Source organism: Acanthaster planci, linkage group LG10, assembly GCF_054643075.1.
Source record: "Acanthaster planci isolate LZ-2023a linkage group LG10, COTS_SCS, whole genome shotgun sequence".
In the NCBI taxonomy this organism is placed as follows: domain Eukaryota; kingdom Metazoa; phylum Echinodermata; class Asteroidea; order Valvatida; family Acanthasteridae; genus Acanthaster; species Acanthaster planci.
Window position 1 is genome coordinate 13,955,819 of NC_141786.1, and position 1,107,037 is coordinate 15,062,855.

At 40.7% G+C, this 1,107,037-nt stretch overlaps 35 protein-coding genes, 2 long non-coding RNA genes and 1 pseudogene across 92 annotated transcripts; 13 read left to right on the forward strand and 25 right to left on the reverse strand.

The window, feature by feature from the left end:
• Positions 1 to 45: 45 nt before the first annotated feature.
• LOC147797841 (uncharacterized) lies at positions 46 to 8,742 on the reverse strand. 3 transcript variants are annotated; one of them, XR_015426988.1, is made up of 3 exons: positions 8,417 to 8,742; positions 1,822 to 1,964; positions 46 to 760 (listed from the first exon to the last, which is right to left on the reverse strand). XR_015426988.1 is itself a non-coding variant. In XM_087142832.1 (3 exons), the coding sequence occupies exons 1-3, from the start codon at positions 2,784 to 2,786 to the stop codon at positions 587 to 589; spliced, it is 372 nt and encodes a 123-aa protein (XP_086998958.1). In that variant the 5' UTR covers positions 2,787 to 4,156; the 3' UTR covers positions 46 to 586. The 3 variants fall into 3 exon arrangements, 2 of the variants coding, with proteins under 2 accessions (XP_086998958.1, XP_086998959.1); XM_087142832.1 differs by lacking the exon at positions 8,417 to 8,742 and adding an exon at positions 2,732 to 4,156; XM_087142833.1 differs by having other exon boundaries at positions 47 to 760; positions 8,572 to 8,739.
• A 1,677-nt stretch (positions 8,743 to 10,419) lies between these two features.
• On the reverse strand, positions 10,420 to 25,331 carry LOC147797842 (uncharacterized). 2 transcript variants are annotated; one of them, XM_087142878.1, is made up of 5 exons: positions 22,408 to 25,331; positions 15,152 to 16,284; positions 14,259 to 14,332; positions 13,989 to 14,117; positions 10,420 to 10,841 (listed from the first exon to the last, which is right to left on the reverse strand). In XM_087142878.1, the coding sequence occupies exons 1-2, from the start codon at positions 22,555 to 22,557 to the stop codon at positions 16,264 to 16,266; spliced, it is 171 nt and encodes a 56-aa protein (XP_086999004.1). In that variant the 5' UTR covers positions 22,558 to 25,331; the 3' UTR covers positions 10,420 to 10,841; positions 13,989 to 14,117; positions 14,259 to 14,332; positions 15,152 to 16,263. The 2 variants fall into 2 exon arrangements, with proteins under 2 accessions (XP_086999004.1, XP_086999003.1); XM_087142877.1 differs by lacking the exon at positions 10,420 to 10,841 and having other exon boundaries at positions 13,541 to 14,117.
• A 4,170-nt stretch (positions 25,332 to 29,501) lies between these two features.
• LOC147797843 (uncharacterized) lies at positions 29,502 to 71,210 on the reverse strand. Its single transcript, XM_087142138.1, has 14 exons — positions 71,091 to 71,210; positions 63,293 to 63,383; positions 56,463 to 56,563; positions 54,720 to 54,952; positions 53,902 to 54,049; positions 49,672 to 49,827; positions 49,312 to 49,497; positions 42,792 to 42,877; positions 41,489 to 41,711; positions 35,393 to 35,453; positions 34,356 to 34,429; positions 33,755 to 33,978; positions 33,022 to 33,113; positions 29,502 to 32,865 (listed from the first exon to the last, which is right to left on the reverse strand). Exons 1-14 carry the CDS (start codon positions 71,169 to 71,171, stop codon positions 32,855 to 32,857), a joined length of 1,767 nt encoding a protein of 588 aa, XP_086998264.1. The 5' UTR covers positions 71,172 to 71,210; the 3' UTR covers positions 29,502 to 32,854.
• A 13,237-nt stretch (positions 71,211 to 84,447) lies between these two features.
• Positions 84,448 to 94,710, reverse strand: LOC147797844 (cyclin-dependent kinases regulatory subunit-like). Its single transcript, XM_087141954.1, has 5 exons — positions 94,664 to 94,710; positions 92,238 to 92,318; positions 89,241 to 89,368; positions 88,843 to 88,933; positions 84,448 to 86,610 (listed from the first exon to the last, which is right to left on the reverse strand). Exons 1-4 carry the CDS (start codon positions 94,693 to 94,695, stop codon positions 88,854 to 88,856), a joined length of 321 nt encoding a protein of 106 aa, XP_086998080.1. The 5' UTR covers positions 94,696 to 94,710; the 3' UTR covers positions 84,448 to 86,610; positions 88,843 to 88,853.
• A 1,265-nt stretch (positions 94,711 to 95,975) lies between these two features.
• On the forward strand, positions 95,976 to 113,814 carry LOC147797845 (succinate dehydrogenase cytochrome b560 subunit, mitochondrial-like). Its single transcript, XM_087141952.1, has 6 exons — positions 95,976 to 96,132; positions 101,997 to 102,053; positions 103,767 to 103,865; positions 109,068 to 109,129; positions 110,408 to 110,571; positions 111,905 to 113,814. Exons 1-6 carry the CDS (start codon positions 96,116 to 96,118, stop codon positions 112,007 to 112,009), a joined length of 504 nt encoding a protein of 167 aa, XP_086998078.1. The 5' UTR covers positions 95,976 to 96,115; the 3' UTR covers positions 112,010 to 113,814.
• Positions 113,815 to 113,904: 90 nt separating this feature from the next.
• Positions 113,905 to 152,495, reverse strand: LOC147797846 (uncharacterized). 3 transcript variants are annotated; one of them, XM_087141947.1, is made up of 20 exons: positions 152,361 to 152,495; positions 147,865 to 149,341; positions 146,286 to 147,416; positions 145,079 to 145,231; positions 142,438 to 142,534; positions 141,972 to 142,092; positions 139,670 to 139,855; positions 138,217 to 138,370; positions 137,432 to 137,550; positions 136,117 to 136,224; positions 135,438 to 135,609; positions 127,425 to 129,294; positions 126,924 to 127,024; positions 125,752 to 126,168; positions 123,561 to 124,423; positions 122,064 to 122,479; positions 121,569 to 121,714; positions 120,873 to 121,064; positions 120,126 to 120,251; positions 113,905 to 118,671 (listed from the first exon to the last, which is right to left on the reverse strand). In XM_087141947.1, the coding sequence occupies exons 2-20, from the start codon at positions 149,309 to 149,311 to the stop codon at positions 117,977 to 117,979; spliced, it is 8,514 nt and encodes a 2,837-aa protein (XP_086998073.1). In that variant the 5' UTR covers positions 149,312 to 149,341; positions 152,361 to 152,495; the 3' UTR covers positions 113,905 to 117,976. The 3 variants fall into 3 exon arrangements, with proteins under 3 accessions (XP_086998073.1, XP_086998074.1, XP_086998072.1); XM_087141948.1 differs by having other exon boundaries at positions 135,438 to 135,606; positions 145,079 to 145,234; XM_087141946.1 differs by having other exon boundaries at positions 145,079 to 145,234.
• A 2,321-nt stretch (positions 152,496 to 154,816) lies between these two features.
• On the reverse strand, positions 154,817 to 159,613 carry LOC147797847 (uncharacterized). Of its 2 annotated transcripts, XM_087141950.1 has the most exons (4): positions 159,416 to 159,612; positions 157,072 to 158,592; positions 156,157 to 156,240; positions 154,817 to 156,035 (listed from the first exon to the last, which is right to left on the reverse strand). In XM_087141950.1, coding segments are annotated over exons 2-4 (486 nt in total). In that variant the 5' UTR covers positions 157,472 to 158,592; positions 159,416 to 159,612; the 3' UTR covers positions 154,817 to 156,033. The 2 variants fall into 2 exon arrangements, with proteins under 2 accessions (XP_086998076.1, XP_086998075.1); XM_087141949.1 differs by lacking the exon at positions 156,157 to 156,240 and having other exon boundaries at positions 159,416 to 159,613.
• A 6,767-nt stretch (positions 159,614 to 166,380) lies between these two features.
• On the forward strand, positions 166,381 to 284,822 carry LOC110982036 (roundabout homolog 2-like). Of its 11 annotated transcripts, XM_087141859.1 has the most exons (30): positions 178,714 to 178,982; positions 186,341 to 186,398; positions 188,933 to 189,128; positions 232,073 to 232,212; positions 243,436 to 243,628; positions 248,904 to 249,094; positions 251,423 to 251,513; positions 254,362 to 254,500; positions 255,582 to 255,709; positions 257,417 to 257,541; positions 259,834 to 259,996; positions 261,258 to 261,417; positions 262,196 to 262,323; positions 263,592 to 263,792; positions 264,128 to 264,277; positions 264,498 to 264,619; positions 265,011 to 265,227; positions 265,662 to 265,783; positions 266,846 to 267,059; positions 267,671 to 267,964; positions 268,642 to 268,815; positions 269,566 to 269,605; positions 270,233 to 270,480; positions 272,544 to 272,640; positions 274,680 to 275,035; positions 276,417 to 277,010; positions 277,772 to 277,870; positions 279,148 to 279,330; positions 279,712 to 279,780; positions 280,058 to 284,822. In XM_087141859.1, exons 3-30 carry the CDS (start codon positions 189,059 to 189,061, stop codon positions 280,255 to 280,257), a joined length of 4,908 nt encoding a protein of 1,635 aa, XP_086997985.1. In that variant the 5' UTR covers positions 178,714 to 178,982; positions 186,341 to 186,398; positions 188,933 to 189,058; the 3' UTR covers positions 280,258 to 284,822. The 11 variants fall into 11 exon arrangements, with proteins under 11 accessions (XP_086997986.1, XP_086997984.1, XP_086997981.1 ...); XM_087141860.1 differs by lacking the exons at positions 178,714 to 178,982; positions 186,341 to 186,398 and adding an exon at positions 166,381 to 166,513; XM_087141858.1 differs by lacking the exons at positions 178,714 to 178,982; positions 186,341 to 186,398 and adding an exon at positions 167,185 to 167,306.
• On the reverse strand, positions 284,433 to 294,547 carry LOC110982038 (uncharacterized). Its single transcript, XM_022240171.2, has 7 exons — positions 294,171 to 294,547; positions 293,556 to 293,802; positions 292,460 to 292,688; positions 292,175 to 292,300; positions 291,820 to 292,045; positions 289,976 to 290,114; positions 284,433 to 288,452 (listed from the first exon to the last, which is right to left on the reverse strand). The coding sequence occupies exons 1-7, from the start codon at positions 294,281 to 294,283 to the stop codon at positions 288,006 to 288,008; spliced, it is 1,527 nt and encodes a 508-aa protein (XP_022095863.2). The 5' UTR covers positions 294,284 to 294,547; the 3' UTR covers positions 284,433 to 288,005.
• Positions 294,548 to 295,431: 884 nt separating this feature from the next.
• On the forward strand, positions 295,432 to 514,891 carry LOC110982055 (roundabout homolog 1-like). Of its 12 annotated transcripts, none has more exons than XM_087141844.1 (32): positions 295,432 to 295,465; positions 308,917 to 309,057; positions 340,287 to 340,576; positions 444,122 to 444,252; positions 453,980 to 454,157; positions 463,053 to 463,243; positions 464,225 to 464,315; positions 465,985 to 466,126; positions 471,372 to 471,499; positions 472,118 to 472,242; positions 474,400 to 474,565; positions 477,468 to 477,491; positions 480,118 to 480,274; positions 480,684 to 480,811; positions 481,680 to 481,871; positions 482,597 to 482,746; positions 483,071 to 483,171; positions 486,132 to 486,345; positions 487,340 to 487,452; positions 488,250 to 488,478; positions 489,278 to 489,571; positions 492,840 to 493,058; positions 493,785 to 493,821; positions 496,091 to 496,311; positions 500,001 to 500,160; positions 501,203 to 501,507; positions 502,037 to 502,102; positions 504,378 to 504,995; positions 506,641 to 506,748; positions 507,834 to 508,016; positions 510,235 to 510,357; positions 511,904 to 514,891. In XM_087141844.1, the coding sequence occupies exons 3-32, from the start codon at positions 340,450 to 340,452 to the stop codon at positions 512,116 to 512,118; spliced, it is 5,136 nt and encodes a 1,711-aa protein (XP_086997970.1). In that variant the 5' UTR covers positions 295,432 to 295,465; positions 308,917 to 309,057; positions 340,287 to 340,449; the 3' UTR covers positions 512,119 to 514,891. The 12 variants fall into 12 exon arrangements, with proteins under 12 accessions (XP_086997970.1, XP_086997975.1, XP_086997973.1 ...); XM_087141849.1 differs by having other exon boundaries at positions 295,452 to 295,767; positions 308,682 to 309,057; positions 501,206 to 501,507; XM_087141847.1 differs by having other exon boundaries at positions 295,452 to 295,767; positions 308,682 to 309,057; positions 474,403 to 474,565.
• A 23-nt stretch (positions 514,892 to 514,914) lies between these two features.
• On the reverse strand, positions 514,915 to 544,054 carry LOC110982037 (uncharacterized). Of its 2 annotated transcripts, XM_087141864.1 has the most exons (24): positions 543,678 to 544,054; positions 541,724 to 541,822; positions 539,652 to 539,753; positions 538,853 to 538,951; positions 538,213 to 538,311; positions 537,468 to 537,566; positions 536,215 to 536,313; positions 535,700 to 535,798; positions 534,040 to 534,138; positions 533,021 to 533,095; positions 532,279 to 532,395; positions 531,302 to 531,538; positions 530,740 to 530,851; positions 529,736 to 529,896; positions 520,965 to 521,144; positions 519,485 to 520,609; positions 519,221 to 519,251; positions 518,809 to 519,096; positions 518,145 to 518,248; positions 517,685 to 517,849; positions 517,049 to 517,268; positions 516,623 to 516,787; positions 516,249 to 516,358; positions 514,915 to 516,064 (listed from the first exon to the last, which is right to left on the reverse strand). In XM_087141864.1, exons 1-24 carry the CDS (start codon positions 543,792 to 543,794, stop codon positions 515,900 to 515,902), a joined length of 4,167 nt encoding a protein of 1,388 aa, XP_086997990.1. In that variant the 5' UTR covers positions 543,795 to 544,054; the 3' UTR covers positions 514,915 to 515,899. The 2 variants fall into 2 exon arrangements, with proteins under 2 accessions (XP_086997990.1, XP_022095862.2); XM_022240170.2 differs by lacking the exon at positions 531,302 to 531,538.
• Positions 544,055 to 544,631: 577 nt separating this feature from the next.
• LOC110982053 (steroid hormone receptor ERR2-like) lies at positions 544,632 to 557,531 on the forward strand. Of its 3 annotated transcripts, none has more exons than XM_022240192.2 (8): positions 544,632 to 544,791; positions 546,886 to 546,985; positions 548,551 to 548,928; positions 549,088 to 549,192; positions 549,582 to 549,743; positions 550,152 to 550,332; positions 552,948 to 553,141; positions 554,657 to 557,531. In XM_022240192.2, exons 3-8 carry the CDS (start codon positions 548,592 to 548,594, stop codon positions 554,908 to 554,910), a joined length of 1,233 nt encoding a protein of 410 aa, XP_022095884.1. In that variant the 5' UTR covers positions 544,632 to 544,791; positions 546,886 to 546,985; positions 548,551 to 548,591; the 3' UTR covers positions 554,911 to 557,531. The 3 variants fall into 3 exon arrangements, with proteins under 3 accessions (XP_022095884.1, XP_022095883.1, XP_022095882.1); XM_022240191.2 differs by lacking the exon at positions 546,886 to 546,985 and adding an exon at positions 547,097 to 547,220; XM_022240190.2 differs by lacking the exon at positions 546,886 to 546,985.
• An 870-nt stretch (positions 557,532 to 558,401) lies between these two features.
• LOC110982040 (uncharacterized) lies at positions 558,402 to 570,154 on the reverse strand. The gene is made up of 7 exons (XM_022240173.2): positions 569,862 to 570,154; positions 564,080 to 564,215; positions 563,252 to 563,413; positions 562,599 to 562,865; positions 561,533 to 561,702; positions 560,057 to 560,222; positions 558,402 to 559,463 (listed from the first exon to the last, which is right to left on the reverse strand). Exons 1-7 carry the CDS (start codon positions 570,093 to 570,095, stop codon positions 559,321 to 559,323), a joined length of 1,278 nt encoding a protein of 425 aa, XP_022095865.1. The 5' UTR covers positions 570,096 to 570,154; the 3' UTR covers positions 558,402 to 559,320.
• Positions 570,155 to 571,350: 1,196 nt separating this feature from the next.
• Positions 571,351 to 589,607, reverse strand: LOC110982057 (uncharacterized). 2 transcript variants are annotated; one of them, XM_087142616.1, is made up of 10 exons: positions 589,327 to 589,607; positions 586,738 to 586,959; positions 584,815 to 585,028; positions 583,505 to 583,647; positions 582,521 to 583,082; positions 581,072 to 581,270; positions 580,636 to 580,808; positions 576,997 to 577,116; positions 576,022 to 576,174; positions 571,351 to 575,615 (listed from the first exon to the last, which is right to left on the reverse strand). In XM_087142616.1, the coding sequence occupies exons 1-9, from the start codon at positions 589,348 to 589,350 to the stop codon at positions 576,023 to 576,025; spliced, it is 1,809 nt and encodes a 602-aa protein (XP_086998742.1). In that variant the 5' UTR covers positions 589,351 to 589,607; the 3' UTR covers positions 571,351 to 575,615; position 576,022. The 2 variants fall into 2 exon arrangements, with proteins under 2 accessions (XP_086998742.1, XP_022095890.2); XM_022240198.2 differs by having other exon boundaries at positions 576,022 to 576,217; positions 589,327 to 589,604.
• Positions 589,608 to 592,566: 2,959 nt separating this feature from the next.
• Positions 592,567 to 594,461, reverse strand: LOC147797848 (uncharacterized). Of its 2 annotated transcripts, XR_015426917.1 has the most exons (3): positions 594,270 to 594,461; positions 593,926 to 594,059; positions 592,567 to 592,991 (listed from the first exon to the last, which is right to left on the reverse strand). It is a non-coding gene; the product is annotated as an uncharacterized LOC147797848 (long non-coding RNA). The 2 variants fall into 2 exon arrangements; XR_015426916.1 differs by lacking the exon at positions 592,567 to 592,991 and having other exon boundaries at positions 593,600 to 594,059.
• A 245-nt stretch (positions 594,462 to 594,706) lies between these two features.
• LOC147797849 (uncharacterized) lies at positions 594,707 to 597,651 on the reverse strand (annotated as a pseudogene).
• A 3,025-nt stretch (positions 597,652 to 600,676) lies between these two features.
• LOC110982060 (uncharacterized) lies at positions 600,677 to 664,847 on the reverse strand. The gene is made up of 15 exons (XM_087142647.1): positions 664,731 to 664,847; positions 659,928 to 660,053; positions 651,048 to 651,159; positions 650,572 to 650,643; positions 649,639 to 649,710; positions 647,841 to 647,912; positions 639,360 to 639,431; positions 633,256 to 633,327; positions 627,242 to 627,313; positions 626,156 to 626,227; positions 617,572 to 617,643; positions 616,590 to 616,661; positions 615,976 to 616,047; positions 606,658 to 606,741; positions 600,677 to 605,944 (listed from the first exon to the last, which is right to left on the reverse strand). Exons 3-15 carry the CDS (start codon positions 651,128 to 651,130, stop codon positions 604,798 to 604,800), a joined length of 2,034 nt encoding a protein of 677 aa, XP_086998773.1. The 5' UTR covers positions 651,131 to 651,159; positions 659,928 to 660,053; positions 664,731 to 664,847; the 3' UTR covers positions 600,677 to 604,797.
• Positions 663,961 to 692,963, reverse strand: LOC110982033 (membrane frizzled-related protein-like). Its single transcript, XM_087142507.1, has 6 exons — positions 692,858 to 692,963; positions 692,094 to 692,450; positions 688,504 to 688,629; positions 668,368 to 668,724; positions 664,731 to 664,856; positions 663,961 to 663,965 (listed from the first exon to the last, which is right to left on the reverse strand). The coding sequence occupies exons 1-6, from the start codon at positions 692,940 to 692,942 to the stop codon at positions 663,961 to 663,963; spliced, it is 1,056 nt and encodes a 351-aa protein (XP_086998633.1). The 5' UTR covers positions 692,943 to 692,963.
• Positions 692,964 to 730,000: 37,037 nt separating this feature from the next.
• On the reverse strand, positions 730,001 to 773,799 carry LOC110983018 (uncharacterized). Of its 3 annotated transcripts, XM_087142448.1 has the most exons (20): positions 773,323 to 773,799; positions 770,583 to 770,703; positions 764,085 to 764,212; positions 763,177 to 763,530; positions 762,669 to 762,794; positions 761,329 to 761,443; positions 760,859 to 760,930; positions 759,578 to 759,649; positions 757,768 to 757,839; positions 757,432 to 757,503; positions 756,485 to 756,556; positions 755,001 to 755,072; positions 754,836 to 754,907; positions 753,003 to 753,074; positions 750,530 to 750,601; positions 749,091 to 749,162; positions 748,402 to 748,473; positions 747,182 to 747,253; positions 737,614 to 737,700; positions 730,001 to 736,930 (listed from the first exon to the last, which is right to left on the reverse strand). In XM_087142448.1, exons 3-20 carry the CDS (start codon positions 764,176 to 764,178, stop codon positions 735,694 to 735,696), a joined length of 2,877 nt encoding a protein of 958 aa, XP_086998574.1. In that variant the 5' UTR covers positions 764,179 to 764,212; positions 770,583 to 770,703; positions 773,323 to 773,799; the 3' UTR covers positions 730,001 to 735,693. The 3 variants fall into 3 exon arrangements, with proteins under 3 accessions (XP_086998574.1, XP_022097560.2, XP_022097562.2); XM_022241868.2 differs by lacking the exon at positions 773,323 to 773,799 and having other exon boundaries at positions 770,583 to 770,915; XM_022241870.2 differs by lacking the exons at positions 754,836 to 754,907; positions 773,323 to 773,799 and having other exon boundaries at positions 770,583 to 770,916.
• Positions 773,800 to 778,367: 4,568 nt separating this feature from the next.
• On the reverse strand, positions 778,368 to 790,245 carry LOC110983032 (uncharacterized). 2 transcript variants are annotated; one of them, XM_087142228.1, is made up of 8 exons: positions 789,791 to 790,243; positions 786,948 to 787,012; positions 786,364 to 786,618; positions 785,576 to 785,677; positions 785,132 to 785,335; positions 784,055 to 784,309; positions 783,315 to 783,430; positions 778,368 to 782,249 (listed from the first exon to the last, which is right to left on the reverse strand). In XM_087142228.1, the coding sequence occupies exons 2-8, from the start codon at positions 786,994 to 786,996 to the stop codon at positions 781,035 to 781,037; spliced, it is 2,196 nt and encodes a 731-aa protein (XP_086998354.1). In that variant the 5' UTR covers positions 786,997 to 787,012; positions 789,791 to 790,243; the 3' UTR covers positions 778,368 to 781,034. The 2 variants fall into 2 exon arrangements, with proteins under 2 accessions (XP_086998354.1, XP_022097585.1); XM_022241893.2 differs by having other exon boundaries at positions 778,368 to 783,430; positions 789,791 to 790,245.
• Positions 790,246 to 790,975: 730 nt separating this feature from the next.
• Positions 790,976 to 798,094, forward strand: LOC110983039 (uncharacterized). The gene is made up of 4 exons (XM_022241910.2): positions 790,976 to 792,264; positions 795,243 to 795,312; positions 795,762 to 796,016; positions 797,298 to 798,094. Exons 2-4 carry the CDS (start codon positions 795,288 to 795,290, stop codon positions 798,092 to 798,094), a joined length of 1,077 nt encoding a protein of 358 aa, XP_022097602.2. The 5' UTR covers positions 790,976 to 792,264; positions 795,243 to 795,287.
• A 2,306-nt stretch (positions 798,095 to 800,400) lies between these two features.
• On the reverse strand, positions 800,401 to 810,639 carry LOC110985381 (uncharacterized). 3 transcript variants are annotated; one of them, XR_015426701.1, is made up of 2 exons: positions 803,584 to 810,639; positions 800,401 to 803,221 (listed from the first exon to the last, which is right to left on the reverse strand). XR_015426701.1 is itself a non-coding variant. In XM_087142227.1 (2 exons), the coding sequence occupies exon 2, from the start codon at positions 809,566 to 809,568 to the stop codon at positions 804,001 to 804,003; it is 5,568 nt and encodes a 1,855-aa protein (XP_086998353.1). In that variant the 5' UTR covers positions 809,569 to 809,703; positions 810,068 to 810,639; the 3' UTR covers positions 800,401 to 804,000. The 3 variants fall into 3 exon arrangements, 1 of the variants encoding a protein (XP_086998353.1); XR_015426700.1 differs by having other exon boundaries at positions 800,401 to 800,727; positions 801,089 to 810,639; XM_087142227.1 differs by having other exon boundaries at positions 800,401 to 809,703; positions 810,068 to 810,639.
• A 9,073-nt stretch (positions 810,640 to 819,712) lies between these two features.
• Positions 819,713 to 821,089, reverse strand: LOC147797850 (uncharacterized). The gene is made up of 3 exons (XM_087142513.1): positions 821,068 to 821,089; positions 819,955 to 820,875; positions 819,713 to 819,717 (listed from the first exon to the last, which is right to left on the reverse strand). Exons 1-3 carry the CDS (start codon positions 821,087 to 821,089, stop codon positions 819,713 to 819,715), a joined length of 948 nt encoding a protein of 315 aa, XP_086998639.1.
• Positions 821,090 to 825,571: 4,482 nt separating this feature from the next.
• LOC147797851 (PIH1 domain-containing protein 2-like) lies at positions 825,572 to 856,305 on the reverse strand. 2 transcript variants are annotated; one of them, XM_087142441.1, is made up of 5 exons: positions 856,108 to 856,305; positions 830,299 to 830,488; positions 828,390 to 828,513; positions 827,052 to 827,593; positions 825,572 to 826,641 (listed from the first exon to the last, which is right to left on the reverse strand). In XM_087142441.1, exons 2-5 carry the CDS (start codon positions 830,395 to 830,397, stop codon positions 826,495 to 826,497), a joined length of 912 nt encoding a protein of 303 aa, XP_086998567.1. In that variant the 5' UTR covers positions 830,398 to 830,488; positions 856,108 to 856,305; the 3' UTR covers positions 825,572 to 826,494. The 2 variants fall into 2 exon arrangements, with proteins under 2 accessions (XP_086998567.1, XP_086998568.1); XM_087142442.1 differs by lacking the exon at positions 856,108 to 856,305 and having other exon boundaries at positions 830,303 to 830,479.
• A 3,446-nt stretch (positions 856,306 to 859,751) lies between these two features.
• On the forward strand, positions 859,752 to 861,134 carry LOC147797852 (uncharacterized). Its single transcript, XM_087142514.1, has one exon. It carries the CDS (start codon positions 859,752 to 859,754, stop codon positions 860,769 to 860,771), a length of 1,020 nt encoding a protein of 339 aa, XP_086998640.1. The 3' UTR covers positions 860,772 to 861,134.
• A 233-nt stretch (positions 861,135 to 861,367) lies between these two features.
• Positions 861,368 to 862,105, forward strand: LOC147797853 (uncharacterized). The gene has a single exon (XM_087142515.1). It carries the CDS (start codon positions 861,368 to 861,370, stop codon positions 862,103 to 862,105), a length of 738 nt encoding a protein of 245 aa, XP_086998641.1.
• An 11,748-nt stretch (positions 862,106 to 873,853) lies between these two features.
• LOC147797854 (uncharacterized) lies at positions 873,854 to 875,041 on the reverse strand. Its single transcript, XM_087142516.1, has one exon. It carries the CDS (start codon positions 875,039 to 875,041, stop codon positions 873,854 to 873,856), a length of 1,188 nt encoding a protein of 395 aa, XP_086998642.1.
• A 15,174-nt stretch (positions 875,042 to 890,215) lies between these two features.
• Positions 890,216 to 891,397, reverse strand: LOC110982970 (uncharacterized). The gene has a single exon (XM_022241801.2). The coding sequence runs from the start codon at positions 891,395 to 891,397 to the stop codon at positions 890,216 to 890,218; it is 1,182 nt and encodes a 393-aa protein (XP_022097493.2).
• A 1,316-nt stretch (positions 891,398 to 892,713) lies between these two features.
• pih1d2 (PIH1 domain containing 2) lies at positions 892,714 to 903,581 on the reverse strand. Its single transcript, XM_022241881.2, has 5 exons — positions 903,345 to 903,581; positions 901,751 to 901,936; positions 899,835 to 899,958; positions 898,428 to 898,969; positions 892,714 to 898,008 (listed from the first exon to the last, which is right to left on the reverse strand). Exons 2-5 carry the CDS (start codon positions 901,928 to 901,930, stop codon positions 897,862 to 897,864), a joined length of 993 nt encoding a protein of 330 aa, XP_022097573.2. The 5' UTR covers positions 901,931 to 901,936; positions 903,345 to 903,581; the 3' UTR covers positions 892,714 to 897,861.
• A 315-nt stretch (positions 903,582 to 903,896) lies between these two features.
• Positions 903,897 to 917,404, forward strand: LOC110983022 (uncharacterized). 3 transcript variants are annotated; one of them, XM_022241880.2, is made up of 5 exons: positions 903,897 to 904,182; positions 905,375 to 905,600; positions 909,211 to 909,324; positions 911,026 to 911,148; positions 913,192 to 917,404. In XM_022241880.2, the coding sequence occupies exons 2-5, from the start codon at positions 905,413 to 905,415 to the stop codon at positions 913,907 to 913,909; spliced, it is 1,143 nt and encodes a 380-aa protein (XP_022097572.2). In that variant the 5' UTR covers positions 903,897 to 904,182; positions 905,375 to 905,412; the 3' UTR covers positions 913,910 to 917,404. The 3 variants fall into 3 exon arrangements, with proteins under 3 accessions (XP_022097572.2, XP_022097571.2, XP_086997966.1); XM_022241879.2 differs by having other exon boundaries at positions 903,898 to 904,095; XM_087141840.1 differs by lacking the exon at positions 903,897 to 904,182 and adding an exon at positions 904,244 to 904,663.
• Positions 917,405 to 918,370: 966 nt separating this feature from the next.
• On the reverse strand, positions 918,371 to 932,672 carry lrrc58 (leucine rich repeat containing 58). The gene is made up of 3 exons (XM_022241876.2): positions 931,940 to 932,672; positions 926,456 to 926,862; positions 918,371 to 925,461 (listed from the first exon to the last, which is right to left on the reverse strand). Exons 1-3 carry the CDS (start codon positions 932,434 to 932,436, stop codon positions 925,244 to 925,246), a joined length of 1,122 nt encoding a protein of 373 aa, XP_022097568.1. The 5' UTR covers positions 932,437 to 932,672; the 3' UTR covers positions 918,371 to 925,243.
• Positions 932,673 to 952,076: 19,404 nt separating this feature from the next.
• On the forward strand, positions 952,077 to 967,502 carry LOC110983027 (peroxisomal biogenesis factor 19-like). 2 transcript variants are annotated; one of them, XM_022241885.2, is made up of 9 exons: positions 952,077 to 952,261; positions 955,141 to 955,256; positions 955,856 to 956,039; positions 956,396 to 956,517; positions 958,824 to 958,982; positions 960,207 to 960,383; positions 961,072 to 961,116; positions 963,065 to 963,188; positions 965,618 to 967,502. In XM_022241885.2, exons 1-8 carry the CDS (start codon positions 952,078 to 952,080, stop codon positions 963,149 to 963,151), a joined length of 1,074 nt encoding a protein of 357 aa, XP_022097577.2. In that variant the 5' UTR covers position 952,077; the 3' UTR covers positions 963,152 to 963,188; positions 965,618 to 967,502. The 2 variants fall into 2 exon arrangements, with proteins under 2 accessions (XP_022097577.2, XP_086998691.1); XM_087142565.1 differs by having other exon boundaries at positions 952,078 to 952,261; positions 963,065 to 967,502.
• An 854-nt stretch (positions 967,503 to 968,356) lies between these two features.
• bud13 (BUD13 homolog) lies at positions 968,357 to 978,718 on the forward strand. The gene is made up of 6 exons (XM_022241931.2): positions 968,357 to 968,479; positions 970,528 to 971,729; positions 973,256 to 973,372; positions 974,567 to 974,687; positions 975,418 to 975,608; positions 976,735 to 978,718. Exons 1-6 carry the CDS (start codon positions 968,364 to 968,366, stop codon positions 976,908 to 976,910), a joined length of 1,923 nt encoding a protein of 640 aa, XP_022097623.2. The 5' UTR covers positions 968,357 to 968,363; the 3' UTR covers positions 976,911 to 978,718.
• A 6,264-nt stretch (positions 978,719 to 984,982) lies between these two features.
• LOC110983014 (uncharacterized) lies at positions 984,983 to 1,057,628 on the forward strand. Of its 3 annotated transcripts, none has more exons than XR_015427032.1 (15): positions 984,983 to 985,406; positions 1,017,080 to 1,017,260; positions 1,021,544 to 1,021,705; positions 1,022,327 to 1,022,451; positions 1,023,517 to 1,023,640; positions 1,025,011 to 1,025,243; positions 1,026,136 to 1,026,426; positions 1,027,727 to 1,028,023; positions 1,030,209 to 1,030,379; positions 1,031,194 to 1,031,303; positions 1,031,847 to 1,032,453; positions 1,042,851 to 1,042,963; positions 1,043,107 to 1,044,263; positions 1,044,799 to 1,056,034; positions 1,057,529 to 1,057,628. XR_015427032.1 is itself a non-coding variant. In XM_087142924.1 (14 exons), exons 1-14 carry the CDS (start codon positions 985,155 to 985,157, stop codon positions 1,045,392 to 1,045,394), a joined length of 4,419 nt encoding a protein of 1,472 aa, XP_086999050.1. In that variant the 5' UTR covers positions 984,983 to 985,154; the 3' UTR covers positions 1,045,395 to 1,056,270. The 3 variants fall into 3 exon arrangements, 1 of the variants encoding a protein (XP_086999050.1); XR_015427033.1 differs by having other exon boundaries at positions 984,984 to 985,406; positions 1,031,847 to 1,032,309; XM_087142924.1 differs by lacking the exon at positions 1,057,529 to 1,057,628 and having other exon boundaries at positions 1,044,799 to 1,056,270.
• A 573-nt stretch (positions 1,057,629 to 1,058,201) lies between these two features.
• On the forward strand, positions 1,058,202 to 1,064,289 carry LOC110982958 (uncharacterized). Its single transcript, XM_087142925.1, has 3 exons — positions 1,058,202 to 1,058,818; positions 1,059,547 to 1,059,603; positions 1,061,730 to 1,064,289. The coding sequence occupies exons 1-3, from the start codon at positions 1,058,661 to 1,058,663 to the stop codon at positions 1,061,848 to 1,061,850; spliced, it is 336 nt and encodes a 111-aa protein (XP_086999051.1). The 5' UTR covers positions 1,058,202 to 1,058,660; the 3' UTR covers positions 1,061,851 to 1,064,289.
• A 151-nt stretch (positions 1,064,290 to 1,064,440) lies between these two features.
• On the reverse strand, positions 1,064,441 to 1,080,624 carry LOC110983054 (uncharacterized). 10 transcript variants are annotated; one of them, XR_015427034.1, is made up of 7 exons: positions 1,080,060 to 1,080,624; positions 1,076,867 to 1,076,945; positions 1,076,340 to 1,076,419; positions 1,071,091 to 1,071,187; positions 1,070,056 to 1,070,182; positions 1,069,491 to 1,069,634; positions 1,064,441 to 1,067,782 (listed from the first exon to the last, which is right to left on the reverse strand). It is a non-coding gene; the product is annotated as an uncharacterized LOC110983054 (long non-coding RNA). The 10 variants fall into 10 exon arrangements; XR_015427037.1 differs by having other exon boundaries at positions 1,070,056 to 1,070,187; XR_015427043.1 differs by lacking the exon at positions 1,070,056 to 1,070,182 and adding an exon at positions 1,071,734 to 1,075,863 and having other exon boundaries at positions 1,071,091 to 1,071,184; positions 1,080,060 to 1,080,616.
• Positions 1,080,625 to 1,081,428: 804 nt separating this feature from the next.
• LOC110983012 (uncharacterized) lies at positions 1,081,429 to 1,099,753 on the reverse strand. 4 transcript variants are annotated; one of them, XR_015426925.1, is made up of 7 exons: positions 1,099,591 to 1,099,753; positions 1,089,846 to 1,094,604; positions 1,089,512 to 1,089,681; positions 1,088,120 to 1,088,257; positions 1,086,984 to 1,087,076; positions 1,083,031 to 1,085,007; positions 1,081,429 to 1,082,992 (listed from the first exon to the last, which is right to left on the reverse strand). XR_015426925.1 is itself a non-coding variant. In XM_022241859.2 (6 exons), the coding sequence occupies exons 2-6, from the start codon at positions 1,094,539 to 1,094,541 to the stop codon at positions 1,084,786 to 1,084,788; spliced, it is 5,319 nt and encodes a 1,772-aa protein (XP_022097551.2). In that variant the 5' UTR covers positions 1,094,542 to 1,094,604; positions 1,099,591 to 1,099,753; the 3' UTR covers positions 1,081,429 to 1,084,785. The 4 variants fall into 4 exon arrangements, 3 of the variants coding, with proteins under 3 accessions (XP_022097551.2, XP_022097552.2, XP_022097554.2); XM_022241859.2 differs by having other exon boundaries at positions 1,081,429 to 1,085,007; XM_022241862.2 differs by lacking the exon at positions 1,081,429 to 1,082,992 and having other exon boundaries at positions 1,084,867 to 1,085,007; positions 1,086,984 to 1,087,080.
• Positions 1,099,754 to 1,099,853: 100 nt separating this feature from the next.
• Positions 1,099,854 to 1,106,807, forward strand: mrpl41 (mitochondrial ribosomal protein L41). The gene is made up of 4 exons (XM_022241959.2): positions 1,099,854 to 1,100,049; positions 1,100,625 to 1,100,660; positions 1,101,809 to 1,101,873; positions 1,102,823 to 1,106,807. The coding sequence occupies exons 1-4, from the start codon at positions 1,099,953 to 1,099,955 to the stop codon at positions 1,102,988 to 1,102,990; spliced, it is 366 nt and encodes a 121-aa protein (XP_022097651.1). The 5' UTR covers positions 1,099,854 to 1,099,952; the 3' UTR covers positions 1,102,991 to 1,106,807.
• The last annotated feature ends 230 nt before the right edge of the window (positions 1,106,808 to 1,107,037 follow it).

Below are 1,107,037 nucleotides of genomic sequence, written 5' to 3' on the forward strand. Positions count from 1 at the left end.
TGTACACGTAGCTCCATGTTCATGTACATGTACGTTTGTGCTGGAACCAGTTCTTCCACGCATACCAGTTTCAATGTTTTCTCCAGTATTTCATGTACCATACATCATACAAATTTCATTTCTAAACAGCACAGTCAGTGGTCAGATTGTGGAAAATTTTCATACAAGTCAAAGACACTGTTCAAAAGTTTCAGCAAAATTACAAAAAATATAGCCGCAATGGAGACATGATTTGGTAATGACTATATACATGTAACTTACCAGTATTAAACACTAAATACAATAATAGTTTATTTTCAAAACTTTTAAAACCATTGGAGTTGGTTCTCAAAATGTGTAAAATCTTGAAATGCTGACCAGCACAAAAGTTTGCCAAATATACAAAAACCTAAGTCTAAAAAAGGCTCCGGTTTCTGGTCACCACGCACGCTGCTACAGACCTGTGCGTCAGCAAAATAAAGAGTTTTTATTTTGCATAAAATGATTTCCAAAAGCCACCAAACTTACTTGATTGGCAGGAATTCTGCTACCGTGTAATGTGTTTTTGATGGGGGGGTTGAGTAATACGTATGGTGAAGGAATCCCCCTAGGCCTCCATACCTTTCAGTCGGACACTCTTATAAGATGCTGTCATTCGTGTCAAAATCAGTTGGCTGCGGCTTGATATCATGCATGATTCTACAAGAACTGGCCATAGATGCTGCCAAATACTTGGTGTAATTTCTGGCCGTAGCCAATTGATTCGGACCCAGGCCCATGTCTGTGAACCAGACAAACAAAGTGGTCTTACGTCCTGCTTAGGTATACAAATTAGAAACACTTTTAAGCAACAACCCATAAAAGGCCAGTCTAATTTCAGTGTCAGTGAGGTAGTGGTGGTACATACGCATGCAGTGCGTGTAGTGGCGATGGACATCACATTATGACAACCATACATGTACATGTACCGGTACATAATAACTCATGCATTGTCACTTGCTAAGAGCAGATTTGAGTGAGGAGATTTTATTTTCTGAGCCAAATTTCCCCCCAATATTTTATATGCAGCTTGTTTCTAAAACGGAAAACAATGTGCACAGTGTATCATTCACCTCATGAGAATTCTATTTTCATTTTCACTGAGGAGCTGAACTGTTTCCAATGATTTTTTTCATGGGCCATATTTGACCTGCAACTTGTTTCCTCTCAGCTAAAGCAGAAAATAATGTGCAAAGAAGGTCACATATGCAGCTTCTTCATAAGAATTTCATTGAAAACTGGAAACTGGAATTGAACATTTATTTTTAACATATGATTTTTCCATGGTTGTGAGTGCTGCTGTATTTTAACAAGCTCAATCTTTCCAAGAATAGAAGCCTCTTTTTTGAGTGAGATGACTGAAACCATTGCCTCTCGTCATATTTTATGGTCTTTTTATTAATTCAAAGTTGTTAATTCACACTCTTCTCGTAGTAACAAGGCCATGCGCTCTAAAGTATATGTGCATTCACATCACGTCTAAGAAAAAAAAAAGGAAAAAAACATGCATCACGGCACCACTTTTGGACCAAGCCCATGACCAGAAACAGAAGTCTTTTGGGGGGGGGGCCTAACAAAGTATTTTGTATCTAAAAGTTTGTTCAATTCCACAGTCAACATCTTGCATACACTGCACACATAGGTTTATAAATTATATATTATCCCCCAATGAATTGCTGTCCTTTGTTTACTTAACAACATAATCTTTCACAAATTCAATTTGGCTTTTAAAATGATCCTTCATTAGAACAGGTGAATCTGTCAAATTACTCCCTATTCCAAATGAAGCTCAGTAAATCTGACCTGGACTTCACCGGTGACAGCATGATACACTGCAATGCAAGAATAAGTTGTGCCAAGGTCTATCCCAACAATCCTTGGTTTCGGAGGAGGTAGATAATGCTGTCCAAGGTAGCCTGCTAGCAGTAGAGCCAGTATAGAAGCACCTATAAATACAAAAGTTACATGTAGCTATGGAACAAGTATCACAGCCTTATGACAAAGTTGAGATGTACACGTACAGCATATTGTACAGCTGTACTGTGTACATTAAAGTTTCACTCAAATAACATCCCTTCCAACAGATTGCTACACACATGTATCGGCAAACTGGACGTCAAACTTTCATGATGCATATTGACTGCACCATATTTTGCAGGTACATGTACATGTATATGTATCAACATGGGTGAGTGAACCGCTTCATTGAACATCTGCACTGTGCATAGCATGTATGCACACAGGCTGAAGAGGTGTTATTTGGCACAATCATCAGGAACATTACCATGTGCCACATCATAATCAGACACATCAATCTGTGCTGGAAATTAGGCATGGGGAAGGGTGGGGGGATGACTTGCCTGTCCATGAATACATGTATTTGAAAAGAAGAGTAGGGGGAGGCACCATATTGGGACAATGTTTGTGACAGAGAATCTTGTATACATGTATGCACATCTGTGAATGCGTATTAAATTGTGTATCAGATTGGCATATTTATAGCTTTTACAATTGTTATCCTTTTTAGTGATACTGCAACATTTTAGTTGTTGGAATGTCCAAAAATATCTTCACAATCTGCAGATATAACCCCCCCATTCTACACATTTAGAATAATAGCACGTTCCACTACTGACCCAACATACATGTATCTGCTTTGTTAGATGCCCCAATCTTAATTGGACTTTAATAACTCAACATGATAGCAGCTTACACGTTGTGCAATCCAAGTCCAGGGGCAATGGTGTGCATGTGGTGTAGGGGTCCATGGTGTTTTGTACATGTACACCACACCACAGGGGAAAATTGGCAACCTCAGCTTTGCCTTGAATGTCATTTGCCCCTTAGGGTTTACAAAACCCATGGACCCTGTCACAGTAGGAAAAAATTGTTTTGTTATACCATGGCCATAGACTAAAGTGGAACTATCTTATATGCATGTAATACATGTACAGTACATGCATATTTAAGATAAGTAGCAAGCAAAATTAGCCAGATAAATTAAAACATTTTGACAAATTTAAACACTTGAACAGCAAATTACAAGGAAAGCTACTGATTGTTGTGTCCTTTGTTGAGCTGTAATTTTGATTTTGTTGTGTTGTTTGTTTTTTGGGGGAGGAGGGAGTTTACAAGAGAAACCTGGGAATCATAAAGCACTGGGTTTTGTTGACTGGTTGAATTTTAAGACATTATTTACACCAAATTCTGCCAAAAAAAATGACAAGATTGAAGAGCAGACAAGAAGAGACAACGGCATAAGCGTTTTACATTTATAAACAATGGCAATCGGAGCACAAACAGTGATGAGAGTATATTGGTGTTCCATGAGCATTATAGCTGGGTGCAAGAACAGAGGGTCTAACTCGCGGGTTTCAGTCATGGTTAGAGTGAAGAAAGTAGTACAGTGGAACACTGTTATGACAAAGTCCTTGGGACTTCACAAATAACCTTGTTACAATCGTTATGTTGTATTATCAGTAATGGAAAACAAAGAAAAACAAAGACTTGGGACCTAAAACTATCCTTGTTATGAACATGACCTTGTAAACAGTGCTCTTCTTATGTGCGTTTGACTGCATATGCGAGCGGACACAGTGCTCCAATGTCTCCCACAAAGTGCATATCTCCTACTATCGATGGTGCGTAGTACCATCGCAGCTATCCACCCAAGATAACACAACTACAATGCAGTAGACACAATAAATCAACTGTGAGAAAGATCACCATTATTCATCATTTTTTGTAACTTGCAACATTGTTAATGTACATGACGCGGAAGTGATACATGAGCTTGTAGCATATCACATGATCAATTCACAACAACCAATAAAACTTCACCATCTATAGCCGTGGTAACGTTATACATGTACAAGTGTAGATGTATCTCCCCATTTTTAGACTTGGGGGATGGGCCATGTTATGATCCCTCCCCTCCCCAAAACTTTTGGGTGATGAGAAAACTGGGACGTTGGGAGAATTTGGGCTTATCTCCTGATGTCAGGAGATCATTGTAAGCTATCAATAGCCAAAACACAAACGTCATTGTAGCTTACACAGCCAAGACACAAACGTCATGGTAGCTTACATAGCCAAGACTCAAACGTCATTGTAGCTCACATAGCCAAGACACAAACGTCATTGTAGCTAACATAGCCAAGACACAAACGTCATTGTAGCTTACATAGCCAAGACACAAACGTCATTGTAGCTTACATAGCCAAGACACAAATGTCATTGTAGCTAACATAGCCAAGACACAAACGTCATTGTAGCTTACATAGCCAAGACACAAACGTCATTGTAGCTTACATAGTCAAGACACAAATGTCATTGTAGCTTACATAGCCAAGACACAAACGTCACTGTAGCTTACATAGCCAAGACACAAACGTCATTGTACATGTAGCTTACATAGCCAAGACACAAACGTCATTGTAGCTTACATAGCCAAGACACAAACGTCATTGTAGCTTACATAGCCAAGACACAAACGTCATTGTAGCTCACATAGCCAAGACACAAACGTCATTGTAGCTCACATAGCCAAGACACAAACGTCATTGTAGCTTACATAGCCAAGACACAAATGTCATTGTAGCTTACATAGCCAAGACACAAACGTCATTGTAGCTTACATAGCCAAGACACAAACGTCATTGTAGTTTACATAGCCAAGACACAAACGTCATTGTACATGTAGCTTACATAGCCAAGACACAAACGTCATTGTAGCTTACATAGCCAAGACACAAACGTCATTGTAGCTTACATAGCCAAGACACAAACGTCATTGTAGCTCACATAGCCAAGACACAAACGTCATTGTAGCTCACATAGCCAAGACACAAACGTCATTGTAGCTTACACAGCCAAGACACAAACGTCATTGTAGCTTACATAGCCAAGACACAAACGTCACTGTAGCATACACAGCCAAGACACAAACGTCATTGTAGCTCACATAGCCAAGACACAAACGTCATTGTAGCTTACATAGCCAAGACACAAACGTCACTGTAGCATACACAGCCAAGACACAAACGTCATTGTAGCTCACATAGCCAAGACAAAAACGTCATTGTAGCTTACATAGCCAAGACACAAACATCATTGTAGCTTACATAGCCAAGACACAAACGTCATTGTAGCTTACATAGCCAAGACACAAACGTCATTGTAGCTTACATTGCCAAGACACAATCGTCATTGTAGCTTACATAGCCAAGACACAAACGTCATTGTAGCTTACATAGCCAAGACACAAACGTCATTGTAGCTTACATAGCCAAGACACAAACGTCATTGTAGCTTACATAGCCAAGACACAAACGTCATTGTAGCTTACACAGCCAAGACACAAACGTCATTGGAGCTCACATAGCCAAGACACAAACGTCATTGTATCTCACATTCAGGTGATTCCATTTCTTACAATTTTTTGGTATAAAAAATTAAATGTGGTATACATGTACATGTAATCCCTGTCCCTACACATTCACATGTCCTCACCAATGGTCATCTCACTCTTTTTGATGTAAAAAAAAATTTTGTTACTGCAATGTTGTTCCAAATTAATCCAGTGTAAAGGTAATTCTGTCCAACCCACCTTGTGCATGCATTCCCACAACTCGGTCACAACCTGATACATGTGTTGGGGTGGCACAATACAATTGTTGCCTACTGTGTAAGGGCCCATGGTGTTTTGTATGTAACCCAAAGGGGAAAATAGCAACCAAGGCAAAGCAGATGCCATTTGGACCCGAGGGTGTACAAATCTACCGGTATAGACCCTGTCACAGCAGGCAACATTGTAATGTTATAACCTGGTAATAGATTTCACAAATGCAAGGGAGGAAGCGAAGTAAAATACCGTACATGTACATTCAAAATCCCAGCAAAAAACGTTTTGTGAGTTTATTTTTAACTGGCACCTGTACACGTTTGTAATTCACTGATTTACTTTCTGATTTATTCTTTTCAATGTCACCAAAAGGTACATGTACATTTGAGACCCCAAAATTATAGTCAGGCACCCTTTTGGTACATGTACATCTGGAATAAAAAGGAATATAGACACTGGACACGCACAATTTACAATGCATTTGCACAGTAGACCTCTAAAATTCCCCAAAACTAGACTGAATTTTCCAACCTTGACCCAAGACAAGCACTGACGCACAAGTGGCACACAATCATGACAATGATTTCTTCTAAAATGTACATCACATATATGGCCAGTTCAACAGTGTCTGGCGTACATTTTGGACACTTCAACAGTGTGTTATTATACTTATAATCCTGAAGCAAATTTTGATTTTGATAAAAGACATCAGCTAGTTGGTACATTAATTTAATAACAAAATTTATTATTTATTATTATAAGGGAACAAATTCTACTTTTTCAAAACAACTTATCTAAACAAGTTGTTGGTGATGTCCTCTTTCATATCAGAGAGAATAGAGAACAGTGCTTTTGGTTTGAAAGGGAAATTTTGGGTAAAAACGGCAGTGTACATGACCTCTCCAAAGACAGTTGTGATCGACAAATAAGCGAATTGTTCATGTAGTCTGGTTCCTTGACTTGGATGGAGATTTATTTTTATGAATCCCAAATGCCTGAGTCAGGTAACCAGATGAAAAACAAAATGGCGTGATTGGACTAAGTGGTTGTCTTTTGCCAAACTCGTGTTTGAAATTTGACGTTTTCTTGCTTAAATATTGTCAAAATTTACCTAAACTGGGCATATCAGAATTGAGTAATGGTTCCTTAAGGTCGAAATGTTAGTTAGTTTGAGAAAGTGGACTTTGTTTCCTTATTATAGGAACAGGGTGCTAATGGTAATGAACCCCTGAATTAGTGGACTGAAGGGTGCATTCCATCAAATGGTTTTGTTTCTGCGAGCGAGCTTATTAATATTTTGTGATCCGACAGGAATTTTACAATAACACAGTCCATAACCAGGAGGGATCTTAGAAATATTTCTATAAATCCTGAATTTGGGACTGATACATGTTATTTCCAAATTCCAGTTTGGGGTATAAATTCTTTCACAAAAAAACCCAAATTGTGGGCCTATTTTGGATAGATGTGGGTGGCTACATTTAAAAATGAGCGCTTAGTTTTACTGCTATTTTAGGGGTATCTTCCTTGAAAGGCAAATAAAAATTTTTTTAAGGCTAACCCCCGTGAAATTGAAATGAAAAGTGATCTTCTGGCCATAATTTTGAATTTCCAGTGAAAAAACCGAGGCTAACCTCTTCACGAGAGTCAACTGGTGGTGCTATTTCGGTCTGATTTTGCACTGTTTTCTATGGGCGCGTATTTGGTGCAGTGCAGCATGTAAAGACAAAAAAGCGGTGCCCATGGCAACAGACCAAAGGGGTGCGCCCTGTTCTTTCTTTTAGTGCTTTTTTACTTACGGGCGGAGAAATGAGCAGTTTTGTCTTTAGAAGTTGTCAAAACAGTAACGATTATACCCAAAGATAAGGGGAATGTGCGCCATGTCTCTCAGAGGGACTTATTGACTATTCTGTCTGATAATACATTGTAACTGGAAGAGGGCCTGAAATTCCACAATTTTTTTCTTCCAAAAAAAAACTGCCCCCAGACGCCTGGGAAACAGAAATTAGAAAGGTTCAATCAACTATTCCGTCTGCTCATCCTCTTTCTGGTAGGTTTTCTTTTCTGTGTCCTGCAGTTTTGCAGAAGATGTTTGATTTCTCCGTTTGTTTACATAATAAAATTGCCATCATTGTGCACAAAACAGTTCTGCATTCAGAGGCAACAGACAAACTGTATTATCCTTCTTCAGTAAAACAAGAAAGCGGATTCAATTTTTGGAATTGGTTTCTGTATTTCGTATAGATTTTCTTCGCTTTGATCCATTTTTACTGTGAAACCGGCCCCCGAGGTGGTATTAAAGGGTGCATTCCACCAAATCAAATGGTTGTATTTCTGCGAGCGAGCTCATTAATATTTTGTGATCCCACAGGATTTTTACAATAAGACATGCCATAGTCAGGAGGCATCACAGAAATATTTCTATAAATCCTGAATTTGGGAGTGACAGTTTTCAGTTCGGGTATTTCTTTCATAAAGATCCCCAAATTGTGGGCCTATTTTGGATAGAGGCAGGCACCTACATTCAAAAATGAGTTCTTAGTTTTAGTTCCTTCTGCTGCTTGGGACGGTATCTTTCTTGAAAGCCAAATAAAAAAAATTGTTTCGTAGCTAACCCCCGTGATATTGAAACGAAAAGTGATCTTCTGGCCTGTCTGGTCATAATCTTGAATTTCCAGTACAAAATGAAGGCCAACCTCTTCACGAAAGTCAACAGGCGGTGCTATTTCGGTCCGATTTTGCATTTGGAGCAGTGTAACCTTAAGAAGTTCTTACCATCTGTCTCTTATCTGTCGCCATCAAGAGACAGATTGCAAGAGAGCCACTACGTCCTAGCCCTACGTTCCCTGTCTCGACTACAATCCATCAGTTTCCGACACTTTCACCTGACTAACTTGAGAAAACAGTCATAATAACCAAAAAAAGGTTACCCAGTACTGTAACTGTTGCACTCATTCCGCCGTCTCTTCCGGGAAGTTTGACTTAACGATAAAACTAACCCACACCTGCGTAGACGGTATAATAGTTCACACTTCTTACATGTACAGTACATGTACGTTGAATTGCATGTGCACCACGCACGGGCCACGCGCGAGAAAGAAACCTCACCGAGCCCTTAGTCGTAGCCTATCCACTTGTAACGGAAGCGGCTATTCTGGGAACCCTCAGAGGAGTGTCATTATTTGAAGCCGTAGCCAAGGATAAATTCTACTTTGCCATATCCTACAACTCAGTAATTATAGTCTGGCTACCAAGCTTCCTGTATAACTCTAGGGTCCAGACCAGTAAATAAGTTGCTACAGACAAGAGTGATAAATTTCCCCACTTAAAAAATACAACTTTTACAGGTGTTCAAGACATATATATCAAATTAAAGCTCACTTCCTGGTCTTTCATTTTCCTTTCAATTTCAGTGGCTTAACCGATGACTTATGAAGATTTTCTCCCCTTTGGCTTCATACGTGTGATTGCATATATTGTACACGTAAGGGTGCAGACCACTAATTCAAGTGAGAATTTTTGACCAGCTCATTAGCATTAAAAGTGCCCCCCACAGTATCTTTTGAAAAAGGACATTGTTTGGGCCCAAAAATGGTGAGATTGTGTAAATCGTTACCAGGATCAACTTCCTGGGTCTTTGAGCTTTCATATGAGAGCAGAAGGGCTAAAAACTAAGGTAGAAAAATGGTCCTAAGTGCCCGAGAAAGTTGAGGGTTGCCACTTGAAAAATGGCTGCAATCAGACTTCGGAAAAAACACTTTTTGGGGGTTGATTTTGTTTTGTGGGAATAATTAAAAATGTAATTGGTTAACCCACAAAAAATTGAAAAGAAATTGAAAGATAAGTGACCAGACAAGAATTTCATTTGTATTTCAGGGATGTTGGCGTGCATGCTATTGGGCCCTGAACGGTGCTGATTTTACACTTTATTCAATGGGGCTTGAATTAGTGGACTGGACCCGTATAGCTCGAAAAAACGGCAGTCAGGAGGTCCATCGCCATTTTAGAAATTGATGCCTACACTCAAGGCCCCGTTTAGTCCGATACTTTCAGAAGTATATGAGCCGACAGTCCTGCCCCTGGATTTCATCCACCTTCTTAACCCACCGGCCAGTCCACGTGCTCCGAAGTGCTCTAATAGAAGAGAATTTGACAGCTCGTGATTCTGTCCGCGCAGGCAATTTTGGACCTATTTACTAGATCTCCTGAATATCCAACAATGATCTTCATTATCATGATTATAAAGATTGGATAGGTCATCGCGTATTGTTAGTGTGAACAATGGCAGCGCTCCAGGAAGGTGACGTAATGGTGTATGCTGTGCTTTTTCAAAACTGATTATGGACAACTTACCTTTTTCTTGGGGGACGGCGGCTAAGGCCCGGTCCCCTCCCGAGAACAAAAATAAACAGGAAATGCAAAAATATCTTTTCCAAAATAACTGACCTTTTTTTAAATTAGATAACCCACTCAATAGCGATAATATTATAACCTGTTTTTGTGTATGTGGGTGTTTGTTTTGTTTTTTACTCATTCGCACCTTGTCTACGCGGTCTTACTTTGGCAATATTTTCACTTTGGGGCGGTTTAATCATGATTTATTAAGTGTGTACAAATTTGAAAATTTCATTAAGACCCAAAATAGACTTGTCAATAAATACGATGTCTAAACTGTCCATGTGTTTTTTCCTCTAATTTCTAAAAAACTTCATTAAAATAAAATAAAATTTTAATTTAATTTTATACTTTCACATAAAAAATAGGCTGAAATTCATTCATATATTAACAATATTTATTGAAAACCGACATGTGGCATACAGATGTGTAACCTGGAGCACAAAATGATCGCAGCTTTATAATTGAACAGCCAAACTCTAAGTTACCACAGACACTGTAAGTCAGATTACTTGATTGAGTTCACAACTTGACCAAAGATCTACATTTAAAACCACTATCTGGAATGAAAATAGGCCGGGTCAGTCACATTTAACTGACAACAAATAATTTTACAATTTAGACAAAGTTTCTTTCATTACGTTGACTTTGAATTTCCTGCAAACTACAATGGCTGCATTCATTGTTTGGCATGCACAAGTGATTATCCTCTACAGACGAACACAGGGCGAGGGTTCCCATCGTTCCCCTCGTTTTCTCCGTTTTCTCCAAATGCGCAATCTACATTCAGAATTCACATCTTTGCCTGAACAGAAAAAATGAGCTTGTTACAGTTGAGCTCTGAAGACAAATGACATTGGTTCAATTCGGATGCTTCCATATTTATTTGAACAAATAAAATCAGAGAAAACATGTTTTCTGCAGAGGTGCTCTTTAAAGGACAAAGGTGATTTATGTAGGAGAAAAACTAATAAATACACATGTAAGACAAAACATATATAATTTATAAATGACGAAACTAATGTGTACAGAGCGAAACGGTGTACACATGTAGGTCAAAACCAACAATTACAGGCTTATATGGGACGTAACTAATACATGTATGTAGTACATGTAGACCAAAATGTAAAATAAACAGAACGAAAACGTAAAATATTACATAAAACGAAGCACCATCAACCGACCAGTCAGTATGTGTGTGGTTATGTTCACCCCTTCCACTTAGTTTGTGCGCATGCGCTACAATTCCGCAAAGAATGTCGCGGTCACTGTCTGTTGATTAAAGTAACGACGCCTGCCAGCAAACGACTTAACCAAAATACATCCGTGGAGATCTTCCGCACTGTGTAAAGGTTTGCTGACTTTATATTAGAGAAGTATAATCAGGCTTCAGATTTCAGTTTGTGATGTGTTTCTTGTCAATCTTCAGTTACATTTGGGAGGAAATGGGGTGAAAAATGTCCGTGTAAGCCTACGTTACATTTCCGAACGTAAAAAAGGGTATTTTTAACTCGAAAATGTGACCTGTTCTCTAATTTTTCCACTCATGCTGCATATCTTAATATATGAAAGAGTTCTGTAAAACGTTACCGTGTTGTGTTTAAGCTATGGGGAATTGTCTTTGTTAGTTTGATCAATTTTAATTGTGGCTCTTTGTCGACCGGTCAAACGGTAGCGGAAAAAAAAGACGAATAGTCTTGGGCGATATATGTCACTCACTGCGAATGATCCCAAAGCCTCTTTTTCACACTCAACAGTTATATAAACTCTTGCTTCTAATGTCTGTTTAATCAAAATTACTTTCAAAGTTGCGTTTTATTAAAACTGGCTGAAAACTGAGCGCAAATTGTTTCCTGGTTTTGGATCACGCATTAAGTGCATTCACACAATATACTTTGAGAACTCATCTCGCTATACGGTCGTTGCAGCAACTTACGGGACGTAATGGGTTCATCAGCTGTGCGGCATGAGGTAGTATTGTTGATGGCAGCTGAAAAAGTTGAGTCGAAATTTACACAAGATCCAATTGGAATTCTTATTTATGAGCCAAGTTCTCTAAATTGAGGAAATTTTCATTAGAATATATATATATAAGGTTTTTACAATTGTTGTGGCTGAAAGTAGATTTGCCGCTCGCGTGGTTACTTTCTGGAAACCGATCCAGAACGAAGAAAAATGTCACCATTTTCGTCGATCCTATACGTCCGAATTAAAAGTTTAAAATTTGAAACTGATTTGGTGGTAACAGTGGTATCTCTATCACATAAGGTGGAAGGTGACCACATTTCGTTGGAGTTTGAGGATTTTTTTGTAGAGCTACAATGTGACTGAATAATTTTGCTATCTTGAACTGGGAATGAGAAAAATTTCATTGGTCGAGTTGACTCTCTGTCAAAGCCAGGTAGCAAACGGTCGAGTTGTCCGAAGTCTGGTTGGCAAACGGTCGAGTTGTCTGACATCTGGCCATGATCTCCATCAACGCACGTAAACTTATACATGCACAACAGCGGACAAATAATTCTCGTGCAAAATATTCAATTCGCAATAACTTGAAAATACTACCGATGTTTTATCGGGTCTTAATACACACGGCCTTTCACTTTCTTTGTTTGAATAATCTAGAGAAATTTTTTAAAATGGAAAGACCGTGGACGCATTTTCTTTCAAATCTGATCTTTTTTTAATTTGTTTCAAATTCTGTGCAACTCATTATAATTAATACAGTGGTTTAATGTTTTCTGATCAATCTGGTTTTTACTATGAACTTCATCTGATTGTATTTTTTTAAAATAAATAATGGCCTCCATTCGCGGAAAAAAAGTGTCGGAACGATGTCCCAGGTCGCCTGCCCCGAAATCCACAGTGAAGTATCTAGTGCGCATGCACTCTCAATAAGTGGTGCACCGGGTATGCACGTACGTACATGTATGTTTCAGAGGCCGGAACGTAATGAGGGCAATGGGAATTCGTGCCAGGCAAACAGCTGCTTCATTTCATGAAATTTATGTCTTATTTTAATTTTTTGGAAATAAAAATTCCTGGCAAATGTATAGTCACGGTAAGATATGGCGTTTTCCGAACGTGTTTTGTGGAAAATAAAATTGAGAAATAGTACCAAAGAGGTAAAAATTAGTGATTTTTGTGAAAAGCTCTTTTCGTAAGCGATAGTTTGTTAACGTTTTGATGCGATTTTTGAAGGCTCGAAACAAGGAATTCGAAGTTTCCTGAAGTTTCAAAGTGGGCTGTGGTGGAGAAAGGTGTGAAAGTTTTAGATTTGCTGACGGTTTTGCGCAAAGATCTTTTAGCGCCGCTAAGCGGCGCAAGATGGCGAACTTCACCGTTAACATACGTAAAACGTTGTAATCGCATAGGCACCATTCGAGCAAGCGACACGCGTGCGCAAAGCACATTAATGCACAGGTGCAGGCACGCGGCAGGCACGTGCACCTGGTGAGCCTGCGCCTAAGCATTACCGTAAACTGCGCTGGCGTATGGCTCGCTCAAGTTGCGCCCACGGTAATTACATCTTTTGGGCAGAGTTATCCATCTTGCATCTTCGGCGCTATACGATTTTTGGTTTTGCGCTAGATTTTTTTTCTCTTACCGACCGGACGCGTTTGCATACCGACCTAACTCGGCACCGATGCCGTTCATCCTGCATAATCTTACGGCCTTGCGAGCGTATAAGAATTCAGTGACTCGGGAACGAAGACTAACACAAAAGTACAGTGAGTTAACATGAAGTTTATTATTGAAGCCAAGTTCTATCTGTCATCGTAAAATTGCCAAGTTAAGAAAATTTTGAAATTCACGGTGAAAAAAAAAACTGGCGAGGAAATATGGCACTTGGTTCTCAACTCCAACTGGAATGTTTATTAACTAGGGAACTGCAAGTTTCAGTTCACATAAAGGTCGTTTGGTGCAGTGGTGACCCAAGTGGGAATGTACTAACCGTGGAAACGAAGTGACCTGTGGTAACTATGGTAGGCCTAACTGCGCAGCCCATGTAAACTGGAAAAACTCTGGTAGACCGTGACCAGTGAAACTGTCACCCGTGTCCTGTGTCCCGTGTCCTGTGGTTCTACAAATATAAGAACATGAATAATTTCCGAAAGGCAATTGACACGGGCATGTGGCCTTAATAGTTATGTGTGAGCAGAAGTAACTGAGAGACCAAAGGGCCTCTAAAATCTTCCAATTATAAAGGAACGATCTCACTTACTTTTAAGATTCACGCACGGGGTTGGTCTGGGATAATTTGCAGTTAAGTAGGCTGGTTTGAGAGTCACAGTTAACCTTGGGATTTGGAGAAATTTAGGTGGGAAAATGAAGTGTGAAATTCGGCAAAATAATCACATTTGACAGAATTGACTGGCTGGTGATTAGATATACAAAATATTGAGGGCGCTATTGACTAAAACCGTTCAGCTGTTAACTTATAACTAGGTGAATCAACAGGGGGCACCGTTCAAGTCTCACTGTCTGTCGATCCTTATTAACGCACGGTACATATCCCCAGTTGTACATGTACTATACACGCATGAACCACATGAACATCTACACCGGTATGGCGCTCACAGCTGTCTCCCGGTTTCAGCAGCTCCCTCTGACGTAGCCGGACATGAAATGGATGACTTTCCCGTTGTTGTGCGCAGAGATGGCATGATGTATTTTTACCATATTTGGTAAGGGGACCGCTGAGACCGGGAGACAGCTGAGATCGCCACACCGGCCCCGTCGAAAATGTACATGTAAATGTGCACACATATGTACGCCGCATATACACATATGTAACGGGCCGCAGTAACCGTACATGGTAAGTGGCTGGATTGGTGTTGTGCATGTAAAACGCGTATAGAAGAATCAAAATGTAACTCACGAAAGTCGAACAAAAAAATCTAGCTACATAGTGTAACAGGGCCAGATCGCGGTCTAAAAGGCTTGACAGGCTCAGGATTTAGGGGGGGACGAGACGGGACTGACAACACTTCACGGACTTACGACTAGTACCAGGACTGACAAACACAGAAATAATAACACACCAAACACAGCTTTTAGATTCCTCTATTATTCTCAAACTGATTAGCTTTAATTTGTCTCCTTTCTCTCACTTACATTCTTCTTGATTTCTCCGATTTCTTCTTGCTCTAATGACCAGTTAATAACACAATATCGTGGGACGTCTTGCCTCTTTTCTGTTCTGCCAGCCACTGCCACACGCTGCCTGCGAGCGCGAAGCCTAGCGGTGCGCTGATTGGCCGGCATCCTCTCAGGCGGCGATCACGCACTGATCACGCGCCCTGCATGCGCTTCGCCTCGCTCGCTTCTCTACCCCCTCCTTTAAGGGGAGATGTGTCCCCACATCAGCAAGTTTCAAATACAATCCGTAAGAACAATAAGGGACTCGTGCTCAGCATAAACAGATATCACATTAGCTCAAGCAACATCATTTAACATCAATTATAATTATTCGTCAAAACACTTTTCAACATCTAACCATGTTTAACAACGGTTTAAGATTTCAAAACTCAAGAGTTCTCTTAAGAAAAACAAAAAACGAAACATCTCTGACAACTTTAACAGTTAAGGTAAACTTAACTAACTTCTCTTTGACTTTAATTAAAAAGTGAGCCAACAAAATGTTATGCGCAAATCTCGTAGTCTAGGCCCTACATTTATGGATCCATCAGGAAACGCTCCTGGATAAGCCGAAGTGAAATCTTCCCGTCGCTCTCCAGGACCTCTTTTATGGTGCTTTCCACCACACGGGAGCCCTTTATCGGGTCGCTCTGGGTGCCCACGTCCTTCGTTAGGCCTATGAGGGAGTGGAAGGGGCTATTGGAGGCATCACGGCTGCCTCGCTCTCTGTCGGGGGAGGAGAGTGTAAGTCTTTTACAAGACTCCGTTCCACACTCCCAGGCGTCAGACTCACCACGTCATCTTCATGGTTTCGTCCTGGGGTTCTGGGGACTTCAGGCTCTGTGTCTCTGGCATCTACTGACTGGCTTATCGAGCCCTGGTTTTCTTGGTGTGCAGACTGCCAGTGTCGGTCCAGGTCGCGCTGTCGGACAAAGGACTGGGGGCAGTAGGGACATTTGATTCTTTCACGGCGACGATGCTGTTCGTCAATGTGGCGTCTCAGATTGGTTTGGGTTGAGAATCCCCTCTTGCATTCAGCACACTGGTTGTGCCTGGTTGGGCTTCTTCGCTCCGTCGGTGAACAGCTTCTACTTTGGCGCATCCTTGGCCTGCAGAAAACAGAAATGAAACGCAACAGGGTTCTAGTCAGATCTACACACACCGATCGCCAAACCTATCAGGGGGTTTACGCTTGCGCCTAGTTCGTAAAGGTTCACTGTCAGTGTTGTTCTGGGATATAAAGGTGGCTTGTTCTGCTTCCTCTGGTTCTCGGATGTTGTACTCTGATCATCAGTAGTGTCCCATACTACTGGCTCGTCTCCCTCATCCGGATCGTCAATGGCTTCACCTATCTCTTCTTTGTCTGGAACCTTGCCTAGCTCACTGTCGTCAACCCTGTCGGACATTACTGGTGGATTATCGGGTACCTCTAATGCTGTTTCAGCAGATGATGACTCCGTTTCACGGCATAGCTACGACCGATCTACCTCACCATGGAATGGTTTCAACAACTTTGTGTGAACCACTTTCAGCTTATGTCTTGGGCTCTTCTGCACCCTGACCACTACATCACTGAGGGTCTCCATAATGAGGTAGGGACCATCAATTTTCGGCTGCAACTTCGGGCATACCCCCACCTTCCCGGTGTTGATTCTCATCATGACTGCTGCACCAACTTTGTAGCTGTCGTTGGTTGCTTTATGGTCATAGTGCCGGCGTTGATAGCAGGCAGATTTTTTAAGGGTTTTCTCACTTTTTCGTGAGCCAACTCTAATCTCTTCAGCAAGTCAGCCACGTAGTCAGGGGCATCCAGCGACTCGCCTGGCAGAGCAGAGTTGCAGATGACATCGATTGGAAGCTTCACTTTGCGACCAAACATCATTAAGTTTGGTGACATTCCTGTACTCTCGTGAGGTGACGCTCGATATGCCATCATGATGGCAGGTACATGTAGATCCCAACCTTTCTGGTCTTTAGATGCATATGACGACAACATCACTTTAAGGGTTCTGTTAAACCTTTCTACCTGCCCGTCGCTTTGCGGGTGGTATGGTGTCGTTCTAGTCTTGTCCTGGTCACTTGGCGTGCCGAAGCGGCTGATAAACTCGTTGACGAGGACATTAGCAACCACATCAGCAGTAATTGAAGCCACAGGGTACGCTTCAGTCCATTTCGTAAAGTAGTCTGTTATAACTACTATGTAGCGGTTCCCGGCAGCAGTCTCAGAAAATGGGCCTGTGATATCGATTGCTACCCTCTCTAGAGGGACTCCAAAAATCTGCTGTTGAAGTGGCGCTCGTTTGGTCTTGTTGGGCAATTTCTGCTTCGCACATTCGAGGCATTCATGAACCCAGTTTTAAACGGTATATCGCATCTTTGGCCAATAGAAACGGCACTTGGCTCTCTCGTACAGTTTTGTAGTTCCCAGGTGCCCTCCAGTTGGGGCATTGTGCAGTTGCCTGAGGACGTCTCCCTGCATTTCAGAAGGGACCACCAGCAGGTAGCAAACCTCACTTCCGGTGTCATTCTCCCATCTGCAATGTAGCACCCCCTCCTTGAGGCACAGCTGTTTCCATGCTCCCCACAGTGTCTTCAGAGTAACGACTTCGCTTGAGACCTCTTCCCAGGTTGGGCGGACAGTTAGGATTTCTAGCCACTGGATCACTTTACATAGGACAGGATCTCTTCTCTGTCGCTCGCGTAGTTCTGTGATGGTCACACCTTCCAACCAGTTTGCCGGCACGGCACTTGCTGCCCGACAGCTTAAGGCCTCGATTTCATGTAATCCTGTATGCCGTGCCTTGGTAGGACAAATCTTCCTAGCTGTCTCCGGTGGTTCCACACCTCCAACAGGCACGTCATAGTCCGAGGACGCACCTGATTCACTCTCAGTCTCCTGTGGACGTTGGCATTGGTTGCAGAGTATCCTTGACATTGCATCTGTATAAGCGTGCTTGTGCCTTGGCCTGTGCTCTACGGTGAAGTCATACTCTGCCAACTGTTGCAACCATCTGCCTACTTGTCCCACTGGCTCTTTGAATCCAAAACAATCACTTGAGGGCTCCATGATCTGTTCGCAGTCTAAATCTCTGGCCATAGACGTATGGGCGGAAATACCTCACAAAGTAAACAGTCCTTCACTCGTTGAATCTTAATTGGATCCGTCTTCACCCTGTCGGCAGAAACGATGTGTCCAAGGTAGGCCACTTCATCTTGAAACAGTTCGCATTTCTTGGGTTGGAGCTTAAGCCCGGTGGCCACTATTCTTCCCAAAATCAGCTCCAGGCGCTGCACATGCTCTTCGAACGAAGTGCTGTATTCAGTTATGTCATCCAGGTACACGAGACATATTTGCCACTGTAACCCTTGCAATACGCCGTACATGAGGCGTTCGAACATTCCAGGCGCATTGCAAAGTCCGAAGGGCATCACTTCGAACTGATATAATCCGCTAGGTGTGACAAAAGCCGTCTTCTCTTTATGCTGGTCATCCATAGGGACTTGCCAATATCCCCAAGCAAGATCGAAAGTTGAGAACAACTTTGACCCAGACAACGTCTCGATCGTCTCGTCAGTACGAGGAATGGGATAGGCATCCTTCCTCGTAATGGCCTTCAGCCGTCGGTAATCAACACAAAACCGTACCTTCCCATTCTTCTTCCTCACCAAGACGATTGGCGAGGCCCTGGGCCCTTTAACTGGCTTTATAATGCCTCTCTTTAGCATGGACTCCACCTCAGCTTCGGCGACATCTCTTTGATGAAGTGGGAGCCGTCTTGGTCTCTGTTTTATGGGGGCCGCGTCCCCGGTCTCTATTCGGTGTTTAACGAGTTCAGTCCGTCCTAGATCACCGTCATGTGTGGCAAATTGGTGCTCGTGCTTGATCAAGAGGTTTTTAAACTTGTGACGCTCCTCCGTGTCGGGCAGTCTTGAAGACCTTTGATACAGATCTTGCAGATGGATGGGCAAAGTCGGATTGTCTGACTCGTTAACAGAAGTCAATTCTTCGACAGCTGCTCTTACAAGCTCAGGAACCTCAGTAGGGTTGTCCTGCGTTGTGAGCTCGGGGCCTATTGCATCTCCTGCACTAAATGCTGCTTCTGTTGTTCCCTTGTGAAGGATGACCTGATCCTCCCCTTGGTTCAAGAAGCGTAGGGGTATCATGTCAGCACTAATGCTGAATACCGAGGGTGCAACCATGACATGGCTCCTTTTGTCTAATCCCAGTAGCAATTTATTTCCGATCGAAGCCACAGTAAATAGGTGCCGAACACTATTCCCTGCAAGCTGTAATTCAGCCTCCACTTCTCCTGCCACTGGTAACGCTTTGTTATCCGCCAGTAAGACTTTAATGTCATCAGTGTTCACCACAGTAGCCTGGTCCTGTTCTGACCACCGCTTGACAACCTTGGCTGAAAGCAGAGACACTGTTGCCCCAGTGTCCACCAATGTGTCCACATGTACCCCATTAATAATTGTATCTAAATGCATGCCTTCACCAACAGCAGCAACATTCTCAGTCTGTAAATCAATAATCATGGACCCCTCTTTTCCCGCTGTACCTTGGCCCTCAGGCACAGCTTCCACTGGTTTCCCTGGTTCTGATGAGGACTCGTTGTACCCGATGACTTCTGTTGCCCCTGTCCTATTTCTTTGGTCTCACCCTTCTCCACCTGAGGAAAGTTGGCCTTCACGTGCCCAAAATCTTGGCACTTGAAACACTTGATGCCTCTCTCGGAGGGCTGCTTTCGGTTGTTCCAAGTGGTCTTTCTCCCTGATGAACTAATCTCAACTACAGGTTTTTCAACCTGAACTGCCTCAACAGTTGCGCTTCTGAGTTTCTTCAGATCCGAGGACCGACGTTCTTTCTCGGCTTTGTATAGCGCCTCAAGTTCCACAGCAGCCGCCACTGCTTCATCCAATGTGCTCGCTCATATTTGGATGATTCTTGTCCGGATTTGTCCATCGTGGAGTGTGTCCAAGAAATGATCACGCCCCATTCTGTCGCGGCTATCTTCTGGCAGGTCAGCATACACCTTGTCCACAAGCTGCCCAATTTCCTCTGCCAATTCTACGAGGCTTTCCAAGGACTTCTGTCGGCGGTTTCTCAGCTGAGCTCTGTGCAGTTCCTTCCTCCCCAAAGGATCAAAGCGGGACTCCAAGGACTTAACAAGTTGCTTGTAGTCCTTAGCCTCGGCTTGAAGACTACCAAGGGTCTGTTGTGCCGATCCGGGAAGAAGTACAGCGAAGTACTGACATTTTTCTTTGTCGTCTGAACCATTGATGCCTGCACACATCTCAAAGGGTTTGCGATAGGACTTCCACGGCCCCTTTTCATCATAACGGTCAGGTTTTATGATCGGCCTCTCCTTGCCCTGGTGGGACTCTGTTAGCTTAGCCTCTGCAGCTCTGTCACCTTTGTTGACAGGCAGTACAGTTCACTTAAACTGGTCTTGCTTCCCTCCCGGCCGCGGTTGTGTCAATCTTGGGACTGCCGTGATGATAGGCGACAACCCTGGCATGGGGCTCCTAGACTCATCAGTGGCACTTCGCCTCTCTGGTAGGGTGGCCTCGGCTTGTCCTTGTAGTTTAGCGACCGATTGGCAGTTGCTCGTCATAAAAGGCAATACTTCGGTATTCCAACCTTCTTCAATTTTTCCAAACCAGTCATCGGTGGTTGTCTCTTTGGGTCAACAAATGGTGGATTCCGGACTGGCGGGGTTGACTGTTCCCCCCATATTTTGCAGAGCTGAACGGGTTCTAGAAGCGGCTCGACGTGTGAGACGGTTGCTGGTTGTCTGCTTGTACTCTGGTTTTCTCTTTTCGTACTGGGCAAGCATTCAGTCTGGTCAACATATCTTATCCCTCTCCAGTCCATCTTATCGTGGGGAGTTCGATGGTCATGACAATTGTCTCCCAGTGGAAGAGATACAGCTGTACCGATACTCTGTACTCCTCGCAGGTCATCGCCTGTTCTCTGAGCCGTCGGTTGGAAGCTTAAGCCCTTGCTCTCCCTCGTGGATGACGCAATTTTCGTATCACCACCTTAGCTTTGTTTTGGCCATACCATCTGTCGAATTTAGTAGGGGTCTCTTTGTTCCCTGGTTCGGAAAAGACTGCCAGAAATGTCCATCCCAGAGTCGTGCCACATGCTTGATTCATCCCTTAGTTGGACATTCGTGACGGGAGTCTTCACTTGTTTGTACCCTGTTAGTGGGACTTTACTGCCTACTACACTGATAGTGGCTCCGTACACGGGACATTCACTCTAGGATGTGGTTGAGGGTGCTCGCTAGAGATACCTGGGCTATATCCTTCTTTCCCAGTACATGTTTCTCCATGATTTCCATATGCGCTGGCTCCAGGGTCATGCTGCATTTGTCTGGCTTACGGGCTGACCAAAAACGAGCTTAAGCTTTGTGTTCGTACTTCAATTTCATGGGAAACCCTCTCATACTCCCTCTCAATTGCATTGTACAAGTCTAACCCCCTAGGGTAGAATAGCGTGAAGGGAGTCTCTGTATACCAGACCCATCCATTGTGCGCCAATCAGAAACTTTCAGCGTCTTTAATTTGATCTTTTATTTTAATTAAACTCGAACTGAGTGCTCCGAAACGGCAGTTTCTCCGGCCGGAATGGCGATCTGGGCGGAATCACTCCGGGCGGATGTAGAAGGCTCCGCGCAAATGGCTCGATCCGGGAATCGGGTGTTCCGGGCGGACGGTTCCAGCGGACTATTCCGGCGGATGGCCACTTGTGCTGACCCACGCACCGGCTCGGTATACACCACAACCAGACTGCGTAACGCAGAGTCCCCTAGTTTCTACACGCACGGCTCAGTATTCACCACTGCCGTAATTCGCTGCTAAGTCATCCGTTGTTCCTCGCACCGGCTCGGTATACACCACTGCCGTGCTTCGGCTTTCCGTCTATCCTAAGTCGACACTTTCCTCCTCGGTTGTTCTCCGTCTAGTTTCTCCCAGTAGAATCCAGGATTTCGGGGCTGAAATCCCACCGCTGCTGCCAGTGTAACACGGCCAGATCACAGTCTAAAAGGCTTGACAGACTCAGGATTTAGGGGGGACGAGACGGGACTGACAACACTTCACGGACTTACGACTAGTACAAGGACTGACAAACACAGAAATAATAACACACCAAACACAGCTTTTAGATTCCTCTATTATTCTCAAACTGATTAGCTTTAATTTGTCTCCTTTCTCTCACTTACATTCTTCTTGATTTCTCCGATTTCTTCTTGCTCTAATGACCAGTGAATAACACGATATCGTGGGACGTCTTGCCTCTTTTCTGTTCTGCTAGCCACTGCCACACGCTGCCTGCGAGCGCGAAGCCTAGCGTTGCGCTGATTGGCCGGCATCCTCTCAGGCGGCAATCACGCACTGATCACGCGCCCTGCATGCGCTTCGCCTCGCTGAAACATACATGTACATGTACGTGTGTTCCAAGTGCGCTCAGGCTGACTCGTTGAGTAATTTCAAAGGCCGCTTCATACGTGGTGTGAAAGCGAACACAAACGCTAACTTTTGAAGTCAGATAAAATCTTTGCGCTGCAAATTAGCACTCGTTGAACACATCTAAACTCTTTAGTGACGCATAAAGTTATCTTGACAAACCTACCTTTAATGCTGATACTGCAGGCAAATGTGCAAGAAAAGCGAAGTTGGTGTCATTACAAATTTGCATCGAAATTTCGCCCGAGGTATCAACCGGCCTTTAGTTATGATAAATTCATTGTTTGAATATTGTCAAATGTGTCTCATAAAATCAATATAAATTTCTAAAATTACGTATTGTGGTCGTTTCTCCTCCGTAGTCAGTGAATCTTTCGCTCGCTGGGCCACTCAGCCCGGTCGCGGCGCCGCTCACGCGTGATTTGGCCAAGGGAAGCTGAACGAAATGGCACGCCCGGCAAAGATATGTGTGATACCGTCTACTTCTAGCTGGTTTATTAACTTCCACTCAATTCCTCAACGCGTGAGGTACCCTAACAAATCAAGTAATGCTAAACATTTACAAACGGCAAGGAGGGGCATAAGGACCCATCGCGCACCCCCTCGCCCTGCCGAGATACACTGTCACAATATTAAATAATGGTACAGTCCTGGGTCATGTACTCACATGAATTAGTTACAAACGTCCCGTCAGTACCCAATCCTTATGCACAATCCAAGATGAACTAACGGTTTAGTCACAATCGTCTACACATTGGTTAAATCCCGGTACCAAAGTTGTGTCGGTCGATCCAACCTGAATTCCTCGGCAGCTCGGCTTAGACTGACTAATTTTCCCAATTCTAGCATTTACTCACTGAAAACACGTTGTCTAATCCCCTGGCAGTTATACCAATACCCCCTTTGTTCCATACCCCTGACTGGACATACTTGACGGCCCCCAGTTTCCAAACTCCCAGACCTAACCCGAAACCTAACTAAGTGCATCACCGGTCAACCCCACTTCCATTCCTCTGGAGTTTAAAAGGTCATCAGACATTTGCGTTACAATATCAACAAAATAAACTTCAAAGAAAATTTCGAAAAACAAAGTTGAAAAAACACTTCACTTTTTGAAAATATATACATTTACCTCATGGCACTGTTGGCCTTTTGTATGTTTGTGAGAAAAGCAGCTTTGTAAAATCCGACGATTGCTTATTGCAACAAATGCATTATTGTAAAATAGTTTGAAAACAACCGATTAGATTGTACACAATTGGTTGTTTTATATTCTTGTGCTGATTATAGATTCCATAGAGAAAGTACTTCTTAAGAAAGCGCAAATCACTTCCATAACGTGAGGAACTGTATGCACATGTATGCGTTTCCCGCCTAAATCACTAACACGCGACAGTTAAAATTTCTCCCAGACCACGAATTACCGTCAATCCGATGTCTTCAAATATGAAAGACGGGCATGATTATTCTTTTGTTCCGTGCAAGATTTGCCCCTTGAAACAACTAGGAACACGTCTAAAAGTGGAGAAATAAATGACTTGACTTGATCACATTTTGTCTATCTCCCGTTCACAAGCGGATTGAAAATGTCATAGATTGTTGCAACGCTCCAGCTAAATTGGTATGTTCTTCAAGCCTGTTCACCACACACTTTTCAAACAGTGTTCCAATCCAATAAGAGTTAACTCTTTCACGTGATGTAGCCATTCGGTCACTTTTCCAGACTATAGAGAAAAAAGTGCAAATATAACATTCTGCCATTTGTACGACCCCCTCTCCCTTCCACCACTTCTTGAAGCCCTCGTTCCACAGGAGAAAATTGTCTACGCGTGTTGAATGTATTGAGGTATGCATAAGTGATACTGAGAGTTTGAATGATTGTACTACAAAATGCTCAGGAACCCTCCACGACTGTTAAGGTGTTCAATAGCTTACGTATGTGTTTTAATAGTTTTGTTATACCACGGTCATAGATTTTTATTGGTTGCGAACGCAATATGTCACAAGCGCGCATGTATCATTCACGCGTCACGCGCACTGGCGATGTTGCCGGGCCGCAAAAAAATTATGGATGACGGTGATATTTCCCACAGTTGATGTGTCCTGCCTACTACGTTGTAATTAAGTAAGCTTGGGTACGAGGGTGGATAGCCGCGGTGGTACTTCACGTATGTTCGTGTCCCATTTCCTTAACGGAAATTAACTCAATTTAGAACTGTGTATGCTCAATCCTAAACAGCAGCTGCCCTTTTTGCGCTAACAGACGACGCTTTTCGTCGTTGTCGATAAACTGGAGTACTAGAGAATGGAGAGTTCGGGACCCATCTTAAAAACTCGAAAAAATCTTCCCAAACCCAAAACTCTCCAACCCAAAACTCAAAAAACGAGGGAGCAATTCTTTCGCTCTCACCGCAGCTCTTCTTTGAAAACAAAAAAAATCTTAAATTCCAAACATTGACGACAAACCATGGATCTCATTTTCGCGAGTTAATTCGAATACGCAAAGATGGTGGGCGCACACGCCGCTTGGTTTCTTGTCCCATCGACCGCTGTGCCGACACAGACGACAACGTGATGGCCCAAGCCAAAAAAGATATCCAACAACAGCAACATCGCATCTGCTTGGTGAGGGAGACGAAACCGAACGATCAATGCATCTAAATAAAATTAACCCCTTATAAAAAGGAGGAAAATTTTAAACATACACATTAAATACTTATAATAATAATAATATAAGGAATAATATGGAATAATAATTCCAAAATACAAGATGTCACCGAATCGTAACGTCAGATTAGAATACAGACATAATTCTTACGGCTATTATTCGTGGAAAAAATCATTTTTTTAATTATTGGAGTAGGCCTATATCGAACGACATATCGTTCCTTTACCTGCACCGCGGAGGCCTGGACGGCATATGCGCAAGGAACACATACCGGTACAGGCGATCAAAGAGTACCTAAAACAGTTTAAATACTTGGATCGCAAAACATATCAAGAATTACTCCAAGTAATGCAAAAAAACCAATTACATACAATCGCCACGGGTAGAAACGCTCACATGCTGCAAAGAGATCTAATTGCAGCGATCAAAGCTTACATCCAACCAGAATTGTTTGACGAAACACGAACAACGATCTAATTTTTTCGCTTTTTTGCTTCACACAAAAAGGATATCGAATCAAAAACGTTGTTTGAATTGCGAAAATTAGCAGCTTACAAGTTCCAAATAGCGATCAAAGTCCAATCTTCAAAAGATAAACCAGATCAAGGAGACATCGTTATAGAAACGTTTACATTTTTAAGCGAAAAAGTCACGGTGTTTCAGGAACAAACGTCAAGGACGTGTTGGAAGAACAGAAGGAACGATTCTTAGAGGGAATTATATCAATTTATCCACAACGGATCTGGATTTCAAATCGACGAAATCGTCATATCAACGTGGCGCTTTATGATCCGTTGGGTGGTACTTACATCAAGCTACCCAAATATATACCACTCAAAGAAGCGGTTATAAACGTCAAAAACAACGATTGCGAATGTATACGTTGGCCGATATATGCAGCTCTTTGGCTTTATACCGACAACGTCAATCGTCAAATCGAAACCAATCCAAGTTACAAAATACAAAAAGAGAGAATCACAACACCGCATCGATGCACTTCAGTATCGATTGATCGTTCCCCTTCATCGATCGATCGTTCTTCTACATCGATCGATCGTTCTTCTACATCAATTGATCGTTTCCCTACATCGATATACACATTGATCGATGAAAAAAGAGTGATGAAAAAAGAGTGATGTAAAAAAAAATGACAAAAGTGCGACGACGCAAGATCGATGAAGAAAGATCAATAGAGCTACATTGATACCAACGTTACGCAACCTCTTCCAGTACCAAACAACACGTTCCCTGTAACCATAGCCCACCAGTACTCAAGGCCACCCGTGTTCATTACCCGTCGGTCTGGTCTGAGGCAATAAATTGAGTTGTTAGGTGGGTGTTTATATCTAGTTTAAACCACAACAAGAATATAATTTCTATTTCCCCTAAATGGGATGCCAGTTGTTATGGGTAGATCCTAGCCACCGTGGGCACATTTTTTTCACATTCCCTGGGTATTGGATGCATTATATTAATCTGGGGATCCTAAACCAGTCTTGGTTAACCAAAATATAAAATTACATATGATTTTAAGCAAAAGAACTGTTGTCTGTTATTTAAATCTTATTAAAATGTAAAAAATTGCCTTCTGATATGAGAAATGTAGTTTTACAAGATCTCTCAAGTCCTGCAGAAATAACAGGATGATGTGTGCCTAGTGAAACCCTTGTAGCTCCAATGCTAATATCCTTGATCAAGATTCTATTCATTGCTCTCACATCCAGTATCAGAAGGTGGAAAGGGAACAGTCAGTATCAGCACAACTATACATTTGAACTTGTGGAAACAGTGATTGTAAAAACTCAAGCAATCCAGTCATATTTTATTAGGTAGTTGCAGGTAGTTCGCAGATAAGAAGTTCAGGGACTGGCTGCAGATGACCCATTACAACTCTACAGATCTATACAAAATGCATTCAGTAGATGGGAGACTTTGAGACACTTGATGGCAATACATGTACCGCTCTTGTGGCAGTGGTCCATGCACTAATGTTTATGTCACGTATCATTAGCAACAAATTTAGGCTCAAAATGACATTTACAAGAGCGGACTGGTTACGTTGGACTATATGTTTGCAGTCTCATGCCATGACAAGGCCGCATGTTATGTGGAACTGTATGATGGTGAACCAGGACAGGGTTATTGCCACAGTTGTATATGTCTCTTCTTGATGTCGAGTGAATTTATTCCCCCCTCCTCCACTTGGCTGTGAATCTTATTGAAAGATATTATACACTGAAAGTCAATGAAAAACACTTTATTTATGACTCCTAGAAAATCCCCATGTTATGTTACATGTCAAGTTGGAAAATTTGTTCACATAATTCATGCCTACATAATACATGTAGTTCCCTACTTACTTTCTAAGCAGCCATGTTGGCAAATCCAAGTCCCAGTTGCGGCAGACAATGACATGTCAACCTGTGGAAGCCACTCGCCTGAGGATGCTGTTATTTCTCATTCCCAAGTTGCTCTAAGCCACAGCCACTTACTACGGATTTGCACGGCCTAACATAAGTTCGATCAGCGATGAGGGAGTGTGCTCAGTTTTCTGACACCAATTTTTTGACCTCAAGAGCAATTTAAAATTACTTCAGATTTTCCAAAATGGTTTATGAGGCATTTCATGTGGAAACCTATTCAACTACTCAACTTTAAGGGTTTGGAGTTCATCAAAATAAAATCTGTGTGATATAGATGGTGAAGGAAATCAGAAACCATGAGGCAGTGCAGTGTGAAGTAAGCCACCACCCAGTAAGCCAGTACTAGCTTAATTCACAATTCTACAAAAATCTATCGAAGTCGCTGCCATGACATTTGAAAGGAAGCTAGATCAACATCTGGACTACATGTATATAGGTGTCCTTTTCCCAGAAAAAACTCAATATTGGGTGAAATAAAGTAAAAAAGAGGGGTGGTTTGGGGCCAGTTTGTTTATAGAAGGGAAAAAAGTTACGGTTTAAAATCATGATTTTAATAATTCCAAACAAATTTCAAATTTTCAAATAACAAGAATCCGCACATTAAAAGTCAAACTTTACTTTGAATTGAAGTGGTAAACTTTTATAGTCCAATCGCCTTACATCTTAGAAAAGTTTGTTTACTGTCATCACTCAAACTGCCCAAAAATAGCAAGATCGGGCATAGACATTTTCAATGTTCATGTGCACTAACTAAATTCTGTGGTGAACATATGTGACTTCACTCACAGAACACAAGAATATGCTCTGATCTCTGCTTCTGCTGCGATTGTCCTAGCTGTTGACCCCAATCTTTTAAGGATCACAAGTTTCTCTGTTAAACAAGTTTGTTATAAATCCTAGATTTTTCTCCCACGAAAACATAAAAGCATCAGTCAACAGAGGATATCACAATCAAAAATTTTCCTTGAAATTTATGTCTAAATACTGTTCATCTGTTTCAATTTGTCGAAGTGTTTTAATTTATCTTGCAATGAAATATGCATAGACATGTATTACGAATATAACAGCGTTCCGGTGAAATCTGTGACCAAGGTATAACAAAACAATTATCGCCTGCAGTGACAGGGTCCATGGGTTCTGTACACCCTCGGGGGAAAGTGGCACCCTCAGCTTTGCCACAAGTGCCAATTGACCCCTCGAGTGTACAAAACACAATGGACCCTTACACCGCAGGCAACAATTGTTAACTGAAAGCCAGGAGAATACATGTGGCAATATACAAAGCAATAGAACAGGATAAGGTGTTCAAACGGTTTCATTTCTTTCAGTGGAATATTACAGGAAAGGCTTATGGCCAGCAGCATAGACAAGCCTTCATGCCGTACACATTTTCTGTTTGTTTTGTTGAAGTGCAGCATCACGGAATTACTGGGGTTGGTTTTTGCCTGGCTGCCCAGACAGACTACAGAACCCCTTCCCGGCATGTGTACTTTATCTGTGAGCCTATACAAATATACATTTGTATATATGGCATGTATACAGGATACAGGGAAGAGTTCAACAATCATTCCGAAATCGTTCACACTAATCTTGTTAAAGGCCAGTAATTGGGACATGCAGTGGGGAGCTAGATGGATGATGGGTGACCCTTACGTGAACATAATTCTACGATGACAAAGGAAAGTAATGGTGTAATGGAAATGTCAAGGTTGTTTAAAAAACGTAATTTTCCAATTAGCTGAACTAAAACCAGTTGAAGTTAAATAAAGAGGTCATAAAAGAAACTCCAACGTTTATTTGGCTCATGTGATGTTTCTGGCATCCAAACCTACAGAATAGTAACTTTTCTCTTTGGTGCCATGTAAACACTTTAGGGCTGCTACTCAAACACAAAGCTTGAAAGGAACCAAATTTTGATTTAATTAGTTTCACACAATGTAACTGGGTAACATGTCAGCAGTGTCAATATTCTGGATGGGGCTGACTAGACTCTCAGCGACAAGCTACTTTAAGCAAGAACAAATGGTCAGGTAGCATTCACACATATTCACCTCTTGATTTCATTTAGGACTTGCAACAATATTCACAAATTCTTCATATGCAAATTAACTTCAAGCCTATAATAGTTGTGAAGATCACATACTGATCCAAATGTAAAAACTCCAATAATGTATATTAAACAGAAGAAATAATAATGTATTGAACACTGAGTACAAGTTAACAGTAATTCTAATTTACATTGTATTATGGTATGGAAAACAAACCAGATGTCATATGCAAGTACAATTTATGTAGGTGCTTAGGAGAGGCCTTTATTCTCAGAGTTTACATTCTATGTACATCACACCAAATACAACACGGAAAACCAACTTATTCATTCATCATTACCGTTATTCAATATTGAGACAATGCTTTGGACACTGATGTGAATGAGTGCTTGACACGAAGTTGTATGATTTTTGAGTAAAAAGGGAGCCTAGCAAAAACAGGAAAAGAATTCACTATAAACCGTCTTCCTGCGCCAATCTTTTGAAACTCTAAACTATCCCAACCAAATGACTCACTAAGGCAGTGTTGCCCCTTTTGGACTATGGTCTTAAGAAAACTACCCCTACCTACTTCTGGTTATTTACCTGAAGTTTGAACATGCAAGTAATCATACAAAGCAGAAATCTTTTAGCACCCCAAAAACTTTTCTGTGAGGGTACTGTTTTTTCTTCTACATGTATACCCGTTTCAAATTTAAGCTGCTTCAGAAACGCACTTTGAGAAAATTCATCCCATTTTAATTTTCTTTGGGGGAAATTTCCATCAACTCTTTTTTTTTTCATGATGCAACAGGAAACAGCTATTCTTGGGTTTCGGTTTGAATACTTAAAACCGATTCAATGAGAATTCCACACACTTCGGTACAGTTAATGCACTTTGACATTCCAGAGCAACTCAAGGAACACAATGACAAGCCTTTTCAATATCTACATCTTACACAGGCTCATTGCTTGTGTCTCACTGTATGTTGGTCTAGTCTAATCAGACACTGATTTTTCATGAGAACGCACAATACAAAATGATCACTCATTAAGAATTGAAATTAATCCACAAGTAAGAGGCTTGGTAGTGAATCCAAAATATATCAGTTTAAGACTAGCGTTCTGCAAATCATTTTCACACAATGCTAATAGGGGTTGTAGGACCAATTAAGATGGATGCTATATTGTAGTTTATGGAAAGCTTCCTTCACAGTGAAACAATGGTTCTGTCAGAGTGCTTATTAGTAAAAACTATTAACGTAAAAAAGCCAAAGTAAATCTGACAACTTGTTTGATTAAAACACTTTACCGTGCAGTTTCTGCCTAAGAAATAACTGTTTTAACACACAGTATTCTCACAAGAGCAATGCAATGGCTGAAGTAAAGAACAAAGCTGCATTTCCACCAAATCCATTTCTTGGCATTTGAGGAGGTAAATACCCCACTACATACATACGAAAACCACACAAGCGATCTTAGTGTAAATAACTCAGTTCCAAGAGTATGCATTATTCTTGAATTACTGTCTTTGGTTACATTGAATATGTAAAAGTTCACTGTTCAATGTAGTGTTTGTCAATCGTAAGATGGCACTGCCGATTAGTGTGTTGGGAGTAGATGAATTACGGTAATCAATGTTCAGATGGGTTGAACTATGACCAGATGGAATTCACCAAGCAAACAGACAACTTTATATGCTTCAAAGATAATCTACATTGCAGTTAATTCAGAATAAGTTACACGAACATGTGTATCACTTTTGCAGCCTTAACTTTCATTATAAAGCAACACTGATGGAAAATAATCTGTCAGTATAATAAGTTCACATATACTCTCCAAAGATTAAATAAAACAACCCAACAAATTACTACATATTTTTTGAGTGAATTTATGTTCAATAGACACTGTTAGGGGTGTAACGATGCACAAATGCTCCAAAAGTTGCATGACTGAAATGCCACAATAGGGTATCACAATACAAAATCATGAATCACATTATTAATAGCTGGGGTGAGTACAGTTGAATGTGAGAAAAACATTGGAAATGTTAAAGACAAAGAACAGCTGATTGTTTGGGCATAAGGCTTCAAAATGTGGTGCAACATAGCCTGTCTGCAGGTAAAATTGATTCTGAAGGGTAAACCACCACGCTTGAAGACCATGCAATGCATCTGACTACCAAGAAAACCATTAAAAATTACAATCAAGACGTCCAAGAAAAATTATTTTCACTGGCATAAAAACAAATTGTGTGTCTCACAATTTGCTTTATAAATCATCCATAATGTTCATGGGGCAAATGACAAAGTACTGCCAAGATGATTGACAAGTGCCCTTATATGAAACTCTTTGTCACAGTCCATTTTACAGCGAGTTCCTTTAAAAAAATCTTGAAAACTCTACAAATGGGCATTGCCAGGAATTGTTCTAGGGTAGAGATGGCCCTTTTTTCTTTGGGCAAAATGTCTGGGGGAAGTATAGTAGAAAGGGGTCAGGGTTTGATCCTTTGTTTTGGTTTTTTTTTTGGTTTGCTGTGTTTTTTCCCCCAGCAAATTAATGATTTTATCACCGTAAAGTTTTTATGATTTCTTTTGCAGCTTTTCTTTTCCTATCTTTTTACTTTTTAATTTTTGTCTAGGGGCAGCTTCTTATTCCCCTCCCTCTGACACTGTGGCTGCAACTGCACCTTAACATAACGGTAGTTCAGTACCATTAAAAAACCAAATGAATGGCTATTGAACAAGGCCAACGAAAATTGGCCCCCCCCTCCCAAAAAAATGCTGAAAGCTGAGGCCCCCCAAGATGCTGGTTCCCCCTTCATGCCCCCATAAGTGAAATCCTAGCTACGCCACTGTTAACAGGCAAAATCACAAAGTAAATGTCATCAGGTTGATTGCTCACAAATACATTCACTATATTAACACAGTCGATACCATGTACAGTACATATCATGTTTCAATAAGTTACCTGCAGGATTATCTTATCTGAGCTATAGCAAACAGCCATTGTGCAAATTGGGAGTCTTATCTCAACAGATCCAGCTAGTAGTAAGCACAAAAACTATCCACGGAAGCTGGCCGATTTAGGAGCAGGCTAAAAAGGAATAATCAAGACAATAATTACATTTGAAGTCCTTGCATGAAGCCTTGTGGACACATTGAGCACAAGTGACTTGACCAAAGCAGGAACATGGTAACAGGTAACGAACTGCTAACTAATGCTACTGTGGTTACTTTCAGCACTGCTTACCTGCAATTGCTTCCTGGGCAAAGAATTTGACATCCACATCAGAATCTCCGTTCAATTTATCCAATATGGGTTTTATCTGGCTCTGCACACAACTATAAAACAAAAATCATTGGAACGTGCAACACATTCATTTCAAGAAATTATACCCATTACATCGTTGGAAAAGGTGGGGGGGTACCCTGAATGTTGTATACAAAGTTCAGTGAAGTTACATTTCCAGCTGTAAGTCACAATTGTCACCAAATAACAAATGTTTACATCTGTGAATACATGTATAATCCTGAGCACAGGTGAGTGAAAAATGGATTCAGCACAGCAAAGTGGCAAGGAAAAAAGTATAAGCATTAAGCTAAACTTTGGGTATCGTAACAAATTTGCCAGCTGTGTTCACCTAATTTGATCAATGATGTGACAATGTGCACCATCATACATGACTGCATGAACTCCTGGGACCAAATAATGAGACAAGGACATCTGATTATATCTTATGTATTAGGTCCATTTGGTGCACACAATATACCAATATTGCATAGCTAATTGGCATCAGGGCTGTTTGCTGTTTGTCATCAGAGTATGCACAGGCACTTAAGGTGTTCCTGCAAGATATGGGTCAATCAGTACCTATTGCATTCAAGTGAGGAATTGCATCAGGTGACAACTGTGTCATAATATTCACATTTAACTAATAATAATCAGACAATGTTCCATTTACACAAATTAAAGGTGTACTCACCTACTTTCTAAGTTGGGGGCTAGTTTCTGTAATGTTTTAGCCACATTAAACCTGACATTAGCAACCTGGTCAGATGCCAAAGTAGCAACAACGGGCATCAGAACCTTGTTAGTAACCTCAGCGCCAACCACATCAGCCATCACATTGATACAGAACAGACAAGTCATTCTATGAAGGTAGTTCTGATCCCTAGACATGGCCAACACTTTCGGAAGAACGGTGTTCTGAGAAATTGGATAACATAAACACTCTGTATTAGAACCATGGTGGTTTTGGAGGGCAGGGAAAACACAAGTCTTGTTCACTCCAAAAAGGCACAAGCATTTTTGTCGACAGAAGGTACACAATTCATTAAACCTATGATGAAAAGTCTCCCTGCCTACTTTCAATCCAAAGCACTGATCTCAGAAGGTTTAACAACTAAAGAATTTAAGCTAATAGATCCAAACCTTTTCCCCAAATAAACAAAAAAAAAATATTCAGTAATTGATCATATCCTACATGTAGAGTAGATCGTTTTACTTCGACGACACGTACCTATGAGTGAAATTCAAGGTATGTGTACAGTGTATGTGTATCCATATTTTTGTTTGGCACATACCTGGGCCCAATCAATCCCAAATTTCTCCACAAGTTTCTTGAGATTGTTGGTGGCTGCTTCTCTGATGGCAAACACTGTAAAAATGAAGTGATTAAATTTTATTTTAATTGTTTTGACTAAGAAGTCTGCACAAAATCTAATACAAATACAGCATTTGAACCTTTTCTAAAAAAGAGTGTTCTTCTGGATAATGGTAAGTCAGGCAGGCAACATGGCATGCCCAAGAATAAACTTTCTTTTTATCTGAATTGTGCCATGAAATGCCTGTGGGAAACGAATCCGGTCAAGAGAAATAAAGTGTTTCAACCATTATGATTTTAATTTTCAAAATTATAAATGTGATGAATCAGGAGAGTTTATACATAAGAAAATACAACTCTGACAAAAGCATCAATACCAGTTAGCAGTCTTTCATTTTGAGTTTCAACATGTTTTACTTAAGGTTATAAAACATTAAGAGCAATTCATAACAGAACGCATCACCAAGATAAACTTATGAAGTTGGAAGTTTCATGTACATTAAATAACGAGTGTAAAAGGCCTAACATTAACAATAAGGGCACAATGACAACTGGTGTCTTATACATGCCAAATAAACATGTTGAAAAAAAGTCCTCAGAAGCCAAAAACACCATGATGAAATGTGCCAGGGTTTTCTCCTTTTGGCTAAAAATACACTTTTTTTCCGTTGAAGTGTTTGTAAGATCATTAAAATCAAATCTGACCTTGGGGAGCTCATAATGAAATTGACATTACCTTTTTGTAATGACACCTTACTGTTTTTAGAGAAAGGCACACAAGCCCTTGCAAGCCAGTGATTTTTTCATATCCTATTTCAATCTTTCTGCTTATGTCTAACCTTAAGGCCTTCTGGAGGTCAAAAGGGAAGGGATAATAAAATTATTAAAACACTTAAAACCTTGCATCTCACATGCTGCTGTAAAGAACTAAATGACGTTGCAGCAGAGAAAGCTTATCAAATGACCAGGCTTGTGGTGATCCAGGAGCTGCAACTGACTACCAACAGAAATACTTACCATGATCGACAAGCCATGTCATACAAAGACTGTTGAGTTTCTCATCAAAGAATTCCACCCCCTGTAATAGCATCAGCAGATATAGAAATTGCACAGATGAGGAGTCAGTCAGTGGATTCAATGGAACCAACAATTGAAAGAACGCAAACAGTTTTATATTACAAGGCACTAGCACATCATACCCATTGTTTACTCAAGTGTTAAAAGACAATGTTTTACCAATGCCCAATTTAACCCCTTCTCGACGGGAATTTCTTTCCGAAAGCCGACTCCAAGAATTCCAGCCTCACTTAGCCATGAAGGCTACCTGCCAAACTGCAAATTCTCGGTTTGTGGCCCAGCGTGCTCTGCACGCTTTGAATTACATGGTGAAAAGGCTGATTGTTCGGTGGCATGCGGTTCTACTCAAGCTTCCACATTCCCGTTGCCTCTTTTCAAAGTGAGGACTATTGGGAAGCTGGTGATTATGATGCAAATTCGGTCTGTTCATTTCTTGGCTACACACAAAGACCAATTACCATATACACAAGAGCCAGGGTCTGCCTTCTTTCACCATGTTCGCTCGAGCGTGGGCCGAGAATAACAGCTGAAAAGCGGGCTGAGGATCTCAGTTTTTAAGGCATGTTTTAATGCGTCCCAGCATAAGGGGTTAACAAGTCCAACTTTTACTTTCAAAGATCCGTAATTGTGGGGACAATTAAAAACTCCCAATCAAACAAGTAAATTATGAATTACAGGTATGGCTTGACAGCCGCTCATGTGGAGCACCATGAGGCACTCCACGTCAGAGCAAACAGTAAACACAAAGTCAGAATTACTCTCCAGAATTATGAGTTATGCATTTGATAAATGAAACTGAAAGAGGACAGAAACTTCCACTCAGACTGCCCTAAGCAGTGGCACTCTATCCAGAGACTCATCTCAACCATTATCTCATTCAATTTGCCTAGAAACCTTGAAACCAGACAGCTTTTTCACTCCTGAAGGTGATAATACTGACCAGAACAGTGGTGCTTTGCATGCACTTTCTGGTAAGCCAAGTCAGTTCACTGTGTGAATACTGACCAATATCCACTTTCACAAGATTTTATAAATCAAACTTTTCCACCTCCAGCATTATTGGGTCGGAATCTGTTACCCCTACACAGGTGGTTACTAATATTTCCCTGTGTCAGTCGCATCAACCCAAATAGTGACATTAACACATGTAGGGATAGTTGGGCTTACATTGGTGTGTCTATAAATGGATTCTTTTCATACTATTGGTCAATCTGACATGTAAGGTCCAACATCAACTGGCTTCTAAAGGACATCAACAAAAACCACATACCGACTTGGATATGCTATGCAAAGTCCTTGCATTATTGTGGGAATACTTGTTACTTCCATATTATACACACTCTCACCTGCATTTACATTACCTCATGTAAGCGTTTGTTTGTTTGGGGGCAGTCAAGAAAATTCAGTAAAAATACTAGAATTTCTTGCACCGTAAACACACTTTTGTTCCTTTGGCGACATTGAACCAAACTTGCCTCTAAAATTGTTTTCATGAAAGAGGGGTAACCTTATGTAGGATTTATAGTCCACAAAAAGTTCACACATGCTTTATGTGGACATCCCTTTGTTTACGAGTCCACACTAGGTACATTAAGGTGGCACACCCATGATTTACATGTACATACCTGATGTGGACATCCCTTTGTTCATGAGTCCACACTAGGTACATTAAGGTGGCACACCCATGATTTACATGTACATACCTGATGTGGACATCCCTTTGTTTACGAGTCCACACTAGGTACATTAAGGTGGCACACCCATGATTTACATGTACATACCTGATGTGGACATCCCTTTGTTCACGAGTCCACACTAGGTATATAAAGGTGGCACACCCATGATTTACATGTACATACCTGATGTGGACATCCCTTTGTTCATGAGTCCACACTAGGTACATTAAGGTGGCACACCCATGATTTACATGTACATACCTGATGTGAACATCCCTTTGTTTTTGTCTAAAGCACAACTCAAATCAAATATTCCTTTTTTTCCATTTCATTCCACAGTAAATTGAATGTCTAGCAATTTTTCTTCATATTAAACTGCTCAAACTGAATTTTAGTTTGGGGGAAGGTGGGGATGTGTGCAAGTCTACAAGTCTTGGAACCCTGCATTTTGGAGACTTTTTATTCTCAGTGTCCAAGTGAGGTATGCAAAACAAACTCACAAATTCACACACGAACATGTAACTATGGCAACTACATGTGAATGATGGTATGGTTCCTCACTGTGGGAACAATTTTTCTGACTGTACAACTGGTATCAAATTCCCTAACAAAACAAACTATCCCTTTAAACACTATGCAAGCCAAAGTACACACATATAGAAAGGATAAGGCAGAAACAGTATGACCATTCCGCTTTGCCAGCAAGCGTAATTCTGACCACAGGCAAGTTTGACAACAGAACAACGGCATGGTCATCAAACATATTCAGTGACAAGTTCTAGTTTCAAAAATTCTAAAATTCTGTCTCCCAGGCTATGGGGGATGCAATGAACGTTATTTCAAAACAAAGCATTCACAATGACAGAAGTGCAAAGTTTCAAGTTTGAATTAACTGTATCAATTCAAAGAAACCAGTCAAATGATGTATGCATAGGTTGCTGGAACAGAAATGACTGTGAATGAACAGTGTAGCAATCAGTCAGGTAATAACCTGTAAACCTGACTGAGAATTACACTGGCAGCATTTCAGCAGCAGCAATGTTGCACATACATCAAGTGACCTAGACACACAGAGCTGCCAACAGACAACAAAGTTAGCAAGGTGGTCAAGCTCCTGTTGTCAACTGAAGGCCCATGCTGGTGTAGTTACTTCATTATTCCATGCTGGCTGAACATTAACAACTTGTCAATACACTCTCTGTCTGTCAGTTTATTAATGCAAGCTCTGCACTTGGGATTATCTGATAAAAATCTCTGGATGCAACGGATGGGTTTGACTAACCTTTTTTGCATTTCTGCCTTAAAAAATGCAGCATACAAGACACATCTGAAACAACATGCGAGGTACTAAATGAAGTTGAAGCTTCCTTTCTCTGAACACTGGCCCTGTGCTTCAGCACTGTACCAGTATACATGTAATATCTTTAGTGCAAGTTTGTTTCTTGTTTCTTTTTTTCCTGGGGAATGCAGTCGACAAACATCTCTCATATCTGATTGCACAAACATAGAATGATGAGTCGAAATAGTCTTTAGGCAAAATGGGTTCAGTGAGAATGAAGGCTAGTGATCCCATAGAAAATGAACTTGTGACTAAATTCCTCATTGCAATGAAGCCATCTCAGGTATACTGACATGATTTGGATGGGTCTTTGTGCATGAAAAGACAGCTGGATACTCTCAACTGAAAACTACAAAGTGCATGTCTTTCGAGGGTGACTGCACATTTTTCAATGCACATTTCCAACAAACCATGACAATGAAACGTATTGAAATGAAAGGACCCATTCACCTATTTAAATAATGTTTAAATTCTGGAACACAATTAAAAGCATTGATATTTGAAATATTGATCTCACTAGTTTATGACTCTGGTGACAGCTGAATATGTACTGTTTTACAGGGAAAAGGGTAAGAATTGGGTCATTGATTTGTGTTTAAAATTTCAGCAAACATCCGTTCATTTTTGCTGACACACAATCACATTTCTACACCTGCTACGGTTTGATTTATGGTTTTCTGTTTCCCTATTCCAACATTCAGATTCGTTTAAGTGTAAAGAGTTTTTAAGCTTTGCCATTCAGTTTCATTTCTGTCATTCCATTTTATGTAAGGGCATTCAAGACCACACTGTCACCATTCTTCAGTGTAATCTCTGCTGCCTTTTCCCAACAGAAGCAGTCAAATTTGAACTCATTGACCTGTTTAGGATCTTTAACCTGTGCGTAACTTTCTTTTTTTGTAAATCTCTTTTGCATTCCGAGTGTCCAATTTAGGAGTAATGTAGAAGTTAATGCCATTGGTCTCTTATTATAAGTTACGGTGTATTTTATTCTATTCCTGTTCCATAATCAATGTTTTGAGGATTGTGAATGATTCCTTTGTATCCTTTATTTTTTGTTTGCATCTACGGCTAGTTCTTGATGCACTGATCCTGTTCATTTTGTGTTATGAAGTTGAGTCTATATTGGATTACATTTGGACTATGCCAAAATACACGTACTTGCAAAAGTCAACACACGTTCAAGGAAACAAAATTAGGGTTAACATGATAACATGAAAAGAAAAGAATAAATTGTTCACAGGTCTTTCTCTGCAATGTTGCCCCGCAAAGTGTTAATCAGCTTTTCCTAGCCTACAAAGCTCACTTTTCTGGAGGAACTTGACCACCACAATTTTTGTACACGATGTTGACAAAAAGCTGTCTCAAGATCCATTGTGAAACCTTTTCTCTTGGAAAATCAGATTTTATATAGGATTTGAATGAAATTGAATTCCTAAAAGTGAAATGAGATGTTGTATTGACTGAAAGAATGCTCAATAAGGAAACTGAATTAATAAAAATCATTATTTTTCAAATGAATTTCAATGGGACTTCTGTTAAACTAAACTACTGTTTGCTGAAATTGGCTGGGAAAACATATATTACACCTAACAAGTCCTAAATTCAGTTTACAATGTAATGAGTACAACATCGCAGAAAACCTTCAGATTTTGTAAGCTGTGCTTACGTGTAATGTGTGCAGTGAATTTGAAGCAGTAATCAACTGTGCAATAGAGACTGCCTTCACTGTGCCCTAAAAATTTCACACAGTGCACCAGTAGTGCAGCAGAACATGGTAGAGAGTCCTTCGACTGATGGACCACACAAAGATTATGAAGAGTTTGAAAGGTGAAGCAAGCCTTACAGTGGATTACTTGGAACAGTTTTGTGAGTGTTAACTTTATGAGCAACCATCTGGCAGCAAGACCATGCATGCAAACATTTGTATGTTAACATCATAGCAACGGTCTATGTATATGTGTATCATACAAACACATTTAAAACTCAAAGTCCATATAGTTCTCTTTTAGTTTTATGGAGGGCAAACTCTTGTCAGATGGTAATGCATTGTTTTTGATGGATTCTAAAATTTTCACAGATTAAGGGCTCTGCTCAATATCCACATCCAAATAATAAATGGATACATAGATGATAACAAAAAATTCCAAATTCAGACGTGTACAGAGCTTCACAAATGTAACATGTGTTGGTTTCATAAGGTCTTCAGTTAAAATTTTTAATTGTGAGCCACTGATTACTTTAAGAGCATGGCCCTCAGACATATCAACTCAGTGTGCACATTGACAAACAGTACACTTTATGGAGAAAAAAATTCTTGCATGAATTGGATCAGAATTGCCATAAATGGATAGCATGTGCAAAGTTTGAAATCATCACATGCCAATGTGCAATTACAATGCACACGGACAAATGAGGATGATGAAAAACTTGTTACGTATGCTGTTACTGAAAGTAATGTATGTGGGGCCCTTATGGGCACCACAATGGCAAGAGATATCTAAAGTTACAGTATGAAAATAAACACTGAATGAGTATTGGAATGCTCTACAGAGTCTCTTCAAATATCTCTCTGAACTCAACAAGTGTCACATGTGGGCATCAGCAAAGGTACATTTACGCCGAAGAAAACTGCTATTTTAGAGTCCAGCTTTCTGTGTTAGAAAAAGTTATCACCACAGATCACATCATTGCTAATGGGAAATGGTGAACCTAAACCAAGCACTTTACTCGTTATGACAAGTCACACACAGACAAACTGACTGCATAGCAGACAACAGACAGACTGCAAGGTAGCAGCTAGATTCCCGTCATTAAATAAACACCATACCTTCATACCCATCACACAAACTGTTACACAAACAACAGAAAAAGTAGCAAGAATATGTGATTTCACTCAATGAGCATAGAGATGTGCATGATCACTGAAGCAGCAAGCATGCATGAAGGCATGATGAGCTAGCAACTCCATGTGGCTTCATGACATGCACAACTCAGCACAATTGAGTCACGGCTACTAACCAATTGGCCGGCCAGTAGCGGCATGTACTCAATAATGGCCAGTCGTACACGCCATTTAGTATCTTCAGCAAGTTCCACAATGGCAGGTAGTAATGACTGTGATAACTGTTTGATACCAATGACATTATTGACACAGTCCAGGTTGCTGATGATGTTGAGACGGACCTCTGGACATTCATCTTTCAACTGAGCAAGGAATAGAGGGAGCAGGTGATCGATGGTTCTGCAACAACAAAATTCCCCCAAACATAATGTTAGACTAAAATAGCATTTGCACGTCATATCAACTTGACATTAAAAAGTTACACTTCCTATGACTGGACTTGTTGAACTATCAGCTGTACTTCTGTAAATGCATCACTGCGATCAAGTATCAATGTGAATCCCCACACTACATGTATATGTTACATCCATATTAGGGTACATGAATAAATATTTGTATTACGCACTGCCACTTGACACTGCTAGTATTGTGCATGCACTACTTAGTAAACCTGTCTCCATGAATAGCTTGTTATGCTGTGGTCCTACTGACAAATTCATTTTAAGCTCAGTTTAACACAGACTTCAGGGATGATTATAATTTGCTCTTAATTGGCTGGTCTCATGCCCAGGTCAGAGCTAATCCTTGCTGTCAAACAACAGTTGTTGTGCCAGTTGTTTGAGTTTATTTTTGTATCATTTTTAATGTCCTGGTAGTACAGAGAAAACATAATAGTGAACAGACCAATCTCATTTTGCTTACAACTTGTACACCATGCGTGCCAAGTCCATATAAGGAGATTCCTTTGAACAACTTGCACACGAAATAGACCATCAAATGGATGGTGGGAGAACTGAAAGTAAATTCCAGAACGAAACCATCAAGAAATCTATCATATATTGACTTCTTTTGACTCTCTGACTTGAAAAGGTATTTATGAATGTGAATAACTACATGTATGTGCTTGGCCTAATGCTTAAGACTGGCTCAGGAGAATGAATGCTGATACCGCCCTCGCCTGTGGCTCTGGCATTAGTTGGGTTCATTCTCCTAAGCCAGTCTTAAACACCAATTTAAGACTAGCAAAGCTCTTATTTATTCCCTTAGTGAATTATTCTTTACTTTTGTACCAATGGCCAACTATAGTTTTAGCAGCCACTTATAGGAAAAACAAGACTGTGACATCAAAAAAGCAGACCCTAGTAATCAGTTTAGAACTCCAGCTTGTATGCCTGATGTATAGTGTAGAAAAAAATATGGAAGACACGACACACTACTCACTACAAACAGGCTGATGGACGTTAAGATGTGGTAACTTACTTTTCTTTGCCTAGTATTGGAGACAGGCCCATGATAACAGATGCCAATGCACTCTTTACATGTTGGTTAGCATCAGACACCAATTCCTGCAGAATATGTGCAATTAGTGTTAATATCTCCCTTATGGCACAGGCTGTACATTTCAGCTCAAAACAGCTCAATATTTCAAGACAAAGGGTGTTTAGAAAGCATACACTAACAAAACCTCAGTTTCAGTTTGAACAATCTCTAAAGCTCATGCAGTCCTTACCAATCATCTGTGTACATCGACCCTCAAGGCAGCGTTGGAACAAGACAACCACTGCTTGAGTCTCAAGTCTAGTCAAACTGCTTCCATGTACATACATGTACTTTACATTTCCAAAGTCAAGTCATTTGATAACAAAATGAAGTCCAGACTGTTGTCATGTTTAGTCTACCATCATTAAATTGGGCCAATAATTGAAATGCAACATCAAGTCAATGCCCAAATTGGACATTATCATTTTAATCATATGACTGACAACATTAGTCTTTTCACTTGTGCTTACATTTTGTAGATATAACAACTGATAGCTAAATTTGGGGTCCAATCCTGCAGGCACTGAATGGCACAGGAATTGTTAACACATGAGCTGTAACTTGATTTTGGAATCAGCTTTATATCTCTCACAATAGAAAAACTTAACATACAGCTCCAATCCTGGTGAGCACAACATGACAACCCACAACATTCTCACATCATCCATGTTCAAGTCTGCTAACAGACCAACACCAGCTGTACTCAACACATATTTAGAAATACAATCCTAAGGAAAAAGAATCATTCTGCTTCGAAAAACAAGCCTTTGAAAATAGGGTCGGTAGGTCGGAAAATTGGGGGGGGTTCTCTTTTTTGTGCTGATGTACAGTACATTGCGATTGACAGTTACCACCAAAATGGAAAAATTTTTCCATAATTTTTCTCTTCCCAGGGAATTCCTTTTCATTTCACAAATTGTGAAAAAGTGTGCCAAAAGTGGGAAAATATTTTCACATCTTTTCACCAAGTGGGAAAATATTTTCACAGATTTTCCCCTGAAGTGGGATAAGATTTTCACGCTTTTTCCCAAAAATGGAAAACGATTTTCACAGATTTTCCCACAAGTGAGACAAGATTTTCACAGATTTTCTCTGGTAGTGGGGAAATAATTTTGCAAGCTTTCTTCATTTAGTAGTATTTGTGCATGTACATATAGACATCAGGAAGTTTTGTTCTCTGTGGTTTCAAACATGCACGTCTCTGAATATGGAAAGTGGAGGAAAATCAGTATGACAGGAATGTTCTTTAATTCTCAGGAATATTCAGATTACTTGAGGAAGACAGCATTAAAATTTCAACACAGTATGTTTCTCGGTTTTGAGCAAAATACAATGCGACAGGAGATATCTGGCTATGGTGGAGGTTGGAGACAAGCACTGAACACCGAACAGCTGAATTACAGTAAATTGCAGTTATAGCGCTCTCTAACATGTCTTATAAGTTATAAGCGTTTAAAAATTATATTAACCTACTTGGATGGATGCTCAACATGTGCACCCCATATGTGCACATGTACATGAACATGTATCCACATGTTGTCATGTATGTAAATTACTTTTACATGTTCGGAATAAATGCCTTGTATCCGGTTATCTCGACGTTTTCGTGATGCCGATCAAAAAAATTACCAAATCTCTTCAAAAACCGCCACGGGACCTCGTGCATGCTGCACCGCATCGCGAAGCACAAACTGCATCTACACCTACAGCGTAATCCTGACTGCTACTGAATGCCCATTCGTGGATAGTCCAATCATTGACAGAGAGTAACATGTCATCAGAAACCCAAGTGAAAACTGACCCAATATGTCACACCGAACACAATCGGCAAAAAGACGAGATTTGCTACATGAAGATACACGTACAATTTAAGCAGTTATTTTATTCGTTGATTGTAAGAAACCTTTCAGTAACAAATTACTGCATGTAGTATTTCATTGTTGATTTTTTTGTGTGCCAAACTACACAACGAAAATAAATAAAAAGTGGGCAAATAACCCATGTCGCCACAGCAAAGCAAGTTAAGTTTAATGTAATACACACATTTTATGTGCTTCGTGACTTCATAACTTGGGGACTCCCGTTTATAATAATCACTCAACCTCCAGACAACTTTTTAAACATTTATTCTCTGACACTGACGAGTGTTTATCTATGGTAATCCAAGAAAACAACTGCGCCACGCAAGCGTGGGTCGCCGTAGTAAGCACATCCCCGCGATCACGCTGCATGGAATGGACGGCTCAGCTGGGGAAATTGCTACTAGACTACAACAGCACACTCCATGTGGTGAATTGGCCCGACCGGCCGGCCCCAAGCGCAGCGCAGCCTGCGTAATGGACTCTTCACTGCATAATAGTCGTGCGCGTGTGGCAAGTGTTGAGCATTTTCGCTGCACAATGCTTCTCGTTTTTGCAAGTTTCCGCATGATTTTTGGAACCTTTCCCACAACTTTCGCAAAATTTTCACACTGTTTTCGCGCATTGTTTTTTTTCTCAATGTTTTCGCGAATGTTTCACGCCGTGGTCACAAAAGATTCCCACCGTTTTCGCACGATTTTTGCATTGTTTTCGCATGTCGTTCGACCCTTTCGCATCCGATTCACTGCAAATTCGCAGGGGGGAAAAGTAATGGTCAAAATGCTAAATGCAAATTCCTTTCACTTTTTTCCCCATTCCTTTTCGTATCGGTAACCTTAAAATACAACGTACAGTAATAGCATGAATAGGGATGAAAGCTTCCAAAAATTGTCTCAAACAGTGATAAAAACATGTCTTAATATATGTAAAAATTTCCACAGTCAACAATCCACAAGAATTCACACAATACTAGCCAGGTAATCACAACGGAAAACTGGCCAACAATATCAGTGTATCGCGTGGTAAGCGTGCATGATGCATCCAGGCGGGTAGACGATGAACCTCATGCCATGACAGGAAATTTCGCGGAAACACGCTTGCTTGAAGTACCAGCAAAACAAACTCAAATTAAACTCCTGAACACAGAAAATACATAGACAAGAGATCAAATTCTGTGAATTAACTTGCAGAAATCCTCTTGCAACATCAATGTTTTTTTGACCTGCAACAGTATGGTTGTGTGCATGTACAGCCAATGTCGTGTAATCATGGAGCTATTAAACACAAGGAGTTTGAATGAAGTGCCTATAGACCGTAATTCGATTAACCACTCCGGTCAGCTCTATAGACATAGAGCAGTTACCGGCCCCAGTGTTGAAGACCCTAGGCATTCCTTTACATGTGTCTTGCTGCTTTTGCATGTATATTCTGATGTCACTATTAATATTTTCATGATCACATGAAGCGCTTTTTCTGTCTGACAATCATTGGATTCATGTTCTGGCTGCCGGTCCACGTAGGCACCCATGAGCGATAATGTCACCAATCATGAATCTTTACTAAAACTTCCTGAAGGTTAACCCTAACAGTCCTGAATCATCCAATTGTAATATGATTTTGCACACATCCTAGGGAGTCAGGGTTAAAATTAACTAGTGATAGGTATAACAAAATTTTAACTTTTTCATTTCAAAGTCCCTTTTCCAACCTGATTGGACCATATTTTCAGAATTTCATTTCTTTGTTAAATGAATGTCCGGGCTTTTGGATCTTCTGGTTGCAGATTGTGTCACCTTTGCGTCTATGGTGTGTTCCATCCATGTCCATTTCTGTGGATTGTTTGAAAACGATGCACGTAGTGCATGTAAAAAACACGCTATAATGCAAGACACAAGAACTTTGCTCAGCACCAGTTGTCACCAAGCCCTCTATCAGTGAAAGCGAAAATTTACTAGCTTTATTCAAAGCAGTAAATTTACAGTGAAATGTGTGCTGCTGTGAGTTGTAGTGGAGATTATTAGTCAATGCTTCCGCTCAAGCAGGAATGGCTGTTACGAGTCCCACTGGCACATGTATGAATATTGATATTTCATTGGCAGCCAATCACAACACAATGACCGGATGGTCCCATGATGCAGTTTGCACATAGGGCCTGTGCCCTGAGATGCGCCAAAAAATGTCCAGACAGATTTGTATACATATGCATGTGCATATGTACATGTTGAGTAGATTCAATTGCATGCATTACTGTGTTTTTGAACACTTTTGGTTTTGGAAAGAGGACATGCAAAATTTGGCCTGGCTGTAGGGTCAGTAGAAGAAAAAAACAACCAGAAGAATCAGCACTTGTGCAAGCAAGAAAAAGGAGGAAAATTTAGCCTGTTCTTGGCCAAAAGTGGAAAATGAAATACTCAACGATAAACCAGAAATCAGCTAAAAAGTGGAGATTTCAAACCCCCAATGATAAATGTACCATGTACACACACACTTTTCTATTGACGAAATGCCAAAGAATCACTAGAAAGCCCTACATGATTCACTGCACTATGGCCAATTGACTGGATGCATGGAGCTGATCATTAACCAGGGAAATCAGAAACATTTCTCTGTGCGGATTAACAGCATGGATCAATTGCAGTTTTCAGTCGTTAGCATGATACTTAATGGGAGAGTTTACAATGGTCGGTAGGCATCATTAAAGTATCATGCATCATATACTTTGTTTCTGTGTATGAAACGGCACACCTATTTCCAAATGGCCAACTCAGTTTAAATAAAGCCACTTGAGAAAAACGACCCTAAAATTGTACATTCAAGAACAATAGCATCCAAGGAACTTTACGCAATGCCTAAATACATGTATATTCCCATCTAAGTTACCCATAGAGGAAGTCTTTTTTCAATACTAAAAAATACCAACTTGCAAATCAGTGTTTTCGCCACGGCATTTTAGTTTAGGGCTATTACACTAAAATCTGGCTGGGACACTAAAAATCTGGCCTGGAATATACTCTTTTTTGCAGCAAATTTCTCCAGAAACTTGAGCGTAACTAGAAATAAAAGCCCTCAGCCACACAAATGTACAAAGACACAAAAATATCGGCAAAGTGCACCAAAAGCCAGGAACAAAAGTCACACCCCCCAACAGTGCATGTACAGTTGAATACAGATAAGAGTAGCATTGTTAATACAGGGTCAGATTTGTAACAAGGACAATTTGAGGTCCTAAGTGTTTGTTTCCATTACTGATAATACAAGGTAAGTATTATAACAAGGTAATTTATGAAGTCCAAAGGACCTTGTAATAACAGTGTTCCCCTGTATTTCAGCACAGTGTCATAAATAGACGCCCGTATTGTGCAAAAGATGCGCAGTGGACGAACAGAAAAAGAAACCATGCACTGCGTGTGTGGCGTAACATGAAGGAGACCAGTTCCCCACCACTTTGCAGCAATGTGTTGACCCCACAATACACGGATATCATGAGCCAGACTACCACACAAGATCTCAGTCGGTCGCCAAAATATGATGATGTGTGATTCTCACTGTACATGTATTTTTTCATACAGATAACGATGTCAAACAGAAGCTGCTGGAATTCCAGATAAAGTGCACAGTATTTCGTTTCCTTCTTGCTGTATTCTCTTTCCTAATGCGTTAATTTGATGGTTTTCAGTGGTTTGCTATTGAAGGTGTTTTTTTGCTGATGCACGCATGGTAGATCACAAAGTTTTTCAACATAATAAGCACATGTATTTTAACCACCCAAAATGTACATGGCTTGAGTTCTTTGAAATGAGGAGTGATATGTTCTGTCGTATATTCATTAATAAACACACAAAAAATCATCTTTTTTTACAGCAAAAGAAAAATAAAAACCTAAAATGGAGCAAATGGTACTTAATTTCTTGTTGATAAATATGACTGCCAGGGGCTTATGAACACAATAACTTTAAACACCCCCCCACGCTAACATAAAAAGCTAGTGAGAACACTATAAATACTGAAATACTGGTAAATACTGTATAGACTTTGATAACCAGTGTTTTCTTGCCGATGTGATTTGAACATAACGGAAAACAACTGTTTTGTCTTATTTCACAGATGCAGATGTTATCTCAGGTTGCAATTTTTACTGGACAAAGTGGATGGCTGAATACAGCAGCGGTTATGACTATTCAGCAACACTTGTGGCACAAACCTGTGAAATGCAACAGGTGATTCATGATTCAAGTTTCTGTTAAAAGATATACTCAGAGTGGAAATAAAATATTTTGATTTTAGAAAAGTGGTATTACGTTATTTCATGCTGCGTGGACTGTCAACCATTGTACAGTCTGACATCAGTGTCAGTGTACGGTCTTTGTCAGGTAATTGCAAGTCAGATTTTCACTTACCATAACTTGGATAAAATTAGTCGGTTCCACTGGATTTGACTTCAAGGTTTACTGTACATCTTTGTACAAATGTGGAAGTCTTTGCTCATATTTCCTATCCACTTTGTTCTATTGTGATCCCGGCAGTCTACTCTCTTACCCAGGAAACAAGTGACTTAACTGGCAATGTCAATACATTATTTGTGACAATAAGCAGCTAAATACCTTAACACATGGAAGAATGTTGGTCATGATGATCTGCTCTCTGGAGTCTGGTGCCAAATTTTCACAAAACGCCTTCACTTTATGGGCACTAGCTGCACGAACCTCAGCCTCACAGTCTTTAAGCAAGCTCTGAAATGCACCCACTAAGTCCTGTTTGGTGATCTCTGGTCCAACAGCTTGTTGCAGCTGTAACAATGAAAATGAACAAAATTGGTTGAATTTGGCCCTTTTTCAACTCATTATTCTATGATAAAAATGTTTGAAAACCCAAATGACCTCCAAAAAGGAAATGCACCTGAACATGAATTGTCAACTTTGCTAAATTTTAGATGGATACATGGATAAGATAATGATTCTTACATCAGTGAATTTGTCTGCCACCATGTAACGCACCCTCCAGGACTTATCTTCGGCACATTGCCTGAGTGTTGGCATGATAAGTGTTTCTGTGTCATCATGTGACAATGATGAAGCAATATTCACACACGCCTCTACAGCCAACAGACGAACTGAATCCTGTAAAGTGAAAGAGATATTTGTCATTTCCTACATAAGAGACCAAGGGTGTGCTTTTGTTATTGTGTCTTTGAGCAACCCATTTTACCCTAAGTTGCCTCTCTTTGCCCCCAAAACATAAATGGGCACCTGCATTGGTAGCTTACAAATAGCTTGATGAGGAATGTTGATGAAATTTTGTGAGGGAGCTTTTGGGTTTTGCCTCTTCCAAGGTTGACATAACAAGTCAATACAATACCTAGTATCAAAGAGCTTGAGAAAGAAACAAACCTGTGTAACCCTAATGCTCCCCATCCCATCAATTTACAACAGCGGAGTTTGTTGAAATTTGATGGGTTGAGTTCTGTGAACATTCAAAACTTTCTTACACAAAGGGTTGGGGTACTGTATGGGATAAGTACTGTACAGATGCAGTGACAGTGTTGGGTTTTGATCGAGTGGGCATCATCGACATTACCCATTACTTGCTGCTGTGTGTTTGATGAATAATGCTGCTGGTATGTGTGTGCCTATAAACAATGGTTTATGACCTTGCTTTTTGAGGAGAGGTCACTCATCACAGAGATTTGAGGCCCCCCCACAAACAAAATTTCGCACTGCCCTGCAGTTATTGGATCTTGACGGGATGAGTACATACATGTATGACCACGTATCCCCACTCAGCCCAAACCCAACAGTTTACTACCTGTTGGACTTTGTTGGGCTGAGTACTGATAGAGCAAATGGACTGTTGGAATTTGGTGGGTTGAGTACATATACCACCACCCAGCAGTGAAAGGCTGTTACAATTTGATAGGTTGAGTCAGCCCACTAGAGAAAAATGCTGGGCGCTACGGTTAGTGGGACTCAAAATTTAGTAGTCATCGACTATGGTGATTATTGCTTAAACACTGCATTAAGAAACATCACAAAGAAAGTAAGTGAAACATGAAACAGAATTTGTCACCGTGATCAGAATATCGACAGGAATATAATATCAAATCGGTGCTCTAAAATATGTGATTGCCGAGCTTTCGGTAACCGAGTACCTTCTTCAGGGCAAACAGATTCAGTAAGAAAGATCAATTTAATTGAAACATAAACGTATCCCTAGTGACAAATGTGAAATATATTAAACAAGACTAAAAACCGGCATAAAGTTGCATGAGGATCACATTTTGGGGGAAAGCAAGCATGGATGTACATGTATGCATTTATCATTGAAAAAAATTAGAGAATCTTCTTTTCAGAAATGTGTTGGATCCAGCTCTTTCCTCGGACTCCACTATGTCCACTTTTTTGGGGCTTTAGAAAATTTAGTCATTGTTTTGAGGTGACCAGTGCAGATTAATGATCGCTCAGTCCCCTGCTATTTTGATAGACTGATTTCTGGTTGCACTTCTCCATGATTAATCAGCCTGTCAGTATAGACGCAGCAGACATATCACAGTGCATACTCAAAGTTGGCCTTCTCACGCTCACATCCATGACATCGAGTTGCGGTCGTCACATGCATACGTACTATAGAACTGGTTATGAATAGGCTCGTTCACAAATGGCAATATCTCCATTTTTCTTTTTCCATAATCATTGGACCATGCATAGAAAAACAAAATTTAGAAAAAAATTGTTTTAATTCATACTAAATGACAAAATGTAGAATGAGACAAAATGCTCACTTAAACTCATACTGGGCCTCTGATAATGATCATTATCAACATGCCTTAGACACCCTAGGCATACCCACTTTGAATGACAAGAGGAACTGAGTTGTGCCTTCAATCTGCTACAGATGTGAAAGTTAATTCTAAATTGAATGACATCATTCCCACTCGCTCTGCAAATGGCAGAGTGTTATCTCAGCATTCCATAGCTGAAGTGTAGAACAGATTTAAGAACAGTGATCTAATTAGATTAATTCCAACTAATTTAATGTTTTAATTACATGTATATCTATGCTCTCCATAGACTAGACTGTATTTTCAGTTTACCAATTTTTTTTTACCTTGCCATTCCTTTTTCTTTGTTAACCAATCTTGAACGTGGCTGACTTCTGACCCTATTTCAAATCAGTTCCTTTTGTTTTGGGTCCTGGATGTTTTTAGTCTTGTTTTTAATTAATTTACCTGGTAACAGTGTCATATGAAGCCATACTGTACACTGTCTAGTTGTGAGTACCGTCTTTGTCTCAGTGCTGGTGTTGTTTTTGTCATTGTCTTTGTCATTGGTATTGTCTTTGCTGTCGTCTTTGTCATTGTGGTGATGGTTGCTGGTATGGTCCCTACTATTGGTGCTGTTGTCCTTGTTCTTAATGATGATGGTTGCTGGTATGGTCCCTACTATTGGTGCTGTTGTCCTTGTTCTTAATGGTGATGGTTGCTGGTATGGTCCCTACTATTGGTGCTGTTGTCCTTGTTCTTAATGATGATGGTTGCTGGTATGGTCCCTACTATTGGTGCTGTTGTCCTTGTTCTTAATGGTGATGGTTGCTGGTATGGTCCCTACTATTGGTGCTGTTGTCCTTGTTCTTAATGATGATGGTTGCTGGTATGGTCCCTACTATTGGTGCTGTTGTCCTTGTTCTTAATGATGATGGTTGCTGGTATGGTCCCTACTATTGGTGCTGTTGTCCTTGTTCTTAATGGTGATGGTTGCTGGTATGGTCCCTACTATTGGTGCTGTTGTCCTTGTTCTTAATGGTGATGGTTGCTGGTATGGTCCCTACTATTGGTGCTGTTGTCCTTGTTCTTAATGGTGATGGTTGCTGGTATGGTCCCTACTATTGGTGCTGTTGTCCTTGTTCTTAATGGTGATGGTTGCTGGTATGGTCCCTACTATTGGTGCTGTTGTCCTTGTTCTTAATGATGATGGTTGCTGGTATGGTCCCTACTATTGGTGCTGTTGTCCTTGTTCTTAATGATGATGGTTGCTGGTATGGTCCCTACTATTGGTGCTGTTGTCCTTGTTCTTAATGATGATGGTTGCTGGTATGGTCCCTACTATTGGTGCTGTTGTCCTTGTTCTTAATGATCTATGTTCCTTTTAACTCAGTGCTAATATTTTTAGTCTTGCGTATACTCTCGCTTTTTAATGGGAATTTATCAAGTGAAAATTTGGGGGATTTGGGATTTGCATTGGAAGGACCGGCACCATTGCAGTTGAGATGAACTTTGGGGGATTATTTTCCTTTTTCTTTTGGTCATTGTATTTATGTTGATGTATTCTAAGAATATTCTTTGTATTTGAATTATCTTATTGACTGTATTTGATTTTTACCTTTGTTGGCTTGATGCAATTAAACCTTTGATTGCCACATCTTGCCTTAACAATAAACCATTTATCTATCTATCTGTGAGGGAGTTTTTTGGGAGGACACACAGAAGTACCGGTAAAAAGGGCCATCATTTCATTCATTTTTGTCCCTGACGCGCCAACCTTGTTCCCATTCATACAAGCTTGCCGCGCTATGAGGTTCAAAGGAATGTGCATGCAGCCCATGGAGTCAAGGTTGGCACCTGTATTGCTTGGCTGCAGCTTGAAATTACACATGAATCCAAAAGTACAGTTGTGGCTGCACCCACTTTCCATACACCCATGCATAAATTGAAGCTGCAGCTAAGCGATTTGAGCACAACCAGTGCGTATGTTGTATGCCGTATGATGAGGATGAGTTAACTTCTTAGACAATCTGCAGAAATTTGCAAGACTTTTTTCAGGATTCCCCCCCCCCCAAATCAGAACTTTCTGTTTATAGGCCTTTTAAAACTCGAAAATTGGAACAGTTCCAATTAAATCAGAATAGTTGGCAGGTCTGCTACAGAATGCAGGGCAAAAGCAGCCACTAGCCATGTGTTTTTTTGTGGTTCTTGTATTGAAAAACTTGAATTAGCTACATCAATATCACGACGCTGATTCACGCCACTTCTGATTTTACCGCAAAATCTGACATACACTTCTAGTGGGTGACCCTTGAGCGTAACAAAGCTCTGATCTATGGAGATGTGGATATACATCTCTTGAAGGGGAAGCATGGTTGAAAACTTTGTTCCTCTCTTTATGCCTGAATGATTTTGTTGGTTGTTACAATCTACATACTTGTTCATCAGCAGCAAGATTAACAAACATTGGGATGACATCCGACTTGAGATATTCTAGTTCCACTGCTTTCGAAAATTCTCCAAGTTTACTTGCTGCAGCCCGTCTGACCATTGGGGTTTCATCAGAGCACAAGTTCCTGAAATGGCTAAATCACAACAAAATATTAAACCAATGAGACTTTGATATAAACTAACTGCCTTTGGAAGCCAACATCTTAATCAAAAACATGAGGCAAGAAAGCCAAAGGACAAACAAGCAATACATAGTCCATTTGGCAGTGGCTAACAGTTATATCAGTTTATCCAACAGAGAATACTTGCATTGTTACTCCCACAGACTAAGTGTAAGTTGACAGTACCAATGGAGTAGTCATCTTTAATCAATAAGAAATGGGTGGCAAGACATTCGTTTTTAATGGGTTTAGGAAGTCAAAGTTTATGGGGAAAGTGTTTGGCTTGCAATAATGGTAGGGAAACCCAAGCAAGGTCAATCTTTTTGGCCTGGGAGGACAATCAATAGAAATGCAAATTTGATTTAATTTCTTTGCTATCCAAAAACTTAAAGAAATTGGGTGGATGTAAAAACAATATATTTTAGGTTTTGCTAGATGACTGACATGGTCTTACATGCGTTGGAGCAATTAAACTATTTTGAACAATTATGTGAAAAATGACAAGGTTGAGGTTAAATGGTCAATAACACAATTACAGACAGGAAATCTACTGCAACAGGATTGGACTGTCAACCTCAAAGTGTACAAGATATAATCCTTTAACACAAAGCCAAACTAGGTTTATAACCAGTTATTTTCTTACGTGCGAAGCTCTGCCCTGATGTTGTTAGAGCACTTGGCATAACACACACTGAACAAACCACAAGCTGATGTGCGAGATGTGAACCAATCCCCAGTAGACAGTCTTTTGACCAATGGGTAGAAGTATGCTTCCATATCAGCCGAGGAGTGTTCATCTGACAGCTTCCGTAAAGACTCAACAGCCTTGTCACGAACAACAGTCTCCTCAACAGTAGCTAAACTTTCCAAAGGTGGCTTCCCAGTAAACAGAGTAAAAAAACCAAATGAAGTTTTCAGTCAAGCACTCCCATAAATGTCACCAGAACCAATCATGCTGTTTCAGTACCCTCATTCTAATCAAGCTTTCCCTTGGTACTATGATACATGTATCACAATGGAACACTGTTGAAATAAGAAACGAATGCATTTAGCAGGGTTGTGTTGAAAGCAAGTACACCTGTACACTGTACATATACCAAGTAAGCCTGTTCGATATTCAGTTCTTTTCATATCGCAATATCATAAAAAAATATCGAGATATCAGATATTATCATGACGTCATTTTCCATTCATAAAATAAACACGACCGAAATCACCACATCTCGAGAGCCACGTTAAAAAAACAAAAAAAACAAAAAAAAACGATATACAGGCCTTTGTATCATCTCTACATTTAGAACTCTTATATGCTGGTGGAAAGCAAATTTCAACATGGAAATTGTGGACATTAAATTATCATATATCATATCATGGCAACGTACGGAAAAGGCCATTTCCCCGTACACATTAGCCGTAAAGTTCGCTCAATAAGGCAACCCCCAGAATGGACAGAGCACATGCGTGTGACTAGAGGGGCTACTGGTACAGTGGCACTGATGCCCTCACCTCATTTCTAAGTCGTCATTTATTTCTCACAAGTTGGCATGTTTCACTTCGTCCCTTTTCTACAAGACCACAAAAACTCCTTTGTGTAAGTCGGCAATAAAAATATCGTGCTTCGGTATTGGTTTCCTTTCCTTGGTTGCCTAAATGCGTCAAGCCACAATACCCACACTGTCTGACTGATGCATGCACGTGGTTGAGTACATCAATACGAGGGACCCCTCTTGGGCTACACGCATGCGCTCTGACCATTTTGGGGTTGCTTTATTGAACGAACTTAACATGTAGGCTGTTTTCCATTACTCAACTTCCTCTCCGTTCAGGCTTCAACTGATTAATTAGCAGCTGGAAGAAGCTTTCGAACAAAGTTGCCAAAATTTGTTTTGTACTTCATTGATCATGTGCTAAAATCAATGAAGTGAACAAGGCATCATCCATTTTTCATTATTTTGATGAGCACATGAAATATATAGTACTCTTAACCTTTGACCCCAATCCGCCATAAACAGTAGGCAAGAAAATGATGACCAACCATCATTTTCAGTTTATGACAAGCATGTTACACAGACTATTAACTCACCGCTCCCAAGTAACCATACATTTTGTGCACTTGTGAAGATGAAAGAAGTGGATGGCCCATAGAATGATTGAACTCAATCAATTTGTACAGAAATTCCCTTAATGATGAGTACCTTGAGGTATCACTATTTATCTCATTACCTGGCCTTGAGGTCTTACAAAATAGTACACATGCACACAGACACATACATGTACAAGACTAGTGATAAAACACTTCCATTTTTACCAGCTGCAAACTGTTATCAGTTTGAATCCCTATTTGGCTTGCATGTCTCCACTAATATTACTAAGGAGTTGTACTCACCAAAAGAGAGTGAACAAATTCTGGCCCACCAACCAATGCAGTAAAATTCCCGAGCTGTTCCGCCAATGCCAGCAACACTTCATCCTCATCATAAATAGTATCTTTAGAAGGAATAAGATACAACGTACAGTGTATGTAAAAAAGAGAGAGACTCAGGCAGGTACATGTACATGTACTACTGGTAGGTAAGGTTAATATTTAAGTACAGAACTCTCAGTTGACTGATACCGAAACTTTGTAATCCTAAATTTCATTTTGTCTTTTCTAATTATTTCCAAATGTAAAACCATCCTCTATTAAGTTGTAACTGCAGCCCCCACTTTTCCATTCACCGCACTTACATGTACATACAATGTACTGTCCATGTACATGTAAGAGGTCCCTACATATACAGTACATGTATGTGGTTCTTGTGATGTAACTTATTGCAAGTGGGTAGAAACATGTAAAACAATTGCTTGTTAGAAATACACTCAAAAATACAATTGAAATATTCATGACAAAAATAAAAACCATGACAGTAGAAATATAAAGAACAATGCACTGGGACAGCTATAGAACTATTAAAAGCGACAATATCATGTAACTTTTCCCTCATCCACAAGACGTGCCACACACAGACCTTTGCATGTTAGGGGTGGACAATAGATGGCTTATTGAGGGATTCATTTTTTATGCAATAAGCCTTCTGCGAGTTAACTTTAACCTAAACCTGGTATACTGAGTTCTTTAAATTCACGTGAACATAGAAACTTGAATTTTCCTTACTAAAACCACTGTTGCTATACCTCGCGATTCGGGGTAAGCTTTTGCTTAGTTACATGAGAGATGCCTTGCAACAAAACACTGTTCTCACTAGATAAGAAGGGCACAAAGGAACCAGTCCATTCCAGAGATGGTGGTCGCTATGCGAAAGCTTGCCCCGAATCACAAGGTAGAGCAACAGTGTCTTTAGTCTGGGGAATTCAAATCGTTATGTTTATGTGCAGTCAGATAACTCGGAGCACCAGATTTAAATTTAACTTGCAAATGGTTTATTGATGTTTCCGCTCACAGTGCAGAAATGGTGTTCTTTTCGTTGTGATTTTTCCTGTTTTCTGTTTCATCTTCTTCTTTAAAACACATTGAGTGTGTACACAGGTTTTTCAACGTGGGACTTTGGTCACTCTGCAAACTTCCATCCTTATCAAAGTTATACCAAGGAAAGACCTTGTTGCAAAGATAATCCTAGACCGTTCTTGTTGACATACACTAGTATCTCCAGAAGAAAACAAGGTATTTAGAAATTCTTTGTCACAAGACATTTGGTGATTGAAGCTGATCTGCATAGCATTTAGAAATGTTTGTGGCCCAGTCCACATGTGGGTTGGGTTTTCAATCCCTACCTGATTCCGTGGGTTTTACCCAGAATATTTGTCCCACCTCTAAAAACTGTACACATAACTACTTCTCATTGTCTCCTCTCTACAGGTTTCGTGAGCGCCAGTGCCAAGAGTGCTTTTGAGGAATCCTTGGTCTCAATAACTCAAACCTCAGGGGAATAATAAAATCTTTGTATTTCTGAATTTCAAACCAACAAAGGTTCTGAAGTCTCAGAGTCATAATACACATACACGCACTGGTAGGCCTGTGCCGGGTACCCAGGTACCCGCCTGTCACTATCGAAACCCATTTCCATTTTTTCGGGCCGGGTACCCGTACAAAAAAATTAATTAAATCAGCAACAAACATCCATGTATAAAATGTCTGTGAAATATCATACTGAGGGGCAGACTTCAAAAATCACCATGCTGCTGAAAACCCGGTCCCGTGGTCATACATGAAACTTCAGTTTGGAGATCAACAGCTACATGTACTGTTGTTATCTACATGTACATGTACACCGCCTTTGTACTGCAGTCGTTTTCCTAGTTCCTGATTTTCCTAGTTAACAAGAACGAAAAAAGGACTAAAATTCACGTAGCGATAGGTCATTCACTACGTGTGATTTCAAATACTTTTTATATTGAATAGTCATATACACTTTTGCATCTGATGTCTGCTTAATCAAAATGACTTTTCGAGTTTCCATTTTTTGTTAATAGTCATATACACTTTTGCATCTGATGTCTGCTTAATCAAAATGACTTTTAGAGTTTCCATTTTTTGTTAATTGACCGAAAAATGAAAGCTTTTTCCACTACTTTCGAATCGCGCAGCTTTGCCACTTAAACTCAACTACACAGGCACAGCAGAAATGTATGTGACGTAATGGGTTCGTCAACTGTGCGATGCGGGGGAGAGTACCGTTGATAGCTCGCTGTACAGTTGAAAACTCAAGTCAAACATTACGCAGTTTCTACTTTTTAATTCATTGGAATTCTTATTTTTGATTTGATTTTCTCAAAATTAAGAAATTCTTTATCAAAAAAAGCAACTTTTTACAATGGTTTTGGCTGAAAATGGATTTTTTGCATGGTTACATTTTATTCGTGAAGAAGTTTTTGTCTTGATCCGAAACTGATCCAGAACTAGGAAAGGTGTCGTCGTCACTTTTGTCGATCCTGTGATCCAAATATAAAAGGTTAGATTTTGAAAAAAGCTCTCATCTGTTCTGATGTTCCTTGTGAAAATTTGTTTTGTGTTTCATATACATGTACCAACAAAAGGACAATTTGCAAACTGACGGTAACAATTTCGTTTGATAAAAAGTCAAGAGAGATTAACCCTGACGTTTAAAACAATGTGCTGCTTGCTTCCTATGTACGAAAAAGAGCCGTGTTTCGGGCACATGGTCCACCGGGGTCGCATGCAATGCCATTTTTTTATTAAGTGATCTCTTTTCTGGGTACCCGATGTTGACAAAAAACGGGTACCCGGTTCCAAGAATACGCAGAAATGCACACCCCTGCGCACTGGGTATCTAATCAAAACTAACTCACTGCATAGCAGCGTTTTTGTGTGTTTTTTCTTTGTTTTATTAATTCTAATGGTACACAGTTTTGCTGAAAAGTCATCATTTTACCAAGATTTTGTTGTTCTTACATAAAAGATTCTTTTCTATCAATTAACAAATGAAATGGCAAACCTTTTGTATTTTTCATTCGATTGTATTTCAGCACTTGAGTTTCTTGTGTGTAGTCCAATGACCACTGTAGAGTCAGCAAAAGGATTGCATGGTACAATTGGGATTGCAGTAGCAATCAGACTAGCCTGCACAAAATCGGCCCCCAACCCCAAATGTGTGATGTATCCAAACTATTTTTCAGACGCACACTGTATACATGTACATGTACAGTCGACTCACGTTATTACGAAATTGGCTTCAACAAAATTCCAGTTATAACAAACACACTTCTGTGGGCAAAAATGTGCACATTTCTATGGGGAGAAAATCTGTTACAACGAAATCACATTGGAACAAATTCCTGTTACAACAAAAGGTTTTTGTGACTCCATTGCATGAAAACCATTGTTGACAACCCATTTTTAATGAGCATTTTTAACCTTAACTGCCCAAAAACCTGCCATACTCCAACTGCAGGTTTTGTGAGGTTTTGGCAGGTTTGGTACCGTACCTGCGGAACTTCTTGTTGAATTTTGTGAGACTTGGGATGAAAGGCCCAGGGAGATGGTGTTGGATTCTGTGTGAATTGGGACACACACAGGTCATTGTGTGCAGTGTCTGGCTTGCTGTACCCATTGTTGGACTATGCTTGATTTTGTCAGCTTTGGTACTGTTCAGTGCAAGTCATCCTATACTGCATAGACCCATCCATCATGTCCATACCATATTGTTCAAACTCCAACGGGCTCATTCTGTTGGCGTTTACCAGGTTTGGTACAGTAACCTGCATGTACAAGCACATAGACAAGTACATGAACCTGTTGGATTTTGTGAGGTTCAGTATGCTTTCTAGTGCAGGAGCCTAGGGGGTTAGGGTTAATGAACATTTATGAATTGTGGTGGTGAAAACAGTGGGTCGCAGTGGGTGAGTGAACTCAGTGGTCATGTAGCGAGTCGAAAATCAAGACAAATGGAAAGTTAAATAAAGTTAAATATATCTCTCCATGACACAATTTGTGTTGGAAAGACTACTTACATGTACATGGATGGGGGCTCCATTGGATGAGTCTTTACATTTTTGAAGGTACACACAGGCCTACATGTGCATGCCGTTTAATTACTATTAGTGTTAGCTTCATAGTCATCCATGGCAATTGAAAGTCTTTTCAAAATCCCTGGATCAATGCTTTCATGTATATTCAGCGTTCTCCCCATGTACAAACTTGCATATCGGGCCCCGATACGCAAAATTTTATTTCTGCCCGATGCGCGAAAGCCGGGCCGATACCCATTTTTTCATCCCCAATAAGCACGATATATTTATATATCTTACATAGTGCAGATTGCATGTCCGGAAAATTGGCGGCCATAATGCACACGGTACATGTACATTGGCCGGTGTCACATGAAATCTGAACTTCCATCATAGGCGTCGTACATGCACTAACGCGCGTATGTGTGTTTTCTCTGTGCCATGTGCTAAATATGCTAGTGGGGCTGCATTTACGAAGGTTAAAACTTTATACTACACCATTCGCAGAACTTACAACATCGACCCCACACACATTTTTTTCATGGCAGCAGCCGTAGCCCTGTGTAATCGTATTAATGGCATCTACAACGGGGACAATATTTCCACGCCATGACTTCACAAAATGTTGGTTAACCACAATGGAAATCCCCCATAGTTTTGAAAAATCCTGGGGAGAACCCTGATATTTGCTTTTTATCTCACATGCACATTAAACATGTCATATGACAGTCATGTTTATTATTCTAAACACATCGCAGCATATTTGATTAATCATAACCAAGAGATCTTTTTGATATCATTAACATCAGCCATGTTCACATGTATGCATACATACACAATTGGACCTATACACCGTACACGCATAGTACCGAAACCACTGCACTGTGTTCTACCTATATGTACAACAAATTTTGGATACAACAAACATTTCTAACTTCAGGGATCTGCCGCTGCCAGTCGGCGCCGGTCGGACCCGACCGGAGGGAAGAATTGCCGACCGCCACAATCTGCCAAATCAACTTTTCTGACCGGCACGTATTCCCGATAAGAACCCAAATAAAATAGCATCTTAGTCGAGGGATCAATCGTGAAGATATGAAGATCGTGAAGAAACTGTAAAATTTCTTCGTAAATTTCACTTTGCACTGCCATGCATATCGTCTGCGCACCCACGAGTGCATATGCAACATATCTGGACCAAATATTAACATAAACCAATAGGAGGCTTTGTTACGCGCAATGCACGTGTACATAGTGCGTAACGAATCTTTCCATTAGTTGGAAGGCCACACATAGGCTTGCATATGCAACGCTCTCAGTGTGCGAAGATCGGAAAACCCCCTCTCCATGATGTACAGCGTTGTTTGTCTAGTTCCGCATTTTACCCAGTTCCACAACTTGAAAAGAAAATTTAGCTTAACTTTCAGAAAGACAAAATTGCAAATGACCCCATTCACACTTCGTTTAAACACTTAAAAATCTGGCAGAAAAACAATTTTACATGTACTTGCAAAACTGACAATCGACCGTGACTGTTTTTCGCTGCGCCGACCACGGTTAGCAACATTCGGTGCATGTATTTTCTGCTCGATGTTGCATAAAACGATCATTGCGATCGTTTTTTAAACCAACGATTGCACCGCATTCGTTAATTGTTGTTTATCCCACGGTGAAAATAATAACTCCGCAATTTTTTTATTCAAAAGTAACAGCATGATTTTGCCTTTTCCGAAAACGAGTTCCATATGGCAAGATACACGCGCTCAGTATGCACATGACACATGGCCAGATGTGTCAGAAAAGCAAATGGCCAATCTACATTATGTTCATGTAGACTTTGAAATGACTGTTCAGAAAATCCCTGCACACATTTATGAATGTCGTTATCCCATATGCTACTGTACGAACTTTCGTACAATGAAAATAAGGAAAATATTCCGCCAAGATTTTGCATGTTTCGCCTTATTTTCAACACACAAAAAAAAATGAAAAATGATTTGAATAGCAATGAAAAATTATGGGCATCATAGAGATAGAAATTAATTCAATATCTAAGGGATTTACAAAATAAAATCAATATTTATTTCTACTCTTTTTTATCTAATTCAATTGCCCGTCTAAAATTATCACCTCATCCTAGTTGACCAAAATTACAAATTTTCAATTTTTTTGTTAAATTTCAGAAATTTCAGACATGAGATCCCTAATTCTAGGCTGTGTATACACAGTGCTGTTTCCGGCCATCTGGGGGCTTTTGGATTCCAAAAATTTTCGGGTACGCTCCGCACCAACCGATGGTGGCGCTCCACTTAGATAGTCCTGCCGGCACTAAAACCATCCTGGGCAGAACCCTGTAACTTGGACATGCGGATTTCGTAATAACACGAGTGGACTGTAATCAGAAACAGAACTTTTTTTGGGCCTGATTCATTGTTAGTCTTATCATGCAACACATTGACACACCTGTACAATAAACCTCCTCATAGGGTACATACTTATAATAACCTAACCATGCTGTATAACAGTATTACTATACAATGCAATAATTGGACACAATGAACGCTGGCATTGTGAACTTATGGACCATTCATCCTGGCCAATAAAGAAGGTTCTTATGGAGAAAGTGTTCCTCTCAAAAATGTTTTCCCTATAAGAACTGGCACTGTGCAGTTGGGGCTGCTGGTGTGTTTGTTGTGACAGACATTTTGTCTTCACCACTTCATAAGTTATACCATGACAGATTTTTCTAACCTGTTAGGAAAGGTATGAGTTCACTGCGAGTCCTCTCCACACCAAGAGCCAATGCTATGGTAGACAGCTTCTTGATGCTGTTGAGTCGTAACTGTAAGTAACAAGAAATTAAAACCTTGAGCATTTTGTGTGAGCTCCATAATCGTTCTCGATCTACATGTACATGACCACAGCAACATCATATTTATGGGCAGCTATTGGCATGACATAACAAAGTAAACAGAAAGAATGTCTTCAAACATTGTTTCCTGGAAGTTATCTTGTTAATTTTTAGGGGAAAAATAGAAATGGCAGTGGATTTTTGTTATCATGAATTTCTGTTGACATTGGAAGGGCTGATGTTGACACTGCCTCCAAACTTTTTTTCTAGATTTCGGAACATTCCTTTTTTATATTAAAATTTGTAGTACCTGTTAACATAGAAGAATAAGAAGTTAATGAAAGTTCATTCAGTCAAATATCAACCTTTCTATATTGACAAGTAAGAGTCATATTCTTTGCTAACCTAAAATTCTGGCACTTCAGAAAGCTGTCGTTTAGCAAACGCATCAGATGTTGCCTTCAGTACTTTCAATCTTTTCAATGCACATGAGCATGCTGATGCTGATGTCTCACAAGCTGACAAGCATTGTCTTGAGCAAGGGTGCAATACAGTGATTAGATAAGATACATGTACATAATTCCAGCTGAAATTGGCATAAAAGTCAGGCAGGGTTGTCCCTTTTGGGCAGTCAAAAGTCGCCAGTATTCAGCTTGGTGATCGTAATACATCCATGTACATGTACAACATGCCAATGATCGTGTAGCGCACCGTGTACATGTAAGCACAGCATCATTTTTCCATGCATACTTCTTGTCAGGCTACAGCAAAAGTGTCTTTTTCGCGCGCGTGTAATGCATGCTGATTGGATGAACAAAGCACTTGACACATATCCAAGTAAACAATGCTGACTCCGCCAAACATTTGAATAACAGGTGATCAATCAAACTGCTCAATTTTGCCTATGCAATTTTCATCATGTTTCGAAGTAAATGTAGTTGTGCAGAGATCCAATCATGTAGCTTCTTTGGCTTACGTAGGCAGAGCTCGTGAACGAGACACAGCTTCTCAACATAACAGAGGCTAGAGGTCATCCAGTCAATGATATCACCGCCATAAATAGGCTCTCTAGGGTAAGTCCTCTCCAACAGAACCAAACTTTACACAGACACAACGGTCGAACTGCTTGAAAATGCACTTGGAATATGGACAAAATTTTGTCATGTAAAAGGTAAACAACTCACTCCACAAATCCTCCTTTTTATCATCTTTGCTTGATTTTCTTGCGCAAATGGCATAGCTAGAGAAAATCTTTGACACCTAACCTGAATACTGAATACTAATACTGAAAATCAATTTTTCACACATATCCAACTTCAGGCGCCAATTACTAAAAACAAAGTTTTGGGGAACGTTCCTCATTATGACATGGGAGGTCACTGGATACCATTCGTGAAAGTCCAGAATTGTATGACAACAGTGACAAATGATTTATTACAGTGTCTACATAAAAAAGTCTAATAAGCCCATAAAATTTTGAAAATAAAAAAAGTTGGCTTTTATAAATAATCAGAGGGGAAAATAATGTGTGAAAGCCGAGGGGATTTTGAACACAGATTTTCCTCATGAGAGCTTTAACATGAGAGTCAATATGAAGGCAAAGGTGGCGAGTATGTTCCATTAACCCTAACTGCCCAAAACCTGCCATACTCCAACAGCAGGTTTTGTGAGGTTTTGGCAGGTTTGGTACTGTACCTGAGGAACTTGTTGTTGAATTTTGTGAGACTTGGGATGAAAGGCCCAGGGAGATGGTGTTGGATTCTGTGTGAGTTGGGACACACAGGGTTCATTGTGTGCAGTGTCTGGCTTGCTGTACCAATTGTTGGACTATGCTTGATTTTGTCAGGTTTGGTACTGTTCAGTGCAAGTCATCCTATACTGCATAGACCCATCCATACCATATCACTCAAACTCCAACGGGCTCATTCTGTTGGAGTTTATCAGGTTTGGTACACTACCCTGCATGTACAAGTACATAGACAAGTACATGAACCTGTTGGATTTTGTGAGGTTCAGTATGCTTTCTAGTGCAGGAGCCTAGGGGGTTAGGGTTAAAAAGGAGAGTTTTCCTTTGGTGGAAAAGCCCCCCAAAATTGCAATTTGAAAGAAATGGGTGCGCACTGGCTTCATTTAATCCTCTACCATGTGTTTTGTCCTTGAGGGGAAATACATTGATCGCAGATAAATTCACTGCTCCCATATTTCCATCAATCAGCTTGATATTGTGTGCACTTTTTTGCTATCAGTAGACTTGCTTTCTCTAATTTAGGTAATGTTTTGTCATAAAAACTGTGAGTTATAAAGTAGTTGCCTTGGTCTGAAAAATTATTTCACGCTTGAAGATTTTCTGTACCTGATTCAGATGTTTTTGGAGCAATTCAAAAGTGTTGCCTGCATGGCACATTCATCAATCCTGTATGGCCAACCAAATCGCTATATCTTTGAAAACGATTTTGTGATGCCTACGACATACAACAGAATGTGAAATTACGGTCAGACATCGGACATTTTCCGAGCACTTATTGTGTTTGTCCGAACAAAATCAAAGATGCTCAGACAAATTGTCCAACCAACACATCAACAACAGCTCTTAAAATATCAACACAATATATGGGATTACGGCGTCCAATCTATTATTAGATTTGTGTTAGAATTGCGTTAATTATGCGATCAGGGCTGATCGCTCATCACCGGCCAATGTCATTTATTTGCACAGACATGAAATCACCCCATAATACTTTGCACTGTCACAGTGGTGAAAACACATGCTCGAAACTGTATGCATTAAACGAATCTGCCGCCACGCCGCACCCATGCAAAAGAATGCGTGATGGATATTTAGCAACCAATACCAGTCTGTACTGTACATATACTGCATCTGCTGTATGTAAACACTCTTCATCGGCCTTACACACCTCTAATATAAAAGGCTGCAGGCCTGAAAGATATCCATGTTTAATGTTTTGTTGCAAGAGGTTTTCTGCAAGTTAATTCACAGAACTTGGTCTCTTATTTATGTCTGTATTTTCTGTGTTCATGAGTGTAATTTGAGGTTGTTCTGCTCATGGCACTAGGATTAACGCCCGCTGGTCTGGATGCATCACGCACACTTACCACACGAATGCGATACACGGACATTGTTGGCCAGTTTGCCATCGTGATTGCCATCATGATTGTGTGAACTGTTCATAATTTTCTTGTGAATTGCTGTTTGTAGAAATTTTTACATAGATTAGGACAGGTGTTCATCACTTTTTGAGATACTTTTGGAGGCTGTCGCCCAACAAATGCCATTTAATCAGCACAGAATTGCCCTCCAACAAAAAAAAAAGTACAGCACATTGCATCATGTATTTTTGACCTAACTAATAAAAGACTGTATGTATGCAGTAGGCCTTAGTTAAATAACAATAATTGTGGATTCTGAGTAATCTTTGGCAAGTGTTGATCCAATTTGAGCAAGCAAATTTATGACATAGCCTGCCCGATCACGCAAACTAAAAAAAAAACATCGTCGCAGCCTGCACCTGAACAAGGATTGCTCAATGCAGCTGCGTTGCGGTTCTGGTAGGACCAGGGGGTGGGGGGGGAAAAAGGTGAATTTCGACCCCTGGCACAGTGACACTGCACGTTACAACTCTACCTTTGATATAATATGGCAGATCAAAAGATGTTAATGGCAGAACAAAATTGATTCTGTTATGACATTTTATCTGAGCACTTTTTGGGTCTAATTTCGCACTCTGTAAAAGATGAACTACTGACCAGGTTTCCCAGGAATTTGAAGATAACTTGAGCTGCAGGAAAACTGAATATTTTTCATGTTGAAAACTAGGAAAATCACTGCTCTGGTCAACAAAGGCCCGGCTGTGTTTGTGTGTAGTGTATGCATGTTTATACTCAGCAGATCGAATTGTGGTGCTGGCGTTCTGTTATGCAGGGGTCAGCGTGTTTCGTGTTTGAGGTTAACTCCTTTTTGTGTCTGTTTGCAGGCATGTGAATGGGCACAAACAAAAACCCCTGATAATATTTTTTGATGAAATTAATCCTAGGGAGACTATTGCAAGTGCAGAGTGCAAAACCCTTACGGCGTGGGGTCTGGGGGCCCGCTTAAGGGCCCCAGAAAATTTTGGATTCTAGATGCGCTGTGGTGTAATCTGAGGCAATTGATGGCCCCTTTGCCTCTAATTTATTGAAGCAAAATCTTCTCAGTTATAAGGACATTTCTCATTTTTTTTAATTACTCTGATTTTGTTTTACTAATTAACTGGACTTGTAAAACCTGTGATGTAGTTCGTTCTCCTTTCACGAAAGTGTTTGTGGTTCTTCTCGTACTTAACTGCATCCTGTATCAATGCTTTCGCTCCGGAAGTACTGCACCTGATACAAACACAACACCACTCACACCATACTTCTCCAGGGTCGTGCAGCTTAAGAAAGCAGTCGCCCACCACATGCTCATCTTACGTTTCAGAAAGTAATAATTTGTCACACCTCGATCAGTTCCACTTGTTTTTTACTGATATATCAATCCCTTTCTGATCGGCAGCCCCCCCGCTCAATGAATTTCAAGTTCTTTCCTTTTGCCATGATTTTGATTTTGTTTCCTGACTGCATGTGTGTACGGTACCTACGTACAGTGTGGCACTTCGACCATACAGAGTACATGAACACGTACCAATTTCCAAAAGCCACTTCGCACATGGCCAGCCAGCCATGAGGCCTAAAGCCTCGCAGTGCTGCCAAGAATTTATGTCTCTATGAAATACAGACCCATTTGGAGTAATGCGCATGCGTATGTATAATAATTAGAAGAATGGCCAGTCATGTGAGAGGAATTAACCAATAACAGGTAAGAGTCTGATTTTTATGGGTCAGATTTTTGTGGACACCGGGCATTCACGCCAAGTGGTTGTGGCGAAGCCCGAGCTCGCGACAGCACTCTTCACGGGTTCCCTCCTTTGGTTACGCAAAGAGAATTCAGGTTTTGTGAAAATCTGCGAAATTAGATCCTCGTACATTTCGAAGGGTCCCGAAGCGTCGTGTAAATCAAATTGTTTCAAAATACAAATTTCAGTTTTAGGGAAATTTTGTGCACTGCGTGGTCAACTAACATTTACCCCCTACAACTTGCCCCCTTCCCCCAAATTTTATTCCATTTTTACACTGAACTTGAAGACCTCAAATTTAAAGGTGAAAAAAAAAATGGAATTCTAGTTAAACCAGAAAGATTCCCATGCCCGTGTTTGACTCAATACACGCTGACATGTAAAGCATGTTTGCGTGTTGGCTAAAATTCTGACCTATACCGTAAACTTGATGGATGGAACAATCAACACTGTGGACAAAAACTGTGGAAAAACGTTGCATTTTCAGCATGCCTCTACTACGAGACTTGTGTAAAAGATACACACTGTTTTCAGCCGTATCTCCAGTGACATTTTGGGGTTATATCATTAATACATAATGTTTCTAAAATTGGCGAAAAAGGGACTCACAGAAACCCATTTTTCAAGCCACATGCCTAAATGTGAAAAGTGTTCAATTTTTACAATGTTAATTTTGAAAAATTGTCTTTCCACCTCTTCTTCAAAGGTTAATTGGGGAGAGGTTTTCCTTTCCTTACCTCTTAAAAAAAGGCGATTTGCAACACATTAGAGTCCAAGTTACTTGGACCAACCTTAGCTGGTAAGGTAGCTTCTGAGTTCCAAAATTCATTTCTGTTTTGCAGAGATTTTGCATGGATATTGTGTCTTCTAGTTCTAGCAGTATCAGGCTACTGGCATTCTTTAGGTAAGGTACATGTAGGTGATCAAGGCATGACAACCTAAATACACGGTAAGAGGCCCAGCCCAGCATGCGTACCGTTAGGCCCTAATTCAGAACTTTGACAATCAACAAGACACTTTCAAGTCAGTTCATACCTTGGGTGACTTGTACCTTGGATGACTCGTACCTTAAAGGACTTGTACCTTGGACAACTCGTACTTCGAGTCAAGACCACTTGTACCTTCATGTTTGCAATTCGGTTGCAACTTTCTGCTCTTCCTTTTCAGCAGGTTTAAGATCAGATTTGCCAAACATATCAGGGTAAAATCTTCATAAATCTCCCGAGAGATCTAGAGTGCCAGCATGATTTTCTGTATAGTGCCTGCCGCGGATGTTTCTGCTGTTGGTTTTTCGTGATTGATATCGAACAACCTGACCATTTACCAACTTGACTTTCTTATGAACATTCTCTTGGGGGGGTCTTTACTAAACTTAAAATTCTTCTTGGGGGGACATTCATTCTTATGACTCTGAGAAAAGGTTATTGGACTTTTTCATTTTGTGGGGGAACGATGGCTTTGTTTAGTAATTTTTTTCGGGGGGTGTAATAAAACTTGCTAAGTCTTGATTTCTGTTGGAAATGTTTCTGGTCTTATTTTTTAGTTGGCCGGGTTGCCTTTCTTATTAATTTTTTTTTTTTTTACAAGTTACCACTGACATTACTTTATAAACTTTGAAGTAAATGAAAACATGACATTATTTCCTCATCAAGGTGGACTGCAAAGTGAAGGTTCCGAATCGCATGTTACGATGGCTGGCCATGTTGACCAGCATCAGTTGCCTGACCCTACATGCACTAAGTTGACCTACCCCCAGAACTGTGGGGTCCGACGTTCGCTCCTCTCCCACGGACGTCAGACCCCACAGTCCTGGGGGTACCTTGGCCCTTAGCCCAGGTTGGACGACATCTATATTACATTGTGACTAATGTAGACGTCGTCCAACCTGGGCTACTTGGCCCATAGGCCTCACATTAGGCTTAGGCTAGCCCCACTAGTGTGGCACGGACTCTCACTCCCGATCCATCCTTAGCCACACATCCGTATATGCAATTTCGTGTCGGAGTACTAAACATTTTCAGTGCACCCATTTATCACCGTGGGCACAATTTCTTTTGCACACGCACATGATCCTTGACCTTTCCGCTTTCTAAAAACCATTTATTGAATGATTTCACTCACGTTATCCAGGTATTTTCCAGTCTTTTTGCCTTTATCCATTTAATCTAAAGGGCTCGTTCTCAGTCGCCATCTTTAAAATAAGATTGTTGAACAATACGTCACTTGACCCCTCATTGTCTCGACGGCTGTTCCATGTCAAGACATATGTAATAAACGGACTGAGCGATAAGATACTACACGTACCAATGGGCTCTTCCAAAACTTTGGCAGCAGTTTAGATTGACATGGCAGAGCCGTCGAAACGATGAGGGGTCAAGTGACGTAATGGTCAACGACCTTATTTTAAAGATGGCGACTGTGAGAGCGAGCCCATTAGATTGAATGGATAAAGGCCAAAAAACTGGAAAATACCTCAATAACGTGAGTAAAATCATTCAATGAATGGTTTTTAGAAAGCAGAAAGGTCAAGAATCATGTTCGTGTGCAAAAGAAATTGCACCCACGAAGATAAGTGGGTGCGCCGAAATGTTCAATATGCCGACACGAAATTGCGTATACGGGATGTGTGGCTAAGGACGGATCGGGAGTGAGAGTCCGTGCCACATTAGTTGGGCTAGGCTTAGGCCTACTAACGCTCCACTCATGGCGAGATAAGCATGGTAAGACACGAAATGATACGACACGAAAAACTGCTGTCGTATTTCATGCTTGTTAGACCAGTTTCTTTAAACAGGATACCCTCATTTACCTGAACGTCTTCATTTCTCAATTCATCGATCAAAACGGCAATGGGATATAGGGAGTCGTCTCCAGATTCGCTGGACGCCATTTTGCTCAAACTGTTGTGCACGTTGTATGTTGTTACATGTAGACCGTACCCACAGCAGAGTGCCCGTGTTCGAACTAGACCACGCATTCATGTACAAACGCCGGGCCGTTCGCACACGTACACGGCAAACGAACGGTAGGCTGATTCCCGCCCGAAAAGAAACCGCATAGTAATGGAAAGGTCGAGAACCAGCCTATGCGTACGGGCGTACATGCACATGAGGGGAGTAAAAATTGGGTTCTTCCGCACGGAGTCGTACGGCTTACAGCATCACAACGAAATACAGAATATGTTATTCGAGATAGTATAATTTTCTCAAATAATATTTCGATCGAGGAGTTTCAAGGTCAATTTGGAAACAACTGTGCACACTGTGGGTACTGCTGCTGTGGAACATTTTGAGCTACATTACCCCCAAAAGAACTCATTTAATTTTTCTGACACGAAAAACTGCGTATTCTAAGAAGTAATGCTGGCTACTTTGCTTGCACCTTCCTACCAAAGGCTCTGTTTTAATTCTAACCGACCCGGCGCTGACACCCAGTCAAAAGACTGAAAGCGGTTGAGTGCAGTGGTACTGCATGTAATAATCAAGACTTTTGCACTGGTAACTAGTGGTGGGGGACTGATGAACCCCACTTGTCTTTTCCACAACCCTCCAATCATGCCAACCAACTCTAAGTAGCACGTGTATCCCGATTTCTATCTTTTTGAAGTTGTTCTTTTTCTAGTCGTCCGCTGTATGTTGAGGAGAGTGTTCGCGGTCGATTGGTTCAAGTGGGGGAAACTGGGGGGTAAGAACTCTACTTACTAACTTGCTATAGTCACTACAGAATCCTTAAATTATATTCTTTTTAATTTTTCTTGTTGGAAAATTCCAGACAGAGTTGGCGACGCCGTAAAGTTTTTTCTCTGTCAGAGTAAAGAAAAAAAAAAGATTGAACGAAGATGAGAAACTACGACTCCCTTGTTCTTAATTAGGCTAACCTGAATCTTTCTTAATTTTTGCATTTGCAAAAATGCATTTTTCACTGAATTATTTTTTCCGATCATTTTTGGCGATGTCCACTTTTGACGAATAGAGCCACACCTTACGAGAACAAAAGTAATAAAGAGAACATGACACAAAAATACTCACTTGAAGTGAGAAATGAAGATGCAAAAATGCGAGTAACTACAAATCGCCCCTTTTCAACATGTAAAACATGGTCACGTGTCCAACAGAGATTGATTTGTAGAGTCTTACTCGAAATAATGCTACCTGATGGCCAATAACTTACAAATTTAAAGTGTGATAGATGAGGTGGCGGTGAGCTCTTACTGTAATTCATGCGAAAACTTAGTTTCTTATTGAATGTGACCGCGACAACGTACGTAGGGTCGATGCGTGGCTGCATGGAAGTAATGGTGCGCACGACGATACGAGCTGGGTCGGCGCGTACGGCTAGATCGTATCCAGAGGAAGAATACTCTCCCGATTGGAGGGACAACACTGCAAGACGCCCCAAACAAAACGCCGGGTTTCAAACATTCGTTCCAGGGGTACCAGTCCTTTTAGACTGGCTCTAAGTCCTTTATAGAAGTATGAAGCAAGCACCGTGCTGCGCCGCTTGGCAGTGTTTTCGCATGCCATTACTGGGCATATTCATGTCAATAATTATTTGACAATTCCAGATCTCCCCGGGCTATTGTTTTTAACTGTACGATCCTTGTAAATGCTCCCGTTTCCAATTTACCCTTAGTTTCACTCTAGGTTTGCCATTTTGAGGGCATGCCATTTTCTGATGACGATGCAATTCCCATTTTACAAAGTATGTAGCCAACGGGGGTGGGGCAAAGGATAACTGCCCCTGGAACTACCCCCCCCAAGAGCCCGGGTGGGCCCGATCGCCCTCCCGAAACGTGCCTGTGTCGCGTTCGTCCATTGGCCGCCGGGTGGCCGTATCGAGCCGTCTTTGTATTAAACCATGGACGTGTGTGCCATGGTCCCGATACGGATCTTCCTGCACTCAAGCCGAGTACCGGCGGCGGCCCTTCCTGGTTGCAGTGGGCCGAACTCAAGGAAAAATCTCCGCCAGGACGAGGCGCATAAAAAGTACCCCCCCTGCAGATTCTTTCAAAAAGAGGGGTCTGTTTGGGCCAAGAAATTGTGGAATTGTGTCAGCATGGCCCAGGGTCATCTCTATAGATTCAGGAGCATCCATCTGGGGGCAAAGCAGACGAAAATGTGGCTAGAAATTTGTCTGATGAGCCACAAAGGTAAGGGATTTCATTTGAAAAATGGCCGCTGAGAAGAGTTTGTAACATTCACTTTTGGGGGTGAGTTTGTTTTGGGAGGATAATTAAAGAATTCATCAGTTAACCCACTAAAACTTGAAAATCAAATGAAATCTGAAGGACCAAGCAACACATTGTTTTTTTTGTTTGAGAGGCCTCAGGGACTTCAGTTGGCTGCCATGGGGCTCCAAACTTTGTTGATTTTACACTTTTTTCGATGGAGCTTGAATTGGTTCAGTGCACCCCTATTCCCCGACAGTTCCCTTATTGGTACAGTCCTCTAGTTCAAGCCCCATTGAAAACAGTGTAAAATCAGCACTGTTCAGCGCCCAATAACACGTATACCAACATCCGCGAGAGTTCTGAAACACAAATAAAATTATTTTCTGGTCCCTAATCTTTCAACTTCTTTTCAATTCTTTGTGGGTTTACCAACTACATTTTTAATTATTCCCACAAAAAAAAATCATCTCCCTCCCGAAACGTGATTTTTCCGAAGTCTGATTGCAACCATTTTTCTCAAGTGGCAATCCTCAACCTTCCGGGACACCTATGACCATTTTTCAGCCGTAGTTTTTACCCACTCTGCTCTCATATGAAAGCTCAAAGAACCAGGGAGTTGATCCTGGCAACGATTTACACAATCTCACCATTTGGGGGCCAAACAATCTCCTTTTTCAAAAGATACTGTGAGGGCACTTTTAATGCTCATGAACTGGCCAGAAATTCTCACTTGAATTAGTGGACTGCACCCTTATTTTCCATTTTGTGGTGACGTAGTACCCAGTGCATGCTGCATTCCGGTTAGTCCTGGGTCAAGACGGCAGAACACGATAACGGACTCAATCGAGAATAATAATATGCCGATTTCTATTGCGCCATCTCGTGGCTTTATTTCACCAATTGACGACTCGTTCTACCGTCTTGGGAATCTGTAAACTTGGGAATTCTGCCGTCTTGGCTCGAGACTACATTCCGGCCTGATCGGTCTCTGAGAATATGCTGAATATTCACGATTATGTCCACGCTGACCCCATTGTTCTTGCACACGTTGTAGCGTTTGTCCCCGGGCGACGTGGTACCATTTGCGACCTTCCTGTTTGATTGGTCAACAGGAAATATGAATATTCACGATCTATTCCCCGGGTCCCGCATGTGTTATCCGTGCTTTTTCGTACAAGCCCAAGACAACGCTGTACCAGCAGCAGTCCATGTCCATAGCCCAAGGTGCCGTCGCCGCAGACGATCTCAGCATGGAGGAAGGAGAGGATGATCGCAGGTTATCACTCAGCTGACGGCATGCCAGCAAATCCCATTGTCAACATATCACTGTCACAGTGCCTGCGTACGCATGCGGCCCTTGGTCAGTTCCTAGAAAATGATAACACAATGACAATCCCAAACATGCAAAATGATTTTAACCCGTCCTGGTTTTCACTGAGAGCTGGGGATTCTGAAGTAACATCTAATGAATAGGTAGACAAGACTTCGATGCAACAAAATAGAACGTCCTGAGGGCCCTGCTCTTCAGATTATAAGGCCTGGATAACTGCTATTCCCCAACACAAGTATCGGCCAAGCCACAATTTCACTTTCATCTCAACAACATGAGAATAATGAATATTATTACACCCCTGATGATGAAAGTTAATGCAAGCACTATTGTAACTTAACTTGTACATGTACATAGTCCCATTAATGCTATACAGTAAAAGTTCGAAACCGTGACTATTAGGACGAACTTGAAAGCCCGCAGTCGGAAACTTCTAACGTTCGTTGCCGACATCTGGTAAAATGACATCTCCTTTCACGTTTTATGCCTTGAAGATTCAATTCCTGAACGGTGCTTAGTTACTTAATCCTTTCTCACGTTAAACAGACTTGATTTCGGTTAATGTGTTCAGCCCCATTTGAATTATTGGCGTGTACTTTTAACCATGCCAATAGAAACAAAACATCTGTATTTTTATTATACGGACAATAAATCTCTGATCCAATTTTATTATGTTAGTGAGATAACTCTGGACACGACTTTTGTGCACGTCGTCCTGCTTTTACTGCTGAAAAGGGGGACTCGAGCGCCGGACGCAAATGTGTTGAAGTGTTGGGTTCTATTTATATTCAGCTCAATACATCGTTCCTGTCCTAAGTTAAACAGGGCACCCAAGCAGACTTTACTCCCATCAAACTTTAATAGCCTGAAATACTCCCCAAAGAAGTAATGTTTTGCTGTCATACTGCATTCTATTTCTTGCATGCTCTTTTTATCTATTTATTTGAGCATCATAAGGTCTGAAATTTGCCGAAATCCGGTGATTGTGTGTACTTGGAAAATATTACTTATTACATCTACTTAGGATGTTGCCACGCGATATTGACGTCTCAGATCAACCCTCTTCCATTATTTATTTGCTTGAAAATACTTACCATCACCGGTACGATCTTCATATCAAGTTATTTCCTTGCTAAAAGTACCTAAATCAATGACTAACAATTTTAAAAACTTGAAAGTCCACAGCGCTGACAAAGTAAATGTAACAATGTTAACGTTTGCTTCTTAGAAAAATTAAGACAATTAACTTTGACAATTCCAGGCATGATTAGGCTATCATCTACAAAGTCTGTTCCCCCGCACACTTTTCCAAAAATTCCTCACTTAAACACGGGATAACTTTTTTAATACCACAAAACGCTATGGGCCTTCCATATCCTGAGGCTAATGTCAGTACATCTAAAAAGTGCTCAGAGATGTGCCAGCTACAGCTTAACAACATCCCTATACACTAAGGACCTCTGTAACATTTGTTACAGTCTATACGTAATTTTAACTATCCGCGTACTTTTGTCTTTTTGTGTACGTTTTGGTGAATACAGTTTTGTTTTATCTATCATTTCCATATTCTTAATTGTGCCAATAGAAATAAAACTTCTGTATTTTTATGATGCAGTACCAAACTTCTAATCTTATGCCAATAAAATTACACTGGAATAGACGTCTGTGCACGGAGTGCTGATTTTACCAATCAAGTGGGGGACGTACGAAAATATGTCGTAACGTTGCGTTCTATTCATATTCAGTTCAATAAATCGTTCCTATCCTAATAATGCTAAATAGAACAGGGCACCCAGCAGACTTTACTCCTGTCAATCTTGAGTGGCTTGACACAGCTGAAATATTCTGCTTCCTATTTCTCGAATGCTCTTTTTGTCTAAACTTCACTGGTATGGAACGCCAAAAACGCAAATACTCGGAGGCAACACATCGAATGTTCTGTTAGATCGATCGATCGTTCTTCAACATCGATCGATTCACTACATCGATCGGTCCCCTGCTTCGATCGATCGTTCTTTACCATTTGGTAGATGTCAGTTTTAATACACTGGTGATAACAGTGCATGTGCATAGTTGAGCTCCTAGATAGTACATAATACGAGTCTCCTGCAAGACCACAATAATGGGTGGGCAACGCCTGTGTACACCCCGCTAAGAAAAATTAGTCTACAGCCTATTTTGCCAAACTCCTGCCAAACCACTGCAGACAACTTGATGTTCACTTTCAACGTTAGTTTCTATCATGGTTGAGCATTCGGGAGCAAGCTTTGTTGGACACAAATCTTAACGTACATCTGAACTTTTTTTCGTAGGCAGGTGTCCTGTGCTCTGACACAAACCAGTTCTTAATTTACTGGTTTAGTTTGAAAGTTGTTTAAGTTAATATTGCCGTGATTTGAATGTTCTTATTGTTTGTTTCTTGTTTGTGTGTCCTTAGTCCCCCAAGTACATGTACATGTTTGTTTACCCAGATGTTTGGGTGTCTGTTTATTTGTGTTGTACTTGATGTTTCTTTATATATTTGTCTGCGGTTTATTCTTTGTCTTTGTTTCAATAGTTATTTCAACTGTGCTCCCCTGGGTTGCGATTCCCCTCCCCTCATTCATCTTATTTCCTGGATTACCGTCATTCTCCTTTATAATTTTGTTTTGTTTTTCTTGTTAACTGATTTATCTATGTGTATTCTCTATTTATTTATACATGCACATACATATCCGTTATTTTTTATCTAGTGTGTTTGTTTAGCAATTATATATGTCACAATTTAAATTACAATGTTCTTTTTTTAATTTGGGTTTATCTATTTTCATTCCTGTAATTGGCGGTATTTCTGCTGTTGTATGTGGCTAATAATTAAAGAAATATATGTAATGGTGTACTCTCGGTAGCACTAGTCCTATATACAGATTTTTCTGTAGATGTAACCAGGTGTGCCCTTACAATGGTTGTCCAGACCTTACAGGAAGGACACAGAAGGAGTTGCAACTCTGGCACATCAAAGTGTTAAACGATCGTCGCCTCCAAGTCAAACGATTAACAGAAAACATTCCAAAAATGCCCGTTTACTGCCCGCCTCCTTGCTGGACAAGCGGGACCATTAATAAATATATCCGAGCAATGAAATACTAATTATTGCTGTGACCAGGAAATAGACAGAGAAAAATCCCTTATATTACACCTACTTTTGCCATCGCGAATAAGCTTTTTGAAGTTTGATACACTGTTCCATTATCCATGTAAAGTTTGTAATTTCATTCCCCTCCCTCCAATACATCAGTTTTCAAAGTATATGGACACATTTGGCTAAGACTGGCCAACAACATATTGACTAGTACTGGAAAGTTAAGTTGATAAGGAATAAAATGCACTATTTCATCAAAGTGAGTGCTCATGAAATCTCATAAAATACGCTTTTGTACAAATTTCATAATAAAAATTATTCAAACCAAACACAAACTCTTGTAAACAACGGGGCTATTTGTTCCCAAGACAACTCCAGAAGAGAGAGCGCATTCAGGGCAAGTACGGAAGCGTATAGGGGCCACTTGCAAAAGCTTTTTTCGAGATACTATCTCGCTGCGGCGAGTAAGGGTGCACCCTCGTAATTAGGCCAGAAATATGTTCGCCGAGCTCATTAATAAAAGTTATAGACTCAAAATATTCCATATTAGAGGGTCCTGAGAGCCATGGAACTGAGGAATTGAAGAAATATGAGACTGGACCTGTGGGCCTGACTCGGGGCTTCCAATTCTGAGCTATTTGGATGCAATCGGGTTTGAAAGTGGCACTATTTGAGCCATTTTGCCGAGGGGGGGGGTTCAAAATGGCTCCTTTTCTGGACAGGGACGTTTTCTGCATTTTAGGGGTCGTCTGCTTCTGGTGAAAATTTCTCAAAAATTCATTGGTCAACCCCCAAAAATTGAAAGGAAAATGAAAGAGGACTTGTGGAACATCATTTTTCTGTGCAGCCTGAACACCTGTGAGAGTTGTATTTTTAAAATATTTGTGAAGTATGGGGATTTATCACTGCTGTCTATGGGAATTTATTTGTAGTTGTGCACCCGCAAGCTAAAACTAGTTCAACTCGCTGTATATTAAAGACTCAGTCTAGATACCAGACCCAATGATTCCGACTACTCTTGTCAAGGGTCCTGTATCACCCAACGTCCACGTAACCAATACTCCCCCAGATTTCTGGGAATAGTCGAACCATTCCGAACTTATCCTGTCCATATTTAAGTCAGTTTAACGTCAACACATTTTCGTTAATGCTCTTCAAAACTGTAAAATTGTTACAAAGATTAAAATAGGTAGCAGAATGAAAGAGGGGGAGGAAAAGACCATTCGGATGGTATTCGGGCCGCGTCTGTATCAAGAATTCTGTGAACTGTCCGTGGTATACCGGTCGGAGAACGCCATCCTCTACAAAGTGGAATTAAAGTCAAAAGATTGGAACATGTTTTTATTAAATTGATTGCATTTTAGTTTTTAATTTAATGTGTTTTAAGCGAATGTTGTTTTTAAAAAGCTCGTATTTTAAAAGTTTAGTATATATTTTTCAAAACCGAACAAAATCTTTAGGGTCTCATTTCTTTTTTGAGATTCCGAATCGAGTGAATTTTTAAAGAGCGAATGAATGTTTATATATGCAACGTAATCTCTAGGATTGAATGAATTTTTAAAGTTCGATTTAAAAAAAAAATAGAACAAAAACTTTACAATGTAAATATGTTTGTCGAAATTAGATATTTTCTACAACGTAACAGGTTATGTATTTTAAGGATATCTCATTTTTTCCGAATGAGAACTCATCTGAATTAAGAACTCATCCGATCTGAGAAAGCATCCGAATTGAGAACGCATCCACAGCTGCGTATACAACGTATTCGATCTTTTAGACGGTATTCTGCGAAAGCCTCACAGTGCTTGACGTATATTTTTTTGAAAAAGTGAAGCACATTTTTTCTAAGATTGTTTCAACGAAGTTTTCACAGGTTGCTTTTAATTCGTTGTTGGATTTATGTTAATTTGGATGCTTTCTCATTAAGGGTGGCATGGGATTTTGTGTAAAATACGTACACAAAATAACTGCTTTACGCTGAAAAAGTGTTCCCATTTTTAAAATATGTTCAAGTTTATTCTGTATGTCACAGAGTGATATTAAACCGGAATTACTTTTAAATTAAAAATACCGTATAGTCTTGGCCCTAATTGTTGAAAAAATAAACGTGGTATTTAGTGGTGAAACAAGATTTTATTTTCCTGAGCCGCAACACCCAAACATTCCTGAAGTCAGTCAACCTTACCAAAAATGATGGGCTGAGTGCCAGTTGAGTTGTTATTGGTAGATGTAGCACTTACGCACGATTTGAATAATGAATATTTATGAAGGTAGTACCCAAAACATTCTGAGTTCTTTGAAACAAGGCGTGGCAGTGCTGGAATTTTTCCTTCGGGTTTAAAAAGAAAAGATATGGGTTGGCATGATCAGTTCATTGCTGGATTCCGAGGAGAGAGCAGTGGCCAGCCTCGATGACCTGTAGTCGTGAGCCGATGAGTTAGTCTTGAGGACTTCTAATTATGGAAGTAGAATAAACTACATGTACGTTCAGACTGTTCTGCGACACGGAAAGCCAGGAAACGCCCAGCTCCTGTAAGATAGGTATGTATAAATATGATATATTGGATATTCATTTTATACATTTGTTCCTTGCAAAACCAGATATTGAGCCAATGAAAATGAGATTTACCGAGATATTGCTTAAAATCCTAGTTGGTCTTAGTAATTTGAGTTGAGGATGTTGCAGCACTAAAAAAATTTATCATTATCTTGGAAGTTAACACACTTCATAACACTTCAAGCTTATTAATGAATATTTTGCGTTAGATATAACTTGGCAAGAAAAACCAGAAACATGGGAATATGGCTGTAATTTTCAGGGTTTTCAGTTAAGAGGAAGAGGGAGTCGGTTGACCGGTGGCGACAGAGGGGTTGGAACGCGGCGGCGGGACGTAGAAACTTACCGAGTCGGCCACGGGCCACAAAAGCCGACTACAACGCAAGAAACAGAAGCAACATGGTGGCAGGACATTGAGGCGCTCATCACCTCATTTATATTGTAATAAAAAATGTCAGTGTAAGAAATTATCCTTATTTTGTGTTCTTTTATAAATAAATGTAAATATTGTACAGGCAAAACAAATTTCCAGCAACAGGTGTGTATATATTTGTGTCTAAGCTACCAAAGGTCTGTCCCTAAGGGTAGGATAACTCTAGGGGTGTGACACTGTACAAAATATTTTATTTCAATCTGAATAAAGTTGGATTTTTAAAAATTCGCTCCAATCTTTAAAAATTTTAGCTTTGTGTAAATTTACGTTCTTTCAGTATTTCTTGGAATCTAGAAATACGCCGCGTCAATGAAAATTCATCCACTCTTTAAAACTTCTATCCTTAAAATTTCGTTCTGCTTTTAAATATCTATTCCAAATTTTCTAAGATACGAATTTTAAAAGACATTTTGCTTTAAAACACGTTCAATAAAAAGAAATGCTTTCCATTTACCAAAACATGTTCCAATCTTTTCCCTAGTTCTGCTTCGTAAATGGGGAGTACTTCGACCGATATAACCCGGACAATTCACGAAATTTTTTGTACAAACGCGGCCGGAAATTGCCGAATTACCGATACCATCTGAATGGTCTTTTGTATTCTCCCTTTACTCATTTGAATACCAATTTTATTCATTTTAATCTTTGTAGCACTTTTTACAATTTTGAAGAGAAAAAGTGTTACCGTTAAACTGAATTTAGTATGGACAGAATAAGTTCGGAATAGTTCGACTATTTCCGGATCCGGGGAAGAGTTCTGGTCAAGTGGGTGATACAGGACCCTTGATTAGAAGAGTAGTCAGAATTATTGGGTCTGGTATCCAGACAATCTTAACAGGCAACGAGTCGGAGCTACGTGTAGTCTAGTTTTAGGTAATTCACCGCGGCGAGATAGTAACTCGCCGAGGCGAGATAAGTAGCTCGCCTCGTATCTCGCCAGTAAGTCGCCTCGGCGAGGTGTCAGGTCAACTCGCCCCCTGACCGACTCACCCCTTACCAACTCGCTCCCTAGGAACGTCAAGCAAGTATGGCCGGCCCAATGTGTAAAACAAAACCGAATGGGTCTAACCAGCGAAGCCACAAGAACGACTATATTCGGACATCATCACAAATCACTTTTATTCAAACGTCTTGGCGCTTCCCAAGTCCACTGTCTGATTACAGATTAGGTTATTTGTACATCAAACATACCCTAAGTATCAACAACTTCGACCCCTCCGTCCCATTAATACTTGGATATGTGACTGATGTCCGCAGAAGGGACGCAGCTGGGCAGATGGCCCATACACACGATAATACTGAATTAGTTTTACCAATATTTTAAAAATATTTTTACTCCAAATTCCACAGAAAGTAAGCATCCACCAAGCTTTAAACAGTTTAACTTTCATAATTCTCAACTTTGAGAGAATCCCTAGAAAAACTAGAATCCCTTGCAAACCCTAGAACCTATTTTTACGGGCAGCAATCACCGATTCCATCTCTGACTGGTTATGTTTTTCTATTAAATGGTGAATGGGCCGACCATACGTGCTTGACAAACTTGGGGGGGGGGGCAAGTCAGCAAGGGGGCGAGATGACCTACAATCCGCAGCAAAATAAGTTGCTGCGGCGAGATAGTAAGTCGAAAAAACCTTTCTGCGAGTGGCCCTTATTCGCTTCCATGTAACATCCATCTGACTTCTTTCAATTGTGAGTGTAGCAATTATCAAAATAACCGTATTCTGTTGGTGTTCTATGCAGAAATATCAGTATTAGGTTTATATTTGAATTGTCTGTACGGCTGCCCTCATAACCAGTTCCTTGGCCAGTTTTCAAATCTGCGGAATCTTCTGATTGTACAGAAAATTTGTTTGGGTTAATTCTTTGAAATAGTCTCTAATGCTTTGCTCCTGCAACTTATTACATTTCCTCAATACAATTCATGTTTAATCAATGCAACACTGAATGTTTATAACATTTCAGAATACTGAAGTCAATCCTACTGCATACATGGATTATTTCCTACTTCTATTGTTAGCTGATACAAATTGCTGGGATGTTATACTTGCAATTATTTGGCCCTCCTTAGGCGTAAGATCAGTCTGTACATATTTCGTTCACATGAAGTTTGCATAACTTACTCGTTACTGATGCAAAATATTTCAATATAGTACTTGAGAATTTACATAGATTTTGGATTATTTAAGCTTAATGTTATTAGTGTTTGACCATTTCTTTTCTGAAATGAAAGCTCCAACTTGATTTACAAGCAGAAGGTTGAAGCACTCAGCCGCCTTGTGAGCCCCCCATGCTGTAAAATAAAACCTAGAATCATATCCTTGTTTTGTGGTGTTCCATTCTGAGGAAGTTGGAAAAAATCACCATCTTGCAAAGTCTTTGAATGGCAGATTTTGCAGTTAATACATTTTGCATGTAGAAGAAAATATGGACTTTGTTCAAATTGCTTTGATGTGCCATTTGTTCCTACTTGTATTATAAAGTAAGATTGATCTTTTGAGGAAAATCATCAAAGCTGTATCATTAACGGGCCAGATGTCTTGAAACTGTACACATATTTTCAATTCGACATGTGGAGTTATTTTGAGCGGTGTTAAACTGGTGACATGTTCTCTAAACTTCATTTGGCATCATGTACAAAATTGAATTCTTTATCCTTTTTTCACAGGCAAGTGTCTCAGTGAATGTCGATGCGATGCTTAAGTTTTGGCCGTTTGGTCAGTTTATTTGGATTGGAGCAGACTTTTGCATGGCTTTGAAAACCTTTGAAATGATATGATTGATGTCCTGCAAACTTATATGTACGTGCAAGGTGACAATTGGTTTTGCCCACACTGAGATACACTTTAACTGCCTGTTAGATTTAGCGATATTTTGTTTTGGGATGTATAGATGGCCGGTACGCGGCAAGAATTATCACCATGATTATTCTGTAGAAAATGTTTGTTAGCATGCATTGAACTATGTTTTAGGGCTCTCTTGAGAGAAATTTTAAGCCAGCTGCTGTTACCCTGAGCTGCCACCCAGGCCTACTAGTATCGGAGGACTTTGGTTCTATGTTAAGGGTTTGAGCACTCCCAGCCACGCACCAAGCCTTGGACCATCAAGGCAGACCAGGACTGACGAAGCTGGGACTCACACCAAAGCCTGGACCGACAGGGCTGGGACTAGCACAGAAGACTGTGAGGACATCAAGACTGGGGTTTCAGTGGAGGCTGCCACCTCTCCTGACTGGCCATAGACATTGGCAAAGACAGATGTGCCTTCTCTTCCAAAGATTGCCGCAAATACCCTGTGAACCCATTGACACTGACAACTTGGACTGATACATGTATTGATTGTTCCTGCAATCTTTTGAAATGGGCTCTTTCACAATTTTCTGTCTTTGGTGCTTTTGGAATAACGTTTTCTTTGATATTTTAAATATGCCGACATCGTAAAAATGGTCTGAGTACTTTGAAATTTATTGTTCTGCATCTGTGAATTTTATCCCTCTTGAATTTTGTTTTGGTTTTCAATCCTTGCAATAAAGCAGAGTGAAGGATGATGCACAGGAACTTTGACCACAGTTGTCATTTTTAATCTAAAAGTTGGTTCCTGTTACTTGGAAGCGAACCTTAGATTACATACATTCCAGCATCAATGAAAATGGGGCAGTGTTAAAAAACATAACTGAGAACTTGGAAAAGATGAGGAAATTCCTACCTGCACAGGATTGTGCAGCATTGTTCCATTCATAACAGCAAGTTGAGTCTTTAACAAGTCAATCACATATTATAAAGAAAATGATATCACGAGTGACAGTTCATAGATATTACTCACGAATTTACTTGAGACTAAATGACTTGTGAAGACTTGGCTACAAATACATGTATGTTGAAAGGTGCTTAATAAGAAAAAAATTGATCTCAAAGGGGCAAGTCCTATTTTTTCAATTTGAAAATGTTAGTGTGAAATTCTTTTCAGGCCTATTCTAATACATTTCAAACAATATAACGGATGTTTGCTATGAAACTGGAATAATTCTATCGCAAGAACAAAAATGCTCAGTGCATATACATGTATATGTGCTGGTAAGAGTGCAACATACCATTCTACACACAGACAGGTAAATAAAGGTCAATGCATGTGGAACTTACCACTGTCTCTTGGTTATTTAAAAAAAAATCATAAACTGATATCAATAAAATGGGAATGACGTTAAGGTAAAATCTTGACTTTTTCTTGCAATCTATTATTATTTTGTTAGTGTATGAAAAGTAAATGGTATCCTATTACAGTGCATAGAGTCTGTTGTTCATTTTGGAGTTAGAAAACAAGTGCACTGATGACCACCTCTCCTGACTGGCCATAGACATTGGCAAAGACAGATGTGCCTTCTCTACCAAAGATTGCCGCAAATACACTGTGAACCCATTGACACTGACAACTTGGACTGATACATGTATGTATATTCATGAATCTACCTGGACAACAGTTAAGCCAAGTCATATGTATAGGAACAGCTGTTTATACTGGTAGTTAATGCTATCCACAATGAACCATTAATGGCATCAACTGGGGTAGTAGCTACATAAACAATCAGGTTTAGATACAGTGGGGCTGTCCCTACAAGCCAATTTTTATAAGTCATTCACTCTTGGAGGCACGCCAGTCTCTTCTCAAATCAACTGTAGGACAAAAGCATTTCCACAACATTTTCCTCCTTCTACTGTACATGCACTTGTAATTGGACTTATGATTGGATTCATTAAAAGACTTTTTCATGGCTTGTGACAGACTCCACTGCAGCCCTGGTATCTTGACCTATTTGTTTCACATGGATAGATCTCAATCAGTGGTCCCAATACTGGTTTGCTCCATCCATGAGACAGGTTTTGGTGTTGGTGAACCAATAAGGCCACTAGTATCTATGGGAAATTACGTGACATACGGGTAATTCCAGAAATTAGGAGTCCAAAAGTGTGACATTTTTGTGTCCGTTAAATCTGACTTTTGTTATTTGACATGGAAATATCACCGTGTATTACTATTTGTTTGGCAGGTATTTTCATTAATTCTTCGCTCTTGGAAATTAGAGTACGTGTTCTGAACTTACAAAATCATACATCAAATGTGACAGGGACACACATAAAAATGGATCCTTAATTTCTGGAATTATCCTCATACATATATGAGTTTAAGATAACGGTGAAAGGGACAAGGACATAATGAAACAGGCTACATCACAGTTCATTGAACATTGAAATACATGTAACCGATGAGCAAGACTGGATGACACAACACTACAAGTACCGGTATGGTAACTTACACATAATTGGTTGTTCCTGATTTCAACTCATGGATTATATATTGACAAATACATGCATCAAGGCTCAGACCGTCACCGTATGTTCTGCTGTTTTCCTAAGCATATGTATCACATATTACAATGTTGGGAAAAAACAATCAAAGTTGCTACTTAGGCTACAAGTTGCCCAGGTACATATATTACATGTATATTACAAACATTTTCAACACTGAAAACCAAACTTGAATATCGTGAGATAAACTTCTACATGCATTTACATATGCCCCATTGCCAACTGTGACAAGAGTCTTTGGCACACTCAAAATTTACCAAGCTGCAATTCACAGTGTACAGAAATTGATGAAAGGACATTACTTAGTCTTGATATCCATCAGTTCTTGGTCTCTTGAACAGCAAAATATGAGGCTCTGAAAAATAATTTAAAAATCTGTGTATTACAAAATATGTTCATGAGAGTGTCTCAAAACAGCCATCAATGTACATGTAATTCAAGGATAAATTTAATTATTCAATATTGTAAGCAAGGTTGGCAAGGAACTTGACAAACTTATTTTATAAGTTTGGATGTTTACTAAGAACAACGTAAATCTATAAAACTGAACTTTTATAATAAGGCATATATTTTATCTAACTTTCGTTTCAGTAGACAAGAATTTCAAATATACATGTATTTTTCAACCTAGATTTAAACAGATGCAATTTCATGCTCATATTTACAATTACAACATACTCAAAAAGTACCTGTGCACCAATCTCTCTATTTCCGAGAGATTATCTGCCAAGTTCAAAACCTTTTGAACAGCAACGAAAATGACAAAGCAAGATGCACAAGCTTTATAGTACGACAATTAACTGACAACAATGCTTGCGAACATACATGTACATGTATACTGTACCTCCATACTGCAGTGTGTGATGCAGTAGTTTAATGTCAAATTAAGGTCCATTCCGGGCTAACTTTTTCCAGCATCAAAACAGGCAGTCCATTAATGAGCATTTTTGGCAGTTCCATTTGCACACGAAAAAGGACCTTGCGAGTACATGGGAGTTTGCAAGAGCGAGAATACAGTAGTGTCCCTTCAACCTGCCAGGAAATCCGTTGCTTCATTCGTGGGTCAAAATGACTTAGTGAGTAGATAGTTCACGTTTTTCACTATCAATAAAGTTGTGTTTCAGTGATGATCGACAATTTCCCAACGATTTATTTGGACGCAAACTTGCTTAGTGTTTTTCACGAAAATCGCGGGCCTCCTCTTTTTCAAGTGCACCTGACTGTTTTGCAATAACTGGATAAAATTGAGTCTTACAATTCTTCACGAAAGGGATTAAACATCCGATTAATACCAACATTTTTGCTGCCGGGCCAATCAAAATTTTAAAGTTTTATGCACTACTCACTCAGCGATCAGAAATGGGATGGGAATTTTTGTTTTGGCGTTTGTGTAATCAATGTAAAATATCATGGAATTTTTAATCGTGCACTATGCGTGTCATGACAACAGGAATCTGGCAAACGATGTCTGTATATCGTGTTGTAAGTGTGCGTGATGCATATGGAGGGGCAGGTGACAAGCTTGTGTTGCACGACTCGAAAATTTGTGGAAACACGCTCGCTTGGGTACAAGCAGTACAACCTCAAATTAAATTCATGAACACAGAAAACACAAACATGTGATCACTTTTTGTGAATGAACCTGCAGAAAAATTTGTGACGGCATTTTTTTTTTCAACTGGCAACTATAGAGCTGCATTCGATGTAGTGGAACGTACGACCCTTTTTTGGCAGAACCTGTACATTGACAGGTTGCCGCATTTCCATCATGCCTTCATTGGCAACGGTTCAGCCCGGCGGGAACCAGTGTGGTGCACCGCGCACATGTTTTCACTACTGCGATTCACAAACGCTTTATGAATGGGCCGTCAACAATGGTTTTTCAGGCAATGGCATCACGAAAACCTTTCATTGTACCAGGAATTTCGTGCAATGCTATTTCGCTGTAACATATTTTCTCTGTGCACCTTTTCACCGGGACCACAGCTTTGTGCTTGTTGTAATTGGAATTTCGTTACAACCGATTTCGTAATAAGAGTCGACTGCCGCATCGCAGAGTTTTCTGAGAGCCACCTTACCATTGCACACATGCAGTGTTAGGGCGCAGATAAGAGGAGCAGCCACTATTGACCTGCACATAATCATTCCTATAAGGCGAGTCTCAGCAAGTATCAACTTGACTGTAGTACATGTGCAGATTTTGACACCGTACAAGTGACCACACAGATATAGGAATCATGGGCAACAAATCGGGGTAACAACACTGTCCCTTTTTTAAAAAATTCTTTCACATAAATAATATTTATTTGACATCAAATGGACAAATAGATTATAATAGTTATTAAGTTTAGGGGGTTTTGTAACTTTAAAAACCCTTTATGCTGTCCCCTAGTGCTGTTAGTGGTTTGCCATTGAATGTCAGCATTGCCACTGCTTTTCGTTGGTATTCGTTGCCTTCTGCAACGAATACCGCGGTATTTTTTTCATGGATACCGCGGTATCGAAAAAGGCAATACTGCCCAAGCCTATTGCACACTACATGTTTTTGATGCCACACATACTCATGGCACTGGCCCAGGAAAGTTACCTTTCATTGGATCAGTGGGTCAATATTTCCGCGTGTAGGGAATGATGATAGCGAACCATCATGGAACAGTTGCGCATACACGTGCTGGGTGCTGAAATAAAGCACACCAACTGACAGCATTCAATTTTTTTGTAACTACCCCGCAAGCTAGGTACAGTGCTTATAATTTGGAATAAATAAATACTGATTAGTGACTGGACATTAGCCACACTCCTGGCTTGCCAGGTGCACTGGTCTTTTCAAGTTCATTTTGGCAGCTGAGCATCCATGGTGCACCAGTGCCACGCGCGCCTTAACTAAAGGATATATTAATTCTGGCATGGATTCACCCACCACTACCAGGGGAAGGGGGGAGGGTATACTTGTGCATAACAATATGGATATAAAGATGGAATTACCAGGTTTATGGATCATATAGTGTACCCAGCCAGGGCTCTGTTGAACACCTAGGTTCCTCCATTCTGTCTCTGTCATAAGATGGTTTCGTGGAAGTAGTTTGACTAGTGCCGATGGCAGGATCACATGTCTGTAAGGGGGGGAAAAATCATATGACCAATAAAACAAGTCAGCTTGGGTGTTTTAGACTCTGTGACAAACAATGAAAATGTTACTGAGCAGGGATCATGAATTACTTTTGGAATCATACTACTAAAGCCTAAAAATTACACTCTTATAATCATTTAAAATTCACCATACTTTTCCTGTACAATAAAATCCCTGTAGAGGTAGTGCATGGCAGACATCTTTCTGGTAACTGCTTTTGTTATGGAGGGATACCGGTAGCATAAAAGGTCTACTCATACGGTATGTATCCCAGTGGAACAAAAACTCTTAATGGAAGGATGGCTTAAGTGTACAACTTCTATTGTTGTGATGTTACAGGTACGCTGTAGTTTGGGGGGGATTCTTCATTTCAGATGTTCTCTGTTCATATGGCTATCTCTGAATTTGCACATTCCTCGGTATTCTAGACAAATCTATACTTACTAGCTATTATTCATGACACAATGAATCAGCAAAGCACAGGAAATCTAAAATGGCAAGTACCTATACAATTGAGGTTTCTTCTTTAAATCTCATCACACATTTGCCTATGCAAGCTCGTATGTGTATTTCAGTCAAGAGGAGTATCTTCCTCTGCTTGGTGAATGACTCTTAGACATGTACAGTCCTGAAGTAACAATGGACTTCATACAGAAGCATTTTGTGAGGGAAAACATCAAGCACTGGTTTGTGTAATGCAGCCAGAGTTTTAGCAAATATTTCACAACTTTGGTGCTCAAGTTCATAAGGTCTTGTGCTTCTGCATACATAAAGTTTGTGAGGAAAAAATGTCAGAAACAGCCTAAAAAGAACCATGCAGTCAACCCTCCATGTACAAATCCGCTAAAGCCTAGAGGGTTGAAAGTTTGGCATCTGACAGCATGCTACTTATCAATACAGAAAAAGTATTTGCGCACATGCAGCCAATGACAACGAACAACTTCATAAACATGCTGTCACAATCTGAACTAGTTCCTGCACACTGATCTTTTCAGCCTAGACTGCAATTGATTGACACTTAGGCTGCTGTTAATTCATGTACATCTAATATATTGTGCTCAATAATAATGCAGGGTACAACTACAAATACATGTACATACATATACAGGAATGTATGTGCACATGTACACAGTCACAATCATGGCTACACTTTGTATGACAATAATATGACTGTTAAAATCCTGTAAAACTAGGCAGTGGGTATTTAGCCATGGCATAAAAGAGAGCACTGTCTACTTCTAGCTGGCGACAGGTAAATATCAATGGTCTTAAAATACTCTGATTTTAGTATATTTTCAAGTAAATATGATGCATCAAACAGATGTACATGTATCAAAAACTAGAACTAGCAGAATTGGTACAAAATTTGCCTAACACTGGTATTAGGGGATCCTTTGGGGGCAACTGCAGTAAAAATCAGGATCTGAAATGAAATTAGATTTGAAATGACATGTACATGAATGCAATACTTATTTTGAATAGTCTGTTGAACTGTGAATAGAATTACTCAAAACCTACTGTTTTATTTTAAACCTTTCATGCTCTTACGTGTATCCTTTTAAGGAAAAGTTATCTGTACTGTACATATTGCATAGTGGAATTTTTTTATAATTTGTTCAATTTTTGTCTCTCGTACAGTAGTACCTAATCCATTAGGTCTAGATGCAAGTGATTTTTTTGGTGGTCATTTTTCTCTGAACTCCAGCACCAGTTTTCAAGATACCCTTCTTATAGTCCTCAAAAACATTTCCCAAACACACTAAAGTCCTAGCTCAATGTACTTAGAAACAATAAATGTAATAACATTAACATCTTGTCTGAAAGTTATGCCTCAGTTTCTTATAAACATTGCATTTGCCATTCAGTAGTGCCCTTGGGAGAGTCACGCCCCCACAATTTTGATGCATGGTGAGAGCCGTTGGTCATGGTAAGTGCTCTGAAGGGTTCACTAGGAAAGTGATGACCTCATCATCTTTTGTGTCAACACTCTCCAGATGACTTATGAATGACGGATATTATTCCATTAGCAGAGCTTTATAAGGTGTTAGAATTGAAATTCAGTTATCATTTTTGGAGTGAAAATAAGTTTGAAAATACTTACATCCACAAATCAGATACAGAAGAGGCTTATTTTTTAAAAAGTTATGAATGACTATTCATCAAAGCATTTTATCATCTTGTTGCCTATCTTTAAAAGCTGACACTCATTTAAGGAGTGGGGTTCAGTAGTATTTTTTATCAATAGAAATTTGTGATAAAACAAATTATTCTTTGTATAATTATTTTGTTCATAAAGAGACGATAATCAGACATGGTGGGTGAATTAAAACTCAGATGTATGTGTAACTAAATTGCAGTTACGTGTACGGTACATGTACAAGTGCCATAAAGTTGAAAGGTTTATGTGCCAAATTTCTGGCCTTTTCTTCAGCTACTTTTACTTGCACATGTAATCTTTAGGAAAAGCCTTCTTTCAGGTTTGCGCACATAATCTTCAGTAAACTTCTGTAGTTTTTTTCTGCATAGTTTGTAAGTTTATTAAATGAAGTTCAAATTTTGAGCTGTACACCTTAATCATGCTGAGGCATTCCAAGAAAAATGCCGCTTTTATTCAATCATAGGGTTGCTAAGAAGTATTTATTTCCACTGTGTAAAATACACAACATATGACAATTTTTAAAGAAAAACTGATGCGTGGAGAAATCATCTCTCAAGCCCAAAACCTATGCACAATGACTTTGGTGTCTATGCTCTGAACATGAAGTGTGTATGTCATCCAGCAAAATGAAAGTGCCTGACACCTGTTGAGTGTTCCATGTGCAATTCAAGCACCAAAATATCATGTACAGTACCTGTATTCCAAATGGTCGTCTACGTATTTCTCTGAGTATGTGATGAGTTGCTGCACATTTTCTGGCATTGCAAAGCACAGTCTGCAAGAAATCATGATTAGTTCTGGGTTACATAGTATACATGTATGTGTCATTGGGTCTACGATAGGCGTCAACAAACCACCAACATCCCAGATGGCAGCCACGTGATGGTGCGCACGTAACCTAAGTTGGATACAGCTGCCAACTTCAATGCGAAGCTGGCACCCGTGACGAGGCCCATTTGTAGTGATGAAACATCTGACCCCAGTGAGCCTAAAACTTGTGGATGTATCTATCCATCTAAAGAGCTTGTTGTCCATGTGGACCAAGTGAAACTTGCGTTGACCTCTAGTCCCTGGATTTCATGGACTGCAACCTACATGTATTATCACCTTGGACTGGAGCATTCAATTTTCGGTTCTTTGGTTTTTATGTTTTCATCTTCAGGCAAGATAACCAGAAAGTTTAATTTGGACAGCAAGAACATTTAAAGCCATTTGTTTAAATGTTACTGTTATAAACGGTCAGAGAAAGGAGTACATGTACATGTACTTCTCTGCATATTGAGTTTTAACTTTTTATTCTTTCTTACAAGCAGAGGCCTTGTTCAGTTAACAAGGGGAGGTTCAAACTTGTTACTTGTGTTTATTTTTATAGTAAACTGTGATTTAAGAACTGGGATGAAGTCATGATTAGCAAGCCAAAGTTAATCATGCCATCTTTCCTATTACAAATACAAATCTTTTCTTTTGTCACTAACTACCAGCATGTTTTTGCTCGAAGGAAATCGGCTGTCAAGATCCACATTTCTTTTACCCACAGCCCTTTTTTTTGGGGGGGGGGGGGTAATGGGATGACATTCTTAGATTTTGTACCACTGACATAATACTTTAATGTTGCATGCTGGGATAAAAGTCAAAATGGCTGATAAAGAATTGTCAACTTGTGTGATTCTGAGCCCACTAAATCAATAATCTGTTTCCTTCAGAATCCAAAGTTGCCTGAAATATCAATGATTGAACTTATCGATGATAAGTTGTAACTAGTTATAGGGAAACTTTCAATAGTCCCTACCCCCACAACTGTGGAGTCCGACGTCTGCCCTGCTCCCACGAACCCCACAGAAAATGAGCCGTACCAAAGACAAAGATCATTGCCTGTCTGCATCCCCGTATGGCCTCAACAGAAATTGTTCACAATGCGACAGCAAGCTTGCGTGCACTGGTACCCAACGGCTGTTTCCTGTCATTCCTGCAATTCGGGCATAAATAATGAGGAGCCCTGTGATTGGTCAGTGTGACTCCCAGCGAGCCGCAGCAAACTGCCCTTTCCACAGCACGGCTACGAATTACACATCCATGTATGGAAAGCAGCTGCAGCCAATTTCCACATCTTGTCTATCGATCACAGTCGTAGTCAACCATTTGGTCGCAGCTCAACTCTCGGACACTGATCAGGAAATATTAGCACTTTTTTTTTTTAAAAAGGGCATGGTTTTGGTCTGTTTTTTTTTTTGTGGTACTCAGTACGAAGGTATGTAAGCTATCGTATATAGAACTCTTGGGGGAAATGGAGCAGCATTTCCATGGGTACACAACTAGAATAAAATCCCTGTTTGTGCCCTGTTAAATGTCATGCAGAGCCTATGGCAATAAAGGCTCATATTATGTAGGGTTCATGGGAACGGGATGGACGTCAGACCCCACAGTTCTGGGGGAACAATAGGCCCTACATGTAGGCCTATATTTTAAATTTTTGTTTAAAATTGCTGCAGAAAATATCTAAAGTTTTGGAGGTATCAAACATGTTCAAGTACGCCCCAAATCTTCGTGGCCTACATACATATATTATGTACCTAGGTTGATTCCCTAGCCATGCTAGCCCAGGTGGACTCCCTGACTGTACTAGTACATTCTGGAGTCCAACCTGGGATACATTGATCCCTAACACATGTAACATCCATGACCGTTACTCCCAGAACTGTGAGGTCCGACGTCCGCCCCACTCCCACGTCGGATCCCAACAGTTCTGGGGGTACGTGACGGCATAGGCCCTAGTCACCAAGTCTCTTATTTCCTCACCCATTTGTCAAGTCTGATTGGTTTTCACCAGTGATGTAGTCGAGTACCTTTTGAGAACCAAATTCTCTATCAAATATTTAACTAGTTAGGAGGGAACAAAGCTGAAGTACATCGGCATTTGATGGTACATGAACATGAATAAAGGTATGATTACAAAGCAACATAATGACTTCAGACCATCCCTGTTTGATTAAAATTAACTTTTTAGGACAAAAGTACTCGAAAAGTACTCAGCTAAGTACTTTCCGAGTACTTTTCTCCTTAAAACTTAAATTTTACACAACTGGGAGTGTCTGAAGTCTAACGTTTATTTTGTAATCTTACCTTTGCACGTTTACCATCAAATGCCTGTGCATTCTGTCTTTATTCCCTCTTACCCAGTTCAGTATTTTGCGGAGAACGTTGGTACTCGGAAAGTACTCGACTACAACACTGGTTTTCACAGAAGACCTGGAACGTAGACGTTGTGAAAAAGAGACTTGGCGACTACAGGCCTGTTGTATATACGTGGTACAGGTACAAGACTTGAGAGTTGGGACAGAGTGCTACCAACCACTGTTTCCATGGTTTCCTGGTCAATACGTCATGTGCCCCGACTACATGATACGATATGGGCTGCTCCTGCGGTTTCATTAGAGGACCATGTTGGCCATAGAGTTATTTGAATGGGAGGCGGTGAAAAGTTTAGCATTGGCATAAGTGTCGTGCATGTGTCGAGCGAAAAGTTAACGGTCGGATGCAGACAGATTTTATAGTCGGAAATAGGCCTGTCACTAGTCTATTCAGCCCAAAAAGTTTTCCTTTAGCATTTAAGAAAGCAAGTAGGCCTAGTGTTGGTGGTGAAAAAGGTATTTTTGTTGAGTATTTGGAATTTTCGAGAACCGTTGTCACTATTATTACATGTATTAGGAATAGTAACCCTCCACTCAGTAGAGCTACAGCATAGGGCCTATCAAGTACATGTATCATGGACATCATCACGTCTCAACTTCCTCTCAACATGCTCAAGCATGTCTCAAGTCTCATAATAGACATAAACATTCATGAAACCCATGGTACTTGGTAGGCCTACTGTCGGTGACTGTCATGACTGTTATTAACCAACGTTGTAACATCTTCATCAACAGGCATATTTCTTCACCGAAACTGGGCATCTGTATTACCACGTTTACCCATGGTTTACCCATGGAGGAAGGAACACATGGTTTACCTGACATGCCAGACTCCTTGACAACAACTTTGTCTAACTAGCTCGCGCCGCCTAATTTCCCGCCAGTCTAGTCGTACCGCGTACCAAATCCCTTTAGTCGTGCAGTACAAAAATACTGCATGCCACTTCTTCTCTTCCACTTTTCCAAAGACCGTGTAGTTCTAGCGATGGGGAGTCGTCTTCAAGTATCACGAATGGACGCCAACCATTCACTTATACAAGGTGCATGTTATTCCCGCCTTCGCAGTCAAGCATTTCACGTTATAGTATTTGACAACATATACATGTACCTGTGCTGTGGTGCATTCGATTCACCGAAAGGAACAAACCTAACAGAAACGAGCTAGAACTGCGGCCGCCTAAGGAACCAATCCAGGTTTTGTAAATGGCACCCTATAGTCAGTGTACCATTCTACCCGACGATTTCCGTCAAGTGTTGTCATTCTGTGAACCAAAGTTACCGGACAACGTATGTATGAACGCGACGCACCTCGGCCAGCTTGCATAAAGTCATGAAAGTTGGAAGCCCAGCGACTGTGTAACGAAACACTGAACCTTTTTGAAGGATGGCATGGAGATTAAGGCGAGTAAACCTCTGATTTAGTTCGGTAGCTTATTTACAAGCACTAAACAATCTGAATCATATTAGTTGGCAAAGCCAGGCCCTCCATCAGGAAATACCACACCAACTTGAGGTTTAGTTAGGGGCGTGCTACTAATTTTTTATAGTTATTCAGAAATATGTATGTGTAAAAGTGTGTGCCTAGAAACACAAGGAAATAATAACGCTACAGTACTAAAAGTGTACCATAAGCCAAGCCCAACAAGTCTGGTAGGCTCCATGGTTGGAAAGAGCAGCTCCAGAGAGGTTCATACATGTCATAGAAAATAGAGGGATCCCAATAGTACAACATTTTTAGCATCGATCTGCGCACTTCCACATTTGAAAACTAGGCTGTATGTCTCAGCTTCAATTCTTAATATGATCAGACGATTGAGAGTAAGGAATCAAGACACAAAATACATAAGGTATGTTAAATTAAGACTTATCATGCTGCAAATTTTTGTGGAAGAATCTTTCATGATGAATCGACACGTACATGTAAAATCAAAAGAGAAAATAATGGCAATTTACCGCAAACTAACATACCTGCAATGGTCCTGTATCTTGTGCAGTGGGCGTGGTTTAAACTGGAGTGGCGTCACACAAACAGGATACTGTATGTACTGTGTGGACTCCGCAGGCATGCGCGACAAAGTTCAACACAGAGATCCTCGGTTTTGATGCGGATATGTGCAGATGGCGCTAATGTGAAATCCCTCTGTTGGTGTATCATGGGGGGCCCAGATTTCAAGGGGCCCTGTTTTTGCATCCTCACCTTCTGTGTTACGCTGCACAATGTAAACAACTTCGAGTGATGTAAAATACCTTTAGACTTGCTGAAGATCTTCTCTTCTCCCCGCTGAACGAGAAATTTGTATTAAAAGTTTAAGCTTTAGCGGTAAGTTGCACTCATAAATATCTATAGTTAATGCATTTAGGCCTAGTTTACAAGATACAAATTCTACATTGTGGGGTATTTAATATTCATAACAGTGTCTTTTGAAGTTTCAGATTACAGTGTTTCAAAGTTGCTGTTCGTGTATGACTGAAGTCACGTGAACCACTGACAACTGAGCATGCAGGGAGAAGTACAGACACTTAGAAAAAACATGTTCCTTATCATTTGCTCACTCCCTGGCAAATCGTTTTGCCTTCACATATGGAGGGATGAGTTGACATGTTGCAAAGCATATTAAACATATAAATTAATACTTATATGTTTCAAAGAACAGTAATTCAATGTAGGTTTTTTCTTTCATTTCATTCTTTCAACAAATATTAAAGTAAAGTGGCTGTGTGGGGCTTTTACAATTAGGCCAACAAAATAAAAAACTGGATTGACATTTTGAGAAAAAGAGATTATAATAAATATTCATAAGGCCCTTGATATTACAATCAACATGTGACATCCAACAGCAAAATACGGAAAGAATTCCATATACGAAGTTCACTTTTTAGGAGAAATTAATCCAAATTGTGTCGTAAAGGGGAATCAAACCTGCAATGAAGAGAACTGTTAGGTATAAAATACAGCAGTCTAACTGACCACGCCACACGAGCGCTTGTTGCCGGAGGAAGTCGATATGTTCCATATAAAGTTACGGTTGAATTAAGGAGAGGTCACGATGAGGTCAAGATTAATATTTAAAAAAATTAAATATTTATGGAACTGAATATGTAATTATTCACAAAATTTGTATAAATTAGAATATTTAAATATAAATAAATGTGGCTATCCGTTGTTAATATAAGTAGGTTGTGCCAAAGGAAATCAACTAGGTAAGGTACATGTCTGAGCACAATTGACTGTATGACGTGAGTTATCTCCGTCGTATTATGTAAACCAAGAGAGAAAGAACAAGTAGAAATGCAGTCGGCCGTACGAAAGAAGGAATTTCAGTCCAGTGCTGTATAAGAACTCAGGTGGAGTCTTGCTTCATCCATTAGCAATACATGCACTATGAGCGAGAATTGGAGTCTTACGCGCAATTGGTGAGAGAGGTGACTATCCACACCAGTGGAAGCGACCAGTACATGTGGCGCTGCCGACATGCAGGAGTAGACCACTTCAATCAAATCCTTAAGGATGTTATTCTCCTGTACAAGCCTCCCCTCACATTTTAGAGCGCAGATAGCCACACAATAATCTAAAGACAGGTTTCAGCTCCCTTTTCCCCTTCCCTCTGTATAAATATAGAAAAAAACTCCTCCAACTGACAAGCACTCTCTAAAACAAATTTGCCCCTTTTTTCCTTCTAAACAAATTGTCCAACTTACAAACTGTCTGTAAAAGAAATTGGGCCCATTTTTTCCTTCTAAACAAATTGTCCAACTTAAAAACTGTCTGTAAAAGAAATTGGGCCCATTTTTTCCTTCTAAACAAATTGTCCAACTTACAAACTGTCTGTAAAAGAAATTGGGCCCATTTTTTCCTTCTAACCAAATCCTCCAACTTAAAAATTGTCGCAAAACACGCACTATTTTCCCCCAAGTAAAAATTGTACATGTACAGTAGGGCACATTGCGCGGCGTTTCGTGAACTGTGTAGAGAGTCCATCCAGACAGATGACGGCCCTCTGCACTCCTCGTGTTGCGGATTCATGCATAAAATTACCTCAATGCTTGTGGCAGCCCAACCCCTGTTACACAATGGTTCTTTCCGGATATGATTCTGTTCATGTGCACACGTCGTGCGCATTCGCCATGTTCTTCAGAAGCAAAGATGGCCGCCTGTCGATGTAAACCTGGTCCATGTGTAGCTCCAAAAGTGTGCCCAAAACTCCACATTTCTGTCCTATGATGTTCAGCTCTTCAATGCCTATTGGAGTCGTCTTCATTCAGCGATCAAAGTAAGGATACTTTTGTAGTAATTACGCGATATTACAGTGAACTTCGTATATGGAATTCTTCCCCAAAATACTTGTTACTTTCTCATCTTGCTGAACATACATGTATGTACATGTACAAGCCTAGTGCTGCAGTCTGGAGCAAGTGTCTACAGGAACTACATTGTATTCACTATCAGTGCTTATGTAACCTGGAAAAATGGCACGCTTCAAATAAGGATAAAAATAAAAAAGAGACTCAAAGAAAATATAACACTTTGGAAACTCGCAAAAAAAATTACTTTCAAAAGGATAAAAGGGAGGAGTTACAAGAAATCTAAAAAAATTGGGATGCAGAAGCTGAAACTTGGTTTCAACAAAATCTTTTATTTCTTCTCAAAAAACTTTTTTTAAAGAGAGAAGTAATTACAGAACTAGAAAAAAGCAAAACGGGACCGTGTAGGACATGCAACCAAAAATCAGATTTAAAAATTTAGGCAAAGACTTGAAAATCAACCAAAACAATTCCGCAAGTACCGATAAAACTTAAAATGTAGAAGAAATATGAACAAAATTAATTTCAAATAAATTAGACCAGCCCTAGACCAAAGAAAACCACCACAAAATCAAGGTAAACCTTAACCAAACTAAAAACAAGACCAATCCAAAAAAACAAACAAACACAGCACTTAAGAAAAGTTACAGATCAATTCAACTCAAGTGTTAACTACCAAGTCCATTGCCAGGTCTGAGCTTTCAGGGCAGAACTTGTGTGGTAGTAAATAGGTGTGTTACTCCACCTGCTGCTGACCTGCTTACTGAGACATCATCAAGTAAACGATTTGGGAGGGGGGCCACAATGCAACTTTAGGATGGGTAGACTGGGGGGTGCTACTATTTTACAGTGCATGGACTTTTGCATCCAGTACAAAGAAAAATACTAAGTTAAATCCGCCCCTGCTACACTTACAAAAGCATTTTGGTGTGTTGTTGATGTAATGAACCAAAGAAACCTTGTGTGATTTCTCCACCTGAACTTAATCCAAGTCATGCTCCTGCACCAGAACACAACATCACTTCAGAGCACCACCACCTCCGATGATGACATCATGACTCAGAGATTGATGACAGTGACAAGTGCTGTGTTTTCCACTGATTTCGACTCATTGAACATGCAAACTCCATCAATTTAACATCATGGGCCAGTGTATGTTTGAAAACTACTGTGTTGATATAAGTGAGTGGAGTAGTGAGTTCAACTGAAAATGCATGTATTATGCGTGCAGGAATGCCGTCCAGCCCTCCAGAGGTCTTTTGTCAAATCTTGGCCATGACATTGTGAACTTCCCATGGGAAAACTTGGGCCCTACTAATCTTTCAGTGATTGGTTTAAAGATGGCCACGCTATTGAACAGCCAGCGGTCACTCATATCGTTTGTCCATGTTCAGAAGTGTTGTAAAAGACCCCAAAATGTTGGAAATTAATCCTGTACTCTTAATTTATGTGTCTTTGTGTAAAAGAAATAAATGACCTTTTTTTCTGCAAATTTTCCTAGAGACACAAATACTAGAGTTTGTGTCATGAGTCTCTCCCAAAAACTCAGAAGTTTTCGTGTCATCTAACAGTTTGCCATCTATCGTCTAACTCACCAGGTCACATCAGTTGAATGGTCTACATGTATGTTGTCAGCAGTATGGCAACCCCACCAATTACAATGTGGCTCCCATCTCTTTCTATTCAGTTTCCTTTCGCCCTCAAATGAAAGAAAAATTACTATTGGTTGTATGGTGTGTTGATGATGTTCACCAACTACAGCATGTCTCTTATTTCATACGTCATGTGGACAACATATTACATGCACTGGAAGCAGTTGTCGGGGTAGTAGAAATGTGTTTGTGAGGGAGGGAGTGCGGTGGCGTCAATGTGACCATAAAAATATTAATGTTTATCATGAAAAAAAATCATTTTAACCTCATTTGGGGGGGGACTTGTTAAAGTTGATTCCTTTTTTGGGGGGGGATATTCTTTCTGAAAAACAACTGACTAAAATGCATGTGCACGTCCGTCTTATTGCACTTGCTCTGATCAGCCTATTATAACTCCCAGTCCCCTGTACAGTGGCACAAGGGGGTGTAGCCTCGATCATCCAGAGCTATTTTAGGGTAAATTTCGGTCCTCTCCCCTGCAAAAATTCATAATGCTCCACTTGTTAAAGTCCCATCTTTGCCCTCAGTAAAATGATCCCCCCGCCCCGGTAAAATTTGGGCAAAGCTGAAGAAATACTGTTGAGAAATCAACCAGAGGGCCTGAGAAAGTGGAGGAATGTCATTTGAAAAATGGTTGTCGACAAACTTGAGAACATTCAGTTTTTAGGAATTGAGTTTGATTTTAGTGGATAATTAAAAATATAATTGTTTAATCTACTAAAATTTTAAAAAAATCAGTCAAAATCAGAAGGATCCGAAAACTCTTTTTTTTTTTTTTTTTTTAGGAGGCCTCAGGGACTTCGGTTGCCCACAGCTGGGTCTCTGAATTCGGTTGACTTTACACTGTTTTCAATGGGGCTGGAGTTAGTGCAGTGCAGCCCCAGCAGCTTGAACACCACTTTTTGTACAATTTCTTGCGAGAGCAAACATGAGGTACCTACATGTATAGCTCTTGAAAATGCTCATATAGGAATTTTAGACCATGAGACCAATTGCAGCTATTTCTTGAATAGTCTAACATTTTTACTCACCAATCTTTCATTTCCACCTGACGAAAATCGCACCGTTCATGCCATTTTCGTTTACTACATTGCACATGCATTGGGTGGGCCAATGGCAAAGCTTGCTCCACATTTCGGCTCAACCATTTTCAGAGGCAGGAGGATGGTACTGGTATATTGTTCTTATTCCGCGACCATCTTTACCATGTGACTTGTAAGCTGATACCACCAGGATGCGTGATATACGCTGTGCTTTGTTACTGTGACAGATTGCAAGATCTTAAAAGTCATTGTCACTTTGACATTTCAGGAATGTGTGCTGTAGCCAGCTATTGCTGAAGCGACTGACACCCTGTGTGACTAAGCAGTAAGTACATTGTACACACACACACGTTGCATTGTTGGAGTGTTCCTTTTGACAGTGTATGAGAATGCTTGTAAATGAGTTGAAACCAAGCATACTGGTTCACCAGACAGAATATTGTATTGGACAGTTAGAGAATCACTGGGACAGCTAGAAAGTAGTGAAATGTAAAAACATGAAATATAACTTTAACAATTGAGACCCCTCAAATGCAACCACAAAGTTTCAGAGGACTTTGCAGGGTTTAGGAAGGTATAGCCCCAGGCACTCGTATTTTATATGGGATGTTACGCACCTTGCCAGTTCAGTTACCAAGACTTAAATTCGCCATGGGAGCAGTGGAGGATTTGTTTGAGGTCTGTTTTTCACACAGATATGGATCGCAATCAGTGATCCAAAAGCTGGTTCACGCTATCCATTAGTGCTCTAGTGTCAGTGAACTTATTTAGGATCGCTTATCATGACAGAGATCCATGTGAAACAAATGCTGGATTTATGACACTTACAACCACAGATTCGTCAGGAGCTCATGCTGGTGTAATGTGCAGTATTTAAAATTAAGATCAGACTGTTGTAAGACTTGAATGTTTATACATGTATGCTTTTGTTCTGTTTCGCTTTCAACTGTACAATTTGTATAGTATCCAGTGTTCTTTGAAGTCAATAATGTTAGTATGAATTCTGAAAATACATGTACATGTACATGTGTACTAGTGCTACATGTACATTATGGTCTGTTGTACCTCTGTCTTGGAACTGTCCACTCATTGGCCCAGAATTATTACATGACAGGGCAATATATTTGCATATCACACTCACCATGAGACGTTTCATTCTGGCAATTGCACATGCATGTTCATGCGCAAGAGACAGAAGAGCTTCGAGAAGTTAGAGAGCGGCCGTTGTCACTCATTTAGTCAGTTTTGCATGGTACCAATGATATGTCATGTGCATAGTTACCAGAAATTCAATCAGTGGTCGCGCTGATATAACAGACTCATTCCTGTCCCTGGAGCATACTGGTATAAGGTACCACTAACCAGACTACATGAAGTGAACGTGTACTCACTGATGCCCACACTGCTTTCACATTAAGGTTTACGCAATTAAAGAAAGGGAGATGATATCATTTACATATACATCTATTATGTTAATTATACAGTTTGACAGTAGGGCTATCGTCTTTGCAACGTCTGAAATTCATAGCTCATTTCTTTGGATAAATCCCGCAGCCTCAACATAGTTAAGACACAGGTGTGACCAAAGAAAATTTTGACCACTGTGATGTACAGTAGGATATGAGCTTTTGAACACGCGAGGGATGCATAGTGCCCCGAGGCAAAGCCGAGGGTGCTATGTATGCTCAGGGGTGTTCAAAATGTCATCTCACATCACAGCAGTCAACACTATTACTGTATTTACTGGTAGAAAAGAACTTTCAAAAGTCATGCAGATACATGTATGTAATTGCATACATGTACTGTACATCCACATCCTCATTTCAGTGGATTCTTTCTAAATGTGATTTAGTCGATGGTAATTGTGAAAGGTTAGTCAAAAAGTGCCCTAAATACAAGACTAGCATTAGGAGATGCAGTCACATGTGCACATTTTTAATCAAAAATCGGTTTCTTTTGTCTGAGAATCTATGTTTGCAATGCTCTATCTTTCCCTTATACATGTAAGCATTTCATCTACCTGTTTTTTTTCTTCCAGTGTTTCTTCTGTGAGCACTTGGAAAGAAGAACAAAACAAATTCTTGAAGAAAAATGAGAAATTGAATCGTCCAGTGTCACCACACATCACCATTTACAGGTACATGTAACAATATTTTTTTCTTTTTTTTTTTGTTTTGAGAGAAATTGCCCACAAGTCATGCCCCATCCATAGTTTCGCCAATCAAATATTACAGCAACTACTGGGCTAATCATGATAGCCTCATTTAAACATTTTTTTTGCAATTAAGTGGAGTAATAATTATTGCAGGGAAAGATAATTACAGTTTGTAGCAGTCTGATGACTTTTTGGCTTTTACCCTTTATGCATTGATCAGCAAACCTTATCTCAAAACGGCATGCTGCTAAGAGATACCACTAAATGAGCGCAGAAGTAAATAAACTGTCCTGATAAGTGACAATAAGGAAGCCCAGGACATACATGTAGCTTTATTTGCAGGGGTCCTTCCCCCCCCCCTGGACCAACCGTAGTAGCTAAGTAACACACACTCACTGCCCTCCCCCAACCAACCATAGTAGCTAAGTAACACACACTCACTGCCCTCCCCAACCAACCATAGTAGCTAAGTAACACACACTCACTGCCCTCCCCCAACCAACCATAGTAGCTAAGTAACACACACTCACTGCCCTCCCCCCGGACCGACCATAGTAGCTAAGTAACACACACTCACTGCCCTCCTCCCGGACCAACCATAGTAGCTCAGTAACACACACTCACTGCCCTCCCCCCGGACCAACCATAGTAGCTAAGTAACACACACTCACTGCCCTCCCCCCGGACCAACCATAGTAGCTAAGTAACACACACTCACTGCCCTCCCCCCTGACCAACCATAGTAGCTGAGTAACACACACTCACTGCCCTCCCCCCGGACCAACCATAGTAGCTAAGTAACACACACTCACTGCCCTCCCCCCTGACCAACCATAGTAGCTAAGTAACACACACTCACCGCCCTCCCCCGGACCAACCATAGTAGCTAAGTAACACACACTCACTGCCCTCCCCCCGGACCGACCATAGTAGCTAAGTAACACACACTCACTGCCCTCCCCCTGGACCAACCATAGTAGCTAAGTAACACACACTCACTGCCCTCCCCCTGGACCAACCATAGTAGCTAAGTAACACACACTCACTGCCCTCCCCCAACCAACCATAGTAGCTAAGTAACACACACTCACTGCCCTCCCCCCGGACCAACCATAGTAGCTAAGTAACACACACTCACTGCCCTCCCCCAACCAACCATAGTAGCTCAGTAACACACACTCACTGCCCTCCCCCCGGACCGACCATAGTAGCTAAGTAACACACACTCACTGCCCTCCCCCCCGACCGACCATAGTAGCTAAGTAACACACACTCACTGTCCTCCCCCCGGACCCACCCGAGTACCTAAGTAACACACACCCACTGCCCTCCCCCCTGACCAACCATAGTAGCTGAGTAACACACACTCACTGCCCTCCCCCCTGACCAACCATAGTAGCTAAGTAACACACACTCACCACCCTCCCCCGGACCAACCATAGTAGCTAAGTAACACACACTCACTGCCCTCCCCCCGGACCACCCATAGTAGCTGAGTAACACACACTCACTGCCCTCCCCCCTGACCGACCATAGTAGCTAAGTAACACACACTCACTGCCCTCACCCCGGACCAACCATAGTAGCTAAGTAACACACACTCACTGCCCTCCCCCCGACCAACCATAGTAGCTGAGTAACACACACTCACTGCCCTCCCCCTGGACCAACCATAGTAGCTGAGTAACACACACTCACTGCCCTCCCCCGGACCGACCATAGTAGCTAAGTAACACACACTCACTGCCCTTCCCCAACCAACCATAGTAGCTGAGTAACACACACTCAATGCCCTCCCCCCCGACCGACCATAGTAGCTAAGTAACACACTCACTGCCCTCCCCCAACCAACCATAGTAGCTAAGTAACACACACTCACTGCCCTCCCCCAACCAACCATAGTAGCTAAGTAACACACACTCACTGCCCTCCCCCAACCAACCATAGTAGCTAAGTAACACACACTCACTGCCCTCCCCCCGGACCGACCATAGTAGCTAAGTAACACACACTCACTGCCCTCCCCCCGGACCAACCATAGTAGCTAAGTAACACACACTCACTGCCCTCCCCCCGGACCGACCATAGTAGCTAAGTAACACACACTCACCGCCCTCCCCCAACCAACCATAGTAGCTAAGTAACACACACTCACTGCCCTCCCCCCGACCCCACCATAGCAGCTAAGTAACACACCCCCACAGCCCTCCCCCCCTGACCAACCATAGTAGCTAAGTAACACACACTCACTGCCCTCCCCCAACCAACCATAGTAGCTAAGTAACACACACTCACCGCCCTCCCCCGACCAACCATAGTAGCTAAGTAACACACACTCACTGCCCTCCCCCCGGACCGACCATAGTAGCTGAGTAACACACACTCACTGCCCTCCCCCCGGATCGACCATAGTAGCTAAGTAACACACACTCTCTGCCCTCCCCCCGGACCAACCATAGTAGCTAAGTAACACACACTCACTGCCCTCCCCCTGACCCAACCATAGTAGCTAAGTAACACACACTCACTGCCCTCCCCCCGGACCGACCATAGTAGCTGAGTAACACACACTCACTGCCCTCCCCCAACCAACCATAGTAGCTAAGTAACACACACTCACTGCCCTCCCCCAACCAACCATAGTAGCTAAGTAACACACACTCACCGCCCTCCCCCCCGACCAACCATAGTAGCTAAGTAACACACACTCACTGCCCTCCCCCAACCAACCATAGTAGCTGAGTAACACACACTCACTGCCCTCCCCCCCGGACCGACCATAGTAGCTAAGTAACACACACTCACTGCCCTCCCCCAACCAACCATAGTAGCTAAGTAACACACACTCACTGCCCTCCCCCAACCAACCATAGTAGCTAAGTAACACACACTCACTGCCCTCCCCCCGGACCGACCATAGTAGCTAAGTAACACACACTCACTGCCCTCCCCCAACCAACCATAGTAGCTAAGTAACACACACTCACTGCCCTCCCCCGGACCGACCATAGTAGCTAAGTAACACACACTCACTGCCCTCCCCCCGGACCAACCATAGTAGTTAAGTAACACACACTCACTGCCCTCCCCCCGGACCGACCATAGTAGCTAAGTAACACACACTCACCGCCCTCCCCCAACCAACCATAGTAGCTAAGTAACACACACTCACTGCCCTCCCCCGGACCAACCATAGAAGCTAAGTAACACACACTCACCGCCCTCCCCCCCTGACCAACCATAGTAGCTAAGTAACACACACTCACTGCCCTCCCCCAACCAACCATAGTAGCTAAGTAACACACACTCACCGCCCTCCCCCGACCAACCATAGTAGCTAAGTAACACACACTCACTGCCCTCCCCCCGGACCGACCATAGTAGCTGAGTAACACACACTCACTGCCCTCCCGCCGGATCGACCATAGTAGCTAAGTAACACACACTCTCTGCCCTCCCCCCGGACCAACCATAGTAGCTAAGTAACACACACTCACCGCCCTCCCCCCCTGACCAACCATAGTAGCTAAGTAACACACACTCACTGCCCTCCCCCCGGGCCCACCATAGTAGCTGAGTAACACACACTCACTGCCCTCCCCCAACCAACCATAGTAGCTAAGTAACACACACTCACTGCCCTCCCCCAACCAACCATAGTAGCTAAGTAACACACACTCACCGCCCTCCCCCCCGACCAACCATAGTAGCTAAGTAACACACACTCACTGCCCTCCCCCAACCAACCATAGTAGCTAAGTAACACACACTCACCGCCCTCCCCCCCTGACCAACCATAGTAGCTAAGTAACACACACTCACTGCCCTCCCCCAACCAACCATAGTAGCTAAGTAACACACACTCACTGCCCTCCCCCAACCAACCATAGTAGCTAAGTAACACACACTCACTGCCCTCCCCCAACCAACCATAGTAGCTAAGTAACACACACTCACTGCCCTCCCCCAACCAACCATAGTAGCTAAGTAACACACACTCACTGCCCTCCCCCCGGACCGACCATAGTAGCTAAGTAACACACACTCACTGCCCTCCCCCAACCGACCATAGTAGCTGAGTAACACACACTCACTGCCCTCCCCCAACCAACCATAGTAGCTAAGTAACACACACTCACTGCCCTCCCCCAACCAACCATAGTAGCTAAGTAACACACACTCACTGCCCTTCCCCAACCAACCATAGTAGCTAAGTAACACACACTCACTGCCCTCCCCCAACCAACCATAGTAGCTAAGTAACACACACTCACTGCCCTCCCCCCGGACCAACCATAGTAGCTAAGTAACACACACTCACTGCCCTCCCCCTGACCCAACCATAGTAGCTAAGTAACACACACTCACTGCCCTCCCCCCTGACCAACCATAGTAGCTAAGTAACACACACTCACTGCCCTCCCCCCTGACCAACCATAGTAGCTAAGTAACACACACTCACTGCCCTCCCCCAACCAACCATAGTAGCTAAGTACCACACACTCACTGCCCTCCCCCAACCAACCATAGTAGCTCAGTAACACACACTCACTGCCCTCCCCCCGGACCAACCATAGTAGCTAAGTAACACACACTCACTGCCCTCCCCCAACCAACCATAGTAGCTCAGTAACACACACTCACTGCCCTCCCCCCGGACCAACCATAGTAGCTAAGTAACACACACTCACTGCCCTCCCCCAACCAACCATAGTAGCTAAGTAACACACACTCACTGCCCTCCCCCAACCAACCATAGTAGCTAAGTAACACACACTCACCGCCCTCCCCCAACCAACCACAGTAGCTGAGTAACACACACTCACTGCCCTCCCCCCGGACCAACCATAGTAGCTAAGTAACACACACTCACTGCCCTCCCCCAACCAACCATAGTAGCTAAGTAACACACACTCACCGCCCTCCCCCGACCAACCATAGTAGCTAAGTAACACACACTCACCATCGTAGATGCAACCACTCACTGAAGGTAGCAAGGGTCAAACAGGACACATACATGTAGGTTCCAATTGTATTAGTATTCAGTGGTTTATTACTCATTGTCTTGAGGGGAATGCCAAGAATCTATCCAGTGAGTCAAAATCCTAGGAGAGCTCTTCCTCGATTATACATGGATGTTCTGAAAAAAAAAAGAGAGTTTATATTACTTTTTTTCTCTGCCAGGTTTCCATTGCCTGCACTGCTGTCAGGTTCACATCGTTTCACAGGACTTGGAGTTTATGCTGGTAAGCATACACCACGCAGTATGCTCGTATGTGGTTTGTGAGCATGTTCACATGTGGGTATTTGCTTATCCCAACAGCTTTTACAGAGCACTAGGAAGGGCACATACCCCTTCAGTATTATGTGTAGGACACACGTGTGTTACGAAGCCTTGTGGGTAACTTGCAACAATTCTGGCTTTTTTCATTTGTGGGAAAACAAAATCAGGCTTTCTGTCTCTTTGAAGATCAGAAAAGTAAAGCATTTTCTTTCGTTTTCAGCAAATGGGAAAATTGTCACTTAAGAATCTCTGTTAAACATTGTACATGCATGTCCTCAGTGTGGAAGATGTGTTCAAGGGCACCCACCCAGTGAATTGGTTTCTGCATATGTATGCTTCGCATTCACACACAAAATTGATATTCAAGTGTAACTCATAAACTGAATGGTGAGAATATACAGTCCTTAAGTGTTGCTACCTGGTGTAGTATATGTGTGTTGTGTGCATGTACAGTGTATATTGCATGTACATATATACTGCCATGCAGAATTTATGGAACCACGTGACAAAATTCTGGGAGACTTTCATGTTGGAAATTGTAAATTTGTCATAAATGTGAGAAAATGAGAAGTTAAGAAGTTTGAAATGAGAAGTTTGAAAGCATTCAATTCAGATGTTAGAAATAAGTTCAGCTTGAGCAAACAGGGAGGGCTAGGAAATCTGAAATTTGTTGGCATGGTCACCGTGGTCGCAGAAATATCATGTCATCATTTTGTCAGCTGAACTATTGAAGCACTGGTGCCATATAAGCTGGCAGGTTTTACGATTTTGCACCAGTCGTACGATAACAGGTCACTGAGGTCAGGAAGTGAAACTGTCTGCCTATTTTGAGGAGAACTTTAATGGGTGAAACAACCTCGTTTCATTTGTAAGAGTTGATACTTTTATGTGAATAATACATTGTATTTGGTTTTCGTAAGGCCGTTATTTTTCTCAGTTTATATGTACACGCAGTACATGTACATGTATACCCTCAGTTGCACATTTAATTTTTGCAAGTATGGAAACCGTATTCAGACTCAGTTTACTTGATTTCACCAACATTCATAAGTTTATCTTGAATTCATAATATATAGCTGTATTTTGATGGAGAAATTTCATCATACTTTCTCAGGAAATTAGCCAATGTCAGTGCCATGTGACATCATGGGACAAATGAAATACAGGGCACGCATGCCATCAATTGAAACCTTGAATGTTCCAATAAAACTGTACTGATCACACCATCCTTTTGTTGCAGGACTTGCTGTCTTTGGGCTTAGTGCAAACTTTCTTCCTGGTGGTTTTGAATCCAGTCTTGCGATTGTCAAGTCATGGTCATATGGAGCAGCACTTTTGTTCCTGACTAAATTGTATGTTGTCTGGCCATTCTGTTATCACTACATGAATGGAATACGCCATATGGTGAGTTAACAAATATACATTGGCATCTATTACATTAAATGTACCTTTACATTGAAGAGTATTTTTTAGACATGATCAAGACCTAATGTTTAAAAGTAATCTTTTGGCCTTAACTGAACCCAAGCCGTTGCTGTAGTTTCCACTTGAAGGTTGTAGAGGATTTGAAGTGATGGTGGCATGTAGAGCCAGTCACTTTTTCTTTACATTGTGTGCATTGGGTTTGATGTTCCATGAAGATTGGTGTACAGAGAATATGCCGTTGGACTCACTTATAGTTGAAGATTTTTGAGGATTAATAACCCCTAACCCCCTTCCCCGTATTTCTAGCAAATAACCTGAATCCTGCAGAAGCCTCCAATACTGAATTGTTAAAAGGCCCATTAACTGAATCTTCCAAAATTCTCCAGTGTGGTTTTTAACCATTGTTATACCAAACCATGAAATGACAAGAATGTCTCAGTTTGACATTTAAAAAACAAAGATGTAGCTTCAGAAAATAACTGATATTTTGAAGTGTCTTTGCACATTATGCTAACACTTTAATAAACAAAACACATTGACCACACCACTGTGGAAAATTGCCCAATCCGCTGACGACTGTAATTCACCGGCTGTCTTTTGCCGAATGCAGTGGGGTCACTTTCAGGGTCTCACCCTGCTTGTGCAGTACAGAGCCAGTCATAAGTCACTGTCCTGGGCCACTGTGTAAATACTGGAATGTCTGATTTGCATTTCATGCATTTGGGGGTGTCTGATTTCCCGGTAATTGTAAGGGTGAATTTCTGAAGGTCAGTGTGCTAAAGCTCCGTGGAGAATTGTGCATACGTGTACATGTACATGTAGCCTGACAAGTGCAAAATTATGAGGTACATATACATGTGTATACAAATAACCTGAATCCTCCGAAACCATCTTTTAGCACAAGTCCCTAGTAACCTGAATCCTCCAAAATCATCTTTTAACACGTCTCCAGTAACCTGAATCCTCCCAAATTCTCATGTTTCCATTGAGCCTAGTAACCTTGATCCTCCATATTCCTGTTGGGGCAAAAAACCCTAGTAACCTCAATTCTGCAAAGTCCTCCAATGCTTCAACTTCCAAGTAACCTCAGTCCTCCAAATTTCTGCATTTTGCAAAGAGGAACTAGGAGAACTTGGGAAGGTTAGGGTTTAAAAGCAGTGGCTAGTTTTGACTATGCCTTCATGGTTTTCTTTCAGGACTGTTCTTGCAGTAAAAGAATTACAGAAAGTAAATTTCTTTTGATAAGTGGTTAACTCTCTATGAAATTTGAAATATGTCCTTGATTTTTTAATTTGAAAACATTTTTTTGTAGATCTGGGATACTGGCCGAGGTATGGACATGAAATCAATGTACACAACTGGCTATGCCGTGCTGTGCTCATCTATAGCTGTTGCCCTTGCACTTGCACTCTGGTAATTCTTTGATCAACACATGTAACATAGTAAGATGCAATGTAGAGGCTGCTATGTGTACATGTAGATTTCATAGTTATGCTTTCTCGTTGAATGTGTCAACAAAGATGGCTGTCCGTAAGTGCAGTATACTTTCATCATTTGTGTTTCAGTGTTTTCTTCAGTTAAAGCAGACAATTGCATGATTTTGAAAAAAATTATAAGGAAGTTTAATTGCTGTGGGTTTCTCAGAAATGTGCTCTTTTATTTTTTTATATGAGTCACTTTTCATGAAAGTAATAAACACCGCTTGAACATGTACACATTGCATGTGTCCCATGTTCAAGTGTATGAAAAGGAAACTGAAACATTTGATAAAGTGATATGGGTTGATTTAGGCCGTTGTGATATATGCCCAACTGTGTTCTCAACATCATCACATTTTTATCACTTTCCATAACAATTATTTCCTTTTTCATTTTGACATTTATTACTGAGGAATGGAGAGGAAATTAAACAAAAAGGATACTTTGAGAAAAGAATTTCAAAATATCAAAAAGTTAATGACAACACTTTGGCGTGTGTATTGTTTTTGTTGTATTAAAAAAAATGATTCTTTGGTTTTTTTATGGCTCTTTCCTCCATGATGGTGTTTTTGATGCATGTAAAATTTCATTTGCATTTGAATTAGATGGCATTGGTAATAGTGAGAAAAGAATCAGTAAAGGCCGATTCATATTTCAGGGAAATGTGAAAGCAAAGCGAATTTGCCATCACAAAAAATTTGCAGCAAAATTTTGCTTGAGTAGAAATATGTTCAACTTTGCTAATTTATAATATGCATTTTTGATCCGATGTCACAAATTCACATTGATTTTCGCTTTCAGGCATAGTATGAATCGGCCTTTAGAAAGGTCCTATCTGTAGGACACAGAAAATGATCGTACATGTAGGTTAGCCAGAAGATTTTAGTTTGATCTGTACAGGTGACATTGCACATTTTGTGAAATACCGTGAACTTGTATCAAGACGTTTGAAATGGTGATGCCTTTATGTAATGCTTAATGATTCAAAGATGCATATTCCTGGTATGTAACGGACTGGCCAAATGGTGAATCACATTGTACAGTATATAAGAGCACAGTAGTCCAAAGATAGACATGTATTAAACTCCCCCCAGAGTAGCCCACAGACAAAGGCAGATATCCAGCTTCATTGAAGTACAGGAATACTGTGGAGCACACAGATATGGGGAAAAGAAGTGCAGGGAGAAACTGGTATGAAAGTATCGAGTGTCAGGACAGTTCCAAATGAAGATTTTAGAGACACTTTTTGGGTTTGGTTTGTGTCTTTGCATGTTGTTTTTCATTGAAATGAAAAATGATGTGAAGTGTAGAAGACAGCTGTTAACTTTGATAGCAGCATAGAGGGACTAGGTCCTTTGCTGATGCTTTTACTGGACTTTAATATAAACTTACATGGATCCCGTGCGATCTATGCACATGTAAATAACTGCTGGAGTTTCTAGTTTGAGCAGATGACATACCGTATACTGTACATGTACATGGCCTACATGTGCGGTGATGTCAATAGTAGCCATGGGAATGTGCATACAAGAATCATTGTGATTCTTTTACAAACATGCTTGCATGTTTATGCATTTATACAATATGCTTAACCTTCAAAACTTTATTGACTGCCACATGATGACGTGTTCTCTGTAGCCATGGATGAGGTGTTTGTCTTGTTATGAAAACTTGTTTAGAACTGCATTTTATAAATGTAATGAATTAAAGACACATGTAATTGAATAAAATGTCAAAGATTGAATTGTTGAGTCACAACTCTTCCTTCCTTTGCCATTATTGTAAAATGAAAGCAATTCTTAATACAGGTATTAGACACACGTACATTCCTCAATCTGTTTCTACTTCTCATTTTTATTGAGCATACATGTACATTGTACATTTTGGCTGCATTGCTAAATATGTCAGTAAAACTATTTAAGAAATAAATTATGCACTGGTTTAGCTTGATCTCATACAAATTTGTAAGTTCGCAAGGTATCCTCACTAGGCATAATAGAGATTGGCTGGACAGTTTCCCACAGACAGTAATTACTCAAGATTCAGGTGGACTGTCCTAGTGATGACACAGGAAAAGTAATGGAGCTTAAAACCCCATGACATCAGAATGTGAAACCGACTTTCCATTTGGAAAGTACAAGGTGACCGACTACTAAAGGCATATACAATTTTTACCATGTATTTTTTGTGGATGTGGTGCAGCTCCCAATCCAGTTTGAGTGTACATAACATACTTGTCATTGAGCTTAAAAGTTTTCACTCATTAAAGTTTTCAACACAAAATTTGTGGTGAACAAGTGTGCGAACATGCAGCAAAGCCAAATGCTATACATATTTATACAAACTTGTGTGGGTAATTAGTGTTTGTGGATTTGGAGAAACTAAAAAAAAAATCAGATCGCATATTTCATCAAAAGTTTGACTTGCCATAAGATAGCGGGTATTTACAGATCTCATCACTTCAATCATACAGTCTGCCATATATCTATACATTTATGATACAGGGATGCATGTACATTAACCATATTTATGTTTGGAATTAAAGATTTTTATATTTACAAGCAGGCAAAAAATGAATGTATGGTTACAATTTGCAGTTTATGTCTTGCTCTTGTTTGAGCATAATGTGGCTTCAAACATAAGTTTACACAAATAATACAAAGGTTTGTAAACTAACATTCTTGGGCACAGACAAATTAGAAAAACTGTGGAGATTGTTGATTGTGATGTACTCATCAGGCACTGAGGTTATGACCCCTTCCCATCTACAAGTGCCAACTCTGGCAAGATGCTTGTGACCCTGCCCTCCATCTACAAGTGACCCCTCCCCATCTACAAGTGCCTACTCTGGCAAGATGCTCGAGATCTTATGAGAATTCAGTGGAAGGATCACTGATACATCAATGAAGATGTGTGATAAATCCACAATGGTTTAGTACATACATGTAATACCTCTGAACAGTTTGCCTGTGCTTAGAGTTTTAGTTTACATCAACATAACACAGCCAAATGTGGACATTTATGTTAACAATGTGATAGTTGTGGTTACTTTGGAGTGCAGCTACATGTAGCCATATAGGTGCTAGTAACTCTGCAGAACTGTGCAGTAAAATGCACTACTAAACATGTATACATGTATATGTTGCTTGGGACATTCTTCCATGTACCTTACCAGTGTGAAGATGCTGCTCATTTGAGGACATCCAAATGGCAATAAGTTGTGCACCTGAGTGTTTCAGCCATGCTGACATTGTGATTTTTCCTTGATTCTTGTAAGCCTTATATTGTCAGCTGCAGTTTTGCCAATGTCAGCAATACACTGAACGCTGGATAAAAACAATGCTGTATATAAAACATGACACTGTTTGGCACCAACCACCTTCAGAACCAAAAGGGGAACTACATTTGTTAAATCTGAATTTTACAGACAGAAACCTCATTAAGTTTCATGGATCCCAAACATCTTGTGTCTAATAACATTTATCAATGTGTGTCACAATGTGGCCTAGATGATCTGAACTCGCCGATTAAGCAATTGAAATCCCTTTAAAAGTACATGTATTATTCACTCTTGAGAAGGTGGGTCATGATGATATCTGTGGTAGGATCTGAACTACAACTAAAGGAAGTCATATTTGCACTTGGGCAAGCTAGGATATAAAGACTTTGAAGTAGCTAACCAAGTCAAGTGTAATCATTTCCAGTCCAGTTTTGTCTGCTATTTTAATCTTGTCCTGCTCAGTGGTTCTGTTTGTTTTGATTAAACTAATAACCCTCCCCCCATCCCACATCCACTTCAGTAAGGTGTTTCCATGCCTTAGTTATTTTGTTTTCATTTATTTAATGTTTTTTTTTTGGGGGGGGGGGTAAATGTTACCCTAAAGTCAGGTCAGACTTGATTTTCATATCATGCAACCAGGCCAAAAGGTTACATTTCAATACATGCACTTAGTATGTAAAATCCAATATCTGCTGAAATCTACATATTTGCTTTTTGGGCCAGCATACACAGTTAAAAATTCTACCCTCGTAAGTGCTTTGCATTCTGAAAAGGTGCACAAAAGTATGAAAGGCATTGGAAATAAAAACCAGAAAAAGGCATTTCCGGGTGTGCTTTCAATTTAACTGAGTGGTTTAACATATGGTTTTCAAAATGTATGCACAAAGATTGCATTTTTAAGCTAGGCCTCAAATCGGGCTCTACACGGCCTATAATGCTGACTGGGAACTGATGTAACATTTCACAGTAAAATCTGTCATATAGACTACAACAGCACAGGAACATTGCTCATTAATGTAAGATTGGCATTCACATGGAGAACCCAACTTTAACCAGAATACTTTGACCGTGGATACAAACAACTGTAAAACTGGTACTCCTGAATCAGTAATACTACATTCTTTTGTCTAAAAAATGACACTGCAGTCAATTTCCAAGATGATCTGTTAAAAGCTATTTCTTAGATTCTCTGTACATGTAACTTACAAAACTACTAATAAAACATACATGTATATGAGACGATAGAAAGTAATTATTTCACAAATTAGTTGGCTGTATAATTCTCATACAACATTCAGGGATCTAAAAGAGCATTTTGGACAGCAAACTTCTTCAGTCCTTTGCACAATCCTTTTTACTTCTCTAATGCACATCTTTAACAAATTAACAGTCCAAAGAACATTTATCATGCAACCATCAACGGTACAAATTCAAATAAAATTCTCCCACTGACAAATTAATGAGTCTGTTCCATCCAATTAGCAGATACAACCCACAGCTTCATGCATTTGTCTCAAAGAAAAAAAACGGAAAAAGAAATGCCAGAACTAGTGTCAAGGAATACTTTTTTCTATTAACGATGCATTCGTGCAAATTATGTAATTTATCTTAAGCTACATGTATATTAAATGTAACCTTACAATTTGAACAGATTTCGAATATTTTCACAATAAACTAACATTACTGTGGAGCTATGTACCTTATAAATAATCACTTTACTTTTGAAGGTTTTGGGTTTGGGTGAGGGCCACTTAAACATATCGCTGAAGTAGACTAAACCTATATACATGTACATGTATTTGTAAAATGTATATCTTTGGTAAAATAACAATTCCAAAAAGTTTGACTTCACGTGTTGAAAATATGCAAGGACACTTTGTTTTATAATGAGTTTCACTATGTTATGTTTTCTTTTGTTGCATTTCAAAACGAAGCTTTAGCCTTTCAATGATTTTTACACAGTAATGCTTTGAAAAATGGACTCACAGGAGGAGAATATGTTTGCTAATGGTAAAGACTAACCCTCTGAAGTTTATCTCTGAAACCCAAGTATTACTGCTTCAGCATCAGCAATTGGCTGTGCGCACTCATGATGCTGTTTCTTCACTATCTATGTATCCTTTTGGGTTTGCCTGTATCTTTCATCAAATCGGATAACTAAGGCCGTGAATGAAAAATATGTGGAACACCCTAACTATATCACCATAGTGGGTCAGCTTATCATTTCCAAATGGGCAGTATAGTTGGGCAAATTTCTTGCAAAAACAACCCGAATTTCAGTTTGCCATTAATCAGTTTTGCCCAAAAATTACCATGAATTAGGATTTACAATATGCTGAAGTTGCTGTATACACGTTTTCAATCAAAACTTTAGCATGATTAAGTTAAGTACACAAAGCAGCTCTTTTTGCATCTTGACAGGATTATTACATCATAAAACTTTGCTATACTACAAATCAAGCTATAAGCAATAAGCACATGTACATGCACCTCTTCAGCTACTTCATACGTTACATTGTCTTATATTGTGGACAAAACATCAACAATGTAACTCCACAACCCTACTCATTGTGCTGGGAAAAGTTAGCTTGATCACCTAATGGTAACGAACACAGGTCTGTATTGATCACAAATGTTGAAGACTACAGCTAGATACCGCAGCAGCACTTACTGCACTGCTTACAGTCCCATCAACACTGCTTACTACCTGACTAGTCTCCATATTACCCACCTGGCCCAATACATGACTACTGCAAAGGGCTCTGCTCCCAGTCATCATCTGTGCCCCAGACTGGGATAAAGGTGACACGGGAGTAGATGGATAGATGAAACAAGCCCGCTGTGGGCTGCCTGTATTTGGCAGACTGGACACTGTCTGGAGTCCTGGTGAGCTAGCACTGGGGATAGTCCGAGATAGAGGGGACTTGGCAGGTGGGGTGTAATGGAATTTTGTATATGTGCCTTTGGGTGAGTTTAACCATTGTGCTTTATCATGAGGGGAAGCTGGGGGTGGTGGGGTTAGGGTCAGTTTAGCTGTCATGCTTGTATCTGTACTGACCATAGATGTTAATGTTAGCTTGCTCTTAGCTGATGAGGCTATAGTCTTGCTGGTTGCTTTGTAGCTAGATTGCAGTCGGTTTGCACTAGTACCAGGTAACTTGGCTGACTGAGGACCTCCAGGTGACATGTTACCCTCTTCCATCTCATCCTCCCTGGAGTGCTGCATGATCTTTTGTCGAACCTCTCTGATTTTCAGCTGCAGGATGGATTTGGAAGGGAAAATGTCTTGATGCTGGGTCTGGAAAGCTGACGTTGCAGCAGCTGCAATGGAAATACCAACATAAATTAGTCCGTTTAGCGTGAAACAAGAGCACTACAAACACAAAAATTCAAACCCTGATTTCGTGTGACAGCTTTTATAGTAAAAGTCCACATTCTGGCCTGAATGTACAGTGGCATTTTCAAATGGAATATTTATGGTATATGCATTCTGTGAATGAGATAAGGCATTCTGTGTACAAAATGATGACATCCTGTGAGCTGACACACTTACGGTATGTGGATACACTAGTTAACCCCTTGACGACGGGAATTTCTTCCCGAAAGCGGACTCCAACAATTCCAGCCTCGCTTGGCCACGAAGGCCACCTGCCAAACTGCAAATTCTTGGTTTGTGGCCCTGCATGCTCTGCATGCTTTGAATTACACGGTGAAAAGGCCGATTGTTCGGTGGCATGGGGCTCTACTCACCCTTCCACATTCCCCTTGCCTTTTCTCAAAGTGAGGACTATTGTGAAGCTGGTGATTCTGATGCAAAGTCGGTCTTTTCATTTCTGAGTTATGCACATAGACCAATTACCATATATACAAGAGCCACGGTCTGCCTTCTTTCGCCGTGTTCGCTCGAGCGTGGGCCGAGAATAATAGCTGAAAAGCGGGCAGAGGATCTCAATTTTTACGGTGTGTTTAGCCGCCTCCCAGCGCAAAGGGGTAAATGAACAAACAGAGTCTACTGATCAACATCGGAAGATGTGCATAAAGATCATAAAGGTCTTCTGCCAGGTACCTGGTCAACTCAATGTTCTGCTGTTGATATCAATTTTCTTCCAAGTCAATTATTTCTCAGTGATATCACTGATGACAATAAGATCATCTGCAAATTGTGCATGCCAAATATGATTGATATTGCAGCCAAAGGAAGAATAATTATTATTTCAATAGGATGGGGGGGAATCCTCATGTGGTTGAAGTGACTACTCAAGTCATGAAGTGAGTGGGCTTAAAGAATTCACTACAGGTAAGGTAAGAAATTTATTAATGTATGCTATCAAAAACAAATGAAAGTCAATTTGTGTGCAAGTCACCGAGGCTGACCAATGCTCGTGCCATAAAAGGGAACAAGATTTGATTTAATGCAGTCGTGTTCAATTTCTAGGAGAAGTATCACAACGACATCCAGATGTCCAAGGCTTGGGGCAATTTGTGTCTTACCATTCCCACTAGTTTTTTAGACCAAGCATATACCTGTTAATGAGGTAACTTTTAATTACAAGAGGAAATACTTTGCATTGACCACAAACGAGGACCAAAAACAAGGAGGAAACAGCATAGTGACTGGGACTGAAAACTTGAGACACCCAAAGTCAGTGCAGTTGAAATTTGAGTTTGCCAATGTAAATGAAACATGGTGGCATAATTGATTCAAGATGAATGCTTTCCCAATGCATACATTCTATGGGTTGAATAGGCAATAACACAAAGTCTAAAGTAGTCACCAGAGGGGAAGTAGCCTTCTGATTTGAACAGCTGCATGACCAAGATGCGACGAGAGTCTAAGATCTTTCTCAAGGTGGAGGAGTTCTTCTCTGGTTCAAAGTCAAACTCTTCACATTCATCAGGACCTATCAAGAAGCAAACAGAGTCACATCATTATTTTCTTGAATGAATCATTTAATCAGCATATTTTAATGCATTATGATCAATGCACGTGCATATGCCACCAGCATGTCAAAAGATCATGTTATCACTGTCAGTGTTATAAACAGATAATGTTGAGGTTTTATCTCATCTCCCACTTCTACTCTCCTGTGACAGCATTTGCATTAGTTTTTGGCACATGACTTGCAGGGCTGACACCAAGCTTTATCAAATCACACATACCAGTTATGAAATGGTTTTTGCCCTGACTGTATCAACTGAAAATTGTTTGAATTGATGAATTGAAGGATGAATTATACCAACAAAACTCTTTGTCTGACTGGCTTTTAACATTGCCAATTTAACTTCATACTAATTTTTTAATATGAGAGAGTTTCAATCCTCTTTGTAATGAGATCACTGATTCTGGTGATTAAAGATTATACAAATTTCTTTTATTAACAGCTTTACAAATCCAATCAACAAGAACTTCCGTAGGCTTTACACTCATTAATACCAAATCACATCAACAAGCAGACTAGAAAGCATCCCCCATAACACGTAATAAAAAACTGAATGAAATAAATATTACAAATAAAGTTCACCTGGCGTCCGATTTGGAGTGGACTGCTCTTCTCCTAACACCACCATCTTGTCACCAAACTTGAAAACTGTGTCTTCTACCATTGCTCGTTTGCCAGGAGTGTTAGGCTCAGAGCCACTTGACGGTCGTCGTGTGGGGGACTTGAGTCTTGGTGAGATGGGATCATTATCAGTGCCTGAGTCATCACCCTTACCTATGGGTCAAATCAGATCAAAGTCAACTCATCCATGGTGAACTGTTAAGCCTCATGCCCCAAAGCATTCAAGTAAGGAACCTTTCTGAATCTACCCAAATCCTCTAGTTTGCAAGGATCCAATGACACATTCCTGATACTTTTCTCTTCAAAAAGAATCAAGTTCCATGCTATAAAAAAGTCCCTTCCCAAATCCTGAAAAATCTTCCAAACAACCTGGCAAATTTTGAAGGATTTGAAAAGGTTGGCAAGGAAAAGCAAATGGCCAATCTCAATCTCATCAATGGGAAATGTATAAGGGTCTCCTTGAGAGGGAATTGCAAAGAATACTGGTATAATGACGACAAGTTGGATTGCTTGTAAACGGTAACACACATGCAACTGAATCTGAAATTTGACAAGCCTTAGATCCTGACAGCTGATTCTGCTGCGTCCTGTGAGTGTGAAATGGTCATAAGCTGAGATTCCTCTCTAAACTGCAATGCATAAATTACAACTTCCTACCCTGGGAGTTATTTCTCTTCCTTCTGTAACTGCTAACAATGGCATGTGGAGTAAGAGGGATGGTGCTAATATCCTGGGCATGGTCTTCAGGATGGTACTCGGGTAACTCCTTAAACTGAGCCTCAAAATTCACTTCCTCTAGGACTCTGAACAAAAATGCATAATGATCACAGTAAGTTGAATATTCACTCCCATTTTAATAAATAGTGATGTAGACTCCACTTCAAGCATGTGTGAAGAACTGAAGAGGCTTTGATACTTAGCAACGATATCCTATAGGATCATCATGACTAGCCAGAAATGACCCTTTGCTGGTTATTTTGTTCCCCTTGGTTTAGCTGATGAACACATACCAGGACAGGGCTATTCCCTCCCTCGTTCTACAAAGTTTGTAAATCACCACTGCCTTTGGAAGGATCTTAGAAAATAAAAGTTAAAGGTTACTGAATTGCCCGAGTATAACTGATTTATGTCCGACATGGATATTACACATACCTCTCCATCCCATCATCAATATTCCTCTTCAGTATTGGCTTGGAATCTTTGGCCGGTGAAGTAGGTAGAGTAGATTCATTGCCCACTATGCCTAGCTGCTTGCCTGTTCCCTGATCTCTGGTGGTATCTGAAACAAGCCCCTGATTAGGTGTTCCTGGGACTGGTAATGCTGGCTTGATTGATAACACTGTTTTAGTTGTTGATGTGTCCACTGCATGATCTGTCTCTAAGTTAGTAGTTCGGTCAATGTGCATGTGTGTATCCTCATTCTGGATGCAATCACTGGTGTCTTTGTCCCTGTGTGGCTCATCACAGCTAACAGTTACCCCATCCTCCTCTGAAGTGTTCCTTGTGGACGTCAGTGTTTCATCATGATGCCTTGGTGAACAAGCCGATGTAGTACCAATCTTAGAGATCTGTCATTACCATCAGCAAAAGCATTCAACATAAATAAACTGTTTTAGAACACTGTATTTTACATGTACATCCATATGCCCATTTCCAAACAGCACATGCATGTGAACAATAGGCTCTGAAAATCATGTGACATATGAACATTTAATGTGACACACAAACATTTAATGGGTTACTAAGGTCAAGAATGGGGAAATAAAATTAGTGTTGGAACAGGATAGCATATTACATTACATTCTGCCCTCTATTTCCATGAAGTTTCTACAATATAGCGCAGAAAGTACAGTGATGTTTCCAAAGTTGAAATTCATCAATTAGAGTAAACCATTTTTGTTCTTGCATTAATTTTGTGAAACAATGAAACAAGCTCATTGTACCTCTCAGGATTTCATCTACTTTTTTTCCAAAACAGCCACTAGTATCTGTCCTTAGTTATCCATGACTACCCTACCGTGGCTGCATACGTGCAACATGATGGAAACACTAGTCTGGCTGTTTGACAGTAACTGTCAAACACACTGGTATCCGCATAGAAGTGCACAAACACGTAAGGCAATTACGGACACCAGGTAACTTAGACATCATGATTTAGCATGTACTGTGCATGCAAACTACTTGACATGGCATGGCTGGCCAGTCAGGCAGTTCATGAGGTATTTTAGAAATTATATTCTTAATGAAATACAATTTAGTCCCTTGAAGTATGTATAAGTTTTATATAAACCCACCTTTAATTTTTACTGTCCATTCTGCACAATTCTGTCGGTCATGTTTTACCATCCATTTCATCAAATCACACACTACCCATTAAACAAACGGGGGGCTGGGTCACTGGAGGAGACCCTGGTACCTCTACTTCAATTCAATACATTAAGATTTGAATGAAGTGAGGTCTTTGTTTCAATACCAACCGAAGTCAGCAAACTGTGACTTTGAAAGTATTACAAAGCATGCATCTAAGAAGGGAACATGTCTCATCATCAAACTGTGAAATTCTACTTGTTTGCAACAACCACTGCACTAGTTATATTGTAAATCCATAATTGCAAATAATTTTCAATACTGACTCTACAAATATCTGACCTTTTTTTTGTGTGCTTTGACTCCACACTCTTCAAGTATCTTTTTATACTTCTTTCCTTTGCAAGCTCTTTGTGGTTTGGTGTCTATATCCCCCGTAGACTGATCTATTACTTCTACTGAGATGTGCTCTTGAGCCATGCTTGGCAAGTCACTATCAGTTACTGATGGAGAACAAGCTTCATTTGTTGACATCTGCTCTTGGCTGGTAGAATCCACAGCTCCACAATCAGCTATAGACTGTGTCTTTGAAGCAACAGTACTTACAGTGTTGTTTTCACCAAGAGTTGTAGTGTTTGAGACATTGTTTAAGAACTGACTAGTAGCGGTGCTGGTGGTTGCTGGTGCTGGACTTTGCGCTCTTGAAACTGTTTTTTCTTGTCTATCTGTTAGGGCTTCATGACGCTGTGCAACTACTGTAGTAGATGGAAAGCCAATGGGTTCCTGTGCATGAGCCGGTATATGCACTGATTCATTTATGTTGGTGTGTTTTAGTCTTGATTTAGAGTCATCCATGCCTGTCTGAGTCTTGGGCAATGTGGAAGTGACTGTTGCAGTAGCTTGAGTTGTAGCACAGGACTGGATAGGAGCTAGCTTGGGCATCATAAGATAACTCTGAGATGTGGTGGTCAGGCCTCTAGTGTCCTTGCCATGTTTACCGATGGGTAACTTGGTACCCATCCTCACAGCAGTGGCAACAATGCTGGAAGTGGCAACTGGAATTGTGGCAATAGTGGCCTTGACACGTTTGGTAGAAGTGGCAGGTAGGGTAGACATTGGGCTGGGTGCCATTTGCGATACTTCCATCCTAGGTCTGGCTTGTGTTGGGCAAGTAACTGACACCATAGGCAAATTGGCTGCTGTACCTGGGAATAATAACAGACATATTGCAATCATGACTACACATATTACCTCGTGTACAATATACTACGGTACCGGTACCTTTGAGCCTCGGATTGCTTCTGAATGAGAAACAATGATACCAGGCATGAAATCTGGCAAAGATATACAGACATCACCTTATCTTGATGTAACTGATCTATCCTCAAAGTACATGCACATATTGATGATCCTTCAAGTCATGTCTTCAAACACCCCAAAACTACCAAATTTTCAAACCATTGATGTGAATGTCCTGACAACAGTTCAGGGGATTTGTGAAAGGGACTTTATAAAAAACTGAAAACATTTTTTTTGTGTGTGAAGTAGGAACTTGCTGCTTGCATGCGTAAGCTCACGTGCATTTGGTGTGGGATGTGCTGAGCTTATGGGCCAATTTCCATTGAAATGCACAATCTTTGTATGTGCATTTAACAAGTATTCAGGCCCAGTTGAAAAATTGCCAAACAGTCTGTCTCCTCTGGTAAGGGTATGCTTCTTGTCAGAACACACTCAACATACACGAACTGATTAAAAATAACCTGCTTGATTTTCAGTAGAAACAAATTATATCATCACTTCCAAGGTACTTTTGAGACAGCAAATTTCACATTCTAAATTTTAACCATATTTAATAATATTTAACCATATAGGTGGTACGCACGCGTTACATGCCTCTTCGACCAATAAGGTGTCCTGATTTGCCAAATGCACACTCGCATCAAGCTGAAGAATGTGCATGTGACTGCAGTGCCACCACAGTCATGGCGTCTTATCGGATAAGTCTATAGATGACTATTGGAAACCAGAGTCCAGGCATTGGCTTCATTGTTACTTTTCAAAAGTCTTCTTGTGCAGTGAACATAAACACTGGGGATACTGAAATGAATACACCTGTGTGAAGTAGCAGTGACTATGAGAGCAACAAACTAATATGAGGGTGATGGTTTGATTTCATCTATAAAATACACACATCAATTCAATTGAGTGCATTACTGCACGCCATCCAGTGCTGTTTTCGCAAGTGTTCATTAGGAGATTGTTCGCAAAAATTTCATTTCACACTCTACACTCACAGCCATTTTTTCGAGCATAATGTACACTCGCAACTGTTGAACTGCAATTTTTTTCAGGCATGTCAAAATGGCCCAAACCCGTATTTATGGGGGAAAAAATGTGCAGTCGTATTTTTAGTAAATTCCCATAAGAAATACAGCAGAATCATATTTGTCGGCAACTCTGTACGAGGTCTGAGATAAAGCAAAAGCTGGAGTCAAAGCTTAGTTTTGAGAAAAGCTCCAAGATTACTCCTTACCAGTTGAATATACAGTCCTTGTCTGAGCAACCTGAGACATGGTTCCATTGCCAACTGAAGGAACAGGTGTAAGACTGACAATAACACTGTTACCAGTTACTGGTGGCTGCATGGCCACACTGACCATAGCACCAACTGGCAAGGGAGCTACTGAACTTGGGTTAGCAACAGGTGATGACTGCATGACAGCTGGCTGCAATGGTGAACTAGCTGTAGCTGGCTGTGGTGGCATGACAGGTGTATAAGCAAGAGATATGGCTTGATTAACTGCAGGTACAGTCATCAATGGTAGATGGCCCGATGTCATATTAGTGACTGGTGACTGACTGCTAGCTTGGCAGTTAGAGTGAGTCAGGTTACTGGTAGTCACGTGTTGAGGTTGACCAATGACCTGTTGTGTGATGACTCTATTTGTACCTGGGGACCACACCAGAGAAAAATTTCATCTTCATTGGAATATTTTGTCTTTGTTTTCCTCACATATTATTTACTGTATAATATAAGGATTTTTTGCTGTACAGAAAAATTGGAATGTTGCTCAAAGAGCAATAAAATGTTTTTTGGGGGGGTGCATTTTTTTCAAACCAGTCTTCTGTAATTATACTTTAATTTAAAAAAAAATTAACACTTTACAACAGTATACACAACAGAGTCCAATGATATTCCAAGTGCAAACTTACATGTACATATATGTCTTGTCTTTACCGCTCAATGAGCTTAACTCTATGACATAGAATGATCATCTGGAATGTTAATCTTGGCCTGGTGTGCCAACAGTAACCATGTATCACTTCTTTTTCAGTGCACTCAAGAATTTATTCCAAGAACTAAACCCCTGCATAAAAAGGGCAGGCTGGTTGTTTTGAGGTGTGGTCAGTTTGGCTGTTTTGCAGTAACTACATTTTCTTAATGCCCCCATTTTGTTTGTTTGTTTTTTCCTTTTTTCTAAATTTCTTCCAGCTATGAATTCCATTTCATTAGTATTCCCTTGAACCATGCCCTTTACTTTGTAATTACTCCCTTCATTTTCTTTATATTAATTGCTATTTTCTGTAGGGCCTACTAATTTTTTGCCAATTTACAACAATTTGCACCTTATTACTTTTGTACTGTTGGACCATTCAGGTAGTGATGCACTATTTACAGACTTTGGTCCGTTTTATTACTGATACCTTTAAATGTTGCCAGTTGGTTGGTAGAGACTACAAATGGACCAGGGGATGCTGGTGTAACAGGAGAGGTGTTGTTAGAGGGCTGCTGAAGAATAGTCACTCTGAACAGGAACAACAAAATATTGAATGACGTCAAGGTTCTTTCTTAAACCTCAGCTTCATCTACAACATCAGGAGAAATGTATCAGTTCAGGTTCTGTTTCCAGCGCATCAAATCCTTAAATAGGAGGCCACCAATACTATTTGGATTTGGTTGAGACATTACAAGCTTCAACAAAAATTCTTCATGTCAATAATGAACCCAAGCCCTGGTTTTAGTCTGCCAAGGTCTTTCTCATTTCTACACATTTTATTGCACAATCACCTCCTTCATAACACAATTCAGTTAAATTTTAAATGAATGTACAGTTCATTGTTACTGAGTGAAACACCTAAGTGTGGAATGCTTAGGCCCAAAGGGCACTAAAATACACCTTTTTATTTGATGCATCCAACACATACCTTTGACTTGAAGGCAGCAAGAACTTGGTATGAGTCTGGCCTTTCTGTACCAATGTGGATTGGTTACCAGACACAGGAGCCACAGGGATGCCAGCAGCAACAGTTACCACTGGACTATATGGCTGAGTCATGATGGTTACTGGCTGAGAGACTACCGTAGATGGATTGATATTAAATGACCTCACTGATACGCACTGTGATTGGTTGACATGACTCGCTAGAGGTGAGTTGGGTAGGGCATTCACAGGTAATGACTGAAGCATCATATGTTGGGTCTGATTCAGTTGGCTGGATGAACTGGCTGAGGTTTGGGAAATAGCAACAAGTTGAGGTGTCAGGGGTGCCTGAGTTGCGACCAAAGGTATCATCTGAGCATTATTGGCTGTCAACATCTGTGCAGTCAAGACATTGCCAGCTCCTACCACTGGACTGGGTGACTGTGGGGCAGTGTTGGGCTTGGCACTTGCCACTACAGCTAAGTGATTGGTGGGTGTGGCTTTGATGGTCAACTGACTACTAATTGGAGGAGCCAGCTGTATAGGGCTTGTTAACTGGAACCCAGAAGGCACTGCTTTGGCAGTGCCACCAGGGACCTGTGTTGGGATAGAGGGGAGTATATACTGCAGATGAGCAACCCCTCCACTGGCTGTCAGTGTTGCAGGGGTAATGGAAACAGGAGTAGTGACTGCCTGATTGGTTGCCAATGGTTGAGAAGTGGGTAAAGACTGACATATGAGTGAGCTCAAGGGCTTCACATTCAAATTTGCTAATACCGCTGCAGTGCTCTGGGATTGAGGTTGACAGGCAGCCACTTGTACAGTGTTGCCTTTCTTGACTTGTGAGATTGTTTGCAGTAATTTAGTAGCATTCATCTGTCCCCCACCAGTAGACAATAAAGATATTGGTTTACAAACTGGCATATTCATGACACTGGGAGGTAATGTCTGAGCAAGTGCTGTGTCTTGTGGCTTTGCAGACTCTGATTTCAAATTGTCACTGCTTGACGCAGTACTTATTTCTTGGATGTACATGTACTGTGGACTGACAATGACAGAACCCTGGTTTGACTGGGTGGCACATTCTGAAGCAGGTCGGGCCTTGCCAACTATAGCTGAATGACTCTGAGGCAAGCTGACAATGACTGAGCTGGCTGGGCTTTGGTTGTCCACATAAACATCTGCAGCGTGTACTGAATTCCTTGATGTGCTTTCGGAAGAGTTTCTCGGATCTGGGTCTGTTGGATTTGCTGGAGTGATAGCAGAATGTTGTCCCTGTTGTGAGATTGCAGAGCCACTTCCCGACATTGACTTCAATGCCTCAGATGACTGAGGGCCTATAGCCCTCAGAGAACTCTGTTCATCACGGTGTGTAGGCCCTTGACTTGAATTGGTGGAACCTGATTTAAACTCAATTTTGGAGAAATGTCCACGTGTGTCTTGATTTTCTTTATTTGAGGGATGGTATTCATAAAAAGCTTTAGCTTTACAGTCTGACAGGGGATCTGTTCGACTTCGTGGTGAATGAGCCTTGAAGACGGCACCTGTTGGCTGGAAGCTGTTACCGCCAGATGCAGGCCGTGCAAGTGAATGAGAACCATCATGGGTAGGGCCAGCATCTGGTTGATCAACTCCCAGCTCAGTCCTGATTGGTGAATTAGAATCTGGTTTAGCTTTGATTGGCTTGGGTCTGTAGGTGATGTCTGATGCAGACAGGTGTTTCATGACTGGTGAGAAACGTTGTTGAGGGAAAGCTTTGTTTTCAATCATGGTCTCATCTTCTGACTCCGTTTCAGAGTCACTGTCTGCCACATGCTCCTTGCATTCTAGATCAATGTGCTTCACCTCTTGAACACTGCTTACTTCATCATCAGCTGTAGTCAAGACAAAATAAAACAAATCACTCCAATTTTGTAATCCATCAAATTCAAAGACCATCTTGTTACAACTGTCACTGACATGAAACAAAGGTTTAGCTTCTGTCGAGTGCGTACTTACTGCACTATCTGAAAGATTTTTTAAAAAACAAAACAAAATAAACGCAACAAAAAACCAAGAGCACACCATGTTTTTAGATAGGAGCACAGTGAATACCATAAACTCCTTTAACCCACACCTGTACAAATGGACTGAGTTAGCCCAGGTTGGATGACTTCTTCATTACATTACAATTAACGTCCAGGATATACATGTAAAGGCATCCTAAGATAGTCAAAGATTTTACAAATATTTTTTCACATTTTCACCTGATGGAGGTAGCTGAAATCTTGTTCACATGTTCCTCATGTCCAAAATATCCAATTGCTTGTCACACAACAAGCATGTCCTGCATACCTACAGCCCTACCACACATGCGCAGGAGAGTACCAGTTGCTATGCACACATGCGCAAGAGAGTACCAGTTGATTTACAGCTCAGTGAAGTCTTGGGCATGGCTCGGACAAGCACAGGTCAGCCTGACAACAGCAGTTATAAGTTACACTCTATGATTTCCTTACATTGGATTTACCTGGTTGAAATTATGTGGAACTTGATTATTTTTGCCAATGTTCCAAAATTGTGATTTTGGAAAACTATTTGTTTTCTGGTATGCACAAGCTTGATTATTTTCCATTATACCAGTAGATGGTCTTTGTATGTTGATGTACAGGGTGTTTTAAACAAAAGGAAACCAAGATTAAATTCTTCATTTCTTGGACATGACTTTTTTGGTGTCATAAGCAAGAGGACATAATTAGTCACTAAATGGTGGTTGCAAATTTCCAAAATATTTAGCTATGTTCAAGAAATGAAGAAATTAATCTTGGGTTTCTCTTTTTTTAACACACTGTATATGGTCTGCGGAGCACTGATGTCCTTGGGACCCTGTTTATTGTAGGCCCTGACAGTTGGATTTTGCAGTCACTATTCCACTTGCTGAGTGAAACCTGTTCCACACCCTGCAGGTGTCTTTGCAACAGCCTGATTGTTCTCTACAGTGTCATACCATCCCCTGACTGTCTTTGCCCTGTGACTTGGACGATGGGCGTTGGAGGAAACAGCTGTGACAAGTGCAATTAGAATCTCATATGAACCATTTAATTACCATATCAAATTCCTGATAATTTCTTGATAATTTCACAGAGTTTCTTTAACTTCTGGTAGGTTGTTCTGGGAAATTTGTAATACTTGATTCTTTGATATTTTTGCACCTGTTTGTATTGTTGCACGTCTTTGAATGTACACTTTGCTGATTGCTGTACAGGTTCCAATTGATAATTTACTAGTGATATGGGCAAGAATGCTGACTTGATACCAAAGTTCTTTGATTAATTTATTGAATGCTAAAGTTTGGTAAAGAGTCTGTTTCATGAAAAATAATGCAAACACAATTCGTTCGAAATCTAATTTATCTCGAAGCCTGTAAAGTATTGAACTCATTTTTTGAACATGCTGGTTTTTTTTTCATATTTCCTAGGACCATTAGAGAATAGATAGATTGAATCTAATTTTAGACAGATTTAAAATAAAGGAAAAGTGGAACATATTGCTGACAAACGAATATGATGTGAATTTATGGATTGGAATCGCACATATTGACTGAATTGAGTATTTTCCATTGATTGAAGGAATTGAACAGTATAAAACAGAAATTGGTCAGCTTTAAAATTTCAGATATTTGTAATTTAGCAGGATAACTTACTGACATTTAATTAGTCACAGGTCAGGTACTGTGCACTGAACCATTTGAGACAAATTTTTAAGTGACTTCGATAATTCCAAAAGTAGACATTTCCTTGCAATTTCAAACTGTACATAATTATTTAAATAAATTTAGGTGCATATGTTCTAAATATTGAAAATTTGTGAGTTACCATGTTGTTTTTACGAGAGTACCGGTAACTATGATGGTCATACATGCTTGCAATGCAACTTGTCTCATGCTTGGGCCGTGGGAAAGCAGAAATGATCAATTTTGACTACACATACTGTCATATTATGTACATGTATATTTTTCAGGAAAAATCCATACAATTTTACATGGCATGTACATGTGATTTTCTCAAAATGTACACGTGCTGGAGGAGCAAGGTCTGGGATTCATCCATGATAGCAGTGCACACAACGTTAGGGCTGGAAATTGGGCTAATCATCATGGGAGCAAGTACTTGCTACCCAGACAGCTGAATTTGTCACTTTATGGGAGCAAGTAGTTCCCATAAAATATTAAAGACATATATATAATTAACATCTCCCCAACGCAAAAATACATCTTGATAATAGTTCGCGGTACCCGCTGCTTCATTTGACTCGGACCGGCCAGCCGACCCCGGCAAGCTCGGTGGTCGAGTGGTTAAGACATCTGCACTAGTAAGCAGGAGGTCGTGGGTTCGAGTCCCACCCGAGTAAGCTTGTGAGGTTTTTTCGCAAGCTCTCGGACAAGCACTGAGCATACAGTGCTTATAAATATACGTTGGGTAAGGGCAAACCCGTTATATATAATTAACATCTCCCCAACGCAAAAATACATCTTGATAATAGTTCGCGGTACCCGCTGCTTCATTTGACTCGGACCGGCCAGCCGACCCCGGCAAGCTCGGTGGTCGAGTGGTTAAGACATCTGCACTAGTAAGCAGGAGGTCGTGGGTTCAAGTCCCACCCGAGTAAGCTTGTGAGGTTTTTTCGCAAGCTCTCGGACAAGCACTGAGCATACAGTGCTTATAAATATACGTTGGGTAAGGGCAAACCCGTTATATATAATTAACATCTCCCCAATGCAAAAATACATCTTGATAATAGTTCGCGGTACCCGCTGCTTCATTTGACTCGGACCGGCCAGCCGACCCCGGCAAGCTCGGTGGTCGAGTGGTTAAGACATCTGCACTAGTAAGCAGGAGGTCGTGGGTTCGAGTCCCACCCGAGTAAGCTTGTGAGGTTTTTTCGCAAGCTCTCAGACAAGCACTGAGCATACAGTGCTTATAAATATACGTTGGGTAAGGGCAAACCCGTTATATATAATTAACATCTCCCCAACGCAAAAATACATCTTGATAATAGTTCGCGGTACCCGCTGCTTCATTTGACCTAGACCGGCCAGCCGACCCCGGCAAGCTCGGTGGTCGAGTGGTTAAGACATCTGCACTAGTAAGCAGGAGGTCGTGGGTTCGAGTCCCACCCGAGTAAGCTTGTGAGGTTTTTTCGCAAGCTCTCGGACAAGCACTGAGCATACAGTGCTTATAAATATACGTTGGGTAAGGGCAAACCCGTTATATATAATTAAACACATATGTTCAAGAAAAAAAGCAAAGACCCTGGTCCTTGCTGTTGCTTTTGTTTAAACCAATGACACTGATAACTTACGGCTTAGACTTTGGCAGATATTAAAGCCTTGATCGAGTTGTTATTTTGGCAGGTTGCAAGAGACATGGAACTAGTAGTGGATATGCGACCTACCTGAACCACAAACATGTGCTTAGCGACGCTACGCAAAAAGTCGGGCACTGGGCCTTTATGAGGTGCATATGCACGCAGACGTAAAAGGGAACTAAGTGCAGTGATTGAGTGTTTTTGAAATGAGTGGATTAGGCTGAGACTTTGGCTTTGCTGGTTCCAGTTATTTTGGAGCATGGTTCAAAGCCACATGTTCAAGCTATGACTGGAACCAGCGAAACTGAAGTCTAAGCCGAATCCACACATTTGGCTTGGATTTACGCACAAGTGGCCAGTTTCCATACAGTCGTGACACTGGCCATGGCTATGGGTGTGTGTGTTCATGTGTGTGCATGCATCACATGCAAGACTGCGGCATGCGCTTGGTGGCGGCGTAAACAAAATTGTACCGTGTCATGGTTCCATGACAAGGCTAATCCAAAATGAAGTAAAAATCTTCAGGTGTTTTTCATGACAAAAGTAGAAACAAATGGTAAAAATGTTCGGGTACGTGGAATCAAACGGGTGTAAGTACTTGCACCCGTCATTATGATTTATGGAAGCATTTCTGGGACAAACGGATGCATTTTAGCTACCTCCGCCTGTAAATTTCGAGCCCTGAACACTATGCTGGGCGACTTACATAAACACCAATGCAGCATTCACTGACTGTACCAACAAACATAAACGGATGTCGCCGCGTGACTTTTCACTGACACCTCTTGCAAACCGCAGTGCAGAAGCCGAAGCCAATGCCAAGATTTTTTAAATACCGACTTACACAAACGATTTTGTTCTGCTGTTTGTAGAAATGGGACTGAGAGTCACACGCCCACTTAGGCAAAATAACAACTTATAAAAGCCAACTTAGAAATAAACATTATGATGGAAATGATTGGGACTTTCCTAAGACTGCCAACTTGAGCGATTTGCCAAGTTGTATGATGTCAGAGTTTACTCTGTACACATCAGTTTATAAGACAGCGTCACTGAATGAACTTCAGTCACAATTTTTCTTATCCTGTTCCATAGTTGTGGGGACAAAATTTTATGTACAGTCGACTCTCATTAATACGAGGGTCTTGGGACTTTCTCAATTAGCTCGTATTATCCAGACCTTGTCTTACGCGAAAGCTGCTGTCCCGCTTGTCGCACGTGTAACCGATCGACCTCATCGTTAAGCGTACATCATGTAAGCAAACATCTGTACATACATGTAGGCCTACATGTACTTTGTATGCACGTACGTGTGGTTTGGAATTTAATCTCAAAACAGTTTATGTTCATGAAAGTGAGAAGTATCTGTACTTTTTATGAATAAAGACTTGAAATAAAGAACAATTACATAATACAAGAACGGAGAAACCGCTCAAGTCGAGTTCCAGGATGCATGGTTGGAGCAATGCCGTAAGTACATCAACATTTTAGGTGGTAACCAACATCAGTGCTGCGCTTGTTGCACAAAAAGGGCGGGAACCAGTTATTGGTGGTGTGGATTGGTCAGTAGAGGGCTTCACTTGGTGAGTGAAAACCGCAGCGCTTTACTACTATACAAAATCAATGACGGAAGCGCCTTTCCGAATTCAAAGGATTGACTGAGTGACAAGCCTTTAAAAACGCTTGTGCTAATTAGACGGATAACAATGCATTTGCACGCAGCTGGGGCCCCCAAAATGCTCGTCTCAAACGCAATCTCGAAACATGCAAGTTCGTATTATGGATTTTTTCCTCATAGGAATGTGCATAACTCAGTCGGGACCGGAAAATATACTCGTCTTAACCGGAGTCTCGTCTTACCCAAGCTCGTATTACCGAGAGTCAAGTGTACAGTGCATTTATGGGAACTGGAAATGTTGTGGGCACCAGGAATGGCACAAAATACAAGTGTGACATCCACTGTTGTACATGGGTTTAAGCAGCAGCGTGATGCCATGGATCAACCAATCAGAACCAAGGATTTAAGCTTACTTGAAGACAATATCTTGTATACACTCCTTTTCAAGTGTAGGATGTTAAAAATACTGTTCATGCAATCAACTGTTTACTGCCACAGTATTCCTTGGTTTGTTTGCTTCTTACAGAACAAGCCAACATTTTGAATGTCCAACCTAACTGCACCAATTTCATAAAACAAAGCTTGTTGCTCTGTGCGACATGTGTGTATTTTACCTTTTGCAGTATGCATAGCACCCTGTGCCTGCCCTCCTGTTTTGAACGTACATGTGAAAACAAACTTCATGTTCAACAGCAAAGCATTCACCAATTAGAATGAATGTACCAACACAGTGACACCAGACACATACCAATGACAAAGCAATCACCAATTAGAATGAATGTACCAAAACAGTGACACCAGACACATACCAATGACAAAGCAATCACCAATTAGAATGAATGTACCAACACAGTCACACCAGACACATACCAATGACAAAGCAATCACCAATTAGAATGAATGTATCAACACAGTCACACCAGACACATACCAATGACAAAGCAATCACCAATTAGAATGAATGTACCAACACAGTCACACCAGACACATACCAATGACAAAGCAATCACCAATTAGAATGAATGTACCAACACAGTCACACCAGACACATACCAATGACATCGTCATCTCCCTCTTCATCAATCACCATCTGCTCTTCATCACTGAGTGTCTCCTCGGACTCCTGCCTGCGCCTTGTTGAGGATTGAGCAAGCAGGGTTAAGGATTTATCTGCCAGCAGGTGCTTTGAAGATGATGAATTGTTGTCAGGCAACTTGCTTCTCTGCTGTTGACACAAACCAATCACAAATGCTAAGCATTTCCAATGACTAAGTTCATTTTACTGTGATGTTGATTCAACCATTTTACATTCTATACTATGCAATATACTATTCAGAAACACAATGGCTAGTTTCACAAAATTGTCTCACATAAGAATTAACTTGAAGACAAACTTGCCTTCTTTGATCCATTCTTCTTAAGGCATGTCTGCTTTTAATAAACATATCTTCAACAATTTACATTAAAACAATTGGACATCAATATTTCTCATTTCACAGCTATGTCAAAGTTGTTTTAGTCAAAAGAAGGTTTTATTTCATCCTGCACAAACAAACACATACATGTAATAAAATCCTGCATTTTTATATTTATAGCCTTAGCATATGCCTGACAAAACCTTCTTTCATTTTTCCGTCAACTTTTATCATTCTAAAGCCATTTTTCAACCCACTATTTTGAATGACCTTTACACAAAACTGTCCGTATTGTGGAAAGCAAGGTGACATCTTACAGGTTGTTGACAAGTTGCAACATGTGCTTCCTTTTGATCATGGCTTATGGCGTGAACATTGGATGCACTCAATGATCTCTTCTTGGGAGGCATGCATAATACTGGAATCTACATCACAAAACAAATATGGTTTCAATTCCAGTGTACAGTTAACATTTCAAGACAGAATAAACTGGTGTTATATTTTTACTTAACCTTAAACTTGATCTCTTTCTCTGTGAACGTATCTGTTACTGTGGACTGTGCACAAACAGTAGTAGTGCTGGTAAATGTACTCATTAAAGCCAGCGTGTGTGGTACATCATGTGCATGTACTGGTCTTTGCATGTGCACTGTGTGGTGCACAGTTTCCTTGGGGACGCAAATGAAAATGGTTCACAAGTATCTGTAACTCTTTGCTGTTTTCACTCTGATAATTACAATTCTCCAGCAATGTCTTTGCCAGGAGGCCAAGTGCACAGTGCTAATAGATTTCAAGTGTCTACCGCATTCTTTTTGCCGATTTCATAAAACAGGTGTTTTAGAACAGTGCGCCTCCAAGAGTTTGCAACATGTTGGCCAATCATAATGCACGAAATCTGTTGACCCAATGCATGTTCAAAAGGGTTGACAGATTCGCACATTATAATTGGCCAACGCGTTGCAAACTCTTGGAGGCGCACTATTGTGAATAGCCCATATTAAATGAATGATTTGCTTGGTGGGAAATAACTAAGTGTATATAATACCACCTGGGCTCTGAGTGCAGATGACTGGCCTCTAACTAGTTATGATATCTATGGTATGTTTCCCCCCCCCAAAAACACAGTACAAAAATTGCCTCATGTGGAAAGTGATGTGTGAGTACTACACAATGTAGCATAGAACACAGCAATACCAATGTAGAATGAAAATGTATTAAGTAGGTGGTGGTGCTACATGTATGTGGTGTCAGGTGGGTGCAAATGCACCCACTGGAAAGCTGCTTGCAGCCACATTTCCACACACAAATATTTTGTCAAATATTACGATAGGACAATCAACCTTTTCATTTTACGACTCTGCATTATAACCCAGGAAAAATGAAGGATCATTTGCACCCACACAATTCTGCCTTGCCTCACACTTGCACCCACAGCCACTGAGGTCTGGCACCGCCACTGATCGACTATGCCTTTAGATTGTCAAGATTTCATATGAAACGAGGACAATATGTCCAAAACAAATGGAATTTCATATTAAAGGCATCAAAAAACCCAATATGATGGGCTCTTGACCAAATGGAATGGATAAACTGTCTGAGGTGTTTATAAATAGTAAGTACAAAGTTTTTCACCTGAGATGGTTTGGTTGGTTTGTGTCCATCTGACATTTTCTCAGTAGGTAGTCCTTGGTGCCCTTCCACACTGTGAGATGTAAACACTGGCATTCCTGTCACTGAGCTGCTTGCAAAATCTGTCATATTATTTTACACATCAACAAATGAGTTCAAATCAAAAAATCATACCTCTGCTCCTTTCATCTATATGTAGCTGATAACTGTAAACTCCAGTAGGAGCAAAGGTGGTTTAAAAGACACAATAAGATATTACTTTCAAGCAAGACACACATAGCCAACACAATTAAAACAATTAAAAATGCACCAAGTCTATGCACATTGTACAATTCTCTGTGCATCTATGGACAGAGAGTCACTTGTCATTTTGATTAAATTTAGGACACTTTGGATGAAGAAAAAATATTAGAAAGAATTAAAGACAGAGGTGTAACAAACAATTTATTACATTTTATTGTTTTAATACCCTCGGGGCATATGGCACCCTCATTTTCCCCATCATGCTATGAGTCCTTCAATATTTAACCATCATATCCCATATCTCAGGAGTCAGTAATTGTTTACTGTTATTGTACCTTGAATACCTTCGGGTCATTGTACTTTGTTCTATTAATGCATTCCTAGCAATCAGTGGATGTAGTTGCCTCACGCTGCCTGTGACTTGGCACTACTGGGTGACTGAGAATGAGCTACAGTATTGCAGGTAGCATATTTGTACCAGCTTCCCATGATATTGGTAGCCAGAACTTGCTCTGGGAGGTGACAGACACTCTACCCTGACTGACCTGTATCAGTGCAGCTAGTTTCTCCCTCTGATGCATGTCGTTGCCTGGCCTCTGCCTTGTCACACAGCTCTGGAGGCACAACACTAGCAGACTTCTTTCTCTCTTTGTTGCACCACTTCCAATCGGGATGGGCTTTGAAATGAGCTTCCTTTACCTAACACCACCAAACACAAGGACAAATCAATGTAATGGAGACAAAGCAATAATTTCAAGATCCTCTGCTCTTGGAATAGAATTTCTTGGAAGTCAGTAATCTAACCAACAGCCTCCACACAGAGTGCATTAGAGCATGCAATACCCAATCATTATTATTACTTATTATTAATCATAAATTCTCGTAACGACACCAAGGATTCCTCAAAAGTGCCCTAGGCATTGTAGCTCGTAAGCCTGAAGAAACCTATAGAGAGGAGACAATGAGAAGCAGTTACAGTTTTAGAGGTAGGAGGAAAACTCCATGCAGAGGAATATGCTGGGTAAATCCCGCGGAATCAGGTAGGGACTGAAAACCCAATCCACATGTGGACCGGGCCAGGATTCAAACCCAGACCGCAGAGGTGGAAGACGAGGAAAAAACCACTAGCCAACCTGACTCCCCCTATCAACAAATACTGTACATTTAGTCAGCTAGATTGTGGAATATCACAAGATATTAAAGTATCCCCGGAACAGTCCTTGAAACGTCTTATTGCTCAACAAGGAAGTAGAGTACATAAAGACAACGGCTGACACAAAAAAGTTCCTGTTTTGATGAGAGTCTTATCATTTGTGACCTGTCACCACAGAATGAGCTGAAAGTAAGCATTTTCAAAAAGTGAGATATTGATTTTTTGTATTAGGCAGAAAAAGCTTTTTGGTGGCATGTAACATTTACGGTAAAAGTCTTCCCCGAAATCAAAACAGCTTGGAGAAGTGAAAGCGTTCACACAAACATAGTACAAAAAATCAAGAGAAAACTGCATGTGAAGTTCTGCTGAGTAAACACAGTAACAAACAACAACAAAATTCAAAACATAACAAAATCTGGAAAAGAAAACTCTGTTGAAAGCTCTTTGAGTACATAATTGTCAGTGGCACTGAGGCCCAAAATACAAGAGTACGAGTAACACAACAATCAAACATACAATGGCAATACTACAGTATAGCAATAGCAATACTGAATTCTCACTTCAGATACAAGAGGAGTCAACTACAGATGGAAGAACAAAGTTTTCTGTCAAACAAGTTTACAATGAATTCAAATAAATAAATGCTAAATGCTGTACTACGCATTTGACTAAAGCTGGCATACAATACCTACACTTTTGCTCTAATGCTTTGAATCACTTTTATACATGAACTTTAGGTTCTACCTTAAAAAGATGGATTCCACTGCAGAATAATTCTGCTCATCCCTGTCCATTTTCTGCTGACGTAACAATTCACCGGCCCCAAATATAGACATGGTACAAACCTGAAAAGCTAGATCATGGTACTTCTGCTTCTCCTTAGGCCCCAGCGCATACCACCATTCTCCAAGGATTTTACTGACAGTACGATTGTCTTGATTGGGATGCCGTTGATGGACAAGAGCTCGATGGCGCTTACTGAATATCATGAAAGCATTCATGGGACGACGGACATGATCCTTATCTCGGATCTGTAAGACAAATCACTCATCATAAAAGACAAGCAAATAAAAGACAAGAAGTCTAAAGAGGTGAGTCACTATTTAAAGAGCCTGTGCTCATGTAAGACAATCAAATAAAAACCAAACATCAATCACAACAAAGTCGTCAAAACATCTTCAGTATAGTTTAGTGTTTTAGACTGAATTTAACTCTGAGGAGAGAGAGAACCCCCACATTAAAATTGCATGAGAGGATTTGGGATCAATAGGATTAAACATTATTTTAAAGAAAGAATTCAATTGCTAGATAAAGTACCAAGAAGACATTTTCACAGAGTTGTGTGTTCCTTTGAGGAAAACAAAGTACAAATATTTGCTGCTACATGTATAGACTGGTTCTGGTTGCTTCATTTCCATCACGCGTTCTTTTGCATGTGCGCGGTGCAGCGGGAACCAGAGCAGCTTTATGCAGTGAGCTTTGCACGCGTGTTTTCACCACTGCAACAGCGAACGTGAATGGGAACTGTTTGTGAAAATTGGAAATTAATAGTATTAATGTTATTAGCATTGTTTATACCAATATGACATTTCGGTGAACAAGTGGTAAGGTTTGTCTAAATTTGCAAAATACTAGCCAATTTTTCTCGCCAGGTCAATGGAATAATAGCCATAATTATAATTATTTGCCAATTGGCGAGAATGGCTAACGGCAGCTGGAACCCTGGATTAGGATTACTTTCTTGTACATTCGATTGGCATATTGACATATCATAATATTATCATTCTATTAAGTTTCTTAGGGTAGGAGTAACACTTTGAGTTGAGTTTTAGATTGCATGATTAGATTGCTGGATTAATGGCTCGATTCGATTTGAATATATAGAGAGCCTATTTGACTTTCCTAAATCAGTCAGTGGAACATAACTTACTTCAAATTAATTCATTCCAAATTAACATTGCTGACTGGGCTAATAATTGTAAATAATCTTGTAAATATTAACCAATATCTGTAAATATTCAAGAAGAAAGTGTAAGTATCAAATAACTTGTAAATACATGTAACTTCAGAAAGATTCAGGGCATTGAAAGTGACATCAAACAGGCACTTTCACCTTCAAAGTGAACCGAACCAAGCTGGTTGGTTTAGATGTTCAGCTTTAATATGGCATGGTATTGAAAGTGCACGGAATGCACGCAAGAAAGCTTGATGAAAAAGCAAACACCAAAAAAAAATGGATAATGAATTTTGTGCACTCACTGTGTTGTGAGTGCGCTTGGCACATGTGCATGTACAGTATATGTACAGGTACACGTACATGTACTGTACAGTACACGCATACATGTACATTACACCCAATACATGTTGTGAATGTATGGTGGCCATGCATCACGTGATGATTATAAAAAGCATGTTGTCAGATATATCAACTGAGAATATGCAAAGGAGGGCATTCCTGCTGCATGACACATCCAGTTTGTACTTATGTACACTGTATATCCAAATGACAATATGCATGCCAATCTCCAATAGCCATGCCCTTACGTTTCATATTGGGCCAATGATGTCATAAGTGGCAGTGCAGAATGCTGTTCATCATTGGATTTGTACTCGAAGGCAATGGCCGATCTTGCCAGGGTTGCATATTATGTAGTAATTTTGCCAGATCTCTTAGTTGTTTGCAAATCTCAAATAACACAATGGCGTTATCCACCGACTGAGAGAAAATTGCCCCTTTGGCCACTTGGGCACCTATTTTGCACGATAATTAATGGAGCTAATGCGTGCTGTCCTGGGAGAGAGTGCTGACTTGATACCCAGTTTCTTCTTCAAACATATCAAATGCTGTAGTTTGGTAATTGAAGCTGTTTTGTGAAAAATAACAAAAACACAATTCGTTCGAAATCTCTTTTGATCTGGTATCTTGTAAAGTAAGGAGCTCCCATTTCATCATGTTGTCTTTTTTCCCCACTTATCCTACAATCTTTTTGTCAAGTCAAGCATGGTCCAAATACAACCACTTCAGGTCTGCAAAACATGAACCAAAGTTTGGCGACAAATTCCACACTGTCTGAAGCAAAACCGATCAGAACTTTGGAACTTACTTGCAGCATTACCTATGATATATTATTTGATTTCTCAACAAACCTTTCTTGGGCTCCTGGGCTCCTTGTCATGAGCATCTTTTGGTAGAGAACTCAGTGACTGAGAGCGTCGCTTGTTGGAAGGAGGACTCATGGCTGATGGACTGAATGGTGGGCTTGAAACTCTACAATAGCAAACACACAATATACAATTAATATCATGCAAAATTCTAAGTTGAATATACTTGGTGCCAACTGTCGCATAATTTTTTCAAATGTAATACTTCCAAGCTGAATTTGAATGGCTCCTTTTAGGGTTAAACAAGCCAATCTTTTCCTTTGGCATCTATTCTTCCTTAGTCTTCACTCATCAGGACAACTTTGATCCCTGGGTGAGTAAGTTATGTGGCATCAACATTATGATCTCTGCAGACTTCATTTGACTGTCACTGACCTGGGCTAAATAAAAACACCTCACAATAATTCCAAACCTGAAACACAATAAGTTTGAATTCTAATACTGAACTTACATCTCTTTATTGAGCTGAATAGGTTGTGGCTTATTGTTGGTGGACTGCTGAGTATGAATACCACTGGGTCCTGGCTTGGCTGCTATCACAATAGAACCTGTAAGTACATGTACATGGATACTGGATCACATCATGCCAAACCCTACCAGATTCTTCCAATTTCACTGAGGGAATTAAAGAAATTTGCAGGATTGACAGTAGTCTTCATGTTAGTCATTGTTTATTGTTTCTCCCCATGTACATATGACACATGCAGCTAAACTCACGGCACCAAAAAAGTAAAATCCAGAACACTTGCTTTTGAGAATGCTAAATGTCAAGGGATGATAAGTAGCACAAGTATGCATACCACTACACAGGAGTATTGTGCAGAACAATGTTCATGCCAAACAATGGCTACATGTACATGCATTATTTGGCATGCACAGGGTTTATCCACAATGAACACAGGGCGAGGATCCCCCCTCGTTTTCTCTTTTTTCTCAGACTTCTTCAGACTTCGCTTTTTGGCATGAACAGAAATAAAACCCTTTTAACCACTACCAGCCGGGGACTCCGGGATCGGAGCCGTATGGTTTATATGTGTGGCCGGGGTCTCCGAACTCGGACAAAGGAAACAGGGCCCTGTAACAAAAGACCGTACTCCGAACAAAAGACCAGGCTGCTGGGCATGACCGGCATTTTTCACTCTCAAAAGTGGTGATAATCCAGCATTATTTTGAAACCGTATACCAGGGTTTGGGGTATTTAGAGCAAGCGGATTACCACCGGGGACAAAAGCTCTCCACCACCGCAGCGATGAGCCACACAACACCGCTGCATGCTAATCTGGCCCCTATTGAAAAGAGGTCAGCAGTGCACTGAGCCAGGTTCGTGAACAAAAGACAGCTGTATAACACCGCACAATCTGGGCTCTGTTTATAAGGCTGCAGGCCTGGCTGAAATATTCGGGTGTCAATGAAGGTCACCTGTCAACTTAGAGTAGTGCCTGAAGATTACTCTGTGCGGCTATAAACGACTGTTAAATGGAATGATGAATTGTTGAAGGATTTTGAAAATGGAAAAAATGATAGTCATGCCGGCCCAGCATCCTCAACGTTGAAAAATGCCCCGGTCCGAAGTGGTTAAGCTTGTTCTACATGCAGCTGAGCTCTGAAGACAAATGACACTGCATTCGATTTGGATGCTTCCATATTTATTTTAACAGATAAAATCAGAGCAAACATGTTTCCTTGAAGGTGCTCTTTAATGATCTCATTACTGTAAGAAAACATCACCATTTTTAGTCTCAGATAAGGAGTCTCAGGAGTTTTGTCAAATTGTCCAAAGACTAAAATGTTGTTGACTCAAGGAAATCGTACATTTCTCACTGCAGTATCATTTATGGTCTTATTGTACTTGTGTTTATTAAACAGCAACCCCGACGGTAGAAGAAACTACTGGTAAGAAATCTGGCCGTAGTATGTTTACTTGGATCCAGTTATAGACATCTATGCCACATGCAGCAATATTGCTGCTACTGTTTCTGCCGAGCACCATGACTAGCTTTCGTAAAAGGAGCGTGTCATCATTACTTCATTTACATCTCATGAATACGGCTTTTCCAGGCTTTTGTCCACATACATGAAGCACCGTGGAAATGGGTTTCTGGCTGGTGCATGTACATGTATGCACTGAACTGGCACTGTCACATCAATGCACATTATTACACATAGTATAGTAACGTATGTGTATTCTCCCAAGTCTAAGGCGCAAAGCATCACCGTTTCAAACCCATAATGCCACTGGAGTGCCAACGGGATCCCTATCAGACTGACAATGGGGCCATCGTTGGTGAACAACCCAGTGAAGGAGACCAAGATCATTTGATAAAAACAGCTTGGTGAGTTCAGAGTGAAGGACAGATGCTTTGAATGTTTTTATGTTTTTATTTTATTCAAAAAAAGTGTCAGGCTAGAACGTGCAGCTCAGGCGTGCATGCCTTTGTATGAAAACATACTCAAGAAACCAGGTCCTGTGAGGTCATGACATTTTTCATTTCTATGGTGGTGTGCAATTTAAAAAAGCATTTCTGCGCGGCACCACCAACAGTACAAACATGGACAGTTTTTAAAAACCCGCAGAACTGGTCCACATTTTTATCGCACTATTACTATTTATTCAGAAGTCACAGTGCCACTTTACATATATAACTTATTATTTTTTCAGCACCGCTGGGGTTGATCTTCAAGTGGATACAATGTATTTTCTGTTGTTTCTGAAAACATTTTACATATTCACCATGCTACATGTATTTCATATCTCTTAGATTTGCATAAGTATGTTTGTTTATGTTTTAACATTTAATGTGGGGTAGTGTAACTATTTTTTACGAGGATGTAATGTGCTCTCAAACGGGCAGGCCCTGAGGAGGACACAATACGAATTTCTAAAAGCAACTAAATTTCTGTTATTTACTTTCTTTCAAGTAAGATATTCAAGAATTAAGTGGTAAATCCCATTTTATGTGATTTTACTAATATTGTAACCTGCATTGTAATCAAGAGATCAGAGGAAAGTATACTTGCTCAGACTAACTTTTTGTGTGAATTCATTTCCTAGATCTTTAAAGGAGTAGACTAAAGTGACCATTATTCAGTACCTTGAGCCTGATCAGCAGGAGTGGGCTGGTTGGTAGGCAGTGCAGCAGTACTGTTGGGTACTGATGCAGGTGGCTGACTGATGTTGAAGATAGGAACTAATGAATGCCAGTAGAACACTGGTACATGGCCTGGTGGAACAATGCATGGCCACACTGCTGGTAAACAAGAACAACCTGTCAATGGACTGCTCAAACACTGTAGATAACAAAGCATTTGCTACATTATATTTGTTCTTCAAAAAGCACATTGGTTCTGTGTCTCTTGGAGCACAAAAGAAAGAGAGCATACACAACGTGAATATGATGAATTGATATTTGAATTATTTGCACTCTACTCACATAAGCCTTTTAATATGCATGCACAAGTGGGTGTAGGCACATGTTACCGGTACACTGTTATAAAAGAGTTCTTTTCTCAGAGTCCAAGTACACCGAAATGTTACATGTATGTGTACATATAACATCATGTGAAACTCAGGCTGAGAAACCAGACAGTGCAGTTGGGATCACATGTACACTGCACAGCTTTTGATACTTCAGCTTTTGATTTACAACTAGAAAGTTGAAGAATTTTGGACAAGACAATGTCAACTGGCAAACACTCGGGAAAGGACTCAAACTAAAGTCTCAATCTTTTTGGTAAATCACATGTGTGTAATCACACTTCTCTTCATTTAAATACTCCATCAACATTGCCTTGGTTTTACGCTCAACTCCCATTATAATGTACATGGATGTGGGTGATTCACATTAGTGCACCTCCACTAGTTTGCAGTGTATTGACCAAGAACAATGCATGAAATCTGTTGACCCTTTCCACATGCGCAATGGGTGGACAGATTTTGAGCACTGTGATCAGTCAACGCGTTGCAAACTCTTGAAGACGCACCACTGTGAAAAGCCTGCAATGTCTAATATAATCAAAGGTGGACTGTAGCCATTTAATTTTCTGTTGTACTGCACACATGCATAGTAGACCTGTGCAGTCGCTGGTCTTCACAAAAATACACTCAGTTTGGGATGATACTGATAAATTCAAAACATTAGCACCAATTTGTATGTCACTAAACGCAACTACAACACTCACATCTTATAAAAATCAAAAAATGTAAAAGAAACCCTCTTTGGTTATTTACATGTAATTTGTACAGTTTGAATATTTTTCAGACATGCTGTGTAACAAGTACAAAAAGTAGTAAAAATGTACCATTCTGTCCAGCATTGCCACCAGGATTGTTCCCTGCACCTCCCTCCTTCCCTGACCCATTTCCATCTTGATTTCCAGCAGGTCTCACTGCTAGAACAGAAGATGAAGCCTGGTGTGTTGCCTGTTGCTCAGATGGAGACTGGTTTTGAGGTCCATTGCTGCCTTGTCCAGCTGCTTGAATAACTACTTGCCTCTTCCCAGATGCCTCAAAGAGAGTTACTGGGATCATCACCTGCTGTGGCGGTGGCAACAATGGCTGATGTGTCTCTGACCTCTCCTGGGCCACGACTGGAACTTTGCTTTGAAGTCTCTCAAATTCCATGGTCAGGTTGGTTCTAGGAGAATGAGCTTTATCATGAGCCACTCTGGGTAGGGTTGCTGCTTTCACATCAGTGATAGGACTTGTTTGTGTTTCCTGGGCACTTTGCCAAGCTCCTTGACCCTTGGGTGCTAACAATGCAGCCCTCAGTTTATTCTCAGGAGGGGATGGGAACTCAAAATAGTTGGTGCTTGATTGGTGGTGATAGCCCTGTGCAGTCTGCTGTCTAGATGCTGGGGGTGACATGATGTTGGGCGGGGAGATGACATGGTGTGATGCAGTGTTGTGACTTGGGGAAGGAGTGACATTCATGCCATGGTGAGCTGGTGTGGGTGATCTGGTACTGTGCATGCATTCCACTCCAGAATCATTACTGTCACTTCTAGCTACACTTATTTCATGTGACTGGTTGCGTGCATGCTCCATGCGCATTTTTAACTTATTTGGGCTGACAGGGGTAGCAAAGCTGTGAGTGTTTTGGAAGGTAGGGGTAGCACTTGCACTGTATTTGGGCAGACCTGGTGAGGTAATGTCTATTGATGATCGTCCGGACAATGGCGTACTTGCACTCCAAGGGGTAGGTGTGCCTTGTAAAGACCCTGACAACTTAGATATTGGAATGAATGTTTGGGGTCTATGTGAATTGAAGTGGGCAGGTGAAGGTGTCTTAGACTGAGAGCGAGGAGAATGAGGCACTGATGACTGGCATGGTGTACAGGATCTGGAATTTCCTTGTGACAGGCCTAGAATGATGTTGGCTGCTTCCGCTTCATCCATGTCAAATTTGGAGGGATCTATCTGTGGCCTGGAATCTGAAATCCAAGTTGAATAAAAACAAACATTTGCTGGATTAATGTTGAAAAACCTGAAACTTGATACAGAAGTGAAGACCATAATTGTGATTTACATGTATAACTTACTACCATGTGATCTATGTGATCCATGTGATGTACTTGCAGTCACACTGCCAAACTTCTGCCATCCAAATTTTAACTTTGAAACTGTGAACTTTCTACCCATGAAAATATATTGGGCACATTTTTTCCTAAATGCAGATGTGCTACTTTAAAGCAGGTACAGGTACTGTGCATTATTATAAAGGGTTTCTGTGATGAACTTTTCTTGCATGCACTTTCTGAGATTGAAGTTAATTTCGTCCCCTGCATCAAAATGACCACAAAGATGTACGCGTAACCTAGTAAACTGCATTGTTGACTGGCAAAAACTATTTAGCACACATGCATGTACACCTACATGTACCTGTTCGAAGACTGGAGCTGCGAGAGTCACTATCCCAATCAATATCACTGGTTTGTCCATCACCTAACACCCCTTTGCTCTTCATGTATGAGGACAGATGTCTGGAACAATACCCACGGCGTTGGGACTCTTTATTGCAGCCTTCCTTTGAGCAAAGCCTTCGCCACTGTTTACCATTATATTTCTTGCGTACACCATTGGGATTACACACTACATCACCTTTCTTATATTTGGGTGATGGGCTGACAGGAGAAAGCGAATAGGTCCGACTTGAAGCTATGGATGCCATGGAAGCTGTGCTAGCACCACTAATGTGACGTTTACGATCAGCCAGATTGGATGCTTTTTGACAGTCAGATTCACTGGAGTAGAGGGAGGATGGGGTATTAGTTGCAGACACCGATGGCTGAGGTTTACTGTCAAAGTGAACAGATTCCTGCTGGAGGTCATCCTCGGAATCCATGGCATGCTTAGCAGTCTCCACTGGATTGTCATGGTGTTCAGTGTTAGAGACAGGTTGTTGAGATTGTGGATGAGGACTATAGGAGAGTTGACGGCTTGGAGGCATTGGACAGGGAGGATCTGGCCCCCAAGGCCAACAAAGCAGACGTAACTTCCATAATGGTGTCACGATCTTCTCCTCAGGTCCGGTGGCATTGATGGCATGTACTTCATACTGCTGCACTGCTACTTTGATGCCTTTGACAATGGCCTCTATGTAGGCTCCATGACCAGGCGTTCTCTGAACCAGAATCTTAGAGCCAACACCCACTTTGGTACACGAAGGCACCTTATCACCAACAATTTCAACATTCTCATTCGATTCTGAAATTGGGTAATATTTAACACTCTTTTCATTGTCAAACATGACCCCAATCTCTTTATTTTTGCGCTGTTGCTTGATGATACCAGGATAGAAACCATTTTCTCTCTTTGCAAGCACACGATGGCCTCTAAACTCTTTCAAATCAACAGCCACTTTTTTTGATGGAGTAGCAGTGTCAGGAAATGAGGCTTTTCTTTTCACTCCAGTGATATTTTCTGCAGTATTCCTGTGGGTGGCAACATCTGTACTTGGAGTTTCTATGTCTTCGGGTACTGACACATTACTCAGAGTACTTTCATCATCCGAACTCACATCACTTTTCCCCTCACCCTTGTTTTGCTGGTTTTTCTTCGCTCCTTTCTTTGGTGGGGGGGAACCACTGGTGCTTGGGGTAGATGGACCAGATTTATCTTGTAAGTTTCTCTTAGGAGATGATTTTCCATTGGTTCGACCTCTCCTGGACCCAATGGCAGAATCTTGATTGAAGTCTTCCGTTGGTTGAAGTCTGACCTCTGACAAGCCTCTGATTCTCTTGGCTCTTACGGGAGAGGATTCTAATTCAGGCTCTGGATCTACTGGTGGTTTCTTACCACGCTTTGGTCTGTCAGCTTTGCGATTCATTTCAGTTAGTTTATGTAGTATACACTGCACCTGAAAAAAGGGTAACTTCAAAATTAAAAAAGAGGTAAATTCAACTCAGATTCAGTGACTGATCATGTACATATACTCAGCCAATGCTTGTGTGTACTTAAAATAAGACTAATGACCTGTATCACCTGAAACATCTTGCAATTCAGAAGTACATGTACATACTAGTATGCATGTACCACATTTACTTACAAGGATTAATATTTGTAGACACACATTTCCTACAACTTTATACTCTTACTCAGTGTACATGCATAAAAACTACCACTATTTGATATTCCCATTGCGTCAAATGAATTGAAAAGTGCATTTCAAAATTCTCCATGCTTTCCAGAATTGAGGGTTTTTCCTGTTACTGTGATGTCAGTAACAGGTTAAGTGCAGGTTAATTTTTTTTTACTCAAACCCAAAAGTTACTCATGGAAAAAAAGCTTGACTGCTGTCTTACTGCTACAAGAACACTAACAGGTATGTTCTTGTGACCCACCAAAGTAAACCAAATTTAGACCAGCAAGAATAACATCCAATAGTTCTTGTCCACAAACTAACGTAAACATGAGGTTTTTGACAGGATGACATCACATTTTTGCTCATTAATATGGAAATATTAAAAAAAGCAACAAATCTGTTGAATTTAATCTCATGAAAAAACGTTTTTAAAATTTGCATTTAAAACAAATGCATGACCTTCACAAAATCCATTCATTCCTGAGGGAGGGTTAAATATACTGTGTGCATACATGTATGACTATTCATCACAAAAATATGATTTAAAAACTGCAGCATTACTAACTATAAGCTTCAGATTTCTCCAAAGGTGACACAGTGAGATTATTTATGGACAGTTTCAAGCTGCTTCACATAACCACACATGTACAGTACTTTTGGGAGTACGCTTTAGCAGTATGTTGATGACATCATTTGGGGGAAGAAGTGGAATTGTGAAGTCACCATGGCTTACTGCTTCATGGGAATTTTTATTTCAAAAATACACTGTAGCTCATACACTAGAGACATCCATGCTTATTACAAATAGCACTGCTACATGTAAATCAGCAAGCAAATCATATTGACCTAGTGTAAAAAGGTAATATACAATACAACTACATTATGGAATTAAATTCTATGGTACTACAGCCCTAACAGCCCCAAATCCTCCGATTTCAGTATGATTTACATACACCATAGGGGGTTAGAGTTAAAGGTTCCACCCCTACCCTATCACCCCATTCATGTCCTACTCTACCACATACATACATGACCATCAACCAATCCATCTCTTACTCCACCCTATACCATCAACCAAATTCATCTACAACTCCACCCCCATACCATCAATTAATCAATCTCCTACTCCACCCCCATACCATCAACCAATCCATTTACTACTCCACCTCCATACCATCAACCAATCCATCTACTACTCCACCCCCATGCCATCAACCAATCCATCTACTACTCCACCCCCATGCCATCAACCAATCCATTTACTACTCCACCTCCATACCATACCATGTACATTGTGCATGCAGTGCAGGAGGGTATACATGTACATTATGCAACAATAAATTTTTCAACATTTGGGAGTTCAGTTTTTGATATGTATTGCTCAGTAAAATGGGTGTGACTAATGCCCGAGCCACAGGCTGTACTGTTGGTAATCAGAATCTCTCTTGGAAATGGTGAGATGCAAATACTGAGATTGGACTAATCCAATAGGTCCTACTGAGTGCATGAGCTGTGCAACAATGGTAAAGGCAGTGTTTACAATAAAGGGAGACAGCCAACAGTTATGAAATGGGGAGGAGGTGCATTCAAAGTGGATGTGAAACCTGAACAAATTGGTGGCTTTATTGCTCAACAAACAAACACAAGTATAACCGACTGGTCTGATTGGGAATTATCTTGTATTACAACAAAGTGATACATGTACCGGTATATATAATTACAATGTGAGAAAAGAGCCGTAAATGTGCTGATGGCAGAGGAATAAATGCAACTCTCTTAAGGCTTTGCACACATTTTTCATCTAGTGCATCTGATACACATCTAAAGCTAGACAATGAAATGTGAATGTTCATTCTTAGTTACCAGAATCACAGATAGAAAGGAAAATTTTCAATAAAATCTTTTAAAGGTGAAATACATGTAGGTCTCATACTTCTGACATGTTGACAGCTTAAGTTGCCATGCAGGATACATACATAACGCTTACACTATTTGAACAAATTCTGTCAAGGCATGGAGGAAGGAACACATTCCTTCCTCCATGGTCAAGGTGACAGAATTGAGTGGACACTATTTCACATTGACAGTTTTCGATGCAACAGAAGAACTGGCACATTCACTATCATAGCTGTAGGCCTGTGTAGGCCTATGTAAAGTGACAAATTATGACAACATTTCAGACAACTTTGATGAAATAGTTTCACAACCTGATATTCAAAATTCAACCCTTGTGCTTTTCCTCAGTTTTGCTTTTTTGAAATTCCCCCAGTATGAGTGGAAGTCAACTTGCGTGTCTCAGAAATTGCGCAGGTGCTTTTTGAAGACCGCGCACATAGGTCTACGGCAAAATAGACAAAATTTCATGTCGGCCTCATTGCTTTGTCATTCCTAAAAAATATGGATTCTGGCATGTCTGGGGCATATTTGTTTGAAATACACAATGCAGAACAGCTCACGTTTCTCTTATTTTTTTCCCCATTTAATTTCTGGTCAGTAGAAATTAACTTTAGTTTGCTGTATGACTGACGACTAAACTGAATTTACAGCAGCCAAAAGACGTAGTACTACAACTTCGTATAACACGTTAACAGGTACATGAATGAATACGTGACGTGTGTCTGTGAATGACCCGAACCCTATTCATAGCCCGCTACTAACAGTGACGTACGTTGTGTGCAGAGCTTTTTCTCTCGAAAGCTTACTTCTTTCAGCTCATCACAAACATCCAAATATGAAAACATATGGACTATTTTAAGGTACGATGGTTAAAGATGAAACACTGAAAAATGCTTACTTTCAAGGTACAGAAACGATGCAGATAACGCTCACGTTTAGCTCTTCATGACCATAGTTACGACAGCGGCAGCACAGATACGTACATGTACATGTACGTACGGATGGCAACTAGCTAGCTACGTCCTGCGGATCGTGGATAGCTAGCTAGCAAGCTGGCTCCCCAGAAAAGTGAATGAGTGTAGCTGGCCATAATATGACATCCAATTGGTTAACTGATAATCACATGACTTCATTATGAAAAATTTCTTGCGTTTGATTGGAGAAAAGGGGGAAAAACAACGTGCGTAAACTGACGTAATCCAGCCTCCTGACCTTTTAACTGATTTGCATAAATACATTGTGTCAGACTTTCCCCTAAAAATCACACGAGAGAAAAACAAATATGGACATTTTGGAGTGCATATCATTTAATTACTTTTAGGTTTTGTATGATATGAAAATTTTGACAGACCGTTCCACAAAAAGGACATTTTTGGGCACCTCTTGCGTGTCATAATAACATGACTGGGCATGTTGATGTCGTTCACCGTGTAAATTAACATAATTCAGCTAACAACCAATCAGCTTGCGGCATTGATTGAACTAAAATAGCGCTTGTTACTTGGCGTGGCAATGTAAATGCTATGGGTGCTGCTCATCCGTGGCACGATGAACAAACGTCAGCGGGGATTTCCCACACCCAGACTGAACCTTCACGTTACACAGGAAAATCTTTTCCTTTGCTGTCTTGACTTCTCCACCATAGACATATGTTTATGTTCTCCACATTTTTATAAGATCTTAAACTGAACGCTTTTATGTGATGAATATGTGATTTTAAAAAAATGTTTGGAGAAGAAATAACATCTAAGTTTTCCATTCCTTTTTCAACCGTCCCGTAGTCTTCTCACTCTTCGAAACAGTGTTCTCTTTTCATAAACCCCAACCCCGTATTTGTTATATGTACATGTAAGGCTTATAACATGTAATTGAGCCTCCTTTGCCAATCATCAATTACATTTCATCTGATTTGTTATATATATTTATATACATCTCTTCTCTTATGCGTGTATTTTTTGTATTTATTGTGTCTTTATTGCTAACTCCTTTACTTAATTAAATCAATTTCTTACATCATTTTTATCCCTTTCCATTTTTATTTCTACTTTTATTCATTACCAGTGAGTCATCTCCTTTTATTTCTTATATATCGAAATATTAATATGTTCTAATGTATTATTTTATATATTCTTACTTATATTTATGTATTTACACTTACCTTGATGAGGAGCAGCAGGTCTTCTTCTCATTTTAAGTACTATTTCAGCCTCCTGTTTGTCAATTATGCTTTAGACTTTCTTTACATTTATTGTACACTTACCTAGTGTTTTCTTAAACATGTATTATTTTGTATTTAAACTATTTCTTGTGTCCTTATTTATTGTGTCATTATCATTAATTGCTTATTCATTTAACATAATTTCATCTTTAAATGCTTACATTATCTTTATTCATTTCTAGTACTTCCTTTTCTTTATATAATATTTTTAAGTTCTAACTTTTGGCTTCAAATACTTTTATACATGTATATTAGAATTTATATTTAAATTTATTTACTCTCAACACAACTTGATGAGAAGTGGCAGATCTTCGGCCACAGTGGTTGTCATTCCTTTTTCCTCTCCAATGCCCATCTTGTATGTGATGAAAAAGAATTGGCATGAGTAAATAATAAATATTATAACTGTTGGTCTTGTCAGTGTCGGTCGTTAACGCGATCAACCTACATTATTGCTGAAAATGTAACTGAGACCCGAGGGCACAAATTAGAAGTCCTTAAGCTTGAAATTAATTTCACTAAATTAGTTACACGTGTAAGTGATCATTTTAATTTTAAAAAATCCTCTTATTCGTTTACACTTTCTCTCATGTGAAGTAATTTTCGATGTCAATCACAGACAGATGCAGCATCAATATCTGGTTGTTTCCATATGAGAAAGTGTTCAACAGAAATCAATGTCATACCATATATGTCTTTTCTGTTATTTTGTTCCCTCTGCTTTCTTTTTTATTTTATTTTTTGGGGGGGCTCTGTTGTTTTGCTGACAGCTCATCATACAAAGGAGTTTTGAACTTTTGCACAGATCTCATTTGCTGTCCTGCTACTAACACCGATTTGAGGGTGAGTGGTCAGAATCGCACTGTTCCCCTCCTTCTGCCAAATATTAAAAATATTTGCAGAACTTTCATCCTATATATAATGCTTTGGTCATATACATTTGTTTGGTCTTATAAATAAATTGGTTTTGTCCTCTATCCGCTCCGAGCGAAACACCGCATAAGTGTGCCATGAGGCGTGCAAATATTTGCGTTTCACGCAAAGCACGCCAAGTACACTTAACTAATTTACAGCGGCACGTATGGTCTTTGCGTACACACAGAACACGTGCAAGAACCCGCCTGTAGCCACCTGTCTTCCTTTTGCTGATTGGGGGTGCACTTCAGCTCGGAGCAGCTCAGGAAAAGTTTATTGGATTAATACTGGTTTTGTTTCACTTTTACAGAAACATGTACATGTATATCAAGTATCAAACTATTTTACTGTAAATGGAAATAATTTATAACATATAGTTGAGAACTTCCAAAGGTGAAAAAAAATCATCCAATTACTACCTCAATGCTATTTGTATAGTACAGAAGCTCAAAGTGACCATCTGCATTTCTATGATGTATTTCTTGGAAAGATGGAATACTGAGATTAAAAAAAAGACTTTCTACGATCTCATTTGTGGAAAAACATTTTGTATCTTGGAAAGACGTCTTTCCCTGATATCATTATCTTGGAAAGACGTCTTTCCATTATTGTATTACGGAAAGAAGTCTTTCCACTACTTTGTATCTCATAAAAGACGTCTTTCTTTTATATTTATCTCGGAAAGACATCCGACAATCTTTATTGTGATATGATATCTTGAAAACACGTCTTTCCTAGACAAGATATTAGAGAAAGACGTCTTTCCAAGGTGGTATATTTATGGGGAACCCTTTATAACTTTATTAGAAAAAACATCAAATGACAATAATATATATATGTATATGATGAAACTAATATATACATATATCGAAACTGAATTAAATATTAAATGAAACAAATATATAAAGGACGAAACTTATATATATGTATATATACACACACATAGGCATATATACATATATGTATACAGTCATACATGTAACCATTGCAGATGGTGGGCATACTTCCCAAACTATTAGACAGAGGACAAGTCGTCCATGTAAGTGCAGCCTATAACACCGAGGACATCACACACAAGTTCTTGGTTGTTTAAGCCGCTAAAATTAGGTTGCGTTATTTGCATACTACTGTAGGGTTCATCATCAATATGGTAAAAAGTCTCAAGAGAATGGCTGGTGCAGCATATCATAGCTTTACTTGGCTACTGCTTCATTGTGTTAGGACAAAAGTCTTTGATGTTTCTCCAAGTACGGGTCTGCAGTGCCACAGTGCAAGCTGCTTCGATGTCCAGCTTGCCAGGAACTTTCCTCAACTGGAAGAATCTGCGCAGGTCTTCTTGAATGTCTGTCTTCTCAGCTGCAGTCCAGGGACGCCGCTTCACTCGTCTCGATGGCGGAGAGGGCTCCCTTCTGTGTGATGCAGCATCACCAGGAAGCTGTCCTATTAATGCAGAAGCAAGAAAAGGGCATTAGAAATGTAGGTGACAGCTCAGCAGACAGCCAGCCCGTGTGACAGACAGAGACAGACTGACAGACAGACAGAGAGAGTTGCCAAATCTTACAGTTTTCGACAGATTCATGGAAGGAGTCTTCACTGCTGTCACTGCTTTCCCCATTGTCACTGCTGTTCTCTTCACAGGTGAAGCCTTACGCAAATAAACCAAAAACATTGAAATCAGTTAACCACTTCCTGTCAGGGCTTTATGTGCGTGGCTGAGGTCTCTGAACTCGGACAAAGGGAACAGGGTCTTAAAAAAAGACCGTACTCGGAACAAAAGACCACGCTGCTGGGAATTACTGACATTTTTTCACTCTCAAAAGTGGAGCTAATCCAGCCTTGTTTTGAAACAGTATACCACCGTTTGGGGAATTTGGAGTGAGTGGATTTCCACAGGGAACAAAAGCGCTCCACCACCACAGCAATGAGCCACACAGCACCGCTACATGCTAATCTGCCCCTATTGAAAAGAGGTCAGCAGCACACTGAGCCAGGTTCGTTAACAAAAGAAAGTTATATAACACTGCCCAATCTGGGCTTTTTTTTACAAGGTTGCAAGCCTGGCTGAAATACCCCATTTTGTCTGTCAGGCTAGAGCGGACACCACACAGTCCTTCACATGTTTGTAAGTGTCCAGTAAATGAAGATGGGAATTTTTGAAGAATTTTGAAAAAAATGATACATATCCCGGCCCAGCATCATCAACATTGATAACTGCCCCGGCAGGAAGTGGTTAAAGTACACATACATTTTGGCCCTTTCTTTCTTTGTACTGGTCTGTTCTTCCTTTTTGGGGGGGGGGGTGGTTTGGAAGAAAGATAATGTTTCTGAGAGGGTATGATGCCCTACACAGTGTGAGTCTGGGTTTGGTTGACTTGGTTGGAAGTCACTTGACTTGGGTAAACGGAACATGGGAAACATGGTTTGAGTTGGGTAGTCGGAACATGGGAAACATGGTTTGAGTACAAGGTGCCCTTACCTCCAGTTACATGCAGATCGTCCAAGGATTTGCCCTGCTGGGAAGACAGGTTGCCCCTCTCCAAACTCAGGAAAAGTCTTGACAGTTTGGTGACCCACTGTACAGTATCTAGCAACTGGTAGTATTTATGATGTACCTGCAGATCATGGCCCAGGAAGTTGGCTAGAGTTTCAAGCTGATGTTCCTTTAATGCAAGAATTGGAGATGCAGTTGCTACATGTTTATGGAGTTTAGTGGACCGGATGCTGGATGCCTTGTCAAGGCCAGCCTTATCTGCATATGCCCTTAAACAGTCACTCCCTCGCTGGTCTGATTTGTCTGGCCCGAGCACCCTGAAGGAGTTAAAGTTCCCGGTTGCCAGCTTCATGAAGGAACAACGACATTTGGACTGCATCAGCATTACTCAAGAGAATGGTGGCTTGGTTGTGTTTTCCTTGGGACAGCGTTCTGTGTGCGTGTGTGGACACAAGGTCTCGCCAGTTGAATTCACACAACTGCAGAAACTCTTCCACACGTTCTGCTTTGTGTTTTTGGCTGGACTCTGGGGCACTTCCTTTCAAGACGAGTGCACACTTCTTGACGGAATAACCAGCCTTCAGCGCTTGTGACGGAACATCGTACAACTGTTTGTCTTCCCTGAAGCCACAATATCATGCATGGCCTTGACAATATCAGGAAGGTGGTGCGGATGGACAAATGATTCAAGTGATGCATTTAGTTGCTGGGTGTTCTTTCGGAGTTGTATGACGAGTGGACCCAATTTACGTACCCTGTTACGGATGTAGCCATGCTGATCTACATCGTGCCCTAGTTTATGTATTCACGCTTGGCTAATTCAAAAATCAACGTGTTATTCTTGACTACCAAAGCCACATCATCTCTCTTCATTGGACTAAGAACCTGGTGTAACTGGAACGACACGCCAACAGGAGGAGGTTTCAACAAATCACTCTTGTGAGCAACCCGTCCACCCACATGAGCCCTCTTTACCAGTGCTGTCAGTCTGTGGAGGGGGTACTCGCTTCAAAGGGCACGTGTCACAACAAATCGATACGCACGTAACAGCCGTAACAATATATGCATGGTCCATACGCATGGGGAGATACCTTGCAATTTGGCCTATACCCAACAACAAGCACACTACGACCTTCACACAGAACCTGGCAATTGTGCCCATGATTACCTATATTGCGAATTTTCAACAGAAGTTTCTTACGCACACTAACGTTGGGCTCACCGGCGATCTCGATGACTTCTCTTTCTTCCTTGTGACATGACTGGAGATGACGGGGGAGCTTGGCCTGGGATACCTCCAAGTAAAAGCAGAAGTGTTTCTTGTCCCATTTCCTGCAGCCAACCTCATTACTGGTCTGCATTACGATCACACTGCAGTTCTCACAGACGTCAGACGTGTCATCACTTGGAGCAACAGATGTAGTAGGCCTATTGCTGGAACCGGTGGACAGCTCAGCCATACTGTTCAAACTTCTCCGCTTATGGTCATGATGGTAGACGGGTCAGCTGGCAAGAAATCAAATCGAACATCAATTTCATTATACCACCCGTCTTCTTTTAATTTGGTGTGGACTGGTAGGGGGGACAGGTACCTGACTCCAAAGAGCTACATCCGCCCCCAAAAAATAAAACACAATTAGAACCCCAGATACTGACAAAAGAAAAGTCTTTACTTCAGGCTGGAAAAATGTGCTTTATAAATCTGTGGAACTGGATTATGTGACTGAGCTTTTCGGACTGCATACATGTACCTATTCCACAGGTACATTCACTGTAACTGCGGTATAAGATCTATGTTAGCCTATCAACAACATGGGGGGGCTAGTAGTATTAGGAAGCAACTTAATACTAGCCTGTGAAACCTGGTGTGCTACTTTTTTTTTTAGTAGCTGGGGTGACCAATGATTCATGAAGATGGGACAATGCAATACACCATTTAAGACATTTCAAAAAGGGGAATCCATTAGGTCGCTTCGATAGCTTAGTTGGTAGTGATTTGAACTACAAATCCATAGTCCCTGGTTCGAATCTGACCCATTTGTGCTATTCATTTTCCAATTTTATCATTGTGTTTGGGATTTCCTTTTTCAATTGATGCAGAAACAGAGTCCAAGCATGAACCCTCTAAGAGTCTTGAGAAAAATAGCAGACCAGGTTTCACGGGTTAGTATCTAGTCACTTCCCTAGTACTAGTAGTAGTACTAGTAGCCATACTTTAACCACGCTGGTAGTACTAGTAGGGCCATATAAGGTAATGATGTAGTAAACTGTACGGATAGGGTCTGGTCATGCTCAAAATTCTATTTCAAATGAAATTGTTTTCACAAACCATATTTTCCACTGGAAGAAAACTACATCTCAGAACGGCTGCAGAAGTCCAAAGGCGTGCCGGCAAGGTGACGCTATGATGCTTCTGGGCAGTTTTGGGGCTTTAAATATGCTGGGGTTATGCGTCCCGAAGGCTTTTTTGTGCTCAGCGATGCGGCCCGGAGGCGGACACGTACACCCGTACCCCGCTGATACAGATCAGTGGTACGCCTGGGCCAGCGCACGGACGTCACATGACGTCCGTGGGCCAGCGTAGGAAGAGAGCTAGAGAGGGCGCTATTCCATCCAGGGAGGCGCCGAAACTGTCCATTTAGAGCGGGTGCTTTTAAATACCTGGCGTGTTAAATGCGTACACCGAAGACGGCCTCCAAACGCCTTGAAATTTCGCTGACCATCATAACTGCTGACTGTGGCCTCAAATTTCACCTTATTGCGAGCTAAGGACGTCCTCTATTTACAATCCGACCTCGATTCGTGGCTGTGTTAATAAATAGAAGAGCTCCGTCTGCACCTTTCACAAGTACTGTGACACACATACACGCACACACCCACACACATAAAGGACGAAAGCACGTTTAAAGGACAAAGATGGTATATATAGGACAAAAACTAATAAATATACGACAAAACTGATATATAAATGACGAAAGTAATAAATTTAGAACGAAAATAATAGATAGGACAAAGCTAATATATACTGGATGAAACTAATATGTACAGGACCAAACTAGTATACATAGAACGAAAGTAATAAACATAAAAAGAAACTAACAAATATAGAATGAAACTAATTAATAGGACGAAGCACCTCCTACTCGACGCCAGGCCCGTGCCGGTGGTAATATAGAGTTAAATGTAAAATTTATAGAACGAAAACGTAAAAATACATGTACATTTGTATATAGAACGAAAACGTAAAACATATACGAAGCGCCATCTACCGACCGATCAATTTAGAAAGCCCTGCATCATGGTTAGGCCCACTGATCTCTTTACATTGTATCGGCAGCTCTGCTCCGCGTATTGAAGCGACTGCGCGGCCATGCATCTTAGGCTAGTAAATACAATGCGCTTTCCAAGTCACCAGCTTTAGCGCCGTGCATGAATGCACTTTCGTGAATGGACTGAAGTTCGAGGCCATTGTATTGAATATCCTTAATTGCGGTGCGGTCACTTCAATACTGGCGATTTACAATAGTGCGCCACCAAGAGTTTGCAACGCGTTGGCCAATCACAACACGCGAAATCTGTCGCCCCTTTCCAAACGTGCGTACGTTTGGTCGACAGATTTCGCGCACTGTGATTGGCAGACGCGTTGCAAATTCTTGGTTGCGCACTATTGTGAAACGGCCGTATTCACACAGGCAGTTACTGCTGAGCTGCCTATCCAGTGTATAGAGATCAGTGGGTTAGGCCCACGGACGTATATAAAAAAAAACTGGACTTGCAACGCATTTGTATGAAAAAGAAGCCAACCAGCGGCCATTTTACCGAGCCGAATACAAAGGCGTGGGTTGGCTGCCTACTATTGACGTCAGGAAGAACAAAGGCGGGCATTACCAGGAAAGCTTTGTATTCGGCTCCGTAAAATGGCTGCGAGTGGATTCAATGACTCTATAAGCTGATTAAGGGCATTGCGAGTCCAGATTTTATTATACACGTCCGTGGTTAGGCCACGCTGTAACGTTGCTTGTTGCAGCCATGCCGATTGTGACTCAGTGACTATATATCGTCAACAGTCGGCCTCTGGCGTCAGCCAGGGGCACTGCTTCAAGTGTCATTAGGAGAGTATCACTGGCACTAGTTCGCAGTACGCCTGGGTCCATTGCCAGTGCTACATTAGTAGCAACTAATTCACGAAAAGTAGGGTTTGAAGGAGTTGTCAAGTACATATACGTCCTGTACGAGAACGTTCACACTTTCAACCCTCGAGCCATGGTCCAGGACCACAGCTCTCCATGTTCCGACAAATCCTCTATTATGACAAGTAAAGTGTGTGTGGTATTGTGACGTCCACTGTCATCATCAAGAATGTCGGGGGACTGAGATACGGACAACACTAATTTTCCCTTAAAATGATACAAGTGCCGCAAGAAAGTGATTACGCGCCCCCAACAAGTAAAATTTAGCAAGGAAACATCCGAAGCATTTAATTAGAAACTTTTTTCCCCCAGACAAGTCTAACAGGTTTGTGCACGGCCATCAGGTGTTGTTCGCCCAATGGTCTAACTTTCCGTGTCGGGCACGGCGCGCACGCTGCACGATGTCCGCGATCGCGAACTGTACATGGTCGATGGTTGCACTTAACCAAATACGCGCATAGAAAACAGTGAAATATCAGGCCGAAATAGCGCCGCCTGTTGACTCGTTAAGAGGTTGGGCTCTGGTTTTTTGTTTGTTTTTTTCTCTCACTGGAAATTCAAGATTGTGACCAGAAGATCACTTATCGTTTCAATTTTATGGGGTTAGCCACGACAATTTTTTTTCATTTGCCTTTCCCCTAAGATAGCCCCAAATAGCTAGTTGTAAAACTATGCGCTCAGCTCTGAATGTAGCCGCGCGCTTCTATCCAAAAATAGGCCCGAAATTTGGGGCTTTTTTGAAAGAAATACCCCGAATCGGAAAATATCAGTCCCAAATTTGGGATTTGTAGAAATACTTCTTTGATTCCTCCTGAGTATGGCATGTCTTATTGTAAAAACCATGTGGGATCACAAAATATTCACGAGCTTGCGCGCAGAAATACAACCATTTGGTGGAATGCACCCTTCCATTTGCGCTATATCACAACCGGTCTGGCGTCGAGGCGGTGGCGCTTATTCATTAGTTTGTTTTATATTTATTGAGGGCTACTCAAAATTTTCAGTGTTTTTTTTATTTCGACTTTTTTTCGAAATAGCGGGTGGGTCATGGAAATAAACTGAAAATAGAAATTCACTTCTTACATTAAAATCCATGAAAAATGTTTTTCTGACTTGCCTGAAATACATGTAGCGTGCGCCGCGCAAGCATTCCAAAAACACAGAGAAATATGACGGCTGCAAAGCACCGTGATCAGAATATTGACAAAAAATATAATATATAATCTGTGTTCTGAAATATGTGATTGCTGAGCTTTAGTTTCGGTAAAGGTACCCAGTTACCGAAAGCTTGGCAATCACATATTTCAGAGCACTGATTATTTATCATCTTTTTGTCAATATTACCAAACGCAATGTTTTTCAACTTCATTTCCATACAGGTTGACCTTGCCTGTACATTATTATGCACGAGTGAAACATCGTGGAAGGAGGTGGTGGCCTGTTCTTGACGCTCGAACGGCGGGAAGACGACTGCAGAACACTGTTCTCGAAACATGATCACACACCACCGCCTGGTCGGGGTTTTACAGGAACACGCGGAAAAGATTTTGATTTTTGAACAGCTGCAAACATGGCAAAAAGTAGAGCGATGGCTTGCAAAGCCTGAGACAATAGGAAAAGTAGCAAGAGTAACATTAATCATTGTCCATAACACAACATTTGAATGTTTTTGTCATAACAGAAAAGAATTCAGCCTTAGTGATCCAAACAAAACTCTCAAAAAATTGAAAAAGTCGAAATTTACAAAACATTGAAAATTTTGAGTGGCCCCTCACAGTTTCGTTCTACATTTTTGTTTCGTTTTAGGTGTATTATTTTCATCCTATATATATTAGTTTCGTCATTTATATTTTCGTTTGATAAACTAATAAAGTCATAAAGGGCGAGGCGCCTCGTAGACTACAGAGTGAAAATCATGGAATGGAAACTAGTGACGAGAACTATACTCTTACAGGGAACAAACAAGTAATACATGATGTGAAAACTTCCAAGGCTTTTGTGATAACTTCAAACAAATCAGTTGGCAAGAGGAATTAAATAAAAATGATGTTTACCGTGCCCTGGGAACAAAAAGCTTTTCTGCTAGTCTAGTTTTCGCCTCCGGAAATCAAAGAGCTGATATGAACCGATCGCGTCATTTATAGGTGCAAGCACGTGGACTGACATGTAGGGAATTAATTGATTTGCAAATATGTAAACACTTTTGTACAAATCATGTCTGAAGAGGTAGGCAGCTTCTTTTTGTTAATTTTGCCGGGAAACAGCCCCCCGTCACTCACTTGTTTACGGGAAAATCGATGGCTCCTGTACATCGTAAGTTTTGTCTCCGCCTACAAAATGTAGACTGCAAACAGACAGAGGTCCACTTGGACTTCGCTTTAATGACCTTATTTCTCACAGAACTTATCCAAATCTGTTGCCTTTTGCGGACCCGTGGAAGTTAAAAAACGCAGCTCTGGCGTTCATTGAGTGCTTGATAAACACAATGGAACACAGCAGTTCACAATGACCATTTCGGACGATAAGAGGGATTTTTTCCTCTTTTTTCGTGTCAGGTTGATACACACGCCATATTGCATAGGCCTACGTTACACAAACGTGTCACGTACGTCGACGCGTTCCTGGGTGCAGACCAGTAATTCAAGTGAGAATTTTTGACCAGCTCATTAGCATTAAAAGTGTCTCCCACAGTATCTTTTGAAAAAGGAGATTGTTTTGCCCCCAAAATGGTGAGATTGTGTAAATCGTTGCCTGGATCAACTCCCTGGGTCTTTGAGCTTTCATATGAGAGCAGAAGGGCTAAAAACTACGGTTGAAAAATGGTCCTAAGTGCCCGATAAAGTTGAGGGTTGCCACTTGAAAAATGGCTGCAATCAGACTTCGGAAAAATCACTTTTGGGGGGTGATTTTGTTTTGTGGGAATAATTAAAAATGTAATTGGTCAACCCACAAAAGACTGAAAAGAAATTGAAAGATAAGTGACCAGACAAGAATTTCATTTGTGTTTCAGAAATCTCAGGGATGTTGGCGTGTATGCTATTGGGCCCTGAACGGTGCTGATTTTACACTGTTTTCAATGGGGCTTGAATAGTGGACTGGACCCTCCTGCAACATCCCCCCCTTTCACCCACAATGCACCGCGGTAAACACTGCATTACGTCATTATGTTGCAGGTTCATTAGGTCCGATTTGTAGACCAAGCTTTACCGTGTTGGGACAGGGCCAAATTTTTTTAGATAACGCTTGGTAAGAAGAAGTGCTAACCTCGCGGTCACAGGTCGTGCACAATGTAGCCAATTACAGTGCAAAGCCATTAGCCCTTCCCAGCGCCCCTGTTCGGGCGACAAGCGAAACGTATAGTGCAATATACATGGCATACTCGCGAAACTTCACGAGACAAGACAAAGAACTCAAATTCTGTCCAAGCTGAACGAGTCAGAACCACAGCGCCCTCTACTTTACTTTGTAAGGCTACAATTTTCTAAACGTCGGATGTGTTCAAGTTCAGTTCAGCTGATATTATGGAATTCCATATCTGCCGTCGCCCGTCGTCCATCGCATTTTGCTTTTTGTTGTGTCCCAATTCTGCCATTTACCAGTTCCAAACATGCCATTTTCCGTCGTGCGTCGCCCGTAGTGCGTCGCCCGTCGTCCGTCGTGCGTCGCACGTCGTGCGTCGTCCGTCGTGCGTCGCCCGTCGTGCGTCGCCCATCGTGCGTCGCCCGTCGTCCGTCGTGCGTCGCCCATCAAATGGGTTGCATAGGACATGCAAAAGCCGTTGTTTAACAAATGACAGTGTGATGATTCCATTCACTTCTAAAGATCTTTTCCCAATAAGGCAAGTATAAATCCCACCTGCAAAGCATATACTAGTCACATAATTAATTCCAATAATGCTAGACTACCCTTGCCCCTTGACAAGAAAATACTTCCTCTCTGAGAATTCAACCAAGTGTGTTTTGGGGAAAAACATTTTCAGCAAAAACTGTTCCGGCCAACTTATCCACAGTGTTATTCTAATTTACATACTGTAAAAATGTGCCGACTTGTTTTCATCAAATTCCAGGAAGAAATCTGCCAACCGATACAGATATTCTATCTTGTCCTCTCAATTTCACCTTGAAATCCAGAAATACTAGACGTGCTGTGGATAACAAACTGTTTATTAAATGTATTGTTTCGGTTTTTGTGGGTGTGTATGCCATGGTGGATAGAGCAATGAGAACAGGTTGTCCAGCACATCAGCATTATTTATGGGGCTAACAAGTAACGTTACTGTTTAAAAGACTTCTGTGAGCCAACCTGCAAATAAAGTCATGTCTAATTTGGAGTATACAGCAGATTTCATCATAGGTATACCCGCCCTCAAACAAATGTTGAATCAGTTCGTCTCTTATGAAAACTATTGGGAATCAAACATTGTAAATAATCTATTATTTACATTCCGTTCTGTGGGATATCGTGCAGGGACAGACAGAAATGTCACATAGGCTATAGACCTAAAGTCTGGCTGTTAACGAGTAAATTGAAGTTACGTCTAGAGTAACTAAGTTATCGAGAAAAACAATCTACAAAAGTCTATTTATTTATGTAACCAAAATGGTGTTATTTCATATACACGTTACTTAGCCGATGTCAGGACATTATTTCTTCTTTCAATTGGAGTTTGGCGCAACTGCAAAAACGAATCCATGTACATCTTCTAGTTCTATTGCTAGAATGAGAGTCAGGCATGGTGGATCGATCGAACAAGAGAATTTGTAACATTCTTTTTGTGCCGATTGATGGGAAAAGGAAATAGAAAATGTCTTCCGTGTTATAAATTATATAATCCCCTCTCTTTCAGATTTAACCTGGTAATGATACGTGTTCAGTGATACTTGGTGACGGATGGATTTATACAATAAAGTGAGCCTATTGATGGCTCTACGCTCCTCTAAAGAGGAGGTTTTGAAACACTCCTATGGCATTTTTTTCCCCGGCAATCTCAGCATCTTGCCGCCCTCTGCTGGACTGCTTCTACTGACTCTGTTTTTGTGATCTGGGAGGTACAGATCCCAGACACTAGCCCAATATTCCAGCTTCGGTCTGACTAGGGTTTTGTAGGCAATCTTCTTCACCCTTGGAGGGCAGCTGTAAAGGTTTTTACGGAGTAACCCGAGCATCTTGTTTGCCTTTGAAAAGAAACTGCTTATATGATCAGCCCAACTCAGTTGTTGATTTATTTCTACTCCCAGGTAAGTAGGCCTATGGCTATTTGTCTTCTCGAGTGGTTTTTCATTCATCATATAGGTAGACAACATCGTTTTTTCCTTGCTCTATTGTATAACATTTTGCAATGTTAAATTTCATCTGCCAACTTGATCCCCATTTGCTGAGCATTAATATTAACGGATTAGGCCTACAAGTGTGCGTGTTTTTTTCGTTCTCCAATTTGCTTGCGTTCTGCTCCAGATACGTTCATGTATCACGCAACAATTGCAAAGCTGAGAAGTTTCATTCGGTGTCTCATTACAGAGGAGGCAACATTATGTGTACGTGTACAATGTACATGATATGTACAGTAAGTGGGCCTATGTGTAAAACGGGAAGAAGTGAATAGCCAGTGAAGAAACCGAGGCCGTTTTCCAATACTCAATTCGGCTCCGTTCAGGGGTCACCTGTTTTTAACTAGCTGACTTTGAAGCTGTGAGCTGTAATTAGTCTAGTAGTGCCACAAAACATCAAATAAGATGCAAAAAGCCAGAAATTACAGTAATCCGATTTAATTTAAACGCTTCAGGCCCACAATTGGGCATTGCTTTTGGGAACGAAGCCTGGAATGGAGCCCTAGTCTAGTATTGAAAAAGGGCCTGGTACCAAGACTCGCATGGTTTTGGTTACTATGACCGTGGTGCAGGGTATACTTCCTGTGCATCAGCCAGTCTAATTTCATTAACGTGTATTTTGTTATCTTAGCATAGCAGAAACTTTAGCATGTAAAATGCTGGATCGATGGCTGTGATGAGTCTCTAGGCCAACAGTCTTCATGTAAGATTTTAAACAACAACATGCAATCTAGATTTAAGCCTGACATTCAATATCAGATAAGGTAGGCTGATTAAATCCATTTCTCATGTTTCTGTTGAAATGGCATGGTTGAACATGATGATGATTGACACTGACCATGCTGACAGTTGAATTGTTTCATGAAAAAGTGAAACCCCGGATATGCTGGATTGCATATAAGCCTTATCGCAAATACTGCATGGGTGATTTTGCACAATGGTTGAAAGGCATTGTTGGAAGGAAAAAGGTGCAATGTTTGCCTTTCTACCATTGGGTAATATCACCCATGCAAAAATGATGCAGTATTTGTGATAAGGTTTATCCGTATCGGCGTGACCAGACAATTAGCCAATGACATGAGTCTGGTCTAGGGCCTCCCTCCGTATCTGGGTCATACTTAGGCTTACCCCCAGAACAGTGGGGTTTGATGTCTGCTCCTCTCCCACGAACCCCACAAAAAAGAGCCTTTTTCACCATAGGCTATGCATGTCGTTTAACAGGGCACCAACAGCGATTCCATTCAAGTTGTGTACCCATAAAAAGTCCAACTTCATTTCCCCCAAGAGTTTCATGTAAGATAGCTTTCATACCTATATTTTGAGTACCAAGAAAGAAAAAGGGCCCAAACCATGCCATTTTCCAAAAAAGGTACGACTATTTCCTGATTAGTGTCTGAGAGTCATGTGGTTCACATGTGTACTTGCAAAAGCAAGCCGTGACCAAATGGTTGACTAAGGCTGCGATCGATGCACAAGACATGGAAATTGGCTTCAGCCACTTTCTGTACGTGTGTGTGCAATTCTTAGTTGTACTGGTTGAAATTGCAATTGCAGGCTGCGGCGTGCTGGGGGTCACACTGACCAATCACAGGGCCGCTCATGACCGGAATTTATGCCCAAATTGAAGGAAGACAAGCAACAGCTGTTGGGTGCACAAAACCGCTCAACAGGAAGTGTTCACTGTGCAACAGCGCGACCATGTCTTCCTTCAATGGCATGGGCCCTTGTCTTTCTTGGTACTCAAAACAAAGGTCTGTAAGCTATCTTTCGTAAACCTCTTGGGGGAAATGAAACAACATTTCTATGGTTACACATTTCAAATGGAATTGCTGTTCATGCCCCGTTAAACATCATACATAGCCTATGGCAAAAAAGGCTCTTTTTCTGTGGGGACTTTGGACCCCACAGTTCTGGGGTAGGTCATACTATTTACCGTCAACGAGCGACAACAAAGTGTTAACAGGTTATTAAAGCATATCTCTACTGAGTGGACGTTAGTGTTCCTGTTTTTTGAAGATCCCGTCCAAAATTCGAAAAATTGATGAAACCACTTTCAAATCTTTTAAAGTTATTTTCAAGTTGTTGATGAGTTGTTGACGTTACTTTTGCATGATAACCCTTATCATGCTTGTTGACACTAAATAGTACAACTGCTGTGTCTTGGCCCTACTTCCTAAACAGTAAAGCACTAAGGGGCCATCCATAAAGTGCATGTATGTACATTTATACACGAGGGGGGGGGGTTGGAGCCACTGTGTACGCCATGTGTACCACGGGGATGGAGGTCTGAAAAGTCAGTATTTGGTGCTACGTACTTTATGGATTGCCCCTCGTCCATAGGCATTGCTGATTCCTGATGTTTGATGGTTCCGTGCTACGTCATTTTGAAAGCAGCCCAGCAATAACAACAATAACCCTCAACTTACGGTCGAAACTGCACTTTCTTAATCAACTCTTCCCCTGAAAATCCAAAACAATTTTTTGCAGTTGGATATCCTGGAACTTCTCTACATTATTGAATAGCACGAAGGGTAAATTTGCCCCTTTGTTGCGTGTTAAATGTTGGTGTACTCCTGCTGATCGGGAGAACAGACTCTATATATTAAACTTCTCTGAACGATTGTTTTTGGAGCATGTTACCAGGACGGAGACAAACCACGATCTTGCAACGTCCCTCATTTCTGCTTATGTCGCTTGTTCAAGCAGCGGTGATGTCATTTTTGTCAGGTCACATGATAAGATGTCATTTTTCTGACGAAAATAATTGGGAAAATTTCTGGGAAAATAACGAGATTTGAGAGTTTAACTATACCAGCAGCCAACATGGCCGCCTTTGGAGTTGCCGTTTGAGTCTATGGCAATACTATTTCCCATTGTTATTTTGGAAAATTGCCACGATAATCATAAAATTTGCCACTGTGAATTGATGGAGATTTTTAATGGCAACATTTTCATACATAAAGTAATCTTCATTAATTTTTTTCATCGGCTGAACTCACATGGACAGCATAACCAGTCCAATACTTTTCGTATTGTGAATGCAGTGACCAACACTCCTGACATGGCCGTTGTGGCCATTACGGTTTGAGTCTATGGCATAGACTCAAACTCAATACATTACATGTATTACACAATCTGTTAAGTAATATACAGAGAGTTCTAATTTATCCTGCAGCTGATCATGATTTGCCAATCAACACGACAATGGCCGTACAAGTTAGTACCCCATAAAGCGTATGTAATGTACATGTATGAGAGTACTAGAGACTAAATTGGCAAATGATGCTTGCTCTAGGAGGCTCTGCAGCAGAGTGACTCAGTTTTGAATATCTCCAGTAATCACCCCATGCCCAACAAAGGAGGGTGGTGCAGTACCAAGCTGCACATTTTGGTTGAATGCAGGGCAGAGAAAAAAGTTGGCTGTTACATTTGCGCAATCTGTCACCACACATCACAAAAACAGGCACAGCCTAACGAATGTTTGGTATTAGTTTGGATACCAGACCCAGTGACTATTATTCTCGTCACTATTCTATTTTATTCACTGTGAAATTGTGAATTGGAAGGGTCAGTGGTGTAAATTTGTGCTAGGAATTTAAGTTACTGGTAATTGTGGATTGGGAAGTGGTGGAAAATCTCAAGGGGGGGCTGACACAAGATGTACCACACCCTTAACAGCTGACACACACTGTATGGGGGAAAGTTAAGTGAATTACCAAAGGTACCAATTTGTCCATGAAGCTGGATAATGTTTGGCATGTGGGAGGCACAGTGACATGTTAATTAAACCAAAGGGGTAATGTGCGGCTTACCAAATTGTTACTGGTATTCGTGTGTCAACCTTACTTGTCATGTGTAATTTTGGGAATATACCGGTATGCTGCACTGTGTATCAGCCGCACCAAGCAAAAATCTGCAAATTAAGCTTTAACGTTGCCTGGTGTATTAGCTGCACTGGCTGCAGTGCTGACAGTGTTATGTAAGTCAGTGTACATGCTGCACTGCAGAAGTGCTAGACTTCTAGAGTATTTCATGTATGTGGTGCTCTTTAATGTTCACTTGACTTTCTTCATATAGTGCTGGCAAACCTCTTTGTTGAACAACTTCAAATCCACTTGGTTTAATAGTGATACTGGTATCTTAATGATGCAGGTTTTTGAACCTTTGCGAACAATTTCAGTGTCATAGAATTTCACCCCAAATTCAAACACATAGGCATCTTGAAATTGGGCAGGAATTCAGCAAAGTGTTCCTGGCATCCTTAAAAAAATCTCAGAAAATCCCACAAAAATGTCAGAAGTTCTTTAGAATTGATAAATTCTAGTATATCATTATTACCTCCAATCACATACATGTACCTACATGTAACTGAAAAATTGTTAAAGAACGTATTTTAAAGTGCAGTTTTAAAAATGTTTATTTTGCACTAAAAATTTTATCAGAGCATTGTAGCAGGAATATGAAAACAACATTTATCAGAATATTTGGAGTTTGATTAAGTTTCAACTTTTGTAAAATTGGAAGTCAAATATTGCTCCAATAATACACAAAGTTTCAATTGCTCTAGGCTAAAATCTGAAGTGCCTAATGTTGAGGTGCAACTTGGGTTCATGTACATGTAAGTTGTACACAATCTTCAAGCACGTGAACAAGTGTTGCTATTAAATCTAAACCTTCCTAAGTCCTTGGAATTACCAATGCGGGTGGGCTGGATCATTTTCCTCGCTGGTTTGGCCATGCAGCAGTTTTTGATAACAGTTATCAAATGACCAGTGATATAATAAACAACATGGATTACACAACCTTAAAAGACAAAAACGAGCAGATGTACATGTACCACACAATTTGTGAGGAATTAACAAACCTATGGTACATTTACAAGTCTATTCAGACCCTCTGGACATGAGAGCGAATGTATGTAAATGGCAACCAACAAAAACATGTCTGCCTTGTTCCTGCATCTGGAGCACTGTGCCACTTGCACTTGTGGCTGGCTGGCCGGCCGGCCACGGTGGCGGCCCAGGTTAGGCTACACTGAGGCATGGCATGGCACAGCATTTTAGTGACTGATTTAATTCTTCAAATGTTGCCATAGAAACCGTGAGAATCAATGTATAAATCTGCGGCTTGTATTCCAAAAATAACAGAACCTGTGTTTTGAATACTGTTTTGTCATTGGCCAAGAACAATCTTGTGACAAGGCAACATTGCTGCATGTCACACTGTTAGACATGACATCAGCCAGAATTGTATGATATCAAGTACATGCACACACACAAATGTGTACAGGATCAATGCAGGGACTGCCTATTGCTAATGTTCAGAGATTCCTTTAGTGTCCTCAATTCTTCAGGAAAAAAGTGAAAAACATTATCAAGACACAGGTATGGCAAAAAATTTGGTGACAGCTATGAGGTGTGGTTGGACATGACATTTTGAAATCTGAGGGCCAGTGAGGGGTGCATGTGGATATGATGATTTGAAAACTTGAGCTACATGTACATTTGCATCCCTCAGGTTTTCAACCGTCATATCACACATCACAGCAGTTAACAAAAGGTCCTCTGATATAATGCAGGTTGTGGGTACCTTGTACATGTAAATACACCTTTGTGTTTTATTTAACCTTGTTTTAAAGCTATTTTGAGAGGTACATGTACATGTACATTGATTTTAGGGGCCGTGCAAAGTTGTAACATTTTCATGGTCATACAAAGCATACAAAGGGGATGGGGAGGGTGTAGGTCACATACAACTTTTCGGGTCCTGTGAAATGTAAACTTGTAGTAGTTTAGTTAGAACTTTTTTCTCACATTCACATGTACATGTAAAATGTGAAAAAATCAAGAAAAAGCAAGCATCACATGTAACCACCAGTTGCACTCTGTAAAAGCTGGCTCCGATGGACAGTAAATCTGCAAGGTTCACATGCATCGTGCATGTACATGTACCCGTATACTTTCCATTTACTGTAGGCCTACCCGCCGTGGCGCAGCCAGGTATACATGTATGTACATACATGTACCACGTTGAAATGATGCACTAAGGACGTGTGTACATGTATGCGTACAATATACGTATGTGAAGCCCAGCCTGTGAGCGCAAGCACACAGTGCGATACATCAGCAGTATAATACCTGTACTAAATAACCTTTGACATCGTGGCGCATCATACTCAATGCAGTATCCATTTTACCAACATTTTATCCTGGTACTGGGGACGTGCACAAGATCATCATTATGCTTGACAAATACATGTATTTGAAAACTTTTCATATTGAACCTTATTATTAAAACATAAAGGTTTCAACAATACATCTATGCTTAATAAATGGGCACTTTCTAACATATTAGTGCCCATTGGAGTTTGCCAATATTTCAGGCTACTGACAGAAAATGTTGATGAATACTAATTTGGGGGGGGCCTTGAAAAATAGTACTCTGCATACTGCTGTGAAAATTTTAAATGACCCCTTCCAAAAGTGCCATTTTGGTTTTATTCTTGCAAATGTCCATGTTCATGAGCAAAACTGTGATGTCATTCTCGGGAGAAAAATCTCAATGTTGCATCAGTGCACAAAAACTGCTGTAAAGTTCTGATATTTTGCTGCTCATCTTTCCTTTTGTTTGGTTGAAGTCATTCTACATGGCAATAAGCTATATACTCAAACTACAATGAATTAAATCATCTCTCAGAAATGTTTTCAGCTAGCAAATTTTGGGTTTGCAATTTTAACACAGGAGCCTTTGAACTGAGCAGTGTCTGTCATTGAAATCCCAGCAATAGCGCCCTCTGTTGTCTTCAAAAGCACAGAAAAATTAGTCTAAAGGCTTTCAAATTGTTTACACATGTGTGCACATTAAAGAACAGTACAGCTCAGTTGAAAAAATGTATCTGAGAAAATTTCATCACCTGTCCATTTAAAGTCTTGTGTTAGTACTCTTGCGTCAGCCTTAAGTAGAGGATGGAAATGATTCAAGCTGCATACCAGTATGTACTCTGCAGTTACAGGTTCATGTAATTGGCAGTTACTAGTATTATTTGAATCCTCCTCACACACTGAGCAAAAACTTAATTATCTTTGGCCCATAGCTTTCATTTTGTTCCAATGAATCAATCAAGGATTGGATCATGGGGCAGAGATATTTCATGGATAAACGTAATCTTACATCAATGAAATTGCTATAATTTGTATAATATACTGGTAATTCCGGTTGTTTCCTGTACAGGAGATTTATAGATGGAAAGGGAAATGATGTTTGGGCAAGCTGCTATTAGGGAGTGGTTTTCTGAGACTGTTCTAGACATGTAAACATGTACATCTAGGCAATAAAGGGGTGTCAAAGAAGATTGTAGCCCCCCCCCCAAAAAAGGCTTAAAAAATTTGCAACTTTGTTTTTGTTAAAAAACAAGATGGGATCGCCTGTGAGTTTGCATGATTGATGGCTTGTTGGAAAGTACATTGTACCACTAGTGCGATATATACATGTACTTGTACGTACATGTACCAGTACTGGCAGTTAAACATTGTACATGTTGCACATGGATCTTAAGATGTAATGTATTGTTCTTTTTTGGTTGAATGGTCAAGTTTGCTCCCAACACCTACATGTATCCTGTTAACTACGACCGTAACTTTTAGTTGATCTGTATGTACATGGTAGATCCCTGTTTTAACACAAAACCTTTAAATGCCATTATTTTATAATACATGTACATTTCACATGCAATTTGCTTGTTACAACAATGTTGTCCATTTTTGTTGGTATTAATTCACAGGTTGGAAATGAGCAGCAGTCAGAATCGTTGTTTTCAAATACATGTACATGTATCAATCTAGATGGAACAAAGCCTCTCTAATCCTTTAAAATCCATCTAAATTTTTTTTGAGAAAGTGCTAGTAGGGCCTTGTCAAGCACCTGGTTACCTGCATCTCGACCACTGATTAATCATGGGTACCTGGTTCCACTTTGTTGATTTTATTCCCAAAACTGTCCCTGTAAATGTCAACATAATATTTCAGAAATGCAAGAACCCTTTTCCTTTGCTAATGTGCCAGTAAATTGTTAGAAAAAATATGTTTTAAGTCCATTTAATTACATGTATATTTTGCAATAATAATTTATAATTTGATTAATAATTACAGGTACCTTGATACCCACCTGTTGCAGGATTTGGGTACCGGTTCTTGTACTACCCATACAAGTACATTTAAATGCACACCTGTACATGTACATGCAGATGTACATGTACATTGGCCGATTTGGGAGTTTGTGATTTACTTCCACAAACTTGTTTCAATTTTTGAGGTCATTACTTTGAGAAAAATCAAGAAAAATGCTGTTCAGATTTGGCAGCTTGTGTAATTTGGCTCACAAAAATCAGTGAGCCACGGGATGTTCCTGAGTGCTTGTACAATGCACAGACAAGATCAATCTGCTGAGTGATTTTGGCCTTCAAATATGCATTGTTGTATGACTTCATGTAGTACAGTACTAGTGGTTGGCAAATTTACCCTTAAGTTTGTGTTTTCTCTTCAACAATGCAATGCGGAGAATTTGTTTAATAAATAACATTTCATCGTGCAGTGAACTGACTGTCACCAGTGCGACATGCATGTGAATGTGCACATTCACATGCACGATCAACCTCACAGTGCACATACTTACGTCAATCAAAAACTGTCCACTCACTATCTGTGCCAATGCATATCCTTGCATTTTGGACATGAGAGTTACGTTTTTTGGAAAAACAGAAAGCTAATAGTCGCGAAATTTGAGATGTTGTTTGAGAAAAACAGGCTTTGGTATGGATCTCCGTGCTGAAGGAACGGCCATTGGATCATACCATTATCTTAAGGGGTGATACCAAGATGATATATTCATGTGAGGGAACCTTCCAAAGTTTCATTTATAAGGAAATTGCAATTTTAAACGGTCCAAATTCTTGTTTAGACTGTTAGTTAGGGTCATGTATCTACATGTATTTTGTCTGGTAATAATGAGTTTAGGCTTACCGAAGGTGTGTTGGCAGTTTGCACATTACCTGTTAATATAGGCTCTTCTATTAGCTCAATGTTCCACACACATTTTCGTTGCACCTGTTAACCATTGTGGTATTTGAACGAATTGCATTTGGAAAGCACAAAAAATTTCTCTTTTCTTTAACCCTAACAGTCCCGAATGCAAAGTACTACTTAGTAGTAAAATGTAGTACTCAGCCCTGTCGCTTGTAAGAGGACATGACATTATTATTCTCTGAAGCCATAAAACACAATAGAGAAGACAATGTACCATACAGTGGTGGCACTATGAATGCATCGTTTCATTGTTCTCTGTACGAGTAACAACGGAATAAACCTAGCCAGAAATAGTAATTTGTAGCGCTAGGTCCTTCAGGCGCAGAGTGTTATTTAGTATTTTGTAGTACTGAATACTCTAAGCCAAACAACGCCCGGTACTGTTAGGGTTAAAATGACAGCATTTCTGGTTGTAAGATTTCACAGATTGTCTGACACTATTATGTACAAGTTTATGTGTACTTTACAGTAAGATATTTAAAGATAATTTGACAATCCCATTTTTTAGATCATGCAAATCCTATACACTACCTTTAAAGTGCAAAGTTTCTGGGGTTGCATTTATATATTTTTTTCAAGAGAGAACCCAAAGCAAATTGTTTTTGGTGCCAGTACATACATACATTGTACATGTATACATACGTGTAGATTATGTTCTTTTCCAAATGTCAAATGGGACCTGGGGAAGAGAGAAGCAGACAAGCCAAAGACTGCCGCAAGAAACTACAGAAATACAGTGTTCACTATACATGTACTGTACATTTACATGTACATGTACATGTAGGTCTATGCAATGGCTTTGTGTCCAACACTATCGGTAGTCCCAGAAACCAGCAACACTAATTAATGTACATGTACTGTACATGTGTCAAATCTTGATGTCATTTTGGATTATTACGTGTATGTTTAAATGACAAACACGGGTGGAATGCTTGTGTGATCTAGTGGAAAGTGCTGCTGTTATTTTGGTCCCCTTCTCCAAAAATGTTAAATCCCCATCACACTCAAACACGATCTTACCGTGTCCAAAAAAAATCGGGAGAGCATGGCCAGTCATGGTGAGATCTAAGTACACGGAGAGCATGGCCAGTCATGGTGAGAACTAAGTCCATCGTAGTAAGAACTCAATGGGAACTGATACATGTAGCAACATAGTCGGGTCTTCATGGACGGGGAAGTCATACCAAAATTTGGAGCAATTTGGAAATTTACGTTGCTGGACTGTAATGGCATTAAATTGCAGTGACAGCATATTACAAACCCAGTAAAGGCGGCATATTATGTATATACCCGTACATGTATGTACAGTACATGTACACGTAGTCTTGGCATATGAGCATTGTAGTACCAGTAGAGGATCTTTATAGATGTGGTACATTTACATACAAGTGTAGCTTGATTGGGAAGAATTTTCAGTCATTGCCAACAGAGAAATGGTGGGGTGCATTGTTTCAGGGCTTACATGAATAAGTGTAGGAAATGTTTGGAAACGTGATAGCAACTTGCTACAAGCATATTTCACATGTTACACATGGAGAACAGCGTAAATACCATTGTATTGTCTCTCATGAGCTGTGAGCTGTAGGTTTGCAGGGACGCCATGAAATCAATCTCTTCCTAAGAGGTGTGGTTCTGAGAACTGGTATCAACTCGACATTTTGGCCAGGATGCTTGGGCCATCCTCAGGAGAATGAGAAATGTTGAGTTGATGCTCAGTGGTTCTTCTCAGAACAACACCTCTTCTGAAGAGATTGATTCCATGGTGTATTCACAAAACCTACAGCTCCTGTAACTTCCACCATGCAAAGCTTCATATGTAGTCTTTTAATCGTGGAATGATCTGATTGCATTTTAGCAGAGTGGGGACTCGCGCTCAGTTTAATTTTGCTGCGAATGTAACGCGAACTTCAAACATGTGGTACGATCTTGAAAGAACAATTTTTTAATGTAAGTTTCTTAGTTTCCTCCTGTCCTAGCCACTTTTTATTTACAATGTTGCAATGTAACAGGGTCTTCGTCTCACTTTTTTGACTATCCATGGGCTTGGCATTTTTTTTTTCAAGAAAAGAAAACTGTGAGAACCAGCTGTTGACAACTGATACAGGTACATGTGTATGTACCCTAGATATGTTATTGCTACTGGGTATGGTGGCTTTGGAATGTGGGGGCCTGACTGGATAAAGTGTCTGCCTTTATCATAATGAATTGCAGGTGTCAAATATCAAGTACTTGTACTGTATTCATTGGAAGTAAGATTCAGTGTTTTTCATTCATCATTGGATTGGTCAGATGGAATGCTGGGGTTGAATCCCTAAGATGCATTTCAAGAGTCAAGACATAACAAGTTCATCAGTACCTGATAGTATATTGTGCAATCAGTAATTACTGCCTAATGCTAGTACATCATAGAGTAGGGAACAAGTTTACAGGTACATGTACTTGAATACATGTACGGCAGCTCTACACCAGAGAGGACATGCACATGCACTTCCATTATTTTACCCTGGTATAATTGACTGTGATCTGCTTTATTTAATTTGAGTACACAAACATCGAACTTTAAAAAACTAGGGAGAGTAATTATTAGTTCTATGAAGTTTGTTATTTAAATGTTGGATGTTTAGGCTACTGTTGTTGAAATCCAGCCAGAGTATTGATGTTTTCCCTGTTTGTAAGAGTCATGCGTAAACTGTGGATGCGTTGTCAAAAGTGTTTAGCACTTTCCTAGCCCATAGAGAATGGCAAAACAAAAGAGAGCAGTGAGTAAGTCTATTTAGCTGTGTCCATGGCCCACCCCTATTGTAATTTAATCCATTTTTTGCAAGTCAAGGGTTAGTAATGTACAATGGTGGTGGTCTGGTGTGGGGTACCATACCATACCCACACCTTGCCCACACAATGCAGCAATCAATGACCACTGATCAGGGACTACCATTGTGCATTCACAGTGTGCAACTGTAAATTCACCCCTTGGAATTAATGGAATAACCATGCTTTGACTCATGGCAGAAGTATAATGAAATGCTGTATTGACTGCATAGCCTCCATCGGGAAGAATGTGGGCACAATGGAGGAATACGCTGTAATTATATAGATTGGCTACCCACACTCTCACCGCTAGCAGTAATCAGTACCTAAAGAAGCTAAGCTTGTCATAGCTGTCGTTGCTGGTGTTTGACCTTAATTTCTCAGTAAATTTGTTTGTGAGTGCTGGTGATGGTGTTCATTTGAAGCTGTTGGCAGATTCCACTGTAACTTACACACACCAAATCCAGCAGTGAGTGTGGATTGATCATGGAGTAAGTGCATCATTCAGTGTACTGTCGTAAATTTAAGTTACTGTCTTCATTTATCATTTTATGTTCTGTACCATTATACCAAAATCAGTGTGCAAGTAAGAGGCTGTGATACTTGTGTCATTTTGTGTATTGTGACATCTTAATAACTCTACTGACTAAATTTGTCTCATGAGGAAACTACTTTCAAACAGACAAATTGCATTTGCAGGTCATTATCAAATGACACTGTACCAAGCAGCTACATGTACAGTACATGTATGTATGTACCATTATCCGCAATAAGCATTTTGTAAGTTAAATTTGAATAAAATTTGGTACATCGAGTTCTATAAAATTCACATGAACATAACAATTTGAATTCTCCATTCTAAAGACCTGTTGCTATACCTCATAATTCGGGGCAAGCGTTTCCTTGGTTACATAAGAGACACCTTGCCTTGATACCGATTTTTCAATGGATAAGAAGGGCACAAAGGAACCAGTCCACTCCAGAGATTGACTGGTCAATCAATTATGTTACTACATGTCATGCAAAAGCTTGCCCTAAATCATTAGATATAACTTGAGTGTCTTTATTCTGGGGAATTCAAATTGTTACTGGTATGTTCATGTGCAATCAGATCACTCAGTGATCAATTTAACGCGCAAAAGGCTGACCCCAGCAGCACGAACTTCTCATTTCCTTGTGCATAAATTTTCTCAGTCTCTCTTACATAAAATGTTTTTGTCACACCATTGTAATTTGGTATTGACTACAACTTGTACAAGTTTATCACGTGGAAACATGTTGTCCTTTCTGAAGCGTTTGTGTGTACAGCAGTGACAAATGTGCAACTGGTACATGTACATGTATTATCTTACTGTAGGTACATGTACTTAACAATTTTGTATTCAGGGTAGGACAGTTACATGTACATGTATGTCTTTATGTTACTATTTATTATTGAATTGAAAATGTGATTGTGTTCCATTTGACTCCAAATCCTTGCTGAATGCTCTTATATTGTAATCACATTCAAGCTTACAGACTGTAGTGTCACTCGGAAAGTCATTTTCGTCATTTCCAGCTTTGATGTCTTTAGCCGTGTTTGCACTGGACTTTTTTTGGGTAAAACTTACAGAGACTGTCAACTGACAAAATGAAATCTAATGTAGACAGCCAGTAAACTGTCAAAATTGTCAAGTGTCAATCATCAGGAGTAAGATTTACATTGTACATGTACCTTCCGCAGAAGTTTTACTGACTGGGCCATCTGTACATGTGTTGCAGAAGAAGCATATTGTCAATTCCCGTGCGGATGGTCAATTGGCCATAGATGCAGAACTTTAGGTACATTGTAATCACATAAAATCCATTAGTACATGTACATGTAGGTCAGTGGGTTGTTTCTATGCATGCATCCATACAGTACCGTCATTACCGTATAGGACATCATCAATATCAGTCAGGAAGATGAAGAATATCAGGGAAATGAGTCCTTTTCTAATCAGTGGAGCAGGATGAACTGCTTGTATCTCACAGCTCTCAGACCAGTGATGGCAGGGATAAGAACCACTCGATTGAAAGATCGAGATGCTGAGTACAATTCCTTTGACATGTTCCGAGTTGGTTCTTAACTTCCATAATGGATAGGAGGAGATCAGTCTGTAAGTCACTTCTTAATTTTGGAGCATTTGAAACATGGGTAGTAAAAAGAATTGTGTGCTTTCCTGAGACCATATCCAATGTCAGATTATAAGGTCAACCGGACTGTACCCTCGTGAGATTCTAAAAGAACATGCCACTACAGATCATGGACTTTCTGCAGGTCCAAGTAATCTGTGTGCAAATGCTTGGAAGAATAACCATGATGGAATGTTAACAAGCAGTTGTAGTAACTTTCTACAGTTTTTATTCCAGTGCGATTGTGGCTTTTGGCATTTTCCCTAGCCACCTGTTCATTTCACATCTCATGTGATGTTGATATTGTAGGTTCCAATCAATAGTTTCAAATAACTTTCTAGAACATTTATCCTGCATTCATAAATTATACCTTGGACAGTTTCCCTATTCAACAACACACAAAGTGACCGTGTATTAACATTTGATAATGCCTGCTTTGATTTGATAATGCCTGCTGCGTGAAAACACGTTGGTACCTGGATACGAAACAGTTTAATCCATTCCTGTTTGTCAAAAGTCTGTGTGTGCTGCGGCATGCAGAACTCGTCATACAAGGAGATTCTTCTTGACTACTTTACTTACAGTTACACAAGGAATATACCAGTACCATAAAATGGATAGGGGTGTTCGGGAAAATGAAATTAAAATTCTAGAACAAAATTGTTGGAAGTCCCTTATATATTGACTTCTTTTGACTCTTTGACTAAAAAAGGTATTTATGGATGAGAATAACTATTTGCTTGGCCAGTCTTAGACTAATGTTTAAGACTGGCTGAGGAGACTGAACGCTGATAATGCCCTCGCCTGTGACTAGGGCATTATTGAGTTATGTCCATTCTCCTGAGCCAGTCTTTAACACATGTTTAAGGCTGGCCAAGGACATATTTGTTGCCTGAATAATTTCATCAAGTACCGTACCTGTGCACAGGCTCATAATTTTTTCATTTATTTAGCTTAAGTTTTTTAATGAGTTCTGTGCATGGAATTTTGTAGTGTCTTTGGCATGAGAATATGTTTGGTGCAAACTCTGCTTCTAGGAAAAGGAAAGTGTCCATCATAAACTGGTTTCCTTAAATTGAATTGAAAAATATAACCAAGTAACCCATGCACTGATAAATCATTTTCGGTAATGGAATGATTGATGTGTTCCTACTGTACCTGGTACATGCCTTTAGAATTGTAATAGGAATGGCTAGTTCATCACCCTAGACCTCCTGTGTTAATCTTTGTTGAACATACATGTACATGTATACAAGATCATTTGAACTGAAATGGTATTCATAGCCCGAGCCAAGGGTGCAGGCTCTTTCAATAGTCTCACAAGATACATTGTACAGTTAACATATTGGTACAGGGTACATGTTAGTTTCTGGTCTTCTGCATGGTACATGTACCGTGCATCGCACACACAGGGAAAAAAACACACACGGAAAAATTCTATACTGCTGCTCTGCAAATTGTTTATGGTGGGTTCTTCAAATATGGACCATTAGGTAATGTTCAACTCTGGGGGTTCAATTTTCCTGAAGTGAGCAGCTGTGAATTAATTCCAAATGTCTCATGAAATGAGGGAAGTCATTGCTATTATCTGGAACAGTGATGACCGTGCCCATCTTTCAACTTAATTGGAGTTGATGAATTAAAGTCTTGAATGTCAGCATTTTTGATGGACAAGAACAACCTGTTGAAATCCTAGCCAATAAAAGTTACCTGGGAGTGATAATCCCTGTGTTTTTTTTACACAGATTTATATGTGGTATAAGGTGATTATACTTACACTATTAAAACCATGATGGCGAAATTAAAAAATACCTCTCACAAATAATTGGGTCCCGAAGTCCACAGTCGCAAACGTCATTTGATTCTGTAAAAAAAAATTGACTGCAAAATCAAAATTGATGTACAACACAAGCTTTAAAAAAGTGCAAAAAAGCACCCCCAAAGCATCATCCTTTTACTACAGGACCGATCACATTTTCTTCAAGTACGTTCTGGAAAACTGCAGTCCAAAATACCGATCGTGGCAATTTTGTGGCTTCCGTCAGTATCTCATGGTGATAGTGATAGATAGTACGCCCTCGTTTTCATTCGATATTCATGAGCCCCTCACTGAATGGTGATGCTCTGGGATTTTTCTCTTCATACCAAGGTTTCTCAAATGACGTCCGAGACATAAAATATGATTCACAATGAAAATCTAATGCTCAGAGTTGTTAATTTAATTTTCAGCAGGGATATCTCCAAAATAAGCGGCAAAATGCCCATTGCGTATGGAATTTTCAAGCACTACTGTACATGTGACAGCGTTTTCCGCATTCTCAAACATCATGCATTTTCCGGTCAAAATTCTCGAATGTCGTAAAAATTCCGTCAGATATGATGTTTGCAACAAACATATTGTACTCATTATACATTTTTGATGCAACCAAACTTAAAGATTGTTTTCGGTAGTTGAAAGGTATAAGACCTGGCTGATATGCTGGTATAGTGAGAGTGATTATGAACAGTAAGAGAATGAAGAGAGCCAAACTTTCTTGTCATTTTCTGTCAATTTTGTGCATTTTTTTTCTTGTCTTATATTTTAAAAAAATTATTTCTTAGGTGCTTCAAAATACATCAGTTGAAAAATATACTGAATTCTCCTTTAAATGAGTTCAACTCCATTTGATTTGCACTGGTGGCCAACCAAATTTCCACCAAATGTAACACATTTTTGTATGTCTAATTATCCCCAAATAATCACTTTTATAAATCTGAAGGTGCTAATTTGTACTTTACATGATCAAAGTCACTCTTTTAGAAATTTTGAAAAATGACATACAGAGTTTGCATTTTGGTCCATTTTATGAAGAACTTGCCTTATGTAATCATTCATTTTTATTCTTTTCATTACAAATGTGGTACTGTGGTACCCATGTTCAGAATGTACCAGTACCCCTGTCCATTGCCACCAATACCTACATGTACATGTATGTCATCAGAAGCATAGGGTTTAATTTATCTGACCATACTCATAAAACACCAGACCAGACTGGGTAAGTTTGATTTCCTGCAACAGAATTTTAATGGAATTGATTCCAAACTTTGTGGGAGTCATAACTCCACTTTAGGTAATTGAATTACTGTTATTTCTGATTCTAGTTCTATCAGAGTCACTTCCACAGCCTGCTGATCTGATGGATTGACTCCAAAGTCTCTGAAGTTGAAAATTTGCACAGTCCAGGAAGAAATTCTATACAGCTAATATGTGTGAATTGCATGCATCGCAATACGTCACCGAGGAAGCTGACTTGTTACATTTTCATGTTTGTCTGCAATGCCAGAATGATTTTTAGGTGGTACCAAGTAAATTACCGGCATTTTTGTTAAATAGAGAATTAACCTTCTTACTTCAGTTCATTGCCTGGATTTTTTTTTAGTGATTTTTTTTCCTTGTTAGGGGAGTGAGGTGATTCAAATGCCTAGTCAGATCTTGAATCAAGAACTGAGACATGTTGGTTAAAACATGTTGGAGTCATCCAAGTCTTTTTTCTCTAAAAACAAGCAGGCATTAACAATGTGCATGTATATAATTAAATAATGAGTAACGTACAGGGGATGGGCCATGTAAGGTTAAGTTGACGTTATATGATAGTTTTCAGCTGTCTTATATACGATAAGTTGGATAAACCCCTCTTTTTTGTCATTAAATCAGCAAAACATGGCATTTTCTGTGTGCTTTTTTCAGTCTCCCCACCTGGGCTCTTTGCAAAAAAATTATCGAAATCAGTCAGTGAGGGCAGCAGACAAATCTTGGCAAAAATGTGACATCATAGGACGGACTCGACTTTCCAGGCCAGAATACATAGTTCCGGCAAGAAAGTTGATCGGTCCAAGCAAGCGACTCGCAGTAAACGGTGAAAAAAATTGTCAGCGTCGAACACCAACTTTGACAAAGTAGGGTAGCCTATAACCATGGACAAAAAAATACCCCCCCCCAAATCACTGAAACACACAACAAAACTACCAAACTGGCAAAACAGATAACAGACAAGGAAGGCAATCTAGCTTTCCCAGTAGGCAGTAGGCCCTATAGACAAATCCCAACCTAATGTCAACCCGTTTCGAGTCACCTGGTTTTGCCAGTTGTCGACAATAATACATGTACTTGTACGTGCATGTTTCACTTTAAAACAGGATTTATCAAACATCAGTGAATACAGTTATCGAATAGCCAATGGCAGAAAATTATGTCTTTTCAGAAAGACAAATTTTTATAATGGTGCAGAAAAAAAATCATTACCAGTCACTGTTTTTCCAAGGATGGATTTGCACCGGGGACCACCAAGCTTGCCATCCTTCCATCCTTTAAAACAGTTGTTCACGGTACCTGCTGCTACATCTAACTCGAACCAGCCAGCCGACACCGGCAAGCGCAGTGGTTGAGTGGTTAAACCGTCTGCACTAGAAGCAGGAGGTCGTGGGTTTGAGTCTCACCCGAGTATGCATGTGGGTTTTCTTACAAGCCCTTTGGGGCGAACTCTAAGTATACAGTGTTGTCGTCCGGCAGGGCAGAAATCCCAAAAAAGTCCAGTGTTTTGTTGTCGCCGCCATGCCTGTGGCCAACGGCCTTGAGTTGCAAAATCTCTTCCTGAGTGTATTCTGGTCCCAACTGATTAGGCAATATTTCTTGTCCCTCATCAGCTCCTTCAATGTCTCTTTCTTTGGCAAAGGAATAAGAGGAACATGACAACTGATCGCTTTCATGATTGGAAAAAGCATCAATGCTGGAATTATCATTGCTTGAGTCTAACATGGTGGCACACGCTAATGCTACTGCATTACATACATGTTGACATGTCGTTGTTTAACAGTAAACAGTCGCTGGATAAAGGACTCCGTCCTACGATGTCACGATTCTTGGGAATTTCTTCGGACAACTATCAGTACCCGACGGCTGTTGCTTAGCTATTGCTCTTAGAAGGGAGTGAAATAGGGTCTTGAAAACTGTAATTTTTAACATATTTCCACGCATTTTGAAATTATGCAGATGTGTTTTCTTGTTGTACATGTACATGTATGTACATGTACCGTATGTTTGTTTTATATGTTGATGCATGTTTTATAAGAAATCTTGCCAGCATGGCCCATCCCCTGTAATCTACTTTCAGATGCATATGTATCTCTTCCCTGAGTCCTTTAACATCAATGAGAACTTTCTTTAGGATTATTTTAGGAGCGAAGAATGTGGAATAACAGCTCAGCCAGCATTACATGTGTTTTACTGTACAGTATGATACATGAAATTTGCAGGATAGGCACTCTGGATTGAAGAGGGCACTGGAATTTTTTTCTTGAGATTTCCACAAACTTAAGACTTTTTGCATTTTGAAGGGCATCAAGGCAATCCTAAAAGTCCCGAGGGTGTCACAGCAATTTTTGAATTACATGTATTTGGATTCAAAGATCAGGGTATACATGACATGCACATAACAGTATTAACAGTAATTAAAGTCTGGGAGAAAGTCTTGAGAGGGATAGTGCAAAAATGAACTATATGGGTGTCATTAAACTGTTTGGGGAAAACTCAGTAACCATTACTTCCTCAAGTGTTGTGAATTGTATTTAGTTACAGCCTTCAACATTTGAAAGTAATAGCTGTAAGATAAATTGCTTAAAATTCAAAAGTTTTCTTATGTTTTGTTTCATGTCGTAGTAACTAACAAATCAAGGCAGCAAGCATTATGGCAGCATTGCAGACCCACTAAAGCAAGGTGAATCTCTCAACAGTCTGAAACACTTGAGTTTAAAGTTTGACAGTAATTCAACACGATGTGCCTGAATTACTCAACTATATGTGGTTTTGACTACCGATTAGACCCATTAGCATTCCATGCCTGTCATTTATTGCTATGTACATGTACCAGTGTTCTCCATGGGCTATTTTAGCAGGGCGGACCGCCCTGCCAAAATTTTGGGCTGCCCCGCTAAAATTTGTGCCGCCCTGCTATTTTTTTGAGTAGTGTATTTTTCCCTGAATGTCTACTTTCTCAAGATTTTTAATAAAAAAGAGGTTTACCACAGTTTGTGGATTGAGTTTGAGTTTACCGATGACGCTTATGATGTACTGACAATGGTGATCGTTGGCTGCCTACCGTTATCAACCTTGTGTCCCGAAAAACCATTGCGTATGTTTTGTACAAGTACTGTACACGTACATTGTATTGCGCAAGCGTGTACATGTACGCAGTGCATGTGACTGGTACCCGTGGTGCAACATTGTTTTGCAGAGTGTGCGCAAGCGCCAGTGGAAGGAACGTGCCATGCCTGAGCGGCCCCCACGCTTTGCTCCGATGGAGGGGTTGCTTCATTTTTTGACATGAGCTGGAAATTGTAAACTTATCTTTGCCTGAACATATTTCTTTTGTCCTTTTTTATTCAAGGGCGCATTTTGAGGCTTGTTTTTACTGTGCCTTTTCACAGTCAACTGATCATTGAGAAAATCGCATGCTCTGCTCATCTCAAGCATGTCTCGAGTCACTAACATGAGGTTCTGCAAAAAATGCTCCGGAAATGAAAATAGTTTCGTCATCAAATCTTTCGATAAAGAAATTCCTCCTGAAGAATATCCTACCCAATAGTTCACATTGTAATTGCAATCAGATTTGGGGCCAGACGAAAGTGGACTGGAAATTGCCCCAGAATGCACCACAGAGCATCGAGAATCCAAAATTTTTCCCACGCTGTAAGGGCTTTGCGCTTTGCAATCGCAATTTTGTCTACCACCCTGCCAAAATTTTCGGCCGTGGAAAACACTGATGTACATGTACTGTATACATGTACATGTAACATTCACCAGTATCCGGCAACAAAAATTTTGTCACGTGCATGAGGTTAAGTGAAAATAGGAGACAAAAACAGTGTTTACAGTTGGTAGTTCATAGAGATGAGAAACATCTATTGTTCATGCTTTGACCGGAAATCTACGTGTACCAAGTTGTAGCACTGAATATTTGTGAAAGGGTTGAGAATGGACATTTGTTGCCTGTGGTGTAGGGGTCCATGGTGTTTTGTACACCCGTGTCCAAAACGGGCCTTCGCAGCTACAGCTAGGTCTTTTTTCCCCTTAGTTTCAGATCGCATATGCATGCACCTAGCAGACTCAACTACACGTACGTAACTGATTATTACATGACGCATGGGTCAGCTTTATGGCGCTGGGGAGTTTGGTAAGCTTGCGCTGTGTAGTCGAAAAAGATGCATCAGACTAGAAACAAAATAGCGGTATGTTTTCTTTGTTTAATCTATGGTTTAATTCACTGGAATTCTTTTTTATGAATTATTTTTTTACAATTAAATCCTTTGTCAGAAAATGTGCCTGTTCTTTCATGATGCTTTGTCATGGGTTATAAAATATTTAAATACCGTAGGATAGCTCAAGTAAATAAAACACCATTTTTGTCCAGTTTCCTTACTAGTTTTGTGGAATATTTTACACCTTGGCCTCAATGCCCTCCTTTGTAGAAGTTTTGGCTTTGTTGCCCATTATTGGCCACGGTTCCCCTTAACATGGCCTATTTCTTGATGCCAAAATGGCAGTGCCCCCAGAAGTAGAAATTCGAGCCCTGGTCATCAGAATCCTTTTATAATGAATAAATATACAATATGGAATATGAGAAATGCGGTCTCTGGACTGACATGAGGTACAGTATGAGTGAATTTCCCAGATAATTAGAGGGCGTTCCATTACTGTCCCACTGTGATGTCTCCCAAAAGCCAGGAAGTGATCCATCTATGTTCATTCACATGTATGCACATCCACCATAGTATTGGTATGCATTTGTCACATGACCCTTTCTTCAACCAATGAAATTTCATGATCAGCCTGAGACAGAAAAGAAACCAGATCCATGCCTCAACATTTTAGCCCAATGCTTATTTTTGTTCATCATAATACATACATGTAAAGTGTATGAGGAATGTAAAGGCCATAGAATTGTAAGCTAAAACGAGTAGCTTAAAATTCCAAAATGAACTTAACTGTAGTACCCACTATGCCTACATTGCACATGTACATGTACTGTATAGTATTTCCTAAATTAGAAATGACCAGTTATGCATTACATACATTTTTTGTACATGTAAATGTATATTAGGAGTGCAATATACCCTGTGCCCTAATAGATGCATGTATGATGCATTTAACAGATGTTGGACAAGATTTCTGTCTAGCGTAGCCAGCCTCATGCCAATACTAGATATTGTGATGAATATTCTGTTCTGTGTCTTTCTTGTGTCTTATTTTCAGGTTCACGATTGAAGTACTAGTAGAGGTTGTTTGATTATCTGCAGAAGGATCTTGGCATTACATGTATTCTTGAGGGACATTCAAATTGGGGATATGCAGCTGACTGTCTGTTCAAACTTGTAAAGCATGGAGCTGTGGCCAGTGGTGTTGCTGCTGGCACTCTGGAGATTGTATTGTGGATTAGTAGTCGGGCAAGGTAAGTGCTGATTCATCCTTATGCATTATTGATAAGACCAAGTGCCTTTCATTGCGCTAGGGATGCTACACCTCCCCATGTAAAAGACCAGCGAAGAGTCTCGACTTCATTAAGATATCACTGGATCCCTTTGAATATCTGTGAAGATCCATTGAGCACAGTAGATGGAATAAATAAATTATGCACAGAACTACTTTATGACATGAAAAGGGACTATCTGTTGACAAATTACCTGCCCAAACTAGTACAGTTTGGCAGAGATTATCAAAACAGCCCCAACATTTGTTTGGGTTGAATTTGCTGATGTGGACATTTTCAGAAATCTGAAACCTGTGACTTGTCTACTAGAAGATATTTTGCATTTTGTGGGTAACCCTATAACCCCAGAGCGGAGAATCATTTGATGTATATGGATAATCTTGTTGCATTCAGCATGGGTTGAGTAAATTTAACATTAAGGTTTGAGACATTATTTTACAAAGATGATTCTTTGTTCAAGCTTATTCAATGTTTACGTTGACTGTTGTGCATGTACATTTTAGTTAATACATTTGCTTTTAAATATAAGACTTTTAAAATTAAAGACAATGTAGAAGTATGGTGAAGGACTGTCGTTGGAAAATGATCCGAACTTGCCTTTCCTTGAAAATGACAGTATTTACTGGGTGCAGATATTTCACAGCTTGACTGATGCACATGTTAATTTTTTAGTCAAAAATTACTTGATATTCTGTGTTTCAGAATGATGTACCAGTACACTACCTTTAAATGAATAAACAAAAAGAAAGTCTGCCATGTAAAACACTAGTTTAGTCTACAGAAGATAGCCTTAACATTTGTTATACATGTACTTGCCAATAAGGAAGCTTATGAGAAGATTAATAGCCAGAAAGGGTATAACAAAAGATATTCCTGACAACTCATTCAAATCCCATTACAGAAGAGCTGTTCAAACAGTGTGTTTGCCATGGGAAGCCAGTTGCAAATAATTGAATCCACAGTGTACACATACATGTACCAACAGTGTCTATCACAGTGTAGTTTCAGTGGTACCATAGAACTTGTTACTGTGTTCCCACAAATTTTTGAAGTAAGTCCGCCGTCCATAATAAACTAAGACATCTTTGTACATACATGTATTCTAGTACAGTGTTTATGTACTTTTAAAAAGCATTTCAGTTGAGTGTGCCTATTTGAATATGTTTTCCAACTTCCTGATGAAAAATGGAGGAGTAAAAGTGTCATTTTTGAACCGAGAAACAAATATTGCATTAAAATATCAAATTTTGAATGTTTCTTTTTATTTATCAACCGTAACAGTCCTCAATCCTCAAACAAGTGAAAGATTGGGGACTGTTAGGGTTAGTGTGAAAAAAATTGTGGCCAGTTTCCAGTAAGATATGTGAAGAACCAATTTCCAGCAGTACCGTTGTTTATTTTTATTAGAAGTAAGATGGCTCATGGAGGAATATGATCTCTTTCTATTAAATGGCATACATGTACACTTTGCGCGTTTACTTATGTCATCACAGCTGGGCCTGTTTTTATGTTGATAATTTTGAAAGGGAGTCACTTTCGGTTTGTTTTAGTTGTATGCAACTGCATGTGAATCATTTTTACCTGCCAATCAAATATATTCCAGGTTTTTGTTTTGATTAACATGGACACCAGGAAAGATTATCTGAATGCTTTTATTTAGTCTGCATATTTGAAATCCAAGGATGGGGTTAAGCCCAAATGAAATTAACCTGGAGAAACACAGGGTGTTGTGTTTCTGTAACTCACACCCAGTGCACCAACAAGCCTGAACAGGGTGAAGGTGTTCATTACAAAACAAATGTGCACAGTCTCCATGGGGTCAATATGAGAGGTACTGGTATTCTACACATGTGTACATGTATGTGTACTGCATAGAGACTTGCTGTCTTACTAAGCTGGGCTTAATAGTACAAGGTGATTAAATACACAGCACAGGATGTAAGTGAAAATACTGCTAATTGATGTTAGGACATCTGTAGTTAATGATATAGTTCTCATTGCTGTTTTACTCTTTTTTGGCTCTGAGAAGAAAAAAACTTTTGTAAGCTACCGACCCTGTCTAGAATGTCCATTTAACCCAGAAAAGAAAAAAATGAAAAAAAAAGATTATCTCAATATTCTCTAAGGACAGGCAAGTACATTTAATTAAAAACCCCTTTCCCTCCCCTGACTCACCTTCTCAGAGAGTAAACAACCAAATAAAAAGCATAGATGTACACATTGATGCTCCTTGGTTTGTGTCACTTGTACTGGTATAGGAATGCAGTCATAAAATATCCACATTGAAGTATTTTGAAAAAAATAGCACACTTGGGCAGGTTGACACTGCAGGCCTGTGTGTGTATTCCAGTATGTGTAGGATCCAGTAGTTATATCTACATGTACATGTAGAGTTACAAAGTACATACATGTACATTTACATCTAATTTTGTGAAGTGAATGTTTTTATGATGTACAGGTATTAGTAAGCTGTACATCATACATGTACATGTACCAGTATTTTTGTAGATCGATGGATTCCTCCCTTTAGGTTTGTCTGTATTATTATGTACATGTACATGTAGTCATGTACATTGTACACTGTACATACCAGTACGTGTACATGTATAACATGTACTATGGGTAAATGTTAGAGTGCTTTTTTAAACAATTCACTTGCTTTCATTTTCATTTCAAAAATGCCAAAGGAGCTTTATTCAGGTACCTGTACAGCTGGAGGTACATGTACCGTACCTGTACATACTTAAACACCACTGTCCATACACTGTACATGTACATACATGTACATGAACTGGGACATGTATACAAACATTGATAGATGTACCTGAGTTGAATGCTATGGTATAAAATGAAAGTTGTACATGATGTACCGAAGTGTGGTACATATGTGCTGGTGTACTCTATGGTCATGATGGTATCACTTCTTACATGTACTTTACTGGTAGCCCACATGTACAGTACATGTAAGATCACATCCTAAGGGGGACTGCATAACTTTGTCAAGGAAGTGGCAGTAAACTAGTGAGAATTCTGGCATAAATCACGTTTTAGTGGTCAGTGTATTGGCTGACTGGTGACAAACAGGTGTTGAGAGACATGCCTGCTGAGTGATGTCATGGTGTGTTCAGTCAATGGGAATGGGTCACTGCCCTCATGGTAAATCAGCCAAAAATAGGGCTATAATATAGGCCTATGTGTACATGTACGATATTTTTATAAATATATGTACACATACGTGTACGTTGTTAGAAATACTGATACAACCTGACTTGAGTAGAATCTCTATATGACAATACCAATACATACATGTACATGTACGTATTGACGGGACTAGGGAGATTGACAGTGAATGTACATGTATATCTTGAAGTTTAAGTTAATGCCAGCCTCCCAAAACCCAATATTATCTTTGGATATTTTAAGGCTGTTGTTGGTTTTCAGTAACCAATTTGTTTGTGTGGCTAACACCAAGCTTGTCTTATGGTTACATTTATCCCACACTCGGAAACAACCAAAGTACATGTACCGGTACACGTGTGTTATGCAGACCAACGTTTTGTTGAGCAAGACATTTCTTTTTGACACAAGCTTACTCAGTACATCATTACATGGTTACAACTTACAGAACTGTTTTCATGCACTATTTGGTTTTATACCTTGCATGTTATCACCATCTCCAGTTCTGAGAACTGAGAGCCCCACTTTTTGTGGCTCTCCAGAGACATCCCCGTACATGTATATACCCTACATGTATGTACATGTACATACATGTACTTATGTACATGTACATGTATGTACACGTATACGTGTACTGGTATGTACAGTAAGTATACATGTATGTACATGTGTATATGTACATGTGCTTGGGGAGGGGGAAAACACTGTAGTGGTAGGACATCACATTACCGTACATGTACCTATAGTCCCCATGCTTCAGGGCAGTTTGTTTCACGCTGATCCAGATCGCAATCAGTCATCTGTCCTTGGTTTACTGACACCAATATCTGCTTAATGGATGGAGCGAGCCAGCAATAGGATCACTGATCCAGATCCAGATCCATGTGAAACAAACTGGCCCTCAGTCCCAGCAGTGATGCAAAGACTGCTGACCAGACTATTGGTACACGTGTACATGTACCTCTGCTACTTTTACTGTACAGATGATAATGAATAGTAAACTTGAGTGGGAGTAGTGAATAGTAAACTTGAGTGGGAGTAGTGAATAGTAAACTTGAGTGGGAGTAGTGAATAGTAAACTTGAGTGGGAGTAGTGAATAGTAAACTTGAATGGGAGTATTGAATAGTAAACTTGAGTGGGAGTATTGAATAGTTAACTTGAGTGGGAGTATTGAATAGTAAACTTGAGTGGGAGTATTGAATAGTAAACTTGAGTGGGAGTAGTGAATAGTAAACTTGAATGGGAGTAGTGAATAGTAAACTTGAGTGGGAGTAGTGAATAGTAAACTTGAGTGGGAGTAGTGAAAGTAAACTTGAGTGGGAGTAGTGAATAGTAAACTTGAGTGGAAGTAGTGAATAGTAAACTCGAGTGGGAGTAGTGAATAGTAAACTCGAGTGGGAGTAGTGAATAGTAAACTCAAGTGGGAGTAGTGAATAGTAAACTCGAGTGGGAGTAGTGAATAGTAAACTTGAGTGGGAGTAGTGAACTTGAGTGGGAGTAGTGAACTGGCACTGTGATGAAATCACTGTCATTTCGTTGTCAATTTAAATTTGTTTGGAATTTGTTTCTTTGTATGAGTTACTTACCAAAAAAATTTTAAGACAAAGGTATCGCTTTTGAGCTAGACATTCATGTACACTGTACATGTACATGTATGTAGCCAACACAACAGATGCTAGTACATGTACATGTACATGTAGGTACATGCACATCAGTACACCAAGTCCATACATCCTAAAACTTTCTGTGCGGGAGATACTCATCAGTGTGATGACGTTGGAGACCTTCAGGTGAGGGAAATATTGCAAAGAATTTAAGACAGGTACATGTACTTGTATGTATTTATAACAGAATCATTGCTGTGATGTTGAATATGATGTTTCACCCCCCTGGGCCTCAGGGATGCACAGCACTCTCAGCTTTGCATGGGGTTAAATGATACTTCTGTGCTGTTGTTTGTAATATTATTTGATTTTAAGTTCCTCTCTCAGAAGGAGCCCAAGAGTTTGTTTGACAAAACAGGTGTAATGATATTTCCCATTCACAACTTGTTGAGTCCCAAGTGTTTGTGTTATAATGCCCGTTACCTGATTTAGAAAAAGAGTTCATAAATACTAGTGGTCTCTCAGTCAACATTGCAGAGTCAGGATACAAGCCATGAATCTGTACATTGTACTGGTACATGTACGTGTGCGTAATTCTGAAAAGGATTCTGGTGAAAAAAGTATGCTTTTGTCTGTTTCTGTAGGTGTACATGTATACCTGTAAAGTATACTTAACATAATGACACAACACAGTATGTAGAGGTTGAAATAATTGGATGTGAAGGTACCTGCTGGTGTCCTGGGACTATCATACCATATGATCCTGCTAAATGTCAACCACCCACTGGCCACTTTCATTCATGCATCATTTAACAAGAATTATGCGCTGTTTGCTAGTGGAATTTCCTAAGAGGTAGCTGTAACCACAGTTCACCCTGTTTTGCTGAACCATTGAAGAGTTAGTTTGTCTGTAGTTTGTTTGTACCACATGTACATGTATTTTGATCCTGGCACATCCAGTGAAATTGGTAATTGTATAAGTTTTCAGTTACAATCATTTTTGGTGAAACCACTTTTGAGCCCCTTCACAAAAACATGCACATACCGGTATGTTTCAGGTGCCCTGAATTGAAATGAAAATATTTGTCAAAGTGCAAATGCATTACCATATCTAGACAAACAAAACCAAAAAAAACCCCAAAAAACAAAAAAAACCCTATGCTCAAACTTGGTGTTGTTCTGTACCGTTTTCAACCTAGGGCAAGAATTTCAATGCAGGGCAAGATATTCAATCTGGGGCAAGAATTTCAACCCAGGGCAACATTGTCAACCCCAGTAGGTGTCAGATTCTTACCACTGGTTGAACATGGGTTAAGTCACTCTGGGAAGTGATTTGGGGTTGGCCCTGGGTTGTAGGTTGTTCAGTGTGAAACATGGCATGTTTTCACCTGGATGTCACTGCTTTGATGTTCCCAGTATAAAAAGCCCATGTACATGTAACTGTTATCAATGTGCACAATGTACCAGTATTTTTGTAATGTTGAAAATGTGCCATAACTTAAGATAATTCTTTGAGTTTGGTATTGGAACTGTGGTATACATGTAGGTTTATAACAGAGACCTCTGACAAAATAGCAAAGGAATACATTCGACAATGTGTAAATCATGCAGTTATTGATAATGTCCAAAGAAATTAGAATTTACATGTAAATGTACATGATAAATCCTTTGCATTCTATTAAATGAAGGCAGTTCAGACATCTATCTTGCTTAAATACCTAATCTGTTCAGTAAACCATTTTGCTACATGTACCAGCACTTGTTGTGCTGGATCAGGCATGTGGGAATCACATGTAGCGGTATGTTACATGTAGCTTGTCAGTCATCTGCTGCAGTTTAGAATTTACACGTAAATGTAGAAAATGATGCTCCCCCTTGGGGTACAATCAGCCTATGGAGAATTTTCAGTCACATGATTTTTGACTGTCAGTGTTCAATTTACACAGGTATGTTTGGAAACATGTGCACCCCGAAGTCTCTCAAAATTTTGCTTACTCTGTACATAAAATTGTCAATAGAAATAACCAGATTCGAAAATGCACAAGTCTCCACGGACATGGTACACTTCTTAAAGTGTGTTTGGCGGTCATGTCTAATACCGGTACGTCACGAGAAAAAGTTCTAAATTCACTTGTATTACACTAGGAATCAATGATGAAGCATGCAGCGTTGTTTTAAAACACCTTTTGTGGCATGCAAGACCTACATGTAACAGGAAATAGTACCATGTTCTTGGACCCACTTTTTATTTTAGGAGCCAGAGGTTACCCCATAAGTTTTTCTCACAATATTATATGTAAACATGCAAATAAATCTTGTATGTCAAAGGCTGTGCAGTACATGTACATGGGTGTTTCCAAATGCATACATTTGCACACAACCTAAATCGTCTCTCCCTTAAACACTGTTGAGAGTCAAGAAATGAACTGCAGAAATTTTACAGATAGTTGTATAATTGCAGAGATGTACCTGTTGTTTACACAGTCTAATAGGATTTGGTTGATACATGTAGTTGTTAAACTGATCAGGATTTTGATGAAATGTCCAGCTTGTTTTAGGGGTTCAGGTGGGACATGCACATAACTGTGTCAACTCATGTTTTTCAGGTTATCTAAAATACCACTATCATAGAGAAAAACAATTCATCTGTTAAAACATGGGTACTGTATTTAGCGTAAATTGAGAAATGTGTCGAGATCTGTGACTTTTTATTTGTTCAAGGTTACAATGTATATTAAAGAGGAATTTAAGGAGAGCTAATTAAGGAATAACGTACATCACAGTGTCTCTCCACCAAGTGACAAGGTGAAACTGGCTGATGTTGCCATTCCTTGAGTAGATAACTTCAACAAAAGTACCAGTATGTAAATCTTCCTGAGAAAAGTTTTGACATTAATACATGTACATGTACATGCACTGTACATCATATTTTTGTGTTTTTTTCTATCAGAAACAGAACTAAGATCTGATTTTAGGAATGGCAAATGTCTGTCTGCTGTTTTGTAATGTTTGTCATTAGTATTTTCCTGCTAAATGTTAAATTCTTAAAAGACCTGTTTTATGAGTACATATACATTTATTACAAATACAAATCAAATTAAATAAAATAATGAACAGTCCATCAGAAAAAGTCGGTTCGTTAAGTTGAAAAGAAAGTGGGAACACTGTCTGTCCCCAGGTTATGATATGTGACAAATGTCTTGTCTGTCCATGTAACAAACGTTACTCATTGAGAAAAACTTACATTGTGTTCATTTAAGCTGAAGGTTAATCTTTTTAACAAAAAAGGATTTCAAACTGAAAACAAACAAGTATAGCTTGTGACCAATTCTGTTTTCATTCTCTACTTCAAACACCAAAAATATGTCTGTCCACGTGGCATACGTTATATTGTCCATTTGACAAAGGTGATGTCTGTCCAGTGACAAATGTTACCTTGTATTTATGAAATAAATGTCAGTGTTATGTCACTGGAATTGTTTTTCTGAGATTATCAGTTTCTAAAAGTAAACTAAAAGGAGTACGTAATACATTGCAGGTAATTGTCAATCATATTTTGAATTAAATTTTCATGTTTTTCATAGAAACATTGTGTCTCTCCGTGTGACAAATGTTATATCCTCAAGACAAATGCTATATCTTCAGCTTCTGTAACATCTTAAATACTGCTCTATTTACATGTATCGTTACCTTTCTGTGGTAATAATCAGAAACAGTGAAGACATATAAGCAAAAAAAAAATAGCAAAAGTTTACAGAAACTTTGGAAATGTGGTGTATTGAGTGTCACCCAGATGTATCTATTAGTGTAGACAGACCCATGTGTGAATGCTACCTCTTTGCAGGATCAGTTGATTTGTTAATAATGCATTCATAAGCCAATCAACTTTTCTTTCTAATTCATGGTTGTGATTCTTGTGAAAAATTGTTGTAAAAAAGGGAAGTGAAGTTGAAGATTTCTTACAGGATCGACCAATCACGCACAGTGATATGGCAATCATGTAGATTGGCCGAACAAATATTCATGTTTCAGAAAGTGGTAAAACTGAACAGAATGCATTGCAACACCTGTACCGGTACATGAAGTTGCCATTAGACTTGAAACTACTGGTGTTTGTTAAACATTCACTAAAGTTACTTCAGGAGTTTGGAATTCAGATATCTAATGTTGTGTTCAGGCCTCTAGGTGGAAATATGTGAGGTGATGCCATGATAAAAATATTACGACTATATCTGTGCATCTTACGTATTATTCCATCTTGTGAAAACAGTTCCATTTTGGGTGTTGTAAATATGGAGAACAGAGGCTATTGTTTCAAAGATAAGGAAAATATTGAGATGGAATGGCATGTCTTGAAGTTGAAACCAGCCATGTCAGGGAACCAAGCAAATACATGTACATATAATTTACTGGTAGTGTACATGTACATCTACGGTACCAGTTTACTGTACGTGCGGTATTTGGATCATTAATTATTTCTAAAGTACTGTATGCTGTGTCAGTATACATGTACATGGTTACACATTTATGAAAATATAGATTTTGCAAAACTCTTAAAGTCGAAATAAAGTTTTATTCATGTACATCTACCGGTATGATTGAAGTCCATGTAAATTAACCCTAACACTCCTCAATCCTTCACTTGTTAGAGGACTGAGGAGTGTAAGGGTTAATTGCTGCTTTACTTCTCAATTTCAAAGTTACTTTTTCACACGTATTATAACGTTGTATGTGCAAACTTACATGTAAGACTGGAAATTTTACAATTTATTGTACATTAGTCCAAGAAGTCATGATCTATTTTAAGATGTTTGTGCTTTTGAAAGGGGGTCCATTTGTAGAATAAGTCAACATGTTGGTTTGGGTGTCCATCAAATTACAGACGGTGGGGGGTGGTATGCTTATCCCTTCCATCCCAGTCAGTATGAATCCAGATTGGGCCTGGTCACTGAAGCATGACACCCCCATGGAGGATGGTTTGAACAATAAGCAACATACTGGTAGAGTGAGGACTGGCTGCTGTTGAAGGATTATGCTGTTTATGTACACTGTACATGTATATCAGTAGACCTCTCCACTAATAAATTCATAATTATGCACACATGCATAAATGGCCTTGGTGGCAAAGGCCATTGAAAATGTACAGGGTGTGATTTTGATCATATTTCTCTGAGTTTTTCTTACTTCGTTTATTTATTTCTTTAGAAAATCCTATTAAGGAAGACCGAGCTTTTTTAGATGTTACTTACGATAGAATTAGATGGTTTTCTGAAAAATTTCCTAAAAAATGTCAAGACAAACGATGGTACTCCCAAACAATTATTCAGTTGGTTGGACCCCTGTGGTCCAAACTGGCAACAATTGTATGCTGGTACGTGTGCCTCTACAAAGTGAATGATTTGGAAAAAATGAATTACATGTAGATTTTATTTTAACAAAGGTAAAGCACTGGTATGTGAAAGTACACATGGACACCTCAGTCCATATGATGCAAGATATGGGGCGGAGAGAAACCTCCCGCCTTTGTGTTGGTCATTGGTTGATCAAAATCTCAGGAATTCTTGATTGACTTCTAGGGGGATGTGTTAGGTAACTAGTCTAGAGTCTGTATAGGGATTGGACATGTGGGAGGGTATCCATCGGCCCCATATCGTGCACGGTATCCCTCAGTGTTATGTATGCATAAAACATGTCCTTGCTTAAATGTTTTGCTGGCACTGGCTTCTAATACGGAAGAATAGCCCTTAATGGAACTGAATGCATGGCATAAATTGTCTATTTGCACAGATACTGTTGGTACTGTACATGTGCAGTATATACATGTACATGTATGAATGTGACTAGTTCTAGTTGTCAGACTAAGGGCAAGTGTCATCTGGGATTAAGGTCCTTCATTTGAATGAGTTCCATAAATATAAACAGCCTCAGGTTTGTGGAGGGGCTGTTTGAGGTGGATTGACCCTGTGCAAACGACCATTCAAAAGTCTGTTCTGGAGAAGACTGTTCTAAAGAGAATATCGTGAATGTTTTAGTAGATGTGTATGGTACAGTAGGTACATACACCCCACATGTAGGTAGTTAAATGAACATTACATGTACATGTAGGTGAATGACAAATTGAAGACAGAGATGCTACAAGTCATCTCTTTGTCATCACCTTGTCAGGAGATAATTGTAAATTTCATTTTTTATTTGAGGCAATTGGCAATGGGCCGACTGATGTTGGTGTTTGCATAATGATAAACAGGTACTTGTGGGTGCTGACCGCTTATTCAAGTGAGAGTTTCTGGCCAGTTCGTTAGCATTAAAAGTGGCTCCACAGTATCTTTTGAAAAAGGAGATTGTTTGGCCCCCAAGATGGTGAGATTGTGTAAATCCTTGCCTGGATCAACTCCCTGGGTATTTGAGCTTTCATATGAGAGCAGAATGGCTAAAACCTACTGTTGAAAAATGGTCCTGATTGCCTGAGAAAGTTGAGGGTTGCCACTTCAAAAATGGCTACAATCAGACTTCGGAAAAATCACTTTTTGGGGGTTGATTTTGTTTTGTGGGAATAATTAAAAATGTAATTGGTTAACCCACACAAAATTGAAAAGAAATTGAAAGATTAGTGACCAGACAAGAATTTCATTTGTGTTTCAGAAATCTCAGGGACGTTGGTGTGCATGCTATTGGGCCCTGAACGGTGCTGATTTTACACTGTTTGCAATGGGGCTTGAATTAGTGGACTGTATAGTGTGCATGGTATTGTGTTAATCCATATGCTATACCATACACTGCAGTGATGTCAGTGTGAAGTCTATCCATGCTTGTTGTATGGCGCCCTCATGTGGTTACATGTGGTCAATTATAGGGTTGTGAGACCCAATGACATTGAACACGAACAAAATACATTTTTGTAGTTGTTGCACATGCATACATACATGTGCATGTACTGGTTAAGGGTTGCCTCACATGGACAATGTACAGAAATGGCAAGCACATACCAGTAAATGATACAATTCTTGCTTTCTTTGTTAAGGTCCATGTGTTTTGTACACTTGAGGGGACCAATGGTTCCCGAGTCAACTCACTGAAATTGTCTTCACCAACAAAGTGGAACAAATTCAACTAAGTGATATAAATGATAGACAGTACCGGTACCATATTTTGTCAATTTTTCCAGGAAGCTTTCTAATTCTCTGGCAGGTAATTACAGTACATGTACATCTGCCTGTGGCAGTGTGGAATTCGGAATCACCTTATTTGCACACACACATGCAATTTTCTGGGTTTTTCTTTGTGCTAATACTTTCCTTTACAAAACTCAAATCTCTGTAATGTCATCTTTTAATGAAGGTAAACTCTCATCAGTGCACAACATACATGTAGAGGCCCTCAGATTTACACCATGAGTTGAAGGCATCCAAGGGTGTGCCTGAGGCAGCTGCCATATCGGTACAATAGCCATGTGGGTTTAAAACTATGTAATGTTGTAATGTCACGTCTGTTTCTTGTTATGCATACATGTATGTACTACACACATGGACAGGTATATGTACCGGTATGTAGTCCATGTTGTACTCGTACATGTACTTTGTTGAAGTGCCAAAGAAAATGTAGAAATGTTACAAAAATGATTAACGTGTAAACATGTAGTGATTTTAAGGCTTCATGGGCTTATGGCTGTTTTGATTTGAATGTCAGAAAAAGGAAATGTGCAGTGACTAATGTGTTCAATTCACCCTAAACAAAATAAACAAAAGTTCTGTTTTCCCCAAGGAATTTCACTGATGGCCAATGGCTTATAATAAATACTGCCCTCTAGTGACAGATGTAGTTGAGGATGGTGGACTCGGTGGATACCTACATGTACTGTTTGTGTGCCTGTTATATGGAGTGTACACAAATTTGTAGTGAAATAAAAAACACACTGCATTTTAAGAGAATCATGGAAAATACTAAGGTAATTTCATGTTATGGTAATTGTGCTTTTGGGGAAATGGAAGGTTTGAAAGAGTGATAGGAAGCAGAAAACAAAAGTCAGAAAGGGGACGCAGAAAGAGGAGAGGAATGGGCAAGTACCAGTTTACTACCAACTCACAGTACGAAAGCATACAGGCTTAATTGGAAATCAGGGTAATGCCGGTTATGCCCATGGTGTTCCAGCCAACAGCAGACAATGTACCGGTATGTATGGTACATGTGAACAATGTCGTGAATCCTTTATCTGGGGACTGTTAACTGTTTTGCAACGATGCGTCGACATGTAAGTAATGCAGTAGTGTTAACATGTGCAATCATGTCAGACTCAAGCGACGATAATTCCAGCATTTATACTATTTCGAACCAGAATACACTCAGGAAGAGATTTTGCAACTCAAGGCTGTTAGCCACAGGCATGGTGGTGACCCAGAGGATTGACAACAAAACACTGACTAATTTACAACTCTGTATACTTAGAGTTTGACCCAAGGGCTTGTGAGAAAACCCACAAGCGTACTCGGGTGAGACTTGAACCCACGACCTCCTGCTTCTAGTGAAGACGGCTTAACCACTCAACCACCGTGCTTGCCGGTGTCGGCTGGCTGGTTTGAGTCATATGTAGCAGTGGGTACTGCGAACAACTGTTTCCAAGGATGGAAGGATGGCAAGCTTGGTGGTCCCCGGTACAAATCCATCCTTGGAAAAACAGTGACTGGTAATGACTTTTTCCTGCATCATTACATCCGATAGTTGTATTCGCTGATGTTTGTTTGATAAATCCTGTTTTAAAGTGAAACATGCACGTATTATCGTCAACAACCGGCAAAAGCAGGTGACGCCAAACGGGTTGATGTTGGGTTGGGATTTGTCTTTAGGGCCTACTGCCTACTGGGAAAGCTAGATTGCCTTCCTTGTCTTTTATCTGTTTTGCCAGTTTGGTTGTTTTGTTGTGTGTTTCAGTGATTGGGGGGGGGGGTATTTTTTTGTCCATGGTTATAGGCTACCCTACTTCGTCAAAGTTGGTGTTCCATTCCGACAATTTTTTTCACCGTTTACTGCGAGTCGCTTGCTTGGACCGATCAACTTTCTTGCCGGAACTATGCATTCTGGCCTGGAAGGTCGAGTCCGTCCTATGATGTCACATTTTTGCCAAGAGTTGTCTGCTGCCCTCATTGACTGATTTCAATAATTTTTTTGCAAAGAGCCCAGGTCGGGAGACTGAAAAAAGCACACGGAAATTGCCAAGTTTTGCTGATTTAATGACATAAAAGAGGGGTTAATCCAACTTATTTTTTCTTAAACAGTTGAAAACTATCATATAACGTCAGTTTAAGCCTACATGGCCCATCCCCTTGGACATTTCCGCCAGACATTAGCAAAAAATCCTCAAGGCTATGCATGATTAACAAAGGGTTGTACTGATATTACATACATGTAAAGACAAGATGGGCTTCACATTTTTCTCTGTAACATTCACTTAATGCCAAATTCTGCACTAGTTGCTTGGCAGCAGTTTGAATTGAAAATGTAGAGGTACTGTACAAGTGTTATTTTGGGTTACATGTTGTACATTTACATGTACATGCCCATATCTATTGTACATGTACATTTAGTTCAGGAAGTGGAAAAGGGAAGTGGTTACTGTAATTGACTACTGTACAGTTTGCACAAATAGGAATCTTTGTTATTAATTGAAATTGGTCAGCATCACATACATGTTGTACACTGACCACTTTGCTGGTTAGGATGAGTCACTTTAACTGTCTACCATAGTTGATAGTTTCCTGCATCGATTATGATTTCATGATTCTGAATTTGGAGCTTGAAGGTAGGTGACCTCAAACATTCCATCGAGCCGAACCCTGACTCAGCTCCTCAGTGATTGGTCAGTCTCTAATAACCAAAAATAAGGCTGATTGTTTGGCCTGGGGCAGGCTCAGTTTTGGTTAAGCTTGCATTGCTGGATTTATGCGGTGTGGCAGGGCTGCATTGGAATCTAACCCCAGGGGCCAATCAAACCGTCAAAGGCCACATTGATCCACTTGCAGTGGCTTTAATAACTGCTTGCAGTGGTCATTCTCTTCTTTGATGTGGGGAGTACTCTGTATTTTGCTGAATTCTTTAGTGCATGCTCAGTTCACTCACAGTGTTTTGATTTGTTTGATATGAACATTTGATGGTTAAGTATGACACATCACCATGTTGAACATACCTGTACATGCTGTTTGCATTGATGTTCTTAGAGTGTTTGTTTTCTCCTGTTGTTAATGTTAGGCAAGGGTGTATGCTGAAGAGTACCCTCAAGAGCCAAGGTACATTGTATACTGATAGAGTAAAGGAAGCACCATTACTCCCGATAGTAAAATAAATATAAATATATACTGTACACAAACATACCCTACATATGTACATGTAGATAGAGCAACATACAGTACTTTAGTCATTGATTCATAAACATGTTTGGTACATACACATGAAGTTCATTTGACAAGAATCCATGCTTTTGCCAGTTTTACTGATGTAGACCTGTCAATTGTGTACTACAAACATGTATGTATTGACCTGGTAATGTATCTAGATGACAAAGAGAAACCAAGCCAATCGGTGCCCACCATGCATGCATGCAAGTACTGGTCTGTGTGCACATAATGAATGGATAATCTCCAGCAGAAACTCCAGCAGTGTTCTCAGGTGGGACTTAAACCCTTGATCCTCAGCTTACTACAGTAGTAAGCTGTAAAAGGGCAAAGTCATAAAAAAAGGTAATTGCCTGTTTCAAGGAAACAGGACTCAAAGAAAAGAGCCATGGTGCAATTGCTTTACATAATTACAGACATACATGTACGCATTGGTGAGCTATTGGCTCTCATGTACATGAAAATATTAATGCCATAACATTTTTTCATGCTGTCTACAGTGTGGTACATTTCTTCTGTATTATAAGTTTAATAAATTGAGATTCACAGTCTTCATACCACGGTATATGTACCGCTACCTTTTTTCTACATGTTCATGTAGTTATAGAAGAAAAATAATGAAAACAAAACAAGTACCGGTAGAACCGGTATGTATCTGATAAATTTTCAGTGCGATAGACATGCAATGTCTCATATACCAATTTGATAATGCATTTGGACCTGTACAGGATTCAAGCTGTCAGTTCCCATTGTTACCGAATGGTGATTATTTAAAACGTTGGCCTAGAAAAAGCTTTTGAAAAACCCTGTATTTGGCTGTGCATTTTCGAAGGAAGTGGCTGCAGGAATGTGTATTGACTGTACATGTACACTTTGTTTTCTGCTGTAATTTAAGGGCTGGAACCCTGTTAAAGTGTACCTTTTCAAGATCAGATTTTGTCAGATACATACATGAATACATAATGCTTCACATTTTAAGATCATTTATCAAGGCTGCTGGCTATGATGTGTACATGTATGTCATATACACATTGTAGGTGATAGTTATGCATGTAATGTACATGCACGATGTACATGTATGTTTTTGGTACCAAGGGTTAATGAAGGCCGGTTAACTTGCCCTGATTATGGTATTTGTTAACCACAATTCTTCATATTGCTCAAGGTGGTTGGAGCCTCAATAGGAATGCCATAAAAGACTTCTCTAGTGAGTCAGTGCAATGACATTTAGTCCCAATGATGCTAAATCCCCTCTGGTTCAAGTTCCCAGTATTTCTATTGATTGGTTATAATCCGCTTGGAACCTAATGCTTTTTTGATGAGTGATTTTCAGCCACAGTTGGCAGGTTTTCTGCCAGATCTAGCCTCTGTAGAGGTTAGAAAAACAGCGCAAACAGAGGCTTGCTTCTCAGTCTGAAAAATGCACTGTGCTACCCTTGGGCAAGCTAAATATCCACCAGACAGATCTACATTTTACACTTCCATGACATAGAAACTCAGCTAGTTCCTGAGGCTTTCTTGATAATTTACTGACCAGTTCTTCAACTTTCAACAATTTAATATGCAATAAATCTTAATTGTCTTTCTTAATGAATGAGAGATTCCTGTCAAAGATTTATGAGAAGCAAGGTTTGTACAAGTATCGTATACAGACGGGCTTTTGTTTTACTGATGCTAGTCAGGTTTTCTCTTAGGAACAGTTGCAAGAAAATTCAACTCAGCTGAACTGAAACCCTGCTGAATGCAGATTTTACAGAAAATGCAATTTCAGTGGTCTTTGCCATTTCACTACGATACATTGACATACTTCAAGCTACAAAAATACTACATGCACTTAATAGTAAACTGTATATATGGTGCTGTGGCTTGTATGAGGCATATTCTTCATAAAATGGACCAAAATGCAACTCTGCATGTCATTTTTCAAAACTTCTAAAAGAGCGACTTTGATCATGTAAAATACAAATTAGCTCTCTCAGATTTATAAAAATGATTATTTTGGGATAATTAGGCATACTGTGTACATTTGGTGGTCGTAAAAGGATGAATTTTTTTTAAAGCTTGTGTTGTACATCGATTTTGATTTTACTTGCTATTTTAATTTATTTTGAAGTTGATTTTTTGACAGAATTGAATGACGTTTGTGACTGTCGACTTTGGAACCCAATTAGTTGTGAGAGGTATTTTTTATTTTTGTGATTACGGTTTTAATATTTGTAAGTATTATCACCTCTCACCTCATATACATGTAAACCGGTGTTAAATAACCGCGGGGATTATCACTCCCTGGTAACTTTTATTGGCTAGAATTTCAACATCCCTCAAAAATGCTGACATTCGATACTTCAATTAATCAACACCGATTAGTTGAAAAATGGGCATGGTCAACAGTGTTCCAGATATCAGCCATGATTTCACTCATTTCATTGGCAATTAATTCACAGCTGTTCACTTCAGGAAACATGAACCCCTTAAAGTTGAACATTATTTAATGGTCCATCTTTTGAGGAACCTACCATGAGTAGTTGAGTACATGACGTGATTGTTCTCAGAAGCTATAAAAATACAATTATCAATATAGTGCAATGGTAGCATGAATACATTCCCTTATTCGCTACAATTATTAATGGAAGTGCCTCAGATCGGAAGTAGTATTTTATAGCACAGGGTTTTCTGCCTCATATTGCTGTGTAGGATGTTTTACCACTGAGCCCTGTTTTCTGTACCCCAGGTGATATGCTGAGGGGGGATAGGGTTAAACCTAAAGTCCAGCATGACCACTGTGATTGTTGCATTTTTTCCTTGGTTTTAAAAGTAATGGTAGTTGTTCCAGAAGTTTCTTCTAAACTACCATTTCTGTTGTTTCATTGTTCCTGTTCTGTGCATGAACTGGCACATGTGCCAATATTTTCTGCTTAAATGTCTGTGCTAAATTCTTAAACTCATCGTGTTTTGACAAGTATTTATTTTTGAAATTTTTGTCCCACTTGGGTCTTTATAATATGGTACATTGAGATATGCCTCCCTCCCAAAAATTAAAATAGATGTATTGTATGGTTTGCTTAATTTGAAAGAAGCTAATTGTAGTGTGCTGGTACTTGTAGTACATGTACATCCTTAGTGGGGAGAACATGAGTCAATGCCACTTCCACGTGATTCTCTCTCACATAGCCTTGTGAACTTGTGTACATTCAGTTGAAAATTTGTTTGAATATTGTGTATACATGTACGTTACCAATCGCAGTTTCACATGTACATGTACAATACTCAGCTTGTCCCTCCTGAGCTCTTGTGCCTTTACAATTCTAAACTGCATACCCACACCTCACCATCTGTGGTTCCTGCATACTGGCTGTACAGTGTACTTAAAATCTTAATCCATTTATCCCTGCTTGACCTGCACGTAAGTTCACTGATTGAGTTCAGTCAATGCTGGTTGAATGCTTGCAGGGAAATAGCCCTCATCATCATAATGAGTTTATGGGTTTGACAATAGTATTGGTAGAGTTAGTCCCTTATTCTGCTGTCACTACTTTGTGGCTGTATCAGCATGGTACATTGCCCAAGCATTGTGTTCAGTGAGCAAATTAGTTCCAGTGCTGAATCTAACGGAGCCACAAAGAATATCTGTATTCTTTGGAAATTTTCATGTTCAACTTGCTAATCCAGAATTTTTGGGGGGTTGATTTTGAGAAAGAGGTACATGTATACATTATATAAATGCATTGGGTACTCATCTCTACTCGGTGATACAGAGTAAACTGTATTTGTCAACTTGGAATAATGTACATGTATACCGGTAGTTAATCACAGAGGCAGATGTACCGGTACATGATGATAATAACAATAATAATAACAATAATGTTTACCGCTAATGGGTCATTAGGGAGACATTCCCATGAGAATGTGCACAAAATGTTTCCTACTTTACTGTCCCATAATTCAGTATTCCCTAATCTGATCTGAACCAAACTTTGTATGTTTTCATTTTAGGCCCATCTCTCAAAATATGGATGGTAAAATTCGGCCTCCTTTGAAAATAGGGAGACACTGAAATGTCTCCCTGAAAGTCAATATCTCCCTAATGCTGAAAAATTTACCACAAAATGTCTCCCAAATGACCTATTTGTAATATATTTATATTGCACAGTTACTATACACAACTGCACATCACAAACCCATTACTTGCTGAGACTCAGTGTAGAGTGTTAGGAAAAGCTTCCATAAAAAGATAAGTTTTAATGAAGTTTTAAATTCATCAACAGATGTTGCATTTCTTATGTGAAATAGTAAGTTATTCCAAAGCCTGTATAAGTACTGGTGCCAGTTTCCTCAGAAACAAATGCACACAGCACTCGGATAATCTCACAGGACATGGACTGTATAGTGGTAATAATATTTAATAATAAAAATAAAGCACTTATAAGGTGCACTTAATCTGTAAAACATTCAAAGGCATCTGTCCAAGTTGGAAAAGAAAACTCAATTTTTGTGTTCACAATAAAAAAGCTAGTGAGAAAAAGAATGCTTTGAGATGTAGCTAAAAGTGTTTGATGTTTGATGCTAAATAGCTCAGGTTCCCCCCCCTACATTGTAGTTTTTGCATATATCCATTTCTGATGTTAATTTGCATACCCCTTTTACAATGAATTTCATTTCATTACTCACAGTACATGTGAAATTAGAATTGTGGCAAATACACATCGGTCTATATGTGCAGTGAAAACATGTCTCTGGGCCAAGAGCCCTGGAGTAATTTAATGTTGTAGCTGTTGCATTGAATCTAACCAAATTTAAAAGGACTGTCAAGATGAAATGTTGTGATGCGTTCAACAAAAAATGTACATGTATTGTACCATAAAACATGCGTTTCAGTTTAAGGCAATGACAAAGCCAGCAACTAAATGGAAAAATCTGCTCCTTATGGAAACAGCAATCATAAAATAATCATCCCCAAATCATGGACTGTGATGCTAAGACCAGAGACCTGACAACAAATAAGTATGACAGTCCCAAAGTGATAAAATCTTGGACATGATGAAGCCAACTGTTGACATGATATGCCAGCTATGACCAGGTCAGATATCCGTAAACAAATGCCTCCTGCGCACTTTCATAATATTGACACTCCAACCTCAACTGTGTAAAGATAGTACTAGGATGTTCTTCTGCCTAGGCACTGTGTAAAGACAGTGTTCTCAGCCTCTTTATTTGTTGTCTAAAAGTTCTGTCTTTACACAGTGCCTAGGCAGAAGAACATCCTAGAACTGTCTTTGATAGTTATTCATAACAGTATAATTTATGTATTTGTTGTCATTTGATTGCAGTACATACACACCTCTATGTCTACATGTATGAATGATCATGATGTAGCTGTCCTTGATTAGACTGTCACTCACTGTCAAGTCTTTCAAAATGAAACAAGTACTCTACAGTATAAATTTTAAGTTTTGCCCAAAATGAGGAACTTTTGCATGTCATGGTGTACAACTGCAGTAATGCATCATGAAGAGGTAGCAGTACATACAAAAGTGCCAGGATACTTCATTCAAAACAACAACAAATCCAAACTTGTGTACATGTGCACAAAATCATCCCTATATCAGTTAAAGGAATACCACTACTGGGTATTTGATTTGGTGGAAAAAATTAATTAATAGCATTCCATTTTTTGTTGAGAATTATGTGTAATGCTGGGATGTACTACTGTAATACTTGTGCCATGTGGACTTCAATGTACCGTGTACATATACCCTGTACGTCAGTCCCCATACTGCTGGCGTGTTCTCCAATTGTACATATCTTTGAAAAGAAAAGTGACTGGAAATCTATCGGTTTCTCTCCTTCCTCTAATGACATGAATTGTATAACCCACTGCTAATAACATGCAAGCTTGCATCTTATAACAAGCAGCAATAAATAAAGTATGAAGCTTCAAAAATTATTCAAGATGTTGATTCAAGATATAAATCCTTAGTCTCCTGTGCCTTGTGGTTGACCTCTGCACGCTGGTGATGCATATTGCAGTGCAAGTAGATCCAAGGCATTATGTTTGAAATAATGGAGGTACAGTACTTGTAATGGCAGTGTGTATTGTTCAGTATATGATGGTGGTAGGGTGACATATGCCATGTAGGTGGCCTGGTCCATGACCCTTGCATTATGATTGTTCCCTTGAGTGGGCCCAGCTAGATGACAGTGATTGCTAACACAGGTGCTTCAGCTCAACACAATTTGAACAATTTGTTGTATGCTCCGTTAGCAATTTATGAGGAAGAACAGGGACTCTGACTTTTGAAATTGCAAGTGTGGCAATCATGTAAAGCAATTGAAGTAAAGACTTTATTAGTCGGGTGTGTTGGCTGAGAGCGTGTACTGGTACGAGTACTTTTACTTTACTTTTGTGTACTTTTGCATGCAAAAACTGGATGGCATTCAAAAGTGCTCTGTTTTTTATGAAAAGGGTTTCCAGGTTTTTTTTTTAGAGATGCTGGTGGTACCTACTGGTATCTAAAACTTTTTAGTACCAGTATACATTTTAGGAGCCCTTGACTGTTTATCACATGTATATGCAGCCATGCACATTCAGTTTCCATTTAAATGTGCACAAACCCATAGTGTCTTTAGCCATGTTTCCATAGCACTTTTTCTTTGGTGGTTATGCAAAAACTTCCTGCAACATTCCTTTGTGTCAGTCTCCCTTGCATTCCTGCTTGGACTTTTATGACTGCGGTGGAAAGTTTATTTGCCATGTGAGATTGGCAGAAATGTCACACATTACGGGTGCTTTGCAAGTGTCAGTATAGGTGTTTTTCACCTGACATAACGTGGTGGGAAACGGCATTTCAGGAAGTGTACCATGTCCGTGGAGGTGCACGCATTTTCGAATCCTGGTATTTCTGTTGGTAATTTCACGTACGTAAGAATATTGAGAGACTTGGAAGGTGCGTGCATTTCCCTACACTTCTACATGTATGGCCGCTGTCTGTCCAAAGTGACATGACTGAAAATCCCATATTTTTCGGCTGCTAACGCATAGCTACTGTGTTAAGGTACATGTGTATGTGTATGTAAGTCCATTGGGAAAGCAGCTTTGCCTTGTGACACTTTTATAGTAGTAATGATTTTCCATTGTCTGCCCATGAACATGATGAAACTACCTGTGTTGTGTTGAGGGAGTACTTATTGGATACATACTGGACACTCTGAACTGTACAAGAATCTATCATGTTTCATCATGTGGACAAGATCAATGCATCCACTTTTTCGTGAATTCTTTCCGCCTCAACATACAAGAATGTTGTGGAATAAACCATTCATCCCTGAAATCAGTTGCCGTACAAAACGTTATTTCACCAGCGCGGTTCCTACCTTAATCCGGTTGCATAACAAATATGGAAAGGAATGCCCCTCTAATAAGTTCTCTTGGTAGAAACATTTGGATTGTACTCCTCTTAAAAAATGCCCTCTATTACATTTTTTTAACATGGGAGTGAAATTTTAAAGGTTACATGTGACTGAAATTTTTAAGATCACAATAATGTCATCTTTGAAGAGTAAATTGCAACGGACGTGTTTTAGTAATGTTCTTATATGAGTGTTGGTCATCAGTCATGTTATGTGGTTTAATGTTAGTGAGTGTAAGCTGTAATGGTAAATGTTGAATATTTTTGTAAGTATTTAATTCTGATTTTTTTAATTCTTATTTTAATTGTTTAATCTTTTTTTATTTTGATTGTTAAATCCATTGTAATTCAGTTTTAACTGCGAAAATGGATTTTAATAACACAATATGAAATGAAATGAAATGAAAATAATATGAAATTTGGCATGAATGACAAGAACATAATACATTCCAGTACGTGTAAAATAAATACTATGAAAATGTGAATTATTTAAATTTAGGAAAGACAGGAAAACTCACGCACAGGTTGGGGCTGCTAAGGAGAATAAAACAAAATTGCAACAAAGCTCTGTCGCAAATGAGGTGTGTTTCTCCATTCCTACACAAGGATAAAACGTGTAATGAGAAACACAATGCACAGGGGGAAGGTAACACAGGAGAATTATGGGGTAAAGATAAGGTGGGGTAATAGGGGGAGGGGGTAAGGGAGAACCCGGAGTGGGGAAGGAAAGGGTAATGGGAACGAGGAGAATGAGAGAAAGACAGAGAAGAAAGATGATTAACCCTAACACTCCTCAGTCCTCCAACAGCTGAAGGATTGAGGAGGGTTAGGGTTAAGGAGAAAAGAGGAAAGAAACGGGAAGATATTATACAGATGGACAAAAAATCCAGGGGCAACTTAACCCAGGTTACAGAAACAAAAAGTAAATTGCCATCCATATAAACCAGGTAAAATGTCAAAATCCCGGGAAATGGTCCAATAACCAAAAGGGAGATAACAGATTACAGATAGAGATAATGTTTAGTTCACACATAAAAGTAAGATAAGGGGCACAGGCTAACATGTAATAAGATTTTCGGGAAAGATGCTCCATTTCCTAAAAAAACTGACTGGTAATAGAATAAAATACAGGTCAGAATGAGTATACAGGTGGTGAAAGGTCAATCGGGAATGTGCACATGGCTACCATTCACACTGACCTCACCTAAAAAGAATGGAAAGAGATTTCCCCAGTTACCAATTATCAGTTGTTAATAAACAAATTTCACAAATATAACTCTCACCTGGCACTAAGTGTACCTACATGTACACGAAGGAGATTTAACCTCTCAGGGTGAAGTTGCTTCAGACTGGGTTGATGTAAAATGAGCCGACTGGCATACCTTTAAACCTTTTCAAGTTGGTCTGACACACCAGACCAGACAGGAGAGCAATTATCAAGAATATGCCAAGTGATTGTTTTATCAAAGGCAAGTAAGGTTTTTGTGTTGCAGTCACCCAAACATGATAAACCCAGAGTCTGGAAGGCCTTAGTAGTGACATACATGCAGTGTACATAATCTTCCCGGCAACAATTATGTTGAATTTGAACTCCTAAATGATTTTAGGGTTTTCACTTCTTGAATAAGAGTATCGTCCGAGACATATTGAGGGGGATGCATTTGCTGGCTGGTTCTGCAAAGAGCCATAACTTGAAATTTCTTGATGTTGAGTGCAATAGGATTCTTTTTTGACCAATCATTGATGGTGTTGAGATCACTTCATTTCATGAACAGTGTCACTGTTTTAAACACAGAGGTCCTTGTACATGTCTCATCAGCGTAATAGTAATAAATAATAATAATGTCGATTCATATAGCACCTAATCCATTTAAAATCAATGCTCCCAGGCACTTTACGATCAACCAGCGTTGCAATTACAAAAAGAAAAACCAAGAACATGAAAATGTCAAATATAAGCTATGGGCATGTGTCACAGAACAGCAGAAAAAAACGTAAAAACCAATGGTGGTAAGTTATTGAAATTCAAATTATGGAGATCATTAATGGAGATGTTAAAATGTAAAGGCCCCAGAACTGAGCCTTGTGGCATGGGATCCCAGAGTTCATGTCAAACCAAGTGGAATGACACCCATAAAACACATCGCTTTGCTTACTTGATAGAGTCTGTTTGGGTTGTGTGCTCCTATCACATCATTTGGCATAGAGCATGGTTTTAGTAAAAATGTGCATGTACACAATGGTGGTTAAATGCTCAGTACCCATCACTGTAATCTCTCACTGTCATTGTTCACTACACTAGTGCAGCCTTTACCTTAGTGTCAGGAGTCCTTTATGTATGTTTACATGGATTTGTATATGATTTGGAGACTAACAAAAAGTAATGTGGCGCCACTATTGTGAAGTTCATGTACATGTAGGTGTTTGTATTTGGCACTCACTCATGCATACACTCACTGTAAATGGGATAAAATCAGAAAAGGTTTTGGATTTAGTATGGCCTTACAAGTATGTTGTATCAACAAAGATGAGTGTACATGTAAATAATATTTTACTTGTAGCCAATCTGAGAAATGTTTGTCTTGAATTTGTGGTTTTAAATTGACAGTTAATGCAGGACAAACTATCATTTTAAAGGGTTTTGATGAATGTACCCCAGTATGTCCAAGAGGATGGTTACTGCACACTCAGCATTTATGTGCAGTGACGATATTACAAGTAAGGAATGATTATAATAATATTTTACCATTATCATGTATGCTTTAAGTTGAAGATACCGGTAACTTTTCTCTTAAAGAAATTAAATGTACATGTATCATTTCAGTGCTGTGAAAATGACATTCAAGAAATAATTTTAGGGGGAAAGATGTTTATTAAATACTGTAGCCATGTGAATTATATCATAGGTAAGGCATCAGTGCATGTAAATATCTTGTAATATTGAGGGGGAAAATACTGTAGAAATACTGCAGAAGTCATTTAGCCTAGAACTACAGTCATTACCATCACTAGACTCTACGGATAACTGGCCACATTGCATGGAGAGTATGGGGATTTTGTCTTGAAAAATGTAATTGCATTAGTTATGGGTCCCCCCTGCAAAGAAATGAGTTGACCTTACAGCTTTGCCATTGCTTTGTGGAAAGTCCTGCTCTGCTCTACAGGGAGCCAGGCAGCCGGTTTCCACCACATCCAGCATGCTGCTGATAATGTGTAGGCATTTCATCTCGCTCAGTGTTACTGGCAACACACACTCTTGTGTCAAGGTTTGAAAGACTGGTGTGAGGGGTGCGTGGATGCGACAAGCCAGCAGCACAAAACAACAGCTAAACCATTGCCTCTGAATGCAGACTTGTGGTGGAAGCCAGATTTTCCTGGCCAGGATGTGCATTTTGTACACATTGTCTTGTGGAGAATCACAAATTGTAATGTTGTAGACTCAGCAGTGATCTGTGAGTTTAAACTAGCCAAACAGCTTCTGCCGGCTTTGTTACTACTTCACACATTCACAGTGAGACAACAGTCACTGAGAAAAGAAATCCGCTCATTTTAACAGTCAGCACTATGAAGGCTTGCTTGCAATCTGGATTGGATACAAATACTGCAAAGACCAACAGATTAAGTCTGTTTGGACTTGTCTTCTTGCTGTGGAATTGTTCAATGATTGCTTCTGGTAAGTACTGGTACTGTTTGTCTTGAAATAACATATCCGAGCACAATGTAAAACTAATTAATCTGAAGTGTTTGAACTGTTGGTATCTCACAGTAATCATAACATTGAGCTGAGTTATTGAGTTGTGAAACTGTTTAGAGGACAAATGAATTGCATCATTCATGGAGCAGGCCGTGCATGGTATCCTAAGTGTACATTGAATTAAAGCTGGTGAAAGTCAGACTGTGACTTACTGGTGATGAACTTAGAATTGGGAAAAATTCATATTTTTCTGTTTGATTTTTCACTTGTGAAGCAGCTCTGTTTAAAGTTGTTTCCAATTTGAATTTATGAAAATTGCTAGTATTAATGCTGGGATATCGCTGTGGTTTTCAGTTTACATGCGTACATATAAATGCATTTCATACCAAAAACATCCTGGCTGAATGTGGTAGAATTCGTTGTCTGATCTTTGAATTAAAACCTTAAAACATGGGTAATTTGTGTCAACATTTTTGTGAAGTATAACTATAAACCATCAATCAAAACACTGTTATATGATGGAAACATGTCTTTGGACAATTTATTTAGAGCATAACTTCCTGACTGGCAGTGACATGAATGTACAGTGTTAGTACCTCTCTTATCATATGGAAACATTATGGTACATGTTGGCATGCACTGTGCATATTTTTATCCTTCCTCAGCTCATGTGTACAGAAAGTGCACCAGTCTCTATTCCTACACCTGTAATAATTAAGCAGTTTCAAAGGTAGTAAAAATGAAAAGTCTGTGGTGGTCTTGCTGCTGAATGGTTGCACTTGGACGCTAGTCCACCATCAGAGAGTGAGAAAAGCTGGGAAAAAAGGAACACAGCATACTGTTCAACCTTGAGAATGCTGCACAAAGCACCCATTGATTCCCAGATAGCTGATGTCATCCAACAACCACACCATAAACTCTGACTGCCACTCAATTGTACTGAATACCCCTTGGTTCATGTACATGTAATTTGCATACATCTTCTTGCAGTCCCATTTTAGCTAATTACCCAAATTTTGCAGAGAATGTGAACATGCATGTATTTTTATGCGTGAAGGCTGATTAATTGAAAATAAGTACATTATTCAAATTATGATTTTCTATTTGATCAATATCTGAATTTTCACTTCCACATGGACAAGAATGGTACTGGTACATGTAAAAGGATTTTTGGTTACAGTGATACATGTACATGTATGTTATTGCTTTGATATGAAAGCAAAATACTGCGCACCGTTAGTAATTGTACAGTGTATGTGCAAGTAGTTCTGAATTTTTTTATCAATACTTATCTGAGATAAGTATTTATAAAAGAAATAAGAGATAAGTTATCTCTTATACTTTGACTTAGAAATGATGTCAAGTACTGTTAAGATTCGAGGAAGCTAAAGCTGAGAAAAATTGTTCAGTGTAAAAATTCTGTCTTTCTGGCTGAATGTTGTGTTGATTAGGCCTACATGTACACATTTGAGTATGGAACACAGCCTTGATCATGTTGTATGTCACAAGCACCTCGTATTTGCATATATGTACAGTTGTGTACAAGTGGAATTTTATTGTTCGGTAAATTTGCTCAAAGAAATTTTATTTTAACAAAAGTTGCATCTCATTCAGGGAAAATTTATTTGAATTGCAGAAATGCAGTACTTGTCCGTGCTGCATTGGATGAGTAATGCTCAAGAGACTTTCTCTTAGCAAAGCGTGTGCTCTGATTGCTAATCACATCTTGTTTTCTGTTGGCTACCTTTCTCAGCAGTCTAAACACCTGAAATCAATGTGCTGTGTGGCTGTTTTGCTTGGCTAGGCAGGATGAGACAGGTGGAGTGGATTTACCTGTGCCCATGAAGGGAGTGTCAGGGCCATAATTGATTGTAGTGGGCATCTGTAGCCTGGCAGGCTGGCCCTTAAACCCCCTGGTGCCACTGTGTCCAGGAACTCCACTGTCTTCTATCAGTCTAGTATCTGGTCAGATCACAAGATAACCCTGCTGCACTCAAAATGCATGCAATATGTGAAGCAAGCACTGTGCAGGTACTTGCATATTGAAAGCATCATTTGCCCCTTCCAGGGTATTGCATGAGATTTGGTGTTCAACATCGGATTTTTTTTTCTCAATCCAAGGTCTTGGCACTGGCAATGTTCAGATTAGAGCAGAAGGTCAAATTATGCCATTCTTGAGTTGATGTCACTGCCTGTTGTTAATGTAGTCCAGGAAAACCATGCATCTTGCAGAGATTCCTGAAGTTAAAAACAAGGATATGAAAGGGTTAAAGCAAAACAGGAACCTTTGGCCCACTCACACAGATGATCAATAACAAATATCAGATTTTATTAAAAGGCTGATAAATTACTGTACTTATAAACTTGAACACTTTAATACCACTCTGAACATCACCAACTGGCTTGAAAGACAGAGTAAGAGTTGGCAACTGGGCATGTTTGTTGTACCTTTGATTCCTTCAGATTGAATGCCAATGTTACTGTGGATAGCCAATGACAGTGATTTACATACCCATCGAGTTTCCATCTTGTGTATAAATGTACAATATCAGTTCCATGCTGCTTTTGTACGTTGTCCTCTTTTACATGTACATGTATCTGTCATCTGTGTAAATTGGCCTTCTCTACACAGCATGTCTAGTATATATACATGTACATACATATATAAAATTTGCATCAACTTGAAGCTTGTTGCCAAAGAAATGAAAAGTTGCTCTTTCATGCTATTGCTGTGAAACTTATCCAATGGGAGTTGCACAATATGCATGTACATGTACATCAAAGACATTTGTTAAAGAATTTGAAGAAATGAATAATTTAATGTGTAACAGCAGTGCACAGGAATATTGACTGCTGCTGGCAACATTTGGAAACCATACAGTATGTCAGGAGGCTAACAGGGTGTTGATTTGGCCATGTGCCTTTTCATGTACACCTATGCACATTGCACAGTATGGTGTATCACTTTGTCTTGGATGTGTCTGTCCTTGCCTGCACTCTTGAGTTGCAGAGAACCCGATGGCTTTCAGTCTGTGGTTTAATGTACAGTATGCTGGGATGAATGACTATGTCATCCAGGTTCAAGGTAAATCTTAATATTGCTTACATTTGCAAGGGCACGTACATGTAAAGGTACTGCTTTGCACATTTAGATAAATCAACATGATGTGCTTAGTCGCAAGAGAACAAGCATGAGAGGGGTGCAGATTGTATTATGAGACGCTTTAACGCTCTAGGAGCCATTTTATTTTTCCCTCTCAGACTGTTTTCAGATTTTGGAAGGGAAATGACAAATTTAGTTTAAACTTAGCATGACCCTGGAGACATTCATGCTTTGTACTGGTACAGTACATACGGGTATGTACATTGACACCTATCAGAGAAGCTTTACATTTTTTTTGGAACAAAGCATTTTTATTTACATGTACATGTATGGTCAGTGATATTTCATGCAGTCATCCATAAATTGCCTCTCCTCCTGACATGTTCAAGGCAGTGCACCGTTTATTCAATCTTCAGTAAATCCTTAACATAACCTTTGTATCTGTGCTACATGAGCAAGAGTTATTGGCTTGTGAAAGATTTGGGCTGCTATAAGTATTAATGGCAGACTCCGCTCCGAGCTGAAATGCACCCCCAATCAGCGAAAGAAAGACGGGTGGTTACAAGCGTGTTCTTGCATGCGTTCTGCGCGTACGCAAAGACCATGCAGTAAGTTAGTTACGCATACCGAACGTGTTCCATGTCAAACGCGTATGTGAGAAGCTATTATATCGATCATAATGTAAAATAGTGTGTTATTGCAACTGATTTTGTCGGTATAGCTGAATATTGGGATATTTGATCAAATTGAAGGTCAAATATTCGGATAGTGAATTATTTGAATTGACTCAGCCCAAAGATTTTTCAAGTGACTCCTGCGTGAACTGTAAGATAGTCTGACTTACTTGAAAAATCAAGATTTTTTCCAGTTGTAACATCTCACAGGCTATAAGTTGAATAAAATTTTCAGGAGGCTTATAACAAATCGTATACACATAAATACTAAACCGCAACACACGTGATGACATGTACAATGTAGCATGAAATTCCATCAATGATCACCAGTTAACTTAGTACAGTACATGTACATGTACCTGCATCAACAGTTTCAATACAATTGTTCCCAACTCTTTGATGTACATGTACTTTAAATTACATGCAATTTTTCAGTCACTGGTCGTGAGGGACCGCTGCTCCCTACACAGGCTGTGCTTTCATGTGATAGTGATATTGCAGTGGATATCACTATGAACATCTAACAAAAGAAGCATGGTGCAATAACAATAGATGTTCATTGTTGGTGTACTGTGTTTCTTTTGTTTGATGTTCATAGTGTATGCTTGACGGTGACCATACATGTAGGTTGGCATCAGTTACAGTTGTTTCATCTTACCGTAGTCCGCTCACTTGTACAGCCAAGAATAGAAGTCTAATTTATCAACTTAACTGTCAAGTTCAGTATTGTTGTCCATACTGAATACTGCTTTCTTGCTCTTGCTGAGATAAGGAGGTTAATAAATGAATGCCTCATAGGAATTCCAACTGTACATTGTAGAGATGGAAATGATCCTGTGTTACTCTTTGACAAGTCTGGTGTGGAAAATGTTGGGTCAAGGGTTCAAGTTCCACAGGTATGTACCTAAGCCAACTGAACAGCACTAAACATGTGCTTTGCTCATAATTTTTATGCAGGCAAAACTCAATATTGAAATGGTGATGAGTGCCAAGTGAATACATTAATTTTTTTGTATGTACATCAGGGTCCCCCATGGTCATTGAAAAATCCTAAAATTACTGGAAAACAAGTGTCCTGGAAAGTTTTGGAAAATTTGGAGAAAAATATATGGTGTCCTTGAATCTTGTGAGAGGGGAAACTATTGGAACAGTCAGGACCTCAAGATCACGCAAATGTTATTTTTGATACATGTCAGTTTACAAATAAAGGCTATATTCTTGTCACTTTATATTACCAGTAATGGCTATGGCAGTCTTCCAGTTCACGATACAAACAACTTTTATCTACAGAGTGGTGTTTAATGTCATGGAAATTGTCATATTTTTGTCTGGAAAGTTACGAGAAAAATACGAAATTTGCTGTTCAGATTCTGTGGGAACCCTGATACATGTGTATACAGTAGGCTGCATTAAAATAATGGAAGCTCCTCAAAATAGCTTATGTTTACTTCATATTTGTTCATTGCCCCATGTTGAAATATCACTTTAATACATAAACACCCATTAAAAGTCTATGATATAAATATGCATGAACATTCATGTGGTGTAGTTGTTACTACTAGCTGACATTTCATGGACTGTGCATACATTTGATAGCTCTTCTTCTTTGATAGCAAGGCAGTATAGGAGTGGTAATTGATAAGTAATTGAATTACACTAATGAGAGTGGGTTGAGGATTGGTTCAGTCATTGCCTCCTGTTTAGTCAGATGCTAGGCAGATGTTAGCCTTCCTGGCCACTGCAAAGAGTGTAGTAGGATTGACTTAGTGATGGACAATGTCAACACTAAGTGTGAATAAGTCTAATGGCTAAGTGATGTTTAATCTAGTGTGCACCAATGGTACAGTGTTTGTACTTGGTGATAAGGCAAGTGGTGTCCAAGTGTCTGGGTGTATTACTGGCAAGCATCTCCCCAGGAATTGTTGTGCATTTGCAAGTACATGTACATAATGAAATATCATCTTGCTTTTTATGGAGAATATATTATTTAACAAAACATCCCCCAAATGTATTCTTATATTTTTTATATTTCATGGCAGGGATACTCTGTGTATTCCCCATCATGTGTCGGTATATTCTCAACATGAAGGAATAAAACTTCATTGACAGTTTCATTGGTGTGAAAAGCAAATGTAGAGGTTGTAAAAATTGAATAATGCACTGTTTATCCATAAATATTGAACACTGCCATTTGTATCACTCAGATGCCACATAAATGTCACCTTTCACATGTAAAACATGTAAATTATAACACAAACACATTTTTAGAGTATTAACACTGAATGCGCACTCTTTTTGTAGCAGGAATATTTGCAGAATGTAGACTTGTTGGTTCTGTGGAAATCTCATCTTGCATTATTTAGGTAGAATTGGGTAAATAAGGAGTCTGCAAAAAGTAAATTTCCCAGAAACCAAAGTGAAACGTGAAGAAACAATCCCCATTAATTGGTCTTTAATACAATGTACATGTAAATTTGTACAGTACTGGATGAATGTTATACAGTGTAGCTGAATATTAAAGGGGTGTAGTACTTGAAAATGACTAAAAGAACTGTACATGTACAAATGTACATGACTGTAATTACAATTTACATGTTCTTGAACTTGCAGTTGTATGAGCTTTCATAACAGCCCTTCCATCCAATGCAGTGAAGGCTGTGAGAATTGATAGGCCAGTGACTTACCAGTTGTTTGCACAGTGGTTTTGTGTCATACACCCCTTGCCCTCCATCATGTCCTGTAATTTGTCTTCAGGAGAGAGTTCCTATCTTAACTCTATGCTCTTATCAGTCTCAGCATGGTTCAGGGGAGTCCAGAGACCACTGCTGTGCACACCCTGTGAAAGTGATTTCTTTGTCATTTGGAGGTGGCAGATGTCAATGCTAACCTGTCAGCTGCAACTTGACTGGGTAGTAGCCTGCTGAGTTTGATAATTCCTAACAGCAAAGGAACCCTTGTGCTAGCATTACTCAGATGTAATAATTATAATGAAGGTCTCTGTCCTAATACCTGCAGTACATGTACTAGGACCAGTATGTTGTTGAATCGTCGCGTTTAAAAACTTATAATTCATTTGAAAATGTACAACACTTTGAAAATGTGCACGGGCCATTAAATAAGTGTTAACTTTAGAAGAAAGCATGCATCGTATTTGGATGTCTGTTTTCTGAAGACAGAGCTTGTTGGGGGAGCCCTGAAAAAAATAATAATTGGGGGGGGGCATGTCCTCAGACCTGCTGCTCTGAAAAATCCTGGAAATGGATTTTTAAAAATGTGATTTTTTTCTGCCACTCCAATCTACATGTATGCTGACATTCTTTATGTTTAATCTGTCCTCTGCTGAAGTGTCAGTTGGGTTGTACATGTAGAAACCTAAATGCAGTGAATTGGACCATCGGCATTGACTGCTTTCATTTCCAGCAAAAAAGGACAATGTCAGGCTAAGCTGTAGGTACACGTTATGCATGTACATGTTGATCAGGCATGAATGTAAGCCGTATGGGTCCAAAGTATCTGCAGAATATTCCAGACATTACCGAGCATTTATCGTCTGACTTGTCATGCAATCATTAGTATTAACCTGAGACGCCAGTGACTGATAGATTTTCATGATTGTTGTAGAGTGCCCTCACACAACTATTTGGACTATTTCTTTAGTGTAAGCAGAAGAGTTTTCAAAGCAAAGCTACTGTAATACCACCTGGTGGTTAAAACTTAAAATACAGTGCACCTTCAGTCAAACCTTAGTTCAAAAAAGAAAAGGCACCAATTCTATTACAAGTTTTCAATTATTTGAATTAGATTTTAATTGTTTCCCCTCCTCTCTGAAATATGGAATTTTGAGAAACTAAAAAGAACTATTTATTTATTCTTTTTTTTGCCCCCTCTTCAAATGTTTCTGACAAAAGGATTGAGCATCATGGATAAAAAACTCTGGCCTGCTCTGTACAAACGTGGTTAGGCACCCTATATGTGGTTTGTTATTTTTTGAAAGTTCCCTTTTTCGTTTTCCCCCCAGCATTAAGGCTATTTTTTGACATCTGAGGAAAATGCTCTGAGTTTTGGCTCTTTAAATCTGAACTGAACATGTTTCTCACTGGAGCATTTCTTTTGATGTTCTGGAAATGATGGTTACATGCCTGTACACATGTACTTCATCAACAAATAAACAAACCAAACAAATGATTGTAGCAAAAAACTTGTGCAGTGTCCGAAACATAGAGCTATATATAAACTGGAGCACTAACTTTTCATTCTTCATGCGGAGGAAATGCGACGCCTTCCTGGGTGCGGATATTTTGAATCAGGTGTGCTTGTAGAACATTTGAAATCAGATAGAACGACTTTTGGATTATACACACTGTACATCTAAATGCAATGCACAAGTACAACATGTGCGAACGTCAGTACATCTTTTGAATAAGGTGGCCACGTCCAGAGCAATGGCACATGTTTATTTACATCCATAGCTTTCGATGAATAAGTTCAGCTAAATTAAAAGGGCATACCTTAATTCAGCCAGTGTTAAGTGAGTTGATGGCTCTTGAGCAGCAGCTGTCTTGCACATTGGTTACCAATAAAATCTGATTAAAAAACAATTCACGGCAAAATTCATGTGCAACGCATACGCACGCACACATTTGCTTTTTTTGCACAGAGCCGAATGAAACGCTCATTTACTGATTGTGCATTCAGATGGTTTGCACATGTACATCAGCTTTTTTGATGTGTCATTTTGGAATACAGACGTAGATACGCAAAATAGCCGTACAAAATTTTGAGTTTTCCATAGGTTTGGGCACAAACATGGATGTGCCCAGCAGGCATCACTTTATACATGAGTCAGTACTCTAGTGTTTATACACGTACATGTATATAGCTATATGGTCAGAAATAACAAGGTTTTGTCATAAATGACTGTTTTGCATGTGATTTTTGAAATTCACATTCAGCATAAACATTATAGTGGACTTAACACCACGATGCAACAATTGATAATGGCATTCAGTGGACCAACGGCCTTTAAACCCAACAAAAAGCCATATCATGTTATTAATCTGTTTAAACACAAACCTGTGGCAAGCAGCAACAGAACAATGGCAGTAGATAACATGCATTTGAAAGAATGCATCTTCATGAGTAAAAACTCAGTATTGATTGTGTCAGTAGTGAGCCAACCCAGACAGCAAAGACACCTTATAACAAAATGCGCATTCATAACCTGAATGCACTCAAGGAGCATTGCTCTTTGGCCAGCTGTTCCAGATGTTTAAAGATGCACGAGATGAGTTTATGCTAAATGCATTGCCAGGACAGTCCCTTGTCATATTATTCAAGATTCACCACATGGGGTTGATGCACAGTCAAGTAGCATTGTGTAACAGTCGCATGTATTCAGTGTAAAAGAAACTTGAAGATTTAAAAAACACGAAATAATGTACCATACATGTACAACACAAAGACTAGAATTTTATTAAACTAGTGCATGTTGTCACTAATTTTGTAAATTGCCATCTTTTGACCTTAAACCTCCCAGGTGTCTCAAAATGATGAAATTCTTGATTATAAAGTATGGCGGAGCCCTGCCCAGTTTTACTGTCCTTGTTGCCTCATGCTCCTTGAAATTCAAGAATGTGGAATGTGCTATGGTCTCTGCACACTATTGGAAGAAGAGAGAATGTACCTTGTAACCATTATGTTCCTACGCACGGCTTGACCTTGTAACCATTATGTTCCCACACACTGCTTGACCATGTAACTATAGGTTCCTACACACTGCTTGACCATATAGCCATAGGTTCCTCCACGTTGCTTGACCATGTAGCCCTAGGTTCCTACACACTGCTTGACCATGTAACCATAGGTTCCTACACACTGCTTGACCATGTAGCCATAGGTTCCTCCACAATGCTTGACCATGTAACCATAGGTTCTTACACGTTGCTTGACCATGTAGCCATAGGTTCCTACACACTGCTTGACCATGTAACCATAGGTTCCTACACAATGCTTGACCATGTAACCATAGGTTCCTACACACTGCTTGACCCTTAAACCATAGGTTCCTACACACTGCTTGACCCTTAAACCATAGGTTCCTACACACTGCTTTACCATGTAACCATAGGTTCCTACACACTGCTTGACCCTTAAACCATAGGTTCCTACACACTGCTTGACTTCGGAGGATTCTGGGATACTCAGTACCAACAAAATGTGCAGGAGTTGACCAGTTGATCTTGGCACGTACATGTGAGATGGTAACCCCTGACTTGTCAAATTGTACTTGTGCTGAATGGCATATCCAAAACCATTTTTTCAAAGCATGCAGGGCATAAAGTTTAAATGTAAGGACAAAGGAGAAGGAGAAATTGGGTCATGTTCTCCAATCTGAGGTACGTATGCGTGAGACTAAACTTCAGGGCATTTGACCATACATATCATGTATTTGGGGAGGAAAATCAATGAAATACAGTGGAATGCCGCTATAACGAACATGACGGGGTCCACGCTAAATGTTCGGTACAGCAGTCATTCGGTATAGCGAAATTTACTGCCGAACGTTTCGATGCCATGTTGAACAGTGCCTTCTCTTGTCAAACTGAAGTGCACCCTCTTGGGATACTATGGTTCGCTGTTTTTGTGATAGTTTACCATTGCATTCTCGTTTAAGGTTTCTAAAAATGTATCCGTTAATTATTTTTATTTTTTATTAAATCTGAAGTGGCAAAATTGATTTCAAGTTTATCCTAAAAATCGTGAAGCTACTGCACAGGATTGATCTCTGATGCATTCCGTGGCGAATCTCGGTGGCTTGTGTATCAGCGGCGCCCTCTTTAGACTAATGTTAGTGCAATACCGATCATGCGGAGTCCCAAAATCAGTGTCCATTCAATTCCGTTGGCAGATTAACCGTGCTTGCCCTTGCTGTTACTAGAGCATGACTTTGAACAAGTGCAGATCAATGTACATGTACAGTACATGTACCCAGTTTCTCAGCTAGTTTATTTACAATTAACTCTTCAACAACTAGTGGCTTTTCCTTCTAATCCTTGGGGAAATAGTGGCCATTTGTCACTTTCCAACTTAAAGAAACCTGACTGTTTTATCAAGTTGACGTTCGGAAATTACAAATGACAACTGCATAGTGTTCGGTAGGTTTTGTGCACAAAATATTGGGCGCCACGGACGATGTTCAGTATAGCCGAATGTTCAGTATAGTGGCATTCTACTGTACATGTATTGTAGCACCCAAATCGGCTCTGTCTTTGCATTCGATCTCCCATTGTTTGTTATGGGAGGGAGAGCAATTATGCCAGTGCAGAATGGATACTACCAGTATATTAAAATGATCAACTGACCAGTTGTCTGGTTCAGCATGTCCATGTAGATATTGGAAGCCCTGTCCATTGATTTTTCTAGCTGTGAATTTTTCATGACATGTAGCCCTTTAATTTGGATTGAAGACAAAGCCGTGTACATGTACTTCCCATAGTGCAGATGTACTTTCAAAATTGATCCTTGGTTTTTTGTTCTTGTTGGGCCATTTCCTTGCCCGCTGCCTTTTTGTATACATTGCAGTGATAACTCTGCCATTAATCATTTCTGTTCTCTGTAATTTGGTACTAATCAACAATACTGACCAAACAGATCATTGTTCACAGAAACAATGATCTTAACATCAACAAGTAAAAAGTCATCGTCCCGAAGTTGTGCACCACATGGCATAAAAAAAGAACCAAAAATCAGTTAGGCCTCCATGTACACATATCAACAATTACATGTACATGTATGTGTGTACTGTTCAAAAATAACCAAACATGTACACATACTATCAACGGTTTTCACATAGACACATATTTGAATTTTGAAGGAAAACAGCTTCTTATCTCAAGATAATCACCAGAGAAGTTTCTCCTATTGTAAAACTACAGAAAACACTCATCAGTTACAACTTCAGGCAGTAAGAGCCCTTAGATAATTCTTTGGGAGGTAAACTTTGGCATGAATCCAATAAGTAGAATGAATGATTAATTAGCCAAAGTCAATGAATGAAAATGCACGTCCATTGGGGAAAACGTCAAAATGAATGTATCCCTGTTTTCCTTCACTGACTCCTCCTGTTCAGTGCATTTTTTCCATAGGGGAATGTTCATGCAGGTTTACCGAGTGTTTGCATCTCTTGTGGCCTTTCAAGGCGATATGTTCTGTGTTTACAAGGGCCTGTCAGATTTGTGTCTCTTTGTGTAAATGCAGAAAAAGATTTCTGCACCTGGCAACATTAATGTAATTTGACATTAATAATGTTTTGCTTGTGGAAGCGTAGTCAAAATGGTCAAATACATGTAGGATGTTTTAAAGCAAAGAAGTGAAAAAAATCAAAATCGAAAAAGTAATCAGTTTGTACAGTGCTGCCTTTGTGAACAGTGCTGTTGTCTTGTCATACATGTACATGTATTTATCCATATTATGTCATTTTTGAATAATTTGTGCATATCTTTGGTCTCTATACAGGAATTATTTCATATGACATGTACATGCACATGTCAGTGAAATACATCTCACACAGGGCTTATAAACAATTAAATGTGTGTACATGTTAAGTGGCAAGTTCTACATGTATTTCTATCATAACTGCAAAATCTTGTCTTGGTTAAAACATCAGAAACTTGACACCAGCATTCATATGCTTTTCAATCTTAATGTGTCTACTTTGAGGCAGAGTGTCAGTTTAAGAGAGATGATTTATTGCCTTTGGCTTTCACTGGGATAGTCTCAATATTGGAGTACTTGGGGATAGGGTCTGTTCTAGGATTACCAAACTGCCTGTTCTGCCTTGACAAGGAAAATGATTGAAAAGCGCGGGTGAGGTGCCTTGTTTCAACTCTGATATGTGCTGGCTTTCAGCCAGGTATTGCAACTGACATTCAAAGTCACATGAAATTTAAGCCAAAAATCTGGCCATCATTTTGAAGTGTTTGTTTTTGTACAGTGCTTGTAAACCCCAAATCATACATTGCCCGTCATGAAGACACTGAGAAATACATGTAGGTTAAAACATCGTACGTTTACATCAATGGTGAACTGCTGCTTTTGAAGTTTATGACGTAGATGGTCTTTATTGGACCAACCACTTATCCCAATGCTCCTCTCACTAGTCTCTCATTGATTAACTATATGTACATGGCAAAACTATACATGTACATGATCCCTTGCTTTGCCACATCTTCAACTGTAAGTATATATGTATCATTTGCAGTTGATGGAATATACAGTGCAGGTGCATGTACATGTATGAAGGGTTACCTTTAATCAAGTGCCATCCAAAGTAATACAGTATATCATACATGCACCGCTAGGTGGCATGTACATGTATGTGAGTACTTGTATTGCAAAATCTCTCTTCCCAATGCCTCTGAGTAGATTTGGAAGCACACATTTTGGATAAAACGTTACCTTCATCTTTGAAAGTTTAACATCAACAATGAAAAACACCAATATACTGTAAAAATACAAAACATGTCCATGTATGTATTATGCACATCACAAAATCTACATTGCACATGTGCAGTGCAAATGGAAAATCAAATTAAAATCTTTTTTGTTCTGAGGCTTTAAAAGAATCCAATGATTGAAATCAAACAGAATGATTGAAATCAAGCAGAATGATTGAAATCAAACAGAATTCTTGACTGAAGCACTTCATACTTTCACCAAACTTGTACAAGCTGAAGGAGATGTTTTATTAATACAGGTAGTTTATCATGACACATCCTTGGTCATGCTGCTGTCGTCTTTGAGATGAGGCTTTACCCAGGCCCTCCGATTAGATATGATAGGATTGTCCTATTAGCCGACACAGCCATCTTGTGGTGTCCATTACCAGCACTGTCTCCACTCAGTCTCCTCTCAGTCTGCCTGGGAATTCCAACCCATCTCCTTTGCTCCATTCCCACACCTACACAAATCATTATTTGCTCAAGTATCAGGGGAACTCTGACCAAACAATTTGTACATGTACATGTAGATCTGTTTCTCACTACACTGGCCTGTTTTTTTTTTCAAGTTACTTTCAGTGCTCTGTCTTATGGGAACATGCTGAGTGACATTAATGTAAAACTTGAATTCTCATCTCACACATGCTACAAATGAAATTGTCTTTCTTTTTTTCCCCTCACAAATACACATGTACTAGTATGTACATGTACATTACCCTAAAGTAAACCTACGGTACATGTATTGCACACAAATGATCCTCCCATCTGCACGGATACTTGAGGACTGTAGACCTGTAATTCATGCATGTACATGTACATGTACAGTGTATGCTTATATGTTTACACAACTACATGTACATGTACACACACATAGTACATGTACATGTACGTGCATGTTGCACATATTCTGCTTGTCTTTTTTCCCAAGTAACTGCCTCTGAACTGTCTTTTGTATCAAAATAAGTGTTCCAGCTGGATGATACCAAAGTGAAATTTAGGTTAATACATGTACATTGAAGCTAGTCTTCATTGTTTGAGCTTTGAAGCCATATACTGTAAAAATCTTGTGAACATGAACACTGTGCAGTAAGTAAAATGAGAGTTTGATATTGACATGTTAGTTGACATACTGTACATGTACACATGAGTGCATCATTGGGTAGTATTTTTCAAACAGGGTTGTCATTCATCCAGTAGCCCAAACAGTCCCAAATTCTCCGATTTCAGTATGATTTTTACATATACCCTAGGGGGTTAGGGTTAAGACATGAAGTGTACTGATGCTAAATGCAGTAGTATAATGGAATGCAACATTGGTGACAGTTGTGTGTTTGCTTACATGTAGAACTCGCAACACTTCATGGTGCAAAGGTTGGTATTTACACCGCATGAACCATGCAACAAATTCTAGGGAAATTGCATTTTGGTGTGCTTGAGAGGTTTCCAATTTCAAGCTCAGCTTTTTAAAACTTTTATTTTGTTGCATTTGGCAATTTGTCATGCAGTGTGTTACAAGAAGAAAGTCCAATGTGGAAGATGCATTCAACTTTTCAGTTTTCATTCAAAGTCAACATTAAAAAATATTAAAAAGAAAATACAAAAAACCAAAACAGTCAATGCCACAACAGTGGCAAATTCCATCAGCTTTACTCTTTCCTCTCTGGCATTCATGTGTTGTAAAAAATTGGATATAAAAACCCTTCTTTCAAAGTGGAAGAGGTGAACAGTGTTTCACAGTTTGACAGAGTAAATACTTCACTGTTAAAGCATATGAGTATTTTTGATTGATTTGGAAAGTGATTTATCAATCACATTTTGATTTCTGTATTTTGGGGGTTAGTTCTGAAGGTACCAGTAACCAGTAACCTAAGACTGAGGTACCGGTACATGTAGGTCAGTCATCTGGTTTATTCTTCATGGGTATTGTGGTCTGTCTCAGGCTCTGTCAAATGTACGGAGTGTTTGGAATTTTACCAGTTTTAAGGAGTGAAATATTTTCAGAAATACCAACTCAGAATACCATCTGCATTTTCTTCCAACTACATGTAGTATTTCAGGCCAAGTGTCTCCCTGTAGGTGTGCTTGTGGGCTGGCTCAGATAAACTGGTGGGTAGACTAAAAGCATCTACATGTAATTAGGAATCAGAGCCAATAAAGGCTCTTGAGAATCAGTGGACAAACAGCAGGAGGCACTCTGTTACTTTGTAGCAACTTTCCATTGGACAGTCAAATCATAGAGCCCTATAGGTATTGTTTCTTTCTCATATATTTGGTGTGGAATGCAAATGATCAATGTGCAACTACTGGTACATGTGCATGTAGGCAGTTTGCCAGTCTCTTTGTCAGCATTGAATGAGGTACAGTACTCGTGCATGAAGCTTATGGGTTCATGAATGTGTACTGTAGCTGTCGTGCAACCAACCATTTGTACATGTAGGCCTAGTCCTCTCAAATTAAGTCTATTGAAAGACAAATAATACAATGTATTAAAACTTTCTTTTGCAAGAGTTTCTTACAATGTGTATTATTTGGTTTATGCACATTTTTTTTACTTGAGGTGTTAATTGTGCCTGCCAAGAATGCAGTATGAGCAAGAAGGATGCAGAGTGGTTGAATGTAATGGCTGGAAAATTTAAAAGTAATATCATGACTCTGACAAAAGTAAAATTGGGACAGAAAATAGATTGTTCGTATAAATGCAAAATTATGGCCCAGCCTTGCAAGTCTCCAGAGCCACTTTAAAGATGAAAACCTTAAAAGAATTTTGCACCATGCATACAAGTAGGATCCCTGAACTTTTTCACTGACATAATACCCTTTTTCATCAAGGATTCCAAAATTGTTACACATCTAGCGATTGTATGGAAAGCTTACTACATGTGGGATTTGGTCACAACTGAAAAAGAGAAAATACTGGGTAGATTGTAGACTTGAATGGTGAAACCAGATAATAAAAGTGTTGGACACTGTGTTACAAATAGACCCTACATGTATATTTCCAAATTACAGCATTCCTTAAATGTGCTGTAGAACAAAATCAGGATGCTGATAAAAGCCAAATTAGGATGGCAAATGGATTATGAAGGAAACTCGGGATTTTGTAAACAGGTGCAAACCCAAGATTGTGAAAATGAACGATAAAGGTATCAAATATTGCATTACAAAAGTACACGTATTTACTACTTAACTTTTATTCCAACAGTCTTCACGAACTAATTTTCTTTGACACTGTTTTCTTTGACAAGCAGTCTGTGCATTTCGAACATTAGTCTCAGTTTGAAGTGTTGTTGTCACCACATCACCTGTTCATGTGTTAATCATCTGATGTTAATAATGTAATGACTGTATTGTGTGATTTGATTGCCAGTGATTGGAGCACCTGGTGGTAATAGGAGAGAAGACTATCCTCCACGGATAACTGAACATCCTCAGAGTGTGATTGTCCCAAGGGGGGAGCCTACTACCCTGCGATGTAGGGCAGATGGAAGGCCAGACCCAACAATAACGGTAGGTTCATGTACATCTCTGCTGCTGATTTTTGTGTGATATTTTGATTGATTGCTTCAGTTGAAATGCCACTGTTATTAAGTACTGGTATTACTTGAAGAAGGCATGAAAATTGTTCCAGTAAACAGGCCAAATTTGTAAAAAAATTCAGATGGGTCAATACCTCACATTATAACAGGTAAACTTAAAGCTTTTGCCTTGCTGTTAGTTTTTGTACTTTTAATCTTTGGAATTTGAGACCAAATCTCATCTATTCTTAAACACTGCAGTTTATCACACATGTAAAATAAACCTATGAACATGAGTTATACATGACATGTAACTCAGTCATGCGGCAAATCCATTGTAAACTTTTCCTTACAGTGGCCATGAACCGTTGTGTTACATGTACATGTAAAGTTAAATCCCTTAGATTGCTGAAAAGTATTTTTGAAGTGCATTCCCCTGCATACTCCCACTTCTTTCAATGGCTTTGCTATTTCCTGGAACCAGAAGGCAGTGCTTTGCTGTAATGTTAGCAAATTACAGTTACCAGTATTCACAAAGAAGTTCATTGTAATAGTTTGTATGTATGCTCCCTGATTGGCTGTCACGTACCGGTACATGTACACATGTTCTGAATTGAGAACAACTTTATAAAATTGACATTTGAAGAAAAGAATTGTGGCAACATTGTATGCCCTGGTAAATTATACCGGCCCCCCATCACAAAGCACTGGATGAAATTTAGTTTCTTTCCGTTAGTCATCCATTTTTGCACTTCTTTGATGTATTGATGTACTTCATTCTTGCGGATGCATTTTATGGACCTCACTGACTACTCTAAGTTTTCCTGGAAAATTCAAATAAACTGCCCCATGCATTTTTGTTTAAACTTTAACACCTGTAGAGAGGTGCTAACCTTGACTTAAGGGTTGTCAAAAGAAATTTAACAATTAAGTTTTTGACACATTAAATGTTATAAGTGACTTAAGATTTTAAATATTAATTTGTTTATTTGCAAAGTTCTCTTGTTGTGATTTCTTTTCTCTGATGTACGCATTTGCATGCTCTTTAGCGATGGAAGGGAATAACTGGTGTCAGTGTTTGCTTTGAAAAAATGACTGATCTTACAGTATTCACAAGTCTTGAATCAGAAGTGGGATAAATCCAATACACTTTAAGACTTCTAGGATGAGCAGGAATGAAGATGACTTAAATGAGACAATTCATATAATCGCCTCAATATACATGTATATATACTCCGATGGAGGACCTAAATGATTTTAAATTACCGGTAGCTCATTTAAAGTAGCTCAGCTGATTTTAAATCAATTCAGTTCTGTTTCAAATACAAAAATGTGTTTTGAAAGGAAGATGAAGCCTTAAGTAAATAGAGTTGTGAACAAAATGAACATCTTTTGGATGAGACGTAAGCATGGCTACCTTTAACCGATTATTTCAAGAACATTTGGAGTAGCACGCTTTATGTACTGGTAGCCTGTCCCTAGTCATCCTATCACTGTCGTTGCTGTTCTGTCATTGGTTTGTACCAGTATGTGCTGGCTGTAATGTAAGTGACACCAAGTGTTCATCCTAATGATCTTGATGCTAGAATCTTCAATTATCAACCATCCTCTCCTGACAGGGCTTCAGCCAGCCTATGAATCAGCCACTTATCGGCTGTAAGGAGTGAACAAGATACCTTTTGTGGTGTCTTCCTGCACACTTCAGTTTGAAGAGGACTTTGTTCAGGTTGAGATTGCGCCAGTGGGGCCAAATGGCACGCACATGTACGTGCATGGGTAAAGCTTATGCACATCATTTTGGTGTTGGGTGCTGGGTCTGAACCAGACGTCATCAGAAACTACCTCTCAGTGCCATTATTAATCTGATCTCTACAAATCTTTTGTGTGCCATAAGTAAGAGATGAATAATGAGAGCTGTTTGATGCAATACACAACGGTTGAACTCTTTTAACGGGGAAAAAAGATTCCGAATCTTAAGGTTGCACCCAGATCAAGTACCGGTACCCAGAGTATGTCAGACCTACTGGTACATGTTTTACCACTGGCAAACTGTAAGCAGGGAGCACACCTGGATGGTCTTTGAAAGGACTGTTCAGCTGAGGTAAAATCATCCTGAAATCAATTTGTGGAAACCTTGCTGATCAAATGTGTCATCTCTGCATAAGTATAAAGATAAAGTACTACATTGCTTTAATGAACACTGCTATACCAAAAAATCTGATGCTGAACACCCTGCTTGACTCTTGAAGTTTCTTCCACTTTAATTGAACATTGAAAATTTGCTTTAAATGAAAGAAAAATATTTAGGACTGACAGAGCTTCAGCCAGGCTGTGACTCAGAATTTAAGGAAAATCACACTTGCAAAGGAATAACTGCCAACCTGCAACACAGTCTGTATCACTTGTGAACTCTAGTACATGTGTGTAGACAGGGTAGCCTACATGTATGTGACTGAACTCACAGAAATTTTGATTAAATACTTCTACTAGTATTGTGCTGGTTTTGATTGTTTTCAATAACAACATTTGCCTGACATTACTTACATTGCCAACTTGCTTCGTTGCCATTCTCAGTACATCTCTTATATGTATATTCAATTCAGCAGCAAGAATCAGTGTAACCATATTGCTTGTCACATGCGATTCTGAAGTGATGACTCAAGGAAAAACCTGTGAGAAACTTGATTTCGTTTTGTGATTCGACTTGCAGTGGAAACTTCCGTAACCCTAACCACCCAAGGACCTGGACCTAACCTTCCCCAATCACAAACTTCAGCACCTTGGAAAAACACTCTTACTTCACAGTACCCAATCACACAGACTCCAACAGGTCTTTACCTGTGTGATTTTGTTTGATTGGGTACAGCAAGCCCACTGCACAGTACAAAGAGTGTGGACAGGCAGTACCTAAGAAACAATGAAGATTGTCCTTCTTATGGTTATTATTACATAATATTACATACCGGTACTCCCGGTACATAATACCATTTTAATGGGAAGCTTTCTGTCATTACAAATACAGTACTCATTTGAAATTCTTGATGGTAAAAAGTGATGGTAAAAAGTGAGAGGGCCACAGTACCCATTCAATCCAAATTCAACAGGGTATGTGCAGGCCCACAATAACCATTCTGTCCAAATTCAACAGGGCATGTGCAGGCCCACAGTACCCATTCAATCCAAATTCAACAGGGTATGTGCAGGCCCACAATAACCATTCTGTCCAAATTCAACAGGGCATGTGCAGGCCCACAGTACCCATTCAATCCAAATTCAACAGGGTATGTGCAGGCCCACAGTACCCGTTCAGTCCAAATTCAACAGGGTATGTGTAGGCCCACAGTACCCATTCAGTCCAAATTCAACAGGGTATGTGTAGGCCCACAATAACCATTCAATCCCAATTCAACAGGGTATGTGTAGGCCCACAGTACCCATTCAATCCAAATTCAACAGGGTATGTGCAGGCCCACAGTACCCATTCAGTCCAAATTCAACAGGGTATATGCAGGCCCACAGTACCCATTCAGTCCAAATTCAAGAGGGTATGTGCAGGCCCACAGTACCCGTTCAGTCCAAATTCAACAGGGTGTGTGCAGGCCCACAGTACCCATTCAGTCCAAATTCAACAGGGTATGTGCAGGCCCACAGTACCCATTCAGTCCAAATTCAAGAGGGTATGTGCAGGCCCACAGTACCCGTTCAGTCCAAATTCAACAGGGTATGTGCAGGCCCACAGTACCCATTCAGTCCAAATTCAACAGGGTATGTGTAGGCCCACAATAACCATTCAATCCCAATTCAACAGGGTATATGTAGGCCCACAGTACCCATTCAATCCAAATTCAACAGGGTATGTGCAGGCCCACAGTACCCGTTCAGTCCAAATTCAACAGGGTGTGTGCAGGCCCACAGTACCCATTCAGTCCAAATTCAACAGGGTATGTGTAGGCCCACAATAACCATTCAGTCCAAATTCAACAGGGTATATGCAGGCCCACAGTACCCATTCAGTCCAAATTCAACAGGGTATGTGTAGGCCCACAGTACCCGTTCAGTCCAAATTCAACAGGGTGTGTGCAGGCCTACAGTACCCATTCACACAAAATTAAACACCAGATAGTAAGCTACCAGTACCCATTTTACTGGTGTTGAATTCTGTGTGGTTAAGGAAGGTTGGGATTTTAAAGGTGAAATATGAACGGAAATGAACATACTGGCACATTGAACAAAATGTACAAATTTCATTTTGAACTTAACTTTTGTGCTTGAGTTAGATCAAGTGTTGGACTGTTGGACCCAAATCCTCATGCAGAAATATTCTTGAGGCTGGCCACCACACATTTAAATGGCCTGGAGATTGGGAACAGGTGCACCAGTGACTGAGAATCACTATACCAGACAACTACTTTAATAAACATTTTGTAAGCATTGTGTTCATTAGAAGGCATTATCTTGTACTGGTATCTCACCAGAACTGTAGTAAACTAAAAAGTGTTGAAAATACACCTAAAAAGAGTAGGAAAAGGCTAAACTTTTGCTACTTTAGTCTAATGAATTCAAACTTTCTGTATATATATAGCTACAGAAAGACCAAAATGAACACAGATAGGCAATTGTACAGATCAGATGACCTAAATACATTTTACATGTGCAACAGTTTTCACCAGTTCTCAAACTTTCAGTTGTTGAAGGATTGAGGTTAATATTTTGAGAGTAGCGCAGTGATATTCTAATGTTATGCTTTGCCTGTTTAATTGTTGCACACCATCTTCCCCAGAAGCAAATTCACTCAACAGTTCACTTGTGCGTGTCCCATATCCCAATGAAGTCAACAGGTTCAATACTCTTCCCATTCCACAGGGGGTTTGCCTTTTGACCGCATGTGGCATTCTTGGGGCATAACATTTGTATTTGGACCCTGCTGCTGATTAGCTTCACAGCCAGAGAGGATAATCTCTGACCTTTTAAAGATATCAAAACATGGGCTCTTTCTCTAAACTCTGCTTCATTTCCAGCTGTGTTTTTTCCTTGGACAAGAATCATTTGGAGGCTTTGAACTGTGAAATTCCTCAAACCTCAAATTTCAGTATAATTTTTTCCCACTCATTCTGAGCAGTAGCCTTATAGTAAATATTATGAAAACTCCCATGTTTGGCTTCATATCACACAACTTGGTATCGTTGCACATGCAGCCATGAACCTAAAAATCTACATGTACACTACTTGTTGAAGTCACAGTTTTCAGTATGATGCCCATGCACATGTTGAGTCCTTTTGCAAGTTTGTCGGAGAACATTTCTGTATTTAACAAAGCGCTAAACGTGTGATCCAGCTACATGTATTATCCTCCTTTGGTTTTACAGCACAAATATGCACAAGTGCCCACAGTCACTCTCTTGCATGTGTTTTCTATATGGAACACCAACATGCACAGGTTCAGTGAGTACACAGTTAGTTGCCAGCACAAAATGACCCAGGGTCTTTTGTGCAGTCCTCTTCATTACATTTGGTTTACTGCACAATGATGCATATGAAACAGTGAAGCACAGTTATTGGGCAGTACATAAGTGCAATCTGATATTCCTGTGAGGGACAGTTGGTGCAGTGCACAACACGACACAGCTGTGCTTCTTGGAGGTGTTTACTGAGTGACCCAAAGAGTGACTTCAGCATAGGAGGGTTAACAAACTAAATAATAACTGGTAATACCCCTATTCATAAATACCTCAGACATTTTAGCTATTCCTATTGGTCGAGAGCCCGTCATGTGGCTGGTCTTAAACGGACGATAAAACACCAACGGCAACAAAGTGGCCCCTGAACAAGGACATTCACGTTACACTACACACGCACAGCAACCGTGCCCATGCCACACAGCACAGTCCATGGTCTGTATACAGATCTGCGTCGGCCTCGCATTGACAGCCGTAACAACATGGCTGTTAACTTGACGGCAATGTCTGCACAATCTGTCTTTGCTAACTGCACATTCATGGGCAAAATTGTGGTAAAAACAGCCTGCAACCATCATAATTGTCACCAGTATGCCATTTCAGATGACGCTAAGCAATAATTTGGCAGCATTTATAGATTATTTTCTCTAATAATGCTGAGAAGACACATTATCAGAGCTTCTTCTCTTTACGGTAATTTATATCGACATGTCGTGCAGAATTGATGTGCTGACAATGCTGAAAATATATTAAAGCAAATTTGATTTTAGTTGTTTCAAAAGTTTATAATTTGAATTCCCAGTTTTAGTCTCATCTATATTAAATTTTTCTTTTGTTAAGAAATACAATGATCTTGAGTTTTGCAAAGAGTTGTAGCTGTGTTTACATTTATTACCCATTCTCTTCTGGATTTTCAATGGCAGTGACAACTTTAGTCTGGTATCCGATCTAGTTCATACCATTTTAAATCAAGTCGAGGCAGACACAAGTCAGTTTGGAGTGGCCCGTGAACATTGAATGCGGAAAAATGCTCAAAAAAGTTGCAAAACGACAAATTTAATGTACAGAATTCCAGCAAAGTTTGCTGAATTCTACACAAGGTATTTATGAATGGGAATAAATACCAATATGTGCTGGGCTGGTCTTAAATGCTCAGGAGACCAGCTCAGGAGCATGAAGGCTGATTATTGCCTGAGCCCAAGATTGGTCCAACACATATTTATTCCCTCGTTTAACAGCAGTGGGGGAAATGTGAAGTTGAGGCATTAGCTCTTACTAACCAAGAATGAACTTTCTGCAGACTTAAGCGACCCATTCAAGTGTTGCTGATGGCAGTGTTTGGTTAAACATGACAGAAAATGTCTCTACTTCAATTTTCTCAACAAAGACAACTGCTAATAAGTCCCTTCTCACTGGTGACAAATAGAGAAGATGTGATGATAAGTAACACACTGGTTGTGGACATCTAGAGCACCTATTGCTATTTACATGCACATGTCTATGGATTTCCTGCAGTATCTGTAGATCATTGCATTTTGTCTCTCATTTGCTTTTCGCTACATGTAGCTTCCAAGATTTTTGTTCTGCTTGATATTTTCTGGACTGACTGACTTTTCTTGCCTGTTGAGACATACATGTTGAACCGGTTGGCATGCGCCAGTGTGTAATTTCTATTTTGCTGCTTGGTTTGCGGGTGGATGATAATTGCAACCTGGCTTAGGTGGGCCCATGAACTGACGACAGGCAAAGCTGACCTGAGACTAGAGCCTGTGTGTCGCCAGCTTCAAAAGCCCCTATGCTATCTTTCATCCACTGCTGATTTCACAGTTCACATATAATCTCTCTGGAAATTGCTTCTTCATGTGTGTTACTGGCACTGCTCTTGCACTCTGGATTAAGTCTGGATGTTCTTGTACATAGCTAGCAGACAAACTGTAGGTTCAGAAATGCCCATGCATGAGATTTGTGTGATTGCTGTCACTGAGGTGTGGCCTTTAAACTGATAGCTAGAAGATGCACATGCACATGTACAGTATGTGTAGCAGTTTGCACAAACAGAACATGCATGCATTTACAGATTTTACATGTACTTAATTTTTTCTCCAAAAACCTCTTGGTGGATTTTAAAAGTTCTCAGCTGTGGGTTTAGTAATCTGATGTGATTGTGTCTTGCCAAGATCATAATAAGAACTAAACTGACCAGTCCTCAAAAGTGGGGAATGATCAAAAGAATTGGTACATTTTTGGCTGTTGATTGGCCATTCATAATTACCTTAGACAGTTTCCGTATTCCACAATGAGCAACATAACCTTGTATTAACATTTCATAATGCCCGCTGGGATATTTTAATATTGTCCGCTGTGTAAAAATGCGCTGGCACCTGGATACAAAACAGTTTAATCCATTCCTATTGGTCGAGAGTCTGTGTGTGTCGTGGCATGCAGAACTCACCACACGTGCACTAAGTCCATATAAGGAGATTCTTTTAGACTACATGAGGGTGATTGGGAAAATGAAAGCAAAATTCTTGAACAAAATTCTTGGAAATTTAGCCTATGTTGACTTCATTTGGCTCTCTGACAAAAATGGTATCTATGAATGAGAATAAACATGTGCTTGGTCTGTCTTCAACTAATGTTTAAGACCAGCTCAGGAGAATGAACGCTGATAAAGCCTTCACCTGCAGCTCAGGCATTAGCTGCGTCCATTCTGCTGAGCCGGCCTTAAATGCACATTCAAGACTGGCCAAGACATTATTAATTCCATTATTAACCCTAACCACCTAGGCTTTTTTGGCTTGGATAAACCCTTAATTCTTCAAAATCTCCAACTACCCCCCTTGAAAAAAAACGGATACAGCCTCAGTCCCCCCAAATCCTCCAATAGTTCTTGAATATGTTCTGTGGAGGGGTGTCCACTGCCTCAATCCTTCAAAATCCTCCAGCAATTCCTCTCATTATGTTGAGGCGCAGTGCGAATGGTATCCTTAGGTAGCAATGCAAGTTTGCCATGTAGCCTCAATCCTAAACCACCCAGAGGATTTTGAAGGATTGAGGAGGGTAAGAAAATGTGTTTTGGGGGTAACTTTGATTTTTTATGCCACACTGATTATTTGTGATGAAATAAGTGCTACTCACATTCGGAGTGAAGTCAAGCTAATGAATGAAGTCAAGTTAAACTTCAAATGATGTATGAAGAAGCCATAGGATCTGTATGTAGAAACAATCAGATAAGATCCGTAGTTCTGGTGAATTTTTAAAACTATGATATAAGATTTACTATCTTATTTGATGGACGCTGAGTAAGTACATGTACATGTAGATGGACAGAGACAGTTCAATTATTCTTCAAATGTACAGGGATCTTTGTGCTTCTTTGTGAATAGTTGGCAGACGGTGACTCAACTTCTGATGGACTCAAACTGACAGCATTGCATTTAACCTGATTATACGCTGACTGCTGCTTTAAAGCCAGGGACAAATTAAGAAAAATGGGAGAAACGTTGCAATGTTTTATTTCCCAGAGATGTGTGGAATTAATTGAGCACATTAATCATGCTAGTAGGTGGCTTTTACTAATGGTAGTTTTACTCCAGTCTTGAAGAACTCTGTTATTTAAGCATAAATTCTTTGACCACAAGTTCTTTCGTATTTGTCACGCCTTAAGTTGGTCTTAATCCTTTGAGAGTTTTGGCTTGGTTGTTTTATGTGTATGTCTGGTTTCCCCTTGGGAGATTGGATTCTGGAGGTCCCTTTTTTAGTGAAATGACCTTTTTTGTGAGGACAAAGTGGTGTCCTTGTTATTCATATTGGGTAGAGGGTTCGCTCCCTTCTCTATGTATGGTAAATAAAAAAGTGTCTATTTTATATTAAAGTGATAAGACAAGACAAATTCAAAAAGTTTTAGCACCCACATGTGTCTGAGTGATATTCTTGGTCTAACTTGACCACAATGGTTGCTCCAGCACCTACATGTACAGAATTTCTTTTCAAAGTCCCCATTAAAAGGCTCATTATTTCCCAGATCTGCACTGGCAAGACAAGGAATGAAGATGTGGACTGTGGCTTGAGTCACTGAGTCATTCTAAGATGCTGCCATGTTCTGGTTAATTTATTGAATGTGTATGATAGTATACACCACTGAATGAATGATACACTTCATCTCCACCTTCCTTCACAGTTTTTTAAACATTCTGTGATTAAGTAGCATCAAGAACAAATGTTTTTTATTTACATGAACAATTACTGTATTGACAGTGTGCCCATTCACAGCAGTAGAAATGATAATGCATATACACCAGTCCTGATAATGCAGAGAATGCATGCATCCAGCAGTGTGGAGGTTTGGATATGATGGCATATTGTGTATAATGTGACCTTGTGAGAGTTACCAATAGCATATAAGCAGGTTGCCATTGGTTACAGGCTTTTTGGCTTCTCATCATTGTCAAAGCAAGATGCTTTCATTGCTCCCTTGGCAGCTCTTTTTGGACACTGCCATGGAGTAACAAAATTAAAACCATTCCTATAAGTTCCGTACCCGTAGCAGCGATGCCACCTCTTTTCATCACTAGATCATCATTTTGTACCATTTTCAGAGAACAACTCAAGACTTTTTATGGCAGAGTTTCAGCAAATGGCAATAATTTTCTTTAAAATCTGTGTACAATGTAAAAGATATCTCATGACCAAACTATTTTAGTGATATGCCTGCTTTCATAATGTTGACATTGTTTAAACATTGTTTTAAAAGCACTCTTAAACCATATTCAACATGTTTTGAGTCTGCTACTCTGCCTGACTTATTTAAAACAGGAATCGGACTTTTTGGTGGTCTTTAAAGGAAACATAGCATGTACCTTCATGAAAGCAGTGACTTGTACTGATATACATGTCATTTATTTTTCCGTGTACATTTATTACAAATTTATGTTGTAGAATTTTTTGTATGGTGTCATGGTAGTTGAATATATCCAGAAATTCTCACTTTATGTAAACATCAGAGATATTTTGAGAAAAGTAAATCTGCCACCAAGATCTGATAAAAAGGAATAATAAATGGAGGCTAAGAAGTGATTTATGGTGAGGTGAGCTTGGAAGCCGGCTTTACCTTGATATGGGTATGGGGATGTGTTTGTTGAGTATTGCTAGGCAGAATTAAAGAGTTCTTGTCTGAAGAAGGGCAGACATGTCTGTATGCCGTGAGACTTAAGGTGTGTGTACACTGCAACTCAAAACCCTGACATAGGAAATGGTATTGCTGAAACAAAACCCGGGCAGTAAACATATACATGTACATGTATTTGGTTATTTCCAGCCAGAAGAGATTGGAAGAGCATTTGTTTGTGAAATCTCAAAGAGAGTTTCCAAAGCCAATACATACATGTTATGGTTGGTTTGGAATGCATGGACATGTACATGTACACTTGTATGACATGTATTTTCATAATGCAGTCAGTCATGTCATAGTGGACAAGCTGACTGCCTTGTTTCTTAGAATGACCTTCAAATTTCAAAGAGATAAGGTCACACTGCACAGGGCAAACTTTTGTTCCATAGAATGACCACTCGGGTTATATTCTTCCAGCAGCGCTTACTTTGCACATAAAGGTGCAGACACTTGCATGTACCGCTATATTACTTATAAATGTCTGCATTATCTATATGTTCACATTTTCTCACAAAAGATTCCCAGGAAGTTATGAATAATGTGACTGTGCATATTGTTATGGAAGTTTTATTTAATTCTACCTGTACAGTGGCTGAAGGATGGAGAGAGATTAGACCTGTTATCGGGTGATGGGCATCGCTCCATGCTCAACCCCGGAGAACTCTTCTTCTTACGTGTCATTCACAGTAAAGGAAACAATGCTGACGTGGGCACCTATCAATGTGTTGCCACCAACTACCTTGGAGAAGCTGTCAGCAACAATGCTACGTTGGAAGTAACCTGTAAGTATAGCATCAGACTTACTTTGTCTTGTATTGTACAATTCATTTAAACATTCCAACTGTAAGTTAAATGTGTACCTTGTCTAGACATGTACATGTATCTGTGAGTCACTGCAAACAAAGGAAGTGTTTATAAATGCAAGAACCACTTTCCAGAGTTCTTGTTGCATCTTTTTGTTAGTCCACCAAGGAGAGTGACCGACAACGTTTACAAGATGATGGCTTGCATGGATGTATTTGAAACTAAGCTTGAAAAGTTGGACAGCAGGTACTGGTATATGTACATGTGCATGTTTATTAAAATGCTGAAAATACCGTATAAGAGAGACTGACTGAAACCCATTTCAAGTCAGTTCTTTTGCACTCGTGCATTTCTTGCAAACATGTACATATACAGACGTACTGTACATTAACCTATGTACATGTACAGACGTACTGTACATTAACCTATGTACATGTACAGACGTACTGTACATTAACACATGTACATGTACAGGTTTGTAACTTAAGCTTGATTTCTGAATATGTACTTTACATCCTTTCATTTGAGTGCACTCTGGAACTTGGAATGTACATGTAACTGTAAGTGTTGTATAACTCTGTCTGTTCTAATGTACATCTCTATCATACCATATTGAAATGCCTATTTTGGAATTTATTTTCTATAGTATTAGTACATGTAGTTAAAACCAAAGTAACTTCAAAACTGTTAATTCAAAGGGCCTGTAACATGGATTGCACTTTGGAACACACATTGTGAACACACATTGTGAACACACATTGTGAACACACATTGTGTTCAATCTACTACTACTGGTTCATGTACATGTATCTCTTTGGTTAATTTACAGAAAATTCAGAGTATCACGATTTCAAAGGTTCTTGAAATTTTGGTGCTGAAATAAACTATAACTCTTAAGGTTGCCTTATGGAATGACATATATGTACATGTAACACTTGCCTCATGAATATTGCATTGTCATAAAACCCGAAGGTCACCAAAATGCCCTTAAATTTTAAGTTAAATGAAAAGAATATAAATTGGGTTAAAATACATGCATGTACACGGATCGCATAATATGAATTTCATGGGCTCTTTGACAGGCATGGTGTACATGTACATTAGCTGTAATTACATGTACATCTAGTTTGGCCTGTTTCCTAGCATTTCAAAATACATGTACATGTACTGGTGGGTACTTAGTACAGTTGTAAAACATTTTTCCAGTCAACAAATGCATGGAGGTTTTACAGATATGGGCAGAACCCAAGTCAAATTGAAGTTTCTGTCCTGCAACAATTCCATCAACAGTCTGCAGATGTCTAAGTACAGTATCTCTCCTGATGGCAGACTGGTTTAGTCTCTCTGCTATGGCTAATCAATAGACTTCCTGCTGTGAAGTAATAGCTTGCCTTACTCCAAGCACTCTATCTGCCTCTGGAGGTGTACATGTAGTGCTGTAAATCAATTGGGCTTTTTGCCTTGAGACAACACTTATCATACTCCCCTGTGCCTTGTGTCTCTCCTCCACTGCAGTAAGGCAAATTAGTCGCAATCTGTGCAAATGGATGCCAGGGCTTTGTAAAGAGCATTATAAATTAAACTGTCCTGGGAATTCACACATATTCACCTTAGGAATATAAGAAACCATTTGTCAAGCTTGATTCACTCGATACATGTAGATGTTGAGATGTTCAGTGTGTCAATGCTCTACAATTTACAAATACTAAATGAGGAAGGGTGTTTCCTTTTGTCATACATCTTATATGAAGTAAAAGTCATTCATTATCTGCATATCTCTGAAGAGAATCAATTGCATAGAATATCATTGGGCTAAGAAGCTCTCTAAACAAGTTCTCCATCATAAAATTGGAGAGTAAACACAAAGGATAGGGTGCCATCATGTGATGAGTGTGTATAATGTTATCGATGAGGGATTGATGGATTGTAACTGGGTACCAACTTTTACATGTTATGGATACAGTATGTAAGCCAGTAGATCCCAGTTTGGGTTTGATTGTCCTATTTGACATTACACATTTGGATTAGATCAGCTGCAGTGTCAAAGATGTTTGACTGGGCTGTTATTTATTTAGTAGATGCTTTGTAATGAGAACAATATGAAATAGTATTTTAAAAAATCGGATTTTTGACAGTAAAGAAATTACAGAGTCAATAAGCAGAAGGAAAATGTGTCCATTTCAATACTCCAACCAGGTAGAGCAAGTTATGGAGAAACACTGTAGATGTAATGTGATGGATTTCATTAAAATATCTTCATAGCAGACGCTGCTAGGCGATATTTTGTTTGCATAGCAATTGCCTAATTTTGTGTTGCAGTTTTTTCACAATATAATTGCATAAAATCACTGAATATGGAACTCGCTTATGGAACTCGCTCAGTGATCATTGAAGACAAGAACATGACAACAAACATTTTCAGCAGCATCTCAAATCTCAAAACATTATTTTTCTTCGTGAACACAAAATTGAGTTTTTATTTTCCACTCTAGACCGGCGCCTTAGAATGTTTTACAGATTAAGTGCACTTTATAAATGCTTTTTTATTATTGTTATAAATAAAATACAATAAAACAATAAAGTCTTCAACAGTAGTCTTTCAAATCATTTTCAGAGCCAAAAAATTACATTCTTAAATAATCAGGGATGGCAGTGGGTTCTCAGTCTACGGCTGGAAAATTTTAAGTATTAAGTAGGTGTAAAGTACCTAAAAATAAAGGTAAAATGCCTGTGGGATCTGACTAAAAATAGCCGCACATGATGAACATCAACAGCTAAAAACACCTGAGTATCCTGCCCCTTTTGTAAATTGTACTGTGAAAAGAATCTAGCCTTTATTTTACATGTACTTGCAAAAGTGTGAACACTTGTGTTGGCTTTCTTGTTTGGCTGGCAATGGCTTACTAGCAAAGGGATATGTTGATGTACATGTACGGTACATGTACATGTAATGGTAGCCCAAAACAAAACATCCATCACTGTTTTTTAAATTCTATCCAGTGTAAGTTGAACTTGTTTTTCACTCTTCCATTAATTCATTTTATATTTGTACCACTTTCAACTTCCATGTGACATGTTCAGAAGTTAAAACTTAACCCAATGTCTGTGAGACATGAAACGATGACCGCGTGTTGTTAAGTCCGTTATGTACTTGTACACATTTCATGCACATTGTACCCGGAGCTGACCATGCAAGCCAACACCATTCATTTTGTGCAAGTGCATGTTACTGGTTCCCTATTTTGGCTATCCCGAGTGAACACCTGTTGTGTGGGAACCAATGAAGTCAGCTGCTTGTACACTTGATTTCTGCTTATTTGTATTTCAAAGGACACTGCCCTGCTGTATGTGTAAATCAAATCATTGTTTCAAGCATATTACAGCATGAAGGCATGTGCTTTTTACATCACACAATGTGTGATTTATGTTACAAAGTGCGCAGACATTTGGTTGATATTGCATCGCAATTCGTTACACAATTTAAAAGGAATAGAAGTTTTCAACAGGGCTATAAGTCTTGTTCATCTCTGAAATCTTGGCTGGAGATACTCCTAGATGTGAGAAGCTATTATATTGATCGCATGTACAAAAGTGTGTATCATTGCAACTGATTTTGTATATGGTTTGTTTATCAACAATCTGCCGGTTGGTACAGCTGAATATTTGGATAGCCAAATAACTTTATATTCGAATAGTGAATTATTTGAATGGATTCAGCCCTACATTCATTCCTTTGGTTCTCCACTAAGCAAATGCATTGACAACTGTACAAGTGACCTCTTCAGAGCACTAGTGCACCTTCATGAGAATGGGCTCAGATCAGTGGAAGCATCAACCCAATCTGATGTGCAACTTTACTGACAAGTAGAATGTAACACAACCTGAAAATGAAGAATGCCAGCTTATTGATTAGAAATACTCTCTAGTCAGTGTTGGGTCTGATGAAGAACATCAGGCTTGATTGAATCCAACAGTTTCCATCAGATCAGGCTTCATTTGTCAAGACACTGCAAATAAGATGGGTTTGCATGTATGTGTCCTACGTTTCTGTGAGTGGTTGGCCTGACAGCATGACAGATTGGTTTGTTGTTGTTATGACAGCTGTTTAATTTCTCCTGAAAGTCAATACACACCTGAAACTACCCCTACCTTTCAGCTTGGCTATCTTGAAATTAATAGCCAAGTAACCTGGTACACACAATGTGCTTGGCTTCTGGTTATGTGTTATTATTTTGGTTACTCTGCGCCACGTGTGAAAATCAGGGGCCAAGTTGAGAGGTTGTGAAGTGTGGAAAGTACATGTCCATACAGATGCTTAACAGCCATGTTGCCAGCTGAAATTGCATAAATGTGTAGCACTGATATGCACATCTCATTTTGCGTTTGGATCCACACCTCATTTCAGCTTGGCAGCTGACTTACATGTATCAATACATAGCGCTCTATGACATTTAGCAAATTAACATAGCTAAGATCATTGAAAATTCTTTCAAATTGTGGAATTACTAAATGGGCATTGAGGGAGAGGAGATACCTCTATCTGTTCAATGCATATTTTCATGTACATGTATAGAAACAACAGACCTTGGGTGGGAACTTACTGCACTCATGCATAGATTGAATCTACATACATGTACATGTATGCTTAGAATGGACACTTCAAGCATGTGTGACGAATTTTCGTTTAATAAAGTCTTCACAACTGTACTTGAGCCCAGTTGAAAATCTTCCCACCAGCGTATTTTTTCTTTACCATTGAGGTTGTAGTTGTGCTCGGGTGGATAGGCTTGTTGGTTCTGTAGTCCCAAGTACAGTGTACATGTACATGTGCTTAAATAATGTACCGGTATACATGTATGTACATGTAGTGTGGTGTACCTCCTCACTGATGACAAGTGAGAGATGGTTTCACTGGAATGCCATGCTGATGTGCATCCAGATTCCACAAAGACATTGCAGGTTCATTTTCATTCAGGGGCAGAAAAAAAATTCTGTATATACGTGTACAAGTATGTACCGGTACTCTGCATCATCTGCTCTCAAACCCAGTGTTGTTGTCTGACAATACCGGTGCATGTACGAGTGGTCACGTACATGTACAGTGTGGTATATGTACTGTTCAAACTGCGAGTCTTCATGTAAATTGCCTTGATGGGTTACATGTAAATGAGATTGACAGAATGTGCAAACAAGACATATTATACTTAAATTTGGTTATACTTGCATCTTGATAATGTAACAATACATTTGCAGATATCAAGGATGATTTTCGGCGGGAGCCAGTACCCACTGAGGTAGAAGGGGGTGAGCCTGTGGTGTTAGAATGTCAACCCCCCAGAGGTTACCCAGAGCCCACCGTCACCTGGAGCAAAGATGATGAAGATGTGATAGTAGATGGAGACAGAGTCAAGGTGCTACAAGATGGAAACCTCATGATATCACAGGTATGTATCCAGTCTGGATTCTGTAGGGTAGGGGTGGGTAGGGCTCATTGACAGTTGAAAGTGGAGACAGTCAAGGTGCTACAAGATGGAAACCTCATGATATCACAGGTATGTATCCAGTCTGGATTCTGTAGGGTAGGGGTGGGTGGGGCTCATTGACAGTTGAAAGTGGAGACAGTCAAGGTGCTACAAGATGGAAACCTCATGATATCACAGGTATGTATCCAGTCTGGATTCTGTAGGGTAGGGGTGGGTAGGGCTCATTGACAGTTGAAAGTGGAGACAGTCAAGGTGCTACAGGATGGAAACCTCATGATATCACAGGTACATATCCAGTCTGGATTCTGTAGGGTAGGGGTGGGTAGGGCTCATTGACAGTTGAAAGTGGAGACAGTCAAGGTGCTACAGGATGGAAACCTCATGATATCACAGGTATGTATCCAGTCTGGATTCTGTAGGGTAGGGTAGGGGTGGGGCTCATTGACAGTTGAAAGTGGAGACAGTCAAGGTGCTACAAGATGGAAACCTCATGATATCACAGGTACGTATCCAGTCTGGATTCTGTAGGGTAGGGGTGGGTAGGGCTCATTAACAGTTGAAAGTGGAGACAGTCAAGGTGCTACAGGATGGAAACCTCATGATATCACTATTTACAGTAGTTTCATATAAGGCACGAGCTAGTAGTTAATTTACACCACCAAGGTGGTACAATTCGGACTCACAGAAATTGGTACCGGTAGATAAGCATAAACACACGATGATGGTGATTGCTTCTTGCAACAATGAGCTGTGGAGTGACATTTGAATGCAAAGGTCTGATGGACCACATTTTAAGGTGGTTTGTTCACATTGACTCATTGCACTACAGGTCGTGTGTGCAAGGTGGCTAGTGATACCTAAACTTGCACAAAAGCTCCTTGCTACACTAAAAGTACAAAGTCTGCCATTTACACGTAAAAACAGGGCTTTTGAAAATATGAATCTAATTTATCTGTTTATAGAACCGGTAGCTTAAATTGGGATACTCGATGTCCATATACATATTTATTCCTTAAATCTCTTATTTCCAAAATATAGGATCCGAACTCACTGTTGTTTTGATAGAAAAAAAATGTTATTGTGTGTTTTTCTGCATATGCATGTACTTTTTGGGGTTGTAAAGCGATTTGTGTTGACAGGCATTTATAGTGGTAGAAACTTCTTCAGATTTCAATAGAGAATATGCAAAATTCAGGACACCTAGACTGCCTCCCTTAAGCTTTGCACTCAATGCTGTCGTTAATTATCTGACCATTATATCTACATGTAGTATGCTGGACATGGAGCTTGACTCTCCCAAACTATGATTTGGAAGCTGGGTTTACAAGCTGAAAAGCTTACTCCATGAAAAATATGTAACTTATTCTTTTTCACGAAAATGAATGACTTTGATGAACCTTCACTAATTAAGAACACTGTCCTGGTAACACTAGGAAATAAACCATTTCAGAGCTGCCTAATCTATTGGGATGGGATATACTGTACATCACAGAGTGCGCGTGAACTTTTCTGGTCTGAGAATTTGCATATTTTGGATTTAGAAGTTTGCATCTAAACTCATCCCAAGCACAATATCATTTGTATCAACGCGGGGTTTGTCTGAATGTATTCTTAGTCAGGATCATGCAACAGAGGGATGGTTTGGGCTTACTGACTTCATTGTGATTTGTACAGAAGTCAACATTCCACATGGTACTGGTAGAAAATCTCATGATATGCACAGGCACACTGTATGCATATCTTGGGTCCTTTCCGAAGCAACTATATAAAACCCTCATGGTACGCTAAAAAAAATACCCTCAGCTTCTGTAACTTGAGGTGGAAAAATAAGTTGATCCACACTTTCATGCATCAATTGGCATTTCAGGATTGATAATTAACGATATGAAAAGCCAAATGCAAGTCTAATATGGATAAACTAAACTTAAGTACAAGTTATTTACACACATTATGTGATAAGGATACCACGCACCACATCCTATGAAAGTAATTTTTTTTTTCCATCGAAGTGTAATGTCTTACCAAATGTCATTTTTATTTGCAGATAAAAAAACTGACTTAGTACTTGAGACTAGAGTATACTGTGTAAGAATGTGATTTCAAATATGATATAGACATTTTGGATTTGTGCTTTGCTGTTTTGCAAGCATACTTTCATGGCGTCAAGCAGCTTTGCGTATAATGATGAGGTAGGGAATGATTTATTGATCTGTAAACACAACAGTGGTCTTGACATTGACTTTACCCATTATATAAATGACTGTTAATTGCTGGCTTTATTTTGGTTAGTCTCGGGCGAGTGATGCAGGCAGCTACGTGTGTACAGCCAGCAACCAGATGGGTTCCCGTAGCACCGATCCTGTCTACCTCACTGTCAAAGGTAATTGCTTCCGTCACTAAGGAAGTTCTACTTGGCATTTTATGGCCTGTCTTTGTCACATGTAATTGGTTGATCTCAACCAAAATTGCAACATCAGTGTAGGTTTCACTGAATACAAAGTCAGAAATGCATTGAGTAATGTAGGTTTTCAAACCCAGTTGAAATGCATTGTACACTGAGATTTGGCCCGTTGAAAATTGGCTAACATTGGAAATAAAATTGGAAATTAAATACAAAGTTTTGCCCTTACCCCAGTGAGTGTGAAATGAACATCCCAGACGCAAAGTCAAATTGATATCAAAAATTTGGAAATTACATCATGTCAATAGATACAGACAGAAATGATAAAATTGATATTTAGGGATAATGTTATCACAGAAAAAAAAATTGTGTAAAATATGTTTTATATACCAGCATTCTAACTGTACATGCATATGCATCCACGAGTCAGAAGTTTTTTATATCTTAGAGGCTTTGAAATACCGCATCTGGCCTTCATTATGTTTATGACAGTAGCTGAAATTGTTGGAGTGACAAGTGAAGTTGTCTTTTTCCAAACTTGTTTGCTTTTAAAGTGTGCTTAGAATGCCATTTTAGTTCCCTGCATCATCATATGTGTTTGTTTGCCTGCACTTTGTCATAAATTGATTCAGTGTTCAATTGAATGAGTGGCAAATTTGATGGGTTGGTAAAATGTGAGACAGTGTGGCAAACACTTACTGTAAGTGTCCTACAGTCAGCTGTCATTGTTGACCCGGGTAACCCACTGCCTTATGCTATTCAGGAATAAGGAAGAAAACAAGTGTTATGAAGAATAATTATCATGTAAAACCTTGCATGCGCTGACAAGTAAGTGTGATTATTAAAAATAACTACTTCATGTAATGCGGTAAAAGTCTATGCCAACACAGCCAAACAGATACATGTAGGTCATGTAGATGTAGATGTGGGGAGCATTCAGTGTCTCCATGTTCTTAGGGTTATCTTAACATTTCAACTTGAACACACTACTGTGTCAGGGGTTTCAAAAGGTACATGTACCTTACCGTTATATTCATGAAAGAAACGAGATTCAGATCTGGTTACATGTATATCTTAAATCCAGGTATTAGTTGACCTGAATAAAACCTGTTTTGTTTTTCTGAGTGCAAATTCAAATGCTGTACCCGCAGCATGTGCTTTAGCAGCAGGTGTCTCACTTCTGTTGTTGCAGTGAGGAGGGATGGATGAGTGGGAGGTATGCAGAAAGGCACTGCACCTGCCTGTCCTTACTAGAGCATGTATGCCACAAGCCTGGGATATATCATGTCACAAAACAGTGAAGATGGGCAGCATTTAATGTCACCATCATATCAGCAGTGTTTCCCTAGTGTGGAATTACTTTTACCTTTCAGCACTCCAATGGCAGTTTCACAGTCTTAGGCTACTGGCGATGTGAATGTGGGTGGAAACCAAAATATAGTTCTTGTTTTTCTGTCAAAATCTTTCATTAGTTTCAGTCAAGAATAGGTGATGACTTTTTTTTTCTATTTTAGAGAGCATATGGGAATGAAAAGTGACTTTAGTATCAAAGTGTTACGCATGAAACTTTTCTTATCAACCGATTTGTTCTTTTCACTCCCTATGTTTACCATCTCAAACCAAAGACCCTTTAGAAACTCTTAGGATTTCCCAGTTTGTTTGTCACTTGTGAGTTGAATATTTGCCCTGATATGTGATTCAGTCCAGTATAGTCTTTATATTTGCTTGTCAAGCAGGTCTTAACTATAAAAAAAACACTGACAATGGCAAAAGGTGATAACCATCCTGGAAACATGCCCTTTAAGTTACTTGGGCCAAATGCATCATGTACATGCATATATATATTCAACACATATCATTCCAACACCTGAGACACAATATTTTTAATAACCTGTCTTGTGTTGCTTACATTTGGAACCTAAAACACTGAGAGGGTGTGGTCATCCATGCATGAGAGACAAATCATTCTGTGTTTCTCAGACAGTGTGGCTGTCAAGGAGAATGTCTTGTTCATAGCGAACCAGGGGACCTCTTCATAGGAAACTGGAACAAAGGATTTGTTGTTTAATTTAATTATTTTGTGTGGGTAGACTAAGTCTGCAATCCTGCAAGTTCCTAAAGAAATTTGTGTACTGGTACAAGGAAGAGTCAGTTCATTATGGAAGTGTGTACTTCAGTGCAGTTATATATTGAAGTCATTGTTCATAGTGCAGCTTAGCATCACTTCACAGTTGTCCCCAACAATTTGTATGAGATCGATTCATGATGCCCCTGACCCTGTAATTGGACACTTGGTGCACCAATCATAAGATGAAACCTCTGTATACGACTTGACTTTTACCTCTTATTGTATCGCCCATGTGACCCCAGGTCATGCCATTTGCTTGATCAGACATCTCAGCTGTTGGTCATGTCAGACATCAGCTGTCGTTAGTGTTCACTGATTGCTATTTCTAAACATAGTCAGCAGTATTCTCAGGAGGAGAGATGGAAAAAATCATTTGTGGTTGTTGGGACCTGATAGTGCATATTTATGGCATTTACCTCAGTCAACAAACATGTGCAGTAGCTGCCTTTACTGACCAAGGCAATAGCAGCCATCAGTTGAAAATCCATGTATAACTTAAACTCCTCAGGGCAGGAACATGAAATTACAAGCCAAGTGTAGGCAAAAGGAAATGTTTAAGACTTAACGTTGAAAAATAAACTATAAATATGATGTAGACGTACATACCCGTGGAATTGCCATCATGTTTCAGACAAATGAGAATGGCCATTTTAATATCCGTAAACCGAATGACTTTGTATTTTTGTTGTATGTATGCAGCCCCACCATTACTGGTACATCCTGTACAAGATATCATGGTAGGCCCTGGTACCACAGTCCTGATTGGCTGTGACGTGATTGGTGATCCTATCCCTGTAGTCACATGGTCCAAGCAAAGTGGGGAGCTCCCACCAGGAAGGTAAGTGTTACCCTGACCCTCCCACATCTTTCAAAATCCACTGGAAGGTTTTGTAGGACTTTGCAAGATTAAAGAATATAGACCCTTAGAAGTTGCCAGCAAGTGAGCCAATTGAGTTTCTGCACACTGGAACCTTTTGGGGGGATTGTGGAGGTTCCCACGATATGCTCAGGCATGAAAACATAGTTTCTGAACTCTACCAGGCTCAGCTAGTCAGTGGAAGTTAGACTGAGTGTTGAGTTCAAGTGAAGTGTTAAATGCAAAAGAAAACGCTCAGAATAATTGATAACTCCATGTCTACAGAACATTCAGCACTACTGTTTAGTAATACAAAACCTTGTGAGTTTTCAACTTTAATAGCTATCGTGTTGGTGTATTGATGTATAAATTTGAAACAAATGATCTTCTTAAAGCTACATATTCATTAAACTGATAATTGGATGTTCATTCTCATAATACAAAATCAGCCACTTCATCTCCATAAAGTCAGAGCATTCCTTGATTTATCCACTCTAAGAAATCAAGGACCTCTTCTGTGGAGCCACCTCAAACTATTGCCTACCTTTAGATCGATGAAACCTTTAAATAGGTACATGTACCTTAAAACATTGCTGTTGTGGCATTATCCATATAATTTAATATCTAATTTTCAATTTTATGTCATCCCACCAACTGTTGAAAATCTATCATCAGGAATAATTCTCTGGTCACGTCCCTTCTTCATATTTGTTCTTCTCATTTTCTGATTTGATTAGTTTATTTCCTTCTTGTAATTGTTTTATGCAAAACATGGATATTTATATGAATATGTATATAACAGTTTGTTGTAGATATTCTGTCCAATTGAATAGCCTACATCCTTCATTTAATGATAAAATTCAACTCGTAATGTATTCACATGAGCCCATTTATTTCACCAGCTTTCACATCTTTTACTATCATTTGCTTTTTATCTGGAAGCGTCATATCATCCCTCATTTTGATACATTTATGTGAGTCTCCTGAATGATATCAATATAGACTGATAGTGGACTTGAAAAGTGAGAATGTGTTGATAACCATCTTTGTGTTACTTCTTCAGATACAGTATACTGGAGGACAACTCATTACGCATTCGTCAGGTAACTCAAGAGGATGAAGGGGTCTATGTTTGTGAAGCAGTCAACTCTAATGGCCGAGTACAGGATGATATGATGTTGACCGTTAGTGGTAAGACAATTACATTGAACCCACCATCAATGAATTATGCGCCTGTTAGGATGCTGTATATTTGAAGCCTTTGTCTTCACTTTGTATTATTGTCTGAATCATTTTTCTGTTTGTATTTTTAGAAATCCTTGTAGGCACCTTTCAAGTAAATAAAATCTAAACTTGAAGCTTTTAATACCTGCTTAATGTGAAGAAATAACTTATCCAGGGTAGAGGTAGCATTGGCAACATTTGCCTCTATATTCCAACCAGTCTTGCTATAGCCTTGACATTTCATGAATTATTCTGAGCCAATCTGAAATGTTGTATTCTTGACTATTGCTGCAGTCATCTTCTGAGGCAGTCAGTTTGGTTTCACTGATCTTGAATATTGACATAACCATCAGTGAAATGATAGAATTTGCATGATGTGACATTGGTTGGAAGTGTGAATCAATCAAGTAGGCCGTCTGTAATTACACAGTGCTTGTGGCTGATATAACAGCTTCTGAATGTGGGCAGCACCGTTGTGTAGTTCTTTCTGAATCTTGCTGTTCATCAGACTGCTTGTACAAACAATCTTTCAACAGTCTGTGTGCACATACTCACACATTGTAAGCTACAATGTCCCAGCATCCCTGGAGTATGGGGTAAATATGTAAACAATCAGTCTCATTTATGGACTTCATTTGTTCCAGCACGAAGATGTTTGGGAAATTTCACTTTCATTGTGAATACCATGCTGGACTTCATTTGTTCCAGCACTAAGATGTTTGGGAAATTTCACTTTCATTGCGAATACCATGCTGGACTTCATTTGTTCCAGCACTAAGATGTTTGGGAAATTTCACTTTCATTGCGAATACCATGCTGGACTTCATTTGTTCCAGCACTAAGATGTTTGGGAAATTTCACTTTCATTGCGAATACCATGCTGGACTTCATTTGTTCCAGCACTAAGATGTTTGGGAAATTTCACTTTCATTGCGAATACCATGCTGGACTTCATTTGTTCCAGCACTAAGATGTTTGGGAAATTTCACTTTCATTGCGAATACCATGCTGGACTTCATTTGTTCCAGCACTAAGATGTTTGGGAAATTTCACTTTCATTGCGAATACCATGCTGGACTTCATTTGTTCCAGCACTAAGATGTTTGGGAAATTTCACTTTCATTGCGAATACCATGCTGTATGGTTTCAGAATAAAAAGTGTTTTTCCAGTGAGTGGAGTTTGTCAGTATCCTCCAACCTGAAGGGTCTTCTCTTTGAAACTCAGTTTTAGAATTCTAACTCTTGCTGATTAGAAGTGGACAGAGTGAACATTTTATCCAAGGTTGGATTATTTGCATTTCTTACATGGTGATTGTGTTATGCACTTTGCTTGAAGACAGAGAACTCTGAACTTTTTACTGCTTTTTTGCTTTGCTGCTTATGTAAATGTTAAGTCTGCTTGATATTGCAATGAAATACCATAGTAAGGTCTCTGATAGACCAAATGAAAATTCTTGTGCATCACTTTCATGTACAAGTTTCTTTCCAAAAGTCCATTTTGCCCCATTGTGGCTGAACATGTCTAAAATATGGCTTCTTGTCACTCCCTGGTTGTAAAAAATATGATGTGAACAATCCTTTATCTACCTTAATTTGAGGTATCTTTACCAAGATGGTTGATCCTCCCAAGTACTGGTATATGTGTATAATGAAACTATTTATTGGTTGTTACAGTGATCCCCACCTTTACCCAGGCACCAATGGACAGGACTGTAGAGATCCATCACACAGCATCATTCCAATGCCAAGCTACAGGCAGCCCAACACCGGCAATCGTCTGGAAGAAAGAAGGCAGTCAGGTAGGAGCTCTCTCTCTCTCTGCAATTTATACATACAGGACTTACCCATCAATCCAAGTTGGACAGCATGTGGGTTTTTACTATGGAAAGAGCCCAGACCTCTTAGCATATTGAACAGTAGCTCTGCACACAGTCCTTGCTGTGACCAGTACTCCAGAGATGCCACTTTTCTTATTTTAATTGGAAATCCGACTTTTGGGTATTTTTCTCCCCGAATCCAATTTTTTTACATTTTCCCCTTCAATGTTTTCAACAATGACAAAATTTAATAAAGAAGAAAAGACTGGAAGCAAATCTATGATGCGCACGTATCCTGCACCGCACGACTGGATATTTAATCTTGTGCGCAGTCGTCAGTAGAGTGCTTACGTCAGTCATATTGTGGTGCGAAATACGACGGACATTGTTGAGTGGTGTCATCAGTAACTGGAAATACGTTTAAATATTGACCTTAGACGCATGTAAATTGCTTGTCATGGACAGCTCAATGCATGCACATGTGACATGCGCGATGCATGAACGTACACAACGAATGTACATTGTACATTGGATGATCAACACGTGGATTGACTATATGTTAGAGGGCCAACAAAATGCAGCATCTAATTGTCAAAAAAAAACGAGGATTTTCATGATATTGAAAGAGATGTCAAGGACAAATTTCAGTTGAGATGGCCCAAAGAAAAGGATAACAGTGGTGATTTCTTTTCTACTTATGTTAGAAAGCTTCGTTTGCCAGGTAGGCCTAAGCCTACCAACTACCATCATGACCAAAGCGCTGCCCACTTCCGATCAGGTGGAAAGCTTTCTTCATGCTCGTATCTTTTTGAGTAAAAAACAGCAGGCAGGCCTACATGTAGGCTGCAACTCATGACTGTGATCAACCAGCGATGATCAAGAAAGAACTTTTTTGTTTTTATAGTCAACTAGACAATGAATATGCACGTTGTGTACATGCCTGCATACCCATGCATTAATACGTATAAAACCGACACCGTGCAATTTTTCGATTTTTTGGGCATAGGCTACTGGCATCTCTGGTACTCAGATGTCTCATTGCTGACTGAAAATAGGTGATGCCCAGTTTTATTTCATTTGTTATAAAACCATAACCTCCCGGGCAATGTACAAATTAGATTGTTTTAAAGGAACAGAAGCTTGTTCAAAAGAAAATTAGATTATTATTTTTCTCATACAAAATAACATCTCTGAAATAACATCTTGGTTTATTTTATTTCACATAGTGCAAGCATGGCATAGCACAAAGGAATTGCATAGGGGAATTGTGTTGTAGCATTATGCTTTAAATTCTAGTTTTGGTGTTTGAATAGTAGCGATGGTTTCCAGGGTACTTAACCAATGGGAATGGGTAATGGGTCCAAGAAAACCTAAATCCACTCATGATTTGGGAAAAATTGTAGCGATAGTAATGATGAACCTGAAATAGTCTAAAAGTGACTAAAACTTGAAGATTGTGACCCAAATAATAATTGAAACCTCCGTTTAGACTTAACACCTGCTTTCCAGAGAAATGGTTTCAGACTTGCTTGATCACCAATGATGATCTTTTGTGCTGGGGAGATGTAATATTTCCTCTCACTTTTATATTTAGGAGCACCATAATCTTACAGCTGTTCAATTTTTTGTGATTAAAATGTTTGAGGAGTTCACTTGTGGGATTCAACAAAATCAGGAACATCCCTAAGGTACTTGGAAATATAGTAACCATTACCGTATTACGTTGGATTATTGAATCGAGGAGTGGCAGTTACATGTACGTTGACATTTTTGTTCCTTTTTTTTTAGATTTCACCTCCTGAATATGTCAGCTATCTGACCTTATTTCCATTGCATCTGTATCACTCAAAAATGGCAGCAAAATTAAATCTTAATTTCTGTCAAAAAATGTCTACATGTATATGTCGAATTTTTATGTTGTGTGCTATAATTGCAGTGCTTTCAAATGGGTGGAAAATGTAAGATTACACTGTACAGTGTATATTGGCATTTTACCTTCTATGTGTGTCCAAATTTGCATAAAAAACCGCCTACTGAATTAGTTTGAGACAATAAAGATGCTGAATCCTTTGTATGACGAGGTTTACAAGTCATCGCTTCATTGAGGCTGGACATTTCTGGGGCAGAATTTCAGCTGCTACTTGGCCCTTAGGGATTGCTGGGTAGGACTTGGTGGCATTTGATTTACAATGTAAATGCAGGTTATGGCACAGTGGAGGCCAACAATGTGGACATGTGTGGTGATCAGGTACATGTATGCTTGATGGTTTACAGGAAGAGCTGCTTTTTGTGGATATGCAGAGTGGTCGTCTTCAAGTGACAAGCGATGGAGAGCTACATGTCACTGATGTGAGGGAGGAAGATGAAGGGTACTATGTATGCACGGCTCACAGTGGCTCCAGTGTGATAGAAGCCAGAGCATTCCTGCGAGTCATAGGTTAGATATTAAATATATCATACAGCATACAACATTGCTGGCACATCAGAGGGGAAGCCAGCATGATGTGACATAAACGTGGGCAAACATTACCACTGACCTTAATAGTTGAAATATTTTTGATGTCTGTTAACCCAAGTGAAAACTCTGTCGGTGCTCATGGCAGCTTGGTGTAAATATTGATTTCAGGTTTGTCAGTGATCCCTATTTTGTAATTTTTATTAAAGGAATGATAAAATGAATTTTACTTGAAGTAACTATTCCTCTTAACTCTTGAATGATAAGATGGTACTTGGTAATTGAATCTTTCAAGTGGACTTTTGAATGTGTCTGATGTCCCAGCTGTTTTCTGATAACAGCGGGGACAGTGTTTCTATGGTGTCACTTCAGGTACACTATACTTTATCAATACAAACATGTTCAGTACATGTACATGTGTGTCATTGAAAATAATTGAGTGACCATTTCCTGATGGAGAGAATTGATAGCAGCAGAAACCCAAATATTGTGGTAGCTCTTGATGCTAAAACACTGACAACACAAACCCCACTATCGGTGATATGACTTTGTGCTCATGAATATGGAGTTTCTGATAGCATAGAACAAGTGAAGCCTGAAAACACCTGTAACATGTGCAACACAAAGACCTTGATTTAAAGTGGATGCCAAGATTATTTCATCTCGTTTATGTTGACCTGCTATGACCAGGAGCTCTACATTAGGCCAGTAAGATGAATGTAGCCATTTTTGTGGTCAAATTGGCTCTGGGTTCACTGCAAAATCTATTGATGAAATCTGAGAAAATTATAATAAACTGGTGGCGTGGTAACAGTAATCTTAGGTGATTCCTAGTGCTGAGGATAAGCACACGCTTCAACATGTTTTGGTGAAATTTTCTTTTCTCAGCAGTCAATTATTTTGACATAAAATGTGGCAGTTACCGAAGTAAATGATTTTGGCAAGTGGCACCTTTTGCAAATGGCAGTCAAATCCAGTAACGATAGCCAGCTTCTGCTTTCCTTCGTCCTGTGAAATCTGTCCAAACCTCCTGTTTGATTTGATGGATCTGGGAATGTTTGGATTCAAGACTTATGCAGAAAATTGAACTAACTTGTGAGATGGTACTATGGCTGTCTTGTGTCCGAAACAGGCCTAAGTTATTGTAAGAGTCAACAGGTTGTTGGTAAGCTATATTGATCATGAGACATTGGGCTGAAGAACCAAGTTGTTTAACTGTATGACTATTTTTGCCTTGTTGCAGCCTCTGTCAGCCAGCCACCTCCGATTATCAACTACGGTCCCAGCAACCAAACTCTCATTGTTGGTACTGTAGCACTACTAACCTGTGAAACAGCAGGTAACCCCGCCCCAAGTGTGCGATGGACAAAGAATGGTGCTCCATTACATGCCAGTGATACCAGGTATTCCAACAATGATACTTACATGTACATTATCTTTAACTGTTGAAACCCTTAAAAAGCCCCATTTACTTGTTCATGGAGGTACAAAAATCACATTGATTATATATATTTTAAATTAATTCAACTACTTTTTTTCCTTTAATTTTTGGTGTGGTTTGTGTGAATATTTATTTTTCTGAAAAATTCCAGCAAGCTCTCTGGATTCCATACCTCTGACTTGCAGCAAGTACATACGTCATTGTTTGTCCTGCTTCCTTGTAAGACTTTTGCACATGGAATTTGAGGGTTTGGGCCCAAGATTTTGGCACTTTCCTTTGTGCATTCTGAAACAATGTAATTTTGCTTTCATAAAGTCAAGGTGAAAATCTAACTGAGTAAATGCCAAAACAGTAAATTAAAAGATCAGTATTTAATCATTGTGACTAAACTTGTGTGAGATGGTGAAATTTCACATCTAAAAGTGAAATAAAAATAATTTTGTGCTGTCAAATTGATGATCTGCATGTAAGAAACTGCAGACTTCCTGCATGAGTCCAAAGTACCAGTTGTAGAATTGCAGCAGTGTTACAACTTGTACTGACCATTGGTTTGAAACTGGCCATATGGCATGTATTGGTTTATGGCCTCTGCCTACAGCCAAGACATGAAAAACTGGAGAGACCATTAACAAGACTGGAGAGCTTATTTGGTAGTACCTTCACATGCTGAAGAAGTCGCAAGCTCAAATCCTTTTCCAGTCAGTTTTCTTCATTTAACCACTATACATTTTGTTATTCAGATTTACAGTGTTAGACACTGGCCGATTGCAAATATCTGGCTTGTTTTTGGAGGACTCTGGGATGTATAGTTGTATTGCTACCAATAGCAGTGGACAGACAAGCTGGAGGGCATATCTACGTGTTATTGGTAAGACCAGGCATGCAACTTTCCGCTGATCCACTGATTTCTGCATTGGGGGGGTGCTTATTTTAGTCTATGGCACCTGCGAAAAATGTGCTGATTGCCACTTTGGTGGCATGCCATAACAAACGAAGAATATTGTGTGGCTCCGTGTTTCATGTACATTTATAACAGGATAAAGTCATGCAGGATACAGGCTCTGTACTGTGTGCATTAAAACCATTATAAAGACTTAATCGTGGAGATCAATGATTAAAACTATAGTAGTGCCTAATCTATTGCCTACAAGTAAAAAGTCTGGTTTCACTTTTTTCTCTCACTTTATTGTGTTTGTCGGGATACAGATACTATTGTGCACTTCATCATGCGCATGATAAAGTGTTGCAAAAGCGTGGTTAGACGTTTTGGGCATATTCAAAACCCCATTCCCATGGGACTCACAGTGTTGTTGGGTTGTTGATTACGAACGCCGAAGTGCAAAAGGAGTGCAGCTGCGCTGAAGGTCCAAATAGCAGTAGCCATTTTGACACCAAATGAAAAGATTTACCATCTCACATTTTCCTTATTGTGAGTGTTTTCTATTTTGTGTAACAGAACCAACATTAAGTTACGGTATGTGCCTATATCTGCCATCTTTGTTCTCCATCCACTCCCCAGAAAGTAGGGAGTGAGAATCTTGTTCACTTGCCTGAATCAGTGTAGAAATTACTGGTATGTACAGTTCTGAAGAATTAGGGACATTTTACACAACTGTCACCAAGGCTGGAAATTTTGTGGAAACATGCTAGCTTCAAGTACGAGAATAAGATCAACAGAACCTCAAATTAAATTCTTGAACACAAAAAAAATGAATACTTAGGCAAGAGATCAAGTTTTGTGAATTGCCTCACAAAAATCTTTCTCCAACATCCTTTTTTTAACAAAGTGCAGCTGTAGCAGAGATGCACATGTGAAGTGTAACAATGCTGTGTTGGTTGGGATGCATCTAGTGGTTGCTGCATTTCCATCACACCTTCAGCAATGGCATGGCGTGGGGGGAACTAGTGCAATTCATAATAATAAACTGTGATTTACTCTTTACTCCGTATTGTAAGATAATGGTAATTTCCTAACACAAGGTTGTCAGTTTTGCGTGGTCAGAGGCCCAGAAGTAACCTCCAGGTCTATATATGTTAGTTAACTGTGTTCATCATTGGCCAATAAAAGACACGCTGTGTTGCATTAATTTGTGTGAAGTGTAATTTTACGTTTAATTTCTGTTAACATTTGTACAGAGCGAAGTGAAGCATCAGACATCCCTGTATTGCAAGCTCCCAACATTCATGAACTGCCTGCTTCTCCTGGACAGCCAACAGCTAGTAATATAACCAGGACATCATTGACTCTGAGTTGGTTACCGCCAAGTAGAACCAGCCCTCCTCTCTCACCTATCACTCATTACAGACTGGAATACTTCAGTCATGAAGTGGCCTCGGGTCAGTGAAGCTATATCACTTCAAATCAGTCTGTATTTGTATGTTTGATTTTCAGTCTATTCAATTAGTTTGTCACCAGTGGGATAGCTTGTGGTCAACAAAGCAGTAGCAACTGCTGTCAAAAACTTAACCTTTTTCAGACTTTGTTCTGGTAATGATCCATTGAGTGGTACATGCTGTGGATATCCAACATACACTATATTAAAGCTTATGTCTTGGGTTTTCCAACTAAATTCTAAACTTGTTTGGTGAATTTGAATTTCAGAATTAAAATCCTAGATGTGCATATCTGGAACTGTTTTCACTGAAGACCATGCATATTCACTTGATTACAGAGTGGCAGATTGTGCCCGCTCCCTGCATGGGACAGACGTGTCTGGTTCAACAATTACGACCAGGAACTACCTACCTGTTCCTAGTCAGAGCAGTGAATGATCGAGGTATTGGCCCACCTGGTCCCATATCTCAACCAATCACAACCAGAGGTAAAGAGGTTAATGTGCAAATATTATTCCTTGTTCATGTTTGTGGCATTCATCGTGGTTCTGTGTTGATGTCATTGTTCCGCATTTGGCCATTTCCAGTAGCACAGCCAGTCTTAAGAAAGTCACAATATCGCTCGTTCTGGACTTAATGGCCAAGTATAGATCTCCCTTAGAAAAGAAGTTTTGAAGAATTCGTCTGTATTTTGATGATTCTAAATAGATGTTCTGTCAGCAATTCCGTCAGAGCAGTCTACTTTGATTGAGGAGTGGTTACAGAAGGCAAGAGTGGATATCACTAATGCTATGGTGTTGAGCCCAACAGCTGTCAAGGTTCTATGGGAGGTAAGTGGACTCTTATTCATGTATTGATTCTGACTTTGTTTCAGCCTACTGGCCTGGGCTAACCTCATGGTCTCAATTGATGACTATTTGAGACATTGACATTTTTTAAGCAATCACTATTCTCGGAAAACACCATGCAGAACCAAAGTTTTTATAAGTCTTACAGTGAGTGCTTACCATGGATTGTTTAGACCTTAATATGGGCTCATGATTCTTTTATTAAACCTAACCTTTTCACATTTATCCATTTCTGCTGATATGTTTTGAAGCTTTTTGCAAGATTGTGGAAGGTACAGTCCATCAATATATACCCCTCAATTATTTGGGATAGCTTGGTGGGATTGATTTTTTTTATTGGACTGCATGTTTGTTGGTTATGATCCATTTCTAGGTGAGGCAGCATCATGAATTTATTGAAGGCTATCACCTGAAGTACTTTGCGGCATCTGACACTAATGGATTCACCATGCAGACAGTCCTTGGCTCAACCAATAAGATTATTACAGGATTGACTCCTAATACAGGCTATACCATCACTGTACAGCCATTCAACTCTGGACTGAATGGACCTGAGTCTGATCCTGTTGATGTTGACACTCATAGTCAAGGTAGGGCTGTATGAAGAGCTGTAATCTCTCTTGTCAACAAAGAAGTTAACTCAAGTTTGCTCTGTAGCAATTTCACAGAACCTTGCTCAAAGGTAACTTGCACAGTGGGGATTGCATAATTTATGTCATGGAACAGAATGGAATTGGAATAGTATTTGCCATTTAAGTGGCTGAAGTTTGCTAGTGTAGCTTCACTGTCAATCTAAACGTGCTTAGGGCCCATCACAACAAAAGCAGTTATTCTAATTGGTGATCGTTTTTTTGCATTAATTTTGAAGTATACGGTACTGATTGCCATTTCATCACAAGGAACTAAAATACTTGTCCGTGCACACTACACCTAAACTATGCGGTGTTCAAATAATTTTGCACTTAATTGTATAGCAGTTTGAAAAACCTATCTTTGACTTTGTGTTTTATTTACATATGTGTAGGTGATGAGCTGCCTGAGTCACTCATTGACAATCCTGTACTGCAAGGCAAACTCAACACATGTGGAACAACTATAGTTAGTATAGAGCCTATTGGCTCTACCTCACTCAAGATCACATGGAGGGTATGTTGCACTATAGATGACCTAATGCCGAACCTTTGTGCCTGGTGTGGGGTTGCATTTACGTATTACGTACATGTAGGTACAGGTGTTTTGCAGTTCATGCAGAAACTTGATCTTTCCTTCAATAGTGCTATCCACAACAGTTGCAGTGATAATAAAGGAAAAACTCATTCAATTAAGTATGGTGTACAAGTTTTGATAAGTATGAATTAGAAAATGTAATTAGAAATGCTACTGTTAGATTGGCAGGAGTCAAATGATTTGATTCACTTATGTTCAACCCTCCATCCCTGATATGGGGTGTCATCTAAGTTGTTGGCCACTGGTATGGCCATTCTCTGTGGTATGCCAATGGTTTGGCCACTCACTGTGGTATGCCAGTGGTATGGCCATTCACTGTGGTATGCCAATGGTATGGCCACTCACTGTGGTATGCCAGTGGTATGGCCATTCACTGTGGTATGCCAATGGTATGGCCACTCACTGTGGTATGCCAGTGGTATGGCCATTCACTGTGGTATGCCAATGATATGGCCGTTCACTGTGGTATGCCTATGGTACAGCCATTCACTGTGGTATGCCTTTGGTATGGCCACTCACTGTGGTATGCCTTTGGTATGGTCACTCACTGTGGTATGCCAATGATATGGCCATTCACTGTGGTATGCCTTTGGTATGGCCACTCACTGTGGTATGCCTTTGGTATGGTCACTCACTGTGGTATGCCAATGATATGGCCATTCTTCTGTGGTAGGCCAATGGCAAAACCACACTACTGTATTCAGACTCAGCCACAATATGGACAACGAAGGATTGCAGATGTCCAAAGCAAAGCATCCTTTAACCTAAGATTTTAACCGCTCTTGCATTGTAGCATTGTGTATTTTTAAGTTTATGAGTTTGAAATTTTTTTGCTCTTAAGTTGTACATTGACAGTATATTACCTTTTTGAGGATATGCTTAATGTTGGTTTTTTGTCTTTCATGCGAACACTCATTAGTTACTTCTTCCAAGCACACACTGGCCTCATTCTGCATTGGTGTTATTTGCATTGATTCCTAGGTCAGCAAGAATGAACCATACATTGACGGCTACCACATCAAGTATAGTGTGCAAGACAGCCATGATATGATCATTCAGACAGTGACTGGATCTAACATTAAGCTGTTGACAGGCCTGACTCCATGGACATGGTACAGAGTCACAATACAACCCTTCAATGGGCTCTACCTGGGACCTGAAAGTCCCCATCAAGATGCTAGGACACAGTCTGGTGGTCAGTCAACCCATTTCTGTCTGTTCTTGCACGTTACTGTGCCCCATGCATATTTATGAACTGAAGCTGAATTCATGTGCCTGCTGATCCTTTGCTGTGTATCAAGATGTTCATGGTCATATCAGATGGGAAAAAAGACATAAATGCGTTTTGCATTATGGACAATTCATGCAATAGTTATTTGTCCATGTGCTAATGAACAGGTGTAAGCTGCTGTTGAGCACTGTTCAAGCCAGTGTCTCCTTCAAGGCTCAGTTTGGTCTCTAGCAGTGGCGTAGTCATTGACTGAGGAAATATTTGTGGTACAATAATATCAGCACCAAAAGAAAAACTAAAACTCTAGTATTTTGTTTTCTGTATTCTGTGTGAAAAACTGTGACAAAGCAGTTGGCTTTATATTGAACCAGATTTGCTCCACAAGTGACCTCAAATCCAGGACTCTAGCACAGTACCTAAGCAGGAGATTAAGCCAGTTTTCAGAAGTGGCCTAGTAATTCTTCAACAGTTGTGTCTATCCAAAAAAAGAACTTGTAGAAAGTTGTCCAAATCACACATAATTCATCAGCAAATCACTTATATTCTTGTGTTTCAATTTTTGTCTTTGATACCAGTGCCCACTTCTGCTCCACGCAATGTCCAGGTGGTAAACAATGGAACAGCTGCCATTCTAGTTACCTGGAACCCTCCCCTTGCAAGCACAGTGCAAGGAGTCATTGCTGGCTATAATGTGTATTGCCTTGCATATACGGCAGCACTACACAAAAATGTGACCACTGAAGCTGGTCAATTGTCAGTGCGTGTGACTAGGCTGTTGGTAGGCGAGGTGTACAAGTTGAGTGTAGCTGCATTTACTACAGCAGGCGAAGGGCCTTCCAGTTCTGTAATACGTGTCCAAATCACCCAAGGTATGTTACCGTGTTAAGCCTTATCCTCTCACATCCTTCAAAATCTAACAGTAGGTTTGTAAGGCTTTTGCAGGATTGAGGAAGGTAGAGCCCAGCTACTATCATTTAATATTTATTTTAATGGCCAGTGAAAATGAATAGTAAAGATGTCATTTATTTCCTGTAACATGGTGTCTTTGTAGACTCTATTAGGGTTCTGTAGATAACTGCTTTGAAACTTTTCTTTCATCAACCATGTTGATTTTTTTATAAATGGAGGAATATAGTATGCTAATTTGCAATTCTCTTTTAAAAAACCACAAAGGTGAACTGGTTACATTCACTTTGAGTAAATTTCAAATGTTGCAAAGTAGCTGGGATTGGAATGTAATCTCCCTATTTATAATCAGTGTTCCCAGATGCTCCTGCAACAAGAGAGAGTATTGCCCAGAATAACCAGTGAAATGTGGATCAACCTTTACCAAGTCGTTGAAATTCATTAAACATTCAGCAGATTTATCACATTTTCATTTTTCATCCTTCTCATTGCAGCAGTCAGGCACTACACTGGAATTGGTTATCATGCAAAACGTTATACAGTCAGCTCCCTAACTGGTTGATGTGAGATGTGACAATTCTGTAGCCATTTTTTGTTGATTATTGTATTGTGATTTGTCATATTACTCCGGGCGGTTTAGGTGGAGGAGACGGACTTGATTGGGAGGATGACGGTGATGACTCTGGTAGTATTGTCACCCAGCCCTGGTTCATTGCTAGTTTAGCTGTCTTCTTCCTCTTGATTTTACTGTGTATCATTGTGTTTGTCTGGAGGAGACGTAAGCAATATAAACTAGCTGGTACCATCAGTAAAGGTAAGATTGTTATCTAATAAATGCAGCATTGATCAGTTCTCTTGTAGAATTATAATAAATGGATTCAATGTTTTAAGGCCTACTGTTGATATCCTTATGAAGTTGCTCATACTTATGGTAGATGCAGACCTTAGTTGTTTACCTTTGTTCAAATATTTCGCCTCTACTCCGAGGCTTCTTCGGTGGTTCTTAATCCTTTGATGACGCAGCTTTATGTTCCTCTACTGTGTGTGTGCATGTTGTCGTGTGCAATTAGTGTGTGCCCTGGCAATGGACACGTACAGGGTTTGGATGAGTCGCACGAGTTACACCATGCGTCTTTGCGGTTTAGTTCAGGTTTGAATTCTCTCATAAGGACAGCTTCGGTGACTTGTCTCTTCATGGGGTCCCCTGGGTAGTCTCTCATGGTTGTAGGAGTTACATGATGGAACAGGAGCATGTGGTATATTGAAATTTTGAAATGAAGTATGTCACTTACTGACAAAGTGTTCTGTCTGGGTAATGCTGTTGGTCCCAACAATAATGATTAAGCAATGTGTTTAGTCCCCACGACTTGGGAACAAGTACATGAATGCATGTGTGGTTGTGTGTTCTTATAAAGTGCTATTGGAAGACATCACAGGATACAGCAAACTTAACATAATTTGGCTATTAACAACATACAAACTGAAGAACCTCTAATGATAAATGTCCAATAATTTCATTCAATTAGAGCATACCTAACAGTAGTGTTGATTCATTTTCTGACAGGACCAATCAGCAGGGACAATGCAGCAGCAGCACATAATATGTAAGTACATGTATGACCTCTGGCCTGTGAAGTTTGAGATCATATAAGGGTCGTAATTACCTGGCAATGGCAGGGAATAACCATTTCATGCATGGAAATCACTGGCTAGCCACATTTTACGATGGATGGGGGGGGGATATACTGCCCCCCGGCTCTTTTAGGGTTAAACAGGCTAATTCTCCAGTTCCGGTTTCAATTCCTTCATGCACATTGTTCAACAATCAATAATACATTCGTCTTTAGTTTCAAACCACTCAGAAACATAAAAATATTAAAGCGCTCTTTTTTCCTGAGAAAAGTTCAATCTAATTCTTTGTTATACAAAGACTAAAATCTACACAAAACAGCCTCTGTATCTCAATGCTCTGAAGGTACCTACAAACAGACTCTCCCTACATGCACATTGCATCGTGTGTTGTGAATTGCTCGTATTATTGGATTTGAAAAGCCAATCGTCTACTTATTAGATAAGAGAAGCATTTCTCTCTAGTTTCTCGAATCTCACCAACAAACTTGAGGCATGGAACAATGATTTACATAGAAAGTAAATTGTAATCAAACCGTTTCATATTAAAAAGTGTACAACAATCTTGCACTATCCCAAGTTATTGATCATTTTTTCTTCAGGGGGATCGGCAGTTCTGGTCAGTTTGTATCTAGCAACCACAGCAGCGTACAAAGCAGTTTACAGAGAAGCCAAGGCTGGGTCAATCCATCACAGCGCCCTCTACCTTCAACTGTCGGTCTATTGTCAGATACATCTGATCACCATGGTAACAGGCCTTGTGTGCCTATTGGCTCAGCTTCATCCTCACTCAACAGAGCAGAATACTTGCAGCCTAACAATACTGCATACTGGCTACTGGAAGCTTATGGTGCGCTAACTTCATTTATCCTCATCTATAAAAACTCATTCATTCTCAAGAGTAACTTGACATTTGATTACCCATTTCCCATTTGCCTGTACTTACAGTTGTATTTTGACCTACTTCAAATTTTCAGCAACCCTGCATGGCAGTGACAATAACAGTGGTTCCTCAGAAGAATTTCTGTTGTTTCTGTTGATGCATTAGTTCTCTAGTTTGTACTTCCTTTCTTGCACATACCCAGGAACAATTGACTTTAATTTATGAACCCTTGCTACAGCTTAAAAGAGACATTGCTGAGCTTTTTAGGCTTTGCTTTTGTGTAAACTGAATTTCTGGACCATCAGATGTCTTCTGTTCTAAGCTGCAATGAGTTAAGTACAGTATCCTTTGTTTGTGGTTGGTATAATTTGGCAAGAACTAAGAATCATCAGTTGTTAACATTCACTATCCGGCCCCTCTCTTCATTCTAAGCAGTATTCCTCACAAGCTGTGTTGATTCATGACAAGCTTGCATTATTTATCTTCAAGCAAATTTGCATTCTCTGGCTAGTTAATCCATGGTAACAGGTCTGTAGTATTATACCCTACCGCATGGCCCTTATTACACTTAGCATCACACTGAATTCTGCGCATTGTGCTGTTCTAAACCCATGTAGAACTGCATCATATTCAAATTGTAAAAAAGTGTTACGTTTTGATCTAATGTTGATTAAACATGCATTTGCATATAGACGTTTCCTCAATTCACTCTTAGTTTTAATTGAATCCAAAAAGGTCTATCGATGCAGGTGTGTTGAGGTGGAGAATGTTTACTTGAATGCGACATGTTGAAAATTTCAATACTCGACAAACTGTCTTTTTAATAATGCCTGGTTTTGTGTGCTGCATGAATGTTCAATTTTTAATTTGCAATAAGTTGGCTTGATGGAGTGTAGAAAAAGCAGTACATCTAATGCAGACGCTACATTATTCTGTGTTTCACTTGCACAAGTGGGGTAATTATTGGTACTAGTATGTTGCATATTACATGGCAATGCACAGGAGTGTAAGATAGTACTGTATGCAATCGCATGTAAACTTAGGTATTCATACCGTATTCATTCATAATAAATTTAATTGTAAAACAGTGTAACGACTTTAATTTTTTTCCGAGACAAAGCTCAAGAGATTGAATTTTTGACCATTTTTAGACCTAACTACCACTAATCTTGCCCCATTAAGCACCAGGGCCATTTCCAAATCTGGGCTTTCTTACAGCTTCTATTTCATCGCAAGACCCACAAATAGGCTGAAGCATTTACTGTTGGAACCAAAAGAAAAAAAACAGACTTTGTTTTGCATTAGATCCTATGATCCTTCCCAACAAGAAAACACAAGAACGCTGAGCCAAATAATCTCAATTCAGAGCACTCAATTCATTAAACTGAAGCTTAAGCAGAACCCAATAAAAAAACTTTCCTATATGACTGAAGCTGAGTGTGCCAGTAGGTACCAGCAGTGTTGAAGTTTGCTAGCTCAGTGAGTTTCCTGGCAGTTACTGTGTGTTCTGATGCTTTCTGCATAATCACTAGCTCCAGTTGTTTTTTACATAACACAGAATGGAGCAGATTCAGAAAAGAAATAGTAAATTTGATGTTATCCCATGCTCAGCTGCACACTGCAATTGCACTTTGTCATTTCATTACCTGTTTTCGTTTACATATTGTAATTTTCTTAACTTTTTTGAAAACGAAGTTCAACATCGACATCCCAGTGGCAAATTTCACTCTATTTCATTTGAGCATTGTATGAATTGCGTTGGATTTTGCTATCAATTGTTTTTTATCATCTTGCACATGTAATCAGCTTGTTTGGGAGTTCGAGTTTGCCAATTTGCCTTGAGAAAGTATCTGCTAAGATCAAAGCATCAAACTGTTGGAATTGATTTTAGTAGCAACAGCATTTGTGTTAGCTGTGTTGTTGATGTTGTCTTATGATGCATACCATAGGTTGCATACCTTCGTGTTCCGATGAGTAATTTCTCATGAATTAATGCAGCGATGAATGGATGTATTGTGTGTTGGTTACAGATCCTGAGTCCGGTACCTTGAGGCAATATGATACACAACAACCTGGTTCTAATGGGAGACGATGTCACCAGTGTCCACCCAGTCACTCATGCTACGGGTGGGTAGTCTTGTCTTCATGTCACACGCTGCAACTTCATAATTACATCATGACTTGCATTTATTTGAAACACATTAACAACTTTGTAGTTGCATTTTTAATTTGGTTTGTAATTGTATCTTGTTGAATTATCATTTCAGTAACCAACAGCTGTCCAAAATAACCAGACCTACAATGGCCAAGCAGCCCATAGATAACACATAGATACAATGGACAGATGATCTTAAATCTCAACAAAATCTGATCATACTGTTTATTTGCACAACCTTCAAAAAAGAACCAGTTTGGAAATGAGAGTCATGTAATGGCATAGAAATTGTCTCATATGCAAACCCCCCCCGAATAAAATATTAAACAGTCACTGACGTATGGCCACAAAACTTCAAATAGAAATTGTTGTTAAGTGTTCATGTCAAACACTTCAGCACATTGATAATTCATAAGATAAATCATTCCGACCAAAATGAGAATAAAGGTAATCTGCAATGCAGTATCTGATGACACATCACCAGGAGTTCCCAAGAGTTTTCCCAGCCAGTAAAAGCAATTCATCATTCTCATTTTTCCCCCAGTTTATCCACATACATGACCTAAGCCATACCTGCACATTATTCAAATCATATGTCTCCTATCATATAAGTCTACCAAGTTATACAGAGTGTATAGATTCATTTTTTGCTGCATAATGCATTATCACTCTGTGAACATGATTGTGATGTGGCACTCAGACAGAATCACAGTCATGAATTAGTCAATGTCAAGCTGATATAATTTCTTCCCCGAAAACTTTAATAACTTGCTGGGGCAAGGCATTTGTCTTTATTATCTGATATTACCTGAAAACACCTGTTCATACATACTGTAGGCCTTGTGCATTTTGTTGCACATCACAGGTGCAAGGATTAATGGATTTGTGAAAATTTAATGCATGTATGTGGACAATAGAGTGAAAATACAGTCGTACGGAAAGAGGAAAGATTTCCCACAGTAGTTCAATGGTGCAACTACAGCCTTTGTACAATAATATACGATGACACTTTGTCATTTTCACAATGATCCACTTTGGTGTTCCAACTATGCATGGCTGAGTCGCGTCTTGAGGTCAAATGCAGAACAGCAATACATGTACATGCACATGAGGTACCCTATCAGTGCGCTTATGAACCAACTTGCCCACTTACTTTACCATGCATTTTTGAAATACTGAGCTGGCTCATTATTGAGCAAAGTACCTGCAACTCGCTTTAAACGTTTACAACAAAGTAGCAAATTTTCATTTGGGCAGCCATATTTGTAAAGTAATCAGAAGTGTTATGAAATCATTGTAATTTGTATCAAATGCCATTTTCAGTAAAAGTAGTTGTGACTAGATACGGTATCTACATGTATGCTGTGTGTATAGACAAGGCAGGGATCTGTTATACCTAGTAGTGGTTCCCTCAGGTGATACACTGTGTGTGCGCACATGTTTCCATGCGATTGGCATGAAGTCCACTCAGGAAAATTTGTAACTTTATACTGGCATGGGTACTGACTATATGATGCAGCCCCATCCTTTCTGCTTGTCAGCATTGAGAGGGAACTTGTGTTGGGCAGGGAGTGAATATACAGTGCTAGTAGATGCTGAAATATGTACATGGAAGGTGGTGCAGAAGTCAAGTCACAAGGTCAAGGTTGTCCTGACTTGGTACATAAAGATTGAAGAAGCATTTGAAGTGTTAAGACTTACATGAGTATGAATGGAATGTTGATATTCACAGAAAGTTTGGGAACTGTGTCTAAGCCCATTTTATACCTTTTTTGGGACAGTGGAACATTCAGGTGCCCTCATTATTGAAATATCCATTGCCTAAATATGCCATTACTTTGACCATATTGCCTCCCCGGCAGTGGGGAGGGGGAGTTATTCTTGGTATGCCACTTTTAATTTAGCTTTGTGAACTTAACTTGAACAGTGCTATATTGTTTGAGAATAAATGTAAGAAGTGAAGGATGTTTGTACTGACAAGCTTTGACTTTGTGTTGTTTATCTCATGTAGAAGTGGTGGACCAGTGTACGCTGTGGTTGATAATGCAGATGATGATGATGAAGATGATGTGTATGCAGGTGATGTGGTGCATGGTCCTCATTCAGCACTAACCTTGCCAATGCCTAGATGTCCAGAACACACCAAGGAAAAACTTACCGTCAGTAACTCCTTACCACCACATGTGACAGAGCCCTATGCATCCACTACATTGATCATGCCCACCAACGCGTCTGAGATGAGGCCTCCGTGCAGTCACAGCGGGTCATCTGAGCAGTCAGCTGGAAGCAGTCAAAGTGCTGCAAGAAAGGACCACAGAGGGCGCCATAATCCTGCCGACAGCAGTAGTGGAGGCTCAACACAACAAGGTAGAATTTAACCTCACTAATTACATATATAGGTAGGCTGAAGGTAATTTTAAAAAAAGTGATGGTTGCCTGGGAGTTATTTCACATACACTTGCCATGGCTACTGTTAAACCAGCTGCTCTTTACAGCAAAGTCTTACCAAATTGTCTTTTGCATACTGACAAATGCCTAGAATAATTGGAATGAAAGTACTGCAGAATGGAGAGTTTGAGGCTGTGTAACTTGGAAATGGTTTACAGAGTTGTCTATTTTCAAACTCTGAAAAGATACAGAAAAGCTGTAGTGAAAAACAGATGTTGTCTTGACAGTTCAACCAGTGTGGTCTGATTTATCCTTCTGGATAAAGGTTTGACCCTAGCCCCTAAAGAGTGCACAAAAAATTACAGAAAATGTTACCACTTCTGGTCTGCATCAGATCCACCTTCCCTTGCTCAGACCTGTAGATGTTCTGTAAATCTTAGTTAAGCTATTGATGTCATTAGCACTATTTAGACAAGTTTTGGTGCATTTGCATAGCAGCATGTTCCCTTTAATCTTATCCTTCCCCAATCACACAGAATTAAACATTAGTAAAGTGTTTAATTCTGTGGGGATAGGTCTGGTAGGCCCAGACAGCTGGCTTTTGCATTGGGTTTGGCATACCTCAGAAAAACAAAGTTCAGCAGCCTCTGTGCACAAAGTCTCATATGGGTGTTTAACTTTGTGTGAATGGGGAAGGTTAGGGCCAGCAACCCTTGGGCAGTTAGGGTTAAGGAAATTTGTGATCTAAATGCATTAAGAATGTTCAGAGTACAACTGACCCGCTATTGGCCAGAGTCTACCACAAGTCCCTTCACAAGGCCAGTCACAAGTCCTCTCACAAGTCCAGTCACAAGTCCCTTCACAAGGCCAGTCACAAGTCCCTTCACAAGGCCAGTCATAAGTAACAGGGTGAACAATGACAAAAGAATGCTTTTGTCACAACTCATTGTAATAACTTGTGATTTGGCTTAAGACTGGGTGACTTGTAATGGACTTACAGGGACTTGTGATGGATTTACGCGGACTTGTGATGGACGCAAATACAACACTGCTTTTGGCATTTTCGTCTGAGTTTGATTGTATAGTTGGTCCACTTTTTTGCGAAGTTATGACTTCTAAAATGAAAATATGGTGTTTTTATCAATTTTTCATTGCAAAAATACTGCATTAATGAGCTTCTGTGCCTACTAGCTACATAGTGTGCTCCTAGGTATTTCTCACTACTTGCCAAGCCTTTGAAAAAGTGTTTCTAACTCATTCTGACTGTCAGATGCATCCCCACAGCATGGCAAGCATTCTCTGAATTTGTGTTGTCACTGTGTCCTGAATTATGTATGATCTTTTTGCTCACATCTTGCAGGAGATCGTGTCAGCAGAAAGAAACGCCACAGAGGTGGTTCCAACCAACCAGCTCGCAACTGGACAGAGTTACTACCCCCTCCCCCAGAACAACCTCCTACAGACATCGATTCACCCACAGAAATAACCTGTCCTGCCCCAACTTGCTCTCATGCACCCACCAATCTACATATGGAGCAAGCAAAGTATTGTCAGGATATGGAACGAAGTAAAAAGAAAGCACCACCTCCACCACTGAGACAGTGTTGTTCCTCTCCCCCAGTCAGTGCTAGTGATAGGCAACAGACAGTGCCATCACATAGACAACCACCCACAAACTCATTACCTAAAACTTTAAACAGCAATAGGAGTAGTACCCCTGTAGACCGAAGGCAGCAGCCCCATAGTGAAGTGTCTGACAGGCCCTCAGATCCTGATCACTCACAACGGGGGGTGCCTTACCTAGCTTCCAAGCGGCTCTTTGAGGATCCTAGGCATGAGCAACTTGGCAAGGAGTTGTTGGAGTTTAATGATGATATGTCACAGAGTGAGATACTATCGGATAATGAGGACTTGACTGGTATGTTGCCCACATCAACCTCACATGTAGACCAAGGTATAGTCCCCAGTTCATTATATCGCTAATCACTTTCATCTCCCTATGTTTGTACAGTGGAGAACGTTTACATAAATGCATGCCGAGGGCATTATTTCAAAGACTTGTAGAATTTGAAGAATAATCTTTGAGAACCTTGTGGCCACACTTCGTTAGATGTACAGTGCTGTGTACTCAGAGCATTTCCTAAATGGAACAGAGTGAATCAATTTCTTCATGAAAGTACTTTGAAGAGATACATACTTACAATAAATTCATCAGAAGATTTTAACATTGGTTTCCTTCAGCCGACACTGTCCGTTGTGTTGATCAAAGGCTTAAGAACGAATTCACAAGTTTGCTTGCATGGGACTTGAACTCTGAACCTCCTGCTCACTGGCACACCCTTCTTACGACCTGACCACTCAGCTTGCCTGGGTATGCTTGCTGGTTAGGGTCAGATAAGTAGTGGGTGTTGCATGCAATTATTTTGGGATAAGAATGATACTTAACCATCATAAGTTATGTCATACTGACTTTATAGACTGAAAATTACCTTTCTAAACTGGTGAAATTAAATGTTTGTGTAATATCCAAGACCAAAACACTAGTCTTAGACAAATTAAGTGTAATTCCGTGAAATATGTATATTATTCACTCATCAAACTTTCTATGTTCGATTTTTCCCAGTGCCTCTTGGGTTTCAATTCATTACAGAAGCTGCACTTGCATTAGATGAGTATATGTCAAATTTCCCATTGATATGACGTGTGTTCCTGCAGGTCTGCACCATAATGCTGTTGGTTACATGCCCAGTGGTAGCCAGATACCACACCTGTCACAGACAGAAGATGACACAGATTGTGCTGGATCCTGTACAGGTAAGCTTGCATTCTTTGCTTGACAGGTTGTGCCACGCTATGTAGTTAAATAACAGTCTTGGAAAACATTATGCTTCAGAGTTACGCTATTCTCTCTTATTTGATAAGAACCCTGGAATATGAAATGATTACTTGCAAGGATAAGGCCCATGTACATGATTTTTGTTCTGCCATTAATCCCAATTCTCCAGTATTATGACATACATTTCCACTGTTTTCACTTTCTGGCATAATTACAAATCGACAAAAGTTGCCAAGTAACATCCATCTCAACAACAAGCAACAATTTTTGACTAGCTGCCAAGAAGAGATTGTAGTACAGAACATGTTACATAAATGATGGTTTCCTATCCTGGATACATTTTTGGATGGGTTAGATTTGTTTGTTAAAGTAAAATCTCGATAAGCTGAAGCTCAGGGGAATGGGCGAAAAGTTCGAGTTATCCGACGTTCGAGTTATCGAAAGTTACATGCTTCAGTGCACGTGCAACCCTACTGGCTTACGGCAATTGGCCTGCAAGCTGAGTCGAACACGAAGTGGATTTTAGGCTATCCCTACTGTGCAAGTTTTCCTCAAACATCGTCATTAAGCATGTTTTTATGTGGTACATTAATAAACAATAAACCAATGAAGTTATGTACCGGTACCTGTGTCTACGTCTTGAGAATTCATTCATTTGCTTTGTGTGATCGGGCTGTTACCTCATAGCTCAGTGCGCGGGCCAGTCTGTCAGGGTTTCCGTGCTGGGTCACGTGATACATGTACAAAGCACTTGAGGGCGCATCATTTGTACCTGATTTAGGCTGCATCCGAATCTCATGTCTAGAGCTAGGTCTTGGTATTCACTCCATTGGAAATGCATGGAGATGCGCAGACAATAGACCTAGCCATAGCTGAGGAAGCCTGTTTCGGACATGGCCTTTGTCACGGTTGCGGTTGATGCCCACCCAGTGCTTGTCGACATGACAATGGCAGCGCATGTGAACATGCTCGGCTCATCAAAGAAAAGCCATGCGCGTGACAGTAATGACTCATAATGAAGGCAAGCGTTCTTTCATCACATTTTATTCATCATTCTTCAGTGTTTTTTTTTAATTGGCCTACCAAAACTTCGAAATAAGCGGCTTTAGTGGTATTGACGTTTTGAGTTATGGATAGTTTATTGTACATAAAAGCCTATTCTTTTGTCGGGAATACAGAAAGACATCGAGGTAAATGGAATTTCGACTTAACAGGCTTTGACTTATCAAGATTTTACTGTATTTGTAATTCTCAGATGCAATGCTTGGTTCCTGGTCCTCCATGAATGGCAGCTCTAGTAGTGGTCGTCATAGCAGCGTCAGTGAGAGCTCAGAGGGCTCTTTTTTCACTGACGCTGATTTTGCTAGCGCAGTAGCAGCAGCCGCTCAGAATTCTGGGATGCAAGTCGTTGGCTCAACAGTCACTGATCCTAGAACAGGTAATGAGCTGAAAGAATGTTGAAAACTTAAGACTCATTTAGCTTTGTGTTTTTCTTTAACTGAGGATTTGTGTCTCTTGGAATGTATGATGTGGTTTTTAATTTTATTTCACCATTGACCCTTTTGACTTCAAAATAAATATATCTTTGGTGGTACCTTACTTGTGCGCATGCATTCCGTGAGATACCTATGGTTTATGGGATATCACTAGAGGGAGTCTTCACTTGTATATAAACTACTATATCAGTAATGGTTTATTATTGTCTGTGTAATGGTCTAGATGACTTGCAAGAATTGAACCAAAGCAAATAATTACTATGTCATTGACCTGCAACATTGGTCCCCAATCTTAATACATTTAGATGGTTTGTGATTTGTAGGTAAGAAGCATAGTCGACATGGAGGTCGCCATGGTCACACGGATCAAGCACGCCAAGCTGCCCATGCAGGTATGGATTCGCATTAGCCCTGTTTGGATTCTTTGGTTGAAATGACAAGTGTAATGTCCAGATTTAGAGGTGGGAGGAAAACTGTGATGATATTCTAGAGAAAACCCACAGAATCATGTAAGGACCTAACACCCAAAGCCACACACTGACCTGGGTGGGATTCATACCAGAGCCACTGTGATGGAAGGCATGGATGGTACTACACCATCAACTGGACCCCCCACCCAAGCTGAACACATTGCTGATTGTCATTGGTTTTACTCTGATTGTCTTGTAGGTAGCAAGCTGCCATCTCATATTAACTTGTCAACATTTAAACCTATGACAGCAGGTGGTATAGAGATGAACGGTACCTCGCAGTCTAGTCCTGCTAAGACAAGCCAGAGTCATCCTCTAGTGCTTCAAGATACCAACGGTGCAGGATTGACTGTCACAGCTAACCCTTTGGCATTTGCTATGGAGGATTCCCAAATGTGATTGAAATAGAATTGCAACACTTTTTTGTATTTCATATATCTTTTCTATGTTGTACTACTAATAATGTCAAAGACATGTTCTTGTATGTGATGAGAATGTGTGAAGCCAAGCAGTCCTTTCAACTACTTTTTCTTATTTATAAACAAATGTTTGAAATGTTTGCTCTGACGCATTTTGGCTTTGTGTTATTTAGAAATACTAAAGTGCTTTGTAGAAAACAGAGAGTGTCCTTCAGCAAGACTTGTTTGGAATGAAGATGATACTTTGGAAAGTACTGCATAATGTATATACTGGATTGATTGAATGTTTAAACACGGTGATGGACAGACAAGTATCAATGATTGATGTACATCTTGCTTGTTGGGGAACATACTGTAGCGGGAATGCAGACCAACATACTTAGAACTATGAGGCTGAATAGGGAAATGAAAAGTACAGGTTTATAAATGCTAAGCGTAAATTTACCTTCTTCTTGCTTAACTGTCACTTGCAGTTAGGTGGTGTAAATAAACTTAATTTTTTCTATTCATTTAAATGTCTGTATTCAAGATGTATTTATGTTAACCACAAAACTACTGATAAGAAACTGAAATTTCAATAAATGTCAATGGATTTACCACATCTCTAAAACAACATGTAGACACATGTATGTGTTGTGGTAGTGTGGGAGTGTATGACCACCGAGTTGGGTGATACAACAATAAGTGTGGTTCATTCTTAAAGCCAGAGATGGAAAGTGAATCAAAGTTGGAAAAATGCTCAAAGCTTCATCATGATAGTTGATGAGGCCTTATCCCTTCTTGGAATGTACTTCATTATCTGTTACTTTAAGGACAACTGTTATCTCATCAGGGACCACTTAGTTTCTCTACTCAGCGAATATTAATGCTACAGAATCTACTGAGGTAAAATTGGTCACCAGCCCAACTGTATTGAGGTATTGATATAACATGTACTTGTGACTGGTATTCAGTTGGGCATTATTAATTAGAGTTTCCTATTTAGCAGCCCCATGGGACTGGGTGCAGGATCAATCACTACCCCGTATGTAGTAGTGGACAGTGCTGCCAACGTTAATCCTCACGTCTGATTCTCACAGTACTGTCTGAGTCACTCGTTTAGTTTTAGGGTTTGATACGCGTTCAAACTCAAGGAGAAATCTTACAAAGTAATCCTGAAAGCTCTAAATATTTGAGCAAGAAACACTGAAATATCTCAAGCATGAATGCTTGATATATATCTGCATGAAACAAGGGCATTCTGTGTTTACCTAACCTTGTGCTCCTCCAATTTTTATAGGTTGTTCTCAGATGGTGAACAATCCAGTATTCATGGGAAACAAGTCAGTTCTTGTGTGTAGCAGGCCCAATGTGCAGCTGCTGTACAATTAAAATGTAGAAAGAGCTCAAGAGTATTCATGAGCAGTTTGGGAAAGTTTCAAACTAAGAGACAGTTATTCCAACAGAGATTGCTTTAGTAACATGTATGTGTATTCATTGCATTCTGTAAACCAGCTTTGCATTCATTCTAAAGTTAGATAGGGAGGGTTGCTCTTGGCTTGTGCACAGTGGATAAAGTAGAATTGCTTAGTCAAGCACACTTCCCACAGTCCTGTGGCCTTGTAAATAATAGTGTACATATCACTGATTATAGTTTGATATTGGAGACTGTGACCAACACACAACAAGCTTTGCTTTCCTCACAAATCATGGCATTTATAGCTGAGAGTATATATATTGTGCATTAAGGTAAACAGGGTATACTAATAACTGTTGGCATAGCAAGATGTACAGTAGATGCATATTCAGCTACAGCAAATGTTGGATTCGTTTAGTAAGATATTAGTATTTGGAAGCATGATGATCATGTTTTGAACACCGGGTTTAATTTGTATGATCAGTGTTAATTTCTTAGTTATTTCAGAGCAAAATTCTGACACTACACTGTTTAGTCAGTTCTAGGAAAGCTCCTGTATGTGTACTAAATCAGTGCCTTTTTAGTTAACTTCGATGATTAAGCTCCTTTTTTATGCACCACACATCTTGCAGAATTGTCGGTGAGGTAGGAGTGTTTGTCGAGACAGTTCCAATCACATTGGTCTAGCCTTCATTAAGGGCAGGTTGCCTAGTATAAGCTTTGCAGAAGTGAATCTTTTGAACATGTAAAAGTGCATATACCCCCGTTTAACAAGTGCTTCAAAAGTGGGTATATTGGTTGGTTTTCCATTTAGGGGTTTTCATGCCTTTTTTTCTTACTGTTTGGCACCTTTCCCGTACAAGTTTAAGAACAAGAAATGGTTTGTAAGTTTTAACAAGACAATGCGTCCGATTGCTGCCACCTTGTTTTATGCTCATTTGATTAACTTTATTTGACATTTAACCACATTTGTTGCATTTTTTCAACTACTTATGGAACCGTTCTGAAAGCTTGACTTCAACTTTGGATTTATGTGTGACCCCAGAGGGTTTATGTGGAGGAGTTATAATTGTTAGAGACCTGTATTGAGCTCGAATCCCCACAGTCAGGGGAGAGTGGGTCTGAAGATAGAGATGAAGTTTCAGAATTGGCCATGATGACTGCTGCATACATTGTGTCGCCCAGGTGAAGCCATTTTCTGCATATATTACTCAGCAGTTCCCTATAGTTGTTGGTTTCTTAGGAATTTGTAGGAATTCACTGAATGTCATCATGCTTATGCCTTGGAAATAATTATGCTGGTTACAATATTAATCTTAATTAAGCTAAGTTCAGTTTGCTATTTAAAACTTTTGTTAAAATTGAGAGCAAATTTGTTGATAGCATTGTTGGTCATAATGTGTCAGAGGTGCTATGTAGCAGAGCACGTTAGTGACAACCCCGTTCTTTCATGTGTGCCAGGCCATATCTAATCCACATTGTTTGACGTTTACTTCAGGAACCCACCAACTTTTAAGAATTTCACTTTTGATTTTAATTGAGTTCTGTCCATGTTATTGTATATATTGCAAGAATGTAAATATTACTTGTGAACCTTTTTGATAATCAATACAACCTCAAGTTTGTTATTTTTACTCGGTTTTAACCTGATTGGATATTATTTTTGTTTCAGAAATATTTAAATGTATGATTCCCTCCCTTGAATGAAGTGATTTTTTTACTATTGGGGATGATTTGGGTTTTGGACACTTAGTTATCTTGCCATTAGTTTATACTTTTTAAGATCAAATCTACCTTGAAGAAATCAGCCAATGATTGGTGACACAAAGCAGCATGTTGACTACAGACACTTGCTGTCCTGACAGCCAAAACTCCACAGTCCTCTTAGATTTCATTGTCACTACATTTTGTTCGCATTCTGTGTCCATTTGTCAGTTGCTAATTATCTTAGCCATTTGGGGGGTTTTCTGTGAATTGGATATGTACTGATGTTGTCTTCCACAAGATGTGACAGTATGCTAGTAAATAAGGCTCTGGAAAGCAAACTCAAATGTGCTGTATAGTGTTTAAATTACAAGCTCTTTTTGTGAGAAATGTAGTTACATTTTGCAACCACAATATATGTATATGTGCACGCTTTTTACATAAGTTAACAAAAGTTAAGCATATTTATTGCATCTTTCATGCAAGTTTTAGTTTCAGATGTAAATTGGTACTTATAAACAAGCTTTGACTGAGATAAACTCTTTGATAAATATTCTCAGTGGTTATAACACACAATACAATTCTCACCCTTTCCGTAGGCTGTATATATACAAGTACAAGTACTTGTTCATGGCATTGGCATTTTGAAGACTGTGCACATTGGTTAGTATGCTGGCTGTAACAAGGACTTGTGAGATTGGATTGAAAAGATCAACAATAATGGTCACAAATCCATCTGATTACCAGCTAATATCACAAATAAATAAACACAGGGGATTGCTCAGAACTAACTGTATTGGCTCAGCCAAGACAGGGTAGCAGCTAAAATGTGTGCTGTATATTGCTGCTGACTGGTTCTCCACTAATCTTGCAAAGCACACTTTTGCTGAGCATATACATATGTACATTTAAAGTGCTCAACAACTCTGTGTGATTGAATCCAGTTACGTTACTTAGAGCTTTGACAACCATTTGCTTTTAAAAACTTAGTTTTCCTTGAACCATCGATCCATTGCTTTTTGGAAATATATTAAACCAAGCAAATTGATACGATGTAAAAATGGTAAAAGAAACTCGTTACATGATCTTTATTTCATTGTACGTTAAAAAAAATGATGGTAGTCATTTTTTACAGTTTGCAGAAGAGATGTCGAGTTCTTAGACACTCCAGTGTCCTCATGCTCATGCTCTACATACACATCAAATAAGTTGAATCCAGTACTTTGTGAACTGGAGCTTGTGGCTGAATACTACTTTCTGTAATCTACATTGTTATTAACAATTTAATCTCAAAGATTACTGCCTGTTATTGCTGCACCAATTCCTACTGATGATGCTGTTCATGTATCTTGTATTCGTAATTAAATGTTAACATGTAGTTGCCTGCAGGCCAAATATAATAAGTTCAATGCTGGACAATAAAGCACTTCAAAAGCCTAAAATAACTTTTGTGTTTTGTCTAGTCTGTTTTGTGAATAGCTTCAGTTTTGAATGACGAATTGAGTATTTTAATGTCAGATTCACAGCCTACAAAGGCACACTCAAGGTGACACAGAAAGTCTATATGTGACCTTTAAGTAGGAATTTTCAAAAATTGAGATACTGATATTTTTTAATTCAGCAGGAAAAGAGCTTGCCAGTGGCATATACATGGAACACTTGCGGAAAAAGTATCAGGTGACAATTATTCTGGCAGCTTTGCGTCTTTGTTCTCGGCATGTTTTCACTATTTCAGACTTGGCATAAATAATGCTGTCGTCAAAATTGCTGAGAAAATGACATTTTTAAGTATATGATCCTGGGAAATATATGGAATTTAATAGGAGATGGGTTACTCTTTTCAAATATTACAAAACCTCAAAACTGACCTTCCCTTCAATATGACTTTAAACCGTCAAATAGGAAAGAGCGAGATGCAACTTGACTCTCATTTTGTCATAACAGGTCCCATATTGTCTGCCCTATTCATCATTATTTCTATACATGTACATGTGGCATCCTCCTATAACCAAGATGTTAGTTTTTCTCAGCATACAAGGCTATAAATCCATCACTACCTGTTGTGGGAGTCACATGTAGGTCTGCCATCTATCTGGCAATGCAGGGGGACTGCTGTGGGAGTCACATGTAAATGAAAAGATTCTATTTTCTATTGATTTTATATTCTTTTGGTGAAGTAGTAGAATGAGAGAGGTTCTTTAATACATGTGTGATGTAAACAGTTCTTCAATAAACTGGGTGAGTGACTTCTAAATTAATGTAATTACAATGTCCAAGACACACTGACAAGATGGTACATATTACAGTCAGTGTCTACTCTTTAAGCACTCAGATATACATAACATGTATACATAATTGTACAGTCGGACCTCATTGATAAGAGAACTGCTAATACATGATTCTGCTCATAACATGCATTTTGAGATCCCGATCCTTTGTTTTCATTGTTTTCATTCCTGATAATACAAGGTTCCTGTTAAAATAAGGCAATATGCCAAGTCTGAAGGACCTGTTATTAACAAGATTTGACTATTGGCAAATCACTACCCTGTTCTGAAGTAAATCATATTTATGTGAGTCATATTACCATTTCACAATGTGCTTTAATTGTGCCTGTGTGTGGTGTTGAGTTGCCTATTGACTTCTTGACTGAAACTGCTGCAGAGATGGTGACGCTGATTGGTGTTAGTGTAACAGCTTTCATGTGTCACCTGCATCTTGTCATGTCTCCTACCATATGCATTCACTTTGATGGGGTATCTGAAATTATTCACAGAGGATGGCTGAGGATTGCAAGCAGGCACATGCTCATCTACCTCTGGTCTCAAACACTGAATTTCACAAAACTGTAACTTCAGTACAGGTTTCGAGTTTTTGACTTACTGTAATTGTAATGAAAATAAGTTGAGGGGATTAAGAGTATGTGCAATCTACAGTTACCATGGTGATTTTGTTCCTCTCTCAACTAAGGAATATGAATGGGCCCTTGTTGGTCCCATGTCGAAGGGACATTTTCTTCTATACAGAACAGAGCTGTAGGGTCAAATAAATTTTCCCATGAGGAATTTCTCCCTATAAATATTTACTGCTCCAAATATGTGTCTAGCTCCCACAATTAGTGGTATACCGGTGAGGATTGAGAATTGGTCATGCTGATGTCAAGCTGCACTCGTGTCAATGAACTGGCATAACAACTTTGAAACACTTCACTTCTCAAAGTGTAAAACACTGTGCAAGCACCTCATAGTATCGTTATTAATAATCATCCTCCTAGTTGGTAGTAAGACCATGCTCGAGACCTACAATCCTGGACAAATCTCGTTGGGCCTCCAACCCCCCCAAACCCCGCCTTTCAATGTTGGGTCTAAGTCAAAGTCTGCGCTCTGGCTGGACATGACAACATTGACCGGGGGAGTGGGGACTGGAGAGCATATGTCCATTGCCAGGCATCCTAAACATTTTGTCCAGGATTGTCTGAGTTTACGCATGCCTGTTTGTGTGTGTGAGGGGAGGGTCTGGTGACTTTGAGAGTGTGCACAAAAATTCTGGCATTGGCTTATTCCAATTAACACTAACTTGAAATGAACATCAAATGTGCTGAATTCAACCTCAAAACATCACAAGCAATGTCATGATTGCATAACAATCTCCATCCTCACCCAACAGGGTGCATAGCACGCTCTAAAATAACAGGGCATGCACGTGTTATACTTACATGGCACACTGCCAACAGTGAGCCACAACACATCAATAAAGAACTTGAGTCTCTCCCCTCTTTTTTACAATTTTCATGGATTGTCGTCGCATTTCTCGACAAAATGATTGAAAAATTAAAAAACAGAAATCCCACATGATTCTATGGTGTGTCCAGTCCTAAATGGACACTTCATGTTTAAAAAAAGAAATGTATTTTACACAGATATTCCGTGAAATACTTTGGTGCACTGTATATGATGCACTTCTACATATACTCTACAGTGCACACATCATGCCTTGAAATCACACTTCTTAAAATGACTTGAGAGTCTTTTTCCCAAAGGACTTGCCTACCCCGATATTACACTTCGCTGTGGTTACATTGCAAAAAAATAAATAATGATATGCCCTTCTTTAATTGTATGATGCAGCCATCCTATATCTTCATATTTTAACCCATGTTTTCTCAAAATGACGCAACACAACACACCTCCTGAATGGCATGGTATGTACATACACAATTATAAACCAATTCAAGCAATCCTGGACAAATCTTGGTGGGCTCCCAGACCCCCTGTGTCTATTGGCACAGTCTGCGCTCCAGATGAACATGACAACATTGACCGGGGGAAGGGGCTGGGAGAGTGTTTGGCTATTGCCAAGTGTCCCAACAATTTTGTCCAGGATTGTAGCTTGACATCTCTCCACACATCTCAGCATTTAACTTTGTGAAATCTGTCGCTGGACTAATGTATACAGAGCAGTTGGTTGTGAATGGCTAATGCTATTAAAGTGCAGAGTAGGCACAAATATGTATTAAAAAGTTTGAAAGCCCACATCAATATACAAACAAAGTGTATAAAAGTACTATTTGTTTATTTACAAGATGTTGCAGAGGTTTTTACCTACAAGATGATGTCATTGTCTTGTGTTTAGTTCGCTGCTGTCACAGCTTGTTTAGGCTTACTTGTTGCTTTCTTCTTCAATAATTCTTGTTGCAGTAAGTAGGCTTGTGCCCTACACAGTGGGTTACGCTGTCCTTTGTAGGTTTCCTTGTGTACGGTACGGAAATCCTGTTTTCCTGCTTCTTCTACTTGCTTGTTAGCCGGAATAAAGGGGCGTGTGGGTTCAGTTAGCGCCTCTCCATGAAAACTTGCCATGGTTTCTGAATGTGAAGCCATTTGACCCATTGGGGGCACATAGATGTTGGCCTCATGTAAGTCACCGTAACGTATGCGTGGTTTCACACCCCAGTCTTTGTAGAATCGCTTGTTGATGGTTTGATCGTCAAACCTTGCTGGTTGTCGTTCTGTGTTGGTTGCAGGGCGGACTCGTGCTGCATTATAGGCCTCCTTAACATCAATCGGCTTATATGTCAACTGAAAGATAAAGCAAACAGAAGCATTACTGTGATAAATGCTTAACCATTTAACATAATGCCCCACCAAGCCCATGCCTACACCCACGATTGTAATTTGGATAAAAAGTAAGAGTGCAGGGTGTTTGATGAGGATCTTTTGTGCATTTCCTTGGCATCAAAGCTTCCGTCCCATTAATTTTGAGTCAGGTTCACCCGTTGTTCGTTTAAAATAAAAAACACTTCTTTTGGACCAGACCCGCTGTGATTGAAACTTCTTTGATGCTGCGACATTGCAACACCCGGAGTCGGAGAGACAGGCAGGGATCTAACCACTAGACTCAACAAACACTGAGCGTATGGACGACAGACTATGAGAAGTCATCCATTGTTAAAAACATTAACATGAAATAGACCTTGCTATCAAGTGGCATGAAGCACATCTCATCACCAGCATCAAGCAACGGCACCCCCAATGTATCTATGAGGCCATTGAAATCTTCAAGAACAAGACGGTCCCCCAAGACATCGGCTACAACATTAATGATATTTGGCACCCCCTTCCTGTCCAATGGGTCCCCCGTACCCACGGACTCCCAACCTTCAGTACCACATGGGCTTCCTATACTTGGCACTCTCTCCAGCACTCCAACACCAACTGACACATGCCAGTGAACAGCCACAGCAGCTCTCAACACAGTTCCCGCCTTCATACCCCATTTCGAAGATAGCTAGGATCCCAATTCCTATGCCTCAGTGATCACCCACAGCATATAAGCAGTTGCACACTTGCATTGCATCAGTCCTGAAGACGGACAGAGCACTCACTGCCCGAAACGTCGAGTAACCGGTTCTTTTCAGAACCACACATACTCAAAAGAGATATTTTCCACTTGGTATATCTGCAAACCCTCTACCTTTATTATTTTCATTTCCCTTCCTTAAAAAAATACTTGAAAATCCCCAAAATATAGCCCCACCCCTTAGTAAAGCTATAAAAGTTACATGAAAATATTTCCAAACCTCCCCCAATAAAAAACAAACCAATATTACCCTCCCCAAAATTTGATTAAGAATCCATCCTGGAATGTAGGTGCACCATGAAAGTTGTTTTATGATTCAAGGCGTGCATCAGCCATTTACCTTGATGCAGCCATGCATGTTCCAGCTGTCCAATATCTGCTGAAAATCATGTGACTGCATTTCCTCTGTGTGCTCAGCACAGCCCCCACAAACAAAGATGAAGGCTTCTTGTGAACAGGATTTCAACCACGTGCTTTGTGGTCAAGCAAAGACCCAATGAATTTGTGTTTGCGAAAATACATCTCCAAACACCATCTGTTGTCTCAGCATTTGTTGCCTTTAAGGAACAAAACACCTGCTTTCGTTCACATATGAAGTACAAAAGGGCTTTTTCTCTTCAACTTGTTAGGATTTTACAAGTCTGAGGCACTTTGGGTCTGATGAGGGCCAATCTTAGGCAGTGGGGGAAGGCTGAGGGATAAACCCCTTGCAGGTGTGTGGTGGCTGTAATATCCTATTTACCTTATTGGTTGTAGTTGTAGTGAACTTGGTAGTTGGTGCTGTGAAGTTTTTTGGATCTTTCATCATAAGTTCAGGCTTGGGGTGTTCTCTGATGTCATGGCCAGGGAACTGTGCTTTCTGCTCCGTGACAAAATCAATCCTGTTTCCAATAACAATTGAAAGCATTACAAGGGAAATCAATTGCAAATTGTATAGTTGTGGATTTCATTGATGAATGAAATACGGCAGTTGGGATGTATTAAACCACATAGAAGTATAGTTGAAATGGCATTTTTACCAAATTGGCAGATTAATCTAAGAAATAAGATAACTAAACATGAAAGTCAGATTCCAGAAATGGTACATGTAAGTCATAAAATATTTAATAATACTAATTATAATACAATAATAAGAAACATTTATATTGTGCAGATACTATGCAAATATACTCAACTGCTCATAACAATACCCATCACTAGCAGAGATGAAAATCAGGTGTTGGAAAAATTTCATGAAAGAGATGAGTTTTTAGAGCAATCTTGAATGTGTCGACAGATTTAGCATTTCTCACATGAAAGGGCAGGTTGTTCCAAAGCCTTGGAGCAGCACAAATACATGCGCAGACTCCAAGAGTTGCCTTAGTTCTATGATAGGGATGACTAAGGATCAACCTCTCCTGTGAGCTATGAAGACTGTACCTATGTGACTGGGATTAAGGTGTTAGTAATTCTGAGATATAACCTGGTGCAAAGCCTTCAATGTTATCAAAAGTATCTTAAAAGCAATTCTTTGTCGAACAGGCAACCAGTGTAATTTAACCAACAAAGAGGAAATGTATTTGGCAGAGTTGCACACAAGTCTGGTGCAAGCATTCTGCACTTTTTGTAGCTTTGATATCTGAGAATCGGGAAATCCATAAAATAAACCATTACAATAGTCAACCTTACACATAATGAATGCTCGAACCAAGGTTTCAGTACAAGTCTGGCTTAAGTATTTCCGAATGTGACGTAGGTTATACAGATGGTAAAATGCACCCCTACAGAAATTAGTTATGTTAATAATATTATATTAAGGTGGGAATCAAACTGCACTCCCAGGTTTTTCACAGCTGTGGATGGCTGAAATTCAGCAGTTCCAACTATTATGCTATCAATGTTTATCTTAGCAAACTGCTTGGGTGTTTTGACAAGCAAAAACAATTAAAATAAATCATTTAAAATTAAAAATAAATAAAATAACAGAGTCGGAATTTTTGTGACCTGAATGGACTGCTGACAGGTAAATGACTCGATTCAAGTCACTACAGATAAATGACCTGACTCAAGTCCCTCTTCAAAAGACCCGACTTGAACGAAAGGTGAAAGGACTCAAGTCTCAAGAATAAAAGTAAACTTTTTTGTAAAAAATATAAGTAATGACTTACAGTGGTGGTTTATTATGTTCATGTCATGTGATATTATCATCAAGAGTAAGATATGGTGTGACCACATCTTAAAAACATTCAAGTACTAAAAATGACTTGCACTCTTTTTTCTTTGTATTGTGTTCAATTATTTGTGACTCAACTCGAGCTTAAGATCTGATACAACTTGATGATTCAAGTCATTGTTACTATGACGACTCGAGCCACTAGTGACCGAACTCACAAAAGTTAGTGAATTGTTGCAACTCTGAAAAATTCAAATACGCTGATTTACATTTTTAAAATCAGACTTAAATGTTTGAAATTCTATTTCCAAAAATTAAAAAGAAATAAAAAGTTAAATTCCAACCTTGACAGAACATTCTAGTTAGTCCAGAGACCCCATGGTATCTTAATGGTTCTTGCACAAAACTCACAGTATTGCATTGCTTTTTCTTACCTTGAATCCATGCTGAGCCTGATGGTAGCCGGTGGTGGCGTGACTGTGCGTTGAGGCAATGGCTGGCTGCGGTAACCAGGGAAATCTCGCATGTTCTGTGTTTTACCGTCAAATTTTGCTCTCTTGTCACGATTAAGTTGAGAATCAAACTTGATTGTTTGAGTTTTTTCCTGTGGTCCCATGTCTTTGTAGGTGTGTCTGTTAGTTGTCACATGATCAAAGTAACCTACAAATTTGACAGTGTGTATGAAACGTGATTAGGGATGAAAAGAATCGGGAAAATTTTGGACCTCAAAACATAAGCTGGTGATCAAAGACAAGTTTTGTTGGGCTGGATCATTACTCTATGACATACCTTCAATGACAATGTTGTCAGGCAACTTCTTTGCAGCAACTATTTTTTCAGCACGGTTACCAGGAAAATCATTTCTCGTTACCGATTCAATTTCCCCTATTCTCTGTCCTGGGTACAGAATGGAGCCTGAAAAGACAACACAGAATGAGATTATGATAATTGTAGCTGTTCACTTCAACCTGTTTGACAACCTCTGTGGCAGGTTTCCAGATACATGTACTTAGTCATACTGTTTGTCATGTGCTCTGTTACCAAATTACCTGTAAAGTTACATCAATGACCCACCTGTAAATGAAGGCAGTTCACCAAAGGCAGCAGCTGGGCATGGCACCCAGTGTTTGTAGTGTTCCTTGTTGGACGTGCGACTATCAAACTTGGCTGACCGTAGGCCTTTTCTGTCCTGTGTAGCAGGTCTTGTCATCTTTATTGCTGGGAAAGATGTGTGTCCAGGGTAAGAAACTCGGTAGGAAGTCTTGTTCTCAAGTGGTTCATCACTTCGTTCCATTTTTTCCTCCTAATATGAGAAAAAATTACACATGCATTACCAGACAAAACAATTTGGATAGCAAAATAAGCTTTTTTAATTTAAATGAGAAAAACAGGAATAATAATTCAGATACCATGTCAGTAATGGCAAGTTTAGGTGTAATTTGCAGCTCTTAAAAAGTTGATTTGAACATTTATATATACATATAGTGTTTGAAAATTGAGATTGTATGTATGCAAAACTACGGAAATAAATGAACAACATTAGACATTAGATTTGGACATTACCAAATACAGAAAAGTAAATCTATCTGTGATAATACGCCTACACTGCCAGAACGTATTGCTGGAAATTGCTTACCAGCAGGAATTAATAACAAATGTATAAAAAAATATTCAATAGCAAGAAAAATAAAGAAAAACAAAAACATGTTTATGGTGTAAATGTTTTCCAAACTTGTGAATTACTTTTATTAGAATTGTTCCTGATGCCTTCTGTCTACCTCGATTCTTCCCATAATAACATGAAAACACAACTCTGAAGTTGGGGGCTAGTCATTCTTTGCAAAGATATGGCCACATAAGAACAAAATTTCAAATGAAGCCATGTACACATCATATTAGGGACTTTTTATATAGTTACTATGGAGATTTGCAAATCCTTTACTCAAGAATCCATTTATGCATCAAAGCTTGCAAGTGCAGTCTCTTTTAAACCACCCATGTGAATTATTAAATGCCTGAGATTGTGCTTTCCGATGTGCAGAAAAGGATTTGTTTCATAACATTTTTTTTATACTAAACTAGTCTTTTTAAAAGCAATGCACAACCAGTTGTATTTCTCAAGTTTTACAGTTTGTTTCAAATTTTTTTTTAATCATTGCACATGTATTACCAATTTAATTGGTTGTTGTTTCTTTGCTTGTATCCGTTGCTGATAGTCTGAACGCTGGATAGTGTTGAAATCCATGCGTGGGGGGTTGGGATCCCTGGGTGTAGGGGGAGGGATGATGGGTAACCTTCGTTGATATATTCCATCCGGTTGCTTGTAGGACTGCTGATAATGTGTTAGTGCACAATCTGCCCCACTACCTTTGGTTCCTCGATATTTACGTTTACAGTCCTTGTGATGTTTGTGTCGTCTAGCAAATAAAAACAACTTATTTTAGTCTTATATCAAAGTAAGTATTTCCTTTTTCTAATTGTTGCTCTTTTCTTTCAACGTTCTTTGCAATAACTTACATTGATTCTTGCCAGCACATCACCAGTGTGTATTCAAATTTAATCAAACCAGAAACTTCAGATGAATGATCTGCAGTGAAGGGTAACTATTCAAAGTGAAACCACTGGACCACTGTGGACCAGTCAAGAATAGAGTGAAACTTTAATTTCGCCTTACAGCTAATAATAATACCGCATGGGTTATTTTACACAATGTCAGAAAGGCAATGTTTGCTAATATCCAATTAACAATAGAAATGCAGACTACAAGAGTTTCCCTTTCACTTACCCACAATCGCAAATTTCGCAGATACAAGTAAACTTTGGGAATTCTTGTTGAATGATCTGCCGCACCTCGCTGCTCGCCGTGTCAAGGCGATCCACCGTGTAATCCAATGCCATGGTGCTTGATTACGTTGTCGTCTGCTTAACACCGTCCGTCTCTAGCTCCACCTTTCCTCAGAAGAAAAATTATGAATAAAATACCCTATGGATGATCCCTAAATGATTTTGGGACAGTCGACGGTTGTTGCTAAATATCTCTTCAGAACTGTCACAGTAAATTCCCGCATCCGCGAAATCCCGCAAAACAGCAGATTTTCTATGTGTCCACCTGTTGTGTACTGTGGGTACCCCTGCATGCACCCCATGTAGTCAACCTGCTGATGGGCCTTAGTTACCAATCAACAGAAAGTCATTGGCCTTTGTACCTGACTTAGCAACGGGATCCCCGTCCCTCACCGTCATGTAGGTGTAGATGTACAGGTGTACATGTACATTGTACATGTACTGTACATGTACACTGTACATGCACAGAACATATGCAGCAAGGTATGAGACAGAAAGAACCCCCGCTTTGTGTTGGTCATTGCCTCACAGGAATCTGGGGAATTCCTTTCAGACATCTTGGGGGATGTGTTAAGTAACAATTGTCTGGAATGTGTATCGGGATTGGACATGTTGGGGGGGGGTACCCCTCGGTCTCATTTCTTGCTGGGTATAGCACTGAACGTCGGAGACCGAAATGGTACGCGTACGGCCACGCATGGAGGAAGGAAAACAGATCGTGTGCAGCTCAGAAAAACCAGGTTCGCGTGGTCATTCCATAGGGGTCATACCGGAGGGGGGAGCTACAATTTGGGACCTTTAAGACGTTTTTTGAAGGAAGGGGGACGAAAAATCTCCCCCTCCGTTATTTTTCGAAATCTTTTTGGGCTGGGGGATACCAGTCTTATTACTCTGCAATAGATACGTTGTGGATCTGAGTGTCAATTAAAACAGCTGTAAGGGTCATATTGAGACAATTTTCATGTTCATATTACAAACGTGTGTAGAGTATGCGCTGTAGGTTGTGCGTCATTCTATAGTGTATGTCTCAAGTAACGTTTACGCATCCATACAGACAACAAGGAACTATCATTTTCATATAAAATAATTACGCCCTATGTCTAAAAGTATCTCGTTGCGCCCGTTTGTTAGTTACAATAGCCCTGCAATGCAATGGCACTACCCGCGTGCTGTATGGCGCCCTCATTTTCTGTGTAAGCGTCGCAAGAGCCTGAGCGCGGGGGAATTGATCGCTTTGTAAGTTGTAATGCGTGCCCTCTCTTTGGTAAAGATCAGATAAAGTTTTGTTACAGAATGGGGCTAGTCTTAGGATTATTGAGTCTGAGAGGATAAGTTTATGTTCCTATCTATAGCTTAACCTACAAGTACAACAAATAAGTGAAACAACACAGTGGGAAATCTGACATCAACAACTGCACAGACATGATAGTACATCATTTACTACATGTATATACGTTCGACATCCTGTGGTAGTACGCTGGTATTATGACATGATACCCTCTTGATGCAATTTGCAAATGTCGTCATTTCCAACGTTGGTAAGTTACATAATGTGTACGTCAGAGTCCCGCAATAACCCTCAAACAGTCCGCCCCACCCCTGTTCAGCCATGGACTAAATGAAACTACCAGTGAAATGACGGAGAATGAATAGGCCTATCGAAAAAACAAAAATCCTAGACGTTCCGGTAGGGCTGTGCCCAAACGTCCAGATATTCGATCGGGTTTAGAATATTAAAAAGGCCTATTGTTTTTCGAATTTGAATACTTGAAATCGAATGTAAAATTCGTGAAAAAAGAAAAGGAGAATTTTCGTTTGTTTTAAATAAGAAAAATTGCACGATGGAGGCTTGTTTCAATCAAATTCAAACGAAAAGCGACAGAAATCTTACAATGATTTTAAAGTAAATTATTAAAAATTTTTAAGGAATAGAAATTTTCAATGGGACAAGAAGTATTGTTCATCTCTGAATCTTGCTAAATTGTGACTGGAGATAATCCTTTCCTAGACGTGAGAAGCTGAGTTATTGCAACAGATTTTTTGTTTATGGTTCATTCATCAACAGTCTGATCGAATTGAAGGTCAAATATTCAAATAATGAATTATTTGAGTTGACTCAGCCCTATGTAAGTGGCAGTTTAGAAAATCCCTTTAAACACCACCCATATGTATACTGAAGGCCCAATCTACTCTGAATATTGCCCTCCCATAAATAAATTGGAGGCTAGAGGTCAGCTGGACAGTCCTCAAGGTGGTCTATGAATATATGTAGTAAAACTCCCCTGTGGTGGTGAAGTTCTTGGCCACGGTGGCACACTCTCAAAAATTTCCAGTAGGGGTAATACTACATATTACCTGCATGCCGAGCCCTCATCAAAGTTTCAAGATTTCCATGTAATATTTGACAGTACTTTTCCACGTGATGGTAAGAAAAAACTCCTTTCATTGTTTTATTATGTTTAATATAGATGTGTATTATATTAGTTGTTTATTTCTGGCAGAATTTGGTTCTTTAAGAAACCACATCTGAGTGAGTATTTGACCCAAACACTGAACTTAAGTAGTGCACTGTGTGTCATGTTGTAAGACTTTAGGTGGTTTATTTTCTATTTTGTTTAGATCTTACAATGCACATGGCGCTGCCATTTTGAGTATATGTGCGTTATAAGGCTGGACAATAGGTGTAAACGGTAGGATATTGATCTGTACTAATATTTACAATTGTGTTTTGTTGATGGTTTAATTAGTACTCTGCGTCATTAAGAAAGTTTCTGGCCTTCGTATGTTGAATAACGCTTTCTTCATTGGCTTTCCAAGTGTTGCATTTAAGATAATCTTTGTGAATGTCTACTTCATAGTTTCCGATCATCGCTGATTTCATTCCCCTTTTTGTCGACTTTAGTGTTTTATGAACTTTGAGCACCTGTCGATCTATAATGTTAACTTTGATTGTATTCATGGTCATGCTTTTTGTTTCATTGGATTCCTAGGGAGCTTTGGCTTTTAATTTCTCTAGATATTCCCATGCATGTGCTTTTAACTCACAATAAGCTGTCCTTAGATTTAAACAATTTTTGTGTATTTCATATCTTTTACATGTAGTTTTCAGGGTAATTTGGAGCCTGAATAACACCAATGCATCAAACATCAGTAGAAGCTTGCGTCCGAATTCCATAATTTATCAACCAGCCTCAATCCATGTGCTTCAGTGCCCTATAGTGGAAACATTGCCTCAGCGATGGATGCATGTTTCTACCCTGGCGCTCCCTGGAGATAAAGTTCCCTTATGCATCTGGGTTGCGGTCAGTCCCTGCCCTTCAGTGCCCTTCTCACAAGGTCTACACAGAGAGTTGGATAGTCACCCTGGGTCTGTCCCCTCATGGACTTTGGAAGGACAATTTTGGTGTTGTAAAACAAGCTTGAAATATGGTTGCGGAAATGTTCGTTTGACCCTTTCTGCTCTTGAGACATATGGAATAATATTGTTTGTACTGATAGAGTTAGGCTACACAGTTTATGTCTAAGTCAGTGGCCTCTTTGTTTATGGATGCCAGTATAAGACATAAGCTCACAGGTACATTGTAGAAATTGTTCCCTTTGTCAAAGTGTGTAGCTATTACATGTTCATTGATTAAGAAATAAGGAAAACGGGTATCTGACAAACCACCTTCTAACTTGTGTAATAATTGCCTTTCCCCTGTTGAATAAATTTCTTATAGTAAGTCAACCATAGAAACAGAGAAGCAGGAAACTGGTGCTGTTTTGGATCAAGGGCTGCGGCACAGCGGAAAAGAAAGGAAACCTACCGAGAAGGCTCAAACAAACCTGGAACAGGCCATGCAAGACAAGGAACTACGATTCAACAATGCCTATTCCAGCTGGAAGGCAGAAGCTAAGTCAGCCACAGAGCACCTTAAGTGTTTGTAGCTGAAAGAAGAACTCGAGCTTCAGCTGCATAAGATTCAGGATTGCCTCCAAGTCATCGTGCACAATTACAAAGACCTGTGAAAACTTCAAGCACCGAACCGAGATATTCTTTGTCAAGTTGACTGTGCTTCTCAGATTTCAGAAGACATAGAGGCGCTGGTGAGACAATGTCTTGAAGATGTCAAGGAATTCAATCCGGAGACCGCACTGTTCTACGTCCGCTCAGGACTGGACAAAGGGAAATATCCATCTGTCTTCGGAAGTGTCATGGAAGCGTCTGGTCAGGTAGTTCCAGCAAGACAGAGGCGGCGGCGGAATTAGCTGCAAGAAAGGCAGAACTTCAGTCCGTGCAGCGATTCCAAACAAAGCATCATAAGCTGAACCAGATCTAGGAAGAATTTGAAAGAAAAATAAAGGAAGAAGAAGATAGGCTTGAAAGAATGAAAGATGAGAAAGAAGTGAGGGTCGCTGCCGCTCGACTTAAGGTTTAGGAAGATGAAGAACTAGAACAGAGAGCCCATAGCGAGACAGAAAATGATGCATCTCACCTTTCCCTCGATACCTCTAGTTCAGATGTCGTGACTTCCAATGCATCAAAGGAATCTCGCAGTGACATGACCACTATGTTGAGGGTCTTTCAAAACAGTCGTTCCCTGGGGAGACTGCCAGTACCTGAGCCAAGTACCTTCAGTGGGGACCCAATGCAGTTTCCCAAGTAGAAAAATGCCTTTACCGCACTGATTGCACGGCGAAACATTGGAGCTGTGGATAAGTTATTCTATCTCCGGAAATACACTTCTGGAGCAGCAGCAAAAATGATTCAAGGTGCCTTTCTGCACTCAGATGAGGCCGCCTACCAGGATGCATGCTTAAAGTTAAACAAGAGATATGGTGATCCATTCATAATTCAGAAGGCCTTTAGAGAGAAAATAGCTCACTGGCCCAAGGTGGGAGGTCGAGATGCAAAGGCACTCTGTGACTTTTCAGATTTCCTTGGGGCTTGTGAGGATGCCATGCCCCACGTAAGGTTTTAAAAATCCTTCATGATTGTGAGGAGAATAATAAAATGGTCAATAAGCTTCCTGAATGAGCAATAAGGAGATGGAATCACCGAGTGACTACCTCATTGAAGAGGCAAGAATATCCCCTTTCAAGGAGTTTTGCGACTTTGTTGAGGAAGAAGCTGACGTTGCATGTAACCCCATCACGTATTGAAACCGTATTGTATTGAAACCGTTGGAAAGGCATGACAAGGAGACAACACGACCCAGGCTAGTCAAGGCTACACAAGCCTTGAGCCAACCAGCAGCATCCATCTCTGGTGCTCCACCTTCCCAGGCAGCCAACAATGCAACAAAGAGTACTTTGTCCTGCTTTTTTGTGACGTCCCTCACTCCTTTTATAAGTGCCTTAAGTTTGATAGCAAATCAATGGAGGAGAAGAAGCAGTTCATTCGGGAGAATCGACTCTGTTTTGGATGTTTGAGAAGGGGTCACCACTCCAAGGACTGTAAGAGGCGTGCCACATGTGCGAAGTGCAAATGATTGCCCCCAACTTCTCTCTGTAATGACAAACCGCCACAACAGAAGAACCCTGCCAAAGAAAAGAATAAAGAACAGACCTTGGCTGTGTCCCTCTGTGCCACCGAGAGAAGCAGTGTTCCCTGCACATCGATGGTGGTACCTGTGTGGGTCGCTACAGCTTTGGATCCGACTCGTGAAGTTCTCACTTATGCCCTACTGGACAAAGTGATTATGCCCTACTGGACAAAGTGACTCGTCTTTCATTCTGGGTACCACTGCCGAAAGTCTCGAGCTCAAGGGTCAACCAGTCCAGTTGAAGTTGGCAACAATGACGTCAAATTCTACACTCTCAGACTGTACTTAAGGATATTACAGTTAGAGGGATGCACTCTGAGAAGGTCATCACCATTCCCAAGTTGTACACCAGGGATCTTATCCCCGCAGTGAGGTCACTTATTCCCACCTCAGAGGCAGTCTCGAGATGGCTGCATCTCAAGACAATTGCCAGTAGACTCCCACCCATTCAAGATTGTGAGATTGGTATGTTGATAGGATTCAACTGCCCTGAAGCTCTTACTCCCAGGGAAACAGTAGCCGGTCAAGGCAATCAACCATATGCAGTTATGACCAATCCGGGATGGTCCATAGTTGGTGGCCAGTCTGGTGCTTCAGCTGCATGTCATAGAGTAATGACCAAGGAGAGCCCGGTTGCCTTTAGGAGGATATTGTTGGTACTCAAAAGGGACTCTTTGGATGGAAAGGGGGGCAAAGTTTCAAAGGAAGATCTCCAATTTCTTCACATTTTAGAGTCTTCCATCATGCAGCTTGAAGATGGACATCTGTAGATGCCCCTACCATTCCGCTCATGACCATGTCTTCCAAACAACAAATCTCAAGCATCCATCCACCTTGGTCATCTCAGACGCAAGTTAGTAAGAGATGACAAGTATTGTAATGACTACATAAAGTTTGTCCAGGATGTTATCGACCATGGGGATGCAGAGGAAGTTCCCCCTGATGCCAAGGAGGGTGAAGTGTGGTATATTCCCCACCATGGTGTGTACCACCCTAGTAAACCCAACAGGATACGAGTTGTGTTTGACTGTTCAAGCCAGTATCGTGGAACAGCACTGAATGACCATCTCGTAAGTGGTCCTGATCTGACAAATGCCTTGGTGGGAGTGTTGAGCCGCTTCCTTAGTCATCCGGTGGCCATTGCTTGTGATATTGAAAGAATGTTTCATCAGTTCAGGCTCAAGCCCGAGGACAGAAATTACCTACGTTTTCTATGGTGGAAAGGTGGAGACCTTACTCATGAACCAACAGAGTACAGGATGAAGGTTCACCTATTTGGAGCTTCTTCATCTCCAGGGTGTGCCAACTACGGCCTCAAGTACCTGTCCAGGAAATTCCAGGAAGAATTTCCCTCTGCAGACACCACTTCCATATGGATGATGGGCTGATCAGTACCGAGACTAATGATGGGGCGATTAGGCTCATCCAAGAGGCCTGAAAATTGTGTAGGAAGGAAGGTATACATCTACACAAGTTCATCTCCAACAGTTGAGACGTCCTTGAATCTATCCCTTCCCAAGAAAGAGCTGCAACTGTCAAGGAAGTTGACCTCGAACAAGGAGAATCTTCCCTCTTCTTCCACTCTTGGGATTCAATGGGACGTTCAGAAAGATGAATTCTTCTTCAAGATAGAGTCCAAGGAAGCCACCCTGACTCGTAAAGGAATTTGTCCATGGTTGCATCGGTCTTTGATCCCTTAGGGTTTCTGGCTCCATTTGTCCTCAAGGGTAAAGTGATGCTGCAGTACATGTGTCACAATGGGAGTGAATGGGATGACTCACAGGTAGTCTTGGGCTACATCAATAATGAAGCTCGCCACTTCCATACGTTCGTGACTAACCATGTGCAGGTCATCAGAGAAAACACAAATTCTGATCAGTGGTTTTATGTTGAGTCCAGCTTCAATCCTGCTGACCACGCTTCGAGATGGCTCATGGCATCTCTCCTTCAGGAGTCTACCTGGTACACGGGCCCAGAGTTTTTATGGAGACCTGATTTTGAGTGCTCTCCTGGAGATCGAGGCACCTGAGTTGTCCCTTGAAGACCCAGAAGTGAAGAAGTTGGTAGTCTTAAGCACTGGAGTAACCGAGTCAAGTGATACTAGCATTTTGTCTAGGCTATTAAGGTTCTCCAGCTGGTCTGTGCTTGTGCGAGCTGTTACAAGACTTAAGAGAAGAGTGAAGGGCATCGCTGATACTCATCTGACCAATGTTCAAGAGCGACTGGATGCAAGCCCCTTGGTTAAGTTAGTTCAGGAGAATGAGTTCAAGGAGAAACCCCCTCCAAGGGATTTAGACCCTATCACTGATGACCTGGGGATTCTGTGCATTGGAGGTCGCTTGAGAAACTCATCGCTCCCACTTTCGGCCAAACATCCAGTTACACTGCCCAAGGACAGCCCCCATCTCTGAAATCATTGTGGCTCACTGTCATGAGAAGGTTCACCATCAAGGTCAGGGCATCACTCTCAATGAAATAAGGGCAAATGGTTTCTGGATTATCAGTGGGGGTTGATTGGTGGCCAACCTCATAAAGAAATGCATAATTTGCCGAAGAAACCGGAGACCTGTGCAAGAGCAGAAGATGGCGGATCTACCAGAGGATCGTGTTGAATTGTCTCCACCATTCTCATACTGTGGTATGAATTGCTATGGTCCCCTCACCACTAAGCAAGGACGGAAGGAGTGCAAGAGATACAGGCTGTTATTTACATGTCTGTGTTCCCGGGCAGTTCACCTTGAGTTGATAGACGACCTCTGTACTGATGCCTTTATCAATGGGCTGAGGTGTTTCATTGCCATCAGAGAAAAGGTCCGTCAGATACGGTCTGACCGAGGCAGCAACTTCGTCAGAGCAAGGAATGAGCTGCATGCTGCCAAGAAGGAGCTCGAAACAGACAAGGTGACAGCCTACCTAGCAGATCAAGAGTGTGACTTCCTCATGAACACTCCTGGTTTCAGCCATGCTGGGATGTTTGGGAATGCCAAATTAGAACAATAAGAAGCATTCTTAGTGGAGTCGTGGTACTTTGCCCGGGGAGATTGATGATTCTTCCCTTTGCACATTGTTCTATGATGCAATGGCTATAGTTAACTGTTGCCCTCTATCAGTCAACACCATTTATGACCCCATGAGTTTAGAACCACTGAAACCCAATCATCTCCTTACTATGAAGTCTGGCATGCCCCTGCCACCACCAGGCAATTTTGTTTCTCAAGACATGTACCTTCAGAAAAGATGGAGAAGAGTCCAGTTCCTCACCGAGCAGTTTGGGAGCAGATGGCAGTAGGAGTATCTCCAAAACCTTGATAGGAGGCAATGCTGGATAAAAACAATTAGGAACATCCAAGTCGGGGACATTGTCCTATTGTTGGAACCAGAGGTGGCTCAGAATGAGTGGCCCATGGGCGTCGTAGAAGGAACTACTACTGATGGCCTCTTGAGAAAGGTCAATATTCAAGTTGGATCCAAGAAGTAGAATCGGATAGGTAAGCAGGAAGGCAAGCTAACCATCCTGGAAAGGCCAGCACAGAAGCTTGTGCTCCTCTTGGAGAGCTCCTTGCAAATCAAACGTCTTCAGCAACAGTTAATTCTGTTTGAAATGTTGTTACTCCAGTATGCTTCTAATTTTCTTTATTACGTTATTTGAGTTACGCTACCTTTGTAGTGCATAGATTTAGAGCATAATTTGTAGATCTATAGTAAAGATTGCGGTAACACCATGTATTTATCTCTTCTTTGAGTATGTGTGGTTCTGAGAAGAACCGGGGAATAACTCGACGTTTCGAACAGTGTACTCTGTCCGTCTTCAGGAGACTGCAGGATTCTAACTGGGAGTGGAGCTTATATGGTGTAGAGAGGGATCCAGATGTAGGGATTAGCTCGGTGAGGCGTTAAGGCGGGAACAGTGATGGCGGGAACAATGGATGCTGCACTAGATCCTGGGGCTGCATGCCCTGTGTGTGTGTTTACCGGAGCGTGTCAGTTGGAGTTGGCAGTGGGAGAGTGAATAGCTGGGTGCCAAGGGGTATAGAAGACCCATAGGCTGACTGAGGGGGAAACCTAACTAGGGAGTCCTAGGGTATAGGAGACCCATTGGACTGGGATGTGAGGATGGGGTGCCAGATATCGCTGATGTTGAAGCCGATGTCTTGGGGAACTGTGCTTGATGATTTCCATGGCTTCTCTAATGCGGCGGGGATACCATCGTTCGATGCAGGTGATAAGTTCAGCTTGGCTCCAGTTGATTTGATGGTCTTCAGTGTGGGAGTGCTTAATTATTGATGACTTTTCCAGCTCTCCCTTCCTACCATGGGCTTTGTGCTCGTTGATTCGGGTAGGGAGGTCCCTGCCCGTCTCGCCGATGTACACTTTGCCGCATTGGCAAGGAATTCTGTACACCCCCGGTCTGCGCTGGGGGTCCTGTCGGTCCTTGTGCGAAGTAAGCAGGTGATGCAACTGAAGTGGGGCTGTGTGAAAAACTTTAATACCGTGCTTGTGGAGAATCCGCTGGATGTGGTGGGAGGTGTTGCCTAAGTAGGGGAGGGTAATGGAACTAGGGGCCCTAACTAGTTGGCTTTGGGTATAGGAGACCCTTCGGCCGGGGGTGGATCTGGGATCTTGGGTCTTGACTTGGCTTGGCTTGTATCCGTTACGTTGCAGCGCTGCAGTGATGTGGTGGAGTTCTTGACCGAGGAATTCTTTGTCGCAGATGTTGTATGCCCTGCGGACCAGGGCCCGGTTGACGGATGACTTAATCTTGGGGTGGTGGAAGGAAGTATTGTGGAGATACCTGTCCGTGTGGGTGGGCATAATTTGTAGTTGCTTGATAAGAAATTATTTATTATTTATTTCACACCTTTGTCAAGTAAGAATTGTGGTTCATAAATTCTTTAGGTAATTGGTGGGAGTGTAAGTGGCAGTTTAGAAAATCCCTTTATGTAAACTGAAGGCCCAATCTACTCTGAATATTGCCCTCCCATAAATCAATTGGAGGCTAGAGGTCAGCTGGACAGTCCTCAAGGTGGTCTATGAATATATGTAGTAAAACTCCCCTGTGATGGTGAAGTTCTTGGCCACATTGGCTCACTCTAAAAAATTTCCAGTTGGGGTAATACTCCATATTACCTGCATGCCGAGCCCTCATCAACATTTCAAGATTTCCATGTAATATTTGACAGTACTTTTCCACTTGATGGTAAGAAAAAACTCCTTTCATTGTTTTATTATGTTTAATATAGATGTGTATTATATTAGTTGTTTATTTCTGGCAGAATTTGGTTCTTTAAGAAACCACATCTGAGTGAGTATTTGACCCAAACACTGAACTTAAGTAGTGCACTGTGTGTCATGTTGTAAGACTTTAGGTGGTTTATTTTCTATTTTGTTTAGATCTTACAATGCACATGGCGCTGCCATTTTGAGTATATGTGCGTTATAAGGCTGGACAATAGGTGTAAACGGTAGGATATTGATCTGTACTAATATTTACAATTGTGTTTTGTTGATGGTTTAATTAGTACTCTGCGTCATTCAGAAAGTTTCTGGCCTTCGTATGTTGAATAACGCTTTCTTCATTGGCTTTCCAAGTGTTGCATTTAAGATAATCTTTGTGAATGTCTACTTCATAGTTTCCGATCATCGCTGATTTCATTCCCCTTTTTGTCGACTTTAGTGTTTTATTAATTTTGAGCACCTATCGATCTATAATGTTAACTTTGATTGTATTCATGGTCATGCTTTTTGTTTCATTGGATTCCTAGGTAGCTTTGGCTTTTAATTTTTCTAGATATTCCCATGCATATGCTTTTAATTCACAACAAGCTGTGTTTTAGATTTAAACAATTTTTGTGTATTTTATATCTTTTACATGTAGTTTTCACGGTGATTTGGAGCCTAAATAACACCTATGCTTCAAACATCAGTAGAAGCTTGCGTCCGAATTCCATAATTTATCAACCAGCCTCAATCTGTGTGCCTCGGTGTGCTATACCCTAATTTCCGGTGGATCCCCTTAGCAGGGCTTCCCTTCAGTACACTCATCAACCCCCCTTTCCTGAAAGCTAGATCCATCCCTGCAAGTACCACACTGTTACAGAAATTGCACCTGTTGCTGGTCAGTTATTGCCAGGCACATGTACAGTAAATTTTGTTTACTTTAAATTCTTACAGTGACAGTGTGGGGGTTTGGGCCAAAACAAAATGTGTAGTCAGTGTGACATACCAGTAGTAAGGTGGGAATCAGACCATTTTACAATTCTGGACTTTTTTCCCTAAAAAAGTCCACTAGAGCCATGTATCAGAAAAAGAAAATGCAGTACTTTGTACTTAAATGTTGGAGTCAATTTACAATTAACAACTGAAGAATGCATGTTTTCTTAATTTTTAGGACGTAACTAAAAGGATGATGGCTGGGAATCAAGCCCCGGAGCTGGGAGCATGTCATATAATCTCAAGATGTGCATGCTGTCTACTAGAACACAGACCCTATGAAATTTAGTGGTAATTTGATAATAACCCTTATAGTCTCACTTATTTACATGTATACGCATCAAATAGGGCGCTGTCTGCTTTTAGTCAGCTTATACAATGCATGCCGGCAGCAGCTAAATGTATACCATGCCACTGTTTACAGGAGTTCCGAACATGGGTAGGTTTACGTTGCTTTGTATGAAAAGTGATCTGGAGCTGTTGCACTCACTGTAACAGTGTCACTAGAGAACCTGCCCGTCTACTGCAAAAACTATCTAGATTATTTCCCTATGCCCTCCTCAAAATCACATGGAAGAAACCAAGTCTCAGGCAGTAAAGGTTTTTGGAAGCGGTAAGACATTACAACTAAACAAGGTGTCCTAAAAAAGATAAAGGTTGGCAAGGGCATCATTTGCTTCTCAAAAGGGGGAGGGGATAACCTTGATGGGAACATCCATGTACAGTGTGTGAGTGTGAAAGCCCTAACAGTGTAGGGCTAAGGGAAGTTAAGGTTTGGGTTCTCTGTTGTACAGTGTAGTTAGACAATTTGTTCTCATTTTAACTAGTTTTAGCAAATGCTTTTGGAAGATTTGTCACTTTCAAAAATTTAAATCGAAGTTTGGAACTTATTGCATTCCATTGATAGGTACCTATTACCAATGACCAAACAATGCAAAGGGGATATTTAAAACATGGAGGCAGTGGAAGCCTTCGTGTAGTCAAGAAAAAACTGTTTTGTTCCTATTTACTGGTTTACATGTTAAATGCAAAAATGTGGATGTTTTAAACATTTGAAGCAGCTATTTGAGCTACAGAATCAAATGTACCATAGGCCTACAAATAAAAACTGGGGGAGGGACCAATTATATTTCACCCATTTAAAAAGTGGAGGGGGCATGTCACCCACATCTTGACGGTCATGAGGGTTGCCTCATTTTGGTATCCCACCACAAAAGGTCGGGACAGGAGCAAACTAATCTGGCAAATACAATTTTTCCCATTATTTGTTTGTGTGTAAACACGTGTATATTGGGAGCTTTGACAAGACTTTAGTCAGTGTAGTAAACATATATGTAAAGATCCTAGGTTTTTCCATTGTGCATGTGAACCTTACACTCCAGAGTGTATATTCAGCTTGTCTGCAATCGGGACCCATTTCCTTTAGTATTTATCATGTTGTACCTAACTTGTTTCCTGTGTACGTCCAAAACTCACCCTCTTTTGACATTAAATTAGACCTTCCAATATTTCAGCTGAATTAACGTGGTAACATATGCTAGGTTTTTTTGTCTGAGGGTCATTTTAGAACGTCATTTTTCAAGCTGTTTTGGTGAATTCAATTTGATGGGATATTTCGTCTCTTTATGGGTGAAACCCTGAAAGTAATGGACTGCCCTATGTCGTACACTTGGGTCAAATGCTATTGATTTCTTACATTTTCCAACTTTAACAATGCTCTCTGTGAATTTGATTTGGAGGCATATTTAGCGTTGATGCAAACTAAAGGGGGTCCTTCAGTTGTTTGTTGGTCTCCCTTACCGCCAACTGTTTATTAAAGTTGGTAATTGTGGTATACTGTATGGTAAATGCTGCAGTTTCATTGGTGGACAATAAACACATGCCAAGCCCATAAAACCAAGGTGTTGCCATTTTACTGTACCACCCTGCATGTACCGCGAAGCTATGTCACAAAGGTTTAGCGAAATGGTGCGTTGCGTTTGTTGAATGAGTAAGCACCCAACAGAGCATTTCTGCAACCCCTCAATCTGATGTGAACTGGTTGCTCCTCCCCCCAAAAATCTTGATCATAATCAAACATCATATACCAACAATGAAATCTAATTTCAATATTTTCCCTAATGATTTAGGTCTTACTTTGCTTATTTGCACTCTTTGACAAGAGATAGATGGAGTTACATTTTTACATTTTGAGAGATTGTGTGCGTATTCTTGTCCTCGAAGCATTAGGCCTAAGTTTCCTGACATTAGACCATTTATCATGGAAATATACATTAAAACAGGCCTTTAGGCATACCAATCATGCAATAAGAAACTTGCAATTCATATCGGAGCATACATAAGTAATTGAAGGTAGACATGTAAATGCTTCCTTCATATGCTGATGGTGGGGACTAGTATAAAGCAAGCAGGAAACAGATGTAATCTGACCAATCTCTGCTTGTCTCTGCTTTGTGATACTCGATGCCTGCAGCTACTCTGGCAAAGGTGCACCAAAACAAAGTTCAATCAGTCTCTGCTGAGTGCTTGTTAAACCTCCTTGCATCATATTCAGACCAGGCTACGTCTGGCCTGATAAAATGTGCACGCTCTTTTGTTTGGGATGAAACCCAACCCTGACCGTTGAGCCGGGCTAGAATCTTAATCCAAGCCCGAGGTGGTCTTAGCAATAATATCACCAATATTTTGATAAAACCATTTCCATATTTATCATCTAGAATTTCAGACAAATGGAGGTGTGCAGGTTGAGGATTGAACAGCAATGAGTGACAGGGAGATGTGCTGAGTGTACAGTGAAGCTGAAATTGTCCAATCAATCTGTCGGACACTCTACCATTGCTTCTCCAACAACTCAACCTGTGAAAATTGATGCCTGGTCCACATGGCCAGTTCTGTGAGTCATACTGTCTCCATTGTCTTGGGCCTTATGGGAAGTCTGTGCATTGTTAACAGGTCTTGGTGGCTGACTTGAGTGTAATTGTGGCTAGAAGATCTGCAGGACACTGTTAGATAGAGCTGATGAATCTACCCAGGAAGGACTAGCAAGCTGCTTATGAAACAGAATAGGTCTGCCAATTGCCACTAAAGATATCTGTAAGTATGGTCATAGTTTGAAAGAAAAAATTGACCAGTATTTGAAATAAATATGTATATGAGCAAGTCAATAATTTATCAGAGTTAAGAATGTAGTCTTTCATTAAAAGCACAACTGAGTCTGGTCAGATGCTGAGGAGTACACTATAAGTGGTTGCTATGGGCTGTATGTGCAGTCACAGCGTGTCTTTGTTACCAGCTTCTAGTATTCAGATGTATCATGATGATGCATGTGTAGGCACATTGCCTCAGGCCAAATCTGGCCAGGCGTATGTTGAATAGTATGTGTGCAACCATCACATAATAGAATCATGAATGGGGATTAAACTTGATGTATCTGCACTTCAGGAATTAATCCATGGATGGTTGGCGGTGGTAGCCGTTCAGCCATCCATTAACTAGACTGTCTGTCAGTTAAGGCCTGTCTGCATAATATGATATGGTAACAACACAAAATGAAAATTATGATGCTAAAGTGGACTGATGTGGATTGATGGATACTTTTACCAACTATTTTGATCTCCTTTCAAACATGGTCTTTCAATATTAAAGTTGAAAGCAGAAATCTTCATGTGGTATTCTTTTTGGACCATTTATTCCTGCTGATGTACATGTACTTCGAATAAAAGTGTTACTGGTAGCTTCTCATGTTACAATGTTATTCCAACAAAATAAAAACTACTCATTCGGTTTATAAAATGCTTGTGGTGCAGATAGGATTAAGACTGTATTTTCAGTATGAAGAGATTTCTCAGTATGTGTTGAGATTTATTGTGTCCTCAAAACTTTACTTCAACATGTACATCCGGTTGATTCTGATATTTCACGTGTGACTTGGAATGGTGCAAAAATCCATGCTGTCAAGAAAAATGAATATTATAGAAAGTTTGTCATTTCTTATTCTCAGCATTTTTCTCTTGCTTTGTCGTTTTTGAATGTAATACTAGACCTGCAGGAAACACATGACACTTATTGATTTGTCTGAGTACCCAGCTGTGGCTGATACTTAGGACGTGAAGATTGTATGCCTATACATGTATTAAGTCTCTTAGCTCTGCCTCCATGAATGTTGTGTTTGCAGTAACCTGGCTCACCTCTTGGATTTTCTGTCACAAAATTTCTGACATTAAACTTGAATCATTTGCCCATTACAATCAGGTATGTAATGCAAAACATAAAACTACTTTTATTGATATACAAAATAATTACCGGTAATTTAAATAAATATAATAACCCCAGTTAATTTGCTATGATTGAAAAGAATCAGTTAACAAGAACATTACATATTTGAAGTACATGTACCCTAAAGCAAACAGTCAGGCCTATAAGACCAATGCACCGGTAGACAAACATTAAACATAAGTTTGTTGGTTTTGCAGGGCATGACTGTGAACACAGTCATTGTTTCAAGTTCACTCTATCAATGTGTTTCACTTTCCCTAGCACCTTGTTCATTTCAAATAAAATACAACAGTGAAAGAAACTTATAAAACAATAATAACATCTACTACAATGCTTTTAGATTCAAAATGTTTGCCACTTATTTGATTGAATGTATTTTTTGTTCCCGGTGAAATTGCTGCTTGCACACTGCAGTGGTCACCTCCCCTGACCATTTCTGGATCCTTGGTATGATCTTTTCAGAATTAACTGTCCTTCTGGAGGCAGTTGAGCATATGGCTGACCATTCAGCCTGTCTTGCAGTGTTAACTCAACACCACTGTGTTCATTCAAGCAGTCAATGACTCATTGTTGCAGTTACCAGTTCCCCATGTGTATCATCTGGCTGGGCAATGGACAGTTCAGGCTGGCTTTGTTTCCAGGTACATATTGTCACCAGCTTCTGTGGATTGGTAAACTATTTGCTTTGTTGTCAGTTTCATCCTGGTTTGATTGAGTGTCTATGGGGGGTATGTGCAGCTTGAAGCCTGGACAGTGAGTAGTCTTTGTCATGATACTGTTTGTTGAGCTTGAGTGATTGTGTGATGGACGGGTGTCAGTTTCATTTGTGCCAGTGGAAGCACGTACACTGAGTTGAAGGAAGTGGAAGTTGTGAAGCCTACGTGTATATCAATTAATTGTGCATGGTGACTGTCCTGATGGGTACCAGAGTCATGCTGTTGCATCAGGATTCTTACAGTTGCATCCTGTGCTGTATCCTCAGCAGTGGAAAATCATAGTCCAGCCAGCAAATCACTCATCAGTCATCACAACAACAGATGATTACTATATTGATTGCCTTATGATCTAAGGTATGTACAATCAGGGCTGTCTTCCTTTGTTGCATCTGATTTGGCCCTGCTTGTTCTAAAATCTAATAAATTTAGTTAAAGATTCAGTCTTGTAGGTTTACATGCATATGCTCAGAATTTGCTGGTATTTTTTTATTTCTGGGAAAAGATTATTCAAATAAATATGTGTTTGCAAGGTGGAGGTCACAAAAAGAAACGTCTACTTAAATGCATTTCAACTCTGTTGGTATCTTCTCTACAATTTTTACAAGTCAATTCATTCCATTATTGGCAGTATGTCCTGAATCCTGGCTTGATACGTGTATTAGGATAAATGAAAGCCAGTTCATAGAGTGCTTGGTGTGAAAAAGAACACAAATGCAAATTTATTTGTGATGTCAAGATCAAATATTCGGACTGTGGGTTTGCAAAATCAAACACATTTCAACCTGAACGAAATTTTGCTGCAAATCTTTTGTGATGTCAATTTTCTTCGCTTTCTCATTCACCTGTAGTATGAACCAGCCTTTAACTTGCTAGGAATTAGGATATCATGTTACATGTTCATTATAAATTGATGCACAAGACCCTTGCATGATGTTCTTGTTAGGCCTATTGTTTTATGATTGAGAAATACTCTGTTGAATCTTACTAATTGACAGTCTTTTATCATGAACCGCAATACAACGTTGCCCTTATCTCAGCAAAATGAAGTTTTCCTTGCGATTATGCACATTTCGTGGTCATGATGAAAAAGGTACATGTACATGCATATAGTTTTTGGGCGAGTATGGTCAGTGATGGTCAGTTGTTTATATTTTAGTTCCATTTGTTGAAGGCTCTTTTCTGCATGATTAGTTTTATTTGGTCTTTTAAAATGTCCTCTTGGCTGCATTTCAACTTAAAACATTTACTTTCAACAGGTTTGTGATATTTTGTAATTTCATGCCTGGGTGTAATTGTGGTTGAGCCATAGGCTGTGGGTTAATGAAAATGGGTGTTGATAATGGCTGATGCCTGGGGCTGTGCTGGGCTTGGGCCTGCTCTGTGTTTGTATTGACACCGAATGATTCATGGTTTAGTGTGGGACAGCTGAGCTGGCTGTTCATTAATTCCTTCTATGCGGCTTCTTTTGAACCTTAATCCCCATTGTGGATACTGTGGAACCAGCCAAGTACTTATTAATTAGTTTTCTTTATACAAGGTGTACTTGTGTGGATTTACTGGTTTTTCCCTTGAGGACCAGCTTGAGTAAAAGTGGAATGATCACAGCATGTGGTTATAATATAGCATAAGATTGAGCTTGTCCTGAAAGGTAGGTATACTTTTTGATAATGGGCCTGAAGATAGTCACTGATTTGGAGGGGGAATGACGCGTGCAGTACCACAAGCCATTTGTGTTTTCATTGGTGGCAATGTTGCATAAAAGAGCACTTTTTGTGGTTGGAATGGAAAGCTGAAGGATGGACAGGCTTGGAAAAGGGAACATTTGAAACTTTTGTTTCACAGTTATTGTTGGCTGTGGCATATAATACTTGCACATGGTTTACACTTCAAATATAAAATTCAGACTGCATCAGTTTAAGTCAGGCCTCAGAAAAGTCATGTGACCTCTTAAGGATGTATCCTATTTCAAGCTACAGAGCTCTTTGGTCTCACGTGTGCCAGTGGAGGATACATTATGCCCATACATACATACATGGCCTGAATACTTTGTCCTTACCTTCGACGGAATATGCATAAAACTGCTGTGTCTGCACAAAAGAGAAATATACCACCTGTGTGCAGACATTCATTTAATTATAATTTATATGTTAGAGTATGCACTGCAGTTCTTTATCTTGTTCTGCTGAGGGCATACTTTCATATGCGTAGAATTTACACATTTACTTTTAAACCACACAAAACTGTGCTTGGTTTTTACAGGGCTATAAGTACTGCATTTTTTCTGTTACTTGATTCATAGATTAATTTTTTGTTGGATTAATTGCAAACCACATTGTGAAACTAAAGGCATTCTGCCACAGAGGTTGTAATCAGCCACTTCAGTATTACACACAAAAAAAGGCCACTAGGGAACAACGTACATGTGCACAAGTCCTCCTAGACCTCACACTAAGGTCTGAATGACCTTGGATGCACTTCATTTTGGGCATGCGCAGTTAAAATTCCAAACTTGCTCATTGAAAGAAATCCCCAAATGTCTTGAACCAACATTTTAAACATTGCACATAGAACTGATACAATGATAAACTAACACAGTGAAAAATTAAATGAAAACCTAAAGGTTATTTATGTGTTTTAAATACATCCGAACCTCATCAATAAGAGCACTTAACACAACATTCTGCTTATGACAAGGACATTTTTAGTCATTCCTGAAAATACAAGATACTTTTCTAAACTGCTGCTTTTTGTCAACCAGCATCCACCATCAAAATGTCAGTGATATGACAGGTTTGTTTTTAAATTCTTCATTGGTTATTATCAACCGACAAAAAGGTGGTGCTTTGTGATTTTTCAAATGTAAAACACCTAATGTTTGTAACCATGCACAATAAAAAATTGAAGAAAAAGAAAACTTCAGCTCTATTTACCCTGCAGTATTTGATAGGGATTATGTCATTGCAGTGATTTTCCAAAACAGCACATACATGTACATATATGTATGTGTATTTGCACCATGTTTGCATGAACTCCAGCTAAGTCATTACATACATACAGTGTATTTACATACACTGTATGTTGGGGCATGAAGTTTACATACACTTGGTAGAAAAACAGTTCTCAATTTTTAGCTGTTTGAAGTATTGTTGCCAACTTTTTCTTTATGAGGTCAGACAAATTGTATCTCAACTTTAATGTTCATAGCGTGTACCTCAATTGCAATACACATTTATTATGGTTCAGTATTAATATTTCTGAAAAGTCATTTTGTGAAAATTTACATGTACCCTCTTATTGTTCAAAAACACATGTTTTTTTCTCATTCTATGTTTTATTGATCATAAAAACGTAAAACCAATCATGAGGAATACAATTGAGCAAAGTGTTATACTTCCTTCTCTCTTTAAAGGAAATATACTCGATTATGAGCTCTTCAAATAAAAGATTAGGTTTAGGTTCATTTAAGAAGTCCTTGACACAAATTATACCTTTTTCGTACCACTCTGGAAAGTAAAGGCATGGTTTTGATTTAGAGGGAATATGTCTATTAAACCACAGAATTTCCGAAAAGGAGAAATCAGTTAACTCGAAGCCCATATCAATAATAGCCTTTTTCCTGAAGAAGGTCCGTGTCCTAGTAGAGTCTGCAACCTGAGTGTTTTTTATTTTACCCAAAAGATTCACAGGAGGATTAGATTTCCACAAAATGTCTATATTAGGGTGAAAGTTAAACAAAGAATCAGTTTCTGTAGTTTTCCATAAACTGTCACAGGAATCATTTAGTGTTTTCTTAACCCAGGCCATTTTTTGAGCTTGACAGAAAATAAAGGGTTTTTAATACGAAGAACCCCCAAAGAATAATCTGTGTACATAATTTTCCATTTAACTCTATCATTTCTGTTATTCCAGATAAATTTTAAAAAAATCTTTTTTCCAATTCTTTAAAGAATGAGGTAGATATTTTGATACAAAGAACAGAGAAGAGAAAAAGCAATTTTGGCAAAAGAGAGATTTTGTGACACAAATTTTCCCAATTAAGGACAAATGTCTAGATCTCCAACTGTTAAGAGTCTGCTTTTTAAACTTAATTTTATAGTTTAAATCAAACAACAATTCAAAGTCCAAAGAGAAATTAATACCCAGAGTTGTAAATTGGGTTGACTTCCACACCAAACCAATCTCTTGAAAGCGACAATTACTGCACCCCTTTTTAGAACCAATCCAGACCTTCAGATTTAGAAAAAATAATTTTCTAACCAGAGTAAGTGGCAAATTGATTGAGGGTATCAAAAAGATTATTAAAAGAAGCTGACAAGCCATCCGAAAAACAAGTGGTATCATCAGATAAATTAATAAAGAAACTTTTAGTTCATGGTTATCCACAGGAGTACCATGAATATTGCACCAGTGCGCCACTATGGTACAGACCTGTTAATAGCCATGCAGGGAATACATGTAAATGAATTGTTTGCGCTTTGAGGTGCCATTGCATACACAAAGAAGTCAGATGAAATCATGTGATAAGGTCATCTTGATGTCACACTTGTGTGCACACGATCAGGATCAGGACTGATGTTTCATGATGATACCACATTGACAAAATGCTGTGGAGATTTATTTTATAGAACAAAAGACTTAAGAAGGAGAAACCTTATACACAACCAACAGGCACTGTGAGCTGAGCCCAATCACCTAACAAGTGTGCCATGCCAGCTAGCTCCTTCGTTACCATTGTTCAACTCCAACATCAGTGAGTTTTGCCTTTATCGAAAACACATATACTGCCCTCTGTTGAACAAAGATAGTGCTACACGTGTTTAGTTGGAAGGGTTTCGAGGACTACAAAGTTTGGCAAACAACAGCGTTACAAGTACAAACCACAGATTATCACTAACATGAATTCTACATATAGGACTGAGCATTTGGATAGGGGTATTGCTTTGTCTAGCATATATGGTATGAGTAGAAGCACATGGTGCTACTTAACTTTTAAGCTTACTTATGAAATTTTTTTGATGAATGGCTTGATAACATCACAGGGATCATACTATTCACTGTTTCTGCTTCATTAGGAAATATGTTTTCATTAGTCCTCTACTAGTTTTGAGATTAAACCCACTTGCAACCCGCGAATGGATATATTTAATATTCACATGATCAAAGGGTTTTCTTCGAAGGGAAGGTCCCATGGAGATTCCGTGCCTTGTGCTTTTGTAGCTGTTACAAAGATGAAGGAATCTTCTTTCTTTGTTTTCAAAATCACTCCAGCAGCATTTCATGTATTTAGAAGTTTTTTGTGGGGATGATAAGCCAAGATTTGTAATTTAAATGATATTTATTATTTATCAATATAAACACTGATTTTACCCAAAATTCTTGTAACAAAACCTTGTGGGAAAAATCATCCTTTTTGTGCTATGTGGAACACCACAGAGTTAAATCTGAAAGAAAAATCTGTATGACCATGGAATGATTGACCAAGTGTAAAAAAAAAGAGAAAGAAACAGTTGTTCAATGTGTTCTCTGTGGCCATTCACTGTACACCGTGCACTTGAGGTAAGTTGTAAGCTGGTTTTGAACCGAATGTCAGCTTATGGTAACATACAAAACATTTTAAATAAGGATCATTTTGTAGCCAAGTTTTATGCAATTTTGTGATAAATCTTCAGAACAGTGTGCAGTAATTTTAAAGACCAAATTCAATGGAGTAAATGTGTCATGAAGGAGTCCCTGGCTAGTTTGCCAGTAACCTTCTTGGATTCTCCACTCTCTGCATGTACTCTACATCAAACTAATGGCTTATTATACTCAGACTCATATGAAAGGAAGATCACACACAAAGTCTTTTGTTTTATGGCTGTGCCACAGCCAGTAATTTATTCTCCGGACGCCGATTGGACTGGCAATCCGTTAAACATTCGTGAAATTTTGGAAGGCTGTGACAGAGTGACAAACAGATTGCACTTCCCGCCAATTAAGGCGTCCTCACGCGACAGTAACCTTGTTTTGTGACGTTGATTTTTCAAAGCTTGTAGGCTACTGTAAAACCTTTTTAAATATTTTTAAAAGTGCATAGAATGAAACACATAAGCCTACAGATACATAAATGTGCAGAGGTCCGTTCTTCAAGTGAACATTAATCCTTATACCCTTTACATTAATATAGTTTTCTCTCAGTAAACTTCAACAAAGCAGACGTATTTTTACTAAGCAAGTAATGAGTGACTTCAAATGCTTTCAGTTGGTTTTGTTTTGACATTGTGAAATCAAAACTGGTCAGTGGTAGTTGGAAAATAGATTATTAGGTTAAGTTCATTTGTAGGCATGCTGGATTTATAACCGTGGTAAAAACAGTCTAGGTTACACTCGATAAGCAATTTTATTATGTATATTATTGAGTACTATACCAGAAAAGTAACAAACAATACAGTACATTGAAGTGCTAAGAGACTGGAGCCTCATCAGTAATGAGACGACATTAAAATAGCCCCCTATTAAGGATGGAAATACTGTTAAATTGTCAGGACAGTACCAGACTGCATGTTTGCATAATAAAGGGCAGAAAGTGATCACACTGAGCTCTTGTAATCAGACATGCAACTTTTCCTTGGATCAGCTGATTTCCTTGTTTTTCACGTGGCACTCATACCACTGAAAATTGACAAATGCTGTACAAAGTCTTGTAAAAACTGGAATTTCCTCCTTTTTGTCAAAGTCCAAGTTGTATGCCTGTGTAATTGAAATACGACACTAATAGAGATTGAATATTTGGCTCAAGTGCATTAGCATTTTATTAAGATTTTATTAGATGTAATGTATCACTTGAGATAAATAACCAGCAAGTGGATGGATGAAATAAAGCTGGCTAAATGACAAGGGCGTCAGTTGGCTGTTGGGATTGTCACTACTCTGATCACATCCGCTAGCAGCACCCACTGCAGGGCCTCATGGGATGCATTGTAGTTTCCAGCTGTAGGCTTAGGTCAAGGCAAGCATGCTCAATCCAGGAGGCAACAGGCACGAGCCTGTGTTTGGGAACTTGCTAAAATAGATTCTGTGGCATCAATAACACATGTACATGTATGTATACGTACATGCATGTTTACATGTAGCTCTCTAACCTATCATAGCTTGAACTTGCCTGTGAAGCCTCTCCCCCAACCCAAATAAGCAAAAGAGTGTCTAAGGGCCCACACAAATCTGATATACATGTAAACTCAAAGCATTCATTCAAAGGATTGAAAGTGTTACCCATTCACTTTGATATTAATGTTTGCAATAAGAACGGTTTAACTTTTGCAGAACTTTTAACTCTAAACAGATCGTTTGGGTCTAGACTGATGAAATACATAGTGCGCTTTTCATTTGCAGGCAAGTTTTTATCGATTGATGTGTGTTACCCTTCAGCATTCAAGACTCGAGTTCCATCAAGGTTCAAGAAAACTGACTTTGGCTTTGAACAATTTGTTTCCAATAGGAAGAATTAGGAAAGGTTCTGATTTCAAGAAATACTGCAATTTCAAAGAAATGATAGTGGTAAGAGGATTATTTTGTACTGCAGTTTGAGGTGGCATTACATTGCTTTGTACAGTTTCATGTACATGTATATTAGTTGAGTGGTGTAAATTGTAAATACTGCACGAGGGAAGCACTCCACTGGAGAGAGAGGTCTGATTTCTACATGTAGGTGTAAAAGAGGAAGGGGAAGACATGGGGGACATAATCCTTGCATTGTATCCCAGCCATCAATGGAATTTGCTGTTTAAAGAGAGAAGATAAAATAGCTTGCATATTATTTGAAACTGTATGTATGAACCACCTCCCCCACCTGAGTGTTCCCTCCAGAGCTGTGGTCCCTCCCCCATAGCATCAGCCATGGTTCTGACACTACATACACATGTAGTGTGGAATAAATATGTAGGCATTGCATTGGGTTCTGCTGGCTTTTGACTGTGAATCCAAAGTTTGCAAAGGCCCAGTTTTTTGGCACTGTTTAATGGTATAGAAAACATTCATTAAATTGTATTGCAGAAAGACCTACAGTGTACTTTGCAGTCCAGCCCTGCAGATTCCAGAGCATGCCATTTTTAAAATGTAGCTGAGCATTTAGTTTCTGAAGTTACTTTGGTCCTTGTGCATTTTGCTTTTGGGCTTTGTGAAGTGGACAATCACTGGAAACAGCAAATCATCCTTTTAACCTATTTGTCTTTTAATGATTTTACATTTCTTAATGTAACATTTCCTAAAGATTTGTAATTCTTTCCATTGATTTTTTTTAATTGTCTATACTTAATTTTATTTTTTCCTAATGTCTTTTTACACCTTACAACTGGGACCTATGGAAGAACACTTTTTATAAACTGAATGGGTTCCCAGGTATAAATGATAAATAAGAAATCAATGAATCAAAGGTATAAATAATAAATCAATTGATAAAAATAAATCATGTGTCTTGTGCAGTGAGTGTTGGCCCAGCTGAATTTTTACTTGAATGCAGAATGGTACGAAATAATAGCATCTAACTTGCTCTAGCCTTCTCACCAAGAAGCACATGTAGCTGCACACACTCCTCATATTACCAGGCTTTATGCTTGATAAGAAGGTTTAGTCTTGCAAACAAGTGTGGCAGTTGGTATTTTAGAGGAGTTTCTGTAGATCTAGTGGTTTAATGTATAGGCTTTGAGCCTTTCAGAATACTGATTATCTTAGTGTGGGATGCATGCTCTTGAATCCAAAGAAATGTCTCGGTGGAGCTAAAACAGGCTGAAGAATGCAGAGTGATTTGAGGGCTACATGATAGTAAGCCCTAGGTGAGATGGATGTTTTGTACATGCATAGGACCTTCAAATTTTGTTTGAAGGAGCTTGGCTCTCAAAATAGTCTATGGGGGCTATTTTGTTGGCAGTTGACTTAGAGTAGATTTCCTGATACTACCTTTGGTCATCAGGAGAAAAATGAAAGTGACATAGAAGACCACGATATGTTCGAAATGTTTTAAACTGATTTTTTTCACATGTCCTGTTTGTAAGCATTCATCAGTGGCTTCAGTGGTCCCTTTGTGTTAGATTGAGCATGCTCGACCTCAGTGTGCATGTGTTTTGCCAGTGAGGAAATATTCCAGTGACCAGGCATCCACAAATTAATGCAAAATGAAATCAGTGTGGTGCAGAGGACAGAATATGGCTTAATATTCATCCAGTGTGGAGCAAGTCAGCTCGTCCATCATCTCACCCTGCTCAAAGATGTGTCAGTGATCCCGAGCTTGTCTCTGTTCTAGTTCTGGCCATGACTAAAGCTCCAACTTCAGCTTGCTGACATGGAATGATGACCCTTCTCCAAAGAGCTGTCTGCACTAAGTCTGTGCTGTCTACATGTACATGTACGAACTTGGAAACAGGAGAGGTAATTAATGGCCCAATGAGTACTTCTTGCTATGGGCAAAGAATCTTGCCAGCTGGTTCAGGAAATTGTTGAGCTAACAGTTTGCTCCTGAACTGTCCTGCTAACAGTTCATCCCTTCCCTTTTCATTCCATTCCATTTCCATTTTAATTGCATTTCATTTTTTTCTTTTCATTTCATTCATTTTTATTGCAAAATATAAGTACTAACAATGTATGAGATAATAGGCCACTAGAGGTGGCAAAACTTTGAAAGTTAAGAGTGTGTCAGGCATGCCATTACAATAAACATTCTAGACGATGTTACTCAGGATGTTTTTAAAATGCTATGGCAACAAATTGTATTCGAATGCAGAGACCTTAAGTGATTTGAATGCCCTAAAACATAAGCAATTAGGGTTACTGGCTGTCTCTATCCACAGAAAAATGCCAGAAAAACAACGTAAATGGGGTCTAGCAATTTACGATGAACCAGTACATGTACACACTCCCAAAGGAAAAAACACATGTACAGAGCCTCTTGACTCCTATAAGTATTACGCTGTATATTGCTAAACTTGAATTTAGTTGTGCGGACGGAGGTGAAAACTTGAGTGCACACCATTTGTGTCTGTGCACAATGGAGTGGCTGCATAACTACAGCCAGCTGCATGCCCATTGTCCAGCATCGAGATGCATCTCTGAGAATCTGATTGGTTTAAAGTTTTCTTGCACAATTTGTGTGTCCTTGACCTTTCACACTTTGCACAATTATCCCTCATAATACAAAGACTCAGCTTGGACCATACTATGCTGAGCATGCCACACATTGTACGTATAGCCAAGTTGGATGACGGAGATAAAACCTACTTGATGGCAAGCTGTGTGCAAGATACATGTACACTTTTATGGGCAACCTGTGAGCCAGGGCTAGGACAAAGAACGTTTGCTGATTATATGACCTTTAACCACTGGCCGCGGGGGTTGCCTGTACGGGACACATATTCTCTATACGCGTGGCTGGGGTCTCCGAAATCGTACAAAGGGAACTGGGCCTTGTATCAAAAGACTGTACTGGTAGTAAAAGACCAGACTGCTGGGAATTACCAACATTTTTTCACTTTCAATAGTGGAGATAATCCAGCGAGCAGATTACCAGCGGGGACAAAAGTGCTCCACCACCACCGCAGCGATGAGCCACACAGCACTGCTGCACGCTAATCTGGCCCCTATTAAAAAGAGGTCAGCAGCGCACTGTGCCAGGTTCGTGAACAAAAGAAAATTACATAACACTGCACAATCTGGGCTATTTTTACAAGGCTGCAGGCCAGGCTGAAATACTCAAGTGTCAATAGATTTGTCTGTCAGATTAGAGTAGCCACCAGACAGTCATTCGTGTGGGTGTAAACGTCCATTAATTGAAATGATAACTTTTAAAGAATTATGAAAACTGAAAATCATGAAAATGTGCCATATGTGTGCACTGCATTTTTCAAACCACCCAGCAGCAAGTGGTTGAGCCTACAAGGGTAAGAAGTAATTCCTGTTTGTATTGATCAGTAATTCATCCAGAATTTCACTTTATACAAGAATGTGATGCCCCCCAAGATATCAGACAGTAAGTTAAATGCAACAGTTGTATTTCTGGAAACTTAACTTCCTGAAACTGTTTTAGAAGAAAAATACAAATTTTGCCTTTTTTTCCAGGATGTTTAAGAGAAATGACTTGATTTATTTACCTAAATATTCTACATCAACTCTGTGCATTTGTTTTACAAAGAATGAAGCCATCAGTTCTGTCAAACAAGAACACACATGAAACTCAATGTAGGCTTGGCCAAATTGACTGACAACCTGTATTAATGCAACTGACCATAATGTGACTAACCACAGTTTTCCTGTACACTTTGATATTTCAACTTACCATTTATAAATACCTTGTTTGAGAGTTTGTATGGGAGTGATTTGTAACATGTATTAAAACTGCTTAGAGTGTTATGGTTTGAGGAAGCTTTTGAATTGTTATAAGTGTATCTTTTGCCATGTCCTGTGTAAATTGACTGACCATTCCAGTGCTAAGCCTATGTCATTTCAAATATTATTACTTCAAAGCCTTTGATGTCAGGTTTAAATTAGTGTAAAAACTTAACAGAAAGACTGACCTACATAAAACTAATAGCACCATGTTGAAGAAAGGACACAGAAATTGCTCTTAAGGGACTCTCCAAAGTGTTCACCATTTTTCATGGTTGTATAAAGTGTATGAAGGGGGAAGGGGGTCATAGGCTGTGTAGACTTTGGGTCCTGTAAAATGTTGATGGTTTAGTAATATTCTCATTCATATGTAAAACGTGAAGAAGCAAGAAAGAGCAAGCATTACATGTAACCACCGATTGCACGTTGTATATGGATCACGTGGAGAGCCAATCCGTAAGGTTCACATGCATTCTGTATACATGTACATGTACTTTCCGTGTAAAGTGTAGGCCTACCCGTCGTGGTGCAGCCCGGTACACACCACATTGATAAGATGCATTACGGGCTTGTGTACATACATACTAGTGCAATGTACATGTATGTGAAGCCCAGCCTATGAGCGCGAGCATACGCTGCAATATGTTAGCAGTACAGTACGTGTACTAAATAACCTTTGACATTGGGGTGCATCCTACCCAACAGGGTATCCAAATTAACAAATTTCATGACACAAAGAACTTAAACATAAATTTTTGATGAAGCTCATAAATTGAGATGTCTTTGGGTTTATATATTTTTTGTAATCTGAGAGTTTCTTGGATGGGCAAAAATATGTATGAAGTTTTAAAAAGCTTCACACTGTTTAACCTAACTCATAAAAATACGTCCAGGTAGTAACACTTGGCCAAATGTTGTCCCATAGCATTGTATATTCAAGATAAATTCATATACAACGGATCATATCAACCGGGGGGAAGGGTACATGGAAAATGTTGAACATGAGCTTATGACTGGTAAGTTAACAAATCACTAGAGATGACAGATAAGTTCATACATTTTAAACAAGACGAAAAACCAGAAAAGTCAGATTGTATATTGTATTTGGTCAGATCAAGGGTAACATGATCAATCTGGTCCAATATATTATAGTATCAATCTGGATTTGAGAATATTAGTCAGATTGGAAATAATCATCATGGCTTAACTGTAGGCCTATATGTATGCTGTGTGATACAAACATCCTGCTCATTTGGGTGATCCTTTAACAACAATTGACACTAGGCAACAAGAGTTGGTTCTGTCATTATATCATATACATACATCTGCATACACACACTTAACATACGTAACATATGTAAGAGATAGTATTTCCCAAGTACATGTATAGTAAAAGTGTGTATTCATTGTGCTGAGGTTTCAGTTGAACAGCACTAAGATGTAATTGATGATACTACTCCAGTTTGCTAAGGACTGCCTCTATGTATCAAGCCTTGATACTCGCATTGCATTGGTAGTAGTATTCTAGCGGATTATTAACTGTTAAGGATGTGTCCATGGAGTGTCCAGCTTGCGCCTTCAGTTTACTGAGGTACTTCAGTGCAGACATGTTGACTACATATAGGCATGCCTGTTTGCCTTCATACTTCATCCAGAATGAATCTAGGTTACATGGCCTAGCTTTAAGACTTCCTACCATTCTTCAGTTTATTCCCACAGGTAGTGTGTCCCCCATTTGTCTTGTTAGGTGGCTGAGGAATTTCTAAGGAGACATTGTAAGGTCAAAACAACAGGAAAAACAGAGGCAGTAATTTGAATTGTTAGTAGGGGATGAGAGGAAATTTGGATGCATAATCGTTAATCTTCATCTAGAAACATGTACTTCTGCAGGGTTATTTCCTCTTATAATGATTTTTTAGTTTCCCTGCTTTCAAATTTACTTCTGATTTCTGTACATTCACACTGATTGTTGTAGATGACCCTGACAGTCACAGTTTTTCAGAGTATTTTCCAAGGAGAGGTAGACTTAGGAAGCTGATGGGGTCCGAGAAAAGGATGATGGGGGAGGGGGGAACAGTGGCGTAGCTAGGATTTTACTAGTGGGGGCACAAAGGGGACACCAGCTTTCAGTGGTGTGGTTTTGGAGCAAGTTTTTGTCAGCCTTGATCAATATCCATTCTCATTTTTTGGGGGGGGGACACCAGAAATTTGTGGGGGATGTGTCACATATAATAGTGCAAGAAAATAAGTATTTTCATAGAGTTTTCTGAAACTTTGTTCAAGACAAATTTTTCAAGTGAAATTACACTCAAATTACTCTGGAATGGTTCTTTTCCAGAATATTGCAGTCAGATTTGGAGTGATTTTGACTCTAAATCATCTGGCTTGTTGTGCCATGCTTTGGAAATAAGAAATGTTACATACTTCACACTTCAGTAAGAAATGTAAATTTGGGAACATTGACAGTTGTGTCTTGTCATTACTGATGGCTGAACAAAGAGATGTTTCACAGTCTAAAATTGAAATATAAACTTGCCATGCCTTCCATTCATGTAGGTCAGTTGAATGTCTTTCCTGCTCTTCTTGTCGTATATTATCATTTTGCTGAACAGTCATCTATCAAACTGGACGAAATATTTTCATAACCTTGTTCATTCTGTAAAGCCATTTTAATGTTGAACTGAATAATGAGTAATACTGGATAGGAAGGGGGCGGAATGGCTGATTGCAGAGCACAGGATGGGGATAGAAGTTGATGAAAATCAGGATGGGGAAAATTGGTTAATGTGGCAACATTTTAGTTTGAAATGGACAAACAAAATTCTGGCTGTATGTCTCGCCAGAATGTGCCAGATTTACAAAAAAAGGTTAAAAAAAAGCTCTTTCGAAAACAATCCACAAAAGCCATGTGACCTAGTCACCCAAACTAGGTCAAATCTTTTACAATTTTGAATTCAATTGCTGAGAGCTAGAGATGAAGATGGTGCAAATTAGTCCAATTAGTAGTATTATTTTTGTTTTCTGAATATTGGTGGTGTAACACGTAGTGTTAGTTTACTGTGCAAACAAGTTTTGCTGAAGTGTTGAAAAGTTCAAATTGTTTATACTTTCTTGGTTTGTAGTGGTATATTATTTTGTGTGTGTTCTTTTCCTACAAGAGACTTATCTAACTTCTTGAGGGTTTGACACAAAATGTTCTCAAGTACCAGCCAAAAGAGATCTGTGATTCAAATCAAAACTTACAATAGATTTGAGTTTTTTTCCATCTACTACTTTCATATTTAGAGCATGTCACATGTAACAAGCGACACAAAAAGGATCATATTATATGTTGCATTAATTTAATCAGAATAAAAATCTATGGAGAGACAAATCCTACATGCACATGTACTTTCTTGAATGTAACTCACATTAAAATGACATACAAAGTCAATCTTGTGGTGTCGACAAGCGGCAGTTTTATCACTGGTTTTGCATGATGCACATGTGCCTTTAAGGGAAGATACGATTAGACCAATAATTGATTCATGAAATTCTTCCAGAACTGGCAGACATTGACTGAAATATAAACCGTGAGAAATTCCTGACATACATGGATGAGGTTAGTCTGATCATAGTCTGATTCACTGCAAATGAAATATGTTAATTCCCAAGTATCCTATCCGGTTACAGTACCGAGTGCAAGAAGTGACTGTTTTCTTGCATACGATATGCATCCTTGTCTCTTTAATGCATGCATGATTGGCTCCTAAAGAACTTATTCATTGGAAAGTGTCCATGAAGTCTGATATTCCTGCTCTCAGCTGACATCAAGAAACGTGAAGGACCTACTGGGTAAGGTTTATTTTTTGATATTTGAAATTCGCTAGGCCTATAGTTTGGCCACGAATGCAGTGGGCGTGCATGTATTTTAGTGGTAATGCAGTACATTGTAGAAGAAACACTATCAATTTGTGACCTTCATATTAAATTTGCTTCCCAAAGTCTTCCCCAAATGAAAATTCAAACGTGTAATTGCTAGCTCAGGATCACTAAAAGGCAGATGCTTTTTCGAATCATTTATAGTCAGCAATCTCAAAATTTGATTTGCTCTTACCACGACTTGACATAGGTTTTTGAGGGACAGGCAGGTTAAACCCATTAGGCAGTGGCCAGATATGCCTTGTCAAAAAAGAAATTGCTACTCAAGTTGCAGAATTGCACAGAAAGTAACTTCAGTGCATGTTGCAAGCACGTAATGTACATGTAATGTAGCTGCATAGATCCATACAAGACTGCATTGAGGAAGCAGTAACCATGGGAAATGAACAGGATTCTATTTGATTTTTGTAGTAATTCATTGTCAGATGTGCATAGCATGACACAGCATGAAAATCCCTTTTTTCTTTGCTGTTAGAGCCTACAATGAAATTTTAAGTGTAACTTGATTAATATGCTAAAACAGGGCTTCAGTAATTGTGGAAATTCTTAAAGTAATCCCTTTTTTGTGTATGGGTGTATATGTGTGTTTTCATTTGATTTATTGCTCACAAAATACTGGAACTTTTCTTTGTGGTGTACATGTAATTCCCCCAGCCTGTCAAGTAACTATCTGAGTGGCATCCTAGGAGTGTTTAGAGTACCTGGCTTTTCTTGAGAGCCATATTAATTTAATCACTGCCCTAGCAGCTGGATTCATAAGTTGGCTGCCTTCACTATTAAAGTGGCAAGTTCGTGTTGCTGGTTCAATATTGCACTTGGGCTGATTGTGTCAGTGACTGAGGTGAAATGACCGTCCGGCAAGGAGGGTAGTGTGTGGGTGTACACAAATGAAGCTTCCTGGAGCTCAGGGGGGTTATACATCCTCCTTACCCCCCTGGCTAAAATCTCATTTGTAGAAAGTCGTGCAAGATGAACTGATCCATTTCAGTATGGTACAGAATATACAGGGTATAGAGGTGTTGCCTGTTGGATTGTGGGGGGGGGGAACAGATAACAGATGCCAAAGCTTTGAAGTACAGGCAGACAGTCATTTTATGGGAGTGCACATGATGTCTGATCATAATTGGTAATTTATTCGCCAATTTTATTTTGTCTCAGTGAGATCACACAAAAAGTAAAAAAGAAGTGACCTTTTTGTTGGGTGAATATGCATCAGTTGTCTTGAAGTTCATTACGCCAGGAAATGTGTTTTCAAGATCAGTGTTCTTTGCGCCGGGGAGATGTTAATTTTAATTCCCTTTTTTCCCCCTTACACAGATGCACATGTGCATAAACACTACTCAGTGCTTGTCTGAGAGCTTATGAACAAATTCACAAGCTTAGTCAAATGTGGACTCGAACCCATGACCTCCTGCTTATTAGTGCAGACATCTTAACCACTTGATCACAGAGCTTGCTAGGGTCAGCTGGTCAGGAAATGGATGTTTAGAATTTGATTGACATGTTTCTTTAGTACATGTATTTCTTAGATTTTCCCCTCTGAATATTGCATTGTAAAAATGAACGTGCAACTATTTAATAATTGAATTTTTAAATATGCAGTACAGGGGGTCAATTAAAACTAGTGAAAACATTGATGTACATTGCCAACTTCATTCTAGTTGTCTTCAAATGACAGTACATGTACATGTGTGTAAAGTAGGACATGTATATAGCATTTAGCAGAGGAGGTTAAATTGATGAATTATGTTGGGAGTAACATTCATTCTGGAAAATGTATAGTCTGAAAATACATCATTTGATGTACATCTGGGCAACATAATAGGACCACATAATGTTCAATATCTGAGCTTGTAATGAGTGAAATAGATTTATAGCCAAAGTGCAGGCATGCCAACATTGCCTACTGCTTCCTGAGGTCAAGCATTACCACACAATAGATTTAAATGTTGAATGAACTGAAAGCTAATACCTTTTAATCTATTGTGTGCTAATGGCTGACCTTAGGAAGTAGTAGGCATGTTGGCAAGTCTGAAACTGAGACATGCTGTATGAGTTTGATATGGTACTAGGTACATGTACATGTATGCCAAAATTGAGTTTGGGGCTAATTACCAGTATGTATGTGAACAGAAAGGGCATGAGGATTAGCTTTCATTGGATACTGCTCTCAGATAGTGTGTTGCATGTATGTTCAATTTTGTCCAGATGTCTCAAAGCTAAAAAAGTGAGCACTGTAAGATGTGAAACACTATACTGCAACAATCTAAGGAAAGCATGATGAAGTAGGAAGTGGATCTTTCACTACGTCATATAAACTACTAAACCATCAAAATCAACAAATTGAAATTCAGAGTGTTTTTTCACCTTCCCCAGTTCCAAATGGAAGTTGCATAAACATGAAACGTATTCATTTTTGGAGAGTTAGTTTAGAAATAGACATTCAGAGTTGGGCTACTTCCCGGGTACAAAACACATGGTGAGTTTCATTGAAAATTGTCCCTTTGCATAAACATGAAACATAAAGAGGCCCCAAATGAAACCAATTTGATGCAGTTTGATGCAGTTTTATGTAACATCCAAAGACACGTATGATGTATGGCAGGACTTCTATGTTGCACTGGTATGCACATGCTTACATATGCGGGAGGCATAACATACCAAGTCCTTGTGATTTTATAACTATCCCTGCCCAACAACATAATAAATATGAATGCTTTCTTGTTCAAAAATGGATTTCTTTATGTCACTTGAATTACTTCCTTGCATCTGTCATGAACAGACTCAAGACTGCATTTACTGGGTACAATGTACATGTAGGTTATACTGTGAAATTGCTGTTATTGGAAAGGCATTCGCTTACTTGGTTGTGCATGTTACCCTGGCAACCTTTATTGTAAAGCCAGGGTCATCTCTACCATTGTAAATCGTGGTCTATACGTAAAGTCAGAATCAATGTGATGAAGGTTAATTTTTCTCTGTTTTCAAGGCTGTTTTTATTTGGCATGATATTATGAAATGTGGTCAAGCTTGTCATTGGTCAGGATGGTGTGTGTGCCTTGCCAATGGTTTTAAGTTGACCAATTTGAACCATTTGGATTCCTCTAATTCGACTTTCACATTCCTGTTATATCAATGGGAACTCATTTTTACCACAAGTCAATGAAATCTGTAACCTGCTTTCCACAAATAAATCTAACATGTCAAAATGTAACGGTATTTGATTTAATATATCAGACTGTTATTGAACTGAGGGTGTACTCTGCCAGTACAGTGCTCATCATCAATTATTTCTGATGTCTTGAGCAACTTGTGGCTCTGAGTATTTCTGTTCCTTAACAAGGTAAAATGCTTGTCCATTGCAGTCACGATCAGGCTAATGCTGGTACTTGTATGTACTTGTTGGTGGAGAGGGAGATAACATGGCTTGCCTGAGGACACAACTCATCACCACCAGCTGGATTGAACCCCCTCTAACCCCTCAGCATACACAAACCACATTCCCTAAGTTCCCAGCATTGTTTTATTTGAAAGAAAAATATTGTCAGAAATGTGATACAATTGAAGGAGTGTCAGGGTGGACTGTGCAATGTATTCAGTCATTTGTACTTCAATGTATGTATACGCACGTTTCTTCATCGGTTACTGTCGATTGTGCCTATTCCTGATTGCCTTGTATGAAGACTCCTGCCTCCCAATCCCTTAGCTCCATTCCATTCACTGTTTAAACAGTTGACTCCTTCGGAAATGTACAAAGTGTTAAATTTACCAGAAATAATCCAAAGTAACAGCGGCGTGTTTTGAGCTCCTTCCTGCTGGCTGAATGTTTAACCAGTGGAGATTAACATTATTTATTGCTGTCTATGTTGCACTTTTTGATAGGTTGCTGTGGTCCAAGTTAGCAGTCAAGTGTTCACCGAGACATCTAAATTGATCTCAGTCCATTACGAACCATTCTGCAATTTGAATCAAGGAAAAACAAGTTTTGTTATGACAGAATAGAGCAGGGGGACAGTGTTGTTTTAGAATTATTGGATTGAGATTGCTACCATAGATACCAGGCAGTCCTCTCTTGGATGTCCTGGTAACCAAGCCTTCTGTAGTGCCATACTTGCTTGAGGATTCAATCAAATGTGGCTGTTTAATGTCGACTTGTTATTGGCAAAACTGATTGGTTTTAGCACCAATATTTGCCAGAATCTTTTGGTTTTGTGTAGGCTGCATGTGTCCATCTTTTTTTTTTAAGATTAATTGCATTTCCACATTTGTTTTATCTGGATGTATTTTTACATCATTTACAATTGTTTAACAAAAAGTAAAGCATGGTAGTTGTAGTTCATTGAACCTATAATGTGTTTGAAGTTTTGCCCTTCAACCCGTTTATACAGGCGGCCTTCCAAATCTAGTTGACAATGAAATTTGACAGCAAACAGATAAATTACATTTTGGCTTTTGCTTTTGATTTTGTTTTGCCTTTTTGGTGTCTTGGTTTGTTTTCTCTGTTTGTTTGTTTGTTTATATGATTTTTGTGATAACAATTTTGCAATGTTTGAAATCCATTTGCAGCATGGTCAGGTTATCTGCTTTTTAGTCTCAATATTTCCAAAAGGCAATTGCCATGATTGGTGTGGAAAGGGGAAATAACCATTACAGTTGAGTGCTATGTGTATATGATTGTCTGCCATTCTACATTCTGATGAAAACTGCTCACCACTGAATGAATGTCCAATTTATTTGTCTTGAGACAATTTACAAAAATATATTCCTAAACTAGTGGTGGACAGTATGACAATTTTTAAGGGCTATTGTCTAAAATGATTGGAATCGCCTACTTTTGAAAAGTACCAAATATCCAGATATCGGTGATATTATTTTATATTGGCTTTTTTCTCTTAATTTTTTTTCTTAATTTTATTTCACCCAAGATATCATAAATTTCCATCAACTGAGCAAAACTAACCTCATTTTGCTGCAATATGTTCCTATTAGGTATCAATACTCAGGTGTGAATTTCAGTTATGGCTCATGGGTATTATTAAAGCATTAAATGCCAAACATTTAAACAAACCAGGTGTGAATGGACAGTGCATAAAACAAAGTAAAATGTTGGCGCCATTACGTCATGTCCATAACAAATGCTTGGAACCATCCATTTTTCAGACCAGTACACTCATGCCTAATCTGTAATGTGCACACACAAGCATTACTGCTACTCTTTTCATCTTGTTCAGAATGCTAAACGATGGATACTTATTTTACAATCGCTCAAATAAATTGCCAATTGCAAATTCAAGCTTTGCTTATGATATTTGTGTGTACCGGGTACCTTATGGTAGAGTACAGAATTTAGAACCTAGCCATTTAATGGGTGATCATACTTTTTCAATACCTGCTCAGTGTAAAGTTTGGAAAATAAAAAGTCCTGACATGTTTCCCTTGGTGGATGTGTCACTGTACCTTCTCCTTTTTAGCTGATGCATTACTCTGTTTACTGCTTTAATCTCAACCTTCAACTTTGTTACATGATGGAAATGGAGTGCATCCCTGAATCATAGGCTTGATAATGAATGAAGTTTGTCACAGAATAGTGATGTATTTGATCAAGAGGGACATGCATTGTGTAAACAATGGTGAGTTGTTGTGACCAGTGCTTGTAAAGTAGCTGTGACATCATTGATTGCTTGACCTCAAATTAACACATGGGGATTCTGGAAAGCAATATCTCAGCATTGCTTAGCTCTACTTCCACATTAAAAAATTCTGAAAAAAGATATCAAATTTGTGGCAAACTTTGTCAATGTATTCACTGTTTACTAACGTGCAGTGCCAATTACATAATTCAACTTCACAAATTTGCATGCAGTTGCTTGTGCACTTAGTATACAACAGACTTTGTTTCCAATTTTGCTTCAAGTGTTTACTTTTAAAACAGTGTTGTAAACAAGTGTCAATTGTGCTTTTGTTGTTTGTCGTTACATTTGATATTGTTATGATGTCAAATATTGATTATATTTGGGGGAAAAGAAAATAATTGCTGTTTGAGACCATCATTTAGCAAGGAGGAAATCAGGTTTTTTTTTCTCTTTTCTCCTAATTTGAACACTCCTCATAAAGACATTGAATATTGCTAAGACTTCATGGAAATGATTTATGATTTAAAAATCCCAGTTTTTTCCCAAGAGTGGAAGTTTTTCCTTCGAATCCATGGTCATAATCGGTTAAACAGAATGTTGCAGGGGGCACTGACAAACTGTTATCAAGTTTTTCTTTGTGGCTTTCTGTATGCTCACTGAACTTTTACCAACATGCAGGCAATAATTGAAAAGGGCCTTTTTATTGCAAATAGTAGGAGATAAAATATTGGAAGAAAATAACTTTATAAAAATGAATTCAAATGTTTGTTTGAGGCCTTCACAATTTATTGAAACCAAATTAAGTTGAATATAAAAAAGAAAAATGAATTCCAGATACACAGGCCTGAAAGTGTGAAAGAGTGAGGTTACTTGAGGAACAGTAGAAACATCTGGCAGCTGGCAACACACTCTTGCTAGAGTTGAGTGCTTCAAATTAGTTAATGATTGGCAGCAAATGGAGATATGAAATACTTGTCAAGCCATAGACATTGCATATTGAGTGAAGGATGAATGCTGGACAGTGTGCATGCATCCGAGGCTGTTGCTCTTTGCATTGATTTACATTGTATTTTGTATTCACGTTGAAGATATTCTGGGAGATTAGTTAACACAATGCACCATTCTCTTCAAATAGAGACAATTTGTTTTCTGTTTGGCAAAAAACGTAGGTGCACTTATTTAATGGTATGTAAAGACATTCATCAAAGTTTCACAGAATAAGTAATCTACTGTTTTTATGTCTAAAGACAGGGATGCACTTTATGCTTCTTTTTAATTGCCCAATTGGAATTTTTTTCTAAATTTAGATTTCCCTCGGGCATGTGTATAAACTTCCTGAATACCCAAAATTCAGTCGCCAATGTCTGAGTCCACTTGTGTTGACATCCCTATAGGGTACCATTTGAAGTAAACCAAAACTTTGAGTAATGTTTGACAGTTGACTTATATTTTATGTTCCAACTGTGCTACCTACCTGTGCTACCTAAAATGTCCAATGTCCAAATGTCCAATGAAGTGAAAAACGAGCTTGGTCTTGATGTACGCAAATTTCCATGCGCACACAGTACATTGTACTTTGCTGTTGCAAAGGAAAGAAAAGTTATGCACCAACCCATTTCATGGATATTTTCCTACTTAAAAATTGGGATGAAAACTTTTATTTGTAATTAAAACTGCATAAAACTTTGGAATTACAGTACCTTTTATGGACACTCTTTGTAATATCTAATTAAGTAAAAATTATGTTTCTATTTGTTCTGGAGGTCATTTTTGTGGATGACTTACAAATACAGGTACATGTATTTGAAAGCTAATAAGTTAACTAATATTGTTTTTTTGAAAGCCACAAAGCAAACAAGCAATAACATCAATGTTGTAACTTCAAGTGACTGCTGTAAAGGCAGTTCTGGATCAGAGATAAATCATTTCAGAGGCATTTGTCATGTCTGACATAAAAATGGGGAAAGCAAACTTTTCTATGTTTTTGATCAACTTAACAGGTTCACATGATTGATCAAACAATGCTAGATTTTCAGCAACATCAGTGAAGTACATAGTTGTTTAGTTCCGTAAGACAAGTGTAATGTGTTGCTTGGAGGGATAGATTGGTCAAGCAGTGTGATTTGAAAAGCCTTGTACCTTAGGTTAGCAGTTGTTTTAAACTATTGCCTTTATTGGGGACATGACATTTTTAATGCCCAAGAATGCATGTCACCAAGGCATTTTGCCAAATTATAAGGTGCTGTGCATCCTCAAGGCAGACTTACTCTGCAAAAAGTAATTTACAAGGTGTGGGATTTCTGATTTTTTTAAACTTGAAAAGAAGGATTTCTAGACTCATAATCATTCAAACTTTTTGCACTTAGTACAAAAAAGGTGCAAGATTATCATAGCCATTTGGAAAGAACTTGTGCCTCAGTGACCATATAAAAAACCCTGAAATTAAAGTTGTACTGTGTACTTTGCTGGATATTTTACCTCATCCTTAACTCTCTATCCTGAAACTCAATCTTCAAAAGTGTAACCTTGGATTACTAAGAGTTTCTTTCATTGGGTGCATGCACACTATGACATTCAGTTCTTCTTTATCATATTTAAAGTCAGCTTTTCTTTATACATGTACATCCAAGGCATATTACTCTGAACATGACTGGATTTACCTCGCCCTCTGTGATAACAGTGGCCAGCATGTATAATGCAAGTGATTGAATTCATTAGTGGGAACACATAGCAGTGACAGATTCAGTGCTTTGTTATGAGCAATGTGAATGAACCAGAACTCCTGAGAGCCACATTCAGCTATCTACAGCCCTGACCATTAAGGTGAATGTATCCAACTCACTTCACCCTGAGGCTCAGCACCACAGTCTTTCCACAATACTTGTGACCCCCTTGTTGAATATGGCAGGCTGCACTTATAGATCGGCTAGTTGTCTCAAAAGAGAACGAATATAGAGTACGGAAGATCCATAGGCGCCTGTAATCTTAAGAGTTGTGGTCGATGTTACCGTGTTGCCGTGGGCAAAGTGTTGCATAGCAGCAGTGATAGGGGAAGGTAGGTGTGGGATGGGTCGTTGCTATGACTCTGCACACACCCATTTCTTATTCAACAAGAAACTTGATACACTTTGAGAACTAAGTTTTATTCAGTAAACAGTCTGAGACAATTGTTGTTTCCTTATGGATATTCTATTTATCCACAAGTTACATGTATGATGTATCTGCAAGGAAACGTGCACTTGTGGCCAATTTTGTGAGTTGTGTCGTGCTAGCTAGGCGACACATTGACTGTGTGCTTGCCGTTGAAAGCAAGGTACTTAGACATTCAGGAATCGGACACTTCACGTATGGTGAGAATTTCCACACTGGGCAGGAAACGACATCCCAAAGTAACTTGGGCAGCCTACCCCTAAGGCCTCATCCCAGCAGCTTTTGAGGGCATCAATATGGATACATACTTTGTCCTCTCATTTTAAACCAATCACTCAACACTGTGACACAGATAGCATTGTTAAAGTGTCGCTGATTTAAAATACATACATGTATTCCTGTAAAGTGACAAATAAATTTTCATGTGTTGTAAATGTGTGATTGAACATGTATAATTACTTGTTGCTTATGTCATCTATTGTGTGTGGGGGGAGGTCTGAGATATAATTTGCCATGGAAATGATTTCATAAATGTTGCATACTGGTAGATATTTGAAGTTCTCCAAATTTTGAGTTTTGGTCACTAAAGTCTGAGAAAGTGTGCATCAGCTTTATGTACATGTGCTTTGTCTTCCTGTTATTTGCATTCAGCTTCTGTACTGCTTAAGTGACATTGAATTGAACATTTTTCAAGCTGCTTTCAGTAAGAGAAAAATATCAATCCCACTCAATGTCCTGGTTCAACATACAGATTGTTTGCCAGTATGTGTGTGAGTAAAACATCCACCAAACCTTATCTCAATGTCTGGTTGGAAACTTGAGAGTGCACGCCATTTCTTACTGTTTCAGCAAATTGTTCAGTCTCATTGAAGCACTGCTGCTGGGAGTTGGCTCCATCCAGCCAAGGTGGCAGCCTCTTGCTCTACCTCATATTTGTCGTGTGTGTGTGTGTGTGTGGGGGGTGCTGACATCATTTGAGACTAAGGGTTGATGTTTGTGATACAGATGCACATCTGTAGTAATATGTATTACGCTCCTCCAGAATCTTACATCAAAATGATATATTTATGGCTTAAAAAATGTCCTTTCTATTGAACACATTTTGGTTGTAGGAAAGTCTGAAAAATTCTTTACAATTCGCCTTAATTTTTTCTCACCATGAAAAAGTGGGGAGCTTGATTCAGTAGCCCACAAAAAGTGGGGAGGATATATACCCCCCCCATTTGCCATGGATTTGTTTCCAAAGGTTTCTTTCCCCTGAAAGTTATCCGAAAACTGTGAAAGGAATATCATCATGTTTACACACATACAGTTGAAACATCAAATTGTCCTTATAACAAAAATAACATCTTCAGTAGCAGCCCTTACTGTCATTATGGATACATCTATGTGTCACTGAACACAGTAAAAATAATACTGAAGAGTGATTCAGCCATTGCCAAGCTTAGACAGTAATTGTTTTGTGGCTTGATATGATTCCAATTAGTCACAGTTGACATGTAATGTTAACACACTGATTGGTTAATTGCACAGTTTGAAACCACAAGATGGAGCAGTATAGGTGCTCTCCTAAATTCCAGGCTCAGTCAGGCAGCAACTAGTCTCATTGGAAAGTGTCTTCAATACTGTAATTTCTTTGGTCTAAACAGTCATTTGTACATGATTCTCAAATAGGATCTTGCACACCCTTTGTGTCTCCAAGATGCAAGTACAGTATTTTGGTCCCGTCTGTTGGATGTAATTGTTAGTTTGCATCGTTTGGTTTCTGCAAAGAATTCCATTTGAATGCTTGCAATTTAAAGATGCCAGCAATTCTCACATTAGTAGTTGCTGTCAAAATGGGAAGTAAGAGATTTTGAAATAACAAATTTGTTTGCCTATAAAATATTAACTTGTGGCTAAATTGTTTGCAATTAATTTTACATCTAATTCTCCATTGTGTATAGCTACAATTAGTTATGATTAGTTACATTAATGGCAGAGGTTATTTGTTGGAACCCTTGCAAGAGATAACCTGTCATTTGTGGTATTTGCATAGACACTTTGTCACAGTTACCTATCTGAACTCAGCTAGGAGTCTTTGAATGGCTGCAAAGGGAACAGTGATAGATAGAAGAGTGCTTTGCCTAATGGGCAACAGCATTTTATTCTCATGCTACAAACTGGTCCCAGTTTGGATCTGGATCCTGACAGTATTTCTGCTGCTATGATTGCATGTCTCTGCCTTCAAATGCGAGCTTTCTTTTTTTGTAAAGTCTAAACTTGTATCTATCAAACATACATGTATTTACTTTCTTCAATCTTTATTCTTCATTTATCTTATTTATATGACCAGACTGGTTGCTAATGATGTGCCTTGATTTAATATTATCAAATAAAAGTGATTTTGATTTTGACCGTTTGAAGAGCAACACCCTTCATCATGTAGCACACTATCTGTCTGTGATAATTATCTCAAGTTTCACAGTGCTATGGGCCAATTGTTGCCTTGATGGCACTAATTGATGGTGGTTTGTTTGATGGGACCGACTGCTGAGTCAGTTGGCCAAGCAGTCCTGCAGGCATTATCAGAAGCACAACAATACACCATAGTGCTGACACAGTAACCTGCGATTATTGTACAAACGGTGGAGATGTTTGGGGCATAAAGCTGGGCCATATTGGCTGACCTACTTGGGGATGGTTGGCCCTAGGGTGTGACAGTAAGAGCTAGGAAACAAGACACCCCTCTGACACCACAAATTGCTATGAGAACTTGGCACATGAAATTGAAGACTGCATTACCAGTATGATGTTACTGCCTCTTAATTGAGGATTAGGCCAAGCAAATTCAATTCCATGTTTCAGCCCTGAGGAGTTGCATACAGGTATGTCTGTATTGAAAGGTTGTGAATGAATGGCAGGCATGATATTTGGGGATACTATGTATCCAGAGTTTTAGCTCACCAGTCACTGGTTTACCATTTGTAAGAAATTGTGAATTGAAAACTTAATTTTCATGTTACTGACATGAAATTGAGACTGAAAAGGGGGCCTTAAAGTTGAAATTTGATTGCCCTAGGAACAAGACTTACAGGGACTGGGCGAGCTGAGATGCTGTGATGGATGGACATCATTTGCTGACAACCAGTGAGGATGTAGCACAATAGAACCCTGGGCATGGCACAGTGTCCTGTTACTACTGTTGCTTTTGTCTGGTCTGGGATAGAATTCACTTGCAGTGTGCATGATAATCATAAGGGGTTCCGTTGCATACAGGTCTAGCGTCTTTGTCAGCAGACAGGCTAGGCAAGGTGCAGTGTGTGTTCAGCATAACAGATTGTCTAGTGTCACTGACATCAGCTGTGTCAGACTATGTAAGGAGGTTGTAGAGGAACTTTCATTGACAACAAGCTTTTGCAAACTAACACGTGTACATTCACTTTTGTCCCATTTGCTGTAATGAAGAGATGATGGATTGGAAGTGTTGCTGCCCTGAATTCCCTTTTGTGGAGTGTTTGGTGTTGTGGATGAATAGACATCAATGCAAGTTGATGTTTGGGTATTATGTGGGTAGTTTAATGGAGTTCACAGCTGTACATAGTGATCGTGCATAATCATTTATTCCTTTATTGTGGGTCATGCTCATATTGATACAAAGGTTTGTTCACATATTTGTTTCAAATTCAGTCACACTGATCTTATGAAGGAAATGGTTAGTCTAGGTCGTTCCAAGTGATCTTATCTTGCTCCTCAGGCTTGGTTTACATTGCTTTTCAAGAATACCATTAGTATCTTTTTTGAAAAGAAAGAATGAGCAATCACATCAAAAGTGGAGAGAAACAACACAATTTCTTTTCAGTTGTTCAGCTGCAAGCATGGTGAAATAGCACTCTTCAGTAAAATGCTATGTAACATATAAAACAGAGACATTGATCGTATGAGTAACAATGACAGTTATCAGAGTGAAACAATAAACAGAGTCAAGAATAATCAATCACACAGCAGTAGCCCACACACATTGTGAAAAACATATTTCCTGTCTGTTTTCATTTAGGCAAATTATGAAACATCAAAGTATGATATACTAAGTCACAAACAAGTGAAAAAAGGTCCTGTAAATGTTAGAGATAAAGACTAGCACAGGAAAAAACAGACTTCTTGCTGGAAACACTGAAATGTATGGTATAATTATGGAGTGAAGCGTGTACTATATGAAGGTGTTTATGAGTTGCTGACTATAGCCAGCAGGATGTTGATAAACATGTCTTCAAACCATTTGGATCTTTGACAACATCACCACTCACAGGGACTGGTTAGAACTCTACAACAACCTGGCATTTGTCACTCAACAAAATGATGATGAAGATCAGAAATGAAGCCAAACCCAAAGATTTAAAGGGACTGAATCAGCTGTAACATGGATGTACTTTAATTTTTTGAAAATTTGTTTTGCAAATATTTCTTGATGTACTGTTTCATTATATCTGTATAAGAAATACATGCTGTATAGGAGAAGAAATTTTAATTGATACACCAACATTGTGTGATGTTTCATCAACACGTTTTTGTGGATGTAGAATAACTTTAAAAGTTCTAGTTAACAGTATTAATGTCATTAGAAATGCATATTGTAAATGTATGAATAGATTTTACCCAGCACAAATTTATTCAATGAGGGAAAGAGATTTATAAATGTATGTCATATAGAAATTACAAATGATAAATTGCATGTACTTGTATGTGCTCTACATATGTCAAAAGGTTTGATTTACAATACATGTACACTTTTCGTTCACTGGGGGAACTCCCAAATGAACAGTTCTGTGTTATTTATACTAATTTATGGTCAGCTGTCAGCCTTAACTGAGGATGTTTGTTTATAGTTCATGTTTTGTTTGTAACAATTCAAGTCATCTACCTTACTCCTCCTGGCTGGAGTGATCAGTGACCTTCTGTACCACTGAGCCTTTGTTACCAATACCACCAACTGTGGTCCTAAGGAGATTACCACATCAATTCCATCAAAAGGCTTACCAATCTCAGTGTCTTCACTGAGCTGGCTAGTGGTAGTTAAAAAAGTCAATACCTTGAGTGTTCTTTTTGTCCTGCTGTCTTAAACTGATGATTAGTGCTAATTTGTATAGTACCAGTGCTGGAGGGAGAGAGGCAGAGTTCACCTGCTTGCTAGTCTGACCACCCCCATGAGAAGAATGGACATACCCGTTGTAATCTTGCCATTCATGCTCATTCATTAATTTCTCAGTGGGCTCACTTTGTGTTACACTCTGCACAGATCCTGCGGAACGCTCGCTTGCATGCAGTCTACCAACAAACTAGTGATAGAAAGCTAGAGAGACACACCATCGTGGGTTGAGCACAGCTGAACACACCAGCGAGAAAGAACACTCTCAAATGTTGGTGCTGAACTGGTTAGCTGTTTGTGGATCTAGCACTTGATGTTGCTGCTGTTGCTGCTGCAGCTAGACATCACTCAGCCAGCACCCAGGATGACATACGTATGCTGTGTGTGGTTGTTGCTCATGTCTGTCACAGCTCATCAGATTCAGTCAACTCAGGCACAAGGTAGGATGCTAGGCAAGGTTTATTCACTCTGATTCACTTATTCAGCCAAACCAAAGCAGCTCAAAAAGTTAGAGATGCGGTATATTTAGACAAGAATAATAGATGTGAAGAACCTAGTCAAGCACAGTCACTTTTTTTCATTATTTTGGAGCCTTTAGACGGGTTAACTGCTAATTCCTCCAATACTCTCAATGCATGAGAAGTTCTTCAATACTTTTGTTGGAGTATTAATGTTATGAGCCTGAACTCCTAGGCAGACAACAGATGCTTCAAGCAACTCCAGAAGTTAGGGTTTCAAGGGTAAAACGAGAGCAAGAACAAGAAGAGTGCAATCTAGTCTACATACAAATGAATTACAGGTGTATTTTTCACTAACGTTCTTGGAAAATTAAGAAACACATGTTTCATGTTTGTAGCAGTTTCTTTTCATTGGCTTTCAAAACTTGCTTTTTAACAATTGTACCTTACTCTCTAGAAAACAAAAAAAATACAACATTAAATAGCTTGTAATCTGAAGATCTTTCTTTTTCATTGTTTACCCTCCAATCTATGCCATCACAAATTGAAAAATACACTGCACAAATTCTTGAGCAGATTGGAATGTGCTTTTTTTTTCTCTTCATACTCTCTAGTTGCATGCCTGCTTGATGAGTCTCTCCCTGATTGCGCTTTTTTATTCTTTCCTGAGATCAATTGAAGCAGTGTGGCTCTGTAAAGTCTCTTATTGATTTCCATTTTATCAATAATCTCATTTTGATTGGAGGGTCCCTGAAATGATCAGTCCTCTTCAAGTTAATGAGAAGCGGAGGAGGTCTCCTTGATCAGAGACAGGCTGCATACTGGATCCTGGTGACTACCCTCAAATCATCTAGTATGATGTACATTGCAACATTGGTGTTCCTCTTATTGCAGTATTTTCCCCAGTATCATAGAAACTGAGTTCTTTTTATGTGGAATAGAGGTGTGTGTAGTTCGTGTTTATGATTCATGCATATGCGCATGTTTGGCAGTTAATTATTCATGACATCATTGCCTGTTGACCTCAAGACCGTGCCCAGTTGGTAAGCATTGCTATCTTTGCCTTGTAAAAAAAGGCATTACATTACTGGAACACCTCAAAACTGGTAACAAACACCTCTTAGAGCGAGAGGGAAGTTTGATGGAAGTTTTTCACTTGCTCTGTGCACCACTTAGTGAATTAAATTGGGAAAAGTGTTGGGGGATGCTAATTGCTGCCACAGCATTGACAAACTTGGCTACTACTCGGTGTCATGTGCCAAACATGCTTAAAAGCAAAAACAGTGGATAGAGGCCATTGCGATTGAGTTTAAATCTGTGAGTTTTCCTAAGTTTTTCTTCCCAGTTGTGTTATTTATCTTCCACCTGACATCTCCCATTGTGTGTAGGCCAAAGAAATAAAGATCCTTTGAACAAGCACACATTGCTTTTCAGGTTGGGATGTTGTCAGACGGGCAGGGTATACATGTACAGTATATTGATGGTACATGTGACATTTTGCCTTGCTATTTTTGGACATTTGAGGATACTAGAGAACTAGAAAGCACACAGCATACATAATTGATATTGAGGCTTATATATTAAAACATCAATGTTCCTGTTTATTTGAATCTTTAGCTGATGTTGGAATGCAGTTTTCACACTTCAGTGGAACTGAACAATGAAGCAAAAAAGTGACTGGAGAAAGTGAAGTCTTTATCTTCTGAAGTCATTTTCACACGATAGTCTTGAATACATGGCTACCTCATACGGAGCTTACACAGCATTATTCAAACTTTACTGCATTCATTTACCGATACATTTTTGCATTTGTAGTTTAAATCTGTCATATCAAAGGACAAAGGACTTTGTATTGCAAGAAATACAGATGCAAACTGCTTAATGACTGTGACTTTTCCATGAGAACATTGAGGAGACAATATCAGGAAAATAATGGGATTTTTAAAAAGTGGTGCATTATGCTTGTGACTTTAGGCAGACAGTGACAGAAAAATCTTGATATTGTCTGAATAATAAATGTAGAAAGGGAGAGTAGAGTATGTTATTCTATGCTTTTGTGTGTACATATACTTTGACACAAAATGGATTTGCATCTACTCTCCTGGTACATACATTGCATAGTTTGCATTATTACACTGAACATTCAATCAAATTTCAGGGGATCTCTACTTGGCACATGTGGTCAAATGGGACTGGATGACATTGTCAGCATTTTGTGTTTTAAAGTCTGACATGAGGAGCTGATTCTGTGGTGCCCCCTCCCCCAGGCAGGGGGTATACATATTCACACCCCTGAATAAACTTGTACGTCTCATGAATCATGCAGATTTGATTGCTCAGACTGGCATTGCATGCACAAAACAAATTTGTTTCAGATGTATATGTACCAATGTGCCTTTTCAGGAGTTTTTAAAATAAATGGAAGGCACATGTAATTGAAAACATTTATCAGCTTCATACATGTTTTTGGATTGGTACAGCGATGTTTCGGGTAACTGAGTATTCATTTCTGTGGGAATGCTACATGTGTGTGCATACATAGAACATACATGCATTCTATTTGCACATTGCAACAGACAAGTGTTTTGGTTAACACCCTGCACATTTTGTAATGCGTGCTTGTATGGAACTCATATCAGATATCAGAAATTAATCTCTTAAAGCCTTCGTACCCTTCACCAAATCAATCCACAGTATTTTTGCTGGTCTACATTTTAAAGCTTGAGGAGCCTAGTTTGAAAATGTAGTGAAAATGTTTTATTCAGAAAAGTTCAGTCCACTGCATACTCGATATCCAAAAGACATCTCCAAACTTTTCATGTTGGTTTTCATTCAACAGAGGAGTGTTTTGTTAAAGGAGAAAATGTAGCCCACAATACATGTACATAAATGGTAAATTGAGCTGGACAGGTCTATCTGATGTCTGGCCTGCGTGACTTGAAATTCAGAAAATACATTTTTGTCTGTAGTCTTAAATGAGAAGACTACATTTGACTGCAGTTGAACACTTTTGTAAAAAGTTACAGATATTGAATCATGATGCACAAAAATGCTTTAGTTAGTAACATTGAAATGCATTATTGAACTCAGTGCAATGAAGGGAAGAATTTGATTCCCGAGTAGCCCTTTCATAAGCAAAATAAGAAAAAAAGTGGAAAGGGAATTGATCAAAATTCAGCAGATATTGAAATTTGGTCTGTGTGGCAATTGTCTGTTGCATTTGGCCGTCTGCTTGTCTGCTGGAAATCATAAGACGCCTGTCTAATATTGGACTTGATCTCATGACCAATGACTCACAGACCATATAATGCTTCATTTCACATCTCGTATGAAAGCCATGCAGTTGATTTGGAGTCACACTTGTGTGCCTGCAAATATTTATCTTCAATTTGTAGTAATTTTAATCTGTGTGTCTTTGCAATGCCGATGAATACTGGTAGCCTACAAGCTTGTAGTTTGAATCATGATGAGGAACACACTCAGTGCATTTATTGGTATGTTTAAGCTATCAAATGCATGATTTCAAGGATACATAGCTTGAATATGGTTTACCAATAACACCATGGAATAAATATGCCAAATATCTGTTGCTAAGAAATGTTCCCTCCAAGAGGATTGGTGATGAGATTGTTTTCTTGATGTCTATGCACTGTGCCCTGCTTGTCCACATTCTACAGAGGATAGAGGAAACATCTTGCCTGAACATTTACTGAAAACATTCTCATCACAAGTTTTCAATTTGAAAGGATAATTCTTCAGAAGAGGTCTTCATGTTACATTCAAGTTCCTTTTGGTGTGGCTGGCAAACCTTATTCTTTTTATCTGATTCAAAAAACAAACTTCCTTGGATTTTATTAAAACATACTTGTTCTCCGGGAAGGGTATTTCATGATATTCATGATATTTATTCATTTTGTGTAAGTATAATTTGTCAGCACATAGTCCTAACTATGTAAAGTAAGAATGAAGACTTCTGATATTTGTGGTCATCATGGCTTGTAAATATACAATATTGGCATGGTGGTCTTTTAATGTGACCCAGTAGAGTTAGGGGGAATAGCAATGACCCATGGGTCTAAGCTGTGACAACAGTTGTTTTGTTGAGGAGCAAAGTGCTAGTTGCCTGAAGCTCTACTCAATCTCAGCACAGAATCTTGGCCCCAAGGGCAGATTGCCCCATGGTCAGATCCTCTCATTTACATGCTGCAAAGCACCAAGTTTCAATTAATAAAACATACACTGCCCAAGGAGACAGGCTGTTCTCACTATAGCATGTCGGAATGCATGATACAGTGATAGGCCAGCGGTTTTCCCCGGAATGTAACCTCTTTGTAGAAAACTTTTAATCTGAAAACCAATCTCTTTCCACCTCTACAGTTCTGGAGCTTTGTGACCTGCATGGTATGGATGTAAGGGTGTCATCTCCTCTGTGCATGAAACATGAAGCAAACATTTAGCTAAATTAGATGGAGTATTTTGTTACTATGATCTTTGGTATCACTGTCTTGGAATCGGCAATTCTAGTTTTACCAGGTACCTGTGTACGGTTTATGAAGATCTGGGGATTGATTTACATCACTCTGTCAAAAATATGACAACGTATGGGAATTGTGCATGGAAATTTATCAGTATCAGAACATGTGCAAGACATCCACGTTACCTTCAACACTTTCACAAAGGCTTGACACACACATAAAGCATAGTACATTGTCGTGGTATTGAATTCATTGACTGATTTGCCACCCCCCCCAAGAAGTTTAAAATGTGAACCAGTGACCTTGCATTTGGAGCCCTGAGTGATTTCTTTGTTTTTCAAACTCAGCCACATCATCGGGAGATTCGTCTCTCTTAAATATTTTGACATTCCCAGGAGTGGGTAGTGGGGATTCTAAGTCAACATCATGGGATATTGATGGCACATGACTTACTGAGTCTTGGGAAGGATACAGGGGGACCAGGGTGTCATGTGTGTGGTATCAGCTGTGTCAAGGCAGACAGGGTTGAAACCAGGTCAGTCCCTCCATGTCCCTTAGGTCAAAGACCAGTTCTCAAGGTTGGGTGGTTTGCAAATTGCCTGGTGTGCAAGCTAGCTGAAGCATGTAGGAGCTCAATTGATTGTAGCTTCTGAATCTGTTCCCTAGTGCTCACTTCTTCACCTGTAATACTGCACTTGGCATTTCAGATCATCGTTGCAATGCAATAAAGTGGGAATCGCTCTCCGACAGTACTGTTAGGCATGATGATATGTTTTTGCAGTTTTAAAATCGATATTTAGTTGTGCTGTGGGAAGTTGGGAGACCTGTCTCAAAAGCGACTTAAATAGACTTTTCCCAGCAGTAGCACTCATTTTTTATTATTCAGCATTGAACAGACAGCTATGCTATTGCTAATTCTTCCTTTCCCAATGAGGACCATTATTGTGTCACACTAATGCAGTAACGTTCAGCACATGATATTCCATCACTCATCACTGCATTGAGTAAATATATGTAACACCAAATGCATTGGTATTAGGTAACATCGTTTTTAGTTAAAATTAAGTAAAATATAGATCTTGCTTAAACCATCAAATCTTGCTTTGCCACACTATAAATGTACACCAGACACATGCATAACTCTTTCATGTACATGTACACCATACATGTACACATGCATAACTCTGTCATGTACACGCCATACACATGCATAACTCTGTCATGTACACGCCATACACATGCATAACTATGTTAAAAGATGTCATGTACATGTATCATTGTACTGTTGCAGATCTTATTATTTTATGTTCTGTTTTGATTGAATTGCTTTAATTAAAGGTAAAGCTTAGTTTATTCTGTATACTAGCCTGCTGCTCATTTGACTCAACCAAAGGTTATAATCACAGTGGTCAGTCTGTAGACGGCCAATTCATAGTTTGATCTGCAAGAGTTAAAAGCATAGAAATACTATTTGACAAAATGTGGAGAATTCCACGTAGGCAACTCGGTCATTACAGGCATTAGAGTAACATGCACTAACGATCTTGTGAAAGAACTGCTAGGTGCATCTTCCCACACAACTGGACACAGCTTAGTTTGACCCAGACTGTGCTAGGAAAGTTCTATCCTGGCTTGCTAGATGGAGTGTTGATGAAATGCTGAAGTTACTGTGATGAGTCTAACCACACATATTTGACAGCGTGGAGTGGATTCTGGCAAGAGATAGACTCGCAAAAGGAGCATATGAACAAGGCAGTTTACATGTATACTGTCATAATCTTCAGTTTAACTTTCAAGTAAAGTGTGAATAAAGCTCTAGCATAAACTCCACATCAATCAAAAAAGTTGGCATTTCATATTTGATTGATGAAGACAAAGCTCATAGTTTAGGAATTTGAGAGTTTTTCACTCGCTGCTCAGTTCCAAGTCATTCTTTATCATTCGCTGTTCATCATTAATATTATCAAAAATAATTTTGAATGATCTGCATGTATCTAAAAATGAAATGAATATTGGTACATGTTAACAAGAATTGTTAAAAACCACTGTCTCAAGAAATGGGCAATCACTCAAATTTATCAAATATACACGGACGTACATGTAACAAGCCAAGGGAGACCAAGGAATATAGAGAGGGAAAAGAATAAATAAACATGCCATACGAACAGTAATGTTAAATGGGATCTTGCATCTTCTGGGTTCCTTATGCAGTGGACAGATCATCTTATTGAACTTTATCATTTGACGTAATGTGATATTGAGGATTGTAAAGTGACAGCATTCATTATGGAGTTCAACCTTTATTGCCAGAGTTGTTGCCATTCTATTAATATGCTTTTGTATTGCAGCGCTCGTGATAAGCCACTGGCGGTAGGTTGTCATTTGAACACAAGTTATGCTTGGTTAAATTCCTCCTTTTCTTTTGAAAATAACAATGCAGAGGTTGTCCTCATTTGAAGAAGCCTACTTGAGAGGAGATTGAATTATTCAACTTATAGAAATCACTTTCCTTTGGAAATATCTGTGAAATTTTTCTTTCAATTGAATTGGTCAGAGGTGATTATGCTTCATAAAATCTTATCCAATAAGTTTATTTTGTAGTTGTTACATGCAGCTGTTTTTTCTTTTGAAGTAGAAGTCATGGTGGTGTTCCTCTTAGATGTCCTTTCTCTATGGTTGGACTCTAACAAAGATACAAGATATATTTGGGATTCTCTTATCTCACTTGGCATGGACAAGAATCTGACCATTATTCTTGGGTTGTATGTGCTGTAGCCTTTTGGTACAATTCATGTTGGATTTGCAAACAATCTAAGGCTGAGACAAGGGCAGTTTAAGTGTTTGCGTGTCTGTGCTCTCTCAGGTTGACTGTGTGCAGCTTGTCTGCTCTACTTGTTTGGTTTTGTGTTTTTAAAGGGAGGTGGAAGGGGTGGTTTGGGTGCCAAAATACTTACTTCTGACTGACTTTTGTTTGTAAATGTATGTACATCTATTATTAAAGGAAAATCCCCAATTTGTTATAATGTCATACCATGATAGTACAAAGCTGATCTCATTGGTTAAGCTGGTTAAGGCCTGTGGTCTTCGTAATTGTTTGTCTCAACACCTTGTTCACCCTTGCAAAAACTCCAGGATCTACAACTGTCTTTTTACTGGAGAGGATTCCTTACATTTTGGATCTGTTCATTTTCATGCTTTGATTAAGTTAATTACCAAATTTAAGATTCAAGATGCCTGTATGGATTTTTATTTGTTTTGGAGATAAATTTGAAATTCTTAATTGTTAAGAATTAGCAGAAGTTGCATACATGTACATATTCCAAATCCTGCTCCAACCAGTTCCTTTGTTCATGTACTGTAAGCACCTTGTAGCTTTTGTATGGTTGGTTTGTGATAATTTAGTATGGATTTTGCCAATTCTACTTTTGAAATGTATGATAAAAATTCTACTTGAGATAAAATATACCGAGTGTACCACACGGAGCAGTTACAGTTACAATCAATTATAGGATCTTTTCCCTTTCTTCGTTTTTCTTGGAACACATTGAGACAGGTTACTTGTCATTCCTGCCTTGAAGCCTTGGCATATGGTAGATTCTTATTGAGCATGTAGTGTATGTGTTAATAGTGGAACTCCATGGAGTGGTATGACAACAATGGCTTTCCGTTCTCAGTCTACAGGATAGGCGGGTGGTTTATTCAAATCCTTGATTAGAGAGTAACAAAGGAACATCAGTGGTTAGCTCTGCAGTATCCTGATGTAGTGATTATCAGGCAGACATACATACTTATGTTGTTTATTTTCCTGTTAAATAAAAGGAGGCATACACCCCTTACAAATTGGCTTGACTAACAACATTTAATTGTTGAGGGAAACAGCGGGGTTTGATGAGAAACTGAATCAGTGAGATCCAAGGAATAATGTCAGAGAGCATACAATGTACATGTTGCTGTATCTAAACACATACATGTATTTTTACAGTATCCATTGGCATATAAATTGTAAGGGACTTTTATTCAGATTTTTATATTGTTGATTCATTTGGTAATTTGTAAGTACTGTAAAATGTGTTATTAAGCGTGGAGTTCATGCTCCTGTGTGATGATTGCTGCATTTATTCACAGAGGTGCAGATCAACACGTAGCATTGGAATTGTTGACACAGATACCCAATGCCTTATATATTGGCAATTCAGATGCAGTTGCATACACCGTGAAATTGGAACACGATATTGAGAAACTGTGAGCTTAGCATTTGATGATGACAAAATCTGGTTCTTCCTGTGTTCTTCTTAGTAAGAGGGAAGAGTGTTTACTTAAGCGTAGCTCGTGTGATACTCAGCCTATCTTAGGCAAATGTACATCTTTTGCGACATCAGCATTTCAGCATGAAGTGGCTTATATAGACCATGGAAGAACAAGAGTGAAGACTGAGACAGGCTGAGGTGAGTGATGGCAGTCTGGATGTACATATAGCTACAGAAGATGAAAAAAGTCAGGCCTTATCCCTGTTTGCAGTCAAAACATCACCAAATCCACACAGTTTTCTTGTGTAAGTGTTTTTATTAGATGGAGTTGTGTGCCAGGAATAAGGAGGGAGGAAATTTGGGCGGATTCCAATAATTGAGTGAATCTGATTGGAAATTGGAAAGTAAATATTGGCCAGCCTTAGTGTAGTGGTGCCGGCTTCTATTGATTCAGAGGTGGTTGAGTACGTGCTATCACGGTGCCTGCGTGTTTATAGATGGCACGATGACAGCAACGTCCCATCATCTCAGTCTTGCAAAGCACTCCGTCTGAAACTCTCGATATGTGGTCAGCCCTCTTCACTATTTCAGTCTCCTATGTCTCCTTTGAAACACAAATGGAACATATTTGAACATTTCTGAAATATCAACAGATATATTAGAAAATATATATTGATTTAGCTATTGGAACTATTTGTGCAAGTTAAAATATTTAAAGGAAAGCTGCACTGAATTTATCAAGTGATAGCTAATTAAGTATACAGCCCAAGTCTATCTAGACTGTTTTGTTGAATACTGCCAGGAACAAGTGTGGTACTTTGAACAATTATTTGTTGTGGATGTTTGTATTTCTAAGTGCATTAATTTTGTTCAGCTATGAAGAAATAAAAATTATGATGTATTCCTTCATGATCCTGCTAAAGTTAAATTTACACATAGTTTTCATGTATTTCTTAATTAGAGTATCAATAGCTGAATTTCAGGATATGTAAATTTCAAGTGCAGTGGGAAGTGTGCTTATGATTGCAAGTGAGAAAACTTCCTGTTAATTCAGAACCTACATGCAATTTACACGTACTTGCATCCCCGCTTGATATGGCTCATTGCTTCTGTATTACAGCATTTGTAAGTGTGCTTGTCTAACTCCTCAGTAGTTTTTAATGCATTGTGTTTTCAATAAAATGGAATATTTGCCAATTGAATCATTTGTTTTCAAGGAGAAAACCACCACTCAGGAGGAGAACTAATACCAGTGTGCAACATACTTTTTGCGCTTCGATAAATGTATGGATGAAATGAAACGGAATAGAAAGGAAAAGACAGACAGGCTGGGCACCGGAATCCATTACTGGCATTGTCATGCTGTATTTAGTAAGACTGGTGGCTCCACGCTGTCTGGCTTGTATCTTGCCTTGAGTGAAGGCCATTACCAGACGGCCATAAGCTTTGACATGCTTTGTTGTGCCAGCTCTCTCTTTCTACCTTGTCAGTGGCTGGCACTCAGCCCTCAAGACGCTGTCTGACATCGCCCCGATTGGCTCCAAATCCATCAATTCCCACAAGATTCAATGAATATTCCAATTGAGTAGTGACTCAACCAGAGCAAGGTCTAGATCCCTGGAGTGGTAGCTACTAATCATTCTGCAATGAAATTAAGACCTTATTAGTTTACACACTTCCTTGCTTCAGTCTAGCAGGAGCAGCGTTGAACCGTAGCCGGAAATCTCAACCTACTTTTTACCCTATTTGTCTATCACTTGGATCACTTGTACATGTGACAAATGTCGTATAAAGTAATCTGCAAGGTTTATTTTGAAGAGCTAAAGAATACAAGTACACACATGCATGCTGCGCATGTACATGTACTTGTACATGTAAATATGGCCTTTGATACTGAACAGAGGAAGAGATTGTTACTCTACAGATGCATAAGATCTTGCTTTTAACAGGTACAGTGTAGTTTGACAAATTTTTCAGTTGCTAATGGAAATGCTGAAAGGAATCTAGACATTCCAACCTGCCTTGTTAGTGTGAGTGGATATTAAGATTCACAGATCTTTTTCTTACTGGATAACGAGAGGTAAATGTACACAGGCCTGTGGGGAAACGGTAACTGTTTGGACTTTTTAATGCGGTCAGAATAAAAGGGAATTTGGTAATGTTGTTTGCATGCAAGTCAGAGCATAAGTAAGTGCATGTACTAGAAAGCATAGTGGCTTTTTTTGGATATTGGTACTTGAACTTGTTGTCAGTGTTGCTGCTAGCTCTATCTGCTGCATTAGTGATATTGCAGAGAGCAATGTATTATTCTGATTGGGGGGATTGCGTACTTCAAGATTGAAGTTCTGGGTTGAAAAGAGAGCATTTGTGAACAACATATATGTAAGAATTGGATAATTTTAACCAGGCATGTTGATATACTTTGTGATGAATTCCTTATTGTAAACACTTGAGAAACCTATGGTTAGCAATTTGCTAACATTTGACAGTGTACACCATGTAAGTGGTCAGCCCCAGTCAGATTTGAATTAAACTTACTCTTACCTGGAACAAAGAGCAATGATATCCTAGGCTTCATTGTGTCAAGTATTGCAGTATGTTTCACTGTTGTGCCTATAGTATATTTCAAGAAAAGTGTAAGGGGAGATTTTGGGTTTGTAGTGAGACAGGACTATATCCTCAAGAGCCCAATGAGTGAAGGTAATCTCTACCTGCTGTGCATGCAAGGTGTCAAACTCCATAGTCATATTTAATGTGGCTTTGCCCCAGGCCCAGGGTTGGGGTGGTTGGCAGACCCATGGGGACTTGTTCGCTGACCTGCTTCACACATTGGGCGGTGCTTTTGATGAATCCATGCACATCAGCAACGAGTGGGCTGGAAAAATACTGTACTGCCCGGGAGTGGACTGGAAATCCTTGCCAATTCCAGACATCTGCATTCCCTGTTTCTTATTACATGTCCTTAATTGCAGATTTTTGATGAGAGAATGATTTTTTCCAACAGTGGAAATGGTATTGTTCCAGCTTTGCTCTTATTTCATCATCCATGTGCTCTCAAGTTTCAGTTTCTGTGCGTGCCTCTAAAAAGTCTGACAATCTGCAGCAAACACATGGATCTACATAGAAAGTAGAAGTAAATATAAGCAATATATAAATGATATCTGGATGGACTGCACTGTTTGACCATGTTAGCCTCAACTCAAGAAGGTGCATTTTGTCTGTTGCCTGGGATTGGCAAGCAGATACAATGTGAGTTGTGTGAACAAAAATGCCTGCTTTACATACTGCATGGTAATCAGAGGCTATTGGTTGGAATGCGAGTTGTATTGGAAATTTCATCAGTCACTTTTGGGCCACTTTTGGCATTTTGAAGGGGAAGATGACTTAACTGTTAATGGATGGTAACCGAATATGAAGTGGAGAGGCAATGATGTAAACACTCTTGGTTCCCGACATAATTGATTTTTTGCACAGCCCTTCCTCACATAGAAGTGCAGATTGTGCATCTGTTAAGAGTGCGGCGTGCCTTATTAACAAATATACCTGAAGAGCTTGCGGCTCAAGCACGAAATGTATCCATTGCCAGCTCCCTAATTTTGTTGATCGTGAAGTTGCCAGTGCAAGGGGACAAGATAATCCATACATTGCCGTGATTGCCATCGTCTTGAAAAGAAATAGCGACTCTTAAGTGATGGCACTTACTCCCTGCGGCTGCATTCCTCCACACTTCTTCTGATATTCAAATGTTTTCTTGGCTAAATGTCGTTGCGATCCAGCAAGGCAATATTGTTGTGCTAGATGAGAAAGTAGCTTTGAGATTTAATAAACATTAATTCCTTGCCTGCAGGCGTTGTTGGTTGAGAGAGAGATGGCAGGATTGATAGGGGTCAGGGAGACAGTTTCCCCTAGCAAACTAATCTCACTCAAATAATTGTCAATGACGGCCAGTTTGGAAATGCTTTCTGCAGTTCTCTGACTTTGCTAATGAAGGTCAAGGTTTTGTTGAGTTTAATGTACTAGATCAACAAAATGCTTCCCAGTGAAGTTATTAATGTAGTGCTAACAACGGAAAAGAAACCGAAACCAGCTCTTATTTGTTTTTCTTTTTTTAAATTTTAAAAAGAAAAGCAAAGAGAACTTGGTTAACATGCTTTGTGAGTGTGATTGACGTTGTTTTAACAGTGGGTTGGGTCTTTTTTTTCTTTTTTAATATTTTTATTTGCAATTCAGGGTGTCCTATTAATGAAAAGCACAATTTTGGTCTTAAGTTATTGCCATCGTGTATTTTTTATTTCAAACCCACTTCGTCCTCTTCCATTTGATACCAACAAGATGATGTTCTGGTTATGTATGACTGGTCATGGACAAACTTTATGCTGATGCTATAAAGGTTGCCTTTGTTCAGGAGATGCATCAGCATTGGTGCAAACTTTCAGTTAGCTGGTTTCCTGTCAGGTTTTGTAGTGTCAACTATTGTACCGTACATGTAGATGTATCATGCAACTCACAGAACTCAGTGATGTACATGTATGTTGTACATGTACAATGTAGCATACAAATGGAGTATACATGTAGTTTGTAGGGGAAGCCAAGTGAAATTGCTGGTTGTATGGTTTTGTACTGGTATTAACCTCTGACATGGCAATGACTGTCAAACTACATAATTGAAGTCACAAATCATTAGAAGCATCTTAATACTTAGTCAATCTCAAGGGAAATCAAATTTCAACATTTTTCTACAAGCAGCACTTATCTTTCCATATTGTTGTGTTCTTGTTTTTTTTGTGTTTAATGCTTTGGGTATTTTTTCTGGCAAGGATAGTTGCTCACTGTTCATGTACCATACGTGTACATGTATGTTGCATAGCAAGCAGTGTCTTGACTATTGTTTAAACATTGAAATAGTGTGCGAAAGTTTCACTAAATTTCATGTAGTTCCTCAACCTTCAAGCTGAGTAACTGATCTTGTGTCAAATGGAAGCACATGTACATGTATGACGCATGTCCAGCCTGTTATGTCAGTGCTTGCTCATTGATTATACACAGTATTAAGCCAAACTAGACATTTCATAGTTATGACTACCAGGTTATCTGTTTTGAGTTTTGTTAGCACAAGAACAGTTATTTTCTTGGTTAACGACTCCATTTATCATAATCTACCTATGCATATTAACATTTCAGCCATTTAAGTGGTCATTGAAAATTGTCTGATACCAAGCTATATCAGTTTTGACAAGTTTTGTGATAAATTAGTAGAGTGTTTTGCACTCTCTGTTTGCAAAAAAGTGCATTTTGGGGTGATGTTGACCTTTGGTCGGAGGTAGTTGGTGCTCTGGTATCTGTCATTAAGAGTAGAAGGGGGCAGTCATGGAGCATGGGTCAAGTGCAGAATGGATACTCAGGACTCTTACACCATGATAGCTCCCATCCTGGCTCTTCCTCAAAATTACCAGACTTAAGTGTCAATACAGGAGTGTGCATTTGAAGATTCCTCAGCCTGGGCCAAAGGTTGATAAACAAGATTGGAGTGCATACATGCAGCAGTAGCTTGAATTCGTGACAATCCATCCCCTAACAAAATGCTTACCATGTCAGCATGTGCATTATTTTATGGTATGTGGACATGTATGGGAAAATACCACACATGTTCTTGGAAGCCACAACACCTGTTCAACATCCATCATTTAATTCCAAAACAAAACATTTGAATACTGATTAAGAAAAAAATATTCAGTTGAGCTTTTTTGTAAAATGTTACAGAGTACATCACGGTGTATTGGGCCGAAAAATAAAAATGAAAAGTCTGATTTTTTCATTTTGTGTTAATATTTCTGACCAGTGTTACACACATAAAACTAGCATGAAAATCAATAATTAGAAATATTTGAAGAAGACGGTCATTGAGTTATTGTTTTCCTCAAGCAGTTTTACATTGCCTAGTCATTGCAATTCCAGCTAAAATTGAAGGAAAAAAGAAAATCAATTAAAAAAATAAGAAATTGAATGAATTTGTTTCACCCAGTTCATTTCATAATGGCAACAGCATCAGTTCATGTTGAGCAATGTGGAACAGATTTTTTTTTGGAGCAGGCCACATTTTCTTTGTTGATGGTTCAGCATTGAGTTGTTCTGAGATTGTGAGCAAGACATATTGATTGCTAAGCCAATTGTCCAAACCTAGCTCTTCAACCCATCTCCTGATGACTGTCAACCAGTCCTAGTCACACTAAGCTTCTCCCCTTGTCAGCAAATGCTCCAATATGGCATGTTAATTTTCAGGAGGATTTGAAGCTGATTGACACAGACTTTGTAGGTTGTGGTCTTGCTAATGGGCTATGACTCAATCTGGTTTGGTCAGTATGCTAAACAAGTACCAACTGTCATGTATTTGCTGGCTTGGACCAGCCTGTTCAGCATTAACACCTTCATTAGAGTCTTATTTCACACCTATAGGTGGACTGATAATGATCCATGTGCATCCAGGATGTCATACTGATTGTACTTGGTGTGAAGACAGACTTCTCATCAGGCCTTCAGCCTTTTTTTCTCAAAATGTCTGTAATCACTTTTGATAAACCTGCAGGAAGAATTAAATTATGTTGATGAATATGGTTTGGTACCTCAGGTGCGTTATGCATTGTAGACATGTTGAAAATAATGCACTTGTTTCTAAATTTTTTTTTTTAAAGATTACTTTTTATAAGGCACAGAATCCATTTGCAGTAGTTTGTGTTGAATAATTAAAGCACATTCCTGATGTTTAAAGGTCAAATTATTGTTGAAATTGAGCAGGTGTTATGGTTAACACTGACTTTCCAGGCTGCTAGGGTTTGGATGACACCTTGTGTAGTGTAGAGAGGTAATGTCAAGGGCATTGAGTCTGTTTAGTGTTCTACTGTGGTCCAAGGAGGCTGGTGCCTTGGGAGACTGATGCCCCGCGGGGCCCTGAGGCCTGTACTTGGCATGCTTACATGCATCAAGCTTTTATATGTGGACTGGATATGTGAGCGTGGCTTGCCAGGACTGGAGGGGCATGCGGTTTAAAGACAGAATCAGACCGAGGAAAAAAAGAGCAAACAGTCTCAAATGAATGCAGCAGGAGCTAGGATTGACCAGTAAAGTCTGAAGGATAGAAGTGTGATGGTGACACCATTGGGATTGGTGGGCGGGTAGTGACAAACAACAATTGGTGCATATCTGATGCCTTTGACTCTGCACACAGACCCATACAGTATGCCTGAAAAAGAAATGATCCTTTGTTACCTAGCAGTGGAGCACATACATTACATGCAAGAGTGTTTATTTGATGAGTGTGCAACACTGCTTTTCATTTGAATGTGCACAGACCTATATGCTGTTGGCAGAGCTGCCAGGTGTAATGGAAAGTGTCCTATTGTCAACCAAGCCCCTGATTGTCAAGTAGAGGGGTACTTACACTGTACCAGGTACCCCTTACACATGTATGTTCAGGGTCCATGAGCATATGGGTTTTACTAGCATCTTCTGAACTTCTTGTTACTGCATTGCCCTCACTATCAATTAACTGTCTGAGTCCCCATTGTATGGATGATGATGCTACCTTGGAAAATAAAAAGTAGTAAAAAAGAAACGATGTTTACAATTTGTGTAAGTCCTCTGTTTTGTGGAAGTCTCGTTTTACCTGTTGTATCAAATGAATTCTCCCAACAGTCCCATAGCCTACATGTATGTGCTTAGGGTGTACATCAAAGGTTGAACTGATCTTCACTCTCAGTGATATTAAAGACAGAGGGTTTGTTTGACTAAATGATCTTAATTGAGTTCAGTTGAGCACTGAAGCAACCGTGTACTGGTCCCCGGCAGTTCCTCACTGCAGTAACCTACATGTTATGGCGAAGGCATTTAACTGGTGCTCAAGTGCACACAGACAGGATATTGCTACCGGAGGTCGTAGTACTCTCGATGTTCCCACCTACGTCAAGACAACACAAATGCTATCAACAATCTATCACTTACCTCGCTCATTTCAATCCAATCAAATCGACAAGTTCACTCCTTGTCGTGTTATCATTTGGAGGAAATACCCTCAGGTTCTAATTTATTTAATAATGAGAGAGACTGAAGAGGGGTGGTTGCCAAGAGTAAAGGAATGCAATACACGATTGGAGTCTGCATTGAATAAAGTACATTTTATTGCACATTCATGATGGATAATTTGTGTTACTTGATATCTAATTATGTACCTAGTCTCACTGAGGAAAACAAGGAAAATTTATCAAAAATATGGGTTGCACACAGTGCACTGGAGTCAAGTGAATGTGAGATAGTTCAGAAGATGACGATGTGAATGATTGTACAGAAGTCTGACTACAGCAATGCATGGCCATTCAACATTTACTCTCCTTTATTTTGATGCTGTGTATAATGTGCATTAGTTTATGCCTTGTAATTGGTGGTTTTTCTGGTTAAGAGAATGAATAATATATTTTTCCACTTTGACTTTTAACAGTGACAGAAAGTTAATTTGCCATGCATTGTTGTAGAAATGTGGCACAGCACTGACGTCTGACGTGTTCGCACACTAACAATGACTTCTGTTCTGATTGAGTGGTTGCATAATACAATTGAAATATCCTTTATTTCTCCACAACTACCAAAACTGGTTTTCTGGCATGAACCTGGTCATGTTCCACACAATTTCTGTTAGATCTGCCATAATATCTGTGATGGCACATGATAAAAACTGCCGTGATGGAAAGGTTCGTTGTGCCATGTCATACCATATTGTGAAGTGTGCATTCACCTGTGCATATACATGTATATTAATATACTCAAAGGGGTCATAAGTCAATTGACAGTGTACTTCCAGAACTTTTGGCTGTTTGGTGATTTTTCTGGCCTTGCTCTGTTCAAATCTGCTGCAACCACTTTAGGCCTGTGAAGTTACTTTTGCATGTAATGCGAAATTGGACAGGGACGTCCATTTTTAGGTTGTTCCAATTGAACTTAATTTAGTACATGTAATTCTTCTGCATTAGATTTACCAAAAATGTCCAGTGGAAATGAGGCTTTTTGTCTCATGCACATGCTGTTCTGTGCCTACACAAAGCCTCACTGTGAGCAAAGAATAAAGCAATTTGTTCACAAGTGCTCATAGTCTAGGGATAGGGAAACAGATGAATGAAATCATTGTTGCTCAATCATTACAAAGGCTGAAAGCATATCTGTGAATGCTGATTGTAAATAGCATTTTTCTCCACATGCCAACAGGCTAAATAAGAACAGCATCACTCACTTTATATTTTCTTACTTCGGATTCTGTTTTCCTTTGAAAGTGACATTGCATGGTGTGTGGATGCAATTCCCTTCTTGAGATGAAACTGTGCAATTGTTATTGTAAATTGAAAATGTGTATCACAGGGTTATATATCTATATGAGCACTGTATGATGTTATGGTACATGTAGGCTACAATTCATACACCACCGTGAGATTAAAAGGTCTCTGCACACTATCAGCTTGCCTTTCTGCATTCAAATCATTGTTGGTTACAAGGAACTTCTTACAGGTACCAGTAAGATGCAGTGTTACCAGTTTGTACACATCTTTGCCACGATAAACCTTAACCCTTGGCCGACCAGGGTAGAGCAGTGGTGTTCATGTAGAAGTCATGTTGGAATTAATGTGCAACAGGTAGTAAAAATCTTGGGGTTTGATCTACATCCAGAATGGAAAATATGGACAATTTGAATTGAACATAGGCACTCTAAAGATTCAAATCTACCCATGTACATTCTACACTTCTAACATTATATGGTCTAAACAACTGCCAGATGTTTCTTTTAAATGGAGCTTTGTGTGTCTGCAATTATCTGAAAGGTTTGGAAAATGTAACTGAAAGAACATTGTAATTTTTGTGCTGATGGTTGAGTCTGACAATAACTGACTGAGGTGAATGATATTTTTGTTTTCCAACTCTGGCTGACGAACTCTTGTGTTATGCCCTCTTCATAATCCATGGAATCTGCCTCTGCCTCATCAAAGCAGTATTTAATAAAATCAGCCAGCTAATCTGATTTCGATGGGCTGAAGCATTGATTTGGTGACTACGTTATTCTTTGTCGTCTCCTCCCCCCATTCACATGTGGGATTGGCTGTGTGTACTGTGGATTGACACAGCCTCATGACCCATATGTAGCTTGTCTCTTGGGATGGTGGATTAGAGTTGAGCTGGTTCTGTCTCATCCTTCCATCATTTAATTATACTATTGATTACATGGTGTTGATGGGATTGTTGAGGACATCTGTGCAAATTATCACTCACATCGTATGCCTTGCATCACTGCGCTTCCATCAAGGCTTTCACTGAAGAATTTCCATGATGCAAGTATTCACAAGTTGTCTTGATGCTATAGAAACATTCATGAATAACATGCATTTTTACAAGATGGCTGAGCTGTCCAGGATGGCAGGGCTGTGATCTGTGGTGGGGCATGGGATGTCCTAAAAGGCCAGAACCTGACAACAGAGAATAGACTGACAATACCTGACATTTCCTAGATGTTTAAAAGAAAATTCACAGGGGATGGATAGATGTCATCCGACTCTCAGTGGTGTTTATGATAGAAACTTGTTTTGGATGTTGGCATTTTATGTGCTTGTCTATATTCCCTACTGAAGTATACTGCAAATTTGGATTCAGTTTTAAAGGAAAGATTGGCTTGAGTAGAAATTTCAAGAAACTATTTTAGAGACTTAGGCTATGGCATGATTGTTAACAAGCCTTGTGTTCAAATGCATAGAACAATGCCCACTTAAAGTTTTTTTTTCCTTCTGATTATCAAAGGAAATTAAACAAGCCTAGTCTTGAGGGAAAAAATAACTAAACAAAAATTGTACTTAATTTGCACTTTCCTATTAAATGCCAAAGAATTGTTCTCTGTATGTTAAACATAACGGGGTATACATGGATGTGTGCATTTTGACACACAATCATATTTTAGCTGTGCATATTGGACATTTGTAACTTATTATTTGAAGCTTAATCTACTTACTGTTGACTTTATTTTGGGGTGTGTGTGTCTATACTATGTCTTTGAGAATGCTACATGTAGGAAATGAGTAATTAAGTCTCAACATTAATTTTTCATAATGCATCGCTCGTCAGGCATGGGATTATAGTATATATATTCCATGAACTATTGCATGCACCTGGTGCATGCTCCTTACTGTCACCTACATGTACACATACTCTCCCCTCCTTCATAACTGTGACCCTACATGTACACGTACTCTCCCCCCTCATCATAACTGTGACCCTACATGTACACATACTCTCTCCCCCTTCAAAACTGTGACCCTACATGTACACATACTCTCCCCCCTCATAACTGTGACCCTACATGTACACGTACTCTCCCCCCTCTTCATAACTGTGACCCTACATGTACACATACTCTCCCCCCTCTTCATAACTGTGACCCTACATGTACACGTACTCTCCCCCCTCTTCATAACTGTGACCCTACATGTACACGTACTCTCCCCCCTCTTCATAACTGTGACCCTACATGTACACGTACTCTCCCCCCTCATCATAACTGTGACCCTACATGTACACGTACTCTCCCCCCTCATCATAACTGTGACCCTACATGTACACGTACTCTCCCCCCTCATCATAACTGTGACCCTACATGTACACATACTCTCCCCCCTCTTCATAACTGTGACCCTACATGAGCTCCCCCCCTTTCATAACTGTGACCCTGAAGACCTTACATTGTGCCACAGTTGTCGTTTATTCAGTTTGTCGCAAACCCCAGGAAATAAGGTCTTCCTGCTCTTACTTATCAACTTAGGACAGTGTCTCAGAATTTGTGAGAAGGCTTTCTTGCCGTTGAATGTGTAGTTACAGTATGGACTGTAGCCACAGTAATTAGCTAGTGAGATCCTCAAAACAGTTCTGTCATATTTCCCAAATGTGAAATTAGGGACCAGATGATTAAGAGTGAAAATATACTGAAATATTTTGAATCACCCCCACGGAAATTCAAGTGAAATCTCAACCTGTTTGATGGAATAAATTTTGCTTTAATTCATCTTTTCGTTGGTTTCAGTCAGAGGAAGTGAATTGTACTATTTTTGATGAGAGTAATAGATTTGCAGCTGCAGGATACAACTGCTTCTACAGGACGAGGAATCTCAGTGATACATGTTTTTGTTTTCAATGTTTTTCCTCCTTTTGGTGTTTAACATGTTTCCAGCAGTGACACAGCAGTTAATCTGTTGATGATTTACATGCACTTGTATACACTGGCCCACATTCAAGTACACGGACGCCATTGGAGTTTGAAATCATTTGTCCATAAATTGATTAATTGTGACCACTAATGCAACTCAAGTACCATAACATAAGTGTTGCGTGAGTAAGAAATATTTCACTTTTATCCGGACGTATTTATGCAGAGTTATAACAAATTCTTTTGGGGAGAACAGTTTTAAGTGTATTCTAGAGCAGGGTTAGATGAAGCAGTATAAAGAGGAAGTGTCAAGGAAACCAACAACAATCCAGCCTAAAAGAATATTTACAGTGCAAACAAACCGAGTATATTCAACAAATCTTCTTACCTACATGCACATGAAAATAAAGGAATGTCCACACTAGGTATGGTAGGTAATGTAAACATGATTGTGTGCATGGGAGGGGGCCAGTCTGTCAGCTCACACTTGTCGTACTAGTGTCTTAAACTCTTTATTTATGCATGGAGTAGGAGCATGGACTTGAAAAGATATGAATACTGTTTCATATTTGCTTTGTTCATTTAAAAGTACTTTTTTTTCTTGAGGCGGAAAACTAATCTTTAAAAAAATCTGCATCTGTGAAAGCAGTAGAACAATGACATTACATGTACTTGATCAAAAGAAAGAAATACATGTATATCAGTTTTTTAATTTGGGGCTTGTGTGCACATCTGTCCCATTTCTGGTCCTGCACATCTGATATACATGTAGTAACTTTGGCAGTTTCACTGTGAATATATTGGGAAAACTATCAGGACTTTTTTAATATGACATGAAGACAATATAGCTGTGTGTTGTGTGAACAGTGAGGGTACAGATATTGAGTTGGCTGACACCTTGTTTATAGGGCTGAGCATTAATTGAGTGGGATACTGCTCATAGCCCCAAACGTGATTGCATCTTAATATCTGCAGCATACAGGTAGTTGCAGCTGTCAACACATCATGGCAGGCGAGCAGAGGAAATTAATATGTCAAAGACAGGAAGAGACTATAATATTGCAATATCACCCTTTGCTTTATTATCATCACAGTGGATAGTCAATGCACTGGCCACTTGTTCACATCAGGGTATTAGGTGGACCCACCTTGGCCATCTGTAGATGCGGACTGAGAGTGATGAGCCACATATGTGAGTGTGATTGAGACGAGTAGTTTCTTATTACTTGAGGTTGTGAATTGTGGCTTAGAGATAGCTGCTTCGAGTTTGAGTTTGTAGAGAGAAAATGTTGACAATGAGGATCACAGTGGAACATTATTTCCTTAGTGTTGGTGAACATTGCCATAAATTGAGATTTCTTCTGCAGTAAAAACTGCAAGCCACTTGATACACGTACCAGAGAAAAGAAGTCAGGAAGTACAGATGGTGGCGATAAGCAGCTGTTATTGGGAATTCAGTAAATTTATGGAATCATCTGTAATTTCTCTTGTGATTTGTCTATTCTTGATTTGCTGGAGTGTCTTCGGAATTCAAGACTTATTACACTTAATCACCTAATCAGACAAAGGTTTACTATTTCACCCTGTGACAAACAGATGGTTCACAACATCCATGTTTGATATGAGATCACTGTGGAGATCAGGAATGTATCACAAGAGTGATACATTTAACAACACAATTATTTATACCCTTATAAATTTTAGGGTTTTGTTTTTTTCTGAAGAATGAAAGGTGGGCACATAATATTTGGGACATGGTTGATTTTGCTTAGCTGTCAGGTATAAATGACTAATGGCTTTGGTTTTACCTCATTTGCATAACAAACAGAATGCTACATTGTTTGAATTCTGACATGTTAAGAATTATTCCTACCCTTTACCTACAGCATCCGGACAGTCTGTGTAGCTGTTCACGAGAGTTTGGCACAGCTCTACGGAAATCTTGGCCCACTCCTCCTTGGCTCTTTCAGGTTGGAGGGCCTGCAGGCATGCACCTTAGACTTGAGGGGTTTCTACAGGTTTTCTGTGGGATTCAGGTCTGGGCTTTGGCATGGCCGTGGTATCACCTCCATGTTGTTAATCCTGGAACAATTTCTTGACTGTCTTTGCCGGATGTTTATGATCATTGTCCTGTTGGTACCAGTACATGCGTGTGCAGTTGGGGCCGAGATAAAGAATTTTCTGCAGATTGCTTGACATTGTCATACAGAATCTGGATGTACTACATAATTGTACTCCTACATAATTCCTTCTGCTTTGACAAGCTTGCCAGGCCCGCTTGCAGAGAAACAACCCCACAACATGATGTTCCCACCTCCAAACTTCATGGTCGGCACATTGTTCTTTGGGCTGAATGCTCCACCTTTCTTGCGCCAAACGAAGGAAACGTCCCTGTTGCCAAACAGCTCCATTTTTGTCTTGTCTGACCATAAAACTGATGACCAGAAACTTTGATCCTTGTCTTGGTGCCCTCTGGCGAATACGAATTGAGCTTTTCAATGCCTGTGAGTGAAGAGAGGGATCTTTCTTGAACAATGCCCATGTGGCCCTTCTTGTGCAATGTGTGGTGGATTGTCTGCGTTGAAACCTTGGTGCCCATCTCACCCAAGTTGTCCTGAAATGCCTTGATTATTGTTCTGGGGTTGGAAAGGGCCTCGCGGTACACTTTCCTAACCAGACGAGGAGCCACCTTCAGCTTCCGTCAACGCTTGCCAATGTTTTTCACAGTATTTATACCGAACTTCTTGTACTTCTTGTACTTCTTGACAGTGCACTGTACAGTGTAAATTGGTACTCTGAAGAGCTGGGAAATGGCTTTATAGCCTTTCCCATCATCTCTGTGGGCATTCACAATGCTCATGTGGAGATCCTTGCTGAGTTCCGCAGTTATCGCCATGTTTACAACAACTGAGGAAGACTCCATGATTGCACTTCAATTTTCCTAACAATGACATTCCACAAATTAAGTGCAAAAGATGACATATTAAAAAGATTCGTAGAGGATGTATGCATTGTTGCATATATTCAAAACAACAAGCAGAATGTTAGGAATGCATTTCAGAGGAATGTGGCCAAATATCATGACATGCAGAAGGGTAGGAATAATTCTGAGCATGTCAGAATTTAAACAATGTAGCATTCATTTTGTTATGCAAATGAGGTAAAACCAAAGCCATCAGACATTTATACTTCACAGCTAAAAGTATTCAATGATGGCCCAAATGTTATGTGCCCACCTTTCAATCTTTAGAAAAACACACCAAAAATAAAATTTAGAAGGGGTATAAATAATGCTGTTGTTAAGTGTATTTGTATACCATGATCACATGCCATAATCTCCACACATGTACACGGGATGTTGTACAATAAACCGTACATCCATTGGCGCCACATTTATCATGGATACCTTGAGAAATCTTTCGCTATGAGAAGATATTGTCATCCATGTAGCTCTAGACCACCTCCAAATTTCTCAAGAATTGAGGAAAAAATCAGTTGGAGTGTTGGTTACTGTCAAGTGCTGGTGCCCTTTCGCATGATGTGCACTGCATTTTTATAACCACCCGGCAGCAAGTGGTTAATTTCCAATAGCTTAAAGAAAGTAGGATTTATCCTGACATTACTCCCCAAGTATTTTTGTCTCATATATTATATTCTTTAAGGGAATCCATTGGCAGTTTTTGGTGATGAACCCCTTTGTACGGATTGGAATAGAAGGCCAGTTGGGGGATGCTATGAGACATGCATTTTTACTGTGCTATTTTGAGATGCCTTTAAATGATCAAATTCAACATGATGGCTGATCTGGGATTTTTTCTAGTGGGTGACTAAGCTGTTGAAGTCAACACAGAGCGATCAAAGTCCTTAAACATTAATTTGAGATTCCTGGAATGAAATTGAAGATTTTTCCCTCACTTTTTTCTTTATTAATAGTTAACATTGGTCATGGGGAAAGGTCGGTTAGCCACCCCTTATCTGCCCTTGCAGTCTGCTTGTACTCAAGAATTGACATGAAACTTTGCTGGACAATCTGCCTGTACTGATTGGTTTACTTGCTCCATCCTTAATGAAGGAGCTTTGAGGCAATAAAGAGTGTGTTTGTTTAACATTTAGTTGCTGGGCTGGTTAGAAGCAGTGGAACAATTGGATTAATAGTTTGTGGTTTATGGACATGAACCTTGTATGCCTCATGCGACAGTCTTCTTACTCAGACTTGAAAAACATTTTTTGCTGTGATACAGAACCTGCAAAAACAACTATCTGCAGAACAAAATTTGCAATGTAGTGATCGACAAGTGATTGGTTTTGCCAAGACTGTTTAGGAGTTGCCACTGTGCTCAGAATTACATAGGCCTACAGGTACATGCAGGTTCAAAATGAAGGGCAAATGGTGACAACTTTTTAATAAAAAACACCCGATTATAAAGTATTGAAGTGAGCCACTTTTGCAGGGTTGTTAAGAAGTAGGCCCTATGTGTAATTGCTGAATTTGGTATCTGAAACATGATTTACTGATCAATTAAAATTCACCCCAGCATTGTAGTGTTACTGACAATCATCAGTCTGCTTATTCTGTGATGCATTTTAAATTGTTAAATGTACAAAAACCATTTTTCTACATGCAGTTACCAGTACTTGATCTTTGAACTTGTGGCAGAGTTGGTTTAGAATTGTCAAGTGCTTCCTTGCATTGATTCTTGTTGCTTGAAAGTAAAATCATAGAAGTAACTTTGGAACTGATTCATTTTTTCCCCATTCTGGCCTAGGTTTGTCCAAGTCCAGTTCAGATTTTGACTGCATCATTATGAATCCGTAGGGCTTCAGGAGGTTATCGTGAGGGAAGTCTCTTACATCACGAAACTGGTACATGTACATGTAGGTCTTTAAATGTGCAAGCATTTCCCTAGGTCAAAGAGATACTGTACTTGAGTGTACATGTATAGCAGCCACTTGGATGTCATTGCTGCAGTTCACGTGACATTCATATGTGGGCATTGTGAACTTGTACTCATTCCAATGAAAATTATTAAAGGCTCTTTCACACAAGCACTGGAAATACTGGTCCTGTGAAATTAAATCACATTGATGTCTTAAATGCAGGGATATCATGTCTTATGAAAGTGCGTCCCTGTCACCAAATCGCATGGGTCCTGTGTATTTTTTGCACAAATCAAGACCTCCAGAATTTCACATAGAAGTGAAATCTCTGCGATCACTGAGATTGGTCATGTGGATGTAAATTTCATGATGTTTGTGAGGGTACTTTGCATGGTGAAGTGCATGTACACCTTTACTATTACCGTCATGCAAAATGGTGCAAAAAGTATGTTTGTTGCCTTGTCTGACACCCATCCTTTTGAGCAATTGAAAGTTGAAATGGGAATCCAATTTTACAAATTGCTACTATATGTACTTACGTTTCAGGTTATAAGAATGACATATCCTGTGCCAATCACAAGTAAAGACTATTTCTTTATTTTCCTTTTATTTTACCAGGGTAGCGACATCAGTTATCAATGAACTGTTCTTTATGGGGGCCCTTTCATAGAGAACTGTTTGTTATTGCATGTTCCTAGTTCTATTGTTATAGTGGGATGAATCCAGTAAATCCGTTGCATTGCAGCAAACAAATTAATACTTAACGATAGCTTTTTCTTGATTTAGATTTGTGTATATTTTAATCACTTCTTTGAAGTGATACCGGTATATTTCTTAAATGTGTAATGCATAGTAAAGATGTCCGTTGTTATTCTTTTACTTTTTTTTGCTGTTGAGTAAAATTTCTCCCTTTAGTTTGCTGACAAGTTATCACATCTTTACTTGACAGATTATTGTGTGATGATAGCCAGATGTACATGGAATTCTTGAGGGAATACTTCACTCAGTTTGGGTACCTACCACTTTCAGATGGATATACATATTACATTGACCAAAATATTGATGTAAAAATGCTGGATGTTGCCTGAGTAGTGCCTGACTGCCCCGGCATGCCAGGTTGTCACTAAGTTTACCTCAACTGATATCCAATCCAAATGTTAGTAGATTCTGGCTTGATAAACACTCCAGTTACTCAGATCTACAAGGGGGGAATTGCATGATGGGGGTTGTCAAGCGCTAAATGAAATCATTCCAATGGCTGCGTTTCACTGCCGTGCAAAGCCGTGCATGACAATCTCGGCTCTACAGCACCGCCAAGGCACAGCCAAGGTGCAAGCAAAGTAACAGTACGTGTGCGTGCAGGTACTTGCTGATGTCTGCTCTACAAAGCCATGGACGGGGGGGGGCATCAATGAAGTTTGGCATTTATGCATTCCAGTATTAAGGGGTGGGCTGCCAGCTAACATCCCTAGCAATTAAATTGCAGGTGATGGCTGTCTCTGTAATAGGATTACAGTACTGCTGCCCATCCCACCTATTGATGATTATACCACTCACCATGCAGACCTAAGCATCCTAGCTAGTGTATTAGCATCCTCTATGCTTCCTATTAAGCAGAAAGAAACCAAGAAACCACTCGCCTCAAGTGTCCATTGTCCAGGTTAATCATTTCTATGGACATGTAGTCATAAGTAGCCTCCACAGACGGGGTTGTAGGATTGACAATGAGCGAGCTCAGTGTACTTTTTTCTTGCATCCAGCCAGATTAGGTAGTCTGATCAAGGACAAAGTGTGGGGACTCACTTGAATCATCCTGAGCAAGTGAATGGACTTTTTGACAGAATTTGACAGTTGAAGAAGTAGAAGGGTTCACTGAGTTATTTCCTTGATTGTGCTTAGACACATTCTTTGGCAGTTCAAATACAAGTGTGTGTGTCATCATCATCTTTAACTGAGTGTTGGCATTGAACTCTTCAATTGGTGCATTCATGCAAGGTTGGGCAAAATGGCTGAAGTGTGAAAACCTGTTTCTTGTTTCTCCTTGTGCCCTGTAGTCGATATATACTGATAACATTGGATTGAACAAAGTTTCCACTCAATAACCTTGCGATTACAGAATCATGAAGCTTCAAGTCTGTACATGATGTTTGACAAAGACAAAATGTGAACTGAATATCATTTGTGTTAAATTTGTTTGTTACAGTGTAAGACTTTCTCTAAACTGCTAAACTAAGTGCAAGAAGTTTGTAAATTGTGTTCTATCCTCTGTTGACAAGATGGAAAATAATTGACCGTAAGTAGTGAGTGACTTGTCCCTTAAGGCCCGAAGAGAAAAAGTCAAAACTTGTAAATGTCTTTATTAGATTGACTGAACTGGAATAAATGTTCAATGTACGTGCACTTTTCTCAGGTTACAGATTACTTGATGACTCAGCTAATCCCAAGTTGAATGCAGCGACTGGTAACCAGAGTGCACTAGCAATAAAATATCCCAACCCCAAATCCTTTTAGTGACCAATATCGTAAATTACACATGCTTTCCCAGCCTCCATTCTTTTGAAAGACTACTGGATTATTTATATTAATGGAAAATGTGCAAGTGCAGAAGTTCGGAAACTTGCCCCTTTTGTTGCTACTTTGGATACAAATGATGCAGCTGCAAAGATTGAAAAAAGGGTGGTAGATTGAAGATGATAGTGAAGTCGTTTCTTGAGGTTGTTTTTCTTATTCTTTGGCTTTTGAATTTTATAAGTATTCCAGTAGTTCTCATTTGACAAATCAAGTCCAAGAATACTTTTTGTGCCAAGAGGAATGTTGTTTGACCATTTTTTACAAACAGAATTACCGTATTAATTTTTTTAAAAGTAAAAGACATGCAGTATTTTTCTTCATTTTGTGCTATGGTCAATATTGTTTCAGGAGATTGGTATGATGAATGATGAATGAATTTTCTGCAGGGGGAAATGGCCCATCTGGCTCAAAGCAGTGAAGGGTTTACACATGGAGGATGTGTCCTTATACCTCCCTGGTTTACTCAAGATTTCAGCCAGGAATGATCTGTGTGCACAGGGTGAATTAGACACATTCACACGGTGATTGTGGTGTGTACTTGCTGCAGTGTGCTAATAGATGAAGGGGCAGCTGAGTACAGTCAATGCTTGGATTGAACAAGTAGGATGTATGCATAGGGGTGGGACTCAGTCAAGTGCAAAGCCAACACACCTGATGAGATTGCCAACACTCTGTTTATCAAGAGCAAATTACACTTTAACTTGGAGTAAGTTTGTTCCCTCATCTCTTGTCCAATAGTTTGACAATCTTTTATTGGTACTTTGACAGGAAAAGAAGTTTTCCATGGTTGACAGGGAAAAAGAAGACTAAAGAGTAACAGTGCTTGTTTGCAATTTAATTGAATAATGTTTACATTGTTAAAAGTTAAATCCCATTAACAAAGCTGCAATCCTATGTCTAGTGGATTATGGTGTACATTACGATTCTATTAAGACTACAAACATGGATTCAGTGTCCAAGGAATCCCAGGAAATTCCTGGCTTTTCTGACTCTGTGAATAAAGATTGTTTACCCATAATTTACTGGTTTGTATGTTTTGTAATGTTGCTATCATCACTCATTTGATTTTCCTGTATTGGAAGCAAAGTCTCTTTCAAATGGGGCAAAAACTGACAATCATGTAGGTCAGATAGAGATATTGCTTTGTATGCAACAGGACCATGACAGTTGTAAAAACTTGTTTGGAATTTGTTGGGCTTAAATGTTTCATTTGAATGACCTCACACTGTGTGTGTTTCCTGCATTGTTTAGTAGAAGAACTGTACAGTACTAAGATCTGAACTATTATGCCCTTCCAATGTGTCCATAGTAGCAAGATGTGTAGTTTCTGATGAGAAGAATGGTTTGCACATGACTGGAGTCCATGCTTTATCTACATTCAAAGTGTTTGTTGAATAAACCTAGTTATCAGTGCCTGTGTGAGTAAACACTTGAGTGTTGGTTTACCACTTGACATTGTTGTCTCATAAGATTAGGCATCTACATTGTTTGCATTGTGTTGGATCATCCTGGATTTGGTATGGTAGGAGTTTAATGGTTGAACTGGTAGATAACCAGAGCGGCCAGACTTCCCATCCTTTTCCATTTACCTGAGCCCTCACCCATGTGTGTGTGCATGCTGGTTTATGTTGCTATCCTGGTGGAAATTTTATCTTGGCATATTTTGCAATACTTGTCCTACCAAGCAAGCCTGCCAATCGGTCACACTCTATGGGGCAATGGGTACATGTAGTAATGAACTGCATGATACAGAATATGTGTTCACACGTTCAAGATGAGCCTGGTTACTGAACTGACCAAGATCGTTTCAAATATGAATATTCATGGTGACCATTACTTCATTACTTGCCCTGTTGCTTGTATGTCATTTTGGCTGTCATTGACATGAACTCTTTTGTTTATGAAGGTGTATGGAAGCAGTGGGTAACATTAGTGGATGAAAAGATAAAAAAAATCTATGAAAGATTATAAGAAGCTATCTCATGAATAAACTTTGTCAGTAATCTGTTGATATCCTCTTAGGAAGTACTGATTGTTGATTGACATCTCATTGTTCATCCATATCTTGCATACCAGAAAATGAATGAAATATATATAAAATGCACAAGTATTTTACAAATTTTGACTGACCTTTCAACATAGTAGTGACCCCCCCCAGTTTGTGAGCCCGTACTGGTAGTGTACGTGTACACATATTTTCAATTTAAGAGATAAAAGTTAATATTCATGGCAGTTACATGTAATGCTAGCGTACTATGATCAATTATTCAAATGTAAAACTGAAGACATACCATAATTTCACTCTCTGCTGCAGAGATTTTTTCCACATGATATTTCCATGTTCAGCTAGTGCCTCATGTGGTTTGATTTTACCTTGCCTGTGTCCTTATTTTGTGACTACCCTTTCTTGAGCAAGGCACTGTGCTTCAACACACTGTCTTCCAACTCAACCTTTAGGTAATATTAAGGTACATGCAGTTCAGATTCCTATTGAGGGCATCTGAATGCACAGTATATGACCAATAAGAAGCAGGTGACCAACTAACAATGAACTTGAAATCTTTGTCCCAGGCCAAATGTTAAAATAATTTTAATCTTCTGTCTGAGATGTTGAGGGAGTTGACCTGTATTTGAAGGTGCAAAATATATACAAACAAGACAGTACAGGTATTTTAAGATAGACAAATTAATTTTAATAAAGATTGTGGCTGATCAAGCAAAAGAAGCTCCAGTTTTCAAATGTCTTTATGATCTTTCTGCTCGCACCATGACAAACCTATAAATACATGTTCATCATGCATACATGTGCATGCAGCTGTCTTTCTTCAGACGGTTCATTGGTAAGTGCAGTGCCTTGCACTTTTTCGGTGGTGTTTGTCTGTTTAGGGGCTGGTATAACGGTGACCGCTCAAGTGCTTCCTACTTCAGCAGCTTACGAGTGTCTGCTCACACGTCTCCAATACTCAGCTCAATACATCCTCTCATATTTTCTTCTCAGATTGGATCTCAATTGTGTATTTTTCCCCAGAATTCTTTGAATGATTAATATGGGAATTGTCGTGGAGAGTCTTGTTATAATTGGATTGTAGAATGATGGAGTGATGTGTGATGGATTAGGATTGCATTGTGTGGGGTGCTAGTAATGGCTGAAGGCTTATATAAACAAACTAGTCAGCTCTATTCAGCACATTTTCTTTTCTGGAATAATTTTACGATTTGTAAAGGAGCTAAATTGTTGTGTGTAATTTGGATGAACGCTAACAGGGAAATGCCATTGCAGGCTGGTGCATTCAGCACAGTCCATGTGGAACTAATTGTTGTCGATTTGCTGCTCAATACAGTCCTACCAATATCCTTAAAATAGCCCAGGGCTGGACGGGGCTGGCTAAGCTGCACAATGACCTGGTATACATGGCCAAGCCAGTCTAGGAAACCACTATTTTTGCAAGTTATTTATGAACATGCAGAGGTAGCGCCCAGGTACACTGTGTAGATATCCTGTGGGCATGAAGTTAGTGTGTGCTACAATGTGCATGCATGTAGAACACCCAAATGTTCTGCACCTTCTCCAGAAAACTGTCACAAAATTCCCCCCAGAGAGGCAGTACTTGCCACCAAGGTGGCTTGTCAGTTGTCTTTACACAGGTGACTGCCACACTTTCCTATCCAGTTTCAACATTTATTGCACCTTGGCTCTTATCATGAATTTGATATCACAGCACAAGCATAAAGTTCTGACAGATATTCATGGGCAGGTGTGGATTTGGGATGAACAGAGATATGTGCATCGGTAGCAAGAGCAACTGTTACTACTTGTCATAAACTGAATGAAAACACAGGTGTTCAAGAGCATAATTAACAAGGTGCATGCATGCACTCTAGGTTCATGTGTTGTGTTCATCATATACCCTGTCACACTTTTTCATTCCATGTCGTTTTATTGTCATAAAAACTTCAAGTTTTAACCTGCCTTCATGTACATGTATACTTTTGCTATTTTGGTATCATTAACACTTTATGTTGGAAATGTGGGAATTTAAGTTTTCAGGTTGCAACTAGCCATTATCTATGTAGTTAACATTTAGTTGAACATGTATGTCCTTTTTTGGTTCTTTTCCAATGGAGAGGAGGGGTTGTAGGTAGCATAAGGAATATTTAGATTTCCTGGCACTTTTTTCACAGAAGTTCATGTACCTGGGTTATTAGTACATGTACAGGCCTGTTCTGTTCATTTCCTCAGTTTCTTCTTTGGATAATATGAACTGTGATTCAAAAGCAAGGCTTTTGTGCAGTTTATTTTAACCCCCTGTTTGCAAATGTATAGGCTTCCAATCACAAGGTTTAATAGTGTACATAACAAGTCTTGAGTAAAAGTTGTAATAATTACTTTGGGATTTCTTTTCAAATGAAAATGGGATGAAGACAAGTAATCATATTGCTCATCTGCTGGAAATGTCCTAATGTTACTATTTGTGGCTGAGATTTGGTGAAAATTAATGTATTTACAGGAAAGACTTTAAGTGGATAGGTAACAATTTATGGACAATGTGTGCTTTAGTTTGTGGTAGGGGAGCAATGACATGTCTTTCAAAACTGTTCACAGCATTGATAGATGTAGATGAATAAAAGCCCTAGATGCATTACTTTATGATACTCATATTGATCCGAATCATCCAGTGTTGAAGCTTGACTCAATAGATATGACCTGCTGAAAAGATGGATATAAATGGATTGTAAACATCTTTCTGCTTTTCCCCCTTTTGTTCTTTCCTATTTCTTAAAAAATGAAATGAAGCAGTTCTGTTTCTGGAAAAATGGTCATTAAACACACACAGAATTCGGTTAGTTTATTTGTATAAAATTACTAATGGATTTTTTTCTTTAAAGCCTGGTTTCAATCTTGATGCAGAGAGCATCACGGCCAATCAGTTCCTGATGATATACAATAATGGGAACACTTTATCGTGACTAATGCAAGCATTGATGCAGATAGTCAGGAAAGTTGGATCAGGCTTAACTTTACTGACTGTCTGCAATGAGTTGCTAGAGAAGGCCTATCCAAACACGTGCGTTGGCATAATGGGTAATGCAATGATGATCCTCTCACTTAGTACCACTCATTTTGTCTATTTTCTCGTTACCTTGTTACACAGATAGACTGTGTAATACAGATCACAATTACGTTATGTTAGTGTTTACTTTAGCCAATGTAATATTGTGCATGATGTTAAATTTTGATTTATGTTGTATGAATGTAACAAAGCATATAGTGGTTGGAACTGTTTCTTTTTTATCAATTCTGTTTTTCATCAACACACATTTCTTTTGGAACAATTGTAGGTAACTTTAGTTGTTGTTGAGGATGTTTGAGCAAGAGGCAAGGTGTGAGAGCAGGTCAGGCAGGTGAATGTGGGCCAAGCAGGCAGTAGGGAGGACAGTAGAGTGGCATATTTATGAAGATGCTGCTCCTGGCATTGCGTTGATGTGTTGTTGAGTAGTTGCCAGTAGCTATCGGGTCACTGTGGCCGTGCTGACTACCTTACCTGAGTGGCAGGACACTGCCGACCCAACCTGTGTCCCCAATACCGACCAGCGAAATCCAGCACCTGTCAAGTACTTGTTTGGCTATATTTAGAAGTGCATTTGGTGCATCCTCGGAGAGACGATCTCCGCTAAAAAGTCAGGAAGTGCTTGTGTACAGGGAAGTTAGGGGTCAAATCAGCCAGCTAGCATGCGTACAGGCATGTAGGCTACAAGTACTTAGCCAGGGAACCCGTCTCATTTGCCAGAGCACGTGCTGCTCTGCACTTTAATGCAGCCACACTGTAGGGTAAATGTGAGATGGACAGAGAGGCAAGTGTGATAAAGTGGATGGTACATTGATTTGTAAGAGTGCTTTGCTTGTAACAGGTCAATAAATAGCTTTGCACTGACCCTACTTTGAATTTCGGTGCTGGCCGGTGCGTGTATACCACCTTGAATCTATCCTTACAAGGTGTTGATTAAGGAGGAGGCATACCGCCTTGCCGGAAGAGCAAGATGGATTTGCTCAAGTAGCTGGCTCTCTGGGATCGGACAAGCCTCATCATTTGTATTGTCGTTAATGCCTGCTTGCCATTCTTGTGCATGTACTCACAAAGTGACTGTTTGCTTGATTAGTCCTTAAAGATCTCTCCTTACTCACTTTTTGGCATGTTCTTGATGGCTGGCAGCTAGTACCTTAGATTTCAATTTTAGCCTTGAATTTGTGATGGAAAAATTTGAAAAAGGAATTGCCCAACCATTCAATGCCAGTGGCTTTTTCAGTGTCTCAGTTGACATTTATAAAAAATTATTTATATGTACATTAAATTGATATCAGTTGGATTCTTTGGTCTCAAACTTGTTTGATTTTTTAATTATTTTTTGAATCAACATATTTTGCTTCTAAATCAACATTTTTGCTGGTCATTAACCGTTTCTTTGTTGCTATAAGAAGCTGCTGTTGAGATGTCCCTTGTTCCTTTAAAAACGAAATTTGTTAATGCTTGTGGCCATCTTTTTCAAAACAGTTGTAGAAAATTAACTTCTTTATAGCTTTATAAGATTAATGCCCTTGTATCTTTTGGGGACACAAAATGGAGATACTGGTACAGATGACTGTAGAGCAGAATGATTGATATTGTATAGGGTGACAGGAAGCAAACACATGATATCTAATGACATGACACCTGTCTATGGAACCCAAGGAGGAAGTATCAGGACTGGAGTTGCCGTCAGACATTTATCCTTGGTAATGTGACAATCTCCCATCCAATCCACACCAAGACACTCCTTGTCTCAAGTCGCATCGAACTAGCCAATCACAGGCAGCCTTGCAGTCCAGATATTAACAATTTGGATTAATCTCATTGAAATAAAGGTCACCCTGGTATTCTGACATAGCTTGCCTTTTGCATGATGGTTTGTAATGATGATTTGTCATTTCAGTTTTAATGAAAGTTTGGTGAAGTGTTCCGGTGTTTGGTAAGAACCACAACCCATTTTCAAAATTGCTCTTTTGAATTTGGCTTTCAGTGGTGCCAGAATTTCTAATAAATTGGAGAGGGGGTGAAGGGAAAAGAAGGAAACATTTTTCCGGGGATCTATTCTTAACTAAGTCACATTCAATGCACAGAAACATATTTGAGTTGGAGTCTCATTTTTTCTTTGTGATAAAATGTTACCTTTTTCGTCCTCTCTTTATCAGTCACTTGATTTTCTGGGGGAGGGATCAGGGGTAGGGTTAGGGGGAGGGTGGGGGAAGGCACTGAAGGCAGTTGGTTGGAGTGCTTCCACTCTACACAATATTTCTCTCTTGCCTTCCTTCTGAATGATTCAAAAATGATTTGCAAAATGGCCTTTGGAATGTTATGTTGGTTGATCTTTGCTTCACCGGAAGCCCCAAAGCAGAATCTACACTTGCATATTGAAGCAAGGGAAATCTAAACAACTTTGAAGTAAACAGACACCTGATGCAAACATGATACCTGAGCCTGACATACATAGCTTAGAATGTAGAGGTCACTGGACATGGAAATCAACGTGCACAACTACATTTCTTTACAGTTCCTTGAATTATCAAGAAATATAAAAAATTGACTCTCTTACAAACACACAAGTGCAAGTGGAACACAGAATAATGTGGTGTGTCTGCAGAAGGCCTGATGGTATACTGGACACAGATGCACTACATTATTCTGTGTTCCATGAGCACGAGCGTGGTAACAAATTTATCTTCAAGCAAACTTGATGTGCAGTAAAAAATGTTATCAGGGCCTATGCACGCAAACTCACAACCTTTGAATTTAAAATAAATTTTCCAGTTGTTCGTTTTGCTTTCAGCATAATTCATCAAGTTAGAACAGCGTATTATGCGGGATTTGATATGAATTGTGCAATACGGTTATATATCACATTGCTTGTTACCATGGATTGACCAGTCAGAATTGAGAATTCAAGTTTGCCTGATGATAATACATGTACACCCATGTGCAAGTGTAAACATTTGGAGAATATTACGTACCCTGAATTAAAGTGAATGTACACTACAAATGCTTAACAAAAATTCATACAGATTGATTTAAAAACTGTAAAAGCTTTTGTGTCGCTCTTTGTCTGGGAATTTTCTGCCACCACAGCTGAGTGATAATCCAAGCAAATCAGAATGGCATTTGGGTACCTTGCACCCCTGAGGGAAGTGTGACTTTAATGGTGGACAAACTGTTTGCTTGTCTTTGTCATGTGATAGCTCAGTTCCTATGTCCAGCTCTGTTTTCACACTCTGCTCAACATTAAAACAAAAACTATGGGTTTGGGACTTGAGTTGAGTCCAGTCTGGCTAGTGGGTTTGCCTACATGCGTAACCTACACGAGTACTGCTGGAGACAGAGACTACTTGTGCATGCAGACACAGGATCTTGAGGCCTTGGTGAGTGTAATTGAGAAGCTACTGTGGACATCCTGTTGATGTCACATCTCCTCTTGAAGGGGCTATTTAGCCACAGATCAGTGCTAATTAATTCATCTTCAAGGAGCCTGTCAACAGTGTACCGAGTGTTTTCTTTCTTGTTGCCTTCAAAGTTCTTTGCACTTTATTCAGCAACACCTGTAGATATGGTTTTTCTGAAAGTAACAGTATTGTTTGATACAAACAGAACCTAATTCAGTTGTTTAAAACCATAGAACAAAAAATAATTTCTGATATTCTGAGTTTGGTTTTATTCATTGCCAAGTATGGTAATAAAGAACATTGCCCATTCAAATTCCCCAATAAATCCTGAAATTAAAATATCTACTAAAATGTTCTCTTCTTTTAAAATTTGTCCGTTCAATTCCATTGAAACTGGCTTCCAGTATGAACACATCAATGCATGATTCACCATCAGAGTTTTTAGTCCATTCAGAGACATGGGTTTTGGTTCATTTTGCTCATTCATTACATAGTGTTTGAATTTGCATGTTCTCACTTACGCTGTATAGTGTCAGTGAAAACGGGGACATTTCTCAAGAACTGCCAATTTGATTACATGTAATGTATGAGAGAATTTCTGCGGAACACTTTGAGACAACACAAGTTGGATGTGGGGTTGAACACAGTCTGAGGGCATTCCTGATGGCAGTAGGGAATGTGGAGTGTTTGTAGTCTAGCAAAGATTGGCCCTGACAGACAGTAATGAGGTGCTAAGTGTTGTAATGGATAGGCCATTGCCACCCTCCCCTATTGCCCATTACACCTGTCACTCACCTCCTTTCACAACTTGCTCAACCTTTGCCAAGTGCTGCCTTCAAGTTTATATAGCATTGATATATCAAGTAAACAAACCTACCTGCACTGATGGACAGAGTAAACAGTCAGTCACATTATATGCCCTGTGGCTTGGAGAAATATTCAATCTATTTGTTGTGAATTTATAAAAAATACTTTGTCTTTTTACTAGACAACTGTCATGTTTTGAAAATGAAAATGAATTTGTGTGTACTGCAGCCACAATTCATCTACACTTTCGTAGCTGTAATGCCCACTATTTTGAAGTTAATGAAGAGGAATGTTCTGTCTTAAAGCTGTTGGTTCTGTTGAAACCACAGATAGTGACAATGAATTGAACATTTGGCAGTTTTTAGTCATTTAAAGTCCTGTAACATATCCTCCCTCCATCATAATGTGATAGGGAACAAAACCTTACAAAAATGTCCCCTGCTTCAATAAGTTTAGATTCACTATCATGAAATAATGACTAAAATGATACATTTACAGCTGTACATGTACCTTCATCAATAAACCAAAGTCTTGAGATACCATTCCACATGCTATCAGTTGTTGACAGGCTCCATCACTTCTAACGGATGTGCCTTGAGATACAACTTACATGTATATTGACAGACCGAGATATCCAGAGTAGAGAGCATACCTGTCAACATATAACATAAAAGGTTTGTCTGGTTACTGGACTTAAAAAACAATCAAGTAATTCCTTTAAATATCCAGAGGGAAGTGGAATATATATCAACAAACACCCAGAGGCTTATGTTCCATTTGTGTAATATAAGAAGGAGATGGAGTGGCAAGTTCTATTGATTTCATGGGAGGTTGTTATGGTAGTGTGCATTAACACCCAACACCCTGGAGATATCAGGAATTATTGTGACAAGATAAACTAGGCTAAACATACACAGGCACTTGATAACCTCAATCAAGTGGATTGGCACTGTAGCTAATGGCTTGCTTGATTCTGGGGGTGGGAAAAACCAGCCTATATGAGTGTATGGATTGGTCGCTGCCCAACCCACACAATGTACCATGCTTAAGGCGGTATTATTCCATCTCCTTCCATCAGCTTTCCTTCACCTGTACTTTTGCTGTCGTGAGGGCCTCTAAGACGTTGGGTGATCTGTTTGGCCAGGTACCGGTGCTTCATAGAAATTATGATTCTCCAGTTCTACTGTAGCTTTCTTTGTTAGCTTCAATCCTATTCCTGCCTCCATTGCCACATACTACCCACATTCCTTGTGCCAATCTGTACCCTAGCCCATGCCCTGGCCTGGTCCCCAGCCCCTGATTTTATTTCTTTGGAATGAAATGGAAATGTGTACAAACGTTTTTGAAAATTGGAATTTTTGTTCTTTCGCTAGGATGACCATTTCTTGTCCAGAAATTTCAAATTTCACATGTGGTTTAAGAAAACACTGTTAACAATTTTCTTTGCAGTGCTGTATTGTGAATTCTGTCTGTAAGCATATGCCTGAATGTTTATCATCATTGTTGGACTGGCACAGACATTTGTGCTTGACAGGGCAAAATTTTTCCATGTAAAAAGTCTCTGGTTTTAAAGAAGCATATTTAGCTCTGTGCTGGCTTCATTTGTGCATTAATATGTATGATTCTTTGCAGTTGAGATGAAACCTTAAAGAGATTGGTACATGTACATGTATATGAACACTAGATGTCGTATTTCATGAATCAAATTTGATGTTACCATTAAGGGAGGGACAGCATCATGGGAGGCTGTGGGATGGAGGTGTGTGTGGGGGGGTCATTTAGAGTACAAACAAAAGAGGAACAATAGGGGGTCCCCAGTTGCTTGCAAATACACACTTGGGGTGTGTGCAGGGGTCATTTCATGTAGTAGAGGTTTGTGTGCAGGGGTCATTTCATGTAGTAGAGGTGTGTGTGCAGGGGTCATTTCATGTAGTAGAGGTGTGTGTGCAGGGGTCATTTCATGTAGTAGAGGTGCGTGTGCAGGGGTCATTTCATGTAGTAGAGGTGTGTGTGCAGGGGTCATTTCATGTAGTAGAGGTGTGTGTGCAGGGGTCATTTCATGAAGTAGAGGTGTGTGTGCAGGGGTCATTTCATGTAGTAGAGGTGTGTGTGTTTTTTAATTGGGTACCTGTTTCCCACACAGTTAAGTAGATACGTGTACATGTAGAGTGAACCTGTATAAAACTCTAGTGCCATTCAAAGTCTGAAGCAGATATGTAAAGCCTTGCATCATTGTGCAGTTCCAATGCAGTGTTCTTCATATGTTTATTGTGCTGCAGTGCCACTCTATGTGATATATGCCTAGGAGAAGGTATTTTGAAGGCATTCGTTGGATACAAGAAGGAGGCAATGTTTTGTTTAATTTTAATGGTAGCTGAATGGCTCAAAATTGAAGTTTGTTTCCAGAGAGTTTTTTATTTCAGTATATTTGCCAAAGTTTTGGGGTTATAAAATAAAAGGAAGGTAGAGGCACCAACCAGTTTTGGTCAGGTATCAGTGCTCTGGGTCTAGAGAGTGATGCTTCACTACCTTCACCATATTTGCTTAGACCATTCAGCCACTCACATTGGGTATCATTCCACAACAAACTTTTCCCACTCAGGCAAGGATTGGCTGATAATACCAACTTTTTACAATGACACTACCACAACCATAGTACTTTACAAATTGGGACTTTATGGTGACTACAAGGTCATATTTCCAAGATACAAAATTAGACATGCAACAGTTCTCACTGCATTACACATGTATTGCTCTTTTACACTCATGAGACAATGTCCGGGAGTGATATTTGCTACATTGCCCAGCTATGGCCCTGGCCACTTGATGGCTTGATCCACACATACTCAACCTCCAATATAGTTCAAGCCTGCGTATTTAACTGATTGATCCCAATTTCAGTAGGTGGGTAAGTGAGCAGAAAATCTGCAGTGAGAAGTTGTACTCATGTTGAACTGCTGTATACATGCACACTTCATAGAATGAAGGCAACTTTACTGAGTAAGAATGGAGCTGCCTTGGGACCAGTTCACCTTAGGGTTGAGTGCTTGAGTATGACACCATGTTTACACTTGATCCTGCAAAGGAGGATCTAATCCCGCAATAGCAACCAAGCGAGGGGGATCAGATCTGTGCTGCATTTACACTGGATCATGATCCTGCACAGCATCGATGAAGCGCTGCAACTTCAGGGTAAAGGTTAAATGAAAATGGCAGCCATTACGCGCGAAACTCGAACATGCATACTCCTGTACTTACGCACTGTAAATATGTTTCGTCATATCTCACGTAGTTTCAGATGCCATCTTTTTCTTCAAATCATCCGTGAATACTGAAAACTATTGCAGTTCGTAGTTGTATGAATAGTACTAGTCGTGATGGAAGATCTTGTCTGTCTGTTAGCAGTACTTGCGCCGTCATGGACAGTGGAGTGCAGCAATGATGTCGTCTCAAGACTCAATCGCAGTGTGAAGCCACTAGAAAGTGGTCGTTACAAACTTGGTATACACAGCTTTTTTTAAGATGAGGAAAGATTCTCAGAAACAAACAAGTTGACAAGCGAAATGCGCGACTTCTTACCTTGTTTTGCAGAGCGGGTCACATATGTACATGTACATGGCTGTGATTACCAAGTAGCTAAGGGCTGTCTTATTTAAGCTGAGAGTCTTAATTCATACTGTCTTTAGTTTCATACATGTTTAGGTCAAGACCCCAAAAGTCAAAGCTTTGGCTGCTGTGGGCTTACTCCAATTGAGTGTTAGACCCACTGAACATAATACACAGCTATTCCCACATGTCTGTATGTATTTGTTGGGATATAACATTCCTGGAGAAGGTTGACGGAGTGTTAAATTCAGGCTATTTGTGTATTTGATATATTCCACTAATGTATTTATGGACTGTGTGGCTCTGCAGGGCAGAAATCAATGCGTTTTAAGTATTGGTTTATTTCCCCTGTGCGAAGTGCAGCTAGGACACGAAGATATTCCTTTACTGATAAAGTTACAGTTGACATATTCTCCTATCTGCTGACTTAATATTAACTAATTTATAGTAACTGTATCCCTGTAACTGTCAGCATATTGCACTCAATAGACTGGCTGGCACCTTGTCTGCAAGTTGCTCACTTTAAAGCAGTTGACTTGCTATTGAGTGGACCAAATGCATCACTCTCATGCAGTAGATTACTGCAGCACGAGATTCCTTTAATTAGAAAGCCAGCAGATATTGTCACATTGTTACCTTATAGTTCAATGGTTTTTTCTTTGGGTACCTGCACTGTTGCCGACCTGTTTTCCAAGTGATTTGATGCAGTGATGTATAGGTAACAGGTTTTAAAGTAATAGATTTGTGCCTTTAGAAATGGGCATTGTTATGGATCTGTATGAACTTATCCGGTAACCACTATCAGGAGACATTACTAGGGTGGCAAGGGCAAATTCTGGTCATTGGCGTGGTGTGACTAACCCTCTTAAAAATCCCTAAGTTATGATCTAATATTACAAAACAAATTTCAAATACATGAAGAGCCACTTTTTCAAAGAATCTCTTACAATAGAAATCAGCAAGCACCCCCAACATTTCTCACCAACATTGTTTCCACATCCATCAGGATGCTAAACTGAATGATACATCCAAGCTTGTCTAAGCTCAGCTTACTCTTTCTAATGCAACTCAAGAAGAAAATGACATAGAAAATGGCCTCCAAGCTCATATTATGGAATTCAGTCAAACACTCTTAATTTTTTTAATAGCACCTTGCAGTTTAGTAAATATTGGTTCATTGCTTAACCTACCTGGGCAATTGATCTCCATGTTTGACCCACCCCCTTTGCAAAAGGTGATTACAGCATTAGTAACCTATTCTGAAGTTAGTGGTTCCAATACCTACTCTGAAGTTACATGTAGGGGTACCAGTGCCCACTCTGAGGTTAGGGGTATGAATGCCTACGCAGAAGTTAGGGGTACCAGTGCCCACTCTGAAGTTAGGAGTTCCAATGTCTACTTTGAAGTTACATGTAGGGGTACCAGTGCCCACTCTGAAGTTAGGGGTATGAATGCCTACGCAGAAGTTTAGGGGTACCAGTGCCCACTCTGAAGTTAGGGGTACTAATGCCTACTCTGAAGTTACATGTAGGGGTACTAGTGCCCACTCTGAAGTTAGGGGTTCCAATGCCTACTCTGAAGTTACATGTAGGGGTACTAGTGCCCACTCTGAAGTTAGGGGTTCCAATACCTACTCTAAAGTTACATGTAGGGGTACTAGTGCCCACTCCGAAGTTAGGGGTTCCAATGCCTACTCTGAAGTTACATGTAGGGGTACTAGTGCCCACTCTGAAGTTAGGGGTTCCAATGCCTACTCTGAAGTTACATGTAGGGGTACTAGTGCCCACTCCGAAGTTAGGGGTTCCAATGCCTACTCTGAAGTTACATGTAGGGGTACTAGTGCCCACTCTGAAGCTAGGGGTTCCAATGCCTACTCTGAAGTTACATGTAGGGATACTAGTGCCCACTCTGAAGCTAGGGGTATGAATGCCTATGCAGAAGTTAGGGGTATCAGTGCCCACTCTGAAGTTAGGGGTACCAATGCGTACTGTGAAGTTAGGTTTGTGTGTGCTTTTCAACAAATTGTGTGTATTGCTTGCACTCAAGCTTGGTATTACTTCGGGATGTGAGGTTACAGGCTTCAAGGTTTGAAGGTCGAATTTACGTGTACGTGTATGCATCTTTCAGTGAAAAGTATGCATTACTCACAGTTTCTAGTTTTCCTTGCATTTGGTTTTACTTTCTGCAGTTCCCCTTTATACAGGTAACTGAAGGTTGAGCTGAATGCTGAAATATAAAACGGTTGTGTAAGGTTTTTCAAAGCAAGTTGCAAGTTGACCCAATTAATCAAAGAATCCTTAGTATTGCTTCAATTATCTGTTTAATTTGCAATGAGCTGATGGGTCTATGGACCCTTTGCTCAAGTACCCCTTCAGTGGTGACAGCGAGGCTGGTCGAAACCATGAATGCCATCTAGCTGCAGCTGAACATCAAGCATCGATGTGAAGGCGCTATGGGCGCATGAATTCTCCAGTGAAAATTAAATTGTGCTATTCCTTGCCATAGGGTTTTCATTATTGGTGCATCCCAAACTTGTCTTGCTCATACTTGCAAAGCCCATACACATGCCACTGATCATGTACCAACTGATACTACATAATAATTCCGCGTGATTGGTTATATGTACTTTCTTTGCACGTGAAAACTCAAAAGCAGCCTTTGTAGCCAGTTGATGATCAATTTATTCTTTGTCATCACTTCAAATTCAATTTGATTCAATTGTAGTGCTCATTAACTGACCATTGACATTTTTGTCTCTGTCTTCATCCTGAATTTTTTGTCACCAAATATCATATCCTGGCAACTATGCCCAAATCAGTGTAAGAATGCTCTTCCAACATTATTTGAGATATGTTATTGTTAGGCTGCTCAAGAAAAAATTAAATTGATGGATTGTTGTTCCTGCTTTTGTTTTTTCCTTCTTCAGATAGTTAAAGAAAGTTTACTTACCATGAACTCAATCACTAAAGCAAGTTGTACAACTCTTGTTTAAGGTATTGCAGCTGGACACTCCTGAAATGTTCCTTGAGCAGAAAAAGACTTTCGCACTTATGCTAACATCAGTAATATTATTACTTTTAACTTCATCCCCTTAAGCAGGATGTTGTAAGAGGGGTGTTATTGAAAGAGGAAGTTAACTTTTAAAACGCTTCTGTTCCAAAACGAAGGTAGCCATTATCGTGTACAGGTTGATTTCCAGATATTTTTATTTGGACATTCATGCTGTGGTTTAAGTCCATACGCTGTGGATTGCGTGTTAGCACTGCCTGGTCTTGGGTGTTAAGCTGCAACCTCATTTGCTTGTCATATTTTTTTCCTTCCCTCTTTTATGACCATCTGTCTGCTGTTTGCAATGCATGAAACCATCTCATCGCCATGCTGACATCAATGCACCTGTGCGTTGCTATGACAACATTACTCTTCATTCTTTGGCTGTTGAAGGTAAGATACTTGAGGTTTCAAGTCTTGTACATGTCTGTCCTGCTCTGTTGATATCAGAACAGTGCAGTTTGGGAGAAATTCCTGGCTGAAATTGCTTTCAAGTTGGAAGGGTTCTGTAAAAGGCCCAAGGAGATCTGGTTTAGTTTTCAGTGAAATATGACTTCCGTGATTTTACTGAAAATGGGTCATTTTCAGTTTTGTTTTTTTCTCATTAATTGAATCCAAAGTCTCAAGCAAAGATTAGTGCCTGTCATATTTGTTGTCTCTAACTGGGAAAAAAAACAATTGCCTAAGCCCGCAGGCTGCTTGACCAATGAACGAGTTGCATGAGATGAAGATAGTTGGAGTTTTCATGTAGGCCCTAAGTGTGTTTTTCAGTTTTTGTATTTTTAAGTTTTCAATTTTTGTGTTCCCTGATCTAGAAACTTATACGAACTGTACAGTTTCTTCACTGTCAGGGAAACCCACAGAAAATGTATGAATTTATGTGCTGCACAAATGCCTCCCAGAAACGTGGACTTCTAAGTAAACAGTACAGATTGATGCAATGAAGGAATGAGCATCTAGCCACATACTTGGATGTTGGCATGATGGTGACAGCAGTAGTCAGGTCATGGACAGCTCGCCTAATTATAATAATATCTGTGCAAGATGCTCACAATTAGCAGTATACTTGAAGTGAAGCCTGATGGACCTCAGTAAGACTTCTTTCTATTTTAATCCATTTATCACATGGCCCAGGAATGAGCATATTTTAAAATCATCATTGCTTTAAAATTGATGAGGAGAAAGGGTTTTGCTGTCTCTCTTCATGGCAAAAGCGGTGCCAACTCAGCAGATATACATAGTATGTCAGATGCCCAGTTTATTCAGAAGCAACCAGTTTTTGAGTTTTTCATAGCCATGACAAAAAGTTCAGAGAGGTTGTTAAATTTATCACAAGCTGGCAAGCTGCAATTAATCTGACCAATCCCAGGAGAATGCAGCTTGGTTGTGGCCCAGGCCTCGCCTGATTGCTTCCCTGACATTAAGGCACAGGCCCTTTGAAAACTCAGGCCACTGAATCTAAATTTAATATCTGATGGAAATCTGTCAGACAGCCTGTGTTTTGATATCAGATGTGGGGAGGCTATCCAAAACACTGTACAGTGACTGTTTCTGCAAAAGAGGAATTCTATGAATAACACATGCCCTGCTGCTCTGAGTGTAAATGAAGCGATGGATAAAGGCAGAGTGACTATTGAGCTGCAAAAACAATCCACAGTAAAAAGAAAAAACAAAGAAAAAGGAAGAGAAAAGTTTCCACTACCCCATCTGTTACTCTCCCCAAACTGAACAGTAACTTAATAATGATACAGACACACATTGAGTGTACTTGACCATTTTTACTTGTATTCTAGCCTCTACTGCCTTGAACAGTAGATTCCTGACATAGCATGAGATGAAATTTTTTTTTCTATTGAATTAATCACAGCTGTTTGTACATGTGTGTAGTAACATTGAGAGTGGCTAATGCTCTGTGCGGTCTTGACACTTTTAGGCATTCAAAACTTTGGTTCAATGTGTAATATCTGTGACTGTCAGAATCAAAGAGATTCTGAAGCTGGAATTAGAAACGAGACTCAAATTTGTTTACATTAACTCCTGTCATTATTTACCTGTAGTCTGTTCTTGAGGGTCTTGAGGTACACCATTGCCAAATATAAAGTGCATTAATTTGAAGGTGTGACAACCAAACTTGTGAAAACTGTAACTGTTGATGTTGAAAATCATTATTGATTCCATAAGTTATTATAATTTGTGGAATTCAAAACTGAAAGCAGTTAAATTTGTTTACAACTTTCTTTGTGTGATTTGAAATCATTTTAAATTTACTTGAGAAAAAAAATCAAGTTGTAAGGATCTGTTTGTCAGTTATATTAAATAAAACAAAACAAATATTGAGTTGCTTTAAACTGTGAACTGGAAGAAATACTATCGTTTGGAAAAATCCTGATTTATCCTTTCATTCGGCTTTGCTTTGTAAAATGGAATAGTCCAGATTTGAGGTTGTGACAATTTTTCTCTCATTCCATGCTTAGCCATTCAATAATATTATCCGGAACAATGTGCACATACCCTGTTAGTACAGTAAGTATGAAAATCAGGACATTTCTGGAAAATGGTCAGCTTTTTCGAAGCGCTTTCTCAATCAATATAACACAGGAGAATGGTTTTTATTCAATCACATTAGCACTCGCAGCTATTTTAAATGTATTAGTGATGGTGATCTAAGAGAAGAAGTGATTTTTTTACAGATAAGTTGATTTGGTGTGAAGATTGCAAGACGCAAGTGTCAGGAAAGAACTTAACAAAGGCAGAGCTTTCATGCATTTTGTTTTTGAAAGAAGACAATTGAAAAGACAGCTTAAGATTGATGTTTTTTCATCTTGGTTATTTGGTTGAACTAACTACTTGTGTAACCTGCATCCATAAGGGAATATAGGGGGTTACATGTGGGACACATTGAAAACAATGGTACCTGAGCATTGGCCCACATGTTTGCTGCATTATTGAGAAAGTGCGGTTTAATATTGCAGGCTGGGTATGGAGGGCTGGTTATTGACAGCTTCCTGTTGACATGAAGGAAGAGGATAGCCAAGGAAGGCCTGCTCCTGTCTACCAGACACACTTCAACTCAGTCAAATTACCCAGCAGTCGTATAGTGCATAGGCCTGAACTACCTTAGGAAGCTTGAACCATGCGTGCCGTGCACATCAGATAAAATGACATTAACTTGTGAAAACTGTGCCGCGGGGGGCGCTCGGCAAAATGAGTTTATTCAACTGCTTTCTTTCCCCAGGTTGTTTGGCCAATAGGATCGGAGGACATCCTGTTTGCCTTGGCGTTTCTCATATAGGTTTCGAAGTTTCTTTCAGGATGAATTTAGGATTTTTTGTTTGGGTCCATAATGGTGTAATCCACGCCTGTGGTGTGTTTTAGGGGCTGACAATGGATTCTTAAGGGTTGGTGTTTGGTAACAGGGCAGGTGCCTGGGTACATGTACTCACACAGCTCCTCTAGGTCACCTCCCTTGCAGTGCCTTCTATTCACCCTGCAGATACAAGCAATTTTCATGCCCATTATGCTGTCCACTTCTATTTTTTCAGATTCTGCGTGATGTTATTGCCTGTGAAATTGATATAATTTGCTGCCAACTACAATATTTTTAGAGGGATCTCGGCCGTGTAGAGGTCTGGGCCGCTTCTAATAACATTGCTAGTATAGGTGCTCGATGTATGTGGTAATTGCTTGCAGCTATCTGGCTCTTCTGATTCTGCGTGGCAGAAAAAAAGAAGTTATTTCCATCTCAGGTTTCATTTGATGATGAATTTGTGCATATATGGCTATTTAATTATAACGACCAACAATGATTGGTTATGTGCTTTTGTTTTTTTAATTTACGGGTAAAGATTCATTCTGTTTCTTCTGTGGCAGTGATTTGTTAAAAAAAATTGCTGAATGGTTTCTTCCTACAAAAGTCCTAAAATGTTGATGAATGGAAGTGGAATCACTGACCTGTCCGTGTCAACACCTAGGGAGGCTGTGTCATTGTAATCATAGAGGAATCTTGAATGCATAGCTTAATTGAATGCATTCAACCATGACATGGAATACATGCTGATTAATTGCTCCACAGCTAGTAAACAGCTAGCCTCCACCTGACTTCAGCAAATATTAGATGCAATGAATTAGATATTTTAATGTATACTTATGGTTGTCATTTTTCTGTCTTGTTTTGGAATTTTTATAGCTTTGGAGAGAAAGATGTTGGTTGTCAGTTTCATGCATCTCTGTGTATATGAGAGCATTGGCTGTCAGTAAATCATGTCTCATGGACAGATCTGTGCTACTGGTTTCAAATATGAAATCCATTAAGCCAGTGTCATGTATTCAGATTGGATTGCAGTTGCAACTCTGACCTTGGATGCTCAGTCGTGTTTGGTTGAATAAGAATCTAACTTACATCTCACTGTGCTCTTTGTAGAAGTGCAAAGTTAGGTACATTAAGAAAGGTGTTATTTAATTTTTTGTCTGACATTTTTGCTGTCATGAAAAAGACTGATTAGTTGTACCATAGGGAAAGGAAATACATTATTATTATTGTTGTATTATTCTGTGTGTTGCCAAGAGAGGGCATTGTGGACCAAGCACTAGTGATGACGCCCCTTCAATGTGTAGTTGCCTGAAAGGTGCAGAGTAGGAACAAGTACTATCCCTTGGAAAGAAGCTTAAAGCCAGATATGGTAAAATATTTCATTCAAGGGTCAAAAACCCCTCTCCCTATGTCACCGTTGAGGGCGCACCCATACACAGAGTTCATAGAGGCTAAGGTTCAGTCACAATTCATGGCATGAGTAGTAAGTTGTCATTGTTTAATGTAGTGACTTTCTTCACGTCTTTCGTCAGAAAAGGACTCCACTTCAAATGCCAGTCACGAGTCACTGTCTACTTACGAAAAGCACAGGGCAATGCAAGGCAAGGCTGGTTGTAAACAAGCACTGTGTGAATTGTGTGATACCTTACCGCCCAGATCAAAAGGATAAAAAAAAATTGTTGTGGGGCAAGGAGTGATCAGGAGAGACTGGTTGGAGAATGAATATTGTATGAGCTGCCTGTGGCTAGCTGGGTATAGATGGACAGCTGGCCAGTAGGCCAGGCTGGATGAATTTCTGAGCCGCATTAGGATTAAGGGGATCCTTGCAGCCATGCTGGATACCAGCCAATGAGCTGTCATTACCACCACAATACTGTGTGGGCTTTTACCGATAAGGAAGGAGGGAAACTGTAGGGTTTGGGGTGGATTAACTCAACATGTTGTTGGGCCTACCACTGCATTCCCTGCTTGGTTAGTGTGCATCAAAAAGACTGTTTGGGCCTACCATTGCATTCCCTGCTTGGTTAGTGTGCATCAAAAAGACTATTTGTGACCCCACCAAACAAAATGAATCTGCAGCACAGCAACTGGCACCTTTGAGTCTGATGTCTTTGAACAAATCATGCTTAAAAGAATATAATAGGATGTTATTGTTATTGCACCTGCATAGTGTCGATAATTTTTAGGATGTCAAAATAAAGCAGGTATTGAAATTAAGAGCTTAATATATTTTTAATGCAAAGAATTCAAAAAATAAAAATAAATAGAAAAATAGAAATTTAAAAAAACAGAAACCTGTACCACGACTTCTTTTGTGAGAAAAGGTCACATTCAACAGTACACACACTCACAGCACCATTGCATGTAACTCAAAACACAGAGTAGAACCATTCTTCCCGTCACTTAAATGTAAATGCTCGCATGCAGTCATAGTGAAATGTATCTGATTCGGGGGGCTATTTACATAATCCCTGGTAAGTAATTAATTGCTGTTTGATACAACCATATTAAAGAATGTCCTGAAATGGACATGTCTCATAAATGCCATACACTGCACTGGGCTTGCATTGCATTCAACTGTTGCATTCTTGAAGACCATCCAGTTGACTTCAGTCTTTGAAGGGTTATTGATACAGGAGTAAAAAAAAGAGAAAATTCCAAGTGCAAGCAACAAAGTTGGTAAATACTTAGGCAATCAGATAATTATTTCTGTATGCATGAGTTCAAATAATTCATTTAAAAGATATTTCTACTGATATTCAGAATACCAGTTCATTATATGTATATATCAGTACATGACAAATGCAAGTTTCAAGTACATGTATTTGAGAAACTCTGAGTACATTTACTGAGAACCTTGATGGTTCCCTTGAAATAACGCATGTGGTTGAAATTTCATTCCAGCACTAGATTCTGTTATGTGCTGTTACCAACCCACTACTTGTCATTCTCTGGGTTGCCTAGGTAACTCATGATATTTAAATGCCAGGTGCTTGTATTTCAACAGCAACTTGTCTGTCAAGGGCTGACATCTAACATTCATTCACCACAAATGAAACATTGCTAGCATTGTTTTCCTAGTCCGTCTGACATGCTGCTCAACACTATAAATTGGTATTCAAAACATGCCATGCCCGAATTTACTCTGTTAAATGATGACGTCATGAAACGCATTTCCAGTGCCCACCTACATGTAGCTAGTGTGGGCAGGAGATGCAGCAATGTGAAATGGTTTGCAAGTGCAAAATAAGGATGCTTTCTCTACAATTAGTGAATTCCTCTTTCCAAAAGTGTTAGTATGCTCAATGAAGTTGGAAGCTTTCCCTGCACTTTGGCAATGAACAGTGTCCCCAACTTTCTTAATAATTGAAGTAACAATGCATTTACCAGATAAAACAGGGTCTAGAATAACTCCTAGATATTTAACAGATGAACATGATTTAACCATAATATATCCATTGCACTGTACTGCAAATGAATCTACTTTTTTTCAATTTGCCCATAGACCCAAACAGAATATAGACTCAGTTTTGCCCAAATGTAAAGATAATTTGTTGTCAATAAGCCATAGCATAACCATTCCAGTTTCTTGCTTAGGAGACATCCCTACATATATGTCATGAGGGTTTTGTCAGAAATCAAAGAGCACTATCATCAGCATAAATTAGTAACTTACCACACTGAACACTGATTAGCATGTCATTTACATAAAATAAGAATAGCAAGTAAGCTGCCTCGAGGTATGCCACAAGTTAATCCAAGAGGTTTAGACCTGGACTGGGCTTTGTTGACTGTAACTGTTTGAGTTCTATTACTCAAATATGACTGAAACCATTCCACAGATCTGATACCCATAGCCTGTAACTTTTTACATAGTATTACATGGCCCACTGTATCAAATACCTTTTGAAGATCAAGCGTAACCATTCCAGTGTAATTTCCAAGAGATTTTGGGATTAGACATGTATTGGTTGAAAATGAACTTCTGAACCCCGACTGGAAAAATAGAGGATTTTGTTTTCCCTGAGATACTCCTCCACTCTTTTAACAGCTCTTTTAAGCAATCTGTACTAACGTTGAGATTACTAGTTGGTCTATAGGACCTAATTACTGACATCGGATTTACTATTTTTCTTGAAGAAAGGCTGAACATGAGCGATTTTAAAATCATCTGGTACAGTATCAGTAGCTATGGAAAGATTGATAATGTGTGTCATTGGGTTTTGCAACAAGGGTGTACCATCCTTCAGGAACCTTGGAGAAATATTATCCAAGCCTGTACTCTTATTTGTATTAAGATTATTCAATTCATTAGCACAAAGTCATCTGCATTGGTTGATAGCTTAAAATGCATAGAATCAACTCCTTTGCCTTTGTAGAAGTCTTTAAAAGCCTTGGAATTGGAATCAAATTTACCCGTACCATTTGAAGTTTATCCACCAAATAATAGTTCTACTTTTCAGGCGAATTTCTTTAAGAGGGGCAATATAAATATATGCTGTTATTGACAAAAAGCAATCACTGATAATACATGTAGTTGGTGAGAAACCAACTTATCTGAGACTGCAGTGGCACCTCTCTCAGTTGAAGAGCAGTACCGGTATGCTTTCTTAATCCCACGCATGCATTTTGACAAGTTGCAATACTCTCCTGGCTGATGAGGCATTTAATGTGCATGGCCATATGGCATTACTTACCCACAAGTGTAGCCCCACCTCCGCTTTTGCTTGCTATTCTGGTCATTGGATTAGTCCTTAGACAGGAATATTCTCTTCTATCAGTAATCATGTGACTCGGCATTTATCATGTGATATTTTCACCCCACTCACATGCCAGGGCTGGAGGCCTGTTTGGTTACTTCACCCATTTGGTAATTGTGTTTTTAAATGCTTCCTCATGTACTGTCATCAGCCATTATTACCTGTCATATCTGATTTGAATATACCATCATGTTTTCACTATTTGTGACTGTAGGCTAGCCATTATGCTGATCAAAAGCTTAAGTGCACAACTTCCTCTATTTCCATTTTCAGCAGAAAGCTCTGATTAGTCTCAATATCAGAAGTCTAAGAGGTGAATTGTGTGGCCTTTAGATAACTCATGGTGTGCAGTAAAAAGAATGACATGGTTGTATCCAGTCCTGGAGGGAAACATCATGACAAATCAGATGTCATTTACCCTGCCATATCTGAAGAAAGCATCATCTAAAAGAAAACAGAATCAGTGTATGTCTGCTAAGTTGAGAGAAACCTGAGGTGCTTTACTCTGCATGGTTTTATATCATTTGTGAAAATATATTTGGTTAAATTTGAAGAGGCAGAGATATGTGGTCAGTTGTGTGGTTATAGTACAGTATGTTGTTGCGGTGCGCAGTCATCTGAGAGCCTGTAAAATACATCTGTTAATTCCAAGGGGGCAATGTTTAAATCAGCTTTGATGCTCCTGTGAAGCACATGTTTATTATCATTATATCAGAAAGCAACAACCTATTCTGGGATAGTGACAGCATGTACCAAGATAGGGGTATTAGATCATGTTGATGAGATTGCTTTGATTGAAGAAGCTGAGCATCTGAGCATAGTGTGTATGCATCTGACTCCAAACTGGTCAGGTGATTGATAATGAGAGCTGCTTTTAGGAGTCAAACACGGGAGAAATACACACACAAATCTTCCAGAACACTATACAATCTTTTAGGCTGTTGCAAAGGATTTTTTTAATCACAAAATTGATACTTCCATTATATACATGTGTAAAAACTATTCAAGAGTATCTTCATTATCATTCCAAAGTATATGATACTCTGTGAAAATGTGTATAAACCCATTCAAGCTCAAGATCATAGCATTTTTCTTTGTTCCTAAGGTTGTGTGCATATTGTGTACAAAGTACTGTGTACGTGTACATGTAAGCCAAATCTTAAGTCTGGTACACTTGCTCTACGTTCTGTAGATATGAATGTTGAATTCTACATATTGAAGGTTGTACAGTAAGAACAGACCAGATCACAGCTGAGGCAAACAGTGTAAAGCTTGCTGCACAATCATGTGTGGCTGTAATTTCAGTCTGGGGTTTTGAAGTGCATTTTGAGTCAAAACAACACAAGAAAAAGAAGTCTTTTTTTCACATATTCAAATCTTGTAAATGGCTTGTTCAATTACCTCCAGTAATATGTTCATAGGTTTACCCAGTTTGAACATTGTGACTTGAGGGATATGTGCGTGGGAATGGTCCAAGAGGTTGGAAAATGTCAGCAATGACGAAAGCAGCGTGTAGTATGATATATTTTAAGAATGTCATCTAGTAACTTGTACATATCTGGTGCCATTACCGGTAATTTGTCTCTTTTGAAAACTACTATTAAACTATAAAAGTTTCTCTTATTTTTATTGTATTTCCTTTAACCCTTGAAAATTACGACAAACAAGGCAAATAAGAATTGACAAGTCTTGATAGAAACCTTGAAGTTAGAGACTGGTCAAACTGATGAATGCCTTGATGCAGTGTGTCAGACAGTCGCCTGGCTGACAGGGCCAAAGCTGTTTGGAGTGCCCTGCATAGACTGATAATAGCTGGACTGTCAGAGTGTAGCTTACCCTTACTCCATTCTCATTACTAGCCACATGCCTCTACAGGAATGCCACTGCATCTTCATCAAACCCAACCTGCAAAGCTTTACACCCTGTAAGAAAAGGCTGGCAGTCTTCAGAAGCCTTACACATCTGTTACCGCACGCATCTGTGGCTTGAGAAGCCGCTTGCTTGAGAAGCCGCTTGCCGTAAGAGACCAATTGGAACCAATGGCCAAATATAAACTTCAAATTGAAACTGTTCTGCTCAATGCATTGTGGAATCCATAGTACTTTAAATTTTCACCCGATCACCATCAACATTTTTCAGAAGTTCTTCATACAGAATTATATTACCGTACCATGAGGGCCAAAGTACTTGTGCAGTGATATAGACAGCGAAAGTTAGCTTTAATAGATGTATACATCAGAATTGTTGCTCTTGTATTTTGCAGCGATAGGCCTCAAGGTCACAAAATCAACTTCTTAGAACACTGTGGTCCTACATGTACTATGGTAAGACACCTGACCCGCGTGTGACTTTTTGTGAATTTGAATCATGATCGATATCGCAATGATATGTCCTTGGGCAAGGCACTTTACTACCATGAGTTGTTTTTCTTCTCTCAATAGTGCAAAAGGACTCTTGAAATGGACTGCATTAATCTGGAATTGCTGCATAAATCTGATCTCATGAGGAGATGAAAGTGATATTTGTTGTGTCTGGAAAGCTTAAATGGTTTGAAGTGCCACATTCTTGCTATTTCTCCTGGAAATTAAATTTCTCTTCTTTTGTTGAATACTTGTCCTGTTTAAAGTTGTTGTTATATACTTGTAGGAATCCAAAAGCTTAGTTTGATGTGCCTTTGTATTGTAAGCATCGTTCTGCCATTTCTTGCAAGTATTCAGTTGCATAAAGAAGATATCTGATAAATAACATCTAAACTTTGTTTAGTAATGACATTTCTCACCGATTTAAGCATTTTTTGTTACACTCATGTACACACTAGGTTTTAAAAATATGATATTTAATAACATTGAATTTTTCTTCTGTTCCAGATGATAATATATTGCACTTTTGTCATAATGACTAAAGTGCAATATTTTATCATTTTTGATAACCAGAGTGTTAGCTGTACTAATAGATATTGACCACAGTGAGATTTAAACACCTGGGATTAGTCAGTAATTTCTTGATATTGCATTGTAAGTCCCTGTTCATCAGGTATGCCTAATAGGTGAGTGTATTTGGTTGGTTGGTACAGTCATACCTTACATTAATTCAGCTGAATGAGCACAGCAGGAGGTGTGACTCCCCCCTTCTACCAAGGAGACTTTCCTGCATGACTGGTAATTGGTGGTTTGCATTTGCATAAGAGCGTGTGGCCATTGTGGATAATCGCACACCTTGCTGATCAGCCAGACACTGTGGCTGGCAGCAGACAAGGTTTCATCTGAGATTGCTGCTGTTTGCTGACAGTCCAGAATCTAGTTATTTTTCTATCAAATTGGTGGTATCAGAGAGGGGGTATATAATGAGTCACACACATCAGCAACAGAAAGCATTCTAAGAATGAATCGCAATCCTTCAGTAAAGATGCCATTCTTATGGACTGATGATAAACACATACTGGGCAAGGTGTGAATCTTGAATTCAACCATTTTGGGTACCTGCCATTTTTTTTCGACAGCTGGTTTCAGAGTATATGTACCTGACATAGTCCTGAAAACTTAGTTTCCAAAAAAGTTTCTGCACTGTTGTGTTAAGTGAAGGAAATATTTACCCACTCAAGATGTTCATTCTTTCAGCATTTCTCGGTCAGCTCTCAAGACTTCCATTGGTCAAATCTTATTCTAGTTTAGACCTGGTAAGAGATGTCTATCCCTTTGTGAAAAACGTTGCCTCAGGCAAAACATTCATGCAAAATGAGTCGGGGTGAATGAAGGACAGAGTCCCACCCTCCAGTGGCACTCTGGATCTGCCTCAAGGGGTGAGCATTGGAATCCATTTGAAATAATTTACATGTACTTATGGTACAACTCAATCAAGGTATTTTACAGTAAGCAGTATCCATGTATGAGCCTATTTAAATGCTTTAATTCTTGAGCTTCTTATGGTACAGACACCAACAAAGACGACTATCTCACAGCCAGGTGGGGGCAAATTCTGCCTCTTCCCCCCAAAACGTGTCTGCGCCATGCTCAATTTTAAAAAATAACTTGGCTTACAATGTACATGTAGAGACACTCCCTATCATTTCAAAATAATGTGAAGTTTGAACTCAGTCAGACTTACGATTTTGCTGTTATGGTCATTTGAAAATCAAGGCTACAATGTACATGCATGCCAGCCCACATGACATGCATTGAACACTATGTGAAAAGAGTGTACATTTTTTGCTGACCTGTCTTGGAAAAATTGGATAATGCATAAGAATGGTAGATTCCTTTTTTACAAAATTTGTGTCCAAATGACTGCAAAGAGTTAGTCTGAAAACTCCAAAGGCTCAGCTCCTGAAAAATGAACCCTGGTGATATAAGAAAAATGTCAGCTCTTTTATGGTTAAGCTGTCATATTTTGTAACTTCTTACAACAAAGGACACTTTTGAAATTTCTTTCATTTGTGCAGATGTTTGTGGCCAGATTATTAACATTAGGGTCTATGCCATGATTCTTCAAACAAAGTATTGAGAATTGCGTAAATGACAGAATAGTCTTGTAAGGTTTTACATTCAAGTTCTCATTAGGCCCTTTTTGGATATGTGACATGTTTGTGCTCATTCTCCAAATTTCCAGCCAATTTGAAAGTCAAGTGTAAAAGTAGTGCTTCTTCATATAGCCTATGTGTACATCTATCACTTTTGCAGCCAGCTTGCTTTTGTAAAGCAAAAGTTACACGTTGGGTTTTATTTCAAAATGTGTATTTGCCCCGTCACAGTCAATATTTTTGTTAAGTATTTAATAGTATTCATTCTTGGGTGTTTTGCTAGCTACTTGACATTTGGTTTTTAACACTGTGGATTAATTTAAAGCTTTTTACTGACAGCCATCTATGTTTTGGAAGTCACCATTGGGCAAACGTACAACTGAAGAAGCAAGAGGACAGTCTATTGCAAAATAGAGAGTGTTTCTCTGAAAAGTGCACATGCATAATTATATAATCTAAGATTTAAGAAAAACCCTCATCATTTTATTTTAAACTTTTTTCTAATGGTACTTTGCTTTTTTCCCCTCAGACTAGGGCTTATCAAATTTACATGGCATTAATCAAATCTGATTTTTTAATATGCTATGGAATAATCCAGTAAACAGCAGTATGTTTCGGGACATCATTGAAGAGACTAGAATTCGTTGAATATTGCTAACATAATGATATTAATATGAATCTCACCACAGTACCATGAAAGCCTATGAATGGGCTTGCTATACTTCTTTGTGGTTATGTAGCTTGACGATGCACTGGAGAATGCATTTAGTCATTGATAGCATGAATAAAATTTGTCATTCACAAATTAATGACCATTATTGGAACATGGTTTGTTTGATCAAGCTAAAACTTAGCAGATATGCAGGCGAGTATAAACCATGGATGTCTTCAAATGTGTACCAAAATAAAATCCCATTTCATCATGAAGGGTGTGCATCCCTCCAAGGAAGGGTACTGCCCTTCCAAAAGAGGTATTTTGTTGTGTTAATAACCTGCAATGTTCATTTTCCCATCTGCATAATGTGACCAGTTTGTGATGTACAATGTTACCGTCTCTGTGTATTGTGTATGCAAGACACTGGGTCTTACAGTACACTTTTGACCATGCAGATATGACTTGCCAAGCAAACTATGGACCTGTCACTGACTGGCTGGTTGATGTTGGCCGTGAGGTCACCTGTGAAATAATTGATTTTCAGAATACTGAGTTCCATTCTTGACCGCAAAGTGGCAGAAACCCTCAAAGAAAGGCTCTTTCAACTGCTATCTTGTAATGCAGAGTCATTAATAATAATGACAGCAGTGTGTAAGTGCATGTATTCAGTAGTGTAGTACTGCTCAAGGCACAGCCATTGTTATTGGCCCCGCTCATTAGGCAGATAAATATTCTAAGCCATCTCAGTTCCTTGACTGTACAGTTGATACTGCCATTTTGGGCACAGTAGGAAACACAGTGACACTTTTCTCTTGGGTAGAGAGAAATAATTAGAAACAAAGTGTCCTTGTCCATGGACACACACACTGAAACATACAGTCTGTAGAATTCTCTACAGATCTTGAATTAATTTGATGCTGTGTATCAAAAAGCCACAGTGCAAGGCATTGTCATTCCCAGTTCCATAATTGTTTGACTGTTCTACTCTTAAACAGAAACTTCCAGTCAGTGTTGGGTCATGAATAATTTTGTTTGGAGGGTTCTGCATTGTCATTCTCAGATTTCTAACCCAGTTGAATATAACACTGTAGTGGTTCGTGGCATCACATGCATTGTTAGGAAATGGATGCCTTTTTGTCATTCCAGTACTTACACTTGTCAGGCATGCATATAAGGCAGAATTATGAATAATATTGCCCACATTTTGGACATATTTGGGTCTAAATATTATGAGTCATTTTTAAGTGAGTGAGACTGCATTTCCTTGTGGTATTGATCCAAGGGAGTTGTAGAATCCCTACAGTCAGCCTCTCCAATACTGCACCTGTCTCATTTTACAACTTGTGTCTTAGCCAGTAGGCTGGAGGCCAGTTATGAATTGTCAGGTGAAACCTTAGCTGCCTTCTGCTGCTGCTGGCAATGGTCATGCTTCCTGATTTTCACTGCTAAATGATTTTATAATAACTTCATTCAAACTGTAGCTTTAGCATTTATGATGTTGTTGGCCCTGTAAAAACAAAGGAGAGGAGAAAAAAGGTGTGAACCTTTTTGTTGATGTCAGTGTGGCTTCATTACAGAAAATTACCTCTTACTTCACTACTTCTTTCAACAGTTTCTGGGTCCTTGCCTGGAAAATTGTTTTACTTTAAAAATAGTAATTCTACACAGGTCTTTGATAGGTTAAGGTAACGAGTTGAATCTGCTTGAAATTTGGTAAGGGGGTGATGATACAACCGATGTCAGAGTTCATTTGCTTCTCTGATTTGCTGCCCCAGCCTTTTTTATTGTTTTGGAACTGTGTTTCCCACAAGTTAACCCCAAGTTTAACCAAACCCCAGTTTAGTTGGTATAGTCAATATGGTTGCTATATATGGTTGTCAGTTTACAATGTTGTACAAATACTTTTCATGGTTAACATCATTAGGGAATTCTTTTATCAGGACTTAAAGCATCTTTACCAAACACATGAGCCATGGCATCAAACACTATGCCCTGTAGGCTGTATCACAATGTTGAAACACTGACTACAAATACAAGTAAATTACTTGATTATGGTAAAAACAGTGACAACTCCTGTCAGGTTTTGAGAATGCTGCCTCAGAATTTGTTCTATGTAGGCACTTTATCTTTTGCATTGTGAATGAGACTTGCATTTAATGAGCTTCTGCTTTCAGTGAAGTAGGAAGTTTTGAACAATTGACCTTGCTGTTCAGCTTGATGATAACCATAGTGACATTTCTGCGATGAAGAAGATGATGGCCTGACACAAATGATGTGCAAGGTGGTCTTTGCAAAATGTTAATTAAAGGTGGAATACTGTGCCATAATGTTTAAATGAAACTTGAAATTTATTGGAAACCAGTCACAAATTGAGGAGCATGATTATGTTATGATTATTTATGATTGGTCATGATACAACATGCACCACCATGTATGTTCAGGTACATAAAAGCACTTCATGATAAACTTAAGATTTTCCAAAGTTTCAAAGAGATTGTTTTGAAAGTCCTGATGAAAATTACACAAATATGTCTTGAGAACGTACAAGTATTCATTCATTACATGGGTGAGATTTGTCAGAATTTCTTCATCAGGATATTCCTAAGTTCAGGATTTCCAAACAATCTCATTCAAAAATTGGAAAATTTTAAGCTTATCAATAAGGTGTTTTTATGTATAAAGATTGATATAAAAAACAAGAAATGGGTATTTTTTTAAGTTTAGCCGCAGGCAATCAGCAACCCTGACTATGGATTTGTAATTTTGTTCCATTAAAGAATGTGTTTCTTGTCTACTGACAGTAGACTTTTGCTGAAACATATCATTGTTGGAACATCTTGCTTATTGGTATTTAAAAAATGGTGTCAGTTATCTATCATTGTTACTTATTTCAGTTGAGGAAAGCATGAAGACCTGCTTTTGGTTTTAGAGGAGAGCCTCTTGGAAGTGATATCAATATAAACATCACCAGCGTCAATAGGTGGCGCTGTTCAGCTGGGCTGATATCTGAGTAGTCCCAGCTGTCTCTTGGATACATATAGTTCAGTATGCTGATTTAGACAATGGCCAGAGTTTCAATAATTGGATCACTGTAATTACCAAGTTGAACTGAAAACTCATTTAGTTTCTTATGACTTAGCCCATGACACACTTGTAGATAAAAATATTCTTGATTGTAGATGTAGATCCCATACTTGGGACAGAGGTTATTCATTAGCACATCCTCAGAGGGCAATGGCTTTGTATCACCAAGATAGGCTCAAGTAAATATTTTGTTGATCCATTGTTTGTCCAAGGCACCAGCAGTGCAGAAGCTCTGTTATGAATATCATTGGTTTGTGAGAATTGTGAGGCTGCAGATATGTGTACATTTTGGCTTTTTGTCATTGAGACTACATTTCATTTTAATACTGAATCTCACTTATTTAAAATTCGTCATTACAATTCAAGCAAAATCCCCTTAATAGGTTATTTCAATTGCAAGGGGCTATAAATTTAACACTTTATAAACGTGAGTCTCAGTGGCATGTACTAGCATTTGTTTACTAATTTGTGTCCATTCATTCATATATTTTCAAGCCCTGAAATGTTTTCTGTTTGGTCACTGGACATCACCAGGGAGGGCTTGTACCCGTCCCTTTAAAAAAATTGGGAAAAGTTAATTTTAAAAAGGGGGAAGGGGGAAAGAAAAATGACAAATGAAAGGAGGAAAAAAATAAAGGGGGTAGAATTAACATTTTTGCATGGAAATGCTTTGGAATTAGTCCCCGCCCCCCCAAAAAATGTGTTGATAGTTTTCCAGTTTGCTCATTGACAGTAGAAATGAAGGGGAAGGAATCAGTGCCCCTCCTCACTTTCTTAAACTGGGGGCATCCCCCCCCCCCATTGTAGGTCTTATAGTGGGGTTGGGGCTTAATGGATCGGCTTATCAGTGGCTGATGCCTGATGTTCTCTCAACTTCACCCCATTTTGTCAAACATTCTGCCACCATTGAGTCTGCTGTTATTGAGTGCTTTGCACCGCCATTCCCCAAAAAGCTCAAGTGTAACTCACTCAAACACCCTGTAAACTCACGGTGACATCCATACAATGGACATTCAAAATGTGATAGTACACATTAGCACCAACTGTGAGACATAGTTGAGGCAAATACTGAATATTAAACATTGCAGTGAAAACATTAATGCAGAATGAAATGTAACCTGATCTGCGAACAAAGACTTCATTGCTGCAAAATCAACTAAAAAGGTATAAACATAATGACTGCGAAGGGCGTGGATTAAACTTCTATCATGGACCTGTATGAAATAGTTTATTGCATTCAAAATACCTTTTTCATGTCACAGTTTGATTTGTTTGCTAGGCAATAAATACATTTTTGGAGAAAGCATACTTTAAAAAATAGTGAATACGCGTACACAGTTTCTAATCAAGAAGCACCGTTTGTCCAATTTTTCTGTCTAAATGCACCAACATCAAGTTTAGAGTTTGAAAAATGTTTTGCCCTTCCGTTTCTTAAAGGCAGGCTTTTCAGCTACATCACAATAATTCATTTTTGTAAAGCAGTTCACAAATGTGCAAAATATTTGACAAAGTAAGCAATATGATCCCACATTCTACCACATATTAGGTCACATTGTGCTGTAGCTTCAGGAACAATTATTGATTGATGTGGTGTAGCACGTAGTGTTTTTTACACCTAAAGGATGTTGGATAGGTGAGTGTTGCCACGGGTGCCATGTCTCTGTAAAAGGTTGAAAAATATGTAAATATCCCAGCAGTTACCATTTGATACATGAAGGGAAAAATTGAACTTGCCATGCAAGAAATTCCTGGTAAATATGAGATTGGGAGGTTGCAGAAATGTTCCACCACAATGTCATCTGATTTGACACATGTCTGTGATACATATAAAGTCAAAAGCAGCAGTTTATTGTCAAGTGGTATCATATTGCATTTTACAACCTGGGTACATGTTTGAGCCTTTTACCCAACTGCTACAAAATTGAGTGATTAAATGAAATACATTGGATTTGGATCAAAACATGAGACACAGCTGGGTCCTTCTTTTGTGATCTTCACTGTTCTGAGATGCATCCTCTCTCATGTAAAAAAAAAGAATATTTGGAACAAATTCCATGTTCAGAAGGAGCTGTGTACCTGGGTCTGGCATTTAGAATGCATTCCACTGAAATGGGAGAGCTGAACTCAAATCTGTTGACGTTTTGGAATTGATGAAGGATAAGGCTGCTGGAGGTGTTATCAGATAAACTCATGCAGGAACTCCTGGGATAACTTACTAAGTTACCTGAATTGACGTGTGTATCAGACCAGGATCAACAATTACCCAGAGACAGAATGAAAAGGGCAAAAGCTGCTGTCTAATGGTAGTAGTATGATTGCGCTCGGGTTGTTTACAGTGATTGATATAAGTGAAGCTTTGGAAGTTTGTCTTGAGTTATTCCGGGCAGGTTTTGTAGGGCAACGTGCCAGCCCTATCAACACCCTCTGTACGCTTCCTCCTCACGTTTTGCTGCAGGACAGCCTCTACGGATTGATTGGCTCGGCAACACACACTTACATTTATTGACAAATAGCGAGAAATTGGATGGAAGGAAAGAGGGAATAAACGACTGAGCTTTCTGGGATCTGTATTGGAACCGTTTCTCCCTATGTGCTGTCAATAATGGAGTGTTTCTGGGGGCAGAGCCTTTAATAGCTGTGGAAGTGTGCATGGTAAGGTTAATGAGCACACAGGTAGTGGGCCCAGTAATATGATGTGTTTCACCTGCTGATAGCCAGAGCTCAGATCACAGGCAGACTGATGCAGACTACCCCACGGCCATTCACATCAATGCAACACTCTCACGCAGTAACCCAATGCAAAGGAATCGGGACCGCTAAAAACCATCAAGGGACCTCCACTTTAACAGGAGCATTTGAGAACACTGCCCTCAAGCGCTTTGTATGATTTTTATTTTTATTTTCTCAGTCATAATCCCTTGTCACATGTAAGGACTCACTCCATTCAGGGCATCTAGAGGACTTTGAGCATTGGGATGATCATTGTGCCCTGTGTAGTTTGTTGTCTGGGTTTTGGTTTTACGTAAATTGGTAGCCAAAAGGTGCAGTGTTGACAATCCAGCAAGAATATGTAGCTTTTAGTAAGAGGCTGCAGTACATCCACCCCTTGAGCACTTGTTTTCTCGGACACACTGGATATTGCAGTCCATCGTTATTGACATTTAGAAAGGAGCATGCAGGTTCAACAGCAGAAGTCTAACATTTGCTGCCTGCCCTCAAGTTCATCGGCATTTTTCCACAGTTATGTCACGTATGCCATGCATGTGTGAGCACCTGAAAAACAATCCGTATTTCCTGTGATTCTGCACTGGCTTGTCCATTTTCCAGATAACTTTGGTGTGAACAAACCCCCCCCCATTCATCTGACATTTTGAGCCTGCTGTAAGAACATAAAGAAGCCTATACATATATGTGTGCAAAAGTAGCAGGGTATAAATCTTGGCAGTGTAGTGAGGAGTGATTAGTTGTCTCTTGGGACTGGAAGGTCACTCATGCCATGGCTGCGGACATCTCTCAAGGGCCTGTTGGCCTACCCTATGATCCCAACATAGCACTCTATCTTCTATCTATATTTCAATATGACATGTTGTCAAACTCTTCAACCATTTGAAAGTTTCAACCAACATTTATATTATGCAGCAAGTATGAGCCACAGGCTATCATTTGTGGTCATTTCTTAGTAGTACATACACTGGGTGGATCAAACCAAGAAGACTGACCACCACTCCCCCCAAGTAAAACTTTCTCACCTAATCTGGTCTAGTTGACAGATGGACAGTGGACCGGGGTTGTATTTATATACAACCTGGAGATCTGTGGCCTATTTCACAGAGCCATGTGATGTTTTACTCAAAAGCAAACAAGTTTTCAAACCATTGTTCTTTAAGATAGCCCTTGTACATATATTTAAAACTGGTGATTTATATAGGGGAAGCATATGAGGTTTTCCACCTTTGAAACCAGTAACAGTGAAAGTAAGAATTTTAAATGAAAATTTGATATCTCCTATTGCATTGAAGATAATGCTGCAGGTTTCTCTATTTCCATACAGACTTGAGTGCATTTTTATAACTTGTCAGGTCCTTCCCTCTGGCATATACACGGATGGCCATGGCTGATTTTCAATGTGGAAAAAATGTTGGTTTTGAGTTACCATTCCAAGTCTTCATATCGCATGCCAGAGAGATTAAATTTGGTAAATGCTATAAATTTAAATAACCTAATATTGAATGTGGGCCAGGGATTGAAATGACATGGGTTTTTAGAACTTTGCTTTTACAAACTTAAAATTCAATTTCCTAACAGCTGGATACTTACGAATTAGTTTATAAACCTAACAAAACTCAAAAGAATTTTTGTTCTGTTCACCATTTGTACAATTTGTCCACTGAACCTGCCATAAGAAAGATCTGTGTACATAAACTGGCACTGTCACTGTCAATCTATCAGTAACCAGTCTCAAATTACCGTAAACTTTGCAAAAGAAATGTTTTGTTGTTTAATTTCAATCTGCCTATTTTTAATAGCATTTTTAATGGTGTGAAAGATAAGCAACTATTAGAATGCATGGATTACAAACTTCTCCCCGGTGCCTTATTATATTAACTAGACTTAAAATAAAGCTATTTTATAGTGACATGACTTGGTTCATCCATTCCTATAACAACCAGCAGTGCACTGTGCTGTGTTTTTTGTCAACTGCTAGGAGTATTTTTTGGGGGCCATTTTAGTCCACTCTGCAAAGATTTGGTGTTGTAGTGAGACAAAGAGGATCTTGGTGCCATGATTTTGGTTGGCTATTGGCTATCCAGGGGTTTTCAAATCATGCAGGTAGGAATGGAGAGCCTTTTTCAGTTGATTTTCATTTGCCTGCATTTCCTCAAGGCGTCTTCATTAATATCTAGTACACATTCAATGGGTGTAGTCTACTTCAAATCACAAGTGTCCTTTCCTTGTTTTCTGGTAGGATCACTGGCATGACCTCAATCTACACTGCTATGATAATTGATATTGGAACATGAGTGTTTGAAGTACATGTACTTGCTATAATTATAGCAAGACCTTCAACACCTCATTGACAGGAGTCTGGGGAGGCAGAACGACTGGCCATTAAAGTTAAGCCATATGTAAATTGTAATTTTTGTGTGTGCATTTTACCAGTATATTTCAGTGGTTCTTTTTCATTGGCTGCAGAGATAAATATGGAGATAACGATGGAATGAACTACACACATTTATGGTACCCTAATTGTGAACAGCTCTAGAAAAATGGGTAATAATTCGCCAGATTCAGGTTATCAGTTTTTGATATGGTTGGATTCTGTACATCAAAAGCTAAAGTTTGATATATGACTGACCCATGTAGTGCACTGCGTCCCAGCAATACCATATAAAAAATAGACATTTGTATATGTATCCACATTTTGGATTCAATAAAAGCACTTTTCGAGAAAAAGCTCAAGTGTAGCGCTTTGAAACACAGTGATAAACGGGATTTCCTACTAAATGATCAATTTTTCATCTTTATTCATCATTATCCATGTTTGTAGTCACAAATTCTGAAAATGTAAATATTATAGAAGCCATTAAAGGAAAAAAACACAAAATCACATTTTGAAGAAATTTTTGCCCTCTCCAAATAGATCAGGCCATTATGTGTTTTGGCTTTGCACGACTTAACACCCTTTTTTCGAGAGCGGATCACAATTAATCTGGCATATCTTAGAGGGAAGTCGAGTGAGCATAAGTTATTCCATTAGAACATGTCTCTCATTCCAAATTTCAGATACTGCCTGTAATTTTGTCTAAAAGCAATCAAATGACTCAGTTGAAACCTTGAAGTTGATCAGTGCTGAAAGCATTCTACATGGCTTTTACTCCTAACCATGCAGTTCTGGGCCCAGTGTTCAGATATAGGTCAATTGCTTAGAGACTTTACCTGCAGGTAGGCATTCATGGCAGGTAGGTACGTGGAATGTACATTGTACATGTAGGTGAGCACTGTTTCCTAGTGGCAGAGTGTATTTGTTGGAATTTGGTAGTTGGGTCCCCGTCTGGCCATCAATACTTGCTTGTAGGTATTACAGTGTATCATCTCATTGTGAAGTTGCTGTGGGCAAGCTTCCACCGAACCACTCATCCAATGATTACAGTACTCATCAAGGCAGTAGACATCAATAGCATGTATGGAGACCTGTGTGCCTGTTAGGCAAGACCCTACTTAGGCCTTCTGTCTGGCAGAAGTGTGTAGATGTCGCTGCAAAGAAATAGGGGCCAATTCCTACATGGCACAAATTTGTTATAAGCTCAAGAAATAACTTGTTAGACAAAAGTTCCCAGCCAAAATGCTATTCAGTGATTTCACTTAACTTGCATACATTTGCTGATCAATATTTTCTGTTAAGCTGCTCCATGAAATTACATTTAGATATGTGGGTCGATTGTCTTGCCTCTGAATTTGTATAAAAGTGGAAGCAGGATCTATCTGCCAGTTGTAGCAGGAAAATAGTCTATTTCATTAGTTTGTAAGGAACATAGACTTCTTGTAATTCCTGCAGCTAATTGTTTTTGTTGCTTTTGAAGAAATTAGTACTCTGCTCTGGACAGATAACAAAGACATGGTACCTGGCCTTCTCATCAACGCAGGCCATCAGATGGAGCAGGCTTAATATTGGCCGTTTTCTCACATGTATTGGGATACCATATGGACATCACATAACCTGAATGTATACAAACCTAGGGCACATTTGTTTGTGAAAAAAATTAATTCTCTTGTGTCGAAGCAATGAACAGCACCAAAGGTCATAGTTAACTGATGATGATCGCTTGTGCTGAAACGATCACCCAGCGACCAAGCACTGGACAAGTTGTTGATTGTGACTGCTTAAATACATTCCTTTTGTATCTTTGTGTGGACGCTTGATGCATGGGGGTAGAGATGGGCAAGTGTCTTCACAATGTCTCTCTTCATCACCAGTGAGGGAGTACAGATGCACAGAGAGCAAGCCTCCTCCCACCTGCTATTCTTGTGAAGCCACATCTCTTGTGAAATAAAAGAAGCAAAATATTCAACAGAGGTTTTATTACAGCCAGAGCATTCTGCAGTTCTAGAAATATTGAAGGAGCCCAGCACATGGGATGTTGTCTTCCTTGGAGGGCAAAGAGTACCTCCAGACTTGTCCTGACTAGAGAGGACAAGTGTTGACAGGTGACACATTGTCTTCAGTGCTGCATTCTTTTCGGTTACCGCTATATAATATAGCCTCTGTTCCTAGATATGTACTCTGATGACCTCTAACCCCCAGCTGAGTGGTTTTTGTGCTACCTGGTAGTGTCTAGCACCCTAGGGGTGTGAAGCTCTCAGCTGCAGGCTATTAATATTGGTTAGTCACCTGCTCCACAGGCCTTTTTTATTTCTTTCTGGCATTGTTAGATTTTTTCAGAAGTTTGATTCAAGTCAGCTATCATGGTTTGATCAATCTAACATATCTGCTTTCAGTCACTGTGGAGCTAGTTGCTGACACAGTGACAGCGGATGCTTGGGTAGATGGACCTCCATTAATACTTCAAATGCTAGAAGCAAATCAATAGTTTTCGTCCACACTTTGGACATTTCAGTCCATAAACTTAAGTTGTCTGTCATTTCTTGGTAAGGGGGAATCTTTCTTCTGTAGATGTTTTGCATCACTGCCATACCTTTTGTGCTGAGCATTTATTCCTCACTTTGTGCTCGTTCTTTAAGTGCTTGTAGGGTGATGTGATGTGCATGATTTGTCCGAAAATTCATAAAATTATATTCTTATGAAATGTGACGCATAGAAAAAAGGAAAGTTGTGTATTGGTGTGAAAGATAAGCAACTATTAGAATGCATGGATTACAAACTTCTCCCTGGTGCCTTATTAAGTAGATTTGATATAAAGTCATTTTATAGTGACATGACTTGGTTCATCCATTCCTATAACAACCACCATTGTAATCACATTGCAAAGCGGTTTTGTCAACCGCTAGGACTCGTCAGACCACTCATATTGGGGCTAGGAAAAACATCCATTGCGCGAGTGAACCCAATACGCTGTGTGATATCTGTCCACCACAAGGTGGACCCAGTCAGTGCTATGCCAAACAAACAAAAACCTTAGTCAATTAATGACTTGAAATCAAGTCTGTACCTACAGACCCACATAACCTCCAAGAACTCAGTAGCACAGAGTGTGACCATGTGATGACAGAGTGTGGCTTTCATGGACATACTGAATGCCAGCTGCAAATACATGTATGGTGGCATTGAGGAAGTTATTATAGCAATCAGTGAACAACATCTGAAGAATGGACAGGTGCAAAATATGGGAAAGTACCCTTCTTTACTTGGGAGGCACGCACTTCATGTGAGAAGCTGTAGACAAAGACATTTGTGTCATAGGTATATGTATTTTTAAGGCAAGCACAGTTTGACACATTTCAGTACAGGATAGGGAAGTATTGAACACTTCAACTTCCAAATGACAGGAAGTTATGGAAATATTGGGGTATGGTATCACCTTTCTGTGGAGTAAAGCAAACTTCCACCTAACTGAGTCTAGATCACTGCAGTTCTGTTTGAACATAGCAAAGTTGCTCAAGCAATTTCCAAATAATTATGTACTTCAAGTGGGGATGTTTTAACAATGGGTTTTGCCCTTAGTCTAAACTGATGTGTATTCATTACACTGTGTACTTTGTGTTGTGTGAAAGCTTGTGGAAACATTCACATGGATATTATAAATGTGTATCTCTTTAAGTATCTTGCAAGTATTGATGAACTTCACACACTCACAAAAGTGTGTATTTGCCTGCAACTGGGGACCCCCTATTGTTCCTCTTTTGTTTTGTACATATGTTTTGTACACAGTTGTCAATCGGGGACCCTCTGTCAATCGGGGACCTTATTGTCCTCTATTGTTCAGGGTCCCCAATTGAATGCAGAAACAAACTCACACACACAAGTACACCCACGCACAAATTGCTTGAAACTTATTTTTAAAGCGTGCTTAGCTACAAGTAGGCCTATACAAGTGCTCACAGTGGGCCCATGTGAAACTGTTTAAGACTTACAAACAAATTAGTTTGACAATACTCATTCAAATTATATCAAATTTATTTGCATGAAGTTAACTGGAAGGTTTGGGGTCTCTGACACTTTTTCATGGAATTGCCCTGTAGCAGTGTGTACTGCAATCAAATACATGCAGTTTCCAAAGATGTTGTCCCACCTTGCGTCAGGGACATTGGTTTTTTAATTGCTCAATCAAGGCATTGGAAATACGTCTTCAAATAGAAATCTGATCTAATTTAATAACTTGTGGTACATGTAAATTAAAAGTAACAAAGTATTCCAGTTGTGTCTCACTTTATTTCAGTTTCTGAATGCATCTGTTTTTTCTTTTCTCATCATTACCATGTCATTGTTGTATTCCAACTTTTTTGGAAGGAAAGCTGTCATCTTATTTCATTCCAAATATTAATGCTGTGATTTGCAAAGATTTTAAGGGATTAAAAGCTTAGGCCTATTTTAAACTCTAGAAGAAATGATAGAACTGACAGAATTCTCAGAAAAACTGTTGATGCAGTGAACGTTGATGGTTATTAAAAAGAGAGAAAAAAGGAATAAAAAGCTTACATGCCTTAGTTATGCCTTTTAACATTTATTAGATGGTCTACATGTGACAGTGGTACTCCCTCTGTGTTCCCTTAACACACCACCAAAATGGCTGGCCAATCGGCTTAGACTCTTGAGATCCAAAATACAAATCAAATGGTGACCATTTCACTGGGCTGCTTAACAGTTGTCAAAAACGTCATGCTAACTTTAGCAGAAATATTTGCTTACCTTAAGCACTATTTCATGGTGGAGTTTGGCATGGTTGTGCAAACAGTTGAGTGCACATAGAGATTTCTATCGTTACGTTACTAAGTTTAAGCAATTTTCCCTCTGAGGTTAGCATGCTTTACTTACTGCTTACGGTCTCCATGAAATACGTGGAGTGTCTGTAAGCATAAAATCATGCACTAACCACTAAGCAGTGCCGAGAAATTGGGCCCAGGCTAAAGCAAGCTAGAGGTAGATGCAGGAGGTCTGAGGCTCCAACCTGATTATTAAGAATGATTTCAGTATTACTGTTCCTAGGATTGAATTATTGAATGATTTCACCAACCCACCATCTGCTTGGAAGCCAATAAAAAGAATAGGTTTCATTTCAAGGAGGATTTTGCAAGATTTAGAGGGATTGATGATGCATTCTAAGCAGTAAGGGCCTAGGTAGTATGGGTTAATAAATGGCGTCTGATTGGGTAAGATGTGACCTGCATGTCAGCTGAATGAATTCTGGGTGACAACAGATTTAACAATCCGTCCTCTTCCAGAATTAAGCCAGGCCCTTGCAATATGTAATAATATCCCCTAAAATAAATACATTTATCGAAATATTGATAGTATCTGGCATCTGGAAAGAAATTCCAGTGCCACGCAAGGTCACTGTTGTCAACAAAGGCATTTGAAATTAATCCTTCATTTTATTAGTGGGTAGGGTTGATCTGCTCTCGTAAATAAATGGTGTCATTACTCCATAAAAAGACAATTGAAAGGAATTGATCAATTCCTGGCAATGTCGTTGGAATTGAGCAATGGCGTAAGTTAACCTTTAAAGTTTTAACTGAATGGCATACCTGGGGTCTTAAGCGCACATTCCATAACTCAATTTGCCATTCTGGCAGGGTTTTAATTTCAGCCGGTCATCGCAAGAATCTCCCCAGCCCTTCCCCCTCAATTGTAATCACTTTAATTTGGGAAAGGTTATGAGTGGCGTTATCTGATATGCCTGAGCACTGGAGCCTACCATGGTATTAGGTGTGTTGCTTGTGGCATAGTTTAGTCTGTCATATTCCTTTGGAGTTGCCGCTTTGTATTAACAGTGAACCCGGCCAACGAGAGTGAAGGCATGGCTGTATATTACATTAGCTGTCAGCATGTTGAGAGCTATGCGTGTCTGTAGGCTTGAAGAGGCTGGATTTTTACAGCAATACTGGAACACGTTGTGAAACTAAACTCTCCAGTTATATCTAATTGGGGTATCTAGCTGTGTCCAAGGTGATAACATACAAGTGTTTGAGTTGACACTATACCCCTAAATATGTAATGCTGTTCCATTTCTTGCAATTTGATAAAATGCCTTGGCTTTCTTTGAAAGCTACGCATGCTATGTTTGTCCATGGTTTGTCCTTGGCAAAGTAAATCATATGCCTTTTTTCCCCTTCCAAATATTTCTTAAGAAGGGTGTTAGTTTCAGTAACCCAACTGGAGCTGTTAATTCTGTGGTTGTGGTGGTCCTGGTGATTTCTACCAATTCATTTATCCAGTTTGCTTAAATTTCCTTTCTTTTGTATCGTTTTTATTAGTAATGTTATTTTGAGGACATTCAAGCTATGGATTGTGTGTAGTGACACATTTGGGGGAACCAACATGCAGGTTACGACCAATTTAAATTCTGCTGCATTTGTTACTTGTGGAAAGGACCAGGGATAAACTACTGATGACGTCACATAATTGGCTTACGCCTCCCAGCAACAAGTTGACAAATTTGAAAAATGAATTTTGAATAGATGTCTGTAGCGAAATTTGTTGGAGTCATCTGAAAAATGATGTGGATGATTATCTTTACCCAGTTAATACATGTGTAAAGCTTTTCGGAAGTTATGATAAAAAGCCCTTTTATTCTTAAAAATTCGGTAAAAAATCAACCGCAAAAGATTGAAGAGTGAATTATCCATTAGATGATAGCTGAAACATTGAAGGTAACTGCATGAGGTGCATGACTGGTGTACTTCTTCACACAGATGAAGCGCCGACGACAAAATCCCCTCTTACAGTATTTACAAACTCAAAAATCCCATTTGCATACTGTGCGTTGGCTATTGTGTGCGTGGACGCATATCTGCCTGTACTATGTGCACTACATTGTGCAGAGCTAGCAAAAGGCCAAACACATGGCGGGGAAAGCGTGGGAGCATGTATTGTTATGCTCTACTGTAGCAAGGAGGGTATTGGTCCCGTAGAAATTTTGAATTGCGAACTCAACAACAGCTGTTCGATTCCTGCCCGTTCCAACCACCTTTTCATCAAACCAAAAGAGTTTTCCAAAACACTAGCTCAGTGTTTGTCAACCGACACACGCAACATTCGTCTCGTTGTTAATTGTACTGTTTCAATCCGTTTATTATTTATGACTAGTTTCTCAATACTTACCAATTATTGATAGCTTACATGTTCCTTTATTTTGTCAGGAGATGCAACAATACATGTAGACTGCAGAGTTACAATGACTCGAGTCAATGACTTGAGTCTGACTGGAGTCACAATTTTTGTCGACCCAACTCGACTCGATTTCCAATGGGTAAATGGCTTTACTCCATTTTCTGCGACCAAATGACTCAACTCGAATCTCTCTTGGAGACTTGACTCGAGTACAAGCTTATAAGACTCGAGTCTCAAAAAAATTTAAAGCAAAATTATAGTTGGCTTGATACCTGTCACCCTAATTTATTTTCAATATGTCCAAATGAAAATAAAAATACCCCAAAATGGCTTACATGTAATGGTGTTTTTATTGTATTTTGTTCAAAAATTTGTAACTCAAATTGACTCGAACTTGGTACTTGACTCGACTAAATAAAGTGACTCGACTTCTTGACCTAATCACTCGACTCGACAGGATTCAAAGTGTTAAAATGACTCGACTCGAGTCACCAAATTTAGTGACTCGTTACAACACTGGTTGATCTATATTTACTATCAGCAACTCCTACTAAGCTTATCTGGCAGTTCCACATTCCACCAAAGCCACAGTTAAACCTTAAAAGGGGGAAAAAATCTTCTAACCAAAGCTTTGTCCTCAGTGGGCATTGGAATCACCAGCCAAATCACTGCTAGCAAAGCAAGGAGTAATTCATTGAATTTCCTTCACCATTCGCTGAGATTTTGTCCACTGTGTCTGTGTTGTTTGCCATGCTGAATGTCTGACAACCTTCATCAGCAATTCCACAAAAGATACTTTGAGATCTTAATGAGATTCTCCAAAGGTCAGGAAGGAGCAATTACCTAAGGCAGGGCTGATGTGCTCACTCTGTCCATTCAAGGACTGTGGAAAGCTTAAGAATTGTACTCTTACTTTATTGGGGATGGCATGTCTCTGTTGCTCGGAATGCAGCTTGTTTGAAAGTGAAATGTCAGTGTTATTTAACTTTTAAAGACCTGTTTGTTCTCTCTGACTTTGCTGCAAGCACAGAAACTTTCCCGGTATGTTGTTTTTCGGACAGAGATTGGGCTACCTCATTGAGTACTCAGTGTACAAATGTTTTGTCATGATTTTTGGGGGCATGAGTGTGAATGTGCATGTGCATAGTCCAATACGATCATGGCATATGGAGGATGTACACATGTACATGTACGTGCAATCACCTCCCCATAAGTGGTGACATGGAGAAAGACGGGTAGCAGTTGGAAGCTGTTCCTGCCATTGACCCTGTGAAGACTGATGGACTTGTACACATTCTGATGAAAATTAGTTGTGTGTGCAACTAGTGTGTGGCAACATTGTTGGCTTTGTTGTTAAGTAACAGGGCTCCCTCTCTTGTTCATGCCAGACTTCATTATGGACTAATGGTTGGTGGTCATGAATCTTAGATATCCACAGAATTAGGCCTACCTTGCTGGCATCTTGCCTGGAACCAAGAGGACTTGTTCTTTGGGTTGATCAAAGCAGGGACTGTGAACCATAGAGCAAAAGCCTGTAAGGAAGGATTAAGCCTGGCTCTGTTCAGTCTCATAGCTTGTCAGTGCCTGTTACTTTAAGCTTTAGGGGAAAAGTGCACTGGGCTTGTGTACCTGTGTCCAGTCTCAGACTTAAACAAACAGCCCACTGGCTTCTTATCCAGCAGTGGGTTCAAGTGAATCACTGGGATGTTGACATACCACAGCTAGCTCTCTGCCTAACTGGATCACTGCCTTTCAGCCCTCACAGAGGCTGGCTTATTCTTATCTGGCCATAATACACAGGTTTGTCAACTTTCTCTGGGCTCAGTAGCCAAGGGTAGGCATGAATATAGGCCATGGGTTGCAGCAATGAATGGCTCATGTATGCACAACAGAGAAAGCAGGAATTTCTTTTTTGAGAAGTATCGACTCTTACCTGTTGGGTGTCGGATCAGATGACAATAGTAGGGGCGTTGGGGAGGGGACTTGAACAATTCAGCCTTCCCTTATGTTGGTATCTCGGCCACTATGGTCACAAGCTGTATAGTACATTTCAATAGAAGGATATTACAGTATTCAAAATGTTGTTCTTATCTTTGAAACATGATAGAGACCATTGAAAATAATCCATTTCCATGAAGGAAAAAGTCTCAATCTTAAGTTGCTCAATTAGACTAAGGGATTCATTCCCTATGTGTGACCTTGTGTGACAAATTGGACGTGCACAGCTCGTACATATATCTTGCTTTGCATAATATCCTCACAGTGAGTGTAGGCTTGATGTCACATGATTGCACCTGTTGTTGGCAATAATGAATGAAATTATTAAAACGAATGATTAAAGTTTGCAGTGTTCTCAAAGAATTACATTTTTTAATAGTTCAGTTAAGACTTGATTTTTGTGTTAACTGACACTTAGTTCATTTGTGAAGTGAGTGCCAAGGAACCACTTGACAAAATCTCTACTACTGGGTCATTAGAGGGATCAAATCATCAGAAGTATGCATTGAATTGTGGGAAGCAGTTGACACTGACTCTGTTATGTAACAATCAATCATGGCTCTAAATCTTCCCTCCATGTCTGCACTGTTACAACCAAATTTTGTTCCACCTTCACCCCCAGTAACATGGGATACTGCTAACATGCAAATGTTTCTGTTGATTGATTTGTTGACTACCATCAAGCCCATTTCCTGGTGTGTCTTTCAATCTCCAAGGCACCATTTCTAGTAAAGTGTTGTGTATAGGTGTTGTTTACAGTGCTTTAAGGCATGAAAAAGGTAGAACATTCCATAACATAAGAGGAAAAGTCCTCTGAGACTTGACTTGGACTCTCAGTAGGTGCATAGTTGCTTTCCAGAGTTTTAATCACTATGAAAAAGAGGATGTTGTATTAATTGCCCTGATCTTAAAAAATAAAATAACCTAATTGCTGAATTTTTTTGCTCTTAATTAGGTGTAAAATTGGCATTTGGTATAAATTTGGATGTCCAAATGGCGAATTTATCAGATATCCCTCTGGCTAAAGGTAAAACCTTTTTGCCATCTACCACCACTACCCGAAACTCTAATCCAGCGGGCAGACTCTTGGAAGATTTGGTGGCTGACACTTGCTCAGTGTTAAGAAATATTGCCAAAAGATTGAACTTGGCCGCAGCTACAGCAACACTCAATCTGTTTTTGCACAGTGTGGAAAATACCTGTGGCAGTGGGGTTGAGTTACAAGGGAGGAAAAGCTAGACGTTTCTGTCATTGCCTGGCAACATGTGTTGCATAGCAAAGGGGGGAAATATGCATCAATGCTTCAGGGTTTCCAAACCTTGAGAAATATATCAGCTTGGTGCAAGTGATTTAGTAGGTGCTCTGGTCTTGCTCTTGTCCTCCGGAATTCCTTTTGCCCCTGTTTCTCCTATACACAGAATCCCTGCACAGCTGATCAACATACGTGTATAGGGAATGAAGGCTGCACTGTCCAACAGCACACGAGGAATGGGGAAAGTGCATGTGGTCTATTTTGGTAGTGTGAGCCCCAGCAGCTGTTGGTAGGTGCTGTCATCATGTAGGCTGTGTCCCTCTCTAACCTCAATGTGTAAGGAATGGCAGTGTTGGCATAGCGCTGGCAATGCTTCATTTCAACTGTCATAACTGCATGAGAGATGTTACCATAACCAGCTAACACTCCATGCAGCCAGGCACTAATGCTCTTGGGAATAGGACCTACTTGAAGATTAAAGTGCAGAGCAAGCCTGACTAGATTTCGGGGTATTTGTCAAATCATTACCCTGGGTATATGTATATGTGCACTGGTAGCTTGGAAAATGATCTTGTCTCTGGATCAATGCTCTTGGAATTTGTGGTTTATTGATCATGAACAATTTTAGCATAGGGGTTTTATAAAGTGAATGAAGGTCAACAAAATAACCCAAGGTTGGAGGATGTGTATGCATGAATTCATCAGCCCCCAAGGATAACTTCACAGCTAAGTTATGATCATTGAATGGACTAGTTCCCTGCTGTCCACAAGAACTTCTTCATGGAGACAGGGGCCCAGCTGACATCTGAATGCCATTGTTTTGTACACATTTTCCCTACCTAGTTTGCATGGAGTCTGCACCATATTGCACATGCACTTTGCTTACTCACTCCTTGGGATGTATAGTGCCCTCTCTTGTCGCTACCTGGGATCTTTTCCGTATCCATTTACCCATACTATTGATAAATTTTTGAGACTTTTGAGTTAATAGCACATCATTATTAAAGGGCATTGCACTTTCAGCCATGGTACTGAAGGCCATGGGCAAATTTATGCATGACTAAAAAATGGAACTCATCAAGAAAGCTGTTGTAAAACTTTTATTGTGACAGTAGTTATTGTCACAGACACAACCCTCAAAATGGTCATTACTGAAGGCCTAATGTCTGATACAAGGATCCCCTCAACAAGTTGTGTAAATAAAGCAAATCCTGTTGTATTTAGCTGCACTATGTATGCATTTTGACTCGGTGCTTTGTTAGCATTTTTATTTCTTAGACCATGCTCTGATGATAGAGTATAGACCTTAGGGTCTGAGTCAGAAATTTAAGTCTGACTTTGTGATGTTTGTTTTTTATTTATTTATTTATTTGAACATTAAAGCTCCACAAACAGTTTGCCAATATTTACATGCATCAATTCCAACCAAAAACTATAAATAGGCCAATTTGGTGTGTCAAAAAAGGAAACGGTCAACTGAAAACAAAGCACCATCACTCCAGCCCCGTTTAGTGCATGTGAGTCCAGGGCCAACCCTGCATGCATGTATTAATATTTTTTGCCATACAGTCATTTTCACAAGTTTAGGACCACCCATACAATATGCATTAACCTGAAAAAAAGTATCTTGGTTAAACAGCTATTTAACTACATTTTCATGATTTGAAATGTTAATAGTCTAATATTTAGTGTACCCTCCTTTATTTCTGACTTAGACTAAATGTCATGCAAGACCTGTCTGTGCAAAAAATTTCATTTAAATGGGTATAGCACTACACTGATGTTATGCACCACTGTGAAATCATGTTAAGTAGTCATTCAGTGAGACAGTGTAATGCAGGCCCAGTGACAGAAATACCAATAAAATTCCAGGTGGTCTTAAACTTTTACAAGTGACTGTACATCAACTGCATGCACTGGAATGCCCAACTGGCATATGTAGGAACTCCAACAATGACATCATGATGATGTCATCAGTTGTCACTGTACAAACAGTGTGAGGCCAAAAATGGCTCATTTGAATGGAATAAAAATGTGAATAAATGATTTTTGTAAGTCTGGAATAGATTTCCTTTAAGATTCAGAATAGAAGTTCTGTTTTCTTTCTTAAGTTCAGTGTGGTTTTAGCATTGGTACAAAGTTGTCTTTGCCTAATCACAAGTGGGGCCATTGAGATTCATTCAGATATTGTATATCACCGGCCATATTTGTATATTATATCAACATGTATCTTGTCTGTTGTATAGGTTTGCAATTGTTCTTCATCACCCCCTCCCTTCGGATCATGCAGCTACAACTGACAGTGATACAGAATTTGGAATGGTATTAGGACTGGTGCATTTTATGAACTGTCTCTTTCCTGAAAGTTATGTCATTGCTAGTATTGTTTCAAAAACTGTACTTGTTCCAGCGAGCAAAAATCTGCTCTTTTTATTGTGAAAAAGCCTAAGATGCAGTTGTATTTGTGCCATTTGGCCATAGGGGTAAGTAGAGATGATGTGGGTTCAGCGACCGCTTGACTGGATCATTGATAGCACATCCATTGCTCAAGCAGAGGATTGCTGGCAGGGGGCAATATCCATACAGTGATACACACAGGCAGTGCTGGTTGAGTTGATACAGAGAGCCTTAGGTGAGAAGGGATGGATTTGAAGTGAAGATTGGGGAAGGGGAATTGGTCTGTGAATAGAGCTTAAGGGAACCATACCATCCATGCTAGCAATCCAGCCATACCCTCAACTTTAAATGGCCTTCAGTTTTTGTACAAGATCATAGTATCTATGATACGCTACATGGGATTGTTCACATCTTTAAATGCTGTGACATTAATAGAATTTACTGTGAATCTGAACCGTCCTAATGCCCGGATGAAGGTTTGAGGTCTGTTTGGGTTAATGTTGCTAGTTTGTTTTAATTGTATTAAATGCAAGGATGAAGCACATGCTGCATTTTGTGGTGAATAGAAGTGATTGATGTCTGTGATTATTCTGGGAAAACATTTGAACTACTACATGAAGAAATGGTGAGTTACAAAGCATTTCAACCATACCATTTCAGAAGCAGTGACGTGAGAAACGTATATGCTTTCCTCATGTACATGTATGAGGATAGGTCGCTAGTCTAACGTGGCTGCAGCTGAAGCCTGTAGCCACATCAGCATTGCCATTGCACATGAATATTCAATTAATTAGATTAACAGGTCAGTAACTTATTTATGGGAAATTTGGACTGTAATTACAATGTAGGAGTGCTTGGGGTGTGTTCCACATTGTGCTCGTCTTGAGGTGACCCATTAGAAATGCAGATTAGAAATGCACAGATGATAGAGGTAGTTTTCCTATTGATTGAGAGGGTTGAAACTTGGCAACCATGTTGTTAATGATGCTTGCGACAGTAATTTTATTGATAAAATATTGCTCTCTATTAAGTCAAGGATGAGAACAATTGCACTTGACTTGAAGTCGTGGATCTGCATTGATGTTTGTTCCCATTTGTCAACAACTCCTTTCAGATGTTCAGTCTGCAGTGGTGTGGGAATTAAAAGGCCACAAAAACTTTGAGTGTATATCTCAAATATAGAAAAATAAAATTTATTGTAAAGAGAAACTGAGGACTTTTGTGTTGTGTTGTTACAAGTGTTAATTTGTAATAGCGTATAAGGATTAACCTTATACGCTTGTATTTCAGTCAGAAGTGTTAGTCTCTTGGATATTTTTGTAAATATCTTTGTATGAGCTTTAAGGAAATACACAGGAAGTACATCTATCTTTGCAATTATTTTAAAAAATTGCTGTACACAAACGTACAGAAATTATTTGAACTATTCGTTTAATTATTTGAACAGGAAATCCCAAAATTATTCTTAAAAAGTTATTGTCAAATACAAGGAGACATACAAAGAAAGCTGTCCTTTGGCTGTGATGATGTTTTCTGATCCATTGTTGCACATATTTCAGACTGCACAGGGTAAGAATTGGATTGTATAAGAAGTAAACCATAAAGGCTTGAATCTAGTGACCTACAAATACATTAACCAAATCAGCTTCATATTTGCCAAGACCATGCATAGCAGTCTCTGCTTCTCTCTGAGGCGTCAGTCGTCTTTTTCTTCTAGGAGGAAAAGTACACCATGAGTGTTAAGAGAAATCAATATTGTCAGATTCATTGCCAATCAGTCAGACACCAGCTGTCAAGATGTTGTCCAGTATGGTTCTTTTTCCACTGTTCGAAACCATTGCCTGTCTCAGCACACATCTTGGGGTTTCCAAATCTCTGCTATATAGATTTTTATCCTTTGCAATTTGAAGGGTTCTGCGATAACCTTAACAACAGTAATGTTTTGGTTGAGGGATTTCAAACTGCATGCCATTAACCCCAAGATTTAACTGCATGTACTGCAGTCAAATAATTCAACATTACGAAGATCTGCAAGTTGTCTCAGGGTTACAGATGTAGCCTGAGACAAAGACAAGATTCAGAAAATCTCCCAAGTGTTGACACACTTGTGTGCAAATGGCAATTGAATTTTTACAGTGGATGGGAGTTGATGTTTTCTAGTATTGCATCACTGGAAAGCATCCACTTGTAGTGTTAAGCATTTATTCTACATACACAACCTGAGTTTCTTTTGTCCTCTGTGAATAAGATTGGTGGTGGAACAATTTTCAAATGGGGTGGGTGGCAGTTGTGAGACTGGGGTGGGGAGCAGTTGTGAGACTATCATGCATTAGGGATTCATAGGCTGGTCCGTTAAGCCCCACCCCAAAAAAGTGGGGGGGAATGTCCCCACTTGGAAACATGGGGGCCACTGCCCCCCTGCTTCCGTGCCAGTGGTGGAAAACAATGTGTTTTATTCACCTGGCTTCCAAATGCTCTGTCATTTGGCACTGCAGCAGAACATGATGAGGTAGAGAGGTGTTTGGCAGGAAGAGTATTGGAAAGATGGCAAATGGCTTGAAGGCAAGGATAAATCCAGAGCCATAACAGGGGGCCAAATTTGTATAAGGGCCAACAGGTTTTGAAACATTTTATTGCCTTTCTTAGGGTGGAGCTACACTTTTAGGACTTTTACATGTTTCAGGAAGAAAGAGAAATGCAATAGACCAAAAATTGCCTTTCTTTCATCATAAAAAAAAAGTTTTCTTTTTTTGGGGGGGGTATGGTCCCCGCACCTGCCCTCAGATTCTGGCCCTGGCTTCCCAGTACAGCATGCAAATTCCTTGTAGTGTATGCACCTGACACATACATGTACACATGCCAGTCCATACAATCTTTATGGTACCCGCGTTAGCATTTTATTGCTGTTCTCACTACAAGAAGGTGCTTTGATGGTCCCCCCCCTTTGCCCAACATCAGTCTTAGGCCACCCATCCACTGAAGTGCCCTGTAGTTTCCATAGGAAGGTTGATCGTAAAAAATATTTCCTGTCAAAGCACTCATATTGCTGACAATAACATTTGGAGGCTGTGTCTCTCACACTGTATGCGTGTAGGGAGTTGAAATATAAATGAATTCAAATGGAATCTGTCTTTGTTGGCCACAAATAGTCTCCCTCTAATCATGTGGACAACCATGGCTGTTCAGTGACTAAGTACATGTTGACAGACACATGCAGGCAGTAAAGAGCTCTCACTTTAATGCAGCTAGCCATTTGATCAGAAATTAGATTTTTTTTAATTGGTAGATTCACAAAGGTACAATGGGCTGCACTTTTCATTAGCTGAGGAGATGCATTGATAACATTTGAAAACCTGCTCTATGGAATGGACAAAAAACTGCCCCAAAACCCAACAACCAAACCAAATTTTAAAAAACATTACAATCCGACAAATAGAAATACCTGTATAAAATAATTTTTGGAAAAATTAGAAATAGAAATTCCTGTGTAAAATCTTGCAAAAATTAAGATTTTGTTCAAAATAATATTCCGGTGTGGGATTTTTATTTCCTTTTTTTTTCAAATTTCCTTCACAATTTTTTTCCACTTTTGCTATTAAAATATCCCTGATTATATCCACACATTGATATAAAAAGACACTGGTTCTCTTGCTTTTCAATTTGGGTTCTTGAGTGCAGGTTGTGATTGTGTTAGAAAAAATTCTTTTGTACTGGTTTTGGGTTGAGCAGTCCCGCTATTAGTTCATGGTGTGATTGGAGCCCAGTGAATGTTGCCGGTCATTTGAGAACTTTGTTGAAATGTTTTTCATGCAATTGCAGTCCCACACCTTGATCGTGTGGGTAAACTGTGTTTAACTTAAAAACAAACTATCAAAAAGGACTATGAGGGGTGCTTTTCATGAACAATTTCTGAAAGATTTGATCATCACTTAAAGCTGAACCAAAGCCAGTTTTTCAAATTCTTTCCTTTTGTGCTGTATTGAGGGACATGGATCTGTTTAATTGCCCCCTTTTAAACTCCATCCTCCAGAGGGGTCTCTGGATTATTTTGTTCTCAGAAATGTTTTGGTAAAACTTGGCTGGGGGTGGCCCTAAAGGTGGATAAACCTGTTGGTGCTGATTTTGGGACAAGAATGTCAAGGCCAATATAACTTCAGGGCCTAACAGCCTTCCCACAAGACAGCAATGACAGGGTCTGGGAGTTTACAACTCAAACACAGAGATCAAGTTACTCAAATCTACTGCTAATATATTAAAGAATGTAAAGTTTTGTAGAACCTCATGGTAGAACCCACTTCAATTCGTGTGGTGAGAAATTAAATGAAATTGTTACTGGGGGTGATGTTTATTCCTTGGTCTTTGCTTGATTTTTGTCTGAAGGATATGTGATATGGATATATCATGCATGACCAATCAGTAGATGTCTACTGCCAGTGTCTTCAGAGCTGACTTCTTCAGCCTGCCAACAGCCCGGGTGTTGTTCCTCACTAATATAGCTTCAATTGGCTGGCTTGCCTGGTCAGTCTGAAATTTCTGTGCAAATAGACAGTATCAGGTGACATTCATTCAGATATCAGCTTTGGCAAGCAAGCAGAGAATGAGGTGAATGGTTGCATGCTGGTTTGAAAAAAATTGAAAGAAAAAGTGCTTGTTTTTGGAGGTTTAAGTGGTGGGAGATAACCATCAACACTGTGAGAAATGAGACATAACAGACAGTGATGATTGTTCAAAGTGATATTTTGTCTTGAATCTTGTTTGACTGATTTCCCATAAGGAGAGTAGGGGTCAATATGGCATAGGCTGAGGAATTTCAACAATTGATGAACTGCTGTTGTCTTGCCATTTTACCTGTCAATCATGTGATTCTCAGACTTCCTGGGTACCGTTTTACAATATAAATGAAAGTCCAGCTTGGCAGCTGCCGGCATGATGGCATTGTGTTTGTATAGACATTGGATCATATGAACAACATGCACCAAGTAAACTAGTTATGTGTGTGGACTCATTCCTGTGCAGTTTAGGCATGAAATAAGTAGGGAAAATTTTAGACATTACAGTTGGTGGAAGGTGTAATATGTGCTGGATAGAAGCGTGATTTTTTTGGTATGTGGTATAATAAGCTTTTATTAGTAGTGGCATTATTATTTGTTGTTAGTGGTTTTTTCTTGGCAAATGAGTAATAAAATGTCAAGATGTTGTCAGAAAGGATTTTGCAGAATTTTCTGTGATTTTAGGGATTACCCTAGTCTGTGGGCTACTTGCCTGAATTGCATGTAATTATGTAAAGGACTTCTTTCTTTACCGCAAAATTTTGACCAATTCAAAGCTGTTTTGAGGGAACATTGTCGACAAACTGGATGATGTTCCAGTATTTAAGGAAAATATGGCACACCATCAATATTTGGTTATTGCCATCCCCTGCATATCATGTACCATGGGGTAGGAAAAGACTGTCAGGCCTAAGTAGTGTAGTCAAGGCAGGGATTGATTTGTACTCTGTCTTAGCCAATTTGTTCTCTGTATTGTAAACATTTGATGACAGACACGCTTTCCTGTCTGTTGAGCCTGTCATATTGATTCTATAAACATGGCCAGTTGATATGGTCTGTTGACAGTGTGATCAGCTGACACCTATCAACCAATCGAAAGCTTTGAGATCATGCTGCTCAAAATGACGTCACAGTTTCCAGGTCTGATTGGCTTTCAGTTGCACAGAATTTGCATGTTTCTGTCAGACATTCTTTATGAGCCTTTGCTGGTTATGCTGAACTAGATCATGCTCAGACCAAGAAATCCCCCCAAATGGACCTGGTTACCAACCATTTTGCACTTCATTTTGAGCTAGAACTTTGAAATTTGTTTACACGTTTCCTCAATGACATTAGCTTTAAGGTTGGTTACTTACCCGAACTTCAAACCATAATCTTAGGAAGTGTTTGCTCGTATTCTCTGCAGGAAGTGACCTGAGTCTGTGCCATAACAAGACAAATTCTTTGTTTTGAAACCGCAACTTTGCATTTGTTACACTGGAGTCATTCTGCTTAACTGATGACAATGAAGCTCGGTTTAATGACCCCTTTGTTGTGTCTTAACTGCACCCTCACATTGCCCCAGGGTTTTATGTGTGAAACATAAAAATTCTACATCACAACAGTCAATAATTGTTGAATGTTATCTTACACACTGGAGACATGCAGTCTGTTTGTTCCCACATTCACATGCTAGACACATTGTCTTTCAAGATAATGATTAAATGGATGGAAAGGTTTTAAAGGCAATAAATTGTTTAATTATGCATTGCCCTTGAGGGCTAAGAAAACATGGCTGATACAGATCATGGATACAATGTCTTGATGGTGGAGCCTGGAGGGGTGGTGTGCTGATCATACAGTCAACCAAGACAGATTGCTTGCACTGGAACTCCCATCTGCCTGGTGTTAATATCCCCCTAAAGGTGACAATGAAAATATTACCCACTGGTCCGTAATGCCTATTTCATCCCAAATCATCAGAATCTTCCAGTGAACATGAAATATTGAAGAGCAGGGATAATTGCATTGTGCATTGTTGCTGATATAAACTTGGTAGTGGATGGTATCAGATAACACAGCTTGGTTCCCTGGTGTACTGGGGGATGGCTATTGGAAGTCATGTGTGCTTGATTGGGTTTTTGCCTTATCTTGTATTTTGCTGGATATGGATACTTAGATAAAGAACCATTGGGCTGTGTAGAGATTGGCAATTTGGCTAGAGTGCGTTTTAGAGGTTTGGGCGTCTGATGAGGTTGTGTGAATCTCCAGGTTAATGCCATTATCGGGGATGATTATCACAGGAAATTCTGGCCTTGTATTCTGCAGGCACTGCATGCAGACAGCCTTAAGCTATAAATCATAGAGTATTTCACTGTGGATCTCCTCGATTTCATGAAATCTTTAGCACCTTTGCTTGAATATCATTCTGTTCATATCTTGCACAGCGTAGTTACGACCTGTGTTAGATGACTAACTGAAAAAAAAGAGTTTCATAACTTATAACTGACAGTTTTTTATGTGGCTTAAGTTGGGCCATTCAAGTACATGTAGATGTTTTAAACTGCGTATAAATGCAACCCTCATAAGAAAAGTTGTACTTCTGTCATTGCTGAGTTATGGAAAGAGTACAAGAGTTTCAGAGTTTGTTTTCAACAGTAATAATTAAAGCACTGGTTTATCTTTTGAGTCTGACCATCCTTTCCTGGATTCCTCAAAAATGTTTTCAAATAGTCAGCTAGAACTTATATTGAGACTGTTTCTTTTTGTTAAAGGGGTTAAAGGTTAAATGGCACTTCTTTCACTGTCATCAATAGCACAGATCACAGAGTCTTTGAATGAAGGATTATTTCACCAAAATATTTCATAGCAGAGACCAATAAAATGCCGTAAACTTTATTTTAGGGTCTGATAATCAATAAGGGGCTTGGGCGTTAGCTGACATGCATCTGGAAATTTTCCGAAGAATCATGGGTAATGCATAAAGGCATTTTGTATTTGGCTTTGTTAATCCCTTGGGCTCACTGGCATATGGATGCACCATAGAGTCATGAGAAAAGTGGGTATTTATCTAGGATGTTGCCATGGCAACTGAAAGGCAGTGATGGAGATTCTCTACCTTTGGGAGCAATATAACCTCTATGCTTAGAGGAAGGGTATATACAAACATGTTTAATCTTGTCTCCCCAAGGACTGTTTTTGGAATGATCTTTTCTGAAAAACAAGTCATTTATAAAGTTTAAAATGAGTAGAATAATGCATATACTGGGTTGATTTCTAACAAAGTAATGACAAGGGCTTTTTGATCATGATTGATTAGTTAGTCATGCTGCCCTTTTCTGTCCAAATAAAGTGGTCCCATGATGACCTAACTGATTGGAGCATGTGTCTACCAGGCAGGCCATGGCAAACGGAGGTAATGTTTAGCAGTTGAACCCCCCCAGCATGGCTTTATTGTCAACTTCAATATACATGTACATGTACAGGCATGTACATGCAAATTTCTGTGTTAAAGTTTGGGCCTATACTTAGCACATCACATCTGCAGATATAAGAAAGGGATTTGTAAATATTATCATTCATAAGTCACACTTTCGTCTGTGAAAGAGCATCATTTGTTATGCATGGGCAGTGCAAACGTAGTCATCATATACCACTCTGCGCACTGATATGTAATTTCGAAACTGGACCTAAAACTTGAGGACAGGTAATTAAAGTTCAGGCTAAAAGACGTGTGGCTGTAGACAGATTCTCCCCATGCCAACATGACACTTTCAGGGCTAATATTGTCACTGCATTTCAATAGACTTCTTTATACATTTACCTTGTCTGATTTGCAGGCTGTTAAGTATGGTCATGGTACCAGACTGCAGATTTTACTATTAATGCACATCTACCATCAGAGAAATACCACCAAATTTATTGAAGTCATTCCCCATCCAGGTGACAAAAACAGGGCATTGTTTGCTTCAAAAGGTGTAATCATGGGCAAGAAGCTAAACATCAGGGGTAAATAGTGCAGAGTTGGCGCCATTTAATGGTTGCGGTAAAAGACGATTGTTTTCTTTAGAGACGATTGACTCAGCCCGGTAGCTGTGTACCTTGCATTGTGTCAAACAACAAACTGTTTCCAACCAGACGTTCTGCCATCAAATGGAACTAATAAAGCGACCAGTAATTTGCTCATTGTAGGCCTCGGAATGCACTCTATTTATTTGCAATCACAAGTTGGACTGAAGAGAAGAAAAGGAGATGCACATCCTTTTCACCTCTGAATAAATGCCATGAAGTGTGGTGGCACACAAGGACTGTTAATACATTGCATAGATATATAAATAAGCTGGCTTTTGAACTACCACTGCTGTAGTCTTGCTGTTTGGGGCCTGCTCAAAATCTTTGGCTTATGTTTTGGACAAATTTAGACACTGCCTCTCTGAAATTCAGACATACCAAATTTGTGAAATGTAAAGTTTTTATACTAGTCAACTTGTCATAAAATGTGAACTTGCTGCTGGCACTGCTTGTGAACTAATGCGCTTGGGACATAGTGTGTCTATCACTGCTCAATGTCTGCTGTAAGTTTAATTAACACTTTGCATGTAATAAATATATCTATTTGTGCACACAAAATATAAAACATGCCATTAGATGGATGATATTGGGAGATCTTTCCCCTTTGACTCAGATGAGTTTAGTGATAGAAGTGAGGTTGTTTTAGGTTAGCATGAATTATCTGAAATTAGGAAAAAGTTCGGTGGCAAATGAACATGTTAGCAATAAACTCTGACCACTTGGGTACATGACATTTAATGTTGGATATGCTATAGACAAAGATTTATTGCAGGAATGCCTGACTTGTTGGCTAGAGATGAGATATGACAGGTGCAGTTTGTAATGATTGATACATGTACATGTATCTCCTAGGAGTGAGTCATAAAAAAGGTGTCAGGGATTATGTAACCTACTTCTGCTCTGATGTTTACTTTTTGTTTGTTAACTTTGATTTAAAGCAAGGTCCTTCTTGGGAAATTGCCTTACAGCCAGGCCCAGTCCAAGATCACCCAGTTCAGTATTCCAGTTGTTTGTGTGCTTTAGCATTTTACGTAACTTCTGAAAAGTTGAGACTTTATCGCTTCTCCATTTTATGCACACTGTCCATCCCAATGTCTCCTACAGCAAGAGCATTACTGGTTGTATTGCATTGCTGCTTGTGTCCATAGATCTATGCACATTTACAGTGTGGGGAGAGTCCATTGTGCTCTGGGCGTTAACTGATAATATAGTGATATCCCATTATGAGATTCTGAGCCAAGCTTCAGACAGGTTTGTTTTCTGATCTTGAGCAAGTTATACACAATTGACAGTAAAGGGATCACTAGTCATCCATTGTCTCCCATTATCTCGAGCCTCACTACTATGCAAACCAATATGGACACAATGTCTTGCCAGAAAGCAGCAGACATCGAACTGGTTGAAAATAAAATTTCGTATTAGCACACTGCTGCGCCATGGCCCTGGGAGAATGCTCTGCAAATTTCAAGACATAAACTTTCAGTGAGAAGTCTGTGGAGAAACTTTTTTATACAGATAAAGCCAATTGCACATATATACAGAGGCTTTTCAGAGAAACCTTTGATTATATCGAAAGTATATTTTCCAAGTCTTGGCTTTCTAGTAAAAGATTGATCTGTCATAATGGGGTCTTTCAAAAAATTCACTCAAATACAGTGGGTGGAGTAGAGTCATGTGATGAGACCAACTACCAACTAAAGTTTGTTCAAAGGACTCCTGGTAAATTGCTTCCAACTGAAAATACTGTTTAGTGTAATTACTTTGTAGGTTGGAAAGGGGTAATGAAAGAGTCAGTTTGAGTGGTCAAAACTTACCAGCCTAGCCTCCTTTTCAACCCCAACTGTTACAGGTATCTTAAAGTTGTCTTATATGTGGTTACACAAAAATAATGTGGGTTCTGAAGAAGCACACTGTGAAGGGAATTTTCCTTGTCCAACTTTTAAGATAACAGACTTTTGTATTACATTCAGATCTTTCTGATGGCTTGGTTAATATTGCACACAAGGAGTGTAGGCAGAGATTGTTGCTTTAATATTGCCATTGTGGGCGTATACCAAGCATAATGTAGTTTCACTTGGTTTGGCATGGAGCAATCAGTCCTGATTACTTCTGATTAACTGTGATATTTTGGTACACAGTAGGTGTCATGGCCTCACAGGGGAATTCAGCAGCGACCATCACAAACACAGCATGATTCGCACCCACTAACTGGACCCAGCCAACCTACCCTAGTAGGCCTAATAGTACCGCAGCATCCCACATGGCACACTGCTACATTCAAACTATCTTGGTTCCCAAGTAACCTGCTTTGTTTAACCTTCTGGGAAAAATACAGTGGACTGACTTGGGATACATAATGATTTTCATTTGTGGAGCTTGATACCACTTGTTGTGAGGTGTTTTTGTTTTGAATTGGTGGTGGTGAACTTCCTGCATTGTCTGCTTAGTGGAGGGTCTAGTAACCAGTCACAGCTGATAATGTGGAGGCAGGGGCAGTAACAAGGTGCAAATGATGTGGTAAATGATTACAATATGACCTGCAGTAACCCTGTGTTGTTTGTTAGTCTCAGTAGGTGGAGTTGGATTACTTGATGGGAGGGTGGGTTACAGGCTGGTAGAGGGCCCTCCACACCATATGACCCCCTCACCCTTATTTTTGTGTTTAGCAGTCAAGCCATGGAAAGAAGACCAGATTCAACATCTGATATAAAAAATTCCACCATCCTGTCCATGGACTTCATACTTGAATAATCAGTAGTTGTATCTTTTAAAGTTGGGCATTTTTAGCATGTTAGTTCTTATCTATCCCGGGGACAAGACTTTGGCTGAGTTCACATCTACATGTATGGGGCGGTGCGGCCACACCGCGGCCAATGAAAACAACTACAATGAGCGCACATGTACATATAGATCAAAGAAAAGATTGCATAACCCGATCCTCGGACTGGCTGGTGCGTGCATACGTCGCCAAGGTCACTGTTTACAGCGGTGCAGTACCTGTCATTTTGCCAGAATCACTGCTTGCTGAGAGAATCCCTTCCCCATATTAAGATTTCTTTCAAATTATTCTGTTCCTTCCATTTTTAAAGCTGAATTTTTGAGTTTGAGTATGTAACACCAAGAAGAGTATTTTGGGGGATATGGCAAAGATAATTTTCCTGCTAGCCCATTTTTCCTAGTACTGTATCATAGTTCAACCTCTACCTGCAGCCTTTTTGTAGTTTCTGCTTTTCCTTGGATTAGTTTATTTCTCATGTGGGTCATTAGGAAGTCTTGTGCATAATGCATTTTCCTTAAATTTTCCAACTTCTATGTTCATGTCTGCTACCGGTATCTGACTATCTCTGGTATCTTTCCTTCAGATAAATGATTGCACTGAATCCCTAATTTAACTGTCAACATTTTTTAAATCAGTAGTTGGCAATTGTCATGACATCTGTGATGAAGTACAATATTCAACTATTCACTATGCATCATGCTGCTAAAAGTGTATTGTGGAATCTGAATAATGTGAATAGGAGCCAAACTTGAGAAATACCATCCGGTAATTGTCAGTGCATCCTGGGGTGAGTTAGGATGGAAGATTTCTTTTTATGCCAAGATGCTAGCAGAAAGCAACGGCTCACTGGACATTTAATGGACTTGGTTCAGGCACGCTAGATGGCACTGTTTGATCTATCACTATTTTTTCAGAATGTAGAACGTGCTGTGTGCATACACTGAAGGGTGCATTTATGATGTGCCTCCCTATGGCACAGAGGATGCATAGACTAATGTACAGTTTTCCTCAGAATGTGCACAAACCACTGCCTTTATATGTGCAGTGAATATGCAGAAACACAGGCATTCAGTTGTCTGTCACATCCTCTTTCTTTGTTACCACTGAAGAATATCTTTTCCATGGGATTTAATGCACATGTGTATGTGACAGTGATTTGCCTATTAACCATTTGCTGCCGGGTGGATTTCTTGAGCAAGACAAGATGCCGGCTCATTTTCAAGATTTTCCATTTTCAAAATTCTTCAAAATTCATCATTTCATTTAATGGCCATTTATACCAAAATGAAGGACTCTTTGGGCACTTCTCTAAAGTTGACAGGTGAAATTCATTGACTCCTGAATATTTCAGCCAGGCCTGCAGCCTTGGAAAAAGAGCCCAGATTGTGCGTTGTTAAAGTAAGATTCTTTCGTTCCCGAAACCAGCTCTGTGCATTGCTGACCTCTTTTCAATAGGGGCCAGATTAGCATGCAGCGGTGCTGTGTGGCTCATCACTGCGATGGTGGAGAGCTTTTGTCCCTGGTGGTGGTAATTCGCTCCCTCAAAATGCCTCAAACCTTGGTGTACTGTTTCAAAACAAGGCTGGATTATCTCCACTATTGAGGGCGAAAAAATGTTGGTAATGCCCAGCAGCTCAGTCTTTTGTGCTGAGCACGGTCTTTTGTTATAAGACCCAACTCTTTTGTCCCAGTTCCAGGCTCCCCGGCTCTGCGTATAAAGCCTATGTACCCGAAAATGGGTCGCCCGGCATGAAGTGGGTAACTCTTTCTGATCATGGACGAGGGAATAGTCTACTTCATGCTCCGATTGGAAAAATATCTAGTAACAGGCAAGTACGTGTGGTTAGGAACATTGGTATCGTACATGTGGCTGTTTTTGTGAACTTTAATTTACTTTATTGTGAAAATACAATTGCAAGCTGATGTCTTTGTATGTTTATAGTGCATCTTTTGATTTTTATTTTTTTAAGTATTGAGTATTCCATAATATTATGCTGGAGGAAAATAGAATGCTATATTTGCTACAGTTTTGTATTAGTTGTCGAATAGTAAAGATATCACTTCTAGTATCTGACATTATAGTACACTGTACAGGCCTGTGGGGGAGGGGAGGGGGACTGGAAGGGTCAGGCTTCCCTGGCAATCAGCTTGCCTCCTCTTAGGTCAAACCATATGCATGAACATCTACCCCTCCCCTGGCTAGTTTTGTGGCCCCTCTCCCCCAATGCCGCAGCTGGGTGACAGGGCCAATGTGGCAGTAACTACTGATTCATGCTCAGCTGCAATGTTGCTAGAGTTCCATACATTGCATAGAAAGGCTGACATTTGCTGTCAGAGAAGTTGGATATTCTCCAATGTCAGACCATCCCTGGCATAGCAGATTGGATTTCCTGGCTGTCGCTAATTTCTTTTTTATTGACTATTTTAATGATGCATCATGTAGACCAGTAGTGACTGTGGGGTTGAATTTAGCCCAGTGGGAGCTCACTGTTGTGGATATATTGGCTATCTGTTTCCAAAACTAATTTCCTGCATAGATCTTACTTAAAATAACAGCAAGCTGGCCCTTGAGGAAGTCCAGCAATGGTAATATCCCATACACCATCCTGTGCCATATACTTTGGGCAGGAAAGGAAATCTACTGAAACAGTTTTGTTCTTGTTCAAATGCTTTTTTATTTCTGTCTTTATTTCTAGTTTTTCTTTCTGTCTAGTATAGTCTTTCAACAAGTTATTTCAAACCATGGTCACACCTAGTGCAGGACCACTGTGATTGATTGGGTGATCATTGAATAGATAATACATGGCCTGTTAAGTATGACTGCAGCAAGTGAAGTAAATTTCCTTCCATGATGCCTGAAATGATGAACTATGCTGATATTGCAAAGAAGTCAGTAATGGAGATACTCTACAAGAAGAATAATTAGCAGCTGACTGTAAGCAGCTGTAATGAAGTCATTATCGTTGATCATGTTGAATCGCCAAGTAACCTGATACAGATGGAAACCATCATTATTTTGTTGCTTTCATTTTGTTCTTTAATGATGTCAGTGCAGACATCTTAGCCAGGTATGTCTGCACATATGGGGACACCTGGACCCTGCATTCTTGGCGAGTGATAATTATGAACTTATTAGGGATTCCAAAGAGGGTTGGAAGTGGGGGAAGGCAACTCTGAAATTAGTTTGACACTGAAACATACATGTACTGTTGGCAAATGTCTGTGTATCTTAGCCGCATTAAAATATTAAAGCATTCTTTTCTGGTTTGAATGTTTTTTGGAAGTGCACTCTTTTACTGTTGAAATACTGTTTAGCAAACAGTTCACAATGTATGGATTTCCACTGTAAATGATGGATCCAAACTTTGGCTCACTGACATCATTTGTACATAAAGCTTTTAAATTGAGTGACTGATGAATACTGTACTTGCAACACTAATGGAGAAAGATGGTGACAATTTTTACTGTTGACACAGCTGAAGGCTAAACTTCTGCCTAACATTTCACAAATTTGCTCATTGAAATGAGACAGCGAGAACCCCCAAGGCGTTGAAATACTTTTTGGCTGAAAAAAGGGAACAGTAGAGCACAAAGGTGCATGCTGAGGATATTGTTAAAATGGTATTGCATGGTCCTCTTTAGAGCTGCTACAAGGTCAGTCAGATTGGTGGAAACATGCACAGCACGTTGTAAAAAGACTCCTTTTTATTTGAGGCTATAGAAGGTTCAATAATCCATGATTAAACCATGCTGCTTTGGTTTAAACAAAAAGGATAACCTTGAAGAGCAAAGAAAAAATTCAGAAGCTTGAAGAAGATTAAAAACTATATACATGTTGGAACATGAAAGTGTATTTGATATTTTCTCACTTATTGAATGTTTTGAGGTGAAAATATGTGCAGTGCCTGAAAGCAGATGAGAAAAAGTAAACTTATTCAGTGCTCAAATCATAACGGAAAGTTTTTCAGGAATCGAGAAACAAGCCAAAGTGTGACTGAAATGAGCAAAAATGTGCCTTTACTATTCAAAATCAAATTCAATGTTAAATGGTATGGGCATTAACCCCACAACACTTGCAAATAAAAGCAGTACATATTTGAAAAAGTGAGAACAGAATGAGTTGAAAATTGGAAAATTAGCTGGGAATGCCATGTATTGTCAACAAGGTGGTGTATACTCATTAGATACTTGGATAAGTGTCTCATTGAAAGGACTCATGCAGAAATGTGTACAAGTTGTTTGAGTTACAGGACATCCCCCTGTTTGAGTTATTTATAAAATGACCCTTAGCTGGAACAAAAATGAAAGCTGATTTGTTTACTGTTATAACTTCCACGGGGATGATGTGATTTGGAAATGTAGCCTCCATGACAAAGAAGTCCATGTAGATGTTATGTACCTAGCATGCAAATACACGTGGAAGTCTTATCTTAACCATGTATGGAAGTGAAAGCCCAGGAGAGAATAAGGGAATGGATACTTGTAAATAAAATGTTGAGAGAGGCTATGTTAACAATTGGAAGGAATTTGAAGAAACTTGCATTTGTCCTAGTGTGTGTCCTCTGTTGTCACAAAGTAGTAATGAAGCTTCCCACTGCGCTTGCATTCTTTCTTTATTTCTCAATCCTGAGCAACACTTCAGTTGGAAAGGTTTCATAAAATTTGGTCATTGCTCCCTTGAAAAGGGAGAAAAGAAAAGAAAACAATTTAAAAAGGGGGAAAAGTGGAAAGATAAAGAAATTAATACGTCAGCCTTCATTAGGTGCTTGCCGTCTGACAGACTTCATTTTGGTGAGGTCAGTAAAGTTTCTTTGTGCTTTGATTAACCTTTCCCAATACTGCCAGCAAGTTGACAAGGCTCTCAACAAAAGTGCAGTACTCCCCCACAATACAAAAATGACAAATGTCATTGGAGAGAGAGGAAATTGATTTTTGATGGGTTCATAACAATGCATTGTGTGTGATGTGTGGGAACATTCCATTTTTTCCAGCCTAGCATTGAAGCTAACAAATAAATCAGTGACCATGAAGCAATGTTGGATTGAAGGAGGTAGTTCAGCTGGCTGTGTTTGACAGCTTTACCAATAAAGCCAATAATATCCTGCACACTGTGGATAAACAATGTATTGAATGGGTGGACTTACCCAACTGTGCTAAATAGGATTGGAGTTTTTTTTTCTTTTCTGGGCGACATGGGGAATCAGGTGGGTTTCTCTATGGCCAGCTTAGTGAGCACATGTGCTGAGTGTGTGTTTTAATAATAAGATTTGATGAGTTGTGGTAATATGCCAGGAGCGATGTATTGAGTGCATAGGAGTAGCAGGTACTAACCCTACAGGCCATCTGCCTCCTCAATCCACACTCTGCTTTGACCAACCCGCCCTGTCCTCTCTACTAGGCACACTGGCCCACAGGTTGTTATATCAATGGCTTACTTCCTCCTATAAAATCTCAGAACCATCAAACCTAATATCTCTATTCCTCAAGGCCCAGTAGCTTTATACTTAATGCAAATATTTAGCAACACTTACAGTTTATTGTTTAAAATGATAACAAAGTGAATGGAAATTCTAACGGGCTCAAGAGTCTGATCCCCCCCCCAAATAATCCTGGACTATTAAATAGTTCAGGGGGAGGGAGAACACACCATGTTTTAAAAAAAGTCTCTCAGCTCTACGGGATATCTCCAATTGTTAAAATCAAGATGTGCATTGACAAGATTCTCTGCAGTGGAAATATTGCCTTCATGTCACCCTCCGTCACCTAATCACAACCCCATGAAACACGAATGGTAGAGTCCAGGCGCAATCTGTTCCAAGCCTTAAGACATTTACCAGGTGTGTGGCATGGAGCATGGGCCCTCTACTACTCATGGAGTGAGGATCTGTCCATATCACTGCACACTGGGTGAGACCACTGTGTGCACAGGCTTCATGCAGCAACTGGCTGCATTTGTAAATACTTCCACTTGATTACAAGTTGGTGTAGCTGGAGGTGGTGTGGCCTAACTAGAGCACGTTGGTGGAGGAGGACTCGTTATAGTCAGTGTGAACTTCACTGAGGGATTTATTTAGCTACTCTGGATCAGTATAAAAGGACATACATGTAGGTTTCTCAGGTGTGAGCACCTCACATTTTATCCCTGACTGAAGTGAACTTGAAGTGGAAAGATTATTGGCAGTGATTGCTCTCCATCAAATGATATTCAAATCAAAGTCCTATCTGTAATGAGATTGGCACCTAACTCCAAGCATGCCCACAGCTAGTCGGATATTTTTTAATTCTCTGCTGGTGAAGTAATCAAGGCCTACAAGTTGTGTGGGATACTGATCAGTACTGAAGGATCTGTTTGCTTTCTTTATGGTGCCTTAACCTGTGGATTATAAAGACTGTGTGGTAGCCACATGTGGAGATAGGATGAGGAATGAGCCATCTGTACTGATTGTCCTTCTGGCACTTTCAAATTGTGGTAAGTTTATGCTGACACTTGACAGTGGTAAAATACTGTTATTAATGAATGATAGCACATTGCAGCATTTCAGAAAACTTATTTTCACTACTTCAAAACCACTATGAAAGGAACATGTGTTCAGCAAATGAGTTACAGTTTACATGGTTTACTTGATGATGGGCCAACTGGGTTATTCACAACATGTATTTTTAGTTGTCGGTTTACAATGCCACTGAAATAGGATGTGCCTTTCTCAACAGTGAACATAATTTATTAATCGTTTTTACGTGTCTCATGTCAATAACATGAACAGAAGGTTTCTGTTCAAGTTTCAACCATATGGACATTGGTTTTGTAATGAAATAAATTTTTGATTTGCTTTTTGGTGGAGAGTAGAATTTAGTGAGGAATGTCATAATTTGAGAAAGGTTGGCTGTGGTTTTCATCAATCAGTTAATAACTTACAGAGAAAGAATATTTAATAATTCTGATTACTTTGCCCTGTATCATTCAGCAGTGCAGCTGAAAATGCTTTTTGAATTCTTTGAAAAATTGTCTGTGCTTGGTGGAGTGTGGGTCTTTTGTTTCCCGGAGTGTCCCAAGCCTTGGGCTGTGGGCTGGCAGTGTGCACTGATGAAATATGCTTGTTCTTGGCTGACTCAGATTAAACCAACCATTAAACTAAGTATTGGTAGAGCTTGGTGAGAGAGTCATCAAGGCCTGCCAAGCGTGAACCCAGGTTGATCATGTTGAAGCCTCAGAGAAAGTGACTCACAAAGAACTAACAGTATCAGCGAAGCCTCTGGATTAGTGTTCATTACACAAATGGTTGCGTGGAGATTACCTTTGTTTTCTCAGGCCCTTGTTCTTGACACACTCTTCCGTCTTTTTGTTAGCATCTTTATTTTACCTTATCAATTGGGGATCATATCTCTTACTGAGAGTAAGCCTTGTGAAAAGGGAAGAGAATATCTTATCAATATCATGCACTACATGAGGATAGAAGATCGGTTTGGTTTGGTGGGCCTTGGTTTAGTGGAAGCAGTATTGAGCATGTAAGTGCTTGGTAAATTTGGATTAGGGTAAAAACATACAACCAAACGCTGAAACGATAAACACCCGATAAACATTACTTGCAGCATCGGCATTATTTTGTGGTGTAGTATGTGAACAGTGTTGGAATATCATTCTCAAATTTTCAAAATAATGTCTTTTCTGGTTAGCTTTTGTCAAATCTTTGAAAACGAATGAGCAGTAAGAGAACTTTTACATTTGAACAATGCATCACTGCAGTTTTCATGCAACAGCTTTGTATTGAGATGTAATAGCATAGAGCTGTAGCTCTATGGTAATAGAGACCTGTGTGTAAGCAGTTGCTGATGTAGCCATTTCTGATTAGAATAAATTGAGATTCCTATTACTATAAGTTTGGCTGCTTGAACAGGAAAGTGGCTTTCCTTTCTTAAATTTGCCACACTTTTCTTGGCCATTTGGGTGCATTCTTCAATGCTGCCAATCAGTTGCCCATCATATTCTGTGTATTGTAACAAATTCAACAGCATCACTGCAAATAATGGGATGAGTATAGAAAAAGTTCTTGAGTACATTATAAAGGAAAAAGATGACACTTTCTACCCGAAAAATGCTGAAGAACAGAGGAGAGCCTGTGCCACAAACTTGTAGCTTTGTCTACGCTCATCCTGTGTGCTCACAATAAGCTACATTTCACTGAATGTGTGCTCATAGTAAGCTACATTTCACTGAATGCATGCGGTTGTGCACAGTCAGACATAACTGGCTATACACTCCTTACCCTGTTGTGATATTTTGTCTATTATTGGCTTGTGAGTTGGGTTCAGGATGCTTGTTACCATTTCTGTTCAAATTACACAATGTGTGATTGTTGAGATAAAATGTCTTGCTGAAGCTTCTCTGGACTTGGCTGTGATATTGTCCTTCATTTGCATCATTTTAAGTGTTTAAAAATTGAGGAATGTGGTTTTTGCTTAACTTCAATAGTGCCTCATTCTTATTTCAGAATATTATTGCACTTTTCTCAGTGTTGGTCAGTTATCATAGAGAAGACTGAGAGAGTGCTGGTATCCCACAGGGTTTTCAGTACAATTTGCTTTAGAAAGATTCTAAGCAATATACTGATGAAAGTCCTCCTTAATGTAGTTTTAGCAAGGTGGATCAAGAGATTGCAATCCATCCAACAGCAGTGTGATGAACTGGTCTGTGCAAACATTCCCTCCTGGATTATCCACTTGCTCAGAAAATCTTCCCATCTTTTTTAATAGATTTGTATAAGAGTTCTTGTAAACATTTTGCAATAGGATTAGAAGCTGTATTTGTGTGGGTTGTATATAACAGTAATGAGGGTGTGTTGGGCCTCTGCACACTAGATAAGCCCTTCTTAGCTTGAGCCACTGACACAATAAAGGAGTGAAGTGAGCTTCATCAAGATAAATAGGATTACAGAGTAACTAATCCAATCTCATTAAGAGCAGAGCATATTACATGCTTAATACCATTATGATTGTGTTTTTATGTAAGAGCACATTTTAGGGTGAATTTATGGGATTAAAAGGTGTAGTTGTTTCTAAGTATGCCAGCATTTCAGAAAGGTCAGACATATTTTGAGAGCCAGTCAATTCCAGAAATTAGTTAGTCTGAGAAAATACATGTAGCTTGTTGCGTACAGGAAGTGCACAGCTAACAACTTCATGCAGTCATGAACACGTGCATGGAAGCTGATTTCTCATGTATGGAAATACCAGTGTATCAGTGTTTGGGTTGGAGAACTCTAATAAATTATTTTTTCTTGTTGTATGTTGGATAATATGCTATGGCTAGTTATGTCTATCAAAATTTGTCCTCTTGGAAAAGTCAGATTTTAGTCACTGCAGAATCAGGTTAAATCCTCAAAAATCCAAATGATTTTGACTTCTATCTTATCAATGGAATATAAACTCTCTTCCGTGGAGTCCAGGATTAATATCTTTCTTCCTAGGGGAAGAAACAAAACTGCTGTTTTATTGTTTCAACAATTTCATATTTTATTGCCATGAGCAATGAAGGTGTACAGGTGTAGACATATGTTTTCAGTGGTCAGTACAAAAGATCAGGAAATCTGAGGATCCACTCCAACAGCCAGGGGCATTCCATAAATGTGTCCATGTATCAGGGCCTCCATTGCATGCTCAATTTGTCCAGTGTTGAAATAGATATTGCTTCTCTCTGAAGGCCAGTGCAGGTGTGGTCTAGCCTGGTCTTGCCCCAACCAGGGCCATACTGCCTGCTCCTTGCAAAACAGGAAGACATTAAAAGTTGAGACTGTTTATTAGCAAGTATTAGAGACAGCAAAATGCCCAGTGAAATGACCATTTGATTCCTCAGGGTCAGGTTTATGGATGTTGCAGTTGTGAAGTTATTTCAAAGGCCATTTCTTGTAATCTTGTCCGTCTGCCAACCATGCAAGGACTTCCTCTGCTGAATGAACAACAACTGGCATTATTCGTGTTTTTTAATATAGTGGTGTGAATTGCAAATAAGTTGGTGTTGTTTGGCTTTGTATTAGTTTACTTGCCAGTTCATGTTTCCATTTAATTGTAAGGAATGTGTTGAGGAGGCTCCACGTTGGTCTGCTAGCTAATCCCCACATTAATATATTCCAGACACCACTTTGAAGTCTGGTGGCTTGTTAATGCTCAGTAAATAAGGAAAGGCTGTATTCATTAAAAGTTGTTGGGTCACAGAGGAAGACAGGATAAAAGAATTTTGCCTGCAAAACTGTGTGGTGAATAAATGTTTCTCACATTTAATTGAAAATTTCTTGAATTACTTAAGTCATGTTGCATTTGTGCAAGTCTGTTTTGTTTTGTAACTATACGCTCATACATAAAGACTAGTTTGATGCTTTGTAACCTTCTGAAGAATGCATGCAGACTCACAGAAGATACCCAGGATGTTTAAGTAAAGGAAATAAAACTCTTGACTGCTTTGAATTGTATTAAGACCAAAACCATTCCCAGATCAAACTTGCAGGCTTGCACCCATAGAGGCAGAACTGTGGTTGCAGATCATCCGGCACTTTGGTTGCTATGTGTATTGTATACATTAATACATTGAATATTTACAGATATCCATCATGCACTTTCAGCCAAATGAGAGCATAATCAGGTGTTCTTCGCGCTCTAAAATTCAAATTTAAAGGGAACTAATGAAGGCAAGGCTTGGTGAAATGGGAAGGGGGTGTGAAGCCAAAGGGATTTGGGGCCTTATTAAAAAGTCTTTTTTAAACAATTTGAAGCAAGAAGGACTTTTTGTAGACAATGTTTTCATTGAGATAATGTTGCATATTAATGACATCTTCTAAGATGTAAATGGAGCATCGAGAATGTTAATCTGATGGCAAGATGTTTCTCTTTACATTTAAAGATTTTTATTCTTTACTTCGGTAAGAGACCATGGAGACAATAAGAACTTGGTGGGCTGCTAGACTGCCTCTGTTGGCTTAAGTAACCGGAAATACGTGGGCGAGGTGTTTGGTATTGTTGAGGCTCCACGAAGTCCTGTGAAAATAAAAACTATTATCCTGCCCACTCATTTAACTGCATGAAAAATTGCTGTGCATTTATTTGCTGGTGAAGACAATAGCAAACCATGCTAGAGGTGATTGATTGCTCAGGAAACATTAGCAGAATGAGTGATAAATGGATCGGTGTTAGCCTTGTCATTATGGGCACAACCGATTATCACCGAGTTATCACAAAGAGCAATGGTAAATAAACAGCCCTGACTCCATTGAAGGTGTGTACACATTCTTCCCTCCACTCAACAAGAAGTTCACATTCTTCAAAGCCAATTTTATGCTCAACAGCTGTTGAACAATAAACTAAATTCTGGCTAGGAATGGACTGTCATTTGAAAAAATGTGATTTGTTACTATCAACACTTGTGTTTTTCAGAACTGACAGTGATACACATAGTTCTACTCTGAAGAGTATCTTGTTGAGTGATTTTCTGGAATAGTTCCCATTTATAAGATTGATAGTGAAGGATGAAAACCTCATTTTCTACTATCATGTTACATGATATTTGTGGTGCAAATCTATCAGTGTTGATTTGTGGAGAGCACAGCTCCAGCAGATTTCAAATGATCCTAGTATTATCTGTGGGAGTACTTAAGTAAAATTCTTTGAAATCATTGTAACATCTGGAGTATAATATTGACTTTAAATCTGTTTTTGTTGGGGATTGGCCTTCAAGTTCAACTTACATTTAGAAGCACTGAGTTGAAACTGAGAAGAGGTCTACAAGCTTGCTCAGATGAGACCCAAAGTGAAGGCCCACTACTTAAAAGGTACTTTGGAAGATCAGTAACATTTCATTGTAATTACATCAGCGACATTTTAATGAATTTAAAAGTGGGCTTGTATAAATCTGTTTAATTTTGAAACTCAGTTGAAATGAAACTATTGATGTGTTTGTATGCAGCAGCTCTACAGGAAGGCAATGTAGACTCATGCATGGTCTGACTCTGTGGTGTGGTTTGTAGCAGCTGGCATTCTAGACATATTAGACAGGAATGCTTCAATTAAGATATGTGTGCTATGGATAATTTGAGGGAGGGGATGTCATATTAATTAGTGAGTGCAATTACTGGTATCTGCCTTGGCTTGTCTATGTACCCTGCACCTGTCAGGATGCATCTCTGATTATAAACAGTTTTAAAGTTAAAAGACTCTTTGTGCCTGTGAGTGTAACTGTTGTGCAGAAGTGCTTATTAGAGATCATTGATTCCAAATGTATAGGAAGTTAATTACAGTCTTGTTTATGCAAACTCAAGGTCCAGATTAAAGTGCTGTCATTTCATTTGTAGGGATAATGCCAATGGTGCCAGCCCAGCATGTTGGCAATAACCCGCTGATGCAGTTCTGGGGAGGATGCACTCATACAATGTATCAGATTCAGTCACCACGACTGAGACTGAAGTTGAAAATGAGAGCGACTTTGTGTTAGCTGTGTGCTTTGTGTAAGGAAAGTGAAAGTCCATGTGAATAAACAGACAGTACTGAGCAGCAGTGTCAAGAACATGAGCAATTCTAGCCAAATTTTTAATAAATGCAAAGCTTTGTCGACATCTCTCTGAGAGCAAATACCATGTGAATAGGCCTATTCCTTGAATCATGCTTGAATCATAATATGTGCTTGTGCATGTCTAAAAAGCATGACTCCAGTCATTTCCATTTTTATAACCAAACCACATTAAAGCAAGGTTTCCAATGTGGATAAATACTTCCATAATTGCCTATACTGTTTGGGTTTAATGCTTATTAAATGTCAGTTCACTTTGTAATGCCAGCTTAGGTAGTTGAGTCACCTGGGACTTATAGAGTAGTCCTATCTTTATCCTTCCATCTGGTAGTGCTAAATCATACCACCATGTAATATTATCCCTTTGGGTGTATTTACTTGGGCTTCACCTTTCTTGCATGGATGGTTTGGATTTCATTCAAATAAATATTGAAGCATGGTTTCCTGCTTGTGTTGGCCTGTATTTATAGAAAGAGTTGTACAACTGAATTACAAGTTGAGAAATCAAGAATATCAAATTGGCATCACAGAAGTGACCGAAAGAAATGTTTCCATTGGTCTGGTAAACTGTTTCAGACTTTCTTCACTGGGGTGCTTGACGTATAGGTGGACATGGAATTAACAAGAAGTTATGACTGCATTGTGAGAAGTGTGTCTTGAGGGCATTTTTAACTTCTACATTTGTGTGCACTTTTAAAATTTTAATACAGAAAGAGCACAATAAATCCTTCATGTTGGTACGTCATAAATTGGCCATCCCTGTGTATATGGGATGTCACCTGATTAACTTGAAACTGGCAGACTTCTGCAGTTTATTTCCACCTCTATTCCCAGCTTGGCAGTTCCTTGATATTTTGCCCTGCATGGCACTCTAAGTGTGTGGATTGAACCCCAGACTCTCTATGGTTTTTCTCTACAGGTTAATTCTGCTTGTACTGGTTTCATCTTAAATCCCTTCTGCAGACAAACCAACAATTTAAATTTGTAGTTAATGTGATTTTTATGTGCTTGATTGCAGTTGTAGCAGCAAGAAGGAGAGAAGATGTTCCACCGAGCATCACTGAACATCCGCAGAATGTGGTTGTGCCAAAGAATGAGCCTGCTAGGCTTGACTGCAGAGCTGAGGGCAGACCAGAACCGAGCATCTCGGTGAGTAGGCTGTTTAATCCCTTGAAAGAAATTGCAGTATCGGTGTTGATGGGACCCTGCTCTAGAGAGTGTTCATTGATGTGGTCTTCATTAGGAAGACTTTGAGGAAGTAATTAGTGCATGCTTTGGGCTATCAAGTTGGCTGTGTGCAAGAAAGTCACACCATTGCCACTGACCCATGTCACCATGTGAGAAGCCATGCATAGGGACTTGCACACACATTCAACTGAGTAACTAAGTTGTATGTGTTGCATGAAGTGAGGTCTGTCATCTTTGAGGCATGCAGTTGCTGGGCAACAAAGCACCCCTTTGTGTTGTGTTGTCACACCTGTGACAAAAGAGGACACAGTCTTTTAGTCACAGTTACTGCACTGAAATGATTCTAAACTCATTTTCTTGAATGCTTTCAACAGCAAACGTGATCTACTGACCAGTCATTACAATGTTGCCCTCTGAAGATTAAGAACTAATAAGTAAGAGTTGAAACTATTGATGTTTCTGGATGTGCAACTTTTTTCTGGACACAGAAAGTCAAGTGGTGAAATATTCACTGATCACAACCCTCTGACATCTTTCAAAGTACATTATAAGGCACAGGTAGATTATACATGATTGACACGATTTGGGAAAGATAGAGCCTTCTGTGGTACAAAAACTTTGAGGGTTAGGGTACTGGTACTTAACTGGGTTTAAAAACTTAAGTGCAAGTACAGCACACCAGCTCAATCGAGAAGTAAAGATTCAGATGAAAGCCCATTCATAAAAAGAATCAAATATAATAAAGACTGGTGGTTTCCTGATGCTTGAAGCTATAAAAATCCAAACAACTGTTGCATACATTTGTCCCCTAGTAGCAGTATTCAAGAAGTAGAAGTCAACTCTGAATTTCATGGGGTCAGTCGATCAGCGTGTCATGCAGGGCCCAGGTTGTATAGCATACAATCAGTTTCTACCCATTGGCGCCTGCCTGACTTTGGAGGAAAAAATTGCTTCTATTATGCACAAAAATAATGGGAGCACCTGCCAGCAATAATGGCAGTGTGACTCTGTCGGTATGCACATAGTCTGACATTGAGCATGGAGACACAGCTTATTATGAACAAGTCTTCCTGCAGAGCAGACGCCCTTTCTCACGTGACTAAGCTTCTATATCTGCCACTTGCCTCACACAGTGAGACCAGACCAGACTCTGAATTATTAAAACAGCATGAACTTTGGACTGGGACATTTTAGTTTGGGAGAAACATATGCCGAGGCTCAAAAGGCCCAGGCAAGGAAGTTTTCTGAGACGCACTTGTGCAGCTTATATTTTTCTTCAATAGGGCCTGCTCTTTTGACATCACAGTTATGTGTCTTCTACAAGTGGCTGCTAAAACTATAGTTGGCTGTCAGTGCAAGAGTAAAAGAATGATTTACAAAATGTTAAAACTCCCGTGCAACCATCAGAACTCCAGATAAAAATATGTACTACTAAATGCTAAATGGAAATACATCCCCCTTCGAAATTAATGGGACAAATGACCAATCGGAACAAATTTGAAGTAAAATAAAACCCTACCAAAACTCAGCTAAACAACATACCTCATGGAGGGCATACGCAGCCCCTCTGCTGGGGCTGTCAGCCTTCAAGGAAACCATTGCAGTCTCTGGTGGTGCATAATTGAAGTGCTAATTGTTGATGCTGCAAGTTTATTAGACAGGATTTCATTTTCAACTGTAGGTCATACATCCTGTGCATCCAATGACATGTTTGTCTGTTGGGACTGTATGATTAATGATATGTAATTCTGACAGCTATGTGGATACTCACATTAGAACAAAAACTACAAAGGCACTGAAATGCCTTTTAACAAGAGCGGAACAAATATTGAAAGTAGGTTAAAAGAAAAACATAAAAACTTAAATTGCATGGCGAATAAAAAGCATTGTGGCTATAGAAGCTACACGAATGGACTGGAACGCTGCGATGCCAGTCATACCATTGGTATGTATTACTCTTGGCTGCAAGTGCAACCAGTTAATTGAGACATGAATCTGAGTGGGAGATTCAAGTTTTGAGTCGCCCCTGCAATACAGGATTTCAGTAAAGAGGAACTAGATGGTGCCATGTGGTCTGTTCACAAGAACCACCTAAGTGTATATCATGTGTAATGGTCAGAATTTTTACCTTTGCTCTCTGTACTTATGCATAGGATCTCTTCCTTACCAAAAGATTGGGCTGCATTGCAGATCTGATTGTATGTGAAGCATAGATTGTCAGGTCGTTGATAGTAGTAGTGTGTGAAGGGTCTCATTACACAAGTAGTTTACCCAAGAGTGCAGTCAAAAACATCCAGAATTTGTCTTCAAGACCACCGATGCCAGGTCAACTTAATTTCATTGTTTTTATATAACACACAAATCATGCACTACATTGTGTGGTTGTGCATGTGTGTGAACTTGACAAAGTAATTACAAGGAAGATGAAATGATCACTGCATTCACAAAGCAGTTCATGTAGGCCTACATTTTTGTAATAGCTGTGAGGGCCTTGCCTGTTTTTGTGGTTTTTTTGACATGGATCAGGTGTTCAGTGAAAAGCATAGTACAGGATTAATGTAGAGGTTGTTGTCTAGCAGTTGACATAACCAAGGTCTAGTCTTGCTGTGCCTACATGCATGAGGTCAGACTAATACTGCCAGACAGGCTAGGTGTCCTGGGAAGTGTGAAGACCTGCTTGGTTTTCAGTTGGTGAGGTGTGGGCAACTACCAGCAAACATCTGGGATTTTCAGCAGGAGCTTTCTGACCAGGACAGCAGGTGTGGGTGTGTGGTATCTTACTTCCTGTACTCAGCTAAACAACATACCTCATGGAGGACATACGCAGCCCCTCTGCTGGGGCTGTCAGCCTTCAAGGAAACCATTGCAGTCTCTGGTGGTGCATAATTGAAGTGCTAATTGTTGATGCTGCAAGTTTGTTAGACAGGATTTCATTTTCAACTGTAGGTCAGACATCTTGTGCATCCAATGGCATGTTTGTCTGTGGGGACTGTATGATTAATGATATGTAATTCTGACAGCTATGTTTATTATAATGTGATGATGGATTCCCACTGTTTGCTTTTATTCAAGTTTTATCAAATGGCTGTTTATTTGATGTTCCCAGATGAACTGAGCAAAATATGCAGTCGAAAATTGTAATTTGATTTGACAAGAACCATTGTTGGAGCACTTGCCAGTTGTAAAAAATTTATAGTTCTTAGTTCCAAGGGGCTTACAAGTTACAGCCTGTGAAAAATATTTAAAAAAAAAGCCTTTTCTACCTTGTTTCCACGGTTGACCCATTTGAAAATGACGAAAATCAAAAGGCAAGGCAATCTTTGAAGGAAATTTGTTGGGGAGAGATTACTCTGCTAAGTGCAAACTTGTTTGATTGATGTTCTAACGTGTTCTTCCCTAAGTCCTTGCCTCCCTGTAAATTAAATGCATTGAGAGTTTTTTTGAGGTATTGCACAAAGATTAATGAGGTAATATATTTGAATAATGCACTCTGGCCAGGGAGGTTAGAATAAATGATTTAACCTTGATCACATGAGACCCTTACAAAGTAAGGAAGCCTCATAACCCATGGCAGGCATCTGCAGCTTGAGAAAATATTTATGAAGATAGATGTAAAGGGGAATATACAAAAATATACATGGGGAGGTTGTGGTGGGGTTAGAAAAACAGCTGGAGTGGAAGGTTAGGCCCGTCAAGTGGGGTGGACATTGGAAAAGGTATCTCTAAACACACTCAGTGTTCACCACACAGTCACAGCACTGTGATTTACATATAGGGCCTACGTGGAACTGTAACATGAACATTTCGTATGCATAGGTCCTTACCAGATCTTATTTTACAAAACTCAAAATGTTCACTAGATTAGAACTTGATACAGTTTCATTTGTAAAATTAAGCAGAAATACCTCCAAAGTATCTAATGATACATTATTTGTCAGAACTCCCATGAGCCCTCAAATTCAACAAAAAGTGTCTGGGCTGTACTGTCCTCAATCCCTGCCAAGCATGCTGGTGGAATTTTACCAATTTGGAAGTCTTTGCCAAAACGGGGTGGGGATAAATTCTTACAGACTGAACAGATCTGTGATTTCCCTACAGCTGCAAACACAACCATTCTTTCAGTCTGTGTAACCAAGTGGGATTAGATGGAGATAAGTTAGAAAACAGCGCTACAGAGAGGGAAGACCCAGTGAGCAACCAGAGTTACAGAATTATTTTATTGTAACAATGTAAAATAGATTCCAACAAATTATACAATTTGTGTCTGTACACTGTAGCAATTATGTGTAAGTTATGATACCGGTTCGCACAGATCAATATTGCGGTATGACAGTCAATTGTGGCTGTATCCTGCAAGCATAAAAAAAATGATGCAATAATTACCACTGTGGATTTACACCCATTCACGTAACTACAATTTCATATTAGACTGGTAACAGATTTTAATTGAGACCTCAATCATTACCACTAAATGCATAATGTAACATGAGTTTCCTCTTTATAAAGGCCACTTCCTCAGCCTCAGCCTATGTTCTCAATATCTTTATCAAAGAATACAGCGGAACACTGTTATAACAAGGTCTGTTGCGTTATACAAATTACCCGGTTCTAACAGTTACCTAATTTTATCAGTAAACAAAGAAAAACAAAGACTGGAGACATGTTCCAGTGGCACAAATGTCCCAGTTATAACTATGATCTTGTTTAGCATTGCTGTTCTTTTCTGTGTTCAACTACATGTATCCCAAAATAATGGACTATAGCTCCAAGCTCACATCTTGATTTTAAATCATTACATGTACATGTTGCGTGGTAACACATACCAGCACTGAGAGATTTTCAAGACTTAGTGGCAATCAAGACTCCAAAATAGAAAGATCAATCTACATATCTTCAACAGTTTCTATCATCATGCCGCAGAGGATTAACTGTGATTCTTACAAGAGAAAAAAATACTGTGCTTCAAATCTTTGGCCAAGATATTTTACTGTAATCTCTTGAATAAATTTTGACCACAGCTTAGTAGACAAGTATACAAGTCACTTGTGATAATTTCATTAATTATACTGTTGAGAGCAGGCAAATAAATCCACCAAGATATGCTCCTACTCAACTGTCATTCTGACAACTCTCTTGTCAGTGAAAATGCACTCGCATAATCAGAAACAACTCGAAACAAAGTATAGTTCCTTAATATGTACAACAAAATTATTAACAGGTGGTAAGAAACAAAACAGCAGCAATTGCCTTGTGTAAGATTACACTCAATACACTTAGTAAGAAAATATGCAAATAGTCCAAAGAAAATCTTCAAATGTGTGCCCGCTATAGAATGTACACATATACATGTATGTGTGATTGCACCCAACTCAAGCTACCACCATCATTTTTACATGGAAAAACTATACAAAACTGACATGATAAGAAAAAAACAACCAAACAAAATGCATACATACCACGCAGCCTTCCACAATCTGTGCCCCTCCTGATGCCAACAATCCAGCACCACAAGACCCATGATGACTGAAAATCAAAAATGTTTTACAACAGTATTCACGAGTGTGAATACGTGGCAATACCAATAGTGTCTAATGCAGGCAAAACAGGAAAAGTCAGAAGAGACATGTGTTCTCCTCAGAGTTTGGAGGTGTTCTCTCTGAAAAATGCGCATTCTTGAGCCAAGAAGACTACTGTCCAGCCAATGCATAATAGTGGATCAGCGTCACCAAGGTAAAAGCTAAACAATACACAAAATTTTGGTGACAAAATGCAGAAGGGCGTTGGCAAGACTCCCTATGAGTGCACATTTGGCCAATACATAATAGTGCGTCGGTGTTGCTAAAAACAAAACGCCGAACAACACACACAATTTATATGACAAGATGCGGAAGGGCATTCGCAAAGCTATCTACGAGTGCACATGTGGTTAAATTTGCATAGAGCCGCATTCAATGTATTTATGGAAAGCTGTCACTTGAGGGCGCACTTACAATGTTGGATGAGCTATATTACAAGAATCAAATTCGATCGAGACCGAAGTCTCATGGAAAAGTGTGTATATAAGAGAATATAAACATAAGTTGACCATAAGAGAAATAGGTCAACCGGTCACACTGGACACTGGTCATTTCATGTTAACCATGCACATATAGAAGACTTTAACTATAGTACTCACTGAAGTTGTGTTCGCATTGGACTTTTTTGGTAAAACCTTTTTGGAGACTGTTGTGAATTGACAAAATTAAATCCAATGTTGAGAGTAGGTAAACTGTCCAAATTGTCAAGTGTCGATCGTTGGTTGTAAGGTTTTACCTTTCTGTTGTGGAAGTTTTACAGGGCCACCGGAGTGGCAAAAAATTACATTGTCAATTTTACGTCACAGAAAAGTCCTGTGTGGATGGCCAGTGTGATGTAACATTTACTTTTTGATCACATTAAATCTGTTCACTGGTCAGTGGGTTGTGACCTCTGTTTTTCCCTGTGCACATGTCTGTACTGCGCCTGTACATGACCGTGCATAAACACAACATGGATGTCAGAAAGTGTGCTAAACGCTTAGCCTACTTTGGCCATTTATTGATTGTGGTATTTGTAATATTATTCAATTAAAATATAGAATATCTCAGAAAATGATTATGAGATCTTTTTCAGTGGAGGAGGATCAACCCCTCATGTCTCACAGCTCTTAGTCCAGTAATGGCACTGTAACGAGAACTGCTGGATTGAAAGATCGAGACACCAAGTGTACATGTAATTCATTGGATAGGTTTTGGTCAACAAATGTTCCAATTTAGTTATAACTTTGCCTAGATTGAAATATATGAAGTATAAAATGAATCGCCGCTTTGTTGAGACGACATTCGGTGTCACAATGTAAGCTCAATGGGAGGGTGCCCTTGTGAGATTCTGAAAGCCCATGCTGCTGCTTGGTCATGGACTTCCCACAGGTCTGAGTAATCCACGTGCATGGAAGAAAAATCCCGATAGAATATTAACAAGAGTCACAGTAACGTTTGACAATTTTTAGTCCAGTGTGAACACAGCTTTAGTCACTACATGTAGTTCAGATTGTATGATAGGACTTGATAGCAGGGATGTGTGGACCAAAAATAAAGCATGAAAGTGAGTAGTTTAAACTTGGGCACAGTGATTGATATGACATTTGATTTCAACAATTCCCATAATTGGTTAAAGAAAGAGGTTGGTTGAGTTCTTACATTACAACCAGCTGATATGCAAACATTACCATCTTCCTTAATAATTTCATTGTGATGTTCACCAAATGATGGCAATGTCTGTGCATCATGGTACATAGTAGCTCTATGGTTTGTGAGTGGTATGTATTGCTGGACATAGACAGAACAAGGAAATGCTGGAGCCTGGATGGAACAGCATGAATGCCACGCATGCAGGAGACATTGTCAGTAGTCAAAATAACTCAGTAGATAATGCAAGGCTGTTGGATGCCATCTTGTCCTGTGTTTGCCTCCATAAGCAGTTCCAATTGATGACTAGTATAGGTAACTGTACTTTGACCAATGTCACCAAAATGATAAGTTGTTTGACCATCTATGTCATCAACCATTTGTAATCAGGGCCTGGGTATGGTTTCACTGCTGGTAATGAGTAGCCGATTGAATTGATCCGTATGGAGATGCAAATGACAGAATTGTGTGAGATGTCATTGACCATAACTGCTGTGAAAGTGGAAGCCAGTTACAAAATCTGAGTGATATCAAGTTTACACAAATAGTTCCACAGTGTAACTTGAGTGCACCTGTGTTGTGCATGTGCACTGCTAAAAAGCAGTTGACCGCTTTAGTTGAACTACACATCCATGTATAGTTGCACCCGAATGTACCCCACAATGGAGACTATGCTTGAATCAGGGTCAGTGTTCAGTATCCTCTGTATTGCGTGGCAGGGTGCGACACAATATTGATCAAATGCTATGCACTGTCTAAAATATATCGCATTGTGCGATGCAAAATGCACAGGGCCAGAAAAGCATCTTAACAGTTGGCATAACAACAGTACAGTATCGTTGTCATCAGATTAAACAATGACATCTTTTGTTACGGTGCACAATCCATTACTTATCAAAGATAGTAAATTAACCAGGAAAAAAGTTTTCAGAGGGTAAATTATAGTTGTATATTTATTACTGTTGAAGTTGATGACATCAGAAACATATCATTATCAGTGACAAGGCAAACATAAGGGCAAAAAGATTCAGTGACTTAACAGTGTAGAATGACGGCGTCACCATGGCTAGCATGGTCACACCTTGAATGTTGCCACAGATGTGATTTGAACCCAAATGAATGAGTCAATCTGGATATGTTGTTATGTCAACTGCAGAGAGTGACTTGCCAATATTGGCAAATGACAATATCTGTATCGATCACACTGTGGCTACAATATGGTACATATCAAGCTATATGTGCCCATGGAACGTGCTCATCTAATTCTTGAAAGTGTGCATGACCTACCAGTGCAACAACCAACCCGTCATTTACTCTAGCATAAAATACATCTCCAATATATGATGTTGAAGTTACACAGGAGTCAGAGCAACGTTTGCAATTGTGGGAAATATAACAGACCAATGTGACTATTAAATTCTAACAAAACTCTTTTGATGATATTCCGTCTGGTATGCCATTATTTTTAAGAAAATTGAAACAGAAGGTCATTTCTAAAGATGTGTCAAGTGACACGTTTTCAAATTTCAATGACTCCATGGTGATACTTTCTGCTCTTGATCTCAATCTGAGGTACTTCTGCATTTTTGATGTTTTGGCAAATTGTAAATACCTTGTTTGCTGAAGAGGCATTTATTGCATATTTTCAACCAGCAATCTTATTTATAGTTGTTTGATTCAGGAAGTTTAGAAGCTTACTACAAGAACCTAAATCATACATATGCACAGATTGAGTTCTTTAACCAACAACAGTTGTTTTTCTGGGGAAGTTTTGACTTCCAGTTGTGAGATGAGCCTTGACCTGTTGGGAACAGTTTTACATTTGTTGATTGAGCAAATGTTTGTCATTTTCTAAATCAATGTAAGTTCAAAACCTTGTACTTAAATTTTTTTGTATTTTTTATCATAAAATTCCTAATCAAGTGGCTTTCTGGTCAGTCTGCAGATCACAAATGAAAGGTGTGTTGTGTGGGGCAGCCAAGCGGTGTATTTACTGCACCGCTTTTTGTATGATGTATCAGAACATTACCATTGGTGATTCCAGTATTTTGACTCTTGTCCAGAAGTAGTAGAACAAGGTGACAATTAATTTGTTTATTTTCTTCAAGAAATGGATCACTGTTTGGCTGAATGGTGATCCTATGGTTTTGATTATGTCAAGGGTTTGTTAGGTTTCATGTGTGCAACATGCAGAGTTTAAGTGCAAACTGTCATATTTCAAAATGGGATGCAGCCATCATTCAAACATTTCATTGTTTGAAACATTGTGTCTATGGATCTACACTGATATTGCTGGATGTTTGCTGTTCTCAAAGCTATCAATACTGTCGCAGAAATGGAAAATAGACCTTGTTGGTGATCAGTATTGCAGAGTGCTGTATTGTGAATTACTCCTATTGCATTCAGATAATGTGGGCCTACGATGCTTACTTGCTTACCCATCCTAATTGGCTGATTGTCATTGTTTGTTTTTTGTCTGACAGTGGCTCAAAGATGGCTATGCCATGGACATGTCAACAGGCAGCGGTCATATCACCTTGCTAGATACTGGGGCCATGCTGTTTCTTACTGTCAGCAGACTGGATGTGGGGACATATCAGTGTGTAGCAATCAACCGAGCTGGAACAGCTCGCAGCAATAATGCTACCCTGGAGGTTGCATGTGAGTAGTTTCTATGGTCATTTCTATTAACAAAACTTGTCCTGTTTATGGTAGATCTGCATTCATGTGTTAGACTAATGCTGTGATGCAGGAGTTGTCAGACCAAGTTGAACAGGGGCTGCTAGATCCTTTTCAACATTAGTACATTTCTTTTTTCAAAGGATCACCTGCTTCCAATCTGAAATTAAAAATGTTACAAGTGCTGTGAATTAATAAACAGTACTTTTTCCTTCAATCTTTTACAGACAATAAATTTAACAGTTGAAGAAAATAAGGGTAATCAGATTGATCTTGTAGCTTATTGCTAAACTTTTTAAGAACAGTTTAAATTCAAAAGAAACTAACCTGTGCAAATATGAATAACAGGTGAAGACATCCGAGAAATCTATCCTTTTCTGCCACTTTTGTGCCTTATGTTAAAAATATGCTTTTGAGGTTTATAAAATTAAAAAAGTTATTATATCGCTTGGCAAGAGACAAATTGCTTTTTCTGAAAAACTCTGTTTGGCATTGGAGTGATGAAACTGATATTTTTGACAAATGATAAAAATGGAACCTTGCAGCTTCACCTAAATTGATTTCACTGGATATAATTTGAGAAATTTTTAAAATAGCCGGAGAGAATAGGCTTGTGCCGGGTACCCTGTTGATGTACGCTTGCGTGACTGTATTTGTAAATTTCAAACCCTGTCAGCCTAAATGACTTTTGTGCAGTGCTTACCATGTGGTAGTGCTTACCATTTGAGTTAAGAGTATTTTGTCAAATAAAACAATATGAATGAAAATTACATTATGTTGGGATTGACGATGAAGCGAGAGCAGACTGTGTAATATACCAGCAGTACTGAGACTCCACACGTAGAGTAAGTAGTGATCACGCACAAATTGTGCAGTTGATCGGCCTCTTATAGCTGGTAACCAAAGCACTGAATGTGCTCCATAAACCCAGAGTCAGTGAACCAGTTTAGTTTTTTATACCAAGAAAATGTCGTAGTCATCATTCAAACTTACTTTTAAATTAAAGCATTATGAATTTCTTCAGTGATTCAGCGGAACTGTGGATGAGGAATTGAACAAAAAAGCAGGAAGGATGTTTTCTGTATGCACAAAAGCATTTCAAATCTAAGTGTGTCTTTCATTCAAAAAAGGGAAATGTTGGCAGGTCACAATACAGTCGATCAGGCAAATGTCACTTGTCGAAGTAGGCCTATACATTAAAATCTCGACAACTTGTACCTAGGGAAAGGAGTTATCCTAAAAATATATTTATTTAAATAAACCACTTTATCGTGGTACCATCGTGTGGCGAAGCTTTCATATATCGCTTAGTCTTGTTTACCACGTGAAGTGCTACATTTAGTCCTATTTTTTTCACTTGGGTTTCCCTATGTGTGGTCACATGACCATTCCTTTTTGGTCACATGTCCACTGCATTGTCAGTGATTGGACTGCCTGAAGAGGACTACAATTGGACCAGCGTTAACAATCAGCTTAACTGGTCCCAGAGAGAAAACAAATGCACTTCTGGATCACTTGGCAGTGATGACTCGTATCCTACATGTACTTCCGATACTTTCAACGCCCTTTGAAGCATTTTGGTGGGGTTTTTTAATCAGAAACTTCAAAATAATTGGATATAATGGTGTGAGTTACTGAGGTATTTTTGTACATAAAAGCCCTGTAACCTGTGACATATGCAGCACTGATCTGGTCCGCACGTGACACGACCAGCGTTCACTATATGTGCACGTGCATTCCGCGTGTATGCGGTCATGCAGTATCAGGGACATTTCCTGTGAGTGGTTGCTGGTGCATTGGTGGTTTGCAGCTCTTGTCTGTTCTGATGTTCCTCGTGAAAAATTTGTTTTGTGTTTCATATACCCACAAAAACATAATTTGCTAACTGAAGGGAAGAATTTTGTTTGATTAAAAGGTAGGAGAGATTAACCCCAACATTTAGAACAATGTGCTGCTTGCTTCCTATGTACGAAAAAGAGCCTTGTTTCAGACACATGGTCCACCAGGGTCGCACAAAGTGCCATTTGTCATAAAGTGATCTCTTTTTGGGTACCTGATGTTGACCAAAAAACAGGTACCTGGTTCCAAAAATTACTCGAAATGCACACCTCTAAGGAGAGAACTATGAGAACTGTGTTAATGCAAAGACACAATTTCCCTCTTGTAAAGGATTTTATTTATTTGTTGCATGCCCATTTCTGTCTGATCTTGTAAGAATTACATGTATCATATGCATGAATTAAAATGTCTTATTTCATAATGTACAGCCATATACCACTAGTTTCCTTATGATTAGCAGAATGTTCCTGTATCTAATTGGCATTACCAGCCTGACCTACAATGTAAAAGGTTACAACCAGTTGCAGGGCAAACTCTCCAATCTTTTTAAACACAAAAATCGTGCGGATTAACTAGCTTACCGGCTACAGCTCAGCTGTATAGACCTGTGTCTGAGATAGCAATTGAGTTGAGATCTGAAGGGCCCTGTTGCTGTCAATGTCAGCTCATTGATGACATTTCCACCTGGGAAATCGACATCCTATATCGAGTCCTGGCATCTGTTATATATGATTCATGCACTGGATGAAATTGTTAGCAGCAAATGTGGATGATAAGCATTACTGATGTCTTTCAGGGTCATCAAATTCAAAGGATGGGCAAACCCACGTGTTTCACATACATTTAAATGTGCACATTAACTGTGCACATTTTTCCTGAAAATCTGGAATAATTGTGTTCCTTCATAGTCATCAGCTACCAGGCATGAAATGAAAGGATGGAATTGAAGTCCCTTTTTTTGCCTGGTGTCATGAGATAACAGAGATTGTTGGCTGATTTTTGTGGCATTTGTATCGACAGATGGATCTGCTGCCTCTCAAATGTATCTGCATTCTCAGCACCCTGAAATAGAAAATTGTTGGTGTCTTGAACTTGGGGATTTTGGCAGGGTTATCTGGACCCATCTTTTCCAGTGAGGTCTTGAATAACCAATTAGATGGAGTCTGGGTGATAAAAGCTGGTTGGTATGTCTCCCCAGGGTCTTGCCTGCTGGCTAGGATGTCAATCATCAACTGGCTGCAATGGTTCCCTAGTGATTGGTATTGGGTCAACATTAGGATGGGTTCACTACAAAAAGGCAACTTGGTCCTGTCTGGTTATGATCCAGGGTAAATAGTGTGCATTGAGGGAGGGCAATAGCTGAGAGCAGTGGGGTAATAGTTTCTCAAGTTGTCAGATGTCCTGTTGCTTTAGGCTTTTGCATTAATGGCATGTTTACATCTATTTTCTTACCACAAATGTTATGCATAACTCTGGAAATGGTTGAAAAGGAATTTAAGGTTAAAGTAGGTATATTTTTGGCCAAGTTAACTGCTGGTGGTCGCATGGAGGAATTCCTCCATGATGGCACTAATTAGTATCAGTCATAACAACTTTTAAACTTTGTCTTATAATAATGCTGTAGGGTAGACTTTATTCATGTTCTTGTTAGAGAATGGGACCTAATGGCTTCAGTTTGTTTGGATTGACTACTGTCAATGCCAGACCATTTTGTTGCAAATTGCAGTAAGGATTGCCCTATTTTGCTTGGTATCTGTTTACTATTGGCCATGTCACAGTGTTCACAGCCAGTCAGCGTGTCTAGTAATCCTAGAGTGGGATTCTTTGCTAAGGAGCAAGCCCTGAGCTCCCACACTTCATTCTTCTCAAGTCCTGTTTGCTATCATAATTGTGTTTGTGACTTGGGCCAAACACTGTTGCAATTCAGGGACTTAGTTAAGGTTTCTGGGTTTGTGTTGGTTACATTGAGGTCCAAGGATCTGATTGCTTTGGGGTTATTGAGCTAAATAGGGCAGACCATTGGCAGACTCCCTGCAGGCAGATATTGTCTTGGTCTTCCAAGAAGGTTTTTTTATAAGTGTGGTTGTAGGGATTGTTAGCACTGCATAGACCCACCAGCCAACCCAATAAAGCCAGTCTGGCTCCAGACAAGATTGGCCTGCATTGTGTCATCCCTGCTCCTAGGTGTCTACTGTCCACTTTCAGCTGTGTTATTCAGTAAATTAGCACTGTGGAAATCCTGTGCATTGAGGATTGACAATGCTCAGCAGGGGTTCCATCTGCAGCATTGTGGTAAGTTTACTCACACATGCCTTCTCTGCTGTGCTAAATCAAATACATTACTCCCAATCAAATCAGTGTCATGTTGCTGACATGATGGGCAGTAACAAGGGAGGAAACAAGCTTGAATTGTTATCAATCAGATTGTTTGGGAAGGTCTCATCAGTGAAAGTGGCATTGTCCTAATGGAATGTTATCCTTGGAAAGAAAAGATAGGTTCCTTGTTCAGTTCCTCAGCTCTTGTTAGTATGTTCCCATTCTCCTTATGGTGGGACAGTTGGGAAATAGTTTCAGTGGATAGGCCTTTTCCACTTACACTGAATCATGTGCAAAGCTGCCTTCATTACTTGAGGCTGCTGTACATATTTTCTGCCTTGGCATGAATGAACGCAATAGATTCTTTTAAACCTACAGTTAACATTTGACCTTGGTAAGAATGTTTGTTATAATGGGTAAATTATCATCCTTCCAATAGAAAACCTAGAAACTTAGAAAACTCACCGAGAACATGAATCAATCTGTGACTGTTTTGATTTTCCTGACATAATTTACAAAGCTCTTTATCTTCAGTTCTTCCTGGGAGTATGTCAGGAAAAAAGTGCATCAATAAGATTTGTAGGCAGGCGGTAGATGGTGCGAACCCACCTGAATGTGGGATGTTCTTGTACATTCAGTGCTTGAATGAAACAATGTTGAAGGGAGAAGGAAACATTATTCAGAGATTTCATCTCCCCAACAGAAACTTTTGTCAAAAGTTATTTTCCTTCATTAGTGCTGAAGTCAATTTTGAAATAGTGAACCAGCAACTTGGATTGTAATATTTCAAAAGTTTTTGTAGGAAAAGAAAACCTAAACAAATTAACCTCCCTTGGATCCCACTTGAAAAAATCTTGCTCTGATACACTAGCAAACTAGTCTGTTTAGCAAAAATGAATTCAATGTTTGTGAAGCTTGGAATGTAACTTTATTCTTTTCTGCCATTTTAGGCAGTATAGTAAAAAAGGACCAGATTAATAGAGTTCAAGCAGTATGAACATGCAGAGTGTTTGCAAGTGACACAAACTGGAATGAGATGGGCTTCACATGGCAGCCTGGAAATTGCAGAAGACTTGCCTCACATCTGTAGGGAGCATTAGCAGGAGTAGGTTGAGCATCGGGTTGCAAAGCCTGTCAACTTACCTTCCCTCCTGGTAATCTCATGTCTTTATCAAAGCCCAGTGGCTTTCTCAGTTACCCTCATTGCAGAAATGTCAAAGTTGGGGTTGTTCTTTGTGGGTCACCGTGAGACATGCCAATGTGGAAAACACCAAAGTTGGACAATTCACCTTGCAAGGACATGCATACAAATGACACAATTCTGTGCAAGATTTCCTAAAATATTTGGGGACATGATTCATTTGAATTTTTATTCCAAACTGTTGAATTAGGTTCCAACATTTCGGATTCCAACCACAATGTTTGGAAAACTGAGTTTCAAATTTGGCTCCAAATTGGATGCTTACTGACAATGTATTTGAATAACATCTGTAAGTATTATTTACAGCCATTAGCAATATTCAACAACTGGATGTCTGTGGCCAGTGTTCGATTTCTTCAAAATTTTTGCGTAGGAATTACATAATTTTGTGTAGCTGTTTTTTCACAATATAACTGCATTGAATCCCTGAATATCCATATAAAAGAAAACAGTTAAACAAACAAAGTTTTTGAAAACGTTTTTTTCAAATCATTTTTAGATCAAGTGGGTACTCAATTTCTTACATTTTAAAAGTTGGTTAAGTAGGCATAAAATACCTAAAAGTAGGGGTAAAATACCTGCGAATGGGATCTTCCTACAAAAGCTGCACATGATGAACATCAACAGTTAAACACACCTGAGTATCCTTCCCTTTTTTCTGATGAACAAAATGGCACTGTTGAAAGAATCTGGCTTTTATTTTACTTGCAAAAGTGTGAACACTGGTGTTGGCTTTCTTGTGTGGCTGGTGATGGCTTACTAGCAAAGGGATACATGTATGTTGATGTACCTTAATGCTGTGCACTCTGATTTTTCGCCTGTTGTGCCTTGCCGGAGCAATATTTTTTACAACGAATTTCATTATAAGTGAAATCAGAAACTCCTAACATCCTGATTCAAAAATCTGTATTTTACACAAAATCTTGACCCACTCCAGAGTTCCAATGATTTTTTTTATTTTTGCTTGATTTGTCTATTTTTTTGGTAAAGTCTGACATGAACTCTTTACAGATGCACCCAAAATAGGAAAATAATCTAACAAAATTTTGTTTGGGTAAGTGGAGATATTAATTTAGCAGAATTTGTCAACTTTAAAGAATTTGTTAATGTTTGGGTTGTGGGAATTTTTTTAAAGTGCATCACATTGGTATTGTTGGGCAACACTCAGCTGAATTATTACCTAATTTCTGGACGCTGCTGTTTTTGAATTTTGGATGAAATTTCTTAACACTGAACAGGTTCAACAGGTCCAACAGCATTTATTTTGAAGGTTATAGTACAAGTATTTAACAAAATAAATTTTTTCAACAAGGGATTGGCAACAAGTCAAGTAAAGTTTAAAGTGCACAACATTTGGGGACTCTAAAAATGTATGTACAATCTGGTGGCACACGACGTGCTATCCTTTTCATTGATCTTCCCATAAGTAACGTTAGTCAAAAACGAAACATCCATCACTTTTTTATTCTATCCAGTGTAAGTTGAACTTGTTTTTCACTCTTCCATTAATTCATTTTACATTTCCTCCACGTTCAACTTACATTTGACATGTTCAGAAGATAAAACTGAATGCAATGTCAAACTGTGAGACATGAAACGATGACCCCGTGTTGTTAGTCCGTCATGTACGTACTGGATGCACACTCTGCCCGGAGCTGACCATGCATGCCACGCCGCGCATATTGCACGTGTTATTGGTTACTGACTGTATTTTGGCTATCTGAAGTGAACACGAGTTGTGTGGAAATTAATGAAGTCAGCTCCTCACCGATTTCTACATTTCAAAGGATTATGTGCCCCGCTGTATGCATGCTGTAAATCGAACTGTTGTTTCAAGCATATCACAGCATGAAGACCTGTGTATTTTTGCATCGCACAATGTGCGATTTATGTTTGAAAGTGCGTAGCATTTGGTTGATAGTGCTTTGCAAAATGCGATGTAATACAGGGGAAATCAAACATTGTCTTTGGCAACATACTGTTTGAAGTTAAACACATATTTCAGTGTGAAATTACAAAACAGGTCAGTGTTGGAGTGGGATCCATCGCAAGTCCTTGCACAGGTCCCTTCACAAGGCCAGTCATAAGTAACAGGGTGAACAATAACAAAAGCATGCTTTTGTCACAACTCATTTGAATAGCTTGTGAATTGGCTTAAGACATGATGACTCGTGATGTACTTACAGGGACTCACAGGGATTTGCAGGAACTTATGATGGACTCAAATACAGCACTGAAACAGGTTGATAGTTATGCTGCTAGAATCAAAATCTCAAACCTTATAATTTTGTTCAAGGGATGAAGTGGAATAAAAGGAAAGCACTTTCAGAAGCAAAGTAGAAAGTGATGAACGCCTCCAACTTGGATTTTTTTTTAACTTATACACTTACTGCATGAGCATGCTAACTGGTACCCACCATTTATATTATGCAGTGTCACCAGCTGTTCGCAGGACATCGGGATTATATGAAATCTGATCCCAAGCTGGTTCTCATGCTTCCCAGTCCCCCCTGGCATTGAGCAGTATTGGTGTGCATTTAGTTCCCCTGCTCTGTGCTACAAGTATTTATATATGACACTGTATCTAGGACTTCTTCTGCAGGTCACCCCATTTCAAATACTGATTCTCAAATGAAGCTTTTTGGGTGGAGAAGTTTGAATGGCATCAGCAATAGGATATAGACCTGAAAATTCAATCTGAGAACTGCCATGGAAGTACTAGTCTAACCAACAGGAAACATCTCTGTATTAACAGTACTGAATTTCAGTTGTTACTGAGAAAGAGCAAGTGCATTGAGAGATTGCCTTTGGACAGATAGAAGACTTGTCAAGATGAAAGCCCTTCCATGTCGTCTTGTTTTTACCCAATTGCTGAGCTCATAAGTGATTGATTTCATCGACGCGTCTGTCTGTCTTGACCGAGTTAACTCACTCTGAAATATGATGCAACCTTGATAAAAAGCAACATGTAAGTCACATGTGTAATACGGGCCATCCCTGTTCTTTGGACACATCAGTGCTTTCCCTGCTTCATGGGGTTTCTCACTAAAACCTTGAGAGAAGATGTTTGTTAAATCTTTCTTCTTAACTTCAAGTGAAGTTGACATACTGTTTATAATTTGCTGAGTTTATTGGGCAAGGAAGTGACAGTTTGCAAGTGCAAGGTCTCAGTAAGCACATTTGTACCGGTAAATGTGGTCTGTTTAAACATAGAACAAGGATCTATGGTTTAAAGAAAGCTTGTTTATGTGTAGTCCTGTGGAACTGCACCATTTCCACAGAAAAGTATTTCTATAGAGATAGTGTTGTTAACTTCATTAGATAAAGTTTTCAGTCTTCTTTGATCCCTAGGGAGATTCCTACTCCTGGTCAATGGTCAATGAGGGTGAATATGACCACCACTTGTAAGACCTGAATTCTGTTGCTGCATCAACCCCAAGTAGTCAGGGTTCATGAAGGAATGAATGAATGAATGATAATTTGTGATAAATTAGTGCAAGACCTAATTTGTATCATTACAGTTTTACGGGATGACTTCCGCACAGACCCATCTGACTCTGTGGGTCTGGCTGGTGAGCCTGTGGTGTTGGAATGTCAACCCCCCAGAGGTTACCCAGAACCCACCGTCACCTGGAGCAAAGATGATGAAGATGTGATAGTAGATGGAGACAGAGTCAAGGTGCTACAAGATGGAAACCTCATGATATCACAGGTACGTATCCAGTCTGGATTCTGTAGGGTAGGGGTGAGTGGGGCTAACCACATGACTGTGGACAGAGACAAGACCTGTCAAGATTCTCTATGTCACAGGAAATGTCAGGGTCATTATTAAGTTATCAGCTTTTGTATTTCTGGACCTCTTTTACTTGTTCCTGTTTTCAAAGCATTCTTTGTGTCTCACTTCTTGAAACAATGTATGGCTGCTAGTGTCTCTTGGATGTTGACATTTTTTGTGGCTTAACATATGCACTGATGAGTTATTTACAATGTCATAGTGCCACCAATTAGCCATTGAAAGTGTAATTACTCATGTAAAAACCCCCTTGCCTTTGTAGAGATGTCCAGTTCCTGTGCCATCCCTTTTATAAATCATTGCCATACTAGTGCACCTGATAAAACAAGCAGCCATGTTGCTCATGGTTCTGTCGCTCCTGTGTTATTGTTAAGGGGCAAAATCTGGAAAAAGGAAAACCTACAGCTGTAGCGCTGATTATTTACAGACAAGATGCCTTACATTCCGGCAGTCCTTGTGAATGTTGCTAAGTTTGTCATGCTTTTACAAAATGGATAGAGATTGTCTGTTGACACTGTGATGTCAGTTGCCCTCCCCAAAATAGCTGCTGACATGACTTAGTGTGCATTATACATGTATTTCAGTGCTTTCAGCCATTTTATTTGTCACCTAAGAAAGCTTCAGATGAAGAGCTTATGTCATGAATACTGACGTGATGATATGAAAGCAACTTTTCTGTATATGTGAAGGTGTTTAACAATAAGCTAAGCTTGCTTCTCCCCAAATTACACCAGAGTAGCATTGTCTCAATGTGTATTATAATTGTTTGCAGCAGGGAGGTCTGTTATCTGAGTTCTCATATTGTTGGAAATTCTTACTGGTATACCCTGAACAGAACTGTTAAAATTAAGAATTGGACAATGAATTGTTGAAATTATAATAATTGTTTGTTGTCACCAGGCTAGGCGCACAGACACAGGCAGCTATGTGTGTATTGCAACCAATTCGATTGGCACGAGAGAAAGCCCACCTGCCATACTCAATGTGCATGGTAAGTCACTCATTTTAGTATCTTGTACTTCCTTCAGGCTGTTGTTATCCAGATACTTAGTTGGTATTTTTTGTTTTGTGATGGCTAATCACCATTTCCTGTATTGAGATCAAAGATTATCATTGTTTTGTTGGGGGTTCGATCATATGGCAATACTAAAAGAGGGACAGGAGTTCTTTTTTGAGTAAAAATGGTGGAATTTCCAAACTTGGGTTGTGACATTTTGCTTTAGAGTGCTTTTGCTGTTAGACATGCAGGGCAATATTGATAGTACATAAACGATGTGAATTAAACAACAAATGTTCCAGTCCTTTGTTTTGTGTAAGATTTGAGTAGGGGAAAGTATTAAAACATGACTACTTTGCTTGATTAATAGGGCCTAAAGGTATTGAAGTCCAGCTAATAGCTTCCTACAGACTTATGAAACATCTGATTCTAAACATTCCAAGTTTTGATTTGTTGTGTCTACCATAGAACAAGGAAATTTCCAAAAATTATCCCCCTTGCAGGAGCACGGCAATTTTAAATTTATCCTTGAGGATCAATGTATGTATGAATTTAAGGACAGGTCAATGGGCGGAGCAAGACTGGTATTTCATTTTAATTCTTTGACAGCTGAGAAATACTACTCAGCCTTGACCATTCCACAGAAAGTTGAGACACTCCAATCACAAGTGCCTTTGTTGTAATGATTCTTTCAAGTGGCATTTCCCTCCAATCAACTCTGGTTCACTCCCAGATAACTTGACAATGTGTCACTGTTACTGCATGCACTGAGGTTGGAGATTGCAAGGTAGTTGAAGCAAGCCAGATGTGGTTGTCACTAGGTTTCTGGTCATTTTAGCGATTGCCTTGTGCATCTGTGAACAGTGAGGCTCCTGGAGTCCTACATGTAGTTGTTGGTGCATCCAACAGATGAAGGTTTTTGGCAAAGGTGGACTGCCCAAAATGAAAACAAAAGCTAAAAGAAAATAGTATTCTTGAGTTAGGGGTAGTTTTGCTGCAGTGAGAGGGTGTAATGGTGTTATGACTGCAAGGGGAGTACTGTGACCAACCCTACCCTTATTCTATTATCTTTGTGTCTCAAAGGTAGCTTGTGGTTTTCTGCCTACCCTTATTTAATAAAAAAGACTAATATAAACTTCAAGTGAAAATGTACCTTGTGTGGAGGAATAAGTTATTACTGTATTTTCAAGAAGTGTTCTTTTATGGGCAGTAGTGCCTACTAAAGTGTGTGTTTTGATTGAAGTTTTTGTGCTTTATTGAAGTCCAGGGCAAGGTCAGCATACACTGATGTAGCAATAATGAGCCCAACCACAGAATGTGCAAAATGAAAGAAAATTAAACTTATGGGGTACACTAAGATAAGTGAATATGTGGTCTTTATTTTAGAGGTGTCATTATACTTTCACTGGCCTGAGGTAAATCTTCAAACATGCCGTTGATTGTTTTTCAGTTGCTTTTAAAGTTATTAGGCATATTGTCTTTCACTGTAATTTTACTGAATTGATTTATTCTGGGAATTCTGATTTACTGATCCTATCCTTCTAACTTGCTTCATGTTTTAAGTACATTACTTCGATTAAGTTTGAAAAAACCAAGAAAAACACTGTTTGTTGTTCAACAGAGGTTACACTTCTCTTTAAAATTTGCTATGTCATGCCTGCAGCACGTCCATCCTTCACCAGACCCGTGCAAGATCGCATTATTGCTGCACCTGGTGATAATGTGAACCTACACTGTGTTGTTGAGGGTGACCCAATCCCTAGCGTTACGTGGAGAAGACGAGACGCAGACATGCCAAAAGGAAGGTGAGAACTGCTACTTGCTTGTCACAGATTTGTGTGCAGAAATTCAATTACTTGTGCCAGAATTGTTTAGAATGATGATCAGGATGATGGTAATTTGAACATTGCATTTTGCTCTTCGCTTTGAATGACTGATGTAATTTGTAAGCACTGTACTTGCATAGTCAGTGTTTACCTTGAGCTGTGCAGAATTAAATACAAACTTGTACAGGTGGGATTCCAACCCACAGGTTGGAGCTTCTACTATTCAGATGTTTTACCACTCGACCACTAAAAATATGTTCGACACAAATGAAGGACAAAGTACTCGTGTACGTAATGTAATTCCAGCATCTTAGACGAATTCATGGTTATAAAAAATATAAGTGGCTATACCAATCTCCATTTTTCAACTTTTAAAATCAGAAATAGCCAGCACGAAAAAATTTAAGGAGATTTGTAGACTCTTACAAGTAAACATAAAGGAGAAAAAATTATATTTTAAGTAGATTTCAGCTTAGTTAAGATTTGTTGACAGAGGGCGCTGTTGTTTATTTGTAGGGGGCCACCTCACATTTAATGCCAGAGTAAACTGTTTTCTGTATGGGTTGTTCATGGTTGTGTTATCTCATGTACCTAGTGAAGGTCCTAATACTTGAAGAAGGACCAACTCTTTACCACAGGTGAAGATATAGACAGTAGTTTTTAGACTTGACAGGGAGAACGGGCATCAACTGAGAGAAATGTAGGGGTTAGTTCAAGCATGACAGGAAGCAGACCGCTTGTGTCAACACCAAGGCTGTATGGGAGCATCCTCATCGTCACAAACTCATATCTACTGGCATTCGCCTCAGCCTGCTTCATTATTCACAAGAATTCATGAACAAAAAGCCAGGGGTCCACTGAGACAGATGAGTCAGTGTTGGGAGGCAATGAGGTGTTTGATGTCACTGATGACAGCCTCATCATAGGGTGGAGTATCTAGGACAACAGCATGGAAGCACATAGCTGTAGCATGTACAGCTGCAAACACACCATGTATACATGTACAATACTTACATAACCACCTAATGCAAACAGATCACAAGGAGTTGTCTAAACAAAACTGGTGACACATTACTTGAGTTCAAGAGGTGGTAATATATATATCTTCTTATTGGAGTATTAGTAGGTAAAGTAGCCTCTTGGAGATTGGTCCTGAATGCAGATGATTGGTTTTGTGCATTGGCAAGACTGCCTTCTGTCACGCATGGTAGGGAATGTTCCTCATGAGTAGACCTTCAAATACTAGTAGACCTAATCATTGCTGTCTTCCAGTATTTAAAATAAGCCACCCTTTGTAAAAGCTTGTTTTTTGTATTGAAAACATTATTCACTATTTCATGTAGAATCCTTTACAGTCAGTCCGTGGTTCTTTAGATGAAGTACATGTACGTGTAGGTCAGCCTGTTATAACCCATGTCAGCAGTTGCTTGCAGTCACTGTCAGTGAAGTTGTGTAAATTGATCAGGCCAAATCCTACTAGTGACTTACATGCACTTGTACAATTCGCTTGATATGAAACAAATGAAATAAGGGCAGTGTAGTTCTGCATGTTTGGATTCTTATTGTAACTGATATTCAACAAGGAGGAAGTTGTGTCTTCTAAAGTGAGCACTGTAGATACATACACTAACTTGCACATTATCACAATAAAGGTTTTTCCATTTCAATAACAAAATTTTTAAAGGACGGATTGAAATTAATTCCAAGTTTCACCGAGGGAAAAATAAGGGATATTTTTCATCTTTCACTTTTTATTTTACTGTGTTTTAGCTATGCAACCAAGGTCATCACTGGGAGCACTTTTGTTTCATTAATTTCAGTGATTAATCAAAATACAAAGCATCTAATGGAAAGCTTACAGGAAGGGAAATGAAACATTCATCCATGGATCCTTTCAATTCAAATACTGTCCTTTGCCAAACTTAAAAGAGCAATTTTTTCACACTTCACTTTCTTCATTTTTCTTATATAGTTTTTTGCAATGTATCCTTCAATTTTTAACTATCTACCATGTATTGCTTCGATATGTCTGCTCAGCTGTGTGGTACAGCACTTCCTGTTCTTGATAGAGGTTAATAGTCCATGATTACAATGCAAAAATGGCCATTCAAAATTACAATTTTTGTTCTAAAATGTTTGGAGCGAGTGTACAGGAAAATAAATAATGATTGAAATTTTCTTTCAGCTAAATACAAAAGAAAATTTCAACAGCTTAAATGTGGTGAGCAGACCAATTTCCCACTTGCATGGAGATGTTGAAAACTGGGGTTGGGTGGGTGTCTGGATGCGATAGGCTAAACAAAGTTGGAACTAAAATCTAAGTGGAAAAACTTTAATACTTTTGATTGACCCTTTGACCATACATGTAGCTGATAGTGGAATGGAAGATGCAGTTTGATGGAGGACAGGTGGTTTCACCTGGGATCCATAACTATGTCCAACAACACTTGCACATGAACATTATGAATAGACCAGAGTGAAGGAAATTACCTTGGTGAAACCTATCTATCGTTAGTTAACCTTTTGACCCTACCACTTATCCCCTAATGCTTGGCCTAGGGTCAATCCTTGCCTCTTGCTTATCACATGAATACTAAGGCTCTGTACAATGTGATGTTGGACATCTGGCACCCTACCAGCTTTATAAAATACAAATTTAACTTGATGTCATTATCAATGTCTTTACAAAAAGGTAAAAATTTCATAAAGGAATTTGAATTCATAAGCACTGATCTCCACAGTAGGTTTTTTGCATATGCCTTATAAGGAAACACCATAAGTATGGATGACATACATACGGAACACACCCAAGCATATCTATGACTTTGTAGTGTTCACCCCAAACAATTACATTCATATCCTTGCACTTAATATTGATTCCACTCTGTTGCTCATGCACTGAGTGGCAGTTAATCATCAAGGTTTTAATTGTACTTACGGATATCTAACGAGGTGTCCTTACAGCTGCGATCAATGTCTAAGAGGTATTAATTGGTGCATTAACAGGATTCATTCATTGCATATGTAATGGCATTTGACAGGTTAATGGCATATTAAAACCATTAATAGGTACAATTAGCATGATGGCCAGTGACTTTTAGGCATAATCTGTTGTTTCACTGTGGTTGCCCTTAGAATCTTATTTTTATACAGAACTTTTTTGATAATTTTCAGTGATTCTTCCCATCCGGAAGCTTTGTGTCACCTTTGGCATGCACTCCGGAGAGCTTATGGTTCATTTAGAATACATTGCATTGCACACTTTTCCAGATTAGCTCTGAGCTCAGTGGGTCACATGTTGCATCTACTTATGCTAATACTTTCTATAATTCTCTGTCAATTTTGTAGAAGGACAATCCAGCCATTTATTGGTTTCAAGATAAACTTTTATTCATTAGAGGTGTATGTACATGGACCAGTGTGATATTTATTTCCACATGTCAACTGTATATTGACTGCATGAATTTCAAATGGAATCTTTGAAGTCACTGATTTTCTGTACAGTTTGTTTAACATGTTGCAAATATCTAATTCTTCCCCAAGATGACTTCATTCAGTCTGTTGTAAGAGTCACTGAAAGCCACTAATGTAGCACAGCAATTATGTGTATTTGTATAGTATAGCCTTTGTAAGACAACTGTCGGCTGACCATGCAGAGTTAACAAACAAGTTGTTCCAATGCAAGAGAAATGTGTAGAATCGATGGATCACAATGGAGTGTGACTCAAGTGTCCCTAAGCTTGTATCCATGGGAATTGTACATGTACTCAACAAACCACCGTCAGCATGGTTGGAAACTGTTCTCAAAACAACCAACCAAACAAGCCGAGACTTCATTTAACCATAAACATGGAAATTGCTCAGATGCATACAGGATAGCAACTAGTTAGATATATCATTGAGGAAGGACCACATCATATGTAGCTTGGCCAATTTGTACTAGGAGCTTGATGACAGATACTTTGCATATGCACACCTATAAGTGAAGCTAGATTGATGCTGATATAGATCAGTTGTATTTTTTCCATTAGGGCTCAATCCCAATATTACTCAATCCCACCTGTCAAAAACATGTTAAAATAATGCGGTAGCAGATTTCCTACCAATCAAGTAAGTTTCGCAGCTTTTGGAAATCGTTTTATGCAAAATAAAAAATTCTTTATTTTGCTGAGGCGCAGGTCTACAGTGACGTGCGGGTTGACCAGAAAGGGGAAACCTTTTTTTTTGGCTTTAGGGAGGAATTGTGAGATAATCCTAAGAATGGAGACAGTTAAAGCAACAGCTAAGGCAGTATCTGGATTTCAACAGCAAGAAGAACTTTTCATTTTCAAGGAGGAAATACTAACAAAAAAATAGTGTCTGCAAATTGATGAACAGAACAAAAATCCACAAATTTATAATAAATATTGAACTACAGGCTGAAAAATAATTGAAAATTAAAACAACGGTAAGAATTACTGAAACTGCTGACCTTAAAAGATTGTGAGTAACCAGACCAAAACATAAGAAGTTGAAACATATTACTCACCAGTAGAGGAGACTATAATGTCCTGTTAACCAACAAATAAATAAGGACCACAAGAAAAAAAAGTGTTCAAGGAAAGTCATAAATCTATAACTCTCATGCTTGAATAACCAAGTCCACAGCAGACCAAGTACTTCAGCGGCAAAGATCAAAATTGAAAGGAGCCAAGTAAAATGAAAGTGGTGTGCTCAATCCACTGCTGGTCTGTAGACTGAGGACAACTTGGAAACCACATGGTCTTGAGGGAGGTCAAGTACCAGTAACTGGGCAAAATTTGCATTCAGTGTCAAGAGAATTACAAGGCCAAAATCAAGGGGGAATGGCCTAACACCAAGGAACAGGACAGTGTAATATTACAGTGGAGGAACTCCCATAAAAAATACCGACTGAATCTGACCTGGCTACATTTACATGAACAGATATGTTTTTAACAGGGTTATAAATTGATTTCACATTTCTTATGTGAAGTAGTAAATTATTCCAAAGCCTGAGAGCAGCACAAATAAATGAACAATTCCCAAGAGTTAAGCTTAGGTCTAACTATAAGGATGGTATCAACACCTATTTCTTCAATACAAAATTCAAACATTTGCTGTCAAAGTTTAAACTGATGCCCTCCTCACAAAATAACGCTAGATGTCTGCATGTAAGCAAAACGGAGGGCCGTACTTAAAATGATTTGTCTCGCAATACCTGCAGATTTCAAATTGATGAGGACAACACTCTCCACATCAGCCAAGTGGTTCAGGAGGATGAAGGAAGTTATATCTGTAGAGCTGAGAATAGCTGGGGGACAGAAGCCCTGACCATCACTCTAGAAGTCAATAGTAAGTCACCCTGACTCTGCTGTTACATGCACAGCACCAGGCCTATCTGCATGGATGGTAGAGGCAAACAGTGGTCATGAAAGAGGCCATCCCATGAAGTACATACGTAGGAAAGGGGGGTGACATTGCACACTCCTTCCCTCCTAAATCTGGGTTTATGTGGGATGCATATGGGTCTAAATCATCGGCATTTTGTGCAGATGTACATGTATTTCATGGTCGCCTCCAAACGCACACTGTTCGCACACTTTTTCAAATGAATTTAACATAATGAACAAACCTGTGTCCTTTTTAAGTGTGTGGTCCGCATGCAAGCAGCATGGGACAGGTGTTAATACTAAATATCTATTCAAAACTTACAGATTTACAGAAAAAAAGCCATCATCAACATCGTTATGTGCCACCTGAAATCCTCCTCTTTGGAACTGAAATTGGTTATGACAGAGACTTGATTCATTTCAAATTGTAGTAATGATTTCATTTGCAGCTTTGGAATGGATTCTTTTTTATTGTGGCAAGGTACTCAACAAGACCATGGTGCTGGTGTCAATATGCCCCTTTCTTTCATCCTGGAACCTGCTTTTTAATGGCACATGTATTTGTTCATTACTCCTGCAGCTGAGCCCACCTTCACCAGGGAACCAGTTGACCAGACAGTGTCTGCTGGTCACATGGTATCATTTGAATGCAAGGTGACAGGCAGTCCACCCCCTACTATCCTCTGGCAAAAGGATGGCCTTCAGGTAGTGTTTGTCCAAGCAGGCAGCCAATTCTGAAAGGGTTTCATTGTGGTGTTAAGTGGAGTTCCTAAAAGAGATGCCACCCTCCAACCCATCAGATCTTTGCTACTCAAGGACATAAGTTCATTGAAACTCAGTTTTTTGAGACATCTGTGCTGAGTACATCCTAAAAATTCAAGCCATGAAAAAAAAAGGCCTCACCAATAGTTGAACCTTAAAAGTTGCGAGTGTGTCTAATGCTAATTTTTTTAAAATTTGTTTTTACTGTACACTGCAAGTCAGTGCAGTAAACTCCCTCTAAGTCGACATCGTACAACTTGGCAAATCATGCAAGTCATCAGTCTTATGAAAGTCCCAATCATCTCTAATGCATTTCCATTAGAATTTTTTATTCTAAGTCGGCTTTTATAAGTCATCATTTTACCTAAGTCTTCATGTTACCCTCGGTCCCATTTCCCCAAAAAGCACAACAAAATCCTTTATGTACCTGTAAGTCAGCATATGAAAAATCCTGCACTAGCATTGAAATGGCAAGAAGCATCAGTTAAAAGTCACACGGCAACATCCGTTTGTAGACACGGTGTGTGATCGCTGCATCAGTGTTTATGTAGTGTTGCAGTTAGGACACATCCCAGCCCAGTATTGCATGCACTGCTCTGATAGATGGATCCCAGACCTTTCTCTGGCAGCACATGTACATTTTGAGGATATCACATGTACATGTACATGCCATGTGAATTGAATGGATTTTTCCTGCCCAAAAACATGTGTATATGAGGGTATGTGGAATCAAGTGCACAAGACTTGATGAAATATGGCACACAGGTCCTTACTGCCAAAAATAGCAAAAACAATATGGAATGGCCGGAAGCCAGTGACCCCCGCGACAACTTGAAGTACGTTCCAAACTTTGATCGACACTCCACAGACCTAAAGCGATCAAAAATACTGAAATGCTTCAGCGAATGAGTTAGTTCACAGAACTAGATTCCCCTTTATGCGTTTGTATTTTCCACTCTCGTGTACTTTAAAAGTTTTAGTGCACATATTTTCAGCTGTCCAGTGGAGTGTGATTTTTTTTGTTTGGCCATTGTCAGGCAATTTCAGTGTTTAGCAGTCCATGTACATGTATATGCAGGCACCCCATTCACACTGATAGACTGCTGCACTTCTCAAACTCCAATCCCCATGTCAAAACTTTGGAGCATTGCAAACCATGTGGTATGTTTCCATTGCGTCTATTCCTCCCTCCATGCTCGGACTAGATATTTTGCCACTGCAACCAAATCCCACTAGTACATTGACATAATTATGCATAGGTCATCAATTCATGCTAACTGGCAAAAGGAGGACTTACAGTAGAAGTCGGCTTTCACTTAAGTCTCACATTTTTTCGGGTCCTGAGGGTGCGGACTTAGCCAGAGTTTACTGTATTACACCAAGGTTTCTACCTCCCACATAGCAACCCAAGTACTTCACTATTAGCAACTTGAGTTTTGTGTGTAGATGCCTATTCTTACATTCTTGGTCTGTAGTCGTGGGGACAGTGCATGTGTTGAAAGATAGATGTGGGGATGAAATAGGTTATAAGAACAAGTTTTTGTCACCTCCCCAAACTCTGTCATGACTTTCCTAAGAGAAGGAATTGTTACCAGAAGGTGGTACAGATTTTACACAAGTGAATCTAAATGTGTAATTACATAGAGTAACATAAGATGACATACACATGTGCCTGTATTTCAATGAGAGACCCCAACGGTGGTAACAAAAATGCAGAACATAGTTTAATATACTCACGTGGTATCTAAGAAGTTATATATGTAAAGTGGCACTATGACTTCTGACTAAATAGTAATAGTGCGATCAAAATGTGGACCAATTCTGCAGGTTTTTAAAAACTGTCCATATTTTTACTGTCGATGGGGCCACGCAGAAATGCTTCTTTAATTGTCAGTGAGTCAGTTTTCTTCCACCGTTGGGGTTGCTCTTTAAGGAAAGTTTTAAAAACTTGTCTCTCTGTGTTTGCCTATTTTTGTAACTGGTTTTCAGAAGAAGTACAAATATTGTTTTGTAGACTTAACAACTTTTTAAAATGTATGACGCAGTGATATGCATATTTGATGAAAAATTCATGTTGTTCTATATTGTTGTTGATGGCAGAAGCTGTTGTACAGTGGGCAGAGTTATGACTCGGGTCGTTTGACAGTCAGTGAGGAAGGAGAGTTACGTATCTATGAAGTCACAACTGAAGATGAAGGTTTCTATGTCTGTTCAGCTGTCAGTATTTCTGGCACAGCAGAAGTCTCAGCTTATCTGACAGTACTAGGTTAGTCAACTCTACCATCTTGGTGGCATAGCACTTCCAAAGCCATGAACACCTCATGAACAATGATTCTCATCTTCCATGTAGAAACTTCTTTCTTGTTGGTGTGACTCTTAAGTTAAATTATCAATTTTGAAAAATGAAATTCCACCTTTCAAATTATAGAAAAATGGGCCAAACTTGAGAGATAACTTTGCAGTAGGTGTCTGTATTCTTGTATGAGTCATTACATGTATCCTGTGTTTGCTTAGTGTGTTTAGGGAAAGCATACTTACAAAATTTCAGTTTCTTTACAATGAGGCACCATTCTCAGTTGACTTTTGTGACAGAAAGCTTCAACCAATCACTTTGGCAATGTGCTTTGACATGTGTTGAAGTGAGAGCAACAAACAACCAGAAATGACATCAGTAACATTGCACCATTGTAAATAATCCCAAATCAGTGTATTAAATCAAGAAGAAACTATACCTTATGCATATGCTTTAAAACTGAATTTAAACTGGTCAATTCACCATCTCATGCCTCTTGACATTCTTGTAAGTGCACAGTGAGGTTGGGGAAAAAGTGCAATTGTAAATGCCTACTGCAAGTTTTGCAAAGGTAGTCCTTGTTACTTTCATGTTCAATGAACAACTGTGAAACCAACCTGTAGACAGTGTTTACACCAGAGAATCTTCAGGGCTATTGCAGCTGCCAACCTGTACGATTTAGGCGTAATTTTTACGATTTGTTTAGTCCGTTTACCACTGATGATCCAGACTAAGATTTTTTTACGATTTCCAACTCGAAGATACAAAACCATACAGTTGTGTATAAACTCTACATAAGCTAGCACGGAGGCGGCCTCGTAATGCGCGTGTCAGAAATGTGTCAATGGCATCCAGCAGTTTGTGCATACAAGTTGCGTGAGTAGTGCTAGAAACCAGCATGGTTGAATCATCCATTCACCCCGATTAACGCTATGATGAACAGGGGGCAAAGAGGCACGATTGCACTTCATATGCAATGTGATTGTGTATGTCCCTGCATTATATTGTACATGTACCGATATCGTACACATGTGTGTCGAACATCATGCGCTTATACATAGGGCCTTGTGGGATACCGGAACAATGCGAAGTACCCCACAAGGCCAGTTTTTACCTTGTGGGGTACCAAAATCCACAAGAATTTCACAAAACTGATATTTGGAAATAACTCAAAAAGGGGAAATTTTTGATGGGTAAATATCAGTAGCAAATTGAAGTGTTTTATATGAGGGACATACCCAGGAAAGTGAATTTGGTTTAAATTGGAGTGATTTGAAATTTTTGGCGTGTTGTGTGGGAGTTTTGTACACTAAAACAAAGGAAATACCCCACAAGTGTTGCTGTGTAAGGATGGGTGATCGTGCTAAAGTTGACCGGAGTGGAGGACTGTCATGGATTTGATTCTTGGATATTTTGTGAGCAACTAGACTCATTTTGCACAGTGGCAACAAGTCAGCAGAAGTTCAGGAACAAATACACAACAAATATGGGCCTTTATTGCAGAGTCTCGTCATGGGGAAGCCTACGTGTTTTGCAACACATGTAACTGTGACATGATAAACACTGCCCACACTGGATCTTACGACACATTAGTTAGACATATAAGCACATTAGTTTGGCCAAGAAAAAATAGCTCTCTTCCGGTTAAATAGGGGCGGTAGATAAGGACTTTTTGACATTTTTTGTTTTGATCGAATGGGACAAAAGTTGCAAAATATTGCCTCCAATGTGATTAATAAAAATAAAACTTACCAGAATTAATGTGGAAATATAATCAACAATTAGTTACAATTCATACTTGCATAGTGCTAGTCAGGTAAATACAAGTGTTTTGACGTGAAAAGAGATTGTTGACAGGTGCTTGTTTTGAAAGAAAAGACGAAAAAAGGATTTTTTGAAACTTTTTTTCTAATTTGCCGATCAAATTTTTTAGGGTTGCACCAAAAATTAGGAGAAGTCAGGAAACTGGAAGTGTGATAGGATTATACCTTTTCGTGTTGAAAAATTGGCATCTCTGCAGTCGTTAATTGGTATTTCTTTCTTTAGGCTCTTGAAAAATTTTACGAAGTACTTGTAGTTAATATGTTTGAGATACGTGTATAGTAAAACAAGTATAACATTATTTGTTTGTTTTTTTACAAGTTGACAAAGTTGTTCCCTTGCCTATGCTTTGCATTTAGTTTGTCAACTCTAATACCAAAGAGAGATTATATCAACTAATCACCCTTGAACCATATGCTGGTTTAACTTTCAATGTGTAATTTAACCTCTCGGCATAACATATCCCTGTTTGGCAAAAATAATTTTCCAATATTGTTTTTCTTTGTGACAGTTTACCTGTTGATGTGTTCAATTGATAGGCTTCTCTTTAACTGTTGAAAACTCTGTAAGCTGTTTCTTATACATATACATGTACTTAAAAGTTAGCTGACTAGCAACCCAACAAAATTAAGACACTTTTATGCCTGGTTACTAGTCACCCTTACTGCGAGTCAGTCTCAAGCCACCTACTTTTAAGTCAGGTCACAGGGTGTTTTTTGTTGTATGTCACCAGTTACTTGAGAAAAAGCACAGGATTTGACTCTAGATTGATACACGTAGATAAGGTGCTTAACTTGATTTTTCACATTGTGGCACACATGCAGTGGTACTTTTTAAGCATTTAGCTCATTGTTTTTCATGAAGTGTTTCCACTGTTGACATAGTCTAATCTGGTGTTACTCTCAGGACATACATGTATGTCTGTCATTGTCTCGAGCTACAGGTTTTTCTTTCCAATTTCTACTGACTTCCATGCTGTGCCTAATCATTTTCTTGTAATCACTACCTAATAATTTCCCCATTCTATGCTTTATTTTCCTTTGATACCTGCCAGTACCCAGCAGCACCCTAGCTCCAGGTAAGATAGCTATATAAACCTGCATGCTTTGTCTTTAACACTGTGTTCTGTGCAAACACTATTCTCAGTGTGATCACAATAAGTGCAGTAAGTTTTCACAAGTGTCTGTGACATCTCAGCTGTTGGGATAACAAGAGCTTGCAGGGTGTTTGCATGCATTCCGTTCAATATCAGATAAATTTAGCAATGTATTTAAGTGCATTGCTGGGGTTGTTTCCGGTTGTCACCTTGCACAACCTTACTATCCCGCATGGCACCATATCTTACATAGCATTGTAAGATTGAATCTGTGTTAGAGGCATGCATGTTTTCGTTCAAGCATATGTGGAAATTGCATGCAAACAGCTTAAGTGATTCAAATTATAGACAGGCTGTCAATGTCAAATTCTGAAACTGCATTGCATCATGGGCAGAAGCTTACCTTTTTGTGTGCTTTTGGCTTTATGTAATTTGAGATGGATACTCATTATATAAGGAGCCATCTTCAAACAAGGCATCCACATCTAGAAGCACTTGTGTTTGTGTTGCGTGGCCAGCTTTACATTGTGGGAACTAACTGCTTTTCAGGAGAATTTGAACAGAGCAAAGAGGGACTTTTTTTTGTACAAGGAACCAATGAAGTTCAATGTTTGTGCTTTCACCGTAATTCAGAACAAGTATGTAATTCTCAAAGATAATGAGGGAAAATGAATACATGTTGAAAAGTAGGCCTACAGGTGGTAGTTTTCTAAGAAATTGAAATATGGCCTCTTCCGGCAAAAGTTCGTGGCTCACTGTATTGTGAAAGTTTTCCAAATGCCAGTGTTGTATTTGAGTCCATCACAAGTCCTTGCAAGTCCATCACAAGTCATTCTGTCCTAAGCCAATTCACAAGCTATTCAAATGAGCTGTGACAGAAGCATTCTTTGTCATTATTCACCCTGTTACTTATGACTGGCCTTATTATGGACTCAGTACAACGCTAGTTATGGCCTTGTGACCTGTGAAGGTAGCTAGTTGTTCAGTGCATCAAAATTAGCTTACAGAAAAATCAAAACTTGCGTGTTTCTCATGTGAGATGTTGGCACAGTGAATGCCCCACAATTGTGCAAGACTTGTGTTGTGGTCATCACATTGCAATCAATTGGCTGTCATATGCCTAAGCAGTATTGTCAACTGGCAACTATTGACCAGTCAATTGCCTTTATATCCACTGTGACCGATGGCTGGGATTGGCTTGGTGTGTAGGATCACTTATAATTTGCATGCCCACCTATTTCAGTCATTTGTCCAGTGCATGGGGCTCCAGCTAGTGTAAAATACTCTAACCTAGACAGCAGTGTTTTTACAATTTGAAGATTGAAAAATTAGGCACTGATATTAAATGTAATTGGAAAATGATATTCCGGGTGCATTCTGCATGATGCAGTAAACCATTTGGTTTCACTGTGGTTTTTGTTGGATCTTGTGGCCATTGTGAGTTTTGTAGGATGAAGTCACGCTTTTATCATTGTGCAGGTCTGCATGCATCTTTCCATATCTACTTTGGTGTGTAGAAATGATTTATAATACTTTGAAACACTAAGTTTCTTTGAAGAGGTCACTTTTCACACCACATTGTAAAGAGAAAACACTTGTATGTCAGACTGTAATCCTTAATTTTGCCCAGGGTCTTGACTGGTTTAAAATTTGGCGGAATGCATACCATGGAGAGTTATATGAATAATTTATTCACTCACAGGGCTTCCATGTTGTGCCTGTTTTGTCCCAAGTAAATAGTCAAGAATGGTGGATTGTAATGAGCCATTTTGAAGTGTGACAGGCAGAGTGGGAATATGGTATGCAAAGCAGAGAAGTGTGGAGAAATTCATAGGTGTTTACCCAAACTCTTCTATTACCCTTTTATTTTGTTTGTTGTACTTGTGATACTGGTATAGTAGGCTAATAACAGCACTGCTTAATTTTGGAAGATGTTCAGTTTGAAGTGGAAAAGTGTCATTTTTGAGGCAGATGCTTGTCATACTTTATCGTAAATCACTTCATTCACCAATGCTTTTGAAGGCGTATTCAAAGCTTTAAGGCCTTGATGTCTGTAGGCAAAATCTCTTATTAGAGATGACCAGTATGCTAGAGTATTGCTGGTTATGTTGAAATCAGCCTGCACAGTCACAGTGCCTTGACCCATTGTGATCTTAGAAACTAACAGTGTGCCCTCATTCCTGGTCATAAAATGCTGTGTTATTAGTCGGAGGTCTGTGCATTGTAACTCCATAAGCATGTTATTGTGAATATGCGTTGTAAAGTCCTTAATATGATTTTTCAAAAAGCTCCACAAATCTTCCAAGATGACCCTTGTCCAGGAGCACTCTGGCACATTTTTGTAGTCAAACTTCTGTTGCATATTAGGATCAGCTCCCCATGTACATGTAGCTTCGGCTTGTTGGTAAGCAAAGTGAGCAGCTTCCAAGTATTCCACATGGAATCTTTACAGATAGGGTGTTGCCTCCTCCAAGACACTCCCTGTATAGAGGCTACTGGCATAATCAGCTGACTGGCAGAAATACACCAAAAGCAAGCAAGCAACATATACACTAGCAAGTCCACCTTAATACAGATTATGACACTGTATTGCCATCATTTCTGATAGCCACACTAGGTGAGCCACCCCCTGTCATCCGCTATGTACCCAGCAACCAGACGTACCTAGCAGGAGCCTTAGGCTTGATTCCATGTGAAGCAACAGGAAATCCACAACCCACTTTACAGTGGAGCAAAAACTCTGTGCCCATTCAGACCAGTTCAAGGTGAGTTTTGTGAAAGTTTGCAAATCAGTTTCACTGTGAGAGAGTTAAGTTCTAATAGTTCTTGTGTGGATCCTGTGGCACTGCACTCTACACTGGCAAAACAGTAATGGTGGTATTTTGTAGAGATTGTCCCTTGCCAATAACATTGACTAATAAGTCCAACAAACTGCAGCATCTGTTGACCGCTGTTGTGTTCTATTACAAAAAATCATCTTAAAATATGGATGGCCCGACATTTCGATCCCAGCAGAATCTTTCTCACAGATTAAGGCAGATCAAATTTTCTCTATATTTTGAATAGAATTTACTCATTGACTTCAGCAGTTCCAATTACCAGGATGAATCTTGGTGTTGGGATAGAATTCTTGCATTCAGAGAACAACATCTGGCATGGCATTTTTGATTGCAGAATATCTGTCAGAGACTCGGGCACTTTGGAATTTCGTACACTTCACCTGTCTGATTCTGGACTCTACACATGTACTGTTTCCAATGAATGGGGCCAGACTAGCTGGTCAGCATCTCTGCAAGTTATTGGTGAGTTGTTCAGATTTCAAACAAAAAGACCAAGTACACTCACTTCACATTTCTATGTCAAAATTAGTCTAGTATTTAATGTCTCATTTAATGCCTCATTGACATTAAAAAGAAAGCAATGAAGAGGCACATTTCTAAATACCATATGTAGAATATGTTTAATTTCTTGAATGTTAGGGTCAGTTCATGTTCAATGTGAAAGCAAATTTGAAAGTGACTGTGACATGGTGATAAAGTGACTGCGCTGTCAAATTGCAATCCATTGCAACCATGACCATTTCCAAAGCCATCATTTTATCACTTTTGTATCAAGTATGACCTGCTCTTAACCCTCAGCTTTTTATTTGGCCTAGTATGTAGACAATGATATGTGTTACAGTGTTTTAGCATTTGAAGAGGAGATGAGGAGGATGTAGATGTATAATAAAACAGGGACATTGAGGAGGCTACAAAGACATGAAAAAAGGGTGTGGAGAATTTGTTAAATTCATCGTAAATTAAGAGTATGTGGTTCTTACCCACTACTCTGAAAACCCTGTGTGTGTTCTTAATTGACAAAGGACTAGTGAGACTAAATGTTAATCTCCAGTGAGACAGGGAAAAACATGGATGGTATCATGTTCAGTGTTAACATTGGGTTGATTTTAAGGGATAACTCACGAATTTCCTTTGACCAAACAAGATCAGTGGTAGTAATAAGTCATTGTTCTTGTTGACACTGGCCTTATACCATGATGAATTGTTATCTTGAAGTTCATTTAACTTAATATTTGTCTCTGAAATTTGTGTCCTGCCTTTGTTTTAATGGGGAGATAGTTTTTGCCACATTTTGCTTGACTGTTGTCTCACTGGTGGGTCTGTCTTACAGAAGAGGTGGATCTTGGCTCTGGTGTGTCTCTTCAGACAGCACCAAGCCTATCGTACTTACCCTCACCACCAGGACCCCTGTTGCCCAGCAACATCACTAGGAGAACCCTGACTTTGTCATGGCAACCACCAACTTCAGTTGCCCCTGTCACTCACTACCGGCTGGAATATTTCAACCAACATGGTACATCGGGTAAGAAAAATAAGTTCAATCCATTTGAAAATGATTACAAAATATTGATGAGGCAATACTCGTCCACTTGCGCAGGTTGCTTCTCTCTAAATTGGAAAGAATGAAATTAGGGACAAGACGTTTTAGAGTGAAAATCTCTCTGAATTTAGACTGAAAAAAGCTGAAAATAGCCCCTTCCAGTGGAAGCTTGAGTGAAATTTCAATCTTTTGGAGTGAAGAAATTTCACTCCAATTCGTCTGGTCCTTAATTTCAATCGGAGGGATTGAATTTTCACTCAAATAGCGTGAATTTTCACTCTTTCGAATTTAGAGAGTTCATTGATCTGTAGAATTCACAGGCACCTGAAATAGGAATATTTGATATGGGGTGCAAGCCCAGTACCCCTCAATTCTCAAACTGCAGTCACTTGATTAAGTCTTTATCTTCACTTTTAAGGTATTTGTGCTGCAATCTTCCAATCTCTTCTAAAATCTAGTACTGTTAAAAATCATGACACTTTTTTCAAGGGTATCAAATCCCGTGTAAACTAATTGAGAGTAGGTTATATGTGTCTGACTCCTACAAAAACCTCCAAATCCTGGAGGGTTTTATGGGATGTGGGAGGGTTTGGTTTACAGCCTTTCAGCCCACCTTTTGAATTTTACTATTTTGTTTCACAGTTTGTACTAGCTCTTAAAACCAACCAAAGTTTCTTTCCTAATACGTTCTTTTCATTTCGTGATAGGCTGGCAACTTCTGGCAGATCAGATTACAGAGGAGTGGTTCCTAGTCCAGCAGCTAAGACCAGGAACCACATACAGGTTCCTAGTCAGAGCAGTGAATGATCGAGGTATTGGACCACCTAGTCCCATCTCTCAACCAATCACAACCAGAGGTAGGAATGTTTCCTTAGTAATATCATTATTACAGCATCTCCACATATTTCCTGTGTAAGTTTTTTTTTAATACTCTCCAAATGAAGTATGAGAACTCCTAGTTCTGTGTCTGTTACCTTTGAAACATGTTTACAGAAGCAGCATTGACTTTACACCTCCTTGTTTGGGTCTGTTGTATCAGTGATCCACCACTGTCATGAGTGGATACTCATGACAGTGGTGGATCCAATTGAACTCTTGTGGCGATCATTATGATGTATCCATTAATCATGCCATTACAATATTACTTCTAAAGACGGCCTTTTTCAAATGCATTATTACAGATTCTGGTAGGAATTCTGTATCACTTCAGTTGGCAGAGGCTGGGGTGTCTATCAGAAATACATTGGTGCTTAGCAACACTGAGGTCAAGGTCAGCTGGCAGGTAGGTCACTGCAGACTGGATGTTTGTCCTTATGGAGCATATATTAAAGCAAATGACCTCCCTTAAACTTATTTTGTTTTTATTGTTGCTTTGTCCCATGAAAATAAAAGGTGAACCACTAATAAGTTTCCATAAAGAACTTGACAAGTGCTTGAAAAGCAAAATTTGCAGCAGTTTTAAAAGTTTTTTTTACTGAATTTAAATGATGTTTTGTGAGAGATTGTCTGCAGTATGTTAGTTTCGTGTTTCTGCATGAAGACCTTCAAGATCATGATGAATTGGGAGTGTGCACCATAAATGTGAAATGTGGCCTCCTGGTGGTGCACTCTGTTATGAATAGCCACCATCCTTGTACATGGAGTCTGCTTTGTATGCTTCACAAGTGTACATATCTTATTGGAATAGAGGCCCAGTGAAACGTGTCATTGGATAAATGTTGCTGTCAAAGGAAAGTTTCAACTATCAGTGACTTCACAGTGTGGTCCATCTATCCAATCTCTGAAAACCACAGGACATGAAAAGCCTAATTTATTAACAGTGAAGGGGTATCATTCGAACCCCTAAACCCTAGCAGCTGAAACCCATGGGAATACTAGATATTTACATCAAGTATTCTTCAGACCTTTAAAGCCCTGACTTTAAACACTGGACTTTTTTGGGGCAAACTTAATGAGACAATGGGTACTTTGCCCATTTTAAGTCCAGTGCGGACCAGTGTTGGAGGTCTCAAGACTTGGTCTCGGTCTCGAGACCGTCTCGAGACCTTTTTTTTGAGGTCTCTGTCTTGGTCTCGGCCTACAAGAGTCTCGGTCTCGGGAGGGTTGGTCTCGGTCTTGGTCTCGGATGCCGAGGTCTCGGGTCTCCCACCCGAGACTTGCCGAGACCATGACAGAAATGCAGAAAATGTGCGACGACAATTCACGCTCAGCCGCGGCAAAATCACGTACGCGGATCGTATGGTACATACTGCACACATACTGTATGTATACAGCAGTGCTGCTTGCAGCGCAAATTTACCTCCGAATGAGTCTAGTTCCGAACTGCACGCAATTCCGCATGTATGCTTGGAACATGTACGACATGGTATTCACAATAAAGAATGAAATCAAAGCTGGAATGGAGACTAATGCATATTCTCAGCCCGGAGCACTGGTACCCTGCGTGCAGTACCTCTTTGATTTCACTGGTACACATACGTCAGTTGTGTGTATGCATACATGTACATGTACACACTGTGCTATGCACATGACACGCCAGGCTGCAAGCACGCCACATATAGCATATTACATGTGGCTGGCCGACAGAACTCGTTCTCATGCCAATTGTATAAATAGAGGAGAGTGCATTCATCTTAATGACCCTTTTACACAGTTGATGAGTCAGGTACCATCTGGATAGTACAATTCTTTGTTAGAAACTTAAATTGTGGTCGTCTTTTGTCTTTCTTCACTCTTGTTCCAAACAAAGTGTCAGGAAAGTATTCTTACGGTAGAATGTTTACACATCAGTGAGGAAACTTGGATTGGTAAAATCCTGATTTTTATATAGGCTACATGTACATGTACTTTTAATAGGGAACTGCCCATGATGTTGTGTGACCCTACGAACCTGTCCATTGATCATTACAGAGTATAACTCATAAACTGAACTCATGCACACCTTTTGGCATAGTCCGTGCAACTCAGACCCCACGTTTTGCCTTTTTAAACATTTGGACATGGACTGCCCACGTTAATTTTTCTATACATATGGAACACAAAAACTCTGTACATGTACATGGTTTAATATACAATTATGCCGTATACTCTATACAAAATTCTATATCATCGGCAGTCCATGCCTTCATGGTCAAAAATAACTGTGTGCTGTTTTTCCCCAGAGTTCAAATAAAACTCTTTCATGGAATATGGAATATGTTGTGTGCTTTACATGTAAAATCTGCACTTAATTTTGCTGTTTAATGCCAATTGTCCACCACATTTACCATTAATGAAGTACATGTAGGCCTATATATTGTATATGTTGTGCAAGGTCTCGGTCTCGGTCATCTTGGTCTCGGTCTCAAACTGCAAAAGTCTCGGTCTCGAAGGTCTGGTCTCGGTCTTGAAAGAGCTGGTCTCGGTCTTGGTCTCGGTCTCGAATGCCTTGGTCTCGGTCTCGGACATAAAGGTCTCGACTACAACACTGGTGCAGACGTCCCAGGAAGACTTCCTCTTGGTTACTTTTCCCGAGCCACACAGGAATTTTTACCAGTAATTTCTGGCCAGGAAGAATTCCCGAGACACTTTTCCGACAACAGAAAGTCCAGCGCGGACAGTGCGAGTCGGTAAAAGTGGCTCAGGAAAGAGTACATCCGGTTTACTGGCAAGGTCAGGCTCACACAAACCCCCGTGCATGTGCGTTACAAGTGTCCATGTGACGTACATACACGAACACACCGCAAAGCTTAATTCTGGTTGCTGTGCAGTGATTTCGTGTTCTTGAGTCTCTGGAATGAAGGCAGATATTTTTATTGAAACATTACAAAGTTTGTAAAAGGTGCACGCGTGCTTGGGTTAAAGGGTGAACACGAAAGGTCACGCAAAGCGCCCTCATGTGCCATTATAGTGACAGCTTGGGTACTTTTCCCACGCGTCTCGGTAAAAATACCCGCGTCGAAAGTCCAAGTGCAGACGGTGGTAAAATTTGCCCTTTTTCATTTTTCCATCGGCTCGGTAAAATCCTCAAAAAATAAAGTTCAGTGCGGACAGGGCTTAAGTTTACCCTTACAGTCTTAATCCTTCAACTGTAGGAGGATTGATATAATATACTTGAAGTGGTGAATCCAGTTTTTCTTACTGGAAGTGAGCAGTTCATGACCATAACACACAAACATCCAGGCAAAGGTTGCATACCATCTGGAATAACTTTCTGTACGCCTTAACTTACTCACATCATTTACCATGATGAATGTTTTACAGGTTGAGCAGTTTGCTGATCTGATTGAGGGTTATTATCTCAAGTATTGGCTGAGTGCTAATCCCACCGGTGAAGTAGAACAGGAAGTAGTCATTGGTGCTACCAGCAAGAAATTAGTGGGTCTAGAGCCAGACACACGCTACAGTGTATCTGTTCAGCCATTTGTTGGGAATATAAGGGGACCAGACTCCCCAACTGCTTCATTCACTACCACATGTAAGTCTAGCTTTCCCTGATATTAGTGGCTATAGCTACAGCTTTTGACATTGTTGCCATACAGTCCAGAACTATATGCACATATGTAGACAACAATTCTGTGTTCTGATTTAATTACTGAATAATCCAGCACTAGTAGTTGCATGACAGCTGCAAAACAACTGTTTTATTCAGATTTCTATTTCCTTTGTACCCTTTACACAGCTGGTAGCTTCAAAAGAGCTGAACTTGGTTAAACCGGCAGATGCTTTTTTCAAAATCCATTGAAATTCCAGAATGGGATGCACATTCCCGTCTTCTAGGAGATCTGTGGATTCGAATTCCTCTAATAATCTCAAAAATGAGAGAATATAAGGAGAAAATGTAGCAGAAGTTTGTTAAACTACTTTCCTGACAGGAAACTTCCCCTCTTTAGCCAGGTGTGGATCCATCCATGCTGTCATGGGGTGTATCTCATACAGTTGCAAATTGGTTGCACAAACTCTGCACCAATCACACACAGGACCAGTGCACTTGTCATGTGTCACTTCATGGCTCTTTTTAAGGAAGTGCATATTGCCACCTACGTGTACAATTCCTGCAGGAAATTAATAACATTGTAAAAAAGAAGTCAACGTAGAAGGCAGCAATATTCCATCAGTACATTGTTTTGAGGTGTTGGGCATAATTCTACTGTTGTTTTTTGTCTTTGGAGAAGATGAGTATACAGTGTCATGGTTGCTGAAGTATCGTTGTACATGTACATGGGAACTCATGTCAGAGTCAAAATTCTAAACTTACTTGCAGAGAAGTTGGACAGATATTATTTGGCTAATCTGAGGTGAAGTTAAAACATGAATGGCAGTATGGAAAAGTCTTCTTCGTATTTGGTGATAAAGTTGTAAACCATTTATATCCCTTGCTGTTGAGGCCTTTGACTTGAGTGCAAATATTGAAATGATTTTGGCTATTGCATAGCAATTGGTAAGTGATATATTTTCTTTTTCTGTGATAGATGTTACTGTCCGACCTGGTTATAATGTTCTGCAGAACAAGCTAGATTCATGTGGTATCAGCATACAGAATGTAGAGACTATTGACTCAACAACTCTCAAAGTCATATGGCAGGTATGTTTGAAATCGAATGCTTGTTTTTAATTTGATATGCGACAGATAGGCATTGATCCAAAGGTGCTGCTAAATGGTCATGCATCGCTGCCCAGGGCATTCTCATGTTGAGAGGACAGTTTCTTTCATTTGGACAGTTGAAATGGAGTTGTGGTCCTCGGACACATATGTTTCAGTGTGTAGTCCCCACAACTATGAAACAAGTATGTGCTAACCTCACATACACTAAGTGTGGACCTGTGAACAAAAGTGGTCCACATAAACGCAGGTTGTGTAGACCAAAGATCGTATAGTGCCACAAAGCTATCTTTGGTGTAAACCTTGTGTGGACGAAGCTAGGTCCACACAACGTTACCCCCTATACTGGAATACAGTTTTAGTTGCATGTTTTGGACATGGTAATCTGTTGCAAAAGAAAAAAGAATCGTCAAGAAACAAACAAAATTTCCGCTCTAAAAAGAGTTCTTAGTGCAAGAAAAATGGTATATTCACCAAATTTTCTGAACTACAGGGAAAGAAAGAAAGGAAAATTCACACTAGATATGTAACATAAAATTCAAGATGAAACATAGAGTTGAAATTTTAAAATCTATCGTAGATGCATTGTCTGGCATTTTAAAAACAAATTCAAGATCTTGTTACAGTATGTGACATTGCCAGTAGCTGACTGTCAAATTGCCAGTAGCTGACTGTCAAATTGCCAGTAGCTGACTTTCAAATTACCAGTAGCTGACTGTTAATACTTCTTCCCATTTTTTTGTATGCATTTTAACGATGGTTTGTACTTTGTCCAATAGGTCACCAGACACAGCGCTTACATTGAAAGCTTCTCCATCACAATCCGGTCTGTAGACAGAATTTGGTCACATACCTTCACTATAGAGAATGAAGATAATGGACGAGAACAAATGAAAACTCTGAAAAATCTGACACCATGGACAAAGTATGCCATCACTGTCACACCGGTCAATAGTCCATTTGTGGGAAGGGAGAGCCAAGAATTCATTGCCAAGACTGGCCCTGGTGGTAAGTTCAACTCAATCACATTTTTTGAGGGTAGTGGAAATTTACACAAGGTCCAAACCTATCAGATCCCCTGAAGGATATCAGAACTTTTAGGAGAAGTTTGCAGCACTGAGGGCATGGCCCAGCCATTGTGGATTTGCTTCGTGGTGGGAGAGAGAGAAATGACTGTTGGCTACTCACAAGGGATTGGATACTGAGCCATATGTGCATGATCCAGTGTGTGGACACACTGTATCCCAAACACGGGCTTTTGTTAGTAGTCACTGATACTATGAGCCTTTCTTGCACTAAGTCCGTTGTTATAAAACCTGATGCATTGCAGAGGTTTATATTCAAGATGTATGCCAGTGTGTCCTAGCCTCATGATATGGTTGCTTGTCAATAGTTTGCACTTTCAATCTGTTTCAGGACACGTGTCACTCAATCAAATTTCTAGCTTGAATTTTGGTAAAAGTCATCGTCATGTGACCACAAAGATGAAGGTTCAAAACAATGTTACATTGTTATTGTTTTAAAACAGTATGGGGTGCAGGTGACTGAGGGATTCGAATCCAGCTGCTAACCATATGTTGTAGCTTTGGACAAGCCCAGCAACCTGTGATGGACTGGCATACCATACAAGGAATAGACAAATTTTTAGTTGTTTCGTTCCATGGAAACCAAAGATAAAAATTGACTTGATGAGCCAAATGCATCATTGGGAACAAACATCCTTTTTTAACAGTAAAGAACCCTGTAGTTAATGCATTTGTTTTCCATCTTCTTTGAATGTGTTAATATATTTTTTGTACTCACACAGCTCCACGTGAAGCACCAAGAAATGTCAATGGCAGCAGCAATGGCTCCACAGCTATTCTCATTACTTGGCAACCTCCCCCAGCCTCTCAGATTCCTGGTATCCTGGCAGGTTACAGTGTGTATGTTCTCGGCAACCACTCTTCCCAACATAAGCAAGTGGTTGTCAGTAATGACACCTTGAGTGAGATGGTGACGGGACTGAATCCTGGCAAGGTGTACACTGTCTTTATTGTAGCCTTTACCAGCGAAGGCCCTGGACCCAATAGTACAGCTGTCAGTGTATACATTCCACCAGGTGAGGCACTTCAGGGAAAAACACGCAAAAGTAACATACAAATAGTCAATGTTTATAGGGGCAGTGGTAGTGTAGTGAACTGACTCAACAGAGTTTGGGTTCAGGGTACATAATTTTGTGAAAAGTTTATTCAATTACAGTCTTGACATGGTGGCCAACATTCCACAAGTCTGTACGATCCCCGCGAAAACCCTTGCACAAAGTAAACACTTGTTTATAATCTCTCCACCAACATTGTAACATTGTTCAACATTGTGGAAAATTCTATGCAAACCCCCTATACAATTACAAATTGGCTCCTTGACACCCTTACATTAAAAAAAAACTTCATTACCATGGTTAGTTCCCAAAAGAGACTCCAATAATAGTTAAGAATGGCCTATTTTCCATACGGATAACTCCCCAAATAAACTCGCATAAAAAAAAATGGTAAAAGTGAAACAGCGCCCTCTGCTGAAAGAAAAAATAGTGATATTAAATTATGGATACTTGTACCACCACAGTAGGAATAATTTCATGAGGTGACGGATGAAATGTTGATCATTTTGTTAGTCACTGAATGAAAGTACAGTAAAATCTCGATAAGTCGAAGCTCAGGGGAATGGACGAAAAGTTTGAGTTATCCGACGTTCGAGTTATCAAAAGTTACACGCTTCAGTGCACATGCAACCTTATTGGCTTACGGCAGTTGGCCTGCAAGCTGAGTCGCACACGAAGTGGATTTTAGGCTATCCCTACTGTGCAAGTTTTCCTCAATTATCATCATTAAGCATGTTTTTATGTGGTACATTAATAAACAATAAACCAATTAAGTTATGTACCGGTACCTGTGTCTACGTTTTGAGAATTCATTCATTTGCTTTGCGTGATCGGGCTGTTACTGCATAACGCAGTGCATGGGCCACTTGGTCAGGGTTTCTGTGCTGGGTCACGTGATACATGTACAAAGCGCTTGAGGGCGTATCATTCGTGCCTGATTTAGGCTGCATCTGAATCTCTTTTCTAGAGCTAGGTCTTGGTTTTCACTCCATTTGAAATGCATGGAGATGCGCAGACAAAAGACGTAGCCGTAGCTCTGGAAGCCTGTTTTGGACACGGCCTTTACGGTTGCGGTTGATGCCCACCCAGTGCTTGTCAACGTGACAATAGCAGCCTGTGTGAACATGCTCAGCTCATCAAAGAAAAGTTGTGCGTGTGACAGTAATGACTCATAAATGAAGGCAAACATTCTTTCATCACATTTTATTTATCATTCTTCAGTGTTTTTTTTTTAATTGGCCTGCCAAAACTTCGAGATAAGCGGCTTTAGTGGTATTGACGTTTCGAGTTACAGATAGTTTATTGTACATAAAGGCCTATTCTTTTGTCGGGAATACAGAAAGACGTCGAGGTAAACAGAGTTTCGACTTAACGAGCTTCGACTTATCGAGATTTTACTGTATTCTTACTGTTGCACAAATGTGAAACATTCATTTTGTACAACACCTCCATAAATCCTCTTCTGTTAGGAGAGCAGACAGTCCTTGCATATGAACACTGGTCGTTTTTCAAAACTGATTTGACAGAAGTGCCACTCACTGCTATAAAGTACCCAGCAGTGTTAAAGTCATTTCTATCTCTACACTATAATCCTCTTTTTTCTTGGCATGGAATTTATGAAAATGGAGCTGGAATCAGTCAAGTGAAATGAAGTTTTATTCAGTGGGTGCAGTGGTATAGAACAAATAATTCAATGACAATTGATTAATGATTAAAGGAGGTATTGTATAATACTGTTTGACTTGCACTGTGTAATTAAAGTGCAGGACTCATGACAGACATTATACATTGCAACCAAAGTTGTGTACCTCTTGCAACCAAAGTACCACTCTTCTGCAACTGAAATAATATACCCATACCCAATAATGTACTTTATGAACAAGAATCTATTACTACCTTGGCATCACGTTTGCCTGCGTATAACATTCTTCTTCAGCCCATAGGGTGTCATGACTTGATAAAGTGCATGTACATGTTTAACCACTTGCTGCCAGGGAACCCTGTTTCGAGCACCATGGGTGCCCGAAATGGGACAAAAGAACTGGTCCGTGTAACAAAAGACGATACTCAGAACAAAAGACCTGCTGCCAAAAATTCCCATTAGTTTTTGGTTTGCATTTTTCGAAGGTAATCCGTCACTGTTTTTACAAAGTATATCAATGTTTTGGGCATAGTGTGCCCGAGGGTTAGCACCTTGGACAAAGGTGCCAGGGGCCCCATTAATATGCGACACAGCACCGCTGCTCGCTAATCCAGCCATGTTTGAAAAGGTACCACTCACATTCACTGGGGACAAAGGAATTACACAACTCCTCAGAATTCTGGGCTCTCTGGGCGGCAGGCCTGGCTGAAATATTCAGGAGTCTCTGATGGGAACCTGTCAGCTTAGAGCAGCCACTAAACTGTCATTCGTGTGGGTCCATTAAATGAAATGATGAATTTTTGAAGAATTTTGAAAACTGAAAAATTTGCCTGTATGTTTGCACTGTATTTTTAAAAGCAGCCGGCAGCAAGTGGTTTAAGGATGCACATGGGAAGGCATTGCTACTTCAGTCATGATGTCTCTTTCCGCCAGTCTATACCCACTACAACCTTCGCATTTGTAGAAATACACATGAACATACCGTGCACATGTCAGTCATTTTTGAAAAAACAGTGACTCAACATAATAAAATAAGGCTTGTTAGTCGCCAGAACAACTTTTGAGGAAAGGCCTTCTAAAGGAATCTTGTACCATGAAAAGTAATGGGAACCTTCAGCACTTTTCTTTAATATATTGATCATTTTCATCTGGATGTCAGTGCCAAACTGAGAGGAGCTCAACTTGCTCTTCTTTGTGTGAACTTAAAGAAGATTACCATAAAGATGGCCTTGATGCCCATTATGTGGGGGGATGTGGCCACTTACTAAACATCCATTTCAGTGAACGTTTATCTTTGCTAATGATCCACTTTTAGTGACTCAGAGCCAGCTCCACATTCACAAATATTTTCAACGCTGGTAAACATTTGTGTCATTATGCACGAGTGAAATATTCCTCTCGGAGTTTCTCAAGCCTTCCATATTGCATAAATGTCTGAATTACACATCAAGAATGGGACTCTGTCCTGTGTGATTATACAGATGAATCAAATTTCAGCCATGTTTCCGGCTTCCATTGTGTGAACCATTGAGATGAGTTATTATGTGTTGACTTTCCTTACAATCTTACTGACGACTGGTTCTGGAGATGGCGATGATGTTTTGGGTGGTACCATCAGCATGGTCTTACTGACGACTGGTTCTGGAGATGGCGATGATGACTTGGGTGGAACCATCAGCATGGTGGTATCACAGCCATGGTTCATCAGCACCTTAGTTGGTATTATGCTGGTCACCATCTTTCTGATTCTTGTCTGGGTATGGAGACGACAACGCAAACAGAAGCAATCAGCAGCTATGACTAAAGGTGAGATTGTGATATCAGGGGCTTTTGAGCTGCATGTACAAGTTTCATGCTCATTAAGGTTTTGGATAGCACGTCCCCCAACATTTATGTGGCCAAACCGAAGCAAAACCCATTTGACCTATTTTTAAATTTTATTTTTAACTCTGAACTTGGAAAAGGTTGCAGTGGCAGTGTCAGAAGAAATAAAACAATGACATGAGGTGCCACATGGCCAGAAAACTAGCGCTGTCTCCAAAATGTTTTTCTGTGTTTAGTTTGGCCATTGCTAAATAAGTCATTGAGACAGAGCATTCACTGACTTAGATTTAGAAGTTGATTTTTGGTGTTTTCCCCTTCCTTTTGAAAAATCTGGCCTGAAATCTCAGTATACATGTACATGTAAAAAGGCAATGTAACTGCAGCAGTTTATATTCTTCTTGTACATTGATTGAAGAATGATGAAGAATGATGGATTAAAAGTGCTTCATGCACTTAACCTTTAACACTTGCGGAGTGTTAGAAGATAAAGTGCATGAGAACTCATCTATCTAGCTGTTGTGAGCAACCTTATCTACCTTAACTCATGCTAACCTGAAAACACCAGCTCAGAATGTTTTCTCTGGATAAAAACTAGGATGAGTCCTATTCCTCTGAGATACCTTGTTCCAGTTATTTAATATGAATTGATATTGTACATGCACATGGAACCTTACCAAATGACGTTCTTTCAATTTTTTTTCTACACAGCTGCTATTGGGAAAGACACAGGTGTCTTGCGGAATGTGTGAGTATCAATGTTAATATGTGGTGTGAGCATCAGAGGAGTTCGCATGTAATGCTCAGCATTCATTACAAACTGAAGCTGGGTGGAGAAATTTGTGGGTAGAGACTTACGTTTGACCACTCAACAGCTGACCAGTGAACACAACCGATGGTTCAACAGTTTTGTACAAATAAAAGTTTAACCACTTGCAGCTGAGGAACCCCGTTTCAAGCATCATGGGTTTATACGCAGAGCCAGGGTGCCCGAAATGGGACAAAAGAGCTGGTCTGTGTAACAAAAGACCGTACTCGGAACAAAAAACCTGCTGCTGGGAATTGCCATCATTTTTCGGCTTGCGTTATTTGAAGGTAATCTGTCACTCTTTTAAACAGTATACCACTGTTTTGGGCACAGCACGCCCGCGAATTAGCACCTTTGACAAAAGTGCTCCGGGGCAGTGCTGTGATGAGCAACACAGCACCGCTGCTAGGTAATCCAGCCATGTTTTAAAAGACGCCATTCGCATTCGCTGGGAACAAAGGAAATTATGCAACACCTCACAATTCACAGCTCTCTTTATAGAGTGGCAGGCCTGGCTGAAATATTCAGGAGTCAATGAAGACTACCTATCAGCTTACAGTATAAAGAGTCATTCGTGTGGGTGTAAACATCCGTTACGTGACATGATGAATTTTTGAAGAATTTTGAAAACTGAAAATTTTGAAAATCACCCGTATGTGTGCACTGCATTTTTAAAAGCACCCGGCAGCAGGCCTGTTGCCTAACCAGAGACTTGGGGGGCGGGTTCGTCAAACCCAAAAGTGAAACTGTGGGCACTGTGAACACATATTTTTATACAAAGGCCTATCTTAATGTGTTTTGGAACACAACATCAACAAGTTCCATGTTTGTCAGGAACTGAAGGATGCTTGTAAGACTTGTAAAGGCCCCCTATTTTAGTTTTTAAGTTCATAGCATATCGTAAATTGGCCTGGTATATGAATTTGCTCTTCACCCAGCAAGTTTATGATATGAATATTTATGATATGAATGATATAAACATTGTTATTTTAAACATCTCAGAAAATTCCACACAAAAATTAAGAAGTTCAAAAATATGATAAATTGTAGTACATCATCGTGACCTCCACTCACCTAACTAGAAATTGTAAAAAACAAATTGTTGGGCGCGTTTCATTTTGCACTTTGGGTAAAAATCGGAAAATAGGACCAAAATAAAATTTGTATCCAGCTTTATAGTCTTGGCTAATATTAGAGTGATGTCTTGTACATGTTTGGCACCAACTTTGTACAGGGGTCGAAATTAACGGTGGTCCGGTGGTCCGAGGCCAGTGAAAAATCATCAGGACCACCAGATCCACCAAACCCGATCGTCCGGCGGGTCAGTGCAAATGAATGGTATTAGTAAATAAATTCCCTGTCGCACTGTTTTTTAATTCTCTCGAAACTACGTGGCTTATAGTCACTATACTTGCCATTGCTGAAAATAGTTTCCCAGTTGGTAACAGTACACAGTGCACGTAATGTATACACGGAGATTTCTCTAACCACGAACGTACAGTTGCCCAATATGTACTGTACATGTACACCAAGCATGCAAAAGAAGGTGCATGTACTGTATCCGCACGCGGTCTATCGATCGATCACGCATACATCGTTCATGTTCGTATGGCTGTAGTGTAACCAGCCCGAACTGGTACCTCTGTGTCATTTCAAACGATAACAAGAAGGACCAATCCGTGGCCATACTGTGCCGCGCTAAATGGTTTCGCTTATTTTTTATGACACGTTGAAACCCCTTTTCTCAATTTTTTGATATAAATACATGAACTTCAATTCATCGTGTGAGGGAAGCAATAGAAACATGTCTTTCGACTGAAATTAGATGACTGTAGTTGGAAGGGTTGATCAGTTAATTGGTTTTGAGCAAGCAATACAAACAACCACAATTAAAAGGAAAATGTCAGGAAGAAATAGGTTGCAGTTTTACACCACCGTTTGATAGTACCAAGGACCACCAAATTTTCAGCAGGACCAGTAGGATTCTCTAAATGATGGTCCTGGTGACCAGCATGAAATTCAAGTTAATATCGACCCCTGTTGTAAAATCTGTACTTCCTGTTTTCATGGGAAAGTCCATTTTTAGCACAGCATCCTGAAAAATTCACATTGATTGACCATGGATAACATAGCATTAAGATTTTGAATTATCATCTTCATGAGTCTGCAAGGCAGTATTTTCAAATTGTGTACACTTCCTATTTTGCAGTGGCGGTGTGGGTGCCGGCAACACAGGGACCTATCCAAGTACCAACCAGGCTTGGGCTGAGACACAGTCATGGCTACATACAGCTTCTAGGGATGGACAGGGTAACCACGGCTGCATGACACCATGCTGTAATGCCAATAGCTCACTCAGCGATACACTGGAAAAAAGCAGCTACTTTTACCCTAACTGGGGCACTGGTGCAAGCTGGTTCCATGCTAACGGTGCGCTCACTTCATGTAATATTCACTAATCACTCCCCCACTTCACCCTCCCACCCTACTCTGCTTACTCATGGCTCGTCTGCTTCTCCTTTCAAACTTTCTCAAAGCAAATTTAAAAAGCCACAAATTGGTAGGTCTGTAATCTTCTTTTAAAAAACTTCATTTTTAACCTCACTCCATCATCAATCATCAAATTAAAAAGAATAATTGGAATATACACATGGCTGTATCGCTTTGTCCTAAACCAATTCCGCCAAGATTATTACTGACCCATCATTTGTGGCTACTTTTGAATTTGTTTCTTAGCAGTGTTATTGCTTACCAATACCATTGTCTCCTCTCATATGGCAGTAAATTCTTGTAAACTCAGTCAGATAACTCAAAACTCTGTTTATCTCAAAATTACACTTTCCGTCCAAAGAATGGGATATTGAGTATCTCAACATGAAATAGTTGCATGTGAGTTAAAACAGATTGCTAAACGTTAACAGATTGCGAAGCATTAACATAAGTCACCATCCCAAATGCACTTTCTCTTTTTATTGGAATATGTGTGTAAAGTATAAGTCCCAGTATCTAGCTCATAATGGCAATCCTTCTGGCCCTTGAGTGAGCCTGATCCCTACCACGCACCCAGTAGACTTTATTTGCAAGGAAGCCATAGTTGATAATGTTCCCTGAATCTATCTTATTCGATATAATCTGAAAAATAGAGTGGTTCCATGCCACACTTCCATTTTTGAAAGTGCTGTACAAACATTTAGATATAAAAACCATGTATTTTAAATTATTTGTCATCCTCAGTGAAATTATCTGTAATGCATTTTTGCAGGGTTTTCACTTTTACTCTTAGGTTTTCAAAATAAGAAAGTTAACCTTGCTTTCAATTCGATATGGCCGAATTGTGAATAAAGTCCGTTGTACACCTTGTATCTGCAGAGCAATCATTGGCTCTTGCTGTGGCCATGTGACCATCTTGAAACCCTTGCACATAGTTTCCCAGTCAGCCTAATAACTATTAGTGGCCCAGTGGCATATTGGGTGGTGATTAGACTATGTAATGGTGCAAAATGACAAGAAATTACAAGATTTCACTGCTTTATTGCACAGTTTGCAGTTGTGAGATACAATGAAATATCTAAGAATGATATTTTTATAATGAAACAATCTTTAATGTGTCTATTTGGATGGTCCAGCGAGGCAGTTCAAATTATGTTGGAATCACTGTTGATGATGTATACATCAGACTTGATCGTTGAAAAAAATCTGGAACTTTGCTCAACTGAAATGCCAGATATTACAATGTTTTATCCATTCATCCAAGATTTGACCTAAGAGTTTACTGTCAATCAAATACAACAACACACATGTAGCTTTTGATTGCATGGTGTCTATTATATTAAACTTGCTTAATTAATACTGCATGGCCTGGTTGTGCTTTAACGCTGTACCTGCTGTTGGGTAGTCCCTGTAACAAGCCCTAGACTGTTCAAATTCAAAAAGCTAGAGCTATCAACTAAATGTGATATTCTCTCATTGCTTAACTTTCTCAATGGAGAAAGGACAAACAGTTGGAGAAAGTGACGATGCTATCCTAATGGTCATGACACGTGAACTAAAATTTTAAAAAAGCACTTCTGGTTCTTATTAGAAATTTGTTCAAGAACGGAAGTCTTCATCAGACTTTTGAGGTAGCAGGGCGACATCTGCCATTACACAATCAGATGTCCTCCATATACTTGTCAGAGTCCATCTGCATTTTGTTTTTTATGTGGTTTGTTACATGGAGTATCTTAAAGCCTTCCACATTTGTGCACCACATTTGTACTGCTTGTAATGTGGCTTCCAAGTAGCAGTAGCATCGCTATAACACCTCACCCAATAATTCTTTCACCAATAACTGCATACTGTGAAAACTGCTTCACAGGGGGGTAGGAGGCCAAAAAGAATTGGTGCAGGCTTATATTTGCCAACTAAACACCATAAACACTGGCTGTTGGGAGTCCTACTGAACACCACAAACACTGGCTGTTGGGAGTCCAACTAAACACCATAAACACTGGCTATTGGGAGTGCAACTAAACACCACAAACACTGACTACTGGGAGTGCAACTAAACACCATGATCACTGGCTGTTGGGAGTGCAACTAAACACCATAAAATTGGCAGTTGGGAGTGCAACTAAACACCATAAAACTGGCTGTTGGGAGTCCAACTAAACACCATAAACACTGGCTATTGGGAGTGCAACTAAACACCACAAACACTGACTACTGGGAGTGCAACTAAACACCATGACCACTGGCTGTTGGGAGTGCAACTAAACACCATAAAACTGGCTGTTGGGAGTCCAACTAAACACCATAAACACTGGCTATTGGGAGTGCAACTAAACACCACAAACACTGACTACTGGGAGTGCAACTAAACACCATGAACACTGGCTGTTGGGAGTGCAACTAAACACCATAAAACTGGCTGTTGGGAGTCCAACTAAACACCATGAACACTGGTTGTTGGGAGTCCAACGAAACACCATGAACACTGGTTGTTAGGAGTCCAACTAAACACTGGCTGTTGAGAGTCCAACTAAACACCTTAAAACTGGTTGTTCGGAATGCAACTTAACACATAAACACTGGCTGTCGGGAGCCAATTCAACTTTTGTATGATATTTCCTATCATTACTTTTTATTTTGCTTCTCTGGGGCTCCACAGTGTAGTGATAATTGCTGTAGCAACTGGCTATACAGCCAGCCAGTCCTGTACTTACTTCTACACATGGTTAGACACTGAGTTTATACAGAAGCAATATGAACCATTGAAACACAAGTTTCATACAAAGTCATCTAAGCTTAAAGGTTTAACCCATCAGCTGCCCCTACAAATGTCCAATGCCAGAATGTATTGTCACCATACACTGTTAAATGGCCCCATTGACCTGAAATATGTACATCTTTAACTGACCTCTTTAATCTTGGCTCCTGCAATCTGGAACCACTACTAGTATGTACATGTAATTGTTGAGCACAGTTGTATACCTATGGATGGCATATTTCATGGTTAGGTAGTGCATGTTTAGATTTGTACCTTGCTTGTGTGTGCTTGACAATAATGACAGAACCAAAAGCAAAAGATGAATGCCTTTGGGTGAACAACTATGACTTTTGATTGTGCCTCATATTGACATGTAAAGCAAGTCACCATCAGTGGTCTAGCTCTACAATTAGTGAACTGATAATTATTATCAATAACTTTTTAATGTGAAGCCAGCAAACTAATATGAGATACCAGGCATGCATGTTAGTTACTCGTGTCTAGCTGTGGTAATGTGTCATAATGAGGTTTGAGTTGGAAGTAATTTCACAGGTTTGCTGTTGAACGATTGAACGTCTGGAAAAAAAAATCCTGCAGTTGACATCACACAAATGAAAATGCATTAGGAACCAACTAAATACATTCCTTCATTCTCAACATAGGCGCTCAATTTAAATCAGGCATGTCCTAAAATTGTCTAGACTATGGAGTTCTGACAAAAAAGAAATATTAAGTGTACATGTTAAGTTTCCTGCATTGTTGCTGCCTAGCCATATTGACCCCTTGATGTCATGCTGAATTTTTAACATTATCCCATTTACTTCACAGTACTCGTCAGCTAATATGAAGTTGATTTTTTCACCCTGAATAGATACTGAGGTTTGCAAGCAGGCTATGATGATTGGTGATTGTCAAGGGGAGAGTAAGGAAGGAACCATGCCACAGCATGTAGACAGCCAACGTAGCAGTAACTTTGATACTTCAACTCCTACTCTATCTACCTTCCAAGGCTCCATCCCTAAACAAGCAGGGTATGCCTAGTCATTGATATTCTGACTATAATTTGACGGTGCTGCTAAACAAAAAAATTTACTACTCATAAAATTTTCCCCTTAACTGTGACAGCTTGGCAACCAACAAGAGTCTCTCAATGTGTGTCATTCATGAGTAGTCTTTTGCTGATTCATGGTTAGGGTATCAATGCTGAGAATTAGAAGTAGCAGTGACTTGAAATTTGGCCTAAGACTGTGAATATTGTCAGATATTTGGCCTAAGACTGTGAATATTGTCAGATATTTGGCCTTAGACTGTGAATATTGTCAGTTGTTTGCCCTAAGACTGTGAATATTGTCAGATATTTAGCCTAAGACTGAATATTGTCACATATTTAGCCTTAGACTGTGAATATTGTCAGTTGTTTGGCCTTAGACTGTGAATATTGTCAGATATTTTGCCTTAGACTGTGAATATTGTCACATATTTGGTAACTGGCTGCTGGGAATGATTTCACTAAGTAAACAATGGATTTAACACATCACAACTTCGTGATAACATCTTTGTAGATTCTCAAAATACCAATAAGAGCATGCTTCCAAACTGTGATTGTGCTGTAGGTGGTTGATTGGTCCACATTGAACTAACAACAACAAATTAACTAACAAATTATGACTGACATAGTGTGGCACTTATATGAAATTGAGTGTGCCAAATTTAAAGAGCTAGACAGTCGCAAGCAGTGAAAATTTTTGAGCAAAATTTGCTGACCAGTCTCAATGTCTTGCATCATACAGAGTCTTATGACTGGTTTTAGTAGACTTCAACTGAGCACATAACCTGATTTAACAGTATTTTATGCTGTATTCACCTCGATAAAACTGGGCCCTGAGGCATTCTGCACCTTTCGATTCCCATGCAAAGGGCAATGTGCTGTTCTAAATAAAGTAAACCAGAAAGTATTCTGGAGTCACTTTCTAGATGCCAAAACTGTTTTTTTCTTTTTATCATCAACTGATCAGCGGATAGTTGTATGATGTATGCAGTTAGTATAACGTTCATAATTTGATTTTCTTTCAGAAGCCCTGAGTATGCAGTGGTCGAGAGTGAGTTACACACACCTTGTTGCCAGGGCAGCTATCCTAGGACTCCACACCTGTTATGCATCCATGACACAGAGCCTTACGCCTCGGCTACCTTGGTCCTACCTCCCAATGTCAGGGAGTATGCTGCTAGGAGGCAAAAGTGTAGTGACAGCAGCTCCAACTCCGGCTCAGGTTCCACCACACGGCCACCTGGTGTGCGCAAGACCAGCCGGTCTGGAGCTGACAATGCTGCCTATAGTAGCAGCGGGGGATCAGGACTGCCAGCCTTACCAATGAGAGGTCAATATATCCCTGACCAAATTTAGATGTTTGGAAGATGTAATGTAGTACCTCAGATAAGGGCATTCCACTTGTTTTGAAAGATGTAGCTAGAAATGTTCTCAGATAGTGTGGATTGGTGAGATAATGACAATCACAGGTTGCTCATACAATGTGAAGTCAGCACTGAAGTTGCATGAACGATGAATGATTTGGGATTGACTGTGTCCCCAAACAATAAGGATTGTAGTGTACTACTGACTGATTCACTGAACAGCTCACACATTTTACTCAGATGAGAATGCCATCTGTGCTGAAAGTTAGTGACTGCACTGAAGTTAGTCTGAAACATGCATATTAAATGGCCCACATTCCAGACATCTCAGAAAAAAGAAGGCATTTTTACTTCCGTGTGTGACTCCTCAAAATAGAGGTTTGAGCTCATGGTTTGTAAATGGCTAAGATCTGACCTATCTCACCCAGTGAACTCTTTGTAAAGAGACTGATTTAGTTCATCATCTCATAGGTAATTTGTGGTTCCTTTCTCTAGATGGCAGCTTGCCAAGTGCATCTGAGTGCCATAGTTTACCAAGTGATTCTGGAACAAGTTCAGTAGGTGAGTTACAGGTTTATTTTAGGTGAGTTACAGGTTTGTTTTAAATGAGTTACTGATTTGTTTTAGGTGAGTTGCTGGTTTGTTTTCTTGATTTACTGTTACAAATGTGTACAATTCTGCATACTCAGGTGCATTTAAATCCGTATCTACATGCGTTTGGTCTGGATGTGCTTCAGGATACTTATATTCACAATATTGTGTTATTATGGGGGCCTGTGACCCAGTGGATAGAGTTTGTAACTTCAGATCAAATCCAGCTGGTGGCAGCATGTTGTGATCTTGGGCAAGTCACTTTACCCCTATGTGCCTCTCTCCACCCAGGAGTAGGGTACCTGTGACCGAGGGCAGATACAGTTACTATGTTCCGCTTTTTACACCTGATATGGCAGCATGGGGCTAGTTTACTTCCCAAGGACCTGATGATCTCAGGAATGTACAGATGTTGTGAACCTAGTGTGCAGGGATAATGATCATATTGACCCGCTCTGCAAAAATGAGTTACAAGTCATTGATACCACTTTTGGGTCATTCCATAAATTTTGGGTCTGACGTGTCATTTATGTGTCCCTGTTAAACCCAATACGTATACTATGACACTGAAATTGATTTCATACTATTTTTATTTGTTTGGCAGGTAATTCGCAGTAATTATTCAATCTTTGAAATTAAAGAATGAGTTCTAGGAATTAAAAGATCATACTTCAGTAGGGCTGAGTCAATTCTAATAATTCACTATTTGAATATTCGATCTTCAATTTGATCAAATATCCGAATATTTGGTCATACCGACCGGCAGATTGTTGATGAAGAAACCATATACAAAATCAGTTGCAATAACACACACTTGTACATTGTGATCAATATAATAGCTTCTCACATCTAGGAGTATCTCCAGCCATGATTTATCAAGATTTAAGAGACGAACAACACTTATAGGCCTGTCGAAAATTTCTATTTCTTTTAAATTGTTTAATGAATAATTGACTTTTTAAATCGTTGTAAGATTTCTGAAGCTTTTCATTTGAATCTGCTTGAAATTAGCCTCCAAAGTGCAATTTTTCTCATTTAAAACAAAAGAACATTTTCCCTTATTTTTCATGAATTTTGCATTCGAATATTCAATTTCAAAAAATAATATTCGACAATTGATCGAATATTCGGATATTCGGCACAGCCCTATACTTAAGATAGAACAAGGACGGCAAAAAATTTGACCCAAATTTATAGAATGGCCCATATGAATTTAAATTTGTCTTAGATTGAGGAATTTGAGCTCTCTGTTTTGATGTGTTGCACAGCTTCGTATGATGAAAATGGACGTTGTGTAGATGTTGAAGATTCCTATTGCATAAGCACTGTGCAAGATACTTTCAAATGCTCAAAAGCAGCTGTGGCGACATGACTCATTTTTGCAGACCAATGCCTTTGAATTACAGACCCTCTGTGCATTCTTATTGCTTTGATGTCATAATTTTATTAGACCTTCTTAGTACTTTTGAAGCCAATAGTTAAGTCCCAGTCACAGGCTCATTACTGCTGTATTTGCATTCTCGATCAGCTTCTATGGTGGGCAAGAATTCCATTGTGTTTAATATCCAGAGCATTATGGGGGAAGTTGTGTAATAGATGTCAGAGCATGTGCACATCAAGATGCGTCAATTTCCCCTTGATTATGTACATAAATCTCTGGAAATCAATGCACATATCTGTGGGAACAACAGAAACCAAATCATCCAAATGTTACGTAGTCCAAAGTTTAGATTTATGTAGAGATGCACTCTCAAGAGAGAGGCAAATCCAACAGACCGTACCACTGTTGATCAATCAAGGAAAAGATAAGGCTATTTTCATCCTCATGGGATTTCAAAAGCAGCAGGATATTTCCACCTCACTAGCACTTGGGACTAATCAAAAAAAGTCAAACCAATAACATATAGCACCTTCAATGATAAACAAGAACTTTGCCATATACATGTATTTTATTTTCACCCTCTGAGAACTTGCACATGTAAGGTGTGATCCAAAGATAAAATTTAATAGATGCTCATGTCTCTGAATTTTTGGTTTGTTATTGCATCTGGGAAGAACTTATGCATATGCAAACTGAAACTTACTCAAAAGTGTCGAGACTCAAGACTGACATTCATGCTGAAAGTAACATTGGTTTTAAGTGTTGAGTTTGACATTTATTCAGGATTCCTTTTTACTATCTTGTGTACTATTTGTGCATATGAAGGAGAACTTTTGACTAATGTGTGTCTTTCCTTCCTTGCAGGAGATCGCGCTAGCAGAAAAAAGCACCACAGAAGTGGTTCCAACCAACCAGCTCGCAACTGGACAGAGTTACTACCCCCTCCCCCAGAACAACCTCCTACAGACATCGATTCACCCACAGAAATAACCTGTCCTGCCCCAACTTGCTCTCATGCACACCCCAATCTACATATGGATTCCCACTGCTGTCCCATGATGCATCAGTCCACAGACAAAGCACCCCTACCACCTGTAAGACAACACCATTCAATGACTCCAGCTTCGTATCAGCATGATGTGCACCACACCTACCCAGGAGGAGTACCATGTGAGAGTCACTCTTCACATAGGCCGCTGCCTACAAACTCTTTGCCTAACAAGTTAGGCAGCAATAGGAGTGGGACCCCCACATCTCGAATGCAGCAGCCCCATAGTGAAGTGTCTGACAGGCCCTCAGATCCTGATCACTCACAACGGGGGGTGCCTTACCTAGCTTCCAAGCGGCTCTTTGAGGATCCTAGGCATGAGCAACTTGGCAAGGAGTTGTTGGAGTTTAATGATGATATGTCACAGAGTGAGATACTATCGGATAATGATTATGCACCCATGTCCCCCGTGGGAACGCAGTCCAAGCAAATAGGTAGGCGTGACATTGGGACTTCCCTTTCTTTATGTTAATTTTGTAATGTTCTTTCATGACAGTAGTAACCGTACTCACATGGTCTTTATCAAATCACCTCATGCATGTCTAGTCATTCATAAGTGCAATACAAATCAGGTCTCAAACATTGAAACAGCAAGGACTGACAACCTTGTAGGTTTACCTTTGCCACAGTTGGACTCCATGTAGTCTGTTGCTTGAATTGACTCAGCATACATGTAGCTTATGACTGATATTGGATGACTTCATGACAAGGTGTAATACTGTGACATATGCAAAATGAACCTAAAGCACACTTGGAAAGGGACCTTTGTTTTTTCCCTCATTATGAGTGGACAATAGCTGTAACATTTTAAACATTCACATTTAAATATCTCATGCCTTTTTGGCCTACACTTGCAAAGAACTTTACAATGAAATGTGGACCAGTGACAAATTAAATAGCACTAGAAACAAGCTGGATGGGTTTTGTGTTTAGAATGGTCATGGTCATCAGAATGATGTGAATGTAAACAAAGGATGTTGAAAATCACATCCCAATTCCTTAAATTTACGTTTTTTTTTTCTTCAAAATTCAGATCCAGGATAATCTCTTCACTGTCTCCAAACCACATCCTAAGTTTTGTCTGCCCTAAACCCTCATTAATACTTATTTTCTCTCCAACTTCCCACCAATCAGACGATTAGACTTTTGTTAATTGGAAACAGCCTTGCAAGTTGAGGCATGCTCTGCCTGTTTTATTACAAACTGTAGGCCTAATTCCTTATTAAATGCAATAACAATACATTCTTGCAAAACTCACTTGTCTGGCTTCAAGAAGTCTTGCCCACACATTAAAAGTCTTGCATACCTTGTGATACTATTAATTTAAATTTAAGGAAGTCAAACTAACCCAGGGTAAAAAACTGTAGATAAAACTCTAAGAGGTAAAGACTCTGGAAAACCTTGTAGCACCTTGCAGTGCACTAGGTTGATGCCTGAAATCTCTTCTAAGGTTGAACCTGTGAGGCCTTTCTGTAACAGTACTTCTTTAAATCTATAAATCAATTTTTATAAAAATTCTTTGAAAGAAAGTGGACTTTTCAGTGTGCTGTCACAGGCTAGAATGACTACAGCCAGCTCTATCACTGCATGCACAAGGCCTTTTCCCTTTTCTTCAACTGCCTGTGTCTTCCCAGTTCTTGGCGTTCAACGCTTTTCAAACCCAGAGGCAAAACCAACTCTCTTTTGTGCATTGCACAGACATATATGTCCGGCTATATTCTGTAATGCCAGAAAATAAATATCTTGTGAGGTGATTTTAAGAAACATTCAATCGAAAGAGATGCTAATTTGGAGGGAATTGGGATGTGATTTGAACATCTAAGGCTGTAATTCACCTTCACATTTTGCCCATGTCTTTTCTTAATCCTAAATTACATCAAGTGCATTCCTAGTGCAATGAGTTAAAGGAAATTGCCATATTGCATATTTATCTTTTTAAAAGTTCACAGTTGTGAAAAGTGTTGGAAAGTGGGTCACTTCATTGAAATTTCATAACTGTGTATGCCAACTGCCACTAGGCCAGGTATTTGTCTCATACAATGAAATTTTCTAGTGCCACTCTGTGAATGTTTGATGTAGATATGGATGATCCCGTGTATCAGCCTCAGTCTCTCTGCCTATCAGAGATGGATCTGCCAATCAGAGATGAGCTGGAGACAGACTTGGAGACAGAGAGCAGCTGCACAGGTAAGTCAATTTTTTTTCCATGTTGCATTTGATTTCATCAAAACTTTTCATGAGCATAGACACACCATTAGCCTATTTAAGACATGGCAGACACCATGGGAGGGTGCTATTTGAAGTAGATCTTATTTCAAACAAACACTAAAGATTTTACCCAAACCAAATAGCGCCCTCCTATTTTGTCTGCGATACTTCAAATAGGCTTATGCTTTTCTTTTCTGTATTTTTAAATGAATTATTATGGTCATTAGTAGTTCACACCTTGATCGGTGAACCAGCACTTGTTGATGCATATAGTCTATTAACCACTTCGGACCGGGGCATTTTTCAACGTTGAGGATGCTGGGCCGGCATGACTATCATTTTTTCCGTTTTCAAAATCCTTCAACAATTCATCATTCCATTTAACAGTCGTTTATAGCTGCACGGAGTAATCTTCAGGCACTACTCTAAGTTGACATGTGACCTTCATTGATGCCCGAATATTTCAGCCAGGCCTGCAGCCTTGTAAACAGAGCCCAGATTGTGCGGTGTTATACAGCTGTCTTTTGTTCACGAACCTGGCTCAGTGCACTGCTGACCTCTTTTCAATAGGGGCCAGATTAGCATGCAGCGGTGCTCTGTGGCTCATCGCTGTGGTGGTGGAGAGCTTTTGTCCGCGGTGGTAATCCGCTTGCTCTAAATACCCCAAACCCTGGTATATGGTTTCAAAATAATGCTGGATTATCACCACTTTTGAGAGTGAAAAATGCTGGTCATGCCCAGCAGCCTGGTCTTTTGTTCGTGGAGTACGGTCTTTTGTTACAGGGCCCTGTTTCCTTTCTCCGAGTTCGGAGACCCCGGCCACACATATAAACCATACGGCTCCGATCCCGGAGTCCCCAGCTGGTAGTGGTTAAACACCTAGGGACATTTTTGGTATTCCACAGTAGAAATTGAGCATAATAAGCTCTAAGCAGGTTTTGGTATATTGCAATAGTAAAATATTCAAAAATTAGCAATTTAATAACTGTACATGGAGTAAAGCTAGCAAAGTGGTATAATTTTCTCAAGTTATAAAATGAACTGAATGTACCCATACTTTTCAGATGCAATGCTTGGTTCCTGGTCCTCCATGAATGGCAGCTCTAGTAGTGGTCGTCATAGCAGCGTCAGTGAGAGCTCAGAGGGCTCTTTTTTCACTGACGCTGATTTTGCTAGCGCAGTAGCAGCAGCCGCTCAGAATTCTGGGATGCAAGTCGTTGGCTCAACAGTCACTGATCCTAGAACAGGTAAGACGCCTTCAGAATTCTGGGATGCAAGTTGTTGGCTCAAGAGTCACTTATTTTAGAACATGTAAGACACCTTCAGACATCAAAACTTCAAAACAAAACAAAATTAACAAAAAAACCATTCCTTTTTCACCAACCTAGCTCGAGAACCTAACAAAGTGTGGATATTGGAATTTGATAAAAATTATCAACTGTCTTGGAGAATTGCTTATTAGGGTGTCAGAATTTATCGGTAAATTTTGCGCCATGGTATGAAATGATATTGGTAAATCATTATTGAACTTTGGTGAAACTACAGATCACATTACCTTTTGACATTGCTGATCATGTTTGTCTGACTGTGTTTGTCAATTTTACCACAAATTTAGCCTTAAGTTACCAGTGTCATTGAAATAGCTTGAGCCTACATGGACTGGGCTGCAACACTGCCATGTAGGCCTGTGATGTCATCATTACGTTTAACCATTTGTTGTAGTTTTCTAATAATGTTTATCACTTAACAGTACAATATACTAGGGCCATATTGAGTACCCAGTTACCCACAGCTTAACCACTGATTACGGTACCTTGTTTCAATTTGTCAATTTTATTACCCACAACATTTCTTACTTTCCGATAAATTGTTAGAAAAGTCTGAGAAAAATACGTTTTGAGTCACAGATGAATTTAGATCACAGATGAATTGACAAAAAGAACCAGTCACAATACACTGCGTATGCAATTCACTGTAAGCCAGCCGGCTTTGCCTTGCGCACTTTGATCTTCTCACGCCATGATTACTTATATGCACACTGCATAAATGAAACCAATCCTTAGCTGCAAGAAATCCTGGCTTTCAAGCTAGCCTGATTGCAACCAGGATCCCAATTGTAGCCCTCCAGCAGGCAGTTCAATCACTGACTCAGAGGCAGCCATATCATGTGACCACAGAAGGAAAGGTCATATGACTGCACATACTAGAGAAGCCCAAGTGAAAACATACCCCTACTATGCACTATGCATTGCACTGTTACAATAATAGATCAAACATGAAAGCTACGCCCCTCAAAGGTGCAGTGTTTATTGCTTGTTACCAAAAGAAAAGAAACTTTTAGGTAACAACATTAAATCTTAGAAAAACGATAATTCATGAGCAAAACTGTACACTTTATATAACAGGTTTTGCCCTTACCCAACGTATATATTAATAAACACTGTATGCTTAGTGCTTGTGACTTTTTTCGCAAGCTCTCGGACAAGCGCTGAGCATACAGTGTTTATTGATATATACGTTGGGTAAGGGCAAAAACCCATTATATAAATTAACATCTCCCCGATGCAAAAATACATCTTGAAAACTGTACACCATTAGAATTTACAAAGCAAAGGAAATAACTACAAAAATGCCTTCCTGTGAAGTGAGTTGCTTTTGCCTACGTATGCCATGCAAAGGCCTGGTATGACTACATGACCTGGTAAATTTTGTTAGCTTGAAATTCCGATAACTCGATTTTTAAGTTATTCCCTGAAGGTTCAAGCTGTCAAGATTATGTAGTATTTTATTTCCCATGCCCCTTAAGGGAATCGAGTATCTACCCATTAACTGCACACTGCTGCTCTATACCATAATCAATTCAGGTACGCATTGTTAGATATGTTTATTTTGCAACTGCTTTGTACAATGCCATTTTCTGCTATATGTACGCATGTACATTTAATCTTTGTTGATTCTCTGAATGGTCTTACGACAAATGAATATAAAATGAAAAGCTGTGCAGCATTCAAATATCAATGCTTAGATGGATTGCCCTTGAGCATAAAAAGCTGTGTTCAAGGTTGGGTTAACAAGCTGCATTCTGCTTGGATCATGTTCTGATTTCTTTGTAATTTTACTAAATGTTTTCCTTGTTTACTGGAGTCGTTGGTTAACTCTCTTTGCAGATTCAGAAGATGCATCATTACATTTTTGTTAACAAAACCCAAAGGAAAAGACTGGAAACAACTAGTTCTTGTCAGAACGACACAACTCAAGAATGAGATCAACTTCAATGTTATATGGCAAATCTTCCGTATTCTAAAGTCCAAAGGAGGAATTCCCAGTAAATCAAGACACATTGCAAAGAGAAATACACAGTGCTTAAACTTGTCCTCTGCAAACCCTAGAAATTGAAGGTAAAAATTGTAAAACTGTGGCTTTCTTGCCTATTCACTGAGAGCAATTATGTTTGATATCTTGCAGGGAAGAAGCACAATAGAAGGGGCATGGTTCCATCTAATGCCACTACTAATGGACATGGGCGGGACATCAGCAGTAGTGGACGTAGTGAGTCCCATGAACAGTCCCATAGACATGACAAACAAGGTAACATGCTGCCAAAGATATTCAATAAAAAGCCGCCAATGATGAATTGTAGGGCCTGCAACATTGGCTAGGAATGTAATTTCCCCGAAAGACTTTTTCCTACTCAAGATTTCTTTGCTTCTGATAACCTGCCACCATTTCCAGGGTGCTAGTTGTTTAGCTGATTTTTTTGATTTCTCATTGCAGTAATTTAGTTGAACTGGGGAACAGAGGTCAAACTCAACATTCATACAGTGTGGGGATAGTGGCTAGTGGTGACCCAGAATGCTTTGCATTTCCTTTCCTTGTAATGTGAAAATGAGATGAGCCTTCACCAGCGGTTGTGGAGAGGGGACTCGGACTGAATTTTAGGCATGTTTCAAAGGGCACTCTCTTGTTAAATCTGCAGAGCATGCTTTGTGAAGGGACAGCATATGAGTGAGTTATAGTGCATGACACCAACTGGAGTTACCTTTGAGAAGCAAAGTGTTCTGATGGCATTATGAACAAACTGAATTGATATTTACCTCACTAAGTGGTTTTTTTTATGTTTTGGACCTGTGCATTGTAACTTTTTCATAGAATCCTTGAACTATCTTTATGTGGGTTTTAACTTTTAATTAAGGCTGATGGACTCCTTTTGAAACTTTTTATATTGATGCAAATTTCTACCTTCAATAGCAGATGCTGCAGCTGCGTTACAGCTACTTAAGCTCAAACATGCCAAATTTTTATATTTGAAATTGGTAAATTTTTGTATCTTTTGTGATTCGCTGATGTGTGTATGGCAGTTAGCAGCCGAGAAACCCTTTCTTGCAGATTTTTACATGATAGAATTCCGGGTTCACATTTAAAACAGAAAACCCTTAAAATTGAACTGTGATTTACCGGAATAACATCACAGCATGCGATAAAGAAGTGCATTAAGAAATAAGAAAGTGGCAAAAAAATCTATGGACCCTGTAAGTGAATTTTTTTTGTAAATAACAAGCGCTCCTGTGATCTTTTATGGTAATACACAAGGTATTTATACCATAATTAGGATGAATACTGGGTAAAATATTCAATACACTGTTAATTTGAAGGTGGCTTATGTCAGTCAAGGTACATACTTGGTGGTACACTTCATTGTGAATTGCCAGAATGAGAATGGTTTCTTGCATAGACAGTTAATTCTGTGTACAAATGAGAAGGAAATTTGTCACATGACATTTATGGCAAAAGCCAGCCTTTGAATGTGATTGCATGTAGGGCCTATGCCTATGTGTATGTTCATTCATAGTTGGGCATGTATGTGAATCAGTCTTAAAATGTGGGGGGGGGGGTTCATCATAAATGGTTCGAAGCAGTACTTGTACGCTTTCCCTGCAAGATTTCAATAATGTTTCAGATTTTTTTAGCATTCTTGTTACTCTTGCAGAGTAAAAGTGGGTATGAACAGAGAGGACTCCTTGCACCCTACTAATGTGTCCAGAAAGATACATGTTCCTCCCAACCTCGTGATGGAGACTCTGCTTCAAGGGATGATTTATACATGCCAAGTTTCTTGTGCCTGCTTTGCTTTCAGGTGGAGTGAAGAGACTACCAGATAGTCAACGCAAACCACCCATAACATCTTACATGCATCCCACACTGCCCATCACAGCTAGACAACAGAGAGACAAAGGAAGCAAAGTCAATCCAGAGAAATTGGTCATTAAAGACACCAATGACTCTGGACTGACCGTCACAGCCAACCCAATGGCATTTGCCCACGAGAGAAAAGAAACTATGAAGGTATGAAATCATGGGTATCGAACCAAGTGCTCTGAACTCACCTGTGATTTTTCTATGAAATAATTACTTCGGGTTTGGTAATATACCAAATAAATATCTGCTGCTGTAATCAGTAAGTTCAGAGTACAGCAATCTGGAAGTCTATTAGTATGGACAAATCCATGTCAGCCCATGGCTGGAGCATAAAAAATTTAAAAGAAAAAAACGAAAAAAATTGTTTAAAGTTTGTCATGTGTTCTGATGAGTGTCACTGGGCATTCTTCAAAGGTTGTTGACTTAAAAGTATTCAGAGATTCTCAAAATCACAAGTGTAGAGCTATATTTTCTAAAAAGTGTAATTTGCGGAGAAGCCTTTGTATAATATGTAAGTTGTACGCCATACAGCAGGAAGCTAGCAGCGATGGGGGAGGGGCAGCCCATCAAGTGTGTGCAAAAAATCAAAGCATCACCAAAGATATTGCAAGAACTACATTGGTTGAAGGACTGGTGTAGAAGCCATGTTGCATGATAGCTGTGGATAATTGAAAAAAGCTTGGTTGGAAGCCAGTGAGATTTGTGGACATGTTCACAAAATGGATCAGATGTCTGCCGAGCTGTTTGTACATGTACATTGCAGACATCCCAGCATGCCTTTCATGACAACATTTGACAAGATTTGCCAAACATTTGCCCCATGAGTTTTTGTTTACCTGGACCCAAGGCTCAAATAACCGTTGAGTGCAGATATATGTACGTTGAGTGCAGATATATGTACGTTGAGTGCAGATATATGTACGTTGAGTGCAGATATATGTACGTTGAGTGCAGATATATGTACCCTTGGAACACAGCAAGAAATAAAAAAAAGAAATCAAGCATATAACTTGCTCACAGGGATCCCGCTACATGTATATATGAACAAATAGTCATGCAGTTCATTATATCTATTGGCAAAGTGACCATTCTCACTGCATCACACATGCTATGCAGTAGAGGAAGCATAGACAAACAGCAACTGGACTTGAAATGCTTCCAGACTAGAAATATTCAACTTTCAGACAAACAGCAACTGGACTTGAAATGCTTCCAGACTAGAAATATTCAACTCTCAGGCCAGAGTGTGCACAAAAGCATTTGTCAGTTGCGTGTGACTTGCTTGTGTTCCATTTTTGTAAGATGATGTGACCTCTAACCTCCAGCATGCAGCAATCACTGCATAACATGAAGACACATTAGTTGTGTATAATTCTGCTTTTTGCTTGGATTGTTAAGCTCCGTGCTGAAACCAATTCTAACCTTTTTAAAAATGAAACTGTGAATATGATAAATATCTGTTACTTGCCAATCAGTCTACCAATGTTGCAAATTAAATACTTCAGATTCTATTTTTGTGTTTTGAAGCAACTAGCACCCAGACAGAAAAAACAAACAGAAATTGTTCATGTATATCCTTGAAGCAGTTTGGTGATTGTGCACCTTCATTGTAGAATTAGATGTTTTAAACTTGAGGACCCAAGTGCTTGACAATAATTGGTCAATTTTTGGAGATAATAGGTGCCTCTGTCTCCATTTCATGACTGTCAACCATGCTAGATGCCCCTTACGAATGCTGCAGTTTCATGTCATTTATAACATCCAATAGAAAAGCATTATGAGCAGTTAGTGAAACCATTGAATTTTTGCACCACTGTTACCTGATGTCAGATCAGCATTCAGTGAACTTGAAAATTTGCACACAATTAATGTTTGTGTGGAGCAACTCATCTTCAACTTGCCAGTTAAGAGGCCAAGAACGCAAATGCCTTCAAACCAGTGAAATGAAAAAAAAAGCCATGATCAAGCTGTAATTATTGAAAGGCTGTAAATTCTGTACATGTTATGGTATGTAAGACAAAGCAATAACATGAATTGGATCAAGGAAACATGGTGTTGAAGTCATGTCAGTTCTTAAAGTTGTCTTTTCTCTCTATATGTTCTGTTTAGCACTCAGTAAATCAAAACAAAATCATGATAAGCATTAATTAGAACTGCTGACAAACACTTAATATCTAGAGAGCCAAATTCATCTGGACCAAACTACCAGGCTGTTTTACTGTAACAAGATAAGAAAACAAATTTACATCTCTATTAGAACATTAAACTACCAGGTACAAGTTAACAAAGCTTAAAGCATTTGACAGAGATTCACATGTTCATATAGTTAGAAAACATTGCTAAAATTGGAAAAAACTAGTTACAGACTCTAATCAAATCCGAGAGTCTATACATTTTAGGAAATAGAAATACATGGGCAAGTCAAAAGCCTTGACTAGTGTGTTTAATGGAACAGTTTAAGCATTGACATGAATGTAATAGAGCAAGGTCAGTGTTAAGTGGCATAGGGCAGTGCATGTCTAAATAACTGGAACAAGTGGGTGGATACGTACGGAGAATTTAGATGTGTAACTCATTTTGAACCGTTATGCAGTTTGTGTAACAACTTCCGCTTTGGCATAATTGGTATGTTTTTCCAAGTCAAATTTGTTGCACACTCGACACGCTGTTATGTTCGTGTAATGATTATTTGAAAATTATGTATCTGTTATATTGGTTTGAAAATGTACTTTTATTTTTACATGATATATACTGCTGTATTTTACCAATAGGCTTAATACTGTACAGTAGAAAAACCCAGTTTCAAAAATGCAGGCCACAAACAAGTACTTCATGTATAAGCTTTGTAAAAAGAATGTTTTGTAAACAATTTTTAACATGTAACTTGTAAGAAATAAAAGCATACTATGTACATGTGATTCCAAAATTGTTACCGTATTCTGTGTGTGAGTTTGAATGACCTGTAATTCCTGCACTTAACCAGGTGAAAGTGAGTGTGCTGAATGGACTGACAAACAGTCCGTGGCACCTTCAACCACCCTCCAGTTTTCTTCATGAGAACAATATTCAGGGCTATCTGCTTCAAGTAACAGATTTAGAGGTGGATAGTGCGTACACTTGTATCCCATTGCCTGTGTGGAATTGAATCATGATTATACATGCAGTGTGTAGCTTGAGCCATCCACTTATGAACTGGGCCCCTAATGGTACAGTACTGTATGGAAGATTTTTCTTTGAAAAAATTGACTGAATTGTGGAGACTTAACATGTAACAATCATTTCCATTTAATTATCCGTCTCATGATAAAGTTACAATTCCATTGCATTTCAACTTCTTTTAATCATGTCCATCGAGCCTTCATGTGAACCCCCATTTCAACTACAGTTTCACTATATCCAAACACAGTCACTTATTTTAACCCTTTGTCAAACAACATAGTAAGGCAAGTTGCCATATTGTTTGGGTCCTCGCAAAACTCATATGGTATCACAGATATCTCTTTCCAGGCAAAAGCCTGATTTCAGACTTTTCACTCTAAATGTTGGGCATATTTACAGGCCATAAAAAGGAATGTGTAGACAGGCCTCATACAAGAACCTAACTGGCATGCTTATAATGTGGGTGTGGTTCTTACAATTACAAAATGAAGGGTACAGTGCATGTACCTTGCCCTTCCCAGTTTGTTGTGAATGGGCCTCACAGCACCTGTGCAGACGCCCACTGAATAACATATCTCAATGAACAAAACTGTGTCTGATTTGGTTACATTTATTTTGATGCAATGCAACAAAGCACATACAAGTGCATGTACATATTTGATGACTGTAGTCTATTAAATTGATACTTTTGAATTCCATGTTAGTCTTGTCAAAAAACAAGAAGGTGTATTTGATGGACTGGGGAGATCATGTCTACAGAGACAATTTGACTTGGTTACATCCAGGTTGCACCTGCTTGGGAACTGTTGGGATACTTGGGCATGAAGTACATGTTTTTCCTCATACGTTTGATGCATTCTGGTGTTTGTGAAGCAGCTTTTAGTTTGTGGGTCAGAGGATCCCGAATCTCACCTCGTTGACATGCCACCCTGTTGGTAACCTGTTAACAAGCAAGCATGGTGGTCAAGACAGTTATGTGTTAACACATATCAGCAAAACTATCTGAATCTGACGGCTCATAACTCATGAGTGACAAGTTTTGGAGAATTCACTCTGAGAAAAATTACTCATTTATAATGGATTGGGCATTAATTAGTGGTACATGTCCCATGTTGACAGCCTACCTTATTCATGAGTACATCAAGGCTATCTTGTGCAGCCCACTTGATGAACACCTCACAAATTGCTTGAATAAACCAAGAACCAGCAACTTGACTACGAAGGGATATGTTACCTATGACGACAAGCATAGTTGCCAAATTCACTAAAAAGACACTTCATAAATCTTAAAAACAACTTAAGTATGGGTAAATGCAAGTTCTAGTCTGACACTAAATAAGACATTCAGAAGTTCCAGAAAGTAGGACTCCAAACAAGTGCTCAATATTTGATGTTCTGTTGATACTGTCATATGTTCACTGTTTTCTAACAGTCATTTCAGAGACTTGTTTCTGAATGCTATTCAACAAATTTTTCAATCAATTTATTTCTTGTATACCTTCTGTAGTTGCATAAGCAAAGAACATATCAGCATTGCCAGGCAGATCTTGAGCAAATGAATAGTCGGCTTGCAAGTTGGTTGTGATAATCTCTTCATCCGAATGATCTTCAGGCTCTAACTCGGTGACATCACTGTCAGCCTCAACAAGCTGTGTCCTGATATCTTGGGGGAAATTGAAATTGATCTATTAGCTGAAATACTGCTTAAATTAAAACTCTGCTAAGAACACAGCCTATGATCACAGGCTGTGTTTTTAACAGAGTTTCAGATTAAAAGAAGTAGAGATTTTTTCTGTTCTAGCTAATTTTATCCAAAGATAGAGCCAAACTTCTTGTCAAAATTGGTAGACATATTTGGTATCTCTATTTAGGAGCAGTGAAGTCTTTCTAGAAAAGGAAATCGGCACGTAGTCTTGGTTGTTACCTCCTCTGCAGGCTTGAATAAAAAACAGCTTTGGTTTGCCAAGTAGAACCGGGCAGCGATGACCCTCAAATAGAGAGTAAATGTCTCGCAGTTTAATGCAATTGTCATCCACTCCCGTGATGACACCAGTATTGCCGTGGCTCATAAGAACTACCAAAGCTGAGCAGAACTCAGTACCATCAAATCGACGGGCAAACCTAGCCAGGCTGTCCAGTGTATCCTGGTGAGAAAAAGGAACATTAATCATAATGCATCAACACCCTTCACTATGCATTACAGTGATCTTACTGGGTATAGTTCCAGTCCAAAGCATTGTTTATTGTGAATAAGGATGAAGGTTTTTCTCCATGCTCAAAACACTGGATACTGCCACTTAAGATCTGAATAGAAAGTCCAAATCTGAGGAATTCGGAGAGTTTTTACTCAATGGAAGTTTGTGCAGGGCTTCATCACATTTCACTATGCAATACACTGTACATTCAAAGTATATCAATGTGCTGAGACAAGGAATTTAATAAACAATTTTTCAACTTTTACATTTGTTAAACCTCTGAATATCTCTGTTTTTTACCTGAGATGGCCAGAGACAGAGTTGAAGCTAGTTGAAGTTGAAGCTAGCCATACTAATGTGCTTACCTTAGCTGTTAGATTAGTGTGCACTTGCAGCACATAGCCCAGTTCCTGTAGGACATGACATATGTTACCTAGGTCCACCCCTGAACCCTGCCTTCTCTTGCCATGGAAGTCACTGTTATTCAACACATAGGCCAATCCCTTGCTCTCTTTCCACATACAGTAGCTCTAAAAAGTGATAAGGGAAAAATTGTATTTTTAGACAGCAGTTGCTAGAACTCTTCTCTTCAAGCCCATAACCAATTATTCTTCACACCTTCACTTCTACAAGCAACCATTTTTGTAATGTATAGTCCATTTAATGGTTTATTTAACATATTTTATAGGCAATTCACAACTTAAAAGTTTTTGTTTTACAAGTTTTGGGGCCTTGGACAACATCCAGTTATGTTTTCTATTTACAAGTCTGGAAGTGATAGCGTCTTTGGTATGATTATTATACATCATGTAATTATATACTTACATTATTTGAGTCTAGTTGTGCTGCTGAAGGTTTAGCAGGGGGTATAATGTAGTCCTTGTAAGACCCCTCAGAATTGGGAATTACCTCAGTTAAAGCATCAACAACTTCAAAACAAATAGAGGAGAGCAAAGAACATTTGAACCAGAGCATATTAATAGATTCTGACAAAAGCGACCATGCTGTAAAACAATTTTTGTCATAGATTGTGACGTTGCTCCAGAAAATCTCCTTTTGTTCAGGCTGCACTTATCAAGAGGACCTCTCCACTTTACAGTTTTACTTTCTGGGTTTATCTTGGCAGTTAATTGTAATTATGTATCTGTACATATTCTCGATTGATAAATAATACAGAACTACTGTAATTCTATTTCAAATGTTAGCATTTATCCAGTCACTCATACCACTCTGCGTAATATTGTAAATAGCCTTGTGGAAGTAACTTACATTGGTCAACCATATCTAACACGATAGTTCACTGAGAACCAGTGAATACTTTTGTTTGAACAGAACCTTCCTTATTCATGATTTAATTAGTTTAGCATATGGGGTAATGATGTCTAACAGTAATAATTTATTGCAGTGGAGGTAGTTGATTTTGTCAATGTCAACATGTATCCTCCAAGTTAGTATACATGTATACATGTAATGTGATATAAGAGTTTACCTTTTCCCATGTTCTGCTGCATCTCTAGTGCTCCATAGAATTCATGGTACAGCTCCACTCGCTGCGACTTGATGACTTTATATAGCATTCTATCTACTGCCTTGGTCCTGCCCAGCATTTGCTGAGTTGCTTCAATCTCTTCCTGGTCACTGGCATCAAACAGATGGGCGCATCCTGCTAAGAGTGACGCTGGGTCTAATACCCCCCGCAAGTTGTTTGCTTGTTGTCTTAAGTCTTCCCGCCAAACCAGTATCTCAACACTGATACTGTTAGGTTTAAAACCATCCTCTACCAAGAAAAAAGGATAATCTTATTTCAGTAACTTTCTGGCCTAATTTGAAATTGTTCAGAATGTACCAACGTAAGGTGGAACTAAATTTGAAACAACTGACATAGAAATTTAAGGCCTTACCAGCTGTAATCTTGGATTCTTCGTCATTCACCTGGAGAGAAAATGATTTTCTGTCATGGTATGTGCATTGTATTCAGCCAACATTTTAGATGGACGTGAACACCAGAAATTATCCTTTATTAAATTTAAACCTCAACTTTAGTTTCTTTGAAGATGCCTTGAAAATCAAATCTTAGTTATTTCCTAGGTAAAAGGTCTGTGATAAAGTGACAGAACTGATAGTTTGTTTTGTTGTTTGTTCTGTCTTTTGATCCTCAAGCTTACCTTGTGCCCAAATCTTTCCAGCATTGCATCAATGACATCTGTTGCTTCTTTGTTGCCCACTAGACCAGGATGTCGACAAATAGCCCTGAGTTGTCCAACAGTCGGTTGACAACGGTCTAGTAATGCCCTTGTTGGTGAAGAGTCTCTTCGTAGACATATCTGATAGATGTAATCAAGCTCTGACTCAGACACCCCCAGTGCCTCAGCCAGTGCTCTGTAATCTTGCCCCAGTGGATGGATGACATCTAAGCGTCTGCACAGAGCTTGTAAGTCTTCCTCTAGAAGCCAAGAGCTGTTGCATTCTAACCCTTCACGCCGCAGGAACGTGCTGTCATACCCAGCACAGAATATATCAGCAATTAGCTCTGTATTTCTTGTTTGAGGGTGTACAACTACTCCTTGCTTAGCAAGTTCTACATCTGTCTCTGTGTAGAATAAGATATCTCCCAAGTCTTCATGTTGTAGCAGTGATCTTGGACTCAGGTAGCAGATGTTAATGGCCGTACCTGGTGATCTCTGTGCCAACTCACTCAGGACCATCCCCAACACATGCTCCAGTTGGAAGTAACATGCACTCCTATCTTCCTTGCCTGATCGTCCTCGTACACATATGTGAATTGCCTTTTGATTACCAGTAAGTTGAATCATACCTTCAATTTTTCCCGAAAACTTGAGTGACTGCCTTGAGATAGCTACCTTTCCATGTCCATCACAAAACCATCTCATAATTCGTACTTGTAGACAAGGAAAGACATCAGGAGAGAAGATGTCAGTAATATCCCTGCACTCAACTCTGCGCCCATAATACTCGGTGAAACGAGTATCTTTACTCCAAACCACCGGGTCCAAATTGGTAGGTAATCTGGCTGGTATGATATAATGGGTCTCATTATAGTGATAGATCAACTCTAAATGCTGCAGTAGATCCAACAAATTGTACACATTAGCAACATCCTTCAACAATTTTCTGATATCAGAAATTGAATATAGCTGCTTCTTGTCAAGACGATCACTGTGACCAGGGAAGTCTTCTCCTGCAAACATCCGGCCAATGATGACACAACTGAGCCACCTCGGCTCTAGAACTACCCAGTCCATATCCCCACATTGCTTCTTGAAGTATATCTGTAGTACACAAATATGATATGGCGATCATGAACAGTTTCTTTCGTTTGAAACGTAAAAAAAGTTTTACTATTCATGTACTACTGTTTGAGAAACATTAACAATTTATGTTAGAACCCTCATAGTGCAACCAACTCTGACATGGCAAAAGCTGTTGCAATGTTGCTTGGTTCACCCCCAGCAATGATTTAGGGTATGCTCTCTTGACAATGGAGGGCATTTTTCAAGAACAATGTCAAAATGTGATGGATTTCAGTAGAGGTGAAAAACCCACAGCTCAAATTTTCTGACTCTCTAGACCTTTTTTACTCTTTATTTTATCTTCCACGTAATAGTGGTTGACATCCATCCATACCTCACTCATATCTGTCAGAAAGACAGCTGCGGTCCTGATGAGATTATCATCAGCAAGTCTGTTCACGGCTTTGACTTTAGAACAGAATTTATTCCATGAGATGACCGGGTACTTTGCCTTGTACCATGTATGCTTCATTCTTCTAATCTCTTCACATAGATGAGGCATCCTTCTGCTACCCTACAGAAAAAAAAAAAAACTGGTTGATTCATGTGTCTGTATCGTTGATGTCACTACCAAACACAATTTAGTCTTGTAATGTTGTATATTCACAACAATTTATTGTTTAGACTCCCTTTGTCATTCCAAATTGACAGGAAATTCTGAGACCTTTGCACTGTAAAGTCTTAAAGGAATCTGTGGATACTGTTCTCAAGATAAGCGTAGTACCACTACAAAAAATGTCTTGTTCACGGCTGGCATGCATTTCAGTGAATGAGCAAATTCATATTCCTGAAGATGTCGATGACTGTGGATTTCATCCATCCCCACATAGCATTCACTGTATACATTTTTTCAGACGGTTTCTTCAACGATTGAATGTCGCTGAAGTAGAGAACGTGATGGTGAAGTTGTCTGCAACTCTCATTTGGCTGCCTTGTCTTACTGATTGTCCACCAGGACGGGAAGTGATACAGGCAAGTTCGAAAATCTCTGCTTGAAAGATTTTTCTTTTACTAATTAACTTCCTTATTAAATGAAATGACAATTGCATTTGACGGTCTCTTGTTATTTTTGTGGCCGATTCATTGATATTGTTACAATCAGGGATTTGAATTCCTCACTCCTGGCCAGGCTAGGACAGCCAGGGCCCAAATCTCTTAAACTATTCCTTTTGTATAAATCCAAGTTGAGTGGATAGTAGGTATGTACTGGTCCAGTATAAACTGGGTAGACCCTCCCTTACCAACCAAGTACCTACCAAGCTGTTAGCCATATCACCTTTGGCTGGCGGACCGCTGACATTTGCTGGAGACAAACTGTTGCAGTCAAGCTACATGGTCAGTCCACATGGGTGCGGCTAGTCATCTCTGCACCCTGGCCGTTTCACCCCCACAAGACACCATTACAGGTCACTTTAACCTACACCATGAACAGTTAGGCACGGAGCAACACCTTGTCTGTGCCCACAAGACCCTTCCTTGCTAGTCAAGACTGATATGAGCCCTGTCTGTCCTCTGCCAAGCCAATCGGCCACGCCCAATCAGTGGACCAGCACAAAAGAAGTGACGTCAGCAACCGGAGGCTGTACTATGCGTACATGTCACGCCGCGCCCAGGACCATCAGCTAACAGAGCGACATGGCATTCTGTCTTCTTCCTATGTTCTCCAGTCCTTCCATTGATAACGAATCGGCCGATTCATTAATTTATGATTGTATAAGTTGTATTATCTTCAATATATTTGGTTTTGTTCTGGCCCTCATTTCAAGATTTGGAATGTAATTAAATATGGCACAATTTACTTTCTCTGTATAACAATGCAACTATGGTTTCCCCTGTCTTGTTAATTGCTGGTTACTCTCTTTTTCTGTCCCACTTTTTTCACGTTCTGTGTTTTTTCATTGATTGATCTTCAGTGCTGCTGCATGTGATGCACCAGGCTTATAGTTTGCGGGTGTTTCCATACGTAACAACAGCAATTCCAGGATAGCAAGGTTCAGTTGTCTGCCAGTGGCGCCCTTCAGTAAACCACCGAGATAAAAAAGCGCATAACTGGTCATCGTATTTTTAAATGACCCTTTTTTTTGGGTTGAATTAAGCTGAATTTTTTTTGTAATCCTCGAGCTACTTATGTCCTTTAAGACTACCAAGTCCCTTTAACCTAGCTTTGACCGCTGCAGGGTACGGCCTGTTTAAAGACAAGTATTCCCTGGTTCCCCATATGACCTCTCACAGTAATCTCTCTCTGTGAACGGACATGTGCCGACAGGTTACGGCTATTTGGGTTGTGACTGGTATTACTGTACTTTCACAGCACCAATGAATAGTAGAAAGAAAGGGGACCCCATGGGTGTATTGCCAACCACAAAACAGTCTTACAGGGGTTTATTGGGACACTGAGCTACAGACATGACCGGGAAATGAACTCAAGGTGGCGCTCTGCAAGGGATTGGTTGCGGTTTTTCTCTTTTAGTTTTAGCCATCCTTACTCTTTTTAGCGTCGAATGTATTTTAATTAATTCAAGTACTTGTTGGATCGCGTATTCTGCTTTTTAACCCGTTTTTGATGAATTTGAAAAGGACTTTGTTTTTAACTTTGAGTGTGTACATCCTGCCATCTTGGATTTTTACTCAGTGGTCTACGTGTAAACTTCCAGTACTGCGTCATCGGTGTTCTATACGTTCGATAAGGACATATTGGACTATGCTACTTATGACTGTGATTTCTGTTCGCGTCAAAATGTCTACTTGGGACCCAGAAGTGTTACAACCTACCAATCCGTTCGTGAGAGTGCATTGGACAGCTCCACTGAACCACAATGCTGCCTCTGAGGTGAACCTGGTGAGCTCTTTCTATTGTTCTTCTCGCTACACCAGACCCAGTATATTAAACCCAGTTGTTGTTGACTGCAAGAACCTAATTCAGTTTTGTCTTATCGTTCTCCTGGCCGGAGATATTGAAATGAATCCAGGTCCCAAGCCACCGAAGTATCCTTCTCAGGTATGCCAGAAAGCTGCTATAAATGGGGTCAAAAAGCCATTGAATGTGACCAGTGTAATGACTGGTTTCATGTTAGTTGCGTTAAGATGAATGACCAGTTGTACAACATTTTAAGAGACCACCCATCATATTCCTGGACGTGCCTACAGTGTGGTTTGCCAAATTTTTCAACTTCACTTTTCGAAAGTCTACAGGGTTTTGACGTATCTAATGGTTACGGTGTTTTCGAACAGTTTGGAAGCAGGGAGTATTTTAACTGATATGTCTTTTGATAGCGTCCATTCTGGTTCATCTTTGGGTGAACCGATCTATTTCTCTAGTCCTAAAAGCCAAAGGAAACAACCACATAGGAAATTACCTGTGCACAAACAGCGTACTACCAGTTTGAAGATTATTTACAACTGCCGCAGTGTCAAAAATAAGGTTCCAAATTTTGAAGCTTTGCTTACATCTGAAGACCTCTTCGTAAAAGCCCGGTGGAGGTGGTGGAGTGTTTATTGCCGTCAGAAATAACCTCATTGCTTCTGTTGACAAAGGCTTACAGACTGATTGTGAACTTATCTGGATTACAATTAGTGTTACTGGTCTTTCCCCAATTTATATTGGGGCTTATTATAGACCACCTTCTGATATTGACTATGCCAAGGAGCTTGATAAGTCACTTGCCAAAATTCCATCAAATGCTAGTGTTTGGCTCCTGGGGGACTTCAACTTACCAGATGTTGACTGGGAGTCTGTTGCTTTTAACTTTAAGCCATGTGGTCAATATCCTGCTATCAGTAAACACATGATCGATACCTTTAATGACCACAACTTGCATCAATTGGTGAGAGAGCCCACCCAAGATCAGAACATCCTTGATCTGTGTCTTACTAACACACCTGCCGCAGCCGATTATGTTCGTGTATGCATGGGGTTAAGTGATCATGATATGGTCACTGCGGGTGCTATCCTTAAACCAAAGATCACCAGACCTCCGAGACGCAGAGTTTTCCACTACAACAGAGGGAATTTTACTGGGATAAATGCCGACATGACTAAGTTTAACTCTGACCTGATGGATGAGAATGTTGTTAGTACCAACTCAATTGATGACCTGTATATCTTATTCATAACAGCACTCTCAGCGTCTATTGAGAAAAACATCCCTGCCAGATTGACTTCCAGTCATATCTCACATCCATGGATAAATAGCTCCATCAAGAGAGAAGTGAACAGGAAGAAACGCCTCTATAACAAGGCCAAAAGAGTTGGTTCTGCCGACTACTGGTCTAAATTCAAGAAGCTTCGTCGAGACGTCGAGAGAAAGATTAGAAGAGCTTATAGGTCTTATATTAGAGATGTTATTTGTGCCAGCTTGAAAACAGATAATTCCAAACCTTTTGGGAAGTTTATTAAGTCTAGAAGGAAAGAAGTTTCTGGTGTGTCACCTTTACAAGTTGGCGGCAAGGTTCTTTCCAGTGCTAAGGAAAGAGGCTCTAAACCACCAATTTTGCTCCGTCTTTACCAAAGAGAGGCTGACAGACTTCCCTCACTTAGGACACAGCAGTACTCCTGACATCTCTGATTTATGTATCGCTACTGATGGCATAGAGAAACTTCTTGCTGAGCTCAATCCTAGCAAGGCTGCTGGCCCAGATGAAATCACAGCGCGTGTTTGAAGGCTTGCTCAACCAGTATTGCTCCCATACTACAGAAATTATTTCAGAAGTCTGTTTCAAGCAGTGCTCTTCCTAGAGATTCGCTGAAGGCCAATATCACACCTATCTACAAGAAAAGTGACCGTGCCAACCCTGCAAATTACCGTCCGGGTTCATTGACGTCAATCATCTGCAAGCTGCTTGAACACATCATTCATAGCCACATCATGAGTCATTTTGAGAAGTTTGGGATCTTAGCCGATCAACAGCATGGCTTCTGGAAAGGAAGATCCTGTGAAACCCAGCTCTCTGCCCTTGTAAATGATCTTCACAGTATTCTAGACAACCGTGGCCAAGCCGACCTCATTATAATGGATTTTAGCAAGGCGTTTGACACCGTTCCCCACCGTAGACTTCTTGCTAAGCTCCTTCACGTTGGCATTCGGAATAACATCCACTCCTGGATTGAATCCTTCCTCACCAGGCGTCATCAGAGGGTTTTTGTGGACGTCAGATGTTCTGCGACTCTTGGCGCTTTCAAGACCGAGATTGACAGAATTGATCTTGCTGTTCTGTCCAAGCAAGTCCATTTTACAAATTAATTCTTTTAGTTGCAAACAGATCCCTTGCGGCGTCATCTGTACGGGACAGCCAGAATTTTGGCGATTGTACAGTAGCCAGCAGAAGCAGGATTTTTTTTTATCCACGTCGCTACTCCGTGTAATTTTGAGCACGTGGCTGCTCCTAAATGGATACTGCGCTTATCTTGAGAATAGCATTCACAGTAAAATGTATCTTTTCAGAGGCCTACATTTAAAGGTTTTGATTTTTAAAAGATATTAAATGGATTCACTAACGGCGACAACTACATTAGAATTGTAGAAGCATGGCGGACACAATAGGAGGGCGCAATTTGATGTGGGTAAATGCGGAGCAAACACAAAAGATTTTACCCAAACCAAATAACGCCCTTTTACTGTGTCCACCATGCTTCTAAAAGGCTAATGTAGTTATCTCTCCAAGAACAAAACTTTCCAACCCCCCCCCGCAAAAATCTTTGATCCTCCGCTGAAACAAGACAGCCGACTAACTGCAAAGTCTAGCAATTTCCCGTAATTATCGATGAGAAGGCGGATCATCATCGGTAAAGGCAACGGCTGACCAGTATCCTTCCAACGTCCAGCCCTGCAGTGGTCAACTGTCAGTCTATTACACTGTTGAAACATTTGTTAGCCTCATTTTAAATTGCACAAGACGGTTCTTCACATTACTAGCAAGCCACGGTGTTTGATGTTTGGAACGGGGGCGCGGTTATTGTTCTCGTTGGCGATCTCCGATTCAACACCCTGAAAATATGTCAGTGCCATTAAATTCTTACTTAAAAACATCATAATCTCAAATTTCTCGTTTCTCTTATCTGGTGACCATACAGGGTGTTCAAATAGTATACGTTTAGAAAATGTTTACAATATTTCTATATTGTAGATATTAGTCTCCAGAAATCTTTCATTATGTATCGACAGACCTTGCTTTGTTTGCCATCACATACTTAGCCGTTCTGTGTGAGTGAGCACCGGCGATTTACTTTTTCCAAATTTAAATTCGCTTGTTTCGCACAGAGGTTAAAGGGTTAAAACAGAATTACAGACCGTGGTTGTAAATTTCGAGTGACCCTCATCATTATCCAGAAGGATGAAACCCTCTTAAGTAACATTTTTAATATGTAAAACTCACGGCAATGTGCAAGGTCAGATCATTGGAAATTCGTGTGTTCATTTCCATGGACCATTGACTTTTTTCGAGGACAAATTCAAGGTCCAAAGATAGTTGGTGTATGGAGGGCAAACAGTTAATTCAATTTGTTTGGCAATTTAGGAGAAACAAAGCACAGGCCCAAACTTTGCAACCACGGTCTATAATTCTGTTTTAACCCTTTCACCTCTGTGCGCAAGCCAATTTAAATTTGGAAAAAGTAAATCACCTGTGATCACTCATGCAGAACGGCTGGTGATTGATGTGATAGCAAACAAAGCAAAAAAACCAAAGGTCCGTGGATCCGTAATAAAAGATTTATGGAAACAAATCAAACTTTTATTTTGTAGACAACTGTCTAAATTTATACTTTTTTGAAACACCCTGTCTTAGTCGCAATAATGGTTGTTCGTGGAAAAGCATGTGGAATAATATTACATGTACATTTCTTCATCTCAAAAACTGTAAATAAGGACCTGTCCGTTGAAAAAATATTTTTTAAATTAAACTGTTTTTATACGAAAGCGTATGAGTGCCACTTGCAAAAAAAAATTTTTTGAGATACGATCTCGCCGCGGCGACTAATTGTCTCGCCGCGGCGAGATAATAACGGCGAATTAGCTAAAACTAGCTCAATTCGCTGCACAATAAAACTCAGGCTAGATACCAAACCCATTTATTCTGACTACTCTTCTAATCAAGGGTCCTGTATCACCCAATGTCCACGTGACCAACACTCCCCCAGATTTCTTGGAATAGAATTTCCGGAACTATTCCGATATTATCCTGTGCGTATTAAATTCAGTTTAACGTCAACACTTTTTTACTAATGCTCCAAAAATTGTAAAAACTGTTACAAAGATTAAAATGAATAAAATTGGTAGCCAAATGAGTAAAGGGAGACGAAAAGGACCATTCGGATTGTATCGGTAATATTCGGGTATCTCCAGCAGCGTCTGTACTAAGAATTTTGTGAACTGTCCGGGTTATATCGGTCGGAGTACTCCCCAATTACGAAGCAGAACTAGGGTTGAAAAGATTGGAGCATGCCTTGATAAATGGAAAGCATTTTTTTAATTGAACGTGTTTTAAAGCGAATGTCATTTTCAAAACTTCGTAATTTAAAAATTTGGAATATAGTTTTGAAAAGCAGAACGAAATTGTAAGGATTTAATACATGTTTTCTAGATTTGAATAAAGTTAGACAGAGTAGATGAATTTTCATTGACGCAGCGTATTTTCTAGATTCCAAGGAATTTTAAAAGAACGTAAATTTTTTCAAAGTCAAAAAAATAAAAAGACTGCAACGAAGTTTTAAAGTTCAAATTTTTTCAGATTGAAATAAAATATTTTGAACAGAATAGATTGAACATATTTTGGAAATGGGAACACTTTTTAAGCGTAAAGCAGCTATTCGGTGCACGTATCTTACACAATATCTCATGCCATCCTAAATGACAGAGCATCCAAATTAACATAAATCCAAATTAATAAGCAACGACGAATAAAAGCAACTTGTGGAAACTTCATTAGAACAATCTTGGAAAAATATGATTCACTTTTCAAAACAATATACTTCAAGCACTGTGAGGCTTTCGCAGAATACCGTCTAAAAGATCGAATACGTTGTATACGCGGCTGTGGATGCGTTCTCAATTCGGATGCTTTCTCAGATCGGATGAGTTCTTAATTCGGATAAAGTGAGATTCCCGTAAATAGATAAGCCGTTACTTTGTAAAAAATGTCTAAATTTCGATAAAATTTGTACATTGTAAAATTTTTGTTATTTTAAAAAGAATTTCGACGTTTAAAAATTCATTCAATCCTAGAGATTACGTTGCATATAAAAAATTCATTTGCGCTTTAAAAAAATCACCCGATTTGGATTCTAAAAAAAGATATGAGATCCTTAAGATTTTGTTCGGTTTTTGAAAAATACATACTAAACTTCTAAAATACGAGCTTTAAAAATGACATTTGCTTAAGACACATTAAATTTGCAACTAAAATGCATTCAGTTTAACAAATTTATGTTCCAATTTTTTGATCCTAATTTCTACGTTGCAGTGGATGGTGTATTCCGATTGGTATACCACAGACAGTTCACAAAATTCTTGGTACAGACGCGGCCAGAAATGCCCGAATATTAATGATACCATGCTAATGGTCTTTTTCCTCTCCCCTTCCATTTGGCTACCAATTTTAACCTTTGTAACGATTTTTACAGTTTTGAGGAGCATAGAAGAAAAGGTTTTGACGGTAAACTGAATTTAATATGGGCAGGATAAGTTCGGAATGGTTCGACTAATCCCGGAAATCTTGGGGAGTGTTGGTCACGTGGATTATGGGTGACACAGGATCCTATACCCAGCAAGAAATGAGACCGAGGGGTACCCCCCAACATGTCCAATCCCTATACATATTCCAGACTATTGTTACTTAGCACATCCCCCCAAGATGTCTGAAAGGAATTCCCCAGATTCCTGCGAGACAATGACCAACACAAAGCAGGGGGGGGGTTCTCTCCGTCTCATACCTTGCTGCATATGTAGGACCCTTGATAAGAAGAGTAGTCGGAATCATTGGGTCTGGTATCCAGACTGAGTATTAATATGCAGCGAGTTGAACTAGTTTTAGCTAACTCGCCGCGCTTTAGCTAACAAACTACACGCCACACTTGGTATAGTGGTTCTGCTTCTGCGAAAAATCCCCTACCTTTATCTTTGTCGCAAGACATTCTAACGTGTGACGTAGTCTAGCCATTGCCTTCGAGCCGAATTTGATACTGTTGATGACAAAGACTTCATTCAACACATTTAGGTGGTTGTCGAATTCAGACCTCACTTGCTGCAAAATGGAATCGGCAGCCGTCTTTCCTACATGGCAAAGAAGTTACTTCAAACCTTTAGAGAAGGGGTGATATTATAGTCTTTTAGTTTCTTATCCCTTATCCGTAGCGTTTATTTGCAGACACAAACTCAACCATACCCAAACTCACTTCAACCTTGAACCGACTACAGAGGTTTTTCACATGACGTAATATGACAGGCAAAGGCATTTTAGGAAGCGTACCAGGTCCCTGGAGACGCGTGCATGTGCGAATCTAGGTATTTCAACTGGCAATGTGATGTACGCAAGAATGTTGAGAGACTTCGAAGGCGCGGGTTTCCCTGCACATCTTTGTATATTGAACGCTGACCGTCAAATATCACTTGAATTGAAAATCCTCTATCCGGTTCGTGACTTCGCCATGCAAGCGGACGCGCCACTGATTGCAGACTTCCAGTGGACAGACACTAAAGTTGCGTGTTATCTTCCAGTTCCATGTTCCATATAGCTCTATGTGCAGCGGGCGTTGTTTAAACTGAAGTGACGTGACACTTATGAACCGGATAGCGAAACCTTCAAACAAACGCACCGGATCGCACTCTGATAGAAACCTCCTGGTTTGCTTTTAAGCATGAAATCATAACAAACTGCAAACTAGAATAAAACTGATACAACGTGCAAGAAGAAAAAAGAGACACTTTCTTGCTACCCCATAAATTAGAAAGGTGTTACATAATTCATTTCAGAAGACGCATCCTACCAGCGTAGCCCCTTTTCAACCCAATGAGCATAGAGCTCGTACATTAATTTAATGCACTAAATCCGTAAAAGGGAAGCGGCGACATAATATGATAAAGAGAAATACAATATTTTAGATTTGGATTAGTTACCGTCTGTTTCGCTGGTCATCTGGTCGAGATGGGTTGCCACAATGACTACGTCAGGCTTGGTTTGGTAGGCATAGTCATGCCCAGCCTTCACAAATGCCAACCACCTGCGTAACTGGTAAGTTCAGATGTATAACTGCTAACGTCAATGGGAAGTTATTATTTTTTTTACGAGACAGTAGAAAGTTTTAATATTGCACTCTACATAATCTACAAGCAAAAATAGTTTGCGGAGAGTCTGTTGGGGGTGTGAAAATATTGAGGGGTGATCTTGCTATCCTGAGGTGGATCTTAGCAACTCGCCTTCCCATCTCAGTAAATGTTACATACATTGTAAATTAGGGCAAGTGAAAGATCTAGGCCTACGTTTGAAATTCAGCAACAATTTTGGCATTTTGTATGTGTATTCTCTTTTTTTATACACCTCCAAAAGAAAAAAAACCCAGACACATTGTTGAATACATGTACAGTGTATATTGAATTATTCGATTTTTTAAACGTGTCGTGAGGCATGCAGATTGAACATTCACTTTTTTCAGGGTAGGCATTAATGACCAGAACGTACTTCACCGAGTTGGTTTGGTTTGGTGATGTCGTAAACTAACAGATATATACAGTTTTGGGCTCCCAGGAACATGGCGTGAGTCACATGGTACTCCAGCTGCCCAGCGCAATCCCAGAAAGCGAAGTTGCCTGCCCCTGGTATGTATACTTTGCACAGCTCAATGCCTGGAGTGGCATTGTAGACATGACAATCGCTCGCCAAACTCTGCCACTCTCCGGGCAACCACCGCTGCGGCCTCTACATATTAGCAATTTGAACAGAAGTAGTATACTGTCCTTAATGCTGAAAACCTGTGCAAAACATTTTAAGCAAATCAAAATTGTTGTTTTGTGTACCCGATCCCACACTCCACAGCTGTACATAACCGGGGTTTTATTAAGCAAAACGCGTTCGGAGCCTGCCAGTATGACCTTATGATAGGCACAAGAATTCATAACATCTTTAGAATACTACGAAAAGAATGGAAAAAGAGGTTCGAGCTGACATGAGTAGTTTCGTGGATAAGTATTGATGGGGTCTATGGTTGAATTCCAAGATGGTACTTTGTTAACTCTTTTTCCCCGTGTCTGTTTCCCGTTAGAAAAAGATCATTTAGAAAGGTTGTTTAACTCACTCTCCGAATTACGGGTCTTGAATTTTGCTTATTCAAGAGAATAAAAACTCTGCTCAATGCCTTACCGACTTTGAGCCCCCCTTATTAGCTTGACACGCAAAACAAATATCACACATTTCGTGGTAATATATTACCGGCAAGCTTCAAAGATGGCACTTAGCTTTGAAATCCTCGTTTATTAACATTGGTGGGTAATTGGATCGGGTGATTTGGTTTTCAGAAATGACATTTGTTAAATGAACTCGTGAATAAATCTGAGTCACTACTCCTTATCATAACACTAAAATAATTTGGTCATCGGTCTTGGGTAAGTCTAAACGTCACTGTACAAGAAAGAACTTTTCAAGAAAATTGAAGGTGCTACCTTGATCAAAGCTTTTCGCAGGGTTGTCTTGCCTGCCTTGGGATCGCCGACCAGAAACAGCTTCACAATGTTGACAGGCTCAGTCCCCATTTGAATTAACTTGTCGAATCTTTGCTTCTATTACCAAAAGTTAAACGTGGGCCTTGTTTAGAATTCTTAGAAATTCGAAAGCTGAGGCGATGCATCCATGATAGTTTTTAACGACCAAGTCTATCAGTCATTGGATTATTCAAATGTTCTAATGGATTTAGTAATTCACTGTACCATGTTATACCGTCTTCCCCTCACGCAAATAGTTAGCTGTATCTGATGCCTCCCTGAGACACTTTTAGAAGCGAGGAAGTTTCTGCACATTAATCCCCACCTTTAGTATGTGCCAGACGAACAGGATTTCACTGGATTTTTGTGTGTTAAAGCACGACAGAGCATTAATACTCATGTACAGATAATTCATTTTTGTTGACACAAAACTTGAGAAATATTTATGCAAAGAACAAATTCCCAAGATATTGACTAAAACAAAGTTGAAAAACAACAGCGGAAACTCTCTCGTCTGGAATCGAATGAGTGTGTAGAATGTTCTCTTCATTGATGAAGAGCTGAGACTATAGACGACTTTGAAGAAGGAACGCGTAATTGGTATCGTTTTAATTGTAAAAACACACACACATGATTTAATCGATTTTTCGAATTATGAGCTACCTGTTTCACATTTATCAAGGTTAATCTAGACCCGGTATACCTTTTCTGCCTGGGTAATAATCTTGCCAGCATTACCGGATGTACGTGGCAAGACACCTTTGGGCGTGTGTCCGTCCTGCAATGAACACAGCAATATCACTTTCACTCAAATGTGCCTATCCATGAATATTGTGAGATAATATGGGCCAGTTTGTGATGCACACTCGAATTAAACAAATACAAGTTTGCGTCGTTAGATTTAAATATGGGAAAATAAGCCAGAACACCTAATAAAAATATGCTTAACAATTATTACAAACCTTTGAAATTGATTCGTTTGAATGTCTTATTATTGTAAATGCAAATTGTAGACTTTGCAGTTTATAATACTGTAAACCTGACCTCCGTACTGACATTTACACTCCGTTTAAAGGATAGCCGCAATCATTTTTTTTAATACTAACCTCAAAAATGTACCTTATTTCCTACTTTTGTTTCATATTTTCGAAGGGTACTTTACCACTTTGGTTTTTATGCAAATGAGATTTCCATATTCATAAGCAAAACTGTTACGTCATCTCAGGAAGAAGCTTCAATGTTACATTGGTTTGCACACAAAAAAGGCCTGGATTTCTGCAGACTTTCCTGGACTCAGTTTTCTCTTCTTTGCTAATTCATTGTTAATGTGCATAGCAATAACAAAGCATCAGTCCTTCTCTCAGAGATGTTTTTAGTTAGTATATTCTGGGTTCACAATTTGAACACAAACACCTATGTACTTAACCGTGTCTTCCTTAGATGACTTCATGGCAACGGTGGCCTAAGATGTCTGGGAAAGTATGGGTAATTTAATTGTTTAAAGCATTCACTTTTCAATGCATGAAACGATAATAAGAAAGTAAAAGAGCTTTCATTCGTTAAAGAAGAATACAAAGATGAAGAAAAAGTGAGTGTACAAAATTAATTGCAGCTACACTTAAAATATGTATGTTTCTATGGAACCAATGGTCCACGGTCCACCAAGCACTACCAGAAAGCACACACGTAAAGTGTATTGGCAGTGGTGTGATCATGTCTTACATTATTCCTGAGAAGAACATCTGCATTCGCTGCAATGAACAATTCACAGATGCTTGCATGTGCAGTGCTTGCCGCTACATGTAACGGAGAGTTGCCAATCTGTAAACAGGCAAGGAGGAAAGCGGTGACAATCTCCTACTCGTTAACTGAACCATAAAACTATCACTATTGGTCATCTGTGTCAATGTTGTGATTGACAATGGCGTTCAGTCATGCATGACAGGAGGGATACCATCAAGGTATCATTAGAAAGAATACTGCTTCTACTTTTCGTAGATCCTTATACATTATAATCATATCTCATGGGTTGGGCATATTAACCCCTTTTCTCAGGGTTTTGTTTTTTCTGGGACACCCTGTATAGCTCTGTGGGTGGCCTCGTGTTCCGATAAGAAAAAGTTACGTGTAGGGTTCTATCCTGCGTCGCTTCCTAGAACACGAGAGGCGACGACACAGCTTCAAGTTGACTGCCCTTTGAAGACTTATAGAGAAGTTGCGGCATGCTGTAGCTTCCATGGCAGCACACATGAGGTGTCGTGTACTACCGTTGCGTCCCGCGATGCACTGGTCGTCCTAAAAGATATTTGTGCTATGTTTGTGCCTGGACATCTACCTCTCCTGTCGCCCGTCAAGTTCCACTGTTGCACTGAACTCTCACAGAGGCAGACCAGTGACTTAATTCTTGTGAGCTTTCTTTAACTTGTTTTTGTTCGTACCCCAGAAAACAGTGGTTTTATTTGTTGGGAAGTGTAAGGGATAGTTAAACACTACAGGCAAGAAAGGACTAAATTTAGACACGGAAATATGTACATGTATTATGGATGCATGCACGATGCATGAGAAAACTTGTCTGGCGTAAGCAATGGAGAAGCAGTGGTGGCATGATGTGACGACACGGCGTACAGAATCCGTCGTGCTACCACGTCACGTTTAGTTTAGGTGATAATCTTGTCGAAGACATAGTGCACACATCATGCAGGTGGTACATTTCTGGGAACGCCATATAATCACGGACCCACGGTTCTGCTGATCTGTTATATCTGTTAAAAGGTTTGATCAAACAGGCACAGATCCAGGGGCAAAAAAAAAGTCATGGAATATTTCATAGTTGTTTCCGCTTGTCCGCGAAAAAAACTGAGACATTAAAAACCTCCAGCCTTACCCTGCCCTGGAAAATTTCCTGGATCCGCCCCATAAAATGAACCAATATTTTTAATGTACGACTATTGTTCCCCAAAGGACAGTTGCAAACCACATCGACCTACATGGGATGCCATTTCCTCGATGAATGTTAGTTCAGTACACTACTATGGAAGCGAATTGCTGCCAATCTCCTTTAAACGACTTATTATCTCGTTTACACGACTTATTTTCTCGTTTAAACGACATTGTCATCTCGTATAAACGACATAGTTGTCTCGTTTAAATGACATGGTTATCTCGTTCAAATGACTTTGTATCTCGTTTAAACGACATACATGTAGCTATCTCGTTTAAACGAAATAACTAATTTATTTAAACAAGATAACTATGTAGTTTAAAAGAGATACAATATTTTATTCGCGTTGGCAGCAATACGCTTACATACACTACTGATGCAACGCAGCTTCAAAATCATTGTAAGAACCTTCTCAAGGGCTGATTTTTAGGCAGAATTTACCCGATTCCTGGCGCAAACGTCCCCACCATTCTGCAGTATGACTCGGCAGGCATCAAGTCTACAATGAGCAGCCGCTGTATGCAACACTGTGTCGCCATCCTGAAATCATATGTTTTCGCAATAATTCATAATGATACTGACTGAAATCGTTTATTTAATCCACACTCGATTTAATTTCGATTTGATTTGATTTCATCACAAACTACCTGGTAAAACAACTCATTAATGCCCAATGTTACTGCCCACTGCATCACCTTGCAATCCTATACAAACGGCCAAAATACTCCCAAAGTTATGCGGTTGGCGGACTTATCTTCAAAACAGTTTCTGAACAGGGATACTTCCGCCAAAAATATAGATTTAGCAATGTAAATAACAGTCGTTGTTATGTGATTATTAGAACCCTGCCTCCGTAATATTAGTAAGCATGACATATAAAATTTGCTAAACACTGAGTGAGGAGCAAAACAAATCTTTCCCAGGACATTTGCAAAGTGAAGTGCATTTGACATTACCTGATTTTTTGCCATTACATCTGCTCCGCCATCCAACAGCAGCTGGCAAAGATAGGCATGTCCCTTTATACAGGCTACGTGCAGGGGCGTATCACCGTTCTGTATATATGCGCACAAATGTTTCCAAGAATAAATGTAATTGCACAGGCTATTCAGTTAGACAGTGAAGTTGAAGACAGTTTTCGTAAGCAATACCGGTACAGCTGTCTGGCTGAAAATCGAATAATTGGAAGTGGCCCGACACAACAGTACTGGTATAGTACACAACACAACAGTACAGCTTTTATGCATTCCTTTCATTCAACGCTACTTGTAAAATTCCCACACCTTAACAATTAAAATAATCCCTTTTTCCCTACTTCTAGAGACTGATTCAATTATTGTTAAGGTAGGAACTCGACTCTGCAGGAGATATAAAACGCATCCTATCCGACTATCCCTACAGTAAATAAAAGGCCTTTACATCAAAATGCCAGGCAGGAAACAAAACCTGCCGAAAATATATTATAGCAGGTACCTATCTGAATTGCCCAACAGCTTTAATAGCATGAGGTACGGCCTTGGCCTCAAAAGAAGGGAGAAGAGGGTCGATTAAGCTGCTTTCCATGAAGTAACTGGTCAGATGAATGATGAATGTTCTTTGTCTTATTCTGGGTAGTACTTCGTTCTTTTTTTTTTGATTTGTTTGGTGGTTTTGGAGGAAATCTATTTGGAACAGTTAATTTTCCCGCCAGAATGTGTACCCTTGAAAATTTGTTTTATTCTTAGGAAACACGCTCACTTTAACATTTGATGTCCATAGGCCATGCTTATTAGCCAGGGTCCATTCGGGGGAGGGGGTGTGGGGGGGGGGACACGTCCCCTTTTCCACCAAAAAAAAAATTAAATACAAGAGGAAGTAGAAGAGGGACGGGGAAGAAAAAAGAGAGATCATACTGCCTGAAATTGCACGACAGAGCGCTTAGAATCAAAAATGCCCCGGACCATACGCCGTAAGGGTTTCGCACTACGCACTCGCATCTTTACCATCGTTGCTTTCGTTCACACCCCCCCCCCGGGAAAACTCGGGATCACGCCCCTGTTAGTTATGTCACATAATACGACTATATATTACTCCAAGTTTCGAAAGTTGGCATTTGCTATTTAAACCTTGTTGACTAACGGGCATGGATTAGTGGATCCGGTTGTCTTTCCTTCGTGCAGTACCTCTAACTGCTCATGTGGTTGTACAGGGCAACCTGATAAGAGCTTACCTTGTTTCTCGCTGACACGTCGGCACCTTTGTTTAGTAGAGTCGAACAGAGTTTGCCTTTACCACTGCTTGCGGCAAGATGCAGTGGGGTATTGCATTCCTGTATGAAATGGCGTAACGTGTAACCCACGCAAATAATAATCCGCCCCAGGCAAAATATTAGTTCCCCAGGCCGAATAGTAACTCGCCCAAGCAAACGTTTTTTTTCGTAATCTCCTGAATACGCTTCTGGAGAGAGTGTATTCGACACGGCAATCCTATTCATTTCTTTTGACACAGTGTGCATTTTAGAAGAAAATGTTGGCTGTTTAAAGAAGCTATTGTCTTAAAATGTTTCCTTTTATTTCACATTCAGGTTTTTTTAAGTTTTGGTAAATTAATACTTGAGGGTTTGTGCTAACGAAATTCTTCGTACATCTTTTTACTTTAACTTTCATTCGCTTTTAGTTTTTCTGAGTCACTGGGCTGAATAACTGCTTGATTAAAACAAACTACCCTTCATTGTGCTGAGATAATCTCATCAAGATAAAGGATTGCTCTTTTTTCTGTTCCGAATGTTTCTTACAGTAGAAAGTGCCTACTATAGTGAAAATGTAGTGGTTTAACCAGCTGGATACCTGTAGTTATTTTAACAGCATTTCAAATGTTTCAAAATCTATTTTTCCACTTTTTTATGTAACCTGTTTTATATGTTTAGATAGTGGAAGCGTTTAGAATAAATTTTTGAATGAAATTTCAACACACACCTTATCGATAGCGAAAGGGCTGGCGCCGGCCGCAATGAGTGCCCTGCATGTATCCATGTGACCTGCTTCGGATGCCTCGTGGAGTGCACTACGGCCAAGCTAAAATGAAACAAATGTGATGAAAATAGTTTCAAATTCGTAAAGTAATGCAAAAGGTCTACAGGTAACAGTAAAACTAAACTTATTCTTTAAATTGAAATCAAGTATTTTCGAAAAAATTACCGATAGAGGGTATATAACACACTGCACAGAGCTGAGTGAACAATCTTGGTGTCAGACTAACGTGCTATCCGATTGAAAAACGGTTAGGAGGTAAACCTGCCCTAAAATGATCCTTTATATGCCTATCATTGTACGGTATCCAACGAGGACATTTAGATGGTAAAGGTGAAAAATGTTATTCCTTCCGTCTCGATCCAAATGTGCTTTCTTATTTACAAGTGCCTGGTGGGAAGGAATATCATAATATCTCTTCTCAGCTAAAAAAAAAAAGTACTGGTGGAACAAGTCTCAACCCCGTTTTCAAATGTAGGCATCACCCTAAGATTTTTCCAGGCTTTCTTCGCAATTCAAACCACCTAGAATACCAGATACACATAAAGTGAAATCTACAAACGATTTCATATACTTGCTACCACACCTTGTTTTTCGATGTCACGCTTGCACCGACCCCTATGAGTGCATCGCAGATATGTTTGTTGCCCCATGCGGCAGCCGTCTGCAACGGCGTATCACCAAACTACTCATAAAAGACAGACAAATAAAAGAACAGAGAGCAGTGGTGTAACTACAGGAGGCACGAGGTCGGATGCGAGTGCCTCCCCCAGTTGCACTGCTCCCATTTGAAATCTGTGAATAATCTCCGTTGAGTTTATATAGCTATACAGCTTTAGCCTATTTTCTCGCGGTTTTCTTGAAAGAAAATAATGTGTGCATTCCGGGTACCCCGGACATTTAGCCCTAGTTACACCACTGAGAGAAAGATATGACGAATCTGAAATTAATATGCGAAATATTGCTGGTGTGACGGACAAAGTGATAACCTAACATGGTTATTACGAGATACCACACCCTTATAATTAAGGGTAATGTCCGTAAACATAAACTATGTTTAATAAACGAAAAACACCATGTGTCTTTATACTTGTAATTCAGATTTCTTTTTCAATGCACGCCTTGACTAATATTAGCCATTGAACCGCTTTAAGCAATACGCAATTCTCACCTTTAAATTTGCTTTTACGAGAAGAATATTAATTCAGTACAGAAAAATAAATTACTTTTATAGGGACAGAATTTTAACATTGCGTTTCCCAACGAGACCGAAGGACTAGAACAAACGTTGTTTGATATGCGTGTACTTTGCAAACAACGGTGCCACCCACAAAAAGCTACATTACAATCTTACCCACTGACGGATAAACATTGTATTCCTTTACCTGATCAGTTAGCTCCAGCAATGTACGTGGTGTACGGATCAGTGCTTTGCATATATTGATATGGCCGCTCTTAGCAGTGTAATGTAATGGACTTCTCCCGTTCTGTGGATAAAAATGATGACAAATTGCAGAATCCAAGTTCTACTTTTAATTTTGTTTCAAGAGAAAAAATCCTGCAAATTTTCTCTGAGGCCCTTGACTTGTTCTACATGTATAGACTTTTTTTCACGGACGTGACTAAATTTAAACAATACCACCACGTGTGGACTGCCTTGGCAACGGTGACCGTATATAGTATTCCTACGGGCAGCTTCAACAACGTGCAAGCGCACGTGCGAACGCTGCATGCTTGACTAGTTTATCTTGAATAAATGGATTTCCATCACAACACTATGCACTCATTACCATCACAACACACCAGAGTTCCAGCACGATGGTGACATCACTGGAAAAAGGTCTATAGACAACTGTGACTGCTTCTGGTTTAATATGTGATTATAATGACGTGTATCACCTTAATTTGGATTTTTTGGAGGGTTTACATTAACACAGGACCTACTCCCTCCGTCTTAATTCTTCTTTTACCTTGACATCTAACATTCATGATTATACGCCTTTCTTAATATATATGCTGACGTCACATTTTGTGAACCAAAAGTGAGGCTATAGGCGGCACCAGAAAGTACACACAACGCAAGATGGCGGTGAATTCGAGAGACCTCAGCGTTATCCCCGACACTTACATTTGGGTTTGTTGAACAGTATGTCAAAGGGGGATCAAAAGTACTGGTGGAAAGGAACCTCCTGGTTGCGTGCAATGTTAACGTTGTCGTTAGGTATTTGTGTGGGGCCATGCATTCAGGGGCAACCAGGAGCCTGCATCTACGGATATTTTTCTCCATATTAACATCTTTCATTTAGGCCCAGTTATTACGCCATATGGAAAGAGTCCCATAGTTATAAGAAGTTCACTTGACGCCCTATGTACAAACCCTATGACTCAGTATGAGACATAGGGTCATGAGACATGGTCTGAAAAATGCCAAGTCTTCATTGGAAATTGCTTGAAGGCCCCATCTCTCAGTGTCACTGCTAAAAACAGAGACCCCTCGTCCCGTCTGATATTCAGTATCCACAGTTTGTGGCGTTTAAGGTCTGTTGGAAATAAACGAAAGCTTCTTTCTGGCGGAGATTTCATTTTGTTTGAGGAGCACATCGGAACTGCGCAGTGCTTCGCGGCCATCTTGAAAGTGTACCGCCCCCAGCCTCGCTTTGGCTGACAAACGTGACGTCAGCATAAATATTAAGAAAGGCGTATGGTGCTTGAAGTAGTGCCAGAAAAGCGTGTCAGTCCAGTTAACCGAATGTCAAAATCTAAAATCAATATTGTTTATCGCAGGATACTGAACTGGAATGGCTTAGTCGATTCTCTTCAATCATTATTATTTTCACTTTTTGTTGTAAAAAGATGAAAGACTCGGGTTTTAGTGACATAATACGTGCTCTTTTAACGAGAAATTGTTTCACACTTGTCTTTTATTTATAAATGTGTATATTTATAAATTTTTATGCAATTTTTATACGTTAAAATTTGTGTCAGAATGACAGCACCGAGTAAATGTCTCTCGTATTCATCAACATGTTAGCGTGGCGCTCTTATGTCGCGTTCCGGATATTGGCATTGAACTGTAAAGGTCTCGTTGATAAAGAGCTGTGAGGGGTCGGATTGGGTGCACCAGCGGTTTTTGGGAGGGAATGCGTACGTAGTTTCGGAACACTGAGGTGAACCACGAGAAAGGTATGGCTGAATGTTGTAATCGGGCACCGGCGGCCCCCATAAAAAGAAGTTAGGCCTACATGATCATATTTGTAAAAAAATACTTCGCACCGTGCGCGCACACACCTGTGCCCAGAGTAAGCTTCTCGTGAGATTAATTGTTACCCTCATGATGCAAAACTCTCACATTGACCGAACCATAATTAACTGTGCCCGTTGTAACATGGACATGTTGTTGAAATGAGGTCAAATTTCTGGATACCAAAATAAGACAACTGACCCAATCTGTACCTACCTTATCGACGGCATTGACGTCTGCGCCGGCTTGTAAAAGTAAATCACATATGACGTCATACCCACTTCCAGCAGCATAGTGCAGTGGTGATCTGGCGAACTGGTAAAAACAAGATGCAACGGCAGTATAAGAATGATGAGCCTGCAGTGGCGTATTTACCTCTGGTGGAATTCTAGGCGGGCACCCGTGGATGCGTACATTTATAAAAGGGTGCACTAAAGCTGATGAAGTGCGGTTCGTACATCTAGCGGTATGGTGCCTTTCAAATTTTGAAAATGGGGTTGGGGAGTTGTTGTGGCACCGGGTTGGACCTCCACTGGGGGGGGGGACTTGTCCCCCATGCCAACTTTGTAGTTACGCCACCTGAAGGGACATTATATTTCTTTCGGTATGACCAAGGGTGGAGATTTCTTGTCACATATGTGGGGCATGATTTCTGAAAGGCCATCCTTGTGCAGCACGGCATGCAGGGTCCAAGGTACTACTTCAGGCTACGGGTGCGCATAACGTGGGTGACTTGAAAGGTGTGTGTGTGGGGGGTGATTATATTTTTAAATCTCCGTAGGTCAAAAAGTGATATATATTCTCCACCCCCGAGATCTCCGCCCATAATTAGGACATCCGTACACTCGTACATTCTTACGCGCCTTTCCACTCAAGGTAAGAACATGTGGGTAATGTGAGTTTGCTGGAAAACACCAGATGGTATTTGGAGATGATGATCAAACATCGCCTGAAAGCTGGACTAGGAGTTTCCTATTTCTTATAGCACATGACAGGCCCGTTCCCCAGTGGTTGTGAGAGACGGGGGGGGGGTTTCTCAAACCCCAAAGTGGAATTTTTGTCGCTGTAAAGACATATTTTATACAAAGGACTATCACAATGGGCTTTGGAACTCAACGTCGTATGATATGGGCATTATAAAACTGAAAAATGTATTTATTAAAAAATTAAAAAAACAAAACCCAAAAACAAACACGGAGCGAAACTCAGAAGCAAACGGGGGGGGTTCGTTTAAACTCCCAGTCTACAACGATTTGTTTCACGCGAATTTAATTAGACCGTCTCAGACGATGAAACACGTTCATGGGGCTTCCAGTGGCGTAACGAGGGCTTAATGTCGGGTGCGAGGGGTGCACATGTTTTCTCAATGAGGCACCAATAAGCTGCAGCTGCATAGCTTCGTAAACTCTACAGAGATTATCCACAGATTTCAAGCAAGGGGAGGGGGAATCCAATGGGGTTCCCCCCATAGTTACGCCACTGGGGGATGCGCTGAACTTACTAAGGCGAAAATAATCCAAGACTTGATAGCATGGTGCCACGGTAATTTTCGTCTCCAGCTGGCCTATTCTCGTGTGTATTACAGGCCCTACACCCAGTACCGAATGTAATGCGTTGGCTCCTTCACTCCGTCTAGTTCATTGTGTTCTAGCTTTCACTGAGTGAGGCAAAATAAATCAAACTTGCAAGCGTAGCTGATATATTATTATTATTATACAGACAGTTGCAGATAAAAACTGTATCTATAGGGTCATAGGTTCATTCTGAAACTTTATTGCATTACTTTAATGTATAGCCCTTGTGTTCACATGTAAATCACAACTTCACGATAGAGATTATCAGAGTTGGGGCATTTCCGCAAAGTGATGCCTATAACACAGCTAGAAACGGTTCGGACCCTTTAGGTCTCAAAGATCGGATGCCTGCTAAATTCGAATGAAATGCAATTTGGAATGAAATGCAAGTAGGGAAATTTCATTCGCATTTTAAAAACATGTTAGAGCTTTAAAAATGTGTTCGAATCTTGAAAATATAGGCCTGTAAGGTCTGTAGAATACCGTTTTAGTACATTATGAGATCTAAACACGGGTTCATTTTTTAAGGAAAGGCATTCTGTTTCTACAAAAACATGTTTTGGATATCCAACTTTTAACCAATTTGTTAAACTTACCAGCAATGCTATATCTCTGGCATTGATGTTTGCACCTTCGTTGATGCATTTTGTCACTGTTTGACTGTCCCCGCTCATAGCGGCAGAAAGTAATCGGTCAGTAGCAGTAGAACCCATGGTAAGTGCTGCGGTGCAGTGTTTCTCCCTGTAGTGATCCAAGGAAGGAACTACGTATTGCTCACAGACCCATGTCCTACAACTAGTCCGCCATGAATCGGAGAAGAACGCAATTTAAAATGCCAGACAATCCTACGCGTTTTCACTGAGGGTTCTGAATTTGATATGCCTACATCAACAGAAGAATGTCAATTGACTTCAGTACTTCGTGTGATCCTGAACGAATTTCGTTCGGGTCTTAAGGACCCTTGAAGCCCAGCATTACAACCATGGAAGTAAGGTTATGATCATTAGTCATCATTGTGTCTGTAGTTGTAGGCCTCAGACAGCGGAAACAGTGGATTACATTTATGCCAATGTCTAAAACTCACGTGGGGTCATCAGAAGGGCAACTCGATCTCGATAATTGCACCTCACCCAAAAGGCTTAGAGGACGAACGAATCAAATTGATATTGATGTGTATTCGATCAATAATAAGTTGTCTTTCCCTAATGGTCTTCTTTTCTAAACGAATGGATAAAATAAGCAAACTACTACAGCAAGTTGCATATGACATACTTCGATTTGTGAGAAAAAAATTATACTGCAAGTCTGTGTCTTTTGTGATTTCATGAGCATTAAATTTGTTTGAATTGGATTTATAAAATGAAGAAAGACGATCCAAAGCACTTTATCTAGCCGACTACCAAACGAAGTTACACGCAAATAACCCCAAAGTTGGACCGGGTGAAAAATGCTTTTTCTTAGGAGATATGCGGCGGATGGTAGCACTATGAACAAGTCTATCTAGGTGTAAATACGTAACTACAGGGGGCGCTGCGTGCAGTACCCGGCAAGTGGTTGAATAGAGTTCGAGTGAGCGACCGGTAGATCTGGGCCGTACATGTAGATAGCGACTGACTTCTCAATCAGGTTGATTCCGTAACCGGCGAAACCTTGGTCAGGAAATTTGGAGATCATAACTTATGTAAGCGTTAAAAAGAAACAAAGAAAGAGGTAAGTGGAAATTGCACGTCCAACCTACCGTTTAGCCTAATTGAGGGGCTTAGGACTAATGCCTCCGCACTGGGCCCAAGCTGATGTGATGGTGGTAATTGTGAGCTAACATGGTGAACACAGGCAAGCATTTACATGCAGGCCTACAAGGCTACATCAACTGGAAGTTGAAGATAGGCCTATGTGATTGCTTGACTGATCGCGTCTGAGTGGTTAAAGGGTGCTGCATCAGATGTAGCCCCACTAGTGTTGCACGGGGTGAGAGTCCGTGCCACACTAGTGGGGCTACATCAGGGGAAGAATTCCATATACGAAGTTCACTGTAATATCGCGTTATTACTACAAAAGTATCCTTACTTTGATCGCTGAATGAAGACGATTCCAATAGGCATTGAAGAGCTGAAAATCATAGGACAGAAATGTGGAGTTTTGGGCACACTTTTGGAGCTACACATGGACCAGGTTTACATCGACAGGCGGCCATCTTTGCTTCTGAAGAACATGGCGAATGCGCACGACGTGTGCGCATGAACCAAATCATATCCGGAAAGAACCGTTATGTAACAGGGGTTGGGCTGCCACAAGCATTGAGGTAATTTTATGCATGAATCCGCAACACGAGGAGTGCAGCCCTACTGTACATGTACATGTACAATTTTTACTTGGGGGAAAATAGTGCGTGTTTTGTGACAATTTTTAAGTTGGACAATTTGTTTAGAAGGAAAAAAGGGGCAAATTTCTTTTAGAGAGTGCTTGTCAGTTGGAGGAGTTTTTTTCTATATTTATACAGAGGGAAGGGGAAAAGGGAGCTGAAACCTGTCTTTAGATTATTGTGTGGCTATCTGCGCTCTAAAATGTGAGGGGAGGCTTGTACAGGAGAAGAACATCCTTAAGGATTTGATTGAAGTGGTCTACTCCTGCATGTCGGCAGCGCCACATGTATTCAGCCAGGTAGAACCCAAACTGGTCGCTTCCACTGGTGTGGATAGTCACCTCTCTCACCAATTGCGCATAAGACTCCAATTCTCGCTCATAGTGCATGTATTGCTAATGGATGAAGCAAGACTCCACCTAGCGTGAGTTCTTATACAGCATTGGACTGAAATTCCTTCTTTCGTACGGCCGACTGCATTTCTACTTGTTCTTTCTCTCTTGGTTTACATAATACGACGGAGATAACTCACGTCATACAGTCAATTGTGCTCAGACATGTACCTTACCTAGTTGATTTCCTTTGGCACAACCTACTTATATTAACAACGGATAGCCACATTTATTTATATTTAAATATTCTAATTTATACAAATATTCGTGAATAATTACATATTCAGTTTCATAAATATTTAATTTTTTTAAATATTCATCTTGACCTCATCGTGACCTCTCCTTAATTCAACCGTAACTTTATATGGAACATATCGACTTTCTCCGGCAACAAGCGCTCGTGTGGCGTGGTCAGTTAGACTGCTGTATTTCTATACCTAACAGTTCTCTTCATTGCAGGTTCGCTTCCCCTTTACGACACAATTTGGATTAAATGTATTAAATGTGTATACTAACTGTAATAATCCTTGTACTAATGACAGGAAAACTGTGGAGAAATAAAAGGACGGGATAGTGAAGGAAAAAGGAAACGGTAGAGGATATAGTAGGGGAAAAAAAGAACGGCAAAAGGACTCACTTTTTTGCCGTTTTATTGCGTGGGGCCCCTTCTTTTTAAACCTGTTCCCCTAAGTTACTGAACCCCCTTTCACATCTCTATCCCCCAAAAATAAATGTCGCCCCTTTTTAAATCTGTCCTGGAGCAAAAATTTCTCCTAAAAAGTGAACTTCGTATATGGAATTCTTTCCCATACATGTACCTCAGAAAAACTAAGTCCAACAGCCTCTGTGCACAAATTCCCATATGGGTGTTTAACTTTGTGTGAATGGGGAAGGTTAGGGCCAGCAACCCTTGGGGGGTTAGGGTTAACTTAAGCACCCAGTAGAGAAACATTAATTCCAGAATCCAAACAACTCTAGTTTGGGTAGATTTTAACAATATTTACATGTAAGTAAACATATTTTTTCTTTCCTGTGTTTGACGAACAAAAGCTCTGTCAGGTCATGTGACTTCACCCCTAGTCTGATGACCAGATCCAGCCATTTTGAGTGCACTAAGATTTGTCAAGATTCATCAAAAATCCTCATCCAGGCATGTGCTAAATAATTTTTCTTTATTCATACTTTTTTGTGGTGTTGCGGTATGTGTGTACAGTACATAAATATTGCTGTTTTATCTCATAATTTCCCTCAAAAATCACAGTCCTGCCCACTTTTCACAAGCAAAGTCTTTCTCATATGGAAGAGGACATCACTGCCAACATACATGTATTAAGTACATGTAGACTTTGTTTCCTTATCATACATGTAGGAACAGAATTCTAAAGGTAAGCAACTCACTAAAAATCAAGTTTACCAAAGAAAATATCAAAACATTTAAAATGTTTCTAACTAGTCCCATAGGTTTGTGCACAGGACATTGCGTGATCTCCGTCTAGGGAACTCTTTCCGTTTTAATTTGAATCCAGCTTATATTTCCTTAACGTATATAGCCCCTAAAACTGTGAGTTCCATTGCGCATACATGTACATGTATTTTGCCAACATCCAGTCACATATCAGTGATTGTTAATATTTGAACGTGACTAACCAATTGGCTGTGGCTTTGGGAGAAAATGTGACTTTGTTATCTTTGAGCAGTGATCTTGGAATCTATTTTTGTGTGACTTTAATCTTTAATACTAGCGCCCTAGCAAACAGCTCAGTTTTATGATGCTGTAACTAGTGTCAAAGACTTGATGTACATGCACAGATGATACTTGTAAAAACCCTACTGGCTTCCCTCAACGTCAAAGGTCAACTAACTATGACTTCAGTGGCACTCACGCTGCTGTCACATTATTTTGATAGTTGAATAACTTATTGGAAATCTTAAGTACTGTTAAAAATGTATCATGTATCCTCTCTGACCACTTCTTTCTTTTTATTGTCATTCTTTGTTTTCCCTTGCTTTTCTTTTTTCTTTTTGAATAGTTCACTTAATCCCTTGTTGTTAGTTATTATAATTATCAATTCAATTGATACCAACTATGGTTATTAATGTGAGCATGAATAGTACTGTATGTTGTGTTTCTGATTTTCTTGTAAACTTAAATACATGTACTGTAGCTTGTTTGCTTGAAAAATTGTAATATAACTCATTTAATTAGTGACAGGTTCCAGATCTTGTACTGGAGCATTTGCTTTTTATCTGGAATCCTCATATTATTTCTGCTATTTTGATATTACATGTATATTTTTGTGAAAATTGTATTTATGATGATAGAAATACACGAAACTAACTTCTGAAGGAGTAAATTGATGCTATTCAACCACGTCTGCTCACATGGCATGCTTTGAAATGGTAAATGTATTCAAATCAGCAAAATAACTGGCCAAGTTCAATCAAGGACCACTTTTGTTAACCATTTGATGATTTTTGCCTGGTACCTACTACATTAGTCTACATGTAAGTATGGGTTACCAGGCAAAATCTTCCAGTGCTTACCCATGTTTGACACTGGCAAATATGACACAAGACTTCCGCTACAGCAACAGATTCCATAGGGGCATACTATAATTGCAGGATTGGCCATCAATGTTTTTAAGATTTTCAGACGTGTGCAACAGAACAATAAATTTTGTTCATTTGTTGTTGCATGTATGTGTCTATTCACAGGTATTTTTATTGGAGCAGAAGTTTATTAAGGAACACTTGGCATGAGCACTGCAGGGATGGATGCAGAGGCTGACCATCTTCCATGTAACAGGACAGCAATACCTGCCCAATCAGGTCAAAGCTGTCTGAACGAAGATGTATCCAGCACAGTGAACAACGAGTGTATGGTGTGCTCGGACAAGGCTACAGGTTTGCACTACTCTGTCACCACCTGCGAGGGTTGCAAGGGATTTTTCAAGCGGACTGTGCAGAAGCAGTTGAAGTATGCCTGTCGGGGTGTGGGCCAACTGGGGGGTTGCACCATCACAAAAGAAAGCCGCAACAATTGTCAACACTGCAGATACAAAAAATGTCTTAGTGTTGGCATGAATGTGGCTGGTAAGTATGGTACATGTCCATGTAAGAAGGGCATGGACATGACCATTAACTGTGTAAAAGACTTTAGAAATGTGATTGACTTGGAGTGACTTGTGATTGACTTACAAAATCACCCAAATCATCTGATTAAACTCTGATTTATATGTATTGTACCGGTAGCTGTCAGGGAGGACAGGGCTCCTGGTGGAAGGCCTCATGCTAAGAAGCTTAGGTCAGATCAACAGCAGCTAGATCAAGATCCTCAGACGCACGGCCAGCCTACAGGTAATCATTGTAGATAACCATGACTCCTCTTACATCAAGTAATGGCTCAGTTTTAAACTAATGCATTTGAAACTGGGGAGGGGCCTGAGGACAATAATGGACCAAGCCAAAGGCGAGGTGTTGTGATGTACTAGTTTAAAATCAATCCACTGCACTTTTATGCCCATTCATAAACTCCTTGTCTGAAAAAAGAAAACACCAGTCAAAAATTTATGGAAACGGCTTGAATAATTAGTTAAATGTGTGGTTTGTGACACTCCTCTTGCCTCATCAGTGGTATGTGCCTTGAATGCACCGTACTTAAATCCCCCAACATGTACCATTAGATTATAAGCAGTAGCTGTTGTTATCCTAATAATAAAAGCTAAACAATTTGATTTCTATCACAGAGAGAGATCCTAGTGAGGAGCTGTTTGATGCTCCTGCAACCTCATCAGGGACAGATCAGGACATTGGACAAGATGACTCCTTCACTGAAGAGAAAGCCGGTGATATGATCCAGCTTCTGGAAGAACTGAAAGCCTCCAGACCAGACATAATACCAGTTAAAGGTACGATCACAGTCTATCTCAACGGCGTGAGATGTGTGGAACCTTGTCAAACTGTTGGTTGTATCTGTATTTGGTAAAAAGCGGAGCGCTGACTTTCCCCATTCACTGAGTATGCTTTTGTTTGTGTACTGTACAATTTAGCGCGTACGGTAACCGCAGAGGAGTAAAATACAGAACAAACATACATGTAGTTTGTTGGAAACAAAGGCTTGTTACAGTAATTAGCGTTGAAATATCTATGACAAAAATAAAAACCATGACTGTTGATATTTGAAGTAAAGGCATCAGAACACCAATGAAACTTGAAGTAGCAAATGTACAGTACATCTGAAGCAAAGCCTGCTGCATGCTTGACACAATGTCATCAGTTGCGGTCCAACCCAATTTTGTTGTTGTTTGGTGCATCAGGTAATGAAGTCAACCATGATAAGCCCATTAATACTATGATGCAGTGTGGCTACCAAGAACTCCAACTTATCATCAGATGGGCCAAGAAAGTACCCGGATTCACCAATCTCTGCATTGGGGATCAAATGTGCCTTTTGAAAAGCTCCTTCCTGGAACTTAACATTCTTCGACTTGCCTACAGGTAGGAGTTGGCAAGTCTTTTTGATTTTTATGCAAAGTTAATACAAATATTTTTACATCAGGGCACCCGTTTATTTCTGTGGTTCTCAATGGGAGCAGTAGGCGTTTGAAAAATGAAAATGTAAGATTTGCATTCTTACATGTAAAGCTGGTTAAGTGAAAAGACACCAAGTCAGTGTTTCCTCAATCGTTTATGCATTGAGCTCTTTAAGAATTTTACGTTAAATAAAAGTAAAGCCCTCCAGGGCTGGAAACTGGGCTAATCATCATGGGAGCAAGTACTTGCTCCCTAGACAGCTGAATTTGTCACTTTATGGGAGCAAGTAGTTCCCATAAAATATTAAAGACATATGTTCAAGAAAAAAAGCAAAGACCCTGGTCCTTGCTGTTGCTTAAATTAATGACACTGATAACTTACGGCTTAGACTTTGGCAGATATTAAAGCCTTTATGGAGTTGTTATTTTGGCAGGTTGCACGCGACGGACAACTACATGTAGTAGTGAGTACCTGACCTACCGGAACCTCAAACATGTGCTTAGCGATGCTATGCAAAAAGTCAGGCACTGGGCCTTTCTACCGTGCATACGCACACAGACGTAAAAGGGAACTAACTGCAGCAATCAAGCATTTTTGAAACAAGTGGATTAGGCTGAGACTTTGGTTTCGATGGTTCCAGTTATTTTGGAGCATGGTTCAAAGCCACATGTTCAAGCTATGACTGGAACCAGCGAAACTGAAGTCTAAGCCGAATCCACGCGTTTGGCTTGAATTTATGCATGAGGGGCCAGTTCCCATACAATCGTGACAATGGCCACGGGTATGCGTGTGTGTACGTTCATGTGTGTGCATGCATCGCATGCGAGACTGCGGTGTGCGCTCGGTGACATCGTTAACAAAATTGTACCTTGTTTTGTGACAAGGCTGATCCGAAGCGAAGTCAAAAAGTTCAGGTATTTTTCATGACAAAAATAGAAACAAAAGGTAAAAATGTTCAGGTACGTGGAATCAAACGGGTGTAAGTACTTGCACCCGTCATTATGATTTATGGGCGCATTTCTGGGACAAATGGGTGCATTTTAGCTACCCGTGCCCGTTAATTTCAAGCCCTGTCCTCTCTGGTAGACGAATTAATTCATATAGTATGCACCATCAAACTCATGAATGTTTGGGATGTTGAAGGCTCCCATGATGCAACAGTAAAGGTACAGTGTATGTTGACTGGAGACTTGACTTCTAATATGGGGACAGGTAGCTTATTGTTCATGTGGAGTCGGGTTGGCGAAGTAGTCCTTTCATCTTGGTGACCCTATTTGATTCCTGGCTTGGTCCACATGTGGATTGGGCTTTCAGTCCTTATCTGATTCAGTGGGTTTTATCTAGAGGTTTCTTCTCTGGGGTTTTCCTCCCACCTCTAAGACAATAATGTCTTCTTAATGTCTCCTCTCTGTAGATATAAGTTGATGTGGGTCATTTGTCAGCTGCCAGAGGCACCCTTGTATGTCATTGGCTCGACCAAGTTTAATGTCTTCATTGTACAGCGCATTTGAACATTTGATTTGTATAAAATTTGTGCTTTGTAAATGAATAAATTGTTAATTGTTGATACGTGTACCAGGTACATGTATGCTGCTTTGCTTGTACAGAAATCTTGTTATATAAGTATAGTATCCCTCGCAGGTAACAGAAAGGTTGGGTAAGACATGGACCTCATTGATACTGTGTGCCCTCTCCCAGCGCTTGGCCTGTGCCCAATGTGTAGATATTTTTTAATCAACGAATAAGTGAATCTGTATTTTTCGACTCAAATATTGCCAGGTGCAATCTGCACTGAGTTGAAATGCACCCTCATGGGCAAAGAAGGAACAGGCTGGTGGGAAGTTTATCAACCGAACTTGTGCACGTGCGCGGTGCACATGTGAAGACCATGCATTCCAACATCAGTTGGTTGCACGTACTCACTGCACCTCTCATCAAATACTCATAAACCTACGTGCTTAAGCATTGACTTCCCACCAAAAGGCTGTTGTTTCCAATTGGCCCTTGTGTTTTGAGCAGATACTATGAAACAAAAAGGAAAAAACCTCGGTTTCCTTGCAACCAAGTTGCTCTTTTTAAGCTTATTCAATAAAAGGAAATGGTAGCTCTCCTGGTTACTAGCTAATCCTAGTTATAATGATTAATGCATGTATTAATGCAACTTTTTTCTGGAGACTTGGCCGACCAAAAATTTGCTGCACAAGCGAATATTTAAATATCTGATAAACTTGTTAGCTCGTATCTTAGAATAATCAATTATTTGTTCTAACTCGGCCCTCCTGGCACCAGTGGAGATATACACAAGTACAGTATCTACTGCATATCTCCTCTGGTGCTGATGTATATTTCACGGCAAACTTGTCTGAACTATGAGTTCATAGCACTTTACATCTAGGCAGACGGTTGCTCAGTGAAAGAGTTGAATATTCCTGGAACTTGTACAGACAACAACATTCACAAGTACACAACTGTAACAGATCTGTACAGACATTGGGCAACTGAGCTTTTACTAAAAGATGTCTTATGCTCTTGACATTTGTGCATAGTATCTTCTCTACTGTCTCTGCACTACTTTGCAGGTCAATGGCAACTTATGCCGACAAGATCTTACACTTTGCTGAGGGTGTGGTACTAACTGAAGAGGAGACAGTCAAGTTGGGTTGGGATTCTGAGCTAGTCCAGTCCACCTGTACCTTTGCAAAGCGTCTGTCTGAGATAAAATTGGATTATTCTGACTTCTGCTTACTCAATGCATTAATACTGTCATTTCCTGGTAAGCACATACTTTTCCGTAATTTCTGCCTTTTCAAGGTATTTTTGGAAGCATGCTACTTTTATTCAGTTTTAATACTCTCTGCATTTCTTGGAAGGCACACGTACACGTACATACACACATTAATCTTATATCTGCTTTCTGCATAGTTGTTAATCTAGCTGCCCAGCTCTCAGAATCTCCGCCCGGCACGTGTGGTAATTTTGAGCCTTACCGCCCGGCACATATTTCATTCCCGAGAATTTCTTAAAAATCTAAATATTTGTCATGTATGTTCCTATCTTTAGCAATTATAAGATACTGTGCTTATTTGCTCGTTTTAATCCACAAATACTTCGAAGTAAGCTTAAAATTACGCACCGTTCCAGGCCTATAATTGAAAAGAACAACGGCAGCCATTATGACCACATATCCCAACATGTGAGGCCAGCTTCGTATGCAGTATTCCCTGTACTTGTACACATACACACGCACGATGCATACACTGCACATGTAGATGTACAGTACACGTACGATACAGACATGCACATACACTAAAGCTCCGCTCCTGAGTGTGCCGATACTTCAAGCAGTGCCACCCTCATTACACCAATAAATGTCTGTATTCCCAGAGTCGCATTCCAGCAGGAGTAGGTACGGCAGATTTTGTGCGTAGTATCAAGTGACATTCTCTTTCTCAGGACTTGTATGTGTGGTACAAAATTCACATTGAGGTCTGTGTGTATGAGGCAAATGATAATAGTCATGCGTGCTCATGTTTTCCTGCCGCTTGTCAAAAGTTTTTGATGAATGAATCCACCTTCGCCTGGTCAAAGGCCATTAAACACATTTTGTTTTTGACAGCAGAGTGTTTTGACTGCTAGCAGCATTCAGAGATAAATATATCTACATGTAGAATTATGGAACAAAATCGTTTGAATTTTTCTTCAGAAAACAACATTTTCAGATCTTTTGATTTTTTCTCAGTTCTGTTTTTTTTTACAGTAATGAACAGATAACCTTGTGTAAGATTATTTGTTCTGCCACTTACTTTATACCATTACAAAAATATATGACACAATTCTTTCATCCTGTGTTCATTTGTATTTATTAATAATTCAACACAAATTCCACTTTATAACATGCCTCAGAAACCTGATTTCCCCCCTGAAAGAAACAGAATCCTGGAGCTTTAGGGGGCAGAGCCCCCTTTACCCCACCAGGGCGACCACCAGGGGCCCTTGAATGGGCACTTGACCCCTGGCCATGACCCGTGAGAGCTCCTCTCGCTGTGCTTCGCCAAAATATTACCCAGCACTAAATTTTGGCTGGTGATAACCCTTGCATGTATGCCATTGGAAATGCATACCGAAGTTATAGCGTAATTTGTTGCTCCAGTTATTGAGTTTGTCATAGTTGTACATGGTGAAAGTGTTGTGAAGTGGGTCATACTTGTTCTTTGCAATTTCCTCAGTACACATGGAATGACACCAGTGGGTAATGTCTGTGAAGAAAAGTTTGTTTGTGTGGTTTCAGATGCAGCAGGGCTTACAGACAAAGAGTCAGTGACACGCCTCCAAGCTCGCTTTATGGACTGCTTCTACTTTTATTGTCAGACTAAACACCCCCAGGACACCAAACACTATGGCAAAATGTTACTTCGCCTGCAAGCCTTGCGGGCACTGAGTGCTAAGGCTGCCAGTTGTTTCTTTGATCTGATTGATAGTGGCTCACTGGCAAAAGATGATCTTGCTCAAGAGATGTTTGAAGATGGCTTCACATCACTGTAAGTGTAGCTTGTTGGTCCGTACTTTTCAGTGTTGGTCAAAATATTCAACAACATGTCCTACTGAAGTCGCATTGTACTAAATGTCCTGTTGAGGATTAACTTACTGCAGGATTATTGACATTGTACTAACAACTGTAGAAAAGAGTGTGCTTTTTTTCTTTGAAAGAATTTCAAGCCTACATGTACATTGTTGATATAACACTAAGGAAATGAAGTGTACCCTGTGACTTTGTTCCTCGTTGATATTGTCTTAAGTTCTGGATGTAGGCTCATTTGAAGTTAGTCTTCATAGTACTGCAAAATTTCATCGCAGCAAATATAGATGATCTTGTAACTTAGTTAACAAATAATGCAAGGTGATTATGGTGAAGCAAGTATTTTTTGAGTCTAAATATTTGTCTTGTAATTTATGTTATGACCTCAGGCATTCATATACTCGGTATGTAACTTAATTGACCATTGTTCTGTTGTACATAATACTGTCATAATAAAATAGAACAAAGCTGCTTGCCTAATATGTGCTACCTGCATATGTACAAATAATTGTTTTAATGTACTCAAAATCTCAAGAGAGGATACATGCACATGTGCGTATTAGAAGAAGTAAAAAGAGATTAATTTTATTGAACCTGAATTGAGCTAAAAAAAGGCTTAGTAATCAACAAATCATTAGTGTGAAAACATCAGCATGTACAGTCAGGGGCTAAATTGGTCAAGTACCATAGTTAACCATAGTTGGATTAACTCTGATTGAACGCACGCTAGTTGACAATGGTTGGATTATTCTAGTCCATTATTTGCGACCAGCCTTTCGAGGTAGGTCACATTGTTGGTTGCTGTAAACCATTTTTAATAGCACAGTATACAGAGGACCAGTTACAAGAAAAGTACCAGAAAAACAGTATGTCACCAGTAAACAACCATTTTCACTTCAATTTTTGCTATTTTACCCTCCCTGCGGGCACCTTTTTTCCCTGAAAACGCTTGACTAGGGTTGTTCGCACTTCGACTTTACTGCACACGAGCTTGGTATGTCATGAACCAGCCACTAGTGAACTAGTGGTCCTTTATGGAGCTTGCCCCAGTATTGAGTTGCTGACTGCTGTGATGTATGATGATGGCAGTGTTTAATTCTGTCAGAGGATATAGCATTTAAAAAGATGAGGCATGTACTTTTCGGGTGTTAAAAACAATGTTCAACTACACAGAAGTCAAGAGTTATTTCTCTTGGGAATTATTGTTAATTTCTACTTTCAAGCTCGATAAGCAGCTTCAAAAACAGAAGTCTGTATTAATGTCAACCTATTAGGGATATTGCATGTATCTGTTGCAGTGACTGTCTTGAAGCAGGAGCTCATTATCAATAGTCTTGGTACTAAGAGTTTGTTACTGTACATAAATGATGTCATGCAAGATGGTACAGAAATGACTGTATTGGTTTTATGCATATACGTGTTATGTCATAAATACACCAACATATATAAGTACATGTACGTACATGTATAGAGTATGTCTTTGTGCTATGACATCATATGAAGAAATTATCGTATGCAAGACAGAGGAACCATCGTACATTATACTTGGCACACAGAAGATATGATAAATTTTTTACACTGTAAATGTACATGTATTTCATTTCTTGGAAAGTTCTGGAATATGAGATGGATCGGTTTCTTATTACTTCCAGAGCCACCAAGAATTAAAAAAAAATTGTAATTTTATTAATACAATGTTACTCATTGTATTTGGACTTGAAAAATCTTTATGACCTTGTTTATTTTGGTTAAATGGATGTGCAAGAAAAATATCCCATTACAACTGGGGCATATATATGTATAGTGCATGGATACTGGTGCTATAGTTGACGTGTGGTTATATTTTCACAAGAGGATTGCAGTTTTTGCTGGTGTGCTGTATGTTTGCTTACTGTTGTGTATAATGTCAGAAAAGCTATTCAAATTTTAAATAATGTATTCAAATTCAAAAGTACTTATCTGATTTTATTTTGCACAGTGAAAATGCAACTCCAGAGGAAGTTTTGAAAATGACCATATGGCTCTGATATGACTTCTTACTCTTCGTGTTAGGAATTCCAAACAAGTTCCTTTATCTTCAATATATTTTTATCAGAGTCATTTAAGCAGTGTATTCTCTAAGACACTTAAGCCTGGTTACCATATGGTTGGTTGTAAAGCATACGGTGTGCAAGATGTGAAGACACGAACGGAAGAGACAGTGCTTTACATAAAGAGTGTAATATTTGAGCATTGAGGAGAAAATGAGCAAAATTTGTGGAACTAAGCGAGAGGGACATCGTTGCACGCCGGCCATGCCAGCGTGTGTGTTTGTATGGTGATGCCACAGCTACTTGATGCAGTCGGCAACGTTGAACCTGGCTCAACTTTGCCGATCGTTCGTGAGTTGGTTTGCGTTTGTCTGCGTTGTTGGCAACCCCTCTGTTTGGCATGTTTCCATAAGTCTGTGTTGCAGTTTAAGTCTTGATTGCATTGCTATCTGAGTTTCATATGTCGATGTGGAAACCAGGCTTTATATGTACACAGTCAGGAAATCTGTTGCAGGAATAAAGAGCAGATACTGTCTGCCCATGTAGCACTGCTGTAATCACATAAGACTCTAACAAGTTCTGTTACAGCAAATGCAGCATGTACTTTTATTCTGTAATGTACCAATCATTAAGCCCTGCTTACTGTGCACAATGCACATAAATACACCACTCAAGAGACACTTTGGAACTTTTGAGTCATGGGTAAATGCACACATGTAGAAGTTCAGTTGGCCAACTGATTTAGCAGTCATGGCAGTCTCACTCAAAACATGCTAAAGGGTGTAATTGATCCATCTTCAACAACAACAAGCAATTAACCGGGTTTAGGTACACTCTATGTCCCAAAATTGACTTGGACTTCCAACTGACACAGATTCAGTGGTCTTTATTGTAGTCAGTGTAAGCTTATTATATAAAAAGCAAGCTCCTACCTCACAGTTAGCCCGTGTATAAATTACTTGGCAGTGGCTGACAGAACACACATGCATCTTTAGGAAATAAAGCCACTAGTTGACGGCTTCCACTGGTGCATATGATACTGAGCTGACGGTAAGCTTCCACTGTGCTTGTGTTATCGAGCTGATGGCTTCCATAGGTGCATGTATACCAGGCAAGATATGGGACGGAGGGGTACCCCCCTTACATGTCAAATCCCTATACACACTCTAGACTATTGTTACCTAACAATAGAAGTCTGTAAAGAATTCCTGAGATTCCGATCAAACAATGGCCAAAACAAAGGCGGGGGGGGGGTGTTTCTCTCCGTCTCATATCTTGCTTCAAATGGGTGCATGTGTTATTTTCAGCTGCTGCGAAGTAATTTTGATGTGGCCTTATTAAAGTGCTACAAGTCTTACTTATATCTACTTCTCCATGAATGGTCCACCAGTACAGCGATTAGTGGGACAATGAGCATCCACCTCGAGCACATATTGGTTCATCAAAATGTAACACACAGTGGAATACAAAGATCGACCTATGGCCCCTTCTGTCCTTTAGTGAATCTAGATCTGCTACTGCCACCTGTTGCTAAGAATGGGGGTTCATTTAATCTAAAATTGGCTTACAATTTCACTGTTTCCACAGGTAGCTATAATCTAAAATGTAGCATTCACAATTCACTGTTTTATATGCACGATGACATTCTTTCTTGCCATTTGATCAATTTGCCCATATTTGAAAAACAAGCCGTTATATACATTGTGAACATGACACAATAGTTTTGTCTGATTTTGTTATGTACATTTACTTGGGCAGCTCTTAACAAAATATAAGTACACGTATTCAGAAGAAAATTTATAAAGAAAACAAAGAAAAAGTAACTTGTTTCCCAACAATCTAGTAATCACTTTAACTGTTTTGTACCTTCTGAAAACAGTGTGATAATGCCGAAGCAACAATAAAAGTGTGGTAGAATGTTTTTGAGCCAAACAAATCATCTTGAGTCAAAGTGGTTAAGGGAAACCACATAAAGTAGCTCATCAAAACATATGACCACTTGGAAGGGTTAACATTGGCCAAGTACATGTACATTAGTTACACTGAAAATATTTATCTTCTAGAAAAGTAATCTTTTACAGTGAACATGTTTTGTGTTTCAATGCATTTTTTATTTGATTCTTAAGAAGAATTAAGTAGTCTGAATAAAAGTGTCATTTATACTGCATCATGAAAACTTAAATTCTGTCCCTTTGCTTTGTAAAGAAGCAATTTGTGATTTGTGATAATGAACTGACCCATTTCACGGCACAAGTCTCATTGTACAAATGTAGTCAAGATACCCTTACTTATTTCCTCGGGAGTTTGAGCAATTAACATGTTTTCTCAGTGAAGGCATCTTGGTGTTTAGGCACTGAACGATGGCAGCTTGCTGTTGGCCATACACTGTGTGGTATGTTGCCTTCCTTGATGGGTCTTTGAGTGCGATTTCAGATTGCAGACCAAGGCAAATCGCTTCCCACATAAAACACAAACATGAGGCTTCTCCCCTGTGGAAGACATTGATTTAAATGAACATAGTATATTGATCGTCAACATTTTTCCTTTTACTAAAATGTATTTCCTTTCATTTTGAAAATATCTATAGGTCCTGAAGGCAGGAGATGTGGGGAGAGAGGGTTTGGGTCTGAGGAAGTCTTTTAAGAGCCAAAATGGCCTAACTGTGGATGTACAAAAACACAAAGGAAATTTAAGGAAGAAAAAACGAAGAGGACTTTATGAAAAGGGTTTTAAAATTTTGGGAACTTCAAATATTAATTTTTGTATAGACATTCAGCATCTTCCCAGTTAAAACACTGAAGAAGTGATAAATCATGGAATAGGACAAAATTAGCACAGATGATAAATTACAAAAGAAAAATTAGAACCGAATAGCACCCTACCACTGTAAAAGATAATTGACAAACAACACTTCCCAACATGATCAAGCTAATATCAGGCGACAGACATCTTTTAAACTGCTTGCCAATTAGTCCTTTTTAGGCCGGAATGTAATTGATTTTGTGAACACATGAAAATAGGCTTTGACCTATAGTGTATAGTGACCTATGCTCTAACAAAAATTACGTAAATTGAAACCGACCTGTATGAAGCATGATGTGGTTCTTCAGGTTAGTGTGCTTGCTGAATCCTCGATTGCAGAACTGGCATTTGAAGGGCCAAGAGCCATTGTGGACAAACATGTGGCTACGGAGGTCGCCAGGAGTTGGGAAAGACTTGCAGCACATGGTGCACTTATGCGGTTTGTCCTGCAGACCAAAAGAAGTAGATTTGTGCTTAAATGGAAACAGTTACGCGGCAAATAGAACAAGTATTAAAACACTCTTTCTTTGGCTTTTGGCGGTAAGTAAAATGGAAGAACTGTCAGCGAAGCGAATACAATTCTCATTTTTTTTAATTTCTGTGTATTTACAACCGGTCAAGCGATCCTTAATATGCTTGCACGGTTACTTTTTGAGGACGAGGCTGAGTCCACAAGCACACGAGTACTCGAGCTGGGGCCCTTGTAGCGCCCTCTGTTGTTTTTTAACGAACAGCCTACATCCAAATACACAAAAACATAGAGGCCTATTGACATTACAATTTGTCGGTTCAGACTTGGGGAAGAGTACGCATGAAGTTGAACAGATGACAGTTTATATAAAATCTGCATACAGCCTTTTTAAAAGATGAACCATTGAAGCAGTGGAAATACCATAGGCCTCAACATATGGCAGTAGATTCGGTGGTGTCCTTGATCTTTTTTTCTCAACCACTACATATCATTATATGTTATGATTTAATGATATTCCCAAGCTGAAACTGTCACATGTAAGGTGTCCTCGTATAGCTCGAACAGCAAACTGGCTTATAATGGCACACAATGACAAAATTACAGTTTTTTTTAAATAAAATCGAAAAAATAGAGCTCAGGTGTACACGGGTAAATAAGAGCATTGAGCACCAGTTGTACTATTGGGGGTGCAGGTTGGGGTCTTTTGAGGTCTTAGACTTCCCCATACTTTTTTGTCCACCATCAAAGCCGTGAAAGGTCTGCCAATTTTCCAATATTCTGTTATTATTGCTTGGTAAAATTTATGTCTTGTGCCACTTCCCATTTCTTTGTGCATCACTGGCAGGCGAAGGAGAGATCCCTATTGCACCTCATGACCCGAACCAAGTCTAGTTCCCTGGCCTTCAGATGCAATCATAGGGAACAAGAAGCTATCAACATTACTGTATCAATTTCTTCAGCACCCAGAAGTTACCATCAGCACCTGAGAGTTTCCGTTTGCGAAGTTGTTGCATTTGGCACTACATATAACTGAATATAAATTAGAATTTTAGATTGAAAGTAGTTCGCAAAGCTTTTACGCTTCTGCTAACAAGAGTTGGAATGAAAAAATTAAAACAATGTGATATTTCTAGTTTCTACAAAGATCGTTCACTTGGAATTTCTCTGAGCTGTCTCACAGGGGTCCTGGTCCATCCTTTTGAACTGAAATCTTTATGGAAGACATACTTGCCTAATGATACACTGCATTTAGCGTAAAATTGAGATTACTACGGTGAATTATACCTTTCTGTGTGTCATGCGGTGGTAGTACAGGTTGGAACTAGCAGTAAATCTTTTCCCGCAAACACCGCAGACGTGAGGTTTCTCTCCCGAGTGAATACGACAGTGTGTGTTCAGGGAACTAGATGTACTGAAGGCCTTGCCGCACACATTGCAACTATGTGGCTTCTCACCTGAAAACAATAATTACCAGGATATTAAACTATTTTGTTAAAGAACCATATATTTTTCTGTGGCGCAACCGGCACATCTGTACGATCGCCTGATTGCGCCGTTTCGATTGTTCGATCCTGAACCAAAATTTTAATTTTACCTGTCCTTTTCAAAACAGTATTGCACAAATTTAAATGAAAAAAGAAAAGACTCCCAATCGATATCGGCTGTTCACCTGGGTTATAGGCCTATTTCATTGAGACTTCAATGCAAGATCGCTGGGAACCATAACATCGGGCTTTGAGAATAAAAAGGCCTCGATTTTTTCGAGCAATAAAGTAGTTGTAGTGCTCGCCGAATCTAAATCCCTTTTCTTGGTGACTCTGGGTGAAAAATCGCAATATCATGTTTCGTGTTGTGGTGGTCCGCCACGTTAAATTAATTTAAGTTTGACTGGGCTTTTTGAACTAAAATCAACGTTTGAAACCACTGCCGTGCTTACGCCGTGCCAGCGTCGTGCTCTATTCAAATTTATTCGACACGGCATAAGCACGAAGATTGACATGGGCCTAAGCTGGACACTTTACGCGAAGATCAAACGATCCTGCAGATTGACTGATGGTGCTAGCATTTTAACAAGGTGGGGGGGGGCTGATATGATTTGGGGGCCAACTGAATGAGAAACAAGGTTTAAAATACGAACGTTACATTATGTATCTGCTACTTATGTTGTTACATGGGCATCTGGCACTTCTATGTTAATATGCATATCATGGAATCACCTGTTTAATACAGACCAAAATAATCCTGCCTGATCCTACCGACCTGTAACGTCGTTACTTAATGTCTGTAATTTTGTAATGAAACGCCAACTACTGTTTGTGCGACACCCCAATAAAAAGGGCTTAGTACGGACCCGTATGAGTCCTCATGTGTCTCCGCAGGAGCGACGGTCTGTCGAACGATTTGCCGCAAACTTCGCACGGCAGCGATGTTCTTTCTTTGCCGCGACGCGGTGATGTCCACAGCGGTACCTCCTTCCTGACGTCGGCAACTCGAGCACTGGTGGGGTAGCAGAGCGGGTTTGTCAGCCTAGAGCTGGGCAGAGATATGGTACTCCCAGAGTATCCCTCTGTACTTCGACTTGGTCGGTACGGTATCGCTGACCACAAGATATTGCGATCTGCTTGTTAAAGACGAACAAAAAATGCATGCATATTATTTGTGATGGAGAGAAGTTCTGGTCTATACATTGATCAGACTCGGTATATATTAATAGAACCTAAGCTCCCCAAGGAAACCAGGGTTTTTCTGAAGGGACAACTCCCCAAATTTAATAATCACATTTCGGAAATAAATAAGTTTGGACAAGTAAAAAGTGCCAGCCCTTAAAATGAAAATATGCAGTAATTAAGGCACATATATTCTGGCACACGGTGTAAAAAAGCAGTAAAGAGAAAGAACAGTATTCACGCGGATTGAAAAGACCCCTGCCTTTGTTCGTTTTTGTGAAGATGGTCGGGTCTCATGAGAAATGTGTTTAATGGAAGCACTACTGTGTTATTTCACCTTGCGGATGTGAAGATCGCGTAGACTGCACGATCGTTGTCTGGCAAGGTGGGTTGATGTCCGGACTGAGGATGCTACAGATGCTATGATCAGTGACTTGGAAGAACGCCATAAGCTGCCTGCATGCTGGCACGAACTCGATCACTTCAAAAACCGGCTTCCCTTTAAAAGGAACGATTAAAGTGTAAATCATGGGAAATCAACCGTTAATAAGGCCTAAACGTAACAGGAAGTTGCCGTGCGGCGCTCCGACAGGTTTAACTTTTTTGTCTGTTCACAGGTGCCATGCACCGTAGTTATAAACTGGGAGAGGCGTGGCTAAACCTCTCAGCGTAATTTCCAAGGCGCAGAGAATCGCGGAGGAGACATTGTGTGACGTCATCTGACAAAAGTGAAACAAAATGACATCTCTGAGTGCGAATGTTTTCGAATGACTTTTTTTTGCACTGTGCAAAGGTTTGCACTTTTTGAAGCCGAACTGTTCCTTCAGTTCGCAATACGTTCGCTCAGCCATTAATTTTTGTCGACGCCGGTCGTGCCGGTATGTGTTTTTTATGAGCTCCAATGATGACCTGACGCAGACAGTCGGTACCGTTAAGGTCCAACTTGCCTATTACCAGCGTCTTTGTTCTTTCCATATGTTTGAGTATCGTTGGGGTCTTCGGCGATGGGAGAAGTCTTAAAAATGACCTCTATTTGTGCGTGGAGAAGCCAGAGACTATTTTCCAAAGGAAAATCTGGTAAGTACAAAGTTAGCGAAAGCAATCAGTCTGAAAAAGACTTGAAATGTAAACTCCGTATTGGCTTGCAGGTTACTGATAGTCTCACCTTTGATCTTGTACACTACAACGTTAGCGTGGTCTCGGCTGTCTACTGATCGCAGGAAACAAACCCAGTTGCAATGGCGCTCATAGTACTTTGGGCCCTTCCGAATTTCTTCGTAGCATCCAAAATTGCTCCACACCTTAAAATAAACCAAACGGACAATTACATGTCTTTACAATTTTGGCTGCGTTGTATTGCTTTCCACCTGTCACTTCTTACTCTTTATTTACTTCAATTAACCAATCGAGCTTTCGTGCATGAAAAATTTATGCATTGTGAATTACTGAATGTCATATCTGTTTATGTGTTTTATTTCTCATGCCATCTTTGACAACCCTCCCTACTCCGTGTAGAAGTTGTAGATTAAATTTATCAAGAGACTCTGAAGCAAACCTTAGGAGCAGATAAAAGGTACATGTTGAAATTTGCCCTGTTAAAGCTCATGTTAACGTAGACGCAACGCATCTTAGTATTTGTCGATGAAAAGTTTAAGAAAATAAGCACATTTGTCTCAAAATAAGGATTAATTTCTTTGAGCAAAGAGCCAGCTAACAATCAAATTATTAACGTGACTGTGAAGTTCTCTGTGCACCAATGTAAACAATAAGCTGGGTTGGATGCCTTTGAAAATCGGAGTGAAGGTGGGTGGTGGTGCTGTCTGAATGACTAGTGGTTGCTTTTTCTGTCCTTGTACGTCGGACTCCCTACGAGAGAGGGCGCACCTAATCTGCTATCCCGGTTGCGTGGCGTTCTGATAGGCACAAAACTGTAGGGTCTACACAAGGGTATATTGGCACAGACGGGTCACTGTAACCTCTGGCACACTGCGAGGGAGCACTTGTGGATGGCTATCTCTACTGTGCCGCCAACACATTTCTCTCAGGCAGAATCAGAGCGCAGACGCTTATGCGAACTTGAAAGCTTCCAAGACCTACATGGTATCATAAGGCACAGAGTCGCAGCCAGCAGTGACATAATCATAAATCATAAGATTCAAGCACTGTGGTCTAATCTACTGGTGCCGGCGAAGGCGGCCAAGTGATTAATGACTGACACAAATCGGGAGTGTGTTTACATGTCCAAGGCTGTAATTTCTACCGGTTTGTGTCCACCTCTTGACCTGCAGTAACAAGATATACAATCGCTGTAATTCAGCTTGCACTTAAGCAACGGGTGAGAACCAGTAAAACAACTCAATGCCCGAAAAGCGACTTCAACGAATGGGGAGTTTATATGTCTGGATAACTTGTGCACTTGTTATCCAGCGTGTTACACAAGTTTATATTACTGTATCGCAAACAACCAAGGGCACCAAAATACACTGACATTGATAAACGTCGGAGGCAAACGTTTTTTTATGATAAAGGAAACGCTTGCTGGTTAAGAAACAAAGAAAAGTAACAAGGAGAGTAGAATATCGAAACGATAGTTTCCTATAAACCTGTAGGTCTACTTTTCACCCCATAAGATATGTTTTAAAATGACATCCAGTTATAATTGAAAGTGTTGACACTTTCTGTTCGATTTTCCCACCTTAATATCAAATCAAATGTTCCATTTGCGATATTTTGAGGAATTCTGATCGTAAGGGTAGTGCACAACGCTATGAAGGCAGATGCACTGCATTAAACTCCGGTACATACATGTATATCAAAAATCCGGAGATCACACGCACATTCGAGTGCAGACATCACTCATCGTGTAAGATATTAATTATCATTGCTTGAAATAACACTGTTACTGACTAACACGCTGATCATTAGATGTTTGTGTTGTACAAATTCGAAACAAACATGCTGTAATTGCCATGTTAGTGTCGTCACTCGGAATTCTGGATCGCTTCATAATTGGCCTTGTCACTCAGCGCTTATGTCTCGTCTGTCTGATTCCCGCCGCTTAAAACAACTTGTTTTTGCCTTCGTGCTCCCGTTGTCGTCAGCTTCAAAATAATATTTATTCCCGGCATGTTTTCGTACCTCTGACATCGACTTCATCTATATGTGTAACTAGAACAACTTCGATGTTGATCGTGTAAGTTCAGTTCCATAATTAATGTCAAGATAACAAATCAGTATTAATTAGTTTGGATGGCTACGTTGTTTAGTAGAAAATGGTTTTCATCAAAGGTGACACATTTTCCTCAGCTATTTTCCTCATCGCGGTGTCAAGAGTAGACTTTCGTTACTGAAAACCTTATCTAAACTCAATAATTACGCCGGCAATGCTACGCTTAATGCAGACTGTGCAAGCACAATATCTCACCAGTTTACCAAATAAATTTAATATGGAATATAAACCTGCGTGCCCGATATTTCTTGAGCAAGTTTGGATAGTCTGAACAATCCATATTGCAAGTAAAACAAACAGAGAGCTGTCAGCACATACGGGCCTGCAAGTTGCATGGTCGTGACAGCCACTAAAGCTATACACACAGTTCTACACAAACAAATGAACGCAGTCAACACTCCTTGTTTGAAGTTACAGGTTTTTATGTTAACTGTGCGTTGTATATTTTGTAAGTGCAACAGGTCAGGAAATTGCCGCAGATTGTTACACTTGATGAAAGGCAAAGGCTCAGTCAAGCCTTACGACAGTCTACATATTGAGCAAACAATTCTAACTGCGTAGGTATTAGTGAGACTGGTAATTACCAAAACTTTCCCTGCTCATCTCATAAACCTTTTGTTTAGAGCACCAACTAGTCAGAATACCCAGACATAATTCCTTAAAGAGCAGAAAGAGAATATATTTTTGTAACAGTTGTTCACTTATTTACAAAGGTGGATCCCAGAAGGGCAAACAGGGGCCATGCCCCAAAGAGCCTTTTTCGTTTCGAAAAATATTGGGAGAAAGGCCATTTTCTTGTTCTTTATTTCGCCTCCGCAAGTATGTAAACAATTTCCCGAATATGTCCTCATCCTTCAGAAAAAAAATTAAAAGGTTATATTAAAAATCTGAATTTTTGCTCCCTAAAAACAAGTCTCCCCAAAATTTAGTTCTGGATCTGTCCTTGTGTATTTATTAATTTGAATTAACTTGCTTCGTATTTCACAATGCCATCTTTAGTCATAAAGTGACGACAGGCACGTGTAAGGTGTCCTGAAAAAGGTTATTTATTACGTCATTCAAGCCAATAGGATAACTTTCCCCAAACAACAATTTGTCCCATAACCTCGAAAATTTCATCATGGATCCGCCATTGGCCATCGGTGGCATTTCGTGTACATTTTGGGAATAATTATGTAAATTTGTTGCTAACAGTATTTAGGAAAGAATTGTACTAATTCCTATATACACATAATAAAAACTACTTATCCCGCTGGAATCTTTTCATCATGTGTAAAGGCTCTTTGCGACAGTTCGTTCAAAGCGAGGAAAGCTGATCCGCAAACGGTACCTCAACAGACTTTCTGCGCAATAGCTTGGTTAGAGAGAACCCCGACTGTTATTCTACCGAATGGTTCAAGCTCTGCACGAAACTAGACTAACACCGATATCATTAAAATGCCTCTTCAGTTTTTAGAAAAATAAAATTCTTTCAAAATTTCTATCTGTTTTCACTACTTCGACAATGCGGAAAAGGGTGGGGGAAGCCGAATGTTTATCGTAAGGTTCATTCCCATTTGTTGGTATTACGTAAACACGCAATTGCTTAAGTAACAAGGTATGAACGTCGTTTACGAACAATATACTTTCAATTACAAGGGGGAGATTGTAATTGTCTATAGTCAACAGCAACGGATTGGGTGGGTGTACTAACGTGTCAGTATGGACCTTAAACAACCGATACCCTTGTGTGGTTGAGTGTGGTTACTTAGAGTTGCCTTCCCCAATCAGCCGCTGAGCAAGCAAAATGATGATGGAAATAACAGAAATTATAAAGTTCCTAACTTTTATTCTCGAATTGTTCAGAATGCAAGAAAAGTTAAAAATAACAGATTTAAGTTTCTTCCGGTGAATGCCCCAAACACGTTCAGCAGGGCATGCCTGGCGCCTACGCTTGAACACTCAACCCCCCCCCTTTTACGTCAGCCTCTGTTTTCTGTGTGCTAGATCTGTCATGAAAACAAAACAGAAATCGGAACACTGAAAAACAACTGGCTCATGAAAACGAAGAAAACGAAGTTCATAGAAAACAAACAAAGCAACCCATGCATTTTGGCCGTACTCCATGTGGGAGGGAGACGAACTACTTCCTGTTCTCATTTCAAATAAAAAGAAAACAGGGTAACTTATCACACTGTAAAATCTGCAGTGTTGAATGAACACCACATAGTTCTGAAGGAACACCATGCAGTGTTGAACGAACCGAATGCAGTTCATGGTTTATGATAATTGGTCGTCTGTGCATTGGCGGGATCTAGGGTCGCCAACGGGAGCCATCCTTCCAGACAAAATACAAACAAAAGCAATTTTTTGGACAAATATTTTGTTCTGTTTCATTTCCTTTTCTTGAATCCCAAAAGCGTGCAAGAAACCTCTAAATAATTGTGGTCACATGTCTTAGAAACAGTTCACATAAAAAGTTTCCAAATTTAGTTCCCCAAAACAATACTGGCTTCCCTAAAATTGATTCTGGATCCGCCCTTGCGTATGAAGTTGCACGGCATATCCAGGTTTGGATAAGGAGTACGTGCTACTAAAATCCTCCTTATTTTCTTATTTTTGATGGCCCAGTTTGGTGGGGATTTAGACCTCTTATTCTGATATTTTTAGAAGATTTTACCTCGCTAGCCCAGCAGAAGTAAATTTGAAACAATCTTTTCGAAGAAACGAGGATAAAATTTGTGTGTATTAATCTTTGTTTTAGTTAGCAACAGTGGACAGTGAAATACCTCATTTTCAAGAAATGAAATTTGAATGGCTGAAAAAAGTGACGATTTCCCAAGTGGTCTGAATCTGAAACGTTCTAAATTGTCTATTTTTCAATTATTTGAAAAATGCACGGATAATCCCTACAGTGTTCTAAGAGTCTTAGATTTGAACCTCACTTCATTCTTTGTTGAAAACAATTCTAACTGCTAGGTCTGTAAAGAGTGAAGATGCTCTCTGGGAAAATTGTAAATTTTGGCTTTCACAGCGAAATTACAATGTCTTTATTTGTGTATAGTAGGACCGAGTTGGATTAGTGGTCCTGTATATAAAGATACTAAGATTTTTTCATAAAACAGCGCAGTTTTTGCAGTGGATTCACATGCACTGCAAAATCTGTGCTGCACCAGTGTTGGGATTTTATTCGATGCGAACTCCACTTTGTACACAACGTTACGCCAAAGTTGCAAGTTACTTGAAACGTTGCGGTATGCGCAACGTGCAAAGTAAATCCTGTCCAACTTTTTCTTCCCACTGCATACCTACTACTGAAACGAAAGGGTGCCAAATATCGCCACCTTCGGGTATTTCCTGACCAATTTATAGTTAAGGGAATTAAATGTCTTTCGAAATGTATAAAATTCACACTTATCACGTAAAATCTGTTTGATAGCAGTACTGTTATTTTCTACAAGAATTAAGAAACACGGCTTTGCAGCGTCTTTTCATCGCACGTTTCATATTACGGTATTTCTGTTACAGAATCTAGTGTATATACCAAATTTGAAACGATTGCCAGCTGAGCCCACTAGAACAAATCCAAAACTGTACTTCAGAAAAATCGAAAATCAGAAATTTTATCTATCATGACCACTGCTAGGAAAGGGATCGATGGATTTTGCCTGTTTTAAGTCTGATTCTAAAGGAACTAAAACTTGTTGCTCATGGAATCTATCCTCTTGGTGCGACTTACCTGAGGGTATTGTCGATTTCCTACGGCGCATCCTAATCGGACACAGACCGTAATACCTTGGGTAGTAGTAAAGCGCGTGCCCGCATGAAGTGGTACCGCCGTCCATACGCTCAACCCCCACGGCCGCGATGGCTGCGGCTCGGTCGCATGACTACGGACCCCATCGCCGTCTTCAGGAGCGGACCGATCCACGCTTAGGAACAGCTCTTTGGGAAGAACCACGAAAGTGTCCATGGTCGAAGGACGGACAGCCAAATGTGACTGAAAGTTTGTTCAGACCTCGTGCACGCAAGGGCCCGATGGTTCAACGGGGTTTGTGGGGCAATGCACATGCGCTGGACCAACAAAAGAGAATGACGACTGATGAAAATGCAGATTCCACCAATCAAAATGGAAGATTCTGAGACTAAGAGTAGCTTGGCTGTGGAACCTCTAAATGCATCTTTCAACATTAGAAATGTATCAATCAGGAACAAGAGTAAGATTCGATTTACCACAGACTTGCAGACGCACCAGCAGTTAATCACATTAGTGGGCAGTTTATGTAAATAAATTTATGTAAATAATTTCATAAGAACGGAGTATCAAAACTATGCCAGATCCGTCAATGGCTAATTAATGAGGTTATGCTACTGGCATGTGCTTCAATCCTTCATATTCTAAGGGGGTGGAAACTTACACTTTCAGTGACTATTACAAAGATGCATATTTTCGATTTCTGCTTAAATGTAATTTGCAATTCAATAAAAACACCAGTTTTCTCAACTGGGTTCGTTGTCACGGTCTAGCTTCAGACTTTTCATTTACCCATTTGCTCAAATAGCGCAAAAAGAAATGATCAATGCTATAGAGGGTGTCCTAAAAAGGAAACCGAAATTAATTAATCTGTTTCTTGAAAGTGCCAAATTATTTTAGTAAATGGTGAATCTGATCTGTTTCAGGATCACGTCCTCTTTCTTATGACACCCAGAAATCCATATTTGCGTCACAGATGACTTAACGGACAAAGTCGGAAAGGGCTTTGCACCGAATAGCTGTCTGGATGTTGAATTCATACCGTCCACAGATGGCTTTTTGTCAGAATTACGCAGTGTTAGCTCATACCTCCAAAATGTGTAATACCATTTAAAAGGGCAGAAGTTGAATTGCATTGAAAGAAATGGGGGGGGTGGCATGTTGAAGGACACTGCGGTTAGGCTGCGGCAAGAATAACCCCCTATCTGTGTTTGTCTGTAGTGTATTTAATGCACTCCTTGCAAACGTAGTGGTGCATTTGGTGCAAAGCCATATCTGACAATGTCCATTAAATCACTTTGTGCTCAGTTATGTTTCATACGAAAGAAGACATCACATTGGAAGATTGTTCACCATTTACAAAATTAATTACTCAAATGCAAGAAACAGATTATTTAATCTTGGTTTCATTTTTAAAGACACCCTTTCAAAGAGACCAACAACAAAAAGAACAAAAAGAAACTTTCTGACCGTCTTTCAGAGGATCACAGATAAGCCTATACATTTTTTAATGAGAAAAAATACTAAGTTGCTTATTTGATAATACAAATTCATATACAATTGTACAACTAGAAAATATCTACTTAAGGTATCTACTGACCATTAAATGAAAAAGAATATCGAGTCAATTTCGGTAATTATTTCAGTAATGTCACCAAAGGAAACTCTGATACCAAACAGCTGTCCATCGTTTTCGAGTTGTACCATATATGGCTCTTCTTCTGGAGTGATTTTCATTCTTTGGAGAAGTTATCAACTCTTTACCGAGTGGTTTCAGTCTTTTCGAGTGGTTTTTATAAGGGTATAACTCTTGTCAGAAAGTGAGTTTTTCTCTCTGTTGTATTTAGAGGGTACATGGGTATAAGGGATGTGTATTTAAGGGAAGTACGGGAACTGGCTTCCCGGTAAAACATCGGTACTTGGAGAAATAGCAAAAGGAGCCCATCGAAAATCAAAACAAGACAAAAAAGCACAAAAAAGACAAAAGAACACCCCCTGTCAACCCTGGAGAGAGCCAAGCAAATACATGTATATCCAATCTCATCTTCGGAAATTAAAAACTTTTATAAAATTACTACTGTTAGCAAATCTCTGATGTCAGTGCTGAGAACACAACTGAAATGGATATATGTTTTTGAATTTAAAAGTTCTCAACAAAAACGTTCAAAACCTTTCTTTTTTACCGTCCGGGAGGCTACTGAGTAATTTGTAATGTGGGCTACCCAGTCCCAAAGTTGAAAACTAGTGACAACGGTCATACATTCCTCTTACAAAAATATCAATCTGACCAGTCTTAATTTTACAGAATCTGTCAATAAAAACAATTGAAGTTTAAAAGCGTAAGTGTATGACATACTGTTTTGATACTTCCGCTTGACAATCAAAGCAATGAAACAAAACGATACCCTGGTATTACAAATAGTTTTGGGATTGTCTATTACGCATGAGGATTGGTATACTTTCCTGCTAACGGGAACTTTTAAAATATACATGTACGCTCTAATTTCCTAACTACAAGTTTGGTGAATGCCAAATTGAAACTTCTGGTGTCATGCCTCAACAGCACAGGTTCACTTTAATGCTGTGTTGAGAGAACAAAAAATACATGAAAAATTTGGACATCGCGCAATAACAGACGTCAATACAAAACGACAACGAACGAAATGTTTCTATTCGTCAATGAAATGGAAAAACGAAAGAATGAAATGACTGGAATTTGAGGGAAAACCTCTGATCCTGTGCATACTCACATGCAGCTTTTCATAATAAAGACCATTACCATAACATATTATTAATCAAAGGAATAACATTTTCGGGAAGTACATTGTAATTCCAACATATATTTATGAAAAATTTACGTTTGAACACTAATGACCGTGAATTACAGTGCAATTTTGAATAAATGCATTCTGAATGCATACAGAAATTCACACTTACTCTCTCGTAATAGAACTCGATATAAAAGTCCACGCAGACTATCCTGCTTGTAGTAACAAATCATTCGGCCCAAAACTAGTTTCCTTTATAACGTACCAGTTCAACATAAGCGAGCTATATTTTTCATTCATTGGGTTTATAAGGAGACTAGAGTCCCCTTTGTGAAATGACAAAAGCCTGGGGAGGTCCATTGCGGGATCCTCTTTGGGGATTCCCCAGCCATTACATTTCAAATCCTCCTCTGATAACACGCCCTTGCATTCAGCTGCTAAACACACAAAACACGTTTAGCCAAGTCACACGAATACCAGATAGTTGCCAGCCATAAAAATGCTAACATTACAGTAGGCAAATTTGCTGAGGAAGTGCCTTCTGCACTTAGCACATTTTTGTACACAGCACATGCTAGAAATTAACTCCTAGGCCCAAGAACACTTAAATATAACCCTGGCTGCTGCACATAAAATTTAGTTGTCTTATTGAAAATAACAATGTAGTAACGTTCCACAGTTCTAAATGCAGTTCAAATAATGTAGTTTGTACCATGCATTCACTAACCTTACGTTTTTCCAGATGAAAAGTTTAATTCCTAATGAAAACCATTACATCCACACATAATCTTCTGATAAGCTGTATTTTCTCGTCCATTGTTTACGTGTAAACACATATCAATGTATGTCTTGACTGTGCCTACGAATGCACTTTGCCGGAACCTGACGAATGTGAACTTGAAGTTTTACATTTTGAACCAAACAGGGTCACAAAGCTAAAAGTGGCAATTCTACCGAGCATGTGTGCAACTACATAGATGTGCTTCATTGGAACGAATTCACACAATGGTCACAATGTGACCATCACAATGTGACCAGCATGTACATGTAATAAACGTGAAGGGCGTACAATCCCGCTCTCGATTGCAAGTGCAGAGCAATTGAGAAAAACTTTACGATGAAATATCAACAGGTTCAAACACTGAATGAAACAGACCCTGGCCAACAATAAAAATAGTAAAGACAAGTTCTCTCTTTGACCACATGCAGTGAAGAAGTGATTCAATTTTATGCACAAGTCACAAGACCAGACATGAGACAAAACATAAGACCGGTCACAAGACCAGTCACAAGACCAGACACAAGACCAGTCACAAGACCAGTCACAAGACCAGACAAAAGACCAGTCACAAGGCCAGTCACAAGACCACACATAAGACCAGTCACAAGACCAGACATAAGACCAGTCACAAGACCAGTCACAAGACCAGACACAAGACCAGTCGCAAGACCAGTCACAAGACCAGACATAAGACCAGTCACAAGACAAAACGTAAGACCAGACACAAGACCAGTCACAAGTTAAAGGGTAACAACCACAAAGCAATGTTTGTGTTGCAGTTCATTTGAATAACTCGTGCCTTAAATGAAGACTGAAGTGTGTTGATCTCATGATGGTTTTATAAAGGGGTCTTGTATGTGATGGTCTTCAAAGGTTTACTAGTTTGGCTCCTGGTAAAAATCCTGCTCATGAACATGTGCATGTTGGTTATCTGCATTCCACGTGTTCATCCAGTATGGCACAAGAATTTCAAATGCCCCGTATGCACTTCACAAGTGCCCTATACTGACAGCCACTGTTGCTATGCACCTGATTCCCCCGCAACATGAAGACACTCACTCTGCTCACTGCTGCCCTCACAGGGCCGATTAATTCAGTAACATTTTTCTTGAGCGGTCACTGGATAGAGTTTTGTTTGAACAGTAATGCAGGTCAACACTACCATGTGCACATGACATGTGCACCTAGAATGCAGATAGGAAATTCCTTTAGGCAATGTAGAATGCTTCGCCACATCTGTACTTCCTCCAACAAACTTGAGCCATCTGCAGAGAGGTTGTGGGTAATTTAACAACGGGACAAAAAGTAAAAAAGAACAGGTACTGAGTATCTCACACTCGCTACAACATTCTTACCCCACATCTCTAAAATAGATGTGTATAAATGTCATGGTTAATTATTCATCTGTACATGTGCTGTCTTACATTGTCATCTTTTACAGTTCATATGCAGATATACAGGCATCTCCTTTTAAATTAATTAAAATACCTGGCAAGCTTGAAGGGACACATGAAAAAAAGGAATAGACTTTGACTACATAAAAGCTATATACAGAATCTATAAACATAAGCCAAACGCTGGGGAGGGGGGGGGTCTGCTTTGCAGTGTCATCAATGAGAACCAGCGACATCGTACACTCCAAGATCAAGGTGCTTAAGACACATTTTGATGTGTCAGGCATTGAATGACATGGGAAAGGAATCAGGTAAAGCAAAGTTCAATGATTTCTTACAATGAGGATTTAGAATTCGGAATTCAGATCCAAATCCAGGATCTCAACAGCAAGGCCTTACACTTTTGGACAAAAGAGGGCGCTATAATGATGCAACTGGGAAAACAAACAGATGTACATGTAAATGTAAGGTTACAGAAGTAAGATGAGATGTTGACACTGAGCAACTAGTCTTTAATATTCTTTAAACCTACACCCTTACAACACCCTCACTTGACTCAAAAGCAAGACCTATTCTTACGTGACATGGCTCAAGCGCATTATTGCAGTAGGTATACATGTACATGAATACAACACATCATGCCTTTATGCAATCAATTCACCAGATGAGATCTGTGATTTAAGCACACAATGACTGTTACTAGGATACGGTGAGTACTGATCGATGCATTGAGGAAGCAGCTGTGATGACATGGCTGGTGGTTCTTGGCAGATGATGGGAATCTACTATCACTGGGCTGTGTGAGGAAAGAGCAAAGGTAACATTTAGAAACTCCGTCAAATCTGCCTCCTCAGTGGTCCACATGGCAAAGGAATTACAAGCCAAGTCCTATGTACTTGGCATTGCCCATCAGTAATGCGATTTCTATGGGCATGTGCTATGCCTTGCCAGACATGTAGTTAGCATAGTTGTGGCATTTGAATGCTTGAGGGCCCCACACACCCTAAACCTCCACGGACTAGTTGGAGCTGGTTTGTGTGTACAAAGACGATAGAAATTACTCAAGCACGGAACACGTTAAGACATCATTTGGTAGTGAATGGAGTATTTCTTGAGATGTAATAATTGTCTGTTATGCCAGGAAATCCCTAAAGTGTCTGTTAGCATGCCCTCCAGTGTGAAGTGGTTTAAATGGCATTCACCTTACATATGCTGAGGTTTCAATCCCTGATACACTGACACTTTCTCCACTGCTGGCCTTATTCCGAGTTGTCTGTATCTGTGATGGCTGCTTGCTGACATCTGACGAGGATTTGCATGATGAAACTCCCCTCTCTCTGATCTGCTGATGATTGCTGATGACAAATTGACCAAGATTGCTGCAGATACCTGCTGAGACTGAACAAGGTGGAACAGAAACACTGACTGCAAACGGATAGAAGTCATGAAACTTGGCTCAGACACTGCCCTCTTGCTGTGCTAGTGAGTGGCGCCTCTCAGGTGTGATTCACCCAGCAAGCACTATTTAAGCACTGCATGCAGTGCAGGTCTAACATGGTCTACTTCTAATACTTACAGGAGGTGGCAGAAATGCTGTGGTGTGTCTTAGGTATCCAACACTAACTTGTCTCACCCTCATATAAGGGACATGGCATCCATTTTTCAATATCAGCATCATGGAGTTTTTAACAAACATCATGTACATCTTTTGACACCAATTTTGTATTATTCTCTCATTTCTTGATTTGAAAGTGGCAGAAATAAAGACAAGTGACTGACTGTGCACAAAAAGTGGCCTTCACAAATGACAGATTAAAGTCATTGAGAATGATGAATTATCAAACGCTTTGCTTCTACGTTCTATCCTCAATCAGTTAAATAGCTCTCGTCAAGAAATTCAGGGTCATTGTTTTAGTGCTGAAGGACCTCGTTCCTTCAGAAAATCTTAGAAATCCTTCACGGTGTGGTTACTACAGAAAAGTCTACGTGGAGAGCATATCAAAAGAGGAGAGGGAGCTTGCCATGGATCAGTCAGTCTATCCAAAATACTGATAGGGGCAGGAATATGTCCCTACCCGGAATGTTAATGGTTTCATTAAGGGGTAGCAGAGAGCAACGAGATGACAAGGTTTGGGGCAAGTTGGATTGCTGAAGACAGAGGTAAATCCAAGTAGTACCTTGACATGAACGGTCCCTGTCTGACAAAGTCAGGTGTAGAATACTGGATTTGGGGGCCTTGCGCTTGCGGCTTCCAGCTAATTGATCCCGCCTTGAACTACAGAAGCCTGACGATTGCTCTGGTAAAAATGAAGTATACGGTAGTTTTAAACACAAGTAAATAGACTCACATAGTGCCTTGTCAATGTACTCCTTGAAATGCATACTTATAATATTTATGTCATATTAGAAAATCTGTGTAGTTACAGCTGTTTGAATATCAAAAAGTGCCCAAACAAATTTCAACATGTCATTGGTTAATGCAAGATTTGTTTTTCACTGCTGATTAAGATATTTTGAAAGTTCCCTTTTTAATTGAAATGCCCCATAGGGTGCCTGACAGCTGAGGGCGCTGTTGTAGTGGTGCCACATTTCAGCACACCATGTGTAGATTAACGGCTTTGTGCATAAATTACATGTATAAGTAAGCTAAACTAACATTTTTGAAACAGTTCAAGTGTACTGAAAGTTCACTCAGTGACTGATGCTCTTGTTCTCAACACAAAGGTTTCACATCCGAGTGTTAACCACGTAAGAATAAATATTAGCACTAAATGAGCTTTTGTATCAAATTAGTTTTAAGGCAGGGGAATTAGCCCATACAAATGCAACCAGTAAGTTGGAAATCTTAAGCAAGAGACCTGGGACACCTTGTCTGGTGTCTGACTGACGGTGGTTTAGGTGAAGTGGCATGTCCAGTTTTTTGTGCATGTTGCAAGCTTACATGTTGATTCAATATTTGTGTTAAAAGGATCCCAGTGATGAACTTTTCGTGCAAATTTATAACCTTAACCACTACCAGCCGGGGACTCCGAAATCGGAGCCGTATGGTTTATATGTGTGGCCGGGGTCTCCGAACTCGGACAAAGGAAACAGGGCCCTGTAACAAAAGACCGTACTCCGAACAAAAGACCAGGCTGCTGGGCATTACCGGCATTTTTCACTCTCAAAAGTGGTGATAATCCAGTGTTATTTTGAAACCGTATACCAGGGTTTGGGGTATTTAGAGCAAGCGGATTACCACCGGGGACAAAAGCTCTCCACCACCGCAGCGATGAGTCACACAGCACCGCTGCATGCTAATCTGGCCCCTATTGAAAAGAGGTCAGCAGTGCACTGAGCCAGGTTCGTGAACAAAAGACAGTTGTATAACACCGCACAGTCTGGGCTCTGTTTACAAGGCTGCAGGCCTGGCTGAAATATTCGGGCGTCAATGAAGGTCACCTGTCAACTTAGAGTAGTGCCTGAAGATTACTCCGTGTGGCTATAAACGACTGTTAAATGGAATGGTGAATTGTTGAAGGATTTTGAAAACGGAAAAAATGATAGTCATGCCGGCCCAGCATCCTCAACATTGAAAAATGCCCCAGCACGAAGTGGTTAACCACTTCCTGTTGGGGCAGTTATCAATGTTGATGACGCTGGGCAGGGATATTTATCATTTTTTTCTGTTTTTCAAATTCTTTAAAAAGTTCCTATCTTCATTTACTAGACACTTACAAACATATGAAGGTCTGTTTGGTGGCCCCTCTAGCCTGACAGACACAATCTATTGATGCCTGAGTATCTCAGCCAGGCCTGCAGCCTTGTAAAAAGAGCCCAGATTGTGCGGTGTTATATAACTTTCTTTTGTTCATGAACCTGGCTCAGTGTGCTGCTGACCTCTTTTCAATAGGGGCCAGATTAGCGTGCAGCAGTGCTGTGTGGCTCATTGCTGTGGTGGTGGTGGAGCGCTTTTGTTCCCTGTGGAAATCCGCTCGCTCTAAATGCCCCAAACTGTGGTATACTGTTTCAAAACAAGGCTGGATTATCTCCAATTTAAGAGTGAAAAAATGTTGGTAATTCCCAGCAGCCTGGTCTTTTGTTCCGAGTACGGTCTTTTGTTACAAGGCCCTGTTCCCTTTGTCCTAGTTCGGAGACCCCGGCCACGCATATAAAGCATACGTGTCCAGATCCGCATTTGCCAACCTGTTGAGTTTAAGAGTTATCTGTCTTGAGCAGAAATATCCTTTCAATGGTTGAAAAGAGCCATGTTGGTGGGCCATGTTCATTTTGTTAGTAGCCACATGACTGTCATGTGTATTTGATAGTACATGTATGTGTAGTTTGTGAACCAGCGACATGCAGTTCCCATCAAAGGAGCCTGCAATGCTATGAAAATTTATGCCCTCTCTTGGCCCAGCGAGGGGCTCATTGAACGGTGCAAAACATTTCAAAATTGTCACTGATATCAAAACACAAAACTACTTTTAAAAATAAAGAATATTTGAAGGATACACTCATTTGTTTACTTTTGAAAAAATCTCTGTCAAAGGTTTTGGAGGTACTGGGACCAGAAAAAACATGTACTTGTACATGTTGGTGGCCGCAATCTTCATTTCCGTGTGGGGAATATGAAACATTTTACATCTAAAACTACATGTAAGTACATTGGTCTATCGCATATGATTTAAAAATTTTGTATTCCTGCCTGTTCTTCCAACAGCGCATTTAGCGCCAATCACAGGATGAAGTGATAAATAAGAAGATGACGAAGAGATGTTCAGTTTTAGGGTGGGAGGAAATCCCCAAATGAATATTCCAGGGAAACCCATTGAGTCAGGAAGGGACTGAAATGCTGACCTAGGTGGGATTCAAACCCAGACCAGAGGTGGAAGATGAAAAAAGAACCACTACACCAACCTTGCTAGACAAGTTGTCCTCGGGACCAACAAGGCTCTTTGTGAAAAAGCCAATTTCCATATTGTAAAAGAGATAAATAGAGACCCCTACGGGGCTAACTGTATGGAAGCATATCCCGAGTGCATCAACAGTGACCATTAGAAATGGTGCGAATGTGGGCTACATATGCGGCTCAGGAAACCTGGGTGGTTATATCAACGATTCTGCAGTTATTCAAAAAAGCTATGTCTGTATCGCGAGCATCGCGAGTCTGTATCGGGATGAAATAATCATACGAAGTTGACTTGACTCAAGCCTGGATCTCTGTGATGTCTGCGTTTATGCTTTGGATGGGGGGCTGTGCAGCTACCTTTATTTCCTTGGCGCCCTCTTGTGTCCATTTATTACTATGAGTTGAGAAATCCTGACTTGACGAACCTGCCAACCGTTTGTACAGAGTGATTCACCTCATCTATCCAAACAGGTAGCAGCCAATCAAATTGCCGGACTTGTTATTACATCGTTCATACCTGCATTATACTGAACAAGTCTACAAGTCTTACTACTCTGATTGGTCAAAATTCTGTACACATTATGGAAGATTATGTCATTCATTTGCAATTATAAATAACTACATATGATTGATGGGGGTCTGATTGGCTTATCCGTCAAGTCAGACTCAATGACTGCAGCTGGTGACACACGTTGTACATGTACAAATGTTGGTGCTTTGACATTAACACTGAATATCACGGAAAGGCGAGCGGCTGAGCGTGATGACCTTGTACTGTGTACAGTGAAGGGATGGCTGGTTGGGAATAACAACACAAGTCTGACTTGAGTCAAGTCTACAACATGAAGCTGTGATTTAACCACCCAATTTATCTTGGCAGCATAAGTATCCCATCTGCATACTATTTCTAATGGTTCCTACCTACCTTTGGATGCACGTCTGGGGGAAGATTTGCCTTCTTTCTTGATGAATGTGGCATTCTTGTAGAGACAGGTGGATTTCTTGAGACGATGGCATTTTCCCTTAGGTTTGAACTGATCAGGTGAGTATTGGGGAAGGCAAGCAAGGCGAGCCTCCACATCAATCTCACCATAGTCACTGCAATTCAAAAAGACCACGGTTAGAAATATCTTTCTTTTCCTTTTTGGGGGAAGAAAGTGAAATTTAACAGAAACTCGACTTTTGAAATGCTTCAACACAAAATTTACAATGTAGACGGAATGAGAGGGCAATGTTAAGAAACCCATGTTCAGTATAAGAACTGCCTTTGTTTATATCTGGACCTCACTATGCTGCCATAATCACAATGGCTCTTTTTTGATGTATTACATACAAGGGTAGCACCAGAAAGAGACACTCACTAATCCAGTGAGTTGGGCAGTGAGCCACAGCCACTGACGGTTCTCTTGCGGATCTTTCTTCGGCTACCACGCCTCGGTTTGTCAGGGTTGGGCTCAAAGACGACATCATCGCCATCACTTAGGCTGCTTCCGTCTGGCTGCTTCCATGACTTCTTGCAGTTGAATGGCCGCTCCGGTCTCTGCAGGGACTCCAACATGCCTACATATGAAAAAAGATCTTTCACTTTGTGCATATGATACACATCACCATCCTAAGGCAGAGTTCAACATTCTTAGTTAAAAGATGTACTTTGTGTCGGGGAAATTTTAATTTGTAATAACAGGTTTTGCTCTTACATCGACGGATATTAATTGCACTGTACGCTTGGTGTTTGTTCAAAAGCTTGTGAAAAAAAGTGAAAACCCGTTATTAAAAACACAACATCTCCCTGACGGAATATACATCTTGTAATAATCTGACTTGGACTGGCCAGTTGACTGATGTCAACCCATGACATCCTGCTTACTTGTGTATCTGCACAGGTCATGGGCTTAAGTTCCACCCTAGTAAGCTAGTAAATTTTTTTGGCAAGCTCTCAGACAAACACCGAGTATACAGTGTAAGGGCAAAATGTTATTAAAAATATTCTAGATGTGGAAACTTTCAAGGTGTATCATCACACCCCATGCTCAACAAAATTGGCTAGGGTCTACCTTCCTCTATCCTATAGTATTCTGTAAACTTTTTGAAGGATCTGGGGAGAGGGAGGGTTGTAATTGACGGTGGCTGTGGTTTAAAACACATCCCACTTTTTTATTAACAAGTTTAAGAAAAATGCATTGTTTAAATGCTTGACAATTGCAGCAATATTCTCTAGAATCCCTCTTATGCTGATATGTTTGACACTTTGCTTTGATCGTCAAGGCCAAGGCCTGGGTTTTGGCCCTCTAGCCTCAAGACCAAGGCCTGGGCCCTTCAGCCTCAAGGCCAAGGCCTGGGCTTTGGCCCTCTAGCCTCAAGGCTAAGGCCAAGGCTTAATCCTAAAGACAAAAGCCCTCTGGTACAGCATTACAACTCGCATATAGCATGTCACATCATAACAAATTGCTCGTAGCAAAAGACACATGGTCCATCATGGTAACACAATGTCAAAGTGCACAAATGTAGGGTGTTTTCCCTCCCTCATGACAAAACACGAATCAGGTACTGAGACAGCTGAAAGCTGAACTTTAGTAGTATATCTGCAGACCAACAAACTTCCAAATTTACCTAGAAAATGTAAACAATGATGGGTCGTGAAAAGCAATGCCCTAAAAGAGCATGAAATTGAATGCTCAAGGTCAAGACACAAGCTTTTGCAAATAAAAAAAGGCTGAGGCCAAGGCTTTAACACCTAGTCTTAAGGCCAAGGCTGTGAATCAAGGCACTAAACATACATCACTAGTACTTGACCCAAGGCTTACATGTACCTTCCATGACAAATTCTCTGTAGAGGCGTCCCTTGCAGGATCTTGAAGAAGTCCTTCTTATGCCTTGTTCTTCCATCCAGTCCCCTCCATCACTGCTTGATGGCAAGTCTAATACATCATCACAATGATCTTCGTCAGTGCTACATGGCACTGTGGACCCAAGGGTACTGAACTTATCAGATTGCTGGCAAGAACTGTACCACGGTTCCACTTCCACATTCTTTGTTAATCTTGGTGGGTTTTTACTCCCATTAGTGACAGGTGTGTCCTTAGCAGGTGACTGTATCCAGTCATTATCTGTTGTTTCCCCTGTGCAAAATACATTCATTTTCTGCTCATGACTGATGGGATCTGTAGCACATGATGTAGCTCTGTTTGGTGGATGAACTGTCTGGTTCTCTCCACCAAATGTTTCCAGTTTGCCACCTGTTACTTTCTTGCAGCTTGTCTCATCAATCAATGTAAAGTTGGCATTGTAGTCATTCTTGTAGAGAGGTGGAGGTTCATCATGGGAGGTTGGTTGTGTGGGCTTGCACTCAAGGTCAAGTTGATCTGAGCACATCTGTAATTGGAAACAATACATAGGTCTGCACACTCTGGTACCAGCAATGGAATGTGTGCATTAATACCGAGCAACAACGCCCTGTTAAGGCTAATATACAACAGTCAACATCATAATCCTAACAAATTATCAATGGTTGAATTCAACAGGTTGGCTGATATGACGGACCTTGTTGAGAACTGCTGTAACTTTTAATCTCAATCCAAAAAATTGTAACTTAAGATCTTCCATTTAAATGTAGACATTTTAACAGTCAGTTGTTTGACTATGGCTGAAGGACAGATTAGTTCAACATATATGATGCTTCTTCAAGAGGGTTACAACTTTTATCATGCACATTCCGTGGAAACTTGGACCAAGTTTTAAGGACGGAGTGCAACAGTATTGCTTGGGCATTGGGAGGCACAATCTGTATGACTCACCTCGGCAAACTCAAAGAGCTTGGACTTGGGGGACTGAGGTGATGGAGATGTCTTGGCTTCTGGCTGACTCACAGGGGTTGATTTACTCATTGTCTGCTCACCAGCGAGTAGTAATAAACTCAATCCTCCCATATCACATGGATCTGCATGCATGTGGGAGGATAAACCAGTCACTGTCAACACTATGCATGATTATATTGGCCTACAAGTTATTCATTTATACCCTTCAAGCAAGTAGGCCCCTCATTGTGGACATCCCACTTTTAAAGAAACAGTTGGCCATGTTGAACGTTCGATAGTTTGGGTTGATGAAGTTTTGTTTGTTCTCTTGCTCCTTCATGAAGAAAGCCTTAATAATTTGCAGTAAGTTGGTAGTGATACCACTGAACACAAGAATATGCAACCGAATATTCAGGCAACTGATTGATCTATCAGTTATCGAATACAGGTACATGTAAGTACCATATAATAGCAGGCCTTGAGCATCTGGTGATCACACCATGAATTCTTATTCACCAGGATTCCCAGCATCTTTTATCAGCCAATGTAATTTCCCGACAGAGATTGCGTAACCATGAAAGTGCCAGAACCCCAGTGGCCAGAAATTACTTTTGCTTGACTGAACAGCAAGTGCGGCATGCTTATAAATTTCTAATCATATGTTGAGTTGCATAAAGTTCATAATCAAAGTGTATTAATTCTTTGAAGGCTATAAAACCATGTTTTCCAATATGCTCACTGGACATGTGATCTCTATTGCAGATTTTCCTGGTCACACCTTTGAACCACTGTTACATTTAATGCTAACTCCCTTGGGTGTATGTAAGATCACACTGAAATCGGAGGATTTGGAACTGTTGGGGATGTTATGTATACTTGTAGGTGGGTCATTCCATGACGTTAGGGCACAAATTGTGACAGTGTCAGTTGGTACAAGGGCAACTTGTACCACCTGTCATGACCTGTAGAGGGGGTCATTTACTCTGTAAAAAAATACACACCTCTGTATTCAGCCTTCTAAGATGTATAACAATGTCAATTTGGACTCCACCTGCAGGGAAATAGCTGTTCATTTTACGGAACCCACATAACAATGGACACTGTCACAAATTGTGCCCCAACCTCATGGAATGACCTAGGTTAACAATGGCCTAGGAATGGATGTATATGTTGTTTACATAACAGCCAGTGCACAGCATACTCCATAATGAGACACACAGCAAAGTTTTATTTGCAGTGAACTGTCGGTACACTTAGAGTTGATTGGTCAGTTGTCAAAACAAGTGTATAACTTTTGTCCAGTTTCCTACCAGCAAGTTTCCCGGCGGAAATCTGACTTGAAGATGACGGAGCTTTGTGCTGTGACCAGCTGTCTGGCGACCAGACTCCACTGCCTGGCTTGTGCACGTGCTTGCTTGGTGAGCGGTTCCGCGTTCGCATTGTAGGGCTGCTACCTTTGGCATTCTGCTTACTGGAGCCACACCATTTATAATTAGGATGTGCCTTCATGAATGCCAGCTTGCACTGTATTCAGTAAAAAGTGAAGGTACAGGGTGAAATACTAACTGAGAAACATTTGTGGCTTTCACAACCTCAGTCACCTAGATTAACTGAATTATTACACGTGTATAACATTGAGATGCTTCCTTAATTGCATGAAAATGTTTCATATGTACATGTACTATGTAAGTTAATCAGCAAACTATCTTCAAAAAATGTGCGTAGATAATTTAACATTATTATTGAAATTAAGTTTCGTCGCAAATGGTTTTGGTTTTATGTCACCAGTTCACTGCAGAATTAATTGCAGAATTAAATGCAACTCACTGTTCCTTAATACACATATACATGTATTTGAATAAAGACTTGGATCTTTCTCAAGAAATCTGTCAAGTGTCAGAAGTTTGTCATATAGAATATTTATAGGCGACTAAAACACTAGGATTTCATCCAAACTTGATAAAGTTTGTCTTTGTTGTTTACTTTTATGACAAGATGATACCTGTATTATTATTTTGAACAGTGTCGGATTGCTTTGATACATTCTAAAACAACTCAAAGAGTCTTTGTCGACTTCATCAGTAACCATTCGGTCGCTCTCATGAACCACTTACAAATGGCGTTACCTCATATACATGTACTATTGTGTTGAAATGTCAAAGGTGGTTCCCATTCAGGGAAACATCCTAAAATCAAAGTTAACATTACTTCAATGAGTACATCGGATCAATTTTCAAGCTATGATTTTCAAAGTGGAGGTGGGGGGGGAATGGGGAAGGTCAAATGTCAGACCATCATTTAGCATCGTCAGACCATCAGGCACCAGCCATTGTGGTACAGTCCATCATTTAGCATTGTCAGACCATCAGGCACCAGCCATTGTGGTACAGTCCATCATTTAGCATTGGTGCATTAGGTTAGTCTGAGGCCAAAATAACTCATAAAAAATAAATAAATAAAGGAGGGTGCCAAAGAATGAACCTCAAGTGTTAGCTCAGTGAATACTGTATACTCAAAGAAATATACACAATATTCAAGGATTTTGATTTCGGATCAAAAGTTCATGAGTTACACTTTGAGTTCCATCAGCATTCAGCATCAGGGACAAAATCTCAAGTTCAGTCAAATGAACCTTGTGATGTAACACTGAACCAATGAATTAATTGTCAAAGAGACAAGTTAGTTTGGCCCATCTCACATTGGCGGGGGGGGGATTCCACCCCCTCAAGAACTCTGCCGTGCCACACTCGATTTTTTTGCTTGAGAACAGTATGTTTGCTCTTCACAAATTTGGTGTCAAAATGACTACAAAGAGTTCCTCTAAAAAACCTCCTCTAAGGACCTGAAAAACATGCACTGTGGTGATATCGATCGGTAAAAGTTTGTGGGGGTGCATATTCTAACCCCTCCCACTTTAGGGTTAAACTAATAAGCTTATACTCCCTTGCGCACTCTTCTATTGGCAGTGATTTTCCACAACTGTACATGTATCTTTAGACAACTACTTGCCAGAAAAAAATAATTTCACAGGTAGTTTAGTCCTATAACCATCTTTGAAAAAAGTACTGTACATGCTCTTTTAAAACATACGGATGCTTCCTTTAATTAAAGATCTGGGGTGAATTTCAGGCTTGCTGACTCCTTGTTGATGCTGACTGTGACTGCTGATATTACACAGCACAACCACAGTATACAAGGTATCCCATTGGCATGGGATGACCAGTCGGACTTACTTCTCTAGCCAGCTGAAGGTATTTGGTTTTTTCATCCCAGTCCAAGACTGCCCACATGTCAGCCAACATCTTGGTGCAGGATCGGTTGTCAAGCCAGGGGTGGCCATTCTTCACAATGCTGCGATGGCGCTTACAGAATAGCAAGAAGGCATTCATTGGACGTCTTAATGTAGCGTCTGAATCGTCAGGCTTGGAGGCGGAGTCCATATTTAAGGTGGATCTCTTCAACAAAAGTCAGGAAATACAAACCAAATGTTTAGGCCAAGAAAGAGGAACATTTGACCAGTCACACTTTAGATCCAAGTTGTATTAAACAAAAAGGGCTGCCCTATCTTCAGCCTATACATGTAATATCGAAGCCTGCAAGACGAATTTCATTATTGTGAACTGTTGCCACGAGGTACATCATTCTGGCCAAACTTATCAACTTACAGTAACTAGGTGTGTACGTACAGCAATTGCATGGTGCCTAGAAACCAGAAATCAAACATCAGTTGGAACACTTTTCTACCAGAAAAGTGTACGAAAAGAGGTCAAAGTTTTCATTGGTGACGGTGAGCATGGTGGGACTGGCCCAAGTTGACAATGTGCTAATATGACCCTTCAATGTACATGTTCGTGCACGCTTGTGGTACAGTGTGCTAGTTACAGGGATGCATTCAAACACCCATCAAACCCTTAAAAAGGTCAAGGCCTCCAGAGACATGAGTTCTGCAAGTAGGCATGCAATTAATGTCTTGCAAGGTGCCTACATATCAAACTTCAAGTCCAACAGTGTTCTGGGTCAAACATTTCATGGAGGAACCAGCAAAACGGCCAACAAAGCGTTAAGCATCATGTGAGTGCATCTGTGTTCGACAAGGGTGAGTATGATAACTAATTTATGTTCATGCAAACTTGATGCGCGGTTAAGATGTTACAGGGCCTATAAAGCACCTGGTTTGAATTTATAGTAAACGTTGCAGTTGTGTTTTGCATTTGTGTATTAAAAAACAGAGTAATGCACAAAGTTAAAATAGCGCATCACTCTGGATTTGATGTGAACCATTCAAAACAGTTAAAGGTAAGAGTTGCAAATAAGGACGTCATTTATTTGTATGGTTTATAAGCAACAGTTTATAAGCCATCAAAACTTTCCCCCAAAAGTCAAATTTAGCAGTGAAAATATTGAATCATTTATTTAGAAAAACACTTGAAATTTTTCAGACTAGGCTCACAGGGTTTGTGCACAGGTTGTCAAGTAATGTACGTATTTATGGAACTCTTTCCCAGTATATGCCCCACTGTTTGTTTCCAAGGATTGAAAAATCTGAACTGAGACTTCCAGTTTGCATTCATGAAGGTACATGAAAGTAAATGTACAAGTACCCCCAGAAATGTGGGGTCTGATGTCCGCTCCTCTCCCACGAATGAGCAGACGTCGGACCCCACAGTTCTGGAGGTACATGCACATGTACACGTGCGTGGATGAAATATGTGTACAAGTGCCATAGGGTCATGAACTACAGCTAGGCCGAGCAGTAGTACTCTATTGTTTTAACCCTAACAGTCCCGAACACTACAAAGTACTACTTAGTAGTAAAATGTAGTACTCAGCCCTGTCGCTTGTAAGAGGACATGACATTATTATTCTCTGAAGCCATAAAATACAATAGAGAAGACAATGTACCATACAGTGCTGTGGCACTATGAATGCATGGTTTCATTGTTCTCTGTACGAGTAACAACGGAATAAACCTAGCCAGAAATAGTAATTTGTAGCGCGAGGGCCTTCACGCTCAGAGTGTTACATAGCACTTTGTAGTACTGAGTACTCTAAGCCAAACAACGCCCGGTACTGTTAGGGTTAATCTAGTCTCAGATGAGACTTTGCATGACCTTGGTCAGTGCCAAGTGACAACAAAGAATTTTACACTGCTTTGCATAGCAGAAATGCATTCACTTGGGGTTCTTTTCACCCACAGAGATTGTAAGTAGAACTAGAGGTGACATGGGGTGCCTAGAATTGTCCCATAATGTGTGACAAACTTCGAACCTTGTGGATGCCTAGGTTGGAAAAGCTAGGTGTTGCGTACAAGAATAGTCTGTCATCATAGGCCTATTTAATAGATCTCAGCGACACCTCTAGCTTTACTATGAACCACCGCACTGGCCATGTAGTCATGCACAAGTCGCATCCTCCTAGGCCTATTGTAGCCTATAACGTTTAGACCTGTTGTGCGTGACTGACAGTGTAGTCTCCAGGTCCTTATTTTGCCACTTACTGTGAGAACCAATGAGACTTGACAATAGGTCAAATTAGGACAAATTTGGGACCTGGCGACTACATGTTAGCTACACCGCAACACGTTGGTGGGGTAAGTACATAGGCCCTACAGACCTACATGTACATGTATGTATACCCATGGTACGCCGTCGCGTCCACATGCAAGGTAGGCCTGTATGTTGCCGGCTAGCTAGGCCTACACGACTGATAAATGACAACTGCAAGAAGCAAAAAGGCGTCGTGTGACAAGAAATTCTTTTCCAGACATAAATATATTTTCGAAATTCTGCATGGATTAACCCTTGAAAATTACGAATACCTACTTCTGGCTTATTCCCGGGATTCATGTTCGGATGATTGGCCGGCTGCTGCTGTGCATTGAAGCCTGACCCCTAGCAGGGTGACTCGTCCACATGTCCCTCTCATTCACGCGTGCGTACGAGCACGTAATACGGATCACATCCAGGACTAAAGCTCCTTTCTCAAGCGGAGTGTACTTTACGACATGTCCGGTTCGTCTGAAGCCAGGGAAGGACGAACTTTAAAAGTTATGACCCTTTGGCTGTCATTTATGGCCAAAATACCGTGTCTTCCTCCACTCTAAAGATCCATATTATGTATCAGCGACAAAGTATGATGCAATGGCCTGCTTGGAGCTTAGCCAATGTGGAACAGTGCCGTATTTTATAAAAATGCTCTATGAGAGCCTGAAAGTAAAAGGTCACGCAGAGAACTCCCGGAACACACGTGCGGTCCGCCAACGGGGATTTTACATAGGATCGTCCCATCACGTTCGATAAATTTGGGAAGAATGATTCCCTAATGCCTGAAGTTTACATTTTTGCTCCTCATGTAATTTTTTAAAAAGTCGCTTGGAAACGGGTAATAACAATAACAAAAAAAGAAAAAAAAGAAAAAAAAACTGTTTCGGGACTGTTTCACCAACAAAATAAGTATTGGCAATTGTGATGGAAAACCCTGGAATTAAGAAACTACGAGAGAGTAAAAATGAACAATTTAATACTCTGGACGTGACATATACCCTAAAATTTAATTTATAATCAATTCATAAACTTCACTTCAGAAGATAATCTAATATGACTTGTCACGTGATATTATTCTCACAGTTGAGAGTTTGCTTTGTAGTTTGTGGAGCTTCTCACAATAGCTCAAAAATTATAATACTTACTTAAAGATAACATATACGACTTCTTCGACTGTTAACGTCATCACGAGTGGATGTGATACCAATTACAAGAATTGTATTTCTTTAATATCACGTGACTTGTCACCAGATTAGGTCAGAATCAAATCAGAACAATTTTCCTTTCCAGCCACACACAGTTTCAACCGCATCGGACATGTACTTTTCGAGGTACAATGGTTTGAAGAGTTCCCCTTTAATGTCACGTGACTTGTCTTCTGATGACGTCATCATCACACGAGGTCAATATTCCTCTAAAGCACCCCTTTCTCAAGATATTTGCAAGATTTGAACCCGATTGGTCATGTACATCAGGAGATATAGGGCCTTCAAGAGTTCAACTTTAATGTCACGTGACTTGTCTCCTCATGACGTCACATCATCACATAAGGTCAATTTTCCTCTAAAGCACTCTATTCAAGGTATCTTCAAAATTTGAACCCACTAGATGGATTTCGCATTAGCGCCGTCTAGCGCCGTTTAAACCACGCCCACTGCACAAGATACACGGCCAACGCCGGTACGTTCGTTCGCGGTAAATTTCCATTGTTTTTTCTTTTGATTTCACGTGTCGAGTCATTCTGAAAGACTCTTCGACAAATATTTGCAGCTTGAAAAGTCTGAATTTAACATATCTGTATGTATTTTGTGTCTTAACTCCTTATTTTCAATCGTCTGATCGTATTAAGAATAGAGGGATCCCAATACGACGCTTTTAGCGTCGATCTGCGCACTTCCGCTTTTGAAAACGAGGCTGTATGTGTCAGCTTCAATTCTCAATACGATCAGACGATTGAAAGTAAGGAGTCAAGACACAAAATACATAAAGGTATGTTAAATTCAGACTTTCAGGATGATCCGACACGTAAAATCCAAAGAAAAATAACGACGATTGACCGCGAACTAACCGCACCTGCGATGGTCGTGTATCTTGTGCAGTGGTTGTGGTTCAAACTGAAGTGGCGTCACACTTACGAACCGGATACTCCATGTACTGTGTGGACTCCGCAGGCGCGCGCGACAAAGTTCAACACAGAGAGCCTCGGTTTCGATACAGATATGCGCAGACGGCGCTAATGTGGCCTCCATTGAAGGTGACACATACAGCCTCGTTTTCAAACGCGGAAGTGCGCAGATCGACGCTAAAAACGTCGTATTGGGATATCCCTCTATCGGACATGTACTCCAGAAGAAACAGGGCCTTAAAGAGTGTATTCTCCGTTCACATCGGTCTGCAAACCCCACCTTATTTGCATAAACATAAATATGCATTGCCACTCTATAGAGTGGCATAAGAGTAAATGATTGCACATTTCACATTTTCTGTGTACAAAATATAAGAAGAAAGGTTGCAGGACCACTGTAGATGACATCTGTTGCACTATCCTGAACATTTTGGTGCAAAAATGAATTTCACTTTTGATAACTGACTAAAAGTTGTACTGTATGATATACACTTCGAAACTACTCCAACATTATTGGCAAACGACGACGCCACGTGGGATTTGCAAGTTAAGGGTCTGGTGTTGTCATTGACTTCATCATCCGTCCTGTTTGGGGTTTAGGACTCAATGCGTCCCCTCGCAGATTATCAGGTGTCACGCCCCTTTTTTTAATCAACGGAAAGTAGAATCCGAGCAAAATTAATAACATTTGACATGTCGATAATGTCCGTTACGAAAAAGCAATTGATGATGACGTCATCACTAAATGAGCTCAATATTTACCTAAAGTACTTCCTCTCCAAGATCTAAGAAGGTTTTCAGCCCAGCGCTAACACCGCCACACTCATTCCGTTGAAAAAAAGTTAATGGCTTTTACCACTTTTAAACAATAAGCCTACTTCCGGTTTCAACCAGAAGGAAGGGTCATGTTATTTGACCTACACGAGACGAATTCAAGACCACATTTTATCCTGGCACTTGCTGCAAACAGATAGTTGCGGGAGGCCACGGTTGATTTTATATGGATTTTATATATTTAACGGAATATTTAAATATTAAAGATGTAATAATAAATCACGTGATATCGTCATCATGTCGTAAATATCTTAGAATTATCTTCGTTGTATAGTTAGTGCCTGACGATGATCAACCATTACTAAGGCCCGAAATTAGTGCCTCGAAAGCATGTACAAAGTCAATGGGCTGATCAACGGGAGTATCTTTGCATCAGGGTCTTTGTTGGCTGTAACATTGAAGTTGATCCAAGCTCTCATACTAACCCAAATGCTGGCTTAAAAACGTGTACAAAGTCAATGGATTGAAATAAATATTGAAAAATCAAGAGTAAATCACATGATGACGTCATCATGACGTCACTTACTTACAATAATTTTTGTATCAAGGTCTTTGTTGGCTGTCACTTTGATAACAATCAAACATCGGAAAGGTTTCAAAATTTTGCCTTGAAAATGTGTACAAAGTCAATGTGAAAAAACTTATTTGCAGAAACACTGCTCCTTTAAGTTCATGTCACGTGATTTTTGTCTAAACTAGGAAAAAATCATAAAATATTATTTAATATTTGGACTCTTGGGTATATTTGCAATCGAAGAGAAGGGAAAATTTAGTCTGTTTTCCATGCCCATGTATGTGATGGGGAGTGGGGGCTGTTGCCTGTGCGGTGAGGGCAGGGCGTGGCAGCAGATAGTTGAGAGAAAGCAGCAGTGCTCTGGCCAACGTCTCTTCGACCGAATTCCATGGGGCGCTGTCAGCCTTGCCCCATGGTGCTTTGCGAGGCTTCCTCGACTCCATGGGCTGCTTGCGCGTTTTTTCACCAGTCCTGGTCAGGTAGAATACGAAATTGACGCTGAATGGATATTTTTATGAACAAACCATTGATCTCCATCATACAGACTGGATAGGACATCGGGCACTGTTTGTGCACAAAATGCGCAGCCGATCAATAGCGGCGCTTCAGGAGGGTTATTGTGATGCTGTATGCTGTGCATTTCTGGTCGACATAACCTGTTTCTCACGGGATGATGGCTAAGCCCTCGGCCTCCCTCCCGGAAGAAACCCAAAATAAACAGAAAATGCAAGAATATAATTTCCGGAAATAACTGGCCATTCTCTTATTAACTAACCCACCGAAAGCGATAATTTTAACCTGTTTTTGTGTGTGTTTGTTTTTATTTCATTTTTACACGCATTGTCTACGGTCTCGCTTTAGCAATATTTTCACTTTTGGTCGGTTCAATTGTGATTTGTTCAGTGTGTAAAATTTTGTGAATTCCACCAGGACATGCAATAGGTTTTGTCAGTAAATATAAAGTCCAAACTGCGCAAGTGTTTTCCGTCCGGTGTCGATGAGCCAACACTGAAAAAATCATTAATAAAATGTTTTTAATTTTACACACTCGCAGGAAAAATTGTACTAAACAAAATTCATTCATATATTGAGTAAATTTTATTGAAAACTGACATACAGCATACGGAAGTGTGAGAAACTTTCTGTGAGCACAAAATGAGCGCAGCTATGAGCGACCAAAGTAACTTACTGCCGTTTTAAAACAGACACTTATTAATCAGCTTAAAAAGTTGAGTTCATAACCTGACTTAAAGAGTTACATTTAACAAATACATTCAGGCATAAAAAAGTCAGTTTCAACTGAGAAAGAATAATTTTGTTACGTAGACAAAGTTTCATTGCGTTGACTTTGAATTCCCTTGTTTGTAACTTCATTCAACAGAAACGTCAGCACTCTGCTTCTCACTTTGGTTTCATCTCTGCCCCGAAGAAGAATTCTGTCACTCACATCACATCGTCTGTCACATGATTTGGGTTCAGTGCGTCTTCAGATCCAACAAACATAAATCATGGCTGTCTTGGAGATTTTTCCGGTGAAATCTGAAAAACGACAAATAAGTCATTCAGTTTTTGAAACCACTTTTGCCAATAAGTAACATTTCAGACGGTCCCAACTTCGAGATAGTAAAGTTTCATATATAGGCTAGATAGACTGTCATACATTTTTACTAGGCCTATGACAGGCTTAAAGTAAAGCATTATAAAGTATCACTTGAGAAACTTTCTGAAACTAAAAAAATTGCGACTCACATTTCTTTCTGTTCCTTCTTACAAACGTGACGTTGATCTCCGGTAATTCACCGCTGCGTACACCTCAACCATTATTCTTTCCAAATTTATCTATTCCAAGTGCAGAATTCAGTTTTTTTCGAAATCTGACGATTGAAACACAAAAACTTCAACCGGTTTTTGAAAGTAGGCCTACACGCAACGAAATTTGCAACGCTCGTTATTTACCCTCCTCAAAACACGCATACGCGGGACGCGTTTTGGACGCGATGTCATATCTAGTCTATGGGGGGGGCGGAAGGGGTTTGCACGTGATGTGCGCACAATGGTCTGTAAGCCTATTCAAGTCATTAAAAGGGGGTGTTCATAAGGAAGTGTCTCATTTAAATTTACAATCTCCAGCGTTTCCATTATCTACAAGGATTATTGAAGAACTTGTTCTGTTTTCAATATGTATTTCATGGAGATTCTAGAAAAGGATTTATATGTTATAAACGAAAATTGACCTAATGTGATAATGACGTCATTAGATGACAATTTAGTCACATGACATTAAAGGTGCAGTCTTTAAAGCCCTATATCTCCTGAAGTACATCTCCGATCGAGTTCAAATCTTGCAGATATCTTGAAAAGGGAGTGCTTAGGAGGAATATTGACCTCATGTGATAAAAACGTCATCAGCAGACAAGTCACGCGACAATAATGGTGCAGTCTTGAAGGCCCTATATCTCCTGAAGTAGATGTCCAATCGGCTTAAAATCTTGCATATATCTTGAAAAGGGAATGTTCTAGAGGAATATTTACCTTATGTGGTGATGACATCATCAGGTGACCAGTCACGTGATACTAAATGTGCACTCTTTAAAGCCATGTATCCCCTGAAGTAGATCAAATCAAATCTTGCAGATATCTTATAAAGGGAGTGCTTTAGAGGAATATTGACCTTATCTGATGATGACGGCACCAGGAGACAAGTCACGTGACATTAAAGGTGCACTATTTAAAGCCCATTATCTCCTATAAGTGCATATTCTATCAGGTTGAAACTTTGCAGATAACTGTAAAACTGTAAAAAGAATGCGAAAAAGCCCTCTGTTCTGTTGGCAAACAGACAAATGAGCTCTAGTTTTTATTTCTTCTTCCACATCATATCCCACTCCATAACATGGGTTTTTGTTCTGAGCAGGACTTCTACCTTTTTGCAATTTTTGATTGACTTTAAAATTGGCAGGTCTTTGGACAATAATCCAAGGATGGTCCTAGAAGAAATTTGTGACGATGACGTCATCAGGCGATTTCTTTTTTAATTTTGAATATTTAATTTTTCCAATTGATTTCGTACACGTTTTCAAGCCACTATTTTCAAACCTTCGCAATATTTGATTGCTTTCAAAGTGATGGCCAACAAAGACCGTCATGCAAGAATTCTAAAGAAATGACGTCATCATGTGATTTAGTGATGAATTTTCAATATTTATTTTAGCTCATTGACTTTGTACACGTTTTCAAGGCACAATTTTGAAACCTTTGCGATGTTTGATCATTATCAAAGTGACAGCCAACAAAGACCCTGATACAAGAATTATTGTAAGTAAAGACATCATGATGATGTCATCATGTAATTTGGTATTGATTTTTCAATATTTAATTTAGCCCATTGACTTTGTACACGTTTTTAAGCCAGCATTTGGGTTAGTTTGAGAGGTTTGATCAATTTCAAAGTTACAGACAACAAAGACCCTGATGTAAGAATTTATTTATGACGTCGTCATCACCTATTTTTAAATTAATTTTTCGATATTTAATCTTCCCCCGTAGGTTTTGTATACGTTTTTCGTCAGCCTGTCCTCGGCACTTTGGTCAATCTGAATTATTTCCTTAAATGTACACTTAAAGTCCCTCACGAATAGAGGCTCCCAAAGAAAAATCGTCAAAATAACATCATCGGGGGTCATGTGACATGAGATTAAAGCTGCAGTTTTGTACACTTTTTTTTACTACGCAATATTATCGATCTTAATGAGAGTAGTCCTGAACTTCGGTTGAGAATTACTATGAGAACGAATAAAAATTGTATTTTTCCGTCTTCCCTTGATTACACGCATACCCAAGAGTCTGAATATCAAATATTATTTCAGAATTTTCTTTCAGTTTAAACGCAAATCACATGACATCGTAAAGGAGCAGCTTTTTTGCATAGGTGTTTTCAGTCCATTGACTTTGTATACATTTTCAAGCCATCATTTTGGGCAATTATCAGAGGTTTGACCAATATCAAAGTTACACACAACAAAGAACCTCGTGAAAGAAGTTTCCTAAAGTTATGACGTCATAATGACGTCATCACCAAACAGAAAGTTCCGAAACAGCTCAGTGGTTGTTCGCAAACACGTTCCTCTAGTTTATTCTTACTAGTGTTGGGAGGTGTGGTTGGACTGAGTGGTCCCCGTACCGAGCTAGGGCCGCCACGGCATGAGGCGGCTGAATGGCCGACGGACAAGCAGGTTGCGCATTTGTGGGCAAAACGACAGGGTCTGAAGCAGTGGCCGCGGTTAAAATCAAAACAGACTCCGGTATTTTGATTGCGCTGTGCGGTGCGGTTTGACCCGATGTTGGTGTGACCGATTGCCCGTTGTGGATGCCCTGGTTGGAAAAGGGACGAAAAGTGGGTTGTTGGACGGGCGCACCGACCAACGTTAGCCACAGTTCAGCGTAAATGCTGGCCCACGACCGAGACGGCATGCGTGTTTGGCGCAACCTGAATTGAATATCATAGTCACGCCACCTGTAACCTACTCACCGAAAAGAAGCCGAACGAACGATGTCTGCATATTTTAGCAGCTGTCTCGCCTGTGTAGGGTGTGGCATCAAATAGATCAATACAAAAATCAGAAAAGCCGAGGTCCACTTTTCAATTGAGGTGATCCGAGGGGGTTGATTGTGGGGACAAATTTGCCATGCTAGGGAATCGCGCGACCCAATAGTAAACACGCAGTCACTGGCATTATTGACACTGTTAGAGGGCTGCAAAAGGCGCAAAATCTACAACTTCCCAGTTCCAAATTTTGTCCCAAATATGTTGAGAAACCCCTGACTCAGGTCTATCGACACCCTCTATGCCCGACGAAGTGGTAACGGACATAACCGAATGAACAATCGGGGGAGACGCAGCCAAAATAGCAGGGCCATCAGGGACAGATGTGATACAAACTACAGGTCTAGGCGTCAGCTCTGACGGTATAGAAAGAGGCTCACCCCATGACACAGCAGTCGTCTTTGCGATGGGAGCCGAAGATTCACTCGGGAAAGCAGCCAGCGCGATGCGGTCCGAACGAGGCTTCCCCCTTGGTCTCGACCCCTCAGCGCCGGCAGGACACCGCTTTGTTTTTGCTGCCCGCGGCATTGTCTTTCCAAATAACTGGAATGGGCTGGACTGAATGCGGTATACTTTCCAAAGTTGCAAACGAAATGCAGAATATAGAAGACGACTAAACCTACGAAGGCTATTTTGCAAATTTGCAACTAAACACAGATTATTTATTCAATACTAAACCAAACGAACCAACCTGGCAAACTGGTCAGACAGAAGTGACCAGCACACACATTAATTTTGCCTATAAAGCTTTAGCGAAACAGCTAGGTCGTAATTCCAGCGCCCCTGTGGTCAGCGGAGGATAGGAATTTACTCTAGCAACCCAGTCTAGCGGCAATAAATTATTTGAAGCCCCAGTGGGCCTAAAATTAGTTATTTAAATTTTCATTATCATTCACTTTACCAACCCACAGTTCTTTGGCGAAGTTCTTCTGTCCAAATCGAACGAATGGGTAAATCTTCTGACCAACACCGTAAGGATTTTATGTTTTTTCTGTTTTTTTTTAAAGCAGCATCCAGATTCGACCAGGGTTCTAAATTAAAACAACACACACGTTGTCTTAAATAAACCAAACGCTAAAACTACCCAAGGCGATTACAAGGAGTAGTTTGCAGGGAAACAAATGTAGTGCTTGCTGAATGATCCCAGTAAGTCTCTAGTTTTGTCATTTCAACATTTATGAAAACGGGATAACTACAAACTCTACGCATTAGGAAAGACCATCGAACTCGGGGTGCCGCAGAACACGAATGAATATTTCGTCAGAGACAAAAATCACAAAGACTGCTGACCTCCTTTTATGAATAATGTTAAATGCATTAAGAAAAGAAAGAACATGGCAGGACAAAAAAAAAGAAAAAAGTTGAAAATCATGCAAAAATCTTCCTGCATTATAAACACTTGTGCCAAGCTTACAATCAACATATTTTCACAGCACTTAAATATAAATCAAAAGTCACCCACTCTCTGCTCAGAATTTAAGATTATATTTAAAGTAGCAAAAATTAATTCAATAATTCAATGTTCATATTATAACCGAATTTAAAACCAACAGGAAGAGGATGACAAATAAAAAAAACGGGAAAACAAGCAGCAACATTCTTGCAATAATTACGAAATACAATTTAAAACAACGGAATTAATTAGAAATCTAAACTGCTTCAGTCTGAGTAGCATGCAAATATGAAATTTAAAATAATAATGATTAATTTAATATTCAAGAAGCTGTACGCGAAACACTCAAATCAAACATCAACAAAACGTTTGTCTTAGACCGAAACTCCCAAGGATATAGTTCTACGATTTTGAATGCGTCAGCTAGACCTTCCAGTAAACTTCCTTTAGTACTTCAGTTATAGTTTCAAGCCATCAGAGGTAACTTGAACAGGGTTACACCACCAATGAACACATATAATATGCAAATATATATGGGATCAATGGGTACCCGAGCTTAACGTGATGGCATCACTCAAACACTAGAAATGCACCATACACTTGTTTTATTGACGTGTCGTGTGTTCAAAGTCTCTCTGATAGCAAAGTTTCCATAGGTGCATTAACTTTTACCAAGTCCACTGTAATTTTAACATATTCACATCAGAAAGATGCAGCTGGCTGGAAAGCCTTCTACTCACAATTCTCTCATTGGTAAGCCTTCTGAGGCTCACAGAAAAACAGTACCCTGGAGGCAATTTCCGACAAAAATGTGAAGAGGTCTTATATTAAATTAGTTATTTAAATTTTCATTATCATTCACTTTACCAACCCACAGTTCTTTGGCGAAGTTCTTCTGTCCAAATCGAACGAATGGGTAAATCTTCTGACCAACACCGTAAGGATTTTATGTTTTTTCTGTTTTTTTTTAAAGCAGCATCCAGATTCGACCAGGGTTCTAAATTAAAACAACACACACGTTGTCTTAAATAAACCAAACGCTAAAACTACCCAAGGCGATTACAAGGAGTAGTTTGCAGGGAAACAAATGTAGTGCTTGCTGAATGATCCCAGTAAGTCTCTAGTTTTGTCATTTCAACATTTATGAAAACGGGATAACTACAAACTCTACGCATTAGGAAAGACCATCGAACTCGGGGTGCCGCAGAACACGAATGAATATTTCGTCAGAGACAAAAATCACAAAGACTGCTGACCTCCTTTTATGAATAATGTTAAATGCATTAAGAAAAGAAAGAACATGGCAGGACAAAAAAAAAGAAAAAAGTTGAAAATCATGCAAAAATCTTCCTGCATTATAAACACTTGTGCCAAGCTTACAATCAACATATTTTCACAGCACTTAAATATAAATCAAAAGTCACCCACTCTCTGCTCAGAATTTAAGATTATATTTAAAGTAGCAAAAATTAATTCAATAATTCAATGTTCATATTATAACCGAATTTAAAACCAACAGGAAGAGGATGACAAATAAAAAAAACGGGAAAACAAGCAGCAACATTCTTGCAATAATTACGAAATACAATTTAAAACAACGGAATTAATTAGAAATCTAAACTGCTTCAGTCTGAGTAGCATGCAAATATGAAATTTAAAATAATAATGATTAATTTAATATTCAAGAAGCTGTACGCGAAACACTCAAATCAAACATCAACAAAACGTTTGTCTTAGACCGAAACTCCCAAGGATATAGTTCTACGATTTTGAATGCGTCAGCTAGACCTTCCAGTAAACTTCCTTTAGTACTTCAGTTATAGTTTCAAGCCATCAGAGGTAACTTGAACAGGGTTACACCACCAATGAACACATATAATATGCAAATATATATGGGATCAATGGGTACCCGAGCTTAACGTGATGGCATCACTCAAACACTAGAAATGCACCATACACTTGTTTTATTGACGTGTCGTGTGTTCAAAGTCTCTCTGATAGCAAAGTTTCCATAGGTGCATTAACTTTTACCAAGTCCACTGTAATTTTAACATATTCACATCAGAAAGATGCAGCTGGCTGGAAAGCCTTCTACTCACAATTCTCTCATTGGTAAGCTTTCTGAAGCTCACAGAAAAACAGTACCCTGGAGGCAATTTCCGACAAAAATGTGAAGAGGTCTTATATTAAATTAGTTATTTAAATTTTCATTATCATTCACTTTACCAACCCACAGTTCTTTGGCGAAGTTCTTCTGTCCAAATCGAACGAATGGGTAAATCTTCTGACCAACACCGTAAGGATTTTATGTTTTTTCTGTTTTTTTTTTAAAGCAGCATCCAGATTCGACCAGGGTTCTAAATTAAAACAACACACACGTTGTCTTAAATAAACCAAACGCTAAAACTACCCAAGGCGATTACAAGGAGTAGTTTGCAGGGAAACAAATGTAGTGCTTGCTGAATGATCCCAGTAAGTCTCTAGTTTTGTCATTTCAACATTTATGAAAACGGGATAACTACAAACTCTACGCATTAGGAAAGACCATCGAACTCGGGGTGCCGCAGAACACGAATGAATATTTCGTCAGAGACAAAAATCACAAAGACTGCTGACCTCCTTTTATGAATAATGTTAAATGCATTAAGAAAAGAAAGAACATGGCAGGACAAAAAAAAAAGAAAAAAGTTGAAAATCATGCAAAAATCTTCCTGCATTATAAACACTTGTGCCAAGCTTACAATCAACATGTTTTCACAGCACTTAAATATAAATCAAAAGTCACCCACTCTCTGCTCAGAATTTAAGATTATATTTAAAGTAGCAAAAATTAATTCAATAATTCAATGTTCATATTATAACCGAATTTAAAACCAACAGGAAGAGGATGACAAATAAAAAAAACGGGAAAACAAGCAGCAACATTCTTGCAATAATTACGAAATACAATTTAAAACAACGGAATTAATTAGAAATCTAAACTGCTTCAGTCTGAGTAGCATGCAAATATGAAATTTAAAATAATAATGATTAATTTAATATTCAAGAAGCTGTACGCGAAACACTCAAATCAAACATCAACAAAACGTTTGTCTTAGACCGAAACTCCCAAGGATATAGTTCTACGATTTTGAATGCGTCAGCTAGACCTTCCAGTAAACTTCCTTTAGTACTTCAGTTATAGTTTCAAGCCATCAGAGGTAACTTGAACAGGGTTACACCACCAATGAACACATATAATATGCAAATATATATGGGATCAATGGGTACCCGAGCTTAACGTGATGGCATCACTCAAACACTAGAAATGCACCATACACTTGTTTTATTGACGTGTCGTGTGTTCAAAGTCTCTCTGATAGCAAAGTTTCCATAGGTGCATTAACTTTTACCAAGTCCACTGTAATTTTAACATATTCACATCAGAAAGATGCAGCTGGCTGGAAAGCCTTCTACTCACAATTCTCTCATTGGTAAGCTTTCTGAGGCTCACAGAAAAACAGTACCCTGGAGGCAATTTCCGACAAAAATGTGAAGAGGTCTTATATTAAATTAGTTATTTAAATTTTCATTATCATTCACTTTACCAACCCACAGTTCTTTGGCGAAGTTCTTCTGTCCAAATCGAACGAATGGGTAAATCTTCTGACCAACACCGTAAGGATTTTATGTTTTTTCTGTTTTTTTTTAAAGCAGCATCCAGATTCGACCAGGGTTCTAAATTAAAACAACACACACGTTGTCTTAAATAAACCAAACGCTAAAACTACCCAAGGCGATTACAAGGAGTAGTTTGCAGGGAAACAAATGTAGTGCTTGCTGAATGATCCCAGTAAGTCTCTAGTTTTGTCATTTCAACATTTATGAAAACGGGATAACTACAAACTCTACGCATTAGGAAAGACCATCGAACTCGGGGTGCCGCAGAACACGAATGAATATTTCGTCAGAGACAAAAATCACAAAGACTGCTGACCTCCTTTTATGAATAATGTTAAATGCATTAAGAAAAGAAAGAACATGGCAGGACAAAAAAAAAAGAAAAAAGTTGAAAATCATGCAAAAATCTTCCTGCATTATAAACACTTGTGCCAAGCTTACAATCAACATGTTTTCACAGCACTTAAATATAAATCAAAAGTCACCCACTCTCTGCTCAGAATTTAAGATTATATTTAAAGTAGCAAAAATTAATTCAATAATTCAATGTTCATATTATAACCGAATTTAAAACCAACAGGAAGAGGATGACAAATAAAAAAACGGGAAAACAAGCAGCAACATTCTTGCAATAATTACGAAATACAATTTAAAACAACGGAATTAATTAGAAATCTAAACTGCTTCAGTCTGAGTAGCATGCAAATATGAAATTTAAAATAATAATGATTAATTTAATATTCAAGAAGCTGTACGCGAAACACTCAAATCAAACATCAACAAAACGTTTGTCTTAGACCAAAACTCCCAAGGATATAGTTCTACGATTTTGAATGCGTCAGCTAGACCTTCCAGTAAACTTCCTTTAGTACTTCAGTTATAGTTTCAAGCCATCAGAGGTAACTTGAACAGGGTTACACCACCAATGAACACATATAATATGCAAACATATATGGGATCAATGGGTACCAGAGCTTAACGTGATGGCATCACTCAAACACTAAAAATGCACCATACACATGTTTTATTGACGTGTCGTTTGTTCAAAGTCTCTCTGATAGCAAAGTTTCCATAGGTGCATTAACTTTTACCAAGTCCACTGTAATTTTAACATATTCACATCAGAAAGATGCAGCTGGCTGGAAAGCCTTCTACTCACAATGCTCTCATTGGTAAGCTTTCTGAGGCTCACAGAAAAACAGTACCCTGGAGGCAATTTTCGACAAAAATGTGAAGAGTGTATGAATGTACATTTTTGGTTAGGGAAGGATTCCAATGCAGCAACAGATCCGGACGTGGCACGTACCCGACGCCCCCTCCCCACTTTTTGATTAATTGGGTTATCAGGCATGAACTACTGTTACGCGGAATTTCATTAGTGACGCACATTTGTGTTTCCTTGACTGTCTATAAGAATAGAGGTTTGCATTTCTTTCATTTGTAAAGAATGAGATAGGCCGATCAGGTGGGACATTTTAGATCGTAGGCTTATGTTAACAGGATTGCGTTGTAAATTACACAAGTCTTACTAAAACACCCATTTAGATCTGCTTTTTCCAGTTTGATTAATATTTTTGATCTCATTATTCTCTTCCTCAAAAGTAATTCCTTTAACAATTATGCTAACATCTCCTGCTCACTTTTAACACATAAGAAACGTAAAAGAAATCTCTATTTTTAAGGAGGAAATGGTCACTTACAATATGTCCTTTTCTTATATCTGCCGCCTCCCTTTCGTTTACTGCTGCATCCTGAAATGAATATTATCGTTTCGTCTCTTCCTCATGAAAACTTCAAAGTGCACGCATGCCACTAAGACATATGCTCCGTGACCGCACTCAGCGCGTTCTCAACTGCAGCGTTTGTATCAAGCTGAATAGCATTGATATTCCTGCTGAGAATTCCTACCAAGTTCAAATAGTATCACTCTAAGACTCGTTGAAGAATACATGACCGAAAAATGTGGTCAAGGAAAGAACACCGAACACAGGAATCGACAGAACCATAACAAGTGTCTCAGATATATCTGGTTGCCATTACAACGTCCTTACCAGCAAACGCTAAGCATCCAAAACAGAAAATGAAAAAGGAATTAGGAAAAGAATGGAAGAAACAATGGAAACAGATATTTTGAACTAAAAGCGAAATACGAAGACAATAGAAGCTGTCAAATATTTTATTCTCCCTTAACTCACGAATGCAAGTCCTTTACTTCGTTCAAGTATTCATTATTACATGCATGTTTGCATGTACTTTTGGTGACGTGTGCCTCTTTTTGGTATGTTGTTAATAAGCTCTAATCCTTTTAAAGCTCTATTCCTTTGCTTACATGCAAGGTGAATAAAACAATATATGCAGGTATTTTGTACCAATGTCAACATTGTGTTCGAAACTGAAATGAAGCAAGTTTGACACATAGGTTCAAAATGGTTTTGTTACTTTTTCCTGTATTGAGTTTTCAGCGGATACAAAGAAACCAGATCAATACCCAAGGTCCTAACACCTATCAGCCTTTTGGTGAGGAAGAAAGCCACTTGAGCAACCTTTCCAGGTAACAATTAACCTCGCTTCCCAAACATGTTTGAGTCAAAGATTCATGTGCTTGTGCCTCGTGCACACGTTTACTTAGCTTTGTTTTTCCTGCTCTTTGCTTTGGATTGGATGGCTTTTCCTTTTGGCTTAGTCGCGCAACAGACAGTGAAAAACGTGTACAGATAGGGATTGAGGGAAGAGTTGATTGGTAGAATCAGAACCACTGTCCATGCGTACATGTTGCTAGAGAGCACGACTGCTCCTGACTGGGACAGAATACCCATTATGATTATTGGCATCCAACAACAGAAGTCGGTCGCCACAATCAGAAACATTTTGACCGCCATTTTTATTTCACGGTCTCTTTCTGCCTCCGTTCGGACAGTCCTGGCTGTCCGCTTGAAACTGATGAAAATGGCGACGTAGCAACACAGTACAAACAGATATGAAATCAGATTGACGCCAAGAAAGAGTACAATTGACAGGATCCAAGATGGCTTCCACGCTTTTGCTTTAAGAACCTTTTCTGGTATGTAAGATGTCAAGGACTCAGGATCACTGTCATTAAACGTCGGGGGTTCAGCTACCACCCTTGATGACTTGATGGACAGAGGAAGACCCATACAGACGTCCGAAAGTCCATATGCATCTGAGTCAGGACCAACAGACACTGTTGGGATGACACTCACACAGAGTGCCAGACACCATAAGACGAAAACAATGACTTTTGTTGACCTTTTCCCGAGACTGAAGGATCTGAACGGAAATACAATACCAAGGAAACAGTCAACACTGATTAGAGTTATGAAAAACACCGAAGCTTCACTGGACAGAACTGCCAGAACTCCAGCGACTTTGCACAGTGTGCTGGAACGCCATTCGGGGGCCTCCAGAAAGTAATTTTCGCCAAATCTCAGATCTGCAACTGCCACAATTAACATGTACACACCCATCAAAAAGTCTGCTGCGGCTAGATTGCCGACCATAAAAGATAACGTCGTTTTGCCTTCTCTGTCACCTTTCTGCACGAGCCTCCAAACAATAACACAGAGATTACCGATGAGAGCGCTTATTCCCTGTGCCCAAAGTGCTACGCGCAATGAGTTGTTTGGCATAAGGCTGTCGCACAGGTTTAAGTCTGGCTTAAGGTTTGTGGTCAGGCAGTCGTCCCTTACAGAGTAGTTTTGCAAATTGGAGAAAGTACAGCACAGACGGTGGTCATCGGTGACTATCCAGCTGCAATAGTAATTAGAAAATTGTTTGACTGTTGAAACAGCATCCAGATGGGATTAGACCTTAAATGCAATGAATATACAGGAAACAAAACACGGTAACAAGTATCATTTGATCTTTCTACCTTGGTAAAAACTGAACTGAATGTGCATTACATTAACAACTACATGTAAAGCACATTTGAATTCTCCAGAGGGGAAAGAAATGTTTCATGTTAAACCGACTTGGATTCGTTCAAGGATTCGCTTTATTGGTATTATTATGTGGTTACTCAAATTGTGAAATTACTCAGAGGCTGGGAATATAATCCAAGTGGATTATGGACAATGAAATGATGAAATATTCCGAAATGCACTTCCATCCTAAAGCAAAAGCATGGTTAAGATTGAAAGAGTATAAACAACCTAAAATATTAGACATAAATGAACAAATCGGCACATATTTTGCAAACAACGAGTAATCAAACTGCTTAAACGCAAATCTTTCTCGTTGTTGTCAGCTTTTGTTTTGTTTCTGAAAACGCAAACTATCCAAAAAGATAACTAAACACAAAGCTAAAAGCAGAACGTTGAGAACATTTAATGAAACTCTCTGGGAAATCTAGCAGTTATGTATATCAGAAATAGAAAAAACTACACAATATATTTCATAGATATGCACTAAAAAATAATTCCACGAGTTACGACTTGAAGGCCCCATATAGCTTGAAAACTCACTTCATTTTGGAGGTGATTAGACCTTCAAAGGCGCCCTTTTCGATGGTTGCCCACGACCTTGTCCCAGATATATTGAGCAGTAGACTGAAAAAAGATAATAATTATTTACCAAAAAAATCAATGGTATAGTGCACATTCACACAACTTTCCTTGCAGTTGCATGTATATTGTTTAGGGTACTGTCTTAATCAGACTGCTTTTTGCTTTGATTCTACACTATTTTGCACTATTTTGGGGGCAAACACTGGGTATACAGTGTAATTATACACGTCAGGCAGGGCAAAAATCTTAAATTAATTAACATCTCCCGGGCACAAACCATCCTTGAAAATAGAAACACATATCTTCCCCAACATACAGGGACACCCTCGTGAAGTTTCTTTATTCGCGTACCATCATGCGCGTGCTCCATTCAGCGGGGATCTAGGGGGAAATGACCTTAAAAACTTTTAGTCATCGATATAGATGACAAACAGCTGGCCATTTTCCTTGTCTATCATTCACTGATCTCTCGACTAAAATTTCGCCGGATTTTTAAATAGTCGTGTTGTTACACACGATTTGTATGTCTGTATTACAGCCCAAACAACACGCATGACTGAAGGGAACATCGGTAGAAATCATACACACTATATACAAATCTGTATTGATTACAGTACAGCACACTGTCCATTCCATCTATTATCTCCCTGTAACAATTTTGAGAACAGGTTTCCAGAAAAGTGTAGTGGTCAATGAGTCAAACACCAGATGTTCACCAAGGCCAGTTGACCTATTGATAAAACTTGGCTAGCTACTTGGAATGTGGGGGCGGAGGCCAGTGCACCCACAACTTTCCTTGTTTCATGGAATAGTATTTCTTCAAAATGAAAGGGTGGAACTTGATCAAGAAATTCATATAAGTCATAAGTTTAAATCATTTGATTTTATTCTGATTGGTCAATGGAAATAGTCATCAATTTAGAGCAGGGTGATGTAACCTTGCTGCATAATTTACTTGTGACTTATATTCAGTAACTATGTTGAAACCGTAGATTTGTAGAGTATAAAAACCCTGAAAGTGTGTTGAGAAATCGAGTTGGAACTTTGCGAGCAGAGAGCCAAAGTCTGATGAGACCAACCTCGATGCTTTGAGCCTGTGAAGTGTTTTCATATTAAGAAAATACTTGATTTGTGAATTTTGCTGCGGTGAAATACTCGTTAGCAAACAGGAGGATTTTCCTCACCAACTCCCTGTTTGACTGTGAGGAGCTTTGCATGAGGCGAGGTTTTGAGAATAAAAGAAACTCGTATTCTTAACCAAATTCTGTTTGTCAACAAAGACTTCTTTTAAGTCTGAATTGTCCGTATACTTAGGCTAGGACGATTGCTTCGAGTTCGGTTACTGAGACTCAAAATTCAGCGCTACTAAAAACATCTCGCCAAAAGTTAAGGAGTCGAGGTTGTTACACTTCATAATCATCGGAATTCAAGACTCTAAGGTGGTGCTCCGCGTACTGATTAGAGCAGTCATGGAGAAAGGACACAGAAGGAGTTTGAACTGCCCGGTCTATAACATCAAGCCGATTACCACTTTCTGGCATGCCCGGTAAGTCCATAGCCAGAGCACAGCGCACGCCTGCTACCCGTCATCTGTTTTGCTACCATAAGCTCCCTTTGTACCCCATGATCGTCGCCGCAATTTTTCGTTGGTAATCTGCATCCCTAAAACGTTGTTTACTGCAGTATAGGAAGTTGAATATTCATGCCATCGTTGGTGCTTGATATGATCCGACAACATCATCAAGTGTAGTGTTTGCGCAGTTGCTTTTATTAGGCTGTATACCCGAAGTGTTCATGTGCAGTTGTTGCCCTTCTCGAACGCTTTCTTCTGGACTTCTTTTAGGAATAAATAGCCAAGCTGTGATTTCGTGTTTTGTTTGAATCATTTTTATTATGGCATTTGTACAAAGGCATATTTTATGAGATTTCGCTATCACTCCTTGTGATGAAATAGCGCATTTTGTTGCTACTGAACTAAGCTTTCCAGTAGTAGTGAACATTTTGTTGGCCAGTCTTAGCCAAATTCGTTCCAAGTCTTTGACACTGATGTATATTGGACGGAGGAGACTAGAATTACAAACTTTGCATGAATAATGAAACAGTGAGTCAAAATTTTAAGCGTTTATTTACGATGGCAAAAGTAGTTCTAATAGGTTTTTGCTTGCAATTAAATACAAATATTTAATTGCAAGCAAAAACCTACAAGTATTGCTAGGATATTACTGGCCCCACTTGTCCAGCTAAGATGCAGGCAGCAATAAGGCATTTTTGGAATATTTTCTATTATTCGTCATCATTGGACGCTTTGAAGGTGCCTGAGTTACAACTGCTCCTGTGTCCTTCCTCCATGGAGCAGTGTAGCTCCCACTGAAATGACCGTAATGTGTGCCCAAGGATGAGCATATTGTAGCTTGTGTTCGCTATGGAAGGTTTGATGTTTGAATGGTCTGAACACTGGTTGAAGGGAGTTCTTTTCAATTTGACAACGAAATGATCCATTTAAGCTTTGAAATCGACACCTTTTTCTGAAAAAGACATGCCTGGAAACAATGACAGTAGTTACTTTTTTTCAGCCCAGAAAAAAACTTCTTCATATTTTACTGATGGTGTTCTTCATATTTGTTTCCTGCGTTTCGGATAATAGCGGGAAACTATTGTCTTACGAATTTGAGCAACGCATAGCTCGTTGCGTAATGGGGCGTTGGGTTCCGTATATTATAACAAATAGGTTGTAATGTAATTGTATTGGTGCATATATTACCTACGCTGGGTGAGGCCTCCGAAGTTCCTTCCACTCTTTAGGTACTGCTGTGTACTGGGGTAAGGTACATACCGCTTTTGTCAATACATTTGCATAGTTTCTCACATAGTTTCCATTGATAATCAGTCAGGCAGATCGCGTTGACTGTATAAAAGCCAGTAGCATTAGCTTGGGGTGTGGTCATTTTGCCAAAGCCAACTGGCCGCGTGGGTCGGAGGAACTCATAGGCTTGGGGATCTTTAGTTTTCTTCGTCGGTACAGATAAGTCTCTGTAAATTTATTTGCTTTCCTCCCCAAATTTCATTTGGCCTCGTTTCTTTTTTTTTGTTGTGTGCACATTTGTGCCTATTGCCTCCAGCCCCTAGAACCATTTCATCGGATTTGTGCCTACTTGTTTTTACGTTTAACTCTAACCCAGTGCACTTATATCGGGCCACGCCCTTAGGTTGTTTAAACACTACACAACCTTTTCCTACATACTTTTCTCCTTCTTTATAATAGATGAGTATTAGTTTAAAAAAATTACAACGTCTGGAGGGCCCTCCAGAAATTCTGTGTGCTTTTTTTGTGTGTTAAATGTGTCTTAATATTCGTTTACTGTTTTTTTTTTGTCAGTCGCAGCCCATTTAGGCGGCGCCCCACCGCTAAGTCAATTAGTTACCGCTCGGTCCATTACAAATCTTTGGTGGCAGCGGTGGGTTTTTCTTTTAACATGGCACACAGGAGAACATATGGTATTGTCCTTTCAGATGATGATATTTCCGACCTCCGGAGTAGTGTTGCTGAAAAGGCTAGTGAGGATATAGCAGGACCCGAGGCAGAAATTAGTTCTTTGTATAATGAAGCGGTGCTGGAATCAGCTGAAAAGCAGGTTCCACTGGCTATCGGATCTAAAACTGAACAAAATCCTCCGACCCCCGAACACCCGATAGCTAGTGGGCCTAATAACAGTCTTTTGAGGCCCTCTTATGATAACCTTACGGTTCGGGAAAAAAAAGCAGATCCAAAAGTAATTTTTGTAGAAGGATCACATCACCGCACTGCGGGGACCTATGATGGAACCACTGATTGTAAAGACTGGATTTTACATTTTGATTTGTGAAGCATTGTTAACAAATGGAAAACAGATGATAAGATTAATCATTAGCGTAAGGGGAGAGGCCCAGACACTTGTCTGATACGTGTAAGTTGAATTACGGTCAAATACTTGATGAGTTTCGTGCACATTTCAGCCCTAGTCATTCGGCAGATACCAACCGTTCACGCCTAAAACTCCGTGAGAGGCAAAGTGGCGAAAAACTGGCTGCGTTAGCTCAAGACAAACGGAGCCAAATGTCGAATGCGTACCCGTGCATAGACGTTGAAAACAGAGAGAACCTTGCTGTTTACCATTTTGTAGATGCTCTGCGTCCGAAAGCCATTCGTGCCGAAGTTCGTCGCGCAAATCCGGGCACTTTTCGAGCAGCGTTAAAAATTGCACAGCGAGAAGAAGATATTTTCTTGACTGAAGGCAATACCGGATCGGATAATCGGCCTCGCTTAGTTCCTTTGCAGGAAATGGCTACCAAGGACAAAAACCAATCAACTTTGGAACAAAGAGTAAGCAGCTTGGAAGGTAAGATATATGAACGAATCGAAATTCTTGAGGGGCTTGAAAAGCTTGACTGGTTGATATCGTCAAACTATCTGCATTTGAGAGCAAGCTTAACAGCAGTCAGCTTGTAAAAATACAGAACAGTATTTTGACCAATGACAATTACACTTTCAAACGCAAGAGTTGAGAACATGAATATAAGTTTAATGTTAAAGTTGCTTCTAAGCTGAGAGACACCGAGTTGAATCTGCAGGACGAAGCTCAAATACAGCAAGCATCGAAGTATATACCTGAGGGTATAGAGTTAATAAATCATAGACAAAAACTAATCAAAATGGCAGATGTTTCGGAGCTGGTGTGGAGCGTAGTAAAGAAATATGAAACCAACCCACTGGCGTCGGATTCAGAAGACAAGAAGAAGATGTATAGGGCTGAAGCCAGGGCCACTAAGAGGCTTAAGACTGAACGGGTCAAGAGAAGCAGAAAACCCACCAGATTTGCTTCCTGGCAGTACCCCGGCCGTCCACAGTCGGCAAGAGCGAGCAAGGGCTTTGTTCTGGTTGCGGACAAGCCGGTCACTGGAAGTATGAGAGTACTCAAAACATGGATGCAATCAAGGTGGATACGTTTTTTGGAAGTGTTTCAAGCAATAATGTAGATAACATGGATGGCAAAATTGCTCAAGAAGGCATGGAAAAATCTGACTCTAATTTGCAACTTGGCAGGCGTTACCGTGGTGAGAGTTTGGTTAAGATGTCACCATTGGGAGATTAGGCAAAGCGTTGCATCAGTGGGAAAAATTGGAGTTATTCCATTCATTAGAAGTTTTTTGCTGGAAGGATGTAAAATTCCTTTGCGAACGGCGCCTGATGTCATATTTTCTGATAATAAAAAGTCTGCTAAGGAAAATCCCACTTCGTTGTTGAAGGGGGATACAGAGACTACTTGCAAAAGGTTGCATCTCGGAGGTTGACTCACAACCTGTCATTGTTAATCCGTTAACGGTGGCGTATAACAAGACAGGAAAACCAAGAATGGTTCCCAATTGCAGAAATGTTAACCTTCATGGCTTAAGTATTAAAAGCCAAGAATCGAGTGCGATTAAAGTATTCAGTGATGCATCCGCCACAGGGTATGGCGGCTATGTCTCTCTCTTTGAGAGGGGGATGTCTCCCTTTGCGGGGGAGCTGTTACTGAAAGCATATATCCTAATTCCCTTTGTGCGGGAGCCTTGACTTCAGTGATGACTGATGTGCGTAAAAGAACGCTCTTTGTAAGAGCACCTCTACAAAGGCCAATGATTCGTCCACTGCGGAGGGTATTACTGTAGATGCTGCTTGTGTGGCAGCCTTTGCTGAAGGCAGTGATATTTTCACTTTAGGGTGTGGCAGTATGAACTCCCTTTGTGCGGGAGCCTCAATGGCAGGCCGTGATGACGTACAGGTATGCGTTAGAAGATCTGTTGGCCAAGAAAGGCTTGTGGAAAGTAGTGTAGGCCTAGTGGTAGGCTCATGGGGTAAAAACGAAGCTCAAAATAGTTCCACTTGGAGAGAATTGGAATCGGTATCCCGAGTACTCAAAAGTAACGAGAAGTTATTGAAAAAATTCAGTGCTTCACTGATAATAAAAAGATGACGTAAGTGTTAAATAATGGTAGCAAAAAGTCTAACTTGCAGGAAATATCTGTGGACGTTAACAACTTTTGTGAAATGAATTCGACAATTCTTGATCCAGAATGCACGGATACAAAGAAAAGCAATATGCAAGCAGACTTGCTGAGCAGAACTGTGGAGAGTGATGATTGGAGAATACAGCCATGGTTTTTCAGATCACTTGGTAGAGAATGGGGACCACATAGTGTGGATACATTTGCATCTAATTTGAACAAACAACATAAAAGGTTTACCTTGAGGTGGTGGTGTCAAGGAACGGAGGCAGTTGACGCTTTTAGCCAGATGTGGGCTAATGAGAATACCTGACTTGTAACTCCACCAAGATTAATTCTGAAAGTATTGTTGCCAGAGCTAATTAAGGGCACATTAATCATTCCAATGTGGGAATGGGCACCTTTTTGGCCGTTTTTACTTACTGAAAGCAAAGATTTTAAGTCGTTTACAGACAAGAGTATAGTACTTCCACAAGAGAAAGTCATCCTCAAAAGTCAACGATATGATGGTATTTTTCTCTGACGACCCCCTGAAATTCAAGTTGATAGCTTTGAAGCTAGTTATTTGAATTTGTAATTGCTGGGAGGGAACATTGATTGTGACTTCCATTTTCTCTGACAGAGATAGGATTGCAGCACAGTGTCTCGCAGCTTTGGAGGCAGGTGTGGCATCATCTTATGCTTTCCAAGAGTGGTGCAACGGTGTTCAAAAACGTACGTCGGGGATTGAAGAAATGGCAGAGATTTTGTACCGAAACTGGTTACACCCCATTACCAGCCCTGCCCATTACCATCGCCGTGTATCTGACGGAGCTCCTGGACTCGGGTGCATCCCACCATGTTATTTCTGCTGCACTAAAATACAGCATTAAATGGGTGCATGAAAGGAATGGTTTGTTGACCCAGCAAATAGTTCATTCGTCCTTAATTTTCAAGGAATCAGCTAAACGTATAACCGGGCACATGACGCGGAAAAACGATGCAGTATCATCTGAGATGTTGGTCAAGCTTTGTGAAAAGTGTGCCGAAGAAACAGATCTATTAGTTATTAGAGATCTAGTTGTGATAACTTTAGCATTTGCCGGATTTCTTCGGTTCAACGAACTACTAAAGTTCTCTGCGTTGTTCTGAAATTACTATTGCATCTGATTATTTCACTGTTATGATAAAAAGAACAAAACGTATCAGTACCGTTCTTAAAGAAGTAGTAATTTCTAAAGCTTCTACTTCGGGATGTCCATATTCTTTGCCAGCTACAGGTGTAGAAAGCTTTTAAACACACAGACAATGTAAAATGCAATCTTTATTCAATGACCGATGGTATGTTTTTGGTCTATGAGCGTTGGTTCTTAATATACATGTATCTTAAATTATCCTTTTTACATATCAGGTTTTGTACATTATAATTGTAAATATTTTTTGTACATTATAATTGTAAATATTTTTATATCCCTGCCATCAATGTTTATCCTATCCTTTTCGATACTTGTTTTTGGTGGCTGCTTGTTTGTTTTGGTCATGGTTATAAGTTTTTCTACGTCAGTTTATGAATATTTTAGTGATTTCACTTTTGGATGATTTTTAATTTTAAAAGGTGCCGTTTTTCTCAAGTCAAAGACTGGTGCACTCAAACTTCTGAGTGACTCTGTATTGGGAATATAGGTGGTCCATCAACCTGTGGAGCTGTCAAAATAAAATCGTCACGACAACGTCGTCAGTGGTCACGTGACATGAGATTGAAGTTGCAGTCACCCATAGGCTTTGTGCACGCTCTTCTACATCGCAACATTATCACTCATAATGAAAGTAGTCCTGCACTTCAGCTGAAGACTACTATGAGAACGACAGATAAATCGTATTTTTTCGGTGTTTGTTTGAGTAAATATATACCAAAGAGTTCAAATATCAAATAGTATTTCTTGACTTTTTCCATATAAATGCAAATCACGTGACATGACTTTAGAGTGCCGTTTTTCTCCAAAAGTTTTGTGCACGTTTTCTCAAGTCGAAGACTGTTGCGCTCATACATCTGAGTGACTTTTTATTGGGAACATAAGTAGTCCATCAACCGTGGGCCTGTCAAAATAAAATCGTCACGTTCACGTCATCGGGAGTCACATGACAAGAGATTAAAGATGCATTTTTCTCCGTAGGTTTTGTACATTTCTTTCACTTGGCACTTTTATCGATCTTACCAGTGGTTCGCCTGGGGATTACTGTGAGAATTTCAGACAAATCAGAGGAAAATTTTTCTTACAGATAGTTTCAACGAATGAATTTGATCTGTTTTTCCAAAATGATAAGGATGAAAAATGAAAATTCCGAAACAGCTCCGTGGTTGTTCACAACCATTCACTCTATTTGTTTTGTTTGTTTGCTGTTTGTTTTTGGCGTTTGCTATCTGTCTGTCAGGCTGGATGTCTGTTCGTAGGTCATTCTGTCGGTCTTTTTGTCAGTCAGTCGATCAGGTGTTTTTGAAAAGAAGCTCAAAAGGGTAGCCACGAGAGCTAGTTGTACAAGCGCTGCACAAAGTTTAGATCACAACCAGAGGCATCGGGAGTGAAAGTTTCAAGTTTGATCGTGACATTTTTCGCTTGGAGAATTTTTTATCCTGGGGTTATTTCCCTCCTGCCTTAGTGTATCCTACCCATATAGCGCCGAAATGTTTCCTCGGCTCATTCAGAATTTACAAATTGAACCGTATGAAAAGAAATCCAATGCATCCTACTGATTCTGATAATACGCCCTATACTGCGTCCCACTGGGTAGGTGTTTCAAAGTTGGTATATATTCATGTATTTGATAGGAATAAGCCCAGCAATTTTATATAATTAAGCATTGATTGCCTGTCCGATCCCGCGCTAGGTAGTTACAGGTTTGAAAGTATGAGTCAACCCATCCAATTCACTTGTTAGTCATAGTCTGAAAAGGCACAGCAACACCTACAGGCAGGGGATAAAACACTCAGCCAGTGGTGGGATATTACAGAGGTTTGGTTTTGGACTTGACTTTCTTCCTGTTTAATAAAGCTTTATTGCTTACGACGTTTCGACAAATAATTAGAAAGATATGCAGGAAAAGGGTCCACACACCGAAATCAATGCTTCTTTGATTGTCTCAATGGAAAATCAGAAGACGTCATGTGCTGTCTATATCTTCGCCACAGGGAATTGACTAACCGTTATAGCTACTGAATTTGTATCGCTCATGCATCTTTACTGAGATTAGTATTCATTGAAAGCAATATACACTTACAGCCCTTGGAGATTCCAGAGAGGAGAAAAGCTACCGGAAGGAATAAAATTTACCGTCACATTCTGCATCAAACTGTCAAGTCAAACAAAGAATAACAAATTCCCGATGTTTTCACGTAGCATGCTGAATTGAAACATTATCTTGTACGAACAAGTGAAAAACCAGAAAATGAATAGCTAAACAGACACACCGCAATGAAACATCTTAAATTGGGTTATATGGGTTTTACGGCAAATTCGAAAGCATTTTAAGACCAGTGCACTAAGACTCAAAGGAAAATCTTTAATTGAACTGTTCAATTTTTTCATCCATTTGAATACGCTTATTGTAATCATGATAATATTGCATCGCTTTATTTCGCTTTTGGGAGAGATGAAATGCTGCAAGTAAAATTAATCAGTTTTGTGGCAAATTATTGATTGAATAGAAATTAGCATTTGCATCTCCGTCTACTACGATTACTTCTGTTGATACACGATTTCTTGTTACAAGCTTGTTCAAATATTGATATTTTAATAGGACATACAAAAGAAAAAGTCTCCTGCAACTTATTCTAATAGACTTTATTGAAAGAAATCCCCAATACTCGTGAAAGGGACTAACAACAAACTTACAGGTATTTTAGACTGTAGAGCTCACTGAAGGCATTTGGCTTGATGGAATTTATGGTGACGTTTTCAATATGCCTGAAGAGGATGAAACAAACAACAATAAACACACCTACTAATATCAAGCAGTCCGAGCGAAAATTGGTCATTTGCAGTTTGGCCATGCCCGACCACAAGCAATCAAGAATACGATTCCTACAAAAAATGTCGTTTCTGCATCAAGGAAAACCGTAGACAAGAGTCAGTGGTGTTCATGATCGGAAAAGTTACCAAGGGATTAGAGGTTTGCGAACGACAGGAGTACGGTAATACTGATATTTACTCAGCCCACACAAAATGTTGAACACTTCTTGTTCCTGCGTTATAAAGCCATCATAGCTTCGATCGTATTAAAGGCACATTCGGCGCTATCGGGGGTGATTGTACGCCTAAAACAATCCATTCAGTTAGCTTCAGAATCGGAAAGACTAGTACAAGTTGGACGATTCAGGGCAAGGGTCAATTTTGTATTGTCTATATCTGCTTTACAAAATGTGGTATTGCTGATTCGATGGTGACAGCAGAATTATCAAGGTCACACCGAGCGAGAAACCCTTTATGGTACTGTTCAACTCCTAGAATGGAAGACCGCCTCCCCAAACCTTTTTTAAAAATCTGATTACACTCATCACCTTAGTGTTTGTATTGTATTGCAATATTTCATTTTGGGTGGAGGTGAGATGTTTCATGTAAAATTAAACAGTTTTATAGCAGATTATTGATTCAATGGAAATTAGTCGTTGCATCTCTGTCAACTCAATTCTATACAAGTTGTGGGTTTGTGCTACAAGTAGGGCCCGATAATGATATCTGAATATGTACTGCAAAGGAAAAAGCATTAAGGGTACTTTGTAGCATCGTACGATTCTATTAGACCTTATTGAAAACGAATTTTGCAGTGTTTTCTATGCTGCCCTGCAACAGCGAAAGGGAACCAAAACAAACTCACAGGAGCTTCATACTGGCGAAGTCACTGAAGGCATTAGACTCGATGGAATCAATTATAAGGTTTGTCATAGACCTGTAAAGAACGGAAAGAAAACATAGTTGAAAACCTGAATACTCACAGGGGCCTACACTGATTTCTACCAGTCCGAGCAAAAATTAATTGTGTTCACTTTCCTTCTTACTTGCATGGCTTTATACAGCTTCATGGACGACGGGCCTGTTTGCTGATGGATTGAAGTAGTTTTTATGGGTTTTTCGCGACCAGTATTGAGAAAAATACAGGCCATAGGTCGATGTTATTTTTACACTAGTGGTGGTACCTGCACATATGCATGAGATTCTTAAAAAGTAGGAGTGAAATTTTCTTAGATTTAAAAGTACTACACTTAACTAGGAAGTCAATACTGGTTTAATGCAAGGCCACCATTGTGGATGCGTAACACTTGTCAACACACACACGCCCGCCGGCCCATTAAATGTTCAAGTGTTTCCCAGAGAACAGGAGTTTTAAAACTCCGCATCTGGAGCTCGGTGGTGCAATTGCTTGTTTGTGTATATTGGTGGTTTTTGTTTCTAATTCACTTCATTATTTAATATAATGATTCCGGCTATTCTACTCTAATTGACCATTATGCTATTGTGGCTAGCAAGGTGTTATTTTCACCGCAAGGTGTGAGCATAGTAGTAGTCCCACGATAAAATCGGCCTTCTAGCACTACGAACATTTAACAAAAGAAGTGCGGTGAAATAACAATGGATGTTCATTGTTAGTGGACTGTGTTTCTTTTATTAGATGTTCGTAGTGTAGGTGCTACATGCATCGGGGGCGGACCGAGAAATTTTCCCGGGGTTGGGACTAGGCCCATCAGACTTTGTTTAATGTCAGTTAAAAACAGGTTACATCGTCATATGCTCGCAGGATGCCATCCTTGAAACCAAAATATTGTCCTGTTTTGTGTGTACGAGCGTGTAGACCAGAATTGATATCCATCCCCACCGGAACCAAGCCTGTGTGTTTGCTTTTGCCATGACACTTTCGCTTTTGCCGTGATAATTGTGGGCCAGCGTAGAGCAGTAACTTCACATACGGAAATGTTGCTTCTGAGGGTTTGGGGGCAGGGGTACAGTAATACTGATATGTGGTGATGTTAAGCTTCTATGAAAAATAGGCTTGCTCTCTGATACAATGAAACCCGGGAGCCACAACTAACCTGCAGGCTGGAGACTACAGAGCGAGCCGAAGGCACGAGGTTTAATTGAACCGATAAGGACAAATAACTCACTCCTGACTACACTGAAGCTTACTTTTGTTTCGTAAAAAGGCTCCCTTTCTGCTTAACAAGCTCCAGTATTGATACCAACTAACTTAAAGTTGGAGTTGAAACGTGCAAATAGATATAATAGCATTTACTACAGTATACACCATGTAGAACCACCCATTCCAGTTCCATCATTCGATGATGATGGCCAACAAAAATGGTGTATCCATTTTAGTTTAATCGGAAGATACAGCGCCCTCGAAACGAAAACAGATGCCCATTCAAACAACTTGCTATGCAAACAGAGTTAGGCATTTTCTCTCTGACAACAAAGTCGGAAACCACACCATACTGACAGCGACTGGAGATTAGTGAGTTTATTGAAGGCTCAACAGAATCGAGGCCAGCGCGTTTCATAAAAGAAGGAATGGCAAACTAAGGTATGCACTCGCATGAAGATAAATTTGCCCAGGGTCCTTGCAAACTTATCACTGACGGATCTAGGGTCCCAACACCCAGCAACTAAAAACAACCATCTACCGTCAGATAAACGTTGGAGCTCGTTCCTTGGTCACGGTGGCAGTGTAAAAAAGCATAATACATGTGATGATAGTCAACCAAACCAACTGACCTACCCACCGACCAATTACAACCACCCAACTACCTTCCACCCTAACACAAACCGATGTAGCCCTACCCATATCAAATCAATAACTAGGATGCCAGACCGACCTATTTAACCTCTTCAAAATCATAAAAATGTGTGATCGAGCCGGAAATTTACTAGAGAGTGCCCCATTAGAAGCAAATGTTATAACTGTGGCACTAATGACCATCATGCTTCATGGCATAACGAAGATCACAGCTACTAAAACACACAAAGAGAGACAATATAAGAACCAGTCCTCACTATACCTGCTTAACCGGATACCGAATACTCGACACACAAAGAAAGTGATGAGGCCAATCATGGAGACAACAGCGACACGAAGGTTTAACATAACCAGAAAACTAGGCAGGCAAAAAGGGAAAGGGCAAGGAAACAGATCAAAAGAAGCTCGAGAGCGATGAGACAAACCTAGGGAGAAAGGAAAAAACGAACTACCCATGGCAAACTTCACCAACAATGAGTAACCCGGGAAAAGGTGTCGAGGAAACAGCTCAGAATGAAGTATACAGCTAAATCACCAAGGATTCAAACCCACTCCTAACTCATTATCCGGAAGAACAAGGAATGGGTACAATGGAACCACACGAAGGGGCCCGAAAGAGAAGGAAATCGGGCAAAAGCGGAGACGGGGACCAAACTCAAAAAGAGGAATCTCCAATGAAGGCTAAAACACATCCAGCAGACGGAAAAATGAGGAATGAGGAAACTGCAATGGAGACTGAAACGCATGCAGGGGAAATGCCAAAGAGAACTAACGAACAGGCTGGGGGGGTACAACCGGAAAAAACTCTGACTCTTACAACACTATCGAATCATACACCATGGAAGATTTGTGCCATACATCAGGCGAGTTGCCAATCATAATCGCAAAAATGCACATCCTTGAAAGAAAGCCTGACCTCTTTTCTCACATATCCAGTAATCCAAGGCATTCAGGTTGGGGGAGAGGAAGGGCCAAATACCATCATCCATGCCACTGCCTATTCGGTTAACTCGATTGCCTCTCTTCCCTTGCTCACAAGTTTCTTAGGAGTTATTACAGGAGCCACTGTCAAAATCAGTGGTTGGAGCAACGTGTAACGTTTATTCGAATCGAACCAGCCTCGGTTTCGCCGGCCCAGGCAAACTACTTCCAACTGTCAAAGTCGTTGGTTTGTGGCGCAACCAATTATCCGCAATCCGCATCTCCTCCTTTAGGTGACTGCACCCGAGATCTATGCCAAAAAAAGGGTATCTGGTGGCGTCTGCTGACACACTGTTTGTTCATTCTTTTACCACCTTCCTGGATGGTGAGCTTTGGTCAGACCTCGGAAACTCTGCCCACAAGCCTAACCCACACAGTATTTTCCTACATAGGGTCCTTTCTGACTGATCCTTAGAATAGGACACTTTACCAATGAAAGTCATCTACTGTGGACTTAGGCTATAACTGGTTGCTTAGGTTGCTGAACCATTACCTGAATTTCCCGCGGTCTCGAATCTCACTGCGGTAGCGCACACAAAAGGGGAACGGAATGGCCCTGTCGGGAGCGGACACACACGGTTTTCTCTCCAGACCAGGCCTCGAAGATAGACTCCAGCGCGCGGTTTGACATATCGTGGACGTAGCATAAACTCGCACCAGTCCTGCGCTGCCTTAAACACGAACACTTGTAAGTGGGGAACTACGCAGCTAAATTTTAATGCTACACGGATATCAGTAAACTGGTCTTGCGCATGCTCTGCGCCCATACATAAATAAGAATGTCATCTTTTAACTGAAGTTGTATAAGCCATTTTGTTACAGATGTAAGCAAAGTGTCTACGAAATGTTGCTTTTAAGGGAATCTGATGTATTTTACTCAAAGAGACTGATACAGAGAAAAAGGGAAAGATTCATTTGGAGGAAACTGTGAAGGGAATATATTGTCTTTACCCATGGTAAACGACGTTTGGCTGGAATTGCCATGTTCTCCTAAATCCAGTCTCAAATTGAGCCATAGTCATTTTGAGAAAGATGCACGATGGGTCAAGGGAGACTTTTTTGGAATAACAAATCGGTCACTATTTTCCCTGCTTACGCTCCTAACTGCACTCGCCGGAACCAGAGTCAAATTTATTCAAAATACTGGATGACATCTTCACTCAATGAGTGAATGGATGGATTATAGGGCCTGAGAGTAAAAGGTTATCAGTGAGCTAACCCTATGGGGCCCGCCTATGGGGATTTTACATGGGGCTGTCCTATCACGTTCGATAATTTTTGGAAGAATTATTCCTAACTGAAATCACCCAAGAAACACTCATATCGAAATTCTCCCTTTGTCTTCGTCAAGTAATATTAAGAAAAAGTCACCTGGAGATAAATAACAAAAGAATTTCATTAACGACCTTTCGCTTCCGGCAGTTTCGTTCCTAGGTCTCCTTGTTCATGCACGTTTGTTTTCGCTCCCCCTGCTTACGTGGAAACGAGATTGTACAAGGTTGCAAAAATTTACCTAGCTGCAGGCGACGGACTCTAGTTTCAGTCGAGTTGACCTGATGCAGTTATTGTCAGCAAAGGTTAGATTATACATCAGAATGTTTCGCTAAGCAGGTTATTGCTTTAAGTTTATTTCCTCGTAAATTACAAAATACATATTTTTTTTTGTTTTTACCCAAAGACTACCAGAACGTATAATTCCGTAACTGCTCACCCGCGTACGAGACCACTCAATTGCTCTGTTCTTTGTGTATTTTATATTAGTGATTTCAATTTTGGCAGGATTTTTTTCTTAGGTCAGGTACTATTTCAGTTTCCATACATTGATATACTGGCAAATATTTTACAAAAGGCTTTTTTTTACAAGTAGAGTTTTTAAGAAGTAACTGAATGAAAACTTATTACACATTCAAAAATTCGTGTACGTTATTTTCCAAGGATTCCGGTTGCGCCACCTGGGGTCAACTTTCAGGCTCTATTGAAAGTGATTAGAACAGAAATACAGATAATGATATTTGTTACGAGTAAATTGACTTTGAATGATTTATAACACATAAAATATCTGTGTGGTATTCCGAAAGATGTTACCCCAATGACCTCAATTGTTTGAAGGTCCTACAAATTCTGTATCAGAACCGACTGACCGCTATACATTATTGGTGTCAATATCGTTGACGCACCAGAAAGACAATAATTCTGCACTGTAGAATGACGCAGTCAAGAGCAGAATCTGTTATGTTTTAAACCTCCGGAAAACGCAAAGGATACCTTACACTCTCTAGTTGGTGGGAGGTTGAGAAAAGCGGGTTTATGGACATTATCGGGGATTATGGTCGAGAATGAGTCTTTTGGGACCGAAAAAAGGAAAACTTTCATTCAGGAAAGATACAAATTCCTCATTGACTCATTGGCTTCGACATTGACTTCCTCATTGGAAAACTTTCATTCAGAAAAGATACAAATTCCTCATTGACCATGATGCAAATAATCCAGTTGAGCTGCATGACACTGAGGGAAAATTAAGAGTATGAGTGCAAAGAATATGAAAAGGTTCTTATAAGGGGTATAAGTGTAGAGAAGGATAGAGCAGTTTCAGGACCAGTTTTTCTGAATATGGTGATTTGGTAGAGGAGCCAAAGGATCAAGTGTGCTGATGAATTTGATACAAGTCTGCAGAATGAAATACTGGTGAGGAACGCAGAAATCATTCTTAATGCCATTGAAATAGCTGATTTCAATTAAGAAATTTAAATGAGCAGAATGAAGATATCACTGATTCCAAAATCAGCTTTGCATTGAGCCAGATGAACAGAAATTTACAAGTCTTCTGGGCTTGATGGGCTAACAATTGAGTTTTACCAAGGGTTTTCGCCCTTGCTCAAAAAATGGTTTCCTTTGAAGTTCTGACAGATTGTTTTAAGAAAGAGTATATTTAGAAATCCATGAATACAACGGTTTGTGTCTAAAAACAGTATTTTCGATAGATTGGAAAATATTCTATCAATTTTTTCTAAGGGTGTGGTTCCAAGGTTAATGTCAAAATAAAAGCTGGGCAAATGGAAAATTAGACATGACACTCATTGTGGCTTTGGTTGGACTAATGGTAGTTTGAAGATCATGGGTGTTTACATGGGAAGTAACGTTACGCTGGATGTCACTAAGACTCATAAAATGAACAAGATGGAGTGTATCTTGACTAAAGGGAAGGACCAAGATTTAGATCTTGTTGGAAAATTGGTGGTGTACACCGTTGGTTTTTTTTTGTCGTAACTTCACAAGATTGGCTGATTATACGGTGTATAATATTCACTGCAACTCACAGTCCACTCAATTGTTTCATGTTTGAGTCAACTGTTTTGTGGAAAATCGAGAAAAAGCATTGTCAACGCTTAAATCGAAGCGTAAAATCTACGGATTATAAGCCGCTCGTAGTACAAGCAAATATCGTCCGCGGGATCAGGCTGGGAAACAAGCATGACAGGTTCTCATTCAAAAAGAACAGTTTCAACGGCTAGGAGTAATCAATGAATTTACCTTGGAGTAATGCACCTCCTCGAGAATGTAGCATTGCGGATTCGTGGAAAATTTTAATCCAGGAACACACTAGCATTCGACTCGTGTCCGTGACATTGAAACGAATAAGCCTATATGATAATTCACGTGCGCGCTTTATCGTGCTGATAACGGCATTTTCATGTCAGTTCACACGTTGATGAAAGTATAAACTCCATTCACAGTTGATTCATTAATAAGTGTAAGTGAAAAAGAATTATGTCTTACAACAAGGAAGGATTAACGTGTGGAAATCGTACTTTTTATGGAAAAAAATCACCATGCTCAGAAACAGCCGCCCTATTGCATTATACCATTATTATCTAGGGGTGATTTTGAATTCGCAAAGTGTTCCTGTTAAAAAACCCTTCCTTAAACGAAATTGATCTTGACACTGATCGAATTTATTTTCTACTTTATGTCTAACTCTCAGGTTTATGTAACCTCAGTTCACAGTGCTTTTTGTGAAAGAATGTCGGTGAATTTTCAGCTGCTTTTATGTTTATCCGTTCATTAACCCTGCCTACAGCAATATCCGCTCCATTTTGGAGTGCCGTTTTGCTAATTACTTGATTAAAAGAAATACCGCCAACTATCAAAACCTTCCTTTATATTCTACCTCGGTTCATGCTGAAAAGCCTGCTTTAGTCGCTGTATACACAGGGGCTTCCCCTTAGCCATGAAAAAAAAAATAATCTGGCCGGTCCCCGAGAAAGGCCCGTTGAACTGTGTACAAACATCTTCCAGATGTGAGTCCCAAGTAATTTATCAATGGAAATGCCCTCCAAGGACCCTTTCAATGGGGTGGGGCCTCTTTGATGTTTGTGGCTTGGGCTGACTATAGAGACACATGTCTAGACATGAATTAACCAAATCAGCTCTGCTCATAGCCAGTCAGACCTCCGTTGCACTTAACTCCACCCACCCCCAGCACCTAAAAAAAATTCAATGCCATTTCTTTGTTTGGGAGTGTGGAGGACATCCATGTAGCAACTTTGAACCATGTACAACAGCTTTTGGGTCCAAACAAATACAATTCACACAGTTGTAATACCACTCTCCAAAATGGAGCGTCTAACTGGCACCAAGAAAATCAGAGGATGCAATGCCGTGTAGGGTTAAAGGTGACTCCCACAACGTCTGCAAACACTCCATTTGAGAAAATCGGCATATGTTAAAGGATGTGATGTGCGATGAGTGAAATTACTCTATCACGATAGTCGGTCGGCCATCGTAAAACAAGACAAATTTTTTTTTGTTTTCTCCAAAACTAAAGTATTCTGGGTGGAACTATTGTACAGACGGATTAAGACTGTTATGTACTTTCTTTCAAGTAAGATATTTCAGGAATATACGGTAGTCCGATTTTCGGGATTTTTTCAATGGTGTACACCACCTATTAAGGTACTTTCAGCTACTATGGCAGCGTCATACCATGTACCGATGCCTAAATTAATCGAATCAGTGATTTGCTGTACTCTACCTTTTCGTTTGATCTAGGAAACAGGATAAAATCAAGACGGCCCTAATTAAAAATTATCTTGTTAATTATTGGATTAGACAAGCAGATGGTACTGACCGTTCAAAATGGTTGGTCCTCGACAAGGCGGATACAAGTCCATTGCATATCACATACTTCTACTGTAACCTACGTAATGCCTTCAAAATGTCTAAGGTCAATATGAAACCCGACTTTCTCCTCTTTTGGAAGTAACTGATGGACCGCTGCGGAAAAAAACCTGTGAAGCCTGTACTGGCTGCCGTAATGAAAGTTAAGTCATGACCTCAGCTAGCTGGTTACTTAGAAGTAAAAGATGTGATTAGAGCTCAAGGCTTAATTACCTTTAAAAAATTATGAAGAGGTGTAAATTAAGCCCATCAATGCGGGTCAAATTGTTAAAATCGTTTAGGATAATTACCTTTCCCGTGTTAAGAAAAAATGCAAGAATTTACCGACGTTACGGTGGCAAGCCCTAAAATTCCGACGCCTGAGCATTTTCCACAATACCACTATCGCATGACCACCATGCCACAATCAGAATTTCCCACCCTTTAGATGGAATGGACTAACTAAGGCTATAAAGTGCAAACAGGTAATGCAGTGTTACTGTCTATGTCAAAATTGGGAATTACAGAAACTTACAGTAACGGGAGACTGTCAAATCCATTGAAGGCTTTAGATTCAATCGAGTGGAAGCGGGCCCTATTAATCAAGCTGCCAAATAAAAACGGAAGAAAGCAAAATATTTTTCAATAAGTATGTATCTGAGTTAAACGTAGGAAAACAATGTTATCACTTCAGATCCCCCAAACAGTCTGTGTCCCTTCAAAAGTACAAGCAAGGGCACCCATGGACTGCAGAACTGCCATTGGCTTCCAAGACCAGATACTGCAGGAGGCCCTTCGGTTACAGTTGTGTCATTAGACAACAAGAGAGGAGTTACACTTTAAGCTTGATTTTAATATTATCAAAATGCATGAAAGAACGTTAATGCTAAGTCCTGAAAGCCTCTTATTTCCCGCAGCTGGTATGCATGTAATGACGAGGTACAGTTTTGAATCTAGAAGTTGAAACATCGACAGGCCTGAAACAGACCGTGAAACATATTAAAGACATACTCTTCGGAATTCAGTCTTGGAAATGATCAGAAATGACATGTTTTAAAACTAAAACTGTGCATTTCCTAAGCAGAGGCATGGTGCCACGTATTGAAACTATCATTTTGAACAGTCCTTTCCTTGTAACCAAGCATCACCTCAGCAAGGACACGAAACAATACAGGATCCCAGTGTACAGTTCTACGTGTACGTGCATTGTTAAAATTTATTGCTCATTCTATGTTCAGGAAATTTGATACTATTAAGTGTTTGATCTGATTTAGCAGAAATTATTTGTTGTTCAGAAATAAGTGTTGAATTTAACTATTATTAAAACTATTAATAAATAAAAAGTGCAACTTTTGTAGAACTATGAGTTTTGTTGTGTTGGTTGAGTTTCCGTATGGCTTAGGCGACGTGAAATCAGTTTACCTTTAAACTTTTTGAGCATAAAGCCGCACAATATCAAGGGAACGCAGAAACTGCATCAAATGGTTGAAGAAATTTATACACTTGGCTTGTAAAAAACAATCCTCAACATGATTGTATTTTTAAAACGGGAATGATTCCACTGTAGTAGAATTTGTACGAACGAATCAACAAAATGTAATTAAAAAAATAGCAAACTTACAGATCTTCCAAATTGGTGAGTCCACTGAAAGCATTTGACGCAATAGAATGGAAGCTAACGTTCACAATCGTACTGTAAAATAGAGGAAGGGTTTACACAATGAGCTGCAGTATGTTTATGTACTTTAAAGTGAAACAGTAGAACCACTGCAAGAATACTGCTTAATGTCACTGATGGCTGGTGGTATCGCCTACTTAAACCATGGATAGCTCCGTGCTTAAACAAACGTCCTTAAGACACAAAAAGACCCTCAGTATGGGCTTAGAAGTTTTGTTGAAGTTGGAACTGGTACTTTAATGTGCTAAATACAATAACGTGTCGTGATTGAACTACGTATTACATTGGTACTCGATGTCAGGTACGTGTTGACATCGTTTTTCTCACCTAGAGCCAAATGATAGGGATTTTCCATTATCCGCGATGATACTATCTGTGGTATACCAACCTTGAATATGTTTCAAATTCAAAAGTTATCTATGATTCGATGGGCAAAATTGATTTTTCAAAACCTATTTAGAAATTTGACGGGCAAAGTTGATGTACGCATACATGTGCAGTCTTTAACATCATCTAAGGTGTTATTTCCTCTTCTGTTGATGTCTTAGAGAAGCACAATTTATTGGAAATAATCGATGTTGTTTGCAAGGATAGATTTGCGCCAGGAGATGATAATTGATTTTGGTTTTTTTGTTGTTTGGCTAAAGCCGAACAGTTCAACCACTGTTAATTCCAATTTAATTTTATGAGTATCTAAATTGTATGATAAAAACACCCCTCTTACTCCGACTAACCACTCCAATAGAAAGTCCCAAACTCGGGCTAAATGGATTACCCCTGCCTCATTGGAATCTATTGATTATAAGAATGGAAAATTATCACAAATTTCTTCGTTCTTCAAACCAGTTAAATAGTGAAAGTTACATCCTTTACACACCTTTACTTACAAATCATATTGAAATCTGCTAAACAAAAGTACTTTACTGATCAACTTCAAAAAGAAAAGGGCAACACCATAAATACCTTGAAATCATTAACCCTGTTTTGAAAGGAAAAACTACAGTTTTTCAAACCTTGAAACATAATGTTAACAACCAGTGTATAAAACATCAGGCTCTTATTGTAGAAGGTTTAATAATTACTTTGTCAGCATTAGGGATCCCTGTATCATAAATGATCACAGACCAATTTCGTTTTTAAGTTCATTTTCAAAAATCCTTGAACACAACTTTACCTCTAAATTTTTGCAAAAACAAGCAATTTGGTCCGATTCTGTACATCTCGTCCCGTTTCTTTTCTTTCTATTTCTTTTTTACCACTTTTCCTCCATAGACATAACATGGGGTCGTTCTACACACGACTTTTGCCTCTTCCTTGTTGCCGACGCCCTTCAAACCTGGCACGTAGTTGGACTACCATCTGAAGATGAATGCCACATAAAGTCAACCGCGACCTCCCGCAGCTTCCATTTTGCACCAAGTGATCGGGTAATCTTTGGTCTTAATCACTTCTCCTTTTATGTAAGTAAGATCGCTTGACCCTTACTTTCGGTCTAAACTGGCCCAAACCGGAAGTGTTTTATCATTTCAAATCGAAAATAGAATTGAGCCTACTATTAACGGTGTTAGAATGTGTCCTAATCACTTGGCTATGGCTGGAAGTTACGCACAAGTCTATGATAGCGGCCGCGGTCAGTTCTCATAGGGGTGTGTGAAATTTCGGCCGTAGACAAGTGATTCAAACGCAACCTTAGTCTCTGAAAAATGGTGTTCCTCAAAACATGTACCGTGACGTCTGCAACACTCAAACACCCTCTGGCAACAGGTTGAAAAAATTCAAAAATGTATTTTGAAAGGATGTCTGTGGAGAACTTTGCCGTATTCGCTTGAAAAGTAATAGATAGATGCGATGACCTTAATGGCTGCAACCGTTGTGCAAAAAATTATGAAAAGATCTTTGATTCATTAAAAGTCACTAAACAGAATCAGTCAAAACAGGTACGGTCTGAAGTTGCCCATGGAAAGCTAAAGTCTGCATCCATTGTCTAAAGTGTTTGGCTCGTTGCATTGTTAATACACGCTGCGCGCAGCTAATGAAAACAAAAAAAACAGGCCTTCAGCTTAAAATGCCTACAACTCAACCCGTAGGGGTAAGAGCCATAGGCATTGTACACATAAAGCTAATAATGGAGCCACACTGTTTCGGGGCCTGGCATCATTCCAACCGCGTGGCAGGGAAAGCCTGTGAGTGAGTGGAATCAGCGTACGGTCTAACTGCTGTAGCGCTATAGCAAGAAGGACAGCTTGTCTGCTATCAGAATAGTGGAAAAGCAGATTATATATTTTTGTAACATGCAATTTCTTCTACTTTTCTACCACCTAAAAAGCAGAACGAACATTGTTTGGTTCTCCCTTTTTTCTTTTTTTCTGCCTTTCTGCTTCGAGAAAGCAGATTTACTTTTTTAAACTTTTTTTTCGTTCGCTGGCGGCCGAAAAGTGGCCATCTGCTTTTCTCCTTTCGAATAGGCAGAAATGAGGATCGGATGTTTTGACAACAACTGTAAATTCAATTTTTCTGCCTGATACCGCATAAGCAGATTTTATGTAGGCAGCCGAAAAGTGGCCATCTGCTTTTCTGCCCTCAATGGGCCGTAAACAGGCTCGTGAACCTCAGGTTATGACCATTTCCTTTCTAGGGGATTGAACACGTATAAACTAATAATTACAGTCCAGCCCATCTTTTGCAATGAAGGATTTACATATTTTCCATGGCCCAAACAAGCTTGTGTGTCTATTGGATGATGGCAGTAAAACTGCTCTGGTATTTTCTTTGAGATGCTGTTTCCTAGGCCTGACAGGGACACTGATACTGCCATATGGGATTGGTCCCCTGAATGGAGACTAATTGGTGTCTACCGGTACGTCTTCACTCCCCCAGAACAAAAGTGGTCGTAACCTACAGGTTCATGACCCCATTCACGGCCCATTGAGGACTGAAAAGCAGATGGCCACTTTTCGGCCACCTATGTAAAATCTGCTTCTCCGGTATCACAAAAGCTGAAAAGTTGAATTCGCGGTTGTTGTCAAAACGTTCAATCCACTTTCCTGCTTGTTTGACAGGTAAAAAGCAAATGACCACTTTTCGTCCTCCATAGGCAGAGGTCCACAGACTGGAATTCGATTCGGGCCTGTTGCGTGCTGGTAAAAAACCGCATCCTCTGAAGCGCATATCCGATAGGGCTACGCATGTACTGTGTTTGTCTTAAATTTTGAACAGCGGACTTAACCACACCTGTTTATTCCCGCCCATTATAACTTCTGTTTTAAATCACAGGAAGACAAAAGAGCACTGTTTAATTGCAGACGTCAGGATAACGTCATTTTTGTTAAATTTTTGGTTAAATTTTGAATATTTCATTTTCTTTTATTGACTCTGTACACAGTTTTCAAGAGGCCCTGTGGTCAATTCGCCATCCCACACCAAAGAAGGACCCTAAGGAATATCTAGTCTACAAATGATGATGTCATAACGACGTCCTTAGGTATCACACTGCAATCAATTGAAGACGGTTGAATTTGAATTTTTAAAAATCCTTATAAAGTCAAGTGTGGCTTCCTGCAACTTGGTGTTTACGGTAAAGTGGTAGTAAAATTGAGTGTTTCATTTCATGTCGAGTCCGTAAGTCACTTGACCTTTACTTCTGGTCGAAACCGAAAGTGGCTTATAATTCACAGCTGAGAATTAAAGAGATATAAGAGGAAAGTTGTCGGATTACAAGTATGCCCAAGAGTCAAGATATCAAGAAATATTTGATAAAAATCTTTTCGTTCAAATGCAAATCACGTGACACGAATTTAAAGGTGCAGTTTTGTGCCTTTTTTTAGTAACAGAATCAAGTACTTATCCCTCTGAATCGCCTCATATCAGGTGCATATTTAATCCATACGTCCAACAGGGTGCAAGGAAACAATCGGCAATGAAACGTTATCGGGGTCACAACACATGAGATTTCTGTATTCCTTCTAACTCTTTGGTATATCTTTGAGCAAGGAGTATGAAATCGAAATGTTTTTTGTATATTAAAATGAACAAATTCTTTCTTTAAAAACAAGAAAATGCGTAAAAGCCAGTTTTTTTCTGTAAGTGAGAGAGACGAAACTTCCAGTTTTACTTTGTCTATCAAAAAGGATGTAAACTTTAAACACAGTTTTACTCCTGAGTATCTTAGGCAATAAAAAAGTCAAATGTAATTGAAAGAATAGCAAAGGTTTCTCATAAAACATGATGTAATGATGACGTCATCACCTGATTTATTATGGAATTTTAAATATTCAATCTCTCAATATATTTAATACACGTTTTCAACAGTAACACGTTAGGACTTTTATCGATCTGAATGAATATTAGGTCCACACTCTTGATCCACCAGCAAGATAGTGTCCAAGAACGGAATCGCCATCATTACATCACAGGTGTCACGTGACATGACATTTAAGGTTCAAAGTTCGAAGGCCTTTATCCCCTGAAGTACATGTCCAATTTGGCTGCAACTTTGCAGATACCTAGAGAGGAAAGTGTTGCAGACGAAAATGGACCTCATGTAGTGATACCCTCATCAGGTGACAAGTTACGTGACATTAAAGATCCATTCTACGGCATTCTTTCCTCGGAATCATTCAAATGCGGAAAAGCCTCATAAAGCCTCGAACAGACATAAGAGTTCTCGTTTCTTCTGCTTTTTCAAGTTTCTCTGACCGAGAGCCTATTCGCTTTGTACACCTTTTTTCTATGTAGCACTTTGGTTAATTTGCAATCTTGCATTTTCAACAAAGTGTAACCAATGAAAGACCCAAGTAAAGAATTTAGTTAAATTTATTTGAAAGAAATTAAAATTGTCACTTCGTTGTAAATATGTCAATAAATTTTCAAGGTGAAACTCAGAATACAGTGGCCATCATATAATATTTGATGGTTTTCATCACGCCACCATAATTCAATCAATTAAAATCAACGCACTCGTCCAAAGTTCAGAGGCAACACTCCGTGGCTGTTGTTTAACTAACTACCTAAATACGTCCGTAAGTCGTTAGAAAAGGTGAAGGAAAATCGTTCAATGAGCCAATGTGAAAAATTGTAATAATGGTAACGGGATTTGTTCCCCCCCCCCAACTAGATGCCACTCAAAGATAATACTCCTACTTAGTCATATATATACAGCCTCTTTAGACCACCGGGCATGTGGGCGCTATGGACCATAAATGTCTTCCTTTAAATCTGACACAGTTGCTGCACAAAGCAACCTGCCGTGGATAACATGGGGATTCCCACCTACCGAAATAGATTTTTTTTAATAATGAATAGGTTTCCTTATACTTTGAAAGTAAAGAGAAAGATAAAAATGGTTACGAAAAAAGTTCTAAATGTGTTTAGTTTTAGCTACAAGAGTGTAAACTAGTAAAATTGTGCAAGTTGTTCAGTGTCTTTCATCTACCTAAAAGCAGCGAACTCTAGTCTGGTAAAAATCAGCAAGGAGACTACTAGGATAGTACTGCAGTTCCATTTGTTAAAATCCTCTTTCACAATGCTTCGCCATCCGTAAATATTGATTGCGTTCCTCATTAAAAATTTTATTTATTTTTGTTCCTATTCACGGCAGGCTTGGAATCTCGGACGCACTACTAAAGGCCCTACCGGAATAGCCACTAGCAAGAGTCTTTGTTTCATAACGTGGGTTGCCGCTTGCGCTGGTCTTTCATGTTGCGAGTATACCCGATGCCATTGGCGTTGTGAGTCACGACTAGTTTATTTTGACTTATTCAGCAACTTATTTCACTTTTTTGTTGGGGAGTTTAGCAAGGCTGCATGGTTGAAGATGTAGCGTTGTGGTGCATGCCCGGTGAAACTAGCAGTTAGGTCGGCATTTTGTATACTTTGCGTAAATTAAATAGAGTTTGGAAATATATATAGAGCATGCAATGTTATCTATGACAACAAATCGCGCGTCACGGAAAACTTACAGCCATTGGAGACTGCTGAGTCCTTTGAAGGCTCTAGACTCTACGGAATAGATGCGGGAGTCACTGATGTTGCTGCCAAATAAAAAAGGCAAAATGCAAAGTACATTTTAAGAAGCATATACTTACAAGTGAGGACAAATTATTACTTCAGATCCCTACGAATATCCATGTCACTTCTCAACTTAGGATCAAGGGCGTCCCTGGATCACAAACTGCCCGAGTGTCAGAAAATTTCCCAAGCGTAAAAGATGACCAACAAAAATGATCAGGAACCAGATGAAGCGGGAAATTGGGAAAAGCTTCAAAAGGCAACAGGAACAAATTACACATTGTGGTTGATGTGAATAATTAGCAAACAACCACAGTACAATACAACCAAACATGCAGATTCGCCAACGGCAACCTGTGTACCTTTAACGTTTCAAAATGGAACACCTTCCCACGGTCATGAAAGCCGTTATTCCAGCAAAATTAGGTTATACTAGGACAACGCCCAATGCCACTTCACGTGAACATCTCAGAATGACACCTTACATCAGCTCTACGCCGACAGTTTCCAATCGGCAACAACGCGTCAGGACCCCATGGAACAAGTGGCTAGTGAACACGGGGGAGTGTACGGGTCTTCACTGTGTAATACAAACCCTAAACATTGAATTCCCCAAGGCTGTTTAACTAGCTAAGGGGAGTGTCAGTTTTCACAGTAATTTTTTAAAGTGAGACAATACTGTTCCTGTCCAGCTGGTGGCAGACATATTGTGATCTTGGGCAAGTCACTTTACTCATCTCCCCACCCAGGAGTAAATGGGTACCTGTGTTGGCAGATACGGTTATGCTTAGCCGTTGCAGCATTGGGCAAGTATACCCCTAAGGGAGCTGAGATGGTTTCAGGAATATTCTAATGATGCGAGTCCAATGTGCAGGTATAATGGTAATACCGCGCCTCAGAATAGCTTACTGGATAGATGGCGCTTTACAGAAACCCATGTCAGATACAACGCAAGACACAGAATAATATTGTTACAAACTGAATATTATTTAACACAGTGCCATACTCTGCCCAGACGACACTATGGGTACACAATCACAGGGGTTATAGACGGAGATACACCAACTTAGATAATGTGTGTACTTAAAAGAAAGGATTAAGGGCGCAGTTTATTGCGCCCTCTAGTGCGGAAGTGTTGTTGTCTATACAGTTTGCAAAAACCTACGTCAAATATAACACAAGACATTTTTTTATTGTTACAAACTGAATATTATTTAAAACAGTGCCACGTAATGAGATGTATTAGAATCCAACATGTGTACTATGCACTACTTCAGAATATCTGCAGAAAACTCTGTGGGATCTTACTGTGAACATAATGATCATAGACTGGGTTTTCCAACGACCCACTTTCAATACCGTATCAGGTCTATAAGCACGCATAGCACTGGTAGCACCTGTGGGACGGACGGACTTGGCAGAATAAACGCTTCGTGAGAGACCTGCCAAAACTATTGCCTCCTCTAGTATTTGAGCAACTGTGATGGCTGAAATGGCTTTGTAAGGTTTAAGTTGAGTGAGAAATACTGGGCTGCTCTGCATAGGACGAATAATTAAACCAGTTCTATCAACGAGAGCAGTCTTTCAAAGCCTGATCTGGTTGACTACAACATGTAAAGTTAAAGAAACCGAACCATCAACATTAAAATGAACATGTCATAGGCCTACATGAAAGTGAGTGCAGCCTGAGCAGTTTTTGATTGTGAACGAGCTTTGTCCGAGGAGTCCGCTATGAAGCACAAGAAGTCTGCAAGAACATTCTGTATACATTGGTGGAAATGCCATGTTTGTTGACAACAAAAGTTTGACAATTTAGACACTACCCTATTATAACTATATAAAGTTGATTGGAATTGGACCATAGCTCGCTTACTCTACTGTTCATCACTCAGTCTTATTCTTCAGATATCCTCCAAGCGTAAAGTTTCCACTTGCGATTGCGAAGCGGGTCTGTCTGTAGCATCCCTATTGCGATGCAAGTTCGTGGTTTTTGTGGGATACGGAATGGAGGTTGCACCGCCTTTTGTCTGAGACGCTGATGTCATGGCTGGGCCGGAAACCATGGGGCAATCACTGTGGCTTTGGCCTTTCGTTGGCTGATCACCCGGAGTACCAGTAGTAGAAGGCGGAATGGTGGATTCACAAAGTTGTATTTCCTCGTATCGAGTTGTGCAAGCGCGTCTATTCCTGATAACGTGGGGTCCTGAAAACGACTGTTGTACACGGGCATCTGAGTTGTCATTAGCGATGCAAACCTGTCGCATGTGTACATGTGGGACCCATATTCTGTCCAGTGCACCAAATAGGTTTGGGTGTGGGCGCCATTCGAAGTTGTCGGCCAGGCGGCTTAAAACGTCTGCCCGAGTATTGAGTTTTCCTGGTAAATGTCTTCAAAGTAGGACGACCTCGCTCTGCAGGCACTCCGCCCAAACTGCTTGGGCAATTCTGGTTAGTTTTACACTTGCACCACCCAAGTGATTTAGGTAACAGACCATGGTTATGCTATCCAACAACAATTGTATCGTCTTACCTATTAGGGCTTGCTTAAGTGACTGAACGGCCATTAATTAACACTGTCATCATTTCGCGGTAACTTAAGCTCTCGAATGCAGCCCGTTTTGTCCAGAGTCCGTGTACCTTGAAGTCTCCAAGATGAGTTCCGTAGCCAAATCGGCTGATGTCTCAGTTGTTTATTGACCCTCGATTTTGTTTGGCAAGATTGTGGAACCGTTCCATGATTCAAGTGCTGTTATCCACCACGTCGAGTCAGTAACTGCATCCAAAGACCACACTAAAATTTGATCCTCCCACGGTAAGCTGGATCGTAACAGTCTTTACACTGCCTTCAGCTTCATACACTGACCAGCCAAGCGTGCCTGAATACATGCCTTAGCAGTACCTTTCTGTATAGCTCTGGTGACATCTGTGATCACTTTTCTTATTTTACGTTGAGGAACCCTCAGTGTTGACATTCCATTAATGCCGGAACTGTCAATAACAAAACCCAAGTATTCTATTTCCTTTTCAGGTGTAAAAGACAATTTTTAAGAGTTGAAAGTTGAAAGGGTCAAAGTAACATCAGTCTCAAGTCTATCCTCTGAACTACATATGAGGATATCATCCATAAAGGCCATCAGTCGAATACCTTGTTATCTTATAGGTACTTAATAGTAGACCTCAACGTTTTACAGAAATAGTAGGACTAAGGTTTAAGTCATAGGCCTATGGTAATACATTCAAAGTGTAATATTTGCCACACCAACTAAAGACGAGATATTAACGGAAGTCATGATGAACAGAAATGTGTTGGAACCCTTCAGTAAGAAGGTAAAAGTATAACATCTTCATATCCAAACTTGGGTGGAATACAACATGTATCAACCCTGCAAAGATCCGTAATAAATCGAAGTTTTTCATTCTTCTTTGGAACCGTATCAATTGCATTTACACAATAAGGTACCTCAGATACTTACGAAATTGCATTGGTAACATCTAACCTTTCGAGTTCATTACTAAGAAATGCCCTCCTTTTGGGTGACAGGCAGTTGTACTTTTTCTCTATGCGTTTGGGCCTATAGCCCACTCGGGACTAGGAGCCGGTGCACTTCCATCTTGAGGGTGAACGTGTTGAATGTAAACATGGTTCTCGAGCGTCAACGTCCGGCATAGATCTCTCCTGAGATTCAGTTCGTCGCTCCAATGCGACAATTCTCCTATTCAAATCAGTGATGGAGTCTATTGTCCGGTCTTGACTCTGAATCAAGCGTTCGATAGAGTTTTGAAAATCCGAAAATTTGGCTGAAAACTCTTACTCCATTGCAAGGCAATCCGCTAGCGTCGTCGCAATGAACAGATGATTAATGGCGCAGTTTGCTGCGCCCTCTAATGTCAAAGTGTTGTTGTACAGTCTAACAAAATAATATTTGTTATTATTTTTTATTTTATCGTTGGTGTCAGCCAAATTTACTTGTCGGCTCAATGGAATTTCATGAGGAATTCAGATGTCCATGTACCTTTTTTACTAAGGCACTGATGAAGGGCAAGTACGAAAACATGGCCTGCCTGAATTATGCCTGAATCATGTCAATTACAAACACACTTCTCAAGCTCTTCCCAGAAAATGGAGCACTTCCTTCAACCACACAACAACCGAACAAATACAGATTCTATCCAGCAATGTCCAGCTGCTCTCCTGTGCGTATACAATTCATTTGTTTTGCCTCCTCACCGGATAATTTGTCCTTTGTACTACGAATAACGCATGACTGTGTTTATTGCCTTGCATTTTAAAGAGCAACTCTAAGGAAAACAAGTGATCATGATGGAGTGACCCAGAAGCCTCGGCAATATCAGGTTCAGCAAAACCCAGTCAGACACAGATTTATCCGGCCAATGCGTGAATCGGGTATCCAAAGCTTTGTGAACTGGATGACACATAACGATTGAGCAGCCGTTTACTCCCAGCCTGGGGTCGATGGTACGTGTGAACAGTTTTATTTGGAACCGAACTCTGCAATTGACTTACACTTCCCCTGAAATGTTTGAAGATACGTGCGACAAGGCTTGATAACGACTAGGGTGGAAACATAACACACCGTCGAAGGGCATTTAACAACTCCGTTAATTGGCTAGCACTGCCGAACAAGTGCAGAGATTGTGAGTTCTATCATAACAATATACTCATACGAGGGAGTTCTGAAGAAGAACGCACCAGAAGTCTCCAATTTACAGCAACAACCATTTAGTAGGCCTCTGTGGAATTCATTCTAAGCCACGAATAACGTGTTCTCGTTTCGTGTCAACTCCGAAACAATGCAATCTATGGTGGGCGGTTTTTGGTGGTGTGCATGCGCAATCATTCATGGTAACTAAGGCGCGTGAGGTATGCTCAAACTGGTTTTCTGGCAGTTCGTCTCCTGTGAACATAGCGCCCTCTACTGATTTTGCTATTCTGTTGTGCTCACCAGTGCACGTTGCCTGCACGACGCACTAGCCAAAACAGTAAAACAAGTCTTTGGGTGCCAATCCAGCGTTCGAGAACTTCGTTAAAAAGTGAAGTATTCGATTTTGTTCTTGAATACAATGGTCGAGTATCGAGTACCGATATTCGAGTTCAGGTCGAGTACTCGTGTACTCAAGACAACACTGGAATATAGTCCAGTCTTTGGTTTAGCTGTGAAATAAACATGATGAGTCTTCACGACGGTGAAATATAATTATGTAATTATGTAAAGGCCTTACGTGCTGAATTGATTATAAGGTCGAGAAGGAGAAATTCACCTCCTTCCCTCGATGCCTTAGTTTGCCTCTGTCAGTGGTTTCTGCGGGTTAAATCCTGCACGCTGGGTCTAATTTACATATCTTCGATTTCCTCAAAAGGTGATCCATACCGTATTACTGGGGACATTAGTGCAAATTGAGCCTCTCTTCCTCGGCCCCATATAATTCCAATCATATAGCAGGTATTGGAAATTTTATCCCCTTGTTATAAAGACCACATTCTAATGTCACCCTGGTTGGTCTCGGCTTCCTTCTCAACTTTTGTTTTGGAGAAATAAAATCATTTCTTTCCAAAATTAATACTCTGAAAGGAACAGTGCATGTTGGCTTGTACATATTCTAAATAAAATGACACCTGAAATAATCATAACAAGAACTAAACATAAATTGACTAAGAGCAAAATAAACACGCAAGGACTGCTCAAATTTGAAGAAAAATCATTAGAACTTCAGTCTAATATCCTAATAGTTGATTCACTTTTTCGAGGAGTTTGTTGTTTGAATTCAATTTTACCATACCTGTACTTGCCAGAATTATGATGCATTACAGGGGACTAAAAGTTCCCGTTTTTGTCTTCATAAGAACTGTTATCTGATATCGCACAAAGTGCTGTGTGAAATTATTTGTACAACTTTTTTTTCAAAGGAAAGTGCTGAAACCTAAGGAAAAAAGTTGGTCGTGGAGGCAGATCCGTCTCGTGCTTTGCATTTTCTCTAGTCCATGCATATTATTAAAATTAAAGAGCACTTCGTAGTTTACATCAAACAAACTTACATCAGTCTGAGACTGCTGAGCCCGTTGAAGGCGTCAGATCCAATAGAATGGATGTTGGAGTCACGGATGTTACTACAAGATAAAAAAATACAAAATACACTGTATGAAGCATGTACTGGTATTTATAAGTGAGAAAGGATACTAGTCACGTGCATGTTCACAAACCTCTCGGTATGTTCACATAATTTAGGCGCAAGGAAGGCACAGTTCTAGAGCCATCTTTTTTTGGGGGGGGGGGTGCTAAACCATTTCCATGTCATATTACCTTTTAACCATCGTTATTGCGAATCCAATAGTTACCAGCCTTTTCTATTTATTCTTTGTTTTTGCATTTTGGGGTGGGCCAGGAAATAAACTGCACCTGTCGCAAGGGACTACAAAACTGCATCTAGCGTCAGAAAAAAAATCCCAACTGTAAAATATGTCCGCCTAAGAATATTCAGAGATCAGAAAAGTCATCGCAGTTGTTTCAGAAGAAAGAAACCAAACTAGATTACTCACTGAGACTGATATAAATACGGGGAAAAATTTAAGTAGGTGATAATGTAATCCTTTAACTCTTGAGAATTTAAATCTTTTCTCAGGTACGAAACCCAACTAGCAGACACATTTTTGAAAGGGGAAAATTTGGCAAATAAACTGGGGACTAATTGGGCAGCTTTACTGGTACTCAAGTGCGCAATTTAGGCTTTGCACGGGGCCATATTTGCCCACCTGTTCCCCATGTGTTAAATGCACTATGGCATTTCATATAGGGGCCCAGGTGGGCAATAACAGCGCCATATGGGTAAAACTGGGATATACATGAGAATGAACATTGACTCAAAGTTAAATGTACATTTTCACCATCGGCTTCATTTTATTGTCAAAATCACACAATTTCAAACATGACGTCAAATTAGAGTGTAAATATGGCAAGAACCTGTCTACCTGTACCATTTCACATCTTACATATACACAAACAGCGATGATAATTCTGTGGCAGTGATAAAACAAAGTGTATCATGCAGGAAGCGCAAAGTAACTTATAAATGCTCTACCGTAGCTGACAGCCTGGGTGGCTACATACGGCATGTTTATTAGTAAGATATTTTTGAAAGCTCTCACCTAAGATTACAGGTACAATTGAAATGCCCAGATGACAAAAAGTATCGTTTAAACACAACTAAAATGGTTAAATGATGTTAAGAAATCTCCCTGTGAGATCATTCCCAGAAACAGACATAACGAAGGGATTCCTCCAAGAAAGTGTGCACTGCAATGACACGTCCAGATGCGCAAAACTCAGTTTTGGAACCCTGAATACGGCACATACGTTTTTGTTACACTATATGGGAATTATCCGCCAAAGTGCTATTAACGTTATGTTTGAGAGTGCTTTAATTTAAGACGGGCTATTATACAAGCAGGCAAGTTTAAATTCCCTGGACTCATTGACAATGATCAATTCACTGGATTAATCTAAAAACTGTTTTTCAGTTGAAACTCACCTTAGTTGGAATCATTTTCACTGTTCCACTGGGCTTATATATATTTTTTACTGTATGATTAATTTATTTAACAGTTTTTGGACAGTACCCATTCATCCGAGACCACTGCCAGAACTATTTAGATTGTCAAATAGCGAAGGTTTACTATCATTATCATCCAGCGCTACAGGAAATGTTTGGGATTTTGGCTTACGAATTTCTGGTTGCTCTGTCTGTTATGAAAGGAAGCCGTGAAGATGATCAAGATGTACCATGAGAAAGATGCTTTTGCCCAAACATGTAACTTATTTGATTTATTTGTCTGTTTCTATTTCTATGCATGCACATTCATTAATACGAACGTTAGTATACCTCTCCTTTCAATCAAGTTGTGAGAGTCACGAGAGAAAGCCGGTCTACTAAACAAAAAAAACTTTTTTATTTTGCTTGTAGACATGGACATCGGTTGGTATTATTTCGCCGAACAGAACAGAACAGAACAGGTCAAATATGACCCAGAAAGGGTAAAATATTACCCAGAAAGGGGACCATATTTTGATCCGGGAAAGGGTTACGCCGAATGGGACCCAATTCTGGGTCAATCTGACCCGGGAGTTTATAGAATGTACTGACCTAGGCCTATGATTGCTTTGTTTCTGAGTACTTCGGCAGAGTGGGTTGGCTTAACATCTGTTTTCGTCAAAATGTGACGGCAGTGTGAAGTTAATTTTGGCGTGGAAATTAAGCCTAAGAAGGTCAATGTCTGACATCAGCTTATGATCCATGTTCTGACATCGGTCTGAGTGTGACTCATGTAAACATAAAATGTGTGCAGTATTGCTTTATATTTCATCACAGTAATCTACTTTAAACAAATACCTTTAAACCAACATGTTTACTACGCGTACATGGTTTTACTTTTTGCTTTTGTGAAATGAAGTACAATACTGTACATTTCACAGTGATCTTTTACAATGTAAACTTTGACGTCAATACACAGATTGGGAATTAGTCCGTTGGTCAGGAGTTTTATTCTATTTCGTTTTTACCCAAGTGTTTGACGTTATTTTGAAAGCGCCATCCATTGCTTAAAGACATTACATTCACTTATTGATTGAATCAGAGAGGCCAACCAAGAAATTTACTGCATTAAACCATTGTCAACATTTTATCGTAAAAGATGTATAATGGTGCATGGATGTGGGTTGTAATCAAAGAAGACATGATGAGAAAAATGTTATAAGTCAGCAAACGGTTGGTAGCCGAAAAAACGTGATCATAAAAGTTTTTTTTTCTGTTTAAGGAATGTCGACATAAAGATAGCTATATGTACGTGTGAGAAAAAGGAAACATTGACATGAGATCGGATACACGTTTCGGGACAAATTTAACGTCGGCATGTAACTTCACGTCGGCATCAGAGACAGAAATGTCACGAAGACGTATGATATTGACTTTTCGACTTTTTCTTGGTCATCACCCAGCCCTTGTGCGGATGCATTACGTCAGGGGAAGTGTAGCAATGACACATCAAACGGACTGTGTGTTGGTTTGAGGGTCATTCCTACGCCCTGTATACGGAGAAATGCTTGTCGTGTTTAGTTTAGGCCTTGCACAACACCACGGTCTATTATGTAGGACTCTCTGTATACACCTGGTAACACACTTCAGTTATGCTAAGTTGCTAGGACTGACGTCTTTGGAATACTATACCAGTGCTGAAGCAGGACCGAAACAAGCACGTCTGACAGAACAGTCCTTCGTGGGTTATGAATGTTTTAATCATTTGACAGTTCTGCCCAATTCAGATAGTATTAAGCATAATTTAAATCAAGTTTACAGAAAACTATTGCAAAACATTGAACATTTCTTGTAGGCCAGGGTGGCAAACCGTTAATGACCCACAGCGCAACTGACTTGTCGAAGGCCCACCCAGAGAGACGCATGTCACTTTCCTGTCAGTGACGATGGTGTGTGAAAACCGGTCACAGATTCCAAATTTAGGAGCGGTTCCTGTTCTGTTTCTTACATGTAACTTTGGGAACTCGGCTCTAAAGAAATGCTCATAATCGTAATATCTATAGGTGAGGCAGGTGTAATTGAATTGGGGTTGCAAAGTGCTCTGGGATGGAGATGAACAAAACATTTTGGGGCTAGCTGAAGACATGATAATGACTCTCTAACCGCCTGGGTGAGTTGAAGCGACCAAATATGAGACAACCTAGAATTCAATCACCGTTGTCCACAACGTAGAAATCTAATTTCACCACGGCATCTAGCCTCATCGGGTATTCGGCTTATGCAAGTTATGGTATACCCTAGGGCAATTTTTGGCACATGCAGGTAAACCTGGCAAGATCAAAGTTGAAGAATCTGCATTAAAGTTGAATGAAAGATGTGTACTCTGGTCACTGGTATGATTAATGGGTTTCTGGAAGCTGATAGTGGAAGGGGGTTGTAATTCGTCCTCATGAATCACAGTTTAAATGTTCAACAACTAAACTTTAGCTGACGACTTGCACAGACGACCACATGTCCCTTATAATTTGAAGGGCCAAGAAGTTGCATGAATGGCTTGACATGACAGGGAGTTTGCTTTATGATCCGGAGAACCGCTTTAATAGCACTGGATTTTGCAAGATGCAGATTGAGAATGTCTGAGTTTGTGGGAGACTGTACTGACTGTGGCATGTGTGCACTGGTAATGGCAGTTGACTTAGATTCATGTGCAAATGGAGTGTTGACCGGCAAGTTTGGTTGTGTAAGCCTATTTCTTTGTGCAGTATTTTTGGACTCACGAAGTGTTGATTCCATGTGACTGCTAAGGGTTGAAGCAGAAGTAAGAGTAGGAGTCAGTTCAAAGACACGCCTCTCACAAATTCGGTAATGTGAAGTCTTGTGAAAAAGTTCATGTATCCTTTTATCGGTCAGTGGCCGAAGTTCCATGTGGCAGCAGTAAGCGGGGACATTACTGTCCACAGAATCTCCCTCTCACTACCATCTGTTTCTGAAACGCTCCATGACAATGTTCCCAGTAGTAACAAGTGCCTCCAACCTTGACAAAGTTTTGGATGGAAGCTCTGTTTCAGGCGGCTTTTTATCCGCGCCAACAAACCCTGCAACGTGAGCAATCGGCAATTTTGTGTATATGTATTGCCATTTCATCTCTAAGCATGTAGTTATATAGCACGACGACGCTTATCAGTGTACATTTCAGCTAGAAATGCAATGATAAAGGTCTCAAATTACGTTTCCACCTTTTGCAAAGAATATGAAGATTAACCAGAGCTCACGAGAAAGATAGAAGTGATGTCAGATTGTCTTTTAAAAAATTGTCACCACATAGGGTTGTTCTAAACACCCCTCGACCCCTTCAACTGACGATTTCACTTGTGGCCATGTAATACTTGCTGCTGATCATGAACGGGATCTTGTCCGAAAACGGGACTCTTCCCACAGGTATTCGCACATCGATTTCTGTGTGTGGAACATTACCTTACCTTGGTCAGGTAATGGGCCTGGTTAACTAACTACAAGCTCAATCAAACAGTATGCCTAAAGAAAAAAAATTCGAAGCTAATTGTCGGGCTTCACTTTCCTAAATAAACATCCTCCAACAAACTTTTCCTCCTCCAAAAATAATCAATGTTGCATTCACGTAGACTCGAGTCTGCGCCTTGCTGTCTAGCTCTCTTCTAACTGAGCTACCGTGCAATTCGGCCAAGAAAGCAACTTTGTTATATTTTATTCTTAAAAATTTCTCCACCCCATTTATGATAATTGCTCCAACCTTCCCATGACAAATACACCGGCGCAACGGTGCAAATACGCACATTTATAATAACGACCCCTAACCCGCATCTCGAACGCCACGCGACCAGCCAGATTCGTAATCAGCACATTCACTCGTGACGTGCGCTCGCGCATGCATCGCTTTTTAATAACGTTGATGTTTCTCAATCTAGGGGAACGATAAGTAACGCAATACCTAGAGCTGTGTTTGATAAAAACACAATTTCCATGAGTTCAGGCACCCGTTAATAATCTGTATTTTGAGGGATTTGAACGTAAGGTCGAGGGGGTCGTGGGGGTCAAGGCTGTTTTAGAACAACCCCACCGTATATTGTAAAAGTGTTGAGGGCGTTGCAGCCAGTAACAGGGGATACCCTGTGGGGCCTGCTAATGTCTTCAAGTTCAAGTAATTATGACGGGCAAAGTTAACATATGATCCGCGTACACAGATATCTCTATTATCAACAGAGTTATCTCTATTAAAAATAGAGATATCTCTATTCCTGGATTAAACTTTGCACGCCATATGTAATTGTTATACATTGCAAATTCTTCAGCCAGCTGTATTTTGTTTCAAAACTAGTATCGTTCATTTTCCCACCCGTCCTATTCATCTGTATTTCTGTTAATTAAATAGTTTAGTCTCTTTTTCGACTTAAATAGCCCTGTTAAGCCCATTGTTGGCCAACTACAACAATTCTCCTAACAGTGTGCGGTGTTCCAAACTTCCTGAGTCCCACTAGGAAGACGTTGCAATCTAGTGAACGCTGATAGACGTAAGAAGTTAAGAACAACTCTAACAATTCTTGCAATCCAACGTGGCGAAGGCTCTCCTTCTTGGTCCGCAGGAGTGCACTATTACGAAACAATTTCCGGATTAAAAATCATGGTGTTAAGCAAACGCTGTTGATGCTTTGTACTGATGCATGCTACATTACTACGCTTCTGTGCGTAAAATTCATTCAAAAAAAGTTGAACAAGGGTATGATAGAATCAAACAAACTCAGGCCAAATGATCTGTCCGTAAAAAGTCTACAATCTTACAACTGATCCTTTTCAGAAAATATCAATAAAATTGCACACAAACTGGATGGCAAATTTGGGATTACATGACGCTCAGTACCTGCCAGACTAGCACACATGGGGATCTTGTGTGACAGACAGCTACCAGAGTTCTCGCGTAAGACCGCCAGCGCTCCGGATAGGGCTGGCGATTGATTCACCGTTTCCAGAGAGCGCAAATCTAGTGGCGGTCATGATCAAGCCGTCGGTGTCGAGCAGTAAACAGTTTGTCCCAAGTCTTCGTATGCAGGATAGAGGGCACCAGACAAACGACTCGGGACAGCTCAGAAGCTATCGCAGAAAAGAGCTATGGCTTAGTGGCTAAATGCAAACCCATTTCATTAGCATTTCCTTGACTATAGGCAGCTCTTTTATTTGGGCGTTAGTCACTGAAACAAAGGGAAGTGGACGACGCCTTCGACTGACCCATCGGTCATAGCTAACTTGCGTAGCGCGAGTAAATTCGAGCCCAGCCTTTAACCTTGTCCAACCCTAAACCGATAATATATTCTCAGTAATCAAGGCGAAGGTGCTTGTATAGGCCTAAATTCAAAAGACGCTTTTGAGTGCAGCGTACGTAAGAATATCTCAACAATCGGCGAGATCTTTAAAGAGAATTATCCCACAAAGTAATGACCTCCCCCCCTTTCAAAAATAAAATACAAAATGACTGTGATGAAGCTTATACTTCGATAAACACGTAGGTTGGAATTTAGGAAATTATCTTCATGTATAAGCACCAAAAAGACAGAACATGAAAGCGAATCGGGAGACCAAAATCTATTCCTCAGCTATTGGTATATCTTTAAAGTATTATACATTTTCTTCCCACGTACTTATACATCATGTGAATTTAAATGTCCAAGAACAAGGAGACACGCAAACAATAATGCCGGGTGTTGAATATCATAAATGATTTGCCACTTTTGACCTTTCATTTATTATTATTGTTTAAAAGGGGAGGGTTCGAGTTAGAACCCCCCCCACAACTTAACAAGGAAACCAAGCGGAAAATTACCAGGTGGGGGAGCTCAAGGGTTCTGATACTCGCTGAGTGGCCTTTTACTTTCAGGCTCCTTCGTCTAATAGTTTAAATATTGTGTGCTTGCTTCTTGTAATGTATACATTTCCCGTAGGTAAGGTTGCAGAAGAGCTTGAAGCTCAGTCTGAAATTGTATTACGTAATCGTACTGAAAACCCGGAAGCGACGATCAACGATTCCATTGAGTTTCAATAGAGACGCATTGACGCAGTAGAATGCAAGACAAAGGAAATGACGTACTCCTTTCTACGATGGCTACGGAGGAAAAAATGCTGACCGACCACTCTGAGCGCATCAGTAAACTTGAATGATTCTCTCGGGATATCAACAGGCGTGTCATTGGTCTTCCGCAGCGGAAAAGCAAGGAATACCTGGTCCTTGTAAAGAAATTGCAAGGACGATTTCTCAATGGAAGATGTCAAGTTAGAACGCGCTCATCGTGAGGGGCCTAAACATGGCGGCAAGCCTCAGCAGCAGCTTATAAAGCTGAATTACTACTGTAGCGGAAGGGTTTAAGCAACAAATAAGTTTCAGTATTAAACACGTACACATTTGACTATTGAACTCGTTGGTAAATTGTATTTATATCACGAGAGGGTGCTCCGTTGTTCTAAATTGAGTACCTGGTATCTGTATGTATGTTCTAAAAATAGACCTTGTAGCTGGGAAGACGGTGTGTGACCTCGGGTCAGGGAGAACAATAGAATTGGGGTCTTCCGTTGGAACGTACGTAAAAAGTTGTCGTTTTGGGGAGTTGGGTTGTTGTTACGTGTTGCTAACACTCGAAACGACATGGCGCCCTGACTGTCACGAGGGGAGACTCACCACCATATGTTTGCCAGGGGATAATTCTTGAATCAGGGGGGACACTCATCACTTTCAGATCATTTATTTATCAGCAGTTGACTCAAACATGAAACAAGTGAGTGGAATGTAAGTTGCAGTGAATATTATACACTGTAATCAGCAATTTGTGAAATTGCGACAACAAATGGAATACACTATCTTTCAGTTGGCGGTTTGAATACTCTAAGTTAATGAAAGAGAACTTTGAAATACAAAGAAAGTATGTACTGCTTTTTATGACGACAACATCGGTAATCACGGAAAACTTACAGCTCCTGGAGCTTGACGAGTCCTTCAAAGGCTTCAGACATAATGGAATGGATGTAGGAGTGTCTGATGTGGCTGCCAAATAAAAAGAATGCAAAATATATTTCAGGAAACATAGGTGTGCATTAATTACGAAAAGAACAAGTCATCACCCGCACCCCCCATTTCAAACGAAGATTTACGGCCTCGGTTTGATTCTTTCACTTTCACATCATTTATTACCTGTACCTGCTGTGACTGACTGGAAGTCTACTCAAATTTTGGGAGAGCTGGAATAAATGCCAGAATCATCAAAATCAGACAGCCGTGTCTCAGGGCATCTGTTCGTCTGTCAAGAGACAATTGATACCCCGGCTCTACGCGGAGCCCCCTCAACATACTACACTACCAAGATAAAATAAAGGTCTTTCAGCAACAACGCAGTCCCCCGACTAAGAATCCCCACTATCGTTTGGAGACTCTTACCAAGATTGATCTTCAAGCGAAGAGGAAGTAGTCCTTCCAAGAGTTGGCAGCCTAAAAGCAGGGTAAGAAATACCGCTTCGTGGCTGGTAATTGGAGGGGCACCGGTGGATATCCGGCTCACTTCCACTACTAAATTTGCGAGGTCACTGACACCCCTTCAATCTGCGTGATTTAATGCTTCATCTACTTGCAAGGTAATTATCATATTGATTTTTCTTCGCAGAAACTTACTTCGTGGAAGTTCGTTGTCAATCTTTAGTGTTTGTTCTAAGTTAGGTTTTTTGGGGTCTTTTTGAATACTGATATACCAGTAATGTTATCTTATTCATTCATTAGTCCCGTTTTAACAGACTTTTTTCACATTTCCATATTATGACTACATTACTACGATATTATTTACTTGTTGGGGGGAATCCTAAAATATCTTACTTAGTCTGTAAAAATATTTCCGCCCTAAATGCTGTTGTTTTCGAAAGAACAAATATTTTGTTCTTTTTTCACGATGGTCCGCCGACCGTAGTATAAGAGTTCATTTCACTTCGTCTATACATTTCGTTAACAGCCGCTGATTTCTTGTGTGTAGTGTTTGCAAAGGTTGTGTTGTGGGAGTCTCCATTAATGAACGGTTAAACCTTAAAAAAATGTACAGAACAAAAATTCACCAAACGCATTGTAAGATGTAAAGTAGTAAATAATTGAAAGATGTAGAGTAGTAAATAATTCGATCAGTGAGAAGTTAAATTTTATTTAAACAATTTCTTAAAGCGAAAACATTGCGAATTCGAAATCGAACCCAGAGCATAATGGTATGGTCCAAATATGGTGGCTGTTTCCAAGCCACCTGGTGAAAGGATAATCGTCAACAAAGAGTACGATTCCCACACGTTAAACCTCCCTTTTTCATGAATCCGCAACACCACATTGTCTAGGAGCATTACTCCAATGCAAATTCACTGATCACTCCTGGCAGTTGAAAACTGTCGCGCCTGTTTCCCACCCTCACCCCGCGGATGTTGTTTGCATACTACAAACGCCCTGTAGTTCATATTACGGAAGATAAATTACAAGATCATCGATTTAATCTTGGAAAATACCACGCTGTTTTTTTTATCACGAAGCAGTTGACTCAAACATGAAACAGGTGAGTGGAATGTAAGTTGCAGTGAATATTATACACTGTAATCAGCCAATTTGTGAAATTGCGACAACAAATGGAATACACTATCTTTCAGTTGGCGGTTTGAATACTCTAAGTTAATGAAAGAGAACTTTGAAATACAAAGAAAGTATGTACTGCTTTTTATGACGACAACATCGGTAATCACGGAAAACTTACAGCTTCTGGAGCTTGACGAGTCCTTCGAAGGCTGCAGACATAATGGAATGGATGTAGGAGTTTCTGATGTGGCTGCCAAATAAAAAGAATGCAAAATATATTTCAGGAAACATAGGTGTGCATTAATTACGAAAAGAACAAGTCATCACCCGCACCCCCCCATTTCAAACGAAGATTTACGCCCTTGGTTTGATTCTTATGGAAATCATGGCAAATGACTGCAAAGAGTTATTCTAAAAGATTCCAAAGGCTCATCCCCTGAAAAACTGGACTGCAGCGATATCGGAGAAACTGTCTGGAGGGAGCAGATTCCGCCCCTTGCTCTAATAGGTGAAGGTTGATATGAACAATATGTTGGGCATGCGGATCACCGCAGCAACAACGAAACTGTAACGCTGAAAAATTGAATACTCTTTGAAGCCATGAAAAGCTCGTTTTGTATCCTACAACAATACACACAATAATCAGGTCAATTACAATCGCTCGCATACTGGGGTGTGAGGTTGCACTGATCGTTCCTCATGGGTTACTAAACTGCACACCAAGCTGCACCACGTACGCATGACGAAGAATGTGGACTACACCCGGCCGATTAGCAACTTGATTTCAAATCTAGGTGAAAATATTGTGCAAAATTTGTCTGTTGGAAGTTTTCAAGGTTACGGGCCAGAATGGTTGTTCCAAACGGTAACCAAGAAGCTTGTATTGAGTCATAAGGGTCATGATACTGTGTAACAAGTGCTCTCGTGAAAGGAAGCACAAGGGGTGAAAAGGCTCGTGTTAGAAAATATTTGAGGGATACCCCCCGTACTTTCAGACACATCATGAGGTTCGAAATGTGTTTTGGTACCCTGAATGGAATGTTATCTCTTCCTAGTTGCATGGGGGGGGGGTATAGAACACATGCACTTCAGAAACAGTTTGCAAACTTACAGATAACGCAGCAGGAAAAAGCCCCTGAAAGTGCCGGAATGCAGAGTAGATAAATTGCCTTTCGCTAATGTCCTGCAAACAATATGAAAGCAAAGGTTTAGAAACTTTCCCCTTCAAAAAGATATGTATTCCCTTGAGGTTTTGTTAATGAATAATAATTCAAATATATTACCACTCTCATGAAAACCTTCAGAAAGAGGTCAAGGTCAAACTGCTTTTAAATAAAAATTGCATTTTTGACTTTGCTGTTCCTCTTAGATGCTTACAGTGAACTGGATGTCAGTCTCCCAGCCCATTCGAAAGTGTATAAAATAATGTCTATCGTATTGCTCAAAGTTCCACTTTTGGGTAGGAATTAAAAAAATAAATGCAGATCCGCCATAATTTGTCGACTAAACAGAGAAAGCTCAATTTCTCAATCGAATTTGTGCATAACTTCCCCAATAAAATGTGTTTCAAACAGGAGCATGCCTTACATCTTCACCGTTAGCTTGGGAAGTCTGCGGATGGTGTGAGTATTCCAGCCTAGCCAACAGGAAGTTTGATGCAAGTTCTGCATGCACCGATACAAGAAGATCTGCCTTGATCCTACGCAGTTAAAAAAAAGTCGAATAGATCAAGTCAAATCAATAAAGTCCGGACAGATCCAGCCATGTCCAGAGTGCCGGATATAGAACATCTCGTGTTTCCTCTCCCTTTTTCCCAAGGTATTATCACTTAGGTCTGCAGTTTTTTAGGAGTCGTTTTGGTCACTTTTATGAATGCACCAATGAAGAACCCTTATGCGTATATGATCCTGGAACTATGACGTACTTGTAACATCATGCTTCCAGGACCGTGCGATTTATAATTGTAATTTTGAAAACTTATAAATTAGGATCACATTACAGAATTAGAAAAAAGGTCCAGTTTTAGAGGCAGGAGGAAACCGGAGTATACCCAGAGAAAAACCTGCGAGGAAACCAAATGCACTTAAAAGCCTGGGCTAAGTTTTTGAAAATTTATTTTAGCCCATTCAATTTAGTAGAGGATTTTCTAGGTGCCATTTTGATCAATTTGCAAATCTCCATCTTTATTAAAATTATACCAAACAAAGACACACCGACAGCAGACCGATATTGGATTACTGTTGTAGTAACGTCGGGCGATCACCAAGCAAACGTTGAAAAAGTCAATACCTGACGTCCTTCTGAGGGCATTTTTGCACCCAATGCCGACGGGAATATAATGTGTAACTCAAAACTCAGGAAAACGTTAGAATAGACATTAAAACTCCAACGAAAATATTTAGCTGACGTTAAGGCCACGCTCAGTATCATTTACCAAACTTCGAGCCGGCGTTAACCCGACAATTTCTTATTCTACCTTCCAGTCTAGCTGACGTTACATCGACGTTCCATCAAGTAAGGTATAACCTGCATGTTACTTTCGCGGGCTTACCCAGGGGCTGGGGCTTCCTATCATTACATGCCAGATATTTCTTTTTTCAACTTCTTTATGCACCCAGTGACTAAATTTCTTACATCTTGCAATACATTCCAGGATCGAATTTTAAATGGTGTTGTTTTATTTTTGCTGTGTTTTTATTAGCTTCAAAAACAAACTAAGGATTTTCATTCTCAGTAAACTATTATCTTTTCTGGCAATGGATGGCATTTATATGCAAAATTGCATTCACAAAGCAGAAACAATAATTGAATATCAAAGCCTTGCGAAACTCATGATAAATGGGAAAAATCGTTTGAGAAATGTACAAATAGCCTATTCCTGTCGACATGCTAATTAAGGTCAAAGTTCACACTTTAAAACTTTACTGAGTGATTGCAGTGAATGTTACAAAAGCGCAGTAAATACATGAAGCAACACATTAGTTAAATGTAAAGGTCGTTCATAGTAGGTTTACGTCTCAAATGCAAAAAAATTGCAATTTTTGCAGTAACAGTTTACGGTGCGGAGGTACGTCACACAGAGACTACACAATGACGTCCTTACGATGCCAAAGCATGGACCATCAACTGACGTCAAATGTTGAACATGTTCAGACAAGTGTTCAACGTCAAAAGGCTGACTTCAGGCTGACTTCATATTTTGATCCCAAACAGCACACAAGACGCACACAAAACTAAAGCACTTACACGGTAGTGAGCAGATCTTAAACTTACACACCAGATCTTAAACAATTTCGCCAAGATGACCTCATTTTTGATTCATCTTGACACTTTGAACCTTAAAGTTTTCTATTGCCTTTGTTCACAGTGTTCAAGAGGCCTGTTAGGTCACCTAGCAATTTCAGATCTTCAAAATGGCACCGAAGAGAGACTGCACAAAGTAGACGGTCTTGAAAATGACGTAATGATGACACTTTACTTGATTTGTGATGAAAGTTTAAGATATCTTTTTAAAATTGACTTTGTACATATTTTCGAAGAGGCAGTTTGGTCATTAAGCAAGCAAATCCCTACCCAAAAAAAAGGACATAGATGGTAAGGGACAATCACATGGTGATGACATCACCTCTTTATCATTTATTATAAAAAGTGGATGGTTTATTATCCCTGTTGACGTTCATTATCCACAGTTTTTCAAAAGGCCCCTTAGGTCCAAATAAATAAATTACAAATAAATTGTTACTTTTAAAACCTTCAAAATTGTATAAAAATCACGCGATTTCTGTTATTGGCCTTAGATTAAAGCGATTTACAAATTTCGCTGACAAGTCATGCTAAGTAGATATTTTAATATCAGATATTACTTGAAGCTTGTACCCTTCTACATAGAGGTGCTGAAAAGCCCTCTGGTGTGTTGCAATCAGACGAAGAACTCTAAATGTCCTTCTATGATTCTACATTTCTTAGGTACTACCTTTCTCTCTTTCTGGTGTCTAGTGAAGTGCAACGTGAGATTTAATATTTTGTTTTCCTATATTCATGTACGTTCAAAGAAAAAGGACACAATAATTTATCAAAAAACAAAAACAAACAAAGCCCCCGTCAGAGTTTTCACGAAGTGAAAATTTTGGTCACCGGCCGGTAAGGATTAGTTTCGAGAATCGATCTTCGATCGTTGAGTGAAGGCTTGATTACTCTTTTAAAGGCGGCCACTTTGCGCTTCGAGAAAATATATAAGCTTATAAACAGTTAATTTCAACCCCTTCGGGCATTGTACAGTCAAGAAGATTTTGTAAACAAAATCATAGCCAAGGTATATCGTACGCTATGCTCATTTACCTGAATTTAACGATGCGGGACAACGTTGTTGGTAGTGCGTTATCCGTCCCGAGCTGAAGTGCACCCCCACTCGGCAACAGAAAGACAGGTAGTTACAAGCAGGTTCTTGCACGTGTTCTGCATGTACGCGAAGACCCTACAAGCCGGAATAAATTAGTTACGCGTACTAAGCTCCCTGCGTCAAACGTGCATATACTTGCGCGCTTCATGGTGCGCCTATGCGGTGAGTACCCAAAAAGACTTTTGTTCCGCTCGGAGCAGATTGGGAACGACAGCGTGTCATGCATTATACGCTATAATAAGGTTTGTATACAGATGATTTTGGTTTTCTTTTAGAGATTTAGCTTTTGCGTGTAAAACTTCACTGCCGAGGGCGCCCCTTTCTGTTGAACTGAACACAAAGGTCGCATTCGAGCAGTATGTTCTTGACACGGGTTTCCTGTTCTCGCCCTCGAACGGCGGGAACATGACTCAAGAACACTGTTCTCGGAACAGGATCGCACACCACCTCCTTGTCAGGGTTTTACACGAACACACGGAAAAACTCGTGAGATTTGATTTTTGAAAAGCTGCAAAACTATCGAGAAGGCTTAATACAAAACTGGAGACAATGGAAAGTTTTGCACAATAAACATCAATAATTTTCAATGACAGATATGATTTTTTCATGGAACAGAAGTTAGCTTAAACATTAACTCTCGAAGAATGTCCAAGGACACCGCCATGTTGCATGCCAGTAACTAGTAGCGATAACCGGTTGTACGTTCCCAGCGTTCGAGCGGCCGACCCACAAACATCAAATCGAGCTGTTCCTGAACATTTGAGAACAAGCCGCCCGAACTCAGCCATAATCTCCGAATGACAAAATACACGCTGTAACATTATCATGATATATATATTTTCTAGCATAAGTGTATCTTTTTTATTTCAATTGGCTTGTGCACACATGACCAAGGAGTTAAAAACGTCAACTTTGTTTCTAACACTTATTCCCTATTAACGGATTGCAAATGTTTCATTATTCACTTATGGTGATATCTGTATCCTTGTTATTTATCCATATTTATAATACAGCATAATAATTGTCATATTTCTGTTCCCATGTTTTCAGGATCTTTATATAATGGGATTCGTTTACGACGTCACAACTTTTCATCACCATTCAGTGATCACCAATGAAAACATCAAACTGACATAAGTGTTTCATTTCATTTTCAGTATCAATTGTGTAAGCACGGGAAAGGAACTTTTGGCTTCAATGTTGATTTAGAAGAAACTACCCCCTTCCAGCTTAAGTCATCACATCTTGCTGCCCGTCCATCATTTATTCTTCCATGTAGTTTTGCTGAAATTGATGTGTGAAACAGTATTAAAATAAAGAAATGTTTAGAATCAATGCCAAATGTTTTTATGGTCAAATAAGAAGCTTCCAAGTTTCCTGAGTGAGCTAGTGTGGTCTCACCCCAGAAAATCACTGAATTTAAAAATAGAATGGTTGATTTGTTCAGGAACCAACCTCTAGTTTGTTATGCGTTTAACGTAAATGTGTTGCTTATTATTGTGATACGGCTACAATGTTGAAATGGAAGGAGACAAAAGGACCAAACTCCGAAAAAGTTTAATTTTGATACACAAATTTTTCACGCAAAAAGAACCTTCTACAAGAGAAGGAAATATCTTCTAATCATGAGCGTAACGTATGTTTTGCACTTGATACAACACTCAGCAATGCCTTAGAACTATAAGTATCCAATAAAACTGTTTGCACCCACCTGCATTAGTTGGTAAAATCCTTGCCTGGGGAATGTCATCATCTGACTCCGACAACGAGTCATCTCCATGGACTGCTATGACCTTCCCCGTCTACTTCCGCTCACCCAGGGCGTGGAGACAGACAAGCCCTTGTGTAGTTTTCCCTCATACTTCAGGCAAGATGCAGCTACAATATTTGTGAGCCATCATTATCCCAAAGGACAAAGACATCCTTCTCCCGGTTGAAACTTAAGCAAAAATTGTTACAAAATGTGACTGCAGTATTTTTGTCCTGCACTGTACAGTGGAATAGATTTCTTGGTAAAGCATAAACTGTTGTTTTAAAATTAACTGCCAATTACCAGGTTAGCAGACTTGGAATTATAAATTAATTTGTCATTAGTTCTGCCTTGTGGATTGTCATTACTCTAATGTCTTTACTCTAATGTTAAACTGCCAAAAATTGCCTGGATTAGGTTGTCTTGCTTTTACTCTAAATAAAACTATACCTCTCAGCACTTTTAGCAAATTTTCTAGTTTCTTTCTTGCAGTGACCGATTTTATATTTGCATAAATGCATACTTTGTAGGTGTGCGCGTACATTATATGAAGTCTGTTCAGTGGCAATCCATAGTAGTAGCCACACATCGAACACAAAACGTACCATCATCATTTTATTTATTTTTGTTCTCATCTTATGGTTCTTTTGATTCTCAGTCACGGTAGCCTTCCTCCGGAATCAGAAGTTTCCTCATTTGAATAAGAAGACAGAAATTTAAATGAGAAATCCCTTTTAAGGTGAATGCATTTGAAATTCAGGATTCGTGGTATAAGTTCAATTTTAAGATGCAGTGAAACCCACAACCAGTCTACTACGTGTACAGCCTACAGCTATTATTCTACTGCTCTTTATATGTAAAATTAATAAGAACAGTTTGTTTTTTCCTCAACAACATTGGTGGTATTATAGGTCTAGCTGTCGCTAAGTCCCATAGTATGAAATGCGGAAAATATCCATTTCAATCATTTAGACTCCAATAAGCTAATACATGTACAAAACCATTTCAATTAACGAGACTTAGGCCTATAAAGCTTTCCCGATTTAATTTAAAAGACCACAAACGTTGGGAACAGAAAACAGACCCACCTTATGAGCAACAAAGGGTGAAAGAAGAAGTTATAATTTCTTGAATATAAATTGAATGCCATCATTCGATTTCTTAATTTTTGTTAAAAGTGAGCTATCCTATCTGGGGAACCCTATACTTTATGAAAGAGAGTGTAGGCTTACAGTCTTCACTGTTTTGCAAGTAGGCCTATAGGCTAAACAACTATGTTTAAGGTTGGGGAGGCCATGGGGGAGACTGCATGTGATCTAGGCTTTTGTGTACAAAAGGTAGCTATTTTTACAATTTCCCGGAAGCGTATTTTTTTTATTTACACCGTAGCCTTGGATTTTTCGCTTTGTTAGTGCTAATTCGTGCTTGAAAAAAGACTAAAGCTGACTGAACCGGTCAGAGAGAGCGCGCGAAAACACGAAACGATGGTGCCTGTACTACAACAAATAAATATCTGTATTTAATTCCGACAATTGATACTTCAGAGGTGATGGACCGATGGATTGTGACAGTGATTCCTCTTCCTCTGATGGTCAACTTATTTCTTTTCTTTGTGTGAAAAAAGCAGAATTTTAATCACCACCGTGATCGCTGGCTTGATGAGCTAGGTTAGCCAAACTCACGCAATGTTTTTAGCATTATTACTTTTTGGGCGAGGGGGATAAAATACAGGCTACGGTGTAAATAAAAAATACGCTTCCCGGAAATCGTTGAACTATACTCGCCTTATGGGTGTATGAAGAATGTACAGAAAATATGAAGCTGCGTAATTCACGATGACACATCCCGAAAAGGTCTTTTGAACTTGCATTTCGGTCAGCAAAATAACAGAAAAATGTAATTGTAAAGAAAAAAGGGAAGTCCTGATTGTGAGAAAATATTGAGAGGTTTGGGTAACAGAAGCAATGATTTCCATGTAATTGTTGTTTGACATTTCTTACACATATATTCCCGTATGTGTGGGTCCTCGCACAGTGGCCATGCAGAGACTATATGGGCTAGGCGAGGCCTAGCTTTAAGCATCAACACAACCTCGGAAGTTGAATGCAATGACAATTGTTACAGTAACTGTGAGTCATTCATTAATGTCCATGTACAGTTACGGAACTTTAGACACTTGTTCTTTGTCTCAAATAAAATTATCCCATAACTATTACTAACGCTGATGTCGAGTCCATTCTCCTAGGCCGCCTGTTTAAGATCGGCCAAGCACATATCTATTCCCTTAGTAAATTCATCTTTTGATCTTGTGTGGTTGGCAAAATACTTATATAGAAGGAAGCAAGGCCAAAGAGGGGAATTCCTGATTGTGAGAAAAATAAGAGGCTTGGGTATAAGAACAAGGCCACAGTTAGGCCTAAGTGAGTAAGTAGGCTTAACGTTAACGTTAGGCCTACAAATACGAGTTCGAAAAATGTCCATGTTTTGGGGTTACAAAGAAAACCTTTAACGATAAAAATACACAGCAGACACAGAGGCCTGTAGGCCTAGAACGTTTGAATACTAAGGCTAGCCTAGGCCTCAACACACGTTCACTTACAGCTAAGTTTAGCCTAAGGTTAAGCATGTTACTTGCCTAAATTAACGTTAGGCCTATTCCCCCATGCTAACCGTACAAAAAAGTTATGAAACAGTTTCATAGCCCTGGCAAAATTCCAATTCAAACTTCAAAAAAGAATACTAAAAGAACGGTCATAAAAGCCTACATAAGGGTTTACGGAAATCTCAAAACAACGAAGAAGCGGAGGCGACAACTTCGCCGCGGCGGTAAACAATGAATAGTCCCCCCAGCATAGCAAGCGAGTAAGTCTCTGCACGTGCCTATAACGTTGTAGAAAATCTATTGCAACAATCTCAGTATTATTGCACAATAATAGATCCTGAAAGTTGACCCCGGATGGCGCACCTCTGGGACTCTTGGATAGGAAAAATAACGTGCAAAGATTTTCGAATTTGTAATATGTTTTCGTTCAGTTATTTCTTTAAAAAATCCATCTTGGAAAAAGAGCTTTGAAAAATATTTGCTGGTAAATCAATTTATAGAAACTGAAAGAGAAATGTCCTGCCAAATATTGACCCATCACTTCCGAAAATCTAAAACACGTGAAGGACAGTCCAATGCGGCTGTCTCGTTCGCAGATGAACATTTACGGTTTGAAATTTTATGGTAGTCTGTCTGTAAAAGCCAAATAAAAACAGATCAAAATATTTTACAGTTTTTTGATTTATAAGGTAATAAACTTGAAGCAATAATCCACTGTTACGAAAGATTCTAATAGTTTATTTAATCTTTGCTGACAACAACTGCGTTATGTCAGATCAACGGAATATGGAGCCCATCGACTACAGGTACGTAAATCTTTGCAACGTTTTACACGGGGAGTGAAAACAAACGTACATGAACAAGGAGCCCTAGGTACGATATCGCCGGACGTGGAAGGTCGTTAATGAAATTCGTTTTAACCCATCTCCAGGTGAATTTTCCTGGATATTACTCGAGGAAGACAAAGGTAAAATTCCAACTTGAGTGTTTCATGCGGTTGTTTCAGTTAGGAATTACTCTTCCAAAAATTATCGAACATGATAGGACGGCCCTATGTAAAATCCCCCCAGGGGTGCACCCTCGTATTTAGGCCAGAAATATGTCCGCCGAGCTCATTAATAAAAGTTATAGACTCAAAATATTCTATATTAGAGGGTTCTGAGAGCCATGGAACTGAGGAATTGAAGAAATATAAGACTGGACCTCTGGGTCGGACTCAGGGCTTCCAATTCTGAGCAATTTGGATGCAATCGGGTTTGAAAGTGGCACTATTGAGCCATTTTGCCGAGGGAGGGTTTTTCAAAATGGCTACTTTTCTGGACAGGGACATTTTCTGCATTTTAGGGGTGGTCTGCTTCTGGTAAAAATTTCTCAAACATTCATTGGTCAACCCCTTGAAAATTGAAAAGAAAATGAAAGAGGACATGTGGAACATCAATTTTCTGTGCAGCCTGAACACCTGTGAGAGTTGTATTTTTAAGATATTTGTGAAGTATGGGGATTTATCACTGCTGTTTATGGGAATTTATTTTTAGTGGTGCACCCCTAGGCGGGCTGCGCGATGGTTCCGGAAGCTCGCTGCGTGACCTTTTACTCTCAGGCTGTATTCATTTAACAAAATCACATATCCAAAGTGATGCTAATTAAAGAAAGAATCACAACCCAACAGTAGCCACTAAAAGCATTCAGTGATAAGAGATAAGAAACAATATTTACCACAAACTTGCTCATCTCGTCCGTTGAGGCAGTCTTCGCGCCCATTGCATCTGGCTTCTGGAGACACGCAGGAGCCGTCTTCACAGTCGAAAAGACTACTGTTGAAAACTTCACATGAGGGTTGACCTACAGTAACAATTATAATTGGTGCATTCCTAAACTATTTAACATTCAGACATTACCGTAACTACAGGTTTCGGCCAATCAGACTCACGTTATAGGTAACCAAAAGATACTGGCTTTAAACATGGTTTTAAACATAAGGCAGTTTAGACGATATACTCGTCAGCTCAATATCTTTATCTTGGATGGTATTGGTGACCAAGACCTATGGTAGTGCACCCTGCTGATCTTGGTTTTGGCTCAGCACAACCAGAACTGGTGAGCTCCGCAGACCACCATGTAAATTCCGAAACATCACTTTAGAGCAATAAGGTTCCCGATTCACAGAGGGTCCCCGATTGACAACTGTGTACAAAACATATAGGTGGTCTTCTAAAAAAGTTAGAGTACAAACAAAAGAGGAACAATAGGGGTCCCCAGTTGCAGGCAAATACACACTTGGGTGGGTGTGTGTGTGTGGGGGGGGGTTGCACTTGTTAAGGTGTGTGTGGGAGCTCTTCTATGTATAAACACAGCCACTAATCGAGGTCGCGTTGTAAATCGAAAACGTAATGAGTTTGCAATACAGTGAAATTTGCGGCCACAGTCAGCATTTCTGATGGTCAGCAAAATCTCAAGGCGTTTGGAAACCGTCCTCGGTGTACGTATTTAACACGCCAGATGTTTAAAAACACACGCCCTAAATTGACAGTTTTGACGCTCTGCTACGCTGGTCCTGTGTCGGGTCGGCCGGCGGCAGTCCGGATCGCTGAGCACAATAAACGTCGCCAAGTGACACAAAACCTCAACACATATAAAAGTCAGATTGTCCAAAAGCATCACAGAGTCACCTTTCCATTACGCCTGTGGACAGCTGCAGCAGTTCTCAGATGTAATTTTCTTATACCTTAAAATATTGTGAGTAAAAACGATTTCACCACATGTAGTAGAATACCAGTATAGTATAACCAGGCCCTGTCTCGGTACCATCTACTACACATCATTACATGCAGGACCATAGTATTGGCTAGTACTTAAAGTATGGCTACTAGTACAACCACCATGTTGTTGATAAACTAACGTAGATCTTAGACCTCTGTTTGAGTGAATGTGCCAGTGTAACAGGGATAGGCAGTTGGAAAAGCTTTATTACATGATCTATATTTACAGTATCAGGTCTTTTAAAATTGTGTTTAAAAGGGCATTTTGTTTGGCGAATGTGGGTCTTCGATCCAGCTTAGATACCCGACCCCCACCAGTCCACCCCAAAGAAGCATGGGTTGAAGGAAGACAGTGGAATGAAATTAATTTTCTGTTCCAGCAGTGAGGCTAGGGAGAGAGAGAAATGTTTGTCGTAAATAGTACACTATAACTCACAGCATGGCGTATTTGGTCTGCAACCTTACTTATAAGTAGCGGTGGGTATTCGGATCAGGTGGGCATACATAGTGTGGACCTCTGCACAAAGAAGTCCACATAAGGTAGGGTGCGATAGCGTAGTGTGTGGCGACACGTGTGCCCTTTGAAGCCAGCACCCTGTAAGTATTGAACTTTTTATTTTCATCGCAATTAGAGTTAGTTATTGTATTTATATTTACTTTTATTACCTAACCCGTGATTGGCGATTTCTTCGCTGTTGGTTATGAAAACAAAATAAATAAAACCCACTTCACAGGCTGACAGCAGTGGTAAGAGGGCTCATGTGGGTGGATGGGTAGCTCACAAGAGTGATTTGTTGAAACCTCCTCCTGTAGATGTGTTGTTGCACCGGGTTCGTAATCCAGTGAAGAGAGATGGCGTGGCTTTGGTAGTCAAGGATTACACGTTGGTTGTGAAATTAGGCAGGCGTGAATACTTCAAACTCCGGCACGATGTAAATCAGCATGGCTACATCCGTAAGAAGGTAAGTGAACTAGGTCGAGTCGCCATAGAACTCCAAAAGAACACCCAGGAACCAAATAACTCACCTGAATTATTTGTGCATCCGCACCACCTTTCTGATATTGTCAAGGCCTTGCACGATATTTGCTGGCTTCAGGGAAGACAAACAGTTGTATGATGTTCCGTCACTAGTACTGAAGATTGGTTATTCCGTCAAGAAGTGTGCACTCGTCTTGAAAGGAATTGCCTAGTCTGGTCACAAACACAAAGTGGAACGTGCAGAAGAGATTCAGCAATTATGCGAATTGAACTGGTGAAACCTTGTGTCACACTGTCACTCGAACACAGGACACTGTACCAAAAAATAAAACGAAACAAAGTCACCATTCTCCCGACAAATTCTGATGTAGTCCAAATGTTGTCGTTCCTTCATAAAGCTGGCAACTTGGAAGGGCAACTTCTCCAGGTTGCTCGGGGCAAACAAATTGAATAAAATCACTCTCTGCTTCCTCATGCATGTTCAGGCTTAAAAGGCAGGAGGAGGTTTCAAAAATGAAACTGGAATATTTCCACAAGCACAGCACAGCAAAACTAAAGGGGAATGCCTGTTGAGTGATTTAGAACGCCATTGTGTAAGATGTTCTGTGTTGTCAAAATAGTCGGTAAGAAAAGCAGAACTGTTCCTGTGCTTCTTAACGAGGTAGTAAGGTGGTTGAATGCCCTGGTCCCAAACAAGACATCAAGCTGGAGTAGCCCAAGACAGCAACTTCGTGTTCACACGATGCTGTTATAGCGGGAGAGGCCATGTACGAAGGACTGACTGTTTATGGGCACATGCAGATAAGGCTGGCCTTGACAATGCATCCAGCATCCGGTCCACCAAACTTCGTAAACATATAACAACTGCATCTCAAATTCTTGAATTACTGGAAAATCAGCTCGAAACTCTAGCCAACTTCCTGGGCCACGATCTACGGGTACATCGCGAATACTACCAGTTGGCAGATACTGTACGGTGGGTCACCAAACTGTCAAGACTTTTCCTAAGTTTGGAGAGGGGCAACCTGTCTTCCCAGCAGGGCAGGGCTTGATTTCAAACTACCTCAACAAAGCCCAGACTCACACTGTTAAGGACATCAGACCCTGCCTGACACATTATTTTCCTTCCTAATCACCCCCCCAAAGAAGGAAAAATAGACAAATACAAGGAAAAATGGGCCAAAAATCACCTCAATAGGTGTATCTTGCCCAAAGAACTCCAAATATAATGTTCCATTTTTTCCAGCCACCTCCACCCTCACTCCACCACTCCAACGCCAAGAAGAGACAGCCAGATACCTGTAAACGTACGTGTACTTTAACTGATGGATTTCAATGTTTTCTGTTTACTCGCAGAAGGCTTCACCAGTGAAGAGGAATGGAGCGACAGTAAAGACTCCCATGATAAATCAGTCGAAAATAGTAAGATTTGGCAAATCTGTCTGTCTGTCGGGCTGACCATTGGGAGGCCTGGCTGTCATTTTCTTACCTCTACAGCATTTGGCCAAGTGGTTAGGGTCTGTGGCTTCAAATCATAGGGTTGGAGGTTCGAATCCAGCTGGTGGCTGTGTGTTGTGGCCCTTGGCAAGTCACTTCACTCCTGCTTGCCTCTCTCCGCCCAGGAGCATAAATGGGTACCAGCATTAGCTGGGGAAGCAACCTGCGATGTACTGGCATCCCATCCAGGGGGAATAGAAATATTCTCAGTCGTTTTATACCAAGGAAACCGGAGATAAACACCGGCCTGATGAGCCCAATTGGCTGGGACCAGACTTGCTTTTACCTTAACAGGACAGATTCCTGGCGATGCCGCCCCCTGCGGAAGAGAACCGCACCTTGCCATCACGATACTCGGGTCAAGCTACAATTTGGTAGTGGATATAACCAGCTGTTTCAAGACGGTTTTTGCGTGCCAGTTTCAAGAAATGGATGTCAGCTATACTTTGCGAAAGACATGTATTTATAGTATCAAGGGAAATCGTTTTAAATTTAAATATGGGTCATTCTGTGCTTAACCTGAACAAATCATTATTACAGATTTTTAACGGAACTAAATAATCATCCGCACAGAGAGTGGGTTGAATACGTCTCGAAGGATGACAGGATACTTTTTCCAAAAAACACTTGTTACTGTAAAAGTGAAGCCCACTATAAATGTATTTTCAGCACAAAAGGAAACTTTTTATTGAAACCTGTTAAAAAGAATGTTGCATGATAGGAATAATATAGGCGTTCTAGCGAATCCTTCAACTTCCCACAAGAAACAAATATGATGGTTTGGAGTCAAGTCGAATGAAATTCCAAGTCACTCTTTTCGGCCCCAAATTTATTGAACAACCCAATCCCTTTTGCGGGACGTCTTAGTTAGAAGCACAGGTTTCCGTTTGCTTTGCCGAGGTTGGGTTTGAGTCGTTTAATAAGTGGTCTCTTTGAGTTGTTATGATCCCTGTCTGTAACCGGCGGTTGTCTAGGAAAGCGGGGCTCTGTGTCGTCATTTAGTTTGACAAGTGTAACGTGTACCGCCACATATTGAGAGACGAATCACCAAGGGGCGGCAGTGATAACTTTATTGCAGTGCTGATAATTGATAGCACCTTCAGGCTAGTAAAGCAATAGGAAACCGAACAAATTTCTGCACTCGCCTATAATATGATAAAAACCCCATTCCGATAGCCTGAATATGATTTTTCAATAATTCATTTAACAAGCACACTTATCCACTAAATGTATTGATATTTTTAAAGAAAAATCAGAGATAATTTTATAACAAACAATGCTTACCACAGTCTTGCTCATCTCGTCCGTTGAGGCAGTCTTCGCGCCCATCGCATCTGGCTTCTGGAGACACGCAGGAGCCGTCTTCACAGTCGAAAAGACTACTGTTGAAAACTTCACATGAGGGTGGACCTGCGGGGAAAGTTATGATTTTTCCGTTCACAAACTGACCCCTCAAACGAGGGAGTGTGAAAAATTGTGTGACACAAATCACTTGTTTGATCACCTGACAAACTAGCTAAGACAGCCTCACCTCGATTTTAGGAATTCCATTAACCTCCCTTTCACTTTACGGGGAGGGGTGGCTCGGTCATTCTAGAAGCGCCACAACGTTGTTGGGAAAATACCTACTTCTATATGTTTGCATGCAAACTCATACTCCCATATGTTTGTGTAAAAATTACCACCCCCACCCCGGAAAAGTGTAGTAGGTCACTCTTGTCACTGCCTTGGATCGTTGCCGAATGTCCCACTGGAGCCTCGCGGCTCTCCACACTGTAAAATGTTGTATACCTCTGGGCATATCCTGCTGATCCAATTATGCTGGATAAGGCAAAGACTGGTGCTATCTTGGAAGTCTCCCAATTTTGGTCACTGAGATCCCTCCCCCACCACAGACTAATCCCCCAAACATACTTAGATGTTTTGCTTTGGACTTGGATTATTTCCAAGGAAGTACGAAAATACAATTAATGTGCAGTGCTTAAAGACGATTTATGTATATCGTGGATGTTTTTGAACATTTTTCAAATAGCGCCATCCCGCGACTGCATTGTACTAAAGTGCAACTTTTTCCCATGGGCATGGCCTTGCCGCTTCATGTTGGTCCGGCATCACGCCCTTCGCGATCCTCGAAGAACGCGCAAGCAGCTCACGGAGTCGAGGTTGACTAAATTGACCTGATAAGGTCAGTGCCTACGAGTGCATTAGGAAGCACACCACTATGACCAGAGTGTCTCTAAGGAGCACTCAAAAATCCTGAATAGGGTGTAGCTACAAAGTCGCCTAGCTTATAGCGTGGTAAGTACCTAGTCCCCGGTGAAGTCACACTGAAGTCACATAGGTTTAGAACTGTCAATCAGCCAGGGTCAAACAAATAGCATATCATATTTGAAAAACACCATCTTAAGCTTAAGAAATTTCTTGGTAATAATTACCCACTCTGGTAAAACTCCACATCCACAAGATACTCTTCGACAAAATAACTGAGGTAGGGAACTTTGAAGACGTCTACAAAAACCGTATTACGAAATATGTGTGTTGATAGAATATGGTTTTCCATCACTGAGATATGTTTTACTTTTGCAAAGTCTCACAGATACATAATTCTAGGTCTTTTTCTGCTTTTACTTAGGTTTTTTTACTGCTCTCCAGCCCATATTTCTTCAGGTATGGCTGAATGAATATTCGTGTTAGTAAGCATCGACAGACAGTGAGACTTGAACGGCGCCCTCTGTTGATTCACCTAGTTATAAGTTGACAGCCTAAAGGGTGCAGACCACTAATTCAAGTGAGAATTTCTGGCCAGCTCATTAGCATTAAAAGTGCCCCCACAGTATCTTTTTTAAAAAAGGAGATTGTTTGGCCCCCAAAATGACGAGATTATGTAAATCGTTGCCGGGATCAACTCCCTGGGTCTTTGAGCTTTCATGTGAGAGCAGAAGGGCTCAGAAACTACGGTTGAAAAATGGTCCTAAGTGCCCCAGAAAGTTGAGGGTTGCCACTTGAAAAATGGCTGCAATCAGACTTTGGAAAAATCACTTTTTGGGGGTAATTTTGTTTTGTGGGAATAATTCAAAATGTAATTGGTTAACCCACAAAAAATTGAAAAGAAATTGAAAGATAAGTGACCAGACAAGAATTAATTTGTGTTTCAGAAATCTCAGGGATGTTGGCGTGTATGCTATTGGGCCCTGAACAGTGCTGATTTTACACTGTTTTCAATGGGGCTTGAATTAGTGGACTGGACCCCTAACGGTCTCAATCAAAAGCGCCCCCAATATTTTGCATATCTAATCACCAGCCAGTCATTCCGTCAAATGTGATTATTTTGCCAAATTTCACACTTCATTTTTCCCACCTAAACTTCTCCAAATCCCAAGGTTAACTGTGACTCTCAAACCAGCCTACTTAACCGCAAATTATCCCAGACCAACCCCGTGCGTGAATCTGAAAAGTAAGTGAGATCGTTCCTTTATAATTTGGAGGATTTCAGGGGCCCTTTTTGTCTCCAGTAGAATCAAAGTTATCCATAATATTTTAAGTGTAAGTTACAGTGTAGTTTTGCACAGTGTTTAGTCAATTCCTGTTTGTATTTTATTCCATTTACTTCTGCTCACACATAACTATTAAGGCCACATGCCCGTGTCAATTGCCTTTCGGAAATTATTCCTGTTCTTATATTTTGTAGAACCACGGGACACGGGTGACAGTTTCACTAGTCACGGGCTACCAGAGTTTTTTCCAGTTTACATGGGCTGCGCAGTTTATAGCCTTCCATAATTATCACAGGTCACTTGGTTTCCATGGTTACTACATTCCCGCTTGGGTCACCACTGCACCAAACAAACTTTATGTGAACTGAACCTTGCAGATCCCTAGTTAATAAACATTCTAGTTGGAGTTAAGAACCAAGCGCCATATTTCCTCGCTCATTTTTTCAATTCCCTCAAATAGCACTACAGCAGTTTTTCTCTATTAAAACTACGGCTCCAATGTAATAAGTAAAATTCTCGGAATTTTATTTTATGAAAGGCAAAAGGTGGCACAAGTTCTCTTTCTACGTCAATCAATATGAACCTGGCGTGGTATGCAGACCTTCATGGCATTGGCAGCAATGGTGGAACTGTTCCACCATATACTTTCCCCACCTCTGAACCTAACACTGAAAAGGCCACAACCAAGAAACTTAAAACAGTACACCCAAAAAACTGCTAAGTGACACGATGTCTATCCACTTTGACTGTTAACTTATTTGCCCGGAGGTGAGGAGCCGTCGCGTCGTCACCAAGAACAAAAACGTCAGTTTAAAAGGCTTTTAAAATATGCAGGGGGAAAAGGCCCGGAAAATGTTAACAAACTAGGCCAATTGGCAGTGGTTGCTTGGTGTGATATCGACAAGCCACAGGGGGCTCACTACTCTCGGCCAAGTCTGGTCACAAAGTCCTCCCAATAAACAGTGCCCACTGCTGGTGTATTGGTTGAGCAAAGGAGCGATAGTCAGACATCTCGGTATTTTCTGTTTTTGAGTAACGTATTGTTTAGTTACGTCAAGAGGCATTGGGGCAATCAAGTCAGACCCACGCTTCCCATCGACAGGCCACTAGGGGCAGACATGTCACTTCTTTAGTAAAACGTCTTTTGAAGTGTTTTTTCTAGAATAAAGTGAATCTTTTAAATCTCTTTTTTTTTAATGAAGTGCCTTTGGATTGGGTGACTGGTAATCTTTATGTGTTAATTATTTTTGCCAAATGCTGTCGTGTGCATGTCTCTTTTTTCTGTTTGTACCATTCTCTTGTCATGATGTTGGTCTTCCACCAGGTGTATGGTTTGTAAAAAGACTAGCAACATGAGTTGAAGAGAAAAGGACGGTGGAACGTGATCAGCAAAGGTGAAATAGTGCCCACACTAGCTCTTTACTTACCAACTATGCCGATACTGCCTTTAAGCGCCAGCAAAAACCCGCTGAATTCGGCAGATGAATCAGACGTCATTGATACATTCACCTCCGATGATCTGAAGATGATGCCGCGAACTTTCGTTGTGCCAGACAAACTGAACGTTTGAGGAGCGTTTCCATAAAAGGTGCGCCCCTCTAACTCTACGACATCGTAGCGTTTTTCCGTTTTGAAGTGCAGAATTTCCGTTATTAGTGTGCTGTTTGTTGCTGGCTCTGCTTTGATTTGCCACTTGCAGTCAAGGTTTGATGGGTAGCTATTCGGGTATCCTGGGGATGAAAACGAGCCTCTGTCCACGTTGAAGATCCTCTCACCGCAAAAACCTGCAGGAAAGGAAATTTAAACCGAATACAAAGAAATATGGTTGCTTTTGTGATGTGCTACAGCACTTCACAGCATTATGCTTACGACGAAAATCATAGAAATCCATTTCAATCATTTTAATTGTTTTCGTTTGTTGGAAGTCTTTTCTAATCTTTCTACATAAAGGTTTCCATTTTAATGTCACTTTAAAGAATAAAATCTTACTTCATTAACAGTAACTCTATTCTAATGACTAGAGAAGGAAATATTTTATGTCTGTTATCGTTTCCTCAGCGACTGCATCTGCTCGTTCTCAGCCTATCAAAGACAAAAACGTTTGCTCCCTTTCATTTGAATGTCACGCACATGAATGACCAGAGTATATTTAAATGGCTCCTGTACAATAAATATATATAGAGGTGTAACGATGCTAAGAGCAGTCAAAACTCACTCGTCGTTTTAAGGTTAACATTCTCAGCAAAATCATTTGGAATATAACAAAATACAAGAAAAAAGGAAGTCAATGCGGAAAATATTTCACTTACTCAAGTTGAGACACGCTTAATGTTCTCCGAACAATAATTTACCGAGAATTTATTTAGTTTCTGGTTCGGGAATCTAGAACAGGTGAATAATTTTAAATTAAGGTTCAGAGGGTCATCAGACACTACCATCCTTTTGAGTTTTGTCCATGGACAAGATATTCACACATTCATCTTAATCTATGGTTTGGAGTGAACAGGTGCCTCCAAGTACAGAACTGAAAATTTTGTGACTAAAAAGAAAGCATCACAGCAGTAAGGTCCAGAGTGAATGGTCTACTGGCTAATCGTCTAGAAATAATGAGAGGCAACACGACACATGTTGTTAATGCGTCGATAGCATGTGATCAACAAACACAACTCCTAGATTACATGCATTTACGACAAGGTCGACCTCTGCGGGACCAGTGTGCACTCGTATTAAAGTTCGGATGTTCTGATTTGTTTTGTTTATTTAAGTTAGCCTCCTTTTATTTGCGTGTACTATAACATTTTCTATAACGTGATTGCTTAAAAGACGCTTGTAGATTGCTAAAGGGAAAAGGACGCCTACAGCTCGGGCACGAAAAAGCTACTTTTAGAGATAATCGACTATTTTGTGCTCATATTTCTAATTAAAAATCACACAAGCCTGTGTTTTTGACTGAAGTTTGTTGATATTCCAAATAACAGTGTGCATGTGAGGGAGGAATGAAATTAACAGTAATTTACGGTTTATGCTAACAACCTTTTCCCGGGATACCCCGTGCCTAAAACGGTGCGACATTAATGCACCATGTGAAATCCTAACGACATTCCACTGGGAACATACTTTGATTGACATCGACTCTTCATTGGGACGCTAGCGCAGTTTTTGTTGCTTCAGCGTTACGTGCTAACGTCCTTTTCCGGGCAACACCACCATCACCAAAATACAATAGCACGTAAGAATGATGTATCTACTTCAGACGAAATGTATATGATATGAAAGGCATTTCACGTACTGCTTTATCAATTTCTGGAAAAACACAAAGTGACCTTTTGACCCATTTTTACCCGTGTGACCTTCTTCGGGCACCCAGCAGATTGCAAAGTTGTAGAAAAAATGCAGTCTTTTTTAATAAGTGTCACTTTAAAACCTGTAAACTTTATTTAGCTTGAAGCAAGGTAACATTTTTCCCCGGAGTGCATTATTTCCTGTTACAGAATTTTTCATCGTTTGGCCTACTTAAAATAGCATCAAATCTTTGTGAAATGAATCAGAAAAGTTGGGGAATATGTTGACACTGGAACCAGCCCAATGTGGGGGATTTCGCCTAATTGACTGGGTATCAATACAGGGAAAGAATCGAAGCCCTCGAACCTAATTATGAACCCTGAAAGAAGTACGAAGTACCTGCTTAGGGTCAAACCCTAAATTTTATTGGCCTTTTTTTAACTCTCGTGCTATGTGTGTTTTTGTTTGTTTTTCAAAATTTGAGTGCTATAAAGATTTTTATTTAGTTATAGAAGTCAGTAAAGACTGCAAATGTCGCAAAGTTTGTCAACATCGTGAAAATTAACAACTGATCTGTTTTGACTTTGTAGTTTTAAGTGCACTAGATTTAAGTCTTGTATCAGTTGTCTACCGTAAAGACTGTGTCTATTGCAAACCGTGTAACAATTTCCATCTTTGCGTTGAACGTTACGATTGTAATCAATGTTTGGAATGTTAAAACAGTAAAGATTGCATTAACTGAGTCAGTATTATGAGTAAACGGTCCCAGACACGCAAAAAATTGTAAAGGTAGACGACGAGAAGGAAAGTAAATAATCACAACAAAAAATGGCTCCTGACCCTTTTTGGTAGCTCTTCAGGAATAAATGATTTTAAAAAGAATTTCAAACATTATTAAAAGCTGATGGGTTCCGCATGTAAAATAGTTTCGTGGCTTTCAATTGGGCAGATAATAACAGGGACATGAAAATATATATCTTTCCCGTGTCTGCTCGTCGAAAATGCCGTATTGGTGCATTTAGGCAGTTTAGACGATATACCTTTTCTCGTCAGCTCTATATCTTTATCTTGTACAAACTCATAGACCTTGCGGTTAAGTTTATCCAGTGCGTTTATGATGAATATTTCTTCGGGTGTGTGGATTAACGCTCTTTTGTAAGATAATAATAATAATAGCCCTTGACTTCAAATGTGGTTTTTGTTTATCTACGTGATACGTTCCCATTCGTTTGTGCCGTAATATGCATTTCAGTGCAATTCAGAGGGTAGGATTTAATCTTTGGGGTGGGGATCATGTCATCGTATAAAGCAACATCAACTTCATAAAATGAATAGGCCTAATCCTACCGATCATTACCTGTTTGTTTTATGTGACTTTAAAAAAGTTGATAAAAATTGAGAATTTGGATTTCATTTTCTTGAATTAATATTAAAACTAGCGTGTTTGATTCATGGGTAAATAAAACAAAAACTGAATAACTTAACAACCACATCTTTCCATAATGATACCCGGGTCAAGCTACAACTTGGTAGTGGATATAACCAGCTGCTTCAAAACCGTTTTTTTCCTGTCAGTTTCAAGAAATGGATGTCAGTTATACACTGCAAAAGGCATGTATTTAGAATATCAAGGAAAATCGTTTTATTTTTTCAAATATGTCATTCTCTGCTTAACCTGGACAAATAATAAATACAGATTTCTTTTAATGGGATTAAATAATCATCCGCACAGAGAGTGGGGTGAATACGCCTTGAGGGATGACAGGATACGTGTTCAAAAAAAATACTTGTTCCTGTAAAAAGTAAAGTCCACCATAGATGAATTTGTCAGGACAAAAGGAAACCTTTCATTGAAACCTGTAGAAAAGATTGTTTTAGGAATAATGTAGGCTTTCGAGCAAATCCTTCAACTTCTCAGAAGAAACAAATATGATGGTTTGGAGTCAAGTCGAATGAAATTCCAAGTCACTCTTTTCGGCCCCAAATTTATTGAACAACTTAATTGCAAGACGTCTCAGTTAGGAGTAGATATGCTCCCGTTTGCTTTGCTGCTGTTTGGTTGGTGCCAATTAATGTGGTCACAAAGTGGTCACTTTGAGTCGTAATGATCCCTTTCTGTAACCGGCGGTTGTTTAGAAAGCCGGGGCTCCATGTCGTCGTCTAGTTTCACAAGTGTAACGCGTACCACCACTTACTGAGAGACGAATCACCCAAGCAATACACCAAGGAGCGACGGTGATAACTTCACTGCAGCGCTGGAGGTTAATAGTAAGCCATGAAACGCACCCGGTTTTCCTGTCATCTCGTTGCACCCACTTCGGAAACAGTTTTGATTGTGGGAAATTCACTAGTTGATGTTGTCATTGTAACGAAAGGGTACAAAGGGGAGAAATCCGTCATTAAATTCGTTGTATTTTGTGCACAATTCAATGCATTTCTCCATTGGGGAGGACAAACAGTACATAACATACCGAATATTTAACTGAACAAATCGTAACCGAAATGCAATCAAATCAGAAATAGACAAATTGGGGTATTTTTGGAAAGACCTTTTCTGTTAGTTTAAACAATTTTGATTAGGATTTTGACCGTTTGTTTTCATTTTTCGTATTCCCAATTTAAATTTTGTTGGGGAAGATGGGGCATGATGGGACATGGGGCAAGATGGGACAGCTTGATAACTTTATCAGCAAGCATCAGAAGGCGCTGTAATTTAGTGCTGTGAATAAACCGACAAAAGATAACAGGCATATTTGCATCAGAAACACGTATCGTTGGTCTTGAGTCTTCTCGGAAAAATAAAAAAAAAAGGTACTGGGGGACTTTAACTTTTACGGAGGTGAGATGTTTAGTAATACCTAGCAATTGCAGTAGGCTGCAGAGTTGTAATATTGCGTAGTGTTGCAATTTATATAGCAGTGAAGGGCGCCACCAAGCAAGCCTGCGGCGAACTGATTAAGCAGCCGCGAGAAACGAGGAGTGTGGGGCTGGCTGTGAATGGTGAGCAACAATTTCCTGTTTTAAAAACCTATATCCATGATTACTCCTAGTTATTGCACCCGTGATTATTCCCATTGTTAATAACCAGTTATCGTTTGTACCATTATGAATACATTATTGTTCCAACCTTCTGTGTTTGAGCTGAGCAAAAGGTCTCGCCACACGAGGTTTCGAAAATGGATGCCCTTCCAATCATACACGTGCCGTATTGCATGTAGGACTGTACACTTTTGCACACACGACGTTAGTGGCGTATTCCTGTTCCTTTAATACTTAATGATTATTCATGCTCTTATATTTTCCAGAACTAAATATCCATTGGTCAGAGATCTTCCACTGATCACCGATCACTGCATCCTGACCGAGCACTCGTCTCTCCACGAGCCCTTCGTTATTTTGTTCCCACCAATTTCCATGAATACCATCATATGAATAAATTGAATAAATGGTGCAGGGGGTCACCAAACACACACACACACCGAAGGTCTCCCCGCGTCCTCATTTCTCTTTGACACGTAGTTTGACCAGGTTATTAGTCTGTTGTGTCACAGAAGAGCTATAAGTATGCAACTCTGTGCATGTATTTTACAGTGGCTTCATCAATAAACTGCATACATATGGGGCAGGATTGGACAGCTCGTCTGACGCAAGATGGGACAGTACCCCATCATAATTTTATGCAGTTACCACTAGGCGTACATTTTCGAACATCCCAAGTGACTTAACCATTGAGGGAAGCGATTAAATTGTCTTCAAACCCTAGAACGGACCACTAATAATTAATATGCAACAATAATGTATCCCTTGCCTTGCAAATAAAAAGCATGGTAATAATCTGTACATAAAGCAATGGGGAAATCAGTTTGGAATCGATGTCCCATCTTGCCCCAATCACGTGGGGCAAGGTGGGACGTGTTGGATTTTGAATAATTAGTCATAACTATACTACAAAGATTAAAAATATAATGGAATTTTTCGTGGTGGTTTACACTTGCGTCCTTTCTTTACAGACTTTCCAACGCGGCATTTAATGGTTTGGTTTTTTGAAGAAGTCGTCGTTAGGAAAACTGGGCCATCCTTCCCCACTTTCCCCTGCCCAAAGCCTCCATACATAATGACTTTTTAACACAAGAGGGCGCACATCAAAGTCTGGTTTCCAGATTAAAAATACCCCCTCTTTTTCTAAATTTCTATTAGCCACTGAAACCAGACTAGAGATCATTCACATGCTGCCGTGGCTGTCGAGAAAAGGTGGAAAGTTTCGGACTGTGACAGTAAGGAGCGCTGTGTTACCGACAACTGTAGTCAGTATCTAAATCAGCACAACTTGTACAAGTTAATAAATTTTGCAAATGCAAGATTCGGGGAGATTTGGTTTTCACCGAAAATGCAGGTTCACTCAACATCACAAAATTCATAGGCAAATAGTCAAGTGTGAGCAATAGATACAACTAGGGAATGTGGATGTCACAGAGAGCAAGGAAAAAGGTATGTGTGAGTGTCTGAATGTCTTTCAAGGCTCAAATCCTGTATAATTTTGTTGTAGAATTTGACATTAGTTTAGCCTACCACGCCTACTTACATGACCAAGTACCATATGCAGTATACCAACTTATACCATACCAAGTTATTCTTATCAGACTTGCCTCTGATATGTTGTAGTAGTAGGGATTGGAGAGTTCTGGAGCACACGCCCTTTTCACCCCCTTTCACCCATCGCACTCACCGCTCGCTACGCTCGCTCACCTTTTGACCCCGGCGCCGCTCGCTCGCTGGCTAAACAACTCGTGACTAGCGCTGGGGATTTCCACTGAACTTTTGACTCCGGTTGTAAACAACTCGTGACTGGCAATCACTCGCGAGAAAAAATTGATAAAAAAAAATAAAAATACATAAAAATAAATGGTAGATCAAACTACAAACGTGAATTGTTATTTTTGCAAAGACACGAGAAATTCGGTTGACTTGATAGATTCGTACGGTTGCTCTCGTTGTTTTAATTCCAAAAGTTTACGCAAATGCATCGGTTGTAAAGAGTGGCGCAATTGTCACGAATGTCAAGACTGCGTAAGATGTAAGGACTGCTTCACCAGCGACGATTGCAGTAGATGTATAAATTGCGTGGCTTGTTTTAATTCATACGACTGCAGAAATTCGAATGCCTTGGACAGTTGCGAGGACTGTTATGACTGTGTCAATTGTATCGAATGTTTTGGTTCTACGTACTGCACCTGCTGCGTAAATTGTGTCGAGTTGGAAGGAATGGATCACGTGGTGCTCGTAGACGGCAAGCATAAAAAGCTGAGGCACGTGGGAGAGAACGAGTCATTGCCCGATTCAGCTACTAAACTCGACGCGGACTTATACAAAATTGGATTAATTATTGAATACAACGCTGACGTCGAACATTTAATTAAAGTAGAAATCCCGCCTGAATAAAAATGAGAAAAATTTTAGAAACCTAATTATAAATAAGAACCATGTCAACTCAAGTATTTATCGTTTCAGACGACCACGAGCGCCTAAATGTCGACAACTGCGATCCCAATGTTACCTATGGCCCCTTTGACCCGAGTAAATTAATCATTTCAAATCCCGTGGTTAAAGAAGGGATCTACACTTCACCCATTTTTTACCATCACAACGACCAAAACAAACGCCTGTTGATTATGACGACGGAACCCTGTTACGGTATAAACCCACTTTACAAATATGGCACTCGAGATAAAACGTCCGAAAACACCCAGGGCCGTCAAATTTGTTACCAGATACAATCACCTACGGCAAGCGTACTCGATCACATAAATTTGGCCGTTTATAAATTTATCGAGTCTCAAGGGTCTAATCTCCCGTCTAACACCGTAAATGCCTACAAAGCCAGTCACGATATCGATGAATTGAACAAGATCGAATATGTAGTTAAACCGCCTTATACGGCTAAAAACCAAATGTACGTTAAAATAGATCCCTATGCTTCGCTATTTGATCACCAAAAAAGATCTATCGACTCGTCAAATATCGATAAATTTATCAATAAGAGATGCGACGCGCAATCATTTATTTGTGCAAAAGACGTATACTACGGTACCCACGGTTCACTGTCTTGCGGAGCCAGCGTCAGGTATAGAGTGACAGCGGCAATGTTGAAAATTACAAACGACGGCCTAATTTTGAGTAAGTCGGCGTTGCAAGTGTTTAGCGGATTTGAATTAAAAGACGATTAAATTTGAAAAATCAATTTAACCTCGGTTAGCTATTAACCGGGGTTAATTTTTTTTTCCTTTAAATAAATAAACCCTTATATAAAATGACTGATGCGGAACTTTGCCACTTGTTGAATAGAAAGGAAGTACACATAATTGGGGCAACGAGAAATGTACAACCGAGACCGCCTTGTAACCACCAAATAATTGAAATGGACGAAAGATTTGTGTGTAAACATTGCGGTCAAATTTTTGGGTGGGTTTCTTCGTTCGGAGCCGCAGAAATGGGAGATCGATACTACAAGCATCACGTTTGGAAAAAACCTAAGCCGCCAAAATCGAGAAAAACGTTGCTGAAGTATAATCTGTCTTTTGAAAACGGCGAAGCGGGTGAAATAGAATACAAGTTGAACCAAGTTTTAAACGGTAAGATCTCTAGAGGTAAACCGTTGAAGGCTTTAATCGCGGTGTGTTATCAAGACGTCACTGGGGAAATCGAATCTGAAGTTAAAGAACTTTTTCAAGTCTCGGATAAGCACTGGAAAAACGCTATGGAGAAGTTTAACCTCGCAAAACAAGACATATAAAACGTATATAATAAAATGGAGACGCACACTTTTCACTTGACCGAGAACCCGCAGACGTTTAGATTGAAAAACGAGATCAACAACACCAAAGGCGACAAAGTCGACCGAGTAAAGAATATTCAGTTTGAAGCTGTATATTTTAACGTAACAAACGCTACTGAAATTGAGTGGGATACAAACTTGGACGGTAGGCCAGCGGGGGTACTTGGCGAACGACCGCCCGGTATGCCCTCAGTGGAAAGAACGGATTCATCTCCCAATCCAGAATTAGTACAAACAGCTAAAAACAGATTGATCCAAGCAAATAAAAGAGGCGAGTTAGCGGAAGAAATCAGAATCATCGCTGATGAAATTGAGCAGCTAAACCAAGAAATCGCAGCTTTAGAAGATCAGTTAAACCAAAGACAACCATCAGAAACGCGAGTTCGTTTAGCTTTTGATCTCGACGATAAAAAAATTAAATCAGCTTCACTGCTCGAGGGGCAAAGACAAGCTTTAGATGAAATCTACGAAGGGAATCCACCAACTCGACCTACCACCACCACCAACTCCCCCAGGAGACCCAGAAGAGAATTAACTAAAAGACTGTTTTTGACGGGGCTAACTGGGCCTATATACGACAGACTTTATTCGCGAAGCTCATCCGAACCATTACCTCAGGGTCAAAGAGGAAGCATCGTGGTATCCCCCGGTTATTACGGCATAGACTGGTTTCACTTTTTGTTAAACTCGATACCGGGCGTTTCTTTTAAGGTTCACTCGGAATCTAAACGGGTGACTTTGGCCATTACGGACCCCAATCTCAAGTTGCGACTAAACAAAGAAGTGTCCAAGCTACTGAACTTACCCAAAATAAAACTTTTACCCAACGTTATTTACGAAGGCAAGTACGATTTAAACCCCTTGAAACTCGCGTTTATTCATTGCAAACAATTAAATACATTTGACAACTTTTATAACGGGCGGACTTTAGACTTGCTGTACGTGATAGCTACCGAGCCTCGCACCTGTAATCACAGTGAAACGCCTAAAAAGTTAATCGACAGGAACATCAGTGAATTGACTTTTTCTGTTAAAAACGACAGAGGTGAGCTCTTGAATAACATCGGCAAAATTTTAATCGAGTTAGACATTTTTTAAAACGCGTAATTATAAAAGATGACGACTCACATATACCCAGATTTGACTTTAAACTCGGCTGAACAAGCGGAAACAAAGGTTTACAGGCTAAGAAAGATCGAAGAAATTAAATCTCAAATCCAAAGAGAACGCGACGCGAGGGAAAATAGTTACAAAAAGATCAAACGACTTTTAACCGCGCTCGGATATGTGGAATATGGAGTAGAAGCACTGGGCGCCACATCGGCAGCCGTAGGCATTCCCGCCATTTTGGGAGTGATCACCGGTCCCGTTGGACTTGTGATGGAAGGAATCGCTATCGGTGCGTTTGGCGCTTACGCGATTCTAAAGTACGCCTCCCGTAGACTCACCCACAAAACTAAAAAACACGATCAAATTAGAATGTTGGCAGACGCTAAATTAAATACAATTGAGGAATACGTATCTCACGCGATTGAAGACGGTGACATATCCCAGGAAGAATTTGTCCTTATTTTATCCGAGCTGAAAAAGTTTAACGAGATGAAAGAAAAGATTAGATCGCATACGTCTACAAAATTGGAAGAAACTAAAGCTCACACCAAAGAAGAATTTGAACGTCAAGTCAACGAAAGAGCAGAAGCGCTAGCCAACGAACGAGCAGCGGTTTTAAAAAAAGATCTTATGAAAAAACTTGGCGAATAAGTTTTACAAAGTCGGTTGAGTACGACCGGAGGGAGAACGACCGGAGCGAGTACGAAGAGAATCCACCCTCTTATCGAGAAGCGACTATTCCGACGGCACCTGTAAAAGACTGGTAAAGATTATTTTTAAAATTCTTTTAAAATAAATGGGAGGCAATTTTAGTAGTCTAAATATTTTAGTAAACGAAGACAATTCCTTTACAGCCGAGTTTCCAAATTTAACGCACGCGTATAAATTACCAAAAGTAACTACGGACGAAGCGGTAAATAGGTGGTCTAGTCCGGAGTCGATATCGTTTTACCAAAATCAATTTAATTTCGCGGTCTATTGCGCGACGACGGCCTGCGGTGTGGGCTTTGATCTACTGTCCGACCCTAATCCGTACGTCTCGGCTTTATTTAACTTTCACGTGTATTACACCGTACGAAAAATATTTTACGACTGCGTGATGCCCATTCCGAGCGACGACGTATTTGACGCGTTACACAATAATTACGACCATCAGAAGTTTACCGACACGTGCCTTTTATACGGAGTAGACCTGAATAAATCGTATAAACAAACAAGAGACACTTTGTCGAAACGCACCGCTTATTATTACGAAAATGGATATATACCCGTTCCGGGTAAAAACTACGACCCGCACGACTTACACGTGACCAACAGTAAATACGCGGGATCTACTTACATGGGATTTGGATGGGCTAAACCGCCTAAAGGCTCCGGTCACGCGAGTACATACACAGTTACCTGGATTTCACAGTCGGACGCGGTTACTTTGGCCTGGTGGGACTTCGTTCCTAAAAAGTCTCGGTTGACAGACGTGGGAATCACCAAGGTAAACGAATCAATTCGAGCTTACGTCTACGCATTACTAGGGGCACAGGCGCAGACCAAGACCAGCGTTTTGGCCACCGGCACCGGATTAGACGCGCGACGGCAATTTATTACGATCGTGGAATCTTTAATTAATTCGGGTCCCGATCTCGAACAGTCGATCGACCAATATCAAGATTCGTTACAATACGCAAAAACGCCTTTAAACTTCGTAGTTGCCCCAGGTTTGTACCTGGTACCCTCGGACATGGACTTACGCATCGGCACGTTTGAGGGATATAACAATAATTTACAAGTCGCGACTGCAGATATGAAGACTGGATACGTACCGAGTTTGAATAACGGAACGAGTACTAACGAAGAAGCGATCAAACCAGAACCGGCAGTGTTACCGAGGAAGCAACCAGAACCAGCTCGCAAAGCGAGCAAGCCTTTAGACGCACACAATGAAGAAAAACTATCATTAACCGTTGGAGCCGTTGCAGTGGGTGTCGTCGGGTTTATATTATACGGGTTTTAACTTAAACGTTTTGAATTAAGGCGTAAAAAAAAATCTCACCTCCAATTTGAGGTGAGATTTATTTTTTTTTGGTCCTTTTTACCCATTCTTTTGCACGTACGTCAAAAGCAAAACACCCGCGCCCACGAACAAGGTCCATACGTGTTCCGCCACCCATCCAACAGCTTTACTCGCCACGTTAAAAATCCAACTCAAAATGCTACCGATGATCCCAGGCAAAGCTCCTAAAGCGCTCAACCCGAGTTTCTTCAATACGTTTGCCAGGTTCCACAGTTGACGTTTGATCCAATCGGTGACCCCGCCTTTGGAAGGAGGTTTAGGCGTTGGTTTAGGTGCGGGTTCAGGTTCAGGCGTTGGTTTAGGAGTTCCGGCACCCCTGCCGCTGGCCACAATACTACTAACGACGGTGCTCACAGCTAAACTAAAAGCCGTTAAGATGCTCGCGATCGTGACGCCTTGTTCTCTAAATATCGTTCGAATCTTCTCACCCAGGGTGTCATCCGAATGTAAAGCGTAACTAATTACTTCTTTTATTCGCGTTATTTGACTTTTGAGTTTACCGTTTAATATGTCTCTTTGAGCTTGTAGTCCTTCGAGTTGATCTTGCAAGTCACGTAAACGATCCGAATCTTCAGAAGTCTCGAGTCTACTTATTTCTTCTTGAATTTCTGTAATTTTAGCTTCGTTTAATCGTATCTGTCCTCTAATCGTTCGCAATTGTTTGTCTAATCCTAAGAGCTCTCTATAGTTTAATCCTTCTGTTTGAACGTTTGTATCTTGGGTGAGCTCTTCTACGATTTCACTGACTTGATCTGATATTTGCGGTAACTCTTCCATTGGAATGCTCTCTGGTTGAATGGATTTTAACTTTGATTCAGCTTTTTGCACCGATCTTCCATAATTTTTAAATCCTAATTTGAATCTAATAAAATCTTGCGCTTCACCCGTTCCGGTGTATCCAGCAGCCTTGGCGTTTTGGACGATTGTGTTAAGACCGACAACAACATCTGGGTTTCTTTTGCTGGTTAACAGCACATCACCGTATTTGCCTTCTCTTTTGTAAAATAAACCTACGACTTTGCTGTAATCAAACCTTTCATAGTGAAGTACCGACGGTACATCTTCTCTTCTGGCGAGTTGAAAATATCGGTAAAAGGCTTCTACATTTGGGTGAGTTATGAATACCGCTCTCCCTTGTTCTAAAGAATCACCGGATAATGTTATCGGTCTTGGGTTTATTTCCAATTTTGATCCAATCGGTTTTGTTGTTACCGTTCCTCCGTATGGTTTGTCCAATACAGGTTCTTTTTGTTCAATCGGTACTGTTCCTACTCTTAGTTCATTAAATGAAGTGTTGGTATCGTCCAATCCAGGCTCAATAAAGGACGTTTCTTGGTCGAGCTCGCTTTCTTGATTTTGATCGTCCAAGAGAGGTATTTCCTCGGGATCGAATCCTCCTTCTGCCATTTCTTTTATAGTATATGTTTTATATTTTTTTAAGCGGTGGGTAGGCTCGCGGGCAGAATACCCTGCGCCACCAACCAACCCTGGGTAGCCAATGCGCCACTGGACAACGCGGTTAATTTCAACACGTCTTCGGCGGACAACTTATTTAGGTCCGGTGGTTTAATTTTAAATAGCTTACTCGATAGCATGGCGTATCCGAGTGAGATTCCCGAGACGACTGCGCCGTGGTATACCGTATTTGCGATTCCGTTTACGTCGATTGATTTAGCGTTACTCATATTTATATATAAAGAACTTTTATTCCATGTCCAAAATTGGTTCTTGTTTGGGAATACTCGCTTTACTCGCTTTTGGTTTTGGTTGAATAACTTGTTGAGATCTATTTCTCCAAATTAAGTAGAGAAGAACCCCCGCAACCCCCAACGAACCGAGTATCAAGCTTCTGTTCTCTGTAACCGTTTGGTAAATTTTATTTTGGTTGATCTCTTCGTTGCTTTCTTCGCCCACTAGTTTCATCTTAACGAGTTGTTGCTTCATCTTCTTATGTTCCGCTAATTTTTTTACCTTGTTCTACGCACTTCGGATTTTTAGCTTTAGTAACTGACTTAACTGCTTTCTGAATTTGATTGCTCGAGTTCGCTTCGTTGTTTTCCTGTTGCTGGCTCACTTTGGTCTCCTGTTGCTGATTCGTTTGATCTGTTGACATCCTCTCTTAATATAAGAGAACTTTTGTTAAACTCCAGGTGTTTTGTTGTAATTAACGTAGCTGTAAGTGGAGACAAGTACACTCCGTACTTGTAACAAACTTCGGTAAGTAGTCTACCCATAGTTTGACTGATGATAGGGTCGTCGTTGAGGTCTTTAGTAAGCGCTTCTTCAGACTTTAAGTTGACGTTAAAGCCTAAAAATTCTACCGGAGTGGCTATTCCTAGTACGCGAGAATACAAACTTAAAATCGAGTGACCTAGAGTTCTGACAATCTCTTTCCCAAACTTAACTTCGTACAAATTGAACAGCTTTTCTTGATCTTTGGGTGACAGAGCTTCGATCTCTTTGATTGTGTATTCTTTGCCTAAGTATTTTTTAGATTCACCCGAGGCAGCTATCGCGCAGAGGCGATCTTTTACGTTTGAGGTTAATTCGTTTGAATCGCTTTTTGATTCGGCCAGTATAGATTTAATATCATCCATTTAATTATATACGTTTTAAATTTCTTATAGGTGTGCTTTAGGCAAAGGTACTCGTAGGTGTAGTAGGTCAGGTTAACCGCGATAACTAATTGAATAACTAGCTCTACATATTGTAACATTGTTACTTATTTACTATAACTAAAATAAATTTGGTTATAACCGAGCTGATGTAGCCCAGTTATAACAAAAGGTAAGCAAATTAAAGCAAACAAATAACTAGTTAAGAACTACCTTTCAAATCTTTATACGATGTAACAATTAACTTATCGCTCTTTTTAGCGAGGTTACACTTTAAACAACAAAGTACGCAGTTAGACTTAATATGACCAATGGAGTTATCTAATCGTTCAATGGTGCAGAGGTCGTCTCTATTTTCTAAGAATTGCATCTGAACTTCGCAATCTGGATATAAGCAACGAGGGTAATCCTCAATTAGCCCGCGGCAAAAGTCAGTGTCGATAAACCGGTCTGGATCAAATCGATTATACTTTTTGTCCTTTTGTCGAGCGCCGCTAATCCAATTTCGAATAGTTACCTTGATTGGATCGAAACAAACCTTACAACGATGTTTTTGTTTTCCATGGTTGCAGATACCGTTCCCGTCACAATCAACACAAAGAAATTTTTGTCTGCCGTGTTTGCAGATCGATATCCCACCACATTCCTTACATTTAGATTTTTGTCTGCCGTGTTTGCAAATGTCGTTTCCACCACAATCAACACATTGAGATTTCTGTCTGCCGTGCTCGCACTTATGTCTATTATTAGAAACTTTAGCAGCGGAGTTACAGCTGATACACCCCGAGCAGCGCTTACCACTATCCGTAACTTTAAAACATTCTAGAGATTTTATCTTATGACATCGTTTGCAAATTTTACTCTCCATTTAAATTAGATTACATTTGTTCATACATTATCTCATTTTTATTTAATGAAATAACAAGCCGGAGGCTCCGTATTCAATATTAGCTTACTAAATTTAACACCGCGTAAATATTTTTTAATTTCCCCTCTCTTTTCATCCGGCACTATATCGTTTTCGTCCAGACATTGATCAAAAGACGAACGATCCTTGCAATGAAAAATTGCTGTCCAAGCAGTGTTTTTGCGGAAATCCTTTAAAACGGAATTATATTTTTGCGTTAAAAGCCAGCAGCTGTGGAGGTAGTGCCTACCGCTAAACGCCATTTTAGACAAAGCACACGTATTGCTTACCTTAGACTTCTTTCGTTACTTAATAAATTGATCGGCTGCGCAATCGTCGATAATAAACAAAGTATTTATCCCGTCGAATACTCTCTGATAAAGTTCAATCGCCTCATTTAATTCTAGTTTTTCTCGATCTAAATCACAAAGATAAACGTTTTCGTCGGTGTACACCCACAGTCGTTCTAAATACGTTTTATTCTTAAGGAGGGTCGGGCATATAATTACGATAGCTTCAAACGTAAAACGATACTCGGTCTCTAAAAGATTTAAGATCCACTGAGTTTTACCCGACCCAGTTTTGCCCACGATTAAGGCACAATGGGGATTTCTAAACATCTGACTCATTTAATAAACCAAACTTTTAAAATTTCCTTCTTCCACCGTTAGTTGAGAATCCATCACCAAAAATACGTACATCGTCAGCGGTCCTGCGGTCTCGGCCGTTCGTTCCATTTGTATCGATATGTCTCCTCCTCCGCCAAGAGGTCTGCCCGATCCGTGAGCCGAGTTATCGTCGGTACTTCTGAAGTCGAGCCACAAACCGTACTTGTCTTTTAAATAGTCGGCCATGTCTACTCCCAACAAGGATAAGTCCGAGACGACTCCTCTAGCCAATTCTTTATCCGAGTCTCCGAAATATTTAGTGACTTCGTTCCAATGTTGATATTCAAACAAACCTTGCGAGTACAATTGATTAGGTCTACCTTCAACCGTCACAATCGTCTTAGTTATATGCGGATTATAAAATTTTTGCGGGTTCTTGATCGTCGGGTCTTTAAACAGGATCAAAATTCCTTTTAAGCTCTTGATCGTCTGGTCGATGCTAATGTTCCACAGCATGTCACTCTTGTTTACCGCTTGCTTCTTCCACGAGTGAATCCGGTCGAATAGGTAATACATCGTTTTTTTGTTTCTCAAGGTTTGCGCCAAGTCTCGATTGGTAACAACTTCGTATTCCAAGGTAAGATCCGAAATTTGATATTCCGCGGCGGTATCTGACGAATTAACCACTTTGTCGTGTCCGTTAAAAGTTAGATGATACGTCAGAGGCTCTTTAAACCACGAAGGATAAAATGGGGTATGATCCGTCAACATCGGTGTGTCCCGTGGAATCGCATACCTGTTTTTAAAAGCGTCGGCGATTGCCTTGTCCTTACCGTCGTTCGCGGCGGCATTAGCATCGTCAGCCCCTAGACGTATCTTGGCTACGTTTTCTTTCTCTAGTCCAAAATACGCCATATTTTTGGTCTGCGACGGGGGTAACCAATTGTCCTTGAAATTGTGAAATACGTCCGCATCTCGGTAACTTACGATTTTGTTTCCCTGGAGGGATATATTTATTTCCGAAACCACGTTTCTCGCCACGTTGTTATAAACCGTCCTGTTGTCGTCCAAGGCGCCGTCTAGATCCAGTTTAAAAGCCAACTTTGCCGTACCGGGTACAATGACATCGTCAGTGCCTAAAGCGGGGAATTTTACGTTTAACGTGTGACCCGCGTCTATGGTGCTCGGGTTGTGCGTAATGGTTACTTCGCGCCTTTTGCCTTTGATCGCGCGAGGAACTTTAAGCCGCCTGCTCGGGTTAAGTTTTTTGGTGTACATCTTACTTTTATATAATAGTAACCTTATTTTAAAAATGGCTAGTGCTTTGATGATGGTTGGAGGAGCGATAGTAAACGCCTTGGCATTCACGGGCTCAAATTTTTTATTTAGCAGTTTATCAAAAAGTAAAGTCGACGAAGAACGAAAGCGTCACGACCTCGCGTTAGAACAATTGGCGCAAGCAAAACAAGAATGGGAACAAAAACGCGTACACATGCTAGACTTTTTAAACGAACGAATGCGACAAGAACGCGCGAGTCAGCAGACATTTGTAAACGTGGACGAAGCCTTACGAGCTTATTCTGAATTGACCGATAAGAATATTATCCCGTTACCACCAGAGCCTAAGTTATCCGATTTTTACGAACCTTCCGAAGATCAAAAAATTCGCGAGTTTGTTTGGATTATAGGTGGAACTGCGATAGTTGGATTGTTGGCTTATCGGTACTCCCTTCGGTCGTAGCTCGCTACGCTCGCTCGATACGTGTAACTTATTTTAAAATGGAGAGAGAATTTTCAAAGTTGTTTTACAGCCCGCATGGTTACTGGCGAGGAAAAAGCGCTGTCGATCGTCTACACGAAAAGACTATTGCAGACAAATCGGTCGTCAGAAACTGGCTAAAAAAGCAGGCCGTTTGGCAAATATACTTACCAAAACCAAATTACGTACCCAGACCTACAATGTTGCAATCAGAATCGGTCGAACCTAATTACGCGCATCAAATGGACGTTTTGTATTTACCCTGGGACCGCGTTAAAAGAAAAACTTTTAAGTACACTTTAACCGTAGTAGACGTGGGTTCCCGGTATAAAGAGGCAGAACCGTTGACCAGTAAAACCGCCGAGCAAGTGAGTGAGGCAATAAAGAAAATTTACGAGCGATCACCTCTGACCTGGCCCAAATTCGTAATGGTAGACTCGGGAACTGAATTCAAAGGCGAGTTTAAAAAGTTAATGACAAAAAATAAAGTACAAATTCAAGTGGGTGAACCTGGGGTACACAGATCTCAAGGAATCGTGGAAAGGTTTAACCGTACTTTAGCTGAAAGGTTATTCGGCCACCAATACGCTCAAGAAATGTTAAACGTGGGTGTGCGTAACGTGGAATGGGTGGAACGTTTGCCTCAGGTCGTGAAATCGTTAAACGAGGAAAAAACGCGATTAATAGATGCCGTTCCTGCAGAAGCCGTTAAATCAGACCGAGTGAAACAAGAACCGAGTACACCAGTAAGAACTACCCAAAGAGAACTTCCTCCAGACGCGGTCGTTAGATACCTCTATTACCCGGGCGAGCAAGAGGGCGGCACCGTCAGAAGGGCAACGGATCCGATATGGTCCGTGGACGTCTATCAAATTGAAAAGCGAACTAGTCAATTTAAACGGGTGAAAGACAAGAGGGTCAAAACGGGCCCAACTTTATATTACCTTTTAAACGGACCAAATAGGAGTTTCGTCAAAGAGGAACTTCAGGTAGTACCCGAGGATACCGAATTACCGAATTAGGTAGTACTCGCTACGCTCGTAGCTCGCTCGCTCCACTGCGCTCGCTTATGCTACGACCCGTAATAAAATCGAAGGGGAACAGTCGGATCCATCAGGTTTGAAACAAGAATTACATCGTTGCCGCACCGTACTTTTACGCAGTCAAAATGCGCAACGGTGCATATAAAATGTGCAATAAGAGCCTGAAAGTTGAACCCTGATGATGGCGCACCTCCAGAACCCTTGGATAGGAAAAATAACCAGCAAAGATTTGAGAATTGTAATATTTTTCGTTCTGTTTCTTCTTTAAAAATCCAACCTGGAAAAAGGGCTTTGAAAAATATTTGCTAGTATATCAATATATTGAAACTGAAAAATTACCTGAACTAAAAGAGAAATATCCTGCCAAAAATAGACCCATCACTTCCGAAAATCTAAGACACATGAAGAACACTGCAATACTGCAGTCTTGTACGCACATGAATATTTACGGTTTGAAATTTTATGGTAGTTTGTGGGTAAAAACTAAAATAAAAACAAATCAAACTTTTGTGCACATTTTGATAATTTATGAGGTAATAAACATAAAGCAATATTCTACTTTTACGAAAGATTCTAGTATTTTATGTAACCTTTGATGACAACAACTGCGTGATGTCAATTCAACGGAAATTGGAATCCATCGACTGCAGGTAGGTCAATCTTTGCAAGGTTGTACAATCTTTTTTTCAAGAAAGCGCGGCGAGTGAAAACAAACATACATGAACAAGAAACCAATGAGCCTACTGCCGGACGTGAAAGGTCGTTAATAAAACTATTTTTTTACCCATCTCCAGGTGAACTTTCCAAAGTATTACTTGAGGAAGACAAAGATAAAATTCCAAAATTGTGTCATGGGGTGGTAATTATTTTTCCACAGGTTACCGAACGTGATAGGACGGCCCAATATAAAATCCCCAAAGACGTGACCTTTTACTTTCAGTCGCCATTATGAACGCAGAAAACGGCAGATTTTAAAGTCATCTGTTTGCACCCTTTTCTCGGAATGACAACATTCACCACTGGATTCCCCTTGCTTCAAACTATACATTAGCTTTATTGTGTAGTTCTGAGTCACGTGGAACGACTATTTTCTGAATGGAATTTTGAGGTGAGTTTCATGGCCAATAGTACACTCAGTCTAGTAAAGCAATAGGAAACCGAGCAAATTTCTACACTCGCCTATAACATGAAAGGAAAACTGTTCAGACAGCCTCAACAGTATTGGTCAATAATTCATTTAATAAGCACACTTATCCACTAAAAGTGGTGATAAGTTTAAAGAAAAATCACGCAACAAAACAAATGCCACGACGCACATTCATTGATAAGAGATATTTACCACAATCTTGCTCGTCTCGTCCACTGAGGCAGTCCTTGTGCCTATCACATCTGGCTTCTGGAGATACACAGGATCCGTCTTCACAGTCGAAAAGACTACTGTTAAAAACCTCACATGAGGGTCGACCTGCAGTGAAAGTTACTATTTTTTAGTTCCCTGACTGACCCCTCAAACGAGGGAGTGTAAAAAACACGTGTGCCACAAATCACTTGTTTTGATCGCCTGACAAAACATACCCAGGATAGACTCGCCCAGACTCTAGGAATTACATTAGCCTCCCTATACTTTTACGAAGAGGTGTGGCTCGGTCATTCTAGAAGCGCCACAACATTGATGGGAAAATATCCACTTCTATATGTTTGTATGCAAACTCAGGCAAGTGTGTATTTGCCTGCAACTGGGGACCCTATTGTTCCTCATTTGTTTGTACTTTAACTTTTTTACGAGACCACCTATATGTTTTGTACACAGTTGTCAATCGGGGACCTTATTGTCCTCTATTACTCAGGGTCCCCAATTGAATGCAGAAACAAACTCATACTCCCATATGCTTGTGTACAAATTGCTACCCCCCACCCCGGAAAAGTATAGTAGGTCACTCTTGTCACTGCCTTGGATCGTTGACGAATGTCCCACTGGAGCCTCGCGGCTCTCCACACTTATCCACCCAAAATATCGTATAACCCTGGGTATATCCTGCTGATCCTATTATGCTGGATCAGGCGAAGACTGGTTTGGTGCTGTCTTGGAAGTCTCCCAATTTTGGTCACTCAGATCCCTCCCCCACCACAGACTAATCCCCCAAACACCCTTAGATGTTTTGCTTGGCACTTGGACTCCTGGGTCATTTTCAAGGAAGTATCAAAGTACAATGCTTAAAGACACTGCATGTATATCGTGGATGTTTTTGAACATTTTTCAAATAGTGCCATCCAGCGACTGCATTGTACTAAAGTGCAACCTCTTTCCCATGGGTATGGCCTTGCCGCTTCATGTTGGTCCGGCATCACGCCTTTCGGGATCCTTGAAGAACGCGCAAGCAGCTCACGGAGTCGAGGTTGACTAAACTGACCTGATAAGGTCAGTGCCTACAAGTGCATTAGGAAGCATACCACTATGACCAGAGTGTGTCTAAGGAGCACTCAAGCTATGGTAACGATCAAAAATCCTGAATAGCGTGTAGCTACAAAGCCGCCTAGCTTATAACGTGGTAAGTACCTGGTCCCCGGTGAAGACACACTGAAGTCACAGAGGTTTAGAACTGTCAATCAGCCAGGGTCAAACAAAAGAAGTGACATATCATATTTGGAAAACACCATCCCAAGCCTGAGAAATTTCTTGGGTAAAAATTACCCACTCTAGTAAAACTAGAAACACAAGTTCCCTATCTACCGTACATGGGATAACTTTGGGCCATTTTTACATGTATGTTATCCATTCTTCTCAGTTAAAGACGATCAATTTCAATTTCCCTTCTTCTGAGGGCATTGTGATACTCATCTAAACTTCGATGCTGAAAGAGAAAAATTCAAAAATAAACTTCAAAATTTATTGGTGTCTTAGGGCTTCAAAAGGGGTGACCAAAGTTAACCTGGGTTTGAGGCAACACTGGCGACCTTTTGCTTTTGGTCTTCATCAAAACGGGGCATAAAAAACCAAATTAAAAATGGTTACCATGGTTACCACAAACTACGAAAATGTTAAATAATGAACAACTTCGATATTTCTGAAAAGATGACACTAAAAACGTCCGCATCCACTGTACGTTTCAAACCCTTTAGTGGTTACTGACCAAAGTTACCCCTCTGACCAAAGTTACCCATGTTACGGTACGTCAATCAATATGAATTTGCCGTGGTATGCATACCTTCAAGGCATTGGCAACAATGGTGGAACTGTGCCACAATGTATTTTCTGAACCTAACATTGAAAAGGCCACAACCTAGAAACTTAAAAAATAAACACCAACAAAAAACTGCTAAATGACACAATATTCATCCACTTTGACTGTTAACTTATTTGCCCAGAGGTGAGGAGCCGTTGCACCGTCAAAAAGAAAAAAAGTCAGTTTAAAAGGCTTCTGAAATATGCTGAGGAAACGGCCCGAAAAAAATATAGGTTTTCTCGGCCAATTTCGGAAAATGCGCAGTTTAATTAGTAAAATAAAAATTCAATTGGCCTGGATTTTGAAAACGACAGAAAACTTGGTTTCAGTTTCTCAAAACTCAACTTCGTTTTGCATCCTTCAAATAAAAGAATGTGTATTACGTTTCATTTAAGAGGTTACAATTAGGTGATTGGTATTTCGATTTGATGTATTTGTTGCCAATTGTTACCAATGTGCAATCTTAGTCACCGAAAATCTGTCTTTTCCGTTTCAATTTGATTAGAAATATACAGGATACCGTGAGGACGTACCGCGAGAAAGAAAGGTTACCTCAGCGTCGGTGTTTGTATAGGATTCGTGCAATAGTCGGTAGTTTTTATAGAAAGCATGAATGGTCTATTTCAGTCATGAATATTCAAACATTAAACCCTTCAAATAAAAACTTCAACTAAAAATATAACTTCTGTTGATACACAAACGAATTCAAATTCTTGACCAGTCATACCTTAAATATTACACTTTGCGCAAAATTGCCTGCACATTTTACAAATAGATTGAGTTCAAATTGAGATGAATACAGGATTGCAGAGGTGCCATCAATTTCGCGTAAAAGTGAATGTCAACGTTCTAAACCAGTGCAATATCGTGAAACTGAACGCTGAATTTATACCACTGAATGCACTCTCACTGAAATGGAATTTTTATTTGTTAAATAGAAACGGGGAGTCGGATGTTTGTTCCATTTCGCTCGAAAACGAATTCTGCCATTTCTAATTCATCTCCACATTTTCCGAAATTGGTAGGGAAAACCCATAACAACAAACTAGGCCAATTGGTAGTGGCTGCTTTGTGTGATATCGACAAGCCACAAGGGGCTCACTACTCTCGGCCAAGTGTGGTCACAAAATCCTCCCAATAAACAGTGCCCACTGCTGGTGTATTGGTTGTGCGAAGGAGCGTTAAATAGATCAGCTGCCGTTTTGTTGTACGATAGTCAGACATCCCAGTATTACCTATTTTGGAGTAGCGTATTGTTTTATTTCCGTCAAGAGGCATTGGAACGATCAAGTCAGACCCACGCTTCCCATCGACAAGCGACGAGGAGCAGGTATGTCACTTCTTGAGTGGACCCTGTGATTGTTCTTGATTCCCACACCACGTTATTGACATTTCTAATAATCAATTTTATCAAACATCTTTTGAAATGAATAATCTAGAATAAAGTGAATCTTATTAATTCTCTTTCCTTTTAATGAAGTGCCTTTGGATAGGGTGACTGGTAATCTCTATGTGTTAATTATTTTTGCCAAATGCTGTCGTGTATATGTATATTTCTTCTGTTTGTACCATTTTCTTGTCATGATGTTGTTCTTCCACCAGGTATATGGTTTATAATACGACCAGCAAAATGAGTTGAAGAGAAAAGGACGGTGGAACGTGGTCAGCAAAGGTGAAATAGTGCCCACACTAGCTCTTTACTTACCAACTATGCTGATACTGCCTTTAAGCGCCAGTAAAAACCCGCTGAATTCGGCAGATGAATCAGACGTCATTGATACATTCACCTCCGATGATCTGAAGATGATGCCGCGAACTTTCGTTGTGCCAGACAAACTGAACGTTTGAGGAGCATCTCCATAAAAGGTGCGCCCCTCGAACTCTACGACATCGTAGCGTTTTTCCGATTTGAAGTGCAGAATTTCCGTTATTAGTGTGCTGTTTGTTGCTGATTCTGCTTTGATTTGCCACTTGCAGTCAAGGTTTGATGGATAGCTAATCGGGTATCCTGGGGATGAAAACGAGCCTCTGTCCACGTTGATGATCCTTTCACCACAATAATCTAGTAAATAGACAAATGTAGTTAAAAACAACTTTAATATATACATTAATAAAATAGGGTCACCAAGACTACCAAGAAGGCGGCAGTGGAGCATTACGACAAATTAAACATTCTTGATATCGTGGAATGTCTGCTCATAACGGAAATAGCGAAGACGGTCTGCCAGTAACCATCCCGGGAGTGAACCAGAACGGAACTAAATTCATTACTAACCCTTTATATAAATTTCCATAATGATCTCTACCATAAATACACACCTAGCTGTGAAGATGTTCTTTCAAAAACATTTCCATTACCAATGTTGCACGAGAAATGTGCCATTTTGTTTGGAAATTCCATTGAAAATAATACCATGATTACATGAGAAACTCGACACAGGCGTATTTGATTTTATGTTTTTCACTTACCGATTGTGCTAGTGAGACATAGTGTTAAAGCGATGAGAACCAGCAGGGAAACTGATGAATATATCCATGCCATTGTGGAGGGCATCAAATTGAGTTACAAATATCTGAATGTTAATGAAAAAGTGATCAAGGAACCATTAACTTAAGTTTATTTCAACGTTATTCCATTCATTGTTTTCACGTGGGATTGGGTATGTTTTTTAATAGTTACCGACATTTTAATTGGAAAACTGTAATCTAAAAATATCTTTAAAAATCTGTTGCTGATTATCTTGATGTGACAAAACAGCACAGATAATCAATAGTTCAATATCTTTTTTGGTACAGAAGACTAGGTTGGAAAGGAGCTGTGGTGTCATCTTTTGACGATTTTTTTGCATCAATGCTTCTTACATGTCAGTTCTATAGTACTGGTATGGCATTGACACCCACTTTTGTTGATTTAAATTTACTACACCAAAATACAATTGACCAGCTTTGCAAATGTCAGTTTTGCAGCTGTTAATTTCGTCGTTATTTCAGTTTTCCCCAAAACACTACACTGTAAAAATTGCACGCACTTCGTGCACTTGCATGTGCATGTGAGTTAGTACTTATTGCCCTTGAGGCGATTAAGTGAGAACATGCAGACACCTGACTCATGTGAGGTGACAGTAAACATTTCAACCAAAACACTTCAAATGCTTGAAGCACACTTTTAGTGCCTGAAGTGCATTTGATCTCACCTTATGCACCTATACGTTTTCACCAGCATAAACTCGCTACACCTGAATCGTTCCAGTGGTTCATTCAATGGCACCTAACATGCTTGAATCACACTTTTAGGTACTTGAAGTGCATTTGATCTCACCTCATGCATCTGCATTTGGACACCAATATAAACTCACTGCACCTCAATCGTTCAAGTGGCAATATATTGACACTGGAGGTTCATTCAATGGCACTTAATGTGCTTGATTCACACTTTTAGGTACCTGAGGTACACCAGTATAAACTCGCTGCACCTGAAAAGTAGCAATTGACACATGATCGGATTCATATACTTGAAGCACTGCAGCACCAACGTACTTGAAGCATATTAGTTACCTGTAGTGAATTTGATCTAACATGAGGCACCAGTACATGTTCATACATGTACGTAACGCGTAGGCCTACCTGGTAAACATAATATGTTTTATAACTCGACGTGCCGACGTCACTGCCTGTGGCTTTGGCTTTGCATGTGTTGGAAACAATAGGATTTAGAACCTTAAGTGAATATGCCACCCATACATCCATGATGCTCTTAAATTGTCTAAGTAATAAGACAAGGTACGTGATACTTAACAGCTACAAAACTTGGTTTACTCCACATGAAGCAGTGGTTCGATGCCTGTAGCTAGTGAGTCTGCTCTTACCTAATGGGGCACGTATTTCCAGCTCTTGAATGGTTAATCATGCACCTGAATTGATAAAGAATAATATTGTGCAAGTAACACTACATATTTCGCCACTGCGGCGATCGCGGCCTGTGAACCCTAATTTATTAGCCCACCGAAGAAAAGCTGAGCTGTATTTTGGCAAGCCATCTTCATTACGAGCAGCGATCAGCCCAAGCCTAACCTCGGCAGCAGGGCACATCATCAAAGGCTAAATGGGGGAATTTCATCACCTGAGACGCCTGATGCATCACTTGCCGCCCTTTTGATCACGTGACAGGAAACACTTCGCGTATTAATTTATACTTTTCCCCCTTTTATTAGTACTTTCTAGTCCAGTGTTTTCATATAAATCCATCTTGCATTGGTCATGTGAAGGAGGCTCTAGACTGATCGTTTCTTTTGCCAAGTAACAAAGTGCCGTTTTGTATTTCAAGAGTATAGCCGGATTATTTTTCCTGCCGCGTATGAAAAACAGTCCTGGCATGAAATATGACACAGGTACGCGGGCGCGTACGTACACGTACGTACATGTACGTTATAGCATACTACATGTACCGGCGGCCGTTTGTATGTTGTTGACACGATTGCACACATGCGAGTGACATGGCGTCGTTGATCAGAGAACTGAAGACGAAGACAACAGAAGAATTGTGTGCTTTCCGTCGGGAACAGGACATGTCCGATGATGTCATCGAGAAATTTGAGAGTAAGTACTCAAGCAGTTTGCATTAGTTTCAACTGTTTCTTACTGTGGGAGAAACAGATTTTCCTTGCTGGGATTCACAGTGACCCTAACGTTAGGTCTTATGACCGATCCCAACGCTATGTTTTACCCGTGCACGGCCGCACGTATGCAAAGGCCATGCAGGGAAAGAATGGAACTGTTCCCATGTATAGGCCTAGTCTAGATCAGATATTGGTAGGTATGGGCCCAAACGTTAGTTAAACACCTTCTGTCGAAGAATAAACGACACAGGTCGTTTATAAACAAGTATATGTAGGCTAGGTTGCCCAGGTTGAGGCCCCCTCCCTTGTATGTGGCCACCGCTGTAGAAAGTGGTTTTTTTGGAGGGGGGCTTATAATTGTTCCCTGTAACAACTTGTTCATTATAGATCCCGCGCTGAATTTCTCAGGAAGCTGTTCAAATACAGAGTGGCACAGAATGAATTAGGACAGCTATTATTACAAGTTTACATTTGTAATTTGTGAGCCATCCCCCTTTATTTTATTGTTCCATTTCCTTTTAAGTTTCTCAAAATTCTCTGCATATGTTCATTGTCATTACGCATGCATTTTCCTTGACAAGCAGGGGGATTTTAAACAGAACGAACTGGAAAAGTCTAGATTTTTTCATGCAATAATTTTCCTCGGATTTCACAATTTAAAGCCACTTGATATTTGTTACATGAAATACAGATCTTTACACATTTTCTTCAATAGAATTAGATTAAATCTAAATCAAGTGTGACAGTTTCTCTTTAGAGTAAAATGTTTCATACCTATGATAAGCAACACAATTTGCATAGGATGGAAAAAATCCCACACCTTCTTGTTCCATAGTTGAGGAAGCAATAAGGGGGTCTATACAGGTATTTGTTTGCTGAAACCAAAGTGGCTGTGCTGACAACAGTGGACAGTAAAAATTCCCTGTAAACTGCTTGACAATCCAAATGCACATTTCAGCATATGACAATGCGTCATAAATTAATTTTCTCTTTTACTCTTTGGTAATAACGCAGGTTGGTGAGAAAATTGACAACACACAAAATTCCCCGACCCTCGTGATCAGCATGGACGACAAGGTACCAACTGGAGACAAACAACCAGTTAAGCGGGGGATACTCACTTTACTGGGTGGATACTACATCCTTGACTTCGAATATCCACATGGATACTCCGTCATGCTCAAATTCCTGCAGCATTTTCTACTGGGCAGAATGGTGAAAGACATGCCAAAGTCTGGAGTAACCTATACTGTTAATTAGGATTGACCATACAGGTAGCAGGGTTGGATCTTTATCGTTAGATAAACGACTTTCCAAAGTTGCATGTCAATCAGGAGAGACTCGGTGCATGACTTTTAACAGATTTTTTCGTGTTGGCAAATTGTGGTTACAACATTTGCTTCTTTATTAAGTGTGACGATTTCATGCAATATGAAACTGAATTGGAGACAGAAAAATCAACATTGAATCGCAGAGATTTTTTTCAGGGGATTGGATGTTAGGTGTATTTCTCCTCTGTGACAAATGGATTTCCATGAACACAAAACAAGATACTTAAAACCTGTTTTGGATTTCTGTGCAGTGGTTTGCTTTATGGTTAACCTGACATTTAAACAACCACAACTTGTCAGTTGAATGTTTGGCGGGGATAGTGGACACTATTGTGAGACATATCCCCACCCTTTTGTGACACTGACAAACCCTCAAATTATGCTGACCCTCATTTTGGTTTCAATTCAGTTTTAATTTGCCAGAAAGACTCACTACCTTGATCTCTTCTAATTCATAATTCATGTCTGTCGTTACGCATTTAGAGAACAAAAACAAGTTAACTGGACAAATGAAAATTCTCTTATAAATAATGTAATGAAAGGGTGTATAACATTTAAAAATATTCTTAGAGGGTCTTCCAAACAAAGAGGAAGGCATCCATATCCAGTAATTAGAAAATATTAACCAATGCCAACTAATAGTTTTTTAATAAGTGTTTCATGAAAAATTAAGTGTTGAAAAGTTTCAAAGTTTTTGAAAAGTTTTGTAATATTTTATATCGAATACGTCAAGTGAAACTGATAATTTTAACTGTTAATTTAACTGGGAGTGTTAAGGGAATGTACATGGGCAAGCAAAACTACAAATAAAACTACAGTCATTTCACGTAGTACCTCATTGAAATGTTGGAAATTTACATTCAAAATTTGATCCTGTAAAATAATAGCACCAGAAAAGTATAGTATTTCTTGTCAGTTTCCAACACTGGTCGGCCGACTTTTGCTTGAAAAACCTGATTGTTTCAACTTTAACCTCTCAGTCACCCAATTCATTCAGTCAAATTTGCTGTGTTTTAACCCATTTGTGACCGAATGCAATCCAGCTAAAAGCGTTTCCCTACAGCCTTACATTTGATTCATGTCTACTGGGATTGAAACACTACAGGAAAATAATCCATTATCTTGGATTATTAAGGCATTTTGGAGCATTTTGTGCCAAGTTTGTTTTTTTTAAGTCTGTAATTGAGATACAAAGTGGTAGTATCAATCAATCATGTTCTGTACCATTTCAAATACCACATTTTATCCAGATCTTTTATAGCTACTACATGCATAAATAAGAAATAAATCATGTGATTGAATGTATGTTAGAAATGTTCCTAACACTGCTTACATTCTATGCTTGCAACTGCCATCCAGTGATAATAATCATGTCAATGCATAAAACGTATAATCTTTATGTGAATAGAACCCAACTAAGAATTGCTTTATGTGGTCCGTGCGCATCACATACATGTCAAACATTGCGGTGTTAGGCGTTAGTCTGCTGGTGCCTAAACTTTTCCTAAGAATGTCACCTCTGTCACTTGTTCGTTGCTTGATGTACATGAAGTAATGGAAATGCCGTGTCATCTCAGGTGCATGTATGTGAATGCATCAATGCTTGAAATACAGGAGGTAATGGACGTGCCTCAGGTAAATGCTCTGCTGCAAGTAGCGCGTTAACTAGCACCTGAGGCACAAAGTGTCTCAGGTGCAATTGGTGCTAGTAAGTGCTATTTGAGAAACTGGCACCTGCAGTGCAATGGTACCTCAGGTGTTCATGGTTCTGGGACAAATACGTGCTAGTCGTTATGTGCTAGGAAAATAGCACCTGAAGTGCAATAGTGCCCTCAGGTGTTCATGATTCTGGGACAAATACGTGCTAGTCAGTATGTGCTAGTAAACGTGCACTAGTTGGCCGTCTAACACCTAAGGTGCATAAAACTAAGTGCATGAGGTGTTCATGATTCTGGGACAAATAGCCGCTAGTCTACAAGTTCATCATGTGCAGCACATTTTTACAGTGTATATTAGTTTAATTCAAGATGTTTTCAGTGCCGTTTCAATCAACAAACCTTCACCATAAAGATTTAAATTATTGAGCACACCAAAAATTACATCCTCATGAACTGAAAAGAATACTGGAAGGAATTGTTCACGACTTATCGAAGGAAAACATCTGGCAAAATCTGCATTCTGTTTCTTTGGACACCTGGACGAACGAAGTTGTCAGGTGGTGACCTTCGTCAAAGTAGGCTCAGCAGCACTTTTCTGCATGCTGGAACGTATGACAATGGAACTTAAAGGCTCTTCAGCAGGGTCAAGGCTGACCAAAATCCTTTTTTGCTTTTTTAAAAATATCCTGAAATTCATATTCAAAGTTCAGACTAGAAAAAGGGAAACCAGCGAGCATTGGTCCTCTCCAAAAACTAGTCATTGTCTGCAATGTCGACCGAGAAGAAAAAGATATTGGGATATTATATTTATCATTTGATTTTAAAATGAAACTCCTCAATTTCCCGCCTGTAAAGCGGAGGGAAGAAAGGAATCAGCAGCATCCTTTTCTCCGTCGTCTCCTTTCTTCAACAGCACTGCTTCGGTGGTACAGTGGCTGGTGTCCATGTCAGAAACACGGAGCGTTCTGTATATTAACACAGGTACCGTAGTCAATGAGCCCTTGGGATGTTCGAACGCTGAGTGATAGTCACCTAACGAGTAGGAAGCTGAGCCACAAAAGTATATGAGCCCCTTTTGAGTTGGCGACCTCTGAACCTCAGTCTTTATCTCTTCGTGTGCTGCCCTTGTGTATTAAACTATTCCATTTACCGGACAAGCGGTTCCAGAGTTATTGTCCATTCACGGAATCCCTGTCCTCTCAACGTCGTGGTATAGTGGCAGCGTCCGGAAATCACTGTTTGTCGTCAAAAGACTAGGAAAGGTACTTCAAACATCTTTTCAGAGACACATAATGAGCAATTCCCACACAGGGAGAGTGACTAAGCAGTTGTTATACATATTGAAGTTATTGTTTCGTTCATCAGCGATTATTATCCCAGAGCTTAGATGTCATGGTGAACATTGATTCAATGTTGATTGAACATTGATTCAATGTTCACCATGACATCTAAGCACTGTGCACCGAAGCAAGCGAGGAAAGTGTAGACTGTAAATATCTTTGAGAATTGGCAATGAATCCACTCCACCCAAACTCCTTGCGGGGTTTTGTCAACGAAACTGACAGTCCCAGGAGATAAATGGAGGACTGTTCATCAAAAAGCCACCATTGTTTGAGTTGATGCAAGCGCAACAGAAAACTATTATCAGGTGATATCGTGCAACACGATAATCAAAACCTCTACCTCTATTAAGTCCACATGGCAGGCCGAACGCCCATTACGGTGTCAAGTCAACTGGTGCACGCTTCATTGACTTCTCTGACATTTACCTTTACCCAGATGAGCGTCCTGAAGGCGTGTACCAAGACTTCATGGCCAAGACGAAGAACTTTCCCACTCCTTACAAAACTTGATTGTTTTGACATGGCGGCAACCGATTTATACCGGTTTGCCAAAGTTAATAAGGCAGTGTTACCGCACTGACCTTCGATTACGCCCACTCACATCTCTAAAACTAGACATGGACGTAGTCCCAGGGGTGGGGGTGTGGGACCCGGGGCTATTGAATATCCCCAACACACGTTTTTGTGGTGAGCAAAGAATAAAAGTTGATTGTAAAGAGGTTTCCACAATTCCAAGGACTAATTTTGCATTATGAGCATCGACCTCTGTATATCTGCAGCCACATTATTTGTATTTAACTCCGTCTTGTTTTCAAATGTTCATTTCATCCTGCCACCTTCCCCCATCCCCCAATATCCGGAACGAATTGACACCACTGAAAACTGAGCTGTCCGAGGTCCTGGACTCATTCATTTCAAAACTGCATGCCAAGGCGATTCGTGCTGTAGCCTCACGCCCTCCACCCCACATCTCTCTGCCCCACATTCCCACTCCAGTCAGCGTGAACAACCACGCTCCTCCAGCTCCCAGAAGTCTTGCTCAATCTGCAAACAAGGTGGACAGAGTGAATCAGATCACTTCCCGGGCAAGTGCCCCCACCTTCCTGAGCAATTTTGGTAGTAAGGGCGTTTTTTTTATTATACTTGATTCTGGGAATGGGGTACCGTTCTGGGAATGGGTAACTTTCTGATATTTAGGCAAAAGCGGAGGGACCCGTTCTTCTTCATAAGGAGCATCTACAAAGAGGTCCAAGGGCAATTGGAGGACTTAACCACATACCTCCTTCGTATTTGCTACACTTGTGTGTCCCCCCGTCATTTGGGTTATTGGCCGACATGTTGGCACTGCAGTGCCAACATGTCGGCCAATAACCCATATAAATAGCAGTATACAGCTATCCCTAAATTGATTTATATGTTGAATCAGATCTGTCAGGCCGGCCTTGCACTATATGAGTTCCGTCATTTTTGGCTGTTTGAATTCGTTAAGGCTTAAAGCTCCACCATACAAGAGGTAGTGCAAATGAGACTGACCTACTCCTGTGCAACAGTAGCCGACGTTGGCCAAACCCTCAGCCGGAATTGAGCTCCCGTCCCCCATCGGTAAGGCCGGTGCTGAAGGAACCAGACTTGGTCTCATGGCCTTTGGACCGGTATCAAGGCGAACCTGTCACGGAGTTCGCCTTGGGCGTTTTTACTAGAACTGCTATGGTTTGAGCAGTTTTTTCCATGCCTAGAGCTTGATGTGTCGATATATCGCCTCCTGTGGGTCCCCTTTCAACCAGAGGTGGGCCTCCACTTCTGATTAGGGCAGTTTCGTCAGATGTACCAAAGTTTGTGACACCCATAATAGCTATTCAACCCCAGGACAGGTACTTGATTAACAACCAGTCCCAGCAGCAGGCTCGTGTTTTTCGACTTGGCAGTTGAGACGGCTGTGTCACCGTCCTAACATCCCAAGTCCCTGGTTTCCATTTCCAGCCGTGTGAACGTGGCTCAAGGATTGCCTCGATATTGGCTCACTGTGTTTGCTTTCCGCAAGATTTGTTGCTGCAGATGATGTTTGCCCACCATTATTGAATGCTTCCAACGTTAAATCTTAGCTTTAAGGACTAATCCTCGAAAGGACTGTCTTAGGCTACTCGATGAAACGTTAGAGCCTCCTGTGACCTTTGGCAGTTGAGTGCAATGCCACAGAATCTGTGCTGCCGGCCAAAACCGTCTCCTAGCAAAGAGAAGTAGTTCCTCAGTGCCTTGGGCGTCCGCCAGGGCCCCCAGAGCCGTGACCAGGTGGGGTGCCATAAACATCTCCTTCTCAGCCTAACTCTAATGGTCGACAGCCGCACTATTTTCGAACTGACTCAAGTTGTGGGATCACAAGGTGGGGATCATAGCCCGTCTCCTGGCTCAGGATGACTACCCCTGAGGCCTCCTGTTTTACAGTCGGTGGCACTGCACCGCATTCATAAGTGAATAGTAACTGTGCTGGTTCCGTCCAGTGACTCCGGTGCGGGGAAGCCGTGCTGTATTGACTTGCGTGTAAAGCAGCTTCCCTTCCCACACTTCCCTTGATATCTACCTGCAAGTTTTCAACCCAGTCAGAGATGCTCTTCAGGAGATAAAGTTAATTAAAAAGGTATACCCACTGTCACGTGACCTTTTACCTGACAATGACATCATTACGTGAGGTCAATTTTTGTCTATAACACGTCCCTTTCTAGCTACCTGCAAGTTGTAAACCAACTCAAACATATATATACTTTTTGTGATTCCAAGTGTGCACCCTTAATATTCATTGACTTGCCAGTTGATGACATCATCATCACATGAGGTCTTGAGGTGATCAAGACGAATTTCCAAATGTGTAAAAATCTGCCAAGTATGAAGTTAATCAAATTGTCGACTAGTTGAAGAAAAGTGTACGAAAACTGGGAAAAGGTCTGAAAGAGAACAACAAACAGAAACTAAGGGGCAAAAAGAGAGCGGCACCATACCCATTTAATGATATTGATCTGCATATATTGAAGTGCAAGAGGTGGCCAAAAGGTTTTGGCTAATACCTACCCTTCTTTAAGGGTACATAAAGTGGACACCGTTGATAGTCAATCTGATCATTACAAAAACGTGTTTACATATTTTGGTGATAATACAGCTGCGAAAACCAGAGGTGATGAAACAAAAATTCAATGAAATGCAGATATTGCAGCCTATAGTACAAGGACTGGATGCACAACAACGTAAGTACTGAAATATTTCATTTACATGTGTTAAAATCACACGCATTAGCTAAAAGAAACCAAGGTAAAGCGTTTTGTGCCTTCCACAAACAATATGTGGAGTTTCCAAAAGCTATTAAACATGTTTCACTCCACAAGTCATAGCTTTAATACAAATTGAATAAATAACTGTAACATAATTCATCTGTAGATAACGCCATACAGTGTTACACAACGTACGTCACCTGCATTGGGGTGTTTTTGATCGCCTGCTTTGGCACCGATATTTGTCCAAACTCAACTTGACCCCAATGCCAGCAAGACATGTAGGCTATTTCCTCTCCGTTTCCTTTGGAAAAATAATTTAAAGGTGGTGTGCCAAAGTTTACCAATTTGGGGGATTGTTATGTACTTTGTGTATCATTTCACGGACCTTTAGGTTTTCAGTTAGTGCTTAGAGAAAAATTGAGAATAATGCTGTTAATTTTAAAACTCAAAGCATAGCTTGCGTTATTGTTTTGCAAAAATCCTTAGGCCATAAGATATTCCTCAATGCCTGGATAATGGTCAAGCGAAGTCAATTTGAATGACCCTCAAATTCAACTTTTTTTAAAGTTCAGCTTCATGTAGTACTAGTGGTCATAAAAGTTACATTCAAGTTTATATTGCCTCGTGCAACGATTCAACATTGATTATTCGTCGAATAAACACCATCTTGTCATGCAATGAAATGACTGCAGTCATTGCGCAAGTTGTAACATCGACCACGCAGTTACAGTTCAGTATCCTAACGTGCGACAGTCAAAACCGTCCACACACCCTCAGAGCACATTGTAAATACTTTATAAATCAAAATGTGGTAACTGTCTTGGCATTTTGAGCATAAACATTATTGTGAAAAAAATAAAAGAATGACTTTTTCGAAAAATTGCGAGAAAGCTAATATAGAACAAAAGGAATGTTTTTTCTCGAAATTGCCCCCCTCCAAAAAACAAAACAAAAAGATTGCCTTTCTCGCAAAATTGCGGAAAATTCAATAAACAGGGCACCCTATTAAGTATTTAGTAATATGCACTAGCTGGGGTAGGCAACATATAAACACAGCACAAACTGGAGAAAATAAAATTGTCATAATTATTATACTTTGCAAACAGACCTTTTATCGAACAAAAAAAATTAAACTACATTTCATTACAAATGCCTTACGTCGAAGGAGGTTTAATATGTCAAAAAACCCTGATATATTCGTTTGATTGAAATTTGAACAACTTTCCCTTGTGACAGATTGCATATTTTTTTCCAGGAGGGTAAGATGTAATTATAATAAAATGGGCGTATTGCATGCGATCTCGGAAGGCGTGGGGCAATTCACCAATGGGTTGGACGAACTCCCCAGTTGTACAATAGCTCGGTTAGAGGAGGCTTGACTTGTCTACATGTATGCAGTAGTTTTTTCCTTGGGAGGCTTAGTTGGTTAGAAGACGTTTTAATGATAGGAAAGTAAAGCCCGAAATTCATGTTCTAACTTATGTTTCTTAGTGCCCACTACATTGCCGAGCTTGCAGTTATAACTACGCCCATATATGTAAATTACCGTGAATCTCCTAAGAAAAAACATTATGCTTACAGATCGTTACCGTTTTCAAGAAGGGACGGACTTTCACGATCAGTGCTGATTTTTACGATCAATTCATTTTCGTGATGAGTAGAGAGAATGTTTTTCTTGTTTTAAAACTGCAAGAGGTATAGCTTTTAATCAACTCTATGAAATAAAATTGGTTAACTCTTAGGAAGTTGGACGACATCTCAATTATTTTTCTCAAATCTGAGGTAATTTAACTCAAATTAACCAATAAAGATGTTGTTCCTTGTGAAAACGAAATTTAACAATGATTGACCTTACAGTGTTCCGTACAGTTAAAAAAAAAGCTAGGGCAAATAATGCAACAAACACGTTCATCCCTTAGTGAGAACGCTCAGTGTCTTACTTCTACGCCTTTCCATGCCCGAGGATTTTTACATGTTCAGGGGGCGGTAATGTTTGTGTGCTTTTCGAAAACGCGCAATGCACTTTTTAAGATGCCTGCCCCTTACATCGTTGGTTCAATTGAGACATTAATAATATATAATATATATTTTCATTGAGAATAGCCCCCAAAACCTCGAGAATCGAAAAAAAAACCCATTGCTGATATTCCCGTCCCTCCGTAAACGCTCATTTTTTCACCCTGTGAAAGTTACTACTTGGGCATAAAGAGCGAGACTAAACCTTCCGATATATGACATATTTGGTGCTTTTTAAAATAAAATTGTGTACATCGCACAAAAGCTTGTCAGAATTTCCTTTTCATATCCTTAGCTTTCCTATCCTTAATGTTAATGAAATTAAGGATTGTTTATTAGCCTGAAATTTGTTCCTTTGACCAAACTTTCAACACAGGGAGAATTTCTTCGTCAGTGCTTGTGGTATTGCCCTTGCGTGGGCGTACTTTGTGTACTGTGTCTGCTGCTTCCAGGTGAAAAAACCTTACTTGTATATATAAATCGAGGGATGAAATGGTCTTTTGTCAAAATTGAAAGGCCACAAGTAAGGGGAATGTTTCTCTAGGCTATTTCATGTACGCTCTATGCAGCACGGGTTCTTTTGCTCTTAAAAAAACTCATATTGAGGCTCAATGAATTTCACCCGACAGAAATAATTAGAAAACAAATGATATTGAGCCACATTCAGAGATAAATTAGAGCAAATATGTGATATAGATTTATAAATACGTAAGCTAGATTGAGACATATGTCGTAACATTCTGTAAATTCTAAATGCCTAGTGAAAACAACAACATTGAACTTCAGTAATTTCGTCAAATGTCAACAATAAAATATACATGTATTAGATTCCGTTTTTATAGCAGCAAAAGAAACGGGGGAAGCGTGGGTCTGAAATTCCGTGATTTTTTTAACATCTGAGCCTGTGACATGCAAAGGTACTAAACTTTTTTCGCTGATCTTAAGAAATAGCTAGCAAATGGTACAATTCCTTAGTATGAAAACCTACTCTTTGCTTCAAGCTGTTAGACTTTGAAAACTATCAAAGGTAGCCTACCTATCAATTTCGCAGTTATCCGACAAATGCCTCCCCGAGACTCGCTCACGTCCAAGAGCGCGAAATGCCGGTGAGGAAAAGTCCAACGATCCCAAGGCCAGATGGGCCTCTGTCACAAGAAAATCAAGTCCGAACAAACTCAAGTTGAGACAAGCCCCAGTCCAAGGGAATTCAAATCCGAAAAGAGCTTAGCTCCAGACGAGTTACACCCCCCCTCAAAAGCTCAGGTCCAAGGGCCAGTCTACAAGGGATCAGGTCTAAAGCGAGCGTGAATCCGAACGAGTTCAAGTCCAGACGAGTACCAGTCCAAAGGACATAGCTAAACGAGTTCACGTTCCAAAGAGTACAGGTGAGCTTATGTTCTACGAAAATTCGGTAAAGACGAGTGCCAGTCCAGTTCCTGAGAGTAAGTTCATATTGACTTCAGTTTAAAGTTTAAAGGCGTCCAGGTCCAAACAGAGTTCAATTAAGAACAGGTCAACCTCGAAAGAAGTTGTCGTCCAAAAGAGCTGTGGAAAGCATGATCTTTGCTTGCTAACACCGTGAGACCATGAAATTGCAAAATGTCATGGGCAACGTTGTCTAGCTTTTATACTCTCTGATAGGTCTGCTGTGCCACACTGCTTACAGGACGTGATACTGAATCACGTGATGTCTTCGAAAGGGATGATTTATTATTTTCATTAGGCCTAATGCTGTGTGCTAATTGTTTCATCACGGCAGGGGCGACGACAGAAGACTGTTGCATTTGCAGGATTAAACTGGAATTTGTTGCCTTTACCATTATAACAACATTCGTCTTACGTATATAATTTACACAGTTTGACAGTATATATCTTGCATTTTTCGTCTTGTAAAAAGTTTATCTACTATTCTTTTTATTATCCATTATTTTTGTGGGTTCGAATTTTTGTCGCTTTTGATGTCTTTCCCAGAGTGTCTCCTGGAGATCTTTAATGAAGTACAAATTTTGTGCATGTGGGTTTTTTTGGGTTCCACCACTTTATTCTGTTTTTATTGAAAAGAAAAATGCAAAACGACTAGTGACAGGACGCTGAGCTTTTCCCGAATCTCAACTTTAAATGTTCAAAGTAAAATCATACTTTATAAGTTCTTTGAACATTCTAAATACCACGTTTTTGTAAACGTTCCAAACACAACGTATTTTTTAACGTTCCGCAACCATGTTTTTTTAAACGTTTTTGAAGACAGCTTCATGAACACACTTAAAACACTTCGATTAGGAAAAACACTTAGATTGACATGCAAATTGCAGCGCGTTAAATACATTTTTTGAAAAGAAAACATAGTGACCTACGTAAAACCTAACCAAAAGTTTTTTTAATTCTGTGCTTGCTGGGTTGATTTAGCCCAGTTCGTGTAATTATTTAAGCAACTGTTTTCCGGTTCAGTTTTGTTCATACAGGTGCCTTCTGCAAAGCTATTTTCTGATCATGTCATTATCATGACAGCTCCCAAGCTTGTCCTTCACAAATACTGACATGTGATCAAGATTGAATTTTTCAGCTCATTTTCCGCACAAAATGTGGGATTAACCAAGAACAAAAAAAGTAACTGATTGAATATCGTACAATACAATGTATGGACGTGTTTTAAGCTATAGAACACATGTACCACGTCTAGGGATATTGAGCTCCAACATATTCTTATACATTAATTCCTGGAACTCCACGGGATACTACATGTTTTGAATGCATGATGGTGCTCAGAACCTTGAGCTATTACTATCCACAATTAAAGACATATGAGCCTAGCGGGAAATACGGATGTATAGCGTATACGTGTGGTGTACAGAGTGCAGGGAAAAGATCGAAGTCTATTTCTTTTATTGTAGAGCTGCACAAAAAAATAATTAAACCGAAATGGTGTAATGGCAGTTTTATGTACAAGAATAGGCCATGGATTCATAAGGACAAGTCTTGGTTACGAATTTGGCAGTAAGCAGACTCGTGCATTGGTCTTGATGGTCGTACAGCCCCATGTATTTTAGCCATTCGGGGACAGGGTAAACACTAAAATTATTAATTAAATGAGTTAAAATTTCACGCCTTAGCTAAAAAAAAACACAAGCGCACATGTCCCGTGCTTTCTATAAACAAAACGCTGAAATTGCAAATCTTTTTCACTCCACAAGTCATAGCTTTTATACAAATTGAGCAAATCATTGGTAACACGATTCCTCTGCAGTTCACGCCATACAGTGTTACACAGCACACGTTGCCTGAGTGCAGTTCACAAGAAATATAAGATATCTAATCAATTTTTTGTCGTACGAAAGCTTTTTGACGAAATGAAGAATGAATAAATGAAGGGGAACTGTTTTCCAGCTGGATCTAATTATATTTCTCAACCAACTCTAGTTCAAATATTTTAAGGAAAATAGTTTACATGGCCCACTTTGTTTCAGAGAGGCCATCATGAAATATGTATGCTATATATATAATATATATAGCACCTGCTAATTGTTCATTAAATTATATATATTATTATTTATCTATTTTTTTTATTACTAACTTTTATGACCATATAAATATTTGATGGTTTTGCTGTATAAAAATAGGCAATGAGCCCCATGAGTGTCAAGTTAAAGGAAAAAATGAGGATGGTACGTCTCTCTTGTAACTTGATCATTCCACTAGTTCAAGTGTATAATACAACTTATTTGGGAAACAATTGCTTTTTTTTTGGCTTTCACTGAATTCATATTGCCAAGTTGTGAATAGCCCCATGAGGCCATATTTATTATTTTTCTTTTTATTATTTTTGGAGGCAATTTAAATTTTTGTGTGTGTGCTTTCTCAATAATTGGATTCCAAGAAAAGGGGGATTAATAAATTAACATAAGTTTGTATAGCGAATTTCGGACTTTGGTTCAAAATTGGCATTCAAATATACTGCAGAGGTTTGTAATGTTGCCTTCCATGAGAGTCCTGTGGACTGAGCAAAAACGGTCTTCAAAATCCAATTAGCAGCTGACAGGTGACTAAGGCTCAAAATGAAAGGTGTCCAGGAAAATTGAATATATTGAAAGTATGCATCCATTTTCCCAAAAGAGGTGTAAAAGGAACTAAACAGAGTTTGAAATAAACTTTGAAGGATTCTGCTCTCGAAAACTTTACTGCGGTGAAGTTGGAAAAAAGAAGGCTTGGGTCCGGTCCTGTTTTTAAGCGTTGATAGGTGTTTAGCTTGGTTTCATGGCTATGGCAGTTTGAAGATTCAATGGTCCATTACACCCATGAAAATGGACAGATGAAGGCTCTGACAAAGGTATTTTATTTTATTCTTTTCCTGGGAAAAAAAGCACACAGCGTTCCCAAATGAGGGAATTTTTTTGACAACCCTCTGACACGCACATACACCGAAAACAGAACTGTTGCAGGAGAAAACACGCAGGATACCAGCAAAATGTTAAATTAAAAATCGTTGCGTTGCTTGGTGAGAAACTTTTCTTGTCAATCTCGAGCAGTAATAATTAACAAAATACAACGTCTTGGTCTCTGTGTTGAGCACATCCCCGCATTAGTCACCATTGGGTTAGTAGAAGGGCAACTTTTTCGGCTTGGTGTGGGGGTGAATGGCTGTTTTGAACATTTCCCTTAGACTGGTTCACTGTCCACAAGCGTGTCCTGGATCCTTCTTAGGGAGGCAAATGGCTGATCGGCACCGTAATTTAGAGCATTACGAAAGAAACATGAAGAAGTAAAGCTCCGTTCAACCACAAGCAATCTGAATGTACTTTGATTAATGCCTTTGTTAATTTTGACGGGTCATGCCCTTTAGTAGTATAATAGTGACAGTTCCGGACCACACGCCCTTTTTACCGTTTTCAGCAGAAACTCCTGGGTAGTACATCGACGCAAAAAATCAAGGGAATCCCCTAAAAATCTGGAATTCCAGATTTTAACAATTTTCCCTGGGTACCTCATCGACCCCAAAATCCAGCTCTAAAAATACCGGGTAAATATACACCTTCTGAGCCAAAATCTCTTTCACCCACCCGCGCCGGGGATTTCCACTTCACTGACCTTGAACTTTTAACCCCGCTCGCTGACTAAACAACTCGTGACTAGCGCCGGGGATTTCCACTCAACTTTTGACCCCGGCTGGCTAAACAACTCGTGACAGAAATCCCGCCCGAATAAAAATGATAAAAAATTTAAAAAACCTATATATAAATAGAACATGTCAACTCAAATGTATATCGTCTCAAATGACCACGAACGTCTAAATGCCGGCAACAAAAACCCAAAAATTACCTATGGCCCCTTTGACTCTGAAAACTTAGTTATTTTGAGACCTGCAAAGAATTCTTCTAAGATTCTCTATTCTCACGAGGGGCAACACAAGCGATTGTTGATTAGACTTGAAGACCCTTGTTATGGCGTTAACCCGGTTTACAAATATGGCACTAAGGAACCTACTGGCCAAGATCAAATTTGTTATCAAGTGTCTCCCGATACCGAATCGTTGCTGTTATGTATAAATGAAGCATTTTATAATTATTTTGAAAAATTAACAGATGATATCCTGGAAGATCTCCCCGTGATTACGCGTAACTCTTTTAAGGTGTCTCAAAAACTAGATGACATACCCGATCAAATCAATTACTTAGTTAAGCCGGCTTATACCGATAAAAGTAGGATGTACGTTAAGATCGCCTATGATGCCTCTTTGGTGGATAAATCGTGTAAAGAAATCGATCGCTCTCTTTTTGCTAATAAGAAATGCCAAGCGATCTCTTTGATCTCTCCTAAAGATATTTACTATGGTGCACACGGTTCACTTTCTTGCGGCGCGAGTGTTAGGTATAGAGTTATATCGGCTATGCTAACGGTTGAAGAGAAACCTTACCTTTTGGACGCGTTTGATTAAATAAAAGTTAGTGAAAGTCAATTTAACCTCGGTTATCCCGGGGTTAAATTTTTTTACTTTAAATAAATAATCTCTTTATATAAAATGACTGATGCGGAACTTTGCCACTTGCTGAATCTAAAGGAAGTACACATAATTGGGGCAACGAGAAATGTTCAACCGAGACCGCCTTGTAACCACCAAATAGTTGAAATGGACGAAAGATACACGTGTAAACATTGCGGCCAAATTTTTGGGTGGGTTTCTTCGTTTGACGCCGCAGACGTGGGAGATCGGTATTACAAGCATCACGTTTGGAAAAAACCCAAGCCGCCAAAATCGAGAAAAACGTTGCAGAAGTATAATATCTGTTTTCAAAACGGCGAAGCGGGTGAAATAGAATACAAGTTGAACCAAGTTCTAAACGGTAAGATCTCTCGAGGTAAACCGTTGGAGACTTTAATTGTAGTCTGTTATCAAGACGTCACTGGGGAAACCGAATCTGAAGTTAAAGAACTTTTTGAAGTTTCGGATAAGCACTGGGAAAACGCTATGGAGAAGTTTAAAAATAGTTAAATTTAAAAATGGAAACGCATACGTTTTACTTGACTGAAAATCCTCAAACGTTTGAATTAAAAAACGAGATTAGCAACATTAAAGGCGATAAAGTAGTCCGAGTCAAAAACATTCAGTTTGAAGCTGAATTTTTATACGTAACACAAGACACCGACATTCAATGGGATACAAATTTGGACAGAAACGAAAAAAGAAGAAAAGAGACAGCTCCAAAACTTATTTTGACGGGAATGAAAGATCCTATATATGCTTTGCTAGCTCCAAGTTTGGCTCAACCGTTGCCCGAGTCGCGAAGAGGAAGCATCGTGGTGTCTACCGGGTACTACGGAATCGATTGGTTTGATTTTATTTTAAACGCCATCCCTGGAGTAAGTTTTAAGGTGCACTCGGAATCAAAAAGGGTGACCTTAACCATTACGGATCCCCATCTCAAATTGCGGCTCAATAGAGAGGTGGCTAACTTGTTAAACTTACCCGAAAACAAACTTTCACCCAACGTTATTTATATAGGTGAGTATAACTCAACTCCTACGTTTATTCACTGTCAACAATTGGATCACTCCATCAATTTTTATAACGGAAAGTCTTCTAACCTGCTTGACGTTATCCCTTATGACTCAACGAATAAAACACCTAAAAAGCTATTATCTCGGAACATTGGCAAATTGACCTTTTCTTTGAGAAACGAGCGAGATGAACTCTTGAACAACGTCGGTAAAATTTTGATCGAATTAGATATCTATTAATAAAATGGAGACCCACACATTTCACTTGACTAAAAATCCGCAGACATTTAAACTTAAAAACGAGATCAAAAATGAAGAAGGTAACAAACGTATCTGCGTCAAAAATATTCAGCTTGAAAAAAAGTTTTTAAACATTACGAGGGCGGCAGAGATCGAGTGGGAGTTGATAGAGTCTTTACCTGAAGAACCAGGTGAAGATGGATTTGGTCATGATTTTTGGAGAGAATATTTAGAGTTTTATACAGGCGAAAGAAATGAGATTGAAGAAACTACTTTTCACTTACTAGATGTTTTTTTGAGATTTTATGATGTTATCCTAAATTTTATAAGAAACAAACAAAAATATATCGCAAATTGGGAATATAACATTAAACGAATAAAAATCTATAGATCACACATGAGAGATATAAAACAAGCAATAGGAATGAAATTTATGCGATTTTCTTCTTTTTATTTTGGTGAAGAATATGACAAAGCATATTTTATTGCTATTTATGGGGATCCATATGAGTATTATCCAGATGTTAAAGAACGATTATTAATTAAAATATCTTTTGATCTTATTCATAGACGTTATGACAAAATTTTTGGTGAATATTTTTTACCGATTTCAAGAGAAAATCCTAATGTTTATTCAATAAGAGGTGTGTCTACTACTGATCCTAATTTTCAAATAATATTAAGCATCATTATTTATGCACTTGATGAAATTTTAAATGACATAGATAATGCTTTAAACCCGCTTATTGAGAATCCACCGGTGCAAACTAGAGAAGAAAAACAGGCGTTTGCTTGGGATACTATGACGTCTACCATTAAACCGGGTCAACCGAGTATTAATTTTGGATTACTTTATGCTAATAAAGCGTTTGAGTCAGTAAGTATATCTCCATCTTCTAATATAAGTATCACTCTCGAACCTGGGTATTACGGAATCGATTGGTTTGATTCAATTTTAAACGCCATCCCGGGTGTTATTTTTAAAGTTTACAAAGAGTCTCAAATAGTGACCCTGTTAATTTTTTACCCTTATTTAAAACTAAAACTAAACAAACGCGTGAGTCAATTGCTCGGCCTGCCCCAAGACGAACTACAAAGCGTAGTTGTGTACAAAGGCAAGTATGACATTGATAGTATCAAATATCTGTTTATACACTGCGAGCAGCTCGACCCAAATTATAACTTTTATGACGGGAAGTCTTCGACGGTACTTGGCACCAGAGACACAGATTTATGCAATTTAGAGGTCAACCCCACCTCTAAAAGGCTCGTAGATCGGAACATAGACGAACTCACCTTTTCTTTAAAAAACGACAAAGGTAGGTTAGTAAGCGGTGAAGGAGATGGAATTTTGCTAGAGGTGAATATCGTTTAAAAACTCTTAATTATAAAAGATGATATACCCAGATTTAAGTAAACACTCGGAGTTGGCTTTAAACTCGGCTGAACAAGCAGAGACAAAGGTTTACAGGCTAAGAAAGATCGAAGAAATTAAATCCCAAATCCAAAGAGAACGCGACGCGAGGGAAAATAGCTACAAAAAGATCAAACGACTCTTAACAGCGCTCGGTTACGTGGAATATGGAGTAGAAGCACTGGGCGCCACATCGGCAGCCGTAGGCATTCCCGCCATTTTGGGCGTCATTACCGGACCCGTCGGGCTCGTGATGGAAGGCATCGCTATCGGTGCGTTTGGCGCTTACGCGATTCTAAAGTACGCCTCTCGTAGACTCACCCACAAAACTAAAAAACACGATCAAATTCGAATTTTGGCAGACGCTAAATTAAATACCATCGAAGAATACGTATCTCACGCGATTGAAGACGGTGACATATCCCAGGAAGAATTTGTCCTTATTTTATCCGAGCTGAAAAAGTTTAACGAGATGAAAGAAAAGATCAGATCGCGTACGTCTACAAAATTACAGGAAACTAAGGAAACTTCTAAAGAAGAATTTGAACGTCAAGTCAACGAAAGAGCAGAAGCGCTAGCCAACGAACGGGCGGCGGTTTTAAAAAAAGATCTTATGAAAAAACTTGGCGAATAAGTTTTACAAAGTCGGTTGAGAACAAGCGTAGAGGGTACGAAGAGAATCCACCCACTTATCGAGAAGCGACTATTCCAACGGCACCTGTAAAAGACTGGTAAAGATTATTTTTAAAATTCTTTTAAAATAAATGGGAGGCAATTTTAGTAGTCTAAATATTTTAGTAAACGAAGACAATTCATTTACAGCCGAGTTTCCAAATTTAACGCACGCGTATAAATTACCAAAAGTAACTACGGATGAAGCGGTCAATCGCTGGTCTAGTCCGGAGGCGATATCGTTTTACCAAAATCAATTTAATTTCGCGGTCTATTGCGCGACGACGGCCTGCGGTGTGGGTTTTGATCTGCTGTCTGACCCTAATCCATATGTCTCGGCTTTATTTAATTTTCACGTGTATTACACCGTACGAAAAATATTTTACGACTGCGTGATGCCCATTCCGAGCGACGACGTATTTGACGCGTTACACAATAATTATGACCATCGGAAGTTTACCGACACGTGTCTTTTATACGGAGTAGACCCGAATAAATCGTACAAACAAACGAGGGACACTTTGTCGAACGGATTAGGCACAGCTTACTACTACGACAATGGATATATACCCGTTCCGGGTAAAAACTACGACGCGCACGACTTACACGTGACCAACGGTAAATACGCGGGATCTACTTACATGGGATTTGGATGGGCGAAGCCACCTAAAGGCTCCGGTCACGCGAGCACATACACGGTTACCTGGATTTCACAGTCGGACGCGGTTACATTGGCCTGGTGGGACTTCGTTCCTAAAAAGTCTAGGTTGACTGACGTGGGAATCACAAAAGTAAATGAATCAATTCGAGCTTACGTCTACGCATTACTAGGGGCACAGGCGCAGACCAAGACCAGCGTTTTGGCTACCGGCACCGGATTAGACGCGCGACGGCAATTTATTACGATCGTAGAATCTTTAATTAATTCGGGTCCCGATTTGGAACAGTCGATCGACCAATATCAAGATTCGCTACAATACGCAAAAACGCCTTTAAACTTCGTAGTTGCCCCAGGTTTGTACCTGGTACCCTCGGATATGGACTTACGCGTCGGAACGTTTGAGGGATACAACAATAATTTACAAGTCGCGACTGAGGATATGAAGACTGGATACGTACCGAGTTTGAATAACGGAGCGAGTACTAATGAAGAAGCGATTCAACCAGAAGTGTTACCAAAGCCAATTGTAAATCCAGTTTTAAGCAAGCCTTTAGACGCCCACAATGAAGAGAAACTATCCTTAACCGTTGGTGCCGTTGCTTTGGGTGTTGTTGGGTTTACTTTATACAAGGTTTTCACTTAAACGAAGCGAAGCGGAGTATGAGCGAAGCGAGAACGTTTTGAATTAAGGCGTAAAAAAAAATTCGTCCCAAATTTGGGACGAATTTTTATCTATTTTTTTGACTTTTTACCCTTTTTGCACGTACGTCAAAAGCAAAACACCCGCGCCCACGAACAAGGTCCAAACGTGTTCTGCCACCCATCCGACAGCTTTACTCGCCACGTTAAATATCCAACTCAAAATGCTACCGATGATCCCAGGCAAAGCTCCTAAGGCACTCAACCCGAGTTTCTTTAATACGTTGGCTAAATTTTGTAATTGTCGTTTGATCCAATCGGTGACCCCGCCCTTGGAAGGAGGAGCAGGCGTTGGTTTAGGTGCGGGTTCAGGCGTTGGTTTAGGAATTCCAACAGCTCTAACGCTAGCCACGATACTACTAACGATGGTACTTACCGCTAAACTAAAAGCCGTTAAGATGCTTACGATCGTGACGCCTTGCTCTCTAAATATCGTTCGAATCTTATCACCCAGTGTGTCATCTGAATGTAAAGCGTAATTAATTAAATCTTTAACTCGCGATATTTGACTTTTGAGTTTACCGTTTAATATGTCTCTTTGAGCTTGTAGTCCTTCGAGTTGATCGTTTAATTCACGTAAACGACCCGAATCTTCAGAAGTCTCGAGTCTACTTATTTCTTCTTGAATTTCAGTAATTTTAGCTTCGTTTAATCGTATCTGTCCTCTAATAGTTCGCAATTCTTTGTCTAATCCTAAGAGCTCTCTATAGTTTAATCCTTCTGTTTGAACGTTTGTATCTTGGGTAAGCTCTTCTACGATGTCACTAACTTGGCCGGCTGTTTTGGGAAGCTCTTCCATTGGAATGATCTCGGATTGAATGGATTTTAACTTTGTTTGTGCTTTTTGCACCGATTTTCCAAAATTTTTAAATCCCAATTTATATCTTACAAATTCTTGCGCTTCGCCCGTTCCGGTGTATCCAGCGGCTTTGGCGTTTTTGATGATTGTGTCAAGACCGACGAGTAAATCTGGATTTCTTTTGCTGGTTAATAGCACATCACCGTATTTGCCTTCACGTTTGTAAAATAAACCTACGCCTTTGCGGTAATCAAACTTTTCATAGTGAAGTACCGACGGTACATCTTTTCTTCCTGTGAGTTTAAAATATTGGTAAAACTCTTTTACAATTGGATTAGTCATGAATACCGCTCTCCCTCGTTCTAAAGGATCATCGGGTAACATTACGGGTCTTGGGGTTATTTCCAATTTTGATCCAATCGGTTTTTTTTATTACCTTTCTTCCATCTGGTTCGTCTAATACAGGTTCTTTTTGTTCAATCGGTATTGTTCCTATTCTTAGTTCATTAAATGAAGTGTCGGTATCGTCTAATCCAGGCTCAATAAAGGACGTTTCTTGGTCAAGCTCATTTTCTTGATCTTGGTCTTCTAAGAGAGGTGTTTCCTCAAGATCGAATCCCCCTTCTGCCATTTCTTTTATAGTATACGTTTTACATTTTTTTAAGCGGTGGGTAGGCTCGCGGGTAGAATACCCTGCGCCACCAACCAACCTTGGGTAGCCAATGCGCCGCTGGACAAAGCGGTTAATTTTAACGCGTCTTCGGCGGACAACTTATTTAGATCTGGTGGTTTAATTTTAAATAGCTTACTCGACAGCATGGCGTATCCGAGTGAGATTCCTGAAACAACTGCGCCGTGGTAAACCGTATTGGCTCATATTTATATATAAAGAACTTTTAAATTAAGGAACTTTTAAATTTATTCCATATCTAAAATTGGTTCTTGTTTGGGAATACTCGCTTCTTGCTTTGGTTGAACACTAATTTGTTGTGAACTAGGCTGGACACTGGTCGACTTATTTTTCCAAATTAAGTAGAGAACCACAACACCAGCGATACCCAGTCCACTGAATATCAAGCTTCTGTTTTCAAAGGCCGTTTGGGTAAAGCTAGATTCTTCACTCGGTTCGCCCGCTAATTTCATCTTGACTAGTTGTTGCTTCATCTTCTTGTTATGTTCGGCCAATTTTTTACCTTGTTCTACACGCTTCGGATTTTTACTTTTGGTGATAGTAACTGACTTAACTACCTTCTCCGGTTGACTCACTTTGTTCTCGTTCTCGCTGTTGTTCTGTTGCTGATTCGTTTGATCTGTTGTAATCTTCTTTTATAATAATAGAACTTTTGTTAAACTCCAGGTGTTTTGTTGTAATCAGCATAGTTGTAAGTGGAGACAGGTAAACTCCATACTTGTAACAGATTTCGGTAAGTAGTCTACCCATAGTTTGACTGATGATAGGGTCGTCGTTTAGGTCCTTAGTAAGCGCTTCCTCTGATTTTAAGCTGACGTTGAATCCGAGTAGATCGATCGGGGTGTCTATTCCTAGTAGGCGAGAGTACAAATTTAAAATTGAATGACCAAGGGTTTTGACGATTTCTTTGCCAAACTTAACTTCGTAGAGGTTAAACAGCTTTTCTTGTTCTTTGGGTGACATGGCTTCGATCTCTTTTATCGTGTATTCTTTTCCGAGGTACTTCTTACTTTCGCCCGAGGCAGCTATCGCGCAGAGTCTATCCTTTACGTTTGAGGTTGATTCAGTTGATTCGCTTTTTGAATCGGTGAATATGCTTCTGATGTCATCCATTTAATTATATAATTTTAAAATTTGTTGTAGGTATGCTTTAGTCGTATGTACTCGATCATATAATAAGTCAAGTTGACTGCGATAACAAATTGAATAACTAGCTCTACGTATTGTAGCATTGTTGCTTATTTACTATAACTAAAATAAATTTGGTTATAACCGAGCTGACGTAGCCCAGTTATAACAAAAGGTAAGCAAAGGGCAACTAATTAGTAACTAGTTAATAAGCAAAGTCAAACAAATAAACAGATAACTGTAGCTAGTTTACACAATAAAATAAATTTTGCTAAGTCTGTTTTCTAACATTGTTACCATTTGATCGCGCGTGAACAAATTTTGCAATATGACTTCTGTTTTCCGTGAATACAAATGCCACCTCTGCCACAACGTTTACAAGCATATCTTAGTAGCCTGTGTTCACAAATTGACGGTCCGCCACAATCAACGCATTGAGATCTTTGTCTCCCGTGTGGACACCTATGTAGTTTTTGTTGCGCTCGTACTTTAGCAATACAAGAACTACAGGTTGCATTAATTTTACCAGTTCTCTGTATGGAGAAGTTTGACAGATCTAAGAGCCAACGACACTTCGCGCAATTCTTTTTATTTTCAATCATCTTATTTAATAAAGTTAATTAAATTTTTTTTCTCATTTTTAATGAATGTGATACGATGCTGGAGGCTCCGTATTCAAAATTAGCTTACTAAATTTCACGTCACGTAGGCGTCTTTTGATTTCTTCTCTCTTTTCGTCTGGCACAACGTCGTTTTCATCCAAACATTGATCAAATGAATTACGATCTTTACAGTGAAAAATTGCGGTCCAGGCGGTATTTTCTCTGAAGTCTTTTAAAACGGAATTATACTTTTGCGTTAGTAACCAACACGAATGGAGGTAATGTCGACCCGAGAACGCCATTTTAGACAAAGCACAAACTGAACCGCTCTTAGATTTCTTTCGATACTTGATAAACTGATCTGCGGCGCAATCGTCGATAATAAATAACGTGTTCACCCCGTCAAATACTCTCTGATAAAGTTCGATGGCCTCATTTAGTTCTAGTTTCTCTCGATCTAAATCACATAGGTAAACATTTTCATCGGTGTACACCCACAGTCGTTCTAAATACGTTTTATTCTTAAGGAGCGTCGGGCATATAATTACGATAGCTTCAAAGGTGAATTTATATTCGGTCTCTAAAAGATTTAGAATCCAGTTAGTCTTCCCACTACCCGTCTTGCCCACGATTAAGGCACAGTGGGGATTCTTAAACATTTCGTTCTCGCTCCTTCCAGTCGCTCGCTCGTTCATTTTTAATAAATCAAACTTTTAAAATTTCCGTCCTCCACCGTTAGTTGAGAGTCCATCACCAGGAATACGTACATCGTTAGTGGTCCTGCGGTCTCAGCCGTTCGTTCCATCTGTATCGATATGTCTCCTCCTACACCAAGGGGTCTGCCCGATCCGTGAGCAGAATTGTCGTCAGAACTTCTGAAGTCGAGCCATAGACCGTACTTGTCTTTTAGATAGTCCGCCATGTCTACTCCCAACAAGGATAAGTCTGAGACGACCCCTCTAGCCAATTCTTTATCCGAGTCTCCGAAATACTTTGTAACTTCGTTCCAGTGTTGATATTCAAACAAACCCTGTGAGTACAATTGATTTGGTTTTCCTTCGACTGTGACGACCGTTTTAGTGATGTGTGGATTATAAAATTTTTGCGGATTTTTGATCGTCGGGTCTCTGAATAAAATCAACACCCCTTTTAGGCTTCTAATACTCTGGTCGATGCTAATGTTCCACAGCGTGTCTGACTTGTTTACCGCTTGCTTCTTCCACGAGTGAATCCGGTCAAAAAGGTAATACATCGTCTTCTTGTTTCTCAAGGTTTGGGCCAAGTCTCGGTTGGTGACTACTTCATATTCCAAGGTGAGATCTGAAATTTGGTATTCAGCCGCGGTATCTGACGAATTAACCACTTTGTCGTGCCCGTTAAAAGTTAGTTGATACGTCAGAGGCTCTTTAAACCACGAAGGATAAAATGGGGTATGGTCCGTCAACATAGGCGTGTCTAGTGGAATCGCGTACCTGTTTTTAAAAGCGTCGGCAATTGCTTTGTCCTTACCGTCGTTTGCAGCGTCATTAGCATCACCAGCCCCAAGACGTATCTTAGCTACGTTTTCTCTTTCCAAACCAAAATATGCCATATTTTTGGACTGCGACGGGGGCAACCAATTGTCCTTGAAATTGTGAAATACGTCCGCGTCATAGTAACTTACGATTTTATTTCCCTGGAGACTTATATTTATTTCCGACACCAAGTTTCTCGCCACGTTGTTGTAGACCGTCCTGTTGGCGTCTGAGGCGCCGTCGAGATCGAGTTTAAAAGCGAGCTTTGCAGTACCGGGTACCATGACTTCGTCCATACCTAAGGAGGGAAATTTTACGTTTAACGTGTGACCCGCGTCTGCCGTACTCGGGTTGTGCGTAATGGTTACTTCGCGCCTTTCGCCTTTGATCGCGCGAGGAACTTTAAGTCTGCGACTCGGGTTAAGCTTTTTAGTATACATCTTACTTTTATATAATACAATTCTTATTTTATAATTTTAAAAAGAAAAGAAAACACGACTAACGTTAAACCTGCTGCAAAAAACAGATCTTCGTATTTTTCACCTTCTAACATATCACCGATGTGATCTATATCGGCGCGCATATCACCCAGCATCTGCTGAATCTCTGTTTGGTCGGTTTGAATCTCGATTAATTTATCTTTAATTTCGTTATCCATATTTAATTTAACCTTATTTTAAAAATGGCTAGTGTTTTAATGATGGTTGGAGGAGCGATAGTAAACGCCTTAGCATTCACGGGCTCAAATTTTTTATTTAGCAGTTTATCAAAAAGTAAAGTCGACGAAGAACGAAAGCGTCACGACCTCGCGTTAGAGCAACTGGCGCAAGCAAAACAAGAGTGGGAACAAAAACGCGTACACATGCTAGACTTTTTGAACGAACGAATGCGACAAGAACGCGCGAGCCAGCAGACATTTGTAAACGTGGACGAAGCGTTGCGGGCTTATTCTGAATTGACTGGTAAGAATATTATCCCGTTACCGCCAGAGCCTAAGTTATCCGATTTTTACGAGCCTTCCGAAGATCAAAAAATTCGCGAGTTTGTTTGGATTATAGGTGGAACTGCAATAGTCGGGTTGCTAGCTTATCGGTACGCTTAACTTTAAAAACTAGTATTTTTAAAATGGACCAAACTTTTAAAAAACTATTTTACAGTCCACAGGGTTACTGGCGAGGAGAAAGTGCTGTCGATCGTCTACACGAAAAGACCGGTGCAGACAAATCGGTTATTAGGAAGTGGCTAAAAAAGCAGGCCGTTTGGCAAATATATTTACCCGCACCACATTACATACCTAGACCTACAATGTTGCAATCAGAATCGGTCGAACCTAATTACGCGCATCAAATGGACATACTTTATTTACCCTGGGACCGAGTTAAAAGAAAAACATTTAAGTACGCTTTGACCGTGGTAGACGTGGGTTCGCGGTATAAAGAAGCAGAACCGTTGACCAGTAAAACCGCCGAACAAGTTAGTGAGGCAATAAATAAAATTTTCAAGCGATCACCTCTGACCTGGCCCAAAGTCATAATGGTAGACTCGGGAACTGAATTCAAAGGCGAGTTTAAAAAGTTAATGACAAAAAATAAAGTACAAATTCAAGTGGGTGAACCTGGGGTACACAGATCTCAAGGAATCGTGGAAAGGTTTAACCGTACTTTAGCCGAAAGGTTATTCGGCCACCAATACGCTCAAGAGATGTTAAACGTGGGTGTGCGTAACGTGGAATGGGTGGAACGTTTGCCCCAGGTCGTGAAATCGTTAAACGAGGAAAAAACGCGGTTAATCGATGCCATTCCTGCAGAAGTCGTCAAATCAGACCGAGTGAAACAAGAACCGAGTGCACCTGTAAGAACTACCCAAAGAGAACTTCCTCCAGACGCGGCCGTTAGGTACCTCTATTACCCGGGCGAGCAAGAGGGTGGCACCCTCAGAAGGGCAACAGATCCCATCTGGTCCGTGGACGTCTACCAAATTGAAAAGCGAACTAGTCAATTTAAACGAGTGAAAGGCAAGAGAGTCAAAACGGGCCCAACATTGTACTACCTATTAAACGGCCCGAATAGGAGTTTCGTCGAAGAGGAACTTCAGGTAGTACCAGAGGACACCGAATTACCGGAGTAGGTAATACTCGCTCCGCTCGTAGCTCGCTGCACTCGCTTATGCCCGTAAGCTAACCTATCGATTCCATTTGATAGTATGTAGCGCTTTGTGTCCAACGGTGATAAACTAAGTTTCTGCTGAGAGATCGTGAACACCCGATGTTTATCCGATCTAAATAATTGTTGTTTATTGCAATAATGCGTTTTGTCAAATAGGCAGCTTTTATACATCTCGTGGGTCAAGCTTTTCTTGGTTACTACTTTGGAAACCCCTTTCGCCTTCTTTAAATTGTGATCGACCGTCAGAATTGAATACATTTTTGGTCTGATACAAACGGCTTCTAAAATTGTTTTACCGCCAAACTCGTCTTTCATTTTGCCGATGACTTTTTTATTTTTGACGCTGTAAAGCGGGTGATCGGGCGGGTAATTACTAAAGTCAAATAAATTACGCTTTTCGTTTAGGTAACCAGTTAAATCGACGGAGCTTTGCTCGATCTGAACTAATAGAGAATCAGTGTCCGTATAAAGTAAGCGTACTTTTTTACCAAAAGTTGATTTTAGTTCGTTGTAGTAGAAATCGTACATTAACGTTTTTGAGATATCGAGAATACTTACACCGCAATAAATCGGCTTATTTAATTTTGTTTTGGTTCGGTACATCTCCACAAACGAAAGCTCACAGTCCTCAAATGGTACCGTCGATTTATTATTCGGTTTATACGTTAATTTTTTGTATTTGGCGGCGTCTTGTTCGTCCCTTAGGAGGTGACCGTCAATTCGATATCTGACATTTTCCATCGTCTTGCCAAAGACCGAATTGTTCATCAATTTGAAAAAGTCCTTCTCAAAATCATTTTTTGCTTTCTTGCGCAATTCGGTGTTTTTGTCAATATAGTTGCTCATCCAAGGCCATTGTTTAAACGACATCACCCGGTGAACTTGTTTTAAGCAAATCCCGAGTTCGAGATATTTTTGCAATGTACGATAGTGAACCACATATTTTTCTTTAGTGTTGAGAGTGCATACGAGTTTGTCGACCGAGGTTGGCGGCTCACCTTGGCCAATTAAATTCTGTTGATAGACCGAAAACCATCCCTTTGATACAGCCATATTTTCAGGCGCTAGTGGAAAATCATTGTGGGCGTCGTGTAGGTGTTTGGGATACTCTAAAGTGACTTCAAATATATAGCCTACGTCCGACTTGGGTGATATCCTAGTGATATTTTCTTTCGTAAATTTGCCTAAGTCTTTGACCCACTTAAATTTCCCGACCGGCAAAAACTGAGACATAGCCCAACCATATAGATTATTTGCGTCTAGGTACATGATCTGTGACTCCGGCTTATCGGGGTCGTAGTCGGGTAGTTCTGGGCTATTTGCCTTTGCATATCGCTTTGCGCCCACACTCGAGATACCACCTCTTTTTGCCCTTTCAAAGAACAAGTGCTTGTCAATGTCTGTCAGTAGTTCCAATTGTATACCCGAATGCTTTAAGAGGGCGTCCCACGACAGGCCTGGCGCCGTATAATAGTTGGCTGGGTCAAGGCCGTAGTTCTTCTTGCATACCTTCCGGAAGTTCTCAAATACACCCGCGAGCAATAGCGTGTCCGTTTCCACGTATAAGTCGTGGTAGTCCCCCAAGTTTTGACAGCCAAAGGCTTCCCATACTGTTTCCGCACGAATGTATTCTTGCTCGGTTATCCCTCCCTGCTTCAGAGAGCTATAGAAAGCGTCTACTGGTGGGAGCCGTCTCTCTTGGAACCGATCAAAAGAGTCTATATACTCATAGGGATAAACCCCCTTTTCCAGGAGTAAACTCGTCCTCCCTTCGGTCGTACCCGCTGCGCTTTTACTCGCTGGAAACCTTTCGCAAAGTAAGTTGAAATCATCGGGAGAACAATTTTTAACCAACCGATCTAGCGAAGCCGCCAAAAAATTAAAGGAGTCCAAAAATCTGAGTTGGCCAAAAGAAAATGAAATATAATTTTCAGTATTTTTAGCGATCAACTTGATTGATTTTCCATACAATTCGTGAGCGCCTTGCATAATCAAGTGTGCGTCGTATTTCTCCAAGTTGTGTAAGATCACCGGAATGGGTGTTTGATCGGGCACTATTCTTAACTTGAGATTACAACTAGCGTGCGCTGGACCTCGGTACTTCCCCGTCACGTGACAATGATCTCTAACCTTTCTAAAATTGTTGATGGGCTTTTTGCAATCTAAACATTTCCACTCTTTGAACTCTTTATCTTTGCCTTCGACTTTAACTATACGACAAAACTTGATTTTTTCTTCTTTTGTTTTTGGAATATCACACTGACAGTGAAATTCACCCGCTTTCGCCCGATCTATCAACTTTTCGCAGATCCAACATCTATTACATTTTTCGTAAATTTTTTGTAATTGATCGTTCCAAATCAACGGCTCTTTGTTTTTAAACGTTTCGTTTATTTTTTCTTCTTCCTGAGAAAGTGATTCTACAAAATTAACAGCCGCGTCTTGGCCTCTATATGTTTTTCGACTAGTGCAAAATCCATCGCATCTGACTACCGCGTACGAGTACCCACAAGGCCTGTGAATCTGTGTTTTAACCGTATTTGTGTCTGCTGGCGGTAATTTTTCTAAAACAGACTCAAAATCGGCGTAAATGACAAAAGGCGCGTCTTGCTTATTTTTGTAATTTTTGAACTTGAGTATATTCTCGCCTTTGACTGGCATTTCAACCTTACACGTAGGAACGTTTAAGCCTTGGCAATCTTCTTTGTGGCTGGCTAACTTTTCTTCAGTTAGGAAATGTGTCATGCACTTGAAACACCAGTATTTTTGGCCGTCGTGTTTATTGATGTCACCCGTCAACCGAGAAAAGTTTTTAATCCAACAGTAGTGGTTTTCGTCACCTTTGTTAAAGTAAAGTAAATTGATTGGTTCTTCTAAACGCTTGCTTTTGTGGAGAATGTAAATACCGTCTTTTTTGGTGTAACCAAACACATTGATCGCCAAGCTATTTTGCGATTCGATACGTGGAATTTGTGAAATCGGTGTTGGAAAGCTTATGTTTGTAAAATTTAGACTGTCTGCTTCTGATCGGTAAGTCGAAGGCCGCTCGTCATGTATTTTATATTTTGAATTTGTTTCTAGCTGACTTTTGACTCCGTCTGAATACAGCTTTAAAGCTGCTCTCAACGCCCATCGGATGCATTCTTGATCTTTATTTTGGACGTTTATGATTGCTTTTTTGTCTAACAGTTCCTTAGGCAACGGAATGTAAGAAGAACCCACTGGATTATATTTAACCACGTTGATGTAAAAAGCGACAACCTTGTCAAAGATCCAACCCGAGCCTTTTTGTGTATGAGCCTCCACCTGTTCGATTTGTTCTTCGCGTTGCTTAGCAAGTGCATTTTTAACGCTTGGTTTATTTGTTACTACGTCTTGATCACTCTGAAAGGGAAAGGTGCCGTAGTCAATCGTTCCGTCAATTTTTTCCAATCGAAACTGCACTTTAAGATGTGTTTGTAATTTGTAACTCCCGATTTCTTTGAGTTCAGCTAACGCTGTTTTCTCTATCAACTGCTTGTAAAAATCAAAAAAATGTATTAAATCGTCTTCATAGAAGCGAGGAATCAACTCCCAATTACGAAAATTATCTTTAAAACGCCTTATACGTTTAATGTCTACTTCCTCGAGTTCTTTAGGTTGTGTATAAGCTTTAATCGCATCAATAAAGTCCTGTTTGACGTATCTGTCTTTGTTTGCATAAGGAATATTATATTTTTGTACCGTTTTCAACAGCTGTCGATACGACTGACGCGGTAGATGCCTAAATTGTTTTTGATCCTCTCTGATAGCTTTTATTAGTTCTAATCGTGTATGGTGTTTATTTTTAGGTGCCGGTAATGGGATGTTATACCGCTTGACAAAATCTTCTAAAAACGCCTTCTTAAATCGAGTAAAATATTTTAGTATTGGTCTGTGAAGAAGGTTGCTCATGTCTCTATTTATATATAGGTTTCTAAAATTTTTATAATTTTTTCTATCGACTTGACTTGGCATGTTTTTTTATATATAGGTCATTTATTTAAGGCGGTTTGTTTTGCTTTGAACAGAGCCAAGGTCACGAGTTCAGGTCGGGCAAGTCTCGACTTGTAGCAAGGGAAAATCCCTTTTTGTTTGTGAGTGAGTGCTGGTGCAGGCCGGTGCCAGTCACGAGTTGTTTAGCCAGCCGGGGTCAAAAGTTGAGTGGAAATCCCCGGCGCTAGTCACGAGTTGTTTAGTCAGCGAGCGGGGTTAAAAGTTCAAGGTCAGTGAAGTGGAAATCCCCGGCGCGGGTGGGTGAAAGAGATTTTGGCTCAGAAGGTGTATATTTACCCGGTATTTTTAGAGCTGGATTTTGGGGTCGATGAGGTACCCAGGGAAAATTGTTAAAATCTGGAATTCCAGATTTTTAGGGGATTCCCTTGATTTTATGCGTCGATGTACTACCCAGGAGTTTTTGCTGAAAACGGTGAAAAGGGCGTGTGGTCCGGAACTGTCACTATTATACTACTCCTTTTTGCCTGGAAAAACACACAGCTTACTCAACTCAGCATATCACGCCATTCTCTGTTACTCGGCGCACGTCACCCGTGATACCGGTGAATACAAATAACGCACCTGCTTTATCAGTTGAAGGACATGAAAATTGACCACAGCAATAAACTGTTTTATACTTAGGCTGATTCATGCAATATACAAATTAAGGCCTAAAAGCAAAATTAATGGTGAATCTCAAATTGCTTCATTTTCTATGCACATGAGTGGTGACCCCAGGTGTACGATAATATGCACATCAGAGATTATCACACCTGGAAACCAGACTAACAATAGTATCACATTAATCCATGTCATGATGGTGTCAACAAACTCGAAATAACGGGTAAAAAATTATTTTAATAATTAAAAAAAAATTCCTCCTTAGATATTAATCCTCAAGTGTATTTCAAGTGATTACAATACTAGCATTGACCAGGGCATTAGGTTTTCCTATTGTTGATGCGGTACATCAACCAATACTGAAAAGGAAAAAAATGGTCATGTTAGTCTATTCCTGCTGGATACACGTACGTTCACCCCTTCCACTTAGTTTGTGCACATAGGCTAAAAATTGGCAAAGTCGTGGTTACTATCTGTTGCTTGTGAAAATGGCGACGCCAGCCAGCAAGCTACTATTTCAAAATCCATCTGCCGAGATCTTCCGCATTCTGTAAAAGTTTGCTGAATTTATACCGGAGTAATATAGTCAGGCTTCAGATTTCATTTTGTGATGTTTCTTGTTCCTCATAAGTGACCTTTGGGAGAAAAATGGGGTAAAAGATGTCTGTGTATGTTACATTTCCACACGTATAAAAGGATATTTTAAACTCGAAAATTCGAATAGTTCTCCAGTTTCTCCACACATGCTGCATACCTTGATAATTGAAAGAGTGCGTGAAAAAAAGGTTACTGTGTTATGTTTAAGCTATTACGAATTGTCCTTTATTAGTTTGATCAATTTCAATTTTGGCTCACTGTCGAGCGGTCGGCCCTGATTTATGTGTGTACTTGTGCACGTACATCCACGCACGTAAACGTATACATGCACTACTACGTGCAAAATATTCAATTTGCAATAACTTGAAATACTACTGATGTTTGCTCGGGTCTTAATCCACGTGGCACTTTAATTTGTTTGTTTGGATAAGCTGGGGAAGTTGTTTTTAACGGGAAAGACCGTTGACGTATTTTCTTTCAAATCTGATCGCATTATTTTTTCAAATCACCTTCAAATCAGAATTTGTTTCAGAAATTAAGAGGAAGTATGAACGCGAACAAAAAAAAACATGAGCACAGACGACAAATTAAAAATAAACGTGTAAATACATGAACAACAGAGAAATATGAATAAGAAAAGTATCAAGGGACACGACAAATATAGATACAAATAAACATGTCAATACAAATGGAATTATAAATGAAAGTAGGCCTATACAAAGCATCAAAATTCTGCTCGAATTAATTGTGTAATGAAATGTAACTGTTGTGTGCCATATAATTGTCGGCAGCAAGAAAAGAGTAGTTACGCGGTATATCGATCTCCAAAAATATTAAGTCCCAGAAATATATGAAGTAGCGATATGAAATTTCCTTCCCTCCACCGTCGAGTCTTTAAGGGGGCATTATTGCTTGTTTTTGCTGCACCTCATACTCCAATTCTGAACGACAATGAGTACCGCGAGCGTAATTATTTTCCTGGGAGGAAATACGAAATACGTCTCACCGGGAGACTAAGTATGGGATGGGAATCAGACTACTAAGGGTGCAGTGCACCAATTCAAGCCCCATTGAAAACAGTGTAAAATAAGCTTTGTTCGGGGCCCAGTTGCATGCATTCCAACATTCCAGGTTTCTGAAACACTGATTTATTTACTGTCTGGCCCCTAATCTTTCAATTTCTCTTCAATCTCTGGTAGTTTAACGAATTACATTTGAAATTATTCACAAAAAATAAAATCACCTCCCCAAAAGCGATACTTTCGAAGTATGCCTGTAACCATTTTTCATGTGGATACCCTCAACTTTCTCGGGCAATTACGACCGTTTTCAACCTATTTTGCTTTATCCATTCTGCTATCGGATACAAGCCTATAGAGCCAGGGAATTGATCCTTGCAAAGATTTACAGCCTTACCACTTCGGGGGCTGAACAAGCTCCTTTTTCAAAAAACACAACGATGGCACTTTCGATACTAATGAGCTGGCCAGAAACTATCACTTGAATTTGTGGACTGCACCCCTACGGGTTAAGGAGTGGCGAGGATGTCTTTGAGATACCAGTCTATGGTCTGTAGACTTGAAGGCGCCCTCTATGCATGCTCCTAATAAAACTCGACTGTAGAGGGACTGGGGGCAAGTTTTTCACGACTTGTGAAAAATTCACGATGTCGCCAAAACATTCACGACAAGTACTCACGACCAGTCGTGAATAAATTCACGACGTTACGCAAACATTAGCGACTGGTTGTGAATGTTTGTGTCCCTTGAGGGACCAGTTGTGAATGTTTGTGTCCTTCAGGGACCATCTTAAATAGACAAGACACTATCTTTTCAAGTACCTGCCAGCGACCAAAAACCTATTATAAAAAAGACCGGAGTCTTGTTATTGCTTCAAACTCACAACACCCCTTTGTATTTCTGAAGGTGTAGAATATTTTCAGAAAGAAAATGTCCCTAGAAGCGCAACTACTTTATTTACAGCACAAAACCTCGAAGGAAACCAAGCCGCGCCATTTCCAGTGTGATAAACTCCCTTAACCTGGCCTGCCCCACAACACTGAAGGGGGCTTCAGTGTTGTGGGGCAGGCCAGCCCAGGGCTGGCTGAGTAAGGACCAACTATCCGTTGGTCAAATCATTATTTAAAGCCACTTTAACGTTTATGCCGAATATTAAGTTGAAATTACATGATTTCAAATCCCTCTCCTTTCAAATTTTTGGGAGGAGGAACTTTGTATGTTCCTTTTTTTTTGTATCCTTACTTTGAATAGTGTTCTCCGAGTTTTCCTCTGCTGACAGAATATACAGTATCCAAATTTGGAATTATGTCTAGAATTCATTTTATTCGAACAAAGACTTAGTGAGATGGATGGTACTAGCAAGTTTGATATGACAAGTGCACTGTGTAAATGTTGGTGTACCACACACTGCGTGAAAATGCCACACTAAGCTCACAGCAAACTGTAGCGGATAATATGCAATCATGGACCAACTCTAGGTAAAGGTGTTAAGCTGGTTTGTCTCTCTGTGGGTTGGTATTCTAGGGTGTATGGCACAGAAGGGGGTGACGCTGAAAGGATTAATACAAAAATTTTATTGACAAAATAAAACGTATCCATATTAAAAACTGGAATTTTCCAAAACTATGAAGTCCTGATGACCAGAAAGAGTGTATCGTGTTTCCTTAAACTTCATTTTAATTGAATTAAATCATGAAGTCGCATTTAGATAAAAGAAAAAAGTACTGAAACTGACTGCAGGCCACGGGTGAAATGATAGGAGTCGGAAAGGTACCAAATGACACTTACATGTAACACGTTTTGGAAAAAAAAATCATCAGTTATTGTGGAAGGCAAGGATCTACAAGCATATCTTTTAGAATGATAAACTAATTTAAAATTAAATAGAAGCTCTTCAATATGCATCTTCATGCATTGGGTACAGTGCATAATATTAAGGGAATAAAACAGAAACAACACACTAAGGAAGTCTTTTTCAATAGAGACCAGCAGGCGAGTTCAGCATTATTTAACTTCAAACAAACTATAATTGGTTTTATTCATTAATTTAAAAGTACAATCGAAAGTCACAATAGCCTCCACAGGTGTGTTTCCCCACGTAACAATAACCAAAACGGATTAGACTGCTATCGGGAAAACTGCGAGACCATTCACAATTGAAAGCATCACTCATAAACAAATCGATTATATCATATGAAGTTACAATACACGCGGACTCATCAAACAAACATCAAACTATGTATATCTAACTCGTTTCATGTTATTTGACGGTCAACACCCCCTACCTAGAATTTTCAAATAAGATGAAGGAAACTTTGATTTATTACAGTCCACTGGCAGTTGTTTTTTCCAGCACATCTCTGTGCGTCCATTGCAGTTCCTGAATGCTGAAGTTACTGTTAACAATATCACATGTAGGATTCAAATCTAGAATACGTAATAAGCTACTCATTTTGACCTTCACTTAGACCAGCATGCAAGAACAACATCAATTCATCCCACACTTATAACGTAAATTTAGAGGCGTTCTTCTTCGGGCAGATGTTTCAAACATTATATTATAATTAAATTGCAGGGTTTTTCTTCAGCATTGCGATATGCCTAGTTGAAACGATTCTGCTGAGCTGCCCCAACGTTTCAAAACAAGAAAAATAATTCACGTAGAATTTCACTCTGCAAGAAGAACTAACATACTTTTAATTGAAAATTTGAAAAGGGATGAAAAGCCGCAACGTCCACCACTGATACCTTTCCTTAAGGAACAATGACAGACAATGGATAAGACATCTGAAATATTGCGATGCACGCAGCTAATATAGCGCATCACTTGCAAGAGATCAGTAATGTCAATGGCAGTTACCTATATATCCCTAAACAGCATCCTACATACGTTCAAATAAACTTTCATTCTTTAAAGGCGTAGTAATTTGAAACTTAAAACGTTTGTAAACACTCCTTTGAATAAATATACTGGTCGAATATGAAAGCATCGTGGGCCACGGTATGGCCTGTTACAAACTTACAGCATTGAGTCAGTAATATAGTATATCAACGTTGTATTCTTTGCATGATCAAACTGAAAATACAGCAATTTACATGCATCAATGTCCGTCGAAATTAAACAATATGAAAATGTCCTTTTGACGTTATAAATAAGCGTGTATACTGTTCAAACTATTGAGGCGTGGGTTGTTAGGAAAAAAAAAATTTCAAAGAGTCATGTAGAGCACAGAATGTACATGTCAAGAAAATGAAACAAGAACGACAAGTTAGCATTCAAACCCATTCCATGAATGTTTCATCAACATCCAAGTACTCGAGCAAGTGTAAAGGGGGGAACCTGTTGACAGAACATTTTCTGCCAGGGGTGAAAAGAGATGTCCGGGACTTTTTGGGGTCACCTAGGACAAAAAACACCAGTGCTAGGTTTTTTCGTGGGGATACAAGTGAATATCAGCAGGGATCCATCCAAGGAGGGGCCGTGGGGGCGTCCCGGCTTTTTTTTTTTTACCAAAAAAAAAAAAGTAAAAAAGAAGAAAAAGAGGGAGAAGGAAAAAAGGGGTCATACTGCCTGAAATTGCACCACAGAGGGCCTTCATCACAATCAAATCCTAGAATCCTTTGGTGGGCCCCGCACCCTGCGCCGTAAGGGCTTCATGCTAAGCGCTCACGGGAATTTTACTATTGCTGCTTTAGTTCACACCTTTCCCTTTGTAAAATCCTGGATTACGCCCCACCCCCGGAAAATCCCAGATTCGCCACTTATCAGCACCGTGCCTCACCCTCTCCAAAACGTCATTCGCACACGACCTTTCAATTAACTATGAAAGTAACGTAAGTATAAGACATAATAAGAAATTTGTACCTGGAAAAGAAGCAAATGTTAACAGCACAACCTCGAGGAAAAAAAGCCATTACCATACACTGGATGCATTAAGAAATAACACAAATATGGCAATCTGCATACTAAGAATGAAGTTCCGAGAGATTTAAACTCGCATCCACACAGGCTTTTAACCGTGAATACAACACAGGACAGGGCAAAAAGACCACAAAACCTACCTACAATAATCAAAACTTACAATCTGCAAAACTTACCATCAAAATGTGCGAACAGGACTGAAATATCAAACGTATGTACGCCGCTAAGTTCTTTCTTAAAACATCAAAGACCATGCACCATATAAAAAGGCTACATATAAAATGTGAATAAATGCAATGATTCATATCATGACAAACTGCAAAGGACACTTTCAAAACACAAACTTACAAAATGTTTGTCTTGTGCATTCCTGACCGGCTACCCCTATTCCAATGCCAGTTGACAAATAAAGTTTAATGTAGCTCTGCTCTTACTCAGCTGTCGTCTTCAAATGACAGTATCAAATTTATATATTACGAAAGAGAAGATAACATGCAAATTGCCAAAGTGCAAAGCAGCAACATATTTACTTAAAAGTAAATGCATCATTTTGTAGGTAGTAAGTTATCTTATCACTTTCAAATAATGATGAAATAATTGAAATATTTATGCGTGCTAACGGTTTGTATTCTAATGTTTAGATTGTGGACTTATCAATACATTAATAGACATGACAAGTAATATCTACAAAATGGAAAGGAGTATAAAAGCTTTTTAAAAACTATGTTCATGTAAGAAAATTTCATTGCAGCTACCCTTGACAGAGATGTATACACGTGAACTCAATGATGGTATTTGTTCCAGTTCAGGTATTCAGCAAACAGCAACTATGTACTTAAAACATAACTTTGTACTTATTTTTAAAACAGGCTTTCGGACCTAATATAACACCCATGCTCTTGAAAACACAACCTTCTATGAAAATATCCGAGTATGAAGTATTCAACTTCACTTGGATATCACCTGTTACCCTGAACAAACTGGAGCTGTTTGTAACGGTATTTGCAACTTAACATGATGAAATTGCCATTTGTGTCGCAAATAAATAAATCTGCAAAATCCACACAGCGTAAACAACAGAGGGGTTTTAGACTCAGGGTTTCCTCGATGAAAAACATTCCATCTGTACATAAAGTGTTGGCAACCCGATTGTTATACTATATGTGACTTGCTCCGCAAAAATGAGTCTCAAGTCACCGGAGCCACTTTTGAGTTTTACTTTGAGGTTGACAAATTTGAACTTTTGTTTTGATGTTTCACTCAGTTCGGTATGACAAAAATGGACGTTGTGTTTACCCGATATGTTAAGATGTTGAGGATTCCTATTGCTTAAATACATGTGCTGAACAAGATTCTTTCAAATGCCTTCAACTGAAAAGTGGCTCTGGCGACATGTGACTGATTTTTTCAAAGTGTGTCGCATATTTTCACCGATATTCAAATCATCAAACAACACTAAGCTAAGAAAGTTTTCTACTAAGAACGCTCTCATCGGTAACTTAAGCTCATCTGAGGCTTGGAAACCGTATCTGAAGGTGTTTCTAAACGAAAGCGTGCGTGGGTCCTTTTTGGGGGGGTTGCAATCCCGTAATAGATTGGGGAACTGGGCGCCTCTTCCGGATTTTTCTGATTTTGACTCTGGGTCATGGTCATCGGGAATCACCTAAAGTTCTATGGCCATTTCATGTGTAAATTTCATTTGTTATAATTGTTTTAGCTCTGTTCTAGCGTTGGCTTTATTTACAAAGCGTTAGTGACCAACTGAACTTTCCAACGTATGTAAATGTACATCACGGATGGTTATGATACACAATACACTTGACTTTTTTTTCATTCCTTGAGTTTTTTTTCCTTTCTGATTTTTTTACACTTGTGTTTAATAGTTTCTGCAGAAATTGTCACTAAAAACAGGCCTCGCTATATGTGGGTTTACTTCTACCTGACCCCCTCCCTTTTTGGTACCGTTGCATGTGCAATCACCCGTAAGAACACCATATTGCCCCTCGCTCATATAAAAAACTCAGAGTGAACATTTCAAACGTCACGCGCAAGTAATGTAGGCTAAAGAAGCCATATTTGCACCATAACCAAACGCTTTCAACAATTAAGTGTTGGGTATAAAACGCCCGAGTTTTTAAACTCATAACATTTGTATTCATGATAACAGTACTGAAATGAGCCAACGTAACTGAAGCCAAGCCCAGCCGAGCCTAGCCAACAGTAAGGCTCAGAACATCTCCGAACACGAGAAACTTCAGACCAAATAAATCACAAAGTATATGTTCACGCCATAAATCTGTCCTCCTTCGAAGACAAACTCCGAGGAACAGGTAAGCGAAAAGGAAAAAATAATACGCAAGAAAAGGGATCAACGGACCTTAGGCCTGCGGTGATATAGGAACGATTGTGTATGAGTAGCTTTTACAAAATTTGATTTCACCCTAAACTACAAAACATGAGTACATGCACTTTGTCTCTCAGCTGGTGAAAGCCGTGTCTAATGCGATGTCACCAGTTCAGGTGTTTTTTAGGTGTTGGTATGTCTCCTATTTCAACCATGACTGCGTACTTGTACAAGAACCGCAACAGTGCCTGAACGGAATTTGACTCTCTGTGGACATTACTTGTACTTACTCTTCCAAAGGGAAAGAGTAAGTGCACTTGATTTGCTATAACGCCTGAATGGGTCGAGCTTTTAGCGGATGTGGAGAAGCCTTGTTATTATCCAAGGAAGGTATCTTGATTATTAATATGCACGGAGAACACTTCCATTAGGAGTGTGTGCAGAAGTGAATTATTATATGTTGTTTTGTATCAAAGTTCATGATTTCAGGGGCGTAGCGAAGAATTTTTCTTGTGGTGGTGCCAGAGTCCATTTTCCGACTTGTATCTCGTTAGCAAACCTCGTGTCGTGTAATATGGAATCCCAGATACGCTACATTTTATTCTTTCGGGAAATGCCAACGGCTATTGCCTATATCGTTGGTGTACCACTTTTTGATTCATTTGCCGACCAAAGCTTTATTTGCTGACTAGAAGTAATCACAAGGGGGCTGCATTCCCAACACCTCAATCAGTCGGTACACACCTGTATGCTTTGTAGACCTACGTCCGCTGGGTTTTAGCCCCCTCAAATTACTAGTTGTTCAATAAAAGGCATTGCTTTTTACAGCTTCTTGCGTTTTACGTTTTATATTTTTGATGCCAAATCCTGCACCTAAAATGAAATGGACAAAAATCTATCAAAGTTACAAAGAAATGCGTGGTTTTGATGACTGCGGAAATCGTGAAGCTGTTTGAAATTTAAGGACAGCTGTTAGTTTCTTCCCATCAATTTTGCTTCAGTCCCGCATCACGTTGATTTGGCTGCATTTCCCCCTCAATATTCTCTTCGCCAGAATGTCCGCTCAGTGTGTATATGTGTGTTTGTTTGTTTTCTTTGTTCTTTGCGTAGGTATGCAAAGTTTCTTTTTTGGGCTTAACGCAACAGACAGTGAAAAACGTGTACAGATAGGGATTGAGGGAAGAGTTAATTGGCAGAATCAAGACTGCAGTCCACGCGTACATGTTGGTAGACAGCTTGACTGTTCCTGTCTGAGATAGGATCCCCATTATGATTATTGGCATCCAGCAGCAGAAATCAGTCGCTACAATCAAAGCCATCTTGACCGCCATTTTGATTGCACGATCCCTATCAGCTTTTCTCGTTAAGTGGGCAGCTCTGGCTGTCCACTTGACGCTGATAAAAATGGCGATGTAGCAACACAGCACAATCAGGAATGAAATCAAATTTACGCCAAGAAAGAGTACGATTGACAGGATCCAAGATGGCTTCCATCCTGTAGCTTCCGGAAAATCTTGATAGTGAATGCCAAAAGACTTTCGTTCCTTCCAATTAAAAGATGATGTCTTGGCCACCACCCTGGACGCCTTCGTTGTTAGAGGAAGGCCGATACAAACATCCGAAAGTCCATATACATCTGAATCAGAACCAACGTAAATTGTTGGGATAACACTTAGACACAATGCCAGGCACCACAGGATAACAAAGACAAATTTTGTCGACTTGATTTCCAGACTTAGGGATCTTAATGGAAAGACAATACCAAGGAAACAGTCAACACTGATTAGAGTAACGAAAAACACCGAAGCCTCACTGGACAGAACTGCCAGAACTCCAGCGACTTTACACAGTGTGCTGGAACGCCATTCGGGGGCCTGGAGAAAGTACTGTTCGCCAAATTCCAGATCTGCAACTGCCATAATCAACATGTACACACCCATTAGCAGGTCTGCTGCAGCTAGATTGCCAACCATAAGCGACAGAGTCTTTTTACCCCCTCGATCTCCTTTTTGCAGGAGCCTCCACATGATGACACAAAAATTACCGACAAGCGCGCTTATTCCCAACGTCCACAATGCCACGCGTAATGCATTGTTCGGCATAAGGCTGTCGCACAGGTTCAAGTCGGGTTTAACCTTTGTAGTTAAGCAGTCGTCCTTTACAGAGAAATCCTGCAGCCTTGACAAGGCGCAGCACAGGCGGTAATCATCAGCCAATGTCCACCTGAAATATTAATCAAACGAATTTCTGCTGACAACGAATTTAGGTGGAATTTCAAGTTCAAAGTCTCAATGACAGCATGCAAGGAGTACCACAGAAACAGTACCTTGTGTGATATTGAATGGTGAGTGGAGTTAATTTTTGAACAGATTAACTATGCTGGCATTTTTTTTCACTAGCAAACTGCAAAATCACTGTGACCCCTACCAAGCCAACTGGGTGACAGTTAATAATATGTAAAAATGATGGATTAGGACAAACAAAGTGCATTTTGCCGGGAAACAACAGGTTTGTGAAAGGAATTGTACAAATCACTGGTAAAAACAGCGAAACCATAAATCTTCAAACCATAAAGAATATGTGTAGACACAAGACCAGTTTTAAATGACCACCAAGACTAAATCTGTTATTGCATGGTTTGCTAACGCATTTCACTTGAGTTCTTAAAAGAATGGTTTGCTAACACATTTCACTTGAGTTCTTAAAAGAATATTGCTCAAAACGGATCAACCTTCCCTAAAGTTAAACCAGGACAGTGGTTGTAAATGGCAATAATGCAATCCTTTTTTGAAAGTTATCTGTCTGTCCATCGGCCGTCCTGTCTGTCGGATGTTCTGTCTTTCTATTTAATCCTGCTCATTTAAGGTTTTATAATTATCAACCTTTTCTTATTACAGAAGACTCACTTCAGTCTCGTGGCGTTTAACCCTACAAAGGCGCCCTTTTTGATGGTTGCCACGGATCTTGTTGTGCCTGATATATTTTGAAGAAGACTGAAAAAAATGAAAATTTCTCAAGACATTCTAATTATAGTAAAATCCTCTTTTTAGACACAGGGTCTCCCGTTTTTTGCAAAACTCCTGCTGCATTCCGGATCATGCATCCAAATTAAACTAGATGAATGTGGTTGTTAACAACCACAGAGCTGCTTCAGATTCAGAGCCTCTTCTAAACAACATTTGTATATTTTTGAACTATTTAATTCTGAGAAGAAAAATCTTTTAGAATGGTTGATGCCCACAGACTCAGTCATCGGACCAGTCCTTGCTTTTTTCTCGGACCGCATATGCTGGAACTAGCATAAACTGCGCGACACAGGGCATGTCCTCACTTGTGCCCTGGTAGCGGCTGCAAGTGTGTGGGCATGTGTAATGTGCACCAAACTTAGGGCAAAGGTCACCGTGTACACAAATTATAAGACGATCATAAGTGTAAATAGCGCTACTACTTCATTCTTGGCTCTTAAAGACAAATTCCTCCCCCACGTGGAGTGGGTCGGGTCTCCTAGTGATACTTACCCATGCTCAGCCTACATATGCAAATTTCCTATGCAAATGTGCCTATTAAAATTCACTGAAAAGACTTGATTATGCATACTGCCCCGTGACCCTCCACAATGCACTGCGGTCCCGCCGCCATGTTCGTCCTTCTTTTCGAAGCGGTGAAAACCATCGGAGCCAAAGTGGGAAGGATGGGCGGGAGCAGCTGGGCAAGGGTAAGAATCACTAGGAGACCCAACCCACTCCACGTGGGGGAGGAGTCTCCTGCGCTCACATACCTCTGCCCAGCCTACATATGCCGAGTGACACGGAACCCTGGATGTGGGTCGGTGACGGGAGTGTAGTTACTAATAGGAACATAAGGCGGGTGTCGCAAGAGCAAGCACTCACCAGGAGAAACTCCTAAGTCGAAGTATCCACCGCCCAGCTCGGAACAGCGCTGGATATTGCCTGGACCGCCGAGCGCAGGGTCGCTTTGCTATGGGCAGTTTCGCTTTGCAGAACATCTTTCAGGTAGCACTCGGTGAAAGTGGAGGGAGATTTCCAGCAACTCGCCCGGCAGAGTGCAGTTAGAGGAATTCCTCTGAAGAACGACCAGGGCACACAGGCGGCCCAAACGTCGTGGGCCCTGACGTGAGATCGGGTCGTCTATCATGTTGTGCCGGCCAGTCTCGGATAGATAATGGTCCAGACTGTCCATGAATGGATGAAAAGGGTTTCGTCGTGGTGACGAAGAGCTGGGAATTAGATTCTCAGTAATGCTTGGTCCTGGGAAGATATCACTTGAGAGTCCGAACTGGACACCATCTCTTGTCAGAGTCGTCTCCCGAAAGTGAGACTATGTAGGGAACAATTATGCTGGGAGTCCGGAAGGTATGCGTCTGGTTTTTCGTCAAAAACCCGATGGTTGGGATATAACGAACCTTATGTTGCTCCCAGCGGGTGTGACCACCGGCAATCGACAGGGCATGTAGCCCACGACCCCGTCTCGATGTAACAACCGTGAGGACAGCCAACTTGATGCTGAGATGCAGGTCAGACGCATCAGCCAGTAGTTCTGAAAGGGGGGACTGGCAAGAGCTAGAGGAAAGCTTTCGAGTTCCCAGGATAAGATGAGGCGTTTGACGTGAGGACGCTAGACAAACATCCCTCGAAGGAGATGTTGGATAGCAGCGTTGTCGGAGAGAGTCGAGCCATCGCTGAAGCGTGCGTGGACAGACGGCAAGGCCAACCAGTAGTTGCGGACTGCAGCAACCTCGAGGCCTGAGTGGAACAGACACACGAAGAATTCTTCAACGGAACTCACAGGACCTTCGGTTACAGAAACATCATGGTCGTCGCACCAAAATGTGATATGTAGTCGGCTGATGTAAATCTTGTGAGTGGACAGCCGGCGACCCCGGGCCGAAATAGACGCAGCATCTGCAGAAGAACCCTGCGCCCTGAAAGATCGTTGGACAACGCTCAGCACGTCAAGTGAAGACTCTCCGGTGGTGGGTGGAGGATCCCTGACTTGGGCTGACAGAAGATGTACTCTCTGACCGGAAGGACCAGCAGCCGTCGTACTTGGAGTCTCGTCAGTTTCGCTCGATCTCCGCGAAAATCTGGCTGACAACATTCGGATAAAGAGTCCACTCAGTCGGTAGGACAGCGCCCGAGAGAGTTCGTCTGCTGTGCTGTTGCTGGTTTCCGCAAGTGGACAGGTTGAGGGCTGATACCCTGATCGATCGTCCACATGAAGAGCTGCCACGCAAAGGCGCAGAAGTTGGGAAGGGCGAGTGCCGCCCTGACGATTGATGTACGTCACTGTCGTTGTGGTGTCGCGCTGGACTCGAGAGGAACAACCTACTGAGTAATGTCAGAAGTGACGAGGAGCGTTGAACACCGCTTGGAGTTCCAACACGTTGATATGGTTGCCTCAACAGGCAGTGCCCTAGACCCCGGAGACGCGGAGTGGAGGAAGAAAGGCTCCCCATCCGAATAGCGACGCGTCCGTCCTCACAGTCACATCTGGACTTGGAGGGACGAAAGTAAGGCCAGCCTACATGCAAAAAAGGCTAAAGTATTCGCTAAGAAATGGATAATGAGCCTTATTACATTGTACTATGTTCGAAGTGTCCGTTTGAATCCTTGAGTTAAAGGAATGTGACCATATCATTACATGCATAGGAAATTAAGGTCAATCCGCATGCATTGCCAAAATAGAAAAACTGCAGGTAACGAGCGTCCGAGGACAGAAATCGCCTAATGGTTTAAGAATCCAAATATCCTATTTTATTCAGCACCCAAGTATTATAATATTACAGATATAATGTTCATATTGACAAAATACTTGGTGAGTACACCTCTTCGTTTCGATTTCGCGGGGCACAGTCAGAAAGGCAACCACGATAAGCCATTACCAAAAGTTGTTGTTGTTGTTGTTGTAGAATTAATGGCATGTACGGCATACGCTAGTGTCCTTTATGCCATTAGCAAAAGGTCGCTTGGCCATGTGGTAGTACGGCTAGAAATTCAAATAGCTAAAGACACTTGATCAGACGGCAAAGAGTGGATATTATGAGAGCCGGAAGGAAAAAGAATAGGACATTAAAAATTGCTACAACAGAACAGCATTAACATGTGCAAGAGAAGAGGTAACGCCAATGATCCTCCGAACATGCAATGTCGCTGGTGCCCTGCAAGGTTGGACCGTGTACCGTGCAATTTAAGGGCCCGGGCCCCGCCGGGTTCTTCGCAGGTCCGCAACACCTTCAGGTGATGAAAGGCGACACTGTGTCCAGCCAACCATTGGCGCCCCCCTCTCCCGCACATGCGCAATAATCTCAAAATCAAGGAGGAAAAAACACTTTGAAGGGAAAGGTTAGATATTGATATTACAATTATGGATGTATTTTAAGACTGAATGGGAGAAATGTTTTTGCCCTAATAATTGTGTGAGATTCATTTGAGCGTCAGTTAAACCTAGTGTTTTCTGGAGGGTCTGTCTCTGTGCATTGAACTTATTACACTCAAGCAGGAAGTGTTTGACATCATCGATAGTTCCGCAAGAATCGCAAAAATTATTGGAAGTTTTTCCGATGTTGTAGAGGAAAGTATTAAGTCCTTTGCAGATGCCCAGGCGAAGTCTGTGTAGCTTAATTTCTTGTGTACGTCCTTTGCCCCATTTTGTAAAGGTAAAGGAAGGGTCAAGCTGTAGGTGTTTAGAAGAGTCAATATTTGGGACGGACTTTTTCCAATTTTGTATGAGATCCTTTTTAAGACAGCGTTTGGTTTCGGTGTCAGAGAAAGGGATGCAATGGTCAACATTTGGTTTTTTTGTTCCTAGTTTAGCTAATTTGTCAGCTTTTTCATTGCCAGGAATATCACAGTGGCCAGGAATCCATTCGAATACAACAACGTTTCCTTGGTGCTGAATATTAATGAGGGTATGTCGAATGTCACAGACGATCTTATTCTGGGGCAGGGGGTTAGCAATAGCTTGGATGGCACTTAAACAGTCACTGAATATACAAGAATGAAGTGGATTGACGGTTTCTATCCATTCCACGGCTAAGAGGATGGCGAAAAGTTCAGCTGTGAAAATAGAGATACCGTTGTTAAGTCTGACATTTTTTGAGTAGTTAAGTCGGGGAATATGCAGACTGCAACCAACTGTGTGGAGGTCAGGATTAAAAGATCCATCAGTATAGATCCGAAGTGATTTGTGCCAAACCGTATTAATAACATCTTTGCTGATTACCAAAAGTGGATGCTGACAGTAGGGACACTTTTGCAAGACATCGCAACATTCCCAGTATCCACACGCCCACTAACTTGTGTCCGGATTATACGTGGGGCGTGGCCAGGCCGAACAGAAGAATATAGAATGGAGAGCCCGGAATTATTAGATGAAAGGAGCGTGTAGAATTCGTGACAATGTGAAATTCGGTGAACTCGGACGACGTGTGGATACTGAATTGAATGAGGGGAGAGTCCACAGATCGAGGTTGATTGTTACTGCGCCTGGATGCCCCCGACAACGAATTTTCAGACGTTGGAGGGCCCAATGGGGCATTAGATCTCCGGGTATGGCGTTGACATCTACCGCAGGCATTATTGAAAAAAAAAGGTAGGGAGTATAAAACACACACATTAGGCTGATCGTATCGCGTTTTATTCACCGGAATAACTCCAGAGAATGGTAGGGAGATGCCGTATAGCAGATTTCTCCGTTCCCCGGCCAGCTGGTCCCTGGCACGGGAGTCTCTGGTGCTAGCCGGCGGTCTGATGCGTAGTTTAGCGGTAGGCCTATGAGCTATTGTTCGAGCCGGGGTCAGGGTTAAGCATGCGTAACCCAAACTTGCATTCACTATACATGTACATGTGTAGGGGCCGTACGAGCAAATGACGTAAGGAGGCCCGGTAGAGTATACATCTAAATCCTGCCCCCAGAAGTGAACAGATCAAGGCCGAGGCGTAGGCCTGAATAAGAAACGTCACCACACTGTAAAAAAATGGTCAAACAGTGTTAGGCACTCGTTATTTGCCCAACCTCGATTAAAGTTACCACACACTGCTGGTTAATTTCCATCATTGTTGGTCAAACATTGGCCACCGATTAGGAAGGTTTTGCACAAGGTTGGGAAGTTGATATTTACACCAACATTGGGTAAAATATCAACCAAAAGTTGACCACCTTTTCACAGTGCAGTTGTACCCGGATAAGTCGAATAATTGTTATTGAATGAGTTTATTAAGCCAGATGTGAAGTCAGAAATGAAGCTGGAAGTCGATAGCGGAGTCGGCTACAAATCCGGATGAAGATCCAGATGGATATCCTCACGCAGGGGATTCGGACCACTGTCATCAAGTTCAATAAAGAAATAAACGTATCTTACTTAGGTGTAGAGAGATATTTTCGAATTTGCAACCCGGAGACGACGATTAGTGTTAAACGCTTCTATGTGCGGGTGATCTGGTCGTAGAACTCGAAGGAAGAACCTGAAACCTGCAGCGTCAGCAGCATTTCTAGAATGCAGGACGTGATTGGCTGAAGCAGGCTGAGCCGCCAAAGAGCTGTGACGGAAACAATCTGGACGGATAGCCCTAGCCGGTAGCCAGAAGCTGTGGCGATGAGTGGCGTTCGAAAACCACAGGCGATGGGTTCTGTGGCCCAAAATGTGGTCGGTAAAGAGCCCGCATAGTTTGGTGGCGCCTCTGAATGGGCCGCCCCCGGGGACAATGGGGCATCGGCCCGAGGCATTGTAACGTCCAAGTCACATCTGAATGAGCCACTGTGTCAGACGGCTGTAGTTCGGCTGTGGCGGTTCTTGTAGCTGGCCCGGAAGGCGTGGGGCCGTCCTGATGTGTAGCCTGGTGAACCGTACCGATGAATAAACGTCTTCCACAGTACGCGCTTGGTAGTAGTGAAGCTGCCACAGGACTTAAGAGCACGGGAACAAGGGGTGAATGTCAGCCGCCTAGACCCGGCTAGCAGGAGAGTAGTCTTACTCGCCTCGAGTGCTGCGTCACTCTGCACTAACGTTGATTACAATGCGATATGGTGGTGACAGGGGATCTTAGCGATAGCCCAGTGCCTGAAGTGTGCATGTGGCGTATATACTAACCTTAACAGAACAGGGACTAGTCCTGTTAGCGCAACTCGAGGCTGTGCACCGTGCTGTGCTCTAGGTGTAAGGAGTGGAGCGCAGCGAACCCGCTGTGAAGCCTGTTGCCCGCTGGGAGGGGGTGGACTGGCCCCATTTCCGAGCAGAGGAAGCATGGCGAGCAGAAGCCGGTAAGGGACCCGGCAGACGGCGCCCCGGGCGTGCTACGCGTCGCCCCGCTGGGCCATTGGTAGGCAGGGTCGGTAGGGGATGTGGTAGGTAGCGATGCTTGGCATCTGGAGCATAAACAAAGAGGAACAGCTTGCTATGCTTTGGTCAACCGTGATCAAGGGTAGTGTTGCGGCACGGCAAGCTCAACCCGATCCATAGATTGTGTAGAGTGGACGCCAGTGATTATAGGTAGTGTTGCGGCAGAGCACGCTCAACCCAATCAGTAGGTACATGTACATGTATACGGAGTGGCCGTTAATGATCAAGGGCAGTGTTGCAGTATTTACACGCTCAACCCGATCAATTCAGGCAGTGGTCGTCAGTGATCAAGGGTAGTGTTAGGGCATAGCTCGCTCAACCCAATTATGTAGATAAAGGTCCGTGTAGTGTTGCAGCATAGCACGCATAGCACGCCGTTAATCTCGGATAACGCAAACCGCACCAAAAAGGAGCAGGGCAGCTGGCCAAGCCACGCTCCACGGCCAGACCCATACAGCAGAACACGGCAGGCCACATTGAGAACAAAGGGCTGCCTGTAAGCCACGCTCCACGGCCAGACCCATACAGCAGAACACGGCAGGCCACATTGAGAACAAAGGGCTGCCTGTAAGCCACGCTCCACGGCCAGACCCATACAGCAGAACACGGCAGGCCACATTGAGAACAAAGGGCTGCCTGTAAGCCACGCTCCACGGCCAGACCCATACAGCAGAACACGGCAAGCCACATTGAGAACAAAGGGCTGCCTGTAAGCCCCGTTCAACGGCCATATACAGCACACTACAACGATAGGTCACACCCAAACCAATAGATAATGCACAGAAAAAAGGGCAGAAGAGAACAACAAAAATACAAAATACGAAAATAACAACTCTTAGCAATAGATAAGAAATCGCTCTTTATTGTTAGTCAGGGATCAAGTAAATTTACAAACGAGAAAGGTTAAGAGCTCGAAATTCTGAAAATGCCATATACGATAGGCGCTGGGAAAAGAGGGACGTACATGATATGGCAGCGGGACCGCAGTGCATTGTGGAAGGTCAAGGGGCAGTATGCACGATCAAATCTTTTCAGCGAATTGTAATAGGCACATGGGAAATTTGCATATGTAGCCCGGCCAGGGTATGTGAGCGCAAGAGACCGTGCTAATCTGCACATATATCTGAACTTGGTAAATTAAAATTTGCGGTTTTTCTATAGAATTTGAAAGTAATTGGACTTGGATTAAGTGCCAGAAAATATGACAGGAAGATAGTAGTTGTATGCATGCGAATTCGTATACACTATAAATCGTAAAAACTAATTAAAAAAATCATTCAATGAGATCAATCAGTGTGACGTCGTGATGACGTCACTTCAGAAATGCAATCATGGTTATAATCGTACATCATGGTGATGTCATCATGATGTCAAGATTTTCCACCAAATGAATATCTAACAGACCTGCTGGAGGTCTAGCAAAAAGAATTAAAAAAACTTCCTTTGTTCAGGAGATATGTCAAAAAGAATGTCAAATAAATAGCCAAAAATTAGGTGGTAACGTCATCATGACGTAACCCAGATTTTTACATTTAATGCATTTGGATTTGTTTTTGTGCAAAATTTCAACCCACTGGGACAAACGGTTCCAGAGATACAAGCCCCAAAAGAAGTAAACTTTGTGGGTTTGTCACGTGACAAGTGATGACGTCATCATGACGGATATCTTCTAGGACCAGCCATGGATGGTGATCTAAGTATATGCAAAATTTGAGGGCAATCACTCTTACTAAAGTGCCAAAGTGTTAATTCGGAAACATTAATGAAAGGAGAAACACCGAAAATCCAGTTGTTAAAAATTGGATATATTCTTAATTTATGATGTCACTATTCCGTGGGATACTTCATTTTTTAAAATAAGGTTTCAGGACCTAAAACATGTCTCTCTTAATCTTATTAACACCAACTTGTGTACTTTGGAGAAGTTCTTTATACGCTGAAACATCCGGTCTTCTGACACTGGTCATGTTTTGACATAGTAAAAATCACCCTAACCCCCATCTTTCCACCAGGTGCATTGACGTGTATAAATGTTCAAACTTTTTGCAACAATCATTGCATTTTTAAAACTCCTAGAAAATGTTGTGCAGCACTATTTTCTGTTGTACCCAGCCAATAGTATTGGGTAGTCACGCATTTTTCGCCCTCTTAATCTCCAAAAAAAAACCGCTGCATACCGTCTGTGACATTGTTCATTGTTAGAACTAAAGTAAGGGAAAGGCATTTTGAGGGGTTTCTGTTCCTGTCTCTTGAAAAGTGTCCTATACTTCACCATCCCGAGTCAGAGAACGAAAACGATAGCTACGTCGGCAATGTAGCCGAAGTAGCTAAAAAGAATCCATATTTTGGCTGGATGAGTTACAATAGGTTTGGCCAATTTTTGAAAACGTAAAACTTGGAATTGCTGTAGGAGCTGGCGTCATACTGTTTGTGTGGTTTACAGGCCCCCTTCCAGATTGTTGCTGAACAATGCATATTCCAGCCCTGCCACTGAGGCACTTTTTGTCATGTCGTGAAAACAAAGATATATTGAGGAGGAATAATTTGTCAAATATTTTGTTTACAATTCCCACAAGAAAGAAACATTTTGCTGCGAAATGAGGTAATTTTCCTTCCTAGAGTACTGCCAAACGTGATTTTATACTAATAATTTAAACTTCAACTTATTGCAAGGGAATTAAACACCGAAAGGCCAGATTCGACATATGGGCAGAGTATAAATCCGTGAGCTGATGATGAGATATTCTCAAGGGAAGTCTATTTTCCGTTCTTCTATTTAGCCCGTTTTTAATTTGACTTTTAAAACCTTGAAAAGCATACTGCAGCGAGAGGGTCTATAAGAGATGTAGAGGAAAGGTCTATAAACTGACAAACCATCTTGTGAGGGGGCCTGTATGGTTGTCCAACACAAAAAAGGTGCCTTTAATACGTCCAGGAAATTTCACCTTATTTTAAAGCTAAGTTTCTTTCAGTGAAACTATAGTGCAAGTCTGTCCCTATTGAACTGGCCTTTAAATATCACAGTGAAAAAATAGGGCAGGCTGCCATGGAAAATTCAAGAAAGATTGTGCAAAGGGCTAAGGGTAGTGTAGAAAAGGAAGCCACATCAAACTTACAGCCCTCGGAGGTTTGACAGGGAAGCAAAAGTGCTGGAAGGAATGTAATTGACTTTCACATTCTGTATCACACTGTCAAATAAAACGAACAATAACAGGTTTTAGATATTCTCCAAATTTACAAAATAGGTTTACATCCTCTTTACATGACATACAGCATAGAGGTTCTTTGTTCGGAAAGTTCAGCAAGCATTACTTAATCAAGCAGTGTTATCTAAATTTCAAAATGTGTCAAATTGTTATCTTATTCGTTCTTTAAAGAAATTGTAAGACATGATTTGATAATCAGGTAAACTGAATTGTGACAATCAAGACAACCATTTTTTCCCGTCAAGTTTCTTATTTGATTTTGCTGTAGAGTTATTCGTTTCACCCGGAATTTGAATGACCCGTAAGAACATCGTTGAATGAATACTTGGTTAACTTACTTATTCGCCAAGTAAGTTAGCAAAAATATACGGCAAGATACTGTGCAAGACTTGAATAAATCCAAATTTAATACAGGTTTTCAAGGGCAGTTTAAACGGTTTGCCACCAAATTGATGACTTCAAAAGTAAATCTCCCCGTAGAACGATAAATATGCTTTTGGAATTAGTATTACCCATGCGTGCCATTTTCTATTGACATTTTGCAATTTTTAAAAAAAATATCCCTTTTTAAAAGAGTTTGCTACAGTTCTTCAAAGGTTTGCATTCTTCTTCCTTTTAGACCACAGGACCCAAGCAGTTCTGTGCTTGTTGCATTACACCACAATCTCTATTTACTTTCTCGTTGTAAAGCTTGCCAGAATCGCTTGGAAACCGGTGGATGTAATTGTTTTTATTCACCCAGGCCCAATGCGTATGCGATAATTCCCAATGATGACGTGATCACACCGATAATGAAAAGACATTTAGTATTTCAAAATGTGTAAACCTAATTCCGACAGATATAATCTTGAATCTTTAAATTCCCCATCAAATGATACAGTAAATATCGGCGCATATTTTCTGATACAGGTATCCAGCTTAAAATGTAGAAAGTGCTATTTTCTTATTTAATTTTTGAAAGAATAAAATATTGCAATTTAGAACATTATGAATAATTAGGAAGCTAGTGATTCGATAAAAATTAGCATCTACTCCTGCTTCAACGAGTTGAGTGATCTATTTGTTTTGATAATTTGAAGATGTCTGGAAAGTGCTGCACTAATAGGTACCTCAGCCGAAAACAGACTCACAGGTATTCAAGACTGACGAGGTCTCTGAAGGCATTTGACGCTATGGAATTGATGGCAGTGTTGTTTATGTTTCTGTAAATGGAAGGAAGAGCGTAGATGAAACGTGATCAATTAATTTCCTGGTAACACGATAAAGTTATTCTTTTGGAATTAGCACTGCATGCTTTTGGAATTAGTATTGAAACAAAATTTGGTGGGGTCATGCAAAACAAGTGCGCTCTCTGCCGGCAGTCCAAAAAGCGAAACTGTATTTTGAATGGATGTATGGTTACGAACCTTGCCACAATTGCTTTAAAAAACATAAGTGCTATGGCTTTTATTCACTTGGTGCATGTGGAACGATCCTACTGATGACGTCATCACACCGGTAGTTAAAATGAAAAGACATGTAATATTTCAAAAGGGCCAAACGTAACCCTGACAGATATAATCTTGAATTATCCATCAAATGCTACAGTAAAAAGTTTCTGCACGTATCAAGCTGATAATGATAAACGTATCATTAGTTTGATTGTATTTTGGACGAAATGAAAAATTATACTAGTGACAATATGGTAAATGGTCAGGTTTGCATGCAGATGATTTCCCCATCGATCTGTTTAGTCTGAAAAGTGCTGTCCTAACAGGTACTTCAACCAAACAAGCATTTATTAAATGATCCTTGTAGACTTTCATTAGACCAGACTCACAGGTATTCAAGACTGGAGAGGTCTCTGAAGGCACCTGACTCTATGGAATCGATGACAACGTTTCTTATGTGCCTGTAAATGGAAGGAGAAACATCGATTAATTAACACCCAACATTAACACCTTTTTTTCATACTGAACCATTATCGGTCGACTGAAACGGTGTCCGTTAATGTGTTAACCACCAAGTGAAATGCATTCTTGTTGAAATTTTGTTTTGGTTTGTAATTACATTCACAGGTGTCATTTTGTAATACATGTCGGTTGGTGATACGGTATCGGTTGATTTATGACACTTTATTGATAGGTAACAGGTGATCCAGAAACTCTAGAGGCCGGTTATCATTTCCAAAAAGCTGCATGGACACAATTTTGTTAAAAGGCAAAAAGTGATTAGGACCTAGATACCAGCAATCCATGTTTGTGTTTCTTAAGAAAGGGCATGACGCCTATCCATGTTAGGTTAATGGAGTGGAGTTAGGCCTTCACCATGAATTTTTACCAGACTCTTTACGTATTTTTTCCGTAAAAACTGCTGCCGTGAATCAGAGTTTATCAAAGGCAAAATACCATTTGCCATCAGCATCCGCATGGACTACTGAGTACACTGAAGGGTTAAGATTCAGTGCAGGAGTCTTTAAATAAACTCCCAAACAAAGCGTGAATGTCAGTTATACTGCATGAAGTATACACTAGCATATAAAAACAAGTAAGAAAAGTAATCACTTCCCCAATTATATCCAGAACCGACTTCCAGGAAATTTGGCATGGATTGAAACTCACGATGTACAGACAAATAATAAAATGCAATATGTCATTAGCAATATTTATTTCGAAAAAAGACGAACGGCCTACGGTGCACAAAATGCTGTAAACTTAACATGGGGGCTCCTAAACACAAACTGGATTAGTGCGATCAACTTGAGCACGTAGCCTGTCATTGTTACTTGCTCAGCTGTTATAATTAAAAGGAAGCCATAAGACACGTAGAACGTGAGAAGACAAACATAAGCTTGGCTTGAATGTATATGTGTGTGCGAATTTGTGCGTAAACTAGCCGTAAACGACGTCACACTTTTGCAAAATCAACCCGTGATAGTCGGAAAATTGCCCAAACTTTGATGATACAGAAAGAAAAAAATCTTGATTACCAGGGCAGCAAACAATTGGGTATCAAACCGAAGTTGCATACCTTCTGTGAATAATAACAAGTTTAATTTTTCTATTTTTTTTTTTTGCAAAACAGTCAGATGCACTTGATAAGACGCAAAGTTTGCTCTCTAATAAATGGTAAAAAAGTCATCAAAAAAGCCAAAATTTGACTTTTGCTATTGATTTTTACAAGAGTCATTCACTGGCGGACTGACTGCGAAGAAAATAACAGAGTTTTGCAATGCAAATGGAGCATGACGACAAAAATCCGGAACTATGGCAAACTTACAGCTGCTGGAGCCTATGGAGTCCTTTGAAGGCTTCAGACTGAATAGAGTGTATGCGGGAGTTTTTAATGTATCTGCCAAACAAAAAGGGAGACTTCAAAATAGAGTACATTATAACATTTATATCACTTCTTAAGCGCCCTTTCTATTAGAAGTCCGATAGTGCTATACAAATTAAACTGACATCAAGAAATAAAGTTAAATAGTGATAACAAAACTTTAAAAAACTACAAAGAGACAATATGAATGTAAAGTTATAAAATTCTGACCATAATCAAAGAGCAATTGAAGTTATTCCGAGGGTATATAAATATATAAATAAAATGAAATAAAATAGTTAATTAAAAAATTTATTAAAATTGTACGTCTTGATTGCACACTAGAACTCATTCTCGTTTGTAATACCCTTCAACTGATGTGGCAAAGAGTTACACAACGTCGGTCTGGCAATTGCAAATGGCCAGTAAGAGACTTTACTGTACGATCGAGGAACCTGAAGACTCAAAGTATCCTGACTACCCAAGCCCGCACGGCAGGGTCTTACAATCAAGTCAGTCGAGTAAGTTGGTTCTCTGTTCTGGAACACATTGAAAACCTAAAGCAAGATCTTAAAATCCACCTGTGCACAAACAAAAAGCCAATGCAAATCTTATAGTGATTGTGAAATCTAAAACATCTGCAGTTGAAAGCTGGAGTTTTAGGCAAACCTTTACATCTTATTTGTCAGGGGAAACCAACGCGTGTCTATTCAAGGAACCCTGTCAAAACATTCAAAATTAACCGTGGGGTTCCTCAGGGATCATGTTTAGTACCACTTTTATTTACTCTATATGGTTCTAGATTATTTGACATCATTGAGCATCATCTGCCTAATATTCATTGTTATGCTGATAACACACAGCTGTATCTGTCTTTTAAACCAGACGATGATGTTTCCTGTCAGATTGCTGTTCCATGATAGGTTAATAATTAATGATACTAAGAGTGAGCTCCTGATCATTGGTACTAGACAACAGCTGCAAAAAGATTGCTAACATCACTGTGGGAGAATCTGATGTCTATCCATCCACATATGTCAGAAATTTGGGATCATGGTTTGACTCCAAACTTAAAATGAATACTCATATAGACAAGGTTTGTTCAGCTGCTGTCAATTGATTCCCTTTGTACACTAGTTCATGCATTTGTGACGAGCTGTCTGGACTATTGTAACAGTTTATTGTATGGGTTGCCAGTAGGACAAATAGCAAAACTCCAAAGGGTTCAGAATGCAGCGGCCTCGTTTGTTCCAAACTCACGGAGGTTTAAACATATAACTCTTGTATTATGTTAACTCCACTGGTCTTTTCTCCTTGTTTAATTCCTAGGGTCACCGTGTCAGGTAGTTAGAGCGGAAATTATGTAGGTAGGGTTTGAGGCGTCTGTCCCCTGGAAAGGTCGAGACATCACCGATGTCGACGGGGTTTAGGCTTATTTAGTTAGTTACCCAGTTGACGGGACAGACGTATCCCCTTCCTCCGGTTTGGGCACTGGCATGGTGGCCTGTTTTTCTCGCTACTACTATTATATAATTTGCTTTGGTTTTAAATAGTTTTTGTGTGCTTGGATTTTTAAATTGTTTTTTGTGTACTTCGTTGTAATTGAGTTTTTAGTGTAATGCGCCTTTGATCACTTCGGTGGAAAGGGTGCGCTATTAATTCTAAATTATTATTATTATCAATAAACCTGACGTTCTTTTGCAATCCCAGAATCAACCAAGCAGCATTAATCTGTAAACGCTGTAACTGGTCAAATTGATACCGGTAATGATTTGAGACATACCTTACATTACCAAGTTGATATAGCTCAGGTGAGATGTAATCAGTGAATAAACCAAACACTCGGTAGCTCCTTGATTTAGGTATTTTTGAATTCGACGCAAAGTATGTATACTTTAATGCACCTCTTGCAAACAAATCTTGCTGACCTCGGTCAGCTTTTCTACGAAGGCTCTTCTGTTACGATGCTCGTTCCAATGCAGATCTAGCTCCGAATTCTTGCCGTTTCTAACCCATTGCACATGCATAAATGTGCGTATATACACCCTGATTTAGGAAACTGACGGTAGTGCCTCGAATGAATATTACTTGACGTGCATTTGGGAACTAGGAAAAAGGCCACGACATTCACCCATCTGATTATAACAAACGCCCTAACTTTCCTCTTTAACGCAGAGCCAAAACCAAAAACAACGTTGTGCTTAAATCATGTGGCGAGAACACGATAACTAATTATTTCTGATGCTGTCGGTACAATAATTCGCCCAGTGTGCACACGGGTCACCTGACCCTGATTTGCGCACATGTTCCAAAGCAAAAACAAAACGTAGGGGTTCAAGGCCCCAAGGTTCCTCCCCCTTGTTGGGTGCAAAACTGTTCAGTCAGTTGGTAGAAAAAAATAAATTAATAACCAAATTGGAAATCACGGGGAACTTACAGCCGGTTCAAATCGGTGAGTCCACTGAAAGCACGGGACGCAATGGAATGGATGCTAACGCCTTCTAAAACACTGAAAAAAATAAGTGTTACAAAATTGAAATATACTGGAAAATGTATGGGCCTTTGCAGGTATTTTAAACTGGATGAATATTATGACTGCAAAGAAACCACTCGATGCCACTGGTGGATGGGAAGACATCGCCGACCAACACAAACGCACACCAAATTATGCATCAGAAAACCAAGAGAGGAAACAGACCTCCTTATAAGCTTATACTCACTCTGATTAGAAACTTTATTAGAGTTCGTACCCCAAATGCCAAAACGCTCTCCTGTGTCCTGGGGAGACCCATGTTATGTCCACTTACGTAGGTTTCAATGTTAACCACCTACCGCAAGCTTTTGTCTCCGAAGGTAATAATATCTCTGTACCCGGCAATGACAAGTGCTGAGAAAACTGGTCAGGGATTGGCAGGCCAATCAAAAATCCTTTGCTTTAGTGTTGATAATTTTTGATCTCGTTTGGAGGATTCATAGCTGAGTGAAGTTGCGAAAGTGTTGGTTCCTGATTCTTTGTTTCCTGAACTTACAAATGACATGCTTACATAGTGTGTATAGGTTTACTTTGAAACTTATGTGTATGAAGGACTCTGATCATTTATGCATATGGTGCTTTGCAATAGTGTGTCGTACCATAGCTCCATGCCTAGATCCTGTGGAATAGCTTTGAAAATGTTTTGGTGGTACTGGTTGGTTTTTCGTGATGTAACTAATTATACATAGTCGCTAGGATGTCGATTATCAACATGCACTTGGTTCCATATGTTCTTAGGAGCACATATTTCGTTCAAGAATTCAATATCCATAAGCCAGTAGGGCCTACATAATTTCTAAATTGACGAAAATGAAATTGAATCCACATCCAGTCTAACGAAATTCTCTTGTCTAATTTTAGTTTTCAAAAGCCGTCGTGGGGGCCCCAGGGGGCTTTAGCCTACCATCCCTGGATTCCATTGTGTTTTTTATTTGTGAAAAAAGGGACATTAATACACTTTAATCTAAAACTGCTGGCTCTGACATAGTCTTAAATGTTATCCCCTTGCTCCGTGGCTGCGGGGCAGTGAGAGGGGGTCGATGTGGGGAGGCTTTGGCATCATAAGCTATTTTGGGTGTAAATTCCAGTCCCCCCCTTCCTGGCTGCGCCAATGAAGGCCTGCGAATCGATCGCTTCCTGCCAATCAATTGCTACCTCCTTTTCCCAGAGGAAATGTAAGATTCAAGTCCTGTTTGGCCTCAAAGCCTCTTTGCGACCTTTCTGGTCTTATCCAGTATTCAGCGTTGACAAATTCTCAACTTCAATACTTTCCTTTCTTGTTAATCACTTATTCCAACTGAATTGTTAAAGAAATGAAATATGTTTCCCTGTCACCAAGCTTTTGTTCCTCGTATAAGCGGTTCAAGGTAAGTTCCCATTTTTTTTTACCTTACATAAGATCTTATGTGTACAGGCAAAAGCCTGCAACTTACGTTCGTCATTTGTTGCTGTTGCTGACACCAACGGTGCCTTTGTGCCGGCCCCCTGGGAACTTATGACTTCTCTAATACGAAGAAGTTGAATCCATCTTATATTATTTGGCAAGGTGCATGCAACTTTTGAAAGGCATAGAAACGTTTGTTGTGGAGGCACGGTCCATCACCTGATTGGTGAAGTTGGATATTATAATACAGCAGTTTTTGCTCCAGTAAAATTGAAAGAGAACTTTTAATGCGTATGGAGCGAGTTGAATTAATTATTTATGACCAGCAAAATTGGAAATCACAATAAACTTACACAATCGGAAGATTGGTGACTTGCTTGAAGGCATCCGACTCAATGGAATGGATGCTGGAAAATTTAATGTAACTGCAAAATACAAAGGAGGAATTACAAATACTCTGCATAAATGCATTACTACTCGAGGAAGACATTGTCATCCAGAAACCGCATGAAACTTACAGCCGTTCCAGAATGCTGACTCCATTGAAGGCATTTGACCGAATAGAATGGATGTTAGCGCCGGTAATATCACTGTAAAGCAAAAGGAATAGAAGGAACACACACTTTAAATATACCTCATAATATTGATGCTGATATTGGTAAGCTCGGGGGGGAAAATATAGCTGCAACGAAACCACTTGATGTCCCTGGCGTAACAGCGGGGCGCCCCGGACCTACCCAAACACTCCCCGATTGTCACCAAATTGTTATCCATGAAAACGTTCCAAATAATCAAATAACAGTCATGCTACTACCAGCTTCTGTACCAGGCACGAAATGGGACAGGGGCACCCCCCCACAAGTCCAATCCCTATACACACTCCAGCCTATTGTCACTTAACACATCCCCCCCAGATGTCTGAAAGGAATTTTTGAGATACCAGTGTAACAATGACCAATACAAAGGCGGGGGGGGGTTCTCTCTGCCCCATAGTTTGCTTCATGTGCCAGCTTGAACTTTATCGAAGGCAACAATACATGTTTCTGAAGACGACTGTAAATGCATCGTAGTGGCCCATTTCTTTTCCATTGTACTATTTTCTATTATAAATGGGAAACGTGTACCATTCTTCATGTTAATTTCAGAAGGTGGTCTTGTCAGCCATAATAACAGGCTAATTTTCTGAATAACCAGTGTGACTTCCGCTCTCTTTTAGCATTGAGCCAATCAACAACGAGGGGACATAAAATCATCCAACTGAGGAACATTTGTCTTTGTGTTTAATTTATTCTCATTTTCAACTTTTGTTTATTTTCACTATTTCAAAGGTATTTGCTGCCTTTCGGGGCTCTATGCTAACGACAATTTGAGCAAAAATGTACTGTCAACCCAGGACGTAAGCCTGAATTATACATTTGGTCTGTACACAAACAAATCCTGCAGAAAAACCCTATTTTTGATTTTGCATCACAAAAATTTCTTTTCTTTGCTGATTCATTGTTGTTCATGTGCATCGCAATACGCATCAATCTCTTTCTCAGAAATGTTTTCAGTGGCAAATCTCTGGCTGCGCAAGTTTAATACAACACCTATTCACTGAGCCTTGTCTTCCCCGGATGACATCAAAGTAACAGCGCTCTTAAGCGTCTAGGAAAGTATGGACAATATTAAGTGTTTAAAATAGTGCTCGTTTAAATAAGAGCGTAAAAGAGTTGTTCATACGTGGAAATAGAGAAGAAAGTTGCAGAGAAAATTGCGTCTGAGTAAGATTCATTTTGTCTTAAATTAATGGAGAAAACCTTCCATTATAATTATGGTAAACTATTAGAACATCAATGTCATCACCGTAGATGATTCTTCCTTTTGTGGAAATTGTAATTGTGGTCTGACCATCGTGATAATTTGTTAGCATACTAGAGAAAATGCACACCGTTTGCAGCACAAGTTACAATTTCTGGTGGTCTCTTCGATGGCAAAATCGAAAACTATACAGAAAACTTACAACCATTTGATATTGGTGAGTCCGCTGAAGGCATTCGACCAAATGGAATGGATGTTAACGTGGGTCATATCACTGTAAAACAAAAGGAGTAAAGAGCCAGACACTTATCATGTGCTAATAGATACGCATGTTATAACCTTTAACGGGGGAAAAAGTAATAAATGCCAAAAAATCACTGACAGAAAAGTGGGGAACACTCGACCTGTATCCAAACCATCCCAAGAGGTAGGGAGAAAAAAAATTCCAATATCTTCAGTCAAACAGACAGACAAACCTTTGAAAAATCGTCGTTAACCATACTCATCAAAAGGCAGGTGTTAATGCAAGCAAATAGAAAACTTTTCTGAATTCCCAGCGCGCAAATTTGATCTGACGCCAGACAACCACAATTAAGTTTCCTTTCCTGCCATACATGAACCGGCCTTTAGGCAATGTTTGTTCAAATGCAATGCTTCTCAAATATCTATAAAGATAATATGTCAGAGCAGTGGAGACGTAAAGCATTGTTGAATATACTTGCTGTCAAATTCCACGCATGCGCAAGTGGAAGTGTTGACCCGTGCCACTATTTAAATGAACACAATCTAAAGTGCGCTCTGCAAAAATTACGTCATGCATTTGCCCATGCCAGCTCTCTGCAAAAAGGGCGTTGTCGTTGGGTGACCCGCGAACGGGAAAGGTGTGGATACATGTACGTGTAGCTTGTCCCTTGTGTTCTCCGTTGTGCTTCTTTTTTTAGCCTAGTTTCTATAATGGTCGTAGCAAACGCCGGCGGCACGCAAGACGTCAAAACACAGACAGTCCCCGAAACAAATGCTGCGTGACGTCGTTCCACCAAATATTTGAATATGGCTGAAAACTCAGACAGCCAGACAGCTTGCATAATAAAAATATTGAAACTTGCAGAGTTCCCTATGAAATGAAATCAAAAACTGCAACAAACTTACAGCAGATCAAGATTGGTGAGACCGCTGAAGGAATTCGACCTAATTGAATGGATGCTAACATGGGCCATAACACTGTGAAAAAAAGATACATGGATCGTGATCTACAATGCATATGCTGATATCTTAACGGAGAGAAAAGTGATAGCTGGAAAGGAACCACTTGATTTAAGTGGCGGATAGAGTGGCGCGCCTCGACCTACCCAGACATATCCCAAGCATTCTTATAACATCAGGAACCAAAAACGACTTCCAGATATGTTCAGACTGACAAAAAGCCGAGTAATATAATGGTGTTAACGTGGACCTAACACAAATCTGGAGTTAAGACCAACTAACAGAATCTGGAGGTTTGCCGCTCCCTTGAAGGCTTCAGACTCGATGGAATGGATGCTGGAATCCCCAATGTAACTGCCAAAGAAGAATACCAAACACAGTGCATAACGTACAGAATTATTACTGTTGAAAATAATTGCACAAGAAAAGTAATCACTCGCAGGCCCGTGGGCTTAAATCCCGTGGTATTGGAGATATATTTTTCCCCACCTTGAGAGTGGTTATTGAATCCCCCCCCCACAGGGTGAGCAAAAATAAGACAGATTTATGAGGATTTTTTGCAAACTTCCAAACAACCATTACCACGAGAAAAAGGGGAAAAGAAAAACATGAGCTAACCCAAACCAACTCGGACCCAAAACTTACTCGGACCCTTGCCCACTGGGACACACCCCTACCAACTCAACCCCCCTTTATGACTTGGATCCACCGAGACTCTTTGACCATTTGTCGTTGGCACTAGATAAAAAGAAATGAAAGTGGTTCGCCCCAGTGGATTGGGACGCAGGGCCTGCTTAAGGATCCCACAGTTTTCTGGCTTTTATAGACATTCTGTTGTGCAATTGAAGCATTTTCTGCCCACTTTAACCATTCTTTTGAGCAAAGGATAATAATTGTAAGACATGATCATGTATCAAAACGTACGTAGTGCCCTCTTAAATTGGTCAAACTCTGGATATGTCCTTTTAAAAATCCAAAGTTAGCGTACCCACCTACTAATTGCAATAAATAGAAATATGATTTATTGGAAAGTTATCACTTCGAAGAAATTATTCAAGCCGATTTCCTGAAATATGTTCAAGTGAACTGTGCACACGCTGAATAGTCTACTGATATCTGTTATTGAATTTCGGCCTAATGCTTATGACATTATTTTTGGGAAGGCTCAAAAGATATATTATTTGCCAAACATTTTCTAATTTTTCGTTCAATACATACTTAATTCAATTTTGTTTCGAAATGTCATGATCTTTCATTTCTCATGTTTAATTCCGCTTCGATTTGTAGTTTATTGAACAAGTTTATAATACTTCTGTGGAGTCCTTTTGCATTTCTGCAATTACCCAAAGGCATAATAGATTTGATGTTCCTCTTGTAATTATTAAAGTTTCATTCGAATTCGTTTCACGTCTGTATACAATCCTTGGCATATAGTACGCCAGTTTTACTGATAAAAAATGACGGTTGTGGCAAGCATTTAAATAATTCTAAACACAAGTGGTTAGTTAAGAAGATGTTGCTGTTCCAAACTGATTCTGGTAGGGGTATTAAAGTAAAATCTTTCCCAGGTGGGCCCGAGTTGGTATGAGTTCGAGTTGACTCGAAACTGTTGTGAAGACCATCAGGCATCAGCCATTAACAGGCGGATACAAAAATTCTCACTCCATTACAGGATCTGCCAAAAAAATTGCCGGGGCCATGAAGCCCGTAAGAGTGACCACCACTCTTACGGGCTTCATGGCCCGGTGGGGGGGGGGGTCAGTGGCCCAGTGGCTCCCGCTTCGGCTGCCAGTGTTCAAGGGTTTGCAAGCATATCATTGAGATTTTTTTTTTGTTTTCGGTTTACTTTAACTCGTGAGAGATTTGACGAAGTAATCATCCCACTGACATCCCAAAATATGCAGCGATTAAACGATCCTCTAAGTAAACAGAATGGGCCCTCCTACTGTAACAGCAATGCTTTATGGACCGGCATGTTAATGAAAATTACACCGATGTTTTATGAATAGAAACAAATCATGACTCAGATAGCTAGCAAAGCAAACTATGGTATTCTCTATAACGTCAGAACTGATAACCATTGCAAACTTACAGATTGAAGAGACTGGGGAGTCCGCTGAAAGCATCCGACTTGATAGAACCTAAATCAACGTTCATAAATCTCCTATTTGAAAGAAGAGAGAAAAATCTGTGAAGCACCTGCACATCGTTGCATTGCCCACCCGAATCAAGCTTGTTTTTTTACAAGCTCTCGGGTGAACGCTCAGTGTGCAAACTGAGCATTCAGTGTTTATAATATACGTTGGATAAGAAAACACCCCAAATTAAAAAAGTATTGAAACATGAAAAAAATCGTGGAATATAAGAATAAGTACTTGTTTGCGAGTATCCTTGGTCAAGCTGTTCGTCATTCGAGCCGCTTATTTAAACGCCTTATCTGGCAGAAGCTCTATACAAAACATACAGCATGCCAGCAAATACAACACTCGATTAACGGTCAGTTCACACGCGTCGATTAAAGTCTAAATTCCATTCATAGTTGAGTCATTATTAAATATGAGTAAAAAAGAATTATATGTCTTAAAATAAGAGAGGACTAACCTGTGGAAATCGTACTTTTTGTTGACGAAAATCATCACCCACGGAACCAGCCGCCACAATGGATCATACCATTATTATATAGGGGTGATTTTGAATTCACCAAGTTTTCCCGTTTCCTTAAATAAAATTCAACTTCACACTGATCCAATCTATTTTCTACTTACGCCTAACACTCGAGTTTCTATAATTTCAGTTCACAGTGCTTTTGGTGAAAGAATGTCGGTATTTTTAGCTGCTTTTAGTTTTATCCGCTCATTAATGGAAACTCCCGCAACATCTACAAACACTACATAAGAAGATCGGCGCCTGTTAAGGATGTGTTGTGCGAAGTGAAATTAACTCAAATACGATGGTCGGCCGACCGTGCAAAAAAAAGAGAACAAAATTTTCGTTTCTCGAAAACTACAGCATTCTGGGTGGAAATATTTTACAGACTGATTGAGACTGTTCTGTACTTTCTTTCAAGTAAGACATTTCAGGATTATACGGTAGTCCAATTTTCGGAATTTTACCAATGGTGTGACCACCTGTAACAGTGGCGTAACTATGGGGACGGAGGAACGTGCCCTCAGCGAATGCCCGTGCATCCGAGTGCCTCCCCCTCCCTCACTTGAAATCCATGAACAACCTCTGCTGCAGCTCACTGTCTTGGGGTGACCCCTTGAAACAAAATGTGTGCACCCCCGGATGGCCCCCGGACATAATAGTCCAAGTTACTTCAGTGGTGCAGTACTAGAAAGCATACTTCTGAAACTAATGAAATTATACTTACAGTACACTTAGCTCCCAAAAGTCTTCGAAAGTGCCGGGAGGTGGGTCAGATAAGTTGCTATTTTTTAATGTCCTGCAAACAAAAATGTACTGAAATCTGCCGATAATGGTGTATTAATACAGTCCCATTCAACACTTTACCCCTTTCAAGAAAATTTGTGAGCTTGAGAGTTAGGTTTTGTGCTCGAGGTCAATCACGTCTTTTCATCCAACTTGCGTTGTATTTTTCGTCAATTGCTATATAGTTGCAGTGAACTTTGATCTTTCAGCCCAATTTTTGGGGCTTTGAAGTGTCTCCAGTATTGTGTTACAGGACTACTTTGCCAGTGCTAAGTGGAAATTAAAATCATATGGAAAATAAAAGTGTTGCTCCTTTTGGTTCAACGACGCTTAAACAAAATTTGTCGATCAAAACACAGCATGAGCATCCCATAAAATGTAATCTAAATCCCAAACAGCAGTATATCTTACAGGCTGTGTGCTGTTTTAGGGAGTCTCCGGATGGTTAGATGATTCCAGCCTTTGAAACAAACAAATCCATGAATGTTGCAGCTGCACGCATACGGGCAGGCTACATCCAAGCTTCCTACGCAGTTAAAAAAACCTGTTACCAGTCACCACTGTATGATCAGGGATATTTCGCTCCTTTTTATTTCTAGAGGAGACAAAATCCTCAAAACCCTCCTTAGCAAGTGAAAATCCCTAAAAGCGGGGAGGGTAACTTTTGAACACTCAAGGTGTCCTGTTCATGACTAATTCTTTTTAAATAGGCAATTTGCTTACAGAAATATTGTCCTGCTCCTCGTCCAGCAATGAAAAATAAATATTTCACAACGTGCACTTTTGACGTTGGCTGTAATTTTTTTCACGCCATTTACCCTCCTTTTATAATGACATTTCTCTGAGATAGTAGACTCTTGGATTCCCTCCCCTGGCTGTTGCCGGGAAAGATGGAGTTCCATTGTGTCGTTTATTTGGGTAAGTATAATGTCTGTCGTCAACTGAAAGCGCTTTGAAAGGAGAGGATTCCACAACAGAGCAAGGTTTTATCGTACCAACCCACATCTGTGTACAGGTAAATCACTCAAACAACACTCCGAGCACAAAGCCATTTGCGAGTTACACTTGAATAAAAACTGGTACACAAAGTTATCTGAAACGTAACATTTTTAATTCCTCAGACTAAAGATACTGTTTCTATACCTCGTGATTCGCGGAAATTTGCATAGTGACAATTATCGCTGGAATGGACTGGTTCCCTTGTGCCCTCTTATCCATTGGAAACATTATATTTTGTTTCAAGGCGTCTCTTATGTAACTAATCAAAACTTAAGCCGAGTCACGAGGTATAGCAGCAGTGTTTTAGTATGGAGAATTCAAATTGTTATGTTTACGTGAACTCAAAGAACCCAGTGCACCAGATTTTATTCAAATTTCCAAATTTAACTCACAAAAGGCTTATAGAGCACAACGGTCAAAACAGATTTGTCAGGTCTTAGTGCACACTCACACATTTTTTTAATGGAGTGTAGGCGAAGCTTAATCAGGTCAGTCATCAGTTTGTGGAGATCTCTACCAATACAGTGCTCAAAATTTGCGAAAAGTAATCCTAATGTTATTTCTTGTAATCGACAGAATTAGCATGTCTTTTCACATGTCACGCTTCAAATATAACCGTTGCCATATTCTGGCGGTTTCATTGACATTTCACCTAATTCCACTTATCCATCAAAAACAGTGGAACGGTTGAAAAAGAAAAAAGAGTGACGTCCCAACCGTGATAGTGATAGCAGAATCGAGACAATATTTACCACAATCTTGCTCGTCCTGTCCGCTAGAGCAGTCCTCTTGCCCATCACATCTAGCTTCTGGAGACACACACGACCCATCTTCGCAGTCGAAGAGACTACTATTGAATATCCCACATGATGGTTGATCTATGGTGAAATAATTTCCTAAACTGTTAACACTCAAACGATAACAAAACTACGTGTTTCAACCAGTATTTCCAGAAACTCAAGTAACCAATGCAGTAATTTCAAAATCAGAAGCAAACCTCAAATATATTTTGAAGCCTCACTTTCCTTTTAGATGACAATTAGCTTTCACTGTGAATCAAACTTAATCGGGGAGATACGGGCTTGTTCTCTGAGCAGGGAAAATAGTAGTCAGGATTACAATCTACTACTAATGATCCGCAGACAAAATGAAGATATCTGCAGTGATACATGCATAAGGTCGATATAAGAACGTGAGAAATATGGACTGCAAACCGTGGGCGGCAAGGTTGAAAACAATGACAACGATTGGCCTATTTACCAAACATAGTGGTGCTGCTTTCAAGCGCCAGGAAAAACCCAGAAAATTCCAGCCGTCCATTGGATGTCATTGACACAGCCACCTCTGATGAGTTGAAGATAATGCCGCGAACCATCGTTTCGCCGTGCAAACGGAACAAATGAGGGGCGTCTCTAAGGAAGGTACGACCTTCCAAATCCAAGAAGTCATACGACCTCTCTGTCCTGAAGTCCAGAATTTTGATTAATATTATCCTACTCGAGGGTGATGTTGCCTTAATTTGCCACTTGCAGTCAAGGTTTGATGGGTAGCTATCCGGATATCCTGGAGATGAAAACACAAAGCTGTCCACGTTTATGGTGCTCTCAGCGCAATCTGCAAAAAAAGTTGAAAATTGTGCACATTACCTGAAATGCACAACAGCAACATAGGAACTCATTTTATTGAAACACATTTTCCAGAATTAAACCTAAACTTTTCTTTCTGTTAACGGTGACGAGAAAAAAAACAGACAAACTGACTTAGTGAGAAGTAACGAAATTCAGTGGGCTGAAAAAGAACGGTGTTGCCAAATCTAACATTTCCCTTTTTTGCTCGTCGCAGTTGTAATTCTTTGAAGCATACAGCGTTTAATGGCTCCATCGTGACTTCCAAAGAAGCCCCATCGGTTGAGATTTATCTTCTTGGATCATTTGTGCACTTTCACACCCAAGTATCAAAAAAGGTTTTACTCCGATTGCCAAGAAAACAGTTGGTATCAGTTTTGTTTTATTCTCGCTAATTGTGATAACAAACATGCTGTGGTTATCGCAAATCATTTTTGCCAAAATAGCTGGAACAGCAAGGCGCAAGTTTCTTTGCAAATTTACCACAAAGATATGATGCTATTTTAAGGCATTTGTTAAATGTTTTTTGTTTGCTCCACTTACCGACATTCTGACTTGGCGAGTCTAAAGCGCTAGCGAAGCAAAGCGTTGAGGCGATGCTAAGCAGCAGGGAAACTGATGCATGTCTCGGTGTCATTGTAGAAGTGATAATGAAACCGATTCAACAATTTCTGAATGCCAAAAAAGAAATTGACAAGAGAACCATTAGCATAAGACTTTGTTTTGTTATTTTTTCTTTTAATTTATTTAATTTGTTTTGTATTAATGTTAATGTTAAATATTATTAATGTTTGTTTTATTTGTCGATTACTTTATTTATTTACAGGTAGACTATTAAGTGTTTATAGTTACCAATATTTGAACAGACCATTATAATTCACTGAAATACCACCAATTCGCAGTGGTTTAATACCGTATGACTCAGACATCAGACGGTATCAGGACAACAAACAGTCACAGTGCCTAAAAAATACATCAAGCATAGTTGAATATCGTCTTTCTGTCCAAAATTGAAGTTGGAAGCATTCATCAAAATTGTCAAAACGAAGCTAAATTTCAAAAAGCGATTGCTAGTTCTTGCCCACCGTTGACAATATTTGCATTAACGTTTAGTGCAAGTCTGTTATACCGCACACTAATTAAACAGTGCTTTGAGTAACCACTTTTGTTGGCTAAATCCTCCGATTTTAAAGATTTCAGGAACATTCTGTTTCAAGTACCTAAGGACATATTTAGGACATTATTAATATATTTTGGCATTTCAATTCCCCCTGGCGGATTACTATTTTGCTGTGGTTTGTTAATATTTCGCCTACATGTGTTATTTTTATGTGTTTAACAATTTTGACAGAATCCGCCAGGACGAAATAGTGATCTTCCTGGGCAAAATAATTATCCGTCAGGGTGAGAAATTAACGGGCGAATCACTAATCGGTCACGGTGAATTATTGGGCGAATTGTTTTGTTTATAGTCATTTATATCAAATGCGCATCCTCCGGTTTGCATGTCATTGGGATTTGATACTTTCACTTTAAATGAAGAAATCAAATCAGTATTAGACTCGTAGTTGATTTGATACCTTTTCACAGGGAGAAACCTTAACACTTTACTTTTATTGCAAGTATTACTGACTTTGGTCTTTTCTATTTGATTGAACACGATCCTCAATGCGACGAAGTTATAGGTTTGCCCTGTGCGAGAGAGATTGTTGCGTTTCTGGCCTGCCCTGTCTGGTATTTTGAGCAAAATCAATTAGATTTTTGGTTGGAAACCTGTTTAAAACGTCGTCTTGTACACGGAGCTGTAACGAGTCTCTAACCTTTTGTGACTTGAGTCGAGTCGAGTCAAATGGCAAACACAATAATGTGCTACACATTATTGTGTTTAATATTTTTTTAAGTAAATGAATCTGTTTAAAACCCATGATAATTTGAATCAAATGTATTTCATTGACAAGACTTTTCTTGAGACAGATTACTGGGTCATTTCTCTCTGTTATTGGTCGTTTCTGATGGGATTTAATACGGTTCTTGTATGAAGTTATCCATCTAAACGGGAGAATTTCGAAATAAATTGGAAATCTGGAATCAGCAACTTCTTGTTTGTGTTTACACCTTCTTTCTCTTGACACGAGTGGAACCAACAAGCCACGGCCTCGTCACACCAGTATGGAATTCCATATCTGCCGTCGTGCGTCGCCCGTCGTGCGTCGCCCGTCGTGCGTCGCCCGTCGTGCGTCGCCCGTCGTGCGTCGTCCGTCGTGCGTCGCCCGTCGCGCGTCGTCCTTTGCCCGTCGCCCGTGGTTTTTTTGTCACGATTGTGCAGTGGTATTTTTAACTTTGACCCTTGATCGTTTCACACGTACATGTCCTTGTTCGATCGATCCACCATGCCTGACTCTCATTTTAGCAATAGAACTAGAAGATGTACATGTATTCGTTTTTGCAGTTGCGCCAAACTCCAATTGAAAGAAGAAATAATATCCTGACATCGGCTAAGTAACGTGTATATGAAATAACACCATTTTGGTTACATAAATAAATCAACAAAATAGACTTTTGTTACGGTAGATTGTTTTTCTCGATAACTTAGTTACTCTAGACGTAACTTTACTCGTTAACAGCCAGACTTTAGATCTATAGCCTATGTGATATTTATGTCTGTCCCTGCACGATATCCCACAGAATGGAATGTAAATAATAGATTATTTACAATGTTTGATTCCCAATAGTTTTCATAAGAGACGAACTGATTCAACATTATTTTGAGGGCGGGTATACCTATGATGAAATCTGCTGTGTACTCCAAATTAGACATGACTTTATTTGCAGGTTGGCTCACAGAAGTCTTTTAAACAGTAACGTTACTTGTTAGCCCCATAAATAATGCTGATGTGCTGGACAACCTGTTTTCATTGGTCTATCCACCATGGCATACACACCCACAAAAACCAACACTTCATATTTTCTGAAACTTAAACCAAGTGGTAATTGCCCCTTAACAATACATTTAATAAACAGTTTATCCACAGCACGTCTAGTATTTCTGGATTTCAAGGTGAAATTGAGAGGACAAGATAGAATATCGGTATCGGTTGGCAGATTTCTTCCTGAAATTTGATGAACACTGTGGATAAGTTGGCCGGAACATTTTTGCTGAAAATGTTTTTCCTCAAAAAAACACTTGGTTGAATTCTCAGAGAGGCGATATTTTCTTGTCAAGGGGCAAGGGTAGTCTAGCATTATTGGAATTAATTATGTGACTAGTATATGCTTTGCAGGTGGGATTTGTACTTGCCTTATTCGGAAAAGATCTTTAGAAGTGAATGGAATCATCACATTGTCATTTGTTAAACAACGGCTTTTGCATGTCCTATGCAACCCATTTAATGGGCGACGCACGACGGGCGACGCACGACGGGTGACGCACGACGGAAAATGGCATGTTTGGAACTGGTAAATGGCAGAATTTGGACACAACAAAAAGCAAAATGCGACAGACGACGGGCGACGGCAGATATGGAATTCCATACACCAGTTTATAGCCTCAACTTTATCCGCGACAGTTAGTGCCATTTATTGATTTGAGTCCATGTATTATCCGATCGCACGGCTGAAATAAAGTTGTTCTGTTCTTAATTTCAACAAAATTAGGGGACAAGTTATTTTGTTGAAATCGTTTCCTTTGACAAAGCTCTAAAGCAGAGAAAGCGGTATCGGCAGTGCACGTGCGGTCGCCCTAGTATTTCTATTGAGCGTACCGAGTGCAAAAGCATAACAATCGTAATTCGAGGGTTGAATTGGTCTTTTACTGAAAACGAAAAATCTCAGGTAGGGTGAAGCTGCTTAATGTAGTCTCTGTGGAGTGTTGGACAGATTTTGCCTAACATATATATATATATATGATTCGGCTGATTTCAAACGTGTTATAAATGATATAACTAACGACATAAATAAGATACATGCCATTGTGCTTAACCTGGAATTTAAACTTGAATTCGTCTAAGTGTTCGGTTTTAAGTGTGACTCTTTGGACGAATCCGTGCCATTTTCATCACTGATAAATGTACAAAAGGATCTTGGTATTTTCATTGATAGCAAGCCTAACATTGCATACCATGTCACTCAAGAAATCAAGCGGGTTAATCGAATGAAAGATTTCAGGTCTTTTAAGAGCTTCAGGTCTTTCTCACTTTGTACTGTACCATTATTAGGCCACATCTTAAATACTGTACTGTACTAAATACAGTTTCTAAGGCGCAAGCAGAGAATCTGGAACGAGTTCAAAGGTGTCATCTGTTCTTTACGTTTAGATCGCGAAATGCAGAGACAATAATCACAGTACCCCAACTTAGTTATTGTTTCTTCCTTTATAAACACATCCTTAACCCTCGGGGAAGCAACGCCCCAGAACCAAGACTGTTATCACACTGTGGAGATTCTCATCACCGGTCAGTTGCCGGTCATGTCTGAGCCTGTACGACTGTTTTATGGTAGCTCATACATCCCTCAGGTCCTCTCTAACTACATTTCATTATGCTGTGTGGAAGTACAAGTAACACCAGGTCACAACCCAAACAGCCGTGACCTGTCAGCACATGCTTGTAAACCAAGGAGCAGCCACACCCCCAAATCACACCGTTACTCCATCAGGTGATTTTTGTCTCCAGGTCAGTTTCCGGTCATGCTTGAACCTGTACAACCTGTACGACTGTTTTATGGTAGCTAATGCATCCGTGAGGTCCCCTCTAACTACATTCCATTATTCTGCTGTGGAAGTACAAGTAATATCAGGTCACAACCCAAACAGCCGCCAGTAAGCACATGTCTGTAAACAAAGAGATACAGTTCCTGATGTATGGAGGACGAAAAGTGGCCATCTGCTTTTCTGCTACCAGAATGGTAGACTTTATGTTCCGGTAACATGCAATTTCGACTTTTCTACTTTTCTGCCACTTCAAAAAGCAGAACAAACATTGTTTGGTTATACATTTTTCTATTTTTCTGCTTTCCTACTTAAAGAAAAGCAGATTGTACTTTTTCTTCCGTTCGCTGGCGGCCAAAAAGCGGCCATCTGATTTTTTCCTTTCGAGCAGACAGAAAAGAGGATCGAACGTTTTAACAACAGCCGTGAATTCTACTTTTTTGCTTTTTTCATACCAGTGGAGCAATTTTACATAGTCGGCCAAAAAGTAGCCATCTGCTTTTTCTACCTTACAAGGGCCGTGACCGGTGTCGTGAATTAAGGTTCTGATCATTTCTTTTCTTGGGGATTGAAGACGTATAAACCAATAATTACAGTCCACCCTATCTCTTATGATGAAAGATTTACATATTTTTTTCCTTGGCCCAAGCAAACTGGTGTGTTTATTGGATGGTAGCTGTAAAACTGCATTTCCTTTGAGATGCTGTTTTCTCTGCCTCACAGGGACACTGATACTGCCGTATGGGATTGGTCCGCAGGAAACATGGTTAAGCATGGGTTTATATACGTCTTCACTCTCCCAGAACGGAAAGGGTCGTAACCTACAGGTTCATGACCCCATTCACTGCCCATTGAGGACAGAAAAGCAGATGGCCACTTTTCGGCTACCTATGTAAAATCTGCTTCTCCGGTATCACAAAAGCAGAAAAGTTGAATTCGCGGTTGTCGTCAAAATGTTCAATTCACTTTCCTGCTTGTTTGACAGGTAAAAAGTGGATGACCACTTTCGGCCGCCATCAAAAGGAGGACTACTTTTGTAGTAGCAGAAAAGTGGGAAAATGCATTGCAGTAAAATGGTCATTCTGCTTTTGAGGTAGCAAAAAGTAGAAACGTTAAAAATTGCATGTTACAAAGACGTAACATCTGGTTTTCTACTATTCTGATAGCAGAAAAGCGGATGGCCACTTTTCGCCCTCCATACAATATGGCCTCCTTGGGGAGACTCATCTTTCAAGAACTTTAACTCCGCAGTGGTTGGGGTCTGGCCAATGGGGGTTTACAGGTTTGTGGGGGATGCCTGTGGTGAGGATTACAAAAAATCTCCGCCAAGTAGGCCCATCGAGAAAAAACGTTATGACAATATTTGGTGATATTTGTCGATCTCCTTCTCCATCACCGCGCCCTTGAGTCCTGGGATAATCACTTTCATTTAGCAGATGGTCACCCTTTTGTCTTCATGCACCTCAGCGTCGCACAAGAGCAGCCACCAGTCACATTTTGCACGTCCCATGGAGCCGGGTTGAGCTGCAATCGACTCCATGGAATATTCGATGTGTTTGGTGCTCCTTCATTAAACTTCTTCCGTATTAAAATTTACATGAGTCTTTTATCCTCTACCTGACTGGTTTTTAATTGATTGATGTTGCTTTTGTCTCAGTTTGTTTTTCTTCAGGACTCAGCAGTGGTTATTTTGATGTGTTCTAACAATGAATGTTTAGCTTCATATTGTAATTTTTTTGATATTTCAAAGTGACTATCGTCTTACATTTTTTAATATTTTTAATATTTTATTTCAATTCAATATTACATTTTATATAAATAAACTCTTTAAATAAAATTTGTGGGCATCAGATGCCCTACGGTTTGAGATCTTGTTATGAAAAAGTAATTCAAAACGAAATAGAACCTGATTTTCTCTCCCTTAAAATTGTCATGAAAGGGTGAAAATGTAAAATTTTGTCAGCTTTTATGTATCCATTGTTGATTGGGAAAATTGCCAACACCTATGTTTTCTAGTGCAATATCGATATGTAGACACGTGTACCAAATGGAGAAAAATTATGAAATATAACAGAAAAAACATTGGAAAGCTATCGGTTAAAATAAAAGTGCTTCTGCGCTAGGTTTCCTTAAATAACCAGCAAGTTCACTGCAAAGGAAAGTCTTCATGAAATTAGGTGTTTAAATTTCATTTTCCTTTAGCATCTTGGCTAATGAATGTGTTATACTGTGTTTTATTGATGTCAAAAACACATATGGCAATTGGATTGCTCCATCGTTTAACTTACTTCAAGTAAGAACCTATGAAATTGTGATAACTGTGGCGCGAAGCCTACCTGAAATTGTTGCAGACGCTCTTCTTCCAGGCTCACTGGCATCCAAAAAGCAAAATGCGGGTGAGCGAAGGTTCCAAAGAGCCGAAAGCCAGACGAGCCTCAATCCAAAGATTCTAATGAGCTGTTCCAAAAAGGGTCAAGGCAAAATTTCAGATTCGGGTTCAAGCCTGCGAGAATCCGAACAAACTCGAGTTTAGACGAAGTCTGATCTTAATGTTCAATATCATAGGAGACTAGACGTCCAGCACGAGGGGATGTGAAAACAACGCTAAATGACACGAAAGGCAACGTTGTCTCTTTATATACTCGCTGACAAAGAGTGTTTTGTAACACTGCCTGTATAGCATGATTTACGTGGGTATTAATAACAAATTTCGCCACCTTTTTGACACGGGCCATGTATTTTGCGAAGAGCGTTACTGGCTATCAATTTCCGCAATTTATTTCTGCTAGCTGATTGTTCCGTCTTTTTGGGCGGAGACGTGACCTGTGCATTAGATTTAATTATCATCTGTCGCCGTTGTCTTCTTAATATCCTTTTTCCAGCTCTGTATCCTATACCATGCTTAGATTTGTGAATGAAAAGAACTGTGCATTTATGTCTTAATCATCTTCAGCTTTACGTATATAATGTAGGCTACGTTTTGAGAATGTGTTTAATTGCACTTTTATTTTATTTTATTAACTTTTGAATGTTGGGCTTTATTTAGAGTGTCCTGTCTTTCCAACAGTGTCTCCGGGATGCTTTGAAGGTTCAACGTCCTTCCAAAGTTGCGACTCTCCCAACGGAACGAGGGAGGAAGAGGTCACAGTGCGGTCATTTCAATATCAATGTGAAGTAACATAAGTCGCTCTCTGACTCGTTTCAGTCTTTTGTATTTCTTGAACGGGACGTCTTAAAGCGAATTAACTGTGTCTTTTGTTGGGTTAGATTTGGAGAGAGTACAGCTGTTAGATATGTGGTCACGGCTGTTGTGGAGGGAAGGCGAAATTGAACACGAAAGAAAAAAGAAAAATCAAAGGAAATAAAGAACCAACCTCTTAACCTCTCTTTTGATTTTTGGAAGAAACAGTTTACAGGAAAAGTATTTTGATCGAGTCTGTTTTAATGAGACTGTTAAAAATTAATTTTAAAGAGATATCTATTTGTAATATAATATCTATTTGTTTGATTTATACAGCATAAAAACCGTTCTAAAATATACCTCATAAAAACAAACCTGGACAACATTATCACCATGTTACAATACCATCTGCTTTATTGCTACTTAAGTTGCACGGATTGACCTTCAAGAGTAGAACCGCTTTCCAAGTAGTGAGACTCACTTAAGGAATGGCTAGTTTAACTACAAGGCCCTTGACGAGGAAACCAGGGCTGGACCGGGCCATTGAGGCAGTCCACTGGCCCTATAAGGAAAGTCAGTATTCATTGATTCGACTAGCCCTACTCTCAAATCCAAATGAACCAAACATATTCATTCACGCTGTATTAATATTCAAAGGACTAGTAGCCAGTACCTAATAAGGCAAGGAAACTTGTATGATGGATGAAAAATGGAATTTCCAGTAAATGTATAAAATCCATATTAGATCTGACAATCAGGCAGAGAGAGCCGAACATCAAGCCAGCCGAATAAACCACATCAACTACAGTACAACTTTGCCCCAAGTCATCCTCTTGTGTCGATTCATATAACCTGTCAGGTTATATTATAAAACGATTTGTTTCAAAACAGAAACTTTGTTTCTAAAACCTAGGGTGACAAAGATCTACTCCATGCAAACGAAATGTGAAAAATATACTTCCCTTTCCAAAATTACTTGATAAACGCGGGGGATGGAGGCAACAAATCTGGCGCCTCTTTGATAAAGGGAAGGGCTATTGAATCAACCCCCGAACATTTGACTTTTTTCACAAGCCCTCGGAGGCATACACTGAGCATACAGTGTTAAAATGCATGTCGGGCAGGGCAAAAATCCAAAATTAATTTACATCTCCCTTGCGCAAATCCATCCTTTGAAATAGAAGAAACTGCTTGTTAACCTTTTCTCCATGCAGAAAACTCATCACCACATCATTTCCCGGAGTTCCCAGTCATGTCCGAAACTATTTTACAGTTCGATACGACTGTTTTATGGTAGCCAATACACCACTCAGGTCCACTCTCTAACTTCATTGTGCTGCTTTAGAAGTACATTTGTAGCCAAGCCCCCCAAATACGTTTGAGCAGCCAGGTGGATTTTTTTTAATACCAGGTAGTTTCCGGGTCATAAGGGCGTCTTGGGATGCTGATCTTTTACAAATTCTTACTCTGCAGTGGTTCAGGTCTGGCGAATTGGAGTCTACAGGCGTGTGGTGTATGCCTGGGATGAGGACTACATGAGATTTTTGCCAAATTGGCCCATTGGACCATATTAGGTAATACATGGATACTTTCATCACCGGGGGGTTGCCACCAGGGAACAAGCAGCAAACAAGCTGTATTCGAAAACACTCAAAACGAGAGAACAACAAAGAAAAAAACTATAAATACACTCTTCTAGTGGAAGATTTTTCAGGCATGTAATGCACACTACAGATTTACATCGTATCATGAACATAATGGTATGATGGTAGCATTCTAAGCTCTAAGGCTGGAATGAGGGATGTCAATGTTGTTCAATGTTTTCTCTCTCACACGTCCCTTTTGCTATGACTAGCCTTGCTGTGATCAGAAAAAACGGCGTCATACTAACTTACCTGGAAAAGGAACGATCTGGCAGCACTAGAGATCGTTGAGCTGAAAGCATTTGAGTCGAATCATTTCTGCAGGACTCAGTTGGTCTTATACAAGGGCGTCTTTCAGAAATGCGAATTACTTTTATTTAGCTTTGCCAGAAGTCCCACCCCATCATGGGCTGTTTTCAAATTTTAACAAAAAGCTTCAAAAACTAGAGGCGACGAGACGCTGGAGGTTGTCTAAATCTAAACGTTCGTTTCCGGCGTTAGACTCCAACCCTGCTCATGGTTCGGGGCAAAAGTCATGACTGAGGGCTTAACGTCTGAGACAAAAGAATCAAAACAACCACAAACACCTAACCCTGAATGATACCGAAAGCCCTTCACGTATGATTACAAAAGCTCCCTCAGACTGAAACTAGAAAGGACGCACATATTCTTTTCAATTATCCATTTGATAAGCTACCCTCATGGGTGAGACAGGCGCACATAGACTTCTTGGCTTGCAACATTGTCCGTTGGACCGATATATACACAACACAGTGTTGATGCCATCGTGTTTCTGTTGTGGACAGAGGTCATGCAGCCAACTAGGGACTCGAGGGAGCAACTTTGAGTTTCAGGGTACCAGGGAAAGGGAATTAGCAGCGCATCTGAGAAAAATTCCATACTGTAGCTCTCGACAGCAAAAAAAAAATTGGTGAGAATTGTAGTTTTGCACCAAAAGAACTAGTTGTAATATTTAAATAATGTATATGATGGTCACATTTTGACCACAGTGAATCAGTGGTTCTTCCTTTACATCTGGCAGAATCGAAGTCAATATCGTACCATGTTTGGCGTTGTAAGTATTCAATTTAGTCTGCTTTGAACAATGTTGGGACATTAAAAATACCCTAAACCCTTTGTCTTCAGATTCTACATTGTTGCAACTTGGTTTTGATGTCAATGGGTAATCATTATTAGCTAAAAACATTAAAAGAACGTGTTCCTTGAATCTGAGAGATACATGAAGTTGCAAACCGCTATCAGAACCTACTTTCGTTCACTGCACAAGCCGTACCGTGCAGTAAAGTAAAAATTATTGTTTGTAACACGATCGTCTCAAATCACTCGAGATGGTGTTCGACAGTGCATGTCGCCTAATAGTGCTATAGAAATGAGACAGAGCTCCTGACTCATTAAAGTAATGCCGAAAACAATTTGCAGCTGGGGCTGATTATACCTGTCAAACGCAAAGTGATTTAATTGGTTTTAGGCCTAGGGCCAGTGATCCATTTTCAGGTTTTAACTTACATTGCTTTCATGGCACGTATCGCCTGAGAGCGGGCATCATAACAAAAATATACAAGGCACCTGAGTGAATATTGAAGTGATGCTGCTTCCAAAGGATAAACAATCTTATAAAATGTATGTCTGACCCAATATAGCTTGGTTAAAAGTAGTTCCTTTCATCTAAATAGAAAAATACATATTTTTCTCATGCAGGTCAGTTTTGCCCTCAACCGTGTCTTAAAAGTGGAATGTAAAGCCTTTAACATTTTCATTTGCATTGCGTGTTTTACACAAACCTTGATGGAAAAACGATGCAGATGACAACGTTTTTCTTTTCCGTTGTCTTCGTATCTGTATTCGTTTAGGTCATTTTTGTGCTTGTTTTAATCACCCTCGAGTGAGTTGGAGGGATTTGCAGGTGGGTTAGAGGTTTTGTTGCTTGCTTTGTGGACACGCGGATAGTACCTGATAACATTTCCCTGACACTGGCTCAACCTCTAAAGTATAAGCTGGATCCTTCCCAGTCAGAGAAATGGCTCAGGGACATTGTATTGTTGACAAATGTGGCGGGAAAGTGCGTTTATTATATTCTGCTGGAATTCACACGAAACAAAAAACGAAGTTACCGAAAGCAATATTTCAGAGTAAGGAGTTCGGCTTTTGTTCACTGCAGGAGTCATGCCTTTTGAAAATGTGGAAAAACAAGTTGTTTGCTCAGCTCAGTGTGATGAGGGAACGAGGGTCAGTAAAGAGGAGGGGATATATTGGAGAAATGGCAGAGTTACATAGGTTCTCATGGGCAGGACTCGTATCTTTCTGTTGTGCCCGGCGGAGTCGGGGTTTCGTGAACCCTAAACCGGACCAACTTGTACAGACTTTTAAAAGATGTGTGGGCGGTGTACCTGAAAATATAAACCAATTTATTTATGATCAGATCATTACGGAAGTAAATAAGGGCCACTTGCAAAAAAAATTGTGCGATATACTATCTCGCCGCGGCGAGTTATTTATCTCGCCGCGGCGACTTACCGTACTATCTCGCATATATGAATACTCAGTCTTGACACCAGACCCAATGATTCTGACTACTCTTCTAATCAAGGGTCCTGTATCACCCAGTGTCGACATGACCAACACTCCCCCAGATGTCGGGGAATAGTCGAACCATTCCGAACTTATCCTTGTCCATATTAAATTCAGTTTAACGTCAACACCTTTTCTTTCATGCTCCTCAAAACTATTACAAAAGTGTTACAAAGATTAAAATTGGTATTCAAATCGAATGGGAGAGGAAAAAGACCATTCACATGGTATCGTTCCGGCCGCGTCTGTACCAAGAATTTTGTGAACTGTCCGTGATATGATGGTTGGAGTACGCCATCCACTGCAAAGTAGAATTAGGGTAAAATACATGTTTCGGTTAAATTGGCTGCATTTTAGTTTTAAATCTAATGTGTTTTAAGCGAATATATTTTTTTTTAAAAAGCTCGTATTTTAGACGTTTAGTATATATTTTTCAAAACCCGGTCGCAAATAAATGTGAATTTATGTTAATTTGGATGCTCTCTCATTAAGATGGCATGTGTAAAATACGTGCACCGAATAGCTGCTTTACGCTGAAAAATTGTTTCCATTTCCAAAACATGTTCAGTCTATTCTGTACAAAATATTTTATTTCAATCTAAAAAAAGTTGAGACTACAAAAATTCGTTCCATTTCTTTTTTGAATTTGTAAGTTCACGTTCTTTTAAAATTCCTTGGAATCTAAAAAGTACGCTGCGTCAATGAAAGTTCATCTACTCTTTGAAACTTCATTCGAATCTAGAAAAAATGTATTAAATCTTTAAAATTTCGTTCCGCTTTTGAAAAATCTATTCCAAACTTCTAAATTACGAATTTTAAAAACGCTTTCCATTTATCAAAAATGTTCCAGTCTTTTCGACCCTAGTTCTGCTTCGTAATTGGGGAGTAGCCTACTCCGACCGATATAAACCGGACAGTTCACAAAATTCTTAGTACAGACGCAGTCGGAAATACCCGAATATTACCGATACCCTCCGAATGGTCCTTTTCGTCTCCCTTCACTCATCTGGCTACCAATTTTATTCATTTTAATCTTGGTAACAATTTTTACCATTTTGAGGAGCATTAAAGAAAAAGTGTTGCCATTAAACTGAATTTAATATGGACAGGTTATGTTCGGAATAGTTCGACTATTCTCGGAAATCTGGGGTAGTGTTGGTCATGTCGACACTGGGTGATACAGGACCCTTGATTAGAAGAGTAGTCAGAATCATTGGGTTTGGTATCTAGACTGAGTCTTAATATGCAGCGAGTTGAGCTTGTTTTAGCTAACTGCCGCGGCGAGATAGCAACTCGCCTCGGCGAGATAGCAAGTCGTCGCGGCGAGATAGTAACTCGCCGTGGCGAGATAGTATCTCCAAACAAAATCTTTTTGCGAGTGGCCCTTATACACTTCCGTAGATCAGGGGCGTCAGCAGGTTTTTTTTTCCAAGGTAGTAAACAATTTTTCGACCTGCTATGGGAAAAAATAAAACAAATCTAGGGGCAGATAAGAATTAATAATTTATGATAAACCCATGAAAGGGTGGACGGGCCATATCTTTAAAGCAAATCCGTGACATTTATGTCATTTCCTCTCTTATGTCTTTTTACTTCTTCTTTTTTCCACCTTGTTTTGATGTTACCCAATTTTTAAAGGAGGGGGAGGGCAATTGCCCCATCTTGCCTCCCTTTGCAACGCCCATGGATCAGATAATAAATATGACCACCTGAAAAGGGCGTGAATAAACTGTTTAACTGAGACGAATGTTCCCAATACTAAAGGAAAGAGTCTATGCACAGAAAACTTGGTATGAGTACGAAGATATGAATGCCACGTCCCCAATCGTCTCCAAAGGGCTCAAGCTCAAGTATATTGTAGCAGTTCTTGATGGTACAACTCTTTGGTGGACATAATTATGGCAAAGCAAGATAAGAAACATTCACCTAGAAATCCAAGCAAGTTAAAGAAGTGTTTACCTACAGAGGCAGATCCATGTATGCTATAAATGCAACTTGTGCAGCATTATTACAATACATCACAGGGCCGTATACCAAGGTAGTCATTGCTCAGAAGATGTGTGAATGAAATGGGAATAATCAGGCCTGTTTCGAAAGGGGGCAGGGCTCCCGGGAGTGCCGCCTGGGCCAGCTGGCCCTCATTGGCAAAAGACATACGCATCAACATTATCAATTATTCTGGTGATGTGTCCCCTAATAGGCGATGCAGCCCTTTATAAGCCCGAAGCTGTCGACGGGGCCGCGATAAATTATTCAACCGGTGTGGACAACCCTTCTAGAAGCCAGCAAGTCACTGAGGGTGTCAATTTGTTGTGTATGCGAATTGCAATAGAGTACTCTGAGGGCAGTGTAAATGCGGAATTCATCTTTGAAATAGCTTGCTCTGTGTCACTAGTGCACTTATTGTATGTTTTTATGTTCTATTAACATGTTAGTAACTCAAAATTTTGAACAGTTTCTGTTACATTAAAAGTGCTTGGAATAAAAAAAATGTAATAAAGTGGAAGGGGAAACCTCGATCGAAAAAAATCCTTTTTTGGGATTTGCCATTTTCGTTTGAAAAAAATATTGACAGACTAGAACCGCATACCGCTTTGAACCTCATTGGTAGAGTGCCAGCACAGGAAGACGGTGATTGAAATCCCACTTCAATAAATTTCTCAGTTTTTTCCACTAAAAAGTAACACAGTTAAAGACAATAAGCCACATTGTCTCAGTTCTGACTTGTGCCAAAAAATGAGATTTTATTAACCTCTACTTTTCCACTAAGTCTAAATCTGCTTTGATACTTTATGTGAGAAGTAATTAAAAATTAAAGTGTTAATCTTAGTAGTGCTACAAGTTCTCATTGTTTACACTCGATATGATTGCAGCGTAGTTCCAATTGGCATATTTGATAGCACCCTTTGAGGATGGAAAAATTTGTTGGTTTTGATGGTGTTGGGTTTTATGGTGCAACTTTTGCGGAGCAGCGAGCCACTGCAAATGAGCACTGATGACATTTCCCAAGTTACTGGATTCGTCTACAAACTGTTTCGTGCAAAAATAAAGAGGGGATGATAATAAGAATTGGATATTTTGTCTACTTGGAACATATTCACAAAATTACATTACACCGGAAATGAAATATCAGACCTCAGGACTATTTAGTTTTTGCAAAAACAAACAATGTAGAAACCGTACGATATTTATTACCACAGATACAACAGGAGTGTACACAATGCAACGCAGTCGATGCCCACAGGATAGCAGTAGCAAATAATCTACAGCATTGTGTACACTTTACAAAGTGAGTAAATATAGTTTTAAAATTCATACTTTATTTGCATTGATAAAGTCTAAATTTTGGCTCATATAACTACTTGGCAGTACAAACAGGAGACACCTTACACAAAGAGGAGCAAATTATCCATTACGAACCATTTGCAGCGAAATTGTGTTAAACTTTGAAGCACAAATACTTGATCTGTCTTTACAATTTTTAGTTTGTTTGGCTTTTCACAAACTGTCACGCGACCTTTAAGGAAAATAATAAACGCTGTTTTTCCTTAATTTGAGTGATATGTAAATGATGCAGCACTGATGACTGCTTTAAAATGTTGCAAAAGGACATTGCAAAAGGAAAAACAAAACAGATGCGACAATTTCACTTGAACATTAGACTAGAGTCTACCATAACTGTTGAGTGAATGGCACCAGCGATGCATTTTCCCACACTTTAGATACGCTGTATTCTACGGCTCCCCAGAGGGTTTAACGAGGAGAAAGGGCTCCGATAACTGGTTTCTAAAGAGGAAGTCAGTAATTCTGTTTACTGTACAGTTCTGACATGTTACACTTTAAATGATTAACAGAAATGGCTTGTAAAACTAATCGTAGACTTTATGTTCATAAATTAAGTGTACACGCACAGAGATGTCGTACAATAACAGTGAGGATTTAAAACCCTTCAAATGTATTCCCACCTACAATTAATATCATCGTGCATATTCTCGTAAATATTAAGTTGAGAATATCTGGGTTGGTGCGTTGGTATAAAGTAATTATGAAATTAGAATCACGGTTAGTGTGGGTATATTTTCATTTTACTAGCACCTCCTCAACAATAAACAAGCCACCAATTAATTCCATCAGATTTATGTTCCATTGACGTATAATATACAATAGCATAGGCTCTCCAAAGAATGCAAGTATAGGAGAAGTATGGTTATGTTCTGTGTACCAAACAGAGCATTTTGTTGCTAATTGGATTTAGGGGAAGAGGGTAGAAGTTTTTGCCACTCGAAAGACAGGCACGATGGGAAAAATTCTACAGGAATTAATATGCCTGACCGTTAAGATGTAAGCAATAACCAAATTACAAGATTGCTAACTTCTTCTTGTTGTTGTTCCACGACAATATGAAGGCAACCATCCAGTACGAGGGCAGCCTGTCAGACTCCTTTGATGTCAGGAGCGGAGTAAAACAAGGCTGTGTCCTGGCGCCCACCCTCTTTGACTTCTTATTCTCCCTCTTGCTGAGGCATGCTTTTGGAGCATTCAGCGAGGATGTGTATCTCCACACCAGAAGCGATGGTCGCCTCTTCAGCCTCTCTAGGCTAAAAGCAAAAACCTAATTGCGAATGACCCTCATCAGAGACATGCTCTTCGCTGACGATGCTGCGTTCACATCACACACCGAACAGCAACTCCAGCATCTCATGGACAGGTTCTCGCAGGCTTGCAAGGACTTTGGACTTACCATCAGCCTGAAAAAGACCAACGTGATGGGCCAAGATGTGGACAGCCCGCCAGCCATCACCATCGACAACTACGAGCTGGATGTTGTCCACCAGTTCACATACCTCGGCTCCACCATCAGTGACAACCTGTTCCTCGACATTGAGATCAGCCAGCGCATTGGGAAAGCTGCAACAACGCTGGGCCGTCTCACGCCCCGTGTATGGGAGAACTCAAAGCTGACAGCAGCTACCAAAATGGCAGTGTACCAAGCGTGCATCATCAGCACACGGCAGTGAAACGTGGTTATCCTATGCCAAACAAGAGAGAAAGGCCTCCTACTTCTTAGATTTGTATTTAACTGTTACTGTAGCCAGCTCCAGTTTTTTTATTACATACGTTCTGAATCTAGAAAAAATGATATAAACAGTAACAAATATTACATTTGACAGTTTCCACGATATTTCATTAAAAGTTTCTTCTTCCCCGCTTATTTCTTCCTTTGATTCTTTCATGGCTCTTATTTCTTCTCTTTCTATTTCACTTGCTCTTGAGGCTACTTCAGTCACTGATTGTTCCCGATTTCTTTCTCTCGAACCTGTATATGTCTCCGTTAGACTTAGAGGAGAAGAATACAGAATTCATGTCTACTCCATCTAAAGTTCATCTATGCTATAGCGCTGTCTTGATCTGTGTATGTATCTGTATTCACTTTCTCTTTCGTCATCCGTTATCAGTTTTTCTGCACTGATAATTACAAAAGGTGTTTCTACCCTCTCTTTTTTTAGTCCTTTCTTCTCCTTTTCTTCCTGGTTCTCCTTTCTCTCGAACCTTCCCTCTCCGTTCTCCTGCAGGTGGGGCATGTCTCGACTTACTACCTCCCTAACACTTTTCGCATCGAGGCCGATCTCATGCAGCCACAACTGATCTATAGTACTGAGACCTTTGAGATGCCCGGTGAGTGCCCTCACTCCGTTCAAACTGAATTGGTTTCGACCAATGTTAAGGCTGATCAAACCCTGCTCAGCATCAAGGCTTGCGATAAGATCTTTCAAGTCATCGTCTTGCAATCGGCAAGCACGGAATTGCAGGTATTTCAGGCCTGATGTTGCAGGGAAATCTGTCTCCTGTAGCCAGCCACGCAGGTCGATGCTATCCAGCACAAGAGCTATCAAACTACATCGTTTCAGTGCACTAAGTAGACCGAGAACGTCTCCCCGTGATCGATGGTTCATACGCAAGGCAAAACTGGATACGTGTTCCTGTATGCGGGCAAAGCTCATAGACACACACATCCAGTCAAACCACGACTCTCGCTCAATGTGTACATACAGGTTTATTTTACCATGTTCGTTCTTAAGTATTCTCTCCAATAGCTGCAGTTCTTCTGCCCCCTTGTGCGACATGTAATAAGAGACCAAAATGGACTTCCCCGACTCAACATTCCTCCTCAAAAGAATTTCTCCCAAAAGGTAGAGGTCTTCCTTTGATTTACAACTGATTTCAACGTGTGCACTTTCAAGTGATTGAGGGACATGCTTAACGTAATAGCTAAATGACCTCAGATCTTCGCTTCTCTCGCATGACACCTTCCTTGGTCTGACTAGTTTGTCAGCAAAATCTGCTGTACCTGACTCCAACAATAACAGCCGAGCCAGTCTCTGCAGTTGCATCTCGTCTCCTTCCATCGTTCTTATGTGATCCAGGATGAGACCAGCAGCCTGCTTTAATCTCCCGCAGCAAAACCGAAGGAGGTATTCCTTATCAAGGACATTATCTGCTGTAATGTATTTCAACTGATGACGGAAACGGTCGGCGCCATCTTCAAGCAACTTCACCATGTGACATGCTGCGACGTATTCCTGGAAAGACTTGTGTGGGAAGGAAATCAACACGTTCGTTTTCAGACCACTTGTGACTGTTTCACTTTGAAGAAGACCCACATCAAAGGTCTGATTTAGCAAAGGCTCACCACACTCTTGAAATTCTCTTCGATCAAAAACGAGTCTTTCCTCCTTAGGGTTAAGCAGCCCTTGCATTGCATTACCACCCATGCTATTAACGACCACCGCCATTACCCGACTATCAACTGAGCGGCGGCGAAAAAGAGACTCGATAAAGTCTGTGTATAATTCAGTTATTTGAGCTGGAAGTGATTTTTGATTTTTCCAAACAGCACACAGCATCAAAGCAATGATTGGTACATGTGACAACTTTTCTAGTGAGCTGTTGTGATCTAGGCGGTGAACTAATGCTTCTCCGTCTTGATCATAAGAAAACTGCGTTCTGATATATCTGTGCGTGTTTTCTGATGTAAAGCCTGTTGTTTGAACCTGGGCGTAATTTGGGTAACCCTGGAGTACATAGTCAACCAGGTGTGGTCGTGTTGTTACCAGCACAAAGCTTGTTTTAAGACATCTGTTGCTTAAGATATCTTCGACCCTGTACACACCCTCCTTGGAATGCAAAACATCAGATGGAATTTCATCTAAGCCATCCAGCAGGAAAGCAATGTGCGATTCCTTTTCATCAATGAGCCCCTTCACTGCGTGTTTTGTAAGGTTTGTGTTGTTTGGTAGGATCTGGTCAAAAATCGCATCCAATACGCAGCTGGACTTCTGCATTTGCCTAAGCTTTATCAGAAGCACAAGTTGGAATCTTGCAAGAGGGGATTTTGGACGAAGTTTAATGCACGAGTGGGCAATTTGGACTAAAAGGGTAGATTTACCCATTCCGGCCCCGCCGAAAAGAAGAATCTTATCTATCTCCCCTACACTTTGGGGATTGAATAAATCTTCCATGGAATCTAGGGTAATCGTCTCAGCTTCATCCAGAAATCTCCTTCCTTCTGGTAATGACACCAATGCCCCTTGTTTTGTTTTCCCAGGGACCTTTTTTATTAGGCAAAGAGGAATTGAGAAATCTTCAATACCTACACGACGTGACTCGACGGTAGGGTGCGCTGGAATAGTCGTTGCTGTTTGCTTGTAGTACTGGATGACCTGTTGCTTGAGATAGTCGAAGCAATACGGTCCCCTGGGTCTGGCAATTTCTGTGACAAAGCAGGAAAAATACCCCATGAATTCTTTTATGATTAAAAAAAGAAAGAAAAACGGCGAGTATGGGGGACTGTATGAAACGGAGGCATACACACAAAATAGTAGTTAATTTGCTTTATATGCAGGGCGCCCTCTGATCGTGTGCGACCTCTTTTTAACCTTGTACAGCCACTGGGTATATCTGCCATTTTCGGTTGGTTATCAGGTACATGAGGTTTTGACATCGCATGATGTGCAGGTGAAAAACTATGTCAATATTTTAAATGGGAGTCCATGAATTAAATGGGGTTAATTGCACTCATATACCGTATTTCTTTTTTAATGGAAAAATATCCAAACACAGTCAGACGAACACAGCTTTTAAAAATAATAACAGGATACACATTCGAGAGCCGTCCAGGTTGTCCAATGGTAGCATGGTTGTATGTAACTGTCATGTTTGAGTTGGCAAACGTGATCATTAGGAAAGGTGGTGAAATTAGAACTGTGACGCGTAATTTCCTATTTCTCTGATGGTCCTATTAATCATTTTTGCACTGAGACGATTTAGTACCTTCAACCCTTATTGTTTTACCGCCACGTTTAATCGTTTGCTAGTGATTGATGTGATTCGATACCTGACATTTCTTCAGCGATATCTTCTCTGCCGATCTGCCTCAGAGCTCTGCATAACGCGTCTGTCTGATCTACGTTGCTGGGTTGTTTGCGCCTCCATTTGACCAGCATGTTGAAGATCTGATTTTCTGTCTGGCCTGGCTGGTCCATCTGGATGCAGAAGACCACTGCAGCGCTTAAGCCAAGAGAAGTCGCGAGCTTCTTCCATTCACCACCAAGCTTCTCAGCAACCCTGCGTAAAACAGAATCACTGATGCCTGCCAACGGAAAAGCATCAAGAAGATTAAACAAGCCTTCATCAATCCACGAGTTTCTATCATTCAAAAGAATTATTTCCATTTAATTTCATAACAGTGCTTAAGGTACAGATCATCTGACTGATTGTTTAATCTGTAGTCTGCTAGTATTTGTCATCAGATTTGGCTACAGCGTCCTACACAGCAAATAACCTCTTTTTCGACATGGAGCCAACAAGTAATGCGTGGGAACCCGAGATTACAAAATGGGATAGTAAATAAAATTGGGGAAAGTCCTATTATATATGAACCCCAATTAAATTGTGAGAATATCTGTGTTTGTTGGAAAATTACAAGGTTTGAATAAAGTCCCATGATTAAAATAAATTTCCAGGTTACCCTATACGAGTTCAGTAAAATGTACGAGGTTAATACTCATGCTAAAACGTGTTGGCCATACGCCCATACTCTCTACTTTCTTTCATTGCAGTAAGTTTTACCTTATTTTCAACGCTTTCTAGTTTTTTTATTACTGTTTGTTTACTTATTATCAAGTATGAACTTTCCTCCACTCATTAAAATGAGAGATTATTTAGCCTACAAATCTCCGTTAAGAGCATTTATTTATCTTGCGATATGTTTATAAAGATAAAGAGCAAACTGAACGGAACTTGTTTGTACCCTCTGACAACTGGAAAACAGTGGTAGTGCTCTACCAACTCACAGAACCATCAAGCTTAATATTTTAGTGGATTCTCGCGCTTGCGAATATCTCTGCTTAGCGCCCCATCGTCAGGCTGAAGAATAACTGTATTTTACAACAATTCCTTTGATTTTACTCACGTGGAGTACTCGGTGGTTCAGCGTGCTGTGTTTGTTCTTGTTTGCTCATACTGTCTGCACTATCTTCCGCTGCTGGAGCGTAAGATGTGCCATCGTCTGAAGTCACCAACAGAGCTGGGGCAGGGGATGGGGCAGTGTCTGTATTCCCCAGTGGTGCTTTGGCAGGAGTTGGGAGAGTGTCTGAAGTCAACAACGGTGCCAGGGCTGAAGATAAGACAGTGTGTGCAATCATACAGAGAAACTTACAAACTTTGATAATCCAACTGCATGTGGAAACAATAGTCAATGCCTTTTACGAACATAACTATTTTTTCGACAAAATAAAAGGGGTGTCTGAATTGTAGCTCAAATGGCGTTTTTTAGCTATATATAGTGTGATTGAAGCAATTTTGCCTGAAGACGGTAATCATAGGTTAGAAGAAAAACTACATAATGTTGACTCACATGCAGGCCCTGTTGCCTTATCGTGCTGTATTTCTTCTTCAGTAGGACTGTCTGCAAGGTGCGTGGCTGCTGAAACAGAGGACACGATGCTTCCTCCGGCCACTATGTGCAGACAATAAAGAATGATTAATTGAAAACTTGAGAACAAGAGCTCAATAAATAATCTGGGGGAGAGCCCACAGAACACCAGTAGGGTGGATTTTTTTGCGAGTTCGTTGCCAATTCTAAGGGCTGAATAAGAAGCAGAATTAGAGTAGAAAAAATGAAAAAAACTGAAATGTTTTGAAGAGAAAACGAATGCTTTTTAAATCGAACGTGTGTTAAATAAAAAATCTTATTTGATACAAAGCTCATTTTGAAATTCCCAATGCATTTTCCAGACTAAAAATAAATCTTTCGGACCTACCATCTTTTCAAATGAAACTTTGCAGACCAAAATGTTTTTGAGAATCGAAGGAAAATTTATAAACCTAACATGTTTTCAAGATTCCAATAAAATTTTAGAGACCGTTGGGGCCTATCATTTATTTGCTGTTCAAATGAAAATTGAGATGGACGATGTCCTAAACGTGGGGGAATTCTTATTAAACGTAATAAACCCAGTGGTAGATAAAATCTTGGTTAAAAGCAACGCAAATGTATTGGAAGCGTTTAGGGATCTTTCTACTACAAAATCTCCATTAACCTTTTGTCAACGACTTCAAAGGTTTCAATTTGGCATTGAATCCTAGCTGATCTTAGTTGGCAAGTTGTGTCAGTAACTTTTTAACCTGATTCAATGGACCTGCCTTTCAATTCTTCAACTATGTCTCCTCTGCAGATCTTCATTAGTGCCCTGTATAAGGCGTCCAACTGATCTATGCAAGTGGATTGTTTGCGCCTCCATTTGACGAGCATGCGGAAGATCTGGCTCTTTGTCTGATCTGGCTGGTCTTTCTTGATCCAAAATATCTCTTCAGGGCTTAAACCGAGATATTCCATCAGCTTCTCCCATTCAGGACCGAGCTTTTCAGATATTGTACGTAAAGTGGACTCGCTAATGCCTGTGAATGGAAGCGTATCTAGAAGGTTTACCAAAGTCTCCTGAAACAAGTCTCCGCCTTTTGATGTTATTCACAATTTTTACTAGACTTGACTTAATGCGCAACATCTAAAATTTTCATAATGACTGACCATTTTTTTGCCTGTGAATTATTACCGAAAATGGAACCCAAGTTGATAATTTTCCATTAAGCTTCCAGAATATTCCACTAATAAGGACTGACGTAATCTGTTTCAAAATTGGATATCTTTTAATTTATTTTAATTTTAATTCATTAATTTAAAACATTTGTCTTAAAAATAAATTATAACTCCGTCTTTTGGAGCTTACCTGTTGAATTGAATGTTTCCATGGTTGATAAACCTGACTCAAGCCACATCAAAGCAAAAAGTCTCCTGCAAAGTATACAAGAAAAAGAAAGGATTTTACCTTCAAGGACCCGTAAACCCGTAATTTGTGTGTTGATTTGATGTGCCGTCTATTTTAGGGTCTGAATTTAAATATCCAGGCATCCAGATGAAATAAATCTTATACTACTATTACGTGCTGGGCATTTCTAATGGGTTTGACAGTTTTTTCAACATCAATAAGTCATTAATTTTTTTTCGGGGGGGGGGAGTTTTGTCCACAGCAGCATTTTTCCCACAAACAAGGTTTTGATCTCAATTTCATTTGTAGGCCTATAAGTATATTTAGGGTCTGTTTTTATAAACGGTGTCATCTTTTGAATGAACTTGTGAATTTATTTTTAATGCAGCATGCTATATTTTCTTACTTTATCATAACGTTATCAATATTCGTTACATAATACTTTTTACTTTAGAAGTGACTGTACGGGCGATTCAGAGCGCCACCAAGAGGTTGTCGTGGAGAGGCCTTTTCGCCGTGCATTATGAGACAAATAGTCGACAAAGTCTCATTGCTTAGTGGACTGATCCCCCTCCGCATTACATGTAGGGTAGCTACCCGCGGTTTAACTTGAATTAAGTGTCCCCTTCTTTTTCGGGGTATGGAAAGTTTAGATATCTTGTCAAGAAACCGATCAAATGCCAGTGGGTTAGGGCAGTGGCGTGGAGTGAGTTGACGACGAGAGGATTGAAAATAATGTATATAGAGGGTACAAAGAGTCCATTGATGTAAGCAGCAGTGAAAAAGTTGTCGAAACATCTGGGAGCAAGGGGACGGTGCGAAGAGGAATTGGAATGGCAAAGAGGCCGAAAATGCCGAAGACAGACGAAAATGGAGGGAAACGTGGAGCTGGGAGCCGGGGAGGGTGAACATCGATGAGACGATAGTGAAAAGAGGGGTTGTTGAAGGGAAAAAACGAAGAGCGCAGCCAGCGTCTGGTGGAGGGTGCCAGGAGCTAACCTGATCCTACAAGACAGTCACCAGCAGGAGTTCTCATCGTGAACAAAGAGAACGCTATTAACGGCCGGGGACATTGATAATATCGCTGATTTTTGTTTGAGCCCCGGATACCAAGCATGCAGAAGCTCACAATAAACAGAGGGATGCTGACGAAAATTTTGAGATTTATCTGATGAGGTCGATGTAGAAGGATGGTTGTCGACATTGAACTTTTTGTAACGTGGGAGCGAAAAGGCCGAAAATAGGCAGAGATGAGGATAAAGCTGGACAATATGAAACTCTGCACGTGAGCATGCGTGGTTGACACGCTCGCGCTCGTGAGACTGAGTCCACCCCTGTTTGGTCGTTGGAAGAGTAATTGTTTTTATAGGAGATGTCTCCTCCCGGACCAAACAGAGTCGACCAGTACGCCTTGAAGTTTACTTGGAAGATGTTCGGGAGGAGAGAGATCAGCAAGAGGATGACTTGATTTTGTAAGCTTGGCCATAAAAACTTCAACTTTAAAGAACGAGTAGAAGATAGACATTTCCATTGGGGAGGATACCTAATTTTATTCTCCTTAACTGAGAAAACTGGTTTTGTTGGACATAAGCGTGCGTGTTTTTCAGCAATTTTCTAGGAAACTTAACGCCTCCTTTATTCCACTGAAAATCACAGGCCGGTTGACCAGTCCGGTCCACGACTCTGACACACAGTCACTGGGTTATTTGATGATCATTTAGATCAGCAGCAGATGCTGTGACTAGGGAGCATGCATCATAAGTTGCATTTCCACACATTTTGGTTTTTCATGTTAAGTTAGCACACTTTGTTTTTCGCAGGTTCTTCCTGCGTTGTGAGACACATTGCGCTCATGCGGGCAAGCACTGGCAAAATAGTGTTAAGTCTCTCTTAAGTTGGGGTAGCCTTGGTCAAGGCGTTCGTCATTCGTCGCAGTGCTTGCCCTGAAGAAAGTACTCAGTTACCAAAAGCTCGGCAATCACATATTCCAGAGCACTGATTTGATAATATATTCTTGTCGTTATTCTGATCACGGTGCTACGCAGCCCTTCCATATTTCTATGGTTGATTATTGCATGAAATCGTTTTTTACACAAAAACACACAAAGTTTCTTAGGCTGTTAATCGATCGGAAATTGCATGAGTGTTATTCCGTCACAAGTGTTATACGAATCAATGAGTGACTAAACATAGCGGGCATCAAAGGGGTGCGTTTGGGATTACATTGCATGGTCAAACATGTCGCTGATATTTTTTGTTAATAACTTCCGTAATTACAACTGAAACCCCCCAAAATACGGGCGATGATAGTGCGCCTCCAAGAGTTTGCAACGCGTTGACCAATCTTAGTGCGACCCTTTCCAAACGCGCACTGGGTGGTATTGTGAATCGCCCGTATTCCGTACCCCAACAGGGTTTAGGTCAAAATGGCCCACGATGATAAATTGTCAGATTTATGGCACACCTGCCATTCCATTCAATATCGTTGAACCAAAGTGTAGCCTTGCAATGACATTCAAATTAAAACCATGTTCAAGGCCGACGCTGGGTTTGTAAATAATTTGGCATATCTCCAGAGAAATTGAAGTGGTTTTTATGCTGATGTCGCTCGACTTATACACAGCACATTTTTATTTCTGTTTCCTTATCTTGGGACTGTTTTTAAATTAGAACTATCCATCAAAGATTTTCATTGAACACACTTGACACAGGGACTCTGTTCGTGGTTAAACTTGTATATGCCTTAACTCGAAACAATTCCGCAGTTTTCGAAAGATCCATCTTCAACTTTGATCATTACTCACCTGTTGGTGTCAAACTTGACCTCTTTCAGAAATCAAAACCGAGAGTCCCTCTTGCACAGCAACAATACAAATGGAACAATGCAGGATCGGACGTTGACAGGTTGTTCAATACTTGGGTGCTGGTGGACCGCTGGTTCCCTACATGCAGGAAGTGAGCGTTTGATTGAGCTTCCCAGCCGGTAAAAGAAAGGCCAAGTGCCAACACCCACACAATGTTGCAAGTCAACTAATTTACTTTCGTCTCTGGCACGGGTGAAACATTCTGGCACTAGAATGTCAGGCCTACAATTGTGAACACTTTTTCATCTTATTAAAAGATGAAGGATCGAGGTGGTGCGTTGTTTGCCATTTCCGTCAGGTAAATATGACTCGACTGATGGCATAGACAGATAAGTTCCCTTGCTGCTCAAAACGCTGTATGTAGAAGCGACACATGAACAGACACATTTATACTACGTGGGCAACTGCTTCCTTCTTGGATCAGCCACGGTTTAAATAAAAACTGATAATTGTTATGCTAAACAGGTGCTATCGATAGGCCTTCCGTTTGTTGAGAATTATTCCTGCTTCCTTGGAACCAGCAACTTACCGGGGCACTGGGGTCATTTCCTTTCTTTAAAGGGGCGCTTTTGATAGGGATCGCTCTGGTGCTACGCATAAAGGAACCTGCCACTCACTGTCGAACTTGTACGAGGACCCGCTGACGAAATTTGGATACGGGGGTTTACAGTTTCGCGTTCATAGTTGACTACGCCACCATGACGTCACTTTGACAATCTGAGCATGCGCCAAGTTCTCTGGCCCGGCCACTTCCAGAATCTAGGACTCGTCCGCAGCATTTTTGCCGTTCACCTCAATCGAGCACGCCGTTCACAGAAGACGTCCTGTTTTCTGGTAATCCTTAAGTCAACATTCACGGGACGATTACCATCATTTTGTAGTCGGTGTATCTTTGCACTTATATTTTATCCTGTCTTGTGCGATTTTTATATTTTTATACTGCACTTCTTGTTAGATTAGAGAAGTGCATCAATGCTGCATAATAATGCAGCGCATTAAACAATATTCTCCTTAACGTATTTTTTCCTGTTATAAGAAGGAGCGTGGTTTTACTTGATTAAATTTAAATCAGGTTTTTTAATTGCTCACTTCTTTTGAGTATTGCATGTCAAATCTTAATTATTCCTGTTTGTTTGTCCATTTAATGCTATTGTTCACGCTCTTTTAACCTATACATTTGCATCCCAGAAATTTTTTTGGATTTGTTTTCTTATTGTTTTTATTCTTACCCAGGGAGTGAATTTTATATATTGGACGTTGATGTCTTTTTCACAACCCTAAATGTTGCTTGAAATTAATAAATAAATACGGCAACATAAATTCCTCATAATACAACTCATTGGCAAAATAATAATAAAAAAGAAGTGCTTCACGGAGTCGATGGAGGTTTGCCATGCCAGCTAGCAGAATGATTGATCGTTCAAGATGGCGCGCAGTGTGAATATGCATTACAAAGACGTCATATGACGTTACTACGCCTTGAACACGTGTTAACTGAAATCGAAACAGATTCAACAGGACGTGAACAGGGGTACCGGTTGTTGACTGCTTGAGTGAACGCCGGCTGTGCACGTGAACGGCGGTCTCGTCCACACAATCTAAAATCATGTGAACGTCCAATATGAGATTCATGTAGTGAGGACACGTCGCTGCCAACAATTATAATTAACACTCCCTATACCAGCATGTTGTGTCTCTTACCGATGAGATGGTGCTTCTGTTCAAGGCAGATATGGATATATGATTGTAATCAAGGAAACATTGATGTTGGGATTTTTTTTATGAAAGTTGGAATTATAACTTAAAAGCAAGCTGGTGAAAGGTTTTGATGCCGCAAAGGACGGATCCGATTGGGTAGTTTCTGACTTGCGTTGGTAACAAGTCCTAAAGTGAAAGTCTAAGTCAAGTCACAAATTACAAACAAAAGATTCCTACTGGAGTCCGAGTCAAGTTTAAAAACCGAGTTTACAACTCGTGTTTTTTTTTGGGGGGGGATTGATTCTTTCTTCAAAAAGCCTGGGTAAGGTACAGTTGGACAACGACGATTTAACTCGCAACATACAATCGTCACACATCTAGACATGGACTGCCACCTCGTCATCAAATAACACCGGCATTGACTACGTCGCATTTCAAGTGCAAAGTGGTGTGTCCCTTATATTTTGGGGGGAAGTCCCTCCATAGAAATGAGATGACCCCAGTGCCCCTGAAAGGTTGGGCTTTAAGCGAGCAGCGGAGCTTAACAATTCTTTACAAACCAAAGGCCTGACGGTTCTGTCAACTGCATTTTATCAATGTACCAATGATTGCTCTTGCGAAGGTTAGTTGTCCTGGATTTTCCCTTTTCGTTCCGTACAATTTTAACCGTTGCTCAGGCTGATCTGAACAGGAAGTGTTGCCGTGTTTGTGCTGAGGTATGTATCAGGAAGTGTAGGGCGTGTTGAGCATTGATGAAGCCTACTGCAGGGAAGCAGTGAATCACATTAGGGAAAACGACAAAATACATCAATTCTAGACAGTCTTCACCCTACTGCAAAATGAAAGAGTCGTTACGAATGTAGGCCTGAAATTCTGGTGTCAGGGAAGGCTTAACCGTACCAGGAGGGAGAACGAATGAATACCTTTCAAAACTCTTCAAGTGTGTAGCAAAAAGGCCTTCTGACCGGCTGCAAGGGTTCCATCGTTGGCTCACCTTCAGCGCCCAGAGAACTAGAGAACCAACACCACCGTCAGAATATTGATCAACATGCTCAATCCCGCACTACTCATCTTGTTTTATTGATGTGTGAGGGGAATAGCCGGAAATAGCCGGCTGAGCAATGATCAAAGCCGAGATTTCACCCTTGAAAGCTGGAGACTTGTTTAACATATCTAAGTGGAAAATCCTTTCTTTACTCCAACTGATATCTTTTATGAATTAAACATCATAAATAAAAATCTTTGTGGAATAGTTCTATAATTGAACAGGTGCCAAGATTTCTATACATGTAGTTCAGGGATTTTCCCTGGCCTAATTATTGTGAATGATTTACTGAGTAATTCCAAATGTGGCAACAAAACCAGTGTAGGCTAAGGGGCAGTGCAATTTAATTATCAATGCAGGGTCCTTCAAGGCCAAATTTTGGGTGAACAATTCTGAATCGAAAGTTGCCAGGTCTGCCGTGAATCTGGCAACGCGTTAGGGCCGCCGACCATTTAGACCCGGTTTGAAAAGGGCCCCCCGGTAAGCTCGCCCGGTTGCAAAAACCCCTTTCATACCGGCCTGGCTACCGGCCTGGGATGCTGGACTGGTTGTTGATCTCGAACTTCTTCATCCTGGGGTCTATTGTTTGCAAGTATTGGTACATGTAATCTATCCCAGAAGGAACCCACTTGTGGTTTTTAATCCTTCAGCTCTATACAATGTTTACACTAATCCGCTTAGACCCCTATTCATCCGTGCAAGCATGTTGGGGGAAGCCTTTCATCAGGGACTTTGAAATGCCAATGTGCAGACAGGCCTTATATCGGCCTGTATTAGGCTGAAAACCGGGCAGGCATTATACCGGGTGGGCTACCGGGGGGCCCTTTTCAAACCGGGTCTAAATGGTCGCCGTCCCTTACTGTTTGTGTGGTATTTCAACATGAATCCAGTCCTCTTCTGGAAATTAGGGATTTTTTATTACAGATGTTACAAAATAAGTCCGGGGAAAATAAGATGGTTTATTTGCACCTAGTCGTACAAAAAGCGCATGCGGCGTCCTATCCCTTGCTCGCCCGCTTAATACAGACGATAATATCTTGGGCGTTTATGTCGCACTTTCCAAACCTTTGATATCATTCCAACACTGAGTCGATTTTTTTCTTGCTTATTGCTACGTACGCACACATTAGGTTAACGTAATAAATAAAATAGTTTTTGCATAAATGTTCTGTTAATGTTCTAAGTAATTTTTTTATGTTTGACATCATTGTGCAAAGTCATTTATCACGATTTACCAGTGAATGCAGTTGGAAGAGGGAAATAAAGTCACTTGACATCAACGGTTATACATTTGAAACCCTGTGACTATATCGCTGTCTTGGTTCACTATCATTCAGCTCCACATGACATGCTGGCTTGCTGTATACGATGAGAATTTTGAGATGCTTAGTAACTGCAACATACTGGTCCCACGTGACCAGTCCACTCTGGTTGACGTCGTTTTGAGCATGCATTTATAGCTCATACGTGTACATGGCACAGAATTACCGGCCTGGTCACATGGGACTGGTACACATGTATTGCCACAAATCCTGAATGCAGGCAGTCTTTGCTCTACATGGTACACATTTAGTGTTGTTTCGACGTGTAGAGTCAGAGCGTTGTTTGTAAAGACATGTAGAGTTATTATAGCGTCGTTTGTGTAGACGCATAGAGTTGTCAGGGGTCATCTGAAACTACATGCACAGTGTATTAACTTGGATGCCATGTCACCTGAAAGTTGCATGTCTGCGATAAGTACATGAACCTTTCTATGAACTACCTGCAAGTGGGAGGAATCTGTGATTAAGGTTTACACTGTCGGATATAGCCAATGTCATATAACTGGATATACTCCTTCCATAATGCTCTAAACTCAAATGTAGTTTTGCTGTTACTAATTGTTCCTTTTCAGGTTATTTTGACGCTAGTGGTAAGAGAACTGAATAAGATCTTGATCAGGAAAATCAGTGATGGAGCTATAAGGGGCCAGAAGCAGCACGTTGTCATGTTATTTCTGCGGGACATGAAAACTTTCTGTAACAGTTATGTTCGACTGAATATTTTTTGTGCAGTGTAATGTAAGATTATGTAAGACATTTAAATAAGGAATGAAAGCTCTGTTTGGATAATGACAGATCACAACTTCAATTTGGTCAGTCAAGGCTGGTTTAATTAAGATCTCCAGTTTCTATCATGCATCTATTCCAGCCTCAGCATTTCTCCAGAAACTTGAGGTTGAGCCTATTAATGGAGAAAAGTGGTAAATTTACTCCTTATAAGTGAAAGTCCCAAACACTGCAAAAACTGGAGTGTTAAATTTAACACATCCGGTGTTATCAGAGGACTACACCAACACTGTTCACTTGTTTTAAAAATTTTGGCGCTACTTGGTGCTACATGCAATACCCTCCAGTGCATTGTACCACGTATAGGTGTACTAAGTGACACCAGTGGTGTTAAAGTAACACCTTAGGGTGTGGTCATCTGACAACACCAAAAAGTGTTGATTTTAACACCAGAGCGTTTACAGTGAATATGAAATTCCAAAGGTTTTTCTGAAGTTGTTCGACGTATGACGCCGTTATCAAAGCACGTCTTTCAGACAATTCAAATGGAAACGCATTTATTCCTAAAAGTAGTTTTGATTGTTGTTACTTTATTTTTCAGCAGGTAATTGTTTAGAGTGTTAAGAACGAACTTAACCTCAGAATCATGGGAGCGTTAACTTCCAAAACAGGTTAGTGTGACCCTTACTTTATTAACAAAATTCGAAGATATTTCCGGCCTCTTGCTATTTTATGACACCGAGCCTTGTAATCTTAACTTTCTAAGCATGCTTGATAGAATATGGAGTATTTTGTCTCTTGTTTAAGGGACGAAATCTCAACAAGGTTTGACCCTTTATAAGAGTGAAAACAACCAGAACAAGAAGTCGCATAGAGTGTTTGGGCAGAGGTTACTGAATACCTTCATTTCATTGCTAGAATGCTTCGAGAAAAACTCAGCCAGGGTTCATATTTTTGTTACTGATTCTCAGGCAGTTAGATGATCTCTCGTCTAAGAAAGCAATATTTTGTATCCCTGCGGCAGTGTGAATTGTAGTGTAAAACACTCATGTACAACTAAAAAAGATGCGAGGTATTTACGCGAACCCTGCAGGCTTCGTTGATACTTTTCTGTTGGCAGGTATCGGTGATTCTGTTTTGCGAAAGGTTGCTGAGAAGCTAGGTTCTGAATGGGAGAGGCTCGCGACTTCTCTTGGCTTAAGCGCTGCAGAGGTCTCCCGCATCCAGATGGATAAGCCAGGACAAACAGAGAATCAGATCTTCAACATGCTGGTCAGATGGAGGCGCAAACAATCCATCGGCGTTGATCAGGTGGACTCGTTATGCAGAGCTCTGACAGAGATTGGTAGAGACGACATCGTCGCAGAACTGGCAGGTGGGTATATATAGAATGAATTAACATGTTATTGATATGCATAGCTAGCTTTAAGTCGAGAGTAAATATTAAATCTTGGGATTAAAGTATTAATTTGCTTCTTCAATAGAGTCCATGACATCACGAAACAAACTGGATGAATCATGGCGGACAAACTGTAGATTCTGTCAAATCTGGATGTTGATGTACTATATTCTTAAAGACCGGAATAACATGTTCCATGTTCTTATGACGTTCAAATAAAACTCAACATGAAAAACAGAGAACCGACAAGTTAAAAAAGAAATAAAAACCACGTTGAAGAGATGTCGTCTGTTTATGGTTGAAAATTATGACAGTGTGGAAGACACAATCGATCTTACGGGAAGCAATTGACCTTTGGTTAAGAGTGAAAGAACAACTAAGCTTTCAATAACTGTGCATGGCCCCTTTTCACTCTTTTGAAACAATAAATCCCAAGCGGTATGAGTGCACGGTAAACCTGAACCTACCACATACACCTGCACGGACGTGAACCTTTTTACTTGCTGCATATAAGACTGTGGTTTTTGATTTCTTGAACGGAAGACACGCTCTTGAGCCAGAGTAAACGAGACAGTGTTGGTGATCGTCGCAGTAGCATTTTTATCGTACTTGTCAGCTAGGGTCCAATTTCACTTAGCTGTGTAACAGTCAGCTAAAATGGTCGTGCTTACCGCAGCAGAAGAATTTGCTAACATCAAGGGTAGCTGCAGACAAGACAAGCCTTCAAAATGCGTCTCATTTGACTTTATTTTCAATTTTTGTTTCACGTTTTACAGGGAATTTTACTGCATTTCTGGTTTTTAAACTATACATAACTTCATGTGCAAACTAATTTGAACAAAAAACACCTATGGCACTGAACCCTGTCATCCCCGGATGGCATCTTCGCAACAGCGCCCTCAGTCGTCCAGGACAGCATGGATGGTGTTTGTTTTAAAGGGAGCTTTTCAGTGCACTCAACCTAATAGGAATGTAAAGAGTTTCATACATTAGAGAGGAGTTCGAAGTTGCAGAAAATGTGTCCAAATAAAATCATTGCAACTACACTTTAAGCACTGTTTCACAGAGGTGCTTGGCCTGGTTTTGCATGAGGTTGTGCGTGCATAGAGATTTCCACTTGTTTGTATTATACGTTAATTAAGCAACTTTTTTCATATTTTTTCATGCCATATCATATGAAAAGTTATACACTGCGTTCACTGGCTTTGTTTCAGTTGCAAAAAAAAGTGACGGGGTAAATTGTCTGATTTGTCACAGAAATTGCCAGACCCAGGGGACCGTACTGCTTTGAATATCTCAAGCAACAGGTCATCCAGTACTACCAGCAAACGGCATCAACTATCCCAGCGCACCCTACCGTCGAGTCACGTCGTGTGGGTGTTGAAGACTTCTTTATTCCTCTGTGTCTCAAAAAGGAGGTCTCAGGGAAAACTAAACAAGGGCCATCTGTGTCATTGCCAGGTGGGAGGAGATTTTTGGATGAAGTGGAGACGGTTACCCTAGACTCCTTGGAAGATTTGTTCAATCCCAAGATCGTAGGTAAAATAAATAAGATTCTTCTTTTCGGCGGGGCCGGAATGGGTAAATCTACCCTTTTACTTCAAATTGCTAACTCGTGCATCAATCTTCATTCGGAGTCCCCTCTTGCGAGGTTCAAACTGGTAATATGGATAAAGCTGAGACAAATGCAAAAATCAAGCTGTGTACTGGATGCAGTTTTTGATCAAATTCTATCGAACAACACGAACCTGACAAAACACACAGTGAAGGAGTTCATTGATGACAACGAATCACGCATTGCTTTCCTGCTGGATGGCTTAGATGAAATTCCATCTGATGTTTTGCATTCCAAGGAGGGTGTGTACAGGTTCGAAGATATCTTAAGCAACAGATGTCTTAAAACAAGCTTTGTGCTGGTAACAACACGACCACACCTGGTTGACTATGTACTCCAGGGTTACCCAAATTACGCCCAGGTTCAAACAACAGGCTTTACATCAGAAAACACGCACAGATATATCAGAACGCAGTTTTCCAAGGACGAAGACGGATAAACATTAGTTCACCGCCTAGAGCGCAATAGCTCACTAGAGAAATTGTCGCATGTGCCAATTATTTCCTTGATGCTTTGTGTTGTGTGGAAAAATACGAGGTCACTGCCACATCAAATGACAAAGTTGTACGCAGACTTTGTTAGTTGTCTTTTTTTCCGTCGCTCTGTCGATAGGCAACTGATGGAGAGAATCATCAACGGAATAGGTCGTGTTGCAACGGAAGGACTAGTTAACCCTGGGGAGGAGGAAAGACTTATTTTTGATCGGAGTGAATTCCAACAATGTGGGACACTACTAGATGAGGTTTTTCAAGTGGGTCTCCTCCAAAGTGAAACATTCACTAGTGGTCTCATAACAAACGTATTGGTCACCTTTCTCCATAAGTCTTTCCAGGAATACTTCGCTGCATGTTACATGGTCAAGTTGCTTGAAGACGGCGAAGAGAGTTTTGGTACCCGGTTAAAGCAGATTACAGCAGATAATGTCCTCGATATGGAATATCTCCTTCGGTTTTGCTGCGGTAGATCAAAGCAGGCTGCTGGTCTCATCCTGGATCATATACGCGAGATGGAAGGAGACGAGATGAAACTGCAGAGACTGGCTCGGCTGTTGTTGTTTGAGTCTGCTTCGGCAGATCTCGCTGACAAACTAGTCCAACCGAATCAGGTACAATGTAAGAGTAACGAAGACCTGAAATCGTTGACCTATTACTTACAGTGTGTCCCGCAGTCACTTGAAGCTTTAATATTTGAAATCCGTTGTAGGTCTAAAGAAGACCTTACCCTTTTCAGACAAATTCTTTCAAGTGCCAGCATGGAGTCAGGAGCGTCGTTCAGGGTTCACTACTACATGTCAAAACATGGGGGAGAGGAGTTGCGACTCCTTGAGGAAACTATATGTGCAGTAAACCAGCAACGACGCGGTGGTATGTTTTTGTGGATTTACATTACACCGGAGTCATGGTTGAATGTGCAATATGTGGCTCAGGGTATTTTTAGAGTGAGCGAGAAAATGTCCCACCTTCGCTTGGTCGTGAGCCAACGATCACGGAGTGACGTCCTTAGTCTCTTGAATGCTTTGGAAGGGTGCAGGTTAAGCGGTCTCCTGCTGTTTCATACCGACCTGCGCGGTCAGGTGAGGGAGGCTTTCCTTCCCATACAGCCGGACTTGAAGTACTTGGAACTCCACGAATGCAGGCTTGTAGATAAGGACTTGAGGCACCTGATTAGTATCCTTCCTCCTGGACATGGTTTGAAAGGCCTTCGCATCGTCAACAACAAACTTGGTTTAAATGCAGTCAGGGCTCTGACCAATCATCTCCGGGGTCTTCCTGCAATGTGTGGACTGAAGCTTGCTGATGTAGGCCTCCCTCCTGATACTGTCCGACAGTTGGTCGGTCAAAATCTCCCTCAGCTGAAGGAAAAGGAAGAGGGGTTGTTCGAGAGAGAGAGTAGAAATCAAAGTTTCTCAGTCCGATGAACTCACAGCCCAGTCAAAGTGGATGCATCTTGGCCTTATGGTGTGCATAAATAACATACAGGCATGTAAGTGTGTTGCTCCACGGGTCATATTCGGTTGATTTGTACAGCGGTGACTAAACCAAGCAAACAAATTCACTCGTGGATGAAAGCAGCACACTAGACTGTTCAATGGCAGTAACATTTTGGCCATATGAGGATTTTAAACGAAGTAAACATATCTTTGACTGAAATAGCTCAACCTTCTGGCCGAATCAGTTGTGTCATGTTTTTCTATACTTCTTATACTGCTTTCTTTTTCCCCCAGTGATTCTCTTGCCATTATAGTTCTCTACCTTTGTTTTTTGTTCAACTTTAAGGATGGATTAATTGGCTTTCGAGCTACAATGGTTTATTTTCACTTTTATTAATCCTGGCCACCTTAAAGTGGGTTCTTTTGGTTTGTTGTTTGATGTTTGTCTTTTTTTTAATATACATGTTCTAGTTTGTTCTGTTTACTCTTGTTTGGCCGAAAAAAAAATAATAATCAAAATGAAATGGTTCTCGGAAAGTAATAAGACGTCAAATGAACCACTTCAGTCCAATTTTAAAATACTCTTGTTTCCTAAATATGGTTGCTCTTGTGAAAATACATTAATTGTACATCTTGTTTTGCATGATTGGTTGCAAATTCTCTAACTCTTGCCTTATTTGTCTAACTATCCCTTACAAACACTGGTGATATGTCCATGGTATGTACGAACTTATAAACGATCCACCATGAGAGGGAATAATTTTATGAAAAAACGTTATATTTCAGCAACAAAAATACCAAACATCATCAATGTAGCACCAACATGATACAAGTTGAAACATATGATTATCTTTTTATACTAGTAGCCAGCAGAACAAGGACACTTTATTCAAACGATCCATTGCGCCCTCTCCTGTAAAACGATGCGTTTCATTTCTTTTCATCGCTATGAATTACTCCACGCACAGCATATAAAAGTACTTATATAGACCTATTAACACTAGTTTGGACTTACCCGGGTAGTTGGTCATACCCGGGTAGGAACTAAACCCAGAGAACTGGCTTCACACTACGAAACGTCACCCCGCAATTTAGCTAACCGGCTTTCATGCCAACCCGGGTAGTTTGTAACCATGTTCACACTGCAAGAACGGCAAACCCGGAGAAGTGAGTTCACACTGCGTCCAGTTCTGCTCGAAATAACTCATACTCTTTGGAAAATAACATACTTTCCAAAATTCTTTATTTGTAAACGCTATTATGTGGGTACTTCCGCTAAATCTTTTGTCTATTTGTTGCAATACACAAACCATCATGTGTATTGGCTAATAATAATAGATTCGGCCCGGGTTTCTTTTTTGCTCCTGGTCAGAATTATTCATACCCCAGACAAAATCCCAAGAAAAAAATGTCCTTTCATTCATACTGCTTATTTTCACTTTCTGTGGCTGCAAGAATCTTTTGGCATGAAGCTATTTCAAGATGTTCCAATAAAATAAATACCTTCTTTTGATGACTTTGTGTTCAAGATTCTGATGAAATGCCATCTCCCCCTAAGAGTACAAAAGGAAGAAACTTTTTCAGTCATTCTCAGTTACTCGTCATTATGACCAAGAAGAAGGAACTCAGTGAAGATATACATGTACACCAGTGTATTGTGAATGCCCATGAAGAAGGCAAAGGCTACAAGGAAATTTCCAAGCAACTGTTCCAGAAGTTCAGAGTATCATCAGGAAGCATAAGAGGTTCAACACAGCGACAAACCTCCATGGGCGTGGCCGGAAGCGGAAAGTGTCTCCTAGACTCGCCAGAAAATCTGTCTGGAGGCCAACAACAACCCCCAGATAACAACCAAGGCCCTAATTGATACCCTTGACCAGGCAGGGACGAAGGTGTCACGGCAAACCATCCAGCGAGTATTGCACAAAGGATGTCTCCACGGACGCAGGCCCAGGAAGACGCCACTACTCGGGAAGAAACATCAGGAGGCTCATCTGGCATTTGCTAGGGCACATCTGAACCAAGATCCTACCTTTTGGTCATCGGTCCTGTGGTCTGATGAGACAAAGATGGAGTTGTTTGGCCACATGGATATTGCTCACGTATGGAGGAAGCGAGGAGAAGCATACAAGCAGAAGAACACAGTCCCAACTGTCAAGCACAGTGGTGCCAACATAATGTTCAGGGGTTGCTTCTTTGCTAGAGGCACCGGGCATCATGAAAAAGGAAGATTATATCAAGATCCTTGATAACAATGTAAAAGCGTCTGCTGAGAAACCCCAGCTTAGACTTGATTGGACGTACAAGCAGGACACTGACCCAAAGTGGTCGTTCAGGGACAATGGTGTCCATGTACTGGAAAGGCCAAGTCAAATTCCTCACCTAAATCCAGTCGAGAATCTGTGGATGGAGCTGAAGACCGAGTGATGGCCAGGAGACCATCCAACTTGACGCAGCTGGCTTTCGCCAAGGAAGAGTGGGCAAACACCCCATGGGAGACATGAAGAAAGCTTGTGGACACTTACAGGAACCATCTTGAAGCAGTCATCAAGAATAAAGGTCGCCGTAGTGACTATTAAGAAGAGGCTAATTTGGACAATGTAAACCTGGGATATGAGTAAGTTTGACCAGGAGCAAAAAAACCTCGGGTCGTATCTATTATTATGCCAATTACGTTTAGCCAGCAACCATTGTGGGTTTATGTATTTGCAACTGAAATAGACAAAAGTTGCGTTATTATAGCTTTTACAAATGATGAATTTAGAAAAGTATGGTATTTTCAAAAGGATATGAATTATTTTGAGCACAACTGTAGCTCAATCTCCAACCTCCTACAATCCAATTGCGTTGATTGTATTTCTAATTAATGTCCTGTTTTGGAACAGACAATGAAAACAGAAGTGTCTACGTGTCCTGATGTAAACAAAAAACCTATGCCAGTAAAGCCACGCACGTGTATGCAGCATGAGGTCAAGATGGTCAGTATGGTGCCTTACGAAAAGTGTGCACAAAATTAACTTAGGAAGACAAGTGATGTCCTCCACAAGAAGTACACGGGAAAATCATCTTGTCCATTCGCCGAAAAAAAAACTGGGATGAAGGAAACCCTGCGACCGTTCACATTGCCGAAGGTAACCTAGAGAATCGTCTCAAGGCCATCGTTAACCCTGAGATTGGTGGGTTAACCCACCTCACGTTTAGGGTTAGAAATTACCCGGGTTAAGTGACAATTTGAGGCAGGTAACTGCGACAATTTCTAACCCCGAGAAGTGTAGTGTAAATGCTCCCAATCACCCAGGTAATCTCAGATGTAGATTTTTCGATAACCCCGAGATTACTTGGGTAACAGCGTGTTGTAAAACCTGCTCATATTTGTGGAATATTATACAAATACTGAGTTGCTCAGAGTGGCATTGGAGTAACATCATTACAAGGGAAAATTATGAAGCTTGTTGAAATGAAAACGCCAAGAAATTACCGAGCGATAATATTCCCCCAATTTCACGATTTAAAGTCACTCAGTATTTGTTTTGTGCAACATACACATTGTGACGGGTGTGACGGGTGACAAATATACCCCATTGACAAACTTGTTGTGATTAGGCGAATTAACCAGCACAAAGAGCACGGTTTAATCTGTCCAAAACAAATATGCAAAAATTGACTTTAAACAGTTGGAAATTATAAGTATAAATCAACAACAATTTTGTTCATAATTGAAATTAAACAATCATAACTAATCACACAGTATCTGGCAATTAACAGGATCGATGACATTAATCTGGATCCACATATACATTTTACACTGCACGCAATAAACCTAAAGTGACATGTAATCGACCCCAATACACATTGTAAATTGTCCCAATTATGTTACTTGTGCATGTGTTTTTTTTTTTCCCAAAATAAATGCCTTAAACATATCCCACAACCCAAAGAATGTCTATAATAACCAAATAAAGGAATTACAAATGACAAGTTATGCATATTTCACTTACGACTTTGGGATGACGTGGTATCGAAACACGAAACATGGCGACTGCAAAGCGTGACCGGGAAGTTATAGATTACAGTGCAATTGTAGCAGCGCCCTCTATCATTGAAATATAACAAACAATAAATTTACCTATAAAGGAGCTTTTTGACTTAACATTCCGACCCCTTAAATGCCATTACATACTTAATAAGGCATTTACTACATAACTATATCATTAAGCAAAATGCGACCATTTCAACAAACCGAATGTTATATACCTTTAAGCACGGAAAAAATGATTACATAATCCCAACAATAACACCATTCAAATTACAATGGACAAATACACATATCCTTACAAGAAACTTGATGCTGGAATGTTAGGGTTTGATTTAAGCTGTAAATCCGTGCTGTAAATCCCTGATGAATACCAGATGGTTCACTGCTCTTTATTTACTGACTCTAAGAGGCACAACTTCTGAACTGGCCTAGTCAGAATGGATGACTTGGTTTTTACTTTGACCACTCTTACAAGCTGATCCTTCCCTGGGTAAGTTTCAAGAACACGCCCAAGAAGCCATTTGTTTCTAGGGAGGTCATTGTCAACAATAAGTACCAAGTCGCCAACCATGATGCTCCTTTGGGGTTCAAGCCATTTTTGTCTTTTTTGCAGTGAGGGGAGATATTCCCGGATCCATCTTCTCCAAAATACATCAGCAAGGTATTGTGCTTGCTTCCATCTTCTCCGCGAGTACATATCCTTTTTGTCGAATTCACCAAGGGAATGTGGCGCACCACGAAGAAGTAGCAGGTGATTTGGAGTGAGTGGTTCCAAGTCGTTGATGTCGTCTGAGACGGTGGTAATTGGCCTGTTGTTTATGATACTTTCGACTAGACACATTACAGTCGACAAGGTTTCATCGCTCACTACCTGTTCTGTCATCAGTGAACTCAACAGCCTGCGTGTCGACCTAATTTGTCTTTCCCAGACGCCCCCCATGTGGGAAGCGCTCGGGGGGTTGAACTTCCACTGGATTCCTTTCTTAAGAAGGAACTTGTCAACCTTCTCTTGACTCAACCCTTTCCAAGCTTCCTTTAGCTCACGCTCAGCTCCAATGAAGTTAGAGCCATTATCGGACCTCAGCTCTATCGGTTGTCCTCGTCGACAGACAAATCTCTGCATGCCGTTTATGAAGGAATCTGTATCCAGTGTATGCAAAACCTCTATGTGCACCGCTCGAGATGCAAGACACGTGAATATGCAACCGTACCGTTTGACCTGGTTCCTACCCTGTTTCACTAGAAACGGTCCAAAACAATCGACTCCAACAAATGAGAATGGTGGTCTGTGTGGGGTAACCCTGTCAGATGGTAGGTCTGCCATCTTCTGCTGGACTGGAACTACAGACCTTCGCCTACATTCAAAGCAACTGCTCAAAACCTTGCGCAAAATGGATCTAGCCTTGATGACCCAGAATTTTTGTCGTATCAGTGACAGAACATACTCTCTTCCCGAGTGACCAGATTCCAGATGGTAGTGCTTCATGATAAGAGAGACTACATGGTTGTCTTTTGGCAATATGGGTGGATGGTTTGATGTATCTCCCGGGGCATTCCGCAACCGTCCCCCAACTCTGATGATGCTGTCGTCTGTCAAGATAGGATCCAACTTGTACAGTTGACCTTTCTTCTTCTTTTCAGACCTAAGCTTCTGAGCCTTATCTTCACCCTTCTTCAAGCTGCTGAACTCCTCCTGGAAGGACTGGGCTTGAATGTATCTTACGATGGCAGCCTCTGCCCTGGCTAGGTCGTTCGTTGTCAGCGTCTTCATGTCTTGTATTGCTGGTTGCTTTCTGATTCTTCTTAGCAGACTGTCAGTCACTCGCAAGATCCATGCAACACTTCTTCTCAGCTCATACCATGAGGAGTGTCTGGCCATCAATCTGTCGGTTGGGTTAGCTGAGTCTGTATGTTGGGTGGCATAAATGGTGACTATCTCCTTCTCAAGCTTCACTTCTGGATCTTTATCGTCAAGAGTTGTCGAGATCGGTAAACTTGGCCACCTGTTGTCTTCTTGGCGTAAGAATTCAGGACCAATCAACCACTCCTGGTTGGCCAGCAGCTCATCTACCATTTGCCCTCTGGTGATAACATCTGCCGGGTTTAACCCGCTTTTCACATGACGCCACTGATGAAAACTTGACTGGTTCTGGATGACGGCTACTCTGTTTGCCACAAAGGTGTGGAAACGCTTCTGTTCATTATAGATGTATCGAAGCACTATTGTGCTATCAGTCCAGAAAACTGATTCTTCCAAAGGTAGGTCAAACTCCTTCTTGATCATTGCATCCAGCCTCACAGAGAGTGTCGCAGCCGTCAGCTCAAGCCTTGGTATCGTAACCTTCTTCAAAGGTGCCAGACGTGACTTTGATAATAGCAGACAGGTATGGCTGAGGCCTGCAGAATTCACCATACGAAGGTAAGTTACAGCTCCGTAAGCTGCCTCAGACGCGTCGGAAAAGTGGTGCAACTGATAACTGACGCCATCCTTGTACCCATAGGGCTTGATACATCGGTTTATCCACAGCTGTTCGAGCTTTCCCAAGTCCTGCTTCCAACGTTGCCAATCCTCTCTGTGTTGTGACGGTAGCTCTTCGTCCCAACCCAACTTCTTCCTGCTTAAGTCTTGGACAATCTTCTTGGCTAACAGCGTGAAGGGACTCGCAAATCCATGCGGGTCATAGATGGAGGAAACAATACTTAGTAACCCCCTCCTTGTCAAGGGTTTTTCCCTTTGGCTCACTTTATACCCGAAGCAGTCAGTCTCGACGTCCCACTGCATACCCAAGGCCCTCTCTGTAGGTAGCGCTTCATGATTCAGGTCTAGCCCCCTGACACCCACGGCTCTATCTTCCTGTGGGGTTGACTCAAGAACTTGAGGGCTGTTACTCAACCACTTCGTCAACTGAAAACCACCTCTGGACAGAAGTTCTCGTAGTTCTCTAGAAACTCGAATAGCCTCAACTTCAGTTGCAAGTGAGACTAGGCAGTCATCTACGTAGAAATTGCGCATGAAGCAATTGACTGTGTCTGGTTGGAATTCGTGACGGTTGTCCTCGGCGGTATGTCGTAAGGCAAAGGAACAGCAACTGGGACTCCATGTCCCGCCAAAAGGGTGTGCAGTCATCCTGTGCACAGCCGGTTCACGTGAAGTATCACCGTCAGGCCACCAAAGGTAACGCAAGACGTCTCGACATTCCGGGGACACTCTGACCTGGTGGAACATGGCACGAACGTCTGCCAAAACTGCCACTTGTTCTTGTCGGAAGCGAAGGAGTACGCCTAACAACTTGTTTGTCAGGTCTGGCCCACTGATTGTCTGCGTGTTCAAGGACTGACCATGGTGTTTAGCTGCACAGTCGAAGACGATACGCATCTTCCCTTGTTTACCTGAATCGAGTACCGGGTGATGTGGTAGATACCATATGGCCGTATCTGTCACGCAATCATCTCCTAGTGCCTCAGCATATCCATTATCAACCAGGTTTTTCATGCCTTCTATGTAGCGTGACTTCAACTCATGATCCCTCTCTAGACGTCTGCCCAATGAAGTCAGGCGTTGCTCTGCGACCATTCGATTGTCAGCAAGCCTTGGCGGGTTGTTCTTGAACGGTATTGGCAGTTCATAATGGCCATCTTTCATGCAAACGGTGCTCTCCCACAATGCAATTGCTCTCTTGTCTTGGACTGACATGCCCCTGTCGTCGTCATACAGTGACTCAGCAGCATCCAATTTCCAGAATCTCTGCAGCTGTTGCTCAAGAGCATCATCAACTGCCACATAGCTTGACGTTACCGCAGGCCTCATGGACATTCCCAACGGCCCATTTAAGGACCATCCAAGTCGAGTTCTGGTAGCATACGGTGCCTTTGTTTCACCACTTCTCACTTCCAATGGAAGGAGTGCCTCTGGCGAGTCTTGACCAATCAAGAGGTGTACCTTGCCCTTCTCAACCTGGGGGATGCTGATGTCTCGCAGATGTGGCCATTTCGTGATGTCTTCTGGCTCAGCAATGTTGTCGTCATTAATCGGAAGTGAGTGTCGTGTATAAACCTTATCAAGTTTAACTGCCGCTTGTTGGTCAAAACTGTTCACCACCAAGCTGACGACGGTTGTTTCAGTCTTGACCTTTGCCTTTGTCATTGTCGTTAGGGTCAAGGATTGCCTTTTACCTTTGATGCTCAGTCGACATGCAAGCTCCTCCGTACAGAAACTGCTTGTTGAACCATTGTCAAGAAGAGCATAAGTGTCAACGCTACAATCGCCATCTACTGCACTGACCTTCACTGCAATGATAGGTAGGGCAACTCTGTACACCCCGACCCCTGTGACGCAAGATGTGCCATGATCCGTCTCAGTGAAGCTACTTTGCGCTGTTGCCTCCGGCCCAGCTGGTCTATCATCTTCAACACCAGATGACGGTGTCTGCTTTAATGGATGCAAGAACTTTGTGTGTCTTTTACCGCACCCTGCAACAGAACAAACTCTATGCAAACTACATGCACTTGAAACATGACCTGGCCTTAAACAATTGTAACACAATCTTTCAGCTTTGGCAAAGTTAAACCGCTCTTGTGGGGTTTTACCCTTGAATTCAGAACAACCAAACAGTGTATGGTTACCCTTACACATCACACATGTTACATGTACATGTTCATTCATCTTGCTAATGGTTGACAATGCATAGCTAGTTTTGTCTGGTCTGGTTACTCTAGATCTCATCTCTGGTCTGTGTGGCTTATATGTACTTGCATGCAAATTACTATATACAGGATCATTGGCCTCCTGGGCCGCGTCTTCAACAAACTCAACCAAATCAGCAATCTTAGGACACTTGTCACTCTTCCGAAGCCCCCTTACAAGTTTTATCCATCGATTACGTAAATAACCGGGCAGCTTCTCTACAAGTTTTACCATTACACCTTGGGTTCCTATTTCCTGAATATATCCCATTGTGTCCAATGTTTCCTTACAAACTTTGAGGTCATCAGCATACTCTCTTAGCCCTACTTTATCATGGGAAGCCAAGGGTACACCTTTGGTTACCTTATTTACCCATGCCTCAGCTATGACATAATCACTGCCGAAGCGTTCTTGGAGAAGTGCCTTGGCCCTCTTGTAGCCAACACTTGGCGCCATTATGGCACAACACTCTATGATCTTTCTTGCCTTTCCAGTACAGTATTTCAGAAGCCTTACTAGCTTGGCACTGTCGTCAATATCTGCAATGTCTACACTGTTCTCGAATGCACGCAGAAAGGTCCAGTATTGCAGTGGGTTGCCGTCGAAGGTTGGCAACTCTGCTCTCGGAAGTTGCATCGTTGCCAGCATGCATCGCTGCTGTTGTTGCCCCGTTTTTACCAATTCCATCAGCGAGGCTTCCTTTTCTGGGTTGTCATCATCCATAGGGGCTGTCTTGAGCTTGTCTGCGGAGTGCTCTCCATTCTTCGGTGTCGTAATTGACGGACTATCCACAGGGGAGTAACCTGGCTCCTTCCGGGGTGTCTGCTCATCCCCTGCTTCATGCAAACTGTCCTTCTGTGACTCCTGCTTGTCACTCAGTACTGGTGATGGTGTCAAACTTGGGGGTGTCGTCTGAAGACTGTCCCCATCGATGGCGTAAACTATTTCTTCCGCCTTCGCCATGTCCATCTTGGTCTTGATTGCGAGCTCTTGCTTTCTTTGACGCAGTTTCAACTCTTCGAGCTCTATCACCTGTATCTCTCGTAAGCATGCTGCCTCTGCTTCAAGCGCTGCCATCTTGGCAACAAGCCTTCTCCTGGTTCTACCCAGTGACGACTTCGTTGTGCTTGTCGTTGACGCTATCTGACTGGAAGAGTCCTCTGGGCGTACCGACTCCTCCTGCCTTTCATCATCTCCTGGTAACGGGCCATCATCATGGTCTTGGTGCTTGGCGCTCTGCTCACCTCCACTAACTACGCTCATGTTGTCGGTGTACAGGTATCCTCATAGATCCCAGTCATTAAACTCATGTGACGGGTGTGACGGGTGACAAATATACCCCATTGACAAACTTGTTGTGATTAGGCGAATTAACCAGCACAAAGAGCACGGTTTAATCTGTCCAAAACAAATATGCAAAAATTGACTTTAAACAGTTGGAAATTATAAGTATAAATCAACAACAATTTTGTTCATAATTGAAATTAAACAATCATAACTAATCACACAGTATCTGGCAATTAACAGGATCGATGACATTAATCTGGATCCACATATACATTTTACACTGCACGCAATAAACCTAAAGTGACATGTAATCGACCCCAATACACATTGTAAATTGTCCCAATTATGTTACTTGTGCATGTGTTTTTTTTTTTTTCCCAAAATAAATGCCTTAAACATATCCCACAACCCAAAGAATGTCTATAATAACCAAATAAAGGAATTACAAATGACAAGTTATGCATATTTCACTTACGACTTTGGGATGACGTGGTATCGAAACACGAAACATGGCGACTGCAAAGCGTGACCGGGAAGTTATAGATTACAGTGCAATTGTAGCAGCGCCCTCTATCATTGAAATATAACAAACAATAAATTTACCTATAAAGGAGCTTTTTGACTTAACACACATTATTGTGTGATTATGTAATAATCATTAAGGTGTAATAAATAATTTTCCAATGTTTCAAATCACAAAAAAGACTGGTAACAGATTGTATTTCTTTTCAATTCTGAACAAATGTATTCCTTTTCAAAATACAACAAATTAAAAAAATCATAAAATCAGTGATTTTGTGAACACCAATAGTTTAATAAAGTCTTTGCCAGTCTTTACGCATTAATTTTTAATACTGGAATGAGCCTTTACGAGTTAAATTTGAATAAAATATGGTATACTGAGCTTTCTAATTTGCGTAGATATTACAAATGAAATCTCCATACTAAATACATTGATGCTATACCTACTGATTAGGGCAGACTTTTGCTTTATATGAGAGACACCTTGCACCAACGTACATTTTTCAGTGGATAAGAAGGGTACAAAGGAACTTGTCCATTCCAGAGATGGTGGTCGCTATGCAAAAGCTTGCCCCGAATCACGAGGTACCGGTATAGCAACAGTGTCTTTAGTCTGAGGAATTCAAATTGTTATATTTATGTGCAATCAGATAATTCAGTTCACCAGATTTCATTCATAATTAGCTCACAAAAGGCTTATTCTATCTAATTTGTCATAACATCGGAGCACTCAAACACAATCGTTTGTCGTGTAGTCTAAGTACGCTAGAGACTGCCTTTCCAAAAACAAGTCGGCAGGCTTTATTTTTGTTTCTATATTTTTTTGCATCTATCATTTTATTTCTTTAAAAAGTCATAATTTGTGTAGAAGTGTTGGGGAAACACATAAAGAATGTTTCCAATTATGTTATTGTTGGCCTGTTGTAATTTGTATACATTCGGCAAAAGCCCAATGCCAGAGCAACGATGTTTGACTCATTTACCCCGTAAAAGTTTGCAATAATACCTGAAATAATAGTTGAAAATGGTATACTTATTGTAAAGCAAAATGTATCATTTCTATGAGAGTGTCTCTTAAAAGTATATAATGGGGTTGCATGAGCCTTTCTAATGCTGCACGCGATATTATTGTACACACATGCAATTCTTGGGTTCACAGCCTTGTTTGTGTAAAATTAGATGGACACTGCAACGTTTCTCTGGTTATACTGGTCATTCGTTTGTTTCTCTTGAGAGAAGCTGATCGCAGAGTAACCTTGAGCTGTACTTTTTTATCAAAAGGTCACTCAAAACACCAAACCGCTAGCCATATGTTCATGAAAATTCTCTAAAAATCAACTTGAAAATTTCTGTTTCGCAGAAAATTGACATATACGGAGGACTGTCAGCTTGACAACTGCTTTTGATTGGCCTTTGATAGAGTTTATAGCAGTTTCAAGTTCTAAACGTCACGGTTGTTCCAAGAAAGCTAAAACAGCAGTAAACTTACATTGTTAGTACAACACGCCATTGACCCAAGGGAGAAAGAAGGCGGGCATTACAGGGCAAGCTCTGTATTTGGCTCAGTAAAATGACCGATAATGGATTTAATGATCTCCATAAAATAATTAAGGGCATTGTCAGTCCAGACATTTCTAATATACGTCCGTGTGCCAGTCCAACAAAGATTTGTATAACGTCCGCGTTTTAGACTTGCAAGTCGTTGGAAAGCCCGCCCTCCAAGGTTACGTCGGTGAAAAAGGCCGATTAATTCGTCATTCAGGATGCCTGAGAAAGTTTAGCAATTCCTATTGGTCAAGAAACCGTTACGTGGCCAGTTTTCATTGGTTGATAAATCGCCATATGACTTGATTTCAAGCCATATATTTTTGGACCTTTGAACTAAAGCGTTGATTGTTGATTGGTGCACGGGGTGTTTTGTCACCTCAGGGAGTGACGACCCTGCCCATAATCGTGTAGTCCCGAGCTTAGCTGGCTCCGGCTGACAGTACCCGGTAAGGGCCCCGTGCAAGGATTACGGTGAAGCCAGTGGCAGCAGGCTGACGGATCCTGAATCGAGCGCTTGAAAGTTATTGTCACTGACGGTCGACTCAGCTCAGTGGCACGCGGAGGAACCTTGTCTGTGGTCAACGGGTGGCACAACAGGCTAGTTAGAGGCAACTGCGGGGCAGCTTGTACACTTCCCAGTTCTGTTACACTTCGGTGTACCGCTGGATCAGGTTTCTTTCCTATCACGCACAAGTGGTCGACAGAAATCAGTTGGTCTCTCTTCTGGATGAGCCCGAAAAACAGCATGTGGATACTTTGGAGGTACCGTTCTCGCGCAGGTTGAACTTCAGACCAGTGGCATTACCCAAATCACGGTTTTAACTACCTTTGTCGCTTGGGTTGATATTTACCTTTTGAATTTGAAGGTTTAAGCTTAACAGAAAATAATTTTTGGCATAAACAGCATTACACTATATGCTGTCGTCCTGTAATCATAAAATCATAAAATGATGCTTATACAAGCGGCTCTGAATGTCAGATGAAGCCTGTACAGCGACGAAACCGATTCAGAAAGGAAGTTGGTATTTCGCACATGCGCAAACGTTAATTATACGGGTGCATGGCATCAATTACATACTTATTATTGCACACTCTCCAACAAGATCCCTGTTAATTTGTTTCTACCTTTTGCGCTCAGGCCGAAAGCGTTGTTTTATTCTTTTAAGTCTTGCATCATTAAAGTCCCCCATACAAGGAAGCAGTATTTATGAAGATACTATGGGGTTAATTTCCTGGGGACAAAGTGAAACAAAGGAAAATACGGGGGGGGGAATGACTCCGAAGTTGTTCCCACCTGTCCATTAAGTTGGCCACGTGATCTTTTTACTGGGTGAATTTTATAATAAAAAGGACAATAACCACATAGGAAAGTATTCAGGTTGGTCGCGCGTGATACCCGACGGTTAAGGGTTACAAGATTGCACAGTGTTATACCAGCAATGCCTTATGCTGGCTATACCAACCATGTCACGTACTGCATAATTATTCACAGTCAAGTGAAAGCCAAGTGAAATGGAACATTTCATCCGTTACCTAGTGAAATTATTCTTGTCATAACACGCAGGGAAACATTCATAATTTGTATACTGAAAAACTATGAGCTTGCGGGCTGCACTTATCGTGGCTAAAGGTGAGGCAAGCGTAAAGTTTTAAACAACGAATTATAACTGGTTGAATGAAATCGTTGGGAATTTGACCTTTTTTCACTTTCTGGCTCAAAATGTTTTTGCCTTGCCCGTTTTACACAGCGTTTAGACCAGTTCAGCACATGCTGTTTACTTTTTCCCTTGTTAACCTTTTAAGCTGCATCGCATTATCGGATTGGATGACAAGCCATGCATTTCATGCTGAAACTCATGGTGATGTATCCAGTCAAACATCAATCAATATTCTCCTTAAGAGTGTTTATCTAGTACCACTCACCAAGTCACAGATACACACAAAGTCTACAATTCTACAAAGTAATAAATAGGGGGAAAAGCCTCTTGTACCGCTACTATCGCCAAATCGGGATCAGAGTGTTCCATCAAGGAAATCTTTACGATATAAAAGCAATTTTTAGATTTCTGCGGAATTCAAACTGCGCATTTACCTGGCTTTGTAAGCACCTGATGGCTTCCGGCGTAATTTTCAGCTCTTTTATAGAGCTGGATTCCTGCATTGGCGCAGAAATGGCACTAACATAGTACTCAAACTTCTCAAATACCAAAGCCGTGTCGGAAGTACGTTCCTTTTCGGTCGGCATAATTTACCCAAAGCATCGAACGTATGTGCCCCAAGCAGGACCAATAGAGGGCTCAATTTTCCTATGGTGGGAATTGCACTTCGTTGGCTCACAACTATGAAACGCATGCGTTACGGTCACGTCGCTACCAACAAAAAATGACAATTGTGCTTGTAACACAACACGCCAAGGAACCTGTCTTGAATAAAGGTTACAATGCAGTGGCTGTGAAGGGTGTCCAGTCAAAGTGAAATGGAGTCCACTATTTCAAAAGGGGAAACGGCCACGAGGCGTGAAGAATAGTCTCCTTTCCAAGCCTTGCAATAAAAACATTTTCCAACAGGAAAGTACATCCCCAGAATGTTGTGTGATAAAAAATACGCTACCTGGTCTTTGCTTTTGTTCCACAGTCGTGGGCGTGAATACCTAGGCGTGGGGTATATAACCCCACCACTCTTTTGGGGGGAGGGGGGGTAGGCGGTTATTGAATCATTTCCCCACTTTTTCGCGGTGAGAAAAATTTAAAGCAGATTATGAATATTTTTAACCTTTCCAACAGCTGAGATGTATTTGTTATCCCTCAAAAAGGGGAAAAATTGTTAAAGCCACAAATATTTCATTTCATTTATTATTTCTCAAGGCATGAACAAATACAGAACACATGAGACAACAATACACAACTGCAATTGCAACAGCCTTGATGGATTACCACATGCGATTTTAATCACAATCGAGTGGCTCTCCAAATTTTTCCATACTACAAAAACGGTTTAAATACAGGATCTATGAAAATATGTACAACTAAAAATAAATACAAAAAATAGAGTAAAAACAACAATGGCCTCACATCATGTCACATCTTTGCAGAGAATCAAGAAACCCTACATCTGAAACAACAGGCCCAACCCCACAAACAATCACCGAGATACATCCCAGGAAAAAGAAAAAAAGTAAATAATAATAATTGCAGAAAGATGTGGAATGGTCCGTGCTCATTCTGAACACAAAAAATCATGATGAATAAATGAGAACATTGATTTTAAGAATAAGATACAATTAAATAGAATTTTATTATGGCTATAAATAAGTATAATCTTTAATAGGGAGAAATTAAAGTACATGATAATTCGTAATACATGTGGTAAATTGACCATGATTACAATCTTGAGTAACTTACATAAGAATTGATACATGTAGTACATTTCTGGGTAGGGAACTCAATAGTTGTACCAGGTTACAGAAGGTATTTATGAAGGCTGCTAGGTCATGTAAGATTCTCCATGAATGTTCTGCGTGGGGAGTCAGGTTGGCGTAAAGATTTTTTCTTCGCCTTCTACCTCTGCAGTCGCAGTCTCAGCTGTCTCCCGGTCTCAGCAGTCCCCTTAATACCAAATATGGTAAAAATACGTCATGTCATCTCTGCGCACAACAACGGGAAAGTCGTCCGTGTAATGTCCGGCTATTCAGGCGGGACCGCTGAGACCGGGAGACAGCTGAGACCGCCACACCGGGTAAGTCATCCACCCACAAATCCCCATCCCCTTACCCCTGATTCCCGAACAAATTTACGCCACTGTCCACAGGGATACACGAGTAGACTTTTTGTGCTGCCCCTCCATAACAATACACTGACCGTGAAGATGGCCGCCAAGTACGACGTCTATTACTCATTCTCTTTTTGACGGAACCAAACACCAATGCAAAATACCGCGGCAAAACAAAAGGAACAGGTTAACATTACACTAATACGATCCACTCCAGCTCCGGGCGGAACAAAAGAGGGCGTGCTTTGGGGTACTCACCGCATAGACGCGCCATGAGGCGCGCAAGTATACGCGCGTTTGACGCGGAGCTTGCTGAGTACGCGTAACTAATTTATTGGGGCATGGTCTTTGCGTACACGCAGAACAAATGCAAGAACCCGCTTGTAACAAGCTGTCTTTCTTTCGCCGATTGGGGGTGCACTTAAGCTCGGGGTGGATAGAGTAGGCTCACACACACAAAACCCGTAGACAGCTCCTATTCAAAAACAACGGCGGGGTACCGTAGCCGAGACGGCACCCGACTAAATCCAAAAGCGTGGGCAAATCCACCCCCTCCGTGTAGGGAGTTTACACACAGTTTAAGAATTCCACCCATAAAATGCTATGAAGCCAGTATCCGATGGTGAAAACAATCCACTATTTACTTAATCTGGCCCGTGCAGATTCGAAACACTGCAGCTGCAATATTTGAACAGAAGAGATAGCAGTACAAAAGAGCACACGTAAACAGTTGCATGCAATCGAAGTGCGTCACGCGCAATTTGTACTGAACGCGCTGCCATTCACCGTCTTGCCTGCTTGCACACACGTTTTAAAGTCACGGTTACACGCGCAACACTGTAGGTCTGTGTTTTACATGTCTACGAGTAAGTAGGCCTACCGAGATGTGACGTCATGTAGAACCAATATATGCCCTATTTCTCCAATATATGCCGTTCAAATGGAGTACACGCACGCATGGTTCACGCACTGATTCTCGCACTAATAACGGTTACAATAATACGCACAAAACTGTGAGTGTGACGTGTTCACTTTTGTCACCACCCACTCCGGGTGGGAACAAAGGAGGGGGGTCTTTCTAAGTAAAATTGACAGTCCTTTGGTACGAACTCACCGTGTACATGTAGGCAAGCAAGTTTATGTGCGTTTGACGCGGGGCACGCGTACGGTGAGTACGCGCAACGAATTTATTCTGGAGTGTATGGTCTACGCGGCAAGCGCATGCAAGAACCCAGTTGGAAAACTGCGTACTAAACAATCTTTCTTTTGTCATTGAGGGTGCGATTCAACTTGGCAGATAGCAATAGCACTATTCATGTCTCAAGCAGTAGTTAAAATAGAAAGGACTGGATAGTACAGGTCTCTCGTTTTGGATAAGTCAAATCTTTAAGTGCTGCGTTGAAAGTGATAATGTTTTAACATTAAGTTGGCTATTACATTTTGTTTCTCATGCGTTTGCAATTTATTAAAAAATCATAATATTTAACACTCTTTCCGAAATACGATCGAAAAGGCTTATGTATCATTGTAGCGGCGTAAATTCGTTCAGCGCCCTCTTTTGGTGATATGTTGTGCGATCGACACTCGTGTTCCAGAAACGTCTTTCCTCGTGATGTTAGAAGACGGCTGAACCACAATACAGGCAGTTTTTCTTGCTCAGTAAACCCTAAGAATGTAACAGTTGGTAAGAACAGATAATTCTCCCATGTTAGAAATCACCGAATAAAATAAGTTCGGTTGGGGGACTACAGGAACAGGTTGTAACTTTTGTAAAATCATAGAGGGTTATTGCTGGTTCTGTTTATTATAAGCCTACTACATGAAGTCACATGCACAATTGTATACTTGTATTAATGGTTATTTGGGTTCCACACGTCGCACATACACGAGGTACATAAGTAAATTCATTTTACTCAAATTATAGTTGGTCATTTTCTTTATCTAACCACATAAACGGGTTCTAATTAAGGTTGATGTACATGCATTGGTATATGAAGTATACATATATTCGTTGTTAATTAATTACAACGAACCACTGACTCTGGACTTGTGTCAAGGGCTGCCGTTAAGGAGTATTACACACTCAAGTTCTGTGCTTCAAGACAAGCTGTTTCCAAGGAGTCCTTTGCCAGGATGTTCACACTTTGCATTATTTCTTGTGTAACTTAAGAGGTTACATGCATATCCTAAGGGCTTATACGTGTCTACAGATGATCCATATTTGTCATTCAGTATCAATCGTTATACACATTTCTTGTCCTATCAAAGGACGTATGGCGTTCAGCCAACACGGTCCGGACTACACCGATTATCTGACAAGTCTTTTAAAATGGCTTGAAAATTATGAAAGGGACAACCACTTCCAAAATCTATGACCTGAAATATCATATTGTAAAGCCATATTCCAGTGTATTTCACATCTCCTCCGATGTCAAAGTAAATACACATTAATACTTTAAAACACATTTATATGGAACATTTCGATAGGATTGTCACTATTAATTAGGACTCGTCTCTGTGCGCATGGTATAGTATTTTATCGGCCAATACACAATTAATTAGTGCAAGAAGCCATTTAATCATCTCCAAAATTAGTTAAACTAATGCATGCAGTAAGTGTACTAACTCAGGCTAATATTAAAACCAAGCATATTTTCAAATAACAGAACATTATGAAGTCAAGTAAAATCTGATCGAGATTTCCTGATAAAATTATGCTCCTTTTCAGTCAAGTTTAAATCTAAATATCTCTCTTAATGCCATGTCACTATTTTTCTACCATATACTAAAGTTCGAAACTGTAATCACAGCAAAAGGGGCTTAATTGTTACTGATACTCTTTTTAAAACCGACGAGAGTCTGGGACTTTCCAAATCGCCCAAAGCGATCGGAAGCAGCTATACACGACATTTTGGTTTCGTTTATTTATTTGTTTCTAGATTCTCTGGAAATCCCCATGAATATCTGGCTCCAAAAACTGGTGACTTACATGCAGTACTCAATTTGCCAGAACCCAGCAGCAATGGAGACTGCCGCAACAAGGATCGATCGGGATAAAATCACATGAATACATATAATCGTACTGTTCATGTTTCAGGCGGGCTTTAAAAATAAAAAGACTTAACAGAGCAGGTGGGGATATGTCCAAAGTACGCTTTTCTACAATGAGATATTCTATAGACGTTTCCTACATTTTACTGGTCAAATGTTGATCTAAATTACCTACATGTCTTTTTACAGGTGTTAATTTCTCATAAGTTTGCAATTTATAATGCCGTCGTAATGTTTAACGTTTTCGAAATGCCATCAAAAGACTTCTTCCTAAACCACTAGGAGCTTACATTGCTTGTCCTATCAAAGAATTAAAAGTTGAGCCCAGTCAAAGTACATAGATTGTATATATATGGCTTAAAATGATAACGAGGACAATTGCCCCTCACCTCAGTGATGTAGAACATAAAGCCTCGATCTGGCGTGTTTTCAACTTCACTTCTGATACACAAATACTTTTCAAGCACTAGTATTATACCAACATTCCTAATATATTACCACTGTTATTAATCAGGATTGGTCTCTGTACGGTTGGATCGTTGCACGAAATCATTGCATAAAAAATATAATACTTCTTCAATATAGTCCGAATACGAAAGTCATACGTTAAGATCAAATTTAACATATTTAAACGTAACAGCACATTTTTATGTCACGTAAAATTGCGATAGCGATTTTCTTACGCTATTTTCAGTGAAGTTTAATTAAATGTAATGTTTTCAACACTTTGTCTTTCTTTTCTTCTCTCAATAGTTTGAAAACACAATCACAGAAAATAAGGCTCATTTGCTATTCAATGGTGGCTGATCCACTTGGAAAACTTGTACCCCGACGAAATTCCAGGACTTTAAAAACACTTCCAAGTATTTTCCTGTATTTTTCTCACGTTTGCAATATATTATTACATCATAATTTTTAAATTTTTTCGAAATACGGTCCAAAGGTTTTTTTATATAGAAAAGGTTTTCCGGGCCAAGTTGAAAAAAATGAGCGATTAAATTTGTCAAATAAAAATCACATTTGGCACAGATTTTGAAAACCGAGGCATTTCGCAATAACAAGCATTCGACTTCACTCTGCATGAATATACAGTACGTTTCATCTGAAAGATTACAAACACATGTACGTGATTTGGTTTTACGCATTCGTTGCACTAATTGTAGATGTGCAATGCAGTTTAATTTCCAGAAAATCTGTCTTTTTTCAGACCATGTCAGTATTGGGTGTTGCTTTAATCTGAATGGGGAAAATTTGCATTCAATATAAACACGGGGATTTTGAACGTGTATTGTGTTTCGCTCAAAAACGAATGTTGCTCTAATTCATTCTCCACAATTGGCCGAGAAAGCTTATTACATTTGCCGATCACTCGCAGCTAAGGTGTCTATGGATGATCCATTCTGTTCTCTTCGGTTTCAATCGCTATCTACAATTCTCTTGTAAGTATACCGTATGGTCTGACATGAAATATACCTCGTTTAGGATCTTGCATGGGGGATAACCAGTAAGGGAAGTCGGCATAGCCGGTCTCGTCTGGTTTGATCACTGTCAGGTGGTTTGGATTCACTCGATTCTGCAGGGCAAATTTGTATCTCTTGCCATCTTTGGTGAATTCTTTCGTGTAGCCATACTCATCGATCTTCTCCAGGTTCGGGCTGGTGTAAACTGCCGGTCCGAAGAGCTCTCTGTGGCCGATTTTGTAGCCGTCTTCCAGTATTGGTTTGACGTGACGTTCTGCCGTGCCGTGGTAGCTCACTGCCCACTCACCAGGACTCGATTCCGTACGAATGCCGTTCTCCCCCAGCCAAGTGTCGTTGTCATACTCGCCGTGAACTTTGACCGCGTACCGTTTCCATCCGTACGGTCGCCGGTATTTATGGCCACCTCGCCAGTACGTCTTCCCGTCACTGGATCGATTTGTAAAGTCAAAGTCGTACCCTGGGTCCAGATCAGATGGGTCGAGTTGGAAAATGCCCATCTGTCCGCCTGGGATGCATTCCATGCAAAATATGGTACACCCATGTGACATTCCCAGGGATTTGATCTCCTCGTGGTCTTCAAGTTGGCTGCCGTTGAAGATGAGCATCAGCCTGCGGTGGGATAGGCCGAGCTGACTAGCTGCTTGCCTTCTCAACTCCGCGATGGTTGAGCTGGTGTCCACGTCTAATTTGACATATCTGTTCTTTTTCAGCATGTGGATTCGCACTGAAATGGACCGCTCATCTTTCTCTTCTACGGGTGGCGTGTACATCATGGACGTCATGCTGAAGAGATCCTTCATGTTAAGTTTGATGATACTGGGGGTACCAGTGGTTGAGCCCGCTCCAAGACCTGCAGTCTCAGCGGTAGCCCCCGCGACGAACGGCTCGTGCCCTTGAGAGCGGTCGGCACCAACTGCAGAAAATAAGCCACCAGACACAATGTTGCCAGCCCATTTGAAAGCTTGATCTATCCATCCATGATGTGTCAGGCTTTCAAGTACTAATTGCTCTGGTTTGGGTGCCTGCTCTGGTTCAGGTACTTGCTGTGCAAAAGGACTCTGAATGTGCAGTCCTGTCGAGGCTGAAAAGCCCGCGGAAATGATACCTGCACTCGGAGAGTCGGCCATAGCATCCACTGCAGTTGCCAATCATTTGATGCTACACACGAATGTCTTTTACTTATGAGCAATTTTTCCGCGACACTTGAACCCGGATCGGCGAGTCATTCTTTTCCAGGAAACATTTCGCAATCCAACTTCAAAGGGATTGCATTGAATCAGCTCGCACCATTACCATGCAGACATACGACTTATTTGACTCGTACATGTACTGGAAGGGGGATTTCCCTTGGCAGATACAAAAGTGAAAGTGGGGTGGAGTTATACGAGGGAATAGCGCTATATGACAAACATAATGGATCCAATATATTATTCAGCAATGATGTCACACGACAGGTCCATAATCAAATCCCAATAGTTTGCTTTGATCATGACTGAAAAAGGTTCGAGCAGTACATGTACGTGACACTGACGTCTTCGGTTCCAGCCATTTTTTAACTTTATGTACATTACATGTACGGTGTACATGTACATGTACACTCTTTGTAAACAACTACTGTACATGTACATTGTACACACTACATAATGCACAGTATACTAGCCCAGCCCTGCGTCGATTGAGTACCACCTCCTACGTCAGGCGTTCATACATGCACTGAGCAGGACAGCCTATATGTACATGTATGTAATTGGTTGATGACGACACTTCCATTTTCGCTATTTGCGGGACAAAATCACAATTTTAATCTTTAAAAGCTCACACTGACAAATGTACCATAGCTTTCTGCAAAGGCTGGAGTGCTGAGATTTTTTGCACTGATCAGTCTTATAGTTTGGACCAATCACATCCAATAGATTTAGCTAATAAGGTTTAAAATCTCTCTGGGGCCAAACCTGAATTAGTTTGAAAACACAATGTTGATATGAAAGAACGTGTGTGTCATCCGATCATAAATCTAGTAATTTATTTACCCACCACGACACCAGCCGTCTAGCCTCATCTTCCCGGTTTAAGCTTGGCGTCTTTAAATTAACACTATCTCATGCCAGCAATTAGATTTGACATACACGGTGCACCCTTTAATATGATTCAAATACAACATACGATCGGCAACAGATCATTATGCATTTAGAAATTCTATACATGGGGCATAAGCAAAAGCGTATTATTATGTGATAAATTGGGTAAAGTTGAAAACCTGCTCTATCTATCCACGGAGAAAGGACACAACCTTTGTGTTCTTCCTCCATGCATGATCTATCTTAAAACCCTCCAACTAAGGTTTTTGCTTGAGGAGCTGGGGACTGCTTTCCAATAGATCAACTTCGCAGAAAAGGAGAGCCAGGAACTTCCCGCAAATTTCAGCGTGCTATTTTAGCGCATGTGGAAATTCCAACTTAATGATGCATCCGGCCTGCTTGTCAATGACATTGCTTGCTGTGGGAAAACCACACCGCAACGTCGCTTGTACGTGAGTACGATTCTGGCAGGAACTTAGCCTTAAAGGTGGTGTACGTACACCATTGGTAAAATCTCGAAAATCGGACTACCGTATAATCCTAAAATATCCGACTTGAAAGTGCATAACGGTCTCAACCAGTCTCTAAAATATTTCCAACAAGAATGCTGTAGTTTTCGAGAAAACAAAAAAACGTTCTCTTTTTTACGATGGCCGGCCTACCATCACTTCGCACATCACATCCTTTAACAGGCGACAATTTTCTTATAATTATTTAGTACATGTATTTGCAGATGTTGTGGGGGGTCTCCATTAATGAACGGATAAACCCAAACGCAGCTAAAAATATGCCGACATACACTCACCAAAAGAACTGTGAACTGAAATTATAGAAACCTGAATGTCAGGCGTAAAATGGAAAATAAATTGGATCAGTTTGAAGTTAAAGTTTATTTAAGGAAAGTTGTTTTTACGGAAAACTTTACGAATTCAAAATCACCCCTACAGCATAACGGTATGATTCAATATTACGGCTGTTTCCGAGCATGATGATTTTCGTCAACAAAAAGTACGATTTCCACACGTTAATCCTCCCTTGTTTTACGACATAATTCTTTTTTACTTACAGTTATTAAAGAATCAACAGAGGATGGTGTTTTGGACTTTCATCGACGAGTAAACTGAGATGAAAGTGCGGTTATAAACACGATCGCGCGCGCACCTGCATCATCATGCCTTCTCGTTTCGATGTCAGGACACGAGTCGACTGCGTTCCTGGATGAAGCTGCAATGCTACACGGTCGAGGAGCAGAGGCAATGCTCCCTTTTAAGGGAATGGGAACCTGTCGTACCTGGTGAGAACCCTGACCCCGAGGATATTGTTCGCTTGTATTACGAACACCCTAAAATCCATAGATTGTATGTAAGGTAAACTACAAGACCTTTGCTTTAAGCGTTGAAAATGCCGCCCCCGTGTGTGTTTCCCGATTTCTCACAAAATAGTTGACTCAAACATGAAACGAGTGTGTGGAATGTAAGTTGCAGTGAATATTGTACACTGTAACCAGCCAATCGTGTGAAATTACAACAAAAACCAACGGTGTTTGCACGACAAATTCATTAAGCTCAGGGTTATGGTTAAATTTGCTTTGATCATGACTGAAAAAGATTTTTTTGAGGCAGTTTCTTTACCGTGTGAACTCTTTTGGTAGTACGTGATGCCTAAAATTCTTGTAATTGTCTCCCAAAAACTGCAGTTTCTGCCAAAGTTGGAACAGTGAGGATTCCTGCACTGATTATCATATCCAAGAGGTGTGGCTAATGGGGTTTTGAATTACACACTGTCACTTGAACGAGGGTAATGTTCTTGCAGGAAATGGCAGAGGGGTTGAATGCTCCCCTAGTCCCAAAGGGCCGCCGGGTGGTATCAAGAGAGGGCGCATTTTTCCTAGCCAGGGCCGAGCTGTACATACAGAGAAAACCCAAATGCCAGTTGACTATGTGTGCATTGATGCATAATCCACCATTCTGGTTCCAACAACTGAGACACTCATGTCGGAACTCTGACTCCAAACAGCTCTGAGGCAGAGCTGTGTACCACAGCCAGCTCAGGGTGACCAAAATGGTGGAAACTGCACACTGCGCTGTTTCAAGAATGACTTAAAATACATTTACGTGTGTTGCGGGCGAATCGCACCAACAAAATAAACACTTCTCAACCTTATGCTTCTGCCCAAGGCGGGTCATTGAGTTCAGTGGCTAGGTCACAAAGCCTGAAAATTTCACCAGCGGTTGTTCACTTATTGCACTGCGGGCGCACCGACATGTATATGCTAATTTTAATGTCCTCATGAATAAAAACTTGAAAAAATTAAACATAAAAGATAAATGCGCATGAAAGTCTATGATGCGGACTTTGCAAATAACTTTTTTACTGCAGGAACTTTGCATTATCAGGAATGAAACGATGAAGAATGGACTGGTTCGACTGTACAATGCAATGTACTTCAAAGTTTCCCAGAGCAAACCATTGCTTAGCTGGAAACAAATCAGGGAGAAAACCACTCAGAGCGACGAAAGGAGAATTGAAATCAAAAATTGAAGAACTTCATGGCTCATGATTCTGTTGAGTGTGGGTGGAGAACGGTACCCCAACATACATGTCATGCAAAGTTCTCTCTTCAGCTCATCTGGAAGGGAGCCCTGCTGTTTTATTCAACTTTGTAAGTCCGAGACGAGAGAAATTTTGGAAGTCTTTATTTTGTGCCCCCTCCCCAAGAAAATCGCACCAAGACCACAAAGTAATAGCCATGGTGATTTTTACATATATCTCTTGAAATCGTTCCAAGATACAGAAACGAAGAGAAAATGGTGTCGAATTCAGTCCCCCTGTTCATTTTCAATGGGCAGCTCACCTTTACCACCGTGGCCATCAATGCATAATTTTGGAAATAAAGGTTCATCCTCCGAGATTAATTTACGCGCCACTGTACCACGCATTAGATGTTGACATTCGGAGGGTATATGGAGACAATGTAGGGACCCAGTCTAGCTACATGTACAGCCACAGGTGGCCTTGGGTACTTGTGTCCAGCTTACCTAAAATATCATGATATACATGTAGCAACAGCGTATTTTAAGGAAACTGTATTAATGACTAAATGACACTTATTTGCCCAGGCAGATTAGTATTTCACCCAGGCAAATTATGGCTGATTGATATCCCCTGGGCAGATTTTTACCTCGCTGTAATGGTTTACTTAGAGGTATGTGTGTCACAATTTAAATTGTAATTTTGCCCGGAAGAAATATTTATCAGCCCAGGCCCATGAATTACGTCAGCCGACAACCTGAACTTTGCAAGATGCACAGATATGACACATAGCTTATCCCACTGCTAACCTGCTGTTGGTAAGCCAATCATTGCTGCAGCATGTACATGTAAACTGCAGGGCTTTGCAGCCCTGATGATGATGTACACTTGAATTATCCAGACCAGCCTCATGGGTTTCAAATCGATTCCAAAAGATGCAAACAAGTCGTCATGAGTCAACCACTTACGAGTCACAAACCACTCAAATGAACCAAGAGCTGCATTCTCTTATCTGTTATCATTCGCATCACTCACTGCAAAGTTTGTCAAGTTGACAAGGGAAAACTGTATTGCTGGGGTGTCTATAATGATAAGAATTCACTCTTCATGTCGACAAGTTGTAACTGCTTCCTCAGAGCTTCAATGAGTTGGGAAACGTGCTCGTTCTGGTGAGATTTGAACCAATGACCTCTTTACTAGAGCAAATGCCGTATCCCCAGAACCACCGAGATGATCAGCAATGGATCGTTGGTTTGAATCGACACAGTAGTTTGCACCACACTAAGCTCAATCGTTAAATTAATGGGTACATGAACGTGTATCTTGTCAGTGTGACAATCTGTTATTGTCACTTTTACAGACGTAGAGAAAATTGCATTGTAATGGTGAACATTCACGGGTCATGTGGGAACTGGGTCCCTTGTGAAAGTAATTAAACAGGTGTACCTGCACCCTTGCAAAAGAAAAGTATCCCACAATCTAGAGAAAAGACGGACTTGGAGAGGCATTCTCAATTGCAACTACCACCTTGCGTCCAAAGTACTCATCAACAACCTCTGCACGTATGAGACATCTGTTTTAGCATTCTGTGTATCTAGGTCTTCTATTTGATTGAGATCTCTCTGTCTTTACCTGAAGCTACTGTGCACAACTTGTGACGATGGAATATGACCTCCAATGCTTTATGACATCGTCAGCCAGGTACTTGGGCACTCAGGCACCAGGTTCCCTTGCCCATCCCTATTGCATTTCAACTCTGAATAACTCTTATGCACAAAAGTTGGTGAACTACTTTTGTTGCTTGTTTTTAAATGTCAGATCCATGCTTGAGCTCATTCCCAGAATCATGCCTTGGCAGACATCCTTTCCAGCCTGCACACATCCGCTGCACTATCTTTTGGTGGTGAGTGTCAGAGCAGCCGTCAACTCTCGAAGGTCCTGGTCGGCATGGCAACAGTTAGTGAGGATGTTTTGCTGTTGAACTTGGCCGTAGAATCATCTTCTCTTATTGCCTCTGGTAGAGGCAGATGTAACTCAAATTTGTCTGCCACCGTGAGACTTAGTTCTTCCTGTGAAGAAAAAAAAACGACAAATGAATCTAATGTTTAAAGACAAGTGAAAGACCCAACTCCACATTTCATGAAGTTCACTTCAATCATACACGTAGGTGTAGGTATACAGAATTTTAATCCCAACATGAAATGGTCCCCCCAAAAAAACCCACCAATGCTGCGCCTGGGCAACTTCATTGTGGCATAACTGATTTACGTAGTTAAAGACCCACGTCAGCAATAACGAATAGACATGTACATGTATGCCTGCAGGCTAGAGGTTGCATTGATTTTCAACAGGCAAGTGTGATAACATGTACATACACGCTGCAGTACAGTATGTAGCGTATTACATGCCCCTTTTCAACTACAGGCATCCTTCTAAGGGCTTAAACAAGAAAGTGAAAGAACGATGGACGTGGGTGTACCTGGGTAATATTTAGCTCACAGTCAGCAACAGAATGAACACCGGGCAGCAGAATCCTGACCACGAGTCTTTGCTGCCTCTTAGCATCTGCCTCTTTCAACCTCACGTCATACTCAGGGCACTTTAGCCCAACGTCCTGACTGGAAATCTCTTGGATCAAGCCGCCTTTCAGTTTGTCAGATTTCAAGCTCGAGTGCAGAGTCACATCCGGGCTGACGGTAGTGGCTCCCAATTGGTCATCTGACACCTTGAGCTGGCTCAGCAGCAAATCAGGCGTCAGCTTACTCAGGTTCCTGGCGCTCTGCTCCTCTTCCAACTTCTGTCTCGCTCTCACTCCTGAGCAGAAGAAATCCCCCAGATCCGTGGGATCCCCCTTGAATCGGATGTCATCGCAGATGTGGTAACTGGACGACAGGTGCAACTTCTTCTCATCCTTGAGGTAGTCGATGGCATTTCCTATTAGCATGTCCTTCTCTTCTGATCTCTTGCTGCATTCCTCCAATACATCTGGATTGAAGGCCACACGGACCACCTTGAAAGTACCTAGCATTTGGTAATTATCACATGTATATGAAAATCAAACCAAATATGAGCTGAAACCATTTTTACATAAGTTGATTTTCGTTAAAAGAGTGCAAACTGGGGAAGTAGCAGGACATTAATTTCAGGAGGAAAAGATATACATTAGAGGGTTTGCAATAGTAATACATACAGTGTATGTAACATAACTTTGCTCTTCAATTGTACATCTACATGTATCTCCAAACTCTGAACAGAGCCACAGGCCTTCAGTGGGGAGGACGGAGCTGAGGACAGAGCCATGCATTCAAGAGGTTTGTTGACATTAAGACTCTGGCTTGTTCTTCAATCTAAGCAGAGCTTACAAGCAAAGAACATTTAACATGTTCTTCCGTTCCTCACAGGGATATTTTCCAGAAGTTTCTTTCTGTCAAATTAAAGTGCCCAGTGAACTCCACAGAATCATACGTGTAATCTGTGTCTAGCGATTACTCCCATCTTACGCTACTTCAGCGTATTGAGCATTATGAACTTTGTGAAGTCCAACGTTACTGATTTGAAAGGTATACACTGCATTTGATTGATTTGCATATACCATAAAGATGACAAAAGAAATTGACTAGAGCAGGATTTGAACCTGCGACCTCTGGAATATCTTACCAGTGCTCTGTGGTATGGTATCCTGGAGGTCACAGGTTCAATTCCCACTTTTGTCAATTTCTTTATTCTAGTCAGTTTCCCTTTACAGTTTTAGTGGATTTGTTTCATATTTATCCCTAGGTTTAATTCCATTAAGTTTCTACATGTAAGTGACCCGTACCTGTTTCATCGTGCCCATCTTGAACTGGTCCAGCAGTGACCTTGATAGGGTCTGTGCTCGTTCTGGGTTTGTCAATGCGGGACCAACTGCAGATGTTGATGTACAATGTGGCTTTGTAAGGCTTCTGAAAATAGAAATGTCGGTAACCATAATACTTTAAGAATGGCTGTGACCCTCTCTCAAATCGACTGACTTTGGCTCCACCTCAAGATCCTGAACCGAACATTCACAAGGTTTGATTTCTTAATTAATGCAGGATGTCATGTTTCCGAAAAAAGGAATTTTATACTGTGCCACAGTCCCCTGGTGCTCAGACCCAAAGATGGAGTTTAAAATGCTGAAACCAGATGTAACCACAAGACTTAGTATAGCCACGAATATTGTTAACAGTGACTGTTAAACTCATACAAAATGTCCATTTTTAACAACCGTGGCTAGCAATAGATGCTAACCCTAACCCTACATAATACCACAAATTACTACTTGTAGTAAAATGTAGTAATCAGTGCTGCCGCTTGTAAGAGGACGTGACTTTATTGTTCTGTGAAGCCATAAGATACAATAGATAAGACAATGTACCATACAGTGCTGTGGCACTATGAATGCATGGCGTTATTGTTCTCTGTATGAGTAACAATGGAAGTAACCTAGCCAGAAGTAGTAATCTGTAGCGCTTGGTCCTTCAGGCTCAGGCTATTACTTAGTATTTTGTTGTACTGAGTACTGTCAGCGTTAAGGCTAACGTACATGTAAATGTGTATGATGCTGTCGCATGTTTAGTCAAGTGTGCGCTTTTCTGCATGTGCATGACCGTGAGGTACATGTGGGATGCAATGCAATGTATGTGAATGAAACACAAAAACATCTGCATGTAGCCCGCTGCTAAATAAGCTGAGATAAAATTTCCTGAGATGCCATCAAATAGGCCTAGTTATTTGGTGCCATCAAGAACTTCAGATTTCTTACCAAAATAATTTCAAATTATTTGGACACTGAAAAGCAGGGTTTTTGATGGACATCCCTTTTCTGTGTGAATTCAATCTGGCTGGCAAATGGTACAAGATAGATTAAATTTGAATTCAAAAACTAACTCAAAAGAAAAGAAAAACCATTCAGATTTGGAAAATGTAGATTTACTGCTGGTTTGTAAAACTCTGGGTATACATTTTTACATGTACAGTTGCAAATGTCACATTCATAATAGGGAAGGCAAGTCCTCTTTTTTCTAGTTTTCTGGAGTCCGACTTGAAGCACCTCTCACTGGCAAGGAAATTGCCAACCAGTTTTCCAAGCAGGCCCGTGCCAGTACTTCGGGCATACAACGTGTGAAGTCCATATATTTCAGCAGAAATACATGCACTAGTACATGTGACGGGGGGAGGGTTGTACATACCCAGGCTGTCCCATGCCATTACCTCAACTAATGCATACACAGGTGAATGAATTGGCGAGTACCCACCAGTGGATCGTCGTTAGTTACATACAAGTGTACATGTACATGCAATAAGCAATTGCCTCGTTCCAGCATGGAGCCAATGCATGATCACAATATCAGAGTCTACATGCTGCGCACAGAGTCTAAGAGAATCTGTCATTTAAAGGCGCCAGTCTATATACAATCGTCATCCCTCCCTCCTGGGCTAACAACAGCTGAATACTCCTGGGACCATCTTTGGATAGAATACTCACACCAAGCTACTGTGCTAGGCGCAAACGGCTAAACAAATCTGCCTTCACCAGCACCCATTTACTCTTGGGGAGAGAGCAACACAAAGGGATCAAGTGACTCGCCCAAGGTCACAACATATCAGGATTCGTCCCCTGACCCTTTATGATTGGAAGCTTCAAACCCTAACCACTCGGATATATATTTCCAAATGTGTAGTGATTCAGACAAGGATCAAATTACCAACCAAAATTCTTGTCTTGACGCACATCCAGGGCTTGGCCAGAGCCAACTCCTTCTTGCCCTGCTGCAGGTTTGTCTAGATAAACTTCTTGTAGGCATCTACGTCTGTCTCTGCCAGCTCATCCAACATGGACCACATGTGCTGGGCCTGCTTCATCAGGTCATCTTGGGCACCTGTTGCCATGGTTTCCTGAAACCAGTGATCACAAAAGCACAAATTAACACTGTAAATAGGACAAATCCTAAAGCAGGTCTCGACCTTTACACTTGACAGGCATACAGTACATGTACAAATTCTAGTAAAAGCTGCTGCCGGTAAAAGTAAAATGCATTCTTTAACCCTAACCACCCAAGGGTTGCTGGCCCTAACCTTCACCATTCACACAAAGTTCAACACCCATATGGGACTTGGTGCACAGAGGCTGTTGGACTTTGTTTTTCTGAGGTATGCCAAACCCAATGCAAAAGCCAGCTGCCTCGGCCTACCAGACCTATCCCCACAGAATTAAACATTTTACTAAGCTGTTTAATTCTGTGTCGTTGGGGAAGGTTAAGGTTAACGTGTATAAAGTTGAATAAAAAAAGCATTGTGAAATGGATTGCCGAAGATATCGATGTTGTTATAGGTATCAGTTTGAATTGTCTGCTTTTAAGTTTAAAAAAAGACAACCAAACTCCACAGTAACAGTTGAAATAATTAAAAAAAAAACTTTAAAATTAAATCAGTCGGTCAAAGTTAGTTTCACTGAGAATGTGTCCAGTGGGCTTGTAAAAATTTCTGTGGGCAAGTAAAAAGTAAATTAATCTGTCCAGCAGGATACATGAACAAATGCTCAAGGACGGTCGAGGCGTGCTTTAAGGAGACTAGGCTCATTACTCTGTGCATGAGAGTGAGTTCCCAGAATCTGATAAAGCATGCTACGCAAGAAAATACACCATGAACTCACGACGAAATAAAGGACACAAAACTACTGTTCTTAAGAAAAGGTCGAAGGGACCATGGTATCTGATCTCTAGGACTAGTAGGAGTCATGATGGTAAAAACTCTGTGAAAGTACACTGTGAACACTTTTGTTTTAAGCCTATTTTGCTATGCTTTGATTTGGAATATTCTTTCATTTGTAAAACACATCTAGCCAAGACAAGATTCCATATGACCACACTTCAATAGGAAAGTAGAAATGCCAGGGATAAATAATGTTTGGCAATAATCCTAGATTTGAGTTGTGGGAAAGAACTTCGGGGACTAAACAGACTAGAATAGCACTTTACAGACTGTCAGTGTCAGATGATCAGAGGATTAACCTTACAGTGGACACGTACTATGTAGCTTTCATAATGGCTCCTTTTCTTATCATATTGTGACGAAACAGGGGTAGGCATGAATGCCAGTCTAAGTCATGAATTATTAAGCATTGCGTTGACCAATCAGCGTTGCGTAGAGCACTAGATCTGGGCGCTTGCAGCGTCCTTATAGCGCGCACAATCAGTTTGTGGGTTTCGCTGCTGGGTCGCAGAGTGGCAGGATCGTGGAGGACGCTTTCTACCGAGTAGTAGAGAAGAGCCGGTTCTGGATCACACGCCCCTTTTTGCCCGGTTTTTGCTCAAAACCCTTGGGTAGTACATCGACCCAAAAAATCGTCGAAACATTTTTGGTGGGGAAAAATGGGAAAAAATGAGAAAATGCCGGAATAGTGCGAGATCCCCAGTTTTTGATCAAAACCCTTGGGTAGTACATCGACCCAAGAATCTCGGGAATTCCACTCACCTTTTGACCTCGGCGCCGCTGGCTACGCTCGCTGGCTCATAAGATCCCCCTTCTCTTTCCTTTCCTATCCGATATTCCCCCAAATCTATAGGACAAAACTGTAGGACAGTTTTTTTGCCAAATTTTTTCCTGTCGCAAACCGAACAAACGAGTACCAAACCGAGCACCAAAACAGGAACCAAACCGAACAAACAAGTACCAAACCGAACAAACAAGTACCAAACCGAACAAACAAGTACCAAACCAAACAAACAAGTACCAAACCGAGCACCAAAACAGGAACCAAACCGAGCAAACAAGTACCAAACCGAGCAAACAAGTACCAAACCGAGTCACAAACAAGTACCAAACCAAACACAAACAAGTACCAAAGCGAGCACCAAAACAGGGAACCAAACCGAACAAACAAGTACCAAACCGAACAAACAAGTACCAAAGCGAGCACCAAAACAGGGAACCAAACCGAACAAACAAGTACCAAACCGAACAAACAAGTACCAAACCGAACAAACAAGTACCAAACCGAACACAAGTACCAAACCGAGCACTAGACCCAAACCGAACAAACAAGTACCAAACCGAACAAACAAGTACCAAACCGAACAAACAAGTACAAAACCGAACAAACAAGTACCAAACCGAGCACTAGAACCAAACCAAACAAACAGGAACCAAACCGAGATACAAACCGAAACCAAAACAGGAACCAAACCGAGCACTAGTACCAAACCAGGGAACCAAAACAGGAACCAAACCGAACAAACAAGTACACAGGGAACCCAAACTGGAAACCAAAACAGGGAACCAAAACAGGAAACCAAAACTGGGAACCAAACCGAGCACTAGTACCAAAACAGGAACCAAACCGAGCACTAGTACCAAACCAGGAACCAAACCGAGCACTAGTACCAAACCAGGGAACCAAAACAGGAACAAAAACAGGAACCAAAACAGGAACCAAAACAGGAACCAAAACAGGAACAAAAACAGGAACAAAAACAGGAACAAAAACAGGAACCAAAAAGTATCTTTCTACAAACTCTCGGCCTTTGCACCCAAATAAGAATCGGCCCCGGTTTGCTTTTGTCCAACGCCTACCAGAACAACCTGCTATGCGACGTTTCTGAGTTGGACTACGTGTCTGGTAGCCGAGACAAACCAAAAGACCTAGAACCCATCCAAAGCGAATTTGTAGACGATATATACCTATAGAAGTCTCAGTGCGAAATCCTGATTTGAGAAAAATGGCCAGCCATGCCAAACGCGAAATCGAGCAGACACGCGAAATGTCAGAAAAGGGCACGGAACCAATTTTCCTTTCTTGCAGCATTCCTTCCCACTGGCGAACGGTGGCGAGTTCGATCGACTGGCAGTGCATCGTAGTCGACGTCCCAAATTCGACGATATACGTAGGTTGGTACGCCAATGTAGCTACCAGGCACGTCGCGGGCGTTGCCATTCCGTCCAAGGTCAAAAACGAGAAACAGATGTACACAGCCAATCGTGCGGCGATTGCGGAATACGGCTTTGTCGATTTGCCGATATTTGTGCTGGTAGCTTCTAGCTACGAAAAAGAGTCTAGCGAATTTTTTCTAGAACCGACGCAGGTGTGGTACAAAAAAGAAGGCGAGACGATTCTATGCAACGCGAATGCCCCAACCGCGGTTCGAGAATACAAACCGAATGTATCGACGTATCTACCCGATACACGACAGATTCGATGGACCTGGCGAGAAAAAGCCTGTCACAAAAAGCAAGGCACGTACGTCGTTCCAGACTTGGAACAAAGTGCCATTCGAAGAACAAATATCGGTACATACGTATTCCAAGCGACGGCTGGAATCTATTCTGGACCAGTTGAAAGAGACGGAGCTCGAACTCCAGTGGCAAACCAGCAAAGAGAACCTGGCCCGGCAAAAAGAAAACCAAGCGAGATTTGTGGAGACTTGGCCGGAAAAAATCAAAGAGATACAAAGACAAGCGGTCTGGGAGGCCAGAGAAAGAAAATTTGTAGAAGCGGCCAAAAACAAATGTATGTCCTGTACAAATTTCTACGATAGATATCGGTCTTTGAGAAATACTGAGGGGGAAATTCTCTGTACCGTTCTGGGCTTTGTATTCTACGGTACCGAGGTCAAAAGGGGGTTTCCTTCGAATCTATCGATTCTGTTGGAGTACGAATACGAAAGCCACCAGTGGAACGATTCTGGCAAACGCAGTGTCAGGCTATACGCAAATAGGCAAACCATCGACATATATGACTGGTTGCAGGAGAAGAGGCTTCTACAAAAAACAAAAGACGAAACACGCGACTACAGCATTTTCTATTGCGAGAAGAAAATAGATATCCAAATAGATCCTCCAGCTGTGGCCCACCGGGGAACAGGCTACGAGTTCTCGTACAACCCGATCGTGCTCTATTCTATAGACGAGCCACCGGTGGTATATACGGTTCCAGATGTGCCCTATTTGGAGGAAACGATATGGACCCCGGTCAAAAAGATTGTCAAAGTATCAGAAGGCGTCTACACGGCTGAAAGATTTTTCACAAAATATATACGAGGGAAAGAACGAATTCGACTGGAACTCGTAGATTCGTCTGGGGAGAAATTTTGGTTTGGAAGCCATTGGCTAGACGACTATTTCGAAAAGAACGAAGTCGACGTTCGAACGCTAGTGGCCCCGGTCTCTTGTAGAATCGGTGCAAAAAAGACGACTCCGACGAACACGATGGACCAACGATTTGCACTTTTGGTGGAGGAGTAGATTTGGAAAGAAACGTTCTGGCCGAGTACAAAAAAACCCCAGAAACTGGAGATACAAACCAGAAACTAGATACAAACCAGAAACCAGATACAAACCAGAGATAGAAACCTGGAGATAGATGCAAACTAGAAACCAGAAACCAGATACAAACCAGAAACTAGAAACTAGAAACCAGAGCCAAAAACTAGAGATACAAACCAGAAACCAGATACAAACCAGAGATAGAAACCTGGAGATAGATGCAAACTAGAAACCAGAAACCAGATACAAACCAGAAACTAGAAACTAGAAACCAGAGCCAAAAACTAGAGATACAAACCAGAAACCAGATACAAACCAGAGATAGAAACCTGGAGATAGATGCAAACTAGAAACCAGAAACCAGATACAAACTTGAGATAGAAACCAGAAACTAGATGCAAACCAGATACAAACCAGAGATAGAAACCTGGAGATAAATGCAAACCAGAAACTAGAACTCAGAAACTAGATGCAAACCAGAGATAGAAACTAGAAACCAGATGCAAACCAGAGAGCAGAAACTAGAACCCAGAAACCAGAAACTAGATACAAACCAGAAACTAGATACAAACCAGAAACTGGAGCTACAAACCAGAGATAGAAACGTGGAGATAGATGCAAACCAGAAACTAGAACTCAGAAACTAGATACAAACCAGAAACTAGATGCAAACCAGAGATAGAAACTAGAAACCAGATGCAAACCAGAGAGCAGAAACTAGAACCCAGAAACTAGAAACCAGAAACTAGATACAAACCAGAAACTAGATACAAACCAGAAACTAGAAACTAGAGATAGAAACCAGATAGAAACCAGAGATGCAAACCAGAAAGAAACCAAATGCAAACTAGATAGAAACCAGAGATAGCAACTGCACCCAAACACTAAAAACCAGATAAAAACTATATAGAAAATAGACACCAGGTAGAAACCAGAGATCCAAACTAGAGATAGAAACCAGAGATAGATAGAAACTAGATAGAAAGCACATACAAAGCAGAAACCAGAAACGAGATAGATGGAAAACAGAGAAAGATAGAAACCAAGAAGAAACGAGATAGAAACCAAAAACTAGAAACCAGATAGAAACTAGATAGAAAATAGAAACCAGGTAGAAACCAGAGATGCAACTAGATAGAAACCAAAGATAGATAGAACCGAGATAGAAACTAGATAGAAACCAGAAATAGATAGAACCGAGATAGAAACCAGATAGAAACCAGAAACCAAATGCAAACCAGATAGAAACCAGATAGAAACTGGAGATAGAAACCAGAGATAGAAACTAGAGATAGAAACCAGAAACCAAATGCAAACCAGATAGAAACCAGATAGAACCGAGATAGAAACCAGAAACTAGATACAAACCAAATGCAAACCAGTTTCTATCTCTGGTTTTCTAGTTTCTTTCTGGTTCTTTCTATCTCTGGTTTTCTAGTTTCTTGCTGGTTCTTTCTATCTCTGGTTTGCATCTATCTTTGGTTTCTATCTAGTTTGCATTTGGTTTCTTTCTGGTTTCTGGTTTCTATCTCTAGTTTCTATCTCTCGTTTCTATCTATCTCTGGTTTTCTAGTTTCTTTCTGGTTCTTTCTATCTCTGGTTTTCTAGTTTCTTGCTGGTTCTTTCTATCTCTGGTTTGCATCTATCTTTGGTTTCTATCTAGTTTGCATTTGGTTTCTTTCTGGTTTCTGGTTTCTATCTCTAGTTTCTATCTCTCGTTTCTATCTCCAGTTTCTATCTGGTTTCTATCTGGTTTGCATTTGGTTTGTATCTAGTTTCTGGTTTCTATCTCGGTTCTATCTGGTTTCTATCTGGTTTGCATTTGGTTTCTGGTTTCTATCTCTAGTTTCTATCTCTGGTTTCTATCTCCAGTTTCTATCTGGTTTCTATCTGGTTTGCATTTGGTTTCTGGTTTCTATCTGGTTTTTATCTCGGTTCTATCTATCTCTGGTTTCTATCTAGTTTCTATCTCGGTTCTATCTATCTTTGGTTTCTATCTAGTTTGCATCTCTGGTTTCTACCTGGTTTCTATTTTCTATCTAGTTTCTATCTGGTTTCTAGTTTTTGGTTTCTATCTCGTTTCTTCTTGGTTTCTATCTATCTCTGGTTTCCATCTATCTCGTTTCTGGTTTCTGGTTTCTATCTGGTTTCTATCTAGTTTCTATCTATCTCTGGGTTCTATCTCTAGTTTGCATCTCTGGGTTCTACCCGGGTTCTATTTTCTATCTAGTTTTTATCTGGTTTGTAGTTTTTGGCTCCAGTTTCTATCTCTGGTGTCTATCTAGTTTGCATTTGGTTTCTTTCTGGATTGCATCTCTGGTTTCTATCTGGTTTCTATCTCTAGTTTCTAGTTTCTGGTTTGTATATAGTTTCTGGTTTGTATCTAGTTTCTGGTTTGTAGTTTCTGGGTTCTAGTTTCTGCTCTCTGGTTTGCATCTGGTTTCTAGTTTCTATCTCTGGTTTGCATCTAGTTTCTGGTTTGTATCTAGTTTCTGAGTTCTAGTTTCTGGTTTGCATCTATCTCCAGGTTTCTATCTCTGGTTTGTATCTGGTTTCTGGTTTGTATCTAGTTTCTGGTTTGTATCTCCAGTTTCTGGGTTTTTTTTTTGTATCTCTAGTTTTTGGCTCTGGTTTCTAGTTTCTGGTTTGTATCTGGTTTCTGGTTTCTAGTTTGCATCTATCTCCAGGTTTCTATCTCTGGTTTCTGGTTTGCATCTAGTTTCTGGTTTCTATCTCAAGTTTTTGGCTCTGGTTTTTAGTTTCTAGTTTCTGGTTTGTATCTGGTTTCTGGTTTCTAGTTTGCATCTATCTCCAGGTTTCTATCTCTGGTTTGTATCTGGTTTCTGGTTTGTATCTCCAGTTTCTGGGGGTTTTTTTGTATCTCTAGTTTTTGGCTCTGGTTTCTAGTTTCTGGTTTGTATCTGGTTTCTGGTTTCTATCTCAAGTTTGTATCTGGTTTCTAATTTCTAGTTTGCATCTATCTCTAGGTTTCTATCTCTGGTTTATATCTGGTTTCTGGTTTGTATCTCTAGTTTTTGGCTCTGGTTTCTAGTTTCTAGTTTCTGGTTTGTATCTGGTTTCTGGTTTCTAGTTTGCATCTATCTCCAGGTTTCTATCTCTGGTTTGTATCTGGTTTCTGGTTTGTATCTCTAGTTTTTGGCTCTGGTTTCTAGTTTCTAGTTTCTGGTTTGTATCTGGTTTCTAGTTTGCATCTATCTCCAGGTTTCTATCTCTGGTTTGTATCTGGTTTCTGGTTTGTATCTAGTTTTTGGCTTGTATCTCCAGTTTCTGGTTTTTTGTTTTTGTACTCGGCCAGAACGTTTCTTTCCAAATCTACTCCTCCACCAAAAGTGCAAATCGTTGGTCCATCGTGTTTGTCGGAGTCGTCTTTTTTGCACCGATTCTACAAGAGACCGGGGCCACTAGCGTTCGAACGTCGACTTCGTTCTTTTCGAAATAGTCGTCTAGCCAATGGCTTCCAAACCAAAATTTCTCCCCAGACGAATCTACTAGTTCTAGTCGAATTCGTTCTTTCCCTCGTATATATTTTGTGAAAAATCTTTCAGCCGTATACACACCCTCTGGCACTTTGGCAATTTTCTTGTCTGGGGTCCATATCGTTTCCTCCAAATAGGGCACATCTGGAACCGTATATACCACCGGTGGCTCGTCTATAGAATAGAGCACGATCGGGTTGTACGAGAACTCGTAGTCGGTTCCCCGGTGGGCCACAGATGGAGGATCTATTTGGATATCTATTTTCTTCTCGCAATAGAAAATGCTGTAGTCGCGTGTTTCGTTTTTTGTTTTTTGTAGAAGCTTCTTCTCCTGCAACCAGTCATATATGTCGATGGTTTGCCTATTTGCGTATAGCCTGACACTGCGTTTGCCAGAATCGTTCCACTGGTGGCTTTCGTATTCGTACTCCAACAGAATCGATAGATTCGAAGGAAACCCCCTTTTGACCTCGGTACCGTAGAATACAAAGCCCAGAACGGTACAGAGAATTTCCCCCTCAGTATTTCTCAAAGACCGATATCTATCGTAGAAATTTGTACAGGACATACATTTGTTTTTGGCCGCTTCTACCAATTTTCTTTCTCTGGCCTCCCAGACCGCTTGTCTTTGTATCTCTTTGATTTTTTCCGGCCAAGTCTCCACAAATCTCGCTTGGTTTTCTTTTTGCCGGGCCAGGTTCTCTTTGCTTGTTTGCCACTGGAGTTCGAGCTCCGTCTCTTTCAACTGGTCCAGAATAGATTCCAGCCGTTGCTTGGAATACGTATGTACCGATATTTGTTCTTCGAATGGCACTTTGTATACAAAACGATCCAAGTCTGGAACGACATACGTGCCTTGCTTTTTGTGACAGGCTTTTTCTCGCCAGGTCCATCGAATCTGTCGTGTATCGGGTAGATACGTCGATACATTCGGTTTGTATTCTCGAACCGCGGTTGGGGCATTCGCGTTGCACAGAATCGTCTCGCCTTCTTTTTTGTACCACACCTGCGTCGGTTCTAGAAAAAATTCGCTAGACTCTTTTTCGTAGCTAGAAACTACCAGCACAAATATCGGCAAATCGACAAAGCCGTATTCCGCGATCACCGCACGAATAGCTGTGTACATCTGTTTCTCGTTTTTGACCTTGGACGGAATGGCGACGCCCGCGACGTGCCTGGTAGCTACATTGGCGTACCAACCTACGTATATCGTCGAATTTGGGACATCGACTACGATGCACTGCCAGTCGATCGAACTCGCCACCGTTCGCCAGTGGGAAGGAATGCTGCAAGAAAGGAAAATTGGTTCCGTGCCTTTTTCTGACATTTCGCGTGTCTGCTAGATTTCGCGTTTGGCATGGCTGGCCATTTTTCTCAAATCAGGATTTCGCACTGAGACTTCTATAGGTATATATCGTCTACAAATTTGCTTTGGATGGGTTCTAGGTCTTTTGGTTTGTCTCGGCTACCAGACACGTAGTCCAACTCAGAAACGTCGCATAGCAGGTTGTTCTGGTAGGCGTTGGACAAAAGCAAACCGGGGCCGATTCTTATTTGGGTGCAAAGGCCGAGTGTTTGTAGAAAGATACTTTTTGGTTCCTGTTTTTGTTCCTGTTTTTGTTCCTGTTTTGGTTCCTGTTTTGGTTCCTGTTTTGGTTCCTGTTTTGGTTCCTGTTTTTGTTCCTGTTTTGGTTCCCTGGTTTGGTACTAGTGCTCGGTTTGGTTCCTGGTTTGGTACTAGTGCTCGGTTTGGTTCCTGGTTTGGTACTAGTGCTCGGTTTGGTTCCCAGTTTTGGTTTCCTGTTTTGGTTCCCTGTTTTGGTTTCCAGTTTTGGTTCCCTGTGTACTTGTTTGTTCGGTTTGGTTCCTGTTTTGGTTCCCTGGTTTGGTACTAGTGCTCGGTTTGGTTCCTGTTTTGGTTTCGGTTTGTATCTCGGTTTGGTTCCTGTTTGTTTGATTTGGTTCTAGTGCTCGGCTTGGTACTTGTTTATTTCGGTTTTGTACTTGTTTGTTCGGTTTGGTACTTGTTTGTTCGGTTTGGTACTTGTTTGTTCGGTTTGGTACTTGTTTGTTCGGTTTGGGTCTAGTGCTCGGTTTGGTACTTGTGTTCGGTTTGGTACTTGTTTGTTCGGTTTGGTACTTGTTTGTTCGGTTTGATTCTTGTTTGTTCGGTTTGGTTCCCTGTTTTGGTGCTCGCTTTGGTACTTGTTTGTGTTTGGTTTGGTACTTGTTTGTGTTTGGTTTGGTACTTGTTTGTGACTCGGTTTGGTACTTGTTTGCTCGGTTTGGTTCCTGTTTTGGTGCTCGGTTTGGTACTTGTGTTCGGTTTGGTACTTGTTTGTTTGGTTTGGTACTTGTTTGTGTTCGGTTTGTTTCCCCGGTTTGGTACTTGTTTGTTCGGTTTGGTACTTGTTTGTTCGGTTTTGTTCCTGTTTTGGTTCCCTGGTTTGGTACTAGTGCTCGGTTTGGTTCCTGTTTTGGTTCTTGTTTTGTTCCTGTTTTGGTTTCGGTTTGTAACTCGGTTTGGTTCCTGTTTGTTTGGTTTGGTTCTAGTGCTCGGTTTGGTACTTGTTTGTTCGGTTTTGTACTTGTTTGTTCGGTTTGGTACTTGTTTGTTCGGTTTGGTACTTGTTTGTTCGGTTTGGGTCTAGTGCTCGGTTTGGTACTTGTGTTCGGTTTGGTACTTGTTTGTTCGGTTTGGGTCTAGTGCTCGGTTTGGTACTTGTGTTCGGTTTGGTACTTGTTTGTTCGGTTTGGTACTTGTTTGTTCGGTTTGGTTCCCTGTTTTGGTGCTCGCTTTGGTACTTGTTTGTATTTGGTTTGATACTTGTTTGTGACTCGGTTTGGTACTTGTTTGCTCGGTTTGGTTCCTGTTTTGGTGCTCGGTTTGGTACTTGTTTGTTTGGTTTGGTACTTGTTTGTGTTCGGTTTGTTTTCCCGGTTTGGTACTTGTTTGTTCGGTTTGGTACTTGTTTGTTCGGTTTGGTACTTGTTTGTTCGGTTTGGTTCCTGTTTTGGTGCTCGGTTTGGTACTCGTTTGTTCGGTTTGCGACAGGAAAAAATTTGGCAAAAAAAAACTGTCCTACAGTTTTGTCCTATAGATTTGGGGGAATATCGGATAGGAAAGGAAAGAGAAGGGGGATCTTATGAGCCAGCGAGCGTAGCCAGCGGCGCCGAGGTCAAAAGGTGAGTGGAAATTCCCGAGATTCTTGGGTCGATGTACTACCCAAGGGTTTTGATCAAAAACTGGGGATCTCGCACTATTCCGGCATTTTCTCATTTTTCCCATTTTTCCCCACCAAAAATGTTTCGACGATTTTTTGGGTCGATGTATTACCCAAGGGTTTTGAGCAAAAACCGGGCAAAAAGGGGCGTGTGATCCAGAACCGGCTCTTCTCTACTACTTACCGTTCTGTGCTGTGACTGTGCGAGGTATAGTGTGGACGCTGCACCTGGGGCGCTGCGTGTCGTGACTATAACTGGTAGGTGTAGTAGCGAACCGTATTGGGTCTAGATTACTTTAGTGATGGAGCTGAGTGTCGTGAACCTAGGCTGGGAGCTAGTGGTCTTTGCTGTTGGATTGCTTGTCGTCTGTAAGCACTGATAGTGGGGTGACGGCTGGAAGGCAATCTTGTCATTGTGCTAGCTAGCCTTCAGGTTTACTTGATGTAGTAGTATAAAAGTGACAGTTCTGGAGCACGCGCCTCTTTTTGCCCGGTTTTTGCTCAAAACCCTTGGGTAGTACATCGACCCAAAAAATCGCCGAAATATCTTCAGTGGGAAAAAAAGGGAAAATCCAGGAATGACGTGAACCCCGGTTTTTGATCAAAACCCTTGGGTAGTACATCGACCCAAAAAACCGGGGAATTTCCACTCACCTTTTGACCCCGGCGCCGCTCGCTCGCTCGCTGTAAACAACTCGTGACTAGCGCCGGGGATTTCCACTTCACTGACCTTGAACTTTTGACCCCGGCTGTAAACAACTCGTGACAGAAATCCCGCCCGAATAAAAATGATAAAAATTTTAGAAACCTATATATAAATAGAGATATGAGCAACCAGCAATACCGACCTCTACTAACGAATTTCAATCGATTTAAGAAGGCGTTTTTAGAAGATTTTGTTAAACGGTATAACGTCCCATTACTTGCACCAAAACGTAAACATCATACGCGATTTGAACTAATAAATGCTATACGAGCGGATCAAAAACAATTTAGGTATCTTCAGAGTCAGTCATATCGGCAGCTGTTGAAAACGGTACAAAAATATAATATTCCTTATGCAAACAAAGACAGATACGTCAAACAGGACTTTATCAATGCGATTAAAGCTTATACACAACCTAAAGAACTCGAGGAAGTAGACATTAAACGTATAAGGCGTTTTAAAGATAATTTTCGTAATTGGGAGTTGATTCCTCGCTTCTATGAAGACGATTTAATACATTTTTTTGATTTTTACAAGCAGTTGATAGAGAAAACAGCGTTGGCCGAACTCAAAGAAATCGGGAGTTACAAATTACAAACACATCTTAAAGTGCGGTTTAGATTGGAAAAACTTGACGGAACGATTGACTACGGCACTTTTCCATTTCAGAGTGATCAAGACGTAGTAACAAATAAACCAAGCGTTAAAAATGCACTCGCTAAGCAACGCGAAGAACAAATCGAACAGGTGGAGGCCCATACGCAGAAAGGCTCGGGTTGGATCTTTGACAAGGTTGTCGCTTTTTACATCAACGCGGTTAAATACAATCCGGTGGGTTCTTCTTACATTCCGTTGCCTAAGGAACTGTTAGACAAAAAAGCAATCATAAACGTCGAAAATAAAGATCAAGAATGTATCCGATGGGCGTTGAGAGCAGCTTTAAAATTATATTCAGACGGAGTCAAAAGTCAGCTAGAAACAAATCCAAAATATAAAATAAATAAGGAGCGACCTTCGACTTACCGGCCAGAATCAGATGGTTTAAATTTTACAAACATAAGCTTTCCAACACCGATTTCACAAATCCCACGTATCGAATCGCAAAATAATTTGGCAATCAATGTATTTGGTTACACCAAAAAAGACGGTATTTACATTCTCCACAAAAGCAAGCGTCAAGAAGAACCGATCAATTTACTTTATTTTACCCGAGATGAAGAGAATCACTACTGTTGGATTAAAAACTTTTCTCGGTTGACGGGTGACATCAATAAACACGACGGTCAAAAATATTGGTGTTTCAAGTGTATGACACATTTCCTAACGGAAGAAAAGTTAGCTAGTCACAAAGGAGATTGTCAAGGTTTAAACGTTCCTACGTGTAAAGTTGAAATGCCGGTCAAAGGCGAGAATATACTTAAGTTCAAAAATTACAAAAATAAGCAAGACGCACCTTTTGTCATTTATGCCGATTTTGAGTCGGTTTTAGAAAAATTAACGCCAGCAGACATAAACACGGTTAAAACACAGATTCACAAACCTTGTGGATACTCATACGCGGTCATCAGATGCGATGGAGTTTGCACTAGCCAAAAGACGTACAGAGGTCAAGACGCGGCCGTTAATTTTGTAGAATCACTTTCTCAGGAAACAGAGAAAATAAATGAAACGTTTAAAAACAAAGAGCCGTTGATTTGGAATGATCAATTACAAAAAATTTACGAACAATGTAATAGATGCTGGATATGCGAAAAGTTGATAGATCGAGCAAAAGCAGGTGAATCTCACTGTCAATGTGATATTCCAAAAACACCAGAGACAAAAGAAGAAAAAATCAAGTTTTGTCGTATAGTTAAAGTTGAAGGCAAAGATAAAGAGTTCAAAGAATGGAAATGTTTAGATTGCGAAAAGCCCATCAACAATTTTAGAAAGGTTAGAGATCATTGTCACGTGACGGGTAAGTATCGAGGTCCAGCGCACGCTAGTTGTAATCTCAAGTTAAGAATAGTGGCCGATCAAACACCCATTCCGGTGATCTTACATAACCTCGAGAAATACGACGCACACTTGATTATGCAAGGAGCTCACGAATTTTACGGGAAATCAATTAAGTTGATCGCTAAAAATACCGAAAATTACATCTCGTTTTCTTTTGGTCAACTCAGATTTTTGGACTCCTTTCATTTTATGGCGGCTTCGCTAGATCGGTTGGTTAAAAATTGTTCACCCGATGATTTTAACTTACTTTGCAAAAGGTTTCCAGAAAACAAAAGCGCAGCGAGTACGACCGAAGGGAGGACGAGTTTACTCTTGGAAAAGGGAATTTACCCCTATGAGTATATAGACTCCTTTGATCGGTTCCAAGAGAGATGGCTCCCACCTAGAGACGCTTTCTATAGCTCTCTGAAGCAGGGAGGGATAACCGAGCAAGAATATGCTCGTGCGGAGACAGTATGGCAAGCCTTTGGCTGTAAAAACTTGGGAGATTACCACGACTTATACGTGGAAACGGACGTACTATTGCTAGCGGGTGTATTTCAAAACTTCCGGAAGGTATGCAAAAAGAACTACGGCCTTGACCCGGCCAACTATTATACTGCGCCAGGCCTTTCGTGGGACGCCCTCTTAAAGCATTCGGGTATCCAACTGGAACTACTGACAGACATCGACAAGCACTTGTTCTTTGAAAGGGCCAAAAGAGGTGGTATTTCGAGCGTGGGTGCAAAGCGACATGCAAAGGCCAATAATCTAGAACTACCCGATTACGACCCCAATAAGCCAGAGTCACAAATCATGTACCTAGACGCAAATAATTTATACGGCTGGGCGATGAGCAAATATCTACCCGTAGGGGAATTTACCTGGGAAACAGACTTAGCAAAATTTAATTACTATTACATCCAAGAGTTGCGACTAACTGACGACTACGGTTACATGTTTGAGATTACTATGGATTACCCGGAACGTCACCATGGCAAACATAATGACTTTCCACTCGCACCCGTAAATATGTTGGTGCCGAACGAATGGTTTTCGAGCTATCAACGGGGTTTAATCGGTAATGGCGAGCAAGTGACTTTGGTAGACAAACTAGTGGCCACTCTCAACACCAAACGAAAATATGTGGTTCATTACCGCACATTGCAAAAATATCTCAAACTAGGGTTGTGGATCAGAGAAGTTCACCGGGTACTGCGTTTTCGTCAAAAGCCGTGGATGAAGAGCTATATTGACAAAAACACTAAATTGCGCAAGAAAGCAAAAAATGATTTTGAGAAAGACTTTTTCAAATTGATGAACAATTCGGTCTTTGGCAAGACGATGGAAAATGTGAGATATCGAATTGACGGTCATTTATTGAGGGACGAACAAGACGCCGCCAAATACAAAAAAATTAACTTATAAACCGAATTATAAATCAACGGTGCAATTTGGGGACTGTGAGCTTTCGTTTGTGGAGATGTACCGAGCCCAAAAAAAATTAAGTAAGCCAATATATTGCGGTGTAAGTATTCTCGATATCTCAAAAACGTTAATGTACGATTTCTACTACAACGAACAAAAATCAACTTTTGGTGAAAAAGTAAATTTACTTTATACGGACACTGATTCTCTATTAGTTCAGATCGAGCGAAGCTCCGACGATTTAACTGGTTACCTAAACGAAAAGCGCAATTTATTTGACTTTAGTAATTACCCGCCCGATCATCCGCTTTACAGCGTCAAAAATAAAAAAGTTATAGGCAAAATGAAAGACGAATTTGGTGGCAAAACAATTTTAGAAGCCGTGTGCATCAGACCAAAAATGTATTCGATTCTGACGGTTGATCACAATTTAAAGAAGGCGAAAGGGGTCTCCAAAGTAGTAACCGAGAAAAGTTTAACCCACGAGATGTATAAAAGCTGCCTATTTGACCAAACGCATTATTTCAATAAACAACAATTATTTAGATCGGATAAACATCGGGTGTTCACCATTTCACAAAATAAACTAAGCCTCTCGCCGTTGGACACAAAGCGCTACATATTGCCGAACGGAATCGATACGTTGGCTTACGGGCATAAGGACATAAGCTACTCCGGTAATTCGGTGTCTTCGGGTACTACCTGAAGTTCCTCTTTGACGAAACTCCTATTTGGTCCGTTTAATAAATAGTACAAAGTTGGGCCCGTTTTGACGCGTTTTCCTTTCACTCGTTTAAACTGACTAGTTCGCTTTTCAATTTGATAGACGTCTACGGACCAGATCGGATCTGTCGCCCTTCTGACGGTGCCTCCCTCTTGCTCGCCCGGGTAATAGAGGTACCTGACGACCGCGTCTGGAGGAAGTTCTCTTTGGGTAGTTCTTACAGGTGCACTCGGTTCTTGTTTCACTCGGTCTGATTTGACGGCTTCTCCAGGAACGGCATCGATTAACCGCGTTTTTTCCTCGTTTAACGATTTCACGACCTGGGGCAAACGTTCAACCCATTCTACGTTTCGCTCGCCCACGTTTAACATTTCTTGAGCGTATTGGTTGTCGAATAGCCTTTCGGCTAAAGTGCGGTTAAACTTTTCCACGATTCCTTGAGATCTGTGTACCCCAGGTTCGCCCACTTGAATTTGTACTTTATTTTTTGCCATTAACTTTTTAAACTCGCCTTTAAATTCAGACCCCGAGTCCACCATTATGAATTTGGGCCAGGTCAGAGGTGATCGCTCGTAAATCTTCTTTATTGCTTCACTCACTTGTTCGGCGGTTTTACTGGTCAACGGTTCTGCCTCTTTATACCGCGAACCCACGTCTACCACGGTCAAAGCGTACTTAAACGTTTTTCTTTTGACGCGGTCCCAGGGTAAATAAAGTACGTCCATTTGATGCGCGTAATTAGGTTCGACCGATTCTGATTGCAACATTGTAGGTTAGGGTACGTAATGTGGTGGGGGTAAGTATATTTGCCAAACGGCTTGCTTTTTTAGCCAGTTTCTGACGACCGATTTGTCCGCACCGGTCTTTTCGTGGAGACGGTCCACCGCGCTTTCTCCTCGCCAGTAACCCTGTGGGCTGTAAAATAGTTTTTTAAATTCTCTCTCCATTTTAAAATAAGTTACGCAAATCGATAAGCTAGTAACCCGACCAAGGCCGTCCCAGATATAATCCAAACAAACTCGCAAATTTTTTGATCTTCGGAAGGCTCGTAAAAATCGGACAATTTAGGCTCTGGCGGTAACAGCGTGATATTCTTACCGGTCAATTCCGAATAAGCTCGTAGGGCTTCGTCCACGTTTACAAATGTTTGCTGACTCGCGCGTTCTTGTCGCATTCATTCGTTTAAAAAGTCTAGCATGTGTACGCGTTTTTGTTCCCATTCTTCCTTTGCTTGCGCCAATTGCTCCAACGCGAAGTCGTGACGCTTTCGTTCTTCGTCGACTTTACTTTTTGATAAACTGCTAAATAAAAAATTTGAGCCCGTGAATGCCAAGGCGTTTACTATCGCTCCTCCAACCATCATCAATGCACTAGCCATTTTTAAAATAAGGTTACTATTATATAAAAGTAATGTACACTAAAAAGCTAAACCCGAGTCGCAGACTTAAAGTTCCTCGCGCGATCAAAGGCGAAAGGCGCGAAGTCACCATTACGCACAACCCGCGTACCATAGCCGCGGGTCACACGTTAAACGTAAAATTTCCAGCTCTGGGCGTTGACGACGTCATTGTACCCGGAACGGCCAAACTGGCTTTTAAACTCGATCTAGACGGCGCCTCGGACGACAACCGGACAGTTTATAAGAACGTGACGAGAAACTTGGTTTCAGAAATAAATATATCTCTCCAGGGAAACAAGATCGTGAGTTACCGGAATGCTGACGTATTTCACAATTTTAAGGACAATTGGTTACCCCTGTCGCAGACTAAAAATATGGCGTATTTTGGACTAGAGAAAGAAAACGTGACCAAGATACGTCTCGGCGCTGGTGATAAAAGCGAAGCCGCAAACAACGGTAAAGATAAGGCGATTGCCGATGCTTTTAAAAACAGATACGCGATTCCACTGGACACGCCGATGTTGACGGATCACGCTCCATTCTACCCGTCGTGGTTTAAAGAGCCTCTGACGTACCAACTGACTTTTAACGGGCACGACAAAGTGGTCAACTCGTCAGATACCGCGGCTGAATATCAAATTTCGGACCTGACCTTGGAATACGAAGTCGTCACCAATCGAGACTTGGCGCAAACCTTGAGAAACAAGAAAACGATGTATTATCTATTCGACCGGATTCACTCGTGGAAGAAGCAAGCGGTAAACAAGAGTGATACGCTATGGAATATTAGCATAGACCAGACGATTAAAAGTCTAAAAGGAATTTTAATCCTGTTTAAAGACCCGACGACCAAGAGCCCCCCAAAATTTTATGATCCGCATATCACAAAAACGGTCGTCACGGTCGAAGGTAGACCTAATCAATTGTACTCGCAGGGTCTGTTTGAGTATCAACATCGGAACGAAGTTATAAAGTACTTTGGCGATTCGGATAAAGAATCGGCGAGAGGGGTCGTCTCAGATATATCTTTGTTGGGAGTAGACCTAGCGGACTATCTAAAAGACAAATACGGTCTGTGGCTCGACTTCAGAAGTTCCGACGATAATTCCGCCCACGGATCGGGTAGGCCACTCGGTGGAGGAGGAGACATCTCTATACAGATGGAACGAACGGCCGAAACCGCTGGCGCGCTGACGATGTACGTATTCCTAGTTATGGATTCTCAACTAACGGTGGAAGACGGGAACTTTAAAAATCTTGTTTATTAAAAATGAGAATGAAATGTTTAAGAATCCCCACTGCGCTTTAATCGTGGGCAAGACGGGTAGCGGGAAGACTAACTGGATTGAATCAAAATTGGGCGTAAACCCAAGACCGATAACATTACCCGGTGATCCTTTAGAACGAGGGAGAGCGGTATTCATAACCCGTCCGATTGTAGACGACTTTTACCGATATTTTAAACTCGCCGGAAGAGAAGATGCACCATCGGTACTTCACTACGAAAGGTTTGATTACCGCAAAGGCGTAGGTTTATTTTACAAAAGAGAAGGCAAATACGGTGATGTGCTATTAACCAACAAAAGAAATCCAGATGTAGTCGTCGGTCTTGACACAATCGTCAAAAACGCCAAAGCTGCTGGATACACCGGAACGGGTGAAGCGCAAGATTTTATAAGATACAAATTAGGATTTAAAAATTATGGAAGATCGGTGCAAAAAGCACAATCAAAGTTAAAATCCATTCAACCCGAGAGCATTCCAACGGAAGAGCTACCGCAAATATCGGATCAAGTAAGTGAAATCGTAGAAGAGCTCATCCAAGATACAAACGTTAAAACAGAAGGATTAAGCGAACGTGAGTTGGTCGCTTTAGATAAATCATTTCAAAAGATTAGAGGACAGTTACGATTAAACGAAGCTAAAATTGCAGAAATTGAAGAAATAAGTAGTCTCGAGACTTCTGAAGATTCAGGTCGTTTACGTGAATTGCAAGGTCAACTCGAAATACTACAAGAACAAAGAGACATATTAAACGGTAAACTCAAAAGTCAAATAACGCGAATAAAAGAAGTAATTAGTTACGCTTTACATTCGGATGACACCCTGGGTGATAAGATTCGAACGATATTTAGAGAGCAAAGTGTCACAATCGTAAGCATCTTAACGGCTTTTAGTTTAGCCGTGAGTACCATCGTTAGTAGTATCGTAGCTAGCGTCAGGGGTGCCGGAACTAGTGAACCGGCACCAACACCTGAACCCGCACCTAAACCAACGCCGGCTCCTCCTTCCAAAGGTGGGGTCACCGATTGGATCAAACGTCAATTGCAAAATTTGGCAAACGTATTAAAGAAACTCGGGTTGAAAGCTTTAGGCGCTTTGCCCGGGATCATCGGTAGCATTTTGAGCTGGATTTTTAACGTGGCGAGTAAAGCCGTCGGGTGGGTGGCAGAGCACGTGTGGACTTTGTTCGTGGGCGCAGGTGTTTTGCTTTTGACGTACGTGCAAAAAGGGTAAAAAGAGATTTAAAAATAAGATAAAAATTCATCCCAAATTTGGGGTGAATTTTTTTTTTATGCCTTAGTTCAAAACGTTTAAGTTAAAATTTTATACAATATAAACCCGACGATACCCACTGCAACGGCTCCAACGGTTAATGATAGTTTCTCTTCATCGTGAGCGTCTAAAGGCTTACTAAAAACCGGCTTTACAATTGGCTTCCTCGGTAACACTTCTGGTTCTGGTTGAATCGCTTCTTCATTAGTACTCGTTCCGTTATTCAAACTCGGTACGTATCCAGTCTTCATATCCTCAGTCGCGACTTGTAAATAATTGTTATATCCCTCAAACATGCCGATGCGTAAGTCCATTTCCGAGGGCACCAGGTACAACCCCGGGGCAACTACGAAATTCAACCGCGTTTTCGCGTATTGTAGCGAATCTTGAAATTGGTCGATCGACTGTTCCAGATCGGGGTCCGAATTAATTAAAGATTCCACAATCGTAATAAATTGCCTTTGCGCGTCTAATCCGGTGCCGGTGGCCAAAACGCTGGTCTTGGTCTGCGCCTGTGCCCCGAGTAACGCGTAGACGTAAGCTCGAATTGATTCGTTTACCTTGGTGATTCCCACGTCCGTCAACCGAGACTTTTTAGGAACGAAGTCCCACCAGGCCAAAGTGACCGCGTCCGACTGTGAAATCCAGGTAACCGTGTATGTACTCGCGTGACCAGAACCTTTAGGTGGTTTAGCCCATCCAAATCCCATGTAAGTGGATCCCGCGTATTTACCGTTGGTCACGTGTAAGTCGTGCGCGTCGTAGTTTTTACCCGGAACAGGTATATATCCATTGTCGTAATAATAAGCGGTGCCTAATCCGTTCGACAAAGTGTCCCTCGTTTGTTTGTACGATTTATTCGGGTCTACTCCGTATAAAAGACACGTGTCTATAAACTTCCGATGGTCGTAATTATTGTGTAACGCGTCAAATACGTCGTCGCTCGGAATGGGCATCACGCAGTCGTAAAATATTTTTCGTACGGTGTAATACACGTGAAAGTTAAATAAAGCCGAGACGTACGGATTAGGGTGTGACAGCAGATCAAAACCCACACCGCAGGCCGTTGTCGCGCAATACACCGCGAAATTAAATTGATTTTAGTAAAACGATATTGACTCGGCAGACCAGCGATCTACCGCTTCATCCGTGGTTACTTTCGGTAATTTATACGCGTGCGTTAAATTTGGAAACTCGGCTGTAAAGGAATCGTCTTCGTTTACTAAAATATTTAGACTACTAAAATTGCCTCCCATTTATTTTAAAAGAATTTTAAAAAGGAGGTGCCGTTGGAATAGTCGCTTCTCGATAAGTGGGTGGATTCTCCTCGTACTCACTTCGTTCGTACTCACTTCGTTCGTTCGTTGGATTTTCTTTGTACTCACTTCGTTCGTACTCGCTACGCTCGTACTTAACCGACTTTGTAAAACTTATTCGCCAAGTTGACTTTACGTTCGAATTCTTCTTTGGAAGTTTCCTTAGTTTCTTGTAATTTTGTAGACGTACTCGATCTGATCTTTTCTTTCATCTCGTTAAACTTTTTCAGCTCGGATAAAATAAGGACAAATTCTTCCTGGGATATGTCACCGTCTTCAATCGCGTGAGATACGTATTCCTCAATTGTATTTAATTTAGCGTCTGCCAAAATTCGAATTTGGTCGTGTTTTTTAGTTTTGTGGGCGAGTCTACGGGAGGCGTACTTTAGAACCGCGTAAAAACCAAACGCGCCGATTGCGATGCCTTCCATTACGAGCCCGACGGGTCCGGTGACAACACCCAAAATGGCGGGAATTCCCACGGCTGCCGATGTGGCGCCCAGTGCTTCCACGCCGTACTCTACGTATCCGAGCGCGGTTAAGAGTCGTTTGATCTTTTTGTAGCAAGCTTCCCTCGCGTCGCGTTCTCTTTGGATTTGAGATTTAATTTCTTCGATCTTTCTGAGTCTGTAAACCTTTGTTTCCACTTGTTCAGTCGAGTTTAAATTCAACTCCGGGTATATGTTAGTCGTCATCCTATTACTTTTATAATTACGCGTTTTAAAAAATGTCTAACTCGATTAAAATTTTGCCGATGTTATTCAAGAGCTCACCTTTATCGTTTTTAACAGAAAAAGTCAATTCACTGATGTTTCTATGTATTAACTTTTTAGGCGTTTTACAGTTATTACAGGTGCTAGGCTCGGTAACTATCACGTCTAGCAAGTCTAAAGTCTGCCCGTTATAAAAGTTATCAAATGTATTTAATTGTTTACAATGAATAAACGCGAGTTTCAAGGGGTTTAAATCGTAATTGCCTTCGTAATTGACGTTGGGTAAATGTTTTATTTTGGGTAAGTTTAATAGCTTGGACACTTCTTTGTTTAGTCGCAACTTGAGATTGGGTCCGTAATGGCCAAAGTCACCCATTTAGATTCCGAGTGAACCTTAAAAGAAATGCCCGGGATCGAGTTTAACAAAAAGTGAAACCAGTCCATGCTATAATAACCGGGGGATACCACGATGCTTCCTCTTTGGCCCTCGGGTAATGGTTCGGATGAGCTTCGCGAATGAAGTCTGTCGTATATGGGTCCAGTTAGCCCCGTCAAAAACAGTCTTTTAGTTAATTCTCTTCTGGGTCTCCTGGGGGAGTTGGTGGTAGTGGTAGGTCGAGTTGGTGGATTCCCTTCGTAGATTTCATCTAAAGCTTGTCTTTGCCCCTCGAGCAGTGAAGCTGATTTTATTTTTTTATCGTCGATATCAAAAGCTAAACGAACTCGCGTTTCTGACGGTTGTCTTTGGTTTAACTGATCTTCTAATGTTGCGATTTCTTGGTTTAGCTGCTCAATTTCATCAGCGATTATTCTGATTTCTTCCGCTAACTCGCCTCTTTTATTTGCTTGGATCAATCTGTTTTTAGCTGTTTGTACTAATTCTGGATTGGGAGATGAGACCGTTCTTACCACTGAGGGTATACCGGGTGGTCGTTCGCCAAGTACCCCCGCTGGCCTACCGTCCAAGTTTGTATCCCACTCAATTTCAGTGGCGTTTGTTACGTTAAAATATCCAGCTTCAAACTGAATATTCTTTACCCGGACGACTTTGTTGCCTTTGGTGTTGTTGATCTCATTTTTCAATCTAAACGTCTGCGGGTTTTCGGTCAAGTGAAAAGTGTGAGTCTCCATTTTATTATATACGTTTAATACGTCTTGTTTGGCGAGGTTAAACTTCTCCATAGCGTTTTTCCAGTGCTTGTCCGAAACTTGAAAAAGGTCTTTCACCTTAGATTCGGTTTCCACAGTGACGTCTTGATAACACACCACAATTAAAGCCTTCAAAGGTTTACCTCTAGAGATCTTACCGTTTAAAACTTGGTTCAACTTATATTCTATTTCACCCGCTTCGCCGTTTTTAAAACAAATGTTGTACTTCTGCAACGTTTTTCTAGATTTTGGTGGCTTGGGTTTTTTCCAAACGTGATGCTTGTAGTACCGATCTCCCATGTCTGCTGGGGTGTACGAAGTTAGCGAAGCGAACCCAAGAATTTGACCGCAATGTCTACACGCAAATCGTTCGTCCATTTCAAGTATTTGGTGGTTACAAGGTGGCCTCGGTTGCACGTTTCTCGTTGCTCCAATTGTGTGTACTTCCTTTAGATTCAACAAGTGACAAAGTTCCGCATCAGTCATTTTATATAAGGGTTTATTTATTTAAAGTAAAAAAAATTAACCCCAGTTATTCCGAAGAATAACCGAGGTTAAATTTTGATAATACTCGTTTTCACTCACTTTCATTCTCCCCTAGCGGTTTTTCTTCACTCGCTTTCGTTCTCCCCTAACGCTTCCCAAAAGCAAGGTTTTTCTTCAACCGTGAGCATAGCCGACGTGACTCGATATCTAACGCTCGCTCCGCAAGAAAGTGAACCGTGGGCGCCATAATAAATATCTTTAGGAGAGATCAAAGAGACCGCCTGGCATTTCTTATTCGCAAAAAGAGCGCGATCAATTTCTTTAAACGATTTATCTACCAAAGAGGCATTATAGTCGATCTTAACGTACATCCTACTTTTATCGGTATAAGCCGGTTTAACTAAGCAATTGATCATATCGGGTATGTCGTCTAGTTTTTGAGACACTTTAAAAGAGTTACGCGTACTCGCGGGGAGATCTTCCAGCATCTTATCTGTTAATTTTTCAAAATAATTATAAACTTCTTCATTTATACATAATAGCAACGACTCGGTATCGGGAGATATCTGATAACAAATTTGATCTTGACCAGTAGGTTCCTTAGTACCATATTTATAAACTGGGTTGACTCCGTAACAAGGGTCTTCGAGCCTAATCAACAGTCGTTTGTTTTGCCCCTCGTGGTGATAAGCGATCTTGGAAGAACACCCTGTAGGTCTTAAAATGACTAAATTTCCAGAGTCAAAGGGGCCATAGGTAATTTTGGGGTTTTTGTTGCCGGCATTTAGACGTTCGTGGTCATTTGAGACGATATATATTTGTGTTGACATAGTTCTAATTTATAATTAGGTTTCTAAAATTTTTCTCATTTTTATTCAACATGTTCTTTTAAATACTATTATTTTTATATAGCGTGTTTTGCTTTGAACAGAGCCAAGGTCACGAGTTGTTTACAGCTGGGGTCAAAAGTTCAAGGTCAGTGAAGTGGAAATCCCCGAGATTTTTGGGTCGATGTACTACCCAAGGGTTTTGATCAAAAGCCGGGATTCACGTCATTCCTGGATTTTCCCATTTTTCCCTTTTTTTCCCACCGAAGAGATTTCGACGATTTCTTTGGTCGATGTACTACCCAAGGGTTTTGAGCAAAAACCGGGCAAAAAGAGGCGCGTGCTCCAGAACTGTCACTTTTATACTACTGATGTGCTCAGATCACTGTGAGGGTAATTTCCCTTTCGTTAGATCGACCCTGTTTTGCATGACACTCTGTGTTATTTGTGTGAGGGCTATCACTATTTAGTGAGGTAACCCTTGGGTTGTAGGCTAGCTGTGTTTAAGTTAGTCGGGTAATTAGTTAACCACGTGAGGCATATTGTATTGCCTTGTGAGGTGTATTGTGTACATAAACCTTGTGTGATTTACATTCCTTATTGATTTTTATTGCAATAAATCAAATACTCGATTATTGTCCTTGGAAATCCTGTGTCACTGTGAGGTTTATTTAGGTTTCCCTGTGTTTCATTACTGTATTGCCAGATAAATCCAGTCTTTCCTAATTGGTGGTAAACTTCCACCTAACGAACTGCCCCTAGGCTTAGTCCGCCGTTCGTTAACTGATACCCCCCTTGTGTCAGGGTAGCCGCTCACCCTTGCTCAAGGTTAATAAATATATTTGTGGGGTTGGGCCAGGTCAATTCCATCCCTGATCCGGCCAGTTACTGGGTCCACCACAAGAGGTGTCAGTTGCATTCGCCACAATATACATGTAGGCCCTAGTGGCCTACGAAAGGCCTACTCCTTTTTAATTTTAGACTTGATCTACAAAACCGATCAAGTGTTCCAAATGTGAATAATTAGATAATTGTTCATTGTCATGGTTATTGGTAGCCCCACTTGTGTGGCACGGACTCTCACTCCCGATCCAGAGTCCGTTATGGATTGGAAGTGAGAGTCCGTGCCACACTAGTGGGGCTAGGTTATTGGTTGTTTTCTCGGGAATTATTTTCTCATCCCTGAAGGTTGACGCAAATAAATTATCCGTTGTCCGGCTTTCCTCCGTCCACCAGTAAAACCAACACTTACGACCAAAGTTGGAGAATAACATTAACAACTTTCGAGTTGAACCTGCCGATTTCACAACACCAAAGCAGAGGTACATGTAGGCGTATGCAACGCAACCCTGAAAAAATGTCAAAGAAAAATGGAAGGACTGCGTATGTCACTTTATTCACATGATCTTGGAAAAGTTGCCATGGTACTTGATGCGGTAGACATGGCGTGCACGGTACGGTGCAAACTTAACTAGGGTTTTCGAAGTACACAATGTGTAAACGTCATCCTTGAGCCTAGGCATTTCCTTTGGTGCATGGTGTAAGGGATCATTGAAGTCAATTATTCTCAACAAATAAGCACTTCTGAACTAAAATTTGGAAAAATAATATAAAACACAATTTGACAGCACAATCAATTTTAATATTTTTGAAATTCAATCGGTTAATGACCAATGTGTCGCATCTCGGTTGTCATGTTTCACGCACACACTCAAAATACTCCCTCTGTAAACAGGTGGACGAAACCACGTATTGAATGACGTCTACACAAAAATGCTGAGAGTGAGCCGTGACAGCGGATGTTGCTTCGAGCTCTGTCTTTGCTTTGAAATAAAAGGCGCACTAACGAGAGACGTAGCCTTATGTGGGACATTTTGACAGCGGCCAGTCAGCAAGGTGGCCCTGGCTCGCCAGCCATAATCAATATATAACACGCGTGATGTGTAGCCCACCACCATGAGCCCACCAGGCTGAAATTGGCACGAAATTCGGGCCGGATGTTCAGCTAACCTGATTTTGGGCTGGACGCTATTTTTACGGCTGCACGCAACCCTTCACATAACCTGAAAGAAATTCTACGGAGGCCGATCACGGCATAGCCGAAAGAGCCCATAAACGTCCACAAACAAACTACAGACAAAAAGTAATGTTTAAATAAATCCTTCGCCGGAATGTATCTTAGCTATGAAACAACGTGAACAACTGAGATATTTTTTTACAAACAGGAAATACAGACGGAATGTGTACGAAAAAGCACTAAGCCTTCATGCAAAATGGATGAGGGCGCTAGTACAGACAATGATGGCCCCAAAATAATACCTTCGCGAACGGGTTCGCAATTTGTATACTGTCAGTTTCTCTTCTATTAAGGAAGTTGGAAGCACATGAAATCGGTAATTTCTGAAGAAGCATGAAATGTTATGGCACAAATATAAAAGAGTGCCAGAAGCCATTAAGAAAGTGTGAAACACAAAAACGTCAAAATCGAAATCGCTCTATAATGAAGTCAACGCACCCAATTAGGAACAAAGACGAGGAAAATCGGTTTCTGGGCTGATGTCCGTTTTCAAACGATTTTGTACCATCCTAGATTTCAAAAAAGTGTGATTTTCTCTTGAGGAATGTGTAGGCAGGACCCCTGGGCACACTTAATTAGCGCCCCGAATGATTCGGCCCACAGGCTGTCTCAGCCCAATTGATTTCAGGAGTCAGCGCACCCGATTAGGAACAAAGACGGGGAAAATCGCTTTCATGGCTGATGTCCGTTTTCAAACGATTTTGTACCATCCTAGATTTCAAAAAAGTTTAATCTGCCCACAGGCTGTCTAGGCTGATTTGTATCAATAGTTTCTGACACGTCGTTGCCCCAGCACGCAGATAACATTTTGGGTTTTGTCAGTTTAAATTCAATGGGGTTGATAGGGAGGAAGGATTAATGTTTGAGCTTCCCAGAATGTACTGCATTTTTGTATGTGAGTAGTAGGAAGACAACAGCTGTCCAGTCTCCTCCAATGCAACGGCTGCCTATTGGTAATGTCTGTCAACACGTAATTCGCCCGCCACCCTGTACTGTGGTGTTTTTGGTAGATCGGAAGTTTAGCTTGCCACTCGGCGACGCAAGGGCTCGTTTATTTATTTTGGAGTGTCTGCTTGTAATTCTGTCAATTAATTACTGATACTGTTGACTCGCGTTTGCAAGGTATAATGTCGCGTTTTGGGGTTAAGTGAAGTGGACATTGTTCCCATTATGATTTTTCCCCAACTGTTTTGTTGATATTAGCAGTTTTCTATGTGGCCAAGTAAATAGCAAGGGATATACCGGTATGTTACTCTCGCGAGCAAATGATCAGTTATGATTATTTTGTCGAACTGTCATAATTATTACAACAAGATTGCTGCAATGAATAAGATTTAACAGGGCAACGCGTGTTTTTCAGCAGCATCAAAAGGGCCTGTGGCTGATGTGTTTTAATATGTATTAAATATAGGGGGCAACACCATGGACAGAAAAATTGATTACTTTAAGTTTTCATGCACTGTTGGGGGTACCAAGGGGGAAGGAAAGTGTATAGGTGAGTTTCATGAAATTTGAAGTTTCATTTGTCATGACTTACAAAGCAACAGCGGTCTCCTCCGAGGCCACGATAAAAGATGATAACGCATGTCAACAAGGCTGGCCCATTAGGTTAGTGTTTCCCCGTCTTTGTTCCTAATCGGGTGCGCTGACTCCTGAAATCAATTGGACTGAGACAGCCTGTGAGCAGAATCATTCGGGCCGCGAATTAAGTGTGCCCAGGGGTCCTCCCTACACATTCCTTAAGAGAAAATTACACTTTTTTGAAATCTAGGATGGTACAAAATCATTAGAAAACAGACATCAGCCACGAAACCGATTTTCCCCGTCTTTGTTGCTAATCGGGTGCGCTAACTCCTGAAATCAATTGGGCTGGGACAGGCTGTGGGTCGAATCATTCGGGGTGCTAATTAAGTGTGCCCAGGGGTCCCCCCCTACACATTGCTCAAGAGAAAATTACACTTTTTTGAAATCTAGGATGGTACAAAATCGTTTGAAAACGGACATCAGTTATGAAAACGATTTTCCCCGTCTTTGTTCCTAATCGGGTGCGCTGACTCCTGAAATCAATATTATAAAGCGATTTCGATGTTTGGTTTTTCGCATTTCACACTTTCAAAATGAGGTCCGGCACTCTTTTATATATTTTCCATTAATATTGTAACGAAACATTGGGCTAGTGCCAGTCTAGGGCTGGTACCCGGCGAGGTGGCTCCGCGCCGCTGCAGCCAGTGCGTGTGTTGCTAGTGGTATATAAGGCAGCGCTCGCTGCACGTCGCCCTCTTTTTCTGCACGTCGCTCTCTTTTCCTGCACGTCGCGCTCTGCATGTTGCACGTTAGTCTTGGTACACACGCGAGCTAGCTCTCACAAACTCGCACTCCTGGGTCACTTTAGAGTAATCGGCCGGACCGAGGACCCCGCGGCAGCCGGAGCTACCAGACAGGTACGCAGCCGAGTTTGTGAGTGGAATAACAAGTTTTGAGTGAGTTCCATTGCATTCAAGTCTCCCGCCACCTGTATAGGAGACGCCTAGATAGGAGTGAATAAACCAGAGTGGGTGAGAAAGTGTGGGTTACTGCGGATTTCATGCGGTGCCTGGGGGTATATTTCTCCCAAACGGAGGTACGTCCCGGGTTTTCCCGATAACCGCTCGTCGGGAGGGCCTAATCCCGAGCGTCTGTCCGACGGCACACCACTGGCGAGTGTGAGGGCCGGCGGCACGCTACAAATTTGGTGTCAGAAGTGGGATTGGCATCACAGAATCAGCAGTGACCAGTAGCCTATACAGGGTGTGAGAAGGTGCAACACCTACCTAGGCGAGATGGCAGTTAGCCTCATAGATTTTGATGGCGACCTGTCGACGTACGACTCGTCAGACAGCAACTTCCAGCACAACGAGTCGGAACTTCTGAAAGCTGAGAACCAGCGCCTTCAGCAGCAAGTGAGAGAACTACTAGCTAGACTTGACACGAGTCAACGGGAACCAGACTTGTCGATCGCAACCTTGGGGCCGAAAGTTCGACCCACCCCTAAACCGAGAAGATTTCTGGTAGCTGCGCCTCCGCCTACACCGGCGCCTACACAACCCACCACTTCGACGCCTACTGCTAGCGACAACGACAGCGAGAGGTGGACACCCACCGGCAGAGAGACGTCACCATCGAGAGTGACTGAACACTGGTCAATGTACGTGAGTCAGGGTACCCAGTGCGGAGATGGCCTGTTGGAGTCACTCGGTACCGAAGAGAAAGTGAAGGCGAAGGTGGAGACGGAAAGCTGTGCGACAACAGGTAGCGGGAAACGGCCGAACATCCTGCCAGACAAATTCAACGGAAAGACTCCGTGGCGAGAGTATAAACAGCACATTGCAGCATGCAAGTTGGCCAACAGATGGACTGACAAGGAGGCGAAGGTTTTCCCAGCAGCAAGCCTGCAGGGGGAGGCTGTGAAGATTTTGGGGAACCTAGCCACCAGTGGAAAAGAAGTCACCTATAAGGAGCTGCTTGGCCTCCTTGAGAAACGATTTGGGCCTGGGCAACTGGCGGAGAACCACCTAATGGAACTTCGCCACAGGCGTCAGAGAGAAAAGGAGACGCTGCAAGAGCTGGGGCAGTCCATACGTGATCTGTCGGCGCTGGCTTATCCGGAGTTGACAGAAGAGGGCCGTGATCGATTAGCGCGAGGGCACTTCTCCGATGCTATACGGGAGCAGGCCATCCATGAAGGAGTATTCAGGGCCAAACCGTCGTCCTTGGATGAAGCCATCCGCGCCGCCTTGAGTACAGAGGGTTTCCTCAAGATCGAGGAGCAACGTTGCGACAAGCGGACGAAGTTTGCCTGAGGGGTGGATGGAGCACCAAGCGATTCACTGCAAGCAGTTAGAAACGAGTTTGAGGAGAGATGTGGCCAACTGCAGGAGTCCTTTCAGAAGAGCGACAAGGAAGTTCGCGAATGGCTAGAGCGGATGACGAAAATGCTCGAGGCTACGCAAGGAAGGCGACAAGGAGCGCCTAGGACTACTGTCAGGCGCGAGGCAACGTCAGACGACGTGTGCTACAGGTGCAAAGGCAAAGGCCATTTTGCACATGATTGTCCGCAACGGGGCAAACGGGGCGCAAAGGAGTCGGGAAACGACAGCCAGCTGACTCAACGGCCCGAGGGACAGCTGGAACAGCAAAGGGGCCAGAGTACCAAGGCGAGGACAGCCTAAAGAGGCGAAATATAGAGAAAGGCGACGTGAGACCAAACAGTGACCACAAGGCACAAGCAGGGCTTTTTGTGCAGGCGAAGGTCAGGGGAGTCAATGTGAAGTTGTTGGTGGACACGGGAGCAACTGACTCTGTGTTGTCTTCAGAGTTTTACTTCCGAATACCCAAAGAAAAGCGGCCAGGGTTGGAGAGTAATGGCATAGGCGTTCGGAACGCTGACGGTAGCCGGATGGATACTCTCGGCAGGGCCTGGGTGGAAGTGCAGATTGGCAAGACGACATGTCCAGTTCAAGCTGTGTTTGGCAACACGGGAGAAGTTGAGGGGATCCTGGGGATGGATTTCCTGTTATCAACCAAGGGCTCCCTGGACTTTCGGACCTGTGAGCTGACGCTGAGCGGGGAGAAGATGAAGTGTACGGACCAACGTGGGGGAGGCCTATGTGCCCGGGTAGTTGTGAGGGAAACCACAAGGGTCCCAGCGGGCCACGAGGCGTTGGTGCCAGCCCTAGTGATGGGTGAGCAGCTCAGCAGTAAGTTTGGCCTCATAGAACCATCGGATCGGAGTGAGGTAGCAGACAAGGGCATGATCGTAGCGCGAGTTCTGGTCAACTCAGAGGAAGAGGTGCTTCCCGTGAGAGTATTCAGCCCTGGGAAAAGGGAGTGCGTCGTCAAGGAGGGAACCATGGTAGGGTTCCTTACGCCTGTGGAAGGTGACGACGTCGATGGCACTGGGGGACCTTCACCTACTGAGTCGGGAACAGCTGCGTCAGTCCCGGAACACCTGAAAGATTTGTACAACCGAAGCATTCAGGAAGTGGATGGGAAGTACCATGGCAGAATAGCTGACCTCTTGAGCAGAAACCAAGACGTCTTTGCAAGGAGTGACGCCGACATTGGTCGTACGAACTTGGTTCGACATAAGATAGATACAGGTGCAGCGCGTCCTGTAAAGGAGCGGCCGAGGTGATTTCCGCCAAAGCAACAGAAGGAAATCGGGTGCCAAATACAGGGGATGATCAAGGAGGGAAGAATAGAGCCCACCGAGAGTCCTTGGGCATCAAATGTGGTCCTTGTGAGGAAGAAGGACGGTAGCCAGCGATTTTGCGTGGACTATCGTCGTCTCAATGCAGTGACTATCAAGGACGCCTTCCCTATACCCCGCATCGATGAGGCTCTCAATACCCTTGCAGGCAGCAGGTGGTTTTCCACATTAGACCTCGCCAGCGGGTACTGGCAGGTGGAGCTTGATGATGAAGCTAGAGAGAAGTCGGCATTTGTAGTCCGAGGTGGCTTGTACGCCTGGCGTGTCATGCCCTTCGGGCTATGCAATGCGCCATCCACCTTCGAGCGGCTGATGGAGAGAGTCCTGGCTGGCCTGCACTGGGAGACCCTGTTAGTCTACCTAGACGATATAATCGTGTTTGCGAAGACCGTCGAGGAGGAATTGAACCGCCTGGGGACAGTCTTCCAGCGCCTTCGAGCCGCGGGTCTGAAGTTGAAGCCCCGGAAATGTCACCTATTTAGGAAGAGCGTGCTATACTTTGGACACATTGTGTCAGGCGAAGGCATCGCCACAGATCCAGACAAGAATCGCGCCATCAGAGAGTGGCCAACACCCAAGACTTCGAGAGAGGTGCAGAGCTTTCTTGGGCTTGCATCTTATTATAGAAGATTCATTCTAGGGTTTGCAGACATCGCACACCCACTACACAGTCTCACAGAGAAGTCAAGGGACTTCATTTGGAGTGACGCCTGCGAGGATGCCTTCCAGGAGCTCAAGACAAGACTACAGGAGTCGCCTATACTTGCCTACCCCGTTGCTGAAGCCGACTACATCATGGATACTGACGCTAGTGCGTCCGGTATTGGGGCTGTCCTGTCACAGGTAATTGACGGGCAAGAGCGAGTCATCGCCTATGCGAGCAGGGTGCTAGGCAAGGCGGAGCGTAACTATTGCGTTACGAGGCGTAAACTCCTGGCGGTGGTGGTATTCCTGAAACAGTTTCGACAATACCTGTACGGGCGTAGGGTCACGATTCGGACCGACCATGGAGCCTTGCGATGGCTTGTGAATTTTAAAGATCCTCAAGGGCAGATGGCAAGATGGTTGCAGGTGATCAGTGAGTTTGACTTCACTGTCGTGCACAGACCAGGGCGTGCTCACAGTAATGCGGATGGTCTGTCGAGGAAACCCTGCACCCAGTGTGGCCGAGAGGAGAAGATGCAAAAGGCGGACAGCCCGCCGATGGATGAACAACAGGGGACGAAGCAAACAAGTGCAGCCTCAGTGTCCCATTCAAGGGTAGTGACGGTGCAGCCGGCATTAGATGCACAGGAGCTACGGAAGGCTCAGCTAGAAGAAGAGACATTGAGGTTGGTCATAGCTACCAAAGAGAACCCAAGTCAGAGCAACTTGGCAGGCGCCATCGGATTGTCACCTAAGGCGAGAGCATACAAGACCCACTGGGGCCAATTGGAGATGCGCGGAGGAGTTCTCCACAGGAAGTGGGAGTCCAATGATGGACGGGAGATAAGGTGGCGCACAGTACTGCCTACCAAATACCAAGAGGAAGTTGTTAGCCAACTACATGGAAGTGTCTCAGGGGGACACTTAGGTGTTAAGAAAACGCTGGCAAAGGTGAAGCTTTACTGGGCCGGCATGGCGGCAGATGTGCAATCCATTCTCAGAAAATGTAACGTCTGCGCCCGGAAAATCACCTACGAAGACTAGAAGAGCCCCGCTACAGCAGAAAATGGTTGGGGCGCCTATGGAAAGGGTTGCGCTGGACGTGTTGGGCCCTTTGCCGGTGACAGAGAGAGGCAACAAGTACATACTTGTTATAGGCGACTACCTGAGCAAGTGGACGGAGGCCTACCCAATCCCTGACCAGACAGCTACAACGGTTGCAGACAAGTTCGTCAAAGAGTTTGTCTGTCGCTTCGGTGTGCCCGAAGTCCTACATTCTGACCAAGGGCGTAGCTTCGAGTCTCATATCTTTTCCGAAATGTGTCGCCTACTGGGGATTGAAAAAACCCGCACAACCCCCTATAATCCGAAGAGTGATGGGATGATTGAGCGCTTCAATCGTACATTGGTTGCGATGGTCTCGATGATGTTAGAACCTCATCGGCGGCAAAGAGACTGGGACGAGAAGATTCCATTGGCCATTTTCGCCTACCGGGTATCGCCTCAGGAGTCTACAGGCGAATCGCCCAACATGCTAATGCTTGGACGGGAAGTGCGCTTCCCAGTCGACTTGACCATCGAACAACAAAGTGACGGCCAACCAGACGAAGATGGCATAGGCACAGACTATGCGCAACAACTGAGGGAACAGCTGAGTCTTGCACATGATCGGGCACGGAAGTGTCTGAAACAAAGTGCAAAGAGGCAGAAGAACTACTACGACAGGCGGTCTGCAACCGACAAGCTGGTGGTAGGAGAATTTGCATGGTTGCACAACCCTGCAAAAAAGAAGGGCGTTTCACATAAATTGCAGTGCCGGTGGGAAGGCCCGTATCTAATTGTACACCAGCTGTCTGAGGTCATCTTCCGGATTCAACGACAAAAGCGAGGGAAAATGAAAGTGGTGCACCGCGACAGGTTGAAACCCTACACAGGGGAGCCCCTTGTGGCATGGATCGAAGATGGGTCAGAAGAAACCAGCACAAGTACCCTAAGCCAAAGACAACCAGAGAACAGAAGCCCTGCTCAAACGCAAGCGTCAGGAAGTAATTCTAATGGGCAAAGCGAAACACCCATACGAAGGGGGCAACCCCTAAATCCAAACGCCAGCCCCTTCACCATTGCAGCGTCACCACAACCAGCTCATGCTGCTGACACACCCAACCAACACAACCCATTTCCCGGTATTCCAACCAGACGTGACGACACGGAGGGACCTGGAGTTCCTTCTGCGCCTACCGCGCTGCGTCGAAATCCCCCCAGGCATCGACGAATGCCACAGAGATACCTTTAAGCGTGCATGTTTGTGCGAGTGTGAAAGAGGGAGAAACACTCTAGAAGTAAAATGCATCCTTTGCTTTCCTCCCATGCAGGCGCTACACAGATTCACCATGGACCGAGAGAGACGGGAGAACTCCAGAGATAAAGACGATGGGGACCGCACTAAGTGTCCTAAGTGCCAGGCGAGCCTTCACAAAAGGAGCCTGGAACGCCACCTAGTCACGGAACATGGGCCGCGGGTACACTACTGGTGCAGGCACTGCACCCATAAGAATAGTCGCCGGGATAATTTGAAGGCACACTACCGTGATTGTCACCCAGATTGCATAGACGAGGTAAGGGAGATCAAGAGTGAGACCTACGAGGCCCACGAAGACAGACGTCGAAGGGATAGCACAGGGAAATCCAAGAACATGGCGGAGAAGAAACGCAAGCACGAGCAGGTGAAAGACTTGCCCAGCAGAAATCATGGCGGAAGTGTCAAGAAGCCTGGGCATGCGAAAACTCCACCCAGCACTGTGTCCCCAGTGGGCACACGACGCGTGAAAGACGTCTTTTTGTGGTCGTTATGTGGTCGTGTGTCGTAAAGTGGTCGTGACAAAAAAACGACGTCTTAAAGACGTCTTTTATCCTCGGTTAAAAACATTGCTCCAGCAACCATGACCACAAAAAAACATGACGTCTTTAAGACGTCGTTTTGCAGTCGTTATCGAATCATTGGTACCACACATACAGTGAAAGGAGAAAACGACGTCTTAACGACGTCTTTTTTTCTCTCTGTTTGAATTGTTTTCTTCAACAAGCGATACATGAAACACACGACGTCTTTACGACGTCATTTTACAGTCGTTATCAAATCGTCAACATACAACAGAAAAAGATTTAGATAACTTTATGAAGATTTTGCACGGTGACTTTTGGTTTGTCTCGGATTTTGCCGGTTCTCACTCGGTTTCACCGCGGAAGGTCCGACAGAGCACAATGGCATACAGTGTATTGCGAAATCCCGCCTGCGGCCGCAGGTGACTGTTCTGTTTGACTGTTCTCATCTATTCGTCAAGAGGGATGTGTGGGATAGCAATAGTGCGAATGTCCAGTTTACAGGGAAATTTTAACACTAGAGGAATTGCGAGTGTGGTTTAGTACACCTGCTTGTGATTTATTATTATTTGCAGTGGAACTGACCCTCAACCCTCTCGTCTGATTTAAAATAACATGACATGACATGACATACCCCTACATTTAGAATGGATGAGGCTATTTTCTTTCATTGCCTGCTTGCTCGCAAGCAACGACTGGCTTCGAGCGTGTGCACCGCCCTACTATAGTGGCTCTGGCTTAGTCTTAGCTGGTTCCAGCCTTCCGAGGAGACTCTGAGCATGCCGACTGGAACCAGCGATGGCAAAGACTGAGGTCATGTCCAAGAGTCAAAACGGGCTTCCAGAACTACGGTTAGGTCTATTGACTTTGGCGTCTACACGTATTTCAAATGGAATAAAGATCGTCAGGTCAGGGAACCAGACTACTTCATAATTTTGTCCGTGCTTTGAATTAAGAGAGCTCGAGTACATGTACATGTACAAGTATCGCTGCAAACAGCTTGTCCGTTTAAAGAAGAGTAAGACAGGTTAGGCCCTTCCTTAAAAGGTAAGTGCTTATAAACTGTAATTCTGTTACGTATGGGCATTGTTGGTGAAGCAGAGGTCAGGCTTAAACGCAATAATTTTAATCCTCAACAGTCAACCGGGTTGGCCACGGTTGTTTCCTACCTCCATGGGTGGACCACAGACAATGTTTATTCGTAGTCGTACGTAGACTCGCAGTCGTAGTGCAGTAAGGAGCATCTGGGCTTGCCACAGTGCCCATACTTCAGCGTCATTAAATATGGCAAATACTAACAGTGTCAATAAGTCTAATTTACCCTTCTAAGATTAAATGTTATACCATTGTATTGGTGAGACTAAACTGTGAAAATGTAATGGCAGTACATGTATGTGATGCAATGTACAATATTGGCCACTCGATGTAGACATGTTTGAGACAGTTGGTGGCAGAAAAATTCTTTTTCATTCTCAATCACAATGAACATGCGCACTTCAGCTCAGACGTGGTGTAAACAATGGTAGAGGACCGGTTTATTTACTGCCACCAAAGTCCTTATAGTTTTTACAAAAATAAATTGTCTTATTTGTCTAACATTTGCAGGAAGTGTTGCATCACGCGGCACAACAGTGTCTGCAGTAAGACAACGAATAGCGAAGTACTTAAAGCTTAGTATTCCTACCAGAGACAAACCAAGAGCCCTGAGTAATTCAGCAGGCATGCCCAACGGATAACTGTGCGACCAGTCTAGTGCATCAGATGGCCTGTTTCCTGGCTGTTTCATATATTTCGGTGATATTTAACTCCCCCATAAAGCCTATTTTTGTATTGGGTCTTATTTGAAATTTTAAACCTTTTGTTGTTCAAGTAAAATATGTACATTGTTTCTTCAGGTTTATTTCCTCAGGTTGAAGCAATGAAGGCTGTTTAAAGTACGGTTATAACAAAATTACACGTCTGATCGGTTTTTTTTGGGGGGGGGCATGGGTGAAATTGTTTGCAAGATTAAAACACGTACAGTAATTTAAATTGTAATTGACTACATCATCCTGTTCCAGGATAGTCTGTTCTCTAAAAATTTGACAAACCACTGCATGAGACAAAATTTTGTCCAAAAAGTGTTCAATATTTCCATTTTTTTAAATTCTAAGCCAAATCGATTTGAATTGTCTTATTTGTACAAGCATACATCTTTTCATCAACTGATGTCTGTTTTTCTACCTCTCATAAATGGCATTACATGTACATCTAAAACGTATTTTACTGAGTCTTGCCTTGTTGGCAATGTTTTATTCTGCCAAATATTCAGTTACATGGCTTATACTACATGTACATGTACTGTGTGCTTAATGTTTCCTATTCTTGCCTTGTCCGTAAAAGTAAAACCTTTTAACTGCTTTTATCCAGGAAGTGTAAACACAAGTGTACCTTGTTTCATCGTCACTTTGATCGTGCTGGGTGCAATTGTAATGGTCCCTCCAAAGCCATTGAATTTACCAGAAATATTATTGGTACATAATATTTGTGTAGACCATCATTTTCAGCAAAGTGTACTAACAGGTTATTATAATATGAAGAATCAGAGTTAAATAAAAAAAATTGTTTAGTTGTAAACAGTCGCTTCAGTCAAAATTTATTTTATAGCCAGGCAGCGTGTTAAGGCATGTGAACTTCTTTTTATCATAAAAAAGTAAAAAAAAATGACTCGTTCAATGCCGATGTCTTTTTTCCTTGATATTTGATGGATAAAAGATGTCTTAATGCTGACGTCTTTTACTGCTCAATATGCTGACGTCTTTTATTAGTCGCAATGTTGACGTCTTTTATCAGTCTCAATGTTGACGTCTTTTATTAGTCTCAATGTTGACGTCTTTTATTAGTCTCGATGTTGACGTCTTTTATTAGTCGCGATGTTGACGTCTTTTACTCGTCATAACGCTGACGTCTTTTTCTAGTCGGACCACTGACGTCGTTTACTTGTCAGGATGCTGACGTCTTCTGACTTTGCATATACGACTCAAAAAGACATTAATAAGACGTCAATATTAGACGTCTTTAAGACGTCATAACGACGTCTCGTGCCCACTGGGTCTAGAGCACCAACAGATGGTGTAGAGCCGAAGCTAGGCGAGGCAATGAAGGAGGCAGGTGGGCAAACACCTGAGCGTTCGGAGGCTGCTGACGCCGAGCTAGGGGACAGAGCGCAGACGACAGTGTCCCAAAGCGAGTCTGAGAAGCCTGAGGCGAAGCATAACTTCAAGCAGGGAACTGCCGCTGGACTGTCGCCGGAAAGTGGGGAGGATGTCCTCGAGCTTGCATCATCGCCCATTTTGTCGATGTTGTGGGATAGCACGCCGGAGGAAAATTTGCCTATGCCGCCAGCAGGAGGGAAGCCGTTGAGCTTGGTTCGGCAGCTGCAGCGGTCAGAGAATACTGAGTCGAGAAGTAGCACTGCTGCCACACCAGCGGAGCCAAAACGACACTCAGGAGGGATACCCCTGGGAAGGTTCTTCGCTCGACAAGTTGTGAAGATTGCCGAGACGGAGAAGAAGGAAACTTACCTTGGAGAGATGCAAACCATGCATGATTACTCATCCCGTCACTACAGTGTCGTCGTTCTGAAGGAAGCAAGTGAGCCTAAGGAGGCGGGGGGTACATTTGAGTCGCCGCCCCCAGCGAAGATTCGCCGGATCATCCTTGATGAAGAATCCCAGACAGAGAGTGTGGGGCCGTCCATGAGCAAGGAATACCTGGAAGGTTCCCTGATTGGCAACGTGACAAAGATCACCAAGAGGAAGACCCGTACCCTGTACCACGGAGGACTTTTGGTCACCCGAGAGGAAACTGAGCGCGTTTTCGATGTTGATTTTAAGGCTGGTTTCTGAGTCAAGAAGAAACTATAAGTTGTTTTTATGTATACACTCGGAGGTCACGAGTTTGTTAACCTAAGTTTACCTTCTTACATCGAAAAGTTGTTTAACCAAAGTGAAAAGTTGTATTCTATAGTTTAATAGTTGCGGCCATAATAAAACTAAACTAAGAGCAGAAGCTGTGTTGGTTGTTTAAAGAGTTTCATGTTTACAGTCATAAGAATTTATTTAAGTACGTGGAAGAAGCTTGGAACCTGTATAGGAACTTATTCAATTTGAAAAAGGAAGTTCCGTGTAAATCACATTTCCAATTTATCGTTAGATTACCAGAAGTTAAGCGAGGACAGTAATCGCCTTGCGCCTAAAAAGGTTGTACAATGTTTTGTTGCTTATTTTGATCCCAAAGTTAAAAGTTATTTGAGTTTAGGACCTGGAACATGTTGTAAAGTTTCTAAACGAGGCACCTAGGTCACTTGGAGCCTCTTTAGGCCGCAGATTTCCAGAGCTCGTTCCTTAGAACGAAAGGACAAATCTTTAAAATGTATAAGTTTAGGCGCCTATAAGTTTAGACGACCAATGTTTCTTTGTTTTATTTATTGTAAGTTATCTGGTCAAGGGACTGACCAAACTTAAGGCAAGGCTGTGTAACGAAACATTGGGCTAATGCCAGTCTAGGGCTGGTACCCGGCGAGGTGGCTCCGCGCCGCTGCAGCCAGTGCGTGTGTTGCTAGCGGTATATGAGGCAGCGCTCGCTGCACGTCGCCCTCTTTTTCTGCACGTTGCTCTCTTTTCCTGCACGTCGCGCTCTGCATGTTGCACGTTAGTCTTGGTACACACGCGAGCTAGCTCTCACAAACTCGCACTCCTGGGTCACTTTAGAGTAATCGGCCGGACCGAGGACCCCGCGGCAGCCGGAGCTACCAGACAGGTACGCAGCCGAGTTTGTGAGTGGAATAACAAGTTTTGAGTGAGTTCCATTGCATTCAAGTCTCCCGCCACCTGTATAGGAGACGCCTAGATAGGAGTGAATAAACCAGAGTGGGTGAGAAAGTGTGGGTGACTGCGGATTTCATGCGGTGCCTGGGGGTATATTTCTCCCAAACGGAGGTACGTCCCGGGTTTTCCCGATAACCGCTCGTCGGGAGGGCCTAATCCCGAGCGTCTGTCCGACGGCACACCACTGGCGAGTGTGAGGGTCGGCGGCACGCTACAATATTATAAAGCGATTTAGATTTTTGCTTTTTCGCATTTCACACTTTCTAAATGAGGTCCAGCACTCTTTTATATTTTTTGCCATTAAATTCCATGCTTCTTTAGAAATCACCGAGTTCATATGCCTCCAACTTCCTTAATAGAAGAGAAATTGAGAGTATACAAATTGCGAACCCGTTCGCGAAGGTATTATTTTGAGGCCATCATTGTCTGCACTAGCGCCCTCATCCATTTTGCATGAAGGCTTTGTGTTTTTTCGTACACATTCCGTCTGTGTTTCCTGCTGGTGAAAAAGAGTCTCAGTTGTTCAAGTTGTTTCATAGCTAAGATACATTACAGCGAAGGATTTATTTAAACATTGCTTTTTGTCTGTAATTTGTAGACGTTTATGGGCTCTTTCTGCTATGCCTTGATCGGCCTCCGTAGAATCTCTAGCCGGTTACGTGAAGGGTTGCTTGCAGCCGTAAAAATAGCGTCCAGCCCAAAATCAGGCTAGCCGAAAATCCGGCCCGAATTTCGTGCCAATTTCAGCCTGGTCACTTACCAATCAACAACAATCAGTAACTTGCTCAGTTTCAGTTTTACAAACGTGAAAAAAATGACTAATGTTTCGCCCAGGTAAGACTCAGTATCGGTGAAGATTCTGACGAGTTGATGAATGCAGACAAATGTTATAGCGCCCTCAGTCGTTTCTTCTTGGCAACTAATCTTCATCGAAACAGACACCTTTTGTCTGTCTATTTTAAGTCCACCTGTTAACACATAATACATGCTCAGGATAATAGCCATGATTTGTACACATCATGAATTTTAACTTTCCCATACTCGTGGCTTCTCTGAGAACCACGTTACGCTTACGTGCTTTATGTGAGCGTCGAAACCAGTGGATTCGGTTACACTTCAGTTTCGCTGATTCCAGTCAGAACATGTAGTTTCGATGTGCGTGTGCGCAGCTCGGAATCTCGTACGCCGAATATTTGCGCGCGCACACTCTACGAACTGCACTGGAGAACGGTTGAAAACAGTCCACAACAATGGCAAGATTTAACTTTATATCCTACTTTGTTTTCTAGTTTTTGTCTTTGGTGGTGGTGTGTAGAATTTCTTAACCCACCAGACGTGGAGATAAGGACACGTGGACTCAGTTACAGACGTGATATTGGCTACTTGGAAGAGGTAGATATATTGCAAAGTGCAGTGCAGGAGTCCACCAGGGCTAGTTCCCAACATGCCATGAGCGATCTTAATTGGAACGCGTACGCAGCCTATTTAGTCGAGGTTGGTAGGAACTCAGCACACCCATAAAAGTGAACAAACGGGACTCAGTGTGCATACATTCGGGTGCTAGTTCGGGTCTTTTGGCAGTGTTCTGTTAATTGCCAGAAATCCCAGAGAAATCCGCATAAAATGAGACCTTTACATCGAAACACAGTGTACATGTAAAGCCACATTCCAGTGTGTCGTCTACATCAGCTCTGATGTCTAACTACAGCACATCATCAATACTTTTCAAACACAGTTACATTAAAATTCTGAAAGCATTGCCACAATTAATTAGCATTCGCCTATGTACGCATTAATTGGCTAATATACAATTCATTGGTGCAGGAAGTCTTTTCATCATTTGATAAATTGTTTTTGTCTGATAAGCCTACATGTAGTACGCAACAAACTCATGCTTACATCACAGCACAACATTATCCAATAACAGCACATTATTATGTCACAAACAATCTGATTGATATTTCCTGATAAATGCTGTTTTTCAGTCATGTTTGAATCTAAATAACTGTCTAAATATTTTGACACTCTTTTCTTGAAGAAACAGTTCCAAAAAATATATAATATTTGAAGAAAACGCTTAATTGCTATTCACTGGTGCAATTTCATTCAAACTCTTGCCAGAACCGAGGAAAATCTGGGATTTTCCACATAGCCCTTTCATGCTGCACAGCGCATTCCACAGCCAGTCGTGCGCGACCCTTTTTTAGATCTTCTACAAACCTCATAAACATCTGGCGGGTGACTTATTGTTCGTTATTTTGTCGAAACCCAACACTAATGCAGACTACTGCGTCGATACAAGGATCATGATAACGTCATGCATGTACTAATACCACAACAATCGCACTATTCGCCTGAAGCGGGGGGTGCAATAAAAAAAACTAAACTGAGCAGGTTAGAGCATGTCAAAAGTACGCTTAAGAGACATTTCATAGACATTACCTGATTTTTACTTGTCAAAGTTTGAAATAAATTACTTTTTCTACACTTGTTTAGTCCTCATACATTTGACGATTATTACAACAACATAAACTTTAAAACTCTTCTTGAAATACGATCGGAAAGGCATGTTAGATTTCCTCAACATTGGGAGCCATATGTGTCTTAGGGCGATCCAAACTTGTATTATTTAGTTTTAATTGCTATTCACGCTTCTTGTCCTATCAAATAATTCAAAGTTGAAGTTGAACTTACAGTCAATATACATAATCTAAAAAACTTTAACATGGCTTAAAAGCGATAACGAGGACAATTGCCAATCAAATAGAGGATCTAGAACTTGAAACCTCGCTGTTCAACTTTACCTCTAACACACTAATACTTTTCAGGCACAATCATATCAACATTCCAAATCGATTGCTACTGTTTTTAATCAGGATTGGCACGTTTGACTTATTGCTCGAGATTAGTTCAAGTGCAAAATACTTCTTCAATAAATATGTAGTCCGAATACAAAACGTACATATTACGATCAAATACAGCACATTAAAGCAACAGCACAATTTTACATTGCGTAAAAATTTGATCGCGATTTCCTTACGCTATTTTCAGTCAATTTTAAATCTAATGCGTTTTTATACTTCGCCACTCTTTTTTCCTTCAAAATCAAACAGTACACCACAGGAAAAGGGCTTATTTGATATTTAATAATTGTGGCTTATTCCCTTGGAAATCTGCGTAGACCCAACGAAAGTTCGAGACATTACAAAGCACTTCTAAATTTTCATACGTTTACCTTACGTTTCCAATTATTACATCGTAATACATCTTCTCTTCGGTTTCAATCGCACAATTCTCGTGTAAGTATACCATATGGTCTGACATGAAATATACCTAGTTCAGGATCTTGCATGGGGGATAACCAGTAAGGGAAGTCGGCATAGCCGGTCTTCTCTGGTGGGATCACTGTCAGGTGGTTTGGATTCACTCGATTCTGCAGGGCAAATTTGTATCTCTTGCCATCTTTGGTGAATTCTTTCGTGTAGCCATACTCATCGATCTTCTCCAGGTTAGGGCTGGTGTAAACTGCCGGTCCGAAGAGCTTTCTGGGGCCGATTTTGTAGCCGTCTTCCAATATTGGTTTGACGTTACATTTTGCCGTGCCGTGGTAGCTCACTGCCCACTCACGAAGACTCGATTCCGTGCGAATGCCGTTCTCCCCCAGCCAAGTGTCGTTGTTATACTCACCGTGAACTTTGACGGCGTACCGTTTCCATCCGTACGGTCGCCGGTATTCATGGCCACCTCGCCAGTACGTCTTCCCGTCACTGGATCGATTTGTAAAGTCAAAGTCGTACCTAGGGTCCAGGTTAGACGGGTCAAGTTCAAAAATGCCCATTTGCTCGCCTGGGCTGCATTTCTTGCCAAATATGGTACACCCGTGTGACATTCCCAGGGATTTGATCTCCTCGTGGTCTTCAAGTTGGCTGCCGTTGAAGATGAGCATCAGCCTCCGGTGGGATAGGTCGAGCTGACTAGCAGCTTGCCTTCTCAACTCTGCGATGGTTGAGCTGGTGTCTATGTCTAATGCGACGTATGTGTTTTTTTTCAGCATGTGGATTCGCACTGAAATGGACCTCTCATCTTTGTCTTCTGCTGGCGGCGTGTACATCATGGTCGTCATGCTGAAGAGATCCTTAATGTCAAGCTTCGTGACACTGGGGGCATCTTGGGCTGACCTCTCTCCAGGAGCATCAGGCGCTTCATGAGAGGGTCTGTAATCACCACGAGTGATGTTCTCAAAGACGCATGGGGAGAACTCTCTGACACGTTCGGCACTACCTCCGAAAAACCAGCTACCGAACAAGCTGTCATCGATCCATTTGACACCACCACGGAAAACTCTGTGTATAGGGCAGGCGTGCCCGTCCATTTGCGGCTCGTCGTGAAACGGACTCTTGATTTTCAGTCCAGTCGAAGCTGAAAAGCCCGCAGAGACGATGCCTACTGCGAATGTGGAGTCTGCCATAGCTTTGGTTTGATTTTAGACTCAAGAATGACAGTCTACGTTGTTGTTGTTGTTGTAGTAACATTAATGGCATGTACGGCATACGCTAGTGCCCTTTATGCCATTAGCAAAAGGTCGCTTGGATGACAGTCTACGACTCGCCCTTCTATTTTTATACTGCCAGATCATAATATCCCATCGCTACCGACGCCAAGTGCTGCCACATGATTGGTCACATTACAATGACCTCATCCACTGTTATGGAAACAAACACTCTGCAACGTAGAGGGAAAAAAAGCCTGCCAAAAGAAGCAAATGAATGAAAAGCAACAATGATTTCGTGCTGGTGGAATTCCCCACACTGTCTTGATTCAAACCAGGTAAAGGGCTTATATAGCCTACAATGTGGCACATCAAGGTTTGAGTCTGAACAGATAAAGGAATCTTTTCAACCAAAAAGATGGGGTTTCAATATCTATTGTTCCTTTGTTTTTTTTTTTTTTTTTTTTTTTGTTCTTTTGCTTTTTTTCATCGTTTGCGCCTCCCCTCTGCTGAATACAAAACTATTGTTGTAGATCTTATAGATAAGCTACCAAAATGTCTCATTCACTGCAGTTTACAATGCAAATTGCATAGAATGGAAAAAAAATTGAGGTGATTCAAAACCCACAGTGCGGATTATTAACAATTTACAAATGTAATTCCAACAGAAATGTTTGCCTGTCAAACTCCGTACGTCTTCCGTCATGGTTCCTCTTTCTGTTTCGCACAAAATCGAGAGCTGGGACTTCCCACAAGTCCAGGGCCAATCACACATGCATTAAACACGGTACACTTCGCCGCCACATTGGGTAAATTGTTATTGACTCAATGTGGAAATTTCCATCAAGCACTTAGTGGTGAATTGGTCTGTCTATTACTGACACTGCTGAAATGTATTTTCCATCACTGGAGTAATTGTGTTCAACCATACCACACCACGCCACAATAGTAAAGGAGTACTAGTTTGCCCTGAAATATTGATATATATCGAAAACTTTGTATTTATTCGGATCTGTAAAACATTACCTCTTTTAACAGCAGTAACTGACTGTCATCCGTTATAAAGAAATATTCCGTGAGCGTTGTCGTGATTGCCATTTATGATAAAACGACTTAGTAGTGTTCCTTCGTTTTGTTTTTCGTTAGTAGTGTTCCTTAAATCGTAGCAACGTGAGAACGTTGCCCAATAAGAAACTGTGCACGATAGCCTCCACCCAAGTTTAGCCGTTCTCTTTCTTGTACATCGTAGATATTTATGTGTGATGCCCTAGGGCATGGTCCGTCTCGCTTAATTCCCGAGCTAGTTCTACTGTTAAAACCTTGGTGACTTATAATTGCTGATTACCTGTACATAGCAATCGATGTACGATTTATGCCTAGAGAGTCCACATGTCACGAGCCGGTATCCACAGTATGCATGTGCATAGCAATGGAAGCTGTTAAATGAAAGAGTGACGTCATCTCACACAATATGTAATTAACTCTGAACATTGATTTATTGATTCTCCTAATTAACCGTTCTCACCTTTATGTGATGGAATAATTTTACATTTCAGTTGATTCTGAAGAGACAATTTTGGCTATTTAGGCAATTCAATAATACGACGGGAATGCATAAAAGCGCCACCGTAAGGTTGCTACACGATAACAACTATCGAACCCAAAGAATATTCGGACGCGCGGCGGGAGAATATGAAAAGCTGAGCGTGACCAAAGATTGTACAGCGCCCCGTACCAGCGCAAGATGGGCAACTCTCCACTGAAACACGTAATCGCCATGAGCGCCATTTTGGTGTGATATTGCGCCACAGCATAATGCGCGCGAAGTACAAAAAAATGTACATGTACATGCACACTGTACGTTTCTGGGCGGCGCTCCGTGTACGCATGGATCGCGAAGCACACTGTCGTCGACGTGTGCAGCCATCAACCATTTTTTTTTCTCCTCCAGGTCTATGCATCAACAGCAAAAGCAGGTTCAAGAAAAGCTCGGAACTATCATTCATATATTTTCCCAAGAACAAAGAAAGGCGAGTCGTAATTTAAATAGTGCAAAGTGAAATTTACCAAAAAAACAGGCATACAATAGCGGCAAAAATCAACACATAGCTTAGGCCCTAAGCTAGATTGAGCCCCTAAATTAATGACGTTCATATTTGTAATGAGCCTCTGACCCGTGAATGCATGTACATTGTAATTGGCTTAACATTCTACTAAACACCTAGGCATACGCTACAAATATCTACTGGCATATTGGACAAAGGATGAAAACTACACCACCTTCTTTGGGAGTTTCATCAAGCTTTCTTTATTTCACAGACAGTATGGACAGTTAAAACAACAAAAGGGCATTAACTGCACAGTTTGTAAATTCAGACTTGTTGCCCTATTAAAGAAAAAATTGACTTTTACTATGTGCTTACATTTTATTTAATGTTTCCATTTCATTACAGATGCTAATTCTAGGTTCAAAACACCCACAGGAAGGATCTTCGGAAGAGAACCCAATGGTGTCTCTACACAAACTTCTGCCTGTGTTCCAAATATTTTGAACCCAGTCAGTTTACCAATCACCTCCAAACAAGTTGAAATGGAATGAAGTGCCCACAATGTTTGAGGCCCCAAACCCACCAAAACTTGTGACACCTCAACGATAAAAACGAGGATGCTAAAGGAAGCTTGAGCCAGATGGGACAAAAAAAAGTCCACTAAAACTGACCAAAAGAAAATAAATATATACAGATATACGTACATGTATCATATATATGTGTATATACAATTAAAATTGCCTATCAATCTTTGTCTGTACATTCAAGTTCATCAGTGACTTTGTCATCACACGCACACATTACACGTGCCCATTGGCTGAACGCTGAATTTGAGTTAAAGTTAATGCGCAATATGGGGGTTCAGCCAATGGATGCTTGATTTATATGTGCATATATGTATTCTTTGACTAAAAAATGTTGCACACGATCATAGTAGATGGTCCCTTAACTGAAGATGGCATTCATCATAGGAAAACCAAAAAAGCTCTACTCAAGGAAAGAGTCAAAACATCTCGACTGAGAAAGTGCAACGGCTTCAGAACATCCTCTCACATATTACCACTCCAGCTGAGATCATTAACTACCTTCTTAGATACATGTATAAGGATTCAGAGGGGGCCACTGGACAGGTAAAATGGTCCTACATTTGATTTTTTTTTGGGACTGTGATTCACAAATGCCCATTTGTATGGCATCTAACTTTCATGAGGTCCCTTTGTCAACTTCTTAAAAACTGAGAGTGAATAAAGCGGCACAGGTCTTGAGTCATACCGTTGCAGCAGGTGTCTACTTCTCATGGGAAGCTCCCTGCTGAAGCTGCCTACACTTTAGAGTTCATCAAGAAAATCAATAACTTGTTTGATGCATTTGGAATGGTTTGGAAATTGTTGGATCTAAAAATGGTCTGTGTATTAAAGGTATGGATTTTGAATATTTCTTCCCTTCTCCAGCTTTGAAATGACATGAAAACACGTGATAGTGTGAAATTTCTTTAACAGGTAGATTCAACCACGATGTAGTTGAAAATCTTTTTTCAACAGTAAAGCGGAAGTGTGGGTTTTGTGACAACCCAACTACATCCCAGGTTAGGTTTGGTGTGTAGCAGGCTCTGATGGATTCATGCTAAAATTGAGCTCTCTTTCACAGAGAATAGGGCCCCAACAACACCATCACAAAGTGACATCATCACCTTCAGGACCCCTAAACATACATACCTATTACCCAGCCTGTTCTTGATACCATCCATAGCTGGTTACCAGTGTTGTACAAGCCTGAAGAGTCATGTTGTTCCTTTTCAGTATGACCAGTGCAGATTGGCTTCGTTGTCACCCGAAGCAATTTTACATAATCCATCCCTCCTGTTTATACACAACAAAGCATGGGATACTAAAAAATAAGATTCTGGGTCACTTATGGTGTTGTCACTTTCCTTTGTTGACTTCTGTACTCTCTATGAACAGGTATTCAGAACAGAAACAGATCTTCCACAGAATAACCAGTGCAATTTGTAATGAAACGTGCCGTGGGATATCTGCCCCAGGCGTACGAGAAACATGTATGTAGGGCCTAGGCTACAACTTGTTGTGTTTAAGATTGCTGCACGACCCGACAGCCGCAACCCAGAGAATGTAACCACACAGAACACACCAAAATTCTCCGATTTCATATCCAACGGTTTTAAGTTATGATGTACACATTTGTGTTTATGATAAATATAAGTTTCAATCTTAATTGGGGGTAAATATTTACCTTACTGCCTCATATGTCGCGTGTACAAACAGCTCGCAATTTGCACACCAAAATGGCGGATCGTGACCTCCATGAAGGGTGCACCCTCGTAATTAGGCCAGAAATATGTCCGCCGAGCTCATTAATGTAGCGGAAGGGTTTCAGCTACAAATAAATTTCATTATTAAGTACGTACACATTTGACTATTGAACTCGTTGGTAAATTGTATTTATATCACGAGAGGGCGCTCTGTTGTTCTAAATTGAGTACCTGGTATCTGTATGTATGTTCTAAAAATAGACCTTGTATCTGGGAAGACGGTGTGTGACCTCGGGTCAGGGAGAACAATAGAATTGGGGTCTTCCGTTGGGACGTACGTAAAAAGTTGTCGTTTTGGGGAGTTGGGTTGTTGTTACGTGTTGCTAACACTCGAAAAGACATGGCGCCCTGAGTGTCACGAGGGGAGACTCACCACTATATGTTTGCCAGGGGATAATTCTTGAATCAGGGGGAACACTCATCACTTTCACAACATTTATTACCTGTACCTGCTGTGACTGACTGGAAGTCTACTCAAATTTTGGGAGAGCTGGAATAAATGCCAGAATCATCAAAATCAGACAGCCGTGTCTCAGGGCATCTGTTCGTCTGTCAAGAGACAATTGATACCCCGGCTCTACGCGGAGCCCCCTCAACATACTACATTAATAAAAGTTATAGACTCAAAATATTCTATATTAGAGGGTCCTGAGAGCCATGGAACTGAAGAATTGAAGAAATACGAGACTGGACCTCTTGGCCGGACTCGGGGCTTCCAATTCTGAGCAATTTGGATGCAATCGGGTTTGAAAGTGGCACTATTTGAGCCATTTTGCCAAGGGAGGGTTTTTCAAAATGGCTACTTTTCTGGACAGGGACATTTTCTGCATTTTAGGGGTGGTCTGCTTCTGGTGAAAATTTCTCAAAAATTCATTGGTCAACCCCCCGAAAATTGAAAGGAAAATGAAAAGGGACTTGTGGAATATCATTTTTCTGTGCAGACTGAACACCAGGCTTGTAGATAAGGACTTGAGTCACCTGATTAGTATCCTTCCTCCTGGACATGGTTTGAAAGGCCTTCGCATCGTCAACAACAAACTTGGTTTAAATGCAGTCGGGGCTCTGACCAATCATCTCCGGGGTCTTCCTGCAATGTGTGGACTGAAGCTTGCTGATGTAGGCCTCCATCCTGATACTGTCCGACAGGTGGTCGGTCAAAATCTCCCTCAGCTGAAGGAAAAGGAAGAGGGGTTGTTCGAGAGAGAGAGTAGAAATCAAAGTTTCTCAGTCCGATGAACTCACAGCCCAGTCAAAGTGGATGCATCTTGGCCTTATGGTGTGCATAAATAACATACAGGCATGTAAGTGTGTTGCTCCACAGGTCATATTCGGTTGATTTGTACAGCGGTGACTAAACCAAGCGAACAAATTCACTCCTGGATGAAAGCAACACACTAGACTTTTCAATGGCAGTAACATTTTGGCCATATGAGGATTTTAAACGAAGTAAACATATCTTTGACTGAAATAGCTCAACCTTCTGGCCGAATCAGTTGTGTCATGTTTTTCTATACTTCTTATACTATTAATTTCTTTTTCCCCGGTGATTCTCTTGCCATTATAGTTCTCTGCCTTTAATGTTTTTTGTTCCACTTTAAGGATGGATTAATTGGCTTTCGAGATAGAGTGGTTTATTTTCACTTTTATTAATCCTGGCCACCTTAGAGTGAGTTTTTTTTTGGTTTGTTGTTTGATGTTTGTCTTTTTTTAATATACATGTTCTAGTTTGTTCTGTTCACTCTTGTTTGGCTGAAAAAATAATAATAATAATCAAAATGAAATGGTTCTCGGAAAGTAATAAGACGTCAAATGAACCACTTCAGTCCAATTTTAAAATACTCTTGTTACCTAAATATGGTTGCTCTTGTGAAAATACATTAATTGTACATCTTGTTTTGCATGATTGGTTGAAAATTCTCTAATTCTTGCCTTATTTGTCTAACTATCCCTTACAAACACTGGTGATATGTCCATGGTATGTACGAACTTATAAACGATCCACCATGAGAGGGAAGAATTTTATGAAAGAACGTTATATTTCAGCAACAAAAATACCAAACATCATCAATGTAGCACCAACATGATACATATGAACAAGGACACTTTATTCAAACGATCCATTGCGCCCTCTCCTGTAAAACGATGTGTTTCATTTCTTTTCAACGCTATGAATTACTCCACGCACAGCATATAAAAGTAATATATAGACCTATTAACACTAGTTTGGACTTACCCGGATAGTTGGTCATACCCGGGTAGGAACTAAACCCAGAGAACTGGCTTCACACTACGAAACGTCACCCCGCAATTTAGCTAACCGGCTTTCATGCCAACCCGGGTAATTTGTAACCATGTTCACACTGCAAGAACGGCAAACTCGGAGAATTGAGTTCGCACTGCGTCCAGTTCTGCTCGAAATAACTCATACCCTTTGGAAAATAACGTACTTTCCAAAATTCTTTATTTGTAAATGCTATTATGTGGGTACTTCCGCTAAATCTTTTGTCTATTTGTTGCAATACACAAACCATCATGTGTATTGGCTAATAATAATAGACACGGCCTGGGTTTCTTTTTTGCTCCTGGTCAGAATTATTCATACCCCAGACGAAATCCCAAGAAAAAAGTCCTTTCATTCGTACTGCTTATTTTCCCTTTCTGTGGCTGCAAGAATCTTTCGGCATGAAGCTATTTCAAGATGCTCCAATAAAATAAATACCTTCTTTTGATTCAAGATTCTGATGAAATGCCATCTCCCCCTAAGAGTACAAAAGGAAGAAACTTTTTCAGTCATTCTCAGTTACTCGTCATTATGACCAAGAAGAAGGAACATGTATACATGTAACAGATATACATGTACATGTACACCAGTGTGTTGTAAATGCCCATGAAGAAGGCAAAGGCTACAAGGAAATTTCCAAGCAACTGTTACAACAGTTCAGAGTATCACCAGGAAGCATAAGAGGTTCAACACAGCGACAAACCTCCATGGGCGTGGCCGGAAGTGGAAAGTGTCTCCTAGACTCGCCAGAAAATCTGTCTGGAGGCCAAAAATAACCCCTGGATCACAACCAATGCCCTAATTGATACCCTTGACAAGGCAGGGACGAAGGTGTCACGGCAAACCATCCAGCGAGCATTGCACAAAGGATGTTTCCACGGACGCAGGCCCAGGAAGACACCACACTACTCAGGAAGAAACATAAGGAGGCTCGTCAGGCATTTGCTAGAGCACATCTGAACCAAGGTCCTTCCTTTTGGTCATCGGTCCTGTGGTCTGATGAGACAAAGATGGAGTTGTTTGGCCACATGGATATTGCTTCCGCCTGGAGGAAGCGAGGAGAAGCATACAAGCTGAAGAAACACAGTCTCAACTGTCAAGCACAGTGGTGCCAACATAATGTTAAGGGGTTGCTTCTCTGCTAGAGGCACCGGACATCATGAAAAAGGAGGACTATATCAAGATCCTTGATAAGAATGTGAAAGCGTCTGTTGAGAAACCCCAGCTTAGACTTGATTGGACGTACAAGCAGGACACTGACCCCAAGCACACCGCCAATGTAGTAAAGTGGTCGTTCAGGGACAACGGTGTCCATGTACTGGAATGTCCAAGTCAAATCATATGCAGCAAGGTATGAGGCGGAGAGAACCCCCCCCCCCTGCTTTGTGTTGGTCATTGTCTTGCAGGAATCTGGGGAATTCCTTTCAGGCATCTTGGGGGGGGATGTGTTAAGTAACAATAGTCTGGAATGTGTATAGGGATTGGACATGTTGGGGGGGGGGTACCCCTCGGTCTCATTTCTTGCTGGGTACAAGTCAAATTCTTCACCTAAATCCAGTCGAGAATCTATGGATGAAGCTGAAGACCGAGTGATGGCCAGGAGACCATCCAACCTGACGCAGCTGGCTTTCGCCAAGGAAGAGTGGGCAAACACCCCATGGGAGACATGAAGAAAGCTTGTGGACACTTACAGGAAGCATCTTGAAGCAGTCATCAAGAATATAGGTCGCCGTAGTGACTATTAAGAAGAGGCTAATTTGGACAATGTAATTAAACCTGGCATATGAGTAAGTTTGATCAGAAGCAAAAAAAAAAAAAAAAAAAAAAAAAACCGGGTCGTATCTATTATTATGCCAATTACGTTTAGCCAGCAAACATTATGGGTTTATGTATTTGCAACTGAAATAGACAAAAGTAGCAATATAATAGCTTTTACAAATGAAGAATTTTAAAAAGTATGGTATTTTCAAAAGGATATGAATAATTTTGAGCACAACTGTAGCTCAAGCTCCGACCTCCCACAATCCAATCGTGTTGATTGTATTTCTAATTAATATCCTGTTTCGGAATAGACAGTGAAAACAGAAGTGTCCTGATGTAAACAAAAAACCTATGCCAGTAAAGCCACGCACGTGTATGCAGCATGAGGTCAAGATGGTCAGTATGGTGCCTTACGAAAAGTGTGCACAAAATTAACTTAGGAAGACAAGTGATGTCCTCCACAAGAAGTATATGAGAAAATCATCTTGTCCATTCGCCGAAAAAACTGGGATGAAGGAAACCCTGCAACCATTCACACTGCCGAAGGTAACCTAGAGAATCGTCTCTAGGCCATCGTTAACCCTGAGATTGGTGGGTTAACCCACCTCCCGTTTAGGGTTAGAAATTACCCAGGTTAAGTGGCGATTTGAGGCCGGTAACCGGGACAATTTCTAACCCCGAGAAGTGTAGTGTAAATCCTCCCAATCACCCAGGTAATCTCAGATGTAGATTTTTCGATAACCCCGAGATTACTTGGGTAACGGCGTGTTGTGAAACCTGCTCATATTTGTGGAATATTATACAAATACTGAGTTGCTCAGAGTGGCATGGTAGTAACATCATTGCAAGGGACAATTATGAAGCTTGTTGAAATGAAAACGCCAAGAAATTACCGAGCGATAATATTCCCCCAATTTCACGATTTGAAGTCACTCAGTATTTGTTTTGTGCAACATACATGTAATAATCATTTAAGGTGTAATAAAAAAAATTCAAATGTTTCAAATCACAAAAAAATTGGTAACAGATTGTATTCCTTTTAAATATACAACAAATTAAAAAAAATCATAGAATCAGTGATGTTTTTGAACACCAATAGTTTAATAAAGTCTTTGCCAGTCTTTACGCATTAATTTGTATTACTGGAATGAGCCTTTTACGAGTTAAATTTGAAAAAAAATATGGTATACTGAACTAATGATTCGGGCAGACTTTTGCTTAGTTATATGAGAGACACCTTGCACCAATACACAGTTTTCAGTGGATAAGAAGGGTACAAAGGAACCAGTCCATTCCAGAATCACGAAGGTATAGCAACAGTGTCTTTAGTCTGAGGAATTCAAATTGTTATATTTATGTGCAATCAGATAATTCAGTTCACCAGATTTCATTCATAATTAGCTCACAAAAGGCTTATTCTGTCTAATTTGTCGTGGCATCGGAGCACTCAAACACAATCGTTTGTCGTGTAGTCTAAGTACGCTAGAGACTGCCTTTCCAAAGACAAGTCGACAGGCTTTATTTGTGTTCCTATATTTTTTGCATCTATCATTTTCTTTCTTTAAGAAAGTCATAATTTGTGTATAAATGTTGGGGAAACACATAAAGAATCGTTTCCAATTATGTTATTGTTGGCCTGTTGTAATTTGTATGCATTCGGCAAAAGCCCAATTCTAGAGCAACGATGTTTGACTCATTTACCCCGTAAAAGTTTGCAATATTTTACCTTAAATAAAAGTTGAAACGGTATACTTATTGTAAAGCAAAATGTATCATTTCTGTGAGAGTGTCTCTTAAAAGTATATAAAGGGGTTGCATGAGCCTTTCTAATGCTGCACGCGATATTATATTACACACACGAAATTCTCGGGTTCACAGCCTTATTTGTGTAAAATTAGATGGACACTGCAACGTTTCTCTGGTCATACTGGTCATTTGTTTGTGTTGTTTCTCTTTAGAGAAGCTGATCGCAGAGTAACCTTGAGCTGTACTTTTTTTAAAAAGGTCACTCAAAACACCAAACCGCTAGCCATATGTTCATGAAAAGTCTCTACAAATTAAAATTTCTGTTTCGTAGAAAATTAACATATACGGAGGCTGTCAGCTTGACAACTGCTTTTGATTGGCCCTTGATAGAGTTTATAGCAGTTTCAAGTTCTAAACGTCACGGTTGTTCCAAGAAAGCTAAAACAGCAGTAAACTTACATTGTTAGTACAACACGTCATTGACCCAAGGGAGAAAGAAGGCGGGCATTACAGGGCAAGCTTGGCATTCAGCTCCGATAATGGATTTAATGATCTCCATAAAATAATTAAGGGCATTGTCAGTCCAGATATTTTTAATATACGTCCGTGTGCTAGTCCAGGAGAGATTTGTATAACGTCCGCGTTTTAGACGTGCAAGTCGTTGGAAAGCCCGCCCTCCAAGGTTACATCGGTGAAAAAGGCCGATTAATTCGTCATTCAGGATGCCTGAGAAAGTTTAGCAATTCCTATTGGTCAAGAAACCGTTGCCTGGCCAGTTTTCATTGGTTGATAAATCGCCGGTTTGCAACTTAATTTCATGTCATATATTTTTGGACCTTTTAACTAAAGCGTTGATTGTTGATTGGTGCACGGGGTGTTTTGTCACCTCAGGGAGTGACGACCCTGCCCATAATCGTGTAGTCCCGAGTTTAGCTGGCTCCGGCTGACAGTACCCGGTAAGGGCCCCGTGCCAGGGTTACGGTGAAGCCAGTGGCAGCAGGCTGATGGATCCTGAATCGAGCGCTTGAAAGTTATTGTCATTGACGGTCGACTCAGCTCAGTGGCACGCGGAGGAACCTTGTCTGTGGTCAACGGGTGGCATAACAGGCTAGTTAAAGGCAACTGCGGGGCAGCTTGTACACTCCCCAATTCTGTTACACTTCGGTGTACCCCTGGATCAGGGTGTGCAGGCCCAGAGAGACTCGACGATGGGGGCACGACGTCGCGGGTCTGCTTTTTTTTTTTACTGTGCCAGGCTAGGAGGGAGTTACTCTCTCCTATCTTGTCTTCATCAAAAACGATGGATTGCCGATTAGTTGATTGTAGTCCACGGCATCAAAAAGTGTTAGCGGCCGATTGAAAACGTACAAGGATACAAATCTTAAATTCACTTTCCCTCATATTCTGCAGATTTTCTTTACTTTTTCTCACAAAAACCCTCTAAAGTCATTATGGCTATTACTCTCTCGTCTAAGAGGGATTTCGAATTAGAAAATAGACACTAAAATTTTCTTTCCTATCACGCACAAGTGGTCGACAGAAATCAGTTGGTCTCTCTTTTGAATGAGCCCGAAAAGCAGCATGTGGATACTTTGGAGGTACCATTCTCGCGCAGGTTGAACTTCAGACCAGTGGAATTACCCAAATCACGGTTTTAACTACCTTTGTCGCTTGGGTTGATATTTACCTTTTGAATTTGAAGGTTTAAGCTTAACAGAAGATAATTTTTGGCATAAACAGCATTACACTGTATGCTGTCGTCCTGTAATCATAAAATCATAAAATGATGCTTATACAGGCGGCTCTGAGTGTCAGATGAAGCCTGTACAGCGACGAAACCGATTCAGAAAGGAAGTTGGTATTTCGCACATGCGCAAACGTTAATTATACGGGTGCATGGCATCAGTTACATACTTATTATTGCACACTCTCCAACAAGATCCCTGTTAATTTGTTTCCACCTTTTGCGCTCAGGCCGAAAGCGTTGTTTTATTCTTTTAAGTCTTGCATCATTAAAGTCCCCCATACAAGGAAGCAGTATTTATGAAGATACCATAGGGTTAATTTCCTGGGGACAAAGTGAAACAAAGGAAAATACAGGGGGAAATGACTCCGAAGTTGTTCCCACCTGTCCATTAAGTTGGCCACTTAATCTTTTTACTGAATGAATTTTATATTAAAAAGGACAATAACCACATAGGAAAGTATTCAGGTTGGTCATGCGTGATACCCGACGGTTAAGGATTACAAGATTGCACAGTGTTATACCAGCAATGTATTATGCTATCTATACTAGCCATGTCACGTACTGCATAATTATTCACAGTCAAGTGAAAGCCAAGTGAAATGGAACATTTCATCCGTTACCTAGTGAAATTATTCTTGTCATAACACGCAGGGAAACATTCATAATTTGTATACTGAAAAACTATGAGCTTGCAGGCTGCACTCATCGTGGCTAAAGGTGAGGCAAGAGTAAAGTTTTAAACAATGAATTATAACTGGTATACATGTCTTCGTTGTTAATTAATTACAGCGAACCACTGACTCTGGACTTGTGTCAAGGGCTGCCGTTAAGGAGTATTACACACTCAAGTTCTGTGCTTCAAGACAAGCTGTTTCCAAGGTGTCCTTTGCCAGGATTTTCACACTTTGCATTATTTCTTGTGTAACTTAAGAGGTTACATGCATATCCTAAGGGCTTATACGTGTCTACAGATGATCCATATTTGTCATTCAGTATCAATCGTTATACACATTTCTTGTCCTATCAAAGGACGTATGGCGTTCAGCCAATACGGTCCGGACTACACCGATTATCTGACAAGTCTTTTAAAATGGCTTGAAAATTATAAAAGTGACAACCACTTCCAAAATCTATGACCTGAAATATCATATTGTAAAGCCATATTCCAGTGTATTTTCACATCTCCTCCGATGTCAAAGTAAATACACATTAATACTTTAAAACACATTTATATGGAACATTTCGATAGGATTGTCACTATTAATTAGGACTCCTCTCTGTGCGCATGGTATAGTATTTTATCGGCCAATACATAATTAATTAGTGCAAGAAGCCATTTAATCATCTCCAAAATTAGTTAAACTAATGCATGCAGTAAGTGTACTAACTCAGGCTAATATTAAAACCAAGCATATTTTCAAATAGCAGAACATTATTAAGTCAAGTAAAATCTGATCGAGATTTCCTGATAAAATTATGCTCCTTTTCAGTCAAGTTTAAATCTAAATATCTCTCTTAATGCCATGTCACTATTTTTCTACCATATACTAAAGTTCGAAACTGTAATCACAGCAAAAGGGGCTTAATTGTTACTGATACTCTTTTTAAAACCGACGAGAGTCTGGGACTTTCCAAATCGCCCAAAGCGATCGGAAGCAGCTATACACGACATTTTGGTTTCGTTTATTTATTTGTTTCTAGATTCTCTGGAAATCCCCATGAATATCTGGCTCCAAAAACTGGTGACTTACATGCAGTACTCAATTTGCCAGAACCCAGCAGCAATGGAGACTGCCGCTTCAGTGCAACAAGGATTGGGATAAAATCACATTAATACATATAATCGTACTGTTCATGTTTCAGGCGGGCTTTAAAAATAAAAAGACTTAACAGAGCAGGTGGGGATATGTCCAAAGTACGCTTTTCTACAATGAGATATTCTACAGACGTTTCCTACATTTTACTGGTCAAATTTTGATCTAAATTACCTACATGTCTTTTTACAGGTGTTAATTTCTCATAAGTTTGCAATTTATAATGCCGTCGTAATGTTTAACGTTTTCGAAATGCCATCAAAAAGACTTCTTCCTAAACCACTAGGAGCTTACATTGCTTGTCCTATCAAAGAATTAAAAGTTGAGCCCAGTCAAAAGTACATAGATTGTCCAAAAAATTATATATATGGCTTAAAATGATAACGAGGACAATTGCCCCTCACCTCAGTGATGTAGAACATAAAGCCTCGATCTGGCGTGTTTTCAACTTCACTTCTGATACACAAATACTTTTCAAGCACTAGTATTATACCAACATTCCTAATGTATTACCACTGTTATTAATCGCGATTGGTCTCTGTACGGTTGGATCGTTGCACGAAATAATGTAATACTTCTTCAATGTAGTCCGAATACGAAAGTCATACGTTAAGATCAAATACAACATATTTAAACGTAAGAGCACATTTTTATGTCACGTAAAATTGCGATAGCGATTTTCTTACGCTATTTTCAGTGAAGTTTAATTAAATGTAATGTTTTCAACACTTTGTCTTTCTTTTCTTCTCTCAATAGTTTGAAAATACAATCACAGAAAATAAGGCTCATTTGCTATTCAATGGTGGCTGATCCACTTGGAAAACTTGTACCCCGACGAAATTCCAGGACTTTAAAACACTTCCAAATATTTTCCTGTATTTTGCTCACGTTTGCAATATATTATTACATCATAATTTTTAAATTTTTTCGAAATACGGTCAAAAGGTTTTTTATATAGAAAAGGTTTTCCGGGCCAAGTTGAAAAAAATGAGCGATTAAATTTGTCAAATAAAAATCACATTTGGCACAGATTTCGAAAACCGAGGCATTTCCCAATAACAAGAATTCGACTTCACTCTGCATGAATATACAGTACGTTTCATCTGAAAGATTACAAACACATGTACGTGATTTGGTTTTACGCATTCGTTGCACTAATTGTAGATGTGCAATGCAGTTTAATTTGCAGAAAATCTGTCTTTTTTCAGACCATGTCAGTATTGGGTGTTGCTTTAATCTGAATGTGGAAAATTTGCATTCAATATAAACACGGGGATTTTGAACGTGTATTGTGTTTCGCTCAAAAACGAATGTTGCTCTAATTCATTCTCCACAATTGGCCGGGAAAGCCTATTACATTTGCCGATCACTCGCAGCTAAGGTGTCTATGGATGATCCATTCTGTTCTCTGCGGATTCAATCGCTATCTACAATTCTCGTGTAAGTATACCGTATGGTCTGACATGAAATATACCTCGTTTAGGATCTTGCATGGGGGATAACCAGTAAGGGAAGTCGGCATAGCCGGTCTCGTCTGGTTTGATCACTGTCAGGTGGTTTGGATTCACTCGATTCTGCAGGGCAAATTTGTATCTCTTGCCATCTTTGGTGAATTCTTTCGTGTAGCCATACTCATCGATCTTCTCCAGGTTCGGGCTGGTGTAAACTGCCGGTCCGAAGAGCTTTCTGTGGCCGATTTTGTAGCCGTCTTCCAGTATTGGTTTGACGTTACGTTTTGCCGTGCCGTGGTAGCTCACTGCCCACTCACCAGGACTCGATTCCGTACGAATGCCATTCTCCCCCAGCCAAGTGTCGTTGTCATACTCGCCGTGAACTTTGACCGCGTACCGTTTCCATCCGTACGGTCGCCGGTATTTATGGCCACCTCGCCAGTACGTCTTCCCGTCACTGGATCGATTTGTAAAGTCAAAGTCGTACCCTGGGTCCAGATCAGATGGGTCGAGTTGGAAAATGCCCATCTGTCCGCCTGGGATGCATTCCATGCAAAATATGGTACACCCATGTGACATTCCCAGGGATTTGATCTCCTCGTGGTCTTCAAGTTGGCTGCCGTTGAAGATGAGCATCAGCCTCCGGTGGGATAGGTCGAGCTGACTAGCTGCTTGCCTTCTCAACTCCGCGATGGTTGAGCTGGTGCCCACGTCTAATGTGACATATCTGTTCTTTTTCAGCATGTGGATTCGCACTGAAATGGACCGCTCATCTTTCTCTTCTACGGGTGGCGTGTACATCATGGACGTCATGCTGAAGAGATCCTTCATGTTAAGTTTGATGATACTGGGGGTACCAGTGGTTGAGCTCGCTCCAAGACCTGCAGTCTCAGCGGTAGCCCCCGCGACGAACGGCTCGTGCCCTTGAGAGCGGTCGGCACCAATTGCAGAAAAGCCACCAGACACTATGTTGCCAGCCCATTTGAAAGCTTGATCTATCCGTCCATGATGTGTCAGGCTTTCGAGTACTAATTGCTCTGGTTTGGGTGCCTGCTCTGGTTCAGGTACTTGCTGTGCCGCAAAAGGACTCTGAATGTGCAGTCCCGTCGAGGCTGAAAAGCCCGCGGAAATGATACCTGCACTCGGAGAGTCGGCCATAGCATCCACTGCAGTTGCCAATCATTTGATGCTACACGCGAATGTCTTTTACTTATGAACAATTTTTCGCGACACTTGAACCCGGATCGGCGAGTCATTCTTTTCCAGGAAACATTTCGCAATCCAACTTCCAAGGGATTGCATTGAATCAGCTCGCACCATTACCATGCAGAGCTACGACTTAATTTAGTCGTACATGTACTGGAAGGGGGATTTCCCTTGGCATAAACAAACGTGAAAGTGGGGTTGAGTTATACGAGGGAATAGCGCTATATGACAAATATAATGGATCCAATATATTATTCAGCAATGATGTCACACGACAGGTCCATAATCAAATCCCAATAGTTTGCTTTGATCATGACTGAACTTGAAAGGTTCGAGCAGTACATGTACGTTACACTGACGTCTTCGGTTCCAGCCATTTTTTAACTTTCGCGATGTACATTACATGTACAGTGTACATATACATGTACGCTCTTTGTAAACAACTACTGTACATGTACATTGTACACACTACATAATGCACAGTATACTAGCCTAGCATTGCGTCGATTGAGTATCACCTCCTACGTCATCGTTCATACATGCACTGAGCAGGACAGCCTACATGTACATGCATGTAAATTGGTTGATGACGACACTCCATTTTCGCTATTTGCGGGACAAAATCACAATTTAAGCTTTAAAAGCTCACAACAAATGTACCGTAGCCGTTCTGCAAAGGCTTGAGTGCTGAGATTTCTCGCACTGATCAGTCTTATAGTTTGGACCAATCACATCCAATAGATTTAGCTAATAAGGTTTAAAATTTCGCTGGGCCAAACCTGAATTAGTTTGGGAACACAATGTTGATATGAAAGAACGTGTGTGTCATCCGATCAAAAATCTAATTTATTTACCCACCACGACACCAGCCGTCTAGCCTCGTCTTCCCGGTTTAAGTTTGGCGTCTTTAAATTAACAGGATCTCATGCCAGTAATTAGATTTGACATACGGTGCACCCTTTAATAGGATTCAAATACAACATACGATCGGCAACAGATCATTAGGCATTTCGAAATTCTATACATAAGGGGCATAAGCAAAAGCGTATTATTTGATAAATTGGGTAAATTGGAAAACCTGCTCTATCTATCCATGGAGAAAGGACGCAACCTCTGTGTCCTTCCTCCATGCATGATCTATCTTAAAACCCTCCAACTAAGGTTTTTGCTTGAGGAGCTGTGGACTGCTTTCCAATCACTCTATCAACTTCGCAGAAAAGGAGAGCCAGGGACTTCCCGCAAATTGCCAGCGTGCTATTTTAGCGCTTGTGGAAATTCCAATGACACATCCGGCGTGCTTGTCAATGGCATTGCTTGCTATCGGAAAACACCGGAACGTCGCTTGTACGTGATTGCGATTCTGGCAGGAACTTAGCCTTAAAGGTGGTGTACACCGTTGGTAAAATCTCGAAAATCGGATTACCGTATAATCCTAAAATATCCGACTTGAAAGTACATAACGGTCTCAACCAGTCTGTAAAATATTTCCAACAAGAATGCTGTAGTTTTTGAGAAAACAAAATTTCGTTCTCTTTTTTACGATGGTGGGCCAACCATCACTTCGCACACCACATCCTTTAACAGGCGCCAATTTTCTTATTGTATTTGCAGATGTTGTGGGGGGTCTCCATTAATGAACGGATAAACCCAAACGCAGCTAAAAAATATGCTGACATACAGTACACTCACCAAAAGAACTGTGAACTGAATTTATAGAAACCTGAGTGTCAGGCGTAAAATGGAAAATAAATTGGATCAGTTTGAAGTTAAAGTTTATTTAAGGAAAGTTGTTTTTACGGAAAACTTTACGAATTCAAAATCACCCCTACAGCATAACGGTATGATTCAATATTACGGCTGTTTCCGAGCATGATGATTTTCGTCAACAAAAAGTACGATTTCCACACGTTAATCCTCCCTTGTTTTACGACATAATTCTTTTTTCTTAAAGTTATTAAAGAATCAACAGAGGATGGTGTTTTAGACTTTCATCGACGAGTAAACTGAGATGAAAGTGCGGTTATAAACACGATCGCGCGCGCACCTGCATCATCATGCCTTCTCGTTTCGATGTCAGGACACGAGTCGACTGCGTTCCTGGATGAAGTTTTTCCATGAAGCCGCAATGCTACATTGTCGAGGAGTAGAGGCAATGCTCCCTGTTAAGGGAATGAGAACCTGTCGTACCTGATGAGAACCCTGACCCCAAGGATATTGTTCGCTTGTATTACAAACACCCTAAAATCCATAGATTGTATGTAAGGTAAACTACAAGACCTTTGCTTTAAGCGTTGAAAATGCCGCCCCTGTGTTTCCCGATTTCTCACAAAATAGTTGACTCAAACATGAAACGAGTGTGTGGAATGTAAGTTGCAGTGAATATTGTACACTGTAACCAGCCAATCGTGTGAAATCACAACAAAAACCAACGGTGTTTGCACGACAAATTCATTAAGCTCAGGGTTATGGTTAAATTTGCTTTGATCATGACTGAAAAAGATTTTTTGAGGCAGTTTCTTTACCGTGTGAACTCTTTTGGTAGTACGTGATGCCTAAAATTCTTGTAATTGTCTCCCAAAAACTGCAGTTTCTGCCAAAGTTGGAACAGTGAGGATTCCTGCACTGATTATCATATCCAAGAGGTGTGGCTAATGGGGTTTTGAATTACACACTGTCACTTGAACGAGGGTAATGTTCTTGCAGGAAATGGCAGAGGGGTTGAATGCTCCCCTAGTCCCAAAGGGCCGCCGGGTGGTAACAAGAGAGGGCGCATTTTTCCTAGCCAGGGCCGAGCTGTACATACAGAGAAAACCCAAATGCCAGTTGACTACGTGTGCATTGATGCATAATCCACCATTTTAGTTCCAACAACTGAGACACTCATGTCGGAACTCTGTCTCCAAACAGCTCTGAGCCAGAGCAGAGCCATGTACAGCCAGCTCAGGGTGACCAATATGGTGGAAACTGCACTGCTCCGTTTCAAGAATGACTATGAAATACATTTACGTGTGTTGCCCGCGCATCGCACTAACAAAATAAACACTTCTCAACCTTATGCTTCTGCCCAAGGCGGGTCATTGAGTTCAGTGGCTAGGTCACAAAGAGAACATTTCACCAGCTGTTGTTCACTTATTGCACTGCGGGTGCACCGACATGTATATGCTAATTTTAATTTCCTCATGAACAAAAACTTGAAAAAAATAAACATTTTTCAAAGATACATGCGTATGAAAGTCTATGATATGGCGGCAAAAAGTGCATGAGGCCACGGCCCATTGAAAATGTACTGAAACACAAACCTTGTGGTCTTTTTCGCTCTGATTCTCCGACTTCTTTGGTCTTCAGGAAACCGCATATCATCATAGCTACAATTTTCCAATGCAGGGTTTTTCATGCATGGAATACAGAAGCAATGATTTCCTCCCGCATCGACTGCATCACCCTCAAAGAGCGGGGGGGGGACAGAATCCGCCCCCTGTTGATTTTTGCTTATAGCATCTATGGGATTAGTTTCTGTGTGCTAATACAAATGACTTTTTTCCCAATATGATCAGCCTCATTTTGATCCCAAATTTATAAAAATTGGACCTGGCGTTCACTCTCAGTGAAGAATTTTAGGAGGCAGGGTGAAGTATGATGTGAATTTTACCATTGACTTTATACACAGAAGTACATGTACATCGTACAAAGGGCAGTGGTTTCCTTTTGTCAGGAAGTCTCTTGTTTTCGGGAAGGTGTATTAATTGTATAGTTAACTTATGCATATTGCTGTATACAGCTCACAGCATTTCTGGTTTCATTTCACTGAATATACAAGCCATAGAGCATCTTTGATGTGAAAAATGCAATAAAATCACCCGACAATCAAAAAATTTTAAAAAATGGTATCATGAATAATTAATGGCTCACTTTTATGCAAACCCTTAATTTACATAGAATTTCACACAGATGGTTAGTATGTATGCCTCTATGACACTGCCAAATTTTATTGAAATAAATCGTCGTATGGCCGAGATCTGGGGGGGGGCAGATCCCCCCCAAGCTGTGACAAGGCCAAAAAAACCCCGGCTCTTTGAGGCGTAACAAGGCTCCAAATTAAGTGCGTAGAATAAATAACTCTGATGTGGGAAACTATCAAACAGTTGACTTAAAGCCTTTCTAACGTAGCCTCGTTTCTCAATCACGCCGCACAGTTTCGTCATCTGTCAGGCTTCATCGCTGACACACAAACCGAATTATTATATTGAAATTCCTCTTCCTATGGGATGATAGCATATACAGTCATGCGGACTTTGCAAATAACTTTGTTACTGCAGGAACTTTGCATTATCAGTAATAAAACCATGAAGAATGGACTGGTTCGACTGTGCAATGCAATGTACTTCAAGTTTCCCAGAGCAAACCATTGCTTACACTTAGCTGGAAACAAATCAGGGAGAAAACCACTCAGAGCGACGAAAGGAGAATTGAAACCAAAAATTGAAGAACTTCATGGCCCATGATTCTGGTCGAGTGTGGGTGGAGAACGGTACCCCAACATACATGTAATGCAAAGTTCTCTCTTCAGCTCATCTGGAAGGGAGCCCTGCTGTTTTATTCAACTTTGTGTGTCTGAGACGAGAGAAATTTTGGAAAAGAAATTGTGGAAGTCTTTATTTTGAGCCCCCTCCCCAAGAAAATCACACCAAGACCACAAAGTAATAGCCATGGTGATTTTTACATATATCTCTTGAAATCGTTCCAAGATACAGAAACTAAGAGAAAATGGTGTCGAATTCAGTCCCCCTGTTCATTTTCAATGGGCAGCTCACCTTTACCACCGTGGCCATCAATGCATAATTTTGGAAATAAAGGTTCATCCTCCGAGATTAATTTACGCGCCACTGTACCACGCATTAGATGTTGACATTCGGAGGGTATCTGGAGACAATGTAGGGACCCAGTCTAGCTACATGTACAGCCACAGGTGGCCTTGGGTACTTTTGTCCAGCTTACCTAAAATATCATGATATACATGTAGCAACAGCGTATTTTAAGGAAACTGTATTAATGACTAAATGACACTTATTTGCCCAGGCAGATTAGTATTTCACCCAGGCAAATTATGGCTGATTGATATCCCCATGGCAGATTTTTACCTCGCTGTAATGGTTTACTTAGAGGTATGTGTGTCACAATTTAAATTGTAATTTTGCCCGGAAGAAATATTTATCAGCCCAGGCCCATGAATTACGTCAGCCGACAACCTCAACTTTGCAAGATGCACAGATATGACACATAGCTTATCCCACTGCTAACCTGCTGTTGGTAAGCCAATCATTGCTGCGGCATGTACATGTAAACTGCAGGGCTTTGCAGCCCTGATGATGATGTACACTTGAATTATCCAGACCAGCCTCATGGGTTTCAAATCGATTCCAAAAGATGCAAACAAGTCGTCATGAGTCAACCACTTACGAGTCACAAACCACTCAAACGAACCACAAGCTGCTTCAGTTTCTCACATCTGTTATCATTCGCATCACTCACTGCAAAGTTTGTCAAGTTGACAAGGGAAAACTGTATTGCTGGGGTGTCTATAATGATAAGAATTCACTCTTCATGTCGACAAGTTGTAACTGCTTCCTCAGAGCTTCAATGAGTTGGGAAACGTGCTCGTTCTGGTGAGATTTGAACCAATGACCTCTTTACTAGAGCAAATGCCGTATCCCCAGAACCACCGAGATGATCAGCAATGGATCGTTGGTTTGAATCGACACAGTAGTTTGCACCACACTAAGCTCAATCGTTAAATTAATGGGTACATGAACGTGTATCTTGTCAGTGTGACAATCTGTTATTGTCACTTTTACAGACGTAGAGAAAATTGCATTGTAATGGTGAACATTCACGGGTCATGTGGGAACTGGGTCCCTTGTGAAAGTAATTAAACAGGTGTACCTGCGCCCTTGCAAAAGAAAAGTATCCCACAATCTAGAGAAAAGACGGACTTGGAGAGGCATTCTCAATTGCAACTACCACCTTGTGTCCAAAGTACTCATCAACAACCTCTGCACGTATGAGACATCTGTTTTAGCATTCTGTGTATCTAGGTCTTCTATTTGATTGAGATCTCTCTGTCTTTACCTGAAGCTACTGTGCACAACTTGTGACGATGGAATATGACCTCCAATGCTTTATGACATCGTCAGCCAGGTACTTGGGCACTCAGGCACCAGGTTCCCTTGCCCATCCCTATTGCATTTCAACTCTGAATAACTCTTGTGCACAAAAGTTGGTGAACTACTTTTGTTGCTTGTTTTTAAATGTCAGATCCATGCTTGAGCTCATTCCCAGAATCATGCCTTGGCAGACATCCTTTCCAGCCTGCACACATCCGCTGCACTATCTTTTGGTGGTGAGTGTCAGAGCAGCCGTCAACTCTCGAAGGTCCTGGTCGGCATGGCAACAGTTAGTGAGGATGTTTTGCTGTTGAACTTGGCCGTAGAATCATCTTCTCTTATTGCCTCTGGTAGAGGCAGATGTAACTCAAATTTGTCTGCCACCGTGAGACTTAGTTCTTCCTGTGAAGAAAAAAAAACGACAAATGAATCTAATGTTTAAAGACAAGTGAAAGACCCAACTCCACATTTCATGAAGTTCACTTCAATCATACATGTAGGTGTAGGTATAGAGAATTTTAATCCCAACATGAAATGGTCCACCCCAAAAAACCCACCAATGCTGCGCCTGGGCAACTTCATTGTGGCATACTTTCACCAACTGATTTACGTAGTTCAAGACCCACGTCAGCAATAACGAATAGACATGTACATGTATGCCTGCAGGCTAGAGGTTGCATTGATTTTCAACAGGCAAGTGTGATAACATGTACATACACGCTGCAGTACAGTATTTAGCGTATTACATGCCCCTTTTCAACTACAGGCATCCTTCTAAGGGCTTAAACAAGAAAGTGAAAGAACGATGGACGTAGGTGTACCTGGGTAATATTTAGCTCACAGTCAGCAACAGAATGAACACCGGGGAGCAGAATCCTGACCACGAATCTTTGCTGCCTCTTAGCATCTGCCTCTTTCAACCTCACGTCATACTCAGGGCACTTTAGCCCAACGTCCTGACTGGAAATCTCTTGGATCAAGCCGCCTTTCAGTTTGTCAGATTTCAAGCTCGAGTGCAGAGTCACATCCGGGCTGACGGTAGTGGCCCCCGATTGGTCATCTGACACCTTGAGCTGGCTCAGCAGCAAGTCAGGCGTCAGCTTACTCAGGTTCCTGGCGCTCTGCTCCTCTTCCACCTTCTGTCTCGCTCTCACTCCTGAGCAGAAGAAATCCCCCAGATCCGTGGGATCCCCCTTGAATCGGATGTCATCGCAGATGTGGTAACTGGACGACAGGTGCAACTTCTTCTCATCCTTGAGGTAGTCGATGGCATTTCCTATTAGCATGTCCTTCTCTTCTGATCTCTTGCTGCACTCCTCCAATACATCTGGATTGAAGGCCACACGGACCACCTTGAAAGTACCTAGCATTTGGTAATTATCACATGTATATGAAAATCAAACCAAATATGAGCTGAAACCATTTTTACATAAGTTGATTTTCGTTAAAAGAGTGCAAACTGGGGAAGTAGCAGGACATTAATTTCAGGAGGAAAAGATATACATTAGAGGGTTTGCCATAGTAATACATACAGTGTATGTAACATAACTTTGCTCTTCAATTGTACATCTACATGTATCTCCAAACTCTGAACAGAGCCACAGGCCTTCAGTGGGGAGGACGGAGCTGAGGACAGAGCCATGCATTCAAGAGGTTTGTTGACATTAAGACTCTGGCTTGTTCTTCAATCTAAGCAGAGCTTACAAGCAAAGAACATTTAACATGTTCTTCCATTCCTCACAGGGACATTTTCAAGAACTTTCTTTCTGTCAAATTAAAGTGCCCAGTGAACTCCACAGAATCATACGTGTAATCTGTGTCTAGCGATTACTCCCATCTTACGCTACTTCAGCATATTGAGCATTATGAACTTCGTGAAGTTCAACGTTACTGATTTGAAAGGTATACACTGCATTTGATTGATTTGCATATACCATAAAGATGACAAAAGAAATTGACTAGAGCAGGATTTGAACCTGCGACCTCTGGAATATCTTACCAGTGCTCTGTGGTATGGTATCCTGGAGGTCACAGGTTCAATTCCCACTTTTGTCAATTTCTTTATTCTAGTCAGTTTCCCTTTACAGTTTTAGTGGATTTGTTTCATATTTATCCCTAGGTTTAATTCCCAAAATAAGAACAACAGTGAAGCTCACTTTCAACTCAGTATGGCTGACTTGTGAATAAGGTCCATTCAGTTTCTACATGTAAGTGACCTGGGAGTGTACCTGTTTCATCGTGCCCATCTTGAACTGGTCCAGCAGTGACCTTGATAGGGTCTGTGCTCGTTCTGGGTTTGTCAATGCGGGACCAACTGCAGATGTTGATGTACAATGTGGCTTTGTAAGGCTTCTGAAAATAGAAATGTCGGTAACCATAATACTTTAAGAATGGCTGTGACCCTCTCTCAAATCGACTGACTTTGGCTCCACCTCAAGATCCTGAACCGAACATTCACAAGGTTTGATTTCTTAATTATTGCAGGATGTCATGTTTCCAAAAAAAGGAATTTTATACTGTGCCACAGTCCCCTGGTGCTCAGACCCAAAGATGGAGTTTTAAATGCTGAAACCAGATGTAACCACAAGACTTCAAGTATAGCCATGAATATTGTTAACAGTGACTGTTAAACTCATACAAAATGTCCATTTTTAACAACCGTGGCTAGCAATAGATGCTAACCCTAACCCTACATAATACCACAAATTACTACTTGTAGTAAAATGTAGTAATCAGTGCTGCCGCTTGTAAGAGGACGTGACTTTATTGTTCTGTGAAGCCATAAAATACAATAGATAAGACAATGTACCATACAAAGCTGTGGCACTATGAATGCATGGCTTTATTGTTCTCTGTACGAGTAACAATGGAAGTAACCTAGCCAGAAGTAGTAATCTGTAGCGCTAGGTCCTTCAGGCTCAGGCTATTACTTAGTATTTTTTTTGTACTGAGTACTGTCAGCGTTAAGGCTAACGTACATGTAAATGTGTATGATGCTGTCGCATGTTTAGTCAAGTGTGCGCTTTTCTGCATGTACATGACCGTGAGGTACATGTGGGATGCAATGCAATGTATGTGAATGAAACACAAAAACATCTGCATGTAGCCCGCTGCTAAATAAGCTGAGATAAAATTTCCTGAGATGCCATCAAATAGGCCTAGTTATTTAGTGCCATCAAGAACTTTATATTTCTTACCAAAATAATTTCAAATTATTTGGACACTGAAAAGCAGGGTTTTTGATGGACATCCCTTTTCTGTGTGAATTCAATCTGGCTGGCAAATGGTACAAGATAGATTTAATTTGAATTCAAAAACTAACTCAAAAGAAAAGAAAAAGCATTCAGATCTGGAAAATGTAGATTTACTGCTGGTTTGTAAAACTCTGGGTATACATTTTTACATGTACAGTTGCAAATGTCACATTCATAATAGGGAAGGCAAGTCCTCTTTTTTCTAGTTTTCTGGAGTCCGACTTGAAGCACCTCTCACTGGCAAGGAAATTGCCAACCAGTTTTCCAAGCAGGCCCGTGCCAGTACTTGGGGCATACAACGTGTGAAGTCCATATATTTCAGCAGAAATACATGCACTAGTACATGTGACGGGGGGAGGGTTGTACATACCCAGGCTGTCCCATGCCATTACCTCAACTAATGCATACACAGGTGAATGAATTGGCGAGTACCCACCAGTGGATCGTCGTTAGTTACATACAAGTGTACATGTACATGCAATAAGCAATTGCCTCGTTCCAGCATGGAGCCAATGCATGATCACAATATCAGAGTCTACATGCTGCGCACAGAGTCTAAGAGAATCTGTCATTTAAAGGCGCCAGTCTATATACAATCGTCATCCCTCCCTCCTGGGCTAACATCAGCTGAATACTCCTGGGACCATCTTTGGATAGAATACTCACACTATTCTACTGTGCTAGGCGCAAACGGCTAAACAAATCTGCCTTCACCAGCACCCATTTACTCTTGGGGAGAGAGCAACACAAAGGGGTCAAGTGACTCACCCAAGGTCACAACATATCAGGATTCGTCCCCTGACCCTTTATGATTGGAAGCTTCAAACCCTAACCACTCGGATATATATTTCCAAATGTGTAGTGATTCAGACAAGGACCAAATTACCAACCAAAATTCTTGTCTTGACGCACATCCAGGGCTTGGCCAGAGCCAACTCCTTCTTGCCCTGCTGCAGGTTTGTCTGGATGAACTTCTTGTAGGCATCTACGTCTGTCTCTGCCAGCTCATCCAACATGGACCACATGTGCTGGGCCTGCTTCATCAGGTCATCTTGGGCACCTGTTGCCATGGTTTCCTGAAACCAGTGATCACAAAAGCACAAATTAACTCTGTAAATAGGACAAATCCTAAAGCAGGTCTCGACCTTTACACTTGACAGGCATACAGTACATGTACAAATTCTAGTAAAAGCTGCTGCCGGTAAAAGTAAAATGCATTCTTTAACCCTAACCACCCAAGGGTTGCTGGCCCTAACCTTCCCCATTCACACAAAGTTAAACACCCAGATGGAACTTTGTGCACAGAGGCTGTTGGACTTTGTTTTTCTGAGGTATGCCAAACCCAATGCAAAAGCCAGCTGCCTCGGCTTACCAGACCTATCCCCACAGAATTAAACACTTTACTAAGCTGTTTAATTCTGTGTCGTTGGGGAAGGTTAAGGTCAACATGTGTATAAAGTTGAATAAAAAAAGCATTGTGAAATGGATTGCCAAAGATATCGATGTTGTTTATAAGTATCAGTTTGAATCGTCTGCTTTTAAGTTTTAAAAAAGACAACCAAACTCCACAGTAAAAGTTGAAATAATTGAAAATTCCAAAAAAACTTTAAAATTAAATCAGTTGGTCAAAGTTAGTTTCACTGAAAATGTGTCCAGTGGGCTTGTAAAAATTTCTTTGGGCAAGTAAATAATAAATTAATCTGCCCAGCAGGATACATGAAAAAATGCCGAAGGACGGTCGAAGCGTGCTTTAAGGGAGACTAGGCTCATTACTCTGTGCATGAGAGTGAGTTCCCAGAAGCTGATAAAGCATGCTACGCAAGAAAATACACCATGAACTCACAATGAAATAAAGGACAAAAAACTACTGTTCTTAAGAAAAGGTCGAAGGGACCATGGTATCTGATCTCTAGGACTAGTAGGAGTCATGATGGTAAAAACTCTGTGAAAGTACACTGTGAACACTTTTGTTTTAAGCCTATTTTGCTATGCTTTGATTTGGAATATTCTTTCATTTGTAAAAGACATCTAGCCAAGACAAGATTCCATATGACCACACTTCAATAGGAAAGTAGAAATGCCAGGGATAAATAATGTTTGGCAATAATCCTAGATTTGAGTTGTGGGAAAGAACTTCGGGGACTAAACAGACTAGAATAGCACTTTACAGACTGTCAGTGTCAGATGATCAGAGGATTAACCTTACAGTGGACACGTACTATGTAGCTTTCATAATGGCTCCTTTTCTTATCATATACATGTACATGTAGGCCCTAGTGGCCTACGGAAGGCCTACTCCTTTTTAATTTTATACTTGATCTACAAAATCGATCAAGTGTTCCAAATGTGAATAATTAGAAAATTGTTCGTTGTCATGGTTATTGGTTGTTTTCTCGGGAATTATTTTCTCATCCCCGAAGGCTGAGGCAAATAAATTTTCCGTTGTCCGGCTTTCCTCCGTCCACCAGTAAAACCAACACTTACGACCAAAGTTGGGGAATAACATTAACAACTTTCGAGTTGAACCTGCCGATTTCACAGCACCAAAGCAGAGGCCCATGTAGGCGTATGCAACGCAACCCTGAAAAACTCAGAGAAAAATGGAAGGACTGCGTATGTCACTTTATTCACATGATCTTGGACAAGTTGCCATGGTACTTGATGCGGTAGACATGGCGTGCACGGTATAGGTACTGTGCAAACTAGGGTTTCGAAGTACACAATGTGTAAACGTCATCCTTAAGCCTAGGCATTTCCTTTGGTACATGGTGTAAGGGATCGTTAAGTCAATTATTCTCAGCAAATAAGCACTTCTGAACTAAAATTTGGAAAGATAATATAAAACACAATTTGACAGCACAATCAATTTTAATTTTTTTTAAATTCACACGGTTAATGACCAATGTGTCGCATCTCGGTTGTCATGTTTCACGCACACATTCAAAATACTCCCTCTGTAAACAGGTGGACGAAACCACGTATTGTATGACGTCTACACAAAAATGCTGAGAGTGAGCCGTGACAGCGGATGTTGCTTCGAGCTCTGTCTTTGCTTTGAAATAAAAGGCGCGCTAACGAGAGACGTAGCCTTATGTGGGATATTTTGACTGCGGCCAGTCAGCAAGGTGGCCCTGGCTCGCCAGCCATAATCAATAACACGCGTGATGTATAGCCCACCACCTGCACCACGAGCCCACAGTGCAGAGTAGCCCACGGACAGCTACATCATTTACATGTAAGTTGCCCCATTCATTAATTCACTCTATGCAACTGCAAGTGAAACAGCCTTACACGTTCTTATAAGTTCTAAGGCTTCGAAAAGGCAAGGTTCTTAACTTGTTAATTTAATTGTTAGTTTACTCTTAATTTTCTTAAATGCAGGGGTGCAGAATTAACATGTGCATCGGGTGTCGGTCACTTCGCCCCATTTCCACTTCGCACCATGTTCACTTATCACCTGATAATTGTTCACTCTGTTCTTTAAATAAACAGAAGCATGGGCTTAGATACAAGTTACAACAAGTAAAAACATCGACATTTGCGTACCCAAATAGGCCTATTGCTTCCGATTTCCCAACCGACCCAAATTTTTCTGTGAGACCCTATTTTATTGGCAATTTAGAAAAAACAAATTTAATAAATGTAAGAAAGACAAATAGGCCTAGCCTGACATGAATAAGGGGCTTAATTGTCGAACCAAGATGCAGAGCAAGCGCGGTCATTGGTGGGCTCACTGCATGCGCAGTCTGATAAACATGAACGGCATGAACGGAGCTGCAGTCAACAGGTGGAAGCAAAAATTGGTGAGCAAAAATCCCAGACCAACCAGATCCCGACTGCACTAGGCCTTTAACCCTCCTATGCTGAAGTCACTCTTTGGGTCACGTGGTAAACACCTCAAAGAAGCACAGCTGTGCCGTGTTGTGCACTGCACCAACAGTCCCTCACAGGAATATCAGATTGCACTTTTGTGCTGCCCAACAACTGTGCTTCACTGTTTCATGTGCATAATTGTGCAGTAAACCAAATGAAGTGAAGAGGACTGCACAAAAGACCCTGGGTCATTTTGTGCTGGCAACTAACTGTGTACTCACTGAACCTGTGCATGTTGGTATTCCATATAGAAAACACATGCAAGAGAGTGACTGTGGGCACTTGTGCATATTTGTGCTGTAAAACCAAAGGAAGGTTAACCCTAACCTTCCCTAACCACACAGAATTAAACAGTAGTAAAGTGTTTAATTCTGTGGGGATACGTCTGGTAGACCCATAACAGCTGGCTTTTGCATTGGGTTTGGCATACCTCAGAAAAACAAAGTCCAACAGCCTCTGTGCACAAAGTCCTATGGGTGTTTATGAGTGAATTTGGAAGGTTAGGGCCAGCAACCCTTGGGGGGTTAGGGTTAAAGGTATAAATCTATCGTAAGAAGTGCACACCTATCTTAAGTATTTGGAACATATTTTACAGTTGGTGACATTCATGTGTAACCCAATAAATGTTTGCTTTCACCCAGCTGATTCCCTGATCTGCTGAGCTGTGATAGAGAGCGGCATGTCGTCTGTGCGCTACTTGGACCGCAAACTTCTGCGGAATATCCTCCACCACACAGAGACGCACAACCGTCTGCAAGAAGAGGAGGAGATGTGGCGAAGCCGCGCCAAGGAGGCGTTTGGCTGGAAACACGACCCCTTCAACCCGGGAGGCAGGAGAGGCCGCGGCAGATGGAATCGAAACAGAAGGTCTGATAAGCAGGGCCTTTCAGGCCTTGTCAAGAATGGGCTTTAAGATGCTAAGGCTAGGTCTTACTTCCATCGCGTCTCTGCAAAGACTAACATGGACGTGCAGACCTAGCTGTAGACAACAGGTTCAGATGCAGCCTAAGTTACAGAAAGTGTTGTCATGTGACCTTGGTGACTGGCTCCACAACAATGGATATTTTGGGACATTTTTTCAAAATGACGTACATACACATTTGAATTGGTTGCATTACATGTATAAGCTTTATTTTGGTGTACATGTAGATCTGAACCCCGTGGCATTTTTCAATCTGGAGGTTTACTGATTTTTGCATTTACCCCACATTAACAGAAGTGCTGTCAGAGATAAAGCCCTTTAAACACAGGAAGTGAAAAAAAGAAATCAGCCAATCAGAAAGTTTCTTGAATGTCCATAGCAACAGTTAGGTTTCTCATATGAATTGTGAAAGTATTGATATAATAGAAGCCAATAATTAAAAATCACCCTTTTCACACAAAAGCCCTTAGCATGAAATAGCACAGGGTCCCTTTATACCCTTTTTTGCAGAGTTGGTCACATATCAGAGCTGTATGTAGAGAGAGTATCGTCGGCCACATTTTGGAAACAAAATGGCTGGTCGTGCGCAGCAGAGCGTGCAGCTATTGTATGCCAATTGTCCATGTGCACTGATGCCTACACCTGCCAGTTGGTTTCCAAGGACGGTCACACATGTCACAACTTTCTCTGTACATGGCCTTATGTCACGACCCTTCTGTAATTGACCTTACTGGTACATGTACATGTGTATACAGGAAAGCCACTTGGAATAGTGTTCTCCCAGGGTATCTAATATTCACGAGCGTCTCTTAATTTAAATAGGGTGGCTCACTTTTCAATTTTTTTTCTGTACATGTGTAACCTAACCATTCTGAATCCAACAAGCACATGCATGATGTCAATGGTCCCTAGCATTCCCTCGGGGATAGGGTTAATTACACATTTTAACTTATTAACCCTAACCGCCTAGCATATTGTTTGGCTTACACTACACATTACTACAAAATACTAATTAATAGTCTGAGCCTGAAGGACCTAGCGCTACAGATTACTATTTCTGGCTAGGTTACGTCCATTGGTATTTGTACAGAGAACGAGAGAATAAAGCCATGCATTCATAGTGCCACAGCACTGTATGGTACATTGTCTTATCTATTGTGTTTTATGGCTTCACAGAACAATAAAATCATGTCCTCTTACAAGCGACAGGGCTGAGTACTACATTTTACTACAAGTACAGTGTAGTAATTTGTAGTATTATGTAGGGTTAGGGTTAATCAGCGTGTCTTGACATTAATTCATAATGAAGCTTTATTTCACTGGCTTTGTTTTACTCTCAGACTCCTGAACTAAAAAAAGATAATTTCACTTTAGATTCAGTATTACCGACTCACAAATTAAGTCTGTCGAACAGGAAAAAGAAAAAATTGGAGGAAATTCTAAACTGACTCTTTAGTTTCAAACAAACAGAGTTTACTGTAAACAGGGTTTAAATTTCATTTGAAAAGTCACTTGACCATAAAGTCACTCCACGGCATTAGTGTTGAAGATGACCAGCAAAATTCCCATATTTGCCAGTCTCTTAAAATGTTCAGGATGAATTGGAAAAGGATGTCCGTTTCCATGCTAAAGATGTTCATTAGTTGGTAACTTTCTGAGCGGAATCGGTCAGTGTTAGTCAGCATGATGATACCAAAAGCACTAGACCACCAGACGTGTGAGGTCGTGGGCTACCCACGACTGACATCTAACTCAGTGGATAAGTAAATCCCAGCTCTTTAGTGAACGTGCTGGTTGATCATTTTCAAATAACCTTGTGACAAAAGTCTCTGTGAAAATGGGTTGTGGCTTGCATTTTGATAAATCAAAACATGGGTGGATGGTTAATTTCAATCTAGGCTTTTCGTTTCTTAACCTTTAATTTATGTTGGGGTCTAATCATGAAATCTTACTCTAAGTTTCAGTCCTCCAAAATCCTCTTGGTGAGTTTGGAGGATATGAGTCGTCAGGATGAAGTGACAAGTGTGACTCATTGCAAAGTGCATTAGGTCAAGGTCCAGGGGTAGACCTTGTGTTGTAAATGCGCTTTCATGCCTACGATTAAGGCAGTGGTCCCCTCTCCAAGGAACAGGTGCAAGAAATAATGAAAGTTATCTGCTCCGAGCGTAACAAAAGAGGGCATGTTCTTTTTGGTACTCTTCCCATAAGTGCACACTTAGAATGGAGATCAAAGGCACGTTTGACGTGGAACATGCTGAGTACGTGTAACAAATTTATTCCCTAACCCTCCTGCTGTGACTGTCAAAAACAGTCAAAAATTCCTTCTGAGAAATATGGAAGGGCTGCGTAGCACCATGATCAGAATATAAGATTAAATCAGTGCTCTGATTCAGTGGCAATCATATATTTCAGAGCACTGATATAATCTTATATTCTTGTCAAACGTTTCTTCCACTTGATTTGCCCCAGTACACATACACACATGGGAAATTTGACTTGTTTTGACGGATACGACAACTGTCAAGAATGTGTCTTTGCATAGGAGGGTTAATCTATGGTCTTTGCGTACACGCAGAATGCGTACAAGAACCCGCTTAGAAAACTTACAACCATTTCTCTTTCTTTTACTGCTTGGGGGAGCACTTCAACTCGGGGCAGACTGGATGATGGAGCAGTGCTCATTATTTCTAGGGAAGAAGTTGGAGGATTTTCCAAGGGTCTGAGGATTCATCCTAGTTAGAATGGTCAGGTGTCCAAGCCCCTTAGGCCTTTTTATTAGCCACCATCCTTAATCCTTAAAAATCTTCTGGTTGTCTGTGCAAGAAAATTGCATTCAGCCTCAATCCTCCAAAATCTTCCAAAACTGCCTGGAAGATTTTTGAGGATTCAGGAGGGTTAGAGTTAATCCTTTTTGAGGATTTGGGACCATTGGAGTTAAGTATACTCGCAATTCAAAATGCTCTAAAAGTTAACCCCTCCACACCAGGATTCTTTTGACCGAGACTGCTGGGCTGTGGTATGCCCTGAATGGAGAGCTTGGTCTAGCAGCAGGCCCCATTGAACCAGCAGCTGCATGGTGAATAGACTGTATGTGTGGTATGCACTAATCACACAAGCTCCTCAAAAAGTTGAGGTCTGGGGCCTGCAGACAACAAAAACATGTCACCCTCACTGTTGGATCATAGAGTAGCCCCATCCCAAAGTCCAAACCACAATGCAGGGTTTGCTAACCAGACTATTCGCTGGCACATGTACATGTACCTCTGCAAATTTCACCTTGCAGTTGATACAAGTAAACTCCAGTGGGAGCAGTAAACTGGCACCACTATACAATTAGCTGTCAGAGGGTGGCAATTTTTGTCGACGTTCAACGTTGGTTTCTTCACATGAGTTCCTAAACACAAATGTCTGCTGACCTTTGCCTCTGGTGCAGTGAGTCCCTTGGGTATCAAAACATCATGCCACACATCACGGCAGTCAATAATTGATCATTGTTCATCTCACTCATGTACAGACGTGTATGAGTAATGAATGGCAACTGTTGTTTTGTTTCAGGGTAGACAGACTTCACCAAATGAACCCAGACTCGCAAGGCGTAAGTGACCACAGAAACTGGGACGGCCAACGCAACAGGGATATCTATCGAGCCGAACTAGGCAACCAGGAAAGGTGCTGTGATTTTATTTAAATTTCAGTCAGACTTTTGACAGTGTTGTCGTCTAAGGCTAGGGAAGCCAGGGGTGTCCTTTTGCAACCACAACCCAGGGTTCCTGCGGCCTGGAAAAGTCATGGAAATTTGTTTTCGTTTTCCAGGCCTGGAAAAGTCATGGAATTTTGTAAAATGACTAAAGTTATGGAAAAGTCATGGAATTTTGTAAAATGACTAAAGTTATGGAAAAGTCATGGAATTTTTCAAACGTTGTGGGTGATTTCTATTATGAGAAATAGGTGCATAAAATGCGTGATTTTATTCGCAACTTTAAAAATCTGAAAAGTCTAAGAAATTGCATTAGTGGGTCATGGATTTTCATAATTTGGTCATGGAAAAGGCATGCAAAAGTCATGGAATTTAATTGTCCTTTAGGTGTTGGAACCTTGACGACCAGAAACATGCTTGTGACATCAGGCGATAACCATGAACCTGTTTAGCCAGGCACAAAAATCCCAGAATCAAAGAGGCCTTTTCACACTGCAGCCTCTCAATCCGCGCTGAACTCAACCAACGGGAGAACACATGATTGCCCCGGGTTGACAATGTGATTTGTCAACCCTGCATGCAACCTGCCGTTGATTTTACACTCGCTTTTCATGCAAAACCCAAGCTTATTGGGATGAGTTCAACCTGGAGATGGGCACAGATGATTTTCACCCCAGGTTGAAATCTCAATCCTGGTCCAGAGCAGGGTTGAGTTCAACCGGGGTTGAAGTCAGTCTCGGGGGAGAGGCAGGGTTGATGCGGGGTGGAACATTTTCAAGTGTAAATGGTCTGCCTAATCCCAACTGTCGACCCAATGCGTGTTTGGAAAGGGTCAACAGATTCCGCGCGTTGTGATTGGTCAATGTGTTGCAAACGCTTGGGGGTGCACTATTGTGAATCGCCCGTATTGAAGAGAATCACATCACAGCACGTCAGTGTCCTCAGTTGATCAGGAAAACACTGGCACCTTTGAAACGTTTGGAAAGGTGTATTTCAGTGTGCCTAACTAAAAAGGGACGGTGATAAGTCTTCATGTTTTTAAGAGGGGTATAAAGTTGGAAAAAAAGTGCGTCTGAGAAAAATTTATGGCATGGTTGGTCTTCCTTTAAAGGTTTCATGCCATAAATGTTCTTACATGGACGTTACTTATTTATAGATATTTTTAACCCTAACCCTCCCAAATCCTTTTCTGCATAGTGGAGGAATTTGAAGGATTGAGGGTGTATGTCAAAAGTGCATCGCTGATTTCGAAGGATGCCATACGTGCTGGTTAATCAAGAGTCCCATTCGCACGGCCTCAACATAATGACAGGAATTGCTGGAGGATTTTGAAGGACTCTGGCAGTTAGGCACACCTCCAAAGAACATTTTCAAGAAATTTCGGAGGATTTGGGCTGAATGCAATTTTTTCCTGCTGAAAATCAAAGGATTTTGGAGGATTCAGGAGGGTTCCTAGTTAAAGCGCCTAGAGGGGGTTAGGGTTAATGAATGAATATGATTGAACATCCTATTACCCGTTAGAATCCTCCAATTTCCTTTTGATTTGTCACTGTCGGGGTTTAGCGAGTCTTATTTGTTTTTGTCGTCGTCAGATAAATGACTCTTTGCACCAACGAAATTCCAGCGTGAAATTCATGAATAATTGTACGTCTCTTTGCTGTGCCGTTTTCAAGGTGGGGTCATACGGGTTTTATGGAGCTGTACCCGGAAGAGTTCATCAAGAAAGACTCGATGGATGAGATGAGCAGTGATGACGACAAGGAGACACGCAAGAAGAAGAAGATCAAACACAAGAGGTGTGTCAACATCCCTTCACTTGGCTTGCCCAAACCCACAGAGCTGCAATGCAATACACCGTATTCATAGGGAAGCCATTTTTAAAGATTTTGTTCCCAGACTCTCTAATATTCATTGTGATCTGTTTAATGGAGTGGCGCCAGACTATTTTGGGTTCGCCACCTCACTTTCCTTTTTTTAAGTGTTGCTCAAAACATTTTAATTCTTGGTCAGCGTATTTCATAATGATGTTGGAAATTGCCATGGACAGATTATTTTGAGCTCTCTCCCATGTGAGCAGCTGTTGCCTGCTGTGGTGGTCAAAAGTCGGGTACCGGTATGCAACATTGTGAAACTTTGTGTAAAGTTCATTGCTGTTCATAGACCACTTTTGTATCACTCCCGAAAACGGTTTTTATTGCCAATTTCCATATTGTTACAGACGTGCAGTGCTGTACATGAAGAAGTGCTTGTATCTTGGGAGAGTGGGGAATCTAGCATTGGTTGTCGCTTATCGTCCGGCCAAATTTTTGAAAGTTCTTAACCCCTTCAAGCCGGGATTCTTTTGACCGTGACTGCTGGGCTGTGGTATGCCCTGAATGGAGGGCTTTGTCCAGCAGCAGGCCTCATTGAACCAGCAGCTGCATGGGGAATAGACTGTATGTGAGGTATGCACTAATCCTCACACAAAGCCGCGGCTGCGGACGTGGACGGCTCCTGATGTGAAGGGGTTAAAGGCTTGAAATGTTCTTTCAATTGAGCTGCGCCATAAAAAAGCAAAAATACTCTCCTTCACGACTCTTCTTTGGCCGAGTTTCTTGGCTCAGTGACCACTAACAGAACTAGCTCAGAGATTTTTGCTCCCGCTCGTGTCGTTTTCATCCGCTTAAAAATGTTCCTCAGAGCATCACCAAGGCAAATCGGTTCCTGGTAATTATTATTTTGATACTACAACTTTTTGTCCATCCAGAGTCCCAACATGAAGTTGACTATAAAGTTGCCTCTGTATGGAGGAGCACCTGCTTTAGCTGTAACAGTCAATAGAGTCAAACATTGCTTCTACCATACTTCTATGGTCGGCCCACATGCTGTCAGTTATGCATGTTGTCGAGAGCTAGGTCTAGGTCTTCGCTACATCAGAAATACGTGGAGACAACAGACCTACCCTTATCTTTGGAAGCCTGTTCAGACATGGCCCTATCTGTGACTTCTTGACACCCACAGTCCTTGCACGCATGCGTAAGGGGCACTCGGTTACTAAGCATTTTGCGCATGTGTGAGTAAGAGTGCTAGACGAACATGTATCCATACGTACATGTACTACTGGATCGTTAACGAATCGTGACAGAAAGCGTGGAGTTTTGCAAAATTTCCTGCAAAATACATTGTTTGCGAGCATGTTTAGTAATTTCAACGCAGCATTTATGGAATTCGGGATACAAGGCACTTGTCAACAACATTTGAGCTGTCTTCGCCAGGTAAAAATGTGAGAAAAAACTGTTAAAAAAAAAAATTTTGCATAGTAGGAGGACTTTTATATCCTGGAAGTCAGTCGCAATGCAGTGTAGATGTCGTCCAACCTGGGCTACATGTGCTCTGTGACTTCATGACTCGGGCACTCCCGTATACCGGTAATTACTCAAAATCCAGACAACTTTTTAAAATTTAGTCTCCGATGTTGACGAGTGAAAATTTATGGTAATCCAAGAAAATAACTGCACCACACGAGCGCAGTTCACTATGGTGAGCTCTTGTTCGCAGTACCCGCTGCTACATCTGACTCAAACCAGCCAGCAGACATCAGCAAGCGTGTTGACTGATCACAATGCGCGAAATCTGTTGACCCTTTCCAAACGTGCATTGGGTCGACAGATTTTGCATACTGTGATTGGTCAACGCGTTGCAAATTCCTGGAGGCGTTCTATTGTGAATCACCCGTAGTGCCTTATACCTGTAGTGTGTTACTTTAGAAAACATTTTTTTGTACTTTAACATTGAGAGATCAAAAGCTGCTTTCATGGTGGTGTGTAATTTGGTCCTTTTTATTCTGTGGTAAACTTTAGGAAGCACGATGCCCAACATGATATGGTTTTGAACAAGCGCATAAAAGGTGGAGAGAGTTGGAGCTCGTCTGAATCCAACACTTCCCCTGCTTCCTCTCAGGAGCGAGAAGCAGAATCCTCATCAGCCAGAAGAGGGACACACCATTCCCGACGACAAAGCCCTCCCCCGAGCAGACAGTTCCAGCACCGTGGGGAGCCCAGAAGGGTGCCCTCATCAGGCAGTTCTAAAATCGGGAACCATCACCAAGCGACAGGTCGCACAAACCACACGAGGGCTCCCTCCGGTAGCCCCGAAAAGTCCAGTTCTGGGCACAGGGAGAGAAACAAGGTGGACAGGCGAGAGAAAAGGGCAACTGAGGAAGGAGAACGTGACAGGAGAAACAAGAATGTCAGTGGCCACCGGCACAAAGACGGAACAGATGCACATAATGAGAGTTCGAATTCGTTAAAGAGAAAACACGGTGCTGATCACCAGCGGCACAGGAAAAGAACAGAGGGTTACGAAACAGTAGCGGGGGAAAAGGAAGAACACCGCGCCAGTGGGAAAAGGCTGGACAAGAAGGAAAGGACGCAGGTGGCAGAAGAGACGGGTGAAGATTGGAAGTCGGACAGGAAAGACCGTGACGGCAGTCGCCAACATCACCACCACAAGTCTTCAAGAAAGGACAAGAAACCACCCGACAGAGACAAGGACGACAGACACAAGAAGCGCAAATGACGCCCCTTCCTCCGCTGAACGAACCACTTTTGGTTGTTCCTTCCATGTTTGAAAGCCTGATGTGGATCGCTGTGAAACTGTGAAGTCAAACACGTGCCACTATTTTTGACTACCTCCAGTGAAACATCAGTTACACCGCTAAGACTCGTGGGCGTCGCCTGGAATTTTTTCTGAGGGGGGGAGCTTTCATGAGCACAAACTGATAACCATGAACCACATCACGCTGTAGGCATTTATGAATGTTGATGATGGTACGACGGGATATTTTTCATTTTTTTCTGTTTTCAAAATTCTTTAACAATTCATATCTTCATTTACTGGACACTTACACCCACACAAAGGACTGTCTGGTTTCTACTCTAATCTGACAGACAACATCTATTGAGTATTTCAGCAAGGCCTGCTGCCTTGTAAAAAGAGCCCTGATTGTGCGGTGTTTGGTAATTTTCCTTTGTTCCCAAAACTAGCACAGTGCACTGCTGACTTCTTTTCAATAGGGGCCAGATTAGCATGCAGCGCAATTGTGTGGCTCATCGGTGCAGTGGTGGAGCACTTTTGTCCCGGGTGGTAATCTTTGCACTGAATGCCCCAAACAGTGGTATACTGTTTCAAAAAAATGCTTGATTTTCTCCGCTATTGACAGTGAAAATTTTTTGGGTAATTCCCAGCAGTCTGGTCTTTTGTTAAGAGTACGGTGTTTTCTTACAAGGCCCTGTTCCCTTTGACCAATTTCGGGCACCCTGGCTGTGCATATAAAGAATACATGCCTGAAACCGGGCTCCCCAGCAGCAAGTGGTTAATAGTGCAAGGGGTCAGTTTCAAGCAAATTGGTGATTTTCGTCTCCTTTCATCGTTTTTCCTTTCTTTCGCTTTTTCTTCATTTTAACCTCTGTTATGTTTCTGAAATTTCCCCTGGGGATAGGTGTGAGTATCCCCCATGACACCAACGCTAAGACTGTCAAGTCTACGGATGTGCATTTCCAGTTTTTTCTCAACACTGGCTTTATAACCATTCCCCAGCCAGTATTCGATAAACTCACGAAACTGTGATTACTAACATGAGTAAGGTAAACCGTAAAGCATTAATAGTGTGCCTTCAAATACTTTTGTTCATTTGCAACAGAGAAGTGCAAGGTTGATTGCTTTTTTCAGAAGGGTGTTTTCAAATGAGCGAAAGAGGTTTACAGGAAATGAAAGCGTAGCAAAAAGGACATGGTTACCTGTCATTGTGTGTAAGGAATATGTATCCCTTCAACCCTAACAGTCCCAAATCCTCCAATTTCAATACGATTTTTACATACACCGTAGGGGGTTAGGGTTAATACAGGAGTTTCACAATAGCACGCCTGTAGGAGTTGGCAAAGCGTTGGCCAATTAAAATGTGCAAAATTTGGCGACCCTTTCCAAATGAGCATTGTGTGCATATTGTGAAATGTCCGTATCCTTGCACGGTCGCAGTCAAGTTGGTTAAGTTTGCTGGCTTGACTGATAGTCACAAATAGTTCCTGGTGATTTGAGTATGCCCCAAGGACCATGAACATGGGAGAGAATTTGAAAAGCAGCGCTCACCAAAAAAAAGTTCCCATGCTATTGGAACTTTGTTTTCTTCGTAAATGGTTCTTACATGCACATTATTTTTATTATAAATAGACGAAACAGGCCAAGAGAGAAAAGCATAAAAGCCATCCAGTAACCCACACAAAAGTAAAGTAAAATTCCCAGTAGCTCTGTCTTTTGTTCTGAGTACAGTCTTTTGTTACTAGGCCCAGCTCCTTTGTCAGATTTCGGGCACCCCGACTATCCATACAAAGCCAAGGTCTCTGGTACCGGGAACTCCAACACCGAGTGGCTAATGAACAAAAATGTATGAAATCCTTTATTACTTTCCAGCCGTGAGTCAAGCAAAATCAAGGAGTAGTGTGTGCTTTCTTAATCAAAATTTATCCTCGAGTAAGAAGTGGCGGGAAACTTTTTTCCCCATCAATTTTTGACTGCAGAGGGGAATAAGATCTGTGATTCCATCTCAATTCCACGTACAGCCTGTGCATTGGCTCTCTTGGTTCATGATGACAATATATTACCGTTGTAAAAACTTGGCTTCAAGGACTCGGGCTTGTATTTGTTGAGGGTGTATTGTGTCCCACGCATTTAGTCAACTCTCTTGACATGTACAATGAAACTACCAGGGATAATGAAAAGGTCTGGGAAAACAGACCAAATACTCAAGGAAAGAAGGGACTTTGGACTCCTATGCTATGACGTTTTGTGTGTGTTGTTATTGCAAGAGTGCTATTTGTGTTAAGTGGACCCCAAAAAAAGAAAGAAGGTGTTAATTGTAATACCCTGGCCATAAAGGCAGTGGGTTCTACTGCTTACTGCTTGAAGAGAGACTACATGTACCAGGCATACTACTTTTCCTTGGATCGGGTGATTTCCTCATTTTTCACTCCACACTCACACCATTGAAAAGATTGTAATGATTAGAATTTCCTGGTTTTTGGGGGTCAAAAGTCCAAGTTTCATGCCTGATGCATACATGTGTGTATCTACGCTGTGCAGGAAGTGGAGATCTTGTATTTTACATACATGTAGCAACAACTTCCTGTTGGCAGGGACTTGGCATTCAAGGTCAAGCACATTGTTCAACAACTAATCAATTGTGACCCCTCACAAGAAAATGACAGTAAAGTGACATTCTGCTCTCTCTTATTTTGAAGGTTCAAAATCCAATTGAAGTGGAGGTCAATTTTTGGGTTTTGTATTATTTGGAAAGAATAACCTGTCTTATATTTAGTTCCAAATATTTTGCAGGATCATATAGTTGAAAGTTTCATTTTCACAGCAGCTTTGACAATAGTGTTATTCGTGCCTGGACTGAAGTGTTGAAACGATGCCAGGAACAGAGATGCAAAGCTGCCAAATTAATGCCACATTGTCACCTTATACTTTCACCCTAAGTGTGCCATGTACATGTCGTTGGAAAGCTCTCTTTCTGCTGAACTCAAAATACCAATATCTAAATTTTTGAAAATTCCGACTTTCAGCTCATTTTGTGGTGACAGGTCACATATTGCTCTTCTGGTAGCAATGGCTACAAACAATGGCTACATGCATTGCACTATGGTTTATCCACTGCAAAAGACAGGACAAGGGATCCACTCATTTTCTGGCAAAATGTAAGAGCAGTGGGAGATATAACTATATTGCATGTGCCCATGCAATATAGTTATATCTCCTACTGCTATAACTATAGTGCATGTGCCCATGCAATACAGTTATATCTCCTACTGCTCTTACATTTTGCCATTGGCACAGTTACACTCTTGCAGCATACCAGTATGTGTATGAGTACATGGTCCGTGACGTTTTGAATTGGCCCTCTGTGCTGTACGTTAATGGCCCCGCTGTACTTTAAGTGCACCTCGAATCGAAACATGTTTTCTCTGATTTTATCTTTTTAAATAAATATGGAAGTGTTCAAATCACAGTATCGAATATCGGGTCATCGGAGTCGATATTTTTGTACCTTATTTTAAAGGCCGCGGTAAGTTAACTTAAAAGATTTTTTTATCGAGTACTGTTAATCGAGTACGAGTACTTTGATGCTCGAGTACAATTTTTGGATGTCGAGTCCCGAGTATTTTGTAGCCCAAGTACAAGAACTGTAGTTTGAGTATGAGTACTTGGACGTCCAAATATGAATACTCTGAATACGGTACTCGAGTAGTACTTGAGTACAAGTAAGTACTACAGCGCTGCTGTATTGGGTTTTTATATGCCGTCTGACGGAAGGAAAATTGAATACAACCGCCACTCCCCCCCTCCCCAATCCACCTTTGTACTCAGTAGTGTAAAATTCACAAAGGTAATCAACCCACACAGTTGCATCTCAAGCAAAAGCCCTACCATACAGGCACCTGCCGCTTTCCAGTGATGGTTAAACTGTCTGTCCACTCCAAAGACAATAGTCGAAACTTGTTAATAAGAGCACTCTTAATACAAAATTCTGCTTATAACAAGGACATTTTTAGGTTCCAATCTTTTGTTTTTCATTCTTTTCATTCTTGATAGTACAAGATTCCTGTTATAACAGGGTAATTTGCCAAGTCCGAACGACCTCTTATGGAGGTTCGACTGTATTCATGTATTCGAAACGGAACCGCATTGACATGACCATGCCCAATAATATTTCTATTACACCTAGTTGGCAGCCTTTGATAGAAAATATTCATGAGTGCAAGGTGTTCATCAGTGATGAAAGTATCATGCGAATGTTCATGTGATAATTTAGGGTTTGTCAATTTTATTGGTGCCTAATTTTCTGGACCATCTCACCCCTCCCCATCAAAGGTCAAACTTTCCCAAACTGTCTGAAAGGGTGAAAATTACGATTGCTGAAACTACCAGGTTGAGACACATCAACTGACTTGAAAAAGAATTTTCCAAATATTCAGACTCGTCCTTGGTCCATTCCTTCTCTTTAATATTAGTCTTGCCGGAGATAGAAAAATGAAATGGATTCTGTTTCATTTATTCAGATTAATTTTCTGTCACACATGTAGTTTGTTAATCCAAACAAATTCTGTTTTCCCTCTAAACTAAGAATTAGTCCAATAACAAACACGAAGGAAAAACAAGCACACACAAAAATTAACCTGTTTTAAAACTGGCTACTGAGAGAGATAAGAGGGGCACTTGCTTTGCAGCCAGTAACCCCGTCTTACGTATTTCAGTTGAGAAGTGTACCTGCTCAAACACAAGCAAGGAAAACGAAACATGTGTGTACATGTATCTGGGTATGAATTCACCCCGTCATTGCGACCACAATTTGTGGGCATCAGAACGTCTCTCAATCGGGTCCAAATTTGCCTGTCTGGGTTTTGACTAAACGCCCCAAAATGCAAGAGTGGTCATACATGTATGTGTCCATACACTTAGACTGAAAGTGTTAAGTACAATTGTTACGATGGTGGTTCTTGGCAACCATCTTTTTTCCTTTAGCCGGTACACCCACTTTATAGAGGTTGTGCATGGCCACTATCTTTCCCATAACCCCTACTGAAAATGTCCAATTCATTTCCCTATTGAGACCAATTCACTTACCCATTGGATCCAATTCACTTACCAATTTAATAACAAATTCCAAAACCAATTACTTTTGCTTGGCATCAATTGGAATCCAATTGGGTTTCAACTGGTTTGAATGGTAAATTGGGACCTTTTCTCAGTTGGACCATTTCAAACAAACTGACACCATTTGAATGCCAATTCACAATCCAATTGTAACCAACCGAAGAACCAATTAGAACCATTTCAATACCAACTAGAACCATTTCAATACCAACTGAGTCCCATTTGAAAAATCCATTAGACGGGGGGAACGGGCTGAAAGCAAAGCAATTGGAACCAGTTGCATCCCATTTGCAATTCCAATTGATTGTGGCAAATAAACAGCAATGTAAACATGCCAACTGAGCACCAATCAATTGCCAATTGGAACCAATTCATTCCAATTAAATCCAATTAAAAAATCAATTGGTTTGAATAGGCCATTTTTAGCAGGGACTGCTTTTGTTGGAGGGACAGTACAAAAGGCCTACTCATGTGTGACCCAGTCCCTGTGGAACAAAAGCTCTTTACTGGAAGAATGACTACCTTCCACAGCATGTAATGTTCAATTATTCTGACTGCTCAATCTGCCATTTGCGAGTTAAATTAGAATAAAATCTGGTACACTGAGTTCTTTAAATTCATGTTAACATAACAACTTGAATTCTCTATACTAAATCCACTGTTGCTGTACCCCGTGATTCGGGGCAAGCTTTTGCTTAGTTACATAAGAGACGCCTTGCAACAATACACTGTTCTCAATGGATAAAAAGGGCACAAAGGAACCAGTCCATTCCAGAGATGGTGGTCGCTATGCAAAAGCTTGCCCTGAATCACGACGTATATAACAGTAGCAACAGTGTCTTTAGTCTGGGGAATTAAAATTGTTACGTTTCTATGCAATCAGATTAACACAGTGTACCATATTTTATTCAAATTTAACTCACAAGTGGCTTATTACAGAGGAGGACTGGTTGCCGTAAGTTCACTTTTAATACATGTACATACAACTCATTTTATATGTACATTGTATATTGTGTGCATATACCAGTAAATTAAATTCTAGGTTTATTCACAAAGGATAAGGTACATGAACAGTACATCTTCATACTTTTCGACAGGCAAATCCTTGCTTTTCAGTTGAGGCCCGAAACATTTTGTGTATGTATATTCAAGTAACAAGGCAACTTTAAAGTGGTTTTTAAATATGAGTAGTTAAGTCTCTAGGGTTACGCCTGCTACATACAGTACGTGTACACCAGGCACAAAATGCAACAGAGGGGTACCCCCCCAATGAGTCCAATCCCTATACACACTCCGGCTTGTTGTCATTCAACACGTCCCTCCTAGATGTCTGAAAAGAATTCCTGAGATACCAGTCTAACAATGACCAACACAAAGGCGGGTACCCTCCCTGTCCCATAGTTTGCTTCATACGTGTACATATACATGTATGCGCCATACAGCAACAGAATACCTGATTTTTTCTCTGTTTAAAAAACTTGCACAGCTGCTGATCACTCTGCCAAGGTTTCAAAAAATTCTCCCATGGCATTAGAGTTGAACTTACATGTATATTTAAAATTTACCGTGACTTAAATATTCAAATATTTACTGAAATTGTATTGTCACACAATGTTGTTTGCTGTAATGCAGGGACCAGTACAGTGCCCAATGGCCAAAAACAGACACACTTGTAACAAGCAAACACATGAACATCCATGTATAAAGTCTGATCCCAAAATAAGGCCAAAATAAGTCTGATGATAGATGTATATACCAGACTATTGTTACCTAACACATCCCCCTAGAAGTCTGTAAAGAATTCCTGAGACTCCGATCAAATAATGACCAACACAAAGGCGGGGGGGGGTTCTTTCCATTCTATATCTTGCCTCAAATGTCAAATGTAGATGTATCTTACATCACTAAGTCTGTGCATGATCAGATATCAACAGGGTAACAGATTACATATGCATGTATGCACATTTACAAATGCCCATGTGAAAGTACATGTAAAAGATGTGAATACACCTTTTTCATATAAGCCATCCATTTCTGAATGGTTCCCTGAATCTTTGTTATGATTTCCAAATTGTTGTATGGGGCAGAGCCAGGCTATTTTGTACCATTAGAGAGCATTCCATAGGCATCTTTCATGTTTTCTTAATGTGGCCTATTCCATTGATGGATGTTAATTACAAATTTCACACTACTCAGAGTACACAGGTATTTTAATTGGTAACGAAATAAAATTTTATTGCTTTCGTTTCCAGACTGAGGAGTTTACCAAATATGGCTAACTCCCAAAATAAATTTTATCACAAACTTTTTTATTTCTATACATGTATGTAGCTGTAGATATTTAATTCTTTTATTTCAAAACAAAATAAAAATGTATTGTACTATTATATGTGTATATACGTACATCTATCCCACTTATCCCAAAATGAATGATGAACTTGAACCCAAAATTTGAAAGCAAGTGAAATCAAAATTAGATGTAGCCTCTATGAAATGCAAATGCTCAAGAATTCAAGGTTTCAAAGTGTGCTGAAAATTCCTATGAAAATTGAAGAATTCAAAAATCAAGCAAAATGAATGGTTACTCTCCTACTATGCCCTATGGCACTCTATGCCTGGCAGTGGTGCGCATGAATATGTATGATCATAGGGAGCACTGGAGTACAATGTTCATGTTCAGTGTACACATTGTACATGTACATGTATACCGTATTGTACACTGTACTTACATGTACTTGCTGATTAATATTGTACGCTTTAATACATATACCATATAATCATAAACATGCGACATCCTTTGATATCACTATACACGTATGAATACTTTACAATAAGCACACATGACGGCATAAATTTTTCCACCCTCATCCATAATTACCCGGCCTTTTTTTTAAACTAAATAGAAATGAGAGACTGATCGTTTGCACAAGTAGAACATACACGAAGTACATGTACAGATGTACATGTACATGTACGTTGTTCTTGTAAACGTTTCAAGTGTTCCCAAATTTCTGTCACTTTTGCAGCTGTTGTTAAAAGGGGCTGCAGCCGAGTACAAAAACTGAAATCTATTGGAAGACCAACAATTACCAGGTACCCCTTCAGGTCAAAGTGCAGTGTTCTACAATTGTCAATTCTCGTTAAATACATGTATGCAGGAAACATAAAACCTCATGTCTAACCGTGCTTTGGGTGCACAATAAATTGGCCAGGCTGCAATCCATTGAAAGGGTAGCTGCAATTTGTTTAATGCAAACCTTCAAAGTGCACCTTTGTGTGTACAAAGTTGATGTCATTTTCAACATTTGTTTTACTATTTCAAAGGGTGTTTGGCTGCCTTTTTGGCTTTTATATGCAAATGTATTTCCATATTCATGACAAACTTGTGATGTCATCCAAGGAAGAAAGCCTAAACGTTACATTGGTTTGTGGTACAAACTTTGTACATAAAAAAGCCATGCATTTTTGTAGATGTTGCTGGACAAAATTTTCACTTCTTTGCTGATTCAGTGTGTACTGAATATGCACAGCAGTAAGTGAACACCAATACTTTTCTCAGAAAGGTTTTTAATGGATAAATTCTGGATTCACAATTTTAATGGAAAAACCTACATGTACATGTATGCAATGACCTATATCTTCCCTGGGTGACATCATAGCAACAGGAAAGCATGACCAACTTTACATTTACGTGTTCAGAAAAAGTACATTATTCAGCGCATTTAACCAAATGGGAGTGTAAAAGACTTGTCATCACCAAAGAAGAGAACAAAGATGCAGAAATATCATCTGAGAATAATTTACTGCGGCTACACTTTTAATACAAATTTCATGTACATCAACAGAGATGCCAACCTCTTGACACCAGAAAACAGACTGAATATCCTAAAAAATCAGATTTTGGAGAGAAAACTCTGATTTTCAAAAAACTTGATACTACCACTTGTCAATCGTGATAGCTTGCGGTAGCCATAATTGTACATGTATGTACAGTGCTGTATACTTCCACAGCTAGCTGATGAACACACACGCTTCCATATCGCATTACTGCCGATTCCGCGCCTCCACTGTCTGAGTGTAGGCTCGTTCCACGTTGTTGTCAAGGATGCAGGGATATTTCCATGCAATCCCACTGTTTATATCGTGGTTTTGGAAATTTTTTTTTGAAAGATGACATGTCGTATTTTCAAGAGGCCATATCGTTTTATCGTATTTTCCTTTTTTTTTTATCGTACTAAATACGATAAAATCGTACTGGTTGGCATCTCTGCATCAAGTATCGTGACTGGTTCCTGCTAAGTTTATGTTGAGTGTTGTTTGTATTCCTAATCCTTTAGACGCAAGTTTGTTTCTGCATTCAATTGGGGACCCTGACCAAAAGAGGACAATAAGGTCCCCGATTGACAGAGGGTCCCCGATTGACAACTGTGTACAAAACATATGGGTGGTCTTCTAAAAAAAGTTAGAGTACAAACAAAAGAGGGTCCCAGGTTGCAGGCAAACACACACTTGTGTGTGAACAAAAGCATATATTTAACATGTTACACATGCACAGTAATTGCAGCAGGTGTGTGACGTACGACATTCATGCAAGCACATTGTAAGTACTTATATTCACTTTGATGTTCCAGGATTGAAAGCCTGCAATGCATCTAGTTTTGCTGAATCACCTTGTATGAAGCAGCTGCGTGTATTGACAATGCTGCTGTCTTTGTGACCTTTCTGAGTCAGTCTCCTGACAGATGTCCGTGAGGGGCGTCATCCTGACGCCGAGTCATTACTCATTGAGGCCACAACCTTGAACCCAAGCACTGCTTTCCTTCAATCCTTCAAGTCTCAATTTTTTCCCTGATACTGAAGCCTGGTCTCCTGAGATCAGCTCACAGCAGAGGTAGATTTAGTGAACTTTGGTGTGAATGTTTCGAGAGTTACATGTACATGTTATACAACTGGACAATGCTTGCGTTGCAATGTACACGTACATGAGTAATTCCAGAAATTAGGGGTCCAGAAGTGTGACTTTTTGGTGCTCCTGTTACATCTAACCTTTATTATTTGACATGGAAATATCACCGGAATAGATTTCAAACTATTACTCTTCGTATGACAGTTATTCTGCATTAATAATTCATCACACGAGGAAATTAGAAAATGTCTTCTGAACTTACAAAATCATGTTATATGTAACGGGGACACACAAAAAATGGACCCCAAATTACTGAATTACCCACATCTAAACTTTCTTGCTCATTCTCATTCAAGAACCTTTGCCCGTTGAAGACTTAACTTTTGAATTTGTGCGAAAAATTGTTCACACACACACTTTCAGTCGGGGAGTGACAATTTTTGACTAGCGCTGGTTTACAACGAAACCAAACCTGTAATTTCACAATGAAAGCGTAAGCATTTTGACTGGCCAAAGACAGGTGTGAAAGTTACTCCAGACTCTGCCCAAATTGTCTGTGAATGAGACAACCCTGGCTTGAAAGGTGGCCCTGCAGCTGTTAACTCTGTGGTCAGCGCAGTTCCATAAATGAAACCCTCCATCGTCATATGGATTGCCTTATCCAAATTGCTTTATCTACAGTGTCAGTCTTTCCACACTTCACATGGGAAAGCAGGGCATTGTGGCATCTTACTGAATACAGACTGCCAAAATTTTCTACCAGGAACAGGTTATGGGTGAGGAAAGGGTCACTGTAAGCCACAATGCATTGATTATCTGCTTTTCAATCACATCTACCCATTCTTAATTCGGGTCACATAGAATTTACAGACAACATACCATAAAATTGACAACCAAAGGTTTAGATCTTTGCCCAGTTGAGCTTTTGCAAAGGGAATTTCTAGTCTCTGTGTTCCTGGGTTGTCCATCAGTCCAGTGCAAAAATTTTAACAAAATAGCAAACAGCCACATTTTTCAAAGGATGAATAATTTTGGGCTTACTGTAGCTTTCACATCAGACATGATGGTGTACTCCCAGAGGTGGTCTCTTCAAAGCAGCCATGAAAACTGCCAATGACTGTCCAGCATAGAGCTGTTTAAATTTGTTTCAAAGGAGAGTCTGGTACCAAAACAGTGAGGGGACACATTTCAAGCAACTGTGGATTGCGGGCGAAGGGAACTTGACATACAGGCACTTGTACAAAAAATCTCTGTCCTCGACACGATTTCGGTGGCATGATTTGTTCCTTTCTCGCTCATCCTAACAGCACCTTCTTCAGCTTGTTGCTGGGGACGGCACCCTCGTCTTCCGACTCGGTGTCGCTGCTGCTGGTGTAACTGCTGCTGCTGTAGTTGCTGCTGCCACTGCTGCTGGTGCAGCTGGGCGAGCACAGGTACTGCATCAGCGGCAGGCGGTACTTGCCGCAGAAGTCCACAAACTTGATGTGTTCCACTCGGGACGTGAAGTACACCCCTGTAATTTGGCATGCCAGAAAGACAAAATAAATTTACAAATTGATTAACCCTGACCCTACATAATACCACAAATTACTACTTGTAGTAAAATGTAGTAATCAGTGCTACCGCTTGTAAGACATGTAAGAGGACAAGACCGTATTGTTCTCTGAAGCCATAAGATACAATAGATAAGACAATGTACCATACAGTGCTGTGGCACTATGAATGCATGACTTTATTGTTCTCTGTACGAGTAACAATAGAAGTAGTAATTTGTAGCGCTAGGTCCTTCAGGCTCAGGCTATTACTTAGTATTATGTTGTATTGAGTAATGTGAGCCCAACAATATGCTTGGCGGTTAGAGTTAACTTAGCGCATCGCTGGAAATCACCACAAGATCCAACAGTGGCATTGTTCAATAGGACTAGCTCCCATTGTCTCAACATGGCCCGTTTGTTTGGCTGCTGTTGATTGCCCAGTGCATCAAAGTGCACCAGACTCTGACACCTGTTGCACTATGCTGTATCTGGCAGGGTTAGGGTTGAGGCATGCAAGGAAGTGGTATGCATACAGTATATGGTGGAGAAATAGGATTTATGAATCATTCCTAGAAGGCACATGTAGGGCCAGGATGTCATCTATGGTAGTATTGCAACAACTGCCAGTCCCTTGCTAAGCGAAAGTTTTAAAAAACACCTGACCACTAACAGTAAAATCTTTGAAACTGATACCCCTTGGCTCTAGTATCATGTACCAGTACCCATTTTTTGGAAGGAAATGTATAAAGATTTATTCACAAATGTGACAAAATTAACGCAAAAATAAGACAGGTAAATTTTCTCTTGAAGCATTTGTACTCCTGGTTATTACATGCAGGCACAATAACAAATGCATAATTTTAAAAGCACTGCTTTATAAACCTTCCTGGGAGATAATGCATTGTACATGTAAACATGCTCTGGAAAGTCAACCCCCCCCCCACAAAAAAAAAGGATGGTCCTTGGTTTTACCTGAGCACTTAGGATTTAGGCAATGCTGAGCTGAATCCAGGTAGTGGATGAGACTGTGGGGTAGGCCCTCGGTGGTGTACGGGATGCCCCGGTTCTTGATGGACCGGCCTGCCAGCTCCAGCAAGGACGGCGGCTGCCAGGTCAGGTCCCGGACGAAGCGCACCACCAGCGGGTTGCCGCGCAGGCTCAGCTCGCACAGGTCGCCCAGCGAGACGATCTGGGGCGGCAGGGTGGTGATACGGTTGTTGTGGAGGCTGAGCGACTTCAGGCTGCGCAGCTGGGCCAGCTCTGAGGGCACCGCCTCAATGCGGTTGTCGCTGAGCACCAGGCACATGAGGCGCGGCAAAGAGCTGACCTCCACAGGGATGCTCGTTAGCTGGTTGCCACCAAGGTACAGGATTTCTAATCTGAAAGGCACAGATTTTATTTTACACAGGATTACATGTATTCCCTTCTTATTTAAGAACTGCAATTGTATGTGTGGATAAAAAAATACTTAGTAAGTAAAAAACTTCAACCCCCCCCCACAATTTGGTCTCGACTTTCCATAAAAAAAGTCCCCTCACTATATGGCAGAAACAAAACTACCACACAGTTTGACAAGATTTTGTAGTTTCGGTGCACACCAGCCACCAACACTGTTACAAAGTCCCCTCACCAGAACCTCACTGGTAGTAACTACAATTTCCATTCCACTGTCAATTTAGAGTCAACCTTCAATTCGTGTACAAGTACACTGGCCAAAAGTACATGCATGTAATGTACACATACATGTGAGTATGTACAGGTTCATGTAATACTTAAAGCAGTGAGGTTTATGTAATACTTAAGGCAGTGAGGTTTATGTAATATTTAAAGCAGTGAGGTTCATGTAATACTTAAAGCAGTGAGGTTTATGTAATACTTAAAGCAGTGAGGTTCATGTAATACTTAAAGCAGTGAGGTTTATGTAATACTTAAAGCAGTGAGGTTCGTGTAATACTTAAAGCAGTGAGGTTTATGTAATACTTAAAGCAGTGAGGTTCATGTAATACTTAAAGCAGTGAGGTTTATGTAATACTTAAAGCAGTGAGGTTCATGTAATACTTAAAGCAGTGAGGTTTATGTAATACTTAAAGCAGTAAGGACAGACTTGACAGCAAGATTTCATTTAATTCATGCTTACAGTATGAGTACCAGGTGGGTTCATGTACATGTAAATGGTACATATACATGTACATATACCGTACATGTTTGCGTAAAGCGTACATATACATGTTCATGTACATATACATGTACCGCACATGTTCTTAATTCCTTTTATCAGAGAATAATTATTTATCATAAGTGTAGTATATGTTTTGTATTTATTTCAATTAGTTTGGAGAGCCCCTTTGACAGAATTTATTTCTTTTGGGCACTCCTTCGGGGGCTGATTGGAATATTCTTTGTAATTTTTATCTTCTCGTCTTATTGTGTTTGTATTTGTTTATTGTATCTTCTGCTTTCTGACAAATGAAATGAAATGTACATATACATGTACATACATGTACACATGTACATGTACATATATCATACATGTTCGTGTACATGTAAACATGTATGTGTTCATGTACACATTCATGTACAAAAAGACAACAGAGCAAGTACATTAGGAAACAGAGTACATGTCATGCATGTAGAGAAAAGTACAGTCTAGGCTACTTGAAAATGCTTGAGACACCACACACATATATGTACATGCTTGAAAATGTGCGCATACATGTACTGTATGGGTAATTCCAGAAATTAGGGGTCCAAATGTGTGACAGTTTTGTGTCCCTGTTACATGTACATCTGACCTTTGTTATTTGATATGGAAATATCACCGGAATTGATTTCAAACTATTACTATTTGTTTGGTAGATAATTTGCATTAATTTATCACTCTTGGAAATTAGAAAATGTGTTCTGACCTTACATGTACAAAATCATATGTCAGATGTAACATTGACACAGAAAAAAAGGGACCCCTAATATCTGGAATTATCCATGTACATGAACATCCACTTTGTAACTACATGTATTGAATTACCACATGTAGGGGTAAAGGTGGTAATTCAATTCCTTGGAGTTGAGCAATGAATCTGGGTTCCTACATATACAGGTGGTGAACTTTGGCATCTGAATCTGAATGGTTTGGTCAGCAAAATGTCCTCCAAGACACATCCACGCTAACTTCTGAGAAGTGCACTGCGTGTGGAATGACTAGACCAAATCATTTTAGCGGTGCTGCTTCAGCCTGGATTTGAATACATCTAGTGAAGAACTATTTACAACGAGAGCGGGTAGATTGTTCCAGTCTTTTATAGTGGAAACAAAAAAATGAGTCCTGGAATGCTTTAGACTTATGACAAATTTGTAGAAATTTTTTATCATTCCCCCTAATTTTCCTTGTGTTAGGCTGAACGAACTCATCTAGGTTAACGTCAACCAATCCGTATTTCATCTTGTAGTGCATACAAAGTTTCTGGTTTCTCCTGATTTGTGCAGATGATTTGTGCAGTTTCCCATCAAAACAACCTTCAAATCTACACGTACCGGTATGCGTAACTCAAAAATCAGACAGCAGGGGATCACTCTTGAAAACTTGAAGTGAAGATGAAGTCCTTTTCACAATAGTCCCTCCAGCAAATCATCTCAAAGACCCCCCCAACAGAATACGCTGTCGGTGGAGTTCTTAAAATGCTCCCCAGGAGTGACACTTCACAAGGAGTTGCACAAGTGACTCCAAAGTGGATGTGGAAAATGTTCAAGGGGGTTGTGACTGGCCCCATCGGAAAGCCAGAAATGTCCAGCTGCATTCACACATCACGCACTCCATGTGACGCCACTATGCCAGTACATTGCGTATGTTCATGCCCCTCGCCAGCTCCAGCATGCGTAATGAATCCCACTACAGCCAGAAGCCAGTAAAATGGCTCTTGACTCAGACAGGTGAACCCCAAAAGTAATCGATCAACCTCAAGCTCAGAAAAAATTGTCTGCCCCTTATTTCCATACCGATTAGTATTCAAACACTGTGAGTCCCTTTTGATAACTTGCACACGATAGAAATCCTTTTTCTGCCCACTTTTTGCCCGTCTTTCTTATGTACAGAGTCAGAAGTTGGAAGTGAAGCCAGAATTTTAGATGGTTTTTTTTCCAGTTTTGCCAAGGTTTCCCTGACATTTCTGCACTTGTGAATAGTGAGGAATATCATGGATGCTCTAATGAGAAAGTACATGTATCATGCAAGAAGGAAACTGTATGGATGAGAACGGAAAGTTTTCGTTTGGGTCTTTTAGTTGGGCAATTTGACATTGTCGTACGTATTAGTGGCAATGCAGTAAAGTCAACTCATACCGAAATGCACTCGTCCCCAGGTGTGTGTGCGTGTGTGCCATGCCCAAATCCGGACATCTCATTTTTGACCACTGTCTGGTCATGTCGGACTCAGTGCGGAAATTTGAATCCACATGAAAAACGAACTGCATTTCAGACAAATGGCTCTATCTTGAAGAAATAAATACAGATGATTCCTCAGTCTTCCAGACAGTATCACCGGTGACGAGAGGGGAACTTGACAAAAGTGTGAAAACTGGGCACTTAAGTACATGTAAGGTGAAAAAATGGAAAATAACAAAAATGGGTCCCAATGAAAACCAAGTAAAGTTCAAAAAAGGTTTCCTACCTAGAAGAAATAAACTGTTTTGATCATAAGAGTTACTACTCTGTCATGTGGCATCAAAGTTATTTGAAGGTAAACCCGGCAAAATTGTGAAAATTTGACACAAAGTTAGCTTAAAAACGATAATTTTTCATAATTATTCTTTGTCATAAACTTGATGTTGTCCATTTCTTTGATTAGTTTCTGGAGATCTTTCTTACCAGAAGCTATTATATATCACCATTTGATAGATTCTTGGTAATTTATTCACACGCGAGGTCTTCAAGGGCAATGGCAGGACAAAACCCTCACCGATATGTGTCATCTGCAACCATATCAGTTTTCAGGCAGACGACCATATGTTGCTGTTGCGCATGCACGAATTCATAAACTAAATGCACGCACAGTCTATGGGGACCGAACATACGTGACATATCGGTACATGTACATTTACAGTCGAACCTTGTTAATAAAGGTCCTTCAGACACGGCAAATTACCTTGCTATAAACAGGAGCCTTAGATTATCAAGATATATGGACAATGCTCTTATTAACAAGGTTTGACTGTATGTCACATTTTCTTCCAAGAATCAGAGACAGATTAGGGGGGGGGTTACACCCCCATTCTGAAAATACTGGATCTGCCCCTGAGAAAGTACACTGCACATGTACATATACATGTACAGCAGAGGCACACGTACGAACTTGGAAACTATCCTCAAATTCAGAGAAGTCCTTTTCTTTGGAGACAAAACCAATTCTCTCTAAAAGAGAGAATGTCTCCTTAAATAGGTCTTTCTTTTTCCCAGTGGGCTAGGATCAAAAGACATGTACATGTAATCAACATGCTTTCTCAATATTTTCCACATGTACCGGTATACTGTACATGTACATGTATTTTCCATTCACTCGTAATAAGGCAACATCACGTACATGTATTTAGAAATTTCAACACAACGTTTATGGAATTCCAGGTACAAGGCACTTGTGAATGACATTTGAGCTGTCTTCGCCAGGTAAAAATGTGAGAAAAAAATATTGAAAAAAAATTTCGCATTGTAGGAGGACTTTCATACCCTGGACGTCGGTCATAGTGTAAATGAATCCAACCTGATACATCTCATTTCTCATTTGAATACATCCCCTGTGCCAAATATCCTAATATTCAATTGATTGTTGAATATTCAAATATTTTCCGAATATGAATATTCAAATACAAAATTCATGAAAAGTATGGGAAAACTTTCTTTTGTTTCAAATGAGAAACATTACACTATGGATGCTTGTTTCAAGCAGATTCAAATGAAAAGCAACAGAAATTTTACAACTGTTTTAAAAGTAAATTATTCATTAAACAGTTTAAATGGAATAGAAGTTTTTGACAGGTTTAGGTCTTGTTGAGTTGTTCATCTCTTAAATCTTGCTAAATCGTGGCTAGAGATACTCCTAAATGTGAGAAGCTATTATTATATTGATCATAAAGTAAAATTGTGTGCCAGATAAGCAGAAGGAACCTTTCAGATCTAAACACCTAAAACATGACAAATTCCATGACAAGTGATGTGTAGGCCTGAAGACCCGATTAGATCAATCAAGCCTTTACTTTAAGCACAGTCCCAGAACTACAGCCACTAGCAGTTGAAGCAGGGGGTCCAGTTCCCCCCTCCCCCCGGCAGTTCCTGGGGTGGGGCTTACTGGACCGGCCTCTTATTATTAATCATGTAAATGGCTGATGCCTGATGGTCTCACAACTGCCCCCCCTCACTTTGAAATCGTTTCGTCATTGGTGTCTACAGCATGAAAATATGTAAACTAACCTCTGCAAATTTTGTATTTCTGGTGGTAATTGGCGAATTCTGTTTCCACCAAGGTAAACGGACTTCAGTGTTCCAATTTCTGTGAGTTGCATTGGAAAATCTAACATGGTGTTGCCACTGAAATTCACCACTTCTAAGGAGACACATTTCCCAAAGTCCTTCGGTATTGAACCAGTGTCCAAACGGTTGTTTTTACAGATCAATGAGCGCAGACTCTTAAGTGCAACTATTTCGTCAGGAATTCGCGATATCCTGTTGTTGCTGATGTCCAGTTCGATCATATTGGTGTACAAGCTGATGGACTTTGGTAGACAGGAGAGGGAATTCCGACTGAGATCGATGATGTTCACTTTCTGTTCCTGGCCGCTGAACTCGTCTTCGGGGAATTCCAACAGCTGCTTTCGGGAGAGCACAGCCTTTGCCAGCTGAACGTTCTCGGCGGCCCCATGGACGCTCGCCCTGGTCGAGTGCTCCATGACGTATCGCAGTCGACACATAACACAATCGTGCCACACAAACTCACCCGTGAGACAATTCTACTTTCACCAACCCAGTTCTCGGAGGGATCGTAGTTTGAGCCAGTCTCGTCGGTCAGAACAGGCGAATGACCGGCAAGATAAGTTCCATAAATGACAAATTTTCGGGGAATGAATTGCAATCATTTTCGACAATTCGAGGGGAACACCCCAGGTAAGGTAAGAACAGAGCAAGCAATCGCGACGCTCTATCGATGTACGCACACATAAGCATAATGTGTACATGTACATGTACATTACATCAGCATACAATGCTATACAAGTGAATCAGCAGAAATTTTAGTCTGGTTCCCGTAGCCTGGTTTCAAATCCCCCTTTATTGTCAATGGGTTCTTCTGGGAATGATCACATCTGGTTTTTTCATAACACCTTAACTTCATCAAATCATTTCCTATTCTGTTTACGACAATTAACATATGATATGATAATCCGTTACTGGGTGAATTTACATGGTGGTGGTATGAATTCGTCTATTACTTGCATTATGTGCTTTTTTCATGGTGCGTTTGGATTTGTGTACTGTTTAAATCGGACAATTTGTCACTTGTTTTTCACTTTTTCAGTAAAAAGATGGATGCAAGTCTAATTTGAAAATATAGGTCAGACCACATAGCACGCGGTATGCACGTGCTTCCTGAGTGTTGCGCGACCAATGAAACATACAGCACACAGTGCAAAAGTTCAAGCCCATTGGTTTTTCAATATGGCGCGCTGCGGTAAAGGTATCATAGTTCACGGCAGAGCTCGCGGGTACGGGTCAAGGCGACTAAAGCTTGCCTTTTCCCCACAAAAAGCCTATGGGTTAGCCCATTTTTGCTTGTTGCCCGTGAAGAACGGAGGAATGCCTCCATTGGTTCCTGAAACCAGTAGTGAGAAATCAGTGAACTTGTAGCCTACAAGTTCAGCGCAGTTGCATCACACACTGTTTTTCATCAGCTTTCCTAAAGTATTCATTAATTGCCATGTCTTTGCCTTAAACAGTCATGCATCCTGATAACTTGTCCTATGCAGCCAACAGATTAATTCCAAGCGCTGATCCGGGGGTCCCCCCCCCACACACACACACACGGTCTGAGACAAAAAAATCTTAGAATGGGAAAATAACATAAAAAGAGCTAAAGTGAATTTAAAAAATAAGCCTAGTAGTATTCGCAGATTCTTATCGGTACCGTGACTGGGTCAGACGATAGTCCACAAAAATGAGACATAACAAAAATCCCCAGCCTGATCCTCCCTCCCGAAAGAAAATCTGGGATAGCACCTGAATCCCCTTCCCGGGTGAGCCTAAGTATACATAAGAAATACATTTTTGAGAATGAGAAAAGGGCGTTTCCGAAACCATTTCACTTCTCTTCCGCTTGTACCAAAGCGTCAGTGAAGAACTTGTATTTGGGGCACCTTGCCTGGTGAATTGGCTAATAATCTTATATGCGCCCCTCTTCGTTAGTTTTTAATGAGCTAAAGGATAACTTTGCTGGCTGGGTTCTTCCTTTTTTAACCCAATTACATAATTTTATCTTAGTGAGTATATGATTTGTGTTTCTCTTGCCTTGCTTTTCTATTTGGGTTTGGGAGACATACGCCTTTGGCGACAGTTTAAACTTTTATGTACTCCTGGGCGGCCCGCTGTGTCTTGTGTTTGTCTTGTTGCCATGTGGAATTGCCCGAATAATCCCACACCCTCCAAAGGTCAAAGAGGTTATTTAAAGCGATTGCTGAAGGGTGCATTCCACTGACTAAATCTTTGGATTTCTGCGCACGAGCAGCTCATTCATATTTTGTGATCCCCGGGGTTTTTCTACGATAAGACATGTCATAATCAGGAGGGATCATAGAGGTATTTCTACAAATCCCGAATCCTGGCTTGGCAGTTTCCAGTTCGGGGTGTTTCTTTCAAAAAAAAAAAAAAACCAACCTGCGGGTCTTCTTCCGTATGAATACTATTTGGGAACAATTGCCAAGCATTTCTGGACAAGTGAGGGCGCTTTTGCTTTGATGTAAATCCACGAAGACATGGTTCAAGTAGCATGTTTTCTGTTCAAATTGTGAATCCCAAATTTGCTATCTGGGAACATTTCTGTGAAAAGGTTCTTTCCTGGATTAGTGCCATATACTTACACAGTAATAAATTGTCACAGAAAATAAAATCTGCCGGAGGAGTGGTTAAAAAATCTGGAAATTTTCTGTGTAACTTTGAGATTCAGTGCCTTGGTTGACATCATAGTTCTGCTCATGAATATGGAAAATGCATTAGCATAAAAAAGCATAAAAATACGGGTTAAAATTGCAAAACAAAAATTTAAAATCAGGTTAATTGAAACCCAAATCATGCAATTTCGAGGGTTTTTAGTAAAATTTGTGAAAATAGTTCTATTTGCTGGTTCCTTTAAACGAAGGGAAGTAATGTTAAAAGTAGCAGAGTGTGGGCACATTCAAAAAGCTGAAGCTTGGGTAAAAAATATCTTTAATGAAAACGATTATAATGAAAAAGCAACTGATCGGGAATGAAATAAGAAAATAATTCAAAACTGCAAAGACGACAAACATAAAAAAAGAATCAAACTTAACTGATTTCAATGAGTGGTGTTTCAAGATAAGCAAATGAAACAGCAAAATGGATATGAATCCAGGGAAAAATGATTGAAGCAAAAGATCCCCCCCCCAAAAAAAGAAAATGCTAAAAAAAAGCACAAGGGCCAGTTGGGTATTCGAGAAGAACAAACTCTCAGGTAATGAGAAAAAAGGATGTTCTTATAGGAAGGTCGAGTTCGGGCGGCCTGTTCTTGACACGGGTTTTTTGTTCTTGCGCTCTAACGGCGGGAACATGCCCCATGAACACTGTTCTCGGAACAGGTTCACACACCACCTCCTCGTCAGGGTTTTACACGAACACATGGGAAAACTCGTGAGATTTGATTTTTGAAAAGCTGCAAAAACTTAGAAGATGGCTTACAAAACTGGACACAATGGAAACTTTTGCACAATTAACATCAAAAATTTTCAATGAAAGATATGATTTTTTAATGGAAAAGAAGTTTGCTCAAACATTAACTTTCCAAGAATGTACAAGGACGCCGCCATGTTGCTTGCATGCTACAAGTAACTAGTAGGGATAATAACCGGCGGTACGTTCCCATCGTTCGAGCGGCCGACCCACAAACAACGATTCGAGCTGTTCCTGAACATACGAGAACAACTTTGAAGCCGCCCGAACTCAGCCTATAATTTACTCACAGACGACTGTCGACTGAGCTTTCACCTCTTTATAGAGAGTCAACAGGTGGCGCTATTTCGGTCTAAAATTTGCAATGTTGTCTATGGGCGCGTATTGGGGTGTAGTGCATACGGGCGATTCACAAAAGTGCGCCTCCAAGAGTTTGCTACGCGTTGGCCAATCACAACGCTCGAAATCTGTCGACCTAATGCGCGTTTGGAAAGGGAAAGATTTCGTGCATCGTGATTGGCCAATGTGGTGCATATTCTTGGAGCAGCGGTATAGTGAATCTCCCGTATTTATGGCCCTAAAGTGATTTTAGCTGCAATTCATAGTAATTCATTTGCGGTAAGTCGCCGTTTACACAGGTCTTGCACTCACTCCAATACTTTGAACAAGTACGGCGAATGACGTTTGTGCTCAATGGAACATTGCAGATAATTGGCCCAGCTATTGACTAAACTACGGAAGTGTTAGTCTTGGTTTCACGACGTTAGTACTTGATAGCGGACACCGTGCATAGTGCACCCCATCGACTCATAATTAGACTTTGCGCCAGCTCGCACTGGTCGAGTTCGGGCGGCCTGTTCTTGACACGGGTTTTTTGTTCTCGCGCTCGGACGGCGGGAACACGACTCAAGAACACTGTTCTTGGAACAGGATTACACACCATCTCCTCGTCTGGGTTTTACAGGAACACACGGAAAAACTCGTGAGATTTTGATTTTTGAAGAGCTGCAAAAAGTAGAGAGATGGCTTCTAAAGGCATGGACAATGGGAAGTTTTGCAAAATTAACATTAATTATTTTCCGGAACACAGAAATGAATGTTCCTGTTTGTACAGAAAAGAATTCTGCCCATCCAAACGTTGACTCTCGAATAACGTAGCCTGCATGGACGCCGCCAGTTGCATGTTGCTTGTCACTAACTACCATCGAAAACCGGTTGTTTGTTCCCGGCGTTTGAGCGGCCGACCCACGAACAACAAATCGAGCTGTTCGTGAACATACGGGAACAAGTCGCCCGAACTCGGCCACTCAGTAAAAACTAGTTGTGCGAGGGCGCTCTTCAACAGAAATAAAAACAACTATCGATCATCACTATCGATCAACTGGTAGGTATGGGAAATGCTCGACTTGGTGAAATTACATGCAACGTGTACATCACCGATTACAATTGATTATTGGTAAAACCTATTTGTGATTTTTAACGTCTCCAACCTAGAGAGAAATGTCTTTGATTAACAGCACCCGTGATTGGCATTGGCACGGCTGCAATAATGAAAAATAAATTGAAATTGTCCAATACCCTGGTCATAGATCTGATTCTGTAAGTGGTGCTGAGGGTCTTATGAACTGCTTACAGTGTATATTATCTCCTGGTTCGTTTGTTATTAATTCCGCTTACACTTCCACGCCAGTATCGGTATTTTGAACCATAGTACCAATATAAAATAGACGTTTATTTTGCCCGTCACTCATCGTCCGTCGTGATAGGACTTTTACAAGTCTATGTTTATGCACTGTAATGTTATACATTGTTTAACAAGCGCTTCGTGTGACACACTCGCACGTTATGTATCTCCATGGCCATGACTGTAAACCTTTTAAGCACGATACTTTTAAGCACGATTAAAACATGACAATGCTGCACCGACGATATCACCACACCTACCAGCTTTCTAATTTTCCTGATTCAACACCAACATCTACGCTTTAATCTCAACACAGGAAGAATTAAAGTTTGAAACACTTTTAATTATCATAAGGTAACTTTTCTCCCTAAATCGTCACGGGTACCAGCAAACGGGACCTGTGCATAGTACGCCCTCTACTGACTTTGTAGGACTTCCGTATCTCAGGTCTACTCCACTGCAGTAGATTACTGATCTCTATTATACTGACAGTGTAATAGAGAACAGTAGTCTACTATCACATCAGTACTCTACTCCCTCAAGTAGTCTGGTTCCCTACCCAAGGACTCCCTGACGACTCTTGACAAAAAAAATCTTAGGTTGGGCATCACCCACAGATATAAATAGATTTGATGCAAGATTCAGGGGTCACAAGTTGAGAGCCCACTGTTTTCGATTTCATTATACAGTGGTGCACCCCGTACTTGCAGGCATTTGCCAGTCTTCGTCAGGTCCTGATTCTCCTCTAGATTCTCCTCTAGGGAGATTACCGAGGAGACCTTCAGGATAGTGATATTTTATTCTTACGGTACTGAAGCTGTTGAAGCATTGAAACTAAAAGCTTGTCGTGATGGCCATGCATCAAACACCGATAGCTACATTTATATTCTGCATTTCGCGACATGGCATTGATTTCGGCCAAGGCGACCTTTGATTTCAGTGTTCAGTCAAATATTGTAGGATTAACAGCTTCCATTAGTATACAGGACTTTACGTTCAACAGCTAGCCAATCTCAGTACCCGGCTGGGAATAACCTAACATCAACAGGACAGTCCGAACATGCCGAACATAGACGGGACGACTGCGGAATATTTCGGCTATTTCCGAAAAACTTGAGGAATTCCTCCAGTCTTGGTCACGTAGATATTGCCTGATACCAGACCCTTGATTCGTAGAGTAGTCAGAATCATCGGGTCTGGTATCCAGACTACGCCCTCAAGCATAAGACACTATGGCGTTTGCAGTCTGATTACTAGTAACAGCGTTGTAACGAGTCATTGCTTCTTGTCACCCGAGTAATTGTATTAATGACGTAATGACTTGAGTTGAGTCATTGTAACGTAGTAACTCGAGTCGAGTCATTTGGCAAAAAAAGTGGAGTCGTGTCAAGTATTTAGCTCGAGTCAGAGTCACCTATTGAACACAGCACGGCAAATAACTATATGAGAGAAAGTCATTTTTGGCTTTTTCAAATTACCTCTTGGCTTCCACATAGGCCTACTTTGATGATGATAACACATGACATGAACATAATAAACAGACTGGTACTGTTAGTCATTGCAAATATTTTTCGCAAAAAAATTGTTTTTATTTGTGGGACTCGAATTTTATTAACTTTTACTCCAGTTGGATCTTCTGATGAGGAACTCGAGTCGAGTCATTTGCTGGCAGTAACTAGAGTCGGGTCATTTACCCGTTGGGAGTCGATTCAAGTCACCCAAAAATATGACTCCAGTCGGACTCCGGTCGATTCATTGACTCAAGTGATTGCAACTCTGCGAGCAACAGGATGTTTAACTAGTTTCGCTTTGTAATGGTTGATCCGATTTTGGAAAATCCATACACATTTGAAGTGATTGGGCGCCTCTTCCTTCTGAGCAGTGAGCTTCAGTACCTGAACATCGTGGCAGCAGGCCTGCAGGAGATCCGATGGCTGGATTCAGGAGAGACCGACGCTGGGAAGTACAGGCTGCTCTGGAGTGGCCACAGTTCACTGTACTTTCAGGGTGTCGCAATTACACTCCGCCGGGTAGCTGCCTCTCTGGTCACCTGGAAACCATTGGGCCCTCAGCTCATCGACACCAGACTGTGTCATACCTGCAGCTTTGTGTCCATCTTCTGCTGCTATGCCCCAATTGAGATGGCTGATGACACCGACAAGGATGTTTTCTACGAGTGCTTGCAACATGAGCTGCAGCGGATCTCCGAGCATGGTGTTACCATTGTGCTGGCCGATTTCAACGTGACTGTTAGCGCACTGGCTTCAGGGGTATCCTTGGACCGCACTCTGCTGGAGTGGCGAATGACAACGGCTTTAGACTCCTGGGTTTATCTGCAGCCGCAGACCTTTGTGTTGCTTCGTCCTAGTTCCACCACAAGCTCGCCCATCAGCTCACCCGGTACTCCAATTATATTAGCACCAGGAAGACCATGCATTGACCATATCCTGTTCAGTGGACGATGCTCTCACGGATTGCCGCGTTTATCGCAGTGCTGAATTTGGCCGTACTGACCATCGCCTTGTGGTGGCCACTATCCGGTTGAAGCTTCGTCGTCACATTCTAGCTGCACCAAACCGACTGCGCTATGACAAAGATGGCCTAGCTAGAAATGCAATCATCCTGTTTGGTCAGATTGTCACGCAAAAACTGGCTGAGGATCCCCCACACACTGACATAGAGGCCTCCTGGAAGTTTTTTTCAGTCTGGCCTTACGTCTAGTGCCACTGAGGTCGCTGGAAAACCGGTCCCTTCAGCTAGTGTAAGAATGTCGTAAAGCAATGCTTGACAGACGGCTGGATGCCTACCTAGCCTTGTGTCGGAAAAGACGACACAACATACAACTGGTTTAATAAGCTTGCTAGGATAAACTGGCTCAAAGCTCTTAGGATGGTTTTACGCACCAAAACACCAGAGCTGCCTTTAGATGCATCCTCTCACTGTGCAACAATGACAAACAGTTCTGTTCCCCCCTCTAGCTGCTTGCGACAGGTGGTTTGCTCCAGACTGACACCCATCCAGTCTGCAACGCTGGAATGAACACGATTCTATTCTCTTAACAACCCCCCACCCCCTGCCAATGCCCGTGTGGCTGCAGATCGTGATATGGCAGATCCTACCATCCACACTGATTCACCAACCGCGGAGGAGATTGCATCTATGATCCAGAAGTTTCACAATGGAAAGGCCGCCAGACATGGCGCGATGGAATCATCGTTTCCCTGTTCAAAAACAAAGGTGGCCGCCGTCAGCCCTCGAGCTACAGGCCCGTCACTCTGCCGTCAGTCCGAGGAAAAGCTTTCACTCGGGTCATCCTCCAGCGGATTCTTCCTCTTCTCGTGGAGAAGCGCCTGCCTCAACAAGCTGGTTATACCCCCATCTCGCTCCACCACAGATTGTATCCTTGCTTACGCATACTGACCGAGCAACGCCGAGATTTCCACCGTCCTCTTACAGCAGCTTATGTGGACTTAAAAAGCGCCTTTGATTCTTTGGACCAACGAGCCTTATGGCTACTTCTTCAAGGAATTGGCATTCGTCCAAAACCGCTGAGCCCCTTAAGGGCTCTGTACACCAACACCAGATGTTGTGTTAGGGAAGGTTCATCTATACATGTCTGCGCCCTCCTCCACAACAGCTGGGATGCGTCAGGGATGTGTGGCTGCACCGAACCTCTTTCAACGTTGCAATTGACTATTGGTTGAACAGGACATTGGAGGTTTCGGCGGGTGTGGGTGTGGTCTACCATGGCACTGTCATGGACCTCTGCTATGCAGATGATGTTGTGCTGCTTCCTGAGCTGGCTCAGACTGCAGTCCAAGTTCTTCAGGCCATGGCCGTCGAGGCTGCCCCTCTTGGCCTGACAATAAGCTGGGCAAAGACCAAGGTTCAGACCTTTTCGGACAATCTGCCTCAGCTCCCGGCAAGCATGGACGTGGGCATTCAGCGGGTTGACACCGTGGATGAGTTCATCTACTTGGGTACAAAATTTGCCGGCTCCTGCTCATCTGAACCAGAAATTAAGAAACGTCTCGCTCTTGGTCAGGTTGCCTTTGGTCGTTTAAATCGGATGTGGCGGAACACACGTATCACCATTCCAACCAAGCTCCGTCTTTTCGAAGCCACTGTGATTCCAACTGTGCTGTATGCATCGGAAACATGGACACTGCCTTCTTCAACTGCATCCACCCTTGACGTGTTACATTAGAAGTGTCTCCGCTTCATCCTGGGCACCGGGTGGTTTCATCACGTGCGCAACGAGGATGTCTATACCCGCTCTGGGAATCCAGTCCCTTCGTCGACTCAAGTGAGGCGCAGAAAGCTGCAGCTCCCGGGACATTTTGCTCACCTTCCTCGAGACGTCCCTGCTATACGTATGCTGGAGCTACGCTGCCTCCAGGGCCACCCTAACTGGCTGGCGACGTCCTTGTGGGCGTCTATGGGCAACCTGGTCGTCCCAGGCTACTACCCATGGCTCGTTAGAGACATTGCTAATTACAACGCAGGATAGAGACAAATCCAGAACTTGGCCGCAATGGTCACATAGAGGCCCATGCACGCCTTTAGTTTTAGTTTCAGGCTGCATAGTAACAGGTTATGTCTGATTTCGCACGTTCTGATTGCCAAATGAGACGTCGTCTCTGTTAATGGATTTTCAGAAAACGGAGGACTGCCAGCGAAATGTTTCATAACAAATCCAAACTAGATTAATTATGCCGTTTTTCAGTAGCATTGAGTTTGTGCCCTGCCTCAAAAAAGTAAAGACAAGTGTGGTTTTTAAATAACCTCCTAATTATTATTTTTTTCCACCTGACAGACCTGAGTTGCCAAATTTGATCAATATCTATTAAAATGGCGTTTTCCTGGTAACAAAAACGAGATTCATGTAAACTAGAAGACTGTCTTCATCGGTTGCAATCAAAAACTGGGAATCCGCCGGATTAAAAAATTGTGAAATAAGTTTGAATTTGAGCCTAATTTTTGCGCCAAATCGTGTGAGTTTAGACGATATGTATGGAAAAATTCGTCACATATCTCATCTAAAAAATTATTGCTTTGTCAAACTTTTGACAAAACAGGGATACCCATGCATCATACTGTAAGGGCAGACTTTGTTCTTGCGAGTCACGGCTCAATTGCGGTCATTTATGAGTGTTTACATATGTATGCGTGAATGTACATGTTCATGCACACGTGCTGGGGCGGACGCGACGACTTTGACGTCTAGGTACCACACTGGTCATTGTCCACAGCAGCGCAAGTGATGAACAGAAAATGTCACTAATTTAACGATTCTACCTTATGAAATGGTATTAGTACCAACTAAATCGGTACAGTCTAGCAGAAAATCATTAGTCGGGTGTTGGATATATCATTTTGGTAATAAAACTGGATACAAAAGGGCTCTGAATCTTCGTGCACCGTTGGATCAATACGATTTTGGGGTGATTCAAAATGACCTGATTATTAAAAATGTTATTCGTAAAATCCAAATAAATGCCTGAAATCAATACATTAAGGGTGAATCCTTAATATGATGCAACAATTTTGGCCCAGAAAACCTATTTTCTATTTAAACATTAAATGATGAAATTAGTTCAAAATTTTGCAATTTCGATATTTTTTCGTTGTTATAGAAAGGTTCCGTAAAATTCACTTTTTTATACTGTTCTGAGATTTATCGATATTTAAAAATCTTACCAATGGAGGAAAATGGAGTTTCGTGGTGTCGTGTTTAGCTCCTCCCGAAACTTATTTTTGCTGCTATTTGGTATTGTACGAGGTCAGTCGTTGAAAAATTCCGCGTTTCCTCTGCTCACACTAGAAACCGTTCTTGTTTGCTTGAAAATGAAATGCGCATGCGCGCTCGTAATGAAGTTGTCTCTATTGGGCATGAACAGACACGAAGCAAAGCTCCATTGCTGCAAAGGAAAAAAGTGCCCTTTTGTGGACTAGCGAGGGGCTTATAGCTGTAGATAAGTTGCACTGTGACATCCTCGGGCAAATTTTAGAGTGGAAATAATAAATGAATGAAATAATGATTTCTAATAAACCTTGCACTCTGTAATACGCTTTCCTCGCTTCTTGACCCGTCGAACTGCTCATGATTAAATTTACATATGCATGTCTGCCTTTCCATGGAAAAAGTAACTTTGGGGAGAAACCACAGCCTTTATCTGTTCTAATCCAAACGTCCGGACGCAGCCTTGAACCAATGGCTCCCTGCACGTGTATTTGCTGATGGAGTAGGCGTATTTGAATGGCTATGCGGTTTAGCGACCTTTATTCAGTGATGTTGGTCAAAACTCGAAGTCATGGAAAGTGGGGTTACGTAAGCGGCGCTTGATTGCCCTCGTTAGTGTTGGTCGTCTGATTCCGAATGGCATTGCACAGTGAGGTTCGGTTGAAACCTCAAGTCACAGAAAGCTAGGTTACGTGAACGCTTGATTGGCCCGTCATTGTCATGAATCCTCTTAATCCGAATCACTGACAATTAATTTGGGGGGTTCTTTTAAAACGAAAAAAAAAACATTGAACGCTGTCAATGGGCGAGTTCGAGCTACCTATTTTTGACAGTGGTTTCTTGTCCTCGCATACAAAAGGCGGGAACACAACCAAGAACACCGTTCTCGGAACAAGATCACACACAGCCTCCTCTTTACGGTTTGATCCAGCACACGAGTACTTACACTCGGTACTTACACTCGGTATGTGATTTTTAAATAGCCGCAGTGTAATTGCAAGAGTGCGGACAAAGGCGGATATGGTGGAAATTTTGGTAAACGAATGCTCCTATTAATGTTCCCCTAAAAGTTTTTCTATTACGCAACACACACTCAGGAAGTGTGCAATGACCACCATCTATATTACACAAAAAAGAATGCAGCCCATAGAAATCGAAACTTTAAAGTACATGTACTTGTAGAACGTACTCACGCCGCCATGTTGTTTGTCACGAACTAGGCTACCGCGCGGACGTGTATAATAAATCTAGACTCTCAATGCCCTTAATCAGCTTATGGAGTCATTGAATCCACTCGCAGCCATTTTACCGAGCCGAATACAAAGCTTTCCTAGCAATTCCCGCCTTTGTTCTTCCTGATGTCAATAGAAGGGAGCCATCTACCCTTTGTATTCGGCTCGGTAAAATGGCCGCTGGTTGGCTTCTTTTTCATACAAAGGCGTTGCAAGTCCAGGTTTTTTTACATACGTCCGTGGGCTACCGACGTTAACCAAAAGTTCGTTTCTGGCGTTTGACCGGCCTATCCTAGGCAAAACGAAACGAGCAGCTCGTGACGTACGAGAACAGCGCTCGAACTTAGCCAGGAGTCAGGGTCAGGGAAGCAGCGCCCTCACGTTTGAAAGGCTGTTCGATTTGAAACGATGTTCACAAGGCCACTTTTAGTTTATGCGGCTTTGCGAAACACCAAAATAAAAACTGTGAACAGTCTCTGAAAGGATAATGCGGAGAAGACTGGCCAGCTTTGTGGAAGAATGAGTCGCTCGGGCCTGTGAGAGTACGTATCATCGGCCATGCGATCAACTGAGCACGGATCATCTAGCCATGGCAATTCTTCAGACGTCAGTGCACTGACTCTTCCCCCTGTTATCCAAGGCATCGCTCAGGCTGTCCTGGTCATCGTCATCGGTCTGAACGCGCTCGGCTATTCCTGGATTATAATCACCACGATCAGGTATCGCCAACTTCGGGTGGTGTCAAACTTCTTCCTGGTCAACCTGTGCGGTGCCGAGCTACTTTTCTGCACCGTCTTAGTACCTGTAGCTTTTGCGGTCGTCTTGCAGGGTGATTGGGACGTTAGACCAGCGGAGATCAACGCTGGCATCGCATTTATCTGCGTGCTCATCCTGTCTGGTTTCTTTCTCAGTGCGTCACTTTGGATAGCCGACAAGAACGTGAAGTTGTTCAAGCCTTTGGCATACCCCCGTCTGGCTACCTTGTGTCACTTTGCCATTTCGACTGTGATTTGCTGGGGATCTGCGCTTCTCCTTGCCTCGTTTGTGTTCCTGGGTCTTGTCACCGCATCCAGCGCAAGTGTAAAAGCTGTTAGCTTCCCGACATTTATTCTGGGAAACTGGTGGGTTCTCCTTCTGCTTTTTGACGGGTTGGTGGTAGTCTGTGTTTCCTTCATAACCTTCTCAAACGTAGCAGTGATCCGCCTCGCCTTCAAGCAGCACCGGAAGATCAACTCGGGGCGACTCGGCTCTGTGGCGTTCGTGGAGCCAGCAAGCCCAGCAGACAGACAGCAAGATTCGGTTTTCAACATCCAGTTACGGCCAAGCCATTTGATGTCTCGTCCGAGAATCGAGAGGGACGCCGCGGCCGGCCGTGTTGATGGGGACTTGCGCCGTCAGGGAGCCAGGACCGCGTCGCGTAGACTCTCGTTCATCATTTACGCCTGTACTTTCACAGTGGCCTGGTCGCCGGCCATAACTCTGGTCAACTTGCACGTCTTCAGCTCCAACGAGATCTCTTCAGCCGTGATAGGAATCAGTGCAATGGTTGCCGTAGGCCAGTCTTCTTTTGCTACGCTGGTTTACACACTGAAAAGCCAGGAGTACAGGGCTTATTTATCGAGGCAACTCACTCACATACGGCGCATATCTCTGATAAAAATAAACACGTGCTGCACAAACTGATCTTGTCACCTGACTACCGTTCAGGGACATGCATATTAAGGCTTAACCAGTGTTTCTTGACACTGAACGAAAGTGCTCTCTTCGTTGGGTTATATTGAAGTACTTTTGTATATGGTTGGTAGATCAAAGGGGTATGCCACCCTTAGGGATTTGAGAATCAGGCCAGATAATAAGGTTTGAGATGGTTTAACAGCGTGTAAATGTGCCACAGAGATAATCAACACAAATGGCTTGTCTACATCAACAAATTCAGAGGAAATAAACTATTACATGTGTGTGAGCTTTGCCCGTGTTTGAAACGACCTGTAGTTGCACGCTGAAAAACACGACTTGAATAAAGGCTTTAAGTATTGCAACTCCCTGTAGGTTACCCGTTAACACGATTTACAACAACACTCTGGCTGCCAGATTTTGGTAGCGTTGCTTGACGCTGTGATCTGGACGACCGATTATAGAACACTACATTCCTAAGCAATCTGTGAAGATTAATCCGACCACCAGAATTAGAAGCCATTACTGCATTGGCACAACGCTCGTGACAGGTGGTAACACGCGTACATGCCTCTCCGACCAATATGGGGTGCGTTCGATTAGCTTACTTGTGTAAGTCAAACTTACACGAGAGCGTTCGTTTAGCCATCACGTGATCTTTGTGTCTGCCCTTCTGTCAGCCACCACTAACCCTACTGGCGAGTGGGTCCCAGGAGGCTGCCCGAGTGTAATGACATCACGGATGGACTGTTCGAGCATGGACATCGTGGAACATGGCGGATACCTGCAGCGTTCGATTAGCCTCATTTCGAGGCTTCCCTTACGTGTAACACTGGTGTATTCAGGGAAGCTAATCGAACGAACCTTTGGTGTCGTGATTTGCCAAATACACGCCCGCGTCAAGCTGAAGAAAGTGCGTGTGAGTGCGGTGCCACCACAGTCATGGCGTCTAATCGGATTAGTCTATATCCATATATAGTTGTATGCTCGTACACAATTATGAATCCTGTAAGAATTAACGAACACGATACGTCTACGTTTTCATTCCACGATTTTTTTTGTACTGGCCCTGACTTACGGTTGCCAGATGCGAAAAGCCAAAATCCTGGTTGGAAAATGGAAACGCATGCCTGACCTAGGCGAACCAACTGCTTTCAGGCAAGCTAACAACCCTGGCGGAAACAATGGAGCTCCCATGAAATAATTTTGCTCGGACACCACAGCGACGTGCAAGCGTGAATACCCTAGCATCTGTCGTACTGTACCCTTTATAATTGTGACTACTCAACTGCTGCTCTTACGTGGGAAATATACAGATGTAGTCTTATTCGCCTTGGCGCTCAACCGCATAATTCAACATTTTACCCTTTAAACATTCACAACATCACTCAAGCTGTCAGATTTTGGTAGCGTTACTTGACGCAGTGAGCGTGGATGAATATTAAAGAACAGGTTGCTTTTATAACCACTTGTCGTTGGATGACGTGTTAACACGCGCATAGTTTTCCGTATTGTGCCACGGAGGACGCATACACTCAGTCGTTTAAGGTTTTTTTTCGTATCCGCAGTTGATGTATTAACAAATCGTGCTTCGTTGGGTCAAAGCATGGATGAAGATCATACACTCGGACGTTGCTAATACGGGAAGTGGACCCCCAATTCCAGTTGATCCGAAAAGGCTTTTCTTGGGTAATTAGAATTGAATTGGGGAACCCACACTATTTGGGAGAGCTAACGCTTTATAAAGAGGCCTCCTCTGTCTGGGTAAAACCGATTTGTTAGGGAGCCTCCTTATATTATGGACGCCAGAAATAAATTGTAAGGATGAAGAGCTTGCGAAAAAATTCAGCCCCAGCAGTTTTTTCGGGGAAAAAAACCAGACATTAACTGGCTATATACCGAGAATTTTGAAACTGATATACTAAATACCTTTTAGTTCAAATTAGCATTACTTTTTATCAATCAAAATATGACCATTCTACGGTAGAAATTGCACAGGAAGTGTTGCAAGCTGCCTGGCAACTCAGTGCGCTTTGAACGGATAATTACCGGTTTCATTTTAGCTTGTTTGCCTCTGTGCGGTAATGGTCTTTCCTAATTCCATCGTGCAAAGTACTCAGAGTAGCTACGGATTGCCTGGCAACGCGATGCGTTCTAAACACGTCCTAGTCTGGGTTGGATTAGTCATGAATCCCACAGCTAGCGCGGTATACTTCGGCAGCTATTTTCCACAAACTTGGCATTTTGTCCTCTTCCTCCCTTGAACAGAGGAAATAGACTGGAAAATTGTGAAACCTCGTCAATTTCTAGTCTAGTTGAAAACCCGTCTGGAAACAAACGAGGCCAAAACGGCACCGAGTCAAGTTGCCACGGTGGGCAAATCAGAGTGCTTCTGCTTTGCAATTTAACAGGTGCAGAATGGTCCTTCCAATTATAAGCAGAGGGGGAAACCTGGATTGTAACATTGGATTTTAGCATTATAACATTGGTTATGAACCTCATGAACTAAGCTTTCCAGTAGTAGTGAACATTTTAGTAGCAATTCTTAGCCAGATAGGTACCAAGTCTTTGAACACTGATATATTGGACGGAGGAGAATAAAATTTCAAACTTTGCATGGATAATGAAACAGTGTATCAACATTTTAAAAAGTTCATTTACGATGGCAAAAGTAGGTCTAATATCAGGAATTTTTCTCTCTCTGTTTCCTGTCACATCGATAATTTGTATTTAATTGGAAGCAAAAAATACAAGTATTGCTAAGATATTACTGGTCCCGCTTGTCCGGCTAAGTTGCAGGCAGTAATGGGGAATTTTTGGAACGTTTTCTATTATTCGTCTGACTCGGCGGCAACCATCGTTGAACACTTTGAAGTGCCCGAGTTGCAACTCCTTCTGTGTGCTTCCTCTATGGTTGACTTGAGTAACTCTGTCTCTCGTGTTCAGTGGTCAAGACATGAAAATTCTCGTAGCTCACGTTGGGGAAAAAAATGAAAGTAGTAGGGTTAGCTTAGTTCACACATTGCCACTTTTCAACATACATGTACATAGTGTAGCAGAATCAGTCTACAGATAACCAACAGACCTCTTCATTGACAATTCACAATTCATGATGCAACGCATGCGCGCAAATGGCCTCAGCTACATGTAGGAGGTCGTGGGTTCAAGTCGCACCCGAGTACGCTTGTGTTTTTTTTTCACAAGCCTTGGGTGGCATGCACTAAGTATACGCGTGTTAAAATACACGTCGGGCAGGGCAAAAAACTTCAAAATTAATTTCCATCTCCCCGGTGCAATCCATCTTTGAAAAGGGGTAAAGTGGGTTTTCACTATTCCGAGTGTTAACACTCTTGTCGAGTGGAACTAAATAAGGGACTCACTCTTTTTGAGGGTGATTTGGTTTCACTCTTTTGTCTTTTACCCACTTACTTTCTTTTGTAAATTTTTGGGGCAATATTTGTCTTACTACTGGCGGCGTCCCTCGTTTTCAGCTATCCAGTTCCTTGCGACATTTAAGTTTTGTCGTACAAATTTTCGAGAATACACAGATGTTTTGAGACGATGCCTAATTTTGTCAAACCACCTTGATAAGAAAAACCTAACTATTAAATGCTCATAAGTTAGGGAACGATGTGTATCACCTTGGAGAGTTTTTAATACTAACATGTAAGAAATAGTTTACAGCATTATCAGCGGTCGTTATTAGTATATGTACATGGAATAATTTGGATAACGTAATAGAGGTTTTCTTATAGTTCAAGACATGATAATTTGATTGAACAATAATAACATTTCGTTCCAAAATTCCGTATAGATTCAATGAGATAGCCGATTTGGAATCGCTGCGTGCATCTGGTTTTTTGGTTTTTTTTTTTTGCGGTTTGAAGTGGAATAAACGATTAGAGTATATTTCGTTTTACCTTGCACCACTTTAAAGAATGGACATATCAGGGGAGATTTAGGATACAGATGAACAGGGTATAGCGGTGGAGTTTTCTAGTTCAAGTTTACCTAATTTTTGCAGCCCCTTTTTTCACAGCGACTTGCATCATTGGTCCCATCTTGGTCGATAACAATGTACGGTCCCACCAAACGAAGGAGGCTTCACACAGTCCGAGAAGCAATTCGGCAGGTCATGCGGGAGTGCTGGCTGCACCAGATGGATTCCGATAGTTCAGTGACAGACCGTCAAAGATCAGGGAGCACCCCAGAAATTTTGGACACTTTCAAAATTGTCGGGTGATTCGGGAACAAATTTCAATTCTTGGGTTATTCCTGATTGTATTCGCAAATAATTCTGGATACAAGTTACGCACAGTTATTCTTCACTCTAAAATCTCCCGGGTCAGATTGACCCAGAACTGGGTCTCATTCGGCATGACCCTTTTCCGGGTCAAATTATGATCCAGAAAGGGTAAAAAATGACCCCGAAAGGGTCAAATATGACCCAAAAGGGGGTCATATTTTGACCCGGAAAAGGGTCATGCCGAATGGGACCCAATTCTGAGTCAATCTGACCCGGGAGTTTTTATTTAGAGTGTTGTTAAACAGTCCAGAATCACGCCGTTTCAATAACAATGTGTCAAGAACTGAGCGGATATTACTCAAATAACTCACAGATGCACTCTTTTTTTTCTAGTTGGTATAATTCTGGGTCATTCTATCTGATTATGGAATTATTCATTTGTAAAAGTCCTAAAATTTGGTTTTATTGTGCACTAAATCGCAATCGCAATCATTCAAGCTCAATTTCGAACCAGTTATACGAGTTCTTGATTATTTTTTATTCATACCAATAAGCAATGGTGTAAATCCCAGAGGATGGGAGGGAATGTATACCCCCTTTTTTGAGGTGGGGGATGGGCTTTTTAATCCCCCCAACGACACACTTTTTTGTGGTAAGCAGAACATTAAAGCGAATTATGAAGAATTGTTCAGACTGTTGTTCACATCAATATCATGAATATCGATCATATAGAGTCACGCGTTAACCCCCCCTTTCAAATTTTCCTGACGGGGCAAGTCACCCCCACCTTTCGCCACTTCCCCCCTCCGGCACAGATGTACGCCCCTGTCTATTACAAGTAGCAATCGGGGCTTATTTTCCCAATGCCAATAAGAATTGTTTGTCGGGATCGGTTGGCATATTCGTGGAGACATTTTTGACAATATGTGAACTTGTCTGTCATTTCACTGGCTATCACGCAATATTTTTCGCGACGCTCAGTAAGAATCATGTGAATCCTCTTATATTCACAATTAGTTTCACAACAGCTGCGCTTTTGTCCAGAATTCAACCTTGCTCTCTATATTCAAAGGCGTAACCATGGGATTTGTGTCCAGAGGGCAAAATGGGCCCAGGACTGTCCAGACTAATTCCCTCAGCCTCCCACAGAATGGCATTCGCATTGTGAACTCGTACAAATCCTTACAAAATACTGTATTAAAACCCGGGAGGGTTTTCATTGCGTTCGTCTATTCATGCATGTCGTTGTCTTGTTTATCCGTGTCCGTCAGGCTTCAGACCTAACTGTTGTTAACCGGTTAATTATTCTAACCCAGTTGTGGCTTATCCGATAATCTCCAATGCATTGCTAAACAAACAAAATAATTTTCTGGTATCATTTTTTAGAATCAACGAGAGAAATGAATCGCCGGGTATAATAACGCACAATCGAATGCAGTCTGGATTCGGTTAAACTTGAAGTTAAAGCAAGGACTGAAATGCAATAATGTAACAGGGACACTGGAACTAAGACTAGCCACCAGGATTTCCCCTCGCGTTTGCTAGTCCATGGACTGGGAGGGTGGTCCCAGGAACAGAAGCGATCGGACTCAGCACTGACGGCGAAATCGGGGTGTGCCTGCCCCCTCCCACTTTTTCGACTGGGGGCCTCCCCCCCCCGCAGGTCCTATAATTGGATGGGGCTCAGTGGATCGACCGTTTAATCGTTTGGCTGATGCATCATGATATAACACGTCCCCCCTCCCCGAAAATTATTCCGCTGCCATTGAGAATCGGTATTTATGTCATTATTTTGTTATCTTCGGTATGCTCCAACAGTTTTCCTGCCTCCACTTTTCCGTCGTCCGCAAGCGCCTTGTGTCCCATAAACTGAATTGCTTGACTTCAAATATGTCGTGGCGTGATGCCTATCTTGGCAACGAGATTAAGGCCGTGTCCTTAAGCAGCCTAAGGCTGCATCCGAATCTGTTGCCTAGAGCTAGGTCTTCGCTCGATTGGAAATGTGCGGAGATGCGTAGACAGCTTTGGAAGCCCGTTTAGGACGCGGCCTCAGCTTAACTCTGGCGCGGCGGTAGAGTAATGAAATTCCCAACACTCAAACAGCTAACTTCCAAGATGGCCGAACAGAGGAACGAGCATGACGAGCCGAGTTTGAAAGAAGTGATTCAAACTTCGCCCCCAAAATCCAGTGTTGAGTCTGACAGTGTTGTGGAAACTGCTGAAAGAGATGGAGACAGTTCCGAACTTGATGATCTTTTGGATAGTAAGTCAGCAAATATTATTTGTTATACGGCCTAGGCCGAAAAACCGTTTTCGTAGTAAGGCACCATGTCATCCCTAACCACTTCGCCCCATTATTCCCACAGGGTGCACCACTACAAATAAATTCCCATAGACAGCAGTGATAAATCCCCATACTTCACAAATATTTTAAAAATACTCACAACTCTCACAGGTGTTCAGGCTGCACAGAAAAATGATGTTCCACATGTCCTCTTTCATTTTCCTTTCAATTTTCGGGGGGTTGACCAATGAATTTTTGAGAAATTTTCACCAGAAGCAGACCACCCCTAAAATGCAGAAAATGTCCCTGTCCAGAAAAGTAGCCATTTTCAAAAACCCTCCCTCGGCAAAATGGCTCAAATAGTGCCACTTTCAAACCCGATTGCATCCAAATTGCTCAGAATTGGAAGCCCCGACTCCGGCCCACAGGTCCAGTCTCATATTTCTTCAATTCCTCAGTTTCATGGCTCTCAGGACCCTCTAATATAGAATATTTTGAGTGTATAACTTTTATTAATGAGCGCGGCGGACATATTTCTGGCCTATTTACCAGGGTGCACCCCACATCGCCCCATCCCCGCATCGCCCCATCCCCGCGTCGCTCCATCCCCACTTCGCCCCATTTCCACTTTGCCGTCCATGCTCGAGTGTGTTATTATGCTCTTCAAAAATGGTCGAGAGCTAAGAGGGGAGTTCCACAAACTTCATGCAGGCCAAAACTCTACAGCATTAAATTAATGTCGACTGCGTTGTCCATTATGGTGAATTAATACATATGGTTGGACTAGCATCGTGGTTATTTCTCATCCTCTTCAAGTTTATTTTAAAGCGACACATACATTTCTGTTCACATCGTTCTGGTGCCCCTAGGCCTAATTGCCAATGCATCCAGACAGCTGTACCGGTACAGGGCGATCGAATAAAGCTGGGCATGCATGGAAACATGCTCGCTTCAAGTACGAGCAAAGCAACCTAAAATTAAACTGATGAACACAGAAAATACACACAAATACAAAATACTAAGAATTAACCTGAAGAAATCTTGCAACATCGATGTTTATTTTTTTTATAGACTGGTTGCATTTGGCACACTCCATCACGTATTCTCTTATCATGCCTACACGGGTGCGATGGAACTAGTGCTTTGCGCTTGTGTTTTTACCACAGCAGTAACGAAACATTAAGAAAAACTTTTTTTCTGACTACCAATAAAAATTTTAGGGTCTCGCCAAAAAATTTGGGTCTGGCGGTCGGGAAATCCGGAAGTATTGTTTTGGCCTTCGAAAAAGGCATTATGCGATCATTATTTGGGTACTCAAATGTCGATAATTTTACTTGTTGCATCTAGGTCAATGCCTCTGTCACTGAAGAACAGAACGAACAATAAATAATGGGGCGAAGTGGAAATGGGGCGAAGTGGCGGTCAATGCTATTTACCGTCAACAAGTGTCAGCACATCCAACTAGTGTAAACAAAGTGTCAACAACTTCAAAATACCCTCTAAGGATTTAAAAGTAGTTTTATCTAAATTTAAAAATTCTAAGATCTGCCACTGTGTCAAAGAAACAGTAAAATTTGCTTCCAGATTCAGGCAGAAAAATGAAGCTTTTATGCAGTGTATGGAGGCCACCATCTTTCTTTACCATCCACGTGAAAACAAGATGGCGGCTGGTCAGGCTGCATGAGCGGCCCAAATTTGTCGCTCAAATTTCCACCTTCAAATATCATTTTCAATAATATGATACATTGAATATGATATGTAGGAACCTTACTGTAAAATATTTGTATGAAAATGCTTGGACATTTAGTTGAGGTTTTTTTGACGTTTCTTGATGCTTATTGACGGTAAATAGCATGACCCCGAAGTGGAAATGGGACAAGTGACCGACACCCGGAACTTCTGTTAGTCATTGTATTTTGTAGCGTTTAACCCGTATTATAGGCGAAAATAAGGTTCTTTCTACAATCTTTAACTCTCCTTGACGAACCGTACACATCTGCATAGCAAATTCTCTGTGGCCATACATCACGTGACAAAAACAGGCGCAGCATGCATCATTACACATATTCACATTACGAACATTATGCTGCTTTGGATACCAGTCCCCATTATTCTGACTACCGCCACTAAGATTATAAAACTAGTATAGAAACATCTGGGAAATCTGTGGTAGGGGAACCACACTAATCACATATCAGCTCGACCATTTTGCAGTAAATAAATTTGCGAATTGCATGAGAAAAAGAAACTTTATTAGTTTCACAACCAAATATTTGCAAAATATTATCACTCCCTGAAGTACACACATGTATTTCTCAAACATTTTAAACGTATGTAAACAGCTAGCTTGACGATGCAACAAGTGTCTTGTGCCCTGACATCATGTAACTTTACATTGCATCAGTTTCATCTGCTTACTCTGGCTTAATTTTGTTCACGGTTTTATTGTTTGACTTGTGTAATGCTGATTGCTATTGATGCTGGTCAACTCTAACCCCCCCCCAGAACTGTGGATACGTTGTTACGCTGTGATCCTGTGGGAGTGTGGGGTGCATGACAATGACCTCAATGAATAGCCTCATTGTAAAAACAAAATTTTTATTTTGTGACATTTCAAGTTTTGGAAATAGTAAATTTTTATTTGTAGTCTCCATGGATACAGAGGTAGCCGTGTAAGTGGGCCCTAATACGAAGCTAGGTTATTGTACGTCGTATTCACAAGATTGAATTCAGATCTACTTGCATGTGTAACATCACTGGAGATGAGCTATCAACATGATGAAACCCTTCTAGAGTTTGTGCAAGAGGCTTTGACTGACTTCAAATATATCGTCTAGTAATTAATCTCTTTCCATCAGGTGCACTGAAAGATTTTCAGAGACCAACTTCACTGCCTCCTGACCAGAATGCTCCTGAAAAGAAGCCAGAAAGAAAGGCCGACTCAAGTAGTGAAAAGCAAGATGCACCAAAGGAGGTATTGATGTACAGTAGGATATTTGAAATCGGACAAAATCGGAACTCGGTTTATCCATTACTGGTACCTGTACAGGATTCCTTCCGTTCAGTACATTAGAGCAGACTCTCTAAGTCACTTTGGCTCCACAAAAACAATCATTGTGCATTTTGAAGCCTGCCTGTGCATAAAACCTGGAAAAAAATATGTGTAAGTGTTGGCTGCGATTGGTAAATTTGCATGATCTTGCATTTTGCATTTTCTATCTAATTCACGGTTTTGGATGATCATTAAAACAAACGATTGGACGTAAAGATGGAGATTTCATAGGATCTAATGATAGTGCAACGCAATCGCATGATCATGCTGATCAACTGATAATGACTAACATACATGTACATGTACATGTCTGATAGTTTGTAAAGTTCCATGGACCTTGTTATAATTTCCACTGTATGATACCCATTTTTTGACCTCTTGATCTGAAGCTGGTTTCTCTTGGCAAAGAGAATCCTAAGCTTATTAGACCCATTCAGTAGAGGATTTTTGGGGTCAAAGTCTCTGGAAAGCAGTCTTGCGAGACTTGAATTGAACGGTCTCCCGCCCCTTTGTGTTGTCAGGCTCCGCCCCTCCCACCGGACCAGGAGGCCTTGTTCAATCAGCTCTTCACGGGCGGGGAAGGAGCCGCGGACTTTGAGTCAGTCATGACCAGCGTCATGTCAGAGCTGGGCAAGGACTTCGGCCAGGACCCCGGCATGAATGACGATCTGCTGGCCAAACTCCTGCAGAGTGGCGGTGCGGAGGGTAGGTGGGATGTGGGGTGCAAGACCCCTAGATTGTGGGCGGGGAATGGGACTTGGTGGGAGCACGGGCAATGTGTTTGGACACCTTGCTTTTATGCACATTGTACGTACATGTTCATCCATGTGAAGCCTCAATGGAGCTATTTATAAACATAGAAAAACGCAGGATTCTGTGCTAGTTTCCAGAGTGAGTTTGTATTCCAAGATGAAATTCTGTGATAAGAATGTGTTCAATTGAATCCATGTAGTTAAGACCTAACAGATTGGTGGTAAGCTTTCTTTCTCTGTACAGATCTGATTGACAGTGACGCAGAACGAAATTCAGCATTGTTGACTCTGTTCATATCTCTTTCACAGCCTTTCCGGGCTTTGGCTCCACGACGTCAACAGAGGGCGCCGCCTCATCAGGAAAAGAAACCCTCGACAGAACGTTAGGCGACACCATCAACCGATTGATACAGAGTGCTCAAGACCTGAAGGTACTCGTGTTCCTCGATTTGGAAAATCTGACCAAAATTGGGTTGAGATATACATGTATGATTCAGTCTTGGCACGCTGCCCCCATACATTGTAGACAGAGCCTCGAAGTGGCAGCTTGTACAATAGCATCAGAATTGCTTTGTCAAATCGCATGGTATAAGGACTAACACAGCACGCGCAAAACTACGCAGGCAACATACACAGGAATCAATGAACCGGCTATATTTATTGTGGAAAGCTGCCAGATTGAGGCTCTGCATGCCTATGGTGGCAGTGTGCAAAGAGCGAATATACTCCGAGGGTTTCATTTCTTGGCTGAGAGATTTTTGCAGAAATTGAAACAATTCTGACTCCTCGTGCTGCATTCAGCGCAAGTTGTACACATATACAACAGCACTTGTGAAAAATTACGATTGGTGTTGGAAAAGCTATTGACAACTACTGATTGTTACTAGTGGATGCCTGCCATTTCGATATCAGTGACATTTTCACTAGCCGGCTATCGACGCAGGAAATTGTTGAGAAATTGTCTTCACCATAAAGTAGCAGTGCTTTCATCCTTCATGACTTTTCAGCGGTCAAATTTCTTCATTCAGTGACCATTATTACATTGTAACTGGCGCAGAGAAAAAAAAGATGATTTTTTGATCCGCTTAGACTGCACAACTGGCAATCAATCACGTCTTCCCAGTAGTTGTGACTTTAAACTGTAGCTATGTGTACCAGGCAAAGGAAAGAACAAATCAGTGTTCTCCAAGTTGCACCGTTCTACATGTTTGGGGTCCAAAGTGTGACATTTTGCCATCCCTGTTACCTCTGACATGTATACCATCTGACATGCTTGACAAGGGATGTATCACTGAAATTGATTTTAAACTATTTTTATTGGTTTGGCTGGTAATTTGCAGTATTTGTTCAGTCTTTGAAATCAAACAGTGAGTTCTAAACTTTAAAAATTAAATGCCAGACGTAACAGGAACAGGAAAAAAATAGACGCCAAATTTACAGAATAACTCAGTTCTAAATTTTCAACCTGCTGTGAATGATTAAAATGTTTAAAGGGAAAGACATACGGTACTTGTACATGTAGCACAGGGATTGTTTATGACCCACCTCAACCCTAACTCCCTTCCGCCCCCCCCTTGGAGTACATGTAGTGCACTTCTCGGCATGGTAGAGGCAAGTTTTTTTTTCTGTTTAAATGTTGAAAGCAATTTCAGACATTCATGGAGAGCCGTCTTTCAAGATAATTATTTGTAAGACAAAATCAGTCTGGAATGCAACTGTTACACCAAGATTTTTAAACCTTGGAGCCTTGTTTAAAAGCTTGGTGGCCAGATGTACTTCTTAGTCATGGTAGGAGACAAAAAAATCTTGATGGGCTGCCAGGCTACTTACATGTAGGTTGGAGAACTCTGTCAAGTGGTGGCGCTGTCCATTTACATCATGAACACACTACATGTAAAAAATATTCATATAGCAGTCTTCCAAGCAGTGTTGTATTCAAGTCCATCATAAGTCCCTGCAAGTCCTTCATTCTGAAGCCAATTTACAAACTATTCAAATGAGCTCTGACAGAAGCATTCTTTTGTCATTGTTCTCCTGTAAGTTATGACTGTAGGGCTGTGCCAAATAAACAAATATTCGATCGATTGTCAAATATTTAAATAATATTTTTCGAATTTGAATATTCGAATGCAAAATTCACAAAAAGTAAAGGAAAATTTTCTTTTGTTTTAAGTGAGAAACATTGCACTATGGAGGCTTGTTTCAAGCAGATTCAAATGAAATGCGTCAGAAATCCTACAACGATTTTAAAAGTAAATTAGTTATTACACAATTTAAAAGGAACACAAATTTTCGACAGGGCTGTAAGTCTTCTTGTTCTCCTAAATCCTGCTAAATTGTGGCTGGAGCTACTCCTAGATGTGAGAAGCTATTATATTGATCATAATGTACAAATGTGTGCGTTATTGCAACTGATTTTGTAAATGGTTTGTTCATCATCAATCTGCCGGTTGGTAGAACTGAATATTGGAATGTTCAATCAAATTGAAGGTCGCATATTCGAATAGTGAATTATTTGAATTGACTCCGCTCTATATGACTGGCCCTGTGAAGGGGACTTGTGACAGGACTCGTGAAGGGACTTATGATGGACTCAAATACAACATTGGTTCCAACTGCTAAAGAGCTATTCGATTATTCAGTTGATGATCACATATTGGTATTTGAAGAATCAGTATTCAAGCCTGAACCAAAGCCGACTTAACCTGAAACCGTGCTGCCGGGTTTTTCTGACTAGGACGGCAACATCCCGGAGGCGGAAATCCTCAAGCAGATGGAGAACATGCATCTTGGAGACGGGGCGGAGAGCGAGATGATGCCCATGATGCAGCAGATGATGCAAAGCCTCCTCTCCAAGGAGATCCTCTATCCGTCCCTCAAAGAGGTTGTGGAAAAGGTGAGCAGGACGGAGCGGTGATGGGCAAAACCTGACATGCGCTTGGACTGAAAAGTGTATTAGTTATCACATGAGTTGGAGCGTGATATTAAATTTATCTTCAAGCAACCTTGTGTGAAGCATTCAGTGTAAAAAATAGCGCAGTGTGCAAAGTTAATAGAATAGCGCATTACATCTATGCAGGGTTTGATATGAACCATGCAATACAGTTATGTAATCACACTGTCTGTTGCCATGGATCGACCAATCAGAATAGAGAATTCAAATTTGCTTAAAGATTAGAGTTCTTAAGACCAGTTCATTTCTTCGTAGCTATTCTTTCTCTGTGGCTGGTCAGCCACAAAATAATGCATGTATTCACATGAACATGTATTCACTTTAGTTACATGTACACGAACCTGTGCAGTACATCTTGGTATTGATCAGCTGAATGGTTACCAGAATAAATGTCGATCACGTCTTCAAACTTGTAATTACATGCAAGCACTTAGAGCCCAAGTGTTTGTAAACTTTGACCACATCTGTAAAGGCTCTGACATGAAACCTTACAGAAATGAAACCCCAGTTTCCAACCCTTCTACTGTAAAAGATTGTTTAAAAAGTCAGGCATTCCTTCCGCTGTTCCCTCTACAGCACATGGACATATCAGATGTCATTTGATGGATGGGACAACTCATTCCTGCATGGACATTTGAATAAGAGGGTTTTAATTAAGATGCAGGTTAGCCTCAAGAAATATTATCAACCACCCTAAAATGCTTTTCATGTTAAAGGTTGGAGTTTCGGACGCCATTTTGTTTCGTAGTTTTGTCAGCTGATGTCACATTGTCTCCCATTCGGGGAACAAGATAGAAAAATGGCCTCCTCGTAAGTCAGACCTGTTCCACACTCTCCTATGGGAAATGGTTTCAGCCACAAGCTGGCCATAAAAATGGCCTCCTCGTAAATCAGGCCTGTTCCACACTCTCCTATGGGAAATGGTTTCAGCCACTAGCTGGCCATAAAAATGGCCTCGTAAATCAGGCCTGTTCCACACTCTCCTATGGGAGATGGTTTCAGCCACTAGCTGGCTATAAAAATGGCCTCCTCGTAAATCAGGCCTGTTCCACACTCTCCTATGGGAAATGGCTTCAGCCACTAGCTGGCAACCTTATGGTCTCACATGCTGTCCATAGCTGCAGCCGGGTTGGTTAGTCACGGCCATGCTCTGCTTTCTCCCGGCAGTATCCTGCGTGGCTGGACCAAAACCAGTCCACCGTCAAGCCAGAGGACTTTCAACGGTACAGCCAGCAGTTTGAACTCATGAAGAGGCTGTGCTCAGAATATGAGTCAGAGACAGCGACAGAGTCCCCAGACGTCAAACAGCAGAGGATGACGAGAATAATGGACCTCATCCAAGAGGTAAGCCATTTTAGGGCCATGCTACATGTAATTCCAATAATTTGTCATTAAGTCAAACTGAGATTATGTGAAACTCAGTTAAACTCAAAGTGAGTCTTCATTCCTGTCTAAAGAAAAGGAATTTATGCACGAGTCTGCGAGTGTCCCTGTATCTCCAATCACCTGAAAGCAACTTTTCTGTTTAGCTCAAGGTTTCATTTGGACTCTCTGAAACCGCAATAAATCCTGACTTCTGAGTTCAGCCTGATCGGAACTGATGACCAGCCATATTAATATTGAAAGTGTGGTGAAATGTTCACAGTTGGAACTTGAGAGCATTAATCAAAGGATAACAAGGAACTTCCTGTCAAAGTAGTACGCCTACCCTATTAAATGATTTCATATGTGTGATAAAACAGTGTTATGTTACCAGATTTGGAAAACTTGGAAGGGTTGCTTAGAACCCACATGAATTCTACAATAGTCTGACACCTTTCTATTCAACAGTTAGCAATGTATAGAACAAATACGGTGAACAAGATCCAAAGTGGCTTCCACAGAAATAAGGTCCCTTTCTCAGTAATGTCATCAAAAAGAAGAATGAACCTGTCCCAGGGTCTTCGAGTATGACCTCTGGAACAAGCGTTCTGGTTACTGCTAACTTCAAGAACATTCAAATCAAGGTGTTTTTTTTAATTTTGTGTTTCAGATGGAAGGACTTGGGCAGCCACCCACGGATATCATCGGGGAAGGGGTTAGTAATCCTTATTGTAGTTCAACTCTCAGTCTGTTCAATATTGTCGGCATGGTCGGTGTACAGTTTGCCTTTTGCGTCCTCTTAAAGCTTAGCTAGTCTGGCAAATTTAAATTCATCCCTCACTTTGGCATCGTTTGTAAGCCTGGAAGGGGTCCTCGCATTGAATACTTTTCACTCACCTATTATATACATGTACAGCTTTCTATTTGCCCTGAATGTATTTGACAACCCTTTTTGGAGGCTATAACTGGATTTATTTTTCTTTTCAAACAAACTCAACATTCATTTTGACCCTGGAAGAGCACTCTTTTCACACGCCAAGCCTTTGAGTTTTTCAGTTTGTCATTTCAACACCAACAGCACCAGTAAGCAGCTTTTTGATCTGGTATCGAAAGCTGGAAATGTTTTCCTTCGGCATATACAGTATCTACTGAGCTGCAACTTCATTAGGTTTGTTCTCAGGCACCCATGTTGAGATTTTGACTCATTCTGTTGCTTCAAAGAAACACAATGCGCAAATGACCAATGAAAGACTGGACTTCTATGACGGCCAGTGGCTGATGGCTGTAGCCGCTTCCCAAAGATGTGTTTGCTATGTCAGCTGTAAGCATTCATTGTTGACGAACTGATTATAAGGCTACGTCTGGAAGTCGTGGCTGTGGCTAGCCATGATACAGGGGGCCAGTGGGAAGCCAATACAGCGGCATGCAAACGGCTTCCACAGGTGTTTATGTGTAGCCATGGCTCTCAATACACACATTTAATCCACAGGCATTCCAGATTGATTGATCATAGGCGGTAATACCCTTTGTTGTTGGTTGGGTCATGCATAGCAAGGCTGTATCCAAAAGTTACTGCTGTGGCTGACAGGAATACATGCGAGTATGGTAGTGGCTGCAGCCGCTTCCCATAGATGTGTTTATTACAGTTAGCCACAGCCGGTTGCTATGGATGCGACCTTGCCCCTTGCAAACAAACCTGCAGTTTTTTGTCCTGCATAAGGCGCACTGAATGCCAAGGTGTAAAAGTCAGTACCGGAAGTTTCTCTGCAGGATTTAGCTATAGTTAAAGACAGGGAATTGTGGCATCTTTGGGTTTGATTCCTTCGGACAGGAGAGGGAGAAAAAGTTTTCTGAAAGGAAGAAAAAAGGACACTGCTGATCATATTTCAAAGTACCAGTTGTGGGAATAGGCCATTTGCCAGTGACCTTTGTATAAAATCTGGCACTCTGAGTTCTTTAAATTCAGGGGAACATAACAATTTGGATTCTCCCGACTAAAACCACTGTTGCTAGACCTCGTGATTCGGGGCAAGCTTTTACTTAGTTACGTAAGAGACGCCTTGCGCCAATGCACTATTCCCAATGGATAAGAAGGGCACAAAGGAACCAGTCCATTCCAGAAATGGTTATTGCCATGCAAAGCTTGCCCCAAATCACAAGGTATAGCAACAGTGTCTTTAGTCTGGGGAATTAAAATAGTTACGTTTGTGTGCAATCAAATAACTCAGTGTACCAGATTTTATTCAAATTTAACTCGCAAATGGCTTATTCATTGATGTTATGGGAAGTTGGAATGACAAATGCTGGCTTTCAAAAATAAAGTCCAGAATGGAATTTTTTTCAGAATGATGATACTCTTTGGTCAGCGTTGAACATAAAGTTTCAATAAGGGGAGTTCTTTTTGTATTTTATTGGAGGAAAGAGGGCATTAGTGTGCAGGGGTGTAATTACGGGTGAGGGCGGGGGGTGTGTGCCCCTTCCACCATTTAAAATTTTGAAATATACACAAAATATACAATACATATATATAATCTGCTTCCAGTGCCCCCCCTTGAAAAAAATGTGTGCACCCATCGAGTTTTCCCTCAGAGAATGTGTCCATTGTTACTCTCTTGCTAGTGTGTCTGAGACACTTTCATGCCGTAAACTGTTTGTCTCTGCAGGGTACCGGGCCTGGCCTACAGTTTGACAGGCAAGGGATTCCCAAGATACCAGGGATGCCGGAGGGTGACCAGTGTAGCATCATGTGACGTCCGTTGCTGGTGGCTGAATCGCCGGCAACGATTGGTAATTGGGCAAGGACTGAGACACCCAGTGGTGTAACTTCACGCCCTGATTGGTGGAAGGGTTAGCAGGTGGTCTGTGGTCATCGGCCGCCACTGTCCACCTCTGACACTGTGATTAGTCGATAAACACACCACTAATTGGTGATTGGTCGAATAAAAACTATTCCTATATCGGCTCATGATTGACAGGGCTTTCAACACCAATACCTTGTGATTGGTTTAAAAACGTATCTCCAGCCTCACATGACCACTCGATGGAAGTTCAGTGGTCTGTGGTTTGTAAGGGAATCACTGATACGATTAACCCCTTCGCACCGGGAACTGTTGACAGCCGCGGCTTTGTGTGAGGATTAGTGCATACCACACATACAGTCTATTCACCATGCAGCTGCTGGTTCAATGGGGCCTGCTGCTGGACAAAGCCCTCCATTCAGGGCATACCACAGCCCAGCAGTCACGGTCAAAAGAATTCCCGGCGCGAAGGGATAAAATAGTTACACAGTTCATCGGAATGTCACTAGCAATATTGACCACTTCACGCTAGGGGACCCGGTAACGGGCACCTTATGTTTGTACGCATAGCCAGGGAGCCCGAAATCAGACAGAGGAGCCGGGTCTTGTAACAAAAGACCGCACGCTAAACAAAAGACTGAGCTGCTGGGACTTGAACAACATTTTTTCAATTGTCAATAGCGGAGGTAATCCGGCCTTTTGTGAAACACCATACCACTTTTTGTGGCACTCAATACGAAGGATTACAACCACGGATGAATGCTGTCCAGTGCAGCAGTGCTGAGCAACACAGTACCGCTGCACGCTAATCTGGCTCCATTGAAAAAGACGCCAGCAGCGAACTGCTCTAGTTTCAAGAACAAGAGAAAAGTACGCAACACCGCACAATCTGGGCTCTCTTTACAAGGCAGCAGGCCTGGCTGAAATACACGGGCGTCAACAGATGTTGCCTGTCAGATTAGAGTAGCCACCAGACAGTCATTTGTGTGGGTGTAAAGGTCCAGTAAATGAAACAATGATATTTTGAAGAATTTTGAAAACGGAAAATCACGGGAAAACACCCGTACTTGTACACGGCCATTTTAATTGAATCCGGAGCGAAGTGGTTAAATGCAGAGGGGCATAATCACATGGTTGAAATCAGGGCTAGTTACGGTACTGCTTAGAAGCACGGTAGCACAATTTTCTGGCTCTCGGTGCCATTAACATTTGCCTCTGATGAAAATGGTGACCGTGAACTTGAAAAGCATTTCAAAGAAAGAATCTTTGATCTGTAATTGGTCTGAGCTATTCAATTTGTATACTGGTAGTCTGCGATTGGTTGAATTCGTGATCAATTGCCCTTGATTGGTTTTCAGTAATTACTGTTTTTCAGATTGGGTTAACCTTTTAGACTGGGTTAACCTTTTAGACTGGGTTAACGTTAAATATGGTCAATATTTATTCAGTAGAAAGGTCCATTCCCAACCACGTGTAAATGCAATATATTCAGCAATGCTGGAACTAATTTAATCTGCAGACCTCTGTGAAATTGCCTACTATTGTGGTTGGCCAGAGTTTAGGCTGCATCCGTATTTCTTGTCTAGAGCTAGGTCTAGGTCTTCCCTCCATTGGAGATGCGCGTAGACTTGCAGGCAATAGACCTACCGTAGCCCTAGCTCTGGAAGCCTGTTTTGGACACGGCCTTTGTGTCAGGTTTGGCCTCCAAAGTACGAGTACTCCATTACTTTTCAAGAGGGTTATATTTTCATCGAGTAGCGGTATTTACCATTTGGTGGTTTGATAACTGCACGTGTCATATCATAACAATGAATTTTATAATAGTGCACTTATATTGCGCCCTTTCCATTAAAAGTGTTCAAAAGCGCATTACAAAGATAAAATTGCCCGACTAAAATCACAGTTAACAATTATTACTGTTCACAATTAATAAGTGATTAAAAACTGACATACAAAATTTAATAAACTATACAACTGAATATCACCGTACATGTGCACAAAAAAGCCCCCCCAAGGCACAAACAACTCAAACTCAAATAGACTGTAAATAAACATACCTTTAAAGAAAAGTTTACCTAAACAAATGTGTTTTGAGCTTAGTTTTAAATGACATCATACAATCCGCACCCCTCACATCAGCATGAAGCATATTCCACGGCTGTGGTGCTGCAGCTACTACCGACTGCCCAAAGTTGCCAACAGTTTGCCTCTCGGATTTTCCAACAATAGTTGATTGGATGGTCTTAAATTTTACCTTTGAATTTTAAAATTATTGCTTTGCTTTCATACTGAAAGCCAGCTGTAGCTTACCGGCCGCTGGTGTGATGCGGACAGAAAGGCATCTTTTACACTCTTTTTGCATGCGGTTTATAGCCCATCTCTCTTCCAAATTTTTTTTCTTTTCCTTGGTTCCAACAGAAATCAAGCATTTCATTTGGAGTGGTGGGAGACAGAAACATTAATTTACACAAGATGCAAAGTTAGGTCTGTCATGGACAAGCTCGTGGACACGCCATCTTGAATTATGTGTGTGTTGGTTGGTTATTGATGGTATTGAATAACATGGACATTTAGTAACCAAGCGAGGGCGCTATACCAATACCCACACGACAAGGTCAGCTTGGAGTCTAGTTTTCATCTTAACTATTTCTTTAAGTTTCTGTGAAGGGTAATTTTAAACCTCCTCTTAGCAATTGGTATTCGTACAGAAAGCTGTGCTTGAAAAAAAATATGCTGTCAAGTTTATTCCTTGCTTTAGACGTGCTTATGTTTTCTTGATGCCCGTATTTGTGCACGGCAATTTTAAATGAACCCGGCGCAAAGTGGTTTGAATACAGATGGGCATAATCACATGGTTGTAATCAGGGCAAATTACAGTACTGCTTAGAAGCATTCTAGCACAATTTTCTGCCTCGCGGCTCCATTAAATTTGCCTCTGATGAAAAGGGTAACCGTAAATTAGATTTTCAGGAGCAACAATAACAGCACTGTCAACATGAATTGCATCAATACCAGCAAACAACAAACTTTGAACACTGTGGGCCTGTTTGATCAAGGACCATAGTTAACTATTGTTGGACTAAACTGATCGAACGCAGGCTAGTCAGTGATGGTTGGACCGGTCTAGTCAACTATTTGAGACCAACCCTGTTGAGATAGGTCACGCCATTGGTTGCCATAACCCGTTTTTAATGGCACAGTGCAGAGAGGACCAATTATAAGAAAAATGCGGGAAAAACGGTGCGTGGCTCGTAAATGACCATTTGCACTTTTGTTTTTGCTGTTTCGCCCTTCCTGCGGCCACCTTTTCACCCCTTCAGCCTAATGACCTGTCAACAGGTGACTACTTCATTTGCACTTCAACTTCACTGCACATGCCTTGGGTACGTCACAAATCAACCACTAAGTAACCAGTGGTCCTTAATCAAACTTGCCGTGTGCTTTCTAATGTGATGTGTAAATTTGAAATCAGGAAGTTGTTTGCCATGGCAAACAACTTCCTGATTTCAAATGTACAACAGAATAGTCGCTTTTGATTTTAATTTATTTTGAAGTCACCAATGGATTTATTTGTAATAGGGCTGAATTATTTTCTTTTTTAATATTTATCCTTGGCAGAGGAAGGGAAATGTGCCATCTAAAATCTATTTCACCAAGGAAGTTTTGATTGTTATGTAATTATCATACATTGGCAAACTTTGTCAACGGCGAGTGTTTTCTGTTCAATTTTTGTACCCGTAAGCTGCTTTGTAATTTTTCGGGAAACAAAATGTAATGCCCAAACTAACAATCCCAACCAAATCAAATTGCATAGTTTTAATGTACATGGTGGACATTTTTCCTTATAATAAAGGAGTGAGTCAAGATTTTGGGGAATGGGCAGCTATCGAGAAAGAGAATCAACTTTTTACTCATTTATTTTCCCGTTTTTGGATAGCCTGGGGCATAACCCCCAGTACAAGTATTCCTCTCCTTGATGAGCTTTGAAGGTTTCCACTATGAAGATGGCAAATTAAGTAAAAGGTTTGCAGTAGCACCATGCTAGGATATCTCTCTTGTATGTGTGGGTCTGGAAAGAGCCATACATGCGAGGATATTTCTTTTGTATAGTTCTGAAAAGAAACAAATGGTACTCTCCGGTTCTTTTCAGAACCACACATTTTGCAAGGGAGATATCCTTGCTCAGTGCTACCCCAAACCTGTAGGTCTGCCAGTGTAATTGTTTGTTTTGATATACACAATTGATTTTGTAAATAATCATGCAATATATTGTTTACGCATATTAATTAAAAAGTGAACGGATTTCAGCGCTTCCTTGTAGTCTTACTATGCTTGGTCTGAATGTTCCTGCAGTTTTTTATCTCGTACCTGAAAATACTGGGCATGTTTCAGTTGGTGGCCTCAGGAGATAGTGCATCATCCCTGCATTTTCTGAGATGATTTTATATTTATCGTTTTTTTTCTTGCTCAGGACTTGCTAAGGATTAAAAACGGGTGCCCACGCAATCTGGGGGAGGGGCACTGCACTGCCAATATATTGCCTGTCTGCAAGGAGTTTTTACTGTTGAGAGTATAAGATTGCAGTAGTACAGATATTTATGCATCAAAATATCCTGGCGGGCAGAAGTGTAAATCCCGATAGACACTTTTCTTGGATGGCGTGTCTCTCTTCTGACCTGGGATCGGTAATTCGGCCCAAAATCATCACTGTTGTTTTGGAAGTCAGAAATAAAGAAATGCAGCCTCAGAGCATTTGTTGTTGAACTTGGCATTTGAGAGGGAGGTTCAAAGATTGGGCTGAACCTGTCGACCCAAACCTTCATAATGTATAGGAAATTACACAAGCAAGATAAATTCAGTGACAATGAGCTATATTAAATGTCCAGTTGGAGACAAAAGAAGGAAAAGTTGTCCGTCCAACAAATCGTCATGGAGCTAAAAAAAATCTCGAGAAATCTGGATCTGTGAGGGTAGTGCTATGGCCATCAAAATGATCAGAAAACGCACTCCCCCACTCCGAAACTGCAAAGAAATTGAGATGTGTTGGCCGGCAGCACTGTATAGTTCTGAACCCTCGCCGGTCTTCCGCCCCCGCCCCCCTTACGTGCCTCTAGTTATTCCCAGTACAAAGTAAAACAGCGCCCTCTTGTCACTTCAATCAAAGATGGCGCTGCCCTTAGACCAGAGAGAGTACCTCAAGCGGTATCTGTCTGCTGAACCAGAGGATTTGAAGAAGAAAAAACGACGGAAGAAAGTGAAAACGGCTGTTAAAGTGACACGGTAAATTAAGTTCGCAATTTGGCGAGAATTCCATAATGTACCATCACAATTTTCTGGTGTAAATAGACTGCCTACCTGATGATTAGCTTACCGTGCAAGCCATTAATTATTGCACCCTGTTCCTGTAAATTATAAGGAAGGAAAGTCTACCTTTTCGAAGCAAATGTACCTAAATAAGTTGGCAGTGATGTCCTCTTTCATATCAGAAAGAGAAGAGGGGAGAGCTTCAGCATGAAGAGCTGTGTCTGTGATGTAGGCCTAGACTTGGATCCATAAAAGTTTCTTTAATGAAATTCAGTACATGTATATCCACAATGGCTAGGTCGGGTAACAAGACGTGAAACAAAAAGGTGTGATGTGGTTATCTTTCACCAAACTTGGGTAAAAGATTCTGGTTTTCTGGTTTAAATATTGTCACAGATTATCTAAACTAGAGCTAGGCTACTATGTTTAAGAAACGGATCGTTAAGGTCTGAATGTCAGTTTGAAAAAGTGGACTTCATTTTCCTTAATATAGGAAGTTAGGAACAGGGTGCTAATGGTAATGAACCCCCCTAGCAGAAGTCAAAATACCCGGCTGGGCCTGGCCCCATATGTAAGGCTGTGGAAGCTCTCTTTTGAAATCTGTCTCTCATAGAAAGAGACAGATTTCAAAAGAGAGCCACCACAGCCCTACATGTACATGTTGGGCTACGCTGGGCTGCACTGGCGCACTTCAAGATGTTAAACATTTCCCTGGTCTTTCTTGATCTCATACGATTTTGCCAAATCTGGTTTTTTTTAAACTCCAAATTCATTCGCTTACACATGTACATACTGCTACCAATGGCTGCTGTTCTGACTTTTACTTTCTTATTTAAATATGCTGTTGAACCTTTGTGAACAATTTCAGTGTCATGAAATGTTATAGGCATGGCCTAGGCTACTTTGTAAATATTCCGCCATTCTAAAAATGGTGGCGTCTGGAAATTGGACATAGGCCTAAATTCAGTGGGGATTTTTGCATTTTGAAACCCTCTTCCTACATACATAAGGCCATGAGCATGGGAATTGTAGATTTGCATCCACCAGCCGAATGTTCCAATGCCATGGCCCCTCCCCCAAATAACAAAAATTATTTAGGCCTCCCCCACAAAATGTTCATAATTTGTATGAAAAAGACACAAAATCAGAGTTCTGAATCTAGTAGCAATTGTATGAACACCATATTTATGCATTTCAATCATACTTAGGCCGTGTCCAAATCGAGCTTCCAGAGCTACGGCTAGGTCTATTGTCTGCGCATCTCCACGCATTTCCGATGGAGTGAATACCAAGACCTAGCTCTAGACAAGAGACTCAGATGCAGCCTTAGCTCACGTTTGTATCCAGATGTCTGCTTGAGCTATGGCCAACCTACGTGCGTCGGAATGGTGTGCACGTTTTATGTACATTGTACGTTTTACTGCGGGTGTTTTTTGTTGTGATCCCCATGGGATGTGATCCATGAACTGATGAAGGGCCTACGTGAAGCTCATCCCTCAGCAAGGCTTTTGGCCTTGCAGTCCAGCAGTATTATACTTGAAAGGTGTCTGCACTTAGAGATTGAAATAAAATAATGAACTGAAGGAAAAATGAAAGGATGCCTCATGTTTTTGAAATTGTTTGGATGCAGATCTACGACTTCTATTCTCATGGCCTAACAGAATGGAAGACAAGACTTTCATTTAAGGGCATCAATTAATTTTCCTTGTAGTATGTGCAGTTTGTTAGCTATCAGAAAGTGATAGTGAGAGTTAGCAGTGACAATGTTGGAGCACTTTTTACTTAAAAAACAATTTCATAGGGTACATGTGCATGTAGGGTTTGTGCACGGGGTGTCAAGTGATGTCCAGATGGGGAACTGTGTCTGAATGGAAAAATACTGCTGAAGTTTTAGACTTTTTAACCAGATGATGGAAAATCTGATTTCCCTTCGACTCTGGGAAACTCTGAAACTACTGTACACGTACATCCCCGCATGTCAGTCTGCAGCAAAAATTAATTGCTTTTGTTTGTTTCACTTTCAGCACCTTCACCATTGTGGACGATGACGTAGACTTCAGAACACTGGCCCCAGCCTCGGAGAAGCAGGATGAAATCAGCAACCCTCTGATCGCAGACGAGACTCCTGTCGTGGCTGACGTCGTCGATGAGCGCCCCAGGGACCAGGTCATTCTGGAGGAGTACCGCACCAGCCGCAAGTGGAAGACGATGGGAGACGACGATCTGGCCAGGAAGAGTAGAGATGCCAATAAGTGGGGCAGATCCCGTCGTGATACATCTGACTCGGACTTATCTCCGGATAGGAGCTCAACCTCCAAGTCGAAACCTGTGAGACGAGCTCACGAGGGAGGTGGTCTGGGTCATTTGAAGGGGCAGTCCAGAAGCAAAGCTAGGCAGGATGGATCAGACTCTGATCGGTCCCCACCAAGACAAGCACTGAAAAAAAATGGTGACCAAAGGGGTGGCAGACCTTCTGGCAGACCAGTAAGGCATGATTCTGATTCCGATTTGTCACCACCAAGGGGAGGACGTGACAGAAGGGGTGGCAGACCTTCTGGCAGACCAGTAAGGCATGATTCTGATTCCGATTTGTCACCACCAAGGGGAGGACATGACAGAAGGGGTGGCAGACCTTCTGGCAGACCAGTAAGGCATGATTCTGATTCCGATTTGTCACCACCAAGGGGAGGACGTGACAGAAGGGGTGGCAGACCTTCTAGCCAACCAGCAAGGCACAATTCTGATTCTGATCTGTCTCCACAGAGAGCAGGACATGACAGAAGGGGTGACAGACCCCCTGGTAGACCAGCAAGACAAGATTCTGATTCCGATTTGTCACCACCAAGGAAAAGACAGGAGAAAGGGGGTAAAATATCTTCTGGCAAACCAGCAAGACATGATTCAGACTCTGACTTGTCACCACCAAGGAAAGGACAGGACAGAAGGGGTGACACAAGGAGTGACAGATCATCTGCCAGATCCACCAGGCACAATTCAGATTCTGACCTGTCCCCACCAAGGAGACGACAGAGCAGAAAGGACGATCGCACCACCCGACATGATTCGGATTCTGACCTCTCCCCTCCCCGGCAGAGGCAAAGATCAGACCGGAACTCTGACATATCCCCTGTGCGACGAGTTGCCCCAGGGAGGGGAATGGAGTTACCTGGACCCAGGATTTCAGCGGGGAGAGGAGAGCGCATGCAGCCTGAGAAAACATTGACAGGTACAAGTTATATCCATAATATCAGGGATAGATTTCAAAGATCTGCTAACTGAGAAGATACTCGTTAGCGACTTCGAAGTACTGGATTAGAATCAGTTTAGGCAATAACGTACAGTACATGTACATGCATTATTGAGGGAGCCACCTTTTGAAATGATTAAGGTTTTGTTAATATTGTACAAATAATGAATATTTAAATGAATGGAATGGTTTTTCTTCCCCACGAGACGAAGCCAAGGCTGTTTTCCAATACTTGACTTGGACTCCGTCTCAGGCTTCACCTATTTTTTTACTTCTTGACTTTGAGGTTATAAGGGCAATAGTAAGTCTGATAGTGCCACAAAACATCAAGTAAGTTGCAAAAGAACCAAACATTACAGTACTTCAATTTAAGTTAAATGCTTCAGGCCCACAATCGAGGATTGGTTTCCTACACGAAGCCTAAGACAGAGACGAAGTTGAGTATTGGAAAACGGCCCAAGAGGAAAAAAAAATCCGCCTTTCACTGCATAAAATTAACCTTTCCATTCATTAATTGGTTTTATTGTAATGCATGAAGCAATCCTTGTTCTCAAGTCCCGTTTTACTCTCTCAGTCTGGCATCAAATTCCAACTTGACTTTGTCGTGTTCTGAACTCGTCAACAGCTCCTTTCATGCAGTTCATGTACCGGTACAGTGCGGTATTCTTTGTGTTAAGATCCACAGCCATGCCTACAGCACATATACATACAGTCTGGGTATGCTCGTGCTTAGGACAGGTTATTATTATCATTAATTTTTGACCATGTCAAGGGTCACGAACAACTCCTCAAGGTCCTTCTGAAATCACTCCTTGGATAAAATGATAAATGATTCAAGATAAAAAAAGAAACGCTGTGCAAATATTAAAAACTTTCTTAAAAAAGCTAAAAACAAAATAAAACTATACAAAACAAAAATGTTGTTGCAGCCTGAGCAAACGAGATAGCGCAGTCACATTTAAAACAGAATTTTTGTCAGTACGGTAAATTGTTTTTTAAATAGTGGATACCGAACACTGATCCGCCCCCATTCACTGTGTACTATAGTGAACTGTACCCACCTTGCCCAAGTAACTCTTCACCTGGTGTGTGCTTCATAAAGCTATTATGGAAGTGAATCTTGGGTGAAGGACCCACACGTAATGTACATTATAAACATCACCTTACAATGTCCATGTACGTGTAGAGAGAAATGGCCACATGCACACATACATGTATTGGTCGTTGTTTGAGGTGATGGCTGAATACAGGCGATTCTCAATAGCACGCATCCAAGAGTTTGCTGTGCGTCGGCCAGTCACATGTATGTGCACAATCTGGCGACCTTTTCCAAATGCGCATTGGGTCGACGGAAATCTTCGTGCATTGTGATTGGCTAACACATTGCAAAACTCTTGGAGGCACGCTATTGTGAAACGCCCGTATCACCAAAGCATATGTTTATGCACATATGTGAGGTACAGTACATGTACACGAGTTTCTTTCTCCTTACAAACACCCAACAGGAACAACTGCTGGTCTGTCGGATGCCAAGTCCATGAGACGGGAAAACGAAGAATCCAGACGTAGGGACGCTGAAATGTATGCCAAGCTAGGTGATGATGTGTCCGGGAAAAGTGCAAGTGAGTTGGAATGCCACTGTGTTTTCACTGTTGTGATCCATTGTCTGGCAAAAGGAATACCACTTACAACACAGCATGGGAACCCCACTTCCAACACCACAGGAATCCTACTTCCAACACATCATGGGAACCCCACTTCCAACACCACAGGAATCCTACTTCCAACACATCATGGGAACCCCACTTCCAACACCACAGGAATCCTACTTCCAACACATCATGGGAACCCCACTTCCAACATCACAGGAATCCTACTTCCAACACATCATGGGAACCCCACTTCCAACACCACAGGAATCCTACTGCCAACACATCATGGGAACCCCACTTCCAACACCACAGGAATCCTACTTCCAACACATCATGGGAACCCCACTTCCAACATCACAGGAATCCTACTTCCAACACATCATGGGAATCCCACTTCCAACACCATAGGAATCCTACTTCCAACACATCATGGGAACCCCACTTCCAACACCATAGGAACCTACTTCCAACACATCGTGGGAACCCCACTTCCAACACCATAGGAACCTACTTCCAACACATCATGGGAACCCCACTTCCAACACCATAGGAATCCTACTTCCAACACATCATGGGAATCCCACTTCCAACACCATAGGAACCTACTTCCAACACATCATGGGAACCCCACTTCCAACACCATAGGAACCTACTTCCAACACATCATGGGAATCCCACTTCCAACACCATAGGAACCTACTTCCAACACATCATGGGAATCCCACTTCCAACACCATAGGAACCTACTTCCAACACATCATGGGAATCCCACTTCCAACACCATAGGAACCTACTTCCAACACATCATGGGAATCCCACTTCCAATACCATAGGAATCCTACTTCCATCACCATACTGTAAGAATACACATGCACATATACCACTTTCAACACTACATGTATGTGTATCCTGCTTCAAACACTGTTCAGCAGGAATCTCCTAAATCAATGGGAATCCCACTTCCAAAACCACAGGAATATCTTTTCCAAACCTGGAAATCTCACTTCTGACACTGTGAAAATCCCCCAACAGATATTTGAGAATCTCACTTCTGACGCCATAGGAATTTCCCTTCTGTTACCAATTGAAACCGCACCCTCGGATATCACGCAACTTTTCTGGCGCTGCAGAAATCCACCCTCTTTGCCTCTTGGGTTTTTGTAGAAACTGTTTTTCGAGACAAGTCTGGGAGAGTGAGAGACCTGGAAACAGAGAAGCGGCGGAAGCGTGAAGAGGATGCCAAGAAGGCAGAGGAAGACCAGAAATTTGTTGAATGGGGGAAAGGGTAAGAATGCGTCAGTCATATTGGACGAGACGATAAGCCCCCAAAATGTGTACAGAAGCGGAGAAGCAAATCCAAGTTGTTTCCAAGGATTGATTTGCGTCGGGGAGATGTTAATTAATTATGGATTTTTGCATTGCCCAACATGTGTCGAAAAATCTTGTTCACGGTACCTGCTACTACATCGGACTCAAACCAGCCAGCAGACACTGGCAAGCTCAGTGGTCGAGTGGTTAAGACGTCTGCACTAGTAAGCAGGAGGCTGTGGGTTCGAGTCCCACCCAAGTACGCTTATGGTTTTTTCAAAAGCTTTCGGGGGCAAACACTGAGTATACAGTGTTATAACATACGTCAGACAGGGCAAAAATCCCAAATTAAGGTCAAGTCGATTGGTAGTGGGTTAACCTGAAAAACAGGTCTCGGCATCCTTAAGCTGAAAGGTACTCAGGATGTCTCAGCGGTGACCTGACCTCTGTAAAATTGAAAGCGTGAGGAAGGGTTAGTAAAATGCAAAAAAGGTGAACTGAAAAAGGGTAGCAGCATTTACTTGTGCATGGGAAAAGAGCATTTTTTAAAGGTTCCAGGGTAGTTCTTGGAAAGAAGGACTTAATTACAACAGTTGCCACTGAATAGTTTTGTACCCTTCTTGAGACAGATTTTTAAAAGTCTTACTTAGTTTGACCAGCAATACGAATGTTGGAAGCATAGCGACCATGGCTCTCTTTGTATCCAGGGTGGCACAAACTGCGCGACAGAGGGAGTTTATCAAAGATGCCTTGCACGAGATGGACAAGCCGCTGGCCCGTTACCGTGACGACCAGGACCTAGACGACATGCTGAAGGGAGTGGAACGGGAGGGGGACCCCATGATGGCATTCCTGAAGAAGAAACAGACCAAGAAGCAGGCGGCCATGGGGGTCAAAGGTCAGTGGGCTATTTCGTTTGTTTGCAGCGCTAATTCGCCTCAGGAACTAGTTTGTCAACTCCCAGTACCTCGAGGAGCTAACATCGATTCACAAACAGAAAAAGACCATTTTATTATTTTTTTTTTTACTATACCTTACACATATTTTATTTTATAACCTCTGAAAACAAACACGTGTGCCGCCATCTTTTCATATGAGCTGCATACCGTTGCTAGGCTGGTGCCGCCACAAGTGCACGGTGCACCTGGGCAACAGTTCTGGGATTTTCTGCTACTGCGCATGCATTTTTAACTGTCGCCCGGGTAAGTCCTTTCACATGATCAGCCATACCTTTAAGTAACAGGATGAGCTGTCCCAGCTCGTTTCAATAGCTTGTGAATTGGCTTAACCACATCCTGCCGGGGGCATTCATAAATGTTGATTCTACTGGGCCGGAGTATTTTTTTTGTCTGTTTTCAAAATTCTTTAAAAATTCATATATTCATTTACTGGACTTACACCCACACAAAGGACTGTCTGGTCTACTCTCATCTGACAGACAACATCTATTGACACTGGAGTATTTCAGCCAGGCCTGCTGCCTTGTAAAAAGAGCCCAGATTGTGCGGAGTTACGTAATTTTCTTTTGTTCCCAAAACTGGCATGGTGCGCTGCTGACCTCTTTTCAATAGGGGCCAGATTAGCGTGCAGCGGTACTGTGTGGCTCATCACTGCAGTGGTGGAGCGTTTTTTTCTTCCCCAGTGGTAATCTGCTGGCCCTGAATGCCCCAAACAGTGGTATACTGTTTAAAAATAAATGCTAGATTATCTCCACTATTGACCGTGATAAAATGTAGGTAATCCTCAGCAGCCTGGTCTTTTGTTACAGGGCCCAGTTCCCTTTGTCTGATTTCAGACACCCTGGCTGTGCATATAAAGAATACGTGCCCGAAACCGGGCTCCCCGGCAGCAAGTGGTTAAGACCAACTTGTGATGGACTTGTGATGGACTCGAATACAACCCTGTCCCGGGCCAGATCTCACAGATCACCATGCAGCCTTTAACTGAGCAAACTCCACAAACAAGTGAATGAAAATCCTTTACTTGCCTGGAATGCTCTTTATGTTTCCCTTTATTTTTGGTAGCCAAGCCAAAATACCAAGGACCCCCACCTCCGCCCAACCGCTTCAACATCGCACCTGGCTACCGCTGGGACGGAGTGGACCGTTCCAATGGCTTTGAGAAGAAATTCTTTCTGCGTCAAGCTGAAAAGAGGGCCTCGAAGGAGATGGCCTACAAGTGGAGCACTGAGGACATGTAGCTTAATGGCACAGCGCTGAACTACCAAGGGCACGGCCCATGAATTGAGCACTGAGGACATGTAGCATGATGGCATAGGACTACACCACCAAGGACATGGCCTAGAGATGAAGCTCTCAGGACTTGTAGCATGATTGCTAAGCACTGAACTATCAAGGAAATGGACTTTGAATGGAGCACTGAGGACATGTGACAGGATGACAAAGACCTCTGTGCAGAAATTTTTTTTGTAACTGAAGGCAAACTTTACTTTAACTCTTTAGGCCTTTCGAATCTTCTGAATTTCTGCAAAGCCTCAGTATGTCACCAGCCGCATTTCAGGTCGAAGTAACAGTTTTCAAGATTGACCATTCTATAGTCTTGAGTGACCTGAGTGTGGAAATGGTTTGTATGGAGAGACTAGGTACCAGACCATTGCACCTATTGCTTGGCTGTGTCTTTAAATGACACACAAGTCTATAGCGGATCCAGCCACTTTTAATTGAGATGCAATACACCTGTTGTCAGCAAGAGCAGTTGCAAGTGCAAACTATAGTTCACCTTCTTGTCAATAAGCCACTTGCGAGTGAAATTTGAATAAAATCTGGTACACTGTGTTATCTGCTTACATAGAAACATATCAATCTGAATTCCCCTGACTAAAGACACTGTTGCTCATATGTAGCAAGGTATGGGAGGAGAGAGCCCCCCCTGCTTTGTGTTGGTCATTGTCTCGCAGGAATCTGGGGAATTCCTTTCAGACATCTTGGGGGGATGTGTTAAGTAACAATAGTCTGGAATGTGTATAGGGATTGGACATGTTGGGGGGTACCCCTCGGTCTCATTTCTTGCTGGGTATACAAGGTGTAGCAACAGTATACCCAGCAAGAAATGAGACCGAGGGGTACCCCCCCCAATTTTATTGCGTAAGTTGGGCAACAACTTAGGAACAATTTCATGAAACTTACGCACTGCGTAAGTCTACAACTCACGCAGTAAATTATGGTGCAACTTACGCGGTCATTTTAGGTGGTGCAAGTTGCGCCAAACAAAGCAAAATGAATGATTTGACTAGCTTATCATGTTTGGTTAAGCCTCATCACTGCTGAACTTAACAAGGCTTAGAGAAAATAGTACAAGAAACATATAATTTTGTTGTAGAAGGTAATGAGAAACTTGTTGGGCTGTGAGAAAATTGCTAGATTTTCTGTCTTGTTCTGACTAAGAATAGACAAAAACTTTTTCAAAATGGCGGGCGCAGTTGATTGGATGACTGTTTGACGACTGCTGTTATATTGGAAAGCAACACGTGTTGTAAAAGCTGTTTTTGTCCTCGTCCGAGAAATTTAATATCATCTCCACAACTTTGGTGGAATCGAATGTAAGAAAATGTGACTCACCATCCCCAAACCAGGCTGAAGTAGGTAACTGGGATGCTTGACAATTTCTCTCCTTCGCCTTTGTCTTACAATTCAAAGTGGTCCATGTCAAGTCTAAATTCTGTCTGCAGTAAGGTTTATACGGATAGCAATACCTGTGAAACTTCCATGAAGATGTGAACAATGGGATTTCTCTGTTTTCAGGGAAATGAAGTTACCTACTTCAGCCTGGTTTTGGGATGGTGGGTCACATATTGCCCAGCTCGGGCATAAATACGTGGTGCAAGGCTTACGTTTGGTTCAAAGCTATGCCGCATTTCTTGAAATCGGCTGCTGGTTGGAAGTTGCAGCTGGATGGTCCAAACAGCAATAGTTCCGTTGATGTTCAGCCATAATGGAGTTAGTTGTCTCTCAGACTTGTCCTAATAAATCCGGATAGGGGTAATGTAAACTTGCTGTTTTAGTCCATTTTCTTTCGCTGTTTCATGTTTTCAGTGTCTCAATTAATTAATTATTAATTACTCATTGCATCAAGTCCCCAGTGTTTGGGATCAGTTTGGGCAATATCCTATTTGCTGAAAAAAAACCTAGGCTTAATATGCCTAATTGTGGCTGTAATATTGTCTACAGTGGCACATCTGGGAGGGGAACCCTCAGGGGATTTGACCACCCCCCATGGATGTTTGTTTATCCTTTTTTGTTTCCTTTCTGAAAGAACTGCAGTTTGGGGATAAATCCTGGTCCAAGAACCCCCCCCCAAAAGGATCGAGGCTTGGTGTGGTAGTATTGCTGTCTCAGGAATTAGGGGAGGTGTGGTTTTTGTTTTGTGCTGTGGTGGACGGGGCGCCAGGGTGATGTGTAGTCTGTTTTCCAGCCACAAGTGTGGTACTGGCAGTCTCACGAAAAAAAAAAATGTTCTCTTTTAAACTCATAGAAAATTTAAAACGTGTAAAATTATCAAACTGTAGCTCACAGCACATGTATGTTTGCGTAGGAAATATTGAAGTCTCTGAGACAAATTTGGAATATGTTCGCGTTTGACTGATTGCTTTTTCGGTACATCTTTGATTTGGTTTTTGCATCAATTGAACAATGCTGCTTTCTCAACGCGCACCGCTATATATTTACAAAACGGCAAAGTACCAACAGAGGGCGCTTTGCAGTCGGGTCACATTCTTGCGAGTTATTATTGCCCTTTTCCAATACTCGACTTGGGCTCCGTCTCAGGCTTCGTTCCCAAAACCAATCCCCGATTGTGGGCCTGAAGCGTTTAAATTAAGTTGGATTACTGTAATATATGGCTCTCTTGCATCCTATTTGATGTTTTGTGGCACTATTAGACTAATTACTGCGCTTACAGCTTCAATATCAGCTAGTTAAAAAACAGTTGAAGCCTCAGACGCAGCCGAACTTGAGTATTGGAAAACGGCCTATGTTCACGAAAAGTTCGGAACAGCGGCCAGGCAGAAAAACAGTCTTGTTTCCTGTAAAGTTGCAGAGTGCAGTACCTTTCCTGCTGGCAAGTTCGTCATCAAAAGCTGACAGCCCGGTTCGTGGAAGTCTGCACCGGAATAGGGAACTTGAGTGAAACATCCGCCCCATTTTGCTTAGAAAATACAACCACCTTTAAGTTTCCTGCCGCGATTATAGAACTCCGGGCCACTTCAAGTTCAATGCCTATACCGTGCGGCACGTACTGTCCCACGCTTTCACGGAACTGCTATAGGAGGTGGCCAAACGGTGGCTGAACTGTATTGTCAAAAGAAACGGAAATACCTGTCTGCGGCGGTCAGCCATGTCAGTTGTGGGTCCAATTTTCTGGAAGGACATTAAATGAGTGAATCCCATCCTTGGGCGTAAATCCGGGGGTGGGGTAGATACCCCCCCACACACACACACTTGCACCCATATCTGTTTTACATACAAAGGGTGCACATTTCTTTGTTCTCCTGTGGTTAAGGAAACTTGAAGGAAATGCTCCTTTTTCTCCAACTAGGATAACTCCGAGCTTGATTTTTGATGATAATTTCCTGGAGTGTTCCTCTTCATTTTGCCACCGATAACCTTAACCCCAAAATTCATCTGAAACTGCTTTCCAGAGAGGGGAAAACATTGTGTGGACGTGTGCGAGTCCATACAACGCCATATTACCCTACATTATGTGGACTTCTTTTGTGCAGAGGTCCACAGTATATGTATGCCACGCCTGCACACACCTTTTGGTGTGAGTGGGATATTGAATCAGCTCACCCCCATTTGCGTGGTGAGAAAAAAGGGCAGATTTTGAGGAAATTTTCAGACTTCCCCACAACCAAAATATATTCAAAAACACCCAAAAGGAAGAGCAATGAAAAAGACATAAATCTTCCTTTCTGATGTACGATGCTGCATCCGTATCATGGTTACATAGGCCGTTTTCCAATACTCAATTCGGCTCCGTCTCAGGCTTCAACTGTTTTTTTACCACCTGACTTTGAACCTGTAAGCGCACTAATTAGTCTAATAGTGCCACAAAACATCAAATAAGAGGCAAGAGAGCAAAACAATACAGTAATTCAAATTGATTTAAATTCTTCAGGCCCACAATCGGGGATTGGTTTTGGGGACGAAGCCTGAGACGGAGACGAGGTTGAGAATTGGAAAACGGCCATAGCCACCAACACAGTGTCTGCGCCCTCCTCCGCGCTTTTCAAATTTCCAGTCATTCCCTACTATTCCCCATCCCATTCAGTTCCGAGCAAACACGTACCTCTGTTGCTAGGAAAATAGCGCCTTCTCTTGGTCCCGCAATTCGAGAAACATACTTAAACATTGATCGCTTCGAGTGGTGCAGTAAAAGTTACTAATGCCTCCCTAGGTGATCCATGGAGCTTTCCATTTTGTCTCGGCTTTGCCTCGGGAAAATAAAATGCTCCATGGATCACCTAGGGAGGAAATTTTTACGACGCCACGAGACAAAGACACAGGAGTCGATATTGTTATGACAACACATCTCCGACGGATTCTGCTGGATTTAAGCCATAAGTGATTAATTTGATCCAACTACACATAAAAGTGCGTTTGTTTTTAATACGAAAAATGTTGACAGTTTATCAGCACAGCTGTAGCGCTAGGTCGTTGAACGCACGTGACGTACGTGCACACCATTATCGATTTACACACACTGCCAAGGATTTCAACCACATTGACTGTCAGTGTTCAATTTACACAGATGTGCCCAGAAACGCGCGAGCCTTGAAGTCTCTCAACATTATGGCGTGTATGAAAAGGCATAGATATGGAATAATAATAATAATTAAAAAAAACGAGATCGGTGGTGCGTCCATACGCGCCCATTCACTATGCAATAATTGTGCGCCATTTTTGTGCTTCCTCTTGGACGTGCAAAATGAACGTCAAGTATACAGCTAAATACATTTTTCCTCCAGCACGTGACCTGGCACAACAAACGTGAAACAAATGAGCGTCAAGAACGCGTGGCGCACATACCCTGGAGTGATAATGTCGCTTTCTATTTTAGTTGCGTCCTGCGTTCGTCAAGTATGATGCGCGTTTTTGTATCTTTCCACCAGCACGTGACCCTCCAGGCAAGACGCGGGTAAACACGTACAGCCGATGTAGTATTTTTATTCTAGGTTGCTTTTCGCGCAGTTTCTCCTGTTAACGCAAGTGAGGATGCGCACGCATTATTCCCTGGTCAGGAATAGGCTCCCGCATGACGGGGAATATACTCTCGCTGATCCAAGGGGCGTACTCCTGCTGTTCGTGCGATTCGGGAGAGTACTCGTGAGTACTCGTGAGAGTACACGAGTATCTCGCCGCTCGAACACATCCCATGGCCGTTTTCCAATACTCAACTTCGTCTCCGTCTCAGGCTTCGTTCCCAAAACCAATCCCCGATTATGGGCCTGAAGCGTTTAAATTACATTGAATTACTGTAATTTTGGTTGTTTTTTTGCATCTTATTTGATATTCTGTGGCACTATTAGACTGATTACTGCGCTTACAGCTTCGAAGTCAGCTAGTAAAAAAAAAAACAGTTGAAGCCTCATACGGAGCCGAAGTTGAGTATTGGAAAACGGCCCTTTATCCGCCCCGAGCTGAAGTGCACCCCCAATCGGCGAAAGAAAGACAGGTGGTTACAAGTGGATTCTTGCACGTGTTCTGCGCGTGCACGCAAAGACAATACAAGCTGGAATAAATTAGTTACGCGTACTCAGCGTGCTCTGCGTCAGACGCGATGAGGCGCGCCTATGCGGTGAGTACCCCAAAACACGCCCTCTTTTGTTCCTCTCGGAACGGATAGACGGCGATGAGACGCCATAACTACGGTGGCTCTGCACTCACACGTACATCCTTCAGCTCAAGGGGTGCTGCTAATAATTATCAGGAGTCAAAGATTTTTGGAGACGTGTAGAAGATTGGTTAACGTTTCGGGGTATGATAGACTTCGAGCGCACAAAACGATTTTGAGTAACCGAAAAAAATAGAAATATTTGAATACTCACCGGAAATCTTTTTCAGATGCACAGTCCTGTTAGAGACTTTTATAATACAGGCGATTCACAAGAGTGCGCCACATCCCTGGCGCCTCCAATTGGCCAAGAGTTTGCAACGCGTTGGCCAACCACAATGCGCAAAATCTGTCGACCCAATACGCGTTTGGAAAGGGTCGACAGATTTTGAGAGGCGCACTCAGTATTGTGAATCGCCGGTATTACCGGGACTGGACGTCATGATTGTCATCATTAGGCCCAGGAAGCGCAGGTAATTGAAGTTGCACGGCTTCCTTGTTTCTCAGCGGGGGTCCGTGCCTTCCATGTGAATTAATTGGACAGTCCACATTTCGTAAGCAATTACAGGCCTATATATGGTAATAAAAACTGCGCGTATACCTAAACTTATTACCGATTTCCAGTGGCGAGACCCCGTCATGTGGGTGGTTTACACTGCACACCCAGGATTAGTCGTGTGGTGGCAGTGGGGGGGGGGAGCTTGGACAGGAATTTACCCTCCGTAGTACTCTTGATGCTCAAGCCTCCTCCCTCGGTTGCACCTCTGGGGACTGGGATTTACGGTTTTATCAGAGCTAGTAGATTAATTGGGTGAATATTGCATCTTCGTCTTTTTTTCCAGAAAGAAATTCAAACCAACCAATGTACCCATAAACAACCTTGGGAAGGGGGCCTCACCCCCCGGTCGCTCAACTAGGTAGTTTTGAACAGAATGATAAAAACGCCGAATTGTTTTAAAAACTTTCTTGATTTCATATGAAATTTGACTTTTCTGAGGCCTACATGACAGTGGTCATCTTTACTTAGAAATTGCGCAGTACAATGAGGCCTACATTGTATACAATAGATGAGTCCATATAGAGGATTTTCAGTCATGTGAATTTTGGCGGGTCACGTTCAATTTACACAGGTGTGCACGGAAACGCGCACGCCTTCGAAGTCTCTTAACATTCCTGCCAATAGAAATACTCAGATTCGAAAATGCACCCGCCTCCACAGCCGAAATACCAAGTTCGCCCATCGTGTTACGTCACGTCAAAAACATGTTGGGCCTATATTTTAATATAACTCATGTTTGGAGCCGAAATTTCATTCGACACCATGGAGACAACTTGCTCGACCTCTGCTCAGTTGCGTTCAGCGTCAACTCCCGCAGCACCCACCAATTGACTTTATTCACTAGTCTGCCGTATTAAAAGCGTTATTTTCTTTGGGGGGGGGAACCTAAGAATGAAGCTGAAAGCAACGAGAAAAAAAGTTTCATTACAGAATAATTTCATGTACAATGAAGAATAACGTAAACTTCGTGATGGCAACAATTAAAAACAATGAAAGTGAGGCATGGGCCCTGGGATCGAAATAGTCTGGCACCATCCCATTTGGACAGATTGCATTAAATAAGACAAGATTCAGGGATTATTACTAAAAGATTCCTTATAAATAAGTTCTGTTTCCACATGAGATGTTTGCACTGTACACGAGGCATAGAGCATTATGACTTGAGGGGTGTTCAATACAGGGGAACATTGATAACAAATTCGTGCGTGAAATTATGGAGTGTGACTTTTTCTTATCCCCCATGGTCGGTTTTAAACTACATGTAACCTTTCGTTTAAAACCAGAAGGAGGCCCCGGGCATAATAATGGACCGAGCCGAATTTTCTTAACGATGACACTGATATAATGCATGCTTCGCATGAATTTGAACTTAGCTTTCAACGCAGTCATGGCAGCTTTTCACTTTTTGTCAGCTGTCAGAGTGAAGACAAATAAAGCCAACATCCCAAGGTTATACATAAAATTAATATTAATTCTCAAGTCTCTAAGAAAATAACATCGTATCTAATTAAGGACGTACCCGGAACCAAATTTTGGGAGCCAAAAATTTCATTTTTTCATGTATCCTTTTATGGCCTTTCGGAGGGAGGGGCTATACATTCCGGGTCTTTTAACCAATAAGATTGCTTTTTGAATTATTAAAGAAAGCCCTTGATGGGGGTCGTGGTTCCCGAACCCCCCCCAAATCCACCATTGTAATAAAAAAAAACAATTAAAAGAACTACAACTGAATTTAGTTACGACTTTACTTCGACTTGTTGCACTTCGCCTACGCACGTTGCTTAGTACGGAGACTATTTTCTCGGAATTCAGTGGTTATCCGGTGTATAGTGAATCTAAATTGGCCGACGCATGTGGAGAAAAAGAAAACGTCACAGATGGTGAGAACATAAACTGGTTATTTGCAAGGAGGTAGATGGAGAGGGCAGACAAACGTATCATGTGAGACATCTCAATTAATCAGTGCCATCTTCTTTGTTTTACTCACGAGAAAGCAGCATTTTTTACCTTTTGGAAACGTAATTTTGAGTTTGAATGGCCAGAGCAAGACGGCAACAGCGTGTGCATAATGTGTACATGCAGCATAATCAAATCAATTCGTCAGATGTCAAAAAACCCAAGATGGCGTCGCGCGGAGGGCGAACGCCCGGCCACACTGCGCCCCTCTCGGGCCCTGGTAGGTCGAAAACCCCGGTCAGGGTCGGCTACTACGAAATCGAGAGGACTATAGGGAAGGGGAACTTTGCAGTGGTGAAGCTGGCCACGCACGTCATCACGAAAACTAAGGTAAAAAACGACTTTTTCTGGACCGTCGTGTGTGAAAAGTTGAGGTCGGCCTCTCATGGATGGACATGCTGGATATTAACGTGCACCCGGTGTGCAGGGCCTACGCAAGTTCACGTACATACAAAGTACGTGGCATGCATATATGTAGCCTACATGTACGTACGCATAGGGCCTACTGTTGGTCACTAGGTTCACCCATGCCTAGCTCCATGGTTCACCGGAGTTCTGTCGAATTACCCTGTTTATTGTCTGATAATGCACATGCACATTTAGTAAATTTGCTAGTACTAGGCATATGCTATGTGGTCCCTACTAGACAAGCATTGCTTTTTGGGGACTCCCCTGCACCCTTATGTGGAAAGAAAGTGAAGTGAAGGCCTACATGTACTTGTTTTTAATATTGGTATACTACAGTGTTTGTGTACTCTGGAAGTCAGTGTCTACTCTTACCATGCTTACATTGGACATAAACCTACCAAGCACTAGATATATGCCAAAGACGCAATGTCAGTTGGGCCTAATGTAATAAACCAAGGGGCCTGGCATACATGTACACAACAAAATCTTTGGAAATAACTGTCTAGTTGTGATCAGACTTATTATGAATACCCTGAAAACTGGTGAATTGTTGGGCAGAAAGTAGGCCTAAGCCTACCGCAGTACTGTGAACACTTTGAGTCACCATAAAGTGCTATGAACACAGAAAACTGGAACTCTCTTCCCCAGTGTTGCACGAAGACAACCTGATGAAAGTCTTAAAATTGAAGATTATGCCAAGCATTTACATATGTGCAATGTAAACATATTTTTAACACAACTTTATAGGCTAGGCCTACATGTAGTTATATTTTTTCGAAGATTTTACTGTTCCAAACTGACTTTGGTGGGGGTTTTGAAGTAAACTTTTTCCTCAATAAATTCACCCTCCCATGATCAGGTTATTGTGTGTCCCACTCCCAGTGCCACTCTGCTCATTAAGGCATGTAGCTCAAGAGCTACCCCTGTCAGGACACGAGGGCCATGGGTTAACCCTTACCTTCCCTAACCACACAGAATTCAACACCAGTAAAGTGTGTGAGATTGGGGCATTGGGTACTGGTAGCTTACTACATGTATCTGATGTTTAATTTTGTGTGAGTGGGTGCTGTGGCCCTCTCACTTTATTCCAGCAGTTGGGGATGGATATGCAGCATGATGGTGTGTGAGTTTGTTTGAATAGGTACTGCCTGTCCACACTCTTTGTACTGTGCAGTGGGCCTGCTGTACCCAATCAACACAATCACACAGGTAAAGCCCTGTTGAAGTTTGTGGGATTGAGTACTCTTACAGCAGGAGTACTGTTGACGTCTGTGGGATTGGGTACTGTGAGGTAAGAGTGTTTTTCCAACGTGTTGAAGTTTGTGTGATTGGGGAAGATTAGGTCCAGTAACCCTTGGGCGGTTAGGGTTGAAGACCCACTGCAGGCAGTTTTTAGGGTACACACATTCGACCCTAAAAGGTCACAAGATTAATTTTTGTATTTTTTAAATTTGATTCCTAGTGTACACATGTAGACATAAACATTAGCAATATTATTAGCAATAAGCCTTTTTTTGCAAGTTAAATTTCAAAAAATCTGGTACACAGAGTTCTTCAAAAGTATGTGAACGTAACAATTTGAATTCTCCATACTAAAGACACTGTTGCTCTGCCTTGTGATCATGATTCAGGGCACTCTTTTGCTTAGTTACATAAGAGACACCTTGCACTGATATACATGTCCATGTACTTCATGTATTTTCAATGGATAAGAAGGGCACAAAGGAACCAGTCCATTCCAGAGAGGCAGAAGCTTGCCCCGAATCACGAGGTACCGGTGCTGTAGTCGAGACCATCACAAGACCAGACACAAGACCATGCAAAAGACCATGCACAAGACTAGTCACTGGTAACAGGTTGAACAGTGACTAAGGCTTGTGAAGGTCTAGAGTAGTCTCGACTACAACACTGACCAGTACCCGGTATTGTATACAATCAGGTAACTCGGTGTGATTTCGCCCAAATCAACTCACAAAAGGCTTATTACAAGCATTCTTCTCCCTTTTCTTTAAGGGAAATAAAGTTCCAAATTGTCTAAATTTCTTCTTTGTATGAATCGACAGTGACAATGGACGCACAGATACATGTACCTATATAAATATGTACGGGTAGACAGATTTATTCAGCCAATGATCCTAAAGAAACAGCAATCATAGGAATTTGTAAAGTTGGACTTGTATAAAATCACTTTTAAATGAACACGTTGTGTACTATCACAATAATTCTACACACCTACAAGAAAGTTCGCATGAAATTGAAGCAACAGTGTGCCTAATAAACGCATGGCATGCACAGGCCTAACAGGACCCGCCGGAGGTCGAGGGGCCCGCTTAAGGGGACTCTTGGTCACTTTTTCTTTGAGTTTTTCTTTCCAAATTGATTTAGAGTTCAATTTGAAAAAAATTTGTCCAGGTAAATATATGATATTTTCAAAATGACTGATTCTTTTTCTGGAATTTTTAAGGATTTTTGTGGCGGTTGGTGGGTTGTTTCATCAAGCTTAGTGCCGGACGTTAGAATGCTGTGGTGTGGAGATCCTCGACCAGTGTAGTTACATGTATATCACTGGTCACAATACGTGTATCTAAATTTCATTTTTGAGTTGTTTGGTTCTGAGAAGAACCTACATGAACCGGTATGGTTTAAACTCAGTGTTTGGAGCAGGAGGCTTTCGGACTGCTCTGTTTGGAATTAGATTGTTGCTGATGGCTTACAGTTAGCCCATGGACCCCAATCATTGGAGTGTTGCACACCTGTTTATTTTTGACTTTGGTTGATGGTATGAAACCCCAGTGAAGTGGCCGGCTTCAGGTTCTGTATGATTAACTTCACCTTTACCACTCAACAATTTTCAGAAAAAATGCCGAGATAATCATACAAGTGTTGATGGTGCTTGGCAATATTGCCGTAGTGTTGATTAACGTGCCCCTATGATTATGAAGTGGCTGTGTTGGCCTGTGGTACTTTATGGCCGGTTGCTGCCGGTTTATTTACAGTGACCATCGGGGAAGTTAACTGGTAACTCTCATGTTCATAAGATAAACTATTGGAGGGCTTCAGGTAGACTTGCTCGGTGGTGGGCAAGTGGCTGTGATAGAATATGATCAGTTACTGTGCACAGTCAGGAAAACAAAAAGATTGCCATGGCAGTCAACGTAAGTGGATTTGGTCGAATTTGATCGATTGGCTCTGCGACCTCTGAAGTCGGCGTACGTGTAGTTCATTTTTGACTTGTAGAGAAGCCAGAAGGCCATTTTGTTTTGCTCAGTTGTTGTTATTTTGACGCTCTTTTGAGCTCAGTGCAAGGTAACGATTAGAATAGACTCATTGGAGAAGCCAGTGGATGATTTTTAAGACTTGTATTTTGTCATGTCGTTGTCATATTTGGCACATACATGTATGTATATTTTTTTACAGTATCCCTGTTGATTGGTCTAGAAAAATGAGGCTCATCATGCCCACACTGTATGCATGAATTTTATAAATAGGCCAACATACACAAATACGTACATCTAGGTAAATTTTGCTGGAAATACTCAAAGTACCAGACTCAAATGGGTTGAAAAGTCACACTGGTTTGCGAGTCACACGTACGGGTACAAGCAGGGTCACAATACAGCCTGACTTTGTCTTGGAAGGAGTCCAGTAACTTGGCTATAGGACGGGACATTAACGGTTCTGGCAGGGTGGCAAAACCTGAGTTGAAGGTGATGTAAAACAGCAGAAGGGTACCGTAGTCAACAGGGTTCCTCCCACACCCAGGACCTTCTATGGAGAGCACGGTCGACCACAAAATACATGTAACTCCCTCATTTTCAGGTTGAAGCTGTGCCACTTACAATGAACATGGCGGTACAGGGCACTTTAGGCCCTTGTTGTCGTCAAGTACTTTTTGAGTACCAAGTTCTCTGCCAAACATTTAATTAGATAAGAAGGAACAAAGCTGAAGTACATGTACATGTATGTACCGTACATGGGCATTTGATGGCATACATGTACATGCACAAAGGTAAGATTACAAAGTAAAATGATGACTTCAGGCCATCACTGTTTTATAAAAATTCATTTTTGGGGAGTTTCCGAGCACTTTTCTCCAGAAAACTTAAAGTTTACAAAACTGGGGGCATCTTAAGTAGTATATTTAGTTTGTAATGTTACCTTAATATGCTAACTCAAATGCGTATGGTACATCTATGTCACTATGATCCAGTTTTATTCCCTCTTACCTACTAGTACAGCCGTAGTGCAGTATTTGGCAGAGAACCCTGGCACTCAAAAAGTACTCGACTGCAACTCTGGTTTAGGCCAAGTGTTCAGAGCTACGCAGTGTGTTTGCACTGGTTCGAAATCATTTTCATCAGGCCACCTCAAAAATAAAATTGAAAGTCACTGGATTAGTGTGTTTAATGTAGCTTTAGATACCTTACGTGTAAAAGAAATTTCTTTGAAGAAATGCAGTATTTTACCCTAGTGATCCTTAATTGTTCACATGTTGGAGAATTGAGGTAGGTTAATAAATTTACAAACAAAATAAAAATTGAAAAAAAAAAACCAAAAACGAAAGGGAACAAATGCCACCATTCTGTCCCATGAGGACAAACATGTATGTGATACGTGTGCCTAATGTTTTGAAGTAACCTCACCAGGAAATACCGGTGCTCAAATACATTGTACATGTATCTGGCAGTGGGCACATTGTGGCACTGTACTACCGTACATGATAACATACCACTGTATGTGTACCTGAACCATCAGGATTTGTATCATGGACCACATCCTGATTGGAAAGGAGTTTCAAAATATTCGTGCAGTGGTCGGACAAAATTGCCTAACCACCGTGCCCTACTTTGCTGTTACCCCTTGAAAACAAGCCATACCACCTGTCCCCATACATTCATGGGGGGGATGGGCTAAGTATCAGGGTTCTTGACTCATGATCGGAGGGAGTGGGGTTCGAATCCAGCTGCCAGCCATGCATTGTGTCCTTGAGCAAGCCACTTCACCGTCACTTTCTGGCCCTTTTTGTTTTTGCCACATGACCGTGGTGGCCACCGGATCTGAAGGTCTCTCAAGTTAGTCGAGATGTTTTTCTCTGGGAACCATACTACGTCCGGGGTAAAGTGTGCTTTTGCTGCACGGTACTTACTGCCTCGTGGTTTTTGTGAAACAGAGAAAGGGTCTGCTGGTACATGTGTACGGTATTCATGAGCTCAAAATCCTGCTGCTACATGTACATGTACAACCATGAGAGCACTACAGTATGAAATGGAGGCCAAAGACTCCCTTCAAGCCGTTTGTTAGTATGTATCCTAATTTTTGGCTCCTTGAAAGGAATGATGCTACATGTATGATGACAGCTGATGGAAGGTACATGGACATGTACATGTACATGTACACTGCACATGGGTAGATCAGACACTGAAACTACATGTACAATACGGAGTGCCAGTACATGTACACTGTACATGTGTACTTACATGTACGCAGCTGGTTGGAAATTTTGTGTGGGTTTAGCCAATTTGACATTGAGTAGGTCAGTCACTCAATACTGTGGTCTGTGTGTAATGGGTTGGATATTAAAATAGAGCAAGAAATTGGTTCCAAATTGTTACAACAGGTGCTAAGGTGGGCTCCAAAGTCAGATGTTGCTAACTGCTGAAAAGCACACATTACATTACTGTGTGCCAGAATACAGGGTAGATGATATAATCTGTCACCTCTTGTACAAATCTGTTCCAAAATTAATGCTGGAATCACTGCATGCTTTCTGATAATCTTGAAGTGGTTAGGATTTACAGGTTGTTCATATCCGTCAAAATGGGGATTTTCCAGACCTCAGTTATTCAACTCTGATCAAGATAAATGATGGGCAGTGGTCATTGGTGTTCCAGATACAATCAGTCATGACTCTCCTCATTTCACCAGACATTGTGGATTAATTCAGTGCCGTTCACTCCAGGAAATAAGAACACCCCAAGTTTATTATTATCAAATGGCTCACACATGTACATGTAACTTGTACCCTTTTTTGGCATGGCTGAGGGGCTTGGTCAGTTTGCATAGTTTGTATTTAGTTATTTGAATATTCAACCTGAAATATGTATGATTTTTACAGCAAATGTTTCGTCAACCAAGCTCAAGAGAAGTAACTTTTAATCTCTTTTTTGGATTTAGCTTTAAGAGGACAGCTTGACTATAAAGAATTTGCAGTTTTTCTTTTTTACATGTGTATTTCCCAATATGTAAAGGGGTAAAAAACTTGGAATATATTTGATAATTGGATCAAACATCAGTATATTCAGTATAGGCCTACGTTGCATTGTACATGTATATTATATACATGTACATTTAACACCCCGTATGCACATCAGTGCAGATCATTCCTGTTTTGCAATGCGACAATGGACAAGCTCACCGAAAGGTTATCAGCGTGTCCAATTAGTGTTGTCCCAGAGGGAGGAAGTCATCTTCACAGAGTTTCCTGAAAACATACTGCAAACCAACTTTTGCACACGTCTCCCTTCCCCCCCCCCGAACCCTGAAAAACAGCTGTAATGTGCTGTTCCCTGTACGTGCTATCGATGCATATATTTATTGAACGAATTTGCAAAAGGTTTTTAAAATTTGTACAGGTGTACGGTACAAGTACAATAGTCTTTTTCACATTTGAAATATAAATATACATAGGGCCTGAACATGTATGTACATGGACGTACGGGTAAGTATCGAATATGCTGTTAATCTGAAAACAGGCCAGTCATGTGGCATTTTCTTCGTGAGATTCTGTCGTTTCCTGAAGTGAAAGCTGAAATTCATTGCTGCTTGGGTCAGGGATTACTCTAGCATTGTAATGGATTATCTGCCCGTCCTCTCCCAGGCCATGTTTAACACTGACTATCTTCTCCCGGCAGAAGTGGCAAAACCGATAATCCCCTGGGAGTCGTGTATGTACATGTACTGTGTCTGCGTCCATATTTCCATTGTGTTTAGAGCTTGGGATGGAAATTTTAATATTTGTGCATGTACCGGGTACCCCAAAATGTTTGGTACTTGTCGACTTTTATGGCTGAAGATATCGGAGGACTTGGGAAGGTTCCTCCCGAGATCCTGGTCAATGACCGAAGACTGGGCTGTACATATTGCATATGTACAGCCCACGTTACAATGTGCATGTACAGGTAATATACATCTTTATTGTGTACACGTACATTTGGGTACGTACACTTCCATTCCATTTTTGGTCTATTGGGCTACCATACTGTGTCAAGAGGAACATGTTATTTAACCCTCCTTCTGTTTTAACCGTCAAAAACAGTCAAAAATGCCTTCCAATTGATTTCCCCCGTACACAGACACAAATGGAAAATTTGACTGATTTTGACTGATATGACAACTGTGTCAAGAATGCATCTTAGCATAGGAGGGTTAATTAATGTATCGGCACATGGTAAATTGATTGACATTTTTATAGTGGAAGTTGATGCTGCAACTGGCCATTTGTGATGTGTGCCGGTTCGTGCATTTAACCTGTGCCCCTTTGGACCACTGTATCAGATTGTGTCCTGAGAAGTAGCCTAGGTGTACCAGTACATGCACGTACGCTATACTTGATTGACAATTGGCATAGTTGAGAATTGATACTGTCCGGTGGTCACTTTTGATGTATATATTCAGTTTGTCTCCCCCCTGGCATGCCTGGACCACCGTATCAGATTGTATCGAGAGAATACAGGTCAGACACAGTGTGGACAATCTTTGAGTTCTTATCGTAATCGTGAAAGATCTTGGCCCCTTGTTTGTTGAGGTTGAGTCGAGGGGGTAGCTGAGATTGACGTGCAGAGCGCTCCCCCATTCTCCTACACGTGCATGTACAATGTAGGGATACCAACGCCAGATTCTGCTCGAAAATATTTGGCAGTGCGTGGGTAAACATTGCACTGACCGCACCAATCATAACAACGAAGTCACCGCTGTTTATTTGGTTTCTCAGCAGGACGGTCCCTCTGCTAGATTATTCTGATAAATAGTTTGTGGTTAATTTGAGGGTTACATGTACCTGCACTGTTCCCAGTTTCCATGACTTTGTCAACGCATCTTGTAAAGATTTCAAGGAGATACTGCAAACCGGTAACTTGTGGTCACCGTTCAAGTCTGTGCAAAGTTCAACGGTTCTTTGCCACTGGCTCTTAATGCAACACTGTACCGGTAGCTCACTTCCATGCAAATATCATCCTTGGTTTCAAATTTTTGTTTTTCACAGAAAGTGAACATGTTGGGCACTGTTCCGGAGGCAGTGACGTCAGAAAACAACCAACATTAACAGATTGCAAGGCCTTATCTTCGGAATATGGTCCAACATGAATGTACATGTATGTGATGTACGTATGGTACATGTACAGTGTACATGTACCTGTATTTTAGTTACCGGTATTGTAAACATCTGTCAACTAGAGTTAATGTTTACTCCTCGTTACATCCCCGGAAAGGGAGACAATTGTGTCAGTCTGTTGCCATGGCAACACAAAGCTTTCATACTTGATCCCTTGCAAAGTCCAAGAATCAAAAGTAATCTCTTGTGATAACGGGGGCATTTCCAATGAAGGGAGAATCTTGTGCATGGATAAAACAGTGCACAGTACACTGTAAAAATCTCCTCCAGTACGCACTCGTGTGTCAGCCTGTCGTTCAAAATTGAGAAGTTACGCAGTGTACATGTAAAATAAGAGTTGTGGAGAAAGGTAACTGACAGCTAGGCACTGAAGGCATGCAACTTTTTCTTTGGATTAGCTGATTTTGTCGTTTTTCAGTTCAAACTCATCGCGCCATTGACAATTGAAAAACACTGTACAAAGTCTTGAAATGATTGGAATTTCCTCGTTCTTTGTTAAAGTCCGAGTTGCTTACCTGCTACTGGTACTGTGCATGTTCATAGAACACTGTAGGCCTTAGGATGTACATGTACAGATCACGCTTGTTACGTGTGTAAGAATACATAACAAAATACAGGGTTTATAAAAACTATTTGAGAATCTCAATTTCTTGAATTTTTTTTTTTTTTAAAAAGTCCTGGTTAATACTTGTAACAAACCAATTTGTCTGGTGTACAGTGAATGTACAATGTACATTGCATTACACTTGAAACATGACCCTGTGAAAACGATGGGGAGAAATTGTGAAAAGAATTTACACTCACAGGCGAATTTCTCTCTTGTGAAAAAAAGCTGTGAAAAAATTTCCAACTTGTGTGAAAAGGTGTGAACAATTTTCTCACTGATGAAAAACCGTGTGAAATATTCTCCTGAAATAGGGAACTTCTTTTTCATAGAGGGGAAAAAAGAATGAAAGTTTTTCCCACCGAAGGTAAAATTTTCACCATTTGTGAAGTGAATATTCATTTTCCCAGATCGGAAAAGTGTGAAAAGTTTTACCGTTTTTGAGGTTAATTTTCAGTTGCAAAATAATACAGCTAGGGGAAAAAGTGTGACAAGTTTTTTCCCAACGAGGAGAAATTTTTTCTCAATTTGTGAAATGAATATTCATTTTCCCAGATGGGGAAAAATGTGGAAAATTTCCCCCTTTTGAGGTTAAATTCGATTTCAGTGTTTTGTATACTGTACATGCAGTCTATGAACATGCATACATCATGTACACGTACTTGTGCATGTAGGTACACGTACATGTACCGTACATGCTGAACCAGTCAATATATACTGTATATGTACGAGTTAACTCTTGATATATGTACACAGGTAGATGTACATTGTATGTTCATGGATTAAACACGCAGATAGCACACCGCTGGAACATTTAAATTACATGGAAAGACGTCACACATCATCCACGTACGGTACTCTCACTGAGTCAAGTTGGTTAACACACAATACAATGTATCAATGACCGCCGCTTCTTCAAAGTGCTCCAGTCTTGTTTTTCCAACGTGCTTCCCGATTGAATTTCAAAGGTTATGAAAATCTCAGGGCTCTGCGTTGTGTGCAAGTTATTCCCCATTTTTATTTTCTTTGTGGAAAATTTGGCCAGGTTTTTGTATCAAGCTAGAGTCCCCTGTCATCATCGTCGTATTCTGGAGAGTCACGGCGAGAGCCTTGTTTGCGAGATGACTTGTGATGTTGATCAGGTTTTTTTAAAGGTCAAGTTTAAAAGACCATCCTGTTTTTCACCGTTCACATCTCGGCTGCTTTTTTGGCAGACAGCGTCAGAATTTGTCTGTTGGCTGGCAGGTACCCGGTACATGTACTTAAAGTGACTACGGAAGGGCTTTTATAAAGGGATCGGAGCAATGTTTTTGTCTTTTTGTGCAGAAGGGTGAATTTACAGTCGGACGTGAGACGTGTTCTAACCATTTGCTTTTTACATTTAAGTGTCCTTGCTCTGTGGTTCAGATGAAAGTGGTTTACATGTACATGTATGTAAAATGACAGTTCATTTGCGACCTGCTCTGGAAAAAAAGTATATTACTGGTACACGTATGTTACAAAAATGAAAAAGATACAAAATTAGCTGAAAAGCACATAGTGGAAGTTTCCATTTGCTACATGTATGGGTGACAGAGCTCAGCCCTTTCCATTTTGCATTGTTAGAGAGCTCTGTGGAATTGAACTTAACCCAAATGAGGAAACAGGCTTAAAAAAAGATGAGTCTAATGCAGACTTAGGTTTACAAGATGCAGTTCAAATCTCACTAGCAACTAGACGCTCCTTTGAAACTATTATCGTCATAAAACCGGAAACTTTAGATGTTATTTCTGACCCAAGAGAATGTGAAATTCCAAGAGAAATTCCATCTTTGCGACTTTGAGCCAGCTAGCGCATGGATAAGCAAAGCCTGACTTACTGTAGATTGTATACATGCATCATGTTTTTTTCCTTGAGGGGGGCACACTTGACTTTGAGCAGCGTCAGGAAGATGTCCAGACATTTATCGTGTTTACGGCAACAGCATGGCAGTGAATTTGCCTGGCCACATTCAACTTTGTTCCCAACGATTACTTCGCCTTCAACCTCATCGGCCCCCCGGATGTGAAACTTTCTTCTCGCGCCAAGAATCGAGACGGCAGCGGGAGAGGAGATCCAAGCGAAAACAAGAGAGCACTATTTTAAAAAATACACGTTGTCAATGACAGTACGCGTACTTTGGTGATAACTTACTGCATGTGGGGGATTCTGTAAATTAGGGGTCCAACTTGGGGACATTTGGGTGTCCTGTTACACGTGAAGCCATTCAACTTTTCTTCATGTAAAATTGTAACCACATTATCAAACATTTTGCAGATTGAACGGTGTATTGTACACTTCATAAACAATGTAATCCTGTTTGATCTACAGAATGTGAACAGTACTAATATTAGTTCCATCCACAAAAAGCTGAATGGTTTCATCCGTAACAGAACACCAAACTGTTTCCAAGTTGGACCTCTAATTTATATAATCACCCATGTACCGGTACGTAATGCAGAGGCTTGTTTTCTCTTGACGAGGGGTGCGCTGACCACGCACAGCTTCGCACGCGTGCCAGGCACCAGCAGGAGCTGCATTGGAAATCCTCCAACCATCCTGCTGTGTCTTTGTCGTTGGAACCGCACTTCCACGTGGACAGGTATTGTGCACTGAATGTACAATAGGGTAGATACTGTAATTCCATTGTGTATTGTGTGTCTCATCGCTTGCCATGAATTGCCTCGTAGCAATCCTCCCTGACCATTTCTGTTCACATGATGGACGTACTGGTATTATGAAATCATGAACCTGGAACTTTGAAACTGGTCTTTTGAACTGTAGTACAAAAATTATACATCGCCTGTACAAATAATCCAACACCTGGGAGGAGGTGGTTCATGTACCGGTACATGAAGCATACATGTATGTGTACCTATGAAGGAACACTGCTTGACACCCTGGGTATGAGGTTGCTGCAGCAAGCATGAATTTGTACTGTGCAGGAGGTATCAGTTTTCACTTCAAAATGCCAATGTACACCATACTGGTTCATGTGGTACTGCAACGGCAGCAGTACTGGGTAAATGTGGCTTTGAAATTGGATACTGCCCAGAAGGATTGCTGAGTTTCGTGGGAAAAGTTTCACTTTAATTCTACCGGTAGATCAAACTGATAAGTAAGAAGAATTGACATTTTGATTCCAGCTACATCTGTGTCACTGCCTGAGAGAAAGATGTTGCTGCGACTGAAATGCAAGACCGTCTGATGTACAGTGCGTAAGCTTGGTGTGCGTCAAAGCTACTTGAGGTCACAACAGCCACTTTTCCATCATCTGCTTCAAAGGGCCCAGATGATGAAGTTTTTCCGGGACTTACATTTTGTGTAGCTTTGCAGGTCATTGCAGCAACATTTTACTGGACTTTCCCACTCGTGCCTAATACATGTATGTGGTCCCCTTTAATGGCGGGTTACTTCAGTTCGTAACTGCCACTTTTCCATTACTTACTTTAGAGGCCCAGGTAATGAAGTTTTTCCGGGATTTGCATTTTGTGCAGCTTTGCAGGTCGTTGCAGCAACATATTACTGGACTTTCCCACTCGTGCCTGACATGTGGCCCCCGTTAATGGCAGTTTACTTCAGTTCATAACTGTGACTTTTCCATTACTCACTTTAGAGGCCCAGGTGATGAAGTTTTCCAGGAGTAACGGTACATTTTGTGCAGCCTTGCCGACTGATCCAATGAGGTTTCACTGGTGAAGAACATTTCGTTTGATTTGTATGGAGTGACTGCCACAGGATAGTGGCTCCGTACAACAGTAAATCACAGTGTATTTACATGGCTCACTGCAGTTGACCAGTGAAATCATTGCCCACAATCTTCGGGACCATCTACGCATACATGTACATGTACATTTATCAGGGGTGTGAGAGTTCAGCTTTTTAGCTGATTCCAGCTTTTTTTGTTTAGATTGTGACCCTGAATTTCAGATTTTCTGTACACCTCGTCTGTAAAAAAGTATGGGAACATTTTACATTTTGGTTTTTGGAAGCTGTTTTTCAGCTTTAATTTTAAGCATGTTAAGTGGCCACCCACTTGTACCGGTACTCTTTAACCCTAACTCCCTAGGCCCTTTTTGCTAGGGACCCTCCTCAATCCTCCAATGGGGGGGAGGGGGTGAAAATATTGGATTCTCTCGTAGTCCTCCAAAATCCTCCAAAATTTCTTGAAAATGTTACTTGGAGATGTGGCTATTGCCTCAAGCCTTCAAAATCCTCTGGCAATTCCTGTCATTATGTTGAGGCAGTGCGAATGGCATTTTTGAGCAGTGCGGTTGATTAAAAAAAAAAATATCGGGCTGAATATATGCATGAATTGGCAAGAACAACACAAAGTCTAACCCACGACCTTCACTCATGGCATCCTTAGCAATCAGCCATGCACTTTTACCATTCACCCTCAATCCTCCAAAATCCTCCAAAACTGCCCAAAGGATTTTGGAGGATGGAAGAGGGTTAGGGTTAATGTACCGTATGAAAACACCTGTTGACATCCTTCTGAAGGTTGTAAAGTACTGGTACATACATGTATCGGCAAAACATTCAAATTCTTTTAACCCTAACCCTCCCAAATCCTTTTCTGCAAAGTGAAGAAATTTGGAAGATTGAGGGTGTGTGGCAAAAGTGCATCTATATTTCGAAGGATGCCATACAGTACATGAAGGTCGTGGTTTAGAGCTTACATGTACGTTGTTAGTCAAGCACAGATTCAGTCCGTTATTTCTTTGGAATCAACTGCACAGCTCAAGAGTGCCATTTCCACCGCCTCAATATAAGAGCAGGAATTGCCAGAGGATTTTGAAGGATTTGGGCAGATAGGCACACCTCCAAATGACATTTTCAAGAAATTTTGGAGGATTTGGGCTGAATGCAATTTTTCATGTTGAAAATCGGAGGATTATTATTATTATTTTCTTGGCTGTTTCATCAAAGTTTGTTAATATTTGCAATTTGGCTGCAGTGGAGGCTGAAAGCACGAACCCTGTGGAAACAGTTATTGTCGTGTGGGCTGTTTCCCTGACAAAGTCACATGACATGCCATTTGTACTAGTACACAAAACTAAATGGGAAATAGGCCAAACAAAATTTTCTCTCGTTAGTCTAAAGTAAATGTTCCCATGTGATAAGAGTGGTTTTTCTCTATCTGAATAATCTGGGATTATCAGTTGGGGGGGGGAGAAAAATGGTTGCGTGTCCACCGAAGTCATTGTGTAACTGTTTAGAAAACTCATGATCGACAAATACGTTAATCTATTAGTTTCTATATTGGGCACGGCCAAAAATAGAATGGAACTGAGTGCTATTTTGGATAGGATGGCCACGGGCTGGGAGGGGCTTGGGTGGGCAGAAATGGTGCTGTGAGCCCATCAACATTACACTTTGGAACTTAGACCTAGGCTGCTGTCAAGGTACATGTACTTGTATACTGGTATAAAGTACATGTACAGTGAACAGGTGCGTACACGCACATATTGTACATGTACCTTTGTACAAAAGTGCATAATTTTCCCCCAGGTTTGAAGATGTTTCCTTTGTGTCAAAAAGTGTTAAAATGTTTTCCCGCTTGTGTGAAAAGGCATTGAATTTGTTCCAGCACATTACAAGGCTTGAGAAAAAAAGAGGGGAGGAGAAGACATACTGGGGGGGGACTGACATTTCCAGAGGTCTGTCTGTGTATTTGCTCACTGTTGTTTTTGTGCCCAGGTATAGGTACGGTATGTCCAATATATTTCTTTTTGTAAAAAGTTTCTTTTGTGGAGAATCTGCTAGTAATGTCAAGTGACTCTTTGGACAGCCTTCAGTTAAATGTTTTATCACGTCACTGTACACAGACTGCTAAAAATATCGCCACAAATCTTAAGCGACAATACGCTTTGTTTGTGAGGGAATGATAGTTGGGAACGTGAGAAGGCACTACCCTGCCCCTGGATGCAGCCCGGTGCAACTGATGTTTATCTCTGACACTTAATGATTGATTTCAGGATTTGCCCAAATCGGAAGATCGGGAACTGTTTTCTTGGAACGTTTATTGGCCACATGTGCATGTAGTTGTAGGTGCTTATGAATCAGAAGGAGAAGTGAATTCTGAATGTTGACTTTAAAAAGCACCTCTGATTTGTTAAAATAATTATTGGAAGCATCCAAATCAAATGCAGTGCCATTTGTCTTCAGAGCTCAACTACAGTATAACAAGCCAAAGAGGCCTTTTTCCTGCTCATGCCAAGATGTGAATTCTGAATGTAGATTGCGTCATCCGGAGAAAACAGAAAACAAGGGGAACCCTCGCCCTGTTTTTGTAGAGGATAAACCATTGTGCATGCCAAACAATGTACATGTAGCCATTGTTTGGCATACACAAGAGTTTATTCACTACAAACGCAGAGCGAGGGTTCCCCTCGTTTTCTCTGTTTTCTCCGAATGACGCAATCTACATGTACACTCAGAATGAACATCTGGGCATGAACAGAAAAAAAGCCCTTTTTAGCTTGTTATAGTTGAGCTCTGAAGACAAATGACACTGCGTTTGATTTGGATGCTTCCATATTTATTTGAAAAGATGAAATCAGAGAATGTTTTCCTTTGAGGTGCTCTTTAACATGGCAAGACACCATTGAAAAAGCATGAGCACAATCCCTCTATAGGCGTTGAACTCAACCCCAGGCGAACCCATGACTGCCCTGGGTTGAAAATTTGATTTTTCCGACCCCGTGTTCAACCCAGTGTTGTTTCACACTTGTTTCGTGCAAACCAAGCTCATTTGGGTCGAGTTCAACCCAAAAATGAGCATGCAAAATATCAACCCGGGTTGAAAATTCTCAATCCTGGTTTGGAGCAGGGTTGGATTCAACAGGGGTTGAAGTCAATCTCAGGGTTAACGCAGGGTTGAACATTTTCAAGTGTGAATCGTCACCAGTTTTCAAAGCTGCGTCAACCCTGCATCAACTACATGTATTATTATTATAATATTGGAGACATTCAGCAAATTTGGTTGTAGCCAAGAAAAATTACCAGTAATACTTATAGTCGACTCTGGCTGTAACAAAGTTGCAAGGAACAGAAAAATTACAATGTACAGTACATGTACTTAGTTATAACCTGGACAAAAAAGAAACACAGGGAGTTAAGACATTAGGATAAATTGTAGAATTTGTCCTTCATAAGAGGGAAATAACAGTGTTTCTGCATTGAGAGTTGACTCTATGAGCACTTGAGAGATGATGTGATTGCATCCGTCAATCAGTGACTTGTCATTTCAGATTCCCGGTTCCATGGGTGGGGGTGGAGGGATTTGGAAATGATTCTGAATCCTCACCCTTGGACGGAAATGGGCACCGACTCCAGAAAATGTTGGAGTCACCCGTGAACAGTTGAGTGTGTTCCTCTCTCATCAGCTATTCACTGGCGGTATCTGACATGTATACGGCTATCTGCGACATAATTAGAACTTTGAAGGAGGGAAACCTTAGATGGCTGTGTGGGCGCCGCTTGTTTGTGTCTGTCATGTCTGTAGAGAGTAGCTAGCCACAAGACATGCAAGAAGTGCATGTAACATGCACTGACGTGTTTTGACGTGCTTCTATTAAGTACATGTGTAAATAACACATTCTGTCTAAGATAACATTATAAGAAATGCGGTTATGTACGTGTACACATACACGTACATGCACATGTACATGTGCATACTGGTACTTCTTTGTGACAGCAGAAATTTGCTCTGAACTCGCCAACCTTTTTTTAAATAACATCGCTGTGAAGTGCAGTGTACCTTGCATGTACATACATGAATCTGGCTGTGAGGTAGTATACAGTACATATAATCTTTTATATAACAGGTTTTGCCCTTACCCAACGTATATTAATAAGCACTGTATGCTCAGCGCTTGTCCGAGAGCTTGCGAAAAAACCTCACAAGTTTACTCGGGTGGGACTCGAACCCACTACCTCCTGCTTACTAGTGCAGATGTCTTAACCACTCGACCACCGAGCTTGCTGGGGTCGGCTGGCCGGTCCGAGTCAAGTGAGGCAGCGGGTACCGCGAACTACTTTCAAGATGTATTTTTTTTTAGTTAACATCTCCCCAACACAAAAAATACCTCTTGAAAATACATGAATCATCAATTAAAAAAGAAAAAAAAGTTTTAGCACCCTAACAGTCCCAAATCCTCCAATTTCCATACGATTTTACATACACCCTAGGGGGTTAGGGTTAAAAACCATATGGTTTCTGTATACCAGTGCACGTACACGTGTACATGTACATTGTACTCATGAACTTGTATGCATGCCAGCAGATTAATAATGTCCGACATGCTAGCATTGTGTACAATACAGTGTGCCCAGCCACAATCACAGGAAGGCTTTGTTACAAAGACTTGATTATGAACAACAGAGCAACATTGACGAATACACGTACATGCACCTCTTTACAAAATTGGGATTTGTCAAAGTTAGAACACATTTTGTTCTAACATGTACCGGTAGGTACATTCAGTTGACATGAAGCTGGCCGACTGATCCGAGAGTAACCTCACCACGTGTTTACTGTACATATTTTTTTTTTTTAAATGGTGTTCTTAACCCCTTGATGACGAGAATTTCTTCCCGAAAGCCGACTCCAAGAATTCCAGCCTCGCTTGGCCACTAAGGCCACCTGCCAAACTGCAAATTCTCGGTTTGTGGCCCTGCGTGCTCTCCACGCTTTGAATTACACGGTGTTGGGCGGCATGCGGCTCTACTCACCCTTCCACATTCCTGTTGCCTCTTTTCAAAGTGGGGACTATTGTGAAGCTGGTGATTATGATGCAAATTCAGTCTTTTCATTTCTGGGCTACAAAGACCAATCACCATATATACAAGAGCCAGGGTCTGCCTTCTTTCACCGTATTCGCTCGAGGGTGGGCCGAGAATAATAGCTGAAAAGCGGGCTGAGGATCTCAATTTTTATGGCTATAGCCGCTTCCTGGTGTGAGGGGTTAACGAGGACACCAAAAACTGGTGTACCGGCATTTGTGGCTCCATAATATACAGGTTCCCAGAAGAGAGGATGTGTTAGTATGTACCCGGTCAGTGTGCTAAAGATCTGAAGACAGGGCTGTGACGATTATTCGAATATCCAAATATTTGATCGATTCTCGAATATTCAAATATATTATTTTTCAAATTTAAATGCTCAAATGCGAAATTCGTGAAAAGGATGGAAAAATTGTCTTTTGTTGTAAATGAGAAACATTACACTATGGAGGCCTGTTTCACTCAGATTCAAATGAAAAGCAACAGAAATCTTATGACGACTCAGAAAGTACTTGTAAATTATTCAGTACCCTTAACGGTCCCAAATCCTCCGATTTCAATATGATTTTATATACACTCTGGGGGGTTAGGCTTAAAAAACTTAAAAGGACTAGAAATTTTCAACAGGGCAAGAAGTATTGTTCTTCTCTAAATCTTGTAAATCGTGGCTGGAGATACGCTTAGATGTGAGAAGCTATTATAGTGGTTATAATGTGCAATGTTGAGCATCATTGCAACTGATTTTGTATTTGTTTAATCGTCAACAATCCGTCAGTCGGTAAGACTGTATATTCAGATAATTTGATCGAATTGAAGGTCAAATATTCCAAAAGTGAATTATTCAAATTGACTCAGCCCTAGTTAAATACCAAGGTTTCAAAAAATACCGAGCAAATGAACTGCGTGTACAATGTACATGTACAGTACATAGGTAAGAAGGAGGTACATTGTACGTACATCATACGCTATACATGTATTTAAATGTACATGTACATTTGTGTACGTTAATGCAAGAGTGGATCCGGAACCAATTTCTTTTGTTGGGGGGGGAGGGTGGAGCTAAAGATTCAAACTAACTTTGATGAGCCATCTGAGGGAGGAGGCTGGATGTAACCAACACAGTATACATGTACAGTACGCTTTGGGAAGGACGGGAAATGAAGACAACCAAGATTGCCATTCGGTCATGTTTGAAACGTATTTTGCCGGGGGGATGGCATGCCTGTACGTGTGCATGTTCATGTATCGGCTGCCAGTAGGTTACCAAAGAGATTATGTTCCAAATGACCAGTTTTTCCTGAATGGCAACTCCAGTCACCATGGTCACAGGGAAATAGCGGTGATTTTTAATAGCCATGTGGGTCTGTGGATGGAGGATGCATTTCCAAAAAGTTTTACACGTACATAAACATCACGGTAACGGTACATTGTTATTTACTCAACAGCACTCATGTGTCCATGCAGAGAGTAAACTTGAATGTTCTTATCCCCGTAGAGGTTTTCAATAAATGTATCCCCTGCAGGAAGTCTGTATGGTTGCAGGTGTTTAGTGAAATATAATAACTGGTATCCTTTGCCTTTTTTGCCCTATTCATGTACGAGATACGCTGAGATTCATTCTCAGACCCTGTCTCTCGTTGCTCCTCTTGTCTCCGTTTCCGCGCATCCTGTGTGTTTTGAAATCTATCCGGACCTCGGAGATGTCTCCCCCCCCCGGTCTAACTTGTGCAGTGCTGTGCCATTGGCTTCTTTCCGTTCCCCGGTTACGGATGCCGGTGGCGTCAAATTTCATCAACACTCGGTTGGATCATTGTGAAGGGGAGGGGGATAAAATGAACCTTCTGGAGTGCCCTTTATTGGGGGGAAATAAAGATTTGTGTCTTTTCATGGGGGTGGCCTTTGTCCCAGTTATGAAGTGTTCTGAAGTGCTGGAGACAGAGCCAGACCAGTTTCTTACTGGGCAGTTTGAACAGATGCGAGCTTTTTTTTTTTTTGTTGAGGCTTATTTGGTTTCAGGGAACCCCCGGGGCTTCAGAAAAGACAAATGGACAAAAAGTACCGTGCCTCACTGTGCAGGATATGGGCTTGTTTTTGGCTGAGATTTCCTTTAAATTGTACTTTAACCCGAATCCCCTTGGCTCTTGCGCTAGGGAGCATACTGAACCCAACAAAGTACATGTACTTACATGTACATGTACATGTACTTACATGTACTTGTCTATCTACCGGTACTTAGGTCACTGTGCCAAACCTGATAAACTCCAACAAAGTAATATGGAAGGGCTGAGTAGCACTGCGAAGCGGTCACCAAGGTGACACTTGGTCTCTCCGAACTGGAGCAGCGCGTCATTTTCAAACTTGGAACACTGCATCCAGGGGGAATGAACGTGGATTTTTCCGCGTCCATTCAGAACTGAATCTGCTTGCCCTGAAGAAGGTACTCAGTTACCGAAAGCTCAGCAATCATATATTTCAGAGTACTGATTTAATCTTATATTCTTGTCGATAAACTCCAACAAAGTGACTTGTTGGAGTTTGAGTGATATGATATGGATGGGTCTATGCAGAATAGGATGACTTGCACTGAAACAGTACCAAACCTGACAAAATCAAGCATAGTACATGTACAGCACTTGGTACAGCAAGCCAGACATTGCACACAATGACCCCTGTCAGTGTGCCGGCGCTAACCTTACATACATAGCGTGGACTTTTGAACAAAAGATGTCCACGCGATGCAGGAAAGGAAGACATTCTGTGGACTTACACATGTCCACAGGACGTTTCCCCTTCTCTGAAAAAGACGTTTAGAGGCATTTTGGGGTGGGGATCATCTGTCGTAAAAGGAAGAGGAATAGTCAAGGAAACCTTGTACCAAAAGCCAGCTGAAAATCATGTTCCCAGTTCAAGAAAAACAAGTATTTTCACTGAGTTTTCTGAACTCACATGAAAAGAAAGGAATGTCCACACTAGGTACATGTATGTGAGGTAAGTGTTGCGGTGTGTTCTAACTTACACAAGATCCAACACCGTCACTCTGGGCCGTTGATACTAAGTCCAACAAAATTCAACAAGAAGTTCATCGGGTATGGGACCAAACCTGCCCAAACCTCAGAAAACCTGCTGTGGGAGCATGATGGACACTGGGCAGGATTGTGTGCCGTGCAGCATGCATCCTTGTACACCACGATAACGAATAAAAAGTGAGAAAATAACCACTGAAATGTTGGCATGTTTGCATTTCCTGACTCCGCGACCTGGGAATTCCATGTACATGTACAGTAATAACTTGAAATGCGGACAACTTGAATTTTTATTTATTCTCTGAAGTTTGAGTTATATGTAAATGGCGAACAAGGAAAACCTGACCGCACCACTAGCACGCTGTATGCGTGGCCGGGGTGCGGCTTTTGTGACTGATTTTCATCCTTCGTAGTTTGCCGTAGAAGGCGCCCAGCGTACAGGGACATTTTCAAGCATGAGAATCAACGTATAAGCGGATAAAACATAAGTGGTTTTACATGTACCAGAAAGGGCCACATGTCCATGTGGGTGGTGCTATAAATTAGGGGTCCAACTTGGGGACATTTTGGTGTCCTGTTACACGTGAAGTCGTTTTTCTTTTCTTCATGTAAAATTGTAACCACATTATCAAACATTGTGCAGATTGAACATACCGGTATATTGTACAGGTCATAAACAATGTAATACTGTTTGATCTACAGAATGTGAACAGTACTAATATTAGTTCCATCCAGAAAAGCTTAATGGTTTCACCCGTAACAGAACACCAAAATGCCCCCAAGTTGGACCTCTAATTTATAGAATCACCCATGTACAGAATACAGATACATTTAGCTTGTGGTGGTCTGTAACCCAACACCCGATGTGTACTCGCACATGCAGTTAAAAAAAAAAGCCTTTGTACAGTACTGTGCATGTTTCGTTTAAATTGAAAGTACATGTACAGTACTGTAGATTGATGCACTTTTACCGGTACATATACATGTACATGTTTATATTGTGTACAAAGCTTCATCAAGGTTCATGCAGTGCAGAAAAATGTGAGCCCATGGACCAGAAGTGTGATGTGTTGCATTACACACCCGTACATGTACAGTTGAACCTCGCTTATAAGAGGTCTTTTGGACTTAGCAAATTACCTTGTTATAACAGGAATCTTGTATTATCAGGAATAAAAATGATGAAAAACAAAGGATTGGGACCTAAAACTGTCCTTGTTAAAAGCAGACTTCTTATATTAACAGTACTCTTATTAATGAGGTTCGACTGTTCCGGTACATATTCATGTGTACGTGTACAATGCCTGTTCAGCCACTCCATGTAGTTTATACATGTATGTACACCCATGTCATGCATGTGTACACCTGCTGTAGATATATTGGTACTCTGTAGCCTGAGGCTCATCAGCCCATGCATCATCAGTGTCATGTATTCAAGCAAGCAATTTCATACTTTACACAGGAAATTGGTGAAAAGAAATGTGTGTGTGAATGTCATGTAACACCTCTGGGTTGGACACCAATTTAAAGAAAAAAACCAGAGATGAGACTTCAGATTTTTTAATTTTTTGTCCCTACAGAGTCAGGATGTGTTGTAATGCAATATCACATGTCTGCATCGTGAATTGCGGCTGTGGTGAATGTGTGTACAGTACAGAGACCAGTACATATGGAAATGTTGTGTTAGGGGCCGTCTGGTGTCGTGAGCAATGACGACATGCCTGCGTCCGCGTGGGCTTATTTTCATGGAAGCACGTGTTACGGGATTGGCTTGGGGGAGAAAGCCGAGATGCGTTGGAGAGGAAGTACTCCAGCAACAATATTGCTGTTGTTTTTCCTTTCTTTTTTTATCTTTTTTTTCCCCAGTGCAAAGTATTTGGCTTGAATTACACAGTGCACAGACTTGTTTACAAGTACAAATGTATACCTGTTCTTGTCATTACAGGGCTGGGCTTTCCGGGCACATGATAAATGATTGCTTGAGGATTGATACTGGGATCTTGTGAACTGTGGTTTGTAATCCAGAAAACATACCTTGCAATCCTGGCCATGTACCCAACGTACCGTTATGTATCGGTACATGTACTGTACATAGTACCGTTGGACAGTATGGTGCATATGCGGCACCATATTGAATGCTATACGTGTGTTTACCTGTATGCTTGTCTGCTCAATTTCAAGTGTATTATTGAAGTGTTTTTGAATGGGCATACAAGTATAATACATGTACGCGATGGACCAGTGATACCGTCATTCATTCTCTCCTTAAAGGTACTCAATACTCGTAATTTATTGGACTGAGAAGAGCTACGGGTAGCATTTCTGAAGCAATTAAAAAAAGGGTCCATGTTGTGGGCTGCTATTTCTACCGGTACACGCACGTGTACATAAAGACGGGATGTACATGTACAGTACTTCTTTCTGAGAAGTTCTGTCTCAATTTTTTTTTACAATTTACCGGTATGAGTTGAGGGCAAACAAGATAGGAAAGAGAAAAGAAAAGGTAGGATGGGTTATTCTATTTGCTCCGAGTGGAACAATGGAGGACTTTTTTTAAATACTCACTTCATAGGCGCGCGTTTGTTATGGGATCAGTGGCGCGTTTGACGCGGAGCACGCTGAGTACGCGTCACAAATTTATTTCCTTAAATAATGTATGGTCTTTGCGTACATATGCAGAACATGTGCAAGAACTCGCTTGGAAAACTTACTACTATCTGTCTTTCTTTTGCTGCTTGGGAATGCACTTCAACTCACGGTGGATTGTCACGGCATCTCCCCAACCCTAAAAAAACCTGAAATGGGGGGGGGGGTGTGTGTATCCCAGTAGCGGCAGTTCTGTTTTCGAGATTTGACAAATGGTGTATACCTACATGTACTCCTGGCACGGTGTGGTACATGTACCTTTAAGCTCGCACAATTTCTTCTTTTTGGGGGGAAAATATCAGGAACAACTATTTGATACATTCCTTTAGACCAGTATGTTAGAGAAACCCACTGGACTTCCTGGTTTGTACTGGTATTGATGACGCACAGACTGACATTAAAAACATTGCGTTCGGTCTGCTACACAAACATGCACATTAGAGGTAACCGGTATGTACCGATATGTTGTACCAGGTGTTTGTACAGTTTGATAGCTCATGTTTATTACGGCAGTGTCATCTTTGCACCGGTGCACATGCACATGTACTGGTATGGTACATGTGCATGTGCACCGGTGCACATGTACTGGTACGGTACATGTGCACCGGTGCACATGTACTGGTACGGTATATGTGCTTCCTCAATGTCAGTGCCCTCTGGAGACTGCTGCTACATGTATAATTAACAATTACCATGATTACTGACTCTTGTGCATGGATGTACTGTACATGTATGTTTGTACATAAAATAGGCTTACATGTTCATGTACAGGTGGGTGGATCTACATGATCTGGATGAATGTACATGTACATGTAGCTCCCCTGGGCATTGAAAGTTAAGAAAGCTTCCTGGTAAATCACCCTACATTGTACATACTGGTATACATGTACTTACATGTTCCGTACGTGTACCTGAGACAAAACAGCAGTCAGAATTGTCCAGTTTGGTACACGTGTACCGGTACAGTGTTCGTGTACATGGACCTCTGTCTTGAGTTCTCTACATTTTCCTCACCCCGAGGTGTCTCCACTACGGGTAATTCACAGTAGTGTGTCTCCAAGAGTTTGCAACGCGTTGGCCAATCACAACATGCGAAATCTGTCGACGCTTTCCAAACGCCCATTTGGTGGACAGATTTCGCGCACTGTGATTGGTCAAGATGCTGCGAACTCTTGGAGAAGCACTTCTGTGAAACGCCCGTGTTTAATCGAAATGACCAGTGCCTTGTAAACATGGGACTGTTTCAGGTGATTGAGCAATGAAACTGGTACCCGTATGTTTATGTATTGTAGATGTGTGTGTACAGCATACCGGCGGTATACAGGCACAGTACATGTACATGTATAACAATTGAAGTTGCAGAGCATGTTGTCTACAGTAAAGTTTTACATGTGGAAGAAAACCTCAGTGTCACTGTGATTGCATGGGGGGTACCAGCAAATAAAGTCTTCCATGTAGGTTCAGATAGGAGGACTTGCGTACATGTACCGGTACATGTAGCTTGTGAACGTGTTCACATGTGCAGTGTAGTGTTCAGTCAGTTTCATTATGCTGGTACATGTACCTTGTACACATACAGTGTACGTGTTGTCGGTTGCATCTCGAACTGACCTACATGTACATATATACAGTATTGTGGATAGTTGCTACACCACAAACCATCACATTGCAAATCTACAATGTATGGAGGGTACGGGTACCATACATGTACGTCATTTCATGGTGCACCCAAACCATCGTATACCTGTATGTCACTTCGTGGTACAACCCATAATGTACGGGTGCATGTACGTATGCATAGTTACAGGCCAACTCAACTTACTGGTGCATCTCCAAGAGAAACCACGTACATGTACAGTACATGTAGTCTTGATTTGGTATTGGAACAATTCTGTGATTATGTGGTGCACAAACTGTATTTACCGTGGTCATAGATAGTGGATTTTTATTGGTTGCCAATTGATTACGTAATATGCTACATGTACAAGTGCGCATGTATCATTCATGTGTCGCGTGCACTGGCGATGTTGCTGGGCCACAGAAAATGATGGATGATGGTGATCTTTCCCTCAGTTCATGTGCCATGTGCACCGCGTTGTACATGTAATTGTGTAATCTTGGGTAGGAGGGTGGATTGCCGCATTGGTACTATGCGCCAGTATTGTAGGAGATGTGCACTGTTATGGGGGACATTGAAGCCCTGTGTCCATTTACATGTGCTACTGTAGTTTCTTCACTTTGACCATGATAGTGACCATTGGGCTGTTTGCCTTCCATTCGTGCACCCATTTAAAGCTTGTAGAACACAAGTAACATGCTCTGGTCTCTGTTTCTGCCGCAGTTGCCATTGATCCGTTCATGCCGTTGTATTTTCTCATCTGCTCTTCAATCTTGTCAGTACTCTTCAACGGAACTTGGTGTACGGTAAATAAGTTCTTAAAATGCAAACAGTCATCAGAAACCCAGTGCTTTATGAATCCCATGATTCTGTAGTAAACCAGTTTGTCATAAATCCCAGATTCCCCCCGCCCAAAAAAAATCAAACAAAAACATACATGTAGGTCAACAAAAGACATCACAATCAATTTTCCTTGTTATTTGGTATTTAATTTACTGTTCAAGTGTTACATAATTTGTCATTTACTGATACCAGTATCTTGCAATGAAATAAAATGTTCCAGAGTAATCTACATGTATGTCCATGGTGTACCAAAAATTGTTACTTGCTGTGACGGGGTACATGGGTTGTGTGCATTGCAATGGAACCTTCTGCTTTGCCTCGAGTGCCGTTTGCCTCATCAGGTGTACCTTGTACAAAATACCATGGACCCCCCTACGCCGCAGGCAACATGTACATGTACTGTATTAAAACCAGTGTACGTGTATACCTTTCCGCAAAGGTTCACCTCAGGAAGATTTGACAGTTAAATGGGACAGGTCTTATTGCCACATTGTGACATCCAAGACGTTGCTGATTTTTGTATGCATAGTGGCTGAAACCTGCGCCCTCCCACATTTTCAGGCCACAGACAAATGTGCCTCGCCCCCTCTTCAGAAGTGACCCCCTGACTCAGTTGCATGCAGTACAAATACGTGTATCGTTCCATTCTTTTTTCGTGCTTTAGTCATCCATAATACTGCGTACATATGTACTAGTACACACATGCAGCCCTAGTCCTTCCATTTCAAGATCTCCCCACTGACATTTCATGGTCATCAAGTGAGCACTGCTCTCCATAGCCCGAGTTTGCACAGCGTTATTGATCGCCTCCAAGCTCACATTTTCTCTTGGGGTCAGTCTCTGTATGGAGTGAGTGCTTCTGTGCACGTGCCCTGGTGAGCCAAGTAAAGATGCTGGATGGCCAACCAAGAGTTTCGGTAGTGAAAGACTCGCTACCGCTGTAAATCACCAGCCAAGCAGACGGCACAGTGTACTGGTGCAGTGTGCAGTGCAGATCAGCAGACTTGACACTACCGTAATGAACGAGTCTCCATCGGATGCCCAGCTCAAGATGTTGGACTTGCCCCCATCTGTCTTAGCATCTGTTTACACGGACACGACAGAGCTGGATGTTAGACACTAGACAGTGCTCGACATCGAGGAAGTAGAGACTACAAATGCTAGACCAAAATATCAGTGCAATCCATGGACAGTGCATTTAACTCCTCACAAATTTTGCTGAGGTGCCTTGCAGCATCTTCCATTGTGCTGAAAATGTAATGACCTGTCTTCCTGGGTTTGATGCAGACCGTATAAGTAATTTGCAGGGAAACAGGGGGGCTACACTAGTAGTTTTGCTACATGTAGCATTTCAATCATTAACCATGGCGATGGTCAGCTTACAGGAGAGAGGCGGGGCTACACCCTTACATCCCCCCGGGACTATTCCATTTGTTGTTTGTGCTCGCAGTGCATGGTTACTGAAAGTTGAAGGTGTATTTTTGTGCATAACTGTTCCTCTGAGGCAACAAAATTGCTCAAAATCTTTAAGGGGTGCCTTAAAAAACCTGATGAAGTGTCAGCTCGGTGGATGCTCTACAGTTGTAGACATATTCTGAGTGAAACAATAGAGAATGCAATTTAAGATCAAAACTTGCCGAGTCATGATTAGAATTTCACGTGTAAAATCATGAAAAGTTGGGAGCCCCCAGATGGGTGCCCCTGCATCTACAGAGAGATCCTGGGCCATACTTACCAGTACACAACCCCCAAATTCCTCAGTCACCAAAGTCGAAAGAATTTTATGGGTACCAGTACATGTACTTTTTAGGCACCTCGGCCTGGTGGAGAATTTACATGTACACATGTACATGTACATACATTCCTCTACATACATGTACATGTACAAATGTACCTGTACATGTATGCACATCACCATGTGTGGTTGTGGCTAGTCTGTAGGGTGCACTCTACCAATTGGAGGAATATTCGCCGCCGGGCTGGGGCACTTAAAAAGTACCCTGACAGTTTCTTTCGAGGAGTCTGTGTGGGCCCAGAAACTGTGGGATTGTGTAGGTATGGCCCAGGATCAACTCTCTAGATTCAACTTTCAAGGGCTCCCATCTGGGTGGCAAAGCAGACAGAAATATCATTGAAAAATTGTCAGAAGAGCCTGAGAAACTTGAGGGACGTCAATTGAAAAATGGCTGCTGAGAAGACCTGGGAATGTTCACTTTGTGGGGGGGGGAGTTTGTTTCGGGCAGATAATTAAACATTTAATTGGTTAAACCTACTAAAATTTGAAAATCAAACGAAATCTACTAAAATTTGAAAATCAAATGAAATCTGAAGGACCAAAAAAAACCATTATTTTTCATTTGAGGGGCCTCAGGGACTTCAGTTACCTGCAATGGTGCTCTGAACGTTGTTGATTTTACACTGTTTTCAGTGGGGCTTGAATTAGTGTAGGACTTGCACCCTGTAGAAACTGTAAACTTGCTTACTGTATGTACTAGGGGCATGACTGCATGGAATCCTTCCAAATTTTTTGATGGATTTTTAAGGATCATTTATGGTGTATGCAGACATAAGGGGTTCATTCACACTTAAATTCCCCAGTTGTTCTTAGAAACTTCCCCAATACATGTAGGCTGGACAGCAGTTTGCATCTATCGTTGTGGGAAAATAAATGGATTTCTGTGGGAGGAGGGCAACATTTCTGTCTTTAATGGAAGGAGCTAGGGCCCATCATGCAGCTTCATCCTATACACACATGCGTTCATGTACATGTACATGTGCAATGTACATGTACATGTGTATATTTTTGTACAGGTACATGTAGGTTAAAGCTGCAAGGTTTGCTCAGGGTCAATGGGGGCCTTGCCACCCAACCCTCCAAAAAAAAAAAAAAATCCAAAAATGTTCCTTCTTGAAAAAGAATGAGAGAGGCATTTTGTTTGTTTCATTTCCTTTCCTTCAAAGCGTGTAAAAAGCCCCAAAATGTAGCCCCACCACACAGGAATTCCATTATACATGTAAACAGTTACCCGAGAAATTTTCAATGTTTTTCTCCCACCCCATCCCCCTAAAACAGCTCTGAGACCCTCCCCCTCCAAAACAAAAAGAAGATTCAGGATTTGCCCTTGAACAGAAATAAGTAGTGGCATTAATGCATCTACATGCCAGTCCAGTTTACATGTACCTGCACAGCTGTTGGAAAGAAGGGGGCAGTGGCTATGGAGATGGGAAAAAAAGAGACGCAGTAAAAGAAAATATACGTAGAATGTACACATACATTTGTAAATGTGCGGGAGCCACACACTGGACGGATATGTGCGTAGCAAATCACCAGGTTGTCACTCTAGATACTTGACCTTTTCGGCGGTATTTAGAAAATGGCTCGGCTGTTATTCACTGGCATTGTGCGAGGCTGGTGTGAGGGCTGTGAGCCAACTCGGCCTCCTACAGTGAGGACGTCAATCTCCTCTGAGGACAGAACAATGACAGGACAGACCGCCGCCTCCTTTTCTCTACATTTGCAAATGATCAGTTTCTTGCAAAAACAATTATAGCGCACGCACATGGGTACAGTCAAGCAACTAATGAGATGTTCTTGGGACATGGCAGATGACTACTACCCGGTTATAGTATTATTACATGTAAAAATGAAACAACCAAAAAAACAATAAATTGGCAACTCCAAAATGTCCTTTTTCAAAACAAAATCTTTTACATATAATTACACGTAACAGTGCACTTACTATTAACCAGGTTCCACTGCACATGCTCATACAGTACAATGCAAGACACTTGTACCCGATACTTGTAGATGTACATGTATGTACATGTACTGTACATGTATGCAGTCGAAGTTCGTTAATACACTGTAGGAGGTCCTTCGGACTTGGCAAATTACCTTGTTATCGTGGTTATAACAGGATCCTTGTATTATCAGGAAAGGACACAAGGAAAAACAAAGGATTGGGAGCTAAAATTTTCCTTGTTTTAAGCATAATTCTTTATTAACAGTGCTCTTATTAATGAGGTTCGACTGTATACGGAACTGGTACGATGTACATGTACATGTATGAGGCACTGTCATATGCATTCTTACACATCTACGGTACATGTATACATCTCTTATTGTACAGTAAATAGATATGCCCATGTGTTTACTTACAGAAGAATGCATTTGTACATGACGTGCCATGTTTTACACAATGTACATGTATATGTACATCAATATTCATGGACAGCACTGTCAGTTGAACATGCTTGATAGACAAGCGCACGTGTGCCCACATGTAGATGGCCGGCCGGAAGTTAACCCGCAACTTGAGCGATTGTCCAATGGGAGCCCGCAAATCTGGGCGCATCCGCCTTTGTGACGAAGTCACTTACGAACTGGATACCGGTACATTGAGGGGACAGTTTTGTGTACCAGGGGCTAGGGGAAGGGGTACCGGTATTAGGAAATTTGAGGCCCAGTGGTGGGGACGGATCTTTGGCCGTATCCGAAACGGGCTTCTAGAGCTACGGCTAGGTCTATTGTCTGCGCGTCTCCGTGCATTTCCAATGGAGCGAATACCAAGACCTAGCTCTAGACAAGAGATTCGGATGCAGCCTTTGTCTCCTAAACAACTTCGTCCCAAGTACCGCATCATGCTTCACTATGTGTACAGTCCTCACAACTATGTGCTCAGTGCCATGGACTATGGATGTACATGGACAGTATGCATGATACATTAATACAGTACATGTACAACCAGTATACTGTATGTTTTCCTCCATAGGCTTCAAATCATGTACATGTACATGTAAATGTAACCTCGGCAATTGACTTGCCTACGAGTACTGTCAACAAGGGGAAAAATGAAGAATCTTCAAGGGTGGACCAAAACGAAAGAAAGAAAACAAAAATGATAAGCACAGACTACCGTTACCAATAGCAACAGGGGATCTAGAGAAAAGCTAGGAGGAATCTGGCTCAGTAGAAACAAGACGAAGGAAAACAGTGAGAATCGAAGAAATTTGTTGAAACCATCAACAGAATGACAGTTGACCCCAAGCAATTCCAAGAAGCAAAAACCTGTAACTTGATAACTTGAAAGTTCTTGTGCATGTCTACATGTACATGTATGTACATGTACTATTGGCTCATTTCTCAAGTTAACACATATTTTCCTAAGGTCAACTCATCTTTGAGGATCTTTGGGTGAGGCTTACATTAGGGGTTCTTCCAATGCTTCATCTCGGTCTCTGGCTTTGCCCAGTTTGGAATCCCCCAAACTGCAACGTTTTCAGCTTTCGGTAAATACACTGTACATGTACATGTACTGTAAGTCAGATAGTCCCACTAAAGCATTCAGTTATGTGCAATCGAACAAAATATTCAACTACATGTACATGTACATGTATTTCTATTTTATGTTAACACTTCAGGCCTGCATTTAGGGATCAATTTACATGTAAGGGATAAAACCCAAAACAGAGACGAAGGCGAGTATTGGAAAACTGCCTTGGCTTAGGGGATAAAACAAAGGTCAGGAAGGCAGTCTGCAGTACCGGTACGTCTGATGAGAGAGCCTGATTGTCAGGCCAGTCAACGACCGGACTCGCTCGATAGTACCACAGCCATGACAGCCGCCCACCCAAAAACCGTTGCCGTCTTCTTCCTCTGTCCAGGTGGCCATCAAGATCATCGACAAGACGCAGCTGGACGAGGAGAACCTGAAGAAGATCGTGCGGGAGGTGGAGGTGATGAAGCAGCTGAGGCATCCCCATGTGGTCCGCCTCTACCAGGTCATGGAGACAGAGAGGAACATGTACCTGGTCACGGAGTACGCCAGCGGTGGGGAAATATTTGGTGAGTTGCCGAAGGATATAGGACGTCAAAGCAGGTGGTCATTTAAAAAAAAATTAATTAGAAAATTGAAATAATGCATCCTTGTCAATGCTGTGTTTTAGAGTATACACTATGTACCGGTAAGCCAGGAGAAAACAGTCAAACCTTGCATTATATGGTATACATGTATGTACGGTACATGTACAGTACTGTAAATGAGACAGTTTTCAGGAAAAAGAAAAGGCTCTCTAAACATTCCTCAAGTCCTTATCCCTAGCCCCAGAGGGTACATGTAAAATATATGGAAATCAGAGGGTTTGAGACTGTTAGGGTTAGGCAGCAATGCACATTATATGGAAATCAGAAGGTTTGAGACTGTTAGGGTTATGCAGCGATGTACATTATATGGAAATCAGAGGATTTGAGACTTAGGGTTATGCAGCGATGCACATTATATGGAAATCAGAGGGTTTGAGACTGTTAGGGTTATGCAGCGATGCACATTATATGGAAATCAGAGGATTTGAGACTCAGGGTTATGCAGCGATGCACATTATATGGAAATCAGAGGATTTGAGACTTAAGGTTATGCAGCGATGCACATTATATGGAAATCAGAGGGTTTGAGACTTAGGGTTATGCAGCGATGCACATTATATGGAAATCAGAGGATTTGAGATTTAATGTTGTGCAGCGATGCACATTATATGGAAATCAGAGGATTTGAGACTTAGGGTTATGCAGCGATGCACATTATATGGAAATCAGAGGATTTGAGACTGTTAGGGTTATGCAGCGATGCACATTATATGGAAATCAGAGGATTTGAGACTGTTAGGGTTATGCAGCGATGCACATTATATGGAAATCAGAGGATTTGAGACTGTTAGGGTTATGCAGCGCTGCATCTTGACATGTAATGCACATGTACATGTACTGGTACATGTGTACGTGTGTGGCAACATTCCAAATTCCGACATTTCAACTTGTTTGATGCAATGTAATGTTTCACGCAGTCTTGCGGCAAAGGTTACTGACTTGCTCTCCTTGCTCCGCGTCGTCATTTGTATCGGTTCAGGCTCGTTAGAAACGCAGAATCTTTTTTAAAATCAACGGGTTTGCACGCTGCGTGCATGACAAGCATACTGTACGTGTACACATTGTGTAGAGTAGCCTGGGGCACAGTGTGACCGTGATGACTTTTTCGATTTCAAGGATGTGCTTAATTGCGTTGTTTGCCCATCACCACCAGCATTAAAGGGCCCTTTGTATTGGATGGGACATTTTTTGTGAATGATGTAATTGTTTTCCAAGCACACATTTAGCAGGGTTTATTTGAACAAATAATACAGGTCACTTCTGTGCGTACACGACGCGTGCGCACCAAATGTACCGTACCCAGACTTGGTGACATGAGTCGTGTGACTTGGACTTGAGTCGCTATTTTTGTGACTTGTGACTTGACTTGTAAATACCAGCCTTGACTTGTGACTTGACTCGGACTTGCAAAAAATGACTTGTGACTTGACTTGGACTTGCAAACAATGACTTGTTACCAACCCAAGTCAAACGCTACTCGACCAGGCCTATACATTTGTATAACTCGTAACTGGTAACTTCATAAGTTGATGCCTGGTTCTTTTTGCTGATTACAGCTGGACAAAATAATGTGCAGCTTGACTTGTACTTGGATAAAGAGACTTGTGAGTTGACTTGTGTTTAGACCAAATGACTTGACTTGACTTGCCCTGTGACCAAATGACTTGTGACTTGACTTGCCCTGTGACCAAATGACTTGTGACTCAACTTGCCCTGTGACCAAATGACTTGTGACTTGACTTGGACTTGCAAAATATGACTTGCTGCCACCTCTGACTGTACCCGGTACCTGCTTGGATTAGAGCAGCAAGCAACCCACATTGTTTTGCATGTCCATAGCTGTGACCAATGGGAGCGGAACAGTTTTCAAATTCCATCCTTGGAAATAATAATAATAGTAACAAGCACTTGTAAAGCGCCATCTATCTAGAAAACTATTCCGAGGTGCTGTATTATCATTATCCCTGCACATTGGGCTCACACATCATCTGAACATTCCTGAAACCATCTCAGCTCCCTGGGGAGTATACTAGCCTAGTGCGGCCATTTTGGCACAAACGGCTAAACTACCATATCTGCCCTCACAGATACCCATTTACTCCTGGGTTGAGAGAGGCACATAGGGGTAAAGTGACCTGCCCAGGATCACAACATGCTGCCACCAGCTGGATTCGAACCCCTGACCCTATGATCCGAAGCTACAAACCCTAACCACTAGGCCACTTGCCTCCCTGCAGTGCAAAGCATTGTGGGCTGCTTGCTGCTCTAAATAATTTACAAAGTGGTCGGGGGATGACATTTGCGATGTTGCCTGGCACCAATTGGAATCGTTTGAGATCCATCCTGGTGAAATGAGTCGGAAATCACCAGAGCGACTTTGGAGTTAAAGGCTGTGAACAGAATCAAGCACAATGTACCATAAATTAATGTGGACCCCTGACATTTCACCCATGTAGTGGAAAGGTAGTGTCCATTTTCATCAAGATGACGGAATGTGATACATAAGAGCTCAGTTTGTTCTTTGTGATCTACATCAGAAAAGAACTTTACTCTAAAAATGGCCCTGTAAGACTCATTTTGAAGGATCCAGTCACATTTCCTAGTATGGGCTGCTAGTACATGTATGGATGCGCTTCAACAAGAGAGGGCGCTGCTCTACATGTAGATGTACATGTATGCTTGCACTTCCTTTGCAAGGGAAGATGCACATACATGTACATGTGCTTCAACAAGAGAGGGCGCTGCTCTACATGTACATGTAGATATCTGTATATGTATACTCCGTATATCCTGGTGCCATATGCACACGCACACACAAGTGTGTATTTGCCTGCACTGGGGACCCCCTATTGTTCCTCTTTTGTTTGTACTTTAACTTTTTTAGAAGACCACCCATATGTTTTGTACACAGTTGTCAATCGGGGACCCTCTGTCAATCGGGGACCTTATTGTCCTCTATTGTTCAGGGTCCCCAATTGAATGCAGAAACAAACTCACATGTACATGTATGTGGTACATAGATTGCTCCTTTCTCATTGTTGTTCAGGTTTTAGATAATGAAGGAGCTACTGTACGAGGAGTGGGGCAGTACACATGTGGTACATGTATGTGTAGGCCCTAAGGCTCTGTTCACATATTCGATTGATAAGTAAAATAATCAAATGTTTATTTCATCGAAATTGAAAATTCTTTTGTGATTTATTTTGAGGTTCACGTAAAAAAGGGATGTCAACGACACAAAGGCACCGATAAAAATTGCCAAGAGTCTGAAAAACCTGTGAATTGCAATTGGCCTTATTCTCAAGTCGGCCATATTGAATTTAAAGTGAGGTTAACCTTTTTTTATTTTGATGCCTGAAAATGAAAATCAAAGCACTGAGATAAAGCTTTATAATTACAAATCAATGCCATTCATGCTGATGAATACTGTAACTTAAAATTGGTGATTTCTCATAGATACCGGTACATGCTTTAAGTCACATTTAAAAAGCAATAAAGGTGAGGCATGGTACCCAAAATGTCTGGCATAACCCCTGATGCAGATTACATTTTTCAAGATACACTGGACAGCAAAAGAAACTTGCCACTTCTGTCAAAGGCCACACATAAAAACTCACTCCATAGAGATAAACAATTTTTGTACTCAGGTATGCTGCAATACCCCTTACTAATCACATGCCCAAAAGCAAGTGGTTATCTTTATAACAAAGAAGAAATTGACATGCACAGCAACTTGGTTACTAAATCAAAAGTCACAGAATGTAACAGAATGAGCCGTAAGTTTTACGCAGAAATCAATGTCACAGGAGGAAATAAAGAAGTCGCAGTAAGGATGGCAGATACAGAAACCACTGATGCACATCATTTTGACAAAACAGGTGTTCACTTTGTCATTGGTTGTTTAAAATGTTGTCCATTCATGGGTCATTTTTGCTTGGTGGAGAGTGCTTTTGTGTGATTTTTTACGTGTGGCCTTTGACAGAAGTAGTAAGTTTCTTTTACTGCCCAGTGTAGATTCAAGGAACAGGATCCAAAATTGCTTCCCTGTGAATTTTAAGGTATATGAAACAGTTTCATTCAAAGAGTATGTAAACTTTCAACTACGGCTGTCCGTACATGGACAAAGGAAAGCACACACAGAAATTGCAACTGTCCAGTGACTTCACTCTGTTTTGTCTCTTCCCTCTGCCTTGATGTGGTCCCAGATCACCTCATATCCCACGGTCGCATGACAGAGAGGGAAGCCAGACAGAAGTTCAAGCAGATTGTCGCAGCCGTCCACTATTGCCACTGTAGAAACATTGTACATAGAGACCTCAAGGCCGAGAACTTATTATTAGACGCCAATAAGAATGTCAAGATAGCAGGTGAGTGTTTTAAACCATTGTCTGCCGGGAAGCCCCGGTTTTGGGCTCATACCGGTAGGCTTTATACATGAAACTATGAGCCCGAAATCAGACAAAAGAGCTGGGCCCTATAACAAAAGACTGTACTCGGAACAAAAGACTGAGCTGCTGGGAATTGCCAACATTTTTTCAGTTGTCAATAGCGGAGGAAATCCGTCACTGTTTTGTAAGATTATACCACTCTTTGTGGCATTCAGTGCGAGTGGATTATTAATTATGTGATTACAAATTTGCATTCTTTAAGCACATTTCCAAGTGTCGGCAGTAAACTTAAAGCTGAAATGGTACTTGTACTAAACAGGAAGGCCAAAATGATTTTTTTTAATCAAGTTTTTCTCGTTATAGCTCTTTGTCTTTGTTTCTGCTGCTGTTGCAATTTGGTACTGGTACAGCCAAATGTACCAATATTCAATCAAGTGAAAGGTCCAAATTTAAATATTCAAATTTGCCAATATTCAGTAAGAATAGAATGTGAACTATTTGAATATTCAGTTATTCAAATTGACTGAGCCCTTTTGTTTTGGTGTGATTCATTGATTCTCTTCTTGGCTCTGTCCCTCCTGTGGTACATTGTCTTTCCAGATTTTGGGTTTAGCAATTTTTTTGAGAAGGGTCAGTTGCTGAAGACGTGGTGTGGGAGTCCGCCCTATGCCGCCCCTGAGCTCTTTGAGGGCCGGGAATATAACGGACCAAAGGCCGATGTCTGGGTGAGTACTAGTGAGGGGGGGGGCATTTAAAAAGGTTTAGAAAGTGAAAAAGGCTTATTTGACTTATGCGTGTAAATGTAGTTTTACATCACTGTGTCATTTTTGGTAACTTAACAGGGAAAAAATTATTTGAAAAGTTGTTTTAGTATACGGGTAATTCCAGAAATTAGGGGTCCAAAAGTGTGACATTTTCATGTCCTTGTTACATCTTACCTTTGTTATTTGACTTGGAAATATCACCGGAATTGATTCCAAAGTATTGCTATTGGTTTGGCAGGTAATTTGCATTAATTCATCACTCTTGGTAATCAGAAAATGTGTTCTGAACTTACAAAATCATATGTCAGACGTGACAGGGACACCAAAAAAATGGACCCCTAATTTCTGGAATTACCCATACACCAAGCAAACTTGAATTCTCAGTTGTGATTGGTCAATTCAATGGACGACAAACAGCGTGACTTAGTAAAACTGTATTGTATGGTTCATATCGAACCCCGCCTGATGGGCTATTGTAACTCAATGCACTGTGCTATTTTTGTGCAAAGAGCAAAACAGCAAAACGCACAGCTACAAAGTTTACTGGAAATTCAAAGGTGACCGTTTGCGTGGATAGGTGCTGTGTGTCAAGTTTGCTTGAAGATAAATTCTTTATCACACTCATGCTTGTGGAACTTGAAGTGCATCTGTGATGATAGACACAGTACATTATTTCTATGTTCCACTTGTGCTCGTGTGACAACTATCAGCATGCACCATTTTCAGTTGGTATTAAGTACATGTAGGTATCTGGTTCCTTGCCACAACCCTGACATGAGTTGACTATGATGTCTAATCTCATGATGCCTCCTGATGATGGACAGAGCATACTGTCCGAAACGTTGAGTTCCAGTGGTTCTTTTCAGCACCTCACATACTTAAGAAAGAGATATATCCATGGTGCTACCCCAAATGTATCTAGTTTACTTGCTACCGATACCATACCTCCGCCATGAAAAGCCTCCAATCTCATATGATGTCTTGATGCCTGTTGCCTGCTCTGAATTCATCCATCCTTTCCTGCAGAGTCTTGGAGTCGTCTTGTATGTACTAGTATCGGGTGCTCTGCCTTTCGACGGGCCAACGTTACAGGGTCTGCGATCGCGAGTGCTGTCCGGACAGTTTAGGGTACCTTTCTTTATGAGTCCAGGTAAGATGTCCCCCTTGACTCCAAAGGCTGGTCGGGTTCACACTTCAGGCAGATGTGAAATTGAAGCAAATTTGACATTACGAGATGTCTGCCGGGGGATTTGATTGAGTTTAAATGAGGATAGCTTTTTAAGTACACAGTGCAAATGTTTGATCCGACACCTCACAATGGCATTTGTGTTCTATTTCTAAGTGTGAGCTAGCCTTTAAAGACCTTTGTATTTTTGGACTAGCACACACCTGCGGGGTAATCCCCCCTCCTAGATTCAGACTAGATTTGGCATTAACCCTTACCCCATCGGTCCTTTTTGCCAAGGACCCTTCTCAATCCTCCAATATCCTCCAATTTTTGGGTTGAAAAAATTGAATTCTCCCTCAATCCTCCGAAATCCTCCAAAACTTTTTGAAAATGTTACTTGGAGGTGTGCCTACTGCCTCAATCCTTCAAAATCCTCCAACAATTCCTGTCATTATGTTAAGGCAGTGCAAAGGGCATTCTTGAGCAGTGCGGCTGATTGAAAAGAAATATCGGGCTGAATTTATGCATGACTAAGCAAAAACCCACAACTAACCCACAACCTTCATGCATGGCATCCTTTGCAATCAGCCATGCACTTTTGCTATTCACCTTCAATCCTCCAAAATCCTCCAAAACCGTCCGAAGGATTTTGGAGGGTTAGGGTTAATGTAAAGATACTCATTAAACAAAAAGTATCCAAATCTGTTGACAGATTTTCTCAAATGTTTGAATGGAACTGCCCCTTTTTAACGTTTGATGTTTCAATTGATTAATCTTGTGTTCATTTTTATTGTAATTGATTCCTGTAAAATGTAATCTGAGTTGTAGAACATTTCACTGCTTGGGTTGGGACGTTTACATGATTAAATGGTATGAGAAAGTTTCCTAAAGGTTTTTCAAATTTAACGTAAATTCCCACCCTTAATTGCTGCCCAGTTCTGCATCATCATGTGTGCTGTGTGTGCGCTAAATGGAAATTCTCCCTCCAGCATATCTCTTCGTTGCTGGTGAGGGGAGTGCTTCCAGTCAACTGGACTTGAAAGTGCACCCTCGCCAGCAAAGAAGAGACAGGCTAAGGGGAAGTTTTCCTCCCGGGGTCGTGCACAGCTCGTTGCAAACGCGCAGACTGTACATTCAAATGGAAAGAGGCTGCACTCGCTCAGCACGACCGATATTAAATGCGCACCAACCTGTGAGAACATGCAGTGGGGAGACTCTGGTTATTGTCTGTAACAAAACATGTCCTCTCCTGTTCCCGCTTGGGGTGATCTTGGGTACCTAATATATTGATACAAAGGGCCAGGCATATAATGATTTCACGACGGTCACGCTGTGACTTTACTCCCTTGCAGAGTGTGAACAGCTCATACGCCACATGCTGGTGCTGGACCCCAACAAGCGCTACAGCACGGAGCAGATTCTCAACCACAAGTGGACCAAGACGGGCGAGCCCGACGCCAGCTTTGAGGACATGATCGCCGAGTACGACCAGCGGGCGGGCACGGTCAACGGGCCGGATCCCATCAACGAGCCCATCGTTCAGCACATGGTGTCCCTAGGCATCGAGCGGGACCTCATACTACAGGTCGGTCCCGGGGTACACGACGCATGATACCCAGCACGATATGTGGTAAAGGGGATCCCTCCCTAATGTGATGCAAAAAGCTGTATACCCTAAGGCTATTTTGCCCACTGCACCCCCCTCGGAAATTGGAAAGGAATTCCAAAGATTCCATCAACACAAAAGAAGACACAAAGGGGGGGGTCCCCCTTTGCCGCATATCGTGCATCCAATGCGACATATGAACCCTATGTCATAACACTGCACTGCAGGAAAAATCTTGTTCAGCAAATATATCTCTTGAGACCATAATTAGTCATTATACATGTACATGCTTTTTGGGGTCTTGTTTTCTGTCATATACAACATATGCTTGATTTCGGTACATTATCTGTTTTTGCTATTAAAGTTTTAGGGAGTCATCCCAGTACACTATTCCTTGTTCCCTGAGCACAGATTTGTATGCTGAATTTACTAGTATCTTCGTGCAAACCTTGTGTGTATTTACTGGTTCACTTGCCACGTTTCACTTTTTAAATGTGTTGTCCTCCAACATCTCTTGGGTGGTTTTGGAGGATTTTGGACAATTTCAGTTTCATGGCAGAATTGCATTGCCGATCGTGAAGGTTGAATTGTGTCAAGGTCTTGGGTCAACCCTCAACGGAACCATATTCAAGAAACACCAGAAGATTTTGGAGGATTGGGGCTGTATCCAAGTTTTCTGTGGGGGCAGTTGCAGGATTTTGCAGGGTGGAGGGTGTGTCCTAGCCAAAAGGGCCGAGGGGTTGGGGTTAATTTATGCTAATGCATGCACTCCGTAACATCCGTTATTAGACAACAAATATAATAGCTTGATCTTGCCTCGGGGGATTTCAGATTCCTTCCAACTGATAATGGTCACTGAATGTTCTTACAGTCCTTGAACGGCAAAAGCTTTGACCAATTCAGTGCAATCTACCACCTCTTCCTGGACAAGTTAAAACGACATCAAAAGTCCAACTCCCATCCAGCCGAGGGCAGCCGCGCGGCCCCTGCCACGGCCACCAGTCCGTCCCTGTCGCCTAGCGAGGGCAGCACGCCAGACGCAGTGGCATCCATGTCCTCGGTCGCCTCGCTGTCGTCGGGCGGGGGGAGAAGGCAGGGTCTGTTGCCTGGAGCTATACCACAGGTGCGCTTCACCAACGAGAATGACCAGATTATCATACAGGTGAGAGTAACAATAATGACATGACCAAAAAAAATCGGAACATTCCGATTCTTGTAAAAAGGAGCAAACACAAAGAAGAACGTTCCATCAAAGGAAGGCACAACTTGAAGAAAAATGTGGGTGCTGTTTGGTTTGTCAAAGTGGCAGTTGCTACCCGTTCACACATGTAAACATGTAAATTGCTTCTCTGGCGTGGCTGCTTGTTTTTTCTATCGGCTGGTAATAAGGGTGTTCCGATTTCTGACTTGTCAGTGTTGGCAGGTATGGATCACCCCGGATAGGGCTGTTGTGTGACATTGCTTCATAAAGGTGAAATGAAAGCATGAACCATGATTTCAGTGGATGTGCAGTTTACAAGCGACGTGCATTTGAAAGACTGGATAAGAAGGCAGAAAGATTTTGTTGCTGATCGTGCCAGAAGACGAACAAACAAACTTCTGAAATGTTAGGTGAACTGTTTGTTCCCAGGATGATACATTCGAGGAAAGACTTTGGTACACTTGGGGACACTCGTGAACCGGGTCGCTTTAACCACCTCTGAGGAGAACTTGGCTGTTTTCCAATACTCAATTTCGTCTGCGTCTCGGGCTTCGTTCCAAAAAGCAATCCCCGATTGTGGGCCTGAAGCGTTTAAATTACATTGGATTACTGTAATTTTTGGCTTTCTTGCATCTTATTTGATATCCTGTGGCATTATCAGACTGATTACTTCGCTTACAGCTTCAAAGTCAGCTAGTAAAAAAAACAGTTGAAGCCTGAGACGGAGCCGAAGTTGGGTATTGGAAAACGGCCTATGTGAACATGATCTGGCTGCGTGTATACACAAAGCACAGCTGACAGGTGAATGCATCAGGCATGCCTTACCTACTCTGCCGTTTGTTTTGTACGAATATATAGTCTGTGGAGGCAGACCATGCCTTCAATCTGAACTTGGCTTCTGATTAGGGCCTGGTCTGGTATCAAATATCACTCTGCTGATGCTTTGGAGAGCATTGAGAGTAGTGAGGTTGTGGTGAGTAATACTGTACTGTGGAATACTGCTTCAGTGACATGAATGAGTCATTGTGTACAGTGTTTGGCTGTGGACCAAAGACTGGCCGCTGTGTCTTGCCTTTGTTCAAGAGTCTAAGTTTTGAGTCAAAATGATATCATTTATACATGCGTGTGTCAGTGTGGGTGGTCAATCACTGTCCATAGTGCAAATGATCTTGATACATTTTAGCTTGATAATAGTCTTTAATTATTTGTACATGTATGTGATTGAGTATTTTAGGCTCTCACTTGACCCTGTTACACTTAGACTGACCAGCCAGTGGACGTGGACAGTGACCCGGAGGAGCCCTCTCCCGAGGCTCTGGCCCGCTACCTCCAGATGCGCAGACACACTCTGGGCCTGGCTGACCCCAGCCAGGAGATCCCGGACAACCTGAAGATGAAGCTGTTGCCCGCCCAGCACGCCCAGCCCAGCACCGAGGGCGGCGCCCTGGGCCAGCACCCCCCACCCACCTTGACGCCTGTGGTCCTCAACACCAACCTGCCTATGAACTTGCCACTGATGACCGGTTTTAACCAGCCAGAGCAGCCGGTTACGTATAAGGTGAGATTGGGGGGAGAACAGGCTGCGTTTGGACGGGGGTGAAGTGGGCAAACTGGCTGGGTGTCAAGGGTGTGAGATGCAGAGTAGGCCCAGCGTTGGAGAGAAGGGTTGGTGGGGCATGGGAACTGGCCAGGTGTCAAGTTTGTAAGATGAGATTTCCAAATGTTGGTATTAAAATGGGAGGGGGGCTGAGTGGGGTCAGAGGGGGTGAAACAGGCAAACTGCTGGGGACTGATGGGTTTAAGATGGGGAAGTGGATAGTGTGAGTAATAAAATGGAGAACCGACTTGGTTGGAAGAGGGTAAAGCAGGGGAACTTGCCGACTGGGTGGTAAGGTTATGAAATGGGGAAGGTGGGCCAGTGTTGGTAGTATGGGGGACTCAAAAGGTTGGAAGGGGTGAAACAGGGTAACCTGCTGGTTGGGTGTTAAGCTGGTAAGGTGGGTGGGTACAGTAAATGGGTGAACAGACTGATTCGAAGGGGTAAGTAGGAACTAGCAGAGCTTGAAGGGGGAGGCCTTGGATTTAAAGCAGGGTTTAGTCCCATGTGAAGAGGTTAGATGAAGCTAAACTTGGCTGGGACCCGGAGAAGGTACAAGTGATAGGACACAAGGCAAGTTTGGGGAAGTATGGTGGAGGAACTGAAGGGGGAAGGAAGTATGGTGGAGGAACTGTAGGAGGAAGGCAGTATGTTGGAGGAACTGAAGGGGGAGGGAAGTATGGTGGAGGAACTGAAGGGGGAGGGAAGTATGGTGGAGGAACTGAAGGGGGAAGGAAGTGTGTTGAAGGAACTGAAGGGGGAAGGCAGTATGGTGGAGGAACTGAAGGGGGAGGGAAGTATGGTGGAAGAACTGAAGAGGGAAGGAAGTATGGTGGAGGAACTGAAGGGGGAAGGAAGTATGGTGGAGGAACTGAAGGGGGAAGGCAGTATGTTAGAGGAACTAACTGAAGGGGGAGGGAAGTATGGTGGAAGAACTGAAGGGGGAAGGAAGTATGGTGGAGGAACTGAAGGGGGAAGGCAGTATGTTAGAGGAACTAAAGGGAGAGGGAAGTATGGTGGAGGAACTGAAGGGGGAAGGAAGTATGTTGAAGGAACTGAAGGGGGAGGGAAGTATGGTGGAGGAACTGAAGGGGGAGGGAAGTATGGTGGAGGAACTGAAGGGAGAGGGAAGTATGGTAGAGGAACTGAAGGGGGCTGGAACAGGTTTGGCAGAGGGGTGGGATTGGGAAGCTTAAACTTGGTTGGAAAAGGTGAGGGGAACATGGGTTTAAGGGGATGAACTGCAGGAGATGAGTGCATGTGTGTTTTAAGGTGCCTTGTGGGGTAACCGAAGAACAGGAAGTACACCACAGGGAACAAGCGTCGTCCTTGTGGAATATTTAAATGGTTCCAAATGGCACCTTACAAGAATTTCACGAAATAGATTGTTGGAATTTACTCAAAACAGAGGAATTTCCCAAGGTATACTTTTCTGTCGCAAATTGAAGTGTTGTACATACTGGACATTTGGTTGAAGTATCATCCAAGGAAAGATACCCTGGCCTAGTTTAAACAGGAGCGATTTGTAAACTGCGCTTCATGCACTGATTGTTTTTAGTACACAAGAACAAAGGAAATACCCCCATAAGAAGAGGGGTGGGCGGGTGTGTTGAGGTGTGGGAGGACTGTCTTAGCATGACTGGCAATTGGGCTTAAGATGGGAAACTGGGCTGGTTAGGAGGAAACAGTGGGGAACTGCCTGGGTGGGAAGCAGTGCGAAATTGAGATCATGGAGGGTTCTCTGAGGGGGGACATAATAGTAAAAAGAGGGGTGCTTAAGAATACGGGCGTTTCACAATACTGCGCCTCCAAGAGTTTGCAACTCATGGGCCAATCACAATGCGCGACTTCTATTGACCCACTGCGCGTTTGGAAAGGGTCAACAAATTTTGTGCGTTGTGATTGGCCAATGTGTTTCAAACTCTTGGAGGCGCACTATTGTGAATCGCCTGTATTAGAATCATGCTACATTGTATGTTTTTTTAAGGAGTCTGAAGATAGAAGCTAGTGTCGAGAAGGAAATAGTTTGAGCATTCCAGGGAATAGGGGAAAGGATATCTTTGTGATCCTTTGGGGGATTTGAAGATTGAATTGTAGTTCCAAGGGGAACTGGCGTTACACGTACCTACTTGTCACATCTTCCCAGGAACAAAATCTTTTGAAGCCGCCAGCGTTGGAGGCCACAGGGGGACACAGCAACTTCAGTCGGCGGGCGTCGGACGGTGGCGCCAACATGTACTTACACTTGCAACAGTTCCAGAACCAGTTTCTCAGCAAGAGAACCAGCCAGCCGGTCAATGTAGACCCGACTGGACAGGTAAGGGTCAGTAGGATGAGACATTTTTGTTCATGGGTTGGACTTGGGGATGTCCGACGTTGCGATCTTCTCTTGCCATTTTTCCATGAAGAACCTTCGTAAACTCTGCGAAGCTCCATCTCGGTATGGGCAGTCCTCAGTACAATGCACCACTAAGACAATGACTTGGAGACGCCTGCTTTGTATCGGAGTTGATAAACTTTATTTATTGACTGCACGTGGGGAGCTGGAATTATTCCCAGTGTTTGTCGCGGTGTGAGATTTGTGAGCATTATTTTGAGTATCAGCTTGTATTAATCAAGACTGTGTTTTTATGAGGTGTCAGGAAAATAAAACGAAGTATGCAGAGATAGTGCCCAATGCTTGTCAACCATAAACATGAATAATGGCCTCTCTTCAGGAATCCCTTGTTGGGCACTGTATCTGCCTCGAGCAGAAGCACCCCCCTCATCGGTTGGAAAGAGCTGCGTTGGTCAGGAGTGTTCAATTTGTTGGTAGCCATGCGACAGTGATGCGTGCATTAACTAGTTGTTTGTGAACCAGCGAAGTTCAGTTTTGACCAAACGAGCGTCCATTGCCAAGAAAATAGCGCTCTCTCTTGATCCATCTCGACGCCCATTGTGAATCGTCCATACCCCTATTTCATGGTATTAGAACTTCTAAGAGGCATCAAGCCATTTGCGGACTATTACGTGTAATTGTGGCTGGTCCCTACCTTGCTCAAGGTTTGCACAAGTGGATTTTGATACAGTGTGGCTTTCAACGCCCTGTAGTCACTACAGTCACAGTAAGGTCAATGTTTGTTTCCCTTCAGAGCTCAGGGGAATCAGTACAGCAGAGACTACCGCCGGTCTCGGCGACCGGCGTACCCGAGGAGGCAGAGAATTCAGACGAAGAGGAGCCCGACCAAGAAGAGGTTCAAAGGTCAGTCAATCGGCTTCAGCCCGTTACGTTGGGCTGTGCTCGAAGCTGGAACATGTAGACGCAGTCCAAAGTCAGCTAGCAAATGGTTGTCTTATTGACCCCTCGTGAGTTGTCAACTCCTAAATAGTTACGCATATCACAGATTGGAGCCATGTCCTACATTTGCACAGGTGAATTAAACTCATCAAACTTCTCAGCCTAACAACTGTCTTAAAGTTATAGCCACCAAAATACTGACATGCAACTTTTACACACTACTTTACAACTTTTACTTTTACAACTTGTAGCACCTAATTTCTCTTTTAAGTACCTGGGAGGTTCCTGGATCTTGGATATTACATCCTCCCACATGTAAAGACTCTACATGATGTTTTACTGGTGACGATTGCCTTTCCTAAAATATTGCAAAAAGTCTTGTCAAACTTAGAACTTTCTGCATGATGAAAACACATCGGAATACAATTTCAGAAGCCTTGAGGACATTGATTTTCCTTTTGTGTGAAGCTTGGTCTCTGGTGGTCTTGATTCTGTTTCTTGCCCCAGGTATTTAAGGAATAGAGGAGGCCGCTTCAGGCACACGTTGTGTTCGGAGGCACCCTCGCATGACCTGCCGGAGGAGGTGCGGCGGAACCTGCTGCAGCAGCCCATCAACACCCCGCCGCGTTCGTCTCGCCGCGAGCGTTTCCACGTCCCACCCGACCGCAACCCCCACCTGCGGGACATGAGCCTCTACCCGCCGGCCAACTACGTCTACACCCGCCGGGCCTCGGATGGCATGCCCAACTTGCACGCCTTCAAGGCCCACCTGGAGCGGGTGGCTGCCGGGGCGGCGGCCTCGAGCGGGGCCGGGGGTGGCGGCAGCAGCTCGGGCAGCCAGAAGAGCTCGCTCAAGCAGCTGCACAAGGAGTACCACCAGCTGCAGAAGCAGTGCTCACCGGTGGACGCCAAGCTGCAGGAGCTGCAGCAGGCCCAACACCAGCTGCACAAGGAGAAGATGCTGAACCAGGTAACCCCGGCAACCGCCTCAGAGGATGAGGAAGCAAAGAGGCGGAGAGAGGAGGAGGAGGAGGACGACGAAGTGTTCCTCCAGTACCACAGCCGCTTCAGTCGGCGGGGGAGGGCCGCGGTAGTGCCTCCATCACCCCAGACAGTATGTGATGGTGACGATGGGTGCACCCAGGGTATTACTTGTAGGTCTCTCTCACCCGCCCCTAACCCATTTGGCATTGATACATTTGGGCTTCCACACGTCATAGGAAGAGAACACATGTCGCTCACACAAGCTGATAATCATCATAAGCTGGATTTCACATTGGGTCTGCCGGGCATTAAAACCATCAATCCGCTTTCAAAACACAATACCATAATTTAAAGTCATGCTCATCCACAAGTAAGAGACTCATTCTTAATGTCAAATACAAAGTCGAAAATTCCACTTTCATTTGCAAGCTTTTACCTGGCCGCCCAGCGGAAACCATTCTGAAGCCCATTCAGATTGTTTCTGTGTCTGCGTTTCAGCAGACGCCGTGCTTTGGAAATCGCACTTTCAATCTGCCATTGTACTCACCCAAAGATTCATATCAATTTCAAAGATGGATTTGCACTGGGGATTAAATTAATTTTGGATTTTTAAAAAACTGTCATCCCTGGCACAAATCCATCTTTGAAATAGTTGTTCGCGGTACCCGCTGCTACTTCTGATTCGAATCAGCCAGCAAGCTCGGTGGTCGAGTGGTTAAGACGTCTAAGACGGTTAAGATGTTTACTTCCACGTTTACTATGCCGAGTAGCCACAGAAGTTTACCGCGTGGAATCTGGTGTCCACTTTTCAACTGTTTCAGGCCAGCCTCTGGTGGATGTTTACCACGCCTCTCTTACATTGCGCAATATTCCTTTGTCCGTGGTGCAAGCTTTTACACAACTTATTGGTTGAAGAATACCCTTCTAGCGGTACACTAATACATCATTAACACTATAAATAGATGGATTTGTGAACTCTTGGTGGCAGCAGACATCCTGGCGTTTTAATGAGCGGAGGTGTTCTTTTCCAGTCTTGACAGACATGCTTTTTTTTTAATCCAACTATTTGTGAAATTGAGGGGTTACAGTTAAAAAACGAATCGGTTGCTATTTGGTGTCATGCTTTAGCAGCAAACAAGTGGTTTTGGTTTGTGTGGTGTCACTTGAAACAAAAGTGACACGTCACTGAGACGGAAGACTTGAAGTGAAAACTCGGCGACGCTTACGTTGGGCTCTCCTGGTGTGTCGCGAGGTTATCATCACCGAACGCAGCTTCTATCAACTGATTGTATCAGCAGGCACTGGTGTGTCGCTGTTGTGTTATCTTAGTGACAAGTATCACTGAACTGAAGGCTTGTACGGGGGTTCTTGATCTGGCAGCAGACATCTTGGCCCTCCCATTCGAACTGCTAAATGAGATTCTGAAATTCTGACACAGAACTTTTTGGACAACATGGATCACATTACATGTACATGTAGAAGTCACCTGTTGGGATGGTGTCCAGGGGACTCACACGCCCCACAGGGATAAACTGTAGGTATACAAAACAACATGGATCGCATCACAGTCCATGTAGAGGTCACCTGTTGGGATGGTGTCCGGGGGACTCACATGCCCCACAGGGATAAACTGTAGGTATACAAAACAACATGGATCGCATTACATGTACATAAGAATAGCAGAATGTTATTCTGAAGCATGCGTTTGAATGCGTGTGTACCAACAATGGAGGAAAGACTGGCTCATTCACGAGTGTGTTGTACCTGCATAGATTCACATGTAGGCCATATCCTTCATTGCTGAATGCTCAGGACAGGTGATATGCATGGCATACCAAGCACTCTACTGTGGAAGTTTTGGATGTGGGAGGCACACCAAGATCGCCCAGACAGGCAATTAAGTAAGCCCTCTTTTGTCTCGGGTTGCATTGATTTATATAACAGGTGTTGCCCTCACCCAACATATATTGGTAAGCACTGTATGCCCAGTGCTTGTCCGAGAGCTTGCGCAAAAAACCTCATAAGCTTACTCGGGTGGGACTCGAACCCACGACCTCCTGCTTACTAGTGCAGATGTCTTAACCACTCGACCACCAAGCTTGCCGGGGTCGGCTGGCCGGTCCGAGTCAAATGAAGCAGTGGGTACCGCATCTTGAAAACTAGTTGCATTGGTTACCACGTTGCTTTTCCTCTGACATTGGGCTTACTAGTGTCAGACAATCAGTATAAAAACTGATCCTTTCTTTGTTACACACATACATGGACACCCGCTTACCTAACATACCTAGTGAGGACATTCCTTTATTTTTGTGCAGTTAAGAAAACTTAGTGAAAATACTCCCTTTTCTTGAACTGGGAACATGGTTTCCTTGGCTGTTCCTCTTCCTTTTATGACAGATGACCCCAACCCCCAAATGTCTCTAAATTTCTTTTTCAGAGAAGGGAAACGTCCTGTGGACGTGTGTAAGTCCACAGAATGTCCTTTCCTGCACTGTGTGGACGTCTTTTGTTCGTAAGTCCACACTAGGTATGTAAGGTTAGCGCAGCATTACTGAGCATGCCTCAGGTGTCCATGTTCCAATATTTGAAGTCCCTGTTGGCTCTTTAGTCTCTGTTTAAAAAAGAAAGGACTGCCTAGCATGACCTCAGACGATAAACATGCATTCAAAATTCAAGAGCAAAGTACAGCAAGGAACAACTTTTCAAATCGTCTTTCTTCTTTCTAATAACATTGTACCCATTTCCGTTTGAAGGTTGCCCTTTCAAAAAAACATACACACAATTACAGATGTTACCCTTTTTGTCCAACTGCCACAGAAAAGTAATTCAACAAATGAAGAATGAAACAACTAGGTCTTATAAATGATTATGAAGATGAACAAAGAAATTGACTGGAGCGGGATTTCAACCTGCGGCCTCTGGAACACCGCACTGGTGCTCTACCAACTGAGCTACCCAGCCCTATGTTGGTGGCTCTTCCCATTTGTTAATATCTTTGTTTGGAGGGTGCTAGCCAGAAGCCATGTAGCCAGGGATCACACCCCAATAACACAATACAACCTGGGAAGTGGTGAACTGGGATCACTCAGAGAGGATATGGCTTTTTGTTAGAGCACCAGTGCGGCATCCTGGAGGCTGCAGGTTCAAATCCCGCTCCAGTCAGTTTCTTTGTTCATCTTTGTAATCAAATGAAGAATGGAACAGATTTGAAGCACACAATGTCAGGTGCTTGAGAACCATACACGTTTTCTAACTGAAACAACTTGCATGTCTCGACACCCGAAACCAGACTACAATATTCTGAGCATGTTATTCACCCAAAAATGCATCTTGTATTTTGTTGCATGATGTCAATTGGGATGCGCTTATTTTGAAGGATGTCTTGAAGGCAACTTTGCTGAAGACTTTGAGAGACACCTGTACGAAGGAAATTGGATTATTTTATGCATGTGCATTTTGCTGCAAAAGATTTACCAAGATAAAACCAAAGAAGCAAACAAAAGTCATGTTTGAGTTACTAGACCCCCGAGCCATGGGCGGACATTAATCTGTGGTGTACATACCATCAGACGAAGTGAGTATAGAGTCTTGTTGGTCTGAGCAGGTGAAAAGTTGGTTAGATGGACACTCACAAGTATCCTTCAAGGACACTCTACTTTGGGGAATGAACACAAGATATTTATGACAGATTTTCACCAAGACTAGCTTGAGTGATATACAGGCACTCCTATTGGACTGCCCAGAGTGCCACCAACCAATAACAGCAGACTGTCCAAAATGGTCTGCTAACATCTCATCTCGATGGGATCCACATTCAGAAATACTTGACACACATCATGTGCCGGCAGCGCCCCGGTTTTCTCTGGAGCGTGTACATACATGCGACGCACCACCATCGTCACATCACCATACTCATGGGAATCCTTGCTTCCAATTCTCTCCGCCCCTGCGCTGTCATTTCCATGTCTTCAAAGTAGATATAAAGCACAGGCACCGCGGATAGAGTGCCAAAGTGGACATGTCACGTGTGTAAAAGGCATTAGCCTGAGAACCAGCACATGAACCAACACTCCCATGTACACGTACTCCGTTTGTTTGCTTCACACTTCCTGGCTCACATGACATCATGCTTTGGTACTCTTGCCATAGGTGCAGATGGGTGACGTGACTGTGACCTTGACACGTGCATTGTGGGAAAAAAATCTTGAATGCAGATCAGTGGTTGCATTCCTTGTCTGATTGGACAATTCTGTGTTAATGCTTGATATTTGTGTTGAAATATCCCAAGACCGAAACGTGACGTTACATGTTTATCACCACATTAACCAGGTCGGTATTACCATAACCAGTGTTGTAGTTAAGACCACTACAAGACCATTCACAAGACCAGTCACAAGTAACAGGGAGAACAGTGACAAAGGAATGCTTTTGTTGCAGATCATTTGAATAGCTGGTGACTTGAATTCAGACTGGAGGCCTTGTGTTGGTCTTATGCGGGTCTTGTGAAATTTTTTAAGTGTTCTCAGCTACAACACTGACCATAACCAGTCGTATTACTGGTATTTGCCTACATGAATAGTATGGTGGATTACCAGTGTTTTATTTGAGTCCATCACAAGTCCCTGCCAGTACGTCACAAGTCCATCACAGGTCTTGAGCCAATTTACAATTTATTCAAATAAACTGTGACAAAAGCATTCTTTTGTCATTGCTCACCCTGTTACATGTACATGTACTTATGACTGGTTTTGTAAACGGACTTGTGAGAGGACTTGTGATGGACTGGAATACCACACTGTGGATGACAGTAGAAGAGTCCAGCTTGGTTGGGGTAAAATCTTGTTATTGCTCAAACACAAAATGCTCTTTAACCCCTTGACGATGGGAACTTTTTTCTGAAAGCCTCGCTTGGCCACGAAGGCCACCTGCCAAACTTAATTCTCGGTTTGTGGCCCTGCGTGTTCTGCACGCTTTGATTTACACAGTGAAAAGGCTGATTGTTCGGTGGCATGCGGCTCTACTCACGCTTCCACATTCCCGTTGCCTCTTTTCAAAGTGGGGACTGTTGTGAAGCTGGTGATTATGATGCAAATTCGGCCTTTTCGTTTCTTGGCAACACACAAAGGCCAATCACCATATGTACAAGAGCCAGGGTATGCCTTCTTTCACCGTGTTTGCTCGAGCTTGGGCCGAGAATAATAGCTGAAAAGCAGGCTGAGGATCTCAATTTTTACGGCGGCTCTTACCGTCATCCGTCGCGAAGGGGTTAAATAGTGCCCTTTGGCCTTCAAATTTGTCCGTCATACTTGACATAGACTAATAGAGTGTTTCCATGGCCGCCATCTTGCAGGCTAGTGCTTTTGTTCTACAACCTCCCTGTGGAACAAAAGCACTGCCCTGCAAGATGGCTGCCATGCAAATCCTATATAGACCTCTGTACTGATGATGCCACACTTTGTTTACTTGTGTTCTTTCCTGTGATGCCTAATGGACCGTGGGCCCATAGGAAATGGACATGTAGACAAAGTGTGGCGTCATCAATACTTAAGCTTATTGCTTGCGGAGGTATAGGCTGTGAGCTTGCTTCATGGGCATCTAATGCATATTTAGTGCTTGTCATTTGCATATTATACACTAGTTTATATAGTGCTGTCATTTTTTAGAGTCCACAAGAAATGCTGAAATACGAAGAAGAAGTGTGGTTTTAATCAGGTCATGGAAAGTACAGTAGATTGTATGTGAGTACATGTGTAACATGGTGTGAGGCTGCAGAGGCAGTTTGAACTTCCCGTGTTGTTGGAAGTCGATAAACCACGGCAGATGTGGCTCCCGAGGTAAATCTGAAGGAACTATATGCCAATGGACTGTCCACCCAAAATAAATGCAAAATATGTTTATGTTATAACACCTCAGACATTTTCAGTCGCCTACTAAAATTTCAGGTGGTATGGAAAGGCAGCGCGTACATGTGCCTCCATCTGTTGACGTATATCGCATATAGTGTGCATGAAATTTGGCTAGTGAAGGTGATGCCCACATGCGCATACTTCATCCAATTTCACTGAACTCTTACCAGGAAACAGTTCAGTGTACTATCTAGTGGAGGGGGGGGAGAGTTCCTTGCCCCCTTTTTTTTCAAATTTGTAGATTTGTAGGTTTTTTTCAACCATTAAAAAGTGCCCATATTTTTGAAAAGGCACTAGCACTTTTTTGGGGGGGGGGGTAAAAAAAAAATAGAAATATCATGAGGAAAACATTTTAGTCTGCCCCTCCCCGACCCGAGATCTTGCTATGCTGCTGTCAGCTCCATAATACATTTCTGTGATGTGCCATGACCGAGTTGCTACAGTGCCTCACATGCATGTATCCAGGACTGCTCCTTGGGCCAGACAGATGTATTAAAACTGGATGCCAGTGCGCACCCCACAGTGGTACCCGTGCACCTGTCGAACAAGTGTGATACAACTGCAGTAATCTCTTTCCACTTGCCACTTAAAGCGACCATTACATGTAGTTCCACAAAATGAAAAGATGTCTGGCCAAAGCGGGCTGTGTGTGGTCCCAGAGGCTGAGTTCAGGCGGCTTGTTCTCGTATGTTCAGCTTGATTTGTTGTTTGTGGGTCTGCTGCTCGAATGCCTGGAACGTACAACCGGTTATTATCGGGAGTACTGCAATCAACATGCCACATGGCAGCGTCCTTGTGCATTCCTCGAGAGTTTTAATGTTGGGTAACTGGGCTAACTTCTTTTTCCTTCGACAAAAGTTCATTTCTGTCATGGAAAATTATTCATGTTAATTTTGCAAAACTTCCCATTGTCTATGGCTTTGGAAGCCATCTCTCTACTTTTTGCAGCTGTTCAAAAATAAAAATCTCACGAGTTTTTCAGTGTGTTCCTGTAAAACCCTGACGAGGAGATGGTGTGTGATCCTGTTCCAAGAACAGTGTTCTTGAGTCATGTTCCCGCCGTTCGAGCGCGAGAACAAGAAACCTGTGTCAAGAACAGGCCGCCGCGAACTCAACCAGAGTGTCTGCTGATTTTGACAACTCTCGATAAGAAACCTTGACGTTTACAAAACCCTCAGCATGGAAACCTGCACATTTTCAATGACATGCTCCTCATATATTGTAGCATGTGGCATGTGTACATGTATGCCAAGCATTAATCCACGGTCAACTTCAGAAAAGGTGAAATTGTCTCACCTTTTTTTCTTTTTAACTGGTTGATGTTTTGCATAAGAATGATCCCTTTGATTGAACATGGATTGTATAAAGGATATGCACGGTCTTGCAGTATGTTGTCGTATTTGTGGTTGTAATTAGTGCATTTGAATATTCACACCTTTGAAGGCTGATGACTTGCTCGCATACTGTTACGTTTGCTTTGAATATTCATGTTAATGGTATACACACGCACTCAACCAGGCCAAGAGGTCACCAATTATGACAAGATCCAAAACACGAGCACTGGCACTTGCAAAGTCCCAGCAGGCTCGGGAGAACTTACGTAGGTCACCCCGAGCACGGAGAACCGGAAAGAATCAATCCAAAGATCGCAAAAAAGGTAGTACACACTTCTGGCATGAAACAGGCATGCTGATTGGCGGGCAGAGAAATCCAGAGAAACCGGACGTGGAGCTTCGTATGTGGCTGAAGATTTTTCCTTTTGCTTTTTATTTGCACCAATGGCTGGTTTTTGTATTTTTTGTACATGGATACCTTTGCACATTTGCATATGGTTAAACTTATGTTTATTCAAAGCAAGTATCAGTATTGAAATAAAGCATGCTTTTAGGTTTGCCGATTGACATATTTTGACAGATTCAAACTGTACAGCTCAGTTGTTATAACGTTACATAGGGATTAACTTGATGTTTTTCAAGTGCATGTACACAAACCTAAATGAAGTATGTTCTCAGGATTGCATTTTAACTGGCTTTGAGCAAATTAGCTGTTAAGCAGAACGAAATCCACATTATAGATCATATGCCATGATCTAAAAGAAGTTAGGCAACAATTCATCCTGAGAGGGCAAGAGTTTTGTATCACTGGGATTGCATTCGTTCTAACTAAAATGAATTAAAATGAAAACAGCCTCTGAGATACCATTAGCTTTTTAGAAGCATGCCACACACAATGGGAAGGCGCTGTTTGGTTTGGGTAAAATCTTATGAATTTGCCCCAAATTTACCCACTTCAAATAGCTCCCTCTCGTTGTGTCTGCCATGCATCTAAAAGGCTAATGAAGATGCCAGCAATGCACCTTTATTGTGAGTGGAGGTTTCTGCAAGATCATTTGGGAAATGTAGGCGAGGTCCTCTGAAGTACTGTAAAAGGCAGTGTGTGGTGAGTGACATTCGAGTTGTGACTGGTCAGGGGCCACGGTGGATAAAGCAAAATACCGGACCATGATACCAGATTACCTTATCACTGTGCAAAGGTGGATAGTGGGGAGGGCAGTGGGGGCCATGCCTCCACCTTTCCCCCCGAGGGGGAAAAAGATTTTCTCATAATTTTGTCTTTGGATTATGAGAAGAAATTTGTACGAAAGGTACTGTATGTTGAATATGTCCATTTGCTAGAAATATATACATTCTGTGCTCGGCGGCAGAATGATATTCAAAGGGGAAGGGGACAGGTGTGAGACCATCAGGTATCAGTCATTAATAGGCCAATCCATTATATTAAGCCCTGTCCTAATAAAGGACCTGCAAGGGGAGAGGGGGGGAGCATGCCCCAGTCAAAAATTGGCCCCCCCTAGTTTATGTTCCTTGCAAATTGGTGCAGTGTGAGCTACATATCACCCATTTTCTTCTAATTTAAAGAACTAAGTCAACCCTACTGTGGTATTTCAGCTTGATAACTCCTATTTTATCTTCCAGTAACAAACTCAGTAAAGGACATGCCTTTAACAGCCCCACACAACTTGATATACCACAGGTGTACTTTGTAGCTTGCTGTGGCAATGAAACCGTGATGTTTAAAATGTGGTAATTAAAAATATGAATGAAGAAAAGGACTGTCAGGCATGACGGTCATCAAAGATGTGTTGCAGCATTCCTGGTGACAAAAACATTCTGCCATTGCTTCTAAATGGCCAACATGCATCACTGGTTTTGAAATCTTGGTTTTTGAAATGTTGGCCGGGCTTTTAAATGCTCAAAGCCACAAATGAAACGTCTACCTTTTGGTGGTCTTCTACACGGCACGATGAGGGCGTTAAACATGTCCCAGCCAAGCAGTGCATTTTAAGATCACGGGAATGCTGTTGTTTTGGGACCAAACGACAGCCAAAGGTTGCCACCAGTTGAACCTGTCTTCAAAGATAGACAGAAAGAATGCAGACATGCACAAATAATAAAATTGGATTGACCCTAGGAATAGAACATTCAGTCTGTCATCTCATGAAATTGAAACAAGTCATATAGGGAAACTGACTACGTGTAGGTGCTTATGAAGGGTTATAAAAATGAACAAAGAAATTGACTGGAGTGGGATTTGAACCTGCAGCCTCTGGTTCAAATCCCACTCCAGTCAATTTCTTTATTTCATCTTTATAATCATTCATAAGCACCGAGTCAGTTTCCCTACATGATTTGCTTCATGATATATGTTCAAAAAGCGGTATCCTCTGTGAGTGATCCCTGTTCACCAGTTCCCAGGTTGTATCGTGTTATTGGGGTACGATCCCTGGCTACAGGGTGTTTCAGGTTTAATGGCTTATGGCTAACACCCTCCGAACAAAGATATTGACAAATGGGAAGAGCCACCAACATAGGGCTGGATAGCTCAGTTGGTAGAGCACTGGTACGGTACTCCAGAGGCCGCAGGTTCAAATCCCACTCCAGTCAATTTCTTTGTTCTTTTTTAATAATCATTCATGTAATCATCTCATGAAATGGTTAGTACATGTACACTGCACTCATTTCTAAGGTTTCATTATTTATATATTGTCCCAGAATGTACATTTGCAATGCTTGTGCATTATTTATTGTATGATATAACCCAATTTGACTCCTGTGTTGACATGAAAGAGTCAGAACCTGGTCAGTTCAGATACCATGTCCCTGAGTGCCAATTTTTGAGAGTCAAAGTTTTTGTTTCTGTCGGCAGTGCTTATTTGTTGATCAGAATTTGGTTTGAACTTGAGTGTATGCAGTGACTTCGTTGGACAAATATCTGACCTGCATGGCTTACATGTACATGTATGTACAGAATGGATCTGCACTGCATATGCGTTAAATGACCTTCATGTTGATGCAGATCAGAACGTGACATCTTTGACCTCGGAACAGTGAAGTGTCCGTTTTATGTGCATCTTTGCTACGGGATGTTGGACAAGATGTTTCATTGTATATTCACTACACTGTACTTAAACATTGCCTCACAGCATTTTTCAGTAATCAACTTTTGGCTAACTTCATCTCATCAAGAACATGAGGTCAGAGGTCAGGTTTACCTTACACTTTTTCGAAGGGGTGACTGATCTTTATTTCTTTTCTTTATTGTGTGTTTGTGGAACTTACAGTTTCAATTAGCCCAGGGTGGTATAGGAAGTGGTACACCTCCAATGATACCGACAGTGAGGGCAGAGCCAGCAACGGACATCCAGACGCAAGCCCTTCAACAACACCTACAGAGGTACTGTCCTACCCCAAACCAACCATCCACCTGTTAGAACCCTTTAAGGGCTTATAATGAAGGTTTATAATGTTCTTACAACTTTCTTTTTTTTTTTGGTACTCGTACTGAAAAATGTTATTTTTTTTCCATCTGACATGTAGATTACACCTCCAGAGACAATGCGACAGCCCACCTATGCTGAAAAAGCTTCACAGTCCTACTAGCCGAGCTAGCCCCCCTACCTCCATCAGCCTCCCAGTCCATCCTGAGGAGGTCCTTGAACCGTCCACTGATCCCACCGTGTACCCGTCACACCCCATGCCCACTGACATCAGCCCCACACTCGACACCCAGCCAGATGGCAGGCCCAGCAATGTGGGGAGCTCCTCGCAGCGGGGCAGCCCGCTGAGCCAGGCCGGGGCGGCAGGGGGTGGTCCCCTGTCATCCCAGCGGGCCAGTCCACACACCCAGTCCGGGGATAACTGGTTCGGTGGGGTCAGGCCAGGCTTTTCTCCCTCCCCGCCGGTGATTGTGACTTCGGCGGGTGGGGAGATGGTCGACATGGTCAATGTCGGGGGACAAAGCAGTGACTCGCTGGAGAATGTACTGCCGAGGCTGTTCCCAAACCAGGGGTGCCGCTCCTCACAGGGAGAGATTTCGGTGAACCCCAGTGACCTCGCATCAAGTTTGATGTATCAGCAGCAGCAGCAGCAACAACAGCAGCAGCAGCAGCAGCAGTTGCAGATGATGCAAGCTGCTCAGTCACTGCAAAAGCAGGAGGCATTACAACAGCAGATGACTCTTCAGGGTCATCAGATCAATCTCTTACAGCAGCAGCAGCAGCAACATCAGCAGCAGCAACAGCAGCAACAGGCACAGCGACGTGTCACATTTGAACAAATGGATTGTGATATGAGCAGGCAGCAAGGAGTACCCAGCGGTGTGACCTTACCACAACAGTCCAACAGTCTCTTTCACCATCAGCAGCAGCAGTCGCACTCAGTCACAAACACAAGCGGAGTGCCATTCCACCCCGGCCAGCACCCGTCCAATCAACCGCATGAAACCCCAAATCTACCCCTCCCCAGGCTGAACGAGGGTCTCCAGTTCAACCTCGTCGGGGACCAGCAGCAGCCGGCTATGCCAGTGGTGCCGCCCCCTCAGCGCTTCCCTCTGCCCAATCTGGTGTCGCCGGGAACGTTCAACTACTTGCAAGGTATCAACCAGCAACAGGAGATTGATGACACCGACTTGTTACAGGCTATGGAAGACTCCAGCACAATGCAGGAGGCACCGCAGGGAGAAGCAGTCGTGCAGGGTATGTACTGTACGTGTATGCCCATATCTACCTAAGAGCAATATTGCTTTAATAACTCCCGGTAGTTCCCATCTGAATGTTGCTTAGGGTGTAATCGGTAAGATTTACTTCAACAGCAATTCCTACTTTGTACTGAAAGCTACATCAAATGATAACAGTCCCACACAATAACTGAGCATTAAATTACGCAGCCAACTGCTGGTACTCAGTAAAAGCTGCACTAGTTAATACTTTTGTCGCTGTGGAGCAGTGCACCTTTTGTTTTTCTGGCAATATTTCAACATTCAGACCAATTCAGGAAAGTGTGCTTTGTGTGGACCGGTTAGTTTCTTAAAGTGTCTTATAAATACTGCATACCGTAGACTTCTTTATTTGTTCACGGTTGAGCAAACCATTCATGTCAGCTTTTAATCCGGTGATAGGTTAGTGGATTCCCTTGAAATGGCTCCATTTAGAGTTAGGGTCATAGACTCGAGTACATTAACTGTGAAAGTTGGAAACTTGAATATTGAATGTACATGTAATGCCTGTGCAGGATTTCTAGCATTTGGGCTGACCGATGGCAACATCAGGCAAAGTCGCAATCACCAACGGCACAACGCTATGCCTGGGGTTGATGCCCAAGTTCCAACGCAGCTGCTACGCAGAACAATTCGTGTCCCCTCAGGTGACCTGAGCCAGTTTTTCAACACCACCAACAACAACAGCGTTGATAGTGGCAGCGGCGGGATCAGGAAGCTGGACAGTGCCTCTGGTCAGTTGCAGCATATACCACCATTAATAGCTCAGGGGATGAACATGAGCTGCAGTATGACCTTGAGTGAGTCGGACATGCATGCTGCTGAGCCCTCCCCGATCAAACACGCCAAGTCCTTTTGCATGACCACCTGCAAAGGGCTGAATGAGATTGTGGCAGAGATCAGGCGGACTCTGGACTGCAAGCAGCCGGCTCTGATCTATGAGAACATCGAGAACCTCTTCCAACTACACCAGAACGGTGTGCGCATGGAGATGGAGGTGTGCCGGGTGCCCGGCTTGGCGCTGAATGGCCTGAAGCTGCGTCAGTTGGCTGGAGACGCCATGCAGTACAACGAACTCTGCCAGGATATCCTGGCGACAATGAATTTGTAACACACACTGTTAGTGCATCTCAAAGACAGGAGAAGCTCTTTTAAGAATTTGCTAGCACTTTGACGGCAGATTAGGTGTGACTTGGCAAGGTCAGTTTCCTTCTAGACCCTGATGACATGCTGTTTGCATCTGTGGAATGCGGACAGCCAGTCATCTGTCAAAAGTCATAGCCTCGCATCAGCTGCAAAACGTGGATCCACAAGTCAGCTGCTTGTTGACAAGCAAGTGACAGTGACAGCAGAGCCCACAAGCTAATCGTAGTCATTCATATGTAGTCATTGGCACGCCAGAGGATGTGTGGCCAAGTACATGGTAGATGGTCCAGGAGCTTCAACCGAGGTATTTGGTTTCAAGCTTTATCCTGGATGAGTTTGTGTTCAGCACGGTGTTTAGGTGATCAACAAAATTAGCTGTTCTGGCACTCAAAGCAAACACTAAGGTATCCTGTCCCTTATTATGTTTCTCAACAGATAGTTTCTGTTGATTCACTGAAGCTCATCTCCACAAATGGTGATTCGTTGATACATGTGTCAACATTTTCACACTCTATGCACAGCTTGTCACAGTTTTGAGTATGTTGCCAGTTCAGTAGCAGTAACCATACTGTGTGAGTCATTTCACTGGCCACTTTGCCAAACTGACAGGTTGATATACATGTATGAGTGGCTCTGTCATGCATCTGACATGGTGGCATGCCAACTGGGTACACATCCATGCACCTGTTCATGAATTGCTGCTCCATTTGTATCGATGCATCTTGTTGATACTTATCTGTCAACAATGTGTGCTTGTAGAATGACTCGTGTAAAAAAAAAGGATGGTGGCTAGCGAGTGGACGATTGCAGCATTTATTTGAGCAGTGCTTCACGTGCACAGATCAACACTGTAAGATGTGAGTAGTTGTACTGCCGGGTTTTGTATGTGACTGGTTGACTTTGCTGAAAGCCAGTCACCCTTGAAAACCAATCGGTTTTAATGGGCTACTGTTTTTTATATTCCACCGTGAAAGTGGATGGCTCTGGAATTGTGTCTGTTTTGTAGCAATTTGCTAAACAGATTTATTCTCATTCACAAAGTGTGCTTCAACCAACATTTTCATCTGACCGTAAAGAATGTATATTTTCTAAAAAGGTATTGTTTTCACGATTTTGAAATTTGCTTGTTTGCTGAACTACATGTATTTTTGGTTGATTTGGTATGAAAATTAACCACTTTTTATTTTGCTACTTTATTTTGGTGCGCACAATAATATTGAATTTGTAATTGGTAAACATCAACGATGTCATTGCCAAGGCACTTGGCAATGCTCCACAGAAATTTGTCCATAGTTTGTCAGTTACATGTACGTGTGTTACAGACGTTGCATGTTTGTGTTTTTCGGACAAAGTGCTTGTGTTTGTGGGAACAGAGGAGAGATTATCTCTGAGGAACTTCGTGAGGAAGAGAGTGGTGCATGAGAGATAAAGCACGTGTACCCAGGGTCCGTACATTACTCCAGCACAAAAACCCTAAACGGCCAAGTCAGGACACCAGACAGGACTTGTGCAGTGATGTCACACAGTGATAACTGCATGGTGCATCTAGGGGGCATTGTGGAAACACTGCCACTTCTGTTGCAGTCATAGGCCTGTTAGTCAGATCCCACGCCCCCCCAACACCTTCAGCTGCCCACTGATTTTATTATGCATGTACATGTAGTAGTAAAATGTGGTTCTACGGAATGCTCAGGCTCTGATGGACATTCATCCTAAATTGCCTTTGGCTGCTGGGCCAGCATCCACACTTCATGTACATGTATGTTTTTAGGGGCAATGCCTTTGGAATATCGTATCCCTCACCCAACTAATTCCTGACAAATTTGCCCTTGCCTGTGGTCTTGATTATAGTAGCTCCTCCAACTTGCGGCTTTTCTCGAGGTTTACGCTGGCTTCGTGAATTCAGATCGGGAAGTTGGCTCACAGTGGCCTCTTGCTGCTGCTTTAGTAACAAATTTTATTTTCATTTCTCACATGGTCACACCAGGAATGTTTTAAAGCGATTGGGGAAACTAAGTTCCCTTCAATTTTGATGGGAAAACTGACCTGTGTCTTCGAATATTGAAATAACACTTCTCAAACATGATCAGTGATCAGATGGTTAAGCACGTTTTGAAACGTACCTCTTTTCTACGGCTCCCTGACTCCTGAATCCTTGAAGGTGAATTAATCCAATGGCACGTTGAAGCTTCACAGATGGCCCAGTGCTCTGTATTGAAGGATGGCCTCATGCAGTATAACAAGGTGTTTCCCTCAACATTGCAAAGACTTGTTAATTGTGATGCTGGCTGTAATGAGCCTTTCGTGCATCGCATTTGAATAAAATCTGGTACACTGAGTTCTTTAAGGTCACATGAACATAACAACTTGCATTCTCCATGCTAAAGACACTGTTGCTTTACCCCTTGGTTTGGGGCAAGGTTTTGCTTAGTTACATACACGTAAGACTAAGAGACGCCTTGCACCAATACACTGTTCTCAATGGATAAGAAGGGCACAAAGGAACCAGTCCATTTCAGAGATGGTGGTTGCTATGCAAAAGCTTGCCCCGAATCACAAGGTATAGCAACAGTGTCTTTAGTCTGGGGACTTCAAGTTGTTATGTCTATGTACTATCAGGAAACTCAGAGTACCATACGTTACTCAAATATAACTCGCAAAAGGCTTAAGTATAGCCCATCTTTCCTTGCTTGGAGACAAACTTTTAACAGGAGCCATAGCTTTCATTAATTTTTGTTGGAAAATTATTGTTGAATCCCTGGAAACCCTGGAATTAACGGTGATTGGCGTTATCTATTTGGACTCTTGGTTGTGGTGGGGATCTAAAGAGAAAAAAAAATTTAAGTGACACACGCATATCTGCCCCAACACATTGATCTGCAACTTGATGCCCAGCGCTCTTGTCATATTCAAGCCGTGTCCAGTCGAGTTGTCTTAATGGATGACTTGATGAAGGGTAGAGTTGTCCCATCTACATGTATTCAACACCCGCCTCACAGATGCACTACACATGCTTACCGGTAGGCCTACCCTGCGATATACAGGCATTATTGGCACAGTTGCTGTTGTGACTAGCATTGTAAATGACATCTTGTGCCCGACCTGAATTTTCCGTTTTTTTTTTTTTTTCAATATTTACTGACTGTGATAATTGTTATATTAATCAAGGCAAGTTTTTATCAAATTTCATGGCAGTTTTACAACTTTTATAGCATTATATAGAAATTGTGCAGGCTGAAATTGAATTGAATACCCATCCAATTAGGACAACACCCCCCCCCCACCAAATCTGAGTCAGTGATTCTATTTTTGAGAGGCATGTTATCGGAAGCAGGGCTATTTTGGGACCAATTTTGGGGATCTTAAGGAAATGTTTTTGGGAAATGAAATTGGGAGCTAAATTCTGTACCTCCTGTTTCATGTATCCTCCAAGATGCCAAAAAAAAGCTTCAAAAAATTCAAAAATTTCAGCAGCTGAGGAATATTTTGATTTGGTTTATTCCTTGCACATTTTGCATGCTCTTTTATTGCTACAATTCATATTGCTATTTTCTGAGTGAAACTTGTTGGCTTTTGATGTTGCCCACAAGTCGCCATATATTCTTCAGAATTGAATTGAAATCAATTGACGCAGCAAGTCTGTGTTTGGGGTAAAGCAAGGGAGACTTGTATCATTGTGAAAATAAATTTACATGGTGCTATGTTTTCCTTTTTTGTTTCATTGTTAATGTGAAGAAAATATCTTTACTGCTGTGGTAAGAGAAGCGAGATGTTGGATGCACATACCATTGAATTTAGGTGTTTTTGTGTAGTTGTGGAGAAACTTTAGGCTTTGAAAGAGGATTCTATGTTTGGGGTACATGTACATATAAATGTGTACCTTACGCATTACCAAATTCACCACATCAAGGTTCCTGCATGTATGGAATACCAGTACAAATTTGGAACACTTTGTGAAACTAGAAAAGCAACACAGGACAATCCTTGAGATGCTATCTTGTGATAGTTAGGAGTCTGGCTCAAAAAAGGTAAAGAACAGTCACACATGCTCGGGATGCTTTGTTGGACGAGGAAAGGGCATACATGAAATGAATAGGCCTCGGGTTCTGTAATGGAAGGGAAATGTCCTGACTCGCATGACTTGAGAAACAGGGTATTTTGGCACACATCCAGTATTGTACAATGTCATTCTAGAGGGTAGTTCAGGCATTTGAAATCGCGAATGTTATGCTGTCTTTGATGGGGTTTTTATGAAGTGCTACAAGACTTGGCCCCTTCGAGAAGTCACGGTAGATTTGGGCTATGAGAGATATGTTGAGGCTTAGGTACTTGGCACTTGATGAAGACCTGTGAAAAGCTTCATTGGGTTTACTTAGTACATGTATTATGGAGATTTCTGTGGAAACCTCTGTGGGGTAGTGTTGAGCTACGGCATCTTGGCCATGGATGTAGTAATGGAACTGGGATAAAATTTCAGAGGGGGCGGGGGCAACTTGGAAGGCGTACGTTTTGTCAAGATGACACTGAAAGCAAATGATCTTGCACGTGGGCTTGTGTACATTTCAAACTTTCATCAAAGGAGAGGGGCGTAAAACCCTCCCCTGCCACTGCATGGATTTTGATCAGACGTTTGGTCGAAGTTACGCTTGACATAAGTTTGGCATCGCAGTGTTGCAGTTGAGCCCATCACAGATCCCTTCACAAGTCCAGTGACAAGACCGGTCACCAGTATACATGTACATGTATAGGGCGAACGATGACAAAGGAATACTTTTGTCGCAGTTCACTTGATTAGCTTGTGACTTGATTTGAGGCTGGATGACGTAATTGTGATGGACATGCAGGGACTTGCGACGGACTCAGCTATTGTCCCGTGCTTGCCTGCCATTTTGTTTCGTAGTCCATTTGGGTGGTGTTTTTGTTCAGTCACGTTTGCAACGTATAGGCGGAAGCAATGCAACGAGGCATGGACGCACTGTGCACGTGCTGCTCTCATGAAGGAGTGACGAACACTGTGCCAGGATTGACATTCTCTGCTCGCGTTTAAGTTTCTGTTTGATGTGAACCCAATCAGAAACTCTGTTACGGTATAAAATACCACACAATGAAATTTCAATCACTGAACTGGGAAAACCGTACATGTAAATAAACATGCAAGTCCAAATATGATTGTTAGCAATTTTGACGAAGCGTCAATGACACCAAAGATACAATTGTATGAAGCTGCTTTGTGTGTTTGTCAGTCCGCATGTTGGTGTGTATGTATGTGCGCACATTTTGTGATCAATAATACATGTTCTTGATGCACTGAAAGACTTGCTCTGTTCGCATAAACTTTGTTGCTTGATTTTTAAACAATCTGTGATGAACAAAAGAAAAATTGGGAGGTGGAACAGCACAAGTCTCGGTTTTATTGTATACATATAAATATTGGATTATTTATTATTGTCTACATCTAAATAAGTGAAAAAAGTGTTTGAATATTGTAATAATAATGTGAAATTGGTAAGTTATCAATTGCCTTGACTTTGAAGCTACAAATTTGACAAAAATTATATTTTAGTACTTGCAATGCGACCTCTCTTCATATCGATCAGCACCTTTATTTGTAAAGCCATGCTATTTATTCCCAAGTTTTTATAACATCGAAGAATGTTGACAATCATGTACTGGTAGAGATCCTTTTCAAATATCAGACTGAACTTCCTATTTTTATAAGTCACACTTTTGTCTCGTGCACTGCATTTTAAGGTATCGCCATTTACACGTTACGGACGTGAAAATGTTCAATTTGACGCAAAGGAAAGCTGAAACCTGTTTTGTCGCATGGAAGAGGCTTCGTCAATTTTTGGACCTCTTTCACAGAATCAATCAATTTTAAGACTGTAAAACAGCACAAGTGGTATACCCCAGTCAGTGCCGAGATGTAATGAATGCCAAAAGAAATACTTTGTCATTATTTGCAAAATGTGTTTTAAAACTGGTTTTTAATGAATTCTACCTTTTTATGATCTTAACTTCAACATAAGTTATGAGGAAACTATTGATTCTTATGCTAATGTTGATTTCCGTTTGAATATAGGGATTATACCGGTAGAGCCATTCGAAAAAAATTCTGAATGAATTCTGAGGTATTGTAGACTTGCCATTAAAACTGGTATTATAAATGAACACAGGTAACACATTTTTATGATGAATTTAGGAATCTAGGAACCCATGAATTTCTGTTGGGCTACATAGTATGCTTTGGACGGCAATCAACGAGCTTGACTGTTGAATCGATGGAGGTACCACAGGGCCACCGGGGAAATATTTCATAGTCATAGATACATGTATCTTTCATGTCCATCTCCAAATCTCTTTTTCTTGAATTTTTGTTTCTGTCTTGTGTGGGTGTTTTCATGATGTCATGAAAAAAAAATTCCAAGTGCTTCAAAAATCACTTTGTGGTATTGTGACATTTCTGTCGTGAATGAGGATTTAATTTCAGGGCCCACCATGGGACAGTACATGTAGTTTGCCCAAAATGATGATACAAAAACATGTGGTCAAAAATAGCTCCTGGTCCAGGCACCTTGTACATGTATGTGTATATTGCGAAGCATTCAACACAGACACAAATGGCTGAACACAAGTTATTGTCTTTGACATTATTTGGTTAACTTTTACCAATCACTGCACTGCTCAGTGTATTCCTGTGATCGCATCAAGTTGAGCTGGTCATGTGACATACCCCATATTTTTTATTGTATTTGTAATATTTTTGTCATGTATCTGGGAAGTCTCCTGTTTGTATCGATACAACCTCGTCATTGTAACTCGTCAATGTGTCGGTACCGCAGAAAAATGGTCAAACAATTTTTTTGTGACTAGATCCGACAAAATGAGTCTTACATGCAATTTTCTTCAATTTTGTTGTCATTTTGCATTAGAAAGGGCAAAGCAGCACTTCATTTTCATGCACATTATCACACAGTTCCTCATCCCGACGTATATGCACATTATTGTGCATGGGAGTGGAAAACGACAATAGTTCTGATTGATATCCATTGTGAAAGGTACTGTTTAAAGCTGTTGTGCGTATCAAAAAGTTATGGCAGCCAAGGATTTGCTGGGTTAAGTCAGGTGAAATTCACTGACAAGTTTTGGAAGGCTTGCATGTGAAGTCAGCAGCAAGTGCAGCTCTGATTCTGTTGACAGACGAGGGTGCACTCTCCAGAGCTTTGATTTACCCCAGTTTTGCATTACAGCAGATTGGCTGATTAATTTGTTCTATTGGGCAGAAATGGGAATCGTATCTCAAAAATCACTGAACACTTTTTGATGCCCACATTTTCTTAAACTGGAAGTCACCTTTTTGTCATCTGTTGATCAATGTGTAATGATCTCACCTTTTAATTTAAAGATGTTATTTTTGGTACCATTTTAGGTCGTGTCTTTACTTCATGCCTGGATTTGGCACCAGTTTATGCTAAATGTGGATGCACTTTAATGTCGCTTGAAGTTGTAATTACATATAATATTTAACGGCGTTTAATGAAATTTATCACTGAAAGCAGGATACTGACACACTGTTTTGGTATACTTGGAGGGGGGTTCTCTTCAAAAGGACTTTCAATTAGAAATTCAGTATGGCTACTCTGGTTTATTTCCGCTGTGGAATTTGGAATGGTGTTCATGTATTGCTCAAATCAGCCCAGTGGTGCACTGGTACAAACAGGGTTTGCTTTCTGGGACAGTCTTGATGTCATCTGTTATTGCATTTGCCCACAAGTGTCAACTTCGTTTACTGGTATTGTTGTCTGAGTGGATGGTGCACGTGTACATTAAGTTTGCCGAATGCTGGCAGTCTGCAGCAATCGTACACACAAGCTCTTTACTCAAGTGATGGACTGGGACAAGTTTCAAAAGGCTGCAGGATGTCTGAGATATCCTTGCCTCTTTCGAATCATGCCTGCCTGTGTTGTGAAGACTTTATTCTATTTCATATTGTGATGCAGCGAAAGTGCATAGTCACCCACAGTTTAATTGTTCAATGCACTATTCAAATATTGTCATGACAATAATTGCTTCGGGGAAGCAACCCCAGAGGGCTAAGAAAAGAGGAGAATTTCTAAACTCAGGAAAGTACGAACAGCGATGGTTGTCAGTGCCTGTTCTACTTCCTCAGTTCAGAACTCTTTCCACTCATTTAATCTGACACTTTAGGAGGCAAGAATCCAGCACATTTGGGGCAACTTCTTTTCGTTTGCAGAAGAGATCAGAGCAAGGAGTGTAGCAGTCAGAAAATGTACATAGCCTAATGCTTGTGCATAACCTTGCCTGGACAAGCTTGTACATCACAAGAAACACGATGCTGTATTCAAATTAGTAAGCAAACCGTTGAAAATATCCCCCTTAATCTTAATAGTAATTAACATGATGGGGCGTTTGGTCCAATCAAATGAAGCTTCCTTGACATACATGTAGGTACATCTTGAATGGAATTATGTGTTAATTTGTGTAGAAAAAAACCCATGTAATTAATGTGAACAGAATGGTTGAGTTACTGTCCTGCCTATATTGTACATTGAATGAAAGGCACAGTGCTTTTTGGCTACCGTGGTTACGAATCATCTGTGTCTCCCTGTCCCGTGATAGTGCCGGTGACTAAGCAAGTGAGTCGTTTTTGTTGTGTTGGTTGTGTTTCCTTTCAAATTGCCGTTCCACTATTTCCAGGGTAATTATTTTAATTGAAATGATTATTTATATATTATACACATGTACAACAGAAACCCCCCTGGATATAGTGGAATGGTCCTTGTCTCTGACGTGTTCACCTGTGGCATTATGGGGGATCTGTGTCCTGTGCAGTGCATATTGTACATTGCCTAGTTTTGTATAAAAAGTACGCTGTACCATACAAATCCTATTGAAACAAATTATGTATGTAAATTGTACAATGATGTGCAAAAAGCTACTAAAATGTACGACTGTTGGGATTTGAATAAGAAAAATCCCCGTTGTTACCCAAAAGTGATTATTTATCAGTGAAACAGGTCTATATTTGTAATGTCGAATGACTGTTCGTATTTTGGAACTGAAATAAAAAAGTCAGAAAAAATTCACAGTGTCCATATGCCACTGTTTGCTTTACCCCTTAATTGTAACAATGACATACATGTACATGTAGCAGGTTTGAATGCCTGGTGATGTAAGTGGTTGTGATTGGACAGTCGCCATGTGAGCGGCGTGCCTGTGCTGGAGTTGAGAGAGGGCCGCACCAAGGCTATCGCCGCGGCAGGCACAAAGCATCCTCCATCCAGTGTGCTCACCACATCGCTACCACAAAGAATCAGCGATTTTCGAGTTAGCTGACTTTGAGTTATCAAGTGTTCCTTCGATTTGACCGAGTGCTGAAATGTAAAGACACTTTTGCAGCATCGTTTGAAAATAAAAATTAACCCAGATTGCGTCAGTTAAACTTTATGAAACCTCCTTGGCTGGTTCCCTGTTCAGTCACACACTGCTTGTGGCAAATCCTTGGTAGTGCAGCTCACACTCTGTGACGTGACACGAAAGTGACGAAACAGCCATCAGTTTTGTGCAAGTGTGGCAAAATTCGTCCGGAGTAGGAAAACGGCAAAAGTCAACATTTTTTCCTCCAAACGAGGAAAAGGCCAGTTATCTGCAATTAGCAACCTAGCGGATGGTTTACACCGCAAGTAGTGAACACACCGGTGCAATTTCAGCTCATAAAATCGAGTGGATGTATAGTTATGCCCCCAGATTTCCTGGATAAAGTTTTTCGAGAGAAATCCTTTTGAAGCGGAACAGGGCCCAGTGTATGATGGAGGAGTACACATCAGGCCTTGTTTACCGGTCTACCCTTCAATAGGCCTACGTCCATGATCATGTAGGCCTACGTAGGCCTGCATCATACATGACAAAAATGCCGAGTTCACACACTTGCTACTCACTGTGTACTGTACTGAGTTCCAAAGCCTTTCCAATTACATCAATCGTGGACTGTATGTAGGTCTATTGATCTGATTTTCATGTTTATTTTTTTTCTGAAGTGCAAAATGAACGCTTTGAAAAGTACCCACAGTGAAGAAAGTAACTACTAACGTTACGCCTACTTTTCTGAAAGTAAGTGTGAACATGTATACATGTATATTTAGGAGTAATACTAGAATTTATTAACTTTGAAGAACTTCTTATGTGGGATTTTCAGAGATTTGTTAAATTGTGCCACGAATAGGGAACAGTCAGCCGAATCTGTGCCAATTTCTGGATGCTGTCATTTTTGAATTTCAGGTATTTAAATTTTATGACACCAAAATTTTTTACAGGGGTGATCAGTGCCATGTATTTTAAAGGTTATAACATCGTTATTGACTGTAACTGAATGAATTCAAAGTTTTTCAGCAAAGAGGTTTGGCAGTGATGCATGAGGAAAGTCAAGGAAATGTTGAAGAGTGATGAGACTCAACTTCATTAGGGCCAGGCTAGTGGACTATACCTCCATATACATGGCCCTACTCCTAAACGAGAAGCAAGTGGAGGAAGGCTTAAACATCGGGGTAAAGCTCCCCGGCCAAGAAAAGTATCAGCCACATGCAGGTATTTCTCAATTGCCTTTTTGATTAATTCACCCAGCAGTTTATCGTATTCAATTTGCCCAAATGGTGAATTCCTGACCATCATGCCTGTTGGTGAATTATTTCTCATCTTGATACCATGATTTTGTTACAACTGTGATTTGCTCGAGATCTTCACTAGCAGTGAACATGTACAACTCCAGACACCAGCAGTTGTGGTGATCTCTGAGAACGTTAATTACTGCACACCACATTAGGTGTGTTCAACTACACGTAGCATCTATCATGTATTTGAATGAATCTATTTTTAACATAAGAGTAGCTTCCCTGAGGCTTTCGTATCTGTAAAAGTATGTATTATACCAGTACAGTCATTGCACAAGTTTAGGGCCACTCGTATAAAATGCATCAACCTGAAGAAAAACCAAACTTAAACCAATCAATCATGCCAACTTATGTTTCTTTTCAGTGTGCAATAACCTTCGTATCTTGGTTAAACAGCTACATGTATTTGACTACATTTCCACGATTTGAAATGTTAACACTCTAATGTTTAGTGTGCCCTCTTTATTCCGATTACTTAGACTGTTTTTTGATTACTTTGTTTTTTTTTAACCCATACTGCCTTGCAGACAAAATATTATACAAGACCTGCCTTTGAAAAAAATTTCATTCCATTGGGTATACAGATAGCACTGCTACAGTGATGTTATGCACCGTTCAATGAGACAATGTAATGCAGGCCCAGTGACAGAAATACCAATAAAATTACAGGTGGTCTTAAACTTTTGCAAATGACTGTAGTTAAGAGTTCCCCATCCTTGCATTTACTTTGGCCACATACATGTAGTGTGGCCATGATACTCAGTGAAGCAGATCAGCACAGACAAGTCAACTTCAATGTATATGTCATGTATTGTTCCACACATATGTAACTGGAGTGTGGTTTTATGCTTGAGTCTTGTCTGCTAGAGTCACTGATTGAAGTCTGAGTGTACGTGTTCATGTATTCTTGTAAGTTCTGTTTGACACACTGTGCTGACGAATGCTAAAATAAAAAAGCCGGGTTATTTTGGACGATGTGACTTGTCACAGCTGACACTGTGTCTCGGCCGTCCCGTGCTTCATTTTGTAAAAATTAGCTGTGCTCATTCCAACATATTGTTTTTTTATGATGGTCATGTGAAATTCAAGACCGCACGGCACACACTGTATGTGCTGGCCCGCCTAGATGTACATTGAGCACAGCAGTGGAGAAGTATCAAGTTTTGGCTGATCTGTGATTCCACAGCCCCCATCTCTTGTTTTTGGGGTAAACTTTAGTTCTGGTTTTCAAGTCTTATTTACTTTTCCAGTTTGGTCATTTTTTAAGGGATGATCAATTTTTTTGGTTTTGATACTTACATGTAGACTTGGTGTGTGAGTCCCTGTTGATTCAGTTCCCTGCAGCTTTGCCGTTGAAGATTCTTCAGTTAGTTTGAGTTTCTCATGTTGTGATAGCTTGCTATTTTTCCAGGTCTGCCTTGTAATCGAATGCACCCTATATGCCTGCATTGCATTGGCACACTTTGATGCTGGACCCCTCACCTGCATACACACCTGGCAGCTGGCAATCAGGTAAGAGATGACTGGACGATGGCGACATGTAAGTCTGGATATGACATCTTGCTCATGCACATGTACATGTAATTGACACCTGCTATTAAACCCTTCTGATTTGATCACAATTAGGCAGCTGTGGTGGCTTCACCCTTCACCCATGAAAAGGGGGAAAAAAGAGGGGAAAAATCTTTTGATGGGGGGAGGGGAGCTGCGTGGGATGGAAAGCGAAGGAAGGTGTGATATCACTGTGTGTGGGAGGGGGGATAACCTTTCCCCTCCCCTATAGGGTCAGGGCCAATTTCATAGAGCTGCTTAAGCACAAAATTTGCTTAAGCACAAAAAACCTTGCTTAAAAAACAAAGGTTACCAGCTCAAAATCTTTGTGACTGTCATGCTAACCAAATGACAGATGAATACCATTCCAAAACAATACACATTACAAAGAGTTTTGGCGGGTAACCTGATTTGTCAAGCAAGGTTTTTTCATGCTTAAGCAACTTTTGTGCATTAAGCAGCTCTATGAAATTGGCCCCTGCAGGCAGAAATAATGTATCTGCTTCAGCTGAAAATCTGTCCTTGTTTAAAATAAAGTTGAATTTCCCACTTGATGCAGCCATCAACTTAGTGTTGGGCACACTAAGTTGAGCAAATTTCCATCAGACAAACAGTAAATGTGCCATTTGCCGTGCTTATTGCTTACAGTCTCAATGAAATGTGGGGAACATCAGTCTCTGAAATCGTGTGCTTTGAAGGACTTAGAAGATGACCTGTGGACTGTCTTGTATTTTCCTTTTTTTTATTTTGGCTTCCTTGCCTGATTGCACACTTCACCGTGGAGGCATTCTGGGGGGTTAATTGATTGATCTGTATGATTGCTGGATTCTGCTTCACTATCAATGAATCCGTCCTGCACAGAAACTGTTGATCCTGTTCCTATCCCTGTTACAAATAGTAGCAGCATGGCCTTTCTTTCTTTTTTTCTCTATTCTAATCTCTTTTCTTTCTACTCTCCATCATTTTGCTGACATCTGTCAAAGCACTTAACCATGGTCATCACTCAAACTTGTCTTAGGCGTAACCAGCTTAACAGAGATTTACACCTTTCTTTTTCCTGCCAGAGTTTACTGTTTTTGTCTTCTATAGTTCTTTCACTGGCAAACCATCTCAAGAATGACCATCCAGGTGCTCTGACCTATATGTTGATGTAAGTATCCCATTGAAATGGCCTGAACAGCTCCATCTAACATGCTGTTATTATAGAAGGGGTGAAATGTCTTGTTCATGAACACAAGCACAAACCAGCAGAATAACCTGAGCCTTTAACCATCCAGGCTTGATGAGTGACCAAGCCTTGCTCTAGCCTCAGCCACATGAACTAGCAGGTGGACTTGAGCCTCAATAACCATCCAGGCTTGAGTGACCAATCTCAGCTGTAGTCTGAGAAAACATGAACCAGCAGGTGAACATGAGCCTCTAACCATCCAAGCTTGAGTCACCAATCCTAGCTCTAGTCTCATAGTCTCAGCAACATGGACCAGCAGAATAACCTGAGCCTCTAACCATCCAGGCTTGATGAGTGACCAAGCCTTGCTTTAGTCTCAGCAACATGAACCAGCAGGTGGACCTGAGCCTCTAACCATCCGGGCTTGAGTGACCAATCCTAGGTCTAGTCTCAGCAACATGAACCAGCAGGTGAACATGATCCTCTAACCATCCAGGTTTGAGTGACCAATCCCAGCTCTAAGCAGTTTCATTGAGGGATCTTTTACACAGCTGGGACTTATTCTTCAAAAGTTTGGCTTTGAATACACTTCCAGTAAATATGGAGTCATGAGCTAAAGTGTCCTGTGCTTCTGGAGTCATTTGCAAAGGCACCATGGCTTGAAATTGCTGAAGATTTAACAAATTGGATTCTTCTTGTATTCCTTTCAGTGTTGTGTTTACCTTGGCCTTTCTTGGGGATGAGGTTACCTGGCTGAAGGAGCACAGGTGAGCCGTGATTGATTCTTTTTATTATGTGCCAACTGTCCCTGCATGTTTGATATTGTGAATAGTGACCATAGCTTCCCATGTGTTCAAGGTATAGTCCATCATTTGCCTGATCCATTGTGCATCATGTTCCTTTGAGGCAGCAAAATTACTTAAATCTAAAGAAGATCATCTGAGAACAAACCTGATGAAGTTTCAGCTCAGTGAATACTCTCCTTTGAGAAAAATGATACCGTAGGATTTGGATTTCAGATCAACAGTTTCTGAATCTGTGAGTCATGTTTGAATTACAAAAATGTGTCTTCAGATGCATCATCAGAAATGGTCTTCTTTCTTTATTTTGTTCAAATGACAACTCCCCAGAAAGAATAAGTTCACTGGGAGTTTAGTTCCATAGCCATCTGTCAACCAAGTTTGTTTTTTAAGAACAATTTCATCAGATACTTTTTTGGCTAACTGCAAATGGTGGACAGCACCTTTAAGTGAAATGTGCAGCACTCCATACTTAGGCAGGCAGAGGTCTGACAAGAAGATTCCTAAAAATTAACTAAATTTGAAAACAGGGTTTCAACAAATTGTCACAGTTGTGTCAATGAAAGCATTGCTTTAAATTGTGATTCAAATGACTCAAAAAAGCTTTCAAAATCATTCAAAAAATAAATTGTGCTGTGTGTTTCATAAATACTTCAGAAATCTTTTTTGCTTGATACTTGGAATGAAGATTTGGCTGAATTTTAGCATTCTGATTTTTTGTAATGTGCAGTGGGTGTAATCATGCGCATACATGTATATAATTATTCTCTGTTATGTGTCCACAAGATGGCCATTTTGGATTGTGTTAATTTCCTGAATCCACTTCATTTATCCTCCACTCTAAATTCAGCTTCAGTTGCAGGTGTAACCTCAATTTCAGTTTCTTTATTTTCTCATTTAGAAAACAAGGTGACTTAAAAGGAACCAGGGAATTGCTTTTTCTTAGAATCGCCTTTTGTGTATCTCTGTACTCTTCTTCAATGTATGAAGACTGTTTGACATCTTTTTTGGTTTATGTGAACTGAACGGTGTACTTTTTCAAACATTAAAAATTGACCAAGCATTTCTGGACAAGTGAGGGCGCTTTTGCTTTGACTTAAATCCAGGAAGACGTGGTTCAAGTTGCATGTTTTCTTTTCAAATTGTGAATCCCAAATCTGGGAACATTTCTGTGAAAAGGATTTTTGCTGGATTAATGCCATATGCTTACACAGCAATAAATTGTCACCGAAAATAAAATCTGCCATAGCAATGGTTAAAAAAATCTAGAAATTTTCTGTTCACAAATCAGTGCAACACCGAGATTCAGTGCCTTGGATGACATCATAGTTCTGCTCATGAATATGCAAATATGCATTAGCATAAAACAAAAAAGCATCAAAATATGGGGTAAAATTGCAAAACAAAAATTTAAAATGAGATTAATTGAAACCCAAAGATGCAATTTCAAGGGTTTTTAGTAAAATTTATAAAAATATTTCTATTTCCTGGTTCCTTTAACTTGGATTTATGCAGGCCAACTGAGATGAAATCTTCATTGTGTGTGCATGATGTATCATGATTTGCATAAGAATGGACATTGACTGACGCTACAGTACCTCCCAGGGTTCTCATAGTTGGTAGGATGTTCAGCCTTCAAATAAGACAGCTCAAATGTCAGCACAAATCAACTTAAAGAAACCTGAAAAAGCTAGTGCACATGAATGAAACAAAAAACTTAAACACTGTAAAGGATGCGGCCCAAAACAAGATTTCCTATGGCTACATTTCAAGAGAAAATGCTAGGGAAAATTGGACAGCAGAAAATATGGAAGACTAGTAGAAAAGTACTGGAGAGACTAGTCAATAGACTAAAACAGCATTTTATAGAATGACAGATGAGAGACTTAAATGTTACCTTCCATGATGGGTACCAAAAAGTCAAGAACTTCCAACAAAACTAATTCATTTAAATAAAAAGCACAGACTTTCTGATTTAAAACCAAAACCTTGCAAAATCTGTTGTTATCCATGTGGCCCCGTATCTTTGTGAAATGGTTAAATGTAACATAAAAGCCCTAAACAGAATTGACATTTTGTTCTCATCAATGCAGGCAAAGGAACATCAGCATGCCTAGCAGGGTGAAGTGGTTCTTGTCTACCGTGGTCCTTAGAGGGGCTTCACGTCACAGACTTGGCCACTACAAACAGGGTGCTCCAAAGCTCAAAGATTAGATTCCCCCCAAAAGTAGCTAGCATGGTCTTGACACCAGTAAACCTGGTTTCAGGCTTGAAATACAGATGTTTTTAGTTAAAGGAAAAAGCAAATTTAATTGCAGGTTAGCTTTGGTATCAAGGGTGTATATTTGTCTCTAGAAAAAAAATCTTATTTTAAAGCGTAGCTGCGATGCAATATGTTTGAAAAAAATTGGGGGGGGGAACTTTGTTAGCTTGTTCGATGTGTTTTTACATTCCTGTTTGGTTACATACAGTACATTGAAACCTGCACCTTTTTAACACTTGAAATTATCCAAGCCTTCCTGGACAACTGAGGGCGCTATTGCTGCGAAGTCCACTCTGATAAAGGGTCTGATAAAGGGATTAATGCTTGCTTATTGCTATCAATGAAAGACAAAAATGAATCAGTAAAAGACGAGAAATTTGTGTCCAGCAAAATCTACAAAAATAAAGGATTTCTTTTGAGTACAAACGATCCATCATTGAGGCTTTCTTCCTGGAATGACGTTACACTTTTACTATGAATATGGAAATCCTCATTAGCATAAAAACCTAATAGACAGTAAATTACCCTTTGGAATACTGAAAGGAAAGCCAGAAATCAGGTTCATTGAGAAAAAAGGATGCATTTCAAAGGTTTGTATTCAAACAAATTGATTGCAGCTACCCTTCAAGTTGGTTTCCAAACGTTATCATTTAGTTTACAATATAATCAGTATTTTGCATTCTGAGCATTAGATTGCACAAAATCATAATTATGCCATTAGCCGCTGTGTATAAATGTAGATAGATTAGAACTCTTTTGAAACCTCGAAGCTTTAAAAAAGCGGGGTATTTCTCGAAGATTTTAATTTTTTTTTCTCCCAATTGATATTCCAAGTTACAAGTAGCTCGAACAAGAGGCTTGTTATTACCAAATCGTCACCATTTTCACGAAGAGACAATTCAACCCAAAATCATGATTTTTTTTCAAGTTTTTTTTGGCAAAATCAACTAGGCTTTGCAATGCCTACAACTTAATGTAATCATTTTTTACCAAACCTACTGAAATCACCCAAATCACGTTAATCTCTGTGAGGTAATATTCAACTAAACTGCATTCTTAGTTTTCACAAAGAGACAATTTTGTCTTCCATAGATGTAACGTTGGCAAAAAGATCAAAACCATGGGCAAAACTGGTTTTGCAGTTTTCACGAAGAGACAATTTGACTCCAGCCAATGAATACAAATGTAACAATGTTGCACCTGGCACACACGCTATAGCGAGAGCGTGTACTGTTTGTTGAGTTTTCACAAAGAGACAATTTTAAGCACGAATTTTAGGATTTCACGAACAAACAATCCTGTTTGTTTACAAAATGAACAACTTTAATTAACCTCTACAAATATAAGTTTTGTAGTTTTGTGTCATGTGACATCCCCTCTTTCATGGTGTAGCATTGGTGAATTTAAAGGAATGCTAAAGTCTACGAAATTAAGCGTTCGAAAAAGAGACCAACTTCAAATGCGATTTTCTCAAAACCTATGTTTTGCAATCCAATGAGAAAATTGTGTCTTCGTGAAAACTGACAAAATTTTCTCTGAGATGCCTCTGATTGAAAGAAATTTCCATGTCCGCAGGATCTTTCTCAAAGTGATGTTACATTACGCCAGTTGATTTTTGTACATAATATTAAAATGAATATTTTGAAGTAGTTGTATAGAAGTACTTGATTGACATACAGATTTATATTAAAGTGAATTCATCAAAATATTTATCAATCAGTTTCTACCCTCATGGATATACTGTCTCTCTGCATATTCAAATTGTTTATTTAAATATATGCAGATTAGCTGTGTCCTCTGACCTTTTTGAAATTGCGCAATCCTAACCTTTAAATATAAGTTCCGAAATGTTTTCTATCAAGAGGCCTGTGGCCTGGTGGTTAGCTAGCTGGCTGCCAGGCCAGGGGACCCCGGTTCAAATCCCGGGGTCCCCGGAAAAGGAGGTTTTTTTTTTTTTTTTATATATACTAAGTTTTTTAACAAAATTGTGCATGCCCACCTGGAATTGAACCCAGGTCCTTGTGCATTGCAGTTAGTGTCCTTAACCGCTATGCCACGGCACTTTCTTGAAGAAATGTGCTCGTTTCTAAATGTTAAACCTTCCATTGTTTGGACTTACAATATTTTTCAGCCAAACTCTATACTGGAGATAGGCAAGGGTGGAAGGCCTAGGGGCTGGAAGTCTGAGAGCTGATAGGAAGAATAGAGTGGATGGCTGAGGGCTTGGGACTATCAGTATTAGAGCTCTGAGGATCCCATGGGGTTGAAAGACATAGCTTCTTAATGTTCAATATTGCCAGTGGGTTTATTGGAACCCTTATAGGATTAAGACTAAAAGGCTCCAGGAGGGAACTTTATAAAGGAGCTTGGAAGATGTTTAAGACTGGTAGGGCTTCCATGAAGAATGAGGCTGTAATGTAAAATCTAAAGATGGAAACAGATGTGCCTTAAACTCTGGCAGTGTAAAATGGTCCAGATTAGGAGAAGGGTTAAGTGGCAAAGTACTGCAGTTCTACAAATAGATATACATGTACAAACAAGTTGTTCTGCTGGTTTAAATAAATGAGCATTTATTTCACTTGTAAATAGAAATTAGCTGGTTATAGCAATAAATGGTGGTTGTTTTACAAAGCATTTTTGCAAGGTAATATTTTTCAAATGAAACAAATTTTATGTCAGTGCTGAAAGGTCCTTAAATGCACTAGGTGTTTAGTGAAAAATATTGTTTTTAGACATTAATTTGGGAAACAGAATTGGTTCAAATTTAAACATACTAAAAAATAAAAAACTGTTTAAATCCAAAATTTCTTTCCTGCACAGATTAAGGCCCTTAGAGTGCTTTCAAAAATTAGATTTTTGCAGGAATGACCTTTTAGCACTGAGCCAACCATTTGCAACTTGCAGTTTTGTGATAATTTTAAGTGAAAGACTTTTTTCTAATGCTCTGGCAATGTGGCTGTACATCTTCGAAAACACAAAATGCATATAGAATTTTGTCCCAGGAAAAACTCATAAAGATGAACAAAGAAATTGACTGGAGTGGGATTGGAACCTGGGACCTATGGAACACTGTACCAGTGTTCTACCAACTGAGCTATCCAGCACTACGTTGGTGGCGCTTCCCATTAGTCAATATATCTGTTCGGGGGCGAACTTGTTAAAAGTGAGGTTCAGAACAGCCACTGGGTTGACTGAACAGTGCTGGTATTTTGGCTGCCTGAATGGGAACACCATTCATTTTTTAAAAGCATGCAATATTATAAGCTTTTAGTCCTCAAACGAAGTAGTATCAAAGTGTCTAGAGTCTTTCCTAATAGTAATTATTTGCAAATTTTGAAATACATGTACATTCTATGGAGTCTTGATAACTTAAATGTAAACATGAATGTTTTTAGATGTGCATTAATACATGTATGAGTCAATGCGTTACGATGAAAAGAAAACAAATTAACGGTGAATAGTCTTTCTTCAAAAGCAAACTGACCAATTGTCTTCAATTTACAGATTACCTCTCAAGTCATGAATAATTTGGATGCAAGTACAGTTTGCCACTATACTGAACAATTTGGTATATGGAACATGCCTCTTGGCTCCCAAATTTTCTGCTCACTTTTACAGAACATCACAAATTTGCTTCAAAAAAAAATTAGGACTGATGACAGTGACCCAAAAGTTGTGATGTCAATAAAGTCCAAAATTGGAACGGTCATGTTATGAGCAACAGCAAAACAAGCAGCCACAAAAGAAAGTACGAACAAAAACACACGTATGTGTAACAACTGACATATCAACATAGGAAATAGCAAATAGCGCCCTTTTTGCCAGGATTTTGCCCCCTTTTATGGAAATTGAAACATTTTGATTTTTAGGCCTATGAAAATGCTACAATTGGAACAGTACCAATGAAATCGCAATAGTTGGGGCCGTATGCTACACCAGGCATTGTGTATGGACCCTGCCCTGTTCATTATAGCAGCATTGCACTGTATACCAATATACATATACACTACTCAAAAAAAATTGAAGGATCAGACGTTTGTCTTTGAAAATTTCAGCCACGTGTGTACCTCATTGACTTCGCTTATTGAAGCTCATGTTCACGTTTGGTTGAGCACCATAAAATGTGCGACTACGCAATTGGTTAGTCGTGTTTCAGAGCCCAAATAGCTGGAAGGGTCAAAAAGCATTGGGCAATGTGTATTGCTCAGGTATTGCACAACTTCAAAATGGCCACCTGTCACTCTCTTTGCACATAAATTAAGGATGGGATGACTCTGAGGCAAGGGGTGAGAGACTGGGAGTGTCTTAGAGAGTTTGGGGGGGGGTACAATGACATGAATGAAACTGGCCAGCGCCATACAATCCTGGTGTGGTAAAATGTACTTAAGGGCATTTTGAGCAAAAGGGACCAAAATATTGGACCTCTTACCATTTTTTGTTTAGGTTTTGGAAAACTGTGAAGCTGTTTTTTTTTTTCATGTCCTGACAACCACAAAGTTGATTTTTTGTATCAATCATCATTTTTACAGATAATTATAAAAATGTGTAATTTGGGGGAAGATTTGCATTTTGCCAACAGATACAAGTCAGATGTTGCATTACTTCACTCAATAAAAGGGTCTCAACAGTTACATGTAATTTTTTCATGCTGAGATACATACATCTTCAAAGTGGTTCATTTCTGTGATTCACAATCACAAGTAGTGCCCTCACATTACCGGAATATATTCATAAACAGTGCCCTCACATTACCACGATATCATTCTATATTTGTAACTCATAAACAGCGCCCCCAGGTTACTGTGATATTGTAACTCATACACAGCGCCCTCACATTGCTTGGTTAAAACTCAATTTTTTATACATCATTTTCAGGGCCATAAAAGACCTGGACAAAGTGCTGACCAAAGTTTTTTTTCAGTCTCGTGAGACTTCAGTACTCTGTAGCGGAAGTTTCTTGTTTTGATGCCAGAAAATAGCCAAATTAAATGACGCTCATTTTTTATGATGTGAATACCATTTGTTTAAATTATTAATCGCTACGTAGAATCCTTTGATCCTTTGAGTAGTGTATTTATGCAGATAGACTTGCTCCATCACGAGGACCGAGTTCGGGCAGTTTGTTCCCGTGTGTTCAGAAAAACAGCTCTATTTGTTGTTCGTGGGTCGGCCGCTCGAACGCCAGGAACAAACAACCGGTTATCGCTGGTAGTTTGTGACATGCAACTGGCGGCGTCCATGCAGGCTACGTTATTCGAGAGTTAATGTTTGGATGGGCTGAATTCTTGTCTATACAAACAGGAACATTCATTTCTGTGTTACAGAAAATAATTAATGTTAATTTTGCAAAACTTCCCATTGTCTATGGCTTTGGAAGCCATCTCTCTACTTTTTGCAGCTGTTCAAAAATCAAAATCTCACGAGTTTTTCTGTGTGTTCCTGTAAAACCCTGACGAGGAGATGGTGTGTGATCCTGTTCCAAGAACAGTGTTCTTGAGTCATGTTCCCGCCATTCGAGCGCGAGAACAAGAAACCTGTGTCAAGAACAGGCCGCCCGAACTCGACCTAAGGTGGAAGCAAGGAACTGCATCTCTGAGAAGCCTGAGTCCTTTCCTTGCCTTTTTGTGAATCAATGCCTAAGATTCCGATGAGGAGCCCACATGCAATCTTGGAAACTGTTCCTCCTCAGTGATGGAGGTGAGGACTGGCATCTATCTGAGTTACTTCCTCTCCTTGACATTCTCATGAAGTGAAGTCCCATCGGATCTTGTCCTCCATCTTCCTTCGATTTCTCTCCAGTTTGAAGGAAGCGAGGGCGCTCTTCTCATCAGCATCATGGTCTGCTTCTCCTGGGGCATACCCACAGCTTTCATATGAGGAGGTCTGGGGAAGAAATTAATCAGAAAAGGAACTAAGTTGCAGCAGAAATTGAGACATTTCTTCAAAAATTATAAGATCCTTGCACGCTTCTTATTTCTACACCTTTTATTTCATAAAAAACTGTTAGTGTCTATTGCTTTTCATCAATTTTCATGTCAGAAAATGAACTATGGCAAGAGGATCACTTTGACACTGCTGACCCATTACTTCTGAAAGCATTTGTGATTTATTCTCTTTTGTTAAAAATATTTTTCCACACACCCCTTTAGGACTTAATCAAAAAGTGACATTTTTTAACACTTAAACTTGTCTTTCCCTTTTCCTAACAAGTGAGGGTGCTGTTTTACAGTAATACTGTAACATCAATCAGGGTAGGCCACAAACCTTAAGTATCTATGGACCAACAGCTCCAACAGAAATCAACGACTGATCCCGAAAGTGTGGGCAGAAATACGTCAATAGTGTGCACAAGTCTGTTGAGTTGGATACAAGTCAGGAATTTTGGATGGTGACTGAAAATACTTTGAAAAGTTCACAGTGGGTCCCTTTTTTGTTTTTAGTTCAACATTTGTCAAAATTAAGGTAGATCCTCCTTTAAATAAGAGCTCTAGACACTTAAATTTTTGTCCATATTCATTGCTCACTTTCAAAATGCCTGAACAAATCCCCACAAGGTACGTGATTTTAATTTCTAGAATTTATTTTCGAAATGTTTTGGAAACACAGTTCTCAGTGCTCTGTCAGATAAAACTTGAGAAAATATGTTAAATTGGCTTTTCAAAATATTCACTAAACAACAGGGATGTCAGGAATTTAGCTGAATTTTACATAATATGCACCTTAGCTTCTACTAATGGCTTGTAATAACGGGCAATATTATGAGGAAGAAAAATAATCTGTGCCTGGTTAGAACTTTAATAAAACGACAAACAGGGCCAAATAACATTTGATGGACAATTGCCACAGTTGCCCCCAATCCATCTTCTTTGATGTAGAGCAGTGCTGCACAGCAAATCATGAAACCCCTGGGGACAAGGCAGCCATTTGCTCATGGTTATGAATAATGGAGACTTTCCTTTAATTATGCCCCTGCTGTTGGTCTACAGGTATTTTATGTCTATGATTAGATGCTTCATTTCATGAGTTTTACTATTAAAACTGTGAAACCCAAATTGCTCCTTGAACATGTTGAACATGTCTCAGGAAGTGAGGACCAGTGATCAATGGTAATTTGTCACGAAACAACAAATAACCATGAAGGAAAAGGACCTTTAGGCCAGGAAAATATGAACAATTCCAGTATAGTGGGTGAAGAGCTTGCCCTGGTTACAAGGGTTTAACCTCATTCCTTTCGTCTTGCTTGGTTGATACATTGCACACAACCATCCCTACGTCAGGGTTGCCCTAAAAACTAGCCACAGGCACCCAAGGGTGCCAGTGGATCCAGGACCCAATTTTTTTTCAGGGAGGGGGGACATGTCAAACTTGATTTTGGGGGCCAAATTTATTTTAAGAGTTTTTTGCGCAGTTAAGCTACATTTCCATTATTCAAAAGAAGAGAAATTAAATAGACCAAAAAGATCCTTTCATTTTTTTCCAACGAAAACGATATTTGCTCCTTTTTTGGTCATGACCCCAATAGGCGCCCTCCCCCTTTCCCGGATTCATCCTTGCAGAAAGTCAGCAATGATATGAAACACAGGACTCTTACCTGTGCTACTTATGACATAACCTGTCTCTTCACTTTATAGAGATTACATCGGTCTGTCCACTCGCACCATGACGCCAGCCAGCCTTAACGTTCATGTAGGCAGCCATGGCAGTACATTCACCTGGCAAGGAGGCCTTCCCAAATCTAAACACAAGGAAAAATGTAAAAAAAAAAAACAAGAAGAAAAGGTCACCCAAGGTTTTCAGTCACACTGTAACAATAATCTTTTCCCCACATGAGCAAAACATCCACGTTTCAACCCATCACCACACAGACTCTTATTGTGGGTTGCTGTTAAATTCATAAAAACCATTCAGTGCTGGGGAGTGCAGGGGGTAACAGGCTGGGTGGAGTCAGGGCCCAATTTCATGGGGCTTCTTAACATAGTCAGAAGAAAAATCGTGCTAACTTTAGCAGAAAAATGTGCTAACCTTGAGCACTATTTCAGGGCAGTGCTCGGGGTGCTTGTGCTAACGGCTGCGTGTGGATAGAAATTTCTGTTATTACATCACTAAGTTGAAGCAAATCTTTCTTCCAAGGTTAGGATGCATTTGGCTGTACTTACTGTTTACGGTATGCATGAAATATGCAGAGCCTCTGTAAGCGTGAAATCATGTGCTAAGCAGCGCCGAGAAATTGGGCCCTGATTGTTACAAGCAAGGTTCCAACGAAATCCAATTCAGTGACCTTTCCTGCACTTTCCAAAACAAAAATATGACAATTGCCATGGCATTTAATGCCATTTTGCACAGAAAATTTGTTAGGTATAATAAACGAAGACTACCATAGCCACTATCCATAACCACCATCAAAATCACCCTTATACAATATTGATTTCCATGACATTTCCTCAGGGGTTTTGTAATATTTGGAAAGAGTAATCCGTCTCCAATCAATTCCAAATATTTCGGAAAATCACGTTAAAAAATGTCATTTTCTTATTAATTTTGACGATAGCATCATTCATGCCTGGACTGAAGTGTTGAAACAATGCCAGAAACAGAGATGCAAAGCTGCCAGAATACTGCCACATTGTCACCCTATACTTTCACCCTAAGTGTTCCATGTACATGCCATTGGAAAGATCTCTTTCTGCTGAACTAAAAAATACCAGTATCTCAATTTTTGAAAATTCCAACTTTCAGCTCATTTTGTGGTGACAGGTCACATGTCACACATTTTCCAGAAGCCTTCGGAGTTTCTTTGAATAACTCTTTTTGGTCATTCTGACACCATTTTTGTGAAAAACCAACCTACGGTTCTTGCACAGCACCTTTTTTGCTGAGAGAGGTCAACCAAGAATGTACACTTTCTGCTGCTATTCCCAACTTCCAAGTGACTGTCAAACCATATATGACAGATTGAGATAAAACTTCAATATTTGTTTGGAGAAGGAAAGACATGCACAGTACGAAAATTGTACAAAAATCCAGCATTGGACAACCCAATTCTTGGGGGATTGCCGCAGGCTGTGAAGTGGTCCAATGTAACCAAGCTCTTTTAGAGATGAGACGTTAGGAAGTACCAGGGCCAAATCTACCTGCAAAAATTGATTTCTTCACAGATGGCAGATATGACTGACAAGTGACAGCTTATCTACCTGCTGTTTTCTCCATCCACTGTTCTTGCTCCATATTACTGTCAGAGTGGCTGTCACTTGGGTCCTCAATGGACCTTGATCTCTCTTGAGCCCGCTTCTTGAGAAGGAAAAAAAAGGAGATAAAATATGGATGTCATCCCCGACTCTAGGTGTTAACTTCAGCAGTGAAAACAGAGTGGTGACTTCATCATAAAAGATTGAAAAAATGAACAAAAAATGTAAGCAGTATCTTTCCTTAGTGGAAAGCTGCATTGAATTGTCGACTTTGTCAGACAAAGGAAGTCACAGTACAAAGGTTTTTGTATAGAATTGTTCATTTTGTTTCTGATATCTACTGGTGGGCCTTTTTACACACAGTCTTTGGACAAAGTACATGTGAGGGATAGCGGGTTAGCGTAGCGGTTCTTTCCTCGCTTTGCACCAATGAGGCCCGGGTTCGAGTCCCGGCTTGGCCCAGGCTTTAAGTGCATTTGGTTTCCAGTCCATGCTCGCTCTTGCAGGTTTTCTCTGGGTACTCCGGTTTCCTCCTGCCTCTAAAACTGGACCTTCTTCTATAACTCCTTAATGTGATGCTGAGGAGGGTCGGCGACGGGAGTGTAGTTACTAAAGAACAAAGGCTGGCGTTACCCAAGCGAACACTCACCAGAGGAAAAGGTATCTACAATGAGGAGTTCATTGTTCGGTGTGGAACGGCGCTAGTTGCTGCGCCGTGAGCTGTCTCGCTCCTCAGAAAATCCTTCAGGTAGCACTCGGTGAAGGTGGAGGGGGATTTCCAGCAAGCCGCCTGGCATATATCCGCCAAGGAAATGCCTCTGAATTATGACCAGGCCGTGGAGGAGGCATGAACATCATGGGCTCTGATAAGAGAACGAGTCTTCTTGTCATGCCGAGTCGGCCAGTCTTGGTTCGCGCAGATAATGGCCGAGGTTGTCACCGAGCAATAGCGTCTTTCGCCGCTGGATGAAAGGGCTTTTGTGGTAGTGATGAAGAGTCTGGAACCAGGTTCACGACGATGCTTGGTCCTGGCGAGGTACCACTTAAGAGTACGAACTGGACACCATTTTTTGTCAGTCATCTCCCGAAAGAGACGTTATATCGAGGATAAATATGTTTGGAGGCTGGAACGTAGGTGTCTGGTACTTTGTCAGGAACTCAATGGCTGGGATAAGGCAACTCCATGCGGTTCCCAACTATGTGACCTTCAGCAGTTGACAGAGCATGCACTTTGCTGCCGCATCTGGAAGTAACGACGGCCAGGAGGAACGCCAGTTTGATGCTGAGATGGAGGTCAGATGCACAAAAGCGGCTCGCAGGGTGGACAGGCGAGAACACGCAAGATGCTCCCAAGATCACAAGACAGAACGAGGCGTTTCATGTGAGGACGCTCGACAAACATTTCCCAAAGGAGATGGTGGATGGCGGCGTTATCAGAAATCGTTGACCCGTCGCTGAACCCTGAATGGACAGCCGGCCGGTCGTTGCAGATGGTGGCATTCTGGAGGCCGACTGAAAGAGATACATGAAAAAGTGTGCAACTCAGCTCACAGAAGCTTCATTTGGAAAAACATAGTGGTCGTTACACATCTATTAAAATGTTGTAGTCGACTGTTGTAAGTTCTGCGTGTGGACGGTCATTGGCCCCATGCTGCCATGGATGCAGCGTCTGCAGAAAGGCCTGATGCTCTGAATGATCATTGGACAGAAGGCCGGACCAGTCCACTTGTAGAGCGTCCGTCGCCCAGGCTCGTGGGTGAGGAAACCTGGAGCAGAATGTCGGAAGATGAGTATTGTCGGCTGATGCGAAGAGGTCAACATGGGGACGTTCGATCTCCTCGAAGATCTGCCTGACCACGCTCGGATGAAGAGTCCACTCAGTCGGACGGACAGTGCCTCGGGAGAGAGCGTCTGCTATGCTGTTGGCTGTTCCTGCTATGTGAGCTGCCTGGAGAGAGATTCCATGATCGATTGCCCACATGAAGATCTGCCATGTAAACACGCAAAGCTGGGGGGAGCGAGTACCGCCTTGGTGGTTGATGCACTACCACTGTGGAGTTGTCGCTGTGGATTTGAACCAAGAGACCCACTAAGTGCCGCTGGAAGAGACGAAGGGCATTGAATATTGTCTGAAGTTCCAGCAGGTTGATGTGTTTGTTGCGGAAGGAAGAGTCCCAAACCACGGATGTGTGAAATGGAGGAAGGGAGGCCCCCCATCAGAATAGCGACGCGTCCATTGCCATTGTGATGTTCGGTCTGGAGGGAGCGAAAGGACGACCGGTCGACAGGTGCTCATTGACGGTCCACCACCGGAGGTGATTGTGAACCTCCAGTGGGAGAGGGACTGAGGTAGAAATCAGGTCGCTCTTGGGGCAGGACCGAGACAGGAGATGTAGTTGAAGTCGACACCATGGGACGAGGTCGACCAAACTGGCCATTAGTCCGAGAAGACGGAGCCAGGCCAGCGCCGGAGGTGCTTTGGATCACAAAAACTGAACGACGCATTGTTGTAGGTTCAGGATGCATTCCGGTGTCGGGGTCACGATGCCTCTGTGAAGGTCGAGGATCGCCCCAAGGTACATGTAGGTCAGCCGCTGTGCTGGGTCAAGGCCAGACTTGTCTTGGTTGACGAGGAACTCCAGGCGAGTCGTGACATCGAGGGTGAGAGAGGTGCAGGCTCTGGCCTCGTCGGGGGAGTGACCGACGATCAGCCAGTTGTCCAGGTAGGTAGGTGGCGACAGTCTAGGTGATCCTGGTAAAGACCCTAGGTGAGGTTGAGAGGCCGAAGGGAAGGGCCCGAAACTGGTAGGTTTGGCCAGAGTACTTGAAGCGGAGGAACTTGCAAAACTGTTCGTGTATTGGGATATGGAGATACGCGTCCTGCAGATATATGGAGGTGGCCCAGCACAGGACTGGTAGGGAGCACAGAACCACACTCAGTGTCTCCATTCGAAACCGCCTTGGCTTGATGAACTTGTTGAGCGGTTTCAGACTGATTATCGGTTGCCATTTTCCCATTTCTTTCTTGGGTGTCAGGAAAAAGGACGAAAGGAAACCAGTGGATTATTGGTTTGGATGTACCGGTGTTATGGCTCCTTTGCGCAACAACGTTGAGATCTCCTCCTCCAGAGCCAGGCGCTTGGATTTGTCGCATCGGGGAGGAATGGAACGGAAGACCTGGACAGCGGGGGACTCGTGAACTCAAGGGAGTAGTCGTAGGCAATGATGGGGAGGACCCAGCTGTCTGCGGTGATCTCCCCCCAGAACCTGTGAAGTTGCCCAGGTGGTCGCCAACGGGAATTGGAATCTTGACAGATTCGTAGGGGATGTTCATGGCATCCACCGTGTTGGCTCTGCGGTTAGAAGTGGCAAGAAGGGAGATTCATGTAAATTGCTCAAAAATCGAGTTGAGTCCCTCGTCGAGCCCAAAGTCTGGGGAGATTGGAGAGTCCTCTTCACAAGCCTAGGCAATATACTCCAAAAGAAGGAGGAGGAAGGCTGAACACCGGAGGCCGAATCGAGACGCTGAGTCCACGCGGCAGAGAACTGTTTCAAGGTTGGCCTTGTCCTTATCCCGAAAAATATTGCGCTTGCCAGAATCACACGAGATCTTGTCTATCGCAGCATCAGGGACGACAAGAAGCGAGAGACATCCTCTAGAGGAAAACAGTAGTAGGACAGGGCCCTGGGAGGAGCTGTGGCCAAGCGTTTAACCTTTACGAGGGCGTTCATCATCTCCACACAGGAATGGTCTAAAGGAAATTCCGGGAAGATGGGTTCAGCCAACTCAAGGCGTGAAGGGTGGCGTTTGAACAAAGAGTGTCCCTGTTCAGACGGTGTGGGGTCTGGCGATGGGAGTCCAAGGATGTGGATCATGTCCCGTTGGAGAAGGCACGGGTGACTCTCCGGCTGGGTCAGACCAGCCACCGAGTCGATGTCATTATCCTCCGAGGAGACGGGCTGAAGACAGGTGGGAGGAGCCGACCCGTGTTCCGAGCATAACGAGCAACCATGAGGCGGAGGTGATTCTGACACTGCGACTGGTTGAGGGGACGGTTCTGGTTGAAGAATAAAACTCGCCTCGGTCTACGAGAGGGCCCCGTGTGAGGGAGGAGGGACGGCCAGGTGGGCTCCGGGTCTGGTACTGTCGCGGCCAGCTGAGGATTAGAGTCCATCTTGCGAGCGAGAGAGCTGAAAGCCTCTGTGAGAGACTGGAGGATCGCCATCCACGGGGGAGGATCCGAATCGGGAGTGGTGTCTCTTCTTAACCTTGGATGAAGAAGAGGCCGAAGATGATGACTTGGCCTTGCGCTTCTTAGTTTTTGCCGGTACGGGGGAACTGGAGGCCGGAACAGTTGGAGGAAAAACCAGGCGGGGATCCCCTGAGTGATCGGTCATCTCCTGGGAGGAGCATCCCAAGTCAGGATTGATGGCCTCATGACCAGAATCCATCTGCAGGCCAGAACTGCGGATGAGGTGTGGTGGACGGAAGCCACGACGGTGAAGCAGTCCGGAGGGGGCGCCGTAATCCACGGCAAAGGGAGGCTGGGCATCATGCTGGCTAGCTGACTCGCCCGTGGCAGAAGCGGTGGAGCGCAGTGAACCCGCGGTGGAACTCGTTGCCTACTTCGAGGGAGTTGACTTCCGAGCGGGTGCTACACGGCGAGCAGTAGCCGGTGAGGGACCCGGGGCAGATGGCGAACCGTCGCCCTGTGGGCCCTGCTGAGCCATCGGTCAGTAGAGTCGTCCGGGGATGCGGTTGGTAGCCATGCCCGGGACCTGCAGCACAAAGGAATGGGGAACGGCTCATTACTCCCAAACAATCATGATCAAGGGCATTGTTGCGGCATAACTCGTTCAACCCGATCTGTTGGTGCAAGGTGGGCGCTGATGACCACAGGTAAAGTACGAATTCAGCACGTCAGTTCAGTGGGTAGGTGGGTGGGGTAGTCATCAGTGATCACAGGCATTGTTACGACACCCCTCTCTCAGCCCGATCAATCCTGGTAGTGGTCATTAGCGATCTAGGCATGTTGTGGTACTTTGAGCTCAGCCTGATCTGAAGATAAAGGCCTGGGGTCTGTTGCGGCAGACCACGCTCACCCCCGGCCTATTCATTCCACTGGGTCTCTCCTCGTCATGGCCGCTAATCGGATAACGCAAAACTGCACCACAAAGGAGTGGGGCAGCCCACCAAGCCCCACTCCGCGGCCAGACCCGTATAGCGTTGGGCTGTATTATTTGAACGTACGCACTGCATAGAGAACAAAGGGCTTCCCAGCCTTATTCCACGGCCATACCCAGCACAACGCATCATAGTAGGTCACACCCAAACCTGTATAAGATGCACAGAAAAAGAGGGGCAGAAAAGAACAACACAGAAAAACACAGCATGCAAAAAGAAGGAAATGTAAAAATAAGCACTCTTACCAAGAGATAAGAAATCACTCTTTATTTCGTAACAGGAATCAAGTCAATTCACAAAAGCGAAAGGGATGGAACTTGAAACTTCAAAAATGCCATAAAGACACGTCCGTAAACGATAGGCGCTGAGAAAAGAAGGACGAACATGGCAGCGAGACCGCAATGCATTGTGGAGGGTCAAGGGGCAGCATGCATAATCAAGTCTTTTCAGCAAATTATAATAGGCACATGGGAAATTTGCATATGTAGGCTTGACAGGGGTATGCGAACGCAGGAGACCGAGTAAACTTGCAGGAACAAAGTTTACTTTCTCAATCCAGCTTGTCATTGAATAACCAGGTGCTGGGAAGGAACTTACTCAGGTTCTGTGCTCTCCACTGATGCTGCCCAATCATTGGTCACTCCTTGCTCCATCATCTTCTCTTAATAACTTCCTCCTACAATAAAAATAAAAACAATGCATCTCTTCAGCTTTTACTGTAGTCACAGCAACATCCCTCATTTATTGTTGAAACCCCCTAACTGCGCGCCCCTAACTTTGGGGCAGTTTGATTTTTTGCCTCCAGTGCCATGCTGGAGCAACATTTTTACTTCAAATTTCAAACTATGTGAAATTTCATCAAACTCCCACATCTAATTCACAACTCCTGATTTTACTCACCCACTACAATTTCCCAATGAAAATTTTATTTTGGTTCTATTTTCCATTTTTATTCCTTCAATACAAAATGGACACTTCTAAACTTGCTTAAAAACTAAAAATAATTTTCTCACAAACTTTTGTTTAAGTGTATGTAAATTGAGGTAATAACAGAAATCATTAATACAGAACTTCTCAAATGTTTATGTGGGGTTTTGGGCGATTGTTCAAGTGCGCCAAGTGAGGCAACACCAACAATCACGATGCAATGGCACGATTACTTAACATCCTCAATGTTAGTCGAGATGTAGGCCTACATGTACAGAAAGAAATCCATCACTGATGCCACTAATATTTCACTACAGTGACCTAACAGTATTAGTATAGGCACCACCAGCCATCTCAAAGCAATAAAAAAGTGTCCTAAAAGGTCAACATTTAGCAGTGAAAATGTTGCTGGTATTCACTTAAAAAACACTTGAACATTTTGGACCAGATAAGGTTTCTCCTCCCATGGTAGATTTGTGCAAAGGGTGTCAAGCTGCATCCACCTTACATCTACATTTATTTCATTTATTAATTTGATCATCCAACAGTGCATTTAGCGCCAATTACAGGATGATAATGAGTGAAGAAGACAATGAAGAAATGTTCAGTTTGAGAGGTGGGAAGAAAAGCCCGGAAAAGTGTACATCATCAAACATCATGGAATTCTTTCTGAAATGTACATGTAGGTCTATCCACCTTGAGCAGAAGCACCCCCTCATTGGTCAAAAAGAGCCATGTCATGCATGTTGGTGGGGAGAGTTGATTTACTGGTAGTGACGCAACCGTGATGCGTGTACTTCATAGTCTCCTGTGGTGCAGTTCCTACCAAAGGAGCCTCCGCTGCTAGGACAATTGCGCCCTCTCATGGTCCCACCTACATGTACATGTAGGTCTCATACATGTATATGTACATAACCCTTACTGAAGAGACAAAAAGTGCTGTTCAATCTGGGCTAGGTGACAGGCCCAGGCTGAGAATAAGAACAGGATTGATGGAGAAAAGACATTCGCCATGTTTAGGAGGTTTACCCCAAGAACTGTAGGGTGTGCCTAAAGGATGTTCTAAAGTCACTTATCTGTGTGACTTGCACCCATGTTTGTTTATAAAGGTTTGCCATGCCATCTGTTTTTTAATCCAGCCTTTGAAATATTATGACCGGTGATGCAACCTTAAGGTACCTACATGTATAGCTCTTGAAAATTGTCAAATTAACGCCAGTTTTTTAGACTTTAAAACTAATCTTATTTTGAAAAATTGGAGGGTTTACTCACATACAATGTATCTCCTGTTTCCTTCCCAACAATCACATTGTACTGAATGATCTATGTGCATCACATGCTCAGTGCACATGTATGCGCTGGCCAATGGCCAATAGCAAGATCAGTTTGTCTATATATCAAGGAGGGAGTGGAATCTTGTTATTATCGCACGAGTGGCCTCTGAGATGTGTGACTGGAGTGATACCATCAGGCCAAGTGCTTTGCTAGCTGTGACAGGTTAAACACTGCCATCTCCAAAAATAGTTGAAATGACATGCGGTACTACATGTAGCTCGGCTATACTGGCCCTTGGCTGTCGCTGCATGTGCACTGTGGGATGAACACAAAATGTACAGTACGGTGCGATCCTTGGGAAGAAAATGGAAGAATGATGAGGAAACCGTCTGTGATTTTTGGTGAAAAAAACCTTCTTTAGCCTGGGTATCTCAAGCTTAATGGTTGCTCTCATTCTCAAGGGAAAATTTGATTGAAAAAAAGCGGAATCTGTGTCACTTAAATGAATCTACCCCCAGAGCTGAAGGGTCCGACGCCCATCCCACTCATGGACATCGGACCCAGCACAGACATGACAGACTGAATGACTTCTGGCAGTCTACTGTAACATGTCACACTACAGAACAAACTTCAACTCATTAAACTGTAAACTACTAAGTCTATCATGGAAACTTTCAAAATTCCATGAACTAAATGTATTTGCATGATTCCCTGCAAATCCTTTGTATTTGGACAATTAGCCTATCTTTACAAACATACTGTACCAAGGAGCGTTCCAAACCTTGTCGTGTCCAGTTTTCCCATTTTGCGCATGCCGCAGCACCACAGACATATACATGTAATTTATAAATGCATAGACCACCAGTCTTGCACAGTAAAATAAAAGTTAAACATCAGGGAGGGGGATTGGGCCAAGTCATGGTAGCCAAGTTTTCATTGTTTGAGTCAGAGTCCAGAAGAAGGTCTAAGGTCAAGTTTGAGTCTTTGAAAATCCACTGATCTCCACAGCAACTGACGACTTATTCGCAGAAGTTACTATCAGGAACCAAGTTTTCCTGTGACTTTTGAGTCAGGCTTAATCTATAACATACAGCATGCTTGTATGTTTGTGGATAAAGTGTACTTAGGCCTAGGGCCTACATGTAGGTATGCCAAAGTTTATTGAGCTGACAAGAAAACCTGGGATTTTGCCTTCTAATCTATGCCAAGTGCCTGGCCTTCCCAAATTACAAGGCCAGGCATTTCAAGCACATTTCAGTAGGCCCGGATAAAGTGTACTGTACATGTATGTAATGTTAGAATTCTGGAAATAAATGATGTACTTACATGTAACTTAAACACAGGTATAAAGTGTGTTGAAACTACATGTACATCATGGCTGGGCCAAGTCCTAGGCTACAGCCCTTCACCGCAGTAGCCTCCCTAAATTAACTTCCAAATATCACCTTTTAGAAATCCTTCATTTCCTCCAATCTGCCGTCAAACTAGTCTATAATCACAAGCGAATAAACATTTACAAATAGTCCATTAAGTGGTCAAATAAAGCAATGCAAATTCCAACAAAAATGGAAACAGTTACTAGGCCTACCTGTTGAAAAGCCACGTACAATACAAGTACATGATGTAGGCGCAGGCGCGCTAGGCTAGCTAGCTAGTCGCGCAGCTGCGCACTGCCGGCCGTCCGTGCGCGCGTGCGCGTGCAGCTAATGAGGCACACACACGCGCCGTCTATAAAATAAGAGATATACTGTATACAACATATACAATACAATTCAATTCAGAGAGTAGAGCTTGAATATTTGACTACAGGAATTTAAGACACCGAAATTGGGAAAATAATGAATAATCCTGATTATATAAAACCCCAGATAATGTGCCATATTTAAAATTTCAAGCTATCACGAACTACATGTACAAAATGCAAATAAGTTGAAGTTCGTTTGTTCTGTATGACCTCCAGTAAGTGTTTTGGTAAACTCCAGCAGAGACGGCCCTGCGGTAGTAAAACTGAGCACAATGTATGCAATTTTGTTACCAAATATAATCGACAAAAATCAAAGCAAGTATAATATATAGAAAGTCTAAAAATGGGTTATCAAAAATCACAAACTTGTACTCCTAATTTCATCACTTGGAACCTCCCTACATTTAGGATTAGGCATAGCTCCCGTAACCGCGTCCATGTAATAGTACACAAATATGCATCGTAGAACGTCATCTCATGAAATTATTCTCACCATTAAACTCAGTGGTGTGGCTGGGGAGGAGCCATCCCCCATGAAGAATCGTCTCCCCCCTTGCATATCCTGACGTGATCCCGATTATGTACAGGTATATGTCCAACATCCAGTCAGCCCCCCCCCCCAACTTTAGCGTGAAGGCCCTACTCCCCCTCCCCCTGCTCAGAATCCTGGCTATGCTGCTGATTGTTTCATAAATATTCATTATTTGATTTATACAATACCTGCATAACCCTCTTCTGTTCAAATGTTAGATTTAAATTCTGTTTAATTTAGCAGCGAAAATATTGAAGCATTTACTCAGAAAGGAAAGGTATCATGCGCAGGGTATCAAGTGGTGTGCCGGTGAACTGTTTCCCATGCAACAAGTAATGACCATGTCTCCATTGCTTGTTACTTTGATAAAACTTGGGCTTCGAGCTTTAAAAGAATGTTAATTTAAAGTAATTGATTGAATCCAGACAAGCTGTTCTAATGTTATTAATATATAACGCAAAATTCATCCTGGCACAAAGTTACACCTCTGTGTACCATTTCCGACAAACTGTTGTTTCGGCGACTGGTCTTCCAAATTTCAAATAGGATTGGCTTGATGCACGATGTATGCATAACGGTGGATACCACGTGGCTGAATTTCAACCAATTGGGCGTGAGAACAAGTGCAACATCAACACGCCAGGCACACCTCATAGCAATATGCCAATTGAACATCAAACACAGGTTGTTATGAAGTAACAAATTTATTTCATGCGTTTCACAAGTGAATAATATAACGGAATATATATATTCTTCTGTCCAAAAATTTATATTGTTATCTACACTTTGCAGAGTATTTGGGGATAGAATTGGAATTGCATATAGGTAGGATTAGAAAACAGAATATTCCATACCAGATTTTTCATAAATATTTTAAGATGACTTTGTACCACTGATCAAATGCAAATCAAATAATTTGCCTTATGGAAGAATATTTTTCTCACAGCACAAAACACAGTTCAGTACACTCGTAATGAAAAGGATTTTTTAATTGAGAAAATGGAAATGACTGAATTCGTGCGCGTGGATTGACTTTATCTGCATGCATGTAGACAAGAAATCAGAGACACTGGTGTAGGAATTAAATGCCGGTTTCAAGCAAAATACAAAAATCAAATAGTCAACTCAAATACTTCAGCCTGAAGCAGTAGCATTTAAAAGCGAATGAAGGAGCACAGCTTCAGAAATGCAGAGAAACGGAAGCCTCAAAAATGAAACCAAAAAGTATAAACGTTCAAAGAAAATCCCCCTGGACGGCACAATAATGAACATCGGCACCACTTCAAACTCCCCCCGACAAAGATGTCGTGAAGCCAATCTATATCTAATGTCTCACAACCAAACCTGAAGCACATCTTATAACAGGCGATGGATATAAAGGAATACCCTTCAAACATTCATCTTAGCTTATGAACTGGAAACTTGAAATGCAATAAGAGCGATTCACAATAGTGCACCATCAAGAGTTTGCAACGCGTCGGCCAATCATAACGCCCAAAATTTGTTGACCCTTCCCAAACACACATTGGGTTGACAAATTTTGTGCATTGTGATTGGCCAATGCGTTGCAAACGCTTGGTGGCACACTATTGTGAAACGGCTGTATTAAACGGCAGATACTATGATAGCCGTAGGGGCCCCTTTTTTCGGGGGGCTACAGAATTTGGAAATTTTGAAGTCACATTTTTATGGTATCCCTGAGTACTGATATTACATTTTATGTTATTTGGTTTGGTAGGACGGGAAATAAGAAAATCTCACCATCTCCTTGGTCTTAAATGATACAACGCAATACATAAAACTGGCCATTATTGGAGAGCAATCATCCCTGCCCCCCCCACCCGGAATCTTCCGATGACTGCAATACAGGCGATTCACAATAGTGCGCCTCCAAGAGTTTGCAACATGTTGACCAATCACAATGGGCGTAAATCTGTCGACCCTTTCCAAATGCGCGTTGGGTCAACAGATTTCGCGCACTGTGATTGGTCAACGCCTTACAAATTCTAGGAGGCACACTGTTGTGAAATGCCTGGATTGACAACTGTGCAATGATATCTGCACAGGGACAGACTCCAGGCCTGAGAGGAGAAAACACTATGTGTATAAATCATATTTAGACTGGTATCTGCAATATGAGGTGAAAGGTCAACACAATTTCCAGTACATTTTTCTCAAGTGTCAACAAACTGTCATCTGGAAAAAAAGAAAAAACCTGTCACTTAGTACGACTTCTGACTAGTCCCTAAAAAAACCATCAACACTTTTTTCTGTAAGAAATACCGATATAATACTGAGAACAATTCTGGTTCAAGTTGTCTGGTTTTGGAAACAATACAGGCAGTGATGTAATCCAGACCTTCACGAGACAAACAAAATATACGTAAACAAGGTGAATAATGACATAAGGAATGTAATGTTACCACTCATCTGAACATCTTACGACTGGAATTAAGACTAGGGTCTTGAGTTTGCTTTGGGGAGTCTTGTGATGGCCTTAAAGGCCATGACTTTAACACTGCCTACAGGATTATTACACAATGGGTTAAAAAAAGTTCCTTGAAGGTTTTACACTTTTTTGAGGGGTATTTGCTATTGGATACAATTTTGCGGACAGGTGCATTTAACAGTGATTTTTTTATATACTTTTTATAATTTATTACTTCTGATACCACACCAAGAGCTTCAAGAATGGACGTTTTGGTACTGTCAGAACACAATAAAAACATTTTGGTAGTCAGCACAAAATTCCTTTAAATATCTCTTTAAAAAATGCTTGGACGGTAGATTTCATTCCAAAATATTAGAATGTACAGCTTTTATACAACCAGAAATGGTATAAATCACACTGGATTGGCTTTTAATACATAACCTTAATGGTAATAAAATAATATATTTCTCCTTCTAGTAGTGAGAACATTTTTCCTCTGTACAAACAAGCAAGCACTGGATTCTTGGCTATATACAGTACATGAACAAACAAAATATTAGTGTGCTGTGGGAAAACATTTCAGGTGCGTGTTGGCAAACAGAACGGCAAAGCATCACAATAAAATACCATCTATTTACAAACAAATCGGAGGTTAGTCAAACCAACCAGGCCTTATTCTCCTCAGTATAAATCGACCAAATCACCACATTATGCCAGGACGTAATCTACAGCTACTGCAACGAGCCCTGAGCTGGACCAATAGAGGGCGCAAATGTGTCTTAGCGACAGAGGCTCCTGTGGTCAGAACTGAACATCGCCGACGCATGAATGACTAAGTAATGCATGCATAGTGGTAGCATCACTACCACCAAAATGAGCACTCTTGACCAACACAGCTCTTTTCAACCGACAAGGGGGTGCTTCTGCTCAGGGCTGATTGCAACTTCAACTTCAAAATAAACTTTCTTCGATTTGACACACTTTAGTACTGCCCATGCAATCATCCTTCGTCCAACATTGATGATACATATTTGATAAATTAGGGTTTGCTCTCCACAGTAGCTTGGGAGCTGTGACAAAAGCATTCTTTTGTCATTGTTCATGCTGTTACTTATGACTAGCTTTGTGAGGGACCTGTGACTGGAGTTCAGAAAGGACTTGTGAAAGGAATTGTGATGGACTTAACTCTAACACCGGTCCCAGTTTATACTATGACAACACTGCTTCCATGGTACTCATGAAGGCCACTACATCTCTGCTTGGCTCTATCCTCCTGTAATCAATCCGACGATGATATTCCAAGCATGGTGAGATTCCATTTGCAGAGGCGATTCTTATATCTTCACAAGCCGCAGTAGCTGTCCTCAGCCTGACATCCTCTTTTTAAGTGCTGGGCCATGATGCTCCAAATTGGTTGAAATGACTGATGTCCTCTGAAGCTGTACCATACGTCCTCAGTCAGAATACCTTCCTAAGCTGCAGGAACAAGATGCTAAAAATGTTTCCAGAATTTCTGAAATTAATGCTGATGTCCTCACAGACCACTAGTACCAGTACTTTCAGCCTGGTGTCCAAATACTTCAAGTCCGTCAATTCCAAAGGTCCTCTCAAGAGAGTACTTCCGTCCTCAGTCTCTCTACCTCCTCCTTCTCTTTCTCGTGACGGGCTCTCAGCTCCTCCAGCCTGGCCATCTCTGAGGCTGCTCTCTCCTCATGCTCCACCTCCTCCTTGGCCTGTTGCCGGGACGACGCCCCAAACATGCGCTCGTGCCAAACCTCGGGCGGGGTGGGCATACGGGGTTTAGGGACCGTCTTGGAATACTCAATGGCCTGCGACAAAAAGAATGAGCCGTCAAATGAAGTTACAATTTCATGTTAGAGTACATGCACTTGTGTAACTTGTAGACCAACTGCTGTCAGACTACACAAACGACCTTGCAGGACCTCTGAGTGTCTGGATGATTCTTCAAGACCCCTCCCCTTCCACTATCAGGTCTCTCGTTTCCCCATACAGTCAAGTACATCTGCTTGGAGAAGACTTTTATTAATTTGCCAACGCTCATTTACATGTATGCAGTCTCCTTTATCTATCCGATACATTTCTCTCGTGTATCTTTTCTCTCTCCTCAGTGCATTTTTTCTGAATGTGAGATGATTACCCAAACAACCTACGAGTGACGCTGACTATACTGCTTGTGGCACGCAGGGTACCAGTCTGCCGTATGTGCCATTAATCAACAACAACACTTTAACAAAACAAAGAAAGTCCCTCATTTTCATCAACACAGTTTTAGTAATTAAATTTGCTTGATGTAATTTGGGTGCAGTGAACTCAAACAGCCTAGTGGCTTTCAGTTTGGTGTATTAAAAAGGGTGCTGGGATTCAAAACTAGAAACCAACAATACATCGTGCAGGATTTATCCTTCTTCAAGAGGGGTACCTAAAGCCAAACCCACAGACGTTGGGAGTACGGAGGAGTGTACGTAATGGCAGGGTGCAAATCTGACGAAGATACATGTTATAAACTCATTGTTACCAACCACAAAATGGTTTCAACCGTAGACGTTTCTCCACTCTACTTTCTTTTCAAAAAAGTGTGTCATTAATGTCACTGGCGAGACAAGTTTGCTGTTGTCAGAGGTTAGAGAAATACGAAAGGATCAGTACTCATGCACACATGCAAAACATTAGTACAAGAAAACAGGTGTTGAAGTTTAAAATTTGGATACATGTACATGTAGTGCTTCAACTCTCTTTTCTCTCAATGTTACAGAATTATTGGGACCCACTTGTAAACTCTAAACTGCATCATGCTAGGACAAGGTCTTCTCAAGTTGCATACAGAGTATTTTTGAAAGCTTTTCTTCAATTGTCAAATGATGCTGCAGTGAGCAAAAGCTCAGTCCCCATTGTGTGGTAGGTACATGCAAGCACGTTAGTCACAGCAGAGAGCCAGCCAAACTCCATGGAGCTGCTTTCCTTGAGAGTTACTGCTTTGTCTTTCTTTTCAAATTGTGATAAAGCATCAACTTGAAGTACAAAGTGAAGCCTGGCCTGTACAGGTCTAAAGTACAGTACATGTATATCTATATGTAGTCATAATTTGCATTATTATTTGTATTTGGGTCATTTGGCACAATTTGTGACAGTGTCAATTGTTACGTGGGTTCCATGAAAATGAACAGTTATTTCCCTGCATGTGGATTCCAAACTGACATTGTTATACATCTTACAAGGATGAATACAGAGGGGTGTGTTATTTTTACAGAGTAAATGACCTCCTCTACAGGTCATGACAGGTGGCAAAAGGTTTTGGATGTAACAAGGACACCCTCACAAATAGCGCCCCAACCTCAAACCAAGTATACACAGAGCAAAGATGCATTTTTGCGTTGGGGAGATGTTAATTCATATAATGGGTTTTGACCTTACCCAACGTATATATTGATAAACACTGTATGCTAAGTGCTGGTCCGAGAGCTTGTGAAAAAATTTACAAGCTTACTCGGGTTAATTAGAAATGCTGTCAAACACAGCCAGAATATTTTGGATAGAATTCGACAGAGGAATGCCAGCACTGTTCATTGGGCACAGGTGTACATGAAGAAATCAGGTGTGCACCAAAGATGGATTCAAAGTATTCATCATGTGAAAATGAACAGTCAATGTTGTGGTGATGCACCACTGTATGAAAGTTCTATGGATCTGTGAGACAAAGTCATTTGCCGCTACATAGCTCCGTGAGATTGTGCCAGGTGCCAGAGGTGCTTGGGTAGAGAGCTAGGGAAACAAAATTCCAACTGACCAACGTCCGTGAGTCTTTGGGCCAGTCGTCCCCGTCAGTAGGTGAATCGGGCCTGAACCGCGGCCTGGGCACCCGCTGAGAGTACGCCAGGGCCTGGCTGGGCACAGGCACGAGGGATGGGTACAAAAGAAAAGGGAGGGGACGGGGAGAGGAATGGCGATGGGAAATGGGAGGGGTAGACAGGTTGAGGTGGTGAAATTGATTTATTCACAAGGATAAATGTACCATACAGAGCTGTATCAATATAATGTCAGGCAAGGATGGCGGATGTGATCACTGGGCCTCACACGAATTTGATAATCCTTGGATCATGGCGATCCAAGAGCTTAGGCTGCATCCGAATCCCTTGTCTAGAGCTAGGTCTACATGTAGGTCTTTGCTCCATTGGAAATGCGTGGATACACGTAGACAATAGACCTAGCCATAGCTGTGGAAGCCCGTTTCGGACACAGCCTTAGACAGACTTTTCTGCTTGTTTGTTTCAATCTTGTGCGATCCATGGAAAGACAAATTCTTGAGTAACTCACTGTGTGAGTTCAAAACGTCATGCACTAGTCATAAACGTGCTTTGACCAGGTTTCTTTACTGTTTGCAATACTACTAAACAACTCATATGCAACAGGCCAAACTTGAATGCATGTATCAACCTCCTGCCTCAAAAACTAGGCCCCCCAAAAATACACCTGCTTCCAATTACATGCCTTTCATAAATATGGTTGATAGGTCAGAATTTTTTTGGGGGGGTTCAATTTTTTGTGCTAACTAAATGGGGATGAAAGCTACCAAAATTGTCACACAAAGTGAAAAAAGCTTGCCTTTAAGCTTATCAATGCAAAAATATTAACAGTCAACAATTCTTAACAATTATGGACAATTCACACCACTGTGCACAACGCTAGTCAGGTAATCACGACGGGAAACTGACAAACAGTGTCCATATACTGCGTGATGGGTGTGATGCATCTAGAGCGGCAGGGATAAACATCGTACCGTGGCAGGAAACTGTGGGAAAACACTCTAAGAACGAGCAAGGTACGAGCAAGACAACCTCAAATTAACTTCATGAGCTACGAATAGCGTGGTACTATTTCTGTAACGACAGCTGGTAGCATTTAATAATCTCTACAGGTACTTACAATATCCCTCTTAGAAGGTGTGGCATCTTTGGGAGACTCGGCCTGCTTGGGCCAGAGTCTCTTGCTCTGCTGGAGCTGTTTCTTGTTCTGCTGCATGACGGACTTGGCGTAATCCCGCTGCCGATTCACCTTCTCTTGCTGCCAAGAGAAATTCAATCTTCCACGAATTAAAATCTTCCTCACCAATAACGTTGAATAGCTGCAATCATGAAACCTCGCCTTTCAGCCTAGAGCTCTCCCTTGTGATTGGCCAAGAACACTAGACAAGGTAATTGCTATCCGATTTGTAAGTGCCTTCGTCATGCACATACACCACTCATCCCACGCTTTCGTGGACGAGCACTCTAGTTGCAGGTTACATGTACCTTAGGGTTCCATGTACCTTAACCCTAACAACAGGTGAAGGATTGAGGAGGGTTAGGGTTAATGTACAATGGGCGTGGTTTGAACTGAAATACATGTTCGTCACACCTACAAACCTGATTACAACAGTTTTCAAAGGTCTATTTTGTTTCGATCACAATATCTAAAGTGCCATATGTAAAGCATTCAAGGTAGTAAACTGATTCCTAACTGGAGACAGTCTTTGAGTTTACAAGATAACTTCTAACTATTTTTCTGACACACAACAGAATCATATATATGTACAAATGTATCAAGCGGAAGTTTGGAAAAGTCCAAATTCACATAACTTTTTAACTAATTACAAACTGAAACAAGTTTTTAAGTTGTTTTTATCTTGTGAAATGCTTTAAAGGAAAAACCATACATGGATGAAAGAGCCATAAATTGTAGGCTAAAAGCAGGTTGAAATTGTAGGTTGAAAGCAGCATTTATATCATGCCTTCTAACATCTGAGAGTTGGAAAACAGAACACAAAGATTCAAGCAATGCAAGTGCCTTGGCGTGAAACCCCTATATATCTGGTTCGGTCCAGGTGCCTGTGCATTATTTCAAGCTAAGGCAAATAATCTGGACAAGATCGTTGGAGTTGAACTATTCCCAGTATGCTGTCCAGTTGTTGAGGTGAGGACAAGCAAGCTTCTTTGCTGCACGGCAAGTTGCTATACTTTTTTCACATTTTTCTTCTTCCAAGGAATGACAAAATCTGTTGAGAATCTCAACAATTCCGATTAAATCAGAAAAGTTGTCAGGTAGGCATTATTGCTTGACCCATCCCATTCCAAAAGTGCTTGTTCAAAAAATGGACCTCGTCTGAGGTCATTTGGGAACAGCCACATTTGCGTGTGCAAGTCGTGCCCTATTAGCAAGATCATGCGTAAACTTGCGAGCGTGCTTTATGCATGAATTAACTAGCCTTTTTGAAGTACACGTAGCTAGCTTGTTCATTGCTTTTTATGATTGCAATGGGGTGACGTCCTCTTACTGTACCTTTTCAGAAATGAGTTCAGGGTCGGGCCCCAGTCCACCCAGCCTGATGTCATTCTTGAGGTTACGGTAGTCCTTGAGGGTGTACTCCTTGTACTGGGGTGGCTGCTTCTGTTTCAGGAGGCGGGCCATGTACCCATCAGGGTCACTCTTGCGCAGGGGTGAAGTACCGTCTGGGAGGAAAATCAAGCAAGGAGGCTGTGATTCTACTACGGTAAAAACTGGAGGAGGCTTACCAGTACCAGCCATCAGAGATGCATACAAGTACCTCCATATACACAAGTATCAAAGCTACAACAATAAAACGTTTTTTTTTTAATTGTAAGCGTGAACTCACCTGGATCAGGATGTCCGGGTATATCAGGCAGCACATTATAAGGACTTGTCCTCTTGGTCAGATGATGGTAGCCTGGGCCTGTCATCTCATTGGCATACACCATTGGGTTGATGTCAGAGTCAAAACTGTTGCGGAAATCATCAGCGAAAGCTACCTTGGTACCAGGAGGACCGCTCAGCTGTGGGCGGGCAAACCCATTGTTCCGGGCAAACTGGGTGGCATGATCGGCCGAGTAGCTGTAGGGTTGGCCGTTGAGATTGCGGGGTACCTGCGGAGGATAGGTCTGATTGTACGCCGGCTGGAAGGTTCGAGGATCTTGCATGTACCCCGGGCCAGCGTCATTGCTGTATCCAGGCACAGAGGTAGCTCCTTGTGGTTGATACCCTTGTGGGATGGTACCAGGTCCTTGGTTCTGGATGTACAGGTTGGTGTCCGAGTGGCCCCGTCTGAGAGGCAGGTTTTGCTGATCTTGGATCAGCTGGCGGGTCCAGTCTTCATGAGCCCAGGTTTGGGCACTTCCTAGGTTATGCCCATTCTCGGCCAGAGGGTCCTCGTACTGGGAACTCTCCCGGGATATGTCTGGTAAAGGCTTCTTGGGGTTGATGCGAGTTGGAGTGGGTACCTTCTTCTGCATCTCGGAATATTTCCGTCTGGGTGGTCCTCGGGTGAGGTTGGACTTGTTCAGGTCAATGAAATTTGGTTTGGGCTTAGGTGGGGCACGTTGCCGAGGGGGTTCATTTTGCCCTGGCAGGCTTGGATTGGGATAGTACCCAGGTGCGGGCCGTGCACCCTGATTGGGGTATGGCCTGTTTGGGGGTTGGGAAGCAATGTAGTCCTGGGGTCCTGCAGGTCTCCCCTGCTGTGGTGCACCACCAGGGAAAGTCTGGTACCCTGCATCAGGAGGCTGCTGCTGATCATAATATTGTGTTTGATTCTGTTGTGGGGCACTGTAACCAACATACTGCTGATTATAATAGCCCCCTTGGGGATTATGGCCCCCTTGCTGGGGATCGTTCTGCACAGGCTGATTGCTATTGTATAACTGCTGAGGCACTTGCGGTGGGTAGGTATTATTCCAAGGCACACTGGGCATCTGCTGCTCCCAGCTCTGCTGCATGAAATGCTGATCTGCATTATGTTGGATGGGTGGTTGCTGTGCAGGGGCAGGGAATCCTTGCTGCGGATTGAAGGCATCTTGGCTGTTTGCATTTGGATAAAAAGGATGTGGGTTATTGTACTCCTCCTGATGCTGGACTGGTTGTTGAATTGCAGGATCAGGTCTGCTGTACGGCTGCGACAAAGATGGCTGCTGTCTGTCCTGGCCTGTCTGAGGTGTGTACTGGATGCCCCTATCCTGCAAGCTTGCTCCTGAAGCACCCCTGGACCCAGCTGGGTAGTCATCTGGTTTATCAAAATCCTCTTTCCTGTAGGTGCTGCTCAGAGGTATCTTAGTCTGTGGTGGTGGGGATGCGTTAACACTGCTCTTTTCAGCTTCAATATCTTTGTTGACTGCCCTCTCAATAGCAGACTTGTTGTCTCTACCATGCTTTTGTGCATCATCTCTCTCAAACCTCAGATCCCTGTAAGGGTCTTCACCTTTATTGTCCAAAACAGGTGGAGTTCTTCCTCGACCCATGGACTTTCCAGACATAATTGTGCCCACACTACGAAGTCGCACCTCTCCAAAGGGTGCCCTAGTTTTGGAAGCACTTCCACTTGGACTGTCTGTCTCCTCTTTTTGTGTGCTACGATCTTGTAATTGAGGTGTCTGAGTTGATTCGCTAATCCCTTCCTGTTGTGCAACGGATTTGTGTGTGACAGGTTCTTCGATCATTTTGGGTGTGTTCTTTTGAGGTGGGAGCGCATCATCCAACAGTCCTGTTTGATTTGTCTCTTCCTTTTTTAAGAAAGGTTCCTCCACTTGGAAAGGCCTAGCTATTGTGATTTTCCCACCATGAGGTGTTTTATTACCTGCATCAGCAGATGTCCTCCTGGCATTGACAACTTGTAACTCTAAGGGGCTCTTCTGTTTTGGTGGCACTGGTTTAATCCGGTATTCAAGCTTTGGTTCTTCAGCTTTCTTGCTCGTCCCATGGAGATCCTTGTAAAGAGGCTTGCCAAAATGGTCAACTGGACTTCCTTTGTCATCCAGGAAGTGTTCTCCTTCATCACCGCTGTCGTCAGATATGTAAGCCACTCGAACCTCTTCTCCGTTCTTCTTTATAATCTGTGAATTTGAATGTTCAACCTTTGGCCTCTCAACGGTCGCATCTGACTTTGACCGGGTCCTCTTAAGGAACTCTTTGGCAGAGAGCTCATCAGCAGGGATGGGTGTTGTCTTTATCCTATTACTCAGGCTCCTAGCACGGTTCTGGTTTGCTGACACTGAGTCCCCTTGCTCAGGTGATCTACTTTTGCTGCTCTGGTTTGAGCCGGCCGAGCCTTTTTGATTCACCGAACCTCGTTGTCTGGCCAGTTCTGAATAACTTGGGCGACTGGATCCTCTTGATCCCAAGCCACGACTGCCAGACCTGGAGGGTGTCTTCCTTCTCCCCTGAGGTGGGCGGTTTTGCAATCCCGGTGATCCTTGAGCATGGGGAGAAGTCTGCGAAACAAGTGGCTTTTCTGATTCAAAGCTATTTGGAATCGCTCTCACTGAATTAGCTGACGATTTGTTACTGCTACCACCGCTCCTTTCAGATACATCTGACTGCAACTCCGAGACAGCAAATGGCTCCTGATTTCTTGGCCATTCCCCCTGCAAATTGTTATCGTTGGGCCCTTGGGCTTCACCTGATTCACCGTTCCTTTGGGGTAGGATATTATTTGGCACACTGTATGGCTCATCTTCATCTAATGAATCATACGGAGCATCAGCATCACCACTGCTTTGGATATCATTTCTTTTACCGGTATCATTGGCATGTACTGTGTCACTTGCCTGCTCCGGATACCCAAAATCTAATGAGTCCTGGGCATAATTTCCAGATTGGGTGTCCGGGAGACCTTGGGAAGCACTGTTCCTTGCAGCATCACCTGACCTGTCATAGTCTAATGAATCAGTGGGGACAGTATCATTTGAGTTACCAGTTGGTTGTCCATAATCAAGCGAATCCTTGAGTGTTTGATCATAAGGTTCGCTACTTTGCTGTCCATATGGTATCTGACCGCTGTCTCCGTATTGTTCCTCATCATCAGCATAATCCTGATTATCATATCTGCTGGGGTAACTTGAGGAAACAGGGGTCCTCTCCTTTCGATTGTCACTGGCATCACCTTCTGGTGTGTAAGCATTCTCATATGGTGCCCTGTCTTCATAAGCATTTCCTTGAGGATAGTTGCCTCCTTGGGGAAAACTATCCGAACCTTGATCTGGGTAGCTGTGGTCATTGGCATAACCAGCATCCTCAGCGTATCCACCTTCATGGGGATAGCTATCCCTTTCAGGATAGTGATCTCCTCCTCGATGATTACCTTGGCCAGGATGATGCCCATATTCAGCATCCTCATATTGGTCATCCTTGGGGTAGTTACCAGGAGCTACATTAATTTCTTCACCTGAAATTTCTTCTGGCTGCCTGTTGGGGACAACAGCATCCAGCTCTTTGTTACTGCCATATTCGAGGTCTCCTGGGTAATTGTTCGGGGCTTTGGCATTGCCGAGACCCCCACTGTGGTATCCATGAGGTGTTGGAACTTCACCTTTATTTGGGTATGTCCTCACCAGGTCATCATTGCCTTCATCCTGTTCCTTGTCACCTGGAAATCCCTTTGGAGCTGCCTGGTCTTCATACACCCCCACTTGATTGGCGTAACCACTTGCTGCTGGTTCATCTGAACCAAGAAAAGGCTCACTGTGTTGTTCAGGATCTTTAGAATAGCTTTTCTGCTCATCTGCATAACCAGAAGGCTCATCTGCATAACCAGGATGCTCATCTGCATAGCCAGCAGCCTCATCTGAATAACCTGCAGGCTCATCTGCATAGCCAGCAGGTTCATCTGAATAACCAGTGGGCTCATCTGCAGGAGCTGCACGGTCATCTGCACTGTCCGATGGCTCAGTTGCATGCCTGGATGGTTCATCTGCATCGCTAGCAGGGTTGGCAGGGACATCACTAGTAGGCTCGTTACCATCATCAGATGGTTCGTCTTCACCACTGTCCCCTGTGGTGTTGGCCTCTGTGTTAGATGTGGGCTTTCTCTTCTTTCTCTTGCCACTCTTCCTTGGTTCCTCAAGGCTGTCCCTGAGGATGCCTTCAGGCTCCATTCCGAGATCTTTAAAGGACTGCCTGACCCGTTCCTTCAAATCATCCTGATACTGCTTCTCTACTTTAAGGCTATCTTGAGAGTTCACAGGATTCTCATCAATGGGAGAGTCATCCATGCCACGACTGTCAGCTGACGAGTTGCTCGCGGGACGCTCATCCAGTGAGTCTCTGAACTGCTCTGAGTACCTGTCACCCACATCAGGCTGCTCAACCCCCGGCAACTCCCCTCCCATGCTGTTATCTAATGCCATTGCTCTGCTCCCTGTGGGCGGTAGGTCTTCCTGGTGCAGTCCATCACCTTCAGGCTTCTGCTGGGAAGGAAGGCTTCCTGTTTCTTGATCATCATAGCTGTCGTTGAGAAGGTGGATATTGTGAGATATGATGCGACCGGAGCTGGGCTTGGAAGCAGGGGCAGTGGATTGATCCATCCCTTGTTCAGCATTTTTTTTTTTATTGTGGGCCACAGTATCAAGAATAAAATGCAGACTATGCTGTAAGAGAAACAAGAGACAAATTAATAGGCCTACTAAAAAAAATGCACAATAATGTAACATCTGGTATTAAGGCAGAATAATGTAATACATGGTATTATGGTAGAATAATGCAACATGTGTTATTAAGGTAGAATAATGTAACATGTGGTATTAACATGATTAGGCCAGAATAGTGTGCCGTAACATGTGGTATTAAGACAGAATAATGTAACATGGGGTAATATGAACTGGTGAATACCGGTACATGTACATGTAGTTGTACCGGTGCCTTTATATGCACATGCATGGCTTGAAGCAAACTACATGTACTATATACATGTAATATACATGTATGTCATGTACCTGGTAAAAATACAGCCCTTACTGGTAAATTTATCATACACGTACACTGTACTTGTATACATGTACATGCTTTTGTAATCCCCAGGCACTAAACCTCAACCAGAAATGTTGCATAAATTGCATAAGTATTTGTACTGTACACCGAAAAGTGAACGATTTTTTAACACACTTTGCTATCAAAGATTTCTATTTCCTTTTGCAGTTTGTTGTTGTGTATTAAGGAAGCATTCAAACATTTCTCAGAACTGATTTCAAAGAGCAAAGTTGGGGTTCTATATATGAGCATGACAACGTGCACAGCACAGACTGAACAGCGTCTTCCTGGAGTTACATCACACTGACAGTGCCCTCACTTGCCCCAAAGAGCTTGCTTGATTGTAAATGTTCAAAGCATGTTACATGTAACTTACGTGTAACTCCGAAAGGATTTCAAACAGTTTTCATACACTGGAGAAGATACATGTAGTTTCAAATTGCTCAAAAAGCAATTTTAAGAAGATAAATCACAAGCATGTCACACACGTTTACATGTACACTACATGTATAATGTTTTTATGTGAACATGTTATGTCCAATAAGTTTAAAGTGCTGTCTGTAGACCGTGTGCATTCCATGCCCAACAACCATCATTTTCTCAAGGCAACAATATTGATGTTTCAACCAACATACATTAACAGCTTACAGCTCAAGACTTTAAGACATGATGCAATCAATAATGCAATATGCCTTCCACAGTGTCCGATCAATACCCACAGGGGGCTGGGCCTCACGTGGGCGGGATTAAACACCGAGTATACAGTGCACATATAGCCATGGTGATGGCATGCATGACTGAGCACACTGTTGGTTGGGGGGAAAATGGGCCATTACCGATTGGGAATGAAAAGAAGAGAACCAACCATTCTCAATGCAGAATGGATCAAAACTGATGGACTGTTACTGTACACGTAGCAAATTTTAAAGTTGGCATGGATCATCCCTAAAATATAATACGGGCGATTCACAATAGTGCGCCACCAAGAGTTTGCAATGCGTTGGCCAATGATAACCCGCCAAATTTGTCGACCCTTTCCAAACGCACACTGGGTCGACAAATTTCGCGCATTGTGATTGGCTAACGCATAACCAACTCTTGGTGGCGCACTGTTGTGAAACCGCTGTATTCAAAGTACATAGGTGTGTGTCCATGTACAAGTAATCTACTGTATATTTTGGCCTGTTTTTCTCGACCGTGTTTAGGTACATGTACATTTTACATGTAGTATATTGCAAAACGTAATTTTTCCCCCAAACACAAGGAAAACATACCAGAAGGGGGAGCTGGGAAGACTTCCCTCTCTGAATTCTTCTAGTCAAAACTACACTGTTGGAGACCTGTGCATTTTAATGCTACACATAACAATAGGTTTATTTTGCCACATCACTTCCAGCATGAAAAGTCAACGGGCCATCATTGCCAATGTGGAGAACGCAAGGACTCAATGTGAATCGCAAACGCAAGTCAACTCAAATCTTCAGTCTAGAGGTGGGAGGAAAACCCCAGATAAAATGTTCCAAGACGACACCCTTGAAATATTGGCATCTTTCCCAACTTCAGCTGGGCAGGTGCCACTATACAGCTAATGGGTAACGGTATGCACAGGTAGAGTTAACCCAAACCCTCCTCATTCCTCCAAAACCCTTGGAGTGGTTTTGAGGATTTTGGAGGATTAAAGAATGTCCATGTACAAGTGCAGCATGCCCAACCTCATTAGCATTACTGACATTTGAACAGCAGAGTTTGGAGGGGCCTTTCGAAATTCCACAAATATCCTGTCATCCAAGGGCCGTGAATACAAATTAAAACAAGTATATGCTGGAATCAGAACCTTACACGGCAGTTTCTTCTCCAGGACTAGCCCCATACGTGTATGTGGGGCTCAGGTACATGTACTGGAGTGTCTCCGTACCCTGAGCCCCATGGTCACAGTACAAAGTGGTTCGACATCAACCAAATTCATTTTCAAAATCTGTTCATAATTTGTTCCATTTGAAAACACCATTACCTTCGGGCCACACGTTTGTTTCACATGGATCTGGATCACGATCGGCAATCTATCATGTTGGTCTACGGACACAAAACTTGCCTCAATGTTCGGATCACTGATGGAGATATCGAGATCCAGATTCATGTGAAACCAACAGGCTTTTCTTAACACCAAAGGAAGCATTGCCTGCTGGGTGACACGTTTTCACTGCCCTTCATTGGCAAGATAGATGTATTTGGAGAATTTCGCTGCCCTGTTTGTACGCGTCTTAATGGATAGAACCAAACAAATGTACATTATAATTACCAGTGAACTAGCATGCATCTACCTCAATCTACATGTATCTCATGGCCCATTACTTCGGGATCATACACTCATGCAGGTCAAGCCGTAAGCCACATCTGAGAAGAATTTTTAAAAAGTACTTAAAAAAGAAAAAAAACTATGGATTTATACTGTAATTGCCTTAAAATCCATGTCCACTGGAAACCAGAAAAACAAGTCGGCTGAGAAGAGCTGATGACGGACTCTTAGCCAATTAGGAAGTTGTATTCAGGATACGTGACAATTAGCAGATGGCTTTACTTTCCTAGTAAAATTGTAGCAACACAATTTTTTCATCTTCAAACATAATAGTTTGAACAGTTCTTCCCAATAAATAATCTATCATCAGTACATCTATAGATACGCTTTAAAAACATCCATTAAATTTTATCACACATGTGTAAGCCAAAACAACAATAACTTCATTGCCACAACTGCAGTGAAATTTGTAGCACAGTCAGGAATCAGTCCAACTACAGCAGGTCAAACACCCTACAGGCCAAAAAAGCAACGAGCTGATGGACATGATCGATAATATCCTGTTTAATTTCACAAATCAACTAAAACATAAACAATTGATCGTTCATAGGAAAGAGAAAGTCTAAACACAGCTTTGATAGAAGTATCGACAATTTTGACGAATATTACATGTATGTTGATAAAATTGACCCAGACGAGGTCAGAGTGCGAAATAAGACCAAAAAAGTGCTCGGACAAAATGTCATAACACACTCAATTTTGTTCTGCCATTACCATCTTTTGATCTGCCAATGAACAGTACCACATTATATAAAAGGCAGAGTTGTAACGTACATGTACAGTGTCAGAGGTCGAAATTCCTTTTTTCTCCTGGTCCTACATGTCCTACCAGAACCGCACGAGCAGCCACATTGAGCAATCCTTTTTCGGGCGCGGGCCGTGACAATTTTTTTTTTTTAAGTTTGCCCAATTGGGCAGGCCATGTCATAAATTTGCTTACTCGAAGTGGATCAACACTTGCCAAAGATTTCTCAGCATCCCTGATTACTGTTATTTAACTAGGGCCTACTGCATACATGCAGTCTGTTATTAGGCCAAAAATTACAGTGTTTTCACCACTGTGATAGCAAAGTTATGGTGCCATTTCATGTCTGTGCAAGTAAAGTATACATACTGTGCATGCGTGGCGTTGGGTGACATGGGCCAGTGATGAGTGATCAGCCCTGATGAATGTACATGTAATTCTAACACAAACTAATAATAAATCGGAAGCCATAATCCCATATATTATGTTTATATTTCAAGTATTGATACACTGTATGTTCATCGGACGTTTTGTCTGAGCATCTTTGATTTTGTTCAGACAAACACAGTAAGTGCTCGGAAAATGTCCGATGTCCGACCATAATTTCACGCTCTATGAGGTTGTTTGAAAATATTCTCTGGATAAGACAACTTTGCCGACCTGTGATCTACATGTATGTCATCAAGCCTTCTGTAGGCTAAAAGTACATGTACTTCCTGTAGACAAGAAAACGTCATGAAAAATGGGAATCTAGGTAGGCCTACATGAAATTTCTGTTATTTGTAGACATGGGGAAATACCAACACAGCCGCGCTGTAACACTAAAATCGGATCAGTGGCAAAAACAACAGAGATTGCCACATACATGTACATACTAGTACAAGTACATATGCAGGCTTACCTAGGCTGAAAATGAATGAGGGTGCTGTTCATTTCTTTCTAAGCACACTGTACATTGTATTTGTGGCTCCTCTATTTAATTTTCAATTTCAAATTTGCCTGCAATTTTACTATTTATGTGCTAGGCCTACATGTATTTCATTTCCCACACTTTACTGAAAAGGTTTTAATGTTTTTATCACGTTGCTGCCAAAAAAGCGGAAAACGTGCAAATCCCTTTACAATGCGAATAGAGCTGCCCCCTCCCCTTTGCCCAAACGTGAGTGCAACAAATGGAACAACCTCCGACCTCGAGAATAGAGCGCGCAGAACTCCATCATGTCCAAACATGATAAATTGTTCAGTGGCCAGGGCCTAAATACATGAAATAAGCTGTTGAAAACGGCAAAACACGTCCATATCTTCACTTCTACCAATCTCGAAAATTCCTGATGGGCAGGACCAACCGCCACGACTACTACTTCTTGCCAAAACTAGGTTCTGTCATGGTTCAGGTCATGCAACCAATGACGGGCAATGTGACTGTCCGAAAACTAGGCAATGACGAATCAGCTTCGATGAGAAAGTTGCCAAAAGCAAGTTATGAAGTCAGCCTGTATTACCTACCAGATTGAGTTGAAGTTATGTTTGCAGATTCAGGACAACAGTACTACGACATTGTAAAATGCAACAGCTGAAATACCCGCGTAACAAGAAAACATTGTGTAAATAGGGATGTCTTCACACGAAAATGGCGTACCTCCCACAATCCATTTGACTGTTTATCCTCATTTACATTTCGTCACCGTAGATATATGAATAAAGATTATTTATAATAAATATGTAACTAAACTTTGACCTCTTTGTCAGCCTCTCTTGAGCTAGCTATTGAGGGCGCAATATATTTTAGGTTTTTCTTGCAGGCGCACATCGTTTGTGTATTTTTTTCTGCAAACATTGTGCAATTTATCTTCAAAATAAAAGCAACCATGCCAATAATAAAAGATCTGATTAGAGGTTTGTACCGAGGAGCGAACAGGCACAAGGAGATGACCAGCAAACGGGGGAATAAACATTTTCACCCGAGTAAGTGTCAAGCATGTCATGTTTAGTCTCGCCATCGCATAGCGCTGCCATCTCATATCTGGCTACTTCGAGAACTCGAATTAATGGCTTATACAGTGTTATCAATGGTAATATGCCCTTATTATTTTCTTAGAACTTTTTAAGGATACCCACATACTTGCAAACTTTAGTTTGCAAACTGCTAATGCGCTTGTAATTGTACATTGTGCCTTGTGGGTACAGGAACAATGGAAGGTACCCCACAAGGCCAGTTCTGATCCTTGTGGGGTACAAAAGTGGTACCCCACAAGTATATTTCACGAAATAGATATTTCGAATTTACTCAAAAAGGATGAATTTTCAAGAACCGTTCATAAGTTCACAAATTGAAGTGTTTTATATAAGGGACATACAGTCGAAATTTCAACCCAGGAAACTGAATTTGGTTGATATGGCAGTGATTTGAATTTTTTTCCGTGTTGTGTGGGAGTTTTGTACACGAGAACAAAGGAAATACCCCACAAGTATACATAAGTGTGTGTGTACATGTACATGTATGTTTATTCAAAGGTTCTCAACTTTCTTCCTTGCATCAGGTCGGGGGATTCAGCCAACAGGACTAAAGATAGGAAGTAAGTATGAAAGCTGAACCAACACCTCAAACAACTTAATAAAGAAACCAAACTCCTTAGCCAACAGAGTTTTCAGAAATTCCAGCAAAGAAAAATGGTATTCATTATCCGATTCCCAATTTGAAGTTTCACTTCAATTTTGGGGAATAGTTAACGTATCTTGTGAATGAGGCAGTGATTTGAATTTCCCACTTGAAACAAGCGGCATTCCCATGGGTATACAGGTACATGTACATGTACAGTATTTACAGAGGCCGGGTCCAAATTCCTTAGCTGGACACGTACATGAGGCTGAAAATAACACACAACCCCTTTAAAGGACCATCAGAAATTGTTCTTTGCATCAATTTTTTTTCATAACAGTGCTATTTTTCTCTAAGAGGGAATTGTACAAAATGTGTATGTGCATGTACTTAGTGTTATGCATGTACATGTAGCTACGCCAGTTGGTGCCGGTCAGGGATCTCCCCCACAGCGTTCTACCGTCTGGCACTGAACTTGATGGAACAGCCCTCCGGCCAGCACAAAAATCCTTCTAAATCCCAGAAAAAAAATGAGTCACTACGAAAATTTCATATTTTTACCTTGGAGAATTAGAAAGATTTGAACTCTTAATCAATATTGGAAAGAAAAAACTCATGTAAAGCAATCTAGAGGCCCCTAAGTGGGCCCCTGGACAGCCGGCCATGACTCACGAGACTTCGGTTGCTTCGCTCCCTCTGTCTGCCATTACTAAATTGTCCTGCTCTAAAATGGCTGGCTATAACACCTTGTGCTCAGTCAAACCTTGTTAGGCTCCTTATAACAAGGAAAATTTTAGGTCCCAACCCTTTTTTCCCCTTGTTTTCATTCCTGATAATACGAGGTTCCTGTTATTACAAGGTAATTTGTCGAGTCCGGAGAACCTTTATTAATGAGGTTCGACTCTACTGTGCATGTCCTTGACTTTTAATATGCTCTTAATGGACTTGTCCAGTGATTGGACTTGCAATTGACTTATTACAACTTTGATATTTACTGGCTTTAGTTTCAATGTTATTCATGTGATTCCTGTGACTCATTCCCTGTTTTTGTAGGCTGAGTGCATGCACATGAAATGTCTACTCAAAAAAATCCATGCCTGCTTTTTTCGCTCCTTTCCGTTGCAGTGAGATTCAAGAACGTAAAGGAGATGATCCCAGAGATCGTCGTGCCCAATCTGGAAGGATTCACAGTAAGTCCTAACGGTGACAATGCCCCAAAATAAGGATGCCAGTCACCAGTGGTTACCGTCACATTAGTATTGTTTCCTTGATGGTTTTTACTCTTTTGCCATGCCTTGAGCACTACACAACCTGTTCTTAATGCATACCAATGTGGAGGTTGGAACTGGATTTAGACCAGAGAGTGATTTTACTGTCGAAATGACAAGTGTAGTGTAGATTCCTTTCTGTCCATTTTTTACTGCAAAAGGAGGTAACAACCTTGTAAGAGCGTAGAGTGCTCTACTGTTTCTATACTAGCAGTATAGCAATGGGTAGAAACATCACACAGCACTACATGCAGAATAACTCTGCATTCCGGTCAAGGGAATCCCTGCTTCTTGAGATGTTATCCAGCATGGAGCGGTTGATGGCTTGTGACTGTATGCACATACAGACTCAATCGTTCATTGGGGAGTCACGTTGGTGCAGGGGTTCTTTCCTCACCTTCCACCTCGGCGGTCAGGGTTCGAATCCTGGCCAGGTCCACATGTGGATTGGGTTTTCAGTCCCTACATGATTCCGTGGGTTTTATCCCAAATGTTCTTCTGGGGTTTTCCTCCTACATGCACCTTTAAAACTGCAACTGCTTCTCAATGTCTCCTCTCTACAGGTTTCTTCAGGCTTGCGAGCTGCGGTGCCTAGGGCGCTTTTGAGGAATCCTTGGTGTCATTACCAAATATAATTAACTTGCAATTTTGCACATGTGAAAATAGTCGACCACTGGTAGATGGTTGAAGCCATCCATCATTTGGTTAATGTCGGTCGCACAGTGCATGTAGTTATTGTGGTCATCAACTGAACTTGCTCAAGTTTATCTATAGGTGCCTTTCAGTTTTATCCACATCCTATGAAAAGGGACAACGATATAAAGACATGTGCCCATCACATCTGTTACAAATCCTTTGTTGTGTTTTGTAGCTGAAGCCCTACGTGTCCCACAAATGCCCCGACACCGAGCAGCCTCCTGTCACTGCGAGGGAGCTCTTTGATGCCTGCATCGCACCGCAGGTCAGAGCCGACTTTGAAGCCGGAAAGTTCTCCGATGCCACCACCGCAACCGACGACGGGCAGAACACAAAGAGCTGATGACCGGGGGATGAAGCGAGAGACGATTTACATACTGGCCTGGTACATGTACTGTTTTGGTCATCAACACCACAAAGTGGTGCTCATCCATTGAATTTTGCACCACATATTTTACAGGAACGTGCTATTTTCGTTTTCACGAAACAGCACTCGGTGTCGTGTGGCACGTGCTCCGTGAATTGTCGTTTTCTGGAATTGACCTTTTCCTTAATTTAAACTGTTAAAACAAGTTTTAAGAGCATCTTCTAGTTAAGTCACATATTTATGGGTGAATCAAATCATGTGAGACCTTTCAAAGCCGTTTTATCCATGCTATATTGACAAAACACACATGAGTGCTACTTCGTGAGAATGCAAATTGTTCGATTATGCATCAGTGTACGATGTGCGCGCGTACACTTGAATGCTACTTTGTGAAACCCCAATTGCTGTAAACACGGTTTTTACGAGGTAGCATGCAACTGCAGTTGAGCGCTACTTCGTGGTGTTGGTGACGATATAGGGTACCGAAGTGTGACGCCATTTTGAACCAAGATGTGTAGTGCTGACAAACGGAGTACGCAGGTATGTTGGTTCACGCACTGGTCCTCACACATGTGCATTTTACACACATGTTTGTGCGTGTGAAGTATTCACTTCATTACTCTGTAAGCAAGATAGATTTACAGAATTCTATGTACCTTTCTCATGGTAAACATTCACATGTGTTGTACATATACCATACAAAAGTACCGCACGGACTTGGGACTATGTCAGTCACTGTAAAATGGAGACCTTTTATGGTGAAAGTACTGTGCAGTGCACAGTTTACATTTAGGCTTTCCATGTGCGCACCGCATTTAGAATAATTGAATTGATAATGAATGATTTAAAAATATGACATTGGGAATAAGCTATGCATTGCACATGTGGAAAATCATACAGCACTCCAGTAAAAATGATAAGCAGGTCTTGCTCTGAACAAAGTATGAAACTTGTGAGATATCTGATAGTACCTTGCATAACAACGGGAGACTTTGAGACACTGGTGGCAGCAGACATACAGGCCGTGTTTCACAGTATTGTGCATGCTCAGAACAACATGGGCGTGCTCAGAACAACACGGACGTGCTTTGAACAACACCGGCATGCTCAGGACAACACGGGCATGCTCAGAACAACACGGACGTGCTCAGAATAACACGGACGTGCTCAGAACAACACGGACGTGCTCAGAATAACACGGGCGTGCTCAGAACAACACGGACGTGCTCAGAATAACACGGGCATGCTCAGAACAACATGGGTGTGTTCAGAACTGGGCAAGAAGGACCGGTATGTTTGCCGCCACCAAGCATTTCAAAGTCTCCCTTTCAAATTGATGACTGTGGATGAGAGAAGCATCTGCATCACCAAAGCAAATGGATTTTGTTCATGAAGATTCCATCAATGTTAATACGCAAAACAGTCATTACATTTGTCATACACTGGCTGGATAATTCTGAATATATTTGTGAACTCTTATGTGAATGAATTCTGAATAAATCTCTTATCCTTTACAGTAAAATAAGGCATCTGTTTCTTGTTTTGGGGAGCGGAGGATTATGCAGCGTCATGTGATCAAAGACCCACCCATCAGGCTACAAGGATGTGTTTGGGTGCTATGTAACATTTTTCATGCAGCAACTTTTTCTTCTTTTGCAAACTTTGTAGTTTCTAACCAATTTTCTGAAATATTGTTACTGGCAGGTATGGTTCCGACTTATTGAAAATCTGGGGGGTTGGCATCTGATGCAGATGTAGTGCTGAAGTTGTCAAGGGCTGTTTATGGAGAGTTGCTACACGAGTGTCTGAATTTTTGAACCAAAATGGTGGATTATGCATCAACACACATGGACAATTAGCGCACAATAGCTGGATGCTTTGGTTCCAAAGTTGGCACTACTTTATATACAGCTCTGGATTAATTTGGTTCAGTGCGCCCTCTGTTGACAAGAAAGTAGGATAATGTGACCACGTGCTTGCTTTTAACTTTTACCCACATTGCAGGATGTACATATTTGAGCCCGTCACAAGTCCCTTTAAGTCCATCACATATATGATGCAAGATATGGGGTGGAGAGAAACCCCCCCCCGCCTTTGTGTTGGTCATTGTTTGATCAGAGTCTCAGGAATTCCTTACAGACTTCTGGGGGGATGTGTTGACTAACAATAGTCTAGAGTGTGTATAGGGATTGGACATGGGGGGTACCCATTGGCCCCGTATCGTGCACGGTATCCCATCACAAGTCATTCATTCTCAAGCCAATTCACAAGCTATTCAAATGAGCTGAGACAAAAGCATTCTTTTGTCATTGTTCAGCCTGTTACTTATCATTGGCCTTGTGATGGGACTTGTGATGGGATTGTGATGGGAATTGTGATGGGATTGTGAAGGGAATTGTGATGGGATTGTGAAGGGAATTGTGATGGGATTGTGAAGGGAATTGTGATGGGATTGTGATGGGATTGTGATGGGACTTGTGATTGGCCTTGTGATGGGATTGTGAAGGGAATTGTGATGGGATTGTGAAGGGAATTGTGATGGGATTGTGATGGGACTTGCGATGGGATTGTGAAGGGAATTGTGATGGACTCGAATGTAGCATTGGCCATGTTCGATCAAGGACCATAGTTAACCGTAGTTCGAATAAACCTGATTGAACACAGGCTAGTTGACGATGGTTGGACTAGTCTAGTCAACTATTCGCGACCAGCCTATCGAGGTTGGTTGCATCGTTGGTTGCCATTAACAGTTTATAATAGCACAGTACAGAGAGGACCAGTTATGAGAAAAATGCCGGAAAAACTGTGTGTCTCTAGAAAAATGACCATTTTCACTTCATTTTTTGCTATTTTGCCCGCCCTGCAGCCATTTTTTCTCCCCTTCGGCCCAATAACCCGACAATGGTTGACTAGGGTCATTTGCACTTCAACTTCACTGCACATGCACCAGGTACGTCACAAACCAACCAAGAGTTAACTGGTGGTCCTTAATCAAACATGCCCACTGATACACAGGTACCAGGAATGAAAACTTAAGTGGTCCACGTGCTTCAGACATACCTGTTACTCACCCGTAATAGTATGTGAGAACAGTTGTCCGTCATCTGGGAAAGAAATTGACAACCAAATCTGACAGCATTCATGTCACAATATTTACTGTACATTATTGGACAATTCATGTACATGTAGGTTCACCGGGGCAGAACTTCAGGGAGGCGTTAGGAGGCACTCACCTTCATGCCCTTGTCTTTGCCTTGATACCCCCATTGAAATCTTCCCATACGTAATGGACAAGTTGGTTTTTCTAATACAAGCACCCCTTGCGAAGGGCAAATAGCCTTGCCCCATCAAGAATGAAGTTCCTGCCTTTGGTTTGTTAAAGGAACTCTGCCAGTTCCCAAGGGACGCAGATATACATGTACACGTGCGCGTGGCATGTGGTAGAGTATGTAAATGGCCCATATTGGACCGAATGCTAACAGACTTCCAACATGTGTCAGTAATGGAAAACAAACCCGAGAATGGGATTTCAAATAATTAAAATACTGAGGCTGCTGGAAAGAGATTTCTTTATTACATGTACATTGTTGAAATGAAATTTAGGATTTCCTGACTTTCAAAACAGATATCTGTGCAAGGGTATATCAGTGTCTCCATTAAATGTTGATGATTTCCTGTTTTGGCAGAGAATAAATGAAATGCAGTAAATTCTTCGCCTGATGTGAAATGCAGTTTTTGAAGCCTCTGCAGAAGTCTTGTTGAAATTAAATTTGATATTTCCTGCTGTGGAAAACCAGTGTCCCTGTCAATTGTCAACATTTCTGGTGTTGGCTGAAAATAAATGGAGTGAGAGATTTCCCAGTTTGATGTGAAAATTCAGTTTTTGAAGGAAACAGCACTAAAGAAACATTGATGTGATTGATGAGTCCTTTCACAAGTTCAGTCACATGTGCCTTCAGAAGGCCAGTCATTAATAACAGTCAACAGTGGTATTAAGGAATGCTTTTGTGTCACTGTTTGCGA

What these genes read in the sequence shown, in the direction of transcription:
- LOC110983012 (XM_022241859.2), bottom strand. Translation starts at nt 1,094,541, where the DNA reads ATGGATCAATCCACTGCCCCTGCTTCCAAGCCCAGCTCCGGTCGCATC. An exon ending in CTGAACTCATTTCTGAAAAG is followed by an intron (nt 1,088,258 to 1,089,511) that starts GTACAGTAAGAG and finishes TTCTCTTGGCAG; the next exon opens with CAAGAGAAGGTGAATCGGCA. An exon ending in CACCTTCTAAGAGGGATATT is followed by an intron (nt 1,087,077 to 1,088,119) that starts GTAAGTACCTGT and finishes GTGCCCAGCCAG; the next exon opens with GCCCTGGCGTACTCTCAGCG.
- LOC110982038 (XM_022240171.2), bottom strand. Translation starts at nt 294,283, where the DNA reads ATGGCATTGGATTACACGGTGGATCGCCTTGACACGGCGAGCAGCGAG. An exon ending in TGCGAAATTTGCGATTGTGG is followed by an intron (nt 293,803 to 294,170) that starts GTAAGTGAAAGG and finishes TTTATTTGCTAG; the next exon opens with ACGACACAAACATCACAAGG. An exon ending in CTACAACTACAACCAATAAG is followed by an intron (nt 288,453 to 289,975) that starts GTAAATAGGATA and finishes TTTATCTTTCAG; the next exon opens with TTGACATATAAGCCGATTGA.
- LOC110983039 (XM_022241910.2), top strand. Translation starts at nt 795,288, where the DNA reads ATGGGAGCGTTAACTTCCAAAACAG. An exon ending in AGCGTTAACTTCCAAAACAG is followed by an intron (nt 795,313 to 795,761) that starts GTTAGTGTGACC and finishes TTCTGTTGGCAG; the next exon opens with GTATCGGTGATTCTGTTTTG. An exon ending in CATCGTCGCAGAACTGGCAG is followed by an intron (nt 796,017 to 797,297) that starts GTGGGTATATAT and finishes GATTTGTCACAG; the next exon opens with AAATTGCCAGACCCAGGGGA.
- LOC110982036 (XM_022240168.2), top strand. Translation starts at nt 215,302, where the DNA reads ATGAAGGCTTGCTTGCAATCTGGATTGGATACAAATACTGCAAAGACC. An exon ending in TTGTTCAATGATTGCTTCTG is followed by an intron (nt 215,411 to 232,072) that starts GTAAGTACTGGT and finishes TTTGATTGCCAG; the next exon opens with TGATTGGAGCACCTGGTGGT. An exon ending in ACGTGTCCAAATCACCCAAG is followed by an intron (nt 267,965 to 268,641) that starts GTATGTTACCGT and finishes CGGGCGGTTTAG; the next exon opens with GTGGAGGAGACGGACTTGAT.
- LOC110982970 (XM_022241801.2), bottom strand. Translation starts at nt 891,397, where the DNA reads ATGGCCGACTCTCCGAGTGCAGGTATCATTTCCGCGGGCTTTTCAGCC.
- LOC110983032 (XM_022241893.2), bottom strand. Translation starts at nt 786,996, where the DNA reads ATGTGGCTTGAGTCAGGTTTATCAACCATGGAAACATTCAATTCAACA. An exon ending in TAAGGCAACAGGGCCTGCAT is followed by an intron (nt 785,336 to 785,575) that starts GTGAGTCAACAT and finishes TCTTATCTTCAG; the next exon opens with CCCTGGCACCGTTGTTGACT. An exon ending in TGAACCACCGAGTACTCCAC is followed by an intron (nt 784,310 to 785,131) that starts GTGAGTAAAATC and finishes TTCCGTTGGCAG; the next exon opens with GCATCAGTGATTCTGTTTTA.
- LOC110983014 (XM_087142924.1), top strand. Translation starts at nt 985,155, where the DNA reads ATGGCCAGAGCAAGACGGCAACAGCGTGTGCATAATGTGTACATGCAG. An exon ending in CAGCGGTGGGGAAATATTTG is followed by an intron (nt 1,017,261 to 1,021,543) that starts GTGAGTTGCCGA and finishes ATGTGGTCCCAG; the next exon opens with ATCACCTCATATCCCACGGT. An exon ending in GGGAGAAGCAGTCGTGCAGG is followed by an intron (nt 1,044,264 to 1,044,798) that starts GTATGTACTGTA and finishes ATGCCTGTGCAG; the next exon opens with GATTTCTAGCATTTGGGCTG.
- LOC147797845 (XM_087141952.1), top strand. An exon ending in ACACCCTGTGTGACTAAGCA is followed by an intron (nt 102,054 to 103,766) that starts GTAAGTACATTG and finishes TTTTTCTTCCAG; the next exon opens with TGTTTCTTCTGTGAGCACTT. An exon ending in TGAATGGAATACGCCATATG is followed by an intron (nt 110,572 to 111,904) that starts GTGAGTTAACAA and finishes ATTTTTTTGTAG; the next exon opens with ATCTGGGATACTGGCCGAGG.
- LOC110982060 (XM_087142647.1), bottom strand. Translation starts at nt 651,130, where the DNA reads ATGCAGAACTTGCATCAAACTTCCTGTTGGCTAGGCTGGAATACTCAC. An exon ending in CTCTACAGTCTAAAATACCT is followed by an intron (nt 616,048 to 616,589) that starts GTAAGTTTGTTG and finishes TTGACTTGACAG; the next exon opens with TTTGATGCAGAATGTGACGG. An exon ending in CTCTGGAATCTCCAAGGGCT is followed by an intron (nt 606,742 to 615,975) that starts GTAAGTGTATAT and finishes ATCTTTTTTCAG; the next exon opens with TCTACTGCTCAATATATCTG.
- LOC147797851 (XM_087142441.1), bottom strand. Translation starts at nt 830,397, where the DNA reads ATGCCTACAAGAAGTTTATCTAGACAAACCTGCAGCAGGGCAAGAAGG. An exon ending in CAAGACAAGAATTTTGGTTG is followed by an intron (nt 828,514 to 830,298) that starts GTAATTTGATCC and finishes TTCTATTTTCAG; the next exon opens with AAGCCTTACAAAGCCACATT. An exon ending in AGATGGGCACGATGAAACAG is followed by an intron (nt 827,594 to 828,389) that starts GTACGGGTCACT and finishes ACCAAATGCTAG; the next exon opens with GTACTTTCAAGGTGGTCCGT.
- LOC110983018 (XM_087142448.1), bottom strand. Translation starts at nt 764,178, where the DNA reads ATGACACCGAGACATGCATCAGTTTCCCTGCTGCTTAGCATCGCCTCA. An exon ending in CTCCCCAGTCTCTTCAATCT is followed by an intron (nt 757,840 to 759,577) that starts GTAAGTTTGCAA and finishes CTTCTTTGGCAG; the next exon opens with TTACATTGGGGATTCCAGCA. An exon ending in CTCTCCAGTCTTGAATACCT is followed by an intron (nt 748,474 to 749,090) that starts GTGAGTCTGGTC and finishes TTCCATTTACAG; the next exon opens with AAACATAAACAACACTGCCA.
- LOC110982055 (XM_087141844.1), top strand. Translation starts at nt 340,450, where the DNA reads ATGTTGCTGCTGTTGCTGCTGCAGCTAGACATCACTCAGCCAGCACCC. An exon ending in TCAGTCAACTCAGGCACAAG is followed by an intron (nt 340,577 to 444,121) that starts GTAGGATGCTAG and finishes GCTTGATTGCAG; the next exon opens with TTGTAGCAGCAAGAAGGAGA. An exon ending in CATCACTCTAGAAGTCAATA is followed by an intron (nt 471,500 to 472,117) that starts GTAAGTCACCCT and finishes TTACTCCTGCAG; the next exon opens with CTGAGCCCACCTTCACCAGG.
- LOC110982057 (XM_022240198.2), bottom strand. Translation starts at nt 589,350, where the DNA reads ATGAATCCCGGGAATAAGCCAGAA. An exon ending in ACCTTCAGCTGGCTAGAGAA is followed by an intron (nt 585,029 to 586,737) that starts GTAAGTCCGACT and finishes TACTGAATACAG; the next exon opens with TGCAAGCTGGCATTCATGAA. An exon ending in CCCCAGACGTGCATCCAAAG is followed by an intron (nt 577,117 to 580,635) that starts GTAGGTAGGAAC and finishes CATTTTTACCAG; the next exon opens with AGCAATCGTCAGGCTTCTGT.
- LOC110983022 (XM_022241880.2), top strand. Translation starts at nt 905,413, where the DNA reads ATGTCGTCTGTGCGCTACTTGGACCGCAAACTTCTGCGGAATATCCTC. An exon ending in AGATGGAATCGAAACAGAAG is followed by an intron (nt 905,601 to 909,210) that starts GTCTGATAAGCA and finishes GTTTTGTTTCAG; the next exon opens with GGTAGACAGACTTCACCAAA. An exon ending in AAGAAGATCAAACACAAGAG is followed by an intron (nt 911,149 to 913,191) that starts GTGTGTCAACAT and finishes GGTAAACTTTAG; the next exon opens with GAAGCACGATGCCCAACATG.
- LOC147797853 (XM_087142515.1), top strand. Translation starts at nt 861,368, where the DNA reads ATGGATACTCTCGGCAGGGCCTGGGTGGAAGTGCAGATTGGCAAGACG.
- mrpl41 (XM_022241959.2), top strand. Translation starts at nt 1,099,953, where the DNA reads ATGCCAATAATAAAAGATCTGATTAGAGGTTTGTACCGAGGAGCGAAC. An exon ending in GAATAAACATTTTCACCCGA is followed by an intron (nt 1,100,050 to 1,100,624) that starts GTAAGTGTCAAG and finishes TCCTTGCATCAG; the next exon opens with GTCGGGGGATTCAGCCAACA. An exon ending in AACAGGACTAAAGATAGGAA is followed by an intron (nt 1,100,661 to 1,101,808) that starts GTAAGTATGAAA and finishes TTTCCGTTGCAG; the next exon opens with TGAGATTCAAGAACGTAAAG.
- LOC110985381 (XM_087142227.1), bottom strand. Translation starts at nt 809,568, where the DNA reads ATGAGCGTAGTTAGTGGAGGTGAGCAGAGCGCCAAGCACCAAGACCAT.
- LOC110982040 (XM_022240173.2), bottom strand. Translation starts at nt 570,095, where the DNA reads ATGGACACTTTCGTGGTTCTTCCCAAAGAGCTGTTCCTAAGCGTGGAT. An exon ending in TGTAGTGTACAAGATCAAAG is followed by an intron (nt 563,414 to 564,079) that starts GTGAGACTATCA and finishes TTCCTTTTAAAG; the next exon opens with GGAAGCCGGTTTTTGAAGTG. An exon ending in GCGATCTTCACATCCGCAAG is followed by an intron (nt 562,866 to 563,251) that starts GTGAAATAACAC and finishes TTTAACAAGCAG; the next exon opens with ATCGCAATATCTTGTGGTCA.
- LOC147797843 (XM_087142138.1), bottom strand. Translation starts at nt 71,171, where the DNA reads ATGGCGTCCAGCGAATCTGGAGACGACTCCCTATATCCCATTGCCGTT. An exon ending in CCAATACTAGGCAAAGAAAA is followed by an intron (nt 41,712 to 42,791) that starts GTAAGTTACCAC and finishes TTGTTGTTGCAG; the next exon opens with AACCATCGATCACCTGCTCC. An exon ending in GACATGGCTTGTCGATCATG is followed by an intron (nt 34,430 to 35,392) that starts GTAAGTATTTCT and finishes TCATTTTTACAG; the next exon opens with TGTTTGCCATCAGAGAAGCA.
- LOC147797841 (XM_087142832.1), bottom strand. Translation starts at nt 2,786, where the DNA reads ATGGACCCCTACACCACATGCACACCATTGCCCCTGGACTTGGATTGC. An exon ending in GGACTTGGATTGCACAACGT is followed by an intron (nt 1,965 to 2,731) that starts GTAAGCTGCTAT and finishes TTGTATTTATAG; the next exon opens with GTGCTTCTATACTGGCTCTA. An exon ending in CTGTCACCGGTGAAGTCCAG is followed by an intron (nt 761 to 1,821) that starts GTCAGATTTACT and finishes TCTGGTTCACAG; the next exon opens with ACATGGGCCTGGGTCCGAAT.
- bud13 (XM_022241931.2), top strand. Translation starts at nt 968,364, where the DNA reads ATGGCGCTGCCCTTAGACCAGAGAGAGTACCTCAAGCGGTATCTGTCT. An exon ending in ACGGCTGTTAAAGTGACACG is followed by an intron (nt 968,480 to 970,527) that starts GTAAATTAAGTT and finishes TTTCACTTTCAG; the next exon opens with CACCTTCACCATTGTGGACG. An exon ending in GCCTGAGAAAACATTGACAG is followed by an intron (nt 971,730 to 973,255) that starts GTACAAGTTATA and finishes AACACCCAACAG; the next exon opens with GAACAACTGCTGGTCTGTCG.
- pih1d2 (XM_022241881.2), bottom strand. Translation starts at nt 901,930, where the DNA reads ATGGCAACAGGTGCCCAAGATGACCTGATGAAGCAGGCCCAGCACATG. An exon ending in AGATGGGCACGATGAAACAG is followed by an intron (nt 898,970 to 899,834) that starts GTACACTCCCAG and finishes ACCAAATGCTAG; the next exon opens with GTACTTTCAAGGTGGTCCGT. An exon ending in GTGAGCTAAATATTACCCAG is followed by an intron (nt 898,009 to 898,427) that starts GTACACCTACGT and finishes TTTTCTTCACAG; the next exon opens with GAAGAACTAAGTCTCACGGT.
- LOC147797844 (XM_087141954.1), bottom strand. Translation starts at nt 94,695, where the DNA reads ATGCACAGGCATTTGATGGTAAACGTGCAAAG. An exon ending in TTGATGGTAAACGTGCAAAG is followed by an intron (nt 92,319 to 94,663) that starts GTAAGATTACAA and finishes GATTTCTTGCAG; the next exon opens with ACTGTGCTTTGCAATGCCAG. An exon ending in CTATATGATCCATAAACCTG is followed by an intron (nt 88,934 to 89,240) that starts GTAATTCCATCT and finishes GCTTTATTTCAG; the next exon opens with CACCCAGCACGTGTATGCGC.
- LOC110982053 (XM_022240192.2), top strand. Translation starts at nt 548,592, where the DNA reads ATGAGCACTGCAGGGATGGATGCAGAGGCTGACCATCTTCCATGTAAC. An exon ending in ATTCTTCGACTTGCCTACAG is followed by an intron (nt 550,333 to 552,947) that starts GTAGGAGTTGGC and finishes ACTACTTTGCAG; the next exon opens with GTCAATGGCAACTTATGCCG. An exon ending in ATTAATACTGTCATTTCCTG is followed by an intron (nt 553,142 to 554,656) that starts GTAAGCACATAC and finishes GTGTGGTTTCAG; the next exon opens with ATGCAGCAGGGCTTACAGAC.
- LOC147797846 (XM_087141946.1), bottom strand. Translation starts at nt 149,311, where the DNA reads ATGAATCGCAAAGCTGACAGACCAAAGCGTGGTAAGAAACCACCAGTA. An exon ending in GAAGAGAAATAACTCCCAGG is followed by an intron (nt 121,065 to 121,568) that starts GTAGGAAGTTGT and finishes TTTGACCCATAG; the next exon opens with GTAAGGGTGATGACTCAGGC. An exon ending in AGAAGGCTACTTCCCCTCTG is followed by an intron (nt 118,672 to 120,125) that starts GTGACTACTTTA and finishes TTTCCATTGCAG; the next exon opens with CTGCTGCAACGTCAGCTTTC.
- LOC110982033 (XM_087142507.1), bottom strand. Translation starts at nt 692,942, where the DNA reads ATGCCCTCCACAATGGCATGGATATATTCATCAGTTTCCCTGCTGGTT. An exon ending in ATGTCTCACTAGCACAATCG is followed by an intron (nt 692,451 to 692,857) that starts GTAAGTGAAAAA and finishes TCTATTTACTAG; the next exon opens with ATTATTGTGGTGAAAGGATC. An exon ending in AGGCAGTATCGGCATAGTTG is followed by an intron (nt 664,857 to 668,367) that starts GTAAGTAAAGAG and finishes CTTTCCCCGCAG; the next exon opens with GTCCACCCTCATGTGAAGTT.
- LOC110983027 (XM_022241885.2), top strand. Translation starts at nt 952,078, where the DNA reads ATGAAATTCCCAACACTCAAACAGCTAACTTCCAAGATGGCCGAACAG. An exon ending in GCAGAGTGGCGGTGCGGAGG is followed by an intron (nt 956,040 to 956,395) that starts GTAGGTGGGATG and finishes TCTCTTTCACAG; the next exon opens with CCTTTCCGGGCTTTGGCTCC. An exon ending in TCAAAGAGGTTGTGGAAAAG is followed by an intron (nt 958,983 to 960,206) that starts GTGAGCAGGACG and finishes TTCTCCCGGCAG; the next exon opens with TATCCTGCGTGGCTGGACCA.
- LOC110982958 (XM_087142925.1), top strand. Translation starts at nt 1,058,661, where the DNA reads ATGGTCATCACTCAAACTTGTCTTAGGCGTAACCAGCTTAACAGAGAT. An exon ending in GCTCTGACCTATATGTTGAT is followed by an intron (nt 1,058,819 to 1,059,546) that starts GTAAGTATCCCA and finishes TATTCCTTTCAG; the next exon opens with TGTTGTGTTTACCTTGGCCT. An exon ending in ACCTGGCTGAAGGAGCACAG is followed by an intron (nt 1,059,604 to 1,061,729) that starts GTGAGCCGTGAT and finishes TCATCAATGCAG; the next exon opens with GCAAAGGAACATCAGCATGC.
- LOC147797847 (XM_087141949.1), bottom strand. Translation starts at nt 157,471, where the DNA reads ATGCTGATGCAGTCCAAATGTCGTTGTTCCTTCATGAAGCTGGCAACC. An exon ending in CGATCTGCATGTAACTGGAG is followed by an intron (nt 156,036 to 157,071) that starts GTAAGGGCACCT and finishes CTGCATTAATAG; the next exon opens with GACAGCTTCCTGGTGATGCT.
- LOC147797850 (XM_087142513.1), bottom strand. Translation starts at nt 821,089, where the DNA reads ATGGCCGACTCTCCGAGTGCAG. An exon ending in GGCCGACTCTCCGAGTGCAG is followed by an intron (nt 820,876 to 821,067) that starts GTATCATTTCCG and finishes TATTTTCTGCAG; the next exon opens with TTGGTGCCGACCGCTCTCAA.
- LOC147797854 (XM_087142516.1), bottom strand. Translation starts at nt 875,041, where the DNA reads ATGGCAGACTCCACATTCGCAGTAGGCATCGTCTCTGCGGGCTTTTCA.
- lrrc58 (XM_022241876.2), bottom strand. Translation starts at nt 932,436, where the DNA reads ATGTGTCGACTGCGATACGTCATGGAGCACTCGACCAGGGCGAGCGTC. An exon ending in GAAATACAAAATTTGCAGAG is followed by an intron (nt 926,863 to 931,939) that starts GTTAGTTTACAT and finishes TGTGCCTTTCAG; the next exon opens with ATTAGAAATCCTGTACCTTG. An exon ending in CCTAAATCCTAAGTGCTCAG is followed by an intron (nt 925,462 to 926,455) that starts GTAAAACCAAGG and finishes GCCAAATTACAG; the next exon opens with GGGTGTACTTCACGTCCCGA.
- LOC147797852 (XM_087142514.1), top strand. Translation starts at nt 859,752, where the DNA reads ATGGCAGTTAGCCTCATAGATTTTGATGGCGACCTGTCGACGTACGAC.
- LOC110982037 (XM_087141864.1), bottom strand. Translation starts at nt 543,794, where the DNA reads ATGGGTTCTACTGCTACTGACCGATTACTTTCTGCCGCTATGAGCGGG. An exon ending in GCAGCAGAACATGGGAAAAG is followed by an intron (nt 518,249 to 518,808) that starts GTAAACTCTTAT and finishes TTTGTTTTGAAG; the next exon opens with TTGTTGATGCTTTAACTGAG. An exon ending in CACAACTAGACTCAAATAAT is followed by an intron (nt 517,850 to 518,144) that starts GTAAGTATATAA and finishes ATCACTTTTTAG; the next exon opens with AGCTACTGTATGTGGAAAGA.